Source organism: Schistocerca americana, chromosome 5 (genome assembly GCF_021461395.2).
Source record: "Schistocerca americana isolate TAMUIC-IGC-003095 chromosome 5, iqSchAmer2.1, whole genome shotgun sequence".
Lineage (NCBI taxonomy): Eukaryota > Metazoa > Arthropoda > Insecta > Orthoptera > Acrididae > Schistocerca > Schistocerca americana.
This window is the reverse complement of record NC_060123.1, coordinates 484,264,394-485,417,826: the sequence shown is the minus strand read 5'-3', so window position 1 is coordinate 485,417,826 and position 1,153,433 is coordinate 484,264,394. Positions and strand designations below refer to the sequence as shown.

General features: G+C 41.9%; 2 protein-coding genes across 2 annotated transcripts; one reads left to right on the top strand and one right to left on the bottom strand.

Moving 5' to 3' along the window:
* Positions 1-263,437: 263,437 nt before the first annotated feature.
* Positions 263,438-879,560, bottom strand: LOC124616033 (collagen alpha-5(IV) chain-like). The gene is made up of 34 exons (XM_047144251.1): positions 879,468-879,560; positions 541,331-541,519; positions 468,912-468,956; positions 449,266-449,487; positions 447,807-447,869; positions 441,728-441,982; positions 436,280-436,441; positions 435,926-436,055; positions 434,710-434,859; positions 426,532-426,708; positions 426,108-426,272; positions 425,522-425,683; positions 422,285-422,472; positions 410,472-410,605; positions 407,888-408,006; positions 396,958-397,151; positions 389,490-389,696; positions 389,174-389,279; positions 388,433-388,612; positions 378,995-379,110; positions 372,267-372,357; positions 367,614-367,771; positions 365,323-365,521; positions 358,074-358,273; positions 343,163-343,262; positions 339,681-339,866; positions 327,635-327,749; positions 326,299-326,476; positions 320,447-320,534; positions 306,722-306,892; positions 294,677-294,862; positions 287,384-287,561; positions 283,724-283,838; positions 263,438-264,440 (listed from the first exon to the last, which is right to left on the bottom strand). Exons 1-34 carry the CDS (start codon positions 879,552-879,554, stop codon positions 264,114-264,116), a joined length of 5,343 nt encoding a protein of 1,780 aa, XP_047000207.1. The 5' UTR covers positions 879,555-879,560; the 3' UTR covers positions 263,438-264,113.
* A 147-nt stretch (positions 879,561-879,707) lies between these two features.
* On the top strand, positions 879,708-1,150,064 carry LOC124615929 (collagen alpha-2(IV) chain). Its single transcript, XM_047144112.1, has 31 exons — positions 879,708-879,814; positions 1,009,715-1,009,879; positions 1,010,356-1,010,490; positions 1,011,011-1,011,118; positions 1,011,416-1,011,637; positions 1,012,180-1,012,374; positions 1,020,434-1,020,550; positions 1,021,912-1,022,076; positions 1,022,667-1,022,874; positions 1,040,571-1,040,665; positions 1,050,058-1,050,244; positions 1,052,547-1,052,743; positions 1,056,080-1,056,286; positions 1,061,526-1,061,694; positions 1,063,474-1,063,601; positions 1,069,252-1,069,414; positions 1,073,314-1,073,436; positions 1,082,537-1,082,689; positions 1,087,989-1,088,114; positions 1,088,667-1,088,890; positions 1,094,242-1,094,508; positions 1,096,132-1,096,303; positions 1,098,118-1,098,363; positions 1,112,364-1,112,486; positions 1,118,946-1,119,188; positions 1,121,475-1,121,690; positions 1,128,348-1,128,517; positions 1,140,631-1,140,832; positions 1,145,459-1,145,630; positions 1,145,771-1,145,885; positions 1,148,454-1,150,064. Exons 1-31 carry the CDS (start codon positions 879,743-879,745, stop codon positions 1,148,709-1,148,711), a joined length of 5,343 nt encoding a protein of 1,780 aa, XP_047000068.1. The 5' UTR covers positions 879,708-879,742; the 3' UTR covers positions 1,148,712-1,150,064.
* The last annotated feature ends 3,369 nt before the right edge of the window (positions 1,150,065-1,153,433 follow it).

Genomic DNA, 1,153,433 nt, shown 5'->3' with positions numbered 1-1,153,433 from the left:
TCGAGAACTGGCAAATGTTATGAAATGTGATCATTCCACCATCGTCCGCCCCCCGGTAGCTGAATGGTCAGCGTGACGGAGTGTCAATCCTCTAGGCCCGAGTTCGATTCCCGGCTGGTGCGGGGAATTTTCGCCGCCCAGGGACTGGGTGTTGCACTGTCCTCATCATCATCCTTTCATCCTCATCGACTGCAGGTCGCCGAAGTGGCGTCGAATTGAAAGACCGGCACCCGGCGAACGGTCTGCCCGACGGGGGGGCCCTAGCCATACGGTTAAATAAATAAATTCCACAATCGTCCGACATTTGCTTGCAATGGGGAAGATTCAGAGGTCGAATGTAGGGGAACAGCATGCTCAAAGACAAAAACACAGAAATCAGCGGGTGGCCATATGTGTTTGTTTGCCCGTCAACAATTGGCTCGTGCACAACACCGACCATTCCTATCTTGTTTCGATACTGGTAATGAGAAGTGGCATTTTTATGCTAAAGTACGGGAAAGAAAGGAATGGTTGAACCAATACAAAGGAGCAACTCCCCATACAAAGAGCTGCGCGCATCCACAAAAGATAATGTTATGCATCTGGCGGAAGACTGACGGTGCGCTGTTATGAATTGCTTCCGCGAGGTGTAACCATCATTGCTGAAATGTACTGACGACAACTGGGACCGTCTTGCAGGCGCTGTCCAAGAACAACAAACAGGAAGACAGTGAAGTGATACTGCTCCACGGCGACGTTCGCCCGCGTTCTGCTTGACTGACAAAAAACATTGCACAGGATTTGGGTTAGCGAGTCATTCTGCATCCAGGTTATTCGCCTCATCTTGTGACCTCAGGTTTTCACCTTTTTCCTCTCTCTATCGAACAACCAACATGGAACTTCCTTTCCGGATGAAAATGTGCTCCAAGCTGTCCGACGAGTTCTTCGCCTCTTAACCACGTGATTTCCATAGTCGCGGAATCGAAAAATTACCCGAGCGTTGGCAGACTGCTGCAAATAGTGAAGAAGAATTTATTGTTAATGATAAAGGTTTCTGTCATGTGCATCTGTTGTGTTTATTACTCTTACACACAAATGTTACGAACTTATGCCCCAATGCATTGTATCCATTTCTCTAACTGAAGCACTCGGAGGTGCATACAATTGAGCAGCTGCAAGGTCTTCACCCAGCAGGGTGAGATAACTAAACTCGCTCTCGAAACCCAGGAAGACCATGTCCCATGTAAGAACTGTCGCTACTATGATTTTGACGTCGTAACTGAGAATGGCTATGAATCCAAGATCAGTCTTCACTTAACAGAACGATACGGTGTATTTATGGAGTTTGGCCAGTGTTTATCAGAACTTCAACCAACATATCATCAATACTGTATTATTATTTAGGCCCGCCCGGTTGGCCGTGCGGTCTAACGCACGGCTTTCCGGGCGGGAAGGAGCGCCTGGTCCCCGGCACGAATCCGCCTGGCCAGTTTGTGGATGGTTTTTAGGCGGTTATCCATCTGCCTCGCCGAATGCGAGCTGGTTCCCCTTATTCCGCCTCAGTTACACTATGTCGGCGATTGCTGCACAAACAAGTTCTCCACGCACGCGTACACCGCCATTACTCTACCACGCAATCATAGGGGTTACACTCGTCTGGTGTGAGACGTTCCCTGGGGAGTCCACCGGGGGCCGAACCGCACAATAACCCTGGGTTCGGTGTGGGGCGGCGGAGGGGTGAAGTGGACTGTGGCAGTCATCGTGGGGTTGTGGACCACTGCAGCTGCGGCTCTCCGTCCTTTCTAGGTCCCCGGTTCACATACAATACAATACAATACAATTATTAGATAATTCACTTCTTTTATATCATCATTTGAATTGTATATCCTTTGTCCAAACTGTACCAGATATTGCTTGCATGAACACGGGTCAGTTCCAGGCACTCTAAGACCACTCGGAATGGTCTGACGTCACATTCCCAGCACTTCACTTCCTATGCTGACCCTGACTTTCCAAATGACTCTACCGATACAAATGACTTGTTCAATCATCCTAACAAATCATGAACTCAATCCTGATTTTGAGACGTTTTCACGTCACAACCAGATAACAGTTTCCATCATAAGGTACACCACCCTACCAGAAGACTGACTAACACCTCGCAATTAATTCATAAATCCAAACTCCCGGAGATAAGGAGAATGCACTCCAACTCGCGTTGTAAATTGACTTCCAGAGTACGAAGAAGTCCGATCGATTTAGTTGCCGCCAGCGTATTTCTCAAACTGCACTACTGGCCATTAAAATTGCTACATCAAGGAGAAATGCATATGATAAACGGGTATTCATTGGACAAATATATTATACTAGAATTGACATGTGATTACATTTTCACGCAATTTGGGTGCACAGATCCTGAGAAATCAGTACCCAGAACAAACACCCCTGGCCGTAATAACGGCCTTGATACGCGTGGGCATTGAGTCAAACAGAGCTTGGATGCCGTGTACAGGTACAGATGCCCATGCAGCTTCAACACGATACCACAGTTCATCAAGAGTAGTGACTGGCGATTTGTGACGAGCCAGTTGCTCGGCCACCATTGACCAGACGTTTTCAATTGGTGAGAAATCTGGAGAATGTGCTGGCCAGGGCAGCAGTCGAACATTTTCTGTATCCAGAAAAGCCTTACAGGACCTGAACATGCGGTCGTGCATTATCGTGCTGAAATGTAGGGTTTCGCAGGGATAGAAAGAAGGGTAGAGCCACGGGTCGTAACACATCTGAAATGTAACGTCCACTGTTCAAAGTGCCGTCAATGCGAACAATAGGTGACCTAGACGTGGAACCAATGGCACCCCGTACCATAACAGCGGGTGATACGCCAGTAAGACTATGACGAATACACGCTTCCAACGTGCGTTCACCGCGATGTCGCCAAACACGGATGCGACCATCATGATCCTGTAAACAGAATCTGGATTCATCCGAAAAAATGACGTTATGCCATTCGTGCACCCAGGTTCGTCGTTGAGTACACCATCGCAGGCGCTCCTGTCTGTGATGCAGCGTCAAGGATAACCGCAGCCATGGTCCCCGAGCTGATAGTCCATGTTGCTGCAAACGTCGTCGAACTGTTCGTGCAGATGGTTGTTGTCTTGCAAACGTCCCCATCTGTTGACTCAGGGATCGAGACGTGGCTGCACGATCCACTTCAGCCATGCGGATAAGATGCCTGTCATCTCGACTGCTAGTGATACGAGGCCGCTGGGATCCAGCACGGCGTTCCGTATTACCCTCCTGAACCCACCGATTCCATATTCTGCTAACAGTCATTGGATCTCGACCAATGCGAGCGGCAATGTCGCGATATGATAAACCGCAATCGCGATAGGCTACAATCCGACCTTTATCAAAGTCGGAAACGTGATGGTACGCATTTCTCCTCCTTACACGAGGCATCACAACAACGTTTCACCAGGCAACGCCGGACGACTGCTGTTTGTGTATGAGATATCGGTTGGAATGTCAGCACATTGTAGGTGTCGCCACCGGTACCAACCTTGTGTGAATGCTCTGAAAAGCTAATCATTTGCATATCACAGCATCTTCTTCCTGTCGGTTAAATTTCGCGTTTGCAGGACGTCATCTTCGTGGTGTCGCAATTTTAATGGCCAGTAGTGTAGTTGTTCAGCTTCCTGAAATTCTGGAAATGCCAACATTGATGGGGAGTGCTCAGCTGGATGTGGTAGTTCCAGTTGTCGATGTAACGACGCTGTGATGCTCAGATGCTGCTTCTCACAGTAATGGTGCTTTGTTAACTCTGCTATTCTAAAACGTTCATTTTTAGGTTTCCTTACCTCCATCGGTAAAAACGGAACCCTTATAGGATCATTTCCTTGTCCGTCCGTTCGTCCATCCGTCCGTCTGTCTGACCGTCAGTCCGACTGTTAGGACCCCTTTTCCTCATAAACGGGTATACATATCAAGTTGAAATTTGTGTCAAATACTAAGTTCTACGGTCCCTTGGCGCTGTAAAACATTTGGGCTTCTAAAACAATGCAATCAAATGATACGGTCATTCTATGTCACATATTTCGATATTCGGAAACTCAGCCATCAAAATGATAGGGCACTTCCTGTTGACCCAGAATCATGAAAACTGTCTAGAAAAAATCCGAAAATCTGAAAAATGTTATTTTGTAATTATATCACATTAAAAATATTTTTTCGCCATTCGGACTTGTCCGGTTTCTTCTTGATGCTGTAGCTGCAATGTTGTTATTTTGTTTACTTTCGTTCCTGATTAATTTCAGTAATACTGTCTCCATATTTTTATTAGTTAGTAACAATACAAATGTAAAGAACTTCCCCGTAATTTTCATGCTAGTGGTAACACAAACTTTATGTTACAATTATACAAGCACAATGATTGCACGAAAACTTTTACAAGCAGAGTCATTGAGCGAGTACATTTTGACACTGACCGTAAACAATATTTTACAGTACATCAAGTACTAAGGCAGTGGCTGCATCGAGGGGTATGAAAGGGAAGCAGTGGTTGGGAAGGGAGTGAGACAGGGTTGTAGCCTATCCCCGATGTTATTCAGTCTGTATATTGAGCAAGCAGTAAAGTAAACAAAAGAAAAGTTCGGAGTAGGTATTAAAATCCATGGAGAAGAAATAAAAACTTTGAGGTTCGCTGATGACATTGTAATTCTGTCCGAGACAGCAAAGGACCTTGAAGAGCAGTTGAACGGAATAGTGTCTTGAAAGGAGGATATAAGATGAATGTTAACAAAAGCAAAACGAGTATAATGGAATGTAGTAGACTTAAGTCGGGTGATGCTGAGGGAATTAGATTAGGAAATGAGACACTTAAACTAGTAAAGGAGTTTTGCTATTTGGGGAGCAAAATAGCTGATGATGGTCGAAGTAGAGAGGATATAAAATGTAGACTGGCAATGGCAAGGAAAGCGTTTCTGAAGAAGAGAAATTTGTTAACATCGGGTATAGATTAAAATGTCAAGAAGTCGTTTCCGAAAGTGTCTGTATGGAGTGTAGCCATGTATGGAAGTGAAACGTGGACGATAAATAGTTTAGACAAGAAGCTTTTGAAATGTGGGGCTACAGAAGAATGCTGGAGATTAGATGGGTAGATCACATAACTAATGAGGAGATATTGAATAGAATTGGGGAGAAGAGGAGCTTGTGGCACAGCTTGACTAGAAGAAGGGATCGGTTGGTAGGACATGTTCTGAGACATCGAGGGTTCACCAATCTAGTATTGGAGGGCAGCGTGGAGGGTAAAAATCGTAGAGGGAGACCAAGAGATGAATACACTAAGCAGATTCAGAAGGATGTAGGCTGCAGTAGGTACTGGGAGATGAAGAAGCTTGCACAGGATAGAGTAGCATGGAGAGCTGCATCAAACCAGTCTCAGGACTGAAGACCACACCAACAACATCTTGATGAGAACCAAGGTAGTCCGTGACCATAACCGGAGATCACTTCACAAGCTAACCCTAATCAGGACCACACCAGTACGAAACTTACTGCCATGGTCTTAATTGAGCAAGTGGGTAAACATTCATTCAAAGCAAAGTCTAAGCACACCATTGGAAAGCATGCATTATGCGCTTGTGGCGTCTTCTCAATCATATCGACTTGTGCATCCATTTCCGTGTTTCTCGGGAATATTTATTGAAAAGTGACACTCTTGGTTCTCCTGCTCTGCCATATAAGTTCCTTTTGTTATGGCAAAATTTATTAAACAAAAAATTATCTTGAACTAAGTAGCTGATTCATGATAGTACTTCCCATTCACGGTATTTTTTTCTCTTTGATTTCTTGCAATGTACAGACATTACTAATGCCTCAAATTAACACATCACATGGTTTTAATTATTGCAGAACGGCAAGTTTGGATCTTCTGCTGCATGTAGGTTGCTATGGCTTATTTTGTGAATTAATTACGCACATAATATGTAATATGTTCACAATAGCGAGCGTTGAAACTTAAGTCACAAATAAACGTGAGGACTTACTTACATTAATTATTTTCACTCTACATATTACGTCATTTTCGTCTGTTTTATGATATTTCTGGAAGAATAGACCCAGGCACAAAACTGGCAAAGAGAACTTTATGTTGTGACAGTTCGTGAACTTCATGCGAGCAATCGTTCAACATTTCGGAATGCTAACTCTGAACTCCCTGCATATATAATTCATCATCTGTTGTTATTAATATGTATCATTCACAATGAATTGTAACATTCACTTAATAAATATTGGTCAGAAAAATGATTTGCGTTTGAAAAAAATGGTTTATTATTGTAAAAAAACGTGAGCACTCCTCTGAAAATACCGTTAGGGCAAGAGACATCCAGCGGAACTGAAAAATTTGAGAAACGTAACGTAGAGCTAGAAGTTTGATTTGAAAGACTTCCCTTTGGTATACTCTTTTTATAATTCTATATGAGAGTCCCTCATTCAGTTTAAGAGACTTTTAACGTATATATTACTTATTTATAACTATTTTTCGAGATTCCTTGCTTTACTATTTTTAGAATATTTGATTTATATGTCACTGTCATCACCTCGTATCGATTGTGTAGCCTTGGCTCTTAAGGTCCCTTGAAATCAGCCAAACAAGTAACAAAGGACAAGAATATTGCTAACGATTTACTACTTCACAACGCTCTTTATTATTAACGGTTTTGTTCAACTTTGAAACAGTATCCAGTCTTTGTAACACAGACACGGTAAAGCAATTTCACAGTCCTTTCTGTGCGCGAATTACGACCGACAGTTTGATGGATGAATCACTAGCTAAGTTAATGGAGTTTCCTTTTCAGCGGCACATAACAGCTTCACTGTCTGTCGCCTATAGCTGACATTATAGAGTTGCGGAACAGAGTTAATAGCTTACAGCGCACGTCATAAGTATACTTCAGTACAATCGTTAAAAAGTACAATATGTTTCAAGAAGATTAATTCGATTACAGAAGACTATATCTTCTACAGGAATGAAAACAGAAATTTGGAGTAACTTTTAACTATCCCATACGACTACATTTTGAAAGGTATGCTTTGATTTTACAAGGGTCTGTCTTTTGCGTGTATGCACATACAGCTTCGGGATACTTTCTACAGTTACATTAGAGATCAAAGTTTTCATTTACCTTTCACAATTGTTCAATGTGCCCTCCACCGGACGCGTAATAAATATTCAGTCAGTAGTCAGACTCTTCCCATGCTTTTGCGAGACTCTTTGCGTAGCCATCCTCCGTAGCGAGCACAGAAATATTTGTTTTTAAATAAAAACGCCTTCTCTTGCTGCACTGTTTTTTTTATTTTCCCAGACGCGTTTGGCTTTTTTTCACTTTATGGCTTCATCAGAGGGATCTATAATGATACAGTCATGGTACACTTTTGTTTTGATATGTATTATTAGTAGATTACATAACAGCACCCCGTTCGCTTTTTATGTAAATGAGCGATTACTTACGATACTTCCTGTTTTTAGTTGGCATCGGTGTTTCATCTGGTCACATGGAGGTCTCACTATCGCTCTAGTAATTATTTTTATAATCCTATGCAAAATGGTGTTTGATGTTTGCGCAATTTTCACTGCTCCTGAAAAATTTTTCTGCGCTCATTTCAGATCTGTTATTTGGTTTTTTTTTCCTTTAACATACAGTTTTCTCACAAATCAAGCAATCTTATTTTTTTCGTTTAAACGTATGTTCCACAGAAACAAGTTTTATTGCCGTAAGGAAAATTTTATTGCAATAAGACGGAGTAGATAGCCACGCTTGTCACAACCATCTGCCCGTCGCTTAGGCAGGAAACATTGTAGTTCACTGTTGATGAGCAATATATACTTGTGCTGTCAAATATACTTAAGCAGTTTCTTAGAGATGAGTTCCAGAAAGTGTTTGAATAACCAAAACGTATTCTGTTGTGTGTGTTGTAGATATGTTATTGCTAAACAAAGAGAGGACATAATAGTTTATTGAAAAATGTCCACTACACATAAGGTTTGGTTATCAAAACAAAAGCTAGGCACCATACAAGGTAAGCCGTGCTTTCAGTATTACATAAGGAGGCGTATGAAAGCCTCAAAGCTGTCTTGCAGTACACGAACTATGAAAAACATTCTTGGAAAATATGTGGAGATTTGAAAGTAGTTGGCAAGTCGAAGGCAACCGACTGGAAAAAAAAAAGTCCAAACCGATGCACATAATCTAATAAATGGAACAATTGTTCAACTACGCAAGATATTATTACCTCGTCTTCAGCTCAAGCTTGTATCAGTGAAACAGTCCACTAAAGCATTTCCAAAAGATGGTGACTGCTTCTTGTACTTAATAACGACATTTCCATAAGTACCCTATGGATCCTGTAACTGAGAAATGTAACGAAAGACAATTTGTTTAAAAGTTTAATGAATCCATTGGGAAAAAGGGCCCGTGTTTCGTTTAAAGAATGTAGCCAACTTTTTGGGTAAAAAAAATGGTTAAAACAGTATTCCCTGCGACCTTCGGAAATGTCAGTGAGGAACAGGGAGAAAGGTTCACCAGAACGTCAAGGAGATGGGAAAGAGATACTAATGAAGATTGAATGCAAACATTATGGCTGACTACTGTTTTACGCTAAGGAGAGATGGTACAGGTGAAGGGAGACTATCAAGGCACAGACTTTTCGCCCTATGTCACAAAGAACTTTATGCAGTGAAGTCAGTAAAGAGAAATTAAATAACATAAATGTGTTGTGTTTTTGTAATAACTAATAGCATTTTGAAGTGAACTTATACAACTGTCTACTTTCATAACATGTGCAGTGATTCTATAGAAGGCTACAAAATAATTTATTTTTAATGCAACTGAAACTGACTCCCTACTAGAAGAAAAATGTGACTTCAGCTAAACATGCAGACGTGAATTGTAACAAATCTGACATGATATAGAAAAACCAAAATCAGATCAGAAATCAAAATGAAAAATACTTTAAATATCACCTTTCAATCATAAACTCTGGTTTCAGAAGTTTTAAAATGCAGCATAGCGTAATAATTACATACCGTGAGGGGACTTGGAGGCAAATGGTGCCTATCGCCGTTGAGGCAGTTCAATGTTAAGAAATGTTACAGCCTGGTACCAGTACGCTGTTGCTCCATCCTGTTGAAAAATGAATCTCCGGCACGATCTCAACTCGACGCCCGTTAGGTACTGAAACAGCGAGCGAATGTGTCGCGTGAATGAACCAAACGCCTACGTCAACCGCCAACTGGTACCTACTTAAACTTATTGTTCATGAACGCTAATCGAAATTCTTTCCAAATTTTTATTTTTATTGATGCACAGTCTTGGGAAATGGGGTGACTTTTTAAACACCCATTATAGTGGGACGTAGCTTCTCTTTTATTTTGTAAGACAGTTCATTAAAATGCCAGAACAGCTCTTTTGCAACGGCTATCATCTAGATGCCGACAGTACGTTTAATAACTCCCATCTTTCTTATATAGTCCGCAGCTCGTGGTCGTGCGTTAGCGTTTTCGCTTCCCGCGCCCGGGTTCGATTCCCGGAGGGGTCAGGGATTTTCTCTGCCTCGTGATGAGTGGGTGTTGTGTGCTGGACTTACGTTAGTTAGGTTTAAGTAGTTCTAAGTTCTAGGGGACTGATGACCATAGCTGTTAAGTCCCATAGTGCTCAGAGCCATCTTTCTTATATACTTTATTTTCTCTGTCTGGGTGCGATAAACTAGAATCTCTTTATGAGAATCAATTGATTCATAGAGAAGTCCAGCTCTTACAAGAATAAGGACCAAAATTTGCGACAAATTCAGAATTAAATGTCTCACTGGAAATGCCTTTCCCGTATAGTGCGACAACGATTTTACCATCCATGGCCACTCTCCAGAGTGACTAAATGGTTCGTCTTGTCACTTATTTGCCCCCTTATATTCCAAATTTCTTAGATGATGATGATGATGTTTGGGTTGTGGGGCGCTCAACTGCGCGGTTATCAGCGTTCGTACAAATTCCCAACCTTTTCTCAGTCCAATCTCGCCGCTTTCATGAATGATGATGATGAAATGATGAGGACAACACAATCACTCAGTCATCTCGAGGCTGGTGAAAATTCCTGACACAGCCGGAAATCGTACCCGGGACCCCGTACTCGGGAAGCGAGAACGCGATCGTCAGACCACGAGCTGCGGACAGAATTTCTTAGGGGCTGCCGTGCTATGTTACTCTACTACTCCGTATATGGCACCTCACACAGTTCGCCTTAACTGCAGCCTCACATGATACCCTGCAAAAGTCTGTTAGAGTACTGACGAGGACCATTCAGTGGCTCGTCCTATTTTATTTCTGTTCGACGAAACGAGCCACCTGTCAGATACGCTGTGTTATTGCAATAATATGAAATTCGTACAGGAGGCATACACCACTGAATAGCTGCGAAGATGAATTTTAATCAATTTGCAGGCTCAAATTTTGTGGTCGGTCGTCGAGGGCTTGACCCTGTTGTTATCAATAGCTTCTTGAAATACATGTGATCATAACATTGCCTTATCAAGATCATGTTGATATCTTGTTCGTATTGTAACCCAAAGATATTCACGCCATGTGAAGAGCACGCCGTAAATTGTCTCTGGTCTATTAGTATTTATTTCTGGAAAAGTCCGTAATTAACACAGTGATCATGAGTTCAATTACTCTGCGCTATCTGTGTAAGTGAATGCTTTAACTTCTAAATACTATTAATCAAATTTCTTTCCTGAGTACCATTATTAGTATTCTATGTTCAACGTAACTTATAATATTCAGAGATGCTGTTATTGTCGCTGGTATAGGTTTCGCATTCGTTGCAAAGATTATCTCTGTTTCGTGATAAAGAATTTTCATTCGAAAACTGTCTTTGACATTTACTTTATAATTCTTCACTTCCGAAGGGATGTGAAGCTAGTTTGGCTTTAGAAAGATCTTAAGCAGGTCAATTTTGTCCACACTGTCGTGAAATAAAGTCCAAAAGATTTAAACACGTTATTTCACTAAACCAGAGATCTTACTATTTTGTATCTAAGTTTGAGCTGCATAGTAAATGGAACTTCAATGCCTAGAAACTTCATTTAACTGACACAATAGGCCTTCCGAATCACTCAGTCACAAACCAATCTTCAAGTAAATTTCCGAAAACTCCAAAATTATTACGTTCTTCTTTATTACAATACCGAATACTTAATATCAGCTGTTCAGTCTGTGTGAAAAATAACGCAAGAATTCATCCCTTGAAACTTGAGTCAGTCGTAGTAAACGTTAACCGAGGAGTCTGAGAAAGCTGTCCAATTCCACAGAATCTTTTTAACAGTTATAGTGCTGCACTTACAGTAAATTGGCTTAAAACATTTAACTACAGTTTTATGATTGAGGATGTAAGCTTTACTACTATACACTGTATTGTAGTACTGTGTATTGGCGACTAGGTCATAAATGGCAGCGCTGAAAATTAAATACAGATTCTAGTAGATAAGATGAACCAGGGTGCTGGTATGACAGCTTCCACAAGCAAAACTAAAGCGATGTCTTTTGAGAACTAGAGTCAATAAAAGCAAAAATTGTAATAAACTGACAAACAATGCAGCAAATAAGTAAATTTAAATATCTGGGATATCATCTTAAGTATACGAAATCAGATAACGTTGAAATGCAACTTCAAAGTTGTAGGCATTTTTGTGGCACAAAAAGACAAACATTAAAACGTAACGTACGAAAGGGAACCTTACCCAAACCACGAAGTTGTACATTCTCTACATTATCTTTGTACTGGTGTAAAATCTACACTCTAACTGCTAAACAAATAAGACAAACTCAGTCTTCTGAAACGAGTTTTCTGAGTGATGTAAAGGGATAGTCACTCCTAGATCACAAGATATTATACAGGTATTGAAGATGGAATCAGTTACACATATTTTTAATAAATGCGGAATAAACTTCAGAGATTATGTTCAGCGTATGGAGGACAGTACAATGACAGAGTACTTAGCAACATAATGCTACAGGAGCACGAAATATTGGCCACCCTTTATGAAGACGATGTTAACAGTCCTGAAAAGGAACAGGTCACTATGTCTAATCCATGTGTTGATAATGGCGAACTACAGGGTGATCAAAAAGTCAGTATAAATTTGAAAACTGAATAAATCACGGAATAATGTAGATAGAGAGGTACAAATTGACACACATGCTTGGAATGACATGGGGTTTTATTAGAAACAAAAACAAAAAAGTACAAACTTCCAAAAAATGTCCGACAGATGGCGCTTCATCTGATCAGAATAGCAGTAATTAGCATAACAAAGTAAGAGAAAGCAAAGATGATATTCTTTACAGGAAATGCTCAATATGTCCACCATCATTCCTCAACAATAGCTGTAGTCGAGGAATAATGTTGTGAACAGCACTGTAAAGCATGTCCGGAGTTATGGTGAGGCATTGGCGTCGGATGTTGTCTTTCAGCATCCCTAGTGATGTCGGTCGGTCACGATACACTTGTGACTTCAGGTAACCCCAAAGCCAATAATCACACAGACTGAGGTCTGGGGACCCGGGAGGCCAAGCATGACGAAAGTGGCGGCTGAGCACACGAACATCACCAAACGACGCGCGCAAGAGATCTTTCACGCGTCTAGCAATATGGGGTGGAGCGCCATCCTGCATAAACATCGTACATTCCTGCAGGTGTTTATCAGCCAGGCTGGGGATGATGCGATTCTGTAACATATCAGCGTACTGTCACCTCTCACGGTAGCAGTTTTGCTGTCCAGCGCCATCTGTCGGACATTTTGTGAACTTCGTTTTCCCTCTTTTTTTTTGTTCTATTAAACCCCATGTCATTCCAAGCATGTATGTCAATTTTTACCGCGCTATCTACATTATTCCGTGGTTTATTAAGTTTACAAATTTATACTGACTTTTTGATCACCCTGTATTTCAAATGGAGAAACATGTAGACGAAGAGTTCGCTTACTGATTTTACGTTGTGAGTATGCTACCGGCTCCACCTTTGATAACGAAACTGTGCGGCGCTCTCGTTACTGTGGGAAGCGGGAGAGGTGAGAGTGACGGACGTGTGCCATTTTTGCGCCTGTTACCCAAAAAGCTCTGTCGCTCACGGGGGCAGCCGCCGCCCCCACAAAGCGGCAGGACAGTGGGCTCGACGGCCGACGAATCGCCGTAGCCGCCCAGCAGGCCCCTGCGCCGGGATGGGTTTTTAAACCTGGTCACGCGGCGACCGTTTCCGGAAGGCACCCAGAGCGGCCGCGATGGCCGCCTGATGGGCAATTTCTGGCAAGAGCGCGCCGCCACCTGTCCCCTCCCTCACGCCACGCCTCGCCGCGGCGCCGGCTCTGTAGCCGACCACCGGCGGCGGGGTGGCGCCGCAGTCTGCCGGCCCACACTGTCAGCTAGTCGCCGCCTCACCAAAGCTCTCCCTAAATTCACCTGCAGCACGAGATTAGATCAGATCAGATATACCGGGTGTGTATAAATTATCGTTACAGCTTTAGATTTTAATAATTTTGTAGGTAGGCTATTTAGGTGTAAGTAGGCTGTTTAGGTTTTTGTGTTGGTAATGCCACGTAGCGCTCTGTATGAATGTCACTGACTGTGCTGTGTGCAGTCTGTGGGTGGTTAGCTTTGTTAGAATATTCGCTATTGTAGTGTGGGGTAGTTGGATGTGCACAGTGCGTAGCTGTGGTTCGAATCCTGGCAGGGTCGCCATATGAAACCTCCCCTTAGAAAAATTTATGAATGATTGTGCTGATAAACCCCTTACATTATTTGATTTTCAAACAGCTGAGCAAAACTGAACGTGCACACACATTTCTCTCTTTACTTATTCAGATCATCAATAAACTGTCACACAATATTTTTAGCGCAACGCAATCTGACTTTCAATAACCCCTACAAAAGAATGGCCCTGACTAACAATAACCTATACCTTTCATGAATCACTTGCAAAAATCTTCGTTACTCGAACTACTGCAATACAGCGAGCGCCAATACTGCCAGATAAGTAAAAGATTCTAACTACTGAAGTCACTAACTACTGTTAGGCATAGTTAGCAAATGAAAGATTTTGATAGAGAAAAAACAATGTATTTACCTTAATAGTGTTCAAAAGTCATCATCACTTCCAGTCTTACAAATTTACTGTCTCTGATGGACACACGTCCAGATCATCCGCTATCAAAACTCAGGCATCTCTCTCCCCACATCCACCACTGCTGGCTGCTCACCTCCAACTGCGCAAGGCTATGCGCTGTGCACATCCAACTGCCCCACACTACAATAGCAAATGTTCCAACAATGCTAACCAGCCACAGACCTCACACAGCACAGTCAGTGATTTTCATACAGAGCGCTACGTGGCGTTACCAACATAAAAACCTAAACTACCTGCTTACACCTAAACAACCTACTTAATATTTTAAAATTATACTAGACATTCTATCTATATCCGGATCCCGCTCCAGCTACTGCTGGGTCTGGGTGCTGACGAGTCCTCTCCATTTGGCTCGGTCCTCCCACCACTTTTCTTCCTCCTTTTGCTGCCAGGTCACACCTCTCCTTTCCACAGATATTCTCACTCCCGTTTTCCACCGTGTTCTTGGGCGCCCTCTAGGTCTTTTCCCATCCATCTTTAGCTCTCCCATAGTTTTGGAGATTCTCTGCCCATGCATCCTCTTAACATGCCCGTACCATCTTAATCTCTTTTTTTCAATTTCTTCTCTCATACTTTCTTGTTTAACCCTAGGATGCATATACAGGGCCTCCGAGGCCCTTGTATGTCTTCATTTTTAAAAAAAATTCTGTAATTTTTTGTTTGATTTCAAACTGCTTTCCAGTAGTCTTTCACTAACACTGTGACATTCCTCCTATCAAGTCTGAACGATATACCTTTTTAAGTTTTTTGTATAATTCAATACCTTTACCCATACACCGTGAATGCATAATCAGGGCTTCAGAAGCCCTCACACATTTATAAATGTTCTTTAGCCTATATTGTCTTCAACATTTGTTTGGGAGCAGTTATTAATTCAACAACAACTGTAGTGGTATTTCCAGCAACAGGAGTGCCAACAGCAGCAGTAGCTGTAGTAGTAATAGTATAACTAAAAAATAATACACACTACTTTCACATATTGTCGATGTCGGTGTATTATTGATCTTTTTGCTATCAAATGTTTTATTATTGCATAGTATTGTTATCCTGTGCTGCTCTTGTCAGCCTCATTGATACTGTAGTTTGTTTGTTGCTGCAACGCCCATATTGTTACGAGTATGACTTGTTTAGTGCCGCACAAGCTGCTGTTCGAGACACGCCTTTTGCTATGGCTTCGACACGCAAAGCGAAAGAGTCAGTACGTGCAAATGCAGCTAGTTCTGAAAGTGGTTTTAAGAAGATGATTCTTGCGAGGAAGGAAATATTTTTGAAGATGCAAGTAGTGAAGAATCAGCCAATGAACCTGCAGATGTGAATATTGAGGCAGATGACAGTCCTTCCGATAATATTACTTCATCAGAGTCTGAAAATGAAGAACCACCACAAGAAGGTATAGAAGACCACACATACATTAGTCGGAATGGAACGATTTGTAAATTAGATCCTCCTGCAACTTTTCGTACGCCTGTCCATAATATCGTAAAGAAGGCACCTGGTTCAGCCTGTGGATTGAAAACCTGTAAACCTAAGGATGCCTGGGACTATTTCATCTCCAAGGAAATACTAGAGGAAATCATCAAGTGCACAAATATTGAAGGCAGAAGAGTGGCTGCTTTACGTGGAAAAACGTTCGCTTGCTGAAATGGAGGGTTTTCTTGGACTCTTACTGCTTTCCGGTGTTGAGAAGAGTTGGGATGTCCGTGTTAGAGAATTATTCTTGGATGAAAACGCAAATTCTACGTATAAAGCCACCATATCAGTAAATAGATTCGAGGATATAAGGAGAATGGTTAGATTTGATGACAGGTGTACCCGTGAAGCTCAATCTGCAGATGACAAACTTGCAGCTGTTCGCTATGTATGGGAACTATTTCTTGCCAGTATAGAAATACTACTACTACTCTACCAATGATTCACTCACAGTTGATGAACAGCTAGTCCCTTTCCGTGGAAGATACAGCTTCACCCAGTATATGCCCTCTAAACCAGCCAAGTATGGCATAAAAATATTTTGGTTATGTGATGCTACATCTGCATATGCTTTAGACTGAATTGTTTACACGGGAAGGAAGACCCATGAACCTATTCAGAAAAATCTTGGATTGAATGTGGTGAAAGATCTTGCTAAAAGCATTGAAGGATCATAAAAAAATATTACTGTTGACAACTTCTTTACCAGTGTGCAGCTGGCAGAAGAGATGCTTCAGAAGCAAATTACAGTGGTGGGAACAAACAAACAAGATAAACCAGAAATTCCTAATGAGATGAAACCATCTACCTCAAGAGCGAGTCACTCCTCTTTGTTTGCATTTAGAGGTGGCATTACAAAGGTGAATTATGTTCCCAAAAAGAGAAAGTCTGTAGTTCTCATTAGCACAACGCATCACGACAGAAACATTGATGAAACTCATGCAAAGAAGAAACCAGATATAATAAAGTTCTATAACTCTACGAAGGGTGGAGTAGATCAAATGGACCAGAAAATGCGTTATTACACTTGCAAGAGACAAACAAGAAGATGGGCATTTGCATCATGGAGGAATATGATGGACGTCGCAGCAATGAACAGTGAAATTTTATTTTCCGCCCAACATCTGACATACCATAGTGGAAGAAGTGATAAAAGGCGTTTGTTCCTAAGAGATTTAGCAGAAGAATTGGTAAGACCACTAACGGAACTTTGTATTCAGATCCCTAATTTTCCAAAGAAAATCGTTGATGCCATGCAACGATGTGGTGTTCAAAAAGATGTCATATTGCCGAACCAACTACCTGATTCAGGAAAAAGATGATGATGCAATTATTGTCCATATAATAAACACAGTAAAAGTGTAAAACCAACATTTGTAAGAAACATAGTGGCGTTCTTTGTGCTTCTTGTTTATCACATGTTGAAAATTAAGAAAAATGCAATTTTGTGTGAACAATGAATAATAGCTTTTTGTCAAAATATTGCCTATATACATAATATTGTGAATAATGAGTATGTTTTAATTGAAGAAATTGGTTGTAATAAATGTTATAAAATGTAAACTGCAGCTTATAAGTGAATTAATAAAATTATTTGTATATATTGTGTATAAATGGATGTAACTAATAAAAATCCACTCTTAGAGTTTTTTAAAAAATTAATAAAATGTTAATCAGGCCCACCAGATCCTGTTACTGTATCTTAGGAATCTTTCAGTATGACAATAAATTTGACATAAATAAATTTAACTCCAAAGAACGATTATATGAAAAGAGGGAAATTTTAAATTAGGGCACGGCCTTGGAGGCCCTGCATATGCATTCATGTGTGTTTTCGGCACCATGCATCCTAGGGTTAAGGTCCTTTCTAATCTCTACATTCCTTACTCTGTCCATTCTTGTTTTTCCCTTAACTGCTCTGAGAAATTTCATTTCCCCTGCTTGCAGTCTGCTCCAGAAAATACAAACCATTTTTTAACATGTGAGAAGATAGTTCCTTTTTTTCATTTTCCTGGTGCTTGAGATGTCCTAAAAAAGGTGGACGCCACAAGAGAAAACCCAGTGTGTAGCATGATTCATAGACACAAATTCCGATGTGAGAATGCGACGAAACTTTCGGGCACAGCATGGAGGAGAAACATCAATCCGACCAACTTGGACATGGCGTATGTCATTTATGAAAATAGAGAGCGGGTTGTTCGTCAGTTCAGTCGCCAACGTGGACAAGGTACGCCAGACGTTTGCAAGGCTTCCAAAAAAAATAATTGCATGCGACGATTAGAGGATTGGAAATGCCACAATCAACGGTGCACGAAATCTTAGAAGAGGTAGTTACATCTTTATACTTACAGGGCGCTGCTTCTTTAGGCACAGAACCCGACAGATAAGAATTAGCACAGAGAGTCTGCAGCTTATAGCTATAAAATTTACCCAAATTAACATTTAGCTTACAAGAGTGAAATGCAAAAGTAGCTAGGACTGTTTTCGCATAATACAGCACGAGGAGTTATATTGCTTCAACTGACAAAAACTGATATTCTTATTTAAAGAATCTTTGCATCTTTAAGTCGTTAAAGGCAAAATATAACTTCGTTGTTTAAATGAAACTTTCTTTATAAGGCATACTCTGACAATTGACTATCTGAATGCATTACCTTCTACTATCGGTCTGAGTTCGGTCCAGTCCACAGTTACTGAATGGCATCTGCTCTGTGTGCCTGCGTAAAGACCGCTTCAAAATGTTTAAAGAAATTTGTGCAATGTCGCCTATATAAACATCGGACTTCGGAAGCCACTAATAAATGAAGTAGGTTCTTATTTGCAAATACTGAAATTAAGATCTGTCGAGAATGCCGACCGGTCGTCCACACTTTCACACAAAGCCTCAGCTAGTACAGTTACTAGTGCCAAAACTATAGATTAAATACGACTTCAATTTGATAGGTAACTCGTGGTGATAAGGTAATTGAATGAAAAACGAGATTCTTTTAATGGTTATAGTACTGAAGTGAAGGAACCCACACTCACAGGACAATTACATGTATCACGTGGAAAGATCACGGAGAGAGAGCGATAAAACAATCATGAATCATAGTTTTATAATCATAAAAAGAAAAACAAACTCGACAAGATAATGAACATTACATAATAGTTTGAGTTATGGTTATGTTTCTTTGATAAATGACAATATTGTCTTAGGCACTTTGCCTATTCTTCATACACTTAACACCTTTTGTTCATCACATGTAACTGCTAACAATGGCTTAAAATACTAACTGGCTAAAATTAGCAAGAGGACCATCACAGCTAGCCAAGACTGAAGCAATCAACGGCTTTGGAAAGCGGTTTGATTCTCCGATGACTCATGTGCCGGCAAGTTGAACCATCATAACGTTCGTGTATGGGATCAGAGTGTGATGTTACATATGAAATGGAAACAGACAGTCCCAGCGTCAAATGACAGTTGCATCTCTGGTCCATCCTTTTTCGACGAGTCTACTGTCAACAGTAATGTTCACCTGGTTTTGTTGCCAAACTGCCAGTTTCTGGATGAGAAGTTTATAGATAAGAGTATTGGACGAGGCGGTCTGATTGCATCGTTGCCAATATCACCCGGCATGACTGGACTTCTTCCTATGTGACTCTGTAAATGGCCAAAAGTACCGTAATAAGGTTGCAGACACACAGGACGTGAAGACGTGCATTCACAATGCATTTGATCATGTTATTGTGGAGTTCCTGGACCGTACAAGGACTGAAATTAAATTCCGCTGGACGTTGTCCAACGGATGCACACGAGGACATGTTATGAATGAAGAAACAATTTTATGAGTTACCTTGTGACATCTTGAAAATCGGTTGTTAGTATCTAGTACATTTTTAAAGTTGAGCCAGGTCAACCGATGATTTAAAACATTAGGGCATTCAAGAAGGGAAAGATATTATTGCAATTATTATTGTAAAGATTACGCATGGGCACTCTGTGCTTTTTCTTCCATAGATTCATACTACGGAGGTAATCAAGGATGAAGAACGTTTCATAACACAATAATATATAACACTTTTTTTTTAAAAAAAAAAAGAGGTATACTAATATCACATTTTCACATACATGATCCTCATATATGTGAAATAAATCAAAAACCCTTACATACATTTTTATTTAAGACTTAACAACAAACTTGTCGCAAAAGATACATTGAGTTGCGTGTGGTAACTCTCACGCTGTTTCTGCAGACAGAAAATCAGTTTACAACTCCTGCATTTACGTTGATCACTTTACTGCACTGAAGATGTTCAGAAGTAACTTTGGCATAAAACTCACGTTATTTGGTATTATATGTAATGAATACGTCAATCGGTCTTCTAAGAAACTCGTTAATGGGCTAGAGGGGCCTAAAGTGTACACACCCTTTAGGCTCCTTCATTATCAACTAAACTTTTCGTGGCTGACAGCAAGTTATTGGAAATTTATGAGCCAGAGTAATGGACGCTCAATTTTATTTTCCATCCTTCTGTATCTTATTCTTGTCAGCAACTTCGATGCACGAGCTATTAAGCATACTGGGCAATATTTTTTTTCGCTAATCTGCCCTTGCAATCTTCGGGATTGTGTGGATGATATTTTTCCGAAATATTGATGTTATAGTTGCAGAATCACAGATTCTAGAAAGTGTCAGAATAGTTCTTTGGTGGCCACCATCCCCAATAAGTTTAAAAATTCCGAAGGAATTTTATCTCTAAGTTCAAATTCATTTGATCGTAAATCTTCCAATACTGGACCCCGTATCTATTCCATATCAACTCTTTGTCTACCATCACGTTATCATACCGTTACCCTTCCTCGTAGAGGGCGTCTATTTATTCTTTCCATCTATCCGCTCCTTCCTCTGCGTTTAACTCTGGAATTCCTCCTGAGCACTTCATGTTGACGCCTTTGCTTTTTATTACACGGCATGGTGTCTTGACTTTTGTATACACTGAATCCGTCCTTCTGATGAGTATTTTCTTCATCTATTTCTTTAGATTATTTGCTTTGCCTGCCCAGCTCTTACTATTTATTTCATTCCTAAGCGCCTAAGATCTTACATTACAGTATTATTTTCCTCGACATTTCTTTACTTCCTCCTTCCGTCGGTCAGTTGAAGTCTTTCTTGTTACCCATGGTCACTTCGCAGTTATCTGCCTTGTACATATATTAGTGTGTACAGACTTAGTGATTGCCATTTTTGGATACGTTCATTTCTCTTTGAAGTATCTACAGTCTTAGAGAACTTCAGATGCACTTCGTCAATTCCCAAAATTTCAGTATCCCACTACTTCCCAGTTGATTCTTCCAGACAAAATTCAGTCAACATTCCAGTTTTATAAAATTATGATCTGACCTTATATCTGCTCCTGGGTACACATATCTCTCCAGTACCTTGTTTTGGAATCTCTGTTTAGTCATGATGTTGTCCAGCTTGAGCCTATCTGTGTCTCTATACCTTTTCCAAGTACACCTCCTCCTCTTTCTTTCTCATCTTTCAGTCTCACGGCCAAGCCCATATTCCCCCGCACTTTTGTCCTCTATTCTTTCCCCTGCAACAGTGTTCCAGTCACACATGATTGTTAAAATTTCGTGTTCCTTTACATACAACTTTACACGTTCAGTATCTTGATTTTCTTCTTTCTCTTCATCTTCTCCTTCGGATGTTAGCATGTGTACCTCAGCTAGTGTTGTTGGCGCTGCCTTGTTATCGATCGATTCTGAAGAGAAAAATTCCATCACTGAACTGTTTTCAGTAGTTCACTCTCTACCTTACCTTCTTACTATGGCAAATCCTACTCCCGTTATACCTTTATTTGCTGCTGTTGGTCTTATCCTATACTCGTATGATCAGAAATCCTCACCTTCTTTTTCATTTCACTTGCTCTCACTACATCTAGACTAAGCCTTTGCATTCCTCTTTTTACTCCCGTTATACCTTTATTTGCTGCTGTTGGTCTTATCCTATACTCGTATGATCAGAAATCCTCACCTTCTTTTTCATTTCACTTGCTCTCACTATATCTAGACTAAGCCTTTGCATTCCTCTTTTTAGATTTTCTAGGTACCGTAGCACATTTAGATTTATGACATTACATACCCTGACGTGTAGAATGTCGCCCTTTAGTTGATTATTCAGTCTTTTTCTAATGGTCTCTTTCCCCTTGCAATCCCCTCTAGGAGATCCGAATCGGGGTCTCATCAAAGATTATAATGACATTTTCTCACTTATGGGTTACATGTCATGTGACTGTATATTATGTCCTTAATGCGGAGTTTTCTATTGCTTTATGCATTTATGCATCTTTATGACGTTGAAATACTGCTGGAGGGAACTGACACCATGAATCCAGCAGGGCTGTCCACAATTCCTAAGAGTACGAGGGTGTGGAGATCTCTTCTAAACAGCACGTTGCAAGCCATCCCAGATATGCTCAATAACGTTTATGCCTTGGGAGTTTGGTGGAGATCGGAAGTGTTTAAACTCAGCAGAGTGTTCCTGGAGCCACTCTGTAGCAATTATGCACGATTGGGGTGTAGGATTCTCCTGCTGGAGTTGCTCAAGTCCGTCGGAATGCACAATGGACATTAATGGATGCAGGTGATCAGACAGGATGCTTACTTACGTGTCACCTGTCGGAGTCGTATGTGGTAGACTCGTGAAATGGTCTCACGGAAAAAAGTCCACTTCATCGCTATTTTGCAGATGGTGTGTGCCATCGCTCGTGCGCCGTCTATAACACCAAGTTCAAACTCACTTAAATCTTGATGACCTGCTATTGGAGCAGCAGTAACCGATCTAACAACTGCGCCAGACACTTGTTGTCTTATGTAGGTGTTGCCGACCGCAGCGTTGTATTCTGTCTGTTTAGATATCACTGTATTTGAATACGCATGCCTGTACCAGTTTCTTTCTCGGTTTAATGTAGTTATATAACAGAGCACAGCCTGCTATCTGTCTCGGTCTTTTGAATTGTCGCTAAATATAAAAGCATTCCTCAAGCAACAAGACAGGAGATGCCAGTCTAGGCAGATTCATTTTCAGTGAAACAGTGCAGCTATCGAGGAGCTGGGAGCAGTGAATTGCTGGGTGACAAATCAAATAATATATGTACCAAAAGAGACATTTATTCATACATGCCATGTACGTACAGGGTGAAAATTATTGAACTACATGAAATAAAATCGTCATAACTTCTGAACGGTTTGCGCTAGGACGTTCAAACTGCATGGCCATGGGGCATGATGGGAATTTGTTTGCGCATGCATGGTTTGGTTTAGCGGCAAAGCCCACTTTCGTTTGGATGGGTTCTTCAATAAGCAAAACTGGCGCATTTGGGGGACTGAGAATACCCTTTTCGCGATCGGGAAGTCTCTCCACCATCAACGGATGACTGTGTGGTGTGCGATATTCCTTGATGGCATGGTGACTACCGAATGGTACGTGAAGGATATGGAAGATAATTTCATCCCCATTATCCAAAGTGACCCTGATTTCGACACGATGTGGTTCGTGCAAGACGGAGCTCGGCCCCATCGAAGCAGTAGAGTTTTTTCACGTTCTAGGGGAGCATTTTGGGAACAGCATTCTGGCTCTGGGGTACCTAGAGGCCAGTGGCATGGGCTTCGATTGGCCGCCATGTTCTCCGGATCTGAACACATGCGACTCCTTTTTGTGGGGCTATTAAAGATAAGGTGGACAGTAGTAATCCCAAAACCATTTCTGAGCTGAAAAAAGCCGTTCAGGAGGTCATAGACAGCATCGATGTTCCGGCAGATATCTGTAGTGACTTTTACATATTGAACGAAGTGGTTCACTCTAACTAATTTACGTTTTTTAAAAATATAGTTCAATAATTGTCACCCTGTACTTTATCCTTTAGCATACCTCTAGGAAGAATGTGACCTTCGACACCCACAAATAGATAATAAGACCTTGCAGTTTGAAATTGTACAGGTTAACAGTAGTTGATCTTAAGCTCTTCAGTGGATGTGTTTCACTTGTGTTGGGCAAGCAAATACGAACTAAAACAAAAAGGAAAACAATCCTCATTAACAAATTACCTACTAATGAAGCTAACACAAGTCGACGTTTAGTTATCGGCTTACACCAGACAGTGAGACGCAATTACAAAACACTATGAGAACAGTGGACAACGATCACAAGATATACAAACAAAATTTACAACACAACGCCCAACTGATTTCAATAAGAAGTGATGAGCACTAGTGAATAACTTAAAACAGTACGCCAACACCATACCAGAAGTTGGCATTGATAAAAGATATGCGCAAGTGGGCACTAATAATTAATTTACTCCAGTACACCCAAGCTCGGGAGGTTCCGGGTTCCCGCGCTTCTGCTGGTCGCCCAGCCTGGTGGGGCGTAGGGTCGCTGGGCAGTTACTGCGCTATTTCCGCTACACTCACGCTGTTGTGGGTAGCGCAGTGTTCTCGGTTCATGACCTGTGGCGCATTCCGGCACGAAGTGCGAGCTTTTGTCATCTTGTGAGTTGTTCACAGTATTTTCCGAGCGAAATGAGCAAAGCCACGTCATATTGAATGCAGTAACTCTGCGCGTAGAACCGAGGGCGTAGAACCGGTTTTAGAAACATTTAGAACTCTAACTGAATGGTTCTCTCGTTGTGTTCAAATGGCTCTGAGCACTATGGGACTTAACATCTGAGGTCATCAGTCCCCTAGAACTTAGAACTACTTAAACCTAACTAACCTGAGGACATCACACACATCCATGCCCGAGGAAGGATCCCAACCTGCGACCGTAGCGGTCGCTCGGCTCCAGACTGTAGCGTCTAGAACCGCTCGGCCACATCGGCCGGCTCTCTCGTTGTGGACAAGATGAATATTAAAAATGCAAATATATATTCGGAAAATTTTCTTCCACAGGACATGAAAAATGAGTTGTTGGGTTCACCTACAAAGAAGTTGCTAAAGTCAGATGCACTTCCATAACAGAAAATACCTAACTGGGTCGGAAATAAACTTGTTGCTGCAGGTTCTTACCACACAGAAGACAACACAAAAGAGAGAGATCGTCCTAGTGACATAAGAGCCGCGTAGAAGAGCGACTCAAGACACTGGAAGTTTTGTCTCCCAAGAAAACAAAACCGGACAAGTCAATTAACACAGGAATTCCTTCCGATCCGGTCGTTATAAACAAACAGCAAGAAATTAAGAACTTGAAGAAAGAATTGGCTATCGTGAGGAGCGGGAAAGCTTTGCCCGAGCAAGCAGTTGCAACTAAGAAGAAACCTAAGAAACGGGGCGTACCTATCCAGACATCTGTTCCTGCTAGTGAGAATACGAAAAGAGTAAGTGACGAGGTTGAAACTGTAATGTCTCACAGTGAGAGTTTCACCTAAGCCGGCCGCTTTGGCCGAGCTGCTCTAGGTGCTTCAGTCTGGAACCGCGCGACCGCTACGGTCGCAGGTTCGAATCCTGCCTCGGGCATGGATGTGTGTGATATCTTTAGTTTAGTTAGGTTTAAGTAGTTCTAAGTTCTAGGTGACTGATGACCTCAGCTGTTAAGTCCCATAGTGCTCAGAGCCATTTGAACTATTTTTGTTTTACCCAAGGACAAATTCTGTGCCTGATGAAGTTCGGCGGACCCTGCAAATGTCTTTACTTTGAGAGCTTTGTCTTCAAAAGCAAATGCTCACTTATGAAGAAAGAACTATCATTTAGCCCTGTCGATCAATACTCTGCCAAGAGACTAAGCAGTTTAAGGGTCAACCACGAATTTTAAAGAAAGTACTAGATTTAATTAAGGCTTGTTCAGCAATATTTACACCGTTTGAGGTCACAGCTGTAACTAGCTTTGATTAAATGAACATTCACAGTAGTGTGAGCTATGATTCATCTGAGGACGTCATATTTGGACCACACAAGAACGTTCATATAGCCATGACAAGAAGTTTATATCAAAGTAGAAGCAGCCACAGTATTATGATTTTCATGTGACAATGACAAGCAATTTGTTTCAATCGCTACAGAACTTGAAAGATTTGGGATTCATGTTGCTTTTGGAGACAACTTGGTGTATCAACAAATAAGAAGTATTTTTAGTTGGCGACAGTAGAAGGAAAATATGGGTTTTTTACGACCTACCGCAGTTGTTAAAATTATTACGAAATCACTTTGTTGCCGATGGAATCACCTTGTCTTCGGCACCGTAATTCCGAAGATTGTAATACGAGATCTTCTGCTACACCACATCAATTAAGTGATATTTCGATCACCTGTCACATATTGGAAGCTAACGTCAATGTGTGAGCAAGTGTGCAATAGATCATTAGAATGGGTGCATAGCTATTTTTACGTAGCACTGCCCAAGCTGTGAGAGATGTCCTCCTTAAATATCGTGAAGGAATCTTCATCGAATTGATAAGTGACGTTTTCCATGTGTTGAACTCGACGTACACCGAAGATCAGAGAAAGCTCTCAGAGGTGGCTATGGTTTCAGCCTCAGAAGTCAACGAAATTACCTGAAGACGTTTTTGGAAATTTGTTCGAATATGCGAGAACGGAATGAAACAATCTCTTCTGGCATAAAAAAGGATTTGTTTGATCAATAAATACGTTTTTTGGTTTTTTCACAGTAGTAAAAAAAACTGGGGCAGCCTACACCCTGACTGCTAGACTGAATCAAGATTTTGTATGCCCATCCTTCAGTTGGAGGTTTGAGGGACACCAGCCGTTCAGTTATGTAATGAAATGGAACACCTACAGCCGTCCTTATGATGTCATTTATTATATGGCTACAGTATCGGTGCTTCAGTACACCATCTTCTGGCCTTAACTGACGCTGAAGTGGTTAATTTCTATAGCATAGACGATTCATCAGTGGCCAACATCTATGAACTGGTTTTCGCGGACTATTTGTAACAACGATACTGTGTCTCCAAACTCAACTACCAACTACAGCCAGTATTTATTCATGATGTAGTGGGTTGCTGTGGTTTTGAAGCGCCTGCTGGACACTGACCGGCATGCTGACAGTGACACCTGATGAAAGCCGCGGCACAACACTGGGTCAGGGTATTGTCATCAGTGGGTCGCTTTATGGTATTGAGCCAATCGGCCTAGGCTCATGTCTTTACCCAGTAAAGTACTTGGAAAACCTGTTGAATGGAATACATAATATCCTGAAAGGAGATTACAAAATGAATATCAACAAAACTAAAACAAAAGTGATGGGTTGTAGACCAATTAAATCAGGCGATACTGAGGAGATAAGGTTGAGAAATGAGACGCTAATAGTAGTGGATGATTTTTTCTATTTTGGAGCAAAACAAGCGATTATGGCCAAAGTAGAGCTAATATTAGATGCAGACTGACAAAAACAAGAAAAGCGTTCTGAAAAAGAGAAATTTGTTAACATTCAATATAGGTATTGGTCTGCAATGTAGCCTTGTACGGAAGTGTAACACGGATGTTATACTTTTCAGAGAAGAGGAGAATAGAAGTTTTGAAATGGTATGCTGCAGAAGAGTACTGAATAGGTGGGGTGCATAGAGTAACTAATAAGGAGGTTCTCAATCGAACTGAGGGGAAAAGAAATTTATGGCACAACTTCACTAAAACAGTTGTTAGGTTGATTGGTCACAGCCTGAGACATCAACGAATCGTCATTTTGGTAATGAAGGCGGGTGGGAGATTTTAGAGAGAGACCAAGGCTTGAATACAGTACACAGGTTCAGACAGATGTAGGTTGCAGTAGTTATTCAGATATGACGAGATTTCCACGGGATGGACTAGCATGGAGTGCTGCATCAAATCAGTCTTTGGACTGAAGACAACAACAAGAAAAATATATTAAGCACCTAATAAAGAAAAATTTATCGAAGCCTGTGCCCAACAGGACACATCAGGAATGAGAAATAGTTGTCACTTAGCACCAAAATATGTAATAAGTGCCTGAAGGTATGAGAAACGTAACGACAGGTGCCTAAGGAGAGAGGCTGAATGACGTAAAGCAGGCCACTTGTGGTAATTCACTGACCCAACTTGTGTCACGACACTCACCAGGTGTCGCTGTTCGCCTACAGGTCTGTGTACAACTAATTACCGACACCAGGAACATTTTGTCATGTGGCATATGTGGCATCTGCAGCTGCTGCACCATAACTATCCTCGGTGTGAATAAATACTGGTTGCCTGGTCAGTTGGGGATGAAGCGAAGCAGAAGGTTACTGAGCGATCAACTGTCATAGTGATCGGCCCCAGTACGAGGTCGTCATCACTCTGGTATCATCCTAGCAGGACTGTCTGCGAAAGGTTTCCTCCATAGCCTGACGGACCAGAGGTCGAACGCCTAGCCACAAAGTCAGTCTGGCCATTGCAGTGCCAATCATCTCCTCTCAGCTTCTGGTCTGGTGTTCTCTCCCTGGATGTCTGCACCCATTACTTACCACAGTTGGGCAATACTCAGGATCCCGCACTCAGTGGGCAGGGACAGCCTGTCACGTCAGTGCTGATGTTGCTCAGCCACTGGCCACGATTGTCTGACACAAGGGAGCGCAGTTTCTGCGCCGTGCATAACATGGCAGTGGCTGGTGGCATACTACAACGTCTCACTGCCATGTGGTCAGTAGCTCCTCGCTCACCTTCCAGCCGTCATCAGATGAGTGGCTGAGTCTGTAACAAATTATTAAAGAAATTCTGCTACCTTTGAGCGGCGTCTGACTCACCCCGAACCGTCATCCTCCACCAGAGCATACCCTCACGCTTTACATCTCGCACTACCATAAAACTTAAATTTGAATGCTTCTTGTCATCAAATGGCCTGTTCAGTTCATTGTAATTCTTTGCTACAGCTAGAACAGAAACTGGAATATCTTATATTCAGTGCTTGGTGACACTAATCTTCTATTAATAACTGACCTTAACTGTACAACTGCAATAACTCTTAAAGTTCATTATGATTTCTACATAACAGTTCAAATATAGGATAGGTGTATTACTTATTGAATTTGCACTCAATTTTTATAACCTAATTCCTTAATTATTTCCACTAATAATTTGCTGTTTTCAGTGTATATTAATGTAGAAATTTACGCAGAAGACGGTTCCGTGGTGACCGGAGCGAACAGCGACAATGAAACGACGAAATAAAAAGCTAACACAATTCACATTAACTACCTCACCTTGAGACCCATCTTCTTAACCGCCCCCTTATTATTATCGTTGGAAAGCTACTCACGTTTAGCTATTGGTGCCAGAATAATTATGCTAAAGCATAAATATTCACTCGAGGAAGGAAAGAAGCATATACCTCAAGCTCTTTCATACTATTCCGGATTTTTATTTCCTTCTGTAGCGTCCTTTCGTAGCTCTATTTGACATTTTCATACACCTTCGTAATTACTGCACTTGATAAAACAATAAAATGCTTGTCTACATGGTTCTACAGTACTGAACATACTGGGTGCCTATCATTAAAGTTCAGTTGCGCACAGATGTCCAGTATAACAACAAAACTTGGTAAACATTGTCATATATTAACGGAAAAAATACTACCAATTTTAGCCACAAGTTGGAAATCTGACGCTGTGAATTCAAGAAAAAGATATAGAAATGTTTCCGTATGAGGTCAATTAGGAATGGGACATGGACAGAAATGATCAAACAAGTGAGAAAGGCATAGTGCTGATTTTATTATAAACCGCCCCTTACACAGTTTGTTCAGTATGACCATCACAGAGCTCGACGAGATTCTGCAGCCGTAAAAAGACGTTTTCAACAGTTGGTCGGAGGCATTCCAGTGGAATCTGAGCAACGTGTTCCTCAATACTGGCCTTCAGATCAGGTATAGATCAAATGTATCGCTGGTAAATGAATTCTTTTAGATATACCCAAAGTCAGATGATCTTGCAGTCTATGCGTCTGGAAAACGTCTGTATATAATATGTTCATGGTTCAAAAATGGCTCTAAGCACTATAAGACTTAACATCTGAGGTCATCAGTCCCCTAGACTTAGAAATACTTAAGCCTAACTAACCTAAGAACATCACATACATCCATGCCGAGGCAGGATTCGAAACTGTGACCGTAGCAGCAGTACGGTTCCGGACTGAAGGGCCTAGAACTGCTCGGCCGCAGCGGCCGGCACATGTTCATGGAAGGCTGCATTAAGCAGATATTTCACTGGGGGAGCGACATGTGGTGTTGTCCCACCTTGCATGAAAATAATAATATCCACACAGATACGCTCTTCCAAATCAGGAATGCTGTACAGAGAGGTCTCGATAACGTGCAGACGTCACGGCACATCTGACAGGCCCTCTAGTAATATTGTCTTCAAACAAGAACGGACCAAGAATATAGATGCTTATGAATCCACATCGTACAGTCACATATGGCGAGAGCAATGGCTATTCGTTCACAACACGGGATTTATCCCTAGAATGAATGATGGGGGCCTCTCAGGCCCGAGAGTGAATTAACCATCCTTTTACTCACATTAACATTATATATAATTGGATCCTATTTTATGTAACCCTTAAAAATACGTCTAGAATTAAGACATGATAAATTGTATGAATTGTATAAATTTAATATAGAAATGATTGTACGAAAACAATGTTTTCTTAATGCTATGTATACTCGAAAGACCAGAAAGCTGGTCAATCCTGAATTCCAATGTGTAGGCCGCACCTGCCCTTTATGCAACCAACGTAACGTAGCTGTGTTGCAAGTCCTCTAAACCCCCTGTAGTACAGTCGTTTAACTATACACAGTGGGTACCACAAGCGGCTATACTAGAGAACACTGCTCTTTATGGCAGCAAGACCAGCTGTAAACCAATACTGTCAGACAGCAAATATTAGAAAACACATTATTAGAGTGAGAGAGAGGCTAACGCTTGTAAACTCGACTTAATTACAAAAAGTGGCACTTCAGAAGGCATATCATATTCATTAAATGACATGATGAGTTTTTGTTCGTGATCTGAATTTAAATCAACTGTTAACCAAACAAAGCTTGCGTGTCTGATCGAGACTCAGCTAGCCATAAAGAGACGTAAAATATTGAAGTGTTCATCAGTAACATTTTACAAGGCAGCATGTCCAAACCCGGAAATAAATGACGGTACGTTTAGCACTGCACCATGAATCATATATTGCCCAAGAGAAGAAACCACCTAAGGTACGTAATACAATGCAATACATAAGTGGGAAACGTCATGACGTAAAGGTATGGTGCTGGATGGGGAGCAGAACCCAGTACCCATATGAATTGTTAAATAAGCACAATCAGATGTCAGATATTAAATATGTTCACCAGTAGAGTAACATTTGAAACGATACAAATGATTTTTGCCTGCCAGGGACTAGAACCTGGAACTTTTCGCTATAGTCTTATAGCTACAAATAGGCATGAATTATTTGTTGTTTCTTCACCAGTGGCGAGAAGTGCATATTTTCGGCTAGATGTTACGAAACAAATAGCTCAGTGCTGCATGGGGCTCCAGCCCCACACATGTCATCCTTGTGGACCCAACACAAAGAGATGATAACTATCAAATTCTCTTGCACTTGAAGTTAGGGTCGCACCGTTCGTAGAGACCAGCAGGAATTTGGCATCATGAGGAAACAACGAAATAAGGGGGCAGTATTATCTCGAAGGGTCGAAATCCATAGAAAACTTAAAATCGGATCCCAGTCCAGTGCTAGTATTTTCAAAATCTCAGTGCCACTTAAAACAAAAAATTAATGTCATGTGCCTTACATTACGATTGGTTCGTGAAGTAATATTACATTACTTGTGTAAGACAGCTTACTAGAGACAAAGTTTGTGCAAGTAGCAACTTCCAGGTCTGACAGCCAACATTAATCTAACTCTACTCCAGTCAGTACGAAATGGACATGTTTAATGTTGATTTGGAAGCATAGCACGGTCCTGCGTTCTTTACTTGGCGTTACTGGACGTGAAGAAGGTATGTTTGTGGCTGTTAAAACCTGGTAGCCCCAGTGGCAATCGAACTCACACCTTAACAAGCTAGCGTCAGTCTAACCAACCAACGAATTTCACATGTATTAACATCATGTTGTTTTCATGATGCGGTACATAGTACACACTACAAGAAGTGTTGACTTCCTCTTGAGCTGTTGTTGTGAATAACCTATTCGAGGTCTAGCAGTCAACGTCATGCACTGCCAATACAAAGCCGTGATATAAAACCCATCCATTCTCTTTTTTTTTTTTTTTAACCCGTATACTGTCTGTCTGCTAATAGCAGCCGTCTGACGGAAGATGAGACACAGCCTCGTTCAGATTCTAACCATCTAGTAACAGAAAAATCTTGCAGAAACATGTTTGTGAAAGGTATCATGGGTGTCTGTCATGGTAAGCCCAATTTCAGTGATATCAGCCAGCGGCTGCTTGATACAGACTGGCGTCGGCCCAAGTCATCGCCATGCATCGGATATAGAGCCTTTGATCTCCGGCAGACATTCGTAACGTTGTGTCTAATATAAAAATATGTTTCAGCGCGTACCGTGGCGATTTCGTGTGACATGTGGCTATAAGTGTATTTAGCGATGGTCTTATTTTGTTCAAGTTTGTAGTAGATCTCGTGTCATAGTAAATTGAATATTTCTCATCTTGTGAGGAGAGTCATTTATGCATTCGAAAACGGAATAAAGGTTAACATTTCTAACGTTGTGTTCTGTTTGTGTTTAATAAAAGGCCAAAAGCAGTAGAGGTAATTCGAAACACCTGTGCCCTGTATGGAGTGAGTGCTATCGAGAAAATCAAGTTCTAGATCTACATCTACATGATTACTCTGCAATTCACATTTAAGTGCTTGGCAGAGGGTTCATCGAACCACAATCTTACTATCTCTGTACCATTCCACTCCCGAACAGCGCGCGGGAAAAACGAACACCTAAACATTTCTGTTCGAGCTCTGATTTCTCATATTTTATTTTGATGATCATTCCTACCTATGTAGGTTGGGCTCAAACAGGCGGTGATGAAGGACATTTGTGCAATTTGTTACTATGTCCAATGATAGTGTGTCCGATGATTGGCAAGAGTGACAACCAATTAACCTTCGTGCGACACTTGCCTCCAGTAGTCATATTGAGGTTAAAAGATAGGAAGGAGGATTACGGTACAATGTCTGTGATTTGAAATACAACATGGTAACTTCATAAGGAGTAAATAGTGGGAAAGTAATAAAAACATTATTTCAAACGATGGCCTGAATACTTCCAAATAATGGATTATTATTGACATACTTCTGGTGGCACAAAGAAGGTATGATGTGTTATGAACTGCTTCACAGGGATGTGTCCTTCGCAGCTGACATGCGTTGCCAACAAATGAGATGCCTTGCAGTCGCAGAGTAACAAATGCAATGTGGAGGAGAGCAAACACACTTGCCGCATGTCTTCTAAACTGGCACTCGGATGTGTCTGTCTTTCCCGCCCCTTATCGGTCAGTCCGCAGCTCGTGGTCGTGCGCGCCCCTTATCGGTCAATCCTCAGCTCGTGGTCGCGCGGTAGCTTCCCACGCCCGGGTTCCCGGGTTCGGAAAAGATAAAGTGCTTTCTCCTCTCGCATCAAATAGTGAAGTATAGTAGTATAAAGTGTTTCTTCCTAGTGAAATCAGTGATACAAAGTGCTTCTCACCAAACATCTGTCATGCTCGCAGCCAAAACAGTGTCAAAAGTTTGCCCAGTAGTACTGCCAGTTTGTTTCTTTTTAATTAATTTTTTTCATTATTTGTACTATATTGTCTAGGAGACAAGCATTACTTAGTGGAAAGTGCCAATTACTCATAATAATAATAATTATTATTATTTTTTAAAATGATTTCCTTTACTTTGTGCCTATAAAATTCTATTGTTTACTCACACTCTCCTTTCTGCTTCTCTTATATAATATGACAAAATGTTCTCTCTTCTTCAATTTAGATATAATCTGTAGTATATGTAAAAAAGTTTCTTCCACTTCTGCTCCATCTATCATGATGTTGTTTCCCTCATACTGTCTCACCTAAGAGTGTAAACTAGAGGAAGAGATCAAACCAGAATACACAATGTGCCTGTGGCATCGCAAGTGCATCACATACAGAAACATGAACTCAAAATCAATGCATCGATGCCAAATATAAACTGTTATACCTGTCCTGCAATGTCTACTCCCCCCCCCCCCCCCCCCCCCAAAAAAAAAAGGATGACAAATGGCCATGTAAAAGGGTTTAAGGAACAACAATAAGAGAAAAACGAAAAAGGAAAAATATAAAAACGAAAACCTATAAAATGACAGTAATATTAACCAACACTAGGAATATAATAGGTTAATAGAATAAAATGTCCTTTTTTTTAATGTATCGTTGTTAATATATTTAAATAAATATATATGGTTACTAAAAAAAAAAAGATTCCCGGCGGGGTCAGGGATTTTCTCTGCCTCGTGATGACTGGGTGTTGTGTGATGTCCTTAAGTTAGTCAGGTTTAAGTAGTTTTAAGTTCTAGGGCACTGATGACCATAGATGTTAAGTCCCATAGTGCTCAGAGTCATTTTTGAACCTTATCGGTCAGCAACTAAGCAACTTAGTTTTTGATTTGTTTCGCTTGTTTTTTGTGTGTTTTGGTTTGGCGATTGCGTTTTAAACGTGCCTTAACTCAGAATCAGCAAGTTGCTAAATGCATAGAATAGAAAAACTACCTGCGCATCATCAGACGGTTCTCGAGAACAAGATGGGATATATTGCTAATAGTTTCTCTTATATTTGTTCCTATTTTGTTCAATTGCCTAACGGGAAACGCTGTTAATATGCACTACACTAATACAATTGATGTCTCATCATAATACCATACAACGAATGGCTAGCGTATTTAAAGATGAACTCTTTTGTCATATTCAGCTAGCTTTACCAGATTACAACGTAAATACGACGATATGGTTGTGAGACTAGTTGCTGAATGAAACACAGTTAACAGAGTATTCAATGATACAATATCATTAACAGATTTATGTACTGTCAGTAGCAGTTCTACAGTATTTCATGTTTCTTGCCTCTAGACCTACTGGTTTTGAGCCTAGCGAGACGTCATATGATGACAAAATTTCTAAAGATGTCGTTCTGATTTCGATATTGCTGTTTGTAGCTATGTCACAGAGGAGGTAAAATGTTAATCTCGCGCCAATTTGAAACTGAGAGCTACTGCCTCTTACTCTTTACAGTGCGTCGACATTTTCATGGAGCAAGCGAGAAACTGCAGCATTCATCGCCTCCTCAGTGCCCTTGTGGTGGCTGATACAGATAATTCGCCATGTATACAACGAGATTAGTTGTAGTTGCTGCTTGAAAGTAATATCCTCTGTTTGTAAATATATATTCGATAAATCGATGATACATCAAAGTGGAATTCATTCACAATCTTTGATTGATATACCAAAAATATATGAACTGAATCTTGCAAGACAATTCTCTGTCACTCCAGAACGTAACAAACTATGACAGCGTCACCAGACTTGTTCCTCTATGTTGTCATCAGCGTATCGCAGTCTTATAGTCGCAACAGGGCGATTCTGCTTCTACAGGCAACGTCTTTCTTGTGTGGGCTAACAATTTCGGAGTGAATCTACGATGCGATGGCTTAATTACTGTTCGTATAGTGTCATGAGAGTATTCAAGTATTTACGGCGAGGGAGAAGAATTAAATGTTGCGCAGACGACCACAATACCTACCAAAGAAAATAAACGTAATCCACTGGGTTTCAGATCCATTTTACTGACTTCGACATGTAGCAGGAAGTGTTCCAAAGTTAATGAAACACTCCCATATATACAGTGTTATTACAAATGATTGAAGCGATTTCACAGCTCTACAATAACTTTATTATTTGAGGTATTTTCACAATGCTTTGCATACATATACAAAAACTCAAAAAGTTTTTTTAGGCATTCACAATTGTTCGATATGTGCCCCTTTAGTGTTTCGGCAGACATCAAGCCGATAATCAAGTTCCTCCCACACTCGGCGCAGCATGTCCCCATCAATGAGTTCGAAAGCATCGTTGATGCGAGCTCGCAGTTCTGGCACGTTTCTTGGTAGAGGAGGTTTAAACACTGAATCTTTCACATAACCCCACAGAAAGAAATCGCATGGGGTTAAGTCGGGAGAGCGTGGAGGCCATGACATGAATTGCTGATCATGATCTCCGCCACGACCGATCCATCGGTTTTCCAATCTCCTGTTTAAGAAATGCCGAACATCATGATGGAAGTGCGGTGGAGCGCCATCCTGTTGAAAGATGAAGTCGGCGCTGTCGGTCTCCAGTTGTGGCATGAGCCAATTTTCCAGCATGTCCAGATACACGTGTCCTCTAACGTTTTTTTTCGCAGAAGAAAAAGGGGCCGTAAACTTTAAACCGTGAGATTGCACAAAACACGTTAACTTTTGGTGAATTGCGAATTTGCTGCACGAATGCGTGAGGATTCTCTACCGCCCAGATTCGCACATTGTGTCTGTTCACTTCACCATTAAGAAAAAATGTTGCTTCATCACTGAAAACAAGTTTCGCACTGAACGCATCCTCTTCCATGAGCTGTTGCAACCGCGCCGAAAATTCAAAGCGTTTGACTTTGTTATCGGGTGTCAGGGTTTGTAGCAATTGTAAACGGTAAGGCTTCTGCTTTAGCCTTTTCCGTAAGATTTTCCAAACCGTCGGCTGTGGTACGTTTAGCTTCCTGCTTGCTTTATTCGTCGACTTCCGCGAGCTACGCGTGAAACTTGCCCGCACGCGTTCAACCGTTTCTTCGCTCACTGCAGGCCGACCCGTTGATTTCCCCTTACAGAGGCATCCAGAAGCTTTAAACTGCGCATACCAACGCCGAATGGAGTTAGCAGTTGGTGCATCTTTGTTGAACTTCGTCCTGAAGTGTCGTTGCACTGTTATGACTGACTGATGTGAGTGCATTTCAAGCACGACATACGCTTTCTCGGCTCCTGTCGCCATTTTGTCTCACTGCGCTCTCGAGCGCTTTGGCGGCAGAAACCTGAAGTGCGGCTTCAGCCGAACAAAACTTTATGAGTTTTTCTACGTATCTCTAGTGTGTCGTGACCATATGTCAATGAATGGAGCTACAGTGAATTTATGAAATCGCTTCAATCATTTGTAATAGCCCTGTATTACCTACTGACATCAAACCAGTATTGATTAGAAAAGGACCACTCTTGTGAAACACAGCTAGCACTTTATTCTACGACGTACTGTGTACAGGGGCTCTCAAATTGATTTCGTATTTATAGAGTTCCATAAAGGCTTTTGGTACTGTATCATTCCTCATAAGAGGCTTCAAACCATATTGCTTTCCTCTGGGCTATCTTCTCAGTTGTGCGACTGGATTCTCGATTTCCTGTCTGTGAAATCACAGTTCAAGTAACTGATGAAACATCACGTACTGAAATGGAAGATATGAGTGTGATACTGCAAATAAAGTGCAGTAGGCCTTCTGCTGTTTCTAATATATATAAACTATACAGTCAAAACATTTCTATCACATTTGTGACAGATAATGGTGCCGTCTAGTAAACTCCTCAGAAGAGCAAAGCGAATTGCAAAATGATGTTGAAAATTTATCTTCATGGTACAAAACGTGACAATTGACCCTAAGCTATGAAATGTGCCACCTTCTGTACATGCTTACTAAGAGGTTTCGTCAGGCTTCCAGATATTGATAAGTACAATAGATTTCATGGTTATAGATCTAATGAAAGTCCTAGGGATTACAAATATAAACAACGTAACTGAGGAACATCCCATGTCTTTACCTGACGGGATTGGCAGAGGACATCGAAAACGTTGAAAGAGGTCATTTGATTTTTTAGTACAGCACATTATGGGAGAGTGTTACGGCTGTTTTTCTTTTCTTTTTTTCCGTTGAGGTTGGAGGTGGTAGGCGACAGGGGGGACGAGTTGTGGATACTATATTAAAATAAACGCTTTTTCACTGTGGCACGTTATTTGTACGACATTTCAACCACCATCTTTTTCCTCCAAATGTAAACAGTTTTTATTGCCACCGTCATACAAAGGATGATATTACAACTGCAATAATGTAAGAGAAACCAGAACTCGCACAAAAAGATTTTGGTGTTCCGTTTTCTCGGGTTTCTTTCGTGAGTGGAACGTAATTGCCGTCCAGCAGCACCTGTTCTTTCAGAGACCTGAGTACCCTTTATAAGTTCTCAAAATGTGAATGATATACTACATATGCACAACTATATGGCAAGGTTCCCACCAAAACTGTTCACTTGTAAAATCCGCTTAGTTACCTTGGTAGAATACATATTTCCTTAAGGTGAGATCTGATACAGAGCGCTTACAAGAAATATAGTTTCCTGCGACGTGCGACTGCTAATTAGTTGAAATATTTTGTGGTAGCTACATTCATCGTAAATGTATTCTTTAACTTATTTTTCGTTAAATATTTGAATCAAACGTCAAAAATCGATGTGCCTGCTCGTGTTATAGCAAAATAGCTCCACCTACGTTAGTTCGTGCTACAGGCTTGGGTTGAGTAGATGACGATTGATCCTTCAAGGGGTGAGCGTAGCTTTGCGGCCTCGGCGTGTACTAGCCACGGTTCACGAGCTACGAGCCAGCCAGGCTGGATGGCTGATAGGCTGGATGGCCAACTACAGCCTGGAGCCGAGGAGAGACCGAAGCGAGCGAGATGGTGGTGGCAAGCCAGCAGCCCCCCCCCCCACACCCCCTTCCCCCCTACCCTCCCGACGGGGAAGGACCAGCATGGCCGCAGCTCATGGCTTTGCTTCTGTCAATCGTTCTGACGTAAATATGTTTACTTCCTCTCTTACCATTAGTATAAGAGTGGCAAACAGAAATACACCACAAGCCGTCTGTTCCAGTGGCTTACTAGGGGAGATCAACTAGAGGTAGAGTCGTCACTCTTACTGAAGGAGGTGTAAGTTCCATCACAGAAGCTGGCAGAAGGTATGCGTGCCACATACCACTGCAGTGACTTGGTGGAGGAACTACTTTTAAGAAGCACTACCAACAGAGCTCCTGGCTCAGCTAGGAAGAGAATGACGTCACAGCAGCAGGACGTGGCATTCAGCGGGCGAGGTTGGCTATTGGAATTTCGTGAAAATACCTCACCGCAATGTAAAACGCCTGTTTCAATTATTACCATCCTAACTCATTTACCATATCCGTGACACAATATACCCTATTTCTTGATGATACAAAACGAACTGCCCTGTTTTAAACTTTTTCGATGTCTTCCGCTAGTCGTGCCTCAGAGAAGGGATCTCATACGATACAGGAATGCTTACGAAGAGGACGGACAAGTTCGTTGTAGGCGGTCACTTTAATTGTTTCGTTGCATGTTCTACGTATTCTACCAATAAAACGCAGTCATTGGGATTCCTTCCCCACATTGTTTTCCATTTGATAGTTCGTATTTGAGTTGTTCAAGATAATAACTCCTTGATATTTAGTTAAATTGACAACCTTTAAATGTGGCTGATTTATCATGTAAGCAAACTTGAAAGGAACAGTTTTGGTATTCATGTGGAGAACCTCACACATTATATTGTTTACGATCAATTGTCACGTTTTGCATCGTGAACATATATTTTCAACTCTTTTTGCCATTAGCTTTGCTCTCCTGAGGCATTATCTGCCACAAATCTTATAAACATGTTCTGATTATCTGCTAGATACCTTATATATATTGGAAATAGCAGAAAGTCTACAGCACTTTACTTGCGGAGTCAGACTCATCACTTCCATTTCACTACGTGACGTCCTGTCAGTTACTGCAGACTGTGACCTTTCAGGAAGGAAATCACGCCTCCAGTTGCATAACTGGGACAATAGTCTACAGGAAAGCAATGCGGTTGAAAGTGACATATGAGGAATGATATCAAACGCCGCTTTAGAACACTATAGATAAGGAGTGAGTTTGAGAGCCCCTGTACACAGTACGTCGTGCGAATAAAGTGCCAGCTGTGTCTCACAAGAGTAGTGCTTCCCAAACCCAACCTGTTTTGATGTCAGTAGGTAGTATGTTTCGAGGCACTTCAAAATTTTGCAACAAAGCATGTGTTCAAATGTCCTGCTGCATCTCGATCTCAATTAAATGGATTTGTAAATCAGTGGATTATGTATTGCGGTGATCTGAGCAACTTTCCATTCTTCTCCCTCATCATAAATATTAGAATACTCCTCATGACGTTGTAGTAAAAGTAATTAAGCCAATGCATCGATCATGAGCAAGATACACTTCTAAATTCACTCTGCAGCGGAGTGTGCGCTGATGTGAAACTTCCTGGCAGATTAAAACTGTGTGCCGGACCGAGACTCGAACTCGGGACCTTTGCCTTTCGCGGGCAAGTGCTCTACCATCTGAGCTACACAAGCACGACTCACGCCCCGTCCCCACAGCTTTACTTCTGCCAGTACCTCATCTCCTACCTTCCAAACTTTATAGAAGCTCTTCTGCGAACCTTGCAAAGTTCGCAGAAGAGCTTCTGTAAAGTTTGGAAGGTAGGAGACGAGGTACTGGCAGAAGTAAAGCTGTGAGGACGGGGCGTCAGTCGTGCTTGGGTAGCTCAGATGGTAGAGCACTTGCCCGCGAAAGGCAAAGGTCCCGAGTTCGAGTCTCGGTCCGGCACACAGTTTTAATCTGCCAGGAAGTTTCACTTCCAAATTGTTAGCTTACTCAAGAAAGACATTGCCTGCAGAAAAATAATCGTCCCGTTACAACTATGATAGTCTCATGACAACATAGTGGAACATGATCTGGTGACGCTGTCATAGTTTTGTTACTTTCTGGAATGACGGAGAATTATCTTGCAAGATTCACTTGCTTTATTTGTGGTATACCACTCAAAGATTCTGAATGAATTCCACTTCGACTCATCAAATATATCTTTACAGACAGGGCAGATTACTTTCACGCAGCAACTAACACTGATCTCGTTGTCTACATCGCGAATTATCTGTATCAGCCATTACAATGGCAATGAGGAGGCGACGAATGATGCAGTTGCTCGTTTGCTCCAAGAAATTGTCGACGCACTGTAAATAGTAAGAGGCAATATCTCTCAGCTCCAAAATGGAGCAAGAGTAACATCGTACCTCCTCTGCGACAGAGCTACAAATTCCTGTATCGAATTCAGGACACCTTTAGAAATATTATCATCATAAGACGTCACAGAAAATTCAGTAACCATTAGGTCCAGAGACAAGAAATGTAAAATAATGGGGAACTTCTACTAAAAATACACAGCTCTGTTAATGAAATCGCATCACTGAATACTCTGTGTTTCACTCAGCAACTAGTCTCACAGCCAGATTGTCAGAAAAAAGTTGTAGTCCGGTAAAGCTATTTGAGCATGACTAAAAACTTCTCGTTTTTCCCTTTAGGTTATTGAATAAAACAGACACAAGTATCAGAGAAATTTCCAACAATGTATCCCATCCTGTTATCGAAAATTGTCTAATGATGCTCAGGTAGTATTTTGATCCCATATATGAACCGATTTGTCGATTCTTAGTTAAGCCACGTTTAAAATGCGATCACCAAAACAAAACAAACTAAAACAATAAAAGAAAACAAAAACTAATTATCTTGGTGGGTGATCGATAAGGGGCGAGAAAGGTAAACACATGCGGATGTCAGTTTAGAAAACATCCAGCAGGTGTGTTTGCCAAACAAGCTGTATGGTGCTCTCTTCCATGTTGCATTTGTATTCTGTGACTGCAAGGCATACCATTTGTTGGAACATATCTCAACTGCGAAGGACATATCCCTGCGAAACAGTTCATAACACAGAACTGCTTCTTTGAACCACCACATGTTTCTCAATAACAATACATTTTGTGGACGCATACAGATCATCAGTTGAGATAATGTTTCTTACAGCTTACCCACTATTTTTTTCCTAATGAAATTACCATATGGTACTTCTAATCACAGACGTTGAACCATAATCCTCTTTCCTTTCTTTTAACCTCGGTATGACTGCTGGAGACCAATCTCGCGCGGAGGTTAAATGGTTCTCACACTTACCAATCATTGGACACATGGTCATTGACCACAGCAATAAATTGCAGAAACGTCCTTGGTCACCGCCTCTTTGTCTTACTGAATGTGATGATTAATTTATCTAAAAACGATCGTACATAAAAAACATAATTTGACTTTCTCAATAGCACTCACTCCATACAGGGCATAGGTGTTTTGAATGGCCTCCACTGCTTTTACCCTTTTATGAAATACTAACAGAACACAATCTCAGAAATGTTATAATTTACTCCGTTATAGACTCCGTTTTCCAATGCATAAATCACGCTCCTCATAACGTCAAATTGGGCAATATTCAAGTTTTCATGGCATGAGCTCTACTACAAAGCTTAAATGCACTTATAGCAACATGCCATACTAAATTGCCACGGAGCATGCTGAAACATGGTTTTATATCTTATGCAACGTTACAAATGTTATACTTGATAATTCAAGAGCAGAAAAGTCCACTGGAGATCTTAGGCTCTATGTCCAACGCATCGCGATGACTTGGACCGACGCCAGTCTGTATCTGGCAGCCGCTGATTGATATCACTGAAATTGGGCTTACCATGACAGACACCCATGATCCCTTTCACAAACATGTTTCTGCAATATTTTTCTATTACTGGCTGGTTAGAATTTGAACGAGACTGTCTCTGGCATTCTGTCAGACGGATGCTCGTAGGAGACAGATGGAATATGGCTTTAAAAAGAGGAAAAGGAGGGGTTCGACATTACGTCTATGCATTTTCACTGCATGACGTTGACTGCTAGACCACGGATAGGTTATTCACAACAGCATCTCAAGTGGAAATCAACACTTCTCGTACTGTGTGCCGTGTACCGCATTATTAGAACAACATGATGTTAAAAAATGTGAAAATCGGTGGTTGATTGGATTGAGGCTAGCTTATAATGCTAAAGTGTGGGTTCTATTCCCGCTGGGGGGGGGGGGGGGGGGGTACCAGTTTTTAACAGCCACAAACATACCTTCTTCACGTCCAGTAATGCCAAGTAAAGAACGCCGCGCTGTGCCGTGGTTCAAAATCAACATTAAACATGTCCATTTCTTACTGACTCGAACAGAGTTGGATCATCTTTGGATGTCAGAGGCAGAAGTAGCTGCTTGCCGAAACTCTGTCTCTAGTTAGCTTTCTTACACTAGTAATGTAAGTGTAGTTCATGAACCAATCGTCATGAAAGGTCATAGGACATTCATTTCTTGTTTTAAGTGGCCCTGAGATTTTGAAAATATTAGCACTGGACTGGGATTCGAGCTCCTATTTTAATTTTTCTCTGAATTTGAACCCTTCGAAATGATACTGTCCCATCATTTCGTTGATTCCTCACGATGCCAAATTTCTCCAGGTCTCTACGAACGGCGCGATGCTAAAAAGGGAATTCGATAGTTGATACCTCCTTGTGTGGGGTCAACAAGGATGACACGTGCGAGGTTGGAGACCCATGCAGCACAGATCTATTTCTTGCATCACCTCTAGCCGAAAATGTGCACATCTCGCTACTGATGAAGAAATGGTAAATATTGCTTGTATATTCGTAGCCATAAGAGATTAACGAAGGGTTGCAGGTTTGAGTCCCTGCCAGGCAAAAATCATTTTTATCCTCATTTTAGGTTCCAGTATCACTCTATTGGTGAACATATTTAACATCTGACATCTGATTGAGCTTAGTTAATACTTCACATAGGTACTGGGTTCTACTCACCTTCCAGCACCACAACTTTACTTTATGACGTTTCACACTTGTGCATTGCATTTTATGACGTACCATAGGTGGTTGCTTTTCAGGGACAATATAAGCTTCATGAGGTTCCCGGTGCAGTGCTAAACGTATCGTCATTTATTTCCAGGTTTAGACATTCGGCCTTGTAAACTGATACTGGTGAACACTTCGATATATTACGTCTCTTTATGCATTATTGAGTCTCTTTCAGGCACGTAAGCTATGTGCGGTTAACATTGGGTTCAAATTCCGATCATGAATAAAAGCTCGCAATGTCATTTAATGGCTGAGGTAAAACTTCTTAAGTGCTCCTTTTTGTAATGAAGTTTAATTTAAAGGCGTGGGGGTTTGTCTCATCTCTAATAACGCGTGTCCTAATATTTGTTGTACAACGCTATTAGTTTACATCTGTACCGACTTTAGTAGTCTTTTGTGGCAACCATTGTGTATAGTCAAATGACTGTACACCCTACGGTTTTTGAGTTTAGAGGACCTGCAACACAGCTACATTATGTTGGTTGCATTCATCGGTGGCCCACTTTTCTTTGCTGTCAAGTGTACATGATGCATGTAGGGGACTTTTCAGGTGTGTTGTGATCTAATGCTTTAGCAAGCTTTTCTGCCAGTCTGTGAATTTTTGTGCAACAATGGACTACCTACTCGTGGCTACAGTTGACCTCACAAGTGAAACGTTTTGCTCTCATAGCTGATGTAAGTTATTATGTCTCTCCATTTTTCTTTCTGCTCTCGTTCTGTGAGAGGGTAACTACACTATTGGCCATTAAAATTGCTACAGCAAGAAGAAATGCAGATGATAAACGGGTAATCATTGCACAAATATATTATACTAAAACTGACATGTGATTACATTTTCACGCAATTTGGGTGCATAGATCCTGAGAAATCAGTACCCAGAACAACCACTTCTGGCCGTAATAACGGCCTTGATACACTTGGGCATTGAGTCAAATAGAGCTTGGATGGCGTGTACAGGTACAGCTCCCCATGCAGCTTCAACACGATACCACAGATACAAGAGTAGTGACTGGCATATTGTGATGAGTCAGTTGCTCGGCCAACATTGACCAGACGTTTTCAGTTGGTGAGAGATCTGGAGAATGTGCTGGCCAGGGCAGCAGTCGAACGTTTTATGTATTCAGAAAGACCCTGCTGAAATGTAGGGTTTTGGAAGCGATCGAAAGAAGGGTAGTGCCACGGGTCGTAACAAATCTGAAAAGTAACGTCCACTCTTCAAAGTGCCGTCAATGCGAACAAGAGATGACCGAGACATGTAACCAGTAACACCCCATACCATCACGCGAAGCTATACGCCAGTATGGCGATGACAAATACACGCTTCCAATGTGCGTTCACCGCGATGTCGCCAAACACTAATGCGACCATCATTATGCTGTAAACAGAACCTGGATTCATCCAAAAAAATTACGTTTTGCCATTCATGCACCCAGGTTCGTCATTGAGTACATCATCGCAGGCGCTCCTGTCTGTGATGCAGCGTCAAGGATAATCGCAGCCATGGTCTCCGACCTCATAGTCCATGCTGCTGCAAACGTCGTTGAGCTGTTCGTGCTGATGGTTGTTGTCTTGCAAACGTCCTCATCTGTTGACTCAGGGATCGAGACGTGGCTGCACGATCCGTCACAGCCATGCGGATAAGATGCCTGTCATCTCGACTGCTAGTGATATGAGGCCGTTGGGATCCAGCACGACGTTCCGTATTACCCTCCTGAACCCACCGAGTCAATATTCTGGTAGCAGTCATTGGATCTCGGCCAACGCTAGCAGCAATGTCGCGATACGATAAACCGCAATGGCGATAGGCTACAATCTGACCTTTATCAAAGTCGGAAACGTGATGGTACGCATTTCTCCTCCTTACACGAGGCATCATAACAACGTTTCACCAGGTAACGCCGGTCAACTGTTGTTTGTGTATGAGATATCGATTGGAAACTTTCCTCGTGTCAGCACGTTGTAGGTGTCACCACCGGTGCCAACCTTGTGTGAATGCTCTGAAAATGTAATCATTTGCATATCACAGCATCTTCTTCCTGTCTGTTAAATTTCGCGTCTGTAGCAGGTCATCTTCGTGGTGTAGCAATTTTAATGGCCGGTAGTGTATTTACAAGGAAACCCTTGTGTGCGAGGTAGCTAAAAGCCAATCATATTTACGGCATTGGACGCCCCACGTATTGTCTACCATGCAACCACAGTACTGGCTGCTAAGGACAACTGTGGGCGGGACTGGAGATGAGCACAGAATGAGGCTACGGAGCGTGGCTGAACTGCTTAGTCGACGAGGAACCTACAACAGTGCAAGTGGTGTTGACGCAAAGCGGATCAATGGCAACGATCTCTGTCGGACAGAGAACCACATATCCCTTCTCCAATGACGAAAATCGTTGTATAGTGAGACAGGACCGAACATAATTACTTACGTGGAAGATAGTACGCTGCACAGTAAAAAAATAAAAAAAAATTAGGAACAGATTTCGAACAATTCCGCAGGAATATGACCGTGTAGTGCATAAGAAAAACTACGTGTATTCAAGGGAGGACAAGTCACACTTTGTAGGGTACAGTACGTTACATAGTATCGATCTTACGCTCTGTGCAGCGATCAGAAACTGAATCAACGACTGCAGTGGAGTCAACAATGTGTGAGTGGGTCAGCGGGAATCGAGTGTTAAGAGTCCGTGAGTGGAAGTCGGGTATGCGAGAGGCTAAGGACGGTTGCTCGGTAACGAGGCCGGAGGTTAGTGGCAGACAGTATTTGATTTCTGTTGAGTCTTTATAAATGTTGGTTTACAAAAGGATGTTTCAATTATTAAAATCCATTTTTTGAAAAAGGACATGTTTTCATTTAGTAGTTTTCCTTAGATTTCACAATAACAGAATGGCACGTCGATGAGTTTAATGCAAAGGAGCTATTACTGATTATGCTAAATTAATTAAATATAACTTCATCATCAGCGTGTGCGAATAATAAAGTTCGGTGAGAAACTAGGGGGAGGTTATGTATGGCGACACGTGTGTCCGCAGCATTTCAGCACAGCAGCACTTCGAAATTAATTGAGTTCAACGCTGTGTAGGAATGAACAGGAACAATCAGTAATGCTGCTGACTTTTAATTTGTGAGTGAACTTTTCAATTAAGAGGAGGCATAAGTTGTAACGAACAGTGATCGTTGTGAACAGTGTTAATACGGCTAATTCTGAACAAAATGATAGTGTTACTAAAGACGAGATAGGACAATTTAATAACGCGGTTGACGGAGAACGAGTTAATGTGGCGGAAAATACTACAGTTAATTCGAGAGAGGACAGTGGTATTGTTAGTTTTGATTTACCACAAAAAAGTTCAACACCGGTGGTTGTCCAGCAAACAGAAATTGATATTGTCGGTAGAGATTGTATGTCCCAATTGTTAGAAGCAACCAAAAATGTTCATGAGGAAAATAAAAAGGTGCGCGAAGAAACAACAAAATTTTATGAGGAAACGAAGAAGTTCTATCAGGAAATCAAAAATGATAATCAGAGACTAATTAACGCGATTAGTAATTTGAGAACGGAACTCACCAGCTCATTTGGACAAAAGCATGATGAGCTCCGAAAAGAATGTCAAGACAAATATGAGGCCATTGGCAGCGAAATTACAGATCTTAAAATACAAGTTAATGGACAGTGTAGGCAAACGGAAGATTCTGTTAGCAAAGTTAATGACAAAGTTAAGCTCAAAGTGACGAAATCGTCAAAATTAAAAGTTCTTATAAAGCCAACAAAGAGTCAATTATTGAGACGGTTAACGGTGTACAAACGCCATGTGATGAGGTAGATGAGATACGACACAGGTAACAAACAACGGCACATAGTCAAAAGGAATTAATAAAGAAGTTTTGCGTGATGACATTAATGCAGTGTTACGTGGACCAGATAGCAATATTGTTGTTTGAAGCAATAATTGTTGACAATGGACTGAGCGGTTGAAAATTTCATGACTATGAACCGAAACAAGGCATCCATGTAGATGCGGTCATGAAACAATTCAAACATGCTTTTCAAAATGGTTCAAATGGCTCTGAGCACTATGGGACTGAACTTCTAAGGTCATCAGTCCCCTAGAACTTAGAACTACTTAAACCTAACTAACCTATGGACATCACAAACATCCATGCCCGAGGCAGGATTCGAACCTGCGACCGTAGCGGTCGCGTGGTTCCAGACTGTAGCGCTTAGAACCGCTCGGCCACCCGGGCCGGCTAAACATGCTTTTCCAAGGCATTATACGGTACGTGCTAAAATAGATACTGGCGTCAGCCACATGAAGGGTGAAGCGCAGTTTTGTGGTATAAGTGTATCCAACAATTACACCATGTATGAAGAATTTGAACAGCATTTTTTGAACAAATTTTGGTCGAAAGAAAACAATGCGATGTAACATCAAAAATTCTCACACACCGAATTATGCAGGACACCACGGTACAATGTTTGAATTTATGCAAAGGTACTGGAACGACAATGCGTAATTGGACGATCCGGTTAAAGAAGAAGAGCTGATGTTCATATTAATCCAGAAATTGCCATTTTTGGTGCGTGAAAACTTGGCACTCACACCATAGTTAACAATGGAGCAAGTGTTTGCTAACTGACAGAATGCAAGTGCTCAATGCCGAACGGGAACAACGTGAGCGAAAAACTAATAATAATTACCAGAATCGTCATAGCGGTCCACCGTGGGAAGAAATTCCAAATTACGGACGACAGAAAGTATTTGATCGCCGAGACGATGATAGACACAGAAGAAACGGATACAGTGTACAAGACGGATTCAGGTCAAATTATCCGCGTAACCGGCCACACAGTGACAGAGACAGAGGACAGAACCGATCTCCAGAACGTGCAAGAAGCCGCGACCGCAATCAGCGAGATTCTGAACAGCTAAACTAAGCAAAGTTTCGGAGACGACCCGCTCCAAAACTCTGTCAGAGGGACAAGGGTCGGATATTGTGATAAATGCCATAAAGTGTGAACATGTAACTGACATCAAAGACTATTTGTGATGAGAAACTAATAAAGAAATTCTGATATCATTTGTAGAAGTAGAAGTATGTGGTATCGTTATGGATGCAATAATTGATTCAGCTAGCGAAGCAAGTGCTATTTCTGAAAATCTGTTCTCACAATTAAATAATCTTGTAGCCATTCCCACATTTCCTTGTGACGGCGTGCGTACTCGTATTGTCAGTGCAGTTGAACACCGAAGGACAAGCAATACTAATATTTCGTATTCAAGGGAACGAATATGGAGAGAATGTGTTAATCGTTGGTTCTCTCAATGTTGGACTAGTTCTCGGAGTTTATTGGTTGTCAGAGATAATTTTGAGGAGAATTGTATGCGGACGAGGAAAAAGGGAACCTGCTAACAAGGAAATACAGAGGATGTTGAATAATCAAATAACTAAGCGCTCAGATAGCGAATATTCAAACCCAATACATGCTGTAGCAAAGAAGGATGGCACAGTTCGCATTGTTCTTGACGCTCGTGCAATGAATCGCTTAATTTTACCACAGCGTGATCAGCCAGAAAAATCTGAATTTTTTGATACAACGATTCAAAGGAGTCAAATACCTAAGTAGCCTTGATTTGACTAGTAGTTATTGGCAATTACTGCTAGTACAGAATAGTAGAAAGTACACAGAATCTCTTTATAATGGGAGAAGTTACCAATTTCAGAGAATGCCTTTTGGTCTGTCCATTTCTTTAGCGGCTTTTATGAGCGCACTGGATAAGGTTTTGGGCGAAGATTTGTTGAAACATGTAACGCTTTATGTGGATGATATTTTGATTGGCACAGCTTCATGAGAAGAACATTTGGAAATTATTCATCGGGTACTTGAAGCATTTAGGAGAGCTGGAGTGTCTGTTAACCTGAAAAAATCGGAATTCACCAAGTTGCAAATTAAATTCATTGAGCATATTATTTCGACACGAGGGATTGGACCGGATCCAACAAAAATGGACACAGTAAGAAATTTTCCGTTACCTACGTTCCGTAAGCAACGTAAGTCGGTTTTTGGCTTCTGTAATTTTTACCGTCGTTTTCTTTCTTGGTCCTGCTTATCTTCTTCTGTCTTAATGGAATTGCTGAAAAAGGATGCTATATGGAAATAGACTCATGAACATAAAGAAGCGTTTGATTTGATAAAAAACCAACTGTGTGAAGCACCTATCCTTCACCATCCTGATTTAAGTAAAAAGTTTTATCTTGGGACCGATTCAAGTGATTATGCTCTTGGTGCAGAATTATATCAATTAATTGAAGATCATGGAGTTATTGAACATCATACTACTGCATTTGCGAGTCGCTCACTCATGAGCTGGGAGCGAAAATATACTGTCACGGAAAGAGAAGCATTTGCCATCGTTTGGAGTTTCGAAAAGTTTCGTTTTTATTTATTTGGAAGGCATACGGTCGTAGTCACAGATCACAAAGTATTATCATTCTTGATGAGTTGCAAACTGATGGACGACAGGCTAGCCCGGTGGTCGTTAATGCTTCAGCAATACAGTTTTGAGATTCAGTATGTACCACGAAAGCAGAACGTCGTGCTGGATGCGCTGTCAAGGCCGTCAGAAGGGGAAGATTCAGTTAATGTTTCGCATCCACGCCAGAAAGATATAACGATTCATTTTATGCGATATGTCGAAGGCGAGCGTCGTATACGTCTGCGGAACACCAAACAGGCAGAGGAAGTATTGATGATGGCTAAAGAAAAATAGGATGATCCGAATGCCGAGGGTATTGACAAGATACGACAATATACTCATATTTAAAACAAGATGGCATCCTTTACCGGCGAAGCAACTTTAATTCTGATTATTGGACGTTATGTACACTACTGGCCATGAAAGTTGCTACACCACGAATATCACGTGCTACAGACGCGAAATTTTACCGACAGAAAGAAAATGCTGTGATATGAAAACGATTAGCTTTTCAGAGCATTCACACGAGGTTGGCGCCGGTGGCGACACCTACAAAGTGCTGATATGAGGATGGTTTACAACAGATTTCTCATACACAAACAACAGTTGACCGGCGTTGCCTGCTGAAACGTTGTTGTGATGCCTCATGTAAGGAGGAGAAATGCGTACCATCACGTCTCCGACTTCGGTAATGGTCGGATTGTAGCCTATCGTGATTGCGGTTTATCGTATCGCGAAATTTGCTGCTCGCGTTGATCGAGATCCAATGACTGTTAGCATAATATGGAATCGGTGGGTTCAGGTGGGTAATACGGAATGCCGTGCTGGATCCCAACGGCCTCGTATCACTAGCAATCGAGATGACAGGCATCTTATCCGCATGGCTGTAACGGATCGTGCAGCCACGTCTCGATCCCTGAGTCAACAGACAACAACCATCAGCACCAACAGTTCGACGACGTTTGCAGCAGCATGGACTATCAGCTCGGAGACCATGACTGCGGTTACCCTTGATGCTACATCACAGACAAGAGCGCCTGCGATGGTGTACTCAACGACGAACCTGGGTTCACGAATGGCAAAACATAATTTTTTCGGATGAATCCAGGTTCTGTTTACAGCATCATGATGGTCGCATCCGTGATGGGCGATATCGCGGTGAACCCACATTGCGCAGTGGCTAGCACACTGGACTTGCATTCGGGAGGACGACGGTTCAATCCCGCGCCCGGCCCTCCTGATTTAGGATTTCCGTGATTTCCCTAAATCACTTCAGGCAAATGCCGGGATGGTTCCTTTGAAAGGGCACCGCCGACTTCCTTCCCCGTCCTTTCCTAGTCCGATGAGACCGATGACCTCGCTGTCTGGTCTCCTTCCCCAAACAATCCAATCCAAAAATGAACCCACAATGGAAGTGTGTATTCGTCATCGCCATACTGGCGTATCACCCGGCGTGGTGGTATGGGGTGCCATTGGTTACACGTCTCGGTCACCTCTTGTTCTCATTGACGGCACTTTGAACAGTGGACGTTACATTTCAGATGTGTTACGACCCGTGGCTCTACCCTTCATTCGATCCATGCGAAACCCTACATTTCAGAAGGATAATGCACGACCGCATGTTGCAGGTCCTGTACGGGCTTTTCTGGATACAGAAAATGTTCGACTGTTGCCCTCGCAGCACATTCTCTGGTCAATGGTGGTCGAGCAACTGGCTCGTCACAATACGCCAGTCGCTACTCTTGATGAACTGTGGTATCGTGTTGAAGCTGCATGGGCAGCTGTACCTGTTCACGCCATCCAAGATCTGTTTAACTCAATGCCCAGGCGTATCAAGGCCGTTATTACGGCCAGAGGTGGTTGTTCTGGGTACTGATTTCTGAGAATCTATGCACCCAAAGTGCGTGAAAATGTAATCACATGTCAGTTCTAATATAATATATTTGCCCAATGAATACTCGTTTATCATCTGCATTTCTTCTTGGTGTAGCGATATTAATGGCCAGTAGTGTATACCCAAATATGCTGTGGACGAATTAATAAGATATGTCCACGTGAGCTATGATCAGTTTGGGCCACGTAAATGTATACTGAAATTACAAGAGAACGTCATCTTCGATAACATGGCACAGAAATACGATCATTTCTAAAATCTTGCGATCTCTGTCAAAAAACTAGTGCGTCTACGATTCAGCACAAAGGCTTGATGCAAAGCAGTATACCTCAAAACCCTGGTGAAATTTCAGCTCTCGATTTCTAGAACTTTATCAGACAATCGTCCACAATTTCGGTCACACCTATGGGAAGATTTTGTTAATGATGAAGGTCTTCGGCACGTTGCAATTTCGTCTTTCATGCCACGCCAGATGCGTGAACTCGGACGTTTATTTCGTGCAATTGTGGGAAGAAACATGGGTAGAACGACTGACAGATTTTGAAACAGTAATTAATAGTTTGTCGCATGATTCGACAGGATTACCGGCATGTACAGTTCTCTTTGGAAAGAAACCTGAAAATATCTTTCATGAATGCATTTCCTTTCTGCGAGAAGATGAAATTAACAGCTGCTTCGATGCCACAGTCCTATAATTCATCGAAAGCTACGAATACATGTGTCTTATATAGCATCATATAGGACAGTGCAAAAGCAGAGTAACCAGTGAAAGTGTTGTTATTGTGGCGGTGTATTCCCGGCGGCGTCGGTGCCACAGCCCAGTGCGTCGTAAACCAATGTGTCTGCGTGTGATTTATGAATCAACATATAGGCAGGGACCTAAAGCAGAGTAATTAGACAAATGATTTATAACAAGAATATGAAGTGCTACGCAACAAAGTGTTTTCCAATGTGATTATTTATTTATGGATTTCTTTCGAAGGTATGAGCTTTTTGTCGAATTTCTTGTATTTCTAACCCTGCAAACTGCGTGCCAAAATATAACAGTGTCATATTTTCAAAATAAGCTACCACTATGGGCGCAAATTTATACTAGGTAATAACAAAATATTTTCGGGTTAATATTGGGTAGTACTTAGAGTTGTCTGTTTATTATTTTGTTTACTTTTGAATCACATTTATTTGTTAGGCCTATGTTTCTATTCATTCAATACAGTGACAATATAATGATTAATATTCAATTCATTATGACAAATTACATGAACAGAAATGCTAATAGACAACTGTTATTAATGTATCACATATAGACATGCTACTTCACTGAGACGTTACAGCATTGGGTTTCATGTTGCCATGTTATTTCAGTGAGATTATGCAGTATGCAAAAGCACTTATGATTAAGCTGACTTATCTTGTTACCAGTTAATGACTGACTGAATGAATGAGGTAATGATACACTTTGACTTTAATGCAGAGTAATTAAGTGATACTAACTTTCATTTCGTACATGTCATTTGCCATATACAAATATAAACAAATATTGTAAACATGGACTCAAGTGAGAATTATTCCTTATGAATTGAGGCTGTGCATTAATAAGCAAATAGTTTTGAGAAATTACTATAATTTTAAGTTTTACGTTTTTTTCCTTTTTTTCTTTTTATATATTTTTATACTTTAATATTTAAGTCTCATGTCGCCATTATATTTTATCATATTAAAGTGTTATTTTGATGGGGATATGTAAAGGTACAGTACCCTTACGTAGTATCGATCATACAACTCTGCAGCGATCATAAACTAAAGCAAAGACTGCAGTGCAGTCAATAATGTATGAGTGGGTGAGCGAGAGTCGAGTGTTAGAGTTCGTGAGTGGAAGTTGGGTGTGCGAGAGGCTACAGACGGTTGCTCGGTAACGGGGCCAAAGATTAGTGGCAGAATATAGGCTTAATGGCACACAGTGTTTGATTTCTGTCGAGTGCTTATAAATGATGGTTTACACAAGGGTGTTTTAATTAACAAAATGCAGTATTTGAGAAAGGACATTTTATCATATGCTTTGTTTTTCTTAGATTTCACAGTAACAGAAGGGCACGACAACGAGTTTGATGCAAATGAGCTATTACTGTTTATGCTAAATTAATTAAATATAATTTCATTTTCAGCTTATGCAAATAATAAAGTTCGGTGCAAAACTGAGGGAGGTTATAACTTGTTACAAAAACTGGTGTCTGTATGTTTCAAGGATGCCCGACACAATTTACAAGATGGGCGTGATAGTGCCCTTCTGTGTTATACACATCAAATTTCGCGATATAGATTACAGTGATTTCAAGGGAAGGAGTGGGTGTTTACATAACTTCAACAGTACTACAGAATTGGAGGACGTAAGATAAAGAAATTTCAAACAAAGCGTTAAATGGATGATGCACAGCAATCTACAGAATCGGTCGGAAAATTTGTAAATGAGATAGACAAACTTACGGGGTGTGATTGGAATGTTTTAAGAATGGATTCCCCCCGCCCCCTGCTTAGTGGTTTGGCAGGCAGGTACACAGAGGGTGGGGAGTGAGTAATTGCCTTATCCTTGAATGCCCTCTGACAGGGAACTACGTTTCCTTTATTCAGTTCATTATGGCAGGTGGTTGACTGCGGGTCTGTTGGGCTTGATGCCGGATTCTGTCTGCGTGAAAATGGACGTAAAAACGGAGCAAAGAGTTTGTGTGAAATTTGTTTTAAAACCAATAAATCAGCTTCTGAGAATTACAAACTACTAAAAACAGCTTATGGAAATCCAGACAAATGTTTTTGTCTGGTTCAACAGATTTGAAAATAGTCGCGAATCATTTGAAGATGAACTAGGGTCTGGCCATCCTTCCACCTCAAAAAAGAATAAAAATGTTGTTAAAGTTCGTGACTTAGTGCGCTCTGACCGTAGACTTACAGTTATGGAGATTGCTCATGAATTTATTTTAAGTTTCTACGCAGTTCAGCCAATTTCAACTGAAGATCTGAACATGCATGGAGTGTCCACAAAATTAATTCCAAAAGTGCTGTCAAGTGATCAGAGACAATTCCGACTTGAAGTGTGCCAAGAACTGATTAATGAGACTAAAAATGACCCACATTTGTTAAATAGGGTAATTACAGGTGACGAATCGTGGGTATATGGATATGATTCAGAAACCAAAGTGCAGTGTTCGCAGTGGAAGACTCCAGGTTCACCACGACCGAAAAACGCACGGCAAATTCGGTCAAAGGTGAAAATGTTGGTGATTTTTTTCTATTCTACCAGTATTGTGCATCATGCATTTGCCGCTTGAGGACAGCAATACTACAAATGTGTCCTTGATCGTTTTCGCGAAAAGGTGCAGAAGAAAAGGCCTGCATTGTGGAAAGACAGGAGTTGGGTGCTACACCATGACAATGCTCCAGCTCATTGTGCCTTCTCCATCGTTGAATTCTTGACCAAATTCAAAATTCTTGTGCTTCCACAACCGCCATATTCCCCTGATTTGGCCCCTGCGGACTTCTACCTGTTTCCTAAACTGAAATTTTCACTGAAAGGGAAGGGATTTGACTCGATGCAAGACATCCAGGCAAATACGGAGAGCGTCCTTAACATACTTCAGGGAAAAAACTCAAGGAATGTTTCCAAAAGTGGAAACACCGTTGGAGTCGGTATGTTCAGTCAGAAGGGGACTATTTTGAAGGATATGCATCACAGTAGCGTGTAAGTACCACTATTGTATATTTAGAAGCCCATTATTAAAACTTTCCAATCACACCTCGTATTATGTCATTCAGTAAGGAAGTTGCTTCCACTCCGATCAATAGGGATTTGAACAGGAAATGCATATGAATGGAACCCTGGAAGTTAGAGGTACCAAGAGAGTTGCATCAAGATCGACTAACATCAATGCCTTAACACACTCGAAGATAATTATGCCGATTGCTCTTCTGGATGCTAAATTGACTGGCAAGTCATTTATTGTGCTCCAAAAAGCTGGAGGTACTCTGCCACTTATTATTCTTTCTTTTGTGCTTGATCTTGCAAGGCCATTAGGGAATATTTACGTTACAGCAAGCAAAAGTGGGAAAATGTGCGTAAGACAACTACAACAACGGTATGAGCACTGCTTTTGGCCAATAACTGGTCAACATAACTTGCTTTAATTTGATTCCCGGTCTGCATATAAAAATCATACTGCCTTAGAGCAAACTATCCATCCTGAAAAGTGTATGACACTGCAGTTCATGCCACCTGGAACCACGGGACAAATTCAACCTCTGGATGTTTGTTTTTCCTTGCCTATAAAACACATTATCACACTATGTGCAGCTACATTTTAAGGGATAGTCAGTTTCAGTATAGGCCTCACGATAGACTTCTCGCATTCGGTTCCATGCTGTCACTTTCCATCAGTTTGCATCACCCCGTTACACCAACACGATTCTATATGCATTCTTTAAGAACGGGCACCTAGCTGAACGTTCTCCGCCCTTTGTAGCTCCCAAGGAGTTCGCCTTCGGTCTTGTTGGTGCCAAATTTTGTGATCCCTGTGGCACGCCATTTTTCATTTGGTGTTGATGGTGAAAATTAATAGTTTGTTTTGAACATTTCTTGAATGTCGACGATGTTCATTTTGTTTAGTGTAATATATACGCCCCACAGAAGGTTGATCTCTGCACCTCCCGGACACTCATTTTCTATCGCTCTGCTGATGCACATGGTGACTCATTAGCAGCTAATATCTTTCCTGACATAATTGTTAACACAGCACTTTCAAATGAGCCTTACTAGAGATTGAACCTGCGATCTCGCACTTGTTAGATTCTCTTTCTAAACAAGGAACGTTCATTTCTTACAGTATTGAGTCTTCTTGTACTTCTCGAAAAAGACATCCTACTTATACTATAAATGTAAATGATCTGTTTAAACGATTATTTCCGAATGGTTGGAAGAATATTGTCTCCGAAGATGAAACTGATCCTGCATATAGATCTATGTTGGACACCTCAGAAACTGTAGACTGTAGTGATGAAACGTGGGATGTAAATATTGTAGGCTTACCAGGGGTAGCCCGGCCTGCCAAAACAGCGCAGCCTGCAAATTGTAGCCAGTACTCTCCAGCCCGGAAAGTTCAAATAATACACCAAGCACAACACAGCCTAAACGTGCAAATACTGTAGCAAGTCCAGCGCAGCCAGCAAACTCTTTTATCACACGCGATGGAACTCATTGGAGCAAACCACCAACTCTCTCTAGCAAAACGCTTACTCATAATATAATGAAAGTTTCTCAAGGTCCTGTTAGACGAACAAATACACATGCCAAAAGATGCTTCGAGTTACTTCATCACAAACAATATAGTAGATGAAATAGTTCACTGCACAAAACTCGAAGGACGACGGTCAGCAGCTATAATAGTTTAAACATGGCGTAACGTTACAAACGAGGAAATCTATGCATTTTTTGGAATTTTCCTATTACCTTGCAGTTACAGAAGATAGGAAGTTCCCAGAAGAGAATTATTTCACGACTATACTGGTAACCATGTTTATAAGCCAATTTTTTTCTATGAACAGGTTTGAAGGAATAAGGAGAGCCATAAGGTTCGACGATAGATGCACCGGAGAAGCTAGGAGCCAAGATGATGATATGACAGCTTTCTGCAGTGTATAGAAACTACTCATAAACAACTGAAGTCAAAGATTTCATTACATAACTCCACAATAGATGAGCAGTCAGGAAAATATGGAATAAAGATATTCGGGCTCTGTGACTCTTTCACATCATACGTTGTAGAGGGGCTAGTGTACTCAGGAAAAAATCCAGATCGCCCTCTTCAAGCTAATGTTGCAACTCGTGTGGAGAAGACCCTGGCTAAGACGCTTAGAGAAAGCTCAACCAATATCACAATGGACAACTACACTGATGAGCCAAAACGCTATGACCACCTGCTTGATATCTTGTTTGTCCGTCTTTGGAACGAAATATATCACTGATACTGTGTATTAGGGATCCAACAGTTCGTTGGTGCGTTTGTGGAGGTATGTGGCATTTGATGGCTACGCACAGGTCATGTAATTCGCGTCAATAACGGGCCACTGATTCGCGTACGCGGTAACGGCGCCCGATAGTGACCCTGACAAGTTCCATAGGATTTACATCAGACGAATTTGGTCGCTGCGATATAAATTATTACAATGCTCCTCAAACTACTGTAGCACGGTTCCGGCTCTGAGACGCGGACAGTTAAACTGCTGAAAGATGGCACCGACGTCGACGAAGACTTTAAGCATGAAGGGATGAAGGTGGTTCGCAGCTGTCAGCGTGTCTTCGATTACTACCACAGGTCCCATGAAAACGCAGGAGAAGGTCTCCCATGGTATAATAGCGCTCCCACCAGCCTGTGTCTGTGGTGCGCTGCAAGTTTCGAGCCGCTGTTCACCTCGATGACGTCGGTTGTGGGGACGACCATCTATATAGTGTAGCGAAAATGTGTTTCACCCGAAGAGCCGACATTTTTCCATTGATCGACGATTGAATGCCGAGGGTCTCGCGTACAGTGCAATCGTAATTGACGATGTCTTTGAGTCAACAATTGAACACGTACGGGTAGTCTGGAGTGGAGCTCCATATTCAACAATGTACTATGAACGGTGTGCTCCGAAACACTTTTGTGTCCACCAGCATAGTGCTCTTTCAGCAGAGATGCCACAGATCACCATCTCCCCTACTTTACAGAGCAGACAAACATCAGAACCCCATATTCTGTGAAGAGTCGTGGACGTCCAGCTATTTAGCACCTAGTGATAGTTTCACTGTCCTTATACCTCTTACCGTAGGTGCTCGCGACAGTTGCACATGAACATTCGATCAGCTTCGCCGTTTTCGAAATACTCGTTCAGAATCTCTGTGTAATAACAATCTGCGTTTATCTCAATGGATTTCCCCATTTGCTGCCCATATATTTGCTTGGGTGATCCCCCATTCGTGTCTGCTCCGATTACACACTTTTGCTATCGCCTCACGTGCTCGCGCAATGCCACCAGGCATTCAACGTCCCGCCGGTGGGCAGTTTTTCATAAGATTTGGTTTATCAGTGCTCCTTACCAGTGTTTCCCTATTTCAAGATTAATTGAAGGAATTGTAGCAGTCGGTGCTTTTCGCCATAACAAACCAGAAATTCCACTTGAAATAAAACCGTGAAAGATGTGAGAGGTTCTGTCTTCAATGTTTGGGTCAGGGATGATTTCACTATTGTGAGTTATGTAATAAGAAAGAATAAGAGTGTGGTGCTACTAAGTTACATGCATCACGACGCCGCAGCTGATGAGGCTCACAGAAAGAAGGAACCAGAAATTATTTTATTTTATAACAAACCAAAATCAATTGTGGATTCTCCTGACCTAGAGATTCATACTTACACTTGCAAAAAGACAGACAAGGAGATGGCCGTTTGTTTTATGGGCTTTTGTAACGGGTGCTGCAGCTATAAATTCTTTCTATTTATTCATAAATCAACGTCCAGAATATCGCAATGGAAAATTACATGAAAAGAGAATTGTCTTGAAAGACTTGGCTCTAGAACTTTTTCGTCCACATAGGGAGTACAAAGGTAAAACTCTAAATTTGCAAAGAAATGTCCTGCAAGCATTGGCTAGACGTGGCGTCGAAAGGGGCCATGGAACGGATATCATCCACCAAAGAAAAATGAGTAGAAGAAGATGCTTTTTGTGTCTACGTCAATTGAAAAGGAACATTTCTCAGTGTTTTTCAAAATGTTCTAACATATATGCAATGAATATAGCGCGTTTGTTTGTGAAGATTGTTTCCAGTAACGTGTAGGCCTGTCGCGAATGGGTCGCGGATGTGAGTAGAAATGCATAAGATTGCATAAGATGAACCTGTAGGAAAACAATCTAACGTCAGCCAGGGCGCTGGGAAGCAGGAGAGGGTGCGTTTTTGTGGTAAGGGACATTGGAGCTACGTGACCAGCTACGACAGAATGTTCTAGAAGGACGACAGGACACGGGAGATGCCCGTGATCGCGGGGGTTGCATCAGACGAGCCTATATAAGCAGGGCCGCTGGTGTTGCTGGGAGATTCCTTCTACAGTTGCCTCAGACGCTGGACCTGAGTTACTCTACCCTTGAAACGGGACATAGTTTCTCGTGGCACTTAGCTGCACAGGGTACAAGCGGGATTGCACAACTTACATTCAATGTGTTTGTGCCTCTTAGGGTTCAGCAGTGGTCTTATCCTACCTCGTGTTTCGTCTCAGTTATTTCATCAGAAGTATACGTCCTTTATCTCACCGAGTTCCCTTATCTGCAAAGAATTTCCAGCTTGTTTTCCAGCACCAGGACTTCGAGTTGGACGAGCCACCTCATTACTGGGTTTAGCATCTAGCTCCCATACTGATCCGCTCGCAGGAAACTACAGACGCGACAGGCCTCTGCGACAGGCAGTCTACTCTTTACTTCGACAGAATGATGCGTAGCTTAATTTTTGTTTTTGCTATGTACTGTAAAACTTAGCTATTTTCTTTCTTTCTTTGGATACTTTATGCATACTGACTTGCGTTGTACCTCACCAAAGTGCAATTATTAGTTTATGTAAATGTCAATATAAGTTATTATATGCGAAAACAATAACAACAGTAAACTTTAAATTGAAACTTATTCCACTGAAGTTAATCTCCAGAACTTTCGTTTAACGTTTTCCTCATTTAAACTAACTACAGATATGGTTTATAAGACTGTTTTTATTCGTTTATGAAATTAAGCTTTCGTAATTAGCGTAACAAGACTGAAAAATAACGATATTTGTAGAAATCTCTATTGGGGCGCCTGAAGCGTCCATCATGCATGTCAGTCAGAACACTCATGTATCCAGGGGTACGTCACGGTACACCAGACTTGTACCCTCTTCAAAGAAGAACAGACCGAGAATATAGGTGCTTGTGAATCCGCACCACACAGTCACATACGGCAAGAGCAATGGCTCTTCGTACACAATATGTGGTGTAACAGTATCTCAAATTCGGCACGTCCGTGTATTCACTGCACTCCGTAGAGAAAATGTGCCATTTCACTCCATACAATATTGCCCGGCCACACGTTATCAACTTTTATCCGTGCCAGAAACCGAAGGGCTACTTCAGGACTTTGCTGCAAATCATGAGCTTCCAGTCTCTGCACGGCCTGGATCTTGTACGGGTACAAGTGTAAAATAGACCGCAAAACCGTATGTTGACCATGGGATGGACGATCCTCATGGTACTGCACGACCACTATCACTGCCTGGGGCACATTCTGCATGGTCGGTTGCAGCAACAACAACCTTGTGAGTAACACCCACCGGGATAGGGCGCCTTCCTCTTCCAGGTGCCACATCAAAATCAACCGTTTTTCGAAATTCGTTATCATCTTCTTTAGCCCAGGCCTTTCAGTCGGCAATACTCTCTCAATGCAGCACCGTAACTGCTGCCGTTCACATAATACACTACTGGTTATTAAAACTGCTACACCAAGAAGAAATGCAGAAGATAAACGGGTATTCATTGGACAAATATATTATACTAGAGCTGACATGTGATTACATTTTCACCCAATATGGGTGCACAGATCCTGAGAAACCAGTAACCAGAACAACCACCTCTGAGTTTGATACGCTTGGGCATTGAGTCAAACAGAGCTTGGATGGCGTGTACAGGTACAGCTGCCCATGCAGCTTCAACACGATACCACAGTTCATCAAGAGTAGTGACTGGCGTATTGTGACGAGCCAGTTGCTCGGCCACCACTGACCAGACGTTTTCAATTGGTGAGAGATCTGGAGAATGTGCTGGCCAGGGCAGCAGTCGAATATTTTCTGTATCCAGAAAGGCCCGTACAGGACCTGCAACATGCGGTCGTGCATTATCCTGCTGAAATGTAGGGTTTCGCAGGGATCGAATGAAGGGTAGAGCCACGGGTCGTAACACATCTGAAATGTAACGTCCACTGTTCAAAGTGCCGTCAATGCGAACAAGAGGTGACCGAGACGTGCCACCAATGGTACCCCATATCATCACAACGGGTGATACGCCAGTATGGCGATGACGAATGCACGCTTCCAATGTGCGTTCACCGCGATGTCGCCAAACACGGATGCGACCGTCATTATGCTGTAAACAGAACCTGGATTCATCCGAAAAAATTACGTTTGGCCATTCGTGCACCCAGGTTCGTCGTTGAGTACACCATCGCAAGCGCTCCTGTCTGTGATGCAGCATCAAGGGTAACCGCAGTCATGGTCTCCGAGCTGATAGTCCATGCTGCTGCAAACGTCGTCGAACTGTTCGTGCTGATGGTTCTTGTCTTGGAAACGTCCCCATCTGTTGACTCAGGGATCGAGACGTGGCTGCACGATCCGTTACAGCCATGCGGATAAGATGCCTGTCATCTCCATTGCTAGTGATACGAGGCCGTTGGGATCCAGCACGGCATTCCGTATTACCCACCTGAACCCACCGACTCCATATTATGCTAACAGTCATTGGATCTCGATCAACGCGAGCAGCAAATGTCGCGATACGATAAACCGCAATCACGATAGGCTACAATCCGACCTTTATCAAAGTCGGAAACGTGATGGTACACATTTCTCCTCCTTACATGAGGCATCACAACAACGTTTCAGCAGGCAACGCCGGTCAACTGTTGTTTGTGTATGAGAAATCGGTTGGAAACTTTCCTCATGTCAGCCCGTTGTAGGTGTCGCCACCGGCGCCAACCTTGTGTGAACGCTCTGAAAAGCCAATCATTTGCATATCACAGCATCTTCTTCCTGTCGGCTAAATTTCGCGTCTGTAGCATGTCATCTTCGTGGTGTAGCAATTTTAATGGTCAGTAGTGTAGTTTCACTAACAGGGGATGGCCTCTTTTCACGATAGTTATCCCTCCTGAGGTGACAAAACTCGTGGTATATCTCCTAATATCGTGTCGGACCTCCTGCCTGGAGTAGTGCAGCAACTCGACGTAACATAGACTCCAAGTCATTGGAAGTTCCTTACAGAAATATTAAGCCATACTGTCTCTGTAGCCGTCCATAATTGCAAAAGTATTGCTGGTGCAAGATTTCGTGCACAAAGTGATCACTGTATTACGTCCCATAATTGTTCAATGGGATTCATGTCAGACGATTGGCTGGCCAGATCATTCGCTAGAATTTTCCAGAATGTTCTCCAAACGAATATTGAGCGACTGTGGCCCAGTAACAAGGTGTATTGTCATCCACAAAAATTCCATGGTTGTTTGGGAACAGTATGTCCATGAATGGATGCAAATGGTCTCCTAGTAGTTCTGATGGACCAGAGGACCCAATGTATTCCATGTAAACACAGTCCATACCTTTATGGAGCCACCACCAGCATGCACAGTGCCTTGTTGACAACCTGGGTCCATGGCTTTGTGGGGTCTGCGCCCTAATCGAACCTCACCATCAGCTCTTACCAACTGAAATCGGGACTCATCTGAACAGGCCACGGTGTTCCCGTGGCGTAGGGTCTAACCAATATGGTCAGGAGCCCAGGAGAAGCGCTGCAGGCGGTGTGGTGTTACCAAAGACCAGATTTCACCGCACTACCCTAACGGATACGTTGGTTGTACGTCTCGCATTGATTTCTGAAGTTATTTCACGCAGTGATGCTTGTCTTTTAGTGCTGAGAACTCTACGCAAATGCTGCTGCTCTCAGTCGTTGTCCGTGATGAGAGGTAACGCCTGAAATCTGGCATTCCTGGCACACTCTTGACACTGTGGATCTTGGAATACTTAATTCCCTAACAATGTCCGAAATGGAATATGCCTATGAGCATATCACTCTCCCGTGTACTGCCGTCTCTAATGAACTCGTTGTCGACGGGACGTTAAACACTAATCTCCTCCTCTTCCTCCTCCTCCTCCCGTGTACTGACCACTCACATTGTAGCTTGTCAGATGACAGTACGGGTATCATACCATCACAGAAACAATGTGTAGCGCCAGATTTGCCCCAGGCGGCCAAATTTGGAACTAATTTTTTCCAACTAAATCTGCTCCGCATTGACGTATTAGCATATCCACCATTTTCGCTGCCATACAATACCTACAGCCAACAGTGGATCTCCGTGAGTAATTGCACTTTAATATTAACCTCCCAGTACATGATGTTTCACAAAGATTTATCGAATTTCTCAAGATTGCAGCGTCTAGATGAAAGAAAATAGAAAATTGGTATTAGATTTAACTTACGCAACGAAGCTAAAAGTGTATCTGGGCGCCAGTTGTAAGATGCCAATTCATGTGTTTGCCAGTAGCGGTTTGCCTGTTGCAGCTAGGTCTCTCGCTTGTTGATTACCCAATGTGTGTCGAATAGAGATGACGTGAATGCAGTAATTCCAGACATGCTCTAAAAAGTATGGGCGCGAATTTTACCATAGTCTGCATGTCTTATTGTGTGTCATGTGGAGGCCTCATACAACAATTCAACAATTTTGAAAACTAAATGAAAACTTTGATCCTAAATGTTACTGTAATAAACACTCAAAGAATGAATGTGCATGTGTGTAAAAGATATACACTTGTAAGACCGGGTGGTTCTTTTGAAATTTAAAACTTTTTAGTCCTATGTCTGAGATAAATTCTGAATAATTTTGTGGAACTGGATACATCTTTTTGCAACATCCTTCATTTTTCAGACTTGGGCATAACTGGTATTATATGTGCGCATGATGTCTGTTCTTTTGGACATGTCCGAGCAAGACCTCCTGCAGGGATCTCAAAGCAGCGAGCATGGAGGACACGGACGGTGGCAGCAGACAGGTGGCGCTAGATGGGAATATGGGTCAGCCACTGTTTTCCTGTTATTCAAGAAAAACGTTCAGAAGTGATCTTCAAACGCATATCCACCCCGACATTCATCTCTTGCCAGTCATGATGTCTAGGTCGTGGTTCATGGCTCTCCTTCCTGCCAAAATTTCCAACCACGCTAACTATTTCCAATATTCGACATTTTTGTCTCTATTGATTAGGCCACTGCGTCACCAGCACCAGCAGAAGGATTAAAACTAGACAAGATATGGCGGTCGACTTTGTACCAATGAAGTGACAATAGATTACCTGTAATCGAGAGAGATGGCACTAGCCAGAGATAGCTTTAAAGTCGAAAGCACTTGATGAGTGGTGGCGCCATCTAAGCGCTCTATATAAGCGGGACCTCCAGCGCCTAGCAGCCAGTCGCCGACTCACCTCAGAAGATGTTGCCCGCAGTAGGCAACGAAACGTCAGGAAGGAGAAGTTTTGTATGCGGACCACGGCAATTCAGCCCGGAAGTTTTAATTAATGAAAATTCAATTACTTTAAATTTCCTACAAAAATGTCATGTTCGTATTTTCGATGTAGCGAGAGAGAAAATTTGAAAATGTCGCATGCGGTTTATGAAGACCAGATACAACATTGCGTGTTGCATAAAACAACATCGGTAGCGGCAGCTGAATCACCCAATATGGGACTAACTGCGGCAAATGTATGTTAAATATCAGGTTGTTTTGCTGTCGTTTCTATCGCCGATCCGATCATGTAGTTTTTTTAACGGTCGTGGTTACAATACCGGAAATATATTTTCCTCCAGAGAACACGGGAAACAGATTCACAGATTCGCCGCTGCAAGAAAAGTAAGGCGGACGGAAAACAGTTTTCTCAGTTCTGGGCCCTGCCCGTGGGACGGGGGAAGCCAGCACCTACATCTCGTTCGACACGGCGCATCCAAGTTGGCAGAGCGTCGAACGAGGGGAGCGGGGCTGGGGGTGGGGCCAAGTGGAGTGGGGGAGGCAGTCGGCGGAGCCGCAAACTTCGTCAGGACGTGCGGGGGATGGCAGCGGCGCCCTGTGGCGAGCAGAGGAACAACGCAGCAAACAAACAAATAAGAAGCGAGCAGCGCATCTCCCAGCCCGCTCCTCCTGACCCGGGCATGGCTTCGCTTTCAGCCTCTCCGACATCGGTGAGCTTTTTCACCTACTTTATGAGCATTGGCTCGTCAGGATCGGCATTCTTTGTGTGAGCGTAGGCATCCACGGCAATTGTAGTCTTCAGTAAAACATTTCATTGTGTGTGACTCATCTTGTTGTTCATGAAACCAACGTTTCGACCATTGTTACAAGTGACCTTCATCAAGGTGATATATTTTGGCTACTACAGGGCCAGTGCCTCGTCCTGATTTTGTGCAGAATAAAATCTCACTAATTTGGACTAACTGCAATGAGTTTCAGTCCAAATTACTCAAAGTTCGAATTATAGAGACGTGTTCTTGAAGTAGTTATCTGAAGCTATTATTAGGTATGTGACCTATAGTTTATGTAGCGATTAAATAAAAATTAGATGAACTATAATATTAGTGGTCTGATTAAGTGGTCTGATATACTGCAAAGTATAACTTAAAAGCAACTAATATAATAATATCGTGACAATGAGCAGTATGATTAAACAAACTAAGGTGAGAATACATATTAATGAAACAGTCGGGGAGGACCAAAACTACTAGTAGCGTCTGTTCCCACAGTGGGCGGCTACAAAAGGCGTCTGTTGCACATGTCAGTGGCGGCCGCAACCAACTTCCTGATCTGGAAAGTCAGGTTGTACTCCACAGCATGCCATATATCCAACTACTAAACATCATGATGGTACAACGAGAAAAATTTCGCTACCCCGGGCCCCAGTCAATAGACTGGGATCGTCGTGAGAGTCGGATTCCGGGGGCTCACGGACATCATGAGAAGAATCGGAGCTTCTCAAACTGCCTCAAGACCAAACGTAAACACTACATCGGCACACTCAACGTGAACACACTGATAAACGCAGGAAAGATGAAGCAACCCACAGACACTCCCGAAAAATTTCAAATCAAAATATCTGCACTGCAAGAAACACGATTCACAGACGAAGACCATTTCAACACGGAGAACTTTAGAATATACAAAGGAAAATCATCGAGACAACTGTAAAACCTACTGCTTTTTGGCACAGGATCTGCAGTACACAGGTCCATCACGGACAGCATAATCGACTTTTCGTCACCAAACGAAAGAATCAGCACCATCACAGTGACATCAGCTAACAAATCCTACACAATAATCAACGCACATGCACCGACTAATGACTACAACAGGAAAAACCCGGACGAAATTGATGGCTTCTGGACGACGATGGAAGAAACTATCAGGAAAATTCCTGCACATAGAGTCAAAATAATACTGGGAGACTTCAACGCTAAACTCGGAGGAGAAAAGATATACAGACATACCACAGCAAAACATACTGCACACAAGGACACAAACAAAAATGGAAAACACCTGATAGACTTTTGCAAAAGCCACGACATCGCCATTATGTCAACAAAATTCAAGAACCCAACACGGAAACTTCCCACATGTAAATTCCCCAGCGGAAAGCAAGAACTACAAATCGACCACGTAATAGTCCAGAAAGACTCACAAAAAGAAATTTTGAACATAGACACACGTAAAGGCTACTTGGACTCAGACCACCACCTATTACAGATCAGGATTCGTCTTTTGCCCAATAAAAATCTCCAGAAGAATAAAATTGTTAGACCAGATACAGAATTCCTTACCTTTAACCGGACACAAAAATTAGGCAAAGTTAAAATGGAGAAAACGACAGACTGGACACAACTTTCAGGAAGAATCCAAGAGGCCATGAAACTAGCACAAGCACCACGCACGATGAAACACTGTTGGTGGAATCACACATGTGACCAAGCTATTGACCAAAGAATCAGTGCATGGAAAAAATTTAGTAGCCATAAATCCCAAGAGAATTGGATGAACTTCCTCAAAACATAGAAACAATCAAGCAAAATTATTCGCAGGGAAAAAACCACAGTATGATAAACGGCGACTGACGGAGATCGAACCGGACTTCACGAAGATCAATACAAGAAACTTCTACAGAACGTCCAGAGAAAATATGACTGGATATCAACCACCCAACTTGTGTTTCAGAAGCCCAGATGGAACCCTAAAAACAATGCCAAAAACAATTGTGGCATTCTGGGAAAGTACTTTGAAAAACTCCTCAACACGGACCCCCCTATGGAAGAAATTATGACAGAAACTAGCACGTACAATCCAGATAGTGAACCATCAACTCTAGAAGAAGTTAAAGAAATAATCAAGTCACTCAAGAATCGTAGAGCACCAGGAGAAGACGGTATCATTGCGGAAATCTGGAAGTTACAAGACCCAGAACTCACCAAAGACATCCACAGAATCTTGGAAGATATCTGGAAGACCATGAAAATTACTGACGGCTGGAAAACTGCCCTGATAAACCCACTACACAAAAAGGTGACAAGACTGACCCGAACAACTACAGAGGAATATCCCTACTACCGGTACATACAAGATCCTCTCTAAAGCTTTACTAAACAGACTGGAATGCCAGACCGACCACTTGATTGGGGAATACGAAGCAGGCTTCCGTAAAGGGCGGTCTTGTGCGGAACAAATTTGGAACTTAAAAATGATTTTACAACACAAACAGAACCTGATCATTACCTTTGTCGACTTCAAAAAGGCGTACGACTATATCGACCGGAAAACACTCTTCAAAATTCTAGCAGAATACAAAGTAGGCAACAAAACACAAAGCAAACCTTGACCAACACCACCTCCAAAGTAAAGTTCTGTGGGGAACTATCAGAGCCCTTTGAAATTCGCACAGGTGTCCGACAAGACGATGGCCTCTCAACTCTCCTTTTCAATCTAGTGTTCGATAAGGTAATAAAAGAATGGGAAACATCACAACAGGGGATAACCCTAGGAAACCTACAGATTAAATGCCTGACTTTTGCAGCCGATTTGACGGTTGTCACGAAAGGTATAAACGAAACAAAAGACGCTATTGAAAAACTACACGAAATCGCTTCCAAAACTGGACTACAGATCTCTTACGAAAAGACACAGTTTATGAACACAAAGAAAGTCTCATCTCTGAACACAAAGTACGGCACGATTTAAAAAACGGCAAACTTCAAATACCTTGGTGAAACACTACAAATGAGCGGACATAACAGAGATTTAAACGAAGAAAGAAAACGTAAACTGAACAAGGCATACAAAGTAGTGTGGAATCATTAAAACAAGAAGTCTATCTCACAAAAAGTCAAATTACGCCTCTACGACACGGTGGTGCTCCCCGAGGCACTATATGCAGCAGAGACCACACTAATCCTAGGGCATACACGTATCAGACAACTGGAAAGAGTAGAACGGAAAATACTTAGGAAAATATTTGACGCAACAAACAACAATGGAATATGTATCAAGAAACCTACAGAGAAACTATACAAACAAACGGAGACAATTACAGAAAAGATTAGAAAACGCAGACTACAATTCTATGGACACCTATACAGAATGCCATCACACAGACTGACCAAACAGATCTTTGACTGGGTAGCCACCAGAAACAACAAATGGGTGGCAGAGGTAAAAAACGACCTGAACCAACTCATCATAACAACAGACGCAATACACGACAGAATAAAATTCAGAAACATCATTAAGAAAAGCAAACTACATGAGATACACTGCGACAAACGAACAGGCGTAAGATGTACCGAAGAACGCAAGCAAGATCACAGCCGGAAGATGAAAGAAATATGGGCAACCAAAAAGGCAATCAAGATGTAGCCTTAGACACGAAGCCAACAAGAAGCATGGACAGAGGACCGGAAACAGAACCACAGCGAGCGAATGAGGGAAGTTTGGGCAGCAAGGAGGGCAGCAAAAGGAATTGGCCATGTAGTTTAGTCCAGCTGCGCTCTTTAAGGGCAAAACACCAAAGAGAGCGAGAGCGAGAGCGAGAGAGAGAGAGAGAGAGAGAGAGTGGACCACTTAAATGTTTCAGCGCAAATGTCTCTGGAACAAAAATAGATACTGTAAAACGACTTTCATGAGTACGAATGCGAGGCAGGGGCTTATGGAAGTAAATACTGTGAGACAGTCTAAAACTTAACCAACATTATTTTCAATGCAAACATATGTTTTTTTAAAATGGACACCCCGAATTGTTTCTTACGCAATCAATAACATGAAAAACCACAAGAAGAATGTCATTGGTTGCATCATATTAGGTCAATTATTGCAAAGTGAAGTTGACGCTTCAGATAAACGAAACACGCCAATATTTCATATCCCTTGACGCAAAAATAAGCCACACATCGCTCGTAATTGCGAAGTGACTGTCGTACTACGATGCAACAGTCGCTGTACTTACTGTTATTTGTACTGTTATTAAGTGGGCTGGAAACAATACGGTCCAGTCATACAACTATGTACAATTACTATATACCCCTCTGTCAGATCCTTGGTCAGCTATTAATTATGTTTAGCCTGGCCAGTGATATTCGGTTTTTTCTTAACATTACGTCCATTTTAGTACTGTAGTAAAGATCAATAAAGCACAAACTAGTAAACCCTTTCTTTTTCATTGTGTCTGACTAGATATCCATATTGCACCCACATATTAACAGTGTAAACAGCAACAAGTATAGCATTTGTTGTATCGTAGTACATCAGTGACATCGCGATGATGAGCAACATTGGGTTCACGGTTGCATCTCAGAACGTGCGATAGCGGAGCGCTCCGTTTATTTCAAGCATCAACTTCACTTTGCAATTTCTCGGGATGTAATTGACCTATTACGATGCAACCAACGCCATTCTTCTCGTGATTTTTCATGTTACTGATTGTGTAAGAAATAACAAAGGGTGTACATTTAAAAAAAAACATAAGTTTGAGTTGAAAATGATATTTGCTTACTTTTTCGAATGTCTCATAGTATTTACTTTCGTGAGCGCCTGCCTTACATTCATACACATGAAAACCAGTTTTCAGTCTCTATATTTGCACTGAAATGTTGAAGTGAGACACTCTGAGTATACTACAGCACATACATCTTTATGTATTTATTAGTGACCCACTCAAAAATTACGTACACCAACCATCCTTGTGAATCAGTCTACCTATTAGTGACAACACTATCAAAATCCTGACATGAGTTCCTAAGCATAGCCTTCACACATAGACAAAAAACGAAGTGGGAGACTTTAATTCATCATAGTTCAGCCAATTTGCACGAAATTAGTAGTGACCTCCCCCACCTTTGTCTGGCACATCTGCAATAAATTATATACATAGACCTTTCCCGTGAACCATTGTTAGTAAAAACCATATCAAAATCATTACAGTAGCTCCTGAGAGTAGCCTTCACATACAGACCGAAAATTGTGGTTTTAATTTGCAATGTACATATATATATATAGATACTAGTCATGCTCTGCTGCTCTCTGGAATTGGAGCGGCTGTTTAGTTAACGGTTTTTCACTCCAGATACCGCTTCCTATGTGGTTGCCCGGTTATCTCCTAGCTCGCACCATTGTCACGAGATGTCACTAAATGCCAATTAAATATGGAATAAATAACAACACATGTATTATACACTCACTATTACGGTAATTATAAATTATACACACACATTTTACTCATGAATCAATCTATCTACTAGCGAAAACTATATCAAAATCCGTACAGCAGTTTCTGAGGCACCTGCACTTGCAGACCAAAAAATGCAGAAGGGGACTTTAATCCAGCAATACATATACTGTACTTTCAACAATGAAAGGCATCATTATGTTCGAAATTTACATGCTACATTTACTTAAGTAGTTTACAGTTATTTTCTGGTGTCCTCTGAATCTACAATGTTATGGTGCAACAGAGGTACGACTAGTGGAGTGATACCATGGCAATATTTTCATCGCAAATATCTGTTGCTAATAGCTTTAAGAAATTTCTAAAATTGTTGGTGTTGGAATACACCTCTTTAACCATACAATGCCCCCCCCCCAACCACCTCAAGCCAAAAAATTTGGTTTTCGAAAATGGTGTTAAAACATAGAATAAGAAATCGTTTTTTGCAATATATTATTCCAAAATCGTTTTACACATGTACTTATCTTCTGGGAAATGATACCAATGTTTCTGCCATTGAGAGCACTATTACAAAAGTATTCATGTAGTTAAACTAAAATCAGCTGCACTCCAACGTCGACCATTTAAACCAAAGTCTCATTTATATCAATCATCCATCTTTGAATATTTTACACGTATCAAAGATTCTTGCATTCTATCATAGCTCTGTCAAAATTTCTCTTTCACTTCCATTATTATTTAAACATTTTTGTTTCAACAGGCTGTTATCACCTCAGGCGCAGGCACCAATCAGCTACAATGGTGCAAATGGGACATGAATTAACGTTTCATGAAGACATATTATGTGTCGCTTATTTGAAGTGATGAATATGAACTTAAATCATTCCAATTATAATAGAACTCAGTGCTTAGAAGACAAACAACATTTAAAACAGTTCTCTCCGTTCCTCATGTCGCTTCATGTTTTGTTTTTCTAGCTCATCACGAACTCGAATTGTAGCCTATGTGGCCCTGACAGACCAGTAATATCTTCAACATCATTCATTGCTAAATACTTTATTATTTAGGTGAACTATGTGTACATATAATGTATGAAATATGTTAAATATAAGTGACATGTGCGTACATGGTCAAAGCCACAGGTAAAAAGCACCTTCAATCGATTTCAACAAAACTTGCTACACATGCTACTTACTATGTACACGAAATTCTGTGTGGATACGAAATCGCAACCTCTTATTGGAGTATACGTGATAACATCGAGAGAATAGAGGTCAGGAGGAGATGGACACAGATGGGGGAAGGAGGTGTTGAACTGAGAGAGGGGGAGGGGCAAATGGTCAGAGAGGGGGAGAGAGGGGGAGGAAGAGATGGACAAAGAAATAGAGGAGGAGAAGGAGGTGAACAGAGAGAGGGGAAGGGAAGATAGGCAGAAAGAGGAGGAGATGGACTGAGAGGGGAGAGAAGGAAATAAATAGAAGGGAGACGAGGAGACATACAGAGTAAGAAAATATGAGGAGATGGAGAGAGAGAAGGGAGAGAAGGAGGTGGGAAGAGAGAAGGGAATTAGACAAAGAGAAGGAGAAGGAGATGGTCTTAGAGGGGACGAGGAGAGGTAGAAGGGAAGGAGAAGACTGACATAGAGTAGAGAGGAGGACTTGGACAATAGGGAAGAAGCAGATGGACAGAGGGAGGAGGAGCAGATGGAGAGAGGAGAGGAGGGAAGGAATACAGATAGGGATGGAATAGATGGACAGAGAGAAAGGGAAGCAGCAGGTGGGCTAGTAGAAGACTGGAATAAAAACCTGGGCAACAGCGAGTGCTCAGGTAGTTACACTGTACAAGGTACAAACGTGGCACTCGGCCGCTGCTACGTGAATCACCCTAGTGAAGGAAACAGTGGACCAAAAGCTGATTTTATAACTAAAATGATGACGTCGCCATATATTCGAAAACGTTTTATTGGGGGTTAACATTCTCGTTCTGCAGTCTATTCGCACATCTAATTATTTCCATGTCGCTTTCGTTCTTTCATGTCACATTGTTATGTTGAAATGTTGCAACTAATACGGCTGTAAGGGAGAGAGCGCTGCAGAAACCGTAGCATGAATTAGAGGCTTCGCAACAGAACTGTCGAAGTGGGAAGCGGGAGGCGGAGATTGTACTTATATATTTAAAATTGAAACGTCCCCTTTTGAACAATTACAAATGACTGTGCTTAAACTGACACACAATATTTTGTTAGCGCAACGCAATCTGACTTTCAATAATCCCTACAAAAGAATGGGCCCTGACTAACATTAAACTATACCTTTCACAAATCACTTACCTCACAAAAATCTTCGCTACTCAATCTACTGCAATATAGCGAGCGCCACTACTGCTAGCTAAATAAAAGATTCAAACTACTGAAGGCACTAACTACTGATAGGGATAGTTAGCAAATGAAAGATATTAATAGAGAACAAACAATGTATTTACCTTGATATCATCATATATAAATATAGCAGTTCATGACAAATTTCAAAACTCCGCCATCTCTCTCCCCACATCCACCACTGCTGGCGGCTCACCTCCAACTGCACAACGCTACGCGCTGTTCACAGCCAGCTGCCTAACACTACAATGACGAGTATTACAACAATGCAAAGCAGCCACAGACTGCACACAGCACAGCCAGTGATTTTCATACAGAGGTGGCGTTACCAAAAAAAAACCTAAACAGCCTACTTACATAGCCCCCATGCTCCCCACAAAAAATTTTACAAATTGGTTTGGGCAATGGCCAATACAGATTTGAAAAAATTTTTCATAATTACAATAACAAAGAAATCAAATGCACACACTTATTGATACAATGTCGGTCAAAAGCTCAAATTTTCTCACAGTCCATAAAGACAGTCCTGATCGTTCATCACGGTAAAATAGTAGTGTTTTTCTCAAAGTCTGAGCAGTAGAAGAAAATGCACACGGAAGTAGTGGATTTCCATGCAATCTTGAAGAAGTAGTGTTGTCCTTCCAACGGAACGACAGTGCTGACTCTTGACATGCAGACAGGTAATGGGCCACAACAGAGCAAACCCACAGCAGAGTCAATCGAAGTTTTGAAGAGTATTGGTAGGTAGGTCATCACAGAGTAGACCCACTGTAGTCCTGGTAGAGATTACGGTATTGCTGGGGCACCAGAGGTGCAGACCCACTGCAGTCCTTGTAGAAATAATGATATTGGTGAGTCATCAAAGGTGAAGACCCACTGCAGTCGTTGTAGAGATGGCGAGCAGCCTTCTGCTGCGACTGTGCAGGTGCACAATCACCATTGAAGAGTCTTGCGGACAATATAGCAAGTCCATAAACCACCACTTGTGCACTCACAAAGTTTTTGGAATTGTCCGTAGAACCAGCAATGCTGTTATCCAGTCCCTTGCTGAATTATCAACACACGTGCAAACACTAACAGTCCCTACTTCTCACATATTGTCCATATACTATGACCAACAGAAACGTGTGCAGTGAAATGTAACTTACAAGTTAATAACATGACGAACTGGTGTCAATTACAATTTTATAACATAAGAATACAATTACAAAGGTACAAAATACATCATTGAAGAACATAACAGTACAGAAAATATTTGTAGTAAAACAGGCTTTACAAAAGAATAGAAATAGACATATACATCAGTGTTACAGGAATTATGACATAAGTAAATACATAAAGATCATAAGAACTTTTGAAATATCCCCTTCACATGTGAGCAACAAACCAGAATAAATAATGTCTAAGCATATTTACAAGGTAAATAACATATTATTAATGCCAATTATATTGGAGGATAACAGTATTCCTCATCATAGTGAATGTAGCTTAGTATTAGAAGAAAAAAAATTCTATGAAACTACACAGAGACAGGAAGAAAACAAATACACAAGGGTACACAAACATATAGTGGGATAATACAAAAGGAAAGGACAGAGTTTGTTGTACTGCAGTATTTTGCAAACAAAACTTTCTTTACTTCTTGGAGATCTCCCTTCATTCATCATTATTCCCAAAAAGTCCTATCTATACCTGCTTTCTGTATTCTATTGATATTTCTTTCAATATAATTATTTATCAGTGTACAATACTCATTTTGGCCCAAATCTTTTTCATATAACTTCGCAACGCATTCTTTACCTATTCTCCATAGTCAGTTTCTTATATAGTCTACCCCTCTTAAGCTAACTTAAATCTACTGAGCTCAGATGCTAAACTAAGGGACGAGGAAATGCAGCAGCACAAAACAATTAACACAAACAGCAATGATAAAAAATACAAAAGGCAGAGCAAGCAGCATAAATTACAACTAATATAAGGCAATGAGCAGCAAACAAGAAAAATAAATGTGTAGTAAAACTGGCTTAGCAGAGTAACACAAATTAAAATTCAGTAGCACTATGCCTGGCAAACAGCAGCAGTAAATGCTATAATGTATACCTAAGCATGACAAAGCTCAAGCAGAAAAAATAGTACACTAAAGATAAAAATGCAGACAAAGGTAATGTATAATCACATCCTAATGTCTATGTAATTAAAGTGGTGCACCACAAGAAGTTATTCTACCAAAAAGTTACCAAGTACTTGAAAAGAAAATTATGAATGCAGTTCCTGTGAAGGTAAATGTCATTTTGTGTTCCCTCATTTTTTTGAAAAAATTATTATTTACTCGATCTGTAGACAGAAAATATTGATATTAGTACATCTATAAAATTTTAATTTAACCAATGCTGCAGTGCAGCTAGAAACTAGATATCAAATGAAATAAGCAATTATGTACAAAGTAAAGCGTAAGAACATCATTCAGCAGTCATTAGGCATTTCATAAGCTAGTAGAAAAATCTCTCAACTAGAGAGACAGTAGTCATAATCAGGTGTATAGACATAAAAATATTTCTCGTCATTTCATTAGGCATTTCAGTAAATCATAAATTAAGAGCTCCACAGTGTAATCATATGTTATCAAGTTCGACCGTGTCGTTTTTCCGATGCTTTCTACAAAGGAACGTCAATAGCGAGGATAATGGCCTCCCTTTTTTTTTTCTACCACCTAATGGCTGTTTCTCAAGGCGGCTGGCACACCTGGCCGCTCAGAACGAATTACGTGCAGGTGGTCACTTAACTTTCTTACGGAAATATTTACGACAGCAGTTTCCGCTACAGTGGCAGTCTCATATAAAAAATTTCAGAGGTCGAGAATTTGCGTTGCAAATGTGTAGATACAGAATCTTATGAATATAACAGTGTCCAAAAAGTTTTCGTCGGCATTGTGATACATTCACGCATTTACACACATTTCATAACTCTTAGAGTACGATTCTTGATTTCCAACAATCGTTTCCACAAATCAGAGTCCCTAAACACTACTCATTATTCCTTACCTCATTATACATATACATATTCATCGACACTTCTTCAATATTTCATCATGAGAAATACGTAGCATAATAAACAGTCCTCAACAACATAATACACATCGTCGTCGTAATAATAACATCATAACACCTCAGTCAAATCTCAAAAACGTCGTAGCTTTCTGCAATAATTTCAAACCCTAAAAAATATTCTCTGCTCATTTCAATAATGTCATCTACCTCAAACGTACTTTAAAAATCATGATCTCATACCAAATACATCATTCAAAGCTCTCGTAGTATCACAATGGTTCCGAAAAATATGAGCATTTCTCAAACTACAGACAAAATACAATTTCGTAAGTGTGAAGTTATCCAACTGTGTAATTACGTAAACATCTGTCACTGATGTAGTAAAAAAAAAAAGTTTATCTCTCAGTTAAATGATCAGATAGCTGTGTAATTCTCTCTTAGAGAAATATGGTACCGATGTGTAAAGTTGTATAAGCAAATACCATATTAGCTAGGGCTCCTTGTGCTTGCCAAACACATGGTACACAAAGTAAGTGTGTACCCCCCTGAGGATTAATGTAATTATACCCTCAGGTGTTACAGATTACAGCAATGGAATGAAATGTATCACGGAAAACCTTTGTATCATTGTACTCCAAATATCTTTAAAAATAAATATTTTAAGTACAAAATCAATCACTCAAATACGTGTCCTGTAGCGCTAAATGTGCGTCTTGTTGCAACATAATCTCTGTGGAAGTGTCATAGTTATCGTCCTCCGAAAGCTAAGTTCTGCAGAAGTCAATGTACTTACCTCATGATAAACAAAAGTGAAATGCTTTGTGTATAGATATCGTAGTTATTACGCTTATTGTTGTGATGAAGAAAGTACTGTACTGCAACGTATTGTTGTGCTACGGAAAACCCTGTCTCATTGTAGCTATACTACAAAAGTTACTACTAAAACCTGTTTTACTTTCCAGAAGAATTCAGAAAAACTGTGCAGATATAAAACAGATACACCGCAAAAGCAACATTGTAAATTGTCACTCATTAGTAGCGTCGTGATAAAACCGTGTAGTTGTCACATAAACTAACCACTGTGTCGTCTGGTATCTCATAGAAAGTACTTTAAACCCAGAATGTATTTTCAAGTAAACCAAAATGTTGCATTAAAATCTCATTAGCAGTACCAGTATGTGTCCTAAGTATGTAACCCTGATAGTCGTTACGTAATCGTGCAACTAATAAGCAAGAATGTACAAATACAACACTGTGTCGTCTGTTCACTATAACAATGCATTCGTAATTTCTGTTTAAAAATGTTCCCTAGGTTCTAGACTGGATATTTAACTTCAAACATTGTTGCATGTTAACAGTTTCTTAAGTCTGACAAAGCATACTAGAAATGTGAAGTGAAAAGTTTTATGGCAAAGACAAAGTTAAAAAGTAGATTATCTTTCAATAAACGGTTTTACATGTGAAATGTGGTGTAAACCTTTACTCTTCCTAGTACGCAGAGTTTCAACTTCAACGCAATTATCATGTGGTATACGTCGGTAAAGAATACTGGAATTTTTCTCTCAAGGCTAGCGTCTTATGTTATTTTTCTCTGAGCCAGCCGGCGCACGCGGATGCCTGCGCTGCGAGTCATTGTCTGTTCCTTTGTTGGCGCGCGTCGTTATTGGGATTAGGAGACCTAACTTCTACAAATTCACCTTGCCGAGAGGGCCCAGCTCTGTTAGAATCCCGCCAGTTCTGATGACATTCACGTCTGTCGTTTTGTCGGTACTTTACATAGTTTCTTGTTTGTCGGTCATATGGTGGAGAATTTCTCCCTGAATCGTAACTCTGCGCCGAACTGTTGCGTCTGAAGTTAGTCTGCCTCCCTTGATAATAATTGTTCTGGTTCCTATATTGTCTGTTTCTCTGATTGTCTCTACGATAGTCACTACCGCGGAGAGGTGATCTTTCCCTGTAATTATTACTACTCTGCCAACGGTTGTAATACGGGTGGTGTCTGTTTCGGTCACGATTTGTGTTGTGAGAATAGCCTTGTCGCGTCCAGTTATTGGTTCTGTCGTCACGGAATTGTGACGGATGTGACCTGTAGTGATTGTTTTCCTGTTTTCGCATCCCGCGACTGTCTGTGTCAATTTCTAATTCCTGTAAGAGTCCTTGAAAAGCTTCAATGTCGTCTTTGCAACGTCCTGCTAAAATAATATGTCGTAAATGTTCAGGCAATTTCATTAAGCAAATGCGGATGAGTTCTGAAGGGCTGTATGGGTTTGAAAGATATTGATTCTTATGCAACATGTCTTCAAAATATTTGACAAGACTGGAGAATTCAGATTGTTTGAAATGTTTTATCATTATGATGCCATGTTTTACTCGGTCTTGTGTAGCTTGAGACCAATATGCTGAGAGGAAGGCATGGTAAAATTCTCCTTCACTGTGACAGTCATGAATGACCGATCGCATTCTTACAGCTGGTTCATTCTCTAAATAGCCACACATAAATTCTAACCTGTGCTCCAATGGCCAGTTGGGAGGAAAACAATGAGAGAATTGATGGGGCCACGCTTGTGGATGAATGTCGTTGCCGGAATTCTTAAATGTTTTGAATTTACGTGTAGTAATGAACAGCTTCTAGTCAAAATCATCATGTCGGCGAGTCGCATGTCGGTCATTGTTACGTTGTGTCGGCTGTTCAATCTCAAAATTCGGTGCACATTGACAATTTCTTTCATAATTTCCGAAATGCGCTGTGTTATTACTTTGTGGCTGTTCTGTATTTCTATGTCCCTCTTCCCGTATTGGGGCACGAGTGTCCTCTGAAATACGTAATTCTTGTACTACTTGTGCCAACTGATCTTGCACTTCCCGGATTTCTCTTTTGTACTGTGTATTGATTTGATTTTGATTTTGTTTGAATTTTCTAATTTCTACATACTCTTCAGTGTCAGTGAAGGCTACAGGTGTTGTGTTACTCAGATCATCATCTACCTTTGTAGATAAGTTAGTGAACTGATCTGAAAGTTTGGCTACTTTATTCGATAGTGAAATTATTTCCTCTGTATGTTTTTCTGAACCAAGTTTCAGAGTATCTACTGTGTCCTTTAAGTTTTCCTGAGTTTTTGCAAGTTGCGTAACCGAATCAGTAGATGCAACTCAGTCAATTTTAGCTTGCAAGGTGTCGTGATTTTCATGAACAATGGTTTGCAGTTCTTTTATGGCTGCTTCGTGATTCTGTAATACATTTTCATGCCGCGAAAAAATGGGTTGAAAATGATCACAAATTTGTGTTTTTATGTCATTACAGACTTTTTGACATTTCGATTCAATGTTATGTAACTCACTAGTTAAATCTTCACGTGTTTGTTCAAGTGTGGTGTCTAACTTTTGAAGATTTTGTCCCATTGCGTCTAACTGTTGCTGTGTTTGTCTCTGGTGTTGTTCCATTGTGTCTAACTTTTGAAGATTTTTTTCCACTGTGTCTAACTTTTGCTGTGTTTGTCTCTGATTTTGTTCCATTGTGTCTAACTTTTCAAGCTTTTGTCCCATTTGTTGCATTAATTGTAATAACAATGCACTGGTGTCTGAAACATGTTCCTCAGTGCTTTTCGGCAGTTAATTTGCACCGGCAACATTCACATTTTGACAAGCGGAAAATGTGTCTTGACTGATTTGAGAAAACGGTGAGGACGCAAAACCTGAATCTACAGTATTTGCAAAATTGTGTCCTGTCATTTCGGATTCCTGAGGCGAGCTGTTGCCGACCGATCGATCGATAATGCTTCCCTCTTCACTAATTGTTTCACTGTCCACGCCATTGTTTGCCGCCCGCCCGCCCCATTTCCCTATGCACAATTACCAAATTACTACTTTGAACATCACTTAATTCATTACTCGGTGGCGCTAACACACTGCTTTCATTTTCACTGTCATTTCTCAGTTTACTTTGGAGCCTAGTATTACGTTTTTCACACGCCATTATTGTCACAGTATTTCACACGATAACACAGAAAAACACAATTTGAAGATCAAAAATAAGAGAACACATTAACATAGCACTGAAAATAATATCTAGTTAATTGCAAGCGCAGCAGCGAAATACTTGGTGCAAATCTACATGCATGCCACATCTGTTTTACTGTACAACAATGAAAGTCTGCAACTACAAAGGAGATTTTCTCTACAATTACGCGCTAGCAATAAACAAAATCTACACTAATTACACAAACTACAAGAAAAAATCAGAAGATTCCAGTGAGGTATCCTCGGCTAAGGGTCGACATATGAAACGTCCCCTTTTGAACAATTACAAATGACTGTGCTTAAACTGACACACAATATTTTGTTAGCGCAACGCAATCTGACTTTCAATAATCCCTACAAAAGAATGGGCCCTGACTAACATTAAACTATACCTTTCACAAATCACTTACCTCACAAAAATCTTCGCTACTCAAGCTACTGCAATACAGCGAGCGCCACTACTGCTAGCTAAATAAAAGATTCAAACTACTGAAGGCACTAACTACTGATAGGGATAGTTAGCAAATGAAAGATGTTAATAGAGAACAAACAATGTATTTACCTTGATATCATCATATATAAATATAGCAGTTCATGACAAATTTCAAAACTCCGCCATCTCTCTCCCCACATCCACCTCTGCTGGTGGCTCACCTCCAACTGCAGAATGCTACGTGCTGTTCACAGCCAGCTGCCTAACACTACAATGGCGAGTATTACAACAATGCAAAGCCGCCACAGACTGCACACAGCACAGCCAGTGATTTTCATACAGAGGTGGCGTTACCAAAAAAAAAACCTAAACAGCCTACTTACAAAATTTTTAATTAACAACATTGTGTATAACTGGCAGTTTATTTCTTTTTCAGCAAAATTAATTTATCGTTAATTATTTATGTAATTATCAATTACAAAATGGAATTAGGTGTATTGATATAAAAAGAAATGATGTACCATTAACTGACAGGATAAAAATTGGATTAATCACTGAAATTCGAGATCTTCCTAGAAAATTAATTGTATGGCTCCAAAGGGCAATCAGTGTACAAATTGGCCTGGTTTTTCTAATTTCATTTATAGTTTGATATATCCCACTTTTGATTTCTCATCAAAGATTATTATTTATCAGTCCTTAGTTTCTTGTAGTGTGGCGGAAGTGAAGGTTGATGATTCAACAATTCTTTAATGTTCGAGATTCTTGGTTTCTTCACATTCAGCAGTGACTGAAGATCTGAGATATCTTTTTAATAAACTAGTTGTACTTCCTTTTCTTGAGTAGGTTTCCTCGCATTTTACGCTTCGACTAACAGTCGGATTTGGCTTCAGACAACTGTCAAGTTCGTATAGCTTAAGGCGTTCCATTTCGTGCATCGGGAGATATGGTCGTATATTAATCCTGGCTCTATCGTAGCGCTGCGAGCGCTTGCTTCTTCTCCTTTAGGGCCGTGTGTGTCTCTTAGTACGTCACATCGTCGTTCCTCTAGTAGCGTTTGTTGTTAGTGTCTCTCTTTCGGTCGCGGCGATAGCCCACACCGTGATGAGTACCATGTATCCCAAAAACATTCCACGTGAAGGTACTGTGAGTTTGTTTCGACAAGTCCACGCGTCATTTTCAGCCTGGGTTCACGACTGGCTTCTTGACATGATTCGGGTTACTACAGGACGGGTTCACGCAACTTACTTTGATTCAGATACTTATATATATTTTGTCAAGTTTCTGCATCGACTTCAGGCAGACTGGTTAATTTCGTGTCATGGTTCCCAAGATTCCTTCACCTATCACGATGGAACTACTTGTACGGTTCTTCTTGCTATTGCAGAAGTCGGATGTCCTAATGTCAGGATTTTTAATTTCGACCTGAATTTAATGACAGTTTACTTAAGGAAGTATTGCTCCCATGTAGGGATATACGAAGAGAGCCGGCCGCCGTAGCCGAGAGGTTGTAGGCGCTTCAGTCTGAAACCGCGCTGCTTCAACAGTAGCAGGTTCGAATCCTGCCTCGGGGATGGATGTGTATGATGTCAAAATGGCTCTGAACACTATGGGACTTAACATCTGAGGTCATCAGTCCACTAGAACTTAGAACTACTTAAACCTAACTTACCTAAGGACATCACACACTTTGACTACCGCGCCTCCGCAAATACAAAGATATAATTCACGATCGCGCACGCAGAAGAGCGCTGCGCCAGCGACCGATTTTTATAAATAATTTTGTTCTTTTTTTTTTTTGCTTTTGCATAGGTGTTTGTTTTTTAACAACTAATTGAATACTCTCTCTCTTGTCTTCATACGAAAGTTTTAACATCTAATTGATTACTCTCTCTCTTGTCTTCATACGAAAGACGTGTATTTTTCGGCGCTGTGTTGAATGTGCTTTTGGGTGGAAATTATATTATATTACAAAGTGAGGTTGTTTCAATAGTGATTCGTGGTGGTTATCGCCAAATTTGTAAATTGATCATGACAGTGACAACTTGAAGAAGTTTTCAACAGACGGAGAAAAGTGAAGGACGGGTCGTCCTACAAGAGAAATTAGGAGGACAGCCATGAAGACTATATTGTAATTAGTACTGCGTTTCTAACAAGATTATAAGGTAAATTTCAATTAGTTTCTGATGCTATTTCCGTACAGTCGCATTTTGTAGTGTTGCCGACCCGGTCTGCCATGCACGGTCAAATTACAGCACTATCTCAATCAATAATACGAAGTCCGCCTTATCCGTAACTGAAACCACCAAAATTCAAAACACAATCAGATTTTCTATTTCATATTTTCACGGCAGAGCCCCAAAGACCAAGGAAACACTACAATTGGCGACCGTGACAGGACTTACAATCTCTGGATTTGATACAAGCAATTATTATAAATTTTGGACATTTTATCTAATTTTAATCACTTAATAGCATCAGGAAATGAATTTGGACTAATTATCATTCATTTCAATTGTAATGTTGCATGTATGAAATTTACAACAATATTGTTTTCCCTGTTATTAATTCGTGTTAATTTTCATTTTCATGCTGAGGAAATTAATTTTTTAAAGAAAAAGGAAAAGGATAACGTTCCATAAAATAATTTGCACGGACGCGAAAGAAAAATTTTGGATTGAAAACTGTATATCTGACGCTACATTTGCAACATAAGACTGAAGAACAAAAAAAATTGGTTAGTACAGAAATTTAAGTTTTTTTCCAGTTTCAAGCAGCCATCTTTACTTCCTTTACTCCGATCCATTTATTTCGAAATTTTTTTTCCAAATTGTAGTTAAAATTGATTTACTATTATTGCAAATGATAAGTGAAGAGCATATTCACAGTCATTTATTTGTGAGAGGGAAATTTCAGTACCAGTTTAATAATTCAATTTCTAATTAAAAATCATATAGAAATATCCATTTCCATAAGAGAAATTTCAGATTTCAACATATCATATTTTAAAATTTTTTTGCAATTGGAAAATTTTATTTGCAATTAATTACGAAAACCGCAAGATGTACGCTAGACGCATAGAAATTGTTTCCGCGGACGAGCTTAGTGAAAGTGACACATTGCAAAACATGTCCGACAGTCAAATGAATTGAACTTAATAGTGAGGATGTTCAAGACATAATTTTAACGGATCGATTAAGACAACAACCCCTATATTTAAACAGACATACAGGCGAATGGAGAGTGAGTACTACGCGAAAAAACGCAACATTGACAACGTCAACTTCAGAACCAGACATCAATCAGGCACGAAAAAATGGCGAAACTAAGACACAGGACTGTGACATGCTCAACAAGATTCTGAAGTTACTTGGTGACCAAAACAGAAAATTTGACACTTTAGACAAAAGATTTGACGCCTTAGACGAGAAAAATGACAATTTAAAACGTGACATTGGGAAATTTGATACTAAATTCGATGAACTGACACGGGACATAAAACAAAATTTTGAAAAACAATCGAGAAAAATTGCCGACTTGACAGAAACCACCAGTAGTCTTGGAAGGAAATTTACTGACTTATCAGACAAGGTTACGAGACAAGAAAAGGTATTTATGGAATTCAGTGACGAGACAAAAACTGACTTACAACGATGTAATGAGAAATTATTAACAGTAGTTTTTGAACAAAAGAAAACCAGTACCAAAGTTGACGAATTATGACAGTCACACAATTCCGTAAAAACAAACCAAGAACACTTAGACCTGACGATTACAGACCTTTCAGACAGATTAAATGATGTAACATTGGAGCAGAAATCCTTACAGGAGAAGTTAGAAAAACTTGATGACAGAGCAGATGTAGCATCTTTAAAGAATGACACAACTCTAGTAGAGAAACTTGTACATGAATGCAAATTATGTGATGATTATTTAGATGAGAAGTTTGAGACAATGACACAGATCATTTTAGATAAGACAAAGGAACAAGTAAAGGGAGTAACAGATAATATTCAGAAAGAGGTACGTAAACTTAAAGAAAATGTAATACCAAGTTTGTCAGTGATACCAAAACCCATAACAGGCAACTAAAACACAAATGAGAATCCGAATAATGCTAGACCCAGCACACAGCCGAAAATAGAATTACCAATGAGTGATACAAATCCTAATGAACCATTTTCAATGCTACCACAAGATCAAAATTACTATCAGACATCACCACATACTATGCACAGTTTGACACAAAATGCAGGACCCATAATACCATAGGGAGTAGCTGATGAAACATTAGTACTACATGGATACTTTCAGACATTTTCATGTGATGAGAAAGACAAAGTGCATCCGATTGTTTTCATCCACTCATTTGACGGTATTTTCCAGAGACATTGGTTAGAAGCTGATAAAATTCGATATGTTACAAATTTGTTACGTGGAAGAGCAGCTAAGTGGGGAGAGGCAATGAAAAGATGATCTTTAACATTTGAACAGTTTGAACAAGCATTTCTTGAGGAATTCTGGTCGATCACAGAACAGCAAAGTTTAAAACGAGAAGTATACAATCCAGAAATTTGCAACCTGAAAAAAGAGACTTTACGTCAATACTTTGAACGCTACCTAGACAAAACATTATATTGGACAAAACCAGGAGTTTTACCAGACGTAATTAGAACACTTAACATCCACTTACCATTTCCTTACTGTGATAAATTAATAGGAGTGTCCGAGGACAACATAAAGAATTTTTTCAGTTATGTTGATGAGATAGATGTTGTTTACAGAGATGAGTTCAGGAATTTCAATCAATTGTATCCGATCCATCCAAGCACTTCGCGTACGCACAACAACAGAAATGACAGAGGCTATTGGAATCCGCCTCCGACACCACAACAAAACACTCAAAAAAACAATTCGCACTACACTGGGACAAGTCCATTAAATATTAGGAGAAACGACTCGCAGCATTGGCAAGGAAACGGTAATTATTACTGTAATGATTATCCGAACAGTAATTACAATCAGAACAATAACAGTTATATTCAAAATAACAACAGAAGAAGGAACCAAAGTCATAGAGATCAAAGAAGAGAGGATAACAGGTACCATCCAGGATATTTTCAGAGAAACAACATACAACACCATCCAAACATGTATTGTGGGAATAACAGTAATGACAATACCAGTTACAGTCATGGGCGAAATAATGTATGGGGAAATCACAATGGACCACCGCCAAGACACATGCAATACAGCAACCCTCAATTCCTACCTAACGGAACTCCCAATGCGACGCGAGGTAATGTCAACAACCAAACAGCTGATACTTGGGTGACGCGCGACAGAAATGTAAATATTATTGAGTTGGGCAATGAACGCAACCCGCAGCAACGACCGAATTTGCCGGAAAACGAACGACGACCGAGCTAAGCGCTCGAGTTACGGTCGATAGGGAGCAGAGCGCAATGGAACCGACGATTTGTTTTCTCCGATATGATGACAGTAAGAAAATAGAAAAAGAATTATATCAGGATGTAGATTTTAATAGTACCAGTAAAACAAAGAAGATTATTCAGGCTATAACACGAGTTATGATTGGTAGTTATGAAGTGAAAGTAATGTTAGATACAGGAGCAGCAGCAAGTGTCATTTCAATGTCTTTGTATAATGAACTCAAACAAATAATGAACATACAAACATTGCCAGTACAGAATTGTCACATTATAAGTGCCACCAGTAACAAATCGAAGAACGTGAAATTTCAAGCTCTCATTAACTTCACATTTTCAAATACACCACTCAATTACAGTTTTCTGTTAGTAGACAAATTAGTTATGAATTGCATATTAGGAATTGACTTTTTGAGTGAATATCAAGCAATCATAGATTTAGGAAAAGGGAAATGTCATTTAATCATAAACCAACAACAACTGACAATAGAGTTAACACAGGGTAAAAACTTAAACAGTAAACAAGGTAGGTTTGAACAGTTACATTTTGTGTATCCACCAGCAACAAACACTTGTGATTTAACTTTTAATGAAGCTGTATCTCAGGGAATTAAACCTAATGATTTATATGAGAAATGCACAGAATCTGAATATCTGATGAAGGAACAACAACTTGAATTACTTGAAATTTTGTAGCAATTTGCTGAGGTATTTATGGAGAAAACTGGAATTATTAGAGGCTATACTTATGAGATAGATGATAAACCACACAAAACGTACTGTAGAACATATTATAATATTCCTTGGTCAAAGAAACCCGCAGTTTTGAAAGAGATTGAAAGAATGCAAGCTTGGGATATCATTGAAAGGTCACATTCACCATATTGCAGTCCGATCCTAGCAGTTAATAAAGGGGATGGTAGTGTAAGGTTAGTGCTGGACGCACGAGAAATTAACAAAGTTATTATCCCAATCAACACACGACCTATAAATTTGGAAGAACAACTTTTAAAATTTCATAATGTAAAGTATTTAACCAATATCGACCTCCGCTCATTGTTTTGGCAGGTGAACCTCCATAAAAACAGCTGTAAATACACTGCATTTCTATGTGAGGGACGTAGTTCTCAATTTTGTGTTCTACCCTTTGCTCTACGAGTGAGTGCTGGAGTATTTATTGAAGCCTTAGATGCTGTTCTTGGACCACAATTGTTATCGCAAATCACAGTTTATGTTGACGACATTGTCATTGCCATCACTACTTGGGAAGAACATGTTAATCTTTTGAAGCAACTTCTGACTAAATTTTCTGATGCAGGTGTCACTATCAATTTATCAAAGACGAAATTAGGGAGGAGAGAAATCAAATTCCTTGGTCACGTCATATCAACTGAAGGCATTTATCCAGACTCAAGAAAAATTGATACAATTAAGAATTTTCCATCCCCATAGAATCGTAAACAACTCAAAGCCTTTCTTGGTCTATCTTCATTCTTCAGTAAATTTGTACCCTACCACCTTCTTCACAGTCCACATCTTCTATCTTTAATCGTAAGAAATAACATTTGGAAATGGACAGAGTTCTGTCAGACAGATTTTGAAGCGATTAAGAATGCCTTAGTAAATGCACCGTTGATAAGTCATCCTGACATGACGTCAGACTTTTGCCTAGTAACAGATGCAAGTTCCTATGGGCTCGGAGCATTTTTATTCCAAATTCATGTAGAAAATGAACGAACAGTCATCAAATTATCAGTTTTGCTAGCCGCACGCTCACTGAATGCGAAAAGTCATATTCAGTGACCGAGCGCGAAACACTTGCCATAGTATGGGCATTTCGCAAGTTTCGCTACTTTCTAAGGGGAAAACGTACTAAGCTTTATACTGATCATCAAGCTCTTTCTTTCCTGCTATCATGCAAGTTATTACATTCACGTCTTACACGCTCGTGTGCATCACTGCAAGAAAATGATTTTGATATTATATACATAAAAGGAGAATCCAACATTATAGCCGGTGCTCTATCTCGTTTGCCACATGGCCTGCAAGAATTTTCAGATGTGATAGAACAAACATCAGATTTCAAAATTTTACTCATGTATGATGGTACATTTGCACCTTACTACAAAAATATGTGCAGGAAGTTAGCCATATTGCAGGACAATGATCCCAGGTGTATCCAGATAAAGAATAAATTACGTGCAGGAACAGACCCATATCTTGAAAAATGTTACACATTACACAAAGAAGTATTATTTCACCGACGAAACCCTGAATCACAGGATTGGTGTGTTCGCTTACCTGAAGCTCATGTTGATGATTTTATTTTATTTACACACAGAACTTGGGGACACTATGGTGTAACCAAATGTACAGATAAGATTATACAATATTGCTATTTTCCAAATTTAAGGCGAAGAGTATTGAGGAATATTAGGAAATGCATCATATGTCAGAAAGCCAAATATTCTAATCGCACAAGCATGAATGAATTGTGTCCAATCATACCTAAGAGGCCATTACTGCTAATTTCTTTAGATATTGCAGGACCCTATCCACAAGCACGTGGAGGAATGAAATACATCCTTGCTGTGTTAGATGTTTTCACAAAGTATTTACAATTATATGCTTTACGTTCAGTTTCTACCACTGCTATTACCAGACGTCTATTAACAGATTATTTTGTAAGAATAGGAAAAACTGAGGTTATGATCACGGATAATGCAGCATATTTTACCAGTTTAAAATGGAAGACTTTTATTGAAGAACAGAATGTTAAACATATTTTAATTTCAAGATTTCACGTAGCAGGAAACCCAGTAGAAAGAACATTTAGAGAATTTGGACAATTTATTAGAACACACACACCAGAGAAGCACACAAAATGGGCAGAATACCTAGCACCATTTGAACAAATAGTGAACAATTTAACTCACATTTCTACTGGATACACATCAACTGAATTAATTATGGATAAAACAGAAAGAAATGAATGGGCAGACCCTCTACCTAAATTTACAGCAACAACATATCCTGTTAGTTTAGAAGAAAAGGTAAGAAAAGCTTACACAACATTATGTGACAAAGCTAAGGAAAGAAAGCAGAAATATGATTGAGGTGTCAGGAAAGCACAAACATTTCAAGTTGATGAGTTAGTTTTACTACACATCCTAAACCCACAAAACTGAAATATTTAAACAGGAAATGGCAGGTCTTATACACTGGAACATACTGAATTGCAAATATTCCACACCCTGGCTGTTATTCACTAGAATATCCATTAACCCAGAGGTCTACATCCACACAGACATTTGAAAAAATACATACAGTAAAATGTTAGCTAATGAGAAGAAGATATGATGTACAGTTATGATGAGCCTACATTGAAGTTATACAAATACTTACAATCTAATGAATGCAGGTAAGTCTAGAAAGCAATGTGAACCATCCAATAGCTAATTAGATATTTGGTTATAAGAGGAGTTGCTATTGAGACATATACACATTAGAGGAGGCATAGAACTGAACAGAATTATTTTCTTTAGGAGGCATGTGATAATAGTAATGCTGATATGAGTGGTGTGAGTGACTGAATGATTTGAGTGAATGTAGTTTTAGTTTAATAAGAGGATAAATAGTAATATGGAGAGAGGTAAATGGAATATAAGATGAGAAAAGGGTAGTATTATTATTATTATTGTTGAACTAAAAAATAAGTGATGATGAATAAGAGGAATATATATATATGTATATATATATATATATATATATATATATATATATATATCCTGTCATTCCAGGACGCAAGATGAATTTTAAGTTGAATATTCTAGCGAGTTGCCACAACTATTTTAAAATGTTGCAAGTGTAACGAAAGGGAAAGGAACAAAAAAAAGGAAAGAAAGGAAAAAGAATGAGCTAACAAATAAAATGAATATTTCAATCTGAATGTAATGTAATTCACATGTCAGCACAATGATATTGAATGTAACGTAAAAATTTACTGTATTTTTCATTTAATTCTGTAATGTACTATTTGACAACAATGTAACTATCTCATATATATATATATATATATATAATGCTGAGGAATAAGTATGTTATTTTGTGAAAAATAAATAATGGATAGGTGTGAATGTTATGAGTAATTGAGAATAAGTTGAGAGGAGAGAAACTAGATTTGAACACTATATCACATGTACTCATGGAATACAGAATGAAAGTAGTGGAAATAATATTATTTATTGAAAGATTGGTATGCCTGAGATAATAACTTCTGTGATGTCTTATATATTCTTATAACTAAAGGTGAAAGTATAGATTTATGTGGAAAGAATTATTTACAGCAGCCACTGTTGGAAATACACCAGAAGATTTACATCTATAACACTTTAACACTAATCTAATGGGAACTTGTAATGAAATTTTTGGAGTTATGTAGGCTTAACACTTCAGATTGGAAGAATTATTTAAGAGAACATATTTAGCAGTCATCTAATGGCATAATTAAAGCTCATCTACTGCACTGAACTAATGCACCATTAAACAGAAAGGAGAATAAGGAGAAAACAAAATGTCAGTCCTCTGTTGTGGCTCATACTCTCATCCCTCCCTTAGAAAAATTTATACATGTTGATGAAATATTTGACATTATATAATCTGTGATTATCTGACAGTATGGAGAGACATACACACATATTTATTTATGAATAGAATTTTGCAGGTACCACAGGGTAAATACAGAATGGATATACAGCATGGAATGCAGCAGCAATTATCTAAGAAGATTTATTTATTTATTTATTAAGTAAAACATTTATTTATATTGCTTGATACTCATGAAAGGAAGGAGATGAACTACACAAACTTTATAGGAACATGATTGACTTGAACTAGATATATATATATACACTTACCACACTGATGTACATACTTGTAGGATCCTAAGATATTTAGAGGGGCACAGCTCTTAGAAACGGTAATAGAGGCGTACCACTCTTAGAAACAGCAATAGTGGGGACACCACACTCAGAAATGGTATTAGGTATAGGAACTTTACATTATATTAAGTTAACATGTATTTTGTTTGTCATATTTTATTTTGTGTAGTCCACTGTAGGAGATGACTTTACTAGTATTTATGAAGTAGTTAGCAACCATCCCATGAACCTATTTTCCTACAGAGGGCTGTCTTGAAGCTTGAAATATGTGTAAATGTTATTCCAGGATGCAAGATGAATTTTAAGTTGAATATTCTAGCGAGTTGCCACAACTATTTTAAAATGTTGCAAGTGTAACGAAAGGGAAAGGAACAAAAAAAGGAAAGAAAGGAAAAAGAATGAGCTAACAAATAAAATAAATAAAATGTATATTTCAATCTGAATGTAATGTAATTCACATGTCAGCACAATGATATTGAATGTAACGTAAAAATTTACTGTATTTTTCATTTAATTCTGTAATGTACTATTTGACAACAATGTAACTATCTCATGTAATGATTAATTGTAAATATTTGTATATTTATGTACTAATTATATCAAGAAATGTATTTTAAGGAGATGTTAATGAACTGCAAAGGATTTGTGCATGTAGCACATGATTCATATAAATGGAACTGAAAATGAAAAGAAGAAACCAACGTGATGGAACACTGGTCAAGAAATATTTACGTAGTGTCAATATGCCTTGAAGTGTATGGTGTAGTGGAAGCCGACAGGTCTTCAAGTTGGTGTAAAGGACAAGCTCATCACCTGTCGTAGGTAGTGAGGTGTTTCCTGTGCCCTCATTGACCATTTATACCCCGGTGGACGCCACCAAAATTCGACTGCTGGAGATCACAATTTCGTGTTGACACATTGAACAAACTTTGGATTTTCTTCAAGTCACACGCAAGAGATCCAGGCAGTACACACACTCTCAGAAGCCGGTACTACGTTTAAAGACATTGGAGCAATATAATAGAAACATTTATTGTTCGAATTAATTCCATTGTAAACACGCATCATGTGAACTGAATTCAAACGCAGTGCTAAGCAACGATAATACGCCGCAGTTCAAAGACATTAATGTTACGACTCCTAAAGAAGATACACACCAAAAAGGCTGTATACAAAGACTGATATGCAAAGAGCATTGTGCTCAGAAATATTTTTTGTAATATGTAAATTTCTTATTTTCTCATGAACTGCAAAGGATTTGTGCATGTAGCACATGATTCATATAAATGGAACGGAAAATGCAAAGAAGAAACCAACGTGATGGAACACTGGTCAAGAAATATTTACGTAGTGTCAATATGCCTTGAAGTGTATGGTGTAGTGGATGCCGACAGAGATCGCTGGTCTCCACAATGTCGATTGCAGTGCTATGGCAGCATTCGTTCAGTGAAATATAAATTTTCTATACTGCCACGCTCGCTTGCGGAGCGTGTCAGTAGAGGAGGCATTGTAATGGTACTTTGACTACCGCGCCTCCGCCAATACAAAGATATAATTCACGATCGCGCTGTGCGCCAGCGACCGATTTTTATAAATAATTTTGTTCTTTTTTTTTTACTTTTGCGTAGGTGTTTATTTTTTTAACAACTAATTGATTTCACTCTCTCTCTCTTGTCTTCATACGAAAGACGTGTAATTTTCGGCGCTTTGTTGAATGTGCTTTTGGGTGGAAATTAAAATTATATTACAAAGCGAGGTTGTTTCAATAGTGATTCGAGGTGGTTATCGCCAAATTTGTAAATTGATCATGACAGTGACAACTTGAAGAAGTTTTCAACAGACGGAGAAAAGTGAAGGACGGGTCGTCCTACAAGAGAAATTAGGAGGACAGCCATGAAGACTATATTGTAATTAGTACTACGTTTCTAACAAAATTGTAAGGTAAATTTCCACTAGTTTCTGATGCTATTTCCCTACAGTCGCTTTTTGTAGTGTTGCCGACCTGGTCTGCCATGCACGGTCAAATTACAGCACTATCTCAATCAATAATACGAAGTCCGCCTTATCCGTAACTGAGACCACCAAAATTCAAAACCCAATCAGATTTTCTATTTTATATTTTCACGGCAGAACCCCGAGGTAAGGAAACACTACAGGGTCACTACAGAACGGGTTCCTGCAACTTACTTTGATTCAGATTCTTATATATTTTTGTCAAGATTCTGCATCGACTTCAGGCAGACTGGTTAATTTCGTGTCATGGTTCCCAAGATTCCTTCACCTATCACGATGGAATTACTTGTACGGTTCTTCTTGCTATTGCGGAAGTCGGATGTTCTAATGTCAGGATTTTTAATCTTCGACCTGAAGTTAATGACAGTTTGCTTAAGGCAGTATTGCTCCCATGTAGGGATATACGAAGAGAGCTGGCCGCTGTAACCAAGCGGTTCTAGGCGCTTCAGTCTGAAACCGCGCTGTTTCAACAGTAGCAGGTTCGAATCCTGCCTCGGGGATGGATGTGTATGATGTCAAAATGGCTCTGAGCACTATGGGACTTAACATCTGAGGTCATCAGTCCACTAGAACTTAGAACTACTTAAACCTAACTAACCTAAGGACATCACACACATCCATACCCGAGGCATGATTCGAACCTGCGACCGTAGCGGTCGCGCGGTTCCAGACTGTAGCGCCTAGAACCGCTCGGCCACTCCGGCCGGCCTGTGTGATGTCTTTAGGTTAGATAGGTTTAAGTAGTTCTATGTCTAGGGGACTGATGACCTCAGATGTTAAGTCCCACAGTGCTCAGAGCCATATACCAAGAGAACGCTGGTCTCCCCAATGTCGACTGCAGTGCTATGGCAGCATTCGTTCAGTGAAAATGTGTTTTTAACCGAATATGTCCTCTCTTTTACATGTGTCTAGATGGCGTGTTCATATTACTTATACAGTACAAGTAGGGACTTGCTTTCTCTGTAATGAAGGTGGCAACCTCCAATCAAATTGCCGGTGTCGTGTGGTTGTCTTCAAATCAACTCACGAACAGCGTCGTAATCTGACGTTAGCAGACCTTGTTCACAATAGACGGACGCCATGTCTTCACATGTCACTGAGGAACAACGGGAGCCCTGTCAGATAACTTTCGAGATTTTCCACCGCTACGTTCCCGACATGACCTTGCAACTGTAGTCGCCACATTGCCGTCACTTCTAATGCAACACAAGCATCGACGCGGTCAGGATGCTGACGACTCAGATTAATCCCTCCCCCCTTCCCCCCTTCCCCACCTCCTACTAACCATTCAGTCGGAGTTCGCTTCTCCACACACCGAGTCTCAGTCTTCTGATTAATTGGAGATTAATTGCCGATCCTACCTGAGGCCACGCATTGGTTACATGCTTTTCTCCCCCCTCCCCCCCCTCTGCCACCACCTTCCTGAGGAAACTTTGCAACAGGCCCATAATGATAATTTAACTGGCAACAGTTGTAGTGTCTGCTTCCTCTTTAGTCAGTCAACTGGATTCGCAATGCCCACATCCAACCGGTTGGAGCGCGGAGATTCTCTCTTCTGCGTCACACTTGGATGTTATACATGATCCCCCCACGTTACCTCATGCAGAGACTGTGTTGGTGCGAGACCGCAGTAAACATCTATTCGTGATTTCTAATTTCTAATAGATTCCTGTATATAACGGATACTCACACGTGCTTGTATTACTCTGAATGTAAACAAAATCAGTTCTGTACTCAGTTTTGCAGCGTTGCGCCAACTTATATATGATTCAAGTGTTGATGTGTTTTTGCAAGATGTGTTGTTTGATCAGATTTTTCTTCTGAGATTCCTACCTTTATTAATGGAGCGTCTGAAGCTTCTAGTGCAGCTGGGTTGTTTTTAGTGAGGATTTGTATTGTGTTGTATGAAACGGGGGGACTAGAAACGTCGGAGTGGCTTCGTCTGCGTCGTAGCCCTCAGTGGTTCACAACCCCAAAACAGGCTACAGGCCGCCCGACACCGAATCCAGGGTTACTGTGCGGTCCGGCCCAGTGTACACCCCCCTCCCCCCCCCCCCCCCCCCCAGGAACGTCTCACACCAGACGAGTGTAACCCAAATATTTGCGTGGTAGAGTAATTATGGTATACGCGTCCGTGGGGAAAGTGTTTGTGCAGCAATCGCCGACATAGTGTAACTGTGGTGGAATAACGGGAACCAGCCCGCATTCGCTAAGGTAGATGGAAAACCGCCTTAAAAACCATCCACAGACTGGCCGGCACACCGGACCTCGACGGGAACCGGCACGCCTTCCAGTCCGTTAGACAGCAAGGCTAACCGGGAGGGCTAGAGAGTGTTTACTGACAACTAATATCGAGATACCTGAAAACGATCTGGGCATAAGCCGTACGTTTTACGATCTTACTTTAATTCTTCTTTAGGATCCATCCGGGCGTGTCCATTCTTTGGACCGTTCGCGTTTTTACAAGAAAGAAACTGCATATTTATTTCGTAAAAATTCACAGAGATCTCTTCTAGGCTTCCTGTGGGCCAGACCCCCCAATTTCAATTTCAACTAGGAACTTATTTAGTGAGCTTTTTGCGACTACGTGATGCGTGAATTTGCGAATCTACTACCTGTGTCTAGTTTACATACTTTACTTCTACCTCCAGGAACGGGCCCGATCATTTTCATTTTTCTAATTCATTATGTGGGCAACTATTTGCGGCAGATGTTATACCCACCAGCTCCACCGATCACTGTACCATAGCTGTGGCTTTCAATCACGTGCGACAACCGATGCACCTCTATCGTTCCGCTAAGATTCTAAATACACACATCAAAAAAAAGTTTTGCATCACCCCAGTTCCCAGAACTTCTGAAGATAGACGTTGACTGTGGATATTATATCACAGACACAGTCCCTTTCACTGTTCAGAGATGTCACTAAACCCGCCCAAAGATGTAAACAAACCATTCATGAGCAGCGCCTATTAAACGGAGGGGGTCCGACAACCGATCAGTTCCAGTCATTCAACCAGGAAGGAGGTAGACGCCTCGTGTTGTCTGTAGTTCAACCATGCCTAGACGGTCAATATCGCGGCTTCTCCGCGTCCGCATTGTTACTTTGTGCCAGGAAGAGCCCCCACCGTGCACATCTTGTAAATGACTTTCTTCAGGATAACGACATCGCTCGACTAGAGTGGGCAGCATATTCTCCAGACATGAACCCTATTGAACATGCCTGGGATAGATTGAAATGGGCTGTTTATGGACGTCGTGACCCACCAACCACTCTGACGGATCTACGCAGAATATGGACCAACAGTGTCTTGATGAATTTGTGGACTGTATGCAACGACGAATACAGGTATTCATCAATACAAGAGGACGTGCTACTGGGTATTAAGGTACCGGTGTGTACAACAATCTGGACCACCACCTCTGACGGTCTCTCTGTGTGGTGGTACAACATGCAATGTGTGGTTTTCATGAGCAACAAAAAGGGCGGGAATGATGTTTATATTGATCTCTTTTCCAATTTTCTGCACATGCTCCGGAACTCTCGGAACCGAGGTGATGCAAAACATTTTTTTGATGTGTGTATATGTGACACTAAGAGGATCCTTCTCTCGACCGTGTTATTAGCGAAGTACGGGGTCATAATCTTTATTCCAAGGCACAGTATCTCTCACTTATGGCATGGTGGATAGAGAATGCAAAATCGCAGCTGCGAACGGTGTTAATGCGATTCAGCACTGTAAAGGCAAGGGAAATTCGGACAATCCACGGATTTTACCGTGTCGCTGTACTTGATTTTTACGGTAGCGCCCTGCAAGCTCCCCCTCGGACTACAGATGTTCGACGCGTGGAAGCGAAACTGCTTCAGCTAAAATGGCAGCAAATGGAAGGTTCTAGGATGAGGTCAAAACCACGTTGCTTGCTTCAAGGAGAGTTAACTTCCCAATATCAACTCAAGCGTTTTCGAGCGCGAAATAAGGTCTGTGTATCACGACTCGAACATGCAAAGATGGGCGTGTGATGACGTCACGACAAGACATATCTCGGACGATACACCGATACATTTCTGATCATTATGTAGCGTCCATTTCTGATTCTGTGCTGCCTAAAGATTTTACCTGTTCTCTGGATTGTGTAGTTACTCCAGCAGTAAACGCTGAATTTTTAGATGGCTTTGACCGAGATGACATCTATGATTTTGTTGTTCTTTCCACATCGCGTAAGTCACAGGGATTAGATGCCTACCTAAGGAAATTTATGTGCATTTTTGACCAATTATAAGTCACACAATAACGTCGCTGGTAAATGAGGCTTTGTGGAGGGGTTTGATTCCCACCCATTGCAAGATTGGCAAGTTGTCTTAACACCGAAAACATCTGGACGTTCAGATGTTGAGAAATTCCACCCCATAGCGCTCCTTAATTCTGATTACAAAGCTGTCGCGAGAGAAATAAATAGCCTTGCTTGCGAAAATCCTTGTAGTTCACCAAAGTTGTCAATGGACGCACGATCCTGATCACTGTCACAGAATGCCAAGGTGTCGTATTGGTGGCTGCCAACACTTCTGTTCCTGGGGCCTTACTTTTTATTGATTTTAATAAGGCGTTTGACTAAGTCACAATTTCTTATTGCGAGTGTTGGAAGCTGTCCGGTTTAACGATGAAGTGCCTCAAGTTTTAACCTTTCTACTAGCATCAATGCGTCTGCGGCGTGAATGGCCAACTGTCCCCTCCAAATCATCATTCGTTGAGATGTCCACATGGGAGGCCTCTCTCCATGTAACTGTTTGTCTTATTTTTGGAGTCCTTACTTCGCCGTATCACTGCTCAGCTACGTGGATGGACGACATTAAAATAGCTGTTTTTCGGTGCGAGGGTATGCGGACGATATCGTGGTCTTAATTAGTAATTCAGATGAAATTCCGTTGATCAATTAAACCTTGGATTCTGTCATTTCTCTGAAGCCCACATTAAAGAACGAAATACAGTGTTCTGAATTTAAAAGGCTCTACCGACGCTGTGATTTCATAGCCACGTTGGCTGATCGTCGTATATCGTTACGTGTCATCAGTCATTGTTGCCCGATGAAGATGGCTGCAGTCAGTTGGAGATCGGTGACGGATAAAATACTAGGGGCGATTCTCGAGCATGAGAGCTGCTCCTTTAGATTGCTTCAAAAAGTCCGGATCTTTGATACCTATGTTGTAAGGCGTATTACGCTGCACAATTTTTTCCGCTTCTTGCGATGACGGCTCGTAGACTAAAGCGATTATGTAGACGTTTCCAATAGAAGCATCACATTTTTCGAGTACGTTATGAAGTGATGGCGAGGCCATGTCCCCTTGGGGGCGGGGGTTGGAGCTTCCTGGCACACAAGTGAAGCTTCGATATTATTTATCAGGCCCATTATATTAACACTTACTCAAGTCACTCATTCAATCACATCTTGGCTGCTTACCTGTCGACTTAACTCCTACTGTCAATGATGGCCATATGAATTCCATACTGAAGCACACAGGGGAATTTTTTATCGCTGTCAGTTATTTGGGGGCTGATATCCTCTCAAAGAAACACCTCGTTACCAAACTCTTGTTTCATAGCTGGGGAGCTCTCCTTTACCTCTCCCCTGACGAACGAGCGTCGCGACAACGTCTTGAAAGATAGCGTGGTTCAATATTAGCGTTTCTATCCTACCAGTGAGTCCGGATCAGTCGAGTGCTGTTGGTAAGCGGGGCGCACTCAGCCCTTGTGAGGCTAATTGAGGAGTTACTTGATTGAGAAGTAGCGGCTCCGATAACGAAAACTGACAACGGCCGGGAGAGTCGTGTACTGACCACATGCCCCTCCATATCCTCATCCAGCGACACCTATCACCTGAAGAGGACCCGGTGACCAGTTATTATCGGCAGGCCTACCTAGGCCTGTTTAGACGGAGAGTGTTCTACCCGTGGACATGGCATCATAGTGGTGTGATGTCGTTCACGACCAGGTTCCAAACAATAAACTTCTTTTTCGTCTTGGTCTAAGTGCGGCGGACCAATGCAGCAATTGCCTCCAAACTGATAGGTTACGACATAGGCTTGTGTGCTGCGGAGGAGATCATTTGATCTGGATTAGACGGCAACTGGCTTTCCTCACACGAGCGATGGAAACTGTCTTTTTGGTTCAGATAGTTCAAATGGCTCTATGCACAATGGGACTTAACATCTGTGGTCGTCAGTCCCCTATACTTAGAACTATTTAAACCTAACTAACCTAAGGACATCACACACATCCATGCACGAGGCAGGATTCGAACTTGCGACCGTAGCAATTTTCCACCGAAAGATGAAATCACGCAACAGTGACAACATAACCCAAGTTGTAAAGCAGAGGACAGGGCCTTAAATATCTCTCTGCCCCCGTGGTGCTCTCCTCCCAGTATGCTCGCGTCGACCACTGCCAATTCTCTGTAACACAACACACATCAACGGCGGACAATATTCTGAGACATAAACTACATCATCTTATCTAGAGAACAGGTGATCAATACAACTGAATAGAAACAAATAAGCCACCGTGAGTTACTTGGCCAGAGCCAGCCCTTAAACTTTGATGAATGAGTTCGTTAAAAATCATGCCCTAAAGTTAAGATGACAAGAATTATCTCGGCACACATTTACACGCCAAACTAGCAAATGAACTACGAGGTAGAACAGAGGCCGTATCTCGGCGTGTCTTGAAACGCCAGAGCCGGACTTACTCGCTGCTCGTTGCACTTCTAGCTACGTCTTCAACCACGCTTCATGTCGGTTGGTTGGGCGTAGCCACACTTCCTCAACTGTCGTCAAGACAGTTAGTCACGGCACCGAGGTAAGTGATAAACAACTAAAACAATTCTAAAGGATTTTTAGTACGCTGGTATATTCAATTAAGCCCCACGCAACCCACCGAAGCAACTCGGCGACTCCAATTCAATCGGCCGGCGTAGCTTATAACAGACTCGAAGGAGCTTGTCCTTCCGACCTCGAAGAAAACCAAATCACCACGGGCGGTGGATCTGCACTCGCGACTCAACACGCCGTAGCCGCTGGCCACGCTCCTTCGTTGTCCGACTCGTCCTCTTGCCGTCCTGTCCACGTACACAGTCCCACGTAACTCTCGCTCACCGCCGATCCCGACACACCTCGCCAGCAGAGCGCACGCGCTGCCGTTAAATCTGCGCTGCCAAAGATGAGCAGAAGACAAATAAGCACCGAAGTCGACTCAAAGATCAAAATGACGATCGATGGAAACTGGTGCCAGAAACGCACCAGCTCAACACTTTGATTTATACAGAGTGAGATCTAAAAGCAGCAACTGGAGATAAATTATTTTTTTTTTTTTTTTTTTTTTTTTTTTTTTTTTTTTTTTTTTTTTTTATCAGCAGCCTACTGACTGGTTTGATGCGGCCCGCCACGAATTCCTTTCCTGTGCTAACCTCTTCATCTCAGAGTAGCACTTGCAACATACGTCCTCAATTATTTGCTTGACGTATTCCAATCTCTGTCTTCCTCTATAGTTTTCGCCATCTACAGCTCCCTCTAGTACCATGGAAGTCATTCCCTCATGTCTTAGCAGATGTCCTATCATCCTGTCCCTTCTCCTTATCAGTGTTTTCTACATATTCCTTTCCTCTCCGATTCTGCGTAGAACCTCCTCATTCCTTACCTTATCAGTCCACCTAATTTTCAACATTCGCCTATAGCACCACATCTAAAATACTTCGATTCTCTTCTGTTCCGGTTTTCCCACAGTCCATGTTTCACTACCATACAATGCTGTACGTCCTCAGAACTTTCTTCCTCAAATTAAGGCCGGTATTTGATATTAGTAGACTTTTATTGGCCAGAAATGCCTTTTTTGCCATAGCGAGTCTGCTTTTGATGTCCGCCTTGCTCCGTCCGTCATTGGTTATTTTACTGCCTAGGTAGCAGAATTCCTTAACTTCATTGACTTCGTGACCATCAATCCTGATGTTAAGTTTCTCGCTGTTCTCGTTTCTACTACTTCTCATTACCTTCGTCTTTCTCCGATTTACTCTCAAACCATACTGTGTACTCATTAGACTGTTTATTCCGTTCAGCAGATCATTTAATTCTTCTTCACTTTCACTCAGGATAGCAATGTCATCAGCGAATCTTATCATTGATATCCTTTCACCTTGTATTTTAATTCCACTCCTGAACCTTTCTTTCATTTCCATCATTGCTTCCTCGATGTACAGATTGAAGAGTAGGAGCGAAAGGCTACAGCCTTGTCTTACACCCCTCTTAATACGAGCACTTCGTTCTTGATCGTCCACTCTTATTATTCCCTCTTGGTTGTTGTACATATTGTATATGACCCGTCTGTCCCTATAGCTTACCCCTACTTTTTTCAGAATCTCGAACAGCTTGCACCATTTTATATTGTCGAACGCTTTTTCCAGGTCGACAAATCCTATGAAAGTGTCTTGATTTTTCTTTGGCCTTGCTTCCATTATTAGCCGTAACGTCAGAATTGCCTCTCTCGTCCCTCTACTTTTCCTAAAGCCAAACTGATCGTCACCTAGCGCATTCTCAATTTTCTTTTCCATTCTTCTGTATATTATTCTTGTAAGTAGCTTCGATGCAAGAGCTGTTAAGCTGATTGTGCGGTAATTCTCGCACTTGTCAGCTCTTGCCGTCTTCGGAATTGAGTGGATGATGCTTTTCCGAAAGTCAGATGGTATATCGCCAGACTCATATATTCTACACACCAACGTGAATAGTCGTTTTGTTGCCACTTCCCCCAATGATTTTAGAAATTCTGATGGAATGTTATCTATCCCTTCTGCCTTATTTGTCCATAAGTCCTCCAAAGCTCTTTTAAATTCCCATTCTAATACTGGATCCCCTATCTCTTCTAAATCGACTCCTGTTTCTTCTTCTATCACATCAGACAAATCTTCACCCTCGTAGAGGCTTTCAATGTATTCTTTCCATCTATCTGCTCTCTCCTCTGCATTTAACAGTGGAATTCCCGTTGCACTCTTAATGTTACCACCGTTGCTTTTAATGTCACCAAAGGTTGTTTTGACTTTCCTGTATGCTGAGTCTGTCCTTCCGACAATCATATCTTTCTCGATGTCTTCACATTTTTCCTGCAGCCATTTCGTCTTAGCTTCCCTGCACTTCCTATTTATTTCATTCCTCAGCGACTTGTATTTCCGTATTCCTGATTTTCCCGGAACATGTTTGTACTTCCTCCTTTCATCAATCAATTGAAGTATTTCTTCTGTTGCCCATGGTTCCTTCGCAGCTACCTATATTTTCCTTCCCAACTTCTGTGATGGCCCTTTTTAGAGATGTCCATTCCTCTTCAACTGTACTGCCTACTGCGCTATTCCTCATTGCTGTATCTATAGCGTTAGAGAACTTCAAACGTGTCTCGCCATTCCTTAGTACTTCCGTATCCCACTTCTTTGCGTATTGATTCTTCCTGACTAATGTCTTGAACTTCAGCCTACTCTTCATCACTACTATATTGTGATCTGAGTCTATATCTGCTCCTGGGTACGCCTTACAATCCAGTATCTGATTTCGGAATCTCTGTCTGACCATGATGTAATATAATTGAAATCTTCCCGTGTCTCCCAGGCTTTTCCAAGTATACCTCCTCCTCTTGTGATTCTTGAACAGGGTATTCGCTATTACTAGCTGAAACTTGTTGCAGAACTCAATTAGTCTTTCTCCTCTTTCATTCCTTGTCCCAAGCCCATATTCTCCTGTAACCTTTTCTTCTACTCCTTCCCCTACAACTGCATTCCAGTCGCCCATGACTATTAGATTTTCGTCCCCCTTTACATACTGCATTACCCTTTCAATATCCTCATACACTTTCTCTATCTGTTTCTCTTCAGCTTGCGACGTCGGCATGTATACCTGAACTATCGTTGTCGGTGTTGGTCTGCTGTCGATTCTGATTAGAACAACCCGGTCACTGAACTGTTCACAGTAACACACCCTCTGCCCTACCTTCCTATTCATAACGAATTCTACAGCTGTTATACCATTTTCTGCTGCTGTTGATATTACCCGATACTCATCTGACCAGAAATCCTTGTCTTCCTTCCACTTCACTTCACTGACCCCTACTATATCTAGATTGAGCCTTTGCATTTCCCTTTTCAGATTTTCTAGTTTCCCTACCACGTTCAAGCTTCTGACATTCCAGGCCCCGACTCGTAGAACGTTATCCTTTCGTTGATTATTCAATCTTTTTCTCATGATAACCTCCCCCTTGGCAGTCCCCTCCCGGAGATCCGAATGGGGGACTATTCCGGAATCTTTTGCCAATGGAGAGATCATCATGACACTTCTTCAATTACAGGTCACATGTCCTGTGGATACACGTTACGTGTCTTTAATGCAGTGGTTTCCATTGCCTTCTGCATTCTCATGTCGTTGACCATTGCTGATTCTTCGGCCTTTAGGGGCAATTTCCCACCCCTAGGACAAGAGAGTGGTTCAAATGGCTCTGAGCACTATGGGACTTAACTGCTAAGGTCATCAGTCCCCTAGAACTTAGAACTACTTAAACCTAACTAACCTAAGGACAGCACAAACATACATGCCCGAGGCAGGATTCGAACCTGCGACCGTAGCGGCCGCGCGGTTCCAGACTGTAGCGCCTTTAACCGCTTGGCCACCACGGCCGGCGGACAAGAGAGTGCCCTGAACCTCTATCCGCTCCTCCGCCCTCTTTGACAAGGCCGTTGGCAGAATGAGGCTGACTTCTTATGCCAGAATGCTGATTATTTATCAAAATGTACGCAGTGGTGGGTATCGAACCCGGGACCGCAGACGTTTTGATTATGAATCAAAGACGCTACCCCTAGACCACGAGATAAGTTACGTTATATTTAAAAATACACTCTGAGACGATAAAAAAGACTCACCACAAAGGATTATCAAAATGAGATGCAAACTAGTAGATGTGATGTACATGTATAGGCGAACACATGATTACAATTTCTCAAAAATTAGATGATTTATTGAAGAGACAGAACTTCACAAACTGAGCAGTTCAGCAATGCGTTGGTTCAAAAATGGTTCAAATGGCTCTGAGGACTATGGGACTTAACATCTGTGGTCATCAGTCCCCTAGAACTTAGAACTACTTAAACCTAACTAACCTAATGACATCACACACATCCATGCCCGAGGCAGGATTCGAACCTGCGACCGTAGCAGTTGCGCGGTTCCGGACTGCGCGCCTAGAACCGCTAGACCACCGCGGCCGGCAAAATGCGTTGGTCCGTTCTGGCCGTTACAAAAGTAGTTTTCGGCTTGACATTGATTGACACTAAAGGCGATTCTGTCAAATAGTATCCGATTGATGAGTTAAATGGTCAAAATCCCAAGCTGGTTAGAAGGCCCTGCCAACAATGCTCCAAACATTCTTAATACTAAAGATCCAGCAACGTAGGTGGGCAAGACAGATCTTGGCAAGCACGAAGACAAGGAGTAGAAATGGCTCTGAGCACTATGGGACTTAACTTCTGAGGTCATCAGTCCCCTAGAACTTAGAACTACTTAAACCTAACTAACCTAAGGACAGGACAAACATACATGCCCGAGGCAGGATTCGAACCTGCGACCGTAGCGGTCGCGCGGCTCCATACTGTAGCGCCTAGAACCGTTTGGCCACCGCGGCCAGCACAGGGGGTAGAAACTATCACCATGTGCGGGCGAGCGTTATCTCGTTGAAATGTAATCTCAGCACGGCCTGGAATGAAGGACAACAAAACGACACGTCGCTGTGCTGTAAGGGTGCCGCGGATGACAAGAAAAGGGGTCCTGTTGTGAAATGAAATGACACGTCATACTATCACTACAAGTTGTCGGACTGTACTGCGATCGATATCAGGCTGGTATACGACCACTCTCCTGGGCGTCTCCAGACAAGTCTTCGTTGGCGTTGGGGCTCAGTTCGAAGCAAGACTCGTCTCTGAAGACAGTTCTACTCTAGTCAATGAGATTTCAGGCTAAATTTGCGTGATACCACTGCAAACGGGCTTATTGGTGTAGAGGGATCAATGGTAGTCGGCACAAGGGGCTCCCTGAGTTCAGCCCACTTTCTGTAAGGCGCCTCCTGACAGTCCTTGTGGTCACTGAAGCACCAGTTGCACGTCGCGTCGATGACAATTGATAATGAAGAAGCTGGGGCTCTGAGTGCCTCTCTGACGCTTGGTCGGTCCTCAGCTTCTGTCGTCTGGTTAGGTAGACTGCCTCCTCCTTGACACTTTGTTTGGTCATGACTGAACCATTCCTGCCAACATCGTCGAATAGTGGCGTCGATCCTATTCAGATGTCGAGCGATTCGTCGATTACTCCAGCTAGAGTCTTTGAACCCAACTATACGTCCTCTCTCAGAGGCATAGATACTGTCCAGCTTACACGGAATGAAATTCGCAAGTCTTTATGCCCTGCTATCAATATGTCCCCAATTTAGTATCCTTGCCAGTTTCGCTGTGAAACTGCAGTGCAGCGTCACACATTCATCCATCGGCCGTCGAAATTTACAGTTCTGCATTTTCCGTCCAATCCTATGTGGATATCAGTTTGCCACTTAGTGGTGCGTGTTTTTTTTTTTTTCTTTTTTTTTTTGTCTTAGTACGTAACTAATCCACCAGTCTTTTTGTAACTATTTCTTTGCAAACGAATTCGGAAGAACTATATCTCAGAGGCTGTTACATAGTGTCTTACATGTACCGGAACGCGACGTCATTACGAATTCTTTATTTTATAAGTTACAGTTAGTTTTTTATGAGAGCTGCAAGCATTGCACCCGCAACCGTTGTCTCTAGTGTTTGAAGAAACTCGCTTATTTTCAAAACATTAGTCGCACACATGATAGATTGTTTAAATTATTTATCTAGAGTTCTTACGTGTTATGGAAAGTACAGTGTAAAAGATGTGGATGCGATGGCACTGTTTCGAGACTAGGCGTGAGACAAACTGTACGGAAGTTCCAAAATAAAGAAGCTTGCGTAAGGTAGTACTGTGTTGCGACAGATGCAAAAGACCACTAATCACTCGCCGGACGCTGTGGCCGAGCGGTTCTAGGCGCTTCAGTCCGGAACCGCGCTGCTGGTACGGTCGCAGGTTCGAATCCTGCCTCGGGCATGGATGTCTGTGATGTCTTTAGGTTAGTTAGGTTTAAGTAGTTCTAAGTCTAAGGGACTGATGACCTCAGATGTTAAGTCCCATATTGCTTAGAGCTATTTGAATTTGAACCACTAATCACTCACTGTAAGTACAAAGATCCTCAAAATCCTTCTGACCATAATGGTGACTAATAGCTCCTTTAATTGAAATATTACGTACATTTCTTTTTCTTGTATCAAGAGAACTGAAAACAGGATTTATATATAAAAAAACTGAACGGAAAGTTATGAAGTTAGAACACAGTGATCATGTTTAGACTAATTGATTTGGAATGAATCTGACAACGGTGAGAGGAAGAGAATTGTGATCATCAAATTCCTGATTAGCGTCAACACTACGTGAATATTATACAAATAGTCCTACGACGATGCGGTGTATAGACCAAAGATATCTGTATGCATTTAAGGAGCCATTCATGTTGATTACCGCATAAGGTTCGGTTTTGTATGAAGAATTGTGATCGCTGCAGATGCCACAACCGCGGGTTTGCTGGTTGAAATACTCGCTTTTCCACGTGATTGTGTGTCGCACACTACATTTTTCCTAATATTGCAGCAATAATTTAACAATCGAATTTCTTTCAGTTGTGGTACCAGAAGCAATAACTGGAAAGCTGTTGAGCAGGCAAACTTCCATATTCGTGCACAAAATACTCTCCACTGCCGATGGCGAGGAGGCCGCAGGGGCCCTAACCTTCGCATGTAGTACGGACTTCGCGAAATATAGGGTTGGTGCAAAAGTTCCTTCCATAAGTGTAACAAACACAACAGATAAGAATAATAGAGACTTTAGTCATCAATAATATATTCTCCTTCACTATTTACAACAGTCTGCCACCACTGGGGTAATTTTTCGATTCAGCGACTGTAGAAATCACATGGTTTTTGAGGCGAAGAAGTCGTCAGGTCATGTTAGGAGAGCATTTACATCCGGAAAGGAAGTTCCTTGAAGGTGATTCGATAGAGAGCGGAAAATGCCAAAATCTGAGGGCGCAAGATCAGGCGAATAAGGTGGGTGCGGAGTGACTTCCCAACCCAACTCCTGTACAGTGTTTTTAGTGGTCTACCAGGCTTTATCATGGAGTAGCATCCCTTCAAGCAGTCTTCCTGGTCGTGGTTCCTGGACTGCGTCCGCAAGACGTATCAGTTGTTGACAATAAATGTCAGCAGTGATGGTGACACCTCGGCGAAGCTCCTCAGCCTGGAGAGTAATCATAACGAAGCTTAATGAAGTCTGATTTTGTAATTATTTCAGTGGAAACGACGTTTACTCTCTCTCTCTCTCTCTCTCTCTCTTTTCTACCGTTTATTGCGTCGTATGGGGCTCATTATATAATTTGGCAATTTAACTTTTATTTTAAATTTTCAGCTGGTTGCCCATCTTGTCAAAAAGAATGGTCAGTTAACCTAATGGAAGGAAATCCCTGTGCAGCATCTGCCTGTCAATTACGTACACTTTGTTCTGTGTCTTTTTGTATTTTAGCTGTTTGTATTTCGCACTTTAGGCGTAGATTGGGAAACAGCCCAGCACTTGCCTAAAAGAGCGTGGAAAACTGCCTAAAAACTACACTCAATATGGCGGCTGTAGCCACTCGGGCTTGATATGGGTGTAGCTTACCGCCCTGTCTCGCCAGCTAGCACACAGCGCTTTTTTTCATTTGGATTAACCAGGGGTAAATAGGATCTACTCGTGCTTATTACAAACAGTTGCCTGGGAATCGATCCCAGTCTCTACATATATTAACCTAGTATCAATCCACCAGACTATATTTTTTCTCTTTAGACCATAATTAAATCTCTTATTTAAATGAACTAAGACTCTAGTGACCACAAAGGAAACCTTTTCGGTGGTTATTGTAAATGTTTTTGTGAAATGTAATAGACATGTAAAAGCAAAAGCTCCAAAACCGTGAACCCAAGCAAGTATTACCACAAAAGCAGGATGGGAGGGTTCCTGAAACACTAAAGTGCTGTAAATCTAAGTTATCCACTCCCCTGGTGGTTGAAACCAGAGACAGCATATTGGCAAATAAAGTGCGATAGCCCGAAATCAGCTGCTATTTCCAGTGAGCGGTAACCGTATATTTCTAAAAGGTATGAGAGTTGTGATCGTTCTCGCCTCCCGCTATATAGTGAATGAAATGGCCTAAGAGCCATATAATCGTATTGGTTTTCGGTTTTCGTCCGAGGGAAAAAGAGAAAGCATCTGAAGTTCAGTTGCAGTGCAAAGTTGAGTACATTTCTATGTCATTTCCTGTCTCGTGGATCTCTCGTATTGATTTTAATCCTAGGTCTTCTCGCGTCTATCGCTAATTCGTATGCAATATTGAAGCGACCTCATTTTAGGGGCATTGTCATATGGTCATGTTTTAGTTGTAATCATTCTAAGAATATTGTTGATTAATCAACTGAGTAAGTAAATCTGAAGATAGGCGTGGTCAAAATTAAAGCACCTCCTTAATTGTTTTAGTCATTTGTATATAGTTTTGTTTAGGAAAGTTGGCTAGCCAAACCTTAAAAGATCTGTGTTCTTACCCTTAATCTGTTCCTCAGCTGATTGGAAGGGATGAGAGTTCTGATGGGAAATGTATGGACATTTGTACTATTTAAGTAAAGCTTTACCTGAGAATATTTACATAGTCATATTCAAATTACAAGTTTTATGGGTCTTGTTCCGGTTAAAGAAATTTATTTGTTAGTTGTCCAAGTAATCTGGTCTTGTAAGGCAGTCTTCGGTATTATTGTGATTGTGATTTTATAATGCTTTTGATTGTAATAAAATATGTAGCAACTACAACGGATTACTATTGTGATTTTGGTGCGTCAATACCATTACACATTTCACGTGTAATGCTGATAATAAAGGTTATAAATTAAAGACTGGTAAAAAAAACATGAATTATTAGAAACAAAACACTGTAACAAATGGAGAAGGATGGGAAATTAAATCGCCCGCCGCTTTGTCAAAGAAATTACTCTGGCATTTAGCTTCTATCATGCAGGGAGACTATGGAATTCTCAGCTGTCCAGTGCTACATTGTTCGATTGGTTCTGTAATAGCTGCTGTAAGCTCAGGCTCCCTCATGTGGAGTTTCACTAATTAATCTCGGTTCTCACCGCTGTCGGGGAGAGCACCCTCTCTCGAGGCCATTGCCGTCAGTCGGTTTGCTTGACAAGCCATCCAGGCTCCAGCTCGCCTGCGCCAGACCGTGAGGCCCTTCAATTCATTTGACAGCTTAGCAGAGCACCTGGCGTTCGGCTCGACATGTTAGCACCCAACGCCGTCTCGCTCATCCCAGAGTCTGCCTACACTTCCGAGCACATTCTAATCATCGTACTTATGCATTCGGGCTTCCTGAAACCACGTTGTCAATTTTATATTTACCGTACATCAATCTGCGTTATAATCTCCGAGCTCGTGTTCTACATAACACTCTACCACCTTCATTAAAACATCTGATTTCCGAAATATTATAGATGTGGCTCAATGGCAATTTACTTTCCTTGGCCTCTAAATAACTAGCAGATTAGTAAATTCCCAGCTGCCCAAAATTCTACGACTCCGCGATCTTCCTAAGGTTGAATCCCCTTATCAAAATGTACAAAAATTTATCCAGACTGCCCCCAGGATTATTGAGTATGTTCAAATGTGGCATTCAGTTTCTACCTGCTTCAGTTTTTAGCGCTTAATTTGGGTCCGTGGTACCTGTGGCCTAGTAGCATCTTTGATTAGTAATCAAAACGGCCGTGGTCCCCTTTTCCAACCCCGCCACCACTCAAATATTGAATAAAAACAATCATCAGTACTGGCAGCCGAGAAATTTCGGCAAAGGAAGTCAATCTCTTTCAGCCAATGGCCAAATCAAAGAGGGCAGAGGAGCGGACAGAGGTTCAGGGCACACTTCTGCGCTTGTAGTGGAAAACTGTCCCTAAAGCGAAAGAATCAGTCATGATCAACGGCATAAAGACACAGAAGGCAACGGGAACCACTGCAGTAAAGGCACATAACATGTATCCACAGGACATATAACCTGCAATTGAAAAGTGTCATGACGATCTCTCCATTAGCAAAAGATTCCGAACCAGTCCGCAATTCGGATATCAGAGAGGGAACTGCCAAGGGGGAGGTGACCATCAGAAAAAGACTGAACAACCAACTGCAGATTAACGTTCTACGAGTCGGGGTGTGAAATGTTAGAAGCTTCAACGTAGCAGGGAAGCTAGGAAATCTGAAAAGGGGAATGTTAAGGCTCAGTCAACATACAGTGAAGTGAAATGGAAAAAAGACAAGGATTTCTGGTCAGATGGCTGTAGCATAATATCAAAAGCAGCAGAAAATCGTATAAAAGGAGTAGGATTCATTATGAATAGGAAGGTAGGGTGGAGAGCGTGTCACTGTGAACAGTTCAAGTGATAGGGTTGTTGTCCATCAAAATCGACAGCAAACCAACATAAAAAATAGGAAGTGCAGGAAAGCTAAGAATAAATTGCTGCATGAAAAAGTATAGAAATAGAAGAAGCAATTACGATCGGAAGAACTGACTCAGCATACAGAAAAGTGAAAGGGAGGGTAGTATCATTAAGAGTGCAACGGGGATTCCATAGCTAAATGCAGAGGAGAGAGCAGACAAGTGGAAAGAGCACAGAAACAGAGAAACAGGAGTCGATACAGAAGACAAAGGGGATCCAGTATTAGAATCAGAATTTAAAAGAGCTTTCAAAGACTTTAGATCGAATAAGGCAGAAGAGATAGATAACAACCCATCGGAATTCCTAAAATCATTGGGGCAAGTGCGAACAAAACGACTTTTCAGCTTGGTGTGTATAATGTGTGAGTCTGGCGATATACCGTCTTCCTTTCGGAAAAATATCATCCTCATGCATCCAAGCTGCTGACGAGAATGATATACAGAAGAATGGAAAAGATGACGATCGGTGTGGCTTTAGGAAGGGTAAAGGCATCCGAGAGGCAGTTCTGACACTGCGACTGAAATGGAAACAAGACTACAGAAAAATCAAGACACTAAAATATTTGGAAATTTGTGGTAACATCTTATGGGACCAAACTGCTGAGGTCATCGGTCAGTAGGCTTACGCACTACTTACGCTAAGGACAACACACACAGCCATGCCTGCGGGAGAACTCGAACCTCCGACGGGGGAAGCCGCGCGAACCGTGACAGGACGCGTGTGACCGCGCGGCTACCCCACGCGGCTCAAGACACGTTCAAAGGGTTTGTCGACCTGGAAAAAGCGTTCGACAATGTAAAATTATGCAAGATGTTTGAAATTCTGAGAAAAATAGGGGTAAGCTACGAGACATGGACGTAGGCTTTCGCCCCAACTGCTCAGTCTGTGCATCGAAGAAGCAATGATGGAAGTAAAAGAAATGTTCAGGAGTGGAATTAAAATTCAAAGTGCAAAGATGTCAATTATACGATTCGCTGACGACATTGCTATCATGAGTGAAAGTGAAGAAGAATTATGTGATCTGCTGAAGGTAATGAACAGCCTAATGAGTACAGAATATGAATTGTTGGTAAATCGAAAAAAGACGAAAGTAATGTGAAAGTAGCAGAGTACAGGGAGAAACTTAACACCAGGATTGATGGTCACGAAGTAGATGAAGCTAAGGAATTCTGCTACCTAGGCCACAAAATAACCAATGATGGACGGAGCAAGGAGGGCATCAAAAGCAGACCAACACTGGCAAAAAGGGCCAAGAGAATTCTATTAGTATCAAACATAGGTCTTAGTTTGAGGAAGAAATTTCTGACAATGTACCTTTGAAACACAGCATTGTATGGTAGTGAATGGTAGTGAAACATGGTTTGTGGGAAAACCGGAACAGAAGAGAATCGGAGCATTTGAGATGTGGTGCTACAGACGAATGTTAAAAATTAGGTGGACTGATAAGGTAAGGAACGAGGAAGTTCTCTGCAGAATCGGAGAGGAAAGGAATATATGGAAAACACTGACAAGAAGAAGGGACAGGATGGTAGGAAATCTGTTAAGACATCAAGGAGTAACTTTCATAGTATTAGAGGGAGCTGCAGAGGGCAAAAACTGTAGAGGAAGACAGAGATTCGGATACACCCAGAAAATAATGGAGGATGTAGATTGAAAGTGTTACTCTGAGATGAAGAGGTTTACACAGGAGAGGAATTCATGGAGAGTCGCAGCAAACCAGTGAGAAGTTTGATGACTCTTCATTTTGTAAAAAAATTCTGGCGCCCATGAGCAGTTTCTCAAACTCGCAACTCCTCTGGGTATACTTATCTTTTTATAGTCGTTGCGCCCAGGATTGCATCCACGCATTTGTATGACCTGAGGTTATTTGCATGGTTTCAATAAAAAAAACAGAAACTTTGGGTAATATTTGTTTACTTTTATTAGCCTTATGCACAGAGGGAAACCAGATTCTGGGACAGAGATTCAATAACCTGAAGTTTGCTGATGATATTGTACTATTTGAAAATAGTATAGAAGAACTAGAAATAGTGGTAAGTGAACCAAGGACCTCTCGTTCCGCAAATGTTCACGCTAACCACGGGACCACGGCACTCCTCGTTTCACGTTCCCCTAATGTTGCCTATCTTACGCATGGACGACCCAGTTTGTATATTTTGCATATTTTTTCATAGTTCCACACAACTTCTTCCTGTTTTCTCGATTGATCTGTGTTCAGTTTTTCAAGGCCTATCCACTGTGCCAACTTATAACTAAATCTGAAGGGGGTGCGATGGGGATGTTCCCTTGTAAGAACAACACGCACACCCAGGCCCGAGGAAGGACTCGAACCTCCGGCGGGAGCGGCCGCGCCGTCCTTGGCATGACGCCCTAAACCGCGCGGCTAATCCGCGCGGCTGCTATGCAATAATCACACCGCAGGCGTGAAAGAGTTAACGCCAAATTTCGTCGCATTGTCGTAGCGGATACGTTCCTCGTACGTCCCACATTGATTTCTGCGGTTATTTCACTCAGTGTTGCAAGTCTGCTAGCACTGTAAACTGTACGCCAATCCGCTGTTCTCGGTCGTTTAGCGAAGGTCGTCGGCCATGGCGTTGTCCACGGAGACAAGTAATGCCTGAAATTTCGTATTCTCAGCAAAGTCTTGACACTGTGGATCTCGGAATATTGAATTCCCTAAAGATTTCCGGAATGCAACGTCAATGCGTCTAGCTCAAACTACCATTCCCTGTTCAGAGTCTGTTAATTCCCGTCGTGCGGTCATCATCACTTCCGGAAGCATTTCACAAGAATCACCTGAGTACAAGTGACAGCTCCGCGAATGCACTGCCCTTGTATACTTTGTGTGCGCGACACTACCGCAATCTGTATATGTGCATATCGCTACACCATAACTTTCGTCACCACAGTATACGCCATATGCATTCAGTGCATGAAAATAGAATTCTGCAGCCTTTAGAGATTGCAAGTTCTGTTTCCCTACAAATCATGTCTAATATACATCTCATCGAGTACATGTACGGACAAAAGGGATAAAAACAGGAAAAAGGCAAATCACTACAAAAACGACAAAGTAAAAATCAGGATAATTTGATTCCTATTTATACCAAAATACTGCTTTAGGTTAGTATACTACAAAAACAGAATTTAGTGATGCATTTTTGTTGATGTTTCAATTAACTGGTGCTAATTAAAACACCGTATTTTTCATTAAAGAAGTTACCTGTGTCGAGGTATTTTAACCTCGGACTTTGACTGTGATACTTCCATTGCTTCAGAATACTTTGTAAAGTGTCAAAATTTATTTATTTAGTACATGGCTACATCGTTAAAAATGTCAGGTTTGGAAAGGATTTGTTCATGGAACTTGTTTCCAACAAAATCTGTTATGCCATTGCGAATAAGATATAGTTCTCACTTAAAAGTAAATTTTAGTAAATTGGAGACAATTTCAAAAAGAAAGCTGATACGAAAATAACACACGCTGTTAAAATAAAAATGAGTGAAAGGGCTATTATGAAAAGAGACAGATAGTTTGAAGTAATTTTATGTAACAGCAGAAAGTGTCTGCTACGTTACATCGGAAACGACATTTGTTAAACGGAAATTTAGGTTACTATGAATGCAGAGCCTTCTGTCTGAAACAATCTATTAAATAAACATTGATGAGGAAAGCATCAATAACATCTGCTTAACTGCGTGTTGGTCCTCTTTCGGAACGCAGTGTAACAGCGATTCTTCGTGGTGTGGATTCGACAAGTCCTTGGTAGTTTTCCAAAGATATGTGGCACCAGACGTCTAAGCCCACAGATCACGCTATGCTCAAGTCAAACCGTGCCCGTCAATTTCAAACCTGTGGTTTGTGTCGCATAACTGTCGCCCAATGGTTCCCAGATGTGTTTCATCGGGTTGAGATCAGATGAATTTGGCTGACAAAACGAGGTGAATTCACTACCATGCTCCTCAAACCACGATTCTGTGTTTGCAATGTAGACACTGCTGGAAAATGCCATCGAGGAAGACATCAAGCATAAATGGATGCAGGTCGTCTGCAATAATGTTCACGTTGTCCATAGCTGTCAGGGTGGCTTCGATTACTACCATTTGTCCCATGAATATCCAAGGTGAGTGTCCATCATAGACCCCACTGGCCTGCGTTCCTGGCGCGGTGCATGTTTCGAACAGCATTTCGGCTGGGTAACGATATATCTCGACACCACCATCAGCGTGTTGTAACAAGAAACGCGATTCATCTGACTGACCCAATGTCCAATCTTGACGATCTCGTACCCACTGAAATCCCAATGGCGATGTCGTAGCGTCGATGTGGGAACACACAGGGGTCATCTGCTGAAGAGCCACAGACGGTGTGGCCCGAAAGTCTTGTACCAACACCAGCATTGTCCTCTGATGTCAGAGCTGCCACAGATCGCTGCTTATCCTGCGAGAGGACAGGCCTCCGACTTTCACGTAAAAAATGCAAATGTCGTGTGATTAGGGCCTCCCGTCGGGTAGACTGTGCGCTGGGTGCAAGTCTTTCGATTTGACGCCACTTCGGCGACTTGCGCGACGACGGGGATGAAATTATGATGATTAGGACAACACAACACCCAGTCCCTGAGCGGAGAAAATCTCCGAACCAGCCGGGAATCGAATCCGGGCACTTAGGATTGAGATTCTGTCGAGCTGACTACTCACCTACGGGGGCGGACGCCTTTCACGTATTGTGATGAGACGGGGATGTCCAACACCATGTCACATACTCGTGGTTTCATCGTCTTTCCAACCAATTTCCGTAGATGCTCTGTACAACAGCACGAGCTCGACCGACCAGTTCCTCCGTATCCGAGATGATCGTTCGTAGTGCTGGACTATAGCGGTCTGCCCTCTTCCAAAGTCGCTGATGGCAGTGGATTTCACCATTTGTGGCTCGTATCGTCGCTACCGCGTCAAGTGCCCACAACGCCTCACACAAAATTCCTTACCACTAAGACTTTCTAAAAAAGCAAACCATCATCCTAGTCTCAACAGCACCAGTGTTATTCTACGTAAAGGTTACCTAAGCATCAACTCCACGCCATTCTGCTTTACAAGCTACTTTCCAGAATCTTTGGTCCCACGTTTCAATGCTCCGTCTTCACCCGAACCCACTCCCTCACCCCCCCGCCCCCTCTCACCCAACCAGCTCACTCTCCTGCCAACACCAGCGCCGGTCGACGATTTTCATTGCTATGATAAAGGGCCTATACCACGTGATTAAAACCCAGATAGTTCAACCGATACTTAACTCTCATCTTGAATACCAAATCCGAAAAGCCTTCTGCATCCGCAACAATGTTTGCTTCGTTTATACCCATACCAACAATATGTTCATGCTGTCTATCAATATCTTTTCAGCTTTTAGCAAAGTCGAATCATTGTCATCATATCTACAGATCGAACATGCAGTTTATTATAGCGTACTGAACGAAAACAGTGGTGACACACACACACCTTTTGCCGGCCGGGGTGGACGAGCGGTTCTAGGTGCTACGGTCTGGAACCGCGAAACCGCTACGGTAGCAGGTTCGAATCCTGCCTCAGGCATCGATGTGTGTGATGCCCTTTGGTTAGTTAGGTTTAAGTAGTTCTAAGTTCTAGGGGACTGATGACCTCAGAAGTTAAATCCCATAGTACTCAGAGCCATTTTTGAACACACACCTTTTGCTGGAACAACAGAGGGTACTTCGCGACTGGAAAGAAGCGCAGGTCATTCCTGTTTTCAAGAAGAGTCATAGGACAGATGCACAAAATTATAGGACTACTGTATATCGTTCACGTCAGTCTGTTGCAGAACTATGGAACATGTTTTATACTCAAGAATAATGACGGTTTTGGAGAACGAAAATCACCTCTATAAAAATCGACACGCACTCCGCAAACAGAAATCTTGCGAAACTTGGCTGTCTCATGACATCCATAGCGCTGTAGACAGCGGCTCTCAGGCTGATGCCGTCTTCCTTGACTTCAGGGAAGCATTTCACACCGTCCCGCACTGCCGTCTAGTGGAAAAAAATACCTCACCGATTATTGGAGCAGTTTTACGACTGGCTTCAGGACTTCCTTGTAGATACAATTCAACATGTGATTCTTGACGGAAATATATCTACAGTTGTAATTTGCAGAATAGCCCTAGGAAGTATGATAGGACCGTTGCCGTTTATACAGCATATCACTCATCTAGTAAGAAGCGTCGGAGGCTCCTTAAGATTCTTCGCAGATGATGCGGTTGTCTATAAGAAAGTAGCAAGGCGAGAAGACAGTATCGATTGTAAAATGACCTACAGAAGATGGACGCATGGTGCAGTCTCTGGCAGTTAATCCTGAACGTAAAGAAATGTAGGAATTACGCATTCAAAGGAAAAGCAATCCACTACTGATGACAAATTTCTGCAAACAGTATAAGCCGTGAAACACCTAGATGTAACCATCCGGAGTGACCTTAAATGGAATAATCATATTCAGTAGGAAATTCGGATGCCAGACTTAGATTCATAGCAAGATTCTTAAGGAAATATAATCCATCCACAACAGAAGTGGCTTATAAGGCACTTATTCGACACATTCTTGAGTATTCCTCATAAATATGGGACCCTGAGGCAGAACTGATAGAAGAGACAGAGAAGATTCAACGAAGAGCGGCGGGTTTCGTCACGGGATGGTTTAGTCTGCCCAGGCGCGTTACCGAGTTGCGCAAAAAACTCCAGTGGCAGACGCTAAAAGAGCCGTTCTGCGTCATGAAGAGGTTTACTATTGAAATTTCGAGAGAGTACTTTCCGCGAAGAGTCGGACAACATACTGTATTGTATTGTATCGTATGTTAACCGGGGGCCTAGAAACGACGGAGAGGCTCCGTCCCCGCCGCAGCCGCAGTGGTCCACAACCCCACGACGACTACCGCAGTCCACGGCAGTCCTCCGCCGCACCACACCGAACCCAGGGATATTGTGCGGTTCGGCCCCCGGTGGACCCCCCCCCCCCCCCCCCCCCACACCAGACGAGTGTAGCCCCCTATGTTTGCGTGGTAGAGTAATGGTTGTGTACGCGTACGCGGAGAACTTGTTTGCGCAGCAATCGCCGACATAGTGTAGCTGATGCGGAATAAGGGGAACCAGCCCGCATTCGCCGTGGCAGATGGAAAACCGGCTTAAAACCATCCACAGACTGGCCGTCTCACCGTACCTCGACACAAGTCCGCCGGGCGGATTCGTGCCGTGAACCAGGCGCTCCTCCCCGCCCGGAAAGCTGTGCGTTAGACCGAACGGCTAACGGGGCGGGCCTGGACAACATATTACTCCATCCCACATACATCTCGCGAAATGACAACGTTGAAAAAATTCGAGAAATTGCAGTTAATACAGAGTGATACCGACAGTCATTGTTCCCATGCGTCCTTCGCGAATGGATCAGGAAAGAGGGATAATGGTCGGCAATGAGTCTCACTTCTATTTGTGGCGGCTAGATCGACGCCAATGTGAAAGTGAAAGGTCACAGTAACAATCGATTCTCGAGAACTCCTTGTATCATTGTACGTAACAATAGGAATGATTTGTTAATAGCTGATGAGAGGTTGAATATTCGTTAGAATGTGACAAGAATGGTAAACTCTGTTTCCATACCCTTCACGACCAGCGTACCAAATATCATTTCCGGTGTGATAGTACAAGACCCTAGACTGCAGCTCGTATCACAAACGCCTTCAGGAATGAGCCGGCTAGAGTGGCCGAGCGGTTCTAGGCGCTACAGTCTGGAGCTGCGCGACCGCTACGGTCGCAGGTTCGAATCCTGCCTCGGGCGTGGATGTGTGTGATGTCCTTAGGTTGGTTAGGTTTAAGTAGTTCTAAGTTCTAGGGGACTTGTGACCTCACAAGTTGAGTTCCATAGTGCTCAGAGCCATTTGAACAATTTGAACCTTCAGGATTGCATAGATCCTTCACTGGTTTGCCTAATGTCCTGATTTGTTAGCCTAAGGTCCCAGCATGTCTGGGATGCGATGAGATGACGTATATTTTGATGTCAGCCAGCGATCGTCATCAACTAACATAGCATGTGTTTCAGGTATGGCAAGAAATGCCTCTAAGATGATGTTTAGAAGTTGTTGGTGATAGATATCAGTTCCAAACGGACAGAACATTTAATAATTTGATAGAGTATATCTGACGAAAATATGCACAAAGTGTGATAAATATCGGACTGAGGTTTCATGCCATTTATATCAGTGTATTCATGCCTGTCAAAATCAAACTCGTTATTCTATAAATTCAATAAAATGTCTGACATGCAACAGCTATTTCGTACGCTCACTTATTTTATTGTTTATAGAAAAAACAGAGTGGCCTTACACGATAAGAGGTCGAGTATAAGACAAAAGACACTCCTAGTATCCGTCTCTTTTCTTGCACTCCACTCTGCTCGCGGAAGACTCCATTGCTGTATACTGCACCGGCTGCCTTATATTTCTCCTGAGGCGCCTCTTTGCTGCTGGAAGGCTTCCAGGAAGAGCAACTGCAGCGCGAAAAGGCGCCCGCCTTAACGTAAGTGATCCCCGGAGCCCGCACCAGCCCCGTCTCACCCTTGACGCGGAAACTCGAAGCCTGACGATCGCCTGCAAGCCGTGAAAGAGACCGACAACAGACCTTTTTGTCTCTGCTGCCCCGCCGGGAAATATTTCTCTTCCAGGAAAATCAGTTAGCAGCACACAGGGAACAGTGATTTTTCTCTCCCAAGACAGATGAATTGCTACATCCCCAAACTGTTACGACGAAAAATTGATTACTAGAAGCTATCATTAGTTGCCACCCTGGGGCTTACTGGCATGTTTGGTGTAATTTTCTACATTTAAATGTATGCTGCAGTCGTGCAGAACACATTTCGTAGAAATAGTCGAACATGAATAGAAGACGGCAGTCATCGTAACACCTTGAAATAGTACTGCATCTCATTGCTACCTATCAGAACCCCTCGGAGAGCATTAAAGATAAACACCAGTCCTAATTGTCCAATGTGAATAACTAAATAACTGTTTCAAATGCAGTCATTTCAACATAAAGAACAAAATGTAAAGTGACCTGTTTCCAAATTACATACATAAATAATCACTGTGATATACAAAACAACGCTGTCATGATAAATGTAAATGTTTAATGTGTAATATAGCATTTGTGGAAGGTAGAATTGGCCAGATACAACATTCTACTTCAGTATACATATGATTCGAAAACGATGCTTTGCTGAAACCATATGTGTAAAAGCCACCGTGTGTATTTTGAAGGTGCCAAAAGCATTTAACACTGTTCTTATGTGTGAAACACAATATAAATGTGAAATTAATACTGTAACTAATCGAAAGAAATCGGGCACATGGTCAGGATGTACCAGTAAACCTATAATTATAAAATTACTACAGCAAATTAAAGAGAACATATAAATAAAGCACGTTAATTGAATCTCCGATATACGTTAGCACTAAAATTCAGGCACTAGTTGATTTGTTATAAATAAATTTAGAAATGTAATTATTACCTGTAACATAATTGGTCAGAAAATGTTATATTAACTCGTAACTATGTAGAAAATAGGTTCACCTTATTCAGCACTGAGATCGTAAATTTTTAGCAATGTTTATATCATATTCTGTTTAACTTCTAATTGTGATTTTACATAAAACTGTAATTTTCATCGTATGTAATTGTTAACAAAAGTATAAATAGAGGTCGCGCAGGCGCCTCATGGGGCACTCGTTTTTCGGCTATGGTTGCGATCACATGTGTTGTGGGCTCACTCGTTTGTTGACTTTTGTGGCGTGAACTCAGTGTCGTTTGATGTCAACTTTTGTGAACATGTGATGTAACCGGTACAGTTCACCAGGCTCGGACACCAGAGTCCCGGAAATATATTGGTATTAAAACTGCACTGTGCTTTGGAATTCATTTGGGAGTCCTCCGCAATCCTTTTCATAGGCTGCACAGCGGCGAGACATGAATCCAGGAATTTTACAAAACACCGAACACTAAATAACTCTCAATGTTGGTAGAATTGACGTGAAAACAGCAGTGGATCGACAGCGCATTTCACTCAAAACATTTGCAACGCAGAGGTGGATCAGCTGGACTGTGAAATCGACAACGACGCGATGGTGGAAAATAAACATTACAACCTACCCAATGGATGCCAGTACAGTTTCAACAAAATATAAAAAAAAATCATTCCGGGATATAATGGGTTAACCTGTGATCTTGCAATGTTAATGACTTAAATATGTTACTTAGGCAAATGCATTCCCGAAATTTCGTTACCTGACTTTATTTTTTGGTGTTGTGATTTTTTTCCGTCATTGTATTTGATACAGTGATTCCGAGCTGTAACGATAGTTGACGCGCATGCTTTGAGTAATTAGAAACATGCTTGTTGCTAGTAAGTCGGACCTCGACCCAAAAGTTGGTATGAACAACACAGGGCTTTTCGAGGTATAGCCGTGTTGGAGGTAGTAAGGCGATGACTTCTGCCGCCCTCTGAACTGACTTACACAACCAGTTATTAGTTGAATGTGGTCTCCAAACTACGATACAACTTCGCATTTTCACATTGATAAGTAAGCGCCTGAGATGATAGAATCGATAACAGACAGAATGAAATGCGACAAAATTTGATTCCGGGAGCTAATTTCTTGTTAAAAATCTGCAATGACAGTCAGCCTGTTCGTATGATGTGGTGGAATAAGTGTTAGTTCTTTACAGTTGAATACCAACTGGACGAGTAATGATGACGACAACACTGTGGATGGTGATCCGCCAACCCATGTACGTGGCGGAGGGTGCTTCGTACCTACACTGCGCAACACAATTAAAGGATCATTTCCTTCGCAACGTCTTAATTTTTTTCGCCCGCTGTGACGCAAAAATTTGAAGTTTACTTCAGATGTGCCTAAAACTTCCCTGTGTAATGGTACAAAAGCGTGGCGCAATAATACGACATCACCCTCGGACTCGTCGATGCTCCAAACAGCAAGGTGTCGACACGTGCCGAAGAACGTCCAGAGCTCAGAAGTTCGTGACAGGCCTGAGGCAGGTTAATGATGTCACACTGACACCATATTTCACCACAATTCTCCCATCGCCACCAGGGACGTGTCGCACGATGGGAACATCGTCACACCCACTCTCACCAACATTTCACCTCTTTCTTTGACGCCTACGCGATGAAGGTCATGAAGGCGATGTCCAGCGTTGAAATCGTGCTGGTTTTTTTTTTTTCCTTTTAGGTGGCCGAGGAAAACGTTTTAGACACACCGCCATTCAGTACTGACACGAAAGGGCCTGAAGGGATAGCATAAAGGGCGTCAGTGGAAACACACCTCTCTGAGGACATTGTTGGGCTGCAACACAACTGAATGAGATCGCATCCTCTTGTAGAGTAGTGCGACCATAATTCTTACTCTGCTATACAGCGTGGAACCACTAGGGACCGTTGAACATCATCTGGCGAAATCTGAAAATGATCCAAAGCACCAAAGAGTATTTATGCTTTTTTAACCCTCCTGTTTCTGCCCCTTCCTGTGGCGTGATTACAAGGGGGGAGGGGTGTGCGACATCGACAAATGCGTGAATAAAATGGCAAACAGCCCCTCTAAGACACGCCAGTTCGTCAACACCCTCGGTGAGACCCGTGCACCTTTAATGAGAATTTTAAAAATGTACCTGTACAGAGAGCTACTCACTGATTACTACGTGCCGACGTGACAGGCACCGGTTTCGACATCGTTTATATTTGACGTGTGGCTACCGGGCGCTAATTCCGTGATACAGCACCACTCAGCTCAGGTATATCGACACGGTTACCTGTCATACCAGCACCTAGTAATCAGTGACTCGTTGTCTCCGTATAGGTACACTTTAAAAATGCTCATGAAGGGTGTGCGGGTGGCACCTACCGACTGTGTTACTGAATTGGGATGTCTCAGAGGCAAGAACGTAGCCAGGAATTTGTCAAAGGGAGAGTCCGATTTGTTAAAGAGGACCTTACGAAGATTTGTTTTTCATTTATTCTGAAAATTTCCATAAAGAACGATAAACATTTTATTTGACAATGATCTCGGAGTTTTCACTAAGCGAGGATATATCTCGTTACTTAGCAGAGCTGCATTTTGGGAAACCACTAAGAAGCAGCCATGCTACAATCTCCCTTCACCCTCCAAGGCCATTTTACAATCTTCTTCTATCAGTCTGGATTTGAGCTGACGAAATGATCAGGAATGGACGAGCGCAAATTTTTTGGGACCCGTGATTATTACCAACAAGGCTTTTGGAATAAAGAGATCTCTGTTCGACAGAGAAGCTAGAACAATGTTTTGAATGTTGGGCTCCATAAGGTTCCCTTTCTGTACAGGGACCACGGAATACAAAATTATAAAGAATGTAGCAACCAGTCGCTGAAACATAATTTATTTATCTTGTTGCAAATCGATTTCGACTGGTAACAGTCATCATCGGTGCATTTTTCTAACCGATACATGCCATAAGTAGAAGTACTGTCCTTGGCAGATTTCTGTCATGATAGAATGCACCGATGATGACCGATATCAATCGAAATCGATTTGCAACAAGATAAATACATTTTGTTTCCGCGACTGGTTGCTACATTCTTTATAATTTTATAGAACAATGTTTGTTGGCGAAAATGCAAAGGATCTGGAATTATTCAACCTTACATTTTCCCAAATTTCCTTCTTTAAATATGCATCTGTCACTTCTTACAATGTAAGAAAGACCATTTCTTGCATTAAACAAAATACCGACGGACATATACATGACCTAATTGAGGATCATTTCGATTATTATTTATTTATTGGCTTTTATTGCTGGGAGTCTCCGAAGAGATGCTCCGCACACTTTCGATGCAGCTCTTTTCATTCAGGCAGAGGGGCTGCGTCTTTAGATAACTGGAATCTGTCAGTAAAGAAAGGTATTCGGAAGGAATTCCTTGTGGTCTGTAGTAAGGGATCAATCCCGGCATTTGCCTAAATTGAAAATAGAAAACCACGAAAAATCATTATCAAGGTTGCCGGCAGATGGATTCAAATTACCTCTCCCCCCGAAGCCAGAGACTGCTAGATCAGTGCCTCAACATACAGGGCTACCCCAAGTAGGTGACGAATTTGGAAAAACAGTTTGTTTATATTTTTAAAACAAAATAAAATACATCAAAACAAAAGACTGAATTCTAACATTGTATGTTTTCCTTTAATTGTGCATGTTTAGTCATTTGATAGTGCCTGAATGGATGCAGATATTTCAAGACGTAGTTGGGCATGGAATTGCTGACTTCAGTTCTTACATTAATACAAGAGCGTAAATAGATTTTGACGTAAGGGAGATCGAGGGAAGTAAGGTACCGCCGGCTCGGACGAATTCAAGCAGCCCGCTGTAAAAAACTTTTAGAAAGAAACGAACTATAAAATATGCTGTCATCACATACCGCTTCCACTCTTCACAAACCACTCCCCACTGTTTCGTATCGGAAATGGTTTTCATAACTGAGTGACCATCTTGGGAAATATTTTGCCGTTTGCGTTGCTAATGACAGAATATTGAGCAAATTTTTAAAGAAATGCAACTATCGCCGTTTTGGCAATATTTTTGTTGATCTACGCGATTTTTTGGTTGACACAGACAAATCCAAGTGTAATGCTAAGAACTGATTTTAATTTGATGTTATCTGTTATTATATTCACCGCTTCGCTGCCTTGTGAAATATTGAAATATTGCAACCCCGAAGTTCTACCAATCTCCAAATAACTACTCCGGCGATAACAGTAAATTGCTAGAGATAGGTAATTAGGATATTAAAGTAGTGTAGACATACTTTTAATCGAACCGTAACACTAGTTGTCCTCTTCTTTCTTGTTACAAACTTATTCACAATTTTTTTGAAACTATCATAACAGCTCATATGACGAAAAACAATAAACGGTAGCTCTTATACTGAATTCAGTTGCACGTAAGAACTGATCATCAAAACAAATGAGCTCAATCAAGACCAACAGCTGGTATTGGTTAAAATAGGAATGGGCCATAGCTGATAGTGCCATGAATGAATAGATAGTTTAAATATATCGTTGATCTTGCTGATTATAGACAGTGCGAATCCCTTTTTCGCAGTATGATTGAAAAACAAAATATCTTTCAATTTCACCACATGGAAACTAGGTTTTGTGTAATTTCTTTTAGACGACGGGGTCCTTGTCAGAGATACCTTTTGCCCTTTCTTTCACGTATGTCTCAATGTCGCACGCCTATTCTCTCTTGTAACGCCGGAAATGTGTATCCTCCTATTTCCATCTATTGTACTATAAATTTTTTTCCTTATTTTGTTACCTGAAGATATGACATTTCTGTGTCTTTATATATTGTAAATGTTTTACTATATATATATATATATATATATATATATATATATATATATATATATATATATGCGTTTATGTTGTTGTATAATTGATTTGTTTTGTAAATATTATTTGTATTTTTTGCCGGCCAGAGTGGCCGTGCGGTTCTAGGCGCTACAGTCTGGAACCAAGAGACAGCTACGGTCGCAGGTTCGATTCCTGCCTCGGGCATGGATGTGTGTGATGTCCTTAGGTTAGGTTTAAGTAGTTTTAAGTTCTAGGGGACTGATGACCTCAGAAGTTGGGTCCCATAGTGCTCAGAGCCATCTGAACCATTTGAACCATTTGTATTTTTACGCTGGGTCTGGCCCAGGGAAAACTATGCTATCGAACAATTACATCGTTAGGTCGTGTGGAGAACCAAAGTGTTTAGGATCTTTGGTAGTGTTAACTCTACTGCATGGAGCGCGGGCAGAGGGAGTCTGGCTGGAGTAGGGCGGTGGAGCAGGTGTGTTGAGTGGCGCTCCCGCGAGTTTCCGCGCCTTCGGGTTTTGGCACCATGTAATTGCGCTCGACTTGCTATGATAGTTTCTGGCACGGTGTCGCGCACGGGAAGCATTAGTTGGCGTACATCAAGAGCCCGTTTCGCCTAGTGACCGTGTCGACAATAAGGCGCGCCAACATCCAGCTTCTGCAACAGTGACGGCCAACAATGAGTGACTGTCGCCACCTTTCGATCTACGACTTCAAACCTTCAATCAACCAACAAGGAAGACTGGAAGCATGTAAAGTTTTAGAACTGTATCGCAGACCTCAGCTTTTCAAACAGTTCAATTTGTCTCACAAAATTACAGCAACATAGCATGAACCTTTGTTGCTGATTGTCCCAATTGCATTACCAAGCAGGATCCCTTCCTTTTCTGGAATGAACCCGAGTGTCTTTGAAATTCAAACGCCGGCATTAAAGTAATGTCATTCCATTTCACTGCTTTAATTTCAATGTTCAGTCAAAGTATTCATAGCTGGTTACAATATTTAGATTACACAAGCACAAATTGTGTGGCGTGCACACGGGGGTTTTTTAGGTTAGAGGGACCCCCCCTTGGGCGAAACGATAAAATACCTGACGGCTTACCAGAGAGGACATTATCATCGTTGATAAAGAACGTCCGTCCTCAGAGACCAAAAACAGGAAAAGTTAACGTAATATTGGTAAACTGCAGGAGTATCCAGGGCAAGGTTCCTGAATTAGTATCTCTTATTGAAGGAAATAGTGCGCATATAGTATTAGGAACGGAAAGTTGGTTAAAACCGGAAGTGAACAGTAACGAAATCCTAGACACAGAATGGAATATATACCGCAAGGATAGGATAAACGCCAATGGTGGAGGAGTATTTATAGCAGTAAAGAATTCAATAATATCCAGTGAAGTTATTAGCGAATGCAAATGTGAAATAATCTGGGTTAAGTTAAGTATCAAAGGTGGGTCAGATATGATAGTCGGATGCTTCTATAGACCACCTGCATCAGCAACCGTAGTAGTTGAGCGCCTCAGAGAGAACCTGCAGAACGTCGTGAAGAAGTTTCGTGATCATACTATTGTAATAGGGGGAGACTTCAATCTACCAGGTATAGAATGGGATAGTCACACAATCAGAACTGGAGCCAGGGACAGAGACTCTTGTGACATTATCCTGACTGCCTTGTCCGAGAATTACTTCGAGCAGATAGTTAGAGAACCAACTCGTGAAGCTAACGTTTTAGACCTCATAGCAACAAATAGACCGGAACTTTTCGACTCCGTGAATGTAGAAGAGGGTATCAGTGATCATAAGTCAGTGGTTGCATCAATGACTACAAGTGTAATAAGAAATGCCAAGAAAGGAAGGAAAATATATTTGCTTAACAAGAGTGATAGGGCACAAATCGCAGAATATCTGAGTGACCACCATCAAACGTTCATTTCTGAGGAAGAGGATGTGGAACAAAAATGGAAAAAATTCAGAAACATCGTCCAGTACGCCTTAGATAAGTTCGTACCGACTAAGGTCCAAAGCGATGGGAAAGATCCACCGTGGTATAACAATCATGTACGAAAGGTACTACGGAAACAAAGAAAGCTTCATCATAGGTTTAAGAGTAGTCGAATCATAGCTGATAAGGAAAAGCTGAACGAAGCGAAAAAGAGCGTAAAGAGAGCAATGAGAGAAGCATTCAACGAATTCGAACATAAAACATTGGCAAACAATCTAAACAAGAACCCTAAAAAGTTTTGGTCATATGTAAAATCGGTAAGCGGATCTAAATCCCCTATTCAGTCACTCGTTGACCACGATGGCACCGAAACAGAGGACGACCGAAGAAAGGCAAAAATACTGAATTCAGTGTTCCGAAACTGTTTCACTGCGGAAAATCGTAACACGGTCCCTGACTTCAGCCGTCGCACGGACGCCAGAATGGAAAATATTGAAATAAACGATATCGGAATCGAAAAACAACTGCCATCACTTAGTAGCGGAAAAGCATCCGGACCAGACGAGATACCCTTAAGATTCTACGGTGATTATGCTAAAGAACTTGCCCCCTTTCTATCAGCAATTTATCGTAGATCGCTGGAAGAGCGTAAAGTACCTAGCGACTGGAAGAAAGCGCAGGTCGTTCCCATTTTCAAGAAGGGTCATAAATCAGATGCGAATAATTATAGGCCTATTTCGCTTACGTCAATCTGTTGTAGAATAATGGAACATGTTTTGTGTTCTCGTATTATGACGTTCTTAGGTAATACAAATCTCCTTCATCATAACCAACATGGATTCCGCAAACAGAGATCATGTGAAACTCAGCTCGCCCTATTTGCCCAAGAAATTCACAGTGCCGTAGACACTGGCGAGCAGATTGATGCCGTATTCCTGGACTTCAGGAAGGCATTTGATACGGTTCCGCACTTACGTTTAGTGAAAAAAATACGAGCTTACGGAATATCGGACCAGGTTTGTGATTGGATTCAGGATTTCCCAGAAGAAAGAACACAACATGTCATTCTTAACGGTTCAAAATCTGCAGATGTAGAGGTAATTTCGGGAGTACCGCAGGGAAGCGTGATAGGACCTTTATTGTTTACAATATACATAAATGACTTAGTTGACAACATCGGTAGCTCCGTGAGGCTATTTGCAGATGACACGGTTGTCTACAAGAAAGTAGCAACATCAGAAGACTCGTACGTACTCCAGGAGGACCTGCAGAGGATTAATGCATGGTGCGACAGCTGGCAGCTTTCCCTAAACGTAGATAAATGTAATATAATGCGCATACATAGGGGCAGAAATCCATTCCAGTACGATTATGCCATAGGTGGTAAATCATTGGAAGCGGTAACGACCGTAAAATACTTAGGAGTTACTATCCGGAGCGATCTGAAGTGGAATGATCACATAAAACAAATAGTGGGAAAAGCAGGCGCCAGGTTGAGATTCATAGGAAGAATTCTAAGAAAATGTGACTCATCGACGAAAGAAGTAGCTTACAAAACGCTTGTTCGTCCGATTCTTGAGTATTGCTCATCAGTATGGGACCCTTACCAGGTTGGATTAATAGAAGAGATAGACATGATCCAGCGAAAAGCAGCGCGATTCGTCATGGGGACATTTAGTCAGCGCGAGAGCGTTACGGAGATGCTGAACAAGCTCCAGTGGCGGACACTTCAAGAAAGGCGTTACGCAATACGGAGAGGTTTATTATCGAAATTACGAGAGAGCACATTCCGGGAAGAGATGGGCAACATATTACTACCGCCCACATATATCTCGCGTAATGATCACAACGAAAAGATCCGAGAAATTAAAGCAAATACGGAGACTTACAAGCAGTCGTTCTTCCCACGCACAATTCGTGAATGGAACAGGGAAGGGGGGATCAGATAGTGGTACAATAAGTACCCTCCGCCACACACCGTAAGGTGGCTCGCGGAGTATAGATGTAGATGTAGATGTAGATTAAGAGTGTGAGTTTTGTTACCATATTTTAGATTACCTGTGACTGCAGCTCAGCTTGATACGTACTAAATTTTACTATTGTTAATTGTTCAGAATCTTTTAATTCAAGTCCAAAGTTAAATCTCTTATTTCTAAATTGCGTAGATTCAAGTAGCTTTTGAAATTATCGTTGAGGTAACCCAAGACTAACCTTATTTTATTGAATTTCGTAGTGCTTCAGAAACAATGTTCACTATTAATTTTAGTCACTAAATTAACTTTCAGTTTTCCAGTTTTATTAATTCTTTTGCTAAATTAAGGCAGAGTGTAGCGAAATTTGTTACTTCAGACAAACATTCAGTTTTACACAACACATGACAATCTTCAGTTGCCACGCTTTTAGTGCTAATTATATGTGCATTAATCTTTCATTTTCAGTTATTATAGTAGTTGTCCATAGGACTGGCGACCGTAATTTTCCCCAAATCTCAAATATCTAATTAACGCCAATTAATTGTTAATGTAACGACCCCACATTTACTTTCTTTATTAATTTTACCCTTTTCTCAAAATTAATTTGCACTAATTTCATTTGCATTTTTCCTTTCATTTAGATGTAACTCTTTCTTCCCTCTTTACCGACAAATTAACATCGGTGACGATTGCTTTTCCCAAATTTCCATTAGGTGCACACGGTTTAATTTTTCACTGTCATTAAGGTCGATAAGTGAGGGGGAGGCTACACGTGGCGACCTGGTGACAGGACAATCTTCGGATTTGAGGTTGTTCTGGACACGAATTTTGCATTGTGCAAGTCTCGTAACAAAGTACTGGCTACGAACAGGTTGTTACATCAGCGAGAATAAGTAGTGGGAGGAATCCTAATTAGATTTGAGATTTGGCATTTATAGTGAAAATTATTAAAATGAGTGAAGGCAACAATTACCAAAATTTGGTAGACTTGGATACGGAACAATCGGTCTAACAGTGGGAAACGCGCACCGCGGAACCCATTGTTCAGGGGCAGGCGGCTAGCATGAAGGACGCGACCGCCGAAACGCAACAAAGAGCAGAAATGGAATTCCAAACTTTAGAAAATGTTTCGGAATCGGAAGTGAAAATCAATTCTGAACCCTTTGATGACGAATACGGGGGGACAATTAAAGAAGCACCCGCTACGGAAGTAAAACGCTGGTTTCCGGGAATTTAACTGATTTATTGAATGTTTTGATTAACGAAATCAAGGCTCAGTCTAGCAAGATAGAAACTCAATCGGCAGAAAGTAAAGCTAAGTCTGCCAAGCAAGAAGCTCAGTCTGAAAAAATTGGCGGGAAGCAAGACAATCAGAACAAAGCTATTAATGTTGTTAACAACAATGTTGGAGTTGTTAACACAAAAGTTGATAAAATCAAAGAAGATATTGTTGTGATTAATACCGAAATCGGTAATCTTAAACAGGAAATGATGGGCGTTCAGGCGGAAATTGCGAGCATAAATACTCGTTTTGATTCCGAAATTAGCAGAATCGAGAAAAGTGTAGGAGAAGCAGTTGCTCTGATCATCGAGAATAAGGTGACAGAACAAATTCAATCAGTGAAAAAGAGGATCAACAGAAGGTGGAAACTTTAAAGGCTTTAGTATCCGAAGTAGATACTAAAGTGAGGAAGCAGGCTAATACCTGCGAAGAGAAAAAGAGGGAAGTGGAAACGCTTGCGACAACCACTTGCCAAGTAATTACGAGAGTGCCGGAGTTAGAAAAGAAACTTGACGAAAAACAGAGCTATGCGCGAGTCTGTGCACATAGTTCGGCATTGTTGACGAAAGAGGAGCGGATCGACCCCTTGAAAAAAGGCGGTATACACGCGACGGATTTCATTAAAAATCGTGAAAGAGTTTTACTTAGATCATGGACTAATGAGAGAAAAATTAATGCAGTTATTGACGTGTTGGCTGGTGATGCCAAGCGTTGGGGCTTAAACCTCAACATCACGAACCTGACTTTTGACCAGTTTAAAAATTTGTTTCTGGCTGAATACTGGTCAGAGCAAAAACAACAAAGTGTCTGGCGCGAATCTGTCGTATCGAGGCCTTTCGATGCGAATTCGCGTGGCTCGATGAAGGAGTATTGCGAGGGCTGGATCCGCAAGTTGGAATATTTGCGTGATCGCCGCACGGAATCCGAAATAGTCTGGGAACTCTACAAGAAACTTCCAGATGATACAATACGCTACGTAGGGAGCAACTACAAGACAATCAACGATTTCCTTGAAAGAGTTGGGGACGAGGACAATTGGCGCAATAATCGCGACAGTGGTAGAGGCCGTGGTAACAACAACGGGTACCACAACAACCACAACAACGATAACCATGGGAATAATGCATACCGCAACCATGGCAGCAATAACAATAATGGTTCGGGCCGTAATGACAATCGGACAATGCAAATAATAACAGGAATGACGGAAACCAGTATCATACTAACGTGATACGGGCTTCACAGAATAGTAATAACGCCAGAGGGTGTGATAAGTCGTCCCAGCAGCAATCGAGGAGCAGATCTGCTGGGACGAGACAGGGAAACCATTAGCCGCGCCAGTGAGGGGCCGACCGGGCGTGGAGAAATTTTGGCGGCCCAATAACAGGAGAAAACCCAGGTGTCGTCGTTATGAAAATTCCGTATGGAATAATCAACGGCGGGAGAGTGGGCCAGTGTTAGGAGAAAGGAGTGCGCCCACAAGTAGTAGATCAGCTGTAGACACGGCAGTAGAAAATACATTCACTGCCAGTGAGAACAATTTAAGTAGTGTTCCGGTAATCGATTATAAAGTGGCAGCTGTAACACCCACAGCGGAACTGGAGATTGAGTTTAAGAATGATTCGCAAGTGTTGAGAGAAGATCAGATGTCTTATAACACGTCCGTCATCGAGCGAGGGGATGCAGAGAGGGATGAGGGCTGGTTAAGGCAGTTCGGTCGCTTATACGACGAACTAAGAGATTATAGGGGCGTGTATGGGAGAAGTGTTTATGGGGAGCGCGTGCAGGATTTGCCGCGTCTCGTCCCGCAGGAAGATAGTGTTTGTGAAGTGATAGAAAGTTCTGGGCCTAACCGGCAGACTTTACCAGAAATAGTTGATGTTAATGGGGAGTACGAGCAATATTCGTCGTGTTTCGTCCCGCAGGAGTTGGATGTTGAAGTAGTAACGGAAAGTTCTGGCCCTGACCGGCAGACTTTACCGAAAGTTATAGTGGTAGAAGTAGCCGACCCATCCGACGCAAAACTCCAGTTTAAACATTGCGAAAGTATTAAACAGAAAGAATTTTAGTGATAACCGGACACGACTGGTAGAAAAGCACGTAGATTACAGTGTGTATGAGGTTAGAGCTGACGTATATTATATGGTCGGACGGTAGCAGTGTGGTTTGCGCAGAGCCTGAGGAAATAATTGCAGATACTGCTGGGCACAATCCTCCAGGTAGATTGGCAGATGAGATCAATCTAACCAAAGAGGAATCAACGAAGGTGACAATTAGTGAAGTGATAGCAAAGCAACACTTACTAGTTGACGAGTTACAGGAAAAGGTTTCGATATTGGAGGCGAAGCTACAGACTAAGCCTCAGGACAAACGTGTTGAAATTAAAACTGTATGTGAACAGAGGCTGAAAAAGCCGCCAGATAAGCTGGATTTAGGATCAAAGCCGGATGGGTTTTTCTGGAATGACCTGGATATAGACGAGGATTTATTGTGGGAAAATAAAGAAACAGTCGAGGACAAGTGTAGACAGATAGTAGTGTCTGCTAATATGCACGGCCTACAATTAAACGTGTTGATTGACACCGGTGCAGAATTGAGTGCTGTATCTGGGAAAATATTTGAGTTACTGAAGGGCAGACCTGGTATCGTAGCTATGCCAGTAACAGGAGTGAAAATTATCGGTGCTATTGGGAAGGTCAGTAAACCGGTCACAAAACAGATTTTTGTCAACTTAGAGATATGTGGGGCACGATTTGAACAAGAGTTTGTCGTCGTGCCAGACTTAACTACGGAAGTAATTATCGGGTTAGATTGGCTATTAAAGTACCGTGCAGTGATTAATTGCGAAAGCAAAACTTTGACATGTACGTCACAAGATAAAACAATAGTAGTTAGTTTTGACGAGGCAGGAGATGGTGTCCATAGACAATACCAGCCTATGCACATTGTTAACTGGCCGGATGCCATTGACGTAGGTATGAATTTGAACTACTGTAACGCGAGGAATCTCGGCATTGACAATAGTGTAGAAAGTGAATTGGAAAGTATTGTAGACGATGTGTCAAACGTAACACACGAACAAAGACGAGGCCTGTATGAAGTAATAATGAGGAATAAGAGGGTGTTTTCAGAGAAACCGGGACTTGTGGAGGAGAGAATTAAATTACCTCCACGGATTGCCGTTAGTATTGGTGTGAAAAAAGATCGTTTGCGAGAAATAATGAAGCTAAAAACCGATGCTCGCATACGTCGTCATGACGCTAAAGCGCGTTTTGCTAAGTTTGCAACCGGAGACTTAGTACTTGTAAAAGCTCATGAGAAATCGAGCGAGAAAGACAATGAAATATCTAAATTTAAGTTTGTTTATAATGGACCATATAAAGTCATTGGTATACCTCACACAAATGCTTATTGCTTAGAGTATCCAAGCTCTGGAAAACTATTAGGTATACGGAACATTGTAGACTTGAAATTGTGCCAACCAAGTATTGATTAATACCACAGAATGGGTAATTTGTACAGTATGTAAATATAGAGTGTAAGATTTAAGGATTTGCTAGGTTGCCACGCTTTTGCCTGACCAAGAGGTCATTAAAGAAGATGTAATTAATGAGTAATTAATTTTGATTAAATGATTTAAGTGTTACTGATTATTAATCAATTGAAAAATCCAAGCTGCTAGTTTAAGTTTTCAGCTGAGTCACAGTAGATTAAGGAATGCAAATATAATTTTGTAACTAGCTGTAAGATTTCATGAATGTGTGTTTTACTAGTCATTGGCGATGTACTTAGACGCTGTTTTAAGTTTCAGACTAGTACATGCGTGTGATGATGGACAGTGTTGAGTTATCCACTGTGATAGTATTAATCGACTCCTTGAGATTACTTGGGAGTGAGTTTTTCCGAAAGAATTCAGTGAAACGGACGTTCTGGAAATGCCGTTACACAGACGAGTGAGATCAAGCGTGCCACACAGGCGGGCGCAACACTACTGGCGAGGTGGAGCCGCTGTCGGCTCTTGTGCCGCTGTCGGCATTCTTTGTACTTGCGGGTACGGAAGGCGGAGTTGTTTTTCTTCCCGGACAGCTGATGTGAAAGAATTCTGCTGTCAATATTTATGTTTTTTTTCGATCTGCTGTGTATTATTTTCTTGTTTAGCGTTATGTGGACTCTCATGAAAAGAATATTAATAATGAAAAGGTTATATAAGAATGTGTATTCTATGAAATTAATTATTAATTTGCGTATTTTGATCTACCTGTTTTTATGACCATGTACTCTGATTAATTTTGTAAATAGTATTCCACTTCTTGATACTGTTAGGAATTGTGCTGATTTTAGAATACTGAAACCATTTCTATATTTTCTATGATTTTTTAATATATTGTCAACCTGTTTTCTTTTGTGTAAGATGACAGAGTGGAATAAGGTTAGGAGTGTCTCCACTCAATTATTATGGTCTAAAAATTGGTTTATGGTTAATTAGCCTATTGCTAAATTTTCTTGATGTTTTGAGCATATGCATTTCCGCTGTTGTTTTTTTTTTCCTTTTGGGACATTTTCTGAGTCTGTTTAGGTTACACGAACATCCACAGACAATGTGGGGCACGTGTAACACCGGAAATGCATATCCTCCTATTTCCATCTATTGTACTATAAATTTTTTTTCCTTATTTTGTTACCTGAAGATATGAGATTTCTGTGTCTTTATATAAAGTAATTGATTATATATTTATGCATTTATGTCGATGTATAATTAGTTTGTTTTGTAAATATTATTTGTATTTTTACGCTGGGTCTGGCCTAGGGTAAACTATGCTATCGAACGATTACATCGTTAGATCATGTGGAGAACCAAAGTGTTTAGGATCTTTGGTAGTGTTAACTCTACTGCATGGAGCGTGGGCAGAGGGAGTCTGGCTGGAGTAGGGCGGTGGAGCAGGTGTGTTGAGTGGCACTCCCGCGAGTTTCCGCGCCTTCGGGGTTTGGCACCATGTAATTGCGCTCGGCTTGCTGTGATAGTTTCTGGCACGGTGTCGCGCACGGGAAGCATTAGTTGGCGTACATCAAGAGCCCGTTTTGCCTGGTGACCGTGTCGAGAATAAGACGCACCAACATCCAGCTTCTGCAACAGCGACGGCCGACAGTGAGTGACTGTCGCCACCTTTCGATCGACGACTTCAAACCTTCAATCAACCAACAAGGAAGACTGGAAGCATGTAAAGTTTTAGAACTGTATCGCAGACCTCAGCTTTTCAAACAGTTCAATTTGTCTCACAAAATTACAGCAACGTAGCATGAACCTTTGTTGCTGATTGTCCCAATTGCATTACCAAGCAGGGTCCCTTCCTTTTCCGGAATGAACCCGAGTGTCGTTGAAATTCAAACGCCGGCATTAAAGTAATGTCATTCCATTTCATTGCTTTAATTTCAAAGTTCAGTTAAAGCATTCATAGCTGGTTACAATATTTAGATTACACAAGCACAAATTAAGAGTGCGAGTTTTGTTACCATATTTTAGCTTACCTGTGACTGCAGCTCAGCTTGGTACATACTAAATTTTACTATTGTTAATTGTTCAGAATCTTTTAATTCAAGTCCAAAGTTAAATCTCTTATTTCTAAATTGCGTAGATTCAAGTAGCTTTTTAAATGATTGTTGAGGTAACCCAAGACTAACCTTATTTTATTGAATTTCGTAGTGCTTCAGAAACAATGTTCACTATTAATTTCAGTCACTAAATTAACTTTTAATTTTCCAGTTTTATTAATTCTTTTGCTAAATTAAGGCAGAGTGTAGCGAAATTTATTACTTCAGACAAACATTCAGTTTTCAAACAACACATGACAACCTTCAGTTGCCACGCTTTTGGTACTATTTATATGTGCATTAATCTTTCATTTTCAGTTATTATAGTAGTTGTCCATAGGACTGGCGACCGTAATTTTCCCCAAATCTCAAATATCTAATTAACGCCAATTAATTGTTAATGTAACGACCCCACATTTACTTTCTTTAATAATTTTACCCTTTTCTCAAAATTAATTTGCACTAATTTCATTTGCATTTTTCCTTTCATTTATATGTAACCCTTTCCTCCCTCTTTACCGACAAATTAACTTCAGTGACGATTGCTTTTCCCAAATTTCCATTAGGTGCACGCGGTTTAATTTTTCACTGTCATTAAGGTCGATAAGTGAGGGGGAACCTACACTTTAGCCACCTTGATCACACCACAGGAATGTGCGAAACAGGAGGGTTCAAAAACCAACACCCTTTGCTGCTGCGGATCACTTTCCAATTTCGTCGAATGGTTTTGAACGGTCCCTAGTGGTTCTACCCTGCACACCAGACCAAAAACTGCAGTTGCACTACACTCCAAAATGGTGCGATCACGTTTATTGGGCTCGTATACCCACAATGTCAGCGAAGGATTGAAGAGTACGGGGGAGGGGGGGGGGGGGGGGGGGCTAGGGTTAGCAGTGTCAAAGGTTCTCAACAACGTCGTTCCTCTTGAACATTGCACTGCAAACAGTCGTTTCCAATGTCAAAACATGTGTGACTCATCACCCAAGGAAATGGTGGTCTCATTGATGCGACTTTTTCTTCCCCCTGACGCCTTTTCGTGGCAATACTGACTGGCCGTGTGTCTGAAATATCCTTCTTGGCCTCCAATAAGAAAAACGTGTGATTTCAACGCTGGGCGACGCGGTTTTGACCTCTGTCGCAGAGGCCTAAAAAGAAGGGGTGAATTATGCGTAAGAAGGGGTTGTGACGACTTTCCCATCGTGTGACTCGTCCGCGGTTGCGTTGGACAGAATTGTGGTGACATTTGCTGCCAATGTGGCACCATTACCCCAACTTACATCTCTCACCCTGAGCTCTGGACTTTTTTCCTCATGTGCCGACACTTTGCTGTTCGAAGTGTGACGTCGAGAGCGCCACGCTTTTCCACAGTTGCACCTAGAGGTTGTAGGCATATTTGTGACAATATCACACGTCTGTGTTTCAATGGGAGACAGCTACGGGCTTCCGAAAAGGTGGCGCTTTAATTGTTTGCTCATTGTGTATTGGTGCTTTTGTGATCCATTCCGTTCTTTTAATGAGCGACGGAAAATGACTGGCGACAGGGCTCTGAACGCTTGGTAATCATCCCCATATCATTCTTACGGGAGCTACACGAGATATACGATGGTTCTAAGGGTAGCATATATCATTTATAAGACATCGTGTGTGACGAAGGGAAACTACACATAGTGCTGCATGAAAACGCATCCTATTTGACAAGACGATGGCGGTAGAGACTTGGGATCAGTGTGAACTTTTGCAAATGACTACAAACATTTCATGTTCTAAAGAACTATCCAATTAAGGAGAGGACAATCACTTACATTCTTGCACATGCAACACTGAGGTACTTTTTACAATCACGTTTAGGTTGAAAGTTTTAATTTAAATGCACTATTTGTCCGACATCAGACGCACTGAAAGCGTCCGTACGATACTTAGGTTCGTCCTATACTTTTGCGAGGTCAATCATACAATGCGAGATCCGTACGCGAGTTACGATCGAGGCATCTTATTTTTTGGGAACTGGATGGATGGTGTTCCGTCCTGTTGAAAAATTAAATTTCCAGCATGTTCTAGACTCGACGCAGATTGGGCAGTAAAGCGAGTAAGCTATAGAGATGCACAAGAAACCTCTAGCGCCAACCACAGGAATCAGGAACTTACAAATGGCACCAAGGTATACACCTAGGTTTGACGCTAGCTCTTCAGGCACTGCTGTGCTGAAAATACAAGAAATCTAATAATCAATAATAAGAGAGATAGCCCAAACAATCAACAGAACAAACTAACCTCCCGTCTCCACTTGATCTCTCTTTACGAAACAACCGTAAATGAAATCATTCACATAGCAAAATCCTTCAACAATGTTATCAGAATTTGATAGTATTCCAGATTACATCCTCAAGGACTCTATTACAAACATTTCAACACCCCTTGCAGAGATAATCACCTCATCCTTCCCGACAGGAGCGTTTCCTGATTGTCTTAAATTGCTAAAGTGATCCCCAGTCATAAAAAAGGTGGCAAAGCAAATTTGGGAAACTGTATATCAGTCTCATTTTTATCACATTTTGCCATATTCACTGAAAGAATCATGTATAACGGATTAAAGAAATATCTGGATAAGAACAAAATCCTCACTGATGCCCAGAATGATTTCTGGGAAAAGAATCCACGGCTATTGCCATCTATAATTTCTTACAAAATGCTCTAGGAGCACTGGACAAAGAACAAAATTCTCTAGGTATTTTCTTAGATTAAAGCAAAGGTTTTGACATCTTGGAGCATAGAATCCTGTTGGGAAACTACAAAGTACGACATCAGAGACACTGCATTAAAGTGGTTCTCCTCATACTTGACAAACTGTAAACAGAAAGTAGTAATAACAAACGTTCTAAATGACAGCAGCAGAACATATTTTTCAGAGGTAGTAATAATAAAAAGTGGAGTCCTTCAAGGATCCATTCTATGCCCAAACTTTTTCTCCTGTGCATAAATTACCTAGATCCAAGCACTGAATCACAAATAAATACTTTGTTTGCAGATGACACTAGCATCCTTCTTATAAGGTTGTTTCAAATGGCTCTGAGCACTATGGGACTTAACTGCTGAGGTCATCAGTCCCCTAGAACTTAGAACCACTTAAATCTAACTAACCTAAGGATATCACACACATCCATGCCCGAGGCAGGATTCGAACCTGCAACCGCAGCGATCACTCGGTTCCAAACTGTAGCGCCCCCTGCACAACTACAAGTAAACATAAATAAAGCTACAGACCGGTTAAATGACTGGTCTGGAGGAAAATAAGTAGGAATATATACATACAAAACAACTGTTCTTATTTTATGTTTAAAAGGGGAAGCCTCAAACACCTCTGTAACAGTGAACGACAGTGGAATTACACCCTCACTGGAAACAAAATTTTTAGGCATATGGCTTCAAAATGATTTTAAACGGCAGACACACATAACAAAAGCTATATGATAATGAAGAAAGTTTGCTACAGGCTACGTTTACTTGCACACAAAGCAAGTTTCCACACTGTTCGAACTGCATATTTTGTCCACTTCAACATCATATTACAGTATGAGATTAAATTCTGAGGTAGCACAACTGCTAGCTCGGTCAATTTTTTGACCCGAAAAAGAGCTGTAAGAGTAATGCACCATGCACGACAAACAGACCTCTTAAGGATCCTTTTTCAGAAGTCTTCGATCGTCCCACTCCTTTATTTATTTATTTATTTATTTATTTATTTTTTTTTTTTGAGTCATCAATCTTCTGACTCGTTTGATGCGGCCTGCCACTAATACCTCTCGTGCGCCAATATCTTCATCTCTTGCAACTTACGTCCTCAATTATTTGCTGCATGTATACCAATCTCTGTCTTCCTCTACAGTTTTGCCCTCTGCAGCCCCTCCTAATACCACGGAAGTCATTCCCTCATGTCTCAGCAGGTGTCCTATCATCCTGTCCCTTGTCAGTGTTTCCCACATATTCCTTTATATTACACTACCATACAATGCTGTGCTCTAAACGTACATTCTCAGCAGTTTCTTCCTCAAATTAAGATTTATGTTTGATACTAGTAGACATTTCTTGGACAAGAATGCCGTTTCTCCCAGTGCTAGTCTGCTTTTGATGTCCTCCTTCCTCCAACCGTCGCTGATTATTTTGCTGTCTAGGTAGCAGAATTCCTTAACTTCATCTGCTTTGGGACCATCAATCCTGATGTTAAGTTTCTCGCTGTTACAATGTCTGCTACTTCTCATTACTTTCGTCTTTCTTTGATTTACTCTCAGTCCATATTCTGCATTCATTAGACTGTTCTTTCCATTCAGCAGCTCATGTAATTCTTCTTCTCTTTCACTCAGGATAGCAATGTCATCAGCGAATCGTATCATTGGTATTGTTCATCTCGAATTGTGATTCCACTCCTGGACCTTTCATTTCCATCGTTGCTTCTTCGGTGTACAAATTGAATTGTAGGGGCCTTACCCTTTTTAATCCGATCACTTCGTTCTTGGTCGTCCACTCTTATTATTTGCTCTTGGCTTATACATATTGTATCTTATCCGTCTCTCCCTATAGCTTACCCCTATGTTTCCCAGAATTTCGAACATCTTGCGCCATCTACACTGTCGAACGCTTCTTCCAGGTCGACAAATCCCATGAACTTATCTTGATTTTTCTTTAGTCTTGCTTCCATTATCAACTACAACGTCTGAGTTGCCTCTCTGGTGCCTTTACCTTGCCTAAAACCAAACTGGTCCGTCATCTAACACATCCCCAATTTTCTTTACCATTCATCTGTATGTTATTCTCGTCTTCAACTTGGATGCATGAGCTGTTAAACTGATTGTGCGATAATTCTCGCACTTGTCAGCTCTTGCAGTCTTTGAATTGCGTAGATGATATTTTTCCGAAAGTCAGGTGGTACTACCCCTGCTTTTAATTTCACCGAATGTTAGTTTGACTTTCCTGTATGTTGCGTCAGTCCTTTTTCTATTTCTTTATCTACTTTTCTATTCCTTCGCATTTTTCATGCTTTTTCTATCTTTCCTCCACTTCCTATTTATTTCGTTCCTCAGTGACTTGTATTTCTGTATTCCTGAATTTCTCTGATAACAGAAGAAATACTTCAGTTGATCGATGAAAGAAGATCGTACAAAAATGTACGTCCTTCTTTCATCGATCAACTGAAGTATTTCTTCTGTTATCCGTGGTTTCTTCGCAGTTATCTTCTTTGTACCTATGTTTTTCTTTCCAACTTCTGTGGTTGCCCTTCTCTACAGCCTTAGAGAACTTCAAGCGTATATCGTAATTCCTTAATACTTCTGTATCCATTTCTTTGCGTATTGATTCTTCTTGACTAATCTCTTAAGCTTCAGCCTATTCTTCATCACTACTACATCGTGATCTGAATCTATGTCTGGTCCTAGCTACGCCGTACAATTCAGTATCTGATTTCAGAATCTCTGTCCGACTACGACATAATCTAACTGATGTCTTCCCGTAGCACATGGCCTTTCCCAAGTATACCTTCTCCTCTTGTGGTTCTTGAACATGGCCTTTTCCAAGTATACCACCTCCTCTTGTGGTTCTTGAACATGGCCTTTCCCAAGTATACCTTCTCCTCTTGTGGTTCTTGAACATGGTATTCGGTATTACTAGCTGAAATTCATTACAGAACTCAATTAGTTTTCCTCCTCTGCCATTCCTTGTCCCAAGTCCATGTTCTCCTTAACCTTTTCTTCTGCTCCTTCCCCTACAACTGCATTCCAGGCCCTCGTGACTGTTAGATTTTCATCTCCCTTTACGTACTATACTACCCTTTCAGTACTCATATGCTTCTTTCTATCTCTTCATCTTCAGCTAGCAACGTCGCCTTGTGTACCTGAACTATAGTTGTCGGTGTTGGTTAGCTGTCGATTCTGATAAGAACAACCCTATTACTGAAGTGTTCACAGCAACACGTCTCTGCCCCCCCCCCCCCTCCCTATTCATAACGAATCCTACACCTGTTATACCATTTTCTGGTGCTGTTGATATTGCACTATACTCATCTGACCAGAAATCCTTGTCTTCCTTCCACTTCACTTCACTGACCTCTACTATATCTAGATTGAGCCTTTGCATTTCCCTTTTCAGATTTTCTAGTTTCCCTACCACGTTCAAGCTTCTGACATTCCACGCCCCGACTCGTAGAACGTTATCCCTTCGTTGATTATTCAATCTTTTTCTCATGGTAACCTCCCCCTTGGCAGTCCCCTCCCGGAGATCCGAATGGGGGACTATTCCGGAATCTTTTGCCAATGGAGAGATCATCATGACACTTCTTCAATTATAGGCCACATGTCCTGTGGATACACGTTACGTGTCTTTAATGCAGTGGTTTCCATTGCCTTCTACATCCTCATGTCGTTGACCATTGCCGATTCTACCGCGTTAGGGGCAGTTTCCCGCCCCAAGGACAAGAGAGTGCCCTCACCTATGTCCACTTCTCCGCCCCCTTCAAATGGTTCAAATGGCTCTAAGCACTACGGCACTTAACATCTGAGATCATGAGTCCCCTAGACTTAGAACTACTTAAACCTAACTAACCTAAGGACATCACACACATTCACGCCCGAGGCAGGATTTGAACCTGCGACCGTAGCAACAGCGCGGTTCCGGACTGAAGCGCCTAGAACCGCCGCCCTCTTTGACAAGGCCGTTGGCAGAATGAGGGTTGCCACTTATGGCGGAAATCTTCGGCAGCCAATGTTGATTATTAATCAAAATTTAAGCGGTGGCGAGTTTCGAACCCGGACGGAGGACGTTTTGACTACTAATCAAAGACGATACCTCTACACCACGGGTGCAAAAAATAACGTTATAAATAATTTAAAAGAGATAAATAGAAACTTTTAATGTACATGAACAGAAGACCAGTCAAAAAGACACTGGATGTCCAGTCAGTAAGGTCAAAGCCCTTACCTCCAGTACAAATAGTGCTGTACAAATGTACAATGATCTGTCACATAAAATAAAAATTATTTCTTCATTTTCACTATTTTATAAATTCCTGAGGGCAGTCTTATTAGATCACTGCTTCTATACAATGCAGAATTTTCAGACCATGTGAAGTACAACAGACTAAAAATATTCAACAGCCAAGATCGCATAATTTTTTCTTTATTTAAGACAACAAACTTTGTTGTCATCTTCCGGTCTTAAAAAATCTTTTTCTTATGAATCGTGTTCATTTTACGTTGAACCTCGCACCAAGTTGTCATATTGAAAAAATCAGCACATTATAAAAGGTTTGTCATAACTAAAATATTTAAAAATTTATAATGTGCCTGATTTTTATCAACATGACAACTTGGCGTGATGTCCAACGTAAAACGAACATAGTTACAACAAAAAGATTTTTTTAAGACCTGAACAAGACAGCAAAGTCTACTGAAACTGCTTGTCTCACATAAAGAAATATTTATGCGATTTTGGCTGGTGAATGTTTTTAGCAAGTACAACAGATCGCTGCTTCTATATTCTCAAAATGAGAAAATTCAAGTACAACAGACATGAAGTAAGAGTATGCAAAAACCGCTACTGCTGCTAAAGCAAGATCAAATAGAATTAATTTATTATATTATCCCACGATCTGTAGAGATTTACTGGAAGAATAAATCGTAAATTAATAAATGAATCATTTTGAAACGGTCTGCATGCTAGGGGTGTGGATTTTTCTTTTTTTTTTTTTTAACCCGTACTGGTTCTTTGGTATAAACTTCTTTTCCTCTAGGAGTATCATCATGTGCGAGCTAAAAGTATACTCTACAGTTCTGCAACAGCCAAACGTTAACAGTATTTGTTTGTAATTCTGGGCATCCGTTTCTATTACCAGTAGTTACCTGCGCTCTTTTCCCGATGCATGGGGCTATTCGCTGCGCAACAGAAGTGAGCTACGAAAGGGGCTAATTCCGCAGTACACGCTTCGTAAAATGTTACAGGAATTTCATCAAGCCCTGATGCTTTGTTTGGCTTAAATATTCTTAACCTGGTTTCCAGTATCGAGGGCGTTTATTTCAAAGTCTCTCATTTATGAGTGTGTGTGTAGATCAAACATTGGTATGTATGTGGTATCGTCAATTTCAGTATCAGATTTATCCTTGAGAGGTTAAATGAAAAGTTTGGATCTATTCATTGACTTTGCTACAAGTTTCTGCTAGACCATTCGCAAGGCTCCGAAGGTGGATGTTAAAATACTTCACGTACATTCCTCCATACTGATACACAAACTACTATTACGTTTTCTTCAACAGTTACTCTGCAATCTCTTTTGTAGCGAGAGTATAGTGATATCTGTTTTCACAGCATTCTTCGTATGCTACCATCAAATAAAGTTTATGTTGCGTTTCATTACTTCACTAGGTTCCCATTTATCTACACAACGAATGGCACTGCCTTTCCCCTTTAATCTTAGTTGTTTTGTATTCGCAGATACTTTTAAACCAAGGACGACAACAGCTAAAATACTTACGTGTTCCCACACGACAGGCCGATAGTTTGACATGGTGTGCATATTCATATTACGGACAGCCGGCGCAACCGTTTTCATTAATTAAGGAGGTGTAACGGGTCCTCACCACAACACTAGCAATCAGTAAGTTCAGTTTTGTATGTTTATGTTGAGTGGTACATTAATTTTGATCAAAGTCAGAGATAGCACATTATCCGTTACTGTAACCACCTTACAAAATAAATATTATTATTAAAGGGCCTCTGTGGATGGAATATTTACAAGTTACAATAGTAGTGGTCTTGATTGGACAGGGCATCTGCACATTTTATATTAAACGGCAGTGGTTTTAAGGTTAGTTTAATTAATTTTCGGGTGAATAAGCCGTATGTTTGTACCACAAAGTAATTATTTCGCTCTTGTTTGAATTCGTGCCGGTACAATGCACACAAGAAGTGGTACGCAAGTTTTAATTTTTGCAATTGCTGAGGGTATTAGGTGTTGGCGTCCACCATTACACTTTGTCAATAGTGAACTTCAGTAACTTCATGTAACAGCAATGCAAGTAACTCAGCAATACGCCAATATATGTTCAAAACCAATATGCAAAACTAGCCCCTTACGGAAGCTCATAAATGCAACCACTTCACGTTTAACATTAGTTTGGTACGCTGGTTAATGCATAATCCAGTGTCACATGATTTTTAAATTGGTCAACCCACAAATAATGTATTCTGATTATGTTATTACTTCTCCGCTCTTGTAATAGTTTTTCTAATTTTTATGCAGAGATGCTCCAGAAGGTGCACTAAAAATGTCGCTAAACCGGTAGTGGGAATCTCGAGAGTACAAGGACTTCAATAAATAAAGCTGTAATGGAATAATGATCTTTCATTCAGCTATATGTTCATCGGTTTTTCTGGTTTTAACATCTGTGTCTTACTGCATGAAAGTTCCGTAAACTATGCTTTGCTTTCGACGAACTTGAACTGAATGGTTCAAAATGGTTCAAATGGGTCTGAGCACTATGGGCCTTAACATCTGAAGTCACCAGTCCCCTAGACTTAGAACTACTTAAACCTAACTAACCTAAAGACAGCACACACATCCATGCCCGAGGCAGGATTCGAACCTGCGACCGTAGCAGCAGCGCGGTTCCGGACTGAAGCGCCTAGAACTGTTCATCCACCACAGCCGGCTTGAACTGAATGTTCTCAGTTCATCTTTTATTACATCTTTGATGGCAATCTATGAGCTCTACCACACAAGAGTCTCCTAGCTCCTTTTTGTTTCTGGCAACCATTGTTCATGCGATGCCAAGGTGGTCGCTAATCGTTCTATCATTAATGACGCTCTCAAGCAGATAGGGCCCGCCTCAGGCGGAGTCTGAAAAAATTCTTCTTTCTCAAGTCAGTCAGACAAACTGGAGGCAGTTGTCAGACAATATACAGTATTCAGAATTATATCGCGAGAGTTTTTGTCGTTACCGCCTATAACGTACGAGAAATTCTCCCAGTCGGTTTTGGGAAAATTAAGGCTGCCACCTACCATCAACGCGTAATTGGGATATATCTGTGCTAACGAGTTCGGCCTGGCATTGGATTCCTCAACGACTGATGTGTCTGAATCTGGCGCCCACCGATACTAGTTATTCTTGTCCATACGAATTTGCAGCTGGTTTCATTTTGTACCTCACAAAAACTATTATTTCTGCTTGTTGCTATGAACAACACCCCCCCCCCTCCTCGCCTTCCTGCAAAACAGTCTTATGTATACGTGCTCCATAAAAAAATTCTGTTCTCAATTTTTTAGTTTAACCAACTCTCATTCTTTCATTTGACGTCAGAATTACAGCTTCTTAAGAGACATGATGTCTAGAACATCCCTGTTGAATTCTCTGGTACTTAATAACTATTATTTTACGATTATTACTCTCAGAATATTTGTTTAGGCTGTTCTGTTGTTGTAATTAGTTTACCTCAAAGGATTTTTACACTGGAGATATTGTAGTTCGACTTCACATTAAAAAATAATCATGTACATTCCAAAATCTACTCTGCCACCTGAGTGGCCTTTTCCAGTTCATAGTGCACTCCGGACCTACCCAGGGTGACTTTGCAAGTCTCTTCCCTACACTGAAGATCCTGGAACCTACAATTGAGCTCGTCTAGGTACCAATGAATGCTCTTGTTTAGCCTCTCAGCTTGTCTCTAGAACAGAGACAAGCTCTAGAACAGAGGACCCCAACAAATCGATGCCAAAAATCGACAGCTGCGCTGCGATACCATGAATAGTACTTGCTGCCTTCTACAGTTCCAACAGTCTCAAGAAAGAACAGAAAATTGTGTCAGATGCTAGGTGAGAAATGTCGTTGTGCTGACTTCAGCGACAACCTGCAGCTGACTAAAATCTGTGCTCTCATTGCTCATGGGACGACCTGATCAACCAGAGAAAGAGTTCAAAGTCGCACAGCGCATAACTACACTGGGCTACAAAATTAAAGGATAAATTTTTCGAAACCTATTAATTTTTTCCGATTGCAAGGCATAAGTTTGAAATTCTGCTCAAAAGTGTCTACAAGTCTCCTCTCTACTGGTGCAAAAGCGTGGCGCCCTACGCCTTGAACCTCAGCGAGAGTAAAGGCCGGTTCCCACTAGTCCTACCGCGCATCAAAACCGCGCGGCAGGGCCTTGGTTGCCAAGGAAACGTCGGTCTGCAGCGCGGCATAGCAGGCTCCGCGTCGCGGTTTGCCCAAGTCGAACCGCTGCCGCTGCCGCGCTGCAGTTCAACGCCGCCTATCATAGAACACACTTAGGGTGACGTAAGGTACTGAACCCCTGGCTATACAAACTACTGCCGAATCGCTGGGGCGGATGCGCGGCAGCTATGAAATACTTATCATCCGATCTCAAGGAAACTATTTGGTCAAAAAATTTGATTCTTCTGCATCTTACAGCTTGATATCTTCTCTCGATAAAGGACCGAATTTCTTTTCGTTTTACGTCGTGTTTATTTTTTTTCCTTTATTGATTTTCGATTCCATACCCCCCCCCCCCCCCCCCAGCCGAGAGAAAATCCGTCGTGGTTACTTTCTGTATCGCATTTACATAAACCATTGCCAGCCGAAGTGGCTGTGCGGTTAAAAGCGCTGCAATCTGGAACCGCAAGACCGCTACGGTCGCAGGTTCGAATCCTGCCTCGGGCATGGATGTTTGTGATGTCCTTAGGTTAGTTAGGTTTAACTAGTTCCGAGTTCTAGGGGACTAATGACCTCAGCAGTTGAGTCCCATAGTGCTCAGAGCCATTTGAACCATTTGAACATAAACCATTAGACGAAATTTTAATGAGTGTGCAGAGGTAAAAACCCATTGCGTGGGCTTCGCGTACAGTTCATTTTAGGTAATAAATTATTGCGTATGAAATTTAATCAACATATCGATTTTTTTAAAAGTTGAGAGCAGAACGATTCACCTTTCTCGAGATATTGAATGATATGTCGGCTTGCGGGCTGGGGGTGGCCGCACGAGGGTCGCTCGCGATGCGACCGATACTTCGCCCTGCTCGTCGTAAACCACGTGATTCTATGAACCCCAAACTTCGTAAATGGTTCAAGAAATCGATAAGTGTTTCTTTGCAAATGATAACTTGTAAAGACTCATGTATTTCGTCGCATGATAAATATCCAAAATCTATTCATCTACCGAGATATGAAAGTACATACAGTTTTTCAGAATGGAACGATGAATTTTTTAAACGGCATTTAACATCATGTGAAATAAGAGTTACAGTGACATGGAACACGTTATTATTTACAATATTTTATATAGACTTACAGAACTTAAACCGAAACTAATTTGCTGGTACGTCATAAGATGTAATTTGGTAAATTTCTACAGCTACTGATTATTTCCTTTGGTAAGTAACAAACGCTTTTTTCTTGCTGCAGTGTACTTTATTTGTTCAAGACAGGTTTCGTCTTTTGCTTTAAGACATCTTCGGTGGAATCTAGAATGATTCAACTTTGTTTTGATATGTGATACTTGCAAGTTACAAAACAGTTCATATGTTATTATTTTACGTCAAGAAGTGATTACTTACAGTTAATCGAGATTTGGCGGACGTCTGCGTTTCCCCTCACCTGATCACATGCTGGAGGTTGAATTAAAACTTAGCTTATGGAACATAGCGTATTTCATGTTCGCTCTTTTTTGTTCTGTCACTAGCTGTAGACTTTCCACCGAAAACTGTGATTTAAAGTCGTAACTACAATGTGTTCACCTCATGTCTCTTCCTGTTTGGTTTGTTTATGTACATGTTCCCAACATGTTGAAAACTAACGTTTGTTTATTTCTGTTCTCCTTATATCTGTATATGTGTAAATTTTTTTTTTGAAAATTTGTGGTAAGATCTTATGCGAGCAGACTGCTGAGATCATCAGCCTCTAAGCCTACACACTACTTAATATATCTTAAACTAACTTACGCTATGGACAAAACACATACCCATGTCCGAGGGAGGACTCGAACCTCCGACGGGGCAGCCGCACGGACCGTGACAAGGTGCCTCAGACCCGCGCGGCTTGCGTGTATGTGTGTGTGTGTGTGTGTGTGTGTGTGTGTGTGTGTCCAGTCAGTGAGAGTTACAGAAAGTTGAAAGTGAATGCAATAGTAGTCAGAGAGTGGTTGAGAGGTTTGGTGTTCAGCTCATTCCAGTTTAAATGTTCTGTGGAGTTCATGTAAGAGTAAATTCACTGCTTACATTAATAGTGATGGCTCTCGATCTTCCACCATAACCTAGTCCATCAACATGAGGTAGCAAATATGAGGTAGCCAAGGAGGTGACAACGTGGGTTCTACTATGTCAAGATTGCTTGGTAGCTACAACAGGAAAACACAATTAATTAGCAGGAGTACAAAATAAGAAAGTATTTATTATTTAACTTTTTTGTAGTCTGTGATCTGTTGGTTGACAATTATAGAAGACGCGACTAGACTAAGCGTCTGTAGAATGACATAATTTTACTGTAGTGCTATTACGGAACTTTACATCTGGGCTACCACGACTTGATGGCAGCAATGACTGAGCTGCAGACGATGACTAACATCGGCGCTGGCTGACCACTGAGCGCGGCTACAAACTGTTGACTGGCACAACTGCACTACTCTCCTTCTGTACATGAAGTGGCCTCGCGGCGAGCGTAAGTACTGCGACTGGCTGTGTACCGTTTGGCTAGCACAGCCGTTCTTCTGTTCCGTTTATTGAGAGAATCGCATCCGGCGGATCGATCTCTCAGGCGGCGGTGCAGTCGTATGACTGACGACATCACAAATAGATAAAGTAGTAGAATAAAATTTCAACAGATGATTATTATCCGAATACTAGCACCCTTCATTGGTAGTTTCAATAGCTAACACTCACAGAGTGATTAAAATACATGATCTTAACACAGCAAATATTGAGGATTAACTGTCAGGCATTTTAATTATAAATAAATGACTATCAGATAACACGTAATGTACTATGAGTATAGTTAACTGCGTTTAGGTACTACAATTTGCTATACTAAAAGCTGTTATGAAAGTAGCAATAAGTTTCTGCTCTGGGGCGATTTGTTTTCTAAATGAGACAATGAACAATCATGGACGACAGTCATGAAATCTGTTTATGGTGCAATAAGAAAACATGTGAAAGGGTACATCGTAAAGAAAATAAAAAATTCGTATGTCTTCATCCAACTTCGTCTTTCCTTCATGTAGGTTCACGGTATAGTTAAGCAAACGCACCAGGCGTTTCGGTGGGTCGCGCCCCATACCTCAGTGGCCGACCGTCATTGGCTACCTCTAGCGTCTGCCGCTTCCAGGTGGGAACGCCACTCCCACGAGCCGCCACGTCAACGCGGAAAACGCTTGCCGCTGCCGTTGCCGCGCTGTGGTGGGAATCGGCCTTGAGAGTGGGTGTGACGACGTTCCCACCGTGTGACATGTCCACGTCAGTGCTGAGCAGAAATGTGGTGGATTTTGGTGGCAATGTGACATCATTAACCTACCTTACAGCTCACACGAACTTCTGAGATATGGCCTTTTTTTCGAATATGTCGACATCTTCATGGTTCGAGTCCGGCAGATGGTAACCCAGAGCGGACTTACTGTGGGCACTAGTGTGCTCACGAAAGCGCCTAAAAAACGACTGCGGGACTCGAACCATAAAATTACTGATATGCAACAAGGTATGAAAATCTTGCATGAAGCACCTAAAGGATGCGAACTCAACGTTTTGGAAAACATCGAAAATTACAAAAACGGAAAGAGGTTTCCAAGCAAATTGTTGAACGACCAACTAGAATCGGCAGACCATAATTCCTTTGACATAGGCCAATAAGATGCGGTGCTCTAGAGATCCTGTGCGGCCTATTCACAAACTATGATGGGTTCAAAATGGTTCAAAGGGCTCTGAGCACTATGGGACTTAACTTCTGAGGTCATTAGTCCCGAAGAACTTAGAACAACTTAAACCTAACTAACCTAAGGACGTCACAAACATCCATGCCCGAGGCAGGATTCGAACCTGCGACCGTAGCGGTTGCCCGGTGCCAGACTGTAGCGCCTAGAACCGCTCGGCCACCCCGGCCGGCAAACTATGATGGGTGTTGTGTATCTGTTATGCTCGGAAAACCACCTATAGAGTACTACTAATGTCATTTATTGTTTTTTTGTAGGGTGTGGCCTGCCATGTTTTGGTAAATGCTTGTTATGAGATCTGACGTGTAGTTGATCAGCCTCGCCAGTAAATCTTTGCTTGATGATTACCATTGCCCACCATATGTGTCTTCGTCTCGTTTCTATATTCTACAGATATATTTGTGTGTGGCTGGCCAGAATGGGGTGTCCTTGGTATCGTAGTAATATGTTTTCCATTACTCCCCATTCGGTGAGTTGAATGGACGGAACGAGTTCCATGCCGATGGGAGCGCACGTGGAGTGGCTGTGCATCTTGGTGCACATGTCTGTTCCCCCCCACCCCCCCACCCCCCTGTTCCCGTGCCCCCTCGGTGTGTTTCTGACCTGGCCTTCATTAATTTCACGTGCCTATGCATGTTTTCATAGTCCGTACTACGTTCATAATGAGTGCATAGATGGTGAGAGCCTTTTACAGCACGTTAGTACTTTTTCTAGCTTTTACAATATCTAAGATCATAGTGCCCAGACAGGTAAAGCCCAGCATATACAGGGTGTAAATTTTAAGTTGATAAACCAGAACAACTCGAAAAATAAGCTTCAGACAAAAAATGTGTAGAATCCAAAGTTGATTATTTTCGAGGGGGACGTCTACTGGTGCTAAAATTAGCCCGGCACCCCAGCCGCCTGGGGATGGGATGGGAGGCAACTTTAAAATTTCAAATGGGAACCCCCATTTTTTAGTGCAGAATCAGATTCTACATAAAGAACTACACACATTTTGTCTTAAGCATTTCTTTTGATTCTTCGTAGTTGGCGCTGTAATTCAATAAAATCCATATTCTCGTTTTCGAGTGGAAAATAGTTACGGATAAATAAAAAATACTTATTTACTTCGTAAATTTTGATTCGCTAAAACTAAAACTCTCCCTGTGCATTTTCAGCTTCTCGCGGAGTAATGAATAATCCATTAAATTTTGGGCATGCAGCCACGCAAATAAAATTTCCTCTACTGATATTTCGGCCACGTATCGTCCGGCCATTCTCAGAGCGAGTCACAAGACTGACGACAATGTTTTTTTTTCCTTTATTGTTATTTTTATACCTATACATATACATAGGTAGGCTGGCGGCAGCATCTTACGCTGCTCTTCAGCCTTCGAGCTGTCAATGAGAAAAAACATGAAGAAGATACATAATAGAGAGATTGACGGACAAAAAACCGTAGACACAGAAATACAAAACACGGAGCCGTTCACACTCGACGAAAATTACACTGAAACACGTTGGCACGGCGCACAAACACTGATGATTCGACGGGACAGGTTGGAGTGTGACGGTGAACACTAACACAAACACGACGGCACACACACGAGAAACTGATGGCGATGATCTCCGGCGCGCGAATGTCCATGTAGTGTGTACGAGTAACGACAACGTGCCAAGCGCGGCCTTATATGCTCCACCGCGGCGGTACTGCGCATGCGGGTCACAGATGCTGGTCGGCGGCAGAGACATACACTTACACATGCGCCGCCTGTGGCGAAGGCGTACAGACAGTCGATTCGCTTATCGATGTATGATCGGCGGCGGTGACATGATGACGACTTCTCTGCAGTTTAATTACTCCAAGAGCCGGATTTCATGATTTGTCCAAATTAAAACCACTATCTCTGTTTATTAAATTGTTAGCTAATCGAATTTCTATAGCTTCCCTGACAGCATTAGTAAGGCCAATCACTTTGCCTCCTACTTCTCCGATGTCTTTACCATCCCTGACGATCCCCAGTTCGATTACTCCCTCTTCCCAGATGTCCGCGATCGAACTGACACCTCTGTCCCTCCCCTCACACCTGGTCTCCAGTACTTGGACAACATTGCACACACGGAACTCAATGCCCCCATCACTACAGAGGATCTCATCGCTACACTCTGCACGAAACGATACACCGCTCCTGGTCACGATCGTGTCACCTATCGCCACCTTCATGAAGCTCCCGCCACTTTCCTCTCCACCCTGGCCAGGCTCTACAATGTAGTCCTGTCCACCAGCTACTATCCCGACCTGTGGAAAACCTCCCGTATCCTGATGTTCCTTAAGCCTGGTAAACCGCCACCGCTGTCTCCTGCTACTATCCCATCAGCCTTACCTCGGTCTTCAGCAAGGTCCTGGAATCCATCCTTACCTGACACATCCACCAGCATCTCCGCCAGCACCACCTCCTTCCCGTTACCCAGTGTGGCTTTCTGCCATCCTTCTCTTCTGATGACCTTCTCCTTCACCTCACTCATCCCCTCTCCGATCAGCTTAATTCCCGTCGTTCTGCTATCTTCCTCTCCCTTGACCTTGAACGAGCCTATGACCGCGTGTGGCAATCCGGTCTCCTCTTCAAGCTCCAAACCTTCGTCCTTCCTATTAACTACGTCCATCTGATTGGCTCCTTTCTTTCCCAACGTCCTTTCTACGTCACCATCCACAACACGGATTCCTACACCTTTTTTCCCTCCGCCAGTGTGCCCCAGGGTTCCATCCTCTCCCCTCTTCTGTACCTCTTGTATACGGCGGACATGCCGCCGCCTTCACCCCCCCCCCCCAATCCACCTTCTCCAGTACGCCGATGACACCGCCTTCCTTGCCCTTGCCCCCACCCTGCAGCACTCCCAACACCTTCTCCAATCCCAACTTGGTGCAAAGAGTGGTTGCTTAAGGTCAATCCTTCCAAAACCCAGGCGATCATTGTAGGCAAAACCACCCCTTCCTTCCACCTCCTCGATTTCTACATCACCATCTATGGCCGTCCTATCACCCTCACCCCCATTCTTAAGTACCTAGGTGTCACCCTCGACCGTCGCCTCTCCTGGACCCCCCACCTCCGGATGATCCAAGCCAAGGCACACTCCCGACTCTGTCTCCTCAAGCTCCTTTCCGGCCGTACTTGGGGTCTGGACCCCTCCACCATCCTCCATACCTATAAATCCCTCATTTGCCCTATCCGTTGCTACACCCACCCTGCCTGGATCTCCGCTCCCCCTACCTTTTACAAATCCCTTCAGGTCCTAGAACGCCATGCTCTTTGCCTCGCCTATCACATCCATCTCCCCTCCCCCACGCAGATCCTGTATGACCTTATTCCCTTCCCCCACCTCCTCCTTATCCTCGAACGGACACGGATCCTCTACACCTCCCGTAAACTCGATCCTCCTCACCTGCTGGTCTCTCCCATCCTCTCCTGTCCCCATCTGCTGCTGCACCTGTACTTCCACGTCCCACCTGCTCTCCATCTCTCCACTCTCCACACCCTCTCCCAAGGTGGCTTCCGCCAGCTCCCCGTCCCTGATGATGCCCTCCTCCCCTCCATCTACCCCTCCTACCAACTTTGATCCTCCCTCCCTCTTCCTGTGTTTGTTCCTTTGGCCACCCTCTCTCCCTTCTCTCCCCCTTCCCTCCTTCCTCCCTTTCTCCCCACTCCTCCCCCAAGCTTCCCCTACTCCCATACCTCCATTCCTCCTCCCATCTCCTCTGCCATTGGCATCTTTGCTCTCCCCTCTCCCTCCCCCTCCCCCTTCTTCCCCTCTTGGCAGGTCCCCGGACTCGCACACGTTATGTGGACATTCGCGTGCCGGAGATCATTCTCTCGTGTGTGTGCCATTGTGTTTGTGTTTCGTGTTCGCCGTCACGCTCCAACGTTCACCTGTGCCGTCGAAATCATCAGTGTTTGTGCGCCGTGCCGACAGTTTTTTCATGTGTTCCTCGTCGAGTGTGAACGGCTTCGTGTTTTCTGTATTCTGTGTCTACTGTGTTTTGACTGCCAATTTGTTCACTCTCTTATGTGTCTTCTTTATGTTTTCTCATTGTTAACTCTGAGGCTGAAGACCAGCATAAGATGCTGCTGCCAGCCTACCTGATGTACAGGTGTTGAAATAACAATAAAGGAAAAAAAACACGTTGTCGTCAGTCTTGTGAGTCGCTCTGAGGATGGCCGAAATATCAGTAGAAGAAATTTTATTTGCACGGCTGCATGCCTGAAATTTAATGGATTAAAACTCGCCCTATCTCCCAAAAGGGTGGGGTTTGAGAGAGAGGATTTAGAGTTTTAGAAATGTTGATACAAATATTAATTTTATGCCCAGATTCGAATAAGATTTGTTTGTTTCGTGGTCATGAGGCCACACAACTTTTAATTATCAAACAAATCATCTGACTAGCTAACTAACTAACCAAACATCCTACTTACTAGCGAATGAACTTATTAACTAAACTAAATTTGGGTCAACATTTGTAAGACTCTAATTCCTCTCTCTCTCAAACCCCACCCTAGATAGGGAGAGTTTTAGGTTTAGCGAATCAAAATTTACGAAGTAAATGAGTATTTTTTATTTATCCGTAACCATTTTCCTCGCAGAAATGACAACATAGATTTTCTTGAATTACAGCGCCAACTACCAAGAATCAAAACAAATGTTTAAGACAAAATGTACGTAGTTTTTTAGGTAGATTCTTATTTTGCAGTAAAAAATGGGGGTTCCCATTTGAAAGTTTAAAGTAGCCTTCCGCCCCACCACCAGGGGGCTGTGGTGGCGGGCTAGTTTTAGCACCAGCAGTTTTCCCCCTCGAAAATAATCAACTTTGGATTCTACACATTTTTTCGTGTGAAGCTTATTTTTCGAGTTATTCTGGTTTGTCAACTTAAAATTTACACACTGTAGGCTTTAATCACCCGTCGCATTGTATCTAAGTCGTGTTATGAGCAGCTTACTATGTGTAAATTCCTGAGTTCCATATATGAATAAGGGTAAATTATAATATGTAGTTTTTTATGGCGCTAATGTGGATAATGCCTTTGCTTCAGAAGTTTTTACTCTGTAATTGACGTACTTCATAATATGTATAGTATGCATAGCATGTATAGTATGTACAGTTAATGTATGCGAAAGTGTTCTTTGCATGAATATTTGATTAGCAGTAATAGTTAAGTTGTATTTTAGTAGTAATGAGTGGTTATACCGTGGGACTGTGTGTGCACTGCTGGGACAGCGCTAGCCAGTGGCCGGTTGTGAACCACTAGAATCGCAGCAGGTAAACCGGCGCGGAATGGGGCAGTGTGATGCCGACCGTTGTTAGTCGAGCAGCGGTCATGTACCAAATATTTTTATCTTGTGACTTCGGTTCTATATATATGGTGGAAAAGAATGACCATGAGAGCATTTTTTTTTATTTTGTGACAATGATTTTATATCAGCTGGTCTGCCTCATGTATAGTCATATCCAAATGGTTTATAACGTTAAGCTACATTCAGGTGTGTGGTACTGTACTAATAGTAATGTATATAGTGTAACGCATGTAAGCCCTCCCTCAAACCTGTCATGTTACATCTTCACAGATCCGATGATGGTACATTTAGTGTGTTGAAACCGGTTATCCAGTAAACAGTATTTAAGCGATCTTGGTTTTTGAATTATTTCTACAACAGAGTGATCGCCCCACTACACACTATGTGTTCACTGTTAACTACGTGAGAAAAGTAGCACAGTTGCCAGCTTTGGAACATTCCTCAACTAGGGTGACTTCGTCTCGGATTACCAGTCCACTCTTACCTCCGTACGGAAGCATTTCGACATTATTTCTGCTTATCGTCACAAGACACTTTTGCCCGGCTGATAGCTGGAGAGGATTTCAGCAACGAAATTCACAAAAAAAATGGTTCAAATGGCTCTGAGCACTATGGGACTTAACATCTGTGGTCATCAGTCCCCTAGAACTTAGAACTACTTAAACCTAACTTAGAACTACTTAACCTAACCGATTATGATAAGTACTCTCAAGACGTGGAAAAAATATGGAAACACCACAAGTACAAGTAGAAGTGACATGAGGTGAGTGTGGTTGTAGAGTGCATACCCTTTTTTTTTTTTTTTCTTTATTGAATTTCAATTCCCCCCAAAGGGGGCGGGCTGGCAGCAGCTTAGGACGCCGCTCTGCAGCCTACAGTTTTTCTGACAAAGAGCAGGAGAATAAATAATAATAAAAAACAGGCGATAAAATCGGGGACTTAGTGAGTAACAAGGTGAAAAGAAAATGGGGAAATTAAAACAAGCAACAGAGGAATGATGAAGCGAATAAAAATACATACGGAGCAGACAGGGAAAACAATAGACAGTTAAAAAAAACATGGCGACAGTCTGGATTCTGTTCGCAAAGTATATAAAATTCACACCCAGCGACAGCATGGTTTCTGTTCGCAACACAACACTGAATAGGCACTAGAACACAGCACGAAAAAGGCGGCAAAGGTGACACCACAGTCGAGAGCAGGTGGGGGGAAACTGGACAGGAGATGGGAAAACAAAAAGGGGGGAAAGGAGAGTAAAAGCGAAGGGGGGGGGGGGGGAACCGGGAAAGGAGCTGATGGAGGATGAGTACCCATAAGAGGGGTAGGGGGCAGACGCGACAGGGAGGGGGGTAGGCAGAGGAGGGGAATACAAAAGGACTGGGGGGGAGAAGGGAGGTAGGGAGAGCCGTAGTGGGGAGGAAACAGGACGGAAGGGGGGGTGGGAAGAGGGAGCCCAGGGAAAGGACAGAGGAAAGGAGGGGGAGAGAGGATCAGAGTTGATAGGAAGGATAAATGGAGGGAGAGAGGGCATCATCCGGGAGGGGGAGCTGACGGAAGCCACCTTGGGAAAGGAGATGGAGGGTGTAGAGATGGAGGGTAGGGGGGACACAACGGTGAAGACGTGGCAGGGGGCAAGGATGGGAGAGGAGAGGAGCAACCAGGGGGTGAGGGGGTTCAAGACGGCGGGAGGTGTAGAGGATGCGGATATGTTCGAGGAAGAGGAGCAGATGGGGGAAAGGAATGAGATCATAGAGGATCCGCGTGGGGGACGGGAGGCGGATACGGAAGGCGAGGCGGAGTGCATGACGCTCAAGGATCTGGAGGGACTGATAGAATTTGGGGGGGCAGATATCCAGGCAGGACTGGCATAACAGAGGATGGGACAGATTAAGGATTTGTAGGTGTGGAGGATGGTGGAGGGGTGCAACCCCCATGTCCGGCCAGAGAGGAGTTTGAGGAGGCGGAGGTGGTTGTGGGCTTTGGATTGGATGGATCGGAGATGAGGGATCGAGGTGAGGTGACAGTCAATGGTGAGGCCAAGGTAGGTGAGGGTGGGGGTGAGACGGACAGGACGTGCGCAGACAGTAAGGGAGAAATCCAGGAGCCGGAAGGAGCGAGTGGTACGACCTACGATGATTGCCTGGGTCTTGGAAGGATTTAGTTTCAGGAGCCATTGGTTACACCATGCAGCAAAAAGGTCAAGGTGATTCTGGAGAAGGCGTTGGGACCGTTGGAGGGTAGGAGCGAGGGCGAGGAATGCGGTGTCATCAGCATATTGCAAGAGGTGCACTGGAGGGGGGGGTTGGGGCATATTGGCCGTGTACAGGAGGTAGAGGAGAGGGGAGAGGACAGAGCCCTGGGGCACACCGGCAGAGGGGTAGAAGGTGCGGGAATTGGCATGATGGATGGTAACGTAGGAGGGGCGGCGGGAGAGGAAGGAGGCCACCAGACGGATGTAGTTGATAGGAAGGGCGTAGGTTTGGAGTGCATACCCCTGAGATGCAAAATTAAAGTCCCCGTGAACAGAAAACGGAGTGAAGCTCAATATGCAACCATGTGGATTTACTTTTAAAAGGTAATGAAACAGTGGCGAAACTGATAACGTCTTAAGAAGTCTGATTAAATGCTATGGTGAATCCTAACGATAATTAGGAGCCGGTAAAAATAAAGATGAAGCCGGACAATATTAGCGGTGATGAAGCGTTTGCAGATGGCGGATTCGCGAGTGGAGAGAGTAGAAACACTAGCCATCAGGTGGCACCACCAGTAACTAGCGACAGTGTGCTTTGGATTACACACCCATTTTACGAACCCGCACTGGTAGCGATCAAAATAGAGAATGAGATCACAACTTTCCATCAGCAAAACACTGATGGAAATTGAAGAGGAGGAAAAATCTCCAGATAGATGATGAAAAGTCATAATAGACAGCATTATTGGCAAGATTTGCCTATTGAAAAGCATTTATCATGGAGGAGTGATGAGAACCGACAAGGGGACACAAGAAACCAAATTATTACACCAACAGAAATTTACAGTCATGATCTGCATGTTTTGTTAGAGACAAGGATGCGGATCAGTGCCATTTCCAACGCATTCTTTGAAATGATCGAAGAATGACCAGGTTTGAAGCATATGCCTAGTCAAGGAGCAAAAGTAATAGGAGCCATTGGAAAATGAGCAAGCCAATTAAATGCCAAATACTGTTTGATTTAAAAAAGCAAGGGCAATCCTTTGGCCGCATATTTTTAGTAGTTTCAGAACTGAGTAGGAAAATAGTCTCGGGCATTGATTGGCTAACTGAACAATGAGTTTTAACTGACTTCTGTCGAATAGAACGGAAAAATTTACACATTCATTTTGAAGCTGCGAATTTGTTAGAAGACGTCATTTAGCTTATTTTAAGTAAGTCACTTACAAGTGAATGATGGAATGACGGACTAGGAGATAGTGTTGAAAAATATTATGTATTAACTGTGGTGGAGACTGAAAACAAAGAACTGGATTTTGGGAGTAGATTAGACCTAACTTATGAAATCTCCCCAGAACGAAAAGTAGAGTTGTTTAAAGTGCTAAAGGGGAATAAAACGGTATCTCCAAATACAACAGCAAGGGTGGTGGGTTACGAACATTGCTTGAATGTGAAACACCAAACTATTTTTCAGACTGTCTTATGCCATTCTTATACCCAAGAAGGCTGAAGTTCAGAAGGAAACAGCTCGAACGATCGAGTGTGGAGTTACTGAACACAGCAATAGTCAATATTCAACCCCCTTGTGATTGTGAGTAACAGATGGTAGTGTGCGGATCGTTATCGACGCCAGAGGACTAAACAAAATGGTAAAGTGGGAGACTAATCTTCCTGAAGATCTTGACAAGCTGCTCCAAAAATCTGAAAATGTACAATACATATTCAGTTTAGATTTGGACTGCCAGGTAGTTCTGGATTCAGGATCATGGAAGTATACTGCGTTTCTTTTCGATGGTAAGTGCTGTAACTACAAAGTTGTACCCTTTGGGCTGAACACTTCCTTTTTGATATTTATTAGAGCACTAATGAATTAAATTCTCAGATATTCATATAGATTGAAGATATAACCTGGAAGGGCCGTTTAATACTATTGGACAAGGTGTTAAAAACTTTGATGTAAAAGGGCAATGACGCTGAGACTAAAGAAATGTGATTTCGTGAAGGAAAGAATAAAGTTCCTGGGTCACATTATTATAGTAGAAGGTACTGAGAAATATCCTGGGAAGTTGAAGGCCATATGACACTGTTCTAGACCAAAGTCAGGAAAGCAATTAAAGGTCTTTCTAGGCATGTTTTCATTTTACTGTAAATATGTAAACAACAACTATTTAACGATTATAAATTCAACCATTTGTTAAAAGTAACAGTGCATTCATTTGGGCAAGGTAGGGCAAGGTAGCCTTCAGTCATTTAAAAGAGAGTTTGGCTAGAGAAATTCAGTTACGTCCCCCAGATTTAAGTAAATCTTTTCATTTCTCATGTTGATAGACAGTTACAAGTATGGGTTAGGCGGGTCTATATCTCAGAAGAGATAAACAGATTGCAAAGTAGTACAAGAACCTGTTCAAAATCTTGTCATGTCTTCAGCCGGATCAAACTGTCATCTGCACACAGCTTTTTCGAAGTCGATCTGGCTGCCAGCATAACTTGAGAACCTGATGTTGGTCGCCAGGTCGAGATTTGTATTTGTATAAAAGATATCGTAACAAATGTGTATATATCTTGTTTTAACCCTTTAATTATTATGTTTGATTTGCACATCGGTTCCTTGAATTCACATTTTGGGGCAGAGTCTTGGTGATCTCGTTGGGGATCTGTTTACCTATCAGAACATATCAGCTCAAAGCGACTTAGTTTAAAAACTGGAAATAGATTTGCCTACATTAATTTCATCACTTTTGATCCTCCACCATTTATCTGAGCTCTTCACTTAATATTTACATAGCTAAATCAGCAGCCACGTCAAGGGCGCCCATCTTCGCCCTCACCTTACATTTCACCGTAAACGTACAACAGATACAAGGGATAGGAAAAATAATGTGAACACATGTACTTACTTGGGAATGGTTTATTTATAAAGGGTTGGACCTCCATTTCCCCGTAATACAGCTGCGATTCTTCTTGGAAAACTGGCATATAATGATTGTATATTCTCCAGTGGAATGTTATGCAACTCTTCGGTCAGAACCTCTTCTAACTCCTGTAGTGATGAGGGAGGCGGAAATCTGCTCCGGAGTCTGCGCTCCAATAACGCCCACAACGGTTGTATAATGTTCACGTACGGCGACTGCGGTGGCCAGAGATGACGCTGCAGTTCAGATTCATGCTCCTCGTACCACGACTATGCTGTCCTGACTGTATGAATGGGTGCATTATCGTCCTCAAATATGACATCATTGTTGGGGAACAACATTTTAATCGTGACGTGCATCTGATCACCTAAAATGTTCACATAATCGTTGGCTGTAACACGGCCTTTGAGAGTAATGATGGGACCAGCAGAATACCGTGATATGGCTGCCCACACCATCACAATTCCACCACCATGCTTAACAGTTGGAATCAAGCAATCAGAATTGAGAGCTTCTTTTGGTGCTCTCCAGACGTATACCCGGCCCGATGTTACAAATAACGAAATCGTTGACCTTATGACCTATTCCCACTGATCATCCTCCAGGATTTATGCTCCTGACACCATGTTTTGAGCTTCTTTGCGTTGGTTGTCGTCACTAATGGTTTCGAGTAGCAGTTCGTCCGTAATTATTCGCTTTATGGAGTTCTTGGCGAACAGTGTCGATAGGTACGGGGTCTCGAAGATGGCTATTGAGCTCTACAGTCACTTTAGCCGCCGTAGTTTTTAGTTCTTTGGCACACTTCTTGTTAGCGTACGACGATCTCTGTCATTTAGTTTTGATTTGCACTCACTATTACGTTTACACGATGATGTCTTTCCATGTTTTGTTTAGGCTGTCATAACTGTTGAAATAGCTGCTCTTGACACATTCAATAAGTTGACTGTCTAGGTTGCTGATGCTCCAGCTAATTGGGCCCGCACAATCTGCCCTCTTTCATTGCACGTGGACCTCGGCCTCTGAATGCAAATACGAAGTATGCACTTCTCGTAAACAACCTGTACTAATGCGCAGTCCGTGCTGAACACGCAAAGTCCACCGCGACACGTGCCTTACCTGCTTTGTTGACCGTCAAACACAACCATCCCATTACTATCACTGTTCGCATTATTTCGCCTAGCCTCTGTATTTCCAGTAGCGCCACAATCTATAAGTAACTACACGACCTCTCAGTGAAGCTCCGAATTAGCCTTTCATAAATACCGGTGACCCAATCTGATACCATAACAACACATCAAAAGTTTGGGGGCCCCTCTGGTTGATGTTCGAGAACAATAGACTGCGTACTGAAACTGATTATCAGTCCCTCCCTTGCCTGTCTCATTCAATACGTATACGTGGAATCCTAAATCGGATTTTCCGTAAACCGATTTCCCACAAGGTTCCATTTTGGAGCCCTTACTTTTTCTTGTGTATATCAATGACCTTTCATCAGTAACATTACCAGATGCCAAGTTCGTTTTGTTTGACGATGATACAAACATTGCAATAAATAGGAAATCAAGTGTAGTCTTAGAAAGATTAGCTAATAAAATATTTGTGGACATTAATCACTGATTCCTAGCTAATTCTTTGTCATTAAACTTTGAAAAAACACACTACATGCAGTTCAGAACTTGTAAGGGGTGTCCCACGAGTATATGCCTAACATACGATGACAAGCAAATAGAAGAAGTGGACAGTGTTAAATTCTTGGGATTACAGCTTGATAATAAATTTAACTCGGAGGAGCACACCACAGAACTGCTGAAGGGTCTTAACAAATCTCTATTTGCAATGCGAATTGTGTCAGACATAGGGGATATAAAAATGAAAAAGCTGGCATACTATGCCTACTTTCATTCCATAATGTCATATGGGATTATTTTTTGGGGTAATTCATCAAACCAAGCTAAAGTTTTCCAGGCACAAAAACGAGCAGTAAGAGTTATATGTGGTGTGAACTCAAGAACATCCTGCAGAAGCCTGTTTAGGGAACTAGGGATACTAACTACTGCTTCCCAAAATACGAGGGCAGTTCAATAAGTAATGCAACACATTTTTTTTCTGAAACAGGGGTTGTTTTATTCAGCATTGAAATACACCAGGTTATTCCCCAATCTTTTAGCTACACAACACTATTTTTCAACGTAATCTCCATTCAATGCTACGGCCTTACGCCACCTTGAAATGAGGGCCTGTATGCCTGCACGGTACCATTCCACTGGTCGATGTCGGAGCCAACGTCGTACTGCATCAATAACTTCTTCATCATCCGCGTAGTGCCTCCCACGGATTGCGTCCTTCATTGGGCCAAACATATGGAAATCCGAAGGTGCGAGATCGGGGCTGTAGGGTGCATGAGGAAGAACAGTCCACTGAAGTTTTGTGAGCTCCTCTCGGGTGCGAAGACTTGTGTGAGGTCTTGCGTTGTCATGAAGAAGGAGAAGTTCGTTCAGATTTTTGTGCCTACGAACACGCTGAAGTCGTTTCTTCAATTTCTGAAGAGTAGCACAATACACTTCAGAGTTGATCGTTTGACCATGGGGAAGGACATCGAACAGAATAACCCCTTCAGCGTCCCAGAAGACTGTAACCATGACTTTACCGGCTGAGGGTATGGCTTTAAACTTTTTCTTGGTAGGGGAGTGGGTGTGGCGCCACTCCATTGATTGCCGTTTTGTTTCAGGTTCGAAGTGATGAACCCATGTTTCATCGCCTGTAACAATCTTTGACAAGAAATTGTCACCCTCAGCCACATGACGAGCAAGCAATTCCGCACAGATGGTTCTCCTTTGCTCTTTACGGTGTTCGGTTAGACAACGAGGGACCCAGCGGGAACAAACCTTTGAATATCCCAACTGGTGAACAATTGTGACAGCACTACCAACAGAGATGTCAAGTTGAGCACTGAGTTGTTTGATGGTGATCCGTCGATCATCTCGATCACTGCCCGTTGTTTGCAACGCACATCCGTTACAGACGCCATTTTAACAGCTCCGTACAGCGCTGCCACCCGTCGGAAGTCAATGAAACTATACGAGACGAAGCGGGAATGTTTGAAAATATTCCACAAGAAATTTCCGGTTTTTTCAACCAAAATTGGCCGAGAAAAAATTGTGTTGCATTACTTATTGAACTGCCCTCGTATATATTCCTTAATGAAATTTGTCATTAAAAATATATCACTTTTTCAAACCAGCAGCTCAATTCATGGAATCAATACTAGAAATAAGAATAATCTTCACAAGGATTTAAAGTCACTTAGTCTTGTACAAAAAGGTGTGCATTATTCAGGAATACACATTTTCAATAACTTGCCAGCAGCCATAAAAAGCTTAATAACCAATGAAATTCAGTTTAAGAGAAGCCTAAAGGATTTATTGGTGACCAACTCCTTCTACTCCGTTGATGAAATCCTCAGTAAAACCTACTGATTTATATAATATAACTTCTGCACAGCTTCAGTGCAGTAATGTGTTCATTGTAAATATGTGTGTGTGTGTGTGTGTGTGTGTGTAAGTACAATCTAACTTCTGCACCAATCCAGTGCAGTAATGTGTTCATAGTAAATAAGTATTATAGTAGTTGTGTTACACGTTTATTACCTTATAAATAAATAAATAAATAAACTTTTTTATTTTAAATTCAGTGCATTAGTATTTGTAAAATGACTCTTTCATATAGTATACGATCATTCCACTTGGGACCTATGGAATGGTACATTAGCTTAATTGTTTTAGTTGTAAATATTTGTCATGTATTGTTGTTTTTCTCACATGTTCTACATCCTGGAGAACCTCCTCACTACGGATCAAACAGAATGAAAGTAAATCTAATCTAATCTAATCTAATCCAGCGCCGCTTCCGCTTGGTCTTGTAAAACACTCGAGTATCGATTCTGAAAGGCAGGGTTACCTGCAGTTTATCACAATCGATTTTCGCTCCTTATAAATGCTCTACCGTATTCGAGTCTTTAACAGGATGTCAGATTGTTGGTTTCTTTTCAAAACAGTCATTTATGTGGACGAAGCGAATTTATGTAAAGGAAAATAAGAAGTATTGAGCTGAGCAGGAAGTCATTAATTTCCTCGCTTCAGTCGAAGAAAATCACATTTCATGTTTAACAGATGAAAACTAAGTCGAACTGGCAAAGCCGGTATGGCTAGCCGAGAAATGCGTAGCTATAGATGATTATTATTATTATTATTATTATTGTGGGTCTAGAGGAACTAAACATCTCAGTTACTAGTCCCTCGTTCCACTGGAAATTCATGTAAAATGAAGTGAATCGAGAAAAGGAGAATGGTCATCACCAAGGCCCGTGACCTTGTTGTCATGGTTGAAAATTTGCGTGACAACTTCTGGACCCAGGTGCTTAAACGTAAGATATTAGGTTGGTGCATTAGTTCGTGGTGTATTTCCGTAAGCTTACTAAACAGAACAGGTACACGTAACAGACACTTTAGTCATCAATAATACATTCTTCTTTACTATTCACAACATTCTGCCAACACTGAGGTAACCTTTCGATCCCGTCACTATAAAAATAACTTTCTTTTGAGGGGGGGAACTCATCAAGCCTTGTTCGAAGCGCATTGTCATCCGGAAAGCAAGTTCCTTGAAAGGGCTTCGATAGAGGCGGGAAAGGTAAAAATCTAGGTTCGCAAAATCAGGTGAATAAGATGGGTGCGCAACAATTTCTCGACCCAACTCCTGTGTAGCGATGTTTGCGGGTCCAGCAGCTTGCGGGCTGACGTTATCGTGTAGAAGCATCACTTCACACAGTCTTCCTCGTGGTTGTTCTTGGACTGCACTTGCAAGCCGCCTCAGTTGTTGACAGAAAATGTCAGCAGCCATGGTTTCACCTCAAGGAAGCAATCCGTAGTACCACGCCCTCGCTGTTCCACCATCTTTCGTGGGTGGACGCAGGTCTTTGAACGGGGAGTTGCTCTTTCGTTTGGCTCGTCCATTCCTTTCCTTTCGTTGTGTTAGCACAAGGACACCATTCCTCGTCACCAGTAAAGATACGGCATAGAAATGACCGGTGTTGTTCACGAGCAAATTGACGACTATCAAGCAGAGATGGCGACTCACAAATTTCTGTGATTTTGTCTAAGAGCATGTGGTACCAACACACCCGCTTTTTGAACATTTCTCATTACATACAAATGACGCACGATGATGGAATGATCACAGAACATCACATTTGCTAGTACTCGAGTTCACTGACATTAATCATTGTGGATTAATGCGTTCAAACCATCTTCATCAAACCCTGAAAGTCTTCCTCAACGTAGAGAGTCACTGATCTCAAAACGATCCTCCTCAAAACATGAAAACCATTTTCATGCAGTGCTCTATCCGGCGGCATTATCCCCATACATGGCGCAAGTGTTTCTGGCTGCTTGCTCTGCTGTTCTCCATTGAACTTAAATATGCCGATTTCTCCGCTTGGTGCTCCATTTTCTAGCGTTCACAGCGCCACTCACTAGTTCCAATTGACAAAATGTAAACTCAAAAGGAAATAGAGAACTAGAAATAGAAATAACAATCGATGAATAAACGCAAAGCAACTGGAATACTAATATGTAAATCAAAAACGCTACGAACTTACGCACCAACCTAATAAAACCCAGGCAGTTAGAAACTGTAGCCAGCCGCGGGAAGCAGATGCGGGTCCGGAAGCGGAAGGGGCCGCAGCTGGATCTCCCGTGCCGGACATCTGCGGCAGGAAGAGTATCTTTCACTCCCCTCACACACCAACTCCACTGAAGGACACGCCAAGAAGAGCCATCGTACTCAGTGAGCTTAAAATGTAGTGAGAAATAATGATTGTAGGAAGCAGAGTGTTAATTAGCTTAAGCAGTTACATAAATAAAATATCCACATAAAAATTTAAAAATGCATGGTAATAAAGAGGGAGAAGGGCCACTTGGAGCACACTCAGCAACGAGAGGAACTCCCCCCCCCCCCCCCCCCAATCCCCCATATCAACCCTGACACCGAATGTTGAAGTACATTGAATCCACACATTTTGGAGAATTGGATGTATGTATACAGGGAGGTCCATTGATCGTGACCGGGCCAAATATCTCACGAAATAAGCATCAAACGAAAAAACTACAAAGAACGAAACTTGTCTAGCTTCAAGGGGGAAACCAGATGGCGCTATGGTTGGCCCGGATATCAACTGCTTTTTTTAAAATAGGAACCCCTATTCTTATAACATATTCGTGTAGTACATAAAGAAATATGAATGTTTTAATCCGACCACTTTTTTCGCTTTGTGATAGATGACGCTGTAATAGTCACAAACGTATAAGTACGTGGTATCACGTAACATTCCGCCAGTGTGGACGGTATTTGCTTCGTGATACATTACCCGTATTAAAATGGACCGTCTACCAATTGCGAAAAAAGTCGATATCGTGTTGATGTATGGCTATTGTGATCAAAATGTCCGACGAGCATGTGCTATGTATGCTGCTCGGTATCCTGGACGACATCATCCAAGGGTCCGGACCGTTCGCCGGATAGTTACGTTATTTAAGGAAACAGGAAGTGTTCAGCCACATGTGAAACGTCAGCCACGTCCTGCAACAAATGATGATGCCAAGTAGATGTTTTAGTTGCTGTCGCGGCTAATCCGCATATCAATTGCAGACAAACTGCACGAGAATCGGGAATCTCAACAACATCGGTGTTGAGAATGCTACATCAACATCGATTGCACCCGTACCACATTTCTATGCACCAGGAATTGCATGGCGACGACTTTGAACGAAGTGTACAGTTCTGCCACTGGGCACAAGAGATATTACGGGACGATGACAGATTTTTTGCATGCGTTCTATTTAACGACGAAGCGTCATTCACCAACAGCGGTAGCGTAAACCGGCATTACTTGAAGTATTGAGCAACGGAAAATCCACGATGGCTGCGGCATGTGGAACATCAGCGACCTTGGCGGGTTAATGTAAGTTGCGGCATTATGGGAGGAAGAATAATCGGCCCCCACTTTATCGATGGCAATCTAAATGGTGTAATGTATGCTGATTTCCTACGTAATGTTCTATCGATGTTACTACAAGATGTTTCACTGCATGTCCGAATGGCGATGTACTTCCAACATGATGGATACCCGGCACATGGCTCGCGTGCCGTTTAAGCGGTATTGAATAGCATATTTCGTGACAGGTGGATTGGTCGTCGAAGCCACAGCACGTTCACCGGATCTGACGTACCCAGATTACTTTCTGTGGGGAAAGTTGAAGGATATTTGCTATCGTGATCCACCGACAACGCCTGACTACATGCGCCAGCGCATTGTCAATGCATGCGCGAATATTACGGAAGTCGAACTACTCGCTGTTGAGAGGAATGTCGTTACACGCATTACCAAATGCATTGAGGTTGACGGACATCATTTTGAGCATTTATTGCATTAATGTGGTATTTACAGGTAATCACGCTGTAACAGCATGCGTTCTCAGAAGTGATCACAAAGGTACATGTAACACATTGTAACAACCGAAATAAAACGTTCAAACGTACCAACGTCCTGTATTTTAATTTAAAAATCCTCCCTGTTACCAACTGTTCGTCTAAAATTGAGCCGTATGTTTGTGACTATTACAGCGCCATCTATCACAAAGCGAAAACAGTGGTCCACCTAAAACATTCATATTTCCTTACGTACTATACGAATATGTAATAAAAATGGGGGTTCCTATTTTAAAAAACGCAGTTGATATCCGTTTTGCGTATGGCAGCGCCATCTAGCGGGCCAACCATATTGCCATCTGGTTTCACCCTTCAAGCTAGACAAGTTTCGTTCTTTGTAGTTTTTTCGTTTGACACTTATTTCGTGAGATATTTGGCCCGGTCACGATCAATGGACCACCCTGTATATGCTCCACATCTCCTCCTGAACCAATGGATCGAATTCAACCAAACTTGCTACACTTATCATTTACCGTTTGGAAACAGTAAGAACCACCAACCTCTCAAGCATTGGAGGCGGGTGGGGGGGCGGGGGGGGGGGGGGGGGGGACGAAGCGTTGCTGATGACGAACAAATGACAAATAGCCATACTATATCACACACAATTTCAAACCTTTACGAGACTTTTTCTCGCTGACACCGCCCACAAAATGATAAAAGGTGAAAGTTCATCACTTACTACATTTTCGCTGTTCATGAAGTAAAACTGTTGCTTCATGCATGACGTTTAAATTTATTACTTCTTTACTTCTAACCCTATTAGCAAAGTATTTTGCAGACAGTATCTAAATGTTCCAATGGATGTACCTGGAAAATCATATACTTGTATGACATAGAAATCAGGAGTATGACGTCATAAACATTGACCTGCCTGAAAACGATAGAGTACAGTGAAATTCTCTACATATATAGGTGAAATATGTGGACAATGTTAAATGTACTCTACAACAAGAAAAACGGCGCACCGCGAAGGAATTATCCAAATGGGGCGGAAATCTGTACATTTTATGCACGTCCACAGACAAACAAATCACTACAGCTTCAGAAAAATTGGATGATTTATTCAACAGAAAGTACTTCACAAATAAGTCCATAACGCTTTAGTACACTTCTGCGCCTTATGCAAGCTGTTGTTTGGCTTGGCATTGATTGGCAGAGTTGTTGGATGTCCTTCTGATTGATATCGTGCTAAATTCGGTCCAGTTGACGCGTTAAGTCGTCAAAATTCGTAGATGGTTGGAGGGCCCTGCCCATAATATTTGAAACGTTTTCAATTGGGGAGAGATGCGGCGGCCTTGTTGGCCAAGGTAGAGTTGGGCAGGCCAGAAGACAAACAGTAAAAACTCTCGCCGTGTGTGGGCAGACATTATCTTGCTGAAATGTAAGCCCAGGATGGCTTCCCATGAACAGCAACAAAACGGGGCGCAGAATATCGTCGAAGTACTGTGCTGGAAAGTTGCGAGGATTACAAACATAGGTGTTCTGCTATGAACTGAAATGGCACTCCAGAAACATTACTCGTATTTGTCGAGTCAAATGGGTGGGGACGATGAGGGTGGTGTCCCACCAGTGTCTGGGGCGCCTCCAGACACGTATTCGGTCAGGAATCTCATTGAGTGGAGCAGAAGTGTGTTCAGTTGAGAGTCCTACTTCAAAATGGGCACCAGATGGCGGTGGGATATCAACTTGACAATTAACGAAATAAAGACGCCTCGGAGCCGATTCAGCAATAACTTTCCATATCGTATGCGAGAGCACTCTTATCTATTAAAACCCGCACAGATTCTGGCTGCATTAATTACTACCTGGTCCTGTAAAGGACTTGAATCTCGGTAGCCACCACGCGGCACGCAAAATCTCTAATTTACCTAGGATTTCTTCTCCCAGAAGTTACGAGTACATCACACGTTTCGAAGCAACAAATTACCAAATACGTACGAAATACGTGGGCGACAAGCGACCACAATAACGACATATGAACTTACACAAAGGAACGGCAAGAAAATCCAACGAGTCTCCTGATATGTTAGTTTATGCAACATTGTATCTACGGAAACACATAAAACTGCAAGACAAAGCACTTATAAAAGAAACGAGCAAGGTAATATTGAAACTAAGTAGTAACCGACAGCCACTTGAGCTTCGTAAAGAAACCTCACTCAAGATATTTTAACCCGAAATTTCTCGAATCAGATATATGGAACTGACTGTAATAACTAAACTGAGACGAGCTATGTCGTGACAAAAGTGTATATTGTGGTGTCACCGCCAGACACCATACTTGCTAGGTGGTAGTTTTAAACCGGCCGCGGTCCATTAGTACATGTCGGACCCGCGTGTCGCCACTGTGTGATCGCAGACCGAGCGCCACCACAAGGTAGGTCTCGAGAGATACGGAATAGCACTCGCCCCAGTTGTACGGACGACGTAGCTAGCGACTATCCTGACGAAGCCTCGCTCCTTTGCCGAGCAGATAGTTAGAATAGCCTTCAGCTAAGTCAATGGCTACGACCTAGTAAGGCGCCATTTAGTAACATTGCATGTATCTAAAGAGTCTCACTTGTATCGCCACAATCTCCAGATGTACCAAAAGGATGGATTAAAGTTAAGTATTCCAGAAGCTACGTACTTTTCTTTATAGCATTCATTACGTATCCTGTTACAGACCTATCTCTTGCCTGCTAAACGCGTGCCTTTCGGCTTCCTCTCATTGTGTCTAGGCTGTCTTGTCTAGACACAACATATATCAAATCAAATTCCGCTCTCTCACACAAGTATCATATCGCCGAATGTATTCTAGCACTGGCATAAGCGAAGTCTATCACAGGCAGCGTCTCGAGCACAAGTGTCACCATGAGAATCTCTAGAGGTCCTTTCGTTATTGTTTATTTATTGTGACTGTTGGCCTGAACACCGTACAGCCATTTTTAAGTATTTTGGAATTTTATATACACTACTGGCCATTAAAATTGCTACACCACGAAAATGACGTGCTACAGACGGGAAATTTAACCGACAGGAAGAAGATGGTGTGATATGCAAATGATTAGCTTTTCAGAGCATTCACACAACGTTGGCGCCGGTGGCGACACCTACAACGTGCTGGCATAAGGAAAGTTTCCAACCGATTTCTCATACACAAACAGCAGATGACCGGCGTTGCCTGGTGAAACGTTGGCGTGATGCCTCGTGTAAGGAGCAGAAATGCGTACCATCATGTTTCTGGCTTTGATAAAGGTCGGATTGTAGCCTATCGCGATTGCGGTTTATTGTATCGCACGTTGCTGCTCGCATTGGTCGAGAACCAATGACTGTTAGCAGAATATGGAATCGGTGGGTTCAGGGGGGTAATACGGAACGCCGTGCTGGATCCCAACGGCGTCGTATCACTAGCACTCGATATGACAGGCATCTTATCCGCATGGCTGTAACGGTTCGTGCAGCCACGTCTCGATCCCTGAGTCAACAGATGGGGACGTTTGCAAGACAACAACCATCTGCACCAACAGTTCGATGACGTTTGCAGCAGCATGAACTATCAGCTCGGAGACCATGGCTGCGGTTACCCTTGACGTTGCATCACAGACAGGAGCGTCTGCGATGGTGTACTCGACGACGAACCTGGGTGCACGAATGGCAAAACGTCATGTTTTCGGATGAATCCAGGTTCTGTTTACAGCATCATTATGGTCGCATCCGTGTTTGGCGACATCGCAGTGAACGCACGTTGGAAGCGTGTATTCGTCTTCGCCATACTGGCGTATCACCCGGTGTGATAGTATGGAGTGCCACTGGTTACACGTCTCGGTCACCTCTTGTTCGCATTGACGTCACTTTGAACAGTGGACGTTACATATTAGATGTGATACGACCCGTGGCTCTACCCTTCATTCGATCCCTGAGAAACCCTACATTTCAGCGGGATAATGCACGAACGCATGTTGCGGGTCCTGTACGGGCCTTTCTGAACACAGAAAATGTTCGACTGCTGCCCTGTCCAGCATATTCTCCAGATCTCTCACCAAATGAAAACGTCTGGTCAATAGTGGCTGAGCAACTGGCTCATCACAATACGCCAGTCACTACTCTTGATGAACTGTGGTATCGTGTTGAAGCTGCGTGGGCAGCTGTACATGTACACGTCATCCAAGCTCTCTTTGACTCAATGCCCAGGAGTATCAAGGCCGTTATTACGGCCAGAGGTGATTGTTCTGGGTACTGATTTCTCAGGATCTATGCACCCAAATTGCGTGAAAATGTAATCACATGTCAGTTTTAGTATAATATACTTGTCCAATGAATACCCGTTTATCATCTGCATTTCTTCTTGGTGTAGCAATTTTAATGGCCAGTAGTGTAGTAATGTTACATTTATTTAATAATATCACATTTAATTTCAAAACTAATACATTATTTTACAAAGAAGAGTTGCTATAGTAGTTCGTAATGGCTGCTGATATCTGATTAACAGCTGAATGAAATATATTTCTTGTTATCCATACTGTTTACAATCGAAAACTATATCTTTGATATCACCTGTTCTTATTCCACCTTGTTCACTATTGGTATTACTTCCAGAGTGTATTCGGTAAAGGTGGTTAGAGAATGATCCATTTTTAAATTTCATGAGAAATATGGAACTTGTCCATCAGCTTCCGTTAAGTCCTTTACCTGAGCATAAAGCTGGTTTCACACACGCAACAGAAGTGTCGTCACAGCGAATAACATACTGCAGTTGCAATGCATTTGCACGTGTTAACTCCCAGTCTTTATAGTGGCGCATCGTCAGAGACACACATTTTGTCAAGACACAAAACGTTCAGCTTGATTGTGCTTTGTTGCGCCATTTTCCTTCCACTGCTCCCTGACGGATGTGTTTCGAAACACGAGCATTCTGTAGCAGTTATCTTGGAATTATTGTTGACGTACCCAGTCCGATTTCAATGTGTTTTCTTTCTATTATTGGAAAAGGTCAGAATAGTGGTCGGCATGTACACTTCCGTGTGTGTGTGTGTGTGTGTGTGTGTGTGTGTGTTTGTGTGTGTGTCCAATATTTGTAAACCAATTATGTATCCGACAATATTGAAACATTTTTGGATAAATAATCTGTAACCAAAAAAGTGAGTCGTATAAACTTCATGATTTTGTGGATCATGTGCGGGAAATGGTCTCCGCATGTGATGTGCCAGCTGTTAAACTAAAAATTAGTTACCGGTATGCCTACATCAGTAAATATAATAAAATTATAAAATCTTGGTATAGTAGCAAGTCTTCAGATCATATTTACGTGTCAGCTGTTGGTTGTTTGCCATAAACGACATAATTTTCGTCTTCGAGTGTAATTTCTTTTAAAAATTGGTTTTTGGCTCATGATTTATCCCTGAGCAAAATTTATTTACGAGTTCAACTTCTGGGTTTCGTCTGCCTTGTATTAAATTTTTGTCGCAGCTCTAATGCCTTAACTTGCACTGTAACTTTTATGCCTGCCGTATTGTGTCAACTGACGCCATATTGAAAGCAGTGCAGCTATGAAGAATTTGTAACGTCTTGTGTGAACGGTAGCTCATGGTCCAACTACACAAAGCCGTAAGTTGTGGCTGCACATTACTTACGTGCGTGAACCTAGGTTAAGATCCAGTGATCACAGACTGAGCTCCATAGACCATAGATGTTGTATATGGTCTATGCTGTGCCCAGCTCGACAGTCAATTGTCTTGCTGAACACAGCTAATGTGACATCTTTGACCAACACGGAAGCGAGAGCACACACCAGAAACTGATGACTGTTTGCGACACACAGAGAGCTAGCTCTCTCTATAACTGCGCATGCCAAATATACATGCGACTTGCATTAAAACGGGTATGGAAACTACAGTATCCCATAAAACTCTAATTTTACGTTGTTACTGAGTGATCCCCAATATGTCCTTGCAATTTTTACATATTTATATAAAACACAAATGCTATTCAACGTCATCTCAACCGTAGTCGACGGTGTCAGAGTTCATTCGCAATCGGCTTAATAAAGTCCATATCGCACCTCGCTCATCAATTAATGGTGCTGCAACCATGGTACAAGATTGTGTTGTGTACATATTGTGGGTAATTTCCTGTTTATCACCGACGTAGCGCTGATTTTCGTGTCTTGTTTCATTACATCATAAACAGGAATGTTGAAAATAATAGAAAATTCAATTAAACTGCTTGTAGCAAGCACACTTTTCGGATTGGAGACGAGCTCGAATTTCCTAATCTATTAACCGTCGCTCTCCGGTCCCGAACGTGTCCAACTATTCCAGTGGCTACTGTGTTAGACTGAATGGACTTCATTCATACCGCCTAGGTTAAGGGTCTGTATGTTTGCACGAGGTCTAGATTAAAAAAATAAAGAAAAACAAAAAAATAAGCCTGGTTGGCGTTACAGATTGACCTGTAGCTTCGTCCCTTTGAAAAAGTCACTAATAACATCACGTTACAATCCCTATATTGTTTACGACAACTGTCGCATGTTTGCTATGTCACTGATCAAACCAGACGACTCGTATCGAAAATCCGTCCATATCCCTTAGTTGTTCTGGAATGATCTTATTTTTATTAACCTTATTTTTTTATGTTTTCCGCCGCCCAATAATGCCTCTTTTCCGCTGTTGTCCCGTCAATTTCGTTTTTTTCGCTGGTTGAAATACTTTGCATGTTTTTTAAGTTTGTTTACGAACACAATATTTTACCTCGTCGTAACAGTCTTAGCGACTGTAATCGACCTGTTATTAAATATTATCTCTCGTTGTATTTGAGCGATCGCCTTTCGCGTAATATGACGAAATTGGTCAAAGCAGGATGTTTGAATAGGACTTTACTCTAGTCCCCATTTTGGAAGAACTGAAATTCACACATACGTAAATATTCCAGCTACATTCCCAACGAAAAAACTGATTTGAAACATAGAAGCTATTTAGGAGACTTTAATGAAATTTTAGACAAGGAAAACTGAAAAAAAAACAAATAATACACAAAAACGACAGCTAACCTGTAATTCCAGTTAACAAAAAAAATCTAACAACTATGATATACGACCACTGTACTGACCTTCAGATCTGTAAACTTAAGGCATCGTAGAAGCGAAATCTGTCATTTTATTTGTCTAAAACGTTATTCTATAGAGACGAAGTTACGTCGTCCATACAACTTGTCGCCAGACAAATATTCGCCGCAAGACGCCTTATGAATGTCAATATGCGTAGACGTAAGAAAGATTATAAAACAACTTTATGTGAAAGACACATAGACATAAGTAAACTATATTAATTTAGCATCAACTGCTATATTTGACGATGGCCTACTTGCCTAAACAAGTTCCTAGTGAAGAAATACCACCAACACAGGCAAAATGAAACATTCTGCACCTATCTGGGAATCAATTTATATAAAAATGTCATCACAATATTTAACTTTTCATTTATGAACATCCAATTTCGAAAATGTCAAAATATAATTTCTTTTCATGCTAAAGTTTGTAAGTATCCAAAACCACAGTTTTTATAATCACGACAAGCCTATTTTTCCTACAATATTATTGGTGGCATCACTTTTAAATCTACTTCACTTTTACTTTCGCAATCAGTTGACTTTCTTTCACCACAACGCACAACGTATGCTATACAGGTATTTCTCTTTTTTTCTGTACACACACCATACACGTGTAAACTTAAAGTTTTTCTAGGTGGAAATACCTACATTCCTGTCATGTAAGGCATTTAAAAGTATTTGGAAAGTTGCTGTGCAGTTACAACATATTGGAAATGACGTCACATGCAGCCATAAGAGTCTAGACCCGCTTAACTTTACTGGAAACATTTTCTGCAGTTCACATTGTGACAGGCGTCTCACGTACGCAGTTATTTCAATTGCGATACACTCCAGGTTTTGCTGCTTCCCAAAGAAAAAAGTCTGGCGGAGCAACTTCCGGCGAAAGATGGGGGCCATAGGATTTTTGAGATGAAACGCCGCCTGTGAAACTCTTTCAGAAGACGCGTTGTGATGTAGCTGTATGCACAGCAGCGATATTGTTGAAAGTATGAGTACTTGACTTCGTCTTCCCCTAGCTGGTCAATGAAATCGTGGGTCTTTAAACAAGAATGTTGACTGTTCACGGTTTCTTCAAGAAAGAGAGGTCCAATAATACGCCTTCTGGATATTGCTAAACGCACACTAATTTTTTGATCATGCTGTGGTGTTCCAAGCACAGTGACATAGAGAATTTTACTGGTATTCCTCTCAATAAAAGATGTAAACCATTTGCAGTAATGGATTCGCTTTTCATGATCCACATCTTTCAATTCTTACACTGCTGTCACTTTATGCGAGAACAATTTCAATGTTTGCCTAAACGCTATAAGGTATCATTGAAGTGTACGACGTCTACTGTACGCTGATGTTTAAAACTGTGAAATTCGTCCTAACAAAGGATAGAAGATCCCAAATGGGAAACCAAAGTAAATAAGAATATTTAACCTTTTCTTTTAAAGAATATAAAAATTGCTGTGCCTTGAGCATAAACGTTCCTGAGTCAATGCATTAAATTGTATACGCTTAGGCATTAAAGAGGTGTTATTAGATGGAGGCTTATGCATTCCTTATTACAGCATTCGAGCTAGTTCCGTAAGCAACACTACACCACACTACAGTAACTACGCTACGCTAAAAAGTCATTTCTGAATGATAAACAAAAGTTATTCTATCGCGGAAATGATAAAAGACGTCAGCTGTAATGTATCGCAGCTGTACTTGTACCAATAATAAAGATGAAAATGAAAGAGAATTGCATTTGGCCCTTCTCACTGAGCTGCGCTGAGAACAGATGTTCATTATGTCAAATTTTAGGCGACACATTCAAGAAAGAAGAAATAAAACACCGTGGCTATAAAAAGACATTAAAATCACTGCGCAATAGCTTGATAAGAAAATAAAAGAAACTTTATACACATTTTATGAAATAAGTAGGTTACAAAACTGTCTCAGGAATCAATTGTAATGATTTTTGTAACATACGTATTACTTTCCGAGGTCGGTCACACCGCTGGATCATTATCTTTACTGAATAATTACAGTATAATGGCGTTTGTGCGTGACAGGACCTGTTAAAAATTCTAATTATCTACCTTTTATTCGAATCACGCGAGAGTTTTGACATCGTAAAGACAGAAGTGTTGATATTGTGTCAATATAACTTTCCAGAATTGTTCAAATGTAAATGTACTAATGTCAATAATTTTCCGATATGTGAACGGAATGTATCCATGTGATAAGAATTTTGTAAAAGTATCAGTAATTAAAGAATATAACATGAGATTTACAGGTTACGACATTCACAAACGTACTCGTCTTTGGAATGTGTGAGTAAAATGTCAGTTAATAATATCAAACGAATAATACTGGGCACATTTGCATTCAATTCTTCTGAAAGTCTATTCTTAGTACTTCTAGGAGAATAATTTTTCTTTCTTTCGTAGATATAGTTTCATTTATCAGAATAGCCTGTTACATGTAGTGGTGAATGTCGTAGCCATTTACACACATAAAAAATGTTTTGCATCACCCCAGTTCCCAGAACTCCTAAAGATAGACGTTGACTGTGGATATTGTATCACAGACACAGTCCCTTTGGCTGTTCAGAGATGTCACTAGACCTGCCCATAGATGTAAACAACCATGCATGAGTAGCGCCTATTAGACGGACGGGTTCGGACAGCCGATCAGTTCCAGTCATTCCACCAGGAAAGAGATACACGGCTCGTCTTGTCTGCAGTTCAACCATGACTAGACGGTCAATACCGCAGTTCGATCGCTTCCGTATTTTGTACCAAGAGAAAACACAAAAAACCATGGATAACAAATGGGATTAGGACATCTTGCAAGCAAAAAAGAATTTTGTACATAACAGCAAAAGAATCAGGAAACCCCAGTCAAATAAATCATTATAAAAAGTATTGTAAAACTTTGAGTAAGGTAATCAAACTTTCAAAAAGCATATATTTTAGATCCAAAATCAACCAATCCAGTAATAAAATTAAAGCAATCTGGGCCATAATAAGGAGCGAGACTGGTACGAACAGTGCCAGTAAACCAGTAGACATTAAACTAAACAATGATGACAATAATGTAAGCAACCAAGAGACTATTGCGAATGCGTTCAATGACTACTTCATAAATGCTGCAGAGCAAATAGGTTGCAATGGATCCTTAGAAAATGCCATGGATCTACTGAAGCACAGTTTTCCCATTCCAGTGAGCGAGATAAGGACATCCCCCATAACCAGATATGAGATTAAAAACACCATTGCCTCATTAAAATGTAAGGGATCATCTGGTGTAGATAATATCTCCAGTAAGCGGCCAAAAACCTGCTCTGACCAATTAAGCAAAGTATTAGCACATATATTTAATGCCTCTATGTACCAGGGTGTTTTCCCAGAGGGCATGAAACTTGCTATAGTGAAGCCTCTCCACAAAAAGGAAAAAAAGACGAAGGCCTCAAACTATCGTCCAATCTCCCTCCTGTCCACTTTCGCTGAAGTCCTTGAAAAACTACTGTACTCCAGAATTGTAAGGCACCTAGAAAACTTTGCCATCATAAGTGATAGACAGTTCAGTTTCCGGAAAAGTATGTCCACAACTGCGGCCATATTTTCTTTCACAAATGATATACTGGAATCCCTAAATAATAAAATGAAGGCAGTTGGAATATTTTGTGATCTGACCAAAGCCTTCAACTGTGTGGACCACAAAATACTCCTCAACAAATCACGCCACTATGGGATCACTGGGGCACTGGGAAGCTGGCTAAAATTCTACCTCCAAAACAGGAAGCAGAAGATAAATTCTCAATGGGAGAAATAAAGAGGGAGAGGTAGTAGAGTCAGACTGGAGCACTGTACTCAATGGAGTACCCCAGGGATCCGTCCTTGGTCCGTTGCTGTTTCTGATATACGTAAATGACCTACCTTTTTCATGCAATACATGCAAGTTCACCATGTGTGCTGACGACACCAGCATTTTGATTAGTAACAAACAGCTCACTGATATAGAGGTTGATGCCAAAAAATTACTTACAGTACTATTAACCTGGTTCCAAGTGAACTCGCTCACAGTAAACCTGAGCAAAACAAATTATATCCATTTCAGACTTGACCACAAACTCCCCCAGGAGATTACTGTTTTAAATAACAATAATCAGATAGAAAGGGTACACTGCACCAAATTCTTGGGCCTCCACATAGACAGTAGGCTCAACTGGGACCACCATGTTCTCGAGACTGTAAAAAGGCTGTCCTCAGCAATTTTTACCATTAGGACAATCTCACAATTTGGAGACATAAATGTCACGGAGTCCACATACTTTTCATACTTCCACTCCATTATGTGTTATGGCATCATCTTCTGGGGCAATTCACCCTCATCTAAAAAAAATCTTCCTCATGCAGAAAAAAGTAGTCCGTATAATGTGCAGAGTACTCCCGAAACCTCCTGCCGGACGCTCTTTAGAAAACTTGGAATACTTTCCACAACCTGCCAGTATATTTTTTCCCTAATGAGTTTCTTGGTTGACAATGCTGCCCACTATGAAACCAATGAAAGCTTCCATTATCACAATATAAGAAAGGTTAACTCGGGTACAGAAAGGAGTGCATTACTCCAGTGTCAAAATATTTAGCTTATTACCGAGCTATATAAAAAGTCTACTTAGTAACAGTGCATCATTCAAAAACAATCTAAAGACATATTTAATCGAGAAAACGTTGTACTCATTTGATGAATACTTCAACAGAGAAAAGTAGTCTTCGTATGTATTTATATTTAGTGTTGTTTGTTTATGTTCTTTCTGTTGCTATTTGTAAGCATATACTTACTGTGACAAATAGGCTTTTGCAATGTGATAAACTTTGCATAATGTATTATTACTACGACTTTATTTTAGTTCATTATTATTTTTGCAAGTCTTATGTAATTTATGTCTAGTTCTGCTCTTGTAAACGAATTGATACCATGGTCTGTGAACATATATTACTCAAGTCGTTCTACATCCTAGCGTCATGTGCATAACAGGATCTATGGAATTTGTAGTTAAATAAATAAAATAAAATAAAACAAGGGAAGTGTCCAGGCGTCTCGGAGTGAACCAAAACGATGTTTTTCGGACATGGATGAGATATAGAGAGACAGGAACTGTCGATGACATGCCTCGCTCAGGCGGCCCAGGGGTTACTACTGCAGTAGATGAACGTTACCTACGGATTATGGCTCGGAGGAACCCTAACAGCAATGCCATCACGTTGAATAATGCTTGTCGTGCAGCCACAGAACGTCGTGTTACGACTCAAACTGTGCGCAATAGGCTGCATGATGCGCAACTTCATTCCCGACGTCCATGGCGGAGGTTCATCTTTGTAATCACGACACCATGAGCGCGGTACAGATGGACCCAACAACATGCCGAATGGACCACTCAGGATTGGCATCACATACTCTTCACCGATGAGTGTCGCATATGCCTTCAACCAGACAATCGTCTGAGACGTTTTTGGAGGCAACTCGGTCAGGCTGAACGCCTTCGACACACTGTCCAGCGAGTGCAGCAAGGAGGAGGTTCCCTGCTGTTTTGGGGTGGCATTATGTGGGGTCGACGTATGCCGCTGGTGGTCATGGAAGGCGCCGTAACGGCTGTAGAAACGTGAATGCCATCCTCCGGCCGATATTGCAACCATATAGGCAGCATATTGCCGAGGGATTCGTCCTCGCGCCCCCATTGTGCACATCTTCCTTCAGGATAACGACATCTCTCGACTAGAGTGGCCAGCATGTTCTCCAGACATGAACCCTATCGAACACGCCTGGTATAGATTGAAAAGGGCTATTTATGAATGACGTGACCCACGAAGCACTCTGAGATATCTACGCCGAATCGCCGTTGAGGAGTGGGACAAGCTAGACCAACAGTGCTTTGATGAACTTGTGGATAGTATGCCACGACGTATACAGGCTTGCATCAATGCAGGAGGTCGTGCTACTGGGTATTAGAGGTACCGTTGTGTACAGCAATCTGACCACCAAGTCTTAAGGTCTCGCTTACGGTACAACATGCAATGTGTAGTTTTCGTGGCCAATACAAAGGGCGGAAATGATGTTTATGTTGATCTCTATTCTAGTTTTCTGTACAGGTTCTGGAACTCTCAGAACCGAGGAGATGCAAAACGTTTTTGGTGTGTGTGTATTGTCGATACATTCCAGGTGTGTGCAGAAACCATACTGTCAGTAAATTACTGGTATAATTTTACTACGAAAGTGAACAGCAGTACTGAAAAACTGGACGAAATAATTTAATCCGACGAAATGAGTGTACCGGCAATCGATAACGAGTCACCAACGGAAGTTGCTGCGTCCCAAGGAGGCACTGAAAATAGGGCAGATGATAACCGTATTTTAAACTCAGAACAAATAATATTTTGTCGAAAGTAGATGATACAATTGCCGTCTGGATCGACGTCCACAAGCGCTCTCTCGCGCGATAGTTTTTATCGTGACGATTTATGTGAAGCATATATCTTTCCTAGTCCTCAAATAGTGGAACAGGAAATAGCCATTGAAAAAGAACAACATCAAAGAGTAGGAAATCATGTTTTACCGACATCGGGGGATGACAGTCTTGCCCTACAATATCTTGAGCAGATGCATAAGTAGTCGGAACAAATATCGTCTAAGCAGTATCAGGTAACTTTAAAACAAAATTTTCGAGTTTCGAGCAAAAGTAGGAACACAAGTTTAATGAAAAAGTTTCCGAACTTATAAATCAACAGAAGAAAAACGCTCACCACTTTGATGACCTTACCCTAAAACAAAATACGAGTAGTTTAGCAAAGGTGGTATCCGTGATGCAAGTTAGCCTGTCAGATTTACACAACGCATAGATGATTTATTGCGTAAGTACCAAAAATATCGGAGGATTTGTGATTACATTAAAACAGGAACGCCTCAGTAATGATGAGCAAAAATTAAATGATCGTGCTGATGGTTCCAGAATGTGATTTTCACTCTGCAGCGGAGTGTGCGCTGATATGAAACTTCTGACAGATTAAAACTGTGTGCCGGACCGAGACTCGAACGGCCTAGGGGATGTTTCCAGAATGAGATTTTCACTCTGCAGCGGAGTGTACGCTGATATGAAACTTCCTGGCAGATTAAAACTGTGTGCCGGACCGAGACTCGAACTCGGGACCTTTGCCTTTCGCGGGCAAGTGCTCTACCAACTGAGCTACCCAAGCACGACTCACGCCCCGTCCTCACAGCTGTGGCTAAGCCATGTCTCCGCAATATCCTTTCTTTCAGGAGTGCTAGTTCTGCAAGGTTCGCAGGAGAGCTTCTGTAAAATTTGGAAGGTAGGAGAAGAGGTACTGGCAGAAGTAAAGCTGTGAGGACGGGGCGTGAGTCGTGCTTGGGTAGCTCAGTTGGTAGAGCACTTGCCCGAGAAAGGCAAAGGTCCCGAGTTCGAGTCTCCGTCCGGCACACAGTTTTAATCTGCGAGGAAGTTTCAGATCGTGCTGATATTGGGTTATTTGACAGCGATTCAACACATGTGGAATGGTGGTAGAGCAACATCGCACTCACATTGAGGAAGGGGAAGCGATAGTAATCGAGAGGAAAAGATTGTTAACAAACTCGATACCGATTTGAAGATAGCTTTTCAACAAATACGTAATGGAATACGCATAGGACGCTTGGGTTTAAGTGAACAGTTTGTTGTTGATAACAAAAAGACAAATGGTATAACAGTAAACAAATAATGAGTCTGTGTCGCCTGGCCACCAAGACTGTTGCAGGACGCTTGATTCACGGGTCCAGTTATATGGCTCCTTCCGTGTATAGCGATTTTACGACTATGACGAGTGGGGCCTGAAGATGGCATCAATGTAATGCCGAAACTGGTAGCAGCAAATAGAAGTTCATAAAATAAAATAAACTTCTACAAATCATACAGCTGTTGGTAAATTATTGCATAAGAAGTTCACACCAGCCGTCGTCCAACGATCCATAATGGATCAACGAAGATTAAATATTACACAAGATGTAAACGAAGGGGACTATGAAGCTTGTGAGCCGTTGTCATTACCTAATGTACAACAAGGAAACTATCGACACGTGACAGCAGTAACAATACTGTATACACGTAATGCGTCTTGCCTGTCAAAAATCTTCACCGACGAAAGACTATAGGAACACAGACAGTTCAGGTGTTTTCTACGGAAACATTGAAGGTACAACCATAGTATTCATTAGATCTTTTAGATATATTCTACCGCGTAGCTGGGATGAACAGCAAAAGATCCATTACGGATATACACAAGGGGACGCCTTGCTGTGGGCTGCAGACATACCTAAGCGTTGTGAAATCTATGATCAATTGGAACAGGCTATTCTTGCCAAGTTTTTGTCACCTGGAGTACACGTGAGACGTTTTTGACCCAGAACCATCTAATAACAGACAATGTGGACTAAGAAAGTATGCACTGTGTGAATACGGACGGGCCTCTGGGGCCGTTGTACGAAATGAGAACTGTAATTTGGCATGCGGCCCCCCCTAGTTTCGGATCGGAAACTATCGGCAGCAGTGGAGAGATTTCGTGGCGTGGCGTTTTCTACATGTTGCCAACTGCGCGGCGTAGACTGCATTTGTCGTCAGCTTTGTTGCCTGCTACGTCGCTCGCTTAGCTGTGCTGTTGCTGCCAGTGTATAGTAGCTGCGTTTTCACTGCTTCGAAAATGAGAGATATTCCAGTTACTGGTCCATCGCGGGAGTTACCGTTGACTCCAGTTCGGAGACAAAATCCGGTTATAAGAAGCGCTTGTCGTAAAATGCTGATGAATGTAAGGAAGTGCTGCAATGATGAAAAAAAAGAAAACAAAAATCACTATTACACCCGATTTGGCAATCTTCCCTCAGAGCTGCGTCGTACACTGGGAAGAGCCTGCATAGTATTGTGGGAGTTTCATTTATAATCATATTAGAGAATATTTCTAAATAGCTCCACATTTAGTTGTAATTAATCTAAAATGTGTACTCTTTAACTGATAGAGCTGCGGCGTCTCTGACGCGGAGCGCCCTATCTTTGTCTCTGATCTCTTTGAAAATTTTTTGTTCTGAGTCTCTCTTGGCGCGCAACTTGTGAAATGCCATGTTTGTTCTTTTTGCCTCAGTGTCTAATAAATGCATTTACGATATTTAAATTGTGTTATTACCGATCAGCGTAACGCGATAACCACAGTGATGACCCCGACATCGTCGTCGTGTGATCGCGAGTTATTTTGTGCTTGTTTTCGCGATTAACGAACTTCGTGTGCCAGCCCACAGTGTTCTCGCCACAATGGAATTACCAGTGTCTTTCTGTGCTAGTGCCATGCACTCGAGTGGTCAAGTGTACCTAATGCACGTTTGGTTAAAACTGAACAATTATTTATGCCTGGCCACGCCGGCGGCCAGCTAACCTTATTGGGCTCAACGTTGCTACCGTATTGTGTGGCAGCACGACAATGGCCACAACATGTACAGTGGATGCCACCTGACGACATTGTGGACGATCGTCCAGTTAAAGACGTTGTGGTTTACCCCTCATCTAAGCATTTACCTTCTATGCACGGGATAACAATTTCTTATATGCCTACTGTTGCAGCAGCCCCCATCACCCCCCCCCCCCCCCCGCACGTCGTCTCGCCTTGACCATGCTGGTTTCCATGGTTGCATCCAGATCAGCTCCCCCATGGCTGTGCCGTGACCACATTCCACCCACTATTGCGATGGCACCTGCTACTACAATCATGCTGTGCTCTTCATCGGGCATGCAGTTTGGGCGCACCGTGCCGACTTTTGCACCTGAACCCTCCACAGTATGTGCTGCATGTGGCCTCCCCCTCACGCAGACCTATGGTGATGCACCGGTCACCGCTACTGCACTCGCAGTGTTGGAAACATACTGCCCTGCTCACACGGATCTCTGCCTGCTGCTGCTGCTGCCTCAATGTGTATTACCTGGCAGGTTTCCCAAGCTACCTGCTTTGCAAAAAGATAAGCCTAAGACTTGGTTCGTGTTAGTGGATCACCTACTGGACATCCATGGCATTTTGGATGACGACACACATTTTGTCTGGTGGATGAAGTCACCTCCATGCTCATCAGCGACCTACTCCTCTCATCGCCTGCCTCGCACAAGTATTCAACAGCAAAAGCACTGCTCATAGAGCATCTTTCTCGCCCTCTGGCAGAGGCTATCCACCACATTATTCACAACGATCATTTCGACAATAGTACTCCTTCGCTGCTTCTATGGCGCCTACGTAGATTAACTGATGATCAAGCATTACCTGACGCCATGCTTTGGACATTGTGGATGGTCAAAATGCCTTTGGATCTACAACTTCATATGCTGTCTCATATCCCTGATCCACTCAATGGTCGTTTACACATAGCAGATCGAGCTTACACAATCATTTGTCACTGACACTGCCTGCCACAGACGACGTCTCCATCACCCTCAGTTGGCATGCCTGCACCTTCAGTTCTGCACCTGGCCAGCAGAGGTCAGCGTACTTGCCTCAGCACCTCAACTGTCAGTCAGGAGCTGCCACCTAGTAGCCTATAGGGGGTACTGTCTGCAGCTTCCCAACAGCAGCTGACCTCACCCGAGAAGCAGCCCAAGTGGCTACCAGCAGCGACACAGCCAGCTGAAGCCCCTTCCTTCTCCACACACCCTCGCCTCCCAGCCTACCCAATGTGCTGGTACCATGCTACTTACAGGGACGCTGCATGCAACACTACGTCTCTTTATGGCGCCTTCTGTCCAATGGTGCACCACTCGCTTCAGCGGCGCGACTGCTCTATGCCACTGATTCATCATTGGGCACTCGTTTTCTCATTGTCAGCATTATTCTGGCCAAGCACACAGGCAACATAATTTCACCTGCTTACCTCGCCTTGATCTCTGCAAATCATTCTCCTTTTATGGTCCTTAGCACCATCAAGGTGTCGCTTCACCTATCACAAGACCACACCTTCCCTTGGACGTAGATGAAACTTTGATCAGGTTGGACTTTCTACACCATTACGAACTTTCACCAGACCTGCAGGCCGCCACACAACTGGTTCTACTGTTTTGTGCTCAAACAAGTTCAGCATTACTTTGCTTTCTGCCTCATTGGCTATGTTTTCTATGTGTCCGTCTCTGTTCGAGTGTATTACTACATGACTCTCTGATTTGTCTGACATATGCACACGTATCGATGAACTCCACACCCAGAATGATGCATTACATGCCCGCATTGTCTCTTCCTCTGCTTAATTGTCACATGCATGGCGTCTGAAATATCACCCATCTGCAGAACCACAACAAGTCAACCCATCACACGCCTCTACTGGGTGTTCTCCCGAATTTGCTCATGTGTTGAGCATTCCACTGCCTGCTGCCGTTTTCACATCACTGCGGACAAATCTCCAGGATACACCTGCTCATGCTACTCTGGATTCCTCGCACTGCACAGCTACTGCACCATGCCTTTCTTCATCAACTACAACTGATGACTCACACACACCCTATCCAGCAAGGTCAGTGCTTCCGGACCCTCTCTCGACACCTCTTCCCCCCCCCCCCCCTTCGCGAGTATTGGCCATCAGTAAAAGCACTTGTCATAGGATTTTCACCACAGATGGCCCACCTGTGCATTATAAGGCCAGGCCCCTTAATGCTTCTAAACTTCTGAGCGCAAAAGAAATCATTCAGTATTTATTGGCTTCGGGCGTGCTCCGCCCCTCCAATAGCAACTGGTCTTCACCTATCCACCTTGTTCCCAAAATGGACGGCTCCATGCACATGTGTTGGGAGTCCAGGTCTCTTAATGTTTGCACAACTATCGATAACCACCCCATTCCTCATATCCAGGATTTCACGTAATTACTACATGTTCTAACTTTTTCTCTGTTCTAGATTGTTCGAAGGCATATCATCAAATTCCTATGCACCCTCCGAATATTCTGAAGATGGCCATCATCATCCCCTTTGGCCAATATGAATACTGTTACAAGCCTTTGGATTGAAAAATGCTGCGCAGATGTGGCAGTGGTTCACTGATTCCATTTTGCTACCTTTGCCATTTGCTTATTGTTAACATGATATACTGGTATTTTCCTCCTCTGCTAAGGAACATAAAGTTCACCTTGATGCTGTCCATTTAGCCCTCGTTGCCAATGTCATGATGATCGACCATGATAAGTCTCAACTCTGTTCCACATCTGTTGCGTTTCTAGGCCATACTGTCTCTGCTGACAGCCTCCTACCAATGAGTTCTCGTGTCGAAACCATACTTGATCTCTCTCTTCCTGAAGATTATGCCCAGCCCCATCGTTTTCTGGGTATGACAAACTCTCACCACCGACATATTCCTCACCGATGCCCTCTCCAGCAAAAACACCACAGGGAGACAGAAGTTGGACTGGACCAAACCCATGCTCGACGCATTTGGTAACCTTAAAACTGCCCTTGCCAAAGGAGTTACACTCTCCCACCCTTAACCTGAGTCCCATGTTTCGATCACAACTGATTCCAGTGACACAGCTGTGAGCGCTGTTTTACAACAGCACACTGCTGATTCAACCCAACTGTTCCGCTTCTCTTCCAAGAAACTGACTAAGAGCCAATGTAAGTGGTCAGCTTTCTATCGTGAGCTTCTCGCTGCATAAATGGCGATTAAACACTTCCGTAGTGACATCGAGGGGGTGACCTTCCACAATTTACTCAGATCACAAGCCTCTTGTGGACGCTATTCGTAATCTGGCAAAAGACCTTCTGCTGAGGCGTTTCTGTCATATGGACTACATCTGTCAGCACTCTTCCAATGCATCTATATATATGCGGCGCGGAGAGTGCTGTGGCAGACTACCTACCCCGCATCTGCATGCTAATCACACTGTTCAACTTGGAAGAGCTCGCCCAACTTCAGGCTGAAGACGACAATATACAGCGATTAATTTCTGGCAACAAGTCATCACTCTCTGTCCAATCCCACATCCTACACAGGTCGACGACCCTGGTCCTTTGCGATGTATCTACGGGCACTACCCATCCGCTGTTCCCTACCACTCTTCGACATGGGGTCTTTACTGCTTTGTACGGCTTGACCCACCCAGGAACGCAGACCATGATGTGGCTGGTTACTGAGCGCTTTGTCTGGCCCAGCGTGAAGCAGAACTGCCACACATGGACCCGCACTTGTGTACCTTGCCAGCGTAGCACGCTCAACCTCCATTAGGAAACTTTGACGTTCCAAGAGGACGCCTTCGGCACATCCATATCGACATCATTGACCCCTGCCCCCTTCCGAGGGGTACAGATGCATGTTATCAATCGTCGACTGCATAGCCCACCGGGTCAATATGGTCCCTCTTGCCGACATCATGGCCAAGACCATCACTCATTCTTTCGTATCTGTGTGGGTCGTGCCATTTGGCTGTCCTTTTTCCCTCACAACTGACCAGGAATGATAGTTCGAGTCCATCCTCTTTGTATGGCTGTGTGAACTTTGCGTTGTTGCTGAATTCCACACCACAGCCTACCATCCACAGGCAAACAGCCTGGTTGAACGGTGCCACTGCACCCTCAAGGCCGCACTTATGTGCCATGGTGGCTTATGGTCCAAGGCCCTCCCTCGGGTCGTGCTGGGCATCCGCTCAGCACTTAAAGAAGACTTGAATGCATCGCTTGCTGAGATTCTACTTGGCGAGCCCCTCCTCCTTCCAGCATAGTTCGTGGAGGACTGACCATAAGCCAATACTATGGACCTACCGGCTCTGGTTAAACGGGTTCGTGCACACGTCGCATGCCTCCGCATCCCCCTGTCTCGCCCTCATTCCACCCCATCTGTGTTCGTCGACAAGGACCTTGCATTTTGTGAATTTGTGTTGCTATGCGACGACTACGTGCATGCGGCCTTGCAACCATCTTATTCAGGGCCTCACCAAGTGTTAACGTCGAGATGCGAACACGTTCGTAATTCATCTAAATGGTTGACTACAGATCGTGTCTGTTCATCCCCTGAAACTGGCGAGGTCATTCTCTGACCTGCCTTCCGACGCTTCCGATCTGCCTTCCATCACTGCCGCCCAACCTCCCAACACCACTGACCTACCCTCGATCGACGCCTCTCTACATACACAGCAGTTGACTGCAGGGGACTCATGCAGCGCAGTTTCCGACGCACCTACTTCTCGCGCCGGCCGCCGTCTACAACCGCTGTGCTGTCACGAGGACTACAATTTTGAGTGATGAAAGTGATGAAGCTTCCCTCCACCGTGCTTCGCACTGCCGGGCGGGGGTGGGAGGGGGGGGGGGGGGGGGGGGAGGCTGAGTGGTGTCTCTAGCGCGGAGCGCCCTATCTTTGACTCTGATCTCTTTGAACTTTTTTTGTTCTATGTCTCTCAGTGGGCAACTTGTGTACTGCCATGTTTGGTCTTTTTGCCTCGGTGCCCAATAAATGCATTTACGATATTTAAAGTGTGTTATTACCGATCAGCGTAACGTGATAACCATAGAGCCAGTGGAAAGACAGATGCTTATAGTAATGACTAATCGCACACTTTAAACAATTTCTGAAACTTTTCAAATGTAATTTCACTCAATTCGGGGGCGCATCATTACAGGTGACATGTCATATGAAAATCTATTGACTCTTGCAAGCGCTTGTTTTCAGGCTGTTACTGAGGAAGGTTACTACGAAAAGGTGCAACAGCCTGAGCAGGAGTACTGGAGACATGATGGTGAGACGGAAATAGCCATTGACAACCTCACAGTCGACGATGGCACTTCAGATACCAGTGACTAATCAGAGAAAACGATTGCGTGCGAAAGTCAAACTGTTAGTGCATCAGAATTATCAGAAGCTTCGGCAACATTGGCCTGTTTCATTCTTGTTTTATTACACATTCGCGATGAATATTGTTATAGTTTTTCTGAAATCTGTGGCATCTGTAAATTTAAAAAAATAAACAGTAAGTTAGTATCTTCCATTCCTAGTGTCGTAAATTGTTGTTTTGCCTACTTCTAATTACGCATTTATTTTGATATGGAACTGATAACGTAGGATGTTAATGTCTTTATTTAATATGTCAGTACAAACAGTAAGTTAGTATCTTCCATTCCTAGTGTCGTAAATTGTTCTTTTACCTACTTCTAATTACGCATTTATTTTGATATGGGAACTGATAACGTAGGATGTTAATGTCTTTATTTAATATGTCAGTACAAATAGTGATCTCAATTTCGGTGGCACGAAGTATTTAATTGACGATTAACTCTTTCATACACATAGTTGCTTTTGTAGAAGTTTAAGAAAAACTTGATTTGTAAATGAAACTGCCTTTTCCTGCTGCTAGTTACTTTATTTATGCCATACGCGTTTCGCCTTCTCCTGTTCTAACGCGTCATGAGTGGGATCTATAAGGATACAGTTTTGTTAGTTATAGATTATCAAACAGTTCACTTAGAGATTTTTTGTAAAAAAAAAGAAAAAAAGTGAACTGTTTGATAATCTATAACTAACAAAACTGTATTGTTATAGATCCCACTGATGATGCCTTAGAACAGGAGAAGGCAAAACGCCTATGTGATAAATAAAGTAACTAGCAGCAGGAAAAGGCAGTTTTATTTACAAAACAAGTATTTATATGCTTGCTGCGGAGGATGGGCACGCAAACAAACTTGTTTAAGAAACACGTTTGTGTTGCCTGCACTGCGCGGTTGCAGTACATGGAGGTGGAGCTTGCTCCTCTCCTGACCCCGCCTCTCCCATCAGCAGCCATAGTGCTCGATCCCCGCTCCCCTCAACCCCCGCTCGGAGAAGCCAAGAAATAGTTGGCGTACGGCTTTGTTTACAGTTTTCGTGTGAGTTCCTCTTCTGCGCTACTGTGCCTGTGTAGCCTCCATGAGGTTGCGTTTTAGCAGCTTTTATTTGGTATCATACCTCCTTTACGAATGCTTTTTGGGTGCAGCCTACGACTGCTTTTTAAACAGTATTTCGAAAAATACCTAAATAAGAGGTGTTACTGGAGTACACCTACTTCACACGTCAATGTTCTTAAAATTTTAAAGGGCAGACTACCTGCACATATTAATGAGGAGTTAGTTACTGTACCAGAAAATGATTTAGGTTATTTCCTATCCATAGTTGATGCCAATGACTTCGTTTACGGGGAGGGATGCAGGCAGACAAGAAACAGATTCGCCACATGGTTTTTATAAAAGTATTATAGCAGGTCAAAGCAACAATATTAGACACCAACAAGAGTGGCAACGACCAGTAACATTAGGTAATAGGCCCCATAGCCGTAATTTTAAAGCGAATGGAAACGCTCAGAAAAGGGGTTTGAATAGATATAACCAGGGTTATCGAAACATGCTAGCTAATGGTAATAACCAAAGTAGACAAAACTGGTATGGTGCACCCTCTAACGGGCATCTAAACAACAGCAGTGGTTAGCATGGAAACTCAAATGGGCACACGAACCCTGTCTCAGGCAATAACGTTAGACAAGGGAAACCAACTCTTCATTCTCATGAGCATCCAATTCAAATAGTTGAGGTATGTAATACTAATGAGAGTATTCGACAACAGGATAATGCTATCCCACCAGATCCTGGATTTAGCGGGGTGCATTCAAAAACTATTCTTTTTTTTTTAGGTATGATGAGAAACACGACCTGAGAAAGGATTTTTGTTCCTATGGGACAAGGAAGGATGAAGAGGAAGTGGTATAAGCAATAATACATGTAAACTTGCTCAATATACCAGTTCATATGATTCTGGATACAGGCGTTTCTGCGAACGTTTTGTCTAAGTGTTTGTTTGACGTGATAGCAAAGAGATGCATGTACCCACTTTCCCTACACAGAACTGCAAATTATTAAAAGCCATAGGGATCAAGATACAAAACGGCAAGCTAGATGCCTATTACCTTAAATAATACTTATATTAAATTCAATTTTCTTGTGGTTAAGAAATTAATAGTAAATTCTATTCTAAGGATGGAGTTCTGCAGACAATTTAAGGCAAACCTCGACGTCGATACTGGTAAATGCCGCTTGCAAGTTGATAGAGAGAGTTTATCAATTTATTTGGTTACAGCGAAGGAAAATACTATTCGAAACTGCAATAAAGTAAATTTCCATCTTATCTATCCTGAAATACGTTTAATAAATGAGCAGTGCAATGAGGTGGTATTGGATATACTTGTACTACTTCATATTCTCAGTGAAAAGATTGGAGAGTCTGGTTATTTAGCTGAGGCACAAGGAAAGCAATTACTCCAAATTTTTCGGTGATCACATTGATGACAACTTGAACTGGAAGAAGCATATTACTGAGCTTCTCAAACAACTGAGTTCAGCTTCTTTCGCTAGTCTTGGTAATAAACAGATCAGCCTCCTAACGTACTTCGCATATTTCCACTCGATAATGTCTTATGGACTAGTTTTCTGGGGGAACTCACCACTTAGACATAAAGTATTGATTGCACAAAAGAGAGCAGTGAGAATAATTAGTGGTGTTCGCCCACGAACGTCATGTAGGCACGTTTTCAAGGAGTTAGGTATTTTAACTGCGCCATCAGAGTACATATATTCGCCAATGAAATTCTTTACAAATAATCCATCTCAATTCGCGAATAACAGTGATGTTCATATGTACAACACTAGAGGGAAATATGACCTTTCCTATCCGTTATTGAAGCTGTCATTTGCTCAAAAAGGAGTACATTATTCAGCAACAAAAATCTTTGATCATTTGCCCAACAGCATAAAGTGTCTGGCAGGTGGCAGATCAAGTTTTAAATCTAGCTTAAAATCATTTCTTTTAGACAACTCCTTCTACTCCATGGACGAGTTTCTGTTTCATAAATGGTAAAAAAAATGGTACCTCTAAATGTAGTTGCATGTGTAGAACTAAAAATTTCAGTAATATTAATATTAGCCCTATTCATGTGTGTATATATATGTCTTGTAATCTGACTTGTTCCACATCACATCGATAAAATAATAGGGAAAAATGACCTATGGAACATGACATAACTAAAACTAATACTAGAACTCATGAACTCGCGTTTATGTCTCGGCGACCAAATTCGCCTGATGAAAATCCTTTGGAACCCCTCTGGACCGTTATCTGGCGCCATCACCGCGTACGCAAATCAACAGCCCGTTATTTATGCGAATTACATGATCTGTGCATAAGTGCCACATACCTCCATAAATCTGTCAGCAAACTGTTGGATCCTTGCTACGCAGTATCAGTGATGTATTTCGTTCCAAACACGGACAAACGAGCTATTAAGCAGGTGGTCACAATGTTTTGGCTCATCAGCGTATTGACTGCAACGAGTTCATGGAGAGGACATTTAGAGTTGTACTTAAGAATTTCTTGAATATAGTGTAACGATCAATTTACAAAATTCCAAATTTGGAAGAGAAAAAATAAAATTTTGGGCCACATTATCTCTCCCACAGGTATTTTACCTCATCCTGGAAAGACTGCGGTCATCAAACACTTTTGTACACCACGGAACAGAAAGCAATTCAAGGTTTTTCTACGACTCACTTAATTATTTAAGAAGTTCGTACCTAAACAATTGTGACCCCCTCCTGAACCTGTTGAGAAAAAATAATACATGGTTATGGACTGAAGAATGCGAAAGAGACTTCTAGGCCATAAAGGGAACTGTAGAAATGTAATTTTCTCAATAAGCCGACGACGAGGTACAGCTGTTACCGGGAATTCATTAACAAATGCCTCCTGCACTAAATCCGCGTATTTATCGTCTTTTCTAAACACATGCTCAACGAGAGAAATACGTTCCTCATTTGAAAGCACCGTAATCTAAAAACAAATTGAACATCTAAATCAGCGGCCGTCAAACTGCAGCTCAAGGGACGCATGCAGCCTGAGTCAGGTATTCATGCAGCCTGCATTTCTGAGTTATATATCTATCTACCCCCCATGAACCATGGATCTTGCCGTTGGTGGGCAGGCTTGCGTGCTCAGCGATACAGATAGCCGTACCGTAGGTGCAACCACAACGGAGGGGTATCTGTTGAGAGGCCAGACAAACGTGTGGTTCCTGAAGAGGGGCAGCATCCTTTTCAGTAGTTGCAGGGGCAACAGTCTGGATGATTGACTGATCTGGCCTTGTAACAAAAACCAAAACGGCCTTGCTGGTACTGCGAACGGCTGAAAGCAAGGGGAAACTACGGCCGTAATTTTTCCCGAGGGCATGCAGCTTTACTGTATGATTAAATGATGATGGCGTCCTCTTGGGTAAAATATTCCGGAGGTAAAATAGTCCCCCATTCGGATCTCCGTGCGGGGACTACTCAAGAGGATGTCGTTATCAGGAGAAAGAAAACTGCCATTCTACGGATCGGAGCGTGGAATATCAGATCTCTTAATCGGGCAGGTAGGTTAGAAAATTTAAAAAGGGAAATGCATCGGTTACAGTTAGATATAGTGGGAATTAGTGAAGTTCGGTGGCAGGAGGAACAAGACTTCTGGTCAGGTGACTACAGGGTTATAAACACAAAATCGAATAGGGGTAATGCAGGATTAGGTTTAATAATGAATAGGAAAATAAGAATGCGGGTAAGCTACTACAAACAGCATAGTGAACGCATTATTGTGGCCAAGATACATACGAAGCCCACACCTACTACAGTAGTACGAGTTTATATGCCAACTAGCTCTGCAGATGATGAAGAAATTGAAGAAATGTATGATGAAATAAAAGAAATTACTCATATAGTGAAGTGAGACAAAAATTTAATAGTCATGGGTGACTGGAATTCGGTAGTAGGAAAAGGGAGAGATGGAAACGTAGTAGGTAAATATGGATTGGGGCTAAGAAATGAAAGAGGAAGCCGCCGGGGAGAATTTTGCACAAAGCACAACTTAAACATAGCTAACACTTCGTTCAAGAATCATAAAAGAAGGCTGTATACATGGAAGAAGCCTGGAGATACTGACAGGTTTCAGATAGATTATATAATGGTAAGACAGAGATTTAGGAACCAGGTTTTAAATTGTAAGACATTTCCAGAGGTAGATGTGGACTCTGACCACAATCTATTGGTTATGACCTGTAGATTAAAACTGAAGAAACTGCGAAAAGGTGCGAATTTAAGGAGGTGGGACCTGGATAAACTGAAAGAGGCAGAGGTTGTACAGAGTTTCAGGGAGAGCATGAGGGAACGATTAACAGGAATGGGGGAAAGAAATACAGTAGAAGAAGAATGGGTAGCTTTGAGGGATGAAGTAGTGAAGGCAGCAGAGGATCAAGTAGGTAAAAAGATGAGGGCTAGTAGAAATCCTTGGGTAACAGAAGAAATATTGAATTTAATTGATGAAAGGAGAGAATATAAAAATGCAGTAAATGAAGCAGGCAAAAAGGAATACAAACGTCTCAAAAATGAGATCGACAGGAAGTGCAAAATGGCTAAGCAGGGATGGCTAGAGGACAAATGTAAGGATGTAGAGGCTTATCTCACTAGGTGTAAGACAGATACTGCCTACAGGAAAATTAAAGAGACCTTTGGAGATAAGAGAACCACTTGTATGAGCATAAAGAGCTCAGATGGAAACCCAGTTCTCAGCAAAGAAGGGAAAGCAGAAAGGTGGAAGGAGTATATAGAGGGTCTATACAAGGGCGATGTACTTGAGGACAATATTATGGAAATGGAAGAGGATGTAGATGAAAGATGAAATGAGAGATACGATACTGCGTGAAGAGTTTGACAGAGCACTGAAAGACCTGAGTCGAAACAAGGCCCCCGGAGTAGACAACATTCCATTGGAACTACTGACGGTCTTGGGAGAGCCAGTCCTGACAAAACTCTACCATCTGGTGAGCAATATGTATGAGACAGGCGAAATACCCTCAGACTTCAAGAAGAATATAATAATTCCAATCCCAAAGAAAGCAGGTGTTGACAGATGTGAAAATTACCGAACTATCAGTTTAATAATTCACAGCTGCAAAATACTAATGCGAATTCTTTACAGACGAATGGGAAAACTAGTAGAAGCCGACCTCGGGGAAGATCAGTTTGGATTCCGTAGAAACGTTGGAACACGTGAGGCAATACTGACCCTACGACGTATCTTAGAAGCTAGATTAAGGAAGGGCATACCTACGTTTCTAGCATTTGTAGACTTAGAGAAAGCTTTTGACAATGTTGACTGGAATACTCTCTTTCAAATTCTGAAGGTGGCAGGGGTAAAATACAGGGAGCGAAAGGCTGTTTACAATTTGTACAGAAACCAGATGGCAGTTATAAGACTCGAGGGACATGAAAGGGAAGCAGTGGTTGGGAAGGGGGTGAGACAGGGTTGTAGTCTCTCCCCAATGTTCTTCAATCTGTATATTGAGCAAGCAGTGAAGGAAACAAAAGAAAAATTCGGAATAGGTATTAAAATCCATGGAGAAGAAATAAAAACTTTGAGGTTCGCCGATGACATTGTAATTCTGTCAGAGACAGCAAAGGACTTGGAAGAGCAGTTGAACGGAATGGATAGTGTCTTGAAAGGAGGATATAAGATGAACATCAACAAAAGCAAAATAAGGATAATCGAATGTAGTCGAATTAAGTCAGGTGATGCTGAGGGAATTAGATTAGGAAATGAGACATTTAAAGTAGTAAAGGAGTTTTGCTATTTGGGGAGCAAAATAACAGATGATGGTCGAAGCAGAGAGGATATAAAATGTAGACTGGCAATGGCAAGGAAAGCGTTTCTGAAGAACAGAAATTTGTTAACATCGAGTATAGATTTAAGTGTCAGGAAGTCATTTCTGAAAGTATTTGTATGGAGCGTAGCCATGTATGGAAGTGAAACATGGACAATAAATAGTTTGGACAAGAAGAGAACAGAAACTTTCGAAATGTGGTGCTACAGAAGAATGCTGAAGATTAGATGGGTAGATCACATAACTAATGAGGAAGTATTGTATAGGATTGGGGAGAAGAGAAGTTTGTGGCACAACTTGACCAGAAGAAGGATCAGTTGGCAGGACATGTTCTGAACCATCAAGGGATCACCAATTTAGTATTGGAGGGCAGCGTGGAGGGTAGGAATCGTAGAGGGAGACAAAGAGATGAATACACTAAGCAGATTCAGAAGGATGTAGGTTGCAGTAGGTACTGGGAGATGAAGACGCTTGCACAGGATAGAATAGCATGGAGAGCTGCATCAAACCAGTCTCAGGACTGAAGACCACAATAACAACAACACAACATATGTATCTAACAGCCGAACCCAAGAACTAACGTTAAGAGCTTCTTAAGAGTATAGGTTTCCTACTCAGTAACAAACAAAAATACTAAGAGAGACAGTAATGTTTTAAAATGTGCTTAATTTTTAATGCGCGTTGGTGAAATCGGCCGTGAGCTAAGTAAGCATGATTAGAGGCTGTGAGAGGGAGATGTTTTATTGTTTGTCTTCCAGTACTAACAACTCACGGGCGTGCGTGACTCATATCGATCACCTACTTACTATCACTATTATATCTTACCTGTTTCGAATTTAGGATTTGTTAAAGATTATTTTGTTCAGCCTCATCTTTGGAATATGTCACCAAAGTTTATTCTTCGATTTTGTTCTTATACATACAATTGTTGTAATTTGTCTATAGTTCATTATTGGACGTGTTAAATTTTTACCTTAGTTAAATACACATCGCACACCGAGACAATCCCGCTTGTTTCATTCCTAATTCTAACATTAACATTTTCACCTCTGGAAATGGAGGTGGTCCGTGCGTGCCCCACAACACACCTAGCTTTGTACCTGATGATGGCGTAACAGCCGAAAACCGGTTCGTGTAGCAAATAATAAATATTGTAGAATATTAAACCAGTGTTGTGTGTGTTTCATTCATAATGTATAAAATATTATACCATGAACCGATGGAACACTCAATCAATGCGAAACGAAGAAAGATAAGCAGGGTCTTTGTGCCACAATAGTTACACGAGATTTTTGAGTCGGCTAAAGCTATGAGCCCATTACACGTAATTCCAATGTATACCACTGACTTCTCTAATTTGAAGGTTTTGCAAAAAAACTTAAAATAAATGTGACGTTACTTTTATTGACTAGAGTTCAAGCAGTTAAATTGCTATTGCTGTGTTCCTTACTTGTATCCTCCAGAAATGAAACGTTGTGCGTCTCCATTAATGGCACGTGAAACGAAAACTTTCTACTTGTACGACTCTACATCGTTCTTAATAAATTATTTGTTTTCTAATTTGCTATTATGAGGTTGACATCATAATTCTGTGGTATCCGAATGCTTTGTCAATTGTTTTGATACAAATAAGTTACGAACAGTCAATCGATTTATACCTCTTTTTACGATTTTTAAAAAAAATACTGGACGCAAAATGAATTACATATCGCAGAAGACATTATAATATTTTACATCTGTGGTTATGGAGTGCCTGGAAAAGTGAAAATTTATACTAATTGTGCCGCATTAGAGTAATTTTTCAGTTTTAATTCTGGTATAAAGGTACAATGTCATTCAGGGTAACTTTTGATCAGTCTTAAAAAGGGAAGAATTTTTTCTGTATCTAATGCTGTGGTTCAATTTAGATCGTGCTAGATTTAAATCGTGTGTTAATAAGAAGTAAAAACAAACATTTTTAATTCAGTACTAGAGGTTTACTTAAAAATATCAACATATTTTTATTGGCCTAGCATTGTTCAACTCAAATCACTGTCGCCACAAGCTGTCTTCACAGTCAACACAATTAAAGGACAATCATAAGCCTAAGAACTTGTATGAAGTTGGAAAGCCGACTGAAATACTAAATAGAAATCACTGAGGTAAGGCAACCGTTACTTCTAGTACAAAATAATGTAAGTGGATGGAGCAGCAGCCATTCGAAACAGAAGTTATACCTGGTACAAAGATACTGTAATTGGTAAAATGTTACCCTCATTTACTGTACAAAGAGAGATACACTGCTTTTTGATTAGTCTCTTAGAACTTTTTCCTGTAAGATTGGTATATGTGCGGCCGAGGTTGTGCCCCACAATGTCAGTATTGCCTCTGGAGCAAAAAAGTTTGACAACCACTGATCTAAACACTTACACATGACTTTCAACGGCTTTCATATACTCAATTAAACAGTTAAATGTTACACAGTAGCAGAATGAAATCAAAACAATCGTGTGAAAAACCAGTTCTGCCAAGATGGTTCAAATGGCTCTGAGCACTATGGGACTTAACATCTATGGTCATCAGTCCCCTAGAACTTAGAACTACTTAAACCTAACTAACCTAAGGACATCACACGCATCCATGCCCGAGGCAGGATTCGAACCTGCGACCGTAGCAGTCGCGTGGCTCCGGACGGAGCGCCTAGAACCGCTAGACCACCGCGGCCGGCCCAGTTCTGCCAGCTTTGTTTCGAGTTTTGAAGTAATCTACATCCTTATTCCGTAGTCTAGTGCACAGCTAGTGCATAGCGGTTTTTCGAACGCATTGTATCGTTACGTATAACATTCGGTTGCACTTACAATGTCAGTTTCAAATTCCAATACAAAAAGGCTTCATTAGAAGAGTCTAAATCAGTCACGGAGTAAAATAAAGTATTAGATTGGTGCACAAGCTCGTAGCAGTTTTGTTTTGTATGTTGGTATTTCGGTTGCTATGGGTTTATTTACCGATTTTCGTAATTTATTTGCAGTTCACTGTTGCTATTTGAGTTTACATTGACATTTTGTTATTTGGAGATAGTGAATGGAGCAGTGGTCGCTAAAAAATGGAGAGCCCAGTGGAGAAATCGGAACATTTTCGATATATTTTTCCGCTTCAGTACAATAGAGGGGCGACAGCTGCGGAGCCAGCCAGAAACATTTTAGCCATGTATAGGGATAACGCCGCTGGGCAGGGCACGGCAAGAAAATGGTTTTCTCGTTTTGACATTAGTGAGTCTCCATGTTGAGGAAGACCTTCGGGGTTTGATGAAGATCGTTTAAACGCAATAATCGACAATGATCCACATCTGTGTACTCGAGAACTGGCAAATGTGATGATCTGTGATCATTCCAACATCGTGCGACATTTGTACGCAGTGCGGAAGGTTCAAAAATCGTGTGTGTGGGTAGCGCATGCTCCAAGCCAGAATGACAAAAATTAGCGGGTGGCCATATACAAATCCCTGCATGCTCGTCATCGATTTATCGATTTCCTCGTGAACAACGACCGTTCCTGATCTGTATCGTTAGTGGATATGAGAAATGAGGAAAAGAAAAGAATGGTTGAGCGCAATCAAAGCAGCAGCTCCCTGTACAAAGAGCTGCGGGCATTCACGAAAGATAATGTTATTCATCTGGTGGGGCAGCGACAGTGTAGCGGACTACGAATTGCTTCCGCGAGGTGTAACCGTCATTGCTGGCAATTATTGGCAGCAACTGAGACGTCTCCAGACGCAGTCCGAGAAAAACGGCCAGGAAGACTTTGTGAAGTGGTGCTACTCCACGATAACGCCCGCCCGCATTCAGTTAGACTGACAAAAAACACTGTACAAGAGTTGGATCGGGAAGTCATTCCACACACACCTTACTCACATGATCTTGCGCCCTCAGATTTTCACCTTTCCCGCTGTGTCGAACAGCCATCAACAACTTCCTTTACCGATTAAAATAGGCTCCAATCATGGCTCGACGGGTTCTTCGCCTCAAAACCACGTGATTTTACAGTCGCGAACCGAAAAGTTACCCCAGTGTTGTCAGACCGTTCTTAATGTTGAAGGTAAATATGTTGTTGATGACTAAAGTCACTGTTATGTGTACCTGTTGTGTTTCTACATCTACATCTACATTTATACTCCGCAAGCCACTCAACGGTGTGTAACGGAGGGCACTTTACGTGCCACTGTCATTACCGCACTTTCCTCTTCCAGTCGCGTATGTTTCGCGGGAAGAATGACTGCCGGAAAGCAACCGTGCGCGCTGCAATCTCTCTAATTTTACATTCGTGATCTCCTCGGGAGGTATAAGTAGGGAGAAGCAATATAATATACATCATCCAGAAACGCACCCTCTCGAAACCTGGACAGCAAGCTACACCGCGATGCAGAGCGCCTCTCTTGCAGAGTCTGCCACTTGAGTTTGCTAAACATATCCGTAACGCTATCACGCTTACCAAATAACCCTGTGGCGAAACGCGCCGCTCTTCTTTGGATCTTCTCTATCTCCTCCGTCAAACCGATCTGGTACGGATCCCACACTGATGAGCAATACTCAAGTATAGGTCGAACGAGTGTTTTGTAAGCCATCTCCTTCGTTGACGGACTACATTTTCTAAGGACTCTTTCAATGAATCTCAACCTGGCACTCGCCTTACCGACAATTAGTTTTAGCCGGCCGAAGTGGCCGTGCGGTTAAAGGCGCTGCAGTCTGGAACCGCAAGACCGCTACGGTCGCGGGTTCGAATCCTGCCTCGGGCATGGATGTTTGTGATGTCCTTAGGTTAGTTAGGTTTAACTAGTTCTAAGTTCTAGGGGACTAATGATCTCAGCAGTTGAGTCCCATAGTGCTCAGAGCCATTTGAACCATTTTAGAGCCAATTAATTTTATATGATCATTCCACTTCAAATCGTTCCGTACGTATACTCCCAGATAATTTAGAGAAGTAACTGCTACCAGTTTTTGTTCCGCTATCGTATAATCATACAATAAATGATCCTTCTTTCTATGTATTCGCAATACATTACATTTGTCTATGTTAAGGGTCAGTTGCCACTCCCTGCACCAAGTGCCTATCCGCTGCAGATCTTCCTGCATTTCGCTGCAATTTTCTAATGCTGCAACTTCTCTGTATACTACAGCATCATCCGCGAAATGCCGCATGGAACTTCCGAGACTATCTACTGGGTCATTTTTACATATTGTGAAAAGCAATGGTCCCATAACACTCCCCTGTGGCACGCCAGAGGTTACTTTAACGTCTGTAGATGTCTATCCATTGAGGACAACATGCTGTGTTCTGTTTGCTAAAAACTCTTCAATCAAGCCACACAGCTGGTCTGATATTCCGTAGGCTCTTACTTTGTTTATCAGGCGACAGTGCGGAACTCTATCGAACGCCTTCCGGAAGTCAAGGAAAGTGGCATCTACCTGGGAGCCTGTATCTAATATTTTCTGGGTCTCATGAACAAATAAAGCGAGTTGGGTCTCACACGATCGCTGTTTCCTACATCCATGTTGATTCCTACAGTGTTTCCAGAAATGACATGATACGCGAGCAAAAAACATGTTCTAAAATGCTACAACAGATCGATGTCAGAGATGTAGGCCTATAGTTTTGCGCATCTGTTCGACGAACCTTCTTGAAAACTGGAACTGCCTGTGCTCTTTTCCAATCATTTGGAACCTTCCGTTCCTTTAGAGACTTGCGGTACACGGCTGTTAGAAGGGGGGCAAGTTCTTTCGCGTATTCTGTGTAGAATCGAATTGGTATCCCGTCAGGTCCAGTGGACTTCCTCTGTTGAGTGATTTCAGTTGCTTTTCTATTTCTTGGACACTTATTTCGATGTCAGCCATTTTTTCGTTCGTGCGAGGATCTAGAGAAGGAACTGCAGTGCGGTCTTCCTCTGTGAAGCAGCTTTGGAAAAAGCTATTAAACTAATAGAAAAACGCTACGAACTTATGTACGAACCCAAACCTTTTAGCATGTGGAGCTGTTGCTCATTGATCCGTTTAAATTAATGTTAACTCATTGTCTTTCTGAGGAAAGCTACTCTCCCCGTCACGCTCCACCAGCGGCGTCACATTTTCGGATGCTGTGGCGTGTTTTGCTTTTGGGGCCCTCAGCTCTAGCACGTACTGCCGCAGAGCTCGGCGCCTGCTGGAGCAAGTAGCGTGCGTGAGATAGCATTAAGTTAAGCGGCGCGATCCCAGAAGCGCTAACAGCCTCTTACTCAGCGCCCGCTCTACCCGCTTAAACAACAAGGGGCTTAAAGTAACTGGGGCGCCGATCGCGGAAAGCCAGGCCAGAGGGTTTCGCGTGGGCAGCGCCAGCTGCGTAGAGGAATACTCAGGCGAGAGCGGCGAGTACATGGGGCGGAGATTCTGCAGCGGCGCCATTTCCTGCAATTCCCGTCTCAATCAGCTTAGCCCCTTAGTTAGTGAAGCTCGAGGAGCTCTTTATACCAAGCACTATAACAAGCTTGACTTGACGACATTAAGACAACTTGAATAATTCTAGCAACAGAATGGAGTTCTAAATTTTATTTCGTGCCTCTGATTCATTATTTCTCCAGAAAGAAGTTACTTACTTACCGAATTGTTATCGTACACTACTGGCCTTAAAACTGTTACACCTCGAAGATGACGTGCTACAGACGCGAAATTTAACCGAGAGGAAGAAGATGCTGTGATATGCAAATGATTAGCTTTTCTGAGCATTCACACAAGGTTCGCACCGGTGGCGACACCTACAACATGCTGACACGAGGAAAGTTTCCAACTGATTTCTCATACACAAACAGCAGTTGACCGACGTTGCCTGGTGAAACGTTGTTGTGATGCCGCGTGTAAGGAGGAGAAATGCGTACCATCACGTTTCCGACTTTGATAAAGGTCGGATTGTAGCCCTTCGCCATTATGGTTTATCGCACCGCGACATTGCTGCTCGCGTTGTTCGAGATCCAATGACTGTTTGCAGAATATGGAATCGGTGGGTTCAGCAGGGTAATACGGAACGCCGTGCTGGATCCCGACGGCCTCATATCACTAGCAGTTGAGATGACAGGCATCTTATCCGCATGGCTGTAACGGATCGTGATGCCACGTCTCGATCCCTGAGTCAACAGATGGGGACGTTTGCAATATAACAACCATCTGCACGAACAGTTCAACGACGTTTACAGCAGCATGGACTATCAGCTCGGAGACCATGGCTGCGGTTACCCTTGACGGTGCATCACAGACAGGAGCGCCTGCGATGGTGTACTCAAAGACGAACCTGGGTGCACGAATGGCAAAACGTCATTTTTTCGGATGAATTCAGGTTCTGTTTACAGCATCATTATGGTCGCATCCATGTTTGGCGACATCGCGGTGAATGCAGGTTGGAAGCGTGTATTTGTCATCGCCATACTGACGTTATCACCTGGCGTGATGGTATGGGGTGCCATTGGTTACACGTGTCGGTCACCTCTTGTTCGCATTGAGGGCACTTTGAACAGTGGACGTTACATTTCAGATGTGTTATGACCCGTGGCTCTACCCTTCATTCGATCCATGCGAAACCCTACACTTCAGCAGGATAATGCACGACCGCATGTTGCAGGTCCTGTACGGGCCTTTCTGGATACAGAGAATGTTCGACTGCTGCCCTGACCAGCACATTCTCCAGATCTCTCACCAGTTGGAAACGTCTGGTCAATAGTGGCTGAGCAACTGGCTCATCACAATACGCCAGTCACTACTCTTGACGAACTGTGATATCGTGTTGAAGCCGCATGGGCAGCTGTACCTGTACACGCCATCCAAGCTCTGTTTGACTCAATGCCCAGGCGTATCAAGGCCGTTATTACAGCCAGAGGTGGCTGTTTTGGTTACTGATTTCTCAGGATCTATGCACCCAAATTGCGTGAAAGTGTAATCACATGTCAGTTCTGGTATAATATATTTGTCCAATGAAAACCCGTTTATAATTTGCATTTCTTCTTGCTGTAGCAATTTTAATGGCCAGTAGTGTAGTTTATAAATTTTACGTACATGCATTTGCATTCTATGATTCCACCTGCTCTTGGGTAACTTTCTTATTTAAAAGTCATATTTAAAAATGCCAGTGTCACGAATGTACTTTAACTGAAGTGACAAAAGTCATGGGATACCTCCCAATATCGTTTCGCACCTACTTTCGCCCGGAGTAGTGCAACTTCTCGACGTTGCGTGGCCTCAACAAGTCGTTGGAAGCCCCTGGATAAATACCGAGCCATGCTGCTTTACAGCTGTCCATAATCGCGAACGTGTTGCCGGTCGAGGGTTTTGCACTCGAACTGACCTCTCGAATATGTCCCATAAATGTTCGACGGGATTCAAGTCGGCCCATCTGGACGGCCAAATAATTCGCTTGAACTGTCCAGAATGTTCTTCAAATCAGCTGCGGACGATTGTGGCCCGGTCACATGGCACGCCGCCATCCATAAAAATTCCATCATTGTTAGGGAACATGAAGACCGTGAATGGCTGCAGATGGTCTGCAAGTAGCCGAACATAACCATTTCCTGTCAATAATCGGTTCAATTGAATCGGAGGACCCAGTCCATTTTATGTAAACCCAGCCCTCGCTATTTTGGAGCCACCATCAGCTTTCACGATGCCTTGTTGACAACTTTGGTCGATGGCTTCGAGGGTTCTGCGCCACACTCGAAGCCAATCATCAGCTCTTACCAACTGAAATCGGTACTCACTGGCCAGACCACGGCTTTCCAGTCGTCTATGGTGCAACCTACATGGTCACAAGCCCAGGAGAGGCGCTGCAGCCGATGTCATGCAGTTAGCGAAGACGCTCGCATCGGTCGTCTGCTGTCACAGCCCCCTGACGGCAAATTTCGCCGCGTTGTCGTAACCGATGCATTCGTCGTACGTTCCACATCGCTTTCTGTGGCTACTTCGCGCAGTGATGCCCGCCTATTAGCACTGACAACTCTACGGAACCGCCGCTGCTCTCGGTTGTTGATTGATGGCCATCGGCCACAGCGTTGTTCAGCGTGAGAGTAATGCCGCAAATTCGGTATTCTCGGCGCACCCTTGACGCTGTGGATCGCTGAATACTAAATTCTCCAAAGATTTCCGGATTGGAATAACAAAGTCTGTTAATTCTCGTCATGCAGACATAATTGCCTCGAAAACCTTTTCACGTGAATCACTGGAATACAAACGACAGCTCCACCAATGTCCTGCCATTTTATATCTTGTATACGCTTTACTACCACCATCTGAATATACACATATCTCTATCCGTCTACTTTTGTCATCTCACTGTTCATACAGGGTGTTTCTGGGATCACATCACATGCGTTTAGGGGTTGCAGCGGCATTCGAATGGCCTTAATTTTAACCCTTTTATTCCCACCAAGATGAAACAAAATCAAAATTTTTCATAAAATTAATTTCGCAAAAAACAGTTGTGTTAATGAGGTGGTTTTACTTTGGAATCACTGATTCTAGTGATATATTTGTAAGCAATTTCCCATATTTTCCTACACGCAGTTCCGTACCTCGAAATTTCTATGATCACATAGTGCCTAAAACATATTATAGTGCCAAATAACAAGAAAAATGGCCTAAATTTAACAAATCTATGTCCAATTAGAAAATTCTTAGGAATTCATACTGCCCCGATGGTTTCATGTGGAAACGACTCATAAAAGTAGTAGTACAAACTCAAATTTACGTTACAGTAACTTTAGATAAGCTTGCTTTCACCGTCAATGATCTCCTCAATATGATCGCTGTAAATAAAACCATATGTCACAATCATCTACAAGCGCGTTGCAAAATCTCCGCGCCAACGGTTGCTTTGAACGCTGTAAGTGACAGTTAAAAATGCACTACATTCGTAGCAGTACGTCAGTGTACCGCTAGATGTCACTGTCTTGCAATAGTATCGTTGGTCTCAACGCGAAAGGCACTGGTACTCCAAACCAAATTAATAAAATGGCGGTTTGAGGCAGAAACCACTCGTGTTCAGAGGGTTAAATAGGAATTCAAGTCCGGAAACGCACTGTCTTAAGTCCGGAAACGCACTGTAAGGGATTGAACAAAAATCGATGCACGCCTACTGTAAATGTAAATTCTTTACTGCAATATTCGAAACTTCAGAGAAGTTCTTCCGCCAAAATATAGGAGGAACTGGTGGAAGTAAACCTTGTGTGGAAGGGGGGAGGGGGGTGGGGCAGGTCCGAGAGTCGTGCTCGGGTAGCTCAATTGCTAAAGCACTCTTCAGCGAAAGGCAAAAGGCCGGCATTGTGGCCCGGCGTGTTCGGTCAATGGAGAGGCCACCACCTACTGTAATAAAAAAAAAAATGTGTGTAGCTTTCATCGATGAAATTTGAGAGGTGTCATGCGATAACATTAGCGCAGAACTGCTGACGAAAATGACAAAGAGACAGGTAGATACAACGGATAAGGAGCCTACGAATGACAAAAGTTTCGAGTCTCGGTACGTACAAACAGTTTTAATTTGACAGGAAATTTCGAATCAGCGCTCACTCCACTGCACAGGGAAAATTCATTCTGGAAAGAAATTCGCTTTTTCATTCTGGAAACAAATTTACTTTTACGCTAACACGGATACAACAGCGAGAAAAATTTAAACGAACGCAATATCCCCAAGGTTTGTGATATTTTACAGAAGCTCGAAATTTAGCAGGGGCTTCAGTCCGAGATTCTTATAACAGTTTCCAAAAAGAATGATTGTCTCGATACCTGGCAAAAAATCCAAAGAGATTCTGCTCCTACGTGAAGTATTCTAGCAACAAAACCCGTCAATGTCTTCTCTGCGCCATAGCAATGGAAATGCTATCGATGACAGTGCTGCTGATGCAGAGTTACTAAACCCTTTCGAAATTCCCTTACCAAAGAAGACGCAGTAAACATTCCATCACTCGAATCAATAACAGCTGCCAACATGAGTAACTTAGGAATAGATATCCTCGGAGTAATGAAGGAATTTAATAGAAGTAAGCCTTACGGCACAGGGTGCGTACCAGTTAGGTTCCCTTCAGAGTACCCTAATGCAATAGCTCCATACTTAACAATCATATGCAACCACTAAAAATGGCTCAGAGCACTGGTAATATTAAACTCGTTGTTATTGAATTGGCAATCCGTCGGCACATAGTGACTTCTTGTCAGAGGGGAAGGGGGGGGGGGGGGGGAGCACTTTAAATCATGTTCAAAATTTTATCGCATGTTATTTCTGTTGTTAAGCTTCTACTGTAGTTCTACGGTTATTATACTCTGTAGACCACATTAAATAAGCAATTCCCTTACAAAGCGTGGTTCAAAGTGAGTTGCATCATATAAAACATTTTAAAACCTATGTGCGTCAGTTAAAACACCTTTCTTTTTCCTGTCTTAACTCCTCTGTCTTCTGTTCGCAGAATCTCGATAAAATTCCTTCTTCTGTTTTTTTCGTATTGTATCAAATGGAAGAGTGATGAGGTTCCTTGCTCCGCAGCTGACGACTTAAAAAAATGAGTGAATCTTCAGGCCTTCCAACTGTGTTTGTTTGAGATTTAGTAGTTTAGGCTTAATCTTCCGTACATTTATTAAAACAACTTGGTAGGTTGCATGTTCGTAAAGCTTCCGCGGACATATGCAATCAAATTCAGTTGTATCTTTCAACCACCCTGCTTTTACCGTTCAGTAAGCAATCAGGGTAGATCGTAGCTTCCACCAGTCAACAGTATTTCGAAATTTGTCACGTAATCGGAGCGAAGCCTGACAAATACAGGCTATTCGTCATCAAGGTCATTGTCATGGAGCATGTTTATGTTTAGTTTCCATGTGGGACGACCCCGCTATGTTTTTTGTTCAGATAATCTAGTGGTGCACTTCACTGTCAAGTAGTCGGGAAGGGCTGCAGGTATCGTTTCGACTGGTAACATATATTCTATCGATCCTGCTTTGCGACTGCACACTGAAAGGATACTTTAATTCCCACGCATCTTTCCAACTCATATTTTATACAAGGTCCTCAAATGCTTTGGAGAAGTTGAAATTTGGGCTTTGATATTTCTTGTGTATAGCACATTTCCAGTCACCACCAGTTAAAACTTCCGAGAGGCTGTCTTTTAAGTAAAAACACTAAACCATTTTTTTTAATTGGCTCTATGTTCTCTAAGATTGTTCCCTAAGGGAATGCTGTAATATTAAAAATCCGACATCTTATACCCCGTCCAGATTCTAAACAGCGAGTGTTTTTCGTGTCTATCCGATCCTTCACGAAGATTGCAGTACCACATACTTTATCCCGAGAAATACTTAGAGGCATTCGGAATCCAGGAACATGTAAGTTTTTAATGTTTACTTTGTGATATCCCTTGGACTGTCCTGGCCGGTGGGGGTTGTGGATCGATCAGCTGACCAGTTTAACGATCTTTCTACTGTTGATGGTCTAAAGTGAATATATATCGCGAGTTGGCGCATTTCGCCTCCACGAGCGAGACAGTTATTCTTTGACTTCCGATTGCTCCATGGCGAGCGAAGGAAAGTAAGAAAATCGGAATGTGAGGGGACTTTGTTACGAGACAGGATAACGAGAGGTTCAAAATGGTTCAAATGGCTCTGAGCACTATGGGACTTAACTTCTAAGGTCATCAGTCCCCTAGAACTTAGAACTACTTAAACGTAACTAACCTAAGGTCATCACACACATCCATGCTCGAGGCAGGATTCGAACCTGTGACCGTAGCAGTCGCGCGGTTCCAGACTGTAGCGCCTAGAAGCGCTCGGCCACCCCGGCTGCCATAACGAGAGGAGGTGTAGGAAGTTGGTGAAATGAAACAGTCATTGTTAGCCGCGTACGTTGTGAAGGTCGTCGACGCCGCACGGAATATTGTACTTCACAGACATACAAACAGAGACAGTACAAACACCAGTTCAATAACAACAGTTGGAAAAACGTTAAGTTCTTCTTTGAGCAGTAAATATAGTAACTTCCTGAAGCAGAACAATGCCCATACAAGAGCGATATAAAAAGTCTTTTAAACCAGCCACCTTCGTGTGATTCTGTATTTTGTTGATGTTAAGGGAAGTTACAGCATACGTTTATTCCAATGACATTTAAAACGTTGGGGAGGGGGGAGTGGCACAAGTAAAGGCAATTTAGTTCCCAGCTTCATGTCCGATTCCACTAAGATGTTTGTTTGTTTTTTGCTTTTGCCGTCTGCACGTGTAGTTACCACTTCCAGAACCTCTTCCATTTCCTGGTCGGTCTGAGATTCTACGTCTTCCGCGCAACTGTGCTTATATTCCGAAATGTCATGTCCATGTCGAGTGGTGGTAGTGATGGTGTTTAAGTTCCTATGGGACCAAACTGCGAAGATCTTCGGTCCCTAGGCTTACACACTACTTAATCCAACTTAAACTAACTTACGCTAAGGACAACACACACACCCATGCCCTAGGGAGGACTCGACCCTCCGACGGGGAGAGCCGCACGAACCGTGGCAAGGCGCCCCAGACCCCGCGGCTCATGTCGAGTGCCAGTTTCTCTTGCACCGTCGGTTCCTCCCTGACCTGTCATCAATATAGCCATGTCGGTGTTCTATTCCACTGTACAGTCGTCCACCTCCTTTTCACGTTCAAGTATATTTCTCGGCCTGTCTCTTAATACGGGAACCAGACTCTCTGCCGCCTGGTGTGCGCGTCTTAGTTTCTTAAAAAATGGTTCAAATGGCTCTAAGCACTATGGGATTTAACATCTGAGGTCATCAATCCTCTAGAATTTAGGACTACTTAAACCTAACTAACCTAAGGACATCACACACATCTATGGGCGAGGCAGGTTTCGAACCCGCGACCCTAGCAGCAGCGCGGTTCAGGACTGAAGCGCCTAGAACCGCTCGGTCACAGAAGCAGTCTTCGTTCTTATTTTTGGGAGATTTCTTTGGAGGCACCGAAGGCGACACCGTCGGCGATAACGAAGGGGCCGGCCGCGGTGGTCTCGCGGTTCTAGGCGCGCAGTCCGGAACCGTGCGACTACTACGGTCGCGGGTTCGAATCCTGCCTCGGGCATGGATGTGTGTGATGTCCTTAGGTTAGTTAGGTTTAAGTAGTTCTAAGTTCTAGGGGACTGATGACCGCAGCAGTTGAGTCCCATAGTGCTCAGAGCCATTTGAACCATTTTTTGATAACGAAGGCGAGATCGACGGCGACTGCCCCCATCCTCCCTGCTTGACGTTACTTCATCATCTCGTGTCACTTGTCTCCGTGCAGACAGGTCCACCGTCTGCACATTTGTTGCATTGATTTCTTCGCCATGCTTCGGGTCTTGGTTGTTTCTGACTCCCCTCTGTCCTCTTACCTTCGTTTGTCACATACCGTGCGGGTATCGCGTAAGTCCTGTTCTGTTCCTCCTTCACTTTGTGCCACCGGAATCACTGCTTCGATTACATTTCCGAAGATACTTTCCTCGTGGGACAGCTTGTTTGCTGTATCCTTTTCTTACGGCAGTTGCTCAGTCTGGTTTTCACCAGATAGCGATACAGTGAAGTCCTTATCGGTAACGGACGAGGCGATGCTCACATGAAAGTGCAGTGGAGGCATTATCTGCCTGTTCTGGACAGAAACTAATTCTACATTCTTATTCGAGTCCCCTTGAGTCTCCGATTCTGCCGCCTGTCCGGATAGTTCCTGTTCACGGAGATCGCGGACGGCCATTGGATCAGCGTATGATAATTTCGTCCCGGGTTCGATTCCCGGCGGGGTCAGGGATTTTCTCTGCGTCGTGATGTCTGGGTGTTGCGTGATGTCCTTAGGTTGGTTAGGTTTAAGTAGTTCTAAGTTCTAGAGGACTGATGACAATAGATGTTAAGTCCCATAGTGCTCAGAGCCATTTTTTGATAATTTCGTACTGGTTACAGGGCTTAGACTTGGAATTTGCGGCAAGCGCCTCCTGTTACATTCAGCACGAATGTGTTCAGTAGAATTGCATAACGTGCGTGTTCGAGTTGTCCATCACAAATTACGAGAGCACGATACCCGCATACATTTATAAAAGACGGAATGTGCTTCTAAAGTTCGATTTTGACTTGCTGAACTCCGACCAAGTTTCTGGGAAATTCAATTTTGACCCTACCACAGCCTTTTAGATCACAATTTATTTCCTCAGAAGGGATTGCAAAAGAAAGTTAAAAAATTCTAAATGTGCGAAAACAGTAACATCACTACCATCAGAATGATCGAGCTTTGCGACACTACGATACCTCTTCACAATAGAGCAGCATATTTCGGTAGCTTTTATCTTCAAAAGTACAGCATTTGTAACAAAAGATAAGTGAATGCCCCAACATTATCTGGAAATATTCCTACTTTTTCCTTCCTTGATTTCAATCGCCTTAAATTGTACAAAATTACAGTCAAATCGAAATCTAATCCTACATTTTCTTTGATAATTTGAAATACTCATTACATCTATCTCAAAACAAGCACAAGTAGCAAGTAACTCAGGCTAATATGGTACGCGGCGACACAATCGTTGTTTACATCGGATGAACGTCCGGCTCCGCCACACATTCGTCCCGCTCGGCGGCTGGCTCGCAACTAACACGTATGTTAATTATAGTCAAAAATTGTTCAAATGGCTCCGAGCACTATGGGACTTAACTTCTGAGGTCATCAGTCCCCTAGAACTTAGAACTACTTAAACCTAACTAACCTAAGGACATCACACACATCTATGCCCGAGCCAGGATTCCAACCTGCGACCGTAGCGGTCGCGCGGTTCCAGACTGTAGTACCTAGAAAGGCTCGGCCATTTCGGCCGGCTAATTATAGTCAGCTGTATATTCATTATCATTCCGTTGCCCTTGTGCATTCATTATCAGTCAACCTTTATATATTCAGCATTAGTCACATGTGAAACTTTCCGTCATTTGGCTATCCGTGCACGACTCAAGGCCGAACCCAAACTTTCATATGTCGCGAGCCATACGTCTATAACCTATACTCGTACATGCATTATGTATACTCCAGTACAGGGGAGATATTATACTTGAATGTCGCTTGTCCGGTATCGACGGATAAATTCGATATTGCAGTGCCTGTGTTATTTTGAATTTAGGAACTGCAGCGACTACAGCCGTTATGAAATACATTAAATCCTGGTTCGAGTCCCGGTCTGTCACAAATTTTCACTGTCGTGATTCCTTTCTACAGCTGATGGGTGTCCATATACGCAATTGCAAGTGCACTTAATGTATTTCCTAACGGCTGTAGTCGAGGCAGTACCTGTTCCTTTGGATGTGCATACATGCCCAAAGGAACTTTGGATCGTAATTCAGGATAACACTTCACTGCAATATTGTATAACGCAATGTATGCTCAACGAAAATTCTGCAAAGTATCTTTCTACAGAACCACATTCGAACGACACTGTTGCGTGTGAAATTAACGTTCTTGCAGGATACACCAAACTGGTTGGTCGCCTTCAACACAACAAATTTGTCTTGCAAATGAATGAGTCGAGTAATGTTTCTGGGCTGGCCATCTTGCTGATAATTGAAAGATATCCATGTAAATATTCACTAGATGAAATCATGCTTATGTGCGTATTGCTGTCAACTAAAATTACTGTAAAATAAATTTTTAACATGATTAAAAATGTTTTTGAAATATACCTTATGGAGTGGAACGTTTGTATTTGTACAGATGATGCCAAGGCAATGACTAGTAAACGAGCAGGAGCGGTATCACTAATAAAAAGTAAAGCGCGGAATTGTAGTTGCAGGCATTGTATCCTATACAGACAAGTACTCGCGACAAAGTACAGGCTACCATATCCAAAATTTATGTTATATCACGCGCCCTTCATTGCCAATTGTTTTCAGTATTGTGTGAAGACTTTGGGAGCAGGCATAAAACACCACGGCCCCAAAATGAGGTTATACGGTTATCTCACAGTAAGGCCTTAACAAGCTTATTCGAACTAAGAGCTGAATTACAAGCTTTTTGTAACTGACATTTCTTACAAATTAAAAGATCGTTTGAGCATGTGACTTGGTTGTTTTAGACTAGCTTTTTTGGTAGGTGTATGTAGAAAAAGTTAATGAATTAAATCTATCTCTCCAAGGAAAAGAGATAACAGTTTTCAATACCAATAACAAAATAACTGCCATAAAACATTAGATTTTAAAACATTAGATTTTTTGGATTCTTGCCAAGAGGGAATCAGAAAGCATTTTAACATTAAATTTGTTCGTTGGTGAGAGAGAAGAATTACCAAACGAAATATTTGGAGAACAGGTCGAATGCCTCCATGATATGCGTGCAGCTTTTGAGACGTATTTTCCTGAAGAGCAGAATACAAAACTGCAAATGAATTTATGGGTTCAGAACCCTTTTGTACTGAATTTTAGAAGCCATAAAATATGTGAAATCTGTTTAGAAATGACAAAATCGTAAAAATCAATGAAGGTGCAGCGATCTTGCGAAACTCAGATACCTCTTTTCCTCCATGACATCGACAGTGCTGTAGGCATCAGCGCTCAGGCTTATGCCGTGTTTCTAGACTGTTACCACATACAATGTTTATAAACGATCAGTAGAATGCATCAGAAGCTCTTTATGGCTGTTCGCAGATGTTAAGGTTGGCTATAAGAAAATAAAAATATCAGAAAACACTAAATATCTGCTGAAGGTACTACAGTGGGTTGATAAATGGTGTAGGTTCTGGCAGATGATTCTTTCTTTCTTTCGCTTGTGCCTTTTCCCGCAGTGAGGCAGGGTCGGCATGATTAATCGGATTTGGCCAATGTTAGTGGAAGGGGTGGCCGGATGCCCTTCCTGCCCCCACCCCATACCCCCAGGGACGGAATTAGTACACCCCAACTGTCTGCAACCAGTGTAATCCATGGAATAGTGCGAAAGTGTTCAAATGTCTGCGAGCCGTGTAACTGAAGCGGGATGTTGGAACCAGCCTGGTATTCACCTAGGGGGATGTGGAAAACCGCCTAAAAACCACATCCAGGCTGGCCAGCACACCGACCGTCGTCGTTAATCCGGCGGACGGATTCGATTTGGGGCCAGCGCGCCTACCCGAGTCCAGGAAGCAGCGCATTAGCGCTATCGGCTAACCTGGCGGTTAGGTTCTGGGAGATGATCCTGGACGTAAATAAACGTAACATATTGCCCATATACGGGAAAAGAAATCCACTACCGTACAACTACACCGTTGAAGACAAACTGCAGGAAACAATATCTACCATAGAGGAACTAGGAGTAACATCCACAGCGACCTTAAATAGAATGATCACATAAAACAAATATCAGGGAGAGGAAAAGGTAGTCTGAGATTGACAGGAAGGATCTTAAGGAAATGTAACTCGCCCACTAAAGAAGTCGCATACGAAATAATTATTCGATCGATTCTTGAGTATTGCTCATCACTCTGGGACCCATACTAGGTACGACTTATAACGGAGACATCAAACCCCCTCCGTACTCGAGGTAGCGTGTTTGGTCAGAGAGCTGGCTGGTCTCTGTAATACATGAACTGAGTGTAAGAATCAGCAACAAAACGATCATCAGCAGATGTCATGTGACGTCCGCTAAGAAGAAAAAAAAAACGAGATCGCTAACGCATTCTTGTACGATGACTCTCGACCCGGGGGTTAGTCCGTTCGGATCCTGACGAGGGAGAAAGGTTTTCACTGCCAATATTTGGTCAGCAGGGGAAGGGAGGTGGTGGAGTAAAGTTCCTGATCAGAAGACTTTGCCCCAATGTCCAGTTTTAAATACCAAACTTCTCCGCAGTGTCTTATGAAGTAAGGGCATGTGACACTAGTGATGGTGATCCGTCCATCGTATGGGGACGTAAAGCTTGGCGCCCCCTTGGCAGGGGGCTATTCGTCCTTTCTGTCATCATTATCGCACAACTCATACACTACGCTACACACGAACATACGCACACACACACACACACACACACACACACACACACACACACACACACAGACACACACACAATAAGTACACGTAGTATTAAACATTCTGTAATAGGGCATGTCGTAAATAAATAAAATAAAAAATAGCTGAGGTAGAGAAGATCCGAGGAAGGACCATGCGTTTCATCACAGAGTCGTTTAGACGGCGCGAGAGCGTCACAGAGATGTTCAACAAACTCGAGTGGCACACGATACAAGAAAGGTGTTGTGTATGACGGGGTGATTTACTATTGAAATTCCGAGAAAGTACGTTCCGGAAAGAGTCGGACAACGTATTACTTCCTTCTACATACATCTCGCGAAATGACCACAACGAGAAATTAGAGCTAATACACAGGTTTACCAACAGTCATTCTTCCGATGCGCCTTGAACAGGGAAGAGCAGAATCAGACAGCGGTACCGTAAGTACCTTCCACCACACAGAGTCAGGTGACTTGCGGAGTACTGACTCCGACTCAAGCATGGAGTCACTGTACAAAATAACGTTACTTGACTATTTTTGGTGGAGGGTGCGTGATGGATAGCCACAGTTTGCAGTTTGCCACACAGCCTCTGACTGTTCTTCTACCGTTCCCTACGAGATTTTTGTGTGAGACGGGATTGGTTCAAATGGCTATGAGCACTATGGGACTTAACGTCTGAGGTTATCAGTCCCCTATAACTTAGAACTACTTAAACCTAACTAACCTAAGGACATCACACACATCCATGCCCGAGGCAGGATTCGAACCTGCGACCGTAGCGGTAGCGCGGTTCCAGACTGAAGCGCCTAGAACCGCTCGACCACACCGGCCGGCTAAACGGGATTCTCAGCATATGTAGACAAAGACAAAATACCGCAGTACTGTCAAGCCTGTCATTAAACAACTGGTCAAAAATAAAAAAACAACTGTGTACCTCCCATTGAATGGAAACAATTTCACCAATTTACAGTGGAATCAATGCAGTCTTTTTTGTGTATTATATTATTCTACATTTTTTTGTATATTGTTGCAGGATTACAATTAAAGAATTGACATAAACCGGGTTTTCTTATTTTAGGGCTCCGAAAAATATTTAATATTTCACAAGGATTCCGTCGTCAAAAAGTTCTGAGAACCACTATACTACATAGTTCATGTACATCGTGAACAGTAATTGATGAATTCCACTTCTCTGGAGTACGCGCGAAGTTTTAAACCTAAAAATTTTTCTCCGTTACAATGACGTGCTGTGTTCTGCTTGCACAGCTGGCGAGATATTCTGTGCGCTCGTACTTTACTATCTAGACTACAGAATGAAACTGAATCGATCGCCTTCCGGAAGTGAAGGAAAGCGGTAGCAATCTCGGCGCCAGTTTCTGCCGGATTCTGTGCCTCAGGGCGATTTGGGTTTCACAGACCTTTGTTTAAGCCGTTTGAAACAACTGAAGATAGGGAAATAGTTCTCCAAGAAACCCTGTTCGTGAATATGAGCAAGGTACAATCTGAAGAGTTTTTCAGAGCTTGCTACATTTTCGTACATTTGAAGTTATCACGGGTGATTAATAGGCGACTGGGCTTAAAATCCACATCAGAAATTATTGCTACAAAAGGTTTTATTGTTTTACGTTTTAATGGCTTAATTTCCGGCTCAATATGACTATCCTCCCCGCCCCCCTTCCCCCGGCGGAGTTGTGCTTAAATGGGGGAGGGGGGGGGGGGAGTTAAAGAAGTGTACCAAAAACTGGAAATTTTTGCGGTTTTACTGTTATATCTAGTAAAGGACTCACAATATCGAAATCATGGTCCTATAAAAGTTGTAGGGCATTAAATTCTGCATTGAATGAGACCAGACACACACTTTTTGGACCACACGTTCCTATACTAGTGCTCATCAAAGTTAAGAGTCCGCCCCTGGTGGCTGAGTGGTCAGCGTGACGGAATGTCATACCTAACGGCCCGCGTTCGATTCCCGGCTGGCTTGGGGATTTTCCCCGCTCAGAGACTGGGTGTTGTGTTGTCCTTATCATCATCATTTCATCCCCATCGACACGCATGTCGCCGAAGTGGCGTCAACTCGAAAGACTTGCACCAGGCGAACGGTCTATCCGACGGGTAGCCCTAGCCACATGGCATTTCCATTTTATCAAAGTTAGACACATTTTACGTATTATGAAATTTTTTTAACTTCTGCTTTTTCCTAATATCATGTAAACTAATCCATCTATCAATGAAGTGGTCCATACAACGGTTACAGAGAAATAAATTCTGCGTTCGACGAGGCTAAAAGAGAATTTTTTGGACCACTCCTTTCTTTTTTTCTTTTTTTTTTTAGCAGAGATGTCAGTGAGGAATTCATTTCGAAACAGCTAAGACTGAAAGTCCGTCGGCGGGTTGCTGTCTGTGCCGTAACCACTAGCGAAATTGGAGACGGTGTCTTGGAAACTGTAGTTGCCAAGGGAGAGCAGTGGGCCGAAGAAGTCACATCCCGACTAGAGAATAATTTCGTTACATATTGTGAGACAATTTTTCCTCCCTGTAAGTTCAGCAAACATCAAAAGTAGACCCCAGGATGAAGACATAATTACTGCTTTACAATATGTTTGCAACTACATTGAGGACATGGAAGATGAGTGCCAGTTTTCTTTGAAAGAGGTCCTGAAAGATTTCCCTGTCCCAAAAGTAAATGAGAATCTCTGAAGAAAAGGTTGTAAGACCATTATGGGGGTGGTGTCATCATGTCAGTTCGTCAACGTTGAGAGACAGTACACTGTTTCCGCAATACTGGTTACAAAATCTTGTCGCAACAATCCAAACAGAAAACCGAGGAGGAAGAACGCCTACAAGTTGTTATAGCAGCTGTTGACATAATCCCGAAAGAAATCCGTTCAAATGTGTATCGCATTGATAGTTACCCAGATACCCAACACTTCCTGGAAAACTGTGAGGAGGGTATTCCAAAGCCCTAAAGGTCTCGCTTGATTCAGTCATAAAGAGAGGCAAACGAGGTCAACAGCAGAATGACAGAACCACGGTAATTTCTACTGCCCTTGCTGTAATATCTTCCACCAGACCTAGGTCTTTTCATTCATCCCTCTAAGATGGGGTTGGATCACTCCTGTCCAAGAAATATGGCTCAAGAGAAGTAATACAATAGCAAGTGGAGTTGGTTTTTGCTGTTACTACGACAAGGCCAGGATGTTTGAACGGTCATATGCGAACCACCCTCAGAACTTTTAATCAATCAAATTCTTTTCCGCAATGGGCGTTTGACAATGCAGATTTTAATGTTGACACAATTGATGGCCATAATAATTTCGTGCCATGGGCGGTATCCAGTATGTAAAGCCAGCATTTTCTGCTTCTTCAAGTAGTCCAGTAATTGCTAGAACAAAAGCCAGCGCAGATAGAAGATTCTGTGTAATTCCAGTAACAACATTTGAGCATACTGGAGTACCTTTGAAAAGCATCATATTTGAGGACTTGGCGGAAAATTGATCAAGAGTGAACATTAAACTGGTAGATTTCAAGTGGACTTTTCGACAATGGAAAGAAGACGATCTTCAGGTTGGAATGGCTTCAGGGAGCAAATAACGTGCTCTGAACCATACTCGCCATCACAGACACAGTTCTTACGTTCATCAATGCACCTCCCAGCAACTATGACTGTGCACACATCAGTTCTCACTACAATAAACAAATGCGATATCATCAAACAAAATGTTTGTTTCATTACATTTGACCAGCCTCTCTAAACTAATTCACTTAAGGTAGTGGCGTCTTTCGTTCCTATTTGAGTGTGGTCATAATACAGTTGGGAGAGTTTCATTATGAGTGGAAGCGGGCAGCAAGAGCTTTTCTACGCTGCTTACGTTCAGGTATCAACAGAAAATATGATGACTGGGTGTGCTTACTCAAGGGCAGTTCGTGCACATATACTTTCCAATTTGGCTCTCCCATATATCATCCCAACAAGAATGAGTGACAACGAGAGAGTAATCAGGACATTGAAGAGGCGCACACCTCAACAAGTCCCTTTGTAAGCCATTAATCATGAAATATTGAAGCATATGATTGCACATAAACTTGAAAAGCTGGAGCTATGTGGTTACAATGCCTAGTTATGGATTCTCTACTTCGATATGACTACTCTGATGAAGCAATTCATTCAGACAAAGAGGGGGGCGATTGGGAGCTCCACCTCAACACCGTTAAGAAAATGCTGCCCTATTTTCATGCCAGTGGACATTTTCTGTATGCTAGACCTGCGCAGCTCTATTTACAAAACATGATGGGCCTTGAAAAAAAAGTATCCCAATAAGACTACTCACAGTTTGTTCTCAATGACTGGTTTACTATCACAACATCTGCTAAGTTTTTGAGTGGGTGATGGTCTGACATGACGACTGAGTAGACACTAATGCTCTCGTCTAAAAGTATCGGAGGGCTCATTCTTGGTCGCATCATTTCAGACAGTACTCTGAGTAGATAGATTCTTACCATGACAGCTGTTACTACAGTGGCCCAGCAGGTTGAAGAGTTTTGTGAGTATCACTCACTACCTCGGAGCAACCTGGTGATGCAAGGGATGCTACAGTGCAGCGTGAGAATGCAGACTTTCAGAATTTTATTGCGTTGTTTCAACCCCATGATCATTTCCCTGTTAATAATTTTGTTATGTCCATCAGCACAGAAATCGTCGGACACGACTCAATCAACTGCCACAGAACATCTGATATTGACAATTCCTCAATGCACGTCCTGCTTGGCCAAACCTTTGATATCATCTAGTTTCTCCAGGAAAAAAAATTAATGAGTATACTAGGATTCAAATCTAAGGTGACTATTGATGGAGAGGGTGTACCAGTAAACCCTGAATCCATATTCCACCGGACAGCATTCCTCAAGAAATCCGATGAACAGCTTAAAGAGCATTATGAGCTAGCACCTTATCCCCTCTCTCTATTCGACGTTGTCTGACTGAGGAAGACACCCAAGTGAGTGTTAAATGCCTTGTTCACACCACTGGGTTAAGCAAACCTGGAAGGTGCACCTTTTGACATCGATGGTGGATTTCTCCTTCATCGGGTTGTGTGGAAGAATGGTGCCGAATTGCGACAAGTGTGGTGTTTGATGGCTACTCAGAAGATATGCTCACCAAGAGCATCAAATATGCTGAACGACTCCACCGAAGCAAAAGACACACAGTCCTGAGATCACCTTTACCGAGTTAAAGGGGTAACTTGACTCGGGAACAATTCCTTTCCAATGACAGAAATAAAGCACATCTCATTAGCTTGCTAACTGAGAGATTTGAAGGTGAAGGCTTCAAAGTAAAGCACCTAATGAAGACGCTGACCACCTGATTGTTGCCACTGCATATTAGGTATCACAGGAGCATGAGAAGGCTGTGGTAATTGGTGAGGATATAGATCTTCTCATCATGCTTAATGCTCTAGGCACACCATCAGGAAAAATATAGTTCGCAAAACCTGGAAGAGGAACGACGCCATTTGGTTCCAGCAGCTTCAAACTGGCAGACAACATCAGAAGGCTATTCATATTTCTCTACACCATAAGTGGATGTGACACAACTTTAACAATCTTCAAGCAGGGCAAGAAGGTCGAAAATTAATGTCTTGAAGAAGAAATCAGACCTTTCTTCGAGCATGACACTCAACTGAAACTGTTTCCGAAGCTGGCCTGCGATTTTTAACTATCCTATACGGAGGTAGGGTGGGGGATACTTCAGATAAATTGCGATTCGACATGTTTTCCAAAGCCCTTATGAAATCCAAATTTCACCTGGCATCCCTACCATCAACATCCTAAGCAGCCCGACAACACTGCTTGAGAACTTAGCCACAAGTACAAATGTGGTTGGGACACGAGATGGATCCGCTCCTTTTGGGGATGGCGGGCTTCAGAGTATGATCTTGGCCTGGTTCCTACCTTCAAGGAACAAGCTCCACAGTCTCTTCTCTCCACAATTTTCTGCAAATGCAGCAAGGAGTGTGCATGTAGTTGTGGGTGTCGGAAGGCTGGGATTAAGTAGTCATTCATTTGTGCCAACTACAAGGGGAACTCCTGCACTAACTCCCACCTACCGGATGAAATTGATGAACCAGTTGACGGAGACCTGGACGTAAATTACGACGGGCCGACGAAAATTACAGGCCTTGAGGGGCCGACGGACTCGGAAGCGAAAATTATAAACTTTGAGGGACCGAGTGGCCCTACGACAGTCAAACGTCAACGTCTGTGAAATATGTGTACCAATCTATTTTTCCCGTTTTGATCTTCGTACCTTTAACTACAATTTTTCCTATTATGAAACATAATCAGCACTGACTGATTTCAAGAATTGTGTTCCTTATCCTGCCTCCTTCTTCATATCAGTTGAATGGATCTCATCATATTCTATATGAAACCTTTTTCTAATATTATCCTTTTATATATTCTACAATTTTAATGTTTTATTGTATTGCTATGTTTACTAGGTATATGACTAGTACAACGGAGTACCATAGTACTATGTGTAATACACTGTAAATAACAGTTACTGAAGAAATTCAGGTTAAAAAGTCTTCATTGATGATGAGACATCGTCCATCTTTAAGGTGGTGCTGTACGGAAACGGGTGGTCCATAAAATTCACTTTTCGTCACATTGAAAGCAGAATTTATTCCTATATAACTTATGTACGGAGCTCTTTATTGATAGATGGATTAATTTAGATGACAGTACCAAAAAGCAGAAGTTAGAGCGAAGATTTTTCATAACATGTAAAATGTGTCCAACTTAGATGGGCGCAGTGTGGGAATTGGTGATCCAAAAACTATGCTTATAGTTTCGTTCAATGCAGAACTGGATACCCTATAACTTTTAATAGGACCATGTTTTTGATATTGTGAGTCCTTTACGAGATATAACCGCAAAACCGCAAAAGTACCCCTTTTGGGGTATATTTTTATCCTCCCTCCCCCTACTACTTAAGCACAACTTAGCCGGAGGGGGCGGGGAGGGGGTTCGAGATCGGGATAGTTATATTGGATCACAAATGAAGACATTAAAATAATAAAACTTTTCGTAGCAATTATTTCCGATTCGTCTACTTTTCTGATTTTACACTATTGGCCCATGAAAGTGAATATGGCTTTTAAAAGGTACAATGTGTACAGCATTTGAGTAAAACTGTAATCACTAAATCCAGTGCTAACTGTTGCCGCTGTCGCAGAATAAATTATGAATCATTAGAGGAAGAAGATACGACAATGTGTGTGTGTGTAAATCGAATACACATAACGCTGCAAGAAATCAGTTTTTTTCTGTCTCTATCAAACGATAAGTCGGAATAACTTAACATAAAACTAACTCATAGGTAAAATGATCAGTGTAGCACGTTGGTCACACAACCCACAAAAAGCTTCAGTATTTACAGCTGCCAGCACATCCCAGACGATATATTACGCTTCCACAGCTACGAACCTCTTTAGGTTCATGAAACATGGGTTCATCACTTTGAACCGAAAACAAAACGCCCATCCATGGCCGCGTGGTCTGGGACGCCTTGCCACGGTTCGCACGGCGCCCGCTGTCGGAGGTTCGGCTCCTCCCTCGGGCATGGGTGAGTGTGTTGTCCTTAGTGTAAGTTAGTTTAAGTTAGATTAAGTAGGGACCGATGACGTCAGCAGTTCGGTCCCATAGGAACCCACCACAAATTTCCAAAAAATTGCCAGTCCATTGAGTGGCGGCCTACCACTTCTCCTCCGGAGAAAAGTTCAAAGCCGCGCCCTCACCCGATAAAATGGCGATGGTCTTCTGAAGTGGTTATTTCGTTTGATGTCCTCCCTCATGGTGCAACGACCAACTCTGAAGTTCAGTGTGCTACATTCAGGAAACTGAAGAAGCGACTTGAGCGCGTCCGTCGCCACAAAAATGCAAACGAACTTCTCCTTCTTCATGACAACGCAAGGCCTCACGCAAGTCTGCACCCAAGAGGAGCTCACAGAGCTCCATTGGACCGTTCGTCCTCATCCACTCTACAGCCCAGATCTCGCACCTACCGACTCCCATCTGTTTGTCCCAATGAAGAATGCCTTCCGAGGAAAACAGTACGTGGATCACAGGGAGCTATTGACGATGCAGTTGGTCCCTACATCGGCTAGTAGAGTGGTACCACAGGCCCTCCCAGTAAAGTGGCATAAGGCGGTCCGTTGAACGGAGATTACGTTGAGAAAGAGAGTTTTGTAGCCAACAGAGTGGAGAATAATATGGTGTATTGGCGTTCTGAATAAAACCAACCTGCTGTCAGAAAAAAAATGTGTTCCGTTACTTATTTAACTCCCTCGTATACTTCTACTTACGGATATTTATTTTCGTCTGTGTTGTAACTGAGTGTGCCTTACAGCTTATTTGAAGTTAGGAAATCGATGTTAATGTGGTCTGAATATATTAGTTATTATGTAGGGGAGCTTACTAATGAATATTATGCGAGCAGTGGGTTTCTTTTCTATGTTCTATGTAGCAGTCGATTTTTATCTCTCTCTCTCCCTTTATAAACAGAATAAATTGTTGTTACATAAAATGTACACCTCAAGATTTCGACAATAATCTGCATCTTCTCCGTGGGGAACAACTGACTGTCGTAATTGCTCCTGTAACGACCTTATAATTCCCACGTGATTAGTCGAATTGCATCATTACATTCAGCCAGACGTTTTACCGACATCTCCGAATTTCTCTATAGTCTCTCAGCATAGAAAATTCGCTTTCATGCCTCCCTAAGATCACAGTCGCTGTCACAGTTTATAATAATGTTACACAATCTGTTCTCTACCGCATCTCTGATGAAAGCTCCAGTAGGTTAGTTTCATCAGATTTAATTGTATGGTTATTCGTGAGGCTGTGGTCAGGAAGCGGTGGTTTTTCTGGATTGCGATTTTAACGTGCTTTTGGTGTTATGTAAAATGTTGAAAGCAGTACTAATTGATTGACCAATATAGCTGTTTTGGCACTGACAAGAAATGTAATTTCCGGGAAACATGAACCCAAGAATGTCTTTAAATTGCTGCAGGAGCTCTCTTATTTTATTGAGCAATCAGAAAACTGGTATTTTGCTCCGTCTGCTGAGGCTTTTAATCTCTTGTTAATTGGCGCGGCAAGAAAATAGAATATTTTATACAAGGATGACATTGTGAGAAATTTAGGTTCCATATTAATTATTTTCTTTTCTATATCTGTAAGAGAAGTTCTGAGTAAGGACAATATTCCTGTGTAAAGCTTATTCCATTCCGTGACAGCCTCATTTGTTCAGCAACCGGTTTTCATAATTATACTGGGTGAACATTAATAAAACCGATAAACTGCAGGGAGGGATTCCTGACTGAAAGTGGAGGGAAAAGTTTCTATGAAGACGTATGCGGAAATTGACGGTGTGCGTGCAACGACAATAAATCGTTTGGTGCAAAAACCATCCACAAAATCCTTCCCGTAAAGAGAAATCCACTGCCGATCATTCTTGCACTCGTTGCAGGTGGCTGGGATGGTAGCGGTTGTCATGCAGGACACACATAATCGTGCTATTGGCTTGCACCATGTTGGCGGGGCACTTGCGTGGAGCTTGTACTGGGGTTTGTCTCAATAACCTGTAGAATCCGGTCCTCCAAATCTGTTGTACGCACAGTCCGCCGCCTCCCAGCACGTTCTTCTGTCTGAAAGAGCGAATGATCACACAAACGCCCAAAAAGGGCTTCAAATGTGGTTGCTGCTTGTGAGGGTACTTGTTTTGGGTTAGCCGTGCTGGCTACATCTGCTTGGCCGTACACAAACACCATCTCAGCTTGTTCCTGACATGAGTACCGGACCACTTTGCTGCCTAAAGTGCGCTGCGTCAATCACACAGGCTGCAACACATAAGTAACACAAGGCCGTTGTCAACGCCATCTACCGTGGCAACGACGCGTTTACTGATACATGTTCACAGGATCTTTCTTCCTCGGATTCCACTCTGGAATCCGTCCCTGCAGTCCGTCCTGTTTAAAGAAATAATCTCGGTTGTAAAATTATTTTTATTTTCTAAAAGAAAAGGAAAAGCAAGGATGTAATTATAGTATATTGCAGATTAAGTGGCATGGTTCTAGCTGCCCTAATTATTAAAAGATTATTTAAAACGTCTGTTAAAAAAACAAGTTAACACTCACGGAAGGCTATCAAAGCAATGCATATCACTGGCTGATAGAGCGGTTAGTCAGAACGATGCTAACAAATCTTCTATAGGAAGAACCGTCGGACAAAGATACTCTGGAACAAGACCGTATGCACAAACGTAAGAGAATACAAACCGGGGAAAAAATTCTTAAAGGGTAAAAATAAAAGGAGGTAGTGAAAAATGCCTTGAAATAGTGATAGCTCCCATGTGAACCACAGTGCTGAGCCACCCATACATCGAATGGGCATGGATTTCAGGTGACTAAACCGTCTAATAGACGGGCACAGAGAAACTAGTGTGTAGAGGGAAAGCATGCTTCCCACGCTAGTGTCGTATGGCTCTAAGCTATTCTTCAGCTGGCGGCTATGACTATTTCAAGTTGCCTGTGCGTCCCTCTCCCTTTTATTTTTGGCCTTTATAAATTTTTTCCTACGTTTGCATTCTTTTACGCTTATACACGTGGTCTTCCTCCAGTGAATTTTGTTCGACGGTCGTTGCCGTAGATACTTTGTTACCATCGTCCCGACAAATCGCCCTACCAGCCGGTGATATGGATTGCTGTGATAGACTTTCGTGAGTGTTAATTTGGTTTTAATTTTTTAATGTTTTTTTATAAAATTAGGGCAGCTTAGAATCGTGCCCTTAATTTGTAATTTAGTTTAACTACATCCTTGCTTTTTCTATTCTTTTAGAAAAAAACTTGAGGAGGTCTTAACCTGGCGAAACGTGTTATTTACAAAAAAAAAACAGCTTTGCAACAGAGACTGTTTCTCTATATAATACTTTTGTTCTTCGTTTAATATTTCATTTATAATTTTCTTTCGACTGGAACGTGTTTCTTTTATTTGTACAGCTCCTGCGCTTCAAATATAATTTGTCGTGAGATAAGACTTGCTAAATAATAAATTTTGTCCCCGTTTGAAAGCTAAAAATACGGTTAACTTAGACGATGAATCTTGCTGCTGTCAGCAGTCAGAACTGTTGGCGAGCACCTGCAGCCGACCGGCCGGGAAGTGACCCGTGCTGTTTGCCGCCTACTTTCCACGCCTGACGCGCAGCTAGCCCGCTACCTCCAAGTTAGGAACAGCGGCCAAGTCGGCACAAACGCGCGCATGCAAGACGGAACCGAACTCAAACATCCGCCGAGGATGAAAACCTAAGCGAATTTCAAGCTGCACGTCTTGCTCAGCACCTAACAAAAAGATAACAGAGCAGAGAGCAGAGGCGCACGATTACTCAGGTGCTTGGACGGTTGCGAACCGTTACGATCATATCCAGTCCTCCTGTCAAAATTGGAAAGAGAGCTCAAAGTGCAGGTCCTAATTTCGAATCAAATGGTTCAAATGGCTCTGAGCACTATGGGACTTAACATCTAAGGTCATCAGTCCCCTACTTAAACCTAACTAACCCAAGGACACCGCACACATCCATGCCCGAGGCAGGATTCGAACCTGCAACCGTAGCGGTCCCGCGGTTCCAGACTGAAGCACCTAGAACATCTCGGCCACTGCGGCCGACTTTCCAGTCAGAGAGAGGAAATGATCATCTCCTAGAGCTGGCATAGAAATGTTGTTCACTGAAGTGACGAAACTCATAGGATATCTCCTAACATCGTGTCGGACCTCCTTTCCCAGACAGCGCAACAGCTCGACGTGGCATGGCCTCAACAAGGCTCGGGGTAGCCACGCGGTCTTGAGCGTCTTGCCACGGTTCGCGCGGCTGCCCCCGACGGAGGTTCGCGTCCTCCCTCGGGCATGGGTGTGTGTGTTGTCCCTAGCGTAAGTTAGTTTAAGGGAGATCAAGTAGTATACAAACCTAGCGACCGATGACCTCAGCAGTTTGTTCCCATATGAACTTACCACCTGCAACAACCACCTTGCCTCAACAAGTTGTAAGTCCCTCTCAGAAATATTAAGCGACGCTGCCTCTATAGCTGTCCATAATTGTGAAAGTGTAGCAGGTGCAGCATTTTGTGCACGATCTGACCTCTCGATTAACTCCTATAAATGTTCGATGGGATTCATGTCAGGCCACCTGGGTGGCCAAATCGTTCGCTCGAATTGTCCAGAATGTTCTTCAAACCAATCGAAAACAACTGACGGCTTAGGTCCATGGCTTCGTGTGTTCTACGCTACACTGAGCCCTACCATTAGATCTTACCAACTGAAATCGGAAATCATCTGACCGCGCCATGGTTTTCAGTCGTCTAGGTCCAACTGATACGGTCACGAGCCCAGGAGAGGCGTTGCAGCCGATGTCGTACTGTTAGCAGAGACATTCACGTCAGTCATCTGCTGCCATAGCCTATTAACACCAAATTTCGTCGCACTGTCCTAACAAATACGTATTAACTTCTGCGGCTATTTCATGCAATGTTTTGTCCGTGAGCACTGACAATTCTACGCAAACGCCCTGCTCTCGGTCGTTTCGTGAAGGTCGTTGGCCACTGCGATGTCTGTCGTGGGAAATAATACCTGAAATTTGGTATTTTCGGCACACTTTTGACAATGTGGATCTCGGAATATTGAATTCCCTAACGATTTCTGTCATCAAATGTCCCATGCGTCTAGCTGCAACTGCCATTCCGAGTTCAAAGTCTGCTAATTCCCGTCATGTGGGCCCTAATTACATCAGAAACCCTTTCACACGAAGCGCCTGATTACAGTTCCGCCAGTGCACTGCCCTTTTGTACTCTGCGTTCGATTTTTTGTGATAAGATCTTATGGGACCAAACTGCTTAGGTCATCGGTCCCTAAGCTTACACACTACTTAATCTAACTTAAACTAACTTACGCTGTGGACAACACACACACACCCATGCCCGACGCAGGACTCGAACCTCCCACGGGAGGAGCCGCGCGGACCGTGACAAGACGCCCAAGACCACGTGGCTGCCCCGCGCGCGGCTCTTTGTTCAAAATGGTTCAAATGGCTCTGAGCACTACGGGACTTAACTTCTGAGGTATTCAGTTCCCTAGAACTTAGAGCTACTTAAACCTAACTAACCTAAGGACATCACACACATCCATGCCCGAGGCAGGATGCGAACCTGCGACCGTAGCGGTTGCGCGGCTCCAGATTATAGCGCCTAGAACCGCTCGGTCACTCCGACCGGCGGCTTTTTGTGTTCGAGATACTACCGCCAATCCGCATCTCGTGGTCGTGCGGTAGCGTTCTCGCTTCCCACGCCCGGGTTCCCGGGTTCGATTCCCGGTGAGGTCAGGGATTTTCTCTGCCTCGTGATGACTGGGTGTTGTGTGATGTCCTTAGGTTAGTTAGGTTTAAGTAGTTCTAAGTTCTAGGGGACTGATGACCATAGATGTTAAGTCCCATAGTGCTCAGAGTCATTTTTCATACTACCGCCATGTGAATATGTGCATATCGCTATCCCATGACTTTTGTCACCTCTGCCTCGTAATGACTGGGTGTTGTGTGATGTCCTTAGGTTAGTTAGGTTTAAGTAGTTCTAAGTTCTAGGGGACTGATGACCATAGATGTTAAGTCTCATAGTGCTCAGAGTCATTTTTCATACTACCGCCACGTGAATATGTGCATATCGCTATCCCATGACTTTTGTCATCTCTGCCTCGTGATGACTGGGTGTTGTGTGATGTCCTTAGGTTAGTTAGGTTTAAGTAGTTCTAAGTTCTAGGGGACTGATGACCATAGATATTAAGTCCCATAGTGCTCAGAGTCATTTTTCATACTACCGCCATGTGAATATGTGCATATCGCTATCCCATGACTTTTGTCACCTCTGCCTCGTAATGACTGGGTGTTGTGTGATGTCCTTAGGTTAGTTAGGTTTAAGTAGTTCTAAGTTCTAGGGGACTGATGACCATAGATGTTAAGTCTCATAGTGCTCAGAGTCATTTTTCATACTACCGCCACGTGAATATGTGCATATCGCTATCCCATGACTTTTGTCACCTCTGCCTCGTGATGACTGGGTGTTGTGTGATGTCCTTAGGTTAGTTAGGTTTAAGTAGTTCTAAGTTCTAGGGGACTGATGACCATAGATATTAAGTCCCATAGTGCTCAGAGTCATTTTTCATACTACCGCCATGTGAATATGTGCATATCGCTATCCCATGACTTTTGTCACCTCTGCCTCGTAATGACTGGGTGTTGTGTGATGTCCTTAGGTTAGTTAGGTTTAAGTAGTTCTAAGTTCTAGGGGACTGATGACCATAGATGTTAAGTCTCATAGTGCTCAGAGTCATTTTTCATACTACCGCCACGTGAATATGTGCATATCGCTATCCCATGACTTTTGTCACCTCTGCCTCGTGATGACTGGGTGTTGTGTGATGTCCTTAGGTTAGTTAGGTTTAAGTAGTTCTAAGTTCTAGGGGACTGATGACCATAGATATTAAGTCCCATAGTGCTCAGAGTCATTTTTCATACTACCGCCATGTGAATATGTGCATATCGCTATCCCATGACTTTTGTCACCCCAGTATAAGTACGCTTGTAAGTTAACTGTATTTTAAGACTGTTGGAATCATTTCTGTCAACGCCACCGGAGAGATCACTGTTGCAGCGGAGTGTGCCGTGATTCACAGCTGACTTTAAAGATGCAATGAAATATCAGAGCTCTGTAATATTACTGTACCGAAGATAATGGCATTTGAGTGCCTTGGCAGTGGAAATGAAGCAGTCATACTCGTCTCTCCCTTTACTATGTGATGACTTGTAGTAGAAGGCCGGACGAGAAGCCCAGACTATACCCAACAATGGAACAGAAACACGGGGCACCTCCCTGCCCATAAACCAGGAGGTGGACGTCAAAAGACCATTATCTAAGATGGATGAGACACCTGCCACCTCAAGACAGTGGGGATCGTGGCAGTTTTGAAGCCAGCAGCGGAGAAATGGGGCAGGGATAGACAGGACGTGGAAGCAACCCATATTGTTAGGATGGAACGAAAGCACGCATTTGTAGAAATAGAGGCTCTTTTCTAAAGCAGAGAAGATAAAAGAACATAGAGGTGACCAAAGGACACGCACACTGGATTCGAGACATGTGATGATGTGATGGTATAGGAGATTGCGCAGCTTATTAACTACGTTAAGCTGAAGAATCAAATCTTTGTGAGACATAAAATCAACATTTCATCATTAATTACATTAATATTTAGTGGTAATAAACAGTAACGAGAAGCAAAGTTATTGATGTGAAAGGTGGTGCGTGATAAGCTGTATTGACATTAGTTGATAGTTCCATGATATACCGAGGCATGGCAGCCCTATCTCTAAGTTTAGATTCTGACTAATGGCAACTTTATCAGGATGTGTGTATATAAACAGTGAGAAGATCCAGAAATATGTCTACCAGTAATAGTAACATGTGCAGTTTTCGTGCAAGGAAAATGCTTTTCACGGACTAATTGTACAAATACGAGGTTAACTACGACACAGATAAAGATCCTTAATATGTTCCTGAATGGAAAAGCGATTCAAATATTATTGCCACACAGGCAAATATGAATAACTTTTAAGCAAGTAGACGATGTTGTGTTGGCAGATGTGTTAAGGGCCAGCCTTAATATCGTTTACGTGCTGTAGTAAGGTGCTTGATAAAATTAATTGTATATTCTGCTGAATCATCGATTAATTTCTGAGGTTGTTGTACTTTATTATTGGAAGGACTCTTAATGCAGATCTTAGTGTCACAATTAAGACCTTTTGAATCTGTACTTCTGAGAGGTTCCAATGGTTCAAATGGCTCTGAGCACTATGGGACTTAACAGCTGAGGTCATCAGTCCCCTAAACTTAGAACTACTTAAACCTAACTAACCTAAGGACATCACACACATCCATGCCCGAGGCAGGATTCGAACCTTCGACTGTAGCAGTCGCGCGGTTCCGGACTGAAGCGCTTAGAACCGCTCGGTCACAGCGGCCGGCTTCTGAGAGGTTTCATAGTAATGTTCCGTTAATTTGCCCAGCAAGGAAACAGAGCTAAGTCAATGCTAACGCATGTTAAGTGCTCTCAGCTTCAAGTAAACAATGGTAAGTACTCACTGAGTACTTTTAAGAACAATATTTTTGATAGAATTTACGATTTTAAAAATTTGTCGTAAGACTGGAAATGTTTGAAAAATGATGAAGATAATTTGCAAAAATATTGAAAATAGTGAACTATTTTTCTGTTCTCAAATCATAGAAAGATGTAAAGGGAATGAAAAATGGGGAATTTATGCATAATGTAGAGTTACACTTAAGCTCTGCGTTTTTGCTTCATGGATCATTAATGGCATGAGAAAAAAAAAAGTCTCAGGAAAGTGTGAAATTTCAGGTACTTATACAAAAATGTAATTGTTTTTGGTGTTTTTTTTTTAGAATATCTGTGGCTAGTAGTACAATTCTGAGGATTTTGAAAATTAAATTTTAGCAAATGACAACAAATCGTCCATCATAGGCTACGGCGAAAGAAATGTGACAAATTGAGAAAGCTGTGTAATTCGGTGTCAGTCGTCAAGTTTCTACTTACCCACTAAGTAAAAACTTCGTGACTGAAGTAACATGTATTTTACTGCGAGCTGCAGCACAAAAAATACTGCATATTAAGGTTTCAGGTCTCATGAATGCTGAAGTGTTTACGAAGTATCTACATCAGCATCATCTACCTCTACATGTCCGCTCTGCAGTTCACACTTACGTGTCTGGCAGAGGGTTATCGAAGCACTTTCAAACTACTGGGCTGGTGCATAATTTCGTAGAGTTTTCCATAAGTTTAGTAGACCCAACAGACACACATAACAAATGCTTTTAGTCGTCAATAATATATTCTCCTTCACTATTTACAACAATCTGCCAACACTGGGGTAACTTTTCGATTTTTCGGCTGTATCAATCACGTGATTTTGAGGCGAAGAAAGCGTGGAGCCATGTTCGGAGCGTACTTTCATCCGTAAAGGAAGTTCCTCGAAGATTGTTCGATTAAGAGTGGGAAAGGTTGAAATATGAGGGCACAGGGTCAGGTAAATAAGGTGGGTGTGGAGTGACTTCCATGGTGTTTCTTGTCAATTTAGCAGAATCCGGGCAGGCGTTATCGAGGGGTAGCATCACTTCATGCAGTCTTCCTGGTCTTTGTTCTTGGATTGCATCTGCAAGAGGTCTCAGCTGCTGCCAACACATGTCAGCAGCGACGGTTACACCTCTTGGAAACAGTTGGTAGTGCACCACACCGTCGCTGTTGCGACAGATGCGTAACATTATCTTTTGCGGATGCGAGCAGGTCTTTGAACAGAGAGTTGCTGCTTTGATTGAACTGAACTATTCCTTTCTTTTCATTATGTTAGCATAAAGATACAATTTCTCGTCACCAGTAACGATGAAGAATAGGAACGGTCGGTGTTGTTAACGAGACAGTTGATGACGAACAAGCAGAGATGCAAATAGGACAATCCGATGAATTCCGCGATTTGGCTTAGAGCTTACAGTACCCATGTACCCGACTTTTGAACCATCCCCACTGCATGCAGACGCCGCACAGTTCATCACATTTTTCAGTTCTCGAGTACACTGATGTGGATCAAAAACGATTTTCATCATACTCTGAAGGTCTTCCTGACCGTGGAGAATCACTAATGTCAAAACGATCCTCCACAAAACGAGAAAACCATTTTCTTTCCCCGCTCTGTCCAATGGCATTATCCCCATATATGGCTAAAATTATTTCTGGCTGCCTTCGCTGCTGTCACCCCTCCATTGAATTAAAACAGAAAAATATCTAGGAAATGTTCTGATTTCTTCACTTGGCACGCCATTTTCTAGTGTCCACAGCTCCACTCACGATCTCCTAATAAAATGACAATGTATAAACTCAAAAAGGCAACCGAGCGAGGTGGCGCAGTGGTTAGCACACTGGACTCGCATTCGGGAGGACGACGGTTCAATCCCGTCTCCGGCCATTCTGATTTAGGTTTTCCGTGATTTCCCTAAATCGCTTCAGGCAAATGCCGGGATGGTTCCTTTGAAAGGGCACGGCCGATTTCCTTCCCCATCCTTCCCTCACCCGAGCTTGCGCTCCGTCTCTAATGACCTCGCTGTCGACGGGACGTTAAACATTAATCTCCTCCTCCTCCTCAAAAAGGCAACAGTGAACTACAAATAAAACTGCAACCGCAATACCAACTCGCAAAACAAAACCGCTACGAACTTATACACCAACCTAACAGATTGTACTGAATCATAGATTAATTATTGAGGGTGTTGTACTTTATTATAGCAAAATTCTTAATGCAATTCTTAGTATCAAAAACTAAAACGGTTCAGACCGTCTGAGTCTATATTTTTGAGAGATTTCACAGTAATGTTTCATTAATTCGCCCAGCAGATAAACAGTGATATGTCAATACTAATGTATGTTTAAGTGCTCTTAACTTGGAAGTGTATAATGTTAAGTATCAATTGACGAGTTTTTAAGAATAAAATTTTTGACAGAATTTTCAGTTTCAAAAATTTGTCGTTCCTCTAGAAATGTTTGAAAATTGACTTAACTGAATAAAAAAATCACAGTGACTGTACTTACAATATCATAGTTATGAGATTTTATTGAAACTTCACTGCACAATTTCTCAAAACCGCTTACTTGTTGCTTACCATTGTTTACAGCTAAGGTCTTCCGTTTACAAACGACTTTACAAAAATATCTCAGTTTCAGAGTAAACAAAAGAAATACAGAGATCTTGACAACAAGTTTACTGTGCTCTAGATAATGAACTTCAATTAAACTTTCCTTGTAGAAACATGAAGATACATTGCAAAAATAATTGAAAATACTGTACTGATCTTCTATTCTCAAATCATACAAAGATTTGAAGGGAATGCAGAATGAAAAGTTCATGCACGATGTTGAGTTATATCGAAGCTGTGCATTTTTGCTTCAAGGGCCATTATGAGCAGTAGAAAAAGGAATGTCTTACAGAATATCGTGAAATTTTTAGGAATTCATACTAAAATTTAATTGGTTTCCGTATTTTTTCGAACTTACAAGGCTTTAGTGCAGTTCTGACGATTTTGTGAAAGTTAAATTTTAGAAAACGATAACATTTTCATCCATTATGGACTATGATGAGATGAATGTGGTAATTGAATTGAAAAACATGTATAATTCAGAGACAATCGTCAGGTTTCTACTTCATCCACCAAGTAAAAACTTCGTGACTGAAGAAGAGTATTGCGATTTATACCGGTAGTACAAAAAATATATCAAAAGCTTCACGTCTCATCATTGCTGAGGTGCTTACAAAGCATCCACATCTGCAGCTTCTACGTCTACATGTCTACCCTGCAATTCATACTTAAAGGCCATCGAACCACTTTCAAACCTCTTCTCTACCGTTCCTCTTTCGAATAGCGCGCGGAAGAAACGAATGCTGAAATCTTTCCATGCGAGCTCTAATTTCTCTTATTTTATTACGATGATCATTTCTTTCTATGTGGGTTGGCTTCAGCAAAATATTTTTGCATCCAGAGGAGAAAGTTGATGACTGAAATTTCGTAAAAAGACCTCGCCGCAACGTAAAACACCTTTCTTTTAATGATTTCCACTCAAACACGCGTACCAAATCTGTAACACTCGCCATCCTGTTTTACGATAATACAAAACGAGCTGCCCTTCTCTGAACTTTTTCGATGTACTTCCCTCGCGGTCTGAGGCGCCTTGCCACGGTTCGCGCGGCTCTCCCCGGCGGAGGTTCGAGTCCTCCCTCGGGCGTGGGTGTGTGTGTTGTCCTTAGCGTACGTTAGTTTGAGTTAGATTAAGTAGTGTGTAAGCCTAGGGACCGATGACCTCAGCAGTTTGGTCCGGTACGAACTTACCACCAAATTTCCTCAATCCTATGTGGTACGGATAACATAGCGCGCCACAATATGCCGGAAGAGTGCGGAAAAGTAGTGTAGGCAGTTTTCCAGTATCTTTCTTTCGGAATTTAGGGAAACTGTAGAATAGCTAAATCAAAGCATAATTTTTTTTTCGTCAGTCTCTTGACTCATTTGAAACTGCCACTGCAATTTTCTCTATTATGCCAGCCTGTCATTATCTGCAAATAACGTAATCTGGGTAACATTGCGCTAAACTACTGTAAGATTTGAAGACAGTCTAATTTTTTTTATTTTTTTAATTTTCCATCTTTACCGATTATCCGATTTTGGAACACGTTTGCCTGTTTTAGCGTCTAGTGACGTTCAGAATTTTTCTCGATTTTTTCCCTCTTACACTGAGGTAACAAAAGTCATGGAATAGCGATATGGTGATATACAGAGGGAGTTATTATGACGTACACAATGTATAAAAGGGAAGTGCACTGGCGGAGCTGTCGTTTGTACTCCTGTGATTCATAAGAAAAGACACCCGTCATGATTATTGCCGCACGACAGAAATTAACACACTTTGAACACGGAATGGTAGTTGGAACTAGACACATGAGACATTCCATTTCGGAAATACTTAGGGAATTCAATATTACGAGATCCTTAGTATCAAAAGTGTGTCGAGAATACCAAATTTCAGGCATTACCTGTCACCACGGCCAAAGCTGTGGCCGACGGTCTTCACTTAACGAGTGAGAGCAGCGGCGTTTCCGTATAGGTAGAGTTGTCAGTGCTAACAGACAAGCAAAACTGCGTGAAATAACCGCATAAATTGATGTGGGATGTATCGTATCCATTAGGACAATGCGACGAAATTTGGCGTTAATGGGCTGCGTCAGCAGACGACCGATGCGATTGCCTTTGCTAACAGCACGACATCACCTACATCGCCTTATCAGTGCTCGTGGCCATGTCGATTGGACACGAGACGGCTAGAAAACCGTGGTCTGGTCAGATTAGTATCGGTTTCAGCTGGTAAGATCTGATGGCAGTGTTCGAGTGTGGTGCAGATCCCGAGAAGCCATTGACCCAAGTTGTCAACAAGGCACTCTTTAAGGTGGGACGTTGATGAAATTTACCAAAAACGTCAATTTCCGATTTATTTTTATTTGTTAGTACAGCTCATGGCTAAATGGTTCAAATGGCTCTGAGCTCTATGGGACTTAACATCTATGGTCATCAGTCCCCTAGAACTTAGAACTACTTAAACCTAACTAACCTAAGGACATCACACAACACCCAGCCATCACGAGGCAGAGAAAATCCCTGACCCCGCCGGGAATCGAACCCGGGAACCCGGGCGTGGGAAGCGAGAACGCTACCGCACGACCACGAGATGCGGGCTACAGCTCATGGACAATAAGTTCCCAAAGTTTCAATGTTGAAATCGCATCCGAAGTGCCTGACAATTAATTAAAAGTGTGACGCGGCATGCCTGCCACGCCCACGTTTTGAAGCAGCACTTCATAGCCAGCTCAGTGAACAACGATTCTGTGTATTACTTCCAACCAAACGTGTGCGGGATACATCTAGAAGGCCGTGATACATACTCTTTGGTTTAATAGATCATCTTTGACTCTGCTCCGTATCTTATAAACAATAACAAACTAGCTGCATCCTTTATAACGAAGCAATTCTTTTTTTGCCTTGTGATACTGACAGAGATTTATACAAGTGTTCGATTCTTTCTTCATTCAGTTATGCCACGATCACAAAAAGTGTATAGAAAACTGGATAAACTGCGTTTGAATAAGTTACTGAATGGAAGACGAGAGGAACAACAACAAACCAGCCATGAGGCTACGTCTCTGCAGCTGAAAAGTCAGTTGAAGACCTGGTAAAGGAAAGAAGGGAGACAATAAGAAACCAGACGAGAAACCTTGAAGGGAAAGACGACCCAGAGTACAAATGTGTGGCCTTCTGAAGAAGTGACACAAGGAAAAAAGTTAGGTTGAACTTTAAATTGCGTTTCCTGAAAAGTTTGTTTTTTAAAGTTTATGTACCTTTTCCACAGATTCCATGAATGCTAGAATTACGAAATTTTGTACACATATTTCTGTAAACCTTATAAACTTTGTCTCAAGAGCAAATTGTGAAATTATGATTGCATGCGGAGATATGGGGCAAAGTTCTTGGAATTTTGCATGAATTTAAAATTGTACTTGTGGAATTATAATTAAAAATTATGAAAATTCTCCTATTTCACCTATTCCAAAAACCTCATGAGAGAAGCTTACAACATGTAAAGAGATGAAACAGAGAATTTTTTTAGAAATCTCTTGAATACTTTCTGAGATAAAGGAAAAAATAGCACTCCGTCTTCAGGCCACGAGTGGCCTACCGGGCGAGCGGTTTTAGGCGCTACAGTCTGGAACCGCGCGACCGCTACGGTTGCAGGTTCGAATCCTGCCTCGGACATGAATGTGTGTGATATCTTTAGGTTAGTTAGGTTTAAGTAGTTCTAAGTTTTAGGGGACTGATGACTTCAGAAGTTAAGTCCCATAGTGTTAAGAGCAATTTGAACCATTTTTTTTGGCCTACCGGGACCATCCGACCGCCGTGTTATCCTTAGTGGAGGATGTGGATAGGAGAGGCGTGGGGTCAGCACACCGCTCTCCCGGTCGTTATGATGGTATTCTTGACCGAAGCCGCTACTATTCGGTCGAGTAGCTCCTCAATTGGCATCACGAGACTGACTGCACCCCGAAAAATGGCAACAGCGCATGGCGGCCTGGATAGTCACCCACCCAGAGAAAAAGGAACATACATCTTTTTTGAAAATAAAACTTCAGATTTCATTGAAAATAAAGTTGATTATATACAATCAAAGGATTTTATATGTAAATGTGCTACTTTCATGTAAATCGTGGTACAAAATTTCATTGTCAAATCTCCAAAACTGTGGATTTGGTGCATTTTTGAAATAGTGTGTGTTTTTCATCAACGTCCCCCCTTAAGGCAATGGTGGCTGCGTAACGGTGCGGGCTGTGTTTACATGGCATGGACTGGGTCCTCTCGTCCAACTGAACTGATCGTTGACTTGAAATGGTTGTTTTCGGCTACTTGGAGACCGTATCCAACCATTCATAGACGTTATATACCCAAACAACGATGGAATTTTTATGGATGTCAGTGCGCCATGTCACCCGGCCACAGTTACTCGCGTTGGTTTGAAGTACATCCTGGACAATACGAGTGAATTATTTGGCCACTCAGATCCCCTGACATGAAACCCGTCGAATATTATGGGACGTAATGGAGAGTTCAGTTCGTGCACAATATCTTTCACGAGCAATACTTTCGTCATTATGGACGGCTATAGAGGCAGTATGGCTCAGTATTTCTGCAGGGGACATCCTAAGACTTGTTGAGTCCATGCCACGCCGAGTTGCTGCACTAATCACGGAAAATGGAGGTCCGACGCGATACTACGAGGTATCCCATGACTTCCGTCACCTCAGTGTGTAGCACCTTACGAGATCGAGTCTCGAGTGTATGCATCCGTTGTATTAATCTTCACAACTTACTCTTACGGAGGGGTTTTTTGTTATTTTGTGCTCCTCTACTCAACTTCTTTCTAACGGGGTCCGGACTCTCGGCGACACGATCTGCTTCTTTCTGCTCGGGAAACGACTTTTTCCCGAGGTCGTGGCCTGGTTCGCAAGAGATCTGCCCTCAACCCGACGCCTCGCTTTGATGGGGAGTCGCTCTGGATTCCGGCGGAGCACGGCGCGGCCTCATTGTGCATTCCGAGCTAATTACCAGCGCGAGGAGACGCCGGCGGCCTAATGGGCCCGCCTTCCCCCGAATCTCCATTCAGCCGCGCCGTCGCTGGCCGTGCGCCAGACACGCCTGGGCGCACTGCGACTACGTTATGCACTCGCCCGCCCAGCTACAAAAAGCGCCTCTCCGCTCCACCGGCCGGGGCTGCGCCACCAAAGTAACCCCGACCCAATTTCCACAGGAATTTGATGTAAGTGCTCTGTCTGAGATAACGTAAGGTGTAGCTCACGGATCAACACTGAATAGAATTTTATCTCTGTACGATCAGGTGAATACAGGGTTATAAACACAAAGGCAAAAGTACAAGTATTTATCAGGGTCATAAATAATCACTGAATTTTTTTTAATGTGAAATAAACAGCTGAAACTGGTAGACAGAACGATTACTCTTTACAATCTACACTGACGGAAAAAGAATCGCAACACTAAAAATATACATTACTGGCCATTAAAATTGCTACAACAAGAAGAAATGCAGATGATAAACGGGTATTCATTGGACAAATATATCATACTAGAACTGGCATGTGATTAAATTTTCACACTATTTGGGTACATAGATCTTGAGAAATTAGTACCGACAACAACCACCTCTAGCCGTAATAACGGCCTTGATACCTAGGCATTGAGTCAAACAGAGCTGGGATCGCGTGTACAGGTACAGCTGCCCATGCAGCCTCAACACGATACCACAGTACATCAAGACTAGTGACTGGCATATTGTGACGAGCCAGTCGCTCGGCCACCATTGACCAGACGTTTACAGTTGGTGAGAGATCTGGAGAAAGTGCTGGCCAGGGCAGCAGTCAAACATTTTCTGTATCCAGAAACGCCCGTACAGGACCTGCAATACGCGGTCGTGCATTATCCTGCTGAAATGTAGGGTTTCGCAGGGATCGAATGAAGGGTAGAGCCACGGATCGTAACACATCTGAAATGTAACGTCCACTGTTCAAAGTGCCGTCAATGCGAACAATAGGTGACCGAGACGTGTAACCAATGGCACCCCATACCATCACGCCGGGTGATACGCCAGTATGGCGATGACGAATACACGCTTTCAATGTGCGTTCACCGCGATGTCGCCAAACACGGATGCGACCATCATGATGCTGTAAACAGAACCTGGATTCATCCGGAAAACTGACGTTTTGCCGTTCGTGCACCGAGGTTCGTCTTTGAGTACACCATCGCAGGCGCTCCTATCTGTGATGCAGCGTCAAGGGTAACCGCAGTCATGGTCTCCGAGCTGATAGTCCATGCTGCTGCAAACGTCGTCGAACTATTCGTGCAGATGGTTGTTGCCTTGCAAACGTCCCTATCTGTTGACTCACGTTCAAATGGCTCTGAGCACTATGCGACTTAACTTCTCAGGTCATCAGTCGCCTAGAACTTAGGACTAATTAAACCTAACTAACCTAAGGACATCACACACATCCATGCCCGAGGCAGGATTCGAACCTGCGACCGTAGCGGTCGCTCGGCTCCAAACTGTAGCGCCAAGAACCGCACGGCCACTCCGGCCGGCTGTTGACTCAGGGATCGAGACGTGGCTGCACGATTCGTTACAGCCATGCGGATAAGATACCTGTCATCTCGACTGCTAGTGATACGAGGCCGTTGGGATCTAGAACGGCGTTCCGTATTACCCTCCTGAATCCACCGATTCCATATTATGCTGACAGTCACTGGATCTCGACCAACGGGAGCAGCAATGACGCGATATTATAAACCGCAATCGCGATGGGCTACAATCCGACCTTTATCAAAATCGGAAACGTGATGATACGCATTTCTCCTCCTTACACGAGGCATCACAACAGCGTTTCACCAGACAACGCCGGTCGACTGTTGTTTGTGTATGAGAAATCGGTTAGAAACTTTCGTCATGTCAGCACGTTGTAGGTGTCGCCACCGGCGCCAACCTCCTGTGAATGCTCTGAAAAGCTAATCATTTGCATAACACAGCATCTTCTTTCTGTTGGTTAAATTTCGCGTCTGTAGCACGTCATCTCCATGGTGTATCAATTTTAACGGCCAGTAGTGTAATTAACAGAGAATAATGAGATTTCGAGAATAAATTTGTCTAGGTAATACGTTTAAATATTAACAATGCAAGATCTCAGGCTAATGTAGGCGCGAGATAAGTCATTGAAAATGTGAAATGCTGGTACGTTAATAACCGGTGTAGCCGCCAGAGTGTTGAATGCAAGCATGTTGACGTACATGTATTGTGTTGTACAGATGCCGGATGTCGTTTTTTGGGTTGCAGTCCCATGGTTGTTGCACTTGGTCGGTCAGTACACGGCCGGTTTATGCTGGTTATGTTTGCGGATAGAGTTGTCCTCCATTGAGCTCTTGCTTGACACGACTTAAGCCGCAAATGGCGGTGGTTTGGGGTCAGTGGAATGCACGTTACCGGCCTTCTGCCTTGTCGTGTCCTCGAAGTAACCGATTTGCAACAGTTCGTTGTGTCGCTGTGGTGCCAACCGCTGCTCAGATTGTTGCTGTAGATGCAGGACGATGCGACAGAACCATACACAGTACACGAAGGTCTTCCCTCTTGGTAGTGCCACGTGGCCGTCCGGTGCACAGTCTTCTTGTGGCAGTACTGTCTCTTGACCACCGCTGCCGGCAGTCATGTACAGTGGCTACATTCCTGCCAAGTCTCTCTGTAATATCGCAGAACTAACAACCAGCTTCTCGTCACCCTAGTACATGACCTCGATTAAACTTAGATGTTGATAATGGCTTCTTTCTCGCCTTAAATACATTCTTATCATGTGCCATCTCAAATGTAACTAACGCTCACGACCATTACAACGTGTTATTAAAGCAAACCTGGTTACAACAGTGGCGCTACCAGCGCCACCCTTACGCGCCTCGCGCGAAGTTTGAAAAGAAGTCTTTCAGATGTAAAAACAAGCCTACCAACTTGAGTTTACGTCGCACAACTCTTTGGTGTTGCGATTTCTTCCCGTCTGTTTGTGTAAATGATATAGTAGAATGCGTCGGAAACTTACCTAGGAATATCCATTCGGAGTAAACTCAAGTGGAATGACTAAATAAAGCAAATAGCAGGAAAGGTAGATGCGAGATTGAGCTTCATGGGAAAAATCTTACGGAAATACAATTCATCCACTGAAGAAGGGTCTTACAAGACGCTCGTTGGACCGATTCTTGAGTACTGTTCATCAATATGGGACTTTTACCACGGAGGACTGATAGAAAAAATTGGCCAGTTGCGTGTAGGGCACTTAATTGTGTATATGCCCAGTCCATCCTCTCCGTAAATCGAGAACCTTGACCCTTTTCTCCTACTTTTTATTTATTTATTTATTTATTTGCTTATTTAGCCTGACCAGATTAGGGCATTAAGGCGCTCTCTTACATCTGACCAGGAACAACACGTACAGATATATTACCAAAACATTCATGAAAATGATAACAGTCTTAGATATGATAATAAGCTAATAATAGTAATAATAATAATAATAATAATAATAATAGTTCACAATAATTAAAGTAAGGATAAATGGCAATAATAACAGTAATAATAAAACGAAGTGCATTAAAAATAATATAGACTAGTTTAGAACTACTTAAATCATGTTTAGTACTGCCAGAAAAAGAAAGGATGAAGAACAAGAAAATTGGAATTACATTAATAGTGGCTTTTAGGAGAGGACTTCATTTAAGTAAATAACTCTGTAAGTAAGGAGAAGGCAAAAGTTGTAGGTGGAGGGGAGATTGAAGAGTGTGGGCTGCAGACCAGTATCTACATCTACATCTACATCCATACTCCGCAAGCCACCTGACGGTGTGTGGCGGAGGGTACCTTGAGTACCTCTATCGGTTCTCCCTTCTATTCCATTATCGTATTGTTCGTGGAAAGAAGGATTGTCGGTATGCCTCTGTGTGGGCTCTAATCTCTCTGATTTTATCCTCATGGTCTCTTCGCGAGATATACTTAGGAGGGAGCAATATGCTGCTTGACTCTTCGGTGAAGGTATGTTCTCGAAACTTTGACAAAAGCCCGTACCGAGCTACTGAGCGTGGGAGAGATAGCTATTGCGAGAGAAGGTGAGCCATTAGCTGCTTTCTGAAACCTGGAAGTGATTCAATTTCTTCGATATTTTGAGGGAGATTGTTCCAAAGTCGGGTTCCGGATACAGAAAATGATTTAGAAAACATGACGGTGTTGTGTGGCGGTACTGAGAGGATCTTACTTTGTCGAAAAATGTTCAAATGTGTGTGAAATCTTATGGGACTTAACTGCTAAGGCCGTCAGTCCCTAAGCTTACACACTACTTAACCTAAATTATACTAAGGACAAACACACACACCCATGCCCGAGGGAGGACTCCAACCTCCGCCGGGACCAGCCGCACAGTTACTTTATTTCTGCTGTGCTATTTAGATAGTAATGTAATGGCTGAGGGTAAGTAAGAGGGAGTCTGATGATTGAGAAGACGATGGAGTAAACATAAAGTGTGGTACTCCTTACGGTTATCAGCACGTAGCCACGATAATTGTTCATAGGCTGGAGTGATATGATCGTAATAACGAACGCCACAAATATACCGGACGCAAGCATTCATCGCCAGTTCAAGCCTGCGAGAGCTTTCGTACGAAAGTCCTTGAAGAATAGCATCGCCATAGTCGAGAATAGGAAGTGTTGGAGATCCTACGAGCTTCTTCTTAAGCTCGAATGGAAATACTATTTTATATTTCTGTAGACAATGAAGGGATGCAGAAACTTATCGACACTGATACTAGCAAGATATCGGTCCCAGGGATTACAAGATTTTCGCAGGCTAGTCTGCAAATGTTTGTTTTACATACAGCTTGGAACGCCATATTTATATATAGCAATCGCTCATGGATACCTGATTTTGGTTAAATTCCGAAACGCATCATAAGAGCAATAATGTCACTGCTTATCTGAGGTGAGAGAGTAACTTTCCTCTCTCATCATATCTCGAATAACACTACAGTTTTTTTTTAAATTGGGTTATTCTTTTTGACACACCCTGTATTTTATTTTTGTGTTGAATTTCTATCTGAAAAGTAAAAAGCGGACGAGTTAATTAGCCAATGATTTAAATTTATGTTCTATGTAACATATGTCTTGATAAAAAAAGCCAAAGTTTTACAGTGATGTTTCTATGCATGTGTCTATGTGCGTACAAGTGCGGTGAAAAACATAACACTGTTTTATGTTGATGTTTACATGTGTCCAACAGTGAAGTGAAATATGAACTTCACAAAGTGAAAAATGTAAAGAGAACTAGAGTAATTAACTAAGAATGTCCATAATGTCGTTTCTAGAGCTAAGATGTTTTAACTACAACAGAAGCTAGATTACAAGTTTGTTACCAAATAATTGTTCACTAATTTGTCATATATTGACAAGATAATGACTCGTATGTTGTTACGCTTAAGGCTGTTGGGTGCCATCAGTTTCACTCCAAGATAGGAAATCAGAGACACAATGCAGAGAGCACGCAAAAGTTTATGTTACTGGAGCTATATAGTAACACTAGAGCCCTGCAAATTGCAGACGGACTGGGCAATTGTTCCAGGAGACAAGTTCACTTAAGAGAATTAATTAGTAAAGCCATCCACCGCCTAGAAGCTGCTGTAAGGTGTCAGGCTAGAAGATGGCCACCAAAAGGCACGTCTTCACAGAGGCAGAAAGCTTGGTACTTGCTCCTCAAAACTGCAGTGGACTGACACAGATTAGAGTGCTACTACAGCAGTCCCCATGACTAAAGGACTGAGGGCGGGGTGAAGTGACATAAAACACTGTTGTTGCTGGCCATAATAAAAGTGGCAGTGACGTTTAGCTTTCACCTGAATGGTGTTTCCACGAAACTTGGAGATTTTAAATGTAAAGTCCAGGAACATCCCTACGCACCAAATAGGAGAACTGGAGGAATCTAAATGTGGGTGGCCAGAGTGGCCCTGGAGGTGCAGAATGACTCGCCAGATTGGCCGAAGCTTGGTAAGTGCCGGTGGATTGGTGAGTCCACTATAGGAAGAGAGAAGTGTTGCGCCGCCGTGATTCTTTAAAAACCCATGTTTTTCTATTTAGCAGGGTTCTCAGTAGGATTGCTGGGGCGCCGATTCCGTGTCACTTGTGGCCAGCCTCGGTAATCTCCGACGTGTGTGTTTTCCTCAGTTGGAGTGCTGCTTTCACGTTTGTACTTATGATGATGATGATGATGATGTTTCGTTTGTGGGGCGCTCAACTGCGCGGTCACCAGTTTCTTCACAGTCCAATTCTTTTTTCACAGACCAATCTAGTCACTGTCACGAATGTTGAGGATGATGATGAAGACAACACAAACACCCAGTCCCCGGGCAGAGAAAATCCCCAACCCAGCCGGGAATTGAACCCGGGACTCCGTGATCCAGAGATAGCAACACTAGCCCCTAGACTACGAGCTGCGGTCAGGTTTGCACTCAGCCCCCAACCAGCTCACAGCCGGTCGCAGGTCTGAAGTCCGTTACTACACTACTGGCTGTGAGATGGGCCAAGTTCTTCCAGCTAGTGTTTCTTCTTCTCTGTTAATAGATGACATGACATATACCATTGGAAAGCTGAAGAATCGTGTATAGCTCACTCGATTTATTTCGGTATTTTGCGAGTAATAAGCAACCGTTTTCAGATTTTACTAGGTTTATCCCTTTCAATCCCATCAAGAAAATTGTATAGTGTGCAATGCAAGGAAGAAGAAAAGTGATACCCGGTATAAATGTAAGAAATGCGCTCGGGTATACCACACCAACAAAAACTTCTTAAACAGTATTATCTTCATTCCTTGGCACTTAGCAAGAAGTAAGGGTAAATTTATAAAGAATTCCTGTCAAAAGAGTAATATAATTTTGAGAAAAGTGTGAAAGGCAGAATATGCTAATTTCCATACATTTAAATAACAAAAATAGAGTCGACTTTGGAGAAAAATTTTATTAAGTCAATGGGTTAACACGCTGCTAGTGCACGCTAGCGACCACCCCCGTGGATTCAGATACTGACTTCTCTCGTGCAACCAGTTGCCTCCTTTGCTTTTTCTAATGTTTAGAATTAGCCTTCAATGTAGTAGTTAGTCTGATGGCTAATGGTTCAGATGGCTCTAAGCACTATGGGATTTAACATCTAAGGGCATCAGTCTCCTAGACTTAGAACTACTTAAACCTAACTAACCTAAGGACATCACACAGGGCAGGATTCGAACCTGCGACCAGAGCAGCAGCGCGGTTCCGGACCGAAGCGCCTAGAACCGCTGATCATTAATAAAAAGTGTTAATTACACTTCTGAATACTGTGAGTCTCCTGCTGCAACCATCCTGTCAAGTCCGAAAATCCGCGCCTCTCTCAGGTGCCCTGTGACACTATTTGGCGCTGATCCAAGCATTTACCTGCCTTCGCCGTGAATTTGGCTTTCTGCACTTGCTCCTCAACTTCTGGGAAATTGCAGACTGACCTCAAACCCCCTGCCACCTCTCTATCTTGTGTCAGGACACGACAGAAGCTGCCTTGAGTACCTACAGACAAGTATTATGGTAGGAATACGCTTTATGCTGTGTGGTGTGCGCACTGTAAGACCTTCGGTACACACACCATCAGATTATTTGGCTTGTCGCTCTAACGAAGTAGGCGAGCGTCAGCAATATGTCTCGTGGTCCTATCGTGGCGTGTTTATCTTCTGCCGTTAGGTCAGACGATAGAAATGCCACATGCACACTTACAGTAGCAGATTGACGGTGACCAACTTTAAACAGAACTTGATTAATTTTCACACACATTTATTAAAATAATAAAAATCATAGAGATTACGTAACTTGATTCTGGATGCTGTTTACAATTGACAATCTGAAGTTCCTTTGGTCTTGGTACGTTAATCTTATTCTCACATATCTCTGATACTTGACAAAGTGTCTACACATTTCTCTTCATGGCTATGTACAGGAATATGATAATCTTATTAGGCGCAGACTGAAACTTGACTATAGACAAATGCAGACTAATGCAGACTGACTAATCTGAGGTCTGTACACTCGTTATAGTACCTCGCGCGTTCAGGTATCGCTGCGCGAGTGTGATTCGCGAGGAGAAAAGGTTCTACGTTAGCAGCAATCTCATTGGCTGCGTTACATATTAATACGCGGATCGGCGGAAGCAGAATTTGGTCCGTCTCTATGACAGCTCCATCTCGTAGTGCGAAGACGGACGAGCGCTACGCCTGCGCTGTTGTGTTTAGCGGGGCGCGCTCTAGTGGGAATGTTGTGTACGCGCTGACTACGCGGAACTATGCACACAACATGCTGTGCGTGACGCAATAGGGAATAACAGCTTTTCCAGCACATTTAACTTGGACAGCACAGGCCACCCAGCTGGTCCATCTAACCTGCAGTGCAGTGAGCAGTTGCAGTTGAGATATATAAAGAGACAGGCTGAGAAACGATGTAGCTTCAAGAGTAATTTAATTTTGGAAAAGAATGAAATGATATTTGACAAAATCCCAGCAATACCACACGCTTCTTAGGGTATCAGACGAAAACCGTAACATATTCTTAGCTAATTAGTAATGTAATTAAAAACAAGAGTAAGGAAAATTCCTAATTTAGCACTGGGTAATTTATCTCCACGAGCTATATTTGACTCAAAAGCATATTGCAGAGGTTTCTTGATATACACTACTGGAAATTAAAATTGCTACACCACGAAGATGATGTGCTACAGACGCGAAATTTAACCGACAGGAAGAAGATGCTGTGATATGCAAATGATTAGCTTTTCAGAGCAGTCACACAAGGATGGCGCCGGTGGTGACACCTACAACGTGCTGACATGAGGAAAGTTTCCAACCGATTTCCCATCCACAAACAGCAGTTGACTAGCGTTGCCTGGTGAAACGTTGTTGTGATACCTCGTGTAAGGAGGAGAAATGCGTATCATCACGTTTACGACTTTGATAAGGTCGGATAGTAGCCTATCGCGATTGCGATTTATCGTATCGCTACATTGCTGCTCGCGTTGGTCGAGATCCAATGACTGTTAGCTGAATATGGAATCGGTGGGTCCAGGAGGGTAATACGGAACGCCGTGTTGGATCCCAACGGCCTCGTATCACTAGCAGTCGAGATGACAGGCATCTTATCCGCATGGCTGTAACGGATCGTGCAGCCACGTCTCGATCCCTGAGTCAACAGATGGGGACGTTTGCAAGACAACAACCATTTGCACGAACAGTTCGACGATGTTTGCAGCAGCACAGACTATCAGCTCAGAGACCATGGCTGCAGTTACCCTTGACGCTGCATCACAGACAGGTGCGCTTGCGATGGTATACTCAACGACGAACCTGGGTGCACGAATGGCAAAACGTCATTTTTTCGGATGAATCCAGGTTCTGTTTACAGCATCATGATGGTCGCATCCGTGTTTGGCGACATCGCGGTGAACGCACGTTGGAAGCGTGTATTCGTCATCGCCATACTGGCGTATCATCCGGCGTGATGGTATGGGGTGTCGTTGGTTACACGTCTCGGTCACCTCTTGTTCGCATTGACGGCACTTTGAACAGTCGACGTTACATTTCAGATGTGTTACGACCCGTGGCTCTACCCTTCATTCGATCCCTGAGAAACCCTACATTTCAGCAGGATAATGCACGACCGCATGTTGCAGGTCCTGTATGGGCCTTTCTGGATACAGCAAATGTTCAACTGCTGCCCTGGGCAGCACATTCTGCAGATCTCTCACCAATTGAAAACGTCTGTCTGATCAATGGTAGCCGAGCAACTGCCTCGTCACTACTCTTGGTGCACTGTGGTATCGTGTTGAAGCTACATGGGCAGCTGTACCTGTACACGCCATTCAAGTTCTGTTTGACTCAATGCACAGGCGTAACAAGGCCGTTATTACGGCTGGAGGTGGTTGTTCTAGGTACTGATTTCTCAGGATCTATGCACCCAAATTGCGTGAAAATGTAACCACATGTCAGTTCTAGTATAACATATTTGTCCAATGAATACCCGTTTATCGTCTGCATTTCTTCTTGGTGTAGCAATTTTAATGGCCAGTAGTGTAGTTAAATATTGAAGCCACTGAAGATCAGTCGTCTGGTAATTCTGAAGTCCTTCCTATCCGAATCCACAGAAACATTTCAGTACTGGAACTGTCATCTGCCACATTAATAAAGAGGCGATCAACAACAGAGTCCACAAAGCTATCCAAGCGTCGCATTTTCTTCTCTTCCTATGTGACGTGCTGCTCTTAATCCCGCCAGCGTCTGACTGTACGTTAGTTTCAGTATGTCTGGCAGCTTAAATCTTGTGATTTCTCACAAGAAACGCCTTAAATTGGTTCCAGATCGATTCTGTATGGTTCATATTGCAGTGGTACGGTGGCAACTGTAGAAGTGCAGTATTTGTAGGGTGTGCTCTGTGCCGTGAAAATTATTCGTTCCATGTTTCTACAACGCCGATCACTCTGCCTCGTGTGAGATTACATCTGTGATGCAAAACAGTATTTGATTATCATTTTTGTCCTAAAAATGTAATTTTTTATTTTTTCTTAATTTAAACTACCTTGGTAATCAAGAATTTATATTTGCAATGAAAACTGAAAATTTTGTCCGCAGTATGTATTTAGAAACAGGAATTTGTGTATTTTTCATAAAAAATGGTTATTAGATATGTATCAGCATATATTTGATGAACTTTAAATTTAAAAGATGCAGGCATAGCAGAGTGAACTAAGATAGAAAGAAGACCAAAGCGAGATTTGTACCAGCAATCTTTGTAATACCACATTTTTCATGTCAGCTTTGTGTTCTGTTTCCAAAAATGTGTTATATTTAATAACTAACACATCCGGAAAAGCCTGTTTTTTTCCTGTAAACGTGAAAAACTGTGAGAACAATCTGTTCTCGCCACATTTAACGGTGTTCCACGCGCGTGCTTGACTAAGGAGCACGAAGTAACCTTAGCTTTATTCACACTACATGTCAACAGCGCGATAATCAGAGCACAACACTACAGAAACTACATAGTATGATTAAGAAAAACGTTAATGGCTGTTAATATATTAGAATAGGGAGGAGTGGGATAGTTCTGAATTGTTGAGATGTTCCGAATTGTTGTTTCCATACCGTTTAATCAGGTGATATTGATCAGGTGCACTTCTTGTTCCATCTTGTTTACTAAAGTTCGTGTTGGTAGCTGAGAAGAGAACACAATCGATTCTGTTCTTAAAAGGTAAGAGCTCATCACAGAAAACAATTCAACTGTTTTCAAATATTCATTGTTTAGAGTGATCTGAAAATGTGAGTTAGAATGTGAGATGGTCGTTTATGCCCATGAATCAGCTAACATAATTTGGTACCTGTAGCTCTGCAGGTTATGTTTTTGACTGTGACGTATTGGAGTGCTCCTAAGTGAAGAATGACACATCCTGTTTTGGGAGGTGAGGTACAGTGCCTTACTCCTCTCAGTATAAGTATTTTGATAGTTACTATTTCTATACATTGATTATGTGATCCTTACAGGACAAAATGCCCCATAAGTGGCTCAAGAAGTTCCTTGATAGGATGACTGTAGCTAAGAGGCTCCTTTTAGTGTCTCTAATGTAAGTCAACAAGGGATATAGCATAAAACAGGGGACACAAGCATTTGGTCTCTCCAAGACAGCTCTTTCAGTATCATCTTCAGAAATATTCCCCAGCAGATAATAAGGAGAACATTGTCTATGAATGTAATTTGGTATGTGCTTTGGTGTTTTCCAAAGATAGGAGTGGAGTATCTTTTGACTGCCAATAGAAAGCATCATGATCATGGGCTGGCTGCAGTTCAGGTCAGAATTCTTAGTTACCAGTGTGCCTGTTCTTTATACTGCAAAATCCCTAATCTTTAAAAGCAAATATATATATATATAAAAAATTGGCAGGACATGAATGATTCAAAGGCTTTATGATGACACAAGGAACTTTTGTTGAGGGCCCAGAAACAACTAGTTTAGGATGAGCAACCAGCCCGAACAAACCGAATGTTAATCTCTTCTTAAATAATCTGAAGTCTTTTTATGAAAACTGTGAACTTACACCAGATCGCATATTCAGTCGCGATGAAACAGGAGTATCTGCAGTCAATATACGACCTAGGCTTGTTGTGAAGTGTGAAAAACATGTAGGTCAGGTAACGTCTATAGAAAGAGAGGAGCAAATTATGGCGTTATTCATTGTAAATGCCATCGGGAATGCTTTGCCTCCAGTTTTTGTTTGTCTAAGAATTCTGAAAGGTGCTCCTCCACGTAGTCTTGCAATAACTAGCAGGACAGGATTGGTGTTCAGTTGTGGTACTTTTCAAACAGTGTTTGGAGCACATAACTGATCACACTAAATGCAGCAGGAATCAACCAATATTACTAATTTCTGATAATCACGAGCGCCATATGGGTTTAGAAGTTATCATTATAGCTAAAGAGGAAGAAATTATTTTGTTAACCTTTCCATATCATTGTAGCTTCTTCACGTGTCATTGTTTGATCCATTTAAAAGCTATTACAATAGAATTTGCAATGACTGATTAATAAATCACCCAGGGAAAACTGTTTTCATCTATTGCATAGGTGAGCTGGTTGGACAAGCATACTCTTTGGCTGTCACGCAAAACAATATTGTTTCTGGCTTTCAGAAATCTGGCATTTGTTCTCAGAACAGTGAGTCCTTCAATTAATCAGAATTTTTGATGTCTTCTGTAACCGATTTCTCTCTTCCATCTCTGAAAGTTTCCCTTCCATCAGATGGGCAAGAACTGGCTATTTCTAAGGATCCATTCAGTCCAGCGTATCTTCACATGTTTCTTCTGTTGTAGATGAAAAAGAACACACAGGTCGTGTTCTTCAATGGTGCAAGCGGTAAGTCTTGAACAAGTTCGTCCTTTTCTGAAAGCTTAACTATGAAAAAATATTCAAAGAGGAAAGAAGAGTGGTAGAAGTCGGATTTTAACATGCACACCGAAAAGGCAGAGGAAGAAAAGTTAGCAATTGAATGGCAAATCAAACAATCAGAAAAATGAAGTAGGCCTAGACCGAAAGTCATGAGAAATCCTTAAAAAAAGAAAGCACTTGGTAAAAATTCTGCATCATCAGAGGATGTCAAGCGTGAAGACACTGATGATGATCTTGACATTTTCCTGAGCCCTGACGAACATGAAATGCAAGAAATAGAGCATGAAGGCAGACCAGACCACTAATGGCTGAGAAAGATGACTGTGTTCTTGTGAAGTTTTCTACAAAAAAAACTGTGCTCCATTATTTTGGAAGAATAATTAAGTGTGATCCAAATGATGATGTCAAAATTACGTTTATGGGGAAAAAATGTGGAGTTTCTAAATTCTGTTTTCCAAATGAAACAGGCGTGAGCATTGTGAGAAAATGATCATCATTTTAATGAAGTTACCGGCTCCATTATGTTCTGGAAGCATTGAACGTGTGAAATCTTTGTATATATTCCTCCCTTAGATACAGGAGGTGCGGGACATTTGCATCAACTTATGACGCACTTCATAAATCATTGTTGAAGTGAATTATGCTGACCATTTTCGTCAATTTATGCACATCAAAGATGGGCATGACAGAATTTATCATTAAATTTGTTGTTGAGGGTATTCTAAATAAAAGAGAATATTTTTTCATTAAGTGTCCCACTCCAAACCTAACTTAAAATTTCATTTACCATAACATAGTAATAAGATATCTAATGTTTAAGTAGGAACTACTTCCAAGACCATAGCAGCAGCAGTGTTCGTGCGCTATGGCTGCTGACCAGTCGACACATTTCTGTTTGTTTACATAAGGTTTTTTTCAAAATTTCTTTTAATGAACAAAGTGCAGCCATTGGAAAGGTCATGTGCAGTACCCATCTAGAAGTGCTGCAGCGTTTCAGTGGAAAATGTGAATGTGTTTTGTTATCTATATAATAATCTTGTATGACCAACTGAATTAATGTTGGATGATGAAAGAACTTCTATACATCCCGTTTTGATCCATTTCAAACATTGTTAGCTACTTACAATTTTTCTTTCTTGCATGTATCATGGGTAATAATCAGTATCTGTTGATATATTATTTCGTACATTTTCTGAGATGGTGGTTATATTGCGATATGATAAGACTTCTGAAACTGATTGAAGGACTCCTAGAAACTATAGTAATTATTATATACTATGTTTTTCTTAAGTGATGAAGAAAACCTCATAATTCCTACACAAGATATTTAATTTCTGGGTGATTTTCTGTGTACAAAATTTCCTCCTCCTATACCTCTCAACTACATTTTTTCCTAATGTATACCAACAGAGTAAAGCTAAAGAAATATGCAATTAGATGAACAAAAATGACACTTTTATTCAAGCACAATAATTACACTGAAGTCACTGTGATTCACAGTGGTCCCCTGGACATTAAAAGAGGTGTGACATGGTTTTTAATAACATATATGATCAACACAGATGACAATGCATGCTCTACAACATTCTCCCACCCTGGCCACAAGGTTGGTAAGGAGTTCATGGGTTAGGGCATTCCATTCCTCCACCACCATTGTTGAGAACTGCTGAATGGTCATTAGGGCATATGGATGTGCTGCAATATGCCTCCCCAAAGCAACCCACACAAACTGGCCATTCTAAGGGTTCCTTCATGTGTGTTGTCATCCACAAAAATAAATTCAAGACCGAATGCACCCTTGAAAAGATGCACATGGTGAAGGTGTACAGTGTCACGATAACGTTGACTGGCAAGTATACTTTGTTCAAAGATCTGGAGGTCACTACTCCCATACAACACTATGCCTTCCCACATCATAATGATAATGTTCATCAATGCTGAACGTACCCTCATATGGAGCATGTAACGTGTCCGGGAACACATTCACACAAGCACAACTCACACACAAACATGACCACTGTCTCTGGCCACTGTGGCCCAATTGTGGACTGTGATTGTGTCTGATGTGAGTAGCAATCTGTATTGGGTGGTGGTTGTGGTGGTAGTAGGAAGCAGACATGGAGTGGGGAGAGGGAGGACAATTGAGTAGGGGTGGGAGAAGATGTTGAGCTGCTTGTGAAAACATGCAGAGATGTGGTGGAGACAGGAGAGGGCTACTAGGTAGAGAGTTGGGGGGCTGTGTGGGAAGGTGGGGTGTGGAGTGGAAAAGGGAGAGCGGTGGAAAGAATTAGAGAAGGAGAAAAGACTGTAGATGCATTGGCAGAATAGAAAAAAATGTGTAGTGCTGGAGTGTCGGCAAGGAAAGGGATAGGTAGGTGAAGGGCAGGGACTAGCAAAGGATGAGTGCAGGGGGTTGTGGGAATGAAGAATATGTTGTAGAGAGTTCCCATCTGTTTAGTTCAGTAAAGATGGCATTGGACGGAAGGATCCTGATGGCTCAGGCTGTGAAGCAGTCATTGAAGTGAAGCACATCATGTTGGGCAACTTGTTGAGCAACAGAGTGGTCCACCCACCTCTTGGCCGCAGTTTGTGCAGACCATTATGTGGACTTACAGCTTGTTAGTTGTCATGCCTATGGAGAAAGCAGCACATTGGTTGCAGCTTTGTTTGTATATCACATAACTGCTTTTGCAGGTAGTACTGTCTTTGATGTGGTAGGAAATGCCCATAACAGGACTGGAGTAGTTGGTAGTGGGAGAATGTGTTGAACAGGTCTTTCATCTAGGTCTACTCAAGGTATATGACCCATGAGGTAAGGGGCTGGGAGAAGTGGTGGGGTAGACACAGACGAGGATATTTGATAGGTTCAATGGATGGAGGATTATTCGTGTGGAAGGGGTGGGTAGGACATTTGGTAGGATATTTATTGCAAGGCATGAGAAGAGTTAGTTTAAACAATGGTGCAGAATGTGATTCAGTTTGTCCAGTCCTGCGAGGTACTTGTCACAAGAGCAGTTCTCCTTTGTGGCCAGACAACGGGTATGTGGGAGACAATAGGTAACTGGAAAAACACCTTGATCCCTGCCTCACTATCATTCCCCAAATGCCTCAACATGGAAACCAACCTTACATCTGCAGAAATAACAGCAATCCACCACCTCAAAACTGATCCCAACCATATAATCCTACCTATCAACTAAGGCTCCACCACTATGGCTATGAACTGCAGAGGCTGTGAAAGAGGGACTCCATCAGATGTCAGATATATTCACCTAAAAACCCTACCCATAGTGATCCTGTTCCATAAATCCAGCAGGATCTCCAGCCTCTCCTCAAATCCTTAGGCCCACACCAGAACCTCTTGCCTGAGTCTATCTGCCTCCTCACCCCCACCACTCTTCGCACACCTACTCCTACACTCTACATGCTTCCTAAGTCCATACACCCAACAACCCAAGATGCCCAATTGTAGTATTTACTCCCCCCCCCCTCCCCGAGGGAATCTCTGCTTTCATGGGCCAACACTAGCCTCTTACCGATAACATATGCTTCTATGCAAAAGATGCCAATCATTTCCTCTATCAACTCTCCACAATTCCTGCTCCATCACCACCCAGCACCCTGCTCATCACTGTCAATGCCGCTTCCTCTACATTAACATATTTGGTAACTATGGTCTTGCCAATGTTGAATATCACCTTTCCAATGCCCAACTGATTCCAAACTTAGAACCTCCTTCGTGGTTGCCATGACTAACTACATCCTCACACACAATGAATTCTCCTTTGAGTGCATCACTTACAAATAAACCCATCATACAACAATGGGCACCTGCATGGCACCCTCCTATTGCGATCTATTCAAGTGCCATCTAGATGAATTCTCCCTAACCACACAGAATCCCAAACCCTTAACCTGGTTCAGATTCATTGATGATGTCTTTGTGATTTGGCCGAAAGGTAAGGACACGCTAACCACTTTCCTCCAGAACCTCAACACTTTGTCCACCATTCACTTCATCTGGTCCTCCTCAACCCAGCAACCCACCTTTCCCAATGTTGACCTCCACTTCTATTACTACCAAGGATTTTGTAGGGGCCCAAGTCATCTTGCATGGTCCGTCGGTGTTTTGTGGTGGCGTTTTGAACTTCACTCTCGCTAACAAGGATACGAATGAACACGATAATGGCTGGGTCACCATTGCTCTTGTACGTGGACCAAAAGTCAATAAAGTAAAAGGGCTAGATAATTTCAATTCATGTGATGTCATCGCTTATCGGACATTTCAGATTTGTGAAATGTACAACAGAGATAAGGGTTCATCGTATTACATGTCGACTATGCCTTTGTTTCTCAGGTTGAGGAATCGTCATAAAATAAATGAATCGGAATCTGTCTCAGTGTGGTTGAAAGGTGTTGGGGGGGGGGGGGAAGGGGGGGGGGGGAAACACTCGTTCGTGATCTGACTTATCACTACCTCCTTCTACATCAAACCTACCAACCACCAATAGTAATACCTATGCCACCCATTCCATGCCAAGAAGTCCCTTCCATACAGCCTGGCCACAACTGATTGTCGTGACAAGCATTCCCTCTCCAAATATGCCAAGGGTCTCACTAAGGACTTCACAGTCTGAAATTACCCTCCCTTCCTGCCTTGTCTCACCAGTGATCTACCACTTACCGCATACCCACTGTCTGACCACAAAGGAGAGCTCCTTTAGTGCCTGGGTGCCTCTCACATAATTGGCATTCACAGTCTGCAGTAGGGCCACAGCTGCCCGAGACAGTGTGTGTGTGTGTGTGTGTGTGTGTGTGTGTGTGTGTGTGTGTGTGTGTGTGTGTGTTCTATTTCTGAAGAAGGGTATTTGTGTCCCTCATAATTGGAGCAATTGAATCAAATTCAGCACCAGAGTTTCAACTACTTCTTGTTGTGCCCTGAAATGAGGAATATCCTACCAACTATCCCCCTCGCTACTCCCACAATGGTATTCTGCTGTCTGCCAAACCTGCGCAGTATCCTTGTCCTCCCCTATCCCGTCCCTGTTCCCATCCTTGCAACAGACCTACATGCAAAACCCATCCCACATCCTCCCACTACTATCCAGTCCTGTCACAGGCATCTCCTAACCCGTCAAAGGAAAGGCTACCTGTGAAAGCAGCCATGTGACCTACAAACAAAGCTGCAACTACTGTGCTGCTTTCTATGTGGGCATGACAACTGACAGTCTGTCCACATGACTGGGCCCCACCAGAAGGTGGCCGAGAGATAGCTGGACCATCCAGTCGCCAAACAAGCTTCCCAATGTGATGTGCGTCACTTCAATGACTGCTTCAAAGCTTGCATGCCATCTGGATGTTTCCTTCTAATACCAGCTTTTCTGAATTGTGCAGGAGGGAACTCTCCTACACCATGCCCTTCATTCCTGTACCTTTGGCATCAACCTTTGCTAGTTCCTGTCTACCTCCTTCCCCACCTCCACTCTAGCACTACACACACCTTCTATTCTGCCAACACACCTGTAGTGTTTCCCCCATCTTTAATAATCTCCCCCCAAGGACAGCCTACAAACTCTCAGACTGCACATAACAGCCCCATCCTGTCTTCACCATGTACTCTCTATCCCTCATCCTCTCCACCCCACTCATCCTCCTTACCCCCACCAATCACCCTTGATTGCCTCTCACATAAGTGGCATTCACAGTCTGCAGTAGGGCCACAGCTGCCAGAGACAGAGTGTGTGTGTGTGTGTGTGCGTGTGTGTGTGTGTGTGTGTTCTATTTCTGAAGAAGGGTATTTGTGCCCAAGAGGTTAGAAGTTTGGCAGTCGTTTCATTGTGCCTCTCTGTGACTCAACACCTAATTTTTATAAAATTGTTGCTACTCCGTCTTGCACTTACCATTGTTTTATAACATAAATCTTTGTAACAGTAAGGGAACTATGCATTTCATTATATTAATTTGGAGTTCAAGACAAATGCAATGGAGCATACATTTTATGCATTTGTGGAAAATAATATTCAATTAAAACATAATATATGACATTAATTCAAATGAGAGCCACTTACTCATCAGAATGGTCAACCTATATCCTAGGTGTTACTTTCAGCATGAAATTTTCATTTGTTAATGTTTGCTAATGTGACATTAGTGTGCTGATCAAAATTGTGTGCTGGGCTGAGGCATTGAACTGTCACAGTAAAAACTGCCATTTGAACTATCCAAGCATCTATCATGAACGGACCCTAAAGTTTGAATGTTCTATAGTAATTAAGAAAAATATAAGATTGACAAAAATGAATCAGTTTCCTTCTGTAACTGTTAGTAAATAACTGTTGTTTCACAAATCTCAGCCCTTTCACATCATTTGCATTACAACAGTTGGTGCTGTAACAGTTTTTATTTTTTAACAGTAATTTATTTTTTGACTGGTGTTGTTTTTCTTTACATGGTCCATATAATGAGTGTCTGTTCTTCGTGTATTTCATAATTATGTCTGTGATAGTAAAACTTCACAAAACCAAATGTGAGATCTTACATTGTTGGAGAAACTTTGTGTCTCATCTGTCTGCACCCTCTGTTGCATGTATGCCATGTTTATAACTATTGTGTTAAGTCTAGAAAGTAACCTGGTATTTTGCTAAAAAAAAAAACAAAAAAAAAAAAAAAACCTGAAAACTATAGGCCAATTGATATGCCACTATCAGTCCTTTCTGGTGCACGTGTTCACAATTTTACTGCCTGTATTTTGTGTCTCTTAGGTTTAGATGAGGAACTGGCCTGGCATTTGGCTTATAAGTGTGTGTGGTTAAAAACCTAAAAACTAGGGGAGGGCTGGCCAGTCTACCACACAACTGCACACATCAGTTCCACATACTAGCATTCCAAATTTTAAACTTTGCATGACATTGTCTTCAAAAATTACCCAATCTGTTCCACAGGAATTCTGTCATCTTCTATTCCATACATACTTTGTTCCATATTGTACTTCAAAACAGAGTTAAGGTATCGCTTTGTTCTAAAATCCAATGAAATTTGTGCTGTATGATGTCTCTTTCAACCTCCTATATTTGAGCACAGTTTCAAGGCATGGAAACAGTAAAATGCTCATGTTGCAGTCCAGAAAGTGGTCTTATTTAATGACCCAATGATAATATAGTGATACATTTTATGTTACTTTAGTAGTTTATGATTAGAATGGTATACAAATTCAAATAAAATTACAGTTTATATCTGAAAAACAGGTAAGACAGTTCTGTTTTGCAAACAGCTGAAAAGGAAGAAAAACTAGTTTTATACACCAGACTTAGAAAAGGTCAAAACATCATATGTATATGAGGCCTGCAGTTCATATGTAGAAACTAATTATTGTACTGTGCTGACCACTATAAGACAGTCACAAATCACAGAACCGGAGAATTATTACAAATTATAATAAAATATATTAAATCCTACACATCTTTAAATCTTCGGTAACTAATATTTGCTCTCTTCTGTTCATATGTTACTTTATCTCTTTTTCCTATCATTGTTTGGCAGTTTTTCCTATCCCATCATTATTTTTACGTCTTCTGATCTCTGTGACTATTTTCTTTCATTCACTTTCATCATTCCATTATTCTTGCCTCACTTCTGTTTATACTCAACTCTTAATAACTGGTCTTTCTCTAATCAATAAAATGCCTTCTGTTTTTCCATACAGTATTTATTTTCTACATTTTGCATTGCATCGGTTACATTTCATTCTTTATGCTCTGTTCCTCTCCAACATTTTGAGAATAACTTAACCCTCTTTCCCACACTGTTGTTTATCATCACTTCCAGCATTTTCTGTTCAATCTTGAAGAAAGAATCTGTAGTTTCAAAATCCTGGGACAAAATGTTATTTTCTCTTTTTCTTTCTGTTTAAACCTTGTAATTTCTTGTTGTCTCATTCAAAGTTTTCATGGAAATTATCCTAGTCTCTGCTGCATTTTCATATATACCAGTATCAAAATGAGTTACAAATTACAAGAAAAATGATGCAGATTAAGAGCACTGCTGTATATTATATTCTCTCCTGCCTCTCTTCCAAGCTCTAGTAGCAAGTATCTTACATTCATGCATCGTATGTGTGTTTTTGTAGTTACAAAATGTTTATTTGGTGATTTGTGGCTATTCTCCTAGTCTGCGTCTTTCACTTACTTCTATGGGTGAGGTCTATATCCTTCATCTGCACATCATAAAATGTACTCGTAAGTTAACAGTCAATCTAATGAAGTACATCATAATAAAGAAAACATTTACACTAGAAAAACAATTTCTGGAACACAATAGAAAATGATAATAATAATAAATAATGAATCATACATCATATCAGACATTTTCTTGCCACAGTAGTTACTTTTTGTTTAAATACAGCTAGTAACTGTATAGTATGAATGTAATATTATATGCTTTAATTTTTGTGAATAAGAATTGTTGCCTCTGCATTAATAAGCAATAACTGACATTCAGAGTCAAATTCAACTTTCTCTCTCTCTCTCTCTCTCTCTCTCTCTCACACACACACACACACACACACACACACACACACACACAGAGGGGCAATGAAAAGTGTGGTAGTGAATATTAACAGAAGAAAGAAGTTTTGACACCTGCTCTTCATAATGAGTGAATGTTTTGTTAATTAGTAACTGTTCAGCCCAGGTGATTTTGATGGCATTGTGTAGAGTGTATTGCCATGTTGTTTTGTTGTTGTTGATTATGAAAGAGAAGGGAGAGGATGAAATATGCTGGACACATACTGTCTGCTCCTACAAAATAGCACCAAGGAGGCCACTGAGGTTAACATCCTCTTCCAACAGATAGACCACCACAAATAGTACCACATACCCTCATTCCATGAACCACTGTGGAGAGCTTTGGAATTTAAACCTATTCATTGATGCACAGCTAAGTGACCAGGAGTGGTAAATCACCACCTATCATTTGCAAGTTAATTTCTTGTGATAAAAATTCTTTGGCCCACAAGACTATAACTTCTCTTCAAGTACCACTGCTCTATTACAGATTAACAACATTTGCTGCAGATGAAATAAAGGACACATAAAATTTATAAATTGGTAACGTTCAGGAGAGGTGCTTAAAACTGAAAGTGTGTTAAAAGTAAAAGATATTACAGTATTAACTGAACTTCATAATTTGGCAATTAAAAGTATGATATTATTAACAATCATTTAAAAAATAAGAAAAAAAACAATACATTTATTTGATGCTGTACAAAATACAATGCACTGTTGTTTTGTGCACAAGTCTGATTTCCCTGTTAACAAACAAAATTCTTAGTGGCATTTTTACAGTGTCCATCACATATTGCATTGTTTGTTTTATGTTTTACTATTTACATTAGTACAGCTCCAAGTGGCAGTGAGATGGCAGTGACTTCATTAATCTCTTTTAAATTTTATAAATACTTTACAAAATGACATCTATTTAACATGATAGCACTTACAATATTACTATCACTTATAGCACCATGCATTCAGTACATAAATAGAACAGTTCCTAAAATGTCATTATATTAAATATAACTTATGCTAATAATAGGAAACTGAATTAATGGCACAAATTAATATTCCTCCTCTATGAAGACAATACTTCAGTTAGTTGTAGTTATTGCATCATTCTCCATAACATCCAGCTGCATCGATCACAACTGAAACTTACTTAAGCATTCTCTTATAAACTCATGTTTTCCCGATAGAAAAATGTTTTCCAGGTAGAAAAAGCACACCACACATAAATTTAGCATTACTTAGTTCTTCTCTGACACTGTCAGCAGTTACATGTAAATGATGGAAAAACTGAACATAGTTCTTATATGTGCATTACAACATGCATCTGCTGAGAATTTATCCAAAGCGACGTCTACCCGTCCTATATTCTCCAGCATCAGGGAGAGAAAATCCATCACTAGAACCTCTTCTTTTCTGCCTAATACAGACTGCACAGCGACTGACACGAGCTTCTTGGTTGCCTGCCTTCAGCGTCTGCTGCCTTGGTCTTCTGAACATCTCATATTCCTCAATGGTGGCCAGCCAATAAGAATATGCTGTAGTGAAATAATTGCACCGGCCCAAACCATGACACTCAATGAATGGCCTTGGTCGGAAACTCTCCAGGCAGGAGCCAGGTGAAACAAGTGACTGACCACTTCCTTCTGCTCCAGCATCGGTGTGCTGCAGTCACAAAACAAGCAAATTACATTTAAAAATACCTGCATTACACAAGACAAAGACACAATCAAAGAAAAATGGTTCCTGATTGCAACCACATTTTACAATTAGGGGAAATAAACACTCATATTTAGAGCTGAAGGAAGAATCTATCTATGATTGGATCAGTAATGAAGTGATTGGCAGATGCTTGTTCACAAGACAGTAAAAACCAAATAGAATGAGCTTGGTCATGTCTTATATTCTGGTCACCATCTTCATACTACTCTGCTAGCTCAGGTGTCAGTTGCTACAGTCAGTTGCAAATGAAACTAGTGAGCAGTGATGTAACAAGTGTGACCAGTTTTCATTATTTGCATTCCTTCTCTGTGTATCATATTGAATTTGAATGACAGAATGTCCTAGACTTGTTTTGAAAATGTGCATAAAAATTACAAGAATGTTACTTCTCTGCTAAGCATGCCCAATATTGCATGTTAATGGGCAGCATGTGATTTTATTCAGTACAGAAATGCTCAGCTGTTGCTGCAGCAGCCACATTGTGTGTGCAGTTAAATATAAAACAACAAGACTGCCCCCTCCCCTCTCCTATGCTCAAATATCAATCATTTTGTTATTTTGATCAAGGTCTACTCATAGTTTCCCCTTAACTTCGATGACATACATTTGGCTCACCAGTCAATCCTTATAGATTTTGCTCTTTCTTTTCTCCTTCTGTTATCTGTTGGCTGGAATCATTACGATCATAAAGCTGACTTCAGCTTAAAGACTGGTTTGAATACCACATTGAATAGGCATTGTCCTATTATAGATTGTAGGCCACTGACTTCCTACTACATTTCTGGCTTAGTCAGTTGTAAGGTGACCTATACCCCAAACCACTGTGCAACTTTCACATTAACAAGTCATTGCCAGAGGTTAATTAAGTAATAAGTGACAGAAAAATAACAGGATCTGCTGAGAATTGACACAAGGCCTTTGGATATGTGGTCCAACATTACACATTTAGTCTTATGTAAACTGATTGTGAAACATTAGCTAACACCATAATGTGTCTTGCATTAATCTACATTTGAAAATAATATTCTGTCTGTGTGGAAACGTACAGCTACTATATCTCCATGTCAGTCACAATTAAATAATGTGCATCAAATACAGAAGTCTGGTGACTAAATGAAATGGATGAGTAGACAGTCATACTCTGACATCAGACTGAATGTTAACTATCCACAAAGAAATGTTAATATCATTAATTTACCAAAGGCTCTAAAGTGCAGGTTTATTGACATCCATTGAGCATGTATTTCCATGTACACTGTGTAGTAATGTTTTCTGTTTTGGATGAAGCAACTTACTTAACTGTATCTAACAAATCGTGGAGACATAGTAGCTGTGTTTTTCCACACAAACAGAATATTATTTTCAAATGTAGATTAATGCAAGACACATGATGATATCTGTTAATGTTTGAATATTATGTTACATAAGGCGAAGTATGTAGTGTTGGACTATACATCCAAAGGCCTGGCGTCAATTCTCAGCAGATCCTGGAATTTTTCTGTCTCTTAGCAAGCACAGAAATAAAAAGAATTGCAACACCACAAGAAAATTGTTTTCTGCTTTCTACTAATTGACTAAATTTACTGTTTTCATCACAGGACGCAGATATGGAGAAAAAATTTATCTGTTGTGCAGATAAGTATGAACCCACACACAGGTTCTCTAATCTGTCATATTATTGGTAAACAATAATATGTTTTCAGATTCTCCGGCTGTTTCACAGTTTTCTTTTTGTGTGCAATATTCACAAAGTACCATTTATTAGGGCTTCTTCCCATTCCATTCACCTATGGAGCAGGGAAAATTTACTGTTTAATTGCCTCTGTGTGCAGTATAATTAATTTAGTCTTTACCTTGTGATGCCTATGGGAGTGATATGTAGGGGGTTCTACAATACTCTTACATTCATCATTTAACACCAGTTCCTGAAACTCACAGGATAGCTGACTTCCAGTTTCTTCAGCACCTCTGTGACATTCGCCTATGGGTCAAACAAACCTGTGACCATTTGTGCTGCCCGTCTCTGTGTTTATTCATTACCCCAACACCCCTATTTGGTAAAGATCCCACAAACTTAAGCAGTATTGTAGGATGGGTCATACAAGTTAGCAATCTCTTTTGAAGACTCATTGTATTTTCCTAGTATTGTATCAATGGACCAAATTGTGCCACCAGCTTTACGTACAACTGAGCCTCTGTGGGAGTTCCATTTCATATTCATACAGATTGTTACATCCAGTATTTGTATGAGTTGATCAATTCCAATTGTGACTTGATGTCAAAGTCATATGATACAATGACTTTTCATGTTTTGAAGTGCACCCAGCTTAATGCTCTACTACCAGTCATGCTGGATAAATCACATAAATTGCATGGGACCAAATTACCTCCACACAATGTGTGTCAAGTGCTTAGACCATTTATTTTTCAAAAAGCTTTACTGCTTTACTGAAATGCATGGCATGGTAAGGAACACTATTTTCTGTGTGTGTAAGAAAGCTGAATATCCTTAAAGGATACAAACATATTTTTGTATGTTTCACTAATTATTGGACTGCTTTGAATACACCCAGTTCTCGATCATAATTATGTTAATACATACACCCAGGTCGCACATCACAAACATGAGTGTGCTGCAACAAAACATATGCAGTGATTGTAAACAAGAGGAAATTTGGGGCATTGTAGTAATAGTGTGCAGCCATTACTACACAGTTTTGTAGCAGTTAAGAATCCAAATATGTATACAGAGGCAACAAAAAGCAAGTCATTTAAAGAAGAAAATATAAATGGCAAAAACAGTGAATGCAAATAATTACATGCAGGACAAACAAGGGCATCTGCTGAAATTTGTCCAGGGTGAAAGCAAGACTGCAAAATTGAATTTTTTTTATATAAATGAGTTGGTCACTTTCAAGATATGTCATACCACCAGAATTATGCTGACAAAGTGCTGCAATAGGCTAAATGAGATATTTATCAAAAGCACAGAAAATCACCCCTAGATGTGTATGAGGCATCTGTAATGAAAAAAACTCCGCATTTCAGATTCCAGAAGGGACAAGTACCACCTCTTGCCACCCTTCCCTCTCATATGGATGCCTAAGAGGACAAACCAAAACCATTTTACCAATGGTGGCAAGAAACAGAGAAATAAGAGTAGGTACATGCAGTTCTTATTCATTCATTTCTCTTTAGAGCCAGATATAAGGGCCATCTCCCTTATTTTTGGATTTGTTTAGGTACATGCTAACATAGAAGCAAATATTTTATTGTTTCATGTCACTGTATATCAACGGCAATGAGCAGTGCATCGCTGAACTGAGCTGAGTTGCTTGTATCTGACCAGCAGTCACGGCAAGCCAGAAGCTGTCACAACTTTGTGGAATGCGCACATTGTCCACGTAATTCCTGCAAGCTCTTATGCAATGTTAACTGTCAGGTGAATTTTCTTTTGTCAACCAATTAACAGTGTTTTTAGTTTCTTTGACACATTCATGGTGAAAATTTTTCCTTCATGTAGTTTGATGTGAAATAAATAGCTAGCTTGACTTCAGTCCCAGAGCTCTTACTGTTAATACAATACAACACTTGGGTTACTTGAGACTGATTTTTTTCAAACCACTGTGGATGACTGGAGGCTGTTCTAAGCTGCAATGTCTGCTGAAACTTTTTCAAGATTATTTTTTTGAGAGAAGAGAGAAGGTGGCTGTCTTAGATTTACCATATAAGAAGAAATCTTTCACATTCTGAGAGGTTTATCGAAGGTTTTTTTGGAGTTGCTATAAAATATCTCTGCAATATTGCACTTCTGTTGATGGAGAGGTTGAAAACAAAAATTAATATGGAGTTTTGTGCATTGCTGCCCTCCCTGCATTTCTCTTTGCAAATTTCCACCTTCTCGTGCTGAAGAATACAAATCTGCTTGAGGCTTAGTCAACATCCAAGCCAAGAAACAAAGTCCAAAATATAAGTTTCAAATTACACCAGTTCAGTACACTACTACATAAGTGAGTTCAGTTCCATGATAGGGCTTAGTATCAACTCATCACAAATTTTTCATATGGAACTGGAAGTTGGAAATCAGATTAAAATTGCAACCAGCACCAATGTGTCAACAAACAATTTAGGAGGAATCATAATTTTTAATCAGAGAGGGATTCATGCACGTATATCATTTCAAGTGATTGAACAAAGAATTAAAAAAAGTTAATGTCCAGCCTAATAGAGGAAGAAATTCCATTTGTGACACAGTGTAATTAAAATAAAATTCTACCCTAAGAAGTTCAAGAAAATACTGCATAAGCTAAAAGCGACCATTTGTGATTAGTGGAGCCAATGTCCAGTCAAACCATACACAAACCTGGTATTACAATTGCCCTCACTGTCATTGTCACAGGCAGCAACAATGCACATGCTGAATGGGACAACATGATATCAATGAACACTATGATAGCTGTGTCCACTGAATAAAATCCCATATGTTATATGACAGATCTTTTCCAGAATATTGCATCAACATGAAATAAATCACAAAGGCATGATGTAAGATACCCTGTAGAATCTCCCCAACTGAACAACACATCATATGTGAACATGGCAATCACTCCACCTCCTAATCTCCTCTATAATGAATTGTTTGCACAACAAATGTTTCAAAAACTAAGGGTCAGTTGCAGAGACATTACTGACTAGAGACCAATTTTGACCGTAGTTCAGAAATTGAACTCTGTTCAGTAATCCATTCTATTGTGTAATATTAAACTTTGGACTGACTGTACAATGTTCAATGTTGATCTAAATTAGCATGAAACATGCTTGGTAATGCTGCCACAATCAACCATCAAATGATTATCATGCTTCAATGGCAGATATTAATCATACATTGTTGATACATAGTATTTATTATCGAAAGTGTAGTGTTGCTAAGATGGAGGAAAATAAGCAGAAAAAGGTGTGATCCTCTAACTTCTCCTTCGCTAAAAATGATTTATTGCCGGAAACCATGTGGAAAGGAGTTGCTGCTGGTTTTAATTCGCAGAAAAAAGGGACAGATCTGACTGGGAAAATTTGAAAATGTGTTATTATATTAAGAAAAGGACCTAGAAGGTATTCATACTTGACAAGATATAATTTTATGCTTGGATAAATTTTTTGAAATGAATTAGCTGCATTTAAATAACACTGAAAGTAGCACTTTATTCACAACTTCAGTAAATCAGGAAATTACTGTAACTTCAAATGAGAGTGTTCTTCTCATTGATTGCAATGAAAAAGAAGATGAAGGAGAGAATGTTTACATTGAGCGGGTAAGAAAAATAGTGTATGTTAACTGTGGAAGCAACACATTATATATATATTTTTAAAAAAAGACCACAGAAAATGTTCTTCTCAGGGAGAAATTTACAAAAAGGAGATTGCTTTTGGTGCAAACATAAGAAAAAAGTACAGTGCATGCTTCTGAAATGTGGAATAAGAATGGTAAAACTGAAAAGTAAAATCAAATGCTGCAGCCATAATAACTGCCACATGATCTAGTTTTCCTTTGACTTTAAATTTAAAAAAAAATGTCATTTTTCATATTTTAAACACAGGCAAAAGAAGGGGCAATTAGAAAAAAATCCACGAACTGACTGGGAATCGAATCTCAGTTACTGTATTCCAGGACACAACCTTTGAGCCACCAACTTATAATCGCTAATTGATTTGCATATGCTTCTTACTACACTGAAGAGCCAAAGAAACTGGTACACCTGCCTAATGTTGTGTAGGCTCCCCATGAGCACGCAGAAGTGCTGCAACACAACATGGCATGGACTCGACTAATGTCTGAAGTAGTGCTGGAGAGAACTAACACCATGAATCCTGCAGGGCTGTCCACAAACCCATATGAGTAAGAGGGGGTGGAGATCTCTTCTGAACAGCATGTTGCAAGGCATCCCAGATATTCTCAATAATGTTCATGTCTGCAGAGTTTGATGGCCAGCTGAAGTGTTTAACTCAGAGCAGTGTTTCTGGAGCCACTCTGTAGCAATTCTGGACATGTGGGATGTTGCATCATCCTGCTGGAATTGCCCAAGTCCATCAGAATGCACAGTGGACATAAATGGACGCAGTTGATCAGGCAGGATGCTTACATATGTGTCACCTGTCAGAGTCGTATCCAGACATGTCAGAAGTCCTAAATCACTCCAGCTGCACACAACCCACACCATTACAGAGCCTCCATCAGCTTGAACAGTTCCCTGCTGATATGTCCATGGATTCATGAGGTTGTCTCCATACCCATACCTGTCCATCCATTCGATACAATTTGAAACAAGACTCGTCCAACCAGGCAACATGTTTTCTGTCATCAACAGTTCAGTGTCAGTGTTGACGGGCCCAGACGAGGCATAAAGCTTTGTCTCGTGCAGTCATAAAGGGTACATGAGTGAGTCTTCAGCTCGAAAAGCCCATATCGATGATGTTTCATTGAATGATTCACATGCTGACACTTGTTGATGGTCCGGCATTGAAATCTGCAGAAATCTGCTCAAGGATTGCACTTCAGTCACATTGAACAATTCTCTTCAGTCATCATTGGCCCCATTCTTGAAGGATCATTTTCTGACTGCAGCAATGTCAGAGATTTGATGTTTTACTGTATTCCTGTTATTCACGGTACACTCGTGAAATGGACGTATGGAAAAATTCCCACTTCAGCACTACCTTTCATCACTACCTTGAAGAAGCTGTCCCCCACTGCTTGTGGGCCAACTGTAACACAACATTCAAACTCACTTAAATCTTGATAACCTGCCAGTAACTGATCTAACAACTGCACCAGACTCCCAGCAGGCAGAGCTCCTAGTTATTACTTGAGCTCTGCTGGGCTAAAATTCACTCCCGGTAGGTTGTGTAAGCCACGCTGCGGTTAGATAAGGAAGTGCTAGCAGCATTGACACAGACTAGTGATGCCACGTTATTATAGGAGCAGAAGGCATTCACGCCTTACAGTATATAAAGCTATTGATAATAATGCTATTAGTATGAAGAATGGAGTAGGTGCCCAAGTTATTTTGCGTGGCCCTTCAGTCTTTTGTGGATGAATATTGAATTTCACACTTACGATAGCAGATGCTAATGGACATGGTAATGGTTGGGTTACTGCGGCTGTAGTACGTGGTCCTAAAGTAGACACTGTGGCAGGGCTGGAGACTTTTAATAGTCGAGAAAGTATTGCATATCTGACATTTCAGATATGTGAAGTCTACAACAGAGACAGAGGTATATATTATATGTCTACAATGCCGTTGGTTCTCAGGATGAGGAATCATCATAAAATAAATGATTCAGGTTCTGTGTCCATAAGGCTTAAAGGAGCTCTTAATTGTAGCAAGATTAATGTTGTTGGTGATGTGACACATTATTATAGAAATTAAAATAAAGTATCTATCGTTTCCTTATCTCCCATGAGATTTTATAAAAAAAATAATAAAACAAAACAAAAACAGTCTACACATTGATATTTCCAAAAGCTGAGGAGCAATTCTTCTTGGAGTTGTAGCTCTCAGGGGCACCCTGGGATGCTCTCTGTGTGAGGCACCTCTGGGCATCTCTGTGAGTCTTGCTGCCACTACAACATACTTTGATATATATGTGCCATAAAATAGCATAATATGCTTATCTACAATACTTAAGAAAGAGTATTAAAGAAGGAGCCCAGCGGGCATAGCTCCTAGTTATTACTTGAGCTCTGCCAGGCTGAAATTCACTTCCGGTTGGTTGCATAAGCCGCGCTACAGTTAGATAAGGAAGTGCAGTATAAGTGACATTTCTCTTAAGATGGCATCAGTCATCAAGCAGCCACACTTGCAGCAGCATTGACACAGACTAGTGATGATGCATTATTATAGGACTGTCTACGTATCTCTGCATTTGAATATGGATGCCTATACCAGTCTCTTTGGTGCTTCAGTGTAGTTTTGTTCACAAACATGCATGCAGTTATCATAGCAGTTTATGCACCTCTTTTGTAGTTAAAATTTGAATACAATTTGCGTAGTTATTGCCTTATCTGTACTCATTACTTACATAGCCAATATTTCCTTAACCTAACCTTAAAGTTTATACATTTTGAGCTTCAGCAGTGCAATAGTGGATGTACTTAACAGTTTTTGTATTAATAACACCACATTTGTTATTTACTTCTTTTTAACTATATTTGCATAAAACAGAGGCGTTGTTTTGTAATGTCACTCAGATGTGAACTGACATTAGCAGTTGAATTTGCCTTGATCCATGAAATTTCTCCAGTCAAAGATAACCATGGTTCACACTGTTTAATCTGAGACTAAAAACAAACAAACACATACACAGACACAGATGAGAGTAAGTTTGTCTAAGGAATTCATTTTTTCCCACAGACATGAATCTTCAGCAGATTCGGCACTGGCATTCTCCACCACTAGCACAAACTTTTGAACAGGTACAACTATAATGAAAGTATCACTAATGGTAACTGGAATTTAGTCATTTATATATTAAATTAAACTGGTCCTCACAATCAACATAATTGAAGTGTTAAGAAGTTGCTTGACAGTATAAGAGCTGGTTCTAATGGCAGTGCAGTTAGATGAAAGCCTGCAATTGTCTTAACAAGAAATAGGATTTTACAGTGGGCAGTTCCCTCTGGAGGTAGATAAGGATAGCTTGGTGCAGATTATCGAAAGACTGCAAATCACAATTGTGCTGCTTCCAAAACTAGGCTGAAAAGAGATCTGCATTCACACCTTCCTGGATACAACACAATCTAAAACAACAAGATGGGCAGGTACTGGGCACTGCCTTGCTAATAAAAGAGTAATACATAAGAGGCCAGAGATCTGCACATAAAGACAATCCAAAAGTACGTTACAGGCATTTCCATTTGTACATGTAAGGGGATATGTTCAGATTACTGGATGTCAATTAATATGAAGCTACTGAGAGACCTAATGGTTACTTTCAATTATGTTGTTGTTGTTGTGGTCTTCAGTCCTGAGACTGGTTTGATGCAGCTCTCCATGCTACGCTATCCTGTGCAAGCTTCTTCATCTCCCAATACGTACTGCAGCCTACATCCTTCTGAATCTGTTTAGCGTATTCATCTCTTGGTCTCCCTCTACAATTTTTACCCTCCACGCTGCCCTCCAATACTAAATTGGTGATCCCTTGATGCCTCAGAACATGTCCTACCTACCAATCCCTTCTTCTTGTCAAGTTGTGCCACAAACTCCTCTTCTCCCAAATCCTATTCAATACTTCCTCATTAGTTACGTGATCTACCCATCTAATCTTCAGCATTCTTCTGTAGCACCACATTTCGAAGGCTTCTATTCTCTTCTTGTCCAAACTATTTATCGTCCATGTTTCACTTCCATACATGGCTACACTCCATACAAATACTTTCAGAAACGACTTCCTGACATGTAAATCTATACTCGATGTTAACAAATTTCTCTTCTTCAGAAATGCTTTCCTTGGCACTGCCAGTCTACATTTTATATCCTCTCTACTTCGACCATCATCAGTTATTTTGCTCCCCAAATAGCAAAACTCCTTTGCTTCTTTAAGTGTCTCATTTCCTAATCTAATTCCCTCAGCATCACCCGACTTAATTCGACTACATTCCATTACCCTCGTTTTGCTTTTGTTGATGTTCATCTTATATCCTCTCTTCAAGACACTGTCCATTCCGTTCAACTGCTCTTCCAAGTCCTTTGCTGTCTGTGACAGAATTACAATGTCATCGGCGAACCTTAAAGTTTTTATTTCTTCTCCATGGATTTTAATACCTATTCCGAATTTTTCTTTTGTTTCCTTTACTGCTTGCTCAATATACAGATTGAATAACATTGGGGAGAGGCTACAACCCTGTCTCACTCCCTTCCCAGCCACTGCTTCCCTTTCATACCCCTCGACTCTTATAACTGCCATCTGGTTTCTGTACAAATTGTAAATAGCCTTTCGCTCCCTGTATTTTACCCCTGCCACCTTCAGAATTTGAAAGAGATTATCCCAGTCAACATTGTCAAAAGCTTTCTCTAAGTCTACAAATGCTAGAAACGTAGGTTTGCCTTTTCTTAATCTAGCTTCTAAGATAAGTCGTAGGGTCAGTATTGCCTCACGTGTTCCCTATTTCTACGGAATCCAAACTGATCTTCCCCAAGGTAGGCTTCTACCAGTTTTTCCATTCGTCAGTACAGAATTCGCGTTAGTATTTTGCAGCCGTGACTTATTAAACTGACAGTTCGATAATTTTCACATCTGTCAACGCCTGCTTTCTTCGGGATTGGAATTATTATATTCTTCTTGCAGTCTGAGGGTATTTTGCCTGTCTCATACATTTTGCTCACTAGATGGTAGAGTTTTGTCAGGACTGGCTCTCCCAAGGCTGTTAGTAGTTCTAATGGAATCTTGTCTACTCCCGGGGCTTTGTTTCGACTTAGGTCTTTCAGTGCTCTATCAAATTCTTCATGCAGTATCATATCTCCCATTTCATCTTCATCTACATCCTCTTCCATTTCCATAATACTGTCCTCAAGAACATCACCCTTGTATAGTACCTCTATATACTCCTTCCACCTTTCTGCTTTCCCTTCTTTGCTTAGAACTGGGTTTCCATCTGAGCCATTGATATTCATACAAGAGGTTCTCTTCTCTCCAAAGGTCTCTTTAATTTTCCTGTAGGCAGTATCTATCTTACCCCTAGTGAGGTAAGCCTCTACATCCTTACATTTGCCCTCTAGCCATGCCTGCTTAGCCGTTTTGCACTTCCTGTCGATCTCATTTTTGAGACGTTTGTATTCCTTTTTGCCTGCTTCATTTACTGCATTTTTATATTTTCTCCTTTCATCAATTAAATTCAGTATTTCTTCTGTCACCCAAGGATTTCTACCAGCCCTCGTCTTTTTACCTACTTGATCCTCTGCTGCCTTCACCACTTCATCCCTCAGAGCTACCCATTCTTCTTCTACTGTATTTCTTTACCCCATTCTTGTCAATTGTTCCTTTATGCTCTTCCTGAAACTCTCTACAACCTCTGGTTCTTTCAGTTTATCCAGGTCCCATCTCCCTAAATTCCCACTTTTTTGCAGTTTCTTCAGTTTTAATCTACAGTTCATAACCAATAGATTGTGGTCAGAGTCCACATCTGCCCCTGGAAATGTCTTACAATTTAAAACCTGGTTCCTAAATCTCTGTCTTACCACTATATAATCTATCTGATATCTTCTAGTATCTCCAGGGTTCTTCCATGTATACAACCTTCTTTCATGATTCTTGAACCAAGTGTTAGCTATGATTAAGTTATGCTCTGCGCAAAATTCTACCAGGTGGCTTCCTCTTTCATTTCTTAGCCCCAATCCATATTCACCTACTATGTTTCCTTCTCTCCCTTTTCCTACTCTCGAATTCCAATCACCCATGACTATTAAATTTTCATCTCCCTTCACTACCTGAATAATTTCTTTTATCTCATCATACATTTCATCAATTTCTTCATCATCTGCAGAGCTAGTTGGCATATAAACTTGTACTACTGTAGTAGGCGTGGGCTTCATGTCTATCTTGGCCACAATAATGCATTCACTATGTTGTTTGTAGTAGCTTACCCGCACTCCTATTTTTTTATTCATTATTAAACCTACTCCTGCATTACCCCTATTTGATTTGTATTCATAACACTGTATTCACCTGACCAAAAGTCTTGTTCCTCTTGCCACCGAACTTCGCTAATTCCCACTATATCTAACTTTAACCTATCCATTTCCCTTTTTAAATTTTCTAATCTACCTGCCCGATTAAGGGATCTAACATTCCACGCTCCGATCCGTAGAACGCCAGTTTTCTTTCTCCTGATAACGACGTCCTCCTGAGTAGTCCCCGCCCGGAGATCCGAATGGGGGACTATTTTACCTCCGGAATATTTTACCCAAGAGGACGCCATCATCATTTATCCATACAGTAAAGCTGCATGCCCTATACAAAGTTGATTATTAGAGACTTCAATGAACACCATCACTCAGGTGCAGGTAGGAAAGACTGGGTGGGAAGTCTATCACAGACATAATAGAAGAAGCACATTTTGTGATATCAAATGACAGTAAACTGATAAGAGTAAGTTTCTCTAAGGAAATCAACAGTGTTGTGGATGAAATACTCTGTTAAACGCCCATGTAACATGAGCCAATGTGGGCAATACTGAAGGAACTATTGGGATCTGACCACACCCTCAACACTTGTCACTTAGGAGATGGAAGCAAAGTTTACGCATATTGTAGCAGAAAACAGGTAATTGTTTAGTAATTGGGAAACTATCATGGATTACAAAAAACTAATACACTTTATTAAAAAATGAAGCATAACCCCATGTGACACAGCAAAAAGTGTCAAAAAAAGCACTGAAAAAGTATAAACAACAATTCCACCAGCACCGGACTAGTAGCTGCTGATTTACCAAAAATACACTGTCTGACAAAACACCCTGAAATGAAACTTAATGAATTGAGAGCCTATGTGATGTTATTTTTTTGATTACAAAATGCACAAAGAACTCGACAGCATGCCCACTTATCATTATTATGTCACTGCGTCTCCGCCCTTCCCCCTAGCTAGATGCATGCACAGATTTGGTTGAGAAGGATGTCATAAAACCACTGCATCCTCTCCTGAGGCAATTTTGTCCATAACTGTTCAAACTGGTACTTGACATACTGGTACTGCGAAGAAGTTCACGTCCGGGCTGGTGCCATACAACTTCTCATGGGGACAGATCTGGATTTTGGTGACCAAAGGAGTACCTCAGTGTCAAACAGATGATTCATAGATATATATGTGGATGAGCATTGTCCTGTTGAAAACGGCACCACGATACTGTCGCATGAGAGGTAACATGTGAGGACACAGAATGTCTACAATATACCACTGTGCCATCAGAGTTCCCTCAGTCACAACTAGCTGTGACCATAAGTCATAACCGATGGCTCCCCACACACGATGCCAGGAGTAACACTGTCGTGCCTCTCCAAAACATTAGACAAATTGACCAGTGATGGACATCCTGGGAAATGCAGGACACAATGCAGTGCCATTCATTTGCAGTCCATGCTTCGCAGACGTGGCACCTTTCCACTGCAGCTGTTTAGTGTTGTGATGATAATGACCTCTTACATTTCATACAGTAACTCCCCAGTCTGGCTGCCTCTAGTCTCTGACCAATTACACAGGACAACACAGAATCTTGCAGGGAGTCCGTTATTTATTCTCAGATTACAAGCAAAGGTGTGAAGGGGATATGATGTGCTTGGTGCACAATACAGCAGTCCTCCAGTGCGGTGGTCAGACATGGTCAACTACAACCTTTGTGACAAATTTGCAGACCTCACTGGACCACTGTCTCATCTGAATGCGCCGAAAATCTGAATACTGCACGATTCAACCAGCTGGCTAAATGGAGACCCATAATGAGACCCCTTCAGACTCTGTCAGGTGCTGTCTCACACAAGTGTGCAGAATCTCTGGGTCATTCACAGCGGTCACTCAATGTCTGACACTGTTCACACACCTCATATACTCTACCAGGCCCGTCAACACAACTAAACATGAACAACACTAATGCATTTTGGTGGTTGTTTTACATGTCACAGAGAATTGCAACTCTAATCGTTTATGTACCTGGTGATGGTGTGTATGTGTATGAAGTTATGTTGACAACCGACCATGTCTTCTGTGTGCTTCACTTCTTTTCTTTTTCTTTTTTTTTCTGTTTCTTTCATGCAGTGTACCTCACTTTAATGCAATGGATACTTTGACGGAACACCAATTTTTTGTGAAATCTTGGTAGGAAGAAGCTCTCTTTTATGGAAGGGAAATTCTGGACACCACATCAGAAACTGAAACACACGCTGATGATAAAACTGATAGCAGACCCACATTAATTGGACCCTGGAAGTATGAGACAAGAATATATGAGGAGCAACTTTTCAAAATGCTTATGTCCACTGGTGGACAAAATTGAGCTTCATAAAAATTAAAGTATTCTCTGACCCACTCAACACACTTCTACAATCAGATCCCATAAAAACAAGTTTTAAAACCTTCAAAAAGAGCTTTGAAAAGTAGCAAATGCAACAAATAGCATTTTGAAACTTCCTGGCAGATTAAAACTGTGTGCCCGACCGAGACTCGAACTCGGGACCTTTGCCTTTCGCGGGCAAGTGCTCTACCATTTGAGCTACCGAAGCACGACTCACGCCCGGTACTCACAGCTTTACTTCTGCCAGTATCTCGTCTCCTACCTTCCAAACTTTACAGAAGCTCTCCTGCGAGAGAATATCAACAATATTCTGGTCTGAACTGCTGGAGAACGTGATCACGTGTGCATGAGGTGTACTTGCTTCTGTGAATATGTGTGTTTTCTTTTCTGAAGAAAGCTATGGCCAGAAGCTAACTGTGTAACAGTATTTTTGTTGAGCCTGTTTGCAACTCAATGGATCATCTTTACAGTGAATGGCAATCTATCCTTTTCGTAAAATATAGTAATAGTTATAATGCCAGCTTTTTAGCTCCTAAAGAACTATCAGAAGAACTAAATCCTATTAATATAATAGAGAGAAACATTCCACGTGGGAAAAATTTATCAAAAAACAAAGATGATGTGACTTACCAAACGAAAGCACTGGCAGGTCGAAAGACACACAAACAAACACAAACATACACACAAAATTCAAGCTTTCGCAACAAACTGTTGCCTCATCAGGAAAGAGGGAAGGAGAGGGAAAGACGAAAGGATGTGGGTTTTAAGGGAGAGGGTAAGGAGTCATTCCAATCCCGGGAGCGGAAAGACTTACCTTAGGGGGAAAAAAGGACGGGTATACACTCGCACACACACACATATCCATCCACACATATACAGACACAAGCAGACATATTTAAAGACAAAGAGTTTGGGCAGAGATGTCAGTCGAGGCGGAAGTGCAGAGGCAAAGATGTTGTTGAATGGCAGGTGAGGTATGAGTGGCGGCAACTTGAAATTAGCGGAGATTGAGGCCTGGTGGGTAGCGGGAAGAGAGGATATACCAGCTGTTCAGAGCATCCTCCTACAGGCCAACCGCAAATTAGAACAGCATGCCAACCTCCACCTCAAAAAACTATCCAATCTCCTGGTTTCCCACCTCCGGAAAGGCAACTCACTCACCCTTCACAACCTTTCCAGCAAACCTCAACCTCCTCTCATTGCACACAAACCCAGTCTCTCCCATCTACTCAATCTCCCACTTCCAGCTCCACTCCCTCCAAAACCTCAAATTTCCAATCAACACAATCTGGAACCACAACACCCTAATTCAGTAGTTAACCTTTCCTCTAAACCTCTCTCCCAATTCGAAACCTCTGTCCTATCCAAAGGCCTCACCTTCAGCCCCACTCCCAGATTCAACCAAACAGCCCTCATCAAAGATTTACTGTCCTACTCTCGTACTCTCTGCTGGAAATATCACTTTGCCACGAAGAAAAATATTCCTAATCCTACTCCCAATGACCCAACTCCCCAGGACACTATCCAAATTGAATCCTGCCTGGAACAGTTCCGTCCTCCGTCGCAGCGGGACCCACCTCCTCTTCCTCAAAATCACCCTCTCCAAACCTTCCAGGAATTTCTGACTTCCAGCCTTGCATCTCAATCCTTCTTAAAAAACCTTAATCCTATTCCCATCTACTCAATCTCCCACTTCCAGCTCCACTCCCTCCAAAACCTCAAATTTCCAATCAACACAATCTGGAACCACAACACCCTGCTCAAGCCCAGGCTATCCGTGATCTGAAGGCTGACCGTTCCATCGTCATTCTTCCGGCGGACAAGGGTTCGATGACCGTGGTACTTGATCGTCGGGAGTATGTGGCTGAGGGACTGCGTCAGCTTTCAGACAACACCACATACAAAGTTTGCCAAGGTAATCCCATTCCCGATGTCCAGGCGGAGCTTCAAGGAATCCTCAGAACCTTAGGCCCCCTGCAAAACCTTTCACCTGACTCCATCAACCTCCTGACCCCACCGACACCCCGCACCCCTACCTTCTACCTTCTTCCTAAAATTCACAAACCCAATCATCCCGGCCGCCCCATTGTAGCTGGTTACCAAGCCCCCACAGAACGTATCTCTGCCTATGTAGATCAACACCTTCAACCCATTACATGCAGTCTCCCATCCTTCATCAAAGACACCAACCACTTTCTCGAATGCCTGGAATCCTTACCCAATCTGTTACCCCCCGAAACCATCCTTGTAACCATCGATGCCACTTCCTTATACACAAATATTCCGCACACCCAGGGCCTCGCTGCGATGGAGCATTTCCTCTCACGCCGATCACCTGCCACCCTATCTAAAACCTCTTTCCTCATTACCTTAGCCAGCTTCATCCTGACCCACAACTTCTTCACTTTTGAAGGCCAGACATACCAACAATTAAAGGGAACAGCCATGGGTACCAGGATGGCCCCCTCGTACGCCAACCTATTCATGGGTCGCCTAGAGGAAGCCTTCTTGGTTACCCAGGCCTGCCAACCCAAAGTTTGGTACAGATTTATTGATGACATCTTCATGATCTGGACTCACAGTGAAGAAGAACTCCAGAATTTCCTCTCCAACCTCAACTCCTTTGGTTCCATCATATTCACCTGGTCCTACTCCAAATCCCACGCCACTTTCCTTGACGTTGACCTCCATCTGTCCAATGGCCAGCTTCACACGTCCGTCCACATCAAACCCACCAACGAGCAACAGTACCTGCATTATGACAGCTGCCACCCATTCCACATCAAACGGTCCCTTCCCTACAGCCTAGGTCTTCATGGCAAACGAATCTGCTCCAGTCCGGAATCCCTGAAGCATTACACCAACAACCTGACAACAGCTTTCGCATCCCATAACTACCCTCCCGACCTGGTACAGAAGCAAATAACCAGAGCCACTTCCTCATCCCCTCAAACCCAGAACCTCCCACAGAAGAACCACAAAAGTGCCCCACTTGTGACAGGATACTTTCCGGGACTGGACCAGACTCTGAATGTAGCTCTCCAGCAGGGATACAACTTCCTCAAATCCTGCCCTGAAATGAGATCCATCCTTCATGAAATCCTCCCCACTCCACCAAGAGTGTCTTTCCGCCGTCCACCTAACCTTCGTAACCTGTTAGTTCATCCCTATGATATCCCCAAACCACCTTCCCTACCCTCTGGCTCCTATCCTTGTAACCGCCTCCAGTGTAAAACCTGTCCCATGCACCCTCCCACCACCACCTACTCCAGTCCTGTAACCCGGAAGGTGTACACGATCAAAGGCAGAGCCACGTGTGAAAGCATCCACGTGATTTACCAACTGACCTGCCTACACTGTGATGCATTCTATGTGGGAATGACCAGCAACAAACTGTCCATTTCCATGAATGGACACAGGCAGACAGTGTTTGTTGGTAATGAGGATCACCCTGTGGCTAAACATGCCTTGGTGCACGGCCAGCACATCTTGGCACAGTGTTACACCGTCCTGGTTATCTGGATACTTCGCACCAACACCAACCTATCTGAACTCCGGAGATGGGAACTTGCTCTTCAATATATCCTCTCTTCCCGCTACCCACCAGGCCTCAATCTCCGCTAATTTCAAGTTGCCGCCACTCATACCTCACCTGTCATTCAACAACATCTTTGCCTCTGCACTTCTGCCTCGACTGACATCTCTGCCCAAACTCTTTGTCTTTAAATATGTCTGCTTGTGTCTGTATATGTGTGGATGGATATGTGTGTGTGTGCGAGTGTATACCCGTCCTTTTTTCCCCCTAAGGTAAGTCTTTCTGCTCCGGGATTGGAATGACTCCTTACCCTCTCCCTCAAAACCCACATCCTTTCATCTTTCCCTCTCCTTCCCTCTTTCCTGATGAGGCAACAGTTTGTTGTGAAAGCTTGAATTTTGTGTGTATGTTTGAGTTTGTTTGTGTGTCTTTCGACCTGCCAGCGCTTTCGTTTGGTAAGTCACATCATCTTTGTTTTTTGATGAACTAAATCCTATAGTATACAGCACTATGTTTTTAGTATATCAGATCAGAAATTCAGTTTGTGATGTGTTGGATGGAAAAGCATGTTGGATACTATAAAATTATATGGCAGACTGATCAGCTACATTAGTAGTACCTGATGGAAATGATATATATGCAAAGATTCTTACAAATAATGGATAAAAATGCTAAATCATACAATATCACAACCTACTACAACTGGGATACATGATACAAATAAAGGGGTGGGAGGGGGGTTGCGGGGTCTGGAGAAATAGTATAGACAGCGACAGACCTTCTACAGACAAAACTCAAGGACCTATGCCGCTATTGCATATGCATCTGGAGTCAGATGTGGTATGGCAGATGAAAAAACTGAAACAATTTGGCTTAACTAAGGCTTAACCAAAGCAAAAGTCAAAAAGCATATATTCATAAATTACATTATCATGTCAACAACCAGTGATTGTCAAGAGGTGGAGCATGTGGATCAAGTGGCCCCTGGCTACCTAACCACATATCTGCCTCACTGTTAAAGATCGTCAAAATAAATTGCTAACTGCTGACACACTTTAAGGTGCTGTTAGAAATGGAAGAATTAAAAAGGAGGAAAGTGCAATGTGCACTATAGTATTATAACAAAGTTGTTGAAACTTCCTGGCAGATTAAAATTGTGTGCTGGACCGAGACTCAAACTCGGGACCTTTGCCTTTCGAGGGGAAGTGCTCTACCAACTGAGCTACTCGTGCCCCCCCCCCCCCCCCCCCTCCGTTCACACATCTTTAATGCTGCCAGTATCTCGTCTCCTACCTTCCAAACTTCACAGAAGCTCTCCTGTCAACCAGGAGTGAAAAATTCATTCTAAAGTTGTTGAAGACCTCAATGTTATGTTTTGTGTGTCATATGCTGCTATATCTATCAGTAGAGTTGAATAACTATTTAATGGTTATCTACTATCATGTTTGTAAATTTATAGTAAGTTTTGTAGGATTATGCATTATAATGTATGTGCAAACAATATATGTGAACTGGCTGTTTGGGTACTTGCCAAATTTCCATTTAATTAATAAAAAATGCTATTATATCAGACTTAAATAATTATGCAAAAGTTAATGAAATAGCACTAAACTTAACAGCATCAGTATTTACCATGATAAAACTGTAGCCTGTCCACAGAATTTCCCAACCATTAGGGCACGATGGATAATTTATGGACTGACTGTGGACTGCTATGACACGTGTAGGCGCCTCACAAACTGTACACCTACAAAATTAATTGGACATAACTGTAAAACACTTCATTCTAATTGTACTGATAGGTTACTTTTATTTAAAACAGCACATGGGGCATCTATTTAGCAATGCAAATACAAAATAAGTTCAACCCAGATGTACATGATTCATCTGTGGCAAGCTGCATCAGTACTAGGAAAATAGCACATTATTACAATCTGCATAAAACAACTTATATAAACTAATTTTTATTACACTGTAGTTGATTGCTGTGCTATCATTCTTCCTGATACAAATGGTCTGTAAGAAAGTTAAAATTATTATTGGGGCAATAGATATTAAACTTCAGTTATCCTGTAAATGAAGCAATAATAATAATCAACAATGTTATTATAATATTGATATCGTTAGTCCAAAGACTGATTTGATGCAGCTCTCAAAGCTAGTCAGTTCTGTGCGACCTTTTTCACTTCTGCATAACTGCTGAAACCTACATCCATTTGAACCAGCTTACTGTATCCAAGCCTTTGCCTCCATCTACAATTTTTAACCTCCCCCCCATCTTTTCTTCCACTACCAAACAGGATTCTTTGGCACCTCAAGATGTGTTCTGTCAGCTAGTCCCTTCTTTTAGTCAAGTTGTGCCACAAATTTCTTTTTTCTGCATTTCAGTTCAGTACCACCTCATTTACCAATTTAATTTTCAAAAGTTATCTTCTTGTGTGAACTGCTTATATTCCACATTTCACTTAGGTACAGACCATACTCCATACAAATATCTTCAGAATAAGACACTTAAATTTATATTAGATGTTAACAAATTTCTCTTTTCAGAAACACTTGTATTCTTATTGCCAGTCTGCATTTTATATCCTCTGTGCTATGTCCATTATTTTGTGCCCAAAATAACAAAATTCATCTTATACTTTTACTATCTCATTTCCTAATTCAGTTCTATCAGTATGACCTGATTTAATTCAAATACAACATTACCATTGTTTTACTTTCATTGATAATTATCTAATTATCTTATAAGCCTTCTTCAAGTCACTGTCCATTCTGTTCCAGCCCTGATTGCTCAATGTATAATTCAATAACACTGAGGAGAGGTTACAACTCTGTCTTACTTCTTTCTTAACAGCTTCTTCACTTTCATGTCCTTTGACTCTTCTAACTGTGGCCTGGTTTCTTTACAAGTTGTGGATAATGTTTTGCTCTCTATATTTTACCCCAAATACCTTCAGATTTTCTAAGAGGGCATTCCAGTCAACAGTGTCAAAAGTTTTACTAAATCTACAAATGATATAAATGTAGGTTTGCCTTTCATCAACCTATCTTCTGACTTAAATTGTAGGGTGGATATGCCTCTTGTGATCCTACATTTCTCTGGAATTCAAACTGATATTCCCCAAGGTTAGCTTCTACCAATTTTTCCAGTCTTCCTTTCAGCACATGTCTTCTTTGCAAATGGAATTATTGCATCCTTCTTGTAGTCTGAGGGTATTTTCCTGTCTGATATATCTTACATACAAGGCAGAGTAGTTTATCATAGTTGGTTCTGAATTATTCTGAGGGACTGTCATCTAGCTTAGAAGACTCATTTTGCCTTAAATCTTTCAGAACTCTGTCAAATTGTGCAGTATCATATCTCTCATCGCATCTGCATTTACTCCCTTCTCTCTTTCTATAATATTATCTTCAAGTATGTTTCCCTTGAATAGACAGTCATATGTATTCCTTCCACCTTTCATCCTTCTTTACAATGCTAAGTAAGGGCTCTTAATATTAATACAGGCACTTTCCTTCTCTGCAAAGATCTCTTTGATTCTCCTATAAGCTACATCTATTGTGCCCATAGTCATGCAAGCTTCTACATATTGGTATTTCTCATCTAACCATTCCTGCTTTGCCACTTCCTGTCAATATCATTTTTTAGACATTCATTTGCTAAATTTTTATATTTTCTCCTTTCATCAGTTTGATTCAGTATCTTTTGTGCTACCCAATGAGGTCTACTGGATGTTGTCTATTTGCCTATCTGATCCTCTGCTGCCTTGAGCTCATCACATCAGTTTCTGTTTACTCTCTTTGAAACTTGCAACAACTTCTAGTTCTTTCAACTAATCCAGGTTTCATCTCCTTAACTTCCTACATTCCTGCAATTATTTCAGTTTTAATGTGTAGTTCATAACCAATAAATTATGTCCATTGTCCACATCTGCCCCTGGAAATACAGTACTTGCAAAAATTGTTTGTAGTTAAAGCAGTTATCATTTGAAAATAGTTTAACACATTTCATTAGCATTAAAACATGACTACAAGTACAGATGATAAACTATTGCTATTCGAGATAATTTTTCAAAAATTCAGTTTCTTAGTGGGAAAAAGGAAATATTAATTCTCTATAGCCATCAAAGTGTCCTCAGAAAGCAAAGTACCAGATTCATCAAAGTGTCTTCAGAAAGCAAAGAATCAGATTCAGAAACTAATTATAATGCACAACAATACTACATGATCTATAGTAACATATGGAGGATGACAAAGAAAGATTTAAAAGAGAATGTTTTACTATACTTATACTCACAGTAAAACAAGGTGTGATCATTTGAGTTAAATAACCATTTGTCTCAGTAACAATCTCATTACCTGCTTTCCCAATAATTTTTTTTACGTGTGTAGACAAAATGCAATTATTGGTTGCTAAATCTAGTAATTATGGCAGATACAGAAGCGTTTCAAATCAAAACTCACCCTAGATATGAGTGAGGGCAAATTGTAGTGATGGAAAGGAACCTCCTGTTTTGAAAGATGTGCATATTACCCAAGAAACTACCTCTCATCATGTCCTGAAACGAGGAATGTCCTACCCACTATTCCTCCCACAGTGGTATTCTGCGCCCACCAAACCTACACAAGATCCTCATCCATCTCTGCTCCAGCCCTACTCCCAACCTCTTGCTTCATGGCTCAAAACACAGTAATAGGCCTAGATGCAATACCTGTCTCATTTATAATATATCATATATCCTCCCACCAGCAACTACTATAGTCCAGTCACAAGCATCACCTATCCCATCAAATGCAGGACTACATGAGAAAGCAGTCCTGTGATCTACAAACTAAGCTGCAACCACTGTGCTACACTCTAGGTGGGCATGACAGCCAACAAGCTGTCCATCTGCTTGAATGGTCACTGACAAAATGTGGACAAGAAACAGCTGGACCACCCAGTTGTTGAGCACGCTGCCCAATGTAATGTTCTTCACTTCAGTGACTTTTTCACAGCCTGTGCCATCTGGATTCTTCCTATCACAACCAGCTTTTCTGAATTGCACAGGTGAGAACCCTCCCTGCAATATAACCTATGTTGTGAGCATTTATACAGGATGGTCCAAACAGCACCCACCATGCTTTAGAGCCTCACCTTAATATGAAAAGTAATGCACGGAAAATGGCCCAATACATCATTTTCATATACATAAGAAGGGAGTATAATAAATCATATTTTATGTGAGTGTTATAAAAATAAACCATACATAGCTTATATGTCAAACTGAAGCCCAATAGAAGTCATACCTGGATATATAGTTTGGTAAGTCTCTTGGTGGTATGGGAGTCATCATTGCAGTCATTGGCTCTGTAGTGCTAAGCCAATAACTGTAGTCGCTCCTACTGGCATAGTCACAGACATCATTCAGATTGCAAAACATAAATGGCATGGTGGAGAACTTTACAAGGCAACTTCCAGGAGCACCTGAAATTATTTTAGAGCACAGATTGGTCATGTATGTGTAAGAAAATGACACCATCAACCATCATCCTCATTTACTACATCATAATAGTAAATCAATAATTATGTGTTAAGATATCTTATGATAATGATCATCAAGTAAGCATCAGGTCACGTAGTGGAAATATCAAATGCATGGCAATTTATTCATCTGAAGTTTCTCATTGTGATATGTGTAGATATATCTTGGCAAGGAAGAGGCCTTTTCAGTTGAGTAAAAATAATGTTTACAAGGTTATTTAGCTGTATCATATAAACTTGCACATCACATGCGATGAGTGTAAGACATGGCAATGCGATTTTTTCATCAGCGGTAAATGAATCAAAATCCCTATGATGATACATCCAATTTGTCAACCATAGTACATAATCATGTTGCAGCACAGGAGCTGCACAGGAATTTCAGTCATATTTTAGCAAGTGTCTATGGCACTAATAATCTCAACAACTTTTATTTGTGCTGCTATGCATATATGTAGAAAAAGTCAAAGAAGGAAATAGAAATTCTTCATTAAGTCTCTTGAGGAAATGCCACAAGGAGTTAGAGCTGTGTGAAATAACATTTCATTATACAGAACAAGTATGCGAATAATAGACAGTCAGCCACATGATTCAATCACTGATTTGCAAAGTACTGGTTAAAAATATGTTAAATAATCCCGAACAGCCATTCTGACTGAGTTACAGATCTAAATTCACATTCATAATTGATATGTTAATAGTATTACACATTAAAGTCTCCTAATGCAAGAAGTTGGAGCCAAGTGCATCCAGTGAAACTAAAAAATTATTGTATTACGCATACATGATATACTGTGGACACTGTAAATGGAAAAAAGTGTACAGTCACTTTGACAAGTATTTAGCTAAGACATATTAAATAAAAGTCAAATGTCAGTCAACAAAATAGTGATGTACAGACTCAGGTTGAAAGTAGTCCTTCGACTACACTATCTCCAAATCTTAAGAAATTGTTATTAAATATTTGAGATGCAAGGGGAGTGGGCTTATGTTGCACTGTTCCATATCATATACTAGATTAAATATTGTATTCTGAGATTCAGTGCTTGGCCTGCTTGTGTTCATAGGCTATACGCCAATGCATACATTCCCTAATGGTCTTTCTCATTAATAACAATTTAGGATAAACTGTGGAACTCACAAACACAATACTGTAAGTAAAAATAATTTCCGTATACTCTATGCATCCCTATCAACAGTTCAAACAAGTTTTTATATTTTGGTCTAAAAAGTCTGTAACAGTTTACTGGCAGACAGCAAGGTGGAAACTGAAAATTCACGTATTCAAAAACAAAGCAAAAGAACATGCCCTCAGCCAATCCTTCTATAAATAATCAGAATTTCTGGGCCCAGGGCTGTAAATTTTGCACAATTCTTAATGTTTATATTACACAGATTTTCCACATTTAGTACATAGGCAGCTGATAGTGGTCTGAGCAAAGTTATATAAATGCCTTGTTTGAAGTGTTAGATAAAGACAACACCTGAGTAGTAGAAGAAGAAGAACAGTGATTCCCCACTTCCCTACCCCCTCCCCCCTCCTTTCCACCCATTTCTCTTCAAAGCAGCTGGTTTTTCTCTTAATATACACTCCTGGAAATGGAAAAAAGAACACATTGACACCGGTGTGTCAGACCCACCATACTTGCTCCGGACACTGCGAGAGGGCTGTACAAGCAATGATCACACGCACGGCACAGCGGACACACCAGGAACCGCGGTGTTGGCCGTCGAATGGCGCTAGCTGCGCAGCATTTGTGCACCGCCGCCATCAGTGTCAGCCAGTTTGCCGTGGCATACGGAGCTCCATCGCAGTCTTTAACACTGGTAGCATGCCACGACAGCGTGGACGTGAACCGTATGTGCAGTTGACGGACTTTGAGCGAGGGCATATAGTGGGCATGCGGGAGGCCGGGTGGACGTACTGCCGAATTGCTCAACACGTGGGGCATGAGGTCTCCACAGTACATCGATGTTGTCGCCAGTGGTCGGCGGAAGGTGCACGTGCCCGTCGACCTGGGACCGGACCGCAGCGACGCTCGGATGCACGCCAAGACCGTAGGATCCTACGCAGTGCCGTAGGGGACCGCACCGCCACTTCCCAGCAAATTAGGGACACTGTTGCTCCTGGGGTATCGGCGAGGACCATTCGCAACCGTCTCCATGAAGCTGGGCTATGGTCCCGCACACCGTTAGGCCGTCTTCCGCTCACGCCCCAACATCGTGCAGCCCGCCTCCAGTGGAGTCGCGACAGGCGTGAATGGAGGGACAAATGGAGACGTGTCGTCTTCAGCGATGAGAGTCGCTTCTGCCTTGGTGCCAATGATGGTCGTATGCGTGTTTGGCGCCGTGCAGGTGAGCGCCACAATCAGGACTGCATACGACCGAGGCACACAGGGCCAACACCCGGCATCATGGTGTGGGGAGCGATCTCCTACACTGGCTGTACACCACTGGTGATCGTCGAGGGGACACTGAATAGTGCACGGTACATCCAAACCGTCATCGAACCTATCGTTCTACCATTCCTAGACCGGCAAGGGAACTTGCTGTTCCAACAGGACAATGCACATCCGCATGTATCCCATGCCACCCAACGTGCTCTAGAAGGTGTAAGTCAACTACCCTGGCCAGCAAGATCTCCAGATCTGTCCCCCATTGAGCTTGTTTGGGACTGGATGAAGCGTCGTCTCACGCGGTCTGCATGTCCAGCACGAACGCTGGTCCAACTGAGGCGCCAGGTGGAAATGGCATGGCAAGCCGTTCCACAGGACTACATCCAGCATCTCTACGATCGTCTCCATGGGAGAATAGCAGCCTGCATTGCTGCGAAAGGTGGATATACACTGTACTAGTGCCGACATTGTGCATGCTCTGTTGCCTGTGTCTATGTGCCTGTGGTTCTGTCAGTGTGATCATGTGATGTATCTGACCCCAGGAATGTGTCAATAAAGTTTCCCCTTCCTGGGACAATGAATTCACGGTGTTCTTATTTCAATTTCCAGGAGTGTATGTAACATAAATATTTTTGAGGTGGTTCCCAGAAGTTACTAAAATTTGAATTTTGTACACAAATGGTTACAAGCACTCTGGAATACTGGTAAGGTTCTCCTCACACATGCTTCTTGAATCCATGTCCCAAATGACTGTAAGCTGAGTGGTTGGGCTAGTTGTTGGTGAGAATATTTTCATTGTCATGTTTTCATGAGGTAGTAGTTTGTGATGGATGATCTGAAATAGCTGTGGGCTTGTATAAAGTTTTGTTTTAAACTCGGGAAAACCACTTCATAAATATACCAAAAGCTGAAGCAGGCTTTAAGTTAGATATGGACATACAACCAGAAAATGTATTTCAAAAACAGGCAAACATCAACTGATAATTGCAACTGTTGGCAGTGGCCAACTAGGACCACACTAGATGATGTTCAGAAACTGAGTAATCTGCTTCTGCAAGATTTTAGATAGGCCAACCAAGATCTCTGCAATACCTTGGAAGTATGTTATGTTACATTTGAACGTATTCTGTCAGAAGAATTGAACACAAATAGGACTGTGGCCACATTGTTCCCACAAGTGCTTCAAGACAAGCAGAAGCAACATTATGTACAAGACTGTGTGAAACTTAAACAACTGGTTTTTGCAAAGATTTATCTCTTGTGGTCACCTGGTCGATAAAGAGTATTATCATGATGCTCTAAAACATTTGAGGGAAAACATGAGGACAAAATGTCCCCAGAAACGGCTTACATAACAACAAAGTGTCCATAGAAGTGGTGTACAAGTGACTGGATTCTCCAACATGACAACACATGACTGCATACACCCTACATTAATCTGGAATATTGGACTAAAAAGAAGGTGACAATTGTTACCCACCCATCCTTCTCACCAGACTTAACTTCATGTGACTTCCTCTTAGTCAAGATGAAAATCAAGTTGAAGGATGAGGAGATACAACTAGAATCCCAGAGGTTACTAAATACCTTGAGAAAGCTGGCTTCCAGGATGCATTTCCACAGTGGCAGAAATGTCCATATCAATGTATTCACCCTGAGGATACTACTTTGAAGGGGATGGTGCAGAATAAAATATAAGTAAAACATGATCATTTTAATTAATTTGTTTCAAGAACTTTTGGATACCACCTCATAAAAGTAATTTAATCATAATCCCCATAATTTATTGCTTGACTCGCTGCATACCATGGAAGATTCTCCTTCATTTAGGGAACATGATGTGTGAATGTATCAATGAACTTCAGTGTCTGGCCTCCCCTGTCACGTGAGTCTCAGCATGCACCTTGCTGTCAGTCTGCTATTGACATCAGCAGCACTTTTCAGTTGCTGATGGAGTGACAGTTATTCTTAATGTTTTGCTTTCTCTGTTAATGCATGTTGTTTGTTGTTGTGGTCTTCAGTCCTGAGACTAGTTTGATGCAGCTCTCCATGCTACTCTATCCTGTGCGAGCTTCATCATCTCCCAGTACCTACTGCAACCTACATCCTTCTGAATCTGCTTAGGTGATTAAATCAAATATCATGCCAGAATAAATTGGTACGTTACTGCTCTAATGAATAGCACATGCAATTTCACTTCAAAAAATATAGTACTGGTGTCAAAAAAATAAATGGATGTTTTCCACTGGCACTGGGCATTGTATGAAACATGTATTGAGTAGTATTTGTTTTTGCTGACTCTGTCAACACAATGAAACAAACAAAATTGTAAATCTCTGCTGAAGCATCACAGAAAACGCACTTACTGACTCTTACAGTGGCTCCTTAAGGACTGACTTCACCGCAAGGTTCTTCATTCTCAAAGGATTCTAAAATCATTGTGCAGACATCAAATTCCTAAAGCAGTATGGCACGATTTCAAAAATTTGAAAAAGCTGCCTTTGGAGATTAGAAGCTCTCCAAACACTGCCAAGTATAAAACATTTCCATCTTATAAACAGGGTGCTTGCAGCTGAATGTGTAGTGTAAAAGTCTTTTAACTGCACAGTCACAAGTTCACTTCTCAGTAGGCACAAGCTTTTTTTTTTTTTTTACATTGATACTGAATGATTATTATTTTTAATAAGAATAACTACTTTTGATTTTTAATTATGAATTGCATAACGTAAGTCAAAATTTGATAGAGACATGAAAAATCCTTTGTTAAATGTAAACATTACACACACTGATGAGCCAAAATGTTATGACCATATGCTTAACAGCTTGTTTGTCCATCTTTGTAACAAAATAAATCACTGATTCAGCATATCAGGGATCTGAAGGTTTGTTAGTAGGTTTGTGGAGGTGTGTGGCATTAGATGTCTACACACAGGTCAGGTAATTCTTGTAAATAATGGACTGCTGATTTGTGTGTGCAGTGATGGCACCCGATAGTGACCCAGATGGGTTCCGTAGAATATAAGTCAGGCAAATTTGGTCACCAAGACAACATGAGTTCACTATAATGCTCCTCAAGTGACTGTAGCAGAGTTTTGGCTCTGAGACATGAGCAACCATACAGCTGAAATACGACACTGCCATCTGGGAAGACATCAAGCATGAAAGGATGCAGGTGGTTCGCAGCTGTCAAAGTGTCTTTGATTACTACCACAGATCCCATGCAAGCTCAGGAGACTGTCTCCCATAGAGTAATACTGCTCCAACCAGCCTGCATCTATGGCACACTGTATGTTTCAAGCTGCCATTCACCTCAATGATAACATTTGTGGAGACAAACTGGCCAGAGTCGCCGAGCGGTTCTAGGCGCATCAGTCTGCAATCGCGCGACCGCTGTGGTCCCAGGTTCGAATCCTGCCTCGGGTGTGGATGTGTGTGATGTCCTTAGGTTAGTTAGGTTTAACTAGTTCTAAGTTCTAGGGGACGGATGACCTCAGATGTTAGGTCCCATAGTGCTCAGAACCATTTGAACCGTTTTTTTGTGTAGACAACCATTGACCTAGAAAAAATGTGATTCACCTGAAGGGCTGACATGTTTCCATTGACCAACAGCTGAATCCCAACGGTCCTGTGTGCACTGCAATTGTAATTGACAATGTCGTTGGGTCAACGTGTGAAATGGAGGGGTGTCTGCTGTGAAGCTCCATGTTCAACAACGTACAATGAACAGTGTGCTCCGAAACAGTTGTGCGTGCACCAGCATTGTGATCATTTGGCAGAGATGCTATGGGTTACCATCTATCCTACTAAACAGAGGAGACAAGCCCATTGCGAAGAATCACGAAAGTCCAAAAATTTAGCACTTAGGGGTAGTTTCACTGTCCTTTTACCTCTTTCCATAGGTGTAGCATGTGAACATTTGACCAGTTTCCCTCTTTTTAAGATACTTGTTCACAGGCTCTGAATAATAATAATCTGTCCTTTGTCAATGTTTCTTATCTCAATGGATTTCCACATTCACAGTACATATCTTTGCCAGGGTGATCCCCCGTTCGAATATGCTCTGGTACATACTTTTGTTACCATGTCATGATGCGGCATCCAATGTTTTGTTGGGCAGTTGTCATGATGTTTTGGTTTATCAGTGTACATCAATAATACTGTTCAGTCTCTAGAAATCAAAAAGTATTTTATTTTCTATGTGATGTTTCGTATTCTGCTATCAAATTATGATTTACTGTAAATAATTTGTTATTTTTATCAAAAAATTATTATTCTATATTTCTTAATTGAAGCTTGAATTTGGTAAGGAATAAAGAATTCAAACAAAAGTAACAAAACAAGAGGTTGCTGCTCCTAAAGATAATCAAACCAGAAACTTCACAATTAAAAGACTTGTACGCTATGCACTGAGCTACCAGTAACTCTGTTAATAAACTCAGAAAGCTTTATACTTAACAGATTTTGGAAATCTTTCAGCCTTCAAGCAATCTTTTTTTAACTGACTGTCAAATCCTATAAGAATCAAGACAATTGAAGGGGGGCATTCTGTAACATCTGCTTGTTAGTAGAGGCACCTAGGATATGCTCTCATAAAAAATAGTTACTCTGACTTATACACTTATACCACAATGTTTAGCTGATATGTACTTTCTTTTTACTTACCCAAATCTTGTCCATGTGCCTTTGCATTACCAAGGAAATGTAGAAGTGAGTATCCACTCCACATCCTAACAGTGCCACGAGGACATGCTGGTGTTTGAACAGATTGTGAATGTCGTGTGAAGAAGAAACCACGACTTTTTGGCTCAGGTCCTGGAGGTGCTGGATCTCCAACCATTCCTCTGAATCCTATGAAATAAACAATTAGATTAATGTTAGGGGCACTCAAAGATGAGGTTATCAGCAGATAAGCAATTGTATAAGTAGACCCTTATGTGAGAAAATTATTTAACACAAATATGTATTTTTTTAATAAAAAAATGAATGGTTATCCATTGTTTCTCCAGGAACACAGTTACAAATTTGCTTTTCAGTAGGTTGTATTCACTTTCAATTTTCACAGCAATACAAAAGCTATGATTAAACAATTACATGGTAAACAGTAATTCTTAGAACCTTTTGTGTGCATGAAATTTTGTAATATTGCTTTCGAAGTATTTAGTTCTACAGTAAAGAAATTTATTGTGTTCAACTCATTCATTAACTTGCACATTAATTATAATTTTAGGCCTTACTGAGAAGCAAATTTTCCCCTTTTCTGCTTATATGGTCATCATACACATGAGCTATCTGATCTACTTTTTACCAGTTTTACCTTTAGTGGTTGTTTTTGTTAATTTAGAACAAAAACGGTTTTGGTTGCAAAATTATTTAATATCAATGACATATTTCACCCTTTTACGGAATCATCAGATTATGTAAAAGTAGCTAGATATGTAACCCGTCCATCACAAAGCCATATAAAATGGAAACTGTACACAACAGTAACTGGCTGGTTTACTGTTACATCCATTTTCCATTTTATATGGCTTTATGATGGACAGGTTACATACCCAACTACTTTAACACAATCTGATATGCACCAAAATGGTGAAGTGTCTCAGTGATATTTAATAATTTTGTAACTAAGATTGTTTTTATCCTGAAATAATTCAAAACTGGTTGCTGTAGCACCTTGCCACAGTGGAATGGAATAGTTTTTGTTAATGATTACTCAGTGAATGATACTTTTGATATGCCATCTTTAAACACTAAATTCAGCATTCATCGTGTGAATTAAAGTGATTCTTTTGGGGAACATCCCTACATTAAAGAATAGGGTCATCAAAGTGAGAAAAGACACCACTTGTTTCATGTAAGACAGCTTTTGGAGGATGCCAATAAGTTTATTTTTTAGCCTAAACTGTGAATTGTGTGATGCCAATTCAAACTTGAAAAACAACAACATATCCTGGAAATATTTACAATTTTTTTTTCTGTAAAGCTTCAGTTCCTACAACAGAGTCGAAAGATGCAATCCTTAGCTCTCCTGGCTTTTGTCATGTGGATTAACTCCTTTTTTCCTACACAGTACATCACAATGGTAGAGGAGCTATCCTTATGGAATCATACACTAGTATATATTGAACTATCTTGATTTTGCCAAGCATAACAACACAGTGAGGTTATGGACAAATAATAGATTTTATTTATGCCCAATGTTTCCATTTTCATTAAAAACATTCACAGCATTTTCTAGCCTGCCAGAAAGAATCTCCTTTATGGGGAAAGGAAGCTAGGAAAAAGTCCCAAAACATATGTCTGGAAACAAATACTTCTTGGATACAGATCGGTCCTCTTGTATCAAGAACAGCTAGTACTCAGTAATATAGGATGTCTTCCTGTTGACATTCATTGCTCAACTACCTCCTACGTCAGCCATCCTGTACATATTGTTTTGAAACTGTGCTGGCATCAAAGCAAGATTAGTATTGCATGGATTATGAACAATGCAAACAGTGAAACAGAGGCCTATTAGTCCTCGTGAGAAATGGCAGACATGTAATTCTGCCAATAGAGTTAATCGACAGACAGGTAATAAATATTTGTAGTTGTGTAGGTAATGCAGTATAAATGCTTGTAATGGTGTATATTAAGTGTAGATAGTGTGATTGAGCATGTAATAAAATATATGAAACACATTCCAGAATGAGATATTCACTCTGCAGCGGAGTGTGCGCTGATATGAAACTTCCTGGCAGATTAAAACTGTGTGCCCGACCGAGACTCGAACTCGGGACCTTTGCCTTTCGCGGGCAAGTGCTCTACCAACTGAGCTACCGAAGCACGACTCACGCCTGGTACTCACAGCTTACTTCTGCCAGTACCTCGTCTCCTACATTCCAAACTTTACAGAAGCTCTCCTGCGAACCATGCAGAACTAGCACTCCTGAAAGAAAGGATACTGCGGAGACATGGCTTAGCCACAGCCTGGGGGATGTTTCCAGAATGAGATTTTCACTCTGCAGCGGAGTGTGCGCTGATATGAAACTTCCTGGCAGATTAAAACTGTGTGCCCGACCGAGACTCGAACTCGGGACCTTTGCCTTTCGCGGGCAAGTGCTCTACCAACTGAGCTACCGAAGCACGACTCACGCCCGGTACTCACAGCTTTACTTCTGCCAGTACCTCGTCTCCTACATTCCAAACTTTACAGAAGCTCTCCTGCGAACCATGCAGAACTAGCACTCCTGAAAGAAAGGATACTGCGGAGACATGGCTTAGCCACAGCCTGGGGGATGTTTCCAGAATGAGATTTTCACTCCGCAGTATCCTTTCTTTCAGGAGTGCTAGTTCTGCATGGTTCGCAGGAGAGCTTCTGTAAAGTTTGGAATGTAGGAGACGAGGTACTGGCAGAAGTAAAGCTGTGAGTACCGGGCGTGAGTCGTGCTTCGGTAGCTCAGTTGGCAGAGCACTTGCCCGCGAAAGGCAAAGGTCCCGAGTTCGAGTCTCGGTCGGGCACACAGTTTTAATCTGCCAGGAAGTTTCATATCAGCGCACACTCCGCTGCAGAGTGAAAATCTCATTCTGGAAACATCCCCCAGGCTGTGGCTAAGCCATGTCTCCGCAGTATCCTTTCTTTCAGGAGTGCTAGTTCTGCATGGTTCGCAGGAGAGCTTCTGTAAAGTTTGGAATGTAGGAGACGAGGTACTGGCAGAAGTAAAGCTGTGAGTACCGGGCGTGAGTCATGCTTCGGTAGCTCAGTTGGTAGAGCACTTGCCCGCGAAAGGCAAAGGTCCCGAGTTCGAGTCTCGGTCGGGCACACAGTTTTAATCTGCCAGGAAGTTTCATATGAAACACATGTTAAAACTTAGAGTGTGCAGTTAATGTTTGTAATTATGTATAGACCTAAACATATCAGTATTATGTATAAGACATAAAGCCTGTTCTGTTATGTATACCATCAACATCCTCAAAAAATCTGAAAAAATTTCTAACAGGTTTTTCCAGCAACTTGCAGACAGCAGGTCATTTTCAATATGGAAAAATTTGTTAACATCGAGTATAGAGTTAAGTGTCAGGAAGTCATTTCTGAAGGTATTTGTATGGAGTGTAGCCATGTATGGAAGTGAAACATGGACGGTAAATAGTTTGGACAAGAAGAGAATAGAAGCTTTCGAAATGTGGTGCTACAGAAGAATGCTGAAGATTAGATGGGTAGATCACATAACTAATGAGGAAGTATTGAATAGGATTGGGGAGAAGAGAAGTTTGTGGCACAACTTGACCAGAAGAAGGGATCGGTTGGTGGGACATGTTCTGAGGCATCAAGGGATCACCAATTTAGTATTGGACGCCAGCGTGGAGGGTAAAAATCGTAGGGGGAGACCAAGAGATGAATACACTAAGCAGATTCAGAAGGACGTAGGTTGCAGTAGGTACTGGGAGATGAAGAAGCTTGCACAGGATAGAGTAGCATGGAGAGCTGCATCAAACCAGTCTCAGGACTGAAGACCACAACAACAACAACAACAATGGGGACACAGTAGACATCACATAGCCTGCTCACCAAATATGGAGGTGTGACTGTTAATCCATAACACTTACCTGCTGTGCAAATTCTCAGGTCACAAGACCATCACATTAGGTTACAATTCTGCCAAGTGATTCAAAGAAGAGTCATATAAGATATGCAATTTACAGCTTTCATTTTATTTGTGGATGAGGCATGGTTCACAAAGATTGTGATAATGTAGTTTCATGCAAATCCTCAAGCAGATATCAGGTTCACCTTAGCATCAATATGTGAGGAGGAACTGTAGGTGAAGGACTCAGTTCACTTTACTGGAAAAATTAACAGGTGTTGTTTATCGTCAAACTACTTATAAAAACTTACAATATTGGTGTTCATTACCCTCCCACAAAGACACCAGATGTGATTTACACAAAAAGGGACACTACCCAACTATCTGAACTTTGTATGACAGTGCCTAACAAAAACTTTTTATGAGTGATGGGTTGGTTGAGGAGGTTTAGCAACATGGCCTTCCCACATGACAGACTGCAATCCCTTAGATTTCTCCCTTTGAGGACAGTTAAATGCACTTGCAGATTCCACATCTGTCAGCAGTACATTACAGGAGTGTGATCCATGCACCTGACCAAATCCAAGGCCAACCATGTCTATTCACACAACTTTGTGATTCTTTGAGGAGGAGGACTGAAAGAGCTACATTGAGCACCTTCTGTAGTGTTAGCTGATAGACAGCTACCATACATCAGAATGGCCCAAATCTCAATAAGTGTTCATTACCAGGCATATGTTTATAAGATTTATTTTGTAATTTTGGACAGTACTATCTCCTGTAAGTATATGGGGCATTTTTAAATACCTTGTATAAGTACTTGCAAAAAAATGAGAGGGAGAACTTGTTCCATACCACTAGTTGGACACCTTAAACAGAATGTTCTATCTGTTGGCTCCAAAAAATGTCCCTGCCATAGCTGGCTCCATACAGATAAGATACTCAATTTCTTAACATGAAGTTTAGACTACAGAACAGTGGTTTTACATTTCATACAACCAAATCTATTCGTAAAATAGACGTTGCAGTAAAGACACTCCAATCAAAACTGATCTAATTTTTGAACAAATAGCTTTACTGACACCAGCTGACACACCTGTATCTTTAACAGGAGAACAAATGATGATAGAAAGTGTCCTCTTCCTATCAACTGCACTGTGACTGTGGATGTGTGTTAGTAAGCACAGAAGATGAGGCTCAAACTGTTGCATGCATAACAAAATTCATTTCTGACACAGTGTCTCACTTTTCAGTTTTCATGTGCCCACTACCATTAGTCAAGTGAAATGAAGCATCTCTCCCCAAGTAATGCTGACTTTACAGAAAACTGGGTCACTGTAAGTAAATGATGGTACATCTTGACTTACATAATTCAATGAACTTCAGCATATTTCTTATTATCTGTCCTAAGAAAATGGGGAAAGCCTATCTCCTGGAGATACAGTTATAAGCCTTTACTTTTGTGAATCATTTCCATGATTATACAATGCATAAGTGTTCCAAATTAATTTTTCTAAGTTCTTGAACTCTCTGCACTGTCACCGACATTTTATTTTTACCCATTCTATAGGAGCCATCTCATCATTCTTTTCAAAACAGTCTTTGAAGTAGAGAAAAAAGTAGGGGTCATGTTCTCCATTCTAAGCAAAGATTAATGCTGATCATATACACCAAATTGTTCATTTCTTCAGACAATTCTAATTTCCTCTCTTACTCTGTTTCTATAGCACTGATGATGCAAGGTATATATACGGTATGCAAAAAAAGAAATAACAAATTGATGCATCATACTTCCCTCCCCTTGGTGGTTGTGGGGGATGACCTTACGTCCATTTTTCTGGAACTACCAAGATTAACTCAATTTTTGCATGCATACTAAACCTAAATCAGATATATATCAGATGTCAGTTACATTTTTATAGCTTCAAAATAAACAAGAATAACCAAAAACCAAAGACTGACTCAACAATAAAGCTGTAAACAAACAATATAATCCACAGAATTCTTAAATATGCATCAAAATCCTCTTCTGTATCTGATTCAGGCAGTGTGTCATGCACAGACTCTCAGTTAGTTGGTTCATTAATGTGGGGGAGGGACCAAACAGTGAGGTCATTGGTCCCATCGGATTAGGGAAGTATGGGGAAGGAAATTGGGTGTGCCTTTTCAAAGGAACTATCCCAGCATTTGCCCAAAGTGATTTACGGAAATCATGGAAAACCTAAATCAGGATGACAGAATGTTGGTTTGAACCATCGTCCTCCCAATTGCAAGTCCAGTGTGCTAACCATTGCGCCACTTGGAACAGACACATCTGCTGAAGGTCATCCCTTTCTTTTTAAGCTTACGTCACAAAAGGCCCCTCCAAATTCTGTCTTACAAAACAGTGAACAAAGTTTGTATTTTTCTTAGTGAAATAGGTAAACATTCTTCACTGGAATTTTGGGGATGTCTTTCTGATCACATCTGAAATTTAGGAAACTGTTTTACAGCATAGTGCAGATGATGAAAGGATGAGGATACTTCTTGCAACTTCAAATGATTGGGACCCATGCTTCAGGGCAATACGCTGGCAAATACTTACTTTTCTTCTCTATTATGAAATGAATAGTCACACACCATTAGTGTATGACTTGTTTCAACAAACTTGTGACTAGCTAATTTTTAAGTTTGAATGGTTCCTGCACGGAGTGATACACTTAGACATGCTGTTAATGAAAGAACAAGCTTGTGGAGTAGACTCTCATATATGTGAGTGGGTCAAAGACAAAGTATGTTATCATGGACAGCTAGTGTTCATCAGAGATGAGGGTATCATCAGGAGTACTGGAAGGAAGTGTGATACAACCACTTTTGTTCTCAATATGCTTAAACAATCTGATGGAGAGGGTGAGCAACACTATGTGACTATTTGCTGATTACATTGTAGTGTGCAGGAAAGTGTGTTGCTGATTGACTCTAGGAGGATACAGGATGACATAGACAAGTTTTCTATTTGGTATGCTGAATGGCAGCTTGCTCTAAATGTGGAAAAATGTAGGTTAATGCAGATTAGTACCAAAAACAATCCTGTAATATTCAAATACAGTGTTAATAGTGTGCTGCTTGATATGTTGTTGTTGTGGTCTTCAGTCCTGAGACTGGTTTGATGCAGCTCTCCATGCTACTCTACCCTGTGCAAGCTTCTTCATCTCCCAGTACCTACTGCAACCTACGTCCTTCTGAATCTGCTTAGTGTATTCATCTCTCGGTCTCCCTCTACGATTTTTACCCTCCACGCTGCCCTCCAATGCTAAATTTGTGATCCCTTGATGCCTCAGAACATGTCCTACCAACCGGTCCCTTCTTCTTGTCAAGTTGTGCCACAAACTCCTCTTCTCCCCAACTCTATTCATTACCTCCTCATTAGTTATGTGATCTATCCATCTAATCTTCAGCATTCTTCTGTAGCACCACATTTCAAAAGCTTCTATTCTCTTCTTGTCCAAACTATTTATCATCCATGTTTCACTTCCATGCATGGCTACACTCCATACAAATATTTTCAGAAACGACTTCCTGACACTTAAATCTACACTCGATGTTAACAAATTTCTCACCTGTCTCATACATCTTGCTCTCTAGAGGGTAGAGTTTTGTCAGGACTGGCTCTTCCAAGGCCGTCAGTAGTTCTAATGGAATATTGTCTACTCCCGGGGCCTTGTTTCGACTCAGGTCTTTCAGTGCTTTGTCAAACTCTTCACGCAGTATCGTATCTCCCATTTCATCTTCCTGTACATCCCCTTCCATTTCCATAATATTGTCCTCAAGTACATCGCCCTTGTATAAACCCTCTATATACTCCTTCCACCTTTCTGCTTTCCCTTCTTTGCTTATAACTGGTTTTCCATCTGAGCTCTTGTTCATACAAGAGGCTCTCTTTCCTCCAAAGGTCTCTTTAATTTTCCTGTAGGCAATGTCTATCTTACCCCTAGTGAGATAAGCCTCTACATCATTACATTTGCCCTCTAGCCATCCCTGCTTAGCCATTTTGCACTTCCTGTCGATCTCATTTTTGAGACGTTTGTATTACTTTTTGCCTGATTCATTTACAGCAATTTTATATTTTCTCCTTTCATCAACTAAATTCAATATTTCTTCTGTTACCCAAGGATTTCTACTAGCCCTCGTCTTTTTACCTGCTTGATCCTCTGCTGCCTTCACCACTTCATCCCTCAGAGCTACCCATTCTTCTTCTACTGTATTTCTTTCCCCCATTCCTGTCAATTGTTCCCTTATGCTCTCCCTGAAACTCTGTACATCCTCTGGTTTAGTCAGCTTATCCAGGTCCCATCCCCTTAAATTCCCACCTTTTTGCAGTCTCTTCTGTTTTAGTCTACAGTTCATAACCAATAGATTGTGGTCAGAGTCCACATCTGCCCCTGGAAATGTCTTACAATTTAAAACCTGGTTCCTAAATCTCTGTCTTACCATTATATAATCTATCTGATACCTTCTATTATCTCCAGGATTCTTCCATGTATACAACCTTCTTTTATGATTCTTGAACCAAGTGTTAGCTATGATTAAGTTATGCTCTGTGCAAAATTCTACCAGACGGCTTCCTCTTTCATTTCTTACCCCCAATCCGTATTCATCTACTATGTTTCCTTCTCTCCCTTTTCCTACTCTCGAATTCCAGTCATCCATGACTATTAAATTTTTGTCTCCCTTCACTACCTGAATAATTTCTTTTATCTCATCATACATTTCATCAATTTCTTCATCATCTGCAGAGCTAGTTGGCATATAAACTTGTACTACTGTAGTAGGCATGGGCTTCGTGTCTATCTTGGCCACAATAATGCGTTCACTATGCTGTTTGTAGTAGCTTACCCGCACTACTATTTTTTTATTCATTATTAAACCTACTCCTGCATTACCCCTATTTGATTTTGTATTTATAACCCTGTATTCACCTGACCAAAAATCTTGTTCCTCCTGCCACCAAACTTCACTAATCCCACTATATCTAACTTTAACCTATCCATTTCCCTTTTTAAATTTTCTAACCTACCTGCCTGATTAAGGGATCTGACATTCCACGCTCCGATCCGTAGAACACCAGTTTTCTTTCTCCTGATAATGATGTCCTCTTGAGTAGTCTCCGCCCAGAGATCCGAATGGGGGACTATTTTACCTCTGGAATATTTTACCCAAGAGGATGCCATCATCAGTTAACCATACAGTAAAGCTGCATGCTCTCGGGAAAAATTATGACTGTAGTTTCCCCTTGCTTTCAGCCGTTCGCACTACCAGCACAGCAAGGCTGTTTTGGTTAGTATTACAAGGCCAAATCAGTCAATCATCCAGACTGTTGCCTCTGCAACTACTGAAAAGGTTGCTGCCCCTCTTCAGGAACCACATGTTTGTCTGGCCTCTCAACAGATACCCCTCCATTGTGGTTGCACCTACGGTAAGGCCATCTGTATCGCCTCCCCCCACCAACGGCAAGGTCCATGATTCATGGGGGGGGGGGGGGGGGGGGGTTGGAGGAGGGGGGCTGCTTGATATAGTCATCTCATATAAAATGAGATATAAGTGAGCTGCTTGATATAGTCATCTCATATAAACATTTAAGCATAATGTTGTAAAACTATATAAAATGTAATGAACATGTAAAAGGAAGAAAATGTTATTTTGATGAAACAGTACTGAGAAAGTTCAGAGAACCAGCATTTGCAACTGATGGTAGAAAGATTAAACTGCCACCAACATACAAGAGAAATCGTGACTTGAACAGAAGCATATGGACAGCCATTTTCCCCTTGCTCTACAGAGGGATCCAGAAAAATGTAGACACTCTTTGATAGTCAATATTAATGGAACAAAATGAATACCATTAAAATTCTTGCACAGGGGGAAGCTTATTTTATGTATTTAAAGAGACCACTGTTAGCAGCCAAACAACAGTGATGCCACTTAACTGTTGAGCAAACTACAACTATCAGTGTTGCCAGTGTGATAAATGCACAGAACATCTCAATGGCTTCTCATAGTCCATTCAATTTAGTTGGCTTCTGCTGATAAACTTCATTTTTCAGGGTCCCTCCTAGGCAGAAGTCAAGAGGAGTAAGGTCTGCAAACCGCGGAGGGTACTCAGCAGCTCCGCTTCAACCTATCCATCATCCAGATAGATTTTCATCCAAGCAGGCTCTGACATCTCTGTGGTAGTCAAGCAGAGCACCATCTTGTTGTAGATAAAATCTTTCATTTTCAACCACATCTCTGATGGAAAGTCAAAATCCATGTTTGCAGCATATGAAGATATACCTCACCAATTATGGTACCTTCAAAGAAGAATGGGCCAATCAAACCAAATGATGACAGACTGCACCACACATTAACACCTGGTAGATTAACATGTTTGTCTATGTTAAGGTGAAGGTTTTCAGGAGCCCAGTATACACAGCTGTGATGGTTTACAGTACCGTTCAGTTTGGACTGCGCCCTGTCAGACCAGATAACCATCCTTGCGAAGCATGCCATTAAACCATTCACAGTACTCCATCCTTTGATATAGGTTGCCCTCATTTACACCATGCAGCAGTTTTGGAACGTACACTTTTCTCTTTGCAGCCTTCAGAATTCGTCTTACATTTGACTGGCTTGCCCTGCTTTCACATACACCCTTCTTCACAGATGTTTGAGGTGACCTAGTACAACACTGCAACACAGCAGCGCTGGGAGCTGGACTTTTTGACATTTTTGGTCAGCCAGACCTTTCCTTATGCATATCCTGAACAGTACAATTGGCTTCAAATTTAGCCGGAATATGATAAATTGTTGTACGTGTTGGTGGGTGAGTTCTGTACACATTACACCATTGCCATTGTACCTCCATCATATTTTCATATGTCTGGTACCACTTCAGTACTGTCTTACATTGCTCAAATGACAATCTTACTTCATTCATTGCTGCACTGTCGTTTACTAGGAAAACGCAAGCCAAGATCTGTTGAGAAAACAAAGGGCTACGCTACCCCACAAAATTGCAATGATATATCATTCTGTTCCAAAGATATTACATATCAAAGAATGTCTACATTTTTTTCTGTATTTTGGAGGAGAACAGGCAAGAGAATGTCTAGTAGATGTAGATTTATATGTACACCCATCCCCAGTTGTGTCACTTCTGGCAGCACTGTCTTGTAATCACAGATGTGTTGATTTCAATCGATCCTCTTTTACCATCTGTCTTACCTGACAAATGGCAAATGCCATCTCAAATTCTCAATTATATGCTGTTGTTTTTCTCAGGTATAATATTTGGGCACAAGTACCCATCATAACCTTCAACAGAGCTTGAAGATCAAAATTTATAGCCACAGCACTAAGGTCACTTTGTGCAAGCATTCTGACTTTAATGCACTTCTTTCAAGCCAGATCTCTTCTCTGCAAATATGTCATGATTTCTTGCTTCAAATGCTTTTCATTTCTGGCCAGTGAATTAAATATGATACATTTGTGACACAGATATTTTTTTGGTCTAAAGAATCCTAAACTGAACTTGTGGAATATTTGATAGTAGTTTGGAAGATATGCTGGCTTGCAATTCCACTCTTCACATTTGGTTTATAGTCATTATACATTAATGTAATATTCAAGCTTAAATAACAGTTCCTTCTTGACTACTTCTTCCTATAATAGTGTGACTTGGTGATAAGGTAACTCAAGATGTTCTGCCTACACAATAATCATCATTGTTTACTCATACTGTCCAGATTTATTGCTCATCACAAAAGAGCATCAAATAATGTGCAGTCTACTTCCTGGCTGCACTGTTGAAGGTGGGCATGTAAACAATTGTACAATTTAACTTCCCAATATATATGGTATGCCATGGCCTAAGTTTCTTTTATGTAGAAGGCGGGCATCTAGACAATTGTACAATTCAACTCGAAAATAGTTCCTGCACTTCTTTTCTTCCTTCCATATTACTAATTGGGTATTGAACTGAGGAAGCAGTTAAAAGTACACTTGGTCTAAAAGTCCAACACAATAACAGTGACCAGTATTCCTGATACGGCAAAGGTATTTTTGTTCTCACATCCTGTTCCTATCTGACAGACATGAGAGTACCATTCTACTTGACTTCTGTTACCTGGTAATCCTTTTGGTCCAATGCGACCTGGTCTCCCTGGATTACCAGCCATCCCATTCAATCCTGGTAATCCAGGTGTTCCTGGAAGACCTGGTCTGCCAGCTTCACCTGGAAGGCCCCTTGCACCATCAAATCCAGGAATGCCCATGGGTCCTCGCTGTCCTGGGAATCCTGTGAAGAAGAAATTCAGTGGCATTACATGTTTGGTGGCTGCAATTAAAAGGTAATCGAAGAGGTCAGTGTAAGAAAGTATTAACCCTCAGTTTAGTAAGGATTAGTACAATTGCACTATTTGTTGTTTTTCTGAATGTGCCACATATTCATAACAAGCTTTTTCACATGCACTGCCAGAAAGAGCTGTCTACCGTATAGTTTGTTTTGCCTATCATATTTATGCTCCTGTCTTTAAATTTACCCAACATGTAGCAGACAGCAACTCGAAATATCTCTTATGGGTTAGCACTTTCTTCCACCAACCCCTTCAACTGATAATGTTCCTTAGTTCAATATTAGCAATTTGTTTTACAAAATTTTCTGATAATAACACAATATTGTAAAATTCTTTAGATTTGAGGTACATTGACAGTTGGGTGGTGGAGTTTTCTATTATTTTTATAAAAAAATTATAATATTTATTTCATGTTCTGGTGATTCATGTTGTGAATATTCACAGGATATGGAAGTTGTCAGTTTTACACATTGGTTATGGTATTACGCATGTAATATTGTTTAATTACATATTAAAGTATCTGTAGCTTAAGTTCTATCGCAGAAAAAAATTTGTTAAATAAACATTGCAGAAAAAAATATTTATTACAGAAAACATAAAAAAATAAATATGTTTACAATGATAAGTGTACAGGATCACAAATAAAGATCTGGGAATGGATCTGAGAGTTATAGGTACATGGGTACTATTCATTATGGTTCAGGAACTCCTCTACAGTGTAAAATGACCCTTGCAAAAGGAAGTGCCTTAATTTTTTTTAACAAGATCTCATCATCTACTAAACAATTTGTCAAGGGAGAGTATTAAAAATCTCACAGCCACTGAAGTGGACCCCCTTCTGTACCATACTCAGGTTTGCTTACTCTTAGTGGATATCATCTTTTCTTGTAGTATCATGACTATAATACAGTTTTCACCTCCAATTGCAAAAACATTCTGTTGGCACCCACCGACATAGGGGGAAATGATCATCACAATAAAATAAGATAAATCAGGGCACGCGTAGAAAAATTTAAGTGTTCGTTTTTCCCACATGCCATTCGAGAGTGGAACGGTAGAGAGACAGCTTGAAGGTGGTTCACTGAACCCTCTACCAGACACTTTATTGTGAATAGCAGAGTAATCACATAGATGTAGATGTAGATAGACACTATTAAGTTTGAAAATGGGCTTTTTTTCTTATGAAACCCATGAGGGAGAATATACATTGTGCAGTGGATGTGGATATGTCAAGTTCCTTAAAAAGATTTCTGCATGTGGCTCTAGGGTGAGCTCACTCATGATTCTTATGACTCTTTTCCTCATGATTCTTATGACTCTTTTCCATGCACAAAGCACTTTTCTAGCCAATGGCTGATTTTCCCAAAATTTGATCCATATGCCATAATGGCATGAAAATAACCATAAGAAGCTGATTTGATGGTTTTCATATTACTGTAAGAGCAGACAATGCATAAAACATAAGCAGCAGAATTTATTCTTTTGATCAGAACCAGGATGTGGTCTGACCAGTTTAGTTTGTTATGAATATGTAAGCCTAGGTATTCCGCACTATCCATCCTAGCTGTCAGCTGGGCACCTAGTTTTTCTCATATTGTTTCTTCTTTAGAGGTTGTATGGAACTAAATGTAGTTTGTTTTACTGTAATTAACAGGGAGACCATTTATGTTAAACCAGTTCACAATATCCCTAAACACCTTATTAGCTGTCACATCAAGTCTGTCTACTGAATTATCAGTAAGCAGCATATGTCATCAGCAAAAATGGTGAATTTACAATTGTCTGTACAAAAAGGTAGATCATTAATAAAAATAATAAAAAGTAGGTGGCCCACAATGGAGTTCTGAGGCACTCCACACTACATTGGTTGTAGACACATGATTGACAACATATGGAACTTTGGATTGGCCCTTGAGTTGTGCTCAGATAGCCAAATGGTAAGGTGATTGCTCACAATAAGAGGGCAGTCCAGGTTCGAGTCCCATTCTGGCATGCATTTCATTGTCGTCATTCAGTTGATGGCTGTCCATAATCGCAACTGCAAATACATTTCATGTTCTGTTTCTATTTTGTGTTAAAAAGTCCACATCAAAGTCACCTACTACAATGAATTATTTAGTATTTCCAGACAGGTGGGACAAGAGTGATTCAACATGTCTCAGGAAAACATTCAGATAACCAGCAGATGCCCTGTAAATTGACAGCACATTAACTGTTACACTATCTGCTGTTACCTCAATACTAATTACCTCAAAGTACTGTTCAGCACAGTATTTGCTTAAATCTAGAGATTTATACACTACATTGTTTCTAACAAATATTGCAGCACCTCCCTTTCCCACACTAGATCTACAATAATGAGTAGCTGAACACAAGTTTTCAATTAGTAACATGTGGGTCTCGTTTATGATGTGATGTTCAGAGAAACACAGTATATCATATTCACTTCCACATCCTTCATCTTTTAGGTGTGTTAGCAGTTGGTCAGGCCTCTCATATTTTCATGAAAATCAGGCAAAGTTTGAGGCTTATTCACCATTGTATTTACATATTTGTTTGGAGCAGTTTTTCTCAGTAGGCCTACATTAGTTAGCTCTGCTTGCAGAACTGGAAGTTCATTTTGAATACATAAGAGGGATGCTTCACATAGGTTTGACTGTTTTTCTCTCATGTGACTCACAATAAAAAATGTTGAGTTGCCTTTCTGTTGCATTTGGGACAACATGCTGTTTCTGCTTTTTGTGGTAATGTTTCAGCTGCTGGTTCTGCAACTGATGGCACTGGAGATGACACTGGGGATGCTGCTATTTCTGCCATAAGTGACATCAGCCCCACACAAGTTCATATTTTCTCTGCTTTCAATTATTTCATTTACCATTCTACATATAAACTTTCTTCTTTCATAACTCAGATGTATTCCACATCTGGTATTGCTTGTATGTGTCCAATTTGACTACATCAAGCATGCTGCATTTTCCAAACAAGGAACACATCTGTTTTATTTTAACGTTAGTTTTTTGCATTTCTTTGTTCACACATGACTGATGCATTGTCATATCTGTGTGGTAATGTTGCAATGTTTGAATTACATTGTTTATTAATCTAGGAATTTCTTTAGTTCTGATAGGCAGTTACTTGCTTTTTTTGCAACACCATTTGCACTTGCTATATACATCACATAACCATTCTTTGTTAACGTTTTGTTGTGCAGATTGACACTAACAATTTTTTGTTGTTGTTACTCTTGGCTTAACAACACTTGTCTCCCAAATTAGTTTCATTATTATGTGCAGTAGATGGTGTGCACAGTTTCTTATTGTCACTGTTATCATTTTTTTATGTTCCAACTTTTGTTTTTCTACAGTACTGTAGTTATGTATATGATAGTCGAGGCAACTGTTTGTAACTGATAAACATTAACATGCTTCACTGTCTTAAATTAAGGAAAGGCTTGTCATCTCTGATCATGAGATAATGTAGTTACCAATGACGGAAACACACAAACACACTATCTTATCATTTCTTATCACCTTTTTAAGCTGATTTCTTGCTTTCTTCAGACCAGTCTGCTACACAAATCGAAACTAAAATTAGGAGAGAATATTCCTCCTTTTTCATATACCAATTAACATACTAATGCTGTTTCCTTAGTTCACATACGAAACCTCCAGCATATAGTTTTCACCACTCAGCAAAGATAATAACACAAGATTTTTATGTCTTTCACTAGCTCTGTACTGTATCTGTCCACATCAGTTTAATGCTCTTCACAAAATCCTGCAGGGATTAAAAAAAGTTTATCAGTTAAAATACATGTGCTGCCCACCACTATACAACAGCAAGCACTGTGGAAGCTAATGAAGAAGCAGACTGAAATCTGATCAAAAATTATTGTAAACACATTTTGTAGTTTGGTGACAGAAGCCTACCTTGTTCTTTCATTGAGTTGTTTCAAAAATTTGTAATGTGAACTTGTCTCTTTCTTACAGTAGGCCTTGTGTCTTGATTTTACTTTTATCCATTACCTCAGTATGCCCACAGTTCATTAATGATTGTTTGTCCCCCATATTTCCTAACTACCACTGTCTTTTCCTCTTCAGATTAGTCAAAGATATGCTCTAACTATTGAGAATCTGATAATGAAGCAGACATGCCTGTTGTTGCTTTCTTTATTTCTTTTCCCTTCTCACTAGATACTAGTTAGCTTATCATCAAGTTGTGACCTGTTTCTTCAATAACTGCCATATACCATAAATTTCACTTTTCTGACTGTTTCTCACAATTCCCTCCTTGAGCCCATCACTCTAGTACTGCCTTTTTCTTTACTGTTTGATTTCATGTGACCTTTCTGTTTCCAGTCAGCCATATCAGACTAATCATATTGCTATTGTTTTCTTCACCACCTACTTTTCATTTGTCATGGTGTAATGTCTTGTTAATAGCGGTAATTAGGTAATGAATCTTCCTGGGTGAAACAAAAGTTACTGCAGGCAGTACTGCAAGTACATATCATTTACATCTTCTTGGCAATGTAATCTGTTTGCCCCCATGAATAAATAGTTCTCTGGTCACCCTTCTGAAATATGACATCTTTATTTAGCCAACTGTAAGATGTCCCTCAATCTAAGATTATCTTTTTTTTGTTTTTCCATGAGAAATCTATAACTGTAACACATTCTGACTAATTAAAATTACATACAGTAGGAAAAATCTGGTAGAATGTTAATAATTTAAGAATAAAAGAGATGACTGACTGAACAACGAAAGCCACTGAAAGAGTGCAGAAATGTTGAGACTACAGAAACTTTAAAATATGTGGGAATGTTACCTTGCTAAAATTTCTGATCCCTCAATGTTGGGTATGAAAGAGTAAACTTTCAAGTTATGCTGCAGCAGCTAAGAAAATGACATACATAGCAATAAAACGAGTGAAGCATGCAGTTTGGACTGCCACAAAAGCATCACAGTCAGTTACAAATGGGTTTACTACAGGTAAACAAATATTTGACCAACACACCACCCGTCTATAAGAAGTGGATGAAAAATTAGAAATGGTTTCTGAACAGGTCACCACTTTTCAGGAAGAAAATTCAAATAAATTCAAAACAGTTGATCAAAGCTATTGAGCATGCAATCGCAACTGTAAATGCATGTTCCGACAACACAATCCTATTGCACAACAGTTTACTTGTTGTTGAAAACCCTTCTTACCCCCCTGTGGTACCACACAGATGGATGCAAATATGTCAGAATGACCATTATCCAGTGCACCCTCACTGCCTCGCATTGGGCTTATGTGAGAGTACAAGTCAATGAATTTTAGTGCTAGTACTGTTCCTGTGAGCAGTCTCAATTTGCACAGTATGACCCGTAATGTCAAACAGGCAAAATTTATACAAACCATGCAATATATGAATATATTGTAGATTTTGTGCTTGACTCTAAACATTATCTGTCAAACAGGAAATTTTCAATGTTCAAAGAAGATAGCCCACTTCATCCCATTGCTTGGTACAGACAATTTTAGAATGCATTTCCTGTGTCTTGGCCATTGTACTCAAAAGTTGAATTGAATTCTTATATACAAACAAGAACAGCAATGCGGCCAATATAAAAACCCTCTGCAGTGTGTTGAAACAATTATGAGGAATTTATAGAAAAATGTAGGTTAATTTACTGGTCATGAGCAGAACAATCTCATGTTAAACATGAAATCACCATGTGTCCAGACCTAGAGGCTTCACAGCACAAAACACCTGTAAAAATGTTTGAAGGCCTGATGAGAAAAAACCAGCTTCTTGACATGCCATATTTGGAAGAGGATATCTGTTATTCTGAACTACCTTTTATATACCAGCAAGCCTTGGTTGGTCAGTGTGATGCAAATGCAGACACTTTCAGATATCTACTATAGGAAGTTGTGATGGTTGTAGAAAGATGCAACAAATATGAAAACAAAAGATCAAATGGACAAACCAATTATCAGTCACACAGGAACAACAGGTTTTGTGGTAATAGAAACACGCAAAGTAGTAGCTACCAAAAACACAGTAATGGCAATGATGACCGCCATAGTTACAATGACGACAGGACCCATACTAAGTGGTGGGACCAGAGACAGCGTCAACAATCTAACAATGGCAATAATGGCCAGTGCTGCATAAACTGTAATGGCGAGTGAGCAGAATTATGTGGCCCCAACTCATTGTCGAATTTTATAACAATGGCAACAACCATAGCTGATGCCCCAGACATGAAAGAACATCCCACAATGCCCATAATTCCAGACAAATAAACAACAACATTAATCTCATTGGGTATGAGGACATACGGTATGTGCTCACAGATGAGAGGGAGGAAGAGAGCAGTGCTGATCTCCATCTTGTCAACTCTGTAACAGTAGGGTCGGAAGTTTTACGTGCCATCATTGACATTGGCAGCCATGAAACTGCCATATCAGAGAATGCATTCCCTTTGTGCAATGTGGACAAACCTTGGCCCTTCTTAGCAGCAAAGAAAGCACACATAAAAAGTGCAATTGTAGGAAAGACCACTAAAGTGTGCCTAGAAACACGGTTACAATTTGTCAACCAAGGACATCAGCTAGAAGCTAACTGTCTTGTGGAGACCTTCTAGCTCTCATTGACATCAGTAGAGGTACTGTCACTCTGCATAGAGAATGTGAGATCATAATTCGCTTTGATGAACAGGCCATCAAAGCACAATTACCCACAAATAGCATCAAGTTACATTACATAAATAAAAACGAGATCCCATTACATAAATAAAAAATGAGATCAGACACCACAGCTGATCAAACAACATGAAGACAGCTGCACGGATCAGGGCAACCAGACAGAAACAGGACAAGAAGTCATAACAGAGAAGGTGCAAATGCTACAACATATACAGGAACACGACAGAGAGCACTTACATAATATTCTAAGGTATAGCTCCAGGGTTTTCATGCCCAAAACTGGCACTATTAAAAACTTTACATACAAATTTCAGGTCAAACTTCATAAGAAATTCTTTGTAGCTCTGATGCCATACCTCATATATTTTGGAACAGGGTCGCAAATGAAGTATCACGAATGTTAGCTGACGGTGTCACTGAATTCACCCAATCTACGTACGACAATCTCATTAAGGCCATTGAAAAAAATTCTGAGAGATTAGAGGAGCTGTTGCAGAACTTTCATGGTGTTTCAACCTTTACATCAATTGACCTCCACAGCAGCTTCTGACAAATTATCTGGATTGCTGGAAATACACTGCCTTTTTGGCCTTCGGAAACTGCTATCAATTCTGACAACTTCCCTTCGGCCTCAATATTTCCTCCACCACCTTTATTCACGGATTACATGGGATACTTACGGACTACATAGGATACTCAATGCATTTCTCCAGGGGGGAGTCGCTAAGTATGTTGATGACCTCTTAATTGCAGAAAGGACATGGGAAGAACACAACTACATGCTATGTGAACTGTTCCATTTATTGAGAGATCATGGGGTTACAGTGAACATCGAGAAATCATGCTTTGGCACCACCTTGGTTCATTTCCTTGGTCACACAATTACCAAGGAGGGAATTTCTCCCAACCCCAAGAAGTAGCAGCAATAGCACAATTCCCACAAACCGTAAGTAAGTGTCAATTATGCGGTTTCCTGGGGGTCATTAACTTTTACCAAAAATTCCTACGTACCATGACTTTCAGTACCCATGACTCAGTACACTCACTGGAAAGAACACACCATGTCAGTGGGACGAAGAGACAGAAAAGCAATTTCTAGCACTAAAATCTGCATTACTTAATGCACCTGTATTGTTGTGCCCTAACCTAGAAGAGGATTTTTGCATATTGATGGATAGCTCACTCACAGGCTTAGGCATATTGGTCTTTCAAAAATATATTGGAAATGGAACCATGGTCTGGAAAATGATTACCTTTGACAGTTGTGTCCTTACAAAAAGTGAGAGAAACTACTCGGTGACAGAGTTAGAGGCACTCGCTGTTGTCTGGGCATTCTAGAAATTCCACTACTTCTTGTATGGTAGAAGGACAAAAGTGTACACTGACCACAAGGCTCTTGCATTTTTGGTAACCACTAAACTCAAACACAGGCAAATAACCTGTTGGAACAAATAGAGATGCAAAAAAAGTGCTTACATAATAATAATTACTTTTGTGCATTTCATTATTATTTACACAGGTTTGCAGTATTTCAAGTACTAATACCTCACCATCACTAATTATTGCATGCTAGAATAAGTGCATGTACACTAAATTCACAAGGTCACATGCTCAAAGGTACCATGGTTCCTTTACATGGTGCTGGGCACATTTCTCTCCTTTAAGTTTACCCACACATATTCCTTCATCACACTAGTTGTAGAACTACAAGTTACCTTTTATCCTTAGGATAGCCACTACTACCACCTACTGTGTAAGATGTTATTTGTTAATATATAATTTGTCACCATGTTATACCTAGTTTATTCGATTGTATTGGTCACATTTCATTTGTAAAGGATTGTGGGCAAAACTGTCTTGGATGTATTTCATGCCTACCAAACTGCATGCTGCCAGAGTGCACCCAGCTGTGACGGAGATAGAGGTGATGGTGCAGGACACGTGGTGGGGGGACCAACTGGTTCCTGCCACAAGCCATGGGAGAGGAGGCAGACAATGCAGCACAGGGCCAGCCCATGTCGCAGAACTGCCGTTCAGCTCCCCCCACAGCTCAGTGTGCCCTATAGGCTTGCCACGGCCCACTGATCCACTACCTCATCATGCCCTGGGGAATCGTTTCCCTCTGTCACAGGATACCATGGGCAGTCTACTCTTGAGCCAAGGACCTACCAGACTCACTCATAGGCGGCACACGCCACTGTGCATAGCACCGCCTCCACTGTTTGCCCAGCTTCCGCAGATGTCTTGCAGAGGCGCCACTCTGACGTCATCGATAAGGCAGTTGCACTTAAGTGCGCACACCATGTCAGAGGTGATGCCAGTGCCACAAGTTGCCGCCTCTCCAAATTGCAGCAACAAAATTCGTGTGGGCCCACAGCCCCACACTACAATGGCGATCAACGCAGCAAGAGAGGTATCCACTACACATTTTCATGCCACCCATCCCTCACACCGTGCCCTGCACCCACCCTGTCAATAGCACCATGGACCACACGTCAGTTAATGTGTGTGACACTACAAGTAAGTGTTGAGGCTTTTCGTGTGAAGTCTTTGTCTTCCTTGAATTATTAGGAAATACTCAAGTTCACCACAATCCTAAAAGAGGTACAACAAGTGTCTCTCTGTGTTACGATATCTTTCCAATTAATCAGTATCAAATTTTTATTATTATTGAAGCACTGAAGCTTGACTTACATGTCTTTGGTTTCATTATATCCATGTCTTAACTTAATGATTAGATATAACACACATTTGCTTGATTGGTCATGTCTAGCTTATCCTAATTTGTACCTACATTTGTATCATAAATTTTGGGTATGCACCCACATGTTGTAGCACAGTCAGTTCCATTTATGGATTTTTAAATATTAACTTATAGCATGACACAAATCTTTCATGTTCCTTGATAATATTTTGTGTTTGTTTCACTAATCTTAGGACTTGTCATTTACCTGGAATATTCATTCTTAAGGCTCCCTTGTTAAGACTACAGTCTTGGATTATTGTACACTCTTTATTGTATAACCACTAGGTTCTTTCCAGAAGTCTCTCATGTCAAATATAGTATTGCATGATAAATTAATTATTATAACTTATTTATGATTAATGTCAATATGTTTACATGTCTTCCCAGACAATGTGTCACCTTACATCACCCTCAGTGGTGAGAGAGATGAGCCCTATGGCTGCCCTTTATTCATATACATATGTCCCCATTGACCATTAATATATTTATTTTAGTACATTGCCTATTTGTGTTCATCTAAATATGTACATACATGTTACACTATGTGGATTGGCACCCATTCTTTTCTCTTTGATTTATGATTGACATTTGTACTAATTATGACACACATAATCTTCTCATGCAGAATTTAATTTGGCCTGTGCCCCACCTATCATACTCTAAGCTGTGTACAGACCAACACAAAATTCTAGTGTTAAAGAAGGACTAATACAAGGTGGAAACGTATATGGACTACGCACACATCAGTCACCACTTTATATTTTTGAATAATCAATTGGGGCAGCAATGACAAGTAGCAGCATGGGTGTGAACAAATTTGTGGTTCATCACGCTATGCTAATAGAGATGGCTAAGGGATGAGCAATGACAATGTGCTGCATTGTGTTAAGTGCAAATAATTTTTGCAGATAGAGTTTCATGCAAGATTGTACTCAGGGTGCTGGTGGCAGAAAGACAGCAGGGAGTTAGCCCGAAGGTCGAATTTTACAACCTCCAGCACCCAAGAGGTGTAGGCTTTGCCAGGGCGGTCTCCAGAGGTAGGGCTTTGATGCCACCCGACAGGCAGGTGGCATTTCCAGCAGAACAATGCAAGACCAGCAGAATGTCTCCCCAAAATGAATAAAACGCAGGGACACGCTGTTTCCCCCTCAACTGTGTCACCCTGGGCTCACAAAAGCATCTTGGGTGACATTACCAGCAAGTAATAAACCTCCGCGAATCCTCCACTCCATATTTTTTGAGCGTGGGACAGAATAGGAGAATGTGTCTGGTTTGACGCTGGCACCAAGGAAGCATCTGGAAAGTTCTTCGGACAGTGTTTCCTGTGCATTGACAGTTGAACGGGAATCGTGCTAATCAGTGAAAAATTTGTTAAAATGTTGCGACTGGACAGCCACACCAGCGGAGTGGCAGGCCGCACTTGGTTTTCAGCAGAAAGGAGACATCTGCATTTTAGCATCCGTCTGATAAGGATGCAGTACTCTGTACCAGGCAATACAGAGTGACTGCGAAGTAGCTGTGTACCTTATCCAAAGCTCCGGATAATTTTGCAGGATTGTGTCACATATGCGCATGCTGCTGTGGTTGCAGAGACATCACACCTGCTTGTTATAACAGCACAACAAGAACAGCTGACTGGGGACCCTGTCATTGAGCAGAATAGGCAAAATATGCAGCTCTGGCCATAGCATGATCAGCCTTGCAGTTCATAAAAGTTAAACAGGTGGCCACTGACCTATTGAGCATTGCAGCACATTCTCGCATTATTTCTGTGATTAGGTACAGATGGAAAGTATGTGACCTAGAATATTGCACTTTCATTCAGTTATGGGGAAGTGCCAATCCACATCACTAGGTTTTATAGTTGTAGATTTGTGTTATACTTCTTTCTCATTGTTAATTTGTTAATCTGTCCACATTCAAGAGGCATCACCTTGTTAATGTGATTTATGACCATATGTAAATTCTCAAATGGAATAAATCTGATTATCTTTCATGGTGTTTCAGACTACCAACATTGACACACCAATCCTATCCTACAACCTAGTCAAAAATTTTCACAGAGTTAACTTGATGTTAATGATTTACATCCATCGCAGCTTTCTATGAGGCAAGCAACCTCACCCAATTCCATTCTTCAACAGAGGCCTGAATTGCAGTCAGATGTCATTAAGCACAAAAGAATCACATTGGGGGAATTTATAATAGAATTCTGAGTACAGCAAATAGTTCATTTGCATATCGTCTCACAGTAGCAAAGGAAACTCGGAGATCTCTCCCACAATTGGCTTCTGATACAACCACGACATATTCTAGGTATAGCGTCCCCAGTGCTATATTACGAAAAGACTTAAAAAACAGTATTTATAAAGAACAGACATTTAAAAACTGAATAATATATTTTTATCATGTAGCCGTAAAACAATAATTTCTCTGTCGAGAAATGCAAGGAAATGCAATGCAAAGAAATAATTTATGACAAAATGATCTAAAGAGACGACAAGATACGCTCTTTTGTTAATTTTTTTTAGTCGACTTCACTTCCTATCTTGTCTTTGTTGTGTATAGACGGACATCTTTTGAGTGCTGGCAAATGTAAGCATATTTGTATGAGTTAAGCAGATAATATATTAATTGAATATTATTGTGCACTTTTAATTTGTAAGAGGTGATCCCGATTTCATGTCCGCCTTCCTCGAATTAACCTGCATTCAAGTAATTTACAGTTCACAATCGCAGCGGCCGATCCAGCCAACGACGCCATTACCTGGCGATATTAACTTATGAAAATTACCGGAAGCGAAATACTCGCCCGCTATTAACGTAATATTAATTTTTCTCCACAGCCGCACGAAGTTGCAGAAATATGTAGCTTTAAGACTCTTATTTTCAGTACCATAGCCGAGAGCCACAGCCAGGACTCCGACTACAATACAATGGTTAACGGAGGTAAGAAAAATACTCTCGCACGTGTGTGGGCTGCAGTTGTAATTGATAACTAAAGATCTTTTGCTTTAAAGTGAACTGACTAGCCAAGGAAATTAATATGAAAAGTTTATTACATTGTTCAGCTTGTATGCTCATGTTTTAAGATGCAGCAAGTCTAACATTCATTAACGTAACAAATAATTTAAGATTAATATTGTTAAAAAGGAGAACTTCAGGAAAGCATTTAACCGTAAATCAAAATTGAATGAAATATCATTTCTATTAAGGCCCACCACGTAAGTCGACAACAATCAAAAAATAATAATAATAACAATAATAATATATTAAATTACGACGGCCGATGGACGCGAGATAGGCAGTAAGGATCTGTAAAATATCTGGGAGTATGCGTGCGGAACGATTTGAAGTGGAATGATCATATAAAATTAATTGTTGGTAAGGCGGGTACCAGGTTGAGATTCATTGGGAGAGTGCTTAGAAAATGTAGTCCATCAACAAAGGAGGTGGCTTACAAAACACTCGTTCGACCTATACTTGAGTATTGCTCATCAGTGTGGGATCCGTACCAGATCGGTCTGACGGAGGAGATAGAGAAGATTCAAAGAAGAGTGGCGCGTTTTGTCACAGGGTTATTTGGTAACCGTGATAGCATTACGGAGATGTTTAATAAACTCAAGTGGCAGACTCTGCAAGAGAGGCGCTCTGCATCGCGGTGTAGCTTGCTCGCCAGGTTTCGAGAGGGTGCGTTTCTGGATGAGGTATCGAATATATTGCTTCCCCCTACTTATACCTCCCGAGGAGATCATGAATGTAAAATTAGAGAGATTAGAGCGCGCACGGAGGCTTTCAGACAGTCGTTCTTCCCGCGAACCATACGCGACTGGAACAGGAAAGGGAGGTAATGACAGTGGCACGTAAAGTGCCCTCCGCCACACACCGTTGGGTGGCTTTCGGAGTATCAATGTAGATGTAGATGTAGATGTAGATGGATATTTAAGGTTTCTTTAACTCAGTGCCCCAAGCCCCAGCTGACATAAGGCAGAATGTAAATCAAAAATATAAACTAAAAGAGAAAAGACTCATAAAGTAAAATTAGCAACTTACCTCTTTGACCAGGTGGTCCAGGATCACCTGGCATTCCTTTATGTTGTGCTGTTGGAATAACAATGTCTCCAACTTCACCTCTTATTCCCTAATGGACAAAATAAATAAATGCATAAATCAATTCATATCAAAACCTGATTGAAATCATATACGGGCCTTAATTGAACAAGATTTTTATTTTTGATGACAACATTTCCTTTATGTTCCTCTTTATAATCAAAGGATAATATTTGCCATGAACTTTTTTATTTATAAAATGTATAGTTAGTACTTTACAGTACCTGCTAATCAGTAGCCTGTCATTTTTATTTATTAATCCAAATTGAATCTTTGTTGTAAATTTTACCTATCTCTCAGTTTGGAGATGAAAATTTCAGGTAATTATTTGCTGAGGTGTTGAACTTTCACTCCTCTTAAGAGCAAAACAATTTTGGGACACAGGCATACATTTATAAAGTAATAATATGATTAGAAAGTATGCTGAAGTTGTAGGGACAGTACGAATGCCACAGGAAGTGTACATAGGAAAATATTTTATAAAGCACAGAGAAGAGAAAATGAGAGAATAGAATAAATAATACAGTGGCAATGCTGAGAGGTAAGTGAAGGTATGGTCCAGTTTGCACATGGGTGAAGGAGGAAATGGAGGGAGAATGTGAAAGAAAGTGTAGGAAAATGTGAGAGTCAAAATAAAGCAAAGATCAAACACTTTTGTACATATGAAGCCTGTTAGACAGAGAAATGAAATAGGAACAGAAAAGAGAAGCAAGGCTTGAATCATAGGACAAGAGACTGGAAAGAGGGGAGAAAGAGGTGGAGGATTGGGGCTAGCAGACACCTCACAAACAACTGATCTCCCGCCCTTCAGTTTCTACATCTTTGCATGCATTAATAATTTGCTTCTTCCATTTTTATTTGTTATTTGTTCTTGTCATTGCTGTTCTCTTCTTTCCTGGCTGATTGTTCTTTCTTTACCTATCACCTTTCTCATTGCCCCCTGCCATCTATCCTGTGTGTGCACTTGTCTACGCCTTTGCTGTTAGTTCTCCTTCTCCCTCTCACTTCTCCCATTATCTTCCTGCTTCATACAACCTCCTGTCATCTTCTATTCCTGCCCCTTACTGTCTTCTCGCACTTCTGACCAATACACCTGAGTATCAGAAGTGAGTGGGTGTACCCGCATATGTGCCTTAAAATTGTTAAAATTGTTTTTCTCTGAAGACCGATGGAAGTTAAAAGCTCAAGACAAACTTGTCTCTACCTTTCTATGTAACTATCCAACTATCCACCATCCAGTAGTTCATCCTATATGTCAGACATAGCTGCTGTAAATAATCACGATTTGTTATCCATCCTAGTCCATCTGCTTAGCTGGGTGGTAATGTACTCACCTCCCATGCAAGCAGGCCCGGGTTTGATTCCCGGTTGGGTTGGAGATTTTCTCCACTCGCGGATTGGGTGTTGTGTTATCCTCATCATAATTTCATCCTCATCACCGGCACGCAAGTAACCCAATGTGGCATCAAATGAAATAAAACTTGCACTTGGCAGCCGATCTTCCCCGAATAGGGGCCTCTCGGCCAATGATGCCATACAGTCATTTCATTTCATTATTATCCATCCATCACACTCTGCTATCATTATAGTTCTACCCATATCCAAGACAGAGAGCTTCCTTCTGGTGTTGGTACACTAGCTGGATACACAAAGTGACAACATATGTATTTTAGCATTAAATTCATCCCCTGATGCAGAAATATTTTTTGTTGTCTTTTAATTTTATTTTCCATATCACACGAAGTTACCATTTTTTTCTAGTCATTAACATACGATGATCACTTCATTACCAATTACGCCCAGTCATTGAAGTGCAGTTAACATAGTTATAACTTGGAAATGTAGTTAGGTAATTATTGTATAAAAAACACAATAACAGACTTCAGATAAGGGAAATTGCGGCCCAAGATCATAAGTGATATATGTGACCTCACAATGGATCCTCATGCAGACAGGCAGCAAAAGTGATACACTATTACTTCATATGATTTATCTACATCAAAAATATTTTATAAAATCTGGCTGGGCGGGCCGGTGTGGCCAAGTGGTTCTAGGCGCTTCAGTCTGGGACCACGCGACCGTTACGATCACAGGTTCGAATCCTGCCTCGGGCACAGATGTGTGTGATGTTCTTAGGTTAGTTAGGTTTAAGTAGTTCTAAGTTCTAGGGTGCTGATGACCTCAGATAAGTCCCATAGTGCTCAGAGCCATCTGAACCATTTTTGAAAAATCTGGCTGTCATTTGCATTATGTTTTTCCCTCTGTTGCCCCTCCCAGTTAGAAAATACTGAAAACTGCCTACATTACAAATGTATCTTGAACGTACTTCTTTGCTCATCCACAGACATACTTTTAACTTGTGTAATCTCATGAAACATACCAGTTACAGGCAGTTAGATTACCAAAATTTCAGATGATTGAATCCACTGCAAATAATTATGCTACTTTACAAACTGATTTTGAACTCTGCCTAGCTAATAGAAACAGCATAGAGGTCAGTCATGATTGCTTGTGTACAAAAGAAAATTATCACCAAATTCAGTGCAGTGTACATTACATCCTCAAGTGTCCTTAGGTCTGATAACACTTTCCTTACTCTGTAAATTATAACACTATTGTTTAAAAACTCTTCCTCATTAGTCCTCTGACAAAGTGTGCATGAACAAGTCCTGTTTAGAGTCTGTGCTCTGAATATTTCTGATGCTATGAAATTATGCCATTGCATGTGATGCTGATTGTTACTTGCTATCAGATGCATACAAGTGACCGAAGGTGCAAAATAATGAAACCAACTACTTCCTGGTACAAGTACTTGCTGACAAATTACAAGTTTCACTCATGCAGAGTGTGTTTATTGAGTCAGTGATGGCAGTATTCTTTCTGCTGTTGAATAATACCATCACCACTTTCCAACATACCTAATTCCAGATCAACACTTCTCCTCCTCCCCCCTCCCCCCCCCCCCCCCCCCCAGAAGTTTATAATCAGTGGGTTGGTCATGGCTCTATCATTGTCTGGCCAACAAGATCTCCAGACTTCATCAGAGTTTCGTTTTTGTGATTGGATTATGTCAGAAGTGTACAGAAGAAAGCTGAGTATGTCAATAAGAAGACCTCCTAAGTTATGTCATGGACACTGATGCCTTCCTGATGGAAAAATGAAGCACAGACACAGTTACAATATAAAAATAAACAACAGACTAAAACAATTACTTATAATAAACATTCACAAATACACTCCTGGAAATTGAAATAAGAACACCGTGAATTCATTGTCCCAGGAAGGGGAAACTTTATTGACACATTCCTGGGGTCAGATACATCACATGATCACACTGACAGAACCACAGGCACATAGACACAGGCAACAGAGCATGCACAATGTCGGCACTAGTACAGTGTATATCCACCTTTCGCAGCAATGCAGGCTGCTATTCTCCCATGGAGACGATCGTAGAGATGCTGGATGTAGTCCTGTGGAACGGCTTGCCATGCCATTTCCACCTGGCGCCTCAGTTGGACCAGCGTTCGTGCTGGACGTGCAGACCGCGTGAGACGACGCTTCATCCAGTCCCAAACATGCTCAATGGGGGACAGATCCGGAGATCTTGCTGGCCAGGGTAGTTGACTTACACCTTCTAGAGCACGTTGGGTGGCACGGGATACATGCGGACGTGCATTGTCCTGTTGGAACAGCACGTTCCCTTGCCGGTCTAGGAATGGTAGAACGATGAGTTCGATGACGGTTTGGATGTACCGTGCACTATTCAGTGTCCCCTCGATGATCACCAGTGGTGTACGGCCAGTGTAGGAGATCGCTCCCCACACCATGATGCCGGGTGTTGGCCCTGTGTGCCTCGGTCGTATGCAGTCCTGATTGTGGCGCTCACCTGCACGGCGCCAAACACGCATACGACCATCATTGGCACCAAGGCAGAAGCGACTCTCATCGCTGAAGACGACACGTCTCCATTCGTCCCTCCATTCACGCCTGTCGCGACACCACTGGAGGCGGGCTGCACGATGTTGGGGCGTGAGCGGAAGACGGCCTAACGGTGTGCGGGACCGTAGCCCAGCTTCGTGGAGACGGTTGCGAATGGTCCTCGCCGATACCCCAGGAGCAACAGTGTCCCTAATTTGCTGGGAAGTGGCGGTGCGGTCCCCTACGGCACTGCGTAGGATCCTACGGTCTTGGCGTGCATCCGTGCGTCTCTGCGGTCCGGTCCCAGGTCGACGGGCACGTGCACCTTCCGCCGACCACTGGCGACAACATCGATGTACTGTGGAGACCTCACGCCCCACGTGTTGAGCAACTCAGCGGTACGTCCACCCGGCCTCCCACATGCCCACTATACGCCCTCGCTCAAAGTCCGTCAACTGCACATACGGTTCACGTCCACGCTGTCGTGGCATGCTACCAGTGTTAAAGACTGCGATGGAGCTCCGTATGCCACGGCAAACTGTCTGACACTGACGGCGGCGGTGCACAAATGCTGCGCAGCTAGCGCCATTCGACGGCCAACACCGCGGTTCCTGGTGTGTCCGCTGTGCCGTGCGTGTGATCATTGCTTGTACAGCCCTCTCGCAGTGTCCGGAGCAAGTATGGTGGGTCTGACACACCGGTGTCAATGTGTTCTTTTTTCCATTTCCAGGAGTGTATTTATCTAGAGTGCCATTCAAAGTAGAGTACATAAGCATTTGAATTTCTTTTTTATTTCAAATAACTTACATCTGTCACCCAGGAATATTAATCTTGCTTCTAAGAACAACTCGTATAAACTGCAGAAGCATTAGTGTAACAAATAGAAGTGGTAGATTTGCTTCTCAAGATGAGCACATAAAACATAGTTGATCCCACCCTCGTTAATCTAGATTTCTGGTTTATTCGGGTTCATTTTTTTGTTTCTCTTTATTTTAACATGAAGATTTGCAGTATGAAGTTGTTATGGTACAGTATTTGTATAGTTGTTACGTTGGCACTCTGCAGTCCCATGTTTCTAGCTATCTTACAAAGGTCTGTGTTGAACTGTTCCTTAAAAAGTTAAGAAGCTGTACTGATATTGATCTTATGTTGCCATGTTTTGAGTGTGCATTGTAGTGAAAGAAAGTGGTTGTTTCAATGGACAAAAAGTTGAAAACACTGAACAGAACAGACAAAGGAGCACTGCTGAAAAATGTAGCTGCAGAATATGGTATAGAGATTTTAACTGTGTCGGACTGGAAGAAGAAGTGGAAAAAATTGAAGATTTCTGCTTGAAAAAGATGACTAAAACCAGTTTGCAGAACCACCATACATTGAAGAAAAGAAAAATGAAACACTGGATGAAACATTTTGTCCCAAAATAAAAGGTGCATATATCGTAGTACATATTAAAGTTTTTTGCGTTTACTATAATATTTTGAGATTATCTGGATTTTTGGTAATCTAGATTACATTCAGTCCTATCTAGTCAGGATATATGAAGTTCTTGTACACTGAGGGTTTTTTTTTTTTTTTTTTCAGCTTGAATTTTTGCTTCTCAATCCATGCGACCTAGATATGATACCTTCTGGCTTGAACACCAAGTTCCCTCAATTTTGAGGGTGCCAACACAACCTTCAGGTAAAAATCATCCTGGCCTCAGTCTCCACTACTGCAAGTTCTCCAACCACTACTGAGGGAGTTCCCATTCCATTTACTTTCACCCTTCCCCCAACAGTGTCCTCTTCCCTTTGCCCCTCACAATGGATGTATTTTGAGGTTTACGTACTTATCTCAATACTGTTTGCTTATTAGCCCTGTTATAGTTTACATACCTTCCTGCCTGGGAGGCCACTCATTCCTGGAAGACCAAAATCTCCTGGGAAGCCTCGCTGTCCTTTAAATCCTGGTAAGCCTGGCTGGCCCGCAAGTCCTGCCTCACCTCTTACACCCTTCAGTCCAGGTATGCCTGAAGGTCCAGGATCACCAGCATCTCCAACTATACCCTTCACACTGAAAGAAAGAGATTTATACACTTAATTTGTTTTTCTAACATTTATTTAATTTCATTCATTTGGACATTTAACAGCCCACATTCAAACTTGCATGAGCTTCACGCATTTCATTGTAATTTTTGATCACCAGATTTCAGACAATATGTCATAGATTGCAAGAAAGAAACTCTGCTCTAATCAAGATTGAGAGTAGATTTTGCCCTGAAATCTTTGTCTGGCTTCTACATTAATACTCTGGAAGACACCTTTCAGAGGGAACTGGGTGATACAAGTATCATTTATCCTCATTCTATGCATGTACATCAAACACCGAAAAACAATCAATGATATTATGCTCTCATTTTATATTTTACACTATTATACAATTTATTTATTGGGTAATGAAACCTGTTCTTTGAATCTTTTGTGGATATAAGCTTTTATAAATTCAAAAGTAGTTAATTGACAAATGCATAATATTTCTGATGCAGTTTGTTTTGCTAGATTTTATTGAAAATGTTTGTAACTGTCTCAAATCAACCAGATATATTACTCATAAATTATACAGCTCTTTCTTAAACTTTCACAATATTTCAAGCAGTCTAACAAGTAAGAATCTCAAGCAGATGATCAATACTCAAATAAAAGTCAAATTAATGTCTCATTAGTAAACTTTTTGTATATAAGCTACATCTTCTAAATAGTTTTCCAATTATTGCAGTGCAGAATTTAGTTAACACTTAATAGTTTCACCTTGCACTGTCCTTATTTGTCTGATGCCAATAATTAAAGTGATACATTGCCAATGCTGTATTAAAAAATTCTGGGCTTTTAATTTATGTGTTTTCTTATATTTGAGTTTAGCTGTCTGTTGCTGCGCTTACCCTTTATCTTCTATAACTACTTATGAGAGCCTCAAAAATCCCTAAATGAAATTAAAATGAGGATGTATGTCATATTACAGAGGAACAGAGAAGGAAATATTTTTACAAGTTATTATGTGTCTTAACCTCCACTAGTAATAAATACTGAGATGAAATTTATATACTAATAGGTAGATGTGCACTCCAGACTCATCACTAAACTAAGGAAAAAAAAAAAAAAGAAAAAAAAAACGGTAAGAGAAAATAAGAATGGGAAGTACCTCAACAACTGACATTCTGAAAGCATTTCTTACCTGCCACCAGGTGGTCCTGGGTCACCCCTGAAGCCTTTAGGACCAGTCTGCCCAGGGCGACCATCCATGCCAGGTAGACCTTGGGTACCAGGTCGTCCTCTAGCACCAGGTAAACCTAAATTTTAACAATGAAATGAAGCAAAGTAACCAACATCCACCATCACACACAATTACAACATGAGAGCTGCAGTCCATATTTCCTACGTAAAACGGCTATTCAAAAAGCAAGGTCTGATCGGTTTAAAATGGAAACCACAGTGAAAATCAAAAATGTTTTATTTGTAACAGTTAGCGACATCTTTCAGCTACTTCTCTACATAGTCGCTATCCAATTAAAACATTTGTCATAGCATTGTACCAACTTTCTAGTACCTTCATCATAGAAGGCACCACCTGTGCTTTCTGCCAAATCTCTACACCAATCTGCAGCTTGTTTCCTGTGTCAAAATATTGTCTTCATAGCCAGCAGTTCATGAGTCCAGAGATGAAAATCAGAGCAAGCTAAGTCTGGGCTGTAGAGTGGGTCATCAAGCACTTCCCATCAAAAATGCTGCAGGAGTGCCCTCATTGCCCCTGCAATGTGTGGCCAAAAAATTGTCATGAAGAACAAAATGCATGATAGTTTTGATGGGTAAGCTGCATGAAATCAGGCAAAATTTCTCACAGGCATTCATACCTGGTGGGTGCCATTACTTTCCAGGCTTCTTTAACATGCTCACTGTGCACTCAGAACTGAAAATAGTTCTGTGACGTGATCGACAGGCATGCTAGAGACACTGTCCAACAAATCTATGCTAAGCTTCATACTGTGGTTTCCATTTCACACTTGACTGGACCTTACTTTCTGAATAGCTCTCATATGAGTCACAGTCAGCAAAATATCAAATTGTAAATGATAATTGAGAGGACTTGAAAAGTGATGAGGGTATATGCTGCACAAAAAATAAAATTAATTCTGTTGCATGTTTGAGCTTTGAGTGTTTATTAGAGTACAAAAAATATCTGATAGCTCAACAATATTCTCTCTATCATTCCACCACTCAACACTTCACTGTTATGGTGATTCGTACTTTGTCGTCTTATTTTTGTTTATTTTCATTCTATTTGGAATTTAGAAGGTACTATGACTAAAATATATTGAGTGGGTGGTCCATGGTCCCCCTTCCCCCAAGCCCCTGCAATACGAATTAATAATCTGCAAATATAAGACAACCCCTCCCTCCCATAATGAAATGGTAAAAAACTCATCTTAGGTTAATACAGTGCTTCATCCAGACATAAGAAAACTAGAAAGAAGTACACATGTATAATAGTCAAAACCCCATCATCCAGGAGAGACACAAGGCAGAGTATTTATTAAATAAATGAAGTAAAAGTCTCATAAAGTAATATTAGTAGACTTGCCTCTTTGACCAGGTGGTCCAGAGTCTTTAGGAGAATGCAAGTGGTGTAAATATAGCATTATTATTACAAGAAACTATATCAAACAACTCAGAATTATTTATAGGAAATGGTTTTGACACTGTATTGAGTTTTATTTGATCCTGTAAGATTATATTGTGTACAGTAAAAGTATGCTTAATACAGGACACATCAAAACCAAAAAACGTTCATTATCACTTATCCTTACAGTCTTATATCACTGATTACAAATAACAATATAAACAAATTTCATGTGATAAATACTTTTCAGAACTATGAAATCATTTTCCACCAGAAAGTCATCTAGTTTCTTTGGAAAATTAATATAATGTATACTGTCATGCAGATTTTAAGGCAGACTTCTTAGAAAGTCCTTTCCCAAGTGTCAGAAGCTGGAGTGTGCTTCATATATCATTCTTCCTCCATGTGTTATGGGTGTGTACACTAGTATTTGTAATCCACTTTGCGCTATCTTCTGTGATGTATATTATTGTTTTAGATATGTAAAGAGATGTAAAAGTTAAGATGGCTACATTTTTTAAGCAGTTTGTGCATGTTTCAGAAGCCTTTCTTCTTGAAATGACTCTAATTGCTTTTTTCTTTAATTTGAACACTCTTTTTATTTCTTGAATGTTTCAGTTCCCCACAGTGTCACTCAGGACTGCATGTATGGTTCAAGGAGTCCATGGTATACTGTGTGCAGAAGCTCTTTACTGTGATAGTTGCTTTACTATGAATATGATGGAGCTGAGATTCTTACAGGTGGAATTAAAACACTGTTTCTGTTTCTGCTCATTATCCACTGTAATACCTCAGACTCTTGTGAGTTCTACTTCTTTGGGACTTGTTTCATCCCCCTCTAAATCCATGCGTTGTCTTTGTTTCTGAATATTGCGTACACAGTCAATTTCAGATTTCTAAACAATTCATTTCCTAAGAGTGGTGACATTTGCAGAAATATATGCCCTTCTCTCGAGCTATTCCACATTTTGGTCATGGTTCAGTGTTGTCATGTCATCTGTGTACATTATTTTCTACTCTTTCTCTTCAACAGCTATACAGTTAACAAGGCAGTAGCCCTATTACTGAACCCTGCGCCACTCCTTATTTGATACCTTTGGCTTCTGACTGGTATGAATTCCCTACTTATACATACTGTTTTCTGTTGCTTAAGTATTATTATATCACTTTCCTGCTTGTCCTTGAATGCAATAGTCTTCCAATTTTTGTATCAGTATTTCATGGTCAACAATCTTAAATGCTTTGGAGAGATCCAGAAACATTGCTGATACAACTTTTTTTTCATGTAAGGACTGTATATTGTATTCTATCAGACTGGCAATTGCTGATTCTGTAAACTTACTCTTTCTGGAACCATACTGTAATGGTACAAGCATGACAAGTATGTTACAGGAGGAATGGTCGATATTTTGGGATAAGATAGGAAACATCATTCAAAGAAAAGCAGTCTAGTAAACATGGGTTCTAAAATTCATACCTTAGAGCTGTGAACACTTGTTTAGTACTAGAGATGTATTTCACAGCAACGAAGATGAACAAGTGCTCATAGCTCTTAAGGTATGCATTTTATAGCCCATGTTTATTAAACTTTTTTGTCTCGAATGGCCATTCTTGTCATATTCCTGAATATTGACCATTCCTCCTGGAACTTCCTGCATTTGTCCAAATAGTCAACTAATCTTTAATACATCAGCATTTCCAGGAGCTTTGAGAAACCTGTTATCAGAAAAGCCGGCCCGTAACTGTCCGTACCAGATTGGGTTGATAGAAGAGATAGAGAAGATCCAACGGAGAGCAGCGCACTTTGTTACAGGATCATTTAATAATCACAAAAGCGTTACGGAGATGATAGATAAACTCTAGTGAAAGACTCTGCAGGAGAGACGTTCAGTAGCTCGGTACGGGCTTTTGTTGAAGTTTCGAGAACATACCTTCACGGAGGAATCAAGCGGTATATTGCTCCCTCCTATGTATACCTCGCGAGCAGACCATGAGGATAAAATCAGAGAGATTAGAGCCCACACAGAGGCATACCAACAACCTTTCTTTCCACGAACAATACGAGTCTGGAATAGAAGTGAGAACCAATAGAGGTACTCAAAGTACCCTCCACCACACACCATCAGGTGGCTTGCAGAGTATGGATGTAGATGTAGATGTAGTTGGGGTCATTCTCATCCCCTTTCTTGTACACTGACACCACCCTGCCTATTTTCAGTTTTTCTGAAAGAGCTGTTTGCTATGTCCAGCAATGGTGTGATTATTTTCTCACTTACTATTTTTATTATGTAATTCGATGTTTCATCATCACCAACTGATTTCTCAAACTTCAGTTCCCTTACAGTTTTCGTCAGTTCATCTTCTATGTAGTAATCACTAAGTAAGTCTTCTATTTCTCTATCATCTGCAACCACTGTGTTGTCTATTTTCACTGACTTGATCTCTGCTAGTTTGATCCATCTTTTTCCTTTCATTCAACATTAATTACATTACAAACTGATTTCATTTAATTTTTTTGAGTTTATTATGGTTGTGTTAATTGCTCTTGCTTCTATCCACCTTCTTTTTTTCTGTAATTCTTTTATAATACTTCATAGTTTTCAGCTTTGCCCAACTGTCTCAGGTCCTGCAACTTCCTACAATGTTGTACTATTTTACTGGTAATCCACTGTGTTTGATCCTGCCACTGTGTTTGATCCTGCACCTTTTCTTTTCTCATTTCTTTGGGGGATGCTACATTAAAATGATATTTAATTGTTGTAATAAGTGTGTAATACTTTTCATTTACATTCTGTGCCTGTAGATTTTCATTCCAGATTTCCCTACTCAATATTGTTCTAAAGATGTTAATATTTTGCAGATTTCTTTGGTTGTTTGTTTTGTGTCTTATATCATTACTTCTGCAGAAGTAGACCATCTGTCCACTGATGATCAGATATTTCTGCTTGAACTACATGTGACTCATAGTTACATCTGCTAATATTAGTGATGATGTTGCCAATAATGGTCTGACTTTGAGAAGTCACATTTGTTGGTGCAAATATTGTTGCCTCCATGCTATACTGTGTTAACAATTCTTCAAATTCTTGTTTTGTTTTTGATCCTTCTCTCCTGTCAGTGCTGAAGTCTCCACATACAACAATGTTTCTCTTAGTATTCATTTTTAGTGAGTTACAATATTAGGAAAGTTGCCACTCACCTTATACCTGAGATGCTGAATCGCAAATTGGCACAACAAAAAGACTTCAGCAAAAATGGCTGGGGTGGGAAGGAAGAGGAATAGTATGGTAGGGGTGGTGGACAGTGTAATGCTGCAGGTTAGACAGAGTGCAGGGGAGAGGTAGGGAGAGGAGGGTGGGGGGAAGTAGCGGAAAAGGAGAGAAGTAAAACGACTGGGTGTGATGGTGGAATGATGGCTGTGTAGTGCTGGAATGGGAACAGGGAAGGGGCTGGATGAGTGAGGACAGTTACTAACGAAGGTTGAGGCCAGGAGGGTTACGGGATCATAGAATGTATTGCACGATTGCACGGCAAGTTCCCAACTGTGTAATTCAGTAGAACTGGTGTTTGTGGGAAAGATCTGCTGTGAAGCAGTCATTGAAATGAAGGATGTCATTTTTGGCAGTGTGCTCAGGAACAGGATGGTCCACTTGTTTCTTGGCCAAAGTTTGTTGGTGGCTATTCATGTGGACAGACAGCCTGTTGGTTGCCATGCCCACATAGAATGCAGCACAGTGTTTGCAGCTTAGCTTGTAGTTCACATGACTGGTTTCACAGGTAGCCCTGCCTTTGATGGGATAGGTGATATTTGTGACCGAACTGGAGTAGTTGGTGGTGGGAGGATGTATGCGACAGGTCTTGCATCTAGTTCTGTTACAGGGGTATGACCATGAGGTAAGGGTTTGGGAGCAGGGGTTATGTAAGGATGGATGAATATATTGTAGGTTCAGTGGACAGTGGGGGTGGGAAGGATAGTGGGCAGGACATTTCTCATTTCAGGGTGCGATGAGAGGTAGTTGAAACCCTGGCAGAGAATGTCACTCAGTTGCTCCAGTCCTGAGTGGTACTGAGTTATGAGGGGAATGCTCCTCTGTGGCTGGATGGTGGGATTTTGGGAGGTGGTGGTAGACTGGAAAGATAAGGCACGGGAGATTTGTTTTTGTACAAGGTTGGGAGGATAATTGCAGTCCATAAAGGCTTCAGTGAGACCCTCGGTATATTTTGAGAGGGACCACTCACAACTGCAGGTTCGATGACCACAGATGGTTAGACTGTATGGAAGGGACTTCTTGGTATGGAACAGGTGGCAGCTGTCAAAATGAAGATACTACTAGTAGTTAGTAGGTTTGATATGGACGGAGGTATTGATGTAGTCATCTTTGATGCGGAGGTCAACATCTAGGAAGGTGGCTTGTTGGATTCCGTAGGACCAGGTTAAGCAAATGGGGAAGAAGTAGTTGAGGTTCTGGGGGAATGTGGATTGGATGTCCTCATCCTCAATCCAGATTTCAAAGATGTCATCACTGAACCTGAACCAGGTGAGATGTTTATGATTCTGGGAGTTTACGAAGGATTCCACTAGATGGCCCATTAAAAGATTGGCAAAGGATAGTGGTAAGGCCATGGGCATTAGAGATGTTTGTGTAAACATAGGTGGCATCATTAGTGATGAGCAAGGCACTGTGTGGTAAAGGTACAGGAATTGTGGAGAGTCAGTGGAGGAAATGGTTGGTATCTTTTATAGAGGAGGGCAGGTTCCAGGTAATAGGTTGAAGGTATTGGTCTACGAAGCAGAGATTCTCTCAGTAACTGGTTACAATGGGGTGTCCTGGGTGGCTAGGTTTATGGACTTTATGAAGCATGTAGAAGGTAGGAGTGCGAACAGTGGTAGGGCTGACTAGAGAGATGGACTTTGGGGAGAGGTTCTGGGATGAGCCTAAGTATTTGAGGAGTGACTGAAGATCCAGCTGGATTTCTGGAATGGAGTCACTGTGGCAAGGTTTGTAGGTGGAAGTACCTGACAGCTGGCAGAGTCCTTCCACCAGGTAATCCTTGTGGTTCAAAACAACAGTGGTGTAGCCTTTGTCAGCAGGTAGGATTATAAGGTCGGGATCAGTTTTTAGATGGTGGACTGCAGTTCTTTCTGTGGATGTAAGGTTGGTGTGCATGTTGAGGGATTTGGGGAATGATGTTGAGGCAAGCTTTGAGGTTAAGAAGTTCGGGAAAGTTAACAGGGGTGATTTGGGGGCAGTGGGGATAGATCACGGGTGGATGGTGGAGTGAACTGGTTAGGCAGGGTTGAATATTGGTCTTTGGTTGAGTCTGATTGGTAGGGTTGGTGGCAAAAAAGTGTTTCCACTGTAGGGACCAGGAGATAAGGTCTTTAACAAGTCCTGCATGATTGAATTTGGGAGTGGAGCAAAAGGTGAGGCCTTTTGAAAGGACTGATATTTCTGTGTGGCTAAGGCTTCTGGAGGAAAGGTTCATTACTGTGTTATGGGTCATTTTAGTTCTTGATTCTGTGTGGTGGTGGTGGGAGGAGTTTTGGAGGGTGGGGTAAGTGTAGTAGGTCTGCAAGACAGGGTTTGTCAGATATGAGGGGACGTGGGTGAGGTTTGGAGTTTATTGTACAGATGATGGTCAGTGGTACTCCAAGGTGGGAGTAGGAAGTGAGCAGGGTGGAGAGCTTTTTGAGGTGGCATTGTGCATGTTGCTCAAGTTCCTGCAATGCAGGAGTTTCAATGTGTGTTACACGTTCAAGGAATTTGGGATTGCATAGCAGGAGAATTTTGTGGTGGAGTCTTTTTGTGACAGTCTTTTTGTTGTGACTACCAGTGACTCAGCATCTCCGCTATATAGGGAGTGGCAACTTCCCTTTTCATAACATTGTTACATTCCATACTGGATTTTCCACTGTTTGATTTTTAGTAAGTTAGGTTGCTTTTTTCCTAGAAAGATGCTAATCTTGCCACCTGGTAATCTGTACACATAAAACATTCTGCATCTGTCTCTACACCAGAAATTTCATAGTTTTTTTCTCTAGTTACGGTTAGTTTTGCTGTTTACAGTCTTTAGAAGCTGTCCTGTTTTAATACATACAGAATCTCCACCATCTTTATGTTCACAGTTGTAGTAACTGTCAAAGTTTGTTTATTGTCAGATTCTCTATCTTGCTTTCAGTTAGCCCACATTCACAGATGCTTAATGTGTCTGGTTGTATTTCAGTCAGTTCTTCTGCTTCCAGTTTATTGTTACCAGTGTATTTGATATTTTGATGCAGTACTTATATCTAATTTTTCTTTTGCTGACATTCATGTTGTAAATTTTATTCTGAAAGCAGGTTCTGTAGTGTCTCCTTTTTTGTGTGGCACTTATATTTTGCTGTTTCAACTAGAGCATCTGATTTTTCACCCCCATCAACCCATATAAGTTCCCCTTGCTTCTAATAATTTTTCAGATTGTAAACATTCCTCTAGGTGTTATAGACCCCAGTTTATTCAAACGAACATCATCCTTTTCAAGGCAGTTTTCTCACAGAAATTTGTTTGAGTCTTTGAACTGTGATAGCACAATTTATTTTGTAGATATATTTGTCACTCACCGACATTCTTTTTTATGACTCTGCTAACTATCAGCCAGAATCTCACACAGACATTCTTTGTTGAATGAATCATGTTTCTTGTCTCATTAATAATTTCTTCTTCACTGCTGCTTAAAAAATTAATTCCAACGTACCACAAAGACATCTCTATAATTTAGTTTGGTTTCATAATCCGTTTGTGCAGCCACTTGTCTTGCATTTACCAAAATTTTAAAACGTTTTCCCATTGTTGCATTCTAATGCCAGACTGCACATTGTTTTTTCAGTTGGGGACAGTGATATTTTTCAGCCAATTACTAGAAACTCAGTTTTGTTCCCTTGCATAGCTCCAGTTTCTTCTTTCCTTCTACTTTATGTCACCACCACCCATTTATATTTATCTACAGCTTTTTGACTGGCTGAGTTTATTGTGAGATCAACAGAAATAAAGCATGCATTGTTGTTTTTAAAGTTTGTATGCATACACATATTTTTGTGGTCTTGTTGTTTTTCTGTTTGATGTATTACTCACACCCAGGACTGCTTTTCTGCTATTAAACTATTATTCTCTTTATTTCTAGTCAATATTTCAGTTTTTAATGTCTCGTGTCTATGATACTAGAAAAAAGATGTTTCCCTCTTATAGATTAAAATTCTATAACAAATTCCACAGTACAATGCTATGAAAATTCATAACAAACTGAAAGGAAAAAAGCATAGCAATACACTTTAGTGCATAATTACATACAAACTGACTCTGTGATGACAAAGTTTTCTGTACTATTCTCATTTATTGCCTTTATACTACATAGTATATTGTCATATGCCATTTCACCCCCTTTTCCAAACACGTCTATATTTTTATGATTTTTATCAAACAATGGAAAATCCAGGATGGAATGTAGCAATAGTTTTATGATTTCTACTGAGCATCTTCCTTTTTCTCCCATCACTGTTTTCCCATCTTTGGAAGTTGAAAATAAATCTTATCTCCTTTCCCTCATATTCAAATGTCTTCGGTCCGTATCCTTTTTGCTAATTTATGACGTACCCACTCCCCAAAATATTACCAGTTAGTCAGGACTTCATTAATTGCTTACCAGTTCTCTTTGTACTTCACATGTAAGGGTCCTATATCACTTTATGTGCAGTCTCTTCCCATACTATACTGTTATTCCTTATTGTGAAAGAGGGGACTGATCAAAAACCTGTTATGTATTGTTAATGTTGGATTTCTGAGCTATGTTAAGTGTAATGTAGTTTTACACTAAAATACTTAAAATCAGATACACTGTTCATCTTCAAAAGAGCTACACCAAGAAGGACCAAACCAATCTACTCTGAACTGGACAGGTACATTGCACACCATCAGCTATGCCAATGCGTAGTCGGCTACGCACTTAAAAATTGTGGCTGGGGCCATGACGGCATGTTCATTGGTTGACATAACAGGGCCCAAACAGCCATGCCAGCAAGTACAACAGCTGGTAGCATCACTAGAGCATCACCAGAATGTGCACTATGCCCAGGTCACACTTCAACACCAAGTTACCCAGTTAGACGAGTTCAAAAGAGCCACATAGTGGGACTGTGGGAGGCAGGGTGGTCCTATTGTAATAATGCATGCCACATAGTTGTATGGATATTACTGTTGGCTGCTGTTTCTGGGCAATGAATACTGGAGGGCATGCATGCATGACATGTAGAATGTGGATGTCTGCCAAGCACCATAAGGAGGGAGGACCAACAGATTGTCCACCACATGTGAACAGAACTGACAGTAATTATAGCATACATTCAGCAGACTCTCCTGCCTTCTATGCAACATCCCACAATTGCTAGTACCTTTGGCAGGCAGCTGCATCTCACAGGGATCGCAGCACACCAATCATTACAAGACCTGACACTCATACCCATACAGTATTATACCAGGCTCTCAGAGTATCAGCAGCAATGGATATATGGCCCTGCAGACTGGCAGCAGAACATCTTTTGCCACGAATCCCACTTCTCCCTAGTAGGCAATGATCATCAGGTCCTTATCTGGAGGAGCAGTGGAGATTGCAACAAAGAGTGGTTTGTGGTATCCCATCACATGTCCCACCAGCCTGATATGACAGTGTGAGGACCAAGAGTCTATGGTGCCATTCAACATTAGTATTCCTAATGGGCTTTGTGATAGTCGCATGGTATATGGTGGAGATTCTGCAATCGGTGGCTCTGCCATTCATGAATGCCCATGCCCATGCCCTATTTTAGCAGAACAATGCTCATTCTCATACTGCTGAGACCTCTGGAGCATGCCTTGCAGCTATGGATACTCTGCCATGGCCAACCACATCACCCCTCTCCCCACAGTTGAGAATGTGTGGAATGCCGTGGAGCATGTATCAGGACTCCATCTCCAGCCACCAATCTACAGGAACTGCATGCTCAGGTGCAAGCATCATGGGATAGAGTACTGCATGGGTGTCATAATATGTACAACTCCATGTCACAACATGTGAATACTTGTATTCATGATGGGGACCTGATGTTACACTGACACATATGTTTTATGGCCATGTATTGCAATAAAAGTTGGTCCTTCAAAATTGAAAGTGTAATCATTTTGAATGTATGATACATCTACCTGTCTGCCAACTATCATAATTATAATAATAATATATATATATAAAAAAAAAAAAAAAAATCACGATCAGTGTTAGCTTCCAAACCAACCATGAAATCAGGAGCTTATGGAAGCAATCTATCAAATTCATAGGAATATTTGAATAAAAAAAATATCAGGTTTTTCACGTGTAAACTGCTTGGTAAACAAGTTAAGCAGTCTTCCATTCACAATGATGACACTGTTTTCTACTCTGAGACTGTTGCAAGATATTACATCATCTTTTAGGAGAAAGCAACTAGTGTAAATGTAGTATTATTACTACAAGAAACTATATAAAAAATTCAGAATCATTTATGGGAAACAGAACTGAACATGTGTATGATACTAGAACCAAAAAAAAATTCATATGATTATAAATTAAAACTTGTTCTCATATTCCACAGTACATCACTATGAAAATTTATAATGATCTGAATGGGTCAGTGGAAGAAAGCGCTAACCCACAAGATTGTATTTGGAGTTACAACATATTACATATTAAGCTGAATCTAAAAAACCAGAACATAAACAAAATAAGACAAAACAGTTTGTACATTATGCATTACTATCTTAGTGGTGCATTTTGAGATACTTGTTACCAGCACATGTTGAAACTGAAAACACATCCATTGGCATGACCAGACTAATCCTTACTAAATTGAGGGTTAGTACTTTCTTCTGCTGATCCCTTCAGCCAAAAGGGAAAATGTCCACAGTATGGAAAAATTAGATGCTACTCTTGTGCAAAAATGTTATTCAGCTGTGGAATTTTTAAATGATGGAAGAGCTACCTCTGTAGAATAATGTGATAAACATGTATTGGTTGTCACAAATTAAAATTAATTTCAGTCTTTTGTGCTATGCAGGTGTCTAAAATAAGTCCCCTATATTGAAGAATCTCTTGTACATTAAATCAATGACTTGACTTTGTATATAAAGAGAAAAAGAATTTCTGCGTCTATTAGCAGCAACATTACATCTCTTTCAAATATACATTAATACATTATACAAAAATACTATAACAAATTCCTAAAACATAACTTATAATCCACCTGTTTCAATCAATATATATTATCCAATTATTAGAGTGAAACTTTTTAGATATATTTTTCCTGCTTATTCCACTGTGCTATTTTCCTTTTCTCACTGAAGAATAAGCTTCCTGTTTTTCTGACTTAACTGGCTGAAGTTTATCTTTATCTTTTTTAATGTAATACATTGGAGGGATCTGAATGTTACTGGATCCAACATACAAAGTTATGTCTCTACGTGTATGAATCATAATTATTTACTATCTGTATTGTTACAGTCAGCATTCCTTACTATAGTAATACAGCTCTTATGAAAGTCACAAACAATGGAGTTCTTACCTGGAGCACCTGGGTATCCCTTTGGTCCCATTATAGAGAGCCCTGGTACTCCTGAGATACCCTTAGGTCCATCAAGCCCATATTCTCCAGGTGCACCTTTCTGCCCAGGGCGTCCAGGTTTTCCTGGAAGGCCATTAAGGCCACCTCTACCTTTCTGACCTTGTTCAGCACCAACACCAGGGAGTCCTAAAAATTTGAAGAACTATTTGTTAAGTTTTACATTGCATGTGAAAAATAACATAAAAAATTGATGCAGTATCTACCAGCATGATATGATGAACATAAACATTAATCAAAGATGACATTCATAAAGTGCTCTACAAATTAAAGGCAGAGTTTCTGCAGCAATATTTTTATTTGTAGAGTCTTGAAAATTTTTGCAGCTTGAACATATGTACATTTCTAGGTGTAATGCTGGCAACCCTTTCTTTTGTTATTTGGTTGACATATGTTAGACAAATGAACTTCAAAATCTTTACCGGAGAGGTGGTGCTATGTATAAACCTAATGGCTTCTAAAATACAGGTATATTGAACACACAATGTATAGAAATTGTGAAACATATTTTTTGTAGTCTAAAAGAAAGAGAGAGAGAGAGAGAGAGAGAGAGAGAGAGAGAGGGAGAGAGAGAGAGAGAGAGAGATCTCTTATTAATTTAGTAATCCTTTTCTGCATTATAAATATTTCTCAGTGTGGTACAAATGCATAATAAACACATTTAAATGTTTCTACGTTATATACTCTTGATCCGTATGTTAAATGCATATCACGTGCCATTTAACCATTTTATTAGTATTTCCTTGTAACTGTTTAACTTTGGTGTGTTATCTATTGACACTCCAAGAAACTTAGTGATTATCTCTTATTATATTGTAAGACCGTCAACGAGAACTTGTTCTATCATTGATGGTGATTATTGCAAAGAGTGGAAATTCATTAAGACATTTTTATTTTTATTTTTATTTGGTAATAGTATGTATATTTTCAACCAGATAATGAATTTTTGGTTGTTGTCAGTTATTATATTCTGTAACATTGGATTGGAATGGCTAGCATGAATAATAGTGGCATAATATGCAATGTTTACTCCCAGACTGATACAAATATTATTAGATGAATCAATACTAATAATACAGAAGAGGAGACCAAGAGTAGAATGCTGAAGGGCACTCTAACTGAAAGATTGCTTTGTGGACAAAATTGTTTCGCCATAACATGTGCTAACCGCTATATTTTGCATCCTGCAGAGAGTTATGATACAAACTAATCACAATATGTGATCTCTCTGGTACATATGTTTCTTTACCACCATACTGAAACAGCTTTTGCATAAGATCATGATAAAGTAGATCAAACATTTATGTAAGGACCAGGAATATTGCCACTGTATACAGCTTTGGTGCTCTGGAGCAACTCTGAGCAATGAAAAGCTGCTGAGGTACTAACTGAATTGAATGTGGAAGTCAAGCACCAATATTTGTAAAATAATTATTGCAGACTTCACACATTTGTTTCTGATTTAAAATTATAGTTCCTTCATAATTAACACCTTATATTAACTCCTTACCAGGCTTCTTGGCAACTGAGTGGCTACTCAGGCTGACAAGAAAGAGGAGAGATCAAAGGTGTGTGGAAACTGGGACGAATTACGATATACTGGGCATGCAGAGAGTGAGGATGTAATGAGAGGCATGACAGAGATGGTTCTCAGTGGCAGTGGTAAAATGAGGACTGAATGATATTGGGCGTTAAGAGGAGCACTGATCAATGACTGATGTACAGTTGTTGGTGTCACAGTTCACTGCTCATTCCTGGACAGGCTGGACAAGATACTGTTTGTCTGTATATGCTCTGGCAAAGTTACCAAAATATTTGGTTAACTCAACTACCCACTGCAGATGCAGTACCCATAGGTGTAAAGGCTGCAAGGAAGGGACATTTTAATTTTGATAGTGTGATTGCTGCCAATTCAGACTTTTAAGGATATTAAATAAGTCAAGAAATACACACAGGCAGAGTTTTCAGAAATTATCTGTATCGAAAAGCCACACTTTGAAAATAATGCTTCCTTTCCAATTATAGCATACAGTTGTTTATTTATTACCATCTGCTTAATATTCACACGAGTACGCTGACAACTCTCAGTACACCATTACTGACATAATGTAAGAGTTGAAACCTGCTAACAAATAATAAAGCTTCTTGTTAGCTACTACAAGAAACATCCAAGTCTTGAACTTAGATAATCAGATAATTTATAAATGCAGCTAAGAAAGTAAGTCTTTAATTTTGTTTTTAATTTGTAATAATTTTGAATTTTTTGTTTTCTTCTATATGCAGCTTGTTCAAAGCTTTTGCACAAGAATATAGAACATCACATGGGACCATACCTACAAAAGTGAACTCTGCATTGTTATTATTTTCATGCCTTGCACTTATGTTTGCCATATTACTATTTACATGACACTGGTTGTTACTATGTGCATATTTATGATCTTTTCTTGTTTCTACATCCACCACACTATAAATCTAGGGAATGAAAGGTACATCAACAGTGAATGCAACTAAGGAACAAATGTACTGGAACCGAGTGTAAGAACAACAAAGCAATTAAAGAAGGAGCTGTAATATGTTTTGTTGACCATTTAACATAGAAATCTTAGTGTTTGTTTTAGAAAAATAAGATTATTAACCATACATCTTTCCCTCAGTGGACAACTCCATAAGGCAGTAGAATGGTAAATTACACAAAGAAGCTATCCTTTATGACCACAGGTCAACACAATCAGATGTGGCCGCAAATCAGCTTATCAAAGTTCTGATTCCATTTTAGCATAAAAGCAGTGGAGTTCTCATTTTCGTGAGAAACCTTTTTTATTTTATTTTTGATTTATTAATTTATTTCCCATGGAGAGGTGAACAAATTGGCATATGAGTAAATTCTGGAGGTGAAACATCAAATACAGCAGATAGGTTGGATACTGGGAAAATGCAGTCAGTCTGCTAAAGAGATCATTAACAAGACACTTGTACAAATCATTTTAGAGCATTGCCCAGATGTGTAGGACCAATACAAAATATGTTGGACAGGGGATACTGAACACATACGCAGAAGGCCAGAACAAATGGTGACAGGTTTGATTGACCTATAGGAGAGTTGGTCAGTGAAAATTGATGCCAACTGCCCCATGAAAGCCTGCTTAAAAAACTTCAAGAGCCACTATTACATGAGGAATCTAGGATTATACTACTGACCCTTATCTATCAAACCTCTAGGATCCTTGAAGACAGATTAGACTAATTATCCTCTGACACAAAGACTTTTAAGCAGTCATTCTTCTTGTGCTCCATACGCGAACAGAACAGGAAGAATGCATAATATGTGGTGCCATTGAAAGTAGCCTCTGTTGTGCACTTCACAGTGGCTTGCACAATACAAATATAGACATAAAAATAATTGTAAATCATACTGTATCACTTACCTGCTGGTCCCTGAGGCCCTTCATCTCCTGGAACTCCTGGTGCTCCAGAGAGGCCAGGGTAACCAATTTCTCCTTGGAGTCCAATCTCCCCTCTTAATCCCTGTAGTAAAACAAAATTAACTCCTTAACTTAACAATTTATCCGTAAAAGTGTGTAAACTTTAAACTTGTTTGTGATTATAGGTTATTTCAAACAGCAGCCTGACAATTATTCAATTAAATGGTAATTATAGAATGGTGAAAAAATATTGTCTTAAAACCTTGAGCTTACCCATTGTTTTCAGAAAAAAACTCCACATTGAATAAAATGTATTAAGACAGACTATTTTAGTCAAATTTCTTTCAAAATTGTTTGCAGTCTTTTTGATAAACAATAAAAATTACAATAATACTCTTTCATACAACACTCATCGCCATATGTTCATGGTTGTGTGAAATGTTCTGACATATAATACAATATATAGGCCTACATCACAATCTTCACACATGTATCTCATGATTCTGTCCTATTTGTCCTCCAATTTGCATCTCAAACTGTACTGCACATCCCACATATTCTGGTAGGATTCTGCTTCTTTACAGTAGCTGAGGCAAATGACAGGAACTGATAGTCAGTTAGAAGAATAGGACTGATGTTTGTGGATGGACGACCAACTACGTTCAAAGTGAATTCCTTCATGTGACATTCAGCTGTCATCTTCTCAATCATTGCCACACATAAATCAAGAGCTTTCTTGTTCCTCTAGATTTCTTGTATAAGCTGAATTAATTAAAGAGAACCAGTTCAAGTAGATCGAAAAACTTTTATAGTATTTTTGCTTCTTTTCCATGTTACTGGATTGTTTGCTGTTTGCTGGTCAACTTTACAAACTTCTCCCACTGTGTCATTATATGATATGACTGTTGCTGGTTTTTTTTCTATCTATGCCTTTTATTTACAATTTTCATTTCTGCATTGTGGATAGTGCTCAAAATAGATGTATCACACTTGTCTTTCTATCTCACTGTTGTAACTTTACCCATCTGAAAAGCCAACATATCTCCCTCAATTTTTTACTGCAAAACTTTGGTGGCATATCTTTTCTAGAAGGTCACACCGGGCTGCATATGTCAGTTTTCTTATCAATAAGGAGATCTGCTACATGTGGAGAAGTACAGAAATTATCAACTTAAAGAAGCAGCCTTTGTTGAGAAGGGGTTTCATTAGCATCAATACTGTTTGAGATGACTGGGACAGATCTTTGTATTCATCATCAAATTTTGGGTCCTTACCTGTATATATAATTATAGATCATATGTAGCTAGATTTGGACTCATGGAATATGTATATCTTTATTCCAAATCTTGCTCTCCTTAGAGGTAGAGATGGAACTCAACCTAATCTCCCTTTACAGAAAACAAGTCTATCATCTATGGTGACATCATTCTCTGGAGTACAACCAATTTTGAATTTATTATTGAGATTTTCTAAAATGGGACAGATTTTGGTTAGCTTTGGCTGAGGATGACCAGCAGGGTCATATTTTGAGCTGTCTGAAAAATGAAGCCATTCCTTTAGTACCAAAAATCGTTTGTAGCTAAGCAACTGGTGAAATATTGGAATTGCAAGTAGTTGATATTTAGAGCAATACATCTGGCTGCTTGGTTTCTTTATAATACTTTATAATGGTATTATACTAAAGAAGATTCTTATTTCATCACTGTTTGTGTCCTTTCAATCAGTAATGTGCTTATCTCAAGCACATCTATTATTCCCAGTGACTACAATATTCACTGACTCATCATCAGTTATTTTACTTAGATATTCAAGTCACTTTGTTTGAAGTCTGAAAGCATTCCAATAAAGGAAAATCTTGGACATGTGGGGGGCAAGTCTGCAAGTTACATTCCATAATGAAAAAAATGCAGGGGAAAACCAGAGTATAATATCTTTACACAATGCAAGTAAATGGCAACTAGAATATCTTCCCCTCTAACTTTGACAGCAGTTAGCCAAGAGGGACCTTCTCATAGCTGCAAAACCAATCAAAGAAGCATCATTGTGCTCTCTTGTGCTCTGTTGTAGCCATATTTGTAACTAACTAGATGGAATGATTTTCTCTGGGGTTTGAATTTCTAGACAGAATACTGTCAAGATAGATAAGTAATCTCAGGCTTTTAAGTTAAGGGGTTATGTATGGTTCTTTGTCTAGCTCAAAATGAGAATCCTGATATGAATATTGAAAATAATTAAATGTCTGGCAGATCAAAACTCTATGCCAGACTGGGACTCAAACCCAGAACCTTGCCTTCATACCAATTGAGCTATTCAGGCATTACTCACAACCTTCCCTCACAGATTTACTTCCACCAGTACATCATTCCAATTTACAAAAAATCTTCTGTATACAGAACTCCTGGCAGAAAAAATAATGTGGAGAAATGGCTTAGTTAAAGTCTTAGGAATTGTTTCCAGAAAGCAACTTTCACTTTGTAGTGGAGTGAAATGTTTAGTGGAGTGAAATATTAATGCTACTGAGAACAATGTTTGAAACAGAACTTAGCAGTTCCTTAGACTGAAGTGACTAAGAAAAGTTTGATAAAGAAACCAGTAGAAATACTAAATGAAGAGTCTCTGGTTTGCGGATGTTCTAAGAGAATTTTGTCATCAGGAAGAAGAGACAGATTTAATGTAAGAAAAGTCAAAGAAAACTGCACAGGTGCACAACAAAAGAAAAGATCATTTTGTATCCCTTTTCAATACAGTTTGATGAAAAGAAACAGAAGGGCATCTTTACAGCTCATGTTGTATGCAGCATGGAGATTAGACATCTGCAAACTTCCAGGCAGACTGCATTTATTTCTGCAATAGAAAGCCGATGCATACATTAATAATAACAAGATAAATCTCCACCACAAGTACACATTCAGCATTTAATCTGAATGTCCATAATTGACATATAGAAGTACTGGAGATGGGCTGAAACTCTTGATACTCTGCTATGCTGAGGTTTAGCACTGGACAAGTCTCTCATCAAAATCTTCAGGTCTGTCAGGTTAATTCTGGAAACCCTACTACAGTCAATAAGTTCCTGGAATATTGGTAATTCAACCTGGCTAAAACACGTTGACTACGGAAGCCTGTATCGTTGACTACAGAAGCCTGTATTTAGAACAGGATCAGTTATTTCTGTTGTTGCACATTGCTACACTTAGTTTACTTGAGAAAATTATTATTTCTCATAAAAACTTGATTGCATCTAACACAATCTATATGGGGACTATAGACTGATTGACACTTGGGACTGAAGACAGATTACTTGAACTGTTGCTGGAATCAAATAATATCTAGTGGGATACAATTGGGATATCAGAAATATACAGAAAGGAGAAAGATAAGACAGAACTACAGTTGTAGTAACCTGCCAGTTTCTACACTTATTGCCCACAGAAGACATCAGTCAAGCATAGTACACACCAACAATCAAACAGCATCTCTCACACTGAGGGCCACCATTCAGAGACTAGAAGTGACGTCGTCATTGCTGACAGCATGCAGCCCCAGTGTATGGAGCATAGCACACTGGGGGAAATGGAAGTAGCAGCAGTGTAACAAGCCAGTCAGGCTGAGGCAGCATGGACAGTGAACACCATTTCCTTCTTGTTTCTCTTGTTTCATACAGCATGAGTGGGCAACCTGCCCCAAGTGGTGGGCCTCTTGCTATTAATGTCAAAGAATGGGTCCCATAATGGCAGTACGTCAATATCTACCCCCTCAAGAGACAGTGCAGAAATCAATGGACATTGATATTCATACTGTTTCATCATTGTCTTCATCTTTGCCTGAAAGTCAGAATAAACTTTTCATTGAAATCTGGGTAATGGATCAGCCATTATGCTCACAAGTCACATCATGGGCCACCGTGTCCCCATCTAACTCACAGATGTATGCCAGGCTTTGGTATCCACCATTGGCACATGTCTATCATCAGTTGGTAAACTATAACAAACAGCACATTTGTATTCTCAGCCAATTCACGGATGACACATTTTACAAGTCAGCTGTTCATTCCATTGGGTAATGGTGGTTAATGATGCAAGTATGGGAAAATCTATTTGGGTTAGACACTTTTGATTTTTCATTTTTTTATTTCGGATGTTGTCCATGTGGTGCCAGACCAAGTGCCTTATCAAGAATTCAGTTCCTTGTGTTCTGAGCTTCCAGGTATGTTTGCCAAAGGATTAGGTCATGCAAACAATTTTGCATCACACAACACCCTCAAACCCTCTGCCCACCCTCACTCTTTTTAGGCACAGCCAGTACCAGTAGCTGTATGTGACCATGTCAAGATGGAGCTGAATTGCTTAAGGTCATTGGAAGTGATTAGACTGATTTCTTCAAGTCTAGTCAACTTTGGCTCTATGGTGACTTCAAGGTCACTATTAATGCATTTATAGACATATGGTGACTTCAAGGTCACTATTAATGCATTTATAGACATGTACCCTTACCTCACCCAAAGGAACTGTTCACAAAGTTGGCTGGAAATCATTTTTTTTTTTAAATCAACTTGGCAGATGCCTACCTTCAGATTCTGTTGAAGAAGGCATGAAAACAGTTGCTTATGGTTAATATGTCTTTTGGCCTCTATCAGTGTGAACAGATAATTTTTCGGGTTGCTAGAGCGCCTGCCATCTTTCAACGTTTTTAGAACAAGTTACATCGGGTGTCCCTTAATGCATCAACTATCTTGATGACATCTTTGTTACAGGTGCTAATGTGTTGGATCACCTATGTAACGTCTGTGCTATGTTTACTGTTCTATAGCATGGGGGCTTCGAATGTATGTCTCACTTTTTCCAGCCTTCCATTGTTTATTTGAGTCATAAAATTTCCCCACAGGGCATGCACGCCCAGGAACAACATGTCACCACCATTACAACTTTGCCCTGTCCATCTAATTTACAAGAACTTCGGGTGGTGTACTGTTACAAGTTCATTCCAAGAGCAGCTACTATCACATGTCCCTTGCATCTGTTGCTATGGAAACATGCTCTTTTTGTTTGGTCTGCTGCTTTTTAGCATGTTTTTGTTCAGCTTAAGGATAATTTTTGCTCTGTGCTGTGTCTTGCAAGATTTCAACCTGACAAGCATCTGGTCTTGGCCATGGAAGCATCCAAGTACAGGGTGGGAGCAGTCCTGGCCCATCATCATTCAGATAGCTCTGAACAGCCTATTGTTTTTGTATCAAAAGCACTCAACATGGCTTGGCAACATTTTACTTGGGTGGAAAAAGAAGTTCTTGCTATTGACTATGCCATAAAAAATTTTCAGGTGTTCTTGTATGGTGCAAAATTTCATTTAATTCCCTGTTTGTCTATCAGAATCCTTACCAGACAAAGCTGCTCATCATCTTCAGAATTGGGGTCTTTTCTTGTACCAGTACAATTACAAGATCCATTTTCATTCCTATGTAGCAACATGCAAATGTGGATGTACTGTTCCAGCTCTCCATGGGCACTGACCCCTTGTTTGACCAGGAGGAACTGATTTGTTTTCAACTGTATAGGGAGGTGAGGCACATGGTGGATGGCATCCCCATCACCAGTTCCCCTATTGCCGCTGCCTTGACAGCAGGTCTGGTGCTCTGACAGGTCATTTGCTGGATCCAACATGGTGGTGCAACTGTCTACCAGGCCAGGCATCAGACCTGCATAGGAATTATTATGTGTTGCACCATTGCCTCCCCCTCTTGGATGGCATTATTCTATTGTCAACAGAAGGGTTAACTCTCCTCATCCTGGATCGAGCTCTCTGCTGTGGGAGGTCCTCCACTTATTACATCAATGTCACTGAGGGATCTCTTGTACAAAACTGTTGGCTCGTCTCCATGTGTTATGGCTGGGCATTATCAGGGGGTGGAACACCTCGTTGTAGCCTGCCATATCTGGAACACCTTGCTGTGGTCTGCTGCAACTGTTTGCATCAGTTGGTGGCACTGTGCATATTTTTTCCCCCATCATGGCCAGCCCCTACAGAGACTTCAGAGAGGGTCCACATTGATTTCACTGGTCCTCTTTTAGACACTTTCTAGTTATTGGTCACTGGTACCTTTTCTGGTTTTCCTTATGTCATTCATTGTCTGTTGTTACAGCAGATGCAGCTGTAAAGGTACTATCACAGACATTCTCCATAGAAGGCTTGCCTTGCACCCTGGTTTTGGACAATGGTGCTCATTTCATGGTGCAATCTTTCAAGGACTTTTCAACACACAATGCCATTCACTACGTCATGGTGCCTCCCTTCCATCTGTAGTCTAACAGTGAGACAGAACACCATGTTTGAACATTTAAGATGCAAGTATGTCAAATAATTACCAGCTGAGAAGGCTCTCTCATTCCTTTTAAGCTCTTACAGAATGACGCCAATTGGAGCCAAGAATCCTGCTGAGCTCCTGCTTGGTAATCACTTGTATCCCAGGATGGGTGCTGGATCCCTTCCTCATGCCATGGATGTGACACCTCATTCGTCAGTGACCCTGGCCACTTCCGGGCTTGGGCAGGCCTGACCATGCCTACCTAGTCTGGCAGCCAGGGTTTTATCAGCACTGACAATGGGTTTGCTTCCTGTGTCCAGTACGGGTGCCTCACACTGTGCTAAGCCAGTACCTCCACTAGTGGGGATGGTAGCTGTGTCTTTGTCACCAGAGCCTCTCCTCATCGGTCCGTGATCATTACTCCCCATCCAACACCACTCATCATGGACTCTGATATCCAGATGGCTCCTGCCCCCTACTGCCAGTCCTGTCCACCTGTCACCCCAAGATCTGCTGGCAATTGGGATGCTCTCATCCCATTGATTTTGTCTGTATGTCCTGGTCCAAGCAGATCAGAAAACTTTCGAACCTTTCCACCTTTGGCTGCTCTTCCACCACCTCATCCCCCCTCCCCTACATGTCTTGGCTGGTTCAAATGGCTCTGAGCACTATGGGACTTAACATCTGAGGTCATCAGTCCCCTAGAACTTAGAACTACTTAAACCTAACTAACCTAAGGACATCACACACATCCATGCCCGAGGCAGGATTCGAACCTGCGACCGTAGCGGTCGCGCGGTTCTACATGTCTTCACAGACACCATGGACATCTCTGCAGTAACAGCATCACAGACACCAACACCAACACCCGTTCCTCCCCCCACCTCCACCCCCAAAAATGGAGGATTGTAGTAACCAATCAGCCCCTACACCTCCACCCGCTGTGGAAATAACTCAGGCTGCTAAGCAAAATGTAGTTCACACCGACCGCTGGCCACAGCTATCCGCGGCAGCCAAGAGGGGTAGCCCAGTTACCAACTGCATTTACCTGTTCTACCATGCACATGCGGTAGGACTCTAGTGACACTGGGTGGGACAGCATCCTTATAAGGCCACGTATGAGCCTCTGGGCTATTAGTTGTCAAATGTATTTGTTACTTGTAACTACATCCAGTGTAATTCAGTTTTTGTCACTCCATGACCTAATAATCATAATCATAATCATTTTCTGATCATGTTTCCTTGTGTTCATAGTTACAACAACAGTCAGGAAAAATCTTTTTATATAGGCAAAACCAAGGTGCTTCATCATTATAAAGGCAATTAAAAATTGAACTGGTGATATAAAAGGAATTCTCAGACTGAATGCTATTAAGAATAAATGGAATATAATCATCAGAAATGGTGCAAGTTTATGCCCCACTTAATTTGCACTCTGATAATGATGTTGATCATCTTTACAAGGAGTTACAAGTTTTGTTAAATAAAAGTAATGCAGACATAATTACAGATAACTTTAAAGCAAAAGTGGGAACAGAGTTGAAAAATTTCTCTTCAGTGTAGGACACTTCGTATTCAATGTTAGGACCAACAGAGGAGACACACTATAGTGAAAGAAGAAATTTAATGGTTAAGTGAGCTTGGCACAGTAGCTTCACACATCTACCAGAACCAGTCATATAACATGATTTTTATATGTCTTTACACCAACATTTCAGTGTTGCCACACCTCTATAGATCACTTCTGTACAGCCAGCAATCATTTTCATTTCACAGTTTAAAACTGGCAATAGTACTGAGAGCTGTAGGGGCCCTTTGTTCTCAAAATAAAGTATAGTGGGATTAGCCAAGAAAAACCTAATGTACACCCCACCCCCAGTCAAACGATTGGTTAGTTCCTTAACCAGGATACCAATGTGGCTGGGAACCCAAAGGAAATCAATCAAATGAGCAGTAGCACTAAGATCATCAGAGACCAAGAAGTGGTGGGAAAACACTGAGCAGTTTAATAAAGCAAAGGGCCTGATAGATGGCCATCAGTTCCATGGTAAAGACCCCACATACGGCTGTTCCATACCAATAGAAGATGTGAAGACATATTCCACTTGATCGGCAGATTTAGAGCCATCAGTGCAAAAAGCAATAGCATCCTGAAACTCCTGTAAGAGTGGGCAAAACAAACAATGGAACATGATTGGAGTGATGGAGGTTTTTGGACCCCAGAAGAGATCCATCCAAATCCAGGGGTGAGGAACTAACCAAAAGGGTGAGGGTGGGGGTGTCAGGTAAGATCATGGAGAAGGGGACAAGGAGGGGAGATGGAAATCACAGCAGAGCTGACATTTTTTATGTCACCAGGAATTGGAAAGAAAACTGGAAGGATCATCCACCCCACAATGTCCACCTAATTATAAACCTAACAAAGAAGGTTTCAGGGTTTGATCTTCCCTGTTATGAATAGTCAAGACTAAACCACATCTAAAGAGGGCAGTAGAGATATGACAGTGTCTTTAAGACATGAGGTTACTGAGAAAGTGCTGGCATGTGGCTGTGATGCGGAGGAACAGACAATAATACACATTGTGGAGAACTGTCCACTTCATGCATTTAAAGGTGGACTAAAACATCTGTATGAAATAATGACTCATGGCATATGGTTGCAAAATATAAACATTAATTTGTACGTCTGTGGTGTACGTATTTGTATGTGTTCAGTAATATCAATCCTAGTTTCCATAATAACAGTTAACAATACATTAACTTTCAAACTTAATGCTTCGGACAGTTACTGCACTGTAGCAGAACTTATATACACACGAAACTTCCTGGCAGATTAAAACTGTGTGCTGGACCGAGACTTGAATTCGGGATCTTGCCTTTTGCGGAAAAGTGCTCTACCATCTGAGCTACCCAAGCACAACTAATGCCCCATCCTCACAGCTTTACTTCCGCCAGTACTTCGTCTCCTACTTTCCAAACTTCACAGATGCTCTCCTGCAAACCTGGTTCGGTCCCGAGTTTGAGTCTCAGTCCAGCACACAGTTTTAATCTGCTAGGAAGTTTCATATCAGCGCATACTCTGCTGCAGAGTGAAAATCTCATTCTGGAAACATCCCCCAGGCTGTGGCTAAGCCATGTCCCCGTAATATCCTTTCTTCCAGGAGTGCTAGTTCTGCATGGTTTGCAGGAGAGCTTCTGTGAAGTTTGGAAAGTAGGAGACGACATACTGGCGGAAGTGAAGCTGTGAGGACAGGGCGTGAGTCGTGCTTGGGTAGCTCAGATGGTAGAGCACTTTCCTGTGAAAGGCAAGGTCCCGAGTTCGAGTCTCGGTCCAGCACACAGTCTTAATCTGCCAGGAAGTGTCATATCAGCGGGCTGTGGCTAAGCCATGTCTCCGCAATATCCTTTCTTCCAGGAGTGCTAGTTCTGCATGGTTCGCAGGAGAGCTTCTGTGAAGTTTGGAAAGTAGGAGACGAGGTACTGGCGGAAGTAAAGCTGTGAGGACGGGGCGTAAGTCATGCTTGGGTAGCTCAGATGGTAGAGCACTTTATCGTGAAAGGCAAAGGTCCTGAGTCTGAGTCTCAGTCCAGCACACAGTTTTAATCTGCCAGGAAGTTTCATATAAGCGCACACTCTGATGCAGAGTAAAAATCTAATTCTGGCTTACATATACATATCGCCAATTTCACCTTCAAAATTAACAAGGAAATCTGTTACAGTGTAAGAAGCAGAAAAGAAGAAAGAATTCATCAGCTGATATTTTTCTTTGAAATAGAATGCTATATAGTTCACATACTTTTTCAAGCTTATGCTTATGGCACAACACTTCCATCCAGAGAAGAACAGAGTCATGAGAATATAGTAATAGACTGTGCAAATACTACATAAATGAGGGGGAACCTTCAGGGATCAGTCAAGATATCCTGATAATCAGTAGCTCAGTTTCATGGAAAATGCTGGAGCACTATCATTCTATATAACCACAGGTAGTGTACTGCTCATCTAAGCATGCCAACTAGACAACGGACTGATACACTGACCACTTCCAGAAGTCACTGGTGCTCAGTACTACTGTTAATATTGATATGAGTAAAAGTGACACAATGCTGATTACCAGAATCTGTGGCACAGGAGGACACAGAAGCTGTAAGTTCACAGCATTAGGTAACTAATGCCATTCAAAGATTACAACAAAGCTACACATGAACAATGATAACTACAGGTGACTGTCAGCTTGATCACAGGGCACTGAAATAGGCAACAGGACACAACTGCGTTGAGCATAACAGTCTCAGTTGTTTGCAAATATATTTATGGAGGATCACATACGCATAATGTGTGTTCTGTTAGAAAAACAACACTCGAGTAAATAAAAACACTGGTCACAGATCTGGATGAAATCAAATCAAATGGATCTGTGTACTGCTGGCCTCTTGTGAACTGCAATGTCAACTGGCATCCCAATGGCTTTTATCTGGATAAATGTGAAAGAACCCTACAGCTGTGCACAAAATATCCCACTATCATTGTTATAGCCACATGCAGTGCGCAGCAGAGAATGGAGATGTGAAGCCGCCAGGCAGGGGAGCTGCTGGAGGTATTGCTAACTACGAACAGACAGGACAGATGAACAGGTAGAGGACGACAGATACTACGACTGACCAGGACATGATACGAGGCAAACAAGCAATAACTGAGGGGATGAACACGGTGAGACAACCGCAATGCTGGAACACTCCAAACAATGACAGTAGGTATCTAAACTGGAGCACAGTACAGCTGAGATGCACACGCAAACTACGGTGAGTACCATACTGCCAGGGTAGCACCACACACACGCCTAAATACCTGACCACAGGAAATGCGACTGGCTGCAGACTTCATGTGGTATGGAGAGTGGCACATTCACACAGTGAGGCTCACGGCGCAGGCACATGCCAGAGCACAGAGACCCCTAGTGGGTATCCAGGTCCACACCCTCTGGTGCACATTCAACTTCCGCACCTTCCAACCCCAGAATCATGGTAATGGATTGCTGGTGAATGCAGGAATGAAGATGGCTGGTCATATGAACCTTTACATCATCCAAAATGGTTCTTTGGCATTTCAAATTACATGCAGAAGATCTTGTAACTTTTCATTTTGTCATGTGTTGGTACAATTGGCAAAAATTTCTTTTTTATACAGAGCAAGGCAGTGCAATGGTTACCACACTGTACTTGAATTCGAGAGGACAATGGTTCAAATCTCTGTCCAGCCATCCAGATTTAGGTTGTCCATAATTTCCCTAAATCACTTAAGGAAAATGCCTGGATGGTTCCTATGAAAGGGAATGGCTGATTTTCTTCCCCATCGCTCCCTAATCTAAGATTGTGATCCATCTCTAATGACCTCATTGTCATTAAACGTTGATGTTAAACTCTAATCTTCCTAATCAAAATATCCATGGGTATGCTGCCGGTCTATAGTGTCCAACGGGCACAATATTTCGGCGATCATACATGTCGCCATCATCAGGTGAACTGACGGACTGAGCTCCTGTGAACGTGCCAGCACAGAGATCCCTACGCTATGGCTGCTCAGAGGGAACTGGGTTCGGTCGCGGCGGTGGCCAATTTAAATACCCTCCGCCCGCGGTGTGCTCCTTCCGCCGTCCGCACCCCGTGCCACGGTCGCGCGGTGGAACAGATTGCGACAGCGTCTGAGATGATGTCGGTGTGATGGCTCTGTCCGCCGTGGTCATCACAACTATACGTTTGCTTGATTTACTCTTGATTAACCCAATCGCTGGTTCCCAAGCCTTGCTAAGATTATAGCCACAGTCACGGTTTATGAGGTCATCATTGGTGCGAATTTCGATGGCCTCTCTAACAACGCTGTCCCAGTATCTCGACGTCTGTACCAGAATCCTCGTGCGGTCATACTCCATGGCGTGATTTTCCAACAAACAATGTTCAGCGACTGCCGACTTGCTCGGGTACATCAGTCGAGTGTGCCTCTGGTGTTCACGGCATCGATCCTCAACGGTACGCATTGTCTGACTAATATACGACTTGCCACATTGACACGGAATCTGGTACACGCCGGCCTTCCTCAAACCGAGGTCATCTTTGGTGCTCCCCACCAGTGCATGAGTTTTATTTGGAGGACAAAACACAGTTCCGACCCGGTGTTTCTTCAGAATGCGGGCGATTTTCCCCGAGAGTGCGTCTGTGTATGGAATAAATGCAGTGCCTACCTCCTCCCTCGTGACTTCATCCATCTCAACAGGTTGTGCTGCAGTGGTTGGGCGGAGAGCACGTTGAATCTGCCACTCTGAGTACCCATTTTTTCGAAATACAGTTCTCAGATGTTCCAATTCCTGGGGTAGACTCTCTGCATCAGAGATAGTGTGCGCCCTATGTACTAGAGTTTTAAGTACCCCATTCCTCTGTGAAGGGTGGTGGCAGCTGTCTGCGTGTAAATACAGATCAGTGTGCGTAGTCTTCCGATACACCCCATGACCTAAGGTGCCATCACCCCTTCTCTTGACCAAGACGTCAAGGAAAGGTAATTTACCCTCCATTTCAGTCTCCATAATGAATTTGATGTTGGGGTGTATGGAGTTTAGATGTGTAAGGAAGTCAAGGAGTTTATCCGTACCATGTGGCCAGATGACGAACGTGTCGTCCACGTAACGGAAAAAGCAAGTAGGTTTCCATACGGATGATGACAGGGCTTCCTCCTCGAAGTTCTCCATGTACAAATTCGCTACCTCCAGTGAGAGTGGGCTACCCATGGCGACTCCCTCCGTTTGTTTGTAGTATTCTCCATTAAAAAGAAAATACGTGGAAGTCAAGACATGCCTAAAAAGTTCAGTGGTATTCTCGTCAAACTTCTGACTAATCAATTCTAGTGACTCTTGCTGGGGTACCCTCGTAAACAAGGAAACGACGTCAAAACTCACCATGATATCTGACTCATCCAACCTGAAGCTATCAAGGCGTTTAACAAAATCCACGGAATTACGGATGTGATGAGGGCATTTACCCACATAAGGACGTAATATTCCCGTCAGGTATTTGGCCAACAAATATGTAGGTGCCCTGATGTTGCTGACAATGGGGCGTAATGGTACCCCCTCTTTGTGAACCTTCGGGAGTCCATATAGTCTAGGCGGTACCGGACCTTGGGGTAACAATTTCTTAGCGTCACCCTCCGGTAAATCTGCGTCCTTGAGAAGCGCCCTCGTCTTGTTCTCCACCTTCTTTGTAGGGTCAACGCTGATCTTCTGGTAGGAATCGTCATTTAGCAGGCTCTGTATCTTATCAGTGTAGTCCTTATGGGAGACAACAACTGTAGCATTGCCTTTGTCAGCCGGTAAGACAACAATTTCAGAGCACTCCCTCAGATCACGAATGGCCCCCCTCTCTTTACTGCTGATATTTGACTTCATCAGCTTGGATTTCGTCAACGCACGACAAGTTTCATGACGTATTTCCTCGGCTAATTCTGGCAGAAGTCGAGCTGCAACCTATTCAACAGCACTAACAATTTCTGTGACCGGAGTGAACTTGGGGGTGGGAGCGAAGTTGAGACCTTTCTGCAAAACCGAGACCGCATCATCACTCAACACCATGCCACTCAAATTGATGACAGTCTTGCACGGAACCTGCAGAGATGGTTTGACAAGGAGACATGAGAACTTAGCTGTTTGACGTCCCGTAGCCTTCTTATGGGCGGAATCAGCTGACACCCAGGTGACACCATCAATCCAATCCCAGGAACAAGAAGTGAACTTACTAGCCAGTTGCAAATGAAGTTTGAGTAATTCCTGTGAGATAAACTCAAGGCTCCGGTGGGTGAATTGCACTCTCTCATGTACCAATCTGTTCCACCGCGCGACCGTGGCGCGGGGCGCGGACGGCGGAGGGAGCGCGCCGCGGGCGGAGGGTATTTAAATCGGCCGCCGCCGCGACCGAACCCAGTTCCCTCTGAGCAGCCATAGCGTGCGGATCTCTGTGCCGGCACGTTCACAGGAGCTCAGCCCGTCAGTTCACCTGATGATGGCGACATGTATGATCGCCGAAATATTGTGCCCGTTGGGCACTATAGACCGGCAGCATACCCGTGGATATTTTGATTATCAATTACGCCGGGAGAAACTCAAGAATCACTCTAATCTTCCTCTTTTTTTAAAGGATGACAGTGCTCATCTTCATGTAAAGATGTATTGCATTCAAATGCCAGGACCTGCCAGCTTGCTGGATATAAATCTGATTGAAATTATATGAGATTCTCTAGGAAGACATATTTCAATCAAGCCAGGACCTTCCATGGCTACTCCAGACTTGGCTATTTCCCTTCTTGAGTAGTGGCAAGTAAGTTAGTAATGCAGGGGCAAAACTGTGTTGGTCATTTGTAGTGATCACACACTGTAATGAGGGATCTTAATAAATAAGATATTCCACTGGTGCAAAAGTTCTGCTTTTGTGTCTTGAGTCATGCAGAAAAGAGTTACAATTTATTTTTTAACTTTTGTTTTTGAAATTGTGACAAGTATCATCAGAAATACTTGTACTTAAACAATGCACTGTTTCACTTTATTGTTGTCATAAAGAGTAATTACTGGTTTACCTTAAAACCTGGGAGTCCTGACTGGCCCGAGTCTCCACGATCTCCCTGGAAACCAATTACACCATTCAGTCCTGGTTCTCCTGGTTCTCCTTTGGTTCCAGGTGCAAACTGGCTAAAACCTGGATCCCCTCTAAAGCCTTTTGGTCCTTTGGGTCCTGGGGTACCTCTCAACCCCGTCTCTCCAACATCTCCCGGAATACCTTAAAGCATTTATTAATTAATTCATATGTTCATCCTCACATTGTTTTGTAAATTAGAACTTACAAAAAACAGATAAATATAATAAATGGATATACAGAAACACCAGGAATTCTACAATTTAGCCTTTTTTTAAGCCCAAAGCAGAACAGTGGACACAAAAATAATAACTTGTACTTTAAAACAGTAAATTTAAAAACTTGTATAATAAATGGACAGAAAATTGACTAAAGAGAAAAATAGAAATATTGTATGGAGCAACTGCAAATAAAAACACTTGTGTCCTTAAGGCAAAGAGGGTGATAAATACACTCCTGGAAATTGAAATAAGAACACCGTGAATTCATTGTCCCAGGAAGGGGAAACTTTACTGACACATTCCTGGGGTCAGATACATCACATGATCACACTGACAGAACCACAGGCACATAGACACAGGCAACAGAGCATGCACAATGTCGGCACTAGTACAGTGTATATCCACCTTTCGCAGCAATGCAGGCTGCTATTCTCCCATGGAGACGATCGTAGAGATGCTGGATGTAGTCCTGTGGAACGGCTTGCCATGCCATTTCCACCTGGCGCCTCAGTTGGACCAGCGTTCGTGCTGGACGTGCAGACCGCGTGAGACGACGCTTCATCCAGTCCCAAACATGCTCAATGGGGGACAGATCCGGAGATCTTGCTGGCCAGGGTAGTTGACTTACACCTTCTAGAGCACGTTGGGTGGCACGGGATGCATTCGGACGTGCATTGTCCTGTTGGAACAGCAAGTTCCCTTGCCGGTCTAGGAATGGTAGAACGATGGGTTCGATGACAGTTTGGATGTACCGTGCACTATTCAGTGTCCCCTCGACGATCACCAGTGGTGTACGGCCAGTGTAGGAGATCACTCCCCACACCATGATGCCGGGTGTTGGCCCTGTGTGCCTCGGTCGTATGCAGTCCTGATTGTGGCGCTCACCTGCACGGCGCCAAACACGCATACGACCATCATTGGCACCAAGGCAGAAGCGACTCTCATCGCTGAAGACGAAACGTCTCCATTTGTCCCTCCATTCACGCCTGTCGCGACACCACTGGAGGCGGGCTGCACGATGTTGGGGCGTGAGCGTAAGACGGCCTAACGGTGTGCGGGACCGTAGCCCAGCTTCATGGAGACGGTTGTGAATGGTCCTCGCCGATACCCCAGGAGCAACAGTGTCCCTAATTTGCTGGGAAGTGGCGGTGCGGTCCCCTACGGCACTGCGTAGGATCCTACGATCTTGGCGTGCATCCGTGCGTCGCTGGGGTCAGGTCCCAGGTCGACGGGCACGTGCACCTTCCGCCGACCACTGGCGACAACATCGATGTACTGTGGAGACCTCACGCCCCACGTGTTGAGCAATTCGGCGGTACGTCCACCCGGCTTCCCGCATGCCCACTATACGCCCTCGTTCAAAGTCCGTCAACTGCACATACGGTTCACGTCCACGCTGTTGTGGCATGCTACCAGTGTTAAAGACTGCGATGGAGCTCCGTATGCCATGGCAAACTGGCTGACACTGACGGCGGCGGTGCACAAATGCTGTGCAGCTTGCGCCATTCGACGGCCAACACCGCGGTTCCTGTTGTGTCCGCTGTGTCGTGCGTGTGATCATTGCTTGTACAGCCCTCTCACAGTGTCCGGAGCAAGTATGGTGGGTCTGACACACCGGTGTCAATGTGTTCTTTTTTCCATTTCCAGGAGTGTATAAAATTTGACTGTATATTATTATTGTTATTATTAAATTTAGTTATTACAAAATACAAATGTTTTATTCCACCATTGAGCATATTTACATCCAATTGGTGTCATCAGTGTTAACATAATAATAATAACAATAACAATAATATAAACTTCAACATGACCAATGTTATTAACAACAATATAATAATCCAAGATGGATACAATACATATTTGTGGAAATGTAAATAATAACAAGAAGTTTTCAAATAGATCAATTACAAGATAAATGAACTACATAATTCAGTGCATGACAAATAAATAATCAAGCAGATAATTAATAATAATTACATGAAACAGAAATAAAATAGTTGCGCAGTGTGGCATATGTGTAGTTTGCATTTAAATTATAGTCCATACTCATAAGGAAAATGGGTCATTTGTCACAAACTCAAGGAACTCTTGAGCAGAGTAAATTACTTTACTTTTGATCCACCTCGAATGACTGGTTTTAAATTTATTTACTGGCACTTTGTAGGCATTTTCAAGTAATTTGTTGAAGTAGACAGGACCAAGATATTTGTAGCTGTTATGTGTCTTTGCAAGCCTAGCATATGGCATATTAATTGTATGTCCACTTCTTATGTTATGATCATGAACTGTTCTCCTTTAGTCAAATTTACTCAGATTCTCTTTAGCGAGACAAGGCAGTTGTAAATATACAGGCCAGACACTGTCATTATATTTAGTTTCTTAAAATAATCTCGACATGATTCATATGGGCTAAGTTCTGCTATGCACCTTATGGCTTCCTTTTGCCATTTAAACACTAATTTTGAGCCTACAGAACTGCCCCATAATAGTATTCCATGACTCAGGTGCGAATGGAAGAATGCAAAATATGCATACAACGGAAGATCTTTACTGACACGGCTCCTCAGCTTGTAGAACAGATATATGACACATGCCAATTTGCCACATATCTTCCCTGAGTGGGTATCCCAGTTGAGCTTTTGATCTATATGGAATCTTAATAATTTTACTATTTTGTTAACATGAATGGGAGCATTCAGATTGAATACAATAGCTTCAGTTTTACTACCATTCTTCTGCAGTACATTTTCCTCAAGCCAAGTAGTGCACCTCTCCACTGCCACTGCCATGCTGGGGTGCACATTTTCATGATTGGTATAACATATGATGAGTGTTGTGTCATCAGCATATAGCACTGCATCACATGATACAACTACAGGTAAATCGTTTATATAAATAATGAAAAGGAAAAGCCCAAGAACAGATCCTGAAGGTACACCCTTTACAACTGGGAGACATTCTGTCATTTGGTTATTTACCTTAACTAACTGTTTTCTATTGTCCAAGTATGACTTCATTAGGCATAGGGCATTCTCTCTCACTCCATAGTGGTAGAGGTTTTTTTTATGAGAATATTGTGGGAGAGCACATCAAAAGCTTTCCTGAGGTCCAACAGTGCTGCACAGATAATATCTTTATTTTCAGAACAATTGTATATTTTTGCTACCGTACTCTCAACTGCATTGACTGTAGAAAGGCTGGATCTGAAACCACACTGTTAGGAGGTGAGTATACCATTATGTTCAAAATATTGAATCATCTGTTTATGCATGCAGTATTCTATTATTTTTGATATTATGGATATAAGTGATATTGGTCAATAGTTATCTGCTGATGCTATATCTCCTTTCTTATGCACTGGTTTCATTACAGATATTACTTTTGTTATCAGTGGTAGTTCATAAATTTATTTAGGCACCATTATTTATTTGTTGCTGTGACTTGGCAATTAAACTGGAATTAATCAGAAATTAATGAAAGCAAGTAAATATTTTTCTTGCTTGGCTATTACCAAGGCAATTGTAATTTAGAGAAGTGAAGCATGGCATGCAAAAAGTTATTTAGAACAAGTTCATGTTTGGCAGAGTCTAACATGTCCTACTATGTCAGAGAATTTTTTCTGCCAGTATCTGGCTACAAAAAAACACACATTGTTATGAGCACGAACAGTGCAGTGGAACAAATTCTACAATAGATTGTTGTTGGCAATGTCCTGCATAATTAATGGCTTTCAGCTATCATACAACAGTTGCCTTTTAATGAAGATAATGAGATTATTCAAGGAACATAATGAGATTATTTACCTTGCTAACATATTGGCAACTGTGTCTTTTCCAAGCTTTAAATTCATGTAAGGAAATTTGCAATCCTGCAATGCAGACAGATTGGGATGGTAAGTATCATCAGATTGTATGACATTTACTAGAATTTATTGTTTTTATTCATGTAAAAGTCAGTCAGGTATGTTGCAATAGTAAGGGATGACTGGAAGTGCTTTGGACCCATTTTTACAACACTTCAAATTATGATTTTTGTGCAGTATGGTACCTTTTATAATTTGCTTGCCATGAAGTGACAGTGGGACCAGTTGTGACTCAGTAGAAACAGATATAAGTTGTCTGTTGTGAGCTCTCATCTGTACAGCATGTTTTTTGAAAACCAAGGAGTGTTGGTGCACATGTAAATATGTAGTTCTTTGCAAATTGCATTCTGGATATTTCTGTGAATCAGCAGCCACTGCACACCTATCATTTAAAGGGACGATATACAAAAACACTATCCATTACAAGTACAGCACAGAAATCAACAGAAAAGCAGTAGCATTAATGAGGTGCCTGCAGAAAACTGTTTACTGACCCATTTCTGTTGCTAATGACTGACTACAACCTGACAAATGCATCACTTGGCTACAAATGGAATGGCCTCTGTCAATACAACATGAGCTGTTGCTCTGAGTAATACAAGATGCAAACATGGGCATTGCAATTGGTGTTATAATTACAGATAAATGTTCATATTACAATTTGGCAAATTTTTCAATAATTTTGATTTTTTTAAACAAATTCATGATAACCGCTTTTAACATCAGGTTACAATACGTATTTTGTGGTTCTTTTCTCAATAGTCACATAGTATATGTGACTAAATGAGTGACATTTTCTTTAAGAAAATGATTTCTGGCTTAATGTTTGAATTAAAAGACAGGACTGAAAAATTACGAGTTAAGTAAATCTGGAATAGAATCAGCAACAGGCTCACTGAAAGTTAATGATAGCAGATAATGCAAAACATTGTGTTAGTGATCTAAGTCCAAGAACTATTGTTAGCATTAGCACTGGTGGCAAGTGCAGTGCTGCAGACTTAATGTTGCTGCTAGTAATGATGCGACTGGACTGCTGCTTGGAGTGAACTGGTTAAGCATGTGATCACAGGCTTATATTAGTACCAAGCAGGAAGTAACTGCTGGAAACAGTAACACACGGCGTGGTTGACCTCCTTAGCCAGTGATATTTTGTGGTCTATTGAGGACAAGAATGATTTTTTACTGAAGTATATATTTAATATTCCTCTAACAAAAAGTTCAAACACCTGTTTGCAATATGTACTTTCATAGAAATGATGAAAAAGAAATACTTCAGTAAAAAACCATTCTTGTCCTCAATAGACCACAAAGTATCACTGGCTAAGGAGGTCAACCATGCCGTGTGTTACTGTTTCCAGCAGTTACTTCCTGCTTAGTACTAATATAAGCCTGTGATCACATGCTTAAACCAGTTCACTCCAAGCAGCAGTCCAGTTGCATCATTACTAGCAGCAACATTAAGTCTCCAGCACTACACTTGCCACCAGTGCTAATGCTAACAATAGTTCTTGGACTTAGATCACTAACACAATGTTTTGCATTATCTGCTATCATTAACTTTCAGTGAGCCTGTTGCTGATTCTATTCCAGATTTACATAACTCGTAATTTTTCAGTCTTGTCTTTTAATTCAAACATTAAGCCATTATGCATTGTCTCATTGAGTTAATGTTTCCATCTGCAATTCACAACAATAACTAGTTTACATAAATTTATTGTCGTCTAGACCTAGATCAGAATAACAAAGTGACTGAAAGCTAGCTGCCTACAAGACAACTACCATAGCAAAAGAAATGAAAATTACACATTAACAGCTAACATATGAATGTAGTCAATATAGAACTGCACAACTGCTGCTACTGGAGCCATATTGCACTTACATGCAACAGCAAACTGGCAACACCCCCACCCTCTTCCATTCTCAGATATCAATCATTTTTTATTCTGATCCAGGTATAGTTTTACAGTTTGTGTGTCAGTTTTTGGATTCAATAGGTTACTATCCTTCAAAGAAGTTACCAGTGACATGACTGTGTCATTTCTATCTATGATGAAAAAGTAGAATATCTGCCTGCAAAAGTGTATTTGGATTGTTCATTATTATCTAAAGAAAGAGCATGACACCTCACTAAATTCCTTTAGGCATTTCCCTGTTTTAAGAGTGAAATAGTATGTCATGGGGGCTATAACTTGTTAAAAAGGCAGGTAATAAAATACTACACAACACCACACCATGTGAAAAAATTAGCAACATCTTACTTCAAACAATTACAAGCACTATTCTTCAAAATGGTAAAAAGGTCTTGCTAAATGTGTATGCTACCACTTCTTTCATAATACTGCTTGCAAATTAGTTTCCAAACATACAGTACAGTACACACCAGGATGTTAACATCACAGTTCTATAGCATAATCATATCTCTTTGACCACAGAGATTCTGCCTAGGTCCACAATGAAATTTCAGTTTCCACCTGTATGGTGAAACTTTAGCTTTGGTTTGAATTGTTTCAACAATTTTGAGAAATAACCAAATGTTAGTTCCTTCCTGTGCTTAGGGCATTCTAAGAGAATTTTAGGGACATTGTACGGTAGGCATTTCTCTATTTTTATGAAATGTACAGAATCTATCATGATGTGATTTTTCTTTAGTATAGGGAACACAATATTCAAGAAGATTTAATCATAAAACTATCTCACAAATTATTTAGTATTACAGCATGTTCAGCAACATCCAGTAGCATTCATTTCCTCTTCATTCAGACAAAAACAACCTGAATGAAGTACATTAGAATTCACCACTAAAGTATTTTGCTAACAGTTGAACAATCTGGACCGTGTGTTACTAAAAAGCCTCTTTTCTCCCTAAGTAAATGACTTCATGGCATTATCACATTGTGTGGTGATATGTGCATTAAAAAAACTTGAGTTACCAACTCATGACAGGGTCTTTTCTTATCTTCACAATGGATCTTCGGGGAATTGAAAGAAGTTGTGGTAGTGGGGTACAAGTGAGAAGCACTAAGTCTACTTTTTAAGATACAGACAGAAGTCACAATTCCAGCCCACATCAATGAAAGAAAAAGAGAAGAGACAGAGAGAACTGTCTGTACCTGGTCTTCCCATTAATCCTGGATCTCCATCTCCTCCTCTCATGCCTTTTGGCCCTTGGAGGCCTGGGTAACCATCATCACCCCTCTGTCCCTTCAAACCAGGTATACCATCTCTCCCCTTCAAACCAGGGTAACCTTTGGGGCCCTGTTCTCCTTGTACGCCCTTAGAACCATCGGGTCCAGGGTCCCCAGGCAAGCCCTGAAAATAATCAAAATGAGAGAAAATCAAAAATTGGTGTAGTTTCAAAAATTTATAGTTACTGAACAGGTTTAAATTGCATAGTATCTCACTTCTCTCAGTACATAGCAAGGGTACACATTTGAATAGCTTTCATTTCATTCTGCATAAGATGTGTTCACTAAATAGTTTACAACTGCCTATTCTCCATTAAAGTGAAGAATTTATTTTATGGTCTTGAACATACCTTGATTCATGCAAATTTTCTTGTATTTGCACTGCATTTTTCACAAGAGTATTCATAAAATGCAAAGCAAACATTGTTCATAAAAATGATCTCACAGATATATTCTTAAAAAAGCACGAAAAATTCTATTTAGAGTGTTATTTCCCATTGAAGTGTAGAATTTATTTTATGGTCTTGAACTTACCTTATTCACACAAATTTTCTTGTATTTGCACTGCATTTTTCACAAGAGTATTCATAAAATGCAAAGCAAACGATGTTCATAAAAATGTTCTAACAGATACAGTCTAAAAAAGCACAAAAAATTATATTTAGAGGACTTTTATCTAAGGAAAAGTGTTATTTCTGCCGAGACAAACTCTAGAGCTCTTCACAAACTTGTATATAATGCGAAAAATAGAACCCTATGAAGGTGTTTAACATTATTTTGGGGAAAAAAAATGAAATGATCATATGGCATCGTTGGCCAGGAGGCCCCATGCGGGGAAGTTTGGCCGCTGCATTGCAAGATCTCTTTAGTTGACGCCACTTCAGTGACTTGCGAGTCAATAATGATGAAATGATGATGAAAGACACACAACACCCAGCCATCACAAGGCAGAGAAAAATCCCGACCCCATCGGGAATCGAACCTGAGACCCCATGAGCAGGAAGTGAGAATGCTACCGCAAGACCACAAGCTGCAGACATTATTTTGGGAAGAAAGTAGTTAGGTTATGGAGGAGTCCTCAATAGTGAACAAAACATATTAAATACTGCTTAGCTTCCAGATAAACTAGTTACTCCACAGTGAGTCTTTCACTCTGTAGAGGAGTTTATGCTGTTGTGAAAATGCCTGACAGGCTGACTCTAATCTGGAATCTTGCCTTTCATGGGCAATGCCTGTAGCAACCAGCTATCCAGGCAAATTTAACACTAGGTCCCCATAACTTCAATTCTGTCAGTATAACTGATGCAATGAGGTAGCTTACTCAGCATAAACATTGCCAGTGAAAGACAAGGATCTGTGTTTGATTTATAGTCCAGGTTAGATTTTTAATAAATCATGAAGTTAGCCAGTTCCTTTTGAACCTGACAGAAAGAAAGAGACAATATAAGGAATGTCAGTTTTGAAAAAAAAAAGTAATGCTAAGCAACCTAATAATTTCTTCACATGACACAGAAATGTTTCCGTCTATGAGGCAGGCTACCATTCAGAATTGGTACACAATGAATTGAGGAATGCCCCAGCCACAAATTAATTTGTTGATGCCTTCCAATACATCATCAGACATAGCTGTGGTAAGAACAAAGACATACAATACAAAAGATGCCTCAAGTCAGATACATGCAACAGTGGACAACAATTTCCAGCAATATTTACAATGAAGTAAAGTGGGCACATAAGATACTGAAAACATATCTCCCTTATACATGGAGCCAGGTGCCAAATTGACTACATGTCAAGATGTATGGCTCCATGTATATGAGAGTTATATTTTCAGTACCTTATGTGATCACTTTGGTGTGTTTCTTTTTTGTACTTCATTGTAAGTAATGATTGGAACTGTTGTCCACTGTCCCATATATTTTTCCTGAAACATGTTTTAGATTGTACGATATTGTTCTTAGCACAGCTACATCTGATGATCATTATTCAAAATAATTTGTAATAAATACCTTCCACAATTCATTGTGTGGCAAACTAATATTTGTTTTGCTTCATTACTTCCCATTCAGTAAGGTCAGCAGTCACAGAAAATAATATGGGACAACAAATTCCAAAATGTTTATTTCAATGTAAGATGGCACAAAACAACATTAAATGGTATTCATCTGCTCAACACTGAGCTTTTAATTCAAGGGAACTCTGTTTATGGTACTTACATTCCTGCCTCTTATTCCCGGCAGGCCTCCAAATCCACGGTCTCCCCTGAAGCCTTTGAAACCCTGTGGGCCAGCAGTAGGTATTCCATTGTCTCCTGGCTGCCCTTTCAGACCATTCAGTCCTGGTAATCCTTGAATTCCCTCAGCTCCTTTGAAACCTAAAGGACAAGCAAAAACAGTTAAGAATTTTTAGCATATCGCAGCTCTGTCAGCAACTGTGATAGACTAAAATATTGCAAGATCTGCCTCAGTTGTGCAAATTTTCTGGTCTTTACCCAGATTTCAGCTAGAATGATCTAGTCTTTTTCAGAAGCATAAAATTGCTATAACATGCCAGAATAAGGCACAATCAACATTAAAAATTAAAACCTATATATATATCGACCACCATATTTCTCTCTTGGTCGCCGCATACCATTTTCAGACATCAAGCATCGCACTTCCCTTTAAATTTAAGTTTGGCCCACTACTCTTTCACGAGAGTTTGGACACCTTTATAGTTGAATTTAACAATTATGTAGCACAGTAAAGTAAAACTTAGCTGCTTTAAATGCTTCCCCTTTCAATGATAACGATAACGTTACACACATATTGCATTACTTACAATGTTACATGTGGAAGATTATTCCCGTCAAAGGTACATTGTAGATTATATGTTAGTACACTTGACCTATGCCGGTCAATAGCACATAAGCATGATGACGGAGATGTTGTACCCTCCGCCACACTTAAATTAATTTGCATGACCTATGTCGGTCAATATCATAGATGAACTTAACATTGTAGATTATATGTTAGTACACTTGACCTGTGTCAGTCAGTAGCACATAAGTGTGATGACGGAGATGTTGTACCCACCACCACACTTTAATTAATATACGTGACCTATGTCGGTCAGTAGCATAGATGAATTTAACAATTATGCAGCAAAGTAAAGTAGAACTTAGCTGCTCTAAATATTTCCCCTTTTAATGATAACGATAACATTACACACATATAGCGTTATTTACAATGTTACCTATAGAACATATTTCCCATCTAACAGACATCGTAGACTATATTTTAGTATACTTGACCTATGTCGGTCAATAGCACTTAAGCATGATGACAGAGACATTGTACCCTCCACCACACTTTAATTAATATGCTTGACCTATGTTGGTCAATAGTAATAGTGTGATGACAGGGGCGTTGTATGCCCAGTTACACCCTAATTACATTTTAGATAATGAGTAAGGTTTTAAATAAGTGAGACAAGTAAAGTGCTCACTACTAGTCTTGTTCGGTGGGGATACTTTACACGATGACCATATGTGCATAAAGTTGTAAATGTACTCCTTAAACTTTATATACCCAACAAGTAAATTTCCTACAGTTTAATACAATTTGCATATAGTTGATACACGTAGGGACTGCATCGACATAATGCTTAGTTTGCTTAAAATTATGGTTATCAGCTCCCAATACGTGATAAACAGACAGCCAATGATATACAGCCTTGACTCTCTGTATGCACACGTGCTTGAGTTGCTATGTGCTGAATGCAATTCCGCGTGCAATGGTCAGTGCCAACCTGTTTGCCCCTGCCAACCGACCATATGGCAAACTGATGCCGGGGCTGGACTTCAGTTAAGTAGTTTTAATTCGACATGGTACCATGGTACTATAGGTTTTAATTTTTAATGTTGACTGTGATTTACTCTGGCATGTTATAGTAATTTTATGCTTCTAAAGAAGGCTAGATTATTCTAGCCAAAACCTGGGTAAAGACCAGAAAAATTTGCGCAACTGAAGCGGATCTTGCAATATCTTTTTCAAAAACAGTTAATTCATTATATATACTGGATATTGAAACTGTTATTATACTTGTTCTTTTTCTCTAACACATCAGACATCGTCATTAAGCTGAATAATTTCTAGAATACATCACACTGTGTCATTTTGTTTAGGTCTTTTTTTTATTCTCTTAGTTTTCAGACTTATCAAATGAAATAACCTCATAAGATAGGAGCATATGAATAACATTTTCAAGCATGAGAAAGACAATTTTCCATTGCTCTTCCTTCAGCTGGTTTCAAATTTTGTTAAGAAAAGTGACATTAAAAAAAATTAAACTTGCTTATATAGAAAAGAAACAATCAGTATGCCAACAAAATTGTGAATTTGTTTCAAAAAATTATATAATATTTTATCTTAAAATGAGAACATAGAACATGGTGAAGCAGAAGGTGTGTGACAACAGAAAACCCAAAATGACAAGTTTCAAACACAAATATTGTCTTCTTTACCACTTTAGCTATTTCTTTGTTATTAATATCACAAGGAGTTTTTACTACCTTTACTACCTGATTACTCAAAGAGACTTGCTTGCTACAAACACATTTCCTATTTTTAGCAAAACACAACACTCAATCAGTCTATGTTGCATATAGTAAATAAATATTTTACTTTCCGCATAGTAATAATAATGCTTCCAGCATTTTAAAACTAAAACTTATATATAGAGCATGTAGGAATTAGAATCACAGTTTGAATCTACTTTGATGCCATATATATCTAACACCTCTCTTAATACTATGTTTGACTGACCTTACTTTCTTTTCACACCACTTATCATTGTTATACATTTTTCTTTGTCCTTATTGTGTTTGACTTACAACAAATAAATCACTCTAATTTGAGAAGATGAGCTCTGTAGCTAACTATTTCAAACTTTCAAAGCCTTGATCAATCTGTGCCAAATACATGATAGGAATACAAATACATGACAGGAATGCCCGTTTATAGTGAAAGTTCTAGCAGAATATAAATACTTTAGGAGTAAATGAGACCACTAACCAAACAGTAGAAGCACGCATTGAGTCTCAGACAGACACACAATAATGTGCTAGCTTTTGGATGTTGGATGTATCCTTCAATGAGATAGATCTCTCTCTCTCTCTCTCTCTCTCTCTCTCTCTCACACACTCACTCTCTCTCTCTCTCTCTCTCTCTCTCTCTCTCTCTCTCTCACACACACACACACACACACACACACACACACACACACACACACACACACACATTGTGCTAACTGAACACACTATTCTGGGACTGAAGTTTTGCAGGTGGACTGGGCTGAGTGGTTGTGTTGAGTCAGGTTGGTAAAAGGAGAAAAGATGAGAAATGGGAGGAGGGGTAAGGGAGCAGTAGCTGGCAGCTTGGAGGAAGACAGCCAGTGTGCAGGATAGGAATGCAAGTGAAGGAAGCAGCACATGTATGGGATAGAAATGCGATACATGAGCACCAGAGCCAGTGAGTTCATGTGCCACACAATGATGATGATATGAAGGTATGGTTTGTAAGGGGGTGACAGGTCAGAGGAAGGGGAGACTATGGGAGAGAGGGTTGGGTGCAGTGGGAGGTTGTAGGCAGGAGGATTACGGGAGTGAATGATGTGTTCCAAGGATAATGCCCATCTGCAAGGTTCAGAAAAGCTGGTGCTGAGGGGAAGGATTCAATAGCACAGGTTTTGTAACAGCCATTGAACTCAAGCATGTTTGCTCAGCAGCATGCTTCAGCACTGGGTGGTCAATTCTGTTCTTGGCTACATTTTGGTGGTGACCACCCATTCTGGTGGACAGTTGGTTGGTGGACAGTTGGTTGGTGGTCACACTGACAAAAATGCTGTGCTGAAATTGCAGCAGAGGATTAAATGAGTGTCTGTCTTGAAGTTGTGAATTGTCATTCTTTCTTCTGTTGAGATGTTTGAATTCTTGGCAAGGGACCTGGGGAAGGATGGTCATGCTAGGTTAGAGGTAAGAAATAATTCCTCAAAGGTGACTTGGGTGTGGTAGGTGATGTCACACTTGGGTGGAGGTGTGAGTTGCAAGAGGCAGGTTTAATTTTTGGGATTAGGGTAGCTTTTGTTGAAGGGAATGACCCAAAGAAGTGTTTCCATTGTAGAGACCAGAAGGAGAGTAGGTCCTTGACAAGTCCTGCTTCACTGAACTTGAGTGTGTGGCAGAATGTGAGTCCTTCAGGTAGAACTGTGCTGCATGAACTCACTGGCTCTAGCGCCAGAATATCACATTCCTATCCCATACATCTGTTGCCTCCAGCTCTCACATTCCTATCCCACACACTGGGTGCCTCCCTCCAAGCCATCAGCTACCCCTACCCAACCTCTCCTCCCGCTTTCCACCTCTTCGTCCCTTTGTTTTGTTTTGAACCAACTCAACACCTCACCCCAGTCCAATGACAGAACTTCAATTGTGGTCCTGTGTGATCAACCAGAGAGAGAGAGAGAGAGAGAGAGAGAGAGAGAGAGAGAGAGAGAGAGAGATCTCAAGCTAATTAAAGGACATGTCCAAAAGCTAGGAAGTTTTCCTCCTTTTTTTTTGTGTGCCTGTTGATGACTGAACACTTCAGCTATTCAGTGTGTGGTCTTCTTTACTCCTAAATCATTTATTATACCTTTTGATGATAATATGAATATTTTTGAGCCAAATGGCAATCACTCTGTATGAATTCAAAATTAATTGTTTCATTTTATGTACATCCACCTGTAGGCTCAACCATCACGGTGAAAACCAATTATTTCAGTGATTTCATTATGTCATTTACAAGTCAACTCATCAGCTCTGCACAGAAGCTGCAATGCAATATTTTTACCTGGTTCTCCTTGGTCTCCTTGTAAACCACTGAAAGATGGTTCTCCAGGCAAACCAGCCAATCCCGGTATACCAATGTCACCTCTTGGACCCTGTAATATATAAGTAGATGAATGGAATTGATTAAAAAACACACAAACACAAATTTCAAGCTTTTGCAACCTAAGGTTGCTTCATCAGGAAAGAGGGAAGGAGAGGGAAAGACGAAAGGATGCGGGCTTTAAGGGAGAGGGTAAGGAGTCATTCCAATGCCGGGAGTGGAAAGACTTACCTTAGGGGGAAAAAAGGACAGGTATACACTCACGCACACACACACATTTCTGTGTAGTGCTAGAATGGGAACAGGGAGGGGGCTGGATGGGTGAGGACAGTGACTAACAAAGGTTGAGGTCAGGGTGGTTATGGGAACGTAGGACGTATTGCAGGGAAAGTTCCCACCTGCATAATTCAGATGAGCTGGTGTTGGTGGAAAGGATCCATATGGCACGGGCTGTGAAGCAGTCATTGAGATGAGGGATATCATCCTTGGCAGTGTGTTCAGGAACAGGGTGGTCCACTTGTTTTTTGGCCACAGTTTGTCGGTGGCCGTTCATGCGGACAGACAGCTTGTTGGTTGACATGCCTACATAGAATGCACCACAGTGGTTGCAGCTTAGCTTGTAAATCACATGACTGGTTTCACAGGTAGCCCTGCCTTTGATGGGATAGGTGATGTTAGTGACCGGACTGGAGTAGGTGGTGATAGGAGGATGTATGGGACAGGTCTTACATCTAGGTCTATTACAGGGGTATGAGCCATGAGGTAAGCGATTGGGAGCAGGGGTTATGTAAAGGATGGACTAATATATTGTGCAGTTTCAGTGGACAGTGGAAAACCTTTGTGGGGGTGGGAAGGATAGGGGGCAGGATATTTCTCATTTCAGGGCATGACGAAAGGTAATCGAAACCCTGGTGGAGAATGTAATTCAGTTGCTCCAGTCCTGGATGGTACTGGGTTATGAGGGGAATGCTACTCTGTGTGGCCACACTTTGGGACTTTGGGAGGTGGTGGGAGACTGGAAAGATAAGGCACGGGAGATTTGTTTTTGTAAAAGGATGGGAGGATAATTACGGTCAGTGAAGGCTTCAGTGAGACCCTCAGTATTTTTTGAGAGGGACTGCTCATCACTGCAGATGCGCCAACCATGGATGGCTAGGCTGTACGGAAGGGGCTTCTTGGTATGGAATGGGTGGCAGCTGTCGAAGTGGAGGTATTGCTGGTGGTTGGTAGGTTTGATATGGATGGAGGTACTGATGTAGCCATCTCTGAGGTGAAGGTCAGTATCTAGGAAGGTGGCTTGTTGGGTTGAGTAGGACCAGGTGAAACAAATGGAGGAGAAGTTGTTGAGGTTCTGGAGGAATGTGAATAAGGTGTCCTCAACTTCAATCCAGATAGCAAAGATGTCATGAATGAATCTGAACCAGTTGAGGGGTTTAGGATTCTGGGTTTTTAGGAGGGATTCCTCTAGATGGCCCATGAATAGGTTAGCATAGGATGGTGTCATGTGGGTGCCCATAGCCGTACCGCACATTTATTTGTAGGTAATGCCTTCAAAGGAGAAGTAATTGTGGGTGTGGATATAGTTTGTCATGGAGACTAGGAATGAGGTTGTTGGTTTGGAATCCATAGGGCATCTGGAAAGGTAGTGTTTGATAGCAGTAAGGCCAAGGGCATTAGGAATGTTAGTGTACAGGTAGGTGGCATCAATAGTGATGAGCAGGGCACTGTGTGGTAAAGGGACAGGAACTGTGGAGAGTCGGTCGAGGAAATGGTTGGTATCTTTTATATAGGAGGATAGGTTCCGGGTAATAGGTTGAAGGTGGTCGTCCACAAGAGCAGAGATTCTCTCAGTGGGAGCACAGTAACCAGCCACAATGGGGTGTCCTGGATGGTTGGGTTTATGGACTTAAGTAATCATGTAGAAGGTGGGAGTGTGGGGAGTGGTAGGGGTAAGTAGAGAGATGGACTCTGGGGAGGGGTTCTGGGATGGGCCTAAGGATTTGAGTACTGACTGGAGATCCTGCTGGATTACTGGAATGGGATCACTGTGGCATGGTTTGTAGGTGGAAGGACAGTGACTAATGAAGGTTGAGGACAGGAGAGTTATGAGAACGTAGGATGTATTGCAGGGAAAGTTCCCACCTGCGCAATTCTGAAAAGCTGGTGTTGGTGGAAAGGATCCATATGGCACAGGCTGTGAAGCAGTCATTGAGATGAGGGAGATCATGCTTGGCAGTGTGTTCAGCAACAGGGTGGTCCACTTGTTTTTTGGCCACAGTTTGTCGGTGGCTGTTCGTGCAGACAGACAGCTTGTCGGTTGTCATGCCTACATAGAGTGAGCACAGTGGTTGTAGCTTAGCTTGTAAATCACATGACCGGTTTCACAGGTAGCCCTGGCTTTGATGGGATAGGTGATGTTAGTGACCAGACTGGAGTAGGTGGTGGTAGGAGGATGTATGGAATAGGTCTTGCATCTAGGTCTATTACAGGGGTATGAGCCCTGAGGTAAGGGACTGGGAGCAGGGGTTGTGTAAGGATGGACGAGTATTTTGTGTTGGTTCGGAGGACAGCGGAATACCGCAGTAGGAAGGGTGAAAAGGATAGTGGGGAGGACATTTCTGATTTCAGGGCATATATAGACACACACACACACACACACACACACACACACACACACACACACGTGTGTGTTTGTGGGGGGGTGGGGCGGGGGGGCGTGCGCTATCTACCTTATTTATAGGCCGAATGAATGCATCCATGAAAATTTTAGAACTCTGAACAAAAATTCTTGGCAATGCACATCACCCGAGTAGCACCTACACCCAACATCCACAACTATTTGTTGGGTGTATTCTAATTTTCTCTTAATTATCTTTTCCATTGATCGATCTAATGGTAACCATTATCATGTGGAATGTGTCAAGTGCATTAGAAATGAACACATGGATCAAGGGGTTTAAACAAAATAAACTTAATGTTTTTATTACCTGCCCCATTCCCTTAAATGGCACAAAATACATATATTATACTTGTAGATTTATTTACTCCTATTCAAGAATTCATCTATGGTATAGAAAGAGTTGACAGACAGCATAATAGGGAGTCAAACTTTTTTACGAATAGCTCCCAATCTCCTAATGGGAACCTGTACACTGTTGCTAATATCAACACTACATTATCTAGCTGTAGCTCACATGCACAAACTTCAAACTGCTGATTGACGCAAAACTTGCTTACTTCTTCAGTTTTGTACTTATACCCTTGTTTTGTGTACATGGCAACTCCTCCTTTATCCATGCTAGATCTGCAAGTGTAAGATGCTAAATTACACCCATTTACACTGACACAGTTTCTACCTTCTACAGCTTGTTGTAGTACCATGGAAGTTATCCCCTGGTGACTCAACACATGTCCTACCATCCTCTCTCTTCTTCTTTTCAATGTTTCCCACATGGTCTTTTCTTTGGCAATTCTGTAGAGAACCTCCTCATTGCTTATCGTACCTGTGTGCCTAATTTTCAACATCCCTCTGTCACAAACACTTTTATTCTTTTCTTTGATGAATTTCCTACATGATTTACTACCATACAATGTGTTGCTCCAAATGCACATTTTCAGAAATTTGTTCCTCAAATTTAAGCCTATGTTTGATACTGGTAGACTTTCGAGGGTCAGGAATGCCCTCTTTGTTGTGCTAATCTGATTTTTATATGCTCTTTGCTTATCTGTCATGTGGTATTTTGCTTCCAAGATAGCGTAATTGCAGAGCTTTGTATATTTCAAGGTCAATTTTGATGTTAAGTTTATTGCAAATCTCACTTCTGCTACCCCTCATCACTTTAGTCTTTCTTTGGTTTACTCTCAATCCATGTTCTGTGCTCATTATACTGATCCTCCAATTCTTCTTCACTTGCACCGGCAATGTCATCCACGTACCTTATCAATAACATACTCTCACCCTGAGTTTTAAACCCACTCTTGAAACTTTCTTTTATATTCATCATTGCTTCTTCGGTGTATAAAGTGAACAGTAGGCAGAAAGACTGAAACCTTATCTTACATCCTTTTTAATCCAAACACTTCATTCTTAATCTCCCATTTTTATTGTGCCCTCTTGGTTCTTATACCTTGTTGTTGTTGTGGTCTTCACTCCTGAGACTAGTTTGATGCAGCTCTCCAAGCTACTCTATCCTGTGCAAGCTTCTTCATCTCCCAGTACCTACTGCAGCCTACATCCTTCTGAATCTGCTTAGTGTATTCATCTCTTGGTCTCCCTCTACGATTTTTACCCTCCACGCTGCCCTCCAATACTAAATTGGTGATCCCTCAATGTCTCAGAACATGTCCTACCAACTAATCCCTTCTTCTAGTCAAGTTGTGCCACAAGCTCCTCTTCTCCCCAATTCTATTCAATACCTCCTCATTAGTTATGTGATCTACCTATCTAATCTTCAGCATTCTTCTGTAGCACCACATTTCAAAAGCTTCTATTCTCTTCTTGTCTAAGCTATTTATTGTCCATGTTTCACTTCCATACATGGCTACATTCCATGCAAATACTTTCAGAAACGACTTCCTGACATTTAAATATATACTCGATGTTAACAAATTTTTCTTCTTCAGAAACACTTTCCTTGCCATTGCCAGTCTACATTCTATATCCTCTCTACTTCGACCATCATCAGTTATTTTGCTCCCCAAATAGCAAAACTCCTTTACTACTTTAAGTGTCTCATTTCCTAATCTAATTCCCTCAGCATCACCCAACTTAATTTGACTACACTCCATTATCCTTGTTTTGCTTTTGTTGATGTTCATCTTATACCCTCCTTTCAAGACACTGTCCATTCCGTTCAACTGCTCTTCCAAGTCCTTTGCTGTCTCTGACAGAATTACAGTGTCATCGGCAAACCTCAAAGTTTTTATTTCTTCTCCATGGATTTTAATACCTACTCCGAACTTTTCTTTTGTTTCCTTTATCGCCTGCTCATTATACAGATTGAATAACATCGGGGATAGGCTACAACCCTGTCTCACTCCCTTCCCAACCACTGCTTCCCTTTCATACCCCTCGACTCATATGACTGCCATCTGGTTTCTGTACAAATTGTAAATAGCCTTTTGCTCCCTGTATATAGCTTATTCATACTTTTTTCAGAATTTCAAACATCTTGCACCATATTTTCTTTCTTTTTCTAGGTTTACAAATCCTGTGAACTTGTCTTGATTCTTCTGAAGTCATGCTTCCATTATCAAGTGCAACGTCAGACCTGGCCTTTGCCTTTTCTATAGTCAAACTGGTCATCATATAATATGAGTAATCCTCAATTTTCTTTTCCATTCTTCTGTATACTATTCTCGTCAGCAAGCTTGATACAAGAGCTGTCAAAGCTGATTGTGTGATAAGTCTCACATTTATCCACCTTTCCACTGTTGCTTTTTATTCCACCAAAGATTATTTTGACTTTTCTATACTCTGAATCAGTCCCTCCAACTACGATTCTTTCTTGATTTTTTTCACGTTTCTCATGCAGCCATTTCATCTTGGCTTCCCAGCACTTCCTATTTATTTCATTTCTTATACTTGTACTTCTGTATTCTTACCTTTCCCTACACACTTTTGGACTTGATTCTTTTGTTGAAAAATTGAAATATTTCTTCTGTTACCCAAGGTTTCTTAGCTGATATTTTCCTTGTACCTCTGTTTGTCTGTTCAACATCTGGGTTTGTCCTTTTTAGAGATGTCCATTCCTCTTCAGAGGAACTGCCTACTTTGGTGTTCATTATCTCAGCATCTAAGCCTTAGATAACTTCAAATGAATCTCATCATTCCTCAGTCCTTCAGTACCCCACTTCTTCCCACTGATTCTGCAAGATGATTTCCTTAAACTTCAATCTAATCTTCATTATTAGTAAACTGTGGTCTTTGTCTATATTTGCTCATGGGTACACCTTACCTAATTTTGAAATCTTTGTTTGACAATGATGTAATCCAACTGGTATCTTCCCATCGTTCCAGGCCTTTTTCAAGTATACCACCTCTTCTTGTGACTATTATACTGGCATTAATGATACACTAAATTTAGAATTTTAGAAACATTTTTGTATTTCATCCTCTGCATTCACATACTTTCTGGTAATGAAAGTCAGCAACCCTAGAGATCTGAAATAGTGGGAAGTTACAAGTGTCATAGGGAACTGGTGACAAGTCAGAGATGAGACAAGTAACGACCAAAATATGCAGTGCACATGAAAAAATATGAGAAACAAAGTAAATAATAGAGTGGAAAAACAATAATAGAGACAAAGAGCGATGGAGTGTGAGTGTCAAGAAATTTTTAAAACAAAGTGTGACCGGAAATAGGTCTCCAACAGTAGGGCTTTACATAGGAGCTGAGGTCAAGAAGAAATCAATCATCGATTACCAAGCAACACCAACACGCCAGCTGTAGCATTATGATAAAAACTTATGATAAACATGCTTTTAATGTTGCTCACAATATAAATAATAGGAGAGTATCAAGTATATGGCATGAGTGAGAACAATAAAATTAAATATTTAATAATAACAACAATAATAATAATGTATTTCTGTAGATATTCTTAAAACAGTGACTGGAGTTCCATAATTCAAAAAATATATCTGTGTATATCAATTGTGTTTTTGTTATTACATCATCAGTACTCACAGGGAAGCCTATTCGTCCTTGAGGACCAGGAATTCCAGGAAAACCCCTGTCTCCCTCAGTACCTTTAGGGCCAAGTAGACCAGTAATACCGACTTGTCCAGGGAAGCCCTTGGAACCTGATATATATCAAGGAAGTAAAATAAACATTTTACAAGTAAAAGTAACATTGCTTTATAAATCTGTAACAAAAATAATATAAAATAGTGCCACAAAAGAGAACTGATGGTTAAAAATGTCATCAATTTGTATTGTTTTGTACTGTATGTAAAAATTTCTATTCACAATTACTTTGCATTAATAGAAAGTATTTACAAAAGTTAAGACACTTGCCTGGTCTTTCTTTATGACATGATTTTTAATGTAGATTATATAAGCTTATTCCATCTCTGAGTTGCATTCATTTTAAGAAAACATAAACAATCTGATAGTTTTGATGAAAAATTTATTACACAGTGCTTTCAGGAACTTTACTATGATTTAGCATAGATCTTGTTTAATTAATAACATATTATGTGGGAAGTCTGCTGTGCAATAGACTGTTCTCCATAGTGGGAATATCAACAATATAAGCAAAAGACAGATTGCTATTTACCATAAAGAACACATTAAGCTGCAGGTAGGCATAATAAAAAGACGTTTACATATAGCTTTCGGCCACAGCCTTCATCAGGAAAAGAGCAACACACCATTCATACACACAAGCAAGTATATCTCATGCACATGTGACTGCCAACTCCAGCATCTCAGGCTGAATTGCAACTATCACATAACATCCAAGCAGTAGTCCGAGGGGGAAGGGAAGGGGAAGGGATAGTAGTGTACTGGTGGGGAGAGAGACGAATGCTTTCTGGAAGAGTGTGCAGATAATAGATGGCAACAGGAGGTTGTGGGGCAGGGAGGTGGGGAGAAAAGGAGCGAAAAAGGAGAGGAAAGGGGAAAGATGGGCAGGTGTGTTGACAGAGGGCAGCAAACAAAGAGGGTGGGAAACAAGAATGGGGAGGAGATGGTAGGACAGAGGGGGTGGAAACTGTTGGGTGGAGGGTGTGGGGCAGTATGTTACCACAGGCTGAGGCCGAGATAATTACAGGGGTGGAGAATGTGTTGTAAGGATAACTCGCATCTGTGTACTTCTGAAAATCTGGTGGTGGAGGGGAGGATCCGGATGACTCAGGTAGTGAAGCAGCCATTGAAATCAACCACGTTATGTTCAGCTGCATGTTGTGCCATGGGGTGATCTACATTGCTCTTGGTCACAGTTTAGTGGTGGTCATTCATCCAGGTGGACAGTTGGTTGGTAGTCATACCAATACAAAAATCTGTGCAATGATTGCAGCAGAGCTGGTAAATGAAATGGCTGCTTTCACAGGTGGGCTGGCCCTTATGGGGCAGGATAAACCTGTCACAGGACTGGAATAGGAAGTGCTAGGTGGGTGGTTTGGGCAGGCCTTGCACCTGAGTCTTCCACAGGGATATGATCCTTGTGGCAAGGGGTTGGGATTGAGAGTGGCACAGGGATGGACTAGGATATTGTGAAGATTGGGTGTGATGGAACACCACTTAAGGAGGGATGGGAAGTATCTCAGGTAGAATGTTCCTCATTTCGAGGCATGATGATAGGTAGTCAAAGCCCTGGAAAAGGATGTGGTTTGGTTGTTCCAATCCAGGGTGGCACTGGGTGATGAAAGGGACACTTCTTTGTGGTTGGTTCTTGGGTGTGGTGGGAGGATTGGGGCTGTGTGGGGAAATGGCATGGGAGATATGATTGCAGACTGTGTCTGGGGGGTAGTGCCTGTCTGTGACATCCTTGGTGAGACTCTCAGAATACTGAGCAACGGAGCTCTTGGCACTAAAGATGCACTGTCCCCCAGTGGCCAGGCTGTATGGGAAGGATTTTTTTGGGTGAGAAACGGATGACAGCTGTCAAAATGGAGGTACTGTTGGTGGTTGGTGGGTTTAATGTGAACAGAGGTGCAGATGGAGCTATCAGAGAGGAGGAGGTCAACATCTACAAAGGTGGTACACCGGTTTGAGTAGGATCATGTGAAGCGGATGGGAGAGGAAGTGTTGAGGTTGTGAACAAACAAAGATAGGTTGTCTTGGCCCTGAGCCGAGATCATGAAGATATCATCAATGAACCTGAACCAGACTAGGAGTTTAGCATTTTGGGAAGCTAGGAAGGTCTCCTCTAGATGGGCCATAAATACACTCCTGGAAATAGAAATAAGAACACCGTGAATTCATTGTCCCAGGAAGGGGAAACTTTATTGACACATTCCTGGGGTCAGATACATCACATGATCACACTGACAGAACCACAGGCACATAGACACAGGCAACAGAGCATGCACAATGTCGACACTAGTACAGTGTATATCCACCTTTCGCAGCAATGCAGGCTGCTATTCTCCCATGGAGACGATCGTAGAGATGCTGGATGTAGTCCTGTGGAACGGCTTGCCATGCCATTTCCACCTGGCGCCTCAGTTGGACCAGCGTTCGTGCTGGACGCGCAGACCGCGTGAGACGACGCTTCATCCAGTCCCAAACATGCTCAATGGGGGACAGATCCGGAGATCTTGCTGGCCAGGGTAGTTGACTTACACCTTCTAGAGCACGTTGGGTGGCACGGGATACATGCGGACGTGCATTGTCCTGTTGGAACAGCAAGTTCCCTTGCCGGTCTAGGAATGGTAGAATGATGGGTTCGATGACGGTTTGGATGTACCGTGCACTATTCAGTGTCCCCTCGACGATCACCAGTGGTGTACGGCCAGTGTAGGAGATCGCTCCCCACAACATGATGCCGGGTGTTGGCCCTGTGTGCCTCGGTCGTATGCAGTCCTGATTGTGGCGCTCACCTGCACGGCGCCAAACACGCATATGACCATCATTGGCACCAAGGCAGAAGCGACTCTCATCGCTGAAGACGACACGTCTCCATTCGTCCCTCCATTCACGCCTGTCGCGACACCACTGGAGGCGGGCTGCACGATGTTGGGGCGTGAGCGGAAGACGGCCTAACGGTGTGCGGGACCGTAGCCCAGCTTCATGGAGACGGTTGCGAATGGTCCTCGCCGATACCCCAGGAGCAACAGTGTCCCTAATTTGCTGGGAAGTGGCGGTGCGGTCCCCTACGGCACTGCGTAGGATCCTACGGTCTTGGCGTGCATCCGTGCATCGCTGCGGTCCGGTCCCAGGTCGACGGGCACGTGCACCTTCCGCCGACCACTGGCGACAACATCGATGTACTGTGGAGACCTCACGCCCCACGTGTTGAGCAATTCGGCGGTACGTCCACCCGGCCTCCCGCATGCCCACTATACGCCCTCGCTCAAAGTCCGTCAACTGCACATACGGTTCACGTCCACGCTGTCGCGGCATGCTACCAGTGTTAAAGACTACGATGGAGCTCCGTATGCCACGGCAAACTGGCTGACACTGACGGCGGCGGTGCACAAATGCTGCGCAGCTAGCGCCATTCGACGGCCAACACCGTGGTTCCTGGTGTGTCCGCTGTGCCGTGCATGTGATCATTGCTTGTACAGCCCTCTCGTAGTGTCCGGAGCAAGTATGGTGGGTCTGACACACCGGTGTCATTGTGTTCTTTTTTCCATTTCCAGGAGTGTAGCTTGGCAGGATCTGTCTGTTTCCCTTCAAAGGAAAAGTAGTTGTGGATTAGGATAAAGTTAGTTAGGTGTATGAGGAATGAGTTAGTGGGTCTGAAGGACATTGGAAAATGTAGTGTTCAATAGTGGTAATACCATGGGCATGATGGATATTGGTATATAGGGAGGTGGCGGCAACAGTGACTAGTAGGGATTTAGGATGTAAAGGGGTGGGGATGGTAGAGGGTCAGGAAAGGAAGTGGTTGGTGTCTTTGACGTGGGAGGCTAGATTAAGGGCAAGTGGTTGGAGGTATTGGTCAATGAGGGCCAACCACAATGTGGCATCCAGGATTGTTGGGTTCATGGATTTTGGGAAGCATGTAGGAGGTGGGTGTGCGGGGTGTCATAGGCGTGTGGAGGGAAATATATTCAAGAAATGGTAATCTGCTTTCTTTCTCATAACATATAGATTCACAACGGGACCAGATTTTATCTTTATCAGTGTACTGACGAGTGGCCAGAATTTTTGCAACAACTTGCACGGGTTTGAAATACTGTTTATTAATAAAGGAAACAAATTCCAGATTTGAATCTATGACCAATCTGTACTTCAAATAGATAATTTCTTTTTAAATTGCTTTGGGATCTTATATGACCTAGACAGAAATTATTTATTTGTAATATAATTACCATTCAGAAACCTCATACTACACGTGTATGAGGAGGAGCCACAGCAGCTTGTAGGCATGTCAGTTGATGCCACTGAAGCAGCATGAATTACCAAGATTGTCCCTTACCATATTAACTGATGTTTGCCACTAATACTTTGCTAATCATGTTGTGAATGCACACAAGACATATCCACTTACAGTGACTCGCCTGTCTGGCAGCAAAGTCTCACAGTATAATCCTAGTACTGTTGTTGCTAACTCTGTAACTTCAACAGCTGTAGTGCCTACTAACATCTCATCAGTCTTTTAAAAACTAATAATGTACTATCTTGAAAAGGACAGTGGTTTCTATTAAGTTTTATAACACATTTAACAAGAAATAAGAATAATTTTTGTGTGAGTAGTATGCACAGTCTCACAGTCTGATTTCTGTACATATTCAGTACAGCAATGTGATCACTGTAAATAATTAATTATAATGAATCCAGTTCTATCAGATTTTTCCCTTGCTTACAGAAAGCTATGACACTATTTACACTTTGTCCAAATTATTATTAATTATGTATTCCATAACTGTGGATGGCCATACGGTTTCCTAGCTGTGAGATGCAATTTTTTTACAAATATAATTTTCCATTTGTATATAGATACATTCTCACACTTTGGTCTTACACCTAGCCAGCAAATAATTAATAGCTAATACTCTGAAAACAAATCTACATTATTTTTACTATTATTTTCCATTTGATTTTAAATACATAAAAAAATATGTTTCTATTTACAATTTTATTTATTTTGCTATTGATATGTAATCAATATTGCAACATAACAGAAAGCTTCAAATTTTATATCTGCAAATTTTGTAACCTTTGTTATCAGATATCATTAGTAAAATATTCACATATATACACAGCTTCAAGAGACATTCTATAAACTAAATCTGACAAATAACTAAAAAAAAAACAGAAGTTATCTGAATATTATTTTGAGTTATGGAATAATGTTTGAGAAAGAATGACATGTCTTATGTTTGTTTGGTGCCAATTAAATCAGCAGTTATCAGAATGTTTTCAGACTCATATACACTGTTTTTGACTTGGGTTAACACCCACAGAAGCTTTCTGCAAATTTATAATGGAGATGGATAATAATAATACAGTTCTTATATTTTGATGTTATATTTGTAATTTTGTGAAAGCAAGTGTGAGTTAATGTGGGAGGGTATATAAACAATGATTTTTAATAGAAAAAATTGACTCCAAGCTGTGTCATTTGAGGATCCGGGACCTCATACAGGATACTGCACAACATCTTTTTGCCTCTGGACACTGATGCCTTGGTGTACTAAACATTCACATAGTTTGTGACAAGTTTGTTATACCTTTTAATTGAAAATATGTTTATGATATTTCAATTTATTCTACATCTAGGAGGGCCATTTCACTTGGGATCTATGGAAAGTGCATTAGCTTATTTGTTTTTCTTTGTAAATAATATTTATTGTGTATTCTTGTTTTGAAACATTTTCTGCATCCTGGGGATCTCTTCTATATGTATCTATTAAAAACAAAATTACACTTCATCTAATCTAATCTTTTATAAAGGCATTAAAGGGTTGCAGCAAGAATTCTGAGAAAGCTAAGAGAATGGAAGGGATTAGATTGATCTTGCCTCAACAGACAACCAAATTGCTTAAATATGTGCTGCTGTTATTCAGGTTGTTTATCATTTTCCTGCTCAAGAAAAGGGCTTTGCATTTACTCACTCACTGCATTATGAACAGCCCATCATGAACTGGGGTATGGAAGGATTCAGGGTATACCATAACACTGGTCTGTACTATTATAGGGATGTGGAAGGACTCCTTCAATACATTAACATTGTTATGTTCTATCTCTGCTTACACAGGCTATAAACAAACATAACAAGTAAACCTATTACAACGAAAAAATGTTGTTTCTTCATTAGCTATGCTAAATTTCTGATGTTTTTCTACTGTTACTAACTTAATATTTAAAAACTATTTATTTATTTATTTACATAGTTTATGTCCACAATGGAACACTAAAATCAAACATAATACACTACTGGCCATTAAAATTGCTACACCAAGAAGAAATGCAGATGATAAACAGGTATTCATTGCACAAATATATTATACTAGAACTGACATGTGATTACATTTTCATGCAATTTGGGTGCATAGATCCTGAGAAATCAGTACCCAGAACAACCACCTCTGGCCGTAATAACGGCCTTGATACGCCTGGGCATTGATTCAAACAGAACTTGGATGGCATGTACAGGTACAGCTGCCCATGCAGCTTCAACACAATACCACAGTTCATCAAGAGTAGTGACTGGCATATTGTGATGAGCCAGTTGCTTGGCCACCATTGACCAGACATTTTCAATTGGTGAGAGAGCTGGAGAATGTGGTGGCCAGGGCAGCAGTCGAACATTTTCTGTATCCAGAAAGGACCGTACAGGACCTGCAGCATGTGGTCATGCACTACCCTGCTGAAATGTAGGGTTTCGCAGGGACAGAATGAAGGGTAGAGCCACAGCTTGTAACACATCTGAAATGTATCGTCCAGTGTTCAGAGTGCCGTCAATGGGAACAAGAGGTGACCGAGATGTGTAACCAATGGCACCCCATACCATCACACCGGGTGATAAGCCAGTATGGCGATGACAAATACACGCTTCCAATGTGCGTTCACCATGATGTCACCAAACACAGATGCGACCATCATAATGCTGTAAACAGAACCTGGATACATCCAAAAAAATAACGTTTTGCCATTCGTGCATTCACGTTCGTCGTAGAGTACACCATCACAGGCGCTCCTGTCTGTGATGCAGTGTCAAGGGTAACCGCAACCATGGTCTCTGAGCTGAGAGTCCATGCTGCTGCAAACATCATCAAACTGTTCGTGCAGATGGTTGTCTTGCAAACGTCCCCATCTGTTGACTCAGGGATCGAGATGATCCATTACAGCCATGCGGGTAAGATGCCTGTCATCTCGACTGCTAGTGATACAAGGCCATTTTGATCCAGCACGGCGTTCCATATTACCCTCCTGAACCCACCGGTTCCATATTCTGCTAACAGTCATTGGATCTTGACCAACACGAGCAGCAATGTCGCGATACGATAAACCGCAATCACGATGGGCTACAATCCGACCTTTATCAAAGTCGGATCTGTGATGGTACGCATTTCTCCTCCTTACATGAGGCAGCACAACAATGTTTCACCAGGCAATGCCGATCAACTGCTGTTTGTGTATGAGAAATCGGTTGGAAACTTTCCTCACGTCAGCACGTTGTAGGTGTCGCCACCGGCGCCAACCTTGTGTGAATGCTCTGAAAAGCTAATCATTTGCATATCACAGCATCTTCTTCCTGTCAGTTAAATTTCACATCTGTAGCACGCCATCTTCATGGTGTATCAATTTTAATGGCCAGTAGTGTACAACAGAGTCTATAATGATTAAGTTTAGGTCTTAGCAGTCAGCAATTTCTTTGTTTCCCAAAAGTTCTTCATTCACTGTGATCTGGCTGCTCGTTCTTCTGCAAATATGACACACTTCTTCCATTCTGATGGTTTGAGTGTCAGCTGTGTGTATTTGTTCTTCAGAAGCAGTTTCTCTTCTCTGTGTTGACTTTGGTATGTGGTGATGTTCAATTCATCTAGATCACTTTGTACTCCTTTAAACCAGATGTTTTTGGTTTTACTGTTCCAGAAGTAGTTAAAAAGTTTCTTTAGGATCTAGTATTTGGTAGGCGAGATATTTGGCCAAAAAATGCAATCCTTCTTTTCCACATTGTACCAATAATGAATTCATTTCCTTTATACACTACTGAATTGGGCAAAAGTCTCCACTGCCCATTAACTTGATGTTTATTACTGATGATTGTTCGGAGTATTCTTCTATCAACTTTCTGCAATTTGTCATTTGTTGCTTGAGTATTTAGTCTGAATAATGTTTCACTTGCGTATGTTGCTTCCGGTTTAATGATGGAGGCGTAATGTCGAAATTTAGCATTTATTGAGAGAGATCATTTTTTGTAGGTTGGGGCTATGTGGTTCTCTGCTCTCGCTGAAGTTTTAATGTTCTACTATCTATTGATGCTCTTACTGACAAATGATAACAGATATGCACAGGCTGTAACAATAAATGTCTGTTTGCAATGAACATTTGCACTTATCATGTTGGTAACAGGAATTTTTAATAATTTATTCTGGAGATTTAAATACTTTGTAAAAAAAGTTGTTAATAAAACATGTTCCTAATTTTTGTTTTGAATTTACAGCTATTTACAGCTATTAGCATCACAAGGACTTCTAGACCAGAATTTAGAATGCCACTCTTAACCCTTGATAAGGAGCAAAATCCACATGTAAATTAATTTTGTTCCATGTATTTTGGTTATATGTACATCAGTTCATCAGAAATTCACTTTTGTTATTACCTACAAATATTATGGACTACATGTATTGGAATGGTAATGTAAGAATATTTAAAGTGGTATCTGCAAAGATATGTGGTTATCTACATACACATTATATTGTATTTTTGCTACCAGATATATTCTTTAGCAGTTCCCCCCCCCCCCCCCCCCCCCATTTTATTTCCACTGAACAATAGGGAGTGAAGCTATGCAGAATGTATCTTTTCACATTAACACGATGAGATTATTTTATGTTATCAGTATGTCATTGGTTAATATGATACAGCTTTAACTTCTGCTGTTCTGTTATCTTTATTTGTGTATAATACTATGTTGATAATTTACAGTTTATCTTTGTTTATGTAAATGAAACCAATTTTATCAGGTTATATAAGGTTTTCACCTTCATTTTGTGAAAGGAATCATCAGTGGCAAGACTTGTAGGTACTGTTCCACATGTGTGCTTGCATAAAATCAACAAAGCAAGCACACATGTAGAACAACACCTACAAACTTTGTCACTGATGATGCCTTTTGAAAACTAAAGGCAAGATGTGTATGGTATGATAATGTTGCTCATATTCAGTTGCACACAGACTGACATAACACGGAAATTATAAAAGTAATACACTTATAATCCCTACATAAATTCTAAAATCCTCTTTGTTTTCATTTTCTAAGTTGTTTAAACTTTTGAAACTTACCAGGTGGTCCTGCATCTCCTACGTCACCAGGCAGACCAATTTCTCCGGGAACCCCCATCCGTCCTCCAAGTCCTGGATAACCTGCTCTCCCTGGTTCACCATCTGGCCCTCGCCTTCCAGTTAGACCAATTTCACCCTTTAACCCTTTTATGCCCATTTGCCCAGGTGGGCCATCAGGACCTAGAAACAGAAAAGAAAAATATTCAAAAAATGTTTAAGGCCTTTTTTAATTTGAATGTGATGGTGATTTACAACCTAATCATTTAAACAACTACATGTGGTGGAGATGACTGTGTTTTAGTAATGGCAAACATAAAATTATAAAAAAATATGAAAAACTAATAATTTGGACTAAACAATAATTAAAAATGGGATATCTATCTTTTGAAATCATTATTGGAGTCTAGCTGAAACCAATCATTTTCTTTTTCAGGAAATGAGTCCAGTATTTGTTTCCTGTAGCAACACAGTCATCTGTTTATTCCATCTATACAATTATAAAACAAACCTAGGTGTGTATAATAAAGGACCTCATAGCTTTTTTTCTGTTTTGTCTTTCACACACTTGGTAAGTTTCAGTTTCATGATACATATAATGCTAGTACATTAAAATACCTACTATCCTAATTTTAACACTAGGAACGCTTAGTAGTCACTTCTACTCTAATTTTGAAATGAATGTTGTTTACAACTCTTCTCCTTTGTTTTAGTACATAAAACACCATAGAAATCTTAACTTACCTCTGGGCCCCATTGCACCAGAAATACCAATCAGACCTTTTGCACCAGGAATACCAGGATATCCTTGTGAGCCTGGTATTATCTCGCCCCTTGCACCCTTCTGTCCCTATAAAAACATATCAGACAAGGTAAGCTACTAAAATAATTTAAGGATTTAGTCTTTTTTCACTTTGCCAGTGTCTGAATATATTTTCCCATTGATTTTAAATTAAAAGAAGAAACGTCCATAATGATATAATACATATCAGTGTAAGATGTTCACAAAAATTAGAAGAAAGAGAAAGAAAATTCAGTAATACTGTAGAACTACACATACTGGTGTGCCAGGTGTTCCAGAGAATCCTGGGGCACCTTTTGGCCCCTTAATGCCTGTAACTCCATCTAGTCCTTTAAATCCAGGAAATCCTTGAGGTCCTTCTGAACCAGGTTCCCCTTTCTGACCTTCAGGGCCAGGGAGACCAATCTCACCACCTAATATTGCCATACCTAAATCACCACGTTCACCTTTCTGAGCTGGAGGACCCTGAAAAATAGATCACAAAAATCTTCATAGAAGTAATAAAAACTGACTCAGTTTTGTTAAATATCTAGTTAACACAAAAAAGAAATAAATTACACAGAATAGAAATATCAGAAATTTTTCATAGATTTAAACTTATGGTGAAATACATACCAACCTAAAATAATGTAACATAAGTGATACTCAGGCAGGAAAGAGGGGGATATGTTAGCACCAATAATATTCTCAATACATATCAATGACTTTCCAGTGTTGGTCAAAGTAAAAAATTTGTGTATTTAAATCTTTCTTAACTGCATGTTGATGAAAACTGTTGTTTAGTGCCAGGAATAATAAAATGCAAATATAAATAAGTCAAACAATGGAAAACCCAGGGTGGAATGTTACAGTGGTCACTTACAATATGACGGCAAGTAGTAGTGAAACGGTTCTTAGCTCATGTAAAAACACTTCTTGAGTCGATAAAAAGTGTAGAAAGTGCAAAAAAATGTGGAAAACTGGAATCATATGCAGCGAATGCAACAATTCGTTTCATTTTCAATGTGCTAAAATTGACTCATCAGTGAAAGAAAACAACGAATTTCTGACAAGCTGGAACTGTATTCAGTGCAGCCTTAAAAACTCAGGTAAAATTACAAATGCAAAAAGTTGTGACTGTAAGTGCGAACTCTCAGCATTAGTTGAAGATTTAATAAGTGAAATTCAGTGTTTAAAAGCTGAGGTTACATTACTAAATAAAAAGGTGAATGAACTCATGTATTAATGCTAACCTAGTGAGTGAACATAAACAAAATGTTCAATGTAAAGACAGTGAAATCTGTGAAAGAAATGACTGTGTAATCCATGAAAATGTATGCAAGAGACTGTTACAAAACGGTAGTAGAAAAAGTGAGAAGAACCAGAAGTACACAAAGGGCTGGATTCTTATATGTGGAGACAGTCATGGTCACAAAATAGCTCAAAACATTGTGAGTATCCAAGATGACTTTACAGCTGTGGCTCACATTCAACCTGGTGCACCTCTTTCTGCTGTGGTGAAGCCATGTGTGCAAGATAGTGAATCTTTCTCAGCAAATGATTATGTCGTTATCATTGGTGGTACAAATGATGTGGTTAAAAATCAAGCAAATGATGCCACTCAGTAAGTTGACTGGCACTAAAGTAATTGTCGTTAACATTCCAGAGATACCAATCTATTGTGAACTTGGAAGTGCATAAAACAAATGATAGCTTAAAACAATATGTTATAATTTACACAATGTGTCTTTGGTAAAAGTCAGTAACCTAGATAGAGACCTACACACAACTCATAGTATGCACATGAGTAAGAGAGGTAAAAAGATTGTGAGTAAATTAATTATTGATGAAATCAGACAAAACACTACACAAAGCAGTGTAAATAAGTGCATTGCTATGGAATGGCACAACCCACCCAAACAGGACCTGCCACACAAACAGCCACTGCTGACAAGCCAGGGAAACTTGTAAACTGTGCTGGACAGCCTGGTAGCTCTACATCTCCCTGTATGGTCTAGCAGGAGAAACTCAGCCCTAATATCATACAGCAGAACCCTTGTAGTCTTAAAAACAATCAGTCTGGTAAGGTGACATGTCCATCAAGTGTTCAACAATCCAAGCTCACATTCAAATTAATTCAGTAGAACTTTCAAAGTCTTAGCAATAAGCACAATGAGTTGGATACCATTGCAGCAATTGATAATCCTGATGTTTTAGTTCTGAGTGAACATTGGTACACAGATTAGCTAATTAGTGTATGTCAGCCACTCTCCATGATCTTTTGCTCTGCCTTCAGTAGAAAAGAGAAACCTGGTGGTGGGGTAGCTATCTTTGCAGCCAGCGGTAGTAATTATAGTGTAATAGATGTAAGTGTTTTCAGCACTGAGGGTGTAATACAACTAGAAGCAATTAATTATAAGTGGGGGAAAGAGAACTTAATTATTATAGGCCTATACAGACCTCCATCTGGTAGCCTAGATATTTTCTTTGATGTTCTTAATGACCTTATTGACATTGACAGTAAACACTGTAATAAAAATGGCTCAGTCAACATACAACTAACTAGAGATATAAACACTGACTTGCTGTCCAATGACTCTATATCTAAAAAACTAATGCTAGTACTAGCTCAATTTAACTTAACATTTCTGATAAACAAGCCCACTAGAGAGGTCAATAGTATAAAATCATGCATTGACAAGATAATAACTAACATGTCCCACTTTACATGCAGTGCATCAGTTCTGAAGCTTGCCATTTCTGACCACCACACAATACAGGTATTGATAGAAGCTGAAAATCTTCATGTCAATAGAAAAGAGAAACAATGTGTGACAAAAAAAATCACCAATGATGACAATGTTAAAGAGCTCAACAGTTTGATGAAAAGCTTACAATGGGGTGAAAAAAACCAGCATCAGGTTTTTATTATTGCTTCAGTGTCTCATGCCCAGAAATGACCTTTACAGTAAATGAGTGCAAAAAGATACAAAAAATAACTGGATAAATCATGAAGTAAAAACAGCAAGAGAGAAACTTAGACTTTTCCTATGTGCAATGGTAAATAATAGCAATAATAATACACTAAAGGTAGAATTTAAGAACTATCATGATTATTATAATAGAAATATGTAGCCACAATGTTAAGAAACTCTACTAACACTGGTTTAGCTGTTTGGAAAGTAATAAATAGCTTTAGGTATTGTAAGGACAGATCAACTAGTGATTTTACTATAAACCATAAAGGGTATATCATGAAATGTCAATGTCAGATTGCAAATGTTTTTAATGAGTACTTTTCTTCTGTTGGAAAATCTGTCAATGACCATTTTAAGAATCTTCAGTATAGATATAAGGGCATTCCAATCAAACAAAGCATATACTTGGCCCCAACCAATAGCAAGGAAATCAAAAACGTAGTAAGGCCATTAAAAAATACAAAATCAGCAGGCTATGATGGACTGTCTTATCAGTACACTGAAAAGATGCATAGACAACATATTTGATGCCATGGCCACAGCAGTAAATAATGTAATTGCATCAGGTTGTTTCCCAGATAGTCTAAAGATAGCACAAGTAGCCCCAATTTACAAGAAAGGTGATAAATCTAAAATTGAAAACTACTGGCCCACCTCAATCGTACCTGCATTTTCTAAGGTAGTTGAGAAAGTTATTTATACCAGACTAATGACATTCCTGAGTCAACACAATTTAATATTTGAAAATCAGAATGGCTTTATGAAAAACAAGTCAACTTCAGCAGCCGAAGCACAATTAATAGAAAAATAATAACTGCCACAGAGAACAAGGAGTATGTAACTGGAGTGTTCCTTGATCTATAAAAAAGCTTTTGATTGTATCAACATCACCATATTACCTGACAAGCTGTGGAACCTGGATATTAGAGGAACTGGTTATGAGCTAATAAAATCGTATATGAGCAATAGAAAACAATTTTTCTTGCTTAAAACAAACAGTGGGTCTTTCAAATCTAAAATTACTGATATCAAATATAGAGTGCCTGAAGGTTCTGTCTTGGGACCACTTCTTTTCTTGATTTATGTTAATGATATACAATATTGTTCTCCTTACTGTAAAAAAAATATTGTATGCAGATGATACATCAGTTGTGTGTAAACACGAAGACTATGACAGTCTGGAGGTGCTGTGCAACAGTGTAACTAATGAAATAGTCCAATATTTTAATGAAAGCCATCTAAATGTAGGTGCTTCAAAGACTGCAACGATGGAATTTAACGCAAGGAAACAAATAGAATTTGGCATGAAATTATCCATAGGAAATGACATTGTAAAAATGGACAAAGTTCTTGGGAATTACAATCCAGGACAGCCTCAAATGGGACATGCATATTGATTCCTTAACCTGTAAGCTGTCAAAGAATGTATTTGCTATAAATATGATTAGCAAATATTGTAAGGATATGGGTGTACTAAAAACAGCTTATCATGCCATATTCTCATCAAATTTAAACTATGCCATAGAAATATGGGGTGCAAAAACTCAAGCCAACCTAAGCACATTATTAATACTACAGAAAAAAGTTATCAGAATTATTTGTGGTGACAAACCTAGAGAATCATGTCAGAATCTGTTCCCAAAATTAGGTAGGCTTACCACTATAGGTGTATACATATTGAAAGTTATATTGCTATGAATATAATAGAGGGAAACATTCCACGTGGGAAAAATATATCTAAAAACACAGATGATGTGACTTACCAAACGAAAGTGCTGGCAGGTCGATAGACACACAAACAAACACAAACATCCACATGAAATTCAAGCTTTCGCAACAAACTGTTGCCTCATCAGGAAAGAGGGAAGGAGAGGGAAAGACGAAAGGATGTTGGTTTTAAGGGAGATGAGGAGTCATTCCAATCCCGGGAGCTGAAAGACTTACCTTAGGGGGAAAAAAGGGGTATACATTCGCACACACACACACATATCCATCTGCACATACACAGACACAAACAGACATTTGGAAAGTTATATTGCTTGTGAAAACAATAAATTCAAATTTCAACTGTGACCTGCACTAGTATGATACAAGGCATAAGTTCAGATACCATGTAAATAGCCACAGAACAGCTTTATATGAAAAAAATGCACTTAATGCTGGGCTGAAGCTAGACATGCCCTACCAAAAAGCCTCAGAGCCTTTCCTACTGACAAATTAAAGGATCAGCTGAAAAGAATTCTAATTGAAGACCCTTTCTATTCCCTAGATGAGTACTATATCTATATGAAAAGTGCTTCGTAAGTATGTCAAGCTCATAGTTTTAAGTAACCTACAACTAATATAATGTTGATAACAAGAATATTTGTAATAGGCCTATTGTGATTGTATACTACCAAATGTAAAATGCATCAAAATGTAAAATTTATTAATACAAACAAATCTTTAGTTTGTAATTTATAAACTGATGTATTCAGAAGAATAATCTGTATGGTGTCCTGAAACTGTATTATTTCTAGGGATTGTATCTGATTATTCAATGTTGAATAAATATTATTATTATTATTATTAGTAGTAGTAGTAGTAGTAGTAGTATGAAAAGGGTAGCTACTACTCACCATATAGTGGAGATGTCGAGTTCCAGATAGGCACAACGAAAAGGCTGTCAGAAAGTGAGCTTTCAGCCAACAAGGCCTCTGAGAAAATATGCAGGGTCACTTTCTGACAAGTCTTTTCATTGTGCCTATCTGTGACACAGCATCTCCATTATATGGTGAGTAGCAACTATCCTTTTCATAAGATTGAAATATAAATGAGTAATACACCACAAGTGCTCCCAACATCAAAAGAGTGGATAGTTTGCTGCCATACCAGTCTGGGTTTGAGTTTCTAATAATAAGGAAGCAATATTGCCTGAAGTTTGTTGTTTATAATAGTGATTCTTAACATTTATCACTGTAAACAATGTTGAACTGTGAATGTTTCCACATTTGATAACTACATATTACAACTTACTTGCATTGATGACAGAATATTGATGTCTAAACATTTAAGGAGAACATAACAACTCATGGAACAGTTGAGGTGTTGAGTCATTGATGATATGCAAACAAAATGAGAATACTGCTAACCTTAGGACAAATCCATCTTCACAGCTGTGCAGTACACACAGACATACACCTGCATAGCTACATTTTCCCAGTTGACTACAGTGCACTGGCACTGTAGACTGATTGGAGTGTGGAGTTGTGTCAGATGGAGTGGGAAAGGTGAAAAATGGGAGGAAGGGTTGGGGATGGGTGGCTGATGGCTCGGAGGGGAGGCAGTAAGTGTATGGGATACCAATGTGTCACAGATGAATTTGTTTTAGCTATAGGCAGAGGGAATTGTGCACAGCAAACAGTGATATGGAGGAGTGGATTTAGAGGGGGGATAAAACAGTGGGAGAGGAAGACTGTGAAGAGGAGGACATGAGTGCAGGATGCGTGAAATTAGGTCTTGAGGCAGGGGTGAAGATACTTGTGGGGCAGGCTAGGAGAAGTATGGAATTGAAGGATGTGTTACAAGGACAAATCCCATCTACATTATTCTGAGGAGCTGGTGTTCATGGGAAGGATCCAGATGGCAAGGGTTGGGAAGCAGCCATTTAAATTGAGCATATTGTGCCCAACAACACAGTCCATCTGGGTGGACAACCTGGCTCTTGACCACAGGGTGGCAGTGATCATTCACTCAGGTAGACAGCTGGTTGGTGGTCATGCCAGTATAAAATTCTATTCAATATGCCTGCTTTCACAAGTGGATGGGACTGGAATAGGATGTACTTAGTGGGTGTTTCAGACAGGTCCTGCACCTGGTCATTCACAGCTGTATGACCCCTGTGGAAAGGGATGTGTAGTACATTTAGTGTAAGAATGGACTAGGATTATAGGTAGAACTGGGGAGGGGGGAGGGAGATGGAACACAAAATTGGAAAGGGTAGGAAGGATTTTAGCCAGGATGTTCCCCATTTCCAGGCAGAATGATGAGTTGTGGAAGCACTGGCAAAGGATGTGGTTAAACTGTTCCAGTCAGGGGTAATAATGGGCAATAAAAGGAGTGCCCCTTTTTGGCTGCTTGCTGGGGCTAGTCAGAAGGTTAGAGGAATGTGCAGATATGTTTGTGGATTAGATTAAAGTGAGCTAGTAACATACTCAGTCTTGTCGATGTCCCTTCAACGAAACAGTGACTCAACTATTTGGCGAGTTGTTACCTTGAACCCTGAAAATTTATATTCTGTCAAGGATTATCTATTACCATACAAATATTGGCATCTGTGCATCAATTGAATGGTACTTGCAAGCTAATAATTATTTATCAAACAGTTAAGTAGCCTTCTGCATTTCAAGATCTTTCAACTTAGTTCTCAATTTCATCAGTATTCCACCAGCAACACTCAATTATCAGCATTTCATGTCATCTAATCAGTGAGATGACAACAGAAGAGCATAAAATTGTTTCAGCATCAATCAATAATTAAATCAGTAAGTACAGAAAGTGTGAGATTTATTAATGGTAAATATAGTACCTCATTACCTATCTGTGACTCATTAAACAGACATAAGCTGTATCAAGTAACAATGATTGCAGACAGGAATGACCATTTCAATCATAAAACACTCTCATAGGCCGTATACACCCTAATTAGTGAAGACCCAAATAACAAAATTATTAGAAGTGTATGTATACCATGCAACTATTTCAGAAGATATATGTGCTTTGGTACTTACAGGTAATCCAGCAGCACCAGGAAGACCTGGAACACCTGCTCGCCCTCTTGGGCCAGGATTCCCCACCATTCCTGGATAACCCTTAAACCCTGGAAGGCCAGCAATGCTAGATCCTTGTGCTCCTGGCAACCCTGGTGAACCTGGAAGTCCACGATCTCCTGGCAAACCAGAAAGCCCCTGCAGACCATCGAACCCTGTGAACAGAAATGCAAAAATTGTGTTTTATTCATACATACGTAAGACACATTGTAATGTAACAGACCAAGATCCTCCAATTGAACAAGATGATACAAATAGTTAATATACATCATGATACACTTGTACATCTGTATTTCGTTTCTTGTAGCTAATCTTTTTGTTCTTATATTGTTTCATGGTATTACATAAGTGCTATTCAATTATGATAATTTTCTGTAATTTTTTTATTTGCATTCATTATATTATAAATGAAGTAACTGATTGTGTGAAACAATAATAGGGATACGTTAGACACTAAGCTGTTAATATTACATAATTTATGAAATTTTCATAAAAAGCCATTATTTTCGAAAAAGTTACAGTTGTTGAAAGAATGTTCATATTAATCAATATTCCAATTCTTGTTGGTGATTGTAAAAAGCAAAAGTCAATATGGAAAAATATTAATGTACTTTATATGTGAAAGTCCAGAAATTTCACCGATAGCGAAAATTCTGATAGAAATCATCATAGTACACACAATTACATAGTTCAGTAAGGCATCAGCCTCTGCTGGTGACACATCGGCACGGTAGTAAGTTACACATTTAACTTTCGGTGCATGCTTTTATAGTTAATACTTAAGTTAGCAGTACTATGATGGATAGGTTGTGTGCTCGCTGTGTGTAGACACAGGAACTGGCCACAGTTTGTGAACTGCTGAGGATACTTTTGGCATGGTCAGCCATCTTCAGACTGCTCCCTCATGGTGTAAAGGTGGCACAGAATCTGGTACATCACATGGAGCATTTCAAGTGACATTTGTTTTGCTTACAGGCTCTGCTGCCAAGACACCTTGTAGCATATCCAACACAGTGGATCTGCCCTCACTACAGGGTGAATCGAAAGTGGTGATGCATTCATCTCATATGAGGTAGAAAGTCAACATGGAGCCTTGCCATCGGGTCTCACCCATCTATCCTGTGAGTGGACAGATGGCCATTCCATTAGCAGGGTCTGAGCAGGTACACAGTGACAGTGGGGAGGGGAGGAGGTTGCATTTTCTGGTTGTCATGAGCTCCAATGTTAGGTGCATTAGGGAGCCCCATAGGGAAATAGTGTCCAGAGCTGGAAAGAAATCCCATGTGCACTCGGTATGTCTGCTAGGCAGCCTCATCCAAAAGGAGACCCTGCCTGTGGCTATTAATCATGCAGAGTGCAGTCACACTACAAGCTGTGGCCCATGTGTGCACCAATAATATCTGTCACTTGTGCTACCATTGTCTGTTCATACAGCTGACTGGGAGAAGTGGTGGAAATGCTGACTTTGCACAGGTGGTGCAAGCCAACCTCACAATTAGAAGCAGTTTCCTGAATTGATCAGGGCCCTTTGGTTCAGAGCCAAGTGAATGTTCTCAGCCAAAGGCTCTGTTGCATCTGTTATGTCTTGGCTGTAGATTTCTGGATCAGGTTTTAAGGTGTAGAAAGTTGTATGACTCCCTGTGATACATCAGGGTTGTACTACACACCAATCAAAATGCAGAGAGTGAAATCAGACCAAGTACAAAGTAAAGGTATTTCAGCTGTCAAGCTTTTAACAGTAAATTGCTGAACTATTCATAATGAAGTTCCTGAATTTATGCCCGCCAGGGAAATTGTCATGCTCAAATTATTCTCAAAACCGAGAGCTGGTTGAAACCTGAAATGGAAAGCTCTGAAGTATTTAGCAAGGCATGGAACAAGTATCAAAAAAACGGAGTGGCGTCATCGAAGAGGGAGTGTTCATTGCAGTCAACAGAAATATTATGTCTCTCAACATCAAAGTTGAGGCTGACTGTGAAGTTATCTGTATGCATGTGACAGGTTTAGGTGAACTCAAATTAATTACAGGATGTTTTTATTGGCCAATCAATTCTGCTGTGACAGCTTTAAAATTATCCAATATACTCAGTAGTGCAGAAATACCCACATCATGCAATATTAGTTGGAGGGGACTTTAAACTAATGAATACAGACTTACATATTTATGGATTAATTGCAGGTGATATGGACAGGCGGTCTTGTGAAGTATTTTTGAACACGTTTTCTAAAAACTGTCTTAAGCAGTTAGTTCAACAGCCCTTATACAATAGAAATATTTTAGACCTTGTAGCTTGAAATAGGACTGATCTTATCAATTGAGTCAGCATAGAGACAGGGGTTAGTGATCATTATGTCATCATAGCAATGATGGTTATTTAAGGTAATAAATCCATCAAGAAGTCTAGGAGAGCATTTTTTCTAGGAAGAGCAGAAAAACAATTGTTGGAATCCCACTAAGAAAATGAATACACATCTTTTAGTTCCTGTATCATGGTTGGAGAGGAATTATGGGCAAAGTTTAGATTGATTGTAAATCACATCCAAGAGGAGTGTGTGCCAACTAACTGAATTATGGATGGAAAAGACCCGCTGTGGTTCAATAACAAAATTTGAGGATTTCTGAGGAACCAGACAAGCAAAAGCAGAAAAGAACGTGCAAACAGTGACAGACAAAAATTGGTATAAATTCAGGTGGCTGTAAAAAGATAAATGCACAAAGCATACAGCTACTGCCATTATAACTTATCAAAGGATCTGCCAAGAACACAAGAAAATTCTGTTCTGACATAAAATCACTATGTAGGTCACAGACTTCTATAATCACTTGCTGACCAATCTGGTGTGGCTCTAGAAGACTGCAAAAGAAAAGCCGAAATATTATTTTGTGCATTTAAGAAATCATTCACATAGGAAGATTATACAAACATATCATTGATTGACCATCACATACACTCCCTTATGTAGGATATAGTAATAAGCATGCCTGACATACAGAAGCAACTGAAAAAAACTGAAAACATATGTCGCCAGGTCCAGATGGAATCCCAGTTCAGTTTTATAGGCACTGGACCCTTACTTAGCTTGCATTTGTCATGAATCTCTCACCCGGTGCAAAGTCCCAAGTGATTGATAAAGGTACAGATGACTCCTGTGTATACAAAACATAAAAGAACGGAACCACAAAATTACAGACAAATACCCTTAAACTTGGTCTGCTGCAGAATTCTTGAACATAAACTCAGTTCAAACATAGTAAGAGATGGAAGAGTTTCTGTCCACAAATCACACAGATTTATAAAGCATTGCATGAGCAAAACTCAGTTCATCCTTTTCTCACATAATATCCTGTGGACCTTGGATGAAAGGTAACAGGCAGATTACATATTCCTCGATTTCCAGGACAGGGGCCCCACTGAAGACTGTTAATGAAGGTACGAATGTATGGAATAGGTTCCCAGATATGTGTGAGGCTTGAAGACATTTTAGATAAAAGTACACAGTATGTTGTCCTCAACTGTGAATGTTCATCACATCATCACAGACAAGGGCTTCGTGAGAAGTTCCCCAGGGATGCGTGATAGGACTGCTCTTATTCTCCAAATGGATAAATGCCCTGATGGATAGGGCAAGCAGCAATCTGTGTTGATGACGCTGTGGTGTATGGTAAGGTGTCGTTGTTGAGTGACTGTAGAAGGATACAAGATGACTTGGACAAAATTTGTAATTGGTGTGAATGACAGCTTGTTCTAAATGTATAAAAATTTAAGTTAGTGCAGATGAGTAGGAAAAATAATACCATAACATTCGAATACAGCAATAACTGTGTGCTTCTTAAGACAATCACATCATTTAAATATCTAGGCATAACAGTGTAAAGTGATACAGAATGGAATGAACATCTAAGGATAACAGAACATAAAGCAAATGGTCAATTTTGGTTTATTGGGAAAATTTTAGAAAAGTATGGTTCATCGGTAAAGGAGACCGAGTATAGAACACTAGTGCAACCTGTTCTTGATTAGTCCTTGATTGTTTGAGATGCTCACCAGGTGGGATTGTTGGAAAACATCAAAACAATTCAGAGATGGGCTGCTACATCTGTTAGCAGTATGTTCGACCAACACAAATTATGGAGATGCTTTTTGAACTCAGATGGGAATCCCTGGAGGGAAGGTAACATTCTTTTTGCAGAACATTATTGAGAAAATTTAGAGAACCGACATTTGAAGCTGATGGCAGAACAATTCTACTGTTAAGAATGTACATTTTGTGTAAAGATAAGGGAAATTAAGGTTTATATAGAGGCTTATAGATAGCTGTTTTTCCCCCTTGCTCTCTATGTAAGTGGAACAGAAAAAGTTACAACTATTAGTGTACCAAGCACCTTCCATTAGGCAATATAGACTGGCTTGTAATGTATGTACATGTAAGAGTAGAATTTAAAATGCCAAGTGAACTTTAGCATGAATCTGTGGCAAAATCGTTTGGCTTACGAAATTTTAATAATATCTTAACTTGTACCAATAAAGTAAGTTGTTTGTTGACTATCGGAAAATAATCTAGGTGATCACAGTTGACGATGGGTGATATTTTTTCAGTCTTGGGATCAGAAGCAATGAGGCATGTGATCAGTGAGTCTGAGTTTTTGTGTCACAAAGATTATTGTGAATAAATGAAGAACATTGAAAATTGATTTATCACAAGGCTTTTACCAAGAAATATCCTTGTAATCGCATAATAATGTAGAATCATCCAAAAAATCAACTTCGGAATTCTGCAGCAAACAAGAATGATGATAAATATGAAAAACAATCATTGTCACCTCCACTTCAACAAGGTAATTATTTACATGACATTTTCTTGCTCAAAAACTTTTTTGTCAATAATCACGAATTATAATGTGGATATTGCAGTTAATTAATATTTTAAGCTGAACATTTGACTTGTTTTCACCTATATTGTGAGCAAAAGCATTACAACATCCACAATTTCGAACACTGTGATCTTGTGAATTTCTTATACAGGTTGTATATGTCTGCTTGTGTCTGTATATGTGTGGATGGATATGTGCGTGTGTGTGTGAGTGTATACCCGTCCTTTTTTCCCCCTAAGGGGTAAGTCTTTCCGCTCCCGGGATTGGAATGACTCCTTACCCTCTCCCTTAAAACCCACTTCCTTTCGTCTTTCCCTCTCCTTCCCTCTTTCCTGATGAGGCAACAGTTTGTTGCAAAAGCTTGAATTTTGTGTGTATGTATGTGTCTGTTTGTGTTTCTATCGACCTGCCAGCGCTTTCGTATGGTAAGTCACATCATCTTTGTTTTTAAATATATCTTATACAGGTTGTTTCAACACAGCAGTTACAAACTATCTGGAGAGAGAGAGAGTATGGAAAATCACATTCTAGAGCATGGTTGGAAATGCTTTCCTGATGCAGTAGTGACTATACAAACACAAAGGACACAAACAGGGTGAAAAAACTTCTTAATTATTCTTAGAACAGCGGAAATCAAGAAATAAGAATGAAAACGGTCAATGACCATCATCAAAGAAGATGTTCAAAATTATAATCACAGACCATAATGCAGTCTTCACATCTCCGGCACGTGGAAGATCTGATGTTTCGGGAAATACCGGGCATGTTGCAGACTTCCCCAGCAGATGCCACAATGCACACAAGTTCCTCAGCACAGTTAATGGGGGTTTGGCACTCCATTGTCTTGACATACCCCCAGAGGAAATCATCTAGGCAAGTCAGGTCTGGCTATCTCACTGGCCAATGCACCAGATCATCTTGGCCAATCTGAAGTTGATATGTTGCATTCAGTTGGTGACACATATCAACGCTGTAATGTGAGGGAGCCTCATCATGCTGTAACCATACGGCAGAACACATTGAAGCAGATATGCACGTAGCACCATGTGCTGCATTTGTCAGCCAAAGCAATCCCAGCATTTTAGCTGTACTAAGCATAATGAACATGTTTTCTCACCCTATTCATGTCTTTCATTTCCTGTTTTTTGAGCAATCACTACCATACCAGGAAATCATTTCTGACCATGCATTGCTATGTGACTTTCCATAGTCTAGGTATACTCTATCTCTCGTGGAAGTTTGTAATCATTGCGCTGAAAATGTCACCAATGAAACTGAAACAGACAAGGGGTTTTAGCTGTTGATTTAGATAGGAAGGATTTCACCAGATGAACCATAAATAAACTGGCACAGGATTGTTCCATGTGAATACCCACGATTGTGAGCCAGGAGGCTAGGAGGATTAGGAAAGAGGTAGGTGGGTTGGTATCAAGAGGATGTTGGTAAAGGTAGTTTTCCATGACCATAAGGCCATGAGCATGGGAGATGTGGATATTTAAAGATGTCACATCCACAGTGACCAACTAGCAGTCTGGTGGTAATGGGACAGGAACTTGTGGGAAGGTGACAAAAGAAGTGAGCAATGTCTTTGATGTAGGATTCAAGATTACAGATATTATTTTACAGAAGCTGGTCAACAAAGACAGAGGCTCATTCTGTAGGAGCATTGTGCCCAGCCATAATGGGATAATCATTAGGGAGACCTGTGGGGATGGATTTGTGGAGTTTGAGGAGTAGGCAGAAAGTAGGAGTGCAGGTATTTGCTGTTGTGAGAAGAGAGATGGATTCTGTTGTGAGAAGAGAGATGGGTTCAGGTCTCCCTGCTAATCATTCCTTTGAGCCTGGGTACTATGCTACCATGGAATGAACCTCTGCCTTTGTTGACCATAGCTCTAAACTGTTGTCTGTAACCTGCCATCATACAGGAATAGCCAAAATAATGTGAACAGTGGTAGTAATAGTATGGTTGTTTTTGACAGTCAACAACGAAGGTAAAGCATGTGTCACACTGCACTGTGTATGTTCAGTACAGACTAGGCATGAGTGCAGGTTGTTTACAAGCAGTGCACACATCACATCCACATTCAGAGGCCGAGGTCAATGTGCAATGCAAGACCTGACAGACTTCCAAAGAGGGCAGATTGTGGCAGACCAACTAGCTGAAGCATCAGTAACCAAGACAGCAAACTTACGGAAAGTTTCAAGAGCAACTGTTTCAACAGTCATGGCAGCCTACAGAAAACATGAAAATACATCATCAAGTAAACATAATAGTGGGTGCCAATCAAAAGTAAAAGACAGAGAGAGATACGCAGAGAAGCCGTGCAGTTTGAGGCACCACATCACAGATTGCATGGCCCCTCGTGCCGGAAGTTCGAGCCCTCTCTTGGGCATGGGTGTGTGTCTTATTCTTAACATAAGTTAGCTTAAGTAGCGTGCAAGTCCAGGGACTGATGACCCAATGACCTCAGCAGTTTGGTCCCTTAGGAATTCATACACATTTGAACATTTTTAAATGACAGAGATCGTTGTATGCTAACACGAATTGTGTCAAAACAACACAAAACTACAGCAGCTAAAGTGACTGCAGAGCTCAATAGCCATCTTTGAGGCTCCATATCAATCAACACTGTCCACTAAGAACTCCATAAAGTGAATATTCATGGGCGAGCTGCTACAACGAAACCATTAGTGACAACAACCAACACAAAAAATTTAAAACATGGTGTCAGGAGCATAATTCCTGGACAGCTGATCAGTAGAAACACATCATATGGTCCGACGAGTCAACATTTTCGTCATTTCCAACATCAGGCCACGATTACATCTGAAGAATGCCAAAACAAGCCTATAATCCTGATTGCTTGATTCCAGTGGTTAAGCATGGAGGTGGAAGTGTGATGGTGTGGACAGCCATATCATGGTATTCTGCTGGTCCCATCATTACTCTCAAAGGCTGTTTTACAGCCAATGATTATGTGAACAGTTTAAATGGTCAGGTGCACCCCATGATTCAAATGTTCCCCAACAATGATGCCATATTTCAGTATGATAAGGCACCAAATCACACAGCCAGGACAGTACAATCGTGGTATGAAGAGCATGCAACTGAACTGCAGCATCTCCCCTGGCCAGCACAGTCCCTGGCCTTAAACATTATCAAGCTCCTGCGGACGGTAATGGAGTGCAGACTCCAGAGCAGATTTCTGTCTCCCTCATCACTATAGGAATTAGAAGAGGGTCTGATCGATGAGTGGCACAACATTCCACTGGTGACTGTACAATCATTATATGCCAGTATTCCAAGAAGAATTTCAGCTATATTATGGGCAAATGGGGGTCCAACCCCTTATTAATAAACCATTCCCAAGTAATTACAGGTGTTCACATTATTTTGCCTACCCCTTATACATTCAAGACAATGCTCACTTGCTTCATCACCTTTCCACAGTTCCTGTCTTGTTACCACCATATTTTTTGTTGGGCACATGGATGTGACATTCTTATAGACCAACATTTCCCATACTCATGGCCTTGTGGCCATTTAAACTTTCCACACATCCTCCAAAAATCCACCACCTCTTTCCTAATCCTTCTACCAAACCACATCCTGAGTCACAATTATTTCACTTTTGAAGGCCAAATCTATAAACAACTCTGTGGTACTGCCATGAATACTCACATGGGGTCATCCTATGTCAATTCATTTATGGGCCACCTGGAGGAATTCTTCTTATCCAGTCAATTCCTAAAACACCTTGTCTGGTTCAGATCCACTGATAACATTTTCATGATCTGGAAACAGGGCAGCTACAATCATTGCTCTTTCCTTTTCCTCAACATCTCCAAAACTGCTTTACCTGGTCCTTCTCAACTCAACAAGCCACATTTCTAGCTATCAATCTACACCTTGCAGAAAGCTTGAAAATATATCTGTTCATATCAAGTGCACCAACTACCAACAGCACCTCCACTCTGACAGTTGTCTCCCATTCCATGTCTCTTCCTTCCAGCATTGCCACCCATGGATGCCACATCTGCAGTGGAAAGCAGGACTTGTCAAAATATACCAATAAACCTGCCATAGCCTTTATTGATAGACAGTGTCCTGTCCAGCACATCCATAAATGTATCTGCCTTGTGATCTCCTCCTCTGACGCCAGAAAACCCATTAACTAGCCATTCTAGCACCCCTCTGATTACCCAGTATCACCTTGGCCTTTAAAAGCTCAACTACATACTCCACTCAATTTGTGCCCTGAGATGAGAGATATCCTACCCACAATCCTACCACTTTACCCAAAGTTGTACTCCACCTCCCACGCACCCTCCAGAGTATCCTTGTCCATCCCTATTCCAGTTTTGCTTCCAATGTTGCACCTGATAGGTTGTTCCTTTGTGGCTGACCCACATGTGAGACCTGTCAAGTACACCCAACCACCATTTCCTACCACAAGCCAGTCACAGACATCTTCTGCCCTATCAAAGGCAAGGCCACATGAGAAAGCAGCCATGCTATTTATCACCAATGTGCAATTACTGTATAGCTTTCAATACTGGTATTACAAGCAACTGACTGTCTACTTGCATCAATGGCCTCCGCCAAAATGTGGCAAACCACAAATTTCATCATCTAGTTGCCAAACAAGTTGTGCACCACTACAAAAATACCTTTAACAGCTGCTTCACTACATGAGCAATTTGGCCTAAACCTCTGCTAACATATTTCCCACTGCCTCACCTTAACTTTTCCCTTCCCTCTTCTGCCCACACCACTCTTTCCTCATTCAGATCATGTAATGCTCCCCTGTCCCCCCTATCTCTCTATCTGCCCTCCTGTCTCCTTCCCATCTCACCCTTTTTACGCCTTGTTTGCTTTCTCTTTTCCCTCCCTGTCTCATCCTCCATCTTCACATTCTCCTTCTTTCCACCCCTCACTTCTGCCAACCCCTCTCCCTTTGCCTACCTCTTGTATGTCCTCCTTTTGTATTTTTGTGCAGTTGCTGAGTCATCTGTCGAATCACCTGCATCACACACCCCATTATCCTCTCCTCGTCTTGCTGTCCTTCCCTCCACTCTCCATCTGCCACGGCAACTGCTATTGGTAATCAACAGTCAGTCTTGCTGTGGCCACAGGTGTGTGTGTGTGTTGTGTGGTTAGGGTGCCTGTGTACATGAATATGTGTACTTCTATTAGGGAAAGAACAAGAGCTCAAAAGCTAGTAAAAATACTGTCTTCTGCAGCATATTTCTACACACCACATATCAGTCAGCTATAGATGAATGGTTGCCTTTCCTTTATTTCACATATTATCTCTCTATCTACACTATTCAATCTGATTCCATAGGACTTCCTTACACTGTACTATAAACTTTTTAAAGCAGTTAAACAACATTCAGAAGATTATAATAAATTAGGCTGGAGTCATCTCACAGAAAGCTTCCCGCTGTACTTTACTGCGCCAGAGAAATTTTTTGACTGTATGCATATACCCATTCAGCAGTACGCAGAGTATGAAATGTATCAGTAGGTGAATTGACAATGCAATATTTTAAGAGATGGCTGTGTTTCTAAATATGCCTGATACTTTATCAAATATCATAACAACCAACTAATCTTCAGGGATGACACTGTGGTGTAAATAGTTATAGGTTTCACTTGAATGAATGTGCTGATGTGAAACCTCCTGGCAGATCAAAACTGTGTGCTGGACTGGGACTCAAATCTGGGAGCTTTGCATTTCATGGGAAAGTCCTCTACTGACTGAGCTACCCGAACAGATGCACAACCGATCTTCACACCTTTACTTCCTCCGGTACCTCATCTCCTACCTTCCAAACAGAAGGCCAGTAGGCAGGAGATGAGGCACAGGCACAAATAAACCTGTGAGGATGGGCCATGAGTTGTGCTCGGGTAGCTGATTTAGAGCACTTGCCTGCAAATGGCAAAGGCCCTGGATTAGAGTCCCGGTCCGGCACATTGTTTTCGTCTACCAGGAAGTTTCATCTTTTACTTACCTCTGTCTCCTCTGGGTCCTTTGATTCCCTTTTCTCCTTTAATATCTCCCATAACATGATACCCTGCTTCTCCCATTTCTCCTGGAGCACCAACATCTCCTGGTTCACCCACTTCTCCCCTGGCATTAACAAAACAGTTATTTCACAAACAATGTTGAAAAGTCACATCATCATGTACCCCAATGATCAAAAAGTACAATTAAATACAGGTTTAACATACTATTAGCATCTAATCTCACACATAACATTCTGGTGGTAAATGAAGTCATCACCTATCAGAAAGCTACAGTGTTGCCTGGAGAGTAAAATGATAAAGTATGTGCTGAAAACTGAGAAGTCTACAGGGGCTGAGTTTCAATCTATCTTTAATCTCTCAGTGATGTGAAAAGTCTACATTAAAACATATATTTCCTTTCCCCAGTAGGAAGTTATTATGAAGAGGAATAATGATGTATAGCTACTTCCTGTAGCACAGTTTCACATTACACAGAATACTACAGAGAATCAGTTAAAAGTCCATAGCAACCTAATTTCAAGTGCACATTGAGAAGAAAATGACATAAAATGCATGTTGAGTGCAATATAACAATTAAGGTTTCAGAAACATTTCACAGAAGCACATATTTGAGAGAGGATTTGCAGCAATAAGTCTTCTTTTTAAAGAACTGGAAACATGAAATCTGGCTCATAATTACACATCTTTAGTCTATTGAGTACCTAGCATATAACCCATGAGGATAGCCAAGAATGCTAATGTGCCTGCTTCCAGGATATGAGGAGGTGAGGTGGCCATGGATCGAATCTGCCTTGGAGATTAACAACAAGGGCTGGTGAGCCAGCCAGCCTGCATGTTGTTTTTAGGCAGTTCCTCATAGCCAACTAGGTAATACCAGGCTGTTAACCCAATCCCATCTTAGAAACATGAAATGCAAACACAGAAAATGTTATCACATTTGAATATGAGATCTACATTAGACACTGGCAGATGGCACACATAATTTCCTTTCCAGGTGGGGTAGTGGCATCAAGAATGGCATCTAGCCACCAAATGCCACTAACACTGCCAAAACCAGTACATAACAATGCCAACTCTGTAGGGAAACAGTGAAAAGCAAAACAAAAAGAAATAAGTATTTCACATCTGTAGTGATACATTCCACAGATACTGAGTTTTCAAGTTGGAGAGATCTGCAGGATTGTCAGAGCGCTTCTCATATTATAAGCTTGTCTATCTCATAAGTAATAAAATGAGCTCTTGAACTATCATGAAAATATTGTGAGCATTGCTCTTCAGCATGTGATTCACCAGTTTAAAAACATCTACATGTATAACTGAAAACAAAAAAATATTTCACTAATGAAACAAAATAGTAAAAAGAAAGGGTCAAAATGTATATGAAACAAAAGTACACAGACTGCAATATAAAACAGACAAAGATATATTAAACATAAAACAGAGTTAGAAAGATACTACATTCACTTTTTTAAACTTCGTGAAATCAGTTCTTCCCCAGAAGAGTTGTTGAATCCCACACAGAAGAGTTGTTGAATGTGGGCAGTTTCACCACCTAGAATAGTTATGATGTACTGGTATTGTGGTAAAATAAGCACTGTGCTCTACTTGTACTTGTTGACAGAGGCAACCTTGCATTAGAGGACATAAAAGACACCCACAAATCTTCATTCCATTATGGTGACTTAAATTCTGTACACTATAGTTGGTTGATTCAAATGATCACAGCTTTCTCATCATTCACAGTCACTCTCATTCACATGCATCAAAAACTATCCTTTTCGACAATGACATGTATATCAGCAAACAGAACAGCATGGAACATTCAGCCATTGCAAATTCCTCACAGACCACCTTCAGTGCTGCATGTACCATCTTATTCTTACAGATTTCAGGATTTCCCAAAGTGAAGCACAGTCATGCCTCTTTAACCTGCTTTTGTGGGAAGAAGAGGGTGTCCTGGATGGCTTGTGCTAGCTTCACTGCTAGGTACCTGTGTTGGATAGTCTAAAGATCTTTCAGTAAATCAGAGTATGTGATACTTCATTACAAAATCATATTTCATATCTCTCACTGTCAAAAACTTTGATTTATATGTAACAGAAATGGATGGACCAAAAATCTAATCACCAAGTGGTTGCAGGAGAAAACACATATAAAAGTTATGGAATGTGCAGGCTTCGGGATTCAATGGTGCCTTCTTCTGGCAGGAGGACTGAAGGGGAAGGAACCTTCCATGATCCCTCTTCCTTCCCCTTCAGCCTTTCTGCCAGAAGAAGGAACCACTGGCTCCAAAAGCTTGCAAATTTACTTACTCATATGCAGATGAATGATGAGTAGATATACTAGAAAAGATCAGAAAAGCACACTGACTTTTCACCTTTTGCTCTTTCACACACACACACACACACACAGTAGCCATGGTAATGTCATAATTACTTCTGCAGCATATCACTTAATTATGAACAATGACATAACTTTGTATTTATGTTATTTACATTCATTACACAGTATGTACATCACAAACTGACTAATAGGCCAATAACAGCATAAAGATGAATAATGTCTTACCTTCTTCCATCAATTCCAGGGTCTCCAACCAAATACTGCTTGGGAATTGTAGCATCGTCACCTTTAGGACCTGGTATACCACTATATCCACTCCTTCCAGGTCTTCCTGGAATACCTATATCTCCATAACTCCCCTAAAGAAGTGGATTAAATGAAATATTTTATTTGGATATGCTTTCTTTTGGAAAATGTTTTCATTTAATAAGTGTTTACGACCCATGGTATTCAGTCTATACATTGAGCAAGCAATAACGAAACAAAAAAATTTGAAAGGGTATTAAAAAAATAAACACTTTAAGTTTTGCCAAGTATATTGTAATTCTGTCAGAACAGCCAAAGAACTTGAAACATCATTTGAATATAATCAACTTTGGCTTGAAAAGGGGTTATAAGGTGAGCGTCAATATAGGTAATGGGGTGTAGTAACGGTGTTGAAGGGATCAGATTAGGAAATGTGACTCTAAATGTTGTAGAAGAGTTTTGTTATTCGGTCACCAAAATAACTGACAGTGGCCGAAGTAGAGAGGATACAAAATGTGGGTTTACAAAGGCAAGAATATGATTCTGACAAAGAAAAATTTGTTAACATCTAATACAACTTAAATCATTGGAAATATTTTCTGAAAGTACTTGTCTGGGGTGTAGCCTTGCATGGAAGTGAAATGTGGACAATAAGCAGTATAGGAAAAGAAGAGATATGAAGCTTTTGCAATTTGATGTCTGCAGGAGAATGCTGAAGATAGATGAGTAGAGAAGGGAATTGAAGTTTGAATGCAGTAATTAACTTCAAATGGATGTAGTCTGCAGTAGTTATGCAGAGGTGAAGAGATGTGCACAGGGTATATTAGAGAGCTGCACCAAATCATTCTGCAGAGTGATGAACACAGCTGCAACTGTTTGTTTATTTGTGTGGTTCACAGCCTGGTGCATGACGCTAACTTGTCCACATTGGTGGTTTATGTGTCTGGTATAATTATGTACAAGGTGTGCTTTTTAAGTAAGTACCGTTTTGAAATTAAAAAAAAGACATGATAAGATGTCTCAATAATTTTATTTTTGCATGAAAGCCGGTACCTTAATCCATGCACTGACGCAATTACAGTCTGATTCTTCTTACATTGTGTACTGAGTGTTTAAGATGCCTCTGATAATCGTGAGTCCCGCCGACTGTGAAGTACGGGCTGTTATAAGATTTCTTAGTGCTAAAGGCCTAAAAGCAATCAATATTCATTGTGAGATCAGTGCAGTTTACGGAGAAGACATTATGAGTGATGGATTGGTAAGAAAGAGGGTGAGAGCATTTAAAGATGGCCGCACAAATGTGCATGATGAACAACGGAGTGGGCATCCTTTGGTCGTTAATGAAAGTTTGGTGCAGGAAGTGGACAATAAGGTGAGAGAAAACAGACACTTTATGATTTCTTCCTTGCGGGATGACTTTCCTAATGTTTCTCATAGTGTTTTGTATGGCAATGTGACCGATCACTTGAATTACCAAAAACTGTGCGCACATTGGGTACCGAAAATGTTGACGGATGTGCACAAAACCAAATGTTTAGACAGTGCATTGTCTTTCCTTGAGTGACACCACAACGATGGTGATGATTTCTTAAGCAAAATTGTTATGGGCGATGAAACATGGGTGGCCTACATCACACCGGAATCAAAGCAACAGTCCATGGAAGTTGAGCAAGGGCATCGTTTTGCTGCAAGGCAATGCCCATCTGCATGTGGCGAATCAGACCAAAGATCTCATCACATCTTTTCAATGGGAAACTCTAGATCATCCTCCATACTGCCCTGACCTAGCGCCCAGTGACTGTCATCTGTTCCTGCACTTGAAGAAACACCTGTGCGGTCAGTGTCTTCGAGATGATGACGACGTCAAAACAATGGTGATGCAGTGGTTAACAAGTCAGGCAGCAGACTTCTATGAGAAGGGTATTCAAAAACTGGTTCAACGTTATGACAAGTGCCTCAATATTGATGGAAATTATGTAGAAAAGTAGAATAAGGTACAGGCTTTCGTGTAAAAATAAAATTATTGAAATATCTTAGCATATTTTTTTTTTTTTTTTTTTTCCTTTCAAAACGGTACTTACTTAAAAACCATTCCTCGTACATCTACCTCATGTTGGTGACTGTAAAAGTGTATTTATGATGGCAGTCATAAATCACTACCAAAAGGCTTAAAAAACTGTACTGGAACAGTGACTTATGGTTTCATCAAAGGAATCTATTTTCTGTTGAGTTTTTACCTCTTGGTAAGGTTTCCTAGCCCTACCACAATTTTTACTGGCTAAAATCCTCTTAAATACACAGTTTGTGCAAAGAGACTAGTACTGGTCTACAGCTACAATCACAACTCACTCACCAAATATGACACAAATGTGAACATTCATCATGGGCCAAATGAAGCTCTTATTTTATTGATTCCTAGTCAACAACCACTTGGGCCTGGTTGTTATGATTACAGCAACCAACAAAAAAGTGTTTGATGGGTGCAACTGGTCAAGATAATTTTTAAAGAAGATTTTTATCATACCAGTGTACACATTTTTTGTATTATTTTATTATTATTTCTTTTTTTTCTCAGCGTTATGTCTGGTTAAAAATGGAAAGTGACTTCCTTTTAACTGTACGGTATATGTTACATTGCATTTAGGAACTTTCGGGTAATTGAACATGTATCAATAATTACAGATTTCTGTAGTTGTATATATACATTTGGATGTAGCTGTATTGTGTTGATGTACTGGTGGATATTGTGTGGTATGAATCCTGTAGTTGATAGTATAACTGGTACAAAGTCAACTTTATCCTGATGCCACATGTCCTTGACTTCCTCAGCCAGTTGGATGTATTTTTCAATTTTTTTCCTGTTTTCTTCTGTATATTTGTTGTATTGGGTATGGATATTTCGATTAGTTGCGTTAATTTCTTCTTTTTATTGGTGAGTATGATGTCAAGTTTGTTATGTGGTGTTGTTTTATCTGTTATAATGGTTCTGTTCCAGTATAATTTGTATTCATCATTCTCCAGTACATTTTGTGATGCATACTTGTATGTGGGAACATGTTGTTTTATTAGTTTATGTAGTATGGCAAGTTGTTGATGTATTATTTTTGCTACATTGTCGTGTCTTCTGGGGTATTCTGTATTTGCTAGTATTGTACATCCACTTGTGATGTGATCTACTGTTTCTATTTGTTGTTTGCAAAGTCTGCATGTATCTGTTGTGGTACTGGTATCTTTAATAATATGCTTGCTGTAATATCTGTATTGAAATCATGAATCCTTCTGACTCACTGTATATATTGCCTTTTCTTAGTCATGTGTTGGATGTGTCTTGATCGATGTGTGGCTGTGTTAGATGATACGGGTGCTTGCCATGTAGTGGTTTCTTTTTCCAATTTACTTTCTTTGTATCTGTTGATGTTATGTGATCTAAAGGGTTGTAGAAGTGGTTATGAAATTGCAGTGGTGTAGCCGATGTATTTATATGAATGATTGCTTGTGTATTTTGCTAGTTTCTGCTCGCTCTATAAAGAATTTTCTTAAATTGTCTACCTGTCCACAATGTAGGTTTTTTATGTCGATAAATCCCTTTCCTCCTTCCTTTCTGCTTAATGTGAATCTTTCTGTTGCTGAATGTATGTGATGTATTCTATATTTGTGGCATTGTGATCCTGTAAGTGTATTGAGTGCTTCTAGGTCTGTGTTACTCCATTTCACTACTCCAAATGAGTAGGTCAATATTGGTATAGATTCAGATTCAGATTCAGATTCTTTATTAGTCATTCAGCATTGTTACATGCAATAGACTTCGTCAGTTCACTTAACTTATTAATTTTACAAAAAAAAATTTTTTACACATTTAAGTTGATATTAGGCATTTCTAAAAATTCTTCTAATGAATAGAATGGATTGGTTAACAAGAAGTTATGAACATTGTCTTTAAATAATTTGTCAGGCTTGATTGACCCATAAGTATTTATAGCTTTTGTCTTGTTTCTTACTGTCAATCCTGTTTTCAGTATTTTTGTTAGTCTTTGTCTATATTTTTCTTTTAGTTCTTCTTTAATATTTTTATTATCTATTCCTATTTTTTGTCTGTATCCTAGATATTTGTAGGCATCTGTTTTTTCCATCACTTCTATGCAGTCGCTGTGGTTATCCAATATGTAATCTTCTTGTTTAGTGTGTTTTCCCTTGACTATGCTATTTTTCTTACATTTGTCTGTTCCAAAAGCCATATTTATATCATTGCTGAATACTTCTGTTATCTTTAGTAATTGGTTGAGTTTTTGATTTGTTGCTGACAGTAGTTTTAGATCATCCATGTATAGCAAATGTGTGATTTCATGTTGGTATGTTCCAGTAATATTGTATCCATAATTTGGATTATTTAGCTTGTTGGATAGTGGGTTCAGAGCAAGGCAGAACCAGAAAGGACTTAATGAGTCTCCTTTGTATATTCCACACTTAATATGTATTGGCTGTGATGTGATATTATTTGAATTTGTTTGGACATTAAGTGTGGTTTTCCAATTTGTCATTACTATGTTTAGGAACTGTATCAATTTAGGATCTACTTTGTATATTTCCAATATCTGTAGTAACCATGAGTGGGGTACACTATCAAAAGCTTTTTGGTAATAAATGTATGCGTAGTGTAGCGACCTTTGTTTAGTTTTAGCTTGATATGTCACCTCTGCATCTATTATCAGTTGCTCTTTACATCCTTGTGCTCCTTTGCAACAGGCTTTTTGTTCTTCATTTATAATTTTGTTCTGTGTTGTATGTGTCATTAATTTCGGTGTAATGACTGAAGTTAATTTTTTGTATATTGTTGGTAGGCATGTTATGGGGCGATATTTAGCTGGGTTTGCTGTGTCTGCTTGATTTTTAGGTTTCAGATAAGTTATTCCATGTGTAAGTGTATCAGGAAACGTGTATGGGTCTGCAATGTAACTGTTAAATAATTTATATCTAAAAACACAGATGATATGGCTTACCGAACGAAAGTGCTGGCAGGTCGATAGACACACAAACATACACATGAAATTCAAGCTTTTGCAACAAACTGTTGCCTCATCAGGAAAGAGGGAAGGAGAGGGAAAGACAAAAGGATGTGGGTTTTAAGGGAGAGGGTAAGGAGTCATTCCAATCCCGGGAGCGGAAAGACTTACCTTAGGGGGAAAAAAGGACAGGTATACACTCGCACACACACTTTTTTCCCCCTAAGGTAAGTCTTTCCGCTCACGGGATTGGAATGACTCCTTACCCTCTCCCTTAAAACCCACATCCTTTCGTCTTTCCCTCTCCTTCCCTCTTTCCTGATGAGGCAACAGTTTGTTGCGAAAGCTTGAATTTCGTGTGTATGTTTGTGTTTGTTTGTGTGTCTATCTACCTGCCAGAACTTTCGGTCGGTAAGTCACATCATCTGTGTTTTTAGATATATTTTTCCCACGTGGAATGTTTCCCTCTATTATGTTAAATAATTTAGTTAGATGCGAATGTGTTGAGGTGAACTTCTTTAGCCAGAAATTTGCTACCTTATCTTTTCCAGGGGCTTTCCAATTGTGAGTAGAATTAATTGCTCGGGTGACTTCATGTTGCAAAATTATCACTTCAGGCATTTGTGGTATCATCTTGTATGTGTGTGTTTCTGCTTGTATCCACCGTGCATGCCTGTCATGTTGTACCGGGTTTGACCATATGTTGCTCCAGAAGTGTTCCATGTCTGTTATGTTTGGTAGATTGTCTATTTTAATGTGTGTGTTATCTATTGTCTGGTAAAATTTCTTTTGGTTTGTGTTGAATGTTTGGTTTTGTTTCCTTCTAATTTTCACTTTTTTTGTATCTTCTAAGTCGTTTGGCCAATGCTTGTAATTTCTGCTTCTTTTCATCTAATTGCTCTATCGCTTCTTGTTGTGAGATTTTACCTAACTTTTTTCGTTTTTTGTCTGATATTTCATTTCTTATAAATTGTGTTAGCTGTCCAATGTCTTTTCTCAGTTTTTCTATTCTGATTTGTAGCTTGCGTTGCCATGCTGGTTTTGTGGGTTTCTTCTGTGTGTTGGTTGGTTCTGATCTCTGCCTAATGTGTATATTTAGTGTAGTGAGTGCTCCTATATAAACCAGTAGTTTTAACTCTTCCATAGTTGTATTTTCATTTATTTTGTTGTGTATGATTGTGTTGATAGTTGTTATTGTTGTTTTGACTTGTGGGTTATTTGGTGGTCTATGCAAGAATGGTCTAATGACTGTATTTGTGTCTTTGTATTCTATATATGACAGCTGAAATTTTTTTTCTATATCTAACATGTGTGTCACTTCGTGTTCTACTTGTGCTTGTTCTGGTGGCTGTCTTAAGATTTCATTTTCCTCTGATTATTTAATTAACACATGTTGTCTTTGTTTGTTTGCTCTGGGATGTTTGAGTCCATTACTGTATTTTCTTCTTCTTCTGATTGCACATTATTTTGCTCCAGTATTTGTTGTACTTGTTGTTTGATGTTTCCTAATTCTGACTGGGGTATCCTGTTATTTTTGATTACTACACGGATCTGATCAGCTAGTTGTTGTTCTGTTAAAAATTTTAATTCTGGGTATCTGGTAATAAATGTTGTGTATACTTGTGATCTGTATCCAGTTGTGTTGCTTCCTAAGTTTGTTGCTTGGTAATAACAGAACATGAGGTGTCGGTTAACTTCATCTGACCATCTCATTATATGTCTTTGTTTTCCTTCTAGAGTGGTTGCAGGAAGCATATCCTGCAAAACACCTCTATTTGGATTTAAATCATTTTCCGTGTGGCTAGCAGTGTCATTACCATCGTGGACGGGCATAGGGTTCAAGCGTCGTCCCCGACCATGACAGCGCTTGTCCGAGGCTTCATTAGTTCTGTCCTGAACCAATTAATCACACTAATAGGGGGGTTAGCCCGATTAGTGGTTTGTTCTTTTCGTCACCTTTTATGACTGGCAGAACATACTGGAGGTCTATTCTTTTCCCGGGCCTCCACGGGGTTTCTGTCATCAGACCATCTGTTGGTGTTTAGGGTTGATTCACAGTTCTCCCTTTAGTATCTCAGAGTATGTTGCATATCCTTAAATTGTATAAACAGTAAACCATATTCTAATATACTGCTTATTTCCATCACAGAATATCAAAAAACATTTGGAAGAGATGAGCTTGTTAGCTGCCACAAGAAACAGACATGGAGAAATACCACCATAGTATCAGCATAGACAAAATCTATAAGAATGTGTAGCAAAGCAAACTGGGACCCATTCCCATTTTATTTTGTTATTTGCTTCCTTAAACGATTACTTTTTTCTCAATTGTCATTAGTGCGGGTGACAGATGTGCCATAAGATAAAACTGTCATTCTGTAATTCCAATTATAAGTCCTGGCCCAACTTTGCTAAATTAGATTAGTCAGAATAATTTTCTAAATAATTTGAACCATTTCAAGTAACTGGTTTTGCAAAAGTTCAGTTCAGTTAACTATCAGTAATCATTTCCTATTCCACTCATGTTGTTGACATGTAAACAGATTTAATTACCATGTTACTGCTCAAGTTAGGAAAATAACCAATAGAACTCTTTAAAGTATACATGTTGCTAATTTTCAAAACTTAATTCGTTTCTGGCTAATTAACACCTTTATGTATGGTATAGTTTATTTAGCTATTTTTGCAGTTTTTGTCATCAAGAAGCTTTATTTCAGTCAAAACTCTTATTGTAACATAAAGTTGAGGCCAAAACCAATCTTTCTGCACTATTCAATCAACTTAGGATGTAAAATTCTAATTGTAACACTTCTGGATTTTCCACGACCAATACGAGACTGGAATAAAAGGGGGAACAGATAGAGGTACACAAGGTACCCTCCGCCACACACCGTCAGGTGGCTTGCGGAGTATGGATGTAGATATAGATGTATAATATTCTAATTGCAAATTATTGAAATTACATATTTAACAAAGTGAAATTCTACTAACCATTTTTGCAAAGCTATAAAATAATCGGGCCTGAAGCCATTTTAAGTCAGCGTGTTCTGAGATTTCATGTATGGAACTCATGTCAGTCAAAAGAGTCATAATGTACTTGTGCAATAATGTGTATAACTTAATATGAAACCAGACTGAACTATAACCGTTAATAACATACACAGATTAATTTGAATATGAAAGGCAGTCACTGCCTAGATTCATGGAACCCATGTCAATCAGAACTGAAATGTGATAGCACAATGATGTGTTATTGTGATTAAAAAGACAGACAGTGAAGTAGGACAATTTACAATGATTGCTGATTAACTTTAATATAGAAGTGCTACACGTATTGTTCATCTGAGTGAGACTGTTGTTGATTGGATAGATTATGCTGCACAGTGACTATTGCCGTATACCTGTTAAATGAGTCTTAATTATGTAATTAAGACATGGGCTTGCCATAACTAATTCAGTGTGGGGCTTTGAAGCTTATGGCATAAAACCTGTGAAGCCAAATATGTTTGTGTTGACCAATCAAAAGCTTAACTGGAATTGCACAGCAGGAAAAGGAAATAAAGAAAAAAATAGTAGGAGAATATGGATAAGGGGAAAGAATTGAAGGATGAAACCACCAGTACAATTCTGGAAAAAGCACTACTTGATCGTTGAAACCTAGAACATTTCCAAGAACAAACGTACTCTGGCCATGATTTATTAGTTATGAAATGTAGATTTCAGCTGAAAAATCTACAGAAAGCAAGGAATGTAAAGACATGATTCCTGAGTAAATGAAACAACTGGAGGCTGTTGAGGGTTTAAATGGAAGCAATAGGCAACTGCAAAGCTATAGAAAGAAAGGAATGTAATGAGATTATTCCTGAGTAAATTTAAAAAAACTGGAAGTTGCTGAGGGTTTCAATGGAAGCAACAGTCAACACCTGGCTGAAATAGATCTGGAGATGAATGTTACCTTTGAGAAATTAAACAGTGAACACAGCAAAGGAACAACTACACAGAAAGACACAGTCCAGCAGAAATTCTTGAATAACACAGGGGATATTGAATTTGACTGATGACCACTTAGTTGTGATATGAAATGGAATGACCACATAGGCCCAAGGTCGTGGGCGAAGCAGTAGACTTCATTTTACTGGCAGAATTTCGGGGAAGTGCAATCAGTCTAATAGGAGATTGCCTACAAATTACTTATGCAGCCAGTTCTAGAAAAGTTGCTCAAGTGTGTGGAACCTGCACCATATAGGGCTAACAGGGGATACTGAACATATACAGAGAAGGGCAGCATGAATGGTCACAGGTTTGTTTGATCTGCGCGAGTGTGTTACAGAGATAACAAAGAAACAGAACTGGAAGATCTTAAATATAGACATAAAATATACTGGGAAAGTCTATTAACCAAGTATCAAGAACCAGCTTTAAATGATGACAGCAGAAATATACGACAATCCCCTATGTATCATTCACACAGGGTTTGTTGGGGAAAGATTAGAATAAATACTGCCTGCACAGAGGCATTCACACAGTCATTCTTCCAGTGCGCCATGCATGAATGAAACGGAAAGGAATACTAATAATTGGTACAATGGGATGTGCCCTCTGCCATGCACCTCATAGTGGTTTCCTGAGTTGTAGATGTAGATATAGATGTAGAAAGGAGAAAGTACAGAAATGCAGTAACTGAAGAAATCAAAACATACAAAAAAGTGTTTTAAAAACTGTGCACAATCACAAAGTATGAATGGCTAAGGGAGAAATATAAAGCAATAAAAGAATAAATGTATATAGCAAACATAGATGCTGCATATAGAAAAATTAAAGACATCTTTAGAGGACAGAGAAGTAGGTGTATGAACTTCAAAAGCTCAGATGGTGACCACATAGCAAGCAATGGAGAGAAAGCTCAGTTGAACGGACTGTATCAACAAACTACAGAAAGGAAAGAAATTTGGAGACAATATTATGGAAAAAGAGGAGGAAGAGGATGAAGATCAAATGACAGATGCAGTATTGACAGAGAATTGAATGACCCAAGTTGAAACAAGGTAACATGAATGAGATGAAATTTTATCATAATTGTTAAGATCCTTTGGACAACCAAACATGACAAATCTCTTCAACCTGGAATACTGAATATATGAGACTGGCAAGTACACAGGGACTTCAAGGACAATATAACAACCCAGTACGAAAGAAGGTAGGTGCTGTCACATGTAAACATCACCAAATCATCAGTTTAATAAGTCGTGGCTGCAGATCACTAAAATGACGTATTTATAGAAAAATGGAAAAACTGATGGAGGCCAAATCTGGGACAATTAGTTTGGGTTTCAGGGAAATATAGGAATAGGTGGGGCAGTACTGACTCTATGACTTATCCTAAAAGATTGGCTGAAGAAATGAAAACCTAAATTGATAGCATTTATAGAATTAGAGAAAGCTTTTGACAATGTTGACTGCACTATACTCTTTGAAAATACAGTAAGCAAAATGTTACTTACACTTGTACAAAAACCAAACAGCTGTTGTAAGAGTCAGTGGACATAAAAGGCAAGCTGTAGTTGAAAAGGGAGTTTGACTTTGTTGTAGCGTATCCTCCATATTATTCGATCCATACACTGAGACAGAAGTAAAGGAAACCAAACAGGAAGTTGGAAATGGAATTGAAATTCAAGGAGATGAAATAAACATTTTGAAGTTTGCTGATAGCACTGTAAAACAGTCACTGACAGCAGTGGGCTTGAAAGTTCATCTGAACAGCGTTTTGAAAAGAAGTTGTAACATGAAAATCAGTGAAAGTAATAGACAAGAAATGTGGTGTGATGCTGAGAGAACTGTATTAGGAAATGAGACACTGAAAGGAGCAGATGAGGTTTGATATTTGGGTAGCAAGACAACTGATGGTAACTGAAGTAGAGAGGATAAAACTGCAGACTGGCAATAGCAAGAAAAGTTTTTCCAGAAAACAGAAATATGTTAACACTGAACATAAATTTAAGTGTTAAGAATACTTTCATGAAAGTATCTGTCTGAATTGTTGCCTTATATGTAAATAAAACATGGACGACAAAGAAGAGAACAGAAGCTTTTAAAATTTGGTGCCACAAAAGAATATTGAAATTGAGATTACTAGATTGAGTGACAAATGAAAATGTACTGAATTACATAGGAATTAAAAGAGATATTTGTCATAAATTGACTAAAAGAAGGAATAAGTTGGTAGCACACATCTCAAATTATCAAGAAATAGCTAATTTGGTAATGGGGGAAAGTGAATGGGTACAGGTTAGGGCAGATAGGGGTATAAAATTTGCAGGGGGAGTCCAAGACTTGACTACAGTAAGCAGGTTCAAATAGATGTAGGTTGCACTAGCTATGCTGAAATGAAGAGATTGCAAAATTTTTATTCATATGACTGGTTTCAATTCATCTAGAACCATCTTCAGAACTGATATTTCAGTTACAGGAGTAACCCGTCCAAATCCAGCAACTTTCACATACTGCGTCACATAAAATGAACCATCTGAAGATGGTTCTAGATGAATTGAAATCAGTCATATGAATAAAAAATTTGCAATCAAGACAGATTACAAGTAACATTGTAAAATCACTGATTGCTGCTATCCTATCAGACATTATGTCTGTTTTTGCGAAATAAAGAGACTTGCACAGGATAGACAAGTCTGGAGAGATACATCAAAATAGTTTTTGGACCAAAAATTACAACATCAAGAAACATTTTAAGACTATGTTAATAAAAGAAACTGCAAAAGATCAGTAGCTTTCACCTACCTTGGGTCCTTTAGGTCCTGGGAGACCTGGAAGTCCATCTGCTCCAGGAGGACCCTCGTCACCTGGTGGACCTAGAGGCCCTGGAAGACCTTTCATGCCTTTTATCCCCTTGTCAGGCTTAATTTGAGACTGAGGTGGGTAAATCAATGTTCCTCGTTCACCCTTAGGTCCAGGAACTCCCTGCAGACCTGACAACAACATATCTGATAAGTTAATTAAATTCAAAAATATTTTCAGTGGAATGCACAAATGTTACAACTCCTGATACAATAGCCAACATTTCAAATTTGGTATTCATCTGTACTGCATGCACAAACAAGCATATATACACAGATAAATAGAGAGAGATACATGTAAGTATGTATTCATGATCACTATCATAATCATCAACCTGCTAATGCTTGCTAAAGGGCTCATCTAGACTTTTCCCGGCCTTATGGTTTTCAGCTATACGCAAATGTTGTTCTGTCATGTTTTAAATGATCCTCAAGTGACCTTTCGTAAGGTCACCACCTCAGTTTTTTTTTTCCTTATTTCTTGGAGTCCAGCAATGAAATTTTTTGGTCCACCTATGATCCATTCACCATGCTTCATATGTCCCACCACCTCCATTTAATTTTTCTTAGAGTTGTAACAGCAACTTCTAGTCCAGTGTGTTTCCTAATTAATGTGTTTGTTTTCCAGTATCTCTCCCAGTAACTCTTTAACATGCATCTCCATGCATCCCCATTGCTTACCAAGCAAACCTCAGTTTTTGAATGGTTTTTGCATTAAAAGCGCTTGCAAGTTCTTGTCTCATGGCCATAAGGCAGCAGTAAAAAAAAAAAAAAAAAAAAATTACTGTTCACCAAAAATTGTACATATTCTGTAACTGTTAATATTATTTCTATTTGTAAAGATAGGTCAACTATGATGGCAGCACCACAGGGCGCACTCCACCTAGTGCCAACTAGTTCTCTTAAGTGGGAACAGCTGCCAGCCACTTCACGCTGCTGTTAGTAGCACACATGTTTAGGTGAAATCTTATTTTGGTGTGTGGACTTGTAAAACCTATGTCATTTTTGATATTATTTGACAACTTTGTTGAAGTTGTACGTTCACTTTGTATCAAAGGGTATGTATTACGTCTTAAATATCATGTTGTTATCTGGTGGTTTAGTATAGGGGCTCCATTTATACATGTGTGTAATTTTGCAGGATTGCAAATAAGTATTTGTCACCAGAAACATCCTGTGACTATCATTTCACAATGGAACAGCCATTTTAAAGACATTTTTACTCTTTTCAGGCCCCAGATCTGGTGAATACAGGACCTCTCTTTCATGAATCCAACTTGATACACACAAATTTGATGATCTACTTGCTCCATAAGCCTAGCCTCCTATGATTTGGATGACACCTTGTAAATCTGAAATATGATATAATGGGCACATTAATTCTTGACATCAGTTCTATCTTCCTTTTTGTGAAGAGGGTGAATCAGTGCTGTTTTCCATTCACCAGGTATTATTTCAGTTTTCCAGATAATTTCCATCTCATGACATAGGGCATTAAAGGTGAATTCACCTCCATTTTTCAAGATTTCTGCTGTGATTGAGTCTTCTCTGGTGGCTTTTTAGTTTTACAGTTCTGCACAATTACCCTTCTACATTCATCAGGAGTAGGGGGAGAATTGTTGTTTATTTGCTCTGGGACTATTCTTGGCCATTTTTCTCTGGATTCTTCACAGTTTAGCAATTTCTTGAAGTACTTGGCAAGGATCTCACAATTTTGTTTATCATTCACAGCCAGTTTCCCATCATTCCTCTTGAAGTTCAAACCTGGTGGTTTTTAATGCAGCCTGAAGACCCTGTAAAAGTTCCTGTTGTTGTTCCTTTTAAATTGTGACTCAAAATTCTTCCTTTTTGTCTGTGAGTCTAGGTCCTTTGTCCTTATGGAGCACATTTGCAGTCTGCTTCTGTACTTCTTTGTACTGTGAGAATTTATCTTCTTTGTTGTCTGTGTTCTAAGCTTTGCAGGCCATTGATCTTTGGTCAGCTGTCTTATCACAGTCATCAGTACACCATGAGTATTTACACCCCTTTCATAATAGTACTATATCTTTTGCAGTATGTATCATATTTTGCTGTACGTCCTGGCAGGTATTTGTTTTTCTTTGTTGTAACAGCTCCTGGAAATTAGCTTTATTTTGCTTTAGCTTGTCAGAATTGATTCTTACAACTTTCTTCCAAGGAATTTTTTTCTTATTTAATGGAAGAAGTCTAACTTTCACATGGGCCAGGGAGTGATTTGAGTAAAGATTGGCTCCTTTCCTCACTTCTGTGTTCACAATTTCCCTAACATTTCGTTTTGATACTATGATGTTGTCCAACTGGAATTCATCAAAATCTTTTCTTGGAAAGTGCCATGTATTCTTTTTGCTGAGATGCCTCTTGAAATAAGTAGGCATAAGTTTAAGATCAAAGGCATCACCAGCTCAATAAATCTTCTGTCACTTATTTATTCTATTGCCCACAGGGTAGTTGCCAACAATATTTTGAAACTGCTGTTCCTTTCCAATTTGCACATCAAAGCAATTTTGACACCATGAGTTGAAGTTCTTTGTAATTCATTCCCTACCTGGGCCCAAAACATGTCTACTTATTCAGGGTTTCTTTGGCTGTCTTTATGTGTTGTGAGCACTGAAAAATGTATACATTTTCTTTGGACATTTGAATGTGAGCACAGAGTGTTTACAGGAAGGTGAGCTAAGTTTTGGAGGCAAGTATTTGTTCGAAAACACAGAATGATTTGCTGAGCTATTGTAGAGTTGCTCCAATCCTTTTCCCAGATTTCCCTTTGAATATTCTGAAATTCCCTGAATAGTGGTGCTTGAATCTGTAAATCATGCCTCCTGTAATGTAAGATCAAAATTTTTGGGTTACACCTCATCTTTAGCCCCCCCCCCCCCTCCCCCAATCTTAAGTAGAGATCATATCTTGGTTGCTCCAAGGTAGTGATGGTTCTTAGTTCATAGATTAGACCTGGTTGCATTGACTAGAGTGTTAGTCTGATTTTCATTGCTTGAAGTGTTTCCAGATGGCTCTGACTCCATCCTGCATACTGGTACAGGCTCCCCAGAATCAGAAGGCCTGTGTGCACTGCCTAAAGCTACTTTTGAATAATTACAATCCTATCACTCCTTCTGGAGGTTTGCTTAATACTATTGTAGCTTTACAATTAACACTACATACATACCAGCACTGCCAGGCATTCCAGCAAGTCCAACTGAACCAGGAGCACCAGGCTTGCCCTTTGGCCCTTTAAGCCCCCGGGGGCCAGGAAGGCCAGGGAAACCTGGAGACCCCGGTATACCATTCAGACCAGAATCACCTCTTTCTCCTTTTGGACCAGGCAGACCTGTAAAATAGTTTAAAACTTATATTAATGACCATCTACTGAAGCTATTGGAGTAAATTTAGTATCAAAAGAAAATGCAAAAATACAGTAAGCCTTCTGCGTCCTAAAAATACTTTTTTCTTTTAATCTGCAGATTATCCATTGAAGCTACTGGTGCAAATTTATTATAAAAGGAAGACACATAAGGACAGTAAACCTGGTGCAACCTAAAAATATTTTTCAATTTTATGATTATGTTACACTTCTTTACCAACTTCAGGTTTTAATCTTCTGATGCCACAGCAACAACTTCTACTTACTACCAAATTCCACTTTCTTGTCTCAATATATTCATCTTTCTTCAAATCTAAACACATACATTTCTAAATAAGTAATACATACATTAACAAGTAACACTGTTATAGCAATGAGAAGTGTTAAGTACCTGGTGAGCAGACACCACAATCTTCTCCTCTTTCTCCCTTCGGTCCTTCTATTCCATCAAGACCTGCGTACCCTGGTCGACCATCAGGACCAGGAAGACCTGGTGGACCTGCTTCTCCCGGAGGACCACGAATGGGAACACCTATTCCCGGCAGCCCTTTTGGACCTGTCATCAGAATTTAAAGTATTTTACTTTCATTTATTCAAATAAATGTGCAATATTTTGACAGTGATATAACTGCATATATTTTACAGTGTTGGCTTATAGAGGTTAATGTTACACTTCAAGACACATTACAGTAGGTGGTAATAAAAATATGAAAACAGCTTCATATTAATAATCTGTAGTCAAGAGTTTTGAAACACTTTTACATAGAATCTAAATTTCTGTTATACTGTTAATTTCAATAAAATGCAGTATTTGCCTTGTGGTCCTGGATCTCCTCTATCACCAGGCTGTCCTGAGACTCCTGGTATTCCAGGAAAGCCATCTGGTCCTGGGGGACCCATGATGCTGGGACCTGGGAAGCCTTTCTCTCCCAAGATACCTTTTGGTCCAGGTAGACCTGGGGCTCCTGGCAAGCCAGGTGGTCCAGGATATCCTGAAATAAACATTAATAACTAGTTTAAATCAAACAATGGAAATTCCAGGATAGAATAACAACAATATGGAAAGGATAGACTGCTCCTCACCAGATAGAGGAGGCAATGAGTTGCATACAGTCACAATGAAAAAGAATGTGTTCCATAGATCCGAATGATACAAATATTCAGATTTTGAACTAAGTCAATCATCAGACATTAAAAAAGAACTCATCACACACCTTCACACAACCACAACACAACACACATGGCCACTGTTGTCTCCAGATGCTAAGGTTACACTAATAATTAGTTTATTTCCTTTTCTTACTTTATTTTACCACCACTTGGAATATAGCTTTTCATATCAGTTGCAATTTCAAATATCTTCAAAAATTTGTCTAAGGACAAAAACAAAAAAAGTTAACTCAGAGGTTCAAATGGATTTGAAGAGGTTAGCAGCAACAAAATGAAGAGGGGCTTAATTTATAGCAGTGAAGAGAGTAAGAATTGGATAGAGTGAATATATTCAGTTTTGTTCATAGCCAATATTTGGCTTTATTCTACAACAAATTAAACCAAAAGAGATAGGACAAAAAGAAATAGCGCACCATTTGCAGCACAATAATAAAATCTGTTTTCAGCACTGTTCATGTCTCTGCACAAGTGTTGCATCGAATGGAGTTCTGTAAATTGTAACATATAGCCAGATAGCAAATGTTATGTGTGGTTTGTACCAAGACTGTCTGGCAGGCAACCACAAAATCTTTGAGAGGCATATGAGAAGAAACATGCAAAAAATGGGTAGGCCAGTAGTTTGTGCATCAGTTTTTCAAAGGTTTTGATGTATCCTCCTTAATTTTGATTTAACTCTGCCTGTTCAAACCCCATTTTTTCAAAATATATCCCAGTTGTTTCATCTAATATTTTTTCTGAAGTCTCATTATTTTGCAGAGGTGCTGTTATCTACAAATGTTGGCACTTGTGCCTGTGCATATACTTCCAGTTTTTATGCTTTTTCGGTATAACCACCTTGTTTACTGTTCCAGCATTTCCAACAGCAACAGCTATGTTAAAATGTTCTGGTACACTTACATTTACTTTGATTCTGCCTATTTTGACTTCCTGCTTGTACATGTTTTTCGTATATACTGCAAATCACACATTTGACTTTTGTTGCATCTCTATACTCCCCAGAATTCTGAACATCTTATTACTATATAAATCATCTATCATCTTCTTTACATCCCTACATGCAATCAAGGTAACATGATTTTTCCTAACCATTCCATTTAGTATCAATGTATCCTCATAATTGCTTCTTCTGTAGCTGTATTTTTTCTGAAATCATGCTGTTCATCATACAATACCTTCAAATTCATGTTTCTTACGCTATTTCTATGAACAGGAAATTTTTGAGTAAATTGTAAAGTAAAAAAACAGCTCAAAATCTGCAGTTTTCAGTGATATAATGTGCCATTAGTAGTTATAACAAAACGTCACCAAATTTGGCATTTTTCCCCGTTTCCGTGTAAAAAGTTATAAATCTGAGTGGAGTGGTTTACTGATATTGGTAACTGATAGTTACTGAATGCTGAAACTGGATTTTGACTCTTTTTCTCAACACTGTGAATTGCGTATAACCTTACAATGACAGTTGATTGCTCACGTAAAGAACTATAGCTCCAGATGTGTTGTCCAATGGAAATACCCTACATTCAGTGATTCCTATTCCAGTAACAGTTTTAGTCTCTGATGTGACATTTCCCAAAACCTTTGCACAATCTATCAAACAATTTTTGTGAGATCTTTAATGCAGTGCATGAATTAAACTAAATATTTTCATAGTATATATATATATATATATATATATATATATATATATATATATATATATATAAACAAAGAGGATGTGACTTACCAAATGAAAGTGCTGGCAGGTCGACAGACACACAAACATACACACAAAATTCAAGCTTTCGCCCTCATCAGGAAAGAGGGAAGGAGAGGGAAAGACGAAAGGATGTGGGTTTTAAGGGAGAGGGTAAGGAGTCATTCCAATCCCGGGAGCGGAAAGACTTACCTTAGGGGGAAAAAAGGACGGGTATACACTCGCACACACACACACACATATCCATCCACACATATACAGACACAAGCAGACATATAAAGACAAAGAGTTTGGGCAGAGATGTCAGTCGAGGCAGAAGTGCAGAGGCAAAGATGTTGTTGAATGACAGGTGAGGTATGAGTGGCGGCAACTTGAAATTAGCGGAGATTGAGGCCTGGTGGATAACGGGAAGAGAGGATATATTGAAGAGCGAGTTCCCATCTCCGGAGTTCGGATAGGTTGGTGTTAGTGGGAAGTATCCAGATAACCCGGACGGTGTAACACTGTGCCAAGATGTGCTGGCCGTGCACCAAGGCATGTTTAGCCACAGGGTGATCCTCATTACCAACAAACACTGTCTGCCTGTGTCCATTCATGCGAATGGACAGTTTGTTGCTGGTCATTCCCACATAGAATGCGTCACAGCGTAGGCAGGTCAGTTGGTAGATCACGTGGGTGCTTTCACACGTGGCTCTGCCTTTGATCGTGTACACCTTCCGGGTTACAGGACTGGAGTAGGTGGTGGTGGGAGGGTGCATGGGACAGGTTTTACACCGGGGGCGGTTACAAGGGTAGGAGCCAGAGGGTAGGGAAGGTGGTTTGGGGATTTCATAGGGATGAACTAAGAGGTTACGAAGGTTAGGTGGACGGCGGAAAGACACTCTTGGTGGAGTGGGGAGGATTTCATGAAGGATGGATCTCATTTCAGGGCAGGATTTGAGGAAGTCGTATCCCTGCTGGAGAGCCACATTCAGAATCTGATCCAGTCCCGGAAAGTATCCTGTCACAAGTGGGGCACTTTTGTGGTTCTTCTGTGGGAGGTTCTGGGTTTGAGAGGATGAGGAAGTGGCTCTGGTTATTTGCTTCTGTACCAGGTCGGGAGGGTAGTTGCAGGATGCAAAAGCTGTTGTCAGGTTGTTGGTGTAATGCTTCAGGGATTCTGGACTGGAGCAGATTCGTTTGCCACGAAGAACTAGGCTGTACCGCGGAAGGGACCGTTTGATGTGGAATGGGTGGCAGCTGTCGTAATGGAGGTACTGTTGCTTGTTGGTGGGTTTGATGTGGACGGACGTGTGAAGCTGGCCATTGGACAGGTGGAGGTGAACATCAAGGAAAGTGTCATGGGATTTGGAGTACGACCAGGTGAATCTGATGGAACCAAAGGAGTTGAGGTTGGAGAGGAAATTCTGGAGTTCTTCTTCACTGTGAGTCCAGATCATGAAGATGTCATCAATAAATCTGTACCAAACTTTGGGTTGGCAGGCCTGGGTAACCAAGAAGGCTTCCTCTAAGCGACCCATGAATAGGTTGGCATACGAAGGGGCCATCCTGGTACCCATGGCTGTTCCCTTTAATTGTTGGTATGTCTGGCCTTCAAAAGTGAAGAAGTTGTGGGTCAGGATGAAGCTGGCTAAGGTAATGAGGAAAGAGGTTTTAGGTAGGGTGGCAGGTGATCGGCGTGAAAGGAAGTGTTCTATCACAGTGAGGCCCTGGACGTGCGGGATATTTGTGTATAAGGAAGTGGCATCAATGGTTACAAGGATGGTTTCTGGGGGTAACAGATTGGGTAAGGATTCCAGGCGTTCGAGAAAGTGGTTAGTGTCTTTGATGAAGGATGGGAGATTGCACGTAATAGGTTGAAGGTATTGATCTACGTAGGCAGAGATACGTTCTGTGGGGGCTTGGTAACCAGCTACAATTGGGCGGCCGGGATGATTGGGTTTGTGAATTTTAGGAAGAAGGTAGAAAGTAGGGGTGCGGGGTGTCGGTGGGGTCAGGAGGTTGATGGAGTCAGGTGAAAGGTTTTGTAGGGGGCCTAAGGTTCTGAGGATTCCTTGTAGCTCCGCCTGGACATCGGGAATGGGATTACCTTGGCAAACTTTGTATGTGGTGTTGTCTGAAAGCTGACGCAGTCCCTCAGTCACATACTCCCGACGATCAAGTACCACGGTCGTGGAACCCTTGTCCGGCGGAAGAATGATGATGGACCGGTCAGCCTTCAGATCACGGATAGCCTGGGCTTCAGCAGTGGTGATGTTGGGAGTAGGATTAAGGTTTTTTAAGAAGGACTGAGAGGCAAGGCTGGAAGTCAGAAATTCCTGGAAGGTTTGGAGAGGGTGATTTTGAGGAAGAGGAGGTGGGTCCCGCTGTGATGGAGGACGGAACTGTTCCAGGCAGGGTTCAATTTGGATAGTGTCTTGGGGAGTTGGATCGTTAGGGGTAGGATTAGGATCATTTTTCTTTGTGGCAAAGTGATACTTCCATCAGAGAGTACGAGTGTAGGACAGTAAATCTTTGATGAGGGCTGTTTGGTTGAATCTGGGAGTGGGGCTGAAGGTGAGGCCTTTGGATAGGACAGAGGTTTCGGATTGGGAGAGAGGTTTGGAAGAAAGGTTAACTACTGAAGGCTGACCGGTCCATCATCATTCTTCCGGCGGACAAGGGTTCCACCTGGGTTGCACCTTCAAACCAGGTAACAACTCTTATGGCAACATATCAGCCTGATCTATGTTCACAATTCTAGGTTCATCTTTCAGCCATGGGATGATAATGAACACTGTAAAGGTATTTTTTAAATTTTTTAATTGATTTATTTTTTATTAACTATCACTACCAGTCACAAAATTTGTTAACTAATGTATTATTTATTTATTGTTGACATGTTTTGAGGGAATACCTCATCGTCAGGCTAAATGGCATTACAAAAACAATTTCACAATAAGATCATACAGATGTTACACAGTCTTTTCATAATTGCTGTGATAAAACCTAGTAAGAGGCGATGTCACTTTGTTAAGCTGGACTGATGTTTGCATGTTTTGTAACAGTCGTTCACTTTGTTTTTAATGAGAAGATTGTGTAACATCTGTATGATCTTATTGTGAAATTGTTTTTGTACTGCCATTTAGCCTGAGGATGGGGTATTCCCTCGAAACATGTCACACAATAAATAAATAATACATTAGTTAACAAATTTTGTGACTGGTAGTAGTAGTTTATAAAAAAAAAAAAAAAAACCTTGAGACAGTCATGGTCAAAAAACAGTCAAAATGGCTTCAAATAATGAACTCTGTTAATGGAGATATTGCAACAAGAATTCATCATCATCCATTTTCTGCTATACCAGCAGGTCCTTCGCCTCTTCATTTTCTGCGATTCATTGCTTCCTTCCTAAGGCTGCTGTATGTTGTACCATCCATCACGTCATCCAGTATCTGAAATCTCTTCCTTCCTCACTTCCTTTTCCCTTCTACATAACCTTCTAAAACTGTTTTTATCAGTCCATCATTCTTTCTTAATATATGCCCAATCCAATTTCTTTTTCGTCTTTTTATTACATTCATTGCTTCCTTCCTAAGGCTGCTGTATGTTGTACCATCCATCACGTCATCCAGTATCTGAAATCTCTTCCTTCCTCACTTCCTTTTCCCTTCTACATAACCTTCTAAAACTGTTTTTATCAGTCCATCATTCTTTCTTAATATATGCCCAATCCAATTTCTTTTTCGTCTTTTTATTACATCTAGTAACTGTCTTTTCTCTCTCATTCTTCTCAGTGCCTCTTCATTTTTTACTCTGCCCATCTAACTTATTCTTTCCATCCTCCGCCATGTCCACTTCTCAAAAGCCTCCAGCCTTTCTCTGTCTTTCTTCCTCAAAGTCCACGTTACAGTGCCATACATAAGAACACTCGATACAAAACATTTTATGAGTCTTTTCTCAGTTCTCTGTCCAGAGAATTGTGTGTACCTAAATGTCAAGTCTCGACTTTGTAAGACATTCTGAAGGAATACAAATCCCTTTGTAATTTATTGGGAAAGCAGCTGTCCATGCCGGCAGGATATGGGTACAATGTCAAATGCCTGGTGGCATGCTGAAGCCAGATTGCTTTCCATTTCAGATTAAGACCCCATGCAGATGTTTTCACACTATAGTGAAATACTGACAGAACAGCAACATAATGTCTTAGAAAACATTGAAGTTATGACAGTGCTTTTTTTAAACAGTGTATAGTTGCAAAGTTATATTTCTATAGTTGATTAATTTTAATAGGTTTGACAGAAATGATTTCTCCCTTCAAATAATGTAAATAAATGTGATCTGGTGTGGCAGTAAATATACTGTAATTCATGTGCAGATTCTGATCTTGAAGACAACACTTAAAAATGAAATAAGACAAAAATAAGAAGTGTGCATTACTTCACAAAAAATATGTTAGAACTTAATATCAGAACTGTCAAAATATAATGGCAAAAAATAATAACACAGAAACTGGCAAAAAAAAAAAAAAATCAGGTTTTTTTTCCTTTCCCTTGCTCAACGCAATGGGTATTAAGCTGCTTATGAAATAGGCTTCAAATTTATCACTTTGTGTTTTCTTCAGCTGTGTGGTCTTAAATGCTTTTCTATCTTTGATAATATAACTCTTGTTTCAGAATTTCATTGGCAGAAAATGAACTGTGCTTTGCTTCATAACTTCCGCTGTTTCCCACTTCTAAATATAAAGATGGCAGTTTGTTGACTAATTTATTTACTTGCTCAGTACCACACTATACTGGATATGGTGATATGCAGTCCAGTTGAATGTAATTAAATCATTAATTTTACATTTAATTGTGTGGTTAAGCAACTACACAAACTTTTACATGTAAGTGCTTCTATAATGAGATTTGTGGTTAAGTTGAAACTGTAAGTATTTTCAGAATATAATTATGACTGTACTTAAAATTACAGATTATAATCTTGTTGGTAATTTGTCAAAAGTATTTTTAGGCCATAGTGTCTAAATGTCAGTGCAACTGAGACCTGCCATTTCAATGTATGTGTCAGTGCAAATGTTATCAAATTGACAGGAACCTCAGAGTTGTGACAGCTGGTAACCTGTATAGTTGAGACCCAGACAGCTCACATTTCCTTTAGACTCATCGACAGTCAGATTCATTCTTTTTTTTATCTTCATTAGATCATAAATTCACTACCTCCAATCAATCTTTAATGTGACATATGCTGTTTGTGTCCTTCAGTTGCATTTTCTGGGATATCACATTCAACCTGACATGATTCCAGAATGAAATTTTCAGTTTGCATTGGAGTGTGCACTGACATGGAACTTCCTTGCAGATTAAAATTGTGTACCAGACAGAGACTCAAACTCGAGACCTTTGCCTTTCGCAGGCAAGTGTTCCACCATCGATAGAGCACTTGCTCGTAAAGGCAAAGGTTCCAAGTTCAAGACTTGGTCTGGCACACAGTTTTACTCTCCCAGAACTTTCATGATATAATGACATCACAATTCTCTGGTATCCCACTTTCATTTTGCATTGCTACCAACACTCCAAGTACTTGATTTAAATGCCTCACAGGTAAAGGAAAATTTACCAGGCAAATGGCTCAACTATCATGTCAGAGATGCAAGCATAATATTACAATATGGCAGTTCCCTCAAAAAATTTTCCTTCATAATATATACCAGGAAAAATTGAAGAAACATGTTGACCAGTTCAGAGGACCACAGCAAGTCTCTGACATGACCCATGATGAATCTGTTTCTCAACAGTAGGGGTTTCACCAACTTTGTATTTAGCCATTGCCTGTTCCTTTTCAGAGGCAGAACTTATCATATTACTGCATGTGGCGGTGTGCCACACTGAAAGCATCCCTAGGCAGCTGTCTCAAAGTTCCACTGTTATTGTCAAGAGCTTGTATCTTTATTAACACCATCCCGCCAAAAAATGGCACACTGGCATGGTGATGGAAGGAGCCTCACTACACTAGTGTCCTGCCACAATTTGAAAAAAAAGATAAAAGCACAAATTGATGCAACACCCACCAAAAAAAAATATTTTCACAATAGCAATCACAGTTCACTGTGGGCTATGAAAGTGATGTGGGCATAATAGTCCAAAATTACCATCATCTCCTCGTTCTCCTTTAATGGATATTCCTTTGGCACCTCTGGGTCCTGGTAACCCTGCTGAACCTGGTGGCCCAGGGGGACCAATTGTTCCAGAGATTCCATCTTCTCCTGGAATACCAGATGTTCCTTTTGCTCCAGGAGGTCCTGCAAGAAAATGATGCCCCATGAAACAATAACGCCATAAAATTCAGCTTCATACACCACCATGTAATATATACTGATGGGCCAAAAGTCATGAGAAGGTATTGAGAATTGGTAGTCAGTTGCTGAAATCTGAGTGATTCATATATCTTCATACAGTTATGGTAGAAATGGGTTCCTGTCACCCCACATTCAAATTAGGGTAATTTGACCTACAATATTATTACATGGCTCTGCAGAGGCAACAAGATGTCCACTGGACAAACATCTGGGTTTGTCCTATGCATTGGTTTACACAAGTGGATACATTACCTCTGTGGTACTGAAGATCCAGATACTGCAGACCTCATAAACCTAAAATTTTGTGTAATCTCTGATATGCTATGACAAATGCATCTTGCACCACTTATCATCCCACATTCAAAGTCAGTTAATTTGTAACATGTTCCCATGTTCATTACACATTTGTCTGTATTAGACCTCTCAGACATCATCTCTATACTCACCCCACACACAACATCTACAGTTGAATTGGTGTTAAGCTGATTCCCAAGAGTTGCAGTGGGCTGGAAACAGCAGCTTTGCATGCTTACCTCAATCGGCAACATACCACAATTTTGTAAACATCTCTGTGGCAATGCCTCAGTGCTGTCACAGCTCTGTAGACAGCTATTGTTTTTGCCTGCATCCATTTGTGCTTCGAAGCTGCAAGCTGGCAACAGCACTACAAGCTATCAAGAGATCTTCTTATACTGTCTCAACTATACCTGCAACATTTGGGTATCATAGACAGCACATGTTCCGATGGGATAACCCTTCCCATGACTTTTGACTACTTAGCTTATGTAATGCTATTTCATTTCTTGAGAGAAGTTATTACATTTGAAAACAATTGATCTTTTAGCATGTAGAGTCTTAACTGAAAGAAATATGCTGTTTCAATACCAAGACTGATAATCACGTTAATGTAAAGGAGTTACTGCTCAGTAGCATAGACATGCTTCCACATACTACTTGGTGGGTTATTTTGTGGATCCATCAGTACTAAATATAATGTATCCCAACCAACCTAATGGTCCTTGTGGTCCCTGAACACCAAATTTTCCATCTTCATCCAAGTCTGGGTCATAGATTCCTTGTGGTCCTTCTGGTCCCTGTGGTCCTGGTAGACCTATTTGTCCATCTTCACCTTGTGCTCCCTGAATTTATATTTTCAGATATTACAAATATCAAAATATGTACTTGTAAAACATATTATATTAACACTGATGGTACTTTTGATTGAAAAGCACTTTAATAACAATAGAGCATGTACTTCTACCCACACACACTGACTTATTCATACACACTGTGATGACTTAATCTGTGGCACACATCCAAAATGACAGAACACAACACCAGAATGAATCTTGGGTTTTCTCACCTTTGGTCCATCTCTACCTGGTTCTCCAGCATAGCCAGGAGCTCCCTTCTGGCCTTTGGGGCCTGCTGGCCCTTCTGGCCCTTGGCGGCCTTGCTTTCCTCGTGGTCCATCTATACCTGGGTCGCCCTTCAACCCTTTGAGACCTGCAACACCTGGTGGGCCCTGAAGGAGAAATAATGTCATGTGGGATATTGGTTAGTGTGGCAATTATTTTCTGCTTATTTGCTACAGTTGTGCATTACTAATTGAAAATACTAGCAGTAATGGAAAACTGGTTTGCTAGACAAACTCCACAGAGACCAATGGATATTTTACAAACACAGGAATCCACTTCATGTGTTATCATAAAATTGTTAAAAATGTTAATGGTTCTATTTAATAATTTGCATGCTTGCTTATTATTATTATTATTATTATTACTGTCATAACTAAAACTGAGCAAAATGTGGTTCAAAAACTACATGTTCCGGCTCGGTGAATGTGAGAAGTCTTCTAAAACCACCCTGCAATTGGCCAGTAGATAGACTTTTAAAAGCTTTGGACTGAACCAAGGCTGTCCTCCTCTCTCCAGGTTGTCAGACTATTATGTAATCAGGCTAAGTGGCCTGCAGAATTCATAGTTCTATGACTGCATTTGACACTGTTAGCAACTGATAGAGTTTAGAAGATTCCAATGCCTGGAGAGGACATCTTTTTGAGCTTGAAAAATGACTCTTGTTTCCTTTCTTCTAGTGCACAAAATGTGGTTTTGTTCTGCCTGAAGCATTTGGACTGCAAGAGAGAGTTGTGTTCTTCAGAGGCCACTGTAATAGGTTTGCCATATAAAAATTAATGTAAAAATTTTCAGGCCATCACAAGTATTTTTTGCCCACAGACAAATGGCAAATTGCTATTGAGATGCTGCTGTGCAGCAAGCGAAGAGGGTGTTTTTGAGAGAGTTGGGGATGGATGACAAGCTCGTATACTGCTGCCACACTTACATTGTACTAGAATCTGAACTTCAGGGTGTTGCATCAGTCCCTGTCTGTAGCATGAAAATAACTGTACAAGGAAGAGACAGAGAAAAGACTGGTGACATTGTTTTAACACTGTCCTGTAAAAGTTCACATCCAACTTGACTGCAGAATAGTGCCAAAACTGCCACTGCACCAATGAATCAGCATAATTTATTGTGAATAGTGTGCAAACAAGAAAAAATCAAAAACAGGTAGTCACTGCTAAAGTCATAAAACTAATCCTCACACCAGGCAATGTTAATCTGCAGTTTATCAATAACAAGCCATCACTGCTAGAAATTCAAGAGAATTTTGTAATGAATTTAAACTCTGTACCTAGATTTCAGACAGGGGCAAAAGCCCCCTTCTGCCTCCAAAATATCCACTTTCACCCAAAATTTCACGTCTTAGATCATTTAACCAGTTGTCGTCATCAGATTATGAAATTAAATAGTCTGGAAAGAGCTATTACCACAAAACATTGTGAAAAATCTCTGTTTCCCATTAAAGAACGCTATTAAGAGATGAGGAGTTCCAAGTTCTATTTTCTTCAAATTATAATTATATTGTGGCAGCTGCTGTGAAATATTTTGTAAATTGACCCATCAGGATTCTTCTGGCACTTCATGAATTATGTGATGGTTTATCAAGCACTTGTTTTAACAGGTTTGCTCACTAATAACCTGTTGAAAATCTTCTTTTTCTCTAAAGATTATTTTCATGCATATTTTAACAGGTTTGCTCAGTAAGAACCCATTTAAAATCTCCGTTTTCTCTAAAGATGACTTTCATGCATTTTTAACAGGTTTGCTCACTAAGAAACAGTTGAAAATCTCTTTTGTCTCTGCAGATGATTTTCTACTCAAAACTATCAACCTTATAACATGGTTCCTTAAACCATACAATGAACTGCCAGTGTCTATGATGGTTCTGAGGACAGATGAATGTGGGTTTTCAGCCGTAATTCATTCATCATGCACGTGGATGATGCACGCAAGTTGCTTCCCATATTACTGGCCAAGTTTTCTAAGATCGTAACTTCATTTTCTGTGGCAGCTGCTTAGTGTTACTGGTAAGCTTATTTCATGTAAAGAATATATGTTGCATTTTTTATTTCATGCAAGACACTGAACATACTAATCACAACACTCATAGGTTATATCTGAACTGAAAAGAGAGAAAAATCTGCCATAAACTTCAAATTTGGTACATTTATTAAGACATGCCTCCCCCCCCCCCCCTCCTGCTACTGATTCTGGTCCCCTCCCCCTCCCTGGAGTCAGTATACAGTAGGGCACATTTACAGTAGAAGGAGAGTTCAGCAATGTGTAGACTGAAACACTTGTTGTTCTCTGGTGTATATGTGCTACTCCATTACACCTATCAGGAATACCTATTTGTTTTCCTTTTTGTCAACAGATCTATTAGATAATTCACTGAAAGTCAGGATGAATTGCAGCTTAACAATAGAAGACACACTGCGATCAGTGGGGAAATCAAAGAGACTCTCTCCTGACCCAGCATCAAATGTCATAGTAATATATTGATAGAGAAACCTGAAAAAAAAATAGCTTTATGATCAGCTGGCAATGTATCAGCAGTGTAGTTGATACCAAGCTGAAAATGGCACTGCTGACTGCTAGCTTGGCCCACATTGCTCTGGTTCCTGCAGATAAATTGGAATTCACAAAGTCTGTTACACATCCCAAAAAGTTTCAGCCCTGGCATCTGCAGAAACTTATCTGGAGGAGGGGGGAGACTGTAAATTAACATTTTTGATATAAATGAACTGGTCAGTTCTGAAATGTGCAACACCACAAGAACAATATTTTATAGGTGATGCAAAAAGTTATTATATCCCAGAGAATTGACAATTATTCACTAATTTCCAGAAGTTTGACTTCTTCTATTATTTGGTGGAAGAGCTGATGAAGACACAATATAGATTTAAATAACATTATATAGATATAGCACAACAAATAATTTATAATCATTATGAGTCAACTAATCATGTAAATATCTACCAGAATGAAAATACGATGTTTTGAGTCCAGTACTAAAACAGAAGTAATAAATACAATCTTTATAAAAATCCTATGGTCCTCATGGTATCACAGATAAGATCATTAAAGAAATTTCAAGCAAAATAGACACTCAGCTAACTAACATAATCAGTGTATCATTTAGTACAGAAATATTCCCTACAAACCAAAAACAGTCAGTACTGAACCCACTTCAAAAAACAGATGGTACTAGTGGCTACCTGGCTACTCTCACTACTATCTAGCTGTCATAAAATAATTGGAAGGCTCATCCATGAGAGTTTGTCCAACTTCTTGAATAAAAATAAAATACTAGTCAATGCTCAAAATGGTTTCAGAGAAACAAATCTACTCAAACAGCTCTCTTTGACTTATTGGAGAAAATCCTAGTTGCTACAGACTAGTGGTTCCCAATCTGGTGGCAATCACTCCCTGAGGTGTAAAATAAAATTTTATGAGGACTAAAACCAAGAGAATTCGATTATGTTTCAGTCATAACACTAAATTATTTTTAAAAGATCATTAGCATTAGCACTATTTTGTAACACTGTTATTCTCATTACGTAAGTTCCCAATAATCACATTATTTTTCAAATACTAGCATTAAATCATGAAACAATTTTATGAACATCTTCTTCCTCTTATACTCCATCCACTTTGTACTTTGTACCATGCGTCACTGACAATAAAATTGGAACATTTGTGTGACATATGCTTAGTATCTGATGAAAATGTTTTCTCTGATTGCAGGTAGTTCCGGCAATGGACCAGAAATGTTTTCATTATTTACATCACAACTATAAATGAACTGACAGCACAACACAACAGTTAGTATGTAATGACTACTACACTGCTGTAGGGCCTAGACTTATTTTTATTATTATCATTATTAGTATTAGTCGCAGTGATCAGACACAAAGCACTGGCAGCCTAAGGTCTTCCAATTTCTGCCAGATCAGAAGCAAGGAGTCCAGAAATCAACTGATTTACAAAGTATGGTGCATATTTTAAATATGGGCATAGGGTCTGTGTGAAGCAAGTGTCATGAGGGAGAGTAATGGTACTGAGGAAGCATGTTTTTTAACAAATGTGGACAGTTTTTCTGAGTCAGAGTTGTAGGTGGCACTCATGATGCTCTGAGAATTGCTAACTCATTGTATATAAAAGGTTTGTGGGGAAGGAGGGGGGGGGGGGGGGGTGGAAGGGTGAGGGTGGGAGAGGGGAGTGATACTAGCTAATATCTGATTGCAGTCAGGTTTAATCATCTCAGAAAGGTTGTGAATCGCTGCTATAGACAAGACGAATTAAACTGTGAGCTGTTTCTAGACCTAGCTGAAGGCTTTCAAGTGGTTAATCTCTGTCAGGTGCATAGGGATTGATATAGAGATTATTGCATGGAGGCTAATGATAAAAAAAAATATTGCTCAACTTTAGAGACATAAGAACAAAAGCCAGAAACAATACAATGCTGGGAATAGGGGGATATAGTGCTGGACAAATGTCTAACACAAAGTTTTAATGTGTTTCGGTATATGATCCTTTAACATAGGAAAAATGTATTGGCCTACTGAATAAAAGGTTAAGTACATGCTGTTATGTCTTAAGAATGCTTACGGGCTGCAGTGACATATGAAATCAATGTTTTTGTGTACGATTACTGTGCGAATGTGCATAGCTAGTTACAGTACGTTTATTTTCTGAGGCAATGCAAGTTTTGCGAAGCAGTTAAAATTCAAAAGCAAACAATAAGAGCAATGAATGGGGTTATCAATAAAAAATCTTGCAGGAACATTTGAAAGAATTTAAATTTTTGGCTCTTTCAGTATCATACACTCTGTGTGCATTACCAGAATCATAGAGGGATTGTTCAGCATTAAAAGCCATATTCAAAATATGACATCAGAAGTGGGAATGATTTACATAGAAAAATACATAGCAAAGCCCTATACCAGAAAAATATAGTACATAAGCAAAAATATTATTCAATAAATTCACTGCATACAGATACAATTAGTACAAAAACATTACATATATTTCAGAAAGAGTTTAAAAAAGTGATAATTCCAAATAGTTTCTACATCAAGGAATATGTAAATTATTCACATTGCCACTTTGTTATGCTGTGTATATGTTTATGATGTCATTCATATGAAGAATATTTCTGTTGCAGCTGCACTGTTTTGTTTGCTTCAGTGACAATGAGTACTCTGAAGTCCTTGGAAGTGAGCTTGAATAAGAGCAATAATGACTGTGTAAGTGAAGTTAAGTGTACAAAGTGATGCAAGTGGAGAACCATTATACAGGGAGAGAGGGTGAAAGAGGGAGTGTGAGAAAGAGAGAGAGGGACAGAGAGAGAATAAATAATAATAATTGTTATTATTATCACATAAACAAGAATGGCACATACTAACCCGATAGCCCTTGTCTCCAAATTGCCCCTTAATGCCTGGTTCTCCTGTTGGACCACGCCATCCTTTGACACCCTTCTGGCCCTTGGCAACAACAGGATATCGCCCCGATGCCTTAGATGTGTCATTGAACATCGGTATGCCAGGCAGTCCCGGCTCCCCTTGGTCTCCTCGATCTCCCGGTCTCCCTCGACGACCAACTGTTGAATCACCATGATCTCCTGGTTGACCTACCAAACCTGGTAGGCCAGGGAATCCCTGCGCATATCACCAGTTTCCTGTTTTCATTCTGATTCATATTACAATGGTTACTACAGATTGTAAGATACATTTTTGTTATTGACTGCTTGGAGACAGCAAAAGACATATTTTCATACAGCTTTCAGAGTGCTAAGACTGGTGACTTGTCAAGTTTGCAAGCACATTTGCAGAAAAGGCAATGTTATGAGCACTTGGAACATATAAAAGAAGTGAGCCTGGAAGTAACATACTTCCACTGGTCACTTCCCTTATTAAATTATTTTAAAACTACTGCAACCCATACAATAAAGATTAAGAAAATGTTGTTATTAGGTGCAGGTGAGTAATTTTATAATTTCCAAAAACCATGTATATTGAACCAAAATGTATATCATCAAATACTGAATATTGCTCATGGTACTGATTTGATTACATACGGTACCAAATACAAGTTCAACTGTTCATCTTACCCTGGTGTGGCAAAACACATAGTAACAGACAGAAATGTCCATACCCAAATTAAGTAGTGTTACCTTTGAACAAAATGAAAGAAATCAAAAAGTAAAATGCTTGCAATGTCTAGAGTAATCAGATAATTGGTATAGTTGAATTCTTTTATCTTGGCGGCTCACGTATGCCCGCCCAGACGTGGGAGATTGCTGCGTTGCCAGTTGCACACAACACACGCGCCAATAGAAGCAGCGCCATAGTCTAGCATAGTTCGCAAGCTTATGTTTAGGGGGGAGCGCGCAGTTCATGAAGTAAAGCCACCAAGGCCGCATTAACCCTTTCGCTGCTACAAAGACGTGCTCCCTGCATTCCGCGCTGTGCGCGATTTTGTCACTGCACACACATCGTGTTCCGACTGCTTTGACACACTTATCATTCGATTCCACAAAAACTATTTGGCCCAAAAATTAGATTTTTACACATCTTATTGACTGATACCTTCCCCCAATAAATGACTTAATTTTGTTTCGATGTTCAACGCAGTTATTATGCAGCATTAAATATAGTAAACCATTGCAAGAAATTTTGAAGAGTTTGCAGAGGTAAAAGTCCATAGAGTATACTTTCTGTATGGTCGATTTTAGTTGCCACAATGTTGAGAATGAAATGTGGGCAAGATACCTAAATTTCATATAAAATTCACTGTATAACAATATCTCATTTATGTACCACATAGGTGTCGTATGTAATATTGAGAAATATTCCGTCTTTCGCGACTGTAACAAAAGTTTTATTTACACTGAGCACGTTTGGCTTTATTTTAAAGCACTTCAATCAATCAAAAGGAAGTAGATAAAATACATTAAACAAAACTGTGGACTTACAAAAACATTAGGACTTGAATATACTGTCTATCATTGAAGTGCTCTGAACTATGTCAAATATAATTTTTGTGTGTGGCACACACAAAAATCATTTATTTGCTAAAACACTGATCAGCCAACACAAACGTTGAATATTGTGTTACCGCAGCACAAAACTACGAAAGGTGACTTTGCAATGGAGGAGACAAAAAACTGTACACTGAAGATGCTTCAAAAGAGAGAAACGCGTCTGGTCTAAATAAGTCGCTTATTACAGTTGCAGAAGAGGAATATATTTCAGTACCATTGGTAAAACTGCGACTGTGGAACAAAAACAAGAAAGAAAACATGAGTACCATTGTGTATGTGCCATACCTTTCATTGAATGAAGTGCTTTAAAAAAAGCCAAACGCGTCCGGTGTAAATAAAACTTTTATTACAGTCGCGAAAGATGGAATATTTCTCAATATTACAACGACATCTATGTGGTACTTAAATTAAATGAGATATTGTTATACAGTAAATCGTATATGAAATTTAGGTATTTTGTCCACATTTCATTCTCAACATTGTGGCAACTAAAATCAACCATACGGGAAGTATACGCTATGGACTTCTACCTCTGCAAACTCTTCAAAATTTCGTGCAAAGGTTTACTACATTTAATGCTGCATAATAACTGCGTTGAACATCGAAACAAAATTAAGTCATTTATGGAGGAAGGTATCAGTCTAGAAGACGTGTAAAAATCAAATTTTTGGGCCAAATACTTTTTGTGAAATCGCATGATAAGTGCAGTGATGACAAAATCGCGCACAGCGCGGAATGCGGGGAGCACGTGTCTGCAGCAGGGAAAGGGTTAATGAAGAGACAAAGCATTAAAAGTTTCAAAAAATTGCATTCAAACGAATATAATTCGTGAAGTAAGGCACTTCGATATTGTTCTTAAATAATGAAATTATTTAGCACCGCACAAAGGTTTGAACTCATAACCTTTTGCGTAGAGGCCCAACACCTTAACCGCTACGCTAACGCAGCTCATCTGGTTATAGTACACCATGAGGACTCTAACACGTCACGCAAAATACTGACAAACACTGTTGGTATGACTATGAGTTACTCACGCTTCGTTGAAGCACAATAGGAAATAAACAATTACCACTGTTCTTTATTGCGAGAAAGCGGTTCGTGAGATTGATACAAACACCTTTCCTTGCTATCGCCTGAATTAGGAGTCTTATTGCTTGTTTGGTTTAATTAATTAATAGAATATGAAGCAATTGGTATAAAGAATGGTTTTTCCAAACGTTCTATAAAAGAAAGTCTGCTATCAAGGCATTGCTTTTGTTCTATTACTTTATTTATGACTGAAAGTTTCTAAAACTGAAGACACTCGTTCATGCTCTGCACGGCAGTCGAGATATGGCAACGTCGTTCTCTGTTCATTGGCTGACTGTGTTTTGTGATGTCAGATGCGCAAAACGAACCTAAACTCGGCCGCCAACATAAATGACATGCACTTTAGTTAAATATTACTATCATAAAATAATTAACACCAAGTATTTTTTTAATGTTGCTGAGGCTTTCACTGCCAATTATACATGTGCTGCCTGTTTATGCTTGTCTCTGGATCTTCAGCTAACTGATATTTAGTTGTTTTTCTTACATTCAACTTGCATGAGAGGCTAGAATCGTCTGCACCCTGCACTGCAATCCAGCACTAGCAGTGGAGTGTGAATCTTTGACAATGCTAGCAATTCATGCTGGCAACATTGCAAAAACCACTAAACAACTGTTGGCCAAAAATCCCAAGATGAACACCAAACAGCAAGATGTCACCAAGTAAGTTATTGCAGCAAATAAATACCGCTTGCAAGCTAATGGTAAACCACTTATTTTGTATCATATGAATGCAGCAACAAATTAGGATTGTGGTTGGTGCTGTGACAGTGAAGCAGACAGCTTAGATAGCCCACTTTGTTGGAAGCCATCAGCTACCAGAAGAAATGCAATGGTTGTCCATTGGCAGAGTGGGGCAGATGAAACATTGGTTAAATATTCATCACTCTCATGTTCACAGATTGTAACAACACTTCTGCATCCAGAAGCTCAACTAAGTGTGATTAAGGTTAAGAAGAGCTTCAATAACCAATGTCCATCATTACACACCTTACACTGTGGTCTGCATTTGTTGCACACAAGATTGACTGGACAATGTTTTAGGGTGCTAAACCAAACACAAGATGAGTAATACTAGTATGTACTGTAATCTGAAGACTACACAATGGTGGTGTGCATGTAAGGTGACTGGCTGCATATGTATGGTCCACTGTTTGCATCAGCAGAAACGTTTTGCAAATGGCTGCAAAGCAGAGAAAGCATACTTTCTTCACTGATGAATCCCAGTTTAGAATCAGTGTTCTGACCTGGTGAAAATCCAAAACCCATTATTGTTCAACAAACAATAGTAAAATGGATGCCTTCATCTGAGGCAGTATCTATGTATGGGGTGGTACATATTTAGGTGGACATACAGACATTCCATATAACCAGACTGAATTGTGACTGTGCATGTGCCTCATACTTATGTACATACTTAAGTGAGGGCAATAAATAATGATTTCATCCTATGAAACAATTATACAAAGTTCTGCCAAAGACTTGATATCTTCAACAGCAAAGCTGAGCACAGTATTTCAGTGGTTAGGACATGTATTGTGAAGAATCAGGTTTTAAATCCCTGTTTGGAAATCATGATTATCCAGAGTGTTCTCTAATTATTTGGCGTGATTACTTTAGTAGGAGACACATATTGGCTCCTCCTTGCAGTTTTTATTGTTTATGGATGAGTATGCACATAAAATGTGCCAAAATATTCATTGGAGATTTATCATTTGTGTAATACACCTTTTCGAGTTTATCTTGTGGGTTTAATTATTTATCATGAATAAATTTGTTATCATAAGTTTTATTCCATATTCACATTGTTGGCTTTGTCAACTCACAACCAAACTATCAGCTTCCAACCTATCCTAAACCTCAAGCTACACTACATATTAGTCGATCACAAAATCCAGGATTTTGGAGGATCTAGACCACCACAACCAGGATTTCAGAATAATGGGAAAGGAATGTCACTACCACACCTGAGGTGGTTTCTCCAGTGAGGTTAGGACCATTATCTCTTCCATTCAATTAATATTCATCTCTAATGACTTACAAGACATCAGGATATTGATCTCCGACATACCTTCCTTCCCTTTCCAACAGCAAATAATTTACAACATGCTGCCACAGCTTGGTGTTCTTTTGCAGTCAATCCTTGGGTCAGTTTGCGACAGCTCTTCCCGACTGTCTCTGACATGCTGGCGGCTTCTTTTTAGCTGATAGCACCAGCTGCAGCTATGTCCTTGTTCTCCATATATCTCCCTATGATCTATTTCATATCTACTTTCTCTCTAACAAACTCTTACAGTAGTCTGATGTGTCTCAATATTTCCTTATTAATCATTTAGTCCGAGCAGCATATTTTAGGTACAGTAGGAAACCAAAATACAGTTAGTTTTCTTGCTGAATGCACTGCAGCAACGATGAAGAGTTATTGCTTGCTCCCTGCCTCTAGTCTGTGAGGGTTAAAATAAATGTGGACACACAGTATGATACATTTTGTTCGGTTTATAATTTTAATAGAAGGGCAGAGGCAGAAACATAACGTGTTTCAAGATGGTGAAAGTAGGAGAAGGGTTACTGCCAACATCACAACATAAAATATTGCACTGCCTTTCACAAAGACAATAACCATTAGGGGAAGAGCTGATGGGAGTGCTTAAAGTTGTTTTTTACGTTATCAGACACAATGAACCTACTTGGCATATACACATTTGGTGCTAAATCAACTTGATAAAGGGTTACCAATGTTTTGCGAGAAAGAGCACCACATCACATGGTGTACCGGTACCTACTTCGACACACACAACTACATTAAGAATATGAAGCTGCAGAAATTTCTTAGCAATATCTAGCTACGTTAGAGAACTAGGATCATTATTAAAGAGACAAACTTTATGAATTTAGAGCGTTCTACTTCTATTTGACTATAATTTATTCAGGCTATAGTTACTGAAGAAAAATACCTATTCTTACAGTCATAAACAAAGAAATTATATACTAGCTCCTCACTTCTGTAACCTTCTAGATAACAGAAATAAACAAAATAAATACTCTTAGAGAGTGAAAAGTCAGGAAATTGTTCATTCTGAATTCTCCGGAGTCGCAATAATTCACAAACTACCAATGCGTCTCATGTCATCTGTATCTCTGGAGTTAGAATGAGGTAATCGTTATTGTTATTATTTCTGGAGGTTTTGCAGGCATTGTTTATAGTTCATGAATCAGTTTTATGTATAAAATATAATCTTTAACTTGCCGGGACAACAGAACATATACTGTACGAAACAATCATATTTTTCATTATTACTCTGTGGCGCACGAAGTCTGCTCCAATGCTAGTAACTAAAAGAGCGAATTACCGGATTTCCAGTGTCTCCTGGTTGTCCTTGAAGGCCACGCATACCAGGCAGCCCTGTTTCCCCCTGAAAAAAAGTATTAAACACCAATCAGTCCAAAGAAGTAAATCACTGTTACTACAATGAACACCTGTTCACAGCTCAAAAAAAGAATAGTTGCCAGAACGGAAACATATGCTGATCTAAATTATTTGTCACATTTGTTTTTTTTTAACGGAGGAAAAAGAGATACGGCACTTCTCAACTCTCTTGTTTTACGAACTATACTTGATCTAGAGATTTTTAGTGCTACGTGCTCGGTACTAAAGACCATAAGCATTCCATGAAGCGGTTTTCTCTATATCTCTGATCGTGGAACAATTTTCAAAGGCCATTTCCAAGTAATAATTGGTTCGACAATGTTTCGTTTTAAGGTTGCACACATTAAAAAAAGTAACTTATCTCTGTTCGGTGAAAGTCGGCTAACTTCGTGTCACTCCGGAATCCTTACACTCGCCAACCTAAGTCGAACACACACCAGACGCGCCATGGCTCAGAACGCGCGGCGCATAGCAGCGCAGAATGGAACACGAGAACGTACGCGTCAATAAAAATGGAAAGAGGAACGCCGTCTAAGCAAAGCCGCGCACGAACGAACCATTTCCTTTGATGTAGCGACACTTATTCGTTGTTGCGCGGATCGGCGCGGATTGACGAACACACCGGCCGCGATGCGCCGAGCCTCTTGTCTTGTGGCAGGCGGCCAGCTCGGTACGGCCGTTTGGAAGCAACCCTAGCTACGTAACGATATTCTGCGCTTTAACAATAAGTAACCATTGTGAACACAAAGTTTATTCGTGTATAGAGTAATTGTTTACATTATTTATAAAAATGAGCGAAGAGGCTGTACTCTTTGTTCACAAGGTGATGAACGAATTCTGAGAGAGGCTCGAACAGCGGAAGAAGCAAGCTTCGCCCACTGCCACCCAGCACACTCTCCATCATTATAATAACTGTATATGTGACGCTGAATCGCGTCTAGAGCGGAAGGATTCGGTAATGTTTGATTAGCACTCTGTATGAAAAGCGTGTATATCGCTAGCATCTGGTGTGTGTGTGTGTGTGTGTGTGTGTCTGTGTGTGTGTGCCCTTTTTTTTATCGTGTGCAATGAAATAGGAAATTAAAGCGCCAGATGCAGAATTCGGATCCAAACACTACAACAAAGAAAGCGGGACAAGTTGAAGTAACCAACTGTTGTGGTTGTTCGGCAATGGCGAACGGTTTGGGCGTGATGTTGAACGCTCTGGAGGAAACCAGCTCCAGTCTGTGAAGTGTCACCTACCACGTAATTCTAATCAACCTATAGTAATAGTTCCTCACTTAATACCATTATCAAGGCTGTACAGAGCACAGTTGATAGTGTTCATAGCTTCATTTTCATATTTTCGTAGTGATGAGTTGGTATGTGGCGCTGGTACTTACGGGTTGTCCCGGTCTGCCAGGCACGCCGCGGTCTCCCTTGACGCCTTTGGAGTTGACGCCGCCGTCGCCCGGGTCGCCAGTAGGTCCCTGCTCTCCAGGAGAGCCCTCCATGCCTCGTGGCCCTGGCCCACCGGGGATTCCCCTCGTTCCGGGGATTCCGTCCGTCCCGTTGCAGCCGTCCAGCCCGTCAGGACCGCGCGGCCCAGCATCTCCCGGCCTTCCCTGCAACATCAACCCTCCAACATACTCACGTGCCCTCTGGATCTGTTTCCGGTAGTACGAAACGAATCTTATAAATTACCTTTTAAAATTAATCCAACAGTTCAGGAATTAATCTACAGATTGTGTGGTAGTACCTGCACTTTACTTTAAAAATACAGTGAGGTTGGCAAAATTTGCAGATGGCCACACGTAAAGTAAAAACATTACGTGGAAGATTATCGTGAACACAGTTTTAACAGACTTTAATTTTTGTCTCAGTTCGAGTTTGTCACTGAGCTAATATTCCCATTTTTCCAGAATGATTAAATCTTTCTGGCAGCGTTACAGTCAGAATTAATGAATTCCAAAATATGCTGCATAAGGACTATTGCGAACGCAGTCCGCAAACTAATTGGAATTTCAAGAAAATTTTGTGTGTCTAGCTGCATGAGGAGCCCCGGTGGCGTACCGCACACGCAAGGTGTCCTATATGACTGAAGCCCCCAGACGAAAAAGTACTGCAATCAATGGTTTGTTTGCTAACAGGCGGAATATTCAGATAAACCTAGGTCTACGCAACAGGCATGTTGATGGCTTCGTAAGAACTGTGTTGTTGTGTCAGTACTCAGTGGGTGGGAAAATACATCTTTACATGCACCTATTTAACTACACCTTTAGCCCACCAGTTAGTTCAAAATGGTTCAAATGGCTCTGAGCACTATGGGACTTAACATCTGTGGTCATCAGTCCCCTAGAACTTAGAACTACTTAAACCTAACTAACCTAAGGACATCACACACAACCATGCCCGAGGCAGGATTCGAACCTGCGACCGTAGCGGTCGTGCGGCTCCGGACTAAGCGCCTAGAACCGCTAGATCACCGCGACCGGCCCACCAGTTAGTCTGTCAACTTTAATTCATATAAAGTTTGCATTAACTGCAGGGTCAACTGTTATTGGCCGGAAGCAGATTGGCCACAGATATGTAATAGATTTATCTGTACGTTTGTCTGGATAGAACTTATCCCCCACAGCGCCCTCGCTGAGAGAGCACGTGCTCGTCCGGTACACATTGCACTATAACAATTGGCGGTCCTTTTTGTGGCTCTTCCACAACAAGCAGTGACTTTATATCGAGCCCTCTGAAAAAGAACGCAGCTATCATGGCGACAATTGGACTAACTTATCTGCGATCAACAAGAAAAAGCCTGAAAAATTTGAGAAGGGTTTCTGATACATTCTCTCGTTTCCAGTAGGCACGCGACAATAGCATACAGCCTTGTTTATTACTGCACTGTACAACGATGTTTGACTATTATCCGCGATGCAAACCTATCCGAAGTCGTTATCTACGGAGATATTCATTAGCTGTCAGCAATGAGCTAAAATGAGAGCATTTCTGTCAGTTGGTTTTCTTTTCTTCTATTTATTTTTTACACTTCAGTGTACCTCATAAAATCACATTTAGCATTTGGAAATTCCGTACTTTGGCTATCATGTTTCATTGGTTCAACGAATTCGAGCAAGAAGGAAATTTTCATGAAGATGAAAGTCGGCCTACAGCGTAGCAATCGCCGCCACCAGAGACAACGATTTTGAAATTTGAATAACGACTGCAGAGAACGCCCGTGGCACAAATTCTGCGTGGTCTTCATGTTGTACTGGCAAATGGCTTTAAAACCTTAGACAACAGTTTTGACTTTGGAAACGTTATAGACGGCGATTAACAAAAACAAAGGACTCAAGAGTTTGAAATTCCAAGAAAAGGTGCTTAATTGGTTTTATTTTAGAAGCTCAGAATCGAAATAGACGGGGATGAAATGTGGAGTTTTCAATTTGACTGAAAGACGAAGTCATGCATTTGAAGTCCAGGTTTCTCGCCGTTAGCTGTCTGTGGTGAAGATGCTATCAGCAAGCTGTTGAACCAGGCGCAGGGGTGGATTTTTGAAACGAAGTCGGTTTGTTGTCAACCCGGGGATACCTTCATGGATGGAAAGTTGAAGATTATTCATTATTTTGGAATATTCTTTCAACGGGGCTTCTCGTTCTCTTAACATAGGAGGGGCTATGTGGTTGATTCTTGGAAACCAGTAGGGTGGAGTAGTTCTTATGCACCCAGAGATGATTTTCACGGTAGTATTGATCTGAGTCGTCATCATCATCACATTCATCGGAATTTCCTTGCTTTGTAAACGATATGCCGCCATTGATTTCTGTCCTGGTATAGCCTTTTTCTCGTCACTGTATCCCACGTTACTCCTCTCTTCTTGAGATCTTCGTTAACCTGGTCTACCCATCTCTTCTCCGCCGCCCTATCAGCCGATTTCCTGGTACCTCCATCTCCACATAAAGAAGTGGAGTGCGAGTCGGGTTCATCCGCTTCACATGACCTGACCACTTCAATCTCGCAGCAGTCATTCATTCTTTCCTCCATGGGCAAGGTCACCTGCATATCTCTCCTTAATATTCGTTCCTGACTCCGTCTCTCCTGGTTTTTTGTAGAGCTGACCTAGGGAACTTCATTCACATAGTTGTATTTGACTTATTTATGACACAGGTCTTCAGGCTATACGTCATTATCAGCAGGAGATAGGTTTTATACATGGTCTGTTTAGTTCTTAGAGGGACTCCCTTGCCACTGATTAGGTTTCATACCTGGTGGAAGAAACTAATCCTTTTCCTACTCTTTCCCACTTTTTAAAGCTTCTAGTTTGGCACTTCCATCCCTTGATACGACTTTACCCAGATAACTGAAACTTTTCATAATTCAGCCTTATCTTCTTCCAGTACGATGTTACAAGGTGTGGGTGTCCCACTCATATCCATTGCCATTGTCTCGCTCTTACTCACAGTCAACTTGAATTCTAAGTTTTTTATTCCAGTAATCCGGTCTCCTCTGAGCCTCCATTTCTGTCACTCCACAAATGGTGATTTCATCAGCAAAAGCAAAAACATTCAAATCTTCATTTTCTACTTCCTTATTTCTTTCACGAATTTCTCCATAATCGTAATGAAGAGTAATGGGGTAAGCAAACTGCCTTGCTAACACCTCTGAGAGTTTATTTTATTTATGTGATGGCTGTTCAACCACACCGTAGTTCAATGTTCAGCCGTAGAAAAGGCTAAACTAAGCGCAGAAGGTCGGAGAGTATCTGCTTATGCTCCTCAGTTAGTACCGCAGAGTTTTTGGATAAGGTTGCTTCGTGTGTTTATTTTCCAAGAAGTCTTTTCGAAATGCTTCCTGAAAGACAGTGTCCTACCAAGATAATGCCAAGATAATTTGTGTGACTGATAGACAGGCACTTTGTCGTTCATACGGACCTTCCGTTTAAAGTCTGCTGCTCTGTTGTTTGAGTGGTAACGCTGATTTTGGTTTTAGAAACATTCAGTATGAGTCTCCACATAGTAAAATATTTATGTAGTTCGTCGAGATCATCAGTTGGAGTGTTTTCAGCACTTCTGAACTCCTTGTGCTGAACCGTAAGTGCTAGATTGTCAACATATCTAAACTTCTTTGCTCTTCTTCAGGTTTGTCAGAAATACACATACCAAGAGAAGTTTTTCATCGCTCCGAAATGTCGTGCAGGTATGTTGCTACTGCGACCGCTATGCACCGAGCGGAAGATTATCCCTCAGCGCTACCTACGGTTAGAGCTCCGCAATCGAATGGTCTGCAGCATTTCAGCTGCAAGTAAAGTACCAATAGAGACGCATCAGAGACATCTTTGAAACGGCAGAGTGCACATCCATCATGCCCTGAAGGACAGTCGCGACCAATGATCGGGTCCGCATCATCACGTTACGCGCAGCAGGCTTGTCAGCTAGGGAAGTAGCGCTCGACCAGCGCACCGGAGTCAAAGTGATGTGGTGCGGAAATGGAATAGGTTCCAGTTGACAGATAGTGTTACGGACATACACAGCACAGGCGTCCACGTTCGGCAGGCGCAGAGGATGCTCGATATCTACGACTTATGAGTCAAAGGAACCGTGGGCTGAGTGCTCCAGAACTGAATTCCGTGTTTGAAGAGGACGCCATGTATCGCATCAAACTGTTAGTAGACGATCGCATGATGCGAATATCCATACCAAACGAGCATGGCAATCACCATGTCGTACACCGCCACACCATAGTCTCCGTTGAAATGAAATGAAGTCCCATGCTTCTTTACAGAGCGTAGGGGAACGATGCGGGAGACCCGCACCGCCTTACTAGGCAAGGTCCTAATGGAGGTGGTTTGCCGTTGCCTTCCTCCGACCGTAATGGGGATGAATGATGATGATGAAGACGAGACAACCACACCCAGTCATCTCGAGGCAGGAAAAATCCCTGACCCCGCCGGGAATCGAACCCGGGACCCCGTGCTCGGGAAGCGAGAACGCTACCGCGAGACCACGAGGGGTTACAGATAGGCAAAAAATCATGCAGAATGGACGTCCCACGATTAGCATCGGGTGTTGTTCACGAATGAAACTCGGATCTGTTTGTACCCTAAGAGTCTCAGACAACATGTTTGATGAGAGCCCGATAATATAGAATTCCTCCAACACTGTGTGATCCACATGTGCAACCAGATGGTGGTGTAGTGATGTTCTGTACACCTCTCGTGGTTGTTGAGCACATGGTTGTTGAGGGCGTGGTTGTTCAGGCCACTGTCCTACGGTACAGGGACGAGATTTTGCAACCAATACTGGGTCCGTATTGGCAATATTTTAGTGACAATTTCATCTTGATTGGTACCAGCTCGCTCGCTCATCGTGTCATCCTCGTGAACACTTCCCTTCAGCACGCTAAGATTACCAGAATGGAGGGGCCTGCCTGTTACCCGGATGGCAACCCAATCGAAAATGTGTGGAATCGGTTGAAACGAGCTGTTTTTGGACGCCGACAACTACCATGCACTCTCGGCGACTTACGCACAGTCTCCAATGAGGAGTGCGACAGTTAGGACCAAGGCTGACTTAGTTATTTCATCGATGGTTTGCCACGACGAATCCAAGCCTTCAGCCGAGCAAGGAGACGTTCCACCACGTATTGACGTTATCCAGTTAAACACACACACACACACACACACACACACACACACACATTACATCTGGACACATTACTAACGAATAAGTGCGTAATTCAGAGCGGGTTTTGTTTTCCGTCCTATGAATTTCTAAATAAGGGAGTGATGCAAAACTTCTGTTGATGTGTGTATAAAGGTTGAAAAGTGTAGGGGATACTACTGACCCTTGAGGTAGTCCATTATTTAGTTTCATTTCTTTGCTTATGAAATTTCCCTGGAGTACACGTAAGTGCTGTCTGAGAGCATTTAATTTGTAATCGCAATGTGGTATAGCAGGGGATGATTCTGATTGACTTACATAAGAGCTCTTCTTTCATATTGTATCGTAAGAGACAATCAAGTCGACAAACATTATAGATGTCTTCAGTTGTTTCTGCAATACAACTTCGATTTGTGTAGTCAGGTTTAGAACCCGGTTTGTGCAGCTTCTAGTTCAATGGGGACATCATCCCTCATTCTTGTGCTTATCCTATTTCATAGAAGTCTGTCCAAGAGTTTATAGCAACAGCTGAGAAGTGCTGTTGGGCGATTTCCGCGATTTTATAATTTATTACGAGGCAGTGATGTGAACATTTTTAATAAGAGATATCTCTCCTTTTCCCCCTTGTATAAAGCATTTCTCTTTGGTGATTAGCTGCTTCTAAGCTCTGACAGATTCTGAGCTAAAATGAGTGACTAATAACCCAAAAGTCTGATTTTGAACTTGTTAATGATTGATTAATAAATCTAACTTCCATCTGCGGCGATAATTTGTGTATGTACAAATACCAAGATGCACTTTCTTTTGGATTCCACCTGCCTTCCAATAGACCGAATTGTTGGCTTACAGAACTCTGGGAGTGAAATGAATATTACCGCCAACAGGGTGGTATTGTATTTAGTATATAGTATTGCTGTGTCCCAACCATGTTTAAACTTTAAATCAACTCTCTTTCGAATAGGCCTTTCATTCTGATGCTGTTTCCCCAGTAAGAAGTCACTGTTGTTATTCATGTCATTGAAAAACAAAAAACCAAGTGCGATGTTTGGTTTGGAGCTTGCAGAATGTTGCCGATGAAGTCATATCGACACAACAGGTACCAATGTGAAAATAACAACTGGGATGGGCTTGCGAGCATTAAAACGTAAATTAAAGCTACTAAGGAAGGGCAACTTGGTATACATACAAGACAAACATTTGTCAAACATTTGGAGAATTATAAATCATGGGTGTAAATTCTGGACGTTTCAAAATCAGGACGGTTGAAACTGGAAGAAGAAGAAGAAGAAATGTATCTGTGGGGAAGATAAAAGAAACATCCTCAGTGGAGATAAAACCCAACGACATAGCGCTGCAAGAAATCAACTGAAAAATAACTATGTGGAACACCGAAGATATAAGGATAAAAAGTAATTGGAGTCTTATTTTTGCAAAATACTCTCTTGGAGAACGTCTCTGAAGCAGAGATTCTTGGGAAATTAATCATAGCGTAGACCCAGGGCTTCACTAGCATCTAGTGTAATCAACAGAATGAAATTTAACAGCTACAAAAAAAGACAAAAATGGAGAGAGAGAGACAGAAGGATGGCTACGTTAACAACGCACAGAATGTACAATTTCCTTTTCAGTGACCAGAGAGGAAAGTGAAGCTAGTGACATCACCGATTTGATATTCATCGTTTTCCCGCGGAAGGCATGTGATGGCCTGCGTAGAAGACGAAACGAGATGAGATGAGGCGAACAGAAAGGAGATGACAGAGCTCCCCGATAAGCTATCGCGGCGGAGGGGGTCGACGGCCGACGCCGGAAGCGCCTGCGGATGTTTCGCAGACGGCGTTCCCACAGCGACAGCGCCTGTCAGGGCCTAAACATCATCTCCTACTGGACAGCGCCAAATACCGCGCTATGGCCGACTAGCATGTTGTTGATGCACACGGAGATGATCCTCTGGCCTCTGTCAAGGAAGACAGTCCACATGTTTTTCCAGGTATGCCATATCCAACTGAAGCCATTCGTTGATATTCAGACCATGTATAATTACCAAACTGGGCGGGTTTTGATTGCTACATTTCACCCTCTGTTCCAAACAATCCCAGACAGTTTCTGTGGGATTAATATTGGGTGATTTAGCGGGCCTTTCGAGGTGCGGTGGGGTGCGTGAGTGTTCCTCAGAACAGGAAAGTATGCTTGAAACCCTGTGACCACGGCTGTTGTAAAGGGATATCTCCACCAATAATGTTGAAATAAACTTACTGTTTAATGGTTACAGTGACCTGACTGAGTAAGCCCAAATTAACGTACGAAAAATACCCTCAAAACATGACAGAACCACGTCCAGCGTAAACTACTCTCTCCACACACTGCGAGTTCATTCCAGTAAGCTACTGTCCAGTTTTTTTGTTGTCTGGCTCATTTAAAAAGTAAGTCTTTGTGTGCTGCTCTGAGCAATCGCTGTTGGACCGGTGGTTGGTTTGGGGGAGGGGACCAAACAGCGAGGTCATCGGTCCTAGCTATTGGAATCAGCAGACACATACCAATACCTGGGTGTAACACTTTGTAGGGATATGAAATGGAATGATCACATAGGCTCAGTCGTGGGTAAAGCAGGTGGTAGACTTTAGTTTATTGGTAGAATACTGTGAAAGTGCAGTCAATATACTAGAGTAATTGCTTACAAATCACTCGTTAAACGCATCCTAGAATATTGCTCAAGAGTTTGGGATCAGTACCAAATAGGAATAACAGCAGAAAGTAACGTTCACAGAGAAGGGCAGCTCGAATGGTCACACGTTTGTTTGATCCGTGGGAGAGTGTCACAGAGATACTGAAGGAACTGAACTGGCAGACTCTTGAAGACAGACGTAAACTATCCACGAGAAAGTCTATTAACAAAGTTTCAAGAACCGGCTTTAAATATTGACTCTAGGAATATACTACAGTCCCCTACGTATCTCTCACAGGGATCGTGAGGATAAGATTAAAATAATTACTACGCGCACAGAAGCATTCAAACAAGCATTCTCCCCGCGTTCCATACGTGAATGGAACGGGAGGAAGCCCTAATGACTGGTACAATGGACGTACCCTCTGCCATGCACCTCACGCTGGTTTGCAAAGTATAGATGTAGATTTACCGAGGTATTCGACACTAAATTTCCGTCGCATGCAGTTCCCTAGGCAATATTCGCTCGGAAACTGGTTGAGAAGGACCTATGTTCACTGCCAGCAGCAATTCATGCCAGGTTTAAAATCTGTTGTCATTGTCTCCAGTACTCGTCGATTAGAATGTTTTTATGACCACTTTCACATATCTACAGCATACCTTGCAGGCATTAATACATCAAGAAATCGGGTAACTCCATTCACGGCATGCCCAAACACCATAACTCCTTTCTGCTCTTCTGCCATTACGTCAGCGGTGGTGGGTCACATGACCGGCCGGTACGAGTTGTGCACCATATATAGCACCCCAAAGAGACCAGCGTGCTCTTTTGATAAGATGGCTAATATTTTGTTCTGTGGGCTTATTTACTAACGCGAAGGAGCTAAAGGAAGATTAGGATTTATCATCCCGTTGACAACGAGGTCATTAGAGACGGAGCACACCCTCGAAATGGACCAGCATGGGGAAGAAAATCAATCTTCGATTCTTCAAAGAAACTCTCCAAATGTATGGCTTAGCGATTTAAGGAAACCACAGAAAACCTACATCAGCCTGGCCAAGCGTGGTTCCGAACTCTCAGACCATTTACTGATACGTCTCTTTGAAAATGTAGTTGTGCAGTGCCTCGTAGGTACATAGATTTTGTTCCAGGGTCACAAAAAAAAAACCAACAAGTGATAAATTTAGTTTTTGAAAAGAGAGAATAACCACATGTAGCAAATTTCGGCTGTAATGTTACAGTGTACGCGGCCAAACCATTTATATTTAATTAGCGGTCAACTTAAGCACTTCGCCTATCCGTTCACGCTCCTAGACCGACACAAACCTCCATATGCCACACTGTTTACATCCTTTTGCTATAGGCCACTTTATTCATCGCCTGATGCGCGCAACATTACTGGATTCCCGTAACAGGGAGAATGGGACTACAGGGAATCGTGAACAATGTTTTTAACATCGTATGCCCAACTAGGCTTTTAATACTTACAGTACTTGTATGTCTGAAAGAACATACATCGTTGACGATCCATAACTGAGGACCGTCAACAATGTATGTTTATGTTCTTTCAGACACGCAAGTAAGTAATCTTGTCCTCTTGGCCATTAACAGCTCAAGAGTTACGCTGACCTGTTTTCATGAGTTACGAACTCTGGTATGGGTACAAAACTTAAAGGGGTTGACTATTTTTACCATTCTACATGTGAACTTCATTTCTGTGATTGTTGTGGCTGTACCTACTACGGTTGCACTGTTAGGGCCATCCTCACATGTGCTATTTTTCCGCACACTTCTGTCTGTGAGCATAAAATAATTTCTGGTGTGATACAGCTTCATTTAGTCCAAGGAGAAACGTTAGTAATTACTAAGAATGAAATAAAATGTTTATTTTAAATAAATCTACGCAGCAAAATAATTTCCTTTGAGAGATTACATTTCGATGATAAGTGGCGGGTGTCTCCATGTGCGAACAGAGGCTAGGACCTCCCTTGTCACAGCGTCGTGAAAGATACTCGGTCTCCTTTCCCACTCGGATCTTGTACTCCGTCTCTAATGATCTCATCGTCGACGAGACGATAAATTCTAATCTGTCACCGTTATTCTAATGCTTCTACATTACAATACTATGACCTCTTCTTTGACAGGGCGTGAAATCTTACTCCACCTTTTCTTTAAGATTAACAGAAGTGCTTAGTATATTTCATAACCAGAGTCAGTAATAGAAGCAGGTTATCCTCGTTTTTGCCAATGTTCAAGGATCAAAATTCTGATAGGCCAGATTGGAGAAACTGTTCTTTCAATCCAAATGTCCCTTTATAAAGGTCGCTGTGCAAGGTAACTTGTACACTCCTGGAAATGGAAAAAAGAACACATTGACACCGGTGTGTCAGACCCACCATACTTGCTCCGGACACTGCGAGAGGGCTGTACAAGCAATGATCACACGCACGGCACAGCGGACACACCAGGAACCGCGGTGTTGGCCGTCGAATGGCGCTAGCTGCGCAGCATTTGTGCACCGCCGCCGTCAGTGTCAGCCAGTTTGCCGTGGCATACGGAGCTCCATCGCAGTCTTTAACACTGGTAGCATGCCGCGACAGCGTGGACGTGAACCGTATGTGCAGCTGACGGACTTTGAGCGAGGGCGTATAGTGGGCATGCGGGAGGTCGGGTGGACGTACCGCCGAATTGCTCAACACGTGGGGCGTGAGGTCTCCACAGTACATCGATGTTGTCGCCAGTGGTCGGCGGAAGGTGCACGTGCCCGTCGACCTGGGACCGGACCGCAGCGACGCACGGATGCACGCCAAGACCGTAGGATCCTACGCAGTGCCGTATGGGACCGCACCGCCACTTCCCAGCAAATTAGGGACACTGTTGCTCCTGGGGTATCGGCGAGGACCATTCGCAACCGTCTCCATGAAGCTGGGCTACGGTCCCGCACACCGTTAGGCCGTCTTCCGCTCACGCCCGAACATCGTGCAGCCCGCCTCCAGTGGTGTCGCGACAGGCGTGAATGGAGGGACGAATGGAGACGTGTCGTCTTCAGCGATGAGAGTCGCTTCTGTCTTGGTGCCAATGATGGTCGTATGCGTGTTTGGCGCCGTGCAGGTGAGCGCCACAATCAGGACTGCATACGACCGAGGCACACAGGGCCAACCCCCGGCATCATGGTGTGGGGAGCGATCTCCTACACTGGCCGTACACCACTGGTGATCGTCGAGGGGACACTGAATAGTGCACGGTACATCCAAACCGTCATCGAACCCATCGTTCTACCATTCCTAGACCGGCAAGGGAACTTGCTGTTCCAACAGGACAATGCACGTCCGCATGTATCCCGTCCCACCGAACGTGCTCTAGAAGGTGTAAGTCAACTACCCTGGCCAGCAAGATCTCCGGATCTGTCCCCCATTGAGCATGTTTGGGACTGGATGAAGCGTCGTCTCACGCGGTCTGCACGTCCAGCACGAACGCTGGTCCAACTGAGATGCCAGGTGGAAATGGCATGGCAAGCCGTTCCACAGGACTACATCCAGCATCTCTACGATCGTCTCCATGGGAGAATAGCAGCCTGCATTGCTGCGATAGGTGGATATACACTGTACTAGTGCCGACATTGTGCATGCTCTGTTGCCTGTGTCTATGTGCCTGTGGTTCTGTCAGTGTGATCATGTGATGTATCTGACCCCAGGAATGTGTCAATAAAGTTTCCCCTTCCTGGGACAATGAATTCACGGTGTTCTTATTTCAATTTCCAGGAGCGTATTACGGGCAGTAAATTCATTGCTGTACCATTCTCCAAGATACATCTTTTTGGAAGTATTTCATGTAATGGTATGCCTTGCTTTCTCCATCTACTGACTGTGAGACGCTGTAAAATTTCACCCATTCTCTACCTGGCTATGCAGAGTCATGCCAATTCGTTCCAGGTAATTCATCTGTCGCATCGCTTCCCCTGACATGTTGTTACGCGATTATTTTTTCCTCGCTCACAGTGGCCTTGCTTTCATCTGGAAGCTGGGGTCTTCCCACGTGTTCATACGGTGAGACAACAATCAGTTTTGTCGCCTTACCTTCAGTACACTATCGTTACAAGGTGTATGAGCAAGGGTCTGGATTACAGGCTCGTGAAGGTTAATGTTCGTTTATTGTTCCTCTTAAGAGAAGCCTTACTTTAGGAAAAAAATTACACACAGGTTCATCCGCGGTTGCTTTTCTATACGGATATGATGCTCTGTATGAAAGTGCTTGATTACAAATATGCTTGTCGCTTCTTTCATCTCTGGATGCTTTGTTGTCGTGCAAACTGCCATGCCTCATCGTGGATCAGAGCCCACGTTAAGCTGCATAATGTAGGCCGTGCACAGCAGCAACCAGCTATAATACGGCTGTACTCTATCGCTCTGAAAACACCGTTGCCAGTTTCGAATTCATATATTCATCGTCAGATTGCTTACATGCTTTTGTTAAAATACTTGGTACGTTAGTTTACAAATTAACTGCCCTAGAATAAACAAAAAAATCACAGTTTCAAAGGTATGACAATGATGGATGCGCTACCAACTCGTGTTAGGAGGCATTTACATGAAATGACAGCTTGGAACATTTGTTTTCATCGTATTCCTCCAGTAGTAACATTCATGTTATTCTTCATTCATTTTACCTACAACCACAGTTGTCTTCATTACTATTCATGTTCGTTAGTAATAGCAATAATATTGAAGACAACTGTGAGTGTACGCGAAAAACTGAAGAACAACACGGGAGATGAAGTTTCCTGTCAGATTAAAAGTGTGTTCTGGACCGGGACTCCAGTCTGGGAGATGAAGTTTCCTGTCAGATTAAAAGTGTGTTCTGGACCGGGACTCCAGTCTGAGATTTTCGCCTTTCACAGGCAAGTGCCAACGGACTGAGCTGTCTCATATTTTTTTTTTTTTACTAAATCTTTTATTGCACTAAAATGCAATAAATTACAAGGCAGAAGTAAAGCTGTGAGGACGGGGCGTGAGTCATACTTGGGTAGCTCAGTTGGTAGAGCACTTCCCCGCGAAAGGCATAGGTGCTGAGTTCGAGTCTCGGTCCAGCACACAGTTTTAATCTGCCAGGAAGCGCACACTCCGCTGCAGAGTGAAAATCTCGTTATGGAAACATTCCTCCGGCTGAAGCTAAGCCATGTCTCCGCAATATCCTTTCTTTCAGGAGTGCTAGTTCTGCAAGGTTCGCAGGAGAGCTTCTGTAAAGTTTGGAAGATACGAGACGAGATACTGGCAGAAGTAAAGCTGTGAGGACGGGGCGTGAGTCGTGCTTGGGTAGCTCAGTACGACCTACCGCTGACGAAGCTCCAGATACAGCGAAGGAGCTCGATAGACGGCAACAGGCTACTGAGGAGGCTACGGCGCCTGCACCGCACGACAACGATGGGACACTAGGGGACTGGTCAGAAAAGCCACCCCCGTGGGGAACAGATGATGCCGGAGGAACTGCTCCCACGCACTCTCCCGGTGTAAGACCGGCAGAGTGCACGGAATAATGGCAGACCATATGAGGGGACGGCGGGGGACGTTAGTCCGACAGCAGCCTATGTACGTCAAAATTAGCGACCGTACGATGCCCTATCTACGTTGACCGCCATGCAACAAGCTTATCGGATAGGGTCTGTTAACATCAATAGCATTGGGACGCCGGAAAAAATCAAGATGCTCAGTGACACGATAAAGGCTGCGGATTTAGACATCGCACTATTGCAAGAAGTTCGGGTACTTCCCCCCTCGGACTTTTACGGTTACGACATTTACTGTTCCCCGTGTGACGAGAGAGGCGTTGGCACAGCTATACTATTAAAGGAAGGGATACGTGCAGACGAAGTAGAGTATTTGCCTTCTGCCCATGGTACGGCCGTGACCATAGCTGGAATACGTTTGATCAACATATACGCGCCGTCAGGCTCGGATGAGAGAAGGGACAGAGCAGATTTTTACGCCCATGAGGTTGCACCGTTGTTCCAGGGACGATACGATGGTTGCATACTCGGCGGAGATTTTAATTGTGTGCTCGACAGAAAGGACCAACAACCTTACTACTAGCCACGAACTTAGGGAGCTGGTCAACGGGATGGAATTAGTCGATACATGGGACCTGAAGTATCGCAACCAACCAGGATATACATTTTTTACTAGCCACTCCGCGGGCCGTTTGGACCGAATCTACGTTTCAAGGACGTTATCAATGTCGACGGTGGACGCAGAAATATGGCCGACAGCGTTTACAGACCACGAGGCATATATTTGTACGGTTAACCTTGATAGACACCAGGTATGGAGACGGAGGGGTAACTGGAAGATGAACGTCTCCCACCTGCGAGATGCAGAATGCCGACGCATGGTGGACGACGCGTGGCATGGCTGCCGCCGTCGACGAAATTCTTTCGGTTCTGTCCTGCAGTGGTGGATCGAGTGCGCGAAGCCAGCTTTACGGAGGACGTTAATAGGTTACGGGAAGGAGGTTTCTCAATGGCAGCGCACGACCACTGAGTTTTACTTTACGGCTCTCCGGGAACTGTTAGCTCAACCACCTACACCAGAACGGCAGACGGCCGTGCACCGAGTTAAGGCGAAGCTGGTACAACTTGCGACGCAGAGGATGGCAGGTACGATGATACGCGCGAGGTCGCCGGATTTCCTGCCCAACGAGGTTCCCTCGATGCATTATGTGATAAAGGAAAGACGAAGAAGTCGCAGGAATTTAATACATGAGATCGATCTCGGCGATGGCCGTCGTTTTACAACACAAAGGGGCATCGCACAGGCGTTCACGGATCATTTTAACAGATTCTATGCGAGCAACGGGGAGGGTCAGAGGGAGTTGGGGAACGTCCTGGAAGAGATCCCAGACGCGACGAGTGTGAACGGGGAAGCAGACGGGTTATCTGAAATTATGTGTGAAGAGCTGGAGGAAGCGATTACACGAGGTGCTTGCAACAAGTCCCCAGGTCCAGATGGATTCCCCTTGGAATTTTACCGTGCCTTTGTGACCATTATGACACCGATGTGGCTATGTATGTTTAATGAGCTTCTGCGGCAAGAAGTACCGGTTCACATTCAATTCACAGAAGGGCTCATGATACCGATACCGAAGCCCCGTGGTGGCAAACGGCCTTGTGATTATCGCCCCTTGACCCTCCTTAATAGTGACTACAAGATCTTCATGCGCATCCTGGGAAGTCGTATCAAAAAGGCGCTGGAGAATCGAATACATGCCGATCAGACTTGTCTTGGCGGCATCACTAATATCCACACAGCCTTGGGAGACTATCGTGACGTCGTCGCCCTCGCGGCTGCATGCCGCCTCCGGGGGGCGATGGTTGCAGTAGATTTCGATCATGCTTTTGATCGCGTGGATCATGTGTACCTCGCGGCGGTGATGAACAGGATGGGTGTCTCGCCATTATTGACCAATGCTGTGATGCGGCTGTTGCACGGCGCCAGATCAGCGATGGTGGTCAACGGAGGGAGAACTGAGTATTTTAAGATCTTAAGATCAGTGAGACAGGGTTGCCCCTCGTCGATCCTCCTTTATGCGATCGCCTTAGAACCGTGTCTCGCAGGCCTTCGCAGCCGTCTTACCGGGATCTCCCTACGGCATTTATCATTCAAATGCAGAGCATACGCGGATGATATTGTGTTCCTCGTACGGAATGAGAGGGAGACTCAAACAGCACTGGATTGGCTACAGACGTATGGGATGGCAGCTGGAAGTGCGGTCAACTACCGAAAATCACAATTCATGCATGAAGGGCGTGGACTAGAACCAGGATGGAAGAACCCTTACCTGCGGTGGAAACCCTCCGCTGTTTGTGTATCACCTTTCATAAAGAGACAGCGAGAACGGCTGCGGACAACTACCGAAGACTGTTACTCAGAGTCCGCACGGCAGTACGACTAAACGCCCTACGGTCGATGGATACGCTGCAGCGACTGTTACTCGTCAACCTTTACCTCGCGCCCATGATGTGCCACCTAACACACCTTCTCCCCTTGACGCGCACGATGGCTATGAGGATTCAGGCGGCTTTTGGGTACTATGTGTGCCTGGGACAACTCTTTAAGGTACAGTACAACACGCTTACCCTCCCAGCGCGAGAGGGGGCGTTGGTTTAGTGAACGTGCACGAGAAGGTGCGTGCCATGTATATTAATACTATGCTCAAACGGTGGCGCAATAGGAATCACTCGCTTACGGGGACGATCATCGAAGAACTCGTACCGACATCGCATCTTCCTCCAGTCAGTGTCGGCCATATATCGCCCCATTTAACGTATGTGCGCACGTTCATCGTGGAACACAGTTACGTTCGAGAGCGTTTACCGACGTCCCGACAGTCGACATCGAAGGACGTGTACCATCTGCTTCTTCGACAGATCTCCCGGAATAGGGTGGAACGCAAACATCCAGCTATTAATTGGCACGTGGTGTGGCGCACGGTCCACCAACCCGACCTACCTACATCAGCCAGATCAACATGGTACATTGTCGTCAACCGAAAATACCCTACAAATGATAAAAAGTACGTAATACATTTGGCGGATTCGCCCTTGTCTCAGCAATGCGGCGTGCTGGATACGGACGACCATCGGCTGGTCTGCGGCGAGGCATTGGCTGTCTGGACTCTCGCAAGAAAGATAATAGCGTTCATGCGGCGCACTATCTGTACAGCAGTCTGTGCTGACATAGTATTTTTTCCAGAGGAAACGTATTTTCCACGTCATAAGACGAACGCAGTGGCGTGGATCGAAGGTATGACGGTCCATTACATCCATAAAGACACACGTACGAACTTACTGAACGTCCTGGATTACTGGCAATACTTGCAAGATGGACACACAACACTATTACGGCTACAAAAGTACAAGTATTGGTATGCCAATTTCCCAGTAACGGTTTTTGCGGACCCACCATATACTTGGTGTGTGCCGGGTGTGCAAAGATGAGTGGCGGTGCTTTCGTTGTGAAACCGACCAAGTAATGTGATCGACTAAGAACACTATGCGAGTATGCGACCTTCGAAAAACTCACGCTTGAACAGTTAGCAAATGGATGTGCTTCAAATTTTGTTTTCATATCCAAAATACTTTTCTTTGGGGTGCCGGAGGTGGCCCCACTTCGATTTTGTTGTTATTTCATGCTGCATGGTAGGACGGCAGCGAGGTTCCTTCCAGAACAGTTATCATGTGTCAGGACGTACTATGTTTATTTTGTGAATAATAAAGGTTTCTGTTTCTCCTAAAAAAAAATAAAAAAGATGGTAGAGTACTTACCCGCAAAAAAAAAGTGGGTAGAGCACTTGCCCGCGAAAGGCGAAGGTCCGAGTTCGAGTCTCGGTCCGGCACACAGTTTTAATCTGCCAGGAAGTTTCATATCAGCGCACACTCCGCTGCAGAGTGAAAATCTCATTCTAGGCACAAGAACATTATTTTTTAAAAAACAAATTGTTTACGTTCTTGCGAAACATTTTCTTTATGCTATGGTGGTATAATGTTTGATTTTCTTCTCGATGAAAATAATTAGAGAAATTAAACAGCAGAAGTGCCAAATTTGCTACAGGATTTAAATTTTTCACTAAAATTTTTATGTTTTACAAGCACGTGAAGAAGTGACTTTTAGTTAATAATACGGATGATTCGTTCAGCACGACTCACGATTCGCCCTGAAAGCCTACTTTCGCCTGTACCACATCTGCCACCTTCCAAATTTCACAGCTGTTCTCCTACAGTCCTTGCAGGACTAGCACTCCTGGAAGAAAGGATATTTCGGAGACATGGTGCAGCCACAGCCTATGGGATTGTTTCCAGAACAGTCATCACTGCATTTTTCTGCGAAAGCTAAACGTTCCAGATTCGAGTCAAAATCCACCGCACAGTTTTAATCTACTAGAAAGTTTCAAATCAGCTGCAAATGCGGTGCAGAATGAAAATTGATTCTGGGAACATCAGTGGTATTCGCTGGAGAAAGACGATGAAAACAATAATGTTCCAGGTGGTCATTTCATATAAGTCGCATTCTAACACAAGCTTGCAGCACAACCATCATTGTCATACTTTTGAAATTGTGAATTTTTGTTGTTCCTAGGGCGATTCATTGTAAACCAGTGTGCCACCTGTTTTGATAAAAGTATAAATGTCGTCTGACATTCGAAACATCTAACAGTGGTTTTTCAATAAAGTAAACCAAAACCATTTTGTGACTGAATGCTGTTACACACTATTAAATGTCTGTACTATATACAGCTACTGTGTAATAATGTCTTCGTTTGGAATAATAGTTTTAAATTACAGCTTATCTAAATTGGCTGGATAATGCAGCTCAGTGGCCTGACGGAGGCAACGGCGTATAACCTCGATCAGGAACAAGCATAGTGAAGCACTGCGGTGTTCAAACAAACCTTCGGATTGAGGTAAATTTACTTGCTTCAACATACTCATTTGCACTTTCTATCCAGTCCTCTTCAAGAGCAATTGTGGCGCTGTGTTCTCTTGAGAGTACAGAGTACACGCAGTTCGTTTGCTAGCATTTCATGGTCTCTTCACTTTCACTGGATATCACGGAACAAGGTGTAGATACAGGAAGTGCAACATCTTATTGACCCTTTACGGAGACGCAAGGGCTTTGAACTTCCAGTGGAAGGACATAAACCGTATCCGAACGTACACGGAGCGTGTGTATACTAACTGCACAAATGGAGTAATCATTCCAACTTAGTGGCTGATTTTGGAACACTGGACCAGACCAACCAGCACACTGTTTAGGACTGTAAACTGAGAGCCCACATGGATGATCCAAACGACTTTTTCATGGCTATAGCATCAAGCTTTGACTAGAGAAGGAGACTGGACATTCGCGTGTAGCAACTGTTTCTTAGTTTAATGTACATTTGTATTTAAGTCTTGTTCTTGTTTTCTTGTACTTTTGCACGTATTTCATGCGTACTGCTTTACGCTAAACAAATAAATCACGGAGAATTCTTGTAACCAGAAAAACGAATGAAGGGCCGACCAAGGATGCCTTGCGACCTTGCTAAGGCATATTTCAAATTTATCCCTTGTTCTACGGCTGCTCCAGTTTATTAACAGGTGTTCCACGTACGTTAGCTGCTGCACTGGTAGAAAACATTACATGTGGAGCTAAATTATTTCTACAGGTCCATTTATTCATGTGCGTTACTTTGTCAGTTTACTCATTAAAAAACAACTTTCTATAAATATCTTTTGCGTTATCTGAGAGATTCGATGGCTGATGGTCAATTCCTGAAGAATTAAAATTGCGTGCGTCGGTATTTTCTAAAAATGTAACGTGATTATTGAGGAAGTTTACCGTGATATAGCCTCATTTGAACTGCATTAAAATCTTCTCGGATTTCTTGCCGCGTCGAACCGCAGTGTGTCCGTGACTTTTCCGAAGGCATGTTCCCTCTCTCGTAAGATGAAAGGAGAGAATGTACCTTCCGAAATATCGTGGACACACTGGGGACTGACGCAGCAATAAACCCGAGGAGATTTCATTGTAGTGAAACATGAAGCTGTAAATGTGTCAATCTGGAACGTGCATTTTAAATAAGATCCAACTTCAATTTTGATTGATTTTGGAGCAGTAGTTAAGCGAGCATTATCAGACACTCAGATCCGAAGAAACTGTACAATGTCAATACTGTAGGAATGGCCAATGTGGTGATGCTTACCGGAATTCCAGGTGGTCCCCGCAGACCAGGCATCCCTGGATCACCCTGAAACATAAAGCAAATTCAGTTTAATATACAGCAACATTGGTAGATAAGAGTATTAAATAAATGAAGTTTATATTACCATGCCGAAGATACAGTGATACCATTCTTCAAGGAATTAAATTGTGTTGGTGACTGTATTACAAAAATCTGATAAAACACATCGCGGATATACTTCGGCTCTCAAAAAATTATCTAAAAATTTGCCCCCGGTTAGTACTCCATATCAATTTCATTTGCTATGTATTCTCATTGCATATCGCAATGTGAGTCTGTAGCAATGTCGTGGAACGTTGTGGATGCACGCGAGACATAACACACTGATGGCTTTTCTAGGCGGCAGAGGAAGCAATCTGTTAGAGGGTACGCCGGCGGCTGTGGCCGAGTGGTTCTAGGCGCTTCAGTCCGGAACCGCGCTGCTGCTACGGTCGCAGGTTCGAATCCTGCCTCGGGTATGGATGTCTGTGATGTCCTTAGGTTAGTTACGTTTAAGTAGTTCTAAGTCTAGGGGACTGATGACCTCAGATGTTAAGTCCCATAGTGCTTAGAGTCATTTGAACCATTTGTTAGAGGGTTCTGCCCTGGACAACAATCGCTTCCGGTCACTCTTTTTCGCACATCTTTAAGACTACCCGTTTCAACAACGGAGGCCATTACATAAGGAACGCAAGAGAAGGCTGCATTCAGTCGCAGATGTCATTCCGTGACAAGTATATTTAGTAAGTGAATCTTCCAAATTCTTGCAGTGGATTCGGAAACGCCCTTATAGGCAGTATAATTGTACTGGATTCTTTTGTTGTTTTTTTTTCTCTGGGTTGAAACCTGGCATCAAATTGTGTGGCCAAAAGTCTTTCGACACTCCACTGAATACATCGAGACCCCAGGATGGACACCAGATAACATTCTATGTAATACAATGTATGTTAGCGTTTGTAGAAATTTGCAGATTCCAGAAAGAGTGACCCCGACGAATCCATCGGAGAATGTGTGTGTAAAAAAAAGACGCTCTCTCTTATGTGGTCGGAGAGGTGAGTGCAAGGGACAGTACTCTCGGTGAACAGCCGATAAGTTAAATGGAAACTTCAAAGCAAGTCCCGCATGCCTCTTCGATGACAAAGAATACAATGCTGGCATCTGATTGCTGGTACTTGTAAGTTAGGACAACAGAAAATGGCCGGTTTCCGTGAAATGGATTAGTCGTACCTACTTTCTTTTTCATTCTGTACCCTACAGGGCAGAACAAGCTGTTTGAGGTCCAGCCTATCGTAGAAAATCTTTTCTTTGCAGCGGAGACCATGCGAGCTAATTGGGAGGGAGAGGGCTTCCCAATTGCGAATAAATAGTAGTGAATTACCAAATACGATATTAGTCTTGCCTTACAACCAAAGGAAACCTTGTCTCACATAAAGATCAAAAGTTGGTGTGTGTGTGTGTGTGTGTGTGTGTGTGTGTGTGTGTGTGTGTGTGTGTGTGAGTGAGTGAGTGTGTGTGTGTGTGTGTGTGAGTGAGTGAGTGTGTGTGTGTGTGTGTGTGAGAGAGAGAGAAAGAGAGAGAGAGAAAGTATGTGGGCAGGAGGGAATGTATTTGCGAGTGTGTATTGTTTCATGGCACATTTCTGCTCGTATAGGGTACTCTGCTACGACAGTATTGCGAGTTTGCAAACAGTGGATAAACGAGGGCCGGTTTTTTCTGCAGCGTCTTCCACGAAACATTAACGATTTTCCTAGTCTGCCATCCAAAAAGCATAGCGGAGATTCCTCAAGAATATATCCACGCTCTCTTTGACTCCACGGCACAACGTTTAGGGCATTGGTTCCCACGGTTCCACATCTTTCTGTGACCATTGCCCCTGAGTGACTAAGCTTTCTGCATTGTCATTTACAGTGCCATCCCCATATATTTCCACTACTCTAGTATCGGAGGCCAACCCTACTTTTACATTAAGATTTCCCATTAAACGTTTTACTCTGCGGGTGGTTATCTTCTCTCGCACCTTCGTCACTTTTTCATAATACTCATCGAATTTCACAATACGAGAAAACTGCTTTGTGCACTGAAAATTACCTTAGAATCATGACATTTATTTGTCAACGACTCAAATCAGAAAAATATCTGCTAATAGGATTCATTAGTGTCGACAAGTACTGACTATTACGACTGGGCGAACCGCAAAAGAAATAAGCAGAAGAGGACATATCGCCTGGGGAGGGTTTGTCAACTAAACATGGTTTTCTAAGCAATGCTTCCGATGTGTCTGAAAACGAAAATTTACTATCAGTTTTTTTTCCTAGGAGATTTTTAATGAGAAATCCACCCAAAAATGAAGGTTTCTCAGAGAGAAATTGACAGATGCGTGTTGGGAATATATAGGAAAGACAAGAAAGCAGACAAATGGATAAAGTAACAGGCGAGTGAAAGACGTAATTAATACTGTAAGGGCGGGCGGGACACGTAGCTGAGCAAATGGAAGCCAATTGGACAGAGGAAATTCTTTGGTGCATTCCGAAAGATGAGACCTAATGGGAGGTGGCCAGAGCACATGCAGCATGGGACATGAATGTATACCGCTGGATTCCACATTTCATGAGGACGTTTGGAGGATGGATTAATCAAGCAGCGGTGCCAAACTGTTGCTGATAATTATATAAATTTTAAGAGTCTAGCAAAGTATTGATAATAGAGATTTAACAAAATAGAGTTGTGACTCAACAGTAAATGAATGCTTCTTATTTTAACCCATGAGAAATATTCATTTTACTCCCTCTGCTTTATAGAGTCTTTTCCAGCACGTGGGATCCCCACACTATATCGTACGAGATTATGCGCAGCTCTGTAATATTCATCAATTGTATATTGTCACGAACCTTATACGTGGTGCAAAGTTCATTTCAGTCAAGCATATGCTACTTCATGTCGTTGGTTTCACAAGTAAATAACTTTTGTAGATCGTGAATAGAAGCAGCACAGCACCACTGTTGTTTCCAGCTGTTATTTTAGCGCCTGCTGAAAGTCATTTCGCTTTCATTACAACGCAATGAATTATGTCAGTCAGCATCAGCGCTTATCCTACAGGCACATACGTAACTCATTATAAATAGTGTGAGAAAAGAAAGATTGCAACGGAGGATGACATGACTTTATCTTCTGGCGATAGTAGTTTAATGCAGCAAGTGAAGTGAAGCGGGCTGCCACGTGGTGTGTATACAGCGGACACGTGTCGCGTGCAGAGGGCGTGCGCCGGTACACTTGTTTATGTGGACAAGAGATTAGAGCCTTCTGCGCAGGCGCGTGGCGTTAGGAGACAGTTTTCTTCAGTTGGTTCTAGGGTCCGGAACCACGTAATTTCCAACCCCCCGCCGCCTCCCAACGATTAAAAACAGTGAAAGTTTTTAGATTCTGAAACTTAAATTTTATTATTATGTCACAACAGCTCTACAGGCAACGCCATTATTTAATTCTTATTGACAGCACTGGTATCAAGACATGCTGTAATTGCATTCATGTATGAATGAATCATATTTCCGAAGCTGACCTTGTGTTCGCAAATTTCTCTGCAATCGTTCACCTTATAGTGCCAACGATATTTACGCGTATTAATTATACTGCCTGAGAAAAATAAGTGAAGCACCCATAAAACATGGTTGCATGTCAGCGTAAATTCATACATGCACACGTCATCGGTGGGTATGTAAATGATTAGAGCTGCAATTCTCTGTGACAGGTACAGTGGCCAACAGAGTGAATTAGTGTTTTTCGTGGCTCTGAGCACTATGGGACTGAACATCTGTGGTCTTCAGTCCCCTAGAACTTAGAACTACTTAAACCTAACTAACCTAAGGGCATCACACACATCCATGCCCGAGGCAGGATTCGAACCTGCGACCGTAGCAGTCGCGCGGTTCCGGACTGAGCGCCTAGAATAGCTAGACCACCGCGGCCGGCTGTTTTTCGTGCATTGTCTTCTCACCACACCTGGTAGCGTACATAAGGGGCGATAACAGGGTCAGATTTTGAGCGATCATTGCCTACGATACGGAGATGCCGCGTACTCTTATGAGGCAACGTTAGCAGCCCCTGTTAGAGTCTGAAAGGATTTCCATTTTGGATTTTCATTTTGCCGGCTGTTAGAATCGTGGCATATCCAGGTTTTTGGGGCATTCGGATGTGACAGTGTCCCGATGTTAGACTACATGGGAACGCGAGGGCGGGAGTACTCGTCAAGGTTTTGGTCGACCACGTCTGACCACCACAAGGGAGGACTGCCGTATTCTGCATCAAGCTCACCGTAGCCCCTTCACATCTCCGCCTGCCATCTGAGAACAAGTAATCGGCTCCTTGCAACGTTCTGTTTAAGCCCGCACCATTAGTCGAAGACTATCGCCGGTTGGACCAAATATTTAACAGCCCATGCGCAAACTGCCGTTAACACAACAGCAGAATATGGAGGTGACCTAGGGAGAGCGCCATTCTTCCAATGTTTTGGAGAGGCACAGCGGTTTTATCCCTGGCGTCATTAAGTTGGGAGCCTTTTGGGTATGACTTCAGGTTACGACTGATACGACTGACAGCATAATGAAACAGCAGGGACTTTCTACTTCCTCACATGTTACCTCTCATGCGACAGAATCATGATGCCATTTTTCAACAATCTTTCTTCCAGGAGTCGTAGTACAACAAGATATACAGGACAGCTTCTGTGAAGTTTGGAAGGTATGAGATAAAGTACCAATGGAAGTAAAGTTGTGAGGACGGGTCGTGAATAGTGCTTGGATAGCTAGTCGGTAGAGCACTCGTTCGCGTGAACCGTTTGTAATCTGTCAGTAGGGAATGTTGGTGATATTATGCTGAGTATATTTTACGATTATTAGCTGTAATCAATGTTGGGCTGACGTGTGATCGCAGCACACCTTTTTGGCTTTAAATTAACTCTGATTTTCAATATCCTTCCGTCATGTATGTATTATTCCTACCGAGTAATGTGACTTGTGCTTAAGACATTGGACTCGCTTTGGTGAGGAGCTCCGTTCAAATCCCTGTCTAATCAACCAGGTATAGGTTTCTCGCAGTTTCCCTAAACGAATAAAGGTGAACGCTAGAACGATTCATTAAAAAAGGCGATAACCGGTTTATTAGCCCATCTTTCTCCAATCTGAATTCGTGCTCTTTTTTTCTCTAATGAATTCGTCGTCGAGAAGACATTAAAGCCTACCCTCTTTTTCTTCTTAACATTCTGTTGGATCTCGAAATAAAGAAATAAAAAAAGAATTAACATTGCCACGTGAATAATGCCATGCAATTTTTGTGTAGCTCCGTATTCAAATGATACAAAATTGCGTTCTTATGTTGCGGATAAAAACATCATGGGTATTGCTGACAAAACCGAGACGGAGAAATGAATAGAAAATTTAGTAACAAAGACCGTCTACTGCCTTTTCAATAGTGTATTTATTCCCCAGTATTCATTTCAAAAAACAGTTTCACCCTCGGGGCTAAAGCTGTTAATCGGAGGAATGGCAACAAGACAGAACCGAAAGGGGTGTATTTTCATGCAATAGTGTAAACAACATGTGGAAGTTATTTCAATGCAATTACATACACACTATCTGATCAGAAGTATCCGAACATTTATTAGCGGACATTAACGTGGTAAGGGCGCACCTTCCGCTTTTATGGCGGCCCGAACTCTTCTGGGGACACTTTCAATGAGCTGTCTGAATATCTCTGAAGGAATGGCAGCCCATTCTTCCTCAAGTGCCGAAACCACAGAAGATATTGTTGTTGAACGCCGTGGCCTGCAGCCTGGTCGACTTTCTGACTCATCCCAGAAGTATTCAAATCGGGAGCCTGGGCAGGCTAGTCCATTTCAGGAACGTTATTGTCCACAAAACAATGCCTAACAGATGCTGCTTTATAACATGGTGTCTTGGCATGGCGCCGACCGTTGTGGCCAAGCGGTTCTAGGCGCTTCAGTCCGGAACCGCGCGACTGATACGGTCGCTGGTTCGAATCCTGCTTCGGTCATGGATGTGTGTCATGTCCTTAGGTTAGTTAGTTTTAAGTAGTTCTTAGTCTAGGGGACTGGTGACCTCAGATTTTAAGTCCCATAGTGCGTAGAGCCATTTGAACCATTTTGAACCTCGTCATGGCGATACATTCAATATCTCCGAACTGCTCCTCTACTGTACACATTACTCAAAACTGTACTCATATCCTTCCGCAGTGAGTGTTTGCTCAAGCGCAATAAGGTGACCACTGCCTAACCACACCTATTCCTCAGCAACCACCTCCTCCGTACTTCACTTTTGGCGCTACACATGATGGCAGGTAACTTTCGTCAGGGATTCGTCAAACACAAATCCTTAAACCCTTCCATCGTATTGCAACAGCGTATAGCATGATTCGTCACTCCACAGCATTCGCTTCTATTTATCCACTATACACAGGCGTCGCTCTTGACACCACCTCAAGCGTCGCTTAGCGCTGACTACAGAAATGTGCCGCTTATGAGGAGCTACTCGACCGACGTAACCCTATCCTTCTTACTCCCTGCAGCACACAGTCGTTATGCCAGCTGCACTGGTGGGAGCACTTTGGAATTCACGAGTGATTCCTTCTGCTGATTTCATGTGATTTCTTAGATCTACTCTGCAATGCTCGACGGTCTCTATCCGTCAGTACATGAAGTGTGTCTGGTCTGTGGTACTTCCTTCGCGTTTGCGCGTCACAATTACATCGCCAACAGTCCACTTGCGCGGCAGGGAAACGATTGAAATGTCTCTGATGGATTTGTTACTCATGTGACATTCAACGACTAATACACATTCGACCCATTCTCGTTTGAGACTGGTGGGTCCACCGCTCGTGGCATCAAGTGATCAGTTCCGCATTACGTAGGGGTGTCCGGATACTTTTGATTAGATAACGTACAACAGAAACCAACAACGTTTGTAGATACTCGCTTTTGGCGCGTTGACGTAGCACTGAAGACCCTTCGGGAATCATCTGAAGCTGCTATGATAAAACTACATTTTTTTTTAATAATTATTATCTTGTTTCACAAGGCAACATTTTACATTTTTCGGTATTGCAAGGTTACACATAAAATTTGATTTTCATCTTCCATTCTTGTCAATCTGCCCTTAAATTTTCTTCAGTATTTCGTCTTCTGATAGCGGTCTGAATTCCTTGAGTCCATGTGGTCGGCGGCCTCCCTCTTTCCTTTCTCCCTGGTGGCTCCCATTCCTTAATTCTCTGTGGTGACCTCTCCTTTGACATCCTTTTTGTATCTCCTTACCATAACAATTGTTTCCTTCTATAAAATCTGCAGCTGAACTTGTAACATCCATTTTCTTCTTGATGATTTCATTTCTGATTCTTTTTTGCCTAGATATCCCTGTGGATCGCCTCCAGAACTCCATCTTTGTTGCCATCAACCTTTTTACTATTTGCGATTTAACTGTCCATACTTCTGATCCATATGTCATAATGTTTCTGATAATTGTATTGAAGGCTTTTCTTTCCTTTCTAATCTGTTGGTCCCATAAAATACCATTTATTGTTCCAATAGTAAACTTCCCAGCATTTATTCTCGAATTAATTTCCTTGTCTTGTTTGCCATCTTGTGTGATACTGACTCACTTATATTTGTACTCTTCAGTGTGATTAATGGTTCCCATCCCTTTTCTCGAGTGTCAAATCTTGATTTGTGTCTCAAACTACCATATTTTTATTCCTGTTGACCTACGGTCCCATTGTTTACACTCCTCTGTTAATTTCCTTATAATGTGCTCTATGTTTTCTCTATCTTGTGCCAAAATTAACTTTTCATCAGTAAATTGTAATGAATATGTCTTAATATCATTTACTGAGACTTCTATGTTTTTACATTTTATTTTCCAGTTTTCCATTGCTTTCTTCTGTATGTATTTTGAAAGTGTTGCTGACAGACTGCATCCCTGACGTAATCCTTTTGTAACTTTAAATCCGGATGAGCGACAATTTTGTACTTTCATTCATGCTATAGAGTTTTCGCAAAAGTTCCGAATTTCTTTAATTGTGATGGAACTAATGTTAAACGTTTCTAAAGCTTTACACAAGTTACATATGGGTATATTATCATACGCTTTTCCTGTGTCTGCATATACTAAATGAAGGGGTTAATTTCTAACGTTTTCTTTTCAATTATTTGTTGCAAGCAAAATATATGATCTATAGTTGATCTCCCCGAAGACAGCTTGTTCCTCGGCCTCCATTTCCTTGAATTCTGTTTCCAAAAAATGTATGATAATCCTTCCATAAGGTGTGCTAAATACATTAGTTACAGTTATTCCTCTATAGTTCTCGCACTCATTTTTTCTTCCTTTCTTGTGGGTTCTTGATATAAATCCTACTTTCCGGTCTTCTGGTATGGCCTCGCCAAAAATTTATGCATTTCTCAAAAAGGCTTCTCAAAAGTTCATTTAATTTATCTGCATTTATATTCAGTTGGTACGCCTCCAATTCTAGTAGCACTTCCTTCTTTTAAAGTTTTAATTGATTTTTTGCTACTTCCATGTCCTGTGAAATGCTGGCGTTATTTTCTGTTTCTTCTATATCGCTATTAATTGTATCCAAAAATTCTCCTCTGTTTTCAGTCAGTAATTCTTTGAAGTATTTTTCCCAAGACTGGATACTAATGTAGTTAATTTACTGAATTTCTTTAGAATCTTTTCTCAATTTTTTCAATATTTTCCATGCCTCTGAGCTTCTGTTACCTTCAATTAGACTATTCATTTTATTACAGGTATTTTCCCAATCCTTATTTTTTGCTTCTGTCACCATTTTCCTCATTTTTGCTTGATGTACTATGAATTCTACCTTGTCGTGGATACTTTGTGTATTTAGCCATTTTAAATATTTTTCTTTCTTTATTTGTATCTCTTCCTCTATTTCTGCATCAAAATAATATAAAGGTTATTTTTTCTCATACTTAATTTCTTCGCCCACGGCTTCTTTGGCTGCCTCATGTATATTTAAATTGCATGCCTGTATTGTTAAATTCTGTTTCAGTTAACTTTTCATCTAACTTTTCATTTTCTAGACTATGTACATTATACTTTGGGATTTTTATTTCGGTTTTAAAATCTTCCTCCTCATTAACAATTTCTTCTTTATTTTTCATATGTACATACGGAAACACAATTTTATAGTTAACCAGATTTGGTCACCCTGGGTTCCTCCTCTGTAAGCTCCGACGTCTCGTGTTTTTAAAACTGTTTTTGACGAATTATTATGTAATCAGTTATTGATTTTAATTAAAGTGTTTCCTCATGCCATGGACAGATATGAACTCCCCTCCATCTAAAATGTGAGACCATTGATTTATTCACTGCTTCATCTTGCTCTACGCAGGCCCGTACATATCTAAGTTAGTCATTCTGGACCCGTTCACAAGTTCCCTTAGCAAATGTTTTACTGTGTCTGTAGTATCCGTTGGTAAGCACCTATCTAGCACAATTAAGTATGGGCAGTCAAGTGTTTTATAAATGCCCATCAGCATAAATCGCTACTAAGTACTAAGATTGCCCAAGAAGTACGATGGACAGAATTATAATACAAATGGAACAGTAGATGAAAACAAAATAACTTGCTCGCTTTAAAAACTGCCTCAATTGGCCGCAATATCCTTACTGCAGCGTTTATAACAAGCAACTTCAGCAAAGGCTCCCTTTGGAATCAAATGAAGCAACCTTTGGACGACTGGCGAAATGCGACGCAGACGGCAATGCACAGCGGCCGTGATGGTTGCCTGCTGCACTCCGGGTCGAACTGTCGGAACTGCGACCCATCACAAGTGATGACGATTTGAAGCAAAGATAGATCTCAGTCCCATGAATGGAGGAATAATAAGGGGAGTTGTCATGCCGTCACAAACTTGAAGCCGACGTCCGCCATTTTATTCGCCGCAAACATTAGCTTCTGAAGGAAGTGCTTTGATCAAAAATGTCAGCTTGTGTCTTTTACAGGTGTGTTAATCATTCTGATTACAGTCTGAAGCCTAAAGGAATCACATTTCATTCTTACGTGGATTCGTTCAGGTGATATTTTACTTTATATAAATGAATTTTGGCTGCGCTGTTTACATTTACTGAAGTTGTTTTATTTCTGTCATTTGGCTCGAGGTTTCCAATCATTGCAACCCGAAAAGCTTTCTGTGTGAACGCTGTGAGATGGAAAAATTGAAAATCGACCAAACATACAAAGATATGCCCTCTGCATTTTCGGACTGAGAACAGAGACAATATCAATTTCGTCAGCATGTATGCTGGGTTACAAAGCAGCTCTCTTCTTGGTTGTTGTAAATGTGTAACAAAAAGAAAGTTACTCTGACGAGGCGAAATACTTCGCATTAATGAATCAAACAAGCGTTTAAGAGGCCAGAAAAATGTCTGAAAATGGCTCACTGACGCCATGTTATTCGCGAAAGCACAGTAACATTTTCTTTTTAAAACAACTGTTGCGTTCGCGCTACAGAAGTTAAGAACAAGAAATTTGTTTTGGGGCACCTAACATGACGGCGTTGTCTTCAAAGCAACGTGCAGCATATATCTGTAGCGCCATCTCGCCTTACTAAACCTCCACACGCGGTGACGAAATCTCCAACAGCTTCCACACGTACATTTTTCTCATGAATCAGCTCGTGATCACAAACAGGGAAACAATTTCCTTTCCGTCCCGGAAGCAATGGAATCTTTTATAAACACGATTCTGGGTCTTGATTTCTGTTCGTTGCACTTGCCCTAACACGGCGTACATCTTCGTCTCCTTTAATTTTTTTTCTTTTTTTCGAACAGTTTTGATTTAGGAAAGAGAAGAAAGATTTGGGTTTAAAGTCCCGTCAATGACGAACTCATTAGAGACGGAGCATGAATTAGGTTGGAAAAAGTTGAAAAAGGAAATCGGCAGTATCTATTGCAAATAGACATTTAAATATCGGTCCGCTCGACGACAATTTTGGAAACAGTTTGTCTTTTTCTCGTGCAGCCTATTAATATTTTGCGATAACAGCTGTGGCAATACTCCAGTCACGAAACAAAGAGTAGACGTTTAGCTCTTGCTGCAGAAGTACTGTCTAACGTGAACGAGGGATACTGGCCCTCCTTGGTGACAAAGCAGATTCTTGGCAGGAGAGGACCACCAGTAAATAAAAGGAGAGCAGAGGGCAGCTGGCTGCTCCCGCATGTCTATGGGACTTCCGCCCTCCTTACGAGCACAATTGTGGCGCTATTGTGGCCTCAATACAGACTCCCAAGGGGTGACAACGATACCATGCACAAGAGGAGGTCGAGACCACATTAATGTAACGATATCTCACTTCTGGCGAAGAGGAAGAAAATGACACCTGCGTAGCTTAATCACCCCTAATTTCTTCGGATCATATTTTCTGTTCAGTGTTTTTTCAAATCATCAACCTTTCCAGAAAGTTGGTGTCAACTATTTGATGCAGTAGCAACACATCAGCCCGCCTAGATGCTGTTTCGACTACGCTGGGAATTCCTTACACAACCTCCAAGCAGTCCCGATCTCTCCCTATGCGATTTCCGTATTATTTTTGAGGCCCTGAAGAAAGACATTCGTAGCCGTCGATTTCATTCGAACCAAGAGTTGCACGCGTGGGTACAGTCATGGTTCCGTAGGCAAAAGCGAGGAGTTTTCTATGAAGACATTGACCGTAATGTCTCACAGTGGGATTAAAGCATAAATAGTTATGGCGATTACTTATGAAATAATGAACAGTTTACTTACTTTTTTCCCATCTGTCTCGTTTTTATTTGATTGCCCCTTATATTTCAGTAATATCTGAGTAGTTTCTCTGCCGCTCCACGAGTGAAGAGAATGCAGTGCTCCGCGTTTCGTATACCACATTTCTCATCATCGGTTAATAAGCACTCTGCCTCAGCTCTTGACGTCTCGCTGCTTCTTGCTCTTATTTGTGTCATTTGTTGAAGGATGACAAGTATACGTCAATAACATTATTTTTGAAAATAATCGACTTCATTTGTAGTGAACTTGTTAACACCTGGGAAAGGGTGCATTTTTGATGGCAGGAATGATGTCTGCTGAGCATGATTTTGTTTCACATCCGTGGGTGAGCGCGTGTTTAACCTTCTGAACTTATGAATCAGTCGTAGAATTTCTTCTATAGGCCAGCAATGGCGATAACACGATGTTGGGAATGTTTACATTCTAGGAACCTAGCGTGTGCGACCGAAAGCATGATTCTTTGCCGAAATCATGACTGGATCGTGGTCTGGCATTTTGGGAGATGACAACACGTTTCAACGTCACTCATATTCTCAGCAAGAATGGCACGAACAGCATAAAGTTTCACGTTATGATCACTCGAAGCTCGTCACATCCTAATCGTATTCAATATTGGTGGTGGGGGTTTCACACAACAGGGTAGCCGATGACTTTACATATCCCTCATTATCCTAGGGAAAGAAACATAAATGAATGTGCGAGAGCGACATTAGGAGCCGACAACTTCTCTTTATTTTATTCGTTTGTTTCGCACATAATCGGAAAGGCACATCGTTCGGTGTAAATCTATTATGTACCCTCTATCCCCACAAAATATTAACAGCATTTTATAAATAATAAAAGTTACCTGATGACGTAAATTCTGCTCTTTTATGTAACAAAAGCAATTACTTCTGTAACAAGTGCAGTTTACATGCAGAAACATAAAAGAATCTACATCATCATTCTTGTTTTTAGCACTCAATATAAAGTTCTTCATAACGACCAAAGATAACACTTTCTTCAGTTTCTTGTTATTACCGATAAGCGCGAAAGCTATTTATGAAGAAGAGAAACATGTTGTAAATAGGCTCGACAAAGTAGTGACGAGATGTTTGGTGTTGTTTGAAATTGCGTTTTCTAGTGCTATGTGATAGCTCTGTATTATTAAAAAAAATAGTAATAATAATAAATAATAATAAATTTTGTAATAAAAGCTGAATTAAATACTGACAGTATTAATTTTGCCATAAATACTGTTTATTTTTAAGTAACAGACAGAAGGATAACTATCCAGAACAAAAATTTTCCGTAGGTTACGCAGCTCTTCGTATAGCCTCACTCCGTTTCTAGACGGTTCATCGCTTCCGGTTAATAGGGGAATCTAGTAAGATACGCGAAAAAAACGCCCGACATGTACGCAACACATCTAACGTATAAGTAACGCAGCTACGATTGTTGTTGTTGTGGTCTTCAGTCGTGAGACTGGTTTGATGCAGCTCTCCATGCTACTCTATCCTGTGCAAGCTTTTTCATCTCCCAGTACCTACTGCAACCTACATCCTTCTGAATCTGCTTAGTGTATTCATCTCTTGGTCTCCCTCTACGATTTTTACCCTCCACGCTGCCCTCCAATACTAAATTGGTGATCCCTTGATGCCTCAGAACATGTCCTACCAACCGATCCCTTCTTCTGGTCAAGTTGTGCCACAAACTTCTCTTCTCCCCAATCCTATTCAATACTTCCTCATTAGTTATGTGATCTACCCATCTAATCTTCAGCATTCTTCTGTAGCACCACATTTCGAAAGCTTCTATTCTCTTCTTGTCCAAACTATTTATCGTCCATGTTTCACTTCCATACATGGCTACACTCCATACGAATACTTTCAGAAATGGCTTCCTGACACTTAAATCAATACTGGATGTTAACAAATTTCTCTTCTTCAGAAACGCTTTCCTTGCCATTGCCAGCCTACATTTTATATCCTCTCTACTTCGACCATCATCAGTTATTTTGCTCCCCAAATAGCAAAACTCCTTTACTACTTTAAGTGCCTCATTTCCTAATCTAATTCCCTCAGCATCACCCGACTTAATTAGACTACATTCCATTATCCTTGTTTTGCTTTTGTTGATGTTCATCTTATATCCTCCTTTCAAGACACTGTCCATTCCATTCAACTGCTCTTCCAAGTCCTTTGCTGTCTCTGACAGAATTACAATGTCATCGGCGAACCTCAAAGTTTTTATTTCTTCTCCATGAATTTTAATACCTACTCCGAATTTTTCTTTTGTTTCCTTTACTGCTTGCTCAATATACAGATTGAACAACATCGGGGAGAGGCTACAACCCTGTCTTACTCCCTTCCCAACCACTGCTTCCCTTTCATGTCCCTCGACTCTTATAACTGCCATCTGGTTTCTGTACAAATTGTAAATAGCCTTTCGCTCCCTGTATTTTACCCCTGCCACCTTTAGAATTTGAAAGAGCGTATTCCAGTCAACATTGTCAAAAGCTTTCTCTAAGTCTACAAATGCTAGAAACGTAGGTTTGCCTTTCCTTAATCTTTCTTCTAAGATAAGTCGTAAGGTCAGTATTGCCTCACGTGTTCCAGTGTTTCTACGGAATCCAAACTGATCTTCCCCGAGGTTGGCTTCTACTAGTTTTTCCATTCGTCTGTAAAGAATTCGTGTTAGTATTTTGCAGCTGTGACTTATTAAGCTGATAGTTCGGTAATTTTCACATCTGTCAACACCTGCTTTCTTTGGGATTGGAATTATTACATTCTTCTTGAAGTCTGAGGGTATTTCGCCTGTTTCATACATCTTGCTCACCAGATGGTAGAGTTTTGTCAGGACTGGCTCTCCCACGGCCGTCAGTAGTTCCAATGGAATATTGTCTACTCCGGGGGCCTTGTTTCGACTCAGGTCTTTCAGTGCTCTGTCAAACTCTTCACGCAGTATCATATCTCCCATTTCATCTTCATCTACATCCTCTTCCATTTCCATAATATTGTCCTCAAGTACATCGCCCTTGTATAGACCCTCTATATACTCCTTCCACCTTTCTGCTTTCCCTTCTTTGCTTAGAACTGGGTTTCCATCTGAGCTCTTGATATTCATACAAGTCGTTCTCTTATCTCCAAAGGTCTCTTTAATTTTCCTGTAGGCGGTATCTATCTTACCCCTAGTGAGATAGGCCTCTACATCCTTACATTTGTCCTCTAGCCATCCCTGCTTAGCCATTTTGCACTTCCTGTCGATCTCATTTTTGAGACGTTTGTATTCCTTTTTGCCTGTTTCACTTACTGCATTTTTATATTTTCTCCTTTCATCAATTAAATTCAATATTTCTTCTGTTACCCAAGGATTTCTACTAGCCCTAGTCTTTTTACCTACTTGATCCTCTGCTGCCTTCACTACTTCATCCCTCAAAGCTACCCATTCTTCTTCTACTGTATTTATTTCCCCCATTCCTGTCAATTGCTCCCTTATGCTCTCCCTGAATCTCTGTACAACCTCTGGTTCTTTTAGTTTATCCAGGTCCCATCTCCTTAAATTCCCACCTTTTTGCAGTTTCTTCAGTTTTAATCTACAGGTCATAACCAATAGATTGTGGTCAGAGTCCACATCTGCCCCTGGAAATGTCTTACAATTTAAAACCTGGTTCCTAAATCTCTGTCTTACCATTATATAATCTATCTGATACCTTTTAGTATCTCCAGGGTTCTTCCATGTATACAACCTTCTTTCATGATTCTTAAACCAAGTGTTAGTTATGATTATGTTGTGCTCTGTGCAAAATTCGACCAGGCGGCTTCCTCTTTCATTTCTGTCCCCCAATCCATATTCACCTACTACGTTTCCTTCTCTCCCTTTTCCTACACTCGAATTCCAGTCACCCATGACTATTAAATTTTCGTCTCCCTTCACAATCTGAATAATTTCTTTTATTTCATCATACATTTCTTCAATTTCTTCGTCATCTGCAGAGCTAGTTGGCATATAAACTTGTACTACTGTAGTAGGCGTGGGCTTCGTATCTATCTTGGCCACAATAATGCGTTCACTATGCTGTTTGTAGTAGCTTACCCGCATTCCTATTTTCCTATTCATTATTAAACCTACTCCTGCATTACCCCTATTTGATTTTGTGTTTATAACCCTGTAGTCACCTGACCAGAAGTCTTGTTCCTCCTGCCACCGAACTTCACTAATTCCCACTATATCTAACTTTAACCTATCCATTTCCCTTTTTAAATTTTCTAACCTACCTGCCCGATTAAGGGATCTGACATTCCACGCTCCGATCCGTAGAACGCCAGTTTTCTTTCTCCTGATAACGACATCCTCTTGAGTAGTCCCCGCCCGGAGATCCGAATGGGGGACTATTTTACCTCCGGAATATTTTACCCAAGAGGACGCCATCATCATGTAATCATACAGTAAAGCTGCATGCCCTCGGGAAAAATTACGGCTGTAGTTTCCCCTTGCTTTCAGCCGTTTGCAGTACCAGCACAGCAAGGCTGTTTTGGTTATTGTTACAAGGCCAGATCAGTCAATCATCCAGACTGTTGCCCTTGCAACTACTGAAAAGGCTGCTGCCCCTCTTCAGGAACCACACGTTTGTCTGGCCTCTCAACAGATACCCCTCCGTTGTGGTTGCACCTACGGTACGGCTATCTGTATCGCTGAGGCACGGAAGCCTCCCCACCAACGGCAAGGTCCATGGTTCATGGGGGGGGCAGCTACGATCATAACTGAGAAAAGCTACTAGAAAAACTACCGTACTCTAGGCTACTCTTGTGATTAGACTACGGTAGTTTCATAACTCTACCCTAACAACGCCGGATTACCCACAGCGTAGTTCTAACAGCACTTTCTAAAGATATCAGAAAAATCTCATTAAACGCCGTATTAAATACATCGTAGTTTCATATTACATGCGTGCTAAGTGATCTATTAGTATAACGCCATTTACGATCCGTACCGTTCTAAAGATAAGAGGAAAATCTAATTGGTGTTATGCATGTAATTCAATGGTCACAATCCGCTATACCCTAGTTGATGCATAATTAACGCTGTAGTATTGTTACAAGACCGGATCTCAATTGAATGTACACTTAACTGTATTCATTGCTTGTTCCTCCTTCCTCTGCTAATCTTAATTGTACGAAGGGTTGTCAGTAGCTCCTGCAAAATATGTAACATGAAATTATTGGGAAGTTGTATGGTGCACAAAAATTGGTGTATCTGCTCTACCCATAAAGGGGTCACAAATTTATCATCAGGCATTGGTCGATCTTTTTCTTAACAGGATTACCTCGTGAATCACGTTCATGCATCATCTAACTGCTGATCTAGAACAGACTGGAACAGCGGAACGTTAATATAGCAATGTGGCTGTGAACCATGGAGAGGTTAGGTAGGTGGGCATACATGACCGTACGAACCTTATCAGTTTCCCTTTTATATATGACGTATTGTCCGTATCATCTTTGATTTTTCTATCCATTATCCGCGTCTTTCAGTGGATCGTTTTCTCTGCCACTATCCTGTTAAAGAAGTCTTTGCTTTCCCTTCTTTTCACGTCCTTTGAACGCAGACCAAAGCTGTAGAACACACGCGCGCTTTTCGAAGAAGTGGAAAGATCGTGGTTTGGAGCGACATGCCAACACAGCCGTAAAAGCGAAAGAAATAGTCCGTCATCTGCCATCGCGGGCCGGATTTATGAACATATTCCTGTTTGTTTTAGAGGGTGGCCGAGGGGAGGCGTGTGAGACCAGCGTCCTAAAAATAGCGCCGCCGCAGCGGACTCGGCCGTCGGTTCGCGGCTCAGCGGTACACAGGCGGGGCCGTCAGCGCGCCTCACCCGCGGACACCGAAATAGTCGGCGCTGCGCATGTCCTGGCCATTCTGCGCCGACCTCCACGGGAAGCAGCAAGCAACCCACCACACGGCAGGAAATGGCCGCCCGTTTCCGGAACGTCCAACCGTGACAGAAAATTTGTGCGTCTACAGCACTAGACGCAGGGATCTGCGCTTTTCCGCACAGCGGCAAGAGGGCTCGGCTCGGACAAGGATGGACGGGACTTATTTACAGAACTAGTAGCAAACAGCTTGATTACTTTAGAGAAGCCACGAGAAATCCAAGTGTGCATGGCCGGTTGGGGACTTCAACCTCGTTCCTTCCATAGGCGTGTCCAACGTATTAACTACTAAGCCCCGTCGCTCGCTTTTACGAAGGTGAACATAAGGCGATAATAATTCAAAGACGTTTTGTTGTGTGTATATCGACACTTGTCCCTCAGTACCCCACACGCGCCATGGGGAACAAAGCATATCATCATCAAGATGGTAGTATGCATGACGAATGCACGACTTCGTTTTATTGTGAGAATTTTTGGGGAACCGTAACTCATCTACAAAAGAGATGGCATATAGAGCTAGTGCGGCTCATTCTTCAGTACTGCTCGCATACTTGGGATTACCACCAGTTCGGATTACAGGGAGATATCGAAGCAATTGAGGGATGTGCTGCTAGATATGTTACCGGTAGGTTCGATCAGCACGCAAGTATTACGGAGATGGTTAGTGAACTCAAATGAGACACTTAGGAGGGAAGCTGATGCTTTTTTCCCAAGGCGCAAATTTAGAGAACCGGTATTTTAGGTCGACTGGAGATGGATTCTACTGCCACCAAGATACCAGAAATTAGGGCTCGTACGAAGGTTTACGGACAGTCGTTTTTCCCTCGCTCTATTTCCGAGTGGAACGGGAAAGGAAATGAGTAGTGGTACGTGGTGCCGTCCGCCATACACGTACGGTAGCTTGCGGAGTACGCATGCAGATGTAGATATATCAAAATGATCAATCCCCACCTCTTCCACACCTCTCTCCCTCCGCCCTACTCCATTTAGGGGCGGTGCACGAACGCTCCGTGGAAGCGTTGTGAGACTTAGAATTGCGGTACCCTTTAGTAGCCGCGAAGTATGTAGAGCTGATGATATGTTCTCTGGCCAATGAGTAATGAGCAGGCGTATAGAAGTTGGTATACACTGATGAGCCACAGCATTGTAACTTCCCACCGCAAAACTGAATGCTGCCTGATGGTGTTGCGGACACGTGGCGCATTCAGGAAAGAACAAAAGCGGAGCAGAGATGAATGCGGATCATTCTAGAGACGACAAGGACCGCAGATGGGCAAATCTCTTGACATAAACTACTTAGGCAAAGGGCAGATTGTTATTCCCACCGCCTGGGAACGAACACCTTGGAAACTGCGAAGCTGATTGGCTGTTCGCGTGCTACTGCCATGAGCATCTGTCGAAAGTGCTGAAGGACCGTGGGACAACGGGTAAGTGACAACGTGTTGGACAGAAGGTGGAAGTCCGAGGTGTGCTCGCTCTGTAAAGCAGAATAGGCGGCGGTATGTGGCAGATCTGTTCACAGAGCACAATGGTGGTGCTGGACAAGTGTTTAATAGCACATTGTTCAGTGCACACTGTTGAACTTGGAGCTACCCAGCAAATAGACTCCAAAGGGTTCCCATGTTAACGCAACAGCTTTGGCAGTGGGCACAAGATCATCGAAACTGAGCAATGGGTCAATGGAAACGTGCAGCTTGCGAGATGAATCACGTTTCTTGTTACATCGGGTCGATGCTCGTGTTTAGATAGGCCGTCATCAGGCGAAATGCTGTTCGCAACATGCAATGCACCACGGACACAGGGTTGTGAGGACAGTATTATGCTCTAGGAGACACTCGCCTCGCTTTCCGTTGTACCTGTGGAATGAATTGAAGGCATCATGACAGCTGTAGACTGCATGAAGATTATTGTAGATCACCTGCATCCTTTCGTGCTTGATGACTATCCCGATGGCAGTGGCATCTTCTAGCACGATAATTGTCCGTTTCACAAGGCCGACCCGAGCTATAGTGGTTTAAGGAGCATAACAGCGGACCCATGTTGACGTCTTGTCCATCAAATTCGTCTGAACTGAACCCGATAGTGCACAGGTGGGACGCTATACGGCGACCGCTCCGACCAAACAAACGGCTGGCCCGTATTTACTGGAAATGCGTGACTTACCCGTTGACATTTGGTGTCACGTACCTCTGGAAATCTACCAAGGACTTGTCGAATACATACCACGCAGAATCGCTGCTTTACTGCGTTCCAAAGGAGGATCAATACGTTATTAAGCAAGTGGTCATATGTTTTGGCTCATCAGTGTACGCAGTCACTTAAGGCTCCAGCAAGTGGGCTGAGATAAGACAGAGGGAGGAGGAAATATTTGGCGAATATTGACTGTCGTTCTGTCTGCTCAGAGAGATGTTCAGCGCGATGTCTGTTTCTCGCAGGTTCGTCTTACGTAGCTTAGAGCGTAAGGCTAATGCAACACAATGGTAAAATAGGGATTGCTTTCAAGAATTTGAAAGATTATCTTCTAAAGATAACGGCGGGTTCCACAGATACGCCATCTTTTACTGTACCACATGTTTACCAGCGATGGCAGACCCTCAAAAATGGCTCTGAGCACTATACGACTTAACATCTGAGGTCATCAGTCCCCTAGAACTTAGAACTACTTAAACCTAGTCTCCTAGAACTTAGAACTACTTAAACCTAACTAACCTAAGGACATCACACACATCCATGCCCGAGGCAGGATTCGAAACTGCGACCGTAGCAGTCGCGCTGCTCCGGACTGAAGCGCCTAGAACCGCTCGGCAGACCCCGTTCAACACAGAATTCATACTAGAAGTAGAGGTAAAAAAGACCATGACGGACTGGGAGAGGCGATGTATGCCCCGACTCGTTGCTGGAAGCTGCTTCGCCTCGAGGCTGAAACTACTGCAGGACGTCAACGTTGCTCCTCCCCAACCCTTTTACAAACCAACAATCGACCACACGACCATCTGGAACAGAGGTTAACACGAGCGATTTATTCCTGCCAACTAAAGTCGTTACCGTGGTAAAAGAGACATCAAGACTGAACCGTTGAAGGATTCGAGCCTATTAACTAATCAGAAATGTTTTTGCCTTTAAGTTATGATGCGTGATATAGTGTATACAGCAGATCGCCTTCTGTGAGGTCTCTGTGTCAGCTGGAAGAAGCTCTGCGACATTTTACGGGTATTACAATTATCTGAAAACGAATCCTAAAGGTGAACTGACTTATGTTTTGAATCATAAAGACTTCATCGAACTACAGGATAAACAAACTTAGCTCTCTTCCGATCATCTTAATGAGGAACATAACATTATTAGCTGTGTCCTCGTTTCATTCGAACTTTCAAAAATATTCAGACGTCTGGACTGACATGAAAAGGTTGTTCCGGTAATTTGTACGTCGGACACCACAACACACATACAGCAAGTATTTCAAGATACTTCACATGAGAATGTGCAGAAGCCGGTCTTGCACTTGGCCAATGAACACTGTGGACAATGTGAGAAGCCTCACTGCTCTCTTGAGCAAGGTACTCGAGGAGGCTGCCTTCATCCAATCCGTTATTGTCAAATGTGTACAAATATCGTGTGGATGACAAATGGCTGTCACGCAGTATTGTGATGGTGGCATTAACGATGCGCTTGAAATGAAAGAAAGGGGATGAAACTACACACATCAAAAAAGTTTTGCATCACTTCGATTCCGAGAGTTCCGGAACCTGTACAGAAAATTGGAATAGAGATCAACATACACATCATTACCGCCCTTTTTATTGCTCATGAAAACCGCACATTGCATATTGTACCAGCACACAGCGAGACCTTCAGAGGTGGTGGTCCGGTACCTCTAATACCCACTAGCACCACACAGCGAGACCTTCAGAGGTGGTGGTCCGGTACCTCTAATACCCACTAGCACGTCGTCTTGCAATGATGCGTGCCCGTATTCGTCGTGGCATACTATCCGCAAGTTCATCAAGGCACTGTTGGTTGAGATTGTCCCTGTCCTCAACGGCAATTCGGCGTAGATCCCTCAGATTGATTGGTGGGTCACGTCGTCCATAAACAGCCCTTTTCAATCTATCCAAGGCAATTTCGATAGGGTTCATGTCTGGAGAACATGCTGGCCACTCTAGTCGAGAGATGCCGTTATTCTGAAGGAAGTCATTCACAAGATGTGCACGATGGGGGCGCGAATTGTCGTCCATAAAGACGAATGCCTCGCAAATAAACTGCACTATCTGTCGGAGGATGGCAATCAAGTATCGTACAGCCGTTACGGCGCCTTCCATGACTACCAGCGGCGTACGTCGGCCCCAAATAATGCCACCCCAAAAAAATAGGGAATCTCCACCTTGCTGCACTCGACGGACGGTGTGTCTAAGGCGCTCAGCCTGACCGGGTTGCCTCCAAACACGTCTCCGACGATTGTCTGATTCAAGGCATATGCGATACTCATCGGCGAAGAGATGCTGATCCTGAGCGGTCCATTCGGCATGTTGCTGTGCCCATCAGTACCGCACTGCACATTGTCGTGATTGCAAAGATGGACCTCGTCATGGACGTCGGGAGTGAAGATGCGCATCATGCAGCCTTTTGCGCACAGTTTGAGTTGTAGCACGACGTCCTGTGGCTGCACGAAAAGCGTTATTCAACATCCTAGTGTTGCTGTCAGGGTTCCTCCGAGCCATAATCCGTAGGTATCGGTCATCCACTGCAGTAGTAGCCTTTGGGAGGCCTGAACGAGGCATGTCATCGTCAGCTCCTGTCTCTCTGTATCTCCTCCATGTCCGAACAACATCGCAATGGTTCACTCCGAGACGCCGGGACACTTTCCATGTTGAGAGCTCTTCCTGGCACAAAGTAACAGTGCGGACGCGATCGACCCGTGGTATTGACCGTCTAGGCAAGGTTGAACTACAGACAACACGAGCCGTGTACCTCCTTCCTGGTGGAATGACCGGAACTGATCGGCTGTCGGACCCCCTCCGTCTAATAGGCGCTGCTCATGCATGGCTGTTTACATATTTGGGCGGGTTTAGTGACATCTCTGAACAGTCAAAGGGATTGTGTCTGTGATACAATATCCACAGTCAACGTCTGTCTTCAGGAGTTCTGGGAAACGGAGCGATGCAAAACTTTTTTTGATGATTTGTAGTTACCTCGAACGGTACCAAGAGAGCAGTCGAGCATGATGCCTTCATCGGAACGGGGTTACACTAGTGACTTTGTTTCCTGGGACACTGCGGAGAGGTACTGGGTTCAAGCCCGCACAATGGTCCACAAAGCTGTGATTAAAAAATGTAAATCGACTTGTGTCCTCTCTTCAGTTCGAGTGCTACCGCACGAGCGAGCTTTTGAGTACAGGTCTAAGTGCGCAAGATCTAGAAGAACAAATGGCTACAATTTCTTGAATAATCACGCCAGTATGGCACTGACCTTTGTTACTGCCTCCCAGCTGTTCCTGTGTGTGTGTGTGTGTGTGTGTGTGTGTGTGTGCGTGTGTGGGCGCAAGCGCCGTAAAGTCACAGCTGCATAGCTAGGCCCAGGACAAGGCGGCAGCATGTGGTGTTAAGACTTTCGGGCCATTGTCTGGTTAGCATCAGTTGTCTGTGGACGTGAAGCTAGACCCCTGCTGCGTGGCTGAGAGACGGTCGCGGCGCACGTGTGGGTCGGCGTCTTGGGAGTGCGCACTGTGCTCCAACGGGACTGCGCCGGACAGCATCCAAAAATCCTTTCATCCACCCGGACAACACGAAAGCCTACTGCATCTCGTGCGCATCACTGCTTTTAAATTGCTACGCAAACGGCACATTACTGTTGTTAAGCCGGGCCAGTTTCGTCCGTAGTTCATCAGCATCTAACGTTCATCTGTTTAAGTGTCATATAACGATGATGATATGACAATACGTCGGCGTGGTCGCACGACAAGACGGTCTTTAGCACCTGTACTACAGGTTTATGAGACGACTGTAAGGGTCGAAAAAAAAGGCCATGGAAAAGAATTAAAAAAAAAAAAAAAACAGCAGAGTGTTGTAACTGGCTGATCGGTGGAATAAAAAGGATGAGCCAACCGCTGCGCCATACTTTAAGCTTTTATACTAGCATCCATACACGTCACAAAGTTTGCAAATCTTCACCATACTCGTCTCGGCATCAGCTAACATAGAGGGCAGACTCCCCTCCGCCCATTCCCTCTTCCGAAATTTGTAGAATTATGAGCTACGCCAAAAACTAGTTTAGCTTAATAACGATCAAGTGCAGCTTTACCATAGACAATATGTTTCTTATGTGGCAATAAGTATAAAAGGCAGTCGAATGAAAACGAGACAGCCGAGCGGTTCTAGGCGCTTCAGTCTGGAACAGCGCGACTGCTACGGTCGCAGGTTCGAATCCTGCATCGGGCATGGATGTGTGTGATGTCCTTAGGTTAGTTAGATTTAAGTAGTTCTAAGTTCTAGGGGACCGATGACCCCAGATGTTAAGTCTCATAGTGCCCAGAGCCATTTGAACCATTTGAAAACGAGACAGATAGAAAAAAAGAAATTAAAGCATTTATTATTTAAAAAGTAATAGCCATATCTGTTAATACATTAATCCCACGGCGACACAAGAGGGTCAGTGCTTTAATGGGAAAATATTTGCAGTTTCCTACAGGACCATGATGTACACAGCCGTGCACCTCTTCGTCTGAAGCAAATCGACGGCCGCTAATGTCTTCTTCAGGGCTCCAAATATACCGAAATCGCATGGTGAGAGATCGAGACTGTATGGACGATGCATAGGTCTTTCCAGTGAAACGTTTGCAGCGTACTCGAAACAACCTTGGCAGCATGTGCGCGTGGCTGTCGAATTGCTTGAGACGAAGAGGTAAAAGCCAGGGTACAATTATGGTTCCGTAAACAACCGCAAACATTTTTTCGTGTGTACATTAACCGTCTTGTCTCACAGTGGGATAAATATCTTAACATTTATGGCAATAACTTTTGAAATAATAAACAGCTTATTTACTATTTTTACATCTTTCTCGTTTTCTGCACCTTGTACAATCTTATTCAGTTAACAGTTTCCGCTGTTACAGTCGTGTTATTGTGACTCAACTCATTGTTAAAACACCTGTGAGTTCATTTCCTATCTGACGAAGAGTGTTGCCGTTGTTCTTCAGGTATTGGAGTGAAATTGGGAAAAACGATACAGCTATAGGGTGTACACAACTGTTATCCCCTATAATAACCAACAAAAACACCTAAACTGAAATAAATAACATGAAGCACAGTTATTTAGTGGCGTTTTCTTGAGATATGAAGCATTAAGTATACAAAACATCAGTCTGTGCACAATCATTCTGATGGTAAAGGATATTACTCCGCCAGTTGTTGTGCTACATGTTTCGGAGCATTGCCAGTATGACTGGAGTGAAACTGTGTCTCACAGCAGCTTTCAGGTCGTGAGTGGTATCGTAACAACATTGTTAAGCGATACCCTTTTGAACTCCCTTGCCTGGTCACCACGAAGCCAGACCTCACCACATGTGGTATCCACCGTGGGAGTCCCTAAAGCGCATCGTTTCAAAAAACAGTTACGATACCACTGCCGGCCTGAAAAGTGCTGTAAGACAAAGTTTCCCTCGAGTCACTTTTCAGGCCGGCAATGGTATCGTAACTGTTTTATGAAACGATGCGCTCAGCAGTGCTCCGGAAAATGGCTAACTGAAACTGGTGGTGTATTCTCCTTTACCATGAGAATGACAATGGGCACACTGATCCTTTGGACATGTAAGGTTCAGGCTTCAAGAACAGATCTCTAAATAACTGTTATTCATATTTACGTTTAGGGGTTTATGTTGTTTGTTATAGGGAGCAACGGAACTTTGTCGCCACCCTGTAGAACACCGAGAATCTTCGATGCAAGCATGACGACAACCTGGAGATCTTCCCAGTCACATTACATTCTTCCTCTGACGGCTGTGACGACACTGGAAAAATATTGAGTAATGTTTAGGCAAAATGCTGAAGTATGCTACAGATAGTGATGGTCTTATTACGACTATAGCTTTTCCAGTCTGCTGTAACCGTTTACAAACATTAGCGTCCCTTTCACAATTCGGAACGTCCCTGTTTGAGTGGGTAATAGATAAGAAATTTTACTTCAGGTAAAACTAAAAAGGGGTGAGTTAGTTAGTTCACAGGATGGAGGACGGCAAGAATATACAGGGTGTTTCAAAAATGACCGGTATATTTGAAACGGCAATAAAAACTAAACGAGCAGCGATAGAAATACACCGTTTGTTGCAATATGCTTGGGACAACAGTACATTTTCAGGCAGACAAACTTTCGAAATTACAGTAGTTACAATTTTCAACAACAGATGGCGCTGCGGTCTGGGAAACTCTATAGTACGATATTTTCCACATATCCACCATGCGTAGCAATAATATGGCCGTAGTCTCTGAATGAAATTACCCGAAACCTTTGACAACGTGTCTGGCGGAATGGCTTCACATGCAGATGAGATGTACTGCTTCAGCTGTTCAATTATTTCTGGATTCTGGCGGTACACCTGGTCTTTCAAGTGTCCCCACAGAAAGAAGTCACAGGCGTTCATGTCTGGCGAATAGGGAGGCCAATCCACGCCGCCTCCTGTATGTTTCGGATAGCCCAAAGCAATCACACGATCATCGAAATATTCATTCAGGAAATTAAAGACGTCGGCCGTGCGATGTGGCCGGGCACCATCTTGCATAAACCACAAGGTGTTCGCAGTGTCGTCTAAGGCAGTTTGTACCGCCACAAATTCACGAAGAATGTCCAGATAGCGTGATGCAGCAATCGTTTCGGATCTGAAAAATGGGCCAATGATTCCTTTGGAAGAAATGACGGCCCAGACCAGTACTTTTTGAGGATGCAGGGACGATGGGACTGCAACATGGGGCTTTTCGGTTCCCCATATGCGCCAGTTCTGTTTGTTGACGAAGCCGTCCAGGTAAAAATAAGCTTCGTCAGTAAACCAAATGCTGCCCACATGCATATCGCCGTCATCAATCCTGTGCGCTATATCGTTAGCGAATGTCTCTCGTGCAGCAATGGTAGCGGGGCTGAGGGGTTGCCGCGTTTGAATTTTGTATGGATAGAGTTTACACCTCTAGATAGATCTAGAGTGGATAGAGGTGTAAACTCTGGCGCATGAGACGATACGTGGACGTTGGCGTCATTTGGACCGCAGCTGCAACACGGCGAAAGGAAACCCGAGGCCGCTGTTGGATCACCTGCTGAACTAGCTGCGCATTGCCCTCTGTGGTTGCCATACGCGGTCGCCCTACCTTTCCAGCACGTTCATCCGTCACGTTCCCAGTCCGTTGAAATTTTTCGAACAGATCCTTTATTGTATCGCTTTTCGGTCCTTTGGTTACATTAAACCTCCGTTGAAAACTTCGTCTTGTTGCAACAGCTGATCCCGGCGGAGGTTCGAGTCCTCCCTCGGGCATGGGTGTGTGTGTTTGTCCTTAGGATAATTTAGGTTAAGTAGTGTGTAAGCTTAGGGACTGATGACCTTAGCAGTTAAGTCCCATAAGATTTCACACACATTTGAACAATTTTTTTTTTTGCAACAACACTGTGTTCTAGGCGGTGGAATTCCAAGACCAGAAAAATCCTCTGTTCTAAGGAATAAACCATGTTGTCTACAGCACACTTGCACGTTGTGAACAGCACACGCTTACAGCAGAAAGACGACGTACAGAATGGCGCACCCACAGACTGCGTTGTCTTCTATATCTTTCACATCACTTGCAGCGCCATCTGTTGTTGAAAATTGTAACTACTGTAATTTCGAAAGTTTGTCCGCCTGAAAATGTACTGTTGTCCCAAGCATATTGCAACAAACGGTGTATTTCTATCGCTGCTCGTTTAGTTTTTATTGCCGTTTCAAATATACCGGTCATTTTTGAAACACCCTGTATCTGTATTACTAAACAGTAAACGGTCGCTTGGTCTTAGGCACAAGCTTCCAGGGACAGTATTTTCAGTAGCTCATATAATCACTGACCATAGTTAAAAATTTAAAATTCTGTCGTAATTTACTCAGTAACTTTAAGACAATAAGACAAGTATTACCGTTAGAAACTGTGTATATGTATTGAGAGAAGGTAACTCACGGCGCGTAAATTACGCGGACGATGTTCATCCAGTATTTGAGAATTAGAGCACTTAGAATTAGAGCACCTATCGGTCCGAACTAGCTTTACACGTAATTTAAACCTTTGCAGGTTTTACATTCTTTCAAGCCTTCACAGTGAAGCAAATCTACATTGGTGGCTGAGGATAGCTTTAAATTTTAAGGAGTCGTGTAAATCGTTCTGCTGCACTACATTCTTTCTAGTTCCTCACCGTGCGGATTATTGTATCTGGAAAAAGTAAAAGAAATCGAAATTTTCCAATATTTAGTGGTCTACTGTGTCTGGGGGGTTTGTCGGCTAGCAATCGGTAGGTACGAACATAACCTGCAATCATCTGAAGTTGGTAGCTTGCGAGAGGTAATTTCCACGTGGCTCCTCCCCTGGAGGACACAGCGAGGCTGTTCACCCCGGCACGTGCTGTGTGTTTACGTGGCCAGCAGCAGCAGCCGCTAACCGCCGGCGCACACACACGCTGCCGGCTTCCGCCCGCAGCGCCCCACTAGATGGTTCCGGTGCCTCCAGTCACTCCGCAACCCCCTCCATCTCTGGCGAAATGTGTCTGGCATTCGTTAGCGGTGTGTGGCGGCAGCCAAACGTAATGACTCCTTCGCACTTACTTAAGACGAGCGTTTCCTCTGGCCTCATAAATTCTCATTATTCGCACTAGCACAACTTTTTGCTCCCCCCGCTGCTTCCCCTCACTTTATTCACTCTCTCACCACGGTCGCTTGCGTGAGTGGAGAGTGCGGCATTCTCTATCTACATCTATACTCCGGAAGCCGCAGTAAGGTGCGAGGGCGAGGGCACTTCGTATACACTATCACTTCCTCCCTTACCTATCCCAGTCGCCATTAGGGCTCACGGGAAGAATGCTTAGTGCCTCTGCATCAGTTCCAATCTCTCCAGTTTTACTTTCATTTTCTTTTCACCTGTTATAGATTGGTTCACTCTTCTAGGAAAGTACACTCAGTTTTAACAGTAAACCATATCGTGATGCACGACAACTGTTGTAGGTTCTGCCACTGGAGCTGAATGAGCAGCTCTGTGACGCATTCCCACTTACTTAAAAACAACCGAGGCGAAAGGCGCCATTATTATATGTGTCTTCTCTATTTGCTCTATGAATTCTACCCAGGAAGCGTCTCACACTTAGGAACAGTGCTCAAGTGTTGGTCGAATGAGCTATCTTCTTTGCGGGTGGAGTAGACTTCCTGAAGATTCTTGCAATGAATCTGTCTGGTGTCTTCCTCTCCTACGGTCAGAATTATAATTCTTCCACTAGAAATCGCCTAATATGCCTGTTCCTAGGTATTTAATGCATGCGACCTGTTACAGTGGTTGTTCAACAATTGTGTATACAGCAGCATAGGTACGCTCCCGTGTTCCAATGGTACCGCCATTGACTAGAAATCAAAACGTCCTTTGCCCCGCCTACGTTCCCCGTCACTGCTTAAATTTTGAATAAAAATCATCAGAAACGACGGACGAATACTTCCGGTACAAGGAAGCCACCCTCGTTCTGGTTCAAATGGTTCAAATGGCTCTGAGCACTATGGGACTTAACATTTGTGGTCATCAGTCCCCTAGAACTTAGAACTAATTAAACCTAACTAACCTAAGGATATCACATACATCCATGCCCGAGGCAGGATTCGAACCTGCGACCGTAGCAGTCGCGCGGCTCCGAACTGAGCGCCTAGAACCGCGAGACCACCGCGGCCGGCTGCACCCTCGTTCTGTTAACAGCCTTGTCAGAGAGGACGGAGGAGCGGACAGAGTTCAGGAGAAACTCTTGCTCTTGGGGTGGGGAAATTGTTCCTAAAAGGCGGAAGAATCAGTAATGGTTAATGGCAAGAGGTTACAGAAAGTAATAGGTACTACTACGCTAAAAACAGACACAATGTTTATTTACAGGAAATGTGGACTGCATTTGGAAAAAGTGTCATGATGTTCTCTCCATTGACCAAATATGCCGGACTAGTCATCCGTTCCGATCTCCGGGACGAGACTGGCAAGCAGGAGTTGACCATGAGAAAAAGACTCAAACACCAACGAAAGGATAACATTATACGAGTCGACGCGTGGACTGTCAAAAGTTTGGACATGGCATGAAAGCCAGAAAATCGGAAAAAATAAATACAAACGCTAAATATAAGGTCAGAAAGTGAAATGGAAAGAAATAACGATTTCTGATGAGACGAATAGCAGCAAAAATGTGAACAAGTCAGTGTCAGAGCTGTTCTCAGCAAATTTGGCAACAAACCAACAACAACAATTATATGTATTAATGCTGATGTCAAAAGCAGAAGATAAAGAGATAAGGAAACTATATGAGAAGACTGAACGGATAATTTAGTATGTAAAGGAACATGAAATTTTGATAATCATGGGGGACTAGAAAACTGTAGCGGACGGAGGGATAAAACGAAGAGTTATGGGAGAAAATGGACTTGATACTAGGATTGAGAGAGGAGAAAGACTAAGGTCTGCAATAAATTCCAGCTAGTAGTACACTGTTCAAAAATTACAAGAGAAAGACGTAGACTTGGAAAGCACCCGGCGACATGGGAAGATTCAAGCTGGATTTCATCACGATTAGATTGAAATTCTGCAATGAGCGTACGCAAGAACAGATATAGACTCAGATTATAATTAATTAATGAATACCACAGCAGGAAGTTCAGCTGAAGAGGAAGGTACATCTATAAAAAGAGACAATCACAGACGATGGACAGATAAACATACATACCAGAATGGTAACGATCGGTAATAGTAGAAATACTTCAACTAATCGACGAAAGGAGGAAGAACAAAAATGCTCAGGGAAAGACAGGCATGGAATAAATAGGAGGTGAAGCGAAACCGAGGCGAAATGGGCGCAAGATAAAGTGAAGAAATCGAAAAAACAACCTTTGACGAAATTAAAAGTAGGGCCGTCAATAAGAGAGTGCAAGGGCAATTCCATTGATACACACGCACACGGAGGGGAGAGCGCGTAGGTGGAAAAAGTACACTGGATGCCTCCACGAGAGGAAGGCCTTGTGTGATGACGGGATAGAAGAAGAAATGCGATTCGATGTGGAAGACATAGCGGGAGATCTACTAATACAAAGTTTTACAGGCCTTTGGAAGACTTGCGATCAGGTAATGCATATGGGATGGGTAGCATTCATTCGAAATTTCTAATATCACTGGGTGCAGCGGCAAACATTATTAAAGTTGGAGTGTATAATCTATGGGACTGGAGACACACCATCAGCTTTTTAAAGTCCACACGAACCCGAAGATAGCAAGTACAGGTAAGTGCAAGAACTATCGCACAATCAGTTTTAACAGCTCATGTATCCAAGCAGCTGGCAAGAATAAGACACAGAAGAACGGAGAAGGAAAGTGAGAATCTGTTAAGTGTCGAGCAGCTGGCCTTTAAGAAAGGTAAAGGGACCAGAGAGTTAGTTAGGACGCTGCACTTGACAACGGAAGCGAGACTTTAGAATAATCAAGATACGTTCATAGGATACGTCGATTAGAAACTGCATTCAACAACATGAAATGATGCAAGACCTTTGAAATTCTCAGGAAAACAGGAGTAAGCTATAGGGAAAGACGGGTAATACACAATATGTACAAGAACCGGGAGGGAGATCAATAACGAAGTGCTCTCATTGAAAATGGTGTGAGACAGGGATGTAGTCTATCGTCCCTATTGTTCAATCTGTCCATCGAAGACAAAATGGCGGAAATAAAGACAGAGAGCAAGAGGGGAATTAAAATTTAGGGTGAAAGGATACCACTGACAAGATTCGCTGACGACACTGCTATCCCTCAGCGAAAGTGAAAAACAATTCCAGGAAGTGTTGAAAGGGCTGAACGCCGGCCGTTGTGGCCGTGCGGTTCTAGGCGCTTCAGTCTGGAACCGCGTGACCGCTACGGTCACAGGTTCGAATCCTGCCTCGGGCATGGATGTGTGTGATGTCCTTAGGTTAGTTAGGTTTAAGTAGTTCTAAGTTCTAGGAGACTGATGACCACAGATGTTAAGTTCCATAGTGCTCAGAGCCATTTGAACCATTTGAACCAAAGGGCTGAACAGTCTACTGAGTACAGAATATGGATTGATAATAAACCGAAGAAAGACGAAAATGATGAGAAGTTGCAGAAATGAGATGGAAAATAAACTTAGCAAAATTGGGGACCACGAAGTAGTCGAAGTTAGGGAATTCCGCCACCTTAGAGGCAAAATAATCCTTGACAGACGATGCAAGGAAGACCCAAAAAGCAGACCAGCACAGGGAAGGAGGCACTGCTGATCAAAAGAAGTCTACTAGTAACAAACAAAGACCTTAATTTAAGGCAGTAATACCTTAGAGCGTATTTTTGGAGCATAGCATTGTATGGTAGTGGATCATGGACTGTGTGAAAAACAGAAAAGAAGCGATTCGAAGGGTTTGAGATGTGGTACTATAGAAGGCTATTGAAAATTTGGTCAGCTCATAAGATAAGAAATTTGGACAGGGAAGAGTAAATGGTAAAACATCGAAGAATAAGTTTCATGGTGCTAGAGAGAGCTGTGGAGGGCATAAACTGCAGGGGGCGACAGAAATTGGAATACATCCAACAAATGTCGAGAACGTTGCCTTCGAGTACTACTCTGAGATGAAGAGGTCAGCACAAGGGAGAAATTCGTGGCGGGCCGCATCAGAAAACTCATGACAGAGCCCTATGCAACTGACTGCCAGGCCATCAGCGCGTGATTCAGAAACGCCGTGGAAACTGAAGTCGGGAGGACCGAACAGCGCTATTAAACACGCTTCTCCTGTATTTCTTAACCCCAGTACTACGTTGTTTGGTTGTGCTCCGGTAAAAATAAAGTGTCATTAGACACAAAATTTTTGGTGGCGACAAACCAACACAAAGTGATGTGGTGAGCGAGCCCGGGTCCGAAATTGGACAATGCATAGTGTCTTACTTCGTCCGAGATATTAGACTATATCCAGATGAAAATATGTTTACTCATAAAAGCGGGGAGTGGTTAGGCCTCCCGCGGCCACTGTTAGTTCCAAAAAACGTCTTTGAGGGTGTGACTGCGTCGCCATGAGTCGACCACAGTTGCACGTTAATTTCTTCAGGACGACGATTTAGAGCATTCATCATCTCTCTGAAGTAAGACGGCCGAGACTATGAATGATCATACATCATGACGCGATGACATTCACAGGAGTTTTTTTGTTAGAATTTGTTTCACCTCGAAACCTCCCAATAACCTACAATCTTTTCAGCAGCTTAGTATTGCTGCTTAGACGCTCTATTACGGTACGAAAGTTAATTTATTTCCTTTTTCTTCTTCTGCTGCGTCGCTGAATGGCAGCAACAATGCATAGGAGAATGAAATGAAATGTTCGAAAGCTTCAGTCATACGCAACGCAAATTGCAGGCTTCATTTCATTGGTAGAATACTTGGTAACTGGCAGTTGCAGATAAAACTCTTGTAGGATATGTGCTGAGGTACTGATTAAGTGAATGGGATCCATGTGAGATTGGGTTGATAACGGTGATAAGTATATGTAATGAAGTGCATCGGCAACGGTTACATGTTTTTTGGTACTCAGGAGAGCATCAAAAAATCCTGAAAAGACTGAAATGGCAATTTACACGAAGAAAGACACAAAACGCATATAAAAATCTATTTACAAAATCCACAATCGCAGTATTCAGGATGCGCCCTATAAATATTTTGCAGCATCTTACGTATCACAGCCGTAGAGAGAACAGAGATAAAACTAAACACATGAAAACACAGAGGCATTTATTCGTGAATGGAATCGTGAGTAATCTTAATACATGGAAAATATCCTCTGTCATCCGTTCTACAGCACATATGCATTTACGCTTTACACGAGATGAATGAATCAAATTACGAGCAAAATCTTTGGAATGAGGTACGAAAAAGAGCTGACAGATTGTGTTTTTTCTTTTCCGTTACATATGCTCTCTTTTATCCGCTTGCCTTACTAATTCGTGCCATTCGGTTCTAGGCAAAAGTAAGGAGACTGCCTACATTACGCTTGTCCGCCCTCTTCTAGAACACTGCTGCGAGGTGTGGGATCCTTACCAGATAGGATTGACGGCGTACATCGAAAAAGTTCAAAGAAGGGCAGCACGTTTTGTATAATCGCGAAATATGGGAGAGAGTATCACTGAAATGATACAGGATTTGGGCTGGACATTATTAAAACAAAGGCGTTTTTCGTTGCGACGGAATCTTCTCACCAAATTCCAATCACCAACTTTCTCCTCAGACAGCGAAAATATTTTGTTGACACCGTCATACATAGGGAGAAACGACCACCACGATAAAATAAGGGAAATCAGAGCTCGCACGGAAAGATATCGGTGTTCGTTCTTTCCGCACGCTATACGAGATTGGAATAATAGAGAATTGTGAAGGTGGTTCGATAAACCTTCTGCCAGGCACTTAAATGTGATTTGCAGAGTATCGATGTAGATGTAAAAGTAATCACGCTACTAGTATATGAATTCTGTACAAGTTCGACATAGCGCATGTAGATTGCTGCTGTTTTTCAGAACATACCCCTCCCAAGAGGATTATAATACATGGCGAAGATGGATAACAAGTTACACCGCCCACGCCCACCGTGCACCCCCGCCACAAACCATAACCTCTGGCCTCCGCCGGAAGGCCCACAGCTAGATCGATGGAAATCCGAAATCTTAGCACGCTGCGCGCGCGGACTTGTATCATGTTCGATCGCAATGGAGTCTGTACTTCGTTTCTAACGACTTACGACACAAACAGGGTAAGATCAAGAAACAAAAATAATACAATCGCTGTATTACACGCCTTTTGGAACTGAATTTTGTTTTGGTTTTTAATCAAACATGCCTCACCCCTTTGTTTAGGCATCTTTATTGGTTTTCATCTCACCTACCTTTTATGTTTGTCCGTTTAGCTCATCTACTAACACTTGTGGACTCAAAACCTCCTCAAAAAAAGTTGCATTGAACTGATTTGACCACGCTGCTATTATTGCAGTTGTTCCTGTTGGCAGACTGTAGGGCCAAGTGTAGTAACAGCAGTGTGGTCAAATGTAGTTATATGGAGAATTTTATATGATGAAGTGTGAGTCTGTAAGTCCTAACAGAAGAATAAACAAACATACATGAAAGATAGGAGATAAAAACCACGTAGATACCTAAAGGAATTATGTGAGTCATGCCTGGAAAAACAAAAATGAAATTCATTTATAAAAGAGGAATGATAGTCACTTTTGTCTGAAAGACAAACAGTATTGATGTAGCAAGCGAAAAAAAAGGCTGTAAATGTTAACAATATAATATCACGTTCCTTATATTGTTATCTCGTTTCAAACAACTTACGGGCTAATCGACAGATCAACGAGGAAAAATTAACGTTTGTACAACACAGAATACGGTGGCGGAATCAACACCTCGGCAGGAACTGGTCTCAAATTGCAGTCCAACCATCGATATGTGTGTTTTTCGTGGCATATAAAAAACTCTCAAGGCAAATGCCTAGACTGTTCCTTTGAAATGCATGCGGTCAATGTCCTACCTTCACTTTTCTTAATCTAAATTTGAACTGCGGCGGGATTTTAAATCCTAACACGCCTCCCGTTGATTATCAGTTTTCGGATAAAACAACCCGCGTGATTGGGAGAGGCCAAATGTCGATGCTACAAGCGTGTCACTATTTTGGGACCTACGTTCAAATCGTAAGCAACAGCTGTAGTCCCAAGAGTGTTGGTGATTCCCTCATTTGGAATTGAATTTTCATCGGTACAAGATGCAGACAGTGCAAGGACGATGAGGGAACGATCTTTGGTTACGAAAGGCACTTTAATAGCGAATGAAAATGAACACAAACGAGCTTACTGAATTTATGGACAAGCTGAGGATGTATGATGGAACATTTCAACATTCTATAGCCTACGTGAACAACTAGATCTGTCTTAACTAGGCAGATAGCAATCCGATAGGTAGATCGGTGTGTGATAGTGACACCGGCGCTCTTCGGATAAGTACACTGTGACGCTTTGAGCTGCTTTTGCACCAGTGTCGTAGAGTTTTTCAAAACTTCATGATGCCTAGTTTCATCACAATGCTGCGACATCACACATTGTCAGTTAATCAATGGAAGCTGTACGAAAATTGTTCAGTAACCATGTCATCTCAGGATTCAGTGACATTCCCTAATCTCCATTATTATCGAAAGTACCATTAGTGATATTTTTACCTTGTAGGGATATCTAACGAGTCACGTCAACACAACACGTTCATGGACGACTTTCATGATATCACGAGAGAGTGGACAAAGCATACGTAAGGAAGATGCCATACATAGGACCTAATTTTTAACACTTTCTGTCGATAATTTTTCGGCGTCTTTTAAATGTTCCCAGCTTTACTGGGTGCTTTCTCTTTGTTATGGGCATTATATAGCATTTACCCACTTTTAAAAACAGTTAACACTAGACGTCTGTAGCCGAAATTTTAGTAATAGCTTATTACTAAGCTACTATACCGGAACCCGGTATCAGTTGCAGGTTGCCTGTCTGACGGCTTCCAAGGGAAAGAAAAATTTGATTTTCAGTGTTTCTTGTAATAATTGGCCCAATTTAAAAATTTAAAATGCTGTCATAATCTCCTCACGAAGAGGTACACTCTATTGTTAGAAGTTTAACACAATAAGAAAAGTATTGCAGCTAGAAACTGTGTTTTTGTAGTGAGACAGTGTAACTGACGGTGCACAGGGACCTGGACTTTATTTATTCAGTATTTGAGAATGAGGGAACTCAGCGTCTTCCAACAAACTTTATACGTAATTTCAAACCTTTACGAAATGTTATCTCGCTGACACATCCACAAAACGATGAAACGAAAAAAGTTTATCACTTACTGCATTTTTACAGTTCGTGGAGTGAAACCTTAGCATCAGACATGATGTTTTAATTTATTACTTCTTTACTACATTGTCTCTCCGCAACACGATTTGCAGACGGTACCCACATACACCACTGATTATACATGCAAAATTATATAATTGTGCGACACACAGTTCAGAAAATATGATATCATAAATATTGAGATGCGTGAAAAACTAGCTTCTGATTAAAATTACCCTGACCATATTCATCCAGTTTTTCATAATGCGAACATCTGTCGACTTCCGACAAACCTTAAGCGTAATTTCAAAACTTTTTTAAACTTTTTGTCGCTTACTTGCTTCACGTCAAATATTTAACGCTTTAACTCATTTGTAAAGTAATCAGACCTTTGAAGCTGTTTTAAACGTGGGAGTCCGATCATTTAAAGCATCTCGCGTCTCTCTATGTGGTTCTGCGTTTCCTTGTGATCATTCAGCACTGACACGTTCGTATGGACAATATAGTTCGGAACAACATGAGACTGCTTGAGTCTGATAAGTCAATTAAGCATACTGAGAACGTTAGCGGTTCTGTGGTGCTTCCCTGTGGCATATTCGTTGTTATTTTCGCTTCTGTTGAACGTTTACTGTCCAACATAATGTACAGGAATATGTCAGCAACAGTTTCTTCGAACTTGTCACATACTTGTGAAGATACTCCGTATGATCTTATCTTGCTTACCAGTCGAAAGTGCGCTACAGTACTTAACATCTTGCAGAAATCTACAAAGATGAAATCCATTCGTTCACCTGGAACTGCTATTTGCAAGATATCGTGAGGGGAAAGGCGAATAGGGATTTGACGCGAGAGTATTTTCGTGAAAGAGAAACTTCTTTTCCTCCAAAAACGTTAGAACGTTAGAGCTAAGAATTCGCTTCCTGATTATACAACTGTCCATCGTTAGGGATTTCCTGTAATTCTTACTCTTTTTTACAAAAAGAAGTGTCCTGTGCTCTTTTCCAGTCACGCAGGACCTCTGACTACGCAAGAGATTCTCGATAAATTTGAATTACGAGAGGGTTTAATGACGCAGCGTATTCAGTGTAACATTTATCAGCGATTTCGTCAGGGAGTTGTCCCTTGTTTGCTTTCCTGTTTCCAAATCACTTCCTCTATCTCACTAATGGAGACACCTTCCGCGCTTCTAGAATTAGTGAGCAAACTCTGGGTGACCAGAACCTTTCCCAGACAGCGTGGTAGAATGCAACAACCTCATGTTCTTAGATAGTAGTGTGAGCTGCTCTGACTGGCCAACTGGCTCCACCACGTAGTACAGGACGACGTATAAGGTATGTGGCCTATCCTGCCCGGACGTCAGCCACTTCAAGGTAGTACAAAGGCGACACTTAATCAGCCTGTCACTTCTGTCAGCTGTTCCACACAAAACATGAATCACCTTGCAGCTGCTTCAGATAGTTTCTTTAATCCCTGACGGGGCTTGGTGGATCCCATTCAAGACCTCACGTAACTCAGAGACACAATATAATGTACCTTTAAAAAGACCGCATTCTTCGTATCGAAGTCGGTTACGCTTGAATTGGTCTATGAAGGAATTCACAATTTCAGTGTTGTCTGGGTAAGAGAGAACTTTAGATTTTTGGTGGCAGAATTCATTTCTTCGGAGCCAACAACTGAATACGAGGATAGCACAAATATGACAGAAAATTGTCTAACCACGCCGCTAGGAATATGTGGCTAGCTCGCTATCATTTACTGACGAATTGCTCATTTGGCTAGATATTCAAGTCGTAATCTTAACTACATAGTACGCGTTGACGAGGCCAACGATGAGCACCTCTGTGTGCATATAAAAGAACATCCATGGCCGGAACAGTCATTCATCTACAACCACTAACAGTCACGTTACATATTGTAGTTTGCTTAGAGTTCCTACTTCCTCTGCTAAAAGGTTTATTTTCATTTTCTTGTGATCCACACCCCGAGAATAGTCTTACGGGATCGACGAATATTACGTTACTTTAGTGAAGGGCAGCAAGCTTTTACACAAGAAGCTGGTTGTTGCCGACGTTTGTGGGTATACTAGGCTATGTGCCACCACTGTCTTGTCATTTGAAAGTCATGTTCCTGCAAAACAGTGGGCTTGTTATGTCACCTGAGAAAATCAATAAACAGCAAATGATTGAAATAAGTTTGATGGATGTCAACACTGGTGCTTAGGATAATGCAGTATACACGATTCTTATTCGCCTAGATCATGAGACAAAGAAAGCAACGGAAAACTGATTAGACGCCATGTCAATGTATATTACATACAATGTTTCAGATTTCAACAATTTTAATTTAAGACTAGCTGTTGAATTTATCGGACCTTTCGTCATATATTTTTGACATAAATGTATCGATGCTTAACCACTACACCTGGTTCACCGACAAATATGTCGGCAGCGTAACAGCCAGTGAAATCAATAAGACACCACGTCCTACGCGTAGACTATTTCTCAACAGCCTAGGTTCGGTTAAGGCCAAAAGTAAAATCAGGGTTTCACGTACGGGGCGCATACGTCAAGTGCTTGATCAGAATAAGTAAATTATGTCGCCAAAAATGGAAACTTCTCTATAGGATATTCATCATCATATCCTCCCGACATTGCAGTTGCGAGATCATACACCGGTCAATCAGCGTATAAACAGAAAACCTAAATTAAGATGGCTGGACAGAGATTTGAACTGACATCTCATCGATTGCGTATACAATGTCCAGCTACTTTCTGTGCGATTTGACTCACTCAGTAATGACACGCCAGTTGTCGTATGTCGAAGCCCCAGTCAACTCGCTGGTGCTGATGCCTCATTCGCACTGTCTGCCTCCGCATTCGAATGGTCAGTGCGCCAGACTTTCATGCGGAGGACCTGGCTTCGATTCCCGGTACTCACTTGGTGGGAGGACTGGAATAGAGTGCACTCAGTTCGTGATGCCAATGGAGGAGCTACATGAACGAGCAGTAGCGGCTCCAAGGTCTGAAAAGTCAGCAACAGCCGGGAGAGAGGTGTGCTGACCTATGCTCCTCCTTACCGCATTCGCATGACGCCGTATAGCAGAGGCGGCCGTCACGTGGTCTTCATGGCCTGGTATCGTAGTTCCTTTTTAGTTTTTTTCGCACTAATCTTGTGTACCTACAGGATATTTCCTTATCAGAAATTTGTCTGCAACGTGTCCGGACAGAGAGCTCTCCCCATTTAGAACTATGCTCCAGGCTATGCCGGAGGAGCTTGACCCACGAGGCATACATCTCAACGTGTGACCCGAAGTGAGGCCATGCCACTATACGTCGTAAGCAGCTGATAGCGTTAATTGTTACCTAGCGTGCATTTTTTGTTTACAGAGGTTATGCAGAGAAGAGTGGAGTGCAGCCAGCACTGGAAAAGACGAGGCAAGCTTTACTGGGACAAACGGTAATCTCTGCCGCGCCATCACAACAATCATTCCAGCATAAACCGGAAGGCATTTAGGGGAAGCGCGAAATATTTACAACTGGATGATGGGACGGGGAGGCGCTCCCTTGGATAAGGCGTGCCGTTTGGCAGCGAGGAAGAAACCGCGTGCCGCAGAGAGTGGCAGTCTGCTGAAAGCGGCTGCTGTTTGGGCACCACAGAGGAGAAGCGCACATTTCGCCAAGGCCGGGAGTCTCATTCAGCTGCGCGCCTGTCGCAGTTGCCAAGTCGCGACCCGGCGATGAATGGGCAACCCGACACCAACCTGCCACTCCCATCCCTTCCCCTCGCTTTGGTCCCTTTCCTCCTCGCCGAAGGCAACGCGCCAGTGTGATACACCCCCACTCGGTTTTTCCTTTTATAGTGACCGGCAGGAGATTTCTAACATCGAAACTCTTCTTTCGACTCCCAATCCCTCTTTCTTCCTGAGACAGGCAGGTGTCTTCGTCATTTACAAAAAAGAAAGTTGAAATTCACGTAATAATTACTATCGCATCCAGGTCGCATCTGGCCGGCCGCTGTGGCCGATTGGTTCTAGGCGCAGCGGTCCGGAACCACGCTGCTGCCATGGTCGCACGATTAGACTGAAATTCTGCAATAAGATCGTAAGGCGTACACAAGAACAGATATAGACTCAGATTATAATTAGGTAATGAATACCACAGCAGGTAGTTCAGTTGAAGAGGAAGGGACATCTATAAAAAAGAGGCAATCACAGACAATGGACAGATAAACATACATACAAGAATGGTAACGATCGGTAATAGCAGAAATACTTCAACTAATCGACGAAAGGAGGAAAAACAAAAATGTTCAGGGAAAGACAGGAATGGAATAAATAGGAGGTGAAGCGAAACCGAGGCGAAATGGCCGCGAGATAAAGTGAATAAATCGAAAAAACAACCTTTGATGAGGCCGAGCGGTTCTAGGCGCTACAGTCTGGAACCGCGCGACCGCTACGGTCGCAGGTTCGAATCCTGCCTCGGGCATGGATGTGTGTGATGTCCTTAGATTAGTTCTAAGTCTAGGGGACTGATGACCTCAGATGTTAAGTCCCACAGTGCTTAGAGGTCGCATCTGTCCACTAGATGCAGCATTTCTGTTATTTTTATATATGGAATATGTAAACATGGTTGACACGAGGAGAAATGATTTCAAGTGAAGCACTTTATAGTGAGCTATCACTTGAAAATGACATAAATATGTCGAAATCGCGATTGTGGTGAATAAATACACTTCAGAATAATCAAGAGGGGAAATTCTGTTTTGTTAGTTATTTAGGACTAAGTAGAAAAATGAAATGAAATTTTAACTGTGCGAATCTCATACCACACTTATTTTAAAATCTCCATTGTTGTTACCGATGGTATCTTGAAGACACGGAGCCACAACATGTTTTATTATGTGAAAGATCACAGATTTCTTCAAGTTGAGTTGAACTGATGTTGATTATACACACAGCATATATAATAGATTTAGGAATACACATTCCATACTGAAATGTATCTGAGAAACGAGTCACATCTCTATCGATTCAGTGGAATACTGCTTCATCACCGAGGTGAAATCACGGACGGTTACACGGAAATTTGTTTAACAGGATCCTCTCTGGTCCGCTAAGCGGGTGATTTGGACAACAGTCGCGACACTTTGTCGTGTTAAGTCCGATGGGCGCACACATCTCCGAGGTCACCGTGACGTATCTTTCAACGTCATAACGCAAGACCGCATGTTGCCCGTGTTGTCCCGACATACCTCGGTAAGACAGTGTTTGACTTTTTCCCTGACCAGCATATTACCCAGATCTCTCACTCACTGAGGGGACTGGCACGCCCCCACACATCAGCCGCTCGCCAGCCACCGCGATTAATGAATTCTTGCAAAGAGTTGAAGCAACATGGAACGATGTACCTGTACCCGTTATTCAGCTCTGTTCGGCTCGATGCTCAACAGGTTTAGAGCCACTGTTGATTTTTATTATTAAGTCAGTGCCGAATAGTGCAGATACACCACAGCCGGCTCTCACAGTAAAAGTTCTACTGTGTTCAGTGTTCTCCGATATCGTGGATATTAATTACTGCCATTCCTTGCGTTATTCGTCAAGGGTCACTATTAGCGACTGCTGCTGTCCACCGCGGTTCGTGCAACTAATGCCGCCATGGCCTACGTGGCACATTGCTACAATAATGCTCTGCAGCTCCAATCTGTTCTCGGTTGTCCGTTGGATCGTAGCTGAATGTGATTCGCGAACTAATTTTGTAAAGAACGAGTGTGACCAAGGGCTGATTACAGCTGTACGACTCTTTTATGGTTTGTCAGAGCAAAATACGCCATACAACTCCTCCAATAATTTCACACTTCAGGAAGATGGTCTATATGTAGCAAGAGCTACCCACAAATCTTCGTCTAATTACGATTATTAAAGAAAGGATGAGAAAGAGAAGTAAGCAACGAATGCTGTTTAAGTTTACACCATCTGATCACAAGTATACGGACACTCCAATGTAATGCGAAATTCGCCGCTATTTGTCACGAAAGGTGGACCCGCCAGTAGAACACGAGGCGGGGAATACTGTGTTGCCACTACAGAAGCAGAAACAGCGGAACGGGCCCGTCAGAAGAGCTCAGCGACTAGTCATTGGATATCACCTGGGTAACAATTCCATCAGAGACATCTCAATCCTTCTAGAGTTGCCCAAGTTTATTATTGGTGATGTTAGCGTGAAGTGAAAACGTCAAGGAACGACCACGACTAAAACAGGACAAGGAGGTATTCAAGTACTGACGGACAGGGAGAGTGGAGGGTGATAGTAAAAATCGCATGAAATCAGCAGGAAGAATCACTCGTAGGTTCTAAAGTGCTACAGGCAGTTCAGTTAGCACAATGACTGGGCGTAGGAAGTTAAAAAGAATTGGGTACAGTGGTAGAGCAGCTACTTATAAACCGCACATTTCTGAAGTCCTTGCTAAGCGATGCTTGAGATTGTTTAAAGAGCGACGCCGCTGGATAGTGGATGAAGGGAAACGAGTGATTTGGAGTGATGAATCACGCTATATCCTGTACCAGTTCGATGGAAGTGTTTGTGTTTGGCAAATGCCTGAAGAACTTCCACCTGTCGTCATGTGTAGCGCCAGCAGTGAAGTACTGAGGAGATGGTGTTACGGTGTGAAGATATTTTTCGTGGTTGGAATGTGGTCCCGTTATTGCGATGGAGGAAACGCTAAATGTAGAAGGATACAAACACATTTCCCTGCATTGTGTACTGCACACAGTAGAGGAGCAGTTCGGAAAAGATGACTGCATCAGCCTGACAGTGCACCTCATCATAAAGGTGCATATTTGAAGCAATGGTTTGTGGAAAATAAAACCCCTTAAATGGGATGGCCTGCCCAGAATGTCTGCCTGAACCGAATGGAACACATTTGGGATGATTTACAAAGTCTACTGTACTCCAGATCACAGCGTCCAACATCACTACCTCCTCTGGTTTCGGTTCTTGAAGAACAATGGGCTGCGATTCCTTCACAGACTCTCAGGCATCTCATTGGAGGTAATCCAGTCAAGTTCAAGCCGTCATGAAGGTGAAAGGCGGACACACCCATTAAGGTTTACTAACAAGTGTCCGAATGCCTCCGACCACATAATATAAAGGAAACACAAGCTCATGGTAAGTCTTATTCATTTTTAAATTTTTTTTCAGAAATCGTCGATCATTTTTGGAATGCGCTTCCTATTAGATATGCCCAAAGTACGTGGAACCTCGGGGAAGATCAGTTTGGATTCCGTAAAAATATTGGAACACGTGAGGCAATACCGACTCTACGACATACCTTAGAAAATAGGTTAAGGAAAGGCAAGCCTACATTTCTAGTATTTGTAGACTTAGAGAAAGTTTTTGACAATGTTGACTGGAATACTCTCTTTCAAATTCTAAAGATGGCAGGGGTAAAATACAGGGAGCGAAAGGCTATTAACAATTTGTACAGAAACCAGATGGCAGTTATAAGAGTCGAGGGACATGAAAGGGAAGCAGTGGTTGGGAAGGGAGTGATACAAGGTTGTAGTCTCTCCCCGATGCTATTCAATCTGTATATTGAGCAAGCAGTGGATGAAACGAAAGAAAAATTCGGAGTACCTATTAAAATCCATGGAGAAGAAATAAAAACTTTGAGGTTCGCCGATGACATTGTAATTCTGTCAGAGACAGCAAAGGACTTGGAAGAGCAGTTGAACGGAATGGATAGTGTCTTGAAAGGAGGATATAAGATGAACATCAACAAAAGCAAAATGAGGATAATGGAATGTAGTCGAATTAAATCGGGTGATGCTGAGGGAATTAGATTATGAAATGAGACACTTAAAGTAGTAAAGGAGTTTTGCTATTTGGGGAGCAAAATAACTGATGATGGTCGAAGTAGAGAGGATATAAAATGTAGGCTGGCAATGGCAAGGAAAGCGTTTCTGAAGAAGAGAAATTTGTTAACATCGAGTATAGATTTAAGTGTCAGGAAGTCATTTCTGAAAGTATTTGTATGGAGTGTAGCCATGTATGGAAGTGAAACATGGACGATAAATAGTTTGGACAATAAGAGAATAGAAGCTTTCGAAATGTGGTGCTACAGAAGAATGCTGAAGATTGGATGGGTAGATCACATAACTAATGAGGAGGTATTGAATAGAATTGGGGAGAAGAGGAGTTTGTGGCACAACTTGACAAGAAGAAGGGACCAGTTGGTAGGACATGTTCTGAGGCATCAAGGGATCACAAATTTAGCATTGGAGCGTAAAAATTGTAGAGGGAGACCAAGAGATGAATACACTAAGCAGATTCCGAAGGATGTAGGTTGCAGTAAGTACTGGGAGATGAAGAAGCTTGCACAGGATAGAGTAGCATGGAGAGCTGCATCAAACCAGTCTCAGGACTGAAGACCACAACAACAACAACAACAACATGGAACACCTTACATAGCGCAGCGAAGGTACTAAGGTTGTGCGGAGTAAAGAGATTTAGGGTTTTGAAATGTGAAACTTATGCTCGGTCAGTGGCTCTGCGAAAGCGAATGGATACGGCCACTTTCAGGCAGCGCCATTCCGCGAGTACTCGTGCAAGGTGGGAAGTGGCGGACGAGACAGAGGTCAGGCATTCGAGCCCTGCGCCGCACCGCACTCTGCGGCAGCGCGCTGGAGGCTCCAGAGGCATCCCGCGGCCCGGCAGACGGGCGCGCTGGCGTGCTGGCGCTGCGTTCCAGCGGGACAGGGCGCGCCCCAAGTCTCGCGTCGGCCGCGCTGCGCCTCGCTGCGGCGGAACAGGTCCGCGCCCGCTCAACTACCCGCAATTACGCAATCGACCGGGACCGCCCACATAACCGCTGCTTCATTTGCCGACGCTACAACAGCTGCTTTCCTGCGAACCAAAGCTCGCCAGATACTCTGGCTCATTGTCCGTGGCTACACGAGAATAATTGTAACACCGTTACGGAAAACTTAATAACTACTCTCTTTTCAGTAGCGTTCTTACTCTGTCAGTGTACATTCCGAAGGAAAGCAAAAACTCTGTTGATATGACAGTGTAAACAACGAGTTCGTGTTACATCAGTGTGATTTTATATTCAAAATAAGGCAACTTCATTCACAGATAAGCGTACTGACGTGTTGATATCGCAAAGAAGGTTCTTACATTACAACTAGAACCTTGATGATGAAGCTGTGACATGGAAATGTACATTGGCACACTGCATAAAATAAAGACGATATTGAGAACACAGTAGTCAGGTTTCAGTAGACAGGTTTTATCATGATTATTAAGTTTTTCATTTATTACAGTTGAGCACTTTGGCGAAATCACGGAAAGTTACACGAAAAATTTTTTCTTTCAACGTATATGAAACTCAAATTCATAAGTGTTTCATTTATTTCCCTATGGCTACTAAGAATTTTTTATACTGTTACTTTCAGGTATTTGCTCCTACTAAACGGCTCTTGATTGTTAAGGCCCTTTTGTTATGGCATTTTTGTTCGCCTGTAACACACAATAGATGTGACGGGCTTGGTTGTGTCTTGGCAAAGCGCATGTTTGGAAACAGAAATGACGCGAGATCGAGCCCCAGCCAGACTTCAAAATTCTTCAGTCTACTTCAGTGATGTAAAAGACTGCCAGGGACATGTGGTTCGGATTCCACCTTAAACTGTAGCTTCTCTCTACCTGGTAGCATAACTGCGGTGCATTAAGGACACGCAGGTTGCCGAAGCGGCTTCCAATTAAAAGAGCTTGCACCGGGCTGCTGAACATCCCTCTTGAGTCACTCGCAGTTAGTCATTCCATACGACTATTATTACAATAGTACGAAAGTCTGATACTGTTGCCGGCCGTTGTGGCCGAGCGGTTCGAGGCGCTTCAGTCTGGAACCGAACGACCGCTACGGTCGCAGGTTCGAATCTTGCCTCAAAACTGACTCTGAGTACTATGGGACTTAACAGCTGAGGTCTTCAGGCCCCTAGAACTTAGAACTACTTAAACCAAACTAATCTAAGGACATCACACACATCCATGCCCGAGGCAGGATTCGAACCTGCGACCGTAGCGGTTGCGTGGTTCCAGACTGAAGCGCCTAGAACCGCTCGGTCACGGCGGCCGGCGAATCCTGCCTCGAGCATGGATGTGTGTGATGGCCTTAGGTTAGTTAGGTTCAAGTAGTTCTAAGTTCTAGGGGACTGATGACCTCAGATGTTAAGTCCCATAGTGCTCAGAGCCATTCTGATACTGTTCATTATATTAATGACCTAGTGAACACTTGCAATTTCATACTGTTCGCTGACGGCGAAGTTATCTCTAAGGACATGTTTTGCAGTAAAATCCAGTCAGATTAGGACAAAATATTAATTTAGTACAAAGACTGAACTCCGCTGTCAATTGGACAAATTTTGACTTGACTACAATATTAACGTGTGACAGCTGCAGTTATTTGTGTGACGAGGATGATGGTCTAATGGAGTCGGCATGGCAGCGCAGCGTGTTCAGTCAGAGGACTGGCTGCCCTCTGCAATATATATATAAAAAAAATGTGTGAAGGAATCAAAGATGAACTTGAACGGGTATCTTGTGCCGTCCACCCCCACCAAATGCAACGAACAATAACGAAATAAATTGGTAAAGTGCTTGCCTGGAAATTGAAAGGCCACGGGATCGAATCTCAGTCGAGCCACGGATTTTACAGTGTGCCTAGCAATCACCTCTTAAAGATGTGGAGATTCGCCAGACACGACACTTGACTTGTATACCATGTTAAACTGTAGTTCGCAATTCCCCGATTGGATAACTGGGGTAGGTCATGGACACGCAACTCGCTGAAGTGGCGTCCAATTGAAAGACTTGCACCAGGGCACTGAGCCACACGGAATCATTATAGTTATTCGTCTCCGCCTCCGTAGCCGACGTCGCTAACGCACGCCTTTGAGGTGGCGCTCCACTCAGAAATAAGCCTGTTCGATGTAAATACATAAAACTGCCTCCAGTCATATTTAGATTAAAGTTCAGTCTTGATCACGTTATGTCTGTTTTAATGAGTAACCGGTTTCGGTTTTTTTTTTATAAAACTATCATCAGACCCATTGGCTCCCTTGGGTTGGTAGGTGGAGCTCTCCTTGCTGCTGTGCAGTCAACTGATGCACTGATCAGTTGACTGCACAGCAGCAAGGAGAGCTCCACCTACCAACCCAAGGGAGCCAATGGGTCTGATGATGGTTTTATAAAAAACCGGTTACTCATTAAAACAGACATAACGTGATCAAGACTGAACTTTAATCTAAATATAACAATTAATTGATCACTGTATTCCAAAAATGTTTACCAAAATTGTGCGTCCAGACACTTTTTCGAAATAGTTATCTATTCATTCCATGAACCGGTTTTCGTACCTTTTCAGGCTCATCTTCAGACGGTTTTCCAGAAGTTACATAGCGCTGGGTGATAGCTCGATGACAAGATAGAACAAGCTTCAGCGCATTGCCATGAATATTGTTTATCCGTCGATTTGAATCTAAAATTACTGCGACAATATGGTCGGCTTTTATTGTTAGTATCCACCTATCTGCTTCCATTGTGATGATCAGTGGGCACCACACCAGACATTTTACATAATTTGTATGCATATGCACTGTGATAGTAAAACTTCGCCAGCAACCAGAAAGTGCTTTACAACTGTTACTTGTTGCAAAGATCTTGACACAAAGATGTGACATAGGCTCAGAGATATTTCTTTTTGCTTGCACGTATTAAAGTCGATATAGGGGAAAATACATTAATCAAAACTGGCGTTAACACGCAAGCCCAAAAGTTTCCATAAGAACGTTCCTCATAGGAGGTAGATAACCTGGCTCTATTCCCCCTTACAAACGTATACCCGCGTCACCTAAAACTGGTCTTCACAGCAACGTGGACAGTTCTTACAACTGCAAGACAGTTCTTATAACTCCATGCAGAAATTTTTCTAATAAGTGCTTCCAAAACACAATATCTGCCGCGGGGTTGTGATGTCCAATCTTATTATCACCGACTACTACACCGTGTGGTCAACGGGGTGGTGCACGGAGTGTAAAATCTGTATCACTGGTAACTAGAGCAAATTAGTTGGTTAAAATGGCTCTGAGCACTATGGGACAAGATCATGGTCATCAGTCCCCTAGAACTTAGAACTACTTAAACCTAACTAACCTAAGAACATCACACAACACCCAGTCATCACGAGAGCAAATTAGTACAGTCAGTTGATGCACCTTCCTCTTAATTCTTAAATAACGTGTGCAGAGCTGCGTCGATTTAAGCAGTAACGTCATGTTTCCCGTTAGTGCCATTTCGGCTCCCAAAATGTGGTAATGTGCTAGTAATAATAACAGACAAGCGGAATCAGGTACATCCTCTAGTATCAAGACGTGCTTCCATAAAGGGGAGTGAGCGTTTTAAAACAACTTTCCACGAATGAATCAGATAAAGTTGTTCACCCAGCTTAAAGCAGTTCACTTTATTGCTTCCTAAGTTATGAAAAATCTGGCAGATTGAGTATTACTTTTTCAGTTCAAGCGTCCACGGCACGGACCACACCACATATTCCTCGCCTAAAGCACTTTTATTTCATCGGCGAGAATAAAGGTGGAAGTAGTCCCATCGTTCAAACAAACAGCCAAAATCACGGGTCCCCTTTTTAATGTCTCCAAGCTAGCCGCCAGTGTTCAAAGCCTTCACGTTAGGGATGGAACTTGTTATTCATTCTCTCGTTCCTACCATTGCTGTAGTCACTGTGTTGATATAATTTTGTAACTACTACTAAGTCATTTACTTGTGTTTATTCCAACAATTTCTAGCGCATACACTCTCTTCTCATTTCCTACATGGTGCTTAATCTATTCCACAAGGCAGAAGTTCATATTTGCTGTTTGTTTTTTATGTGTTTTCCGTCCTGGTTCGGCTTATATTTATACATGTAATACGCTTAGAATGCTAGCTTCGTGACGTTATAACACTCATCTCTTCTCTTTTTGTTGTCCGTTTGTCCCGCATCAGCACAGGGTCGGCGTGGTTAGTTACGGATGTATCATCATTAATTTAAGTGATGGCGGGATGCCCTTAATGGAGTAATTCCATTAGCCCCCGAGACGGAATACGTGTACCCCAAAATGGCTGCGAATAGTGTTATTTATGAGGAAGTGAGCGAATGGTTTATAAATGTTTGCGAACCATGTAACCGGAACAGGACTTGGGTACCAGCCCGATATTCACCTATTAAGGCCCAATCACCACACCACGATAGCCGGCACACTGGCCCTCGTCGTTAATCTGTCGGGAGAATTCGATCCGGGCCCGGCGAACCTCCCCGTCCCGGAAGCGGCACTTTAACACGCATGGCTGTCCAAGAACGTGTCGTAACATCCCCATCCCTGATAGTATTTATTATTTATTCATCAGTTTAGATTATACACATATTTAATAAGTCAATTTACAGTCCCATATTTAATCATCACTACAGAGACATTTAGGTCCTTGCCTCGATTCCGAGCGCTCTGGATAAAAATACATCGTCTGTAACAATTAACAGTAAAAACTGACAAGGGGGAAAGCATACGAAACCAGAAGCAAAAATCTTCCAGTAAGAATTGGTACGCAAACGAACCGTTTGCGAGGAATGACGAATATGTGGTTACGAACTGCCACTTACTTCCGTATGAAATATTGCCCTCATTAGTACAAGAGTACTTGAAATGCAAATTTTTCGATCAAGTCATTATGCAGTTAGCCTCAAATATAACCTAAGTCTATGACTGGGGAATGCAGTACATGTGTGATGGGGCACCAGCGCGTCTTGCTGGTGATAGAATAAAAATGTCGTGGCGATGTTCTCCAAGATGGACATGTCAAGCAAGAGCTCCACTTTTGGCTTAAAGATCACCTGACCTCAATACTCTGGATCTTCATGTCTGAGGTTATCTCAACAACAAAACGCAAAGCACTCCGGTCGAAACAAGTGCAGTATTACATTCGAATGCAACTGGCAGATGGTTCAGATCTGCATACAGAAATCCAGATTTAAGTTTTCTGTGATTTCCCTAAACTGGTCCAGGTTAAATGCCGGGATACTTCGTTTGAAAAGGTCACGGCCGATTTACTTCCCCATCCTTTCGTAATCCGAGCTTTTGCTCTGTCTCTAATGACTAATCTCTCTTCCTTCCTTTTTGCAGTAAACTGTAACATTTAATGCGCTGAAGTAGTGTTGCATTTCGTGTTAAGGGAGGCAATGAGTGTCTTTAGAGCGCAATTAGATAGGGACTTAACTCAAAAGTTTACATGCGAAATACGTTTGTACCATCTGGGACAGTACTTCATACTTGAATCAGCGATGAGTAGTAACCACACATTTGTAACTATCTCGGTAACGGCTGCATGTCGGCTGGGATGTTTTCGCTTCTATTATCCATTTAGCTTCTATTATCTATTTAGCTACTATTATCTATTCCATTTTCACCAGCGTCAGTTTTCGCTATTAATTATAATACATCTTATACGAGCATATTGGTGGAGGTCATACAATGATGCGCAAAAAATTGGTATAGTCATGCGTACTGAAATACAGAGATATATAAACAGGCAGAATACGGCGCTGCGGTCGGCAACGCCGAAATACGACAAGTGCCTGGGGCAGTCGATAGGTCTGTTACTGCTGCTACAATGGCATGTTATCAAGATTTAAGCGAATCTGAACGTGGTGCTATAATCGGCGCACGAGCAATGGGACACAGCATCTCCGAGGTAGAGATGAAGTGGAAATTTTCCCGTAAGACCATTTCACGAGTGTACCTTGAATATCAGGAATCCAGTAAAACATCATGTCTCCGATATCGCTGTGGCCGGAAAAAGATCCTGTAAGACCAGGACCAACGACGACTAAACAGAATCGTTCGACGTGACAGAAGTGCAACCCTTCTGCAAAATGCTGCAGATTTCAATGCTGGGCCGTCAACAAGTGTCAGCATGCGAACCATTCAACGAAACATCATCGATATGGGCTTTCGGAGCCGAAGGTCCACTCGACTTCCTTTGATGACTGCACGACACAAAGCTTTACGCCTCGCCTGCGCCCGTCAACACCGACATTGGACTGTTGATGGCTGGAAACATGTTTCCGGTCGGACGAGTCTCGTTTCAAATTGTATCGATCTGATGGACGTGTACGGGTATGGAGACAAACTCATGAATCCATGGACCCTGCATATCAGCAGGGGACTTTTTAAGCTGGTGAAGGCTCTGTAATGGTGTAGGGCGTGTGCAGTCGGAGTGATACGGGACCCCTGATACGTTTAGATACAACACTGACAGGTGACACGTCCGTAAGCATCCTGTATCCATTCATGACCATTGTGCATTCCGACGGACTTGCGCAGTTTCAGCAGGACAACGCGATACTCTACACGTCCGTAATTCCTACAGTGTGGCTCCAGGAACACTCTTCTGAGTTTAAACACTTCCGCTGGCCACCAAACTCCCCAGGCATGAACATTATTGAGCATATTTGGGATGTCTTGCAACGTTCTGTTCAAAAGAAATCTCCACGCCCTCGTACTCATATTGATGTGGTGTACCAATTTCTTTGGCTCTTCAGTGTATTTTATAAAACACAGTCATATCTGCCTTCATTTTCAAACACATTTATGACGCCGTTTGCAGTATGTAATTGTTGGGAAGAGTCAGTTCTTCTCACGGTAGAGACGTCTACGCTTCCCCCCTCTCATCAAACCCGCATCACTCCAACCAGCCGCTCTCAGGCTACGTGTCTCGTCGTCTGCTGTGTAAAGCTGGCCGCAAGGGGAAGCGTTATCGCTATTACGCGTTATTAGGCAGCAACTAATGGCGGAGTGGGCCCGAATCCTGTCAGATGCTGAGCCAGATACGAGAGGGCCAGGCGGCGCCGCTCTGTCTTCCAGGAACGACGGCCGGCCTGGAACGCTCGCTGGGATGAAGACATTACGCCGGCTGCCAGGGATATGAACCTGCCCCTGCTACAGTCACTGCTGCTCTCATTTGCGGACGTTTTGACGAATTGTAAGCATGCCACGAAGATCACCAAATACACATCATATAACGATACATACTGGTAACTTTCTAATCAAGAATATTTTGGAACGCTTGGTGAACAGAGATATGCCAAAGATTGTTATTCAGTAGTTTTGCAATTTTATCACGAAAAAGAGTAGCTTATCAGAGTAGTTTGAAAACCAGAAATCAGTCCACCAGCCAAGCCTACTTCAGCTTCGCTTCGTCACAGTGGTAGACCAGATGACGGATTCTATAAAATCTCCTAAAAACAGAGAGAAATTGTACCACTATGTTGTATAAGGAGATATTGAAGCTAATGTGAAAGAAAAGGTGATGCAGTAATGCTACAAGAGTCTGACACGGCATAGAATGATCTGAGCTCCAAAAAGTCTGTAGGAGCCGATTTGTAAGTTATTAGAATCACAAGATAATGTTAAGAAGAGTATAAGACAGAGTCAAAGGAACAATTAAGCAATATTAAGAAAATTTCGGAAGAATAATTAATGCGCAATGGGAACAGGTATCAATGCTAAGGTCAGCAGACGACACAACTATTTTGGCTGGCTGTAAGAAAGGCTTAGATGACCAGCTGCAAGGAATAGGGAGAACACTTCGAACAGAATATGGCTTAAGGGAAAACAAAGTAAAATCGGTGATGAAGAGTAGCAGCGAAAACGTGGCAACTTGCTGAACACAATTTTTTAACGACGTACAAGTGAAGGAAGTGAGAGAATTCTCCGATCTAATACGGTTATACACAACGGCCTAAGCAAGAAAGATATGAGATTGATAGTGGAATAGAAAGCTGTCTTCATTGCTCTACTGGAGTCAGATATTTATATCGAAACAAGGGGAGCATTTCAAATGTGGTGCTATCGGTGAATTTTGAATACTGTATAGACGCATGGAGTACGAAACGAAGAAGTAAGGAAAAGAATGGGAGACAAAAGAAGTCTATGGAAAGCACCAGAAAGAGTCTGCTTACTTGGGCGAGGAAGGAACAGAAGAGTCGAAAAATGTTAGGGACAGACATAGACAAGAATATGCAAAACAAATTATAGAAGCTGTCCTACCTACTAAAAATAAAAAGATTAGCACAAATGGGGAAAATGAAAAATAGCATCATTCTAATCGAAAGGCACAATACAGGGAAGAATGAAGACTAGCATCATTCTAATCGAAAGACTGATGGCTATAAAACCAAAACTTTTCCTTTGGCTAACGTCATACGTTTGCAAATAAAGTCGTTTGACTCTGGTAGCTGAGATACACAGGATGATAAGTTCAGTAAAATATAGATCAATAACAACCACATCAAACATTTGTCTTTCGACGTGGTTTTTTCCCCTACTTGCTTTCGAAGTTCAAATTCTGTGACCATATGTGTTACTGTTTAGTGTAGATGATTGTGATGGGTACACGTCGGGTGTTGTAGTGTAATGTAGAGTTTGCGATGTTGTTGTTGTTGGTGGTGGTAGTGTAGTATGTGTGTGTGTGTTTGTGTGTGTGTGTGAGTGTGTGTTTGTGTGTGTGTGTGTGTGTGTGTGTGTGTGAGAGAGAGAGAGAGAGAGAGAGAGGGAGGGAGGGAGAGAGGAGGCAGAGGATGTTCCTTGACGGTGTGATACCGCCTACTCCTCTCAAATAGCGTCCCCACTACAAGAAAACGGGCTCCTGTCAACCACGTCACTTAACGTCCAGCATGAGCTAATACGTGGGATTTCAAAATGTAATCCAGGGTGTTGGCACACGCTGCCGTGCTCAGAAACTTCATGTCACCATTTCTCGCCTGGTCAGATACTGGTGATGAAAATACCTTCACCATCAGGATAACAATATTCTACCTCTGGACAGTGCAATTTTGTATTACATGAGGAGAAAGAGTAGATAAAATTAAAAAAAACTGCTGGATCCCTGAAGCAGAAGAAATAGCTATTAATAGACAAGGAATGGTCTCCTATAGCACTTTGGTGGTAGCTGGACGATGATAAATCAACGACTTCCAATATATTGGAGGCGTTGTGTGAAAGGACAACAACTTGCGCCATGATAAATTCGAATGAATACTGTGATTAAGACACTGAACTCGGTTTCCGGAGTAGCAGAGTCAGAAACCACATTTAGGTCTTTCTTGTTTTCTCCAAATCGCTTGAAGTCGACGACAGGATAGTTCCTTTCAAGGGGAGACGGCCAATTTACTTACCCATCCTACACATAACCCAAATTCGTGGTCTGTCTTTAATGACCTTGTCATCGACGGGTCGTTAAACCTTAATCTTTCTCTTATCTTCCATCAAAATACCAAAAGAATCAAAAGAGAAAACTCCTGTGGAGCAGAAAGTTCAAGGATCTGTAAATTTTTCATTGCTGAAAACAAACTGAGCCGCCCGAGGAGGCCGAGCGGTTCTAGGCGCTACAGTCTGGAACCGCGCGACCGCTACGGTCGCAGGTTCGAATCCTGCCTCGGGCCTGGATATGTGTGTGACGTCCTTAGGTTAGTTAGGTTTAAGTAGTTCTAAGTTCTAGGGGACTGATGACCTCAGATGTTAAGTCCCATAGGGCTCAGAGCCATTTGAACCATTTGAAACAAACTCAAGACCTGGAAACCGGAAATCTTTCAGAGAAACAGCAAAGTAAAATCCAAGCAGCGAAATAGGTGTTATTCAGTAACTCGAACCAGACGAGAAAGATAGATATATGTGTGACGTCCTTAGGTTAGTTAGGTTTAAGTAGTTCTAGTTTCTAGGGGACTGATGACCTCAGATGTTAGGTCCCATAGGGCTCAGAGCCATTTGAACCATTTGAAACAAACTCAAGACCTGGAAACCGGAAATCTTTCAGAGAAACAGCAAAGTAAAATCCAAGCAGCGAAATAGGTGTTATTCAGTAACTCGAACCAGACGAGAAAGATAGATAAAATCAGGAGAGAGGAGAGGATACTAAGGAAAGCAAAAAACTTGTTATTGTGATAGAAAGTGATAAGAGTCAGTAGCGCGTGGCGAATAAGGAGAAAAAAAAAGCAAAAAAAAAAAAAACGAATTATGCTCAAACGGCCGAGCAAAATCAAGCTGTATGGAGTAAGATAAGCCTGATATGAGTAGAAGTCCCGTAACAATATATGAATAATGACAGCAACAGATTCAACAGATTGGAGAGCACTTGTGCTCAGCAGACCGTTACAAGAGTAGTTGGAAAATGATGACCACGGTGATCAACGCGGTATCTATAGACATTGATCTAATCTCTCTTCTGTTGCTCTGCGTGTAAATATAATGTCTTCATCCCTTCTTATTTCTCACACCGATCTCTTCCGTGGGTTCCTATACATAAATATCTGCGTTTCTTTGTAGCGCCTAACGCTAGTTTTGTCTGAAATTGGCTTACATGTCTGTTATCAGTGTGTTTCGTCTTATGAAACGAACTGCTTTTGGTCCTAAAAATTCTCTAGATCGTCACCCAGCTGAGTTCTTTTCAACAGATTTATTTGGTATTAGAGTTAGTAATTGTGAAGTTTCGCGTCTTTGAAGAAAGAAACAAACCGCAGCGATAGCAAATACTATTCACGTTGGCTTATGACAACCGATTCATTATCGAGTTAATTTGTTTTCATTTAATACGGCTTTTAAAGGAATCTGTAAGTTATCTAACTAAATTCTACTCAGCAATGGTCACAACACTCTGCCTTACACAATTTTTTTGTTGGTCAGATATATCGTAGCCGAGGTGACATCAGTTCCACAGAGTTTGAACGGGATTAAATCTATATCAACCTAATATGGTATATGGCCATTATTGGAAAAGAAAACAACCTGAATTCCCTTGAGGAGAGAATAAATTTGATACTACTATACTACAGTAAGAGCTCCACGGTGTTTCACAACTGGAACAGAACAGACTGGATTATACAATTGCAAAGGAGTTCTCCATACATAAACGGTGTAAAGTGGGACTGATCAGACCACATCATATGTTTCTATTGATCTTTAGTCCGTACTTTAAGCTCTAATCTCTACTTTAAGCTGCGATCTTGAAAGGAAACGACAGAAGTTTAGCAAACTAAACCAGTTTTATAGCGTGTCATGTTGTAATGGATAATGGCCATATAAACTTTGGCACAAAAATAAAAAAAAGTTCTCGGAGCACTAGATAATAGTCTGCGATTACTCTTCGAATGTAAATGGATAGAGAGTAGATTTGTTCCGCGAGACGAGACTTCTAGGATAAATATAATGCTAACTGCTTTTGCTGAGTTTACACCAGCCATAGTACTGCGTTTTATACCCTAGAAAAACCGGTCTGCAAGCCAAACAAGACGAACCGCCAGTCTGTAACACCAGCTGCTCAGCTTGCATGGTTTCTGGTTCACGTATCAACGCCAGGAGTTATTTATTACTTCCCTTTACGCAGAGAAAGTATCTGAGTTTTAAAGCTCTAGAGAGTATCAGATGTAGGTAGGCTAACAAAAAGGTAAGAAGGTAACTGGCGATACAGAAGATCCAGCTGGCTCTGAGTGGACACTGTGGCATGAAAAATCTCGCTATCCGGTAGGGAGGGGTGGAGCCTAAGCGTTGGGGAGACCAAATAAAAACAATATGTCTCCCTCTCTCTCTCTCTCTCTCTCTCTCTCTCTCTTACCTTTCATTTCCTTCACCATGCAACGTCATCTTAATGGTGAGAGCGCGAGGTGGTACAACTCGTGTTTCTTAAGTTCTGCCTTTCCTTAGTGAGCCAAAAGTTTTGAGTAACGACAAGGCATCGAGTTACGTGTTGGACTGAGAACTTCTAAGTAAAACGTATCCCAAAGATTGGTAGCTTTCAAACATTTGAATCTCTGAAACGTTATCAGGGTGTCAGGAGACAGTCAGCAACCCAAGGTACTGGAATTATTGAGAAAATGTGGATGGCAGTCCGGTAAAGTACTCGTAAAGGTGGGATCAGCGATACTTCCGCACTGGGCATTATAATAAAAAGGAACTAAAGTTAGGGTTTAAGGTCTCGCCGATGCGAGATTATTAGAGACGAAACGCAAGCTCAGATTGGAGAAGGACAAGAAGGCACCATCGTTTTCAAAGGAACCATCACAGCATTTACTTTAAGCAATTAAAGGAAACTACGAAAGGCCTTAATCTAGAAAAGAGTTCAAAGTCTTAGCCACTGCGCTATCTCGATCGGTGACAGCATCATAGGTGAAGATATTGCTGCGCCGAGTGGGACTAACTTCTTTCACGAGAAGAAAGGTACAACTCCGTGCTGAAGTCTCAAGACGATATACTACACGTTGCCAATAGAGTTCTCGAATTCTTGAAAGTGTATTTTTCAAAATTTATTTTTGGCTTTTATCCAGCTTCAGAATGGTTTTTTACCATTTAAATCTATGACAGCCTGAACCGCGAAAAAACAGCAATTATCCTTTACATTAATTTAACCTGGAATTAAATAAATGATCCAAGAAATTTAAAATACTTTCATTAATATGAGAGGAGAGTTGATAACACAAATCGTACCTATTCATTTACTACACTATAATGAAAGAAATTTAAAAAATGAAATAAAAATAATCGCTTCCCTCTATTCTTATTTGTTCTTTCATATAAGAGTTTATACACTTTTATGTCTTCTGCCGCTAAAAGAGTTTGAATGTTTGTTGCTAAAGTGCTGCTAGAGGAAATAAGATACTGCAATTAGTTTCTTCACATATTCTGTCGCACACAAATAATTGTCGCGATTATCTTCCTCACTGCCGCATTCACATGAACATGTGATCGTGTTGAGGCGTTAGAGTTGTTGCCGGAATATTCCATAGTGGAATTGAAGTTTCTGCTGAATCAGCAATTTTGGCTCCAAGGACATGTTCGAAGATTAGCTACTACTGAAGCATAGTGCTCCCATTAATTTCGTATGACCACTGAAGGTTTTTGTTCCATCGATCTCTGATTGTAGTTTTAATGGTGTGTAGATCGTCAAGAGGAATATGATCATATTTCATTAAACCAATGCGCATAGCTTTCTTAATCAGAGTATCTGGTTCATCATTTCAGTTTATTACGCTGTGCACCTTCACCCAAAACATGATCGTAGTCTTACTTGGGCGGGAATGCTCTTGAACTCCTTCTGCAACGTGGTATATTAAATTATCTATGGGGTTGTTGACTTCATAGCATTTTAACAGAGTCAGTATTGAGCGTGAATCTGATAAAATAAAGACTGTTTCCTCTAGAGTTTCTTTCGCGTATTTACATCCCTCTAAAATCGCTATAAGTTCTACACGGGGTATAGATGCTACTTCAGGGAACTTTTTGCCTCCTAGATAAGTTATGCCCTCTAAGAATCACTTCCTACTCCGTCTTTAGTTTAGAATGTTGTGGTCGTTGACGGAATGCAGCGAAATGTCAGACCGCCAATCGGAGGTAACGCCCAAGTGGACCGAAGGGAACAGAGAGTATATCACCTATAGAAGATGTCCTTAGATGACAAGTGGAAAAAAAATCTTCGCACTGTGACGATATTCTGGGCTTAACAGCTAAACAGAAAGATTCGAGCAATTGAGACGTTATGGGTCAGAGAGGCTACTAACTAAACAGACACATTGTACTTGCAGAGCACAAAGGAGTTCTTCCAGCTGGTGGAAGCTGAAATAGGCGCATCTGAAGAATGGATTTGAGGATGAAGTCGGACATATCAAACAGGCAGTATGTGGGACAGAACGGTGTAACTCGTGGTCCTACTCTTGCGAATCATAAATTTTAGATGATGTTACATGTTAGAGAGCAGAACTGCCTAAAAAAATGAGAAACATAAGTTAGAAGCAGAACTATGAAAATAATATGTCAATGAAGAATACCAAAAGTTCAGAGAATAATTCAAGATGGGTAGAGAAATGATCAGAGGCAGGGGCAAATGCAGAAAACGATTGAAACTAGAATGTGCTCTTTAGAGAATAAATATCAGAGGTTTTGGTAACTATATAAAGGAAAAGAAATAATGAGTTACCAAGGGAGTGGGTAAGTCCCACGAGAACATAGAATTAGAAAAGAGCACATCGATTTCAAAAAAATGGTTCAAATGTCTCTAAGCACTATGGGACTTCTAAGGTCATCAGTCACCTAGACTTAGAACTATTTAAACCCAGCTAAACTAAGGATATCACACACATCCAAGCCCGAGGTAGGATTCGAACCTGCGACCGTAGCAGCAGCGCGGTTCCGGACTGAAGCGCCTAGAACCGCTCGGCCACAGTGACCGGCACCACAGCGATTTCCTTTATGACAGAAGGGCAACTGAAGATATATTTACCCCGAGCTAAATAGTGAGAAGTATGCACGGCCGACAACAGCAAGGGCTGTGGCATGCGTTTCATTGTCCTCACAAGACTTAGTACAGCACATGAAGGTAACCAAAAGATGATCGCTGAGTAGTATGTGCCCGAATCAAACACCTGATTGACCAGGATTTGGGCTGGAAGAATGAAGAAAAGCTTTCAGAACTGGAATATTTGCAGTACAAAAAGGAAGAAGGCAATATTAGAAATCTGAAAACGATTAAGTAATTACATCATCATGCTTTGTATAAATCTCTATCAGTATCAGCCACATGAAAAGAGAGGTCAAGGATAAGGAGAAACTTTGGTTATATAAATGCTTTAAGAAAAGAGAATCTCAAGAAATGACAGAAGTGGAGGGACAGCATTTAATGAATTTCTTACATATCGATTCCGAACTTGTGGAGAGAGTTCGAAGGAGCAATTGTCCGATTTGATTTTTAATCGAATGATATATAAACGGATAGAAAATTCGATATCTAGATACGTCGACTGATCGATTTCAGTACTTCCAATTAAGCTAAATTCGTTCAAGATATGATTTTTTGTTGTTTGAAAATCTTGTAAATAATGAAAAATAGGGAGTTTGCTACAGGTCTCAGAAAGCAGGGAATCTAGGTCACAGAGTTCTTCAGATCAATACATTTGCATTGGATCATTTTATAATGTAAAATATTAAAATATTCCAATCACATTTCAACAGCTATCCACATTACTGAGTTTGTATATATAGGAAAGCAGACAGGAAGGGTATAAAAACAAATAAGAAAAAATCTAAATGATTCGTAAACATTAAATGCAGCGCAAATCTATCTGATCTGTATATTTAATCACCTGTCATTACTGTCCCAGTTGACAACATTATGACTGTCCTTGACAACCTGAGAACAGACTAAGCGGATACGCAAGTGGATTCATAACATAAGGCCACTCCCCACATGTGCACAGCGAGCTATAACACATGATGTATTTGACATGTTGTTCTAATATAAGTACAGCTGCCATGGCTGGTGGGGTGTTTCTTCGAAAATCAATTATATTGTTTGCAAGATCCTTCAGCCATACTTTAGTACCATTATGGACACACGTCCTGCACTTGCAGTTTCAAGTTATTTAGACTGTTGAGTTTTTACTGTTCGGTTTTATGAATACTTTGCGCCATTGTCAGCTTTAACATTGAGAAGTAGAAAACTGTCCGAATTAAAAGTGCTGTCAAAGTTTCAGTTGTATGTAAACCTTTTATTTTCCGAAATTTGTCCACCTTTCAAAGTTGCATAAAAAATGTTAAAGAGACAATTTTAGAATGAGCATACAAGTTCGAAAACTTGTTATAACTGTGGCAGTTAGCGCAGGCAAGTTGGAATCAATCAGTACTTTTAAAATTCTAATAATAACTTACATCTTCTAACTTAATCATGGTTTAAAACTGCTTTACTATTGTCCTTGTGTTACGAAACCGCTTTGTTACGGTAGAACCGACTATATAAAACTACTAGCAAGTGCCCAATTTCAGTTTTATGTTAATACCTTGAAAGATTAATTTTTAACAACTGATGTTTTCTTTTTTATGATTGTTATTCAGCGTTATCTTGCATCATCAATGACCGCTGCGCCTTCATTCAGATGTTGCTTTACAGTGTAGACGATAAATTAATATTGCCTAATACGAGTCTTTTTATATCAAACTAGTCTCTCTAGATCTTATAAGGCACCTTTCAGAATTCAACACTTGCGTACTTTGATTAATTATTTAATCTGCGACAGGGTATCTCTTCGTTTTGCTTCACATTCTGCCAGATTTCCTTCGTTTGCCTAGAGATATGCGCTGTATTACGTTTTGTTTCTAATCTTTATCCGGTGCCACATTTCCCTACGTCACGTTTTTAGTTCTCTGTTATCTTAGAAAACTCCAATTTGTGTCTTTTGCTTTTCTGCTGTCCAACACACTTACGTCTGACATCACTCTCCCTCTCTTTTTCTGCTTCACGCAGGTGCATTTGTTGCCAGCGTTCCTTTTTGTAGGCATTATTCTTTTCCTTGATACTGATTTTCTAACAACAGAGCCTTTGAATTTGCGTCAGTGTTCATCCTTTCCCCCATGATGTATTCGTCTCCAGCCCTTGTTGATTTATTTTCTGAAACAGCTGTTGTTAGTTTTGTGTAAAAGAAAAGCATACAACTTCTTGATAATCGCAGAAGAAATGTTACAAGTTTTGGTCTTATGCTTTTGCAGTTCTGTCGCACCTTTTACATGTCTTCGTTTGAATCTACGTCTTAGAGCAAAGTCCTGTTCCTCACTCAAAGTTAAGAAAAATCACGTGAATCTTCAACTTCTCCCGGCGTATTTGTTGACAGGTCGTGGATGTACTGCCGATTCTGTGTCCAGCGGGGCCCGTCAGACATTAAAAGCCGGCAGTACATCCGTGTACTATTCTCCCAAATTTTTTTTTCAAAAGCATATTAATTACCGTCACCTGTATTGACAGAATGAAGATGAGAATATTTGCAGTCAGGTAGCATCGCAAATAATTCAATCGTTTATGAATGCTGATCTTTCTCTGTTGTTAATTATACTCACAGAGTATGTACTTGACTTGTGGTTGGTACATTTGTCGCATTCTAAAATCCAGTACGACAAAATCTGAATGGAAGGTGTTTCCTTCACCGTAAAGGCCTTTTTAGAACACGTCTACTACGACCATCCTTCACACATATACAGCACAGATGCAAATGTCACTGCAAAATGTTATCTTCATCTTCATTAACGGTCGTCTGACCACTGAAGAACGAAGGGCTCTTTCATTAGTCTTCAGTGTCATTCATCATCTGGTTCAGAATCTCTAGCAGAAAAAAACAGTTGTTTGCGTAACCGGCGGAGATAAAATCCAATACTTCTTCAGTTTCATTCGAGTCTGTGATGTCAAGTGTCATCGGGTTTCAACATTCTTCTTGATATCACCGAGACATCTCTTTTGAGTCCCAGAAGTGTTCTATGGATCATCTTATGGCTCCATCTATTAGAAGTTGCCTCACTACGTGGCTATGTGGACAGCCAATTTCCATTTGAGTCTGGCAACTCATTCGAGGATATGTGCTTCCACTATTCTTCTCCTAATGATCTCGTCACTGATTATGCCCCTGAGGCGGACGACCAGCATCCGCTTCTCCATTGCTACTTGTGCATGCTAATACTTACGAGCACTTGCCTTTGTCTGACAAGGGGAAGGCCTCAGACACGGCCAACCGATTCGGCTCATATTTGTTAGGTCGCTTGTGTACAACCTAAAACAAAGGACTCTAAGATATTTTGGGTCAACACCCCCGTAATTTTGAGAAAATCCCCCCTAAAGGTTGTGACGAGCAATCGATTCAGAATGGGAGGGATCGATAGATAATTGTAAATAAAGCATTTTTCATCATCAGGTATGGGGTCCGAAAATGCATACTTTTCCAGAAATCGAGGCAAGAAACTTTTAAAACTGTTGCTTCTGTACCCACATGGTAAACGCTTTTCGCCGACAGCATAGCCGGCACGGTAGCTCAGCGTGCTCGGTCAGAGGGTTAGCTACCCTCTATAATAAAAAAACTGAGTGAACGGATCAACAAAGAACATGAACGAGTGTCATCGGACGTCCGCCCCGAACATATTCACCGAACAGTGTAGAACAAAATGAGATAAAAAAAGAGCTTTATCTGAACAAATTTAGTTATTAAAAAAAAAAAAAACAAAAAAAAAAAACAGCACCGATAGCGCAACGGCAAAGTTAACTGCCAGGGAATCGGAGAGCCCGAGTTCGAATCTCCAAGAACCCTAGCGGATGCTCTTCTTTTCGTTTGTATTTTTCCATACCTGAATTGATAGGGATAGGAGGGTTAGTAAGGTAAGTAAATCAGTAAGGAATGATGATAATAATAAGGTAGGCAAATAAATTTCTGAAACCTCTTGGGATAGTAAACAACTAAAATGTTACTCCAGGTCACTTTACAATGGCTCTTCCAGTCACTATTACGTGTCCTCACTTTTCTTCGAACAACTAGATGGATGGTACTTGTCACATAAAAATTCGATACAAATATACTCACGGCACCAAGAACATCTAATGAATGCAATATTTCGACAGCTACACTGTTCATCCCGAAGAGTAGGCGAAAACAAACTTGGTTTACATTTAAAAATATGTCTTTTTCGGGAATTAATTTCGAAATTTCGATGCGTACCACGCATACGATATCATTGCCCGAAAAACCGGTGCTGAAAGTTGGTTATGAATTATGCTGTGAATCGTTATTGCATCCGCGCTGTTGTGCAATTCCCACTGGGTTTCCAGAAGCACACTGTAATTCTGAAGCCCGGAAATAAAGTTTTTAACCTGGTGATGAAAATAAACATCACACGGCTGGCACACAGGTGTGCCGTTTGGCGGTATTACTTTCACTGTGCACATCGGCTGACCCTCGCCATCTATAGACATTGTGTCATATATTGTAGTATTAATTTGTCAACTCCAGGAATCAAATATTAGACAAATTTGTTTTCAGAAACGTATGGTTTTAAAACATTCTCAAGAAATGTTATGTAAATCGGCATTCGTCAGTTTCCCGGATTTGGAGCAGGTAATGTAAACATTTTTCAACGAGTCGGTTAAACGATTGACCTCTTCTATAGCCCGAGGATCAAATGTAACATTCGTTTCGTGTAAACACAGGAAAACCTTAGGCAACACTTTTCCAGAGGCTGTGATGGCATATTGCGCCGTGTACGAATGTGTTAGTTTGTTTTTACTACCAACTGTAACAAGGGTTCGTTTTTCTCCCTTATGCGATAACGTGCGTCGAATGTTCACCCGATACTCGCATCTTGTTTGATCGGTGTTGATCACGTAATCACGATTAAAACCGGTCATAAGTGACGCCGTTTGCATGCTGAAAAGAGCCGCCACTTTCTGTATATCTTCTATATTTTGTACCTCCTTACGACAGACGCATTTAGTGACGTGCCGTTGACGAATTTTATATTCCGATTTGAAATTCCTTGCCCAAGATAATGATGCAGCAAACGTAAACTCCTTATTGGTTGAATATTGAAGCGCTGCACCTGCAGCCCACTCCTGGAATATTCTCGTCGTTACGTTCTCGTTACGATGGCGAGATTCGACAAATCGGTCATATGTCCACTTATTTATAGCCTGGTATTTGTCGTATCTTGTCCCTCCTTTAACGATATCACTTTGCCACAATTTCAAGTCCTTCTTCCTTTTCAGGGTTGTTGTTGCTCCATTCTTTTGCAGTGTTTGTAGGTTCCAATTTGGATGATTCCTGGCTAGCGCTACCGCCTTTACGTTTACTTCAAGGGGTATAGCGCCGTAGTTCAATCGTTTAGTAACCGGTTCGTAATACTCATCGGGAACAGATGAAGCACATATTCCCAGTGACATGGAGACTTCCAAAGTGTTATGACCATTTTGCGATTCACTAGTCGGGATATCTTCCACTGAATCACCTTCTGCTTCGTCTTCATGGTATAGTACTTCAGTATCAACAAAAGTCGTTTCGTTCGTCGGCTCCAAAAATCGCTCGACGATAGCCGCTCCTAAAAATCTGGAACGTCGAGAAACAGGACTGCCTGCTTCCGGCAGAGCATTGATAATGCATCAGTCTTGCAACACTTTTACAAACCAAAACACAGCTTCGGTAACTTCCCGCTTGCCATCGTCTGTGACAGGCTCCCAACTATATATCACAGCGCTAGTTGAAGAGTGTACGTCCTCCATAATTCAGGTTATGCACCTGAAAAATATGACACAGCAAACGATAACTAGTTTCTAGGATACAAACAGACGAGCTAATAACTACATACAGTAATCTTGATATGCTACTTACGGAAGGACACTGTATTCATTCACAAAACATATCTCATTCGGTGCATTAACGATGGAAAAATCACTACATGTATCTTCGAGGTTCGCGGCAGCCTAATGACGGAAAACAGCTCTTTCCGATTGACTTCTATAAGGCTCGTGCTGGCCACCTTAACTCTCCCAGATTCACAACTATGATACGACGAAAAGGCAACTGGGACAACATAACTCTCCCCGCGTGCATTCAGTCCCGTGCCTCGCTGTAAACAAGCGTCGCGCGGTTGGCTATCTGTGATCCCTCGTGAGGAATTCGCAGCACACTTACTCGGAGATGTTCTCATGTGACAAGGCTTAAAAGTTTAATACTTTACTAACTCACGGCGTTTGGGAAATTAGTTTGCCTACCCTATTATTATCATTCCCTATTGATTTACTTACCTTATTAACCCTCCTATCCCAATCAATTGAGATTTGGAAAAATACAAACGCATTGCGAGGTTGCCTCGGGATTCGAACCCTGGTTTTGCGATTCTCAGCCAGTTACCTCGGCCGTTGCGCTATCGGCGCTGCCGGCGAAAAGCGTTTACCATGTGGGTATAGAAGCGGCAGTTGTAAAAGTTTCTTTCCTCGATTTCTCGAAAAGTTTGCGTTTGCGGACCCCATACCTGATGATGAAAAATGCTATATTTTCAGTTATCTATCGATCCCTCCAATTTTGAGTCGATTGCTCGTCATAACCTTTAGGGGTGATTTTCTCAAAATTGCGAAGGTGTTGACCCAAAATATCTTAGAGTAGTTCGTTTTAGGTTGTACACAAGCGGCCTGCAAAATTTGAGCCGAATCGGTTGGCCGTGTCTGGGGCCTTCCCCTTGTGAGTCAAGGTTTGGCTCTGAGCACTATGGGACTTAACATCTATGGTCATCAGTCCCCTAGAACTTAGAACTACTTAAACCTAACTAACCTAAGGACAGCACACAACACCCAGCCATCACGAGGCAGAGAAAATCCCTGACCCCGCCGGAAATCGAACCCGGGAACCCGGATCCCGGATGTGGGAAGCGAGAACGCTACCGCACGACCACGAGATGCGGGCAGTCAAGGTTTGTTGACTGTGTATTGTCATTGTAAGTGACATGTGGTCCGCACTTCCGTTTTCATATACACTCGACTATACTTGTTGGTGAGGCTGTTGCTCCCAAACTCAACCTAATTCTTTGTGACAGTTCTGCCAATTAGTTGACTTTTTTAACTGTAATTTGTGGTAAACCATATATATTTGGAAGCATCTTCAGCAGCTGCATCGTCAGTGCTAACTCACTGGACGTTGGTGATTCGGGTACTGGGCATCAATTTGAATCCCTTTACGATCCTGGGCCATGCCTCTGAATACCTGTACGTTTTTCACGGATAGAATGAACAATTTCGGAAATTTCGCGTCATCCTTGTAAACCGCTTTGGTCTTCATCTACTCTTATCATCATCGTTTTATGCACTTAAATACTACTCAAAAGCATTTCTGACAGTGGAATTCCTAAGTACTTTCATTATTTACACATCTCAACTGAATCAAGTGCTTTGTGAGTATCGACAAATGCTAGATGTATGTTAATGTTATATCCCATGGTGTTTTTCAAGGACAAATCGAGTAGTCTAGAACAAATAAGTCACAGCTGAGAATTGCTTTTTCAGGCTCTTGATAAAAGTCCAGTTCTTCAATGAATCGGTTTGTAATGACTTAAACATAATATTTTGTAGATGTGCCATAAGACTTACGGGACAGTCATTATTGAAGTTTCCGCTCTGCTTGGACGAAAGTATCACTTCAGCATTTTCCCAGTCTTTTCCTATCTTTCCAGTCTCGGTACATTTGTATATACAGCCTTAGAATTTTTATAGCTTCGGACATATCTCTTTAATAGTTTCAGCTTTTTTATCCCTTCCTAGACCCTTCTTGTTTTTCATTTGACTCAGATGGTTTTCTGCCCCTGTTATCGTTACTGCGGGAATTCCTTCAGTATTGGTGATCTAGGATGGTAGTTATGCTTCAGAGAGTGCACTAGTGTTGGTGCTGCTTAATATTTAAAGGAATTCAACGCAGTAACTTCAGCACACACATTTATTCAGAGCATCCCTTACAGTTACAGTTATATTGCAAACACGTACTGCAGAGGGTAGCACAGTCTACAGTTTTCTACAAGAAGCCGAGAGATGACGTAAGAGTCTCTTAATCCCCAACGTCCTTCCCACCTTGGTCTCTGTCGAGGGGGATAACCAGCTGGGCCGGTTGACAGATCTTCGTACCATCAGGCTGCCGAAGAACGATGCATCTTATTTTGTTGTCTCTGCCAAGCCGCACTTCTTCCCCCACTGCTGCTCTCTTCCACAGCTGTTTTTGTTTGATGTCCTCCTGACGTAGAACAGCTTCTCCAATTCTTGGTTTTCTTCTTAAGGGATATCCCGTAACTTCGTGGTAACTTCTTAGGAGCAGGAGGAATTCATTTTTCCGTCTACGTCAAATATCCTCGTTGATCTTTCGTCTCAGTCGGAACTCTTTGATATGATCCTTCCTTGTTGCTGGTTCTGGTCCACATGGAATACTTATCTGTTTGCCACCATTTAGGAAGTAGACTGGTGTCAACGCTGTATCAGTCTCTCTTTGAGTGACACGCTTGAGTTTATTGCGGCTTCTGTTCCTACTAAAATGATGTTTAGGCTCTCTTCGTCCGCCTGAGAGCGACCAAGCATCTTCCTCAAACATATGTCGCCACCAGCCTTATCAGTTACAACTTTTTAACGGAGTTCAACACAATCACTTCAGCGTACACATTTATTCCCAGCATTCATTACAGTTATAGTTACATCACATACACTTGCTGCAGATGGCAGCACAGTCTGCAGTTTTCTATAAGAGTTTCTTATTCACCAACAACCATTAAACGGAGTATATACCTTGCGGTATAAATCACGAACGAAGTATAAGACGCTTTACTGTGACCATCTGACCTTCCTTGTTCTTCACCTTGGTTACTTTAGATGTGCAGTTGCCATCTTAGATTTCAAAATGTTCGCGTTTGGTTTTCTTCGAATGTCCATATGAGAAGCTGGTCATTATATTTCCTCGTAATCTTCTTCATTTCATTTTAGACTATCTCATTTATGGCTTTACAGTCGCCTATGTCACTCTGCATTGGCTTTCATCAACGAACTGCAGGGTGCTTAAGATAAGCTTGCTCTATTTGTTTTGTTTCTGGGACGATATCGCCTTTGTTCGTTTAACTAATAATTTCGTATGTCCCAGGTTTACTTTTTTTTTTTTTTTAGAAAAAAGCATTTCGGAAAGATTTCTGACATATCTGTAGCTCATTTTGGCTCAAGAATGAAACGTTTTTCGTCGTTCATTTTCAACATTACAATCTGAATTTGAAGGTGAAAATAATTCTAACTAGTTCGTGATCGCTATACGCGTAAAATCTGTTCAGTACCGATCTTCACACCACTTCTTTCTGTTACGATAAGGTCTATTATAATTTTTTTTTACTCCACCGGCATCTTGTAGGTCTCCTTCTGTTGAATCTGTTTCTAGCAAAAAGTATTTAATACGGAATAGAAATAATGAACATAACAATATGTTCTTGAAATCGCACTTACCTCTAAAACTATCTGTCAAAAATCATGATTTATAGTTGGGTATGTTATCATGAGAACATCCCAACCCATAGTCCAAAAACGTTTTGTGATTACTCGCAGTAAACTTTAAAATTTTCTCCACGCGGGGGCAAACAGAAAAGTTCTCGGCTTTGCAGTGAATGTCAGTGTACATAACTATTCCACAGATCAAGCAAGCAGTTGACTTACGTTATTCTGTAACACATGACTACTAAATTTTAAAACATGATATCAACGTCATCTCTGGGCTAGATCTATGACATGTCAATTACTCTATGTGTCTCATCTGTACACAATTTGATTTGCGCTAATGTTCCAGTTAATAGTATTCGGAAAAGTGACCCGCTGGGTCATTTTGAATTACAAAGAGATACTTGGAGAGGCTGAAAATTATTTCAGAAAGGCTAATAGACAGAAATATATTGAATTTCTTCCTAGTAGGCTGTATACAAGGAATCTGAAGAGAAGGAACTAACACCTAGCTTTCGTTCATGGGTGCTTCACTATTGTATCCGTGAGGCAATCGAAAGCCATTACAAGGATCTGAATGACATATAGCCACAAGGCAGTGAGCCTTTCGGCAGCTTCCACGAAGAAGGGATGCAGGTGAATTACCAGAGTGCCTTGACTGTTTAAGAGACAGCTTCTTACTGAAGTCGACCGACAAATCGTGGGCAGTAGGAAATATGCAGGTATATCAGGTACGAGACTGTCCTGGTCGTTTCGAGATGACAGGCGGATTCGATTTCGGCATAGATCGGTTGTAGCTATTATCCTAATTATCATCTAGGCACTGTGCCACTGTGCAGCTCAGTTGATGTGTACACGTATGTGTTCCCTGCACCCACTCAGCTTTTTAAAAGAAAAAAAATGTTGTCCTCCGTAACAGCTACAAAGACCACTTGCACTACCATTACAGGTCGCATCTACGCAAATGATGTGATAGGGTAATGTACCGTCCGTCAGTTTTGGTTTGATAAAGATCTTGGAGAATATCCAACAGTGAGTTTGATTACCACTGCCGACATTCACGAAATAAATCGACTAATCCTCTTACGTTAATATGGTATCTGTTCTTGCTCGGAGTCTTCTGTCAGAAACTATGATTGCATCTGCTTATGAGTTCGATACCAAGTCGAGTTCCAACATTCTCTAGAACTAGAAGGTGGTTCTTCTTGATATAAAGCTATTACTTCGCGCCTTCAATGTATCACATGGCGTTGTTGATTACCCCCTGTTATACAAATGGAACCACCAGTAGAACCAGAATTTATACGCTACAGTCCAGTACCGTTCCGAAATCAGTCGTTATCTGGATTAGGTTTTGCATAATGTTGTTGATAACTAGCCGATGTAACCGCTTCCCAGTTCTGTATAAACTAGCTATAGGCGTCAACCGTCCACACATTACTGATTCGGGTTACAATCAGCTTTTCTTTTGTTAATTCTGTGCTTTCCATTTTTCTTTGCACGGCGTACTCCTTACTGTTCTTGGAATTGCGATGCCGTCTTCCTTCTCAACATCCATCAGTCTTCCGCCGTTGCTTCATTGGAAGTTTTGCATGTGTCATGGAGTGGTGCAACGAGACTCTTCTCCTTCTTATTTATATTCTTCTTCTTCTTGCGTTACGGCCTCTGTAGGACCACGGGTAGCCCATTCGTGGACTGGATGTTCCTCTTCTTCTCCCAGAACATCTTCATTCTTTCTCTTCTCCTTTCCCGCTCTTCTTCCAAGATCTTCAGTTTCCGTTTCTCCTCGCGGCTCCACTGGTGACATTCTAATCTTTTCCTGTATTCTCCTCTGTCATTGATCTCCGGCATATTTGTCGGTGTATATTTGTTCCTCCAATTTTCCTTTCCTTCGACCTTGATCCCCAAATCCAACCAGTCCTTCTGAAGTTCAACAATCCACTTGGTTCCTGTCTTTCCCCTTGTCCCCCTTGTTGTTTCCCACACTCTCTTCGTCCATACTCATCCTAACTACATGCCCAGCAAACCTTGCCCTTTTGAGTCTGGTTTCCCCGGATATTGTTCTCATGTTCCGGTACAATTCTTCCCTAGGTCTTCGCATTCACTTCTCTCCACCTCTTTTGGGACCTAGTATTTTTCTCAGTATTTTTCTCTCTTCTTTCTCTAGTTTTTCTACCCCATTTCTTCCTAGTGTCATCGTCTCAGCAGCATATAATACTGCATTCCTCACTGTTGCCTTATAGTGGCTTATCTTTGCCTCTGTGGACATATTCTTTTTATTGTATATCTCTCTCGTCATGCAGAAGGCTGACCTCATCTTCTTTATCCTCTCTGTTATTCCCTCCTTGCTCCTGTTCCTTCCTGTTATAAATTCTCCCAGGTATTTAAATTTTTCCTCCATTTGCACAGTGCCTTCCGGTGTTTCCCAGTTTGCAGTGGTGTTTAATGTCTTTGTCTTGTTATAGGCGATCCTCAGTCCCACCTTTCTGGCTACCTTACTTAAGTTGTCGAGTTGTGTCTTTGCGTCTTCTTCCGTCTCACTTACTATTGCTATTACATTTACTCTGACTATTCTACTGTTTTTCCACTGTTCCAGGTGCTAGCCCCTTAAAGAAGTAACAAACGTACAGCAGAGAACAACTAAAACTTGGTACTCACCCTGTACCCCTTCTCCCCCATGGCGCCGAACTCGCCGAAAGCGCCCTTCTCTCCCGTTGGTCCGGGCGGCCCGTCAAAGCCGATCTCTCCTGGTGGTCCATCCATGCCCCGCACACCTGGGATGCCTGGGGCCCCAGGCGAGCCCTTCACGTTGTCGCAGTCGCATCTCACCGGGCTGCCCTTGCACGTCTGCAACAAACACAAATTCGTCTCATAAGATACTGTGCTACGTGATGTAAACGGAATGCGCAGGAGTCATACACGCAGAAAAACAGCGCAGTGCATGTAGTTAGAACATTCTCAGTTTACTGAAGGTCACATTACAGCATTTCAATCTCAGTTTATTGATGGGCACATTACAGCATTTCAATCTCAGTTTATTGATGGGCACATTACACCATTCCAGAAACAGTACGTTAGGCCTGCAACACAAGGCTATGTCGTAGTTGTGGATATATTCAACATCGGCGGCAAACCTGAAATACACAGATTGTAATTACTGATGAGACAATTATAAATGGGGTCGATAACGTGCTATGACGCTAAAATTTTAGGATATCCTAATTAACTGCCAGTTAAGTATCAGAAATACTTTACGCGTTGGTTGTGAGTCAAATCGAAACTCTCTAGATCCAGGATGGTTGCTTCCTGGTAACCAGGAGTTAATAGTTGTGAATAAACAGAGACAATTAGCAGGCAATGTACAAAAATGACCCTTTTGTTTAAAATATAATTATGTTGCAAATAGCTGTGTGTTCAGGGCAACTGCAGCTGTAGAAGTGCTTATTGTGAACTGAAAATCGCAAACAACTGAAGATCCTTTATTTGGGACCACGACCGGTTTCGTAGCTTAAGTCACGTCTTCAGGTGGGAGTACAAATTATGTCGTACGACACCCAAAGGCGGGGATGGATTTCAGACTCAACATTCACTGTCCAAATAATAGTAATACCCCAAGTGAACGTACTGTCAAATTGCAAAAACGCTACATTTATACAGGGCGCGGCGTTTAAATCCAGACAGATTCGAAGTTGAATTTTCCGCCATATCGTAGTTCCGCCGGAGGTCGCGATTAGCGTTCTTGAAAGTCATGGACATCTAGTAAACAGTCAGAACCTCAAAATGGCCGAGATATTATGGAGAAGAGCAAAGTACACCCGAAAAGCCGCGCTTATCGAAAGTCTTGGCGCTGGGCGTTCGCCCACTGGAGTAGTTCGATTCTTCGGATACCCAAGATTAACTGTTTACAATGTTGAGGCCAAGTATAATGCTTCGGGGAAGTCTGGGGTTCACGTCCTAGATGTTGTATCCAGTGGTGGTGATATGCCGCAACATTTCTTTGAAAAGGGACAAACAGTCACAAATGAAGTTTGTCTGCAAGTTTTGATGAATGTCGTGAAACCGTTGATGGTAACTGTGGCCTCGGGGAGACAATATGTCTTGCAATAGGGCGGTACACTGGCTCTTACGAGCTATTTAGTCCAAAACTGACTATCGGGTAACGTTGACATGTTCTAATCAGAGAAGTTCTGGACCCCGAATAGCCCGGATTTCAGGCCCCTGGACTACCTTATTTGGAGCATAGTCGAAAGAGCTACCAATATGACGAGACACTCCAATGTCACATCTCTACGCACCGCTATCGAAGCAGCATTCGCGAATATAGACAGCGCTGATTTAAAGAGTGCGTGCGATCGCTTCAGGACAACATTGGAGGCGGTCATTGCGGTTGAAGGGGGTTACATCGAGTAATGTTACTCGTGAAAGATATAACTACTTATATGTAAAAGGATTTTCATCTTCATTTGAATTTATTTCAATAAATTTGCTTTAAAAAAATTTCATTTGTCCGGATATTACCACCGTACGCAGTACACACACCTGAAGATGTGGCTTCAAGCTACGACACCGACTGTGGTCCGAAACACAGGACCTTACGTAGAGCTGTTAGCGGTACTTATTCCACAAGATATAATTATTTAATTAGAAAGATACAGTCTGCAATAGAATTTAGGGTGCACACTATTCTAAGCTATGCCAAAATCACGGCGTACTGTACAAATACACAAACAAAAATAAATAATAAGTAAAACATTCTGATTGTCATACACATCGTTAAGCTGTGACCGTTATGAAATACTCATTTAATCTGATTCTGCAGAGCGGAGTGGGTCTTTTCTTTGTCGGCTATGAGAGACTAGAGAGAAGCACTAACTCAGCTGGCGAAAGCATGTCGCTCATCTGTCTCTCTTCTTCTCAGTTGGGTTAAGTGCTTTTTGACTCGCACCTAGTATCAGTACGGTATCACGTTCAGTCAGGTTCAGTGGGCTGAAGATTGAAAACAGACGAAGATATGGATCCCGAGACTGTTAGCTGCTTATTCTCAGTCTCTTAGGTAAAATTCATTTCGATTTCTGTAAAGAGGTTTAATATGTAACAACGATAGAACATTTTATAATCTATCATTACGAAGAAGCATGCCTTCTTCATTGTGTCTATTGATTTACGCACGCTCCTGTAAACAGGGTGTATTGTATAACATAGACATGGTGAAATATATAGGGGGTTTCTAAATCCCAATTGCATTAAATGCCTCTAGTCAGGATTGAATAGGCATCACTGTGACGACGAACACTTAACTGCAGACGAGACATTTTCATGCTCCAGGATCAAACATGTAAAACAAAAAATTTCACTCCCTCGATTCTTCGATAGTAATTCGCTGTGACTCTGGTAATTATTACATTTCACACTATGTAATGCTGAAACACTACCTAATCCTAAGTCATAGCTTCAGAACTGGAACAGAGTGTGGATCAACAGTGGAAGAAGACTCACCGAGTGTTCAATAGGAACGTGAATGCTGTATGTTTCGTTTGTCACTTATCAATGGATACTGATGCTAGATTAATTATTCTATTAAAGACATGGTAATTACGACAGGGATAGTGAGTGACTATCGCTCATTCAATAAGTTGGACGACAGAAATACATCCGTGATCGTTGTTGTAGCACAGACATAAACTCGCATTTAAAATGTTACCTAGGCTATCTCTGCAACAAACGTCAAGGTAGAATCTACATTTAAAGACACTCATTGTACACACCATCTGATCAAATGTATTCTGACGCTCCATGTAATGCGAAAATGACCACTACGTGTCATGAGAGGCGGACCGGCCAGTATGGAAGAGGTGAGAACAACAAGAGAAGCATTAACAACAAAATAGGTCGATCAGGATAGCTCAGTGACTTCGAACGTGGACTTTTCATTGGGTGTCACCTGAGTAACAAATCCGTCATGGATATTTCAGTCCTTCTACTGCTGCGTAAGTCGGCTGTTGGTGATGTGATTGTGAAGTGGAAATGCGGAGGAACAACCACAGATAAATCAAGAGCAGGTTGACCTCATGTACTGACCGACAGGGACCGTCGAGCACTGCGGAGAGTGGTTGCAGAAAATCGCATGAAATCAGCAGAAGGAATCGCTCGTAAGTTCCAAAGTGCTACCAGTAGTTCAACCAGTACAGCCCGTGTGCGTATAGACTTAAAAAGAATGAGGTACAATGGTCGAGCTGCCCCTCATAAACCACACATTCCCGCAGTCAATGATAAGCGAGATTGAGGTGATGTAAAGAGTGACGCCACTGGACATGGTATGACTGGAAACGAGTGATTTGGAGCGATGAATCACGCTATTCCCCGAGGCGATCCGATGGAAGGGTTTGTGTATGGCGAATGCCTTGAGAGCGTTCCATGCCATCACGTCTAATATCAACAGTTAAGTGCGGAGGAGGTGCTGTTACGGGGGGGGGGGGGGGGGGGGGAGGAGGGTAGTTCTTGGTTAATTGTGATTTCCCCCCCCCCCCCCCCCTACTGAGCTTAAGAAAACTCTAAATGTGGAAGAATAAGAACACATTTTACAACATTGTATACTGCGTACATTAGAGGAACAGTAAGAGCTCGGAGAAGATGACTGTATCAGCATGATAATGCACCTTCTCATAAAGAAGCAGAAGTGAGGCAATGGTTTGTGGAGAATAACGTTTCTGAAATGGACTGGCCTGTCTTGAGACCTGATCTGAATCAAATGGAGTACCTTTGGACGAGCTAGAATGCCGACTTCACTCCAGACCCCAGCGTCAAACATTACTACCTTGTCTGGTTTCGGCGGTTGCGAAAAACTGAGCTGCCGTTCCTCCACTGACATCCAGACACGTCAATGAAAGTGTCCCCTGCAGAGCTGAAGCGGTCGCAAAGGCGAAGAGTGGACACTCCCAGATTAAAGTCCAATAACAGGTGTCCAGATACTTTTGATCAGATATTGTAAGTGGCTCACGATACTTAAACAAATTTCGTAAAATACGATAGTACACAAAGACATGTGTTATTCCCATGCTGTTAACAATCGCAGATTTTTATGTGTTGATATAATGAAGCGATAATTTTTTTAATGAGACCATGCGCGACTTTTAATGAGACTGGAGACACTCTGAAAGACACTCTGAGAATCGTTGTATTGCGATATTGTTCAGGTTGGCGTTAGTAATGAGAATTGTCTCAAAAGAGTTAGAAAATGATGTAAAAGTGAAAGCAAAGACTGTCGGCATAGCACAATTTCTCCTCTGTCACCACGTGGACATAAAAGGGCGGAAGCAGTCCCGTACCTTCAGACTTTATGCCAACGTAGGCGTATTTAAAGTGTTACTTTTCGAAGAAATGTAATTGCAAAATTTTAAAAGCACAATTTCATTATATTCATATTTTTGAGGACTGTCAAAAATCAAATATCATTAAAAGTTTCTTACTGCTTTTGAAAACGTATTTCTTTCAGTAACTCGTTTGTAAGGGGGAGTAAGCATGAGCCGTATTGCAAATTATCCATACCTTCGTGTATTATTTGTCAAACCAACGTTCTCGGCAAATCATAGTACCCAGAGGGGTGAATAGTTATCATAATATGCTGCTCTCACATTCGCGTTTGCGGTCTTTTGCGTAGTACAGTTGGTGTAACCAATATTATTCTCGGTACCTTCGTAATACGATCTTTAGGTGAACTTATAGGGAACCGACTGCGGCAACAACAAATCAGCCACTCCCCTGTAAGACACGCGTGATGTCATGACCAGCGTACTTGATATAGATAGAACAAGTTCTACCGTCTTAATATAGAACGCCTCATCTAGTGGCCAATGGTCGGAGATAATTGGTTGGCCATGTACGGCGAAGACTGTCCGAGAATAACAACAGTTTCATTTACTTCTCCAGAATGCTGAGCCATTTAACAAAGTGATGTATCTATCGAAAGAAATTTCAAATTACGGTCCAAGGCTAAATTACAACGCTCATTCGCCAGCCAATATTTCGTTCGTGAATTAGTTACAGAACAGAAATCATTCCTACGGAATGGAACCATATGATGCAACAAATGCAACTATGTCAAACGAAACGAGTTGAGCTGAAGTTCCAAAAGTGTTAGCGATTTAAATCTACGAACATTGTATTTAAAACAAATTAACAGAATTTCTGAAATATTTCAGTACTATTGTCGAGCTACGTAACTTGGCAGTTATCGTTTTGGATTGGTACTAGGGAAGAGCGGATTTTAGATGCCACACTCAACATTCAGATAATCTCTCCTTGTGTTTACCGAAATTATGTCTGGTGAATGCCGAAAAGATTACTTAAATAAGCCCACCAATCCTTTCTTTCTATTACTCTCTCTCCAACTTAACTAGCGCCCCGCTCCTAACGACATTAACGCCGACGATAAGTTAAACCCTAACCTTCACACATCTTGAACCACTTTTAGATCATGACTTTGTTCGTAGTTAAGGCACTTGACCATGAAATCCCTTGAGTACACAGAATTGGCTACTTAAGTCTCGAGTATTCTGCGGTACAAGTCACTCACTGTTAAAGAATTCTTTGTTATTCGGAAACTACACATTCTGCCTAAGGTTCCGTTTATCTTAATGCATGGGTCTGCTAGCTTATACGTAGTAGGAGAAGCTAAAGCATGGGTTGGTACGTTACACGAAACCATTTTAGTCAAGTGACTACATTGACTATTTAAAATACTTCCAGTTGTATACCGAGCCAAGGATTAACTAAACGACGAAAGGAAATATGTCCAGAGACCGTAAACTTATGTTTGGATGTGAAACCCAGACCCAAAGGGAGACTGGATCTCGAGTACTTAATGAACCACACAAATGGGTGAAACGGGAGATCGCCTCCTCCTCGTATTTCAGTAATGGTGATAAATTTCTTTATATTTTTTTATTCCTATCATATTGTTTCTTCCATTTCCTATCTCCGCCTCACTTTTTCTGTTTTTGTTACGTTGTGGGTAGTTTCAAGGGGTAAATTAGTAATAGTCTATTACGTGCCACCTATGTCCTCCAGAAACAAGTTCAGATCAACACTCAATGCCGAAACGGGCGTGGGCGAGGGACGAGATCATAGGTATGTGATGAGTCGTTTAGGAAATAATAAGAATAATTTACAACTTGTTTCAGTGAAACGTTGTGTAAAATCAGATCATTTTAGTTTCGTAGACGACATATCATAAATAAAAGGTTTAGAAATTAGAAAAGTTCCACTACGAAATTTTCTTTTATGCTCTGAATTGAAAGGTTTATGTGACAGAGAAGTGGCACTGGTATACAATAAATTTTTATTTGCCTGTATTGCTACTTGGTGCATATTGACTTAAGTTCTCATTACGATGTGAGGAATAGCTTTACAACATTGCTTTTGAAAGTCTTACTGTTGCGTGTGTTGCGTTCAAATCCATAAACTGAAATGCTGTCCTGTCAAAAATTTCTTAGTTTTGGGCGGTTTGTTGCCAATGGATATTCATTCCAAGTTGATGGCTATAAAGATTACGCTCATGGGCATCTGGAGAAATATCATGGAAGCGAGGGGGGCGAACCTGGAAGACTCTACAACTGCCATTTTTGATGTAAATATATAAATGAGTTGGTCACTTGCTAGAGATTTCATGCCACAAAAACAAGCCTAGAGTAATGCTACAACTGGCTAAACGAAAGGCTTACCGTAATGACGGGAAATCACTTCTAGGAGTTTGTTCAAATGGCTCTGAGCACTATGGGACTTAACTTCTGAGCTCATCAGTCCCCTAAAACTTAGAACTACTTAAACCTAACTAACCTAAGGACAGCACACATATCCATGCGCGAGGCAGGATTCGAACCTGCGACCGTAGCGGTCGCGCGGTTCCAGACTGAAGCGCCTAGAACCGCTCGGCCACACTGGCCGGCCACTTCTAGAAGTATATGACAGCTACGTAATAAATAAAAACTCTGTGCTCCAGATTCCAAAGGGGTCCAAATTCCCCCCCCCCCCCCCCCCCCCCACGCCCTCTCCACTTCAGTAAGTTGCGGACGCCAATTAGTAGGCTCTTTCATTTTCAAAATCAAGAAATGGGTGCTTCAATAGAATGTTACTTCTCATACAGACGATCCACATGAAGGACTTCGCACAGTTGTCTTTCTCGTATGTCTAGAAAGGACGCACGTCAACATACCTGGCGAGAAACGTAGGACAGTTTGCAACAGTTTTGGAAGAACACAGGGCTATGAGGGCATGTTTCCATGATACGTTATGGCCATTAATCCTCTCAGCGAAAGCATCTTTAATTGATTTTGTTATGAATTCATCCTCTGATATCCCATTCCTCTGTACACGATGGCTGTCGATCCCGCAGACGATAACGGCAAAATAACTTGCCTTATCAGTCGAATAGAAGTGTCCGCAAATGGTTTTAAGAGCACGGCCAAGCCTTGAAAGAATCTCTACAAATGCACTACAACTTAGCTATGCTGAACATCTTTGGAACACATGAGTGGTCGTGTTCGCTATGTGTAATCTTCTTCCTTGGATCGTGGACGGTAGGTCTACAAGGCAGTTGAGATTCCCGTGTAGACCTCTTGAGCCCTGCAGTTTCTGGTTAAGTGTAGCGGGTGTGAGGAGAAAGTACTAGCCTGGACTCTCCCTCAGTGGGCCCCACTGGTCGCCCACGGGGGCGAACAGCTGAGGGTAGGAGGCGGCCAGCTGGTGCCAAGCGGGAGGCTGCCGGATTCCTGCCCTGCGTGGGGAGACTAGGCCGCCTCGCTTATTACGCAGCAACCAAACCCACCTGACTGGCTGCGTAGCTGGCGGGAAACAATTCTGCTATCTCATTAGCGCCATTCATTTGCAACCCATCAACTCAGCTAAACTGCCCCGTATAACTAGACAGAATGGGGTTAACAGGACCACATGTATACAGTCCGTTGTAAGAATAGGCAAAGAACACTGCATAATAGACCAGGTAAAGAAAATACAGGAATTTAGTAACAAGTGCAGCGTCCTGTGAGAGTAGGTACAGTTTTAGCGCAGGCGAGGGGAAAGATAATGGACCTGTTGTGATAAGATGTTACAATTGCAACAAACTGGCATGATCAAGTGCACGAATCTAAGAATTTTGTGGAAGAGGCAGAGCAAATGCTCTTTAATTTTGTGTTTCTTTCTTGTCGGACAGTAACGAGGCTATGGAACTGTTTCATTAAGTGTTTTCTGCGTTCTCATCTGGAAGACGAAGTGGAGCAGTTGCGCATTGTTCACCTTCTTCTACTTGTGCCTTTGTCCCTAATCGGTGCAGGGTTGACACGGTTGTTAACGGATTTGACAGAGCTAGTTTAAGGGGTGGCTGGATGCATTTCCTGTCGCCACCCCATCATCCGTGTTGTGTTATTCATCTGAATGTGAGCGGAAGTTTTCCAAAAGTTTGCGAATCGTATAACTGAGGCTACACTTGGGTACCACCTAGTGGGGTGTAGCAACCCGGCGCACCACCGGGCGGATTCGATCTGAGCCCGGCGTACCTTCCCGCCCTAGAAACAGCGCTTAACTGTACGGCTATCCGAGCGGGTAGTTACACATTATTCGGCAAGTATCACCATCAGATACTACGAAAATCTTCATTATTACTATCAGTTTTCACTGTTACTAATCACCAAGCACATGAAGTTTTACTAGGGGCGCACTGTATCTGTTTAGATACTGACATGGCGTTTAACCCTCACACTAAAAATCATAAAAAAACACAAAATGGATAACAAAACTCAATATCTTGAAATTAAACATTGTTCAGAAAATCCAGTATGAAGAGTTTCAAGAAAGTGAGTGAAATATAGTGGAGTCGAGCAGTTTACACAGCTGACAGGAACAGCATTTGGCTGTGCTACATAATTTTCATTGTATCCGCACTGCTGGGGCCAGTACCAATAGCCAAAGTGATCTCATTACTTAGATGTCACCACGTGCTGCTTCATTCTGCTGTGTTTCAATCACTTAACTGATACTCCACATTCGTACTTCGATGACGAATGAAAAAAGAACAAAACAAAAACTTTTATTTTCGAAAATATGACTGTAAGCACTATATGTGTTTCGCTTTTTGACAGATATTACATAATTTATGACTCTTTCGAACCTACTGCTATTTATTGTTATACAGTTTTTTTATATGCGTTAATGGTTAAACATAGATTGTATATGAGTACTGCGTTTCACAAATAAATAACATTGATGGGTGATAGAACACGCATATCTGCGGCTTCAGCCATTCGAATTGGTGTACTTCAAGCACCATCTGATCAATTTTGACGAAACTTGTGACAGCATAATTATTTAATTCGAGGACGAAAAATAATCATGCACTAATAAACCATAAATATAGAGGAAAAGAAAGAAGGAAGTTCAGATGCAGTTTAGACATTGGTATAACCACAAGCGGAACTCTAGCTCCAGTGGACAAAGAAGGAGAAGAAAGTGGAGAATAACATTTACTAAATAACAAGTCCGACTCTCATATGAAGTGATCAACTGAAATAACAGAAAATAAAACCAGAAGAGATGGAATATCTGAATCTCCATCATTCCAAATGCCGATGCAGTGTCTTAACCACAGTGCTGCCTCGTTCTATAAGCAAAATGCAACATTTCCCTCCTCGTCGGCAACCTTTACCGTAAGTCTGTTAGTGAAAGTGTAGTTGATGTAGGGGTCCGTCAGTAAAATCTATCACCGGAGTACGCAACGTTTTAACTTTAACCGAGCGACGTGCCGTAAGTATTCGATTGGAGCAAGTGGAATACTTACCTAGCTAATCCGCAGCGGTCAATCACACACTGAACAACCTGCCTTAACTGAGAAGTCGCTGGTTAGGTACTCCGTGGAAACAAGGCAACGAGTGAACAGGTACCGTGAAAGTTGCAGTAATTTGTTTTTTCCCTTTATTTGTGACACACACTCATTCACACACACACACACACACACACACACACACACACACACAACACACAACATGAAACGTTAGTGCTCGCAGGGACGCTATTTGACAAGACAGAGCTTTGATACCACATATTCTTTAGGAAGAAGAAATCAGAAAGACTAATATTTACTGATTGTTCAGTGCTTATGTCATACACAGAACGGCGGTTGTAATTATACGTATCTCAATTTTCCTGGCAAATAACGACTCGATTCTGCGGTGGTGAACAACAACGAAGTCAGGTCAAGAGGGAGTAAAAGCTCAGTTAGGAAATCGGCCAGGCCATTTCAAAAAATCATTCTGTCGTTCGCTCCCTGTAAAGAAACTACGGGAAGAACCGGATGGGGATTTGAATCGCGCTTCTCCAAAAAGCGATGTATTGCTTGAACAACCGCGCTACCGCGATTGACGGCAAAGAAGAGAGCGGCAGTGTACCACCGGGAGAGCGTGCGTGGTGGTGATAGCATCAGCACGCGCTGCTGTCTCAAGCGGCTGACCCCTGTACAGCCCGGAGATTTCTGAAGAGAAACTCCTGCGTCGCTCATGGACGCTGTGACTCGAGAGAGCGCAGCGTACGCGCGAGTTCAGCGTGATAATGGAGACACTCTCCCAATACGCGGTACGTCTACCCCCCCCCCCCCTTTTGCATCCCAAACACGTTGGCTGCTCCTGAGGATGCACATAATTACTGAGTGGTGGCAAAACAACATAGTTTACGCAATTCGTAGCAAACGAATTGTTTCAGGCCCTTCACAGACGTTTGAGGACAATCGCAGACCCTTAACTCTTTATGTTATTCTTATCCAAATGAATCGATAATATTCAAATTCCGAGATTGTGAAACACAAGCCGCCGTCAGGCCATCCGTTGTAGTTTTTCCATGATTTGCCTACATCGCTCAAGGCAAATGGGTTCCGTCTCTAATGATCTTGCCTTCAATGGGACTTTACTCCATAACCTACCTTCCTTCCTTCCTTGTATGCATGGGTTTTGTCACCTTGGAAGGGAAAATTCTTTTCCGGGAACAATGCCTGAACCATTGGTTGAACGTTGTCGTTTAAAATCTCCACCAGCCTATCAACCTGAGAAAAACGCGTTCGTAAATGTACTAGTAAACTGGGAAAAAATTTTGAGTAACGCACCGAAATGTCCGTAATAGAACATACTGGATTGTATACGAAAACCAAATGCATATTTACCGCCGCAAAAATATGAAGAACAGATCACAAGAAGTCCTCACTAATGAATCTTCATAAAGAAAAGAAGCGAAACACATATTGCGGTCTACTGAAAGTCTTGTTTACTCACAGATACGACCTCACAAGCAAAGACAACAATCATAATCAAGTTAGTAACGAAGTAACGGCTGTAGAAACACAAAATGACGAAAGACATTTGTTGGGTACAACTAAAAGAAATAGGAAGATCAATAAATGGGCAAGACAGAGTACAGGTGTTTAGGACGTTGCAGTTACTGTTATATAACTGAAACAAAATGTATCTGGCTTGTAGCCATACTAGCTAACGTAAAGTGAAGAATTACAGGACGTGTAAAAAGGAATGAAGTTCAGTCTCTAATGGCTACAGAATATGGATTGAGACTGAACTGAAGAAAGACGATAGTAATGAGAAGTAGCAGGAATGAGATTGAGCTCAGCATCACGAAATAGACGAAGTGACACAGTTCTGCTACTTTTGAAGCAAAATAATACATGACAGACGAAGCAGGGACATAAAAAGCAGATTAGCACAAACAACGAGGCCATTACGTGGCAAAAGGAGTCTGTTAGTTTCAAATATCGGTATTAATCTGAGGATAAAATTTCTAAGAATGTACGTTTGGAGCACAGCATTGTCTGTTAGTGAATCATGGGCTTTGGGAGAACAGAAAGCGAAGGAAATCGAAACTTTTGAGATGTGGTGCTATAGAAGGATGTTGAAAATTAGATGGACTGTGAAGATTATGAGTGAGGAGGTTCTCTGCAAAGCCGGCGAAAAAGCAGACATACAGGAGACACCGATAAGAAGAAGGAACAGGATGATAGAAAATTTGTAAAAAATTCAATGGAACAGGGAGATTGGAATGTATCCAACGAGTTGAAAAGCTTGTCAGAAGAGAGGAATTCGCGGCTTGCTGCATCGAACCAATCAGTAGAATGACGACTTACAAAAAAAGGTCGACATAAGGTGGCCTAACGAACGTCTTTTCTCAGTTCGTCGCTCAGGTGGCCATCCGTGGAGGAACTGGTAACGGTAAGCGGACCGCAGCGAGTTTCGCGGTCTAAATGAAACCGTCAGTATGATGTCGTAATTGAACATGGATAGGTGGCACAGATAATCAAAAGGGCATTTCTGGGTCAGCAAAAGTTTACGGTCGTAATACGTGGAGACGTGTGGAAAATGTTTTACCCATTAACAAGTGAAAAATAACGATGACATTGATGACGGTAGATGCAGACGAATGCTGCTCATGGTCTGGAAGAATGTATTCTTATGCGAAAACAGTTATAAATATAGTCTCCCTCTGCCACATGTTTGTTTTCGGCGCAGTTCACATATTAACAGACACAAGCTTCCCCCCTCACCCCACGCCCCGCACCAAAGTGTTAGGAGAGGTGCAGGGGGACAGGAGGAACCCAGCCGGGCTGTGTATCGGAGAGGCTGCGCGGCGGCCATCCGTGTAGGAGCTGGTGTAACGCTATGCCGACCGCAGCGGGTTCTGCGGTCTGCCCGTGACTCACCGCGCGGCCATTCGCCCGGTCGGCTACAGGCAAATGCACCGCTCTTCATACACCTGCATCTCTGGCCACTATGCCAGTACTCTCTGTGACGCACTTCCACATCTTGTCCCATTACTGTTTCCACAAGACTCAGCAACACACTAAGCTCGCTAGCTACGCACTGAATGAAATGTTGGTGAACTGGTTAATTCGTGCTGAAACATGATTAACCTGACACTCGAAACAATGTTATCTGCGTTTTGTTTAGTTGCCCATGTATTGCTAAAAACACCAGTAAATAAATATATGTGAAGCTTAAAGTTTATCTCGGAGGTCGTCATATGACATATAGGTGTAGTTTAACATCTTCATCAATTTCATTTATATTTTTATTTATTTTGCTTGGTCATTGCTAATAGCCAACCATTCCATCTATGTAGTACCGACTTCAACACGTATCCCGTAATATATTTAATTTATTATATGGAGTCACTTATTCCTACAGAAGATAGTATTAGTCAACATTGGAAGAAAATTTCCTATAATTACATGCCCTGGAAGCAATATCTGTTGGTAAATGTGCCGTTTTACTTGCAACGAGTAACTTGTAGTATTATGTGGGCAGATGCAAATCCTCGAGGATTCATAGAGATGAGGCATTAGGATCGCTTCAGAATCATTGTATAGGCAGTAATATTAGGTGGCAAATTCACTGGGCCATACACATTGCCAAATGGATTATCAGGTGCTATGTATCACCGATTTCTGCGCGATGAATTACCAGCGATACTGGAGAACGTAACCCTTGCAGAGAGACCGCCTCGTTTTAACGAATCGTGCGACAGTACATCATTGCAACATTTCGAAGGCGATGGATTGGTCGAGGAAGCTGCATGGTCTCCCTGTGCATCTGGTCTGAATCCGTCTGATTATTGGCTATGTGGCATTGGTGTTTGCCCAACCCATCAACAATGTGCAGAAGTTACTGGAGCCCGTGTCCAGTGACTCTCGGGAAAGAAGAGGTGAATGGAACATCAGGATCCGCGGTAACCACACGAAAGACTAGTGCCAATTTCTACGTAACATATGGGAATGAAAGGACTAACTGAATCATATCTCAACAAATATTGGATTGCGGACATGCCATTACCAGGAACTTTTCTTTCAGCTTTGAGCAATACTACCTCCTGTAGTAATATATAACATTTTTTTAACTTCGAATATATTGGGATGAGGATGGGGCACGAAATCGGCTAGTTTCAAAGCTCTGGCTGTTAATTAAAGTACTAAAACAAGGCGCTCAAGGGTGTATAATCAAAGGGCGCAAAGTTTGAATCGAAGTCTCGCACGTAGTATACGAAACGAACGCTCGCTACAACTTTTAGCTAACTCAGTGCAGTGTGTTTCAGGCTGTGGCCTTTAAGGAACGTGTCTATGTTTCCCTTCCTTCATCTAAACCAAAACAGGGGAATGTTCGACTTGTTCCTTCGAGAAGATAACGAATGATTCCTTATCATGTCTTTGTTCTACAAAGATACGGTTTCGTCTCCATTACTGGTCGAATAGCACATCAGATGATTTGGTATGCCCTTCGCGATTGTCAAGTTTCTGAAACCCACATCAGCTGGGTAAAAATCGTTTGTAAAACCACCAGCAGCCGGATGTGAACCTCTGCAGGACTCACTGACAGTTTCCGTGTGACAGCTGGCGTTCATCAAGTCTCAGCATCGTCTCCGCTGCTCTTTGTTACCGTAACGGAAACCATAACGCACGATTACAGACCTGAGTACCATGGGCTGCTATATGCTGATATGATGCTTGCGATGGATACCGGGGAGGATCTTGAAACTCAAGTCCAAACACGGTATAATCGTCCACAAAGATTTGACCTCCTTTTTTACATTCACAACACTGAGTACCTCGATAGTTTTCATCTCCTGGAACTACACAAGTTAATGGAGCTTTTCTTACCGAGGTGGACACATTCCGATATCTAGGTTCTCGACTACAGAGTGACAGCTATGTGAATGAGGATGTTGTGGGCAAGAAGCAGAGTGACCTGCATGCGACTGTTATTGTCGTCGAGGCATTTCCGTTGCTTCCAAGGTTCTCAAGTAATCGTCGAAGGTCCGGCAGTACACCCGAGAACCTTGGTAGCATTACTGCTATTCTTTCTGATGAGAAGATGCCTATCTACCTAAAATCAAAGATGTAACGCACAGTGGTGAAGTCAGTTGCATTGTATGGTACCGAGTGTTGGCCCACACCTGCAACTGCTGAGCACTCACTATATATCATGGAAATGCGGAACTGAGAATATCATTAGGCATTTCCCTACTTGACCATATCAAAAATACAACGATCCGACAACTATATGGAATGGCTCCAATCAATGAGAAGATGCAAGAATGGAGACTTCGGTGGTATGGACACATCACACGGGCATCACCTACTTCAGTCATCAGCTCAACCTACTATCTCACTTTCGAAACCCAGAGACAACGCGGAAGACCTAAATTACGTTGGCTAGGACACAATAAGCGCAAATATAAGATCAAATAGCCTAAACTGACACGCAGGATTAGACCTTATGAAATGGCGTGCATTGATCCAGAAAGCGGACCCGCTCCAATAGAAAGCTGTTAAGGAGAAGACTAACCGAATATTTACCTAAAAAAAAGGTACTTGGGACTTGTAAAATGTACAGTTATAATTTAATCAGAATTAATGTAAAAGCCGGCCGTGGTGGCCGAGCGGTTCTAGGCACTTCAGTCCGGAACCGCGCGACTGCTACGGTCGCAGGTTCGAATCCTGCCTCGGGCATGGATGTGTGTGATGTCCTTAGGTTAGTTAGGTTTAAGTATTTCTAAGTTCTAGGGGACTGACAACCTCCGATGTTAAGTCCGATAGTGCTCAGAGCCATTTGAACCATTGATGTAAAATCTTGTGAATTGCAATCTAAATTCTATGTCTTAAGAGTGCTCACTATATCACGTAAAAATAATTGGCGTGAACCTGACAATAGCGACTCTATTAATCTTATCTTTCTCATACATTCTACATCAGACAACACTGTCTTAGACACAGGTCTCTGTGTGATATATTGAAACAGTACATTAAAATCCACTAGATGTATTACGGTGAGATGAATATCAATTGGTATTTCACTGAATACTATGAGTGCTCGTCAACGGGACGTTAAAACTAACCATACTTCCCTTTGTTCTAAGAACGCTGTTTGTTACGTCATCGGTTCGTAGACTATTCCACGGGACTGTATGGTTCCACAGAAACGAGATTCTACGAAAGCATTTTTTTTAGTTCCGCAATTAAATGAAGATGGTGTTTATAAATGAATTGTTCAACGGAACAAAGTAATAAAAGTTGTACGTACACGTACGTGGTACTAGGAAAGCAGTTTTAAGAGTGTTTGTGATAAAAGTATAAAGTCACTTGACTGTCGCGTTGCGAATACGTGATGATCATCAGTACAGTCAGTTGGAATTAGGGCTACAGTGCTTTGCTTGTGTTCTTCCGTATTTCGTGGCCAAATAGTTTGGGAATCTACGCATTACGTCACGTCTATGACTGTAGGAAGTGATATGACCAGAACAAGCGACCTCCGTAACTCTCGAATGTTCCAAACCTCTTTATCTTTGTTGAGACTAGCAAAACTACTGTTATTAACTGCTGTGTCAGCTTGTCAGCCTACAAAATTCCTCATCGTTCATCAGAAAGATTTCTACATTTCACGTACAACCTACTATACTATTACAGCAAATTTGATGTATAATGCTCAACCATTAATTCCCAGTCATGAAATAGGGTTTCTCGAGAAATGATGAATGCATATGGAGTTATTAAAACATTGGTCTTAATACGATTCAGACCTAAAGTATTACAATTCTCAGGTCAAATACTACAATTATTGTAGCCATCTAGATTCGAGATTTCCTCAATGGCTTAAGCAAGCAGCAGGATACTTCCTTTCAAAAGGATTCGGCTGATTTGCTTCCACAATCTTAGTTGGAGTTTATGCTCAGTCACTAACGACGTCGACGGGATGTTGAAAACCAATCGTCCTTCCTTCTTTTGAGAGAGCTAGTTGTCGGATTGACCAAATGAAGGCGTTTTTGCAGTATGTAATCACTGTCTCGCATCCACATTGGTGTACCTTGGTGCTCCCTTCTCTGCTATTCCTGTTCCTCATAACGCATCTGCAATGTGACTGTTTCAGCGGAAAGTGAATATTTCCCAGTGATTCACACAAATAAGTCTGGGATTCCTTTAATTACTCGAGCCGACACTTTATACTATTTAAAAACGTTATTAACAGAAATTAGTACGAATGTGGAGGCCCGTGTCCTAACCACTGCGTCAACTTGCTTAGTTATAATGGATCGAGTCACTTTGCAGGAATCAGAAGCTGTCGGTGCCATCAGAGCATCGACATGAGTACGAAGGGATATTTGCGTTTTCTTAACGAAATCAGCAGTGCAAAAGGTGACCCTGAACTACACACAGATTCTGTGAAATGATTTACTGGACAAAATGGAGTTGAAAACATTATATCAACTACGTCCGATAGTAACAAGGGTAGCAGCCGAGCATTACAGTCGACACTACAAATGTTTGTAACTGAAAGCCCACATGAGATGAAAGAGCAAATTCTGAGAATAATTAGTGGAGATTTATCTCGTCTATGCAACTAATTTAGTTGCATAGTCAGAACACACCTCCATGAATTTGGAAGCAACTAAGGCACGACGGAAAACAGAAAAAATGACGATCTGAGAATAACGTTTCTTCAGTATGACTGTATTTCTCTACTTTGGAATGTAATGCTCTCCAACTGATCACAGCTTTCAGGTCTTGGTTAAAGGAAACATTACTCACGAAATTGCTTTTTCATCGTAAACAGGTCGTTGGTTAAAACCATTATCGTGCAGCGTGGTTATTGCGCGACATAGCTCATTCTGACGTTTTCTATTCTATTTTGTACACTTTAAAGCGTTTGTTCCTGTACTTCACGACGCCTTTATATGTAGTTCTCGGCAGAATTCTTAGTGCAGAAAGATATTTCGTACGAACGAGGAGCCTGAAGATATTATGACAGTATCATTCTGTTTATGGTCCTATGGACAGTGATGTCTTTTGAAAAGAAGCAACTGCTCTAATGAGTAAAGTTAGCTTTGATGAACAAGCTAAGCCCTAATTACGATCTAGTATATGACTGATTACACCCCAACTGGGTACTGTACCTGTCCTATAAACTGGTCAGTAATCATGTAACTTTTCCAATACACCAGCCTCCTAACCAAAGTAGCTATAGCATGCTTCTGGGATGGCGCTCAATTCGGACGTACCGGGTTAGAATCTTAGTGATGAAAGGTATTTCCATCGCCAGTATTTTTGCTGACGAGGTGAGGGAGAGTTGTGGCGTTTGTTCCTGGTCGTCAGACTTTGTTTCAATTGTCTGGGTTGAATTTTCAATCGGTCAGATAGTTTCTTAAGCAGTGAGAGCATGTGAGAGATTTGATAGTAATACGACCATCGAAAGGGTACGTTAAGCTCGTCTTGTTGCTATTCGAGAGAAGCAACCTATGTACCGGCACCGAGTATCACACACTCCCTCTCTCTTTCACTGTCATCGCCAACACAAATATGCTACTAAAAACCTACACGCTCTCACTACAGTCACCTGCACTGTGTAGACACACACTAGGGGTCACAGCTTACCACAGCACAGTTCGCGATGGAAAGGTGCCATCGTGCGTGAGGATGGTCCCAGTTATGCGGCTGGACAATCTCATGTGAGTGTCCCAGTTCAAAATACTATAAAACTATCATCAAGATTCGTGCAGTACGGACTTAAAACAAGAATGAGCCTAGTGTCTCGTTATCCTGTTGCCGTATATCGAGGGGAGTACTCCGTCGTTAACTTTTCTCATTCGCACCAGAATGTCCAGTTTCCGGACAGCGTGCTGTGCTTATTACCGCAGCAGATTCCTGGGAGCGATTCCCTGAGAGTACAGAGTCATACATCCCACAAAATTACGACAGGCGGCAGCGCAGATGCCATCTGGCGGCAGTGAGCGGCAGCGCCCGCAGCCCGCTGGCGCCGCGCTGGTTTTTATTGTGGCTCGCAGGGCCTGCGGCGCGTTAATTACGCAGAGGAGAGGCGGTGCGTGTGGCGGCTATCTCGACTACTGCCGGCGGCGCCTACACGCTACAAGACAGATACGCATCTCGGCGCCTGCGGAGGATTGCCCAGGGACTCAGCCGTTTCTTGCGCCTCCAGCCAGCGGTATCTAGGACAACGCTGGCACTGCGTCTGCTGCCTACCACCAGTTGCTTGCAAATGCGGCGGTCCAGTTCCACAACACACAGCTCTCAGAGACGAGCGCTACCTTTTTATGTCCTTCCCGTGCCGCTCACAGAATCAAGAAGGTTGGAATTTACACTACTGGCCATTAAAGATGCTACACCACGAAGATGACGTGCTTCAGAGGCGAAATTTAACCGACAGGAAGAAGAGGCTGTGATATGCCAATGATTAGCTTTTCAGAGCATTCACACAAGGTTGGCGCCGGTGGCAACACCTACAACGTGCTGATATGAGGAAAGTTTCCAACCGATTACTCAAACACAAACAACAGTTGACCGGCGTTGCCTCGTGAAACGTTGATGTAATGCCTCGTGTAAGGAGGATAAATGCGTACCATCACGTTTCCGACTTTGATAAAGGTCGGATTGTAGCCTATCGCGATTGGGGTTTATCGTATCGCGACATTGCTGCTCGCGTTGGTCGACATCCAATGACTGTTAGCAGAATATGGAATCGGTGGGTTCAGGAGGATAATATGGAACGCCGTGCTGGATCCCAATGACCTCGTATCACTAGCAGTAGAGATGACAGGCATCTTATCCGCATGGCTGTAACGGATCGTGCAGCTACGTCTCGATGCCTGAGTCAACATATGGCCACGTTTGCAAGACAACAACCATCTGCACGAACAGTTTGACGACGATTGCAGCAGACATGGACTATCAGCTCCGAGACCATGGCTGCGGGTATCCTTGACGCTGCATCACAGACAGGAGCGCCTGCAATGGTGTACTCAACGACGCACCTGGGTGCTCGAATGGCAAAACGTCATTTTTTCGGATGAATCTAGGTTCTGTTTACAGCATCATGATGGTCGCATTCGTGTTCGGCGACATCGTGGTGAACGCACATTGGAAGCGTGTATTCGTCATCGCCATACTGGCGTATCACCCAGCGTGATGGTATGGGGTGCCATTGGTTACACGTCTCGGTCACCTCTTGTTCGCATTGACGGTACTTTGAACAGTGGACGTTACATTTCAGATGTGGTACGACCTGTGGCTCTACCCTTCATTCGATCCCTGCGAAACCCTACATTTCAGCAGGATAATGCACGACTGCATGATGCAGGTCCTGTACGGGCCTTTCTGGATACAGAAAATGTTTGGCTCCTGCCCTGGCCAGCATATTCTCCAGATCTCTCACCAGCTGAAAACGTCTGGTCAATGGTGGCCGAGCAACTGGCTCGTCACAATACGCCAGTCACTACTCTTGATGAACTGTGGTATCGTGTTGAAACTCCATGGGCAGCTGTACCTGTACACGCCATCCAAGCTCTGTTTGACTCAATGCCCATGCGTATCAAGGCCGTTATTACGGCTAGAGGTGGTTGTTCTGGGTACTGATTTCTCAGGATCTATGCACCCGAATCGCGTGAAAATGTAATCACATGTCAGTTGTAGTATAATATGTCCAATGAATACCCGTTTATCATCTGCATTTCTTCTTGGTGTAGCAATTTTAATGGCCAGTAGTGTATATGTTTGACGTCTAGGTAAATACAGGGTGATACCGTACTGATGTTACAAACTTTCAGGGACGATGTAGAAGGATAAATGTATGACTTTAAGTTAACGGATCCTGCTCTGGAAGCGAAATTTATAGGCGAAAATCGTTAGGACACTAGTGACAGTGGACCTATCCTACTGCAAGCTCTTTGTTTCCATATTTCTAAAGGTGGCAGTGTGGGCCAAAAACAGAAAAAAAGTGTAGTAAACAGGGGCTCCAAAGTGCATACCTTAGGAGCTACTGGTAAACACATCTCTTCTACAGAACAAGAACTCAAAAATTTTAAGTTCTACATTTTAGAGCCCATGTATACGAGACAATTTTATCTTGTTTTGGTCGCTCCTACTTCCTCCAAAAACATGGAAAGCAAAGAGCTTGCACTAGAAGACCTACTGTCAGACATATCAGAACGATTTTCGCTTACAACTTTTCGGTACTGGTCCGTTGTTTCCGGACATGGGTCCCTTAACTCAAATTGATACATTTACCCTTCACCACCATCCTTGAAAATTTATAATATCATCACAGTACCAGCCTGTATGTAGACCATGATGTGGTGGAAGTGAGTATAATTGCGATCAGGTTTCGCTTCCGACAACATGTTTATTTCCTCATATATCTCATTAGTGTCAAATACTACATAGGGCTGCATTCGCGGTTTAATCCGACTATTTCTTGATTTGTGCAGAAAATTCCGTTACGTAGAATTACTGGGAACCTTACACAGTACGTATTTTTCAATTGCTCATTTCACAGTAAGAACGAAAACCTGGTTCCTATGTGGAATTATTATAAACGCAACATTATGTAGTATAGAATAAAAATAAAAAAATAAACTTAAAAAATGCACGCTAGAGGCTCAGTATATAATAGAATCATCACTGTGCTTAAGCGTTTCTACAGTTTCCTTGGACATTTGTTGGATTTCGTTATTCAAGGCGTCCACTGAAATTGCATCTCATATTTTTCGAATCCCATTTTTTAGCTCAGTCATAGTCTCACATTTCCGTCTATGCGATACTCGCGCACTTACAGAATTACCATGGTTTATTAAGTTTAAAATGGGATTTCTGTCAAGCTTGGAACTCCTTACTATCGAAACCACCCCTAAGGTTAGATCGACATCCGCGTTCACCAGACACATAAGAATCGTAAGTCGTCATGGTGTGCGTCTATGACAGGACTGATTTACCTACAGATATCATAATACTTCAACCACCAAAATTTCTGCTCATTCTAAATTTTTTGGTCATCTCTATGTAGGTCATGCCTGTAATACTGAAATCTATACAGTGCACTCAACGTAGTCTGTGTGACAGAATTGTAGCTTATACCTGATGTTATTCAATTTGTAGATTGAGCAAACTGCAGAGGAAACCAAGGAGGAATTTGGAAGTAGAATTAAAGTTCAGAGAGAAGAAGTTCAAACCTTGAGGTGTGTCGATGACACCGTAATTCTGTCAGAGACAGCAAAGGACCTGGAAGATCAGGTGAACGAATTGTATAGTGTCATGAAAAAATATTATTCAGTGAGTATTAACAAAAATAAACCAAAGGTGATGGAGTGTAGTTGAATTAGTAAACACATTTGTTATTTGGCAGCAAAATAATTAATAATTGATGATGGTCAAAGCGGAGACAATATAAAATGCAGACTGGAAACATCAAGAGAATCATTTCTGAAAAAGATAAATTAATTAACATCGAATATAAATTCAAATGTTAGGAATTCTTTTCTGAAGATATTTAGGTTGAGTTTAGCCTTGTAAACAAGTGAAACGGTACAATAAACAGATCTGACAAGGGGAGAACAGCAGTTTTAGAAATATGGTGCTGTAGAAGAATGCTGAAGGTTAGATTGGTAGTTCGAATTCTAATGACAGGGTACAAATCGCATGTGGGAAATAAGAAATTTATAGCACAACCTGAGTAAAAGGAGGAACAGATCTTGATACACCAAGGAATCGTCAGTTTGGCAAATGAGGGAAATCTGTGTTGTTGAAATTGTAGAGAGGGACCAAATTCAAATGGCTCTGAGCACTATGGGACTTAACTTCTGTGGTCATGAGTCCCCTAGAACTTAGAACTACTTAAACCTAACTAACATAAGGACATCACACACATCCATGCCCGAGGCAGGATTCGAACCTGCGACCGTAGCGGTCGCGCAGTTCCAGACTGTAGCGCCTAGAACCGCTCGGCCACTTCGGCCGGCAGAGGGACCAAGCCTAGAACACAGTAACCAGTTTGAAATGGGTGTAGGTTATAGTAGCTATGCAGAGACAAAGAGGCTTGTACGGGGTAGGGTAATGTGGAGAGTTGCGTCAAACCATTCTTCGGATTGAAGACCACAACAGCATACAGCAGTGTGCGTGGGTTTTTTTTTTTTTTTTTTTTTTTTTTTTTTTGTGTGAAATTATTTCTAGCACTTGGTCAGTTTTTCTGTTCGCCCTCTCTGCCCGCGTCGTCCACACGGTTCCCGCTATTTCATAATATTCAGTTACACAACTCGAACGTCCTAACATCTGAGAGATTTGACGAGTGGAGAGGTCCGGCCGCTTGTAAGCTGTAATACTTGCTTCCTCGTTACCAGCCATCAGCTTTTCCCAGGATGGTGTAATAACTGATGACGACCGCGGCTTACTGGCATATCTTTCCAGTATAACTACCTATATACTCGTGGGTGCCCTAATGTATCGATTTACATTCATGATACGGAGTAATAGTTTGTTGTATTGCCGTATTCTGAAATAAGGAATGTGAACATACTGCGGATGTACAAAATAATAATAATATGCAGTCAGTAAGCTGTAGAACTGGCGTATGGTGTCGCATAAAAATTTCACATTGTCTTTGTGTTTATGTTTAAGGAGAGATTTGACAGCTGTACTATGACTGCTTTGTTAATACAGTTCCTTTGGTACTACTTTTGTTGGGACTGTGTTCTCTGTGTAGGTACTAAACTCAGATATCAGCGTATTTCTTACAAGAGGTAATGACCCACTGTCTATTCTGTAAGTTTTAGTTGTTCTTCCTCCACACTGCTTCACAAGTAAAGTGTCTCTATGAAGTTCTTTTGTAATATCATGACACTAGATAGGGTAGATTAACTAGGTATTGGTCGCCGGTACATCAGCTCAGCAGGAATTTTAAATTTGTCCACGTTAATAGACAGTTACGTCTCACGCCCTTGCCAGAATAGACGAATTAATGACTCAGAACGCTTACAGAGACTGTATTGTAAAATATTAAAGTAAGAAATATATAAAAATATACTTCGGCGATGTAGTGTTTATAATATTTTATGAGCCCAGTCGCATTTATTGTTCGAGAATTGTATCCCTGTAGTAGCACAGTGCTCGAGATGTTCTAGCAAAGCGACTTTTCTTAGTGTATTTCGCACAGATTGATGGCGGCAGCTTGCGGCGGCTTCCCCTGCAGCCGCCTGCTCCTGGTGACGCCCACATGCCTGCCTGCCGTAACTCCCGCTGCCTCCCATAATTACGTCCCATAAATACCAGTAGTCTGCCTGCAGCTGTCTCGTCTTTCTCCGGCCGCGAACAGCGCCTGCGCAATGTCTGCAGAGGAGGTCGTCGTCTTTTCTGACGATCCTTCAACATCTTGGTCAGAGTGAGCAGATCCAGGAGGGTACGTGGATGCTTCAGTACCTAGCACAGATCGGAGACTACGGCTGGAAATGTACTGGAGGACCATCTGAGCACCAAAACAGTATCATTATGTTCCATGACAATGGTGCTAGCCATGACACTGACTGAATATCCTTCCAATGGTATGACCATCATGAAATACGACTTTACTCGGCAATTACATGCTGTACTTGTTTTTCGTGTAACTTCTTTTAGACGGGAAAGGAAATCCTTCTCGTTAGCTGCGGTGCAGTCAATCTGTTGTTGCTCGACTAGAAGGTAGCCGTTTCGAATGACATTGTTACGAGAAATTATCATCACCAGTATCTGGCAACCAAGTGAAGGAGATTTTGTGGTGCACAATACTTGGTCATCAGCCTACGAGCCACTGCCCTTATTTGAAATGTGCTTCTGGCCGGAGTTTATTGAAAGTGATATGTGTGACGATACATGGCGGTCTGGCAATCGAATGTGGTAATATAGCTCTATTTTGGTGATATCTGCAAGGAGCAAACACGTTCGTAGGATCTGTAGACCTGGAAAAAGCGTCCGACAATGTAAAATGGTGCAAGATGGTCGAAATTCTGATAATAATAGGAATAAACTATAGGGAATTACGAGTGATGTACAATATGTACAAGAACCAAGATGGGTAAATGAGACTGGAACATCAGAAGCGAAGTGCTCGCATTAAAAAGCGTGTAAGATAGTGATGCGGTATATCCCCCCCTGCTCCTCAATTATACATAGAAAAAGCAATGGCGGCAATTAAAGGAAGGTTCAAAATTGGGATTAAAATTCAGGATAATACTGATCAGATTTGCTGATGACATTGCTATACTCAGTGTAGGTGAAAAAGAAGTACAGAATCTGGAACAATATAAATAGTACAGAACACAGATTAGGAATAAATCGAAGAAAGGTGAAAGTAATCAGAAGTAGCAGAAGTGAGAATAGCAGGAAGCTTAACATCAAAACTGGTAACCACGAATGAAGTTGAGGAGTTTTGCTACCTTGGAAGCAAAATATCCCAAGATGGATGAAGTAAGGAGGACATAAAAAACAGACTAACACAGGCAAATAGCGCATTCCTGGCAAAGAGAAGCTCGCTGGTGTCAAATATAGGCCTTAATTTGAGGAAGAAGTTTCTGAGGACGTATGTTTGGAGCACAGTATCGTGTTTGTGGGACAGTGGGAAAACCGGAAAAGAGGACAAGCGAAGCGTTTCAAATGTGGTGCTACAGAATAATGTTGAAAATTAGGTGGACTGAGGAAGTTGTCCGCAAAATCAGCGAAGAAAGAAATATGTGGGACTCAAAGTCACAAGGACTTAAGTCACATTACTGTGAGTTTCTGAAGCATCCCCTGCGAACAGTTTTGCGAAAGAAACGACGACATTTTCTGCACAACATACCCATCATTTTGCATGACAATGCGCCGGCGCATACAGCGCAAGCTGTGGCTGCTCTGTTCGGTCGATGGGACTGGGAAGTACTGTACCACCCACCATACTCCCCGGACTTAAGCCCTTGTGAATTTTATTTGATTCCGAAGATGAAGGCACCACTTCGTGGCATTCACTTTAGAACTGTTCCAGAGATTCGACAGGCAGTAGACCGCTCCATTCGCACCATCAACAGAACAGGCTCTGCTAACGGTATTCTACGCCTTCCACATCGCTGGCAACGGGTTCTACACAACGCTGGTGACTACTTTGAAGGACAGTAACAGGTGCAAACATGTAACTCTTTTGTATCGATTGTGAATAAATATTTGCCACTATTTAAGTTACAACCCTCATATATTATTGGAAGGGGCAGCAGTATGGAGTAATGATTTGCGTCTGTGGAACATGAAGATGGCGCTCTCAAAAAAATCGTCAGTGCAGTGCAGGCTTTATTAGGTTACTGCTTCCGCGATACCTTATTGGATAAATAAATCCATTTCGGCAGGATAGGGAACAGTTGCTATATTGAGTAAAACTTCAGCACCAGCAGCAATTTTGTTTTAAGCACAATCCTTTTTGGACCTCAAGGTTATTATCAAGTGTGGTTATCTGTTATTAGAGGACCATTAATCAGCACGTTCGTAGTCGGGATTCATCATATTAATCAATTATTACTCGAACTGAGTACCCTTATGATATCCTTCACTATAATGACCCACCCATGTGGCCAGTCACCGTCGCAATGATTCACAGAACGGATCTAGACTCATCCTGGAAACAGGAAGGTCACAAAAAAGGGATTCAATGGCACTTACCAAAAGACAGTAGCTAGCACAGTCAGTTCTTGCGCGCTGTTCACACTGTGGTAAAGCAAATTCATGTGTCAAGAAATAATATAATAATCAATCAAAAGGTCATTTTGAATGGAGCAGTGATACAGCAAACATAACTCTTTTGGGAAAGACATGCCTTTGCCCATCTCAGTCTTGCGAACTAGTTCTTGTAGTCGGTTTGAGGACCTGCATTTTAACGAAAATTCAGAATGTTCGATGTATTTTGATATTCACACCTTCAAATAGGTGAAAATATGTCACAGCCAGTTGAATGTAAGCTGCTCGTGGTGAGGTGTGAATGATGGAGCCAGTAAATTTGATATAGACACAGAGAGTATGTCTGGTGGTGCGCTGTTCTTACGGTAATTTCGCTCGGATCGCGCACTTGGTAACACCGATAAATGCGGTATATTTTCGCAGCTTTCATTGCTGATGTCCATTCACGCTCGTAAAAATATGAAATGCTCGACACTAGTTTTCCTATTTATTTGAATAATACATAGGGTTTACAGACCATATTCTCTCTGAAGCAGAAACTGCCGTAAAAACTGATGTGACAAAAGTAATAGGGTAGCCATGTGCACATATACAGATGGCGGTAGTAACGCGTATACAAGGTATAAAAGGGCAGTGCATTGGCGGAGCTGTCATATGTACTCAGGTGACTCATGTGAGAAGGCTTCTGATGTGATTACGTCTGCACGACGAGAATGATCAGATATGAATGCGGAATGGTAGCTGGAGCTAGACGCATTGGACATCTTAGGGAATTCAGTATTTCGAGGTGCACAGTGTCAACATTGTGCCGCAAATGCCAAATTTAAGGCATCACTTCTCACGACGAACAACGCAATCGCTGACGGCCTTCACTTAACCCAGAGTAGCTACGTTTACGTAGAGCTGTCAGTGCTAAGAGACAAGCAACACTGCGTGAAATAACCGAAGAAACCAATGTGGAACGTACGTTGGCGTTAATGGGTTATGACAGCAGACGACCGACGCAAGTGGCTTTGGTAACAGCACGACACCGCCTGCAGCACTTCTACAGGGCTCGTGATCGTGTCGGTTGGTCCACCTAGGTGGTGGTGGTTGGACCCCAGACGACAGGAAAACCATGGCCTGGTCAGATGAGTCCCTTCAGATGGTAAGAGCTGATGGCAGGGTTCGAGAGTGGCGCAGACCGCACGAAGCTATGGACCCAACTTGTCAAGAAGGCACTGTGTATGCTGGTGATGGGTCCATAATGATGTAGGCTGTGTTTACATGGAATGGACCGGGTCCTCTGGTCCAACTGAATCGATCATTGAGTGGAAATGGTTCTATTCGGCTACTTGGAGATCATTTGCAGCCATTCATGGACTTCCCAAACAACGATGGAATTTTTATCGATCACAATGCACCATTTCAGAACATTCTGGACAATTCGATCGAGGATTTGGCTCCCAGATCGCCCGACATAAATCCCATCGATCACTGATTGGAAATAATCGATAGGTCAGGTCGCGCACAAAATACTGCACCGGCAACACTTTCTCGACTATGGACAGGATGGCTGCAGGGGACTTCCAGCGACTTGTTGAGTCCCTGCCACATCGAGTTGCTGCACTACGCCGGGCAAGAGGAGGTATCCCATGACTTTTGTTACCTCAGTGCAAACGCTACCAATGTCACACAATAATGGCAAATGGCTTCGTAAACACGTCCTTTAGCAAACGTCTACTAAAACTTAATGAATGGCAATTCGTTACACTTGGTACCTACGCCGATGCACAGCTTCCCGCCACCAGCCTTGTTACTTGAAGCGCGTTGCATGTATTAGGACAAATTCTGAGACAAAATGATGTCTGAGCCTTGGATTGATAATCTGTTTACCGAATAAACATACAAGCTACCTGCGGGTACGAGTGCAGGATGCAAGATCATTGAGGTGAAAACCAGTTTCAGAATCCTGCTGAAGGAGTCCAGCATTCGCTTCACACAGAACATCGCACTTCTACTGGCAGCGTCGCTAAATCATAGTAACACACTGGATCTCGATTACGAGGCAAGAACAGCGATAGCGGAAACAATTCTCTTCATCGAAATTTGGCCATTAATAGTTTCTCATCACTGAGTCGTGTGCCAACGTATTGCATTAAATCTCCATTCATGAAATAGTTGTAATATATCATTCCCGGCTGCGTCCATGGGGCCGTCTGTCCTCTTGTTTGTTGGGGTCATTGGAGCCAGTTCCTTATATCCAGGGGAAGGGACCTTTATTCAGCCTGGATACGATGGGTTGGTGCTTCTATAATCCGTCCAAGCGGTTTGTGGTCGGGACCTACATGTTGGCTTTAGGTCTAGACAATTTTCCACAAATGTGTTTTCCAGCACCTGTTGGAAGTAAACTTCTGGAAAGTCCTGGCAGAAAGAAGCGCTTTGCAGGGGAATTTTGTGTTACGTTTTTCCTACTGAGTTGAAACTGCAGTCGTGTTTTATCTTTGTGGAGATTATCAGCATATATTTGCTAGAATCCAGCTGGAGGCAATGATTGACTGTTCGCGGTGGACGTTTTCCTCTCAGTTGGTCGGTTCTCGGAATCTTACAGAGTGCAGTACAAGAGGTATATATTTCAGTCATCAGTCTTCTGACTGGTTTGATGCAGGCCGCCACAAATTCCTCTCTTGTGACAACTTCTTCATCTGAGAGCTGCTCTTGCGCCCAACGTCCTCAATCATTTTTTGGATTTATCCCAATCTGTACAGTTACTGGAGTCGAGGGGCATGAAAGGGAAGCAGTGGTTGAGAAGGGAGTGAGGCAGGCTTGTAGCCTATCCCCTATATTATTCAATCTGGACAATACTCAAGCAGTAAAGGAAAAAGAAGAAAAATTTGGAGTAGGAAATAAAGTTCAGGGAGAAAAAATAAAAACTTTATGGTTTTCTCATGACATTGTAATTCTTTCAGAGACAGCGGACTTCGAAGAGCAACTGAACGGAATGGACATTGTATTTAAAAGAGGATATAAGATGAGCATCGACAAAAGCAAAACAAGGGCAATGGAATGTAGTCCAATTAAATCAAGTGATGCTTAGGGAATTAGATTAGGAAACGAGACAAAGTAGTAGCCAAATAACTGATAATGGCCGACGTAGAGAAGATATAAAATGTAGATTGACAGTGGAAGAAAGTGGTTTCTGATGAAGAGAAATATGTTAACATAGATTTAATCGTTAGGAAGTCTTTTCTGAAAGTGTTCGTATGGCGTAAAACATGGACGATAAACGGTTTAGTCGGTAGAGAATAGAAGCTTTTGATATGTAGTGCTAAAGAATAATGCTGAAGATTGGATGGGTAGATCACGTAACTAATGAGGAGGAACTGAATAGAATTGGGAAGACAAGAAATTTGTGGCACAACCTGACAAGGGTCACATTCCGCGACGTCAAGAGATCACCAATTTAGTACTGAATGAAAGTGGAAAGGAGGGGGTGGAGGGAGTTTAAAATCTTAGACAGAGACCAAGAGATGAATAGAGTAAACAGATTCAGGAGGATATAACCTGCAGTAGCTATTCAGAGATGTAGAGGCTTTCATCGAGAGCTGCATCAAAGTAATCTTCGGAATGAGGATCACAACAAGAACATCCCAACCTCTATCTTCGCCTACCGTTCTCTCTTGTACCATCCGGATGCCTTAACATATGTCCTATCATCCTGTTCCTTCTTCCTGCGAGTGTTCCTCATACTTTCACTTCTTCGTTTATTTTGGGGACAATCTCCTCACTCCTTATCTTGCAAGTCCACCTAATTTTCAGCGCTCTTGTGGAACACTACAACTCAAACGCTTAGATCCTCCTCTGTTCCGTTTTTCCAACTGTCCATGACTTACTACCATAAAATACTGTGCTCCAAGAGTACATTCTCAGAAATTCGTTACTTAAAATTAAAGCCTGTGTTTGATACCAGTAGACTTCTCTTGCTCAGTACTACCCTCTTTGCTAGTTTGCTTCGTCCGTCATGGATTATTTTGCTTCCGAGGTAGTAGAATTTCTTAACATCGACTACTTTGTGATCATCAAAATTAAATTTCTCAGTGTTTTCGTTTCTGCTACTTATAATTATTTTCGTCTTTTTCCAGTTTACTCTGAATCCATAGTCTGAACTCATTAGACTGTTCATTCCCTTTAACAGCTCCTATAATTCGTATTCGTTTTCACTGATTACTGCAGCGTCATCAGTGAAACTTATCACTGATATCCTTTCACCCTGAATTTTAATTCCACTGATAAATATTTAGAGCCTTAATTGTTGATTTTGTCGTCGTATAAAGTTTAACCCTGTCTCATGGAAGACAGGCAACCCTTATTTATCTGGTTTTAATAGTGTTAGCAGTTCATAAAACTGACCGTGCGTTTCGCTAAGAATATGTGGATATTGCTGTGATCATTTCCCTCTGTCTATCAAAATAGAGAGACCTCGAGAACGTTAAGAAGCGCGTAACGGTTTACAGTTAGTTTCAGCGATGTCATGTTTTATTAGCACTAGCATCAGTGCCAAAAGAATGTGTAACGAGCGCCTCATTAGCCGCTGCGGCGAGACAGATTCGGGTGGGAGGTCCGTAAATAATCAGTGAATGAAACGACCTTCCTAAGAAAGTGCACATTGCTTGATCCGATGCACAAATAACTATTAATCACTATAACTTAATTCGTTTACGTTTGTATATTTTATTAAGTATGATGCCTCCTTGCTAATTATATCCAGCACGCTAAGTATCCATCGCCCAGTTAATATAGATCGTGTATTTGCCATACAAGCACTTCCTATGCTCAGGTGCCATTTGAATGGGTGCCGTCAGCGAAACAGCACCGTATTTGTCTAAATACGAATTTAGTTTCCGATGATATTTGTTTGTAAACTGTGCGATTTAAGAAGTGAAATATCCCTGTAAAAGGCCACTAGCATATTTTCTGGGATTTCACCTATCTTAGTGCTCTTTCCCAAATGAAACCACTCTCTAGGTCACACTACGATCCAAGGGACGTATGATTAACATTATCACCAATGTGCAAGTAATAAGAATTTAGAAAATCTGATACCTCTTGACCAAAGTAGCAATGGAATCCGCCAATGATGCAGTATGACCAACACGTGTCAGTGACTAGACATAATTACGTCCCTTCTCATCGCAGTCATCATGGTCAGAATGAAGCCATCACTTTTTCTGTCTCCGCAGTAAAATTGCGCATCGTTCTCAGAGTAAACACGGCTAGTGGTGACAGAGAATCGCCATGCGCGTTGGTAGCTCTCCCGTTTCACTCTTCAGTCGCAAACAGATGCGGCTTTTGCGCAATGACTAAAGAGTTAGGCTGATCTCACAACGCGAGAATCTTACATTGATGCATACGGTCGTGATATTACCAACTCCTTATGGTTGGGACGATGGGTTATTTAGACTGACTTGAGTCAGCCATCACTTGCCTCTCGATTTTTGGCTATTTCAGTACGAATTTTGACTGTCGCGATTATTTTGTAAACACTATTCTCATTCCTTGGGATTTCGATAAAAGCGACGGATTTTCTACTTCTAAACCATTAATTACGTTACACTGCTTTTAGGTGCTGTCAAATAATTTCAAAGTTATCATTCGTGATACTAACAATGAAAACTCCCCATCGCACCCCTCTCAGATTTAGTTGTAACATGGCCCAATGGATAGCCCGTCATAAACTGAACACAGTTCAATGGTGAAAGCAGGAAGAATGTGTACTGAACTGTGAAAAAAAGAAGCAAAATAGAAAAAGTGAACGGTCCAAGCTCAAGACATACAACATCGAGCAAGTTCCAAAAATCATGGCGTCATGGTTGTATGGTCACGGTGGTAGGCTGCCAAGAGGGAGGTCCGTGTTCAAACCTACTTCGTCCTCCCATTTTTCTTCACAAAATTATGAACTGCCCGTCCGGTCATTGACGTGTCTGTTCTCCTTCTGTAGTCTTGGCAATTGACATTCTATACATTAGTATAGAATTGTCATTCTATACTACCGCAGGTAAATATGATGAATAATGAGAGCAGGAGAGATGCCGCATAGGCCTCTCACAGAAATGAAAACAACAAGTAAGCGGGTGTTGACTATGTTAGAAAAAAGTAATTCAACAGCCAAAACTTCCAAAACGGAACGCAAGAGTCAAACGTGTGGCACTTTTGTAGAACAAATAGGAGGTACGTATGTCTGGAACCCCCTTTCTTGCACTCGCTGTTGCTAACGGACGTTACACTGCGACACAGACACAAATCTAAATACAATAAACAGACACGTCAATAACCAGACGAACAGTTTATAATATTGAGAAAAAAAATGGGGCAACGAGAGAGATTTGAACACGGATTCTCCTCTACACAGTCCAACACTGTAACCACATAACCAAGATGTCCTACCTACAGATGTATGTTCAATGCTGCACATCTTGAGCTTGAACCGTTCGCTGTTTCTATTTTGCGTCTTTTTTCATAGTTCAGTACAGCTTCTTCCTGTTTTCATGCTTGCAGTTTTTTAGGGGTTATCCATTGGGCCTTGTTACGACTAAACCTGAGAGGGGTTCGATGGGGAGTTCTCCATGTAAGAGAAGGCATACTGGACTCGTATTCGGGAGGACGACGGTTCTAACCCGCGTCCGGCCATCCTGATTTAGGTTTTCCGTGATTTCCCTAAATGGCTTCAGGCAGATGCTGGGATGGTTCTTTTGAAAGAGCACGGTCGACTTCCTTCCCCATCCTTCCCTCATCCGATGGGATCGATGACCTCACTGTTTTATCCCCTCCCCGAAGCCAGCCAGCCAACGAACTAAGAAACGTTTTCGGGGCAACACGGAACATAAAGTAAATGATGAATGTTGCTGAGTTTGTTATTTAGATGCCTTTTGGTATCGTAGAACCATTTCGTCAATGGTAATATAGCATGTCTCGAAAGACAATATATCCATGATTATCCAAACACAAAATCAGAGAGATATTTTACTTCTTTTTTTTTATTTTGGTCCTTACTGGACCTATGTCGCACATTGTAAGTGCGTGCTTTACTAATGCTTCCTCCAGGTCACGCGTAATTAGCTATCACTATTTGCATTTCACTTCGAATTTATTCCTCTATGTCTACCTCGAAAGTGAAACTTTGAAATGTGAAATAAGTGAAGATACATTGCCTCCTCCATTATTAAACCCGCTCTGAAGCCTATTCTGAAAGATTGATGAATATGTGACCCGATCCCATAGTTAGCAGTTCCCATAAGACACCGCCACAATAATAGTCATCCTGGGAGTATCAAGTCTACTTTCGTACAGCTTTTGCAAGTGCAGTGATGATGTAGACAGCTAATATATCAACACTACTTGTGATGGAGTTAGATGGTGCCAAAAGTGATAGGGAAAGAAAGTTATTACTCCGGAGACCCTGGGAGAATCGCCCAGTTTTGTCTTTGAATCAGATTTCGCAGTTCTGATCTTTAATGTTTACAAACAAAATAAAAAAATACGCCTGTAGGACCGCCGCTCTCTGATTTGCAGTTTATGGACATATATGACAGACAGACTTAATTCAAATATATTTCAAGATAACGTTCAATGTATCAGTTATTCGACAATTCGAATGAACAGGTATCACGCTTAAACTTAGTCAGTAGAAAACTAATATGAGAAAAGTGTTTGTTATTGGCATAACTAGAGATCGTTGTAAGTCTTTATATTTTGAAAACTGAAAATAATCAGATGCAATGCTTATTTCCTATATTTTTCTACCTTCTAATGTAAGTATTCTATTTGAAAACATAGCTTTAGAGCGTAAGGTTCAATATTCTTTTCAGGTATCATGAAGTAATATGTCCATTTATGGCCTCATGCTATATTATAACGGAATTAGTTGTTTTTCTACACGTAGTACTAGGTAATCAGGGCAAATTTCACCTAATTGTTTTCCAAAATTAAGTCATTTTTACGATTTCATAGACGAAGAACGTGAAGAACAGAAGTTGTTTAAGGAAACTGGCACTCAGTTCATTATTCATTTCTTGGACTATCATTTGACCACTAGTAACTGAAATTACCAAATATCCAATAATGAGCTACATATGAGTCCTATAATTTCACCATAGGAAAGCGTAACGCCGAAGTGCACACAGAATGAAAGAATTCTCGGTAAGGCATCTTGTGGAATTGAGAAACCTTCCTTTGGATTCTTGCCACGGAACGCCTCCGTACAAGGTGACTGGGAGGACAAAAATTATTTGCAGATTAAACACTGTGGGAGTCAAGGACAGTCCACCCGCCAATAATAGCGAGAACGCAGCAGGTCTGCTGTTTTGGCAGTATCAAGGCTGATCCCTGTGGAACCCTGTAAGAGCGGGATTACTAGGGCGTCTATTACGCGGTTCCTGGTTTTGATGTTAATTTTATCGCTAATCTCAATTCTGCTACTCCTCATCACATTCGTCTTTTTTTTATTTGCGCTCTACTATACTATACTACTCTATTCAACAGATCTCGTAGTTCTTCCTCACTTCCACAGGAGATAGCAATGTCATCAGCGAATCTTATCATTGATATCCCTCATCCTGATTTTTTAATCCCACTCTTGAACCTTTCTTTTATTTTCATCGCTGTTTCATCGTTGTGCAGGCTGAACGATAGGGGTGAAACTTTACATCCCAACCTTACACACTTTTCAATCCAACTACCTCTCTCTTGGTCTCCCATTCACATTATTTCCTAATGGTTCTTGTACGTTCTGTTCGTTATCCGTTTCCCTCAAATTTAGAGCTATTTTTCTCGTTACTTTCGGTTTACATTGACGTTTAACACCACTCAAACAGGGTGATTTTGTTAAATGGGGACAAACTGCATCAAACACTTCCTGATGGGATAATGAGGAAAGAAAGGTCGTATCGACATAAGGCTGGAAATACGTTACGAGGTATTTACCCCACCTGAACGTGGAGATAAAAAATCTTTGACGGTGTAGGTTTCAGTTATTGAGAGAACACACCAGCAAAGAAATGTTCTGTCTGTAATAGTGTTTTAGCTCTACGCTCAAGGGGGCAGTACTGTCCACGACGGCGGCGCGCTCACACATCGGTACTAGGTGGCATGCGCTTCAATGCTGCTGTCGACTCACTCTGGTCCCCTGTTGGGAGACTTGCCTTCGGTGATACTAAGGGTAATGTGGCTACTACATGCTGGTGCTCCAACTAACTTACGCATTTCCGTGCGGAGGCATTTCTACAACACTTACAGCAGCCGATGGACAGAGTGAGATAGTCCAGTCGCGTGGCTCTCCGGGTCGCCGTACCTCAACCCTTTAAATTTAGATTTCTGCCTGTGTGGGCACTTGAAAGAAGTCGTGGCTGCATAGCTCATTCCGGACGTGCAGACATAGAACAACGCATTAATGCTGCCTGTGATGCCATTCGATTGCAGGATAGCACATCTGAACATGTGTGTCAGTCGCTTTTGCGTAATATTCCCGCGTGGTTAGAGGGCCTTGGGAGCCACGTCGAACAGTTTGTAGTATCGGAATTTGCTTTAACATCGCTCAAATTCAGATGAAGAAGCAGTTAGTTTTACTTAAAAGTACTGTGCTCTAATTGGCTGTTTCTTTTTAATGGATACTACAAACATTTTTCCCACCACAATAATGGTTTTCTCAACACGGCATATCGCACACTGCGTTGTACTGTACAGAAATTCCCATTCAGCATTTATCAAAACCATCCTGTATGAAAATATGGCTGCTTGTTGGCCTTATGCACATGCCTATATCTGACTATTCCGCCTCCGCATCTGAACGACCGTCACATCTGACATGCTGAGGAGCCGAATGTGAGTAAAGGTAATGCGAAGAATTTTTCCTGACAAGAGGAAGGGAACAAATCGGGCTCGGCTAACAGAAGCTGTGGCAGTGAATCTGGATTCGAAACGCCAACATTAATTGCAGGAACAACTGTATTAGCTACAGGTCTCTTCGTACTGTTGAAAAGTGACGGAATATGAGTACGTTGACACAGCTGTCAGTCAGTCTGGTTTCGGACATACATTTTTTATCTTTGAAGCTTTTGTAACAATATTTACGCGATCGAACTGGTGGATGCGGCTCTCGTAAAATCTAGTTGTCAATTCCACATTGCATACTTCAGGTAGTGTAATGGCTCCCCAATGCTCGACGATCCCATGTACAGTACATGAAATGTGCCTGGTCTTGTTTAGCAGTGGCTATTCCTTAGCGTTTCCACTTTTTTCTATTTTCTTAATTATGAACATCATTATTGCTTCCGAAGTGTAATGTATTAATTACAACAAAATTAATGAGAGATTACATGCACTGTTAGACAAACATTAGCTCATAACTGCACAAGAGTACTAAACCTTATTCTTACTACACGTTTTTATGCAATACACGCTCTCTGATCAGAAGTATCCAGACACCCGTTAGTGGACATTAATACTGGGTGTGTCCACCCTTCGTCTTCACAACGGCTTGAAGTCTGCTGGGAACCCTTTCAATGAGGCGTCTGAACATCTGTGGAGGTATGGGAGCCCATTCTTCTTCAATAGGTGTGGAGAGAAGTCTACATACTAACTTATCCCAAAGATGTTCCACTGGAATCAGGTCGGAACCTTGGGCAGGCAAGTCAATTGCAGGAATGTACATACCATTACCTCACAGTTGCTGCTTTATGACAGGGTGCACTGTCATGCTGACATAAACAGTCGTCGTTTCAGAACTACTACTCTACTGTATGCAGTACAAAATGCCGTAAATTTTGTTCATACCCTTCCGCATTTAGCGTTTTCTTCTGTGCGATAAGAGGACAATACTAACCGCGGAAAGTACCCCTGTACTGTGACATCACCTCCTCCGTACTTCATTGCTGGCGCTACACATGATGGCAGGTAGCATTCTTCAGGCATTTGCCAAACTTGACTCCTTGGATCGGATTGCCACAGGGTACAGCGTGATTCATCACTCCAAATTACTTGTTTCAAGGTGTCACTTAGCACTGAGTACAGAAATGCGTGACTTTTGAGGAGCTGCGCAACCATTGTACCCCATTCTTTTTAACTCCCTACACACAGTCAATGTACAAGCTGAACTGCTGGTAGCCCTTTGGTACTCATGGCTGATTCCTTCCACTGACGTCACGCGATATTTACCACCACCCTCCCCAATGCTCGACGGTCCCATGTACAGTACATGAGGTGTGTCTGGTCTTGTTTAGCAGTGGCTATTCCTTAGCGTTTCCACTTCACAGTCATGTCTCGAACAGTCGACTTTGGAAGATTTAGAAGGGTTGAAATATTGCTGATCCAATGACTAGCCCATCTTCGAAGTCAACGAGGTCTGCTGACCGAGCCATTCTGCTGTCACAACTTTTCTGCTGACAACGCAATACTCCCCAGTTCGTTATATACTGACGCTTACGCCTCTCGTGACATGTAGTGCTCAATCCCGCTTTATACAGGGGTGGCCAAATGGTTTAAATCAGTCAGTGTGCTGACTGGAAATATGCAAAAGTATTTGTAAGCATGAATTTATAACTCTTGCGCTTTCAGTTAATGAATATTAGCAACCTGCATCAATGAAATCCCCCGCCCACCATTCGACCTTAAAACTTTCTATTTAAGGTCATTTTCTACAGTACTGATCGACAATTTATTTGTATTGCCATGTAGTTAATCTCTACTTCGTATTATGTTGTAATAACATTTTGATTTATTTTCGCTGGTGCATCAAAATTAAATTAAAAAAGACGCAAGGATGTGCGGCAAGGAATACGAGGAAGGGGGGGGGGGGGGGGAAGGATATGAAAATGAAATGTTATAAACGCATTCTAACAGAAAGGATATTTGGTGCCGCTCCGGTCGCAGGTTCGAATCCTGCCTCGGGCATGGATGTGTGTGACGTCCTTAGGTTAGTTAGGTTTAAGTAGTTCTAAGTTCTAGGGGACTGATGACCACAGATGTTAAGTCCCATAGTGCTCAGAGCCATTTGAACCATTTTTGATATTTGGTGACCATCTACTATCAGAGTTGAACAGAGATTTCTGACATGTGCCCGACAGTTTCGAAAGCCTCTGGAATGTGAGTATTTTTCATTCTGTCCATAAGTTTAGAATACAGCCTGACCCTACAGAAAGTATCCTACTGGTGCGAAATCTGGTGATCTTGGTGGCCAGATAACAGGTCCTCCTCTCCAGATTCACCTTTTACTAAATAATATAGCCTGATGGCCTCTAACGGTAGTCAAGGCACCCGCCAGGGTAGCCGACAGCGCTAATGCGCTGCTTCCTGAACTCGGGTAGGCGCACCGGCCTCAGATCGAATCCGCCGGGCGGATTAACGACGAGGGCCGGTGTGCCGGTCAGCCTGGATGTGGTTTTTAGGCGGTTTTACACATCCCGCTAGGTGAATACCGGGCTGGTCCCCAAGTTCCGCCTCAGTTACACGACTCACAGACATTTGAAAACGTTCGCACTATTTCATGACTTACACTAGATGCACACAGCTGGGGTACACTGCTTCCGTCCCGGGGGGTTCGGGGTGGCGTCAGGAAGGGCATCCAGCCACCCTCTGCCATTAACACTGCGAAATACGTAATACCAAAGCCGACCCCGTGTTGGAGTGGGACAAAGGCCCCGAGAAAGAAAGAAAAAAAGAAAGAAAGGTCTCGTAATGGTAGTCAAAAGCACTTCTATTTTTTCGCATCTGCATGTGTTTTATACTTCATGGAAATGCTCGCAGAACATGCGCACTTGCTTAAAAATTTGCATCGTGCAGGAATCGCACCCGAATGTCCCAAGTGGCAGACACCAATACACCAAAGGGTCACATTGCCTGTCGAAAAATGAACTTACCATAGGTTGTTAAAGACACTCGGAAAACTTCAAAACCTATTTTATAGAGAATTTTTTTGAGTAGTTTTCATTTGTGATCTGAACTTCACGCACCATTAATTTAGAAAATTATAATAATCAGATTGCCATCTGGTCTCCTTGTCAGCTCGTCGTTACACGGTGCCGCGAATGCTGCGGTAAACAGATACCAGACGTGGCGACGGTTGCTGAAGAAATGCTTTTTATTAAGAGAATAGAGACACCACAAACAGTTGCAGGCCCGTTCGTTTAGGCGTGCCCCCGCGGCCCGGCCGGCGCGCCACACGGGTGACCCCTTAAGCAGCGCGGACGGCGCAATTAATGCGCAGCGCGACAAATCTGCCGGCCAGGCCGCCCTTGACTCCCACTTGGCGCCCTCGTAAAGCCGCAGCCACGCCTGCCGGCGTAGGGGCGCGCTTCCTCGCGCTGACGTCAGCCTCCCCAGTGAGCTAAACGAGCAACGACCGCTCACCCGGGCCGCCGTCTTGCTTCTGCGCCCATCCAGTGGGACATCACCGCTGCGGCTGGTACCGGAGCCGGAAGGCTTCACTTCTGTCGAGCAGTGTCTGGTTCCCGCTTTATAACCCACTTAACAGTGTTCCTGAGGAGGATTTCGGTTGAAATTCAGGTTGAAACGGGTGCAAGTACAGATTTTTTTTTTTTATGTGGTACCTTAATATGTACACACATCATTGAGTATCTTGTTTCTTTTGTGTCGAACAATCTTCCCACAAACACCTCACGAATTTTACGACCTAACGTTTTCTGCACGGACATAATGCACTGCCAAGTGGACTACGCCTGTCAGTGTAGAGTAACTATTTTGAGTCCACGTGTCCAGACTTAACACCTGACCTTCTGCTCGGGCGAAAATAAGCATCAAAGGCCTGCACAGTTGTGGTTCAGCAGTCATTATAAATTAAGGCACAAAGGAATTACAGACATTGGCTCCAGGCGAGCATTGATTTAAATCAATGGGAAAATTTGAAAATATGTGCCAGACCGGTATTCGAACACAGGTCTCCTCCTTACTTCGCAGAGGCTCTGACCACTAAGCCGTCTTCGAATACCGATCCAGAATAAATTTTCAACTTTCCCCATCATTTTAATCAATGCCTGCTTGCTGACAATATCTGTAATTCCTTTGCGTCTTAATTCACAATGGCTGCTGGACCACAATGGTGTCTGTTCTTTCGGACATGTCCGAACGAGACAGCTAACGATCTCTCAGTGCAGATGCACACCAAGCGAAATACCGCGAGTGATAAGTGTAATGGGCAAGTAGCACTACATTCGTAGTGTGTGGATAAGTTGAGAATTCTGACGGGAGGCGTCCTAGGTTGGTCCGTGCAGTTGCGATGCCCACTGTGTCCGAATGGCTTAGTGGTCGATAAAAAAAGTGGTCAAAACCCGGGTTCGAACCCGATCCGGCACAGTTTTCAACCTTCTCCATTGATTTCAATCAATACCCGCTCGCAGCCAATGTCTGTAATTCCTTTGTGTCTTAGTTAATGGCTTGTTCTTGCAACATGTTGTTGGAGGTACTAACCAACCTAAAAGCAAACGACTTGTAATAGCTATAATTGTTAGTCTGCAAATGGAATAAATACTGATACAATGTTGTTCAGTAGCCATCCTCAGTCACGAATAGAAATATGTGCACTTACATCCTTGCCGGCCGGGGTGGCCGAGCGGCTCTAGGCGCTACAGTCAGGAACCGCGCGACCGCTAAGGTCGCAGGTTCGAATCCTACCTCGGGCGTGGATGTGCGTGATGTCCTTAGGTTAGTTAGGTTTAAGTAGTTCTAAGTTCTAGGGGACTGATGACCTCAGATGTTAAGTCCCATAGCGCTCAGAGCCATTTGAACCATTTGAACTTACATCCGTTACGCCTTGTATAGATACCTACGTCTACACTGCACTAGCACCTCACAGTGTGTGGCGATGGGTATAGGTGGTACCGCTATCTTTTTCCCCTTCTCTGTTCCATTCACGAATGGTAAGCGGGAAGAACGACTGTCGATAAATTGCTCTAATTTCTCTGATGTTCTCGTTGCGGTCATTATACGGGAAGAAGTGATATGTTGCCTGACTCCTCTTCCAGCGCATGCTGTCGACATTTCAACAGTAAACCCCTGTGATGTACAGCGTCTCTCTCGTAACATCTGTCACTCTAGTTTTTTGAACTTATTTGTAACGCTCTCACACCAATTATACGGCTCCGGACCGTAACTCGCTGCTCTTCCTCAGTGTTTATCAGTCTCTTCGGTATATTAATAATGTTTGTGATGTGTGGGGTTCAGCATTGTTGTGTTGACTTCACGGCAATATATAAAAAATTTGTAATTTTCAGTTGTTATTAGTCAGTTACAAATGCACGTTTTTTGTGTTGCAGTAAAGTCAACATTACAAAGTAGAACCTCATACATAAAAAAATGACGAAAACGTGTCATAGTGCACAGAAAAAAACGTACTTGGAAGTGAGAATCGTTTCCTGAAAAGGATCGTGAAAAGATGTAAATTAAAAAAATCTTGACTGATAGCATAAAAGTTATTTATAAGCAAACCAATTGTTTTCACAATTCTGGCTTCCATAAACCATTCCTAATGGATCAATTCAGGATACTGGCCGTCGAATTTCTGTGCATATTCTTATTTCTCTAAAATATCTATTTTCACGATTCGTTGGTCCCGCGAAAGAATGTTCTCGGTCGTAACGAGTTGTTTTGTTCTGACGTATTTCAATAAGGCTTTATCTCATATTGTAACCGATTCATAATTTACATCAGAGTCTGACAATTTTTTTGACTGTTGTAAATTTTCGTTCTACTCAGTACCTTTCCCACCTTCCGGATTTTGATTACTTACTAACTGCTGAAACTAATTTACTAGCGTTCATAAATACACAAATTGCAACTATAAACTGCAGCGAATAGTACTATAAAATAAAGAAGGAAGAAGATTCAAACAAAATACCTTTATTTAAAACAAATTTCCAGTTGTCGCAATAACTATTGTTAATTTTCATACGGCTCCCGGAAACTGTGTTCGAAACAAGATTTCGTTTCAAATCAGTCGAACCCTTTACTTAGTATAATACACGTCTCTGGATATCTGGTAGCCGGCCGCGGTGGACGAGCGGTTCTAGGCGCTTCAGTCCGGAACCGCGCGACTGCTACGGTCGCAGGTTCGAATCTTCCCTCGGGTATGGATGTGTGTGATGTCCTTAGGTTAGTTAGGTTTCAGTAGTTCTAAGTTCTAGGGGACTGATGACCTCCAATGTTAAGTCCCTTAGTGCTCAGAGCCATGTGAACCATTTGATATCTGGTATGCCCGCAAAATATGTGCTTTCCAGGACACACAGGAGTGGGAAAAACAGAAAAAAATTTTCAGGCCCTAGGGTCTGTTTGTACGATGGATGCAATATATTTGATACACGACGCTACGCTAAGAAGACTGGCAAGCGGATTACAGCGTTTAGTGACGTATTATCGTGCAAAGTGCGACAAAACGGTGGATGCGTAGTAACAATCGTTTCAAATCTGCGGAATAGCATTCAATGTAAGCAGCTCGATCGTCAGTTTTGGTGATACGACGGATGACGTTGATATCGAAAAAGCCGCGCGGGATTAGCCGTGCGGTCTAGGGCGCTGCAGTCAGGGACTGTGTGGCTGGTCCCGGCGGAGGTTCGAGTCCTCCCTGGGGCATGGGTGTGTGTGTTTGTCCTTAGGTTGATTTAGGTTAAGTAGCGTGTAAGCGTAGGGACTGATGACCTTAGCAGTTAAGTCCCATAAGATTTCACACACACACATTTGATATCGAAAAAAACATTAGTATTGCCTTGATCGACGGGGATGGGGGGAGGCGAGCGGCGGCGTGGCTGAGAAAGCCGACGAACACCAATCTGTTGATTGTCACTGGAACTCTGAATCGAGTTGAAACAGTAAGATCTCTTCCTTTGGAACAATGGTTTTCAAAAATGATTAACCTCGGCCGTACGGTATTATCAAATCTACAAGTTTTTAATCGGCCTTGCGTTCTGTCCATCACTTCAACTTGTGCGTGTGAGTGTGTGCGTGTGTGTGTGTGTGTGTGTGTGTGTGTGTGGTGGCGTTAACACCGTTCGCTAATGTTGGGTTCCTGTGATATCGATTTGATAGAGAGACGCTGAACGGCCTAATCTTGCCAGGTAAAATAAAGACATTAATAAATAAGTATCCGAAGTCGTTTACCGCTGTGTATAGCAGAACTCAATCAGGGTTTGCTCCATTCCATTATGGCATGAGCCTTCACTCCCACCGCGTTCGACTGGCTCCAACAGACGGATCTACTTCAGTGTAGTTCGTTCAACGCTACGCTCATGTGCGTTATCGAATTTTTTGCGACTCTCTACATTTAAGCCTTTATAATTTTAGTTGCAGGTCGTGACACGATGGAACAGCAAGTTAGTGAAACAACCAGAGGTCATCTTTTTGTTGCGTCGGACAAAGTGAGGCCTGTACGTCCAGGTCAGCGAACTGGGAGAGAATGAGTTAGGGCGGGGCGTGGCCGTGCGGTCTGTGGGCGCCGGAAGCAGAGGCGGGCGTAGCCTTCTGGAAGGCGAGAAAGAGGCCACGCTGGGGAGGCTTCTTCTACAGTAACAGTTCCTTCGCAAATGGCCTGCCACAGAAAAGTGCACCACATTCAGTTCTGTCCCTGAAGTACTATAACTATTGACAAGAGCGTAGATTTCACAAACAGGCTTCCAATTTTAGCATCACCAGTCCCGTCTGCTGACAGCGAAGATACCCCGAGGCCATTGCGTAATTGTGGAGAAAAGGATATGCGATGGAGTCGGACGTTGTGGGAAACGATCCTGATAAAGGCGACGAACAGCTCTTCCATTACAGTGCGCTTCACCCTGCAGAAGGATCATGTCGATGTATTCTGCAAATGTGTACTCAGTCACACGCACAGACATGCGAATGAAGCTCAAACAAGGTCAGGGACATAAGATAGACGTCAAACGACATCAGCACCTTGTACCATGACTACACTGTTGGGACAAGGGTTCCAATTCAAAATTTTGTCTCCTCAGTCACCTCTAGAAGCCCTAGAAGTTTGTAAGGCATTTAGTCACAACTTTAACATTTCTAAAGGCAGAGCACTTTTTTAGGGAAACATTCTTGCTAGAGCGCTACCGACAGTGGATAATTAGTACATCCGTCTAGAGAGGGCTCTCACTAACCTCACGGCACCAGCTGAGTGACCGTATTTGTGGAACAACCTTTTTTCGTGCGAGGTGAGTAAATTTTGTTACTGAAATATCGAAGCACCTAGGCAGCATACATTTTAGGATTCAGCACAGATAATTATATATTCCTTTAGAGGAGGTTTTTCTACTTTACGAGGTACATTTGTGTAATCTGCGAGCTTGAAAATTTACTGCTGCGATTTTGAAACTAATTAAAACATGATGATGGGAAACATTTATGCAGTTCTATTGCGGCACGTTTACGCACTATTTTGCATTGCTATCCTGACTGATATCCTATTCAAGGAAACTTTAAGACAACAGCATTTGTAAACGCAATCAAACAAAGTGAAGGCATAGGAGAATAAAAGAGAAGTTGCTAAAAAAAGCTATTTGAACCTAATGAACCCCGAACAGAAAGAATTAGTTCTGTGAGAGCAAGGACTGATAAGGGCAAGAAATTTCTAAAAACAAGGACTAGGAAATATGAGGATAGGCCTACTTCTGATGTTATTATTAGTGTCTGCCCAAGGCAGGTTTCCACACGGTAACTCTCCATGCTCTCCTGTCTTCTGCCATCCTCTTCACGTCCGCGTAATATCCGCTTCCTTTTATGTCGTCTGTCATCTCGTACCTACTCCTCCCTCTCAATCTCCTCTTACGAACTAGTTCGTTCAAAGCGTCTGTTAGCAAGAACTCAATGACTGCCCCTTCCAGTTCTTCTTCCTTTCTCTTATAACCTGCAGCAGTCTGATGAAGAAGATGACAGATACCTTTGTATTTACTGCTTGAAACGATGCAACCGATCAAAAAGAAATCTAAAATAGGTCCAGGGCCTTAGATATGTAAGGTGGATTAACGATAATTGTGTACACAAATTGCAACTCGGACAATGGTGATGAGCCGGCCGTGGTGGCCAAGCGGTTAAAGGCGCTTCAGTCTGGAACCGCGCGGCCGCTACGGTCGCAGGTTCGAATCCTGCCTCGGGCATGGATGTGTGTGATGTCCTTAGGTTAGTTAGTAGTTCTAAGTTCTAGGGGACTGATAACCTTAGAAGTTAAGTCCCATCGTGCTCAGAGCCATTTGAACCATTTGAACCAATGATGATGAATAGGTCTTAATTAAAACTCAAACTTCTACATAGACACATAACGAGAACGGATGGAAGTTCCCCAAAAAATTGTTATTGTCAGTAAAATTTTTAAAAAAATGTTCAAATGTCTGTGAATTCCTAAGGGATCAAACTGTTGAGATCATCGGTCCCTACACTTACACACTACTTTAACTAACTTATGCTAAGAACAACATACACACCCATGTCCGAGGGAGGACTCGAACCTCCAGTGCGAGGGGTCACGCAATAAAATTTTTATATTTTATCATGTTAACTGGTGTAAATAAGACAACAGTTCCATCAGTAATGTTTTTTTACGACCTGTTCATGCACAGCACGTTGCATTTGTTTTTGTAGAGGAGCAAACCCCTGGGCCAAATTTCGATCCTCTGCAGGTTTTCCGGCACTTCACTACAACTTTCTATCGTTGCAGCTCAGAGCCAGCAACATCATCTGTTAACGGCCTAGAGGACATTCTGACGTTAGTCCCCCTGAAGCTGACTGCGTAAGTCAGTTTATCTGCTTCTGCATGACTACGCAGCATTTTCACACTTAAGTGGAATAAGGTTCATGGAACCACTTTCAGACTATTTCTGGACCAAAAAAATGGTTCAAATGGCTCTGAGCACCATGGGACTCAACATCTGTGGTCATAAGTCCCCTAGAACTTAGAACTACTTAAACCTAACTAACCTAAGGACATCACACACATCCATGCCCGAGGCAGGATTCGAACCTGCGACCGTAGCGGTCACGCGGTTCCAGACTGAAGCGCCTTTAACCGCACGGCCACACCGGCCGGCATTTCTGGACCGCTCGACTTTCAAATAGCTCTCGAGAAAAATAAACATCTAATTTTTTTCGGTGAGAGCTCTGATTTCTCTCATTTTATTAAGATGGTCATTTATCCCTACGTAGGTGGGAGTCAATATGAAATGTTCAGATTCGGCGGAGAAAGTTGGTGATTGATATTTCGTGGCACGATTTCGCCGCAACGAAGGACAGATTCGTTTTAAAATTATTGACGCCCCAACTCGATACCACAACTGTGTCTCTTTTTCTCTCTTTCTTATTCCGAAATAATACAAAATGAGCTGCCCTTCTTTGAATTTTCTCCGTCAGTCCTGTCTAGTAACGATCTCATACCGCGCAACGATATCCAGAAGACGACGGATGAGCGTAGTGCAGGCAGTCTCATAAGTAGACTTGTTGCATAAGCTAAGTGTATTGCCAATAATTGGTCTCCCCATATTCTCTCTGTATGATGGTTTCAGTTTAAGTTGTTGGTAATGGCAATCCCTAAGTATTAAGCTGAAACGACAACCTTTAAATTTGTGTGATTTATCGTGTAGCCGTAGGCGGAAGAGAAATGCATGCTATCTCCAATAGGACAAAAGCCCAATAAAACATTGCGGGATTCAAACCCATTTTCTGATTGATGAATCCTTTATTGAAGAAAACTTAAACCGAAAGAACAACGTTCTGGGGCTTATGAAACAAGGTATTCAAAAGCCTTTACGCTTCGTGCCACTGTACGTTTCGGAGAAAAATAAATTATTTAACGTATTTCGCTGTTTACATTCAGTAATGCCCTATGGAATCACATTCTAAGGTAAGTCATCAATAAGAACAAGCATTTTTGTTTCCCAAAAGGACTCCGTGATAAAAATATGTGATGCACATCCCCGATTACTTGGAACAGCTGTGACATTATCTTTTGTTGCATTACAAATCTGACAATTATTTACCTTGCTTGTTCTAATGTCATTTTTACGTATTGATTCTAACAGAACTCTGAGAGGTTTTTTTTACAATATCTGGCTACTACAAGAAATATGAACCTCTGTTATTATAAACAGAATGTTATTCCGCTATTTGTTTTCTGAATAAGAAATTTATTCAATAACTTTACTTGTTACTTTTGACACCTTCTCCAGCCTCCAACATTTTCACCTACCACACTCACAATGATTACTTCTTATGTTTGCAACCGATACTTACTATATGATAAAGCTTACAGTTATAAGTTTTCTAGGGATTTAATTACATTCCGTGTCAGTAAAATTCTGAATCTCGAATATGATAATTGCTATGAAAAAAGAACATAACTTCATAGTGACTCTCTATACTTGTTTCCTTCAAATCCCTACTAATATTTTAGACTATAAAATTTTATTTACATGTGTCAAACATACGCAACTTTCAGTCAAGCGAACTCCAACATAACAGTTTTGAAAATGTTTTAATCTCATTAATTTTGTATTTGGTAAAATGACTATGGTAATCTCCCACTACGCTCTCGTTGGTGTGTGTGTGTGTGTGTGTGTGTGTGTGTGTGTGTGTGTGTGTGTGTGTGTGTGTGTGTATGATACATGCGCGGCTGCTGTGGCAGTTGTTTCACGCCCACCTTTTTTTCGTCCAGGTGGCCGACCATCCATCAAAAGATGCCAACATGCCTGCTCCCGAGCCGGGAATAATGCATCACTTCGTCAGATAATCGGTTGTAGATTGTTTTACCTCATTAACTCCTTAACAAACTTGTATTCGTGACAGGATAAAATTGCTAGGGCATTGTAAAGGGCGACCAATCTACACCTACGTGAGCAGTATTAAGCGGTGAGAATGTTCTCGTGTTCACAGGAGATTTCATTTACGAACGATAGAGGCGCTCCCTGCAGTACGGAGGGAGCTGGAGACCGAGCGAGGTGGCGCAGTCGTTAGCCCATTGGACTTGCATTCGGGAGGACGACGGTTAAAAAACGAGCACCGACCATACTGATTAAGGTTTTCCGTAATTTCCCTAAATCGCTCCAGGCAAATGCCGGGATGGTTCCGTTGAAAAGGGCAGGCAGATTTCGTTCCCCATCCTTGGCACAATCCGAACTTGTGCTGCGCCTCTAATGACCTCAATGTCGACGAGACGTTAAACTTAATCTTCCTTCTTTATTCCTTTTTCATTCATTTTTCATATGCACATAACAGAACAAACGTGCCAAGAATTAAAACAAGGGGAATATTCTCTTAGTTTTACAGCCGCTCGCAGACAGAAGTCACGTTGTCAGAACAGTTGCTGGTATTTTAAACATTGTCGTTTGTAATTGCATCTGGTTTCCTAATTTCATGGAATGGCACAGACTTTTTTTCCCGTAAGACTGGCTGAGAGTCGTGTATTTCTTTGTATAATTATGAATGCAGCAACACAGAGACGAAAGAGAAATTATGTTTCTCCGAGATTGGACTTGTATTTCCAATTTAAACATTGTTTCCACGAAAATAATGTCGATATTCCTGCAACGATTCCGATAACATAAATAAATAAAAAAAGGAGAATGGCGTGACAGTGATTTGGATAACGGACAGAAAGTCATTTCCTCGGTCTTACGTCACCGCTGTGGTAGTTACTGAAGGTTTCCCACTGGGGTCGAAAATACTCGGCACTGTTTACTGTACATTTTGAGAACATACATTATGTCTTTTATCACTTGCATTACGTAGGGGCTAACACTTTCCCTTCGATTCGACTGGCTACAAAATATCAGCAGCTATGGCACCCAGCGGTGACCTATTTTCCAAAGAGGTCGAAGCGTAGCTGCTGAGTTTGGTACCGCCGACGAAGGTCAGAGCCGTTCTCAGGGGAAGCAACCCCTAGGTAGATGCCGGACAATTATAGGGTGTCGGGGAGCATCTCCCTTCCGCTGTATCACAAAGCGGCAGGAAAAATCTCATTTATACTGCGTACCAGTCATCACATGCGGGGGCTCCCATTCGAGAACGTCTACAATTTGCTTCACTTTCCCTCGATGTTATGTCTCCTGATTCAAGTTCACCTCTCAGTAAAAGAGTGTCTCGATGAGTATTTTCGTGACTGTTGCCATGCAACTAAGCAAAATGATGACAAAAAATAGTTTTCCTTTAACATAATCTTCCTCACCTGTCAATTCTAAATCATAAGAATTGCGGACGGAGGAATGGTAGTCGAGTGGGCAGGTGAAGATTCATTCTCCTTCATATACACGTTTTACTTTATTTAGTGGCTTATTCCGCCACAGCATGGTTCTGCAGCTGTTTTGTGAGGGGCATTCGAATGAAAAAGACACAAATGGAAAAAAGTAAGTAAACTGTTTACTGTTGCAAAAGTAATCGCCGTAACTGTTAATTCATTTATCCCACTGCGAGACAAGACGATCATGCCTTCACGGAAAAACGTTAGCGGTTGCACCTCTTCGTCCGAAGCAAATCGACGGTCACGAATGTCTTTCTTCAAGGCTCCAAAAATATGGAGATCGCAGGGCAAGAGATCGGGACTGCAAGGAGGACGTGTAAAGGCTTACCAGCGAATCTTCTGCAGAGTCCACGAAACAACCTTGGCAACATATGGATGGGCCCATTGTTCTTTATACGAGTTTATGCATTGGGAATATTAAGGACCTTATTTTACTCTATAGAGAACTTTGAGATACTCAAGGATACGGCATGAATCTGAACGACTTAAGAATGTATTGAGTCAATTGAGTGTCTTGATTTTCGCACGATTGGTGTTTATGGGATACAAGCTTATTCCTAATTCGTCATTGTATGAATTTCAAAGTTTGTACCGTTATTGTACAGTATAGTGATGTCAGCAACTCCGTTCATCCATTCTGCGGCCTCTTTTGACCGTGAAGCTGCCTGCGTCCTGTTCCAGTATGTGGGATTACCCTCATACTGTGGAATAGTGGCAACTTATGCTGCATTTCCGATATGTTGTAGAGTCTGCGAACCACCACGTCAGATCTAGTGGCCTTGCCTTATCCAATGGCAAACAAGGTTGTGCTATGCAGTTAATTACATCTGTTATCTGCCATATTCTTTTTCCTTTTAGAGGCCGAAAAGGAGAGTTTGAAGATTTTTGTGGGACAACATTGAATCTTTACCTTCATTTTATCAACTTCCATTTTAATATCAAAGCTAAATGAATTGGTGTGTGTGATCCGATAATCAGTTGTATGTAGGACACAAAAGTCCTAGGATTTATCATAACATACTAATCACTATTTTCGTTCAATAGTTGATTGCTGGTCTTTTTCTAACTGCTCTTGTTCTGTTAACTCTAGTTGATCAGAAAGGCTGCGACATAAAGTGAGTATTCGCTAGTTTTCGGCATAGAATCGTGGCAGTGGTGTTATTACGCCTAGTAATGGTAATAAGATCAGAAAGACAAGCCACTGAACTGTCCGAAAGAGGTTACTGTCCCTACCAAGCGTTTAGCTCACCGGCATGTCTTGTATTTTGGTCATTGTAATTTGAAACTAAGACTAATGGTAGTTGTACTACGTCTGTTTAGCATTCGCGAAAAAAGTCGGTGTCTGTTGTTTCCTTCGAAAGAACATTCGAAAGAACATTCTTCGCCGTTCATACATACAGGTAGGTTTCTCCGTCTTCACTACCTCAACATCAGTTGGAAAGCATACATCTAATCGGGAATAGGGACAACTTTTTTTAACGAACTTTGTCTTGCTGCAAATATTCTCTTTATACCTTCGTCCTAAAGAGTGCTTCTTGATCTAGAGAATGCGTCTGACATTTTAAATGTCTGGAAAATGAGAAGGAACGTTTTTAGTAATGTGATTTACACAAACCACAAAAACAATAAGATTCACGGTGCATAACACTCCAGAAAGGGCATTTGTTTGTCACAGTTGTATTACTATGTTACAAAATTAAAAGAAAAACGGAAAATAATCACATTTCCATCGAAGTAAATAATTACGAAGAACAACACAGATATTAACGCTTCCATTAAGCGATCAGTTCAAAATCACGTCATCTCGCTATAAATCAAAGAAAAAAACTCAAATATTTTGATCATTTAATGAGATGGGTTAGTGTTAAAAATCGTGCAATACAGTGAAACGTTGGTGAAAATGGACAAGAAGCGTCAATTAGGCATAAGCTCTATAAGGACGCTAATGCGACAGATCTACGTCTGGTAGACACCGAGAATTTAAGAGAGATTGGGAAACGGAAAGAAGTTTAGGATTTAATGTGCCGTCAATGAAGAAGTAATTAGGAACAGAGAACAACCTGAAAATGGGAAAGGATAGGGAAGGGCAATGATCACGTACTTTTCAAAGTTGCCATCTGGTCATTTGCCTTAAACGGTTAGGGTAATCTGGGAAATATAAATATGGATAGCCAACGGGGATTTGAACTGCCGTCCTCCCGAATGCGTATCCAATGTGCATTCTCGCTTGACAGAAAGATTGGAAACAGGGATACAAGACGTCTCGTAGATCATAATTGATCTACGAAGAGAATGATACAGAAGGATGAAAGGAAGGAAAGTTTGGTAATAATATTTCGTTGATGGTGAGGTCATTAGACGTAGATCACTAACTTGTATTGAAGAAGTGTGGCTCATAAAATCGACCGAATTCTTCTTTCCAGGAATGATTTTGTAAAAGCACGGGAAACCTAACCGAGATGGCCAGGTCGGAAATTGAATCCTGCCCCTTTCCAAATGGCAGTCCAGTGTCTTAACAAACATAATGTGTATGATTACTAAACAGCGTCCAATTAAACAATGGGGCGAGCAATCTTGAGGTATCCGTGTGTCTTCCGTGAAGCTTCCAAAGATCATAATAATAATAAAACCATGGGACAAATCTTGTTACTCTTTGGGAAACGAAAATATTTTTTGACAAAGCCGCCGGCAAAGGGTAGACATGTGTTGATGTGTAATGAATTATCAGCACACTGTGCACCTGTGCCCTCGATCAAATGACAAACCCCCGAGAGTGACTCACGGAGTGAAAGTAAACACCACTATTGCGGAGCCATCCCTATTATGGGGACATTAACCTGCGCAGCTTCCCTGGTGGTGTTGAAATCGTAGCCTACGTATGTCTCGGCGCCGGATTACTCTCTCTCATTGCCTTTCATTTCTGTAACTGAGTATAAGAATGCAGACATAACATTAGACTGAGATGCACTCATCACAGTTATCCACATGACCCAGCTTTTTATTGGTACTTCACAACGGGCCTTGGTGTGGTTCAGAATCTCAGTTCCAGACTGTAGATCGCTCAACTGTCAGACATAGGATTTTCATCTGTTACTTATTACGTCTTTCATTTGTGGAAGTGTTCGTAAAAATGTCGAGATTCGAAGTCCACGTTAAATTAACTGGATAGTCAGGCAAAAAGTAAAGGTAATGGCATAAGACCTCAGACGGATCATGCCAAGTAAAGCGCTATAGTTTCAAACCACCCTCAGGTTGATGGCAGCTTTACATTTTAGCAGGGCTGGGTAGATGATGGTAAACAACCTCCAGAAGGATTTCGTTATAAGAACGATGTGGAGTATCTGACAACATCATAATGAACACTAATAAGCGCAAAGATTCAGTCAGTTTGTTTCACGACGGTTACTAACGACATCTCTTGGGCTTAAATGCATACGGAGGAGTACGAAACACTGTGAACTGCCGTGTCTTGCGAGCTGCAGCGCCACATTTCTGGAGCTTCAAGTGTTTCAACTCGTGATGAGTCGTTGATTGGTGGCAAGCACTAAGTAGCTGGAGCCCCGCTGTGCCTTACGGCGCCAGTAACCGTTAACCTTTAGGCGGTGATTCAGCAGCTACGGGACGTGCTCCACTGCAGATGAGTGGCCACGGGATGGTGTCAGCCCAGCACGTGTTCTCCATGCTATTACTTATCTGGCTCTAGCCGTACTGCCTTTCTTCTGTTTGGTTTATCTTTGTCTTGACGTTGCGAATTTAATTTTTTTTCTAAGTGCGGCTGAGGATATTAGCTTCGAATTGCACCACAGTTAAATACAAGTAAAATGTAGCTACACAGAGTTTCTTAACAGTTCAGAGTAAGCTACTAAATGAACGCTTACTGTTGCCGTCTACCTTCCTGTGACGACTCTTCACCGAGCCATGAGGCTGTTATTTAAAGCTATTTTGTCAGTAATTGACATTGCGAGGGCTCCGTCTTTAAATATTACAAAAACAGCTACCAGCCACTAATTTATAGACGTTTCTGTACAAAAAAAGTCATTTTTTCATGGCATATCGGTTCGTCCTCATATGGCTGCATTACAGGATGAACTGCTAATCATATATCTGTTTTGCCTGCCGTGGTGCCCTGTCGTGAAAATATATAACTGAAAAATATTCATAAAAGAAATGAAAATAAACGAAATTTGGAATTTTCATAATGGCTCTTCAGCATCAGTACTTACAGTGAACGTGTCTTGATAGCTCTGAAGGCTTGACTTTTTGTTATTTTCTGTGTATCATGCAATAGTATCATAGAAACACGCCCCAGTGTTATAAACATATCCACGACGGTCACAAAGTAAAGGGTGGGTCACCTTCAGCACTTTTACAACGAACATTCTGATTTCACATACACTCTACATGTTTTACATGAACGCAAAACGTATAAAATTGTCCTGAATCAAATACATACACTATTTACATTGGTATTAAAGAAGCGGTGAAACATATGACTTTAGCGCTGATGCATTTTTTCGGCAATAATAAACAAATAACCGTCGTGCAAAAGGAAATAATTAAACACAATTATTCTTTAAAAATCATATCAAATAATGTTACAATAAAGACACATCTTATACCGTGTGGTTATAATTAAACTGCACCTACTCACGGAGGTCCAGTGCGGGCTGTAATTGTCGTATGGTAGTGAAACTTGGCAGATACGCTAAAGCGTTAATGCAGAAACGATTTACTCTGAAAAAAAATTAGTTTCAATTTTGGCCACCAGGTACAAATCTAGTGCTGGCCGGTGTGGCCGAGCGGTTCTGGGCGCTTCAGTCCGGAAGCGTGCTGCTGCTACGGTCGCAGGTTCGAATCCTGCCTCGGGCATTGATGTGTGTGATGTCCTTAGGTTAGTTAGGTTTAAGTAGTTCTAAGTTCTAGGGGACTGGTGACCTCAGATGTTAAGTCCCATAGTGCTCAGAGCCACTTGAACCATTTTTGAACAAATCTAGTGCAGTACAGCATCTCATGGACGTTACTGGTGTTCATATTGAAAAAATAATAAATTAATAATAAAATTAACACTATGCCTTTCTCTCTTGTTTGACCTTTTCTGCCCACGTCCCATTCCTGATCCATTACATATGGGGACATTTCTATCTGTCTTTCTTACATCGAAAGCGCCAGGTTTTGCACCTGGTGGCCAAAGTTGGAACTAAGTATTTTCCACTTTCGCATTAACATATTAGAATATCCACAAAGTTTCCCTGCCATACGATAATTACAGCCCACACTGGACGTTTGTGACTAGCTGCACTTTAATTACAACCACCCAATACTCAACATACATAATTTATTAGCAACATCTGAGACACATATTTGCGTGAGCAACTAGCACAATTTATTTTTGTTTCCTGTGAGACGATAGCTTTCGAAAATTTTTCAGGAAATTGTTGAAGACAATGGACTCGCATTCGGCAGGACGACACTTCAAATCCCCGTCGAGCCAACCTGATTTAGGTTCTCCGTGGTTTCCCAAAGGCAGATTCTGGGATAGTGCCTATGAAAAGCAGACGAGAGTTTTCCTTTCAAGACTCAAGCTTGTGTTCCGTCACTAACGACCTCGTTATCGACGGGACCGTTAAACCAGATTTTTACGGTTCTTCAGGTTACCCAAGTTTACGTCTGTGTTTGCTTTACTTGGCATATACACACGCAATTGCTTTCAGCTATACGTAGTGCGATTTAGAGGTCGTTGGGATGGAACGACCAGTTTCGTAACACAGATCCTTTCATGAAGCGCCGTAAAGATAAGTGGAAAGTTCATGAGAGGTATATAACCTCATTTCGTGCTAATTAGACGAGGCCGCTGACGCACTACTTACAAGTGGCGCTTAACTTTAAGTAAATGGTTTGAACCACGATTGTGGATTAGCTTTTCATCGTCAGTATTTGCCCGATCACGACAGATGGTGTGGCACACAGTTCATCATCAGTCGTGGCGCTGAGGTCCTACATATCGTTTGTCAATGTGAAGCGAGTAGAGGATAAGAGTAATACGGTAGTTGGATGAGGAGGTTAATTTCGGCAGCTTTATCCTATTCAAGTAGCCCCAAAGATGGTACTGCTCAAATGGTTCAAATGGCTCTGAGCACTATGGGACTCAACTGCTGAGGTCATTAGTCCCCTAGAACTTAGAACTAGTTAAACCTAACTAACCTAAGGACATCACACACATCCATGCCCGAGGCAGGATTCGAACCTGCGAACGTAGCGGTCTCACGGTTCCAGACTGCAGCGCCAGAACCGCGCGGCCACTTCGGCCGGCGATGGTACTGCTCTTCATATTTTCTTTTCTCGAGGTCACATCATCATCATCATCATCATCATCATCATCATCATCATCGTCATTAAGAAGACAACAAGAACAAAAACAAACACGAGGCCGTACTCATAACAGTTACCGCAATACATAGTTTCAAACTGGACACACAAGCCGCCAAAGTGGCAGTTCTGTGGACAGATCTACACCGATTAATGAGCCACAAGGAAAGTATCAGAATATTGGAAATATCCTCTACTGAAATAAAATGAAATGATTGTTCGGCATTGTTGGCCGGGAGGTCCCATTCGGGTTCGGCCGCCAAGTGCAAGTCTTATTTCATGCGGCGCCACATTGGGCGACTTGCGGCCGATGATGAGGACGGCACAAAACAACACCCAGTCCACGAGCGGAAAAAATCTCCAACCCAGCCGGGAATCGAACCAAGGCCTCGTACATAGGAGGCAAGTACTTTACCTCCCAGCTAATCAGGCGGACATATTCTCTATTGTTGTATGCAGTCAAAACGGCCACATATGCAGCGCAAGAAACAGAGCAATCAAAAAAGGCGAAAAATATCGAAAAGGGATTGTGAAGCAAGCTTTTGTTTCGATTTCCACCTACGCCCACAACGAAGGAAGAAGCACAGGACGTCAGAACACGTAAAAAGAGGCAAAAACACCATGTAAATAGGGCGCCAATTTTATAAAGAAATGCCGTTTTAATATTGTTTTCAACACTATTTAGTACTGTTTTTAATCTATAAACGCCGGCCGCTGTGGCCGAGCGGTTCTAGGCGCTTCAGTCCGGAACCGCGCTGCTACTACGGTCACAGGTTCGGCTGGCTCTGAGCACTATGGGACTTAACTTCTGGGGTTATCAGTCCCCTAGAACTTAGAACTACTTAAACCTAACTAACCTAAGGACATCACACACATCCATGCCCGCGGCAGGATTCGAACCTGCGACCGTAGCGGTCGCGCGGTTCCAGACTGTAGCGCCTAGAACCGCTCGAACACTCCGGCCGGCTCGCAGGTTCGAATCCTGCCTTGAGCATGGATGTGTGTGATGTCCTTAGGTTAGTTAGGTTCAAGTAGTTCTAAGTCTATGGGACAGATGACCTCAGATGTTAAGTCCCATAGCGCTTAGAGCCATTTGAACCAATCTATAAATACCAAAATTTAGAGACCTAATATGTTTCCAGTACAAAATTTCCAGAACTACCACAGAAGATGCTTTATAAATAAAAGCGCAACACGTCTGATGATTAATTGCAGTAAACGTAAGAGGGAAAATGAAAAAATAATTTGTTATATCATCTGCTGTGGAGATAACCAAGCAAACAAATAACACATATCTACTGTACTCAGCACTAGGGTGTGCTGATTCTGCAAATACTGGGAATAGAAAAATATTCATCCACTGATGGTTACACGAGAGTGATGTATTCCTGCAGTATGTACAATGAGAGATATATGGTAAGGTAGGTGTATATTTTGCACTTTTAAATCGAAAAATTTTTAAAATTTTTAGACCAATAACTTTTCACTAATGAAATGGATATACACACACATGTTTCATATTGTGTGTGTGTGTCCATTTTCACTAGTGAAAAATTACTGGTATAAAATTTTTAGTGATTATAGGTCTAAGATATACAACCACCTAAACACACATCTCTCATTTTATTTAATAGAGAGCAAAAGGGTACTACAAGAATATATCATACTTGCACAACCATCATTGGATGGATATTTTTCTAAACACAGTATTCATGAACGCAAAAGCGGATTATTTGCAGAATTAACACACACCAGTGCTGAGGACAGGAAGTGCTATGGTTAGCCCATCCCTAATAGCTTCTACGTCAACGGGAGATTAAGCTTATTCTTGATATATAGTTTCTTCCATTGTTTAGAAACTGGTTGAATTAAATATCTGTATTAGAAAACCACAATCAAATATCGGCTGCGAGTTCACTTGGCCTTCCAAGCAAATACAGGATATGAAATTTCACTGCAACGCAAGAGAAGGGTGTATCGCTTCTCTTACATGGCCGTTGGCAAATTATTTTGAAGCAGGGCGCACTACGCGCTGCCCCTTCCGCCACCATCGCCGATTGATATTATGTTTCGCATAGGCTTTTGAATTTTAGATACGAATATGTCAGGTTACAAGATATCACCGCCAGTGTTCATAACTTGAAGTAAGCCCTTTGGTTTTGCTTCCCTTGTGGATGCGACATAACGTCACCAGGAAGTCAAATAAGCGATCAGGCAAAAAGAGCGGCGGTACTATTTACAAAGCGGCGTTTATCGTCTCGCCCGAGTTGCAACAGGAGTGGAATCGCCCACGGGAGCCTGTTTTTTCGCGTGGTGAGCGCGTTAACGACACATCAGTCTCACGGTCAAGTGGGAAAGAAGCGCGCCTTATTAATAATTTCTGGGTAAGTCGGTAACGAGCGGTGACGCAAGACCCGCTATCAGCAGCCCTATTTATACCGATGCGCCATCGCTCAACTTTACGGCTCCGCAGACAGAGCGAAATGCCACGCACCCGTCACCCACATGTGCCGGCTGTGACGTCACAGCCCTCGGTCCATTACCAGGAATGCGGCGGCGAATCTGGGCGTGCTTACCAACTGCACGCTATTCGGAAGCGACATGAAGTCGTGACCGCTGTGTAGCAGCAGTTACGTCACCGACATTGGATTCTGGACGCGAGTAATAGAGGCTCAAACCACGGCACTGAAGTTAAAAACTCTGGAATTTTCGATCATGAAAAGTCCTATTACGACACATACTAAGAACGAGTCAAACATCTCATACATCTTAAATTTAGGTACTACCAGTTACTGAGGTTATAATTACTCAAATGAAACTATATGGTTTCAGAGACCTTTCCAAGTCTCAGACATCTATGATGTATATATGCAGACTGTAGAGATGAAGAAAATTGATGAGATTCACTTTCGTCCTCAAGTCAACTCCGATTTAATGCTTTCAGTTGGTTTCATAACTGATAACACTAGTTGCTTTTTATTTCATAGTTGAAGGTACGAGAGTTTTTGAAATTGTTTAAATTTTTGGAAGTCGTATTGTTCGAAATGTAACGGTATGCATAATATTCGTATGTACAAAGAGCTACAACAACTGCTGGAACACTGTAAGCTCTGTGAAGAAAATTGCCACACTGTCGAATGAACTTTAGGGGGAATACGACGATTCTTTCCTCACATACTTCATCTCTTATCCTGAACGTCCATGTCTACATAGACCAACGTTTCATTTTTACGCCTGCCTTGAAATAAAACAGAGTAATGTGTCTCTACCCAAACATGTTCTGCCAGTTTTTCGTCAGTCAGTGAGATTTTCTACGCTTTCTTTTAAATATTATCTCTTTCGCTTTAAGTAATAAACTTTTTTTTAGTGCACGTAGCGCCAAATACGCCAAACCTGCTATACAAACAGGAAAGAAAGGTACGGTGTGTTCACTACAATTTTCTTTTTTTTAGTGTGCAATGCGCCAAATACACCAGAGCTAATATATAAACGGGAAGAGGAGGACGACGTCCTCACTACTACGGTAAAGAAACGAACCGTGACTTTTTCAAACGACTTTTCCCACATATCACTTTACGTGGTTTAGGTAAGCCACGGAAGACTTATGTCTGTATAGTGGGACGGGGATTAGAACACCAGACCAACCGAATACGTTTGCTGTCCTTAACCGCTAACCCAACTCATTGAGTTTCTATTGTACAGACTATATGTTCGCTTAAGACTCGAAAATTAATTGCAGTCAGGATCAATTTTTTCACCTACTTTATTGACTGTGGCTGCCGATATCCACTGTCAGTCAAGTTTACGTTACTATCGAATTATTCGCTGTGACAGTGGGTGGTACTTTTTCAGCCAAAATATCCAAAGAAGGAATAATGATGTTCGGAGTAATGATGTTCTGTCTGTATCCATGAACACTGATGTAAAATGCAACGTAAACTTGTTGGTAGGTGCATAACACCTTTCTGGTTCACCGAGCGAGGTGGCGCAGTGGTAGCACACTGGACTCGTATTCGGGAGGACGACGGTTCAATCCCGCGTCCGGCCATCCTGATTTAGGTTTTCCGTGATTTCCCTAAATCGCTCCAGGCCAATGCTGGGATGGTTCCTTTCAAAGGGCACGGCCGACTTCCTTCCCCATCCTTCCCTAATCCGATGAGACCGATGACCTCGCTGTTTGGTCTCTTCCCCAAAACAACCAACCAACCAACCAACCTTTCTGGTTCAAAATGGCTCTGAGTACTACGGGACTTAACTTCTGAGGTCATTAGTCCCCTAGAACTTAGAACTACTTAAACCTAACTAAGCTAAGGACATGAAACACATCCATGCCCGCCGCAGGATTTAAACCTGCGACCGTAGTGGTCGCGCGGTTCCACACTGTAGCACATAGAACCGCTCTGCCACCGCGGCCGGCCACCTTTCTGGTGTTGCTGTTTTGATAGCCAGAGGTGTAGGAAGAATAGTTGTATTTATCGGCTGGTGCTGTACGCCCATTTGCTGGCTTCCGACGGTACGTCTGCTGCGTACCTCTGTAATGTGTGATTTGAGCTGCAGCTGACGTGACCATTCTGCGGCCCCTGCTGGCGTTACGCACGGCCACTTCACGGCGCCCGTGCCCCACCTACAGACGCCCTACCTAACAACGCGGCTGATTTGTAACAGACACGCTCGGCCCACACTGCGACCACTCCCTGCATCTGACGCACAGCCAACGGCAGCCTTGAGCTCAGATGGCCCTTCAAAGTTTACACGAGCTCCTATCGCAAGTTCTAGTCTAAAACAGTTCATCAATCCTGATATGGCATAATAGTCTAAGGATTCACTGTGACGTATAGCTACTGACTCCTTAGTTTCCGTTGGGTACTAGGTAGCTGTAATGTACACCGACACCTCTCGTACATCCAGTCGCCATCATCAGGTGGCATAATTTCAAGAATTATACACACATACAGTTAAGATCACCAATTCCTTCCATCAATAAATTTATACTCCTAAGTGAATGAGTACATAATTCTGAGTGGCAATCATTACTTAACTGCAGGCACGGTCCTCATATCCTTTAGTCTTTGAATATGGCGAAAATCAGCGTTTTACTATACTGTTATTCTCAGTGGAACACCATAGACACTGAGTTCGTTCTTAGTATATTTCAACAGTCTTAATCCAAACTTTCTTTGCGTTCATGAGACACAATTTCTGCCCTGCCACATTAATGTGGCCATCTGCCAAAAGCCTGAAAATCCACATTTTGGATGTAGGGGCGAACATGGTTCCCAAGGATGGATGCTTGTTCTGATCCGTTGTGCCTTCCATAACGACTAGGTGAGCCAAGGAATGCCACTAAAACATTCCCCAGACCGTAATGCTCACGCATCCAGCCTGGAACCACCCGATGATTGTTGAAGAGTGTCGTTTGACGCCGACGGAACATCAAACGTGATTTATCTGAAAAGACCACCTGTCACCACACAGTGGAAGTGCAGCTGCGGCACTGGCGTGCAAATTCCAGCCTTCGTCGCCGATAAACAGCAGTCAGCATGGATACACGAACCAGGCGCCTGCTGCTTAGGCCTATACGCGACAACGTTCGCTGAACTGTCGCTGAGGAGATGCTGTTGGTAGCCCCTTGGTTCATCTGGGCTGTCAGTTGCTCAACTGTTGTACGTCTATTCGCCGGTACACATCTCTGCTGACGTGGTTCACCCATGTCATCAATGGCCCATGGTGTAGCACAGCTGCCTCGTCGCCTGTGTTTGATAGCACCATTTTGCCAAGTACGGTACACTTTAACTACGGTGGCACTCAAACAGTTTACAGACTCAGTGGTTTCGGCAAGCCTTCAACCCTTGGCCTGAAAGCAATGATCCTGTCCTTTCGAACGTCAAATCAGTTGCTCTGTTTCCGCATTACGACAATAACAGCACTGTTTCCGCGTCCCCCCAGACACGCTTTACATATCCTCCATCGTTAGTGCTGCCGTCTGCGGTTATTGCACATTCACGTCAAACTTCGGTGGTGGTCACATTAATGGGATTGGGCCGTGTACATAATATTACAATGTAGTTGTGAGAGACATGAATAATGTCACCTAATGAGACAATTATTTCGACGATGGGAATGACTCCTTCATTATAGTATTCCCATTAAAACATTGTTTCACTCACCTGGGAACCAAGAGTATTCAGAAATGGTTCAAATGGCTCTGAGCACTATGGGACTTAACATCTGTGGTCATCAGTCCCCTAGAACTTAGAACTACTTAAACCTAACTAACCTAAGGACATCACACACATCCATGCCCGGGGCAGGATTCGAACCTGCGACCGTAGCAGTCGCGCGGTTCCGGACGGAGCGCCTAGAACCACTAGACCACCGCGGCCGGCAAGAGTATTCAGACTCTGGCGATCTGTCCATAACTTCTTATCCCTGTTACGGATAAAAACGACATGTTGATCATGACCCGTACCAGACTCTGTGGTCGATTCCGTGCCTTATGTCCAATTCAACTCCGTCAGGAAAATAACTGTTTCTAGCTCTTAGACTGTTTCGTACCTAAGACCGTCTTTTTTTCATTTTCTTTAAGCATACTGTAGCTTTTAAAGTGAAAATATGTTTGAAATCTAATAGTTTCGTCGGATGTTATTCGACTGCATGCCCTTCGATATTAATGGTTTTCCAGATGGACTCTTCGTAACTAAGGGAGGCCGTATTTCACATGACGACTGTCGAAGTAAACTTCGGCAGTTCAATTTACATTAAATAACATCTATTTTGTACACAAATTCAGATCTTTCTAATACCAACCCTCATTAGATGAAGTTCTCAGACCTCCTCCCACACATATCTCATGTATTAACAGCAACAGTGTAACTGGATTAATATGGCCTTACAAGGAGGTGGTAAGCAGCCATCCCTTCCACTCACCACATGTGAAATGAATCGTGGAGACTAAAGGGAGATTGACACAAAGACGTACCATCCCCCATACAATGTCCTATACCCTCCTGAGAAAAAATTAAGATGTCAACAATTAATGAAATAACAGATCAGTGCCCGCAGCTCGTGGTCGTGCGGTAGCGTTCTTACTTCCTACGCCCGGGTTCCCGGGTTCGATTCCCGGCGGGGTCAAGGATTTTCTCTGCCTCGTGATGGCTGGGTGTTGCGTGATGTCCTTAGGTTAGTTAGGTTTAAGTAGTTCTAAGTTCTAGGGGACTGATGACCATAGATGTTAAGTCCCATAGTGCTCAGAGCCGTTTGAACAGATCAGTAGAGTAAGATCCGGCCATTGGTCATGGAATGGCAACTAAGAGGCAGAAGAAGTACACTGGTGTGCAAAACTTAAGAACGAAAGTAACTTTCGCATGCTGTGTTACTGCTAAATAGCATAGCTCGATGAAACTTGGACCAAACATAGAAAAAACGGCTGCAGTACAGTACAGAAGGTAACTGAAAGAAATACATAATAAGACGAACAGAAACGACACTTTTATTGAAAGACCGTATTTACACCCAAGTCACCGCGATCCATGATGGTCTCTGGACATCACTAAAGGCGATATATGGTTCTTAATAGGGTGTGTGATCACGACGGAGGGCAATGCGTATTCTGCGACGCGCTCCCACGCTCATCTCAAGGCTGGTAAGAGGGTTGATGTAATAGGGCGATCCATTCCCCTACCAACGCGGCTGATAACTGCTGAATGTTCGTTGGTGTATGTGGACGTGCTGCGATACGTCTTCCCAATACATGCGATGCGTCTCGATGGTTTTTAAGGCGGAAAACGAGCGGACTAGTCCATTCGCCGAATATCCACTCGCTATAACAGTTCCTACACACGCGTTGTTGATGTGATCGCGCATTATCCTCCACAAAAGTGATGTCAGCGGCGAATAAAGAACCCTTTAAAAGACGTACTGGGGTAAGTAATACAGTGTCACAATAACGGTGACTGGTGAGTTTACCTTGTGCAAAGACTTGGGGGTCAGTAAACCGATGCAACATTATGCCTCTCCACACCGTAACACTTGGACCACTAAAACGATCATGTTCGACATTCTTCATTGGTTCATTACGTGTTCCCACCTCTCGTTAAATGAGGCCTCGTCCAGCAGTGGACGTGCTGGCCAGGAGAGTACCTCAGCATCACGTAGACAGTTCATAGAGACACGTGCCACGTGTGGGCGAGTATTGTCGTGTTGAAAAATGGGGCCACGATACTGTCACATGAAAAGTTACACATGAGAACGCAGAATGCCCGTGACGTACCGTTGTGCCGCCAGTCACTACCAGTCATGACCTGAAATCATACCCGATGGTTCCCCACATTATATCGCCATGAGTAACACCGCTTTACCTCTCCAAAAGCTTGAAAGAAAGGGATCATACCCCAAGTCACCACTGTACTCGTCGACGACGGTGATCCAGGGTAGTGCGAAACCGCGATTCATCGCTGAACACAATGGGACGTCATTCATCAGCAGTCCATGGTTTCCGGTCATGGCACCACTTGTAACGCCGCCGTCTTTCCGAACGCATGGGACAGTAATTCCGTAGTCCGGCATTTCCAGATCTTACCCTGATAGGACGTGTGCGAGACCGGCTCGGATGTCGTCTCCGTCCCAGTGCCAGCAACCACGATATTAAGAACCAGTTGCAACGATTGTGGGCGAGCACGCCTCCCGAGTGGATGCGTCGCCTTTATGACACCCTTCCATCTCGAATCACTGCGTGCATCCAGGCCAGAGGGGATATAACGTCATACTGATAAGAAGGCTCAGTCTTTGTAAATCTGACTCGATCTTATAATCACTGAAATAACATTACTTATCAGTTTAATAAGCCACAGCTGCAAAATACTAACACGAATTCTTTACAGGAAAAACTGGTAAAAGCCGATCTCGGGGAAGATCAGTTTGGATTCCGTAGAAATGTTGGAACACGTGAGGCAATATTGACCCTACGACTTATCTCAGAAAATAGATTAAGGAAAATCAAACCTACATTTCTAGCATTTGTAGACATAGAGAAAGCTTTTGACAGTGTTGACTGGAATACTCTCTTTCAAATTCTGAAGGTGGCAGGGGTAAAATACAGGGAGCTAAAGGCTATTTACTATTTGTACAGAAACCAGATGGCAGTTGTAAGAGTCGAAGGGCATGAAAGGGACGCAGTGGTTGGGAAGGGAGTGAGACAGGGTCGTAGTCTATCCCCGACGTTATTCAGTCTGTATATTGAGCAAGTAGTAAAGGAAACAAAAGAAAAATTCGGAGGATGAATTAAAATCCATGGAGAAGAAATAAAAACTTCGAGGTTCGCCGATGACATTGTAATTCTGTCAGAGATATCAAAGGACCTTGTAGACCAGCTGAACGTAATGGACAGTGTCTTGAAAGGAGGATATAAGATGAACATCAACAAAATCAAAACGAGGATAATGGAATGTAGATGAATTAAGTCGGGTGATGCTGAGGAAATTAGGTTAGGAAAAGTGACACTTAAAGTAGTAAAGGAAAATGGTTCAAATGGCTCTGAGCACTATGGGGCGTAACGTCTGAGGTCATCAATCCCCTAGAACTTAGAACTACTTAAACCTGACTAACTTAAGGACATCATCACGCACGTCCAGGCCCGAGGCAGGATTCGAACCTGCGACCGTAAAAGTAGTAAAGGAGTTTTGCTATTTGGGGAGCAAAATAACTGATGATGCTCGAAGTAGAGAGGATATAAAATGTAGGCTGGCAGTGGCAAGGAAAGCATTTCTGAAGAAATTTGTTAACATCGAGTATAGATTTAAGGGTCAGGAAGTCGTTTCTGAAAGTATTTGTATGAGTGTAGCCATGTATGCAAGTGAAACGTGGACGATTAATAGTTTAGACAAGAAGAGAATAGAAGCTTTCGAAATGTGGTGCTACAGAAGAACGCTGAAGATTAGATGGGTAGATCCCATAAGCAAAGAGGAGGTATTGAATAGAATTGGGGAGAAGAGAAATTTGTGGCACAACTCCACTAGAAGAAGGGATAGGTTGGTAGGACATATTCTGAGGCATCAAGGGATCACCAATTTAGTATTGGAGGGCAGTGTGGAGGGTAAAAATCGTAGAGGGAGACCAAGAGATGAATGCACTAAACTGATTCAGAAGGATGTAGGTTGCAGTAGGTACGGGAAGATGAAGAAGCTTGCACAGGATAGAGTAGCATTGAGAGCTGCATCAAACCAGTCTCTGGACTGAAGACCACAACATCAAACAACCCTCTTAACCCTCATTTCGTCTCCTCCTCTCCTGGGTGATTCACTTTGTTTGTCAGGCAGTGTATAACACCAAAATCTGCTGTCGACGAGCGTACAGTAACTTTATGTTTATTTGAAGCAGTGTTTGACATGCAGGCGCTCTGCAGTGCGACGCAAGCGCAGCGGATTAAGTCTGAGTTCTGCGCTCTTGGCAACTGCGAGTCCTCCATATTCCCCATTTCCTAATAACGGACCGGGGAGCGTGCTCGCAATGAGAGCGCCCATTATGGACGGCAGGCACTCGCGTTATGAGACGGTTCCTCAGTAACGCAATACTAACCGGATCCGGAAACCGCACACGGCTAAACTGGCCACTTAGAACACTGCATGTAGCTCACTTCCTTATGAGGACCACCTTCGTCTGTTGTGCTAATAACGCAACTATTTCCGTCCTCAGAGCTCAATCTTTCGCAAAATTTAAGCAAAGTATATACGCTTATAGTTTCTAAGTCGTACGCGGTGACAAGAAAAATATCTCACCCATCACTAAAATGTGTACACAAAAGTAACCATCAGTTTCTTCTTGTGGAAGGAACAGAGATGTATCCAGAAACCACGTTCTCTAGGGCAAGGAACAAAATGATACAGTTTCTGCAAAAAATGCAACCATCTTGGGGCTATTAATCAAAATATCTGTCAAATGTCTATCCCCGGAATTGTCATAACGAAGGCTCTTTTTTTGTATTCCTGTTTCACAAAAGTCTGCCTCCCTATGTTGGAATTAGCGTATTACAGCCACCTGTGAGAGGGACCCAAGGACCTCCCTACAAGAGTTGTGTGTAAAAGTCGTCAAAACACGAACATTAATCACTGAAGAGCTGTAAAAGAACAATTTTACTTCGGTTGCCACTGCCTCGATGTATTTATCAAATGACAACATTTTCGCCAGGCGACTGTTGAGATATAATAATTTTTTCCACTATGGATCACTTTTAATTGTTTTTGAAACTCCGTAGCGCATGTCACAATCGAAACGGAACAACCGAGGAGGCAAATATTTGACGTCGTCAATAGTCATGGCTGTACACAGAAGAAAACAGAGCGCATAAATTACCGCCGGCCGCTGTGGTCTAGCGGTTCTAGGCGCTCAGTCCGGAGCCGCGCGACTGCTACGGTCGCAGATTCGAATCCTGCCTCGGGCATGGATGTGTGTGATGTCCTTAGGTTAGTTAGGTTTAAGTAGTTCTAAGTTCTAGGGGACTGATGACCATAGATGTTAAGTCCCATAGTGCTCAGAGCCATTTGAACCGTAAATTACCATCAAATATAGCGCCTGATATATCTTCGCTCGTCGTGTTGTGGATGCTGAGCACCGTTTCCTTGTATACAGCCATAAGTGTTGACTGTGTCAAATACATCACATCCTTCGTTCCCTGACATCTGCTAAGGCAAATTAAAATCACTTGGAAATGGCTGCAGGGCGAAATAGATAATGGAATAAACTGATCATCATAACTCAGGCAGTCGTCTGACAAAAATGTCCACTACATGTAACGAAGGAATTGCCGAACAGTTATATTCCAGAGATAATCAAATGGCGAACCCGAATGCCAGCGATATTGTACAATCTCTCTACGACGGCTTCCATATTTCACCGCACATGTGACCGGACTTGGTCGTGCTGAAATACAGCATATTAAATCAGTTGTGCTCCAAACCATCACCACTAAGACGCTGAATAAAGCACACAGTCAGATTGTAGTCATCACAGCAGCGACTGACGTGTGTGACCATCACTGTAAGGAAAGTCGAATGTGGAGCGGCAGATAACTATACATTTTGACATACAGCATGTCGTGTGCGGTATTCCTGTGCCCGTCGCGATCTGAGGCCTTCGTGGTTTATGGACAAAGAAAGCCGACGGAATGGCATCCATACCACAAGTACAATCCGCAGCTAATACCGTCAAATAGTCAGCACTGTTAACTGCACGGTCTTTGCAATTGGGCGTCAAGGCAACCTTGCAGGCTTAACGATATGGTTCATTGCGGCTTTGCGGGCATGATGGCGGCCATCTCAAGCTACTATGAGCCACACTATGTGGTCGCTGAGTACGATCCTTATTCTAGTCATTGGTTTCACGTCTAATCAATTTTCTAGCGACATACTCTGTAACGGTTGAATTTTCTCTGTACGACGATCTCATTTTTCAGACCCGAGCATTCCACCATGTTAGAACTCACGCTGATATAATGCCATTTGACTTCCATGGAGCATAACAGCACTTTATTTTATATTTCTCCTGCGTTTGACAGCTCTTCATTGACTGAGCTTCGTGTAACCGCAACGTTCCGTAGCCTGTAGGATCTACGTGCACATATCTCTCTGAAGTTGTGATCAGTTATTGGTAGTACATTGCTCTATACATTTTCAGAGCTAGGATGGATTCGGGCCATTCTTCATGGGGGACAGAATTTTCAAAAAACGTTAGTATATTATAATAAATATAATGTCTCAGGGCCTGTGTTTCTAAGAAGTACACTGCAACGTTCCTTCGGCTATCGATGCATCTCTGAAGGAATATTGCATCGTACTTCTTACAAACACAGTCACTGCAGTATCGCATTTATCCGACGTTACCAGTACGGGAATTACAGTAAGTGTACGAATGCGGGTTAATAACACATGGATGGCGACATGAAAGTTTGGGGTCTGGCCGTGAAGCGCGCACGGATAACCGAAATGGTGAAGATCACCGCTCGCGACAAGTGGGAAATTCGGGTTCGAGTCCTACTCCTGCACAGATTTTCAATGTCGTCATTCTATTCTACAGTTGGAGGTTGCCCTTATTCACAACTGCGGATACATTTCCTGTATAAGGTCAAGAGCCGTACTCGTGCAGTCTGGGTACTCATGTGTGCTTCTTTCCCTTCACACACTGGTTCCACAAGTCAATTAGAAATCATGAAAAATACGATAGCTACGAAACATCCGCTTCGAATTTTATGAAAATATACTTAAGTGCAGAATATCTGGTACGGTATTGATACAATACGAACTACAGCCCAAGAATGGTTCAAATGGCTCTGAGCACTATGGGACTTAACATCTGTGGTCATCAGTCCCCTAGAACTTAGAACTACTTAAACCTAACTAACCTAAGGACATCACACACATCCATGCCCGAGGCAGGATTCGAACCTGCGACCGTAGCAGTCGCGCGGTTCCGGACTGAGCGCCTAGAACCGCTAGACCATACAGCCCAAGACTAAGAATTTACATTCGACATTAGAACATGTTTGAAATGTATAAATTTAGGTGTGTAAGTTTGATACTGCAGAAGTAATGTCAATATGAAGCGTTATTCTGGAGCAGACTCCCTTCCCATACTCATCACAGATTAATCTTGATCATTTTGTGCTCCACAATTGATTAATGCTAATGTTAACAAGAACCACCACAGCTGTATTAAAGACAGGCCTACGTATACTACGTCACAACCGGTTTCATTCATTGAAGGCACATTCTGGAACTTGAAGAGCACATGAACGCTCCCCCGACCTCCGAGCACAAGCAAAGCGGAGGGCTGTGTATGTTCCAGAACGTGCCTTCATTGGACGAAACCGATTGCGACGTAATAAGTGTACCTCAAATACAGCTGTGGCTACATTATCATTGTAGAACACCTGCAATGGAAATTCACTTCCGTGACGGTAAATAAATGAGGAAAAAGTGCCGATAGATGTCATTTTTAAGATATACACATTTGGCGAACCACTATTAGAGTGTTTGAAATATGCTTTTAATTCTAATTTTTGAGTCGCGGACTTTTCTGTTCGTACGGTTTTGGGTTTCCTAAAGAGCTCTGATATTTTTTTGCACCTCGCAGTGAGATGCTGAGGAGATAGTAAATTTTTGTGGCAGCGTGAATGGCTCGCTTTGAGGGAGCGGAGAGATAGCGGCGGGCACGACCCGTATTTGGCAAGCGGCGAGACAGGAGGCGTCCCTATTAAGAGCGTCGGCCGCAGATATCGCCACCAGCGTGACCCCGATAATGACCGCCGCGGCGCGCCGCGGCACGCAGGGGCAAAGTTCCGCCGAGTCTGCGTCCGCCATTCACAGCCCTCCGCCACAGAGTGTTCACTCAGCATCCGATTATCTGGCAATGCCTGCAAACGTTACTGCTTTTTGGAGGATAATTAACTGACTGTAATTCTACATTTACCCATCAGAACATTCATCGCACAAAAACGTGCAATAATGTACATTATGTAATGACGAAATGACAATCGCCCGGTAATAACTGTGGGTTCTTTGATTGCTCTGGGAGCTCACCGATCGGAACTACAATATATGCAACATTAGTTCACTTTATTGCAAGAATGATAAAAAGGTTTACTTAACATTATACATCTATTGCTATAGGAACGAGTCGAATATTTACAATTGTCTTTGAACAATAAAGCATCATTTGAAGTACACAATTACAAACTCTTCTTTTGAAGTAGATGTTCAACGTTTACAAAAAAGCTCCGTTTGAGACATGGTAAGCACCGATATCCTGACTAGATAATGTTGACTGCTTCATCGGAAGACACGAACTGGAAAGGGCGAGTCCACGCTTAGCACTATATCGAACTCCGTGCGATGGCGCTGCGGTGCTGACAGAGAGAGCTGTCTTCACGAGCGCCTCCCATTCGTCGTTGCGAATTGCAGCGCGGCATCGCTAATGTCTGTGGTATCGATGCGCGTTGCCGACCGTGGTATGGCACCGCGATCTATATTACCACAACGTGTAATATACATTTTCATAACATCGACATACGCAAATTTTTGAATAACCAGGCATGCTAGAAACGGCTTCGTCATGCCGATAGAAACTTCACCTCCCCTTCCACACTCCACCCTTAATCCTAAACCGCTCCATAGCTTGCTACATCTCTCCAGTGTTTTTAAACTTCCTGACAGATTAAAAATGTGTGCCGTATTGGGACTCTAACACGATCATCGAGTGAGCTATCCAGGCAGGACCCCGTCCCGAGTTCGAATCCCAGTCCTGCACATAAATGTAATCTGTTATGAAGTTTAAATTTGGAAACAGTTCTCTAAGCTGTGGCTTTTGTCCAGTTCCCCTCAATATCCTTTGGTCCGAGAGTGACAGTCCCGCACGGTATGCAGGACAGCTTCAGTAAAGACTGGAAAGAAGGAGAGAGCTGTAACAGTAGAAGTGAAGCTGTGAGGACGGGCTCTGAGTTCTGCTTCGATAGCTTAATGGTAAGACCATTGCCTGCAAAAGACAAGGTTTCGACTTCGAGTCCCAGTCTGACACACGGCACAGTTTTAACCTGCCACAATGTTTCAGAACAGAGAATATCCTGCTGTAGTGAATAATGGCCATTCTGCAGTACTTTATTTAAAAAAAAAAATATTACATGATAGCATTGAAAAAAACTATTCTTATTTAAAGATAATATAAGTTCCGAACATGGATTTTAAATATTTATGGAATATTCCCTCGGTACTTGGAGGAACATAGACATTTTAATAACTTGAATACTCAATATTAATGTTCCACAATTATTTATTTAATATTTCGTTACAACGAACTATTAAATAAATAATTGTGGGAACATTAATTCATTAATTCTGAGTATTCAAGTAATTAAGATTGATTTTAAACCTGCAGTATGTGAACGAAAATGTCATCGCTCGTATCCTCGACGAGCAAATACACTGGCTATTCACTCACGCTACAGGCAATTTTTCTATGTCTGAATAATGTCATGTGCCACATTGTTCGTCTAAAATCACGTATGTCATTTTTTTACAGCTACATGAAAAATTTTAAACAAACTAAACGGTCAACATTTTAATGTATTTCTTGAAAACTGAGCCTTAGCTCCGAATCGCGTTGGACTTGAAAAGAAAACAAAACCATGACTGAAGAAGGTATATTAACATCGAAACATATCTCCTCTACAAGTAACAGCTACGGCCTATCCACGACGTTTGCTTGTAGTGCTTTAATCTAGAGGCAAATATGGTTTCATCAACGGCAATTCCGCCCAGCTGAATAGAGTGCTGCTACCCGCGTCAGAGGACCTCAGGGCCAACGGACAATTGGACGAGTGAGTGACGAGTGAACGAATCGCGACTAAATGTTCTATTTGTCTGCCATTGATTCCTGACACTGACTGACAAAGAATTTTTCTCATGTGAATGTAGCCATGTCAGCGTAAGGCGGTAATAAAATCCACTGACTCCGTTTCGTATAATTTTCCGATAACTACCTCTATAAGATGCCGTGTGCCCATGAAGTACGCATTCGGCGTACGTTGCCTTGTACGGAAATGCGCTTGTCACTACCGTTACCGACCACACAGTTGAATATTGCGTCGATTACATCGAAAGAAAAAAATGGTTCAAATGACTCTGAGCACTATGGGACTTAACATCTGAGGTCATCAGTCCCCTAGAACATAGAACTACTTAAACCTAACTAACCTAAGGACATCACACACATCCATGCCCGAGGCAGGATTCGAACCTGCTAACGTAGCGGCCGCGCGGTTCCAGACGGAAGCGCCTAGAACCGCATGGCCACACCGGCCGGCACATCAAAAGAAACCGAGAGGTGGCGTAGTAGATAGGCAGAGGACTCACATTCTGTAAGATCTGGATATGAACCTCCGTTCAATTATCCAAAATTTAGGTACTTCAAGAAAACTACTGCGATTTGTTTTCCCGTTCTTGTCTAGTGTCCCGGCCCTGAATAACTCATCGTCACGGGACGTTCGGACAAGACCTTCCTTTTTACATTGAAGGTTATTTATTCGTTTATGTATCCATCAGGATGCTTGGGAAAATGCGAGACAGTGCTATTTGCTCATGGAAGTACATAGTATGTTGAATGCTGATTAGAAAATTTGTAAGAAAAAGAATTAAAGTAAGACGAAAAAATTGTGAAACAGTATGTACACATAGTGATTAAAATTCTTCTGGGTATTATGCCGCTTCATTACTAAAAACTAACAACAATAATAAACTAAAACCGACGTTTCGACCGAATTGCAACGGCCTCCCTCAGGGCACGACTGGTTTTGCATGGGGATAGGTGCTTCTATTTATTACAGACCATCAATGTCTGACGTCACTGTTGTAAAACTTTTAATTGGCCCTCTGATATGATTGGCTAGTCAATCTTTCGCCAGTACTCGAGCTTCCTGGAACCTGATAGGTTGTCCACAGTCACGGTCGTGTTCCTCTATCGCCGATTTATTATGTTGTTGTAATCGCACATAGCGTTCGCGTTCTGCTACTCGTAAGCTGACAGGTCTCCCTGTTTCTCCTATGTAGGCAGCTCCCCACTTACACCGTAATTCGTAAACTACGAGAAGAAGGCAACGAAGACAAGCTTCCACTGGTACACTTACCATATGTAAAAGGCGTCAGTGAACGGCTAGGCAACGTCCTCCGCCGACGAGGTTTCAGTCCGATTTTTCGAAGCAGTCACAGAATCCACGAAATAATAGGTTCCACCAAGGACGTGGTCTACAATCTTAACACTGCAGGTGTTTTCGAAGCAGTCACAGTATCCACGAAACGTTAGGTTCCACTAACGATGTAGTCAACAATCTTAACACTGCAGGTGTTTACAAACGAGCAGATCAGTGGCCAAACAGTACTCTTGCTGGGTGCACAGAGTTCTCTCAAAATATAACACCATACGAGAAGATAGAGTGAAAGTACGCAAAGCAAGCGGTTTCAGAAATTTAATTTTATATTGCACAAGAGAGAAAATTATTAGCTAATAATAAAGAGTGCAAATTTTCTGTCAGCCACAAAGAAGTTCTTATTCTCCCGGTCACAAATAATCCCATCCAGTATTAATTGTGAGTTGTTTTTAAAGGCTGTAGGATATCAAACCAGCTGACTTGGAGCAGGAGAGGCACCAGAGGACATTTTCATTTCCACTATTCTGAATGGAGATTTGATGGCTTACATCACAAAATATACACGTTTGAATTCTACAGAGCGAAATAGTGACGTGCGATATAAAAATGCTCTGTGAAGAGACATGGCAGTGCACTTTGGCACATTTAACATGTCTTACATTTCCAAGAAAATAAATGTTTGTGACACTGGTACTGTGATAGATCGGTAGATACAGAGTGTAGTCAAGCTTTTTACTGACTAGTGCTTCTCAACAGATCTGTTTTGTGTCAGCCATATATCGATGTGATTTATATGATACCCAATTTTATAATGATACCCGATGCTAAAATCGGCACTCGCAAAAGTTAGGAAAATTAACCAGTTGACAATCGTAAAGCTGTTTCTAATACTTTACTCTTATTTACCCTAGTTTGTATTGTCGCCAGTTGTCGAAGTCATAACAACCCAACATACTTTCCTCCAACTGACTTTAGTTTTATATTCATTTCGTTGCTGCAACTGCAGTCAAAAGAATCATAAGGCATTCTGTCACTCAGGAACGTCAAAATTGACTAACTCCACATATGGCACTGACGTCGTACCTCGATCTAGAGTCTGTCTGAAGGCTCTCTCGCCAGTGCCATTAAACTCGTTTCTGCGATTCGAAAAGACAATGTACCTAGGCTGACTGTAGCCTAGCCATTTCGTTCTTCACAGACGCCTTAGAATACCGTTTCTACTCTCTAATTTTCCATGGACCACAAAGTATTGAGTCTCCTCCAGTTTTGTATTTTGTTTACCATTCACTGATGAAAGTGGGGAGTTTAATTTTATCTCTTAGGTTACATTAGACCTTCGAAATCAAGTGCACTGAATCGCCTATAGAATAAAGTTTACTTCAACCTAGCACATTTAGAAACATTCTTTATCCCTCCCGCTCCTCCAGCAAATCTTGGGAGTTCGTACCCTTAGAGTTCACTGTTAACCTCTTGACCTTTCTGTATCTGGCCAGAACTCGTGGGTAAGCAGAGTTTCATGGTACGCATACCTCAGCAATTCAACCTGATCCTCATCAACTAAGTCGATTCAGAACACAATCAAACTAAAAACATAGCCGAAACAAAATATTAGTAGACTACACAGCACGCGTTATCATTATTAACCTCTGGCCGCGAGCCAAGCACCGTCACGTGATGTATGTTAGTTTTAAACACTTTTGTGAATTTATAGTGTAATTTGGTTTTTCGTCGTAGGTCTCACTCAGTCACGAATAGTCCATCAGTCACACAAACTGTGGCAATGGCACTGTCATAGATCGGTAGATACAGAGTGCAGTCCAGCATTTTACTGACTAGTGTTTCACAACAGATCTGTTTTTCAGTCTCCAGATAAAATATCTTTGATGAATATTCTATCTTGATAACAAGTTAGTCTAGGGTCGTTCGAGACAAGTGAAGCCCACAGCTATCGTACCACAAGCCTGTGTCATGACTACTACAAAAGGGGTTTTGTATGAAGAATGACGTAAATGAGAGAGAATGCACAGTAATTACATGTATCATCAGCACTTGATTCAAACTGTATGTAAACAATATAATTTTTGTTTGATTCTAAAGTAGAAGAAAATTTAATTTCACTAGGGTACCTGAACAGTGAGTATCTGTGGTTAATCCATATGATATTCTCAAATCTCAGTCGAAGGAAACCCCAAAGCTTTTATCAGTTTCCATATCGAGACTTCCTATCAGTGTGGATAAAACACTTATAGGAACTATTCGAGAAAATAAGGAGATATTTCGAGTATATCAACAAGTTGCCGCTTTGTTTAGCGATATGGCCGAGGTCATTAGATAGAAGAGGGCCAGATTTGGAATGTTACATCGTTATACGACGCCTTTTCATCGGCTGTTTTCGCTGCTGATATTAGAAACCAAGGTTATGGACTTGGGCAGCTTACGTCGGAGCTACGCCTCCTTTAGCCGATTCCGCATAAAAAAATGTCTAAACTTAAGTAATGTGACTAAGGTAATGTATAATGAACACAGCTAATAGAAAAGGGACAAGTTGACGTTTAAGTCATGGAGCCAGTTGATGAGACTCAGTATACAGCGCTTTTGAAGACAATGACTGGATACCAAAAATAAACAGAAGGGTAAAATGACGGAGTGATTTCAGTATGCTAACTATTGTTTTCAGAACCAAGCTTTCGATTTCTCTGAAATGCAAACTTTGCAGTCAGTGTGTGTTATCTGTTTGCTTCTTGGCACTGAGACATGGACTTTTAATGAAAAAAAAAAAAAAAAAGAACGTTCAAAAATTGACGGTCGCTTAGCGAGTAATGCTGGGAATTATCAGGAGAGCCACAAAAAGAAACAAATGGATCAGAGGAGAGTGGAAGACATACATATGACTTTAATGAAAGTGACATGGACGGTACTTGTGGCCTGACGAATGGACGGTAGATGGAGTAAGGTCGTTCTTGCATCAATTCCGAGAGAAAAGAAAATGAGGGGACGACCAACTGATGGATTATGGGTTGATGACATTTGAATTCGTGCAGATGCATATGGCTGAAAACCATAATTGTATAGACAAGACAGTAGGACCATAGTCACACAGCGGACGTCAGATGCCTAGTGACAGAAAATTGTTTAATTTTTGTTGTTTCACAATTTCTTTTTTTACACGATAACACTTAGTTCGAAAATATGCCATTGTTGCAATTATTTTGCTTGGTCGCATTACTCATATAATTTGGCAGCACATCTTAAAGTACACTCATGCTCATAAATTAAGAATAAGGCTGATACATGACGAAACAACACTCTGGTGGGCGGTTTGCGGGTTTAAATCACCTCGGGGTATGACCATGTGGTGCATTTGACCTGCGGTCGTCGCACGGTGGCGCTGGCAGCAGCCCACATACGCAGAGGTGTATTAATGCATGTCAGAGTATGGTGCAGCGAGTAAGCGTGCAGTCATTTTTAGACGTGCCAATGGTGACTGTGTGTTGAAAATGACTCAAAGAACACATATTAATGAAGTTATGAGGCGACTGGAGGCTGGTCAAACACAGCAGGTCGTAGCACGGGCCCTCTGTGTGCCACAAAGTGTGATCTCAAGATTATGGCAATGATTCCAGCAGACAGGAAACGTGTCCAGGCGGTACAGTACGGGACGTCCACAGTGTACAACACCACAACAAGACCAATATCTCACCACAACAAGACCAATATCTCACCATCAGTGCCCGCTGTCGGCCACGGAGTACTGCAAGTAGCCTTGCTCGGGACCTTACCACAGCCACCGGAACAGTTGTCTCCAGACACACAGTCTACAGACGACTAAACACACATGGTTTGTTCCCTGGAGAACTGTAAGGTGCATTCCACTGACCACTGGCCACGGGAGAGCCCGTAAAGCCTGGTGCCAAGAACACAGTACATGGTCATTGGAACAGTGGCCCCAGGTTATGTTCACAGACGAGTCCAGGTATAGTCTGAACAGTGATTCTCAGCGGGTTTTCATCTGGCGTGAACCAGGAACCAGATACCAACCCCTTAATATCCTTGGAAGCGACCTGTATGGAGGTCGTAGTTTGATGGTGTGGGGTGGCATTAAGATTGGTGCACGTACACCCCTGCATGTCTTTGACAGAGGAACTGTAACAGGTCAGGTGTATCGGGACTTCATTTTGCACCAGTATGTCCGCCTTTTCAGGGTGCAGTGGGTCCGACCTTCCTCCTGATGGATGATAACGCACGGGCCCACCGAGCTGCCATCGTGGAGGAGTACCTTGAAACAGAAGATACCAGTCGAATGGAGTGGCCTGCCTGTTCTCCAGACCTAAACCCCATCGAGCACGTCTGGGATGTTCTAGGTTGACGTATCGCTGCACGTCTTCAAACCCCTAGGACATTTCAGGAGCTCCGACAGGCACTGGTGCAAGAATGGGAGGCTATACCCCAGCAGCTGCTCGACCACCTGATTCAGAGTATGCCAACCCGTTGTGCGGCCTGTGTACGTGTGCATGGTGATCATATCCCATACTGATGTCGGGGTACATGCGCAGGAAACAGTGGCGTTTTGTAGCACATGTGTTCCGTGACGGATTTCTCAACTTATCACCAATAGCGTGGACTTACAGATCTGTGCCGTGTATGTCCCCTATGTGCCTATGCTATTAGCGCCAGTTTTGTGTAGTGCCACGTTGTGTGGCACCACATTCTGCAATTGTCCTTAATTTATGAGCATGAGTGTAGTTGTGATGAAGAGTAGTGACGTCCGTTTCCTGTAGGTCTATCTAATTTGTTCCGGAAATAAAGTCACTCATTGCTTCTCTTCGACTGCTATTACTCATCTGCACTTCTTTTACTGCTATTAGCGATAAGTTCATCGAGCGAATATTGAAACTAGCAATGCAGTATTGATGCAACCATTCTTTACTATGTGACAGCTAACAAGTCCTTTGTTCTAAATTTGAATACGGTATTACGCTACCGGGCGTTATCGTACACTGGTAAAAGGTGTGTCGCGCAGACTCTGTGACCGGGCTGTTAGAATGACTGAAGGTAGATTGCAGCCTTTTCTCGCCGCGACTCTAGGAGGGGGAGGGTGGCGGGACCAGCCGCCTTTTGTCCCTGAGGAAGATTCCCGGTACTCATTTGATAGTAGGCTGGATGGACCTGGCGCCGTCCTGGAAGAAGAAACGAAGAATAGAGTTTAGCGTACCATAAACACCGACATCATCAGAGACGGAGCACAAGCTCGTGATGTTTAAAAGATGGGAAAGGAAATCGGCTGTGCCCTCTCAAAGGAACCATTGCAGGCATTCGCTTGGAGCCATCTAGCGAAATCCGACGCGGATCTGAACCGCCATCCTGCCCAATCGAGTCCAATGTGCTAACCACTGTTCGACCTCTCTCGGTCTGCCCTCCTGGAAGGATTGACATGCATCCACGTACAATCTTGAATACTATTTACAACTACGTTTTGGGATCATATTTCTGATTCACCTTGCACATACGTTCAGTGTGTCCTCCATTGGACGCACCACAAACAACCTGGCGATAGTCAAACTCGTCCCATACTTTAACGAACATGACTGAACTTCCTGCGTTCAATGTTGTTGCTGAGCGTCGGCTCGGTTCACCCAAAGCTGTTGGGAAGGGGAGCCACATAGCCGGAGTCTTTAACGGGCCTCACAGAGAAATTACATGCTGTGAGATCAGGCGACCTTGGAAGACAATGGTTTGATGAGAGATCAAGACGCCTCTTGCGGCCGGTCGTTGAGGCACGCCATTCTTAAGAAATGCTCTTAAATACAGATAAGAGTACGGTGGTGCTCCGCACTGTGGAAAAATGAAAACTTCGCCATGTTCTAGTAACTGTGGAAAAGGGAAAAGGTAAGATCTCTAAAATATCCAGGAACGTGATTCGTGTAATCTAGCGAGCGAGCTAGCACCATCAGGGAGACAACTACAGGTAGACACATGAACTGACAAATAATGACTGGCACCACCCTAAACGTGTTATTTGTTTGAGTCGATGTAGGAGATATGGACTTGTAAAATTGGATGAATCTTTTTGGAATGCCCTGCATGCATTGACATTTGAGATTAATGTCACCAGAAGCCAAGCTCCTCTTTGCCTGCGTTGCTACTTTGTAACACAGGAATGATGGCCGAACGTACAGAGAGCGTTCTGTGTTGACTGTTTAACAACACATGTAGCACGTGTACGGCAGCGAGACGATCAGATTTCCGCATGAGCTCTTGTTACGCTGACATCAATTTATTGAGTGCGAGGCGTTTGGCGACGAGCAAAAAAAGACTGTCACATGACGTGTTTAGTCGGGTCATCGGTTCCAGCTGGCGACCCTGCGAAATGCCAAGGTCTGGTCGGGGTTAACTGCTGTGCGCGTCCACGGGATTACGCTCCCGCCAGAATCAATTGACGAATGCGTCAACAGCAGCGGCGCATCTACGCATCTACCGCTCATGTACTTTGTGTGTGTGTGTGTGTGTGTGTGTGTGTGTTTCACTTCCGATTCGAGCCTCTCAACTGAAAGCCATTCTAGAGGGATATGTATCCAACGTTTCAGATGTTTATATAGTATACATGTCAAGAGTGTGTGTCGATAGAGAGTAGTTTTTTGCTGTCGATGATGCAGAAGGAAGCGGATGAAATCCGACGTCGACATACAGGATGAGGCAGGAGGAAAGGTACATGATTTGAGGGATAATGGTGAGATTCTGAACAAAAAATATCATATGAACATATGTCTTGATCATAACAGTTTCCGAAGAAACTAATGAAAACAGTGAGGAACATATGCAGGTGACAGTAAATGAAACATTGTGATCTAATGTTTTGTTTAATTGTGAACATTAACTCACAACAGATGTTGAAAAAGTCCACCGTCAACTACGATGCATTTTGCAGCTCTTGTAGACAGTTGTTCTGTTGCTGACCTGAGTGCATTTGTACGGTCCTTTACTTGAGCACACGCATGTAAAGTATGAGCGAGAAGTTCATTACTGTAACGAATGTCTTATTTGTTGTTTTCGTCGAAATGTCCGTAACTGAGGTAGCATCAGCCCAACTAGTGTGCCGGTCAATTGCCGTTAAGACGTATGGAAATCCTAATGCTGGAAGCAACGGGACCGCTAAGTGAATGTGTATGAGGGAGAAACGCGTGGATTCAGAAAGATGACTTGTGATCAGTAACGACAGCACTACGTAGCCTAATGACGTTTCGGTTGTATTCCCATGTGGGAGGTAGTGAAGAAGCTTAAGCGACTGACACCCATGATTTTCAAACAGCAGTATGTCGGATACGGTTACGAAACGGACATGTATTCATTTGAAGTTTTTTGTTCAAAATCATCAATACCATCACCCCCAAAAGCATGTACCTCTCCTCCTGGCTCGCTCTGTACAGTCCGTAACAACGTCCTGGGGAACGCCGAACTTAATATTACTGCCCGACGAAAAAATCACCACATTTCAGAGACAGTGCAGTATAGTTTGGCAAAGTAAGGTGATAAGAAACTATATTTGCCACTTCTCCATAGGTTCAATACCGTATTGATTACCTTCAAGTCGAGCGTCACGGCACAAATGTAAGCTAAAAGACCTCGTCTACAATGGTGGGAACAAGCACAGCTAAACTTTACTCGTGACAATTTTCCCGAAATTCTCGCCTCCTTCTCTCCAGATAGCCGGCGCTCAACTATGGAAGATTAGTTGGTGGCGCTCAGTCCTTGTTAATGTCAATAGACAAAGTACTAGCTCAGTTTGGGATATAAAAAGGAAGACAGTTCAGTAACATTCCTACCATTCGTGTGAAGTCATTAAGGGATGCACAGCAAAAGTTAATGAAGGTGTCTGGTCGGAGATTTTAGCCCCTCTTCCAAGTACCCTGATTTAAACACTGCAACGCCTCACTTGGTAATACTGAAGCCAAAATTCCTAAGTCCACCAACCTCTCCGCTGTTATCAGCATTATTTTACAGCTGTTTAAAACATTTCTAGTCAACTGATTTGGTTCAAACATGTTGATAGAACCCTCACCACGCTTCGTATGGATTTCATGCAATTTCAACGTCTGTTAAGTCTGTTGCTAGTCCAAAACGAAACAGTATTTTACAAATTCCGTTCAAAATGAAAATTTAAGTGCCTTTAGCGTTTCTTTTCTTTGATATCACTAATATCGAACTAATATCCGTCAGCAGCATTTCTGCACACAAACGGCCATCAACCCTTTCGTTTATAGAGGCTTCTTACATCAAAACGGAATAATATGTCGTTGTTTCATGTGTTGAAGTGAACATCGTTTCCTCACCTACAGCAAAATATAAAGGTGTTTCTTACTGTGTTTAATACATACACATCCTTTTGGGTACCTACACTGTCGGACACGTGTTGGGGTTAAGCGTTTTGTAAACATTTTCTCAAAACTGTTTTCAGCGCTACGCATGTTTCCAAAAATGGTTCAAATGACTCTGAGCACTATGGGACTTAACATCTGTGGTCATCAGTCCCCTAAGGACATCACACACATCCATGCCCGAGGCAGGATTCGAACCTGCGACCGTAGCAGTCCCGCGGTTCCGAACTGAGCGCCTAGAACCGCTAGACCACCGCGGCCGGCGCATGTTTCCAGATAACGTGCTGAAACCTCGCTTCGAATCCTGTTTTAAACTACAGATATTCCTAGAACTTTCTGCATGAGAAAATGTGCTTGATTTTCGACCTGTTAAATCTTCAATATGGAGAAATTATTTGGTAGACAATGCACTTCAATACTATCTGTATTAGCTTACAACATTGTTGTGCGTTGAGAGATGGTCTTCAGGGGAAGCTACTGTGAAACTCGTGATTTTGCACACAAAGTTTCCAGTGAGATTATCGATACTAGTTGTCCATAAACAAAAGATGCTACAAAATAACAGGCAGGAATAAATAAAAATCGATAATCTTTTTCCTTAAAACATCAAGAAAATGCTCTCTGAAATATTCTTGTTGCTCAAATATCTAGAGACCAAAAAGCGACTCAGTGGTGGCAAAATAAGTCGCTAAACCGACAGGAAGAAATATTTAGGAAATCAGATTTCACGAGAAAACCGATGTTTACGGAACCCTATTACTACCCTGAATCATGTGTAGTTGCTGTTGCATTACTAGATTACGAATTTCAGAGGTCTAGCCCATTCAGTTGACTTACTTAGTTATCGCGCGAGCATCACGGCCATGATCAAAAGCCTTACAGGGAGACAACACAAAAGAGCTATGGAAGAACTTCCGAGGAAAACTGCTGGCAACATCCGAAGAAATTCTCAGTAAAGATTCAGAGAGGAATGTAGCACCATGTGTTTCATGCGTCTATCGTAACAAAATGGTTCAAAAATGGCTCTGAGCACTATGGGACTTAACATCTGCGGTCATCAGTCTCCTAGAACTTAGAACTACTTAAACCTAAGTAACCTAAGGACATCACACACATTCATGCCCGAGGCAGGATTCGAACCTGAGACCGTAGCGGTCGCGCGGTTCCAGACGTTCCACCTAGAACCGCTCGGCCACACCTCCATCGTAACACATTTCGAAATAGATCGAGGCGTAAGACTTCTAACTCCTTACACTCGTGTTTGAAACACTGTGGATGTAAACGCGCGACTTACTCATTGCATAAATACAAGTGTAAAAGATAAAAGCTCTGTTAGGATATGATACAAGGTATATAGCTTCGAGTAATTTGGTGACAGATGACATTAAGCTCCGATCATGCCTTGTCTACTACAACAATGAATACGTAGTTATACTATTAAGATAACATTCCTCCCTACGCACACAACACAAGCACGTGCCCCCGCTCCCGCCCCCGCCCCCCCAAACACACACACACAGCTCTCTCTCTCTCTCTTCCCTGACACAAAAACACAAACACAGACACGAAAGGAGACATGTGCAGTACAACCCACTGACAGTTTCGAAAGTTATATCGTACAGGAAAGTGGCAATAAAACATTTCAAGCGTGCCGCACATACCACGGCTGTCAGAGTCGGTAGTTAGGAAGCAATAAAAACAGAGCAGGGGATTTCGTTTCTTGTGAAGGGTGACGACATACTGTACGTATGCACCTCCAATCTGGGAGTGCTTTGCTACTGCTGGATAGCAGGAAGAGGGCACTGGCCGATAATGAATAGTCTGGGGTGTCTAACGAACCTGTACAATCCTTCAGACTTGACACTGCTGGGAATTTTGCGTCGTTTCGTTCAATTTGCTGCCAAGTTTATCTCACGAGAACGAATGAATCTATCTTCCATCTCGCACACAGAAATCAAATTGAGATTATCACCATTAATCGCACTCGTAACATTCAGATCAGGGTACATTGAACGTAAACCTCCTGGTCATAGAGGCAGGCTACTAAATGAAAGCATTGCTGATTTTCATGGTGAAAACTTGCTTAGTTTGAAACAACGTTTTTACTATTAAGAAGATACATGTAGCTATTAACATTTTGGCAACGAACTAAAATTTTGTACTAGACTTCGTGTCGAATGCGAAACCACTCCCTTTCAAGGACAGTGCACTACTAAAAACGCGTTTTCAAATTGTTAGTTCTTTGTTAATTTCACTTACTGCTGCTGGTAAACATTTCGGGGAATAAGGTCACGGTCCTCGGCAAGACTTAACAGTGGAACAACGCCTCTGAAGACGTCCAGCGCTGTTCTGGACGAAACGTTACGAGCAGACGAGTTTCGTGGGCCACCACCTTATACCCGAAAGGTTTACCAGCAGCAATGTAATCCGGTTGTGAAAGCTTTCATTTTAATTTCACTTATAATTTATTTATTCGCAACATCGTTTAAATTGGTAAGGCCTTCGACATCATTGCTTTGTGAAGCACTGGAAGAATTTTTTTACGGGGAAATGAGGAAAGACACCTGATGTGACACTCAGAGGGAAGTATACGGCCCTCGTGGATGCCTAACGAAAAGTGAGTGTGTTGTGGCCATATAAAATTTGGTGGCACTAAAATATGAGTTATACAGAGGCTGCACAAAAATTAGGAAAAACCACGAGAAATGCATGCTTGAACACAAATGGAGATGCTAGCCAAGGTAGCAGGTTGCGCTGTACGTTTGACCACGAATGGCACCTGCGCAATGTCCTCATTATGCTACAAGTGTCAGTCGCGGTCAGAACAGTGTCCTGTGAAGTTGTGAATGCGTTATGTCTGAGCCATTTGAATTCGAACGTCGACAAATTTTTGGTGCTCGTATGGTTTGAAGTTCCGTAACCAATGCAGCCAAAGTGTTTGGAGTTACAAGAGGCACCATATCGAAGATTTATGCCGCATGCAAGGAGAGCTGAAAAACATCATCCACTCAGTTACATTGCGGACGGAAGTTAGGTTAGGTTAGTGTTGTTTTAACGTCCCGTCGACAACGAGGTCATTAGAGACGGAGCGCAAGCTCGGGTTAGGGAAGGATGGGGAAGGAAATCGGCCGTGCCCTTTCAAAGGAACCATCCCGGCATTTGCCTGAAACGATTTAGGGAAATCACGGAAAACCTAAATCAGGATGGCTGGAGACGGGATTGAACCGTCGTCCTCCCGAATGCGAGTCCAGTGTGCTAACCACTGCGCCACCTCGCTCGGTCGGACGGAAGTGTGTGCTGATGTGCTGATGATCGTGACGGACGATCACTGAAAAGGACTGTGACGAAAAATAAGTGGACAACAGCTGCAAAATTCATTGCAGAACTGAATGTTCCACTCGCGAACCATGTCGGCACCAAAACAATACGAAGGGAATTCCGTAACCTGGGAACTGCAGGGCGAGCTGCAATTCCAAAACGACTCATCAATGACGCAAATGCCCTTAACAGGAAAACGATGTGCTGGAGCCATAAAACCTGGACTGTGGAGCAGCAGAAGAATGACATTTGGCCGGATGACTCTTGTTTCACAGTGTTTACAACTTCTGGGCGAGTTTACGTCCCAAGAATGAAACATAGCGGGGGTTCGGTAACGATTTGCGCAGTTTTATTGTGGTGTTTCACGGGCCCTATGATTACTCTGCAAGGTCGCATTTTGCCAAATATTATGTGACGATTTCGGCTGACCACATCCATCACCTCGTACAATATTTGTTCCCCAACAGTGAACTATGTTTCAAAACGTCAGGGCGCCGGTTCAAAAGGTTCGCACTGTCCAGGAGCACGAGGAAGAATTGCTGCATCTCCCCTAGCCACTACAGTCAAGATATCTCAATGTTATTGAGCCTTTGGGGTCTACTTTGGAGAGAAGAATGCATGACCGCTATCCACCTCCATCTCGTTACCTGAACTTGGCACTATTTTGCAGGAGGACTGTGTAAGATTCATTTGAAAGCCGTACAGAACCATTTTGAGACGACTAGAAGTTGTTTTGCATGCGTACGGTTTTCCCACACGCTACTGGGCATGGTAATGTGTGTGTTTTTGTTGTATCCATATTTTTTCACCACCTTTATTTGATTTTCATCTCGTCAGCTATTTTCTCTGGTTCTGGACAGCGACAAGTTCGGTGAAGGTGTTGAAGAAAATGTGTTAGAGAACAATATGTTTCGTACAGTCTGGAAACATCTTGTAATCGGACTTACACTGTATCAGCATGTTGCTGCTGCTGTTATTAAGACATGGCACTGCAATGTGATTAGAAGAAAATCAGATGGATTTGTTGGCCTATCCTGTTCAAAGCTGCAACAGTAACAATAGGTTGCTGACTGAGATCGGCGGCTGCGTGTATTTGTCAAATACTCGTCTGCAGCTATTCACCGTCGCTCACTAACAACAGAAACTTCTCAGAAGATTGAACACTCCAGTATAGAAAAATGAGATCCGGCAGTCTATATTGACCTAGTGGTGTGGCATCGTGCTTAAGACACTGGACTCGTAGTTAGGACGCGGTTCAAATCCCCGTCCGGCCACAAAGATTTGGGTTTCTGTGGTTTCGCTAAATAGCTAAGACAAATGGTTCAAATCAAATGGCTCTAAGCACTATGGGACTTAATAAGACATATGATGAGAGGGTTACTTTTGAAGAGGATGTGGCCGATTTTCTTCCCCATCCTGGTCCATTCTGTAGTGATATCGCCGTTAACGTGATGTTAATCAACAGTCTTTCTTTTTACAGTATATTGCTACAGTGCCGGCTTTTTCGTAACTATCGGAAATTGGTGTTGGGCACGTTGGACTAGTCGGTGGGTGGTGTGCTCCGTGTGGTGTGTGATACGTGTGATGTGTACGGCGTTGACGGTTGCTGAACATTAACGAATCAAATTTGAAACATGACCTCGCCGCCTATACACTGTAGCACCAAAAGAGTCCTTATGACAAATTGCCAATCTTGAGTTACAGCTCTCTCCTAAGAAATGTGCTGGGTGTCGGTATTTTATTTTGCAGGTAGAACCAACACAACTGCAAATTCACTCGTTTCTCATCCGCATTCCAAAATCTCAGTAGCAAGCAGTGTAAGGACAGAGACACGTAACATTCGATGTCTGGGATACGTGGGCGGTCAGGGCATCGAACCTATCCAAGGAGGTGAGAGCCGTATCGGACGCAGTCAGAGAATGAACTACAAACGAGCACCTATTCTTGAGGAGCGTTAAGCGAGCCCCGGGTAATGAAGAGATGGGTTACGTGGCCGGGCCGGGCCGGGCGCGGGACAATGCGAGAAGTGGGCGCAGCTGGGGATCCGGACAGGCCTCGTTAGTTCCGCATGGCAGGCCGGCGCGCGGCGGCAGATCCACGGCGCGATGCGCTCGTGCATCCGTAATGGACTAGGCCACCGTGCTCTGGCTGTGCACCGGGCCCGCCGGCCGCCGGCCGCCGCCTGCTGAGCGGCGCTCAGGTCGCTCTCCCTGTCCGGCTCTGCGTCTTCTCCTTATCTCAGGAGGGCAACACTCCAAAAGTGAACTCTGTTACTCTGTGAGTAACTGTACTTTTCTTCCTGTATTCTCAGTGCCAATCCACGACCATCACAAAGGAATAAAAGAAATGCTGCTCACCTTAGAGATAAGACAGCTATTACTCGATTTCTTCTACAGATTTCTTTTTTCGTAATCAGATATGTTTTCCCCAATTGTTTCAGGCATCTTCAGTGTTCATTAAATCATTTGCTGAATAGAAAGATCTTGTTTTCAGTTTTTTGTTTACATATGTATTGGATTGTGGTAGTATTTTAAAATAATTCAATATCTGCATTAATTATTAGTACATAATACAAGTCACTTTCCTCTCTCTTATATTCTGTAAGTGTCCACTGACTGTTCTGTTTGACGTCCTGAGCTCTAAATCATTAAACTGCACTGGATACAAGTTAACACTACACTGCATTATACACTCCTGGAAATGGAAAAAAGAACACATTGACACCGGTGTGTCAGACCCACCATACTTGCTCCGGACACTGCGAGAGGGCTGTACAAGCAATGATCACACGCACGGCACAGCGGACACACCAGGAACCGCGGTGTTGGCCGTCGAATGGCGCTAGCTGCGCAGCATTTGTGCACCGCCGCCGTCAGTGTCAGCCAGTTTGCCGTGGCATACGGAGCTCCATCGCAGTCTTTAACACTGGTAGCATGCCGCGACAGCGTGGACGTGAACCGTATGTGCAGTTGACGGACTTTGAGCGAGGGCGTATAGTGGGCATGCGGGAGGCCGGGTGGACGTACCGCCAAATTGCTCGACACGTGGGGCGTGAGGTCTCCACAGTACATCGATGTTGTCGCCAGTGGTCGGCGGAAGGTGCACGTGCCCGTCGACCTGGGACCGGACCGCAGCGACGCACGGATGCACGCCAAGACCGTAGGATCCTACGCAGTGCCGTAGGGGACCGCACCGCCACTTCCCAGCAAATTAGGGACACTGTTGCTCCTGGGGTATCGGCGAGGACCATTCGCAACCGTCTCCATGAAGCTGGGCTATGGTCCCGCACACCGTTAGGCCGTCTTCCGCTCACGCCCCAACATCGTGCAGCCCGCCTCCAGTGGTGTCGCGACAGGCGTGAATGGAGGGACGAATGGAGACGTGTCGTCTTCAGCGATGAGAGTCGCTTCTGCCTTGGTGCCAATGATGGTCGTATGCGTGTTTGGCGCCGTGCAGGTGAGCGCCACAATCAGGACTGCATACGACCGAGGCACACAGGGCCAACACCCGGCATCATGGTGTGGGGAGCGATCTCCTACACTGGCCGTACACCACTGGTGATCGTCGAGGGGACACTGAATAGTGCACGGTACATCCAAACCGTCATCGAACCCATCGTTCTACCATTGCTAGACCGGTAAGGGAACTTGCTGTTCCAACAGGACAATGCACGTCCGCATGTATCCCGTGCCACCCAACGTGCTCTAGAAGGTGTAAGTCAACTACCCTGGCCAGCAAGATCTCCGGATCTGTCCCCCATTTAGCATGTTTGGGACTGGATGAAGCGTCGTCTCACGCGGTCTGCACGTCCAGCACGAACGCTGGTCCAACTGAGGCGCCAGGTGGAAATGGCATGGCAAGCCGTTCCACAGGACTACATCCAGCATCTCTACGATCGTCTCCATGGGAGAATAGCAGCCTGCATTGCTGCGAAAGGTGGATATACACTGTACTAGTGGCGACATTGTGCATGCTCTGTTGCCTGTGTCTATGTGCCTGTGGTTCTGTCAGTGTGATCATGTGATGTATCTGACCCCAGGAATGTGTCAATAAAGTTTCCCCTTCCTGGGACAATGAATTCACGGTGTTCTTATTTCAATTTCCAGGAGTGTATTTAAAGTTTCTGTGGGAAACTGGGGGCCAGGGGCAGCATTGCGTGTACAATATTACATATTTCTTAAATTTTTTCTGTTACTCTTTATGGTAAATAGTGTACTCGTTGAAGTATGGTTCTCGAGTTGGCGCTCTTTTGGTCACTGAGTGTACTTTCCTCTTTGCTTATGGCTGACAGTAGGAAGCACTATTGATGTAGCTTGAGGAGAGCATATGGGCACTTACAGACTACAATCTCACTATCTTCGAGTTAGGATCTTAACCCTAGTACCGCGTTGTACACTTTTCGATATTTTGTAGCTTCAGTCTAAATACTCGTCGTGCCAGTATCACTACTCATCCCACTAATACCATCACTTAGAGCCTCAAATATTAAATCTTTCTACCGAACGATTTCAGGCAATTGTAAAGACAGTGGACATCGCTCGGATAGAGCGGGCTTGAAATCCCTATTGAACCGTATCCAGATTTGAGTTTCCCTAAACCAAATCAGGATAATGTGGGGAGGGTTCCTTTAAAACGTACGCTGTCACTTCTCTTCCTCATCACTGACCAAGGCAGTTCTCCGTTTCCAAAGATCGCATCGTAGTCAGAACTCTAACCTTAATGTTCTTTCCTCGATATTTGTGTGATTCTAAGTCTATTTCCCTTATCGGAGAGAGGCGTCTAGCTGCCAGTTTCGTAAGATTTACATTAAATATTATTTATTTTTGGTGGTATTTGTGGAGTTAATGTAGTGAAGCAGGTACTCTTTTAATTTCCGAAAGGAATTAATTAAGTTGCATCTACTCGGTATTAAACTTAAGAGCTTGACGCATTCTCAAGGATACACATATACACATTTTCTCTAGCTTTGCTGGTTTTTTCCTATAAAATTCTACCAAAGTTGCATTACTGCAACGTAGGGATATCGGAAGAGACAGATTGTTTGCAAGCGACTATTCCACCCACTTCCTCCTGAGGGAGTGAAGTCGATGCGCCAGCTGATGAGTTGTTTCAAATCGAACAGCTAGCAGGACTGGGAACCACAAATTTATTTCTTATTGTACAAACAACATACAGAAACAAGAAATCATATAGGAAGGGAATTCACCGTAGCGAAGATAGCATAAGAAAAATTTACAAGTAAGACACGATGAGAACGATGACGACGCTCTGATGATGTGGTTCTCTGCGATAACTCGAGGCGGTAGGCGGCTGGTTTCGCAAGCGGGGTGAGGCCGCGTCCTGAATTCATTTTTCCAGGCAGGCGTTGACCACCACGTGCTTATCGCTCCTGCTATCCAGAAGCCACTATTTTTGGTCATTACGTAAATGACGCCCACGGAAGATGTAACCACATGAAAGCTCAGAGTACACTCCAGATGATATTGCTGAAGTTCATTCGAATTACACTCATGCAGCATTTGTCGTGTAAGTCACGTTTGCAAAATGTTATTAGACATGTGTCCCAGACGGGTTTGACTGCCTCTCTCCCCCTCTCTACTAAGTACCTTTGCGTCTCTTACGGGACATGTTTGTACTGTAGGAACAAGGAATTTATGACCCTTCAGATGGACGTGCGATGAATTACATTAACTTAGAGAGGGTTGCAACGTACTACCAAGGTTCACACTGACTCGCTCAACACAAGCGCAAGTAACTGATATAAAAGCAACAACGACGGCGACACAGTTAAAAACGTCGAAAACACAACAAAAACAACCCCAATTATTAGTAGTAAGTCACCAAGAATCATAGTATTGCTATAGGACATAAAATACATCTTCCCAAGAATGGAAACATTGCGTGAACGCATTTGAAGTCTTCGCTTCCCTCCTGTTGATCGGAGCGCGAAGGAGCCTTTAATTAGCCGATCGGTTCTGCCTGTCTCTTATGTTGTTTCCGTCAGATGTATTTATGTATTATGTACGACTACATCCATCGATAGTGATTAAAATTCTTCTGGGTATTATGCCACGTCATTGCTAAAAACTAACAACAATAATAAACTAAATCCGACGTTTCGGCCGAATTGCAACGGCCTTCCTCAGGGCACGACTGGTTTTGCGTGGGGATAGGTGCTTCTATTTATTACAGACTATCGATGTCTGACGTCACTCTTGTAAAACTTTTAATTGGCCCTCTAGTATGATTGGCTAGTCATGACGTAAGGGAAGATGGAAGGAAAGAGGCTATTCGTGGATGTACATAACATCGACCGAATAACCCACAAGCAGGCCTGCATGGAGGAGGACTTGGTCAGCAGTCGACAGAAAAAGAAATTTGAGGAGCTAACGGGAAACAAAAACCACTCACAGCTAAGTCTGGATACAGCTCGTACCGTGGTTAACATCTCGACACAGACCATCAGTGAGGCAGCGATGTCAGTTCTGTCCAAAGGGTTAAACTTCGCAGTTACGCCCACAAAGATTCCCACAGAAGAGATCATTCGACCGAATAACCCACAAGCAGGCCTGCATGGAGGAGGACTTGGTCAGCAGTCGACAGAAAAAGAAATTTGAGGAGCTAACGGGAAACAAAAACCACTCACAGCTAAGTCTGGATACAGCTCGTACCGTGGTTAACATCTCGACACAGACCATCAGTGAGGCAGCGACGTCAGTTCTGTCCAAAGGGTTAAACTTCGCAGTTACGAACACAAAGATTCCCACAGAAGAGATCATTCAATCTGTGGAGGCGTCACTCCACCAAGTACCACGAGTCGAAGCAGAAAAGATAAGGCAGGAAACTAAGAATTTTACGAACAGCAAAACCACCCAGAGCCAATATCACACGTGAAGAAAGACAGGCCATAAAGGAGCTCAGGAATAACAAGGATATTGTGGTCCCACATACGGACAAAGGAAACGCTACGATTCTGACGGACACTTCTGAATACGAAAAGAAGATGGACGAACTGCTAAGCGATCCCCTTTGCTGAGTACTAAGGAGTGACCCGACGGCGAGGATAGGCACAAATACGAAGGCCCTCGTGAAGGACTCGAGAACTGATCCTGACACAGCCAAGAGACTAATCACCAAGGTGCCTGTTCCTCCTAGAATCTACGGAGTATCTAAGCTCCTTAAGGAGGATTATCCGCTGAGGCTCATAGTGAACGGAATAGATTCACCTACGTATTATGTTGCGAAACATCTGGCACCTAAGTTACGCCGTCTTGTGGGACAAACACACTCCTAGGTGGAAGATTTTTCCCACTTGATACAACTGATTAGGGAACAGTGAATAAAGCCATCAGACATGATGGTCAGTTTTGACATCAAGTCTCTCTTCACTAACGTACCTATTGAGGAGACTGTGCGCATTCTACAGGATCGGATCCCACCAGATATCTGCGATCTGGTGCGCTTATGCCTGCCATCTACGTACATCACCTGGCGGGGAAAATATTACGAACAGTTAGATGGAGTGGCAATGGGTTCCCCGCTCTCCCCTGTAGCTGCAGACATCTTCACGGAAGCCTTTGAGCAAACGGCCCTAGCTTCTACTCCGTTACGTCCCAGTTGTTGGCTACGATATGTGGACGACACATTCGTTATCTGGCCTCACGGTGAAGCGGAATTGGGAAACTTCCTCCAGCACTTAAATAGCCTGCACATAAAGTTCACACATGAGACTGAAAACAATGGTACCTTTCCATTTCTGGATGTGGAAGTATACAGAGCTGCCGAAGGTAAACTGGGACACAGAGTGTACCGGAAACAAACGCACGCTAACCGGTACCTGCACGCGGAGAGCCACCACCACCCAGCTCAAAAGTATTGTGTTCTGCATACGTTAACTGCCCGAGCCTACCGGATAAGCGATTAAAATAACATCAAAGAAGAATTAAGCTACAACACACGTTTCGCGCCAACGGCTATGATGACAATATCTTAAGAAAGGTAGCTAAAACCAAGGGGAGCAGAACACGAGAAGAAGGCAAAGAAGAGAAGCTTCCACTGGTACACTTACCATATGTAAAAGGCGTAAGTGAACGGCTAGGCAACGTCCTCCGCCGACAAGGTTTCAGACTGATTTTTCGAAGCAATCACAGAATCCACGAAATGATAGGTTTCACCAAGGATGCAGTCGACAATCTTAACACTGCAGGTGTTGAAGAACTACGGTGTGAGTGTGGAGCTGCCTACATAGGAGAAACAGGGAGACCTGTCAGCTTACGAGTAGCAGAACACGAACGCTATTTACGATTACAACAACATAATAAATCGGCGATAGTGGAACACGACCGTGACTGTGGACAACCTATCAGGTTCCAGGAAGCCCGAGTACTGGCGAAAGAATCGTGGATGCGAGAACGCAAAATACGGGAGGCGATCGAAATTATTAAGCAGCCTGACAACATCAACAGAGAAGATGGCTACAAACTCCCGACGTCCTGGCTGCCGGCCATCCCACTCCAACGGGCCGCGTACGGTCGCGGGGCAGAAGCTACACGGGACACGGACGTATTTGCACAAACAGCTGTAGATCAATTGTCGGTCCTCTTCCGCGTACACCAGGAGGAAAACTTGCCGACCAGAAGCCGAACGCTGATTGGCGGACAGCTACCAGTCGTAGACGGCATGGACATCCACGAATAGCCTCTTTCCTTCCATATTCCCTTACGTCATGACAAGCCAATCGTATTAGAGGGCCAATTAAATGTTTTACAAGAGTGAAGTCAGACATCGATAGTCTGTAATAAATAGAAGCACCTATCCCCAGCTGGCCGTTGTGGCCATGCGGTTCTAGGCGCTTCAATCTGGAACCGCGTGACCGCTACGGTCGTAGGTTCGAATCCTGCCTCGGGCATGGATGTTTGTGATGTCCTTAGGTTAGTTAGGTTTAAGTAGTTCTAAGTTCTAGGGGACTCACGACCACAGATGTTAAGTCCCATAGTGCTCAGAGCCATTTGAACCAACCTATCCCCACGCAAAACCAGTCGTGCAGTTCGGCCGAAACGTCGCTTTTAGTTTATTACTGTTGTTAGTTCTTAGCAATGACACGGCATAATACCCAGAAGAATTTTAATCACTATGGCACCGGCCGCGGAAGCCTATGTCCTTATACACTCCTGGAAATTGAAATAAGAACACCGTGAATTCATTGTCCCAGGAAGGGGAAACTTTATTGACACATTCCTGGGGTCAGATACATCACATGATCACACTGACAGAACCACAGGCACATAGACACAGGCAACAGAGCATGCACAATGTCGGCACTAGTACAATGTATATCCACCTTTCGCAGCAATGGAGACGATCGTAGAGATGCAGGATGTAGTCCTGTGGAACGGCTTGCCATGCCATTTCCACCTGGCGCCTCAGTTGGACCAGCGTTCGTGCTGGACGTGCAGACCGTGTGAGACGTCGCTTCATCCAGTCCCAAACATGCTAAATGGGGGACAGATCCGGAGATCTTGCTGGCCAGGGTAGTTGACTTACACCTTCTAGAGCACGTTGGGTGGCACGGGATACATGCGGACGTGCATTGTCCTGTTGGAACAGCAAGTTCCCTTGCCGGTCTAGCAATGGTAGAACGATGGGTTCGATGACGGTTTGGATGTACCGTGCACTATTCAGTGTCCCCTCGACGATCACCAGTGGTGTACGGCCAGTGTAGGAGATCGCTCCCCACACCATGATGCCGGGTGTTGGCCCTGTGTGCCTCGGTCGTATGCAGTCCTGATTGTGGCGCTCACCTGCACGGCGCCAAACACGCATACGACCATCATTGGCACCAAGGCAGAAGCGACTCTCATCGCTGAAGACGACACGTCTCCATTCGTCCCTCCATTCACGCCTGTCGCGACACCACTGGAGGCGGGCTGCACGATGTTGGGACGTGAGCGGAAGACGGCCTAACGGTGTGCGGGACCGTAGCCCAGCTTCATGGAGACGGTTGCGAATGGTCCTCGCCGATACACCAGGAGCAACAGTGTCCCTAATTTGCTGGGAAGTGGCGGTGCGCTCCCCTACGGCACTGCGTAGGATCCTACGGTCTTGGCGTGCATCCGTGCGTCGCTGCGGTCCGGTCCCAGGTCGACGGGCACGTGCACCTTCCGCCGACCACTGGCGACAACATCGATGTACTGTGGAGACCTCACGCCCCACGTGTTGAGCAATTCGGCGGTACGTCCACCCGGCCTCCCGCATGCCCACTATATGCCCTCGCTCAAAGTCCGTCAACTGCACATACGGTTCACGTCCACGCTGTCGCGGCATGCTACCAGTGTTAAAGACTGCGATGGAGCTCCGTATGCCACGGCAAACTGGCTGACACTGACGGCGGCGGTGCACAAATGCTGCGCAGCTAGCGCCATTCGACGGCCAACACCGTGGTTCCTGGTGTGTCCGCTGTGCCGTGCGTGTGATCATTGCTTGTACAGCCCTCTCGTAGTATCCGGAGCAAGTATGGTGGGTCTGACACACCGGTGTCAATGTGTTCTTTTTTCCATTTCCAGGAGTGTACATTCATCAATATTTATGACGATCTTCTCTCGTTGCGTGCGCTAGCTGAACATTGGAAGGGGCCAGCCCCACTTTAAACAGAGTTGGCTTGGACGACAGGAAGCCCGCATCTCGTGGTCGTGCGGTTGCGTTCTCGCTTCCCACGCCCGGGTTCCCAGGTCCGATTCCCGGCGGGGTCAGGGATTTTCTCTGCCTCGTGATGGCTGGGTGTTGTGTGCTGTCCTTAGGTTAGTTAGGTTTAAGTAGTTCTAAGTTCTAGGGGACTGATGACCATAGATGTTAAGTCCCATAGTGCTCAGAGCCATTTGAACCATTTTTTTGACGACAGGAAGCATTGATGCTACTTGCAGGTGAATTCGCATATCCCTCAGGAACACAACACGGATGCATCCCGTGACTGCAGTTGGAGTCTTTGCTTCCTCCTGTTGAACAAGGCGCAAGAGACTTTTGAATATGCACAGCGATGCTGTCTACCTTTCCTGCTCTTTGCACCGTACGTGTTTTGAATGAGCATCTAAAAATATTCAAAAAATTTTACACCTACAGTACGTTTACATCCGCAATAGATCCGGATTTAGAAGCGTCCGGAAGAACGGAGAAACTGGGTACGATTTGTACACCAACCTAGGCTGGTGGAGTGTTTCGCAACCACCTCCTCAAAAAAACAAAAAAAAAACAACGGATAAACCGTTAAATGCGATAACACACAGAAAAAAATTAGACGATTCGCAGAAGTAAGACATACACGTGATTGCTACCCTCGGATGAACGGAGACAACAACCACAGAATCCGGCCTCACAACACAAGCAGAGATACCTTACGGAACGTGATAAGAACAGGTGAAAATGTGGAGAAACTGCAACAGAATTAGCGCAGCCGGTGAAAGGACGGAGAGAAGACTGCGCACGCACGAGCTGTTGGCCCGGCAGACACCTCGGCGGCGGCATTGTAATTCATGGGCAGCGCGCGGGGCCATTACTGGCGGCGGCAGACACAATGCGCGCGCGCGCCTTTACGAGCGCTGCGTGCGGTCCGCGCCTGCGCTCTGTCGCTGCTCCCAGAGGCTGTTGGCTGCAGCGCTACGACTGCGTGACCAATCTCACTGCGCCAGATGACCCGTGCTTTTGTTCCTCGTCCGGCGCTCACTGGTTTTCTGTTAGCTCTTGATTCTGTTACAGGTCAATGCCGAGAGAACCCGAGGAACAAGGAATCGAATCTTCGTATAGTTCCGGGTGATCAAAAAGTCAGTATAAATTTGAAAACTGAATAAATCACGGAATAATGTAGACAGAGAGTTACAAATTGACACACATGCTTGGAATGACATGGGGTTTTATTAGAACCAAAAAAATCAAAAGTTCAAAAAATGTCCGACAGATGGCGCTTCATCTGATCAGAATAGCAATAATTAGCATAACAAAGTAAGACAAAGCAAAGGTGATGTTCTTTACAGGAAATGCTCAATATGTCCACCATCATTCCTCAACAATAGCTGTAGTCGAGGAATAATGTTGTGAACAGCACTGTAAAGCATGTCCGGAGTTATGGTGAGGCATTGGCGTCGGATGTTGTCTACCAGCATCCCTAGAGATGTCGATCTATCACGATACACTTGCTACTTCAGGTAACCCCAAAGCCAATAATCGCACGGACTGAGGTCTGGGGACCTGAGAGGCCAAGCATGACGAAAGTGGTGGCTGAGCACACGATCATCACCAAACGACGCGCGCAGGAGACCTTTCACGCGTCTAGCAATATGGGGTGGAGCGCCATCCTGCATAAACATCGTACGTTCCAGCAGGTGTTTATCAGCCAGGCTGGGGATAATGCGATTCTGTAACATATCGGCGTACCTCTCACCCGTCACGGTAGCAGTTATAAAACCAGAATCACGCATTTCCTCAGAGAAAAAAGGCCCGATAACGGTAGATGTGGTAAATCCAACCCATACCGCAACTTTCTCGTCGTGCAATGGAGTTTCCACGACAGTTCTACGATTTTCGGTAGCCCAAATTCTGCAGTTGTGGGCGTTGACAGACCCTCGGAGCGTGAAATGAGCTTCGTCGGTCCACAACACGTTACTCAACCAATCGTCAGCTTCCGCCATCTTTTGAAACGCCCACACCGCAAATGCCCTCCGCTTCACTAAATTGCCAGGTAACTGTTCATGATGCCGATGGATTTTGTACGGATAGCATCGGAGGGTACGCCTCAGTGCCAACCAAACAGTGGTGTATAGTAAATCCCCATGTCATTCCAAGCATGTATGTCAATTTGTACCTCTCTATCTACATTATTCCATGATTTATTCAGTTTTCAAATTTATACTGACTTTTTGATCACTCGGTATATAACCAGCAAACTCTGGTTGTTTAAAGAATCGAGGAAAAGCTTAAAGTATCTGACTTTACAAATGAGCTCTTTTTTGAAATATTTGACGTGAAGCATACAAGCGAGAAAAGTGTAGAATATGTTAGAAATTATCTTTAAAGTTATTTGGAAGTCTGAAGCGTGCTCATTATGAAACGCTGGCTGAACATAGTCGGGGAAATTTGCTCTCCATTTTAAGTAATAGCTAGCTTTTCGAGTATGTTTATGACGTCATGTCTCCTGAATTATGTGTCGTAATATGATATGATTTTGAAGGTACATTCGTAGGTACATGCGTAACTGTCTGGAAATGTGTTGCTAGTAGTTAGTTGTAGAGAAGCAACAAATTAAAACGTCATGTCTGATGCTGAAGTTTCACTGCATGAACAGCGGGAATGTAACAAGCGATGAACTTCTTTCCTTTCATCATTTTGTGGGATGTGTTAGAGAGAAAAAATTTCTTAAAGGTTTGAAATTAATTGTGTAATATCTGGTGGAAGTCACTTAGTGCTCTCATTCTCAAATACTGGATGAATATATTCTGGTATTTGCCCGCTGTTAGTCACTTTGCCACAAGACGTGTTTCTCACTGTAATACTTGTCTTACTGGCCTTTTATAACGTGCGATTACACTTCTTAATGAGCATATTATGACAGCATTTTACATTTTCACAATACGATCAATAATTATATCTACATGTACACCATACACCGCAAGCCACCTAATTGTCTGTGGCGGAGGGTACTTTCGGTACCACTATCTGATCCCTCCAACCCTGTTCCACTCGCGAATAGTACGTGGGAAGAATGATTGTCGGTAAGCCTCTGTATTGGCTCTAATTTCTCGAATTTTCTCCTCGTGGTAAATATGCGAGATGAATGTGGGCGGAAGTAATATCTTGTCTAACACCTCCTGAAAAGTGCTGTCCCGAAATTTTAACAGTAAATCTCTCCGTGATGCACGCCTTTCTTGTAACGTCTGCCAGTGGAGTTTGTTTAGCAGCTCCGTGACGCTCTCTCACCAATTAAACGATCTCGTGACGAAAGGCGTCACTCTTCGTTGGATCTTCTCTATCTCCTTTATCAGTCCTACCTGATAGGGATCCCAGATAGATGAACAATACTCAAGAATCGGGCGAACAAGCGTCTTATAAGCCACTTATTTCGTGGATGAGTTACATTTCCTTAAGATTCTTCCGATGAATCTGAGTCTGGTGTCTGCTTTTCCCACTATCTGTTTTAATTGGTCATTCCACTTAAGGTCGCTTTGGATAGTGACGCCCAGATATTTTACGGCAGACTCTGTCTCCAGCTGTTTGTCAACAACAGTGTAGCTGTACACTAGTGGATTTCTTTTCCTACGTACGCGCAATATGTTACATTTATTTACGTTCAGGGTCAACTGCCAGAGTCTGCGCCATTCATCAATTCTCTGCAGGTCGTTCGCCAAATTCTTCTGGCGTTGCTACTTTGGTATAAACAACTGCATCATCTGCGAATAGTCTTAAAGAGCATCCGGCGATTTCTACTAGATCATTTATATACATTGTGAACAGCAACTTTCGAAAACACAACATATAAGGTCATCGGAATAACCTTTACTACACTGTGAGTTAGAAAATAAATGGGATTATTTAACTACACCAAGACCAGTGCCAACTCTATCCTGTCCAGTATATGATTTAGGACTCGAGTGAAGATATTTAATAGTGTATTTTGTTATTGCCTCCGTGAGACAAGTTTGCATTTCAAGATTTATGTCACATATTTTTATAATTTCTAACGTTCGGCACTCTGACATATAATAATAATGGTAAGTGAAACGAGTGAGTACGAAGAGGCAATCCCCTTGTCGCAGCACGAGGCTGGCTCGAGCAGCTTGCAGTGGCACAATGTACAGACGTGCGTGGAGACGTGTAAGGCGCACAATGGGCTGGCAAGCGGCGCGGCTGTTTATGGGCGCTGCTGCGGAAGCTGCCAAAAAACGGCGGGCTGCCCGCTCACAAGGCTGGTCCGTTTTTGCTCCGCCTCCACAGATACACGTGCGCCGCCGAGCCGCGTAGGCTACGTACATGCCGCAGTCTCGTTGAATGCACCTCGTCGGGCCCTCCGCTAAGCCTCGCAGAAGCAATTAACCTGCAGCAGCGATGGCCATTCTTCCGACCTCCGAGATCAATCAGCACTGGGCGACGAAAACAAACTACTTGTGTTCCAAGCCGCAACCCTGAGACTTGAATGGTGATTGATTGCTACAAGATCAGGCCAGCAGTCGCCCAGGAAACTGAGATTCCTTATCGAAGTTCCGCTGGTAATTGGTGTTTGCAAATTACAGAAGATTCATTACCTCGACGTTAGCAATCAGATAAAATACCATCTGTGAAATACACATCCGCGGGAGATTAAAACAATTTATTTCCAAGATGAAATGTACTATGAGTTACTGAAAACTAAATCTGTTGCAAAACTATGTTCCAGTCTGTCATATTTTATTTTCTTCTTACACCTGAGATGCTTACATAATCATTTTATAGCTACATATTCGTTCTGCCCCTTCGCCACTTACACCATATGATAAATCTACCACACTGAGGGATTAGGAGTGAGACAAAAGTTCAGGGTGACAAGATCCGCTAATGAGACTGTTATCCTATGTGAAAGTAAGAAAGAACTGAAGAAGCTGTTGAATGAATTGAAACCTAATGAGAATACAATATGGATTTAGAGCAAACCGAGAAAGACGAACTAATGAGTAATGGCAGAAATCATATTAGCCATAGACGCAACATGACAACTGGGCACCAGTAACAAGACGAACTGAAGCAATTCTCCCATAATGAAAGGGAAAAAGTGTGTCGTTCGAAGTGAAGAGGCCATAAAGAAGCAGATAAAGAAAATAAACATAAGCAAAAAGCGCACTTCCCCACAAAATAAGTCTACTGCTATCGAAAATAGGCCTTAAACTGAGAACGAAATTTCAGAGAATCTACATCCGGAGCACAGCGTTGCATAGGAGAGAATCATGGACTGTGGGAAACCGAAAAAGAAAAGAATCGAAAGCGTTTGAAATGTGGTGTTGCGAAAGGATGATGAAAATGAAGTGGACACTTATGAGAGATGAGGAAGTTCTCGGCAAAGCCAGCGCGGAAAGAAATGTATGGTAAGCACTAAGTAGCAGAAGGAACAGGATGGCAGAATGTGTGTTAAGACATGAGAGAAAAACTTTCGTGGTACTAGAGGGAGCCGTAGAGAGCCAAATCTATAGGGAAACACGAGACTGGAATATATCCAGGAAATAATTAAAAACGTTTGCCGTTAAGTGGAACTTTGAGACGAAAAGGTTACCACAGGGCCGCATCAAACCAGTAGGAAAACTGATGACGCATTATATGTATATATATGCGTGCCTATAGGAATAAGAATAACCGGCTCATTGTTATGATACAGACTTGTTTGTAATCGACCAGATACGATGAGCTTCTTGAGAGGCACAATTCTAGGGTACCACATACAGCTTCAGCAGGGACACAGAAAAGATGGAGCACTAGTGAGGCGTTCGGATCGGGGTGGGCGCTGGCCACCGACTCCCTAATCTCCAGATCACTTCGCCTGCCTATGAATCGAATACGGGCTCCAGTGACACAACGTTGCAAGCTGTTGTGTGTTACTTATATTATAGACGAAAGACTCTCAGGAGTCGTAGAATGACCTCATTTCCATTATATATTCTGGTGTCGGATAAAGTGGAAATCGCTGCAACAACATTTGGCTTTGACAAGAAACGTAGTTAGCATGCGTCAGAAGACATAAGCAACATGACGAATTAATCGTCATCTTCTAGATTATGCTCTGAAACGTAAATAAAGCAGTTTTATTTACGAGAGTTTAATGCATCAGGAAAAGAAATACTTCAAGTTACAACTACGATGCTCCGCCGGGAATTATTAAGAAAAACATACATCGAAAGCAAAACATATCGAGTAACGTGAAAAAAAAGCGCTACAGCTGTAGATGAGATCTCGGTATATAGTAAGAAATACAGGCAACTTACGTTACGTAAAACAATCTAAGCCAATATCGAAAAATACTCTTTAGCTTTATAGCTCAAACGGAGACTGCAATACGCAATTACAAATATACAGGGTGTTTCAAAAATGACCGATATATTTGAAACGGCAATAAAACCTAAACGAGCAGCGATAGAAATACACCGTTTGTTGCAATATGCTTGGGACAACAGTACATTTTCAGGCGGACAAACTTTCGAAATTACAGTACTTACAATTTTCAACAACAGATGGCGCTGCAAGTGATGTGAAAGATATAGAAGACAACGCAGTCTGTGGGTGCGCCATTCTGTACGTCGTCTTTCTGCTGTAAGCGTGTGCTGTTCACAACGTGCAAGTGTGCTGTAGACAACATGGTTTATTCCTTAGAACAGAGGATTTTTCTGGTGTTGGAATTCCACCGCCTAGAACACAGTGTTGTTGCAACAAGACGAAGTTTTCAACGGAGGTTTAATGTAACCAAAGGACCGAAAAGCGATACAATAAAGGATCTGTTTGAAAAATTTCAACGGACTGGGAACGTGACGGATGAACGTGCTGGAAAGGTAGGGCGACCGCGTACGGCAACCACAGAGGGCAACGCGCAGCTAGTGCAGCAGGTGATCCAACAGCGGCCTCGGGTTTCCGTTCGCCGTGTTGCAGCTGCGGTCCAAATGACGCCAACGTCCACGTATCGTCTCATGCGCCAGAGTTTACACCTCTATCCATACAAAATTGAAACGCGGCAACCCCTCAGCGCCGCTACCATTGCTGCACGAGAGACATTCGCTAACGATATAGTGCACAGGATTGATGACGGCGATATGCATGTGGGCAGCATTTGGTTTACTGACGAAGCTTATTTTTACCTGGACGGCTTCGTCAATAAACAGAACTGGCGCATATGGGGAACCGAAAAGCCCCATGTTGCAGTCCCATCGTCCCTGCATCCTCAAAAAGTACTGGTCTGGGCCGCCATTTCTTCCAAAGGAATCATTGGCCCATTTTTCAGATCCGAAACGATTACTGCATCACGCTATCTGGACATTCTTCGTGAATTTGTGGCGGTACAAACTGCCTTAGACGACACTGCGAACACCTCGTGGTTTATGCAAGATGGTGCCCGGCCACATCGCACGGCCGACGTCTTTAGTTTCCTGAATGAATATTTCGATGATCATGTGATTGCTTTGGGCTATCCGAAACGTACAGGAGGCGGCGTGGATTGGCCTCCCTATTCGCCAGACATGAACCCCTGTGACTTCTTTCTGTGGGGACACTTGAAAGACCAGGTGTACCGCCAGAATCCAGAAACAATTGAACAGCTGAAGCAGTACATCTCATCTGCATGTGAAGCCATTCCGCCAGACACGTTGTCAAAGGTTTCGGGTAATTTCATTCAGAGACTACGCCATATTATTGCTACGCATGGTGGATATGTGGAAAATATCGTACTATAGAGTTTCCCAGACCTCAGCGCCATCTGTTGTTGACAATTGTAACTACTGTAATTTCGAAAGTTTGTCTGCCTGAAAATGTATTGTTGTCCCAAGCATATTGCAACAAACGGTGTATTTCTATCGCTGCTCGTTTAGTTTCTATTACCGTTTCAAATATACCGGTCATTTTTGAAACACCCTGTATGTATATCTGAAGTAAATGATAATGACTTTCACAAGAATTAATTTATCAGTTTACGAGAAATAAAAGAACTGAGTATCGTTAAAATGCTTACTAGGTGTAGTGAAGACCACGATACACAGTGAGAATTTTTTTTTAAATAAATGTTTATCATAAAGAAAAAAGACTGATGGATCAACTAAATATTATAATCCCTGCCAAAACAGGATACAGTATATTCTATCTCATATACATTAGAGATTAAAAATATAATTTCTCTCGGAAGCAATAAAAATATAACAATGAATAGCGCTGTAAAGAAATATCACAAATCAATCGTCCAGAAGACGGCGGTACGAAACACTGAGGTGTCAAAAGAAACGTCCGGCTAAACTGGACTGGGAGGTGTTTGGACGCTGGGCATGAGTCTCTGGAGAACGTTAGCCAGTGCATCCAGCAGGCGTGGCGTCACCGGCAGCCCGGCAGTCAGAGGAACCCGCGTAGGCGCACACGTGCAGGATATTGCGCCAGTGCTGCGCGCATCTCGCCCTCCAGGCACGCCTGCCTTCCCCTGCCGCTCACGTGACGGCCAGGCAGACGCCTCGAGTGCATACCGCAGTCTGCAGGAAGCTCGTCATCCTCAACTCTTGCCCTTTGACTGCTCGAAATGCAGCCCCAAGTGCCGAGCTGCACTACTACTCAATTGAACACGAAGGCTCTGATAACTGTTGCAGTCGCTTCGATTTCCTTAGGTATCACTAACCTTATTTGGCGAAACCTGCTTTATAAATTACGATACTCGCCATTCATCGTAAAATTCGCGCACTCAGACTTTGCTGAGACCAATATTTTATTTCGTAAAAAGTAATCAAAGTTGCATTACTGTTTCGCTACTTATTTCTGGGGACAGCAAATGTACCCTCGTTAAAGGCTAGACAAACCTTTTGACGAGATAACATACGAACCTCGTGCCAAGAAGTTCCTTTGCTAGAGCATTTGTCCGGAATGTCCTACTGTACTGAAGTGTGAATTAGAATGGCTCTGAGCACTATGCGACTTAACTTCTGATGTCATCAGTCCATTAGAACTTACAGCTAATTAAACCTAACTAACCTAAGAACATCACACACATCCATGCCCGAGGTAGGAATCGAACCTGCGACCGGAGCGGTCGCTCGGTTCCAGACTGCAGCGCCTAGAACCGCACAGTCACTCCGGCCGGCTGTGAATTAGACGATGGGCAAGAAGATGATAACGAATGGAAGCGACTGAAATACGGCCATGTATCACCAAAATGTCTTCGATCCAGAGAAAAACATATCAGTGCTTCCCATAAGAAATAAACGACGGACTAGAAAAGTAATGCCGCAATAGCAGTAAACAAAAGAAATGGATAGCTAACACATTTGCGGGCAAAATTATTGTTACGAGTCAGGAAGTAATCCTCACAATCCCTGAAGATGCCATCTAGATACAAATGATATCAAGAGATGGAAAATTACTTCGGACAGAAACGCTTGCAGAAAAAAAAGCTTTCAGCGACAAGGATTTAGCATTTAGAATACAATGATGATACGATAAGTCAGATATCTGAGGTATCCAGCTAAATTCCGCTTTCAACCAACACAGAAAAACATTAACAGATTTTATTTCAGGTCTATTCTCACAAATTTCTAGGTCCTAAGAAATAAAAGAAATTTATTCTACAGTAAAATATTTTCGGAGTGGAGTTCTTCAGCAGAAGTAGTTTTGGAAACTGTGAAAATGAAAACAATTTCGCCAGTATCAGAACCGTTTGGGCTTCCCTCATAAGTTATCACCCTATCAATAGATGCATACAGTAAATTTGGAATGGGCATACAAATCGTCAAACCGTCATTGGTCAGTAAACGTCATCTGGTCCTGTTTGTTGGTACTACTGCACTTACTACCTGCGTGTCCGGCCCCGGTAGCTGAGTGGTCAGCGTGACGGAATGTCAATCCTAAGGTCCCGGGTTCGATTCCCGGCTGGGTCGGAGATTTTCTCCGCTCAGGGACTGGGTGTTGTGTTGTCCTAATCATTATCATTTCATCTCCATCGACGCGCAGGTCGCCGAAGTGGCGTCAAATCGAAAGACCTGCAACAGGCGAACGGTCTACCCGACGGGGGGCTTTAGCCACACGACATTATTATTATTACTACCTCCGTAACTAGAAAAAGAATGAAAAAATAGTTGGGTAGATAGTGGTGAAACCGTAGTTTCAAATTTTCGGCATGAATTTGTGGCAGATATTCTGAAATACTCAGGTACCAATAAAGACTGCTGGCTGTGGCTAGGATACGTCATCAAATGTGTTACACGTTCTGAAGAATTGTAGATGTATTAGGTTCTGCTGAATGAACCTCAATGGGTTCTTTGATAGCATAGAAATAAAAAAACGGTAATATCCAAAGACTTATGAATGGAGCTCATTATTTCTGTTAGACTTCAATAAATCACGTTAATTCCAATTTCATACAACAGTGCCAACTAACAATTTCATATAACAGTGTCAACTAACTGATGAACAACACGGTGAGCTCATATCTTCACCTTCGTGCGTGATTCAGTATTTCGGCCCATATTCTATTTTGAATGTACGGGCTTCACAGTAGGAAAACGTTTATCTGTCAAAAACTAGCTTGCATTAAAAACAATTGTAAAAGTCTCTTTCTGCACTGCATTTCGAAAACTTGTGTAACTGGTTGTCTAGGCAGACTCTGCGTCTGCTTCGCTTCATAAAGTATTCGGCGTTTTTGATTGCGTAGCTTACAAAAACAATATGTACAATTAGGAGATGAAGGGAGACTTACATTTCTACAGAACTTGCTTCACATCTCTTCTTGAACATGGGAAAGTTGTCACTGCAGTAGTGTTTGGAAGGAGATTGGTCATGATCTGATTTAAGGAACCGCTGGACATTCAGTTCACAAGAAACTATGGGAAATCTAAATTTGGACAGAAACCAGCTCTAACTGTTAATTAGTTGCATTTCTTAATCACTGCGCCAAATTACTTGATTAAATCCTTTAATTTACTGCGTCCAAACTGAGAAAGAGATCCATTAGTAAGTGTGAACAGTCGCAGCATCAGACCAACGTAGTTACAATGAATACGGAAAGAGAAGCGTGAATGATGGTAAAATGGAACAGAATCGGAATCGTGCTGCAAACGCTACTTTCAGGCTTCAGTTCCATGAAATAACTGTAGAAAAATAGAGATTCTTTTTTTTGCTTCGTTAAGATACTGCTCATATCTTGCTAGCCACAACTACTTGCAATTTGTAAGAATTATAAAATGCTACCGCGCCGAATGTGACAGGAGTAGCAGCGCAGCAAGAAGGGCGTACTGCTGGGTTGCCTAGCCACAGGAGGCCTCGCGGGTACTTGGTCTCGGTTTGTTGAACTTGACGGTTCGTTGACTTGAGGCACAGTTAGCGCCGAGCGAGCGTGTCTTGGCCCAGTCCTTCATTCCCGCTGTGTTCCCATCCCTCGGAAGAGTGCGCACCCCCTCAGGTAAAACCTGAAGCTGACGAATGAATCACACTTTTTTAAAACGTTCTTGGGCGTGGCGGAGTGCATACGTGGAGAAACTAACTCGTACTTTTACAGAAAATGTCGCCAGTCACGCCACCTGTCTCGCATACAGTATCTTACCAATGATTTTATTCATTCGGTGAATATTACTTGCAGGGCTGGAACTAGTACAAGAGTGCTTAGCATAACTGTGTACCTAAAAACTGTTACATGGGATGAGGTGAAGGGCAGACACATATATTATCACCAGTGAAAGTTATTTAAAAAATATATTGGTATTTGCAAACATATTTGGAAAACTATTACCTTAGGCCATCAGTCCTGATTCACTGCATATTTTTCGCACCAAAACTTCACTGTTTAAGCCGGCCGGTGTGGCCAAGCGGTTCTAGGCGCTTCAGTCTGGAACCGCGCGACCGCTACGGTCGCAGGTTCGAATCCTGCCTCGGGAATGGATGTGTGTGTGTTGTCCTTAGGTTAGTTAGGTTTCAGTAGTCCTAAGTTCTAGGGGACTGATGACCTCAGATGTTAAGTCCCATAGTGCTCAGAGCCATTTGAATTTCACTGTTTAAGCAACTGGCAAAAAGGAAACTAAACGGAATTTACAGATTAATTTCCGTAATTATACTGCATCTTCAGGTATAACATTCAATTTTTTTTTCTATTAGGTGAACGAATTCGTCTCACACTTATCGAAGTGTACTGAAGTTTTGTTGCCTTTTATATTCATGTTTTCCTACTTTTTGAGGAATCCCGTAGAAATAATTAGTGTAGGCCTATTACTACCGCATTACAAGACGACCACAAGCAGCCGAAACTGGTAATGGGAAGATCACCTCTTGTGATTGTGACTAAATAAAATCGTTTACAGATTTTATTGTGTATAACGCGTTCCAAAACTGGAACTCGATTATCAATGAATGCAGGTAACTATTTAATTACTCGTCTGGTTCTGGCAGCGATTTAAGCAAGAGAAGGTTAATTTTAAGTTTGAGGCGAACAGGTTACAATGATTAAACAGCAAGAGTTAAGAAAAATACCGGGTTGACCTCTACCAACTCTATTACCGGCTACTTTTCGGTAGCAAATTCAAACCTTTTAATAATAATTCGTGTTAGCAAATATTGTTAAACTTGCTAACACATTTAAAGGGCGAACAGAAACGTTTAAAAGTCGTATAAACACAGCAGTTCTGATTTTTTGTGGACGTATAACTTCAAATGAAGAGCATTAACGACTATATCGAAAAAGCTCTTGTACGCGCGGTTTACTGTGTAACTTCACGAAACAGGGCTTTGCTTGCACCAGGGGTAGAGTTTACAAATATACTGGCTAAAAAATTAATCAAACCTATTGCACAGTTCTAGCCTTGAGTGATTCCAACAACTTTTACCTATGAAATGTTTTACAGAATCAGTGGGTGACAGTTCCGACTCTTCAATGCGACAAACACTTTTCTCAAAAATATTTACGTGGTCGTAAAATGATGGTGACAGTGTGGTACACCAGCATCTACAGCACACAGAATTAATGACATTCCAAATCAAAGTCGTCAGAAGTCACAGGGTCCCCGAACTCTCAAAAGTGTGTTACAATGAGCCCTTTGTGTTATTTTTACTTCTACATTTACATTTGGTACTGTGTTCAAGTCATCTTCAACTGGATGTGAAGGGGACATGTGGGGAAAGATTTTTGTGACGTCTTAATGCGAACGGAATAATATGTTGTGCCACCAGTGGCGATCTGTTTTCATTTTCTTTTACAAATGCAGTAGGCCTACCGTCGTGAGGCTGAGTGCGGATGCAGCATCCGGAGGTACGACAGAGCGCGCTGACATTATCGTCTCTCCCATACTGAAGGATCACCCAATTTATGCCAGTGTGGAGCAAGGTTTCGCTGAGTGTAAATTAAGTGGCGAGACATCCGTACCGCGAAACATCCTGGCGCCACTGATTCGCGAGGTAAGACGGGAAAATGCAAACGCAGCTTAACGATGCTAAGCACGTAACTTGTGATTTTTCTGTGCGCTTACCAACCACGCTATGTGTGAGATCAGCCTATGGACTGACTAGCTCTTGAGCTAGAGTTGGCCATTCCGCGCCCGAGACGAGTGAGGAGGTCGAAGACCCGACTGGCGCGTGCCGCAGGTATGTTGGCAATGCGGCCGGCTGTGGGAAGTGCAGCACCAGCGGCTGCGCGAGTGGGCGTGATAGCGCACGCGCCGCCAGGGCCCGGCGCCCCCAGCTATCGCCACTGGCGCTAGGAGCTCCGCACTTCCGCGAACTCCCATCGCCACGCGCCGTCGTGGCCGGCCTACTGAAGTGTCCACCACCCCGCGCTGCTCTACCCGCCTCCTTACTAGAATGCGCGTACCAGTGCCCCACATAGGGAAGCAGACCGATTATTACCTGCTAGAACAAACCTTTCGATGTCTGACACAGCTACATTTACATCTATGTTCCGCAAGTCACCTGACGATGTGAGGCAGAGGGTACTTCTGATACCATTATCTGATCCCCCTTTCCCTGCTCCATTCTCAAATTGCGCGTGGGAAGAATAATTGTTGGTAAACCTCAGTGTCAGCTCTAATGTCTCGGATATTCTCTTTGTGATATTGATCACTTCGCTAGAAGTTTGTGGGAGGAAACAATATGTTGCTTCACTCTGCCCGGTACGTACTATCTCGGAATTTCAATTTCAAATCTGTCTCCCCCCCCCCCCCCCCCTACGTTTTACCGTCCGTTACTGGAGATCGTTGAATACCTCCTTAATGATCTCGGGCCGACTAAATGATCGCGTGATGAAACGCGCCACTTTTCGTTGGATCTCGCCTATCTCTTCTATTAATCTGAACTGGTGAAGGTCTTAGATTTATAAACAATTCTCAAGAAGCGATCGAACATTCCTGACATTTGCTTTTCCTAAATTGTGTGTGTGTGCGTGTGTGTTAATTCCACTTTATGTTACTCCGGGTGGCTATTCCTAGCTACTTTTCCATCTCTAGTGTTTCCAGTGTTTTGTTTCCAATAGCGGAATCTTAAAGTAGGAGATTTCTTCCATTTGTGCGTAATATTAAACATTTATTTACGTTCAGTCCTAGCCAGTCCTAGCATCAAACATCAATCCTCTGCATCCCTTCTTTCAGTTCGGTACAGTCTTGTGGCGTTGCTACCTGCTTGTAGACAAAGCGTCATCTGCCAATAGCCTCATGGAGCTTCCGATGTTGTGCACCAGATTACTAACATATATTGTAAATAACAACGAGCCTATCGCATTTTCTTAGGGTGCTCCTGAAATAATGTGTACATCTGTCAATTGTGTTCCGTTAAGAGCGACGTGTTGAGTTCCATCTGCAAGGAAGTCCACGATCCAGTCACAAACCAGGTTTGCGGAACTGTATTGGATGCCTTCCTGAAAGTCAAGGAACTCGGCACCAACCTGTGCGCCGACGTCTATGGCTCTCTGCATCTCATCGACGTGAAAAGCGAGATGAGCTTCGCAAGCCCTCTGTTTACGGAATCCATGTTGACTTTTGCAAATTGGAAATTTTCGGTAAGTTCCTATGGGACCAAATTGCTGAGGTAATCGGTCCTAGCCTTACACACTACTTGATCTAACCTAAACTAACTTATGCTACGGACAACACACATACCCATGCCCGAGGGAGGACTCGGATCTCCGACAAGGGGGAGCCGCGCGAACCGTGGGGCTACGCGTCTCAGACCGCGCGGCTACCCCGCGCGGCCTGGTATTAAGAAGCTGACAAAGGCGAGCAGACCTACCACTGTTAATCCGCGTGGCTGATTTTTACAGAAATTTCTTTCTCCAAAAGCGTCCTAATAAGTGAGCGATATAGGCCTATAATTATGTACGTCTGTCCAACGGGCCTTCTCTAAAACGGGAATGACCTGCACTTTTTTTCATGTCGTTAGGTACCCTTTGTTGCCCCAGAGACCTACGTTAAACTACTGCTACAAGGGGAGCAAGTTCGTTCGTATAATCTCTGTGGAACGTTACAGGTGTCTCATCTGGTGTAGATGCCTTTCCACTATCAAGCGATAGTAGTTGCTTATCTATTCCGCAATCACCTATCTCAATGTCTGCCATTTCGGTCTTCGTGGGATGACAGAAAAGAGGAACTATATTACAGTTGAATGAAACTACATAGTCCTAAAGACCTTTTCAAGTCTCAAACATCTATGATGTATATATCAGACTGAAGCGGCGAATGAAAATTTGTACGAAGGCCGTGATTCGAAACCGTGTCTCCTGCTCACTTGCTAGATGTGCTAATCGCTACGCCACCCTTCCACAGTGGCTTTACAAAACTGTACGGACTAGTACGCTTCTCTCCTCAATCCAAATTCCTATTCACGCTTCAGCTCACTTGGAATTCCCTCTAAACTCGAATAGCATTGCAGAGACTCTTCAACTGTGTTGGAACAGCACCTCAGCATCGAATGAAATGGCAGATCCTAATGAAACACAGGCATAGGTGCTTTGATGAAATGAAATTAGATGGTTCAACAGACCATTTGGTCTCAAACATCTCCGATGTACATATGCAGACTGAAGTGAAGAATGAAAATTCATAACAATTTTCCTCGGTGGAACAGTTTCAGAAGATCGAATTTAAATTTTTGGCTCTCTTTCTGGCTCCGTTGCGATGCCAGTATGGTTTCTGAGAAATTGAATAGATGATTCCGATCCGCTTACTGACTTTTCATAAGACCAAAACTTCTCAGAGGTTCCAGTCAGATATGCAGTTAGGGCGTCTTTGCGTGACTTATCTGCCAGTGTTCGATTCCTGGGTTTGTCTAGGACCTGTCCTTTGTGGGAAGACTGAAACTGGATGCATTCAGGAGCAGTAAAAAGTAATGTTAAATATTGCAAACTAATGCCCATATGAGTTGAACATAGATGTTACAGCACATGGCTTCCATGCCTGTTGCCTGTAGCTTTTCTTGTGCATTAGATCTGCAACGAAACGAAATTACTGATTCTTCAGTTTCTCCGAAACTGTTAGGTTGAGGGCCAGATGTGTATAAAAGAAGTCTTTACCACATTCCAACGATTCCACCGGGTCCGAAATGGACCCAGATTCATCACCGTTGACCCCGGATTTTTTTCCCTAAAATGTACGTGTAAAGGCATAAACTTTTTCGCAGGACTTACTTTCGACTGGCCTCCGACAAGTATGCCAAAACTCGTCGAAATAGGTGGGTCTGCCCGCCTTTGTCAACTTCTTAAGACCAGGCCGCGTGGGGTAGCCGGGCGGTCTGAGACGCGTTGCCCCACGGTTCGCATGGTTCCGCCCCGTCGGAGATTCAAGTCCTCACTCGCGCAGGGGTATATGTGTTGTCCCTAGCGTAAGTTAGTTTAACTTAGATTAAGTAGTATGTAAGCCTAGGGACCGATAACCTCAGTAGTTTGGTCTCATAGAAACTTAACACAAATGTCCAAATTTTCTTAACACCAGTTGTGGAGTACGTGGTCTAAGGTTCGGAAAGTTGACAAGGGAACGAGAAATACGATACCTCGCTTAAAGCAACTGACGATTCACTGAGTCGAGTGCAAAAGACTAACATTACGCTATTGACATCTGACAGTCAAAAAGTTATTTTCTTCAAGTTATACCATATGCCCCTCTACACCGTTCACAAAAACACTGCTGGCGTCGCGTAAACTTCTGGGTGTGATTTATGGAGTTTAGGATTTATTTTTAAGCTGACTGAATAAATATACGCCACAAATACGTCCTATAAAAACACATACAGTAAAAGAAGAAGCCAAATTCTTGTCTAATCACTAGTCTCCAAAATGTAAGCGTAATCTGGAAAAGAGGAAAATGGGAAAATGAAATGTTCACAGTCACGTCTGGATCTCTCCACAAACCAAAATTATGCTATATATTTGTGAAAGGACCAGTCCAAATTACTAAACTGCATGCGATTAAAAATTAACGACAAGCAGAAATTGAGACCCACAATGGCATGTTAGCATTTCATTCACTAGCAGAACGTAAATTATTGGTAATGTTAGCAACCAATATGCATAAAAACACAAACTGTGCCCTATTTTGTAAGGTAGAATCCTCGGGTACCTGACAAAAGATCGCAAAAAGGCAATACTCTCGGCGAGCTATAACAACCCTACCTATTGAAGGATTCGCCGACGGTCTGAGGAAGAGAGTTTTTTTGTAGGTTAGTACGAGACCATACTGACTTTAGTTGCACAACGAAATCTAATAATATTTGCAACCGAGAGAGGTGGTGCAGTCGTTAGCACACTGGACTCGCATTCGGGAGGACGATGGTTCAAACAGGCGCCCGGCCATCCTGATTTAGGTTTTCCGTGATTTCCCTAAATCGCTTCAGGCAAATGCCGGAATCGTTCCTTTGAAAGGGCACGGCCGACTTCCTTCCCTAATCCGATGGGTCCGATGACCTCGCTGTTTAGTCCCCTCCCCCAAATCAACCAGCGTAACGTTTGCAAGACAAGAATTTGCACCTGTCTTAAGAACTGTATTTTTCCGACTTCGTGTATACCAGAGGCGCAGTTTTCTCAATGCTTATAGTTGTGCAATAGTGCCTTGTTGATAGAAATGCAATGACGAACCCATTTACTGTGGAGTCAGCTGGATAGTGATAGGATCTCTATTGACAAATCCATTTAAATTCTTGCAGCAAGCAGAAGCTGAGAAACTAGCTTATAAGCAAAAACCATGACGGCCTTTGTGACATGGGAGCAGTTCGTGCCAGCCTTGATACATTTAAGAATCTGCTTGTTCCGAAAAACCGCATGATCTAATGCACTTTACCGAGTATAAAGCGTAACTGAATGAGAAGAGTTATCAGGCGTGAGCTGCAGGCTACATGTTTCAAAAAAAAACCTGGAGGGAAACTGAAAAGATAAGACAACATTAAGATGGCAGCTTATGTTGCGTTGAAGACAGCCGATAAGCAGTATTCTCTGGTCAGTTATTTGAAAATTGTAGTAAGTTCAAGATGTGCTGTGCTATAGTCGTGTGCTCGAGTAGAACACCGTTTATGCAGTTTTGTAAGGTTATACGTATAGACTGAAGCGACGAGCGAAAATTTGTAACAAGGCCTGGTATCGAACCCGGATCTTCTGCATACTAGGCAGGTGCCCTGTGAGAATTTGGGTCGAGGAGGGAGGCATGCCAGGGTAATTCGTGTAGTTGTGTGAACTGCTGTGCCAATGTGGCTTGGTGGCTAACGTGCTTACCTAATAAGCAGGCGACCTGGGTTCGATTCCCAACCTTGCTGCAGTCTATATACATCAAATCATATCTGTATGAGATATGAAATGGTGTCATTTCAATTCTGTGAGGGTCTTGGGACTGTGCAAGGAGGATGGGTTTTATTGTGAGATCTGTATTTCGCTGAGAGTTGTATTCGGCTGCATACAGAGATCGAAACGTTTCTTTGTGAATGTTTGAAATATCCGCCGTACAGCCCCGACTTAGGCCCCCGTAATTTCTGTGTTTGGGTCCCTCAATAACCATATAGGTAAGCAGCACTTTGAAGACGCTGAGACCTTAGTCCGAGAGGTAGCCCGTTGGATGTGACGGCTGGGACAGTTTTTTTTTTTTTATCCTGCTGGCTTTCAAGGCCTTATCAAAGGATCGGATAAATGTTTAACCTCGCTGGAGGAGTAAGCTGAAAAGTAAAATAAATGTTAGCCCGGTACATCGAAATTTCATACATTCTCTGCAAACCACTGAGAAGTGTACAGAAGAGAGCACTTAGCATCGTATAACATTACAGGGGTTCTTCCCGTCCCATTCGCTTATGGACCGTGGGAAGCATGACTACTTAAATGCCTCCGCACGCTACAATTAGCGTGCTCTTCAGGGCTGTTGTTTATTCATAGGTTCGACACTCGAAGTACCTTAAAAATTCATTCGTAAGTTTTCACGGAACAACTGGCGTCTGTCTTCAAGCGAGAGCCAATTCAACTTTTCCAGTATTTCCGTGACGCTCTCCCGTGAGTCAGGAAAACCTGTGACGATTCGTGCTGCCCTTCTTTGAAAACGGCCAGTGCCCTCTGTTAGGCCATCTTGGTAGGGGTTTCACACACTTAAGCAATTAAGATAGGACACTTAAGCGCTTTGCCATTAGCCCCATGTTTCTCATTAGCTTACAACAGAAGTCTGCCACCTGCTTTACTTACGAACAGGGCCGGTTCGAGAACATTCCTCCACTGAAGCGACTTATCACTCGGCACCCCCGCCGACCCCTCTCTCCCCTTATCAATCTTACACGTTCAGTCGCTTGAGTTTCCACTACTAACTGTGATACGCGCTGTATACAAATCTTACAGTTGTAATTCCTCTGGCGCCTCTTTCAGCTGGGAGTCCCAAGCGGCCGCTTCTAATTGTGACACGTCCAACACACAAATCTTACAGCTGTGGCGCCAGTGGCTTGTGTTGCTTGGGCTTAAGCCTACCCCGCCTACGAGACAGCGTATGTGATCGTTCCATTTCATATCCTTGCAAACCGTTGCACCTAGGTATCTGTATGAATTGAATGATTCCAGTATGACTTATTTAATTTCTGCGCTACGTGAAGTGCACAATTTTGTAAATTCCATACACCAACTAGCCAATATATGCATCATTTGGATTTGTCGCTCCTTGTGTTTACCGTGTTTGCAGTTAAAATTGTAGGATGTGATGTCCGCCAGTTATGCAAAACACCGTTTTTTCCAAGTACCCAAACATGTTTCAGCACCACAGTGCCATCAGTGGGTTCCCGTTTTATTTAATCTGTAATGTGAACATTTTTACTAAATGATTACAAAATTATGTGGATATTTAGTTCAAACAATAATAACTGGCAGACCTTACATCCTACAACTAGCCAATTTTTGCATCAGTTTAGAAATTTTGTCATGGTCTGACTGGAAATTTATGGCTCTTTTATCAGACAGCACTTCATTGCAGATGACTGTGTATGCAGAAAGTTTAAACTCAGTATTAACGTTCTCTGTCAAATCATTAACATATAACGTGAACAGCAGGGGCCCAACACACTTCCCCAGGGTAAGTCTGAAGTTACTGCTAGGTCTGTCGATGACTCCCTATTCGAAATAACAAGCTACGTCCTCCCTACTAAAAACTCCTCAAACCAATGACGAATTTCGTTTGATGCCCAATATGATCGTACTTTTGCCAATACGTGTTGCTGTTACGCTGAGTCAAATGCTTTTCTGAAGTACAGGTGGCGCTCATGTCACTGTCGTGTTCTGCGATTAATTTGATTGACTCACTCTCGCAAAATAGGAACGTTACATAAACACTTTGTGTGGTGTCACCGCCAGACACCACACTTGCTAGGTGGTAGCCTTTAAATCGGCCGCGGTCCATTAGTATACTCCGGACCCGCGTGTCGCCACTGTCAGTAATTGCAGACCGAGCGCCACCACACGGCAGGTCTAGAGAGACGTACTAGCACTCGCCCCAGTTGTACAGCCGACTTTGCAAGGAACGGTTCACTGACAAATACGCTCTCATTTGCCGAGACGATAGGTAGCATAGCCTTCAGCTACATTTGCTACGACCTAGCAAGGCGCCGAATTCAATTGATATTGAGATTCTATTAATGTATCATCAAGAGCGATGTTCTACAAATGTGGATTAAAGTTAAGTATTCCAGAAGCTACGTACTTTTCTTTATAGCATTCATTACGTATCCTGTTTCAGACCTCACGCCAGCCTGCGTGAGTTTAAGCGCGTGCCTTTCGGCTTCCTCTCATTGTGTCTAGTCTGTCTTGTCTAGACACAACACTTTGTATTCAGTTTTGGTGACGAAACATTTCCGCCTGCATCCGATTCCGAGATTTGATGATCCCTCGTGGCCAGCGTTGTAGTACGATTCACGACCGTGGCACTTGCAGCTAGCGTAGTGCCACATCAATAATTATGTAATTCTACAGCTTCCCAACACAAATTATATATGTGTGTACATTGCCTTATGAAATATGCATTCGATATTTGCGGTTAGTATACGACACCTGACACGTCTACTGCGCGCTCTGTTGGATTTTTCATATATCACTGTAAAAGATGTAAAATTATTATAGTCTAAATTACAATCTTTAAATGATAATGATGCATATGACACACATTATGGTGAGTGGTCAACCATATATTGTTGTCCTTTCCAATTACTGTTTGTTGCGGAGCGATTCAAGAACTGACGCGACACGACAGAAGTTTCGCGCCAGCCTTGAATGTGAATGGGCGTGGTTATTGGGCGCTAGGCATTCATTAATGAGCAATATCAAGAGAATAATCTGTACGCTGAAAATGGTAATGTCCGTACTCGAGAAAATCGAAAGCGATTAAGCAAACTGACGTTAACTAGAAGCACTGGCGACATTTCCCACGACACAACAGCTACCGTAAGCCGGCCAGGGTGGCCAAGCGGTTCTAGGCGCTACAGTCTGGAACCGCGCGACCGCTACGGTCGCAGGTACGAATCGTGCCTCGGGCATGGATGTGTGTGATGTCCTTAGGTTAGTTAGGTTTAAGTAGTTCTAGGTTCTAGGGGGCTGATGACCTCAGAAGTTAAGGCCCATAGTGCTCAGAGCCATTTGAACCATTTTTGAACAGCTACCGTAACAAATCGGTGGACTGCTGTAGTTTGCTTAGGGACTGCTCTGTTTGTAATCTGATCACGTACACGCTTAATCTCAGACTATAGTTATTGTAGTGAACACTAACTTTGCGTTTCGGTGTGAATTATTGTCCCCAGACTAAAATCTGTTCCTCAGTCCCGAATAATAGTGAAAAGCATTGCCTCGTTTTCAAAGTGCTTATCTAAAGAATCCGATATTATAAACTTGCATGGTTGATGGCTCAAAAACATTAATCATAAACTCATTACATTACACCTGACAGCTGGTGGTTGAAACTGAGATTTATTTTAGGTGACTTATTTAGCACTTACGATGTTGGCATTGTTCCTTATTTAAAAATCTAAAAATCTTATGTATTCAATGCTGCATGATTGTATGTGAATGAAGTGCATTCGTGTGAATGAATGGGCTTTTGTCTTTTGTCATGATTGTTGTCTCTGGCTGATATATTACTAGGCGTTCGCGAATCGGCGTTGTGAGCCAGCATTGCCAACACATCCAAAATATTGTTTGTTGGAAAGTTCTTCAGTAAATATATCTTTCAGTTTGTTAACATATTTAGTGTGCATATTTTGGTGCGTATGATTTGTATAGTCTTCGTATCTTGTTTTTATTGTTGTTGTGGTCTTCAGTCCGAAGACTGGTTTGAAGCAGCTGTCCGTGCTACTCTGTCCTGTGCAAGCATCTTTTTCTCAAAATAACTACTATAACCTATATCCTTCCGAATCTGGTCTCACTCTACGATTGCCGGCCGAAGTGGTCATGCGGTTCTAGGCGCTGCAGTCTGGAACCGCGAGACCGCTACGGTCGCACGTTCGAATCTTGCCTCGGGCATGGATGTGTGTGATGTCCTTAGGTTAGTTACGTTTAACTAGTTCTAAGTTCTAGGGGACTAATGACCTCAGAAGTTGAGTCCCATAGAGCTCAAAGCCATTTGAACCATTTCACTCTACGATTTTTATCCCCCACCCTTTCCCTCACTTCCCTTCAGTACTAAAGTGGCGATCCTTTGATGTTTCAGATTGTGTCCTATCATTATTCGATGTTAACAAATTTCTCTTCTCCAGAAAAGTTTTTCTTGCCATTGCCAATCTACATTTTATATCCTCTTTACTTCGGCCATCATCAGTTATTTTACTGCCCAAATGGGAAACCACATCTACTACTTTAAGTGTCTCGTTTCCTAATCTAATTCCCTCAGCATCGCCTTTTTAATTAGACTACATTCCATTACTCTTGTTTTGCTTTTGTTGATGCTCAACTTATAGCCACCTTTCAAGACACTGTGTTCAGTTGCTCTTCCAAGTCATTTTCTGGCTCCGGCAGAATTGCAATGTCTTGTTGAGTAATGTGTAATAATGACAGTAAAGGCCACACCCAGTCCTGCTGCTAACAGATTACAGCGTGCAAAATCAAGCTTATCTGAAGGAGAATGTATTCGAAAGTGTGTGTAGTAAGACCGACCGGTGTGGCCAAGCGGTTCTAGGCGCGACAGTCTGGAACCGCGAGACCGCTACGGTCGCAGGTTCGAATCCTGCCTCGGGCATGGATGTGTGTGATGACTTTAGGTTAGTTAGGTTTAAGTAGTTCTAAGTTCTAGGGGACTGATGACCTCAGATGTTAAGTCCCATAGTGCTCAGAGCCATTTGAACCGTTCGTGTAGTAAGTTTTCGACAGATATGTGGTGTCAACAGCTAGCGATTCTTCCATCTAAGGCAGTGTAGCGCGACATTAACACGATCACTCTTTCGCTCTTCGAACTGCAGATAAAAGCCGTTTTTGGCAAATGCTTCACAATGAAGTTCTACAGCGTTTTAAAGTTACTGAGGGAGCTGCTTCGCTACAAGCAGAATGCAGTTCCGGCACGCGGGACAAAGGCAACCAGTGTGCGGCGGTGCAGCAGACAGCGTGATAACTGGTGCTGCTCTCACAGCGTGAGCCGAGTCCCCCCACCCTTCCGCCCAGCTCTCATCTACCACCCCCCCCCCCCCGCCCCCCTACCACACTCCCTGCCGCTGCGCTTCGTCCAGCGACTGAAGCTTCCCGCTCAGCCGCCGGAGGAGCAGAGCGGAGTGTAGCGACGTGTTTAACTTAGGGCCGTTTAAGCCCGTTTAAGAGTGATGTCAGCGCGGGGAGCCAAGTATAGCGCGCCCAGCGGCGACTGCGGCCTGGATTCCGCCCGCACCAATAGCTTAATGGCGGGACGCAGGTGCGTGAGACAGCGCCAGCCTTGCGGACACACGGAGCTAAATGCATCTGTTCAGCTAATCGTCTTCGACAGCCACAGCCCAAGACGTGTGGGCCAGAAATAATTATTTATGAGATGATTTCTTCACCTATCCAAATCCTAGTCGGATCAGCTGACGTACACGGTGCGCTACTACTACCCCTACCATACAGCGTTTTATTGGACAAGAACCATAACATCAAAGGCATATGGTATTTGCCGATGCAGCAACAGACTCAAGGCTACTCTTGGTAGGCTATCCCAACTCGGTCCTCAAATGAAAAAAAAAATATTTTTACTATTAATTTACCATTAGTACGTAACGTGAACACTAATAAAACGAGATATTTCTCAAATTAATACCTTCTCCAAGTGTGATTCCTGCCTCATCTATATTAGTAGAACGTGATACGCACAATCACCCAATAACAATTACACTGTACAACTGTAATGGCGCAGTCAGACTAACGTACTTTGTACACCAAATATCTTGCACTATTATATTTCATAGTAACGAGGTCAGACAGATGTTTTGTTCAAATCGTTATATGACATAATAGTATTTGGCGAAATGGGCTTTGCCTGAAACCAGAAAAAAGTTCTAGTCCACGTGCTCAAGCTCCACAGGTTCCCTTTCCTTCTTATTCCCCACTCTTTCGACTTGTTTCATGACTCCTCTTTTCTTCCTACGCCAAGCTAATATATTAATTGTTTTTTAATTCTGTAGGCATTGCCCATTCAATTTCCCATCAACCAACTGCTTGAACGCGATGTTTCACACAACTTACACATTCTAATTTATTTAAAAAGCACACATAGTAGCGGCAGATTTAAAATCTCATGCATTCATTAGACAGGATCCAACCTGCCTCGTAGACTTCATCAATCGGACACGCTGCCCCGAGAACACAGATGCCGCTGAACTAAACAGTTAATAACTCTCTCTGGTGTAACATCCCGACCCATCTGCCTGTCTTTTTTCTTCTAACTCAATAACTACGGTTAACGCCGCTGATATGACAAGATGTCTGTGTGCATGCTAACCAACATGTATTGAACCTAAAGTACCTGAGTGATAACCATTAAAGGTTGCTACTAGAATGACAAAATTAATTTTAGCTGACCCGCATTACTAAACAGCACAAATATGTGCCGTACTATAACTGAACACTTTCTCTGAATAATACAAAACATGAAATATTACTTTAGTTATATTAACATCAAAGTTACTTCCATAACAGCAAGAGCTATTGTAACCATACGCAAATTAGACTGCATCCACCTCCTCGACTTGCTCTAGCGTGCACGCTGCGAAGCTCTCAATGTTAGTATAAACGTAACTGGTATCGTTAGCAGTAATTACTAGTTTCGCTGGTCCTGTCCTGCCCTGGAGTATTCTGCTTGTGCAACATTAACAGGCGCACAGCCATTATTAAATTAAATAAATAAACAAAACAGTAACAAAATTGTCTTTGTGTGTCATGGTTCATATCGACTGGATAACTTTGTGATGTTATCTTTGAGTACGTTGGCTACTCATACTAAATCCAGACTACTTATTTTGAGTTCCTTAAAGCGTGTGCATGACGAAGGTTGCTGATGTGAGAAAATTACTGTTTTTCTGTGTTATTATTCATGAGTTTGACAGCTAATCCGATTTTATGGTTCAACACGATTGACATGTGACTTGTATTAGCCAGTTTTTCGTAAGTTACTTTTCGTACTATTGTGTGTTTATGATTTTTGTACATTGAGATTTTGATGTCTTTTTTTTAACGTTGATTCATGTGGCAGATTATGGTCACTGATTGAAACCAGCAGCAAAGAAATAAATTGTCCTAATGCAGCTAAGTGCCTGTAAAATTATTAGCCTTGCTGCATATCGCTGGAGTTGTCCTGTTGAACTTTTGAACAGTTGAACTATTGGAAAACGAGAATCAAAATATTGGCCATCCGAGAATCATAACATCCTACTCCACTTTGTTATCCTGAAGAAGTATAGTACATGGAAAAATGGCTGTCACATACATCGCTCCACCCTCGTCTACAGCTTTCATCGGTCTGAGAATTTTCCGCGTTGAATACTAGAAGTCTCGTCATCTCGAAGACCCAATGTCATCAAGATATTCCAGAAGCTGAGCTCACTATTTAAATAGCATCCATTCCTTAGCCGTCATACATTCCAGGAGGAATTTACTACCCCTCCATCTGCTCGTCCCAGCGGAGAGGGGGGAGTACGGCGCCGCCAGCACCGCCTCGCGCCACGCGTGTAAACAGGCGACGTCCCGGCACCGGGGACGACAACGCACTACCAGAAAAAGGCGGCTTCCGCGAAAGGCTGCGTAATTTATCTGACCCACTGGCGGCTTTGTCTCTGAATAAACACGGCTCGCAGATAGCGGCGCACATTACGTCAGCTGCCATGCCGCGGGCTTTTGAGCGTAGCTTACCCACGCGCCAGGCACTGATGCGGCTACCCGGCGTTCTTGGGGCGACACTTCTCATTGTACGTAGTCACAATTTCACTTCCGCATTGTTCAAGAAATTCATCACTATCGCACCCTATGGACATATCATCTGTTTTCGTTCACCTACGAAATTAGGTATCTATTCCGAATCCAGGAAAGCCGGCCGGGGTGGCCGTGAGGTCATAGGCACTTCAGTCTGGAACCGCGCGACCGCTACCGTCGCAGGTTCGAATCTTGCCTCGGGCATGGATGTGTGTGATGTCCTTAGGTTAGTTAGGTTTAAGTAGTTCTAAGTTCTAGAGGACTGGTGACCTCAGAAGTTAAGTCCCATAGTGCTCAGAGCCATTTGAACCATTTTGAACCGAATCCAGGAAACATGCATCCAGGAAACAATGAGCTCCTTAAATGGCATGGGCGTGGCGTTCTTATGAATGTTTATCATCAAGGATACAGTCGTTCACAAGGAAGTGTTTCTGTAGAAATATTTCGCTTTTCACACTGAACGGACGTCCAGAAGATAAGGTAGCACGTAGCCAATCACAAGCATCAGATACATCACGTATGACCGTTGTCGTGAAGATAACAGTTCTGCTACGTGATTTCATGTCCCACGCTTAATCTATGCCAAGCGGGGTAGCCTCCTCGTCTGAGGCGTCTTGTCACGGTCGGCACGGCTTTCCCCGTCGGAGGTTCGAGTCCTCCCTTGGCCATGGGTGTGTGTGTCGTCCTTAGCGTACGTAAGTTTAAGTTAGTTTAAGTGGTGTGTAAGCTTAGGGACCGATGACCTTACCATCAATTGATCTATGGTGTTGGGATGAACAGATTACGCTAATCGACGCAATAGAAGTCATGTTTTGATCTTATAACAACGTATATTATTGTGATGTTCGATAGATTCCTACAAACTGTTCAGTTACATTGGAACGACAGCGTTGACGTTATTATGTACTTACACGACACTTTTAAATGTCCTACGGATTTAAAGTAGGCGCAGGTGGGATATGAATATTATTGATCCCTCCGAACTGTACGACTAGCCATCCACTGGGACTTTATATATCCGATAAATTGGTCTACTGGTCGCCCAAACCAGAGGCAAAAAAAGGTTCATCAATTACAAAAAAATTCATCCAATTACAATGAATGTGGCAGACGTCGTATTAATAATAATGGTATGGGATTCGTCGAGCATCTTTATTCTGAGAGTTCACCTGTTGCTGCTTGTGCATCTCCGTGTTTATTATGACTGCTGAGACTCTGACAAGTAATAAGAAATATTGGGATATGTGAGACAAGCTGTACCATCGCAAAACCTACAGAGAACTGTGGCCAAAATTTCCGAAGGATATAGAGCACAAATTACATTACTTCCTAAATGAGTAGCTGGAAGCAGTTTTATGAAATGTATTCATTACTGTTCTACAATAGCTGAAAATTTTACCTGTGTCATTCTGTACTCCTACATGATGGTGTCAGACCTGTCCTGGTCAGTTTCGTTTTTACAATTTGGAACGAACTCCTTATTCGCTTGCAAATGACTGCAATCATTGCTTCATAAACTATAACACAAAAACTTAGCTCCGTCCGAACAGGCCTTGGAAGGCCCAACGGCACCGACCGGCCGCCGTGTCGTCCTCACCCACAGGCGTCACTGGATGCGGATATGGAGGGGCATGTGGTCAGCACACCGCTCTCCCGGCCGTAAGACAGTTTACGAGACCGGAGCCACTACTTCTGAAATAAGTAGCTCCTCAGTTTGACTCACAAGGGCTGCGTGCACCCCGCTTGCCAACAGCGCTCGGCAGACCGGCTGGTCATCCAATTGCTAGCCCAGCCCCACAACGCTTGACTCCGCTGATCTGACGGAAACCGATGTTCCCATTGCGGCAAAGGTGTTGCCTTCATAACCAATACAAAGTGCAAATCAATGTCTATTGACCGCCGGCCGCGGTGGTCTAGCGGTTCTAGGCGCGCAGTCCGGAACCGCGCGACTGCTACGGTCGCAGGTTCGAATCCTGCCTCGGGCAAGGATGTGTGTGATGTCCTTAGGTTAGTTAGGTTTAAGTAGTTCTAAGTTCTAGGGGACTGATGACCACAGATGTTAAGTCCCATAGTGCTAAGAGCCATTTGAACCATTTTTTGTCTATTGACCAACCAACTAGTTCAATTATTACTGAATAATTGTCGGCTGAACGTGTTTTTGATGTGAAGTGGTTGCCGTGGACGAGGACCAACGATTGGCTGTGATCGAATGCTTATTCGGACTAATACGGCTTCAGAAGAACACTTTCCTCAATTTCTTTTTTTTCTTTTTTTTTTCAAAACGGTCAGAATCCGCAACTCGTGGTCTTGCGGTAGCGTTCTCGCTTCCCGAGCACGGGGTCCCGGGATCGACATCATTCATTCCCATTACGGTCGAAGGAAAGCAAGGGCAAAGGGACCTTGCCTAGTACGGCGGTGTGGGTCTCCCGCATCGTTCCCCTCCGCCTTGTCAAGGAGTGTGGGACTTCATCATCATCATCATCATCATTTCTGGTCAGAAATGACTCTAAATACCACAGCTGTTCACCACAACTGCCAGGAGTAGATGCACAACCCTCATGGCGACTCATTTAAAGACCGTTTTGGAAAGTAAGCTGTTGCAAGTGAAACGAAACAATAAAATTTGAGTTTTATGTTCAAATTAAATGATCTCTGAGACAGTCGAAAGAGCGTTACAGAAATTATTGGATGAAGTTCCGTCGGTTGTGCAAAAACAATGTTTTTTTAATGTGACCCATACATGTTTCAGCACCTCTGCGCCATCATCAATTTTTTATTGCTCAATTTTGTGAAATATGAATGTATATTAAATGATAAATAATGTATGGAAATTAGGCCTAAGGTCAGTTTTTCTGTCGTAACCTTAACAAAAACTTTTTGCGTAATTCTCGTAGATTAGTTGTCACTGGTCAGCCAGAACATTACGACATCCTACCTAATAATCGGTATGGGCATCTTTGGAAGGGATAACAGCGGCGATGCGTCGTGGCATGGAACCAATGAGGCCCTGATAGTTCGCTGGAGGGAGTGGGCACCACAGCTGCACGTATAAGCTACCTAACTCCCGCAAATTCCGGGGAGGGGGGCGATGTGGTTTGATGCCACGTTCAATCACAATCAGATGCGCTCGATCAGGTTCAGATCTGGAGAAAAGGGAGGCCAGTACATCAACTGAAATTCGTCACTGTGTTCCTCGAACCACTCTATTACACTCCTGGCCTTGTGACATGGCGCATTGTCTTGCTGAAAAATGCCATTGCCATCGGGAAACATGATCATTATGAAGGGGTGTACGTGGTCTGCAACCAATCGACGACACTCTTTGGCCGTCATGGCGCCTTGCAGGAGACCCGTGGATTCCCCACGTAATGTTCCCCAGAGCATAATGGAGCCGCCGCCAGTTTGTCTCCGCAACGCAATATAGATGTCAAGGAGCTGTTCCCGTGGAAAACGAGTGATTCGCGCCCTCCCATCGCCATCATGAAGGTATTGGGATTCACCAAACCATGAAACGCTCTGACACTGCGCCAATGTTCAGTATCGATCGTTTCGTTGCTGATGTCGTGGTGTTAGCATTGGCATATGCACGGGTCGCCGACTGCGGAGGCCCATCGTTAGGAGTGTTCGGTGCACTGTATGTTCACACACACTGCACTCTGCCCAGCATAAAAGTCAGATGTTAGTTCCGCCACAATTCGCCACGTGTCCTGTTTTACCAGTCTGCCCAGCCTACGACGTCCGACATTTGCAATGAGGGGTGTCCGCCCAACCCCACGACGTCTGAATGTGGTTTCATCTTGGTTTCGCCACTTCTCGAAAACTCGAAAAGTCGTGCAGTTTCAGAAATACTCGTGCCAAGCCTCTCGGCCATCACAATCTGCTCTCCGTCAAATCAGATAGATCACGCACGTTCCCCATTCTACACACGGACAAATGGCTCTGAGCACTATGGGACTTAACATCTTAGGTCATCAGTCCCCTAGAACAACCTAACTAACCTAAGGGCATCACACACACATCCATGCCCAAGGCAGGATTCGAACCTGCGACCGTAGCAGTCCCGCGGTTCCGGACTGCAGCGCCTAGAGCCGCACGGCCACCACGGCCGGCCTACACACGGACACCACGCTCACTGATGTTACATGCATCGTGCGTGTGCCTGACTAGCAGTCATGCCTCGTCAGGTGACACTGCTATCGCATGGACGGTTTTGTATCGAAAGTAGGCCTGTGATCATGATGTTCTGGCTGATCAGTGTATGGTCACATTTCACAGATTGTAATTAAAAACCCACTGATGATGGCTCAGAGGTGCTGAACACTTATGGATCATATGAAAAAGACAGTGCTTTCCATAATAGGCGAACCTTATACCCAGTAATTTTAACAGCAAACATGGCAGACGCAAGGGCAGCAAATCCAAATGATGAATATCAAAGAAATTGCTCTGCAGATTCAATACATAGTCATCTAGGGCCTTGGACGCTAAAAAAGGAAAAAAACTTCGTTATCACCTGTTAAAAAATAGTTGTCCTATTTGACTCCATGAATTACTCGGGGCAATTTTATTGGCTGCAAAAATGACTTGGAACTTAAATTTTTCCTTGTTTTAATTTGGGAACCGCTTCTTCGGACACCGTGAAAAACTCCCTTTTGGGAACAGATTGTGTATCGAGAAACAGACTAGTCACACTGTGAAACCCGCTGCGCCAGGGAGAGTAAGCGAAGGCGCCGCCGGGGGCCGATTAGCCGCTACGCGCGCTGCATACGGAGCGTGGTGTCTGGGAACGGCGCGCGTGCCAGCAAGCTCCTCTGCTAAGAGCCCACTTCCTCCAGTGACGAGGACACTCCGAGCCGACAGCCATCGCTCATCCCTGCGAGCCGCATCTGCATTCATTCGCGCTAGCAATCTATTCTAGCGTTGATCCGTAGCTGCCAAACACGCCAAGACATCCATCTCCTGCTAACTCAACCTCCGCGATCAGTCCCAGTCAACTGGGTGCTACCAGCCGGCCAGGGCGTCATCCTCCACTCAAGTCACCATTAGAAGTTAATACAAATGGTGCCACGGCCTTTAATGTCATTTTTCGAACTGGACTCGCTGTACCTCTTTCAAGTACCTTCTCATTGTCCTCAATAGGATGAGAACACCTAGTCATAGACTCACACAGAGGAAAATCCTTCTCCAAGTTTTGTACATTAAATTCTTCATATGTCGTGCCATGGTGCACTAGATGGTGTACAATTACTTAAGGTATTTTAGATCAGCCTACGCAATTACTAAAAATGCGTATTTATCGTACTTTTATTGTTTAGTGTGATTTTTTATGGTAAGTGGTCTGGAAAGAAAATGTATTCATTATTTTGGTATGGATTGTAGATCTAAAAATAATCTTCACGCAGACGACACATCTAGATGTATAAAAAGCGACGCGAATGCGCTAAGTAAAAGAAACACACTTCAGTAGCTTACCACAGAACTGCTTTCAGCTGCTACCAAACGAAAATTCTAAATACATTGTTTTAATCTAGTAAAACGAAAGGTGTGATAAAAAATATGCTTTTTTTTTAGTCACAAAGGCGACGGATGCAACTACCCTCTTCAAAAACGGTCACTGCATAGTTTAAATTTAAAAAAAATGCTACTGACTTAAGTATAATAATTTCTTCACTTTAAGTAACTTCAGTACCACAAGCCGTTTCTAATACGTCTGCCTCTTGACACTGCCACTAAAAGTTTTTTTTAAAAAAAATCGAGCTTAATCTAACTTTTCTCCTGTACAACATTCTCCGAATCTTATCTCTTATTGTATAACCTAAATGCTAACTTGATTTGGTTCCACACGACAATGCCATTTTGAAATAACGCGTTGTCGCAAAACTACACTCAGTAACTCTCTGTCACCCAGGACAGTCAAGACGGAACTCTGCACTTTATGTGCCTCAAACGTTAACCGACTTGTAGAAGTTCTTTCATCGCTCTACTCCAAACCCAGAATCGAATGACATCGCCGCTTCAATGGAAAAATGTATACAAAATAATAGCAATTGGGGCTGCATCCCAAATCACGTAGATACCTGCGCCAGAAGGTGCTGGTCTCTATGGCGGAAATACTAAAAAGCAGCTTGCTGTAGAAAGATCCTAGAAGTCACGGAATATTTCGCGACGGCTAGGTCCCAGCCTTAGAGCCTGAGGAAAGGAGCGCCGCCATAATTGTAAAATTTTCAAGCATACAAGCAAGACTAACGTTGCTTCCTACATCCGGGCTGTGGCCGCCCAAGAGGATATAAAAGTTCACTTCCGTTTAGCTGCCCTAACTGCATTGAGAAAGCTGCTGTTCCTAGCCCTCTAACTGTGAAAAAAGCTGCTGAAATTTTTTCGAAAAATACACTGACTGGAATGGAAACTGTTACACTATGAAGCACCAGTCCCATAATTATCAATCTTTTAACTTCCATTCCTTTCCAAACGGAAATCCATCAACAGCAGTACAAGGTGTGGCCCCCACAGGCACAAATACACTTTTTTTTCGACGTAGTCTGGAAGTAGGACTGGGAAAAACAGGCCGGTTAAAAACAAACAATTCCGGTATTTTAGTTCTGAATAACTGGTATTTTTCGGTATTTATTTGGTCTCAATTATAACAGGCTTTTTTTTACTAATAACTGATTAAAAATAGCGGTATGTCAATTTGCCACAGGAGCGTTACTGAAATCTTGGGTTTTTATAACGCTTTTTTTAGAAAACGAGTAATGTTTATCCGTATATCTATATATACTGCTTTGAAATACTGAAAATGGTAAAAGCGATCTGTGCTGTTTTAATAAGTCAGAAACGAGCCACGAGCACATGACATACGTATTGATACAGCATTGCTGATACAGTAAAGTACCTGTTGTCGTATGGCGTGACCATTTAGACGATACGCATATGCATGCTGAACTTTGTCTGTACGGTAGTTTCTCGATATAGTCACCGGACATCGGTTGTATTGCAGAATGGCACCATCCCTAGCCCGCAAATATTTTACGAAGTGAGGCTCCAGTGAAGTATAATGCACCAGTTGCTGCAAATGATTAAAAACGGGAGGCAGCACAGCAAACATGCGACATCATATAAAGAGATAGCATGCACAGTGATCCTTGGGAGAGAAGATTTACCTTCTTTTGCGCCGGCCGGAGTGGCCGTGCGGTTCTAGGCACTAGAGCCTGGAACCGAGCAACCGCTGCGGTCGCAGGTTCGAATCCTGCCTCGGGCGTGGATGTGTGTGATGTCCTTAGGTTAGTTAGGTTTAATTAGTTCTAAGTTCTAGGCGACTGATGACCTCAGAAGTTAAGCCGCATAGTGATCAGAGCCATTTGAACCAACCACCCTTCTTTTGTTTTAGTTTTAATTCGCTGCCTACCTTTGTTACTGAAAACAATAGCAATAAAAAACTCAAAATCGTTTATTTTGGAAACAAAACCGAAATTGGGTTATTTCAGAAACCGGTTACTGTGTGCGGTTTTAACTTTCAGGTTAAACTGGAGATGAAGAAAAACGGCATAACTGAAGACTAGTTGTTTTGGTGATAACCGCCATTCGTACCTGGAAGCCAACAGTCTCCGAGTATCGAGTTTGGAATCATTTTCCATGCCTGAAAGAATTATCAGGGCATGAAGCTTGAAGATAGCTTGTTGCTGACTGGTATGACAGTATACGTCTTGCTGTCGCATCTCAGATGTGTCCTTGGGTGACAAATCAGGGGACCGGCCAGGCCTGTGTAGAATCCATACATTCCGCAACGCATTTGACATGCTGACTGTAGTGTGGTCTCTTGCATTCTTCCCTGAATTTTTTTTTTTTTTTGGTTTTCTGGCCGTGATGGGCTTGACAATATTGTAGCCACAAACTGGCGAGCACTCTTCAACAATTACCAAACTCGTCCTTTTGTCATATCCAGTAGCTCCTCAGACCATGCTTCCGAAAGATGAAGAGATACGAGACACGGGAATCATTGCTTAATGTGACCTTTCACCAGGCAGTCTACGTTGGCGTCGATAATAAATTAATAAACACCATCTGGATCACAACTTTCTATTAGCGAAGAGGTTGAAAATACCGCTTCAGTTGTATTACTTTATTTTCACACGACCGGTTTCGGACTGTTGCAAGCCCATCCTCAGGTGTCGTATCTGTGCTGTGGTTCATGAGCGCCGCGTGTACCACCAACTGCCAACAGAATTGTTTGTTCTATTAGCGACTACCGATGCCGACAAATTGCACCTTGCGGCGCCAGAGCTGTAGATGATCCACAACGCAGAATGATAGTGGTAGCAGGTAATAAAATGTTAAGATCTAGACGGCGTTTATTTGTTTATTATAACAAAAGTGATCACGATTTCTAAAGGCGTCGATTGCGACGTTGGCGTCGATCTAACCGCTACATATTGCTGTCTACCACAGAATGCCATTCAGTGTCCCAGCGTAGCCTGACTCTACACCAAGCAAATCTCTGTCTGTGATATGGTGTCATCGGTAAACAAGGCACAAACTGTAGGTCTTATCCCAGCTTACAGTAATCTGTTCAAATGGCTCTGAGCACTATGGGACTTAACATCTGAGGTCATCAGTCCCCTAGAACTTAGAACTATTTAAACCTAACTAACCTAAGGACATCACACACATCCATGCCCGAGGCAGGATTCGAACCTGCGACCGTAGCAGTCGCGCGGTTCCGGACTGAAGCGCCTAGGGCCGGCCGGTGTGGTCTAGCGGTTCTAGGCGCTTCAGTGTGGAACCGAGCGACCGCTACGATCGCAGGTTCGAATCCTGCCTCGTGCATGGATGTGTGTGATGTCCTTAGGTTGGTTAGGTTTAAGTAGTCCCAATTTCTAGGGGACTGATGACCTCAGATGTTGAGTCCCATAGTGCTCAAAGCCATTTTGAAGCGCCTAGAACCGTTCGGCACAGTAATCTGTGCCCGAAGGTTCTTGGTGACACTTTTTCTGTAACCTTTGTCCGGATTTCATCTCTTGTTATCCGTCTGCTCGTCAGCGCCAGCCGAACAATGGTACGAACTTCTCGTGGTGTACTCCTTCTGAAAGGATCCGTGCCCACTCTCCTTGCCACATTGCAGCCCTGAGTGCATTTTAATACTTCACGTTCTGCACTCACTGCACTACAGCAAACTGTCTCAGCAATATGTCGATATGATACTTCCATCTCACTCATGTCGGTGATTCGACGTTTCTCAAAATCCGAAAGATGGCGATAATCTGCATGTACACGTTCTGTGTGCATGCTGTATTGCTATCTCCAACTGAAAAGTTGCAGTGATATTTTGCACAACCATATTGTACTCACACCATTCCTCAGCAGTATGAATGGCTTTTTGCTATACTGAAGATAAGGTCGCATAAGGAGGAAATTTTAATCATAAGCCACATGCATAGACATGTTGAAGCGTCAGTTCGGTAGCGTTCGACCAAGGTGTTCATGGTGTAAAACTATTTCTTTCAACACATGCCAAAAATTAATGTTCATGAGATTCACTTCCACAGTATTCCTTTCACCATCGAACACCCTACCGTATGGACAACATAAACAGGTGAAAAAGTTGAAAACAAATAAGTCGCGAGATCTGGATGGAATACCAATTCGGTTACACAAAGATTACTCTACGGCATTGTCTCTTTACTTAGCTGACATTTATTGCGTATCTCTCACCCAGCGCAAAGCCCCAAGCGACTGGAGAAATGGAAGCAGACTCACATACATAAAAGAACGGACTCGCAGAATTACAGACAAGACATCCCTAACATCGGTTTTCTGCAGAATCCTTGAACATATTCTGAGTTCGAATATAATAAATTTTCTTGAGACCAAGAAGCTTATGTCCACAAATTAGCGCGGTTTTATCAAGCATCATTATGTGAAACTCAGATTGGCCTTTTCTCACATGACATACTGCGAACTATGGATGAAGCGATACAGGCAGATTCCATGTTTCTAGACTTCCGGAAAGCATTTGAGATGGTGCCTCACTGCAGACTGTTAAAGAAGGATCGAACATATGGGATTGGTTTCCAGATATGTGAATGGCTCAAAGACTTCTTGAGTAATAGAACTTAGTGGGTTGTCCTCGATGGCAAGTGTTCGTCAGAGACGAGGGTATCGTCAGGAGACGCACGGGGAAGTGTGATATGACCGCTACTACATTCTGTATTCATTAAAGATCTGGCGGACAGGGTGAGCAGCAATCTGCGGTTGTTTGCTGGTGACGCCGTGGCGTACAGTAAGGTGTAGGAGGATACAAGATAACTTAGACCAAATTTCTAGTTGGTATAATGAATGGTAGCTAGCTCTAAATATCAAAAAATGTACGTTAATGCAGATGAGCAGGAGAAACAAACGTATAATGTTCAGATACATCATTTGTAGTGTCCTGCTTGACACAGTCACATCGTTTGAGTATCTAGGTATAACGTCGCGAAGCGCTTTAAAAGGGAACGAGCATGTGAGGCCTGTCGCACGAAGGCGAACGGTCGACTTGAGAGGATTTTGGGAAAGTGTGGCTAATCTGTCAAGGAGACGACATACAGGACGCTAGTGCGACCTGTTCTTGAGATCTGTTCTAGTAGTGGTTGAAATCCGCACCAGGTTGGATTTAAGGAAGACATCGAAGCAATTCAGAGGCGGGAAGGCTGCTAGATTTGTTACCTGTAGGTTCGAACAACACGCAAGTGTTACGGAAATACTTTGGGAACTCAAATGGGAATCTCTGGAGGAAAGGCGACGATCTTTTCGAGGAACACTATTGGGAAAATTTAGAGAACCTGCATTTGAAGCTGACTGTAGAACAATTCTGTTGGCGCCTAGATCTGAAATCAAATCTACACCATACTGGCCGAGCGGTTCTAGGCGCTACAGTCTGGAACCGCGAGACCGCTACGGCCGCAGGTTCGACTCCTGCCTCGGGCATGGACGTGTGTGATGTCCTTAGGTTAGTTAGGTTTAAGTAGTTCTGAGTTCTAGGGGACTGATGACCTCAGCAGCTAAGTCCATAGTGCTCAGAGCCATTTGAACCATTTTGTACCATACTTTGACGACTCACTTGAAAACGTGGAGAAAACGGTGTACCGACAAAGAGATTGATAAGAGCAGATGGACGGTGGCGCTTGCAGGACGGGCAGACGCACCATCCCCCCTGGAGAGTGGCACGCCTGTGCCGACTGCTGATTTCCGCCGCGGCAGCTGACGGCGCGTAATGCGACTTGGCGCGCATCGCCGCGATCCGCTCGCACGGGTGTCACGTCACACGTGACGGCGCCGTCACAGCCGGCGCGCTGACACCGCGCCGCCCGGCGGGGCGGCCTCCCTCCTCCTCCACGTGCTTTGCGCTTCTCCTGCACCCACGCCGGACAGTTCCTACGCTTTAACTCAGTCCTCCCGTGTATCGGGTGGTTCCGATAGAACAATTGCAGCCAAGTCGCCATACCGAGCATCGTTTCCGCATATTTCGTCACACTCAGATACGTCTACGTATGTATTTTTCGAGGCAGGTAAAACTTCGTGTATCACATATTAGAAATGCTTCCCATTTTATTATTGGATGGAGCATCAGGAGCATTAATCTTCACAATCTCTAAGGGAACGAACAATAAGTAATGTGCTGAAGAACATTCCCAAGTTTCATATTGGAAACCAGTTGTTGGAGATCTGTTAGTGTATACAGGGTGGTCCATTGATAGTGGCCGGGCCAAAGATCTCACGAAATAAGCATCAAACGAAAAAACTACAAAGAAAGAAACTCGTCTAGCTTGAAGAGGGAAACCAGATGGCGCTATGGGTGACCCGCTAGATGGCGCTGCCATAGATCAAACGGATATCAACTGAGTTTTTTAAAATACGAACCTCCATTTTTATTACATATTCGTGTAGTATGTAAAGAAATATGAATTTTTTAGTGGGACCACTTTTCTCGCTTTGTGATACAATGCGCTGTGATAGGCAAAAACATATAAGTACGTGCTCCATCCAAGTTGATTCCGTATTTCTAGATTTCCGGAAAGCTTTTGACACCGTTCCTCACAAGCGACTTCTAATCAAGCTGCGGGCCTATGGGGTATCGTCTCAGTTGTGCGACTGGATTCGTGATTTCCTGTCGGGAAGATCGCAGTTCGTAGTAATAGACGGCAAATCATCGACTAAAACTGAAGTGATATCAGGTGTTCCCCAGGGAAGCGTCCTGGGACCTCTGCTGTTCCTGATCTATATAAATGACCTGGGTGACAGTCTGAGCAGTTCTCTTAGGTTGTTCGCAGATGATGCTGTAATTTACCGTCTAGTAAGGTCATCTGAAGACCAGTATCAGTTGCAAAGCGATTTAGAATAGATTGCTGTATGGTGTGGCAGGTGGCAGTTGACGCTAAATAATGAAAAGTGTGAGGTGATTCACATGAGTTCCAAAAGAAATCCGTTGGAATTCGATTACTCGATAAATAGTACAATTCTCAAGGCTGTCAATTCAACTGAGTACCTGGGTGTTAAAATTACGAACAACTTCAGTTGGAAGACCACATAGATAATATTGTGGGGAAGGCGAGCCAAAGGTTGCGTTTCATTGGCAGGACACTTAGAAGCTGCAACAAGTCCAATAAAGAGACAGCTTACACTACACTCGTTCGTCCTCTGTTAGAATATTGCTGCGCGGTGTGGGATCCTTACCAGGTGGAATTGACGAAGGACATCGAAAGGGTGCAAAAAAGGGCAGCTCGTTTTGTATTATCACGTAATAGGGGAGAGAGTGTGGCAGATATGATACGCGAGCTGGGATGTTTTTCGTCGCGGCGAGATCTATTTACGAAATTTCAGTCACCAACTTTCTCTTCCGAATGCGAAAATATTTTGTTGAGCCCAACCTACATAGGTAGGAACAATCATCAAAATAAAATAAGAGAAATCAGAGCTCGAACAGAAAGGTTTAGGTGTTCGTTTTTCCCGTGCGCTGTTCGGGAGTGGAATGGTAGGGAGATAGTATGCTTGTGGTTCGACGAACCCTCTGCCAAGCACTTAAATGTGAATTGCAGAGTGATCATGTAGATGTAGATGTAGATGTAGATGTAGATGTATCACGTAACATTCCGCCAGTGCGGACGGTATTTGCTTCGTGATACATTACCCGTGTTAAAATGGACCGTTTACCAATTACGGAAAAGGTCGATATCGTGTTGATGTATGGCTATTGTGATCAAAATGCCCAACGGGCGTGTGCTATGCCTGCTGCTCGGTATCCTGGACGAAATCATCCAAGGGTCCGGACCGTTCTCCGGATAGTTAGGTTATTTAAGGAAACAGGAAGTGTTCAGCCATATGTGAAACGTCAACCACGACCTGCAACAAATGATGTTGCCCAAGTAGGTGTTTTAGCTGCTGTCGCGGCTAATCCGCACATCAGTAGCAGACAAATTGCGCGAGAATCGGGAATCTTAAAAACGTCGGTGTTGAGAATACTACATCAACATTTATTGCACCCGTACCATATGTCTATGCACAAGAAATTGCATGGCGACGACTTTGAACGTCGTGTACAGTTCTGCCACTGGGCACAAAAGAAATTACGGGACGATGACAGATTTTTTGCACGCGTTCTACTTGGCGACGAAGTGTCATTCACCAACAGCGGTAACGTAAACCAGCATAATATGCACTATTGGGCAACGGAAAATTCACGATGGCTGCGACAAGTGGAACATCAGCGACCTTGGCGGGTTAATGTATGGTGCGGCATTATGGGAGGAAGGATAATTGGCCCCCATTTTATCCATGGCAATCTAAATGGTGCAATATATGCTGATTTCCTACGTAATGTTCTACCCATGTTACTACAATATTTTTCACTGCATGGCAGAATGGCGATGTGCTACCAACATGATGGATGTCCGGCACATAGCTCGCGTGTGGTTGAAGCGGTATTGAATAGCATATTTCATGACAGGTGGATTGGTCGTCGAAGCACCATACCATGGCCCGCACGTTCACCGAATCTGACGTCCCCAGATTTCTTTTTATGGGGAAAGTTGAAGGATATTTGCTATCGTAATCCACCGACAACGCCTCACAATATGCAACAGCGCATTGTCAATGCATGTGCGAACATTACGGAAGGCGAACTACTTGCCGTTGAGAGGAATGTCGTTACACATATTGCCAAATGGTCTGAGGTTGGCGGACATCATTTTGAGCATTTATTGCATTATTGTGGTATTTACGGGTAATCACGCTGTAACAGCATGCGTTCTCAGAAATGATAGGTTCACAAAGGTACATGTATCAAATTGGAACAACCGAAATAAAATGTTCAAACGTACCTACGTTCTGTATTTTAATTTAAAAAACCTACCTGTTACCAACTGTTCGTCTAAAATTGTGAGCCATATGTTTGTGACTATTATAGCGCCATCTATCACAAAGCGAAAAAAGTGGTCCAACTAAAAATTGATACTTCTCTACCTACTACACGAATGGGGGTTTATATTTTAAAAAAACGCAGTTGATATCCGTTTGGCTTATGGCAGCACCATCTAGCGGGCCGACCATAGCCATCTGGCTTCCCCCTTCAAGTTAGACAAGTTTCGTCTTTGTAGTTTTTGCGTTTGATGCTTGTTTCGTGAGATATTTGGACCACCCTGTATGGATAGAACTAAAGTTAGGTCGCATAAAAAGTCATACAGCAGGTGACGAATGAGTTTACTGATCACGAAGTATGCATGAAGCGTTCCGGAATTATTTCCATCTTCAGAAATCCAAGGGCAAAGGTGGCACAAGGACAAGAGACTTACCAGTTAAGTACCCAACTGGTAACGCTCTTTTGTCTTTGTGCTACCTTTGCGCTTGTATATCTGAAGATGGTAATAATTCCGAAACTGCAGTTCTACGCATATTTACTTGAACGGGCGCCAGTTTTCTATATGACTTTATGTCACGTCTGTATTATTTGTTATACCGACAGCTGGAGGAGGGTTTTACCCGCGACGTAGTTATGTTATCGCGTGCGATATCATACGTACGCAGACATAGATAGAACTGAACACCGACAATACTTGTTTCGCTTTTATATTAGGTTCCGTGAGTAGGTGGTATTGACGGATTGATTAATGGCGTAACCCAAGCTCTAGCATGGCCAACAAATGTGATGTCCACCTACGGAGGCTGAACAGAAACATGGGAAATGCGAGAAATGCATGCTTGGACAAAAATGCAGGTGCTAGCCAATCCTGCAGGATGCGCTGTTGTATTTGACCACGAGCGGTTCCCGTGCAATGTCCTGAATACGCAGCAAGTGTCAGTCGTGGACAGGACGGTGTTCCATATGGTCGTGATGGTCTTATGTCGGGGCTAAGTAACTTCCAAGCTGGGCAAATTGTTGGGGCTCGAATGGTGGGTGCTTCCGTAACCAAGGCAGCCAGTGTGTTTGGTGTTTCAAGAGGTACCGTATCAAAGATTTATACCGCATACAGCGAAAGCGGAAAAACATCATCCGCTAAGTCACGACGTGGAAGAGAGGGTGTGTTGAGTGATCGTAACAGTGATCGTGACATACGCTCATGGAAGAAGATTGTGACGAAAAATAAGAGGACGACAGATGCAAAAATCACTGCAGAACGTAATGTCGCACTCTGGTACCCTCTCAGCACCAAAACAACACAAGGAGCCCCATAAACAGGGAATTGCACGGCGAGCTGAAATTCCAAAACCATTCACCAGTGATGAAAATGTCCATAACTAAAAAATTTGGCGACGAAACCACAAAACATGGGCCGTCGAGCAATGGAAAGTCACTTGGCTGCATATGTCTTGTTTCTCACAGTTTCCAACTTCTGGCCAAGTTTACGTCCCAAGACTGAATCATGGTGATGATTCCGCCAGCCATATGGTTACTCTGCAAGGGCGCATTACTGCCAAGGATTATGTGGCAATTTTGGATGATCATATCAATCGCGAGCCATGTTGCAATGTTAGTTCCCTGATGCTGATGCTATGTTCCAAGGCGACAGGGCCCCTGTTCACACAGCTCGCATCGTCCAGGACTGATTTGGCGAGTACAAGGATGAATTATATCATCTCCGCTGGCCACCACAGTCACCAGATCTAAATATATTGAACCTTTGTAGTCTATTCTGGAGAGAAGAGCGCGTGATCGCTATCGACTTCCCTCAGCGTTACATGAACTTACCACTATTTTGCAGGAATAATGGTATAAAATTCCCTTTATAACCATACAGGACCTGTATTTATCTATTCCGAGACGATTGGAAGTTAAATTCCACAGGGTTTCCTACACCGTGTGTTGTTTCCATATTTTTGTCCGTCCCTGCACCTCGATATGGCCGGCCGAAGCGGCCGAGCGGTTCTAGGCGCTATAGTCTGGAACGGCGAGACCGCTACGGTCGCAGGTTCGAATCCTGCCTCGGGCATGGATGTGTGTCATGTCCTTAGGTTAGTTAGGTTTAAGTAGTTCTAAGTTCTAGGGGGCTGATGACCCCAGAAGTTAAGTCCCATAGTGCTCAGAGCCATTTTGAACCTCGATATGGGCAGGTGACATCGGAGAACAGGCAAGTAAATCGTGGATGCTTAAATGTACTTATCATAACATGGGCGTACATCTGGAAGAGGCCTTTACTCAACAGTTGACGTAAAACATTTGATAAATACGATACAGTTCCATTTCCACTGTACGATTTTCGCTACTTATCCGTATGCCCATATGCTCGATGTTATCGGTATAATAAGTTACTAATTTCGTCAGAACATAGACAACTAGCTTTGTTCATTATATCTGCCTTCTCTATGGAGACAGCAACTATCGTACCAGGCATAAGAATATACTCTGCAGCTACAACAGCGTGCTTCGTTTTGTTCACTCTTGCTTGCAGAAATATGTGCACATTGTTTCAAGAGTTTAGAAGGTGAGAACATATGAGGAGGGCTTAGGCGTTTGCTGTCGGAAAGACAGACAGGCCAAAATTCACGGCTATGGGATTTCCAACGTAGCAATTTTAGAAACGTGCACGGGTATTCATGACCTAACGTTGATCCCTGCGGCGTTCGTCGCCTACATCTGTGCCAAGCATAAAATGTTTATTTTATGGCGGTGAGACTCCACTGTAGATAAGCTGCTGTTCCAGCCCGTTGCGATCCTTTCACAGGATTTATGGTTACGAGCGATTTAAATCGCAGTGAATTTATGCCCAACATGGAGTGCAGAACCAGTTCCCAACACTACACAGTGCTTAACGGGTCAGGTATTACTGCTTGGCACTTCTTGTAGTCTCCAAACCGATTTATTTGAGGTTTACAATTTCTGCTGTGAAACGAAGGATTCAAACGCGAAAGATTCTATGACAGAGCACCCTTTTGACGTAATTTCAATATTTCTGAAAAGCGATTAGAGTCTGTTGCCTCGAAAACGATTTTAGCAGGCACTGCCTTCTCTCCTATACATGAAGAATGTGTACATTGTCTCGTGAGAGCAATTAAAATGGCTGAAGAGTTTATCTAACGACTAAATGATGCAGGGAAGCTCATGTAAAGATGCCAGCATGCCAAGAGCCAGTGGGCGTACAAGGCATTTACATCAACTGTGCTTGTGAAGTATGTAGCTATAAATTCAGAAATATTGTATAGTTAAGTGTAACACAACTTACTTCCAAAGGGCAGAAACATGATCATAAGAGTAGGTGGTTCAACACTCAGCCCTTATACTTCACTGCGCGTCGATGTAAATAATAAAACAAATGCAATTTTGAAACACAATAGAGCTATATGCAAATGTCTACGAGACTATGCATTTTGCGACACTAAATCAAAGTACAGGATGACATCGGTGGTTAACAAAGAAATCGATTGTACAAGTCTCCCTATTGGTTTTTTGCTTGTAAATACGTACAGTAGAGATAGACGAACAAAATCAACAAAATCTGACTGTTCAGTAAAAACGCTGTGTAATACGCTACAGTGAAATAAAGTTCTCTGGTTTCTGCGAAAGTAAAGGTATTCTAAAAAGTGCACCGTTCCGATGAGTGTCACTCTCGTCATATTGGAACGGAAAATTACCCAGCTGGAAACTAGACAGGTTTATGTAACAGTTCTATTTATCGGGGAAAAAAACGAAAATACTAATTTTTCTTGTCATCTCGAGCTCATTTTTCTCTCTCGTATTATCTCATGCGCTTCCACTTATAGATATGAAATGCCAGCTACTGGTAATTTACTAAGTAATGTGAAACAACATGACGCCACGGTAGATTAATAATTTACAAACGTCTTTATCGCGGAACCCATGTGTGCTCCGCCTGCGCAGTAACTTCTACCATAACGGCTGTAAACGAACTGCCAAATGAATCTCGTCCAAGAGGAATTAAACGTTAATGGAGTGTAATACCCGTTAGTTTTAGTGATTGACGTAAGTGAGCACCATGGGATTCAACTAGCTAGACCGGAAATATATAATTTATTGAAGTTTTTGCTAACTGTTGCTGATAGGTTAATATAAACCTATCGAGGCAGTCAGTTTTAATCAATTTTTCAGAGAGTAACGTTTGGAAACCAGTAGTCGTCTCAGAGATATTCACCAATCGTATGATAAAAAAAGTATACCTGTAAAAATGAAAATATTTTGAATAAAAATTAATCGTTAATTTTCGCTTATCCGATTAACCATGTTACACGTCATCGTAAAGGTCTCAAACTGCATTATTTTCTGCAATACTTCTGTTACTCTTAGAAGCCCGTAAGTCAACGAGAGATGTGTAACATTGTCAGGATATGCCAGCACATAAATAAGTAAATCAGTATGACCCCTTGAAATAACAAGAGGGCGAGGGACGTATTGAAATTAATGACACCGGCAATGTTCACCCTTTCGCAGTTCCGAAATGTTACATTGTTCCTGGCAAACAATTTGAAAGTGATATACGTACAAAAAGATAAAACTTCAGCAGTCTACAGCTTTCACCTAATGTCCATAGTTTGGTTTCGAAAATAATATCTCTGAAATGAAAAGCAAACTATCCGCAACTGCGTGTCTGGTTACCACGCGAATGTCCCTGTTTCCATCCCGTATCGTGCTGATGCTTCTTCGTTCGTGGGAAACTGAAATTTGATAGGAGCGATAGGAGTTCTAATTTAGAGAATGTTAAATCAACGGCGGGGAGGTACGTATGCTAGACAAATACCCTCCATTACTGACGCTCAATGGTACTATAAGGGGAAAATGCAGTGTAGAGGTGGATAGCCATTGCGTTACAAAATATTATTGTACACAACCTAACACAGAAAGTGACGTACACAGGAGGGTAGCAGAAAACGAAGAGAAACTTTGCGGGTTGAGGTGCACCTGATGTTATTTCAGTGATTACACAATCGAGTCAAATATACTTGGCAGTATCAGGCCACTTATCAGTATGACATTGCAACTCCTCTGGGCTGGATGCGTGCACTGATTCTGTTAGGTCTTCTTCTGAGGTAAGCCGGTCCACAACTGGTTCCTGACATCCATAGCAATCGGACGGAGTTGACGTCCGAGCTGATTCCACACATGTTCTACGGCCACAGAAGTGCGCCGTAGCATGTAACAGGTTCGTGCCATGTGTGGACGAGCATTATCCTGCAGTAAAAGGACAGCACGATACTGTCGCCTGAGACGTAACACATTAGGATGCAGTATGTCCGTACCGTACCATTGCGCCGCCAGAGTTGCTAGTCATACCCAGTGACTCTCTATACCGTGACGCGAGAAGTACCACCGTTGTGCCTCCCCAGAACATTGCAAGAACGGAATCTGCCCAGGCAGCCGCCATACTCGCCGGTAATGGTTATCTGTGATAGTGCAGAACCGCGATTCATCGCTGAACACTACGCGACGCCATACATCAGCGGTCCATACTTCACGGCCACAGCACCACTCGAAGTGCTGAGGATTTTCTTGTGGGGCTGACAGCTGCCTGCGCCTGCGATGTCAGTTCCCTAGTCCGGTTGGTGCTAGTCTAGACCAATGCTGTGGGATGACGCAGAAAGTTACAGGGAATCAATTACCAGTTCTCAGATGGCACAAGCGGATGTGAAGGTTTTACGATAAGCTTGTCGCACAATCCGGCAATGCTTGAAGTGATCAGACACGGCCGTGGAACCTTAATGGCGAGTATGCCTGCCCTCACGTTCCCATGCTGGCCAACATCGCGCCACTGTCACATCCGGATGTCCCATAAATCTGGATATTACGCGATTCGACCATCTGGTCAAATGGAGACCCACAAAGAGGTCCCTTTCAGGTGCTGGTAATGCTGTCTCACACGAGTACGCGACAAGTCGTCGCTCAACGCTGACGTTGTTCACGCCAGTTGTATACCGTACAAGTACTGGTAACAACACTAAACACGAACAACACTAATCCATTCTGGTTGTCATTCTACCTGTCACAGAGAATCGAAACTCTAATCATTTACATACCGTCAATGGTGTGTACGTGTTCCAATTTACACTGACATACAACCATGTCTCCTGGGTGCTTAGTTTTTTGTCAGACAATATAGATTTTACGTAATTAAATTTCCCAGAACTACAGATTGTTGTGGATCGTGAGTGAGTGAAACAAGCGAATTATGCTACTGGAATAAGGATGCTGATCTCAAACTGTATTTGAAGTACAATCAATAGTATCCACATTTAGAAGCCCGTTAATGTAAGAGGCGTTGATGAGAATGCTTTCAAGAAAAGTGCTTACAGTTCTGCTTTTATGGAAAAGACATGTGTACACATGCTAGGTTTTATAAAGTACAGAAGAAAAGGTAAATCTCTAATCAGCATAGTCCATGTGGCTTTTATCAGTAGACGGCATCATAACGCCTTCTCATGTTGAGAAGGAAAATCTTTATTAGAAGCCATATTAATCATTTAACTATGTGCTGTTGGTGCCTCAAATACTGCACATCGGAAGTATTTGTTCAGCTTCGCAGTATTCAAAAGGAGAAAGAATAAACGAAATAGTCTATGCTTTTGCTTGTTAAAGTAGGCGAATGCCGCGTACATTATCATGAGAAGCAAACGAGTAACCAAAGGACTTCCTTTATTTAGTCTGGTCAGTATGACCTATTTTACAGCATTTATTTTTCGATTCCCGGCGGGGTCAGGGATTTTCTCTGCCTCGTGATGACTGGGTGTTGTGTGATGTCCTTAGGTTAGTTAGGTTTAAGTAGTTCTAAGTTCTAGGGGACTGATGACCGTAGATGTTAAGTCCCATAGTGCTCAGAGCCATTTGAACCATTTGAACAGCGTTTATTTAATCTCAAAACAGTATACCTTCTACAACACGTGAAGGCCGCGTAAACGAGTAACTATCGCAGCCAGTATTCGTTAAGGCACTGCAGTGCATTTGCCGATCCTACAAATCAATTTCCTTGCGTTCGGATATGCTCTGTACTTAGCACGTACTCTGTTTGGACCGGATATGAAACGTCGATGTTTCCAGAAGGGCTATGCGTGACTCTGATTATGAAATGGTCGACCTGCTGTATGGCTGTGCGTGTAAGGGTTTCGTGTGTGTGTTGCGTTCTGCGCTGGAGCGAAGAACCGGTCAGAGTTTAAAATACGTCAGCGCCGTGACAGAAATACCAGTGTTTAGCGAACGGTGTAACAAGCGTGTGCAGCTGTTGAAGACACTGGAGGCTGGGTTCCACACAAACAGTGCCGCAGGACCCATCAGCACGCCTTTACCTGTAGTGCCGAAGCTGACGCGGCTGATACTGCCGTGATTTGTGTCTTGCGCCGTGTGCTCTCGTCAGAGACGTGTTGAAATGAAACGATCTGAAGAATTACAGTAACTAAAAAACGAAGATGTTAGTTAAAATGGATAGTGTCGAAGTCTGAAAGTTATTTATTGTAGACCATGGTTAACTTTTCTTTTTAATAATCTCTTCATGGCAGGATGCCAAAAACTCCGTTGGTAGTTAACCGGTGGACGCAGTCCTTGAAGAAAATCGTCAGTTGCTGTTGAAAACAATCGTTAACAATCAGTGACATCCCAAAAAGAGTTGAATCCTTGCCCATTGACATATACATTCTATGGCCTGGAGATATGATAGCAATGCAGTGATGAATCTGGGGTACATGCAGGATTATCAGAGACCTCTCATTTCTTCCAGCTGATAGTTAATCAACAGATTAAGTATCTTTTATCAACAAAATATCGATAGAAACAGATGTGTCGAACCAGGATGCCTTGTTGTCTAACTGATTGTGTTGCCAGTAGGCCTATTCTCAGACTACCGAGCGAACTTTGGTCAATCTGTAATGGATTTCTCTGGCACACGGCTGGCGGTTTATAGTTGCACAATCTGGGACGTGTAACCAACGGCGTACATCCTTCAATCATTAAAAGCTGTCACTGCCCACTAGTTCTGCTAAGAATGGCTTTGGAGGAAGGAAGAAAGGTAGGAAGTTTAGTCTTAAGCCCCGTAAACGACCAGGTGATCGTGCGACAGGGAATGAGCTTATACTAGAGAAGAATGGGGAAGGACTTTAGACGTTTTTCTTATTGTTGCTATTTACGTAACTGTACCAGTATTATTTAAGCGATATAGTACAACGCGGAAAGTCAAACTGTGGATGACTGAATGGATATGTGAACCACGCTGTCCCCGAATGGGAGTCCAGAACAAGCATTGCAACACTTTGCTCGGTGGATGAGTTTCGCACTACATCAGCCGTTTACATCGCAATGTCACACGCCCTATAATGATCGTGACAGAAAAATTCGTAACATATCGCTTCCATGGCGCAAACACCCGTCTATGACGCAACCGATATCGCATCACGGGACATGCATCGATGCCGTTCATCACAGGACATTCTTGGATGCGGTTCATCTGGTCAAAGTATAGAGAAAATAATCTTGATGACAACATCCTGTTAACGAAATGAGAGGTAGATCTGTGTACCTGAAGAGGTGTCACCAATCGCTTAAAATGTTCTGAAAGGCCTTCACGAAAGACTTGATGGAGATGATTCTAAAAAATTGTTCTGTACATTCTCTTTTACGCAACACGGTATATTAAAAGAACTTCCTTTGGTTTGTATAATGTGTCTCACCAATGATCCCTGTTTCCTTCTCATACATAAAACTTTCTGATCATCGAATTCAACTTACCAAACTTCCGTAATTCGACCCCATATTTGTCATGTATTCCTCCCCCTACAATTTACACTCGAAGGAAGATAGCTAGTCTTCTTGTACAATAGTAAAGACATAACTCACCACAGTACTTCTTTACATCGACATAGGCGCCAAGATCCAAAACCAGAGTTGATACGTACCTGGAACAGAGACAAAAAACTATTTTAGGTTTCATATTTTATGTATCTCAGTTAAGTATTGCACATTACAACCTTGAAAACTGTGGGTGGGCTGACTGCGTGTCTCAGGTTCGAATCCTCGGGCATGGATGTGTGTGATGTCCTTAGGTTAGTTAGGTTTAAGTAGTTCTAAGTTCTAGGGGACTGATGACCGCAGATGTTGAGTCCCATAGTGCTCAGAGCCATTTTGACTGCGTGTCTTCACGATGTACCATAGTGGTGGATACGCATGAAAAAAAAGAAAACTTCCTCGTTCTCCTAAGAGAAAACTTTTTATGTATATGCAATTGCGTCTTCAACTTAATTTTTTTCTTGTTAATTACGACGGGGTCAGGGTGGTTTGCGTAGACTGTACATCACATCATTCTACTGCATACTTATTCACATTTCGCATTATCTTCCATCACTCTACTGCACCCCTATATGAGGCTGCCTACATGCACACTGACATTGGAGGGTGTCTAGGTGCTTTCGTTTGTTTGGGCCGCACAGACGATGTTAATAAGTGGTTGCTGTGCAGGCATATCTTTTATCAAAGTCAGTGGCGTCAGGAACACTTGAAAGAGACGGTAGTTGTGCAATCGGGTTTCCATAGGAATGGCACAATGGATAGCAGTGTCCCAGCAATAAACTGAAAGTATTATGGTTCTAGTTCCTGGTTCCGATCAAGGTGTTCGGGAGGTTCTTGATTATCAGGGGAACGGCGGAACTTTAAGGAATCGACCTTCCATGTATAAAACCGCTAAAAGCGTCTGACTACTTTACAAATGAGTTAATGTGTTACACTTTTCAGTCAAGTTTGTAAGCGGGAAAAAGTTGGGAAAATGTTTGAAATTATGCTCAAAAAGTGTTGGTAGTCGCTAAGTGTTCTTATTATGAAACACTGTACGGATATAGTCTGGGTAATTTCCGCTTCATTGTAAGCACAAGCCAGTTTTTCGCGCATCTCAATGTTTATGACGTCATATGTCCTGAACTATGTGCCGTACAATGACATAATCTCGAAGTTACATCCACTAGTGTGTGAGGATACTGTCTGAAAAATGTGTTGAGAATTGTTAGTAGTAAACAAGTAATAAGTTAAAATGTCGTGCCTGATGGCGAAGTTTTGCTGCATGAATAGCGAAACTGTAGTAAGTGATTTAATTCCAACATTTTGTGTGTGAAGGGTAGCGGGTGGGGTGGGGAAGGGGTGGGGGATGGTCAGCGATAAAAAGTTTCGTAAAGGCCTGAAATAATGTGTAAGGTTTCTTGGAAGTCACTAGGTGGTCTCATTCTCAAATACTGTAAGAATATAATCTTGATAGTCTGCGCGCCGTGCATTACACTGCATGAGGACATATATTCAGTTCCTAACTGTAATATCTGTCTTACTGCATTAAACTTTTCACGGAAGATTACACCTCTTAATAAGTACATTAAGACAGCTTTTTAAATTTTTAAATTCGTAATATTCACATGAAATACTGAAAATCAAGTTTGTGTTGCCCTTGGGAGCCGTTAGAATGGTACCCTGTAGCTGGAACCGTGCTGCAGGTTAGTAGTTTAGAAATACAGACCCTTGTAGGTTACGGAGACAAAAAATATGTTGGAAAACTAAACGCGTAATTTCACAGTGAGTAGAATGTTTCGACAGCTGTTGTTTTCATGACAACAGGTCGTGTGTTCGTGTAGTTGGAACGCCAGTCTACGCTAAAGCTGTGTTGGCGCTGCTTGGGCAGCCGACAAAGGCGACTTGGACCCATTGTTTACTGAGACCACATGGTGGCAAGTGTGGGAGGGGGCGGCGGGCGGGCTACAAGGGCCACGCCCAGACAGCCCTGTAAGCCGACACCTCGAGCCACGCTTCCTGGCCGAAGTCGCCCAGCTCTGCGACTGGATCTGCTACCAAGAGATTAGAAGCCGCTTCACGCACAGTGAGTGTCACTGTTGAGGATCAAACATCCGTCATTTCCGCCTACGATGTGGGTATATTGTCCTATACTGCTGCAGGTTGTTGGAAAAATATCGGCTACAGTCCTCGTTATGTTCAAAACATTTTTAGCACTGTCTCGCAGTGTTCGTTGCAGGGAAACATATTACAACGTATCGTTGACTTAGTTTCACCTGTAGTTAACCTTCAGACACTGACTAATGTTGCGAGTCTGAAGATCAAACGATCATAATTATAGCCACCTTCGGAAACAATCCTATACTCTATTTGCACGGTTCCATGTTGCCATGCTGTATGCATGCAGCACAGAAATCTACACTGCTGTCAAGCAGGGACAAATCTATCAGTCGATGTCAAGAACACTACACACCACAAGCATACCCAGAAATCACTGACATGGCGTCAAGTTTAGTTCCTGATATTGAAACCGCGTAATTACTGAAACCGCGTAATTAATAAAAGAAACAACAGTTTGAATTTTCCATATTACGTAGAAAAATTAATTTTTTGTGGTAAAAAGGAGGACACTATGCTGTGTGAATTGCGTGTGATTTTTCGTTCGATTTATCAGCTGCTGTTTTTCTAGTAATTGCCGAAAAGTAGGTAGCGTTTAAGGAGCTGAAAATTTAAAATATCTACAAAAAGCAAATATTAATAACAAAAATATTAAAAGCAGTCTGAGGTACTCACTATTAAAATATGCAATGAAAGGCATGTTGGGTAGGTCGTCTTTGGCATTCTTTTGGTTGAAAGAAAGGAAGGATTACGAAATGGACAGACTACTTAGCACGAAAGTGGGTTCACAGAGCGTAAATAAATACAGAGCGCGAGCCAAAACATTATAGCAATCAGCTGAAATGACTGGTAGGACCTCTATTCTCTATTAAATAAACCTTGCAATAAATGAGGAAAATAAAAAAGCAAAGTTTATCAGACAAGTAATAAGCCGTGAATCTTTGCTGAGGATGAAAAGTCGCGTTTCTTTAACTGAAGCATGCACTGCAAGTCCTGCTACACAGATACATTCAGTACTGAGCGAAAAGACAAAATGTGAAATTACATGGTGTTCACTGCACAACCGATGAAGCGATGAGCGTATGAGAATCGACAGAAGCGGGTGGGCTCATAGGATATGAGTGCTCCAGGATTAAGAATTAACCGATTTGGCAAAGAAAGATGCTACAGGTGGGACAACTAGTCGAACACGTTATTGGGAAGTGAAGAAAAAGGTTCAAATGTCTTTGAGCACTATGGGACTTAACTTCTGAGGTCATCAGTCCCCGAGAACTTAGAACTACTTAAACCTACCTAACCTAAGGACATCACACACATCCATGCCCGAGGCAGGATTCGAACCTGCGACCGCAGCGGTCGCGCGGTTCCAGACTGTAGCGCCTAGAACCGCTCGGCCACCCTGGCCGGCGGGAAGTGAAGAGATTAGCCACAATAGAAAGAAATTCTGGTCACACAAGAACGTTAATAAACTATTTAATAAAAGGAAATAAAAAGAGTGGATTAGGGAAATGGTTACATAAGTGCACAGAACATTTGTGACTCCACGAAGAATACGTTTTTTACGATAAGTAACAGTTGTCATAATACGTGATATTTTCCAATTGAAGGTGATTCCTGAAAGCATATTAAGATTATGTCTACCGTTAATGTACAATATATAAACCACTGAAAACTATAAACAGCAACAAATTGTTACACTAATTTTACTCGACATTTCCAGTGTAGCATATCTATAGCGACATTTCGTTTTCATCATCTAGGTTAGTGTGTATTTTGCAGTTATGTTATTGTGCGCCATTTACGCCCAGCGGTGGAAAACAGTGCCTCATCAAAACGCCACAGTAACATCACTTCACGTACACACTAACTCAGAGACGAAATACACCCGAGGGCGACGTGTCAAGACCCTAAAAAAGCATCGAGCAAAATAACTGAAATATATAGTAAATCATTACAAATTTGAAATCTGTTCCCTTTTTCCAGTAAAGATTATTGTTTGAGCACTACTAGAGAACGTATAATTCCTTGACAGGAAAGAAACGAGACAACTCAAATAGCTTAGGAACTATTTTGATAGCAGGCAGCATTTCTTGGCGAGAGATACCAGAACAGCACATCTAAAAAATGTTTATTTTGGCAATCTCAATCGGATATATTATTTCTGAAGACTAGTTTCAGCCATCCAGTGATAACCGGGAAAATAACAATAAGTACCGGTAGCTATTTAAGTAGTTTCACACACACTGCCGAAAGAAACCCTTTTAGATGTTTTAAATTCACTCAAGATTTATTGTCGCAACAGTTCATATGGAGTACATGAAATGATTACATTTACAGATCAACAGTATTTGCGGCTCAGAGGTTCCAGGTATCTTCCATGGGCGGCTATACAGGTGCTGATTCTGACATCCAGTTGATCGTAGAGATGATGGATACTGTCCTAATATATGTTATGCTACGACTGCTTGACCTGTCCACATAGTTCTGTAAGAGTTGTTGGCTGACAAGTCGCACGAGTCACTTCTCGTCTCACCATATTCCACACGTGCTCGATTGCACACAAGTCCGGCGATCATTCTCGCCAGGAAAGTTTCTGCATGTGTTGCAGAGCACGTTGAGTTTCACAGGCAGTGTGTGGGCGGGCATTACCCTGTTGAAACAACACATCACCTTCCTGTTGCAAGAACGGCAAAAGAACTGCTCTAATAACATTTTGCATGCACCTACCGCTCGTTGTGTCCCATGCATAAACAACAAAGGGGAACGAGAGTTGTAGCTTATCACACCTCAGACCACAAAGCTTTGGGTGGGTTCAGTGTGTATTGTACGAAAGCACTCTACGAGATAGCACTCACCAGGTCTACGTCGTACGCGCAAACGACCGTCACTTGCGAATAGTGGGGCAATGGGGCTTCAAGCACCAGCGACATCACAGCCTGACGCCACAATGACGTAATGATGACGCCACAATGACGTAATGATGACGTCACAATGATGTAATTATGACGTCACAGTCACAATCTATCTCTGACGTCACAATGACGTAATGATGACATCACAATGATGTAATTATGACATCACAGTCACAACCTATCTATGACGTCATAATGACGTAATTATGACGTCATAATGACGTCATGATGACGTAATGATGAATTACATCATAATGACATCATGATAGTGTAATATTTTTATGAAGTTATGATGACATACTTGGTGGACTTTTGCCAACAGCGTTGACCTTATTTCCACATGTTTTGATACTGACCTTACATAATATGACGTCTTTAGCTCACTGTGACATCACTTTTTATGGAGTTATGATATACTTGGTGGACTTTTGCCAACAGTGTTGACCTTATTTCCACATGTTTTGATACTGACCTTAAATAATATGACGTCTTTAGCTCACTGCGATATCGTTGACAGTGCGTCTTGTAAATTTGCAAGAACCAATAATAGAAACCGATGCAGCTAACAAAGCATATTTAGATAAAACACTCTCTAAAGTAAGTCAGAAATTCATTTTACGCGTAGATAGCATACCTTCCACAAATCCTAATTCTATACAATATTTGGGAGGTATGAATATGATATTCCTTATACAGGAACTATGAAACTACGCTCAGCATCACCTGATTTGGAAGTGATTACATTTGTACACAATGGCAAGGAAACTGAGCTTGCATTAAATGTACCTTTAAGTGTGAAGGAAGGAGGTAAATTCAGTTTTAAGCAACCATATCCATTTCAATTGGGAAATTATGGTCTTCATGTGGAATTTGAATATGAGGTAATATAAATATGCTGTAATTTGACTATATTTCTCAGATGAGATGTAACCTCAGTACCTGTTTCAATCATATCTAGTGCCAACCATACAAATAAATTGAAATGCTTCAACAGGCTGTAAACCGCAATATAAAATTGAAAAGGCAAATTGTGTCTGCTAGAAGAAATACATGTAAAAAAATTTTATCCCTTAAGGAAAAAGAAATTAAAAGAAAAAAACAATTGGAGGAAGAATTGAAGCCAGTTTCTGATCCTCTGAGAGAACTTGTTTCTATTAGTAAAAGAGAAAAACTTTCATATCCTACATTTACATCATCTCATTACAAAGAGGAAGTGAAACCAGAAAATCTTATTTCACCCGATGTTATATCATCCAATCAAGAGGAAAAAATGGAAGATGATGTGAAACCAGGTATTCTCACTTCACCTGATGAGACATTAGTATCATCAATATTAAGGCAAATTCCTCCTAAAGAACGTGATGAAGTGTATGGTATGAGATATGACCTCCATAATGGGTGGATGATAGGGAATGAAAAAGCGATAATTGATGGAGCGGATATAATCATTAATGATGTAACATACAATGGTTCAAAAGGATTATATAATCTACTTCTTAGAAAAAAACCTTTAGGTAGAAGCTATACAAAATCTGATCTTCTTACGTATGCAAAAATTTTAAAAGCTACCAATGCCCATAAGAAAGGTTATTCTGCTCATAAACCAGTTAATATTAATAACAATATAAAATATAAAACAATCATACGATGCATTCTTCATTTAAATCGGTCTGATGTAAGCAAAGTTCGAAAATCATCTCGAGCAAATTTACTAAAAGCACATCGTCAGCTAAGTGAGGAAACTTTGGAAAGCGAACCTAGTATTCATAGTGGTAAAGGAATTACTGTAGATGAGAAAGAAACAGAAGGTAATGTTCCAGAAGTAAAACAGTGGAAGACACATAGCAGCAATTTACCTCCTGATTATGTGTACTGGGATGACCCAAATGAACTTGTTGAACGCCTTTTCTTTTTGCATAGGTCAAAAGCAGCAGGTAATTCATCACATGACAATGAGATTATTTCTATTGAAGAAGAATTACGAGAAGCTGGAATTATTATGTAAGAATTGGTTATCTAATCATTAGAATATATAAAGAGCAAACAACAAGTTAGTAACCGCATAACACATGTGCACTAAGAATTGTAAGCAAGCTACACAATGTACCCTACATTTTCTGAGCGTCTAAAGACTTTTGAGAATGGTAACTGGCCCATCGACTTTTTGAAGCCTGAAGACCTAGCAGAGATGGGCTTCTATAGACCAAATCACAATAGTAACGATGATACAGTAAAATGTATGTATTATAACATTGAAGAGAGTAACTGGCAATTTGATGACATACCATTTCTGAGACATATATGTCCTACATCATACCATCTTGCTGGTATCGACACATGTTGTCCTTGTTGTACAGTTAAAAAACTCTCTTTGATGCATACAGAACAGCCAGCATGGCCTCAGTATTGGTGTCAACAAGTACGTTAACAGTCCTTCCATGATTGGCCCTCGTATATCCCAGTAAAGGCTGAAGAACTGGCTGAAGCAGGTTTCTTCTACTCTGGTACTGCTGATCACACGACCTGCTTCTACTGTAGTGGGACACTGCATGATTGGGTTGATGGTGATGATCCATGGAGGGAACACTACCGCTGGTTCCCTCGTTGCATGTATTTATGGTTGAAAAATAAATCTGATATGTCAGATGATGAAGTAGATTTAAGTAAAAGTGTAAAATAAATTAATAACATTTTGTAACAAATTTTTTTTTCTTACATTAAATGATATCTGAATAAACATATGAGCTTGTTTTTATAGCACACCTTGTGTGTGTGTGTGTGTGTGTGTGTGTGTGTGTGTGTGTGTGTGTGTGTGTAAAAACCTAGTTCTGTAACACATGGTGTGAGGTAGTCACAACGCTTAGAGGAGGGGACAAGAGGAAAAATCTGTCAATGATATCACAATGAGCTAAAGACGTCATATTATGTAAGGTCAGTGCCATCAAGTACATCGGAGGAGGGAACAAGAGGAAAAATCTGTCAATGATATCACAGTGAGCTAGAGACGTAATATTACATAAGGTCAGTGCCATCAAGTACATCACCATGACATCATCATGACTTAACAAAATATAGCTATGTAGGTTGTGGCACTGTCAACGATATCGCAGTGAGCTAAAGACATCATATTATGTAAGGTCAGTATCAAAACATGTGGAAATAAGGTCAACACTGTTGGCAAAAGTCCACCACGTATATCATAACTTCATAAAAAAATGATGTCGCAGTGAGCTAAAGATGTCATATTATGTAAGGTCAGTACCAAAACATGTGGAAATAAGGTCAACGCTGTTGGCAAAAGTCCACCAAGTATGTCATCATAACTTCATAAAAATATTACACTATCATGATGTCATTATGATGTAATTCATCATTACGTCATCATGACGTCATTATGACGTCATAATTACGTCATTATGACGTCATAGGTTGTGACTGTGACTTCGTAATTACATCATTGTGACGTCATCATTACGTCATTGCGACGTCATCATTACGGCATTGTGACGTCAGAGATAGGCTGTGACGTCGCTGGTGCTTGAAGCCCCATTGCCCCACTACTCTTGCGTGCAAGCAGAGTCTGCTTTCATCGCTGAAGACCTCGACACGACATCCCATCTTCCAAGTGATCCTCTGACGGCACGAGTCGAGACGTAGACATCGACTCTCCGGGATGAGTGGAAGATAGGCTAGAGGTGAGCGTGACCATAGTCCCACTGCTAATAACCGGTTCGTGTTGACACGTCTAGGCTTACAAATCCTCCTATCTGTGCTCTGGTAGCTGTACGATCTGCCACTGCTGCCATTACAATGAGACGATTCTGCCGGGCGTCTGTGCTGCGTGGACGTCCAGAAACTCGTCTACGGTCTGAGAATATTCACGCGACCACAGATACCAGCATCGTTGCACAACTGACGCAGCACGTCCAACCTGTGTGGCAATTCTCCGAAAGGACCATCCCGCCACAAGGAAGGCTACAATCTATCCCCTTTTGAACTCGCTCAGGTGGCACACATGGTGGCATGGTTGCCTGCTTGCTTCGCACCTTTGCACCACACGGAGCCTTCTGATTGTGAACTTTCCTTATTGAAGGGTAGACACAGATGGCGTTCTGGTAGCTGTGTCACTACTCTGTCTGTTGGCGGACGACGTTGAAACCATTATCAGTTAATCTACTGTCCTTCAGATGGCTTGTGTGCTGACATTGGATCAAAACCGACGTCGTCTTTCCTACTAGTTTTTTTCCGGCGGTTGTGACGAAATCCTTGAGGAATTTTAACGTATTATAGTTTTACGTAATCAGTGACAAAAAGTGATCAATCAGGATTTTTTCAAATAAAAGAAGTCAAGTATAAGTTTTACATAAAAAGAAAGCCGGCCGGCGTGGCCGTGCGGTTAAAGGCGCTTCAGTCTGGAACCGCGTGACCGCTACGGTCGCAGGTTCGAATTCTGCCTCGGGCATGGATGTGTGTGATGTCCTTAGGTTAGTTAGGTTTAATTAGTTCTAAGTTCTAGGCGACTGATGACCTCAGAAGTTAAGTCGCATAGTGCTCAGAACCATTTGAACCATAAAAAGAAAATCTATCCCACTGTCCTCAAATGCACCGAGCCAATTTCTAAGAGTACACACCATATTACTATAGCCAGTTAGTATTGCACTAGCATGTAATGAGGAATGATGGGTAGGACGATAGATAGAGGTAAAGGATAGTGCCTCATTCCCTTCTTCGCACCATTAGAGGCTGTCATGTAGAGTTTGAAGCCAGTATAGCGGACTTTCCTTCAATGCCAAACAATAAGTTGAGTTCTTTTATTTTAAAGATTTTAGCTGATCACGTTTTGTGATTTTTCTGGTGAAAGTATAATTCCAAAATTATTTAAAAATTTTCAGTTTATGTTTACCTATGTAATTACGTAGTTCAGTAGTATTCGCATTTGTCAACAACTGTTAAATGTGGAACAGAAGTATCACATTTTTCTTGTAGTTCAAAAACGGCTCTGAGCACTATGGGACTTAACATCTGAGGTCATCAGTCCCCTAGAACTTAGAACTACTTAAACCTAACTAACCTAAGGACATTAGACACAGCCATGCCCGAGGCAGGATTCGAATCTGCGACCGCAGCGGTCGCGCGGTTCCAGACTGAAGCGTCTAGAACCGCTCGGCCACACCGGCCGGCTTTCTTGTAGTGTAAGGGTATTTAGTCTGTCTCATACTTCGTAATGGTATGTCCCCCCAATTATTCAGAGGGAACGTCTTCCACTCCAAGTGCCTTGTTTCGCCTTAAGTCTTTTAGAGTTGAATCAATACGTCACAGCAAACAGTTCTTCATTCATGCAAACAACGCCATTTATTTTGTGTCTATTAAATATGAATATTTCATCCATAACGGACGACATTATGGAGGCTGCGACTGTTGATAAAAATAAATAAAACAGTTTCTGCGTCAGTCACTTGTTTCTTTTGCCACTCTGCATTTCGATGGTCCACACCATCATCTTCAGGTAGAGAACTGTTTATTTACACAGTTGGTGTTGATGAAAAGTACAGACTTATTCTCATAGTAGCAGACCAAGGGCAGTTTAGATTCAAAATAACCTACACTGCAGAGATGAAGAGTACACTGCAGGTAGGTTACATTGCACCTATAGTGCCCTTGGTCTGCTATTGTGAGAGACATCTGTACTCTTCAACACCAGCTATGTAAACAAATAATTCTCCACCTGAAGATGATGGTATTAAACATCGAAACGCGTAGTGGCAAAAAAAAAAAAAAAAAAAAAAACAAGTGACTGGAGCAGAAACTATTTTATTTGTATCGATTAAGTATTCGATTGACTACTCATCCGGAGACACAGTAATTTGTTCCGTTCTCCGCTTCAGGCAATGGAGACCAGTACGGCCGGAAGGCGACGTTCGCGAGCATGCAGCGGAGTTTTGGGTCGGCATTCCTGCGGCCGGACACTGGATACTGCGGGCGGGGCGGGTCGTTTTCTTCCTGCAGGCGGGCGGCAGCGCGCAAAAACGGCTGCCCTTCCCAACACAGCACCACGTGCTCGCCGCGCTGCCATCTCCCTACTCCCTAGCAGCGCCGCTGTGGGAATGTTTGCGCGCCCCGCTGATTCACCGCGCAGGCATTACCTCACGCTTTCCGCGAGACGCGCCTATAAATAATACCGCGACCGCTGCGGCTGATGACAGCCTCGCTATCGGCTCCCTCAGATGCGACGATGATATGGGATCGCGTGCTCTGTTGTAACGCTAAGCGAAAACCACTTGTGTTTTGACACTGTCATCTGCATGTGCATGCGCATGTACAAACAAGTCGATTACTACGGAAAATTCAAGTTAAACGTCTCGTCGACTAAGAGATCAAGAAGAATACTATTAAATAGTAAAACATCACATCAGTTGCGTTCTTTTATGGATTTACAAAAGGGTCTAGGAAAGTTTGGTAATGTTGTTGTTGTAGTCTTCAGTCCTGAGACTGGTTTGATGCTTGGCATGCTTGATACTTACTGCAACCTACATCCTTCTGAATCTGCATAGTGTATTCATCTCTTGGTCTCCCTCTACGATTTTTACCCTCCACACTGCCCTCCAATGCTAAATTTGTGATCCCTTGATGCCTCAGAACATGTCCTACCAACCGGTCCAACCGGTCCCTTCTTCTTGTCAAGTTGTGCCACAAATTTCTCTTCTCCCTAATTCTATTCAATACCTCCTCATTAGTTATATGATCTACCCATCTAATCTTCAGCATTCTTCTGTAGCACCACATCTCGAAAGCTTCTATTCTCTTCTTGTCCAAACTATTTATCGTCCATGTTTCACTTCCATACATGGCTACACTCCATACAAATACTTTCAGAAACGACTTCTTGACACTTAAATCTATACTCGATGTTAACAAATTTCTCTTCTTCAGAAACGATTTCCTTGTCATTGCCAGTCTACATTTTATATCCTAACCCTAAGGTATCCTTTATCTGCTTTGTCACTCGCCTGTCTTCGTCCAGCTTTTCCCTCACTACATCAATGTTTTCCTCCGTAATGGATGATCGTGGCCTTCCCGTCCTCCCAACGTCCTCCAGAGTGAAATTTCCTCTTTGGAATTCTGTGCACCACCTGAATACAATTGTACGATGTGAAAACACACCACCGAGTGCAAAAGTCATTTCTTCAAAGCACTGGTCTACATGTAAACCACGCACGAAGGTATACCGCAAAACTGCCCGACTCTCACTTCGTGACGACGATACCACTTCGAACTATCCCTGCTAGTGAACAACTACGCCCACAGACTGGGCATAGCGGCTACAATGCAAGTATGAAATATTCTCAGAACACAGCAATAACCAGTCTCCTGCGACTTATTGCTGGGTCGTATTGCAAGACTTTCGTAGTACCCTTCAGTGTATTATTTGTGGTGTTTGCATGCGTGTTGTTTGTTGTTCTGCCTCTCTTGTCCTGTCACCTTTTTCTGGTTCTACTGCAATTGGGAAATCGGAAAATATAAAACTTGTGACTGTTCACTTGCTAATGTTAGAAACAAGAATTTCTTGCCTGTCTTGTGCAGGTACTGTGCCTCCACCACTGTGCAAAAATACACACATACGCGAAGCATCACTCGCACGGTTTACCAATGTGAAATCGAAGTATGGTACAAAGATATAACGTCGGTATGTATTCTCAGGGAGTTTGCATACAGTTAGAGGTGTTCCTCCTCTTTTCTTTTTTTCAAATTAAGCTATCCCTTATAACTTCAGTCCTACCACTACCGACAATTTAAATTATCGACTATCCTTTATATTCTATTTTATACAATTTTTGTTGTAACTGTTGAGTGGAATCTGTGAAGGAACGATCATATATGTACAAGAGAAATATTTGAAAACAATCGATTCACTATCTTGTTTATCATTGAGAATTTTTTGTCCTTGCTTTTCGTGATGTGTAGAAACTTCCTTGCTTCTCCATTAAAACCATTGTATAAATATTCTGGAACTGATCGAGTGTCTCAAGGTCCACTTACATAAATGTGTGTCCAATGTTTTTTGCTTGTGTTGCTATGGGTGATTTTGTGATCTGGTTATGAGTTGAGCAACCAAACAATATATTCGACAGCTCTGGCTCATCGATGGAATATCGAGGGAATAACAATAGAGGAAATAACAGAATACTTCACAATAGTTTAAACTAAATTCAATTTTCTCCATAAAATTTGACATAATTTCAACCACTTTCGCAACAGTATACATTGTCCTGCTGCTTTTCGCAGGATGTCAATTCCAATAGTACAGAGAACCTTTGTTCTTATCTTCATTCACTCTCTGTGTACTGTGTTCTAATATCCTCTAAATACACAGGTTGGGAGGATGTCAACGTTGATGGCTCATCAACGGGACTACCCCAGCCAGTTATCTGTCTGAACAATGTTAGGTAATTGTAGTTGAGTGTTACGTGAAGGTGGATAAAAAATGTTCAGATGTGTGTGAATTCCTAGGGGACCAAACTAGTGGTGTCATCGGTCCCTAGTGTTACACACTACTTAAACTAACTTATGCTAAGAACAACACACACCCACACCCATGCCCGAGAGAGGACTCGAACCTCCGGCGGGAGGGTCCGCGCAATCCGTGACATGGCTCTAACCGCGCGGCCGCTCCGCGCGACGAAGGCGGATAGATGACATCAGAGTTATTGTATTTGAAATGAAACATTACACCTTTAGATCACTACTGCCAAGGGAGACACGGTTCTATAAGCAGTGGGCTGCGTGATTTCCAGTTCAGATGTTGACTGATAACAGTAACATGTTCTTTTGCCTTATAGAGGTCCTACAAGTTAATTGCAACTTTGCAGTTAAGATCTCAATATGTTTGCAGTAAAAATGCAAAGAAGCATTAAGATTAATTTTTACAAATTATTATTGTTTTTGGCCGAGGCAACTTTCCGTGGTTTCTTTCAACAGATGGCATGGCAAAACTGTTCTATCTCAAACTGTTCTGTCTCAGCGCCTTCCCCCTGCCCTACTCTCTATATTCTAGAAAAAGGAAGTGTGGCTGGCTGTAGATGTTCTATGAAAGTAAAAACTATCTTGCAAATTGTCATTCAATTGCATTTCTCCTGAAACTTCAAGCCAGTATATCGAACAGTTCCGACAGACAGCAAATTATACATGCCCTTCTACGTAACATTACACAGCAATGACAATGCTGTGGAAGTGGCTTACGCAGCCGCCTATCGACAAAGTCCGAAACTCGATGATTAGCAGAAAGTCTGTGGGCAAACAAATGTTATCCGGTTGTTTCTCAATGGCAAAAAATCGGAACGCGTAGGCAAATTACAAAAAGAATTATTACTGTCTCATCCGAGACGGCAAATAAAAGACAACGAAACCTGTGTTCTTGTTTCATTACAACTGAAACGACCACACCTAATACTTATTTTCTTGATTCACATCAGGCATCCTTTTTTTTCTTTTCCTGTTTCTATTCTGTGCATTTGGAAATCTCATTTATTTATTGTGGAACAATAGCGAAATTAATTACGAAATATTACTGCATTGAACGGTAAGAAAGTGGTCCAAACGTATCGAAATGCTAAAACGTAAATAAAAAAGAAGACGACACTACATGGATGCCTCAGCCAGAGGAAATGGAAATAGTTGACGCGGAGAACGGATGAATATACGACGTTCGGTAACATGCTCTATAAGGAAGCGACCTTGTTTCAGAAGCTATAAAACCCGTGGCGCCGGGCGGAGTGGCAGCGCAGTTTGAGACGCCATGTTTCGAACTGCGCGGGCGCTCCCGCCGGAGGTTCGAGTTCTCTCTCGGGCATGGGTGTGTGTGTGTGTGTGTGTGTGTGTGTGTGTGTGTGTGTGTGTGTGTGTGTGTGTGTTGTTCTTAGCATAAGTTAGTTTAAGTAGTGTGTATGTCTAGGGACCGATGACCTCAGCAGTTTGGTCCCTTTGGAAGACAGACATTTGAGCAAAACTGTGGCGTGGTTTGGCAGAACCTGCACGGGTTATCGAAGCCTGGAGCTGACCCCAAACGCCCTATGTGAGTGACTGGTGGAGCATCAAATAAAAAAAGTAAGCTGCAGCGCCGATATTCTAACAATGCAGACAATAATACATTACTAATCCGCAACAGTAACAGTTCAGGAACAGAATCAGCAGCAGTGAACTTTAAAAAAAAGGTTTGCTCGTACTTTGGTATGTTTATTAGTCAATAGTTAATAACTTTAAAATAAAATTCTCTTGTTCATGCTCATTAGTATTTGGAACTTTATAACAATCTTGGAAACACTCTGATTGTAAAGAAACACTATACACACATCGAAAAACGTTTTGCATCACCCCGATTCCCAGAACTCCTGAAGACAGACGTTGACTGTGGATATTATATCACAGACACAGACCCTCTGCCTGTTCAGAGATGTCAATAAACCCGCCCAAAGGTGTAAACAACCATGCATGAGCAGCACCTATTAGACGAAGGGGGTCCGACAGCCGATCAGTTCCAGTCATTTCACCAGGAAGGAGGTGGACGGCTCGTGTTGTCTGTAGTTCAACCATGCCTAGACAGTCAACACCGCGTTTCGGTCGCGCCCGCATTGTTACTTTGAGCCAGGAAAGACTCTCAACAAGGGAAGTTCAAATGGTTCACATGGCTCTGAGTACTATGGGACTTAACATCTCTGGTCATCAGTCCCCTAGAACTTAGAACTACTTAAACCTAACTAACCTAAGGACATCACACACATCCATGCCCGAGGCAGGATTCGAACCTGCGACCGTAGCAGTCGCGCGGTTCCGGACTGAGCGCCTGAACCGCTAGACCACCGCGGCCGGCCAACAAGGGAAGTGTCCAGGCGTCTCGAAGTGAACCGAAGCAATGTTGTTCGGGCATGGAGGAGATGACATGCCTTGCTTGGGCTGCCCAAGAGCTACTACTGCAGTGGATGACCGCTACCTGCTGGTTGTAAGTAGGCTGTTTAGGTTTTTATGTTGGTAACGCCACGTAGCACTCTGTATTAAAATCACTGACTGTGCTGTGTGCAGTCTGTGGCTGGTTTGCATTGTTGTTTGCTATTGTAGTGTTGGGCAGCTGGATGTTAACAGCGCGTAGCGTTGCGCAGTTGGAGGTGAGCCTCCAGCAGTGGTGGATGTGGGGAGAGAGATGGCGGAGTTTTGAGAGTGGATGATCTGGACGTGTGTCCATTAGAGAGAGTAAACTGGATGTCATGGACTGATATATATATTATGACTTTTGAGCACTATTAAGTTAGAATCTTTTATTTAGCTGGCAGTATTGGCGCTCGCTGTATTGCAGTAGTTCGAGTAACGAAGATTTTTGTGAGGTGGTGGTGGTGGTGGTGGTGGTGGTGGTTAGTGTTTAACGTCCCGTCGACAACGAGGTCATTAGAGACGGAGTGCAAGCTCGGGTTAGGGAAGGAGTGGGAAGGAAATCGGCCGTGCCCTTTCAAAGGAACCATCCCGGCATTTGCCTGAAACGATTTAGGGAAATCACGGAAAACCTAAATCAGGATGACCGGAGACGGGATTGAACCGTCGTCCTCCCGAATGCGAGTCCAGTGTGCTAACCACTGCGCCACCTCGCTCGGTTTTTGTGAGGTAAGTGATTCATGAAAGCTATAGGTTATTGTTAGTCACGGCCATTCTTTTGTAGGGATTATTGAAAGTCAGATTGCGTTGCGCTAAAAATATTGTGTTTCAGTTTAGTGATGATCAGAATAAGTAAAGAGAGTACGTTCAGTTTTGCTCAGCTGTTTGAAAATCAAATAACGTAAGGGGTTTATCAGCACAATCATTCATAAATTTTCCAAAGAGGAGGTTGCATGGTTTTGTGCGAAATCGATGTTGTGGTGTGCTAAGGCCTGAGTACTTTATTTCTTCCAAGTATTGGCTTTCTGGCCGTGCCCACTCAGCCCTCTCTATAGCGATGTCAATTGTGACGATACGAATGTAAGGACAATACAACAACCAGTCCCAGAGAGGAGAAAATCTCCGACTTGTGTCCAAGTATGAACAACATTTTTTCTTGTGAGTATGTTAACGCCAGCGAATATAGGTTTAGCCCGAAATGCACTCTAATATCCATTTCTTTTTTTTTCGGAAACAACAAATAAAGAAAATCGATATCAGACTACGTCAGTAATTTTGTAGGGGAATAGTACAGTAGTTTAGTGGTAAAAGTATACTTAATCATTAAAATAGCTTCCTGCATCAGTGTTGGACACTATCGGCACAGACAGTGAATTGCAGACGGCAGCACAATAATATGTTCAGACAGATAGTACATTACTGCAGCATATTTCTAACTTTTGTTCCCGTTACTACACTTATGTCCCTGAGTGATGTACGTGAGTTACAGAACTACCTTCTAACGGTTTATAAACCATAAGAAATTGTTATTAATTAAATATGGACGACCAGGGCTGAACTCTCGAGATGTTATCGCGGTGACAGGGGCTGCTGACAGGCGGGCGCCGGTCCCGCCCCGCGTGGGCCTCAAATTCGCCACTTCCTCGGCGCCGTAGGCTGGCCGCGCGATTATGTCGTTTGCGGTGACGGCTGGGCAGCGGCCGCGGTGGGCGGCGCCGGCCGTAAAGCGAGCGCCGTTGACCGACGCCAAGTGGCGCCGTCCACGCACCGGCCAGCTCCTTGCGTCACCCTCCCCCCTAACTAGACTCCCTCTAGCAGTATCTCAATATCAGCGTCTATTTGTGGCACATCTTTCAGTCACTCCGTCTGTTTCCTAGTGATTACCCCGTCGTACGATGTTCACCGTTTTCCATGGTTTGGCTAATTCACTACAGGGTGTTACAAAAAGGTGCAGCCAAACTTTCAGGAAACATTCCTCACACACAAAGAAAGAAAATATGTTGTGTGGACAAGTGTCCGGAAACGATTACTTTCCATGTTAGAGCTCATTTTATTACTTCTCTTAAAATCACATTAATAATGGAATGGAAACACACAGCAACAGAACGTACCAGCGTGACTTCAAACACTTTGTTACAGGAAATGTTCAAAACGTCCTCCGTTAGCGAGGATACATGCATCCACCCTCCGTCGCATGAAATCCCTGATGCGCTGATGCAGCCCTGGAGAATGGCGTATTGTATCCCAGCCGTCCACAATACGAGCACGAAGAGTCTCTACATTTGGTACCGGGGTTGCGTAGACAAGAGCTTTCAAATGCCCCCATAAATGAAAGTCAAGAGGGTTGAGGTCAGGAGAGCGTGGAGGCCATGGAATTGGTCCGCCTCTACCAATCCATCGGTCTCCGAATCTGTTGCTGAGAAGCGTACGAACACTTCGACTGAAATGTGCAGGAGCTCCATCGTGCATGAACCACATGTTGTGTCGTACTTGTAAAGGCACATTTTCTAGCAGCACAGGTAGAGTATCCCGTATGAAATCATGATAACGTGCTCGATTGAACGTAGGTGGAAGAACATGGGGGCCCAATCAAGACATCACCAACAATGCCTGCCCAAACGTTCACATAAAATATGTGTTGATGACGTAATTGCACAATTGCGTGCGGATTCTCGTCAGCCCACACATGTTGATTGTGAAAATTTACAATTTGATCACGTTGGAATGAAACCTCATCCGTAAAGAGAACATTTGCACTGAAATGAGGATTGACACATTGTTGGATGAACCATTCGCAGAAGTGTACCCGTGGAGGCCAATCAGCTGCTGATAGTGCCTGCACGCGCTGTACATGGTTCTCCCGTAGCACTCTCCATACAGTGACGTGGTCAACGTTACCTTGTACAGCAGCAACTTCTCTAAGGCTGACATTAGGGTTATCGTCAACTGCACGAAAAATTGCCTCGTCCATTGCAGGTGTCCTCGTCGTTCTAGGTCTTTCCCAGTCGCGAGTCATAGGCTGGAATGTTCCGTGCTCCCTAAGACGCCGATCAATTGCTTCGAACGTCTTCCTGTCGGGACACCTTCGTTCTGGAAATCTGCCTCGATAAAAACGTACCGCGCCACGGTTATTGCCCCATACATCGAATGGGCATCGGCCAACTCCGTATTTGCAAACATTGCACTGACTGCAAAACCACGTTCGTGATGAACACTAACTTGTTGATGCTACGTACTGATGTGCTTGATGCTAGTACTGTAGAGCAATGAGTCGCATGTCAACACAGGCACCGAAGTCCACACTACCTTCCTTCAATTGGGCCAACTGGCGGTTAATCGAGGAAGTACTGTACATACTGACGAAACTAAAATGAGCCCTAACATGGAAATTAAGCGTTTCCGGACACATGTCCACATAACATCTTTTCTTTATTTGTGTGTGAGGAATGTTTCCTGAAAGTTTGGCCGTACCTTTTTGTAACACCCTGTATATTTTAACGTTATCGCTGGATGCCCTTCATAACATAAGTATCTTTAACTTATAGCATACGGCACCCCCAGAGGCTCTACAGAAAGCTGAAAGGTATTAGTTTGCGCATGTCAGTTGTCTCCACCGGAAGCGCCGAACTCTTGGGCATTGTAGGTGTGATTGTATTCATGCGCCACACACACATCGTGCAGTATTTTCCCTTTTGAGTGCAACAGAATAGTTCTACTTCATTAAAAAGATCTAGATGTAACATTTAAGAATGTGGCAGAATCCTAAACTTGTGAAAATTGTGTCTTTGTCGTATTTGTTGAGTTACTACTTTCCGTATCCTGGTCGGCACAAGCAGTGCAGGTTTTGATAGGATCGGACTGATGATGCTATTTATCTTTTCATTGGGAACAGTCTTGGAGTGCAGTGACGGTTGTAACAAAGAGAAGTATATGCTTTGGCTGAGTTTTTCGTTCTACCCAACAAGCCACATAGACAAAAAGCATAAGCGAAAACGATAAGTGAGAACCAAGTATTCGCATCTACTGACATTTGTTTCTTGAACATGTCCGAAAGAACAGACCTACAGCCGTCTAGAACGAAATTAGAATTATATATAATACCTTCAGCTGCTGACAGGCGTTAATACATATCAACGGGGACAGGTGAAAATGTGTGCCCCGCGCGGGACTCGAACCCGGGCTCTCCTGATTACATGGCAAAAAGCACTATCCATTTGTGCCACTGAGGGCACAGAGGATAGTGCGACTGCAGGGACTAACTCACGCACACCTCCCGCGAGACCCACATTCTCACTTTATATTTTCACACACTACATTCGTAGTGTCCCTGCCCAACACACTCATTGCTCGTGGAAGACATTCTTACCAAGTCCCGTATGAGTTCGGGTAATATGTGTGCATTTGCACGGAAGAAGGAGGTCATGGCCGGTATTGTCAGACCTATATACATATATGGACATGGTCTGTTCTTTCGGACATGTCTTTCACTGTCCTCTATCTGCCTCTTTCCATTGTAGTAATAATAGTCAAGCACCCTGCATACAAAACGATACTGCTTCCACGCGATTTCACCAAATGACTGAAAAACTCAAAATTCATTCAAATCGTTAATCTGAAATGAAGAAAAATACACACAAACCGATCTTATCTAAAACCCCTTTAATTTCCACATGACCTTAAGAAATGGATGGATAAACTGAACAAAGCACGTATGACAGACGAAAATGATGTACGATCAGTACGCAGAAAGCGAAACTGTAAAGATTAATGATAAAGTTATAGAAACAGATGACAAATGTTTCTATTTAGGACAACTAGAAACAGTGAGGCGGTGGAGTTCATTTGGGAAACTGAATGCTTTAGGAAGAAGTAAATCTCACTGCGGTTTGAATGGAAAATCTGTAACCAGGGCATACGGCAATAGGAGCAGATCGAGGACTCAGTTCTTCGAGTTGTGGGGGTAGAGTTGGGAAGTCACAATTTGTTACTGTTCCCTAACCGTCAGCTCCGGGAAAATATAATTTGTTGTCACCAACATTTTTAAAGTGGAACTGATTAGGGTATAATAAAAATAACAATAAAATATATAAAACATCACAATATAATAATAATTATTCGTTTGCATTACTGCTTGAATCAGCATCACTAACAAAAAACTGCAAAGTACTTTCGAGATGGTTTGTTTCCATTTCACTTTACTCTCAGAAACCTGGCTAAGCAATTTGGACATTGGTATACGTAAAAAAGGAATGCTTATAGTTAAATGTTCTTCGATCAACGCTCGCACTGCCAGTACAACTCATGGAAGTGAAGAGTCTAAGTTAAATGCGCAAACGAACACCGATACTATGCGGGTACAGTGTAACAACAAGGTACAGAAAAACAAACAAATGAATAGGAGAAAAGACAGAAGTTGATGACGTGATACTGTCAGGAACTACTATGGGAAATAGACTTAAGAGGTACTATTTCGAATTTATCGTGGTAAGAAGAGGCCTACAGGAAGATCTAATGGGAGATGGATTAGCACCTACCAAACAATTAGAGAAACTTGAATTCGAAAAGCTTAAGATTGAGATGTATGGAGAAGTGTGGAAGAGGCTTTAACCAGCATGGGATGATAAATGGCTAAAGATTATTGTTATTATGATGACGATGAAGAAGAGATCAACAACTTAACGCCTTTTTACATTCCAGAGAACATAAAAGGGATTTGTGCTTAAGCAGCCATTGAAGCACAAGTGGGATTTAGTTGCAATGAGGCCGTTGACTGCACATGTATTACTCAGTACACCAAGCCCGTTGTAGGTGTGGTCTCATTGGTATGGATCACCGCTAGCATGTTGTGTAAAGTAACGGATGTACTACGAAGGTCCTAAGGAACAGACAACAACCGTTAGGTCAATTAAAATGTTAATGCTGTCAGCGCTGCGTTACATCGATTCCTTCCCCTTTAAGATTACTACGCCGCCGGCTATTACGTGCATAACAAAACAGCATTCAAAGTGTTGATTATATCCGACTTAGCTCGAAGTATTAGGTGGTCACGAGTCTAGAAGGTGGTCATGAGTCTAGAAATTTTAACTTTGATTGATGAGCTTACCATATGAACGAAATACAGAGAACAGCTGAAGCTGTGCGTGCTGTGGGATAGGTGAAGATTTTTATAGACAGTGAATGCAGTAGACAAGCGTGAGAGAACCAACATGCTGTCTTGTAAGTAGGCTGTTTATGTTTTCTTATTGGCAACGTTACGTAGTGCTCTGTATGAAAATCACTGGCTGTGCTGCGTGCAGTCTGTGGCTAGTTTGCATTGTTGTCTGCCATTGTAGTGTTGGGCAGCTGGATGTGAACAGCGCGTAGCATTGCGCAGTTGGTGGTGAGCCGCCAGCAGTGGTGGATGTGGGGAGAGAGATGGTGGAGTTTTGAAATTTGTAAGACTGGATGTCATGAACTGCTATACATATTATGATTTTTCAACACTATTAAGGTAAATACATTGTTTGTTCTCTATTAAAATCTTTCATTTGCTAACTATGCCTATCAGTAGTTAGTGCCTTCCGTAGTTTGAATCTTTTATTTAGCTGACAGTAGTGGCGCTCGCTGTATTGCAGTAGCTTGAGTAACGAAGATTTCTGTGAGGTAAGTGATTTGTGAAAGGTATAGGTTAATGTTAGTCAGGGCAATTCTTTTGTAGGGATTTCTGAAAGTCAGATTGCGTTGCGCTAAAAAAATATTGTGTGTCGGTTTAAGCACAGTCATGTATAATTTTTCAAAAGGGGACATTTCAGTCTTCTAGCTTTTGTCGGGTGCTGCAGTGATGCTCTTTCCTCAGGAACATTACTATCTGCTACTGCAGTCACACAGTAGTTGAATGACGACGTATCGCGGTCACTTTGATGGAGAGTGGTGGGAACCATGTACAATCAAAATATGTCTGTATGTAGGCGGATCCCGTTCAAAATTTTTAATCTACGTTTTTAGTAACCTTACAGATTCAAATGGTTCAAATGGCTCGGCTCTGAGCACTATGGGACTCAACATCTTAGGTCATAAGTCCCCTAGAACTTAGAACTGCTTAAACCTAACTAACTTAAGGACATCACACACACCCATGCCCGAGGCAGGATTCGAACCTGCGACCGTAGCAGTACCGCGGTTCCGGACTGCAGCGCCAGAACCGTACGGCCACCGCGGCCGGCAGTAACCTTACAGAGGGACGTTGAGCAATTATTGTCGCATATGAGTTTCATTCACGTGGAGTTCCGCAGAAACCAAAGTGACATTGGGTGTGCTCCAAGCAAGCGTTATAGGGCCTCTGCTGTTCTCATTACATACAAACGATGCTTGAAATTAAATCTAGCTCTCTTTAAATGTGGATAGACGTAATACAGTGCCTAACAAAGAGAAAGAGTGGGGTAGTAACCTATTACAAGACTAGTGATGAACGCCTTGAGCACGTCACATTTTGTGAATATTTAGGGTTACTAAGGAAAGGTGTGGAACGTACCGAAAACGGAACATTATTAGGGAAGGTGAATGTGAGACCTAGATTTGTTGCAAGGGTCGTCGGAAAATGCAAAGCATTTTTAAAGGAAATCGGATACAAGACGCTAGTGCGACCAATTCTAGAGTATTGTCCTAGTCTTTGCAGCCCTTATCAAATGGGCAAGACAACAGACATCGAATGGATTCAGAGACCCGCCGCTAGAATCGTGACAGCTTGGTTTTCCATATACGAAAGAACGCCCGGGGAACTTAATTGGGAATCGTTGGAAGAAAGACGTAGTTCACCTGAAATCATGTCCGCCTCCGGTAGCTGGGTGGTCAGCGCGACAGGTCAATCCTATGGGCCCGGGTTCGATTCCCGGCTGGGTCGGAGATTTTCTCAGCTCAGAGACGTGGTGTTGTGTTGTCCTAATCATCATCATTTCATCCCCGTCGCCGCGCAAGTCACCGAAGTGGCGTCAAATCGGCGAACGGTCTACACGACAGGAGGCCCTAGTCACACGACAATTATTTTATTTTTCCTAAAAACATGCTAGATAAATTTAGAGATCCTGCATTCGAAAAAAAAAAACCTGCACGACTATTATGCCGCCACCATCGTGTATTTCCCAAAGCGATTCTGAGAATAAGTCATTTTTCTCACACTCAATATGCGAAAGGTATCGGACGGAAAATCTATAATATTGACACAATGTTCCCTCCGCTCTGCCTGCGAAGTATACCGCGTGAACCATAGCTCCACCGAAAAAAGTTCACAGCTCATTTATGGATGTTCACTAACTACTGTGATACAAGCAACCCTCGGTTTCCGTGGCTCGTTGCAGACTAATTGCATTTCGTTTGATTTCTTGTCCTCATTCATCTTCGTATCTGTATTGCACTGAGAATATCTGCATACCACTGCAGATATCGACCGTGAGCATTTGTTAGAAACTGTTGCTCCATTTACAAAAAGTATTTCTTGTTGATAACAGCATTTGTTTAGTAACTGTTGCTCCACTCACACATGGTATTCCTCGTTGATAACAGTAAAGGCCGCCTTACTCTTTTTTTTTTTTTTTTTTTTTTTTTTTTTTACGGCTAAGTTAGGTTTTCGTTAACAGTGATACACAGCAGCACGGATAGGTTTATTGCTGGGTCCACTGAACGCAATGCAAGAACGGCACATCGACGCTATGAACCCAATCACTCTATTTTTGCATCTCTTTTGGGTTGTTGGATTATTCTGTCTTTCGTGTTGTATTACAGACTTTTTCACTGTTCTGAAGGTTGTTTGTCCACAAATAACGGTAAGTGGAGTGGCAAACTCAATAAATAATAATTACGTCGTTACTCAATAACGAGCCACCGAAGACCACGAGTTCCTTATGCCAAAATACTCAGAAGGTCTCCCTCTAAAACCTCCGAAATTTTGTCAGCAGATTCGTTGTTCACACTGTATGTGTAAATATAGAGTGAAGTTCGCGTCTATCCAGCCAATAAAATTTAGATTTTCCGTGTCTTCCTTTAAGGTGACAGCCAAGAGCGACACTGTATCCTGGTCTTATCTGTCCAGACTTGTGCTCTGTCTTTAATGACCAGCTCGTTAAACAAAATCTTCCTCTTCTTTCTCGGCGATCTTTCCCTACCAATTAGCCTTTCCTTCTGGTAGGAAGTGAAGATAATCTTCCGTTTACCATTGGCCAGTTATTACGCAGAAACAGAGGAAAAGAAGGAAGAAGATGGAAAAACTGAAACGAAGAAACAATTGTACCTTCAGCGATGGGTTCCAGCTAGCAACCTAGCCATCAGCTATTACATTACGGACTTGTGAAGCGGAATATTTGGAATAAATTCTGCAATCTATAATATTGTAGTTGCGAGGAGCCTTCAAATTTTTAAGGAAATTGTGATTTATGATCTGTGCCCAACTTTTGGACCTAAACTTGGAAGCGTGAACAGAAGCAACGTTGGAAATACCCCAAATTCCTGATGATATTTTGTACCGAGATACGATTTACTGGCAGTGGTTAGACCTCCAGTTTGGAGGTGCGGGAATCATGATGACGCTCTACTCGCCAGAGTACACTAGTTACTCAGCAGTAATGCGTAGCGATGTGTCATCTCCTCCAGGAGCTGTTCCCGACACCTCTGGCTGTATTTTAGGCCGTCTGTTGTTTACTCAGCCGACAGCGTAGCACTTTTAGCACCGGGTACTGACTCGAGCGGCACGTTACACCAGCAACAACCGCGCCTCCCAGGTACAGGCGATAAACTCGACTCCTCGGACAACGTGTCTGCGTTACGACTGCAGCGGTAAACAAAGTCGTTTTTCCTTTACCTTCTCCGCATCGTTAAACGTTCAGCCTGACCTACTTAGCGTGCGACGCGATAAGGCTCCATACACAACGCGCTTTACGCAGAATGCTACTGATCACCCGCAACTGCATACGATATCGCTCAACAATATCAGCGCCTTTGATTAATAACGACGGATAATGCCGAACCAAGTGTGTTACATTCCATTTATATCTATACTGTAGTTTAAATTATATGTCCTGTTTACCAACAGACAAAAATATTCGCCCGCTTTCTGCTAGTTTTACGTCGCCTATCAAAGATTCGTCTACAATCTACAACTCCAGTACACCTTTTCACTGAAAAAACTGCCACCCCATCATTTCTATAGGCGTACACTAATTGTTTGAGGCAGGGACAATTTTCTATAAGCAGGTGACCTGTTTACGAAGATCATACGTTAAGAAGACACTACAGAAGCACAAGAAACCGCCAACCTATCAATTGCCTTGTTAACAACCGCTGCCTACACAGTCTGTGCCAAACGTTGGTCTTAAACCGCATTATTAACCGTTTTCTGGACACAGCAAATGTCGCCAATCGTTTGCTAATTCGATCGACTACACAGTACTGTCTCTCTTGTCACGTTATATAGTGTTGGTCGGCGACTGTATGAGAAATTTACTATTATCTGTCTGTTTTTCTTTCCGGTTACATTACTGACTCGACGTGCTCGTATAGCGTAACGCACAGCACACCAGCTTGCGACCCAGGGAGATGAGCCAGAAGTAGATCGAATCCGCGATGCGGATTAACGAGCGTTGGCCTGGTACACATGCCCACCTGTTAGTGGTTTTTAGGAGGTTTTCCACTCTACTTTAAGGCAAACGCTGATCTGGTCTCTAGTCTCCGCTTCAGATAATGCGATACACCAGTTATCAGTTAAAATATGATAACACACTGGACAAAGTTATACGATTCTCAGATAGTTGGCGCATACCATCTCATCTCGTACGTTAACTGACATGTGTAAAGACTGAAGGCCATCCTGCCACGAAGTTAAAATAAATCTGCCAAAACATGAAAACAATGGACCTAGTACTACAGCAAAGACACTAATACTTAAAAATAGGTCGTGAGTTCGATCCTCACAGGAGGCAAATGAATTAGCCCGCATCTCGTGGTCGTGCGGTAGCGTTCTCGCTTCCCACGCCCGGGTTCCCGGGTTCGATTCCCGGCGGGCTCAGGGATTTTCTCTGCCTCGTGATGGCTGGGTGTTGTGTGCTGTCCTTAGGTTAGTTAGGTTTAAGTAGTTCTAAGTTCTAGGGGACTGATGACCATAGATGTTAAGTCCCATAGTGCTCAGAGCCATTTGAACCATTTTGAACTTAAAAATATTTCAGCGGTTAAGACATTTACTTAACTGTTTTAATTATTAAAAAGGACTTTATTTACTGGTGTTGTTAAAATTGGGACAGATGATGGTCTCTACAATTAAGATGATGCTCTTCACTGCACCAAATTTTAGGACATGCCGCACGAGAGAACCACGTCGTATTAAGAAGGATAAGCGGTACTCTGAGACGTGTTGCGGAAGTTTACGTGGTGGCATGATATCTCGGGATGCGAAGGAGACATAGGACTAAGACAGAGGTACCTATAATGGTTGTCAGGTAATAGTTATGAAGAAGGGAAAAATGTAGGAGGAGGAAGAAGAAGGGGAGTCTTAATTTTAGAGGTACACAGAGGAAGAGGTTAGGAAGAATGAATGTCAGGGCGGCTTTTAATTTCTAAGAGGATGGGCTTGAAAGTTGCGTTGGAGGACAAAGTGGAAAGCGTGTAGATGTAGGAGCGATGTGATGCACTAATATTGGCTCGGCAGCCTGCCTGGTTTTGCAGTTAGGAGTAGTTGGGGTCAAGTTTGGGAGTTGTATAAGATACACGTAGTTATTCTAAGTGGAAGAGGAAGGAGGGGAAATTTAAGAGGTGTAAGAGTCGGGTAAGGGAGGGTAAGGGGAAGCAATAAGCAAGATGGAGTGCATGACGTTCGAGGACTTCGAGGGACTGATAGAAACTGGACTATGCTGACGCCCAGACGACGTTGGCATAGGTGAAGGTATGTCGAAACAAGGTTTTGTACGTGTGGAGAATCGTGGGGAGATGCAATCCCCTAGTTATCACTTGTTGCAGGTATTAAGTAGGCATCGATGCTAAGATCTTCCACATAATATGAACAGAAAAACCATACCCTCACCGAAAAGTTACACGTCATCTCATAGTATTTCTCCGCATACACAAGTCTCACACTATTTGTACATGCTAATCTGTCACACTCCGTGTGAGAAGCCTCACGAGAAACTCAAGTCATAGAAAAAATGCGCGCCACCAGCGTTTAACCATCAGTGTTTATTTTCGACATTAAAAAATAGTTTTACGTTTCTAATTGTTTTCAAAAGACACACCGTAAGTCTGCATTCGGCCAGTCAGTTTTCGAAATGGGAAATATAAACACCAAAATAACTAGAAAGAAAACATGACACCATTCGGAAGTCGTTGACGGTATGAGCAGTTGGCGTAAGCGTGAACATGGCTACTATCGGCTGCAAGATTCCCTATCAGGAGAGCATGGTACCACAGTCTCAGGAATACAGTCCTTAACCCTCCTGCTCAGCAACGCCGCACTGTTGAATAAGATAGGCGACAAACGCACGTACCATCTTCTATATCAATTAGTAACATGGTTTTTACAAAAGAGAGCGTATATAGTGCAATAAATTATAGCAATGACGAAAAAGAAACAGCATTTCTCATTCTTCAAGTTTCCTTAGGATTACGATTTTATAGCAAACTGCAAACTTTCGGTGAAAAGTAAAGTTTCTTTTTTGGAGGACGAAATGGCTAATAAACAGTAGAAGACAAGTTCTTGTGTAGAAAGGCCTCCTATACCCATAAAAACAAAGTGAAGTTTCGTTCGCTACAGTTCGAACCAAACCAGTTTATAAACGGCATCACAATTGTTGAGAAGGAAAGTTCCACGTAATATTTCCACAAATCTTGCAACATCGGACCCAGAAACACCAAGTACACAAAAAAGTAGACGTGTTTTGACAATTAAGTAATTAGAATAAATAAAATTATTCGAGAGTTCGAAAATCGAGTGAAGCAGTGAAGTGTAAGAAAGTGTTAACAATCAGACTCCGTGAAGTTACATGACAAGGTAAGTGCCTATCATAATAGGTACAGACATCCACAGAAATATCGTAGAAACCAAATGAAAAAAGACAAGTACTTTTAGAAAGATATTGGAACCAGTTTCTTCAAAAAAAAACAACAAAAAAGCAAAAACAAAGACCTTCATGACTTATTGTTAAGCGAAATTAAGATTGGATTCAAAGCAGGCCGGCCGCTGGGCCGAGCGGTTCTAGGCGCTTCAGTCCGGAACCGCGCTGCTGCTACGGTCACTGGTTCATATCCTGCCTCGGGCATGGATGTGTGTGATGTCCTTAGGTTAGTTAGGTTTAAGTAGTTCTAAGTCTATGGGACTGATAACTTCAGATGTTAAGTCCCAAAGTGCTTAGAGCAATTTTTGATTGAAAGCAATACGTGCGGCACGATAGAAAGACGAAAATACATTCTAAAACATTCCTTCACGAATATACTGTAGTCCGTCATTTCAATTATAAGTTTAGAATGCCTTTACATTTGTTACGCGACCATTCTTTTCTTTTGAGATTTTACTAACGAGTCTTAGGTAGCCAATAATATAATAACTATTTCGTAAATTATGTATTCCGTTCGAATAGGCCTTGAACGCCCAAAAAAGGGTACGACCGGCCGCTGTGTCAGCCTCATCCCTTAGGTGTCACCAGTTGTGGATTTGGAGGGGCATGTGGTCAGCACACTGCTCTGCCTGCCGGTGTCAGACCGGTGCCGCCAATTCTGAATCAAGCATCTCCTCACCTGGCCTCGCAAAAGCTGAGTGCATCCCGCTCGCCAACGGCACCCAGCAATTGTTAGCCAAACCAGACAGCGCTTAACTTCGGTGATCTGACGGGAACCGGTGTTACCACTGAGGCAATGCCGTTGGCAAATTATGTATAAAAAAATTAAAAACAAACATTACTCTTACAGCACATATGACACTAAGAGATAGCAGTGTTTCTCGGCGCTTGGGGCGCTAGTGTCATTTTAGCTGTCAGAGGCTGAGAGTTATCTCAGCAATGAGCGTCGCGAAGTTGTATGTTAGACTGTGATGTTACACAGAGTGTATAGAAATTTATCCAGGGTAAGAGGGAAGGGGGAGAGGCAAAGCTCTAAAATTGCCATTTTTTATGTTATTGAGCTGATTAGTTTCGAGATGTGTCGTGCCGCGTGAACTAACTTTTCCAAGCGGAAAAAAAAAATTATTATATCCCAGAGAATTGATAGTTATCCTTGGTGTATGAGAATTCCGTAATGGAAAAAAAAGCTCTGTACTCCAGATTCCACGGATGGGGGGAGGGGGTGGATGGTGGAGTGCGGCCGCCAGAGGCGAGCAGGCTGCAACCAGCAGGAGCATCCACGCTGGGCGCGCCTGCGCCGCCGACTCTTTTGTGTGCGAGGCGTGTGCGCGTGTATTCCGGCGACAATGCAGCGGCCGCGCCTACCGCCGCGTGCGAACGTGATAGGTCGCTGCCTTTGTTCCCGCGCGACCTGCGCGCAACGCCGCATCCGACACACTAGAACACGCTGCTTGTCTTTATGACTACGTTCCTCGTCTCTATTAGCGACTTCCTTTGCAAAGTGTGATGTGAAACTATTCGTAGCGACTCCTCCTGTCGCCGACGTGAACAACTATTATTTTTCAAATAGTAGTCAGAGGATTTTCTTGATAGCTCTCATTTTTCCAGTAACTGTGGTAATACTCTTTCAAAACAAAATCAGTGGCCAACTGCACAACTGAAATATTTTACTGAATTTAACCGGTTTCGACAGATCAATCTGTCATTTTTGGAAGACTTTACTCTTTATATGACAAGAGATATTAATTTACTCTAGTTATCAGTCAATAGCGGCAATTTTTACATACACTATGTACGTTTTGCGATACGTCGTGTTATTATCGTTTATGAAGGAAGGAATCCCTAGTTTCCAGAATGAGATTTTCACTCTGCAGCGGAGTGTGCGCTGATATGAAACTTCCTGGCAGGCTAAAACTGTATGCCGGACCGAGACTCGAACTCGGGACCTTTGACTTTCGCGGGCAAGTGCTCTACCAACCGAGCTACCCAAGCACGACTCACACCCCGTCCTCACAGCCTTACTTCCGCCAGTAACTCGTCTCCTACCTTCCAAACTTTACAGAAGCTCTCCTGCGAACCATGCAGGACTAGCACTCCTGAAAGAAAGGATATTGCGGAGACATGGCTTAGCCACAGCCTAGGGGATTTTTACAGAATGAGATTTTCACTCTGGAGTGGAGTGTGCGCTGATATGAAACTTTCTGGCAGATTAAAACTGTGTACCGGACCAAGACTCGAACTCGGGACCTTTGCCTTTCGCGGGCAGTGGAAGGTAGGAGACGAGGTACTGGCGGAAGTAAGGCTGTGAGGACGGGGAGAGAGTCGTGCTTGGGTAGCTCAAATGGTAGAGCACTTGCCCGCGAAAGGCAAAGGTCCCGAGTTCGAGTCTCGGTCCGGCACACAGTTTTAATCTGCCAGGAAGTTTGATTCCCTAGTTGTTCGACCCTTATTTGATATATCCAGTGCTAAATTTCCAGTTGGCGGCAGATTAATCTGTCGAAAACAGTTAAGAACAATATCATATTTCAGTTGTGCAGCTGACGACTGATTTTATTTTGTCAGTAGTCTGGCGAGACTAGGTAACGGTAGGCTAAGCAATGACTGCAGATAGTTTTCCAAATGCCTCAGCGCTTAAGACATCGATATCTATACTCGGCGAGTATTGTAAATGATATGAAACATGGCATTTCTTGGATTTCTTCGTCTTACATCTTCAGTTGATGCTTGGGAACAGTGATTTCCTCTACGCCTGTATACGTAGGCCGCTCTCGCTGAATCATCCTCAACTGACTGTGAAACGTGCAACCGACAGCAGCCACGCTGGAGAATCGCTCCAAAGTGGTCACTCCATTCAACATATTAGGGATTCGTTCCGTTCCGTTCGCGTATGGAGCGCGGGAAGAATGATTGTTACAATGCCTCTGTGCGCTATGTGATTAGTCTAATCTTCTCTTTGCTCACCCTACGAGAGCGATATATAATGGAGTGCTGCTTCTGGATGTATTTTTATGTAGGCTGTAGGCTTATGCAGGACAGTCCGTGACTATCTGCTTGTCTGCAAGCGTCTCCATGTTCAAATTTCTCAGCATTTCCGTAATGGTTTCCATTGAGTTAAAAAAATTGACCATACGCATTGCCCTTATTTCTATATATTCAACATCCTCTGTTAATCCTTTTGATATGAGTCCCACACTCTTGACTAAAATACTATGACGGGTGGCACGAGTGTCTTGTAAGGTTACCCAACATCCTTTGCAAGCTAATTGCATTTTTCCAGTATCCTATCAATTTACCGAGCCTGCCACCTGCTTTACATACGACTGAGTATATGTAAGTATTCCATTTCATATCCCTACAAACTGTTACACCAACGTTTTAGTATGAATTTATTGATCCCAGGTGTGATTCATTGATGCAGCAGTCACTGGATACTACACTTTTTGATTCTGTTAAGTGAATAATTTTACATTTCTGAACATATGAAGCGAGTTACCAATCTTTTCATCTTTTGAAACCTTATGAAGATGAAGATGAGATTGCAGCTTTTTCGAGACAGTCTTCGTTATCGATAATTGAATCACCTGCAAAAAGTGTGAGGTTACTACTAACGCTGTCTACCAGCTGATTAAAGCACAACATGGACAGCAAAGTTCCCAATACATTTACTTGAGGCACGCCTGAAGATACTTCTACTTGTACCAATAGTTCTCCTCAAGAGCAATCTGCTCCACGCTGCTAAGATCAGTCCAGTTACAAATTTCGTTTCACGAACTATATGAACGTACTTTCATTTGAAGGCGTTGGTATTGTGAAATCTAATTTCTATGAATTTCTCATCATTGCACATTCGCGCGATGTATATTGGAAGAAATAATGACGCCAGAATCTTCTTGGAATGTGGAAGCCTCTTTCTATCATTTCGGCGGATAAAATGAGGTGATATCAATGCGTATGCCTCACTTGGAGACAGGGGAAGTCAGACCGGATTCGATCGTTACCCATTCTCCTTTCCAGAGTTTCCAGTGCTCATTTTTTGTAGAATTATCTGATGAGACGAACGTAACCTTACGAAAGGCTAAAGCAAATTATTTTCCTCTTTAACATAACTGTAAACAAGTAAAATGTTACTAGCAGTCTCGTAAATGGCCTATCTTAATTCTATTAGAAACAAATGAAAGGACAAATACGGAAAATTACCCATATTATACATTGCACGTGGACACAAATGCTGTGACTGGATCGCTCATATAGGGAAACAGCTAATTTAGGGTCGAAAACAAAAGTAACTGCACATAACAGAGGCAAAAGCAAAAGTGGAAGACAGTCAGTAATGATAAAAGGCAGCAAAATTTTCTTCAATGAGACAATAATCAGTTTTCGAAAAGAGGATGACTGACAGAAAATTCATTTGGTACTGTGCGATATCACCTAATGCGATGTCAGGGAATCGTTAGCAATCTTCATGCAGCTGCGGGTTTCGATATAAAAAGTAGTCCAGAGTTCGTTTTATTATATATTTCCGATATAAAGATCGGTTTCGACTTTTTACCATGTCATCATCAGATGATACGCTTAAAAAGACAGAGAAAGGTGGGTATTACAAATGCAGAAACGAAATTACAGTTGAAACTCTATACTTAAATATTTTCAATCACAAGATGACCATTGTTCCCTTCTCTAAAGCAGTATGCCCAGTCTATGATCTAGGTAGGCACCTAGCTACTCATAATTTAGTACTAGTGGTGAATTCCCCTTCTCAAAAACGCAGTAGGAACTCATCGGCAACTTTTTTATATACAACGCACTGTGACTAAACAAACGTACATAAGTGCATTGTAAGATCATGTCGCACAGTTAGTCACACTGCAGAGTTTAGAAGCAATACAACAAAAATGCTGATTCATAGGAAACCCAGCAGAAGAAAATCTATGAAAACTGATGAGTGGTTTGGGATTGACAAAAGGCTAAATGTAATGATAAATTTTGGTCACAACAAGTATCAGAGTCCAGAATGAGATTATCACTCTGCAGCGGAGTGTGCGCTGATATGAAACTTCCTGGCAGATTAAAACTGTGTGCCGGACCGAGACTGGCGAAAGGGAAAGGTCCCGAGTTCGAGTCTCGGTCCGGCACACAGTTTTAATATGCCAGGAAGTTTCAAGTATCAGAGTGTCTTCAGAACGAAGACAGGAATATTACAAGATTGCTACAATGAGTAATGATCTCACAATAAAAAAAATCACTATACAGTTGAAAGGAAGACACGTAAAGAAGCAACAGATGGTGGACACTAAAGCTGGTGTAAAAGCTAGTCCAACCCATTTACAAGAGAGAAAAAAATAGATAGTCGGAAAAGCGATATAGACAAAAGTTAGAGAAAATTAAATTTATCTCAGGTCGCCTCCGATGTTAAGAGAATGGTCGACTGGTCATTTCAGGACGCTTCCCGTACTGTCTGAAAGATGGAGGAGCAGATAAGGCTGTTTTCCGCTTTTTTAGCGAAGTCCGCGCCGCGCGGCTGTCGTCCTATCAGAGGATCTCGTCACTTTAAGGCAGTTGGCAGGCGATGCGCCTCAGCGGTTGCTGAACTCCCCGCGCTAGACCCACGCGCGCTCTGGAATCTCGCCCCTCTTCCTCTCTCATCACACCAACACAGTCATTCCCTTCTCTGTCCCCCTCTGAAAAGCATACACACGGAGAGAGAGAAGGGGGAGGGAAAGAGAGAGTGGGATAGGGAGAGAGAGAGTGGGGGAAGGAAGGGGAGAGAGAGTGGGGAAACGATGGGAGGGGGGAGGGAGGGAGTATGTAAGGGGGGAAAGGGGAAGGAGAAAAGTAGAGAAGTAAACATACCGACATGTACGGAGGAAGACATCGTGTACAAAGTGCTGCGTAATCGTCGCAAACGATAAGCGCCTCCTTGCAAGTTGACTACTACTATGAAACGAAAAAATAGAGGGAAACGAAAGAAAAAAAAACTGATACATTCCAAGGAGGAGCAGTACCAGTCTGCTGCTGACGCTGCATCTCTTTGAAAGCGCTTGAGCAAATTCTGCCTGCCTCTCGGAGGCGTGACAATGTTTCTGATTGCGAAAGGAAAAGAGAGAACATGTGATAGTAAGTGCTTGCCATTATATATACTCACGTAAAACTTCCGTCAAATACAGCACCGCTGCACCACGAATACTAACTGTTCTGCCTTATATAACAAATTCATATAAAGTCCTCATCGTTGCAGTGGAATAACCTGCCTTTATCATTTGACAAGAAGAGAATAGAAGCTTTCGAAATGTGGTGCTACAGAAGAACGCTGAAGATTAAATGGGTAGATCACATAACTAATGAGGAGGTACTGAACAGAATTGGGGAGAAGAGGAGTTTGTGGCACAACTTGACAAGAAGAAGGAACCGGTTGGTAGGACATGTTCTGAGGCATCAAGGGATCACAAATTTAGCATTGGAGGGCAGCGTGGAGGGTAAAAATCGTAGAGTGACACCAAGAGATGAATACACTAAGCAGAGTCAGAAGAATGTAGGTTGCAGTAAGTACTGGGAGATGAAGAAGCTTGCACAGGACAGAGTAGCATGGAGAGCTGCAGCAAACCAGTCTCAGGACTGAAGACAACAACAACAACATAATTTGACAATTTACGCATTGTTCTGGCACTATTATCAAAGTAATGCAAAAAATGTGTATGAATTTCCAAAGGACCAAACTGCTTAGGTCATCGTTCCCTAGACTTACACACTACTTAAATTAACTTATACGAAGAAAAATGCGCAGACCTATGCCCGAGGGAGGACTCGAACCTCCGGCGGGAGGGGCCGCGCAGTCCGTGACATGACGCCCTAAACCGTGCGGCCACTCCGCGCGGCATCAGAGTAATGATTTATCCCTCGAAATGTTACAAGTTTCTCTTTAATCCTCCTTGTGCCCCGATATACCACGATATAAAATTTCAAAAGTGTTAGCCAAAGTGGCAGTTTTAAGTTCCAACCTTGCTTTTAACTTTCAGTTTCTCAGTTTCATTTAATACTTTCCTTTTTTCGCGCTCCTAACCTTTGGGTTTCAGTTTTGTATTACAATGATTGAGGCATAAATCGATAGCGTGTAGTTTATTGCCATTGATTTTTACGTACAAAAGTGTATTTTCACTCTTTGAAAGAGAGTATCCGAAAGCTCTATATGGCCGCAATAAGCATCACAGAGAATAAAAATAACAAGACCCTCGATTCCGCGCCATCGGTGACAGACACTGTTCAAATTTGGAAGTCGTAGCGTAGATAACGAAACTTCTTTCACAAGAAACTAATCACTGGAATACGGAAATTAACGCGTAATTTTGGACCTCTGTTTTAGTCGCATGGTGACTAAAACAACTTTGGGATCAACAATACGCTCCATTAGTCCTGTTGCGGCAACTATCCGAGTGAGGCCATGTGTCACTGCTGATACTGATCCGTCCGTCGGATGGGAACGATAAAATCGGCGGCCTCCTTTGAGCTATTTGAGAAGAGTAGGCTGCGTGCCGACTGCGTGTTTTTACCCTCTCTCTGCCTTTCAGCAGTAGTAATACAAACGCCACACGCTATGAAAACACTCATCACAGTCATCCACACGACGCAGATACACTCTTGATTCTTCAAAGGAGATCGGAAGAAAGCGCGGCTAACCATCCCCACGAGGACCTTGTTCACAAGGGACCTTCCCATCGTGCCCCCCTCAGATAGTGGTAAGAAGGCCCAGTGCGGCAATTCCTGTTTGCAAGTTGCCCGTCAAAAACGGATGTCGATCAAACATGAAAACAGGAAGAAGGTGTACTGAACTGCGAAAAAAGAAGCTAAATAGAAACGGTGCAAGGCCCAACCGTAAGATGTGTAAGATCGAGCGAATTCGTGGTTGTGTGGTCATGGTGTTGGACTGTGACGGAGGACATCCATGTTCCAATCTCCCTTGCGACCAAGTTTTTTTCCACATTGTGAACTATCCGTTCGGTGATTGTCGTGACTTCTCGCTGTATTCAAATTTATGTCTGTGTCGAGGTCTAACGTCCATTTGCAACAGCGAGGTGGAAGGAAGGGACCTCCAGAACGTACGTACCTCCTATTTGTTCTACGCAAGTACTACATATTACAACTCTTGCTCTCCGTTTTGGAAGTTTTGACTCTTTAATTCGATGTAACATAGTTCACACCCGTTTACTTGTTATTTACATTTCTGTGAGAGGTCTATGCGGCATTTCGCCTGTTCTCACTTTTCTTCACATTCACTTGCCATGGTATAGAATGACAATTCTATAAAAACGTATACAATGACAATTGCCAAGACTACAGAAGGAGGACACATCAATGACCGGAAGTATAGTTCATAAAAAAAAGGAGGACGATGTAGGTCTGAACACGGATCTCCCGCTTGGCAATCTAACACCGTGACCACACAATCATGACGCCGTGATTGTTGCAACTCGCTCGATGTTGCTCATCTTGAGCTTGGACCGTTGACTGTTTCTATTTTGCTTCGTCCTGTCATCATACTTGACATGCGTTCAGACTTTTTTGACGGACTATCCAGCGGGCCATTTTACCACTAAATCTGAGGGGTCTGCGATTGGGTGTTTCCCTTATCAGGACGGTAATGCGAGATTCCTGTTGCTGATTCCTGTTGCTGCCCCCGCGCTCATACGGGGACGAGACTCGTCAAAATAGTGTTTCTTCTGTAGCATGAATAGAGTAAATTTGTGAGACAAGCAAAGGTTGCGATAATTGCTAATCTACTGTAGACTGCTGAGAAGAACGACTGCGAGGGGTGAGGCCTGCAGCGCGGAAACAGTCCTTTCTCCTCGGCTCCCTTCTTCCCCGGGTTTGTGATATTGATCGTCAGAAAAATATTGCCCTTAATTAGATTGCATTTTCAGCGTTGTCGTATTTTGTTGTTCACCACTTATGGTCTCCCAGAGACTTCTATTTCTTGTATACAGCATGAGTGAGAAAGAGGGAGGTTTTAGAGAAATGCACAGGCAGACATCTCACTCACACTATACGCAAGAAACAGACAAGTACCCTTCCATTGGCAGTGATCTAACTGAATAAAACAAAATACGTATCTGAAAAATCCGGCACTAAAGTATCGCCATGGTTGAGTGTCCGCACTCTCAGTCTCTGGACTGGACGTGCTGTGTAAACAGCGGTCGCCACGGCTAGCGTGGTTTGTCTTCTCGTAGCCCCTCCCTGCCTCCACCGACCCACTTCGCGGCTGCTGCTGCTGCAGCGCCTTCATTGCCGCCTGCGCTAATAGGCTATTGTTGTCTGCCGCCTCAGCATTGGTCTTAAGAGGCGTTTCGCAACTCGCTTCCTGGGCGAGATCGACTCCTTCGAGAGTCGATTCTCAGAAAGCGCGGCGGAAGGTCCACCTGGGCCACTTCAGTTTTTGTCTACAGCTGCGAACACGTGCTGCAAATCAAATGTCTGCTATAAATACTACGTCGAGTCGAACAGGCAATATACAATAAAGACAAATACAAGGTACTTGTTTCTCTGCATCCTCAATCATGTATCGTAGCGGGCACGGGGAAAAAAAGACGCAACATGAAATCTAATCACGTAGCCAACTTGTTCTACATTATACATCTGTACCACACCTACTTACGTATTCCACAAGCCCTGCGCAGTTCTTAGTTGAGGCTCAATTTAAGTGATTATTATTTATTCCCTTTTTTCGTGTCCTCGGAGTCTTTCGCGACGGCATACATGAATAAAACGTTCTCGATTTTCCAGCCGCGTCAATTCGAATAAAATCCTCGAGCTTTCGATGGCGGAGATGGCCATCGAAAGCTCGAGGATTTTATTCGAATTGACGCGGCTGGAAAACCGAGAACCTTTTACTCTTCTTATTCCCCTCTTTGTTCCATTGTGAAATGCATCGAGAGAGAAAATGATATCCATTTGCTTTCGGACGCCACCTATCTTATCCCATTTCTCTTTATCGTCCATACTCGAAATATCGTTTGAGATGGCAGAATTGTGTTCCAATCATTTCAAATATCATTTCTCTTAACTTACCTTTCCGGCTTCACTTTTCTTCAGAAGCTTTCGAAGTTACTTTAGAGTCTTCATACAGTTGCTATACTGACTGAACCCGTTATTTACAATGCTAGCAGCAAATCCTTGAATACCTTCAACCTTTTTCTTCAGCCCAGCATAGTGAGCACGTCAAACACCTGAAGAAATTTTATGTGGTACACCAATCTTCCGTGCGTTTTCCTTTGCAAACGCGGTACTGTTTCCCACAATTCTCATAGTTAATTCAACTTTTTGATTCTAATTTCATACGTATTCGTTTCATATTACATCGCTTCTTAACTGAGCTGAGTGATACGATCTCGTACTGTCGCCATAACATTAACGATATTCTCAAACGCAACTAATTTGTTCGCCCTGTTCAGATTCTCTTTCGTCCAGTGGTAAAATACATACTAGAATTTTCAAAATGAACATTATAATAATTGTCCGGAAATTCTGGTAGGCAGCAACAATAGTGAAAAAGTATGCTGAACAGCTATTTAATTTGAAATGTTCATTCGTTCTTGCATAATCTTTGTGACTAATTAAGATACTGGTCCTGGTGTTTTCACGAACTATTTAAGGTAATTATTCTGGATTTCTGAATTTTTAAGTGACCTAAAATTAAGCAAAGAACGGTTACAGTGAATTTCTTGTAATTGGTATCTCGAAAGTTTAAAATTCCTGGTCTAATGCTCTTAGTTCGATTTTCTTTTTCGGGATAAACGCAGTACCTTCGTTGTTTTATAAACAGGAAACGGATACCACCTGATAGGATTCTTAATAAATTTGAAAAAAAAGGTATCACTCTAAATACACTGATTAGACTCTGCAACAAAATTATTGTATTAATAAGAGCTAGAACTAGTCCTCCATTGACCATAATGGGGTTGGGTTGTTTTGGGGAAGGAGACCAGACAGCGAGGTCATCGGTCTCAACGGATTAGGGAAGGACAGTGAAGGAAGCCGGCCGTGCCCTTTGAAAGGAATCATCCCGGCATTTGCCTGGAGCGATTTAGGGAAATCACGGAAAACCTAAATCAGGATGGCCGGACGCGGGATTGAACCGTCGTCCTCCCGAATGCGAGTCCAGTGTCTAACCACTGCGCCACCTCGCTCGGTAGACCATAATGAACCAGGGTACCGCAGAGCTTAAATTAACCATTCGATAAGAAACATGATTTCGCTATGCATAGATTTCTCCCACTGCTTGTTTGTAATGTATGAAAATTCATAATTAGAAAGAATACAGTCGTTAAATAAATAAATCATATATGTTGTTTTCGTCTCAAGTACACCTGTTGCATATTTAAGTATTGCAAAAGTTAAATGATAGGAGCCCAAAGTTGGTTCACATATCCCTTTTTGTCTGGCAGCAACCGCTGTTGGCGTAAGAACCACCTGCCTGTCATAGTTTAGAAGACATATCGTCATAAACAGCATATATAACTCTATTCGCAATACATTTTGCAGACAGTATCCACATATGGCACTGAATGTAAACACACAAAAATACCATCGCACGACAAGTAGCTCAAGAAATATGTCATCATTAACATAAAGATACGTGAAAAAATTCCGCATCATGGATGAAATTTTAATACATTTATTTTTTACTAATAATGCGCTCCCATAGTCGAGCCAACTTATGGAAATCCCTGGTACCTGGCAGTGCTTTTGACCGCTTTCAAATGCGATGCGCAAACGGTCGTAGGTGAAAACAATCGCCATCTGTAGAGAGCTATGAAGAGATGTCGCCGTAGACACGTTTACAAAATCCTGCTGTCTAAACGCTAAGCAGCTGCGCACAGCATATATGAACTGTCCGGGATATTAGACAGCAAAAGAGTTCTTTTTTTTTGTAATACAAAGTACCCGGGGCAATACCGAGTTTGTCAGCTAGTAAAGTAATAACTAAAGCTGTTTATTTTACGATGCAGTTCCTAACATTCATAAAAAATTGTCCAGTACCGCCTGCACAGAATATTTCCGATGAATTCCGGGAAAAGTCTCCTGCGTTTCGATAAGATTCTGAACAGCATGGAGAGATTTGTAGATCGTCTGCAGATTTTGTCGTTTCGTGGGCTCAGGAAAGCCCACGGTGCATTTGCCGAGCCCTGAACCAGAACTCGATGTCAGTGCGGAGAATTGCGGGGTAGCCGAGCGGTCTGAGGGCGCCTTGCCACGGTTCGCGCAGCTCCCCCCCTCGGACTTCGACTCCTCCCCTTGGGCATGGGTGTGTGTGTGTTGTCCTTAGCTTAAGTTAGTTTAAGTTGGATTAAATAGTGTGTAAGCCCAGGGACCGATGACCTTAGCAGTTTGGTCCCATAGGAACTTACCACAAATTTCCAAATTTCCACTTTCGGTGAATTGCCGCTTCCGGAGTTGGAGAGGCCAACTTTATTAATCATCGGGAAACCGAAGCGACGGTATGAATTCTGAGGAACCTGAGGCAAATATGAACATTTGAGGTTGATGAGTAAAATTTCAGAGGGAGTATTAGATGTACCTGAACCAGTCTTCCCGAAACTTACCGCGTCATTATTTGTACCTGTCTGACAGTCAAACACACAGCACGATACCCACAACAGTAATATAGATAACAGAAGGAACTATTTGTCCGCCAGAAGCAATCAAACGAAGAAACTGCGGTATATGATCCTTCCTGCACTAGTACTCTTCTACTACTACTACTACTACTACTACTACAACGAGACAAAATATTCACTCTTATCTGTTACAGTAATAAGGAAGCGTTACAATATCAGCAAGCAATTAGTGTAATAGGTAAGAGGTACGCTCTGACGGAATCATAAGCGGAACATTCGGGCAAGCGGGCCGTGTTGTGTATGAGCTACTCACACTCTGTTAACGCAATTTAATCTTATACCTGGAAATCATTTTTCCTTTCGCGAACACTGTAAATGTATCTGTTTATAGTTTGGAGAATGTTTTGAGTGCTTATGAGTGCTTATGTAGTGAAACGGTATCGTTTTTCCGTGCCTATAAAGGGAAGTATAACAGAAAGGAATAGGTTTGTTTCCGTCAAGGTGATTTCAGAGTACTGATGATCAGACTCACTGTACTGATGTAACCTCTTCTTGTTGTGCAAGTTCATTTTTTTGCGGTGCAATAGTTGATTCATTAAACTTCGGGAAATGCGTTTTCATAATTACGTCACCTTTATTATGCGTGATATGCTCCACAGTGACTGATAATATTAAGAGCTAATTACTGCTGAGAGTAATGATCCAATTATCTTTATGGTTGATCATCTCCTCTTCTATGAGTGTACGGAGTAAGGTTCTCTCTCATCTCAGTACACCCAATATAAAAACTGAATGATAATATTTATTATTTCATTGTGTCGTATATCACTTCCTGCGATACGCGCAGTGTTTTAAGATTGTTATTACTACCTGAATATTTCACGCAAGTATACGCTCAGTTATCTGCTTGTCTTTATCTGCATCCATTTCGTCGGTTGGGGGCATTAATCAGCGGTCCCCCTTGGTGGTTTTCAACAGGAGGAGTTGAGTTGACGTGCTGTAACAAGACGCACCATAAACGGTAAGATCTGTGGGCGTCAGTGGTTTCTGCTCCTCTTATTAGAGATATGGCGACGGTGTCCGTGGAAGCGTAATAGTCCTATGTTACAAAACTGCCTGAAGATGATGCATTTTATCACCGAAAGTGGTTGCAATTAAATAAAGCTAACACATACACATCAATAAAAAAGCTGCTGCTGTCCCATTATCCGTTAAAAAGAAGGATGTACGGAAACAGCCTGGGGCTTTTCGGACTCCAGGAACAACTCTTTCTATTTGACGCCATTTCGGCTACTGGCGGATCTTTGTGATGAACATGAGATGAAATGAAAAGGACAAAACAAACACGCAATCTAGGAGCGAAGGGAATCTCAGACACTGCCGGGAATCGAACCCGACACTCCCCCCCCCCCTCCCCTCCCCCGACTCCGAACTAGAGGTGGCGACGTCAGTCACTAGTTCACAAGCTACGGACACCTCGTGATAATAAGGATTGGTCACGTCGACTGGAGATCAGAAATCGGATGCTAGTTGTGACAACTCAATTTGAAAGCTCTGCTTATTTAAAAAAAAAAAAAAAAGTAGAATTGCAACCGTGCCTAATTAACAGGACCAAACTGATGTATCGTAACACATACCGGAAGAGAAAATGTAAGAGTATCCTGTCGAATTAGACTGTACAGTCAGTTCAATGGCCGAATAGTTTACACTTGTTTGCGCAAAAAAATCTTGTAGCTTGCAGCACTTTGGAAAATATGTTGTCGTGCGACAGTCTACACTATTTGTTCAAAAGTATACGAACACCTGTTAGTGTATATTAATATAGAGTGTGTTCACCTTTCGGGTGTATAATGCAGTGAATCCCGCTGGCGACATTTTCAATGAATTGTCCGAAAGTCTGTGGAGGTTTCGCAACCAATTCTTCCTCAAAAGCTGAAATCAGAGAAGGTAGTGATGTTGGATACTGAGTTCTGGTTGCAAAGTCGAAAATCGTCGTACTCTCACCTCAGAGGCGTTCCACTGGGTTCAGATGGGGACTTTGGACAAGCCAATCCTTTTTAGGAATTTTATTGTAAAAAAACCATTGCCTCACAGACGCTGCTTTATGACGGAGTGCTTGTCATGCTGATACAATCATCGCCTCCGAACTGTTGCTCTACTGTTCGGATATACACAACGTCGTTAAAATGTGTTCATATATTTCCTCATTCAGCATTTGCTTACGCACAATAAGCTGGCCACACCCTAACCACGAAACACATCCCCATACCATAAAACCACCTCCTCCGTACTTATTTGTTAGCACTATACATACGGCAGGTAACGTTCTCCATACATTTGCCAAACCCAAGCCTTTTCGTCGGATTGCCACGGGTTATAGCGTGATTCACTATCCCAAATCACTCGCGTGCAGTCACCCACTGTCCAGTTGCGTCGCTCTTTACAACATCTCTAGCATCGCTTAATACTGACTACAAATATGTGTGGCTTAACAATGACTGCAGAAATGTGTGACTTTTGACGGGCTGCTTGACCAACTCTCTACGCGTAATCGCTGTGCTAGCTGGATTGGTGGTAGCATTTAGGAATTCACGAGTAATTCCTTCTGCTGATTTCAATTTTTTTTTCACAGCCAACGTTCGCAGAGCTCGACGGTTTCTGCCTGTCAGTACATCTCTACCTGGAGTGTGTTTAGCTGTTGTTGTTCTTCTGCGTTTCCACTTTACAGTCGCATAATCAACAGTCGATTTCGGTAGCTTTAGAAGGGCTGTAATGTCCCAGATAGATTTGCTTCTTAGGTGACTTCCAATCACTAGTCTACGTTCGAAATCGCTGAGCTCCACTGACCGACTCACCTTGCTGTTACTGCTTCTCTACTGACAATACTCCCCGTCTAATTTTATACTGGCGGGCGGTCTCTGATGAAATCAAATACTGAATTTTGCATTACGTGGGTGTGTTGAATTCATTTCTTCCGATAGTAGTTTTGCTTTAGCGGTAGTGGCTGGATTTATCTGCACTCGGACGTCGTTTACATCTAGCTTCGAGTGGTTTCTAAGACATTTTCGTTCATAATTCTGTACTGTCGTCTCACAGTGCTTGAAAAAATACATTTTCTGTACTACAGAAACAAACATGTAAAATAACATACCCAATAACCACCGTCTACCGGCCGAAAGAGCGATGCTAATTTACTGAGTCACTGTAACTAGGCATCGGCACTATCTAATTACTGTGGGAACACTTCCCTGTCCTTTTTCTTCCACTGGTGGTGCGAATCCTGTTCGCTACTACTATAGTGGTTAGTGTTGGATCTTGTTAGTGTAGTACTTGGTTCCAAATTTGACAATTATTGCCAGAGTCTATGTGAAGTGCTTTTGCTTTTTCACGCTGTAGATGTGAAGAACTGAAATACATTACTTTACGTGTTTATTCATTTAAAACGGTGCTATAGTTACAAACAGTGAGCCGAACGAGGTGACGCAACGATATAAGTTGTAGACTCTCTTCCCGAATTCAAATCTGCAGAGTCTGTAGGGGGAATTAACAAACGCCTTTGGCCTGACGTTAATCGCTTACGTGACTCATCCTGCATAATCTTAAGTTTACTATGCGATCCTAGATGATAAAATTACAAGCCAGCAGCGTAAATGACATATGAGTTAAACAGCCTGATGACTCCTAATTATCGTGGTTTCTAACCATGACGCCAGTAATTCAGAGCGTCGCACCCCAGAATTCAGGGGAGAACATTATGAATATGGAGCATGACTGCCGGCCGCGGTGGCCGTGCGGTTCTAGCGCTGCAGTCCGGAACCGTGGGGCTGCTACGGTCGCAGGTTCGAATCCTGCCTCGGGCATGGATGTGTGTGATGTCCTTAGGTTAGTTAGGTTTAAGTAGTTCTAAGTTCTAGGGGACTGATGACCACAGATGTTAAGTCCCATAGTGCTCAGAGCCATTTGAACCATTTGGAGCGTGACTCAGTTAACGCAAACAGCACAGAAACAGCCTTCGTTAAGTAGACGTATGAACTACTTGAATTGTACTGCTTGAATTGTATTTGCGGTTGCGAATATGCTGAACCATCATCTGTATAATGGAATGACGACTTTGAAGATTTGTGCCGGACCGCAACCCAAATTCGGATTTCCCGCTTATCGCGATTGCTCGCCTTACCAATAGGAACCACGCACGGGTCATGGCCACACCCAAATTTCCATATGTCGTCAACTAGGTGCCTACCAACCTGCACTCGTACATCCATTAGGTATATATATGCATGCCTGTCCGATGGAACAGTGCATCGCACCTCTGAACAAGACAGGCACTACAATATCGTATCGTGTTAACTACTGCCAGTGACACTTCTCTATCATTGCAGTACAGCTTTCTCGACCAGGCGGCAGCGCTGGTTTGCGTTGGAGGAAAGAAGTGCGTAAGCCCATGACATCAGACGGCTTCCTACTTGTTTCTCTATTCTCGCGTTTCAAGAACGCGCCCGCTGTTCCGCGACAAACTGGGACATCTCGCACCGCAGCGTGGGTGCAGCGCTCTTACATCACCGGCTGCCGAGACGCAACAGATACAATCTACAACACACTGCGGGATAAACAGCCCTGGGTCACAGAAAGATGTCTCAGGCGGATTTCTCTGGAGTGCCTGCTATAACGGAGCGGCCTTCACTAGTTACTCTCAGAATTTCGTGCTTTCTACCGGCCTGCTGCAATTAAAATACGTACGTACTGGAAAAGGTTGATTTTAATTGTCAAAGTCATCAGTACTTCCTTCCCACGAACTTTTCATTTACAGACACCGCCAAGTTAATAGGCAATTCTAGGCGGTTGAATAGTGTCAACAATGATGGCAGTGATACTCATAGTATTATTCAACACATTAAACTCCTGTTTATAGTCCCTATACAGCTAACGAATTTTAGGTCTTCCAGGTTTAGATTCTTCTAAATAACTTAAATTGAATCCTGGGCTAGTGCTTCAAACAGTCTACAGGCCAAGAAAGCAGCGCCCGTTACTCCGGCTCTTTGACGGCACCACTACCTGGATGGGGCGGAATCCTAAAGTCTTCCGGGTGTTACATAATGTGTCGCCCCAGTGCTGTCTAGGTCTTCATATTGTGAATATAGTGATTTAGGCTTTTCTCGCGACTTCCGTCCACTTAGTGTGCGTGTCTTCATGTTCGGAGCTGACTTCCTCTCGTCTTGTTGGTGACTAGATTGACTAAGTACGTGTATCTTGCAGGTGTTATAGTACCGGTTCCGAGAACTGGCACGCTTGACCTCTTGCAGAACATTTTTATTCCACACCAAAGGTCGGTTTACTATCCCCACCGAGTATCAAGTGGTTCAAATGGCTCTGAGCACTATGCGGTTTAATTTCTGAGGTCATCAGTCGCCTAGAACTTAGAACTAATTAAACCTAACTAACCTAAGGACATCACACACATCCATGCTCGAGGCAGAATTCGAAGCTCCGACCGCAGCGGTCGCTCGGTTCCAGACTGTAGCGCCTAGAACTGCACGGCCACTCCGGCGAGTATCAACGTGCGTTAACGTAAGTGGGCTTGTACTCTGTAGCCTACAATTATAAAACTAAGAAAAAAAAGCAGTCGAAAGAACAAAACCCTGACATGCTGAAAATCTCAGCTCGAAATCAGTACTTCTCATTATATGTAGGAAATTCAAACAGCATCACTTTTTAGTACTTAGAAGAATCAGTATACGACAATCCAGCGAATTCATACAAATTTGTGGTGAAAACACTGCCATGTCAAGAAGAGATTACGTTTGTGAGAGAAACAAAATGTTCGTTATATGCATAACGTAACTCGATCATTTATATTCGTCATTTCTGTTACGTGAACACAGAATCTTGTAAATACCTGTACACTTATGATGACAGATAAAACAAACTTAAAGACAGCATCCTCACATGCCAGAATGATAGTATCATAAACATTCAGCGGAAAAAAACGTTTCAAAAATGTATTAAAGCTCCGAAATAGAGCATCTCTGGTTGCACTTGTGTTCAAGAAACAGGAGCAGCCAATGCGCAAATACTAAACGGCTCGTAAGAAGACATGTTGAGTGTTACCTCTCTAGGCAGGCAAAGTCGTCATGAGGGAAAAATAGGTATAACAAAGACTACAACAACATACAATTCAGTTATTACATAGAGAACTGTCCCTGAACCCAAATTAGAGTGAATATGATACGCTCGACAGTCGCACAGCTGCGCAAACGAGGACCGTTTGGTGAAATATACCTCCGTTGTGTTTGCAAACACCACATCTCAGGCAGACCTTGGTACGAGTGACTGTTTACTGAGACAGTGTCATAGTCAGGCTGGCCAACCCACTGCCGTCCAGCGTCTTCTAGCAGAAAATCGTACAATCATCCCTTTTCAGCTTTCAAAATTGAGCACATATTTCCTCTTTAACTCAACTGAGAAACAAAAGTAATCTTAAAGAATTTTCGAGTTATCCTAACTTGCACCCCAGCCGTTCACACAGTTATTTTAAAGTTTAAGGCATGTTACTGGTACTAATACACTACTGCAATGAAGCTGTTGTGCTTAATAACAAAGGCCACCGAGCAAGGTAGCGCAGTGGTCACTACACTGGACTCGCATCAGTGAGGACGACGGTTCAATCTCGCGTCCGGCCGTCCTGATTTAGGTTTTCTGTGATTTCCTTAAATCGCTTCAGGCAAATGATGAGATGGTTCCTTCGAAAGGGCACGGCCGATTTCCTCCCCCATCCTACCCTAACTCGATGGGTCCGATGACCTCGCTATTTGGTCCCTCAGCCAAATCAACTAACCAACCTAGGCTAGAGCTTGAAGTCTCGACTCAGACCGTTCCAGGCCAGGATTTGGACCCCGCCTATTGCGAAAGCAAGTCCAGTGCCTACTGCGCTCCCTCCTCCTGCGTTGTAAGGATTATCTCGAAGTTTCCTCGACTCAAAACACATTTATCAGATCTCTCGTTATCCAGTGAAAGGAAAGGCGTCACAATTCTCCATATTACTCCTACATTAATAGACACAGCATTGCTGCAGCGAAGTAGCTAGGAACGACAAAAGCGAACAACACAAAAGTGAATATTTAGCAATTTTGTGCTGTTATTAAATAACTCGAACACGGAGAAACGTTTCATTTAAGTATTTACGTGGTTGATGCTACCTTGTAGAAACTGCAATGGACAAATCGATATGCTAACATGTTATACAATCTCTGTCACAACAGCCCAGGTAACTGTTAGTGTGAATTATATTGAATTATTCTGAATTATTGCCCGCCTCCGTTGCTGAGTAGTCAGCGCGGTTAACTGCCATGCGCCGGGCCTGGGTCCGGTTCCCGGGAGTACCAGACGCCGCACGGGACTAGCCGAGCGGTCTGAGGCGCTGCAGTCATGGACTGTGCGGCTGGTCCCGGCAGAGGTTCGAGTCCTCCCTCGGGCATGGGTGTGTGTGTGTGTTTGTCCTTAGGATGATTTAGGTTAAGTAGTGTGTAATCTTAGGTATTGATGACCTTAGCAGTTGTCCCATAAGATTTCACACACATTTGGGAGTGCCAGAGAGTTTTCCTTGGTGGGAGGACATGTATGGGGTGCATTCAGCATCCTGAGGGCCAGCAGTGAGGTGCTACTCTAGCGATTAGTAGCGGTGCCAAGCTCAGAAATCCAAAACGACCGGGAGAGAGGTGGGCTGACAACATGCCCCTCCATATATACAATGATGCCACTGCCAGAGGATGACCTGGCGGTCAGTCGGCCCCGACTGGCCTGTCTATGACCAGAACACGCAAATTTTCCTTTTTTTGTGCTGAATTATTGAGTTTGCTGCTTCTTTTTTCGTCAGTGTAGTTTGTCATGTGCTTACTTCTAGGTGACTATTATGGCCACCGCTTCGAACCATGGTGCTGAAAGAAATTTTCACCACCATTGTTTCTCCCCTTCCAGCTTCCATTCGCGGATGGCGCCTAAGAAGAACGACACGCATTGATTACCGTGACACACACACACACACATTCACACTGATGAGCCAAAACATTATGACCACTTGCTTAATAGCCTTTTTGTCCAACTTTGGAACGAAATACAACACTGATTCTGCGTATCACAGTTCTGACAGTTTATTGGTAGGTTTTTGTAAGTACGTGGCATTAGATGTCTACGCACAAGTCATGTAATTCGAGTAAAAAAGGGGGCGCTGATTTGCGTACACGGTGATGTCGTCAAATAGCAACCCAGATGAGTTCAACAGGATTTACATCAAGCGAATTTGACAGCCGGGACATTCACTTGAGTTCACTATAATGCTGCTAAAACCGCCTCATCACGGTTCTTGCTCCGAGACACGAACAATTAGACTGCTTAGACTGCTGAAAGCTGACATCGCCGTCGGGGAAGATATCAAGCATGAAGGGATGAAGGTGGTTCGCAGCTGTCAGGGTGTATTCGATTACTACCACAGGTCCAATGAAAACGCAGGACAATGTCTCCCGTAGCATAACACAACTCCCACCAGCCTACGTCCGTGGCGCGCTGCAGGTTTCAAGCCACCGTTCACATCGATGACGACCACCGACCTAAGGTAGCAAAAATGTGATTCACCCGAAGAGCCGAAACGTTTCCATTGATCGACGGTCGATTCTCGATGGTCCCATGCCCATTGCAATCTTAACTGACCATGTCATCTGGTCAACGTAAGAACACCTGGGGCTGGTCTGTTGCGGAGCTCCGTGTTCAACAACGTACGATGAACGACGTGCTCCGAAACAATTGTTCGTGTACCAGCATTGTGCTCTTTCGGCAGAGATCCCACACATCACCATCTATCAGGCAAGCCTCTAAACCCCACGTCCTGTGAAGGGTCGTGGACGTTCAACCATTTAACGCCTAGTTGTAGTTTCACGTCCCTCTACCTCTTTCCGTAGTAGCATGTGAACATTCGACCAGTTTCGCCGTTTTCGAGATAGTCGTTCAAAGCTCTGCGTAATAATAATCTGCCCTTGTCAACGTCGATTATGTCAACGGATTCCCCCATTTCAGCCCATATCTTCGCTAGGCTGATCTCCCGTCTGTGTCTGCTCCGCTTACATACTTCTGTTACCGCGCCACGTTGCCCGCAACGCCACAGCGCTTGTAATGGGACTGTTGTGCATGGAGGAAGCAAATCGTTTCCAAACAGACATCTGAACATCCCCTCGGGGTCGCCATCCAACAGTACGACACTTTTCTTTCTTTCCGTTCTTTCCGTCTCTAATGATCGCGACGTCCACGGGCTGATACACTCTAACGTTCCATTGTTCCTTTGCTCCTTAATGACAAAATCTCTTCTCCGGTCGAAATCTCATTCAGGCTCTCCACCTTCCTGTTCTTTGCCCTCCCTTAACAAGACACTTTTTCCCTTCCGTTTTTCTTGAGCAGTGGGTAATGTTCACGTCCGCAGATCCAGCTGCCGATAACCACGAGCGCATCCCGTAATGTTTATACATAGGCTATTGAGCTCAGGAGAGGCAGGCTGTGTGGGTGCCGCCTTGTTTGCGGCCGGCGTGATGTCACGACGGTGACGCTGCCGGCTGTGACATCAGCCGCGGCTCGCGACTCCCTGGAGCTTGCGGCCGCACAAATGTCAGCTCGGCTCGCTGGTTTTGCGTAAGCAGCGGTCTCCGCACAGTGTGGGAACGCCACCGCGCTACGCCCACCACCGCCCCCACTCTCCCCTTTCTTTCGTGGCGACACTTGCCGCGTACCCCACTACTGCATCGAATCTCAAATTACCGAGCAACTACCCACACAGCCTACTGACCACCTATGACCTGCTTCACACCTATGATGTCCTTGACCGTATTCCTCTTTAGTGCGGAAATAGTAGACTTACCTCATCTCAATTTCTAAACTGGCTTCTGATATACGGAAGGACTTGTTTGTAGCTGCTGTATACTACACTTTATGTATTTTTCCGCTCGTAGAACAGATCCAAAATATTTATACAAAAGTTTTATATCAGTGTGGAATCCGGAAGTCTGTATGTTAAGGACAGTGGATGATCGCCTCTTGGACCGACTCAGAGCTTCAACTAGCCAATAAATCTCTCTCCAAACTCTAAATGGAAATGCACTGGCCCCGCAAAGAGATGGAGACCTCAAATGCTTATACGCCTCCCCCATCCCCCAAGACATGCGTTTTCGGCAGTTTCTCTAAATATTTTAAGGTGAACGCTTGGCTGGTTCATTTTGATAAGTCCAACACCAACACCTTTCGCTATCTTGTAATGATACTGCTATTAACAAGACAGTGTCTGTGACCACCTCTAACCTTGTCAAATATGTTCAATGCTTCACTCACTCCATTAAAAAATATCTTAAGCGTAACTGCGCTTGATAAGGCGAAAATATTGACGAGTAGTGGATATGAAGCTAGTGACAAATTTAACCTCAAAATTAGGGACCATAATAGGGGAAGTGAAGGAATTCTGCTACCTAGGAAGCAAATTAACGCATGAAGTAAGGTATGGATACCTTATCTGGTAGGTATGACAGAGGACACCGAAAAAGTTCAGAGACGGGCAGCTCGTTTTGTATTGTCACGAAAAAGGGGCAGACTGCCAAACCCAAAGGTAGCATTATTGGCCAAAAGAAGTCTACAACAATCAAACATCAGTCTTATTTTGAGGAACAATAACAAATGTGAAGTTCTTCACGTGAGAAATTCGTTACATTTCGGGTACACAACAAATCACACAAATTTAAAAGTTATCCATTCAACTGAATACCAGGGGATTTCAATTACCGGCAATGTAAACTGGAACCATCACATAGAAAATCTAGGGAAGGTGAGCCCAAGATTATTTTATTGACAGAAGACTTAGAAGGTGCAGAAGATATACTTAAGAGACTGTCTGTACCACGCTTGTCCGGCATTTTCTGGAGTACTGCTGCGCGGTATGGATACCTTACCCGGTAGGTATGACAGAGGACACCGAAAAAGTTCAGAGACGGGCATCTCGTTTTGTATTGTCGCGAGAAAGGGGAGCCAGTCTCGCGGATTGATATTTGTGGTAGCAGGAATTAAAACAAAGGCATTTTTCGTCGCTGTGACATCTTTTCACGACATTTCAATCACCGAAATTCTCCTCTGAAAGCGAAAATATTGTCAGTTTTTTTTTTCCGAAGTGACGTGGTTTGGAAACCGAGAAGATTTTAGTGAAGCATGCCACCGCGGAAGACTCCGAGGACACGAAAATATTTTGTTGACTTCCACTTACATAGCGGGAAATGACCAAGAGAAATCACAGCTCGTACGGAAAGATTTAGTGTTCGTTTTTCCCAAGCGCGATTCGAGAGTGCAACGGTAGAGGCATAGTCTGAAAGTGGTTCGATGAACCCTCTGCCAAGAGTGAATTGGAGAGTACTCAGGTAGACGTAGAAGTAGAAGAAGAAATTTTCGAGAATGTACGTTTGGTGTCGGAGCACATTGCATGGAAGTGGTAATGGATGGTGGGGAAACTGGAAAACAAGGCAGTCGAAGAGTTTCAAATGCGGTGTTACAGAAGGACGTTGAAAATTAAATCGACTGATAAGAAATGACGAGGTTTTCTACAGAATCGCCGAGGAAAGGAATATGTACAAAACACTGACTAGAAGCAGGGACGGATGTTAGATGTGTCGACACAAAAGGAAACAATTTCCGTGGCGCTACAGCGAACCGTAGAAGGCAAAAATTGCACGGGACACTACAGATTAGAATATATACAGCAAATGATTGAGATCATTGGGTTACGCACTAGTCTGAGATAAAAAGTTTGTCACAAGAAAGGAAAATGGGACGGGCAGCATCAAACCAGTCAGATAGCAGATGAAGAAGAAGGAAGAAAGAAAGTTGGAAGAGCCACTTTCAGGGCTGATGGCACGTAATCACGGTGAAGCACTGTAGCCGCACGCTGAAGCATGGAGATCAATTCCATTATAGAAAACGTTCTATAACTGCATTTAGGTATTAGACCCTACAGCACGAGTGTGGGCGTCTGATGCGTTTGTAGCATAGCTATAATGCTTGAGGCAAATGATTCGAAATAAGGAACGACATCGGAATTCACGAGCGGTGATTCACATTCAGGTTATCCACAACTTCGCTAAATCAATTACGTAGAATGCCAGGACAATCCCTTTGTAAAGCACATAGCCACTTTTCTCCCTTGTCCTTGTCCAATCTGAGCTTAGGCTTCAAATACCTTGACTTTGATAGGACGATAAACCGTACGTATTATCCCTTCCAGTTTTTTCTCTTAGTGCGGTGTTGGCTTTTGCCGCATCTCACATCTTTGAACGTGTGAGTAAGGCCTTCTAGGAAACAGTTTCGAGCATGTGTAAGACAATGTGATGCTGTCTCGCGGATTCGTAGCACACGAGTTTTTACGAAGACGTTTGTGCATCGCGACGAAAGCATCCCTGAGCCATGAGACCTACAATGTCCAAACCATCGACACTTATACAAACTGCTCACTATTCATATGTTTTGTTGGTTAGCACAGGCTCCACTAGCTTGAAAGAAAAGGGATTTCATTGAGTTAATGCCCTATTGCACGTAATTTAAACGATTCCCTTCTTCTCGTCAGTTTTAATCAGCCGGGAAATTTCATAACAGAGTAGGCCTCGCTGCAGAGTGAAAGATTCGTTTTATAAGCAGTGAATAAGATTGTCGGGAGACGGTGTTCACGAAGGTCTGCTGGTGCTCTCCCTTGGGTGACCGAAAGCTCGGTGTTAGATGACAGCCTTCTTGTCCACATGGCGGTAACAGAGCACACAGCTTCTTCTTCTGTGCCGGTTCGACGCTCGAGCACCTGTATGTTGCAAGATGGACTGGTAACATGTATACCATTGCGTTGGCTTCTGTTACCCTGAAACGAAGAACTCCTCAGACTTCAGATGGAACAATCAAGCAATGCTGGTAAGCTGCTGCAACCCCCACGCCAGGGAGGTTTAAGCACTAGGTGTCACACCTGTATTGGCCACCACCCGCCTTATTTGCATGGCATTGCACCTGCGCATGTTGCAAGGAATGGTCAAGAGTTTTTTTTATGAAGGGTAAGATTGCTTAGGAGTCCCATCCACCACTTGAAGCCTATTCTTGGATAGGCTTAGATATATAGCGATTATGACTCATTGTAACACCGAAAAATGGAAAGAAGGAATATTAGGATTTAACGTCCAGACGACGACAATGGCATTAGAGGCGGAGCACAAAATAGAATTAGGAAAAGATAGGGAAGTTATCGGCAATGTCCTTTTCTAAGGAACTATCATGTCATTTTCCTTAACCGACTCATGTAAACAACGTAAAACATAAATCTAGAAGGCCAGAAGGGAATCTGAACAACCGAAAGTAAGCCTACTTCGCCACCCTGCTAGGTTATCACGTCGAGCACTTCCTTCGATTTATTAGCCTTACATTTTATTTGATTATGCCGAGAATAAGTAAGATGTATCGATCATCTTCAAGTCTTCTTGCATTTCGCAATAATTTTCTAATGGTGTGACCTGAATGTATAGGCCTAGGACAGCGGCCTGAGGACTTATCAGGTTGTGTATACACATCAAGAATGGCCACTGTCGTATCAAACTTCCTTAAGGAACCATATATACTACTCTCGCTTGTGATAAAGCCTTCCCATCGAAAATAATTTATTGAGTTCTGCTTTCTACGAAGTCCTTAACATAATAATAAATCATATCTCATTTAGTCTTCTATCCGACAGTGTACAACTGTGTCGAGACATTTGCACTTCCATCTTGAGCCATGCCATCTACAGTCTACTGTACCCCATGGACAAAACGAGCTAAACTGACTTCGCACGATCAGTGCTTCCAGAATTACCGTTGATTGGAGTTACTCGATCTCCTATGGTCCCTCTCCTAGCCACTTGTTCCAGAGCTCATGACAGTTTTGGATTACATGTCCAAGTCATTCGCGGTACGCCTCTTATTCGTAAACTACAAAGTATGTCATACTGCAGTAAGGCTGTACAGTTTACAGTCAGCATGGAAAGTCGTTTCCCACGTAAATTTAAGTGGAAACTCAAATTACAAGTGACGGCTCGGAGTTTATGTTTAAACGTCCAAACAGAGTATGCGAGTAGTGTAAGAAGAAATACTGAGCACTGCGACGGGATCCATTTAAAGCACGCGCCAGTGAGGCAGTCTCATTGCCCAGTTTACATCGACAAGGCCTGCCTTTTTTCTGCTCTCCGCGTGCACGCGTCCGTGTGTGTGTGTGTGTGTGTGTGTGTGTGTGTGTGTTTGTGAGAAGCGCGTGGGGCGCGGCGACGGTCGCGGTTAACCGATGCGGGCGACGTGTTAAACAATTGCATCACCGACCGCTAGCAGCTCTGGGAAGACGCAAGGCGCGCCTGACCGCAGGCCAAACAAGCGAAGCGAAAAACCGCGCAGGGATCCCGTCTCGCCAAATAAGGACGGCATCCTTTAAACACGCGGCCCACAGCTGTGCCCCAGTCCAGTCCTGGATGCACGGTTTATTCTGCGCTAAATATACGCGAAAAGTGCAACTTAAAAAACTCCCGCAGCAGCTTCAGCCTGGGACCCGGAAACAGTGCCACCGTTGGCCCAGTCCTTGCAGAATGGTCGCCTGTGACCCACACAGACAAAACAAGCTGCCACTCATTCTGTGGACACAAAAACGTGCACTAATATGGCTATTCACACCAGAATGAAAATAATGTGCATTTTTCTCATTCGAAAACATTGGAAGTCAAAGAAGTTCTAAGACTCAGGGAATGAGTGCAGCTAGCAGATGCAGGGATCCTGCAGCGCCGTTGTAGACAAGGTCCTAGTGAACGTTGTTTGCTTAGGCATTTCTCCGACTTATTATGGAGCGCCAGGTGTGCATGTGTGTCGTTTAGATGACTGTGATCAGTGCTTGTACAGTGCAGTGTTGGGTTTGGGGAGAATGGGAGGGAGAGGGCGAAACCCGGCGCCGGCACATAGCCTACGCCTCTCGAATAGAACCAGGGGCGCCGCCGAGCTTAACGTTCCTATCCGACGGACGGATCACTCTGGAGAGGTTCAAAATTTAATACAGGGAATTGGTTCAAAGATTGGTGACCAGGAAGTAAACGCCACCATCTCTCCTTCTGTTGCCGATTAAATACTGGCAGTGAAAATTTCATGCACTACCAGAATTTGAACCAGCTTACCTCGGAGGTAAGCCGAGCGCCACCGCATAAACGTGCGTTAGGGACTCGGTTACAGAGACCGGTCGTAAATGTTTAATGGTTTAAATTATTTTCGGGAAAAATAATATAAACAGAAAAATGTGTCGGGAGAACATACTGAAAGTTGAGTACATTGTGACGGTTGTAGTCTTCACATAATAGACAAATCCATGTTTAGGAAGGCACTAATTAGTCTTGTAAAAGTGAGAGTCGACAACTAGCTTTCTCAATCTCTCGGTATGGCGTCGGGGTATCATTTACAAGGTAAACTGTCATGGACGATCATTAAAACAATGGAGGCGGATCAAATTCAACTACTTCTAGAACAGACCAGAAATCTAAGAACTTCATCCAAGGAAGTGTACTGCTGCTATGCAATCAAAAAAATAGAGCGCGACTTTATCCCAACTGCGGTCTACCCTTGCTACAACTACAGGAAGAGTAAAATTACTGAGTAATCAGCGCAGAGAGCTTCATGGAAGTGTACAGATCGTCACAAATTAGGACTTTTACATTGAGCACGCGAAGTACGCTCCGCACGGCAGATGAGAGGACGCCTTTTTGTCTTTTTTTTTTTTTTTTTCAGGCGTGTATCCCTGACAAACTCGTCGAGTGCCATCATTGCGGAGTCTTTCCACTATTACTTCACAGCTTTGCCGCTCGCCATGTGGATGGATATTTCCAAAAATAAACTGTTCTGTTACTGGAGTAGCCAGCCCTCCTGTGATCTAAAAGACACATCGGATTTGCTACCTGGAGGCCGTTGCCATTTACAGTCCTCCTCTCCAGACGCTTAACACGCGGAGTACAGACTTGCATCTCGAATAATATTCACTTGTTATGGGTTTCAATAGATGCCACAGTTAACAGCACAAAGAGCACTGAATTGCTGATTGGGGTAATCGCACAACGTGCTCAAGCTTCTTGCGTTATATCAAATTCACATTTTTATATTTATACTTGGTCTTGTTCGAACATAAATTCTTTTTCTCGAACTATGTTGGATAACTACTGAACAACAGTTTTCTGATATATTCAAAATGACAACTCTACGTTTATAGCTTACTCTTCACTGTACGAAGGACATTAACTGCCTATAGCAATGTGCTTGGGTGATCTATTTCATTCTGTAAATCTCCATCTCAAAATATTCGATTTCTCGAGTTCACAGCGGCCTCTGCCAATCAGCACTGGACTAGATACTGACTGTATTTCTTTCTAGTCAGCTACCAGTTGAGCGCGCCCTTTTCTTGCTGTTAATTGAGCTTAGTGACTTAGTTTTCATTATGTTATGGAAAACTCTCCTCTGACGTTTCAGATCGACCAAAATCTCTTGTACTAATATTCTGGGTGTCACGCAGTCGACACTACATCCAAGGATTCTTTTATTAGGAAAATACATCCCGTGCTAATGATTCCCAACTGTCAGAGGTAACTAAACCCGAAGCTGTTCGAAAATGTTATTGCCGACGAGTCACCTCTGCCGATAGGAAGACATGGCGCAGAACTAGAGAAAGAACTTAGAAAAATATTGGTACGTAAAAGTGTTAGTTAGAGACGGAAACGATCACATTGGGAAGAGCTGTACCGGAGCATGACGACGATATCAGAAGAAATCAGACTGGAAAGCACAAGATTTGAGGGGCATGTGACCAGGATGCATATGAATAGAACGACTAAAAGAGGACGGGGAGGACAAGAACAAAGATACGAACTAAGTATCTTGTTAGACTCAGGAAGGACTGGTCGGAATTGAGGATCAAGATGGAAGGGTAGGAAAATTGGAGATCCAAGTACACACTGACCAGTATACGGGCGATCAACGACAGAGAAATAAACAGGAAATGGGTAGAGAATCACCAGATGAGCAGAGAAGACTAGAGGTTACTGAAGATCTCTGAAGAAGAACAGAAGAAGAGAAAGAATTAAAATGTTCTGAGAAGAGAAGAAAATGCAATCCATGAAGAGCTACTCATGATCCAACAACAGCCGTAACGTAAGCAGAAGAAAGAGAATAAAGGAATGACACATGATTAAAGTTTAACGTCCAGTCGACGACGGTGTAAACTCGGATAGAGAGTAATGACGGAAGGAAGCCGGCCATGCCATTTACAAAGGAATCTTCCCAGCATTAGCTATAAGAAATGTAGGAAAACTATGGAAAACCTAAATTTCGATACCGGTCCGGGAATTGAACCCCGACCCTCCCGAATGTGAGTCAACAAGTGCAGCACTTCTATAAGTAATTGCTAAGTTTCACAAGTAACTCTGTAGATCCCGGTGCATTCAGTCACCAAGGGCAGAAATTTTAAAATTCGTCATGCCCTTTAGTGTTAGGCTCCACTGACATTTATTTGTCCCAAGTTGATATAGTTTTTCGCTGTCCGTCCCTGGACATGACAATTTTTCTGACTTTACTATTTCAAATTATTTATCCGACGTCAGGAAAGACATTCCAAGTTGTAAAATAACGATAAATATTGCTTCCCAAGTGAGCTTTCGAACTGTTACAGATTTTATTTTAAGAGTAGTAAGTCTCGCTCGGAATCGGTGGAATAGATACTTGCTGTTCTACAGAAACCAAAACCATAGAGACTTAAGCGAGCGCAGTACCCTGGGAATTTTTTGTTCGTCTACTAAGTCGTTTGTTAACGTATAATTCAGCGCGCGGCATAAGCTTAAACTCGGTCAGCGTCGCGGGTCGCAGACGTTGTTTATTCTTCGTTGATCCTTTTTTGGAGGTCGCGGGCAGCCTTTGGGAAGTTTATCTCTGGCGAAACTTGTTTACGTGTTCTCCACCACACTAATAAACAATGACGGAAGAACCCCGAAAAAATTTCAGGCCACTCCACAAAGTAGCAACGTCAGTACTATACGAGGCCACGTGCTGATGCCCTGGTGCGAACTGTTGATTTACGAGTAGGCGTACGCTCGTGAGTTCATTCATCCAGCAGCATAATGTAATAATGTAGGGCATCCTCCCCGAAGGAGAAATGTGTCTTTCGTACAAATACAATCAGCACCAACACTTACTAACTCAATTCAATAAACATTTATCAATTATTGTTCATGAACTTCACAAAATAAAGACAATTGCAGAATCGAAAAAGCCGGCCGGAGTGGCCGTGCGGTTCTAGGCGCTACAGTCTGGAGCCGAGCGACCGCTACGGTCGCAGGTTCGAATCCTGCCTCGGGCATGGATGTGTATGATGTCCTTAGGTTAGTTAGGTTTAATTAGTTCTAAGTTCTAGGCGACTGATGACCTCCGAAGTTAAGTCGAATAGTACTCAGAGCCATTTGAACCAGAATCGAAAATTTTACAAGTTGGCGTGCAAAAAGAGGTCTTGAACGAAAGTGCGAAATTTAAATTCAGTTATTTTCACAAAAACCGAAATTGTTAATGTTTCTAGTAGTAACTGTAACACAGCTTTATTTTGTTCGTGTACATAACTACTTCGGTATATTTTCCAAGTTAATGCTATGTTGAGATATAGTGTTTTGTAGACAACCATGGGTCATCTTCGTTTCGTAGAAAGTGATACTAGCTTATTCTAGACGCTGTTCAGCCGCCACCTAATATTTTCAAGAAAAATTACAGAAAAACTAAATCGCAATGCAGCCAGTTGCAAAAACTGACAAATAATTTTCCACAACTTCAAGGTCGTCAGAAAAGGAGAATACGACTACCAATAAATTATTTAGTAGAGCCATTCGAAATCGCGTCCAATCTGATAGATCTGGGTAGGCGTTTTTATTCCTAGAAACAATGTCTGATCCTCTCCCCCCTTTTTAATTGTCCTTTTAAAGCACGTATTAATTTTCAGTCCCATACTGCTCACATCTTTCTAACATAGAAAACACTGAGTTGTCACGAAATGAGTTTTATTACTTACATGTGCGCTGTTTTCATTTATTTATTTATTTGCAGTTTATTAGCATCGTTGTTTAGTTTTGTCAAGGTGGATCAATTTTAACAAAGTTTCTATATTTACTACGCAACCAGTGACAAGTTACGATAAATAGAAATATATAACCTATGTTTTAACACAGCAACAGAAAATAATACTGTACTCTGGCAAATAAATATTCCGTACCAAGTGAAATCAGCTTTTACGACTGTGGGTGGCGCCGGCCGTTAGCTAAAATTATAAAACGTTTCTCCTCTTTCGAAGTGATGAGAGATAAACAAGAGACGAAAGCACGTAGGGCAACAGAAACGGAAGATTCAGTTCTAATAAACGAAATGGTGGTGCTTACGATTGTTCCCTAGCAGCTGTAATAACGTGCCGTATTGCTAATACGTATCGTTTCAGTTCTCTGTCTCTCTCACACACTCATGTAGGCTGAATACTAGATCACATCTCTGACGGTGCAGTCAGGGGTACTTGATAAGGGCTTCAGAGACTGAATAAACGCTCCGAAAGCCCATATCGATGATGTTTCGTTGAATGGTTCGCACGCTGCCACTTGTTGATAGCCCCATTGAAATCTGCTGCAATTTGCGGAAGGGTTGCACTTCTGTCACGTCGACCGATTCTCTTCAGTCTTCGTAGGTCCCGTTCTTGCAGGATCTTTTTCCGGCCGCAGCGATATCGGTAATTTGATATTTTACCGGACTCCTGATATTCACGGTACACTCGTGAAATGGTAGTACGGGAAAATTCCCATTTCACTGCTACCTCGGAGATGCTGTTTTCCATCGCTCCTGCGCCGACTATGGCACCTCGTTCAAAGTCACTTAAATCTTGATAACCGATCAAACAACTGCGCCAGATACTTTTCGTCTTATACAGGCGTTGCCGATCGCAGCGCCGTATTCTGCCTGTTTACATCTCTCTTTATTTGGATACGCATGCCTATACCAGTGTCTTTAGCGCTTCAGCGTGTAAGTCATCCATACACTGTCTCTACAGCTAATTTCATGTACTGATTCCTGTTTACATCGTTTCTTCGTAATATTGTCCCCAGATGGTTAAACTACGCAACAGGCTCCAGGTAAACCATCTAAGCTTCTAATCGTTTTCTATTTCTCATTTACATGTCGTGTTTATCCACAGTCAAAAAGAGCTTGAAACAGTGAACTATGTTAAAATACTTACTAAGTTGTGCTCCATTCCCTTACAATTACAAAACGGCTGTCCTTCCTGTGGACACCATTTTCTGAGTGAACAATCTGACAGTTTTGCTGACACAACTTTTTAAAACGTTTACGTTTATTCAGATCATTGTTGGTCTTATTACGCCTCTTTGGGATCTCCTCGATGTGCCGTTCCTTTCTCATGAATACTCTCCGTCCATTGTTACGTGTTAAGTTCCACCTACCAACGTTTTTTGAACCAATTACTTTACTTAGCTGTCGAAACTGTAAGTTCTGTAAGCCTTTCGGGAAACCACTAAGATGGAATTTGCGTCTTCTGCCTATGGCCACAGTTTGCAAGATATCGTACGTGAGAGAAAACGTGCTGCTTTTCACACGAGTGGTGCCTCCCGGACTGCTGTTTTTTCTTTTATTTTTTATTTTTTCTTCGACAGAAGCTTTCCTATCTCTACAGATACGTCGTAGTCTTCGATTTAGGGGCACGTTATAGCATTCAGCAAAATGCGCAGTTTGCAGTATTATCTTGTAATCTTATGCACTTTCAATTTAAAATATAATGAGAATACTAGCGTATTTTGCAGCTTTGTTGGTTTTGAGTATTTTCAATTGTTTTTTAATAGCCGGGTATGCCTCTTTTAATATTTTGCTAGTGAATATAAGTAATTTAAAATTACAGAAAATAATTAAGCGATCTTGTTACTCCATTGTATCTAACACACAGAAGCGTAAGATAAGCTGTTTACAAGCTTAATTCTGCAATACTGATGACTGACCGGACGCGCGGTTTTTGGGGAAGTACACATCGCTAAAAGAGGCAAACCGCGAAACATCAGTGCAGAGCGGGTTGCATCGGCCGGCCGAGGCGGCACGGGGGCCACCCGGAGTGTGGGCTCCACGTTCGCTCTTTGTACTCAATGAATGGTCTGTTAGCTCCCGGCGTCCACTCAGCGTTTCTGTCCAACGATTTGCTTGTGGTGCGGTGGCGGAGATCGAAAACAGCAGCGTAGACAGAGATGAGCTGTGCCTGCGCGTGACCTTTCTGCCCAGTAAGCAAACATTTAATACTTCCCTCAAACAGACTACAGCACAAGTAAATCTGTGTTCGTTTCCGAGTATAAATATCAGATGATACGAGCATCTTCCGTTTCGTCCCTTTCTGTTGCCAATAGCAATCAATAACAAAATGAAGATTCAGAAAAACTGTGAAAGAAGTTCTATAAGTAACAGCAATTTCCAGGTACATACGTTGAGTAAGAACGTAGATACTCACACGAAGAAGTCGCAGTTCACTGGACGGCATGGCAGATCTGTGATATGGCACTAGTACGATGTGTGTGTGCATTATGATTAACGGGCTTACGAGGTACATACCTGAAACAGAAATAAAAGGCCTGTATTAATATTCTGATGAGCCACTATGTGTCAATATGGAACCACATACCACAGACCATTCCAACAACGTACATAGTAACAAGAAAAAATAATAATGTATTTCGAGGTATCAATAGACTGTACACAATTCATGTAAATTTAATCAACAAAATGAAAAAGCAACCTCTGCCTCAACCGAGGGACTTTCAATTCAGCTAAGAGTTCATAAGTAGTTGTATTCATTAATTTTTTTAAAAATATTTGGGAAAACCCACTCTCTATTTGTAGCGTCACGTCCTATCTATACTACAAGTCCGCGCTTGTTTAGGAACTAGAGAAACGTGTGTATGTGTGTGTGTGTGTGTGTGTGTGTGTGTGTGTGTGTGTGCGTGTGTGTGTGTGTGTGTGTGTGTATGTCTGTGTGTGTGTTTACGTCTATATCTGAGAGAAGTATGACTGACAGAAACGACAACACATGCTACATGCGTCATACATTGTCATGTTGTCAGCAGTGACAGGCAGTCTCGCTTTATACAACATCCTTTTTGAAGTGGAGGAACCCCGCACCTGTGCGGAAGTTTGTCGGCTGGACGAGTCAACGACCGCGAAAAATGGCGCCACTGATCAAAAGTACTCGGATTAGAATCTTCGTACCATAGCTAACATTAATTAAAAGTGTCTGACTCATCATTGTAGACAATAAGTCGTACCTATGTTCGTCCTACTACAACGGCACCACTCACGAGAAATTAACGCCTAATATTCGGAAGCATTTCCAGCAATAACATGAGGGTAGAAAACAAATTTTCAAGTGTCATTTACGTGTGTAAGTCCTCATACTTTCATACATCGAAATGAAGAAAGCCCAAACCGGACATTACTAAGTAAAAGTTCTCACTCACTTCCTCTTTTCAGTAAAATTTTAATGTTTTTTCCACGTTAACATTAATAATATCGAGATCAATTATGACACTAACTGGAAGAAAGCATCCTAACATTTCAGTGAAGCGTTTTGCAAGATCATAGAAATGGTTCAAATGGCTCTGAGCACTATGGGACTTAACGTCTGAGGTCATCAGTCCCCTAGAACTTAGAACTACTTAAACCTAACTAACCTAAGGACACCACACACATCCATGCCCGAGGCAGGATTCGAACCTGCGACCGTAGCGGTTGCGCGGTTCCAGACTGTAGCGCCTAGAACCGCTCGGCCATCCCGGCCGGTTACAAGATCACAGTAAACTAGAATAAAATTCTACCTTTTCACGAAAATTCGCCCACGTATACTTTGCTACTTCGCTCTGCCATTGTGTCCATTTCAGTAAATCAGCTAGAGCGTTTCGTATCCCACCATTTTAAGAGTTCTCGGGTGCTTAACTCGATTGGAATGATTGACTTCTATATCCAAGTGCACATGTATATCTGTTACCGTTTTACTTCAAGAACAAATACAATCCAAAAAAATCGTGCCAATTTTCAGCGTTGGAATGCAGCATCTCCAAATAAGGTGTACCAATCATAATTTACTTTTGTTTAAATACTGTTTGAAATTCTTCAGTGAAGGACAACAACAGACAGGTCATATTTGCTAAACTCTGGTAAAATCAGAAGGCAGAAATGCTGGTTGTCTTGATAAACGACTTGCTCTGACATCCGTTCTAAGTGATCTGAAAAAGGAATGATAATTTAAATGAGAATTATTAAAGAATAATTGGAGGTCCCGTACTTCTGCGTGTCCTCGTATTATCGTCAAATTAGACACCTCTCGCCTACGATTCATTTGGATCATAAGGATTTGAAATACGCATCTTTGTCGCCAATTATTGATACCGGAACGATTCTCCAGAACAATTACGCACCTTTTATTGGTATAAAACTTCTGAAATCATCACTAAGTCATTATTATTATACTGTAATTTGATATCGAACATTGTGAACAAACTATAGCTTACTTGATAAAGCATAATTGTCGCAATTTATTGTCATCTTCAAATAGCTTACTTTCCAAAACTCTTTCACAATACACTATTAACCAGCAACATGGCAAGATGGTTACACACCGATGTGTCGGGGACGAATGAGATTTAAATTCCAGTCCACTAAGCTGACTTGAATCTCCCATTGTTTCTCTAAATGACTAACGCAAATGCCGATACGGTTACTCCACTGATAAATTCATTTTTTGTGCTTACCTAACTGAGGTACTGCTTCGTATCTACTTGTCTCAACGAGCGAAGTGCCGCACTGGTAAGATACTGGACTCACATTCGGGTGGACAGCGATTCAAATCCTCATCCGGTCAGCCATGTTTAGCTTCTCTGAAAAGACCATGGGCGATTTTCGTCCCATTCTTCCACAATCCAAGTGGCAGCGGTGATCTGGTGGATAGAGCAGTAGAGTCCTGGTTCAGTCCTTCCCAGACACAAGGGCGGTGGGATTTTCCTCTTTCTCATCCATCTAGGACGGCCCCATGTTCATTCAGCCCGCTATCGAATGAATACCGGGAATCTTTACCGTGGGTAAAAGGCGGTCTTGGACATCGGCCCGCCAGCCTCTCCCTCCTACTGCCGCGGCGGAGGAAAACTGTACTCCACCTTCACTGAGGCCAATAGCTCGATCACCGGCACAGACTTTACTTTGTCTTCTCCAGTTTGACCTTTTACTCCGTTTGTAATGACCTCATCGTCAAGAAAAAGTTAAAATCATCCTTTGTCTCATCTTCTAATGACCTCAATGTCTACAGGGCAGTAAACTTCAGCTTTTCTTTCTGTCTTCTTTTCTTCCTATTCACGCTTTATGTATTCGCTTTGAGAGAAAGGCAATTATACTTTCCATCACTGAATGTGTGCAGACTTCCCATGCCTCTGAATGTTCACAATGTTAATCGAGAGACACTTGTGTGCTTGTTAGTATCTCATTTAAGCTTTTTAACAGCGCAACAACCTTGTTCCTCTTCCATTCCAGCTGCTACACAGGGGTTTACGACAAAAATAAAGGTACCAAATCTGCTTTCGTTTTGGGTGTAACTCACTAGCTAATAGACACTTTCCTTTCCTAATAAATTGAATATATGAGACGTATTGGCTGTATCGACTAGTTTTGATTTCGTTTTCAAAATCGTACGTGTGGTAGGTCCAGAAATTTCTGAATATGACTTTTTCATGTCCATAATTGCTATCAACTATGCTCAATGCAGAATCCGTGTTAAATTGTACATCCTTTACAACTGGTTCACAACTCGGAGCAAAACGACTGGAGTTTATCGTCTTGTCAACACCAGACAGTGACAAGTTGGAGAAATCATAGGAGACATAAATTATATAGAGACTTGAACTCACTTCCTCTCAAATACTAGTTCACTGACTCAACCACTGCTCCCTTACTCGGTCGAATCAAACAAGGAAATACCTTGCGTAGTCAAGTACTTCTTTCCGGTTAAAGATCGCTTTGCTACTCTGTCTCATCACCTATTGATAGTGTATGTACACGTCCTGAGAATGTCCCTACGAATGTTTCCATCGTTAATGTACATGCATATGATCCAGGGGACGTACGTCTATTGTGTTAAAAATGGCAATAATTTTAACCACTGAAGAGCATCTGGCTGCGTTGCCACCAGACCCACACGCCTAGGGCGTGAGCAGGAAGTCGCAGAGCTGTCGCTGCCCCCGAAGCCTTTGTGCGCGGGCACAGCCAGCGCCTTATCATGTGGCCGTCGCCCGCCGAACATTTGGCAACGCCCGGCGCGACGCTGTTGCTCTTTTTTGCTCGTGGGCCTCCATTAATTGGGCCCGAACCCGACGCGGACGTCAGCAAGTGTCTGGGCCACCAAATAAATCAGCGGACAGACAGTCTCACCCCGACACACATATTAGGCACTTTGCTCCACAAATAATCTGACGGACTGATATTCAGCACTTCAAAAACAAAGTTGTTTGCAGTATCCAGGTCGAACAAAAGTGAATTTGGCTGAGTATATTAAATTGTACATGGCACAGTTACACTGCACATTAGATTATGTACACTGATGGTCATTAAAATTGAAAAACAAGGGAAAAAACGTAAAACGAAATTTTACTTGTTGTATGTATACAGTACAGTAGGAAGAAAAATTAAATTTGTAGGTTACTTGGGGGAATACTGTTGTGAGAAGGCGAAACTACTTTCGTCCAGTCAAAACATTCTTTGATTGCTTGGTGCGGTGGCACATAGGAACTGAAACTTATGAAATATTAGTTCGCTTTATTACATTTATTAATAAAAGATTGTCTTAACTCACTTTAGTGTGGCACTGCGACCTCTGGACGATGCCACAAATACAAGGTTCGAAATTCAGAAGTTAGAGCTGCCACCTCCGCCACCAACAACGGCTCGGCTCTAAGCTGGTTCGGCGTCGCGTCAAACTGCTTTTTGATGACAAGATACGTCATGCCATACTACTTCAGCTCTACGTGAAAGTTCATCAGTCGCAGCGGCTGGCGAGTGTTGGAGGGCCAGTCTCTCGTTAACCCATGACCAGATGATTTCAATGGGCAACAATCGAACATTCTCTATATCGAATTCAGTCAAGGCAGAATGGCCAACATGCCACCGTATTGAAAGATAATGTTACGGAAATTTCGAAGGTAAGAGACACCCACCGGCCTTAACACATCAGAAATGTAATGGCTGCTGTTCAAATTACAGGCTATGCGAATCGGAGGTGATCGTGTTGTGTACCCAACGGCAATCCTTACCATGGGGCCAGATGGTGGACCCACATCACTATGATTAATGCAATCTGGCAACGTTCATCCTCCTTAGAGCTTGCGCTCTAGGACACATCCATCGTAATAAATTGCTCTGAGCACTATGGGACTTAGCATCTGTGGTCATCAGTCCCGTAACTAACCTAAGGACACCACACACATCCATGCCCGAGGCAGGATTCGAACCTGCGACCGTAGCGCTTCGCGTGGTCCAGACTGTAGCGCCTAGAACCGCTCGGCCACTCTGGCCGGCCATCCATCGTAATAATGACATAGAACTGGGACTCGACTTGGTGCCAAAGTGGCCCAAAGTCGGCGTGCTCTAAATGCTGCCGCGTCAAGGGAAGCCTCAACAAGTCATCGTGCTGATAGTCTTTGGTGCTCCAGAGGTAGTCTCACAGTCTGTTGAATACTTGGAATGTTGAAACAAGCTCATTCCATGACGCAATATGCGTGATATGCATTATGATCTTGCAGGGTGGAACAATCCATAAGTCTGTCCTCTCGGGTGCTAGTCGCGGGAGGAGCGCAGCAGGGGCCGGGCGGGGGGGGGGGGGGGGGGGGGGGCGGTGCTGAGATCCTGCTTGAGCACGGTGGTCCTGTGAGCCCATCGCTTCCCTTTCCGCATGACGATTGTGAGATCTCGTCGACCGTGAGCAGCAATATTGCGGAACTATAATCTGCAGCCACGATAGGCAAGATCCTACAGCTGTCGAACTTCACTGAGTAGAAGTTTTCCTTCTTACACTAGGCATTACGCGACCTTCTCACAAACAGACAATACTGAAATGCGGAGAAACACCTTGTGTAATCTCTCCTTACACACAGAACGTAGATCCATTGCTCTTACCTACGTTATAAGATTGCACTTGAATGCTAATCATCCGCATATCGAAGCATGAAGTACACTTCATGACAGTTTGACGTTTGTTGCTTGTTTCAGTATAAATGGCCGGCGATGTATGTGCAGGGTGTAATCAAAAGGTACGATTATATGTTATGTGCATAAGGTCCAGAAACGCTTTATTATTACTCACTGCCTACAACGGTTAGTAGTATATTAAATGTGGAAACCACACAGGATCAGAATGTACTAGTACACCACATAACACTTTTGCATAACATAGCTGCGACATGCAGTTAGGGAGGTGCTATGCGACCACGTTGAAAAATAAGTGCAGTTTGAAAACTGCTGAACATGTCGCCGAGGAAAAAGTCATTGACTGTATGCAAGCTGCCGCCCGAAGTGGCCGTGCGGTTCTAGGCGCTGCAGTCTGGAACCGCGTGACCGCTACGGTCGCAGGTTCGAATCCTGCCTCGGGCATGGATGTGCGTGATGTCCATAGGTTAGTTAGGTTTAACTAGTTCTAAGTTCTAGGGGACTAATGACCTCAGAAGTTGAATCCCATAGTGCTCAGAGCCGTTTTTTTGTAAGCAAGCTGACTTCATTATTTCAAAATCAACAGATATCCTGGAACATCTTGTTGTACACAGATGCAAAAGTTACATCTTGTAGTGGTAACGATCATAAGCAGCCATTTGTGATTTTATAAGATACCTAACATTGGTAAAAACCCGTCATGATGGTAATTGTACTTGCACACTGGTATGATCATCAGATATCGTAAACAGTAATTCTGATAGCAACGCTGATACTTCGCCACATGCGCCGTGTTCAGCTGCATGGCATGTTACAGTGTATGCTCCAAATTTCGATATCGACTACGTGTTGATTCCCACCTGATCCGAATTTGCATAACAGTTGTCCACAGAAGCGAGAGCAGCGTCAGCGGCGATGTTGGGTTAATCGGCCTGAGGGAATGTCGACCAGATGTGCGTATATGGGATAGGCGGCTTGGCGCGCCTCTGCGATCCATGCCGGAGAGCATCGACTTGGTGTGGGCGACCCTCCGGGTTATCGCGGTGCCGGCCACGGCCCCGCTTCCTGCCAGCCAGTCCTCCGCGTGTCGACACGAGTGTCCTCGTCTCTGCGCTCGCAGCGTAAGCTATTCAACAAAGTTTTTCTTCCGAAGATTACGCTCGAGACCTCCCACAACCTACTATTGATCACCATGTTGCCCACTCTCAGCTGCTGGACGGCACAAAGCAACCTCCAGGGAAGTATCAGATCCTAAACAGTTATAAACAAACGACACGAAAAATATTCACGCACAGGATGCACAACAATAATGCCGAGTAACACCGTCTCTAGCCTTATTAATAGCCTCTATTCGGCGATCAAGAGAGTCCGTAAGTTTCTTAATTAAGGCCATATCCAGTTGAATGCACTCGTTGCTGATTAAATCCTGGAGATCTACTCTTCCAAAAAGTACGCGAGATTTTCTATGGGATTAAGACCCGATGATTTCGAAGTAAGTCGATGTACGACAGAGTGCTTGAGCATTCGTCAAAATAGGAGCGTACGCGTGCAGCCCCGTGAACACGTATGTTGTCATCTTGGAATACAGGGGTGTCCAAGCATATGGACCATGAAGATGCAGAAGAGATAGCAACAATTGATCATGAGACTGTTAAAATAAATATCCTGGCTCGTGTTTGCGGGAATCTGAATGAGCGGAGGCAAGTCATGGTACGAAAAACATCCCCAATACATCATAGACCCATCTTCGCGATTAACTAAACCCTCCACACACTTCGTGTTAATTGCATCATCTGGCCGTCGGTGCACTCGACGTCTTGGATCATAAGAAGAAAGGTCAATCATGACTCCAGTCATATACTGTGTTGTTCGGCCTGTTGAAGACGCACTGCTTCATTTGCTGTAGTGAGCAATGACATATTGCGAGTTGAACATTCCGCACTGACGTACCAACAAATAGCGCAGTTTCATTCACAGTGTTGTCATGGACATGTCCAAACACGATAGCTCCTTTCTGCCACTCTGTCAAGTCTCCACATCGTCCCATCTTGATTCCATACTACCGACTGCCACACTCGCACCACTTCACTGGCACGATTTGGGTCAGCGACGCAGAATAGCATGACCGTCTGGTACTCGAGAATCGAAAGAAAATACGTTAATCTTTCTTCAACGGAAAGCAGTTTTCGTCAGTAATTGAGTAATAGCAGCTTATAATTTTGTAAAGGATAATCTTCGCCAGAAGTGCCATAAGCACCACTCTCCTATACCGTAAAAGAGAAAAATAATAATATTAATAATTTTGAGAACTAAGCAAATCGTGTTTTTGTCTGCACAGAAGCACTTAAGTAAAGAACCTTCTCATTCTCTATAACACGTAAAGCTGGAGGTACGACCAGATTGGCAGACCATACTCACGTTGTCCTACATTAAAATATGGTGAAATGTTATTGCTGTACGTCTAAACACATGTCTGCAAACTCTCCACGTCTGTTATCCCGTAAGTGTCGTTTTCCCGAGTAGTTTGCTGAAAGCCATTGGTCAACGCTAAAGTGCCGTACGGGAAGTTGTCTGGAGTTCCTTCGAGTGGAGAATTCAGTGAGGATAAGAGACGATTCGCTGGAGTGAAAGGGTCAGTTTAGCGTTTTAATGCACCACTGGAAAGTGGGTGGCTTGTTCACAGCTGCGTTTTAACTGTGGGTCAGCTTTATTTTCGCTCAAAAAATTAATGATTAATCAGCGATGGTAAATTCTTCACTAACGCAATACGACCCGAAGGTACTGGGAAGCAAGTACCCGCTTATTCTCGTAGTTAAGAACAGCTGTCTGTGACCTTTTAGAGTTTCACTTGCCTTTGGTTGAGATTGTGAAACAGCCTTTCATTTGTGAGTCAGACTATTATAACTTATGTACGTATACAGGTGCGCTTGTGTAGTAAGTTTACTACCTCCACAACCGTACGTAAGTACGATTTAAATGTCCTATTGCCAACAAGAGCTTTAGAGACGGAGCACTAGCTCAGTTAGACAAAGATGGAAGTTGGATCATCCCGACATTAACGTCAAGTTATTCAGGGACACGTATGGTACTTCAATGAGGATGTCCACCAGGTATTTGGATCGCACTCCTGTCAAATGCTGCTCAAGTGCACCATTCATTTTTTTTCAATAAATTTCTACATATATGACACGCGGCCATTGATTACGTCGCCGCACCCCCATATTTTTGTTAAGAAAAATCGGAAAAATCTAAATTTTCAAATATCAAGCGTCGTACCGGAAATAACAAGTACCTGACAAAAATAATAAACATTCATTCAAGTATTTTAAACCATTTCACAGACCCAATAAATGGGAAAAGAATGCAAAAGGTGTTAGCCATCGCCGCTCAATACGTTCTATCCTGACATTAGCTTGGAATGATTTGGAAAAATCATAGCAAATTCAAACAAAGGTGTGTGATATTAGTAAACGGGTCTGAATGCTCCTCGCGTGATCAGTTTTCCTACTTTTCGATAAAATGCACTTAGAGTATTCACACATAAACAGCATTTTCGCAGTTTCTAGTCCGTTTCACCGAGTCACAACCAACATAACACGTTTGCGCAGTCATGAAGTATTCACATTAAACTGTTTTTTCAGTTCTAAGTGTAACACAATTACGAGGCCCTACTATGTTCCTGTTCACGGAAATGTTCCCATTCCTTTAAAACAAACCACATACTTCTTAAGTGGATAGAATACTGAGGTGTCAGTGTAAGAACACCAGTCAGTTGCATAAAATGTCTACTTAAGATCCAACATCACTTACTGACCTAATAGCTTGCTTTTGAGCTAAAATTGTTATATGCGCCTTAACTGAGTAACCAGAAAAATATCATCTGAACAGAAAAATGTCGACAGAGGTAAAGGTAATTGCAGGAGTAACTATACAAAGTGTTGCTGTTTATAACATATATAAATGATGTGGAAGATAATTTTGGAAGCTACATGAGGCTCGACACAGACGGTGCTACAGTCTGCAGGAAAGTAGTTACACTAGAAAAATGAAGAGAATTGGAGAAATGCCTGCAGTGGATCGATGATTCGTGCTGGAACTGATTGTTGGCCCCGAAAATAAATGGAGCGTATTGCGCATAAATAGGCGAAAAAATCCACCCTATTGTTCGGTTATACAATTGGCTACAAATCACTGGAAACACTAACTGGCAGAACAAATCCAGGAGTAATCATCCAGAACTCTTTAAAGTGGAATGCCCACATAAAATAAATAGTAGAAAAAGCAAATGACAAGCTGAAATTCACTGTAATAACCGTAAGGAAATGAAATTCACCCAGGAACGAAATGGCTTACAAAACATTTGTTCGGCCGATTTTTTTTAAGTATTCCTCTCAGTCTAAGACCGAGACATTTACCAAGTTGGATTAATAGAAAAGATGCAACCAGGAGCTGTGTATTTCGTCAGGGGACCGATTATTCTGCGTGAGAGCATTACGAAGATGCTCAGTAAACTCCAGTGGGAGGCACTACAAGAGAGAAGTCGTGCATCATGGAGAGATTTAATGTTGAGGAGAGTACATTCTGGGAAGAGTCGAGTAAGGTGTTACTTCCTACTACATAAGTCTCGCAAAATAACCACAAAGAGAAAGTTAGAGAAATCAGGGCTCTTACAGAGGTTTATTGGCAGTCGTTTTTCCTATGCACCATTCGTAAATGAAATAGGGAAAGGGGGAAGAGACAGTGACACCAGAAGTACCCTCTGCCACACTCTGTAAGGTGTCTTGCGGAATAGACGGAAGTCAGATGTAAATGCGTGCTGTGTGTGACATCATAATTTTATGTACCTACTGAACTACTTTAATCTGTTCAGAAAGACATCTGATACTGGGTCGCAGACTTGTGAAGTCTATATGCTTTAATCAGTGGTAAAATTAGGTTTCGAGGTTCGCAGCTAGTTGGAGGCACGTGAATGTGTATCCTGACACGGTCGCCATTTCTTGCGCCGTAGCCGCCATCGCGCCGCGCCTAGCAGGATAAACACGGCCGGGTGCAGCGGCTGCGGCTGCGCCGGGTGCTGACCCAGAAAGGTGGCAGGCTCTTGCGCAACATGTGCACGTGGGCCTGCAGGAAGTTCACTGTTTGCGGCGTTCCGTCTCATCTTCGCCCTGGCACATGCCGCCTCTTGGTCAAGAGCGGAAACGCTTCCTAACACACACCAGAAACGAACCTTGACGCCGACACCCATTAGCAAAAGCGATGCCATCTCTGAAATTTGGCCGAACGAAGTAGAGTATTCCTTAAGATAGTGTACTTGAGAGGGAATTCGAGATTTACTGACAGAGAGTACGCTACATATTACCCTAATCAAAGAATATCCACAGAAACAGAGGAAGTTTGTGGTGATCCCCAAGGAATTATGATATGGCCACTGCAACTGTTATTACATATTAGTTATGTAGTTAGTGTCAGCTTAACTTTTTTTTTTTTTATTCTTTTTTTTTTTTTTTTTTTTTTTTTTTTAGATATTGCGGTCATTTTTGAGGAACTGTTGTTAGTGATGGCCAGTCAAGTCTTGACAAAACAGCCTGGTAGAAAGTATTCAGCTAGCTTTTGGAGTTGGGAAATATAAATTTTTGCACTTAAGAAAATGTAAAAATATAAATAGCACTACACTGTTAATTAATGGCCACAGCTAAACCAGTTTTTTTTTTCGTGCAAATATCTTGCATGAGAATATGAAGTTGTGTAAAATCTGCATGAGACTGGAGTAATAGGTAACATCCAGCTTATACAAAGAAGGACAGAATGAATGATCGTGTAGGCCTGTTTGAATAGCAGGAAACAGAAATGATTGAAAAGATAAATTTGTTGGCAAGTAAAAAATGGCGTCTAACATCTCGCAAAAACCGACTAACATATTTCAAACCCAAGTTTCAGAGTGGTATCTACGAATGTTCTTCCGTGTCTTACGTATCGCTCTTGTAGGAAGCGTGTAGATAAAATTGGAGTAATAACGGCGTGTACACAAACAGCAACGATTAATTGATGGTAAAATAAATATAGTCCCTTGCCACGCACCTGACTGTTACCTGCAGAGTATAAATGAAAGCCCAGTTGTAATTCGAGGAGGAAGCTGGGAGGAATCTCTGAGTACCTACACAGATTTACATGTTCCGGGTTTTCCTAAGTCGCTTCTGGTGAATGCTTGGAAGGTTAAACGTGGCCAAACCTAATGCTTGCCCTCACCTTGCCAAGTGAAATAATGTCACATACCAAATGACCTCGATGTAGGCGAGCCAATAAGCTACAACCACACGCTCCTTCCCTCTCTAAAATCCAACAAATATGCCTAGCAAAGGGATGTTGAAAAAAAAAATGTTGAGAAACTGCTAAGAGAGGCAGAAGATATACAGAATGGACAAAAGTATAGAAAAACCGAGAACACTACGCATTAACATGCCCAATAGGTGTAAAAAACCATTGGAATTCAAAACAGCTTCCAGTCGTCTCGGAATAGATAAATGAAAGGTGTGTGTGGTTTTTAAAGGAATCTTATGCCATTCTTCCTGCAAAATAGTGGCATGTTTACGTAACGATGATGGAAGTGGATATTGATCACGCACTCTTCTCTCCAAAGTAGACCACAAAGACTCAATAATATTGAGATCTGGTGATTGTGGTGCCCAGGAGAGATACGACAATTGATCCTCGTGCTCACAAAACCAACCCTGGACGACGCGAGTTGTCCGAATACTGGCTCTGCCATCTTGGAATCCAGCATCACCATTCGTAAAAAAACTTAGCGTCATGGAACGGACCTAATCAACCAAAATGGTCACATGTTACTTGACAGTAAAGCGATCTTACACAATACCCATGGGGCCCTTGGAGTACAGCGATATGGTTGCCTAAATCATCACCGAACCCTCGCCATGCATCACTCTTGGCAGGGAGCATCAATCCGTCGCTGGAAACAGTGAGCAATAAGCTTCATCCGACTAAATGGCATGAAGCATAGTACAGGCTTTATAGCTTCGGCACCACCTTTTCCTGTTACGCATTTTTAGAATTACAGCTCGCTCAGCGTTGCTTTGGTTCTGACAGAGTTCGCGACGTTGAGTCTTGCGTTGACTTACGTAGCTGTCACAACCTTCTTCAATGATCGTCTGTCACAACCACTGAACAAACATTGTCGTTCATATTGATCTTAGTGGATGATGTTTCTCCGCTTCTCCTGTATGCCATATTGACATGATGCCTCTTGAACCGCCAAACACTTCGGTTACCTTGGTTACGGAAGCACCCAGTATACGAGCACCAAAAATTTCCCCACGTTCGAATTCACTTAGCTCCGACATAAAGCGCTCACAAGTACACAGAACACTGTTCTGACCACGACAGACACTTGTAATGTATTGAGGCACTCGCACAGGTACCTTTCGTGGTCAAATACAACAGCGCAGCCTGTAGGTTTGGCTAGCATCTGCATTTATGTTCAAGCATACATTTCTTGCGGTGTTCCCATATTTTTGTGCAACCCCTGCATGTCCAGGAGTCCAGGTAGTTTACACTTACATTTTCTGCAGAATACTTCGAAGAATGATTCAGTGCTACCTACCTGTCAGGTGATGTAAGAGATGATTTTATGCCCTGTCCATAGGGTTCCCGGGTTCGATTCCCGGCGGGGTCAGGGATTTTCTCTGCCTCGTGATGACTGAGTGTTGTGTGCTGTCCTTAGGTTAGTTAGGTTTAAGTAGTTCTAAGTTCTAGGGGACTGATGACCATAGATGTTAAGTCCCATAGTGCTCAGAGCCCTGTCCATAGATATCCCTCACTTATCTGTACAAACTACTTTGTAGTGAGAATGAGATTTTCACTCTGCAGCGGAGTGTGCGCTGATATGAAACTTCCTGGCAGATTAAAACTGTGTGCCGTACCGAGACTCGAACTCGGGACCTTTGCCTTTCGCGGGAAAGTGCTCTATCAACTGAGCTACCCAAGCACGACTCACGCCCCGTCCTCACAGCTGTACTTCTGCCAGTACCTTGTCTCCTACCTTCCAAAATGGAGGTAGGAGACGAGGTACTGGCAGAAGTAAAGCTGTGAGGACGGGGCGTGAGTCGTGCTTGGGTAGCTCAATTGGTAGAGCACTTGCCCGCGAAAGGCAAAGGTCCAGAGTTCGAGTCTCGGTCCGGCACACAGTTTTAATCTGCCAGGAAGTTTCATACTTTGTAGTGGTCTAGTGGATGACAGTAACCTAGCTCCCGCAAACTGAGAACCAAGACTGTCATAAATCTCGCCCTGCCGAGCGTTTTCTGTGGACGAATTTTCTTTGCAGAGTTAAAGCCTGCGCATATGGATGTGATACCTGACTATTCGGCCGCTATTGTCGTTGCAGCACTGTTTATGCACGATTCAACGTGTCGAACGTAGCTTCCATACGTGTTTCGAATAATTTCGGACATACTCAGTTAATAAACTGCAGGGGAAAATGTCAAATATCTTTATGATCTCCCAGTAGCATGAGGAGAGAAAGAGATGCGCATGCGACAGAATTCTTTCGTTCCGGTCAGGCTTCGCTAATTTCACTAATTCATTCACATCATTTCCGGCAATGTTCGAAGATTAATCCCTGCCTTCAGCGTCATTTCTTTATTTTGTCATTAAATTTACAGGCGACTTCTTAGTTGCTGTTTCTTGCACAACTTAGAATGTAGGTCTCTGTTTCTTATTAATCTCGCTAATAAATTGTACGCTACAGCATCGCGTTGCGATTGTAATGCGCTTTGGGCGTGCTCGGTGTTTCCATAAGACGAGACCATTCGTCGGTGTATTGAGCAGATGAACTGATTTGTCAACGTAGCTTAACATTTAATAACAGAGACGTTTAAATGTGGGTAAACTTGTTACAAGGGAGAATTTTAGTTGAGACACTTGGCACTTGTCGAAATTCAGCTTCCATACAAGAACGTTCCTAGTGAGCGGCGCCTACATATGCGAGCTGTTTGTGTATGCATGTGTTCTGTTCCGCGAGAGTGACGTTAGCTGGATGTGGGCCACCACATGGCGTCGGGTGCAGCATTGTTACCATGTAGGGCGCGCCGCAGACGACCCCGCGCCCCGGCCGGGCCGGCAGAAATACCGACCCACCCGCTGCTACTTTCACTTTCAAATAGGCTGGCGTCCACGCCAACAACCTGTTGCTCCGGCCCCCTCTCCACGAGAATTCGCGCCGCGTCTTGCTCGTCTGTCGTTTTGCCTGGGCACTGGAGGAGGAGGAGAAGGAGGAGGAAGAAGAGGAGACTGCAGCAGCCAACCTGAAGCTCGTTTGTTGCAGGGTCATCACAGCGTCCCTTTGAAACGATTTTTGAAAACCACGGAAAACTTAACTGAAATGGCAAGGTGGGAATTGTAATCCGGCTCGTCGCAAAGAAGATTGCAGTGTCTTGATCAAACCATGGCTTAGTTTTTCTTCTCTTTTTAATTTTTTCTCTTCCTTTATCTAAATCTACATACATATTCCACAAGCCACCATACGGTGCCTGGTGGAGCGGTGCTTTGCACCACAGCTGGCAACTCCCTTTCTCGTTCCACTCGCAAATGGAGCGAGCATAAACGACCGTCTATATGCTTCAGTACGAAACCTAGTTTCTTACATTTTGTCTTTGCGGTCTTTGCGAGATGTGTATTGGTAGCAGCAGCATCGTTCCACGGTCTGTCAGTAATGCCAGTTATATAAACTTACAGTGATTTGTGGAAAGAACGCCTTCTTCCCTCCAGGGATTCCCATTTGGGTTCACGGAGCATTTCCGTTAACACTCGCGTGTTATCCGAAACTACCGGTAACAAATCGAGCGGCACGCTTCTTAATTTTTTCGATGTCTTCCTTTAATCCGTCCTGGTGGCGATACCGAATACTGGAGGAGTACTCGAGAATGGGTCGTATACATGTTTTGTACGCGGTCTCTTTTATAGATGAGTCACACTTTCTCATAATTCTCCCAATAAACCGAAGTCGAGCACTCTCCTTCCCTACAACAGAACATACAAGCTCGTTCCATTTCATGTTGCTTTGCAATGCTGCAACGTTACGCCTTGATATTTAATAGACGTGACTGTGTCAAGCAGCACACAGCAAAAAATTACAAGATTTTTTTTTTCCTACTCATCTGCATTAAATTACATTTTTTCCATATTTAGTGCAAGCCGCCGATCATCACACCAAATAGAAATTCTGGTCAAGTCATCCTATTTCCTCCTACAGTCACTCAAAGAAGATACTTTACCGTGCACAATAGGGTCATCAACAAAGTGCAGTAAATTGCTGCTCAAACTACCTTAAACTAACTTACACTGAGGACAACACACACATCCATGCCCGAGGGAGGACTCGTAGCTCCGACGGAGGGGACACGCGGACCGTGACAAGAAACCTGTGCACAGAAATTTTTGTTTTAATAGCCACTACTAGTAAACATGTACTGGGGATAACCCTCAACCCAAAAGTACATGGTCGCAGTCCTTGAGATCCAAAAAATTATCATCACCAGATATTATCTAAGGAAGTTACGACTTGCGGTTCTTGATCTGCAGACTGTATGCCAGTATCCTCTGTTAAAACGCAAGTCTGTATTCTGTGTTCATGAAGTGAAGAAGGAACGGAAGCCCTGGATTTAGTGTCCTGTCAACAACATTTACCTTCTGGAGTGAGGAATTTCACACTGGTGACGGTGATTCTCCTGTCAGATGGAAGCCCCAAGTTGGTGACCGTTTCGAAAAAAGCAGGCTATGTGCTGGTAATGGATACCTTTTCTTTCGTTTCCCTAATTCCCCATAGCAAAGAAAACATAGCACCAACATCCATCACCGTCATCTAAAGGACACAGATACACACTCGATGCAATACACTGAGGAAAGTATTTACGGACTTTCATCGAAACCGAACGACTCTGTTTCTTACTAGTTTGTATATCCTCGAAGATGTACAGGTCTTAAGTCAGAACTGGGAGATGAACCTGTAGCGAGTGGATAGCTGCCTTTACACGTAACTGGCAGAGCTACATGTTGTTGTTGTTGTGGTCTTCAGTCCTGAGACTGGTTTAATGCAGCTCTCCATGCTACTCTATCCTATGCTAGCTTCTTCATCTCCCAGTACGTACTGCAACCTACATCCTTCTGAATCTGCTTAGTGTATTCATCTCTTGGTCTCCCTCTACGATTTTTACCCTCCACGCTGCCCTCCATACTAAATTGGTGATCCCTCGATGTCTCAGAACATGTCCTACCAACCGATCCCTTCTTCTAGTCAAGTTGTGCCACAAGCTCCTCTTCTTCCCAATTCTATTCAATACCTCCTCATTAGTTACGTGATCTACCCACCTAATCTTCAGCATTCTTCTGTAGCACCACATTTCGAAAGCTTCTATTCTCTTCTTGTCTAAAATATTTATCGTCCACGTTTCACTTCCATACATGGCTACACTCCATACAAATACTTTCAGAAACGACTTCCTGACACTTAAATCTATACTCGATGTTAACAAATTTTTCTTCTTCAGAAACGCTTTCCTTGCCATTGCCAGTCTACATTTTATATCCTCTCTACTTCGACCATCATCAGTTATTTTGCTCCCCAGATATCAAAACTCCTTTACTACTTTAAGTGTCTCATTTCCTAATCTAATTCCCTCAGCATCACCCGACTTAATTCGACCACATTCCATTATCCTTGTTTTGCTTTTGTTGATGTTCATCTCATACCCTCCTTTCAAGACACTGCCCATTCCGTTCAACTGCTCTTCCAAGTCCTTTGCTGTCTCTGACAGAATTACAATGTCATCGGCGATCCTCAAAGTTTTTATTTCCTCTCCATGGATTTTAATACCTACTCCGAACTTTTCTTTTGTTTCCTTCACTGCTTGCTCAATATACAGATTGAATAACATCGGGGAGAGGCTACAACCCTGTCTCACTCCTTTCCCAACCACTGCTTCCCTTTCATGCCCCTCGACTCTTATAACTGCCATCTGCTTTCTGTACAAATTGTAAATAGCCTTTCGCTCCCTGTATTTTACCCCTGCCACCTCCAGAATTTGAAAGAGAGTATTCCAGTCAACATTGTCAAAAGCTTTCTCTAAGTCTACAAATGCTAGAAACGTAGGTTTGCCTTTCCTTAATCTTTCTTCTAAGATAAGTCGTAGGGTCAGTATTGCCTCACGTGTTCCAACATTTCTACGGAATCCAAACTGATCTTCCCCGAGGTCGGCTTCTACCAGTTTTTCCATTCGTCTGTAAAGAATTCGCGTTAGTATTTTGCAGCTGTGACTTATTAAACTGATAGTTCGGTAATTTTCACATCTGTCAACACCTGCTTTCTTTGGGATTGGAATTATTATATTCTTCTTGAAGTCTGAGGGTATTTCGCCTGTCTCATACATCTTGCTCACCAGACGGTAGAGTTTTGTCAGGACTGGCTCTCCCAAGGCTGTGTAGTTCTAATGGAGTGTTGTCTACTCCGGGGGCCTTGTTTCGACTCAGGTCTTTCAGTGCTCTGTCAAACTCTTCACGCAGTATCATATCTCCCATTTTATCTTCATCTACTTCCTCTTCCATTTCCATAATATTGTCCTCAAGTACATCGCCCTTGTATAGACCCTCTATATACTCCTTCCATCTTTCTGCTTTCCCTTCTTTGCTTAGAACTGGGTTTCCATCTGAGCTCTTGATATTCAGACAAGAGGTACATAGACATTCAATAGCAAACCACAGAGGTTGCAACTCTTCATCTGGGAGAGTTAAAAATCAGAACATGTGTTACGCAGTCATTATTCAGTCAACGCGCACGCGTGTTCTGCAGAACGGCGGCTTAAGGCCGGTTCCCACTAGGGCTGCCGCGCGTCAAAACGGCGCGTCAGCGGCGTGGTTGCCATGGAAATGGCGTCAGCGGCAAGGCGCGGCGGGCTCTGCGTCGCGGTTTGACCATGTCGAACCGCTTCCGCTGCCGCGTGCCGCGCTCCAGGTGCGCGCCGCCAATCACAGAACGCGCTGAGCGTGACGTCAGGTACGGACTCCCGGGCCACACGAACTTTCGCCGAACCGCTGGCGCGGACGCGGCGGCAGCTATGAAATACTTATCATCCGATTCCAAGGAAACTATTCGGTAGAAAAATTTGATTCTTGGGCATGTTACAGCCTGATATCTTCTCTCGATAAAGGACCGAATTTCTTTTCGTTATTCGTCGTGGTTACTTGCTGTATCGCATTTACGTAAACCTTTACACGAAATTTTAATGAGTGTGCAGAGGTAAAAACACATTGCGTGGACTTTGCGTACAGTCCATTTTAGGCAATACATTATTGCGTATGAAATTTAGTCAACATATCGAAATTGTTTTTAAAGCTGAGAGCAGATCGATAGCTATCACCGTTCTCGAGATATTGTCTGATATGTCGGCGGACGGGCTATGCCGTGACCGCGCGCGGGTTGCTCGGCGACGCGACCGGTACTTCGTCCTGCTCGTCGTAAACCATGTGGTTGTATCAACCGCAAATTTCGTAAACGGTTCAAGAAATCGAAATGTTTTTTTTTTTGTTTTTTTTTTGCAAACGATAACTTGTGAAAAGTCATGTATTTCGTCGCATGATAAATATCCTAAATCTGTTTATCTACCAAGATATGAAAGTAACTACAGTTTTTCAGAAGGGATAGATGAATTTTTTTAAACGGCATTAATAGCATGTCGAATGAGAAGTTAAACCGAAACTAATTTGCTGGTATCTCATAAGATGTAATTTACTAAATATGTAGAGCTATTGATTATTTCCTTTCTTTTTTTCTTTATCCAGTGTACTTTACTGATTCAAGACGCGTTTCGCCTTTTACTTTAAGGCATCTTCGGTGGAATCTAGAATGATTCAGTTTTGTTTTGATATGTGATACTTGGAGATTATAAAACAGTTCACATCTTTTTTTACGTGAATGACTGTTTACTTTCAGTGAATCGAATTTTTGGCGGACATATGCGTTTCCCCTCACCTGGTCACATGCTGGAGGTTGAACTAAAACTTAGATTATGGAACATAAGCACATTTTCATGTTCGCTCTTTTTTCTTCTGTCACTAGCAGTAGACGTTTTACTGAAAACTCTGATTTGACGTCGTAACTACAGTGTGTTCACCTCATGTCCCTTCCTGTCTGGTTTGTTTATGTACATGTTGCCAAACTGCAGAATTATATGCTGAAAACTAATGTTTGTTTATTTTCGTTCTCCTTATATCTGTATGTGTGTGTGGCTAGCCGGTGATAGTTATAGAAAGTTGAAAGTGAATCCAGTAGTTGTCAGACAGTGGTTGAAAGATTTGGTGTTCAGCTGATTTCAGTTTTGGTTTAAATGTTTTGTGGAGGAGTGCATGGAAGAGTAAATTCACTGCTTACATTAACAGATAAAATAGTAGAATAGTATTTCAACAGATGATTATTATCAGAATAGTATCAACCAACCCCTTTGTCCTCACTCTTTGACGCCCCATAATACGTCCTGTCAACTAACCCCTATTGTTGTCAAAGTTGTGCCATAATTTCCTCTTCCTCCTCTATTTAATTCCGTACCTCTTCTTTAGTCACACGATCCTCGTATCTAATGTTCAGCATTCTTATGAATCACCACGTTTTGAAAGCGTCTATTGTCTTTTTGACAGAACTGTTCATCATCCACGTTTCACTTACGTACAAGGCTGCACTCCACACAAATACCTTTGTAAAATAGTATCCAACCATTAGAATTTATATTCGGCATGAACAAATTTTCTTTTTCAGAACGCTTTTCTTGCTATTGACAGTCTTCAGTCAGGTTTGCGTCTGCATCAGGAAATGCCTTACAATTTAAAATCTGGTTTCGAAAACTGTTCGAAATATATATTATTCTTTCGTGATTCTTAAGCAAGGTGCTGGCGATGATTACATTATGCTCTGTGGGAAATTCTATCAGGTGGCTTCCACTTTCATCCCTTCCCCCTAGCCTTTGTGTTCTTACTGTTTCGTGTACCTGCTACCGTATCACATTTTAAATTTTTGTCTCGCTTAACTATCTGAATAATTTCTTTTGTCGTACATTGTTTCAATGTGTTAGGAGATAGTGAACAATCGTGAACGGTAGTCATGAAATCTGTTCATGGTGAAATGAGAAAACATGAAAAATGAAATATGTGAAAGAGTACATTGTACAGAATATGAAAAATTGGTATGTCTTCACCCAACTTCGTCTTTCCTTCATGTAGGTGTAAGATATAGTTAATCAAACGCACCGCGCGTTTCGGTGGGTCCCACCTCGTACCTCAGTGGCTGTCCGTCATTGGCTACCGCTAACGTCTGCCGCTTCCAGATGGGAACGCCAATTCCGCGAGCCGCCGCGTCAACGCGGAAAACGCTTGCAGCTGCCGTTGCCGCACGCCGCGCTGCCGCGCTCTAGTGGGAACCGGCCTTTAGGCGTGGCACCTAGCCGTGGTCGTAAAGCAGGTGACGTCACGGCCCGAGTAGGGCCTGCACCGGCGGAGCGGCTGGAGCACTGCAAGGCGTCCCGTCCTGTTGGAAGGGGGGGCGGAGTGGGGGTAGGGAAAGGCAGCGGGAGGGGCAGGCACCCAGGATAGCGGCTCCTCAAGCCTGGAATGCAGCGCGGCCACCGCAGCGCTGCCTCCGGGACTCCAGCGGGAACGGAGCACAGCGGACACATTAGTAACACCATGCTCAAAGTGATAAATAACTCCACTGGAATTGCCTAGCGCGAAAATACCGCCACTGTGACACCTTAACAATGACTTCAACATTGGAGATGGTTGTATGGGTATTACGAATGCATTCAACGTGTAGTGGCATTTGAAATATTATCTTTATCTGTGGAGTCATACCGTGATAGTTGAAACCGTGACTGTTGAAACTCATGAGTAATCGTATTCCCGTATTGTAATATTTTTTGCGATCAAAGGTGCTCCCTTAGAGCCTGTAAGGCGATGCTGACCGTGTTTTCTTCACGAATTACCATCGAAATAAAGCACAGGAAGTTGAAATTATCACGCCAGGGCTGAGTTCAGAATCACTAGCAAATTCCAAAGACGAGGCGCCGTATTGTGAATTACATCTGCGCCGATTCCGTACAGCGCCGGCCGCGGTGGCCGAGCGGTTCTAGGCGCTTCAGTCCGGAACCGCGCGACTGTTACGGTCGCAGGTTCGAATCCTGCTTCGGGCATGGATGTTTGTGTCGTACTTAGGTTAGTTAGGTTTAAGTAGTTCTAAGTTCTAGGGGACTGATGACCTCAGATGTTAAGTCCCATAGTGCTCAGAGCCATTTGAACCATTTGATTCCGTACAGCCGACTGGGACACGCACACCGCTTCGCTGCTATGATTATGTCACAGATGGATGACCTCGTGTTCGTCTGGTACCGGGTCTACACCATCGCTAGCGCTCAAGAGTGATCAGTATACTATTTTCGTACAGTGAGCTTACGTTATGTAGATTGTGTAAGTTAATCAATCTCTTCCCTCCGCCACGCAATTCACAATGGGTTACAGAGTACTGATGTAAATGTTGATACAGAAGAGGTGAATGAACATTTTCCTACTATCCTGTTATTTTTACAATTTATCCTTGAATGGAATTGTTACACCATTCCTTTTCACGCCGCTTCAAAAAGGGTTCAAATGGCTCTAAGCACTATGGGACTTAACATCTGAGGTCATCAGTCCCCTAGAACTTAGAACTACTTAAACCTAACTAACCTAAGGACGTCACACACATCCATGCACGAGGCAGGATTCGAACCTGCGACCGTAGCGGTCGCGCGGTTCCAGACTGAAGCGCCTAGAACCGCTCGGCCACACTGGCCGGCTCACGCCGCTTCCTGAAGACTAAAAAACCAAATGGCGGCTGAACGTGGGGGTTTATATAATTTCTTCCAATTACATGTTGAGCTAGAATAGAGTGGTCATGCAAATACCTCTTCCACCGATACCATGCCGATTGAAGCAGAGCGTTGTTTAATCCGCTCAAGTTGATCATGACCTCTCTAAGCAACAATGGTGGAAAGGTGGAAACTTTACAGTCGCTCGTTCACGTAGTGTGCATTTCGCCATGCACTGACTGCAGTACTTGACGCAGCTGAGGAACTCAAGTTCAGGGCAGTGGCTTTACCGTTGTCGCTCTTCCGTGACAGTCATCTCGGCCAATATCTGACCTTCGTAATCGAAAACAATAGCAGGGTATGAGCGTTGAAGGCTGATAGGAAAGAAACGTGCAGGCAAGGATGTTGTTCCTGATGTTGCTTACTAATTTCTGAAGATACCAAACGCAGCTCCAAACGAAATATCTTGCGAGTCGTACGCTGATCTTTCTGACCAGGGTCTACCACATCGGTATATATAAGACAATGCTGTTCACAACCCGAAGCTTGTCTTAAACACCATGGTGCTTTACTAGACATATTCCTACTGGAAGCAGTATGTCCTTACTTTCCTTCGACCTCCAAACGAATTTATCCAGGAAATTATAGGGCGACTTATTGTTCAATGTAGACTCTATATGACGGAGCCATTTGGCGTTTTTTTATATGCACAAGAAAACGATGTTACAGAAAAATAACCAAGAACCGGAAGGAAGGAAGATTGTGTTTAACGCCCCATCGACATCGAGGGCATTAGAGGCGGAGCGCAAGCTCGTATTGTGCCAAGAATGGGGAAGGAATCAGTCGTGCCCTTCCAAAGGATCCATCCCGGCATTTGGCTGGAGTGATTTAGGGAAATCACAGAAAACCTAAATCTGGATGACCGGACGAGGGTTTGAACCGTCGTCCTCCCAGATGACAGTCCAGTGTGCTAACCAGCCTCGGTCGGCGGATGACTGAACCCTTTGGATTTGTAGTCTGACACACACTTGTCCAGCGAGTCACATGACGTATTATTCGACTACAGATAACTTCCGGTATCTCCTCGCCAGATAAAATGAGCGTAAAGGCGCAAGTGTAACTAGCCGAGAAGCTTCCGCGCGGCTACAGGTCCTTGAACTGCTGTGCCAGCCAGCCCCCCACTGTCCCTCCTCAATATGCAGAGTTACGAGGTTGTCCGAGTCTGTGGAGCTCGTTCCGCCGGCTGCGTTCCCTGCTTTTCTTTTTTTTGGCCACGACTGTGGCGATGCGCACGCTCCGCCGTGGAACTGCACGGGATGGCTGCACGGGCAGAAACAAAGCAACAGGTGGCCGGACCGGCGCGCCACGCTCCACCGAGCTCGCCGCCCAGCCAGCAAGGATGCGGCGGCACAGTGTTCGGCCGCATCATTGTGCTGTAATTGCCCCAAAGTCGGCGTCATGCCACGGTGAAACCAGTGAGCGGTCGTCTGAACTTCAGCTTCATAGAATACTAAGGCGTGTAAATCAGCCAAAACACACACAGATCCTTAGAAATAAAGGTAAATGTACAAAAATATGGGAACACCGCGAGAAATGCATGCTTAAACAAAAATGCTAGCCACGCCGGATGTGTTTGACAACGTACGGCACCTGTGCAATATCCTCAATACGATGTGTTGTGTTGGCTGAAGAGCCAATACCGTGTTGCTAGAGGAGGTTGAGATGCACGCGTTTAGCTCACGCAGGCTGGCGTGAAGAGGGAAGAATTATACTGACGTGAGGTCTGGAACATGACAAGGAATGAGAATTCAGAAAGTGGACGTAATTAGTTTCAACTTAACTTTAATCCATTAATGATGAACGTCGCTCTGGACAGTACATGATTCACAATATTATCTGTTCAGAATTCATTCCAATTACTGAATATGGCGCCTTGCTAGGTCGTAGCCAATGACGTAGCTGAAGGCTATGCTAAACTGTCGTCTCGGCAAATGAGAGCGGATGTAGCCAGTCAACCATCGCTAGCGAAGTCGGCTGTACAACTGGGGCGAGTGCTAGGGAGTCTCTCTAGACCTGCCGTGTGTCGGCGCTCGGTCTGCAATCACTGATAGTGGCGATACGCGGCCGATTTAAAGGCTACCACCTAGCAAGTGTGGTGTCTGGCGGTGACACCATACGATGCAAGTGTCAGTCGTTCTCAAAACAGTATTTTGTGTATCTGTGAGGACATTACACCGGGACTAAGCAAATTCGAACGTCGGCAAATTGTTGGTGCTCGTATAGTAAGTACTTTCGTAAACAATGTAGCCCAAGTCTTCCGGTGTTTCAAGTGGCATCGTATCGAAGATTGATACCACACATAGAGAAAGGGGAAAAACATCATCCGCTAAGTAACATCGCAGACGAAGGTGTGTGTTAAGTGGTCGTGAGAGACGGTCACCACTGCAGAACTGAATGCTGCACTCGTGAGGTAGCTTCATAAGCAGGGAATTGCAGGGCGAGCTGGAATTCCAAAAAACAGTTCCCGTAATAGGAAAACATAGTGCCAAAGCCATAAAATTGGACTATGCATCAACGCGAGAAAGTCATTTCGTCGGATGAGCCGTTTTCCCACACTGGTTCCCACTTCTGGCCGAGTTTACGTCCCAACAGCGAAAAAGCGAGGGGACTCGGTGATGATTTAGGCAGCCATATCGTGGCAGTCCACAGGTGCCATGGTGATCCTGTGAAGTAACGTTATTGCCAAGGATTATGAGACCATTTTGGTTTATCAGGTCCATCCTGTGGTTGTAAAACTGCGTGGCACCCTGCTCTGTCGTCCGGGAGCCATCGCTACTGGGAGGGATAGAGTGGAAAAAAGCAGCGACGCCCCGCACACAGCCAATGGGGCCATGTGCCGCCGTTCGGATATCCGTGTATGGATTTCAGATTACAACACTGGTTTACAGCTGCTTCTCATTTTAAAGCATAAAGCGACTCGCTTATAAATCCAAAGGCTTTTTCGTCGCCGGCCGGTGTGGCCATGCGGTTCTAGGTGCTTCAGTCTTGAACCGCGCGACCACTACGGTCGGAAGTTCGAATCCTGCCTCGGGCATGGATGTGTGTGATGTCCTTAGGGTACTTGGGTTTAAGTAGTTCTAAGTTATAGGGGACTTATGACCTCAGATGTTAAGTCCCATAGTGCTCAGAGCCATTTGACTTTTTTTTTTTTCGTCCTGGATAGCCATTTACAACGTAGCAGTCATGTTGAAAACGGAGTGGTCTTGCGGTCTTCCAATACGAGAACCAGTGTGACTCTTAAAGGTGCAATATTTTCTCGCTCAAATAAGGAATACAAGTAGTATTCCAGGAATTTCGATTGGCTGTTTTCATCAGACAAAGGTTAGCCCCATATGCAATATCTTTACAAATCAACAACCACAATATCCCTGTGCTCCTGGACATGTGGCTTTGATGCTCGAATTTCATGGCGGAGACACATTAAAGAGTTCCAACCAGAAACGCTCAGACTGTTGCATGTACTGAATGGAAAGCAGATCTTGCGACCCTCTTGTACCATTACAAGCTTTTCATCAGTAGCGAGATGAAATACGCCAGCACGGAAATTCTGTGCATCTGTGGAAGCTATGTAATAGAATGACACAGACTTAAATTATGCACGCAGAACTGGCAATCATATCTCTCCCCGTGAAACAGAAACTTCTAAATTCAAGGTTCCATGTTGAGAGTAAGATCAGTATTAAATCATCCCTTTGAATGGAAAATGCCCAGAATGTGGACAACGAATCATTTTGACAGTAAAAACGCAAATCATTGTAAGCGATCACGTACTGCTTGATAAAGCGGAGGAATATTTACTGGTCGAGTGACAATGTCATATTTACAGAGGAAACGTGATACCAGTCAAGGGATATTCAAGCTCGTGTTCATTATTCAATATACAATTATCAAGCTCTGATCTTAAGCGTAAGGAAACTATCATCATTAATATATTAAGACTAGGCCACAAGGTTACCAACAAAGCGCTCCGCATGTTAAAGTTAATACCGTCTACAAATTCCGAGTATTTTACAGCTGAATGTGACATCCTGCATTTTTACTGGACTGTGTAAAAGATAAAATGTCAAAGGGAGAAAAACTACACGAAGAACTCAAAACTGTTAATCACTTATCATTCCGATCAGCTCTAAGTTCTTTAAACTATCAAACCTGTGAATGATTTTATAAATTCATTAGACTTTGTATAAGTCACTTTAAGTTTGAATAAATCACTTAACTGGTTCTTTATTTTGTTAGTTTATGGAAAGGATTAACTTGCAATGACACAATGTTTAGTGTCTTTACATTCATGAAGACCAAGAGGACAAACCTTAATGTTAAAAGTTTCACTATTTCATGTCCTACGTCTAATGTAACCAAAAACATTTTTCTTACGTTTCTGAACCTGTAATTAATTGCACGGGCCATTTCTGTAGGCTATTAAAATATCCTGGGAAGGGATTTCACATTTGTTATTGGCAAAGATGAAACACGAACGTACAGGCGTGCCTCAGAGAGTTGTTATAGATGGAAATACAGGGTTTTCATTAGTACCTCTGGAGTTTCAGAAGGGGACTGCGCGAAAACTACAAACAGAAAATAAACACGTATCAGTGGATAGAGCACCTCTCAAAGTTTTAAAACCTCATTACGGATTCTCAGCATGGGTACCGTTTTACATGTGGCAAACGTCAATACGTGCGTGCCATTCGCTGAAGTCTCTGACATTAAATCCCCGGGAAGGCACGACAGCAGCCAGCTTTGGAAACCTTTCCATTGGGGAGCCTATCTGCAGGCGCGAAGTAATTCGATGCGACAGTACTTAGTAGATGATTGGTCTTCACGTTCTGAAATGCCTGCTCCGTGGCGCCACGACGTCACCAGGCACATTACTAATCGAAACTTTGAGAGCGGTCTACACTCTGATATGTGCCATATTTCTTTACATCTTGTAGCTTCCGCACAGTCGTCATCTGAAACACTAACGGTACTTACGATAACACAGTACGTATATAAAACTGACCCTCCAGGAACCGGCAGTATCGAAGTATTGAAGAAGATAGACACACGATACGCCGGCTCTCGTATTTTATTTATACAGAATGACATAACTCCCAAGTAAAATACGTTGCTGGTCCATAGTTGCGTATGCGATGTTGTTAGTTTTAGAGTAATGTTTTTACGTAATCAGAGGCTATGCATATCTTAATGATAAAGAGATAAAATCTGCTATCAGTGCAATGTTTGCAAGTTCCCGGCAGTGCTGGCACATACTGCGCAACATAGTGCAACCGTTGAGCTCCCTCTGCAAGTACCACGAAACAGCGCAGTCTTTAAATCTGCCACAGTCCTCCGCAAATACACAACTTCCACATAGATTACTTCACGACTGTGGCGCTCGCAAACGAATATGCGAAGTAAGTTATATGTAGTCCGGATGAGTCACTACTGCCGGAGGCAAAGCCGTAGGCGTGGCGGACAGAAGTGTAAACAGGAAGGTGTGCTTGGAGCGGAAGCGAGAGCAAACCTACGTCCAGTGCTGCAGGATGAGGTGGATGCCTCCGAGCGAGCCTTTAATAATTACAGTTGTTGGTAAACACGCTGTTTAACCGGCAGGGATGCTGCTAAGGAGCCCCGCGACATAAGTGCAGCGGTGCCGTCACGCCGCGTCACCAGGAAATGCTCGCGCTGTGACTCAGGGCTTCGCTTCCAGGCAGGACCCTACTTGGGCAGCCATTACCTCATGCTGGAGCCTGGAGGCAGGATGGAAGCAAACAGCAGCCAAGCCGCCTATTACGCTTCGCTCTCCTTGCTGTGAGATCGAAACACAGTGGTGGTTACACTGCAAGCAGATGGGCAGCCAGTTCTCTTTTGCTCTATTTATAATGGAAAAAATTACCATCTGAAAACAAGATATTTAAGGGAACTACATTCTCACTGCACTGTCTACAATGAATGGAAACTGGCTGAGGTGTCGCAGAGGCTAAGACACTGGCCTCATAGCTGGAGTAGCAGGCTGCAAAAACCTGATGCAACCTTTCAGGATTCTGTTTTCTATACATATCTCGGAAACGTGGAAGACAGGTGTTTCAGTAAGGCCGGAGTTAAACTTTTCTGCACATCATCTCACTATGTCAGTACTGAGATTAACTGTCAACGGAATATTAGACCGTTGGACGTACTGGAAGAAAGCCGTTAATTTTATTTTTTAATTTAAATCTGTGTTTTTACATGTAAACATTAAAATTACTTCCAAACAAAATTCAAGGTGTAATAAACACAGCGGCAGTGTGATACTTTTCGAGTCAGCTGAAGGGGAACACGACTGTCCACACAGTTAAGGGTCGAGCACGGGCGAATTCAGTGCCTGTCAGGCGGCAATATTATTTATGAGCTAACCGAGCAGTGTAGGGGAATGGAGAAGTTAGATTACTGGCAAAATCTTACCACAGTCATTAATATGTATCAGTGCTGAATACTAGCCAACGATTTCAGTACGGAAATTGGTAGAGGCTCTGATAACCTGTACAGTTGTTGGATAGGATAACGTCTCAGAGACATCTGACTGTAACAGCTATTCGTTGCGTTGATAACTGTGCTGTCAACACTACTTATTGATTATTGAAAAAAAAATTCAACGTGGTACGTCCCTGTACGATGCTCGAAATGACAGACTACTCTTTTAACAAACGCATACAGCTGTCATGGGTTCGTCGTTTAAGAACCATACGTGGCCCTTGCTACGTGCACAGCATTGCTACCATTATCCTCTCGTAGTGCCTAATTATGTTACTTCATCAAGGGTGTAGAGGTGATCTGACAGATCGTGATTCCTGTTCTGCCACTTCAACCGTACTGCGGGGGGAAGTTTTACAGCTTTACTAACAGGCGCTGAAAAATGTTGACACTACATTCTTTGATACTCTTAGACACAACTCACTGGTGATGGTGAATATTTGGACATTATTTATGGGTAAAAACATCGACGTTCTGTTTCTTAGGAGACGTTCAGAAAAAGAGTAACTTTTTCTTGTCAATGTGAAAACCCAGCACGTGAAGTCATGCTACTGCCAAATATTGTAAAAAGTTACGTCGGTGCTCGCCATGTATGCCTACTATTTTGTTTGTTATTGTAATTTCTTGTTCTAAAACCAGATTATGTGGAGCATTAGCTACGACTGTGGTCTCGCTTTCAGGAAAATTGGGAATTTGTGGTAAGGTCTTATGGGACCAAACTTCTGAGGTCATCGGTCCCTAAACTTGCACACAATTTAATCTATCTTAAACTAACTTACGCTAAGGACGGCAAACACACCCACGCCCGAGGGAGGACTCGAACCTCCGACGGGGGGAGCAGCGCGGACCGTGACAAGACGCCTCAGGAAAAGCAGGGTCCAAATGTCCGACCAGCCTATTCCAGTTCACTTTTTTCATGTTTTTTGTAAAATTACTTTAGCGAGGGCTACAATGGTTCCATAAATAAGGCCACGGTCGATTGACGTCTCCATCCTAGCCCAGCTGAGACGGTTCACCGCCTTAGCCACCTTGACGGCGAAGAGACGTTATACTTAATACATCATCCCCACATCGAACTTTCACTTTCTTCTTCTTCTTCTGCTCCTCTTCAGTACTTTTCATATTACGAGAAGAATGAAGAAAGACAGGAAGGTTAAAGCTTATCGTCTGGTTCATTGTGAGACTGTTAAGAGAAGGAAAGAATTGTGGTCTGTCCAGACTGAATCAGCCCGTTATTCGTATGAAAAATATAATAACGAGAAGTCCAGAAGCGGATTGACGGACGAAGAATTCAAACATTCTCCTCCCGAAATGAGTTCCACTACCTTAATCATTACGCCACATCGCTCGGTTCATAATAAGTGCTGCTTGCAATTATAGCCCATTACAGGTCATTATCTAATTTATGAAACACGCGGAAGCTAGTCTCAACTGGTTTTTAGTTGGAGGAGCCTCGAGAGAATACTCTAGTTGAGAACAGCTACCTCCCAACACACAACCCGCTGGTGGAACTGCGCTTTTCTCCCGCGAGGAAACACTTTGTGGCGATGCTTTTCTGTCGGCGTCGGCATATGCAGCGGCGTTGCTGGGGGCTGTTTTGCTGTCCTGGTGCGCACGTGTTGGGCGGAAAGAAACCGGGCGTCTGTTTATAGGGCGAGCATCTGCCACTGTCAGCGAACCTGCACCGCCCAGATGGACCCGCTCAATAGCCGCGCCAAGCGGACTCGTTGTGCCTAATGTTTTCAATGAACTCGATTGCTGCACGCCGCCACCAGCTTACGTGTCCGGAGCAGCGCGCATTGTCTCGCTGCACTTGCTCAGATGTGGGGTCACGTTCGACGTGTTCCAAACGACAAATTGAAATCTGGATGGTCGGATCAGGATTTTAAACCACCTTCCCCAATTACGACTCTAAAGAGATAACAACTGCGTCTCGTCGCTCGGATAGTAGTCTGAGTAAATGTGGGTTTGCACATGTTTAACTTTCCGTGTGCGCCAGGTTGATGGAGCCGTTGCACGAAGTGGCAAGAGGAGGCATGCAACGGTGCAGAGTTACGCACGCCTCTGCTTTGTGAGCATGGACCATTGCCACAGCAGGATTCTCCCCATCGCAGACGGGTAGGCGTGCAACAGTCGTGCGCCTCTCAGCGGTTCTTACCGTTTGTGCCCTTGTTCTACTAATTCTCACAGTTAAAAGATTCTGTTTTTCACATGCATTCTTTGATCGAATGCTCTAACGAGGAGCACATGGGATTTGAAAAGTATCTGTGGCTCGTTAATTCCGCGGGTTATAAAGAGATAGAAATTAAATATCTGTCTACAGTTATTCACGAAGAAGCGCAACTTAGAAACAATAAAGAAAAACAGGAACAAAATAGAAAACTTTAGTTTATGGTTCCGACGAATACGTGTTGAAGAAGAGTGATACTGCGGTTTGTTTCTTAAGTTGCATGCGTCGAAGAAAGCAAAGATAAGATCAATGAAATCGTGCTTATCATTGAAATAACTGCTTCCACAATTGTATGGCTGTTGCAGAACCATATGTTTGCTGCCCAGAGCTCCCAAACAGAAACTGCACAACACTTCAAAATATCGAACGACATCCAACCACTCTTCTCTAGAGTTTGGACGCTGAGGGCAAACAAAAAAGAAACTAAAAATCTAATTAAACGTTTTTTGACAAAACAAGACTCACCTCCATCCCCCGTCAAACACACAGACACACATTCGTACACACCAACAGCGATCGGATTTGACTGACGTAATTGGAAATGTCTTATTCTGTCGGCGCTATCCATATACCACATACCGTGTTGAGAAATAATCACGTATTCGCGTATTCTGGGACTATTGTCTGCAAAGCACGAAAATAAGAATTTGCTTTACAGAGAAAGAAACGTTAAGTGGTTATGGTTCAAAAATGGCTCTGAGCACTATGGGACTTAACTGCTGTGGTCATAAGTCCCCTATAACTTAGAACTATTTAAACCTAACCAACCTAAGGACATCACACACATCCATGCCCGAGGCAGGATTCGAACCTGCGACCGTAGCAGCCGACCGGAGTGGCCGAGAGCTTCTAGGCGCTTCAGTCTGGAAACGCGCGAGCGCTGCGGTCGCAGGTTCGAATCCGGCCTCGGGCATGGCTGTGTGTGATGTACTTAGGTTAGTTAGGTTTAATTATTTCTAAGTTCTAGGGGACTGATGACCTCGGAAGTTAAGTCCCATAGTGCTCAGAGCCATTTGAACCAATTTGCGACTGTAGCGGTCGCACGGTTCCAGTCTGCAGCGCCTAGAACCGCTCTGCCACTCCGGCCGGCTAAGTGGTTATGAACCTAGTCTAGTGCAGTTTCCCAATGATTTCACCAGAGCTTGGAAAACTTCTGAAACAATATTAGATTTCGATGCAGTTCATGTGTTGAACTCAGATTTCAAACTGAGGTTACTTTGCCCGGCTGCATGAATATGAAGTTTCGGAGCTAACATTGTCGCAAATGGTTAGCGTCTCTGTATTTTGTATTTGTTTCAAGTGGGCCAACAGAATGAAGTGTTGTATAGAAATTACCAGTACCGTTATTTTTCTGGTTCAGGTGCAAATCTGGACACCCGTTTTAATCAGGTTGATTAGGGAAAGTAGAAACCAAAAGCAAACCACGCCCCTTCCGACAACAAACAGCCTACTGAACTCTGCAGACCAAAAGTAACCAAAATGTGTGGCTTAAGAACACCAATATTTACAAGATGACACAATGTAAATGGCAGGATCAAACGTTTCGGTCGGAATTAAAACTGATTATTTCATACACTAAGCGTAAAGGAAATAACTGAATCTTCGGCTACACTTCTTCGCTCTAAACTTACATACAGATACACTTTCTACAAACGGTTCAAATGGCTCTCAGCACTATGGGACTTAACTTCTGAGGTCATCAGTCCCATAGAACTTAGAACTGCTTAAACCTAACTAACCTAAGGACATCACACACATCCATGCCCGAGGCAGGATTCGAACCTGCGACCGTTGCGGTGGCGCGGTTACAGACGGCCACCACAGCCGGCGAAACACTTTCTGTTGGTGCATTTTGTCTGTTTTGAAGCTGAAACTGAAACAGGCATCAAGTTTTTTGAGTCGTATACGTGAGACCGAGCGTTTGGCGTAATGGTTAAGATTCAGGATTCAAATTCAGGAGGACAGACGTTCAATTCCCAGTTTCTATAAAAGATAAGACGGCACACACAGAGATGTAGTAATCAGAAGATACATGTCAAATGCCGTCTGACACATGTGTGTACCAGGCAGTGCGATGACAGCTTGTGGTTGAGCCCTTGATAATGGGGGCATCTCTCTCTCTCTCTCTCTCTTGTGAAAAAATTTGGCAGCATCGTTGAAAGCGATCACTGAAGCACAGATGCGGTGTGGCTCACGTGACTGGAATGAGCAGAAAAGCGGCGACTTAATGAGCAATAGGAAGGCACAGTTAACGCTCTGGACTGCTGCGGCTGGGCAGTTGGTTATACGAGTCACCCATGTTCCATAAGTGACTGTGTAAGTAGGCTGTTTAGGTTTTTATATTGGTAACGCCACGTAGCGCTCTGTATGAAAATCACTGGCTGTGCTGTGTGCAGTCTGTGGCTGGTTAGCATTGTTGTAATATTAGCTATTGTAGTGTTGGGCAGTTGGATGTGAACAACGCGTAGCGTTCCGCGGTTGGAGGTGAGCCGCTAGCAGTGGTGGATGTGGGGAGAGAGATGGCGGAGTTTTGAGAGCGGATGATCTGGACGTGTGCCCATCAGAGACAGTAAATTTGTAAGATTGGATGTCATGAACTGAGATATATATTATGATCTTTGAACACTATTAAGGTAAATACATTGTTTGTTCTTTATCAAAATCTTTCATTTGCTAACTATGTCTATCAGTAGTTAGTGACTTCAGTATCTAGAATCTTTTATTTAGCTGGCAGTATTGGCGCTCGCTGTATTGCAGTAGTTTGAGTAACGAAGATTTTTGCGAAGTAAGTGATTCATGAAAGGTATAGGTTATTGTTAGTCAGGGCCATTCTTTTGTAGGGATTATTAAAAGTCAGATTGTGTTGCGCTAAAAATATTGTGTGTTAGTTTAGTGTTGATCAGAATAAGTAAAGAGAGTAATGTCTGAGTACGTTCAGTGCTGCTCAGCTGTCTGAAATTCAAATAACGTAAGAGGTTTATCAGCACAGTCATTCATTAATTTTTCTAAGGGGACGCTTCAACTGTACAGGAGGTAGTGTGAGTTCTTCCGGGTGGAAGCAGTATGACAGACACATGTGATGGCGTGAGTGCTAAGCGTGTTTGCCCTTGAGCAGAGCCTCAGGAGTCTCCGTCGAGCATGACTGACGTGTTCAGCGTCGCGTGACGGATGTGAATATATAATCATTGGTTCGCTCCATACCGACGCGTGTTATAGTGAAGTGGACTCAACGTGACTCCGGATTTTCATGGAATGTACTGTATGTTAGCAATGGTGGCATTTTATTGGTATATCTAGGGCAGTCCAAGTTGTGGATTCTTCCTATATGGATGCCGCCTTATTAGAATAGAGCAATTACCTATTGCATATGATTGTTACATGACTATCTTCCTGGATTTACTCCAGCAATGACGACAAATTAGTGGGGTATGGTATCTTGTTTGAGAGTACTGGCCGCGAAATTGTGTTGTGGGTGTGCGTATACCAATAATTTAAATTGATCCCTAAAGTTCTCAAGTTTCAAGGAACACTCTATAGTTAAGAAAGAAAACTGTCTTGTCCATGTCTATAAGGGGTATGGTCAGGGAACCAAATTCTTCTTGGTGTGGATAACCGAAAGTAATAGATCTCGACCTGCAAAGTTTCCAAGATAATTCGGAGTAATTTCAATAAGAGGGAGATATGGCTCTGAGCACTATGGGACTCAACTTCTGAGGTCATTACTCCCCTAGAACTTAGAACTAGTTAAACCTAACTAACCTAAGGACATCACACGCATCCATGCCCGAGGCAGGATTCGAACCTGCGACCGTAGCGGTCTCGCGGTTCCAGACCGCAGCGCCTAGAACCGCACGGCCACTTCGGCCGGCTAAGAGGGAGATCCTACAGATTTTTTACTGATGTGCTTAACCCTTTCATGTATTGCACTCTAACTATCGTAATATTTGATTTCTTTTGGACGCTTCGAGTTTTAATTAAAAGGTGCTTTAAAGACACTGATCAGCATAAATAATAAAAAAAAAAAAACGGTTCAAAATGGCTCTGAGCACTATGGGACTTAACTTCTGAGGTCATCAGTCCCCTAGAACTTAGAACTACTTAAACCTAACTAACCTAAGAACTTCACACACATCCATGTCCGACGCAGGATTCGAACCTGCGAGCGTAGCGGTCGCGCAGTTCCAGACTGTAGCGCCTAGAACCGCTCGGCCACTCCGGCCGGCCATAAATAATATTTTGATTGTATTGCTTGTATCTGGATGATAATAATAATAATTTCTGGTAAACTGCTGATTATTGTATCCCATTTGTTAACGTAACAGGTTATATTTTTGCACAGTTCCTTGTCTTTTTAGATTTAATTCTGTTAAAATTGTGATAATAAGGTGTCTTGTTAATGTAATATATACCTGGAAGTGATCAGGTTGCTATGTTAAATCCCGTAGAAAAAGAATACACGAAAAGTTTACTGTTTTTTAAAAATAAATTGTTGGAACCTTGGTTGTGGGCATCCTTTTCCCTAGCCATCCACCTCCAATACTCTCTCGTCTCAGTAAATGATATCCTGTCAATTAAAGATTCGCAGTTCTTTTCTGTCAAATGTACCAGCTGGCTGGGAGTGGACCAGAGGAAATCCCAACTTAGAATATTTGGAAGGTGATTTCCATTTCCAGCATTCCACTGATAACAAAGGATAATTCCCTGAAAACGTTGGTCGGTAGTGGTGGGAGGGATAGGAGCGGGGGGGAGGGGGCGTTGGCATTATTCTCATTTATTTCTGGGAATTATTTTAATTTATTTATTGGACAATACTACCAATTGTATAAGCCAAAAATTACATACATAATTCCCCCCCCCCCCCCCCCCCCCCTCTGATGCAAGCCTGTATTCGTCGTGGCGTACTATCCACAAGTTCATCAAGGCACTGTTGGCCCAGATTGTCCCACTCCTCAACGGCGATTCACCGTAGATTCCTCAGAGTGGTTGGTGAGTCACGTCGTCCATAAACAGCCCTATCCCTGGCATGTGCGACAGAGTTCATGTCTGGAGAACATGCTGGTCACTCTAGTCGAGCGATGTCGTTATCCTGAAGGAAGTCATTCACAAGATGTGTACGATGGGAGGCGCGAATTGTTGTCCACGAAGACGAATGCCTTGCCAATATGTTGCCGATATGGTTGCACTATCAGTCGGAGGATGGCATTCACGTATCGTACTGCCGTTACGGCGACTTCCATGACCACCAGCGGCGTACGTCGGCCTCACATAATGCCACCCCAAAATAGAGGGGAACCTCCACCTTACTGCACTCGCTGGACAGTGTGTCTAAGACATTCGGCTTCATCGGGTTGCCTCCAAACACGTCTCTGACGATTGTCTGGTTGAAGGCATATGCACACTCATCAGTGAAGAGAACGTGATGCCAGTCCTGAACGATCCATACGACATGTTGTTAGCCCAATCTGTACCGCGCTGCATGGTGTCGTGATTGCAAGATGGACCTCGCCATGGACTTCGGGAGTGAAGTTGCGCATCATGCAGCCTATTGCGCACAGTTTGAGTCGTAACACGACGTCCTGTGGCTGCACGAAAAGCATTATTCATCATGGTGGCCTTGCTGTCAGGGTTCTTCCGAGCCGTCCGCAGCTCGTGGTCGTGCGGTAGCGTTCTCGCTTCTCACGCCCGGGTTCCCGGGTTCGATTCCCGGCGAGGTCAGGGATTTTCTCTGCCTCGTGATGACTGGGTGTTGTGTGCTGTCCTTAGGTTAGTTAGGTTTAAGTAGTTCTAAGTTCTAGGGGACTGATGGCCATAGATGTTAAGTCCCATAGTGCTCAGAGCCATTTGAACAATCTTCCGAGCCATAATCCGTAAGCAGCGGTAATCACTACAGTAGTAGCCCTTGAGCAGCTTGATCGAGGCATGTCATGGAGAGTTCCTGTCTCTCTTTATCTCCTCCATGTCTGAACAACATCGCTTTGGTTCACTCCGAGACGCCTGGACACTTCCCTTGTTGAGAGCCCTTCCTGGCACAAAGTAACAAAGCGGACGCGATCGAACCGCGGTATTGACCGTCTAGACATGGTTGAGCTACAGACAACACGAGCCGTGTACCTCCTTCCTGGTGGAATGACTGGAACTGATCGGCTGTCGGACCCTCTCCGTTAATAGGCGCTGCTCATGCATGGTTCTTTATATCTTTGGGCTTGTTTAGTCACATCTCTGAACAGTCAAAGGGATTGTGTCTGTGACACAATTTCCACAGTCAACATCTATCTTCAGGAGTCCTGGGAACCGGGGTGATTCTTTTTTAATATATATATATGTGCTCTTTACACTAGTTGGGTATGAACAAATAAATAAGTGCAGCTGCATGATGGCTATTTCCTGCTGATACAGTGTAAACTACAAGATTCTCTCTGGAAAAAATAGAGGACCATGAAGAAATATATAGATTAAATTATTTAATGTAAGTCCTCAACGGGAGTGGGACCAACGATCCGCCATTTACTATCTATTCCCTTTCTCAAGCACGGCTATCAGACTGAGTACAGCGCTACAAATCTACTAAATGTTGCAGGGAAGGAAACGAACGCAGCGATATGAAGGGAAGCGCCAGAGACGCGGCATTCGCCCAACGAGACGGCTCGCTAGCCGCCCACGGCCGTGGCGTATGCTCGCTCCGGGCGGGGCGAGGCGGGGCAGCAGGCGCGAAAACTGGGTCGGGTGCGCAGATGATGCGGTCATCGACACCACGCGACCCGGATGCACTGCTTAAAACGGATGCGTCGTCGCCAGCCGGAAGAACGAGAGGCGGCGGGGACCAGACTCCGGACGCCGCCACTGGTCACAAAAGACGTCACTTTCAATTAAAGCGAATGGTAGCCAGTCTTCACAGCATAGATCTGAGAACAGTAAGAAAACCTGAGGAGGAAGTTTATCTAAGGAATCCTCGGACTGCCCCCGCGATATGTTGTTTCAACTTCTACTTTACCACTATTTTCTGAAAAGCCAGAGATTCTTTGTATGCTTATCCTACTTTGATGGAAAATACGTTAACCATCTAAGCGATCATCTCGTGTAGAGGAAGATGGACAAACAATCCATCTGCGTCGACATTTCTATTTTACGTGTGTAAAGACATTGAACTCGTATTCGATGGGATCGTGATTCAAACCACTTTCCAGACATCCTTATTTAGATTTTCAGATATTTTTTAAAAATATACTCTGCCGTGGGGTATACTCGCTCCGGGCCGGGGCGAGGCGGGGCAAAAAAATAAATGGTTGATTTATTTATCAATAACTGGCCATTTACTTGTTATCCTAAATATGACCTGCCGTTATTATTCCTTCAGAAGGGATGGCCGATTTCTTTACCGACAGTTGGGCATTCCGAGCTTGTTTTTCATCTCTGGCGACGTTAACATTTACTGATCGTTTTGAAATTACACTGTGTTCCTTCTTCTCTGGGTCTGAATTCCATTTCTAACAACGCAAATGAAACATCAAATCATAAAACAACTGTGCAAAACTATATGAATCAAAATGAGCCACGTTATGATCCCTTATTCTGCATTTTCATTTTCACTTGATTTCTTGTAACTTAATTTTCTACGGGGCTCTAAACAGTAATATTATTTTCTAATTGGACGAACTCTGCGTGAATTTCCGATCAGTAAATAATTGGAAATAAACGCGTAACCAACAAAATTTATCCGTTAGCCCCCAGATTCTCTTTTACGCCCCGATTTTTTTGTCCTCTCTCAGCGCACTTGGCATTATTTCAGTTTTCAATTTTGAAAGTCGTATTCACGCTATTCTCTAGGTGGTTACTCAGCCCTGTTACACATAATGCGCAAGCAAGCGTACCTGACGAGATATCTGGCCTACTATCCCCTGGTGAAGCGACGTTCGCCCCGCTTTACTACTCGTTAGCTACTAAAGAGACGCCTATCGTTTCAGGCGGATGAATCGTTGCTCCCGTAACCACAGTTTTTATCGAAACCGCGACCGTTATCTGATGGCAATCTCTATGGGCACCTCAGTAAATGCGTTTTGCTGTCGGCATTCCCCATCTAATAATAGTCACCGGAGTACCCTCGCAGCAGGACTAGAAAGACAGCCTGTGGGCGTAATTGGAATGTGCTCGTCTTTCAATCTCTACCGTCAAAGGTAGGTCAATATCCCCGTCGCTGTGAAAACGAATGAAGGAAAGCTTTTCTTTTCATAGTTCTTTAAACAGAGCGTACAGAAATATATATCATTCCAGTTCTTTGTGATCTGAAATTACTTAAGTAGTTCAGTTTTTTATTGATTAGCCTAGTTATTATTTTATTCGACACAAGAGGTGAGACAGAATACACTGGTTATCGCACTGGTGGTTTCGCTTCAGAAAATGGGAGAGATACAATACCTCTACTCACTGCTCTTAAATAGCAGTGACATACGGATGAAGGAGTCCGTATAGCTTTCGTCTAAATAACTGCGAAAAGAGATCCGTTAACTACTTTAACAATGAAGACACTACGCTGCTTGCCATAGTAAATGAAGTACACAGAAGCGGCGGAGGAAACGAAATAAAACCTTACTGGTTGAGAGGGTGTGTGATGTCCCTACAGCGATTACCAAAGCGAGTCAAATTGACAAGGAACTAGGCAATATGAGAGCACCTAATCAGTAGACGTTGCATCCCCTCTGGGGGATACCTGTTGCATATGGTAGCCCATGATTGGCGGTCTCTAGCTTCAGCTTCCATCGCTGTCGGCTCCATTTGTTTAACGACTGTTACTACTCCATCTTTCCATCGTGTCCGCGGACGTCCACTTGGGCGTTTTCCAGCAGGCTGACAATGGAGGAGTCAGTTATTTAAAATATTACAGTATAAATAAATAAATCTGTCAGTTCATGAAAACAGCGTACCCCATACGTCAGGGTAAACGATAGGAAAGAGAGAGAAAGCAGTGGCAGATTCCCAAGTAAGGGAGAGTGTTGTCGTACCATCGGCTGCTGTGAAACCAGCAACTTCAATAAAGAAAGACTAACAAACACGGAAAGATAATTACAAGCTTTCAGCGATTAATGGGGACCTACGGCGTGGTTGACCAGTAGGAGTGGTAGCGTTTGTACTGTAAATCTCTAGTCGACAGCTCCTAATGAGAGTCGTCGCCTTCCCGACTCCTCCAGCCAGCGCAGAGGAACACGACAGAACCTGGGGAACCCGGAGCCGCGTAGCTAGGCTTGTAGCAGCACCGTGATGCCGAACGCCTCATTAAGGGAAGGCGACTGCACGCGCTGGACTCTCCACTTTCTGCAAACGCTGGGATATCTCCGCCCCCGCGTCACTACACCGTGCACAAAAGGCAGCGCCTTCGAGTTTAACAAGAGTAATTTGCATAGGGCCGCATTCAGCTCCTTTCACGATCTGGAGAGCACCAAATAGGGTCAATCGCCGGAAGCAGTCGTATGACTAAGTTAAGAACTCACCGCAACTTTGGGTGTAGTTACCACTTCACCACAAGATGAATGCGACGTACACTCCAGTCATATATCACTTTTCTCTACACGGTATTAATACAGGAGCTCTTCACCTGCAAGACGTCAAAGGTACTTCACAACTTGTCGCACTGACAAAGGCAATGACAATGTTACCTGACTGCAGTGTTACTGTAAATCTTGTCGGCGAGGCATCGCAACCTGCAGAGGGCGAGATGTGTCCCTGTGTCGAATTCACGTCTAGAACACAAGCTGAGTCGAATGTGTTTCAGTAGATTATGGAACTTTTTGTGTATAAGATTTACGGGCTGGTGGATTGTTACTTCTCAAATGTACTCATAAGTTTTAAAAACACAGTTTATGCAACAAGACATTGCCGGCAGCATAAACGATTTGCTAACGAAAGCCATATTTAGGGGCATAATGTAAGATGTAATATGTTACCGGAACGTAAGTTCTTATCACCTAATGTATCTCTTAGATAAAGTAACAATGAAAATAAATGACAGGAGATAACTTGAAAAATGCTTTAGATCTCGTCCAAGAATTTCTATAAAATTAAATTTCTGCCTATAGTATGTTTGCTTACTATTCCCTATCCAATTTGTTTTATCAAAAGCTCATTTAATCAATAATATGTTGGACACATCACATGCAAATTCAAATTAAATTGGTTTGAATTTTTGTTGGGAAGTTTACTTAATGTGACGCGGTATCCCTTGCAGTACTCTGATACTCTCAGGAATTGCAGCAACTTCGAGCGTTCTTTAGGTGAAGCTACTATCAATTTATTCTCTCTTTCTTCTGAAGCAGTAACGGTAATCTCTATGTAATGAATCAAATACCTTATTTTCTATACAGACCTAATGGAAGATCATGTACCACTGATTTCGCTTCATCTATAAAAACCTGCCGCTTCTCTTTGTGAAAATACGTACAGTTAACGTAGCATCTTATATGACAATTGAAGAGTGAAAAGCCGGCCGCGATGGCCGAGTGGTTCTAGGCGCTTCAGTCCGGAACCACGAGGTTGGTACGGCCGCAGGTTCGAATCCTGCCTCGGGCAATAATGTGTGTGATGTCCTTAGGTTAGTTAGGTTTAAGTAGTTGTAAGTCTAGGGGACTGATGACCTCAGCTGTTAAGTCCCATACTGCTTAAAGCCAGCCAAGAGTGAAAATGGGAAATGTTCCAAACTTTATTTTTCCACAAAAAGTGTTTTCAATGCCATTGTCTTCTCGGTACTCTATTGCATGTCCCAGGACTTGATCCAGATCCCAGACCATGAAGAAATTCTTCCAAACATTCATTAGTATATGGCACCTGGTCGTTGTGCCAAGCTGTGCTTCCTTCTGGAGTTCCAAAATTTAAAAGATATGAGAACTGGATATTGTTTGTTATATTGTACTTGTTAAAAACCGAATGCCGTGTTTTTATACTTGCATTTTCCTTCGGTATTAAGGGCACTTGGAACAAAATCAACTTCCTGATATTTTGCCGAAAACTGACATTTTTTAGACTTTGGCTGTGCACAAAATACGAGTTGATTCTTACGGGTACAAAGACTAAAACAGCAACCAAACACTGTTAATAATGTCGTTTATTCAAACAAATAGCATCGTTACCGGTTTCGAACCGAGAGGTACAGGGTGTTCACATTTATAACACATCTGTTGTTATTTACATTAATTTTTTGAATAAAAACACTCAACAACTAATGTAAACAATAACCAATGTACTATAAGCGTGAACAGCCATATAAAGATGAAACCGTCTATTCGAAAGAGGTAAGCGCTGTTTGTGTAAATAAATAACGTCATTAACAATGGCTGGTTGGTGTTTTCTACTTTGCAAGAATCACGTTGAAAAAAACTTTCTTACTGCTACTTACAAGTAGTCAGATTCCTGGTATGGCACTTACAACGTTTTCAATAAATTATAGATATTCTAATTTAGTCTCGTTATTTTCTGCGCTGATGCGGTGAGCAGCATAATTCTGTGGTATCACAATATCTTCTCAATTTATTGGATACAAGCCAGTTGTATACGAACAGAATTAAATTGTTTGTTCAATCAACTGAGAAATATCAGATTTGGCACTTATAACGTGTTCCATTACCATTCTTCAGTTAAACGGGTATTTCTTGTTTTTGCTAAATACATTTCGAAACCTTCATGAAAAATTACTCTCTTATAGACTGTGTGCAGGCGTCTTTAACTTGATAATTGTAAGATAATGGACGGCATGAGGATGGAGAGAATTTACAGTAAGACTGTGATTATGATAGCAGATAAAATCATAAATCGAAACAATATTTACAGTTACACTGTGATTATGGCAGCAAGATAAAATTATAAATCGAAATAATATGAAGTCCAATGGAAACACTAATGGGCTGTGTTGACTATCGGTGGTAATTTCATCTGAACTGACAAAGAGATCAGTTTGATGAAATCTTTCGCGATCTTTTCTAGATCACGGCTCGATTGTGCACGACACCGAATTAATTGAAAGACAAGCACTTTCATGTGTAATCCGTTATCTTAGTCCACTCGAGCACCCCAGTCATTTGTTCAGTTGCTCCACTTGGGAAAAGAACTTGCAGAATATCGTTTCAGAGATGGCTATGAACCGACGATGACACGCAAGGGGGCGAACAGAGACATTATGGAGTGCATTGACGCATATGTCATCGGAAAATTCCCTAACAAGGCGGGTGTTTCATGAAGTCCAAAATATCTACGCAAAGTCATCACGTTATAGGTTAAACGGCGATATAGATACATGCGATTTTAGTGTAAGTGTACGGAGCACGCTCAGGCAGCAGGAAATGTAGTTACGCACCAGCAACAGAAAGAAAATTTTGCGTGGATAATTCGTGTGGTGTGATCGACTATCAAAATGCGTAACGATACACGGCATCGAGCAAGTGCAACACACGATGATAAAAAAAATCGAGGAAATGCAAGACGTTGAGAACATCAATGCGATTAGGATCTGAGGAACTGGGGTGCAGCGAGGAAAGTGTTAACATAATCATTCACAAAGATTTGGATGAATGGAAGTCGTGTGTCCAAGATGAGCCACACAAATTAACTGACGAGCGGTGAGGGAGAGACGGGGCAACATAGGGGGAAACTGCTGGAGATTTAAAATCATGACTGGCATTGATTTTTTGTGTAAGCCATCACCATCGCGAAGTGGATCTGGTGTTACAAGTTCTGTCCACAGTTAGGTACATAACCAACGCTGTACAAACTGTATCACAGATTTACATATTTTTAGAGACGTGTGCTTCCGATGTTGTTGTTGTGGTCTTCAGTCCTGAGACTGGTTTGATGCAGCTCTCCATGCTACTCTATCCTGTGCAAGATTCTTCATCTCCCAGTACCTACTGCAACCCACATCCTTCTGAATCTGCTTAGTGTATTCATCTCTTGGTCTCCCTCTACGATTTTTACCGTCCACGCTGCCCTCTAATGCTAAATTTGTGATCCCTTGATGCCTCAGAACATGTCCTACCAACCGGTCCCTTCTTCTTGTCAAGTTGTGCCACAAACTTCTCTTCTCCCCAATTCTATTCAATACCTCCTCATTAGTTATGTGATCTACCCATATAATCTTCAGCATTCTTCTGTAGCACCACATTTCAAAAGCTTGCATTCTCTTCTTGTCCAAACTATTTATCGTCCATGTTTCAAATCCATACATGGCTACACTCCATAAAATACTTTCAGAAACGACTTCCTGACACTTATATCTATACTCGATGTTAACAAATTTCTCTTCTTCAGAAACGCTTTCCTTGCCATTGCCAGTCTACATTTTATATCCTCTCTACTTCGACCATCATCAGTTATTTTGCTCCCCAAATAGCAAAACTCCTTTACTACATTAAGTGTCTCATTTCCTAATCTAATTCCCTCGGCATCACCCGACTTAATTCGACTACATTCCATTACCCTTGTTTTGCTTTTGTTGATGTTCATCTTATATCCTCCTTTCAAGACACTGTCCATTCCGTTCAACTGCTCTTCCAAGTCCTTTGCTGTCTCTGATAGAATTACAATGTCATCGGCGAACCTCAAAGTTTTTATTTCTTCTCCATGGATTTTAATACCTACTCCGAATTTTTCTTTTGTTTCCTTTACTGCTTGCTCAATACACAGATTGAATAACATCGGGGAGAGGCTACAACCGGGTCTCACTCCCTTCCCAACCACTGCTTCCCTTTCATGCCCCTCGACTCTTATAACTGCCATCTGGTTTCTGTACAAATTGTAAATAGCCTTTCGCTCCCTGTATTTTACCCTGCCACCTTTAGAATTTGAACGAGAGTATTCCAGTCAACAATGTCAAAAGCTTTCACTAAGTCTACAAATGCTAGAAACGTAGGTTTGCCTTTCCTTAATCTTTCTTCTAAGATAAGTCGTAAGGTCAGTATTGCCTCACGTGTTCCAACATTTCTACGGAATCCAAACTGATCTTCCCCGAGGCCGGCTTCCACCAGTTTTTCCATTCGTCTGTAAAGAATTCGCTTCCGATACTTCCCTAAATTCCAAAAGTAGTCTTCGCTGACAGTTTCTGAGAGCACACTGGGTCCGTCGCAGACTACTTAGAAAATTAGTAACAACATTCGCATGTTTGTTCCATTTTCTTAGTTTTATGGTACACCTGATATTCTTCTCGTATATAATTAACCAACGGACTTGTTTTCTTTTTTCTACTAGTACCCCTATTTTAACAGTATTTATCATCGTTGTGGCGTCTCTTGGGAAGACAGTAGATCCGTAATAATATTTCACACAGAAAGGGAAATTGTTTTCTCGAAGACAATCGTAAAAGTCGTTTTTAGCAAATATGAAGAAGAGCATGCAGAAATGGTAAGCACCCGAGCTCAGCTAGTGGTCGGCAGGTGCGGGTAGAGACGGCAGGGAGGTGTGCGAGCTTAGCCCCTGGGAGAGAGGCAGAAACAGAGGCGGCTGACGCGGCTGGCCTTGGCGCGGCTCGTCTTCCCGCAGGTCAGCTTACGCAGTCCCAGCGCTCTCCCGAGACCCTTGCTGCTGGTGAGACTTAACAGGAACTCTGGAGGCGACGGAAGAGTGCAACATCGCTGCTCTTCCGAGATCCCCTCTGTACGCATTCATTCTGATAATTAAGAGGGGAAAACGCGATAAAGTGTAATGATACTTGGAACGAGATTAATTAAGAATGGGGAATGAATGGTAACAAATGCAGTACTACTTTATCTAAGGGCACATCAGCTCTCTTTCATTTTCTAAAGGTGGCAGGGGTAAAATACACGGAGCGAAAGGCTATTTATAATTTGTACAGAAACCAGATGGCAGTTATAAGAGTCGAGGGGCATGAAAGGGAAGCAGTGGCTGGGAAGGGAGTGAGACAGGGTTGTAGCCTCTCCCCGATGTTATTCAATCTGTATATTGAGCAAGCAGTAAAGGAAACAAAAGAAAAATTCGGAGTAGGTATTAAAATCCATGGAGAAGAAATAAAAACTTTGAGGTTCGCCGATGACATTGTAATTCTGTCAGAGACAGCAAAGGACTTGGAAGAGCAGTTGAACGGTATGGACAGTGTCTTGAAAGGAGGATATAAGATGAACATCAACAAAAGCAAAACGAGGATAATGGAATGTAGTCGAATTAAGTCGGGTGATGTTGAGGGTATTAGATTAGGAAATGAGACAATTAATGTAGTAAAGGAGTTTACTATTTGGGGAGCAAAATAACTGATGATGGTCGAAGTAGAGAGGATATAAAATGTAGACTGGCAATGGGAAGGAAAGCGTTTCTGAAGAAGAGAAATTTGTTAACATCGAGTATTGATTTAAGTGTTAGGAAGTCGTTTCTGAAAGTATTTGTATGGAGTGTAGCCTTGTATGGAAGTGAAATAAGGACGATAAATAGTCTGGACAAGAAGAGAATAGAAGCTTTCGAAATGTGGTGCTACAGAAGAATGCTGAAGATTATATGGGTAGATCACATAACTAATGAGGAAGTGTTGAATAGGGTTGGGGAGAAGAGAAGTTTGTGGCACAACTTGGCTAGAAGAAGGGACCGGTTAGTAGGACATGTACTGAGGCATCAAAGGATCACAAATTTAGCATTGGAGGGCAGCGTGGAAGATAAAAATCGTAGAGGGAGACCAATAGATGAATACACTAAGCAGATTCAGAAGGATGTGGGTTGCAGTAGGTACTGGGAGATGAAGAAGCTTGCACAGGATAGGGTAACATGGAGAGCTACATCAAACCAGTCTCAGGACTGAAGACCACAACAGCAACAACAACAACAACACATCAGCTACTGCCAGACGTGAGGTAACGGTGAAAATTATTACCTGTTTCCATCAAGAGGAATTCTTTTTTGTATGGATGTGGTCCTAATCCACCTATGTATACAAAATAAATAGAAGTCTGAGGTGTTCGTGGCAAGTGGGACACACGCAGGAATATGTACTGTCGGAGTGTTCCGGTACAGGAAACTGTAGTGTTGGCAGAAGAGCCAACACCGTGTTGCTAGAGGAGGCCGAAATGCACGCTTTTAAGCTCACGTAGATTGGCGTGAGGTCTGGAACAAGGTAAAGTAATTATCCTATAAAGAAAAGAACGTAGTTCTTGGAATACTTAACTTTAATCCACAATTGTAGAACATCTCTCGTTACTGTACAAGCTTCACAATATTAATTATCAAATGCTATGGCGCCTTGCTAGGTCGTAGCAAATGATGTAGCTGAAGGCTATGCTAACTATCGTCTCGGCAAATGAGAGCGTAACTGTCAGTGAACCTTTCCTAGCAAAGTCGGCTGTACAACTGGGACGAGTGCTAGTAAGTCTCTCTAGACCTGCCGTGTGGCGGCGCTCGGTCTGCAATCACTGACAGTGGCGACACGCGGGTCCGACGTACACTAACGGACCGCGGCCGATTTAAAGGCTACCACCTAGCAAGTGTGGTGTCTGGCGGTGACACCACAGAAATACTATCGATAACGAGGAAAGAACGCTTCGCGCCAGGCCAGTTGAAACGTCAACTCCAATGAGCAGCTTAGGGAGACGCTGATCTAACGGAGAGACACGCTTTGGGCGGGCTGGATACGTTTCTGTATCGTTAAAGAGACTTTTCCAGTACTGATGATGTATATAGAAATTGTTGTGAATACAAAACACTCGTAATTAAAAATGTCAATAGTAGGGTGCTAGCATATTGGAATTGCAGTGTATAAGTTGTAGTACGCTATTACAAGTTGAGTCACTGTTATTACGTCTTTCAGTTAGTAATGCTTGAATACTTTAATAACGGGCTACTATACCATTACCTATGAAAGAAGTACACGGCCTGCTGTGGCATGAAGCTTGGAGGCTGGGTACAAAATGGGAATAAAAGATGCAAGATTTAGGTTTAACGTACCATCGGCGAGGTAGTTAGATAAGGGTAAGATGTTCGGATTCGAGGTGGATGGAGAAGGAAATCGGCGTGTCCTTTTCAAAGGAACCGTCCCGGCAGTCATGTGCCTTAAGTCATTTATGGGGAACTGCAGAAAACAGAAATATAATGGCCGGACAGGATTTAAACCACTGTGCTCCAGAATGCACGTCCGGTGTTTTACCACTGTACAACTTCGCTCGGTGAAACAAATTACTAAGGAATGTGGACCAGACACAACAACTTACAGCCAAGCAGACAGTAACGTCTGTAGTCGGTTTCTACACCAATATTGCCAATAGCTTCTCAGAAATGTTTCGATAACTAACGAAGAATTGACACTGTGTAAACAGTGACTCAGCGATGACAGTTGTTGCCAATTTAATTAACTTCTTCCACTTTAATTAGGCTGCACATTCTGGTGCAACTGTAATGCGTGTATATTGTGTATGGTGTATGTTGACTGGCAGACGCCAAGGTGTACGTTCGTATCTTCGCGCGCAATGGTAGTCTTCCAGCTTTCCTTCACAAAGCGTGATTGTTGCATCTTAAGTGTCGTTCTTTAGTGAAATGACAGTGATGACTTCAAGCATATTGTAGACTGCTGTTAGTCTTGCTAATGATGATAATAGTGAGAGACTCTCCTTACTATAAATTCACATTGTCAGTAGTTTCATGTCGACAGCATCGGTATTTTCTGGCACAATAATAACAACATTAATAATATTACCTCTTTTTCGACATGAAAGTCCACTGCAGGCGGTTTGTTACTGTTACAGCATAGCGCCTACCCCCACGAGTATTAAATTGTTTTAGGGAAAAACTGTTGGAAAAAAAAATTACTGAAATTACACTTTAAGGTGATTTACAACATCGAAACGTGTAGGAACTTCTAGTGGAGTTGTGTTTCGTTATTAAGGTCTTTTCTCATATATTAGTGTATATGCCAGTACACGACTCAGTCTACAGCTTTTGATTCATGACATCATATATGTAAGCGTCGATGTGCACAGGAGGGTCTTGACCGAGTCTCTTTCATTGCGAGATCATTGTATCATACATAATCACTGTTGAATATGTGGGAAGTGATGATTTCTCTCTTTGAGGTTTCCCCGCAACTCAAGTCATTCAGGCAAGGGTTGAACGCTGAAACCTGCTGCTCCAGTGTCGAGTAGCGCTGGCTGTTTGTGTTGATGTCCAGATGTTACACACTGTTGTGTCCGGTTTCGTCCTGTCAGCGTATTGATTTGCGTCCCATTGTTCAACCACACACCGCGCACGCGACGTTATCTGAGGAGACTAGTCTACCACGCAAGGAACGAAGCAGCACTCCCGAAAACAGAATTTCAGTATGTAAGTGAAAAAACATTACATGTTTTCTCTGACGAATACCTACTCATAATGCTTATAGCATGATCACAACAGGGTTTTACAGTAATGTCCTCTGATTTCCAGAACATGGATGTGAATTAAAATGACTTTTCCTATACTCTTCCAGGTTTGGCTCAAACAACATACTTCAGCAACTTCAGATCGTTACAGAGAAATTTTCGTGGTACGAAGACATCGTAGTAATGGTACTCGAGATACATTTACACAGATTTTTTGCTGCATAATCCATGCTGAAAGTATGGTATTCGAAGCAGCAAGGGTTTATAAAAGGTTTTACTGCTTCACGTTGGAGAACGCTTCGTTGTTAACAAACAAAAGTTGGGTAAAATATGCATTTTAAATTTTATTGAGAGACGGTGGCACAATTTTTCTCCCCATATACGCACATGTTGATGACTTAGCCGGAATGACGAACTTCATCAAACGTTATTTTATATATCTTCTCCTGGATGCTGTAAAATGCATTGGTGAGGCAATGTGTAGCTGACTCACTTTGTACATGCTAATCGACAGAGATTATGTGAACTTAAGACTTCCGCAGCTGTTGATATTTGTGATAATACTCTTATGAGTGTGTGCCCTCATCGTGTCTGAAAATGTTCGATCATATCGATAAATATTCATGATATCGTTCATTCAATTATTAATATGAAGCAGGCCTCGTGGAATAGAAGCCAACATTTAGAATTGTTTATAAGATAACGCCAAACACGCACCCAGAATATTCTTATCGATTCTGCGATTGGTCTCGACTGATAAAGTCCTCGGGACGTGGTGGGTGGCAGATGGCACCAGGTGTCTACGTTTGGGCGGCGCAATCCTACTAGATTACGCGTGATTGATACTTGAACTCGGAACCGGCGTGCAATGAAGTGCGTATCTTTAAAGTGTTTACATCGAGCGAATATAACAGTCAAAACACCAAATGGGATCCAGCATACTATCACAATTCTGACTTTTGCTTCGAATTAGAATGACATACGAGAAAAACTGTTCACCAGGCGTACGAAACAAACATTTCCGTTTTGAGTCATTTGCGCTATTGGAAATGGACTATAATCGCTTGTACAATCATTTACTAAATCAATCTCCTCCTTTAAAGTGTAACCAAACCAAATTTATTTCAGCCGTCACGTAAAATTCTTCCTTGGTACAATTTTTTTGTAGCACGCATCTTACGGAGCTCCGTCGTATATAAAGTCCTGACAAATGCTAGCATATCAAAGTTACAGTTAAGAAATAGTGATTGGAAGGAGGGCTGACGCTACAACTTTAATACTCGTCGGATTTTTGGGACGTGAAGTTCAAGCCAGAAAGAAGTAAATAAAGAAGTCCCGGAAATGCACTGCATTCGAAAAATCTGCTTCAAGATCCCCGCAAGAGAAGTGCAGTTTGCCAACGGCATAAATTCTCGTCCTTGCCCCCGAGCCAGCCAGCTGCTCGTAACACGAGACGCAGACTGCAGTTTCACTTAGCTCAATGTTACGGCCGACGCAGGCGGTAGAACTGCTTGTCCTCGCTTCTTCCAAGAACGCTGATTGTCGTCGAGGCAGTCGAACGAATTCAGCAAATGGTCTTCAGGCAGACGGCAGATGCTACTGTGTCGTATTTCTCCGCCGGCTACCAACATCCTCGTCCAAAGTTTATACTGGTCTCCTCTGATCACCGACGTGCTATGGTGACCTCGATCACCGATTTGCCACGATGATAGGTGTCTCAGGCGTTCAGTGGGTTCTCAGGAACAGCCAAAGATTCAAACGCTTGCCAAGTATCAAGTATCACAGAGCTTTGTTAAAAATTGATAACGACAATGAAACATGCACTGAAGTGATTTGGAAACTACTTGGCAAAAATCTGTAAAAGTCTCTAATATAGCAATAATTTAAAATATTGAAAAACTGTCAAATGTTTTGTGAAATGTTATGTCTAACAGTAAGATATAAAACAGATTAGAGAAAAATTTGACGACCACTGAATGATGTACGATAACATGTACAGCAAATGAGGAACCAATTGAGGATTTATGGTTCCCGCAGACAAAATCTTACAGTACTCCTTAAAATTCTAAGAGCCGCGTGGAGTAGCCGAGCGGTCTGGGGCGTCTTGCACGGTTCGCGCGGCTCCCCCCCGTCGGAGGTTCGAGTCCTCCCTCGGGCATGGGTGTGTGTATTGTCTTTAGCTTAGGTTAAGTTAGATTAATTAGTGTGCAAGCCTAGGACAGATGACAACAGCAGTTTGTTCCCATAGTCCTTACCACAAATTTCCAAAATTCTAAGATTCTAAGCTAAAAACTTAACTTTAAATTCTCAATTGGCACATTATTTGCTGGAAATGATGTCGACAGTCGTTCAATGGTTTGGCAAATGTTTTTCTAATCTGTTTTATTTCTTACTTTTACACAAATCATTTCTCAATACATTCGATCTTATTTTCCAAATTTTTATTTCAGTTTTTTTTCCGGAGGACCAGACCTCACGCTGGTCAGTCTGGTAAGTTTTTTGTCCATTTCTAACTCTTCGTTTGGTTACGAAAATTCGGACGAAAATTCATTGTGTGATTTTCGTGTAAATCGCAAAGTTTTTCATAATTACCTTGGTTGCTTTCAAGCAATTAAATCTTTCTTTGCAAAACTAGAACTCACTCTGGTCTGCCTGATACTCCATTACCCTATCTTCGTTTAGCTGTGAAAATTCGGACAAAGAACCATTCTATTACCCCGTTTTAGTCTCTTTTCGCTCCGCTCAAACATTCCATCAAAGAGCACAAAGAGAATGTCACGAACTTGACAGTGTTGCCGTCACAGCAACACTGGAAAAAAATAAAGCAGCCACATGTAAACTTGCTGCGTTTCAACCCGAATGCACAAGTACACAGCAGAGAACTGCCTATCTGAATGCAAGTCCAACTCGGACAGAAATGGTCAGGGGCTTAACGTTTCGTCATTCTGTTGGTCAAAGACTGTGCACCACTCGTTCGGCACGCATAAATTTCAACCAAAGGTAGCCAAACGGGTATGACACGCGACGGTCATGACAAAAAAAAAAATGGTTCAAATGGCTCTGAGCACTATGGGACTTAACGTCTGAGGTCATCAGTCCCCTAGAACTTAGAACTACTTAAACCTAACTAACCTAAGGACATCACACACATCCATGCCCGAGGCAGGACTCAAACCTGCGACCGTAGCGGTCGCGGGGATCCAGACTGTAGCGCCTAGAACCGCTCAGCCACTCCGGCCGGCCATGACAAATACTGTTGTGGATTAGAAGGAACAAACCTGCAACCCTCTTCCCTCTACGGTGTCGCTCTCACTGAGGCGATCCGATATGCGATACGAAACTAAGACATAACTGTCCTTCCAGACTTAAAAACAATTTCGATATGTTAGCTACATTTGGTACACCCCACAAGTAACCTCCCCAGCTATTAAATTTATTACTGTAAACTTTTCAAAATGTGCTCTGTGTTTTACTTAATTTAAAAGTGTTACAGTATCTGTGGGCAATGGCGAAAAGAATACCAGTTCAATATCAGCCTATGACGTCAGACTATAAGATGAAAGGAAACTATTGCTTTTTTTATCCAATAGTTTCTTGAAAATCATATGAGAAAGACTGCATGGCGGAAAACATGCCCTAATCCCAAAATAGCGTTTTTTAATTTTTCACACGAAAAGTAAAAGTTTTACTGGAAACTAACTACTGAGGTGGATGTAGCATTGCTTCATCCACATAAAATAATTTTTTGAGACACTTTAGATGACTTGTAATTTTCCTCTCTGTGTATCATACTACACAGCTGCAAGAGCAACCACCACTCCATGTTGCGCCGGGCGATACGACAGAGCATCGTGTCGGTATTGTATAGCTGTTGACCCAGTGTGAACCAGTTAAATAGCTTCAGTTACGTTTCTATGCGCTCCATAAATGTAGGTTGCTTCTGGGTTGTATCGCGAGTTGCATCGCGTGTCATATCCTCCTCAGTGAGGGCTGTGCCTTCGGTCTGTCCTTACTACAGGTTGATACATCACAACGGTGTGCAGGACTCGATGAAGGTGTGTTAAAGACGATCCGTCTCATGTGAACTGTTCAAGAAAGGTGAGGTTACCAGAGAACAAAGCTTTACATTGTGCTTCAGTCATTTTATGCACTCTTTCGCACTTTTGGTTCTTATTATGGTAATATTTCAACATTTTGAGAATCTAAGTATCTAAAACTTCCAATTGTAGCAGTGTTTCTATGTTAAAAATGTGATAATTTCGGCCATTCTCATTTATTTCTGTAATATCTTTATATGACCTATTACGTTACACAGCTTTGAGACGTCATAGGTGCCTAGATGATTATGCGACTCTTTAAATTGTTCGTATATGCTTGATCCAGAATGCGGCCTTCTACGTGATGGGCTTCTCGTTTTGCGCTGTGATGTTACAAGTTCGTGGACCTTCGCGAGGTACTTACGTCCATCATCTGAAATATACTGATTCACATGTTTTATACATATTGAGAAAAAATAACCTGTTTTTTTTCTCTGTTCTGTGGATATTTGACTCACTTTTGCGGCAGAACTGAAAATAACATCTGCCATTTCACAATCTCATAAGGGTATGTTTAGAAAGGAAGGTTAAAGTTGAACGTCTGATCGAAATCGAGGTCATTAGAGATATGGAACACTGATGCAGTTGGATACATATGGAGAAAGGAGGTCTTACTGAATACTTGTCGTGTACATTTACAAATTCGGCACGGATTAACGGAAAGATCATCTCGGGTTAGTCCTCAAGAAACGCAGTTTCTATTTCTGTAACCACAACGTGCAGTTTACATTGCTTACTTCTATTTTGTCAAGTCATGGCATCCAGCAGATCTAAAATAAAAAACGTACCACATTTTCTCACACAGGCGAGTGGCCTGAATGAGTTTAATCCACCTGTATGCTACATCTCCACCAGTGACTGCTGACTGTTGGGGAGAATGCAGAAAAGGAACTGTCTGCTTTGTACCTCGCTTTTCTATCACCACAATTCGCAGCAAAAATTTACACTTCTCCCCGAAGGTGCATTGCTACAGATCATACACCTCCCACATAATCATCGAAAAACAGATTTCTCGAAACTCAATATAGCGCACGTTCGTGCCCTTCGTGACGGAGGAATTTCCATAAAATTCTTCTAGGTCGTTGACCACGTCATACCGTTAAAATGTTTCCGGTGTGTCGTCCTTTATCGGGCCTTCTCAAGGCTACTTTCAATCGTTGCTGAAACTTTGGTACATTTTAACAACATGACACGATCTACGATCCAGAAGAATTTTATTGAATTCAGTTTAGAACCTTTGTCTCAGTCGAATAACAATCCAGAAAAAGTGGTATAATCCAGTCTGACGAACAGTTCGTTGAACGCATGCCAATAGGCGGAAAAGTACGAAATAAATCTTAGATACAATGTTTCGCAGTTATCTAGAAAGTTGATGCTCCAATTCGTCGCCTGTTAGATCGCCGGACCAGAGGCCACTGCGCCGTGAATTAGCGCGCGTATCTGTCCCCGTGACCCGGCGTGCCGCGGCAGCGTGTGTCTTTCATCTCCGCCGTCGGTGTCTCGCATCAATGAAACGATAAATCGTCGCTAAAAACCGGGCCGACCGATGAATAGTGGGCAGGCGTCCAGAAAGCGGGGTTATCGCGGGGACGAGACGCGAAAAAACAAACTCCGGCGCAGGCGCGCGGGAGATAACACCCCCGTTCACAGCCTACAAACAGCAGTTTCGCAAAGGGCATCGCACAGGGGAAGGCTATTCGTGGAAGCTCATGCGGGTACGACACTACAGTTAAAAATAGAGTCAACGCGGAAATTCTCGTTGCCGTAAACCTCATTGTCGCTTACGGTGTTTTGAATCATAGAAGAGAGCTAAGGCTGAAATAACTACGATAAATTACAAACCCTTTAAATCATGAGACGTCTTTCTTCATTGAACTTCCAGGTTGTGCCTCAATTCATTCTCTCTTGCTTTATACATATTTATAAGTGACGTAACTATTTTGTTGGTTCCTCCACCTCATTCCCAGCTGGTACTAACATACAATGCAGCTATAACACCATCTTCCACAACTGTTACAGAAATCGAGGTTGCTCTTCTTGATAAGTAGTTAAGTGGCCTTCAGGAATTGATCAATTACGTCACTGAATCGATGCCAAGCACGCGCAAATCACTATTGGCTGTTCGCAGTGACCATACAGACTATTAGATTATAACACCTGTCTCTAAACAGTTCTAACGGAGGAAAAATGGTCACTTTCCAATTTTTCGATAAGAATTATCAACTAATACACAGGGCGTCAGAAGAGGAATGGTCAGTGTTCAGGGATATGGCAGGAAGGATCATTATAAGCAAAAAAGTCCAGAAAATATGGACGCTAAAATGCACACCTTAGAGTCTATGAGCACTTCTTCATCTCCGATACTGTGAGACAAATCTTTTCCTGCAAGCTCTTTGCTTTCCATATTTTGAGAGGAAGTAGTAGATACCAAAAGAAGAAAAAAATGTGTAGTAAACATGGGCTGTAAAACACGTACTGTAGGTGCTATGAGCACTTGTTCAGTATAAGAGAGATGTACCAAAGTAGCGAAGATGAACAAGTGCTCATAGCCTCAAGGTACACTTTAGAGCCCATGTTTGCTCGACATTTTTTTCTTTTTCGGGTCCATACTACCATCTCCGAAAATATGGAAAACAAAGAGCTTGCCATAGAAGAGGTTTGTTTCATTTGGTCGACCATGAACAAGAGCACACAGCTCTTAAGGTACGCACTGTAGAGCACATATTTACTGAACTTTTTTACTTATTCTGAATACGGACCTTTGTCTTATACTACTTGTGAAATCATATCCTTCTCAGAACGACGACAGGGCTATTTAAATATTGTTTTGCGTCTAGAGTGTCTGCTAGATTCGACACTCTCGATGAACCGTTTTCTATGTCGAAATCTTTGTTATCTTGATGAAATAAGCATCAGGACCACGAGATGCAACTATCATTATCTGGAAAGTGTGATAATGCCATGAAGAGAAGAGAAAAAGACTAGCTATTTTATGTCGTCTGGCCTCATATAAGTGATACTATCGCATTTACTTACAATCAAAAACTTCAAGACACACTGTCGAGCATATATGATTCTCGTCTTTCGCATCCCAGCATTATTTTCTGTGAGTCTGTCAGATTATTTACAGCAACCCATTCTTACCTATAATTTATGTGAGATTTCCTCAATTAAGATGTTTCTTTGTTTTCTCCAACATAACATAGCTCAGAAATTCTAACGTATTAGCACACCAATATTCAACACTGTCACTTCAAGATGTTTCTCCAAGTATTTCCGTCTCGTGTGTCTTCTTTCGCACAAACTCTTCTCATTATCAACTGCATACTGGAGTCTGGAAATCAAAGGGATTCCTCTTCTTCTTCCTTCAGATTCTCAACACGGTATAAGTTTTGGTGTCCTTGTTTCCTCATTTTTCTTACACGTCCATACTACTGCAGTTTCCTTCTATACAGAACATCAGATATTCCTTCTTTCACTTCCATTCCCTGTAACAATTGATTGTGCCTGACTTTATCTTCTTGAGATTTTTGCTGATCTCCAAAATTTCACCTCTAATACATTCAGCTTATTAACATGTTTCTGATTAGATGTCCAGATCTCTGCTGCTTGCAAGACTACAATTCCAATATCGACTTTAATATGATTCTTTTAGTTCTATTCATCACATTCCTGTTTCATATGACTGTGTTGCGCATTTCGATAATCTAAGGGCCACTGCTAATTCTTTTATCAACTTCAGTATCGGATTTTCCCTCTCTTTTTAAAACAGATCCCAAGTAGCACAATTATTAATCGTTTAATTCTGTTTCCGTCTACGTACAAGTATCTGTTTCTTGATAATTAATCTTTAGGTTCCAGTTTGCATTCTCCACGTCTTGTGCTATGACGAACTTGGTCATCAGCAAACAGTAAAAGATGTACATATGTTTCATCCACAATTTCTAATCCCGTTCTCCTACATTTCCGAGACCATATCCTAAGACTAACACCTATATAGGTTTTAAATAATGTTGGTGACACGTGAAATGGAGGAGGGGAAGTTTAGCGTTCATCATCTCGTCGATGACTTATTAAAGACGGAGCAGACACTCAATAGGTCATGTATGGGGACCTAAATCAGTTGTCTTCTTTTAAGAAGCGTTCGCCGTAATGAATACAGGGATACCTCAGAAAACATAAATCAGTATGTCCAGATGTAACTTTAATCTTGTCCCTCACGAACGCGAATCCAGTGAACCAACCATTGTGGCTGGTTGCTCGGTAAGTAAGTTTCGACCGCTGAAAACTATACCTCTTTTTCCGACACTCCACTCGCGTGGAGTGATTTACGTAAACTCCCGATAGTTTAAGTGCGTCTGTGGCAGCAAAGTTTACAGTCAAGTTGGCAATATATGCTCTCGTCCCTCTCTAAGTGTCACGTGTTTATGACTGAGCGTTCCTGTTTCTATGTTGTCCTCTCAGACAGCAATGTCTTATTCACGGAAAGCAGACATCTATGGAGACATGCTCTTTCAGTATTATACTTACAATATCTTTGGTGATGAAGAGGTTGAGACATAATTGACAGGGACGTCGTTCGAGATGGGTTAGTGCCTCGAACTGGTTGCTGACTTCCTGAAAACCATACCCAAATTTGAACGATGTTGCCCTTTGTTTATAAGGACTCACTAATGCAAATTGACGCACTACTGTCATTAACGAGGATCGATGTTTATTTTGAATCATGTACGCGCACACTGACATTCAGTAACGGTGCGATTAAATTCCACAACCTTGCACAAAAGGACTCCAAGCTTTTACGGGACAGCTACGCTACCCCGAATCCATGACGGCTGAGTGTCAGGATTTCGAGCCTGGTTCACTCGAATTCTAGACGCCTATTTCACCATTTTGCACGTATGATAGATATATTTGGCTTTTTGTTAACTTCCACTCATTGAATCTGAAAAAATCGGCTGCTATGAATCCAATACATTTATTTTCTTCCTACTGAGATTTATGTAATTCAAATAAGAAAAGTGCAAGAACTGCAGAGATCAGGGTTTCTGAAGCTAGTATTATTCGTTAGTACTGTCATTTAGCACAGTGTACTCGCATTCGGAAGGACGACAGTTCAAACCCGCATCCAGCCATACAGATTTATGTTTTCCGTGTTTTCCCTAAATTATTCTAGGCAAATTCCGGGATGGTTCCTTTCAAAGGGCACGGCCGATTTCCTTCCCCATCCTTGACAGAAGCCGAGCTTCTGCTCTGTCACTAATGACCACGATGTCGACGTGACGCTAAATACAATCTTCCTTCCTTCTGCCCTCCCGCTAAAATAATTTCTTTTAGATTACTAACTCATCACTATTCCCGTAACTTGAGCTTATTCATGAAGAATATGACATATTCAGGACTGCAACGAAACTGAGTCGATTCTGTAACTTTCAACTAATGGTTCCTCATACGTTAAATTTACATACGTTGCACTTTTAGTCATGATCTCTGCAACTGCGTGCACGTCCACACGGTCTGTAATACACAGAGCCGAACAGCACTGTCTGGGCTAATTTCCCGGGCGGCGTCAATTAGTCGCGGCGCGACTAGTGCGGACACAGACTCGGGTCGGCTTGTTTTTCGGGCAACCCTTCGACACGAGACAAAGGGGCCGCCACTCATTAGCTCTCTCACGATTACCATCAAATGACACGCATCCTGCTCTCCAAGGCGGCGCCCTAATGGTAAAGGACTCGCAGTGCATATTCAACGCACCTCGGTCCTACTCAGCAGCGCCCTGGGCAACATGAAACAGTACGCCACATAAGGAATTTTTCTAAGGACTTTGATGGAAGTTATGGCACCGCGGACTCAGTGATATCGCAACAGCGGAATGCAATCAAAAGTACCAATATTTCTACAGAGGTAGTCAATAATATCGAAACACCAAAAACACGTTACCATGATTAACACTGGTGAAAAACAACCGTTGGCATTCAAAACAGCTTACAGTCGTCTCGGAATGAATAAATACAGGTCCTGCAAGGTTTTCAAGGGAATCTTACACCTGTCCTCCTCCAAAATAGTAGCAACTTCAGATAAAGATGATGGAGGCGCATAACGATCATGCACGCTTCTCTCCAAAGTGGACCACAAAGACTCAATTACATTGAGATCTGGTCACTGTGATGGCAGGAGGACATGCAACAATTCACTGTGGTCTTAACAGATTTCTTACCGTTTCAAATTATTTTTTCTGTTACTAACAAGTAATGCTTTGAAGAGTTTAAATAAAGAGCAATCTCAGAATTTTATTTTGTGCACATAAAATAGTTTCCTCCCCAAATATATGATATCTGCAGTTTTACAACCCTATTTCATATTTCCCGAGTATTCCATATGAGCCTTCAAGCGCAACTTTTTTTCCAGTGGTTAGTTTTCTAAATTTCATTAAGAGAAATAAAATGCTTATTGCCAAATAGTTGATGTTTATGATGAAGTGTGTTTGAGAGCTAAGAACGATTTCAATTTGGTGATGTAACTACAAATTTAAACTGAATTTTAAAAATGTAAAATATATATTTCATGTACTTCAGCATAAAAAACTTGCTGATGATAGCGAGTTATTGCTGAAACTAGTTTTGGGAGAATAACAAAGTATCTGCATGAAGTTGAATCCACTAATCCCATATTGTTTTGATCAAACAGAGTAAGCAACTATCAAAATTCACTGGCATTAGTATTCTGTAAGTAAAGAATACTAAAAGGACAATGACAGTATCAGGAACTAAAACCCGTCATTTGAGACAAGCAGCAGAGTTATTCAGGAATAATAGCTCAGTATTAAAAGAAATCCGATCCCTGTTGATGTTTACATGTCATTACCCTTAGTATTCAGCTGAACAATACGACGGTGATAGTCATTACACTAAGAACAATCAAGTTTAAGTAAAATGTAATAGAGCATTAATGACAATGTCTATTGTTGCTCCTATGGTCTGACGGAATCAACTTGCACAACGACCGAATTAAAGCCCAGAATAAAATAAGTGTAATCGCTGAATAGCCAAAAATTTTATACTCAGCTCTGTTCGTCTTGGCTTTCAAAAACTAGTCATCGCTGCTTGGAGTCGCGTACGTCGAAGTAAACAAATGTGTCATTTTAATTGAGGCAGCGTGCACATATGAGCTGTTTTCGCCAGTTTCTGAGCTTCATGAGTACTTAATGACAGCCAGTAGCTGGGAACAATCAGTATCAATCTAAGATACTGCTGCGAGACGTAAAAAATGACAACGATAAACTGACACAAAAAAAGTTATAAGAAAGACGCAGAAATGATTATCAGAGCCGGAGAGAGGAGAGAGCTTGTTCGCCAGAGAGATGGTTTCTGGGGGCAGAGGCCATAATGGGCGGACGTCACAGGTCTTTATTTAAAGGGCAGCCGTTCCGAGGGAGAGATTTATACCGCACGGCGCGTCACATAAATCCTACTCACAGAGGGAGGAGCGTCGGGAAATGATACGGCAAATCACAGTGCGTGCAAGGCACGTCGGCTGTCATAAACCAGTAAAAATCGTTGTTACGTGTCAAGTGCCGCACATCCAAAACATAGGATAAAACGTGAACGCAGAGTGGTCGATAACCGGCACCACTTCACATTTCTGTACATGTAACATTCCAGATGGCTCACACAGGGAAACAAGCTCCAACTTGCCTTTTGGTATCTCTCTTTTTACTTCCCTACAGCTCATACAGCCAATATACCATAACTTTGATGCAATTTTTCAGCGTACTGTTGATCTACGTGCCAAGTCTGTGATAAGAAGTAACTTTACGACATATAATTATGGGGTTAACAGTGTTAGTTTCAAGTAATACCCCACACAGTTACGTTTGGCCTATGGTCACGGTAAACCTGTTCCGTGTTCCGGAATGAAATATTCACTCTGCAGTGGAGTGTGCAATGATATGAAACCACCTGACAGATTAAGACTGAGTACCGGGCCGAAACTCGGGACCTTTATCTTTCTTGGGCATGTGGTCTACCGACTCAGCTATCCTATCACGTGCACTGGTAACTCAGTTGGTAGAAACTTGTTCGTGAAAGGCAAAGATCCCGAGTCTAAGTCTCGTTACGGCATACAATTTTAATTTGCCAAGCAGTTTCTGTTCCGTGTTGTTTTATCAACAGTGTCCATGACACCTATGCATGGTTCGGTCATTATAGCACTATTATTTGGTGCACTTCAACCAGGAAGCAACTATTTCGGATACGTATCTCGAAGGAAATGATCATTCCTTAAATTTATCTGGGAAGTGGACAAGAGTTTGTTGCAAGTGATAGCCGACCGGAGTGGCCGAGCGGTTCTAGGCGCTACAGTCTGGAACCACGCGACCGCTACGGTCGCAGGTTCGAATCCTGCCTCGGGCATGGATGTGTGTGACGTCCCTAGGTTAGTTAGGTTTAAGTAGTTCTAAGTTCTAGGGGACTGATGACCCCAGATGTTAAGTCCCATAGTGCTAAGAGCCATTTTTGCAAGTGATAAAGCGAAGCCACAAAAAACATAATCGAGCATGACGGATCAGAAATTTGAAACCCGCTCCGCCAGGACGCTAGTCCATCGTTTTAACCACGTTCGGGCAGTAGCACGGAAGTGACTGCCAACGGATCGCACGTCGTCTAACGTCAATCACGGATTCATGTGACTAGTTTGGAACACGATGTTGATTTCTCTATGTAGCTGACGTGGTTACGTCATTCACGAAAGCAAATTCCGTCTTTCAGATGGCGAGTAGCACAATCTTTAAGAAGCAAAACGCCTCATTAAGAGATAAATACAACTTCCGTATTCACTGTTTAAGCAATGACATGGAGAGTTCGAACTCTCTACCTTTCATTTACAATAAGTGATGAGTCTTTCAGTGTGCAACGAGATTTGAAGTGAGCAATCCAATTTCGTGCCCCGTCCAACAGAAATATTTAATCTGCCAGCAATTGCGGCCTTGTTTTAGTCTGTGTTCAAATACAAGTCATATACCCATTAGCGAATGGTTTGAAGATCGCGATGATACATTCCAGTTAATGCCATGGAATTTCATATAATGAGAGAATTAAGGTACGGTAACATATTACCTGCCTTTGACCACATAACATCCGTCTTTTACGTTGATGTAGGTGCGAATTTGGGTGTTTTTCACCAATGTAGAAGACGAACGCTATGTCGTCAAACACAGGTAATATGTTACAGTAATTTATTTCTTTAGCATTTCTCTCATTAATTCCACCTGAGACAGTTATCTCGTTAAATCTAACAACTGTGTCGTTCTTTACCGTTAGATGAAAAACTGAAGTAAATGTAACGCCCATTATGTCTATAATTTCTTGAAACTGGAGTCGTAGCCCCGAAACATGTCGAGCAGTAATCAGAAAATAAAAATATTGTGACTGAAGACAGAATATTGTTAATAACTATATCCCTAACCTAGAAGTTAGTCTCGGATAGCCTACGGCTTAGTGTCCATTAATAGCGTAATTCTTGATAATATTCACAGTAACTGCCATGCTCCGTAGCAAGCAGATTTTCTTAAGAGTAAACGCTCCATATCTCGTGCGTAGGCACTTGATGATACCGACAGATTAAAAGAATGAAAATAAAGAGATGACGCTGTGGTGCCCTCAGTGAAACAGTAACAGCACTTGAATAGAAAACTTCAGTTGTGGCACAGGTGTAACTGTCTCTGACAAAGTTGGATCTCGTATTACTGTAACGGCACATTAAAACGGATTTTCAGGAGAGTAGATTAAGATTAGCAGAGCTTCCTTAAAGGGGTCTTACAAACGACTCCAGTCCGTCGTGATGAGGAATCTCGGACTACTGTTTGAAAACGTAACATTAACTCCGTCCACAGGCCATGGCGGGCCCATCGTCACCGACTGATCACTCTCTCTCTGTCAATGGTGCCATTTTGGATGCGATATGGAGGGTGTGGGGCAGCACACTGCTCTCCCGGTCGTTGTCAGTTTTCATGACCTGAAGCCGCTACTATTCGGCGGAGTACCTCCTCAATTGGCATCACGAGGCTGAGTACACCCGTTCCAGACCTCCCACCAAGGAAAATCCCTGACAGTACCGAGAGTCGAACCCGAGTCTTCCGGATGTAGCCAATGGTGCTGACCACTCAGCTACGGAAACGGATTCCAGTATTTAATTACGTAAAATAATTATGAGGGTCAATAGAAAAGGGAAACATACCTAGAACAAGAAGGTTTTGTAATATGGAAGAAGACGAAAATAGCGGATACACTGTACAGTGAAATTTCTGACGTTATTCTTGTACAAAGGAATCTTATACAGTCGCTGACTTTGAAAGTCCACAGTTCACTCAATCTCAGTATCGCACTAGCAAATGAGACAAAGTGAGAATACTCACATTTGGCTTAATAATTCTCAGGGCCTGCATATTTGTGCGCTAAACAGGAATGGCTAATTATAAACACTACCATATAAAGCCAATAACACGTTTTATATGGTGTCTACAACCCAGACGTAGCTCTAGACTGCTGTTGGTGATAGTACAGCTTTAATCGGCATTTTGCATTACGGTGCGCTTCGTCTAGAAAGCGTCTGAGAGAGGCTAGCAGACGGCGTGGGAGTACCGGACCGGCGAGCAGCTGGCTTGCAAACACTTCCAGAGCAGCCTCAGAGGTCATTCCCTCCTCTCCTCTCCTCTCCTCTCCTCCCTCCCTCCCTTCCTCTCCTCCCTCCCTCCCTTCCTCTCTCTCTCTCTCTCTCTCTTTCTCTCTTTCTCTCGCTCTCTTTCTCTCTCTCTCTCTATCTATCTATCTACCTATCTTGCAGCTCCAGCGCAGTACACTCCTGCAGTCGGACGGACCTTTGCGTCGTACGCAAAGCATTTGTGATATCTCTCCATGCACTGCTATCAACAAAGGGGTCTTGGAAAAACGAGTTGTACACGAAAAATTTTTAGAAAAATTTTGCTCAGTATTTGCAGTGTTCTCCCAATAAGAGTACCATAAACTTGTGACACAACATATACACTATTTCTACGGCCTTTAAGTACTCAACCATCGGATATAGCAATGCCATAGCCAAGTCATATGCTCTTTGGCGGTAGTTAACACTTCGTGGGTGATAGATGAAGACACCAGAATCTATTCCAACTCTATATGCTATATTGAGATCTACCTCAAAATGACATATTTGCAATACGAATTAAAGGATAACCTATAGCATCCGACATCAATAAGATTACACAGCAAGAAATTCAATAATATTGCATTTTAATGTATCAAACAATGGTACAACAAATGAGAGGAAGGACGAAGGTTGAAGGTTTATTGGTAACCGAGGTTATCGCAGATGGGACAATTGTTCAGGTTTGCAGATGGATCTGCAAAATCGGTAACAGTTTTTTCCGCGAATCCACAAAATGAGCTTTTGTTAACCATGCAGTTTGGAGGCTAAGCGGATAAGTATTAGACCACACCCCCATAAGTCTGGGGTTCAGCTTCAGTTTTTTCAGAGGATTGTTATCTGGCATTTAAGTTGACATTCCTCTTTGGTAACGTAGGCAAATGCAAACTACACCCAATCGGACAACGCCTAGAATTGCAGTATAGTGTTGAAACCAACTTTACGGTTCGGTATTCTGCAGCTGAGTATGTGCTGATTTTAAACTTCTTGGAAGATTAAAACTGTGTTTTGGAGCAGGACACGAACCTGTAACCTTGCCTTTCGCTGAAAAGCGTTCTCCCAACTGAGCTATCCAGGCATTTGCCTGGAGAATAGTTGTCCATGAAAGGCAAAGTTCTAGTGCACTAGTCTGGCACATTATTTCAATCTGCTAGGAAGTTTCAATATTGGGATTGATTACAATTTTACTAGGCTTATTTCAAAAGTTATTTAGAATGAAGCTCATTCTGCAGCCTATTATATGGTACGTATAATTACATTTGATGGCAAATACATTCTGCTATAGAACCTGGGCTCACTCCCAAAACTTTGTTTTTCACATGGAACACGCTTACTAAATGAACCATACAACCATACTAAGATTCAAGCTAGAAAAATCTCTGAGACCTGCTCCGATGGCCTGTCAGAAAATTTCCGAAACATTTACTTGTTCACTCAGTGCCAAATTAGAACATCGAAGAACTACTTCATCAAAACATTGTCCATTTTGAGAATGATAGCTAATGTCAAATCCTACGATATTACAGGGAAGGTTTCATCGATCATAGTTAAACTTGCTGGCATGTTTACACTGTAGATACAGCATGTAGAGACGACAAATCGGGGGTTTACCCCGTGTTCGCTCCCCGCGGGGCATCTTAAATCGGGTAAAATTGTACGACATATACCGACAGAGTATAATACGACGAACTCGTAGTGTTGTTAAAACTAGTGTTAAAGCGCTTTGTGCTATTCAGATTACGTTGTAAAACTAAACTGCCGCGCGGGGTGACCACGCGGTCTAGGGTGCCTTGTCACGGTCCGTGCAGCTCCAAACGTCGGAGGTTCGAGTCCTCCCTCGGGCATGGGTGTGTGTGTTGTCCATAGCGTAAGTTAGTTTAAGTTAGATTAATTAGTGTGTTGACTTAGGGACCGATGACCGCAGCAGTTTGGTCTCATAAGACCTTACAACACATTTCCACAAAAAAAAGAAACTAGACCCACATCATATCAAATACAGACCACGTACCAATAGTTCAACGGAAATAGAATGATCGATCTCATTCATTCAAGGCTTGGTTAACATCGTCTCGCAATCTTTATCCTAAAAGGTTTACAGACCCCTCAAAATCTTTGAATGCCGAGTACTTCGCCTTAGTTATTTCATTCGTTATTCATTTCCCATACGAGTTGTTTAATATTGTGCTAAACAACTTTCCTCATCCACACTGAACGCTTGTCCTACATATCCCGTTAATCTGATACCAACGACTTCCTAGTGTCTCCTCTAATCACCAAGTCTGAGCTTACAGCAGTACATCGCTCTATCCGCAGACCTGCACAATCTCGATACCTCTTTTCACAACAAGAAGTCCGTCCTGATATGCATCCATTCTAATGGGTCCTTCCTAACTTATTTACACCTGTGCTCCTCTCCTGTTCTCCCTATACATAAAAAAATGCATAGCTAAACTAACACCTTCTCAACAACTTCTTTATAATATTCACACCTCCAAGGAAGGAAGATTTAGGATTTCACGGTCCTCCGACGACGAGGCCCTTGGAGACAGAGCACAAGCTAGGGTTGTAAAGGACGGCCGAAGGTAATTTTTCGTGTCCATTTAGAAGAAATCATTCCCGCATTTGCCTCTAATGGTTTACGAAAACCACGGAACCTAGATCTCGACAGCTGGGAGGAAATTGGAACTGCAGTTCTCCCGAATGTGACTCCAGTCACTGTAACTTCTCTTTTCACCGTCCACTGCTGTTATTCACAATAGTCCAGTTAACCTTATTCTTTTTTTCTCCCAAGCCCTCCACACCGCTGGATTACATCTACCTCATAAAATCTAGACGATAATCACCATCATCCACACCCTTCACTTGAACCATTTAATTTCATGTCATTGTGATGCTGTAAAACTTCAATAAATCGTCATATCAACATTTAACTATCGGATATTTACAGTTGCAAACCTAGTATTTTACAGATATTCTCTAAATTCTTAAAACGCATGACTGAAGAGCAAATGCAACCCGCCACTCCCGGTCAGTGGTTCAGCTACAGGACGCACATTCGGGAGGAATGGCGAACAAATCCCCGTCTGGCAGTCTTCACTTAAACTTACCGAGATTTCCTGATCACTTGTGGCAAATTGTTCCTCAAACAGGCAAAGTCAGCCTCTTCCTGCTACTGAATTAATGGGTTCGGTGTATAAGAGACATAAAACGACAACCCTCTATTTTTCAACGAACAAGAACGATTGTTTAGTGAAACTTTTGCAAGGAGATGCTCGATATTAGTTGTTGCGAAGGCAGAGAACGAAGTCTAACACCGAGCGGAGTGACGCAGTGGTTAGTACAATGGACTCTCATTTGTCAGGACGACCCCCAAATCCCTCATTAGGGATTTAAAAAAAATCAACATCATCAAGACTACGTCATTTTATAGACAAGTGAGGTGACAGGTAGTTAGTCACTGCAGGGGAGTATGATAACAAATTCATACAAAATGAAACATCCATGTCGCAGTAAAGGGTGCCCGAGGGTCGCCCACTATACAGTGTACCTCCTTCGGGCGGCAACACAGGCGCGTATCCTCGCTTACAAATGGTCTAAAGGTGCCGAATGGCATCCTGCGATAGCCTGTCCCAAGCATCTTTCGCCTTTTGTTGTAATTCTGCAATGATTCTTGAAGGCCCTAGAGAACGAGTAAGTTCCCGTTTCATCATGTCCCATACGTGTTCAATATGAGAGAGATATGATGAGCTGGCTCGCCAGGGCAGCTATTGTACGCGATGAACAGCACGTTGCGTCGCAGCAGCGGTATGTGGACGTGCGTTGTCCTGCTGGAAAAGCACATCACCTTCCTGTCGAAGAAACGGCAGTTGCACGGGGATAATGAACTACGCAATGTAGCGGGCACTGGTTACTTTACCCTGCAGAAACGCCAGATGTGACCACAACCTGTAACTAATGGTCCCCTCACCATGAAGAGTGGGATGGGTCCTGTATGTTACGGGGGAATGCATCCTGTGTATAGACAGCTCAGCAGGTCCACGCCATACACGTGTACGGTCCTCACTCGCATCCAGATAGAACCAAGTCTCATCACCGAAGACAACAGGGTGCCATTCTGCTCTCTAGTCAACTACTTCAGAACACCAGAGTAGACATGACTAGCGGTGTCGTTGTATCAGTAGTAGCTGGTCAGAGGCACGTGTGATCGTAATTCTGCTGCAAGCAGACAACACCCAATGGAACATAATGACACAGCAGGTGAAATATGTGCCATGCCTTCGTCCTTAGATTATGTTCTGTCGGTCCCGACTCTCGCACATTGTGTCGATCTTGCCGAGCGTCTCTACAGTGCAGACGTCTAGAATCTAGTGTACAAGTTTGGGAATGTTCCACGGCCCTCTACTGAAAGCAGCGACACAGCACCGATACATTCTGCCCAACAAGTGCAGTATACCGTCGATACCCTCAACCCATTTTCCGCAGGCCCACAATGTGACTCTATTCAGACGGCTGAAGCTCTTTAGTAGCAGTACGTACTCGTCGGTGGGGCATGGTCGTATCCTAGAGTGAATGTTGCAAACACTGTACCCCTCTAAAGTCAGCACAGTTACTGCCAGCAGTTTAAAACCAGAGGGTGCACACAGAGGTCTCCTGAGCACCACCTCATGACCGATGACCGTGATAATGAATCACTAACACTAGGACCCCTCAGTGTGCACTTGCTATACCCTGGAGCCACTGAACACAATCCTGGAGGGTGTTGTACTTTCTTTCCGGCAGCGTAGATTTTCTGTGGTTTTCCTAAATCGCGTAAGGCAAATACCAGGATGGATACTTTGAAAAGAACACGGTCGATTTCCTATCGCACCCGAACTTGTGCTCCGTCTCAAACGACCTCGTCGTCGACAGCACGTTGAACCATAATCTTCGCAGTTTTTTAAGGCACAGATTTCTATGTGTGTAGTCACCATTTCAAAACTAGACGGACTCGAGAGATATGAAAGTGCTCGGCAGATGGGGAACAGGAGGGAGCGCGGAACAGGGCGGTCCTGAGACGCTGGCGCCCTTCCAAACTCGTTACAGGCAACTGGCTGCGCGCGGCCCACGCCGCTGCCCGCTGATGAGGCCGCAAATTTAACAGCGCAAAGTCGTTTCCTCCGGAGCGGCCGGCTGGCAAACCTAACCTCGAGGCTCGGCCACAAAAGGCCCATCTCCTACCAGAAATACACTTTGTGGCAGCTGGAGAGCAGTTCAGACAGCCCCCAGCGAAACACAAACCGAGAGTACGTATCACTGGCTACCCTTTCCCTATTCATGCATTTGAGAATCAATTACATACAGAGCATTAACGGAATATTTCGATGACTAACGACTGTATATAAAACTTTTGATTTAAGAAAATAGGGGAAAAAACGATATTAACGTATGGCATCACCCACCAGCCCTGCTTTTTCCTCTTTTGCTGCCGGCCACTGTGGCCGAGCGCTTCTAGGCGCTTCAGTCCGGAACCGCGCTGCTGCTGCGATCGCAGGTTCGGGCATGGATGTGTGTGATGTCCTTAGGTTAATAAGGTTTAAGTAGTTCTAAGTCTAGGGGACTGATGACCTCAGACGTTAAGTCCCATAGTGCTTAGAGCCATCCTCTTTTGCTTAACAAAAAGTTAAAAATTAATAATTTTACAGATAATGTCGCTTTGTTTCATTGTTCAACACCCGAATAAAGACTAATCATTGTAGTTTTACATAATATTCCTCAAATCAGAATTACTTAAATAGTTTTATTATACTATTAGAAATCAGTTCCCTAATTTCAACGGAAGTTCCTTCGTTATGCCGATAAAAGTACCATAAAATAATCGAATTTTGTAATCTTACAGGATACCGTAACAAAAATTATCAGCTATATACTCTCAAATATGAAAATTTTCGCAGTTTAACCGCCACAGCAATAAAACTGCGTACTGAATCAAAAGTGCGTATTACGATTCATATTCGGATTTTTCTTCCCAGGTACCTGTCAGTAAAGTTCATTTAATTGCATAGTCCCTCCTCAGTGGATGGAAGTATTTTTTCCCGAAACGTTCCCTTGCTTTGTCTCCAGCCACTCTACGTCACACCCTTTCGTTCTCCATTCTGGAGAGTCTTTGTGTAGTTTCGAGTAACAGAGGGGAAGTACCGGTAGAAATAGACTTTGAGTCAATCCGTCAAATATGCTCTTATGCTTCATACTATACAGCCTGCGCGTGAAAGGCCTGGATCTTATTTTGATCTAGCACATTTGCTACCCAGCACATTTGTTGCTATCTATGAGGAAGGTTACCTAGTTTAGAGGTAATTGCGTGATAAGCAGATAACGTATCCTAAAAAGAACACACTATTATCTAATAACTACGGTAACTTTAGTCTTACGACTATAAAACAGAATTAGAAGTGAATTAATAGGAACTGCGCCTCAGAGGAAGCTCTCAGAAAGCACTCTCAGAAAGCATAGCCACTGGGAAGAAAGCATCGACGTGTGTAGTGTGTGTGATATAGGCGTACTCGGGTTGCGTCATTCTATGTCGTCGTTCCAGTGTCTCCTCGTACTCACTCCCTTCATATTGAGTTAATCTAACTAGCAGCGTCCAAAACGTCCTTTCACACAGAAGATAGCGGCAACAAGTACTTCTATCGACACCAAGATACACTTCTAACAATGTGGATCCATAACCGTTCAAAATTCACCCACAGCCGCTGAGACTTGTCGGAGCTGAGTTTAAGGAGTGTACATTCAACACGATAGTGTCCTGACACGCTCAACAGAATCGAAATCAGATGACCCTGGGAACCACGCAAAAATTTTCGTGTCCTTGAACTATTCTGATGTAATATGGTTGAGATAGGATAGGGCGTTATCTAACTTGCTAAAAGTGAAGTCGCTTGTGGTGTGCTATCGGTTAACTGTTACACATAATAATAGATTCAGACATTTTTCGCCTCAGCGAGACGATGTCCGATGTTTCAAGAGCCCCACTACATGCCATACAAATTCCTACCCCCCTCCTCCTATGAGAATGCGTGTAAAACTTGTCTGAATGCATCACTTGATGTGGTTTCCGACGTACTCGTCCTTAACTCCTCTCATCAGTCCACGGGACTTTTGCTTCGAGTGCCCACCAGTCACGTTCCTGTGATCACGTCCATTTCTGTGGCCTGTGACGCTCGGTGAGCGAAAATTTACATCTGGAGAGGTGCCTTCATTACCATGTACTCAGGATGTGGTTTTAGATGGTAGGTTGCTCATCTACTTTTATTATCCGCCAATTAATTGGTGACGGATCAGCTGCACTCTAGTCTGACTACCCGCTGTTACCATCCACTATACTCAACAGCACCCTTGACATCAACACGACAGCTGACACCGACGGTGTTTTATCGAATATAAGATATCAACACACCTTGTAATTCCTCTTTCTTCACTTGCATCATATCGTTTTATTTCCTGAGTATTCACTTTGTTTGTTCGTCTTGTCCCTCTGTACCACGTCGATTTTGTTTACTATATATAACCTAAAACAAAAATGGTGCACCACGAAGAAATTATCCGAATGGGACGGAAATCTGAAGATGTACTTGTACAGACAAACAGATCAATACAATTTCAAACTGAAAAATTTATTCAAGAGAAAGAGCTTCACAAATTGAAAAAGTCAGTAACGCGTTGGGCCTCGTCTGGCCCCTCTTAGAACAGGTATTAGGATTGGCGTTGATGGATAGAGTTGTTGGATGTCCTCCTGAAGGATATCGTGGGAAATTCTGTCCAACTGGCAGGTTAGATTGCCAAATTCCCGAGCTGGTTGGAGGGGCCCTGCCCATAATGCTCGAAACATTCTCAATTGAGGAGAGATGCAGCGATCTTGCTGGCCAAGGTAGAGTTTGGCAAACACGAAGACAGGCTGTAGAAACGCTCGTCGTGTGCGGGCGGGTATTATCTTGCTGAAATCTAAGCCCAGGATGGCTTAACATAGAGGGCAACAAAGCGGGGCGTACAATATCGTCGACGTACTGCTGTGCAATAGGGATGTCGCGGATAGCAACCAAAGAGGTCCCGCTATGAAATGAAACAGCACCCCCGACAACCACTCCTGGGTTGGGTTGTTTGGGGAAGGAGACCAGACAGCGAGGTCACCGGTCTCCTCGGATCAAGGAAAGACGGGGAAGGAAGTCGGCCGTGCCCTTTCAAAGGAACCATCCCGGCATTTGCCTGGAGCGATTTAGGGAAATCACGAAAAACCTGAATCAGGATGGCCGGACGCGGGATTGAACCGTCGTCCTCCCGAATACGATTCCAGTGTACTAGCCACTGCGTCACCTCGCTCGGTGCTACTCCTTGTTGTCGTGTCATATGCGGGCGATAGTGAGGCTGGTATCACCTCTTTTTCCGGGGCGACCCCGGCCACCTCTTTGGCCTGGAATTTCATTGGCTGTTGCATGTCATACGCTCGACAACCAGGACAGATGGTCTGGATTGTCATTTCATTTCATAGCACGACCCATATGGTTGTCATCTGCGGCATCCTTACAACACAGCGGTAGGTGGACGATATTCTACGCTCCGTTTTGTTGCCCTTGATGGAAAGTCACCCTGGTCTTACACTACAGCAAGATAATGCCCGCCCGTACACGGTGAGAGTTTGGCCAGTTTGGTCGCCGGATCTCTCCCCAGTTGAGAACGTTTGGAGCATTATGGGCAGGGCCCTCCAACCAGCTCGGGAATTTGGCACATTATCCCTCAAAAGGACATCCAACAACTCTGTAAATGAATGCCAAGCCGAATAACTGCTTGCATAAGGGCCAGAGGTGGACCAACGCTTTATTGACTTGATGAATTTGTGAAGCTCTTTCTCTTGAATAAAACGTCCAATTTTTTGTGAAATTGTGACATTTGTTTGTCTGTATACGTACATCACCTCCACCGATTTACGTCCCCGTTCGGATAGATTAATTTTGCATCCGAGAGCGTATTCAGGGGTAGAGAAGTCCGAATCCCGATTCACTCCTTTTCGTGTAACTTTTCCACAGTTTCACTAAATCGCTTTGGGCAATGCCGGTTAGATCTCCTGAACAGACCACGGGAGGTTTCCTTTCAAATATTTATTCATCTGAGCAAACAAACAAATGAACTAGCGTGGTACTCTACCTGTTGGAAGCCTTCTCCATTTCGCGCCACTTCTCAGCTCTCATGTCAAGTGTTTTCAGTGTAACTGTCTCTTGTAGGTAACTGTAATGGGTGTGCTACAGTGTAGTGCCCTGCTTGTGTTGTTGACATTGACAGTAGGAGAGGCTACTGATACACAGCCTTCTCGGATAGCACCAAGGTGGCCGCCGAGTTTAACGTCCCCATCTGATAAACGGATCACCGTCACCAGTCTCACATGCCTTCATTCCACGAGACACTGCGAGAGGTTTGGATTTTAATCCAGGACATTGGTGAAATGACTAGCAAGCAAGAACGCCACCATCTCTAGTCCCCTTGTCGGCCAAATACTAGCGGTGAAATCGTCTTCCACTGACAGGATTCGAACCGGCTACGGAACGGGATATGGGGCAAATGATTCGTCTCCGGTGGCCTAGGCGTCGGCAGGACGTTGAACTGTAAAATATTTTCATATTCTTACGAGACTATCGTACCAAAAGTACACTACTGGCCATTACAATTGCTACACCAAGAAGAAGACGTGCTACAGACGCGAAATTTAACCGACAGGAATACGATGCTGTGATATGCAAATGATTAGCTTTTCAGAGCATTCACACAAGGTTGGCGCTGGTGGCGACACCTAAAACGTGCAGACGCGAGAAAAGTTTCCAACCGATTTCTCATACACAAACACCAGTTGGCTGGCGTTGCCTGGTGAAACGTTGTTGTCATGCCTCGTGTAAGGAGGAGAAATGCGTACCATCACGTTTCCGACTTTGATAAAGGTCGGATTGAAGCCCATCGCGATTGCGGTTTATCGTATCGCGACATTGCTGCTCGCGTTGATCGAGATCCAATGACTGTTAGCAGAATATGGAATCGGTGGGTTCAGGAGGGTAATGCGGAACGCCGTGCTGGATCCCAACGGCCTCGTATCACTAGCAGTCGAGATGACAGGCATCTTATCTGCATGGCTGTAACGGATCGTGCAGCCACGTCTCGATCCCCGAGTCAACAGATGGGGACGTTTGCAAGACAACAACCATCTGCACGAGCAGTTCGATGATGTTTGCAGCAGCTTGGACTATCAGCTCGAAGACCATGGCTGCGGTTGCCCATGACGCTGCATCACAGACAGGAGCACCTGCGATGGTGTACTCAACGACAAACCTGGGTGCACGAATGGCAAAATGTCATTTTTACGGATGAATCAAGGTTCTGTTTACAGAATCATAATGGTCGCATCCGTGTTTGGCGACATCGTGGTGAACGCACATTGGAAACGTGTATTCGTCATCACCATACTGGCGTTATCACCCGGCGTGATAGTATGGGGTGCCACTGGTTACACGTCTCAGTCACCTCTTGTTCGCATTGACGGCACTTTGAACAGTGGAGGTTACATTTCAGATGTCTTACGACCCGTGGCTCTACCCCTCATTCCATCCCTGCGAAACCCTACATTTCAGCAGGATAATGCATGACAGCATGTTGCAAGTCCTGTGCGGACCTTCCTGGATACAGAAAATGTTCGACTGCTGCCCTGGCCAGCACATTCTCCAGATCTCCCACCAATTGAAAACGTTTGGTCAATGGTGGCCGAGCAATTGGCTCGTCACAATACACCAGTCACTACTCTTGATGAACTGTGGTATCGTGTTGAAGCTGCATGGGCAGCTGTACCTGTACACGCCATCCAAGCTCTGTTTGACTCAATGACCAGACTTATCGAGGCCTTTATTACGGCCAGAGGTGGTTGTTCTGGATACAGATTTCTCAGGATCTATGCATCCAAACTGCGTGAAAATGTAATCACATGTCAGTTCTAGTATAATATATTTGTCCAATGAATACCCGTTTATCATCTGCATTTCTTCTTGGTGTAGCAATTTTAATGGCCAGTAGTGTAGCTAATTTTGCCGTCAGTTACTTCATCCAAGCACAGTTGGTCTCATTGTTAATAGCATCTGTTGCCAGCAGGAGAGGAATGCTACAACAGCGCGCAGAATGCGGCAAGAATCTGCGAGCCGCGGCAGCAGCGAAGGCCGCAGGAAGGCTGCTACCACCCACGGCCAGGCGCTCACGCAACCCGCGCCCCACGGCCCACGGCAAAACAAGCACCACTACACCAGTACCGGCCCACTCAACACACGTGCGTCCCAACAGGTGACAGCCACAGTGCCGATTCTCTGACTGAGCGTAGAGAAACTTCTCCTTCACAGAATAGATACCGAGAAACCCGTTAATATTCCGGTTTTCTAGTAGGCTATCTATGATAAACAATGCAGCATAACTCCTTGGCCACATAGTTTAGCCAGTTCACGGTATATACCAGATCATATTAACGAGCTACTGCCAAAAGGTCATGTTTTTTAGCCTCAGACGAATACCGAACGAGTTGGCTCAGTAGTGAGTACTGAATTCTGAATATGGAGAATTGGGAATCGAATCCTTGTAGGATTGTTTCGATTCTTTTCAATAGAATGAATATCCTACATGTCGTACAATTCAAGTTACTGGTGAACAAAAGTTGAGTGGTAGTAGGGATGACAGTTGCAAGTAGCTGAAGTTGCTGAAGAACAGCAACGACAGTAAAAGATCACAGAAAATGACCGAAATAGGGCTATCATAAGTTGGTGATTAACACAGGTAACGAATAGTGTCTTTAACAGAGGAGCCATTAGAGACTGAACACTACCTCAGACGAATAATGATGGGGAAGTAAACTGACCATGGCATGATCAAAGGATTCACTTCGCTATTCATCTCAAATAATGAATGGAAACCGCTGAAAACCTATATGAGTGTGATAGAAAGAGACTGAGAGATACGTCCAGTGTCTCAACCAATGCGTCGACTCACTTGCTAATAAATGGAGGACTAGTCTTTGAACCGTAATAGATATTATGGCAAGTGTAGCGCGCAGGCAGTGATGTAAAGGATCGAAACAAATCAGAGAGGACATCACACTAGCCGAAATACTTAGTCTATTTATTCGAAGGTCAGTGTTGTTTATTCGACATGGGCACAGTTTACGTCTTCAGCCGTCCTTAAGCGATCTCTTAAGCAGAAACATTTTCAGGACAAGCCGCATGAACTGATATTTGATACGGGGCGAGAGCCATATTGGATGACTTCTGCTGATTGTTTAGATGTGGTTATGGAAGCAAATGTCAAATATTACGGGTTCTGCGTCAAAACTCTTGCTATTTGGTGCAACTTGGCACCTTGTGTATCAATCTTATTTCAGCGTCATTTCAAGCTGCAAATAAGTTCATATCACTCAATGTATCCTGATCAGGAAGCTTCAACTCAAAATCCTGCGAGGTAGTATCAGAAGCCGAACCATCAAGACTCTCTAAGAACTCATAGCTCAGGATACATATTTAGAGGAATTAGGCGACTGAGTGAAATATGGCACTTACAGTTGTCCCCGTACAACACAGATTTATGCTAGTTCATGATCACATCCCATATAACGGCAATTTCCCAGTACTGGAGACTTCACAGTACAGATGTTTAAGCCTCATGCCACTGCTATTTGTCTGATTTGGTGATATGCTGTGCAGAAAACGCTGATAGCTCTGGCTTCAGAAACCAACGGCCTTGACACAGTGGTAACACCGGTTCACGTCAGATCAGCGACGTTATAAGCTGTCGGGCTTGGCTAGTACTTGGATTGGTGAGCGTCCTGGTCTGCCGAGAGCTGTTGGTAAATGAGGTGCTCTCGGCTCTTATGAGGCCAATTGAGAAGCTACTTGACTTAGAAGTAGCGGTTCTGGTCACGACTGCCGACAACAGCCGGGAGAGCGGTGTGCTGATCACATGCCCGTCCATATCGGCATCTAGCGACGCGTAGAGGGTGAGGATTACACGGCCGTTAGTCGGTACCGTTGGGCCTTTCGAGACCTGTTCGGACGGAGTTAGTTCTGGGTTGAAATATTTTCACCCCTCTTATTCTTTCAAGAATGGAGTGATGTGAATCGATAAATATCAAAAAACGCAGTGTGTACTGCCTGATTCCTGTGTTTAGTTTGGTGCGAGTGGAGGATATGGCGACAGCAAGTGGGATATAGCAACAAGACATCGTCCTCCGCGCTCTTGAGCATGGGTATTTTGGTACAAGCGCTGTATACATTGGGGGAGAGCACGGGGGAGTGGCACAGTTAATACGAAAGTGACGGTGCGTGACGTCAGCAGCCGGCTGACAAACAAGTTGGGCCCACACGGCTTCCCGTGGGCGGCTCCTGCCACACCTCGCTCTCGTAAGGGACAACCGGACAGAAGTTTATAAAAAAGCAGTATTCTGCTGTCAACGTGGTACTCACTACTGAGCTTTCACTACATATTCTTCAACATTTATCGATTTAGTATATATGGGTAACACATGTTTACGCGAAGCAAAACCTTGTTTTTTTTCTTTCAATAATAAATCAACACCTGCAAGATTCGAGTAAAGGGCAGAGAACTACGTTAAATTCCATATCGTGGGTGTCGTGGGTGCTTTAAGTCAGTAGAACATTTATTGGCAATTTTCTGACGTTCGCGTAGACCGGTTCTCTTGTTAGCATATTGTTCCTGCTTGATCTGTTGCCTGACTATAAGTAAACTTTACAACAGTGCTGGCTCTAAAACAACAAAATTGAAAGTATTCAAGTACACTGTCAGTGACTATCTCAGCTTCCTTTTATTTAACTGCATGCTGGCTGCCATAAAACAAGGAAAACTCGGAAAAATACTTTCACGAAAGACAGTAGCCTATATTTTTACACTAAACATTTACAAAATGCAAAAAGCAATGCTACTGTTCGGCTGTGTTAATTGTCTGTAGCAGAAAATCGCATGTTTTAGAGCAGGACGGCAGTTGGTACTGTAACAGTGAGAGAAGACAATTCGGGTATCGACTCCGTCGAGTCGTGTTGAGGCATTGGATGAACCCATACGGAAAGCGATTGTCAAACTGGAAATAGGTCATAGGTCGTCCGGGGAGATAATTGTTACAATTTCACCATGTCACCATAACACCTTATTTGGCTCCGTGCGAACTGTTACTAGTCTTATTTTATCGTCACCCCCTCTTCAAGGAATGGTGTGATAGTAAACAGAGGAACGGATAATATCCGCTGTGAAAATCGGAACTTCACATATTTTCAAAATAGGTTTCCAAAAGACTCTTTGCCTCATTCATCGATTGTTTGTATCTCACATTTTGCACAATTCCTCATATACTCTCTCGGCAGTGAAACAATTATAGTATTATTCCCGTTGCCCATCCTAATTTAGCGACAAGTGACTTTTTTCAAACACTATCGTTGTACCCAGTGGGGACATGGTAAGTTGGCGGACAGTGGAAGGGTAGGAGATTTCTGCCGTCGGCGAAACTGGGGCCGGAAGACGCCGGCAAGCGCGTGAGTAGGCAGCTGCGGCCTCGTTGTGGGAGTGATACGGAGTATCAACCGCGCGCAGGAAGGAGGAAGGACCAGCGCTTCCGGCAGCCGTAGTCTTCAGCTCGCCGCATTACGCGTCCAGTCAAGTTTACCCCGCAAGCTAATATGTGATCCGAGTTTATCGATACTTACATCTTAAATAAGGGACGTGTACTCTGCTGGTGTCTACTGTTTTCCCAAATTCAGAAATGCCAACAACTTTCAACATAATTGTGTCATCACTGGTAAACTGAAAGGTAGCAAACAGTCGCAAGATACACTACCACTGGCTTTGCGCTGATATCAACGAGCTCTGTCATGATACACAGAAAGCTCGAGAGACCCACATGTTTGGCAGAAAGCAGTCTTCACGTGTTTGCAGGGGAGACAGGACCAAGTGGGTTGTTTGTTACAAGTCTGTTTTCAATCGCTGTTGCTTCCTATTGTCGAGTCGTTGTAAGAAGATCCATGACAGCTGCAGTGGGCTGGGCGCAGTAGCGCAATAGCTTCGCGGGCCTACTGCAACCAATCACGCTACGCGGTTTTGTTAACGTCTCTGCAGCAACGCCTCAGTGGTGCCGGAGCACTACAGACTGTTAAAGCTTTCGCCTGCAGCCGTTGGCACATCGTAGTTGACAGCTTGCAATAGCGTTGCCACCTGTCATTTATCAACTTACGCCGACTCGACTGTAGCGATCTAAACTCTCAAACTACATCACGATCACAATATTCTGAGTAGGGTGTATGCAGTTCCTAGTTCCTGGTGAAACTTTTCCGACCTTTATTGTGTTTTTGCAGCTGTAAGTGTTTCAATCATTACTCAATAAAATCTATATCCCATCTATTTTCTATTATTTCATGACATTTGCACGATACTGTTCTGTATCAGCATTGAGGTTTGACTCAAAATCTGTTTTGTTGGCTATCACAAAAATTTCGAGTATGTTATCGCATGTGACGGTCCACCCCAGACGGTTTTCTACTAGTTTTTTCGCTTGTTTCATGTAAAGATTGTAAAAAATCATAAAATAGACAAACCAAGGAGACGTTTTAAAATTTTATTTTTGTGGAGTCCATAGCCTCAACGTGTTTTGTGAATGAAAACATGGTCCTAGTAAACGGTATTCTTTTTATTATTTGTGCGATCGACCGAGTTCAACCTCGGGTAATTTTCAAGCTGGAAGCTAACATAAATGCTTGATTGACCCATACTTGAAATTGAGCGACTGTACAGGCAATAAAATGAATACAGCCTACTTGGAACATGATTTCCATTCTCAAGAAGACGCTGCTCCAGACATAATGCTTGCAGCAGTGAGGTCGGTAGAAAAATAAGTTACTGTGATAAAATTCTCCAAAATGAAACTGACGATGAAGAGACTGTTCAGCCTTCCACTGTCGTTGGTTATTTGCCAGACACAAAAGCATATTTTTTCTGATGCCGAGGGGAAGGAATTAATGCACTACGCTCTCCAAGCGGCCGATGGATATTGATGTGTAAGCATGGTCCTGATCGTGAAATTATTGAAAATGACATTCATTGGGAGAAGTGACATCTATCACTAATACTTAAATTTGTAGGTTAGGCTTAACTGAAAAATTAAAAAAAAATATAGAATATGGTAGAAAGAAGACTTCATAAAATACAATGAATATTTTTCTCAAAATTTTGAAATATACAGTAAATGACTAGATTATAATATTTTTGAAAAGTGGGCATTGGGCATGATATTCTCCCCCCCCCCCCTCCCAGCCCCCTCCCTTGCTATTGCTAGGGTTAACGCCAAAAGAAATAGAAACTTCTCAAATGATCTTCGCGTGGAAAATTCTGTTAAATGTCCTTAGCTCAAGAAATTTGCGCTGGTAGCTTCTTGTTGTAAGTCCTTTGCCAAAGGCTGGCGATACAGACAGATATAACTCCCAAAGACTAAATACAGCTGTTTTAACAGATTCACCAGTTAAAAGAAAGATTGAGCAACTAGCCGAAAAATGCAAGTAAAATAATCAATGAATTGTTTATTTAAGAAATCTGTTGAAAATAACAAGAATGCAAAGGTGATAGAAAAGCTAACAGTAAACACTACCTCTTCAAAAATTAAAAGTCGTATGTTATGACACCCTGCCCCAGTCTTGCCTACTGCTAATGAAGCTTTCGTTGCTTTCTCTACACCGCTTTGGGCAAAAACCGGTAAGTTTCAGCCGATGAAATTTCTTCTTCCTTAAATAAGTTTCTCGAACGTCAGTCTCCAACGTCCCTTTTTTTCGCGAAACTTTCCATCTGCTGCCTGTATACTTACTTTGATCCTCGTGTCGTACCAGACTGCACACAGTTCGCTGGTACATATTCGCGATTACGCTGTATGAAAGTGCCTTACAACGCACTTCGTGAAGAGATAAAAAGAAAACGTCTACGACGCGGTTATATTTCTATGTATTGTAGCGGCTGAAAACTGTCCGGCGCAAATTAAGGAGATATACGCTGACGTGGTTTTTCATCTCTCGGTATCGTAAGTCACCTAAAATCCTAGCTTTTAGCTCTACTGGAGAAGACCAGAATCAGTATCAGGCATAATTATAAAAGGAGCCCTACAATACATTCTTGTGTACAAAACCACGTTTTTCTCAATGATAGTTCTTATACATTGTATTAGTACTAGAAATGAGAAACATTTCACTTCATGTATGTCACTTAGCATTGGCTGGAAAGTCTTCAGCCAGTAAAAAATTGGTTACTGTGTGTACCAAATCAGAACTAATTGATAATTAGAGCTCTTTCTCTAGGAAATAGATCTTTCGGCAATGGAAGTATAGGAATCGTTCGGATTCTGTAGAAACAACTAATACTAGCAGTTCTCGTTTCTGCATCAAAAGAGTTGTGCAGTTCAAGATTGTACGTCGTTAGCTGATGCCGAATAATATGTGAGTGCAGTTTGTTGAACGAATTGATTGGGAAGCTGTGGAAACAGCGCGCTTGGAAATCCGTTCAGTGGGTTGCCTATCTGCTGGCACGAACTAATTTGATGTGACATCCCAGAGCAGACAATTTGTCAACAAATTGTGACACGCCTACCGCCTAATGCAGCTACGTCATGGCGCATGTTACGAATCGAAACTTGGAGAGATGCTGTGACCAGTGACTTGTCTTATTTTTTCTGGATATCTTGTAGTTTTTGCACAGGCATCTTCTGAAACCACGAAGGGTCTTATCAAAAACCATAGGTGCATTAATTTAGAATCTGCGAAGGTTGTTCGAGTGGATAAATGGGCTAACGAATCCATTATGGTGACATTGCGACAAATTGTTTTCTTTAGCAGTAATGGTGTTGCTCTCGGCAGAAGAAGAAAGGACAGAAGTTAGTTTTTAATGTCCAAGCAAGGTAGAGGTCATTAGAGACGGAACACTAGCTCTCGTGGAGAAGGATGGAAACATTATTCCCTGCTATGTAAAAGGGACCATCCTTGCATTCTCGTGATTTAGGAAATACTTACATCAGGATCCCCAGACGCGATTTTCAACCTTGGTCCTCTCAAATTGGAGTTTTCGATACAAAGTTAAATTCTGAAAGGAGCTATGAACTAGGTGGTGACACCCAACGTGTCAGCGCATTTCAACAGTATAGCTTCGTTTAGTAAGTTTGGATAAGAATTTCACTTGTAATACTACGAAGGAAATGGATTATTTCTTAAAGGTTAATTTCTTAAAGTCTAGGGAGAAATAATATGCTCGTGCTTGAGTCATATCTACTTCGGCAGGTAATTGCTTTCATCTGAATACTGTGAGTCAACTTGCGAACTATTGCGATTAATACAGGGTGAGACGAAGCGTACTAATTTGAAACATGAAGAACATAATAAACAAACCAGATAATTTTATTAGGTGTTAGATGGTAGAGTAACTGTGAAATAGTATTATTTATAGTGTTACATCACGTTCATTTTCGTTTGTTTTCTTTTTTTATTTCTGGAGCTGAAAACCGAAGAAACTGAAAGATTTACAAACAACTGAAAATGGCAACGAATGTTGAAAAAGCACAAACCGTGTTGTTGTATGTGGTTCGTTATTGTAGTTCAACGACAAACCCGGATGAGCAAAGTTTGTCGAAGACTTCTTCAGCGCTTCGACTTAGACAATTCATAGACCACATAGACAACTCACAGACGACATTTTACATCAGTGGAAAGGTCAACAAACATAATGCGTGAATTGGGGTTGTGAGTATCCTCTTGAGGCCACGGAGTATCAACGAGACAGACCTAAGGTCAGCGTTTGGTATGATTTAATGGAGAGCGAAATTACTGGACTTTTTTATTTGCACAGTGGTCACTCGTATCTTGATCTATTAGTTAATTCTGTATTCCCTCGGAAACGACATGGAGACCCACACTTTCTCTTCGAGCACTGGCATGTTTAACTTCATAACGTCTTGAGTGACCAATTCCTAAAAATATGGATTAGAAGACGTGGTCCAGTCCCACGGCCACGCTGGTCGCCTGACTTTACTCTCCTGAATATCTTCCTGTGTGTGTATGTGAAGGACAGAATGTGCCATATGAAAATGACAGAGAAAGTAGAACAGCTTCGTGAGAGAACTAAAGCTAAATTTGAGACAGTGAAGCAGCATATGCTAAAGAATACCTGGAGAGAAATCGTGTATCGATTAGACACATCCCGTGACATTCGTGGGGTTCGTGTAGAAGTGTGTGGCTGAACAAACAAAACCTCAAAATTTTCTGTATCCATTGATGTACGAATTTTTTCTATCGAATACATGTTGTACTATAGACAGTGAAGAAACAAAGCTCTGTATATCCATTGTTGTATGAATCGTCTTTATGTATCTGATATACGCTGTATCACAGACATTAGGGTGTTTCATGTCGAAAACATGTACCCATGTATTGTAGGCTGGATAAGAGAGGCTCGCTGCGACGGGTTTCGTTGGAACAGCGTTGATGAAATGGGCTCGAGGACAAAAATATTCCCCTACCAGAGGATGAGAGGACTGTTACGCGCCTGCAGAAATAGACGGAAACGCGCAGTGCAGCCCGGTGCTTGCAGTATGTACACAGTGCGCAGAAATAGCGGTCTACGCCGTGACACGTCTTCTCCAGAAAGGGCGGCAGGCACCCGACGCTTATGCTGCCAGAGTACGTTCGCTTCTGTCGTAAAGGAGGCATCAGGTGCGGGGTCACACAGAATGAAAAAAATAAAAGAAGTATAACTCATTATTTCAGTCACATTTGCAATTTAATTTTAAATTAAATATATTGTCCTATCTTCGAACAACAGGGTTTGCCTGACTCCATGAGGTTGTGGGTACCAGTCCCGCCTCGTGCTTTGATAGGGGTATCAAATGTGGCTTATTATGTGTTGATACTGAAACAGAACTAAAATTCTCAGAAAACAGTAAATATCTACTGTGCCCCCCTATGAATAATGAGCCTTACCATTGGCAGTAGTGTATCAATACAGATTACAAATTGAACAAACAGTTTTCGTAGCTGAGAACCAATTTTAAAAAAATAGAAAAAACGTTGATGTATGAATGCAGGCTGAAGCAGCAAATGAAAATTTGTACCAAGGTCAGGATTCGAAACCGGGTCTCCCGCCCACTAGGCAGATGCGCTAACAACTACACCACCCTGTCACAGTGGATTTGCACACCTGCAGATACTATCCTAGCACGCCTACCTCCTCAATCCAAATTTCCATTCACGCCTCAGCCCACTCGGTATTCCCCCTAAACTCAAACAGAATTGCAGACATTCTGCACCAATATTGGAATTCTGCACCAATATTGGAATAGCACCTCAGCATCGAACAAAACGGGGGATCCTGCCTGGACACCAGGCGCAGGTGCTTCAATCAACTGATACAATGTGGTTCCGTAGATATTTTCAAGTCCCAAATATCTATGATGAATGTATGCGGACTGAAGCGACGAATGAAAATTTGTACCAAGGCCGGGGTTCGAACGCAGGTCTCTTGTTCACTAGACAGATGCGGTAACCACTACGCCACCCTGGCCCAGTGGCTTTGCACCACTGCTCGAGACTTTCCTAGCACGCCTCCCTCCTCAGTCTAAATTCTCATTCGTGCCAAGTAGGCTGAGGTGTGAATGAGAATTTGGAGAAGGCAGGCGACCATGTTGAAACTGAGCAGTAGTAGAGCATAAAGCCTGGACTGGTCGCTAATCAAAAAACCGTCCTTCAGAAATAGAATAACTTTATTGTTCGTAAAATGAAAATGAGTCTGCTTATGATTTTTACGTGAACTTCTTGTCACCTTTATATCTGCTTGCAGCATGTTGCTCCTAGATATCTGAAGATGGCTAAGACCGAAACACGTCATATTACGAACAAAAAAGTCATTCTGTTTTTGAAGCATGACTTTGTGATTAACGACCAATCCAGTTTTCATGCAGTACTACTGTTCAGCCGGCCGTTGTGACCGAGCGGTTCTAGGCGCTTCAGTCCGGAACCGCGCTGCTGCTACGGTCGCAGGTTTGAATCCTGCCTCGGGCATGGATGTGTGTGATGTCCATAGGTTAGTTATGTGTAAATAGTTCTAAGTCTAGGGGACTGATGATCTCAGATGTTAAGCCCCATAGTGCTTAGAGCCATTTGAACTATTGTTTATTTCAGTAATATTATTGTTGACAATAGCACAAAACGCCTCACAGATGCTGCTTTATGACAGAATACATTGTCATGTTCCTCTACTGCACGCAGTACACAATGCTCTAAAATGTGTTCATATCCATCGGCATTCGGCCTTTTCTTAAGCGCAATGGGGAGATCACATTGTAAGCACGAAAAACACCGCCATACCGTAACACCATCTCCGAGCTTCAGTGCTGGCACTACACATGATGGCAGGTAAAGTTCTCCAGATATTCGTCATACCCCATCATCGGAGGGCCACAGGGTATAGCGCGATTCATGACTCCAAATCACTCGTTTTCAGCCGTTCACTGTCCATCAGTTACGCTCTTTGCATTACCTCAAGCGTCGATTAGCATCGGCTACAGAAAAGTATGGCTTATGAGGAGCTGCTCGACCACTGTAGCCCATTTTTTTTAACTCCCTGCGCATAGCCATTGTATTAGCTCTCCGCGTGCTCCGTCAGTGCAGGGGGGTCTCCTTGGTCTTTTGTTGGCTGTGGTTGTTCCTTCGCGTTTCCACATCACAATCACATCACCAACCGTCGATATGAGCAGCTTTAGAACAGTTGATATGTCCCTGCTAGATTTGTTACTCAGTTGGTATCCAGTGACTAGTCCACGTTCGAAGTAACTGAGTCCTCCTGAACAACCCATCTTCTGTCACTGCTTCTCACCGATAACACAACACTTCCTGCCTCCTTATACACAGGCTGGTCCACCTATCATGACATCTAGTGTTCAGTTCCGCATAAAAAGGTGTTTCTGGAAACTTTTCATCAGGCAATGTAGTATTCGCGCCGTAAATGGACGCTTCCGAAATCATATTGCTAAACACGCTAACAATTGTCCCTTTTCTGCTGCAAATATAGAAACATCGTCAGCTGCCAACGATGTTGATAGTGCCATTCACTGTGGACCCTCGCCAGATGTGTGCTAATAAGCGTAAATGTGCCTGGTTCCGGACCAGCAACACTAAAAAGGAACGTGTCTGATCTGTCGAATTAGTGGATGTCAAATGAGGGTAAAGTCACGCGCGTGCGTGCGGACAGACAGGAAAGCTCACCGATTAGGCGTGGGAGCATTTAGGGAGGCAATGGAGGAGGCGTAGTGGAATGATTTGTATCAAGCTGATGTTTCAAGGACGTCAGTATAGTATCCCTCAAAATATGGTGCTAGACGCGATAAAAAACAAGAAGTGCAACCGCAGCCGACTTCTCTTCTCGCTTATTAAGACTAATGTTAACCCCTTTCGTGCGCTGACAGCATAACGAAACTGGAGTTAATCAACTTTATTGATCGCGGTAATGAAAATTTATTATCCTGGCTTTTTGTAGCTTGTCTGGTAGAGCTTTCCGGGGCTGTGACGTGACGGGAACTGATTTGACGCTTGCCTAATTGCTGCTCCACCCTCACCAACGTTTAGCCGCTGTAAGACTTATGCACTGATGTATAGATAGCTCATACCAGAAAAACGAGCTCTCCTGACACATATACTCATCACAAGAACATAGACTCCCTAAACTAAATTTATATGAACTGCGGTATTTTCATCTGTTGTTCTATGGACGTTATTTCTGATTGAAATTATATGATCGTTCGATATCCTCTAATACTATTTACTCAACCTAGGAAGCAAAGTGTTCATATTACAGACTTAAAGCGGAAAAAGAGTATACGATTAGGTCTAATGAGAGAAAGTTTCCACGTAATTACGTAAATACAATGAAAATAATGATACAGCGTTAATTACTGCTTATTGTATCAAATACAATTTTGCAACAATATATGCTTTTCTTTTTTTCTTTCTTCATACTTTTTTCGTCTTGCCTCTGACCTTTATAATGGGCTCGCCAAAATTTCAACTCGTCCCTGCCGTTCCATTAGCTGCACTGCATCTGTACGGGGAAAATCAGAGTGCACATTACGTTGTAGAGGGGCTTTTGCATTGTGCCTTATGTGAATGTTTCTAATTGTCTATTGGAAGTGTAAACTTACTTTCACGGTTCGTACGAGAATGAGATTCAGTGGGTATAATAATATTGGTATTCCTCCCCTAAAACAAGGTTCTTGTAACTACTGATGCCCGTTTCCACTGCATATTCTTCGCCTGTCAACTAGCGGAGACTTTTAAGCATTTGTGATACACACTGCTGATCCCAGAAAATCCTTGATAGGCAACAAAGAAATGTATATGTCACGGAATTAGAAGCAAATGTCAAACGCTGCTTCACGTTTTAAAGAGCTACATATTCTTTTAATAGATCATTGTTTTGATTTAATCGGATTCGAAGATAGTCCGCTCGGTAGGCAAAAATTCTACATTAATATGACTTGTTATTTACAGACATTCAGAACTGATACCAAGTGCTTCACGAAATGTTATGGGATCATTTTTGAGCAAAATATCATTTTTTTCTGCTCCGCACCATATACTGTACTTTAAAGTTTTTGATAATCTCGCATCATAGGTTTATAGGAAATCCTGTGTGATTCTTCAACATATTTGGATGATCGGCGCCTGTAAAAACTCACTACCTACTGCGTCACAATGCGGGATTCTCTAGCACGCCAAAAACAGAACGGCATGATTCTGTCGGTGCTGCTGTAAATAGATTGGAATTAAATAAAACCTTAACTGAAACACTGATACATTAAAACGGTGTGGCGGATCGTGAGTAAAACTGGAATCTTTGACTTTTACAGACTTCGGTACCGCGTCACGCCTTATGGCATTCTTTACGCACTATCACTCTCCTGCTTTCCAAGCATCATGTAAGCTACCACACATCCCTTGTTGGACTAGCGCTCTTTGGAGAAAGGTAAAATGGCTTAGCCTCAGCCTGTAAGAATTTTCCAAAATGAATCGTTGAGACTGCATCAGAATGTACGCTCTAATTACGCTTCCCAACAGATTAACACTGTGTACCAGACCGGGACTCGATCCCAGAATATTGCCTTCTGCGAGTTAATGCTCTTATAGTTAGAAAATTTCCCCAAAGTGTATACTCCTCTGCAGAGTGAAAGATTCTACATGGGAACAACCCCAAGACTGCGTCTAAACCTTTCTCCACCATGTAATTTCCTTATTTTATTTTTTTATTTATTTATCAGATTCATTGGAGATCATGCGAGCCAAAGATATTTAGTCATGGAACGAGACAGAACATAGTTTCAGAACGGTGTTTAGAAAATATATTAACAAAAGAAGCTAAAAAATTAATAAAGTGTAAAAGATTGTGAGCGGTATTCTTTTTTTTTTTTTTAGTTCTTCTGGAAGTCTACTGAAAGTGAAATCTTCTGAACAGCAAACAATTTTCTGTACATTGCGTAAAGGAAGTGGTATCTAAGTGCGTTTGCTGACTAGTGTTCACTGAATCGATGTTTCAGTTTCTTCTGAACCAATAAACCCACCACTTTAAAGAATTGAATTCCCATGTATAAAACAGTTTCAAACATCTGATTAATTTATAAATGAGTAAATGTGTTAAATATTTGACATTAAGCATGTATGCGAGAAAAAGTTCAGCAAACTTTTGAAATTATAAGTTTGTTGGAAGTCGCTAAGCGCTCTCATTATCAAACACTGGATAAGTACTGTCCGGGTAACTTGCGGTCTGTTTTAGCAAAAGTTTGTTTTTCACGCATCTCACTATTTACGAGGTCGTATCACCTGATCTATGTGCCATACAGTGATATAATTTTGTAGGTACACTATGTGATCAAAAGTAACCTGACACCCAAACAACATACGTTTTTCATATTAGGTGCATTGGGCTGCCACCTACTGCCAGGTACTCCATATCAGCGATATCAGTAGTCATTAGACATCGTGAGAGAGCAGAATAGGGCGTTCCGCGTAACTTCAAATTGGGGCGTTCCGTGTAACTTCAAATTGCTCTGAGCACTATGGGACTTAATTTCTGAGGTCATCAGTCCCCTAGAACTTAGAACTACTTAAACCTAACTAACCTAAGGACATCACACACATCCATGCCCGAGGCAGGATTCGAACCTGTGACCGTTGCTGTTGCGCGGTTCCAGACTGTAGCGCCTAGAACCGCCCGGCCACCCCGGCCGGCTCCGCGTAACTCACAGGCTTCGAACGTGGTCAGGTGGTTGGGTGTCACTTGTGTCAGACGTCTGCATGCGTGATTTCCACACTCCTAAACATCCTTAGGTCCACTGTTACCGATGTGATAGTGAAGTGGAAACTGGAAAGGACATGTACATCACAAAAGCTTGCAGGCCGACCTCGTCGTCTGACAGAGACCGACGACGCTTGAAGAGGGTCGTAAAGTGTAATAGGCAGACATCTATCCAGACCTTCATACAGGCATTCAAAATGCATCAGGATCCACTGTAATTACTATGACAGTTAGGTGGGAGGTGAGAAAACTCGGATTTCATTGTCAAGCGGCTGCTCATAAGCCACACATCAAGACGGTAAATGCCAAACTACGCCTCGCTTGGTGTAAGGAGCGTGAACATTGGACGATTGAACAGTGAAAAAACATTGTGTGGAGTGACGAATTACGGTACACAGTGTGACGATCCGATGGCAGGATGTGGGTATGGCGAATGCTTGGTGAATGCCGGCCGGAGTGGCCGAGCGGTTCTAGACGCTACAATCTGGAACCGCGCGACCGCTACGGTCGCAGGTTCGAATCCTGCCTCGGGCATGGATGTGTGTGTTGTCCTTAGGTTGGTTAGGTTTAAGTAATTCTAAGTTCTAGGGGACTGATGACTTCAGAAGTTAAGTCCCATAGTGCTCAGAGCCATTGGAACCATTTTTTTTTGCTTGATGAATGTCATCTGCCAGCGTGTGTAGTACCAACGGTAAAATTCGGAAGCGGTGGTGTTATGGTGTGTTCGTGTTTTTCATGGAGTGGGCTTGCACCCCTTGTTGTTTTGCGTGGCAGTATCACAGCACAGGCCTACACTGATGTTTTAAGCACCTCCTTGCTTCTCACTGTTGAAGAGCTATTCGGGTATGGCGACTGCATCTTTCAACACGATCCAACACCTGTTCATAATGTACGGCCTGTGGCGGAGTGGTTACACTACATTAAAATCCGTATAATGGAGTGGCCTGCACAGAGTCCTGACCTGAATCCTATAGAACACCTTTGGGATGTTTTGGAACGCCTACTTCGTGCCAGGCCTCACCGTCCGACATTGGTACATCTCCTCAGTGCAGTACTCCGTGAAGAATGGGCTGCCATTCCCCAAGAAACCCTACAGCACCTGATTGAACGTATGCCTGCGAGAGTGGAAGCTGTCATCAAGGCTAAGGCTGGCCCAACACCTTACTGAATTTATATAGTGTACATTCAGGGGCGAATACTGTCAGTGAAATGTGTTGCGAATAGAGTGAATAGTAACGAAGTAATGAATTAAAATTCCCTGTCTGATGTTGAAGAATTAATCTCTCAATCTCCAATACGGGTAATTCGCGCGGCGTAATTACGCTGCCTCAAGGCATATGCGCAGTTTCTAATTTTAATACGCATCTTACTGTATTAAGCTTTGACATAAGATTGTAGCTCTTAATGAGTATATTATGACAACATTTTAAAATTTTAAATGCGGTCAATAATTATATCAAACACAGAAAATTAAATTTTTGTTGCCCCTGGAAGCAGTTAAGATAGACAATTTGCGACTAAGACCGAGCTCTCGGGTTAGAGTTTGAGTTATATTGATGAGCAAATATACCCATTAACATATTCTATGATGGGATATATGTCAAGATTTCACAGAATTCTGAACACCTGAATGCGTCTAGCTGAAGTTCGCGATATGGCGGACTGCCATTTTTGCGATAAGAATATTCTTGGTCAGTGCCCATACTTGTCTTGCGCAAGTCTAGAAAAATATTTTGGAAAACTTCCATGAAAAACGGAAATACAAAGTGAGATTGAAGTTGTGAAGCGAGTAATCAGTTGTGTCCATATAGTTCAGTGTGTAAGAATACTGTGAAAAGCAAATATCCTGGCTAAGGTTGCTGTTCTGCACACAGTTATAATGTGCAGAAACTTTCTTTACAGACAATACTCCACTACAGAGCGAAAGATTTACTCTGGAACCTTCCTGTTACTCACTGCACACAGTTCGTCGGGTTTCATGAGATGTGTCAAACGCTGTCCTCGGAAGCAATGTAACTACTCAATCGGAATAAAAGACACCCACTTCCACCTTAGTAATCAACACCGACAGTCGCCGGATCCCGTGGACCGCCCGCCAAAGGCCTTGCTTAGTTGGGGGCCACAGTGCCGTAACAACCTCGGGTTGTACTTAACTTCATCTACATCGAGGCAGTCCCCTGCCGGGACGCCGTCCACGCTTGAAAGCGAGACGGGTCCAGTAGTATAGGATTTCTGGGGAAGGTGCTTTCCCAGACGGCGGTGGTCTCTCTAGCTGCTGCCCGCGGCGAGTTGGCAGTCCGTCATTACAGGGACGAGCTCCTGATTGGATCGGACGGCGGCGACCTGCCTGCGCTAACGGAACCCGGCGGGAGGCAGCGTCCTTACTCCGCGGGTCGTCCCATCAATTGAGGAGCTTGATGCAGCGTAATAGGAGGGCGGAACATCTGCCCAGCTGCACCGATATGGCATCGGTTAAGTCGCTGCGGCGGCCGCGGTTGTTCGCTTCCCCGCCTCAATCTGGAGAGCCGTCACGCCTCCCCGTCGCCCAGCAACTACCACAAGTTGCTTCCTATTAACCGTTTATCTGGGACTGACATACATATATATCGGTTAGCACTAAATGATTTTTGTGTACTAGTGACCTACATTTTAGTTTTACAGGACAAATACGTATGTGGGACAGAGGATTGGCGAATATGTTTGCGTGGAATATGAATCATCTAAACAGAATGCGCTAAATAAGTGTGTGTGTGTGTGTGTGTGTGTGTGTTTGTAGCTCGCTCATGCACGCACTCGAGCATACTTATTTAGCTCATTCTGTTTAGCTCATTCATATTCCACGCAAACATATTCGCCAAGCCTTGAATAAAAGCTGACGAAAAAAAGTGAAACAACCAGACGCGAGGTGGAAACGAAATGAAATTAAGGGCTTGCAGGGGTATGCGAAGTTATTCAGTGACTACGAACCGAGCTTGGTGCACAATGCAGCAGTTCTCCCTTGTAGTGATCAGACAAAGCCGACTGAAATCTAGACGTTGAGTATATCTTTATGGAGAGCCCACCTATCAGTACCGCGTTGCACTCTCTTTGGTCTGGATGCAAGCACTGATTCCGTTGGGAAGGGTGTATTAGGGCAGTTGTATCCTAGCCTGAGGCAAGATGGCCCAGAATTGTTGTAATTGGTCTTTGATGTCCCGGATAAGCGGTTCTGGGCGCTACAGTCTGGAACCGCGCGACCGCTACGGTCGCAGGTTCGAGTCCTGCCTCGGGCATGGACGTGTGTGATGTCCTTAGGTTAGTTAGGTTTAAGTAGTTCTAAGTTCTAGGGACTGATGACCTTAGAAGTTAAGTCCCATAGTGCTCAGAGCCATTTGAACCAACCACATCCCGGATAATGGCACTGGAACCCTCAACATCACGCACATGCTTCATAGAGACTCGTGCCATATGTACAGGAGTATTTTCTTGTTATAAAAAAAAACGGCAGAACGATACTATAGCAAGAGATGTGAGACACGAGGACGCGGGATGTCCGTGATGTACCACTTTGCCGTCTGAGCTCCCTCAGTCGCTACTAACCATGATCTGGAGCCATACCAGATAGTTTTCCACACCATCCCGACAGGAGTACCACCGCTGTGCCTCCCGGAAGCATTCGAAGAGGCCCTCTCCCCACATCGCCGCCACACTCGCCGATGGTGGTCATCCGGGGTAGTACAGACCCCCGATTCATCGCTGAACACAATGTGACACCATTCATCAGCAGTCCATGCTTCCTGGTCACGGCACCATTCCTAACGCAACCTTGTGTCGTGTTAACGGCAGCCTAAGCATGGGACGATAATTCACTAGTCCGGCTGTTGCTTGTCTCCGACCAGTATGCGGTATGACACAGACTGATTCAGTGAGATCTTTATTTGGTCACTCATGGTGGGCACGGATGCGAAGAGTTTACAATGTGCTTGGTGCACAATGCAGCAGTTCTCCCTTGTAGTGACCAGACAAAGCCGACTGAAATCTAGACGTTGAGTATATCTTTATGGAGAGTATGCTTGCTGTCCAACATCAGGCCACTGTCACATCTCAATGCACCGTAAATCTGGATATTTCACAATTCGGCCATCCGAATGGAGACTCGCAATGAGACCTCTTACAGATTCTTTCAGGTGCCGATAACGCTGTCTCTCACCAGTGCACAGCACCTCCGTGACCTTCACAGTGATCACTCAAAATATAACGTTGTTCACGGCCCTTCTACACTCTATCAGGCTGGTAACAATACTAGATTTGAACAACGCTAATACATTTTGGTGGCCGTTGTACCTGTCTCAGAAAATTGCAACTCTAATCATGTACATCGCCGCTGATGGTGTGTACGTGTACGAAGTTACATTGATTTCCGACCATGTCTTCAGGGTGCTGCAGCTGTTTTTGTCACGCAATGTCTGCATAAAATTAATAGCGAAAAATGACACTCAAAGAATACGATAATTGAAGAAACAAATTCTAGTAAATATGTGCCCACAAGACATCAAACTATTTAGTACCAAAATCTGCTAATACTTGGCAAACAAATTACGCTTTCAGCTAAGAGCGTTAAAAGAAATCACATGCTATTTAGGTTTGTTTTCCCTTTCCCCATGTGTTCTATACAACGAGATTGTTTTCAGAATTGTAACTGAAGAAATAATGCAGGAAGTAATATACGTAACTACTCAATTTTCGAGTGGATCATTGCTTGGTCCAAGATTTTTTACTGAAATTGAATTGTGTCAAATGTGTGATTTTGATGTTTCAAAGCGGTGAATGCCGTGTCGAGCTACTGCTGTTCAAAAGAATAAAAGACAGAAGGGGGAATCAGCGTCGACAACATCTAAATCCTGTCGATTAGCACCAAGGGGACCGCCGAATTTATCGTTCCGCCGTCTCTTCACTCTGTGAGTCACACCGAAGAGGTTTGACATTTGACCTGGATCAATGGCGCAAAGACTTAACCAGATCCTACGCCCGGGTTCGATTCCCGGCGGGGTCAGGGATTTTCTCTGCCTTGTGATGACTGGGTGTTGTGTGCTGTCCTTAGGTTAGTTAGGTTTAAGTAGTTCTCAGTTCTAGGGGACTGATGACCATAGATGTTAAGTCCCATAGTGCTCAGAGCCATTTGAACCATTTGAACTTAACCAGAAATTTCATTCCATCGCCTATCCTCTTCTTGTTGCCTTGTACTGGTGGCGAAAAGTAATTTCATCACCGAGGTTCGAACCGGCTATTTGTAGCTCAATTGCAAATGCACCAGTGCATGTTAGCGACCGAGGCTGCGACTGTGTGTAGCATGCCTTAGTACGCTCCGTAAGTATTGGTTTTCTAAATAGGCAAATACAAACACAGCAAAAAGGAATCTTTGACTCCGTGCTAAAAGCTAAATGTGTGCTAACAACTCCAGGGCAGACGAAGAAAGGACCTCCTGTGTGACGATCCGTTCCAAACTGGCGACAAACAACTTAGTGTTCTGCAGCCAACATAACGAGCCAGTAGCAAAACCATAGCTTAACTTGGAGGCGACCGACGTCAGGTGTGTTTGAGACACTAGTAAACAGTGTATTCACAATCTGAATTATGCTGCGGGGTTTGCGGTAACATTATGATTAATGACAAACTACAATAATAATGACAGAAAGGCACTCAAAGCCTCCAGCCTAGCTGCATCGCGACGCCGGTTGGAATACATTTCTATGTAGCTGACATTTAAGAGATTTACTCATGTGGGTCCCTGAAAGTTTATATGTAAAATACAATATACCCGGCTGCAAAAGCAATAGTGTCTAAGTAACGTGGTTTCCGTTATGGACAATTGAGGGCAACGTATAACAACAGTCATGTTTAAAGATTAACAGTTCACACATTGTCCCAAGTTTCACAGATTCTTGCCTCCCCCTATCGTCTCACCACAAAATTGTTTGTTCATTCCGTAGCACAGGCGAGGATAGGATGAACGACGCATGTTGTATGCCACGAGGAAGGTGTAACTTTTTTATCTCGTGGGAAGGGGAAGCGTGGCTCGGAGACATACCTCCACCTTGCCGTACAGGTGAGGAGGGGCGTTATTTACGATGTTGGTAGGTCCGCTCGTGCGCCGACGCCGCAGCATCGCGATTGATCCAGGACGGTCTCTTTACAATAAGACTCAGTTCAGTGAGGTATGCAGTGAAACTTAAACGGATACCAATAGCTCGTATCCACAAAGTGGGTGTACATGGTCGCTTTCAGAAGGAGCCGATTTCTACAAATAAATGAATAGAAACATTGTGTTTTGCGGTTCATTTTGTGAGCGAAATCGAACGAGGTGGCGCCGTAGTTGTGGCACTTGTTTCGCATTCGAAAAGAAAGAGATTCAAATCTCATATAGACAAGTATGCCGGGATGATTGCCTAGAAAAGCCACAGCTGTTTTCTCGCTCCTGCTGCCCTGTTACCAATACGTCACCGCAAATGTTTGCCCTTGTAATAAGGTCTATGAAACTACATTTCTAATTTTTCGATGTTACACCTAAGTACTATCGTGTATTTGTCTACATCTGTCAATACTAACATTACTATGAAGGCAACACAATAAAACATTATCTTGCAATGTGAGCCAGTTTTGTACACTTACAACTTCTTTGTTTCTAAGAAACCTGTATCGATGTAATGGTAAACAAAGGCAAATAAACTAGTCTGTCAACATTTTTCAATTTTGTTAGCTGTTAAATGCACAAAATTCAAACGAGACAAATTTTAGAGTAAAACATTCCTTTCCTATAAATACCAATTCTCTAGTTCAGAACTTGGAAGAAGGTGCACTGACTTTATCACCTCCCTAGCCGGTAAGCGGAAGCATACACTGGCCACATCTGCCATCTTAACGTGAGGGCACAGTGAACAGAAAAATTGCAATAAATTCTAAGCTCCATGAAATTCACCAAGCAGTTTGACCCATGTGCACCACATGTGGTCTGGTAAACAGAGACGAACATGGGTGCGGGCGTACAAATTCGAAGGAGATACGGGATTTCATGATATACAAAGTTGCGGTTACAAATAGAGTCACAGTACACATAACGTCTGCTGATATATTGACTTCTGATGACAGACCATATCCTGTGACCAAAAGAAATGCGACAAATTCGTCAAATGTTCTACCTTTTAGCAAAAGTCGAAATAATTCAGCCTGATTTCCTACAATATTTAACAACACAACTTCATTTGCTTAGACTAAAAAAAAAGTATAAAGAGAACTTCAGAAATTTTTTAGAGCCGAAATTATTGTTTTAACTACAAAGTTACGAAGGTAACTAAACTGCAACAATGGTGACAGAAAAGAAGTTGTACTTTTAATTTCAATTACATTTACTTTATGCTTTAACGTTGTAGGCCTCCAACTACATTTTACGAATATTTCTCTCAATAAAGAAGAAGATTCAATTTAAGCAAGTCACAGCACCTTTGCTGCCAACGAAGAAGAAATAGGGGAAGGTATGAGAACCCTTCGTGAAGTCTATTATATAAAAAGACTTAAACAACCGACTATAATTTAATTATGTTACTTTCCACCACAGAAAACACTATTTACGTCCGTGAATGGAGGAAACAGAGATTTTTAATTAATTTTTTAAGAAGAGGAATTTAATTAATTAAGGAAATAAGAATACAGGTGAAAGAAGCTGTCCAATGATGGCACAATTTGACGACCGCAAGAACGAGCTGAGGGGTGGATGGAAGTCCAAATAATAATAGCAAGAATAATAATAAAAAAATGGTTATCGGAAGGTCCCGGGTTCGATTCCAGGGTCCTCCTCACATTCTTTTTATGTTGGGAAGTCCGGAACGGGGTCCAATCAGTCCTTGTGAGACCAAACGCACAGTTGTTTGAATAAAGAAACAGCGGAATCACCAGGATTCAGAACGGCTGGAGGGATTGGCGAGATCCTGATCACAGGCTCCACGTTCATAAATCGCTCCTCGTACCGCTTGTAGACAGCAGTGTGCCTGTGGGACCAGACCTAAGGCCTAATCCGTGACTGTGTTTATTTGGTTCAGAATTTCCGATGTCACTATCTTCAAGATGGCTTTCAGTTTCTGAATATTAAAATCAAATAATGAAACACTTAGACAGTCTAGCAGCTGTAACGATGAGGTGGTTGCCCAAAGAATGCTCGCTGCACCCTGCTCTGCCGGCGGTTATCTGGCCCTTTTCGTAGTTCCCTAGGCATGGCCAGCGGTCACATAACGAAGTTACTGCCGCTTGTGGCGGAGATGCTAAACTTATGAGGTCCAAAGTCTCTGACATCGGTACACCTTCGTCCATCGCCACCGCTGCTGGACTCTGTGTAAGACGTCCAGTGATCTCTATACCACCCGGATGTCTAACTCCAGCTCTCTGAGTGTATCGGCCAAAGATGTTCCTTGCCTAATTACAACATGGCTTTCACGGTATGTCACGAGAATGCAAAATAGAATACGTTTCAGTTCTGCTCCCACATCAGCCTATTATATCACTTGTTGACATACAGTTCAAAGCCAGAAATAAGTAAATAATTCTTTGTAACGTACAGACCGATTTAAATTGTTTTGCCTGATTACAACATGACGGACTATGAACAGGCAAGCCGAAATTCTGTGATCTGAGATCACAGTTGTGCATCCAGGTATTATAGAGATCACTGACGACGTGACTCCGTTCTACTGGACTCTACCATATTCGTCGTCGCTCCCTATAGTACTTCGTCATGAATTTGACTGTCAGCAGTGACCGACTGCAGGTGACAGACTCGGAAACATTTCCTCTGCATATCTGCGCTTACACGGACTGTGTCGTGTGTATAACTCTGAACTTGCTCAAATGTCACTGATAGCATCATGTGATAGACGTTAGCCGGCCGCGGTGGTCTAGCGGTTCTGGCGCTGCAGTCCGGAACCGCGGGACTGCTACGGTCGCAGGTTCGAATCCTGCCTCGGGCATGGGTGTGTGTGATGTCCTTAGGTTAGTTAGGTTTAAGTAGTTCTAAGTTCTAGGGGACTTATGACCTAAGATGTTGAGTCCCATAGTGCTCAGAGCCATTTGAACCATTTGATAGACGTTAACTCGTACTTCCTTCTACTTCTTTTATTTCCTTGGGGACTTGAATTTTTCCCAGATACAAGGATCCGGTTGTATAAGTGATATTAATGTTCAATGGTCAGTAAATACTGTAACTGTAAAAGTGTTTACTTATTGTTATAGCTTTTGTTCTTTGGGGCCCGCAGTGCAAAATATGTCTTTTAATTACATGGTTATTTATGAATAATATCCAGCTACACTGCTATGTAAGTTGTTTATATTTTATCTCATTCACAATGAGCCCATTTCGGCAAATTGCCATCGTCAGGTGCTCTTAAACGTATCATCGTTGCTGTCATCTCCTGTCTGTTTTGGAATTATTACTTTCTCCCGGGGCACGAGGAGAATCTACACAATATTACGTGGCCGCCCACACTATTTTATCTAAGCGCTGTATCTATAGTGTTTCGAAGTACCGCAGATGAATGAGAGATGATGCAGCGCGAGTCTGCGATGCGCCTAATGTGAGCTATTTCCTGAGGTCATCGTTCCTGGAAGAAGGACGCCTATTTACATTCCGCCGCCTCTGTCGCTGCTTATCAGCATGTTTTATTGCTGCACCTCCTGCAGCAAACGGCGCCTGGTGGATGCCGTGAGGGAGTAACAGACCTCTGCGTCGCATCGTCAACGCCGACATAGCCACATACAACACGGAAGCCGTTACCACTTGCGATTTACTGCACGACTGCTCAAAATAAAAGTAATCCTCAGAAGGTGCCTTTTGTAGGCGACTGGCCACATTAGTGGGAAATTACAGTTTCAGTCTCACGCAATGTACACCAACAGCGAGCGTATTTCTCATCCGATGAATGCTGACTACAAGAAACTATATTTTCCCTGCTCATTAGACGAAGACGTTACACAAATTTCACGGCTGGTGGAGGATAATCAGCATACCTAATTTACCTGTTAACAGCTCCGAAGCAGCGTCACTGATTTTATCAGTCCATCAGACGTAAAATATCACCTGCAACGCCCCATTTCAGAGAATTACGGCCATTTACACACATGCTATGTTATTCTTCAGCTTTTCATTCCGCTATTAAAAACGCAAGCACTTGCATACGTGAAATGTTGTATCTTAATGGTATCTGTTGCCGCAAACACTTATTTTGATGACCTCGCTGTCTGGTCTCCTTCCCCCCAAAAACAACCAACAACAACCAACTTATTTTCATTTTGTGTATATTATCTCGCTAATACTCAGACATTTGTGTTGTCGGATCGTCTCTACATTAACGTTGTTCTTTTTTTTTTATTGTTCTACACACATTACAGTCGCCACCTGGTGTTCTATTGCGGGCCGTAATAGTCTACGGCAGCATCACACTTCAGGCAAAACTGAATGACGATACGTACCACTGTACGAGCGTCAGACGTCAAGATCATAGGCTCGTTTCTATCAGAGTCGAAGCTTATAAGTGGTTTCGAAGTGGGGACGACTGTAGGGAACCACAAGTTCAGAAAGTTCAACGTAGAGAATTCATAGTTGCTATTACAAATGTTCTTGTCAGCTGTTGCCGAGGTCACTCTAAAGGGAATCATTGAACCCATTAACAGCTCTACGAGTATGTAATGCACAGAACGATTACTATAGGAGCACACTGAAACAACAATTTGTCTCAAGTGTTACCGCTACCCTCGCATAAAAAAATAAAATACTCAGAATTATCATGGACCTTATGAGTTGGTAATTTGCACATATTACTGATTAGGCGGAGAACTTCTGTGCCATCCAATGCATTGTCTGTACGCGACACCGTAATGTCCGAATATTGTTTAATATGAACCTAATTAAGCCCACCGTAAGCCAAGACATTGTTTAATATATAGATTGGTGTATGTGTACTATTTTTACTTCCTTTCGCTGGATAACCTAAGAGAATGGAATAGTTAGCAGTAACTAGGATGTGTTATTATGATCTGTAATCAGCCAATGTTCGTTCTTAAGCGGATCATCACCTATAAACACGGATGCTTCATACTATACCATGTTTCCCCCACCAGGAAAATAGTTTTGATTATGACCTATCATGTATCTGCTTTCTAATACTCAAGTCCACAACGGAGGATCGTTGCGTCGTGATTTGAAGAAAACAAAAGCGGTTTGCTACACTGTGATGCTCTAAGAATCATGAAACATCTTTGACATGAAATACAATATCAAATGATTGCCAGATCAATTCTCCCGAAAACACACCAATACTTCAGGGGCAATGGAATAAATTCCTCTTATTGCTCAATGAAACCGAATGGAAACTCTTCTCTCAAGATTAAAGGCTTAAGTAGTATTAAATTGAGGTCCTATACCCTGTTAGTCTTCGAGACCAATGGCTCTGAGCACTATGGGACTTAACATCTATGGTCATCAGTCCCCTAGAACTTAGAACTACTTAAACCTAACTAACCTAAGGACATCACACAACACCCAGTCATCACGAGGCAGAGAAAATCCCTGACCCGCCGGGAATCGAACCCGGGAACCCGGGCGTGGGAAGCGAGAACGCTACCGCACGACCACGAGCTGCGGACCGAGACCAATAGCTAGTGTATAACGTTCCGCAGGGTGTCCCAAACCAAAATTACGCAGATGGTAGGGGAGACAAAACGAAATGTTTTGAAATAATGAACTAATGATGGGAAAGGAACATTTAGTTTGTACTAAGGTAAACAAGTGACACCGTAGAGAAACAACAGAAGTTCATAACAGTTACCAGAAGTGGTGTGCATTAGAACGGTGCATAAAATTTTGCCACACTCCTACAAATATCCTTGCTGTGCGTTGTACAGTGAGCAAAGCGCATGGGACCATACCAACATGTTGCTCTTCTGTTTCTACTAGGTTCTCTTACTCTGAGGGTTACGTATAACCTCACAGGAGAAAACACACTGTGATCACATCGTAGCCGATTGTGGATGGTTTTTCACAATACCGTCATCAGTGTCGACACCGTATGCTCAGTCTTAACCTTACTCTACTGTTCATAGCGAATCCTGCTCCCGCTACATCATTTTGAGATGATGTTGATTTACCTTACATTTATCTCATCAAATATCTTTATCTTCTTTACATTTCACTCCAATCACCGCTATTACGTCTAGATTCAACCTCTTACACTCGTCCATCGCGCATTTCTCGTTCAAGACCTCGGACAGCGTAAAGTTTTAAATTACGTCAACGCGAATAACATCTCGCGCGAGTGCAAAATATAGGAGACTAAGAGCGGCACAGCGCATTTGTCAGATCAATTAGTGGCTTACAGATCCTTAGGTTACAATGCATAGTAAATGGACGACTTGTATTCTCTGAGAATTATTACAAAATTTAATAGTACTCCACATTAAACTGTGCTACATTGTAAAACGATTATAGGTCTCAATAAAAAAGGATGACTTTAAAGAGATAGCTCCGCACATAAAATAGTTTTTTAATCAGTCGTATATGTATTGTGCCAAGGAAGCAATTTATAGTACACATGTTCAGAGACTATGAGGTAAGAAAACTGGACGTATGTTGCAACAATGAAATAATTTCTCAGAAGAAAAAACAAACTGTAAACTCTTGCTTCCGATGGATTGAATGTGTGACGTTGCTAGGCAATTTCACCGCGCAGCTGGTACTGATAGTAAATAGTGAACATGTCGACACTAGGGTATAAAGCCTCTGTGAATTTCATTCCGTGTACTCAGCTGGACAGTAACAATTCGCACATAGGGGCGTCAACAATATACGCAGATGTTAGTATTTGAGTGAGGGCGTGTAGTTGGACTCAAAGAAGCCGGTTGGAGTATTCGACGAATCGCTCGACATGTCAATAGGAGCGATGCCACTATTGGTCGAATGGCTGAATCATGGCCGAAGAGAGCATCAAGAAGGAAGCGATCGACCTAGAGTGACGACAGAATGAGGGAACCGAGCAATCATATGAGAGACACTCAGAGCTACGGATTCATCATTATCGTCAATACGACGTGCAACTGGTGCTTCAGCCAGCCTGTATGGCCGAGCGGTTCTAGGCGCTTCAGTCTGGAAACGGGCGACCGCTACGATCGCAGGTTCGAATCCTGCCTCGGGCATGGATGTGTGTGATGTCTTTGGTGAGTTAGGTTTAAGTAGTCCTAAGTTCTAGGGGACTGATGACCTCAGATTCATAGTGCTCAGAGCCATTTGAACCATTTTTGAACTGGTGCTTCAGTGACCACAAGGATAATTAATAAGCGGCTCACAGAAAAGGGGCTGAGCGCATGGCGCCCCTTGCGTCGACTACCTTTGTTCTCTGTATACCAACAAGCCCGTTTGCAGAGCTGTTGGGCGCATTCAGCCTGGAATCTAATTGACTGGATAATTATTATCTTCATCGATGAGTCCAGATTCGAAATGAGCCCCGATGACCAGCGATGACTTGTCTGGAGACACCCCGGACAGCCCTGGGATACCAACCTGGGCTTACATTTCAGCAATATAATGCCTGCCCGCACACGGCGAGAGCTTCTACTGCTTGTCCTCGTGCTTTCCAAACTCTGTGTTGGCCATCAACGTCGCCGCATCTCTCCCAATTTGAGAACTTTCGGAGCATTATGGGTAGGGCCATCAAACCAGGTTGGGCTTTTGACGATCTAACGCGCCACCTCGACAGAATTTGGCACGATGTCCTTCAGAGGACATCCAGCAATCCTATTAATCAACCACAAGCCAAGTAACTGCTTGCAAAAGGGCCAGAGGTGGACCAATGCGTTGTTGACTTCCTGAATTTGTGAAGCTCTTTCTTTTGAATAAATATCCAGTTTTTCTGAAACTGTAATCATTTATTTGTTTGTACATATGTACATCATATATACCAATTTCCGTACCTTCGTGGTACAATGTGTTGTGACGTAACAAGACTGTTACGCCACACTGAAGTAGCCGAAAGAAAGGCACGCGTACACACACGCCGACTGGCGTCAAGTCTGGAACAAGATAAGTTATGACTGCTATCAAGAAAATACGTAGCTTTGGAATATACTTAACTTTATTTATTCCTTGTGATACATCTCTCTTGACTATACAAATGCGACTCGTAAGATACATGCACTGTTACAATTGGCGCCTTGCTAGGTCGTAGCCATGGACTTAGCAGAAGGCTATTCTAACTGTCTCTCGGCAAATGAGAGGAAGGCTTCGTCCGTATTGTCGCTAGCAATGTCGTCCGTACAACTGGGGCGAGTGCTCTATCGTATCTCGAGACCTGCCTTGTGGTGGCGCTAGGTCTGCGATCACACAGTGGCGACACGCGGGTCCGACATGTACTAAATGGACCGCGGTCGATTTAAGCTACCACCTAGCAAGTGTGGTGTCTGGCGGTGACACCACACAATGTTTCTTTTCTTTTCTTAGAGTGTATTCATTTTGTATGGTTCTTTATCCCAAAATATACAATTTAGGATCTGTAATCATCTTTATAATTTTGACCCTAAAGGTTTGGGATGCCTTGAGTAGGTGCTCGCCGCTTGCACTCGTTGCGGACTCTTTCGTCCTCTGCAAATGCTGTCTCCGTGTGGTAACGCCGAGCTGTTACTTTGGTAATGGCTCCTTCCTGGCTTAGCAGGTCGGCACTGTGCGATGAAATTTTACGATCAACTGAAACGGCGAAAACCTTAGCTTACTAATTGTAATTTGAGGGAGATGAGAAAAATTGCTGGCGATACCGAGATGGGTCAACGGACTCTGCAGAGGAGCACGAAACAGCGAGGCTTGTATTGGCGGGCGGCAATCGAGGCCAACGGCTGTGAGCTGCCGCCGCCGGAAGCGCTGTGTGGCAGGAAGGCGGCTGGCGAGTGGGGAGGGAGGCGCAGATACGCGCCCCAGGAAGGAGGCGCCCTGCCCCCGTCTGCCCCGTCGCATCTCGCGGTCGTAGCCCATTCAGGGGTGCACTTGTAATTCGTACTGGAGTGACTTATATATAAAATACACCACTGGCCATTAAAATTGCTACAACACGAAGATGACGTGCTACAGACGCGAAATTTAACCGACAGGAATAAGATGCTGTGATATGCAAATGATTAGCTTTTCAGAGCATTCACACAAGGTTGGCGCTGGTGGCGACACCTAAAACGTGCAGACACGAGGAAAGTTTCCAACCGATTTCTCATACACAAACACCAGTTGGCCGGCGTTGCCTGGTGAAACGTTGTTGTCATACCTCGTGTAAGGAGGAGAAATGCGTACCATCACGTTTCCGACTTTGATAAAGGTCGGATTGAAGCCTATCGCGATTGCGGTTTATCGTATCGCGACATTGCTGCTCGCGTTGATCGAGATCCAATGACTGTTAGCAGAATATGGAATCGGTGGGTTCAGGAGGGTAATGCGGAACGCCGTGCTGGATCTCAACGGCCTCGTATCACTAGCAGTCGAGATGACAGGCATCTTATCCGCATGGCTGTAACGGCTCGTGCAGCCACGTCTCGATCCCTCAGTCAACAGATGGGGACGTCTGCAAGACAACAACCATCTGCATGAACAGTTCGACGACGTTTGCAGCAGCATGGACTAACAGCTCGGAGACCATGGCTGCGGTTACCCTTGACGCTGCATCACAGACAGGAGCGCCTGCGATGGTGTACTCAACGACGAACCTGGGTGCACTAATGGCAAAACGTCATTTTTTCGGATGAATCCAGGTTCTGTTTACAGCATCATGATGGTCGCATCCGTGTTTGGCGACATCGCGATGAACGCACATTGGAAGCGTGTATTCGTCATCGCCATACTGGCGTATCACCCGGCTTGATGGTATGGGGTGCCATTGGTTACACGTCTCGGACACCTCTTGTTCCCATTGATGGCACTTTCAACAGTGGACGTTACATTTCAGATGTGTTATGACCCGTGGCTCTACCCTTCATTCGATCCCTGAGAAACCCTACATTTAAGCAGGATAATTCACGACCGCATGTTGCAGGTCCTGTACGGGCCTTTCTGGATACAGAAAATGTTCGACTGCTGCCCTGGCTAGCACATTCTCCAGATCTCTCACCAATTTAATACGTCTGTTCAATGGTGGCCGAGCAGCTGGCTCGTCACAATACGCCAGTCACTACTCTTGATGAACTGTGGTATCATGTTGAAGCCGCATGGGCAGCTGTACCTGTACACGCCATCCAAGCTCTGTTTGACTCAATGCCCAGGCGTATCAAGGCCGTTATTACGGCCAGAGGTGGTTGTTCTGGGTACTGATTTCTCAGGATCTATGCACCCAAATTGCGTGAAAATGTAATCACATGTCAGTTCTAGTATAATATATTTGTCCAATGAATATCCGTTTATCATGTGCATTTCTTCTTGGTGTAGCAATTTTAATGGCCAGTAGTGTAAAATATAGAAATGGATCGTAGATTAGGGTTTGATGTCAATACGAAGACGATGTCATCAGAAGAAAAGGAAGGAAATCTACCGTGGTTATAAAAAAAGAGACGATCGAACTAGACCTAAATTTGGATGAGACGATAGGGATTTGAGCCGCTGTCTTCCCGAATATGAATCTAGTGAATTACTGCTGTGCTACCTCGCTCGGTAAAATTTTGAAAAGAATGGACGATTGCATATGTATTAAACAAGTGTATTTCAACAAGTATAGGAAAATTATATATGTGATAAGGAAATGAGATCAAGGCAGTCAAAACTATCTTAGGAAAGCTGCATTATTATCTAGAGGGAACCGTCACAAGTAAGCAATAAACTGAAGAAAGAAATAAAACATCGCGATAAAATTAAGAAGTGGGAACATTTCCGAGATAAAGGAGTCCCGTTATTGCTAGGAAGAAAACGTAAAGCAGGTGAGATGAAGTAGACTCGCACGAAGCGTACTGCTTAACGAGCAACTTTAATGCGTTGCTTATTTTATATTTTTTAACGAAAAGAAGAATGAAATTCCGACATATGATTAAGGATACTGCTGCAGCTACTTGCGCGATTTTATTCCTCTCGCGGTAAATACAATGAAGTTCCCGAAATTCCTGCCATCTGTGTATCATTCGACGACGTAGCGAACGTTGTTTATGAACATACCTTCAGTAGCTCCCCGATTCGCAAGTACTCAGTTCAAGGCTTAGAGATGGAAGGAATTCTCATCACTTTCTTTCCTGAGCAAGTAGAGCGCAAGGGGTGCCGTACTACCGCACTACCTGGTCACTATATTTTGTGTCAGTGTCCTGTCGTAAACCTCCAACCCTTCTGTTGTGTAAAGAATACATTGTCCGTTGTAGATTGTATTGTACTTTATTAAAATCGTGTTATTTGCTAATGTTTATTTATCAAGCTCATTTGCTATGTCACATATTATATATCGTGCTCATTACATTCTTTTACGTCACATACATAAAACCAGAAATCGATGTAGTACGACTTCTGGTTTCATGTATGTAACATAAAAGAGTGTGAGAGAGCACCATAAGTAATACACAACATGCCAAATGTGTTTGATAATGGCTCACGGCCGAAATTAGCTAATAGCAAGACTTTAATAAAGCACAATACAGTCTACAACGGACAGTTTATTAAATGTACGTTTATTAAACACGTAGATGCTGTGGTTTCCCACAGAAGTGAAATCTTCTATCGTATCTCACCAAATGCGGGCCTTTTTTATTTATCGGCTTTCGGAACGTGGCCATAGAACCACCTCAACACTGGAGATTTTATGCTATAGTTTCTTTTTGACAATTCTAAGTATACATTAGTTGAAGTCGTACCCGGTACGAAGGCTTAACACGGCTCGTGAGCTTCATGTAGGTGGATACCTAAGCATTCGGATGACTGGATGAAAGACAACCGAATGATTGCTTCACTGAACCAACTCCAACGATATTTCTGGAATGTTGACAGTTCCCTGGACCACATTGTTACTGGCGATAAAAAGTGGATTATGCACATCATGGTAGAATTGAAGCAACAGAGCATGGTTTGGAAACATGCGGCTTCATCTGTGAGAACAGAATTCCGTTCATTGCCGTCTGTTGGGAAAGATATGTTAACAGCCCTGTGGGATCGCTGCGGACCTATCCTGGTGGATTTCATGCCACCAGGTGCAACCATCAATGCCGACAGTTATTGTTACACGTCGCCACGTTTGCGGGCAATCATCAGGAAGAAGCGCCGAGGGATTCTCGATGTGGATAACGTGGTTATCTTCCACGACAATGCGAGACGACATCCGGCAATTACAACCGCCGACGAGCTCCGGTCAGTTCACTGGGAGAGTCTGGACCACCCATCATACAGTTCGGATTTCGCCCCTATTGATTTCCAAGTTTCCGGTCCACTGAAGAAGTTTCTGGCAGGACAGCGATTCACATGCAACGATGAGGCCAAGATGGTAGTTCCACAGTCAGCCGGACGAATTCTACGACAGGGGCATCTCAAATTTAGTATTGCGATGGGACAAATGTCTGAACCGATGTGGGGACTAAGTGGAAAAATTGTACTTACATTATTAATTACCTTTATGCACCTTGCACCTTACACTGAGGTGGCAAGAGTTATGGGACAGTGATTTTCATGTATACAGATGGCGGTAGTATCGCGTACACAGGGTATAAGAGGTCAGTGCTTTGGACGAGGTGTCATTTGTACTCAGGTGGTTCATGTGAAAAACTTTGCGATGTGATTATAGCCTCACGGCGGGAGTTAACAGACTACGAACGCGGAATGGTAGTTGGCGCTAGGCACATGAGACTTTCCGTTTCGGAAATCATTAGGAAATTCAATACCCTGAGATCCACATTATCAAGAGTGTGCTGAGAATGCCGGCCGGTGTGGTCGAGCGGTTCTAGGCGCTACAGTCTGGAACCGCGCGACTGCTACGGTAGCAGGTTCGAATCCTGCCTCGGGCATGGATGTGTGTGATGTCCTTAGGTTAGTTAGGCTTAAGTAGTTCTAAGTTCTAGGGGACGGATGACCTCAGAAGTTGAGTCCCATAGTGCTCAGAGCCATCTGAACCATCTGTGCTGAGAATACCAAATTTGAGGTATCACCTCTCACCACGGACAAAGTGGCCGACGGCCTCCCCTTAACGACCGAGAGCAGCAGCGTTTGCTTACAGTTGTCAGTGCTAACACACGAACAACACTGCGTGAAATAGCCGCAAAAATCAATGTGGGGCTGTGCGCTGAAATTTGGCATTAATGGGCTGACGCAAGTGCCTTTGCTGACAGCGCGACATCGCATGCAGCGCCTCTCCTAGGCTCGTGACCTTATCCATTGGACCCTATACGATTGGAAAGTAGTGGCTCTGTCAGATGAGCCCAGATTTCAGGTGGTAAGAGCTGATGGTGGGGCTCGAGTGCGGCGCAGACCCAACGAAGCCAGGGACCCAAGTTGTCAACAAGGCAACGCGCAATCCGGTGGTGGCTCCACAATGGTGTGATGGAACTTATTGGGTCCTCTGATCCAACTGAACTGGTCACTGACTGGAAATGGTTATATTTGATTACTTGGAGACCATTTACAGCCATTCAAGGACTTCATTTTTATGGGTGACAATGCTTCATGTCACCCGGCCACAACTGTTCACGACTGGTTTGAACATTCTGGATAATTGGAGCGAATGATTTGGCCACCCAGATAGTCCGACATGAGTCCCAACGAGAATTTATGAGACATAATCCAGAGGCCAGTTCGCGCATAAAACCGTGCACCGGAAACACTTTCGCAATTATGGATGGCTCTAGAGGCAGTAAGGCTGAATATTTCTGCAGGGGACTTCCAATGACTTGTTGAGCCCATGCCACACCGAGCTGCTGCACTACGTCGTCCAATACGATATAAGGAGGTATCCCATGAATTTTGCCACCTCAGTGTATGTTACCTAATAAAAAATAGAGGCAAGACATTTCTAATTCGCCTTCGTATGTAACTTCGCTCCATGTTTCGAAACTACAGACGTTTGACGCCTATTTTTAAATAAGAGCCCATCGAGATTTGTTTATCTCGGCATTAAAGGCAGATGCATGTTGCCCGCCGTTGCTTGACACATAGCCGTCCGGCTGAGCGGAGGCATCACAGTGCAGGTAGGCCGGACCGGTCGGCCACTAAATATAGCGCAGTGCGGGAGTGGGGGGCAAACAGGTCCCCCGCGTGGCGGCCACAAAGACGCGCGACATAGCGCCGGCAGTGCGTCGCCCGCATGCTGATGCGCTGCCTCACTGACCGACACTGCGCTCTCACGCCGCAGTCAAGGGCGCACTCGCCGGCCAGAACCGGCAGGGCACTCCGCTACTCAAGTACTGTACCGCCCTTCGCTAAACCAGTGGAAGACTCAAGCAACTGGATGTCACTAAATAACACTTTTACGATCCGTGTGGTGTAGTAACTTACAGGATTTTATCTATGACTTATTAAAGTCGAACCTGGTAGTCTAGAAGTAAAGCACGTGCTTGAAAAAAAAAAAAAAAAAAAAAAAAAATCGTCGGGTCGAGTCCCGTTCGGACCATGGACTTTTTTGCCTTTAATTTAATCTTCACCTCTCAACTACGTGAAGATTCGCCAGTAAAGACAAGTGTTTCGGATTCCAAGTAAAGCGGTAAGTCTCCTTTCCGTGGTAAGATTACTGGTGTAGGCTAGCGACACGCAAGTCACCTAAGTGGCGTGTAAATGGGACATGCACCATGCCACTGAGCTACAGTACACTAAGATTTTTTAAAGGACATCATATTCACTGTTGACTGTAGAAATAATGTATTTCACAACTGCAGTTCCGGCCTTTGGGTCATTTTCAAGTGGTGCTGTAAAAGATTTTGTTTCAGCACATGTCAGACTTTAAAACCTTCGACATGTGCGCATGAAATCGTCAAAACGAAGCCTATTCACTGCAGAAATACAACACTACCACTCGTGATCGGAAGTCATACCCGATGGCTCCCTACAGCATGATGCCTGGAGTAACACGGCTGTGTCTCTCAAAAACATTGGCAGAATGGCCAAAGAGTTCTACGCGTGGGGCAACCGCAACTGTACAAGTCCATTTCGAAACATAACTAAACCGCAGGACAGCTGCTTAATCCACTGTCTTTTTATTGTGTATGCGACCGGCTTCAAAACACTTGAAGGTCCATCATCTGGTGTAAACTGTAATAATAAAAATACTACGTTACACGCAAATGGGATGGAATCCTCAAGTCTGAAACATCAGATAAGGGACTATGCGGCAAAAAAATTCTAAATTAAAAATGTTTAGCCGCACAGTTCCTTATACGATATTTCAGACTTGAGAATTCCCTCCCATTCGCTTGTAACAGAATATTTTTATTATTACAGTTTACACCAGATAATGGAATTTTTAAGTGTTCCGAAATAAGTTGCTTGCACAATAAAAAGGTTGTGGATTAAGCAACTGTTCTGCGGTTTCTTCTGTGGTGTCACCGCCAGACACCACACTTGCTAGGTGGTAGCTTTAAATCGGCCGCGGTCCATTGGTACATGTCGTACCCGCGTGTCGCCGCTGTCAGTGATCGCAGACCGAGCGCCACCACACGGCAGGTCTCGAGAGACTTACTAGCACTCGCCCCAGTTGTACGGACGACTTAGCTAGCGATGCAACACTGACGAAGCCTCGTTTATTTGCAGAGAAGATAGTTAGAATAGCCTTCAGCTAATTCAATGGCTACGACCTAGCAAGGCGCCATAGCAATTGATAGTTATCATATGAAGCATGTCTTATCAAGAACGATGTATACAAATGATGGATTAAAGTTAAGTATTCCAGCAGCTACGTACTTTTCTTTATAGTATTCATTACGTATCCTGTTTCAGACCTCACGCCATCCTGCGTGAGCTTATAGCGTGCATTTCGGCTTCCTCTCATTGTGTCTAGGCTGTCTCGTCTAGACACAACATATTTATTTTTCCAAATTGGAAGACTGGCACCTCTCCCACTGCTGCGAAGCCATTTATCAGTTGTCCATGCTTCCCGGTCGGGGCACCATTCCAAACGCAGCCGTTTATGTCATGGTGTTAACATCAGATTACGCATGGCACGGTACTGCTACTGCTACCTACTGCTAGTCTCAGACCAACGGGGCGGCACAACACGGAATGTGACACGAAGTTTATTCATTACTTGTTTCGGATGGCAGACGCATATATGTACGGAATGCTTACTGCACAGCATGGCGATCCTACCTTGTGATGGTCAGACGTGGTCGACCGGAACCTTAATGACGACTGTTCCTGCCCTCCCGTTCCCATGCAGTGCAAGAACGGGCCATTGTCACATCCGAATGGCCGACAAATCTGGACAGTACACTAATCGAACAGCCAGCCAAATAGAGACCCACAAAGAGGCCCTTTTCAAATTCCGTCAGGTGCTGATAACACTGTCTCATACGAGTACGCGGCATCTCCGTGTCCTTCACAGTGATCACGCAACATCTGATACTGTTAAGGCCCTTAATATATCCCATCAGGTCTGGTAACAACACTAAACACGAACAACGTTAATGCACTCTGGTGACTGCTCTACTTGTCACAGAGAAATGCAACTTTAATCATTTACATATCCTCTGATGGCGTGTACGTGTATGAAGTTACACTGACATCCAAGTCTTACAGGTGCTTCACTTTTTTTTGTCAGGTAGCGTAATTTGCACTGCACCAACGTTATTATAATTAAGAGTTTTGAGCCACTGCTCATGTATTTACGATGCATTTGGTCACTGTGTCCGTGCCACTCTGCGACGCACATTGATGTTCCGCCAGAGCAACGGTGCGGTACGGGTGCATCGGCAGAGTGATCAGGTGACTTCAAAAGAAGCGCCGCCCTGGCAGGCCGCTTCGTAGCTATTTGCACAGGTCTCGGAGCGTCTTGTCGGACCTTCTCACCGGCTCAGTTTTCTTCGTCAAGACAACAGACCGCTAATCGTTTACCTCACACCGACTGTTCTGTGGACATGGTACCAGAAATTTCACAGGGCAACGCAGGCGTCCCATAAAATATCATATTTAAGCGGTGGTCCGTCGACGCTGAACTCATTACAGATGTTTCTTAGGACATTTAGACAAAACAGTGGAACGTCTCAGTCACAGTGTGAGGTCTTTACCTGCGCATATTGGCCGAGCGGTTCTAGGCGCTACAGTCTGGAACCGCGAGACCGCTACGGTCGCAGGTTTGAATCCTGCCTCGGGCATGGACGTGTGTGATGTCCTTAGGTTAGTTAGGTTTAAGTAGTTCTAAGTTCTAGGGGACTGATGACCTCAGCAGTTAAGTCCCATAGTGCTCAGAGCCATTTGAACCATTTTGAACCTGCGCATATTGATAGAGAAGGTGCAGAATTCTATCTTGCATGGAGCATCACTGACAGATGTAGAAGTAATTTCGGATGTGCCCCACACAGTCATGTTGTTATCTATAATGAAGTACGATCTGAAAAATGCTACACAAATAATCAGTCAGATCTTGATCAGATTTCAAAGTGGAACAGCTTGCTTTAAAGGTTCAGAAACGTAAAAATGTGCGCTTCACAAAACGAAAAAAATGCACTGGCCTATGAATGCGGTCAACTCATTCAAACACCTGTGTGTAACAGTTTTTAGCGATTGGATATTTGTGGTAAGGGCTTTTGGGACCAAACTGCTGAGGTCACTAGTTATTCCAACTTAAACTAACTTACGCTAAGGACAACACACGCACACCCACGCCCGAGGGAGGACTCGAACCTCCGACGGGGGGAGCCGTGCGGACCGTGACAAGGCGCCCTAGAGCGCGAGGATGCCCCACGCGCTTGTTTTAGTGAATATGATAGGGGATGATCACGAAGGCTAAGTCGGACTAAACCATGTGGCAGTTTTAGTTTCATTGGTAAGATACTGGGAAAGTGCGCTCACTCTACAAAGGAGACTACTTACAAAGCATTCGTGAGATCCCTCCTATAATATTGTTCAAGTGTGTGGGACATATATCACACAGAACTAACAGGAGATAGTGAACACCAACAAAGAAGAGCTATACTAATAGTCTCATGTTTGTTTGACTCTCTAAACTGTCATGGAAATGCTGAAAACCATGAATTGGCAGACGCTTGAGTATAGAGGGCAGCTGGTCCGTGAAAATCTACACACAAAGTGTCAGGAACCAGTATTAAATGAGGAAGCTAGGGAAACACAAAACCACCGTGACAAGATTAGACTAATTGCAGCGCATACAGAGTCATTCTTCTCCAACTACACATTAGAATGGAACTGGGTAAACCTTAATACGTGCTATAATGGTAAATAACGTCTGTCATCCACTTCACAGTGGTTCACTGAGTACGGACGTAGATATACAAGAAGAATTGCTTTATTCGAAGAAGATTGTTTTTCAGCGATCAAAAGATGGTTCGCCGGCCGAAGTGGCCGTGCGGTTAAAGGCGCTGCAGTCTGGAACCGCAAGACCGCTATGGTCGCAGGTTCGAATCCTGCCTCGGGCATGGATGTTTGTGATGTCCTTAGGTTAGTTAGGTTTAACTAGTTCTAAGTTCTAGGGGACTAATGACCTCAGAAGTTGAGTCCCATAGTGCTCAGAGCCATTTATTTGAAAAGATGGTTCAAATGACTCTGAGCACTATGGGACTTAACATCTGAGGACATCAGTTCCCTGGAACTTAGAACTACTTAAACCTAACTAACCTAAGGACATCATACACATCCATGCCCGAGGCAGGATTCGAACCTGCGACCATAGCGGTCGCGCGGTTCCAGACTGAAGTGCCTAGAACCACCGGCCCATCAAAAGACCTTCTACCAACAGCGTATGGGCTGTCATGTCCAGAGTGTCGTACCTGTTTAATAAAAAAAAAGATTCCGTCGGCGTAAAAGAGATTTTTTCACAATTTTACGTTTGCTGTGTCACGTTTATTGAAAGCATTAGGTTTACCACTTATGGTATTTGGTAAGAATGGCTCCTAGAGCCCTGAAAGTGAGCTCCAGCAATCTTGTCTTTTTTCGATAACAGTATTCGGTCTTTGTCGTGAGCATCCTAGATTATAAAACAGATCATTCTGAGAGTGACAGTATCCTCCTTTCGCTAGTGACATCTATCCGAAGTTATCACTGTCCTTTGTATCCGCTTCTGAAATAATTATATTCAACATTTGTGTGTACCTGATAGACTTAAGGTACCATCACGGCTCCTAAGCCACAAGCTTCATTAGACAACAGCATATGGCGCAAGGTGGCAATCCGATATCTTTTTTGTCGCGAAAAGTCGCCTTGCGGCGCTGCTGTATACGAGCTGTCGTAGTAAGTGCTCCAAGGTTTCTCAACAGAGGGTGAACTAGTGATACCAACAGTACTATAGTGAGAGCCTCGCTGAAAGATTTTTTCCAAAGATTCACTGGGTCAGTCCGGTCAGAACATGATAGTGTGTGCTAGACGCTTGACAGATTCCATTTCCGGAGTAAATTAAACATTTTACATTGTCACCTCACCCACGCACGGGTTAAGGTATTACGGACGTATCCAGAACGAATAAGATACAGAGTTAGTCAAAATCTGTGCTTATGTTTTCTCTAAACCGCATCAGTGAATTACCGGGGTAATTCTCTGGAATGTTACGTTCGATTTCCTCTCCTTGTCTAACCTCGCTAGTGCTCCACCTGTGCCGAACATTAGTGGAGCGTTAACTTAACCTTGAGTCTTTCCTCATTTCAAAGATGCAGTGTTCCAGAAAACCTAAGCTTCCATTTTTTTATGACAACATACCATCGTGGATTCAGTAGCAGAGTGTAGCTGAACAATAACTACCTTTTTAAGAACAGGAGCAGGGTCGTTTGAGGTGAGGAGTGTGACGAGGAGTCATTCTAAACCATTATATCTCTCAGGCAGCAGCTAATAACCTTTTCATTCCTCGTCAAATGATGCATCAGTATGCAGCGTAGCGGCTGTTGTTCATTATTCTTCCGCGAAGTCACTTGCAAGTAAATTACATGACAAGAGAAATAAGCTACCTCGAAATCGGTTCCAAAAGGCGAGTCGAAAGAAGAATGTATTATTTCACACCCATATTTTACGACGGAAATGCGGAAATTCGAAGGCTGTGCTCTCCCAGTGACGCTTTGCCACCCACACTGCTTCACTGCGCTTCGTCTCTGCTCAGAAAGCTATACCTCGAGCACAGTGGGAAAGGAATAGAAAAAGTGAAAGGAGGAATTAACTACGCGATAAAAGCACGGTCTATCAGTGCCCAGCGGTAGTTTTCTTTGTGCTACAGGCGCACTGTATCTACTTTACTGCTCTCTTCGTCTACAAACTTCTGCTTTCGGTGTCTGCAACGTGAAATGTAAGTGATAGTAAGAGGTTTCTTCACAAACGTAATTCGACTTGACAGGTGTTCCAAAGCAGGCGAAGTGAGACTTAATGAACTCTGCAGCGCGCTGTGAGGATCTACGCCACCAGAACAGATGTAGTTTTCAGTACTTCCGCATGTTCGTGTCAATGAACTCTTCCGAAGTCGCAAAACTAGAACAAGTATTTTTTATCAACGAAAAGCAACACACTTTGACTGTCGTTCAGTGTTTACTATTACTGTTAGCTAGTTTTGGCTTACAAACCCATAATCAATCGACACCTGATTAACTTACATGCCCATAATCAATCGACAACTGATTTACGTCAACAAAGATGCTAATGAATAACTATGCGAGAATCAGTCAATGTCAAGAATCGCAAAAGTAATCACAGTTTTTGAGGGTTACTTGGTCTGTGCTTTGCATCACACAGACCACAAAAACGGGATACTGTAAGAAAACACTTTTGCAACGGACGTGGAGTGTTGGTTGCTGGATTACGGAAAAATGTTAAAGTCAATTTTTGAAGTTATCCATGGAGGGCGGTTGCAGAGAATTCGTATGTAATGTGGAGATCCTAATTTTATGAATATCGCCGGTCGGTGTGGCCGTGTAGTTCTAGGCGCTTCAGTCTGGAACCGCGTGACCGCTACGGTCGCAGGTTCGAATCCTGCCTCGGGCATGGATGTGTGTGATGTCCTTAGGTTAGTTAGGTTTAAGTAGTTCTAAGTTGTAGGGGACTGATGACCACAGATGTTAAGTCCCATAGTGCTCAGAGCCATTTGAACCATTTTTTTTATGAATATAGGTTTATTCATAGGTAGTATCTTAGGGGCTTATTTTTCAATCTTGAGACAGCTTAAATTACAAATTGGGGGTACGAGCGCATTTACCCATCTTCATATGGTCCTATCATTCCAGATGATTTATCAGGTATCAAGTCGACGATCACGTTAGGTAAGATGCTAATAACAGACTGGTGTCCTTCAAGCATCACTTTTGAGTGTTAAAGTCATAGCTATATCTATTAATCAGATTACGTCCCAGAATGCCTGCCGGGCGTAGTGGCCGTGCGGTTCTAGGCGCTATAGTCTGGAACCGAGCGAGCGCTACGGTCGCAGGTTCGAATCCTGCCTCGGGCATGGATGTGTGTGGTGTCCTTAGGTTAGTTAGGTTTAATTAGTTCTAAGTTGTAGGCGACTGATGACCTCAGAAGTTAAGTCGCATAGTGCTCAGGGCCATTTGAACCAACCCAGAATGCCTACGCTATATTTTGTTCCTCCTTAAAGAACTCAGTGTGTGTGTGTGTGTGTGTGTGTGTGTGTGTGTGTGTGTGTGTGTGTGCGTGTGTATATTTGCGGTTTAACTCTTAAAAAAGTCATTTTAATTCACCTATACTTAAAATGAGGTTTTAGTTCTTAATTTAAAAGAAAACAGTGCTGTTTCCGGTCCTCAATATTACGCCGTTGCAACACTTAAAGCACTGAAAGGCCAAAAATCTGAAAGCATTTTGATACGAGCAGATACATATATTAGTAACGTAAAGTTCAAGAGTTAAGGGTTGTAGCTACTTGCTGCAGTCACAAGCGCTATTGACGACTTGGATTCCATCGTCTTAGCATAGAATGTCTCCTCCTCTTAACGCTAACATAAGAGCGTAACATGTTATGAATTGTGGCGTAAGCTAAGAGTATCATGGCGTACCAGACGGCAGATAAAGACAGGGCGCACCACGGGCTTGTTTACTTTTTGCTGCGCCTAGCGGCCGCCCGCGCTTATCTGGAAGCACCCGCCGCGTGGGCGTAGCTTCCCGGGGCCACTCTCTCTCACTGTCCTCAAAACTCTCAGCGGCTGGCTGCTTGTGACGTCCTCGTCGTAAAGCTGGCTTTCTCGCCAGTGCGCCTCGTGTCGTGTCGAGGGGTGGTCGTTGGTTGATTCGTAGACAGAGAACGAGCTAACTGACGTTGGTCAGTGTTCAATTCACCTCGTACACCATACCCGTGCTGCTGCTTCTTTGATGATCAATATGTTGCACTTGCAGAAAGCACATTTGCATTGTTTCTTCAGAATTACAGTGGCAATACTTCAAAAAGAAACAATATTTAAATAAATCGTTGCTCAGTTGCTAACTGCATTCAAAACACCAAATAACGCCAAAACAACCATACGACGTGGTGCAGTTGGCTCAGATAGACGAGCGCTTGCAGCATTTAATACAAGGTTTTATTTAATACTTGGTGACTCTGGAATTCGCAAGAAAGAAGTGGCAGGAAGATTAAATGGGCATTTTCCGTTGCGAGAGCGTCTCCAGGAAATCGCATATAAGCTGTGCTAGTGGGCTTGCTCATGTACCGCCCAGCGTTGTGTAGTAGCTTAACGAGTCCGGTAACCTCAGGCGCTGCTACTGGCAGCCTGGATACTTTGCCAGCGGCAGCAGATGAATTTTGCGACAACCCACAGCCGAAAAAACCTAAAGAAAGACATTAACGAGAGTGCACCTCAACGCTGCAGTGTTCCAAAATTTGCAGAGAACAACGTGCATACAGATTCCAGAATGTTGTTACTAAACACTCTGAGGAAGACAAATGGGTAGGTTGATTGAAGGGAGGTAGCACATAATCTTTCAAGGAAATAAAATAATGGTTGAAGGTCCTGTCGATATCGGGGGCATTAGAGACTTATTGCAAGATCGAACTGAGGAAGGACGAGGGTGCAAAATGTCAGTGTCCTTTTCATATTAATCAATCCGTCATTCGCATGAAGATATTTGATGAAACCACGTACAACCTAAAACTGGATAGCCGGATGACGAATTGACACGCTGTCCCACCGAATGGCTAGTCATAGTAAAACACACTTGGACGAGAGACAGACTTGAACTGGGAAGATGTCTCGAGTGTACATGGATGACAAAGAACAGGAGAAAGCACGGATGCAGCGCTGAATGAGCGCAGGCTTGGGTATCGATTAGTCATGTGACAAACTAAACGGAAAAACATTGAACCATTCCATCCGAGTTAGAGGTATGATCGTGTGGAAAATATTGTAAGGCATTCTGATGTATGGGTGCAGGTATGAAGAAGGAAGTAAAGAACAAACTTCAACGAATATTGGCTGCTGAATTTAAGACTGTAGACTAGAGAGGAGAGCGCCATTGATTTAGTACGTTTCCGATGATGAAACTGATTAACTACACTGGACTCGAGAGAAACAGAACTAATTATCCAAATTTAGGGCTTCTGTACTTTCCCTTAAGGCCAAAACCAGGATGATTCCCTTAAATATGCGACGACTGGTTTCGTGCTCCGTCCTTGTCAAATCCGAGGGTGTGTCCCGTTTCTAATAAACTCTTCGCTGACTAGATGTAAACTCCCAACCTTCCTATCCTTTCCCCGAAAAATAAGATTATTTACTTTAATACTAATAATAAATCCGTTGTAAATATACTCTGCCCATTGTAGAGCTATTTATTGTCGCACTCTCTTCACATACTATATTCCAAGTTTTGTGACCTCCTTTTTTGTTTACGTCCGCAGGACCGCAGAATGCCAAAACTCGTGTGCCTTACATTCTTAAGAAATCCCCCTTCTTGCAGCCGCCTCTTTGACGGCTGCAGCGGGATGTAAGGTCTTCCAAAGTGATACAAACTTATTGCATCTACAGGAGGTGTTCACACAGCACAAAACACAGGTTTTTCTGACATCTGTGGTGTTCCGTGTCACTTGTATATTCAGTCTATCCTGTATCGGCGCTGGAGACAGGTACAACCAATTCGAATAATTGTGATTAAATAAATTTTCATCTTCGGTATCTAGCCGGCACGAGGAAGACAATTATGGAGATAAATTACAAAGCCAGGAGTATTAGAAGAGCCTTACCACGCTCTGTCGTAATTTTGAGTAATTTACTTACCCTCCAATGTCTATGGAACTGTTTAAGGTACCGAAATAATGTTTCCAACAAGAGGCAGTGATCTACGTGGTGTGCAGTTTGCCGTGATGTCAGTTACTTACAGGTTTTAACATACATGTGTGGTGTGTATTTTGCCCTAATGTCAATTATTCACAATTTTTAATGTATCGACATAGAATAATTGGTGTGGTTTGTTCAAAGTGGAAATCCTTACTTTTCTCGAGAGTGTTCGTGACCCACTGAGGATAGAAATATAGTGATATGTCGCAGTCACAGTTTGCTGTAAAACGGGGTACAAAAAGAGCTGAAGAATACTCTAAAAATGGGGGAAAAAACTGCCGGTAGAACACATATCAGTATAAGCCCCTTCTCAAGCACAGTCGAATACCGCAGAGAAGAGTAAATAAATGGTTTCTTTTTAAACAAATCACAATTGCGTAGCGAAAGTCGGACTACTGACCAGACAGCAAAATACTCACTCGCTTCGTTAATATAGTCAGAATCCTCGTATCTCCACCCCCACCCCCTTGGTCTCCATCGTGTGAATGGAGACTCAGGTCTATTCAGCCCATACAAGAGAACATAAGTATTTTATTATGTGACTGACGTCTTTATTTTTTTTATCTGGTTACGTGTCTTAAAGGTACGATCTCATCATCAGGTTTATTTTCACTGGAGTATATTCCCATGGTGCTTGTTTCTATAGTCATGCGCCACGCTCTATCTCTTCCAACATGCTGAGACGTAGCTTTCATATAAGATTTGATTTATAGCTTACATGTTGTTTTTTTAGCTAGCTTGCATACAGATGTTAATATGTTTGTTTGCCACATATTCGATCCATCTTGAGCTACATACACAAATGCTCCATGTTCTGGTACTGCGAACGGCTGAAAGCAAGGGGAAACTACAGCCGTAATTTTTCCCGAGGGCATGGAGCTTTACAACAACAACCTATTAAGCCATTTCCACTCTTAAATAGGACATATACAAGCCCATTTAATTTCTTTTCTTCAGTTTACATCACACAGGATGATATTATGTGGGCGAATGCGGCTACACAAGCAATCACAATGCGAACATAATATATTTAAATTGACTGTGATGGAATTATGTCCATGAAACGCGTCAAACATATCGAAAAAGAAACCACAGCAAAACATTTATTTGCATGCAAAGCCTAGAGTACTCCATTCCTTAAACAACTGATGTACTGATTACGATTACTTCTCCGCGTCTGTTGCTGTAGATTTCTTCAGTTAGAAGACTAATTTGATGCAGCTCTCAAGGTAATCTATCCTGTGCAAGCGCTTCACTTCTGCGGAACTTCTGCAGCCTACATCCTAGGCTTGGTCTCCCTCTACAATTTTTACCTTCCACACTTCCCTCCATTACGAAATTGAGAATCCTTAATGCCTCGCGATATGTCCTATAACTGACCCTCTCTTTTAGCCAAGTTGTGCCATATTCAATTCAGCACATCCTCACTGGTTATTCCATCGACTAAACCGATTTATTAATCTGAACTTCGAGATATAAATTAAAAATGTTGCTACTTCCTCTTCACTCCACTGCGTTGTCACTGGTGAAATACGTACCCTTGTTTGTTGCCTACCAAGGGCATCTGACACGACTGGCCAACATCACAAAAGCGGCGGACCAGTGAGGACGTGGTGAGTGGGAAGAACCACCACAAACCCACTCTTTCTTTCCTACCTTCACCCCCACCCCCCTCCGCCTTACACCTTGCTGCCACTGCCACCATTGCCACAGTCTTGGGAGTGTGACTGCCATGTCACTGTCGCTTGCTTTTCTTTCGGACTGAATTCAGCCTTCATTTCAACTGCAAACGGTACAACTGGGAGTTATAAACATGTAAAAAGCTTCATATGTGTGCATTGCTCAATTCTAATCTTGGTATCTATTGTTAACACTGCTAGATGATAAGTTTAGTTTCTTTCAGCGCTCAGAGCAAATAAACACAGCAAATGGGTGGTATTTTCTAGACAGGCATTTGTGTGACCAATTTCTATATCACTACCTTTGCGATAAAAGGTCGTGAGACAACTCTACAGGAAAGAAATGAAATGCAAAATGAAGGAGAGATGATATCAGGGCTTTTAGAACGGTTGTGCTACTCTATGAATTAGGTTTGAAGAAAACGTCAGCTTAGGTCTATAATAGATCCAATTCTACAAGGCGACACATCTACGTTACAGCTATCTTGGACTAAAGTGAACTGAAGTTACTGCAGATCGCTGTATCTCACGATAGACACCCTCCAGACACCATTTATTACAGTTTCTCCACTGATATCAGGGCTTTTAGAACGGTTGTGCTACTCTATGAATTAGGTTTGAAGAAGACGTCAGCTTAGGTCTATAATACATCAAATTATAAAAGGCGACACATCTACGTTACGGCAATCTTGGACTAAAGTGAACTGAAGTTTCTGCAGATCGCTATATCCCACAATAGACACCCTCCAGACACCATTTATTCCAGTTTATCCACTGTATGTCCTGTGGTGTTAGTCAGTGCTGTTGGCGTCATATGCTGTGCTAATATTCACTGCCAAGAGTAGATATTAATTGTATGTCAGTCTACTGCATTAATAGTGTAACAAGTCTGTTGATAATATTGCAACGAATATCATGCGGTGAATGTTTGCCGACTCCGAACACAAGGATGAAAATGTTGAAAATGTAATCGCATGTATTTTTCAAAGTACTACATCGTATGAGGAGAGAAGTTATAGGGAATATGTATCTCAACAGCTAAAGTTCTGATGAGTCCGACATCCCCTGTTCGGAGCCATTAACGGGCGAGATAGTTAAAGTAAACACGGAAAAGAGTGAGACACGAGAAAAAAAAGAAAAAGAAAGGAAACAACAGACACTCGAGCTAGTCCCCAGGCTTCCACAAAAAAACGTAGTCCCATATGGTCTTCAGGAGAGCAGCATCAATCTTTAATAGCTTCAGACAGCTCCAGAACTGGGAACAATAATTTTTAAGGAACCCAGACAGCAATAGCACAAACAAGAAGACAAGACGCTCGTAAGACGCCAGATGCATTACAGTGACTCGAAAAAGAAAAATAATGGTGCTGTCTTCTCTCTGAGGCAAGAAAGGAAAATGATTTTATAGTGTCCTGTTTCACAGAATTCCCGACAGTACAGTACAATGCCGGAAGCAGGGTATTTTCATATTAAAAGTGGTCATCGCTTAGTGTACGCCTCGACTGAGTGTATGCGAAGCTGCACTGTCGTGCATAAAGATTCATTTCATTGCATGACAACCGTCTGGATGAAGATCACATCAACGCATAAAAGTCCACTTCCATTAACAGATAACTTTTCTAGACTGAGGTGTTCATTAAGGTGCTCGACTATCATCTAACGTTAATCACTACCACACTATCGTTAAAAGAAATTGTTTGTGCCCGCGTATTTTTTGAATTCCAATCGGCAACTAAGCCTCAGGCTTCCACAAACCACTCTCTCATATTCTAGTACTAACCGTAAAGTCAGTGTCGGTGGCAACTAAATTCACACACTTAACTTCCTTTGAAATACTGATGGGTCTTCCAGTCTTTTGTTCCAAGATCAGAATAATACACCAGTGTGAACCGTAGTCAAACAACTGCATCTTTACAGTTCGAAAATCCACAAGTTAGCAACAATAGTATGCGTTTCCATTGTGTAGTAAGAACGTGCAAAAATTAGCAAGAGGAAAAAAAAGACAAGTTAGCAAGGGATCAAGTCAGTAAAGAACCATAAGTGTAAATCCATGCCCCTTTCCGGTGTAGAAGAGAAACTTTCAGTAGACGATGAAGGTCCGAAAGTATAGTAGATGTACGGTTGGAACCAAGCAATCTGTTTTCGAATGCAGCACTAAACTCAGAATTCTTTGGACATCGTAAAGAAAGAGTAGCAGCTCGAGTCCGCTATAATAGACACAGTATCACTACAAAAAAAATTGTCAATTACAAAAATTACTACAATTGCCAACAGTTTTTGCCTAGTAATATACTAGTATCTAATCTTGAAAACAAACGACATCCAACTTCACTGCGGTTGTAATGATTACACCCACAGAAGAAAGTAATCTGAAGTCACTAAACAAACCACAGCTTCTCCCTTTTTTAATCACATCATATATTTCGGTATTGTTTCTTTGGTTTCAATGAATTCGTTTATCTCTTGGTTTCACATCTACTTTAAAACAATTTTGCGCTAAATTTCTGGTCACCAAGTAAATAACAAAATAGCTATACCATAATTTTGTATTCTGACTAACAGCACAGCCACAGATGGCAATCTGGAGAACGAGGTTGCCTTTACCGACTAAGACATACGACTGTATAAATCAAAGCCAGTTGTAGAAATAAGAGATAAAATAATCGATTGGTATTGTAAAAACTTGAAGCAAAGAGATGAATCATCTTTATTTGTCAGAAAGACTGGAGCCTCAATTGCTTTTTTACTTACGAAATATGGGAATAGGGAAATGTGAATCAAACCCCTAAGATAATGATAAATCCTCATGATTTTGTAGGCTACTTGCATAGCAAAACAAACATCAACGCCATGAAAAGTTGATAGTTACGATTTATTTCGAGGCTACAGCACGATAAACGTCAAACCACCAGGCGCCTTACAACCTTTTTTCCGGTTTCCTACAGAAAAACCTGTTGTATGAAACTAAAACAAGATTAATAGTACGGTCCATATTAGGAATTCTTCATTATGTGACGTATTGTGCAAGTCATCAGTTCTATGGCAGTAGGCAGTGCAGGGTTCCGAGTGAAAAGAGAGAAAAGAAAGCAGATGTGCTTCCTGGAAGACTATGTACCCCCCTCCCTTCCCCCACCCCCCTCCCCCTTATGGACGGAGAGGAATATTTTCGAGCAGCAAGAGTGAGGGTTATCTATGACGAGAGCTTCTGACGGCCTTAAAAGTTTAAGTCGCATCGTGGGTACTGTGATAGTTGTTATTATTGCTGATTGAGAAGTATGTCTTGTAATAGTAGTGTGCCAAGCTGCGGGTAACGCTCGTACTAGTAAGACGGCTGGTGAAAGATGGCAGAGGCAGTTGGTGCATGCCCTGTGGCCGGAGCAGCTGACAGTTACCCATCTTCTGATAGGCGAGCGAGAGAAACTTATTTACGTCCACTGAGCAATGTACAAAACGTACTGAAGCTCCTCAATATCATCGTAAAAAGTATGTGTGTGGACACGCAAGGTTTAAGAAGGTACAACACTTTGCTGGTCAAGAAAGACCGAGTCACATACATTTTCGTTTTTTGGGGTCAGAAGAGTTGAACACGACATACTTTGCGGAGGTGAGTGTGGTTAGGAGATTGGGGGGGGGGGGGATGGAACGGGAGAGGGGGAAGAGAGAGAACAAGTGCATCATGTAGAGATCTGCTGAAGCATCTGTAGTCTATCGCCACTAAAGTGATGAAGTCATTTGCTAAGACTGTCCCTCATTCCCACCGTCTCCCTGCTCCCTGGCCCCTCCCCCTCCTAACACCGACACGGACTTGAAGTCAACATTCCTGATTCGCTTAAGAATCACTTTGAATGTCAAAAACTCGAATCTCGTGGATACTTCTATGAAAGGGCGCGAAAACGATCAAGCACCGGCTAAAAGCTTCTCTTTTGCTGGAATAGCGCACATTTTCTCATAAGATAGGCCATTAATGGCTATGTAGAAAAATAATTTCTTATCTTTTCTATTGTCAAGTAATATATATCTTCACACATATATTTAAAGTCAAATGTTGAATGATTCTCATATTGAGGAAACACTGACAAGAGAGGCAGTCAATCACTTCACATTTTCTTTATACGCGGTCCCTTTACCTGTGTACCATCTTCACATTGTTGTACTATTTACAGAATGTTGCCTGGAGTATACACATTACACTTCGCTTTGGGATGTCTGAAGAGAGACGCGTGTCGAGATTGCACCTGCGCTTGTAATGGATACGATTTTAATGGCAAACCATCATTAGAGTCACTGTAGACAGTCGTCATGTTTGGACATGTTCAACATTCCAAACATCTAATGCGCTACAGATTCACTGTAAGTAATTTATCATATCAAGCGACATGTACGAGATATTAGATTCTTCTGAAAATTTGTAAAAGCTCGACACGTGAAATGTACGTATTTGCGTTTCAATATTTTGTGTAGAGAGCCTATGGAAACTTCACTTTTATCTGTATCGTCTGTATTACGTTTCCAGCCGAAAAATACATCCAGCGCCAGCGTAGCAGCAATCACGTTCCTCAAGTCACAACTATGTTTCTGCTCATAGTGCATAAAGTTTGCTTCAACGCTCCGTCGATAGAGCACAAAGCATTATCATCTGAACGCGTGGCGAATCAGCTTGACACAGAAGATGGAATAAGAAGAAGCTACATATAAATCGGAGGCACTTTTCTTTCATTTTTGTACTGCCTTAAACCAATAGTCAGAGTTCCAGATACAAATAAAGAAGCTTCATTAAAAACCACAAAATGAGCATAAATCATAGTGATTTTGTCGGTCACTTCCACTGAATATCTGTGCTAAATACAAATGCTTATTGCCTTGACACCATGACATGATGAACGGCACAACCATCAGTCGGCGTTGTAAGGTCCTGTCACGTCCCTACAGAAGTATTCAGTGGTAGAAGTTAGCACTATGACTAACATTATAAACGAGCCATACTTAGGAGGACAGGAGAAGTTTCAGCTTTCTGACAGGAAGAAATGACGGCACTGTGTTTTGCTCAACGCCATGACCTCTCAGACGTAGAGGACCCAGTGACGTTCCGTCGGGAGGGTTCACCTTTCCTGGCGCATGTGGTTCTGTGTGGTTCTGGTCGCAACAAATAAACCCAAAATATAACAAAATTGCTGTAGAATCTCTTTAGATTACTGTTATGACATCAGGCGTATGCATTAACTCTAAAACTATGCTGAACGCGGGAGGAAATTATTTGTTACTAAAAATCTTGTCAATTTTCACAAATGCCTTGTTGCACCGTGGCAAGGCGTCTACGGTAAATTACTGGTTGGTTAAGCCAGTTCAGAGGTAACAAGAAGTCAACGGCATACTATCTCCAATAGGACCACACCCTGTAAAGCACTGTGATGTTCAAACCAGCGTACAGGTTGATGAAGTCTTTACGTTTCTTTCATCTTGATTAGTCACAATCACACTTGAAAAATATAGGCCTGAGACATGTGACTGACAGGTTACCTGCAAAAGTGTCTATGCTGTAGAAAGTTTATTAATATGACAGACATTGGAATAAAACATCTGACAAGTCAGCATCTGCGAGCTGTTTATTGTATTTTATTACTAAGGAAATAAGCATCGTACCACAAAACCCTTCGTTGGTGGTAGACTAATGACTTTGTCCGCAGCAAAGGTATTCGATACGAAGTGGAATAGTCAATGGCAATCTTGCTTCCTAAGATGATAAACGTCATTGACACAACAGTAACATTGTTGACAAGGAGTTGTCACGCTTCCCAAAGCAGACAAGCAACCTAGAAACGCGGAAAAGTAGTAACATGGTTCACATTAGACGTACTTCATTGTATGGCAGTTGAGTTCATGACATGGAAGCCGTAGACGACGTTATACTGTTAAACAAACAAGAAGAACACGCTCCAGTATCCCACGATGATTTCGAATTGTCACAATTTTTTCGGCCACTTCCGTCGTAGTCACTAGCCTAATTCGAAGGGAAGAGGTTGGTCACTAAATATCTTGACATAATGAGGCGATAAGCGTCGTAGCCAGGCCTGCTGAGTAGCGTCATCCGAGGTGGAGGGAAAGGTTAGCAAGACAGTTGACATTAGGCGTATTTGACCGTACGACATGTGGGCACTGTAACAGTTAGCAGCGCTGGCAGCGGCCGGTCGCCATGGCAACAGGAGTGCGCGCGAGTACTCACCACAGCGGCGACGGGCGGGGCGGCGGCGAGCAGCAGGGCTAGGGCGGCGGCGACGCCGACGAGGGCTACGCCGGCGAGCCGCGGCATGTCTGCGCGTCCGCAGCGTACTGAGCGCGCGCCGCAGCCTCCGGACGCCGGCCGGCCTCCCACCCCCCCGGGGCGGGGGTGGGGCGGGGCGGGGGCGGCGGCCGGCGGCGCGGCTCGGCGGCGGCGGCCAGAGCCGGGCCAGTGGCTGGCCGCCGGGCGCGCCGTCACCACGCGTCGCCGCTGCCGCCATGGTCGCTCTCGGGGCCCGCGCCGCTCTTCTGTGCGCGCTGGCCGCCGCCGCCGCCGCCGCCTCCGCCGTGGTGAGTACTCGCCCCGTTCTCTTCTTCACTATCTCGCACGCCGAATTTCTATCACTCTTCCACCTCTGCAGTGACTCCTATTTTTAAGGTTTCCCGGCACAACTGATAGAAATAACCCTTTCCGAGCAGAAAATTCAATTTTTATGCACGGTTTAGGCCACCGTCTTCGTCAGTTGCTGCGAATGACCGTCATCCGCTGTTGACTATCTGACGCCAACACAGTCTCGTCGGAGGCCAGGGAGCAACCTAATTAGCTATCTTATGTTCTTCGATGACGTCATAATTACAGTCGAAGAATGGTGCTCGCGTCACTTTAGCCAGTAAGACTGTGGCTAAAAATCAAAGGCAGATCCGAAAATACAATGCGAAATCTGTATCCGACAGAAGAGCGACTACGAGTGTACGAAAGCAATAAGATAAAGTGCATCGCACCAGAAGCAGATGGAAGAGAGAAGCTATAAATTCGTGATGATCTGTCAATTCACACGTCTGCAAAAACGACTGCTGCTTCTGTCTCGTGGTTCGAGGAAGCTACGTAAAAGCTATTTCAAGATGAGCAAATTACGAATCGATCTCGTGTTCCTAAAACATCACATATAACTTAATCTGGTACGACTATTCTCAATCTGGTGCGACTATTCTCAACTGATAGTGCGTTAAGCTTAGGAGCGGAAAATCGAGGAAAGGGGGATTTGCTGCGCTAGGTTACTAACTGGAGTCCAGAAGAGTAAAGTTTTGCAGAAATGAGGACGGCTCATATCTGGCGATTTCACGCGTGTGTGACTAATTAACAGATGGAGGACTGGATCCAAATGTCGGTAAATATTGCCCCTGTAATTTAACAATTCGCCACTTCTCTTGACAATATATCACATATATGTACGAACGGAAACAGAGGGCGAAAAATGTACAGACTTGAGTTCCACAACGAGATATCAGTAAGAACAATTCGAATCTGTTTTGCTCAGATTTGGGAAAGCTGCGTGTATCTGAGAAGTGAGCGCCGTGTACAAATAACAAAAATACCGCAGTGTGTTACTGCAGTAGTAACCTGCTTGCTTCCAAGTGATGTCTGGAAGTCGATATGATAAGCGCGAGGCATAACCATATTACGGTTAACAACAGTTGACTGAATGATACGTACATGAAAAGCTAATTACAAGATATGTTTTTTCATTACAACCCTTTTATTGTATCAAGTAGGTTGGTTCTTAGTGCTCCCGAGAGCTCTAGAGCAGAGCTTGCAGAAGTTTTAAGATAGTATTACTTGGGGCTTGGACAATTTAAACAGCACCATACTACGAGACACTGTGGATTCTCAGCGCGATAAGTGACCCACCGCCTAAAACAAAGGAATGGCTGAGTTTTCAGATATAAAATAATGCTTTATATTCAGTACTGGGTATTGTACAGAAATTAACCTTGTTTCGTGGTACAGTACGGCAGCCTTTTGCGTACAGGATATTGCATATTAATCCATCAGCTGTAAACGTCAATCCACCAACAGCATTTGGTCTTTGGTAACGTGAGTGTTTTCTGCTATTGCTCGCCTTTTACGACAACACGAAGAGTGTACCACATCGCTACATGACGACTGGCTACTGAATATAAGAAGCAGTTTCTGACAGTTCTACGTCTGCAGAACGTACAAAAGTGTTTAACACACTAACTCTGAATGTGTAGCCGATAGAAACTGATTTTCAGCACTTCCTCACAAAGAAGTCAACGTTACTAGCCAATACTTAGTGGCACTGAGAGAATACGTGTCTTGAGAATGCGACTACAGCTACTCGATCTGTAGCAAACGCTCCACTTGAAACTTGCAGGCAACGCCCGACACCGCAGAGGAGCCGAGCTGGGAACTGGGGTGTCAGCGATATGCTTAGCGGCGGCGCTAAGTCCGCTTATGGACGAAGAAGTCGTGCCATCTAGTTTCCACTACAGAACTGACATAACATCTCTCTGCTTTCCACGTCTCTCTCTCTCTCTCTCTCTCTCTCTCTCTCTCTCTCTCTCTCCCTCTCTCCCTCCTCTCTTCACTGGCATTACCGTCCGTGTTACGAGGAAAAGTCTCAATAACAGCTGTTCAAGCAAATGTATTCCGACAGTACGCAGTACAAAATCAGTGTAAAAATTAAGTATCTGTACCCGGTGATACTATTGCTAATAACTCACACCCATCCGTGATATTTTTGTTTGTGACGTGCAAGCATGGATTGGAGCCTGCCTCGGGTTGCGCCCTGTGTGTGTTTCTGGATAATATACCATAGCCAGATTGAAATTAAAGTTTTATCAAGGCGAGAAGTAATTGTCGTCTCGGGTGACAAGTGAAACATCTGGCCAATTTTGAACTAGTGGCAGTGTTAACTACTAGAAGGATCCGCTTGCAGCAATAGAATTCACTAGGAAGAAAGAAAGCGCAGTAAATGGCGTACTGACTGAAAAATAAGTAGTGAAATACATGAAATTCTGCTAAAGAAACTTATATCACTTGATACTATTAGAAACATACGTTCGTGAACACTGATTCACTCGTCCTTGCAAACTACTCAAGCGTACTGAAATTAAGAAAACATTCTAAAGGTCTACATCAGTTCTAAATGAATTCTGTCGAATAAAAGTGTAGGTGTAAGATACTGAAAGAGATAACGTAGTTGTTGGAACACCACCCCATTATGATATGGAATTCATGGGTACTCCTAAGACAGTTCGGGCCAATACTGTAACGATTCCTTAAATAGATCATAGCCTCTTGCTGCTCCCGTCCTCCATTTAGGTAATGCTACGTCTCTAGTGGATTGGTAACCGTAAAGTCTCCGCTATAGAACTATAACCGTATAAAGGACACAAACGCGTATTGCGCTACTTATTTTATTACTTAAAGGTACGGCAAACAAACGATGGTGCTCAAATCTGTCACGATAGCAAACTTTCACGGAAGTGTTAGGTAAAATTCGCGGTTGTAATCATTACAGAAACTTTTTCTCTTTTTTCGAAAAACGGAGCTAGAGTTTTGCGAAAATAAAACAGAGATTATGGGTTCTTCCTTCACTTCCTCTGCTCGGCGTTGTGTATGCAGCTCTTCTCTTTCACATTGATTTCTTATTGATACCATGCTAAAGTCTGCAAATGCGCTAATTCTCTGTTTTCATGATTTTACGCACCTAAGTTATGCAATACGCAACTGTGGAACCGAAACGAAACTGCTACCACTTTAACGTAATAGAGCGATCGGTGTATTTCAGATATTTTGCTATAATGGTTCTGCTGTAAAATCCATAGCATACAAAAAAATCCGTCCTTTGCAACTGAAAAACGATGATTCGCGCATCAACTCACTCGCCTGAGGTAGCGAATTCATCTTAGCTGCTTGTACGTAAAGTTGTCACGTTTAGTGTATCCGTAACTGAAATTAGATTTTTCTGCTACTTAACGGGATGTTACCTAACGGAATATACGTTCCGATGGCCGTTTGTGAAGACTTATATATTATGTACCGGATCGGGACTCGATTCCCAACAGTCTCGAGGACTGAGCGACCTCTATCACCTCATTAAACCGACTCAAACCTGCAACGCATTGGATACTCCGATAAAATAAAACCGTTCTTCAATTCTGTGGTCATAGTATCCATAGTTGTTAATTACATCTAAAATCCGTCTTTGTAAATACCCAAATGTATTTTTTTTCTTTTTTTAGTAGCTGGAAAGAAGTTCATCTCAGTAACACGGTTCATGCGAATGCAAACGTCGTGTATGGGCAGATTATGACTGGTCGATGTTAAGCTCAGAGAATAGGATTCTTCATACGGGGGCGGTTTGCAGCTACACAAGAGCGCTTAGATCAAACGGCATACTAGCCGCATACGATGCAACCATCTGCCCACTCTCCCAGATTCCGTTCTGCTTCTGACGGCAGTCGCCACTCGCGCTCGGTTTTGGCACAGCAGCACTGCCGCTGCAGAAGGCCAGACTGTCTGAGATGTTCCCACGCGAGGTGATACGGCGTAGGCGACATCCTCTGAGAGTTACTGCTCACGCGAGACGGTGCAGATGTCCCGCGCGACAGGGAGGCGTTGTGCTTGTCGCTAAACGACACTAGTGCAAAAGGCATTCCGTTTTAACCTTTAACACAGTTCCAAGCGGTTGGCGTGACTTGACACGTGAGACTCTTACAACAGGCAGTCAGCGCGGCGACGTGTTTGAGAGACTATGTTGAAGCCGTAGGAAAGATCTAATCTGAAATGTATACACTATCTGATCAAAAGTATCTGGACATCCCTATGTAAAGCGGAAACGACCACCACACGTCACGAGAGGCAGACCCGCCAGTACGGAAGAAGGGGAAAAGGGGGAGTATTGTGTTATGAGTAGAGAAATACTAACAGTAGAATGGGTCTGTCAAGAGTGACTTCGAAATGAATGTGACCTGTGTAATTAATGCATCAGGGACATTTCAACTATTCTATAACTGCTCGACTGTTGGTGTTGTAAATATGAAGTGGAAATGCGAAGGAACAACTGTAGCTAAAACAAGACCAGAAAGACTTCACGTACTGAAGAACATGGATCGTAAAGCATTGCAGAGGGCGGTTGCACAAACAAAAACAAAAATACGCCTCAAATCAGTGAAAGAAATCACTAGTTAGTTCCAAGCATTGCTGAGGGTGACTGTAGAAAACTCTAATTAAATCCGAGGAAGGAACCAGTAGTCCGGCTACCACAATGACTGCGTGTAGGGTGTAGAAGACTGCCAGACAATCTGAGATGTTCCCACGCCACGTGATACGCCACTCATTTCTGTCAGTGGCAAGCGACGCTTGAGGTGGTGTAAAGAGTGACGTCACTGGAACTTCGGTGACTAAAAACAATTGGTTTGGAGTGATGCATTACGCTGTAGCCTGTGGCAGTCCGATGGAAGGAAAAATGGTTCAAATGGCTCTGAGCACTATGGGACGTAACTTCTGAGATCATCAGTCGCCTAGAACTTAGAACTACTTAAACCTAACTAACCTAAGGACATCACACACATCCATGCCCGAGGCAGGATTCGAACCTGCGACGGTAGCGGTCACGTGGTTCCAGACTGTAGCGCCTAGAACCGCACGGCGACTCCGGCCGGCTGACGGAAGGATCTGGGTTTGATGAGTGCCTGGCGAACATTATCTGTCGTCATTTACAGTGACAACGGTGAATTACAGATGAGGTGGTGTCACGGTATCAGTTTTTTTTTTTTGTGGTTAGGGTGTGGTCCCTCTATCACACCTAAGAAAGCGGTAAATCCGGTAGGATAACACATTTTACAGTCTTGTATGCTACGTACAGAAATGGAACAGTTCGAGGACGATGACTGTATCAGCATGACAATGCATCCTGTCATAAAGCAGCATCTGTGGGGCAATGGTTTGTGGAGAGTAACGTTCCTGAAACGGACTGCCCTGTCCAGAGACCCCGTCTGAACCAACCCGAACATCTTTCGGATGAGTTAGAATGTAGACTTCGACAGGCCCATACGTTCAACATCAACAGTATTCTCTGGCTTCGACTCTTGAAGTTGTGTGAACTGCCATTCCTCCACAGACACCTCGTAGAAAATGTCCCCAGCGCAGTTCAAGCCGTCATCAGCGCAAAGGGTGGACATACTCCATTTAATGTCCACTAGTAGGTGTCCCGATACTTTGATCAGATATTGTAGAGTGTCAGAATCAATTAATGACATTACCTGCCAGTGGGCATTGATTTAAATCAATGGAGAAAGTCGATAAATTTGTAGCGTACCGCGATTCGAACCCAGGTCTACTGCTTACTAGGCAGATGCGCCATCCGAACACTGCGGTCATAGCAACTGCACGAACTAACCTAGGGCGCCTCCCGTCAGATCTAAATTCTCAACTGAAGCACTCACACTATATAGTGCCGTCTATTCAGTTGATTGCTGCACCATGAAAGAGGACAAGAAACGGAAAGTCGCCATGACTTTGCCGCCTGCGGATGCAGATTGGAACTTTTTCTTCGGGACAGAGGTGGTGTGGCTCTGTCTCATGCATTACCGTTTTGTTTACAGTTCGAAGTGATGAGTCTATTTTCACCCTCTGCGACAATGTTCGTTAAACAGTTACGACGATAAGACTAGTAACGAGCAAGCATTTCCGTACAGATGATACTTCGTTGCTCTTTATGGTCTTCCGTTAGGCGACGAAGAACCCAGCGGGCACAAAACTTTGAGTAACCAACTGGTGGACAAATGTCTCAGCACTACCAACAGAGACGTCCAGTCGAGCAGCGAGGTGCTTGATTGTGATATATCTGTCACCTTCAATGAGAGTGTCTGCACGTTCCAACATTGCAGAAGTCACAGCTGTGTGCGACCGGCCGGTGGCGGGGGATCGGACAGATCTGCACGACCTTGTGGCGATACCACAGACGCCTAATCCAACGACTTACCGTGCTTTTGTTCACTGCCTGGTCTTCGTAGACATTCTACAAGCGCCTATGAATATCTGCGATTCTCTGATTTTCCGCCAAAAGAAACTCAATAACAGCTCCCTGCTTCGAATGCACCTCCATTACAGACGCCATTTTAAAGACTATGTACAGCGCAGCCACCTATCGGAACTTCATTAAACTACAGAGATTTAAGTGAGAATATTCCACGAAGGCCCACAACAAATTCCGCGTATTTTTCAACCGAAACTGACGGAGAAAAAATGCGTTGCATTACTATTGAACGCCCTCGTGTAATGAATGTAAATTTGCCTTAAATGCCGATAAAAGAATGGTAATGCTCATGAGTAACACAAGAGATCTGGTAGCGCTCGAGCACACCAATACAGGCATTCCGCTGGAATTATTACAGCGATAAAAAGAACTTTGTGTAACGTTACGAAGCAGTGTATGGTGAGACTAAGAAGACTCTTCGGATAATGCAGTACATTGTCAGATCTGTGGGAAAAACTAACTTTTATTATTCTTTCAGCTATTTTTGGTTTTCATTGGATCGATATGAGAAAGAGAACGAAGGAATTCGATGCGCGATACTGGAGCTGTAAGCAGTCTGTTAGTACCGGAATATTATAAAGATGATTACGGAATTCACATCAAACTCTGTAGAACAAACACGCCATATCTTTCATGAATCTGTGCCGGGAAATATTTAGGTAACAGCTATTTGAGACAGGTCCGCAGCTCGCTTCCTGCGCACGGGGTCCCGGGTTCGATTCCCGGCGGGGTCAGCGATTTTTCCCGCCGCGTGATGACTGGGTGTTCTTGTGTCGTCTTCATCATCATAATTCATCCCCATTACTGTCGGAGGAAGGCAATGGCAAACCACCTCCACTAGGACCTTGCCTAGTAACGCGGTGCGGGTCTCCCGCAACGTTACCCTACGCTCTGTAAAGAAGCATGGGACTTCATTTCCATTTGAGACAGGCTAAAGGAAAGTAGGAAGATTAGGCTTTAAGGTCCTGTTGGTGATGAAGTCGATAGAGAAGAGCACACATTCAGGACAGTGGTGGTGGCAAGGGGGGGGGGGGAGCTATGTGGGAGACCCCCGGCCCTCCCTCAGTGGAGCATCATATTACACTGGATAAAATGACTTCAGAAGTCAGTGAATATATTACTCCAACAGATTCATTCATTTTTATATAATTATGTAGCACTGTAGGTTGCAATGTATTTCAAACACATTTTAACAAAAGAATAAGAGTAGCAAATAGCTCACTATCTAAATCAATAAATATCATTTAACTTAAAATGTATTTATTAATACACATTTTTTACCCTGACCTCCAAAACAGTTACCAGAAACTACTTTAAGCAAAACCAAATTTTATCAATTTGTCCATGGAGGACCTCAACGCTCCTTTTGTTAAGCGATATTCCATTCCCCCAAACGCCACCTCCCCCATTAGCCCCGGCCCCCCTTGACCTACTTCTCGAATCGCCCCTGAGTCAGGGTAGAGATGGAAAGGAAATCTGCCGTATCTTTCTCAAAGGAACCATGCCAACATTCGTGTCAATCTGACTCGGGAAACAACAGAACATCTAAATCTGCATGTCCGGACAGGAATTTAAACCGTGGTCCTCCCGACTGCGGCCCCAGTGCCTTAGCTGTAGCACCACTTCGCTCTATCCGGGAACAGACTGTACAACGATACTGTTGCCCCTGTCAGATATCTCGCGTAAGTACCATAAGGAGAAGATGAGCGATGTTATGGCACATATGAAGGAATACAATCACTTCTTCCGGATGGTATCCGTGGGTGGAGCAGGATGTGGGTGACTAATAGTAGTACGTTGTAATCTACGTCATGCACTGTAAACTGGCTTGTATGTAATGTAATGTTTTACTACAGATCACATGGTCGGAATTTCCATACTCAGAAATTTGATCAGATCGCTCTGTGAGGACGAGTCGCTCCTATACTGTTTCCTTTGAACATTTGGATTCAATGAAAATTCCAGAGAACTCCCCTGGGATCAAACACCAGAAGAAAATTAGAAATTATTATTGACAGCAAACATCAATCGGTACATTTTGTGGTATCCACCCCGTTTTCATGCCATTTTTACGCCCAGCGTTTCGGCACCTTCTTTAGTTATCTTTAACAAGATATGCGAGGGGATGGGTTTCGTGCACTCGCTGCCTGTGCTCCGATGTGATACCTGAAGATCATTAGGTCAATCTTAGACATACTGTCTATAAAAAATCCAGCGAGTTTGCAAACTTTCTAACAATCGTGCCTGCAACTAGTCATAAATCGCTCTTTACGGTTCCGTGACTAGAAAAGAGTACGCTAGCTTCCCATGTGTTTGTTATAGTACTTTATTAAAATAAAAAGAGCACGTATACTTCGCAACGAAAAAACAACAGGAAACATTATAAAATCTTCGTGTTGTGTGATTTCCGAAAGATTCCCTAGATCAAAAAATTAGCGCTCCAGATCTTGTCTAAACTTGAACTAATTTCGCTTTTGAGAGACAAAAATTGCCTCTCCTCAAACCCTCACTCCTACCATCAACATGAAAATGAGTATCGGTCTGTTCCACTGCACACTAGTCGCTCTGTTCCAAGCTCACTGGTCCACGGACGAGCAGTTAGCGTTTGCTGTTCACACTCGTATCCATGCTACCTCGTGAGATGGACCTGGAACGAGCAGTGTGAGCGAAAGGATGACAGGGGAGAAGAGAAGAGGAAAGGGAAGACAGCAGAGGGAAGCAGAGGAACAAAAGAGAGGGCAAGAAAAGATTGTAATCTGAGCGAGCGCGAGGGACCTCCTTGCGCAGTTCCGCTGATTTACACCGCGAAGAGCCGCCGGTTGCTTTGCCTCAGGTCCGCGGTTCAGGTGCGTGCTATTAGCGTTGTGCAACCACGCCGTCTGCGCATTGCCCATCATTGCGATGGCATCTGATGGCAGTAGGTCTTACTCGAGTAAGAAGAGTTCAGAATTATTTTTATCACAAGATAAACGGGACATACACATCACAGAAACTTAAATACTAAAATAAATGGTGACCCTGATGAAGCCACCCTCGTCCCTCCCCACTCTTCTGAAGAAACTCAAGATGGTGAGTGTTGCCCAGCTATCATCATGTCTGTGATTTTGCCCTGAATGTCTCGGGTTTGAATGCCAGAGAGCGCGATTTTCCTCCTTTTTCGTTATTTTGAGTCGACTTTTTCCTATTGTCAATGTGTGTAGGATAGCTCATGTATATTATTCCTCCCCACACGATTTCGGCAAAGTAAAAGAAAATCAGCTCAGAATATTGGAAATTTACGAAAAAAATCTGATGTATCGACCCGGTAGGTTCCGTCAAAGCCAACGGCCTCGTCGCAGTGGTTCCCGTCAGATCACCGAAGTTAAGCGCTGTCGGGCTGGGATGGGTGACCATCCGGTCTACCGAGCGCTGTTGGCAAGCGGGGTGCACTCAGCCCTTGCGAGGCAAACTGAGGAGCTACTTGAATGATAAGTAGCGGCTCCGGCCTCGGAACCTGACATACGACTGGGAGAGCGGTGTGCTGACCACATGTCCCTCCATATCCGCATCCAGTGACGCCTGTGGGTTGAGGATGACATGGCGGCCCGTCGGTACCGTTGGGCCTTCATGGCCTGTTCGGGAGGAGTTTAGTCTTTTCAGGTTGCGCCAAAGGTGGTGCCGATCATTTGTGGTACCCCGTTTTGTTGGAAAATTGTCCTATTTTTTTTATTTTTACGTCGCGCTATGATGCATTACTAGTGGTCCTACGAATAAAGATACATGTTGTTTGTTATAGTTTTCTCACAGAAGATAACTATGGACTGCCAGAAGTAGTTAGATCACTCAGTTTCTTAGATTGTAATATTCAAACTTCTCTGTTCTGACTTTCCCAAACTCACCAAATGCTCATCATTCAAATAATTTTTTCGAATCCTCTTACAAAATGACCATAAATTCTCGTAGAACATATGTATCTTTACCGCATCATTCAGTTACAGTCTGTGTACTAATTGTGAGTTGTACGGGATCAAACGTATCTAAGTGCAACTACTGGCCAGCTTTCCGCAATAACTTCTGCAAGCTCCATAGTGCACTATCGTCTACTGTGTCAATTGTATCTTCAGTTAGAGCTTGTCTCCTCTGTTGTGAAACCACTCGAACTACCGTTAGACTGACATAAAAAGAAATGTCTAAGTTATCGTTGAACGGTAACAATTTGCGCGTATTCAAGGGTACTTCTGCTGCGATCGGCCGCAACGTTAAAAAACCACAACGACCTTCCGAATATACAGCCATTCAGCCAGGACAACTTTTTTACATAGACACACTAGCCTATACTGCCAGGCTCATTATTTACTGGCTCCTAATGACAGCCATATATCCTCATCACTTTTAAGTTCGCCTTTGTGAAGTCTGACATCAACAGCACATTTAAAAACCCACACTCGAAGCCGTGATATCCGCGTTTCGAGACAGCATCATTATCCCAAGCCTATGGAGACCACCGTCAACCTAAACATTTATGGATAGATGGCCTATGCTGTGAAATACCAACATCACAAATTAAAACCTTCCTCTGTAAGGCTGCACTAGTACCTTATATTTGTACTTGGTTTTGGTGAGAAAATATCCTTCAGAAATCGTCAAATGACTTTTAATCAATGTGTAGTCCTCATACTTCTCAGAAATGTGCAAAACAATGACGACTCTTGAATGCAACTTCTTTAAGAGTGCGTCGTGTACAAGCGCAGCGGACAGAAATTAGTCACCCCCAGGAGACACCGCGCTAATACAGTGTAACACCACTTGTAGTCTAGATGATGTGACAATTGATGCAAAGACTTTAAAAACAAACCTGTATTTGTTTGTGTGTAAAGGTGGGTGCTGGCATAGTTCCCAAAGTAAAGATACGTCTGCGTCTAATTGTAGGTTTACCCAGTTTATGGGGTTTATAGAAAAACATATAATGACCACATGTAGTACGTTGTACAAGAAAGTGAACTGGTCATTTTTCAAGTGGAATCCATGCCCAGAAATGTACAGTTTGGGCTCTGTGAATGGTCACTCTCTGATAACCCTGGCGCAAAAAATTTCTTCGGATTGTGTCTGGTATCCTAATACGGACATCTAGTTCCTTAAGTGATCACGATGTGACGGTTAACGTCCTACTCTGGGGGTTCTCCACAATCATCCATGTGGGTGAGCAGCTTACTCCCATTTTCTGCCAGTTGTTGCCGTTCACACACCACCATATCCGCTACTGCGCGACTGAAGCTCGGTATAGTGTCTTGACAGTAGCCGAGTGATGACGCAAGTCAGTCGGAGGATAATGTATGCTCATCCTGTCGCTCCCTATTCAGCCACTAATCTCACTTCCTGATCAAAGTACCTCCTCATCTACTCTCATGACGCTCAATAAGGCTTTCTCAGACATCTGTACCCGCATTAATACACACAGGTGTAGAATCTCAAGCCTCAATCCCCCTCCCCCCTCTCACAACAAACCAGCTCTACCTCACAGAATACTTATAAAATAGTAATGAGAATATGTTAACAAGATTTATTTTCTTATTAATTAGGCGTTGAATCAACAGAGAGCAAGGATACGTCTATAGAAAATTCCTCGTCCACTGCTACTGAGTTAATCGATTTTTAAAAAAGCTCTCACGTTGTAAGGGTACAGTTCATAGTTGAAAAATAGTCGTTTACCGATATGGCACAACATATAAACAAATGGAAGTGGAAAGTATTACACAAGCATTTGCTGTCAAGATTGTAACAAGTGAAGCCTCCAACGATTACTGTAGCAGAATATTATTGGAGGACCTGTCACAAACGCCAAAGAAACACTAGTCGCCTGTAGAGGCTGTAAGTGATGCAAAAGTTGGTGTCCACATATTCGTGGATGAGACAAGGACTGAAGTTGAGAGTAGAGACAAGGATTGAAGTTGAGAGTAGCAAATCAAATTCAGAAACGCTGAACTCCGTTTTGAAATGTTCCTTCACAAATGAAAATCCACTTTGTTGCCCCAGTCACATTCTCGTGCCACTGCAAAGGTGAGTGATGTAGATGACAGTGTCAGTGGAGTTGCGAAACAGCTGAACTCTCTAAAATTGAAGAAATGCCTATCAGATTTTATACCGAATTCGCTGCTATGTTAGCCCATCTTTTAAGCATAATTTGCCGTAGATTCGTCGAACAAAAAACTTTGCCCAGTTGTTGGGAGAACACACAGGTCATACCTGCCTATAGACGGGCAGCACAACTGATCCACACATCTGCCGTGCAGTGTCTTTGAGATTCATTAATTGTAGAATCTCAGAACGTATTCTAAGCTCAAACGTAATGGGTTATATCGAGCGGAATTACCTTCTCCATGCCAATCTGCATAGATCCCGAAAACATAGTTCGTATGAAACCAACTGGCGCTTTTCTCAAATGTGATTCTGAAAACAACTGATCAAGGCAGTTAGATGCAGTATTTCTCGATGACTCAGTACCACACTGACGCTTATTATCAAAAGTACGATCGTGTGAGGCATCAAGCCGAATTTGCGACTAGGCTGATGATTTCTTCATAGGAAGGACACAACAAGTTTTCTTGGATGGATAGTCATCGACAGATGTAGAATTAAGTTCGGCTGTGCCCCAGGGAGACGTGTGAGACCATTTCTGTTCATGTCGTACATTAATGACCTTGGAGATCATATTGATAATAACTTCAGACTGTTCAAGATGATACTGTTATCTACAACAAAGAACTGTCAGAAAAAAAGTCGGATGTTGATACGATTTCAAGATGGTGCAAGGATTGTCAACTGGCTTTAAATGTTCAGAAATATAAAACTGTACATTTCGCAAAACGAAAAAATGTAGTATCCTATGACTACAGTATCAACGAATCATAACTATAATCAATCAACTTAACAAATATCTCGGCGTAATAATTTAAGGGAACTAAAATGGAACGATCACATAGTCTCCGTAGTAGGTAAGGCCGGTGACAACTTCGGTTCATTAGTAGAATGTGAGTGAATTGCAGTCACTCTAAAGAGACATTGTTCACAAATCAGTTTTGTGACCATATCTATAATATTTCTCAACTGTGTGGTATCTTTGTCAAATACTAGAGGACGCGAAACTTTTCAGAGAATAGCAGCACGAATGGTCACAGGTTTGCTTGACCCACAGAAAAGTGTCACAGAGATGCTGAAGAAACTGAACTGGCAGACTCCTGAAGGTAGATCTAAACTATCCCGAGGAAGCCAACTTACAAAGTTTCAAGAACCAGCCTTAATTGATGCATCTAGGAATATACTACAACCCCTCTACGTATCGCTCCCGTAGGGATCATGAGGACAAGATTAAATTAATTATAATGCGCACAAAGGCATTTAAACAAACATTATTCCCGTGCTCTATACAACAGTGGAATGGAAAGATCCCCTAACAATTGGTTCAACGGGAAGTACCATTTCCAAGTGGTTTGCGGAGTATGAATGTAGAAACCCTTAACCGAATGCTAGTAAACTTGCACTATGGTATTACCATACCTGTGTGGTATATTAATAAACTGTCATCATTATGCAAGGTTTTTTTTAAGTACAGAAATATGCCATTCAAACAGATGAAGAATGGTGTACATGCATGATGGCTGTTGGGTGTGTCTAACGGTACTGCAGCTTTTCAGGTGAATATCTCAACACAGCATGGCCAGAGGGTGAGTACATGCATCTTTTCGCAATGTTTCGGGCTTCGATAAATTTCGAATCATAGGCATTGCTGTGTCCACCACTCTTAACACACCGCAACGGCTAGCTCAATGCGTTTAAATCGATAACGAATGCAGCTTTGAATAGTAATAGTGTTACCGGTACTACACTCGTCTTTTACGCTAACAGGTTCTTCACTAAGATGAGAATGGACGCAGGTTCATAACTGATAATATTTGCTGAGACAGCAAAATTAATAGAATTACTCTATTAACACTTCAATGGCTTCCTGGTATTGCGAAAAGCGCAGGATATTATTCTTGCCTGCCCCAGTTTCGCTACTCGTTTCTTCTTTGGTTAGTGCGAATTATATTTTCCAAAATTCCTTTACCAAAGAATACGAAGTAAATATCCCAGAATTCGAATCAAGAACAATTGCCAACATGAGTAAATCATAAGCAGATATCCTTGGTGTAGCGAAGAAGATTAAACCATTTAATAATGGCAAGGTCTCGGGCCCACACTGTGCACTAGTCAGGTTCCTTTCAGAGTATACTTATACAATTTTATACTCAACTATCATATACAAGCGGTCGCTCGTCGAAAGTTCTGTACCTGAAGGCTGGAACGGTGCAGAAGTCACACCAATACCCAAGAAAGAAAATACAAGCAATACGCTGAATTACAGATCCATATCACTTAACGTCGATTTTCCGTAGGAGTTTTGAACGTATATTGTGTTCGAACATCATGAATTGCTGGTCGGGGTGGCCGAGCGGTTCTAGGCGCTACAGTCTGGAACCGCGCGACTGCTACGGTCGCAGGTTCGAATCCTGCCTCGGTCATGGATGTGTGTGATGTCCTTAGGTTAGTTAGGTTTAAGTAGTTCTAAGTTCTAGGGGACTGATGCCCTCAGTAGTTAAGTCCCATAGTGCTCAGAACCATTTGAACCATCATGCATTACCTCGACGAAAACGATTTATTCACAAACAGCTAAGATAGATTCAGAAAATATCGTTCCTGTGAAAGACAACTAGTTCTTTATTCTTACAAAGTAGTGAGTGATAACGAAAGGCGATGTCAAATTGATTCCACGTTTTTAGATTTCAAAACAGGCTTTTGGCACCGTTCCTCACGCGTGACTTCTAATCAAATTGCGTGCCTATGAACTACCGTCTCAGTTGTGCTACTGGATTCGTGATTTTCTGTCAGAAAGGTATCAGTTCGTAGTAACTGATGGAAAGTCATAGAGGAAAGCAAAAGTAATATCTTGCGTTCCTTAGCGAATTGTAATAGGCCCTCTGCTGTTCCTACTCTACATAAACGATTTGGGTGACGATGTGAGCAGCCCTCTTACATTTTTTGCAGATGATGCTGACATCTACCGTCTTGTAAAGTCATCAGATAATCAAAACCAATTGCAAAATGATTTAGACAAGATATTTACATGGTGCGAAAAGTGGCAATTGACTCTGAGTAATGAAAAACGTGAAGTCATTCACATGAGTAGTAAAATAATTCCGCTAAATTTGGGTTATACTATATATCACACGCAATTAAAGGCTGTAAATTCACCTAAATACTTAGGGATTGTAATTGCGAATAACTTAAATTGAAACTATCACATAGATAATGTTGTAGGAAAAGTAAACCAAAGACTGCGATTTATTGGCAGAACACTTAGAAAATGCAACAGGTCTACTATAGAGACTGTCTACACTATGCTTGTCCGCCCTCTTCTGGAGTATTTCCGTGTGGTGTGGGATCCGCAGCAGATAGCAAAGACGGAGGACGTAGAAAAAGTTAAAAGAGGGACAACTCGTTTCGTATTAGGGCGAAATAAGAGAGAGCGTGCCACGGATATGACACGCAAACCCGGGTGGCAATCACAAAAACAGAGGCGTTTTTTGTCACGGCACGATCTTCTCATGAAATTTCAATAACCAACTTTTTTCTCCGAGTGCAAAAATAGTTTTTTGGCGCCCATCTGCATAGGAGGAAAAATCATAATAATATAATAAGAGAAATGAGAGTTCACACGGAAAGATTTTAGTGTTCGTCTTTCCCGCGCGTTGTTCAAGTGTGGACCGGTAGAGAAATGCTTGAAGGTGGTTCGATGAAACCTCTGTCAAGCACTTAATTGTGAATTGCAAAAGAAGTATGTAAATGATGATGTAGATGAGTATCAGATCGACGTCAACGTGTCCGCTGACGACCTGATGAAAGGTCACGGGGAACATCGATTGCCGAACGATGTGGCCAAGCGGTTCTAGGCGCTACAGTCTGGAACCGCGCGACCGCTACGGTCGCAGGTTCGAATCCTGCCTCGGGCATGGATGTGTTTGATATCCTTAGGTTAGTTAGGTTTAAGCAGTTTGAAGTTCTAGGGGACTGATGACCTTAGAAGTTAAGCCTCATAGTGCTCAGAGCCATTTGAATTTTTTGACGTAGTAAACCGCTCAAATTCTTATCGCACAATATTACCTTTGTTCCGATAATCACCTATGAATGACTTTTTTCCGCGTAGTACTTTTTTCGTCGTATAGAATTGTCTTCGCTAATGTGACCTTCGATCACTTTATAGCAACATCAGTGTTTATGACATTCCCATGGACTTTTTTTCTGATTCGGGACTTCTCCATTGTGGAGATCGCTAACGCACGCTTGAGTAGTGGTCCTCGACTCGGAGGCAGCCGAATTATGGTGGTGGAAGAAATTTCCGTCACCAACTCGCCTGTAGTACGCAAATACACGAACGCTCACACGTTACGTTACTAACAGCTCAGATGATACAAAAATATGACAGCTGTTTAAAGGTGACCTTTGATCTACTAACTTTACACATAAATTTAGTATCACATGTTATACAGTCGTAATTTGTATACAAGGTGACCCACGAATGTTGTATCAGACTTCGAGGGACTGTATAGTGGATGTTTCTGGAACAAATCGGTGATAGAAACCCGTGTTCGGAAACGGCATTCAGCGAAGCTACAGGACGTCGAAGTCATAGGTGCCGGTTCCTGCCACTACGCCATCCCTTCAGCAGCAAACCTGATTTTGTACGCAGACAGACCATTCTGGAACGTCTCGCAATGTTGTTGTTAGCCAGTGATCGCGAGTGATTGCCACAATCGTCAGTGGAGAATATGGAGCTAGTTGCTGTATAGACACGTCTCGTCTCCGATGAATTAGTCTGCAGCTTGTGGTCTAGTGGTTGGCCGGCACGGTAGCTCAGCGTGTTCGGTCAGAGGGCTCCGTGCTCTCTGTAATAAAAGAAACTGAGTCAAAGAATGAACGATCAACTTGAACGACTGTGTTATGACGTCCGCACAGACCAAACGCAACGAACAATATCGAACAAAATGAATTTAAAAAAAAAAGTGGCTAGTGTTGCTGCCTCTGGATCACGGGCTCCCGGGTTCGATCCCCGGCCGGGTTGGGGATTTTCTCTCCCCGCGGACTGGGTGATTGTGTTGCTCTCATCATTTCATCATCATCATCATTCGTGGCAGTGGCTAGATTGGATTGTGAACAAATTGGACTGTGTAAAAATCTGGACTTTGTACGGGCGCTTCTGAGCACGCAGTTGAGCGACCTACAAACCAAACATCAGCATCCTATGAATTAGATGCTCCGTTGCCCTGGTGGATCTCGGTCGCGGACACGGTTTTTCTTCAGCAATTTATTTCTCTCGTGTATAGCATAAAACCCTGGAGATTTTATAGGTTTCTAGGAGAAAGCAAAATTGTGTATGAAAACCCGTGTCTGAAACTATCATCCACTGAAGCAACAGAGCATCGCATTCATAGCTCTATCTTTTCCATTCGAGATCGTGGCAATCAGTCGCAATCAGTAAACAACAAACAACGTTGCGAAACGTTCCACCTACGGCCCGTTAGCGTACAAGACAGGTTTGCTGCCGAAGAGGTGGCCGAGTGGCAGCTGCCGGCGCCTATAACTTCGACCGTCTGTAGCGATGTTGGATGGCGTTTCCGAACTCTGGTTCCTATCCTCGACTTGTTCCTCAACACACTCTCTATAACCCCTCGAAGTTCGTAGCGACGTTTCTGCGACACTCTGTATAACTGATTCATAGCTCACTGGTCACGATCCGTCTGGATAGCGGCGAGGGCTAGCACCCTACTTCAGGGATTCCGAGAGCAGTGCCTACAAAACGAGTTGCCCTTCTTTGAACTTTTTCGATGTCCTTCGTCAATCATTTCTAGTAAGATCTCATACCGCGCAGTAGCAACATTCCATAAGAGGTTGGACAAGCGTACTGTAGGCAGTCTCTTCTGTAGATTTGTTGCATCTTCTAAGAGTTTTGCAATTAAAACGCAGTCTTTGGTTCATCTCCTAAACAACATTTTCTCTGTGATGGTTCCAATTTATGTTGTTCGTAACTGTAGTCCCTAGATATTCAGTTGATTTGAAGTCTTTAAAATTTGTTCATCGTGGAACTGAAATTTAATGGATGTTTTTAGTACTCATGTGGAGGACCTCAAACTTTTTATAGTGTACGATCAGTAGACTGCCACTTTTTGTGCCATATAGACGTATCTTCTCTAAATCAGTTTGGAGTTCGTTTGATCTTCCGATGACGACAGCGTCTGTAAACAACAGCGTAGTCTGCAAATAGTCTAAGAGGCCTGCTCAGATTGTCTCCTAAATCGTTTATACAGATTAAGAAGAACAGAGCGCCACGGATATAACTTCTGTTTCACTCTATGATTTCCCGTTAATTATTATGAACTGACCTTTCTGACAGGAAATCACGAATCCAGTCGCACTACTTAGATGATACTCCATAGGAACGTAATTCGATTAAAATCCACTTCTGAGGAATATGTCAAAAGCCTTCTGGAAATTTTAAAATATGGAATAAGCTTGAGAACCCCTGTCGATAGCACCTATTACTCGAGTGAATAAAGAGCTACTTATTCTTCATAAAATCGATATTTTTCACAATCCCTTTTGATTGTGTGGCAGAAGGTCGTTTTCTGCAAAGTCTCACATAATGTTCGAACAAAGTGTATATTCAAAATCCCACTGCAAATCGATTTCAGTGATTTGGATCTGTAATTCAGGAGGTTAATCAATAATTCAGTAGGTTACTTGTATTTCCTTTCTTTTTTGGTGTGACCTGTGCAATTTATTAGTTTCTAAGTACGTATATTTCGCCGAGCGAGCGGTTGTACGGGGCTCAGAATGCTATCACTTATAGGATTTTAAATTAATTGTACTTTCGACCCCTTGTATAAAAGACAGCCAAATAGCTGAAGAAATTGTTGAGCCTACTCATAAATTGAAACGGAGTAGGGGTGTCATTTGGCTCCTGCATTAGTTTAGGAACTTTAATTACCACTTTAATGAACACTCTGAAAATGCTACAGAGAATTAATTGCAGACGCAAGCATTTATGCCTCTGTGAAACGGCGGCAATGAAAGTAATTATACATTGCAGCCTCTCAGAATTTTTCAGGATATAACTTACCTACAGAGGTACTTCATTGTGATGATAATCTCTTTCAGTGAGACACCAAAATGACCATTTCGTGTAACAGCATTAAAATACAAACACAATGAATCAGCTCTAATGAGAAATCCTGCAAGAATTATGTCCATAACGAAAGATCTCATGTTTTCTGCATAAAAATATATTAGCGAAATTCCGCCTTTACCTGCACATTTGTTTATGCTTCAAATATACACAATTTTCAGAGAATGCTCTTCGTTAGTAATATTTCACCAAAATGCATTCTGTTTCTGAGTCAGTCCGTTCTGACTGTTTTGAATGAAAAATGTTTGGATGAAACTCTTTTCACGTTTCATTATTTGTTTTTGACTGGTAGGTTTGTCTGTTGTTTTCTGAGATACGAAAAATATTTGCCACGATAGTGGCTAAATGTCGCGAAAAATCCGCCAAGTGGTTTCCGACGTCGGAAAACAACAGTCAAAGAATCACAGCGGCGCCGCAAGAGCTTTTATTCTGTCAACAACTGTTCATCTATCTAAGACCCTGAAACGCGATCGCGACAAGCTAAAAGGTACTCGTGCCCAACTGCCAGTCCCCTATCGTGACACGGTAGCGGTAAGTTATGAGGTTCGCCAGCGACTCGTCAGCTCCGCAACACGCAACACGGCACAAGAGATGTCACAGCTCTGGGGGCTGGATGTTTTTGCGCGGGTCCCTAGAGACGGGAAGCGAGATAGTGGCTGCTGAGCGCGACCTCGTCGACGCAGTCTGCCGTGAGACCGCTGCTGATGCCACAGATAAGGTGCAGGGTAAACGTAACTCGCTGCTGGAACACGTCGGTCGCCACTCTTCTACACAATGCCGACTCCCAAGGGATCTCAGCAGTGATACTGGGCAAGTGCGCTTAAAAGATTGAGAAGTTATCTAACATGCTATTATCCATTAGGAGTGAAACAGCAGTGAAATTCGGCACGTGGGATTGATAAAAATTGACAAAACAGGTTTGCGCCGCCCTAATGTCTTACACAATTTGTGTTTTTTGATCGAGCATCTCTTTCCCAATACTCTTTCTCACACCCCAACCTCCAGATGTCAGACAGTCAGATCGGTACCAATCATTGTATGTCGATAGAGTATCAACTGAAACATCGATTTACTTCTTACTATGTGCTGCCGTCCAAACACGCTCCAGAACTATGGAGCACATGAAAAGGTTTTCAGTTAATGATTGTTTTTAAGATTTCGTGTGGGTGAGGTGGTAGAGCGTGAGGTTGTCGTAGCAAAGGTCCTGTGTTCAAACCTCGCCATTCACAATTTTCTTGCACTGTTTGCGCTTGAAAATGTTACGGGGGAGAACATTTTCCTGATGTGTAAAAGAAATTTTCGGAGACTGTAGCAATGTGCTTTTGGCAGTCTGCTTTCGCTTCGATAGTTGAAAGTAGCAAACCTATAGAGTACATTTGTACAGATCGATGTGATATTCTGTTGATCATGTGCTACAGAACAGACATCACTTGTGATGAACCGACTAGTGCATTTGTAGTTTCATAGAATAAACATAAACAGTCGGAACGGTACAATAAAGAAACATCACGTGTGGAAGTATCAATAGACCCATATAACACTTTCAAGTGTAATATAGCAAAAAAAAAAAAAAATTACATCATTGGAATTTCAACCCAGGACCCTTGGTACGACGATCTAACGCTCTAAAAACTTTCCCCCGAAAGCTAAGTGCAGTAGTCACTCACAGTTATGCTTTTCCTGTGCTCCTTAGTTCCCCTGATGTTACTTTTTCTGACGCTTGTGGTCATAGCAGAAGAATGTGGAGATGGCCAGGTACCAGTGTATCAATGTACGTCTCAGATGTGCATTCCAGTGGGCTCAACAAAGAGGACCGATATCACGCACGGACGTAGGACGCTTCTCAGTGCTGTGAAGGGTAATTTGAGGGCTGTGCGATATCGGGAGAGGATCCTCCAACCTGTTGTCCAACACGCAGTCATTTCAGGAATGCGTTGGTCTTTCAAGACGATAATGCACTAGCACACTGAGCCCACCTTGTGAACACCTTCCTGAAACTTTCTGGGCGTCATGGCAAGAACCGTCTTCACACAGTGGATGAACTCAGAAGATTAGAAAGGGCTAGAGCACCTCTGTCTCTGTGATCTTGTGGACAGCATGCCAAGAAGGATCCAAACACGTTACAATGGGAGTAGAACAACAAGATATTGAATGTAAGCCTGCGGCAGATTTTGACTTCACACTGTGCAAGATGTGTAATTTCGAAGAGAGAGCCTTTAGTTTTTTATTATTTTGTTTTTATTGCACAGTTATTTTCTTAGTTTTCTCAAGATTTATTTTTCCTGTCCCCCTTTAACAAAGCCCACACAATTTCGCAAGTAAGCAGATTGTAAAAAAAACTTCTTTGAGCAATTCAGATAGCTTATTTGTATAGTTGACGTCGCAAAGCTATGGTAGTAAGGTGGCGCGACCCAGACATCCAATCCGAATCACGACTGTGAAAGAAATCTTCGTAACCAGAATTTTGTCGGTATGAGAACGCAATCTACGTAGATCAGACAGTTTCATTTTTCATTCATTTATTTATCGCATTTTTGGAGACCTGTTCCTAATATTTTGAAAACAGTTCCTACATTTTACAATGTTTCATTTCATAACATAAAGTGTTCCAAATTACAAGCAAATATTGTTTTCAGCAATAAAAAATCGAAGTAATAACAATGAGTTACATAGAAAAATTAAATTAATTAGTAAAAACGGAGAGTGTGAAGTAAGAACGTTAGTATGTTGTTGAAACTGAAGGAACTTTAAAGATGATGGGAAAGATTACAGAGATGAGTTGTAGATTCCTACAACCACAGTCGAGCAGGGGTAGGTGGAAGGTACACATCGGAAAGACATCGAGTCATGCGCCCACCACTGATTCCAATGTTACTTGACCATATGTCTGCTTCAGTCTACAGGTTCTACATGACTCTAGGTACAATAGCTTGTCACGGCTTGTGAACTAGGTGATCTGGTCAACAGAGTTGTCACTTTGTATTGTTGCTGAGGTTAGTTTCGTCATCTGCCGCTGATATATCTGACATGATTATCTGTTGTGTCTGCCCACAAGTAGATTACTCCCTTAAACTGAGATAACATGCGGTGTAAATGCATTGGGAAAGGGCCATGCCTAGTCAAGAAGTAGACCATCCCTCTACTTCGGTTTGTATGTCTCATTCCTAACCGTTCCCTGACACTGGAGAATAAGGAGTAACTCTCCAACCCTAATTGCTGCTAACCTGTTCCGTTGCCAACTATTTGACCACCACCTCTTCAAGTAGCGTTTGTCTCATATTTCTTCTCCCGTTATGGTAGTTAGCTTATCCAGTCTTCTCATCTTGAGCCAACACGTTGCGTCCCGATATCTGATAGTGTAATCTATCAGCCGGACGCGGTGGCCGTGCGGTTCTAGGCGCTCCAGTCCGGAGCCGCGCTGCTGCTACGGTCGCAGGCTCGAATCCTGCCTCGGGCATGGGTGTGTGTGATGTCCTTAGGTTAGTTAGGTTTAAGTAGTTCTAAGTTATAGGGGACTGATGACCACAGCAGTTGAGTCCCATAGTGTTCAGAGCCATTTGAACCATTGTAATCTATCGGGTAGAGCCCCCAAAAAATCTCGACTGTCTTCGTTTTAGTGACGATATGTGACTATTTTGATCGTGTTCCGATTGTCTGGTGGGTTTTCAGATCGGCAGGTTCCTGCGTCCTATTCCACAGGATTACGTTGAGTGCTGGCCCCGGTGACATCCCGTCCACTTGTATAACAATACATAACAACACAATGTTATCGGTTGACTGCAATAGTATTAAGAATACCTCTCCAATCGACTAATAATACGAGTACACAGGAAGGAGCAGGGAATCTATTCAGTATTCGTGGATGCCCCTCAAACACCCCTCTTTTCTTTTCTTTTCTTCCCTTTCTTTCATAAGACAGAGCAGGCTAGTACCAGTAAAAGTTGGTGACTACGATCGGATATGAATGGATGACCGTGCGAAAAAAGTCGTTGTAGGTAGCTGACCATTATGTGAATATTTCACTGAAGAGCCAAGAAACTACACTCCTGGAAATGGAAAAAAGAACACATTGACACCGGTGTGTCAGACCCACCATACTTGCTCCGGACACTGCGAGAGGGCTATACAAGCAATGATCACACGCACGGCACAGCGGACACACCAGGAACCGCGGTGTTGGCCGTCGAATGGCGCTAGCTGCGCAGCATTTGTGCACCGCCGCCGTCAGTGTCAGCCAGTTTGCCGTGGCATACGGAGCTCCATCGCAGTCTTTAACACTGGTAGCATGCCGCGACAGCGTGGACGTGAACCGTATGTGCAGTTGACGGACTTTGAGCGAGGGCGTATAGTGGGCATGCGGGAGGCCGGGTGGACGTACCGCCGAATTGCTCAACACGTGGGGCGTGGGGTCTCCACAGTACATCGATGTTGTCGCCAGTGGTCGGCGGCAGGTGCACGTGCCCGTCGACCTGGGACCGGACCGCAGCGACGCACGGATGCACGCCAAGACCGTAGGATCCTACGCAGTGCCGTAGGGGACCGCACCGCCACTTCCCAGCAAATTAGGGACACTGTTGCTCCTGGGGTATCGGCGAAGACCATTCGCAACAGTCTCCATGAAGCTGGGCTACGGTCCCGCACACCGTTAGGCCGTCTTCCGCTCACGCCCCAACATCGTGCAGCCCGCCTCCAGTGGTGTCGCGACAGGCGTGAATGGAGGGACGAATGGAGACGTGTCGTCTTCAGCGATGAGAGTCGCTTCTGCCTTGGTGCCAATGATGGTCGTATGCATGTTTGGCGTCGTGCAGGTGAGCGCCACAATCAGGACTGCATACGACCGAGGCACACAGGGCCAACACCCGGCATCATGGTGTGGGGAGCGATCTCCTACACTGGCCGTACACCACTGGTGATCGTCGAGAGGACACTGAATAGTGCACGGTACATCCAAACCGTCATCGAACCCATCGTTCTACCATTCCTAGACCGGCAAGGGAACTTGCTGTTCCAACAGGACAGTGCACGTCCGCATGTATCCCGTCCCACCCAACGTGCTCTAGAAGGTGTAAGTCAACTACCCTGGCCAGCAAGATCTCCGGATCTGTCCCCCATTGAGCATGTTTGGGACTGGATGAAGCGTCGTCTCACGCGGTCTGCACGTCCAGCACGAACGCTGGTCCAACTGAGGCGCCAGGTGGAAATGGCATGGCAAGCCGTTCCACAGGACTACATCCAGCATCTCTACGATCGTCTCCATGGGAGAATAGCAGCCTGCATTGCTGCGAAAGGTGGATATACACTGTACTAGTGCCGTCATTGTGCATGCTCTGTTGCCTGTGTCTATGTGCCTGTGGTTCTCTCAGTGTGATCATGTGATGTATCTGACCCCAGGAATGTGTCAATAAAGTTTCCCCTTCCTGGGACAATGAATTCACGGTGTTCTTATTTCAATTTCCAGGAGTGTAGTACACCTGCTAATATCGTGTAGTGCCCCCGCGAGCACGCGGAAGTGCCGCATCAAGAGGGGGCATGGACTTGAGTAACGTCTGAAGCAGTGCTGGAGGGAATGTACACCATGACTCCTGCAGGGCAGTGCACAAATCCGTAAGAGTACGACGGGGTGGAGATCTCTTCTGAACAGCACGTTGCAAGGCATCCCAGATATGCTCAGTAATGTTCATGTCTGCGTAGTTTGGTGGCCAGCGGAAGAGTTTAAACTCCGAAGAGTGTTTCTGTAGCAGTTCTGGACATGTGTGGTGTCGCATTGTCCTGTTGTAACTGCCCAAGTCCGTCGGAATGTACAATGAACATGAATGGATGCAGATGATCAGACAGGATGTTTACGTACATGTAACCTGTCAGAATCGTCTCTAGAGGTATCAGGGATCCCACATCACTCCATATGCACGCCCCACACCATTACTGTGCGTTGCCGGCCGTGTGGCCGTGCGGTTAAAGGCGCTTCAGTCTGGAACCGCGTGACCGCTACGGTCGCAGGATCGAATCCTGCCTTGGGCATGGATGTGTGTGATGTCCTTAGGTTGGTTAGGTTTAAGTAGTTCTAAGTTCTAGGGGACTGATGACCTCAGAAGTTGAGTCCCATAGTGTTCAGAGCCATTTGAACCATTTTGAAATGAGCGTCCACCAGCTTGAACAGTTCCCTGCTGGCATGCAGGGTCTATGAATTCGTGAGGTTGTCTTCATACCCGTACACGTCCATCCACTCGATACAACTTGAAGAGAAACTCGTCCGACCAGGCAACATGTTTCCAGTCATCAACAGCCCAATGTCGGTGTTGATGGGCCCAGGAGAGGTATAAAGCTTTGTGTCGTGCAGTCATACAGCATACACGATTGGGCCTTCGGCTCCGAAAGCCCATATCGACAATATTTCGTTGAATGGTTCGCACGTTGACACTTACTGATGGCCCAACATTGAAATCTGCAGTAATTTGCGGGTGGGTTGCACTTATTTCACGCTGAAAGATTCTCTTCAGTCGTCGTTGGTCCTGTTCTTTCAGGATCTTTTCCCGGCCGCAACGATGTCGGAGATTTGATGTTTTACCGGATTTCTGATATTCACGGTACATTTCTGAAATGGTCGCACGGGAAAACCCCCACTTCATCGCTACCTCGGAGTTGCTGTGTCCCATCGCTAGTGAGCCAACTATAACAAACGTTCAAACTCACTTAAATTTTGAAAATCTGCCATTGTAGCAGCAGTAACAGTTCTAACAACTGCGCCAGACACTTGCTGTGCACAGAGCAGTGCTGTATTATGCCTGTTTACATATCTCTGTATTTGAATACGCATTCCTACACCAGTTTCTTTGGCGCTTCAGTATATATGCATTGAACGTTTACAAGAGGAGTCAAGTAGTTATCAGAGTGTTGTGGGGAAGATACTCGCCTCACTGATAAGGCATTATTACCTTCTGTGGTCAGGTCATTGCTTATGCCTTTCTGATCACCTTGTACAACAGCCTTGAGAGCAGTTATAATTTCGTGTGACTCAATGTCCGGGGTCAAGTCTTTCAATCGGACGTCTCTTCGGGAACTTGCGTGTTCCTAATCTATACCAGTTATACTACCGGGGAAAGGGCACCTATAGTTTAACGGGGCATTCGAACCAGGTGTCGTTCCTGGTGACGTCTCACTGGAGGCTGCATTAAATACAGACTGGAAATTTCTGTGCTCTGTTAGGGATTTGATCCCGTGACCTCTTCGTTTGACACGCATGACTTTTGCCATTAGACCATCAGGTTCGACTTGGAAGCAGTTGGAAGGCTCGAACATCATATCCATTTGAACCTCCTTACTACGTTCAAACCTTCGTCTCCATTACTATTTTTAATCCCACACTTCATTCCATTACCTGATGTCTCGTGATATTTCTACAAGCCAATTACTTCCGGTAATCAAATGTCATATAAAGCTCTTTTCTTCTAGATTCCACTCTGTACCTTCATTAGTCATCATCGAAACTTCAACGTTCTGTAGCGTCACATTCTTTTCTTGTCTTGTCGTTCACGTTTCACTTGTATATAAGGCTACAGTTCAGATAAGCACTTTCACAGACGAGTTCCTAACATATTTGTATTCCAAGGAACATCTTCCACTTTTTCCGCACATCATGTCTTGCCTGTGGCAGACCAATTTTATAGCCTCTTTACTTCTGCTATTGACAGTTAAGCTCTCATTTCTTAATCAAATTTTTCTTGTATCGACTTAATTCTACTACAACCCAGCATCCTTGTTTCAGTTTTACTGATAATCACCTTATAACCTCTTACTAATTAATTTAATTTTTCTATGTAACTCATTGTTATTACTTCGATTTTTTATTGCTGAAAACAATATTTGCTTGTAATTTGGAACACTTTATGTTATTAAATGAAACATTGTAAAATGTACGAACTGTTTTCAAAATATTAGGAACAGGTCTCAAAAAATGCGATAAATAAATGAATGAAAAATGAAACTGTCTGATCTACGAGGGGCGTTCAGAAAGTAAGCTCCGATCGGTCGCGAGATGGAAACGACTATGAAAATCCGATAAAGCTTTGCACAGATGTGTTGGGTAGTGTCTCTAGTATAACCCCAGTTAGCATCACGTCGCTCTTCTCATTTCTGAGCTCGCAGTGAGTGCGTAAAGATGTCTAGAAAATAGTGTCTGCCGCCAAGTACGAGGGCCTGGTGAGAAATTTCGCCTGAAGCTATGCAGCTAACATTACATAACTGTCGTGCTGTTTCGTCTTCACGACAATTCTCAGCCGCATTCTGCAGGGGCAATGAAGATGCTCCTGCATCGTTTTCAAATGGAAATGTTAGATTACCCACAATACAGTCCGCAATTGTCTCCCCCTGAGTTTCATCTCTGGTCACATGAACCGCTGTCTTTGAAGACAACATTTTGACACAGACAACGAGGTGTAGGCCAGCGTGGAGAATTGGCGGAAAGCACTGGCGGCTGCCTTCTATGATGAGGCTATCGAAAAGTTGGTACAACGCTATGACAAAAGTCTAAGAGGCATCATTTTTTATTTTAACCGATCCTCCAAGTCATTTTCTCCTGACGGAGTTACAATGCCATCGGCATACTTAAAGTTTTTCTCCTCCCTGAACTTTAGTCCCTTTTTCCAAATTTCTATATACTTTGCTTTACTACTTGATACACATAAAGATGGAATAATGTGGGAGATAGGTTACAGCTTTCTACAGATCTGTCCCACTCCCTTGCCAACTACTGCCTCCCCTTCATATCCTTCGACACTTTTAAAAAAAACTGCAGTCTGGTTTCTGTAGAAGTTTTACACACCTTTCCACTTCCTGTATTTTATTTCTGATAACTTCAAAATGCAAAGAGTGTATACCATTCGGCATAGTCAAAAGCTTCTTCTAAATCTACAAAAATTTTAACTGTCTAATAGTCGTTCTTCAACCTGCCTTCTAAGATAAGTCGTAGGATCAGCATTTATCCAGAGCCCAGACCTATCCTCCCCACTTCAGCTTCTACCAAGCGTTCCATTCTTCTGTAGTTGCGTGTCAGTATTTTGCAACCATAACTTTCATAACTTCAAACTCATGTTTCGGTAATACTTAAATTTTTCAGCATCAACATGTTGAGGTTATACAGTTCTTTTTTAAATCTGAGGACATCTCGGTTTTCTCATAAGCCTATACCCTGCTTACCAGCTGGAACAGTTTACCCATAGTTGGTTTTTCCCTAGGCTCTTAATAATTCTGAGCAAGCATCGTCTTCTCAAAATACCTTGTTTTGGCTTTTAATGACTTTAGTTTTGTCTTTTAGTGCTCTGTCAAATTCTTCTCGCCCCCCCCCCCCCCATATCTCACCATCATCTCTCTTCCTACTCTTTAGTCATATAGGATTCTGCATGCTCGCATTTCTCCTCTATCCATTCCTGTTATGGGACTTTGCACTTTTGTGAATTCCTTTCCAGACGTCTGTATTCCACTTTCTCTGCTTCATTGGCCTTATTTTTATATTTTCTTCTTTCATCAATTAAATTTCACTTTTCGTGTGTTATGGAAAAAATTCTGCGGAGTCTTTTCTTATTCCCTTGTTTAGTCTTCTACTGTCTCTATTTCATATGTCAAAGCCACCCACTGATCTTTTTCTGTAGTCCTTTTCCCTGTTTGAGTGTAAAGTTTCTTCTTCTGAAACTCTGAAAAATCGGTGGCTACCTCAGATTATCCAGGTCTCATCTCTTAACGCACTACCTATTTTGCAATTTATTTAGGATTAATCTACGTTTCATGACTAAAAAATTAATGCCAGACTTCATATCAGCGTGTAAAATGTTTTGCAGTTTAAAACCTGGTTCCTAAATCTGTTTTCTTTTCGTTATACTCGTATAACACATCTGAAATCTTATAGTGCCTCTAGGGTTCTTGTAGGTACACAAAATCTTTCACGTCCGTAGCTCGTGGTCGTGCGGTAGCGTTCTCGCTTCCCGCGCCCGGGTTCCCGGGTTCGATTCCCGGCGGGGTCAGGGATTTTCTTTGCCTCGTGATGACTGGGTGTTGTGTGATGTCCTTAGGTTAGTTAGGTTTAAGTAGTTGTAAGTTCTAGGGGACTGATGACCATAGATGTTAAGTCCCATAGTGCTTAGAGCCATTTGAACCAAAATCTTTCACGATTATTAAACAAAATGTTTGCAATCATTAAATTGTGTTTATTGCAACATTTTTCCAGGCAGCTTCCTGTTTCATTTCCTTTCCCCACAACACATTTTTCTTTTCTTCCTTTTTCAACCTCTTCATTATCTGTAGATATATTAAGCAGTTATACTTGTACTACTGCAATGCGTCATGTCTTTGTACAAATCTTGGCTGTGATCGTCCGTTCATTATGTTATTCACAGTAGTTGACCCCTATTTTCTTGTCCATTATTAGACCTGTTCCTTCGTTATGCCTTTACCAAATGATAACATTCCATAAAGCAAAACGGGATGCATTCAGCTCTTTAGCAAATTCTAAATTTCACCACATGTCAGAAGCGAAGAAAACAAGAAATGTCAGATCTTAAGAAACTGACTACTCCACGGTCTTTAGAGATACAGTATCTCCGCAGTGGTGCAGGTTATTAACGCACGCTTGTGTGGTGGCTCTCAGTTCGGAAATAGCGTTGCGAAAAATTTTCATGGATATAATTTGATGGGCAAGGGGAAGCGAGGTGGCCGACAAAGCTTCTCATCACAGTACTCTGAGCTAACGTACTGAACCATAGTCAAAGACCCTTCCTCGTATCTCATTGATTGAGAGCACGAGACACTGCGTTTTGAAATCCACCCATCGGATCGAGAAGTTGAGCTTAGCAGCTCCCTGGGTGCTACTAGATAGAAGTAGGCTTCACCTTCTCCTCTCTCGCATTGTCACTACCAAGAACATAAACACAACACTACACTTTTATATTTTATATGCACGCATCACTGTCATTGTTATTATATGGTAACATATTTGAAATATTAGACATCCCAAACACCGAAATTCTGTCCAAATGAGAGACTATGAAACACATGACATGTAAGTTAAGACAGAGTAGGGAGTATGCCAGACATATTCCGAATGAAAACATGTTCTTTAGTTGACATTACAGCCATCTTCGCTGGAGCAACTATGGCGTACGCAAAATTTATTTTGTTGGAGGGATGCCCTATCCAAATTTTTCCAGTTCATTCTGAATGATGTTCAGACTGTTGAGTGTCACGAGCTTTGTTCATTGTCAGTTGTTAAGGAAAAAACTCTCTTGCACTCCGAGAAATGCCGTTGTTTGCCACGCAGAGCTATCCAGTATTTGATGCTCTGGAGAGGACCTCCATCTTATAGTTAAGATAAACCAAGGATTAGGGAAATAAACAGTGTCTCGACTAAGCGGCAGGGGTCTCCAGCCCCTGTCTTTGTAGTGACAACAAGAACAAACAGAGCACGCATATTTCTGTCGCCAGTGGCTAAACAGACGTGCACATGAGCCACCGTAGATTCCCGTGCCGTGTTGGCGCCACAGCGGACCGAGCGAGATGGTACAGAGATTAAACATAATAGCCTCGCATTTGCGTAGACGGTGCTTCAAGTCCCCGTCCGACCACCTATATTTCGGTTTATTTCAAGGCAAATGTCTGGATGGTTCGTTCTATTTCTATTCTTTGTCCCTATGACGCCGACGTCGACGAGACACTAAACCCAAATGTTCTTCAATTTCGCTTAGACTCGATGCACATTAGCAAGTAACAGCCGCGCGTGTTTGTACCTCAGCAATGGTTTCAGTACAAGCACAGCGAAATCACAGCGATAATCGCGAAGCAGTAGCGATTGGAAGGCAACCGTACTGATGTAAATAGAAGTAAACAAGCATCATGATTGCTATACAATAAAGTATTGAGTACACTGTACCCACTGAAATAACAGAATATATTTTAAACTGTCACTATTGACAGAAGAGTTGTACATTGAAATGAAAGGGCTTCGCCGGGGAACGAAGCATTTGCTTGTTAAGGTTGCTTCAAATTTTGAACGACCAAATTCGAGCGAAAACGTCGTCATTGGAACACAGACGTAACATCATTTTACAGTGATACTTGCTTATACAATTTGTCTGCTGACAAAACCCTCAAAAATACTTTCCACGCGCTTGAAACCATGCGTCTCTCTTCTTAACCTTATGATAGTAACTTTTGTGACATGTTTCTCGTATTTCAAGAGCATGCATTCGCCTCTTCAATAAACAGTTCCACTATCAAACCGGTTGCATCCATGAGAGGCTGGCGGTGGCTGTACATCACGCGTGCACTGCCCAATTATCCCACAACGACAGTTGCTTCTAGGCGAAATCGCTACGCAGCAGTAGTGGTTGACAATCACGATTCTCTATCCGTGTCGTCGGTCCGCCCCATTAGGTGAATGGTCAGCGCATTGGATTGCCACGCGCGGGGACCCGGGTTCGATTCCGGCTGGGGAGAGATTTTCTCCCCTCAGGGACTGGGTGTTGTGCTGTCTTCATCATCATTTCATCCCCACTGTCGACGCGCAGGTCGCCCGTTGTGGCGTCGCACTCAATAAGACCTGCACTTGGCGGCCGGAATTCCCGTCTGGGAACTCCCGGCCACTGACGCCATGCCATCATTTCCATTCATCCGCGTCGTCGCAGAGAGTTTACAGCTTAATTGCCGTAGTGTGCGTGGCTCCACTGCCCCACAGGTACTGCTAAAATGCGTGGCGAAATGACGCTGCGAGCACGCGATAATAAATCGCTCGTGGGCATCGGGCCTTACAATGATTAATAGCGGTCTTCGGTAATCTGCTGTATTTCTGAGAGCGGGGTTATCAATGTGCGTCGATATGGGAATGGGAACGTCGTCACAATCAAAAGTCCCGTCAGCAGGCTCAGTAGCGCATATGTAAGGAGCAATCGAAACACCGCCTTCAGAGACAAATATTCGTCTTTTATTTCATAACATCATGTACTTCTGGTGCGGCGTGCCCTTTGTTACAATGCGAGGCGAGCTCGTAGAAGAGTACAGTCACGTTATTAAAAGATTATGTGTTATATTGCAGAAAATAAAAGGAACAGAAAGAGAAGAAAATGAGCAACAAGTCAGAAAAACTCAGTACAAAAAGTGGACGAAACATTATTAAATGCATAATGTCGAAAGACCACTACAACCCGATTCACTATCACACTTTAGTTCGGTCAAAGTGAACCCTTTTTAGGAACGAACCAAATTAATTCATAGATATGTTTCTTATTACTTACCAAAGCCAAGTTATTAGCTTACTTGTACATTATGATTTTGTTCTATTATCTTCAAATATTAAATGATATATTTACAATTAAAATTTCTAAAGTATCTGTGATTAGCGAAATCTGCTTGCTCATTGAGTAAGGGCTGAGGTGTTTTTATTTTATGCAGACATATTTTTATATGTTCATCTCGGTAAGGTTCTTACCGTTTGGCTACCTAAGGGCATTGCCAGATTGTCCGATCTCGTTAATAACGTCTTTGGATTAGCAAGTGTTGTGCGCTGTAGGACCATAAGTGGAAACCAGTCAAAGTTAACTTAAACATGTAATGGAAACTGAAATGAATGTATTTCCATTCGCCAAGGCAATATTTCAGGGTTTATTCCACTAGTGATTCATTCCAGTAGTTCTCTACACGGGCAGCACAACAAGCACTAAATCCGAGGCGCCAATTTGCATTCAGAGTGCGAATACCGTTAGTAAACTTCATGCTCGGCCCATCTCATCCATGCGTTTTGCCACTTTGAACCAAGCAATGTGCGTGTTACGATCGCTTCTCATCAAACGTCGTCAAAAGATTTGCTCCCCTAATTTTGTCCAATCTGAGCAAGCGTATTCTAGCTGTAATAGATGAATTAAATTACTTTTTTTCGGTTCTTTTAACATAGGCTCTTTTAGGAAGACACTGCCTTCATTGTGTGTAATGAAATGAGATTATAAAAATCGATATGTTTAAAAAAGAGTGGTGCCTGAAGTAGACGGTCAAAAATGTTGGTTAGTCATCATATAAACCGTGTTCATGAATTCCATTGGACACTACGAAATATTGCAGTGGGGACCGAGACGGTATCATTTTCTGCATGAACTCTATGTCTGGTAATGATCTAACCACTGTTACAGTAACAAACATGTAAAATGATTTATTTCACCCATACGCGTCTGCTGGGTGAAAGAGTTAGTATATCGAAACAGGTTGGGGACTAGCAGTGGAAGACGCGATGTCGAGGGTACAAAGTTAACAGCGTATGTTTCCTTTGTCAGTCTACTTTGAACATTTTTACCACATTAGCTAGTTCGTTAAAAATTTAGTAATTATTAGAGTCATTCTTAGCTACTATCACTCTTACGTCCAGCTGGTGTGAGAAAGTGGATCACATTATTTTAAATATTTATTCATGTAGAATTGCAAGGATACTTTACCGAGTGTGAATTAGCTTTCAAGCCAATATCCACTCGGCCCCATCTACAACTCCTCAAAATCTGTTATGCGAATTTGGAAACACAATGTTTACAAGATAATACTGGCCTATCGAGGATGGCTCGACACAAACTAAATAATACATGGTTTCTGTGGTTTACGTTGATCTGTTAAGGCGATTACCGCAACTGATTCCTTTCTAGTCTTCCTTACTTATTTTCTTTTCGCGGTTTTCATTGGAAAAGTATCGAAAAATATACAATAGGAAGGGTAGTAATAGCTTCCTTCACACAGTATATATACACACACTGCGTGACTTTGCTAAATAGGGACAAATTGCAGCAAACAATCCCTAAGAAGATAACAGGTAAAACGTCATATAGACATTAGGCCGGAAATGCGTTCCAAGGAAGATACGCCCACTTGAAGGTGATCTTTGACAGTGCACGTTCCAATGATTGAAACCACACATGAAAACAAACCAGGTCACTGATAATGTTCCGTCTGTATTAGTGGTTTAGCTCCGCGCTCCAGAGGGAAGTGAGCTGGAACAACATCGTGTATTAGTTGCATTACCCTTTGCTCAACCAAAGTCATGTCTTCCAACATGGGAGGCAGAGTCACCAGCAGGAAGTGCAAGTATGCCTTACCTGCGAGGCGTTGTGGATGGATGACGACACATGAGGCCCACACACTGATCCTGACGGATCGCTGCCACCATAGTACGGTAGGTTCTCCGTAGCCCACAAGTGTCGAGAAGGATGATAGACTACCCCTCGTAAAGGCAGCCTCATCTGTGAATATGGTAGATGACAGAAATTCCATCACCACAGTAACCTGTGCGATGAACCAGCGGCAAAACAGTCGCCGCGGAGGCAAGTTCGTAAGTACCAAGGATAGCACGTGTTGTAAGTGATATGGACTGTGGCAGAATTTTACAAATGGTTGTCTGGCTCACCATATGCTGGCAAACCACCCTTCGCTATTAAATATTTTAGCTGCTGTCATAATCAGCTCCACAATTTTGAACTAGTGGAACAGACTATTGACGACCAACTTTTAAATCAACTGACACTGAACTTTGTTTCAGGAGCTCTAAGTTTTGGTTCTGATTGTAGCAATAGCCAAAACACGTCATAATAAATCTACAAAGTGTTACTCACAAAAATTCATAATGATCGCAAACTCATTTAAGGAATTTACTTTTATTAAAAAGGCTCCAACTCGTTCGACAACAAACAGTGAGAACATAGACCGTTTCTTACTATTAGGAACTGCCTCTGCGTACGCCTCTAATAATTTAGGTCAATTATGAAAAGGTCAAATCAGAATTTTTAGTCCTGCTTATCACACCGACATGAACTGAAAGTGATACAGAAGTGTGCACTCCTTACAATATGACCTCCAAGCTCATACCGACACACGATTGAAATATGCCAAAGAAGTACCTTGAACATTTCTTTCTAAAAGAAGAGAAGTCAGTTTCGCTTTCTACCACATAATTATAAGTTTTCTGAAATGTAAATCATATTTCCGAGAAAATCAGTAAGACGCTGGCAGCATTTTCTTTTACCACCGTAAAAATCATACACGCTTCGACAGCAGCAGCGTCTGCCGTGTTATGGTCCTTTTCTTCGTGACCATACTATGAAAAGATGTGCGCCTGAAAGTAATTGATGCCTTATATTTGAGAAGAAATGCAAACTTTCGACATTCCAATCCAGCATTGTAGCCAGAAATCACGTATGTTTACAATGAAATTAAACAGGAATAAAAGAACTGTCTGGAAAGTACTAGGATACAGGACACAACAGAAACATTTTCATAAATCTCGGTTCGTTATTTGTTCTTGGTATCGTCACCTGAGAATATGAAATAAATGTTCGATAGCAAAAAATCAACGAATTACTGATATAAATAATCAAGAGAATTGAAGAAAGAGGAAATTATTGATGCAATATTAAGCAGCGTCAAAATAATGAGGAACATGGATACCAGAAGAAAGGAAAGGCAGTTGCCTGAAATGCACAGAAATTGTCTGACTTTATACGAGGATCAGTCTAAATGTAATACCTCCCACATTTTATCTTCTTTATTCCTCAAAAATCGTAGACTAAATCTACAAAAATTTGTTTAACATTTTAGTTAATTAACGCTACCTCAAAGTTGATATTGTTACCATGAGTGCGGTTGAGCAAGGAATGTGCCTCTCATACGTTAAAAGTGTTTAACAGACTGCCTCAGCTCATCGTATTAGATTCGCAAACCTCATAATCTGCCACACTCTTCAACAAAAGTTTCTCTCTATTCAGCTCGAAACGTTGAAAAACGTCGAAAGATATTGGTTTCCACAACTCTTGACTGACGTAGAATACCCCTCTCGTAGGGTTCTGAATAATTACCACTATATTTCCTCTTCCACTGGATAAATAAGATAGTTCATATACGGCTTTGCGGGAATTCTCACGAATAATGCGACTGGTACGCTGAATGTTGTCTGAATCCACCGCACATTTCTAGTTTGCATAAAAAAATTCGTCGTGCTTGTTGTCCACTTACAATGAAGCGCCGTTCATCGCTGGATACCGCTCGCTTTGCTGATGCATACCAACTAACGTTAACTGTTGTGGACCTGAATGAGTGATACGCCTACACCAGTGAGGAATTCCATCACGTCAGCCCTTTTTAAGCGTCCTTTGTGAACCGCCACACAGGTACTTCCACCAGGGCCAGCTCGGTAATATTATTCCAAGCAAATGACTTATCATTTGGCGCCCACACCATCTTCCTTTATTTTCCCTCGGCATACATTCATCCACATCGGTTTGCCTTACTGTGTTTTGTATGCAAACCTGGACTTGGATGCCCCTGGTGCTCTACTCAGTTTGGCGTCCCAAGTAGTCGTTACTAATTGTGGCACTTGTGCCTTCGACCAGCCCTGACTACCATCCCTATACTGGCAAGACAGCAGACAGATGTATGTGAGGCTTCAAATAAAACTCTAACTCCGAAACATAGACCATCGTCCTTTTCTTGAAGAATAGTAAAACATAAAAGACATTTTTCTGATTTAACCTTTATAGTAAACTAAGATATTAAAAAGCATACATTTTACAGAAATCACACGCGGTTTCAATACAAAGCTTTCCCTTATTTGGTATTAATGTTACATTGCGGTGTTCAAAAGAGCATCCGAACTCAGAAAACACCTCCAACGACAGCTCAAATGTCTATCAAAAGTGAACTCCGAATATTAAAGAAACATCATCGGACAAAATTTTAAAAATGTTGCCTAGGAGCATCCAATCTATAGAAGTTAGCAGGACAGGGCATACGGCAGTGCGCTCCCTGGTCCATACCACCAACGGAGCTAGGGTTTCTTGTCAATTAGGTATCAGATAGTAGGAAGTGCCAAGAATAGGAATAGTGGGAAAGCAATATTCGGATCGGCATTTGAAACGTTCTAGAGCCTCAGTCACAAACATGAGTTGGAACTGCTGTACTTCTTGGAACAACACTGTTCCAAGCTGATGTAGATATATTGTGTCTAGGTCGGTGTTAAAGAGGATGAATTCGATACCTCACCAGACAAGTGGAGTGAAATTAACGTCTGATTACATAGATTTTCCATTTTCACACTACAGTCCCTACCCAAGTTGGGTTGTTCCCAGCGAATTTGGCGAACGGCATGGGGGATGGTGCCGGTGTCCCAGATTTAATTCCACAACCAAATTAAACCTTCCACAAGATGATATACTCCTCGTGTACTGGAAAATCATCTGGAGCGTATGGAGGACAATTTGTAGACTGAAGGTCACTGCCTTAAAATAGGAGGAATCAGCGGGAAAGAAATGAATTTCACCCTATGACCTTTGGGATTAGAGATTCCAAAGAAATTCACTATTAAAGTGACTCATTAAGATGAAACTCCATTTTGAAGCCTAGGCGCCAGCCACTACACAGACACCGGAGCCCGAGTGACCGGGCTTTGACTCTGGTGGGCGGACCGCTTTCTACGGTGACGCAACGGCGGGCCGCGTCCGTGTTTCACAGCTGGGCATACGGCAGTGCGCTCCCTGGTCCATACCACCAACAGATGGCCCTTAACAACTCCAAATTATTCGGGAAGGACAAACATTTCGGGTAAGGTAGAATTTTGTCTGTACTTGCTTCCCTGAACATCGATCTACATTAGTTTCCAAAAAAATTAGACACAAACACAAAAAATATCGATAACAAAACTTTTATCGAACGTGATTAAACATATCTGAACTATAGAATATTCGACACGTCATAAACAAAACACAGAAAACACAGTTCTAGTTAAAGAACTTCAAACTTATGTGAAATGGACGAGTATTTTTCAATTTGGTATAGAAAAAGTAATATTAATACGGTTAGCAATTACCACTCCTAACAATAAATGCATACGGTGATCTGTGATACTGTATGAGGTATAAAGTAAACGCCTTCATTTTGCCATGGTCGACGAAAATGACCAATGACAGTGAGCGAAATATATGAAGACTTACTTCCAATTCGCAGGCACACATCAGGTGGCCTGAATCATTAGTTACGCGCTCTACGTAACTTGTACAAGAAGTGGTCACATTAAAAGGATTTGGCACCAGATGCTTCTAAGAGTTTTGTGAACGAAAACATTTATGACATGGACTACTGTAAGATCATGTGTCCCTTGTCTCAAATTCCTTATCACCTCACAGGGTCTGTATTGTTTGACAGCGGACGAACATTCCAGAAGAATCCAGATCACACGCCTCCACGCAACGCGCCTCCACCTCAGATCATCCCGCAGGACGGTGTGAGGTCGCCCTTTTTTTATCTTCACCCGAGCTCCTTGTCCCGTTGCTGCCTGTTTATCAGCTGTCGCCCTCTTAAACAAGGGCCCTAACAGTCTCGGCGTGCCTGGAATAGAAAGTGCCTGTAGACGAACTGCAAGTAAGCTAAATGTCTTTCGGTCACGAAACAAACGCATTCCGTTCCTGCTGCTGGCGTCAAATATAAAATAGGAGTATAAGAGCAACTTAAAAGAGTATTTTTATCGCAGCTACACAAACTGCCATAACCATCGTGGTTTCAGTTTTAGAGATGTCTCGACAATAGTGCCTTAATCGCTATGTAGTCTGGACCAATCAGAATGCAGGTCTATTTGTTTACGCCATTTTCTGCTACCCCTGCCACCACTTCTCTACAGCTCCAGTTGGCAGGAAGCCTTAGCATTGTACGGTTGCGTTGTTGCAGTATAAAGTATGGAACCCTGCGCAGATAGTCGGTCAATGCGATTTAAGCAACGTGCAGTCAGTGTATTCTTGAAGAAGGTTTCACCCAATTGAATATTGGTAATTAAAGATCATACTCTAAGGATTATTTCTGCGATTGATTTATTAAAATATTCCCATCCAGAAACAGTTAACGAAGGTAGAGGCATTACTTTTCATTCAACCCTCGTAATATAAAAATACATTTATCAAAAATCAGAACCAGCTAACAAACGTTGTTCTATTTGTAACACATGTTACCGAACTCTAAAGAGATATTTACATTTCAGATAATGCAACCGATTGTAATTAAATTTACAATAGGAATTGGTGTTAGGTCTATATTGGTAAAACTACTCCACGAAATGTCAACACCAGTGTCAGAGGTAATATCCATACGCGAAACTTCATACACTTTTCAGGTGCAAATCAAATTAATAGTTTATCCTTGATACTATAAAATGTGTCTTAGAAGAAATAAGAATACATGGAACTAAAAGTTTTGAAAATACAAAAGACAGGGTAAAGGGAGAAGGTGCGCTGTATGCTCCCATCATACAGAAGATTTTAATAATTACTACAGTCGGAATAAATAACCCTGGAATGTTCGAATATGCAGACAAAATTATTTAAGAGAAAACAATTGAGAAAAATTCGCTATATTCATTCATTCATTCTATGAATGAACAGACCCTTAGAATGGGAAGAATGTATGTACGAATAACTCTGATTACTTTAAACAAAATGTGCAGTTTCTCAGAATGGAACATAATGCATCATAAATTATAACATAAGGAATCGTAAATTATCAGTGAACCCAGAATTCTTGTGTGAAAATACTCCTAATTAGCAGTGTATAAGGGACGATCGAAACTTTCCGTTCGAAGATTGTACAGTCCAGAATCGGTGTGCCAACCAGGCAAAATCACGCAGCACCGTTCCCCACTGACGGAGACTCCAGATTCCTTGAAATCAATAAGCAGTGGGCCCCGGTAATCAAAGAACAGGGTACGCATCACCTTTCTAACATATGACTGGCTCTTGAACGTCTTCTTGGGACGAGGGGACGATGGATGACAGACATGCTTTTTCAAAGTGGAGAATGCAGCGCGTCTGTGGAGCACCACAGCCAACCCACCTAGTTTCGAACGTACAAATTTCTCGCAACAGTTTCTGTGATCGGACGAAGGTGTTGTGTGATGTCACAGTATTACAACAGGGACTGAGGACGGCGCCCTCTCGCAGTTAGTGTGCGTACCGTGAAGTGCGAGATTTGAAGGCGACCCGACCTTCAGATTATTTTATATCCTAACGGTACATTTTCGGACATGAGTTCCTAATCAAAACTTCATCTACTACGTCCTCTCAACAGCCCATAAAAGCCAGTACCCATGAGTTCCTAATCAAAACTTCATCTACTACGTCCTCTCAACAACCCATAGAAGCCAGTAATAGGAATTTTGAGTCGTGCTACGCTACATACAAGCTGCAGTAGCGGTTGGCTGGTTGACTTGGGGGAGGAGGGGACCAAACAACGAGGTCACCGGTCTCATGGGATTAGGGAAGGAAGTCAGCCGTGCCCTTTCAAAGGAGCCATCCCGGCATTTGCCTGAAGCGATTTAGGGAAATCGCGGCAAACCTAAATCAGGACGGCTGGAGGCGGATTTGAACCGTCGTCCTCCCGAATGCGAGCCCAGTGTGCAGCAGCGCCTTCAAATGGAAACTTTTTGATTGCCCCAGGTACTACAGGCTGAACAGCTTATAAATATTAGGAACGAGAATTGTGTGGAAAATATGAGCTCCATTTACAACCATAGACGGTTTTAAATTAGAAACTATAATAAAATATTTTTGTCAAAATAACTGAAAGATAAGAAAATACACACTGTTATACTACAGAACATTACATGGCCTGAGCGTATGACAGTTCGGATTTCGCAAGCTGAGTCGACAAAACATAAGATAAACCGTCTTGTTGAATTGATCCATACGTCAATACATAAACATTTTTCTCAAATAATGACGCATATATGATGGCCCCTGTTTTCCCGTTTACGGGAAATACAATATCCGATGCCATAAATTGATAGTAATATTACAGTAGGTGTCAGCAGCTGTCTGTCTTCTCCGGAGACGGAAGTGAGCAAAGTAATAACCATGAATTTTGTACAGAGGTTCATATTTGTTTTAATATATTGGGAAACCAACGTGGAACCGTTGTTGGATATCCTAGAAAACGAGTATGCTTTTGAGAGGGGAGGAGGAAGAGGCAAATGCACATATCGTCACGCGGAGGTAGCAACAGCAGAGGGGTGAAAATATCTAATTCAGCAAGTGAGAAAAAATACGCAGAATGATCCGAGGGTGCAGACCACTCGATCGAGCTCCAAAAATTAAGTCATCTAATACTGATATCACATCTATGGCGCACTGAGTATAAAAGCCTCAGCCGGCCAAAGTGGCCTTGCGGTTAAAGGCGCTGCAGTCTGGAACCGCAAGACCGCTACGGTCGCAGGTTCCAATCCTGCCTCGGGCATGGATGTTTGTGATGTCCTTAGGTTAGTTAGGTTTAACTAGTTCTAAGTTCTAGGGGACTAATGACCTCCGCAGTTGAGTCCCATAGTGCTCAGAGCCATTTTTTTTTTTTTTTTATAAAAGCCTCGCTTATTCCAGCAGAAACTGATGCTACGCTCAACGGTTGTGTCTGGCCAGAAAATAGAGCTTAACGTCACATATTGCTAAAATTATGTTGATGTTAAACAGTTTCCACTTTGCAATAAATGTAACAAGACTATCATAACCGCAGATCTGATTCAACAATGGGCAACGACTCAAGCGCTTGAAAATACAAACTTAATCTCTCGAAACCATAACAGATGTTCAAACGATTTTCATCCAATTGGCGTGGTAAGTCGGCAACACGCAGCATGTTACTGGAATTTTAAAAAGGTGAATTTGACAAAAATCAGATAGATATTTAATGAACCAGCGTCCAGCAAACAGGAAATTAGAAGTACATTATAGATGTAGGGAAGACAAGAGAATTAGAGACGGAGCAATGGTTCGGATGGACCAGCATCTCCTTGTTGAAGCACGCAGACTGACAATCGTCGGAAGTGATTTAGAGAAATCACGCAATATCTAAATACGGTTGCCGATTTGAGTCCGTCCTCTCTATAAGGCGAGCCCATTGCCTTAGGTGTTGTATGTCCCCGCGCCTTGAATAAAAGACAATGAAGTGATATTGATTCGTTGTCCTGGGACAGCTGTAAGGTAAGGAAGAGTTAGGGAGCAATGCTGTGTCAGCTAGAGCCGAGAAGCTAAGCGAGTGAGGTGAGTCGGTGTGTGCGGCAGAGCAAGGAGCGGCGAGGGTCGCTCTGCAGAGTGCAGGCGCCTGCGGGTCCTGGCAGAGTACGCCGTGACTTGCGTGGGAGCCAAGGACACGCCCGCCACCTGCTCTCATGCGCCCCCAGACCCAACAGGGCAGCCACAGCAGCCGGCCTAGCTGACGGCTCACGAGAGTAGTCCTCATGCACGACCAACTATTACTACTAAAGCGACAGTGCAGAATGTAGCCGTCAAGGACACATACCTCTCACAAAATCTAAATAAGTTCCAGTCGTACGTCAAGGCTGTCCGTGGCACCGAAAAATAGTGTCCAGATGGAAAAACTGGTAGAAGCCGACCTCGGGGAAGATCAGTTTGGATTCCGTAGAAATGTTGGAACACGTGAGGCAATACTGACCCTACGACTTATCTTAGAAGAAAGATTAAGGAAAGGCAAACCTACGTTTCTAGCATTTGTAGACTTAGGGAAAGCTTTTGACAATGTTGATTGGAATACTGCCTTTCAAATCCTGAAGGTGGCAGGGGTAAAATACAGGGAGCGAAAGGCTATTTACAATTTGTACAGAAACCAGATGGCAGTTATAAGAGTCGAGGGACATGAAAGGGAAGCAGTGGTTGGGAAGGGAGTGAGACAGGGTTTTAGCCTCTCCCCGATGATATCCAATCTATATATTGAGCAAGCAGTAAAGGAAACAAAACAAAAGTTCGGAGTAGGCATTAAAATCCGTGGAGAAGAAATAAAAACTTTGAGATTCGCCGATGACATTGTAATTCTGTCAGAGACAGCAAAGGACTTAGAAGAGCAGTTGAACGGAATGGACAGTGTCTTGAAATGAGGGTATGAGATGAACACCAACAAAAGCAAAACGAGGATAATGGAATGTAGTCAAATTAAGTCGGGTGATACTGAGGGAATTAGATTAGGAAATGAGACACTTAAAGTAGTAAAGGAGTTTTGCTATTTGGGGAGCAAAATAACTGATGATGGTCGAAGTAGAGAGGATATAAAATGTAGACTGGCAATGGCAAGGAAAGCGTTTCTGAAGAAGAGAAATTTGTTAACATCGAGTATAGATTTGAGTGTCAGGAAGTCGTTTCTGAAAGTATTTGTATGGAGTGTAGCCATGATGGAAGTGAAACAGCCGGCCGGTGTGGCCGTGCGTTTCTACGCACTTCAGTCTGGAACCGCGTGACCGCTACGGTCGCAGGTTCGAATCCTGCCTCGGGCATGGATGTGTGTGATGTCCTTAGGTTAGTTAGGTTTAAGTAGTTCTAAGTTCTAGGGGACTGATGACCTCAGATGTTAAGTCCCATAGTGCTCAGAGCCATTTGATTTGAAGTGAAACATGGACGATAAATAGTTTAGACAAGAAGAGAATAGAAGCTTTCGAAATGTGGTGCTACAGAAGAATGCTGAAGATTAGATGGGTAGATCACATAACTAATGAGGAGGTATTGAATAGAATTGGGGAGATGAGGAGTTTATGGCACAACTTGACTAGAAGGAGGGATCGGTTGGTAGGACATGTTCTGAGGCATCAGGGGATCACAAATTTAGCATTGGAGGGCACCGTGGACGGTAAAAATCGTAGAGGGAGACCAAGAGATGAATACACTAAGCAGATTCAGAAGGATGTAGGCTGCAGTAGGTACTGGGAGATGAAGAAGCTTGCACAGGATAGAGTAGCGTCGAGAGCAGCATCAAATCAGTCTCAGGACTGAAGATCACAACAACAACAACAACAACAACATGTTAAGAGTAGCCAAGGAAAAGTAGAAATGCTGAACTCTGTTTTCAAATGTTCTTTTCCAAAGGAAGTTACAGGATTACTGCCCCAATTTAATTCTCGCACCACTGTATAGATGAGTGAAACATGTTTTTTTTAATGATTTATTGTCCAGCAATACCACATGTATAATTTCATCAAGAAATTACCAGTTTCTGTCGTCAGCCACCATCTTCAGATTATTGAAATTATACCTGATTGTGTGAGATTAAACATTTTTAAAAGGTATTTTAACAATCGCTGACGTCTCCATCACGTTCGAACTTTCGTTCTTTCTACAGTAGATATTAGTACAAGTGGCACTGAGAAATAGCTGTAATCTACACAGAACTTGCTGCTGATGTAGCCCCTCTATTAACTTTAATGAACTGTAGACTCCTCGATCAATATCATAGGTCACAGGATTAGCCGAGCGGTCTAAGGCGCTGCAGTCATGGACTGTGCGGCTGGTCCCGGCGGAGGTTCGAATCCTCCCTCGGACATGGGTGTTTGTGTGTGTTTGTCCTTAGGATAATTTAGGTTAAGCAGTGTGTAAGCTTAGGGACTGATGACCTTAGCAGTTAAGTCCCATAAGATTTCACACACATTTGAACATTTTTTTCATAGGTCACACTCGTCTTCAGGAAGAGTACCAGAACTGATCTACAGAACAATAGTCCATTATCAACGGCATCGATATATTACAGAATGTTAGAACATTTTCTAAGCTTAAACGTAATAAGGTATCTCCAACTGAGTGACCATCTCTATGCCAATTTTTGTGCTCGAATCATAATCCGGCATACAGTTTTAATCTGTTACGAAGTACCACTACAGCGTAGTGCCTACACCACAAATTCACCCTGAAAACATGAAATGCGCTGTGGTTAAGACTTTCTCCGCTATATCCTTTTTCTTAGGGGTGATGATTGGAGAACCTATGAAGGAAAGCCTCTGTAGAGCCTGGAAAGTAGGAGAAAGATACTGACAGACTCAAGCTTTGAGGATATGTGACAGAATTGCTTCTCAGTCAGTCTGCGGAGGTCGTCGAAAATATGACCTCTTTGCTGCTATTCGAGGGAAACAATTTTCATTCTCTCCCTTCCTTTCAGTCCCATTCCAAAACAAAACAACACTGTCACAGCAATTCCTGTACAAGCTCTCACCACAGTCGCTCATACAGCGTCGAGAAACACAAATGAAAATGGATCGCAACGTTCCATCATAACTAATGAGTAGCCAAAAGGATATATTGCCTCCACAGTTGGCAAGACTAGCCAGAACCGACAATAGACTCCAAATATACACGTTGGTGTATACAGAATCTGCTGGAAGCAGCATGCCTTCAATTTCCTTTAATAGGGAGGAATACGGATTAATACTGCATAAATACTCGCTCCACTACTAGAAATAATAAAAGTATTGCTGATGTACAATGGCGTTGCTTTGTGACCTATACCTTCAACTTTGGGTGTCGCAGTTACGAGTACAATTGTTATAAATAGACACTTTTTCGTCATCAAAGATACTGATCGAAAAATCTCATTTTATTAGGAAATTACAGAGTAAATTTTAGGATATCGGCAAATAAAAGAACTACAATAAGAAACTCCAGAGCTGCTGTACATGAACTTCTTGCTTGCGCACATTGTCATGCTGCATTCCAAACAACGTCAATGACAAATCTAATGTTGGGTAAAATTTTGACGCAGGTAATTTCGAAATCTTTTTGCCAGTGATACGAAGCTTCGTCTTGAATGAAAATGAAATCTATATTATCTTCCTTTTACCTCATTTCTGCAACGCATAATTACCTGACATAAAGGAAATTATGGATTGTAAACGTTAATCATTTCAAGTCTTGACGTTTCCCGTACGGTGATAATTTTCGTCTTCCCTGCTACAGCACATAAAAATGCCCCAACCCTTCTCCACCGAGAACTCTGATTCTGCGTTTATAGAGCTACACCAGAGTCTTGTTGATGTGAAAAACAACCGAAATCTAACGAAAGTGCCGGCCGGAGTGGCCGAGCGGTTCTAGGCGCTACAGTCTGGAACGGCGCGACCGCTACGGTCGCAGGTTCGAATCCTGCCTCGGGCATGGATGTGTGTGATGTCCTTAGGTTAGTTAGGTTTAAGTAGTTCTAAGTTCTAGGGGACTGATGACCTCAGAAGTTGAGTCCCATAGTGCTCAGAGCCATTTGAACCATTTTCTAACGAAAGTAATTTTCTTCTGACAGGATTTTGTTTTATAAACTTTTCGACGGAACAGAAATACATGATATATAGTCAGATGTATTGATGGAAGATGAAAAAAGGAAATTTCTGTGCCTCTCTTTTGTCTGCGTACAGACATACGATCTCCGAAAGCCAAAAACCTTGCTGCACTCTACGAGCTTAAATTTCTGCTATATAGTCCTCGGAGCACTATCCTCGAGACGTGCCCATTTTCTGCAGATAGCTACTGTTGATTGTATAATTATGTGACAATGTTTTCATTCATGTGAGGAGCAGAAAGTAATATTTTAAACAGAACCTTATGATTGTTGCTAACTACTGCCATTTTCATAAATCTGTCTTGATGTGAGATATCTTTGCTCTGCAAACTCGAAATAAAGAACAGCAAGTAACCTCAAACATCATCAGTATGATTATGTACCATCTTCGTTGCTTCGGAAGCTAACTTCAACTGGAAATGTGTGCGTTTAGCGATGTCGTCCCCGATACAGAACTACAGCGACAGAAAAGATATCTTTAAAGATACATTTAAAGCGAATTTAGTAAGCAAGTGGGTCTGTAAACAATTAGTGCTCTCTGAATTTATCTGTATGTTAAGAGAAATGGCGTGGGTGGCATAACGTACGAGAGTCAGCCGGATAAGCGCTGAATCGTAGGTCAGATCAGAGCGAGATTTCGGCCACTGAGGAGGCGTCGCTGAGCAGGGCCATAGGTGTGAGTCGAGCTAAGGCAGAACGAAAGACTCGTGCCTGTCAACATATCTACCACAGCAAGGCGTGGCCATCCAACTGTAACCGGTCAGTATTGGTTAAAAACAGTCTTGGTTGCAATTTTAGTATTTTATTTTTCAACGACGCGTTTCGCCTTATTTAGTCATCTTCAGGATATCTTAATTTGGTATTTCTTAGAAGATTCCTTCAGTCAGTGTAGCTGCTATATAGTCCTTTGAGCACTATGTCCTCGAAACGTACCCATCTTCTGCAGACAGCTACTACTGATTATATAATTAGGTGACAATGTTTTCGGTCCTGTGCGGAGCAGAAAGCAATATGTTAAACAAAACCTTACAATTACTGCTAACTACTGCCATTTTCAGAAATCTGTCTTGATGTGAGATATCTTTGCCCTGCGAGCTCTAAATAAAGAACAGCGAGTACCTACATACATTGCCTACACTGAGTAAAGGGTTCTTCTAAGAAATACCAAATTAAGACAACCTGAAGATGCCTAAATAAGGCGAATGCATCGTTGAAAAATAAAAAAATAAAATTGCAACCAAGACTGTTTGTAACCAATACTGTTAAGCACTAGTTTGCTGTATGCTACATATGGATTGGAAGAATTTCTTTGTAACCGGTCAGTTCAGAAAAGGGAAAACTGTACGTCTCAATACTCCACCAGAAAAAATTGTATATGCTGAATTAGAAGACACAACCATTTTCCAAACTTACTAATGGACTCTGAGACCAAAAAGAGTAAAGAAAAGATGCACCACGAAGAAATTATCAGAACGGACGCAAATCGGTAGATATGATGTATATGTACTAACAAACAAATGATTACAACTTCAAAAAAATTGGATGATTTATTAAGGAGAACAAGCTTCACAAATTGAACAAGTCAATTACGAACTGCCTCACCTCTGACCCTGATATTACTCGGCTTGGCATTGATTGATAGAGTTGCTGGATGTCCTCCCGCGAGCTATCATGCCAAATTCTGTCCAACTGGCGCATTAGATCGTCGAAAGCCCAAGCTGGTTGTAGGGCCTTGCCCATAACGCTCAAAAGTTCTCAACTGGGGTGAGATCTGGCGACTTTGCTGGCCAAGACAGGGTTTGGCAAGCACAAAGACAAGCAGTAGAAACCCTCGCCATGTGAGAGCGGGCGCTGTATTGCCGAAATGCAAGCCCACGTTGGTATCTCGCGGCTGTCCAGGGCGTCTCCAGACACGTCTTCGCTGGATATCAGTGCTCAGTTCGAAGCGGGACTCATCACTGAAGATAATTCTTCTCCAGTCAATGAAATTCCAGGCCAAATGTGCGCGACACTACTGCAAACGGCGTTGTTGGTGTACAGAGATCAATGGTAGTCGGCGCAAGAGGCGCCGTGAGCTCAGCCCCCTTTCTGTGAGCTGCCTGTTAACCCTAGATTACTAAACCATCGTAAAATTTACGACTGCAGTATGGTATAAATTACATTTGGTACTTAATTTGGTGTTAACATACCATTTGACATATAATAATGATGATTAACTAATGTGAACTCCTCCCGAACAAACCATGAAGGCCCAAAGGTACCGACCGGCCGCCGTGTCACCCTCAGTTCACAGGCGTCACTGGATGCGGATATGGTGGGGCATGTGGTCAGCACACCGCTCTCCCGACCGTATGTCAGTATCCGATACCGGAGCCGCTACTTCTCAATCAAGTAGCTCCTCAGTTTGTCTCATAAGGGCTGAGTGCACCCCGCATGCCAACAACGCTCGGCAGACCGGATGGTCACCCATCCAAGGGCTAGCCCAGCCGACAGCGCTTAACTTCTGTGATCTGACGGGAACCGGGGTTACCACTGCGGCAGGACCGTTGGCCAATTCACTAATGTACAACCTATAAATTATGACTTCTTTTGAATAAGATGTGATTTACTAAACTTTACAATGGTTTAGTTGCAATGTAACATCCCCCACCCCCCATTCAGTGTTCTAGTTTTAATGGTCCTTGTGGCCACTGAAGCACCCGTTGCATTTCGTATCGATGATGATAATGATGAAAGGTCGACCACTGCCTTCTTGACACTGTGTCCGGCCACGGCACACCAATTCCTGCCAACATCGTCGAATAGTGTGCATCGCTCCTATTGAAATGTCGAGCGATTCGCCGAGTACTTCAGCTAGTTTCTTTGTGCCAGACTACACGTCCTCTCTCAAATGCTGATAGCTGTGTATTTTGTTCATGCATCTGTCAGCGAGGCATATTTATTGTTCAACTGAGCACACGGAATGAAATTCGGAAACACTTTATGACCTGGTATCGGCCTGTCCCCTGTATACTATCCTAGTCAAACGCGCGGTGAAATTACTTGTAGCGTCACACATTCGCCCATCGGCTGCCAAGCTTTGCAGTTTTGAATTTTCCGTCCACACCTGTGTGACATTCAATTTGTGACCATTTTCACCACTCCTTCGTGGTGTCTCGACTTTTTTTAAGAGTGTATTTTGTAAATGCCTCCGTAAACCACCGCAGTTCAGTCGTAGCGTCTTCTTGATGCTCTGTTAATCTGTGAGGATTTCTCATTTCATTTAATCTCTCTTGTCATGTTTCTCAAGTGCCATTATCTCCATAGAAGTCATTTACTTGACAATCCAATTTCCATTTAGATGAAATAGAAATTTTTTTAAACAATTAACTTTAGAGGACATATTACTAACTTATTCATGAAAGAGTGGCTTTCGCTGTACATTCCTAACATTCTACCGTTATTTAATTTTAGTAGACTAAAATAAACCAGAGAAATACCAATTTACATCTATGAGGTGTTGGACAATAACGTTGTCAGTCCTCTACACTTCACTAGACGAATGTCGGGCGGGATGTGACGAGAATTCTGCAAGTCTTCTTGGAGGAACTACGGATAGCACTATTTATCCACGGTCATGGCCGGCCGCTGTGGCCGAGCGGTTCTAGGCGCTTCAGTTCGGAACCGCGCTGCTGCTACGGTCGTAGGTTCGAATTATACCTTGGGCATGGATGTGTGTGATGTCCTTAGGTTAGTTCTAAGTCTAGGGGACTGATGACCTCAGATGTTAAGTTTAAAAATGGTTTAAATGGCTCTGAGCACTATGGGACTCAACATCTGAGGTCATCAGTCCCCTAGAACGTAGAACTACTTAAACCTAACTAACCTAAGGACATCACACACATCCATGCTCGAGGCAGGATTCGAACCTGCGACCGTAGCAGTGACGCGGTTCCGGACTGAAGAGCCTAGAACCGCTCGGCCACCGTGGCCGGCCAGATGTTAAGTCCCATAGTGGTTAGAGCTATTTGAATAATTTTGTACGGTCATGTGACATGCCGCCCATCGAATATGTATGGTGCATGACCAGTCGGTAGGGAGGAAGATTAGTATTTAACGTCCCGTCGACGACGAGGTCATTAGAGAAGGAGCACTATCTCAGATTAAGGAAGGATGGGGAAAGATATTGGCCCTGTCCCTTCCAAAGGAAACATCTTGGAAATACCTCAAACAATTAAAGGAAACTACGGAATGCATATATCTGGATGGCAGGACGGAGATCTGAACTGTTCTCCTCCCAAACAGAAGCCGGGCATGTTATCATCACTAAAGCATCTCCTCAGGTACTGGGTCTGCAACTCTCCTCAGGTACTGGGTCTGCAACTTGTTTGTCACGCCCCTCCAGTAACTACTGGTGATGCTTTCTGAACTGGCTTACAAACTGCGTGGATGGAGATTCCCAAGAGCATATACAGGCCTTCTTGATGGAATGTTACGATGTTCAGACCGTCTCACTGCATTTTGTGTGGGCTTCATCATACTGAAGTACCATGTAATGTTCTGCAGTCCTTTTCATTTTTCGTGTTAGGAACTTTTATCCGAAGGTATCTGTATGGACCCTTTCCTTATAATGGAAGTGAAACGTGGACTGTAAACAGAACAGACAAGAACACAATAGAACATTTGAGATGTGGTGTTATTAAGAATGCTGAAGATTAGATGGACAGATCGAATAACTAATGAGGAGGCAATGAATCGAACTGGGGGAAAAAAGAAATTTCTAGTGCAACTTGACAAAAAAAGTGTTACGTTGACAGACACTTCATGAGGCATTAAGGAATAGTTAATTTTTGTAATAAAATGATGGCCAACACAAAAGGTCTACTGCCATCTCTGCATAAGGGTTAGTATTCACTAAAGTGAGGTGTCGCAGGATGTGGGTACTGCGATGTTTGCGTACGTCTGGTTAGGATTAACCATTAATACGCGCTCATCTGGAGATAGATTGGTCGAAATCTGACGAAGGGTAGCGGTTTGAAGGGCAGAGGAAAAAAAGTGCCAAGGCAAGGGCCAAGGGAAAAAAACCTCTGCGAAAGTTAGGTCGGGCGGCAAGAGCAGTAGCGGTTGTCTTGCTGCCTGCGATAGGTTGTGTAAGGATAGGCTTTGTTAGTAGTGGGTATCATGCATGTCGATACCTTGACGTTGTGCGTTTGTGCTGCTCGGCGGCTGGCGCTGGGTGCTGGTACAGAGTCCTCGTTCAGCGTCAGCAACCTGCAACAGTTAGGTTTGTTATCGATCATGTGTCCGATAGGTCATATACCGGAGGCACAGTGTGAGGGAATATTGGCAGATTGTTTGTGCGTCTGTGGGCGAGCTCGTCGGTGTCCCTGCTGTGGCCTGTTGGTCGGCACTTATAGCAGCTGATAGTTGCCAGTCAGTGTTGCTGATATGCAGGGGCTTGCCGACGTTTGTCGCTGTTTGCGTATGTTAGTTAACCATAGGTGGCTATGCCCTAGCTAACAGTGTCTTTGGCCGCTTGTGTTTCCACCTGTGGTTGTGATCGTAGTTTCCCAGAGTGAGGATGAAAGGATTGTTCGAGTGTCTCGAGTTCCTGTATAGTCGTGTGGCGTGTTTTTTGAATACTTCCTTGAGGGTATCAAGGCGGTATTCATGGTGAAGATCCACGGTGCGTGTGTAGCGTAGAGCATTGCTAATGATTCGTAGCACCTTGTTCTGTATGATCTGCAGGCGGCGCAGTCGTGTGGGAGCTGCATATCCCCAGACGGGAGCTGCGTACGTCATCAGAGGTCTAATCAGTGTCATGTATAAGGACCTCGACACCCTCCTATTCAGTGTGCTTTCCCTGTTGAGCATTGGGTAGAGCTGTTTGAGCCTCGCGTGCGCTCGGTTGGCAACGTATTCGATGTGGTCCCCCCATGTAAGTTTCCGGTCCAGCCAGACACCAAGGTACCTGACTTTCTCTCGGAAACGTATTGGGCGTGTACGTAGTGTTATTGGTCTACAGTGTTGGTGTTTGCGCAGTAGTTTCGGTCTGCGTGTGAACAGAACTGCTTCGCACTTGTCGACGTTTACTTTAATACGCCATCGCTCCAAGCAAGGCTCAGCTGTTCTGAGTGCTGTCTGTATTCGTGAATTGATGTTCGACGGTTTCCAGTCTTGCGCGAGGATGGCTGTGTCATCCGCGTAGACGGCTAACGTCGTGTTTTGTGTCGCTGGGAAGTCATTAATGTACAGGTTAAACAAGATGGGCCCTAGGATGGTCCCTTGGGGTACTCCAGCTTGGATACCGTGTTGTGTTGATTGTTTATCCTGCACGTTAGTGTTGAAACATCTGTTCGTGAGATATGAGTGTATGAGACGTACGAGTCCGTCTGGGAAACCAGCTTCGCTTAGTTTGCGTATGAGTCCGTTGTGCCAGAGACGATCGAAAGCCTTTTCGATGTCTAGGAACACGGCCCCTGTGGCTTTGTTCATGTTGTAGCCGTGTGTTATATGTTCGACTACGCGGAGGAGTTGTTGTGTTGTCGAGTGGTGATTCCTAAAGCCGAATTGCTCCGGTCTTAGGGTGTCGTTGGCGATGCAATGCGTAGTGATACGTTTCAGTATTACCTTCTCAACAATCTTGCTGAGCGAACACAGCAGACTGATGGGTCGGTAATTTTGTGGGAGGGAGTGGTCTTTCCCTGGCTTCCTGAACATCAGGACCTTGGCCGCCTTCCAAAAGTCAGGGAAGTGTTGGTGTGTCAGGATGGCATTCGTTAAGTGTGTGAGGTATTCTACGGCTTTATCTGTGAACTCCTGGAGGACACGGTTTTGAATGCCATCAGGCCCAGGGGCTTTTCTAGCGTTGGTGTGCTTGATAGCCCATGTGATTTCATTTGTGTTAGTACGTCTTATTTCGTTGCGCGAGGGCTGGGCTACAAGTCGTGTAACCTCCTGGTCCGTTTCAAGTGTGAATGCTGGGTCTGAAGGAACCAGATTAGGCTTGAAGGACGCTGCAAGTGTTGTGGCCATAAGCTCTGCCTTTTCCGTCGCGGAGTAGGCCGGGCCGTCTGGTCCTTGTAACGTGGGAATGTAATGTTTCTCCCTGGTGAAGTGTCTGGCCAGCTGCCACACGCCAGGACGTGTGGTATCCAGCCCAGCGAGTTTCTGCCCCCATTGCTCGTTTCTGAATGTTTGTATTTTATTCCGTATTATGCCCTGGAGTCTGTTGACGTGCAGTTTATAGAACGGGCGCCTGGTACGCTGCCAGTATCTCCTGAGGCGGTTCCTCATTGAGATAAGGCCCAGGTTTTCCTGGGGCAGGGCCGTCGAGTGTTGTCTTGGTGTTGTAAATGGAATGGCGTCAGTCATTGCGTCTTGGACGGCAGTTGTGAGAGCCTCCACAGCCTCATCGATTTGCTGTGTGTTGTTAATTTCGTGAGTGTCAGGAATGCGACTATCAAGCGTTTCCTTGAACAGTGTCCAATTCGCACGCTTGTAGTTAAGCATCCTGCGTGGTTCGATGTCCTGCAGTGTCTCTTCCATGTGCAGTATTACAGGCATGTGGTCCGAGTCCAGATCGTTTTCAACCGTTAGGTTGAGTGTGCATGTGATGCCCTTCATGAGGGCTATGTCTAACACGTCTGGCCTATGTCGAGCCTGTGTAGGCACGAACGTTGGAACGTCCGGCCCAAATATAATGTAGTTTCGGCCTAGTGCGTGTTCGTACAGTTTCTTGCCGTTGGAGGTTCATATTCGTGAGTCCCAGTCAGGGTGTTTTGCGTTGAGGTCTCCAGCGGCTATTACCCGCGGCGCTATGTTGAGTACTGTGCTGATATCACGTGTTACTATGTTTTTAGGAGGGTTGGTTCAAATGGCTCTGAGCACTATGGGACTCAACTGCTGAGGTCATTAGTCCCCTAGAACTTAGAACTAGTTAAACCTAACTAACCGAAGGACATCACTAACATCCATGCCCGAGGCAGGATTCGAACCTGCGACCGTAGCGGTCTTGCGGTTCCAGACTGCAGCGCCTTTAACCGCACGGCCACTTCGGCCGGCTTAGGAGGGTTGTATAGTGATACCAGTGTGGTGTTGGCCCCGTTGAACTTGACCCTGACGGCCGCAGCCTCTAGTCTTTCAAGTGCTGGGAGCTCGATGCTCGTGTGTTCTATGTCTCTGTGTATGATGATTGCCGTGCCGCCCCCCCCCCCCCCCTCCTGCCATCCGCTCGGTCGGTACGATAGACGCAATACCCTGGGAAGTTTAGTTGTTTGCGAGGCGTAAGCAGTGTTTCGTTCACAAGAGCGATTCGGATACCCTTTCGCTCCATGAACGCGGCCATCTCGGGTTTTTTGCTTGTGATCCCGTTGGCATTCCAAAACAGGATCTGTGAGATTGTGTTTAAGTCTGCGTTTCGGGGCTGGTGTGGTGTATTATCCATGTAGTAGTGTAAATAGCGGTGTGATAGTGGCTTGGAAGCTAGTCCAGTTGAGCGTACCCGACATGAACTGCATGAACAGTTGTGAGACACACCCCATAATCTTCGTGACTATTTCGGTGGTCGTGCGTCCGGGGAATAATGTTTCCATTATTCTCTGGAATGTTGTCGTAATGTTGGTCATGTCGGCCTGCGAGTTATTGGTCGTGTTAGCGGCCGCTTGTTCCAGTGTTGGCGTTTGGTGAGGGCTGGCCTGAGAGTCGGCTGTTCGTGTGGCAGTTGTGGGCGCCTGTGTATTCTCTGTGGTGAGTGGGTGTGTTATGTGGGTTGTTGAGTTGGTGTCCGGGTTGTATTCGTGAGTGTTGGTGTCCTGTTGTCTGTGTACTTGATGTGGTGTGGTTGTGTTCCTCGTGCTGCGGCTGTTTCTCCTTCTCCTCCTTCTCTGGCGCTGTGGTTGTCCCTGTGTAGGTGCGTTTTCTGTAGCCTGTGGTGGGCTGCAGTTCGCGATCTCAGGGGGTAGGGTGGTGTTGTTGCTGGTTTCGTGTTGTGTGCCCGGTGCGGGTTTGGTGTCAGGTGCTGTGTTTGTCTGTTGTGTGTCTGTTGCTGGGGGTGTTTGCCGAGCGTGTTCTGAGCTCTGGGGCTCCTCTGACCGTCCCGCGCTGCTGGGGCTGCCAGCGACCACTCCAGCGAAGGATATTCCACTTCTTACTGGGCGCGGGGGCGGTTTCGGAACTGTGATGGCGGTAGGTTTCGCATGTTTCGCGATTTTGCGCCTCAGAGCTGCTTTGTAAGCAATGCACCCTCTGTAGTTTGCCGGATGGGCAGCACCACAGTTGGCGCACTTGCGAGGTGCTGTATGGGGGAGTTTGCAGCGTTGGGTCGTGTGACCGCCAGCGCAAATGCGGCAGCGGGGTGCGAGACCGCATCTGATACCCGCGTGCGCAAAGCGCTGGCAGTTGTAGCATTGTTGGGGGGTGCGCGGATTGTTGTAAACCTCTACATTGACGACCATGTGAAGAAATAGCTTTAACTTCAGCAGGTCGCGGGACTTGGCCGTGTCGGCCAATTCCGCCATGTAGTTATGAGACGGTCTTGCTGTGCCGAACTCTGACATTCGGTTTACCCGAATGCACTCCTACCCGAGAGCAGAGAGTTCATTGTGTACTGTGTCGGTCTTGGTTCGTGAGTCTATCCCCTTTATCACGTACTGCTGTGTTTTTTCCAGGACTGTCCTGTACGTGAAGTGTTCTACCTTCCTTTCTTTGAGAAAGTCCAGTAGATTTGTGTAGTCTGCCTTGTTCGCCACGTACAGTGCGGCGTGTTCCCCGGTGAGCTTAGAGTAGTACGTATGTTGTGGGGCTGTGCTGATTGTTAAATTCCTTGTTTAGGAGACTTAGGTCTCCGTAGTTTTGAATGATGAGCGGTGGGAAGCCAGTCGCTGTGTTGTTTGTGTTAAGGTGGGGAGGAGGGAGTATAAATTGTAGAGGGAGACTTAGACTCGACTACAGTAAGGAGGTTCAAGTGGATACATTTAGTCCATACGGATAATGATGCGTAGTCAGAATTCAATAAAATTTGTTATGCTATAGTAATTTGTGGTAGGATATACGAATTTATCGCTCATGTATGTAGCACAGAATATTTTCAAGTACTTCTACAAGTTGAGAACGCAGGGATCTGCATGTTTTTCGCAGTACAATGATGTAACTGCGTGCTAGCTGGTCACGATTCGGCACTTTAGTTTGCCTGAAGATATCTGGCAGAGAGGACAGGTATATTTGTATACATGGAGAAGTTCGTCGTAGACTAGTTACGCCTTCCTCAAGCTCTCACGCGTGGTCCTAGACGTCACGAAATGTTCTCTAACCTCAAAGGGACTATGGTATTGAGAGGTCAGCATCTTCCAGAAACAAGGAATTTGTTGTGTGGAACGTGGAAGGTGACGTGGATGAAGAAAATGGTTACTATCCCTATGTATTCTTCAATGGAAAAGACGATGCTATTGGATGCGAGGCTTGCAACGTGAAGCAATCAGGGACGAGTGATGAAGAGAACTTCCTTTAGTGGGTGTTTAATTGGGCTTCATAGAAACCAGAGGTCTTAGATTAAGATTCCTCAGCAAAGAGAAGCAATTGAACTAGTTCTGCAGCGCCTGAGTATGAATTTAGTTCCACAGTGGAGCTTCCGTGATCAGTGGAACTTGTTAGTTTCCATTCTTGACAATTAGGGCAGAGGTATAGACAGTGGTATGTTTAGGTAAATATTGAAACAAGCAGAAAAAGTATTTTTTTTAACAGTGCACTAAGAGACGAACTGGCTAGGTACAATTTGTCATAATTAAATTACCTAAATTGATGAACTTTAATGGTGTAAGTGTCTGAATTTATGTATTTAAAACTTCTTTCGAGACCCATTTTGTTTAAATTCAAGTAGTTGTAAGAGCTGCCACTGAGTGTAACGAGGTCTATAATGTTAGAAAAGACATGCAATCCAAGAAATTTGGATAGAATCATAACGAAGATTGTGTGAGATGTAGGTGCCCTGTCTTGGGAATAATAGCGAGCGTAGCGACCAACTGTTAAATATTTCTTTAAAGTCAGTACCGCCATTCGACTGTTTTTTATTAGCAGTGTTACATTTACACGATCATGATTTCGGCTTCAAAGTGCCATTATCAAGTGTTATACATTGCCGAAGATGGCATACTGTCGTATTTAAAATACGACTGTATAACTCTTAAAACACTTGATAATGGCACTTTGAAGCCGAAATCATAATCGTGTAAATGTAACACTGCAAATAATAAACAGTCGACTGGCGATACTGACTTTAAAGAAATATATTATGACTATGGCCCCACATTATGAGAAAAAAAAACAATTAAATACTTACGATGCTGCGTCACCATCTGGAATCAGAGATGAAATAATTGCAATGAGACTGTTTCATACGTGACAAATATTCAAAAAATTCGAGTGCAGAAATTTTAGTGATGCATGACTCCCTTTGGGATGTTTGAAAGGAAAACGCATGAGGCGGCACAAGCCGTTTAATAATACTATTCAGTGTGTCAAACAGGCATTGGTAAGCCGTGTAGAGTAACCTTAAATGTGCCGTTTAATGCCTGCTAAGATTAAGTGGTTCGTGACACGTAAAAACTTTTCTGGTAACGCATATACTAATAACGTCAAAGTCATAATCAGAAAAAGATAATCGGAGCATGAAAAGATATGCAAAGGATTTCGGCAAATTAATGGGGTCGAAAGTTGAAATAACTTTACATGATCAGCTATTATGTTACGATTTTCAGCTTATATGTAGTTAGGATAAGCCAGTATAGGAGTGAGCCTTTTCTTCCAATCGTAACCCTTAGGCAGAACGCTTTATTATATTACATTCGAAGTAGAGAGGTCGTTGCGCCTGTTTAAGTACTGACGGAACACGTCCGTAAAGCGTTACGTGCGTACATCTTCAGTATGAAAAATCGCAATGAAAGCGGAGCGTAGAGATTAGGCCGAAGCGGCAGTAAAGATGCGGCCAGTGACTGCCAGGTTAATGAACAGATAAGCGAACTGCGAGTCCGGTTAACCGCCGAGGGGCTGACCCGCTTTCGTTGTTACAGCCACTAAATCAAGCGTACAGATGGCTGGCTTCCTGTGTACCGTTACTCGTAAAGGCGCCCACCGAGTGCAGCATCTCGTTCTTCAACGCGATTAAAAAACTTGCACAGTTGCGATTTGTGTGCCTCTTCGTACTCATTTGGGAGTAGTCTTTCACTTTTCAGAGTAATTTAGCAGCTCAGGAAATATTCAGGTGTACATGGGGGAAGAGTTACCAATATTGTGCCGCTTGCTAATTTGTACCAATGGTATAAAATCCGTACCTCTTGTACATCCGGCATTTAGTGAGTCAGTGTCTGAAGACAGCGTTGATTCTGTTGTCGTTCCCATCTAACTTTTTGTGTACCTGGTGAAGAGAATTACTGTTATATGGTAAATGGCAACATAATGTTTTATTTCAGGGTGAATACACATGAAATAACATTCGTTTTCAGACAGTCAAGAAACTGTATTGGTTGTGGTTCGTTTGTAAGAAATTGTCCAAAGCAGAAACGACGACGAAGCCTATAATGTACCACTATGAGTTTCCGACAAATTTAAGAAACTTGTTAGTGTAGCGTGCTTTAAAAAACGCTTTTAGCATTATTAAGGCAACATAATGTTCAGAAATAATGCGGCGAATTTTCGATGCGTTCTTTAATGTAAGTTATCAATTAGGGAGCATAAATCGACATTTTGCTGAAAAGTTTTAATTTTTGTTTTTATGCAGAAACACTATTTGGAATTTGCTGATCAATTTGGTATACGATTTATTAACTTTGGTTGATTTGAAATACATTTAATTTAATTAGTTGCGTAATACGTTTTTAGGATTTCATAAACCACAGAACTGAGTAAAAGACTCATTAAATGTATTGTATGGAGTGTTCTTCTGTATGGCGCTGAACATGGACTTTGAGGAAGAAAGACAGAGAAAGGCTGGAGGCTTTTGAGATGTAGACATGGCGAAGGATGGAAAGAATAAATTGGATGGAAAGAGTAAAAAATGAAGAGGTACTGAGAAGAGTGGGAGAAAAAAGACGGTTACTAGATGTAATAAAAAGAAGAAAAAGAAATTGGACTGGGCATACATTTAGAAGAATAACGGACTGATAAAAACAGTTTTAGAAGGTTATGTAGAAGAGAAAAGGAAGCGAGGAAGGACGAGATTTCAGACACTGGATGACGTGATGGATGGTACAACGCACAACAGCCTTAAGAAGGAAGCAATGGACCGCAGAAAATAGAGGGGCAACGGACCTGCTGATAGAGCAGAAAACTGAAGATGACGATGAAACCACTACTCAGTTAAAAATTAACATCTCAAGGACCATAAAGCCTAGGAGGGTGTGGTATGATTTGAAATCTAGTGAAAACCTTGCTTTTAAGTTGGTACGACTGGCAAAACAGTTATGATTCTTGTTCACGTTGTGCATGCAATATTCTTGGTATAACACACAGGAAGCAAGAGCTGCTGAAGGCACCGGTGTCTGACGGCAAAACTATTAGAAATCGTCTGCTAGACAATAAAAGCAATCAACTATCAGAGTACTGTCGTCAAGCCATAAGAAGCAACGAAAATAACCTAAACGTATGAAAAAGTCTCTGTGGGAAACCTTTTTTCATAAAATATCAACAGATGACAAGCCGATCCGCAACCCTCATCCAGGCGAGTGATGTAAATATAAAAAAGCTGAATCAGCTTGACTTTATGTAAGTTTACCTGATGCTTTTATGTTTGCTATAAAAAGCCAGTTTATAGAGATTTTGAAAATCCAGATCTATTGAATAAATGTCTACAAGGGAAACACAAAATGTGAAAGAGTCTTTCAGCAATGTAGTGTGGACAAGAGTACCTAAAATGTATTTGTGGGGTATCACACATTAAAGCTTAGTGTGTATGGTGCTGTATTCACATTTAATTATGGTAATACTGAGAGACTGAAAGTCATGGAGGAGCTGTGAGTGATGATCGGTTGGAATATGCGAATCATACGCGAGGAACTTTATAAGGAGCGAGTCGACAAGGCTGAGCTATAAGCCCAAAAAGTGTGCAAGGAGGCAAGATCTTTAAAGAGGAGAAAGATGGTGCATTCAGACAATGTAGAAGATGATGATCACAATGCTGCCGCGTTTTACTTGTTGTTTCTATTAAAATGGGAGTTATATCTTACATTAATTTGTAATTGCAATTTCTGAAGAAATACATTTCTCCGAGAAATGACCCGTTTTCTCTGAACCTATAGAAAATAGTCTCCTGATTTTTTTATAAATAGTTTATAATACCCTTATGATACTATATCTGTAGAATAGTAGACAGAGCTCTTATGTCTCCAATAAAATACACAAAAATTTAAGGAAGAAAATTTTGTAATACCTCCTAGCATAAATACTTCAACCAAACTAGAGGAGTAGGTACACGAAGAATGTATAAGTAACCTGCAAAATTTCGTTACGTTGCATAAAGTAGTTCTTACGGAAATGGGTCTTCCGTATGTTTTGCAAATCAGTGTATGTATAGGGGTTGCAGAGTTAAAATTCCGACTTCTAAACAATGGGCTACAAAATGTTCCCTAACTGACACAGTACACTAGTCTGACGACCCGTTTCTGAACTACGAATATTCTTTATGAATGCATAGAATTGCCCCAGAATACAACATACGAAATAGTAGAGTGGAAGTAAGCAAAGTAAACATCTAATAGTGAAGAGAGCAGCATTCAGTTGCTGCATAATATCTTGAACTTGATACTGCCAAGGAAGCCTTCCATCTACCATCAGACCTAAGAATCTAAAATGGTTTACTTCACTGACTGTTTGACCACCTTTGGTCAGTAACATTTCGCCTTTGCAAGAGTTCCGTGTGAGAGACTGCAGTATTGCAGCCTGTTACTGTTAAGCGTTAATTTGTTCTCTGATTCCACATACTGATGTTACTGATTACCCTATTAGCTACTAATTTATATTACTTTCTATCTCTTTACAAGAACATTTTTGTTATCTTCAAAGATAAGATTTGTGTCATCAGTCATGTTTAGTGGCAAACTGTTGACACATACAAAAAAGCAACGGACCTATAGCGGTACTCTTTGGCTCCCACACCGTACATGACACCAGTCTGACTCAAACTTCTTCCCCGTTAGTTGACACTGAAAGAAAACCTTCTGTTTCCTACTTTCCAGATACAAATCATTGCTGAGCTTTTTTCCTAATCCCATCACGCTCCAACTTATGCAAAAGTGTTGTTTGGTACACATAATAAGTACTTTTGTTGTATTACAGAAAAAATCTTATGTCCTCAGCCTATTATTTAGCCCTGCTATCTCATACATAAAAACTAAATAGCATTTTTGTGACTGCTCCCTTTCTGAAGCCAAACTAAGAGTCTTACAGCAAATTATGAGTACTGAGATGTGCCACTACTCTCCAAACATCGCTTTCTCAAAATCATCAGAAGTAAATTTTTCACACCGTATGAAATCTTGAATGAGCAATGTGTATGAGATACATAATTATTAATAACTTACGTCTCTTAACAAACGAGTGCCTGTCGCATGGTGTTTTCTTTGTGAAGTATTTCCTTGAAAAGCAGTAAGTTACATAATCGCCTCTGGCGTGTAAACTGTGGAGTTTACCTCTTTTACAGTTCACGACTCTTTACCGAAGATGGAGGTGTCTCATCACAGAAATTTAGAGACATGCATTTCATGTATGTTGGAGCAAGGTGTAGTGTCTTGAATGCGGAACGAATCTAAAGACAAAAATTCCGCAAAAAGTGTTGACGCTGTGAATAGCAAAGGGGCGGTGAAGCCTAAGCGAGATAATCGGCCGCCATGCTGCCCGTGAGACGTACACTTCTAAGAAAACAACACTCCGTGGAGAGTACAAGTGGTGCAATAATGTACTGTCACATAATAAAGTCAAATGATTTTGAAACCAGGGCTCACTTCTGTAAATGGATTCTCTTGTAATGAACTCTGAACAATTGATGATATAAAGCGTAAGTTATTTATGTTAATAACAACTAAATATTCGTTTTCGACAATTAGCACTCATTCTCTGAGCTGAAGATTAGTTAACGTTAATGAAGTCATTCGTAAAGCTTTGTGCAAGCAAAAGGTCCCTATTTGTTTCGCATAAATTGTCTAACGATCAGACGGCACCACGCATGGAAACTGCGAAGGATTACATGTCACGACTGGCAAACCATCGTCTCAGCTGATGTGACCGTTCTATACAGAGCAGTGCCTATCCGTATCCAACACATCTCGACCGACAGGCAAAGTATAGTGACATAAATATAGCCTGAAGAACCAGCTTTTGCAGCGAGACGTGCAGGAAGAGGGTCAGTAAGGTTCTGGAAGGTACCGACAGGGATTTGGAGCCATGCCGACTCCAGAGCCACGGCCAGCTGCCCCATGATTCTCGGTCGACGATCCATGGCGCGTACAGCCTCATCGAGGTGGTCCCACAAATCATCGACTGAGTTTAAATCCAAGTCCGGTAAATTCATCCTGGTGCTCTTCGGACCATGCACGTACACTGAGAGCTGTGTGACACGTCGCACTGTCCTGCTGGTGGATGCTACCAGACCGAGGATAAATGACCCCCATGGATAGATGCATATATGTTATCAACTGTGCCATCCAGAATGACGAGATCAAAACATTCCCCAGACCATAACATTCCCTCCTCCGGCTTGGACGCTTCCGAGGACTGTTGCATGGTTTTCAGACGTTTCATGGCGTACACGCCATTGGCCATCAGTTTGAAGATGCATAAAACGTGGTTCATTGGAAAGATCACCTGTTGCCATTTACTGGACGTCCAGTTGCAATACTGACGCGCAATTTCCAGCCTTCGTCGCCGATGAGCAGCAGTCAGTATGGCTGCATGAGCCAGGCGCCTGTTGCACAGGCCCATATGCAGCTACTTTCGCCGAACGGTTGTTGAGGAGACACTGTTGGTAGCCCCTTGGTTCATCTCGGTGGTCACTTGCTCAACAGTTGCACGTCTGTTCGCCCGCACACATCTTCGCAGGCATCATTCACCTTTGTCATCTATGGCCTGTGGTGCACCACAGTTGCATCGGCGCCGGTTTTGTGGATTTAAAGCCAATAATCATGCCCTTTTGGACGTCAAACACATCGTTCCGTTTGCGTATTACGACAGCGAGTGCACTGTTTTCCGCGTCCTCCTCCGACGTACTTTATGCATCCTCCATTGCTAGTGTTATCATATGCCTTCTGTGCGTGATTATTGCACGCTAACGTCAAAAATAGGCAGTGGTCCCATTTATGTGACTGGACCATGTACAAACACTACTAAATGTACAGCATAGCCAATGAAGATTTCGCTCTATGACCTACTGGACTCGCATTCGGGAGGACGACGGTTCGAACCCACGTCCGGCCATTCTGATTTAGATTTTCGGTTATTTCCCTAAATCGCTTCAGGGAAATGCCGCGATGGCTCCTTTGAAAGGGCACGCCAGACTTCCTCCCTATCCTTCCCTAATCCAACCGACGGAACCGATGACCTCGCCGTTTGGTCCCTCCCGTAAATCAACCAACGAACTAGGTATACAACCAAATGTATCCTGACACATCTGAGTGGATATTAACATGGGGTGTGTCCTCCCTTCGTCTTTTTGACGGCTTTAACTCTGCTATGGACACTTTCAATGACGTGTCCGAATGTCTGTGGAGGAATAACAGCCCACTCTTCCCCAAGAGCCGAAACTTATGGGCATATTGATGTTAGACGCTGCAGTCTGAAAAGAAGTTGACTTTCTAACTCATCTCAAAGGTGTTCCATTGCATTCAGGTCGGGACTCTGACAGACCAGTCAATTTCAGGAATGTTATTGTCCGTAAACTGTTGCCTCAGGGATGCTGCTTTATGCAAGGTGGATTGTCGAGCTTATAGAATCATCGTCTCTGAACTGACCCTCTACACAAGAACACGCTGTATATAATACTGTCAAATGTGTTCATATCCTTCCCCATTTACCGTTTTCTGAAGCGCAATAGGCTCTGACTCTGAGCACTATGGGACTTAACATCTATGTTCATCAGTCCCCTAGAACTTAGAACTACTTAAACCTAACTAACCTAAGGACATCACACAACACCCAGCCATCACGAGGCAGAGAAAATCCCTGACCCCGCCGGGAATCGAACCCGGAAACCCGGGCGTGGGAAGCGAGAACGCTATCGCACGACCACGAGATGCGGGCTCTGAAGCGCAATAGGGAGAGCACACCATAAGCAAGAAGCACACCCACATACCATAATACCACCTCCTGCTTACGTCACTGCTGGCACTACACAAGTTAGCAAGTAAGTTCTCCACGCATTCGTCAAACACATACGCTTCCATCTGATAGTCAGTGGGTACAGCATGATTCATCTCTCCAAATCACCCGTTTGCAGTCGTCGACTATCCAGTGGTGTCGCTCTTTACACCGCTTGAAGCGTCGCTTAGCAGTGATCACAGAAATGTTTGGCTTATGAGGACCTGCTTGACCATTCTACCGTATTCTTTTCAACTCTCCACGCATAATCATTGAGCTAGCTGGACTGCTGGTATCTAGTTTAACTATGGTTCTTCCTTCGCGTTTCCACTTCACAGTCACATTACCAACAGTCGAAATGGATAGCTTTAAAATAGTTTCAATGTAACAGATGGATTTTTTACTCAGGTGACATCCAACGACTAGTCCACGTTCAAAGACAATGAGTTCTCTTTCCGGACCCATTCTGCTGTTACTGCTTCCCTACTGGCAACACAATACTCACCGTCTCCTTTTATACTAGTGGGTCCGAATACTTTTGACTCGACGCTGTACTTTGGGCATGTTTTGTCTGTGTCTAGCGTTTTATTCGTTTTATCACATCACCCGCCGAAACTTTCCGAAACGTATTGTAATTTAAGCTTATCGTTTCTGTGCCTCTAGCTGTAAAAGTCAAATTTTATATACTAAATTAAGTTGCACGCTATATAATAACGGCTGTTACCAGTCCGCTCCCAAATTGGGGAAAAACGGAAAAATGTCTCGGCTGTATAGGGAAATAGGTACCGTATTGGGGGGCCACACTGGAGTGAAGATCATAGCGATGCGCCGGCACACATTTGAAGTGGAAGCTGATCATCTTAGATTTTTTACTAATGCATTAACATTATCAGAGAATAATAACCTATTTTCGTCACTATGGGTGCAAATAAAGGGCCGCTGATGTCCCAAGAGATTGAACCACGAAAGGTGATAAGAACGTAGGCAAATGTCTCCCTCCAGTGCTGATGAGTGGCTTTAGTTATATTTCGGACCGAAGTAATAGGGTACTTCGTTCCTTAACGGCCATGAGCGATACCCTGTGCACTTATGCCGTATCGATAGCTCAATAATGTAAGTATTTAAAATGTACGGTATCGAAACTAGTGCTATATTAAACACTACACATCAGTGCATCCATATGGCAACGACCTATTTCAATAGAACCAACGCCAAATTTTAGTGGTATAGTGTGTAAGTAAGTGAAAAGTGATAAAATTCTCTCTGGCTTCCATCCATGTCAAGTGACTGAAAATCCGCCCCGGCCATTGTCAGAAGGTGACTGTCGTATGGTTTCTACTGCTGTCCTTACACAGCGGTGCTACCACCTGTGGCGTCACTGGTGCTCAGTCCACAACCACATAAACTAACGTTTTGGTCATGCGACCGTCGTGCCCACTTCAACCTTCCAATTGCCAGAGTCCCTGATATCTCAGGATACCGTAGGCAGAAAAACCTCTCGGCGCTCTATAAAGTGCGCATCCAATCCAACAGGAAACTGTCAGCACCCGCACTATTTCTGTATATCCCTGTCATTGTAAGACCTACGTCATCCTTTACGGACCTCAGGAGTTGTATTTTTGCTGGTCCTGAAGACTGGATCGATTTTGAGCCTCTTTAGCGGACAGCTAACCTTTCCTGTTACTTAGCCATAGAATGATAAAAATGCAAGATTCTTGGTGTCCTCCTCAAGGGATTCTGGTTACGAATCTTTGGCGAAATGGCTTGCGAAATTTGTCGGTTGTTGTAGTTGTTTCATTTGAAAATTCTCCATCAGTTCTTTCGGCAGATCCGCAACGACTGAAACGGCTTCCTCTCGATGCACCAAGGCTCTCATAACAGAACGTTTCTGTGCTGGGTTATGGTAGCTGGTCTAGAGCAGATACCGGTCCGTATTGGTAGGTTTTCGGAAACACAGTGGCTAAGACAGCCATTTTCCTTTCGGCGGACTAGGACGTCATGGAGCGGCAAGGCACCGACCGTCTCTACCTCCAGCGTGGATATTGTTAATATGGTCCATGAACTCGTACCGCTTTTCACGTCCGTGAAGCCAGCATGTGTCATCAACGTAACGATAAAAGCAACTAGGCTTTGCAGAAGGCGTGTCCAAGGCGATTTTCTAGAAATACTCGGTGGAAAAGGCTGGCTATAACTGGAGTTTATGGGCTTCCCATTGCGAAGCCGATCATCTGGCTAAATAATTCTTTTAAATGACTTGACGTGAATGGAAGCCCGAATGAATTTCATCAGTGTATATAGCTGCGAAACCGTGCATCGTATATTAAGTGAAGCGAACAATAAACATTTCAGACAAGAAGAGAGGCATGCTATAGTAGACTAATACATATTAGATCCGCAGATCAAACAACTAATGAAGAAGTACTGAGTCGAAATGAAAAATTAATTTATGGCATAACTTGATTAAAATCTGGGGCCTGTTGATACGACACGCCCTGAGGCAGTTGAAGGAAGTGTGTGGCCGTGAGAGGAATTACGTAGATACACCGAGAACTGAACACAGTAAGCTGGTTTAAATGGATGTAGGTTGCTGTAGTTACGAAGAGATGAAGAGGCTTACAGATGTCAAACTGTTGTGGAGAGCTGCAACAAGCCAGTCACTGGATTGAAGACCGCAACAACAGGCTTTTGATCCATTATTTTTAATCGAGTTTAAGACCTATTTCATTTGAGGACACTATAAAGATATAAATACTCACATTACAACTGCAGCCCTGATAAAGAAGCTGTGTTACAAAATATGCACTGGCGAAGTGAAAACGCTGCTGAAAAGACGGCCATGGACTCTTATCAAGTTTTCCACTACAAAGATACCTTTTTGAAATCTTTCCATTGTAATTTTCAAACCTTATATTTGACAGTTTGCCAGGGTATGACCTCGTCGACGATTACTTTTTCGTCCACAACATCGTGCATAAAAATCAAATCATCAATTATCTGAACGCCCGGGAGTTAGTTATGAGTTACAACATGACTGGACTACCAATAAGCACAAAGAAACGACGAAAAAATACCACGTTTTTAGCATTGCAATACTCTGAATTAAACTGATGAGCCAAAACATTATGACCATCTGCTTAATAGCTTCTTTGACCGTATTTGGAACAAAATATCATTGATTCGGCTTATCATAGGTATGATAGTTTGTTGGAAGGTTTCCAGAGGTATGTGGCATTAGATGTCTACGCACAGGTCATGTAATTCGCGCAAATAACGGGCCGATGATTTGCAAATGCGGTGATAGCGCCCGATAGCAACCCAGACGGGTCTCATAGGATTTACATCAGGCGAATTTGGTCGCCGAGACATCAGCATGAGCTTACTATAATGCTCATCATCCCACTATAGCATGGTTCTGGCTCCGAGACAGACAATCATACTGCTGAAAGACGACATTGGGTCGGAGAAGACATTAAACGTGAAGGGTTGCAGGTAGTTCGCAGCTGTCGGCGTATCTTCTATTACTACCACAGGTCTCATGTAAGCGCAGGAGAATGTCTCCCGTAGCATAATACTACTGTCACTAGCCTGCGTGCATGGCGCGCTGCGCGTTTAGCGCCGCCGTGCAGCTCGATGACGGCATTTGTGGAAACGACCAGCGACCTAGTGTATCAAAAATGTGATTCACCCAAGAGCCTACACGGTCGAATCCTGATTGTCTCGTTCCCACTGCAATCATAATTGACGATGTCGTTGGATCATCATGTGAACACGTAAGGGTGATCTGCTGTGGAGCTCCCAGTTCAACCACATACGATGAACGGTGTGCTTCGAAACACTTGTACGTGCACCAGCCTAGTGCTCTTTCGGTAGAGATGCCCCAGATCACCCTCTGTCCTACTTTACAGAGCAGACAAGCCTCCGAATCCACGTTCTGTGAAGAGTCGTGGACGTCCACTCATTTAGCGCCTAGTGGTAGTTTCACTGTCATATCTCTTGCCGTACATGCTCACGACACTAGCACGTGAACATTCGAATGGCTTTGCCGTTTTCGAGATACTGAACGTAATAATAATCGGCCCTTTGAGAAAGACGCTTGTCTCAGTGTATTTCCCCATTTGCAGTGCATATCCTCATTAGGATAATCTCCAACCGTCTCTGTTGCACTTACGTACTTTTCATAGTGTGTCACGTGCCCACAACGTCACCAAGCGGCATCCACACTCGCGACGGGCAGCGGTCATAACGTTTTGGCTTTCAGTTTAAGTTTCGCTACACGCAACTAGATTTAATAATACGCAGTCATATATCGGAAACGACACCGTTATACATAGTGCTCCACATCTAGGATCGAGCGCGACACAGCTTCGTTTTATTACTCCAAAGAAGAAAGTTTGGATAATCGTGCCATAATTTGCTACAAATCTTAAAATATTACCCTTTTTTACAGTTGTGTGTAAGGCTCTGAGAACATTTTGCTATTTACATAAACGTCGCAATGGTCAACTACTTACGCTGTATTTATGTTATACATATATTGTCACGATATTCCTCTGAGATGATACACGTAACAGAATTAAACTGTGTGAAGACGCTTGTAACTAAATCCCTGCAGAGCGAAAATATCAGTTTTTATTCAAAAAATATGTGCTCTCATGGATGACTCCGATAAATGCAGGCGTAGTGTAATGCTGAGTCGGTGTTGTAATGAATAATCATGGAATCAAGGATAGTACAGGTGAAACTCAATGTTTGGACGGAGTATACTCGTCTTGAATAACAGCAAACGAGACGTCGATCTTAGAATTCTAGTCCGAAGAGTGTATCATTATCGACAGTACCACTAGTTTCATTACGGAGACGCCTGAAATTGACACAATGACTCCCAGTGTATCTACGATGTCATCCTACACGCCAAATGCAAGTGACCAAGATTTCTTCTACTACCAGGTCTCGAAGCAGCTACCTCCGAGTACAGCGTACTTTGCTGGCAATGGAGACAGGTAGGTAAAGATTGTGTAAAACAAAATAGCCGGTGAACGTTAACCCTGTCTGGGTCAAAGGCAGGGTATGAGTCATTATGGGTGATTGGTGGTGGGTGAAGACACGTGTGTCGGAAGAGAGAATGTAACCGGGGACGGGCGGGAAGGCGGCGAGCTAACGAGGCGCGGACGCAGCCCTGGCGAGGTGTCGGGTTGCCGCGGTCAGACAGCCTATTCATTATGAAGCGCCCGTCCCCGATAAGCTCGCCGCCAACACCTTGCAGCCTGCTTCCCACCACCAGTTGCGACCGCAGGGACGCCGCCTCCTCCTGATAATCCGACACTGCGCTGCGTCCTCATCCGCCTCTCGCCCTTCATCATTGCCTTCTCCGCTCCCAGCCCCCGCCCCTCATCCCACCCCACAAACACACACATGCACACACAAATGGGCACAGTACATGTCACCGTTTACTTTAATTCTCTTCTTGCTCTACACATCATAATATTGGAACAAACAGCTCGGTAGGATGCCAGTGTTTAATTTATTCCATTCGCATGCAGATCCTTTGGTACTTTGCTTGTCTGCTGGCCAGTTTGCACGTTTTTCTTGTAATATTAGCGCTAGATGTCACGAGAGGCGGACCTACCACCATAAAAGGAGGCGACGAATACTGTGTTGCCATTAGAAAACAGTACCAGCAGAATGGGTTGGTCAGGAGAGTTCATTGACTTCTAAAGTGGATTAGTCACTGGATGTCACCTGAGTAACAAATGCATCATGGACACTTTAACCATTATAAAGAGGCCTAAGTCAGCTGTTCAAAAAATGGCTCTGAGCACTATGGGACTTAACATCTATGCTCATCAGTCCCCTAGAACTTAGAACTACTTAAACATAACTAACCTAAGGACAGCACACAACACCCAGTTGTCACGAGCCAGAGAAAATCCCTGACCCCGCCGGGAATCGAACCCGGGAACCCGGGCGTGGGAAGCGAGAACGCTACCGCACGACCACGAGCTGCGGACAAAGTCAGCTATTGATGATGAGACTGTGAACGGAAACGCGAAAGAACAACCACAGCTAAATTAAGATCAGTGAACCCCATGTACTGTCGGAGAGGTACCGTCGAGCATTGCGGAGGGCGGTCGTAAAAATTCGCACGAAATCAGCCGAAGGAGTCACTCGTGAGTACCGAAGTGCTACCAGAAGTCCAGCTAGCACAATGACTTATCGCAGGGAGCTGAGAAAGAATGGGCTGCAATGGTCGAGCAGCTGTTTATAAGTCATATAATCGTGTAGTCAGTGCTAAGCGACGCCTGAAGTAGTGTAGGGAGCTAAGCAACTGGACAGTGGACGACTGGAAAAGAGTGATCAGTTACGTTATACCCTGTGGCAATCCGATGTAAGGTCTGAATTTGGTGAATGCCTGGAGAACGTTACCTACCATCTAGTATAGAATCGACGGTGAGGTACGTAGCAGATGGTGTTATGGTAGGGGGATGTTCTTTGTGGTTCGGGTATGATCCCCTTATTGCACTTACGAAAACAGTGAATGCAGAAGAATAAAAACACACTTAGCAGTACTGCGTACTGAGTAGAGGAACAGTTCGGGGACGGTGGCTGTTTATATAAGGATGACAAAGTACTCTATCATAAAGCAGCGTTTGTGAGGCAATAGTTAGTGGAGATAAAATTCCTGAAATAGACTAGTCTGTCCAGAGTCCCGATCTGAACGAAATGGAACACTTTTGCGATGAATTAGAAGTCTACTTCGCTCCAGACCCAGCGTCCAACATCAGTACCTTCTCTGGTTTTGGCTCTGGAGGAAGAATCGACTGTTATTCCTTCACAGACATGCAGACACATCGTTGAAAGTGTCCCCGGCAAATTTAAAGCCGTCTCAAAGGCGATGAGTGGACACGCCCCATATTAATGCCCACTAATAAGTCTCCCGATAATTTTAACCAGACAATGTGTATCATTTGAATAGAAAACTATAGACAACAACGGAAAATAAACGTGTGATCAATCACAAGTAAACGAGGCGCAACAAACTGTTGAATGGTACTCTACGTAACTAAACAATGAACCGGATTGTCACGCTGTGATCGAAGTCTGCCCACGGAGGTAATGGTTCGCACGCAACTCGCAGACAGTGTTGACGTCCTACGTGAAACACTTGCTCTTAAATTTTAGAAAGAATAGACCTTCGGGAGTGTAACTTAAATTTTCCACTGAGCACTAATACAAAAGACAGACAAAACGCAGTAGTAATGACTTTTCTTCTTATCCCTTTCTCTCCCCCCTTTTTCTGGCTTCCTTTCTTTACAAACATGCGTTAAGTAGCCTTCTCACGCTCAACATTATTGTCAAAATAATATTGTATCAATATACCTCGAGGATGCCCGCATCCGTATTTGAGTGGTCAGTGATCAATGCGCCTGACTGCCATACGGGAGATCCGGCTCCGATTCCCGGTAATGCCAGGGATTTTTGCTATGTAAGAGGGCTGGAACTCAGCTTTGTGAGGCCAACTGAGGAGCTGCTTGACCTAGTAGTAACGGTCCCAAGGTCAAGAAACCCGACAACGAAAAGGCGAGCTGTGTGCAGACCATATGCCCCTCCAGACTGCATCCAATGACGCCACTGGTAGAGGACGACACGGCGGTTGGCCCGTCTAGAGCCAGCAAGCAGAACTGTACGTTTACCTTACACTGCGCTGAAGTGCGCGGTTAAGCCGGCATAATAATATTGCGCAATATTTATGTTCGAAGAATGTCACTTAGAACTCTGCCTTCATAGCGAAGAAGTCCGCGCGGCGAAGTGTAAATCACATGTACTCCGTTTGGGTTGTTTGCCTTGCAAAACACAACCAGAAATCATGCAGAACGGGCGAAACAAATCTGAAAAGTTTCCGTGATCAGTTCAACGGACCAGGGGCTCATACAAGGCAGCACATATTCGTAATCCACAGAAACAACTATTTACAAATTACATAAATGAATTGTGTAATTGCACATGTAGTGGTATTTAAGTATTTCTCTACTATGACAGCAGTTGCAACCGAAATGAAACCATTATTTACTGATTTAAAGCTTACATGACCTTATGTCTGTGTTGTGACAACTGTTGCAAGAAAAAGAAAAATTTATGCTCTCTGCACAGCTGACCTGACCTTATCTGAAAACTCTAAGAACTGCTACAAGTAAAATAAACATTTCTGCTTGCTGTCATGGTGCCGCGATCTTCAGTTTCCTTTGCTATTGCGTACAATGATATATCAGGCGTTTCAGGAATTTCATTTCTCATATTACAGCACAGTGCTTCCCATCCATCTTGCAGCCCAATTCCTGATTTTTTTGTCATCTACTTTTTTCAGTTCTTTGCGGAAAAAAACGTTCAGAATTAATTGAATCCGTTTCGGTCTCGGAAGGAACTGCTGCATATTGCGCAATATCACCCTTACAGCTACAACATGTTGCACAATATATTGAAAGAGCATCAATGTTTTCAACGCTCTGAAGTCTTCTTCAGTATACTGCGCAAACCGTCAATAGGGACTTTTTTTTAATATAGAAATCTTATGGGATTTAGCTGCTAAGGTCATCAGTCCCTAAGCTTACACACTATTTTATCTTAATTATCCTAAGGAGAAACACACACACCCATGCCCGAGGGAGGACTCTAACCTCCGCCAGGACCAGCCGAAATACGGATCTCAGACGGTTACTATTACTGCGAGCGTGTGAGGGCTTGTTTGGATACACATATCTCACGTAGTTTACGGTCTGTTACAAAAGCTTTTGATCCAAATAGGTACTCTTCAATACGTGGCTACAGAAGTCTTCGAATATACATTTTGACGCACACGAACAGCTACGCACACACACACCAGGCTCACACGATTTCTTAAGTAATTTCTTCGAACTGGGGTCCACAGACTGTACTAACTTATTATGTTACGTTGTTTCACAGAAATAATTAGATTAACGTCTATACGTTTTAAGCTGACTTCGGCAACAATAGCTATTTTCAGCGGATCAGTACGTGCATACAACCCAGAAGATAAAATAACAGTTGTGACCGAAATTAGGTGATTGCCTGCACTTAAAATTTTTTTACGTGAACAGTGAAGCCTGATGAACAAATTAAAAATTGTTCCAGTCCTGCGATTTCCAATCATTGTTTTGGTGAGGTTTTTCTTTGGTTGTAACATAACTACTTGAACTCAAAATCCTAGCGGAAATATTCACTGGGAATCCCCGTGTCTCAGTCCCACACGGTGGGAATTTGCCTGAAAAGAAATGAAATCTACGAAGAGGGCGTATCTCAAATAACCATCCTTACTCCTTAGGGTAATATCTTACCTCTCCACCTACGTTCTATATTTCACTGGTTATCAGCGATCGCAAATTTAGTTAAAGGCAATCGGAATTATTTATTTCGTAGAGGGGGGGGGAGGGGGATGATTAGGACTTCTTATACAGGATGTATCAAAAATGGTGGCGCAAAAACGGCTGAAAGTACACGATATTAGAAGCACAAATGTCCCAGTAAACACGGGTCCGCAAATGAGCCTCTTCCGAAATAATCACGACTTCATGGTTCCAAGCCACCACTGACGTCATTGTAGTTAGTACACATTAATTTGAAATTTAGACTTTGCTATTGGGTTGTACATCGCAATTAGTTCACATTTGATGTATGGGGTACCTGCTAAAGGAAGTGTTCGAAGTGTTTTCCTTGCATCTGGATTCAATACTGTGCTCGTCTCTGTAATGAATTTCGAATCCTTTCGAAAACCCCTGGATCATTCCGGAATTCTTGACAAGCATGTACAACTCTCTGCTCCAGTTTTTCAACCGTGTTAGCGGGTATGCTCTACACTTTGCTTTTGAGGTGACCCCACACACAAAAGTCCAAAGGATTTAGATCAGGTGATCTTGATGGCCAAGGTACAGGTCCGCTGTATCTGCGCGTCAGATGCCGTCTCACACCGGCAGCAAAATGTGGGTTTCTTTCACACCACAAATGTGTATTATGATAGTTAAACACATCATCGCGTGTGAATGCTGCTTTGTCTGTAAATAAAATGTTACATGCAAAACGAGGGGCGACTACAGCATGCTGTTGCAGCCACTGACAAAACATCGCTCTAGGAACAAAGTCCGCATCATTGAGACGTTGAACTCGTTGGAGCTGGTTGCGATCTAAAATTCTCTATACACTACTGTGGCTTAGTACAGGCACTTGTGTGCAGCCTCCCGTGCATTGCCATTAGCCCCACCGTACATGAAATACATATCCGCATACTCTTCGTTACTGTACGGCTCCATCGTAACTTTAACACAGCACACATGGCACTCCTCAGACGCGACTGATACCCTTTGAGACAGTGTAGTGTACCCGTCCTGTACGTTCTGCGTGTATGGTGTGATTCCAACTCCACCTCTCGGCAATATTCCGTTGTGTAAACAGCGAACATGGGACGGCCTCATGTGCTCAAGGGGGCAACCGGACGATGTTACAAACAATGCCGTCAGTGGCGGCGTGTAACCATACAGTCGTAATTGTCTCGCAAGCGGCTCGTTTGCGGAGCCGTGTTAACTGGAACATATGTGCTTCTATTATCGTGTACTTTCAAAAATGGTTCAAATGGCTCCAAGCACAATGGGACTTAACGTCTGAGGTCATCAGTCCCCTAGACTTGGAACTACTTAAACCTAACTAACCTAAGGCCAGCACACACATCCATGCCCGAGGCAGGATTCGAACTTGCGACCGTAGAAGTAGCGCGGTTCCACACTGAAGCGCCTAGAACCGCTCGATCACGACGGCCGGCCGTGTACTTTCAGCCGTGTAAGTTCGCGCCATCCTTTTCGATACACTCTGTTTAGGAAACAAGACAATGTAAAGAGCTGTGACCGTGTGCCTAATACGTATCACATGGCTCTATTCGATTCCAATTACATCTGTATCATTATGCATTTTTCAATTCAGGTATGAAACAGAATGTGTATGGTTTATATTAAATAACCCGGACGAACAAAAGATAATTCAGTCACTCTTATTAGATAATCCTAACAGCTTCATTTCGCATTGGCACTCGTCACTACTTTTAGAATACTATTTTCATTCTGGTTAGTGTCATTCTGGGAGATTCTCTATGAAAATCATAAAAAAGAAAATGAAACTTCACATAGGACAATTGTCTTTCTTATCATTCAAACAAAATTGCTAACTTTAACCGATTAAGTCGCCTTACGCGAACACTACTTCCTTAATAATTTCACATTATCACCGTTCCCTCTGTATTACTAATTAATATTCTTCCTTTCATCACCTTTTCCTAGCTTACTTATCGTCGGCATTAATTGCACATTTCATAATCTTTAATTTTTTCACTTTAACTCTGCTCTGCAAAATTGTGAACGCCTTCACTAAAGCTCCAACGACCCACTAATCACATAAAAACATGTGCGTGCTCGAAACAAAAAATCGCATTGTTAGCATTAAAATGCCCAACGAATGGCCGTTTCACAATGTATTTGGTCCTCGACATATATGCTTACAATGCTTAGTTGATCGCATTCCAGGCGACTTGAGTGTCATAGAGAGTAAGTGTAATAGTTTGGTACAAGAGATTTCAATGAGACGGTGAAACAGTGCTCGTGGGTTTATGATTATAATCAGGACCACTGGCGCAAAGTCTGGTAAACAGAGGCTTTAGGTCACCACAGTTTCTTCTCGCGCAGTCAATATATTCACTATAGAAACTTCTTTCTCCACCATGATACTAATAAGCTACTTCAAAGTCGAGTACCACTGCATTAGTGTATTTTCCTTGAAGCAGAGAGACTTTTACTCTGATAAACGTGTTATCGAAGGCTTTAAAATGAATTAAAATGAACAAAAGTGGATTTACTGACTGACTCACAGATAGGGCATATTATTTCACAGCAAAGCAGCTTCGGGCGCCGCAGTAATTCAGTAGTAATTACACTTATTATTAGAAACACCATTTGTAACTGCTACAGTCACAATTATACTAGTCTAAATTTGGTGAAGATTGTTCTGTTGATAACAGGTACGAAACACACTTGGAACCTTTTTTCAATGGACAGACGCATTACTCAAGAACTGTAACTTGGAACTCGCTAGAGGGGAGCGGGGAGAGTGGGTATGATTGGCGGTGGTGGTGGGGTGCACGGGGTAACAAGCTCCGCCTTCATGTACTGCAAGTACGCTGTAACAGCAACACAAATCTGTATTTTGAGCTTCCATGAGTTCCTAACTATCATGTTTCTCTCCGAACTGAGTAGAAGGTAACCCCCACAATGGGCCAACAGCAGCATCATCGCTCATTTTCGAATAAATGACAATGAAAACAGCGCAACAAAACACAAGACGGCAACAACATAGCTTAGCAACGAAGCAGACGGCAATGTGGGAAACACTAGCCAACACAACGCTGCACAGCTATGGACATCTGCAAATCGCTACGGTACAACAGGCAGAACCCGGCACTGTGGTTGGCAACGCCTATATAAGACAACAAGTGTCTGGCAAAATTGTTAGATCCGTTACTGCTGCTACGATGGCAGATAATCAAGATTTAAGCGCGTTTGAACCGTGTTATAGTCGGTGCACGAGCGATGGGACACAGCATTTCCGAGATGGCGATGAAGTGAGGATTTTCCCGTAAGACAATTTCACGAGTGTACCTTGTATATCAGGAATCCGGTAAAATATCAAATCTCCGACATCGCTGCGGTCGGTAAAAGATCCTGCAAGAATGGGACCAACGACGACTGAAGAGAATCATTCAACGTGACAGAAGGGCAACCCTTCCGCAAATTGCTGCAGATTTCAATGCTGAGCCATCAACAAATGTCAGCGTGGGAACTATTCAGCGAAACATCATCGATATGGGCTACTCGTGTACCCTTGATGACTGCACGATACAAAGCTTTACGTCTCGCCTGGGCCCGTCAACACCGACATTGAACTGTTGGTGACTGGAAGCATGTAGCCAGGTCGGACAAGTCTCGTATGAAATTGTATCAAGCAGATGGACGGGTACGGGTATGGAGACCCTGCACGTGCGACAGGGGACCGCTCGAGCAGTTGGAGGCTCTGTAATGGTGTGGGGCGTGTGCAATTGGAGTGATATGGGATCCCTGACATGTCTAGACACGACTCTGACAGGTGACGCGTACGTAAACATCCTGTCTGTCCACCTGCATCAATTCATGTCTATTGTACATTCCGACGGACTTGGGCAATTCCAGCAGCACAATGCGACACCACACATGTCCAGAATAGCTAGAAAGAGTGACTCCACGAATACTCTTCTGAGTTTGAACACATCCGCTGGCCACCAAACTCCCCAGACATGAACATTATTGAGCATATCTGGGAAGCCTTGCAACGTGCTGTTGAGATCTCCACCCCCTCGTAGTCTTACAGATATATGGACAGCCATGCAGTATTCATGATGTCAGTTCCCTCCAGCACTACTTCAGACATTAGTCGAGTCCATATCACGCCGTGTTGCGGCACTACTGAGTGCTCGCGGGGGCCCTACACTATATTAGGAAGGTGTACCATTTTCTTTGTCTCTTCAGTGTATAACGAATAACACAAATCCTAAATCTGTCAGCGCTTGGGAAATGTTTTTAAGCTTCCGGAAGTAAAGACGCAAGTCGCTGCATCGTAATGCATCCTTTTCAAAGGCAACGTCGCCACACCTCTGGCATCGTACCGGGCTTTTTTTCCCCCGTTGTAACCGTCTGGAAGCAACAACGGCTGCCGTCAGATGCCTGCTGCTGTAGGGGAGGTCATTGAACTTATCACACAGCTCTGTGTTGTTTTTATACGCGGGCGAAAGACATATAAGGGGAAAAAAGGGAGTACTGACCTCCTCCCAATGACCCATAAGAGATAATTCCAGTGTGGGAGGAAAGCAAACTCGTTTCGTCGATAACGTTCCGCAGACAAAGCAAGGAGCGACGTAATTTTCCGGTTTCATTCACTACATGCAGAAAATGTATCACACTGCAAAGGGAAGCATACTGTATCGATCATTACTAGGAAATAAGTTATGTTTCAATAAATCGCTCATAGAAAGGGAAAGCAAGAGATCGCCCAGAGAAAGGGAAAGGAAGAGGCAGATACTTCATCATCGTCGTAATAATCATTTTCTTGTGCCTTTGTCCCGCATCGGCGGAGGGTCGGCATGGTTATCGAACTGGGACGGGACATGTGCTTGTAGTTTTAGTGAGCGAAATATTCCTAAATGTTTGCGAATCGTATAACAGAGCCGGTACTTGGGTACCAGTCTAGTATTAACCTAGTGGAATGTGGGAAAACCACATCTAGGCTGGCCGCCGCACCGAGCCTCGTCATTATCCGGGGTTGACGCACTACCCCATCCCGGAAATGCCACTGTGAGAAGCACTGCTTTCCAAACTTCACGTCATCAATATAGTATCTCTCGCATATATATGTACTAAAAATAGTCGTGGGTGACTGGAATTCGAGAGTAGGAAAAGGGAGAGAAGGAAACATAGTGGGTGAATATGGATTGGGGGAGAGAAATGAAAGAGGAAGCCGTCTGGTAGAATTTTGCACAGAGCATAAGTTAATCACAGCTAACACTTGGTTCAAGAATCATAAAAGAAGGTTGTATACATGGAAGAATCCTGGAGATACTAGAAGGTATCAGATAGATTATATAATGGTAAGACAGAGATTTAGGAACCAGGTTTTAAATTGAAAGACATTTCCAGGGGCAGATGTGGACTCTGACCACAATCATTTGGTTATGAACTGTAGATTAAAACTGAAGAAACTGCAGAAAGGTGGGAATTTAAGGAGATGGGACCTGGATAAACTGACTAAACCAGAGGTTGTACAGAATTTCAGGGAGAGCATAAGGGAACAATTGACGGTAATGGGGGAAAGAAATACCACAGAAGAAGAATGGGTAGCTCTGAGGGATGAAGTAGTGAAGGCAGCAGAGAATCAAGTAGGTAAAAAGACGAGGGCTAGTAGAAATCCTTGGGTAACAGAAGAAATATTGAATTTAATTGATGAAAGGAGAAAATATAAAAACGCAATAAATGAAGCAGGCAAAAAGGAATACAAACGTCTCAAAAATGAGATCGACAGGAAGTGCAAAATGGCTAAGCAGGGATGGCTAGAGGGCAAATGTAATGATGTAGAGGCTTATCTCACTAGGGGTAAGATAGATACTGCCTACAGGAAAATTAAAGAGACCTTTGGAGAAAAGAGGGCCTCTTGTATGAATATCAAGAGCTCAGATCGAAACCCAGTTCTAAGCAAAAAAGGGAAAGCAGAAAGATGGAAGGAGTATATAGAGGGTCTATACAAGGGCGACGTACTTGAGGACAATATTATGGAAATGGAAGAGGATGTAGATGAAGATGGAATGGGAGATACGATACTGCGTGAAGCGTTTGACAGAGCACTGAAAGACCTGAGTCGAAACAAGGCCCCGGGAGTAGACAACATTCCATTAGAACTACTGACGGCCTTGGGAGAGCCAGTCCTGACGAAACTCTACCATCTGGTGAGCAAGATGTATGAGACAGGCGAAATACCCTCAGACTTCAAGAAGAATATAATAATTCCAATCCCAAAGAAAGCAGGTGTCGACAGATGTGAAAATTACCGAACTATCAGTTTAATAAGTCACGGCTGCAAAATACTAACGCAAATTCTTTACAGACGAATGGAAAAACTAGTAGAAGCCGACCTCGGGGAAGATCAGTTTGGATTCCGTAGAAATGTTGGAACACGTGAGGCAATACTGACCCTACGACTTATCTTAGAAATTAGATTAAGGAAAGGCAAACCTACATTTCTAGCATTTGTAGACTTAGAGAAAGCTTTTGACAATGTTGACTGGAATACTCTCTTTCAAATTCTAAAGGTGGCTGGGGTAAAATAACGGGAGCGAAAGGCTATTTACAATTTGTACAGAAACCAGATGGCAGTTATAAGAGTCGAGGGGTATGAAAGGGAAGCAGCGGTTGGGAAGGGAGTGAGACAGGGTTGTAGCCTCTCCCCGATGTTATTTAATCTGTATATTGAGCAAGCAGTATAGGAAACAAAAGAAAAATTTGGTGTAGGTATTTAAGTCCATGGAAAAGAAATAAAAACGTTGAGGTTCGCTGATGACATTGTAACACTGTCAGAGACAGCAAAGGACTTGGAAGAGCAGTTGAACGGTATGGACAGTGTCTTGAAAGGAGGGTATGAGATGAACATCAACAAAAGCAAAACGAGGATAATGGAATTTAGTCGAATTAAGTCAGGTGATGCTGAGGGAATTAGATTAGGAAATGAGACACTTAAAGTAGTAAAGGAGTTTTGCTATTTGGGGAGCAAAATAACTGATGATGGTCGAAGTAGAGAGGATATAAAATGTAGACTGGCAATGGCAAGGAAAGCGTTTCTGAAGAAGAGAAATTTGTTAACATCGAGTATAGATTTAAGTGTCAGGAAGTCGTTTCTGAAAGTATTTGTATGGAGTGTAGCCATGTATGGAAGTGAAACATGGACGATAAATAGTTTGGACAAGAAGAGAATATAAGCTTTCGAAATGTGGTGCTACAGAAGAATGCTGAAGATTAGATGGGTAGATCAAATAACTAATGAGGAAGTATTGAATAGAATTGGGGAGAAGAGGAGTTTGTGGCACAACTTGACCAGAAGAAGGGACCGGTTGGTAGGACATGTTCTAATCCATCAAGGGATCACAAATTTAGCATTGGAGGGCAGCATGGAGGGTAAAAATCGTAGAGGGAGACCAAGAGATGAATACACTAAGCAGATTCAGAAGGATGTACGTTGCAGTAAGTACTGGGAGATGAAGCAGCTTGCACAGGATAGAGTAGCATGGAGAGCTGCATCAAACCAGTCTCAGGACTGAAGACAACAATATCAACAAAAAATAGCAAACATGAAATAAGAAATGTGTTACACTTCCACAGAAAATGCTCTCTACAATTTCACAATCTTCACCAAATTACCCGATGTACTTGTTCGCCTCGTATGGCAATGAATAATTCAGAAAAGACCATAAGACTCCAACTAACAGCATAAAGAGCTTTTATCCTATCAGATTATTCAGTTTGTGAATTCAATTTTGACATTAAATTATCCAGAATCCTTGCAGAATGATTCTTTACTTTGCAGCGGAACGTGCGCTGCTCAAGATTTCTTAACAGATTAAAACCGCGTGCCGGATCAGGTCTAGGTAACTTGCCTCTCTCCGTCAACGATGTTAGCGATTGAATTATCAGGCAGTCCTTATGGCCAGTGTCACATCTTTAAGCTGCCAGTCCTCCTTCTTCCTTCCCAAATTTCACACAGCTTCTCGGGAATTGAAGTACCTGCCCAGCATACGATTTTATGCAGTTTTAAAGTTTTATACCCCTTGAAGGCAAACTCTTTTGTGTGGTTAGCCCGCGCCATGTTTCTGTACATGGTCGAAGTTTCGAACACCTCTGCTAGGATCTTCTTAAAGATCCTCTGGTGTTCACCGTTGGCTAAACATTGTCGAGGACCAGTGTTATGTTCTCTTATAAAGGGACTTTTCCCGCGTTATTCTGAAGAATTGGTTTTATTGGGTAAACTTCCTGAGGCGACCATTGGTGGGCCACCGCCTTTCGACATAATGAGCGTTTTTCCGTGCTTAAGCTGAAAAAGTGGGGTTACTGAGTAAAATTCCTGTGGCTATCACTCGCGAGCTATCGTCATAGGATAGAAAGGGAGTACACCTGCGCTTATGCAGAAGAGTTATTGATTAAAATTCTTCCTGTTACTATTGGTGCCCCAACGTCATCGTTTCATAATCCTTGTTCCCAGATGTTGACTTTGTCAGGTTAGCTCTTGGAACGTTCCACAAATTTAATACTAATAATTACATGCTGTGTCATCACAGTATTTCGCATTTCGCAAAGTGGGGAAAGGTGTGACTGCTGAACCAAAATGTTATGACCGCTGTCTACCTGAGAATGAATTCCGCTTGACGGCGATGCGGACACCTTACGTGGTAAGGAAAGTATACAAGCGGAACAGGCGAATTGAGAATCATTCTAGGGACGATACGGGTTGCGAATGGGGAAATCCATTGATTAAACAGCTTTGACAAACCAGTGGTAAAATATCACTTAAATATTTCTCTTGCCGTGCAACCTGTATCAAAATCACATGTACAGGCTATTCATAATTCGCACACGCATGACCGAGGCACGTTTAAAAACACACCAAGCTGTTACAGTTTCGTAGATGTGGGACAATCGAACAACTAAGAATCAAAGCACTCTTCACTCATCAACATTAGTCTCATGACATGAGAGAGAGAGAGAGAGAGAGAGAGAGAGAGAGAGAGAGAGAGAGAGAGAGTCCACTCACGACCCAGTAATTTAAGCTGTGCTATAACGCCCAACCCAGTCACAATCTCTCATTACGCCACAAAATCGAAGAGTATTAGAACGGGGGTCATTTCTTCGATAATGTACTATCAACGCCACATAATCGAAGAGTATTAGAACGGGGTGTCATGTCGTACGGTAATCTATTATCAGCGAAGGTATCGATCTCTGATGCACGTTCATTCAAGAGACTACAACATCAGTTACAAGACTGAAGTACCGACCAGAAAACAACTTGTGTTCTTGGATACACTATCCACCAGGTAGAGCGCTCTCCCCGATTGTACATATTATTTCTAGCTTTAGAGCTATCTGTTTCGGAAAAAAAACTTTCATCAATTTAGAAGGGTCAGTTTCGTAAAGAATCCAGCATTTATACACAAAAAAATAGCTGACACTCCTGTCCAGTATGTGATAAAGTTCGCACTTAAGGTACTAGTAGAAGTGAACATCCGATTCAGTAATAGTCACATCTCTTCAAAAACATAACGTGCGAGTGATAAATCGCAGAGAAAATTGCGGAAGCAAAACGGGCATTCAAACCATGGGATATACCTATATGCAAGCGACAGCATGCGTACCTGATACGTTTCAAAACGCTACGCATAAATACGGGATTTTCCGGTGCCCACACTTCAGTTTCTAACGGTGATAAAAAGGTAGACTGAAGTGTTTTGGATAGCCCTTGGACTAGGAACCATTTATATACCAAACAGAAGGATCGTTTAACTGTCACTATCCTACAGTACAGGGTAAAAATATGAATATTACACACTTCCTCCTGCTCAGGCAAATGGAGCAAATCGGATGGTTCTTTTTGGGTGCGCTACGGTGGGCTTGACGAAACTTATGGAGGCTCTAATAGTTCATGGGTGGTTCCTCGGGAAACCCCACAAAAACGAATTTTTACTATGTTTTCGCCGTCACCAGCGGAGGATTTCAAGACGGCTATGCAGAGCAAATTGCTGAAATTTTTATTGTATGTTCGTAAGATCTTGATCTCGAATAAAATTGAAAATTTTCTTGATATCTTTATCTGTTTTCAAGAAACAGATGTTAAGAATTACCCTAGTTCCACAGGTAAAATCCGGTATGAGGCGAAGTTAAAATACCAAATGACCCCTGCAAATTGCTCAAATTTTAACGGTATATTCACTTGGCATTTATCTAGAAGAGCCGTCCCCCCTCCCCCGCCCCTGTTTTCAAAAAGTTTTATTCGTTGCCGAGAAACACCCCAAAACCTTCGGTTTGGGTACCAAACCTCAGTCTCTGAGTCCGAGAGCGCAGTGCACAGTAAATGACTGTAATTTTTACAATGTATTCCCAAGATACTGATCTCGAACAAGCTCGAAAATTTTCTTCATATCTTTATACGTTCCCGAGATATAGGTTCGAAGTTACCGTACTTGTACACTTAAAATACGCACGTAAAATCCGGCGTGAGGCCGAAAAGGTAGTTTATAAAGTTACGTATCACAAAGAAATATGCTGTAAAGTGAAACTTCCTGGGAGGTTAAAACTGTGTGCCGGACCGAGACTCGAACTCGGGACCTTTGCCTTTCACGAGCAAGTGCTTTACCATCTGAGCTACCCAAGCACGACTGACGACCCGTCCTCACAGCTTCAATGTTGCCAGTACCTCGTCTCCTAGTAAAGTGTCTCCGTTATCATCTCGGAACCCCATGTTTTAGTACTGAATCATATGCAATTTTTTTGCACTAATATCCATTCTGGCGTGTTAAATTAGTTTTGTTTTATTTCAGTTTCATTAGTAAACTATCTAAATTTCACTGACTAATACATTTCTTTTCATATGAGTTACATGCCCTGCCGCAGCAGGGAATTAAGGGAACCAGCGGAAAAATGCTCCTATCGGTGCACAAAAAATGCCAATATTTTGCTGTTTATTTAAAAGACTCTGACTCATAAGTGTGGTACCAGCTGTCTTATACTACTTTCCTCAGCACCTGTAAAAATATTACCAAAAATTTTGGCATGCGAACATATTCGCGCTTTTTTATGCTGAGAGAGAAGAAGTCAATGGCAGTAGCAAAGAGAGGGAAAAGTAATAAGTACTGGAAGAGTGGACAGTGATTTTGTTATGGAAAGAGCGAAGGAGACAATGGCAATGTGAGAGCAATAGAGGGAAACAGTGAATAGTTGACAGTGATAGAACTGTGCACTTGTGTTAACGTACCTCTGCAATGCCTTTGCGACGTGGTTATCGTCACCGTTGGCGGCGCAGTGTTCCTGTGTTCACGTCTTTGAAGGCAATAGAATTGACCATGCTGGCCAATTCAATAAGCAGCAGCTTATTGGTGGTCCAAATGTCTTTCGTGGGTTAAGAATGCAGTTCACGTGTGATGTATCAGCTGTATTTGGAGGCAGCACATGGTTGACCTTGGCTGTTGTATGGGGGAACAATGCGGACTGTGGTGACCTTGAAGCTTTCCCAGATGCAAACATTTTGGCTTGGAAGACTTGGAGTATAGTGGAGAGTACAGGACTACTAGGTAAGGTTTCCTATGGTACCTTGATTCCCGACAAGCCACTTAATTTGTGTACAAGAAGAAAGAAGAAGCGGGATGCAGATGAGTACTTGTTTCTTTAGGCCAAAGTAGGCAACAACAATTGTAAAATAAATATTACTGGTGACTGTATGTTGTATTATAGACAGTAAAAAAATCCTTATCTCGCTTTTTTATGCTGAGTGAGAAGAAGACAATGGCAATAGCGAAGAGATGGAAAAGTAATAAGTACTGAAAGAGCGAAGGAGACAATGGCAGTGTGAGAGAAAGTGAATCAGTGGATAGTTGACAGTGATAGAACGGTGCAAGGAAAAGGGTGAAGGAGATTGTGCTGGCAGTGGAGGGAGGGGGGGGGGGAAGGAATAAAGAGAGAAAGCGGATGTGGGTATACAATAATGACAACAACGAAGAGAGAGAGAGAGAGTGAAGGTGAGAAGAGACAGCTGCAGTAGGAAGGAATGAATGAGATATTAGCAGTAGGAGAGAGAGCAAAAGGGAGACAGTGAAGTGAGAGGAAGCTGTAGGAGCAAGACAGAACGAAGGCGACTGTGCCTTTGACGCAGAACACGATGACAGAGACACAAAGAGATGATGACAATGAGTTGTGTTGAACGAGAGAGTGAGAAAGGGTAACGGAGCAGATGGTTATGAGCGACTTACAGTGATGGATTAGTGGGTGTGAGTGAGTTACAGTTAGGGGAGCATGTGGGAGTTTGAGGTGAGTTGCATGTTAAAAAATGCGCGAATAAGCATGCCAAAATTTTTGGGAAAATTTTTCAAGGTGTTGAGGAAGGTAGAATGAGGTTGCTGGTACCCCACTTTTCAGTTCGGTCAAAAATATGGTTCAAATGGCTCTAACAAGGGAACCTCCCCATCGCACCCCCCTCGGATTTAGTTATAAGTTGGCACAGTGGATAGGCCTTGAAAAACCGAACACAGATCAATCGAGAAAACAGGAAGAAGTTGTGTGGAACTATAAAAAAATAAGCAAAATATACAAACTGAGTAGTCCATGGGCATAATAGGCAACATCAAGGATAGTGTGAGCACTGCAGCGTTGTGGTCCCGTGGTTAGCGTGAGCAGCTGCGGAACGAGAAGTCCTTCGTTCGAATCTTCCCTCGAGTGAAAAGTTTAATCTTTTATATAATCAACTTCACTCTCCAAAATTCCAGGACATGTTCAGATTTGCTTGGACATATGCAGGATTCGACGGTCTACACACAGAAAAATTTGAAAACGTTAAAAACATATGTTTTGACAGAGCATGGGGAAAACTGTGCGACTGTGAAACTTTTGCATTCATTTGTTGCAGTTTATGTAACAAACTCTTATGTTTTCATCATTTTTTTGGTAGTGATTATCACATCCACAAGAACCTAAATCGGGCAAGGTAGAAGAATCTTTTTACCCATTCGCCAAGTGTACAAGCTAGGTGGGTCGACAACATATTCCTGTCATGCACATGCCGTCACCAGCGTCGTATAGAATATACCAGATGTGTATTCCTGTGGAGGAATCGGTTGACCTATGACCTTGCGATCAAATGTTTTCGGTTCCCATTGGAGAGGCGCCTCCTTTCGTTTACTAATCGCACGGTTTTGCGGTGCGGTCGCAAAACACAGACACTAAACTTATTACAGTGAACAGAGACGTCAATGAACGAACGGACAGATCATAACTTTGCGAAAATAAAGAACGTAAACTTCTCAGTCGAGGGAAGACTTGAACCAAGGACCTCTCGTTCCGCAGCTGCTCACGCTAACCACGGGACCACGGCGTTCCTGAGCTAATCCTGTCCTTGATGTTGCCTATCTTGCACATGGACTACTCAGTTTGTACATTTTGCTTATTTTTTTCATAGTTCTACACAACTTCCTGTTTTCTCGATTGCTCTGTGTTCAGTTTTTCAAGGCCTATCCACTGTGTCAACTTATAACTAAATCTGAGGGGGGTGCGATGGGGCGGTTCCCTTGTAAGCATTATGGGACTTAACATCTGAGGTCATCAGTCCCCTAGACTTAGAACTCCTTAAACCCAACAAACCTAAGGACAACACACACATCCATGCCCGAGGCAGGGTCCGAACCTGCGACCATAGCAGCTGTGCGGTTCCAGGTTGAAGCGCCTAGAACCGTTTGGCCACAGCGGCCGTCTTTTCAGTTCGAGTCTTTTAAATAAACAGGAACATATTCGCATTTTTTGTGCTCTGACAGGAGTATTTTTCCGCTGGTCTGTCTGAAATAATTTTACTTCCTTAAAAATATCGTACATATTTGTCGGAGTACACCGAAGACTGTACCTGAAGTGCTGTAGTACCGAACATTTTACAATTTAAAGTGAAAATAAGCATAAAGCCAATATCATTGAGTCAAAGCGTAAGAGCTTCATGTTCTGTTAAAGACTAAAGTTGTTGTTACTGACAAATCGATGAGATAAAAGCTCGACGTTAGGCGCAGATTATCTTTTGCTCCGCTTTGTCTGGCTCCCACGGCGGCTATCACATGACATATTTACGGACGGCTGGGAGGTGGCGGAGCTCCGGTGTGCACATATTTTGGGGTAGAAAGCTTTGGAGCTGCCAGCCCGGAGGCACCCTCTGGCCCATTCCGCTCAGTTTGGTAATTGTAAAGCGGCCCAGAGGTTAAAAGGCTGCGCCACGGCCAGTCTGCCAGTACACGGTGCCCAGCAAGTCTTGTTACGGTCCGTCTTACTGGCACTCTGGCAGTCCCGTCATCTGTCACTCTTGCCACTGCCAACAAATATAAGATGTTTTTGTATCAATGACGAATCTTGCACACCTCCGCAGCTGTTTTTCAAGTAAACATTTTTAAGGGAGGCCGAAACCAGCCAGCAAGAGGCTCTTGCATTTAATGGACGCCACTGAAATTTTCACCGACTTCTCCAAAAATGTACTGTTTGCAGTACCTGTTAATGATGTGTGAAAAAATTTGTGAAGCTGTCACATTTTTAGCATTTGCAAGGAAGTCACCAAGCCCACAAAGCATAGGGCCTATTCATCTACATCAACATTCATACTCTGGAAGACAGTGGACAGTGGGTAAGAAGCAACACCATTCAAAGCAGATTTACATACGCATTCTGTCGCAATATATCATAAAGTTGAATACCAATTTGTCAAAACCTGCTAGCATGGAGTTCTTTATTAACATCTACATCTACATCTATACTCCGCGAGCCACCTTACGGTGTGTGGCGGAGGGTACTTATTGTACCACTATCTGATCCCCCCTTCCCTGTTCCATTCACGAATTGTGCGTGGGAAGAACGACTGCTTGTAAGTCTCCGTATTTGCTCTAATTTCTCGGATCTTTTCGTTGTGATCATTACGCGAGATATATGTGGGCGGTAGTAATATGTTGCCCATCTCTTCCCGGAATGTGCTCTCTCGTAATTTCGATAATAAACCTCTCCGTATTGCGTAACGCCTTTCTTGAAGTGTCCGCCACTGGAGCTTGTTCAGCATCTCCGTAACGCTCTCGCGCTGACTAAATGTCCCCATGACGAATCGCGCTGCTTTTCGCTGGATCATGTCTATCTCTTCTATTAATCCAACCTGGTAAGGGTCCCATACTGATGAGCAATACTCAAGAATCGGACGAACAAGCGTTTTGTAAGCTACTTCTTTCGTCGATGAGTCACATTTTCTTAGAATTCTTCCTATGAATCTCAACCTGGCGCCTGCTTTTCCCACTATTTGTTTTATGTGATCATTCCACTTCAGATCGCTCCGGATAGTAACTCCTAAGTATTTTACGGTCGTTACCGCTTCCAATGATTTACCACCTATGGCATAATCGTACTGGAATGGATTTCTGCCCCTATGTATGCGCATTATATTACATTTATCTACGTTTAGGGAAAGCTGCCAGATGTCGCACCATTCATTAATCCTCTGCAGGTCCTCCTGGAGTACGTACGAGTCTTCTGATGTTGCTACTTTCTTGTAGACAACCGTGTCATCTGCAAATAGCCTCACTGAGCTACCGATGTTGTCAACTAAGTCATTTATGTATATTGTAAACAATAAAGGTCCTATCACGCTTCCCTGCGGTACTCCCGAAATTACCTCTACATCTGCAGATTTTGAACCGTTAAGAATGACATGTTGTGTTCTTTCTTCTAGGAAATCCTGAATCCAATCACAAACCTGGTCCGATATTCCGTAAGCTCGTATTTTTTTCACTAAACGTAAGTGCGGAACCGTATCAAATGCCTTCCTGAAGTCCAGGAATACGGCATCATTCTGCTCGCCAGTGTCTACGGCACTGTGAATTTCTTGGGCAAATAGGGCGAGCTGAGTTTCACATGATCTCTGTTTGCGGAATCCATGTTGGTTATGATGAAGGAGATTTGTATTATCTAAGAACGTCATAATACGAGAACACAAAACATGTTCCATTATTCTACAACAGATTGACGTAAGCGAAATAGGCCTATAATTATTCGCATCTGATTTATGACCCTTCTTGAAAATGGGAACGACCTGCGCTTTCTTCCAGTCGCTAGGTACTTTACGTTCTTCCAGCGATCTACGACAAGTTGCTGATAGAAAGGGGGCAAGTTCTTTAGCATAATCACTGTAGAATCTTAAGGGTATCTCGTCTGGTCCGGATGCTTTTCCGCTACTAAGTGATAGCAGTTGTTCTTCAATTCCGATATCGTTTATTTCAATATTTTCCATTTTGGCGTCCGTGCGACGGCTGAAGTCAGGGACCGTGTTACGATTTTCCGCAGTGAAACAGTTTCGGAACACTGAATTCAGTATTTCTGCCTTTCTTCGGTCGTCCTCTGTTTCGGTGCCATCGTGGTCAACGAGTGACTGAATAGGGGATTTAGATCCGCTTACCGATTTTACATATGACCAAAACTTTTTAGGGTTCTTGTTTAGATTGTTTGCCAATGTTTTATGTTCGAATTCGTTGAATGCTTCTCTCATTGCTCTCTTTACGCTCTTTTTCGCTTCGTTCAGCTTTTCCTTATCAGCTATGATTCTACTACTCTTAAACCTATGATGAAGCTTTCTTTGTTTCCGTAGTACCTTTCGTACATGATTGTTATACCACGGTGGATCTTTCCCCTCGCTTTGGACCTTAGTCGGTACGAACTTATCTAAGGCGTACTGGACGATGTTTCTGAATTTTTTCCATTTTTGTTCCACATCCTCTTCCTCAGAAATGAACGTTTGATGGTGGTCACTCAGATATTCTGCGATTTGTGCCCTATCACTCTTGTTAAGCAAATATATTTTCCTTCCTTTCTTGGCATTTCTTATTACACTTGTAGTCATTGATGCAACCACTGACTTATGATCACTGATACCCTCTTCTACATTCACGGAGTCGAAAAGTTCCGGTCTATTTGTTGCTATGAGGTCTAAAACGTTAGCTTCACGAGTTGGTTCTCTAACTATCTGCTCGAAGTAATTCTCGGACAAGGCAGTCAGGATAATGTCACAAGAGTCTCTGTCCCTGGCTCCAGTTCTGATTGTGTGACTATCCCATTCTATACCTGGTAGATTGAAGTCTCCCCCTATTACAATAGTATGATCACGAAACTTGCGAGGAAGTACAGATGACGGATGACAACAAAAATAACGTACAATGTGAGCAATATACTTACAATACATTTAAACTGGGCACTTCGCACTCAGTTTCGTAAGCAGTAACAGATGTACACAAGTCCGCAGAACACCATGCAACGAAAGCAGCTGCTGTTTTATGTGAAACAAAAACAAGTTTGGAATCACTTGGCCAACCCAGTATTACGGATGCGAGATGGACGTAACCAGAAAACGAGTAACATATTTACAACGCAAACCAGAGAGTCCAATACACACCTGAGGTAGTAATCAGAAGCACATTGTAGTGAATACAACTTCTGGTAACTATGAAACAATCAACTTGCAGCGCTCCAAGTGGCGTAGCTGCAAACGAATCAAGGGTGAGTTTCATCTCAGTTATTTAGATCTTTGCTTGTCAGGAAATCTATGGTATTTGCTTGGTAAATAAATTTTGCTCGTAAATACATTGCTCCTAAAACACATCTCTGAAGTTGTGACTGTTTCGAAAAACGTGTTGTGTTCGTGTCCCACAGTATTGTGTGTGCGGTTTACATTTGAGCATTTAGCGCTACCTTTGATAAATTCGTAAGGACAAAAGAGAAACCAAACATTGTACAGTGAAACACAAGTAAGTGTACGCAAATCATTATTTATCTATGCATACAGTGGTATGCACATCAGCATTTTTTATACAACATGTAATAAAAAGTTGTCCACACAGCACATTAAGTGTGCTGGCTGCAAAATTATTCACACGTTCCTTCAAGAGCGGATGACATGATGATCACATTACACTGACAGTGTAGTAAAACAAGCATAGGCATCTCCAGTTTGACGTAATGAGCCGAAATCAATCGTGGCAATTAAATAATTAGACGTATTTTTGGCTTGTTTGATCTCTGCCAATAACATTTAAAACAACTGATTTATTGTCAGTTGGGTTTTAAAATTAACTGCATTTGTCGTACACTATGTGACTAAAAACATAAGGCGCGAGTGAGGAGGGTTGGGGGAAGATTCCCTCTCGCAACGCTGCCAGTCTACTCCCTCCTTCAGTGCTTCTGCGAAAGCAGACGCGAACATGGCAATAGCGATCGCTAACCTGACTTGGCGTCGTGAAAGTTGTACTCAAACCCTTAAATGGGCCTAGAATAGCCTCTTAACTCATTTGAAAATAACACAAAACAACGAGCAACGCACAACACAGAGCATTCGATAATGGTTACCGCAATTGCTTCCTGAAGTTGGTAGTGCCATAAACTTGTCGGTATCTTAAGGTGTGTTTTAAAGGACCATATTTTACAGCAGTATATGACTGCAATAGCGTTGCCCTCAATATTGCTGCAATAGACGGCAGTTCTGCGGTATAACTGGCCAATGTTGCTTATGTTCCAGGTAATTGCTGACGTATACCAAGGGTGGGGAATATTTCGGATTTCAGAGCAATATCTATCTCTGCCGTTGTCAGCATAATACTGACAACTGCAGAGATAGATATTGCTCTGAAATCCGAAATATTCCCCATCCTTGGTGTACCTCACCAGGCGAACGGTCTACCCGACGGGAGGCCCTAGCCACACGACATTTCATTTCAGTATTATGCTTCTATCTTGCTTTCACCTTTGTTTCCTACTTCTCTCAACATCAGCGCTGCAGTCGTGTCTGAGCGAAGACAATATCGTTTCGCTTTTGTTCAAAAATTTGCACGGCACTCGGGACATATAATCACATATTTTCCTGCGGATAGTAACTGGTACGTTATACGTTCTCACACATCTATTTCGGTTTTAGCAGTTCTGGGACAAATTGCTTGTAAGAGATATTTGAAATAGTGTTTCGACAGTTTGCTAAAATTCTAGAACAAGTATGTATCCAGCATTACTTCTCTTCCGAAGCGTTCCCCCTACTTAAAGAACATGTCCGCAAATCCCTATTTATCTTGTTCTTTCAGACTTGATTCCTTGTGTGATTAAAAGCAGTACAGCTGCACTCACTTCTAATAGCTCGGCTTCATCCATTTTGTGACAATCATGTGGACCCTTGTAAACGTTCCGGGTCCAGAAATATATTGCCGCAAATACTGAGGGGCAATACCGGCCGATAATGTAGAAGTACATAGGGCTGCAAATCGTGAGGCCGCGATGTTGTCAGACGATGTCGGGGTACAACTGACTGAATTTTTTTAAGATTACGTCATAGTTATTACCCACTGCTGCTTCCGCTTCAATTGATGGCACTGACAACACAGTTAGTCTTTCTTGGCTCATCTTGCTTCTCAAGTGGGTCTTGGTAAATTTTAACTTTGAGAAGCTTCTCTCGACAGAATCTGTACTGACCGGAACTGTAAGCATGATTCTCATCTTTATGTAAACATTTGGATATACTCCTTCCAAATTATTTTCTACAATGTAATGAATAAGTTGTTTTGCGTCTTTGAGTCCAGTGGATTGTATTATAAAAGCAGGAGATCTTCATAAGGTTCGAAAGGCTGTATCTCGCTATTTTCGCCTTCTCGAAGTATTGTACCTAAATCAATACCGGTACAATGCTTGAGAAGATCCCGCTTGAATAATGATTTCAAATAATCAAAAATAATAAAAAGAAATCGTTCAGAGTATTCGTTGAGCGCTTTGAATCAGCATTCAGCGTCGACTGCTATAGCATCTGTCATTGTGTTAAAAACGTTTGTACTTCATTTCAACAGCTTGTGTAGGTTGATCAGTTTGTTCATAACCGAACATTCGTTTTTTCTGTGCTATTCCTTCGTAACTACTTTTATCTATGAACAATAGAGCTTGTACAATGCTTGTTTCAAATCCTGTATTATGGAATTCTTGAATCCAGTCACGAAATGAACATACAATATCAACAGCTACTTTCAAGTTCACTTGAACCGATTGTCATAGTTTACTTGTGTTGTTTACACGTAGTAAAATCTCAAACCACACGTGTATTGCAACGATAAACTCAGAAGTTAACATTTCGTTCAAGACTGCTTCGCAGTCGCTATCAGAGATTTTAGAATCATTAGTTTTATTTTTCAGGTCATTCACACTTTCGATGACATCACCAATTTGCAAAAATATCGCTTTTACTGCTCTGATTCTACTTTCCCATCTTGTTTCAGACAGAGGTTTTAATGCCAATTGTAATTTCGTTTTTATAAGATCCCAACGCTTGCTTGACTTTGTAAAGAGCACAAAAACTTTATTGATGAAGCCGAAATATATTTTCCCAGTTGTAGAAGTGTTGTATGAATTCGTGGTGTCCGTTGTTTTGGACATTTCCGAAACAACAAACGCCACGCGGAATCCGCACCTGTGAAACATGTGATCTAACTGAATGAGGAGAGGAGAGAAAGGAGCGGAAAGGGAAGGGACAATTGATATTAGCTGTATCAGGACTATATGCGGCATCAGTGGCAGTCCCCGCCCATTTCCTCCGTGCTCGCTACTCAGAAATTCCTGCCGGAGGTCGGACGTACTTGTGCATCAGCACTGAAGAAGGTGGATCCATTGCCCATCCAGGCGAATCAATTGTATGAATGCCTGGTGTCTGTTCGTTTTGTCATGATGGTACCCGGTGAGAGTGTGGGTCGGCCGCGCACAGCATGGAGAATGATCGTGAATTAATATTGAATATTCTTCTTCTGATACCTTTATTAATACCAACCATATTGGCGCCATTAACATATCCCTGTTCTCGACAGTTTTGGATGTCTAGGCCATTATTTTCTAGTTATTTTGAAATGGCATTTATTAAATATTCTCCCGTTGTTTCTGCGACGGCAATAAACACAACGAAATGTTCGTTATAGACATCTGTTCCGCACAGTTCACATCCCCGGTACAATCGAGCATGAAACCATACTCTGTTATAATTTCGTTAATAACAGATTGGATATTAATATAATTAATTCATTCGTGGTTCAGATAATATTGACAAAGTTGCTTTTCATTAACACGTTGCAAATGCTCTTTTAGCGTCAGATCATATTTGAATAAAGTTTAAATAGGTCTACAAAATTTCCTCTGTTTCCGCTATTAAGGGATTCTCTGTGAGCTTTAAATGCCAGATTATGTAAGGCTAAGCAGCTGATAATATCGGTCAATCTTCCAAACAAGTTATACCAATACTTTGGTGATTCCCTAATCAGTCTCACGTTTTCTTTATCTATTGTTTTTCCGTATTTGATTCCTCTACAGCCATTTAATCGCGCACTCCATGTGTCCTTTTCTTTGTTCATGCCTTTGCAATGTCCTACGCAGATTTTTCCCGTCACAACATTCTTCTTTTACCATTTTTGTCTGCAAATGTGAAAAAAAAGCCTTCATGGAAAGCAATAAACATCTTGAGATGTGGAGGAAGCTAACCATCAGCGATGTTGCTCTTCTTCGTTACTCCGTTACAGAACATTATGACACCGACCTGCTGTCGATATAAACCCTTCCAGGTGATGCAGCGTCACTTGGCGAGAAATGATTGCGTCAGACACACGCACGGTGCATGTAGTATCAGTGATCGTGCTGTCTGTACGTAGAAAGGGGAAGGCTTGTGATCTCTCTGAGTTTGACAGAGGGCAGATTGTTATGACCCGGAGGCTCGACACGAGTATTTTTGAAACTTCACGACTTTTCCGGCGTTCGAGGAGCGCTGTGGTGAGTGCCTTCAACACGTGGCGAAACCAAGGTGGAACCACTTCCAGACTCCGTCGGCTTGAGTGGGCACCCCTAATTACAGATGTCGGACGTCGTAGGTTGGGCAGACTGGTAAAACAGGACAGGCTGCGAACTGTGACGGAACTAACACCAGACTTTTTAATGCTGGGCAAAGTACACGAGTATCTGAACACATGGTACACCGAACGCTCCTAACGGCGAACGATGCATGTGCCAATGTTAGCACCATGACATCGGCAGCTACGACTGAAACGGGCGCATGACATCTGCACTGGACGTTGGCGCCGTGGCAGTGTGTTGCATGGTTTTACGAATCCCGATATCTTCTTCGTCAAGCCGATGGGAGGGTGCGAATCCGTCGTCTTCCAGGGGATCAGCTCCTTCACAACTGTACTACGGGGCGGAGACAAGCTGGCGGCGGCTCCATTAATTTATGGCGAACATTCACATGGACTTCCGTGGGTTCAGTGGAGCTCGTGCAGGGATTATCATCCACTGGTTGCAGACCACGTACACACCTTCATGATTATCATGTTTCCCGACGGCAGTGGCGTTTTTCAGCAGGATAATGCGCCATGTCACAAGACCAGGAGTGTGATGGAGTGGTTCGAGGAACACAGTGGCGAGCTCCAATTGATGTGCTGGCCCCCCACAGCTCGCCAGATCCGAACCTGATCGAACACGTCTGGGATGTGATTTAAGGTGACATCAGAGCTCATTGCGCCCCATCCCCCCCCCCCCCCCCCACCTGAATTCATGGCGATTAGGTGACTTGTGTGTGCAGATGTGGTGCCACCCTTCCAGCAACCTACCAAGGCCTCATTGCTTACAAACCACGACATTTCGCTGCGATTATCCATGACAGAGGTGGACATACTGGCTATTAGGTAGGTGGTCATTATGTACTGGCTGATCAGTGTAAGTTGTTGACGGCTGGAGAGGCCGAGCGGTTCTAGGCGCTACAGTCTCGACCTGCGCGACCGCTACGGACGCAGGTTCGAATCCTGCCTCGGGCATGGATGTGTGTGGTGTCCTTAGGTTGGTTAGGTTTAAGTAGTTCTAAGTTCTGATGACCTTAGATGTTAAGTTCCATAGTGCTTAGAGCCATTTGAACCATTTTGAAAGTTGTTATTGTAGAGGGGTTTAGTGGGAAATGAAGCATAGTCTTCAGCATTACGTAGTCACTAATGCGGTACCTTTACATCACAACATTAATCATTTAAAAATCAGTTTTCGTCTTCTGCCAAATCAAAAATACCCATCTGCCATTAAGATATAGATTTTCTGCCGTTTCCCTAAAGAAGAATGCCATGATAACACGTTTAAAAAGGCCGTGGCCTGTTTCTGCTTCAATCACTGTCCAATCCGAGGTTGGATCGGTCTCAAATGATGTGATCCTTGACGGGACATTGCATCTTAATCATTTTTGTTTCTTGCTGCACGACTCCAGAAAATCACGTTCCTGAGGCAATGTTTGCAAGAAATCTTCCTTATCTTTACAAATATTTCACAAAGGGACCGACAAATCAGATTGGTATCTTGGCAAAAATATGAAGATTTGGTTTTAACAACGGGAATAAAAAAAAATCAGATAAGCGCTAATGAGGCAGCATTCCATATTTACGGCAATAGTTTTAAAACAGGCATGACATGAGTGAGAGAGATAACAAAGTAACATCATAATATAGAGTGGACGACACAGGGCCCAGGGTTGAGTTCCAGGACGATTTTGAGTAATGATCGCCTTTTGGAAAGGGAACTTAGGACACTGCTGTTAAGTTTAAATTCGGCCAGGAACAGAAAGATGATGTGAGTCACGGCCCTTCTGCACAAATCAAATTTACCAGGAAAACTAACAGAGACAAGTTTTTCTGTCGTTCCTGCGTTAAAAGCGCGAGAAAAACGAGTCTACAGACGATAATTGGGTTGGCAACATGAGAGGAGCCGAATGCAGGTGACTCTCTGAAACCAACTGTCCAAATAGACCAATCGTTTCCATGGTTGCACAAAAGCATTTCTGGGCGGACAGTCGTAGGGAGCAGACGTGTCGGAACAGCTGACTCCGTGAAAGATGAGCTTGAACATTTAGTCAAGTTAGTCGTAACAAGAAATGCGTACTGATTACCGTTCAGTAGCGCTTTCACGATCATTCATGGAAATGTCATACTCGCTTTCTGTAACTCTGGCAACATTCGCGCCGCACCCGACTCTGAAGATCCCACAGCACCCAGTTTCACCGTCTCCCCACAGCCCATATTGCAGAATGCAGATAAACCCTCCGTGGGCAACAAAACACCTACACAAATGTTCGTATTATATCCCCCACACCTGACGAAATTTTGTGCCTCTTTCTGATCACTTTCACGTGGAATTCATGAGGAGTATACGCAGTTTTAACCGGGCTTCCTGTGTTCACAAACTCTTTTCCACGACGAACGCAAATAGAGAATTGTATGGTGCTATAATCAGTCACCTACAAGCTCTGGAGTCTTTTAACTGGACAATATTGCTATTCAGCCCTGCAAGTAGTATCGAACCGATGCCCTTGATCCAAGGCATATCTGTAAGTAACATTTTGATTTAAGTAAGCAGTTACTCTTGCTGAGGAATCGTCGAGTAACATCAATCTGGTGACCGTATATCGTCCATTTGTTACAGTGAGTCACACAGGCACAGTTGTTCCAAATACACTCCTGGAAATGGAAAAAAGAACACATTGACACCGGTGTGTCAGACCCACCATACTTGCTCCGGACACTGCGAGAGGGCTGTACAAGCAATGATCACACGCACGGCACAGCGGACACACCAGGAACCGCGGTGTTGGCCGTCGAATGGCGCTAGCTGCGCAGCATTTGTGCACCGCCGCCGTCAGTGTCAGCCAGTTTGCCGTGGCATACGGAGCTCCATCGCAGTCTTTAACACTGGTAGCATGCCGCGACAGCGTGGACGTGAACCGTATGTGCAGTTGACGGACTTTGAGCGAGGGCGTATAGTGGGCATGCGGGAGGCCGGGTGGACGTACCGCCGAATTGCTCAACACGTGGGGCGTGAGGTCTCCACAGTACATCGATGTTGTCGCCAGTGGTCGGCGGAAGGTGCACGTGCCCGTCGACCTGGGACCGGACCGCAGCGACGCACGGATGCACGCCAAGACCGTAGGATCCTACGCAGTGCCGTAGGGGACAGCACCGCCACTTCCCAGCAAATTAGGGACACTGTTGCTCCTGGGGTATCGGCGAGGACCATTCGCAACCGTCTCCATGAAGCTGGGCTACGGTCCCGCACACCGTTAGGCCGTCTTCCGCTCACGCCCGAACATCGTGCAGCCCGCCTCCAGTGGTGTCGCGACAGGCGTGAATGGAGGGACGAATGGAGACGTGTCGTCTTCAGCGATGAGAGTCGCTTCTGCCTTGGTGCCAATGATGGTCGTATGCGTGTTTGGCGCCGTGCAGGTGAGCGCCACAATCAGGACTGCATACGACCGAGGCACACAGGGCCAACACCCGGCATCATGGTGTGGGGAGCGATCTCCTACACTGGCCGTACACCACTGGTGATCGTCGAGGGGACACTGAATAGTGCACGGTACATCCAAACCGTCATCGAACCCATCGTTCTACCATTCCTAGACCGGCAAGGGAACTTGCTGTTCCAACAGGACAATGCACGTCCGCATGTATCCCGTGCCACCCAACGTGCTCTAGAAGGTGTAAGTCAACTACCCTGGCCAGCAAGATCTCCGGATCTGTCCCCCATTGAGCATGTTTGGGACTGGATGAAGCGTCGTCTCACGCGGTCTGCACGTCCAGCACGAACGCTGGTCCAACTGAGGCGCCAGGTGGAAATGGCATGGCAAGCCGTTCCACAGGACTACATCCAGCATCTCTACGATCGTCTCCATGGGAGAATAGCAGCCTGCATTGCTGCGAAAGGTGGATATACACTGTACTAGTGCCGACATTGTGCATGCTCTGTTGCCTGTGTCTATGTGCCTGTGGTTCTGTCAGTGTGATCATGTGATGTATCTGACCCCAGGAATGTGTCAATAAAGTTTCCCCTTCCTGGGACAATGAATTCACGGTGTTCTTATTTCAATTTCCAGGAGTGTATTTAATGAGGACTGGGCTGTTAAATAATTTTAGGTGGAGTCCAAAGAGAGAACACTGTCACATAACGTCACGTCGATAGTGAGATTATTCCGGCAGACCACAACTTCGGACTGGGAAAGGACAGGGAAAGAAATAGAGAGTTTCCTTTTCAAAGAAACCGTTCCGACATTTGCCTTAAACATTTAGGGAAACCACTGAAAATCTGGGTCAGGAAGCCCGGATGGAAATTTGAATCCCACTCCACTCAATCACGAGGATTGCGTCACTTGGTGGTCCTTTAGGAGGAGCGGTGTTCCACTGTGGAAAAGATATGCGCCATGGGGAGTATTGTTGGTTGCGCGGATAAACAGTCTTCTTTATCTAGATTTCATGATCGCTATAAAGGTAAGTCGTCTTGCATTGAACGAGGGCTTTCCATTTCTGTTGTCTTTCATAATTGTTTACGTTCTCCCGCCATATTCCTCAGTGGTGATAAGAACGCTGTGGGGGAGGGTATAGCGGCAGCTGTGTGATGGTGTAAGCTTTTAATCAGGGAAGAGTGCGCTAGGTTAAATTCGAATCATCTTCACAGTCTCTCAGGGAGTGTGACGAGAGCGACATTGTTAATAATGATCCGTATGTCATTGGAGACGTCAAGTTCGGCAGCAGCTCCTTGATGCTATTAGAAAAGATAAAACTATGTGTCGCCAACGGATTTCACTCTCTCATCATCAACAACAAAAGCACAACACAATCCTGTAGGTGCATGTACTAAAAGTTGTCCTTAATACGCTTGATACGTAAGCTGTCCAATCAGAAAGTCACGCGACTTGATGATGAACAAATACTCGAATTTTATACGAAGCACTCCAGAGCTATTAGCCCTAATGTTCTTGAGAACAAGTCAGAATTTCCTGACGAATTAATCTGGACTCGCATCCAGTCTTTTACACTTCTGGAGAAATGCTCCTACCAGCTGAGCATCCGAGCACACTTGCGGATCCTACCCAGAGCTCAATCTGTTTCTGCCCTCTCATTTACCCAGTACTGTATTACAGCTTACACCCGGCTACAGTCTGTAGGAGGCATCCTAGAAGGAACCGCAAAGTTTTATTCAAACCATTCTCAGTCAGATATTTTCTCCCAGGATGGCAGTTCAGCAGTATATGCGAGAGAGTTCTGTGACGTTGGGGAGGGTGGCAGAGATGTAATGGCAGATTGAAGCTCCGAGTTGTTCCGTCGGAGGCGTGCTTAGACGGCTCGATGAGAAAAGAATTTACTCATGAAAGGTAAAAACTGGGACGTAGTCCCGATCCAGTTTATAACAGACTTCGTTCCATTGCGGAGTGAAATATTCTTTCTAGAGAGACGCCATTCGCATACAGTTGGAGACAAATTCTTCTCTCTAAACGACGAAAAATTTTCATAAAGTGTTTCTGAAATATCCATCAGCTGTGTTGTATTTGGATGGTTCATTGGTTATGATAGAGGAAAGACAAAGCAGCAGTGCAGTAAACTGGACATTGTACAGCATATGGGGGCTCCAAAGATCATCTCCTGGTTGAAGTAGTCTCCATTGCAGTAGGTTGCCCTTTTAACGACCAGTTCCATCATCTATCTTGGCTGAGGCTCTTGATGGTCGAGGGGTGGAGTTCACTCTGAGTAATTTTGCTTCATCGCGTTAGTCGCACTACTTTTCAGTACTGGTGGCTAGAAACGCCGTGGATCTGAGGAAAGAGCCTGGACACCGAACCAGTGGAGAAAAATGTGACAGAAGCAATCCCTTAAGCAGAAACTCAGCTAGACATCCAACAAAATGTTGACAGTAAGATGGTGTGATGTAGATCAGCGCCAAATCAGCCTTCCCACTACCTGTTCTGGGCCGTATCCTGAAGTTCAAGGAACGCTGTGAGGAAGTAAAGCGGCAAATGAATGCATATAACAACAGTGTTCAGCGCCTAGCAGCAAACCCTCTCGTCTAATCCTTCCTTGTTCTGATGTGATGCAGAACCTGTATGCCCAGTGTTGTACAGGTTAAGTTCTGTTGGCATTTTGCAAGATGACTAAGACCAAGTGTCTCTCGTTTTCAATCGGGAGGTAGTGTGCTCCTGCTACTTCCCCGCCGATGACGCCTTGGAAGCGTGTCAACAGACGCTTCCAGCCGGCACGACGATTGCGTCACCCCCGATGTCGTTACGGCGGACGTCCCATCGGAGCGCCCACAGGCGCAAAAAACGCCCATAAACTGGCGCTGTCAGTGACTCATCTGCATAAAAAGGGTCGCGCCACTGCCGGCCTGTAAATACCAGTTGATCTCTTCGCGGGAGGCACCATCGAGCAGCTCGCAGGCGTTGGCCAGACGCGGAAATGTTTTGTAATCAGCTCTCAAAACAATCCTTTCGTTGCACACACACATACACACACACACGCGAGCGCGCGCGCGCGCGTACACACAAACTCACATTTCTCGTTGTCGTCTGGGGCAATGGACAGTCTTGCCTCCGAAGTGAATTAAAACCAGATTCTGCCCGTCGGTTTCCACGAAACTTTTCGTGAGGTTGGAAGGCAAATGCCGGACGTGGTAACCCCTCCCAATTATCTCAGATTTGCAACTCCACTACTGTATTACCAGCTCGCCTGTTATATTGCTATAAAACACCCAGGCTCTATAATGAACCGAATCTACAACAGCCTTCACTATTCCTTGGAGCAGAGATGAAAAGTACACTAACTAAACTATTCTCCTCGATCAGTAATCAGGGTAGACACACTGATCTTGTCTAGCGAGTCATCGACTATACTAACTTACAGTCATAAACGGTTACCTCAGAATGCTCTAGGCTTCCATATTTTTATTTGGAATACATTGTCCTATAAATAAATGAAGAAATAGATCGAAATCTCCGGTTGCTGCCAAGGTTTTCGGAAAGTTTGTAAGCCAGATATCTCCCCCCAAATATTGTCAATTATAATCCCTTCCGCCACATTGGCAGCTCGCCCGGTATTTGATTGAGGAGACGTGGAATCTCCAAAGAGTCCAGTCTCCAATGATTCACTCTACCCTTTATACCAAATAATGAAAAGTTCAGACAAGGAGGAGATAGAACCTTATTAGGTGCGATGCTGCTGATGAATGCTGAAGATTACATGGGTAGGTCTAATAACGAATGAGGAGGTATTGAATTGAACTGAAGAGTACAGAAAATTATGGCACAGTTTGACTACCAGAAGGGATCGATCGCTGGGAGACACCCTGAGGCAAAAAGGAAATGTCTGTTTGGTAATGGAGGGAAATTTTGGGACTGCACATTGTAGAGGGAGACCAATACAGTCATTAGGTCCAAAAAGATGTAGGCTGCAGTAATTATATAGATATGAAGAGGCCTGTGCAGGATAGGCTAGCGTGGAGAGCAGCATGAAACCAATCTTCGGACTAAAGACCACAACACGCACACACACACAGACAGACCTCACAGTCTCCTCATTACTAGCACTACTCCGGATAGCTCTGTTCCCAGCGGTCGGAATTTGACTTCTTGACACACCTCAAACATTCATTGATATTAACAAGCGCTGGTCCGGAAGTTTGTAAATCTTTCACGCTTTCGCTTAGGACATCTATGAACACTGGTTTCTACACATATTGGAAACCATAACGTCAACTTAGATACCTACGAGAATTGGTTAAACGGTGGAATACATATAGCAACATAAAAAACATGAACATTGTTTGAAATATACAAAATGATTGTGCCAGTCTGGTCTGGCTAGCCCGACCACTTACATCTACATCTTCATCCGTTCTCCGTAAGCCACATTACAGCGTGTGTCGGAGGAGATTGCGTGTACCTTTACACTTCACCCGTTCATGATCGCGCGGGAAGAACGTTTGCTCCTAAACTTCGGCGTGAGATCGGAACTCTAATTTCTTGTTCATAGCCTTCTCAGGAGGTATATGTAAGGAAGTTACACGTTGGACGGCTCTTCTAGGAACGAGCGTTCTCCGCATTTGAATTGTAAGCAGCTACTTGATACATAAAGCTTCCCTTGCAGTATCTGGCACTAGAGCTGAATTAGCTCCTCCGTGACATCGCGCTTGCTAAGCGAACTCGTAAGGAAACGCACTGCTCTCTTTGAATATTCTCTGTTTCCGCTATCAGTCCTGTATGGTAAGGACCCCAAACTGCGGAGCAACAATTAACGAGAGTTTTGAAAGCTACCTCCTTCGCTACCAGACAACACTTCTTGAGGATTCTTACAATGAATCTTAGTCTGACATCTGTCTTTTCCACTTCTTTTACGTGGTGGTACGCACATTCCCAAATATTTAAAGACTGTGACTGTTTCTCTGATGTCCAAGCTCGGTGAGTGTACTCCCTGAATGAACACTTCCAACTATTTAATGAGTGTGACTTTCTTTTTTGCAACCCGGAGTGAGTACTTGCCCGAAATTATCACCAATGCGACGTCTTAGAGGTGGCGACCGTTAACCACAACAGCACAACCCGTTACTCTTTGCTCTCTTCTTAACGACAGGGCTAGTATACCGTCGGTAATCTGTTAGCGCACACTCTTTTACCATACCTCACTAAAGACAAGGAAATACGTTATAAAATACGTCACACCACACACATTGATGTTTTATCGATTCTAACGAGTACGGGCTATCTGTCAAATCAAAAGGCATCTGCCGTCACAGTGGAAATTAAATCAGCACTCACTCTTGGTCCTAAAATCATCTGTCGGCCAGCGTTAAATAGGCGCGTCATCTTTCTCCTGTAAAGATTGATGAGTGGAACAGGCAATGACAACGTGTATGTAGCATTACACGCGCAGTATCGATGATATCACCCTTGCGGCGGCTGCAGCAAGAACAGGCTATAGTTGAGATGGGATCACCGTCATATTCTTGTGAGCGCATCACAGCCAATTTGTCATCGGTTCACAGCATAGTCCAGGCCTTACGTGACGAAACCTCCCAGTTATCGGATACGTGATTATAAATTGTTGCCACAGCCTATGAATGATTATTGAACTAACACCTGATCGCCTTCGAGTTTGACCTGGTTCTATCCTGCCCATCTCCATTGATCAGGGCATCGATTTATATTTTCAGTATCTATAACCATTTGTGGTTATTTCCTATTTTATGAAAACCTGTGTACATTACATGATTACACTCCCTGGATCCCATATGAAGTTCTAGTTGACCCCAACAGTTAACTTGCTTGAAGATTCTTGACATGTAGCATTGACGTAGGAATACAATGTGTCAAAAAAGAGAAAAACTGTGAATGAGTCACTCCTCATACAACCCTGTATAGTTTCTCGTAGATGTTTAACATCTTGTGAGTAAACGGGGACGTCAGCTAAAGGAAAGGTTTACCCGTCCGGGCGACGCCCAAGGCTACAAACATTCTCTTTCGGTAAGCGTTAAAGAGAGAAACGGGATGGTCGAAGGGCAAAAAAGTGGAGAAATAAAGCAAAAAACGACGTGCCGAATTTCCTTAGAGGCCAACCATTTTCCCCATTTACGTCCAAAATCCATTTATAACGTTATCGTAAGCACGTAGTTTAGGATGAATATCGACAGAGTTTTGGTTTTCACAAGGCACATCCAGTTGAGGCACATTGTCGGTTGGTCTGTTGTTGTAGTAAATGTAAATATCAAACGTTGAAAGAGGCAGTGTTACTGCACAAATTCCGACTCTTCTTCTCTGTCGTATAATTATGTCGATCTAAGGGCTAAAACGTTTCTTTTACTGTTTTAGTACACAAGTCCTTAACCTTGTGATAGTATCTAACTGACTAAAGCGATTTCAGAAATGTGCTTCAAAATTAATTATTCCAAATGACAAAACATCACAGAGGACTGAGTAGCTAAAGTACGTAACTTGGTATTTTGCTGCCAAAACTATCACAGAATGGAGGGTTATTACTTGTGGCAAGAACGGCCTAAGTATCTTACTATTTGAAGAGTGGAAGATGTAGGCAAGTACATTAACTAAAAGTGAGCGTTAAATTATAAAGACTTTGGATGTTTCTATAGAAATATGTCGCGCATGATGGACTGTTTGTTAAGGACTGCGACTCTAAAGATACAAACAATTATTAATAGCCATTGCTATTTCAGAAGCTTTTATTTTTATTTTAACGCCAGCAAGCGTTTCAATGTCGTGCCAACATCTTCAGACGGCTTGGGGGGCTTTTACAATGTTGGATTTGTTTGTGACATACACATTCGTTGTCTATTTGGCAGACAGCGCTGTGACACTGAAAGCACTTATTCACATTTCTGTATGTATGCGGAAGGTGTACGTACTGAATATCCGTGTGAATACGATAGCTGTATGCTACCATAAGCGAACTCCAGGTATTCGTCACTACACACTTTCCAATGTTTACATGTTTTACAGTTCAAAGATGTTTGCTTTCACATAGACTCTGGTCATATGGTAAGTTGCTTCAAGGAAACGAAAAGCCCTTAGATCGAACAGTCCACGAGTGTACTGCCGGTTCATAGTGTCCAGCGGGCGCAATATTTCGGCGATCAGACAAGTCGCCATCGTCAGGTAAACAGACGAAATGAGCCCCAGATGTTGTTGTTAGAGAAGCTATCGAAATTGGCACCAGGGAAAATCTCTTCAACAGAGACTGCGGCTATAATCTCAGCAAGGCTTGAGAACTAGGAGAGGGTCTAACTAAAAAGACACGCTCCCTGCAAACACAAAGATCTGGCGAGCAGGACGGACAGAGAAACTACGAGGGGATCGAATGAAACCGAACACCCGCTACAACGGGACCATGGAATGGTTCCATTCAAAAGTGATTACCATGTACGTTAAGACATTTATCCTACTTGGAGATGAGACGATCAGTTCATGTTTCGTAGAACGCTGTCGGCCACTGAGGCATCCACAACCACACCCATTCTTGTACTTCCTCGTCCTATGAAACCGATGTCCACGTGTCGCTTTCTTCAGGCCGCCAAAGATGTGGAAAACACACGGTGACATATCCGGGCTGTACGGAGGATGTTGCTGTGTTTTCCAACCAAATCACGGAACCGTAGCCTTCGTGCGATTGGCACTGTGGGTGCGGGCGGTATCGTGCAACAGGATGATTCTGTCCGACAGCATTTCGACAGCCCGAGAACAAATGGCAAAGCCAACAGCGGAAACTTCTCACATGTTCCCCGCCAAAGCAATCCCAAGCTGTTCGCACAGGTCCGGTAAGGTCGTAATGACCTTCTGCTTGGACTGCAGCGGCCCTCTGCTCGTCGAGTTCCTCTGGCGTGATGATGACAATGATGTTTGATTTGTGGGGCGCTCAACTACGCGGTTATCAGCGCCCGTACAAAGTCCCAATTTTTAAGTTGTCCAATTTTTACTCAATCCAATCCAGCCACTGTCACAAATGATGAAGATGAGGAGGAGGACAACACAAACAACCAGATCCCGGGCAGAGAATATCCCCAACCCGGCCGGGAATCAAACCTGGGACCCCGTGATCCAGTGGCATCAACGCTAGACACTAGACCACGAGCTGCGGACGAATTCCTCTAGCGTGGAACCATTGTCAGTGCGCAGCACTGTGAAGATACTTCGCAGAAACTGCGACGCGCCATAAAGCCAAAACACCCAGGAGTGCTGCCGGTCGGAATCATCTTGTTGCATGATAACACACACACACACTGCCAGTCCGACGAAGACTCTGCTTCAATGATTTGGTTGGAAATATTGCAACATCCTCCGTACGGCCCGGATCTTTCGCCATGTGCGGACGTCGATTTCAGTCGAACGAGGAATGCAACTGTGGATGCGGTTGTGGATATGTCAGCTGCCGTTCGAGTTTTACGAAACGGGAATTGAACGTCTCGTCTTCCAGTGATGTGTTGTTGTTGTGGTCTTCAGTCCTGAGACTGGTTTGATGCAGCTCTCCATGCTCTACTCTATCCTGTGCAAGCTTCTTCATCTCCCAGTACCTACTGCAACCTACATCCTTCTGAATCTGCTTAGTGTATTGATCTCTTGGTCTCCCTCTACGATTTTTACCCTCCACGCTGCCCTCCAATGCTAAATTTGTGATCCCTTGATGCCTCAAAACATGTCCTACCAACCGATCCCTTCTTCTAGTCAAGTTGTGCCACAAACTTCTCTTCTCCCCAATCCTATTCAATACCTCCTCATTAGTTACGTGATCTACCCATCTAATCTTCAGCATTCTTCTGTAGCACCACATTTCGAAAGCTTCTATTCTCTTCTTGTCCAAACTAGTTATCGTCCATGTTTCACTTCCATACATGGCTACACTCCATACAAATACTTTCAGAAACGACTTCCTGACATTTAAATCTATACTCGATGTTAACAAATTTCTCTTCTTCAGAAACGCTTTCCTTGCCGTTGCCAGTCTACATTTTATATCCTCTCTACTTCGACCATCATCAGTTATTTTGCTCCCCAAATAGCAAAACTCCTTTACTACATTAAGTGTCTCATTTCCTAATCTAATTCCCTCGGCATCACCCGACTTAATTCGACTACATTCCATTACCCTTGTTTTGCTTTTGTTGATGTTCATCTTATATCCTCCTTTCAAGACACTGTCCATTCCGTTCAACTGCTCTTCCAAGTCCTTTGCTGTCTCTGACAGAATTACAATGTCATCGGCGAACCTCAAAGTTTTGACTTCTTCTCCATGAATTTTAATACCTACTCCGAATTTTTCTTTTGTTTCCTTTACTGCTTGCTCAATATACAGATTGAATAACATCGGGGAGAGGCTACAACCCTGTCTCACTCCTTTCCCAACCACTGCTTTCCTTTCATGCCCCTCGACTCGTATAACTGCCATCTGGTTTCTGTACAAATTGTAAATAGCCTTTCGCTCCCTGTATTTTACCCCTGCCACCTTCAGAATTTGAAAGAGAGTATTCCAGTTAACGTTGTCAAAAGCTTTCTCTAAGTCTACAAATGCTAGAAACGTAGGTTTGCCTTTTCTTAATCTTTCTTCTAAGATAAGTCGTAAGGTTAGTATTGCCTCACGTGTTCCAACATTTCTACGGAATCCAAACTGATCTTCCCCGAGGTGCGCTTCTACCAGTTTTTCCATTCGTCTGTAAAGAATTCGCGTTAGTATTTTGCAGCTGTGACTTATTAAACCGATAATTCGGTAATTTTCACATCTGTCAACACCTGCTTTCTTTGGGATTGGAATTATTATATTCTTCTTGAAGTCTGTGGGTATTTCGCCTGTCTCATACATCTTGCTCACCAGATGGTAGAGTTTTGTCATGACTGTCTCTCCCAAGGCCATCAGTAGTTCTAATGGAATGTTGTCTACTCCCGGGGCCTTGTTTCGACTCAGGTCTTTCAGTGCTCTGTCAAATTCTTCACGCAGTATCTTATCTCCCATTTCGTCTTCATCTACATCCTCTTCCATTTCCATAATATTGTCCTCAAGTACATCGCCCTTGTATAAACCCTCTATATACTCCTTCCACCTTTCTGCCTTCCCTTCTTTGCTTAGAACTGGGTTGCCATCTGAGCTCTTGATATTCATACAAGTGGTTCTCTTCTCTCCAAAGGTCTCTTTAATTCTCCTGTAGGCAGTATCTATCTTACCCCTAGTGAGACAAGCCTCTACATCCTTACATTTGTCCTCTAGCCATCCCTGCTTAGCCATTTTGCACTTCCTGTCGATCTCATTTTTGAGACGTTTGTATTCCTTTTTGCCTGCTTCATTTACTGCATTTTTATATTTTCTCCTTTCATCAATTAAATTCAATATTTCTTCTGTTACCCAAGGATTTCTATTAGCCCTCGTCTTTTCCCCCATTCCTGTCAATTGTTCCCTTATGCTCTCCCTGAAACTCTCTACAACCTCTGGTTCTTTCAGGTTATCCAGGTCCCATCTCCTTAAATTCCCGCCTTTTTGCAGTTTCTTCAGTTTCAATCTGCAGCTCATAACCAATAGATTGTGGTCAGAATCCACATGCCGGCCGAAGTGGCCGTGCGGTTAAAGGCGCTGCAGTCTGGAACCGCAAGACCGCTACGGTCGCAGGTTCGAATCCTGCCTCGGGCATGGATGTTTGTGATGTCCTTAGGTTAGTTAGGTTTAACTAGTTCTAAGTTCTAGGGGACTAATGACCTCAGCAGTTGAGTCCCATAGTGCTCAGAGCCATTTGAACCAATCCACATCTGCCCCTGGAAATGTTTTACAATTTAAAACCTGGTTCCTAAATCCCTGTCTTACCATTATGTAATCTATCTGATACCTTTTAGTATCTCCAGGATTCTTCCAGGTATACAACCTTCTTTCATGATTCTTGAACCAAGTGTTAGCTATGATTAAGTTATGCTCTGTGCAAAATTCTACAAGGCGGCTTCCTCTTTCATTTCTTCCCCCCAATCCATATTCACCTACTATGTTTCCATCTCTCCCTTTTCCTACTGACGAATTCCAGTCACCCACGACTATTAAATTTTCGTCTCCCTTCACTACCTGAATAATTTCTTTTATCTCGTCATACATGTCAGTGATATAAATGTCTTTACATGTGTAGTGGTTATGGATCAAATGGCTCTGAGCACTATGGGACTTAACTTCTGAGGTCATCAGTCCCCTAGTAGAACTTAGAACTACTTAAACCTAACTAACCTAAGGACATCACACACATCCACGCCCGAGGCAGGATTCGAACCTGCGACCGTAGCGGTCTCGCGGTTCCAGACTGTAGCGCCTAGAACCGCTCGGCCACTCCGGCCGGCTGTGTGGTGATTACTTTGAATCGAACCATTCGATGGTCCCGTTGTGGCGGATGTTCGGTTTTCATTTGACTGCCCCTTATAAAACGACGCTACCACAGAAGCCGACGCAATCGCGTGTGTGGCCTCCGACGCGTGTCCTCGGGTGCGATTCGTGGAGGAAGTGGCTTGGTAAAAGATGGGATATAAGTGGATCACGCGCATGGGAGACACAGTAATCCCCCCTCCTTTTCCCCTCGCCAACAAGTGAACGAAATAAACAACCTTTCAACAGTATAAACTAGTTACATAAACATTGGCTGAATTGTGTAGTGAAGCACTGAAGCAGCCCGCCTTCCTCTTTCAGAGAAAGGGATGAAACGAGGAGAGGAAAAAAGAAAAACGGAGAAGCTCAGTTCTGGCGATGATGACATGTCTGAGCGTCGAAATATTGTGCCCGTTGGACACTATGAACCGACGGTACACACGTGGATTGTTAGATCAACAAATACGCCAGGAGAAATTGAAGAATCACAGGCCTTAGACTTCTGATCAGACAAACAACTAAGCAGCTTATCTAAGCCGTACAATGTAAGTGAAAAGTTCGGTTTGCTGGAAAGATCAACTGTTCGATGGACGAACTATCCAGGCGCGTCCTGTAATTCGACTCACATCTTTAGCGCGAGGGATTCAGACGCAACCGTTAGGTGATTGGTAAGTCGTTACCTAGCTTATCTTTTCCGCCAGTGGAAATACTTCAGCAATTCCTATAGAAGAGACTGAGTAGTCTCAGAAGAAGGACGCATATAAGCTCATCGGACAGAAAGTAATCATCCCCACAAGGAGCTACGTAATTGGGTAAGAACAGTGGCCCTAAAAAAGTCCTAATCGACAGAGGCAAGTGTCACGCCTTGTTAATGACGATATGTCGCAAAGTCGACGGGAATTGCAGCTATCAGTGAGTGCTGTCTGTCTCATGTAGTTTCCGAGCGAACATTGCGAATGGAACTACATGCAGGCCGAGTCGGAGATCTCGCAAATAGCTGTTGCTCACAGCGGCCCCTAGAGCTGCAAGCCTCAATGAAATAAACAGCATAGAAACTGGGCAGTAGCTGATCGTGTAAGGGAGTGTAGATGGTCCCACGACTCGCGAGTGTGCCTCTTCTCAAATGATACAGGGCATGGAGTGAACCGACGACCCAGCGAGACGTTTGTGGATGGTTGGAGGTCGGAGATAATTCTATGATATTTTTCGTACCATGACTGGGGTCCAATCATTCGCGTTACCGTGAACATGGCTCTGAGCACTATGGGACTTAACATCTGAGGTCATCAGTCCCCTAGAACTTAGAACTACTTAAACCTAACTAACCTAAGGACATCAGACACATCCATGCCCGAGGCAGGATTCGAACCTGCGACCGTAGCAGTCGCGCGGTTCCAGACTGAAGCGCCTAGAACCGCTCGGCCACAGCGGCCGGCACCGTGAACATGAAGCAGGATGTTTACTTCAACATTCACGGTGTCCAAGTATTTCCTTTCCTTCTGCATCTTCGTAATGGTTACGCTTTGGACAAGCCCGTCTTCCAGCGTGGCAACAGCCGTATTCACAGGGCTGTACATATACGTTCGTCGTAATCCACTAATTCACTCGACGTTTGGAACAGCTGGTAAAACGTAGCAAGCAACATCACCGCAATTTGGTAATCCTACAGGATCTAGTGATCAGCTGAATATGGCTTCCCTGAAGAAACTTGTGAACTCTTTTCCTCACTAAATTGAGGCCATTATCAAGCACAGAGACGGCATTTCACAACATTAACGTGTTCTCTACTGGTGGTGTCATATTTTTGTCCGGTGATTGGAACTGTAAGGTGAACTGTGTAGCGTGCCTGATTAGTGTAGAAAGCTCGAGAAAGGCGTGGATACGAGCAGAACACTACAGTTCCATTTCTGGAATGGAAAGGGCTGGATGAGCTGTGAGCAGACGAAGGCCCGGAAGCGGCGGCAGCAGCAGCAGCGCCCACGCTTCCTCTGGCGTATCGCGGGCCCTGCTTCCTCCGACGGTCGCCGGAAGGCGAGAGCTGCGTGGGCGTGGGCGTCGCCGATAGTCGCCACACGCCTGTCCACGCGACCGCTGCCGCGGGCCGCCTCCTATATAGAGCCCGCTGTCATCGAGGAAAACGAAGACTAACTGCAAAAAAAGACATAATGAGCAGAATTGCTAGACAAAGCACCCTATAGGAATAAAAAGGTGTTGCTTACATCAAGGAACGTCAATGTAACGATCAAAACACAAAAAATATAAATCCACAAGAAAAGGAACACAAAAATTAAATTAGGAGAAATCACCCAAACAGCCAAAGAAATTATTAAATTGGAAACAAGAGAAAAATCTTGTCTGGAGCGTGGTCTTTTATGGCTCGGAAACCTGCATGCGACGGGAGATTACTGTGCGTTGCGGTGTGGTGCTGGAGGAGGATAGAAAATATCTGGTGGGCAGCACCTGTGCATGGGTCATTTATCAAGTCTGAGACCCCGTTCAGTACAGTACCATTACTCCATAAATCCAGCTTTTTGATTTCATCACTATAACGTGATGATTTTTATGACTGCAGTTTGTCCCAAGTCTCTGATCCGAAGTCCACTTGTGACATGCTGTCAGATTTTACAACTCTGTGCAGGTTCAAAAGTGTTCAAATGTGTGTGAAATCTTATGGGACTTAACTGCTAAGGTCATCAGTCCCTAAGCTTACACACTACTTAACCTAAATTATCCTAAGGACAAACACACACACCCATGCCCGAGGGAGGACTCGAACCTCCGCCGGGACCAGTCGCACAGTCCACGACTGTAGCGCCCTAGACTGCTCGGCTAATCCCGCGCGGCTGTGCAGGTTCAGTATTGATAAATAAAACATACACCGAGGTGACAAAACTCGTGGGATACTTCCTGATACCGTGTCGGACCCCTTTTACTCGGCCCAGCGCAGCAACTCGACGTGGCATGGACTCAACAAATCGTTGGAAGTCCCCTGCAGAAATGCTGAGCCATGCTTCCTCTGTAGCCGTCCATAATTGCGAAAGTGTTGCCGATGCAGGATTTTCTGCACGAACTGACTTCTCGATTATGTCCCAAAAATAATCGATAGGATTCATGTTCGGCAATCTGAACAATTTTCTCGAATGTCCAGAGTATTCTTCAAACCAATCGCGAACAATTGTGACCTGGTAACGCAGCGCATTGTCATCTACGAAAATTCCGTCCTTGCTTGGTCTCCAAGTAGCCGAAAATAAACATTGCCAATCAATGATCGGTTCAGTTGGACCAGAGGACTCAGTCGATTCCATGTAAACACAGCCCACAACATTACGGAGCCATCCCAGCTTGCACAATGCGTTGTTGACAACTTGGGTCCACGGCTTCGTGGGGTCTGCGCCACACTCGAACCCTACCATCAGTTCTTAGCAACTGAAATCGGAACTCATCTGACCATGCCACGGTCTTCCAGTCGTCTAGGCTCCAATCGATATTGTCATGAGCCCAGAAGAGGCGCTGCAAGCAATGTCGTGCTATTAGCAAAGGCACTCGCGTCGGTCGTCTCTGCGACAGCCCGTTAATCCCAAATTTCACCGCAGTGTCCTAACAGATACATTCGTCGTGCATCCCACATTAATTTGTGCAGTTATTTCATGCAGTGTTGCTTCTCTGTGCACTGACGACTTTACTCAAGCGCCGCTGCTCTCGATCGTTAAGTGAAGGCCATTGGCCATTGCTTTGCCCGTGGTGAGAGGTAATGCCTGAAATTTGGTACTCTCGGCGCACTCTTGACACTGTGGGTCTCGGAATATTGAATACCCTAAAGATTTCCGAAATGGGGTGTCCCATGCGTCTAGCTCCAGCTACCATTCCGCTTTCAGAGTCTGTTAATTCCCGTCGTGCGACCATAATCATGTTGCAAAAATTTTCACAAGAATCACCTGAGTTCAAATCACAGTTCCGCCCCTGCACTGCTCTTGTATACGTCGTATACGCGATACTACCGCCATCTGTATAAGTGCATATTGCTGTCCCGTGACTTTTATCAATGTGTCTTCATAGTTCAGCAATTTTTTCTTCCAGACATCTGATAGAAGTCGCATATGACTGTCACCCGACATTTGGTTGACTTTCACAAAAATAAAAGCATTGTAGGTCTCGTGACGTACCACAACATGGTTCGCAGCTCGTGGTCAAGTGGCTAGCGCTGCTACCTCTGGATGTTCAAATGTGAGGTCATCGGTCCCTAGACTTGCACACTACTTTAACTTACTTACGCTAAGGACAACACACACACCCATGCCAAAGGGAGGACACGAACCTCCGGCGTCAGGGGCCGCGCAATCCGTGATATGGTGCCTCAGACTACGCTGTGTCCCGGGTTCGATTCCCGGCCGGGTCGGGGATTTTCTCCGCCGGGGGTTAGTGGCGAGAATGGAACTGGAAAGATTGGGAACTTGTATGTGCGCTGATGACCTCGATGTTGAGCGCCCCACAAACCAACATCATTATTATCATCATCACGTACCACAACATCAGCTCACTATCAAGTACTGCTTGGTGTCTACACGAAATGTATGGCAAGTCATTACTTTCCTCGCCAGTTTAAGGCATGTGATGTCAGAAAACGAGGTATAAAAATATGTATAATTAGAGAACTGCTTGGGGAAGGTTAGCTCTTTCTTATTTTAAATTCGATTTAACTTAACAAGAATTTTTCTGTTCCATATGAAATATTTTTTAAATGTCTACTAACGCACATCAAAACGGGTCATATTTGTGACAGGGACTTATCCTTACTTATAGGAAATAGACTTATTTTATGCCTATCGTTCGCTATTTCATTACAAAATAATTCGCTTTAGGCAATGCCGACCATCTTCAGATCATATGTCGTAGGTACAGAGTAGCCTAACGGAACTATCAGTTCACTGTCATATGTGACAGTCCATTATGGCAGTCCATTAAGAATGGTTACTCTATAACTACGACATATGATCTGAAAATGGCAGTGAAATGATAGTACCGTTAGGACAGGCTACTCTGTAAGTACTACAGACGATCTGAGACTGGACGACATTGCCAGAAACCGCCATTTCGAAATAAGACAGCAATCGGCTGACAGAAAATACTCTTATTTTGTATATTAAAATGATAGAAATCATACTTGAGTCCACTATTATACCCTGAAACCTGTCTGCGACATTAGCAAAATAATATTTTCCAAAAACTTAAAAGAACCTATACTTTACGTATAAAATGACTCATCTCGAAGGAATTTTCGTGCTGATTCCAAAACTGCTCTTAGATTTTTGCGGGTCTGCAATATTTTCTAAGTTAAGAAAAGTTCAACATCCCGAATTATACGGGGTGAAAAGTATTTACACCGACAAACTCTGGGAGATTGTAGGGGACATCAAAACAAATATTTTTCCCTAATGTCATTTTTTCCTATGAGGAGTATTTAAACCGGCAGAGGAAGATTTCTCTGGCGGCAAATTAATTAAACCAACACACACTTTTCCATTTTTTTATGACCAAGAGACAACACATTAACACAACCCAATTTCAATTACAGTAGATTTTCAAAAAGCCTCCATTGACACGTAAACAATGGTCGGATCATGTTTTGTCTGACACGGGCAAAAACCCCTGGAGTATCCTGAATTGTTCCTGCTGCTGCTACTATCCGGGCAACCAGAACCTTTTCTGATGAAAGAGGAGTTGCGTAAACAAGGTTGCTCATCTCTCCCCACACAAAAAAGTCCAGAGGGGGCATTTCTGTGGATCGAGCAGGCCACGGTACAGGACCACCTTCGTCAATCCACGTTTCTGGGAACCGTCGGTCGAGGAATCGACGCACACGACGACTGAAATGTGCCGGCGCCCCTTCATGTTGGAACCACATGCGTTGTCTTGTAGGGAGCGGGACGTGTTCCAGCAATTCTGGCAATGCTCTGGCGAGAAAATTGTAATAGTGCCTGCCATTTAATGGCCTAGGTAGCAGATACGGCCCAATTAAACAGTCCCCAACAACACCGACCCACACATTAACGAATAACGGCACTTGATGAGCGCTAGTAACTGTGGCATGTGGGTTATCTTCACTCCAAACATGCGAATTTTGCATGTTGAAGTCTCCATCACTGGTTCCAGGTTGTGGACACGCTGTAAATGAAATGGACGCAACAACTGCTGTCGAAGGACTGTTCTTACATTCCTCTGATTCGTCCCCATGTTACGTGCAATTGCACGAGTGCTGATTGAAGGATCCCGCTCCACATGCTGCAAGACAGCTTCCTCAAATTGCAGCGTTCTTACCATGCGACGGCGGCCCTGTCCAGGTACTCTGCTAAATGACCCGGTCTTACGCAGACGTTGGTACACAGCAGGAAAGGTCGTATGATCCGGGATATGGCGATTAGGATATTGTTGCTGGTAAACCCGCTGTGCAGCTCGTCCGTTGTGGTGCACTACGTAGTACGCACCAACCATATCAGTGTACTCACTCCAGGTGTATCGCTCCATTAGTAAACAGAGACAATGGTTCAAATGGTTCAAATGGCTCTGAGCACTATGGGACTTAACTTCTAAGGTCATCAGTCCCCTAGAACTTAGAATTACTTAAACCTAACTAACCTAAGGACATCACACACATGCATGCCCGAGGCAGGATTCGAACCTGCGGCCGTAGCGGTGGCACGGTTCCAGACTGTAGTGCCTAGAACCGTTCGGCCACCCCGGCCGGCCCAACAGAGACAATGCACTACTGCACTGGTGGTAAGCAATTGCCTACAACTGAAGAGCGTAATACGCCCTCTAACAACTGAAGATCGTAATACGGCCTCTAACTACTGAAGAGCGTAATACGGCCACCACCGGTTTAAATACTCCTCATAGGAAAAAAAGACATTAGGGAAAAATTTTTTGTTTTGATGTCCCCTACAACCTCACAGAGTTTGTCGATTTAAATACTTTTCACCCTTTATTTTATTAATTCAGGTGATGCGTTTGGATTACAGTTGTGTGTGTAGATCATGATCTTTTAACCTCCAGCATCTGCTAGATACGAGGGCGTGCTAAACAGTAATGCCTCCAGATTTTTTTATGTGAAAACTCTTGAAACTTTTGAAACAAAATAAACTTTATTAACATTCTACGTCTTTATTTTTCATGTCCACATATTTATTTCTCCACATAGTCACTCAGGCGAGAAACAAATTTCTCCCACCGAGAGACCAGTTTGGTGATACCGTCATTGTAGAATGATTGAATTTGTGATGGAGACACAACCTCACCTCTGCTTGCACCGCTTCATTCCTATCAAAGTCAAGTCCTCGTAGGTGTTCTGAAAGTTCTGCACGCAGGTGGAGAATCGGATGGAGCCAAGTTGGGACTCTATGCAGGATGGTAGGCGACAGTGAACTCAGGGCACGGGATTGTTGCAGATGTCGCAGCGGTCGTGTGTGGTGTGGCATTGTCATGCTGCAGGAGAGGATGCTCCATGTATGGACAAAGTTTAATGCGATTAGAAACTCAATTCGATTATAGCATACTGTTTCTCACGCACCGACATAGTTACATTACACACAACCATGTTACCCGCTACAGTTCGTGGCCCTATAGCGGCAGAGGGTTGCAACTTGCATCAGCGAAGTGAGAAAGTCGACCGGTTAATGTGCATGACATGTAATACATCAACCGATTTTGAGAATGAAAAATTCGGAGGCATTATTTTTAAGCACACCTTCGTAAATGTTACTTTTCAAACAGCCATGTAACTGAATGTGAATATTACGCAGCAGCTTCCTTTGTTCATATGCGGTAGAAGTTTTGAAATTGTTAAATGCGTCCCCCCCCCCCATCCTCCTCCCTACCCCAATCCCTCTAAAAGCTGTTATCCTCTACGGTGTTTAGTTGTTACCGAGCCTCAATTCGTGGTCGCAAAATATTGTGTAATGAACTAAACTGATTTCAGCATTCGAAACATGAATTTCTTACAGGTATCCTATAATTCAACTTCAGAAGGATTGTACGGTTTCAGTGGAATCAAGCATAGATCAGAACAGATATCTGCTGCAAACCGTATGGAATGGAAGAGCTCAAGGAATTGGCCACCGCCGACAATAGTTTTCTAGTTAATGTAATAGAAGGACTGATTCAAGGCCTGGACTGCAAGTTCCCTAGACATATCACACAGAGTGGTCCATTGATAGTGACCGGGCCAAATATCTCACGAAATAAGCATCAAACGAAAAAATTACAATGAACGAAACTTGTCTAGCTTGAAGGGGGAAACCAGATAGCGCTATGGTTGGCCTGCTAGATGGCGGTTCCATGGGTCAAACGGATATCAACTGCGTTTTTTAAAATATGAACCCCCATTTTTATTACATATTCGTGTAGAACGCAAAGAAATATAAATGTTTTAGTTGGACCACTTTTTTCGCTTTGTGATAGATGGCGCTGTAATAGTCACAATCGTATAAGTACGTGTTATCACGTAACGTTCCGCCAGTGCGGACGGTATTTGCTTCGTGATACATTACCCGTGTTAAAATGGACCGTTTACCAACTGCGGAAAAGGTCGATATCGTGTTGATGTATGGCTGTTGTGATCAAAATGCCCAACGGGCGTGTGCTATGTATGCTGCTCGGTATCCTGGATATCATCCAAGTGTACGGACCGTTCGCCGGATAGTTACGTTATTTAAGGAAACAGGAAGTGTTCAGCCACATGTGAAACGTCAACCACGACCTGCAACAAATGATGAGGCCCAAGTAGGTGTTTTAGCTGCTGTCGTGGCTAATGCGCACATCAGTGGCAGACAAATTGCGGGAGAATCGGGAATCTCAAAAACGACGGTGTCGAGAATGCTACATCAACATCGATTGCACGCGTACCATATTTCTATGCACCAGGAATTGCATGGAGACGACTTTGAACGTCGTGTACAGTTCTGCCACTGGGCGCAAGATAAATTACGGGACGATGACAGATGTTTTGCACGCGTTCTATTTAGCGACGAAGCGTCATTCACCAACAGCGCTAACGTAAACCGGCATAATATGCACTATTGGGCAACGGAAAATCCACGATGCCTGCGACAAGTGGAACATAGCGACCTTGGAGGGTCAATGTAAGTTGCGGCATTATGGGAGGAAGGATAATTGACCCCCATTTTATCGATGGCATGCTAAATGGTGCAATGTATGCTGATTTCCTAAGTAATGTTTTACCGATGTTACTTCAAGATGTTTCACTGCATGACAGAATGGCGATGTACTTCCAATATGATGGGTGCCCGGCACATAGCTCGCGTGCGGTTGAAGCGGTACTGAATAGCATATTTCATGACAGGTGGATTGGTCGTCGAAGCACCATACCATGGCCCGCACGTTCACCGGATCTGACGTCCCCGGATTTCTTTCTGTGGCGTAAGTTGAAGGATATTTGCTATCGTGATCCACCGACAACGCCTGACAACATGTGTCAGCGCATTGTCAATGCATGTGCGAACATTACGGAAGGCGAACTATTCGCTGTTGAGAGGAATGTCGTTACACGTATTGCCAAATGCATTGAGGTTGACGAACATCATTTTGAGCGCATTTATTGCATTAATGTGGTATTTACAGGTAATCACGCTGTAACAGCATGCGTTCTCAGAAATGATAAGTTCACATAGGTACATGTATCACATTGGAACAACCGAAATAAAATGTTTAAACGTAACTACGTTCTGTATTTTAATTTAAAAAACCTACCTGTTACCGACTGTTCGTCTAAAATTGTGAGCCAAATGTTTGTGACTATTACAGCGCTATCTATCACAAAGCGAAAAAAGTGGTCCAACTAAAACATTCATATATCTTTACGTACTACACGAAAATGTAATAAAAAAATGGGGGTTCCTATTTTAAAAAACGCAGTTGATATCCGTTTGACCTATGGCAGTGCCATCTAGCAGGCCAACCATAGCGCCATCTTGTTTCCCCCTTCAAGCTAGACAAGTTTCGTTCTTTGTGGGTTTTTCATTTGACGCTTATTTCGTGAGATATTTTGGCCCGGTCACGATCAATGGCCCACCCTGTATATGATGTGGGAGCAGGCTCACATGAGGAAATGAAGAGACTAACAGGAAACAGAAAGGAATGGAGAAAGAGAATTGCTGACAACCAATATTCAGACGGAGACTTTAGGTTTAGGAAAAGGTGCCGACCAAATTGAGTTCCGTGGACATAGTAGCCCACCTCGTCACCTCCACAGGGCGGCATTGACTGGCACTATTGGAATGGCGTGTGGTCATCGTGTGTTGTTGTTGCTGTTGTTCTTCTTGTGGTCTTCAGTCCAAACACTGGTTTGAAGCAGCTCTCACCGCTAGCCCATCTTGTGTAAGACTCTTCATGTCTGCGTAACTACTGCAACCTACGTCCACTTACCGAGCGAAGTGGCGCAGTGGTTAGCACCCTGGACTCGCATTTGGGAGGACGACGGTTCAAACCCGCGTCTAGATACCGTGATTTAGGTTATCCGTGGTTTCCCTAAAACGCTTGAGGCAAATGCCTGGATGGTTCCTTTGAAAGGGCACGGCCGACTTCCTTCCCTAACCCGATGGGACCGATGACCTTCCTGTTTGGTCTGCTCCCTCCAACCGACCAACCTACATCCACCTAAACCTGCTAACTATACTCAAGTCTTGGTTTCCATCTGCAGTTTTTACCCTCCATTACCAAACTGACGATCCCTTAATGAATCTGGATCCTCTCTTTTAGTCAAATTGTGCCATAAATTCCTCTCCTCCCTAATACGATTCATTAAGTCTTCATTAGTTATGCAGTCTACCCATCCAGCCTTCAGAATTCATCTGAAGCACTTTATTTCGAAAGCTTCTAGTCTCTTTTTGGCTGAATCGTTTATCCTCGTCCACGTTTCACTTCTGTAAAAGGCTATACTTCAAACAAATACCGCCTGCAGCTCGTGGTCGTGCGGTAGCGTTCTCTCTTTTAGTCAAATTGTGCCATAAATTCCTCTCCTCCCTAATACGATTCATTAAGTCTTCATTAGTTATGCAGTCTACCCATCCAGCCTTCAGAATTCATCTGAAGCACTTTATTTCGAAAGCTTCTAGTCTCTTTTTGGCTGAATCGTTTATCCTCGTCCACGTTTCACTTCTGTAAAAGGCTATACTTCAAACAAATACCGCCTGCAGCTCGTGGTCGTGCGGTAGCGTTCTCGCTTCCAGCGCCCGGGTTCCCGGGTTCGATTCCCGGCGGGGTCCGGGATTTTCTCTGCCTCGTGATGACTGGGTGTTGTGTGCTGTCCTTAGGTTAGTTAGGTTTAAGTAGTTCTAAGTTCTAGGGGACTGATGACCATAGATGTTAAGTCCCATAGTGCTCAGAGCCATTTGAAACAAATACCTTCAGAAAAGGTTTCGTAACACTTAAATTTATATTAGAAGTTAACAAATTCATCATTTTCAGAAACGCTCTTCTTGCTATTGCCGGCCTCTCCTTTGACCACCGTCAACTACACTCTAAGACAAAAAAAAAAAAAAAAGACGCATCAAGGAGGAGTTATTCAAACGAGACGGAACACGGTAGATGTGATCTACATGTACAGACAAACAAATGATTACAATTCAGTAACGCGTTGGCCCAACTCTAGCGCTTAAGGAACTGCTATTCGGCTTGACATTGATTGACAGAGTTGCTGGATGTCCTCGTGAAGGATATTGTGCCAAACTGTGTCCAAGTGGCGCGTTAGGTAGTCAAAATCACGAGGTGGTTGGAGTGCCCTGCCCATAATGCTCCAAACGTTCCCAATTGGAGAGAATTCTGGCGACTTTACTAGCCAAGATTGGGTTTGGCATCTCACTGACTGGAGTAGAATTGTCTTCAGTGATGTGTCCCCCTTAGAACTGAGACCTGATGACCAGCGAAGATGTGTCCCGAGACCGGACAGCGACGAGATACCAACAGTCACCCTTACAGCACAGCAGTACCTCGATGATAGTCTGCGCCCCGTTTTGTTGCCCTTCATGGTAGGCCATAAGTTTGTACTGCTTGTCTTGGAACTTGCCAAACCCTACCCGCTATGTCAATTACCCCACAGTACTCTACCTTATCAGTGGGCTGCACCATTTTGTTTTGGCCCCTCTAGTGGTGTGATATGGTACTGTGGCGCGGAGATTTCGATGTGTACGTGACGTGCCTCATACGGTACTGTGGCGCGGAATTTTCGATGTGCACATGACGTGTGTACCATAAGTACTAACAAAGGGATTTCTCCTCACTTGCCGCCCTTCTCCCCTCACTCAGCAACAGTCCGAAATTAATACCATTCCTCACTTACTCCGGGTGGTTATAATTAAAGTGCAGTTACTCACGGAGACCCAGTGTGAGCTGTATCTATATCGTATGGCAGTGAAACTTGGTAGATATTCTAATGCGTTAATGTGGAACAAAAAATTAGTCTCAATTTTGGCCACCAGATCCAAATCTGTCCTTGTACAGCATCTCGTCGACGTCCACATTGGCCATACAGTTGAAACCGTGTAAGCGGCAGTTAATAATAAAACCACTTGTTTGACGTTTTTCTGTCCACGTCCCATTCCTAATCCATTACATATGGAAACATTGTTATATGAATTTCTTACATTTACAGCACCAGATTTGCATCTGCTGGCCAAAATTGAATCTAATTTTTTTCCAGCGTCGTTCGGTTCCACATTAACACATTAAAATAGCAACGAAGTATCGCCGACATACAATGATTACAGCCCAGGCTGGACGTCTGTGAGTAGCTGCGCTTTAATTATAACCACCCGGTATTTGAATTTAATATTTTGCCGAGGAAAAAAAATAACTGGCCCGTTACACCACAGTCATAACGTTTTAATTATGGTATGAAAAAAAACTTACGTAATTAATTATTAGTTTGTTTGTAGTTGCATGTCTGCACCGAGGGTGTTGCCGAACTGGGGGTCATAGAGTGACCCTTTGCCGTTTTATTCACGCACATGTCAGCGTTGTAGCCACCCATGATCACGCCACAGATGGCGCAAAACAGGAGGGCTGAAAAAGCACACACTCACTTTGCTGCTTCGGATCACGTTCGAATTTTATCAAATGGTTTTGAATGGACCCCAGTGGTTTTACCCTGTGCACCAGAGCAAAAATTGCGTTCGCGCCATGCTCCAAAGGGGTGCAGTCACTTTCAGTTGATTTGCAGGTCGACGATCTCCTTAGAGAAGAATTGAATTATCCGGGGGTTGTCATCAGCGTCAAAGGTTGTCAAGAACGTCGTCCCTTTGCCCGTCACAATGCGAACTGTCGTTTCCGACAGCGAAATGTGTGGGAATCATCGCCCAAAGAGAAGGGGTGGTTTTATTGACTCCTTTTGTGGCATCCCCCTGAGGCCTTTTCTTGTCGATACTAAGAGCGGTGTCCGAAATGCTTTGCCCTGCCACTCATAAGAAGACCGCGTGATTTCAGTGCTGGGCATTTCCCCATCGCAGAGGAGTGGCGTTAGGTAGAAGTGTGATTAATTTTGGTGCCAGTGTGGCATCATTAACCCATCTTACACATCACGTTACCTCCTGAGCTCTGCCCTTTTTCTTGCACGTGTCGACGTCTTGCTGTTTAATGCGTGTCCTAGCCCGAGGGTGAGGTCCCAGGATGCCACCCTTTTCCACCATTACAGCGGTAGGTTGTAGGCTCCTTTGAGGTAAATTTTAAACTGCTGCATGGAAATGGGAGACAATTACGGGGTTTCGAAAATGTGGTTGCGCAGCGTATTACAAAAAGCAACCGTCACAGTGTCTAGTGAAAAAACGAGTTTGAGTTACTCTAACAAAAAGAATGGTGAGTGGTATTGAGTAATAAGTCTTTTTATTATAGAATAATAGGTACTCAACGCAGTATTTCGATTAGAATAAAAGAAAATAAACGGAGCAAATAGCGTTTCTATTTTTGGGAAGAGCATATGGATCGCCTGCGGCACATAGCAGCAGCAACCCACACAGCTTACTAGATATGCGGGTTGCGCAACTATTGTCCTGCGTTTAGCTATTACGCAGTGAACCGGCGCATTACATTATTGGCGTCGGTCTTGGCTCGCTTCAGCGCCAATATGAGCTCATCAACAGTAATTACCAGTCGACCCGTTACTATAGTCACCAGCAATGTGTTGAGTTCTGGATACAGGATGCCACACCTTCCTTGACACATATGACATACTGCAGAACTCCGCCACATCTTATCTCAGTTTGTTTGTTTTAAGCAAGTTACTTCATGCAACAAATTATTCTTAGTGAGAGTAACATGAATCGTCCGTGATGCACGGGAGGACAAGATGCAGTGACATAACAAAAGTTATGTCCAAGTAAGGAAATGTAATAAAAAGAAAAGTCCGTGCACACTACGTTGACACATGGCATGATGGCTGGTGGGAGTGGCATTTCCCATTTACTGTCGCTCCCATCAGTCACCACACCGAATGTCAACTTAGTTTGCGCAAATAGTAATAAATTACGATTCAACAGTGAGTTTTACTGTAGTTAACAGCCATAATGGAATAACATGTGTACCCAAACAGTAGCATTCTGTTGAAAGGAACGTAAATTTGTCTGGGTGTAATAGTGCACTAAGATGTATTTCGGGTATGAGACAGATAACGGACATGAATCAGCTCTTCGCCTGTAGACAAGCAGTCTGTGTTGTCATACACTGGACAGCTTGCGTGTGGGCTTCCACAGAGACTTACAGAATGCTGATCTCGTTCCACATTCACACCTAAAATGCACAGTATAAGATATGTTTAAAATACACAAACACACACACAAAGTAGGACAGGTACTACACAACACATGGACCAAGGTGGTACAAGACTCTCCCCCGTGACAGCTTAAGAGGAAGAGAAACCTACATCTGTGGGATATAGGTAAATTCTCGAATGCAGGAATTGCATAGCAAGAAAAGCTAAAAGAGAAGACAAAAAAAGGAGTAAAATATCGACAGAAGCCATAAGAAAACCATATACCAGTCTAAGTGCGGACGAAAGAAATAAAAAAAATGGGTCATATGGTATTTTTGGCTGTGTGACTCTTAGGCCCGTTTCACACTGTGACATTGGTGACGGTCCCCAGCGACGGTCAGCGACAGAGGTTTGAACAGGAGCATTCGTACCGGGACACTATAGTGCCTCACCGAGACACTGTGACCCAGCAGTGACTCACCGTCGCCACATGTGGCGGACAGGGTCACTGCGTTTACAGCAGTCACCGCCAGACGTGCATTAGTTTGAACTGGAGTGTTCACACTGGGAAACAGATCACAGACATAGCGTTGCAGATTTCCCAACCGACAGGCAGTCATTTCTGAGACAGTGATGCGAAACATTCATTGTACATTATACTGTACACATTGTAGCCATGAGATTAGATTTGATTAACATGGAAGATTTTTTAAGTGAAGTAGAAAGTCGTCCTGCTACTTGGGATGTGAAAAGCGATGACTATAGCAACAAAGTGTTGAAAAAGAATGCGTGGCAAGAAATTGTAAAAGTTTGTGCCTAATTTCAAATGAGAAGAGCATGGATGAGAAAAACAAAATTGGTAGGTTGCATGTTCTTTTTTCAAATTTAATACCTTATTTTTCGGACCATAAAAGGCTGTCGAAATTTAGTTGCTACCCCTGTACAAGTTCATTTCACTAACTAATCAGTTGGCAATGCCTGTGGCGTTGGACACCAGTGATCTAGGAGTGTTCACCACAGTCACTGGTGACGATCACTGGCGTCCGTCACCAGTGTCCCAGTGTGAAATGGGCCTTAGGGGTTGTTAAGCCACATAATCAGAAAGATTTGTATTCTTCCATACATAATGGTCCCCTTTCTACTGAATATACACTACTGGCCATTAAAGTTGCTACACCACGAAGATGACGTGCTGCAGACGCAAAATTTAACAAACTGGAAGAAGATGTTGTGATATGAAAATGATTAGCTTTTCAGAGCATTCACACAAGGTTGGCGCCAATGGCGACACCTAAAACGTGCTGACGTGAGGAAAGCTTCCAACCGATTTCTCATACACAAACAGCAGTTGACCGGCATTACCTGGTGAAACGTTGATGTGATGCCTCGTGTAAGGAGGAGAAATGCGTACCATCACGTTTCTGTCCTTGATAAAGGTCGGATTGTAGCCTGTCGCGATTGCGGTTCATTGTATCACGACATCGCTGCTCGCGTTGGTCGAGATCAAATGACTGTTAGCAGAATATGGAATTGGTGGGTTCAGGAGGGTAATACGGAACGCCGTGGTGGATCCCAACGGCCTCGTATCACTAGCAGTCGAGATGACAGGCACCTTATCTGCATGGCCGTAACGGATCGTGCAGCCACATCTCGATCCCTGAGTCAACAGATGGGGACGTTTGCAAGACAACAAACATCTGCACGAACAGTTTGACGGCGTTTGCAGCAGCATGGACTATCAGCTCGGAGACCATGGCTGCGGTTACCCTTGACACTGCCTCACAGACAGGAGTGCGTGCGATGGCGTACTCAACGACGAACCTGGGTGCACGAATGGCAAAACGTCATTTTTTTCGGATGAATCCAGGTTCTGTTTACAGCATCATGATGGTCGCATCTGTGTTTGGCGACATCACGGTAAACACACATTGGAAGCGTGCATTCGTCATCGCCATGCTGGTGTATCACCCGGCGTGGTGGTATGGGGTGCCATTGGTTACACGTCTCGGTCAGCTCTTGTTCGCATTGACGGCACTTTGAACAGTGGACGTTACATTTCAGATGTGTTATGACCCGTGGTTCTACCCTTCATTTGATCCCTGCGAAACCCTATATTTCAGCGGGATAATGCACGACCACATGTTGCAGGTCCTGCACGGGCCTTTCTGGATACAGAAAATGTTCGACTCCTACCCTGGCCAGCACATTCTCCAGATCTCTCACCAAATGAAAACGTCTGGTCAATGGTGGCCGAGCAATTGGCTCGTCACAATACACCAGTCACTACTCTTAATGAACTGTGGTATCGTGTTGAAGTTGCATGGGCAGCTGTACCTGTACACGCAATCCAAGCTCTGTTTGACTCTATGCCCAGGCGTATCAAGGCTGTTATTACGGCCGGAGGTGGTTGTTCTGGGTACTGATTTCTCAGGATCTATGCACCCAAATTGCGTGAAAATGTAATCACAAGTCAGTTCTAGTATAATATATTTGTTTAATAAATGCCCATTTATCATGTGCATTTCTTCTTGGTGTAGCAATTTTAATGGCCAGTAGTGTATGAGAGTTGTGCCTTAAGCATGATTATTGAATCAAAGTAATTGAAATGGGTGTTTATAAGGTTTGGTGTCATTTTTGTGTTGTATGACAATGAGAGAAGAGCGAGGGTGCAATCCAGTGCCAGCCTTACGAATAGCACTGTGGGGACTGCAAGGCTTAACATTCCCATCTTATAGACAGACCACCATAGAAAACCTCAAGAACCATCATTCACCGAGCGGGGTGGCGCAGTGGTTAGACACTGGGCTCGCATTCGGGAGGACGACGGTTCAATCCCGCGTCCGGCCATCCTGAATTAGGTTTTCCGTGATTTCCCTAAATCACTCCAGGCAAATGCCGGGATGGTTCCTCTGAAAGGGCACGGCCGACTTCCTTCCCAATCCTTCCATAATCCGATGAGACCGATGACCACGCTGTCTGGTCTCCTTCCCCAAATCAACCAACCAACCAACCATCATTCAGACAGCCAGTAGAGAGTGCACTGGCAAAATTAGGCAATTAATGGTTCATACTCAGGTCACAAGCAGTCATTCTTTTCACACTCCATTCATGAATGGAATGGGAAGGACCCTAAATATGGTAGAATAAAAAGTATTCCTTTTCATGATCTTCTCAGTGATTCACAGAGTATTGATGTAGATGTACTCAACTTTCTTCCAATATGTCATTGTGACAGTCTGGTATTAGAAAAGGCATATGGTGAGACTCATGAACATAAAATCTGTCATGAAAGTGGAATAATGTTGGTATGATTTAGGCTTTCTTTCATTTGAGTATCAACTAATATTCTTCTGGTAAATGTTATTTTTCTCCCACTACAGCATATGAATAACTAAAACACAGACCAGTAAATTTCCATAGTTTGTTTCATTCGGTCTTGTGCTGCTACTCACTCAAAACTGAGACAGTTCTCATCTTCTCACAGAGACAAGTAACAGGCATGATGTGCAGTTTTCTGCAGGAACATGTTATTTATTTGACTCAATGAGTTTTTTACATGACCGATTATGTATGGTAGCAGTGTCTCCTATTAAATATAGGAAGACACCTACTGATGCATCTAGTCTAACTTAGTTAAATAAACTACTGTCATGCGTCTAAATTTTGTCACAGAATTTATCACAGAATTATCTGTTGCAACAGGCAGTATTTCTCTTTAAGACTGTTTATTTTGTTCAGTACCTTTTGTTGAATTTATTACTTTTTATGCATCAACTAAATTTATTGACATAAAATTTCTGAAACTAAGTATCTACTGACATCTTTTCAGGACTACTTTCCACCTTCCTACAATAGAACTTATGGTCTATATGGAAGAACGGATTCAGGTAGTAGACCACCCAGCAATTATGAAATTGTTCCTAGCAACCCGAGGGGTAACTGTACGCCATCTACGAACTGCATACCGAAATGTTTCGCTGAGAAAGGATCAAGGGTAAGAAGTTATTAAGAACAGTTTTTTAAGCACATCTGACAGTTCTTCTCATTTTTGCTATCTGAATACAATGCTTTAGTAGCAACTAGGCAGATAATGTGGTAAAATAAAAATTCACATCATTACACACCATATGAGAATATGTCAAACTTAATTTTTGTTTTTAGGTTTATGAAGTTTGTTTGGAATTTACTTTATTGCAGTGAATCTTGTGACTAATATGACAAACATAAAATACGTGTCTTTTTTCCACTTTTTTCCAGTATAAATCTTTCACACTACAATAACTCACTTAATTATTTGTTATTATACTTTACTTTTTATTTATTTTAATTATGTAATTATCATAATTTAGGCAATTTAGTTTATATGCATGGAGACAGTAGTAGTATTAGATTTGGTGACAGTGATTAGTCTGTTTGAATTTCTGAAAGTACTGAACATTTGTGCCATTGCCATTATACTTTAAATTCTAGGGTCCTCCAGGCCTTCCTGGTATTCCAGGACTGCAAGGTCAGCAGGGACATCCTGGAATGGAAGGTCCTCCTGGGCCTAAAGGAGACAAAGGGGAACCTGGACCACAAGGACCTCGTGGGTTGAAAGGTGACAGGGTATGTTAGTATTTCTAAATTATTGAATTGTCTTAAAGTGTTGAGCATTTTCTAACTTTATTTTATTGGTGAGAAAGCACTGCTGTAAAACTTAAGCTTAGCTAATGATAGCCATAAATAGACACATGTTTTCAGCCATATTACATTTAGGGTCAGTCAAAAATAAATTAAAAGAGGATAAAAAAAGCAAGAAGATGTAATCACTTAACGAAAAGTATAACAGAGAGAAAATATATACTGAACAAATTTATTGTAATGAACATGGATTTCCAGAATATTTCAGTGAATACTGTAATGTATTTTGGAAAGGTAATGTGACAGGAGATATAATGCAAGCTCTTCTAAATTATTAATTTTTTGTACAAGACATCTTCTTTTACAGAAAAATTGTGAATGAGATCTTGGGAAATGAAAATATTTTTGATAAGGTGGAAACGTCATTTTTGTTCAAGTTCAAAATATTTAAAAAATCTGCATATATTATAATCAACTATTTCATTTTTTCCATGAATTTTTGCAGGGGAAAATGGGGATGCCAGGATTTCCTGGAACCAATGGTGTTCCTGGACAACAGGGCTTCCCAGGTCCTCCAGGTCTTCCAGGTGTTGATGGTTGCAATGGGACAGATGTAAGTATTGTTGGATATGCAATCTGTAATAAAATTAATTTTTAAAATGCCCTGTTTGGTAAGTCTTCAATTAAATAAATTGCTGTCATTCCTCTTGCAAAATGCAGAAATTATGTGGTGGGCAATCATAAAGGAATTTTGAATCACTTATAGATGTATATTTCTCTATAGAGTAGGCAATAATGTTTGTGATATTGATAGAAAATGCTTTAACTATTCTCCTTGCTTTGAGAATTTTGGAATTGTTTCCAGATTAATTAAGGTGTGAATATAAAATTTACTTTTTCTGTTTTACAGGGGGCCCAAGGACCACCTGGTTACCCTGGACAATCCGGTCCGCGTGGTATCCCCGGTCTTCCAGGTTCTAAGGGTGAGAAGGGAGAGCCAGCGTATGCTGGCCTGTTCCCTAAAGGCCAGAAAGGTGAACCGGGCCTTGATGGAGTTAGAGGTGTACAAGGTCTCCCTGGGAGTCCTGGACCATCTGGTTTTCCTGGAATTAAGGGAGAGGTGGGCCCTATGGTAAGTGATTCCAAACATCAAGTGGCTGCTAAGAAATATACCAAATATAGTATGCACTAATAATACACCTTTAGAAAATTTAAATTCAGGTTTTAAGTTTTCTTTTGTTGTGTTTTTATTTTCACTGTGTCTAGTAGAAATGTATTTATTTTTAAACATACACTTATTTCCAGATACACAACTTCGTCATTACAAGCTCTCTCTTCTGAAATGTCAGACTCCTTATTTCTTTCATTTTGATGATTAACTTTAACACTAGTGCAGCCCATGTGCAGTTAATAAAAACATTTTTTATGATCATAGATGGCCTTTTCAAATACATTTTCTCTTCTTAATGTATGTGCTGTTACTGTTCAGGGCATTATGAAGTGACCCTGTAAGGCATATAGTTTTTTCTGAATAATTTGACATTGATGTTGCTCACCAGCATAGTTTAGTGATCAGTTACAAATACTCTGGCGTTTTAATATAATCTTTCATTACAGTAAATTAAGATTCAAAATTATAGAAATTGTGCCAATGTGTATATGATTCTGTTTCAGGGTCCTAGGGGACCACCTGGTGCCAAAGGTGAGAAGGGAAACATTGGACTTGGCTTTGAAGGTCAAAAAGGTGATAAAGGTCAAAAAGGTGAACGTGGTCCAACTGGAAGACCAGCAGTACTTCCCTTTGATGAAGAAGGCCCATCAGGAGTAGTGGTTGGACCAAAAGGAGAACCAGGAGAGATGGGAGAAAGGGTAATAAAAATGTAAAATTGTAATTACTGTGAAATATTATGATCATGGAATATTTCAGGATGGAAAATCAAACAAAAGTTTTGAAAGTCAACCATCAGCCTGCACCTGATTGATGGGTGGCATTTACTCAGATATAAATTTCATTAGTGCTTTTTATAGAGTATGTGCACACTCAGTAACTTGATTTATTCTGACTATTCCTGTCAGTGCAAATAGTAATCAGTTACCACAAGGACACGAATCTGATGAATGCTGACAATTTTTATATCAGTTGTTTGAATGTGTACTGTTTTGTATTTTCCCTTTCATTTTTTGTCATAACCACTTCCCTCCAGTGATGTGGCTCAAAAGGCATGAAAACCAATCTCTGTTTTCAGATAAGTTACGTATTTGAATAAATAAGAAAAACAATACTCCACATAGTATAGCTGTATTTTAACATTTTACATAAAGTCAATCTTGTTATACATATTCAAGACTCAGGATGATTCCAGAAATATACTCTGCAACAATTAAAATTTAGGACTAGAGGAAACCACTCACTAAATAGCGTAACCATTGAGTTGTTGATAAGCACACACAGAAGTGGGAGAAATGTTGTTAGCTTTTGGAAGAACCATTGACAAAAGAGTACACAGACACACACACATATGCCTACATATGCCTATGTCTCTACATTGTGCCAGTTAGACACACAATACTGGGATTACAATTCAGCAGACGTACTAGGTTGGGGTGCATAAAGGAAGGAAGAGTGGTAAGCAAGAAGAGGGGTTGGGGATGGATAGCTAACAACTCAGAAGGAAGTGGCAAGTGTGCTGACTAGGAAGGAGAGAGGGAGGGGTGACGTGAATGGGCTAGGCATGTGATACACAGGTCCAGAGCAAGTGAGGTATGGTACATGGTGACGATGACATGGAAGTGTGGACTGGAAGGGGATGACAGGACATATGAAGTGGAGACCTGGCCAGAGGGTGTGGGAAGAGTGGGTTAGTGATGTTTGAGGCCAGGAGGATTATGGGAACAAAGGATGTGTTGCAACAATAACTCCAATCTACATAGTTCCGGTGCTGGAGGGAAGGATCCAGGTGGCACAGGTTGTGAAGTAGCCATTGAACTCGATTGAACTTGAGCATGTTTTGCTCAGCAGTTGTTGGTGGATGGTCCACTTTGTTCTTGGCCACAGCTTGGCAGTGACCATTCATTCTGGTGGGCAGCTAGTTGGTTGTCATGCAAACATAAAAAGCTATGCACAGATTTGAGCAGCATTTGTATATGGACCAGGATGATGTGTAGGTTGAGTGGGCTACGGAATACGACTAAAGCAGGTGTAGAAAGGATCTTGGGTAGGATGTCCCTCATTTCTGGTCATGATAACAGATACTCAAAGCCATGGCAGAGTATATGGTTGAGTTGTTCCAGTCCAGGGTGACTGGATGAAGATGTGGGTGTACATTTGTAGCTCATTCTTGAATGTGGTTGAAGAATTAGGTTTGTGTGAGGATCTGTCACAAGAAGTCTGTTTGTGGACTAGGTTTGGTGGGAGTGGATGGGGAAGAGAGATGGAGGGGTAGTGGCTGTCTGTGAAAGGCCTCATCAGACCTTAAGCATATTGAGGCACGAAATTCTCATCACTGTTAAAATGCTGTTCACAGGCAACTAGGCTGTATTGCAGGGGCATAGGTATGTGGGTTTTTTTGTGTGTGTATTTGTACTCTAGCTTATCAAAGGATTCTTTCGAAAGCTAGTAAGTTTTCATTCTCTTTTTTCTGTGAATATTTGACAACTCAATGCTATTCAGTGACTGATTTTTTTTACTCCTAAATTAATTACATTCTGCCAGAACTTTCCTTACTATATCCACAACAATTACTGATATTTACTGAACACAAAATTTATACATTGGAATTATTTTCACAGCAACTACCATTTTACATTGAGCATTTGGTATTTACACATTGTCTTTTGTTTACCATAGAGAAATAACAAAGAGCTCTCTTTCTCTCTCTCTCTCTCTCTCTCTCTCTCTCACACACACACACACACACACACACACACACACTCACACACCAAATGTACGTTCATGTGGCCTCAATGATAGATGCACATAATATAAAAAAAGGCTTTAGGCTTTAATCAGATATGACATTTGTGAAAACACAATTAGGTGGGTTGTACTATGTGTGGAAGTAATGAATGATATTATGAAAAGGAAAGTTGCTACTCACCATTAGCAGAGGTGCTGAGTCGCAGATAGGCACAACAAAAAGACTGTCACAAACAAAGCTTTTAGTCATCAAGGCCTTTGTCAACAATATACGACACACACACACACATACACACACACACACACACACACACACACACACACACACACACACACACACATGACTGCAGTCTCAGGCAACTGAAACCACACTGTGAGCAGCAGCACCAGTGCATGATGGGAGTGGTGACTGGGTGGGGGTAAGGAGGAGGCTGGGGTGAGAAGGTGGAGGGGTAGTATAGTGGGGGTGGCGGATGATGAAGTGCTGCATGTTAGACGGAGGGCAGGGGAGTGGCATGACTGGCCATCCACGAACTGTGGCCAAGAAACAAGTGGACCACCCTGTTGCTGAACACCCTGTGCAAACATGACATCCTTCATTTCAATGACTGATTCACAGCCTGTGCCATGTGGATCCTTCCCACCAACATCAGCTTTTCTGAATTTTGCTGGTGGGAACTTTCCCTGCAATACATCCTACGTTCCCATAACCCTCTTGGCCACAACCTTCGTTAGTCAGTGTCCTCACCCATCCAGTTTCTTCCCTGTTGCCATTCCAGCACTACATAGCTGTCATTCCATCATCACACCCAGTCTTTTTACTTCTCTCCTTTTCCATTACTCCCTCCCCCTCCCCCTCCCCCCCCTCTCCTCTGCCCTCCATCTAACCTGCAGCACTTCACTGTCTGCCGCCCCCACTATACCATCCCTCCCAGTCCCCATCCCAGCCTCCTCCTTACCCCCATCCAGTAGCCACTCCCATCATGCACTGGTGCTGCTGCTTGCAGTGTGGGTTCGGTTGTCTGAGACTGCAGTTGTGTGTGTGAGATGTGTTTGTGTGAGTGTTTGTGTGTGTATTTGTGTCTGTTGTCTATTGCTGACAAAGACTTTAATGGCATTGCTGACGAAGACCTTAATGGCTGAAAGCTTTATTTGTGACAGTCTTTTTGTTGTGCCTATCAGCAACTCAGCATCTCTGCTACATGGTGAATAGCAACTTTCTTTTTCATAGTATTGTTACATTCCATCCTCAATGTTCCATTGTTTGAAGTAATCAATAATCATTTTTATAGGTCCATGTGTGGTAAAATGAGAAATACGTCAAACAGAGTTACTACATTAGAAAGCATGTCAAGACATACTTTATGGAGTATCCAAGTAGAACATACTTATAACTGCTTGTGTATTCTGTTCAAACACTGCGAATGATTGATAACAAATTTATGATACGATTTTCTTCTGTATTTTATTTATTTATTTATTATGTGGCTGGGACTCAAGTATGAGGGCTCTGCAAAAACTTCTGAAACTTTGTCCACAAATTTTTTCTGTGTTTATTGTTTACTTATTGTGCTTGGTGTCCTTTGAAATACTCTCCTCCACAATTGATAAACCACTCCAATGCCATTTCACTTCCGGAAACAGTCTTGGCACACCTCTTGCTGGATCGCAAGAAGTGCCATCTGCAAATTTCCTTTTATCTCATCTATCATTCCAAGCCTTCATCCTTTCAGTTGGGTTTTTGACTTTGGAAATAAAAAAGTCTTCAGGGGTCAGGTCTGGAGAGTATGGAGAGTGAGGCAGCACAGTGATTTTGTTTTTTGTGCAATAGTCATGCACCAACAGAGCTGAATGTGCAGGTGCATTATCGTGATACAAGAGCCATGAATTGCCTTGCCACATTTCAGGCTGTTTCCTTGTCATACTTTTTCACTGGTGTCATACTTTATCACTGTCCCAATAGACCATCAGTTAACAGATTTTTGCTATGGCGTGATTTCAGAATTAACTAAACCTTCACAGTCAAAGAAAACTATCAACATGACTTTGACATTTGACCTGACTTGACGAGCTTTATTTGCTCTTGGAGAACCTTTCCAACCCACTGGGAAGAGAGAACGTTAGTCTCAACAATATAACCATAGATCCAAGTCTCAGCACCAGTTATGATTATCTTAAAGAACAACTTGTTGTCATTTGTGTGATTTGAAAACTCATCACAGATTGTGAGGCGAAGGTCTTTCTAGCCATAACTCACAATATAATATATATAAATGACCTGGTAGATAGTGTCGGAAGTTCCATGCGGCTTTTCACGGATGATGCTGTAGTATACAGAGAAGTTGCAGCATTAGAAAATTGTAGCGAAATGCAGGAAGATCTGCAGCGGATAGACACTTGGTGCAGGGAGTGGCAACTGACCCTTAACATAGACAAATGTAATGTATTGCGAATACATAGAAAGAAGGATCCTTTATTGTATGATTATATGATAGCGGAACAAACACTGGTAGCAGTTACTTCTGTAAAATATCTGGGAGTATGCGTGCGGAATGATTTGAAGTGGAATGATCATATAAAATTAATTGTTGGTAAGGCGGGTACCAGGTTGAGGTTCATTGGGAGAGTGCTTAGAAAATGTAGTCCATCAACAAAGGAGGTGGCTTACAAAACACTCGTTCGACCTATACTTGAGTATTGCTCATCAGTGTGGGATCCGTACCAGATCGGTTTGACGGAGGAGATAGAGAAGATCCAAAGAAGAGCGGCGCGTTTTGTCACAGGGTTATTTGGTAACCGTGATAGCGTTATGGAGATGTTTAATAAACTCAAGTGGCAGACTCTGCAAGAGAGGCACTCTGCATCGCGGTGTAGCTTGCTCTCCAGGTTTCGAGAGGGTGCGTTTCTGGATGAGGTATCGAATATATTGCTTCCCCCTACTTATACCTCCTGAGGAGATCACGAATGTAAAATTAGAGAGATTAGAGCACGCACGGAGGCTTTCAGACAGTCGTTCTTCCCGCGAACCATACGCGACTGGAACAGGAAAGGGAGGTAATGACAGTGGCACGTAAAGTGCCCTCCGCCACACACCATTGGGTGGCTTGCAGAGTATAAATGTAGATGTAGATGTAGATGAACAGTGGTATGAATTCAGTGGCAACACAATGCATTCCAAGGTGCTGTGTCAGGATTTCATGGCATGATCCAACTGAAATGTTAATTCTTCTGCATTCTCTCTCACAGTCAGTCTTCAATTGGCATGCACATTTTCTTTGACTTTCCTGACGTGAGTGTCGTCGGTAAATGTCGAAGGGCATCCTGAATGAGGGTTGGCTTTAACTTTTGTTTGGCTGTTTCTAAACTGTGTGTATGGCTTAAGTACTCATCACTGTAGGCCTTCTGCATCATTTGGTGTGTCTCTGTAAATGTTTTCTTGAGTTTCATGCAAAATTTAATGCAGACATGTTGCTTCTCTAACTCTGCCCTCTCGAAATTTGCAAACTGTGTGACACAATGTTCTACTCAATACAGCACTGAATAATAACTAACAGATGTACAACAATGAAACTTCTGGCAATTACACATTAAACACAGGCATATCTGGTATGGCGACCACATGTCACTCCAACACACCTTTGGTCTGAAATTATTAATCTTCCAGAATTTTTTGAACAGAACTCGTATGCTATTTGCTATTGTATTTGAAACCATTTTCCCAGATTCTAGTCCCTGAATAATACAGCTGTCACAAGTTTTATGTAAGTGTCCAAGAAACAAGACGAATTCACTCAAGATAGTCATACTGAAGTATTTATTCAATTGAACTTTATGTTTTATTTGTGTTTGCAGATTTTCAAGAGAAAAAAAATTTATTTGTTACATGATTAAATGGTTGTCTGTCAGCTCTCTAAAGTGATAAGAGAATGCTGATTTTATCAAAATGGCAAACTGATTGCAGTAACATATTTTTCAGGCATTACAATCATTTTGAGAAACTTGTTTGGAGAATACTGCTAACAGCTTCTCCTATTAGTTGGTAGTCTTGTATGAATGTTTTGAGAAAAAAAATACTTCTAGGTAGTCCACTAAACTCTTACAGTCCATAAAGATCTAGTTTGGTCATATTTCATATTAATTATCTTGAATTTCAATTACATCCACTGTGGAATAAAATATAGAGCATAAGAATAATACATTAGTTACTTGTCATAGTTATTAAGGTCTTAGAAATCTGTCAGCCAGGTTAAATTTGAACTGCTCACCCATTCATTTTGACATATTTTGAATTGATATCCCATGCTCCATGTGCAACAAATATATTTTAAGAAGGCTCTGAGCAATGATGATTAAAAATCCATACCTTTATTCCTTTTGTTAAGTTCTTGCAAATTTCTGGGGCATGTATATGGTAAGATATGGTGACTTTCATGAGGCTGGAACAATTGCCTAACCAGAATGGGTTCCTGGAGCAGATCTTGTGAAAGAAGGCTCACTCTTTCGAGTCACAAGAGCCAGATCCAGTAAGAAGAGCACTTTGTTTCTCAGGGGAACTCTGCTTCTTAGTTTAAGGAAGTGAATTCATACTTATGAAATATCTGACTTATGAAATATCTGATTCAGTTTTTCACTGCACTAGGACTTTCTAGTCATGAAATATCTGATTCAGTTTATCACTGTGCTAAGACCTTCTAGTCAGATAGAACTCAGTGTGTCATTTTGGCAGCAGAGTTTTCATTGGAAATTAAGACAATATCCAGCTTGTCTCAAGTCACTGACGTTCACAATATGCATAAATGACTTCCTAGACAGTGCCAGCAGCTGAGATTGTTAATAGATATTGGTACTGTTTATAAAGAGATCTGAAAAAAAATCATTGCAGATTGTAACAACTCAAGAAAAACTGTACTTAGTACATTAAATGATTTTTAATATAAGTGAATGACCCAAGCCCTTAATATCATTTTGAAAAACAAAGAAAACTGCAGGATAGTTGCTTAATCCACAGTCTTTTATTGGGTACATGACCAGTTTTGGAATAGTTACAGTTAAATCATCTGGTTTAAAAAATTAAACCACTTAATAATCTGAGGTCTTCCTCACCCCAAAGTTGTCATGGAACCAATGGTAACTATTCCAAAACTCCAAATCTGGTCATATACCCTATAAAATATTGTGGATTAAGCAACTGTCAGACAAGATTTCATTCACAAAAATTCTCAGTGACCAATTCCTGACTAATCAATCTTGCATATATGTCAAGGATCCCTATCAAGGAGAGAGGGAGGGGGAGACAGAGAGAGAGAGAGAGAGAGAGAGAGAGAGAAATAGGCAGCAAACTATGTATCTCTCTCGTCAGGTAGTGTAAGTCTTGATGGTAGCTTTTGAAAGGGGTGACACAGTGCCCTATCATGCAATTAATTACCGAGAAAGGAGGAATTAGTTGTCACAACATATCCAAATACAAAAACAAAAGTTTTGAAAGAAGTGTTATGTTAAGCTGTGGTAAACATTTGTGTGTTGTGTTTCACTGCTATAAAACAGAGCACAGAAATTGTTTGTCTATGTTTCAGAGACCTTCAGCCAAAAGCTCATTTTATCTGCTGAGCTTTCAAAATATGTGGAATAGTTTATGAGTGCTAACATGCCGTGCTGTGCATGTTCCTTCATGACTGCTTACACATATAACTCTAACCGATAAAAAGATATTAATAAAATTCAAGTTAAGACTGCTCAACACCGAACTCTAAGTGGATCTTTAACAATGATGGCAGGCATTATAATCAGAAGTCACTTCGTTTTCTCATGTATTCTTTGTCTTATGAGTTAAAAGTATATATGTTCTTCAATGATAATTATTGTTGTTCGGTAATAATGATACAGCTTTTTGCAAATTCCAAAGGTATTTTATTTCAAAGTACTTACATTTTAAATAAGTAATTGAAATGATTAAACTTCTTTTCAACTGCTAAACTAAAACAAACTTGTTGCTGTTGTTTAATTATGTTTCAGGGGGAACCAGGTCTTCAAGGAATGAAAGGTGAGCAAGGCATGACAGGAGATCAAGGATTTGCTGGTGCAGCAGGTATGAAGGGAGAAAAAGGTTTACCAGGCCCAACAGGGCCACGTGTAAGTAATTTTTATTTCTTATTTATTTAATTCTTCATCCAGTTGTAAATTATCTTCACCTAACATGATCTCATTGATTGTGTTTAATTGTTAATAATAATTAAGAGATATGACTTCTTGAAGATGTGATGGAGTTGATATGAAGGGGCTTACTCAGAGCTACTCTCATTTACTTTGTTGATGAAATTGTTAGGTGTACAAACTTGTCAAATAACATTCAAAAATATTAGCTTTGTGTTCCTAGTGATAACTTAAAACAAAATTCAGTTTCAGAAATCTATTGAAAGGAAACTTTACATTTTGCTATAGAGGTTGTATATAACATAACGTGTGCAGTTAGAATATTTCATATTTTTGAGCATAAACAAAAACAAACAGACACCATCCAAACAGGCCTTGAAGATCCAACAGCACCAACCAGCCACCATGTTGTTCTGAGCCTTTACGCATCACCAGATGTGGATACGGAGGGCCGTGTGGTCAGCATTCCGCTCACCTATCTGTTGTCAGTTTTTGTGACCAATGCCATTGCTTCTCAATCAAGTAGCTCCTCAATTGCAATTGGCCTCACAAGGGCTGAGTGTATCCCACTTGCCAACAACTTTTGGCAGATCCGAATGGTGACCCATCCAAGTGCTAGCCAAGCCTGACAGTGCTTAGCTTCAGTGATTGGCCGGGAACTGGTGTTACAATTGCGGCAACCCTGTTGGCTTATGAGCCTAAAAGAGCAAATAAAACAGTCTAATTTTGTAAGTGATGGACAGTAAACACGAATTTTGATTAACGTTTGTTATAACTATGCTAAAAACCAATTTAAGACTGGTTGTTTAGTAACATCATGTGTCCAAAGATTGGAGCTTGATCATTTACTTAGAATTTTTCTATCTCTTAAATTGAATGTCACCACTGAAACTACTTTTATGTGTGAAGAAAATCAAGCTGCACAGTGGTTCAGATTCCACATCAAACTATAGGCCTTTCATAACTGGCAAATTCACTCAGTTAACATATATGAAAACATTGGATGATCTGACAATCATTGAGCAGAAAACTGTAATATGGCAAGCAATTTCAGTTATTTCCATGAATTCTTGCCATTTTATAAAATTATTTTTGTTACTCCCTAATTTATACATACATTGGTCATTCAGTCTAATAAAATTTATTGTGTGTTATTAGTGTTGTTCATAGCATCTGTGATTTTACACATCATCAACTCTGGTAGGTTTCTCCTCATCTGTGGAGTAAAAGACTGGTCATACATTTGACTGCTTAGAAAATGAGACTCTTTAGGTAATGTCTCTATTAATTTATCATTTGATTTCAACATTTTTGGTTTAGCACATAATTAATGTTCCTAGGGAAGAGATGGATATCCAGGACCACCTGGACCCCAAGGTCAGAAGGGAGACAGGGGATTTGATGGACTGAATGGTTTGGATGGACGACCTGGCCAGAAAGGTGATCCTGGACGGGATGGAACACCTGGTCCTCAGGGTCTGAGAGGACCACAGGGTCCACCAGGAGTAAGTAGTAGCAGTTGTCAAATTCTGAACTTCTCTTGTTTTAAGTAGCTCAACATACTATGTATATTTTTTTCTTTTGGAGATGAGTCCATACCTAAATTCTTTCACATCTCTCTTTGTTACAATTAGGAATTTACGTGAAACATCCTAGCAGATTAAAACTGTGTGTCAGACCAGAAATCAAGCCTAAGACCCTTGTCATTCTGGAAACAATCCCCTAGGTTGTGGTTGAGACATTTCTCCACAAATTCTTTCTTCCAAGAGTGCTACTAGTGCCAGATATGCAGGAGAACATCTGTGAAGTTTGGAAGTAGGAGATGAGGTATTGACAGAAGTGAAGCTTTGAGGGAAGGTTATGAGTCATGCTTGGATAGCTCAGTTGGTAGAGCATTTGCCTGTGAAAGGCAAAGGTCCCAGATTCGAGTCTCAGTCCAACACACAATTTTAATCTGCCAAGTGTTTCATATCAACACACACACTGCTGGAGAGTGAAAATTCATTCTGGAGGAATTTACTTGTTACATTATCAAAATTGTATTGATTATGTTTGTATGCACTTATGAGATGCTTTTGTAACTTCTCCCCTACAGGGAGGGCGTGGACGACCGGGTCCTCCTGGTCCACCAGGTCCCCGTGGCTTCCCTGGTCCAACAGGCCCAAAGGGTGAGGATGGCTTCCCAGGACGTCCCGGTGAGAGAGGTCCACAGGGCCCAACGGGTGGCCCAGGTGTTCCTGGCAGCCCAGGTCCTGAGGGATTCCCCGGAGAGAAAGGGGCAAAAGGAGAACAGGGTCTTACAGGTACATAAAACATTTTTTCATTGCATGTTTAGACATGAAAGATTTCATAAAAGCATATGACAGCATAGACTAAGCATCTTGCTTCAAAATATGAGCTAAATTTGGATTAGGTCAAAAGACAACAAACATCATGAATGCTCACAGAGAAAAAGTAAAAATCCATCCTGGATTTTCCATTGTTTGAAATAAAAAATGAAATTTATGATAGATCTGAGCAACCATTTAAAACAGACACAAGAGTATGGCAAAAGGTGGCTTATTTACTGTTCAAGTGTTCCCCTCAAAAAACTGTAAGGGGACGGAGAAGAACATATGCACCAACTCACTTAGTAGGGCCTAAACTCAAAGACATAGAATTAGAGTATATAATATTCACAGATGTCATTCTAGCAATTGGCAAAGATATCACTGATACACTAAAACAACTTGAAATATTGCAGGAACAAACTGGGAAAAATTGGATTACTAATTTCATTTGAAAAATAAATAAATAAATGACTGTCATCAAAACAGAACAAATTGTTTAGTCTAAGGAATTTAAATACTTCATTTTAAGGATTACTGAAAGCTATAACAAAAGGAAGGCTTTGAAATTCGTACGTCAGAAAATAGAAATCACATTTCAGTGAACAAAACAACAAAAGCCTTTCCTGGAATTGTAAAATCTGACATCATACAATACTGATCAAACCAGAAGCACTCTAAAAATCAAAGCTATTTACCATCTTTCAAAAAAAAAAAAAAAAAAAAAAAAAAAAAAAAAAAAAAAAAAGGTAACAGAAAAAAATACCATAAAATTACGAGACAAATATTATAAACAAGAATAAAAGATGGAAAATGTCATCCAAAAACAGTGCAGAAGTCTACAGGCAAATCCCCAGTCATAGTTACACAGCATATGTGGATAATTCAACTGTTTGGACACATTGAAAAAGAATGGACCTAAAAAAAATAACCCATCAGATTCATACATTTTTGAGAAATAAAATTATTGTACCCAGCAAGTACTAACAAAGAGAAAGAAAACTTTAAGAGCTTAGGATCACCAAATTTACAGGAGTGAAATGCAGTCAAGAAAATCTCAGTTTTGAGGAAGAGGAGAGAAGAACCAAACAGACATGAATGGAGCAATAGAAGTACAATCACTCATTGTGCTTGAAAGAATCCTGGGCTAAAATGAAGGTCAACAAGTGTCGATAACACCTGGTTATAAATGACTGATTCATGAAAGAAGGCGAAGAAGAAGAAGAAGAATAACAACAACATTAACAACATCAAAAACAATGATAACAACTAGCAATACGAGACCTGTTCAAAAAATTCAGGAACTTAGTCAACAAAATTTTTCTATGCTTACCTTTTATTTATTGTGCATGGTCTCCTTCAAAATACTCTCCTTCACAATTGATACACTACTTTCAATGCTGTTTACACTTCCAGAAGCAATCTTGGTATGCCTCTTGTTGAATCACACGAAATGCGGTCTGTGAATTTTCTTTTATTTCATCTATTGTTGCAAATCTGCGTCCTTTCAATGGAATTTTCAACTTTGGAAATAATAAAAGTCTGGAGGGTACAGAGGATGAGGCAGCACAGTGATTTCATTTTTTGCACAATAGACACCCACCAACAGGGATGAATGTGCAGTAATGCAAGAGCCATGAAATGTCTCTCCACATTTCAGGCCATTTCTTTCTCACATTTTCTCACAGACATGACAACACATTCCAACTGTGTCATCAATTAACAGTCTGTCCTTGCAGCACGAATTTATGATGATGAACTAATTGTTCAAAGTCTAAGAAAACTATCAGCATGGCTTTGACATATTACTTGACCTGATGAGCTTTTTTGGTCTTGAAGAACCTTTCCTGACCCATTGTGAAGATTGAACCTTGGTCTCAACATTATAACTGTAGACCCATGTCTCATCACCAGTTATGATTCTCTTAATAAACGTCCTGTTCTCATTTGCATGAACCAAAGGCTCATCACAGATCGTGGAACGAGGGTCTGGTCTTGATGCATGAGCCTGTGATGAACTTGGCAGAAACATGAAACATTCAAAAATGCTGTGTCAGGATTTCATGACACGATTCACTTGAAATGTTACATTCTTCTGGAATCTCTCTCACAGTCAGTCTTCAATTGGCATCTACAATGATTCAAGCCAAATTTCACTCCAGTATATCAATGGCACAAAATTACGAATGTTCCAGAATGTTTTTGAACAGACCTTGTACTCTTTACTTGGTGAGTGACCTGTTATTTAAGTTTATTAAAATGTTTTTTAAGCCATCTGATTGTTAAAATGAAAACATAATAGTAGGAATAAATAATAATTACAACCATATTACATGAAATCAATAATTTACAGCAATTTTTAACTGTCTCAAGACTAACTAAACATTAAACGTTTTGATGGTTGGCAGGAAAGAAAATGGGACAATGTTTAAGATGTTATAGGCAACAGAAAAATAGTAAAGTGGAGGTAGAAGCTTAACACAGGGAACATACATTTTCCATTTTTCAGCAGTAGCTTAAAATGTTGATGACATGTGTTCTGAATCCTTTCAAAGAGGATCAGAAAAACAGCTAAAACATAAAACTAATACCACCACCACTGCTGCTGCTGCTGCTACTACTATTACTGCTGCTGCTACTACTACTATTACTACTACTACTGCTAATAATAATAATAATAATGACAATGACAATGACTATAACAGAATAATCACTACATATATCCCAGAAGAGGAAACATTTTGCAGCAGAAATTGGGAATGTCTCAGGGTCCAATATTTTTCACTTTGCTTTTAAGGTTTGAGGATGAAGTTATATAATCCACATAAACTATTCACCAACAGAATAAAAAAATGTATTTTATTAGCATTTCCTTTACATTATTCATAAAAGTAGGAATTTTGCTTTTTATAGACAAGAGTAGTTTAATGAAGAGTACTCATTCAATAAGAAGAGGATAGAGTTCTCTTGCTTGCATTTAATGACAATTTATTCCCATTTAGTCAGGACAGGAGGCATCAATTGTATCACTACTCTTGTACTTCAGTTACAGAGCAGAGTTAGATTTAAAGAGCAAATCTGTGTCATTGGAAATAACACAGGAGAAATACTTGTGAGGTGTTGATAGAAGTAGGAAAAGGAGAGGTAGAGGCGTAGGTACTGAAGTTTCTGGGACTCCACAGGTTATCAGCGTTTTGTCAGAGTAATCTGTTTCACATCCTGAGATTGTGATTTCTACTATTTACTTTATGGTGAAGTATGATTGAAATCAGTGACTTGCTGTGCCTCCGATGCTACTTGACTATAGCTTCTAAAGTAATAATGAGCAATTAAGGAGATGTAAAGCCCTACTTTGGTAAATGAAAAGTCCAGAAGAAGTTTCCTTTATTTGATGGGTCTAATAATGTGATCAGTGGAACTGAAAAGTTCGCCATTAACTACTCCGTTTTCATGGAATCCAAACTGATGTACAGATAGTGGTTCCATTTTATCAACAACAAAAAAATATAAAAATCTGTTGCTCAGTTGTAGATGACTTTCACAGTTAACTTAGATGTACTTGAGACTATGGAAATAATTGTTTGCATTGTGATTGTCCTCCTCTTGAAAGATCAAAATTTTCTTTGAACTCTTGAATACTTCTGGGAGACATGCTCTGCTTATCTAATTATTTATCACACTACACAGTGGTATGGAAATTGCCAGAGAATTATTCTTTAACAAGTAATATGGGATCCACCAACCCCATATTAGTGAGACAATTCTGTGGATTTCACTCTGCCTCAGGTGGTACCTTTGACAACTTCCTAAAAGTCTTTACTCATACTACCTGAGTTCAGTTGCTTAGGTCAGGAGAACTGACCTATCTGGTGTTGGCAGTATAGTTTTGAATGACTTTGCTAGTGCAGTGATCCGAGGCAAGATATCATAAAACTTAGAAAAATTCTGGTTAAATAATTCACTCTTCTGTTTTGCATCTGAAATTATTGTTGCATTTGGTTCGTGATATTCAGGCAGATCTCTCTTGAATTTGTCTTCTATGGTACCTTTGACAACTCCCCAAAGAACCTTACTCATAATACTTGAGTTTACAATATACTGATTGTTGGAGATCTGTTTGCCTTTGATGTGACTTTATTAATGATCTTTTAATTATTTTTGAAGCATTTTAGGAAATGTGAGTCAATGTTTGTTTTAAATTTTGTTTAAAGTTACGTTTCCATTGTACAGAAGGTGATTATTTCCATGATCCTTCTTTTGTATTCATAGCCAGTCAAGAGTTTTTGTATATGCTTTATGTGTATAAAGACAGTGTAAAAATAATGACACATACGATCAACAATTGGTGTAGCTTTCAGTTCAGTGTTGTACTCTATAATCATTTTCTCATGTTTCATGCTTAAGTAATATAAAAGTGTTGGAAATTTTATACACTATTTGTAGGTGGTCTTTAGTCATGAGAGACTGTTTATGCACATGTATGCTTGTATTATTTTAAATAGGGAGGGAGGACTTTGTGGTCAGAAAGCCCATTAGGCAAATTTTGTGTGCTGAATACTGGTGTAGAGATATGATTAATAAATATGACAGTAACTGACGTGCAGGTTATTGGTTTTACTCTTGATGCAGCCACTGCATCTTTTGAAGATTCTTCAATAATTTAGACCAGTATTGTAATGTAACATATATTGTGCGGATTCATCTATAGCCATTTTTCCATTCCCAATATCCAACAACTGTTTTGCAAAACTTCCAGCAGATGGATCATGCTGTTGTTGGACATGCATATTGTTCTTCAAAATCAGTTTCTTGACATGCCATTATAAAACTGATGATTTGAGACATACATTAAGTTCTTCAGCAGCTGATGAACTTGGCATATCTACCAAAATTTGTTGAAAATTAACAGACAATAAAATGAGTGCACCACTGAAGAGCTGTTCAATTCTTCTCAAACTTCTGAGTGTATGATGAAATGCTTCCAGTGCTTTTTGTGCACCACAGCCCATTTGTCCCGTATAATGAGTTAATGTGATGGTGTACTTTAGCCATTCCAGAATTTTTGTTGGTATTGATGGCTCAGTAAATTGCATATTCAATGGAAATTTCTGTATCAAATGTGCTGGTTGGCCACAACCCAAAAGAGTTGTCACAGTAACACATGATGTAATTGCCAGTGCAGTATTATTTCTTGATCATGTGATAGCCAAAATAAGTGAAATGAGAAAATTTTTGCTTGTGCCTGTGGGCGCATCTATGAAATACAATCCACCACTTTGGCTAGTAATTGCATGCGTAATTCTGTCATAGACTATATGTTGTTCTGAAACCAATTTTGGACGATTTGTTTGAACAAACAACCAATTTGTTGACATCAAAGTATGTTTGTCATTGGAAACACCTCATTTTGCAGATAGATTCAGCTAAGTCATTCCCAGTTATACTAGTGCTTTGTTAGTGACTGCAAAATACATGTCCTCAATCAAAACAAATGGCGTATTATACATATTTGATGTGAACTGAATGTCCAGATTTTAATTTGTATCATGCAAATGATGAAGGTTTCTTCACTCAAGTAGCTTTATATTTTTTCCAAAGCGTGTTGTCAATATCATTGCAAATGAAATGCGTATTTGCTAGGGTTGGACAGTATTCAGTGCACCAGCACATTAAGTGTAACAGTGTCCATTGTTCTCAAAAATATTTAATTCTTGATAAGCTTCATGATAAGTGGCACTTACTTGAGCATTTTCTTCCATGTACATTAATTAACAGTGATCACAAATAAAAGTATTCTGTGTTTGCATGAATATTGTGTTGTTGGCCTAACACATTGATAGAATATAAACTGATATTCCATACAACTGCTTTCACTTGTCTGCTATGTTGAAACTTGTTCACTGATGCACCTCATGCATAGTATGTTGGCACTTTTACATCTACATTGACATCTATGTGGTCACTCTGCAAATCACACTTAAGAGCATGGCAGAGGGTTCAGTGAACCACTTTCACAATAATTCTTGATTATCCCACTCGTGAATAGCTCACAGAAAATACAAACACCTATATCTTTTGTGTGAGTTCTGATTTCCATTATCTTATTATGGTGATCATTTCTCCCTATGTAGGTTGATGCCAACAAAATGTTTTCACATTTGGAGGAGAAAGTTGGTGATTGAAATTTCATGAGAAGATTCTGCTGCAATGAAAAATGCCATTGTTTTAATGATGTCCACCCCAAATCCAGTATCATGTCAATGACAATGTCTCCCTTTTTCTTGATAATACAAACATGCTGCTCTTCTTTGAACTTTCTTGATGTACTCCATTAATCCTTTCTGGTAAGGATCCCACACTGCACAGCAGTACTCCAAAAGAGGATGAACAAGCACAGTGTGGGCAGTCTCTCCAGTAGATCTCTTGCATCTTCTAAGTGTTCTGCCAATAAAAGGCAGTCTTTGGTTCATCTTCCCCACAACATTTTCTATGTGTTCTTTCCAATTTAAGTTCTTCATAATTGTAATTCCTAGGTATTTAGTTGAATTTACGGCCTTTAGATTTGACTGATTTATCATGTAACCAATGTTTAGTGGATTCCTTTTATCGCCCATGTTACTTAGATTCAATTGTCAATTTTCGAACCATGTGAATATCTTTTCTAAATTGTTTTGTAGTTTGTTTTGATCTTCTGATGACTTTACTAAATTATAAACACCAGCACCTTCTGCAAACAACCTAAGATGGCTATGCAGATTGTCTCCTAAATCATTTGTATAGGTAAGGAACAATAGAGGGCCTATAACACTAGCTTGGGGAATGCTAGAAATCTCTTCTGTTTTACTCAATGACTTTCCGTCAATTACTATGAACTGTGACCTCTCTGACAGGTAATCATGAATCCAGTTGCATAACTGAGACGATATTCCATGAGCATGCAATTTGATTACAAGCCGCTTGTGAAGTACAGTGTCAAAAGCCTTCTAGAAATCTAGAAACATGGAATCAATCTGAAATTCCTTGTAAATGGCACTCAACACTTTGTGTGAGTAAAGAGCTAGTTGTGTTTTACAAAACTGATGTTTTCTACATCTGTGTTGACTGGGTGTCAATGGACTTTTCTCTTTGAGGTAATTCATAATGTTTGAACTTTACATATGTTCCAAAATCCTGCTGTATATCAACATTAATGATATGGACCTGTAATTTAGTGGGTTTACTCTATTGCCTTTCTTGAATATTGGTGTGATCTGTGCAGCTTTCCAGTCTTTGGGTAGGGTTCTTTTGTCAAGCGAGCGGCTGTTATGGTTGTTAAGTAAGGGGCTATTGCATCAGCATACTCTGAAAGGAACCTAATTGGTGTACAATTTGGACCAGTAGACTTGCTTTTGTTAAGTGATTTAAGTTGCTTCTCTGTTCCAAGCATATCTGCTTCTAAATTAGTCATGTTGGCAGCTGTTGTTGATTCAAATTCTGATATATTAACTTTGTCAGCTTTGTTGAAGGAATTTTGAAAGGCTATGTTTAGTAACTCTGCTTTAGCAGCATTGTCATTGATAGTATTTCCATTGATATTGCACAGAGAAGGCATGACTCTCTTTGGATTTTGTGCCATGGCATCAGACATGTGGCACTTCAGACTAAAGTAGTGTATTAGCAAACATTTACTCCCTGTACAATGAGAAAAATGCAGTTAATGTTGTTGTCAGTTGTGACAGTGCTCTTGTACATGCATTTTCTGTTGTTAAGTACACATGCTGTCCATTTTAAAGGTGGACTGCTAAATGAACAACTGTTCGATGTCATTCATAGATTGGAAATGATAAAATGTGCCTACTACTTTGTTGCTACTAATGTAGCATCCCAACTGATACTGGTCAGCTTCATTTGTAGATGCTGTTGTATTTCCCACTCCACAAACTGCCACATCACTTCCATTGTTTATATGGTTTCACATATACATGATTGATTTCATCAAACTGCAATACCCGACATTGATGTATACTTGTTAGGGTTTCAAGAGTAATGGTGAATATGATACAGCTATATGTTTATTAACGTCAGCATCATCAATTCATGCATTTAAAGCAATTGACTTACTTCCATCTTTGTTTGATGATAGAGGAGACATCCATCATTGTCAGTGATAGTCTCGGCAAATAAATATCTTAGATATCATTTTGTATTTTTCCCATCAGATGTGCATTGCAAATTGTTATTGAATAAGCCACATGGGTCCTGAATCATGCCTTTCATGATGACTTCAAATAAGTCTGGATCACTTTCAACGTCTGATACTTCTGCTAAGATGACTTGATCAGTTTCATGTGGTGTGACTTTTTTGATCATGTACATGTGGCAAATCCTGGGGCCAATGATGATCTTCAGCAGGTCCTTGACAGCAAAGATTTATGAAAGGGCCTCATTGACATTTACCATTGGTACAGTGCACATAGAGTGGATGAAGAAATATTTACAGTATGTGTCCATCACAGATATCCACATCTGATGCAAGAAAGGATCAGTGGAGTCAATGTTGTGATGCTTCCAAGGGTCTTATGGGAGCTGGGGTGAAAACATCTCGGGTGGTCCAGATTGCTGCCGAGTATACATGGTGTACTCGATGCCCTCATTGATGGCCAGCCAAGTATGTGTGATGGTGTGCAAGCTGTTTCACATGGAATGTGTCACAGTGACCTGCATGTTGGAGTGCAAGTACTGTAGGGTGCAGACCCAGAGGAATAATGACCCTAAGGCCATTTGTATTCTGTTTGCAGAAGCAGTACAGCATTGCAGAGGGCAAGCCTTTGTGTTAATGGAAAGTGTGTTTTGAGTAAACTGTGTGTCATTACAGGTAAATGCTGAGGCCAACCCTGTTGCTTAATCCACTCAGTAACTGTATAGATAGGGTGTGCTCGCAACTGGGCTGTGACCAGTACAACATCAAGAAGAAAATCATTAAGTGCCTGTTAACAACCAGAGTTCTGCTGAAATGTGATGACTTCCTGAGCGTCAAATTCAGGATCCTGACCCGCTGGAAACTATGACAAGTGTGAGCATTGGCTTGGAGCCATTCGGCTGGTAGGTGATGTATTTATATGCTGATAAGGACAATGCCCACTGTTGCAGCCTTCATGCTCTCCTGTCTGGGAGGCTAAACTGTGGTACATGTCAACAGCTTGTGGTCTGTCAGCAGTGGAATATGATGCCGTAAAGATAAGGGTGAAATTTCTTAACCGCATAATTGATAGCTCATGCCTCTTTTTCAGTCTGGGAGTAGTTTCATTGGGCAGCACTGAATATCTTGGAAACCAACACAAAAGAATGTTCAGAACCATCAGCTTCCTTGTGGGACAGCACTTCTTCCTATCTATGATGTCAGGCATCTGCGGCAAGAAGAAGAGGTTTCTCCATTGAAAACAGGATGAGGCACAGTGCCAACTGTAGGGCTTTTTTCAGCCTGAGAAAAGCTGTGTCACTGTCTGTAGACCACTTGCATATAATACCTTTTTTCTGCTGTATATTGAAACAAGTAGGATATTTTGCAACATGGGAAATGAAATGTCTATAGAACCTAATTTCTCCCATAAAGGATTGCATTTCCTTGGGATTCTGGGGCCTGGGCATGTTCTCTTGGCATGGCTGTGTTGCTTCGTAGGATGGATGTTCTGCTTGCTGATTATAAAACCAAATGTTCAACAGCTATATCACAAATGTGCTGTTTGGTATGACAGAAGCCTGTTGGCTGGACTGGTGGAAAAATTTGCGCTTGTGGGGTGTTACATATAAAACTTTCATAGTTTAATTAAGATAACAAAGATTTCCAGTTCTGAAGGTGCTCACTTGCAGATGCCCTTGTCACTATGATGTCATCCAAATAATAACAGTACAAGGAAACATCCTTTACCAAATGTTCCAAATAATGCTGGAACACTGCCATGGCACTGGAAATATGAAAGAACAGCTGGTTACCCTGGCTGAGGGCAAATGGGTTGTTGAGAGCAAACAGGTCCTGAGATTCCAGGTGTAACTGTAATTGCAAGTACACTTCCAACAAATTGACCTTTGTATAGCAATCATTGTTTCTCAATGTAGAAAACAGGTCTTCTGGGCACAGAATAGGGAAAGTATCTGCAAATAACTGGGCATTAACAGCCTTAAAATCAAGACATAACTGGGGAGAGCTATCCAGTTTCTTTACTGTTATAAGGGGGGTGGAGGGGGGGGGCAGACCTTCAGCTTGATGACGCAGGAGTAATCACTTTGAGGTCCTCCAGCAACCATGTTTTAACTACAGTGCACTGCTTCATTAGGCAAACATTCACAAGAGCCATCAAAGGAGTAAATTGTAGAACAAGACTCAACATCACACCTATGGTACTGTGTGGAGGGTGACTGAATCACACTATTGATGTGTCCTTTAATCTCATGTGAAAAGCAGATAGCTGACTGAGGTGGATAGCAGGAGTGAGAGTGCTCATGGAAACACTAAGTACAGGAGGGTAAACAATGCCAACAGAAGTTCTATTTGTACGGAGATACCAGACAATTCTCAGAAACTGAACTAGGAGTGAAAGAATGTTTGGATACACTTGAAGTTTCACTGTCCTATTCATGTGCCCCTGGTTTGTTGTGATGAGGAGGAGGATATTAGTGTGGCATAGTATGTTTATCAGAGTGGCCTGAGTATGCATTGGATTTCTTGGTGTTCTTGTGGGAAGTGTTTATTGCCACATTGGTGGTGACAGTGAACACTCCTAACTGAACCTCCCACCAACTGTCAGTTTCCTGTGTGGATTTGAAAGACTGAGTATCCCATTGTGAGAAGCATCCAACTACCATAAAGCCGGTGCAAACACTTCCTTATTAGGTAAACACTGGAGGAGCAAGTCCCGAATAATAGGATCAGCATACTATTTGCAACATATTTCTTCTGAACACACAATAACACAACACTGACTAAGACCCTGAAACTCAGTGATCCAGTGCTCATAGGTTTCCCTGAGCATTTAAAATGCTGTTAAAATTCCAATCTATTGTATGCCACTCAGGGCTGACACCCATAACAATCCAATGTGGGGAACAACTTATAGAGCAATACCAACACGCCAAGTGAAGATCACGAAAGAAGAAGTGATACCTTTTGATCTGAATCAGCTACTTCATAAGCAGTCAAATGATGGTTGAGGTGCCATAAGTATTTTTTTCCAATCATCAATGCTGTCTAGAAATGATGGAAACAGAGGAACTGTCAAAGACATCTTGTTTCTGGTGGGTAATGCTGTTGTTTGCTGCTGTAGTAAGGCCAGTTGCTGTTACTGTTCTTCCAATAGTTGTTGTTGTTGTTCCTTCTGTTGTAGAAGCCACTGTTTTATAAATTTTGGGTCTATGTAGCCTGAGTTATCGATGCACTGCAAATTCGAAAATACTCATTGCCGATGTTGAAGTCTGTGATGATGAGCACAGTTTACTGGACAAAATACACAGTAGCGGCACAAAGTTAATATAAACACATGTAATACAGAAACAGAAAGTAGCAAGCCAAAAGCAGAGTCCATGCAATGTACAGGATCAAGCAAAAATTTTCTATAGATAATGGTCAGTGAACTGAATGTTCCACATAAGTGACCACACAAGAGGATGAACACTCCAGCTGTTATAAATGGTTGATGGTCACAGGGTCCTACCAGATAGCGTGACATCTGCCCAGTGGTGTGACTTCTTCCGAGAATGCTGTGTGCGGTGATGTGTTAAATAAGGGTCCATCTCCGACAGCTGTGATTGGTCTGTATTCCTGCTGGAGCCAGTTACAGGAGTTTGGGTGGTGAATGTAAATCTGACAGTTTCTTTGCTTTTGCACCCACACAGCATATTCCTTATGTTTCATTTTTAAATTTGAGGGCACCAGGAAATGCAAGTAATGTATCCATTTTTCCAATAACCACACTTGGATGAAATCAGTAATCATAATTATGATCATAGTGTTATATGCCAAGATGTAAAACAGTATGCAATGTTTGTCTGGATTGAGCAGTGGGTACTTGAATGGCATCCAGTCTTGCTTCTCATTGATTGACTGTTTCCGACAAACAGGCTTAAGTATTGCGTACTTGTGCAGTTTCCAGTCTTGTATTGCGTATTGTGTCTTGAACCGGGGACCTAGAAACAATAGAGAAGCTTCATCCCACCATAGCCCTCAGTGGTTCACAACCCCACAACTGGCCACAGCAGTCCACCCACCCCACTGCCACCCCACACTGAACCCAGTGTGTGGTTTGGCCCCCCAGTAATCAACAACAAAAATATTTTCCAAACTAACTGTGTAAAACATATCAGTATGATAACTCCCACGTTATGGCATCAAAAACCAACCATTGGCTTGGCTAGAATCCTACTTACTTAACGTAAAACAAAGAGTTGCCATAACAGGTGCAGGTGAAACAATAAAATCAGAGTGGGCAAGTATTAAGTACAGTGTTCCCCAAGGCTTGAACCTTGGACCACTCATCTTCTTAGTGTACATTAATGACCGACTAGCATCATTGAATAACAATGCAAATACAGTAATATTTGGTGATGGTACTAGCATATTGATCAAGGGCATGAAATCCTCAGTGCAAATTTCAGCTGAAACAATAATACAACAGGTATACTAATTATTCACTGCAAATAGTCTATCACTAAACCTCTCAAAAGCAAATTTAATGCAGTTTTGGACAGCAAATAACAAGCTTCAAACCTTTGAAATAGATATCAATGTTTAGAAAATGAATGAAACTTTACATATAATACAAATGTACAATAAATTAAGATGGAATTAACGTAATGATTACCTGCTCAAGAAACTAAGTTCAGCTTGGTTTGCTCTAAGAGCTGTTGTGCCATTTGTTGGCAGGGAAACAATAATTTTGTCATTTTCACATATTTCCACATGTTGATCTTGTATGGTATAATATCCTGGGGAAATGCTGTAAAAATTTTCAAAATACAAAAGTGAGCTGTGAGGTTGATCTGTGATGTTTCAAATAGGACATCCTGTAGGCACCTATTCAAGGCACTTGAGATATTGACACTCACAAGTCAGTACATCTACTCGTTGATGATATTTGTAATCAATAACAAAAAGCTTTTCCAAACTAACTGTGATATTCACAATCATAATGTAGGGGCAAAGCAAATCCTTCACAAAGACTCAGCCACTCCCAGTATAGTATGAATAATAATTTACAATAAGCTCCCACTGTATATCAAAAGGACATTGACAACTCTACTGTTTTCAACAGAAAACTGAAACAATTCCACGTAAATCATATTGAATGTAGTTTAAATGAATTTCTAGAGCTGTGAGATTTGTGTAAGATGTATTAGTTGACCCTGAATAAAAGTAATGTGTTGTAATAACTAGGTGAAGAGATTCACTACTGTTCAATTACACTATTGGTGGCAAATCAGTGGAAACAGTAACTGCTGTTGTAAAATGCCTAGGAGTAATCATCAGGAGGGATCTAATGTGCAATGACCACATAAAAAAATAGTAGTTAAAGCAGATGCTAGACTGAGAGTCACTGGGAGAATCTTAAGGAAATATAATTCATCCATAAAATAAAACAGTAATTCTTGAGTACTGCTCATCAGTCTGGCACCCTCACCAGTCTGGATTAAAATGAGAGAGAGAGAGAGAGAGAGAAAATGAAACAGAGAGTGACATGTTATAGGATTGTTTAATTGGCGGGAGAGTGTTAAGGAGATACTCAATAAATTCCAGTGGCAGATGTTACAAGAGGCATTGTGTATCATGGGGAGGTTTGCTGTTCAAATTTTGAGAGCTTATTCTCCAAGAAGAGTTGGATAACGTATTACACTGAAGTGACAGAAGTCATTGGACACCTCTGATATTGTGTCAGACCTCCTTTTGCCCAGTGTAGGCAGCAACTCCACATGGCATGGACTAACAAGTCCCCTGCAGAAATATGAGCCATGCTGCCTCTATAGCTGTCCATAATTATGAAAGTGTTGCCAGTACAGGTTTTTGTGCATGAACTGACTTCTCCATTCTGTTCTATAAATATTTGATTGGATTCATGTCCAGAATGTTCTGACATTGCACATTGTCAGCCATAAAAATTCTCTTGTTATTTGGTCTCCATGTAGGTGAACATAACCATTTCCAGCCAATGATATGTTTAGTTGTATTAGAGGACCCAGTCCATTCCATTCACACACAGCCCACACCATTATGCAGCCATCACCAGCTTTCACAGTTCCTTGTTGACATCTTGAGTCCATGCCTTCATCTGGTTTGTGTCACACTCAAACCTTATCATTGTCTCCTACCATCTGAAATTGGGACTCATCTGACTGGGTGACAGTTTTTCCAATCATGTAGGGTCAATCAATATGGTCATCAGAGCAGGAGACGTGCTGCAGGTGATGTGCTGTTAGCAAAGGCTCTGGCATCGATCATATGCTGCTGCAGCTTATAAATATCAAATTTCACTGCACTATTCTAACGGATATGTTCGTCATATGTCACACATTGATTTCTGCAGTTACTTCACACAGTGTTGCTTGTCTTTTATCACTGACAACTCTAAGCAAACATCGCTGTTGCCGGTCGTTAAGGGAAGGCCATCAGAGACTGCATTGTCCATGGTGAGACTTAATGCTCAATATTTAGTGTTCTCAACTCACTCTTGACACTTTGGAACTCAGAATATTGAATTCCCTTATGATTTCTGAAATGGAATGTCCCATGTGTCTAGCTCCAACAACCATTTTGCATTCAAAGGCTTTTAAGTCCCATCATGTGGCCATAATCGAGTTGGAAACCTTTTCAGATGAATCACCTGAGTACAGATGACTGCTCTACCAATGCACTGTCCTTCTGTATCTTGTGTACATGATACTACCACCATCTGTATATGTGCATATTGTTATCCCATAACGTTTGTCACCTCAGTGTACATTCTTCCACTTACATCTTGAAAAATGAGTATAATGAGAAAATTAAAGAAATTATATGTCTTACAAAGCTTTACTGACAGCTATTTTCCCCATACTATGTTTGTGAAAGGAACAGGAAAAGGGGAAAAGTGGGGAGGAGGGGCGGGGGGCAAGGGGAGGAGGTGAAGATTATGTTTGCAGAATTCCAGAAGTACCGTCCACCACAGACGAGAAAATGGCTCGTAAAGTTTAGGTGCAGATACAGATGTATACTGTAACTAACACTTTTGTTACAGGTACTGCTTTGTGGACACAAAGGTGCAGAGAGAAACTGCATGCTTAATAGTTCGTTAAAGGTAGTCATAGGGCTGTTTTGATTATTAATACTCTGCTTTTTTTGACACAGTTTCAATAAAATTTGTACTAATCGCCTTTCAGAGCAAAGTACTCTTTTGTTTTATGTTAATGTATCAAATAATACATATGTCAGTGCTACATCTTCCATTAGACCTCATCGCGGTAGTGTGAAATTCAGAATTGAGAGATAACTCGGTGGTACTTGCAAGGACACAAATCATGGATACAATTTGAAGGAGAGTAATTTGAGAAGAAGTAAAATGAAGTTTCTCAAAAATCAAGCATTTGCTTTATTTTTTTGATGATTCAGAATGATTCTCATAAGGTGGTAAAAGTGCGAAAAGCTTAAGTACTGTTAAGATAATAATAAACTTATTCTGAGCAGGTGTAAAAGAATCCTCTTTCTTCTATGGTTGTCTGAAAGATGAACCATTTTCACAGAAAAAAAGAGATTTGGGATATCAAAGGTAGTAACATTCTCAGAGGTATTTCTTAAGTGACTGGATGATACATTATCACCCCATATTTTGAGAAATTACTTTACTTCAAACAATCTTATTGTGTTATCAGGGCCCAATAAATGTTATTGTTCAGCCATGTTGTACCACTCTGTGGGCTTAAGGGCTATTAGAGTTGTGTCAGACTGCCATTATTGTACAGTGCTTTCTCATTATGATGCTGTCTCACATATCACATTATAGCATTCCCTTTTCTTATTGGAAATGACCATTCAGCATGTGTACGAGGATTTTTTAGTTGTTGTAATTGTGTATATTGGCTGACAGTAATTGACCAACGATCGTATACCTGTTGTATTAGATGCTCTGTGCATGTGTGTCATTCCGTGAATGTTGAATCAGATTGTGTATGTGTATGATATGTGGTTGATACTGAATTGTGAATAGAAAGAGCAATAAAATTCAGTCATCATCATGAAATCATCTATTCATTTTATTTAGTCATGAAGTCAATTTTCAGGTGGTTTGGATTCTATAGGAAGTTGGATGCTGCAGATAAGCCCGCAGCATGGTCACCACTATTTCAGCGCTGTTCAGCTTCACAATTTGGGCCCGCATTGCACATTGCATAGTCCCTCTGAGCATAAATTTGTCTCTGTTTACAGGTCCTGCTGACACTACTGGAGATTCTGTAGAGCATTATAGTCTGGATTGAAAACTACAGTAGTGGTTTGAAAAATTCTCGGAATGGAATAGGAAAAAAGTAATTACATCACTGAAACTTTTTTTGTTTTTCAATGTAGTCTCCTTGTAGATTAATGCACTTAGTCCAACGATGTTATAGTACCTTAATCCCATCTTGAAAATGAGTTTCCTTCAGGTCTGCAAAATAGTGGTAAACTCCAGCTATCAGTTGTTCATTTGAAGTGAATCTTCGCCCATCAAGAAAAATTTTCAGTCTTGGGAAGAGATAGAAGTCTGATGGAGCCATATCAGGTGAATAAGGCAGGTGTGGTAACAATTCATACGTTATTTCGTGTAATTTTGCCATGGTGATGACACATGTGTGTGAGCATGCATTGTATGAAGAAAGAGTCGCAGCACCCATCTTGCAGATAATGTTTTCATTTCTAATTCTTCAGGTAAAATGTGATATACCCTTTCAGATAACATCTGACATGTGTGAGCAATTTCACGCACTTTCAATTGGCGATCCTCCATGACGATTTTGTGTACTTTTGCAGTGATTTATGGAGTAGTGACACATCTTGGCTGACCACTGTGTGGATCATCATCGAAGCTCTCCCAACCAAATTTAAATTCATTTGTCCACTTGGTAACTGTTTAATATGTAGGAGCAGAGTCTCCCCATGTATTCTGGAAATCAACGTGAATGTCTTTTGCTTTCATGCATTTCTTTATGAAGTACTTAATCACTGATCGAATCTCGATTTTTTTCCATCTTCGCAAATCATTACGCATGAGCAACAACAGAGCCACATCACCGCCACAGCTGTCTTCCAAGAGCACTCACGTGGCATGTTTTTACAGGTAACAGTCAAATGAATATCACATGAACAAGTCGTTGCACGAGCGCTGACCACTCGTGAAGATTCCAAGAACTTTTAAAACCATACTTGTAACTCTAATATTCATAATAACAAGCAACATACTAAGACGTAATTCAACATTAAACAGTTTAAATTTGGGGTTATCTGCACCATATGTATTTCTGCGTGTTTTTTTTTTTTTTTTTTTTTTTTTTTTTTTTTTTTTTTTTTTTTTTGAGATTTATTAATCGCCATACTAAAGTATCATAGAGCATGCTTCTTTTGTCTGTTAGGGCATAATGCTGCAGCGTTGTTTATCTACTTATGAGAAATAATTAATTTAGCATAATTACTTTTTCTCTAGGGTTTCCTGGGAATGATGGACCACGTGGATTTACTGGTCCTCCAGGTCCACCAGGACCTCGTGGTTTCCCTGGAGAGAAAGGGCTGTCTATAGTTGTAAGTATGCAGATAAATTCACATATATTTTTTTAAAAAAGTTAATGTTTCTTTCATTATTTTTCTGAGAAGAGTTTCATCTTTAAGGGTAAAAACTAGTAAATAGTTTTTTTGTCCACAAATATGTATTTATTACTAATCTGTTTTTAGCCTATTTGAACATCATTAGGAAACAACTGAATATTATCCACAGCTATATTACTAAATACCTAAAACCATCACCCAATCTCAGTGGCAGGATGCCTATCTAATGGCTTTCTGGAGAAAGAAAAATTTTGTTTTCAGTGCTTCGTATATTTAATAACTAAATTTGAAACTTAAAAATTGTGTCATAATCTATTCATTGTGTTAAAGATTTAACACAATAAGTCAAGTATTAAAGTTAGAAACTGTGTATATCTCTTGCACCAGCATAACTCAAGGTGTACAGATTAACCAGATAATATACATCTAGTATTTGAGAAGGAGAGCACGTAGCCACTTCACACATATTTTCAAACCATTTTGAAACTTTCTTTGCTGACACCCCTGCAAAGCAGTGAAAATAAATACGTTTTTGCTGTTCATTCAGTAAAACCTCAGCATCAGGCATGACATTATAATTATTTACTTCGTTACTACCTGCCCTACACACAATATATTTTGCAGGCAGTATCTATATGTACCACTGAATCTTGCTGCAAAATGGAAGAAAAATAAAGATAACAACTCACCATGCAGTTGCGTGGTCAATAGGCTTACAGATAAGACTGAAAATGTTGCTAAGTTTTCAGACATCCCTCATCAAAGCTAAGCACAGAACAAATCACACACACACACACACACATAATTGTGTAAGGACTAATTTAATGACTGATTTGCTGAATACCATGCGAATATGACACACAGTTAACAGCTTATTTGAGATATAACGGACATGTGAGTTCCATTTAAGATTTTCTTCAAGCCATATACCAAGAAATGTAGTGTAACTCACACTGGAGAGCTCTTTGTTGTTTTAGGAGCAGGTCAGAGATTTCTCATTGTTGAGGTGAGAGGCCGAAACTTTTATAAGTTTTTTTTGCACAATTGTGATGAGATTGTTCTCATTGAACCACTCACTCGATGATGACCATATGTGGTTTAATCTTTTGATCATGGTCAGCTTTGTATGTGACTGCTATCAGAATATTTGTGTCATGTCAATAGTGTAGTATGCCGTGAAGGAAACTTTGTGTTTATGTCATTAGTGTATAAAAGAAACTGCCCGCCTCTCGTGGTCGTGCGGTAGCGTTCTCGCTTCCCACGCCCGGGTTCCCGGGTTCGATTCCCGGCGGGGTCAGGGATTTTCTCTGCCTCGTGATGGCTGGGTGTTGTGTGCTGTCCTTAGGTTAGTTAGGTTTAAGTAGTTCTAAGTTCTAGGGGACTGATGACCATAGATGTTAAGTCCCATAGTGCTCAGAGCCATTTGAACCATTTTATAAAAGAAACTGTATGGGTCCCAGGATTGAGCCTTGTGGTACACCATGTCCAACAGCCATTTTCTCAGAGGCATGTACAGTACACTGATGAACATTAATATTCCTTTTTTAAAATTTCATTTCAACTTTTTGCACTCTGTTTGATAGATACGATTCTAACTATTGGTTTGCAGTACCTCTCAAACCTTTATTAGCTAACTTTCTAAGGAGTATAGTGTGAACAATAATGTCAAAAGCTATAGACAAATCTAAAAAAACACCAGTAGTAACTTCTTTACTATCTAATGTTTGTAAAGTTGTGTTGAGATATTCATGCACTGCTGTGGTTGTTGTTTTAGCATCTCTAAATCCATACTGGTGCTTTGATATTAAAGAGAATCTGGTAATAAAACTTTCTAATCTGGTGTAAAACAATTTATATTTTTGAAAATGTGCTGAGTTGTACTATTGGCCTGTAATTAGGTACATCATTTTCTGGCACCTTTTTGTGGAGTGGTGAAACTTTAACAACGTTTAGGTGGTCATGGGAAAGTACATTACTAAAGGCAGCATTAATTATAACAGTTAATGGTGCTACAACGTATTCCTAACAATTCTGTACCATAAAATCTGGTATGCTGTCACTGCCACTGAAGTATTTACTTTTTAGTCTTTTTTATAACTTGGAACACTTCAGTGTTTGAGGCTTTGTGAAGAAACATTGATGCTATTATGGTTTTGACATGTGTTAGGTGTTGAGTACGGGCTCCACGGCAATTCTTCGTTATCAGGTTTTCAGCTATTGTACTAAAATAGTCATTAAAAGTATTTAAAAAAATTTCTGGTTTGGATGTTAACTCATCATTCAGATTTACTTTCAAAGTTTTGTTTATAGCATGGTGCTTGTTGTACATTTCATTTTTCACAAGTGATATACAGAAAACAGTTACAAGTTACTGTTGGCAGAAGCATAACAGCTGCTTCAAAAACACTTTTATTACATAAGTTGTTAATGTCCAGATCTGTACATTTCATTTCTAAGTCATTACTTATGTATATGGAGGAACCCCCAGAACCTTCACTTGTAATTAGATGAAAACCTGGTGGAATATACAGTTTTGTGTCATTTTCTTTTAGCCAATGTTCATTTAAGCATATCATTCTTCTGTTATCTCTCAAAAGAATACCAAGTTTGTCAGTCTTATGTTAGGGACCTGACATTTAAGTGTAAAAATAGTATAGAGCAGTCATTACAAGGAGGAAGACTTAGTGTGTTATGGGACAACTTGAAAGAAAACAGAATGGTTTGTGTGGGACTGGACACGAAGTTAGTTTGCGATTGTACATGAAGATAGAATATGTTGATGGGAAGGGGTCAGACACTTGATAGTGGACCTACTGTTTGTTAGCACCTTCAATAAATTTGCACAGAGCTTAGATTTTCCTAACTTTGTGATGTGAAATCCATCTTCTGAAAATTCTTTTCGTTGAAGAAACCTGTTTACATTGATTATTGTGATATGGTTTGTCACTGTAGCTCTTTTCATTAAATAACTGTTCATCTCAAATGTACTGTGCAGACTATTACTTGAGTCTCCATAGTTTTTGAAATAGTTTCATTCAGTGGGCCCACAAATTCATCTTTTCTCTCGTTTATGTCATTTGCTACAGCTAGGATAATGACATAGTCATTTTTTCCTGAACTGAGTGATTTATTTAGTATGTTATGAATGATGTCTCTGAACATGGTGTTAGGCTTTACGAATGAGGATTGTTTTTGCAAAACTCACTTTATGCATTTTTTTGAATATTTTTGTTCTTAATGCACATTGTTCAGCTTCCTCTACAAGCCTATGCAGCCTGCTTCAACAAAACAGTCAGAGAATACAGCCATTTTTCACAAAACTTTCCTCATGCATTTGTAGGGGTATTTTCAAAACTTGCTTTATACTATTTAGTTTGCCAAAGACATTAGAGGTGTTCTTGGGTTTTCTCGTAATCTGTTTAATATGTGAAAGATGTCAGAACATGTACTTGCTGACTATGTTATGGCACTCATGGAATAATTGGTTTGTTTGTTGGTAGATGTCAGGGCACATTATGTGCGCACCATCTAAGCTGACAGCACAGTGGCTGATGTGAGCTCCTGTTGCCACTGCTCTGGGTGTCTATTTAGTTTGCATGATCTGTATATTCTTGATACCAGCTGTTATGTGAGCAAGTTGCCAGTTGACCCAATTTTGTTGCAGTCAAGTGTAAAAGACTAAACTTGGGTGAAATAGCATATAGGGAAGGCAATAATGAATGTTAATATTACTGTGAATCAAGCACATAGTGGCTATACGAGAAGAGAAACAAAGTAGTCAAACATCTCCATAGGAAAATTGTCTCGATATTCAAAGCAAAATGCAGTGCCTGATATTGACTGCTGGCTGGCTCAAGGGAGTGAGGCAAGCAACCATGGAGGGAGAGACTGTCATACAGGCAAACTCTCTTATGTTGACTTATCAGATTTCAGTGATCTATTATATTCTTCAGTACGTAAGAGCAAGCAAGATGCATTGCCTCCTTCACATGTGGATATCTTAGCACCAGCTGGATATGCTGTAGATCCCACTGAAACTAATCAGTGTCTATCAAGTATAAGATAAAACTTGAAGATGGATATCAAGCAACAGGTGTATTATGAGATAACTTAGCCTTGATTGCTCAGCACTATCAAGAATGAGGGACTGCAATACAGGAATGAAGATGTGGCTCAAGAGCAACTCAAGCCAACATTGTTGTGACCCAACAAGTGAAAGAACATATTTTGAAGCACATTTTGAAGTATAAGTGCAGAAATGCCATTACAGCAGAGGAAAACTGAGTCAGTCTTATTTGCCCCCAACATTACATGTAAATGTAATGAGGAAAAGTTTATGCAAAGAACAAAGACAAGTAGGCACTAAAAGCTGTTCTGTGTAAAAATTTAAGACAGTATTCTATAAGAATTTGCATCTTGGCTTTGGTACCCCTCACAGTGACACCTGTTCAATATGCAAAGAGCTCAGACTGAAAACAAAGGTCACAGGAACTGAAGATCACCAGGAAGTGTGTAAAACTAACCTACACTTGCATAAAGCCCCTGCAAAGAAGTTCCACAGCATCATGAACAAATACTCTGAAGACACTGTAAAAGTTCCCAGAATGAGATTTTCACTCTGCAGCGAAGTGTGCGCTGATATGAAACTTCCTGGCCAATTAATACTGTGTGCCAGACCGAGACTCGAACACGGGACCTTTGCCTTTCATGGCCAAGTGCTCTACCAACTGAGCTACCTAAGCACAATTCATGGCCCGTCCTCACAGCTTTACTTCTCCCAGTACCTTGTCTCCTACCTTCCAAACTTTACAGAAGCTCTCCTGCGAACCATGCAGAACTAGCACTCCTGAAAGAAAGGATATGCGCAGACATGGCTTAGCCACAGCCTGGGGGGTGTTTCCAGAATGAGATTTTCACTCTGCAGCAGAGTGTGCACTGATATGAAACTTCCTGGCAGATTAAAACTGTTTGCCAGACTGAGACTCGAACTCAGGACCTTTGCCTTTCATGGGCATGTGCTCTACCAACTGAGCCACCCAACCACAACTCATGCTCCATCCTCACAGCTTTACTTCTGCCAGTACCTCATTTCCTACCTTCCAAACTTTACAGAAGCTCTCCTGCGAACCAAGCAGAAGTAGCACTCCTGAAAGAAAGGATATGCGCAGACAAGGCTTAGCCACAGCCTGGGGGATGTTTCCAGAATGAGATTTTCACTCTGCAGTGGAGTGTGCGCTGATATGAAACTTCCTGGCAGATTAAAACTGTGTGCCGGACCGAGACTCGAACTTGGGACCTTTGCCTTTTGCGGGCATGTGCTCTACCAACTGAGCTACCCAAGCATGACTCACGCCCCGTCCTCACAGCTTTACTTCTGCCAGTACCTCGTATCCTACCTTCCAAACTTTACAGAAGCTCTCCTGCGGACCAGAAGCTCTCCTGGTTCGCAGGAGAGCTTCTGTAAAGTTTGGAAGGTAGGATATGAGGTACTGGCAGAAGTAAAGCTGTGAGGATGGGGCGTGAGTCATGCTTGGGTAGCTCAGATGGTAGAGCACATGCCCACGAAAGGCAAAGGTCCCGAGTTCGAGTCTCGGTCTGGCACACAGTTTTAATCTGCCAGGAAGTTTCACTGTAAAAGTTGTCTTGACATGCAACAAATCAACCTCTGCCAAAGCTCTTGACTGGAGAAGTCTTTTACATATGATGGATATGGTTCTCTAACCTGACTATAGTGATAGATGACCAAAACAAGGTAGTGATAACATTTTTCAATATACCTGGTTTTAAACAGAAGCTGGAAGAGGTGCAAATGTAACTACATCTGCACTACAACATTTTCTCCTACATTATTTGGAAGAGAGAATTAGAGATATGGTTAAGAGAGGATTGAAGCTTGAGCTTTTTTCAGACTTGTGTATAGTCAGAGCCAAGATTCTATAATGCTCTGTATGCTGGCACATTTTATGAACTCGCTAAAGTGTTCTCTGAACTTACCAACTATCTTCCTATAAGCATACAGTTTCATGGCACCAGATCATGTACGCAGTAGAGTCTAGAAGGAGTATTAGAGGATAGAAGAGATCATACCACCCTGTGAACACAGGAATATTCTAGCAAAATTTGGAAAGTGCTGATGTTTTGGGATGACTGGTTTTCCTAAACTTCAAACATATTTCTAAAGAAATATTGACATACTCTCTGAAATGGTGAGGAGTATGAAGATCATGACACCCTAAGGAGAATTTATTTGGATGAAGAATCTCCTGAGGTTGTGTATGAGAGAGAAAAGAAAAATTATTTTAAAACTTCTAATGTAGAAAACAAGCATTTAATATTCAAGTATCACGGATCTAGTTTGAGCATAAAGCAAGTTACGAAAAAGAAAACTCTTCTTCTACTCCCAGCAGTTGACAAACTATCAAAAATTTTATGTTTATGCAAAGACCATCTCAAAACATCTTCAGAACTGTATGAAATTAGATAATTGTAAAAAATTCCCTCTCAACTTGCTTGTTAATTAATTAAATGTGTCTCCTGAAAAATTCTAATTTTGCTTACAGTGAGTTTGTAATGGTCCTCAAATGATGTACACTTATAGTTACTTGGTAATACATCATTCAACATTTTTACACGGTTTCTGCCATGACTGTCTGATAAAAACAATACTTTTCTTATATTATGCCTTTCTTCATTACAGTGGTTGCCCTAATGTTTTTGTATTTGAGCAGATTGAGATTTATTTTCCTTTGGCTCATTAGTTTCACAGTGAAGAGAACTTATTTTAAGATTTTTTTTCTTGGAGTTGTTGATGTTGCACCTTTCATTCTGTGTTAAGTGTTTTTCCAGGCCTAAATTTTGTTCACTGCACATCAGTCCACCTATTTTCAACATCAATTTCATCCTGGCTGCTATACTTTTGTTGAACTTCAGTTTCACTGTTTTCTTTCTCACTTAATAATTTGATTGATCCACACTGAACTTCTTTTTCCCTATACTAGAAATAGATGCGACATACTAGTTATAAAATATTTAACAGTTACACAAGTTATGAGCACTCAGTGTAACATTTTCATCCTAACGTCATAACTAAAGATTCTGTGTGAATTTTTATATCTCTAGTTTTCAAGATTTGGGTTTTTCAACACTACTACCTTTTAAAATATTCTTTTTTTAAATATTAATGTAATGGCATTCAGATTTGTGCATAAAGTTGTGCTGTTTCTTGACTTACAAGTACCAGTTTGAGTCCTTATAAATGCAAAGTTCTAGCAAATAGGTGAGGGAAAAAGCTTCCTTTTATCAAAATTTATTTTTGAGTGTACTGGAACAGGTCATATGATGGTCAGCAGTACTAACACTTTTGATGTGCTCCTAATAGATTGTGTCACTTCAGTGACTTAATTTTGATATTGCATTTTTGTAGTTTCAGCTATTCACATCTGGAAATACATTATTTGTGATGCTCATCTTGTTTTGACACTGTTGCTTTCTGTCAGTATTTTTCACGTGTATTTCATACCTAATCTTCATTTTTTCCAAAGATAAATCACTACTGAAAGCATTAAGTGTTGTAATTAGTTTTTGTTGCTGTTAAATTTATAGGCAAATGTCAGATTTATTCAGTGCTTCCTCCATTTATATATATTAAAGCTGGTGGTACTTAAGTTATTCACTGTTCTCTCCCTTTTATACCTTACTTATCATACCTGTTCTTGCTGCAGACATGAGGAGATAATAGTTACTTCTGTCACACCCTAAAGTAAGTTTGAATTTGGGAGTATCTGCTGAGTTTTGTTAACATTATGTCAACTGTCGCACCAAAACAATCACAAAGGGAGTTTAGGTATGGGAATCCAACAGTAAAGGTAATATGAAATGTGTACTTATCCTACAAAAGAAGGCACTTAGGATTATAGGAAAGAAATGTGCCAAGGAGTCCTACAGAAATTTCTTTAAAAAATTTTAAATACTAACTGTTCATAACCTGTATGTATTTAAGATGATTATTATGGCAGTAAACAGTAATAAAACACTTAATAAAGAAATACACGATCACAACACTAGAGGTAGAGAGAGACCCCACAACATCTCTCATAGAACAACACTTCATGAGAAAAGCCCTCACTATGCAGGCATAAAAAAACTCAGTTGCTTCCATCCTAATATCTTCAAATTGACCATTACAAAACTAAAAAAGAAATTAAAATTATGGCTCCTACTCAATCCTGTATATTCAATAGATGAGTTTCTAGATTTAGTACACTCATATGATGGAAGTCCATATATCTAAAAATATATGAATCTCAGATCTTAGACTGTGTCACAAACTGTAAATATTTGAATCTCAGATCTGAATACTTTGTTGCAAACTGTAAATTCCTTAATCTATGTATTCCAATAGCAAATTGGTTTTATGTATAGTCCATATATGTAACATTTTTCTCTCAACTAAATTTAGATAATAATGCCATAATATGCAATAATATGTAACTCCAGTAAGTAAGGCTCTGACTTATCCAGAAGACTGGAACAAAGGAAACTTTTTTTGTAATCAGTTGATGTTGGATCAAAATAAATAAATAAATAAAAATAAATTGTTATTATGAACATAATGGACAATTTGGCATTCATTCCATTGTGTTCGTGATTGTCCAATTGATCTTCTTCCATATTCTGTCTGTTCATTCCAGAGCTCTTCTTGGCAGTCTTTCTTGTACACAAGATCTGCCTCAGTTACACAATTTGCAGACATTTCAAAATCTCTGCTCATCTTCATATGAATAATACTGCCCACAGACAGCTGGAGTACACATATTCCATCGTTGAGTGGTAAGAGGATGGTGACAAGGAAGGCATGTGGCCACCCCTGCAGCCATCTTTTAATAACCATGACAGCCCAGCACTGACTTGGGGCAACAGAAATGACACTGCTTTCTCTATTACACTTTTCTTTAAATGCTGATGGTATTTAATACCATTACCTCTTTATCCTGAACAACCATGAGAGATATAATTTTTATCAATCACAGGGACAACAGCTCTTTCAAAATCATCCCTCCTTCCCTCTCCCCCCCCCCCCCGCCCTCCCCCCCCCTCTCTCTCTATCTGTCCAGTTATAGAAAATTTCTTATCATCTTTACTAAATTTCACAACACGTGGATGTAATATTTACTCTCACCCAACAATCTTTGAGTATGGTGTAATAACCTTTTGTTAAAATCATTTGTTTCTATTTGGTTCAAATTGTATGAGAAATTGATGAATAGAAAGGGAGGAGGGTTCGAAGGAACACAGCTCTTGATATATGGGCAGTGAAAAAGTTGAGCCTAGCATTCTTTTCACTCACACTTAGGTTATATTCTTCTTAGGGCCCAAAAGGTATGGATGGTGCACCTGGAAGGGATGGTGAGAAAGGACAAAAAGGAGAAAGGGGTATTGCTGGTCCAAGAGGCTTCCCTGGAGACTCAAGGGATGGTATTCCAGGTCCTCCAGGTGTTGCTGGTCCTCCTGGAGAAAAAGGAAGAGATGGAAGGCCTGGTACCCCAGGACGTCCAGGTCTGTATGAATGCTTTCTAGTGACTACTTCATTGTATTGAAAAACTAATAGAAGCCTGTGATTAGTCAAGCAAATGATATTGAAAATTTACACATATATCCATGTCCACATGAAACTAAGAGGTACACCTACTGACTCATTATATTTTTATTCAAACATTGGTATTTAGTTATAATTACAGCCAAGATGTAAGGTGTATACTCTCTTTCTACTTTAGTTTCTCACTTTTAGCAGTCCTTCCCCTTAAATATCAGAATACTGAGAAAATCAACAGTTAAAAGATTTTTGATGACATTTTCATAAGAATGTTTTGAGAGACACGAAATCGCTTTTTAATAATGAAGAAATATATTACCATACCGGAATAGTTGTGTTTTTCACTCCCCCCCAAGCTTTGATTAATCAGACATTGCTGTGGCGAATGTAAACTTCTGTTGTAGAAAAATAGTAAAGTTAAATTTTCTGCATTTTTGTTGTTGAAGTTAATTGTCAGATGAAAAATAGATAAAACTGTCATAGTCAAGCAATGTGCCATTCTCTCATAATTTGATAAATATTGAATGAAATACAGTGTAAAGTGTTGTGCTAAAAAAGGGAATGTAAAAGTGACAGTAGTATCACAGAATATTGAAAGTAATGTACTTTTCTTTTATATGTTCACTTTTGTTCATTCTGATTTGGCTGCTGCACTCAAGAGAGAGACACCATCTCAGTACAGCTGTATCTGATTAAACAATGAAATTATCATCTTTTTGAAGCTGTTTGTATCATGTAAGTGTGTTGAAACTGAACTCAGTAAAATACATAAGTGACTGTCTCTCCATATAAGGGATGCAGGGTGCAAGAAATCCAGAAGTGAACCTGATTTTTATATGGGACAGCATAGTGATTATTCATGATTACCATCCAGGATCTGTACAAAATTTTGCGACGTAGAACCTGGAATCAATATATTACATAGGGCATCAATAATTTGTAATTTATGTTTTTCTGCAAATTGAAATTACTGTCAAATGGTTCTTAAATATACTGTGGAAACATGAAATGTTTATTTTAACTGCCGCATCTTGGTGGCAAGACCTCACACACAGTTGTTGCCACACCATGTCAGTAAATGATGACAACATAGTGGAGTTCCAGAATCTCTTCAGCAAAGAGATTAAATTTCATCCACCATATCTGAGGCACAATGGACTGCCATTTTTTCTCGGGTAAAAGTTATCAGCTGGTACATCACACTTTTTATAAAATTTTATCTACTTTCCTTTTGAAAACAGTTCCATGATTGAAATAACCACTGTGCATCAGGATCCATCAGTGAGGCATACTAGTTGATACCTTTTACCCTAGAAAACCAGCAGCTCAGTTTGCCTCAAACATTGCAGACATATAGGAATGTATAGACACTCTGTGAAATTTAAACCTTTTGGTCTTCAGGATTGGTGCCTTTTCTTTTATGAGAGCCAAGATCACATTGTTTGCAGTTCATGTAGGATAAAGGTCCTCTACGCACCACATATACTCTCCAGCAACAACAGTGATCTACACTTGACTGTAGTGGTGTCTTCAGCAAATCTTTTGCATTTATATGGTGCCCTAGATTTTCAGTTTTGTGACTTTTGATACATAAGTATTAACTTTTGATAAGGAAGTATTTGAAGCAACAAGTGGACAGAGGTTACCCTTCATCATTACTAATGTTGAAAGAAGCTGTATATTGTCACATAGAATTGATGAAATCCTGTTTACATCTACATCTACACTCTGCAAACCATTGTGAGGTGCATGACAGAGGGTATATCCCATTGATCAGTTATAAGGGTTTCTTCCTGTTCCATGCACTTATGGAGCATGGGAAGAATGATTGTTTGAATGCCTTTGTTTATGCAGTAATTGTTCTAATCTTATCCTCACAATCCCTATGGGACTGATATGTATGTATAAATCCTGCTTAGTGCAGTGCAGTGTCTCCTTACTGGTGGCATAGAGAGAGACAGAGAGGGAGAGAGAAAGAGAGAGAGAGAGAGAGAGAGAGAGAGAGAGAGAGAGAGAGAGAAAGACAAAGAGAGAGAGCGAGACTGTTTGTGCAAATACTAGAAAAAGAGCTAAAGCAGAAAATTAGTTTGATTCTTCTGCTTTTTGAATATGCATCAAGATCACTCATCATACATCTGCTGCATCTGCTGGTGGATACATGCATCTCCACATTTTTGATTGTTGTTTCTTATTTTCATCCTAAAATTTCCATTATCATTGTAACAGTAGTCAGTATCTAATATTATTTTACAAATATTTGTCTAGGTTTACCTGGGCAAAAAGGAGAGATAGGTGGTCGGTGTGATTACTGTACACCTGGAGCACGAGGTGAGAAGGGAGACCGTGGAAATGATGGTATTCCTGGGCAGCCAGGACCAAGAGGGCCACCTGGAGAGAGAGGTGCACCTGGAGAGGCTGGACAAGATGGAATGCGTGGAACTGCTGGGCCAACAGGACCACCTGTGAGTAAAGAATTTCTGCTAATCTTTTTCTTATTGCAAATATTACTAATAGTTTCAGTTCGTCTAACCTTCTTTGAAGTGTTTGTTTTTTTCTACAATGGTTGCCTTTCAGTCACATGGAGCAAAAGGAAGCTCCGTGAAGACTGATGCCTAAAGAATAGCAATGCAAGACAGCAATTGGGGAAAACATTGGCAATATCAGATGGTGCTACAGCATTCATTGTCAGTTGAACCTTTCAAATACAGATGTGACTACACAAGAGAAGTATGTTTTCAAGACAAACCTTGATAGTCATCTTAATAATAAATGAAAGAGGACAGAGTGGTGAAGAGAAGGAGAGAAAGTCACAGAGTTGAGAACTTCAGTAATTGCACACAGTCATAAATAAAATCATTCCACACATATAAACCTACAGGTGACACAACATTGAAGATAATAGACTGGAGATCAAGAAAGTGCTGTTTTCTGATAATGTTTTGGATCAGTAATGAGTCTTGGTACTAACATGTAGAGGCTTATCTCACTAGGGCTAAGATAGATACTGCCTACAGGAAAATTAAAAAGACCTTTGAAGAAAAGAGAACCACTTGTATGAATATCAAGAGCTCAGATGGAAACCCAGTTCTAAGCAAAGAAGGGAAAGCAGAAAGGTGGAAGGAGTATATAGAGGGTCTATACAGGGGCGATGTTCTTGAGGACAATATTATGGAAATGGGAGAGGATGTAGAAGAACATGAAATGGGAGATATGATACTGCATGAAGAGTTTGACAGAGCACTGAAAGACCTAAGTCGAAACAAGGCCCCTGGAGTAGACAACATTCCATTAGAACTACTGACAGCCTTGGGAGAGCCAGTCCTGACAAAACTCTACCATCTGGTGATCAAGATGCATGAGACAGGGGAAATTCCCTCAGACTTCAAGAAGAATATAATAATTCCAATCCCAAAGAAAGCAGGTGTTGACAGATGTGAAAATTTCTGAACAATCAGTTTAATAAGTTACAGCTGCAAAATAGTAACGCGAATTCTTTACAGACGAATGGAAAAACTGGTAGAAGCTAACCTCGGGGAAGATCAGTTTGAATTCCGTAGAAATATTGGAACATGTGAGGCAATGCTAACCCTACCACTTATCTTAGAAGCCAGGTTAAGGAAAGGCAAACCTACGTTTCTAGCATTTGTAGACTTAGAGAAAGCTTTTGACAATGTTGACTGGAATACTCTCTTTCAAATTTTGAAGGTGGCAGGGGTAAATTACAGGGAGTGAAAGGCTATTCACAATTTGTACAGAATCCAGATAGCAGTTACAATAGTCGAGGGACATGATAGGGAAGCAGTGGTTGGGAAGGGAGTGAGACAGGGTTGTAGCCTATCCCCGATGTTATTCAATCTTTATATTGAGCAAGCAATAAAGAAAACAAAAGAAAAGTTCGGAGTAGGTATTAAAATCCATGGAGAAGAAATAAAAACTTCGAGGTTTGCCGATGACATTTTAATTCTGTCAGAGACAGCAAAGGACTTGCAAGAGCAGTTGAATGGAATGGACAGTGTCTTGAAAGGAGGGTATAAGATGAACATCAACAAAAGCAAAACGAGGATAATGGAATGTAGTCGAATTAAGTCGGGTGATGCTGAGGGAATTAGATTAGGAAATGAGACACTTAAAGTAGTAAAGGAGTTTTGCTGTTTGAGGAGCAAAATAACTGATGATGGTCGAAGTAGAGAGGATATAAAATGTAGACTGGCAATGGCAAGGAAAGCGTTTCTGAAGAAGAGAAATTTGTTAACATCGAGTATAGATTTAAGTGTCAGGAAGTCGTTTCTGAAAGTATTTGTATGGAGTGTAGCCATGTACGAAAGTGAAACATGTTTAGACAAGAAGAGAATAGAAGCTTTCGAAATGTGGTGCTATAGAAGAATGCTGAAGATTAGATGGGTAGATCACATAACTAATGAGGAGGTATTGAATAGAATTGGGGAGAAGAGGAGTTTGTGGCACAACTTGACTAAAGAAAGGGATCGGTTGGTAGGGTATGTTCTGAGGCATCAAGGGATCACCAATTTAGTACTGGAGGGTGCGTGGAGGGTAAAAATCATAGAGGAAGACCAAGAAATGAATACACTAAGCAGATTCAGAAGGATGTAGACTGCAGTAGGTACTGGGATGAAGAAGCTTGCACAGGATAGAGTAGCATGGAGAGCTATATCAAACCAGTCACAGAACTGAAGAGCACAACAACAACAGTACTAACCTGAGCATACCACTGAGTTAATACATATGTTGTTGTTATAAATTTTAAATAGGAAAAAAAGAAAAAAATCACCCATGTATTGAGTGAAACAGTTAGTGATAAGGAAGATGAGGTGCAAATAGGTGCTGCCTTGTCTGTATCTTGGAATCTTAGAAGTAGGTGTTTCCAAAAAGTAAAGTGGAAGTTAGTGGTTTCCCCATTCTATTCATTGCATTTCTGTTATATCTCTATTATTGTTGTATTTATTGTATTTCATTGGTATTTGGTGAAGAGCATCTCTGCTATTTCTGATAGTGTACTTTGTTGGTGTTGAAGATATTGCTTTGATACAGATTCTGATGTAGTGGCAACGTATTTTGTCCCATTTGGGTAATGCTGTCTTGTTATCACTGTGATAGAAAATTGCACCATAATCTAATTGAAGTTGTACTGGCAACTGATGAAGACTGGGCATTACGTAAGGATCTGCACCCTGTCAAGAACCCATGGAGACAGTTTCTTCATTTGGTCTCAGATGTCTGATGTGGGCATACCATATCATTCATGAGTCTTATATTAGTTCTGCGAATTGTAAAGCTACTCCACATGTGTATGAGTAAACAACATTATTAGTGTTTTACAATATGATATTGTCTGTCCATTTTTTATCAGCCAACTGCCATTTATTTTGGAGTAACATGATCTAGGCAACCGTAGGTATTTTGGTGATACATGGTAGTTGAATATTGACATGTATTATCTGTGAATTATAACAGTTCAACAGTCAGGGGTAGGGAACTTACAATATAAGTAGTAAATTTTGCGTACAGGGTTAGGTTTAGGATTGTTCCTTGAGAAAGGGATATTGACGTTCTGTGTGGGGCCACCATCTTATTTCTCAATCAACCGTGTGCCCAACAAGTGTAAAGCAGAATATAGATACCTTTCACAAAGGTCATAGGCACCTGAGACATTAAAGAAGATTGCAGTGAGTAATGTGTGGTGAGATACTGCCCATTTGCACAAGTGATTTAAATTTTATTTATTCTGTGTTTAAAGTAATTATTTGAAAATTAAATGTCTTATTATGAACTTTCCTTAGGGTTTGGCAGGAACACCAGGAGAACCAGGAATCCAAGGGCAGAAAGGTGATTCAGTTATTTTACCATCGAGTTTAGTCAGAGGTCCTCCAGGATTGCCTGGTGACCGTGGAGATCAAGGCAGAGAAGGTCCCAAAGGCAATTTAGGTCCACCTGGAAGACAGGGACGAACAGGAATACCTGGCTTGCCTGGCACGAAAGGAGACAAAGTAAGTTGTAATTTAGATACTGAACAAATTGTGAGCATTGCAGTCACTTTATTAACTATTTCATAATTTTGTCCCTTATAGGGACCTCTAACTGATTAACATGATATTTCAGTATTGCAGATCTAAAAAAAACAGAGGATAATTGTAGGTAATGTTGTTAATACTGATGTCATTTGCATTTATTTTGTGGTGTTGTATTACACCCTTGAGCATAAAAAGAATTAAGCATAAAAAGAATTTTACTAATTTAATTGTATACATATTTCATAGATATTTGTTTAAAATGTGGTGAACATATGACTTCATATCACAAGAATATCTCCTCAACATATAAAGATAAAAACATGTTGCCTTTTACTCCAGGAAGTGACATGTTGTAGTTGTATTTATGTAGTATCCTGAATGAGACTGAATTTTTTCTGCTTTCTTCAATCCAAGTGTTATTGTATCTGATGGTTTGTTTTTTCATAAACTAGTTACTATCAGTTACAATTTTGAGTTTATACTATATAATGTCCTCTCTAATGCCTATTTCTTGAAGATATGTTTCAATTTCAAGCAGTTATTTTCTCTTAGCTATTAGAGAGTAAGATTGAGAATTATTTTTTTCTGCCTAGAATTGTCATTCTGAAATTGGAATCATACAATTTCAGTCAGCTTTTCCTAAAAGTGTTGGATATGTGCTTAGGATGTTGATGTAGCTCATGGTATTCTGTTTTCACACAGAGTCCACATGTGCAGGCTGTACTGAAAAAAATAATTTCATCATTTTTGTAATCAAAGTTTCTGATCCTTATAATTCTTCTGCCTCAGGTACAGTGTTGTAATATCTTACCTTCACATTAAGGAACATTGAATTTTGATTGTGCCTGTTCCAAGTGATTCTATAGACTTATCTACCTCACATGCTAATTATATATAAAAACAAAGATGAGGTGACTTACCGAACGAAAGCGCTGGCAGGTCGATAGACACACAAACAAACACAAACATACACACAAAATTCTAGCTTTCGCAACCAACAGTTGCCTCATCAGGAAAGAGGGAAGGAGAGGGAAAGACGAAAGGATGTGGGTTTTAAGGGAGAGGGTAAGGAGTCATTCCAATCCCGGGAGCGGAAAGACTTGCCTTAGGGGGAAAAAAGGACAGGTATACACTCGCACACACACATATCCATCCACACATACAGACGCAAGCAGAGGCTAATTAACAATACGAGAGAAAGAGTGTCTACTTATTGCACTCTTGATTTAATACCAAAATTTTTAGATATTTTGCCTGACAATCAAACTTTAGGAGTGGTGTTGATTAACATTTGTTGGTTACTTCTCTGAAGTTCATGTGTCTTTGTGTCCTTCTAATATCTCAAGACATACAAAATGGCTCTGAGCACTATGGGACTTACCATCTGTGGTCATCAGTCCCCTAGAACTTAGAACTACTTAAACCTAACTAACCTAAGGACATCACACACATCCATGCCCGAGGCAAGATTCGAACCTGCGACCGTAGCAGTCACGCGGTTCCGGACTGAGCGCCTGAACCGCTATCAAGACATACATCTCTAACTCTTAAAGCCAGCTAATGTGATCACCATCTGTCTGCCGTTACAGGATTTTAGAATGATTTTTAATATTCATAATTTGTTCTGCACAAGGTCAGCCGTTTCCATATCTTTCCTGATATTTTTCCAGTTAGAAGATCAGTCACTTGAGTAATATTTCTGAGACAATTTTATAAGAAAATTCTAATACAGATATCACTCTATAGTTATAGCTCTTTGTTTTCCCTGTTTCTTTTGGGTGGACAGAGTAATCTTCAGAGATTTCTTATGTGATTGCAGATATTTCTAAGAATTGCATGACATTTCTGGGTGAATTTCCTGCATTGTATTTTCCATGTTCTGGCAATTATACTACTTTCTGCTGCAGCAAGGGCGCCTGTGCCCCTACCTGGGGGCAAGGGGAGGCAGCCTCCCCCCCCCCCTCCCCCCTTCAATAGCTCTCAGGGAGAGGAAAAAAATGTAGCGCAGTCTGATGTTTTTATTTCAAGAAAATTATTTAAAAGTTAGTATTATGCAGGTTTTTAACAGGTCAACACTGGAACTTTTTAATGGCTACTTATAAGTTGCCATTTGTCTTCCAAAATCCAAAATATTAAAAGTACCCCATACCCCGAGGCTTAGCCCTCCAACCAATAAACTATTGTATGGATGCTTATATTGACAGATACCTGATTTTTAATATCATTCTATCTTTTCAATTATAAGATTATCATTGGATGATCAAAATTTTGAAAGTCTTTGAAATATGTAGCTAAAAATTTATATTTTCCCCTTACTTGTTTCCAACACCACACCAGAAGTTTTAAAGCAGAGATTGGTAGTCAAATAATTTGCGAACTCTTCTTTAATGTTCTATAGAAATTCAATGTGTTATTTCGTTTGAAATCCTGTTTATTTTTTGCCAGTGAGTTTTGATCACAGTGAGAGCATTTTGCAAGTGCTGATCTTTCAAGTTTGTTTTCAAATTTTGGTGAATTGATGCCACTGTTGGTTGGGTTCTTGGTAATTCCAGTCCTTTACTTCTACAGCCTCACCATAGATGTCATTCCACTATTTACATTTTTTATGTGCTCAGAGAGAGACCAGTATCCTGAGAGACTTCCAAAAGGATTGCTATGTTCCTGTTGGACTTAACTTTAATTAATACCCTATTATTGGAATCGCTGTGTTATTTCTGTACTTTTGCATTCATAATTTATTTTTCATTCTTCTTGGAAATAGCCCTCTGGCTTATTTGAGTTCTCCTAAGTAATGATTTTGGGATCTCCAGTTGTTTTCAGTAAATGTCCTGAGATACAGGTTGAAATTAATTTTTGATTGAAGGGTACTATAATCTGATTAATCTTTTTTCCATATCTGTTGACCTATTTGTGAGCAGCGTATACTCAGGAAGCAGATCTGAGTGACCTTTTCTTTCAGTCTGGACGTTAATGCCTCCTGTCAAAATGTTTTCATGATGTACGTATTTGGTCATACATTTTATAGTAGTTCCCCAAAGTCCTCTGCATTTTAAGGGTCTTTTTAATTCTAATTATTTGCTGGTGTATGTGTTGATTAGTGAGTAATGTGCTGACTTGATTCATAAAACTGAAGTACTTTCAGAAGATAGTATAAACTTCAGCACTGAACTGATAATATTTTTTCTAACTGCATATGTGGTGCTGAAGTGCAGTTACTTGGTACGAATTTGGATCACTAGTTTGCCTTTGAAGTTCATTTAGGTTCCAGATACTACATGATTTTCATTACTGTGTGTTGTTTCTTGAAATTTTCAAACAGAGATGTCAAAAATGGTTTATTTATCAGTTTTCCAAAGTGTATTGATGTTTGTTGTATAAATATAATGTATGAATTTAGATGAAGAGATTTGGTAAGCTCTGATACATTTCTGCTTGATCTCAGTCCTCCAGAATCCAGTACTCAAGATAAATGGGCAGCTAGTTCCAAAACAGGAACAGTTACAGCTAGAGCTCAGATAAAAAGCACACAAATTTAAAAACCTAATTAAATCTTAATGTGACTCAATTATACAATGACACAATTAGAGTTTGTAATGTTACTAACTTGGTCATACTGATGTTGCTCCTTGATAATGCTGAAGTTCTGGTGTCTTGTTCTCTGAAACTGGTTTGATTTGTATCCTAATATGGATATTATACTGTTGATTTGAGCTTGAGATTACTTCTCATTTATTATTTCCAAAACTCATAATGATGATAAATGGAAATGTCGTGTGGCTAGGGCCTCCCGTCGGGTACACCGTTCACCTGGTGCAGGTCTTTCGATTTGACGCCATTTCGGCAACCTGCATGTCGATGGGGATGAAATGATGATGATTAGGACAACACAACACCCAGTCCCTGAGCGGAGAAAATCTCCGACCCAGCCGGGAATCGAACCCGGGCCCTCAGGATTGACAGTCTGTCACGCTGACCACTCAGCTACCGGGGTGGACCATAAGGATGATGATCAGCTTCTTCTATTAGCTATTTTTATGGCTGAAATAAACTGGTTTACAAACTATATAAATTAACTCTAAACAGTGACATTTTCTTTAGTACATATTTCCATAGTGAAGTTGCCACTCATGTCATAAAAAATGGTAAATCCCCACAAAACACCACTTAATAGAAAACTGATAGTCATAAATAGTGGACAGTTTGAGTCACTGAACTTTTTCTAATACATTTACCCAGAAAAGTGATGTGAGTGACTACAGACAGACTGTTCAAATAGGTTCATAAAATATTTACACTGATTAATTGTGAGAATCAGATCTGCATATATTAGTGATGTCGACATACAAATGTTGATTCAGTGAGTGCCACCCATAAATTTTTACATTCTGATGAAAAATGGTAATTGTGGGCTGCGGAAGTAACTGAGGAGTTGTAGAGGGATTAACCCCTGTTCTTCTTTCGGCACTTTCCTAGCACTTTAATCTACCAAGGCAACATATTATCAGATACTGTCTGGAATATTACAGCATTCTTCACACCTTAGGGAGTATCACTTATTTTCCGACCTCTCTGTGTACATGATGTCTTATGAATTACAAATACATCTAAAAACAAAGATGATGTAACTTACCAAATGAAAGCATTGGCATGTTGATAGACACACAAACAAACACAAACACACACACAAAATTCAAGCTTTCGCAACCAACGGTTGCTTCATCAGGAAAGAGGGAAGGAGAGGGAAAGACGAAAGGATGTGGGTTTTAAGGGAGAGGATAAGGTGTCATTCCAATCCCAGGAGCAGAAAGACTTACCTTAGGGGGAAAAAAGGACAGGTATATACTCACACACACACACACACACACACACACATATCCATCCGCACATATACAGACACAAGCAGTTGAGTAACAACTATACTCTTATGAAATATGTAAAATGCATTTTGATGAAGCCAGTTGTATGGTAAACATGCTGAATGACTAATAAATAAACATATGAAATAAACATATGAAACAATAACAACGGCATATATGGTAAAGGTTAGTGCAGTGTGAAACCAGTGTCATATGTAGTACAACAAGAGAACGCAGATTTTTGAAAGATTTTCTGAGAAAGTAGCACTAGTTCTTTTTAAAGTATGTCTGCTGTGTATAGTTCAATAGCTTTCTTCTGGAAATACTCTTCAGTCACACATGAATGCTTTCATATACAGGGCGATCAAGGTTTTCCAGGTAATGATGGCATCCCAGGAGCAGCTGGGTTGCCAGGAGTAAAAGGAGAAGCTGGTCTAAGTGTCAAGGGTGAACCTGGCATTCCTGGTAGACCAGGAGCAAAGGGTGACAAAGGTCAACCTGGTCTAATTGGACGCAAAGGAGAAGCAGGTATGAATAACTGAAAAAGAAAGTTCTCACATACATCCATACACTTGAACTTTCTTCTCTGTTTATCTGCTACCCTAAACAACCCTAATGCCTAGCTGCCTCAGTAGATACTCCCCTAAATTTGTCCCTTCTGGTAAGAAGTATCCATAAACTGCTTTCCTCACCTTTTCTTCATAATACCTTCATACTTCATCTGTCCACTTATTTTTTAAAAAATCACACATTTCAAATACTACAGGTTTCTTTTTTCAGTTTTCATTGATCTGTTTTTCACTCCCACATAATTCTCTATTCCAGATGTGCAGCTTCAGAAGCATCTTCCACAATTTCATGTGAATATTTGATACCAATGAATCCTGTATTTGTTGAAGAAAGTAATCTGTATATATCTGGTATCTGACAGCTAGTGTCCTTAATTCCTTTGCATCTCGAAAATAATCTGAATTGTATAACAAGAAAGTGAGGTTCAGTCGTCAATAATTTTGACACAATGTTAATATCACCTTTAGCTGAAGTGATTGAATAGCATTTACCTGCAAGTACGTCTTTAAAAAAATAGATAGATGAAAAAGTTACTCAACAGAAAGAAAGAAAAAATGTATTTGTAGTGAGGACACAAACATTGAATCTCTTCAAGAAAATTAATTTCTATGTACAAAACAGGAGAAAAAAGTCTTGAGTGGATACCAGAGGGGTAAGCAACTCACACACAATACAGTCAACAGAAATTTAACTCTTCCAGGTTCGGTAGACTCATCTTCCTTCACTTTAATACCTCTTAACAGCTTTTATTTTATTAACCTTATCCACTGTGAGTATTTTTGACCACTATTGTATCTTAAAAAAATTAAAGATACAAATAGCTGCAATGAATCACTTAATGATTTTTTGCGCACTGCTAGTTTTGTGTCATTTCAGGCTTGTCTACAAATGGCATGTACAGAAGGCTTACGTGATGATTCTTAAAGTTCTGCACTGGGTTCTGTGGGTTGCTTAACCATGTTAAAGAGAATACTTCTAATATATTGTCTTGATCAAATTTATTTTGCAAATTATGGTATATTTTGCACTTCTTAATTACTGAGATGTTGAAGCTAATATCCCACTCACATATTCAAATGTTAATGGAATGTTAGCTTCAGGGACACCTGTGCTGTTTCACTAAGAAAGGAAATTCAACATTTGGCATTATTTGCGGAATAACTACAATTCAAGATATTATATTGAAATATTCTAGCTTTTGTCACAATAAAACAACCTTTATTGACAATCATGGGGCATCTTATGTGCACACTTGTACTCCAGTGCAAAATTAGAAGCCCTCATTGTCTCCTTACAGATTTCTGTTACCAGTGTAGCCTCAAAACAAAACAAAAAATAGCAAGGGTAATCGCTTACCTGCAGATGGATTATTGGCCCACTTAGGCACACATAATAGACAAAATTTTCTTACTTTGTGTAATTTCTCTTATTCCATTATTATAATTCAGATTTTGTTCTTTCAGTTATAAATAACATTAGTCAGTCACTTACTTCCATAAAATTGTAAAGCAAGATTGACCAGATGAAATTTCATGTACTATGAGTAGCTCACGATTGTGACAGTTGTAGATGAGATTTTTTAATTTTTTTACGTAATTATTTTTTTCTCAAAATTATGACAACACTTCACAGTTTAAATAACAGGTGTACCAAAGAAGAAAAATAACAGTCAGTCCAGGTATATAGGTATAAAAAGTAAATAAATATAAATATAACAGAGACATTTGTGTATTTCAGGTACCTGTCCACCCATAGACATTACAGATGGATTCAAAGGAGACCGTGGAGCCCCTGGAGACAAAGGTGAGCCCGGTCCACCAGGACGAGATGGACGACCTGGAGAGAAGGGAACCCAAGGATTTCAGGTATGATAATTGCAAATTTAAATATTAATGCTATGGGCCTAGTTTTAATATTCAGTGTTTGATGACTGCTGTGGTCATAGTAAATATTTAGATGAAGTATGGGCCATATGTAGTTTCACATCAATCAAATGTGTTAGAAAGATGTAAGAAAGGCAATCTCTAAACACCAGGACCAGTCATGAGAACAAATTAGTACCAAAATACAGTATGTCAGCAGCATTTAGTTAAAACAAATATCTTGTCTCAAAATATTCTAGATACTCATTAGTTATATATTTGTTAGCAATATAATTAGATTGAACATTTCTTTGCCATTGGAATTCCATTACATATGATTAATAATTACATAAAAAACAGTTTGGTCCCTTCCTGTGTAAAGTGTCCTTATGTGGTGGCAAGGACAACAGGTAATAAAGTCGGCTCCCAGGCCACAATGAAAGAAACACATTTATTTCCACTCTGAAATTTTCACTCTGCAGCAGAATGTGTGCTGATATGAAACAGTCTTTACAGAACTAGCACTCCTGGAAGAAAGCATATTGCAGAGACATGGCTTAGCCACAGCCTGGGGGATGTTTCCAGAAGAAATTTTCACTCTTCAGCGGAGTGTGCACTAACATGAAACTTCCTGGCAGATTAAAACTGTGTGCCAGACCAAGACTCAAACTCAAGACCTTTGCCTTTTACAGGCAAATGCTCTACCATCTGAGCTACCCAATTGGGATTAATGACCTGTCACCACAGCTTCATTTCACCAGTAGCTCGTCGCCTATCTTCCAACTTCACAGAAGCTCTCCTGCAGACCTTGCAGAACTAGCACTCCTGGAATTAAGGATATTGCGGAGACATGGCCTAGCCACAGCCCGGGGGATGTTTCCAGAATGAAATTTTCCCTGTGCAGTGGGGTGTGTGCTGATATGAAAATTCCTGACAAATGTCCTGACTTTGAGTCTTAGTATGGCACACAGTTTTAATTGCCAGAAAATTTCATATCACTGCACAGTCAACTGCAGAGTGGAAATTTCATTCTGGAAACATCCCCCAGGCTGTGGCTAAGTCATGTCTCTGCAGTATCCTTTCTTCCAGGAATGATAGTTCTGCAAGGTCTGCAGGAGAGCTTATGTGAAGTTTGGAAGATAGAAGACAAGGTACTGGCAGAATTGAAGCTGTGAGGATGGGTTGTGAGACATGCTTGGGTAGCTCAGATGGTAGAGCACTTTCCCACACTGAGTTCAAGTCCCAGTCTGGAACACAGTTTTAACCTGCCAGGAAGTTTCAACACAATTATTGGTAAAAACATAAATGAACAGTTCACAGTTCTGACATGAATAGAAAATAATAGCCACACTAGTAGTTTAATAAACTCTGTCAACTGGAGGCCAGTTGGAGGTCCTTGGTCAGTGTCTGGTTGATGTCCTAAACAGTATGGAGGTCATGTCTGGTTTATTGTCTGGCATGGTCAGGTGAAGGCTGGCCAGTGGAACATTGGAAGAGCACCAATAGCTGATGGGAGATCAGTGCTTGAACCAATGGCAGCTGCTGGGATGTGATACTGCTGGCAGGCTGTGCAACCGTGTTTAGGTTGGAGTCCTAGGCTACACTGCATTGATGTCCAGTCTTAATCCTGGTGTATCATGGTGGAACTACTGCTGGTGAACACTACCAGTATATGGGCTGCATTGCAGACCCGGCATAGAGCCCAGAATGTGAACAAATGCTGTCAGTAGTCGACACGCTTTGTCTTAAATAGTTCATTAGAAGTATTTCCATGAGGTGTGTGACACACGGACACTATGTAGTGTCCTGCTTGTAGTGCTGCCATTAGATGTATGTGCCACTAGTAGATGGTGATGATGCCTGTAGTTGAGTCCATTGGAATCTGGTGTGTACACAGAGTGATGTGTTGCTGTGTACGTAAATTGGCTGGTTGCTGTTGTGGTCTGCCAGTGTTAGTAATCATGCGGTGTTTTTGGACAATGTGGCTGGCTTTGGTAGAAGACACCAGGAGTATTGCAACCCACCAGCTGTGGGTGTACATACCAATGGCAGCAGTGTCCAGATGACTGGCCCAGCCACAATACTCCTCACCGCTTTTCCCTAGAGTGTTTGTGCTGGTGTATTCTATACACCAGGCTCACCTTATGCCCACAGTGGAAAAAGGCCAAGCCTTGTAGCCATATACCTGGCAACAATTTCCCAGTCAGTGTTTAGCTTATGTTTAGTTACATGAAGGATCAATAGGTCAAAGGCAATGATAAGTTATTTCTGGAACTGCAGCTGCAGTGTATTGTATACACCACAAGCCTCGTTGTGTAAGTAAGTACTATTTCAAATTGTCGACTTTGCTAGAAAACCATTTTTATACTTCATTAGTCACTAAAAATAGTTTATGTTTCTTATTGTGGGGCCAAAAAATACTTGACAGATGAGGAATTAGACTGAACTCTTTTAGAGATGCTTGTGGAAGAAGATGACAGCAGAGATACTGATTTTTTTTCTGATATAGAGGATGAAGTAATACTACCAATTGATCATGAAAGTGACTCTGAAATTGTGTATGATGAAAGATTATCTTCCTTTGATACTGAAGATAATATATTTATTGGTGAGGACAAAAAAACAAATTGGATGAAAACTGATGTGCATAAAAAGATGTGACATGTACCACCAAAAAATATTATCGAGATGTTTCCGGGATCTAAAGTGGTAGCATGAGGTATTGTAGAGGAAATTGAATCAGTTCCTCAAATCATCAGTGTTGATATGATAGAAGAAATTGTGCATCTTGTTAGTGTATACTTTGACAGAAAAAGGCAATAAGAAAATTATTCTAGAGATAGAGATGCTGAGTTAACAGATTGTAATGAAATTTGTGCAGCATTCAACATTCTTTATTTGATTGGCCTCAAAGATGAAAACCACATATATGTAGTGGAACTTTGGTCAAATGATGGAACAGGAATTATTGTTTTTAGATCCTACTTGAGTTACAAGAGAATTTTATTCCTGCTCAGGTGTATTAGATTTGCTGATAAGGAAACTGGGGATATGAGATGTGAAACGAATGGGTTAGCATCTAAATATGGCATCAAAATATTTGCTCTGTATAGTGCTTCGTCATTCTACACTGTTTCATTGTAAGTGTATTGTGGCAAGCAGCCAGAAGGGCTGTTTTTTGCTTCTAATAAGCCATTTGATATTGCGTGTAGACTAACTGAGCTGATAAAGGCACAAATACAAATGTGACAACAGGTAAGTGTTATACCAACTACAAACTGGCTCTCTCTCTGTTGCAAAACAAAATCACTTGTCACTTGTGTAGGAAACACTAATAAAGCATAAAAACAAACACCATCTGAGTTTTTGCCCAACAAGAACAGAGAAACCAGTTCTGCAGATTACTATCACACTGTATGTGCCTAAACATAACAAATCTGTTGTACTCATTTCCAAAGGCACAATGAAGGAACAGTAGATGAGGCCACTAAGAAATCTCACATAAAATTTAGATTCTAATAAAACAAAGGGTGGAGCTGATACTGTTGACCAAATGTACAATAAATATTCAGTAACATGAGTCACAAGAAGATGGGCTATGGCTATATGGTGTGCAATGTTGAACATGACTGGGTATCAAGGCTCAAATGTTATTTCAAGCAAATGGAAAGAATAAGAAACATTCATGTCAAGTTTTTCTAAAGAACCTTTCTTTTCAACTCATGAAATCACATCTTATCAGAAGATCAGCAATACCAGGTCTACTACCTGATGTTAACTTGTATCTGTGTCATTAGAAAGTTCAAGAGCTGCATATGTAACATCAACCAGTGAAGGAAAAAGGTAGATGTGAAATTTGTGGAGGGGCAAAGAATAGCTCCACAACAATAAGATTAGTTTGTATTTATTTTTTCTGCAAAAGTCATTCTCAGACAGCAGTTTTCTGGGGAAAATGCTGTGATTACGCACCCGAGATTGAAAGCAATTAATTTACAAGTAATTTATTGTAGTGTATTAAATTAGATTTGTAACCTATGTGGGACCATTGTTGTGCATAGCTTAAAAGTTACCTGCAATTGCTTTATGAAGCAATGTAAATTACTGCAATAAATAATAAAGTAAAGGACATTTATCATCACTGTGTACATAATACACCATGTGCCCGCTCCTGTACCATTAAAGTGCATACCTGCTCTAGGGTTAAAAGGATGATCAAGCTATCTAGGTACTGAGGGGCTTGGCCATAGTGGAAGGGCCAGTGGGATGTCAGCGAGATGTTGGTGGCCATTGGGAGGCTAATTCGACCAGCACCAGCCACTGTTGACACCACAACACTGATGGGCTCCACCAAAGAGAAGAAGAAGATATCCAGGAGCATGGAAATTGGGCTGCGGGTGGTGGTCACACTGTAGACTATGAAAAGGAATGCATCCATAGCATGAACACTCCAAAGGAAACAAGCTGGCTAAGGCAGTGGTGCTGGTGGCATAGAAGGATGAACTGGATTGGAAACTTGCACAGAAATGAGCACTGGAAAAAGAATAGAACACCTGTGCACAGATGAGCCACAGAAAAGGAAACATGTGATGATTGACACAAAAATTTAGAATTGTAGCAAATGATGCCGTGCTGGTGGCAAAAGGGACCATGCAGGCAACAAACATATGCTCTGAGTAGGCACTAAAATGGATCTGAAAACCTATGTGTGTCAGAGCAGGGAAGGGACCATGCTGGCAGCAGAAGAAGCCACACTGACAGCAGAATGAGCTGTGCTAGCGGTGGATTGAAAAAACCATGCTGATGGCAAAAATGGAAAAGCCGTACCAGCAGCACAAGGAAAGAGCTGTGCCGGTATCAGAAAGGAAGAACTATGCTAGTTGCAGAAGGGCATAGCTGTGCCAGCAGCAGAATGGAAAAGCTGTGCCAGCAGCAATATGGGAGAGCTATGCCAGAGGCAGAAAGAGAAAGCCATTCCAGTGCTAGAAGGGCAGAGCTGTTCCAGCAGCAGAAGGGAAAATCTGTGTCGGCAGCAATATGGAAAAGCTATGCCAGTGGCAGAAAGAAAAAGCCATTCTTGTGCCAGAAGGGAAGAGTGGCGAAAGGTCGATCAGGGGTTGGTTGCAGGCAGAGCATTCCCAAATGCTGAGAATGTGACCCCAAAACCCCTGGAGTGAAGGCGGTGATAGGATCATACATAAAGATGTGGGGAATGCCTATCAGAAAGTGTGGTATAGAACATGGTAGTGTTGGTGCAGGCAGACTCAGGCTGGCCTGTGATGTTACAACAAAAATTCAAGAAACATTTTTAACTGTGCCTTGATTACTATTTCAGTGCTATCAACCAGCTGCCAACAGTAACTATCACCTGTGTACTAGAACACTGATGGAAGAGCCATTTCACAACACAACTGCTTTCATTTGTAGGGTTGCCCACATCAAAACACATAAACATTTTTGGACATTAGATCTTGCATGTTCGCTGTTAACAGAATTGCTCATATAACGTACAGAAAACTTACTGCTTTATGATGTGTCTTAATTCTGTAATACACAAAATATTATTTTTCAATTAGTATATGCTGTAAAGAAGGACAAAAAGTCAAATATATAAAAACACACTGAAACTCATTTGGCAATTTCTCTTCACTCTCAGGGTGAGTCTGGGCCCCCTGGGCCCACAGGACCTCCTGGACCAGTGGGACCAAGAGGTCTTCCTGGTCCAAGAGGAGAGAAGGGTGAGACTGGCCCAATGGGTTTCCCTGGAGAGCCTGGGCGAGATGGTCAGAGGGGGTTGCCAGGACCTGCGGCACCTAAAGGTAAGCATACAGTTAGTTGTGCCTAATTTGTTGTGAACTGAATATTGTTTAGAATAGATGGCTACAGTTAATGTAATATTGATAGCCAACACAACCTTTCATCTTAGCTCAGTTATTATTTAATCTCCGTTACAATCTCATTTCTTTTGGTTCATTTCAGTGTTTTGTTTGTTAATGTGGTCTTCAGTCTAGAGACAGGTTTGATCCTGGCAAATCTCTTCATTTCTGCAGAACTATTGCGACTGTTTTCTGCGTTCAAGCCTGTCTCCCTCTACAACATTCATCAGGATGTGTTCTGTCAGCTTATCCCTTTTAAATAAGTTGTGCCATAAAGCTCTTCTTTTCATTAGTTATCCGATCTAGCTTTATAATATTTAACACACTTCTGAAACACCATTTCAAAAGCGTCTACTCTCTTCTTGTCTGTACTGTACGGTCAGATACTTGTAGGAAAGACTTTCTAATATTAAATTTGTATTCAGTGTTAACATATTTCTCTTTATCACTCCCTTCTCAGCTACTGCCTCCCTTTAATGTTCCCCACCTTACAAGTGCATCATAGAACTATAAATTTGCTTTTTTGTGAACGGTAAATTACATTCATTAAATTGATGTAGACTAAATATTACTCCAAAACTGATAAAATGAGTGATAAGACAATATTTGTTTTAATTTACCTTTGTGTTCAGTACAATGTAACATAGGACAGTAAGCTGGCACAAGTAAGTTCGGAACTATACTGAGTCTAACAAAATAAAATATTTGCTTTTCATACAGTTAAAACCAATTAAGAACACTAACAAGATAAATACAATTTAAAAAAGTTAAGAATGAAGCTTCCCTTTTGCCGGAGCCTGAATATTTGCTATATGAATATTACCGTCACATACACCTTGGTAATGGAATCTCAGTCCACCGGCTTGTACAGGGCACAAGAAATAGTTTAGAAACTAACCTGGAACAGCTTGGTATTAGAAACAGGAAACAACCATGGCTTTTATCAATAACAAACACTACAGCTAGTGCAGCAGACCAGAACAACAGTAGTGCTAATAATAACACACAAAATCTAGCAAGCCAACTGCCCACTGACCATACGTGCAGATGGCCATATATCAACAAGCCAATTCTCAAGTCGTGGCCTGGCCACTAAGCAACCCTCTCAGTCCTCACTGCTCTGTCCACACTACCTGGCAAACAGTGAATAGCCAGATAAACACTTCAAAACCAGAGAGACGGGCCCCACTCTCAAGCAGCAAAGTACAGGAAGTGGTACCAACATAGAGGGCTAAGTCAAAATAGTGCTACACTTTGCACAAACTAAAATGAGACATCAGTCAAACATAAAAACCACTGTGATAATAACACATATTGGTGTTATGCAAAGTTAAGTAAACCATAAGTTTTGTTATGCATCCACTTCAAATGTGGATGGAAGGCAGTTTTTTTTTATACGTTATGCAATGAACATCATGTATCAGTCACATATAATTCCAAAAGTATTTATAACTGGCACCCAGCACTAGAGAGGCAGTTGAGTGTGCATGAATTATCTTTACAACCAACTATTTCACAATGAAGATGTTGCAGTCATTATGACATAAGTTTTAAATGCCAAAACTCAGTTAACCCTTTGAGTACCACATAAGCCATTCCACAACATCTAGTGGTACATTGAGGTACTCCTACGAACATAGTGCATTGTAACAGTCACTTACAGTATTCAAAGCAACAATAGGTGTGGAGATTGTGTTATGTAGTTGTAGGAGATTGTACATGTGGTTTTTTTTTTTTTTTTTTTTTTTTTTTTTTGTAGTGATCATATTGAGGAGATCACTGATATTGAAAGTGTATCTGAAGTTATTGTAACATAAATTTACATTTATAATACTGGTTTTATGAGCGGTTTCAAAATGAAACCTCTGGGGCAGTATCTATTCTGTTCTGTACTTATGATATAAATATATTAAATTTGAGTCCCATTCTTGTTTGGTGTTTAGGATTATAATTTTTTTAGGCCTTATGCACTAATCAAAGGTTCCAGCTGTGAGATTGTATCTAGGAAATATACAAAATTTCTTTCAAATATATCTCATGAAATGATGAGTGGTTGAAAATTTTATCTCTCAGTGGTTCCAAAGTGAAACTGCTTCCTTAAAAAATAGAACGCGTAATTTTTGCCAATTTCTGCTTGTTATTGTTTTTCACTATAAGGATAAAGGTCATTTTTGTGAAAAATTTCAAAATTAGTTTTTTAAAATATTATTAAAATATATACATAAAACATTTGGATGGAGTTAATCTCATCACAAATTGAACATGCTAAATAGAACTTTTACTGTTGATGAATGTTGACCACAAGCATAAAAACATGAAGTGTAAAAATAATTAGGGGAATCAATCAGTTTAGACAAGATGAAACATGCATGAACAAATTCTGTCAAGCATGAATGTCATGGTTGCATTGTACATGTAAGCCAAGGAATTCCTCAGTGTTAGCCTAGTCATGACAAAAACATTGTCACAAATCAGTGCCACAGATAAATTTTACAATGACATCTCTGTGTGCAGCACTACTGTACAGGGCCACAGTTGGGTGGTAAAAGTATAATCAACAGTGTAGCATCTGTAGAACCATTTTACATTCGGTATGAGAGTCGATGGTATGGTAGAGAATCTTAGACATATTGTCTAATCACCTTTTCTCAGTACTTGTAACTTTGACATTATTCTGGAAGTAGAAGTGCAGGTGTGGAACACACAAGTGTTACACACTAAGAAATTACTTTATACCAATGATGCTGATCATTTGCCATCATTTATCATTTGGTTTTGCTGCTCTAGCATTGACCATGTTTGACAGATAAAAATTATTGGATATAAGATTCACCTGCTATGTGAAACATTGTTTTTTATAGAGACATAAACATACATTAGCACCATTGTGCTTTCTTTATTTAAATCTGTAAAATTTGAACTTGTTTTAAGTGATAATGAATCCACATAAATTAAGTTTAAAACAATTTTTGTTTGTTGTTGTCCTTACCTTTTTTTACATTATATGGTTTTGTAGGATCTTCTGCACATTATTGTGTACATACTGGTTGTCATTTGCTACTAAATTTTCTTTATGTGAATTTCGGTAGCCAGTTAATACATTACTTTTTACCTAAACATAATGTTGTTGTGCTATGATATTTGACTACTGTAATTATGATTATTTACATATAGCTCTCATAAATCCTTTTTCATCTGCATTCCCATGAGTTGTTGCAAAACACACACAAACACTGCCGGTATTTTGCAGAAGGTCTGCAGAATTATCCAATAAATTCTCCATCATTGCTGAAGACATTAAAAGTAATTTAATGGATGTCAAGTTTTTGGAAAGTACTTTTGCATTCATTTTTTTATAATGAAACAATGGTTTCTGCATACATTCCAGTTTTTCCTGTTGACAAAGTGAACCGACCATCACCATTTCATGATGACAAATGAACAGACTTATACCCAATAAAATGAACCTCTGTACCTCTAAAAATATTACAACTCTTAATTTTGTATGACATAAATATAGTTTTCTTTTTCTTTTAAGTCAATTATTATGATGTTTACATTATCTTATTGGGATGTAGCATTACAAGCTTTACCCTCTTTGCCCCTTTCTGTTTTCTTACCCAAAATAACATGTACCAAAGTTTGAGACTTCATACTGCTCTTTCTGTCACTATCACCTAAATTTTTCAACTGCTTTCTCTTTTTTAAAAGGTTCAATTGGTTTTTCAGATTTTCTGATGTAATTTACAAAACTATTACCAAGTACGGTGGTGTAACTGAGAAAGTGCTATTACCTAACATTGGAGATAATATAAGATAGCATGATATTTTTTGTTTGCCAGGAGCCAAAGGAGAACCAGGAATTCCACAAATTGGGCCACCTGGACCACCTGGACCCAGAGGACTGAAGGGTGAGAAGGGTCTTCAAGGACCACCAGGGAAGACTGGGACTCCTGGACTCCAAGGTAATAATCAGGATAAGGTCAGGTCTGCAACTGTCTTCATATTACAGAAAGGAATTACACTAATGGACTAAAGTCTGAAAATTTACTGGGAAACTGGAAAGTGTATCAAAAAATAAGTTGATCAGGTAATTAAAGGTAAGGGACAAATATTCCACAGAAACTAACATGTACTAGACCTCTTCAACAATGTCATCTTAAACATAATTGAGAAATGAGGTACTGTCAGGCCAAAATAAATAAACAAACATTGCAGCGTATGTGAGACAAGCATGCATTGTTCGCCATCCCAAGCAGAAGAATACTTTGTTGGTGCTCCATGATTTTAACTGTTTTGAGTGGGATAAACTGTTGTGTTCAACACTGGTACAATAATTTAGAAGGAATCTTAAGTTCATCCAAGTAAAATATCTGCACATATCACATGTTTATTTACATATTGTCAGAAACAGTATGAAAAGCTTGTAAGAGTGTTGAAGCATAGGTTGTGCTGAGAAATAGTTGTTAAGAAAAAAGTTTGATATATTGCATTGTTTCTGAGTTAATTAGCATTAAAGTTAGCCAATCAGGCCATTGCACATGCAAATTCCAGCAGCCCATGAGATACAATATGTGTCAGTTATTCTCATAGAGTAGATAATAGCACACAACACTGCCAAACCTTTGGCTCAGTTTCAGTACTTACTAGCATCTAATGTCCAGTTTTCATACCTCTCTCTGTTTTGGTTTTAGGAAACCAAATGAAGAACACATTTGACAACTCCTTCTCTGGTGGGCCGCTTGAATTTGCATATGTAAAAGCCTGACTTGCTTACTTCAGTAGTAATTAACTTGGAAACAGCACAACATATTGAATTTTTTTCTTAACAATTATTTCTCAACACAGCCTACCTTGCAACACCCTTAAAAATTTTCAGTCTCTTTCTGACCATCCCATACAAGCTGAAATCTTGTTTTATCATTGTGTGAGACAGCATGTGCAAGATAGGTCAAATTACAAATTCTAGATCCTAAGATTTTACTACCTGTGTGTTGTTCCCTCATTAACATTCACTGATGTGTCAAGGTTTGTGTGTATCATATTATTTTCACATGTTTGCAATTGCTGTACAGGATTCACACTATAATATCGACTATAAACTACATTGCTACTTCTTAGAAATGTTGGCAGCAGCATCATTTTTCAGGTGAATGTTACATTCTAATCCATTGGGTATTTATATGCTAGAAGATAAATTGTTGAGTTGTTCCAGTAACATATTTTGTAGTGAATCATGACTGTGAGCTACATTAGCATATTCTGCAAGCTTTGGCAGCAATATATTTTGGATCATCATTTCCACTAATCACAGTGTAGTACTTATGTAATTAGTGCAAAATTTTCGTTTTCTTCCATTTGTCGATTTGCTTGTTCAAAGTCGGTGTTTGAAATTTTATGATCGCGACATAAATCTTATTCTTATAAATTTGAGTGCTGCAGTGCAATATAGTGTTTCGCTTATATTGTAAGTGTCACATCATCTTTGATTTTCCCATTTGACTTCAATGTATATTGTTACCATTTGTTGCACATTACCGCTGTTGTATGAGTCAATTAGTGAGTCTAACCTGAACAGAAGTTCAATACACAGACTTATCGTCAGGAATCAGTAAATTTTACCCCAAGTTTTTCTCTCATTACACAGAAACCACTTTCTTTAGCAGTATAGCAACAGATCTTAAGGAGACTTGGATTTCAGGTACTGTAAGAGATCCAGAAATTGAAAGAGAATCAGTGAGGTTAGTGTAATGACATTTGTTCAGCATTCAGACAAAATTTGCAACAGCCATAATGGAGCCTCACTGTGATTGCTTTTCTCTTGCACAAGATCAGTTAGTTTCTATTCTCAAGCAGTCAGAATTTGCCCTAATGGCCATCAGGCCATAAGAAGCTGCTGAGAATCAGTGTGTTGGATGAACTATGAAGAAACATGTATCAGAGATTTCAAATGTGCCTCAAGTACTAGCCTCTCTCATAGATATTCCCTCTCCCCCAGAAAATATGGGACCAATTACTAATTTACAATTAGACTGTGAATCATGAATCAGTGATAGTGCTGGGAATCCTTTAGAGGAAAGGCAAGGACCAGGGAGAACTCAAGATTCTATACTCATCTCTCTCATCAGCACGTCTGACATACTGTCTCCCAATGAAATTGAAACAAGGCTGTGTGACACACTTCCCCTGTAGAAAAGCTTCTTTACACTGTGTCAGGAGGAAGTGTACATGAAAGGGAGGGGTCTGTTAATCATTGACAGGTCAAATGCATGGCAAATAATTTTACCCCTTGGGAAAAGGGCAGCAAGGGATGGTAAGGATCACCTTGTGCTCTCGTTGCATATGGATCAGGACCTCGTTCAACATGTCTAAGAGACTGTTCTGGCAGCCATTTAGAGAACAGGATGCAACCTGTTGTACATTGTGTCACATATAGGAACAAATATTCCTGGTGCATTCTGTCTGCAACCCAAAATCGACAGCATTAATTTTTTGGGGGGTAAATCTAAGAGTGAATCAAAAGGATAGGCTAATGAGACATGAAAGCATGACAGCATGCCATGTGGTACCATGCTTTCTGGAAATCTAGAAATATGAAATCTGCCTATTGCCCTTCATCCATAGTTCTCAGTATATCATGTGAGAAAAGGGCAAGCTGAGATTTGCACAAGCCTTGCTTTCTAAAACCATGCTGATTCTTGGACATAATCTATTCAGTCTCAAGAAATTTTATTACATTGAAACTGAGAATACAGCAAATAGAAGTTAAGGATGTTAGTCTGTAATTTTTCAGGTCCGTTCTTCTATCCTTCTTATATATTGGAATCATCTGGTTGTTGATTCCCCCCCCCCCCCCCCCCCCCCCAGTCGCTTGGGGCTTTGTGCTCAGTGAGAGATTCATGATAAATGCAAGGTAGGTAAGGGGGTAATGCCATAGTGTACTCTTCGTCAAATCGAACTGGCGTTCCATATCGTTCTGGTGATTTATTTCCTTTCAAATCTGTCAGTTATTTCTCTACCCAGGAATGCTTATTACTATGTCGTCCTCTGCTACCCGAGTAGCTGCTTCCTTTGTGTAGTGCACCCTTGACCTACCCTACAACTCCATATGATAATGCAGGTCTAAAAATCTGCAGCAAGTCTGTCACAGAGTCAACAAAACCTTTGGTTGATACCCTCCATTTGGCTCCACACCGAAGCACCCCAATCAACTGTAACAACGATGCTGCAAACTGCGAACTCTCCTTGCACCCTGTGCATGAGGCCAGCAGTCTTCACCACCTCCAACAGCCGCCTGTACGAACTGAGGATCACCTCAGAACCCATACAACAGGTGTCATTGGTGGGGATGTAAGGCACAACGTGCAGACGACTGCATCCTGCACACTTGCTAGCCACAGGCAAGGCCACCTCCCCATCTTGGATGAGGCCCCACAGCAGATATATTTTTTTTCAGCCCTGAATGCTATCTACCAAATGGGCTGCATAACATCCCTAACATTGGGCCTTCCAATAACTAGTAAACCCATTGCCCCCCTGTGCCTATTCAGACCATGGCGAAGGAGTGGCCACCTGTCCACTCACAGGGTGAATGGGCAAGGCCAGGCACCCAGTCTCCACATTGGCCCTCCACCTCGACTGACACAAACACATTATCACCGATCTCTCACCCTGCTGTGAGGGAGGATCTATCGAATCAGGTGCAGTAGGAGGTGCCTCAGATGCAGAGCCCATGGGCAAAACAAGTTACACCTGAGGTGTCCTATGCGACACATCAAATTCTCCGCCACTGCTACAACCCAAGGCAGCAACCTAAAGATGAATGACCATAGCCAAACGCTCATTCATTTATGTAACATTCAGAAGGAACCAATCAATGACACAAAGAGCTGTAGCAATACACATAGAGAACTGAGGCTGAATGTAGCTTGGCTAGCCGTAAATAGACTGGAGACCTTGGCAGGCTCACACACACACACACACACACACACACACACACACACATACACATGCACGCGCACGAACACCTGAGTCTGAGGCACCCTCTGTGACCAACATAGCACTGCTGCACATGTGGTATTTTAAAAGTATGTGCATGTCTCTGCAATATCTCTGAAAACCATAGTTTGGTAGCCAAGTAATGATGGAAATATAGTAGATCAAATGGCAGAAAACAGACCTGACCTCTTCAGGGCACCTATGTTGAAACTGATATCAGTGACCAAGAGGCAATTTTGCCAACAATGATTACTAAACTGCAAAGGATAACTAAAGAAATAGAAAGATTTATGTGTTCAGAGCAGTAGATAAAGAGGTAGTAGCCTCATATCTCAAAGAGAAACTCAAAACATCTATTCCTGGGCAGAAGCATGTAAAGGCACTATAGCTCACATTTAAAAGAATAACTGACAAAGCATTAAATAGATATGTACCTATGAGAACAGTTTGCCATATGAAGGATCCACCATGGTGTACAGTTGATTTGAGGTTATATGAAATAGATTGATCACATAGGCTCAATTGTAAGTGAAACAGCTGGCTGCTTCTTTTCATTAGTAGGAGATTGGGAAAATGCATTCAGTGTACAAAGGAGATTGTGCACAAAACACTTGTGCATCTCATCTTAGAATATTGCTCTAGGAATAACAGGTGATATTAAATGCTTAAAAACAACAGAAAATGGTCAAATGTTTGTTTGACTCACAGGAGAGCATCACAGAAATGCCGTAAAAAATGAGTTGGAAGGATAAAGGGGGAGGCATCAGAGAGAGAAGTACATTGGTGAGCACTGTGCTAGTTTCTAACCAGAGATGATAAATGGACAAAGTGACAAGTGAAGTTGGAATATGAGGAAGAGAGATGAGAAGTTAAATGACTAATACAATTAAACACTAGGATGAAAATAGTAAGGGAGATGGGGGAAAAACGAAAAACAAGAGAGTTACAAATGCAGATAAAAAAATGTGAAGGAACAGAGTAAGTTATTGATTCAGTAAGTGCTACCAAATGATAACAAATACAAAATAGTAAATAAATATTACCAAAATAGAAAACAAAGAGGGGAAAATGGAGAGGGTATTTTAAGGGAGGGTGGTGGAATGTGATGGTATGTTGAAGAGGAAGCTACCATTTCCAGAGTGCAGGGAAACTAGTACTAGATTGTTAGTAAACTAAATCATCCATTCAGTGCAGCAGCTGCTCAGATCCCTTGAGTCATGCTGCAGAACTATCTCATTAACTGAGTCTGAGAGTACCAAGGACAGACATTTCTTCTCTGCCTCTTCATGCACTCATCTAGTTTAATGATGTTCAGACTGGACTGGAGCAAGGGAGCATTTGGTGTGAAAGGATTGGCTGCCAATGTAGAGGTATTGTTGCCTATTGATTGGCTTTATATGGATCAAGGTTTGGATGTGAGCTTCTATCAGGAGAAGTCCAATGTCTAAGAAGGTGGGCTTTTGGTCTGAAAAATGACTAAATGAATTTAAGTTGGGAAAAGGAGTTAAAATGTTGCGCAGGAAGTGGAGGTATTCTTCATTGTGAGCCCGTGTCACATGGGTGTCATCGATAAATTTGTACCAAGCCAGAGGACAGTCTTCTAGATCTTGCAAAATGCATCTTCTATGAAGTCCATGAAAAGATTAGTATAGAACAGGGGCATCCCACTTCCCTTAGTGCCCCACACCCCTTCCCCCCAAGCAGATTTTAGGAAAACTTTCAGGTGGGGTTGTGAGTTAATGATATAAGGATGAGGTGCCCTGTCTTTCCAGTGTGATTTTGTAGAGCAATATGGTGTTAAAGTGACAAAGAAGATTCAGTGTAGGACAGAAGTGGGAATGGATTTGAGTTGTTCCAGGAGGTGGTTGATGTCTTTCATGTTTGATGGGAGACTCTGTGGGATGGGATGGAGTTGTAGGTTTACAGCGTTGAGATGGTAAAATAAAAGATAGAATATTAGCGTTTAACATCCTTTGAACAGCCAGGTTATTGTAATAGGTTGTGTTAAATATCAGCATAGCCATGTATCTTGTAAGCAGTCAGTAGTAGATAAGCAGCAGTGACTTAATATAATTGAGGAATTGTTAATGAAGTGCACAGAATTAGTTTGTAACAGGTGTTTCTCTTTGTTAATGCATACGTTGATTCATAGGAATGATACATAATATAACTCCAACATATCAGGCTGGGTTTAGAAGCCAGTGCAGCTGGTTTGAACAGGCTCTAGCCTTGACATCCTACGGTGAGGCTGGATTCCATAAAAAACTAAAGACATTGGTGGTCTTTGTTGATCTGTCAGTAGCATACAATACTGTGTGGCTAGATGGACTACTGCTGAAACTAAAACAGCATATCCCAAGGAAGGAACTGAAGACACTTGTCGGAAATACAAAGTGTGACAATAAAGTAATGAGACTGATTTTCTTCGCAAGATGTGGCAACCTTGCAGGCTTGCGTTGGCACAATATCTTTGACCTTGGTCTATAAGCTGCTTCTAGTCCAAGCGGCACATCAATGCAACTGCTCAGTCGTGAGTTGTGCTGTATTAAGTTAACACGTGTTTGTGTCTCTCGTCATGGAAATGAAACCGCATAATATTGCGCAACAGTATGCCATTTATTTTTGTGTTAAATTTAGTGAAAACACAACAACAGCTTACAGTAAGCTTCAGAAGGCTTTTGGAGAGGAGGTTATGTCAAGAGCTCAAGTTTATCATTGGCATAAAATGTTTAATGAAGGCAGAACGAATGTTGAAGATGAAGATCGCATTGGACGACCATCAACCTCACGGATGGATATCAATTTGGCCAGGGTGCGTGAACTCGTATGATCTGATCAGAGATTATTCTTGAAAATGATTGCAGAAGAACTGAACATCAATCTAGAAATGGTTTGTCTAATAATAACTGACGATCTTAGTATGAGAAAGATTGAATTCTGCATCACGATAATGGGCCATCCCATACTGCTCTGTCAGTACAGCAATTTTTAACCTCAAAACAGATTTCAGTACTACCACAGCCACCTTATTCACCAGATATCACTCCGTGCGACCTTTTGTTATATCCAAGAGTCAAAACGACAATCAAGGGACGCCATTTTCAAACAACACAAGATGTCCAAAAAGCTGTGACAAGGGCCTTGGAGGATATTACAGAAGATGAGTTCCAGAAATGTTACCATTAATGGCAGAAGCGTTGGAAAAAGTGTGTGCAATCAGAGGGGAACTACTTTGAAGGAGACAACACTAAACTTGACTAAGACAGTAAGCAAACTTTTTTTTTTCACATCAGTCTCATTACTTTATTGTCGCACCTCATATGCTATCCAACTGTTACTTCATGGTTATCATTGGACAGAAACAGAGTAAATCATTTACCATAAAAAATGGGATTTCCCAAGGATCCATACTGGCACCCTTGCTCTTCAATCTGTATACCAGTGGTGTGCACAAACACTATGTGTAACAAGTTTTGCTATTCCAATGACCTTGCCATAACCAAACAAACCAGTACACTTGAGGAAGGAAAAAGTATATTGTCTACAGAATTAGAAAGTCTCCACACATATTACAAAGCATGGGGACTCCAACCAAATGCAGCCAGGACATGAGTCCACACATTCCACTTAAACAATAGAATTTCAAACCAACAGCTCAATGTGAACTTCTTTCAGCAGAGGATCAGACAAAATTTCCAACCTAGATACTGTGGTGTCATGCTCAACTGGTCTTCAACATATAAAAGACACCTGAAAAACACTAGCGAAAAGCTAAAGACACAAAATAACATCATAAAAAACTGGCAGGCACAACCAGGGTTGCTGACGCATCACTCTACAGACTGGAGCTCTGACATTGGTATACACAGTTGCTGAATATGATGCCCCAGTATGGCAACACACACCGAGCAAGGTGGCGCAGTGGCTAGCACACTGGACTTGCATTCGGGAGGACAACGGTTCAATCCCACGTCCGGCCATCCTGATTTAGGTTTTCTGTGATTTCCCTAAATCGCTCCAGGCAAATGCCCCGATGGTTCCCTTGAAAGGGCACGGCCGACTTCCTTCCCCATCCTTCCCTAATCCGATGAGACCGATGACCTCGCTGTCTGCTCTCCTTCCCCAAGCAACCCAACCCCAACCCTATGGCAACACAATGCTAATACGAGGAAAACAGACATCCATCTGAATAAGTCAATGAGAATTATTACAGCTACATTAAAATCCACACCGATACCCTGGCTGCACACTATCAGTAACATTTCACCACCTGAATTCCAACGTCAAGAAACATCCGATCGAGAATGGAGGAAGCTGCATCACCCCGACAACCCCTAAGACTTCCCAGTTCAGTAAATGCTACCAAATGGTAACAAATACAAAATAGTAAATAAATATTACCAAAATAGAAAACAAGGAGGGGAAAATGGAGAAGGTATTTTAAGGGAGGGTGGCGGGATGTGATGGTATGTTGAAGAGTCTTAAATGACCTTCCTCCAGACTGCTTGATGTCATGCACTCCCCAGTGCCATAATAGAAAAGACAATAAGAAGTTTGACCTTAAAGAATAGTGATGCAAGAGGTGAAATGCTGTAAAAATAAAATGTCAGTGTGTTCAAGATCCATCCTCCAGTCTACTAGGAACAAGATAAGAACAGGTCATGCCAGGTGCAAAGCTATGATGCTGCTCCCTCCACTATCAGTTGACTGCATTCAATAGTTGTTGAACTATGGTTAAATATCTATTTTAATAACAGTCCTAATTTTATAGTGTAAATGTCCTCTTTTTAGTATTATTGAGAATTTGAACCTATTAGATTTGTGATTAAATTCTTAACTGTATATTGTAAACTGTATATATTTCTCAATATTTCTGGTAGTTCACGTACAATAAATAAATAACTTTGATTAATTCCACATCCCTGAAGGATCGCTATGAACCAGTTTAGAAAACACAATGAGTAAACTAAAGTTGATTATTGAATTCATAGTGCATATTCCAGAAATGTCATGATTCAGTAACTTTTAGAAGTCTGTAATGGTATGTGCAACTGCTTTATATTTCAGGGCTGCAAGGTTTTCCTGGAGAAAAGGGAGATCAAGGTATTCCTGGCCTGAATGGTCTTCCAGGACAGCCAGGTCAGAAGGGAGAGCCAGGTCCAATAGGGCCCCCAGGTCCTCCAGGAATACCTGGTCGTCCTGGAATGGATGGCCCAAAAGGTGATGTGCTGTTATCTTACAGAGAAAAATAAATAAATAAAATACATTAATGTATACATGTTTTGCTCTGGTAAGTAAGGTATTATTTCACTTGTAAATATGTGATAAATGTGTGTGATGTCTTCCTACAAATGAGTTTGTAGATGACTGATGTGTCTGATCCATAAAATACACAGACACACAAATTCTGCTTCTGAGATTTCAAGTAAATACAAGAGGACCAGTTGTCAGTTTGTCATTCTTCCTCAGGACTACTCTCAGCTTTCTTCTCATGTACTAAATTCCTACATCATAAAATCTATGTTCTTTGAACAGCTGATACAAGAAGAGTGGTTCATCTCTAAATTGGATGGTCGAGGCCACATGTTTCCCAGTAATAATAATTTTACTTGGCCCACCAGCTGAATGGCAAGTCTTTCTATCAGATGACACCTTAGTGGCTTGTGTGTCCCTGATCTAATCCAGTTATCCAACTAGGGAAAGGAAACTTGCATGCAGTTTAACATGTTGATCCATGCGATTCCCCACATTGCTGAAAGGCAAAGGCTAGATTAAAGGCAGGCTGAAAAATTCTGCAGTCTGACCAGGATTCAATTCCATGACCTCTTGGTTTCCAAGCATGCGCTTTGTCACTCGACCATCAGGCCCAACTCCAATGCAGTGACTACCTTGGATTATTTTGAAGTACAATACAACCTTGTGATAACAATGACTAGCCATAAAGACCACATACCCAATCCACAAGAATTAATACTGAGCTATCACAGCTGCAGAAATCAATTAGAAAAGTGATACATACTAACCAGTCAACTTTGTGATGTCGTAATTGAGGTAGGGACACACGGATCTCATCAGATTGTCATTTTTTCTTTCTTTCTTTTGTTTCTTATTGTCATTTCATTCCCTCAAGAGAGGGATTGACAGATAGCCAAATGTGACTGCTCTCAATCAGTAAAGGTTCTTAAAATGTAATGTGGTTAAAAGAACATGAAAGATGAAAAGCATACATATGGTATGATTGTATCAGATGATCATGATGCAGAAATGATGACACCCTAAGTGGAAGTTATGGTGTAGATTTTATATTGATTGATAATGGTGGGATGGCTGGAGGATTATGTTTGGGAGCTTGTTAATCAGTTCCAGGTAGCTGTGTTTCAAATGAGATTTCTAGTACATGATGAAAGTAGAAACTGAAAGTGGGGCATATGTGAGGAACTGATGTACGAGTCGGAAACTGGAAAATTTCAGGTTTTCTTTTGAGGGTTGAGATAAGGGAATGGAATCTGACTGACTTGTGGTGTGGATTCAGTTCAGCAGAATAGGGATGCCATGCATGGTAGGTGGACAGATAATTTCACCATTGCTGGAGATAGCAAACAGCTCTTTCAGAGATGGGATCTTTCCAGAAAAGCTGAAGATGAAGCAGATGGTACCAGTGTACAAGAAAGGGGATAAGGATGACCAGATTCACTGATATCAGGTTTCTCAAAAATCCTGGAAATGCTTGTGTATAATAGAGTAGTTGATTTTCTAGACAAATACAACTTTCTTATACTATCGCACTTAGTTTCAAAAATAATAGCTCTGTGGGATCACCGACTGCTAGTCTGAAAGAATATATTATACAGTCCTTAGATGATAAATAAGTTGTATATGTAATGTTTCTGGATCTCTCCAAAGCATTTGACACTATTGGCCATGAAATACAGAGAAGAAAATTGGAAAACTATGATATTCGAGGGCAAGCAGGCGAATGGATAGAATCATACTTACGCAACAGGAAGCAATATGTATCAATAGAGAATGCGTATCAGTCAGAAACTAAAGCTATCAAATATGGAGTGCCGCAGGGATCTGTAATGGGCCCATTGCTGTTTAATCTTTATCTCAATGACATAGCAGTACTCAGCAATGACCAAAATGTGGTACAGCTTGAGAGAGGAGCATAGATATCTGCAAACACCACAGCTCAGTGGGTCCTGGAAAATGAAGTTCTTATAAACCTACAGAGACTATGTGTGCTTCTGTGCACAGTATACCATGGACTCTTCGAACCATACCTGCAGTATGGAGTGGTAGTGTGGGGCAACTCAAACATTTGAGAAATAAAAAGGGTGTTCACATTGGTGGGGGGGGGGGTGGGGGGGTGGGGGGGGGGGGGGGAAAGCAATCAGGTTCATATTAAGAAAAAAGACTTCAACTTCTGAAACATGCAAAACTGCTTCAAAAGACTAAGCATCTTAACTTTTACATCCTTGTAGATATATAAAACTATAATATGTTTATAATAGAGGGAAACATTCCACGTAGGAAATATATATCTAAAAACAAAGATGATGTGACTTACCAAATGAAAGTGCTGGCAGGTCGACAGACACACAAACAAACACAAACATACACACAAAATTCAAGCTTTCATTCCAACAATGACTCCTTACCCTCTCCTTTAAAACCCACTTCCTTTCGTCTTCCCCTCTCCTTCCCTCTTTCCTGATGAGGCAACAGTTTGTTGCGAAAGCTTGAATTTTGTGTGTATGTTTGTGTTTGTTTGTGTGTCTGTCGACCTGCCAGCACTTTCATTTGGTAAGTCACATCATCTTTGTTTTTAGATATAAACTATAATATGTGTCACAAAAGATAGTGCAGAGTGAAAAATGATATATGAAGCATATCCCACCGACAGACAATGCTTGAAAAAGGACACAGGGACACAGGTATCTCAGTACTAAGAAGTCTGCCTAAAAACTGCATGATAATGGACATGACACTAAGTTTTCAAAGAATCACAAAGACTGTGTGGTGGAAAAGGAATTCACTGTTGAAGAGTATTTATCACATTAAATTTGTGTAATTGTTACTTGTAATCAGTGATGTTAAAATATAAGATGAATGCTTTTTATTTTTAATGTGTCCTGTATTACATGTACAGTCTCTGTACATGATGTAATCCTACAGGATCATATAAAATTCAGTGCAGTTTAATTTAACAGCAGTCTGCATAGTTGCTCTAGCCAGCTACTGTGTTTGTCGATTAGCAGTTTCAGTCTTGAGATTTGCTGAAACTGCTGTTGACTGTTATATTTTAACAGGATTGCCGTGCAAATTATGAAAACAGATATTTTGTGAAAAATTGTTTGTGTTCATGGCTGTACAAGTAAGTACATAACAATCTTGAAACGGCTTTGTTACAACATGATGGCACTGGTAATTTGCAAAAGGCATTATTGCAGAACCTTTTAAGCTCAAGACTGCTGTGAAACAGGGAAAGATGATGGTGACAACTGTATTCTCCATCTACCTCTCAACCACATTAAAGTCCATATTCTTACAAGAAAAATATTTCCATGCGACTAGGGTAGGAAACTTTTCATCCTTAACATGCTTACAGCCAAACTGAACTGACAATAACATTGACCTAAGGCTCCAGTATTTCAATGACAAGGTCACATTACATAGTTTGAGCCAGAACTAAAAACAAGTCCAAACGTGTAGCCTATACCAAGGAATATAACAAGTTATGACACCAGCAAAATTATGAAAATATAAATTTGTACATGTAGTAGCCCCAGGAATCCATGGCCAAGCACCTAGTACAGGGTGATTCAAAAAGAATACCACAACTTTAGGAATTTAAAACTCTGCAACGACAAAAGGCAGAGCTAAGCACTATCTGTCGGCGAATTAAGGGAGCTATAAAGTTTCATTTAGTTGTACATTTGTTCGCTTGAGGCACTGTTGACTAGGCGTCAGCGTCAGTTGATGCTAAGATGGCGACCGCTCAACAGAAAGCTTTTGGTGTTATTGAGTACGGCAGAAGTGAATCGACGACAGTTGTTCAGCGTGCATTTCGAACGAAGTATGGTGTTAAACCTCCTGATAGGTGGTGTATTAAACGTTGGTATAAACAGTTTACAGAGAATGGGTGTTTGTGCAAAGGGAAAAGTTCTGGACGGCCGAGAACGAGTGATGGAAATGTAGCACGCATCCAGCAAGCATTTGTTCGCAGCCCAGGAAAATCGACTTGCAGAGCTAGCAGAGAGCTGCAAATTCCACAATCAACTGTATGGAGAGTCGACTGTATGGAGAGACTACCCGAGGCGATGGATCGGCCGCCAGGCAGCCCGTGACAGAGCACTTCATCACTGGCCTCCAAGAAGCCCTGATCTTACCCCCTGCGATTTTTTCTTATGGGGGTATGTTAAGGATATGGTGTTTCGGCCACCTCTCCCAGCCACCATTGATGATTTGAAACGAGAAATAACAGCAGCTATCCAAACTGTTACGCCTGATATGCTACAGAGAGTGTGGAACGAGTTGGAGTATCGGGTTGATATTGCTCGAGTGTCTGGAGGGGGCCATATTGAACATCTCTGAACTTGTTTTTGAGTGAAAAAAAACCTTTTTAAATACTCTTTGTAATGATGTATAACAGAAGGTTATATTATGTTTCTTTCATTAAATACACATTTTTAAAGTTGTGGTATTCTTTTTGAATCACCCTGTATAACAGTTAACCATTACCTATTCAAAATGTTGACTACTTAAATGGAAAGTGAGGTCTCTTCCAAATCAAATATTGATGTTGAGAGTCAACACAGTATCAGTTACACCAGGGCAGCATTTGGAAGGCTGACTGTGAGAGTGTTTAAAAAATGTAAAAATGTTGTTGTTGTTGTGGTCTTCAGTCCTGAGACTGGTTTGTTGCTGCTCTCCATGCTACTGTATCCTGTGCAAGCAACTTCATCTCCCAGTATGTACTGCAGCCTACATCCTTCTGAATCTCTTTAGTGTATTCATCTCTTGGGCTCCCTCTACGATTTTTACCCTCCACACTGCCCTCCAGTACTAAATTGGTGATCCCTTGATGCCTCAGAATATGTCCTACCAACCAATCCCTTCTTCTAGTCAAGTTGTGCCACAAACTCCTCTTCTCCTCAATTCTATTCAATACCTCCTCGTTAGTTATGTGATCTACCCATCTAATTTTCAGCATTCTTCTGGAGCACCACATTTTGAAAGCTTCTATTCTCTTCTTGTCCAAACTATTTATTGTCCATGTTTTACTTCCATACAAAGCTCTGTATCTGTTTAATGGATCTTATGATTTTAAGCTTTTATTTCATGGCCTTTCTTTAGTTAGACAGTTTTATATTATTATATTTGTAACAGCACATTTCTGGTTCTTATAACTATTTCATAAAAACAGTACTTCATTATGAAGTCTCATTGTTGGCAAAATATACAGTGAATTGTTTTAAAAGTTTTCATTAACAGTATGGAACTATTTGTTTCATAGGACAACCCGGTTTGGTAGGAGAACCTGGAAGAATGGGAATTACTGGGTTCCCTGGCATGAAAGGAGACAGAGGTGCACCCGGAATAGATGGTCCGAAAGGATTCCCAGGGCGTAGTGGACCACCAGGTAACAAACTAAGAGTTGTTTTATGCAAATTCAGCAATGATTCTAATATTTGTTGTTTTTTATGGTTAAATTAGTATCTCAAGAACAATAGTTCAGTAATGTAGTCCATGGTTCTGAAGACTGCAAGATTACCTTTCTGCATTCCAGTGGAGGTAACAAAAGAGGAAAAATGTGTATTAATTCTTCAAACTGGTAGTTCCATTCTCATGCCTATTCTATTGATGGCCCTTTATGTGAGTGGCTGGTAAAATGGATGTAGCGTTTTATCTAAACTTCTTTAGTACAGGAATCATGTGCCCAAAATCATTTGTATTTTAACAATAGAACTTTACTACCTTTAAAGCACAAGAAAGCTATCCTTTGTGATGGTATTTATGAAAAACAATATATGAATGACTAAATGAATGAATGAACAGAGTCCTTCACTGCAGTTCTTCCAGTAAGAGAACTTTTCTCTCTGATATACGCCTTGCTGGTTAAGTATGCCAAAAGTGGCAATGTCAAATATTGAATGTGGTATCTGTATCTCACAAAATTGCATATGTCTGTCAGGTGCTCCTGGAAGTCCAGGAATGGATGGAATTCCTGGCCCCAAAGGAGATAAAGGTGACTATGGTCCTCCTGGATTCCCAGGGCTTCCTGGTGATGTGGGACCACCAGGTCCACCGGGTATTGTGGGTCAGAAAGGCAATCAAGGACTGCCAGGGCCAGCAGGACTACCCGGTCCAGCTGGACCCACCGGACCAAAGGGTGACGTTGGTCCTGCAGGCATACCGGTAAGTTCACACATTACTGTAACTAAAGCACGTTAAAACATAATTTACATAAGTTCTCACAAGATACTGAGCATAATTTGGTAAGTAACATTACTGAAATGGCATAGGATGTTGTAACCATCCTACTACCATGAGAATAGCTCAAAATATTATTTTTATTTGTGTATGGCTTCTTCTTGAAAATGGAGTGTACCACAAATTCTATGAACGTAGTAGTAGAATCATACAAAATTGTGAAATTTGTACGTATCTTGTCTGTCCATAAACCCTGCAACAAAGCACATTAACTATCTGCTGGCTCTGATTCCCAATAGCCTGGATTTTTACAAATAGGCAAAATTTTGGCATTCTGATAAAGAAAAGACATACCCAGATCTTATAATTTTCACTTTGGTTTAATGAACGCCAAGTAATTTTAACAACTTTTACAAAACTGGACTAACATTTATTTGACAAACTCTTTAAATTAACAAAACTGCCTTTTTCTGTCAGATGCAACTGCCTAAGTGTAAACAGAAATGTAATGATGGACTATTTACAAAATATTATTAAAATGTTTATGTAACTAAACTTAGAATTAACATTTATGAATTCACAGAAGTTTAGGTACAATGTTAAGCTGTACAAACTGGCAAAAAAAAAAATTAATAAATGGAATTAGTAAACATTAGTTCCAAATAACTTTACATGACTTTTTATTATTTAATTATTTTTAATTAGTAACATTTATGGCATAATTTAACTTTCAACAGATTTACGTAGTGCTCCTACTTTTGTTCAGAATCATGTAAATATTCCAAATCTGCCTGAGTTAACGTAACAAACAAATAGATCTTTTATGTAAATGAATAATAATTACATTCTTCATAGAGCCATGTGGCTGAGTATTTTTGAATGTAATCAAACATGGATCAGCTATTTTAGCAGACATGTACATCCTATACTTAAATTTGTGTTTCTCCGTCTGTTACGTTCTATCTCTCTGGAATTTCATGCATGAAACTTGTCATTGATCAAGGTGTGTGTGATGGATTATTCATCAAAATAGTCATGAGGGAAGTCATTTATTGTGATCATTTGAGTTATAATCTGAATTTTACTATGAACAATATCAGATCAAGATTCAGAAGTTCATACAATAAACAAATCAAAGAAACAGTCTATCAGAGGTGTAGTATAACAAGTGAATCTACGCTTTTCTAATTTTAATAACATAACTTGTCTCACTAAATTTTTCACAAACTTCCCTTACTAGCTCAAAATATTCTTCCCAGTTTTTCCAATAATTAAAACATCGTCAACTTAAATAGTTAATTTGGCAAGCAGTTCTTTCCTCAAAATGGAGTCCTATGCACATAAAAAATTCAGCAACAGAAATGTTATGTGCACAAAGCACAACATGATATTGGTTACATCTAACCCCCCCACCCCCCACCCCCACCCTCCCCCACCCCAACAAAAGAAAACAGTGTATTTTCTAGAACAGTCTCAGGTTGAATTTGGTGAAATCCAGATGTGTGATCTAAACTAGTCATGAATTTAATATGCTCATAGGTATATAGTAACTCATGAATATTTTCATAATGATCACTTTCTCATTCTAAATATTTATGTTCAAAATGTTCAAATGTGTGTGAAATCTTATGGGACTTAACTGCTAAGGTCATCAGTCCCTAAGCTTACACACTACTTAACCTAAATTATCCTAAGGACAAACACACACACCAATGCCCGAGGGAGGACTCGAACCTCCGCTGGGACAAGCTGAAATATTTTTGTATATGTACAGAATCGAGAAAAGGTCTTGCTCCCCCATCTTCATTTGAGACGACGAGATGGTTATTGTACTCACTTCCACTCCATTGCATTATCCCCCATCTTTCCATTTTTTTTGCAGCACTCTTTCTAGAGCTTCTCTTTTTGAGAATGAAACACCAGATGGCCTGACAAAAAATGGTTCATATGCCTTCAGCTTTAACCTGTTTTTTGTTGAAAATGTAACAATATTTTCCACAGGAATTACCTCAATTTCAGTTTCTGGTATGAGCTCATCTTTTCTGCTTCCTTTAATTTTCCCTCAACTATACTAATACACTACTAATCAGTTAGCTTCTCTTCAGTATAAACATCATCAAAATATTCACTTTATTAGCATAATTCCGCCCCCTACCACCCCCCCCCCCCCCCTCCCCTCTATTTGGTTACTGGTGTTTGTGTGCTTCTGAATATTTGATGTAACCTATCTCAAAATTTTGCCTTTAAGAGTCAGTAAACATTAATTCTCTTTTAAACCAATTATCCTACTTCACTTTCATAATCCAATCCATTCCCAAAATAATGTTTTCTCTTAAATCTGAAATTACTAGGCGACTTTTTGAAAATTTTGTTTCCAGAACAGTACGTGATAAAAATACTCTTTTCTTCATAGTTTTACTATATCTCCCAGTACACTCCCTTATTTTAACTCTCACTATAGGCACTTCAATAAAGTCAGGACTGTGTTTAATTTTATCCCTCAGTTTTTCAAAAAATCCCAGAGATTCAACTACCGTTACCTTTCCAACTTTCTTTTTGTACATAAATTTGAGGACTTCCATATGGCTCACATTCCTTTTCATGATCCCTTTCATATTAAAGATCTTTTTAGTTTCCCTAACACCCACATTCTTTACTTCGTCTTTCTCTTCCAATCTCTCCCCTTCTATCTAAATGAACTCTTAGCAATATCTGGTTCCACTTCATTTATGAAGTTCTCATTAACAGACTGACCATTGTCTACAGCTTCCTCCCCATTTTCAAATCTGTTACTCATCTTTTCCCAAAAATTAGAATGCATTTTCTCACAAATTTCCTCTAACTGTGCTCTGACTTTTTCTGCTGTCATTACAATTATCCCACACTACCAGCAAAATGCCATAATATGTGTTTTCTCACATTCTTCATTTTCCTCTTTCTGTTTGATTAACTACTGGTGTTAACTGGCAAATTCTGATTCTCATGAATATCTATTCCAGTAACCTGCCTTTATCACCCATTTTCATCAACATTTTCTAATTACTGTCTTCTACTGCTTCTTCTTTAACTGCAGCATAAATCATTCCACCAAGTTCTTCATCACAATTCTAATCATTATCTTCACTAACAAACTTATCATCAGTTACATTACAATTATATGGTAGATTTTCTTCACTCCCAAGTACACAATCGTAAGACTCACCAGTTACAATATCAGATTCAGCAAAATTACTTTTCACTTCTGTTTCCACAGCATCTATTAACTTATTTATTCCATATTCATTGTAATTGTTATTTATCATTTCCTCCTCCAACTGTCATCTGTCATACTATCATTATTGCTTTCCAAAATTCTTTATTAAAATTCTGCCTGTTCATCTGATATGCCCTTTGTGTTTCTTCCATAAAATTGTGAATTCTTTCTCTCTCTAAACCTTCTTTTAAAATTACTAATCCTATTTTGATGCATGTTCCTCACTACAAACTGACACGCTCCCAATGGAATGATGATCAGTTTCCCAGTATATTTCTTCCAGCATCCATCTCCTGTTATCTTTTGAACTATGTTTTCCTTTCCAGGGTCTACCTGTTTCCAAATTACATTATTATTATTTTTTTTATTTCATTTAAAATCTGTTCTGTTCACCCCTATCATATCTTTAACATATATGATGGGGGTGATTATAGACTTTAAAATTTTGACTTTGTCTACTAAATTTTGCTTAGTTTGAACAATCTATGGCCTAAAATTCAGATATTCCTGTGTCATAACATTATTAACAATTTCAGAAGTCTTTGCAGTATTTTCTATTTCTTTTGATATGGTTAAGAGTGAATTCCATACTTACAATTTTTGATTCAACTACAGTCACCCAATGATCTTTTTTGGCCCTGATTCTATAGTAAATTTTATTTTATTAATTTTCTCTTTTAATTCCATGATCTGAACACCTGCTTTTGCTGTTTGACTATCTAAATCACCTTTTACTGTACTTTTTGAGTTACATTATTGATTCTGTTGCCCAGTTCACCGCTCAGATTTTCTCTTGATATGTCTATTTTGACACTGTTTTCCATTATTTTGCAGCTTTATCCAAACTTTTTGAAATCTTGATTTTTTTTTAGTTTCATAAATTTTGGTATTGCATTCTGTTTTCTGATAACCCAGTTCACCTAGCTCACTTTTTAGTTCAAGATTCAATTGTGCTATTTGCTACTCAATCACTTCTCATATCTATTCTGAGTTTATTTCTTAAATTTTTCATTTCATTATTGCATGTGTGATCATTGCATTCCCACTTGAAAATAAACTTCTGACTCTTTGTTCAAATCTTCAATTGTCCACTCTCATTAATTGTGTAACCAGTTCTTTTTGATATAATTTTGTTATTTCTTTTTTAGTTCAATTAAAAACAATAACTCCATTCAGGGATTTCCTGTCAATGCCCTACACACAAAAAACAAATTAAAAAATGCACTCATCTTTTTTGTCATGCCAGGAAGGAAATAACCAAGTCCTCAATAATGTCCACATGTCCCAATGTCCATAACTTTAACTTGCAGTTGAAACATTTCAAAAAGTTTTGTTAATTCAAATGTTCCATTTTTGCATTCTGTCTGAAACTTTATTAGAATGCCAGTCCCATATTTTAATTATCCCAGCACCACTCCACCAGCTACAATGACATACTATCATGATAACAATTTAAAATATTGCTTTTAATTGTCTATTACTGCTTGAAAATGAAGCACACCACAAATTCTGTGAGTGCAGCAATAGAATAATACAAAATTGTGAAATTTTTACTTACCACCAATGTGTATGAACCATCTGCTTGCTCTGACTTCCAGTAATCCAGACTTTTGCACATGAGCAAAATTTTGACTTTCTTTATAGAACTTACATACTCAAAACTGTGGTTTGATGAACTCTGAATAATTTTTAATGAACTTTTACAAAACTGGTTTAACACATTCTCGACAACCAATTTAGATTAAAAACTGCTATTCACTGGTGGCCACAGCCACTGTAGTATAAACAGAAATGTAACAATGGACTATTATTAAAACATTTACATGAATAAAGTTATAATAAACACTTATGAGTTCACAGAAGCTTAGATACAGTGATAAGTAAATTGGTGGAATATGTTTAACATAAACAGAATTTGTCCAGATATAGTTTCCTATACAAATCTTTTAAAATGGAAAAAAATGAACAAATATTTTCAAATAACTTTTACAGAATTAATGTTTTCATTGTGCCATGCAAAAATATGTGTCTGAATTGTGATAGATTACTTGTGTAGAGTTAAGTAGTTCCTTTCAATTTGCAGGGTAGGAAAGGTGAACCAGGCCAGACATCAGAAAAAGGCCAGAAAGGAGAACCAGGTATTCCAGGTCTACGTGGAGAGCCTGGACTTCGTGGCCTGGATGGTATTCCAGGAGCAAAGGGAGAACCTGGTTTGCCTGGAATTGGTCGTCCTGGAGCACCAGGAGAAAAAGGTGAACGAGGACCCGCTGGAGTTGCAGGACTGCCTGGCACAGATGGTGAAAAGGGAGCTACTGGTCCTCCAGGATTCCCTGGAATGAAAGGAGACACAGTAAGATTTTCATTACTACTGTAATATAGCTACAATCATTTTGTGAAATTATTGCAGTAAAATACATTCTTCATATTTTTCAAATACTGATGGAAAAAGCACTAATAAAAGGAAATTGATAAAATCATGAAAGGGTTATCAGTTAATTAATTATTTAAAAATCCTCAGTACTAAAAATATATTGTCGCATAGAATCTGAAATAAAGAACCAGTTATGAGAGCAGGTTAATCAACAGAAACTAATATTTCACACTGAAGGCATGTTTGTTGAGTGCATACAGAGTGTACGCGGAGTTGAACTGCCAGCCTCAGCAGAGCATGCTGCTATTTACGTATGTTTTATCAAATGATAATATTTCATAAATAAGTTACCCCAATCTATATCTGATGGTGAACTCTTTGATGCCCTAGTAGCATTGTTTACAGTTTATAACATGCCAAAACTGTTCAATTTACTTAGGGAATTGTTACTAATTCCACCCTCCACACGTGGTTTTATATTCATGTCTTTACATATTATTGTGTTAGTTTTGGAGGATGAGACTCTTTCTATGATTTCATTTAATTTATTGAAGAGAGTGTCCACATTACCACTAGGTGAGTGGTACATTCAATGGATGATTTAAAATTTTATGGATTTGTATGTTTATTAGTTTAATAGCTATTCAAAATGTTTACCTGCAGTAATTGTGATCAGATATACACTAACTTTAAAATGTGGGCTACTTCTGGTATAAATGTATGAACACCCACCAAAAAGATATTTCTACAGCAGCAACTTGCACGTTTATATGATGATAACATTATATGCTGTATCTCATTGCCTCTACACCAGCGCTCTGTAATGCTTATGATTGTGCTGTAATTACACTTGAAGCTGCTTTATTTTATTTGTAAAAGACTATATGTTGTGTTGAATACTAGAAAATTCGGAGAAAGTTTTTGTGGTATTCGTCCATATTATTTGGTTTTCCTCTGTGACAGCTGATGACTGCGCACTCTGGTACAATACTGTCTATCTTCCTTGTATATGTTTAAGATATCTTTAAATGTGTTGAGACACTTTTGAGGGAGGGGAGCTTGTTGTCGTTGTTTATCCTAAAAAGGCCTACTCCTATTCATCACTAGATTACTCCGAAAGTAAATTGATGGTCAAAATACACTTGCTGATCAGTCTACAAGTCCGTGTCTTGAAACCATGACAATTTCTTCTGTAAATGTCACTACCATTTGGGAACTACAATATGTTTTGAATACTTAATAAATAATATGTAGCTCATTTTTGCACTGATTTTCATGGGTTTTCTCCATTTCTTCTTAATCATTTGACAGTTTTTCTTGGTATTCTAAATACTGATTTTCTGCATCTACTTTTACAGATCAGCTGAAATACAAACCAGTCTTCTGATGTAGTGTCAACAAGTTTGAATTGTATATTTGGCTGTATCATTCATTGTTTGGTTCTACTCCTGTAGTACATATTGTGAGATTTTCTGACCTAATGTTTGCAGTAACTCACCTCACCTTCCTGTTGCTGTTGGCCCTGCCATAGCAGTTATTGGTTAATACAGTATCCATCATTATGCAGTTTATAAAATTATGATTTTTTTTTCCGTATTTCAGGGTCCATCGGGTATCTTTGGAACACCAGGTTTGCCAGGAATTGATGGAATGCCAGGAGCTAAGGGTGAAAGAGGTTACCCTGGTCCTGTAGGCAGGCCAGGTCCTAAAGGTGACATGGGTTTCAAAGGGCAAGACGGAGTGGACGGTCCAAAGGGAGAGCCTGGCCTAAGAGGTAAAATTTATTAGATTTCTAAAAATACCATTGTGTAGATTAGTTTATATGAAGTAGATTAATATGTTGACAGAGTAGGGAATTCTAAAACTTTTAAATCTATTTGATTTACTGACACCCTTTCTCCTACTAATTAAGAAATAATTAGTTACCTGTGATTCTTAAATTACTCTTTTGCACTGTTACTTTTATGCAGCCTGTCAATATAGAAATAGGTTAATCAAACTTTCATTCATTTCTAAGTCTGTGTGAAAATAAAATTGATGTATTAGTATTTTACCAGAAATTAACATTAAAGAGATTATTTTTAAGGATACAGAAAATTCATCATGCTCTGATACATTCATGTTTCTTTGTTAATAGTCTCATATCATTGTTGCTATCACTTAATTAATACACTGATAGAAAAAAATTGCACCACCAAGAAGGAGTTATGCAGCATAAACAAAAATGGGTAGGTGTGTTTCTGCATCTGAAAGATGACATCTATTCAAATTTCATGCAGTCTCAAAGGAGGGGCAGTAGTGGGCCCTTATGAGGATGCAAATCAGGTTTGCTTTCAATACACACTGTAATGGTTGTGAGCATTAATTACCTTTGTGATTCAACAGCATGAGTTGATGTTAATTAAGAACTTCTTAATGGTGAAACAGATGTCATTATCAGCATCTCAGTGAGTTTGAATGAGGTCTGTAATAGAGTTATGAGAAGCAGGATATTCCTTCCATGACACTGCTGAATGATTTGGCAGGAATTTAGCCACTGTACATGATTACTGACAGTGGTGGTCACTAGAATGTACGGTTACAAAGAGACCGGGCTCCGGACGGTCACATGGCACTATCGAGTTGGAAGATGATCATGTTCATTGTATGGCTCTGGTGCATCATTTTGCATCTGCAGCAGTAATTTGAGCAGCAGTTGGCACCACATTGACACAACAAACTTTTACAGCAAATGGACACCTCTGGCTCCCAATGATGGCTGTGTGTTGATTAGGAAGCCAGTTGAGGGTCTTCAACCAACTTGTCTGAATGCTAGACATACTGAGTCTACACCTCGTGTTATGGTCTGGGGCACAATGTTGCATGATAGTAGGAGCACTCTCCTGGATATCCTGCACACCCTGACAGTTTATACATCAGTCTGGTGATTTGATCTTTTCTGCAGCCATTCATGAACAGCATTCCAGGGGTGTTTTCCAACAAAATAACGCTCACCCACGTAACACTGTTGTGACCCAACATACTCTAAAGAATGTTGACATGTTGCCTTGGCCCACACGAACACCAGATCTGTCTGCAATTGAGCATGTCTGAGACATCCTCAGATGATAACTGCAGTGCCGTGCACAAACAGCTTTAGCCATCTCTGTATTGACAGATCAAGTGCAACAGGATGGAACTCCCTTCCACAAACTGACATACACCATGTGTACAACACAATGCATTCACTTTTTTGTGCTTGCATCCAGAATTTGGTGGTTACACCGGCTATTAATGTACCAGAATTTCACATTTCAAATGGCATAACTCACACCTACATTACCTGTGATCTAGCAGTGTTTTTGGAAATCCGTGGTAAGGTCTTATGGAACCAATCTAGCAGTGTTAATCACTTAAATATGTTACCTAGACAAATGTACTCCTGAAATTTCATTACTCTACATTAATTATTTCTGGGTGCTGCAATTTTTTTTCATCAGCACGTGTGAGTATACAGTTAGATGTGAGAGAATACTGAAACATTTTAGCTGAATCAGCATCTTTCATTTTATTGAGACTGAACACATGTATTTGAATACTGTACAACAGGTCTGCCAGGAATCCAAGGACTATCAGGAGTACAAGGAGATAAGGGAGACCGTGGTCCTCCAGGACCAGTGGTAGATGTAAAAGGAGATAAGGGAGAGCCAGGGCTACCTGGTATTCCTGGCCCAACAGGCCCTAAGGGTGAAAGAGGATATGATGGCCTACCTGGAACTTCAGGTGAAAAGGGAAATCAAGGAATACCTGGTCCAAGAGGTCCTCAAGGTGCAATGGGAGTACCTGGTCCGAAAGGTGAGCTGATTTAAGTGTTTTCTTAAAACAGTAAGCTTTGTGACATACACATGTCAAGTCATACCTCTTTTCCAAGTACGATGCAGTATATAAAATATGAATATTTCTTCAATTTGTTTGTAAAGTTATTCATTTTACTATCAGAAATGTGCACTTCTAGCTGTTTCTTAAATCAGACATTACATTTGACCTCATCCATTACATCAACTGATAATATACCATCTGCCATCTGCACCTCCGTTTCCAAATCTTGTATTCTTCTACTGTTTTTTAGTGATATTTGTTTTCAAAGATTCCTTTGTTTACTTTATTTAGCTGTTTGTTGCTACCAAGTGCAAAAGGCCATCATTTCACTGACAATTTCTGGAATAGAAGAAATGGAGAGAAAGGAGAACATCTGGAAACTGATGTAATAACTGAAACTTCCTGGCAGATGAAAACTGTGTGCTGGACCGAGACTCGAACTTGGCACCTTTGCCTTTCATGGACTAGTGCCCTACCATCTGAGCTACCCAAGCACAACTCATGACCCATCCTCACAGCTTCCAGGAGTGCTGGTTCTGCGGGGTTCTGCAGAAGAGCTTCTGTGAAGTTTGGAAGATAAGAAATGAGGTATTAGTGGAATTGAAACTGTGAGGATGGGTCATGAGTCAGGCTTGGGTAGATCAGATGGTAGAGCACTTGCCCACGGAAGGCAAAAATCCTGAGTTCGAGTCTCGATCTGCCACACAGTTTTAATCTGCCAGGTAGTTTCATATCAGTGCACACTCTACTGCAGAGTGAAAATTTCATTCTGATGTAAAAACTGTTTAGAAAAGTCACATTTATCATCACTGTTTTAACTCCAGAGGTTATAAATATGTCTTGGAACAAAAATTAACTATGGAATGCAACAGTGCACTTCACAGTTAATTTCTGTTCCACATTATCATATTATATTTGTTTGGCTCTGCAGCCTTCATTGATTGACCCATCAGTGTCACTTTTAAAAATATGAAGCCTAAACACACAGTTTCAGTACTGTAGTGTGACAGCCATGAGTGATGGTTTAGACTGAAGGAAATAGAAAGGATAAGTGGTTGCAAATCATAATAGATTGCATAAAGAAGCAAGAAGTTGCCTCATTTGCTATTAACTGCTTTCTCTCTTCTGCATTTTTTTCTAATAGTTCTTTTTTGGTTTCCTCCTCCTCTGTGCTCTACAAAATCACCTGTCTCCACACCCATACCATTCCTCACATATCCCTCTCACCACATCAGTCCACTAATAAAAGACAGTCAAGTTTTGATGTTATCAGTATGTGAATTTGTGTACTTAAACTTTGAAGAAGAATGTGCATTGCTGTGTAACTTGATTTATCGATAATAGGTAAGACCATAATTTATCCAGATTATCAAAAATCTGTATAATCCACAAATTCATAAAAAATATGAATGACATAATTTAAATGCCAAAAACACTTATACATTGTATTTATTTTCGTGTAACACACACAAACTGTACATTTTTGTATACATTTTGACCAGATATTAAAGGGGGAAAACACAGCAAGTTTTAAACATATAAATGCAAGGGCCATTTTTTTTCAACCTCCAATAGGCTATAAATAAAAGACAAGTTCATTGAAAACAATTATTTTATTACCAGAAGTTTTGTACGCTTATGGCTACTTTTCAACATAATCACCGAAAAGATTGAGACATTTATCGTACCTGTGGACAAGTTTTGCAATACCCTCTTCAAAAATTGTTGCCGCCAATGATTTCAAATGAGCATTGATGTTGTTTTGAAGATCTTCATTGGTTTGAAAGTGCTGCCCGCCTAGCCATGTCTTCAGTTCAGGGAAAAGGTGAGAGTCGCTGCGTGCCAAGTCAGGACTGTACAGCAGATGATCAAAAATTTCCATTGAAATTGTTCAAGGAGCCGTTGGGTTGTGCCAGCGGTGTGTGGATGAGCATTGTCCTGAATCAACACAATTCCTGAAGTCAGCATTCCTCTTCATTTGTTTTGAATGGCTCTCCACAAACGTCATGAAGTTTCACAATAAGCAGCTGCATTGATAGTGGTTCCGGGCTGCATAAACTCTACAAGCAACACACCTTTTATGGCCCAAAACATTGTATCCATAACCTTTCTGTTGTTGAATGTTTGTTTGAATTTTTTTGGGTTGTTTGGTGAATTTGGATGCATCCATTGTTGTGATTGTCAATTTGTTTCCGGTGTGTCTTATTGGATCCAAGTTTCATCTCCAGCAACAATTGATTTCAGAAAGTTCTCTCCTTTATTGTGATAACAGTCAAGGAAATTCAAAACTGACACCATTCAGTGACTTTTGTGGGTGTCCATCAACATCTTTGGAACCCAACAAGCACAAAGTTTTTGCATCCCAAATGTTGAGTAATGATAGAGTGTACAACAGATCTTGAAACTTCCAGAATTTCCATAGACAAAGCACTTATGGTGAACCTATGATTTTTCTCGTTCAACAAGATCGGCTGTAACAACATACTTGCATCCTTGGTCCCCTTCATCATGCATGTCATTTCAATCATCTTTAAACTTTTGGCACCATTCACACATAACACCATCAGTCATGAAGTTATCACTGTACATTCAGGTCATTCTCCGATGAATTTCTGCTGCACTATTCCCTTCTGCTTGCAGAAACCAAATTACACTTCACAATTCACACATGGCGGCAGCAACAATGACAGCAGCCATGTTTACGTGGCTGTAGTGCAACGCAGACTGATGCCTTGAGGTTGTAACTGGTAGAATGTGTAGTGGGAGAGTTGCACAGTAGCCTACAGTGCATGTCCACTTTCTACCACTCGTGTAGCATCTATACTAAGCGATCGGAGGTTGAAAAAAAAAAAAAAAAAAAAAAAACAACCCTCACAATAATTTTGTTATCAGAAAACATATTGTAGCCAGTATCATTTTCATTTCACACACATTCATTTACATCATTAGCACCTGCATCTGAGTTTCTTGTGTCCATGGGCACTACTTATTATTATCAAAATTCTGTAAATTTTGTGTTTTGAATACTTTATTTGTACTTGTTGAAAAACTCTTGCTTTTCTTAGTGATCTCTGAAACATTTTTTATATTACTATGTTTTTGAAAATTGTGAGTAGCATATAGTACATTAAAGTAATAATGCTACTTGGGTTTTAAACAAAATAATATTTATTTTGTATATTATTCCAATTATCTCAATCAAAATACATCTGAGGAATTTGAATCACTCAGCAAATTCAATTTTTTTATTTATTGTCTCATTAAGAAACCTTAATTAGTAAAACTGCAAATAACAATAATACCATAAGTACAGTAGATCTTACTGAAATTCATTTGTTATTGCAGCATGATGATTATGGAATGTGTGAGGTAGGAAATTCCTTTTTATCTAAAATTTTGTGCTAGTTTTTAATAATATATAGTGAACTCATGCCCCTCTGGCAACATTTCAGAGTTTGCTCAGGGATATTTTCTGAGTACTCTTTATCTATGGTAGCTTATTACAGAATAATTGAATTTCATTTGATTTCTTACCCTCATTTATCTGTGTATCTGTATTGCACTGAAAATAGCTGCTCAACAGTGTAAATCTTGATGGTACATGTTTATTAATCCACTCATGGTTTCTGTTATGAACAATAATGCCTACTCTTGGCTTCAGCCTTCCATCGAGTACTGTTTGGGTTTATTTTTCATCAGTGTTAATTGTACTTTAATGATGATAAAAAGCAGTATAGATAAATTTACTTACAAATAAATTTTGTAAATACCATAAAAGTCTCTGATTGTGATTATTTGTTTATTCAGTTACCAGTGTCAATCATTATGGTCATCTTCATATTAATCTGTCTTCATGAAGTTAACAGAGTAAGCAAATAAAATATATAGCCACTTCTATAAGTGGCAACATCACAAAGAGTAAAATCATGATTAAATTATCAAAAAAGATGAATCAGTCTTTCCTTCTCATCTCATGCGATAAGTCTTCCGTGACCCAAAGTTCTGGTTGACTTTGTCAAAATCTATCCCTTTTCCTAGACCTGTCCAGTCCTTTTCCTTCACCCCTCTTCCTTCCACTTCAACCCTTCTGCCTGAAGAAGGAGCCATGGCTCCAAAAGCTTGCCTAATCTTATGTGTGTGTTCTGCTGCCACTTGGTTAGCAGATCTTTTATCTATCCAATTAAATTATTTTGTCAAAAATTGTAACAATATTATCACTCATCATATAGCGTAGATGCTGAGTTGCAGATAGGCATAACAAAAGACTCTCACAATTAAAGCTTTTGGCCATTGGCCTTCGTCATCAACAACAACAACAACAACAACACATAACACTCTCTCTCTCTCTCTCTCTCACGTAAATGTAACTCACACACGACTCATAATATTGTTACATTCCATCCCAGATTTTCCATTGTTTGATTTGTCAAAAGCAGATTGTTCTTGTTGCTATAAGTAATATATTTCCAAGTGCTGGAGCTTTCATTTGACTTCATCAGGATAGTGGGAAATTTGGAAATGAAAGGAGCAATGCAAGGATACTTCATGTCATCAAAACTATTCTCTGCAGTCCTAGAGTAAGTTTTTAGATCATTAAAGCAAAAAAAAAAGAGGAAGAAACATCTTTTAACGGCAAGTCCTTATATACACAACACTGCTTAAGTATATACATCTACATCTACATCCATACTCCGCAAGCCACCTGACGGTGTGTGGCGGAGGGTACCTGAGTACCTCTATCGGTTCTCCCTTCTATTCCAGTCTCGTATTGTTCGTGGAAAGAAGGATTGTCGGTATGCCTCTGTGTGGGCTCTAATCTCCCTGATTTTATCCTCATGGTCTCTTCGCGAGGTATACATAGGAAGGAGCAATATACTGCTTGACTCTTCGGTGAAGGTATGTTCTCGAAACTTCAACAAAAGTCCGTACCGAGCTACTGAGCATCTCTCCTGCAGTCTTCCACTGGAGTTTATCTATCGTCTCCGTAACACTTTCGCGATTACTAAATGATCCTGTAATGAAGCGCACTGCTCTCCGTTGGATCTTCTCTATCTCTTCTATCAACCCTATCTGGTACGGATCCCACACTGCTGAGCAGTTTTCAAGCAGCGGGCGAACAAGCGTACTGTAACCTACTTCCTTTGTTTTTGATATGCATTTCCTTAGGATTCTTCCAATGAATCTCAGTCTGGCATCTGCTTTACCGACGATCAACTTTATATGATCACTCCATTTTAAATCACCCCTAATGCATACTCCCAGATAATTTATGGCATTAACTGCTTCCAGTTGCTGACCTGCTATATTGTAGCTAAATGATAAGGGAGCTTTCTTTCTATGTATTTGCAGCACATTACACTTGTCTACATTGAGATTCAATTGCCATTCCCTGCACCATGTGTCAATTCGCTGCAGATCCTCCTGCATTTCAGTACAATTTTCCATTGTTACAACCTCTCGATATACCACAGCATCATCCGCAAAAAGCCTCAGTGAACTTCCGATGTCATCCACAAGGTCATTTATGTATATTGTGAATAGCAAGGGTCCTACGACACTCCCCTGCGGCACACCTGAAATCACTCTTACTTTGGAAGACTTCTCTCCATTGAGAATGACATGCTGCGTTCTGTTATCAGGAACTCTTCAATCCAATCAGACAATTGGTCTGATGGTGCATATGCTCTTACTTTGTTCATTAAATGACTGTGGGGAACTATATCGAACGCCTTGCGGAAGTCAAGAAACACGGCATCTACCTATGAACCCGTGTCTATGGCCCTCTGAGTCTCGTGGACGAATAGTGCAAACTGGGTTTCACACGACCGTCTTTTTCGAAACCCTTGCTGATTCTTACAGAGTAGATTTCCAGTCTCCAGAAAAGTCATTATACTCAAACATAATATGTATTCCAAAATTCTACAACTGATCGACGTTAGAGATATAGGTCTATAGTTCTGCACATCTGTTCGACGACCCTTCTTGAAAACGGGGATGACCTGTGCCCTTTTCCAATCTTTTGGAATGCTACGCTCTCCTAGAGACCTAAGGTACACCGCTGCAAGAACGGGGGCAAGTTCCTTCGCGTACCCTGTGGCCTTTCCTCTTTTGAGTGATTTTAATTGTTTCTCTATCCCTCTGTCGTCTATTTGGATATCCACCATTTTGCACCTATGCTACAATCTAGAGAAGGAACTACAGTACAGTCTTCCTCTGTGAAACAGCTTTGGAAAAAGACATTTAGTATTTCGGCCTTTAGTCTGTCATCCTCTGTTTCAGTACCATTTTGGTCGCAGAGTGGTTGGACATTTTGTTTCGATCCACCTACCACTTTGACATAAGACCAAAATTTCTTAGGATTTTCTGCCAAGTCAGTATATTTACATCACACAACAGCTGTCCTTTAAATATGTAAATGTAATGAATGATTAGGTAATGAATGATTAGGTACAGATAGAGTATTTTCCATTTGCCTTTATAAATATCATTAGAAAAAATTTATTGGCCTACATAGTCATTTACAGAATAAAAACATTGTCCTACTAGAATTTTTTTAAATTCTGTTTTAAATTTGTTATCATCTTCTAACTGCCTAATGTTGACTAGCAGTGCGTTGTACAGTTTTGCACCGATATGGCTCGCATGCCTTTGTGTATTTGTTCTTTTTGTTCGCTGAGTATGGAGTGCTGCACTATTACGGGTATTGTAGTTATGAAAGTCAGCATTTGTCTGAAAATCTGCAGTGTGGGTCCTGACATACAATACACATTTGTATATGTATAATGTTGGTATAGTAAGTATTCTAAGCTTTTTGAATACGGGTTTGCAGTGTGTCTGTGGATGACTGTGAGTTATTATTCAGATGGCCCTCTTCTGCAACAAAAAATTGGTTTTAGGCGCCCTGTTGTGGAACCCCAAAATATTATTCCATATGTGGAAAGAGATTGAAAATAGCCGAAATATGCCATTCTGGCACCCTCTGAGGTACAAACATTTGCAATAATTCTGAGGGCAAAACAGGCTGAATTAAGTTTCTGTGCAAGTTTTATTACGTGGTCATTAAAATTTAAGTTTTCATCCACATAAATCCCCAGCAATTTTGTGGATGTCACTCTGTCTAAGGCTTTGCCACCCCACACCAGATCGAGATTTACATTTTGACATCTTTTCCCAAACTGCATATAATTTGTTTTATTTACATTCAATGTCAACCTGTTTGCATTGAACCAAGAGTGTATGTAATTTAGTACTTTATCAGCAGTTGTTGGTAGCAATTGCTTTGGTGCACTTATTATCACACTAGTATCATCTGCAAATATTATTGCTTTGGCTGCATCATCTGAGGTGTGAAAATCATTTATATGGACAAGAAACAATATGGGCCCTAGGATGCTGCCTTGTGGTACTCTTATTTCTACATTTTTTGCCTCTGATACTGAATTTATTTTGTGGTTGGAGTAAGTTGATGTCAGTCCTTCAACCTGTGTTCTGTTTTTTAGGTATGATTCAAACCATTTTTTTCCTATCCCATGTATACCCAACGCTTCTAATTTTTCTAAAAGAATGTCCTGGTTCACAGTGTCAAAAGCTTTGGAGAGGTCTAAATTTACTCCTACTACACTATAATCTTTTTCTAGATTTTTGATTATTTGTTCAGTGTAGCACATTACCACTGTTTCGGTATTTTTATGTGCTTGGAAGCCATGCTGATTTCTGTTTAGTAAATTATGGTCATTTAGATATTTGTTGATTCGGTGCTTCATTAGTTTTTCTAATATTTTTGAAAATGCTGAGAGGAGAGATATTGGGCGATAGTTTTTTACCTTATACTTGTTGCTGTTTTTAAATAATGGCTTCACTTTTGAAATTTTCAGCTTTTCTGAAAAAGCTCCTTCACTGAATGATAAATTGGCTATGTGTGCAAAGGGCTTTGCGATTTGTGGTGTTGTCCTTGTTATGATTGACACAGGCACCTCATGTATGCCAGCCGACATTTTGGGTTTCAAGCTTTGTATCACTTTCAACACTTCACCCTCATTTGTTGGCTCTACCCTCATCCTACAAACTGTTTTTGGATATTCGGGTTTTTCTTTGTTTGTAAATTTTAAGCTTAATGAAGTTGTTGCATTTATGAAATAATTGTTAATATAATTTGGCAAATCTTGTTTATTAATATTGACATTTTTTAAAATTTTTGAGGCTAATGTCCTGGTTTTCACAACTCTTCCCCATTTCAGTCTTCACAATACCCCATATGGCTTTTGATTTTTTTTCAGACTGTCTTATAAAACTATCATTACTCATGAATTTTGCTTTAGCAATTACTTTTCTATATAACCTCTTGTAATTCCTGACATATTCTATGAATTGTGGGTCTGTGGATATTTTCATTTTAGAAATTAGTCTCTTTAGTGTTCCACAGGAAGTTTTGATGCCACCTGTGATCCAAGAACTTGGCTTCGTATTGCCATGTGACCTGATTTTTGACACCTTTTTTGGAAAACACATTTCAAAATATCCCATGAAAATGGAATAAAATGTGTTATATGCATCATTTGTATTTGTTAGGGATAGTACTTCTGCCCAAGCCTCATTAGTTAGCACATTTATGAATTCTACACAGTTTTCTGTAGAATTTTTTTTTTTTATACATGAAGTGTGTTTTTTTCTCTTTCAGTGTCCTTGAAGGAATTTTGAGGACAAGAGCATTGTGGTCTGATAATCCCAAATCAGTATTTGTTACTTCAACTTCTGTGCCTCCTACATTTGAAAATATATTATCAGTAAGACTCACTGTATTATTTGTTATTCTTGTGGGTGGGTGTATGTGTGGAAGCAGGTTGAAACTACATAACAGATTTAGGAACTGGTCTTTTAGCCTACTTTCACTCATAAGATTAACATTGAAGTCACCACACACAACTACAGTGGCTCTATCGGTGAACAGAGTGTTAAGCAATATTTCTAATTGGTTAAAGAATATGTCTGCATCACCAGTAGGTGGTCTGTATATTGCTATGACTATGACTTTTCCCTGTATTTAATTCAACTGCACAGCTGCTGCTTCAAAATGATTTTCCACACTCAATGATTCAACTTCACACCTTCTTTTATAGCTGATACCTGGTTTGGTAAATATGCATACACCTCCATTTTTGGTATTTTTTCTACAATATTGGCTTGCCAACTTAAACGGATGAACATTAATGCTACTTAGTTCAAAACTTCTACACCAATGCTCCACAATGCACATGCAGTCAATATTTGCACTGTTCATAGCTACCTCAAGTTCTAATGATTTATTTCTAAGACACTGAATGCTTAAGCTTAGAATCTGCAGGTGATGAGGATGAGAACTGGTTACATTTGTATTTACATTTTGTGGTGTCAGGTACCAAAAATCCTCCAGAAGGACAGGTTTTCTGCACCTTGTAGGTTGTTCACTGGGATATGGTGAGTTGCTTGCTGCTTAATAGAATAAGGTGACTACTCACAATAATCAGGTGATTCAGATTTGAATCCCACTCTGGCACAAATTTTCAGTCATCACAACATTGCCAGTGTATGAGACACTGTAGATCCCAGTAAGCGTGGTGCAGAAGAAAGGCTTTTGGCAACTGGAGGAGAAAGAGATGAGGGCAAGGGAATAGCTGGGGATGTGGATTAGTGAAGGTTTATGACAGGGGAGTTTGGGAGGAAGAGGAGCTGGTGCTGGGGAGGAGAACCAAAATGGAATTGGTACTGAAGCAGCAGTTTTAGTTGTTGTTCTTTTGGGGTACGGCATGGTCAGCAGGGCTGTATTTGCAGTTAGACCCTGCATGACAGTAACCATCCATCAAGGTAGACAGTTTTTTAGTTGCCATACCCACATAGAATGATACTTAGTAATTGCACCGCCCTAGTAATTGCTGCTTTCACCTATGACCCCACTTTTCAAGAATTTCAAGAATTTTATTCGCCATAGATCATTTTACAATTATATTGGCTTCGTCATACAAGATGTACTAGTACATACAGAATAACAAAATAAACTTCTGTCAATACATTATAAATACATTTGAAGCATGGCAGTGTACCAAATTACAAAGGATAGCTTTTAAAAGCTAATGCAACAAGCTATCTTATAATCTAATATAATAAGGTATTTTATTGTTTATAGTATAAACTTTGTAATTACACACGATTAACCACAGCACAAAATAATATGTTTAACTACAGACAACTTTTAAATGCTTATATTCTCCTCAGGCATCTCAAAGAATTCTTTAATGTCATAGAATGGATGATCTGACAGCCAGCTGTACCACTTAATTTTAAAAGAATTTGTATCCATAGACTGAACATGAATTGGCAGTTTATCGAACATTTTCAGTGGGTTAACTTTGTGGGAATTTCCTGTTCTCGCTAATCTGTGGCGCAGTATGTCTAAATTACCATTCGCCCTGGTGTTGTGTTCGTGTATTTCCTTTCTGGCAATAAATTCTGAAATATTATTTTTAATATAGAGTACAGACACATAGATACACTCCTGGAAATTGAAATAAGAACACCGTGAATTCATTGTCCCAGGAAGGGGAAACTTTATTGACACATTCCTGGGGTCAGATACATCACATGATCACACTGACAGAACCACAGGCACATAGACACAGGCAACAGAGCATGCACAATGTCGGCACTAGTACAGTGTATATCCACCTTTCGCAGCAATGCAGGCTGCTATTCTCCCATGGAGACGATCGTAGAGATGCTGGATGTAGTCCTGTGGAACGGCTTGCCATGCCATTTCCACCTGGCGCCTCAGTTGGACCAGCGTTCGTGCTGGACGTGCAGACCGCGTGAGACGACGCTTCATCCAGTCCCAAACATGCTCAATGGGGGACAGATCCGGAGATCTTGCTGGCCAGGGTAGTTGACTTACACCTTCTAGAGCACGTTGGGTGGCACGGGATACATGCGGACGTGCATTGTCCTGTTGGAACAGCAAGTTCCCTTGCCGGTCTAGGAATGGTAGAACGATGGGTTCGATGACGGTTTGGATGTACCGTGCACTATTCAGTGTCCCCTCGACGATCACCAGTGGTGTACGGCCAGTGTAGGAGATCGCTCCCCACACCATGATGCCGGGTGTTGGCCCTGTGTGCCTCGGTCGTATGCAGTCCTGATTGTGGCGCTCACCTGCACGGCACCAAACACGCATACGACCATCATTGGCACCAAGGCAGAAGCGACTCTCATCGCTGAAGACGACACGTCTCCATTCGTCCCTCCATTCACGCCTGTCGCGACACCACTGGAGGCGGGCTGCACGATGTTGGGGCGTGAGCGGAAGACGGCCTAACGGTGTGCGGGACCGTAGCCCAGCTTCATGGAGACGGTTGCGAATGGTCCTCGCCGATACCCCAGGAGCAACAGTGTCCCTAATTTGCTGGGAAGTGGCGGTGTGGTCCCTTACGGCACTGCGTAGGATCCTACGGTCTTGGCGTGCATCCGTGCGTCGCTGCGGTCCGGTCCCAGGTCGACGGGCACGTGCACCTTCCGCCGACCACTGGCAACAACATCGATGTCCTGTGGAGACCTCACGCCCCACGTGTTGAGCAATTTGGCGGTACGTCCACCCGGCCTCCCGCATGCCCACTATACGCCCTCGCTCAAAGTCCGTCAACTGCACATACGGTTCACATCCACGCTGCCGCGGCATGCTACCAGTGTTAATGACTGCGATGGAGCTCCATATGCCACGGCAAACTGGCTGACACTGACGGCGGTGGTGCACAAATGCTGCGCAGCTAGCGCCATTAGACGGCCAACACCGCGGTTCCTGGTGTGTCCGCTGTGCCGTGCGTGTGATCATTGCTTGTACAGCCCTCTCGCAGTGTCCGGAGCAAGTATGGTGGGTCTGACACACCGGTGTCAATGTGTTCTTTTTTCCATTTCCAGGAGTGTATATAAATTTATAATTGTTAGTATTCTGAGTCTGGAGAAAAGAGGACGACAGTGCTCCCTATGATCTCTTTTACATATTATACGTATGACTTTTTTTTGTAATTTCAATATGTTTTTGATGTGGGGGGAGTGCCCCCATATAATAATTCCATATGAAATATGTGACTGGAATAGCCCAAAGTATGTCACCCTGAGGTACTCCAAGCTCACTATATCCCTTAGTTTCAAGAGAAGATATGCCACCCGAGATATTTTTTCACATACATGATTGACATGTTCCTCCCAATATAGTTTTGAGTCAATATGAATACCTAAGAGTTTTACTGACTTATTGCCTACTTCATTTGATGTTCCCATTAAAAGTTGTTGTGTTTTGTCAGGGTTGCATAGGAGCTTATTGGCTGCAAACCAGTCCAGGGCCTTACCTAGTGTTTCTTTTGTTAGGTTATTCAGATCTGAAATGTTCTGATGTGTGGTAAGTAGTGTTGTATCGTCAGCATAACACACAACAGGATGAGCTATATTTTTAGGTAATTTGACTAAATGGAAATGCCTTTGAATGTACAACAGTAGGAGGTTAGGTACATTTATGCATCAAGGAGATACACAAAGGTGACAAAAGTCATGGGCTAACAACTTGCACATAGATGGATGACAGTAGTATTGTACACATAATCCATAATAGGGCAGTGCATTGGCAAAGCTGTCATTTGTACTCAGGTGATTCAAGTAAAACTGTTTCTGACATGATTATGGCCGCATGACAGGAATTAACAGACTTAGAATGCAGAATGGTAGTTAGAGCTAGATGCATGACACATTCCATTTTGGAAATTGTTAAAGAACTAAATATTCAGAGATCCACAATTTCAAGAGCGTTCTGAGAATAACAGATTTCAGGCATTACCTCTCACTATGAACAACACAGTGGCCAATGACCTTCACTTAATGACCGAGAGCAGTGGTATTTGCATAGAGTTGTCAGCTCTGCATGAAATAACTGCATAAATCAATGTGTGACATAAGTGGTGAAATTTGGCAATAATGGGCTATGGCAGCGGACAACCAGTGCGAGTGTTATTGCTAACAGCATGGCATCTCCTGCACCACCTCTCCTGGGCTCGTGACCATATCAATTGGACTCTAGATGACTGGAAAGCCACAGTCTGGTTAGATGATTTCAAATTTCATTTGGTAAGAGTTGATGGTTGGGTTCAAGTGTGGCAAAGACCCTATAAAGCCACATGCAAAAATTGTTGACAAGGCACTGTGCAAGCTGGTGGTGGGGGATGTATTTAAATGATATTGACTGGGTCCTCTGGTCCAATTAAGTCAATCATTGACTAGAAATGTTTGCCTTGCAGCCATTCATGGACTTCATGTTCCCAAACAATGATAGAATTTTCACCAGGCCTCAGTTGTTCATAATTGATTTTAAGAACGTTCTGGACAGTTCGAGTGAATGATTTGGCCACCCAGATAGCCCAAGATGAATCAAATCAATTATTTTTGGACGTAATTGAGAGGTTAGTTCATGCTCAAAATCCTGCACCAGCAACACTTTCATAATTATGGACTACTGTAGTGGCAGTTGTGCCTAATATTTCAGCAGGGGACTTCCAAAAACTTGAGTTCATGCCACATTGAGATGCTGTATTATGCCAGACAGAAGGAGGTCCAACATGAGGAGTCCATGACTTTTGTCACCTTTAGCATATAAAAATATAATTAATATTAATACCATAATATTATATTATTTCATAGCTGAAATCATTTTATTGTAATAAACCCAAATGAAATGTAGATATTTGTTATATTTTCACATCCCATTACTTCTCAGGACAGGATGCATGAAACATGACTCATTTAATGTAGTGTAAAACTCTGTAACTTGAATTCCTTTAAATCATGCAACTTTCCCCTCTATTCTTCTTACTTCCAAAAGGTCTATTCTTGCTTTTGAATAGATCAGGTATAATGTTGTGACATCACCTTGCTAATACAACTGTCATATACATCTGATTAAACAGGGGAAACAGGCCCTCAAGGCATTGCTGGTCCTCCTGGGATCACTGTGAAAGGAGAAAAGGGACTTCCTGGTTTACCAGGCAAAAATGGGAGAGATGGAACACCAGGACTTCAAGGACAGAAGGGTAAGTGCTTCTAAACACATTGGTGTACGTATTACATGAATTATCCATTACATTAACACTGTGTTAGAAAACTCTACTTGTTGCAATTTTATTAACTGAGTAAATGTTGAAGAAGATAGAAAAGAGTAGCAGTCTATCTGAAGTCAACCTTTTAAATATGTGTCCCCTTTGTGTGTTGCATTTTCCATGCTCTTTTCACCTGGTTACTTGACTTTATTAATGTCTTTTACTTTCTGTAATTCTGTGACATTTTTGCCACATTAAAAAAAGACTTAAGGCAATATAAAATCATTGAAACTAACGAGACTTGTCTTTTTTCTTACAGTGTTTTTATATACTGTTGCTTACTTACAGCTTCATTCATATTTATAACTTGATCCTCTTGAGATTTCAGTAATATTAAAAGAATTACTCTAATCTCTAAGAGTGTTGTAGATGCATCCTTAGTTGTTTTTATAAATACGGGTAACTTGTGCACACTCAGTCATTTACTACAGCTAAACACTTTTCTTAACACTATTGATGCACTAATAATTTATGTTACCAGAGATACAAATGACAATTTTATGTACAAATATCAATATTTTAAGCTTCTGACAACTCTATCAAGAACTGATCATAATCATCATGAAAAACAGTGGTTACAGTCTTGCTGAACTGCATAATGACAAAAGAAATGAACTGTCACTACTGACAAAATCATATACATGAAAAAGAAGCTTCTTTTCAGAATGAATTTTCCACTTCATAGATTAAAGCTGGCTGCTGAACAGCGACTCAAACATGGTGCTTTGCCTTTCATGGGCAAGAAATAAAGATGCTTATTGACTGAGCTATCCATGCACAACTCACTACCTGCCCTCAAAGATTCAGTTCTTACCACTCTTGTACTTTCTGAACTTCACAGAAGTAGCAAGAACTAGCTGAACTAGTACTCCTGGTGCAACTACTGGGAGTGCCTGTAAATTACACAGAAGAGCTTCAGTAACACTAGAGGTACTACTAGGCATGAAATGAATAAACTTAGTAAGGCAGATGATAATTACCAGCCTGCTGACATTTACAGTGAGACAGATGATACAAAATTTAAATCATTTCCTACTGAGTTCAACAAAGTCTTCTTGACAATAGCTGAAGATACAGGAATAAAAATGGTCCATCAGGTTTAGTTTAAAAGACAGTGCATACTCCATCGCAAACATCATCTTTCCCAGATAATTTGTTGCTGGGATCACAAAATCCATTTGATATTTCAGCTAGGTACAAAAATCTTGTGCTGAAATGGTAGCACAATTCTTGAATTACATTTCTAACCAATCAGTCAAGTTGTATTTTGTGAGGGACTGAAGTATGCATTAGATTAAATTCAGTTTTCATTCCATAGATCAAAAAATGAGATGGTTCTCATGGGTGTGAAAAATGTCAGAAAGCATAACAAAAAAACATAGAACATTTGAATATAATACTCACTTTCCTGATCATTTGGTAGCAGAGTGACAAGATATGTGAATACATTACAGTAAACTGGAACTGCTAATGTTTACAGAATTAATACACTGTCAGAATGAAACATAGTTATGCACTTTTAATAAATTTATCATACACAGAATACCTAATTTTTACAGTGGTGACCAAGTGCTGTCAGAACTGAAATCTAACAGATATTTTTTGTTTAAACTGGTTGAACATTCACTGTTAACATATTAATCTACAGAGTAGAAGGAGTTGCCACCCAAAAAGTCTGTCAAACTAATTCTTTTTGAGACTAAGAAAACAGCCTGTGTGACTCTTCTAGATTTGAGGCAAGTTTTTGACACTATCTCTCACGGTACACTTATCAAAAAGCTCCAATACTACAAAGTTGGAGAGAATGCTCAGCACCTTATTGAGTCATACCTACGCAACAGAAAGCAGATGGTTACTACAAACAACCAATGGTAACCGATTACAAAAGGCATTCCACGGGGTTCAGTACTGGGTCCAGTACACAGACGATACAACTCTAATCACACAAGTGGACAATCTAGAGGAGCTGTGACATAATGTAAACATAGCTATGGACCAATGCACTAACTGGTTCCAGGGAAATTGCTTAGTCATGCAAACTAATAACAATAAAATGGAAGACATTATTTTCAATTTAAGTGTCTCCAATGAAGATCAAAAAGTAATTAAACTGCTAGGTTTCCAGGTAGATCATAAACTCATCTGGGTGAGTCATACAGAAAAATTGTGCTCAAAACTTTCTCAAATGATTTATCTGCTGAACAAAATGAGGAATAATGGAAGCAGAGACCTACTAGTATATGCATATTTTACATTTTTCCACTCCCACCTTACCTATGGAACTCTTCTATGGGGTAACTGCCCCAGCTCAAAAACTGTATTCAAGTGGCAAAAAACAGCTATGAGATGCACAGCAGCATGTACTCCAAGATAATCTTTTAAAAATCACTTCAAAAAGCTCAGTATTATGACAGTGCCAAGCCCCAGTGTTAAAGAGAATTTAAGTAATTTTAACCTTAAGATGTCTGTACATGATCACAGCACAAGAACTGGACACTCAATTGATATACTCAACAGTAGGCTAGATTCACAACAGTCACAAATATCTAGGCTGCAGGTTTTTCAGTATACTCCCAAAAGGTGCCCATTCTGTTCCCTGTAGCATATTTACAATCATTCTAGCAGAGTAGTTGAAGCAGGAAGTGTACTACTCCATGAAAGAGTATGAGAAACCAGATTTAAGTGACATACAGTTATGACTGCTGTCATATTAAGTTATAATAAATCACTGGTGAAAAGGTTCCTAAGTATACAGGGTGTACGTAAAGTCCAGGAACACTTTCAATTATTTATTGCACAAGAACCAAACATTATGCAGCTATCATACATATGTCATTTTGAAGAGAAGCCCTGAAAGCTTTTTTTCATGTATACCACCAAAGCGTTGTTTGGTGACTTGTCGATAGCGCTAGTCACAAACGTGGTGAGTTCAGGTGCAGAGCGAGCTTTCTGTGTGTTGGAGTTCGACAAAAACAAGTGCACTACAGCTCTTCAGTGGATGTTTCTAAGCAAGTACGGTAAGGAGCCACCAACAAGGAAGGCCATTTACCACTGGCATAACAAATTCATTTTGATGGGTTGCCTTTGCCTGGCAAAGAGAAGTGCAAACTGTACAGGCCATTCTTCTTCGCCGAGAGCACTCTCACAGAATATTCATGCTTTGACATATTGCAGCAATGGCTGATGCCTCAAATCCAATCAGACTCTCTGTCCATCTTTCAGCAGGATGGGGCTCCACCCCATTTTCATCATGAAGTTAATGGGTACCTGAACATGGAGTTGCCGCATTGATGGATCAGCAGTGTTACAGATGGGGACAGCTGTTTCATCAAATGGCCTCCCTGATCACCAGATCTCATTCCGTGTGACTTTTCTCTGTTGGGACAATGAAAGATCTGACATATGTCCCACCTATACCATGTAATGTAGCAGAGCTCCGGAGGAGAATACGGGAAGTGACCGCCACAGTCAACGATGCCATGCTGGGATGGGTATGGCAAGAATTTGATCACTGTATTGACATCTGCCGGGTCACTCGTGGTTTACATATCGAATTAAAAAAAAAAACTTTCAGAGTTTCTCTTCAAAATGCAATATGTATGATATTTGTGCAGTGTTTAGTTCTTGTGCAATAAACAACTGAAAGTGTGCCTGGACTGTATAATTTTCACATTATCTGTAACAATGTGTCAGTGATGTAAATGTCACGAATGTAATATGTAAATAATTACACCAGTCACATGTAAAACATTTGAGGTGAATAAACTCTAAATTCTAAATTGTCCTTTACCTGAAATCAAGGTTTTAATGGTTTCTGGCAACTTATTGAAAATGTGTGTTACTGAATATTGGACCCCCTTCTGGGCCAAGGTAAACAATTTTAGGTCTTGATGTAGATTGTTCTCATTTGATACTATGTATTAAGCTTCTTATTTCATACTATGTATTTACCTACTTGTTGCAATTAGGGACATATTATTTGCAACAAATTTCATTAAGAAATAAATATATTGAGAAGTTGTGGTTAGAATACCCAGTTCCTTGAACAGGATGCTTCATGATGTTCTAACGTACTTTGACTCAATATGGCGCTGTGGTATAATCTTCTGGGACATTGCAGCTAGAGTAAAAAAAAAAGGTTTTATTCTATAATAGTGTACAATAACTGTAACACCCATCTGTAAAAGTGGGGATAAGCAACTCGCCTCTAATTGAACAAAATTTAACAATAGCTCAGTTTGGCTTCTGTAAAGGTTTCTCTACTCAGAAAGCAGTTTATGTTCTCAAGGGCTCAATTCTAATAGAAGTAAATGAGAAAAATTACCCTGTTGGTATTTTCTGTGATTTTAATGCCTTTGATAGTTGTAGATCATAAAAATCAACTACGAAAACTAAAATTAATGTTAAAAGCCTTCCTGTTGCATGGATAACATTTTATATTAGAACAAAAAACAGAGTGTCACACTAACAAATGATACGACAGGAATAAAATTAAATTCATTGTGGGGAAACATTAAATATGGTGTGCCACTGAGTTCGGTGCTTGGACTGCTTCTGTTTTTGATCTCTGTAAATTATTTGCCTAGGTTACTGTGGGATTCTTACAAAACTGTAATGTTTGATAAAAGGCCCAAATACATATACACCAGACATAGCCAGGAGAATAATGGAATTGGCATCTAACTGGTTCACAATCGACAGTTTAACCCTTATTCTTACAAAAACTCATACTATGGCATTTCAAACAAAACAAAATGGGCATACAATAGACATTAGTCCATGCGTGAAGTTCCTGGATGTCCAGGTGGATAATTAACTGACATGGCACCACCAAGTGAATAAACAAAATACTTAGTTCTGCTGCTTGGACTTAGAAACCCCCCTCATTGTGTTGACCCACAGAGCGGATTGCTAGCATACTTTTACTCAATACTGGGCTGTGGTATTATCTTCTGGGACATTGCAGCTAAGGTAAAAAAAAAGTTTTTATTCTACAGTAGTGTACAATAAGAATACTGTGTGAAGTTGGTAACTGAACATCTTGCAGAAGTTTCTTAAGGGGCCTAGGAATTCTTACACTTACATACCATAACGTATACTCTGTAATAATATTTGTGGCTAATAACAAGAATGAATTTAGGATGAACTCTGAAATTTACAACCCGAATGCTAGAAGTAAAAATAGCTTTCATGTAGACTTTGCATCCTTCTCTAGGGTTCAGAATGGAGTTTTGTACTCTAGTTCTATGACAGGTCACAGGCAGACATCATACAAGAAATTTAAAATATGCTCATATTGCCAGATCTTGGCATGATGTCAGATGTTCCCAGTTCCTCACAGCAACTGGCAAGGTTGTGTGTCGAGACATCTACCATGCCACAAGTTCACCTTCCAAAGCATGGTCCAGGATACTTCTGGACCTATGTGCCCATTTCAGGAGGGAGGGCTCTGGTATCCCAGGTCAGTGACTCTAAAAGATGCCAGAAGTCTTGGACTTTGTTATCCACCAGTAGGTGCCAGCACTTCAGATGCAAGCATTAGTATTCCCATGCCACAGTGCTGATCTCACTGCACCACAATACCACACCCATCTCATCAACACCTCAGTGTGCCATGGCTCTGCCTTCAGTGCTTTATTCACCTCACATTCATATCACTAATCATAGCACACTATTGTCTTTTGTTTTCTGCTTCACTACTTCTTGGTCTCTCTCCTTGGACTATTCACTGGATTTGTTTGTTTGTAGTGCTGTCCCCAGTGTCCATTTTCCTCATTGTTGTCTTCGTCTGTACTTGGCGATCCAATGTTGGCAGCCCACGAGCTTGTCAGCCAGCTTCAGCTCCTTGGACTATTCACTGAATTTGTTTGTTTGTAGTGCTCTCCCCAATGTCCATTTTCCTCATTGTTGTCTTCGTCTGTACTTGGCGATCCAATGTTGGCAGCCCACGAGCTGGTCAGCCAGCTTCAGTGGGTTACTTGAGTTGTTACTGATCTTTTGTCAAATCCCAGGCAGAGAATAAACTAATCTAGAACTAATACCCTTACTTATCAGTCTGAGTAGATTAGCACTAATCATAATTTGTTATTAGCCAGCAGTGGTTCCTAGGTCCTACTGCCTTTTAATGTATAACCTGATTCATTCCCCAACCCTGGGGCTCTTCATCATGATGGAATTTTCAGAACAAGATGTGCAAGTGAGTGCATTAATTGCAAAGTAGGAGAAAAGTATTGGTAAAATCCCAGTACAATGGTCAGTGGTGTACAGGATTTGTTACATTATTTCTTCACAAACAACTTGCATAATTCTTATTCCATAATTCTAAGGGTACTTTTTATTGTTTTCTTCAAAATTTTGCTACTGCTGGTTCACAGAATATTCTGTACTGTTCAGGTGAAATGGGTCTACCTGGTTTACCTGGCATACAGGGAAATCCTGGCATTCCTGGGTTGCCAGGACCACAAGGAGAAAAAGGAGAACAAGGACTTGCAGGTCCACCTGGACCGCCTGGTGTTGATGGACCGCCAGGAAGGCCATGCCAGGATGGTGCACCAGGTGTTCCAGGAATTAAGGGTGATACTGGACCACCAGGACTATTTGGACCACCAGGTCCAAAGGGAGACAAAGGATACCAAGGTAAGTGATGAAACAGGAAAACACATTATGAGCAATACACAGAATTATATAAAAAAATGTTTACCAGTGACAGGAAGCAGACTAACTTAATAGTAGTAGTAATAATAATAATAATAGTAATAGTAATAGTAATAATACACCCGCCACGGTAGCCGAGAGCTGTAACGCGCTGCTTCCTGGACTCGGGTAGGTGCACCAGCCCCGGATCGAATCTGTCCAGTGGATTAACAACGAGGGCCGGTGTGCCAGCCAGCCTGGATGTGGTTTTTAGGCGGTTTACCACATCCCGTTGGGTGAATGCCGAGCTGGTCCCCACGTTCCACCTCAGCTACACTCGTCGCAGACATTTGAATCACGTCCGCACTATTTCACGATTTACACTCGACGCAGACAGTTGGGGTACACTGATTCCGTCCTGGGGGGTATGGGGTGGCAGCGGAAAGGGCACTAACATTGCCAAATCCATTGTAACCATGCCAACCCTGCGATCGCTGCAGGACTATGGTGTAAGCAAAAGAAAGAAAGTAATAATACGGTAGAACCTTGGTTAACCATCACTTTTGGGACCACGTAGTGGTTGGAATGATAAAAAGGTCGAATAATGAGCAGAATGAAATAAATCTATTATAGAGCTCAAAACAACATAGTAAATCAAAATTAAGTACAAAGTTACATTTCCAATAAAGAGAAAAAAAAAACAGAAAGTTTTAGACACTGGAAATCCTTTTAAAAAGTGTAAAATTTTTTGTTTCAATTTCTTAAACTTTGACTTTGCACATGCATCACACTATTTCTTAATCAACAACTTAATAACCTCTATAAAACTACACTCTATTTTTAAAATTAAAAGGAATACAATAATAAACTTAAAAATCACACACAGCTAAAACGTCAGATTAAAGAATACAGTAAAGTGAACAGACCGGAAGTACAGTAGTCCGTCAACTGAACATGCATGAGGAATGTGACTCAGATGGGCACCTGTTGTGACAGAAGTAAAATTGGCCAGTAATGCTAGTACACTGTTTGGTGCAAAGTGCAGGCAGATGGTCTCACATGGCCACAGAGTCCAAGGAGTTGGTTAATCGAAGTTTGGATAATTGATGTTCTACTGTAGTAATTTATATCTCTTAACTCTGATATTTAAGTGTTGTGTCCTTTCTTTATTCTCTGTAACTTGAATGTGCTTCTCAGTTTGACTGTTGAATACCATGACCTTCCCTCAGTTGTCTCTCGTAACTCCATGTGTATTTTGTCTGCTGTATTGTCTCTGATTTACATGGAAGGGCCATTTGTATTAAAGCTCAGTATTGACTCGTTTCTGCCTTAATGTGCATGACCCAACATCCATTGTTGATGGCAATGGCCTGTAATTAAATCATAGCTCTCGCTTTGGACTTAATATATGACATTTAGATTGAATTGTCTTTATTTTGTAAAATAACTTGATTCTTAAAAAAAAAAATGTGATGATAATTGATTTGCAATTTCATAAATAAGTTTCTCGAAAGCTTGGTTCCATTACTTGTATCACAGTAGTAAATATAATTAGTATGAATATCATTAGCATTGTTCTTAAATTACAGATGTAGTGAAGTTAACAACTTCTATATAGATGAGGTGTTGAGTTGTTGATAGGAGTCCAAGACTGAAAATCTTTTGAACAATGTCCTTCCTTAGAGCTAGTTAGTACAGAACACAAACGCACACACATGAGTGGCCCATTTGACTTTTCAACAAGCTACATTTCTGCTATAAATGCCCATCCCACCACCTTTAAGTGTCTTTCTGTACAAGAAGTGCGTTTGTAGTTATTTAGCCGTTATTATCAGTATGCTTCATCTTCCTTGAAAACCAATTCACTATGATGAACTATGTTTTAGTTTAATTTAAGTATATGCCCAATGCTCTGCTTTATTCATTATATACTTGACATTCTTGAAAGTTATTTGAACTTTGTTTCATAGAGAAGCACAATCACCTGTAAGGCATCGTTTGTTTTGCTTTACTCTAAAAATAAAGAACCAATTGGCTCTGCCCCTATGATTTTGTTGTACAACATGATTAGTAATAATCAGCTGTGCCCTACTGTCATGTTCCTCTTGCTAGAAGTAGGGCCTTGTATCTCGTTTCTACTTTGATCTATTGTTAGAATAACTTCTTCTTTTCTTTTGTGGGCTTATAAATCACCTTTCTTCGCTTTCTTCCTCTCCACACATTAGTAGTAGCAGTTTAGTTTATTGCAATGGAAAAATGTACTTATGTAAATGTCTTTGTTGTTGGCAGGAGTTGCTGGCATACCTGGGCGACCTGGTGAAAAGGGTGATCGAGGTTTTGATGGCCTTCCTGGTACCCCTGGTCCAGTAGGACCCCCAGGAGAGAAGGGTTATCCTGGAGCTGCAGGAGCTCCTGGTACCCCTGGGTTTGATGGGCAGAAAGGAGACAAGGGCCTTCCTGGACCTGCACCACCATTTGGACCAAAGGGAGAGAGAGGTCCTCCTGGTAAGTGAGAGCCCATAGACAGAATTGAACATCCTGTTAGCTACAAAAGGAGTAGAACATAATTTTGGTGAGATCTTTTGTTGTTATTATGTGAAATTATCATCACAAACATACAGAAAAAAATCATTATAGATTTTAGTGAAGAAACAATAATTTACTGGTTTTTAATCTCTGCAGAGCAGTATACGACTGAAGAAGAAGATTCTGGACCTTAATTTTCTCTTCAACATATAACTTGTTTAGCAGATATATATCAGGAATAATGGGAGATCTCATGAAAACTGGCATGGTTGTGCTGCTCTCATGTAGCATTTACATTTTTTGCTTTCAGTTCCATTTTACATTATATATTGATGTTTCAAACTAACTGTAGAAATACTGCAGTGGGTATTTGACTGTAGTTTGGGGCATGCAGCATATCATCAGTTTTTATTTTGTCAAATGTGAAGTAAACAATATACAACACAACTTAAATCAGTATATAACTCTGTGAGAATCAGTTATCATACTCTCCTTGCAGTTTTACTTCACGTAATCTTATTCTCAGTATTGTCAAGACTGGTTGTCTGGACATAAGGGGTAATCAAATGAAAATGAGACAGATGGAAAAAAGTAAGTAAACTGTTTATTGTTTCAGAAGTAAACACCTTAACTGTTGATACATTCATCCCACTGTGAGACAAGATGGTCAATGCCTTCATGGCAAAATGTTTGCAATTACCGTTGGAACCATGATTGTACAGGCATGCACTTTTTCGTCCAAAGAAAATTGAAGGCCACAAATAGCTTTCTGCAAAGCTCCAAAAATATGGAAATTCCCCGGAGATAGATAAGGACTGTATGGGGGATGTGTAAGGCCTTCCCAATGAAACTTCTGCAGCATAGTTGAAACAACCTTGGCAACATGTGGGCACACAGCACAACGGGGTATCCAAGAAAAACCTTGATTATTTTTTAAAAACTACATATTTTCAAATTGTTTACAAAACAACCTTATCCCTTTCAAAATACTCTCCATTACAACTAACACATTTGTTCCACTGGTGTATCCACTGTTCAAAACATTTTTTGTAGTCATGGCTGATGGCCCCCCCCCCCCCACCCATCCACCCCCCCCCCCCTCCCGTCCCCCTTGATTTCTTCAATGTCAAATCAGTGTCCTTTCATGGCCCGCTGGCCGCTGGTGGCAGAGCGGTTCTGGTCGCTACAGTCTGGAACCACGCGACCGCTACGGTCACAGGTTCAAATCCTGCCTGGGGCATGGATGTGTGTGATGTCCTTAGGTTAGTTAGGTTTAAGTAGTTCTAAGTTCTAGGGGACTGATGGTCTCAGTAGTTGAGTCCCATAGTGCTCAGAGCCATTTGAACCATTTTCATGGCCCTTTTCATGCATGGAAATAAGAAAAAGTCACACAGAGCCAGGTCCGGCATGTAAGGTGCATGGGGCAGTGGAACCATGCCATTTTCAGCCAAAAACTGTCTAACAGAGATGGCTGTGTGTCCAGATGTGTTGTGGTGGAATAACCAATCTCCTGTCTGCCACAAAACGGATCTTTTTTTACTAACACTGTTGTGCAATCTTCTTAAAACATTCAAATAAAAGGTTTGATTGATGGTCTGACCTGAGGGAACGAACTATGAGTGATCTATGTCCTTGGCATCAAGAAAGCAAATCAGCATTATTTTGATGTTTGGTTTGACTTGATGACATTTTTTTGGACCTGGTGACTGTTGCCTTATTTCTGGGTTGCAACTATAGGATCATGACTCATCACTAGTAATGACCTTTAACAAAAAATCTGGATCAGTTTCAAGCAGTTGTTTCAAGGATTGACATGTTTTAACTCGACGTTCCTTTTGATTGTCAGTCAGAACCTGAGGAAGAAACTTGGCAGCAACCTTTTCATTTTCAAATCTTCTGTTAAAATTTGCTGCACCAAGCTCCAAGATAACCCATTAATCCCTAGCAGTTGATCAGTTGTCACTCAGTGGTCTGTGAGCACAAGTTCTCGAATTTTTTCAATATTTTTGTCAATTTGGGCAGTTGATGGACGTCCAGAATGAGGTTTGTCATCAGTTGACATGTCAGGCAGACCATCCGTACACTTGAGTTTTTCGCATAGTGATAAGCTGTTTTTAACATTAAAACAGTTTCAGTAGTATCTTTACTGAGCATAAAACAAAATTTCACAACTGCACATTGTTCACTTAAACTTGCCACCATAAAAAAGCAAAACAAGAACACAACAGCGCTAGCAAAAACAGTCAATGCGGATGAACAGACCAAGCCAAGTTGACAAAAAAGGTGGCACCGAACTGGAAATGTATTATGCTATACATGCCTATCAGCAGAAATGTGTACTACACAAGCTCCACCCATGGCAATGTTATTTCGGTTTTGTTTTGCATACCCCCTCATATATCTCACCTTGGCTGACCACAACTCCTCATGGGCAGTATCCATAAAAGTACCTTTTCTGGTGGTGTTGCTGTATTTCAGCTTTGTTGTTTTATCATGTGCTGTTTCAGTTGAGAATGATAATGCCAACTCTTTGTTCGAATCTATGCTGACTGATTTTCATTTTCAGTTTAATCATGCTTCAAAATATCTTTCCGCCAGTACTCATCACACACTATTTTGGCTTGATATACAACCTTTATAGACTTCTAGTGTCACAACCTTAAGGGATAACATCACAACATCAAACACAAAGCGACCACATGGTCTAGTGGTATAATGTCACAACAGAAAACACAAAGTGAGCACATAGTCTATTGGTTAGCGTTTTTGTTTAGTAACACCAAGGTGCCGGGTTTGATTCCGTCACCAATTTAATTTTGTCTTCTTGGAAGGGCCAAAATGTGATCCACTCAGCCTTGTAAGTCCATTTACATAGCTGCTTGGATATAAAAACAGTGAAACTGACAGGTAAGTCGCCAAAGTGATGCTGCAATGAAAGGCTTGCACCACGCTAAGTGACACGACATTTATGTACTAGCAGTAAAAGCATCTGCTGCTATTGTTTCAGGTTATAGAGCGAGATGCTTCACATATTATGACTAAAGATTTTATTCTTTGCAAGATTCTAGACCAGTTGTATAGAATTCAGGTGTAGATCATATAGTGGCAACATTTTGTCACTGGAATAAAGAGGAGAAGTTTGATGCTCCTTATTAACACCACAAGGCTTATCTTGCCTATGTATTTTTAATTTTTTTTTCTGTCCATTTCTACATGATAGTCTGAAGTTTGTGTTGTAATCATAGGGGAGGAGTGAACACAAAATGAAATTCTGCATTCGCAACAGAAAATGTTGTTTGACAATACTCTTTTGCACACTGTCACTTTGCAACATTTATTCACACTTTGTCCATGTAAACCACTAGAACTTTAATTCTGACTAATGTCCTGTCCCAGCTTTGCAGAGGAAGCACTAAGTATCTGTTGCACTAAGTAACTATTCCTTGTGAATCAGTCCATCAATTAACGAAAACCATGTCAAAATCCAAACAGTAGTTCTGAAATTAGCCTTCACATACAGACAGAAAAATGTGGTGGGGGTCTTAATAATATCTATAGATTTATTTATTTATTTGGTAAAAAGTGTACTGTAGTATGCTCTTTATGCAAGTACATTCTCTCATCTACGCATAATGACTCTCATTCTGTCATCTTTTAAAGCCAAATACCAGATAACGAATAGTTTTCTCAGAGTTATTTTGCTAGACTGGAAGTCCAGTCCTGTGCAAAGATGGTATTTCAGTGTGTTATTTATGGTTCTGCAGAAATTGCTGTCTAATAACATCTTTATCTTAATCATGAATTAACTGTTTACTGTGTTCGTTTTACTCATACTTATTTGGCTTTGGGGTAGACACTTGTAACCTGCTCCACTCAACATCATATCCTTCCTCCCATAATTTGCACACCAATGTCTTGCTTGACTTATGCTTGTCAATGTTTGCATGCACTTTCTGCTGCCTTCTCTATCAGAAATATCACAACTTCCTTGATCTCACTGATAGTAAAATTAATTATGTTAATAGCAAGTTGTCACTGGCTCTCATTAAGTTATTTTCCACTCTCTCTTTCTGCGATCGCACTGTGAGGTAATGATGCATGCTACTTTTAACTGAAACATGACTGTGCCTAGTCATGTGACCAGCTTGGTTCCTGCTAAAGCTGGGTAACCAATCTGCCTTTCTGTGTAATACATATTATTATTATTATTATTATTATTATTATTATTATTATTATTACAAACTGTCAGCTGGAGGATTGTAAACTGAAAAAGAGTCACAGAAATCTTTTTAACTGCAGATCTATTACACACAGACATAGACAAATTTGTAGATGATGGAATAAAGTCAGTGATGTTTGCTATTTATCCTTAAAGAAGCAATACAGGTTGTTTCAAAAAGGACTTTACAACTTTGAAAATTAGTTTAAATTAATTAATAGTATCTACAGAGGTGATTGTAGTGTCAATTTGTATGGAAATACATCATGTTTTGTCTTGCGTAGTTCACTGGTGCCAAATCGCACTGTAAGGAGCGCTAATGGCAGTTGCGCTAGAGATGGCTGCCTGCACTGGACCCAAGCATGCTAGCTGTGTTTTTGGTTTGAAGAATTGAAGCCAGCGAAAACAGTTCAGCACATTTTCTGTACCAAGTATGCTGAAAATCCTCCTAGCAGGCCTACAATTTATGAGTGGCCTAAATGTTTTGTAGAAACAGGGTGCTCGGTAAGACATGGGAAATCATCAGGTCATCCAAGCACATTTGGTGACATTGTTGAGCATGTGCGACAATGTTTTGTCAACAGTCCTAGGAAATCAACCCAGCGTGCATCATATGAACTGCAAATCTCATGTATGACTTATTGGTGTGTGTTGTGAAACTGTTTGCATACAAGCAATAAAAGACACTGATAAAAATGCTCACAAGAACTCTTGCATGCATATGTTAAGTTGATTACATGAGGATGAACATTTCTCGTACAAAATCATCTTTTCTGATAAGTCAACTTTTCTCTTAATTGGCAAGGTTAACGCACATAACTGTAGGATTTGGGACAGTAAAATCCACATGAAACATTGCAACATGTTTTGGTAGCCCTAAAATGAATGTTGTTTATGCTTAGAGGAGGAACAAAGTGTAAGGCCCCTCTTTATTTCCGTGAGAGACCCGTCAATGGGATAGTGTACCTGGATATGTTACAACAATTTTTGACACCACAGATCAATCCAGATGACCAAGAATGAAATATTTACTTCATGCAACATGGTGCACCACCCCACTACCTGGCTGACATCCGGGATTTTCTCAGTGACCGCATTCCAGGTCAATGGATTGGCCATGATGTGCCAATTGCATGGCCCATGAGTTCCCCAGACCGGACACCACTCGATTTTTTTTAATGGGGATTCGTCAAGGATATTGCATTTGTACTTCCTGTGCCAGCTTCTCTGTCTGAACTTAGAGGAAGAATTTACGCCACCACTGGGCAAGTTACACCTGCAATGCTACAGTAAGTTTGGGAAAAAATTGGCTTCCTGTGGGATGTCTGCAGAATAACTAATGGAAGCCACATACAACATCTTTAGTTTAAAGTAAAAAAACTTGATGTGTTTCCATACAAAATAACACTAAACCCAGCTCTGTATCTTCTTTCAATAACTTTGTATGAATATTTTAAGTTGTGAAGTACTTTTTGAAACACTCTGTATAGGTAATGAAAGCAGCAACTCATCAGAAGGTGAATGAAAAATACCACAGAGTCATACTTAAAGCTCAGAAAATTGTGCAAGATTTATCATTGCCTGAAACTTTCAGCTTTTATGTGGCTGCCTACTCTGTCATCTTCCACCTTTGCATTCATCCTTCCGTCATCTAGCATTGAGATATCACTGTCTTTCATGTCACCCTTCCTGGTTTGCTCTCTCAGTGCCATTATCGAAATTCCAGCCAACAACATATCATTTTTTTCAGAATTGTGTTACTGTCTTTCTCTGTTACCACATTCTGGTAAATTTGGTTATTGTGTCAGTATATTCTAAATACAGATGCATTCCATGCATTATGCATCCTTATAGTTAAAATTTGAATAGTGTTTTATAGAATGTAATTTTCACTCTGCAGCAGACTGCTATGAAACTTCTTGGCAGATTAAAACTGTGTACTGGACTGAGACTCAAACTTGGGCAAATTCTCTACGAACTGAACTACCCATGCAAGACTCATGACCCATCCTCACAGATTTACTCCCACCAGCATCTCATGTCCTACCTTCCAAACTTCACAGAAGTTCTGCAAAACTTGGAGGACTAGCACCTTTGGGAGAAAGGATATAGGAAAGACATGGTTCCTAAAGCTGTGGAGACAGGTTGTGAGTCATGCAGGGAAGCTCAGTTGGTAAAGGACTTACCCGTGAAAGGCAAAGGTCCTGAACTTTAGTCTCAGTCTGGCACACAGTGTTAATCTACCACGAAGTTTCATTGTTTTATAATGTTGACCACGTATTCCTTCAGTCATCCACTTTTTTGTTGTTTTACTCATGTTGCACACAAGTTTCTATTGTTAGTCATACTGAAACTTAAGTTGCACATTTTTATACTAAGGTTTTTTTATTACATTCAGATATTCTTTATGTTCGTAGGTCTACCTGGAAGGCCGGGCGACCGTGGACCACCAGGGTTGGCTGGTGCTCCTGGAACTCCAGGACTAAAGGGTGAGCCAGGACCACCAGGTATCAATGGTCTTCCTGGGTTAAGAGGGCCACCAGGTCTGAAGGGAGAAATGGGTCTTGATGGAACAGCTGGCATACAAGTTAGTTTTGTGTTATTTTCATCATTTTATTAGTATTATAAATGCAATAATTTTCTCTAGGAAGTCATTGTGGTCATGATGGTGTAATTTAAAAGGAAAAAACTTGTCATCTAGTTTCAATTCCAGGTTTCTTTAATCTTATGGGCTTTGATGAAACTTAACTGCAGCTAGGTTTCCAAATCTCACATGTTGTGCAGTAGGCCCTACTCATAACTTAGCTCAGTTGTAATTTAAGCTATTAAAGATTTGTTTTCTCTCCTCTGTAAAGAAACTAATCCTTCTCTTTTGTGTAAAGGACTGTTTATTACCATACTTCCATATGCTAAATCACCATATTCGTTCACATGATGGATAATCAACCTATTATTCAGGAAATGGAAAATTTCTGTAAAAATGATATCCCAAATCATCAAATGACGGATTTCTGTGGTCAGATGATTATCCAAAAACCAAATCTCTTTCATTTTATGGTTCCTTAAGTTACAGACAGGCACAATGAAAAGATACATACACATTAGCTTTCAGCCAAAGCCTTCATCAAAAAAAGAAACACACACACATTCATTTACACAAGCAAACACATCTCACACACACATGACCCCTATCTCTGGTTCCTTGGACCTTCTTTTGTTCTTTTGATTTCATGTCCAAGAGATGTCAGCATTTTTTTAGTTACTGCAGGGGAGTTTTCAATTGGCAGATGTCTTCACAAATAAAATCCCATCATCAACATGTAAAGTAAGACACATTTTCTTCTCAGTATCTGATTTGTAAACGCATTGGTCTAACTCAGTGGTAGTGGCAAATTTACTATTAGACAGGGTCACTACTATGATGTAACTGATAATGTGAGTATGTCATCCTGTGTTGCTCAATATGGTGACGAACTTGTAAATGTTGTTAGAGGTGCTGTGGCTCTGTAGAATAAAATCAGTGTGAATAATCTCAAGAGATCTTGTGCCACACAGTATCAAATGGTCTTGTGAATTGCTTTACCATGATACATGTTTCATAACAAGGCATACCCTCTTGACACAATTTTGTGTACAAAATCACACAGTTCTGGTATTTTCTTCAGATAATTGAAATTCGAATGTCCTAGTCTTTTGTGCTGCTGAATGGTTTTCACCTTTTATGTCATTAGTGCTTTGTTTTTACAGTCACTTTTGATGTCAGTGATGTTCATGTGGGATTTCCTGCAGAAAATCCTTGCAGTGAAACACAGAATGCAGATTTAGGATGTTGTAATACAATTTATTACAACACAGAGATACAAATTGAATATATCTGCATTAGACAGTTGTTCACAATGAACTGAAAGTACCAAAGACAATCTGATGGAGGACCTCAACCACTAAGCAACTTCACCACTATCAGTGGTGAGGTCCCTAAAGAGCCCCCCTCACCATTGGAGTGTGGAACACTGGGGGACAGGAGGTCACCAGGCATCACAACTGATACAGTCTTCTTTGTGCATATGTGCGTGACGAACCATGCCGTGGCTGGCTGATACGCAGGGCAGAGCTGGACCATTTCTCATCAATAGAGAGGAAAATGAAAATGGCATCGCAATCTGTGCCTTTTATCAATACAGTGATATTGGCTGAAGTAGGGTGGAGATCAATGGGGCAGCTGTGGTGGGATTACTGGTCTGTGTTGATTTGTGGCAGTTGGATGGGTGACTGCGGAGGTGACGTGGTGGTGCATGTGGTAACATCAGGCTCTGTATGCACGCTAGGAGGTGATTGTTGTAACATTGGATCTGTGATGGTAAGGAACCCATCAGCTGATAGTCTCTTGATGTAATAGCAGCCAGCTTGACATCACTGGGCAGTTTGTAGCTGTGAGTGAAATGTCTGTCAAACACACGACCTGGTATAGTATCAATTGTATGCCCAGTTTCATGGTAAATACCTCTCTGTTGAGGAGTCACATGCGAGTCCTGGGGCGGGGAGGGGGGGAGGGTTACCACTCATGGATGATGCATGCACATAGCAAGAAAAATTCATGATACTGACATGAGTTTCTGGTGGCTCAGACATTGTAATGTGTCATAGCTGTATGTGTGTGTCGACTGTTGAAGCTGTGATGGTTGTTGGTATTAGTTGTGTCAGGACTATGGAGCTGCTCCTGTTGGAGGTGCTGCAGGTAAGAATATGTGACACGTAACTCACTTCCTGCAGAAGCCATTGTAATCTTCTGTATCTCCAATTCTAACGTTTGGCAGTCATTGAGTAGCTGTAGATGGTGGTCGTGTGGAGTGCACATTGAAGGTGCTTCTGGATTGATCACCTGTGAAACCAGTTGTGCATATAATGGCGGACCATCAGCGTACAGATTTTCTACTATTGGTTTGGTTGAGGGTTACTTATGATAATTCCAGAGAGAGATGGAAGTGTTGCAGGGAATCCCTGCCTAGGATTGGTTCACAAACATTTGCAGCCAAAACCTGCAATCAAAATGTTTTGCAGAGGCCAAAGCCTATGGTGCATGTGACTTCCATGAACTTTGACAGGAGAGTCATTCATAGTGAATAGTTGGACTACTGGTGTAGGAAGATGTAAGCAGAGTCTTCCTGGGAATGGTACTGTCTTCTGAACTGATGTTGATCAGAAGGTGTTGATTTTGTAAGAGATCCAGCATGTTGAGTCTACAGCACTCTACCCACTCTACCCATGCAGCAACTGTGGCTCCAGTGTTTTTGCGAGCCAGTGAAGCAGTGCCTCTCTGGTGGCGATGAATTTGCTGTTACAGGGAGGGGGGGGGGGGGGGGGGGGGGGGTCTGCGATGAAATAGCTGATAATGTATGCATGCTCTCCTGTGTTAGGGTGACAAACTAGGAAGTGTTGTCAGAAATGCTGCGGCCCTCTAGAATACAGTCAACAGTTGTCAACCATGTTGATGGCTGTTCTCATTGGAATGGTGGTAGCTTGGGATGAAAACTTTCTTGTACGTATGCCCCATAAAAATTTTGATGTTTATGTGCTGGATCACATGGCCTGAGGGAGGTGATACACAAAATTCCTTTAACCAGATGTGTTGCATATGGTAAACTGTAAAATAGTCTGTGGAACATTGTCTTGTTGTAGGGAATGTTGAGTAAACTCATCAGCAAAATTACCAAGGAGATCAAAAGTCATTGCACATTGTTCATCTACAACTGGGTCATTGCTGGAGTGCCTAGCATGAAACAGAAGAATATCATTTGCACAGTTCATATACAATGTAGGTTGAGTCTTCTTTTTCTTCTTTTTGTGGTTTATCTATGGATGCCACCACTTTTCTGTCCCCAGTTTCCATCCTCTTCTGTGTTGACTTTCCTCAACATTCAGATTCCTGCTTCCATTGCCTTCTCCACATCATTTTGCCAGCTGCATCATGGGTGACCCCTTTTCTTCCACTGGGATGGTATCTATCGTAGTATCCTATTTGGTGTTCTGTCTCCATTCATCCTATTTTGTCCATATAGGTTGGTCCATGTCGTGAAGAAAATCGCATGAAGCACCATGAAAGTCACTTTCTCATACCTGTTACTAACACAATCATGAGACAGCTCTTTTGTCATCTGAAGACAATCAGGCAAAATATAGTGATTAAGTTGCATTAGCTATTGTTGTTCATTGAGATGTCAGCATTGTGGGATTTCCTGGGGTAAAAGCTTGCAGTGAAATGCAGAATGCAGATTTAGGCTTCTAGAATACAGTTGATTACAACACAAATATACATTCGAACACATGTGCACTAGACAATTGTTCACAGTGAACTGAAAATACCAAAGATAAATTCCCCACAGGAGCTCAGCAACTGCCAAAAGCTTCATTATCTTGCTTTTGATTGTGAGATAACCACATAAATTCCATTTTCTTATTTGTTGTCTTCCAGAATAATATTTCCATCTTTCACAATCTTCACCATTTTCATGTCAAATATTGACACTCCCCCTTTTTCAGTAGTGGTATTTACTGAAAATACATTTCTTGACAATTCAGGGACATGTGACACATTTATCAACAACACCTCTTCTGATTCAGCTTCACCAACAAGATTACAGTACATGAAGTTTCCATTTGTAGTCTTAATTTTTGTACCTTCACATTTGTAGTCTTTAATTTTTGTACCTTCACAGCTGTTCGCTCTTGACATAATTTTCCTTTCGTGTGACAGACATGTGCTCTTTACTACCATTATCAACAACAAATTTGATATCTATTTTATTAATTTTCTTTTTGTGCTTTTCTGTCACAAGTGCTTCTGGTGTTTACATTTTCTCATGTTCCTTCTTACAGTAACATTTTTCAGCAGGATGATTTGTGTTTTTGTAGAACTAATTTGATGCAGTCTCTTTATTGCCCAACACTCTCCCAGATAATATGTACCACAGGTACAGCACTGTATTTTGTTCCTGTTGTCACTAAGTTTCATTTTACACTGACTTACATAGTGAACTAAACACTGATTTCTCATTGTTTTTATTCTGATCTTTCTTCCTGTAGGCAGTAGCTTTGAAAGCAATAATACACTGGTGTCCAAAATTGAAGCAAAAAACAACCAATCCTATGTCTATTTCATGATGTAATCACACAAACTGTCAATAGATATCTTTACAATCATGTTCTGCATGAAAGATGCTATTCTGGTCAATGGCAACCACATTAACAATGATGTCAGGGCACCTATCAAATGGGGTACCATTTGCCGGATAGTCCCACATCCACAGTCACTGTGTACGGAGCCACAGATGGTGCAATATGGCACAGAGAAGGTGCCTACGAGACTCTCTGTAGTGGAGGACTACAGGAAGAATGGAGGCATGACAGTCGCAACCTGATATGGCTTGGAGGACAGTCGCAACCTGATATGGCTTGGAGGCTTAAAGTGAATTATTTTGTTATTTCTCAAATGTGGCAACAGTTTATAGAGACCAAAACTGTGCCCAAAAGACCAGAACACAGCAAACCCAATGTGAAAGCAGAAAAGAGGACTGTTATTTGGCTGTAGGAGCATGATGGTACTGCCTTAGAACTTAAACGGTGTACAAAAGGCTTCTGCAGAGTGTCCTTTATTGTCAAAGACCTGGTGTATTGTACCTCAGATGCATCTTCACAGAAGGGAACATCTAGAGTGGAGTTATCAACATGCCTCGTGGATGGTCAAACAGTGGGCCAATTTTATTTTCACAGATGAGTCCTAATTTGGTCTGGAGAGTGATTCTCAATAGATTCACATCTGGAGGCAATGTGGAACATGATTTTGGGACCCAAATGTTGTGGAAAGAGAGTGATATCAAGGAAGAGCCCTAATGCTGTGGGCAGGGATTATGTTGACAACATAAATGCCTCTTCATGAAATCGTATGGGTGAATCAGCATAGTTTAGTTGCTGTCAGGTATCGTGACAAGATCTTGGGACCTCATGTATGGTTGTTGTGAGGTGAAGTGGGCCCAGACTTCGTATCGGTGGACAATAATCCTTGACCTCATACAGCATGGGTGGTTGATGTTTTCTTGGAAACAGAAGGTATCGCATGCATTGCATGACCTCCTCGCTCTCCCATTTTGAATCCCACACATAATGTCTCTGATGTACTAGTGGGGACAGGTTGCATCATGAGCATCCACCAACCACTCTCCAAGATTTGCTAGCAGCTCTGCAGGAAGAATGGACATTATTGCCTCAACATGAGGTTGATGACATCATTCAGGCCTGTACTGCTGCCAGAGGTAGTTACACCCCATACTGAGCACATTAACCAATTGTTAGAATGTGTGTGAAAATCCGCGAAGTTGGAAAAAATGGAGAACATTTTTGTCTATCATTATGCACGTTGCAGTTGTTTATGATCTGTATTCTTTACATTGTTTCTACTTTCCTATGACCTGTTTATATTGTTTTGTGGCAAAACAAACACCACCTTTCAAAAATTCTTTTTGTTGTTATAATTTTGGATGACAGTTTATCTCTTCTTTGTTTTTCTTCATTTTATCTTCTCCAGATTTGAGTCTTAGTTTCAGGTTTTCCAATGTTTTCGTCCTCTTAATAGTAGAGTCCCATGCGCTACCAAAATGTTTGTATTCATAAGGCAACTCTGTTGTTATCCTTGTGATTAATGTTGTTTCATCAATGTTCTGCGCCAAGTGATTCAGTCTTAATGCTTGGGTTGCACTTTAGCAGTATTGAACATCACATCTAAATTTCTACCGTATTCATTGTTATAGACCTCTCCAAGTAATGGACTCTTGTGTTGGACTATATTCTTCTGGTATATCTTCATATCTTTGTAAGTGTCTCAGATGTTTCACAGGTAAGGACATGGGGTCTAACACACACACACACACACACACACACACACACACACACTCTCTCTCTCTCTCTCTCTCTCTCTCTCTCTCTCTCTCTCTCTCTCTCTCTCTCTCTCTCTTTTCTTTTCTGGTAATGTATCTGCCAAGAGTTTTTTCCATGAACATCCCATTTATTTCCTAGTCTCATAATGGAAAACAACTTGCACCATCTTTTAATTTCAGCACACTGTTTAATGCTATATCTTGTGCTTATGTGTCCATATTTCGAAACATGATGTGGAAGTCTCCTTACTGAAAAATGATAGTCTTTTACATTCACAGATTTTCACCTTTCTTATTTCCTCACATTTCCAGCGCTACTGATGCCTTATTTTGTCAAGATATCTTATTGTAAAATCTTTTTGTCTTATATTTTTGAGACATGACATAGAAGTGCATACCTATGAAAAATGACTGATTTTATTTTTTATTCTACATCTACATCTACGTCAACATCTTCAAACACACTCAGTAAGCCACCATATGGTGCATGGTGGAGGGTACCTTATACCACTACTAATCATTTCCTTTTCTGTTCCACTCACAAATATAGTGAGAGAAAAACAACTGTCTATATGCTTCAATGTAAGTCATAATTTCTATTATCTTATCTTCATGGTCCCTAAGTGAAATGTATGCTGGCAGCAGTAGAATAGTTCTGCAATCAGCTTCAAATGCCAATTCTCTAAATTTTCTTGATAGTGTTCCTCAACAAGAACATAACCTTCCCTCCTGGTATTCCCATTTGAGTTCCCAAAGCATCTCTGGAATATTTGTGTTGATCGAACCAACCAATAACAAATCTAGCAGCCCACCTCTGAATTGCTTTGATATCTTCCTTTAATGCAACTTGGTGGGATTCCCAAATCCTTGGGCAGTACTTGAGTGTTCTCTACATGGTCTCCTTCACAGATAAACTTTACTAAATTTCTCCCAATAAATCAAAGTTGACCATTTGCCTCTCCTACTGCTGTCCTTCTGTCTCATTCTATTTCATATAATATTGGAATGTTATTTCTAGATATTTAATCAACATGACTGTCGAGCAGCCCACTACTAATACTGTATTTGAACATTACGGGATTGTTTTATCTACTCATCTGCATTAACTTCCATTTTTCTACATTTAGAACAAGCTGTCATTTATTATGTCAATCAGAAATAATTGACCTTTCCATATGCCACAGCCTCATCAGCAAACAGCTGCAGATTGCTGCTCATCATGTCCATCAGATCATTTATGTACACGGAGAATAACTGCAGTCCATTCACACTTCCCTGGGAAATCTAGAAGTATGGAATCTGCCTGATGCCCTACACCCATGGTGTGTAGAATGTCATGAGAAAAGGAGAAGCTAAGTTTCATACATGTGATGGTTTCTAAAACCTTGCTGATTTGTGGACAGAATGTTTTCTGTCTCAAGGAAATTTATTATATTCAAATAGGGGATATATTCAAGAATTCTGCAGCAAACCATTGTGAAGTATAGTGGTCCATAATTTTGCAGGTTCATTGTCTTACCTTTCTTATGTACAGGAATGACGGGCACTTTTTTCCAGTCGCTTGAGATTTCATGCTGGGCTAGACATTCATAATTAATGCAAGTTAAGTAAGAGGCTGATGCCATAAAGTACTCTTTGTAAAACCAAATTGGAGTTCCAATCAAACCTGGTGACTTATTTGTTTTCAAATCTTCCAGTTGCTTCTATATACCAGGGATGCCTATTACTCCATATGGGAATCTGTGCTATTGTCAAATGTGAACTGTCTATATGTTCCTCCTGCATGAATGAATTCTGAAACACAAAATTTAGAACTTCAGCTTTCCTTTAGCTATCTTCCATCATGGCTTCTCAGCAAGATTATTTGCTAAGGTATGATAGTGTCATATGTGTGCTTCATGTATCAATCTTCTTGCAGATGCACAAACCTCCACTTACTTTTGCCTTTCATCATTTGTGTTCTCTTTTGAACCAAGAGCGCAACAGTCATTGCTTCCTCAGCATTTTGCAAATTTTGTTATTAAACCATGGTGGGTCTTTTCTGTCCTTAAAGCACTTACTCAGCTCATACTTCTTCAGAGGGTGATTTGAGTCTGTTTAAACTTTGACCAGAATTCCCCTAAATTCATCATACTAGAACTAAATCATTTCCATTCACTGTCTGAGTGAAATACCAACAACTGTTTATCTGTTCTTTGCAGCGGAAGTACTCTCCTGCCCTTCTTGATTGATTTAATAACTACTGTAGTAACCATTGTTGCTATGACGACATCCTGATCACTAATCCCTGTCTCTTTATTGACACCACTGATAAAGTCTGTCCTGTGTGTAGCTGCAAGGTCTAAAATATTTCCACTGTGTGTGGGCTCTTGATCTAACTGCTCAAGACAATTTTCAGAAAATGTATTCAGTAGCACTCACGGAGCTAATGAAGCTTTTGTTGAGAACCTCCACTTGAAGCAAAAGAAACTGATGAACTTTGGCAAAAATGCTGCAAATTGTGAGCTTAGCTTTGCACCCTGTATGGAACGCCAGTAGTTTTCACCACTTCCACCAGTTACCCATATGAAATGTTAATGACCTCAGATCCAAAGTGACAGGTGTCTTTGGTGCCAATGTGAGCCACAACTTGGAGATGACTGCACCCTGCATGCTGGATAGCCACAGAAAAAGCCTCCTCCATATCTCAGATTGGGCCCTCCCAGTAGACAGACTGGCCTCACATCAACTTTCTTTCTAGTCCTGAATGCTATTTGCCTAAGGGGCTGCATAATAGCCCTTACACTGAAGCTTCCCCCCCCCCCCCCCCATATGTCTACTAGGACCCTGCTGAAGGAGTGGCTGGCCATCAATCCATTCACAGGGTGAATGGGCAAGACTAGATGACCAGGTTCCACATTGACCCACCACCGTGAGTGACCCAAATGTTTTACCACCTGCCACTCAGCCAGTGGTGAGGGCAGATCCATCGTGACAAGTAAACTTGAAAGTACCTCGGCAGCAGGGACCGTGAACTAAACAAGCAAAACCTGAGGTGTCCCATGCAATATGCCAAACTCTCCACCACTAGTACACTCCGAGACAGCAGCCTGAAAACGCTGACCTTAGCCAAAAGCACCTTCAGCTGTTTGTGAATTGCAGCCAGCTCATCTTGCATCCACACACAGCGTGCACACATGCTATCCATCTCATCACAACTAACTTAAGAAGTAAACTGTCACAGTACACAGAGAAACTAAATATGCAACTTGCTACAATCCTGACATGTCACAAATGCAGACTGCCACCTTACTGAGCTGTGTTGTTGGCTATTCAAAAGAAATGACAACTGCACTACAGACTGCCTGAATTTATACTTTACAGTTATATAAACGTGAGATTACACCTCTTAAACAGAATAACATGCACATAATTTAAGACTTAAACTGTAAATAAAACACAGAAAAAGTTAAATACTCAACTTGCCGCTCCATGGTTAGTAACAAGTCACATTGCCAGCTTGTTAGAGAAACAATACACTGATACCATCTCTGGCCTTACATTAACAGGCATGTATCATTTTTGTTTACTACAGTCAAACAGTGGAAAACCCAGGATGGACTGTAACAATATTATGGAAAGGAAAGTTGCCACTCACCATATAGCAGAGATGCTGAGTCATAGATTGGCACAACAAAATGACTGTTCCAAATAAAGCTTTTGGCCTATACAGTTGATGGCTACGGTTGCCTTGGACTGCAGTCACATGTGTGTGTGTGTGTGTGTGGAAGAGTCTTCTCATTGTGCCTATCTGCGATTCAGCATCTCCAGTATACAGTGAGTGGCCACTTTACTTTTGTTTATTACAGTCTTTTTAAATCTCAACAGTGAAACATGAACTATTAAATACACATTGTAAACAAATAAAGCTAATTACCTTGAAGCACTATGACACAGAGAACACATAGTATTTAACTGAATTGATTAACAATATACAATGTGCTTAAATAATGAGTGTAGGCTACACATCTTGGCACTGGTGGAAGGGGTGGTGATGGATCTGTAATAATCAGGTTTTTACTGAGAATAATTAAATGTCAGGCACTAGTCAAAGATAAGGTTCATACATTTGTCAGTTACATGTAATAATCAGTTTAGTAAAATGATTTAAGAAAATGTAGTGCAGCGGTGTATCTCTGAACATGAAAGAGCGTGAATTAATTACATAAAAAGCAAGCTTACCTATTGTGTAGAAAACATTTGCACAGAGATTGTTATAACTGTAATGTCTGCTGTGTTGTGATCTGAGTCATTGCTGATATGCCAGTCAGCGAAATAGCTGCAATAACAATTTTAGACTGGTTACATGTGTAACAAATGTAATAAAGTTCTTATTTTTAACAATTCTGAAGAATGCCGCATAACCTAAACATCACAAAGAAACATAAAATGACAATCTGTGTAAGCAATAAGGTAATAACTTATCATTGCAGTCTCTGTCCATCTCCTTAGCTGAGTGGTTAGTGTGTGTGACTGCAATGCAATGGGCCAGTTTTGATTCCCGGGTGAGTCAGAGATTTTCTTCACTCGGAATTGGATGTTGGGTTGTCCTCATCATCATGTCATGATCATCAACATGCAAGTCACTCAATGTGATGTCAACTGAAAAGACTTGCAACTTGGCAGCCAAACCTATGGCCATCACTGCCATGCAATAATTTCATTTTGCTGTAGTCTCTGAGAGATATTTGTCTAAATAGACTTGTGACTGAACTGATGAGTTTTCAGAGTGCAGATTATTATCCAGAGAGAAGAATAATAGCCAATTACCATGAGATGTGTGTTAAGGAAATGTGACGTAACAATAGTTGTTTTGTAATTTGCATTTATGGCCTGGTAATAATATCGTTATTATCCATGCTCTTTATTAATATAGATATCCTTGACAATATGTTAGACTAAAGTAGTATTTTATAAATTACTTTCAATTTGACATTCTGAAGATTTCAGTCTAGCCTTGAAGAAATTGTTATCATAACTACAGAATAATTTTAAACTGTAATTTATGGATAAAAAATAGGCTTGAAATTGTAGAGCTTGAGTTTTGGTGACTCACAAATCAAACTGGTTTATACATATCTGGGAATGTAAATGTAAGCTGTATTTTAGGTAATTCAAATGATGGCATTTTGTTCATTTTTGGTGTATTATGAAATTGCAGCTTCTTTGTGAAAGAGAAATTTCAAATGAATTATTCCCTGAATATATCCTGCAGTATTGCTTGGAGTGGATCTATATTAAATAAACTAAAAGTGAACACTAAGAGAATCTCAGACAGAACAACACAAATTGTTACTTTTGTTCAAATAATTTAGTCCTGAATTACATTAAAAGAAAGATGTTAGTTACATCCTGAAACTTTCTGATCAGAATGATATAATCATATTTCTGCAATGAATTTAATAGAATACAGAGATATAACATATGGCTCATGTATGGACTCCAAGATTTTGTTAAAATATTGGATGCACAAAAATATATTGTCTTCTATGTAGGCTCCATGCATGACTCAAATAAGGAGAATGTGCCACAATAAAAGATATCCTCTGTCAGTCATTCACATTGTTAACTACATGTGTGGTAGTAGAAACACAGTTTCAATCCACCAGTGTCTAAAAACATAACTATTAAGCTTATTTTACAGGAAAAGAACTTTGCATGTAGCCTGTATTATCAGCTAACCAATTAAGGATAAAAATATCAATGTATGTTATGATTGTGACATCTTCTTCAGGGAGAACGTGGAGATCCCGGACCAAAAGGTGATGCTGGATTGCCTTGTGAACAACAGCCTGATTACCTGACTGGTATTCTGTTGGTGAGGCATAGTCAGACAACCCAGATTCCACAATGTGAGCCTGGACATGTCAAGCTGTGGGATGGTTACAGTCTTCTGTATATTGAAGGAAATGAAAAAGCACATCACCAAGATCTTGGTAAATATTTATCACTAGTTTAATAACACTAATATTTAGTTAACTCATGCACTTTTTTGTGTCTTTGACTAGCTTGATATGTTTTTAACACAATTTGCCTCTTCATCTGTTTTTATATCCATTGTAAATCTTTATGAAGAGCATGGCAGAGAGTACTTCCCACTGTACCCCTTTGTCATGATTTCTTCTTGTTCCATTCACATATGAAGTGTGGGAAGAATGACTGCATAAATTCCTCTGTCCATACTGTAGTTAGTGTAGTCTTGACTTTGTGAGTCCCATAAGAGTGCTATGTATCATGCTGTTGCATATTCCTAGATTCCTCACACTAGCATCTCAAATCCTTGTAAGTATTCTTCAGCATGTCTGTGACACTCTTCCATGCATCAAAGAATCTTGTGACTATTCACAGTACCCTCCTTTGTATGTGTTCAATATCCTCTGTCAATCCGGTTTGGTTTGGATCCCAAACACTTGAGCAATATTCTAGGATATGTTGCATGGGAGTTTTGTAAGCACTCTCCTTTGTAGATTGATTGAATTTTCCCACAGTACTACCACTGAATCAAAGTCTGTCACCAGTTTTAACTGTGACTGAGAAAATGTGACTATTCCACTTAATATCCCTATACATTGTTACACCCAAGTACTTGTATAAGCTGATTGTTTCTAATGGTGTCTCATTGATACTGTAGTAAAAGAATACTATGTTTCTGCCTTTAGTGAAGTGCACAGTTTTCAATTTCTGAACTTTTCAGGCAAGTTGTCAACCTTTGTACTACTTTGTAAGCTTACTAAGATTTGACTGTATGTTTGTGCACCTTCATCACTGATCACTGTATCATGTTCGAAAAGTCTGAGGTTGGTATTAATATTGTCTACCTGGTCATTAATACACAACAAGAATAGTAATGGTCCCAACACACATGCCTTGGACACACCTAAGGTTACAGTAGGCAGTTAAGAGAATTGGCTGTGAGGGTTGAGGTGGGGAACGGGGAGGCAGTTCTTCCCCCAGTTTCCTTCTACCACATGGCTATTGAGAATATTGCTTTACCAGGCAACTTCATTGTCACCCTTGTTGCATTTCATTGTTTTCTGTTTATGGTCTACCTGTGTCTTTTATTTTTTTAAATAGAGCACCAGTGAGAAAAAGGAAAATTCTAATGAAATGTGCATGCAGACATCACATCCACACTGAAAGCAAGTTATGGTCAAGAAGATCCTATTCTTGCTGCTGTTTCTAATGAATAAAATGAAAAATATGTCCAGATGAAAAAATACATTTCAGTAGTTGCATAGACAGTACCAGAGTTAATAATTACTCAAACAGCATGTGTAGTGCTTATACATGCAAATGGACAATTTTAACAACATTATTTTGGAAGTATCATTGCATTGAAGAAGTGAGATAATTCAAAATACGTACATTGCTTGAACCTCTTCCAATCAGATACAGTTACAATGTTGATGTAATTGCAATCATGAAAACTTTTTTAGACCAGCACTTACTATCATGTCTAGGGCATATAACAATGCCGACAGCGAGTGACCGCCACATTCCTGTCATGCGCATTCTTCTCAGCTGAGGACAGTACTCCTGTATCTGTTGATGACTCTCATTTTAAGGTAACATGCTGAGTCCTCCCTACCTTAAAATCCTCAATCCAACCCCCTGTATGATTAGACTTAAGTGCTGGTGTCACACTCAGTAAAATGCTTTTCAAAAGTCAAGAAAATTGCACACATTTTATAACCATGATCCATTGGCTTTTGGGATGTCATGTGATAAAAGTAGGAGTTGAACTCTCTTTTCTTCAGTGGCTTTGGCTGTATGGAAGCTGATTCTCAAAAATATTTCAGCACCCAAATAAATGCTTATGCATCTGAGAACTGCCTTACCAATCTTGCTTTCAAGTAACTATCGTGTGCTGTTGTGAGTCTGTAGATTTTCCCAGCATCTTACATGTTTATGCTCTTCATGGGTATGCTGTCGGATATGATCGTCTTCACTACACAATATTTTGGCGATCCATCTGGTCACCATCTTCAGGTGCGATTGCTGAGTACACAATCATGCCGGAACTGAATTAACATCAGAAATGGTGGCTTCTTTATACCCTGGATCCAGACCACTGCACCTGCACGAGAAGTGGAAGAGTTGCCCCCTGTGAAGTAAAGTGATGCAGCACCACCGTCAGTAGAAACTGGTGAAAGTGTTAAATCGCAAATTAAAATGCAGCAGGTCAAAAACGAGACCGTTGTTATTTTATATCAGATAAAATAGGGTTCCGTATCTTGCTTAAAGAAAAACCTTTATCTCTATTAATAATGTCATCAGATAATTGAATTTTGATGGATTCCCTGAGCACACTATCCTGGTAATTAGAAGCCAGAACAATAATTTGCATATCTTTAAACGACATGTTGTGCCCATCTCTGAGACAATGTTTGGCAACGGAAGATTTTTCAGGCTGGAGCAAACGTATGTGACACTGATGTTCCACACATCGGTCATGAACAGTGCGAACAGTCTGCCAATATAGGCCTTTCCACAATGACAAGGAATTTTATAAACTCCAGGCTTTCTCAATCCCAATCACCTTTAACAGATCCAAAATGGCCTGTTTATTGGATGATTCCGCTTACCGTAAACTTCAGGGTGATCCTACAGACCGGATAAAGCGGAAGACCATTTCACTTATTAAGAAGAGCAGCCTGCCAAAGGATGCCATCAAAAACCTTCATCCAGGGTCGGCAGTACTGCCAAGGTTGTATGGTTTACCAAAGGTGCATAAAACTGGAACTCCTATTCGTCCTATCGTTAGTAATTTGGGCACTCCTACTTATAATTTAGCTAAATATCTTGCTTCCATCCTCAGCCCTTACATTGGGAAATGTGAACATCATTTATCCAACTCAGCTGATTTCATTCAATGGTTGAAGCCTTTAAGCAATGGAACATCTGACCTTTTAATTAGTTTTGATGTGGTTTGTCTTTTCCTCCAGGTACCTTCAGAAGAGTCCTTGTTAATTCGTCAACTTTTGGATGATAAAACTACTGAGCTGTGTCACTACGTGTTATCGTCAACATATTTTTTGAACAAACTGATGGTGTGGTTATGGGGAGTCCTCTTTCCCCTATTGTCACTAATCTTTTTATGGAAGATTTTGAAGATATCACACTCAGTACTTCTCTTCAACCTACATGTTTTTCTCCAAGAAATGAATAATATTTTCATTGTTTGGCCACATGGAATGGAAGCTCTTAATCGGTTTGTAGATCATTTTAACTGTCTTCATCCACACATCAAATTTTCAATGGAAACTGAAAAAGATGGCAAATTACCTTTTTTGGGTGTTCTAGTACACAAAAAAGAAAATGCTGCCTTGGGACATGGCGTATACTATAAACCCACACATACAGACTGCTATCTTCATTCTGCTAGTTGTCATCCACCACATCAGTGCATGGGAGTTCTACGTACATTGGTCAAGAGGGCTTATGCCGTTTCTGATTCCAAAAATTTGGCACTGGAACTGGATCATCTTAAGGCTGTCTTCAAGCTCAATGGATATATCAATCATCAAATTAATCACGCTTTTCAGTTTGGACCATCAGCTGAACCAGTGCTGGACACTAGTAAATCAATTCCTTTCTACTCTTCGCTGGAAGATTTCTTCAAAAATTTCTAGAATTCTCAGTTAATATGATACCAAAAGTGTTCTTTTGTCTTTGGCCAAGACTAGAGCCCTGTTTGAATCTGTTAAAGATGATATGGGATTAAGAAAGCCTGGAGTTTATAAAATTCCTTGTCATTGTGGAAAGGCCTATATTGGCAGACTATTCACACTGTTCATGACCAATGTGTGGAACATCATCACCACATACGTTTGCTCCAACCTGAAAACTCTGCTGTCATCAAACATTGTCTCAGTGAAGGACATAACATGTCATTTAAAGAGACACAAATCATTGCTCTGGCTTCTCGTTACTCAGATTGTGTACTACATCTTAATTTGCGATTTATCACTTTCACCAGTTTCTACTGCCAGTGGCGCTGCATTTCTTCACTTCGCAGGGGGCAGCTCTTCCCCTTCGCATGCAGACACAATGGCATGGACCCAGGGTATAAAGGAGCCGCTGTTTCTGATGTTCATTCAGTTCTGGCATGATCGTGTACTCAGCAATCGCATCTGAAGATGGCGGCCAGATGGATCGCCGAAATATCGTGTAGTGAAGACAATCATATCCGGCAGCACAGCCATGAAGAGAATAAGCATCTTGTGCTGTTGTTTCCCATCCTACCCTAAACAGAAAACGTGCCTTCAAAATAAGGAAAACATTCTAATGTACAATACCAAGTGAATTTTCAGGTTTTCAAGGTGTATGAATTATATTTTGTGCATGCAGCCATGCAAATACTATCTCTTCTGGAATTTTCTTGGCTGCTTGCCTTCAATTTAATGGATTTCACAAAACCATCATGGACAAAAATCCATAAATCAACTTATTTGTGAATCATTTGTATTCCCTAAATCGCAGTTTGAAATGAGATTAGCATTGCCACAAATATTTTCAGATTCCTAAAAATTTCATTTAATGTAACTTTTTTCCTTCAAAAGGTTTTGCTGGATCCTGTGTGAAGAAATTCAGCACAATGCCATTTTTGTTCTGTGATTTTAATGATGTGTGTAACTATGCCAGTCGCAATGATAAGTCTTACTGGCTATCTACAAATGAGGCCATACCAATGATGCCTGTAGAAGAGAGTGCTATTCGGCAGTTCATTTCAAGGTCAGTAAGAATTTGGGACTTCTATCCACAATAGAAATAGCAAATAAGAATTGCACAGATATTTTTATAAGGTAGTAAACACTTAAAACACCTATTATTTTGTTTTTATTGCTGTTAATTATCATTTCTTGTCCATACAGGTGTGTTGTCTGTGAAGCTCCAGCAAATATAATAGCTGTCCACAGTCAATCTGACACAGTACCAGAATGTCCATTTGGTTGGTCTGGACTCTGGATAGGATACAGTTTTGTCATGGTAAGTGTTGTCGGCAGTTTTTAAGTTATTATAATCAGAAAATGATGTGTAGCTTGTTAAATATCAAGTGACTGAGCAGAGAACCAAATAAAATACAAAAAAATTAAAATGTGAATCACAGTAGACAGAGGAAAGGAAAGGAAAGGAAAGATAGAAAAACCCAAAGAGAGACAAAGAAAATTTCCTGGCCAGGTATATTCTGGTCTAGAGATTTGTCTTTAAGAGCACAATTGTGCTGTCAGTCAATATGTTGTTTTCCCAGTAACAGTACATTCTGAATTCATCTGTAAAAGTAATACTCTTATTTAAGGGTTTACTCAACAGGAATGGACACTGTACCTCACAAGCACCTTTTATTTGCTTAAAACATGTTGCTAATTATAAAAGTTAGAAATATTGCTGTTATTATAAATGAAGGGAATAAATTTGTTAATTTGTTATGAATTTAAAGAAGGTAAGGTTAACACACTCCGATATACCTTATTAGGTAGTGGAGTGGTTGATGAGCATATGGATTTTTATGCTAACACAGAAGACAGATACATTACAAAAATAGAAAATTCATGATGGAAAAACAAACAGAAATGAGGATAGGCAGATGACTGATTGGTGGTACAGCTTGGATAATCGTGCAAGATTTTGATGTCTTTTAGTCTACGCAGATATCCACTACTGTGGGAGGAGGTAGGTTAGTGGAGTGGGTGGTTGGGCGGGGGGGGGGGGGGGGGGGGGGTATTTTGTGAGACAAGAGAGGAGGTGCCAAAACAAATATAACCTTTGGTAATATCCTCATAACTTAGAAGAATAAAGAATGGAGACAAAGTAAAAGTGCTTTACTAGACAAATGGCATTATGATACAGTAAGAACAGGTATATCTCAGCCACACTATATTGTAATATTGAGTTCAAGAACTGACAACAATTACAGAAAAACTGAAAAGATTATTTGTTAAACATTCACTTCCAGCAATGGAGCATGAATCTTTGACAAAGCATAGTATATGACTCTTTAGACATCTGATATTATATCTTTGTCTGATGAACAGCTATCACCCAAAATGCCATAAAAACACTTAACAATCATCGGCCAAAGCTGTCAAGATGACCACTAAGGTACAAGAGGAGGCTGCAAAAGTCTGAACAGTTTTATTCTATGATGCTATCACAAATGGTTTGCGACAATATTTAGTTGTTTTCCAGTGAGGTCAAATACATTGCTGTGGAATACCTATGAGATATTTTGCTCGATAAGTGACTGGACTAAAGATTTCTTCACAGTTGAGCTCAAATGCATTATTTTGGGTGATAGCTGTTCATCAGACAAAGATATAATATCAGATGTCTAAAGAGTCATATACTATGCTAATTTTTGTTCACAGTTATAGTAATGGCCTGACAGAATATGTAAGTTATAATTATGAACTCTTTTTGGATGTTTTGTATTCTGAGAAAGCACTGATAAGACTGAGGTTTGGTAAGTATATTGTCAGCTGCCCTTGAATACAAAAAAACTAAAAATTAATCTGCACTTGATTATTGCTAATTGAAAGACATTGAAACCCACCTGGAGTATTAGAAGGTATGAAGCACAATAATGATGTTAATTTTAGCGTGAGAGTACTCATAGTAGAAGACTTGTTCAGTGGATACAGTGGATTCATCTTTAAAAAAAAAATTACAAGTATTTCTCTCAGCCCATTTCCTCTCAACATTCAACTGATCACATGATTTCCAGCCAAGGTAATAGTGCTGGTAATGGGCTTGCTCAGTTCATATGTTCATGTTTGAAAGGTACTGAATCTATCAGAAATAGATAATTTAACAAAAAGCCATACTTTGATTCATAATAAGGAGATGTCATTTAAGAACACATTTTCAGTGTAGGTTGTGTGAAAATATGAGGAAAATCGTGGATAAATTACAGCATGTGGATATATAATGATCTTACAAATCATCCTTGTCATAATATTATGTATTTACTGTGGTTTAGCTGTAATATAAGTTTTTTATAAGGTGAGCAGACATTTAGCAGTGGTATGTTTACACAGGCATAATCAACAAAGTTTAGGACATTGCTTGAACATCCTGTGGTATTTAATGGAAAGATGTGAGGTAATACATAGTAAAAGTTTCTTTGTATGAGGGAAGAAATAACTTCGACATTTTACTCCTTGCCTTTTACATCACAAAGGGGTGAGCTTCAAATGTATGTGACATGAAATTTGCATGAGAAGTATATCTGAAGATGGTGTGTTATGAAGAAAGAGCACCCGACATGAAAACTTTGGTAACTAGATCATGCTTGAGGGAATTTAACTGAAGCTTTAACACAGAATTTCATGGAATCCATGAGTTTTAGTTGTACCAGTTTGTTAGTAATATGATAAGTAAGCACTTCCCAGACTGACAGATTATTGCAGTCTAATAAAAGACATGTGTGTTTTTCATTTATAGGATTTTCTAAGATCTGTTTACTTTTTGTTAAAGCAATAAGAATTTATTTACTTAAATCTTGCTTAAGGATACCATAACAATAACCATGGTACTAATCTGAAACCACATTGACAGCACACTGCAGCTGGGGCTGAAGGCGGTGGACAATCGTTAGCAAGTCCAGGTTCATGCTTGGAAGATTTCCGTGCAACACCCTTCATTGAATGTAATGGAGCTAGGGGCACCTGCCACTACTTTGCCAACAAATTCAGCTTCTGGTTGGCGACAATTGAAGATGCCAACCAGTTCCGCGTGCCCCAGAGCCAGACTCTCAAGGCAGGCACCTTGAGGACAAGAGTGAGTCGGTGCCAGGTCTGCATCAAGAATACGTAGAGCAGCATGTGTAAACAGTTTGCACTCATTGTGTTGTTCTCACTTCTCTGTTTCCATGGCTCCTTCAAGGGGTTTCATGGGATATCATGTGTTCATCTACAGAAAAGAATTCTGCTGAAAGTTGTGATGTGTTCCTTAATGTAGTGATGTGTTATACTTCCATACTGGTATCAAAGTAAAGCCTTTCCTTGGAATATGTCCACCACATAGGCTGTTAAGAGGTGTAACAAACTGTATGAAATACATAGTGAAGCATTCAAAGAAAGAACTTTTCTGTGCTTCTTGTAAGATGTCTCTCACTGCATCGTGTTTATATGTGTTGGTGGAAAAAAATTATTGGTGCTATATCACTTTACTGTAGTATATATGTCCTTTTCTCCCATCTCACTCCCATCTCCTTCCTCAAGAAAAGAGGACTGGCACTTCAGACTCAATGTAATTTAACTCATAATGAAATGTGTTATTAAGTTATATATTTATGTTAGTTGAAGTTTCTTGTGTTGTAAATTAAAACCTTTTTCCTAAACAGAATTAAATTTGCGAAAGCTGAATGTTATACTAAACTGCCATAGTATCATATATTATACAAATTTGCTGAGGTAAAGATGCATCAGGTTCTGCCTTGATACTGTGTCAATAAAAGATGCTCTAGTCAACTCATCTGTTATTGTCAATGAAAGTTGAACAAATGATGCATTTATTGTTTGTTATGATGTTGATGGTGTAATTTAAATAATTCTACAAATGATCTGCCTTCTTTTATTTCTTTTTTTCAATGGAATATCTTACTGACAATAATTATTTTTTTCATTTTCAGAAATTCTGTGACAATGTTCTGTATTTCATGTGCAAGTGTCAGTGGAAAAGTCATACAAAAGTTTTTGTTCATTTGCATTTCAGTTTTTCTTAACCCATATATAAACATTTGTTTTAAGTTTACATACTTCTCTTGATGGATCATCACTGTAACCAACCACTGATAAGTGTTTAAATGTATTATACTGACAATCAGTGTATATTTGTAACTTTATTTTTACAGCTCTTTTGCATTAAAATTATAAATGCTTTCACAACCATGTGTAAGTAATGTGGTGTAATATTACTAGTATTAGAAGCGGATGATGTAAGATGTAATAACTGCCAAGAATGTTTTATTGAGAAATAATTTTAAACATTTACACTCCTTTTTTTATTTCCAAAGAGTGAAATTGGGTGTTATGTGATGTGAAGATCAGTAAGTTTCTGTATGTGTGTAAATGATAGTATAATGTTTAAGACTCCTTACTTTGTAATGTATATTGTCTGAAAACACTGCCAATTTGTAACATAAATTAAAAACAATGTTTTAAAATACTTGAGTGTTATTATTTTACACCAGAGAACAGAACGATTTTGTACTATATAATACAAAAGACAGAACTGTTGGACAAATATAGTTACCCTTGAAAAGGATACTAGCAAAGTAAAATACTACAGCTTGGATAAATCTGTGGATCTGAATGAACACCGTTGGAGTATCTCTCATCAAAACATATTAAGACAAGAAATAAAATGGACAAACTTCTAATCCCAAATAAGAAAAGTGATAGGGTAAATGCAGTATCAGTAGTTATTTATATTTATGTAAACATCTGTTGAAAATCACTGAAATTGAAGAGATACCTCTAATGGACATGATTTAATGCTGTGTTACAATAGAACTAGGAAAGGGGAAGTGTTGCAATATACACAAAAATTGTTTAGTGTATATTGGGCTGAACATACTTTTTTTTATTTCTTTGTTACAACAGTAGATTTGGAGAAACACAAACTGATAGGTTTCGAAATGACAGCAGAAAAAAAATTAAAAAATGTCATTAGTGTGGGAGAGTAATAGCAATGTTATACTCTCCTTATCTGCAGCTATTTTCTATTTGGTAGTGCTGATTAAGATCTCCTAGAATTGTTGATGCCCACCTTTGGACTATTTCCCACAATGAAACTACCAAAGAGAATTGAAAGGCATAGGGTAACAGTCATTGACAACTTGTTCTTTGATCCACACGTACAAAACCATTTTTACAGAGATAGGACAAAAATTGGAAACAGTGCATGCTTGTACATAAAAGCAGATTCTACACAATCCTACAGGCTTTACCGCTGTATTTGACCATGAACAGCACCTGTGCAATGTCCTCAGCATTTTTTAAATGTCAGTCATAGCCAGAACAGTGTTCTGTACAATTGTGACTACATTATATCAGAGCTAAGTAAATTCAAACACGGACCCATTCTTGATGCTTGTATGGTGGGTGCTTCTGTAACTGAGATAGCTGAAGTGTTTGGTGTTTCAAGAGGCACCGTATCTAAGATTTATACCACATACAGGGAAAGCAGAAGAACACCATTCCACACATCACAAAGCAGACAAAAGTGTGTGTTGAGTGACAGTGGCGGATGGTCATTCAAGAGGACTGTGATGAAAAATAAGAGGACAACAGCTGAAAAGGCACTGCAGAACTGAGTGTCGCACTTGCAAATCCTGCCACCACCAAACAAATGGACTGGAGCTCCAGGAATAGGGAATTTCAGGGTGTGCCGGCATTCCAAAACCACTCATCAATGACGCAAATGCTTGTAACAGGAAAACAGGATGCTGAAGCCACAAAACCTGGACTACTGAGCAGTAGAAGAATGTCATTTGCTCAGATGAGCCTAGTGTCACATTGCTTCCAACTTCTGGCCAAATTTATGTTCTGGAGTAAAACATGAGTAAAAACAGGAGAGGGGGTTCAGTGATGATTTGGGCTGCCATATCATGGTGCTTCACAGACCCCATGATTACTCTGCAAAGTCGCATTACTGCCAAGGATTATGTGACCATTTTGGCCGATTAAGTCCATCCTATGGTATCCTATGGTATGATGTTTGTTCTCCAATGGTGGTGCTGTTTTCCAAGATGGCAGGTCCCTGCTCACACAGCTCATCATTCAGAACAGGTTTTGTGAGTATGAGGATGAATTGTTGCATCTCCCGTGGCCACTGTAGTCACTAGATCATAATATTATTGAGACTTTGTGATCTACTTTGTAGAGAAGGGTGCATGATTCCTGTGCACCTCCATAATTGTTACCAAAATTTGCAACTATTTTATGGGAAGAATGGTATAAAATTCTATTGAAAACCATACAGGACTGCATAATCCATTTGAGATGACTGGAAGCTGCTTTGAATGCCAACAGTTTTCATACAACATATTAGGCATGGTAATATGTTGTTTTTGGTGTTTCCATATTTTTGTCCATCCTATACAAGTGGAGTATCTGATGATAAAAAGAAAATAAAAAATTGCCTGGGCAGTTATGACCAGATCATAAATGAAAAACATTGTGTAACAAAAACATAACCAGTGACTCGATAATGGTATCTAGAGAAAACTTATGAAAAGAGGTTTACAAAAGAGTCAGTACTGATGAAAAATTTTACTTTTTCTTAATCATAGCCCTTCAATACTTTTTGTCGTACAACAATGGGGGTTGTGTATCATATGGGATTAAAGCGTATTGTGTGAGGAAGCGAAATCTCTACCGAATTCAAAGGACAAACTGTAGTCAACAGTTAGAACTTCATTGCCACAAGTATTGCAAATGCTTACAGTCAATTGTCTAAAACAACAAAACATGTATTATTACCAAACAACAAACAAATAAAGATGATGAAGCAAATGAAATTAATTCCAAGATAATAGTCTTGGTAGAAATGGCAGTATACTGAAAATATTGACCACCAATTTCAATAATGATATTCTAGTAATGGCAGCATGCGTTTCACTTATTAATAAACAGCAAAATACACTAAGAAACAAAATAAAAATATCTCCTAATCATATTACAAATGTCATTATCATTAAGAAGTTATTTTTATTTTAGTGAATATGATACTAAAGTCTGGTGCTGACATTATAATAAAACATTTAATAAGTCCATGATTCAAGGGATCTTGCCTGACAGACTTAAATATACTGAAGTGATATCCATCTATTAAAGCTCATCTTTAACTGAAGGTCCATTTTATTTCTCCCATCATTTTCAAGAAAATTTACATAAGTGGCCTACAATAAAGTTCGACTCATTCTTAAGAACATAACTTGCTAACAGCCTCTGAGTTTTCATTCTGTAAAGGATAATGCACAGAGGAACGTACACACCTCAACTAAAGTGTGGAATATCACAGACTTTACTACAATGACTTCTTATAGTATATCCATTTGAACAATAACTTATTAACAAAATAAACACAATTCCTGCTGAAAACAAGAACGGTTCTGGTTAGTTACAAAACATCATTACAAAACAAATCAATCTCACTTCTAAGTGTACATCCTGGAAAAAAAAGAAATCAGTGAAAATCTTCATCTCATGATGATGATTATCAGTCTTTAGTAGTGAGTGTGTCCTGCCCGCACGTGGATGAGTTCTTCCAATCTGCAAAGCATGCTCTAGATAAAACTATCAAGCTTATCTTGGGGTATGAGCTCTCACTCCTCAGTGGCAGCTTCAGTGAGGTTCTGAAGACTGTCAGGGGGATTCAGACACTGTGCACTGGCCACCTTCAACATGTTGCATGCATGCTCAATTGCATTCAAGTCTGGGGACTGTGCTAGCCAATACATTCAGTTTGCATCTTTGAAGAGTGTGATGCAGCCTTGCATTGTCATCAACTTGGATGAAGTTGTCACTGACT

Excerpts from the sequence above, each read along its gene's own strand:
- LOC124616033 (XM_047144251.1), bottom strand. The coding sequence starts at position 879,554 with ATGCCGCGGCTCGCCGGCGTAGCCCTCGTCGGCGTCGCCGCCGCCCTA. Across the intron at positions 379,111-388,432 it reads AGGAGATGCAGGACCACCTG|GTTCCAAGGGCTTCCCTGGA; the intron begins GTAAGTTTCAAA and ends GATATATATCAG. Across the intron at positions 372,358-378,994 it reads AAGGACGAATAGGCTTCCCT|GGTCCAAGAGGTGACATTGG; the intron begins GTGAGTACTGAT and ends TATATATTACAG.
- LOC124615929 (XM_047144112.1), top strand. The coding sequence starts at position 879,743 with ATGGTCGCTCTCGGGGCCCGCGCCGCTCTTCTGTGCGCGCTGGCCGCC. Across the intron at positions 1,050,245-1,052,546 it reads TGGTACCCCAGGACGTCCAG|GTTTACCTGGGCAAAAAGGA; the intron begins GTCTGTATGAAT and ends ATATTTGTCTAG. Across the intron at positions 1,145,886-1,148,453 it reads TAGGATACAGTTTTGTCATG|CACACTGCAGCTGGGGCTGA; the intron begins GTAAGTGTTGTC and ends CCACATTGACAG.